This window comes from Pongo abelii, chromosome 7 (genome assembly GCF_028885655.2).
Source record: "Pongo abelii isolate AG06213 chromosome 7, NHGRI_mPonAbe1-v2.0_pri, whole genome shotgun sequence".
NCBI lineage: Eukaryota > Metazoa > Chordata > Mammalia > Primates > Hominidae > Pongo > Pongo abelii.
In genome coordinates, this window is record NC_071992.2 from 545,377 (window position 1) to 1,592,703 (window position 1,047,327).

General features: G+C 47.3%; 3 protein-coding genes and 4 long non-coding RNA genes across 12 annotated transcripts; 5 read left to right on the forward strand and 2 right to left on the reverse strand.

Moving 5' to 3' along the window:
- Positions 1-71,344: 71,344 nt before the first annotated feature.
- DLGAP2 (DLG associated protein 2) lies at positions 71,345-929,378 on the forward strand. 3 transcript variants are annotated; one of them, XM_063726493.1, is made up of 17 exons: positions 71,345-72,077; positions 72,227-72,326; positions 75,771-75,930; positions 167,714-167,768; positions 497,707-497,739; positions 730,739-730,804; positions 781,153-782,210; positions 793,943-794,154; positions 854,397-854,544; positions 859,429-859,648; positions 893,974-894,323; positions 895,386-895,427; positions 902,192-902,277; positions 903,883-904,298; positions 916,703-916,794; positions 921,599-921,751; positions 925,417-929,378. In XM_063726493.1, the coding sequence occupies exons 3-17, from the start codon at positions 75,916-75,918 to the stop codon at positions 925,633-925,635; spliced, it is 3,165 nt and encodes a 1,054-aa protein (XP_063582563.1). In that variant the 5' UTR covers positions 71,345-72,077; positions 72,227-72,326; positions 75,771-75,915; the 3' UTR covers positions 925,636-929,378. The 3 variants fall into 3 exon arrangements, with proteins under 3 accessions (XP_063582563.1, XP_054417125.2, XP_054417126.2); XM_054561150.2 differs by lacking the exons at positions 71,345-72,077; positions 72,227-72,326; positions 75,771-75,930; positions 167,714-167,768 and adding an exon at positions 317,715-317,943; XM_054561151.2 differs by lacking the exons at positions 71,345-72,077; positions 72,227-72,326; positions 75,771-75,930; positions 167,714-167,768 and adding an exon at positions 372,644-372,662.
- Positions 241,435-242,143, forward strand: LOC129060862 (uncharacterized). The gene is made up of 2 exons (XR_008527717.2): positions 241,435-241,790; positions 241,925-242,143. It is a non-coding gene; the product is annotated as an uncharacterized LOC129060862 (long non-coding RNA).
- LOC134761896 (uncharacterized) lies at positions 793,772-847,731 on the reverse strand. The gene is made up of 3 exons (XR_010141042.1): positions 847,594-847,731; positions 846,918-847,112; positions 793,772-793,998 (listed from the first exon to the last, which is right to left on the reverse strand). It is a non-coding gene; the product is annotated as an uncharacterized LOC134761896 (long non-coding RNA).
- A 37,175-nt stretch (positions 929,379-966,553) lies between the features above and the next one.
- LOC103891260 (uncharacterized) lies at positions 966,554-981,821 on the reverse strand. 2 transcript variants are annotated; one of them, XR_002916079.3, is made up of 4 exons: positions 981,604-981,821; positions 978,040-978,350; positions 975,163-975,273; positions 966,554-969,717 (listed from the first exon to the last, which is right to left on the reverse strand). It is a non-coding gene; the product is annotated as an uncharacterized LOC103891260 (long non-coding RNA). The 2 variants fall into 2 exon arrangements; XR_010141043.1 differs by having other exon boundaries at positions 975,163-975,302.
- Positions 981,798-988,716, forward strand: LOC103891261 (uncharacterized). Of its 2 annotated transcripts, XR_655512.4 has the most exons (6): positions 981,798-982,092; positions 984,234-984,291; positions 985,012-985,153; positions 986,218-986,329; positions 986,657-986,894; positions 987,027-988,716. It is a non-coding gene; the product is annotated as an uncharacterized LOC103891261 (long non-coding RNA). The 2 variants fall into 2 exon arrangements; XR_008527718.2 differs by lacking the exon at positions 986,218-986,329.
- Positions 988,717-989,702: 986 nt separating this feature from the next.
- Positions 989,703-1,008,418, forward strand: CLN8 (CLN8 transmembrane ER and ERGIC protein). 2 transcript variants are annotated; one of them, XM_024251606.3, is made up of 3 exons: positions 989,703-989,857; positions 996,650-997,315; positions 1,005,939-1,008,418. In XM_024251606.3, exons 2-3 carry the CDS (start codon positions 996,773-996,775, stop codon positions 1,006,254-1,006,256), a joined length of 861 nt encoding a protein of 286 aa, XP_024107374.1. In that variant the 5' UTR covers positions 989,703-989,857; positions 996,650-996,772; the 3' UTR covers positions 1,006,257-1,008,418. The 2 variants fall into 2 exon arrangements, with proteins under 2 accessions (XP_024107374.1, XP_024107375.1); XM_024251607.3 differs by having other exon boundaries at positions 989,736-989,841.
- Positions 1,008,419-1,008,564: 146 nt separating this feature from the next.
- On the forward strand, positions 1,008,565-1,012,266 carry LOC100449287 (uncharacterized). Its single transcript, XM_002818758.5, has one exon. The coding sequence runs from the start codon at positions 1,010,461-1,010,463 to the stop codon at positions 1,011,322-1,011,324; it is 864 nt and encodes a 287-aa protein (XP_002818804.5). The 5' UTR covers positions 1,008,565-1,010,460; the 3' UTR covers positions 1,011,325-1,012,266.
- The last annotated feature ends 35,061 nt before the right edge of the window (positions 1,012,267-1,047,327 follow it).

Consider the following 1,047,327-nt stretch of genomic DNA (forward strand, 5'->3'; position numbering starts at 1 on the left):
GCCTTCCCATTATTAATACCCCCGACAGCCTTCCCATTATCAATACCCCCCACAGCCTCCCTGTTATCAATACCCCCCACAGCCTCCCCATTATCAATACTGCCTGAGTGGTGTGTCTGCCACAGTGGATGGACCCACACTGATGCGTCATTGCCATGTGGAGTCCATGGTTGACGTGGGGCTCCCCCCTGGGCTGCACGTTCCAGAGTTGGGACATGTTCCCGGGGTTGGGACGGGTGTGCACAGGTGTGTGTCCAGCACCCTGGAGTCCACGTTGACGTGGGGCTCCCCCCTGGGCTGCACATTCCTGGGGTTGGGACGGGTGTGCACAGGTGTGTGTCCAGCACCCTGGAGTCCACGTTGACGTGGGGCTCCCCCCTGGGCTGCACATTCCTGGGGTTGGGACGGGTGTGCACAGGTGTGTGTCTGGCACTCCGGAGTCCATGGTTGACATGGGGCTCCCCGCTGGACTGCACATTCCCGGGGCTGGGACAGGTGTGCATAGGTCTGAGTCCAGCACTCCGGCGTCCCCCAGGGCGGTTTCCGCACGTGACTCCCTGCGACTGGTTCCTGTGTGTAGCTCTGTGGGGGTGACTTACATGCCCCTGATGTATCTACTCTAGATATTAAGTATTTACCACCTCTTCCCCTCTCTCGATAGAATTGAACTGTTGCTTTTAGTCCTTCCTTTGCTAACTCATTAACTTTAAATGATAAATCGCACCTTAATTTCTTGCTCTGTCAGCTCTAGGCAGTGTCAGTTGACAGACCAGCTTGCTGTGGAGAGATGCCAGCAGCTCCACGCTTCCTTCTCATTTCGTGTCCACCACACAGCATTTGTCAGAGTTAAGACCATTGAAAGTCTGTTTAGTAATCAGAGTTAATTTTGGTGCTTTTTTGTATGAGCTGAACATTGAAAATACATCTCTGTGTCCACCTTACGCTGACAATTTCCTTGCAGAGCCGACTGCTGCACACTGAGGGTTTTCTTTCTTGTCCTTCCTGGAATTTCTGTGGCTCCTTCTTTTCTTGCATTTCCATCTTTACTCCTCTTAAAGGTGTTCCAGAGGCCCAAGGGATGACACAGGCTTCTCAGTGTGACGCCTCCTGTCTCCTCCCTTTTGCTGCCTGATCTGTGGGGGTTTCTTTCCTGGAGTCTTCACTGTGACCTTCAGAACCAGCTTCTCTTTAGGCCTGAACGCAGCCCTGTCCTTTCTAACCCTTTCATCTCTCTCCTGGTTACACCGATTGTTTCTGAAACTTCTCATGGCTTTTGTCTTTATTTCCACCCTCATTTTGTTGATGTCCATCTTCCAATATTTTCCTGAAGTTTCTCATCTTGCCTGTCCGAAACTCTACCCTCATATATTTGAAAGTTTGGTTGGGTATAGAATTCTGACACCAAAATAATTTTGCCTAAGAATTTTGAGGGCATTTTTCTTTCCTGAGTTTGTTGGTTTTAACTCAGTGTTGTTGCTGGGAAGCCTGATTTTTGTCCCTTTGCTGAAACTGACTCGTGCTCTCCCGACACTCAGTTTCTTCTCTTTATCCTTGTGTTCTAGAAACTCACAAAGGTGTGCATGGGTGTCAGGCTTGTCCCTCGGTGCAGATGCAGGGCTTCGCGAGCGCCTCTGATTGGGAGTTGCACACATGCACCTGCTGCTTCCACAGGCACTTGGCGGCATTCCCCCATCCCTCCCGCTTGCTCTCCTGTTGCTGGGGTTTGCTGTTCTCCTCAGGGTGCCTACACCGAGAGCCACCATGCTGCAGGAGACCCTAATTCCCAGAGCTTAGGTCTCAAATCAATTTTTGAGAGGAAGAATGTTCCAATTTTGCAAGTGGGTGGTAGTTTCCAGGCTGATGGGCATTTTGGTCGGGGGGCATATGAGGACTGGCAGCTGACATGGTCGGTCCTGGTTAGCCTCGAGTGTTTGCCTGTGCCAGGTGCCGTTCTGAACCATCCACTCTCCATACGTCACTTGTGTCCCTTTCATCTCTGCCTGGAGTGACCAGGCCTGGGTGTCTCGAGCCTGGCGTGGGGGGCCAGGTCCCTTCTCTGCTCCCCCAACTTTACTTTGTCCTCTGCTCCCTTCCTCTCCAGTTCCCAGTAAATTGGTAGAACCTGCTGGTCTTCCACCTACGCCTTTCATCTCTGTAAATTTCTTTCTTTCTGAACTCCTTTACTGTCACTCACTGGGGGTTTGAAGGAAGAGGAGGCGCATCCATACAGTTCCTCAACCACCTCAAATTGGGAGCAGACTGCAGTTCTATTGCATCATGGATTTTGGCTTGAAATGTAGTATAATTCTCTACCGTTATTCACATAATAATGGCCAGGCCTTCTGTAAGATTGTAGTTTTTTCTATCTACATGGCGTTGCTTTTAAACAAAAATCTGTGGATTTCACAATTTCACAGGTGGACGTGTGACTGAAAGGCCAGTGTGGGGGATCCTGGCCGGGATGGGCACTGAGTCCCCTCCATGCGCCCTTAGGGAATGTCTTCTTTCATGTTTGAAAGCAGAGACATCAGCAACCATGGAGTGAGAGTCATTCCTGTGTGTCAGGCACTCCTGGGACCCTTCCGAGAAGACGGCCCGAAACGCGGAGCCAGCTCCCTCTGTACCTGAAATGAGTGCCTGAGGAAGAGCCTGAGGTCACACTGTCCTCACCCCTCCGTCCCGGGCTCGCTTCTTGCACCAGCTGTCCACCCTGGCGTGCGACACCCTGGGGAGGAGGCTCTGCAGAGGGGACATGGAAACATTGGCCTCGAGACTGAGAAAGTGAACGCCCCTGAGGGCTGGATGAGGATGCTTGTGAAGCAGGAGATTTTCACTTGTTTTTAAGAAAACCCAAGGTGGAACTGATGAACCTGCCTCGGGTGCAGCATCCGGAATATTTACGATGATAGGTCGCTGTGGGTTTTGGCGTATATCTTCCAGGCAGTCAAAGGCTGTGCTACATAACTGTCACAGAACTCCTATGTGTCTCTTTGTGAGCGAAGTTTCTCATGCTCACATCTAGAAAAACAAAACATAATCCTAGAAGTAATGCTTAGCCCAATTAGTCCAACAGAAACTAATATTTATCCATGGGAGAAAAAGCCCGCTCTTACCGTGAAGTGGTAGAGGTTTACTTTTTATGTGCAACTTATTACTAACGATATGGAATATCTTTGTCAAACACTTGGGACCTCATGGTCACAGGGTGTTTTAAAATGTAAATTGTATTCACATATACATCTTTGTTGCAGAGAAGTATAACATGATGAATGAGAACTTTCAAGCATGTAATAGGTTATTTTGGGATGAAATCTTTGGCTCAAATGGAGTGGAATTAAGAGGTGAAAGAGAGTAAAAGTAACAGTGTCAAATTTGTTCATGTATTTAAGAGAAACCATTCCGAGTTGCCACTTTGCTGACTCCCAGGGGTCACCCACTACTTTGCAGAGCTCTTCTGCTCGCCACCTGGGCAGCCCTACCATGGTGGCCACCCAGTGAGTATGACCCTGTGGGGTCCACTGAATACATTTAAAGGAACAAGGTGACAGTTTGATTGAAGGAGACAGGGTCTCACTCTGTAGCCCAGGCTGGAGTGCGGTGGCACCGTCACAATGATCACAGCTCACTGCAGCCTCAACCTCCTGGGCTGCAGTGATCCTCCTGCCTCAGCCTCCGAGTAACTGGGATCACAGGTACACACCACTACACCAGCCTAGCTTTTGAATTTTTTGTAGATACAGAGTTTCACCGTATTGCTCAGGCTGGTCTCCAACTCCTGGTCTCAAGCAGTCACTCACCTTGGCCTCTGAAAGTGCTGGGATTACAGGCGTGAGCCACTGTGCCCAGCTGACAGTTTTATTTAAATGTCCAGTAATGACAATGGAGTAGGAATTAAGTCATCTGCAATACTTCACAAGTTATTCAAACAGGGATTGGAGAAAAAAAAAAGGGGGAAGACCCCTAGTTTAGGGAATCAGGAATCCAGAAATCTGGTGGGTTTAGGAGTGCGGGAACGAAGCCGAGCCCAGGCTGACCGTGCCTTGGAAGGAGCGTGGCATTGCGGAGACACGGAGGATCAGCAGCGCGGCTGGGATGAGGACTGGGGTTAACCCGCACTTCCCTTCGCATGCTACTGCTGTATTTATTGAGAAGGCTGCTTGTTAAGGACGCACATCATATTGAAGTGAAGATCACTGTTACTGTTTTCACTCATCTTCTTGCATATCAAGATGAAGAGCCCTCCATGGTTATCAGAAAAACTGCTTGAATCTGAAGGGGGAGCTTCACTGTTGCTGCCGTGCTCTTGTGCTATTAGAAGTTGTTAAAGGAGGAGACCTTATCAATGGCATCTTGAATGGGATTTTGTTCCATAATTCCCACTTCTAAGACCATTCCTCGTAGAATTTCCTCAAAAGGGTCTGTTGAGAATAAGAGAGATGGAGTAACAATTTATGATGGAAACACATGATGAGTGGCAGACGTTAGGCAGGTGAGCAGACGGTGGTGGTCGGTGGTGACCCAGAGAGGCAGTGCTTGCTGAGGAGAGGGCAGCACACCTCGCCGGGGACTCGGTGTGTCCTTTGTCTCAAAGACAATATGTGTGTCCTGAATGCAAGGCCTTGAACACACGTGAGGTGTGGAAAACCCGTTACTTGGTGGTAGAATTTAAAAAAATGAAAAGAATGAGGCAAATGATGAAATAGAAAATCCTTCTAACTGCAGTCTTGACTCATAGCTGATGATTTCCTTAATTAAAATTCTAAAAGTATTTAGAATTAAACAGAAAGTGACGGCCTCATAAAGTGAAACCAATTGGTGTTTGGAGGGCCAGGGCCTTTACTGTGTTTGGCTGAGCTTCCGGCTTTTAATTGGAAATTTTCATTTTTAAGAGTCTAGTTTGTTCCAATAGGGTGTGTATGTCTTAAGACTTCCTAACCTGTAACCACATTTAGTTTTTGTGGTTTAAATAGACTGATGAGGTTCTGAGTCATGCCTCTCCCTCCTGAAGGCATGACATGCTATCTGAATTGGGCCAGGGCTCAGCACCGTGCCGCAGCTGCCACTCATCCTGCCTCATTTTGGCAATGAAGAGTCACAGGCGTGGATTTAGACTGGAAGGCTTCTCACTACCCAGAGGTGAGGAAGTGTGGGGTACAACATTTTTATTCAAGCTTCCATCTAGAGAAATTGCTTCTATCACAAATCTTTTTAAACCCTTACTCGGTAATTTTCTCACTTCCTATGAATTACTCCATCCATCCGAGAGAAGAAATGAGATCAAAACTTACATAAATGCCTATTATATACTTTGTCACTTCACTGTTTAAAAAAGAACTGTCATTTTCTTCTAAAACCCATCAATGTGTCTTCTGACAGGATAACAAGTAGGAAATACCTGTGGTGGAGCCCACAGACTCTGCGGCTGATTTTGTGGTCTAGCCTTGTCACCCGAGTCCAAGCTCTTCTCAGTTTTATTGTTAGGTAATAAAAATCACCCTCATATTATTGATTAGTTATTTTTCTAATTAGACACATCAGTAACCTGTACCGTAAGTACCATAAAACTGGCCCCATCACACACCTTGTGGTTGTAGTAGAGGAATGACTTGTGCCATCTTCTAAGCTGTTGTGTAAGGGGCTTACTGTTGTGTAAGGGGCTCATAACTTGCAGGTTCTTTCATAGGTATAACTGTGACCTGAGAAAAAAGCAGTCTATTCTAAATACTAGCCACAGAACTTTAAAAAAATTTGTACCAAAATTTACCTATAAATCCAGATGTTTCATATCTAACCTACTCAAAGCAAAATGAAGATTCAAAGAGAAAAATGAATGATTCCTCAGTAACCAGAATAGATTCAATAAAGCTTGTGGCTGTTACTGATATAAATTGACAGTGACTAGTGGTAGTGAGCAGATTTTATTGAAAAGTTCAGATCATTCTCCAGATAGACCACATGCTTGGCTACAAAACAAAATTTTAATAAATTAAAACAAAAATTTTAATAAATTAAAAATTTAATATAATACAAATTATCTTTTCTGATCATGATGAAATAAAAGTAGAGATCAATAATAGAATGAAAACTAGAAAGATCATGAGTACATGAAAATTATACACACTCTTAAATAATAATGGATCAAAGAAGAAATGACAAAGGAAACAAGAAAAGACCTACAGACAAATGAAAGCAAAAGCACAGCATACTAAAACTTATGGGATGCAGTGAAAGCAGCACTCAGAGGGAAATTAATAGCTGTGAACAACACCTACATTAAAAATCCAGAAAGATCTCAAATCAATAACTTAATTGCACATCTCATGGAATTAGAAAGAGAATAGCAAACTAAACAAAGTTAGCAGAAGGAAGGACATAAAGATTAGAGTGTAGATAAATAATTCAGAAAATAACAAAGCCAAAAGTTGTATCTTTAACAAGGAAATTGACACATCTTTATTAAGATGGATTAAGCAAAAAAGAGGGAAGGCTCAAATTACTTAGAAATGACAGAGGGGGCATTACTTATTGACTTCACAGAAGTAAAAAGGATTAAAAGAGAATACTGTGAACAACTGTCTACCAACAAACTGGATAACCTAGATGAAGTGGACACATTTCTTGAAACATACTACCTGTCAACACCGAACATTAAAAAATAGAAAACCTGCACAGACCTCCGACTAGCAAGGAGACATAATTGGTAATCAAAAACCTCCCAAGAAAGAAAAGCCCAGGACCTTATGGCTTCACTGGTGAGCTCTATCAGGCATTTAAAGAATTAACACCAGCCGGGCACGGTGGCTCACGCCTGTAATCCCAACACTTTGGGGGGCTGAGACAGGTGGATCATGAGGCCAGGAGATGGAGACCATCCTGGCTAACATGGTGAAACTCTGCCTCTACTAAAAATACAAAAAAAGAAAGAAAAATTAACTGGGCATGGTGGCATGCACCTGTAGTCCCAGCTACTCAGGAGGTTGAGGCAGGAGACTCGCTGGAACCTGGGAGGCAGAGGGTGCAGTGAGCCGAGATCACACCACTGCCCTCCAGCCTGGGCGATAGAGCGAGACCCTGTCTCAAAAACAAAAAAAAAAAAGAAGGGAAAGGAATGTTCCTAACTCATCCTGTGAGGCCAGCATTACCTTGATACCAAAAACCAGATAAAATCACTAGAAGAAAACTACAGACCAACATCCTGCATGAATATACATGCAAAATTCCTCAGCAAAACACTAGCAAACCAAATTCAGCAGTGTTGTGAAAGGATTGTACATTGTGACCAAGTGATATTTATTCCAGGAATACAAGGGTGGTTCAACATATTAAAATCAATCAGTGTAATACACCACACTAATAGAATGAGGATTAAAAACCACATGATCATCTCAATTGATGCAGAAAAAGTATGTGACAAAATCCAGCCTTCTTTATGATAAAAACACTCATTAGGAAAAGAGTGGACTTTCTCAACGTCATAAAGACCATATGTGAAAAACCCACAGCTGATATCGTACTCAATTGGTAAACACTGGAAACTTTTCTCCTAAGACCCGGAACTAAGTGAAGATGCCCACTTCCTAACTTCTATTCAACACAGTGCTAGAAAGTTCTACAGAGAACAGTTAGGCAAAGAAAATAATCCAAATTGGAATGTAATAAGTTCAACTGTTTCTGTTCACAGATCACATGCATTATATGTAGAAAACCCTAAACAATCCATAAAAAAAAATCTTTTAGAGCTAGTCAACTCAGCAAAGTAAATTTGGCAAAGTTAAAAGATACACAATCACCCCACAATTAGTTGTGTTTTTATGCACCAGCAATGAACAATCAAAAAAGGAAATTAAGGAAACAATTCAATTTATAATAGCATTAAAGAGAATAAAATACTCAAATATAAATTTAACCAAGGAGGCAAAAGACTTGTACGTAGAAAACTATAAAACACTGCTAAAAGAACTTAAAGCTATAAACAAATGGAAAGACATTGTATGTTCATGGATTGGTAAATTTAATATTGCCAAAATGACAAATTGCTCTACAGATTTAATGCAATTGTGGTCACAATTCCAACCACCTTTTGTGCAGAAATAGCAAACTCCATCTTAAAATTCATGTGGAATTTCAATGGAGCCCAAATATCCAAAATAATCTTGCAAAAGAACAAAGTTGGGGGAGTATACTCTTGATTTTAAGACTTAATTCAAAGCTACTGTAGTGAAAACAACATAGTACTAGCATAAGGATAGCCATATAGATCCATGGAATAGAATTTCAAGTTTGTAAATAAACCCTCACACCTCTAGCAAATTTTATTAATTTTAAAGCTTTAAGTTTTAGAGCAGTTTTAGGTTCACAGCAAAACTGAGTGGAAGGTTCAGAGATTTCCCATGTACCCCCTGCTGCCCCCACAGACTCATTATTAATATCCTTCACCAGAGGTGATGCATTTGTCAAAATTGCGGAACCTAGATTTACACATCATAATCACCCAAAGTATGTCATTTAGGGTTTGCACTTGGTGTTCCATGGGCTTGGACAATTGTATATTGACATGTATTCACTATTATAGTGGCCAATTTATTTTTGATAAGGGTGCCAAGTCCGTTGAATGGGGAAAGAATATTCTTTTAAGTGATGATGTGAAAACTGTGTATCAACAAGCAAAAGAATGGAATTTAACCCCTATCTCACACCATATACAAAAATTAACTCAAAAGGGATCAAAGACCTAATTGTAAGAACTAAACTGTAAAGTCTCTAATTAGAAGGAAACAGGGCAAATCTTTGTGGCTTTGGTTTAGCAATGATTTCTTAAATATAACGCTAAAAGCACAGGCAGCAAAAGAAAAAGAAATAGATGAATTGGACCTTGTTTATATGAGAGAAAAACTTTTATGTATAAAGGACACTATGAATGGAAGAAAACATCTGTAAATCACATGTGTGATAAAGATTTGTTATTAAGAAAATATAAATAACTCCTACAGCTCAACAACAGAAGGACAAACACCCTGCATAAAAATGGGCCAAAGATTTGAGCAGACATTTTTCCAAAGATGATATACAGATGACCAAAACACATAAGGAAAGGTGCTCAGTGTCATTAGTCATAAAGGAAATGTCAGCCACATCCACAAGAAGATTCTGTTTTACACTGACTAGATGGCGGTTAAAACAACAACAAAGGACAGTAGCTGGTTTTGGCCATGATGTGGAGAAACTAGAAGCCTCACACATTGCTGGTGGGAATGTAAAACTTGGCTGCTGGGGTAAACGAGCTGGCAGTTTTGTGACCCTGCAATTCCATTCCTCAGCCTATGCCCAAAGGCAGTGATGACAGTGACTCAAACAGATGTTTGTGCTCCAATGTTCACAGCAGCATTAGTCACAACAGCCGAAAGGTGGAAGCAACCCAAGTCTCCATGAATGGATGGACAGATCAACACAATGTGGTTTCTATGGACAATGGAATATGATTCAGCCATAAAAAGGAATGAGGTTCTGATACCTGTGACAATATGCGTGAACCTTGAAAAGATACTGAGTGAAATACGCCAGACACAGGCCGGGCACGGTGTAATCCCAGCACTGTGGGAGGCCGAGGTGGGCAGATCACGAGGTCAGGAGATCAAGACCATCCTGGCTAACACGGTGAAAACCCATCTCTACTAAAAATACAAAAAATTAGCTGGGCGTGGTGGCGGGCACCTGTAGTCCCAGCTACTCGGGAGGCTGAGGCAGGAGAATGGCGGGAACCCGGGAGGCGAAGCTTGCAGTGGGCCGAGATCACGCCACTGCTCTCCAGCCTGGGCGATGGAGCGAGACTCCATCTCAAAAAAAAAATTATACTTCTGTCAGACACAGAAGTATAAATATTGAATGATTCTGGTTATACGAGGTACCTAGGATAGGCAAATTTAAAGAGACAGAATCTAATAGAGATTATGGGGGACTGGGGGAGGAGGGAAGGGGAGTTACCGCTTCATGGGTAGTAACACAGAGTTACTGCTTGTGGCATTGACAAATTTTGGAAATAGGTAATGCCAATGGTTGTACAATATTGTGAATCCAATTAATGCCACTGAATTAAAAAACACTTAAAATGGCAACATTTGTTATTTATATTTTACCACCACCACAACAAAACAGTTACTAAAGATGAAAAAGGGCATGAGTCTTAGGGGCCAGTGTTCATGCTGGGCTCCCTCCTCCCTCAGCAACCTGTTGAGCGTGTCTGTCCCCACAGTGTTCATCTGGGCTGAAAGAGGTTTGTCGGCCCTTCCAGAAGAACAGCCTGTCATTTTAGTGTTAAAAACCATAGACCACTGAACAATAACAGCTATACCTTCAGTATTCATTAACTAGAAAACTTAACTATCCTATTAATTTGCTAATTCATTTAAGTGAGGGGCATTTTTTGGGTACATTGTCATCCATATATATTTTAGCAAAAGTAAACATTATAACAATCTCTGTTTCTACTTAACTACCTCCTTCTGTGTCTCCCACAGTGCCTCTGGTCTCCTAGGCCTTCTTTGCCCACAGGTGGGGAATCTCTGGATAATGCATTTCTTTTTCATTGGCACCTGCTATGGTTTGGATCTGGTTGGTTGTTCTCACTCAAACTCATGTTGAAAAAAAGTATGAAAAAATGCTTAACATCACTAATCATCAGAGAGATGCAAATCAAAACCACAATGAGATACCATCTCACATTGGTCAGAATGGCTATTGTTAAAAAGTCAAAAAATAACAGATGCTGGAAAGGCTGTAGAGAAAAGGAACACTTACATGCTGTTGGTGAGAAGGTAAATTAGTTTAGCCCCTGTGGGAAGCAATTTGGAGGTTTGTCAAAGAACTAGAAATGAAATTACTATTCAACCTGGCAATCCCATTACTGGGTATGTACCCAAAGGAAAATAAATTATTCTATCAAAAAGACACATGTACTTGCATGTTCATTGCAGCACTATTCACAATAGCAAAGACATGGAATCCACTTAGGGGCTCCTCAGTGGTGGACTAGATAAAGAAAATGTGTATATATACATGGTGATATACCACACAGCCATAAAAAGAACAAAATCATGTCCTTTGCAGCAACATGGATGGAGCTGGAGGCCATTATCCTAAGAGAATTAACACAGGAACAGAAAACCAAACACCGCATGTTCTCACTAGGTGGGAGATGAGCCTTGAGACACACGGACATAGATGTGGAAACAGCAGACACTGGGGACTCCAAAAGTGGGGAAGGACAGGAAAGGGGCAGAGGTTGGAAAACTGCCTGTTGGGTGCCGTGCTCACCACTTGGGTGATGGGATCGTTAGAAATGCAGACGTCAACATTGTACAATGTACCCATGTAGCAAACCTGCACATATACTCTCTGAATCTAAAAAAGAAAAAGACTAAAAAACCAAACAATGCATGTTGAAATTTGACCCCCAGTGCTGGAGCCGGGGACAAGGGGGGAGGTGTTTGGGTCACAGGGGTGGATGCCTCATGAACGTCTCAGTGCTGTTCTCTTGGTGGGAAGCGAGTTCTCGCTTTCGCAAGACAGGATTCGTTCTGTTGGGGTTGGGTTAGTTCCCTCGAGAGGGTTGTTATGAACCCAGGATGCCCCTTGCACATTACGTCTTTGCAGGTGTCTGCTTCACCTTTGACCTTCGCTGTCGTGTTGTGACATAACATGAAGCCCCTCTAGAGGCCAGAGCCAGGCCCTTGAACTTCTCAGCCTGTGGATGTGTGAGCTAGATAAACCTCTTTTCTGTATAAATTACCCACTCTCAGGTATTCTGTGATAGCAACACAAATTGACTAAGACCTCATTGATTATAAATATGGTAGTACTCATTACTGTGTGGAGCTGGTGACTTTATGTGATTTAAAAAGTCTTTATGAGGCCCTTGAGTAAAATGATCTAGATGTGGCAGCGTGAAGTACCCCAGGACAGACGAGGAGAGGGGCGCACCTCGGGATGATGTGAGGAAGGCCTCTGAAGAGCCCATGATGGTGAATGCACTACAGCTTGGTGTTTAGCCATGATTATTCCATCCATGGAGCCCTCACTTCAAATGAGTAGAACCACATGTAGCATGCAGAGAAGCAGAATCCTCCTGGAGTGGGCTGGCCTGGAGCTGGCATGAAAACCATGGAGAGGGGACCTGGAGGGACAAGCGTCTGGGAGGCTTGGCGCTGGCCCCTCACAGCTTCCTAGAGCTTCTCCGAGAGGCTGCCTTGAGTGGGTTGCTCAGGCTCAGGCAGGGCCGGAATCCCTGCGAGGAGGGAGGCGTGAGCCTGGGGGAGCCACATCTCTGAACGTTGCCATGTGCAGCCTGTGGGTGGGGGACGGGGACCTAAGTCTGGCGTTTGAATCCATGGTGGCCGTGTTCCCATGACTTTGAACTTAACCTTTTTTTGCTTTCCTCAGTGAAACCCAGGTGCTTAGGATTGTATCTGATTTTTAACTTAGTTTTGTGTGGTGAGCCTCTTGGCTATTAATGTTTTAAGTTAATTACTGGTGATGGCAGCACAGCATTGTGGATGCGCCCAGTGACACAGAAGTTTCACTTAGAAACGGCTCAGGTGGCGAATGTTACGTCCCACGCTTTGTGTCCAAGAGGACGCTGGGTGCTTGATTTACTGAATAACATAGAGCTTTCCACGGATGCTGTGAGAGCCTCATTAGAGTTTTCCCTCTCGAAGGCATGCCTCTGCACCTGTCGTTTGGAATAACTGTAGGGATTGTTTTTGATGGCAGGTGTAGATTTTTAAGAGGTGATGTGATTGGGGCAACTTTGTTTGCTTCTGTGTCGTAGGTGTCAACTGATTAAAAATATAATTGTTGACTTATTGAACTCCGAAAATAATTTTTCAAAATGGTTTTTGCATTTTGGTTGTACATGCCACTTCAGCAGCTCTCATAGTTTAAAAAATATTGTGTATCCTTTGTAATCAACTGAGTAATTTTGTACATAAAATACATTTTGTGATCACATATATTAAATTTGTTTCAACACAAAAGAGTTGAGAAGTCTGTCTTGTGGCCTGGAGATAGAAAAATGAATTCTAGCCTATTACAATTAAAATGATGTGTAAAAATGAATTGGAACAACAGAAATTGTCTTCCACCTCTGAAGCCAGAAGCACGTTAGATAGAGTGTGTCTTCAAGCACGTGGGATGCAGAACTCTTCTCATGTGGGCTTTTTCTGTTACATTTAAATTTGATTTTATAAAGGATCTGTGCTGTAAAATGGAGAATGTGCTTCTCCCAACATCTTCATTTCTGTTTCCAGACTCTTGCTACCTCTCGGTTTCTGTCCTCTCTTCTCTGAGAATCTCTCTCCTGTTACGCGCCAGACGCACCCATTCCTAAGGAGCCTCTCGGAAGTAACCGCACTCCGCTGTTGGGAGCTCACGTCCTGGGAGCGGGTGGGCTGCTGTGTTTGGATTCTGTTTGTAGGCATTCTGTCCATGTGCACATACGTGTGTGCGTGTGTGTGTGGATGTGCACGTACCACTCATCCTGTGTGGTATGCGTGCCACATAATCTGTGTTCAAGACCTGACCTCACCACTCACTCTTCTGAGTTTTGGGTGAGTCACCTAATTTAAAGATCGGTCTCCTTACTTGAAAAGGGGATGCTTACACCTGCCTTGTGGGGTTTCTGTGACAGCCGACTAGAGGGTGTGGGAAGGACTTGCATGGCTCTGACAGGCAGGTGCTGAGAGGTGTGCCTCTACTTCTCCGCACCTGCCTCTCCCTCTTCATCAGGCAGTGGCGTCCCTGACTGCACAGACACTACACAAGACTGGGCTCTGCACATCCTGGATGATGACTCCAGGGACCAGCGGAATTATTCTGGGGCCTCTAGTGGATGGGACTGTTTCTTTGCATTTTTGCATGTAATGGAGCTATATTCTTTCCATTACCGTTGTATTGTTATTATCATTACTGTTGTTGTAGTAGTAGCAGCACTACAGTAGTAACTCTGTAAAGTATGAGCTTCTCCTTGCTTTTCCAAGGTGGCTGTTTCTAATCTTCATTTTGTTTTCTCATTTTGCTGTTTTGTCTCCCTGTGTCTTCATGCTGAGTAATGCAGAATCCTCTTGCTTGACTGTGAAGCTTGTGAAACAATTTTCACTCCTCTAGAAATCATGGGTAGACCATTAAGAAATGTGTTTGCACAGTTGTATTGAACTCTGTGGCCCTTTGGGAGGCCAGCTGAGGCCAGGGATGGCCCAGGTGTGGGCGTCAGATGTGAGCTTGTACCTCCTGAGACTCCGGCGGGTGTTGTTCACTCTCTCCAACTCGCTGCCAAGCTCCCACTGCGTCGTAAAACAGAGGGGTTCAGAGAGGAATGCGAGGTCCCCTGCCTTCAAGACTGCACATCCCATGACATGTTGGGGAGCAGACAGAAGAGACGGGGAGACCCCAGGCACGGCTCTCACAGGGGGTTTGCACCCTGGGTGCTGGTTGCGCAGAGGAAGTCCTGCCTGGCTTCGACTGTGGAATCCTTCAAGGGCGGCTTCTCAGAGTTAGCAAGGCGGGTGTAGACAGCAGGCGCATCTCCTACAACTTCAGCTTCTTCAGGTGTCTTTTCCCAGGAGCGTTACTGAAAACCTGGGTCAGGGTTACATTTTACCAAATCCTCCCCCACTGTCCGCGGCACACCGAGCAATGGAGCCTGACTTCTTCCCTTGAGGGTGGAGACCTTGTGCACTTGGAGGAGTCTCACACCCTCAGCTGCCTCCTCATCCTCCAGCCTCTCTCCTTCCCCAGAAAACATCTCTATTCCACTGCTTCTCTGCAGAATTGCTCCCCATCTGCATCAACGCAGTCTCCCCTGGCCCCGTATTGCGGTGTGTCGGCCTCCCGTGCCTGGTTGATGGTCACGCCAGCTGCCTGGTGCCCTCCCGTGCCTAGATGATGGTCACGCCAGCTGCCTGGTGCCCTCCCGTGCCTAGATGATGATCACGCCAGCTGCCTGGTGCCCTCCCGTGCCTAGATGATGGTCACGCCAGCTGCCTGGTGCCCTCCCGTGCCTAGATGATGGTCACGCCAGCTGCCTGGTGCCCTCCCGTGCCTAGATGATGGTCACGCCAGCTGCCTGGTGCCCTCCCGTGCCTAGATGATGATCACGCCAGCTGCCTGGTGCCCTCCCGTGCCTAGATGATGATCACGCCAGCTGCCTGGTGCCCTCCCGTGCCTAGATGATGGTCACGCCAGCTGCCTGGTGCCCTCCCGTGCCTAGATGATGGTCACGCCAGCTGCCTGGTGCCCTCCCGTGCCTAGATGATGATCACGCCAGCTGCCTGGTGCCCTCCCGTGCCTAGATGATGGTCACGCCAGCTGCCTGGTGCCCTCCCGTGCCTAGATGATGATCACGCCAGCTGCCTGGTGCCCTCACGTGCCTAGATGATGGTCACGCCAGCTGCCTGGTGCCCTCCCGTGCCTAGATGATGGTCACGCCAGCTGCCTGGTGCCCTCCCGTGCCTGGTTGATGGTCACGCCAGCTGCCTGGTGCCCTCCCGTGCCTAGATGATGGTCACGCCAGCTGCCTGGTGCCCTCCCGTGCCTGGTTGATGGTCACGCCAGCTGCCTGGTGCCCTCCCGTGCCTAGATGATGGTCACGCCAGCTGCCTGGTGCCCTCCCGTGCCTGGTTGATGGTCACGCCAGCTGCCTGGTGCCCTCCCGTGCCTAGATGATGGTCACGCCAGCTGCCTGGTGCCCTCCCGTGCCTAGATGATGGTCACGCCAGCTGCCTGGTGCCCTCCCGTGCCTAGATGATGGTCACGCCAGCTGCCTGGTGCCCTCCCGTGCCTAGATGATGGTCACGCCAGCTGCCTGGTGCCCTCCCGTGCCTAGATGATGATCACGCCAGCTGCCTGGTGCCCTCCCGTGCCTAGATGATGGTCACGCCAGCTGCCTGGTGCCCTCCCGTGCCTAGATGATGATCATGCCAGCTGCCTGGTGCCGTCCCATGCCTGATTGATGGTCATGCCAGCTGCCTGGCACTGACGCTGAGGGTGACGCCTTGAACCTGGGAAACGGCATTCTTCCAGGATGTCTTCTTCCCCCGGGCCTTCTGAAACTGATTTTCTTGATCGCTGAGGAAAAGCAGTTCCTCAGTGATTGCAGGAAACAAGTCTGATTGCTTCGTGGAGGTTGTGTTGGCTGTTATGATGGTTAAATGCCTCACACAGGACAGAGGTGGAGAAGAGCAGTCCTATTCCCCCCAGGGCTGGGGCCCTGAGATGGCTCGGCAGGGCCTAGTTCTGGGCTTTGGGCGTCTTGCTTTGCTTCTTACTCCACGCGTGCCTGTTTATAAGGGACGTAACATTCCCGTCAAGCAAGAGGAGTAAGCTCTAGAGGTCAGCTGTGCCACAGGAGGTCAGCTGCGCCATGGGAAGCCAGCTGCGCCACGGGAGGTCAGCTGCGCCAAGGGAGGTGAGCTGTGCCACGGGAGGTGAGCTGTGCCACGGGAGGTCAGCTGCGCCAAGGGAGGTCAGCCATGGCACGGGAGGTCAGCCGCGCCAAGGGAGGTCAGCCGTGCCACAGGAGGTCAGCTGTGCCACAGGAGGTCAGCTGTGCCAAGGGAGGTCAGCTGCACCAAGGGAGGTCAGCTGCGCCACGGGAAGTCAGCTGCGCCACGGGAAGTCAGCTGCGCCAAGGGAGGTCAGCTGTGCCACAGGAGGTCAGCTGTGCCACGGGAGGTCAGCTGTGCCACGGGAAGTCAGCTGCGCCAAGGGAGGTCAGCTGTGCCACAGGAGGTCAGCTGTGCCAAGGGAGGTCAGCTGTGCCACAGGGGGTCAGCTGTGCCACGGGAGGTCAGCTGTGCCACGGGAGGTCAACCATGCCACAGGAGGTCAGCTGTGCCATGGGAAGTCAGCGGTGCCACGGGAGGTCAGCTGCACCATGTGGTGTACGCAGCCCACAGTGTTGCGTGGTGCACTTAAAAATTGCAAAGGGAGATTCCGTGTGAAGGGTTTTCGTCACGTTAGAGAACCGCACACACACTCCATTCAGATTAAGTGGCATCCACACACACTCCATTTGGATTAAGCCACCTTTCAAGGATAATTCGCCTTTTCATTTCTAGCACACCATCCATTTGTTTATTTACAAGTCAGCTTTTTCTTGAGTTTGAGACTTAGTTACGTATCCTTGGGAAGACCTTGGGGTTGTGGATGGAGGAGTGTGTGCTCGTGTGTGGGTGCTGCTGGGGTCTCTGGGGGACTTGCTGCACTAGAACTGGGGAAAGAGGCGTGGCCCCAGAGCTCGGCTGCATGAGTAACAGGACTGCTGGTACCCTCTGATGTCACTGGGATGCTCCTCTCTGTGTCACCTGAGCAGGGGAGAGGTTGCAAAGCTGCTGTCAGGCCTAGCAGTGGGGTTCGTCATGTTTATCAGGATAAAAGAAATACTGTTCTTAATTCTTTCAGGAGAGCTGCCTTCTGCTGGTAAAAGGGACATAGATTTCTTTTCAAATGATTTTCAATTTGTTTAGCAATTTGTGCACAACATTTGATAAAAACAATTTAGAAAATGAGGACAAAATTTATCACTTTTTTCTAATTAAAATTTTAGTTCTTTTTTTCTGAATTTCATTTATTTCTAATACATAATTGGTTGAAGCAGAATGTTTCACAGACTTGCCCTACAGAGTGGGGTATCTCTCATGCTTCTTTTTACCTGGATGTATTACTCAGCTTAGGGCATCGTAGCAAAGTGCCCTGGACGGGGTGGCTCACACAGCTGGAGTCTGTCTTCTCACAGCCCTGGACGCAGGAAGTCCGAGATCATGGCATCACCATGGCAGTTCCTCTTGAGGCCTCTCTCTTGGGTGTGTGGACACCGCCTTCTCCCCCTGTCCTCACAGGGCCGGCCCTCTATGTGTGTGTGTGTCTAAATCTCCTCTGCTGGGGATGCCCATCAGATTGCATCAGGGCCCCACTCCTGTGACTTCATTTAACTTTAGTTACCCCTTAAGGCCCTGTCTGCAAATTTGGCCACACTGGGGGTTCACGCTTCAATAGATGAACGTTTGGAGCATGGCCACACTGGGGGTTCAGGCTTCAACAGATGAACGTTTGGAGCATGGCCACACTGGGGGTTCAGGCTTCAACAGATGAATGTTTGGAGCATGGCCACACTGGGGGTTCAGGTTTCAACAGGTGAATGTTTGGAGCATGGCCACACTGGGGGTTCAGGCTTCAACAGATGAACGTTTGGAGCATGCAGTTCAGCCCATAACACAGGTTAAACCATGTACATGTATTTCTGTGTTTCTACAGATTAAAATAGTTCTTGAGTTCAGTCGTAGAAAAGCAGGTGCGGCCGGGCGCAGTGGCTCACGCCTGTAATCCCAGCACTTTAGGAGGCCAAGGTGGTGGATAACCTGAGGTCGGGTGTTCGAGACCAGCCTGACCAACATGGAGAAGCCCTGTCTCTACTAAAAATACAAAATTAGCCGGGCATGGTGGTGCATGCCTGTAATCCCAGCTACTTGGGAGGCTGAGGCAGGAGAATCTCTTGAACCCAGGAGGCGGAGGTTGCAGTGAGCTGAGATCACGCCATTGCACTTTAGCCTGGGCAACAAAAGTGAGACTCCATCTCAAAAAAAAAAAAAAAAAAAAGAAAAAGAAAAAAAGAAAAGGAGGTGCATCCATCAGTGTCGCCTCTGTGGGTTCTTGTGGCTTGGTGACATCATTCATAAGATGAGGGCACATGTGACTATACCAGAGTTAAAATAGGAGCAGCTTCGCTTTCATTTTTTAATCTGCAGGTGTTGTCTAGAGGAATTAGTTGAGTTGTTTTTGCATATCATGCAGGTGATCATAAGGGCAGAGGTGCAATTGCCAGAAAGGCTGGTTCATTTCCATGGGAAAATGTTTCAGAACCACAGAGCATCTGTTATCTGTGACAGGTGCTCTTTCTCTACCAATAAAAACAAGGAGGTGGAGTGTCCACTAATGTTCCAGGCACCATCTAAGTAGGTCTGTTTGACATAGGTCTATTTTCTTCCTTTTCCTGGTGTTCAAGATCACACAGTGGTGGTACCATTATTTAAATGTGGGTGATATGGTTTGGCTGTGTCCTCACCCAAATCTCATCTTGCATTGTAGTTCCCATAATCCCCATGTGCTGTGGGAGGGACCAGGTGGAGACAATTGAATCATGAGGGCCGTTTACCCCATGGTGTTCTCGTGATAGTGAGTTCCACAGGATCTGATGGTTTTATGAGTGTATGGCGTTTCCCCTGCTTGTACTTCTTCCTGCCACCGTATGAGGAAGGACGTGTTTGCTTCCCTTTCCACCGTGGTTGTAAGCTTCCTGAGGCCTCCCCAGCCATGCTGAACTGTGAGTCAATTAAACCTCTTTCCTTTATCAGTTACCCAGTCTCCGGTGCGTCTTTATTAGCAGCGTGAGAATGGACTAATACCGTGGATCTGTTTTGAAATTTGTTGGTGTAAAACCTAATTTAAGGAACTAAAATTAGCAGCAGAAATCTGATGATCCACTATACCCTTTTTAATGATGATGTGCCTGTCTTTTGTGATCTGTCACTTCTAATTCTTCTTTATATGGGTGGGTTCTCTCTGCACCTCTGTCCTGGGTACCAAGCACAGATGCATTGCAGAACTCATGACTGAAAAGACAAGGTTGTGCAAGCCATGGGTTTCCAAGGAGACCAGGTGCAATGACACGGATGCTCTGGGTACTTTGTAGTGTTCCTAGAAAACAGCTCAAAGGGCATGTGCTGCTGAACCGTTAGCCACAGCGATCTTCTGTGCACAGAACAGTGCGTCATTATTGTAAGGCACTAATCAGGGAATGTTTGTTTATTCAATTCTTGATAAAAATAGATTTGTGAATTCAAAGGTGATCTCTCAACACCTTCCAATTCTCAGCACATCTTATGTTAAAAATGGAGCATGGAAAACCTCTACATTCTGCAGTTTCAGTATTTGGTGTCTCCAGGAGTGGTGAGGCAGGTGCAGCTTGTCCGAGGCCATCCCAGGGTCTCTGTCTCAGTCCCAAGGTGGGTGCAGGCCGCCTTCTGCTGCTTTTCTTGCGAGATTCTCTCCCTGCTCCTTGCTGACCCCCACCTGGTCTGATTTGACAAACTTGTTGTTCTCATGGGGAGCAGCTGCCAGTGGCTGAAGGTGTGGTGAATTCATATTTTCGTTGGCACTCGGGTTTACTTCTGGGCTTTCTGTTTTCTCTCTTGGTCTGTGGATTTACACATGTACTAACTCGTGGTCTCTGCTGGGGTCTGTCTCAGGAGGCTAGGGCCAGGAGGGCGGCCATCACACTGGTTTTCATGCATGTGACATGGTAACTGGTTTTCATGCATGTGACATGTGACATGCATGTGACATGCCAGGAGTCTGGCAGGGTAATCTCGACCCCGCCAGGGGGAACAGGGACAGTTGGGTGAGGGGCTGGGCCTGGGTCATGGAGGGCCAGAGAGCCGAGGGCAGCTGACCCTGGGATCCTAATTAATTATGTGCCATGGAGCCGTTGCTCATTCAGGGTTGGGTCCAGGGAACACCCAAGCTGAATGGTTCCTTATCAGCAATGGAGTCATCCCGGCGCCCAGGCTGTGGGCTGGTTCTGCCTCCCTCAGGGCCCAGAGGCACTGGAGACCCTGCCTGCCCCTGCGCTGCTGTGGGAGAGTCCTGGGGACAGGGGCTCCCTTGAGAAATGAGGCACTGGCTGGTGGGTCTCTCTGGAAGTGAGCAAGTTCTGAAAAAACCCAGGGCAGTGATTTTTATTTGTATTTTTTATTTTATTTTATTTTTTTGGACGCCTGTCAGGAGAGAAGTATTGAAGTGAACGTGTTTTTCTCGGGGAGATCAGAAGTCTCCCTGTTCTGCCGGGAGGTTGACAGTTGAAGAACTCAGAGGTGAAGTAACAAGGGCAGCCCAGTCCCTGCGCAACACAAAATGAATTAAGGAAACACGAGACACTGCAAAAGAACTGGAGCCTCTCACGTCCTTGGAGAAGGGCTTGGGTCTGACTCTAAGAGCCGAGCTTCCTGGTTTTCCCTTCTGTAAGGGACGGCCTGGGAGGCCTGTGTGTTCAACTGATACGGAACGGAGCTGTGGGCTGGAACCGGCACTGAGGGGGCCGCCTGCATCCCAGCCTTGCGTCTTGGAATCTGAGGTGGGAACTGATCCTACATTTTGGGTAGGATCTTGGAACCAGGTGTGAGGCTGAATGTTGAATTCTGGCATCCATAGCGGATTCTCATTTTGAAGTAGAGAAGGAGTTAAAGGATTTAATTCATTTTCTCAGTGTATTTTCACTCCAGAAAATGTTGACACTCCCTGCTATAACCAGAGAGGCTCTGGAGCCCAGGCTGGGTCTGCCCTGAGAAGGCCCAAGTCTGGATATTGAGGATGGGGCTGTGGGGTTTAGAAACGTTAAGAGTCAGCCAGGCACAGGAGGGCCTGTTCCTCATGCCAGGGAAGAACTGATCATACAAGCGGCATTTTTAGGTTTCAGGAGGCTGCCCTGAAGCCAGGTGCTGAGGTGGCTGGCAGGTCCGAAGGTGAGGAAGCCTCCAGCTGGGTGCAGGGGAGGAGGCCTGAGAAGCCGAGTCAGCTTTTGTTTTTAGAAAATCCCCCTCTTCCATTAGAAATGTCATTATTTTGGTGAAATCGTTTGGGTATCTTAGACACAGGTTTCCAAACTGCCCCTTTCCATCCGAGAATAGGCTTGGAATTCTGGCAGGTACTGGAAGGCACCGCAGGTGCCTTCTAAGTGTCTTTTCAAGCGTAAGAGGCTTTTGTGTTCCTACAGCAAAAAACAGACCAGGTATTGATTAGGCACCGTTGGTTCCTATGGTTATGTTTTAACGTTTTAGGAAAATGGGAATATATAAATAAAATATAAACTTAAATATACATAAATAAAAATACGCTCTTAGAAGAAACATAATTTCATGTCATACCTTAAAACCAGCTGTTATGAAGTATCATAGAACTCTGTGCATTTCAAACTGGAATGCAAGAACCACATACACAGCTGTGTCCTGGGAGTAAGCAACACTCAGGATGATCTTAGCACACCTTCTCTTTTTGTAAAATGATGGCTTTATTGAGGTAGAATTCACAAACCATACAGATCACTCATGTAAAGCATAGGATTCCCTGACGTTCGTGTACTCACAACAAGGGAATCACTCATTTAAAGCATACCGCTCTGACGTCTGTGTACCCACAGAGCTGTACAAGGGAACCACTCATGTAAAGCGTTTGGTCCTGACGTTCATGTACTCACAGAGTTGTACAAGGAAACTTAGCCAGTGGCTAAACACACTGCTCTGGAAAGTGTAATTTCAAATATCAGCTGTAATTTTACACCTGTCATATTCACAGAAATAAAAAAGCTAATTATACCAATCAGTATTGGTGAGGACATGGGGAAGCAGGAACTTGCATAGCATGTTGGCGTGTAAATTAGTGCAGAGCTCAGTGTGGGGCATGCTTGCAAGTGTAAATTGTGAGGAGAACTTAGCAGTGTCTGGTAAAGTCAAAAATGTGTTACCCTGGAACCTTGCAAACTCCCCTGCTTTGTGCATCCCAGAGAAATTCCCACCCACGTGCTTGAGGAGTTGCTGACGTGTATTTCAGCCTTGTCAGTGATCTGCAGGTAACACTTAGAAACACTCTTGAGTGGAAAATACAAATATGAAAGGATTGTATCATAGGCAATAATTGATGCAGATTAAACACATGGGTAGCTTATTTATTTCTGGGTAAAGATGAAAACACGCGTCACCTGGCTCTGGATGAGCACTAAATTCTTCTGACCGTGGTCTCTGGGGAATAGGATTGCCAGGAGGCTGATGAACTTTCATCATTAATGTTTCATTTCTTAAGAAAATACAGGTGATGGTTACAGTTTTGTTATATGACCCTTTGCATTGTCTTTCATTAAAAATTCAGATTAAGGGCCGGGCATGGTAGCTCACGCCTATAATCCCAGCACTTTGGGAGGCTGAGGCGGGCGGATCACGAAGTCAGGAGATTGGGACCATCCTGGCCAACATGGTGAAACCCCATCTCTACTAAAATACAAAAAATTAGCTGGGCATGGTGGTGCGTGCCTGTAATTCCACCTATTCAGGAGGCTGAGGCAGGGTAATAGCTTGAACCCGGGAGGCAGAGGTTGCAGTGAGCCAAGATCACGCCACTGCACTCCACCCTGGGCAACAGAGCGAGACTCCATCTCAAAAAAAAAAAAAAAAAAAAAAAATTCAGATTAAGAAGTAGCCACATGACGTAAAGATTTTAATCAGGGAGAACATTCAAATAATTTGAGTGAAAGGCAAAATTCACCTGAATATTTCAGACAGACACGGTCCTTTAAATAAAATTCCTGCTGTGGTTTTTCTTGTGGCTCTCGCCCCACCCCTGCCTGGGCTGCTGCAGTTTGCACAAGCCCTGCTGTCTGCCCCTTGCCTGGCCTGTTGGGTCCCAGCACTAGGGATGAGTCCTCCTCTGTGTTTGGAGCCACCTTCCTTGAATCCGGTGTTTCTGCAGCCACTGGCTCAGGAGCACTGTAGAGTTTCTGAAGCAAATCCTGGCAAACCCTCAAGCCCCAAGTGTACGTGGCGGCTGTCCAGAACACATCTGTGAGAACGCTCTGAGGTCCAGGCTGCCTCTTCAGCGGCACCTTTCCTGTGGGGGATGCGACCCCGCCACGTCTCCCATGTCTGCACGCTAGTGCCTGCCAGGCTGGCCCTGCAGACGCTGCCCACGCTCCTCTCCTGCCAGGCTGGCCTCACAGATGCTACCAGCACTTCTCTACTGCCCACTCGACGTGCGTGGATGCCATCTTTCGTTCTTCTGTGTTGACTGCCCCTAAGTGAAAGGGGCATGTCACGAGGCCATTCCGTCCCCAAACAAATCTGTTCTGCACTGGCTTCTGCTCCAACTGTAGAGGTGCAGCTTTCTGCTCAGTTTGCTCCTGGTTACCCGCTAAATGTCCCTTCTCTGTCACTTGGATTTTACGCAGTTTTGATAGACAGTAGTGAAATCATTTTAAATGGTGGTTCATACAAACCTTAAATCAGACTTCTTTCCAAGCAGAAAGCCCCGAATTCCTGCCGTGGGGTGTATCATTGGGCTTTCCTGGGAAGGCACAAGTATTGGGTGTTACTTTTCTTTAATGATATATGTACCTGTATGTGTGTGTGTGTGTGTGTGTGAGTGTGTATATATATATATATATATTTTTTTTTTTTTTTCCTGAGACAGGGGCTGGCTCTGTTGCCCAGGCTGGAGTGCAGTGGCATGATCTTGGTTCACTGCAACCTCTGCCTCCCAGGCTCAAGCAATTCCCCCACCTCAGCCTCCCAAGTAGCTGGGAATTCAGGCATCTGCCCCCACACCTGGCTATTTTTTCATATTTTTATGTAGAGATGGGGTCTTGGCATGTTGCCCAGGCTGGTCTTGAACTCCTGGGCTCAAGCGATCTGCCCGTGTCCTGGGATTATAGGCGCCAGCGCCTCTGGGCCCTGCTGAAATATGCTGCATATCTTATCAGAGAAGACTTGAGGCAAGTCCTCTAAACCAGGTGCTGTTTTCTCCCTGACTTTTGTTAAATGCTGGAAGCTGACTTCCTAGTGAACGTGAAGGAGTTCCGGTGCCAGAGAGTCCGGGGCTGTGCTGCTCGCCCCGCTCCCTTTGGGGCGCGTCTGGACGATGGATCCGGCGTTTCTCCAGCGCTTCCTCCTCTCCTTCCCTTTGGGGCTGGCCCAGGTCTGCCTCTGGCTTTCAGGATTTTGTTTTTCTCAGGTCTTCTCCTCTTTTTGTTTGGTTACGTTTAATTTAGGGAACGGTGGTTGGCGGTGTTATGAAGACACGCGCCTGTGGACTACGCAATTAGAGAGGGTCAGAGGAGGGTGCTCCATGCTCTTTGAAAATTAAGCACCGGAGGCTGCAGAAAGCTACTGTTGCTGTCCAACCATACCACACAACCACCAGAGCAGTGTTCCTGCAACCCAGGGCCTCACTTGCTCCTCAGCTGTGTAGTCAGAATTGCCGTCTTTGCTTTACAGAGCGGCTGGGGATCACGCTGATCTCGTGATGTTTCCAGAGACTCACGGTGAACTGGTGGCACCAGAATGCACTGGGTGTTTCCTTGGTTCAAAATCATATTCGTGGGAATATTCTATTTTATAGCATATACTGGCAGCCATTTTAAAAATAATGTAATTTTAAATCTCTAGATTAAATAAAATTTAGCAATAAAATTTATTAAGGGATGCTCTGTGGGCACTGAGTCCTGGGAATGGGACCTGGAACCCAGCACAGCTCCTGTTCCTGTGCGGCTTTGTCTTTAGCGGGGAAATGGGCGTGGAAACAAATGCACGATGCAATATTGGGGAGTCACAGGTGCAGCAAAAAGGGAGGGCAACAGAGAGTGCAGGGATACTCTTTTAAGAATGTTCAGGAGAACCTTCGATTGTCCTCTCAAAGGCAACTTGCCTCTTGTTTAATATGCCTTCCCCTTGTTGATTTGGGGTCTGGGGTGGTATCTCGTCGTCAGCCAGTATTTCTGCAGTGGAGGATGTGAGTATTCACGTGAAGGAGGGTGAAGACAGATGGTTTTGTATCAGTTCAGGTCCTAGGCTGCCTCTTGGAGGGTGAAGGAGCTAGGTTTTGTTGCCAGCACACTCATGATTTTCAGAACTTTTTGAATTTTGAATTTTTGGATGAAGGGATAGTAGATTGGCCTGTATTTATGACAATGGAGGAGGCCAAAGAACTGAGAAGGGAGACTTACAGGGAAGAAGACACAGGTCATGCATTTTTCCCTGCCATTCTTTCCCACTGTGGCACATGTGTGTACACACATGCACGTACACACACATGCGATCGTGCACACACAAATGCACAAACACACCCCCACACACATGCAACCACACACAGGTGCACACAAACATACCCACATATGGCCGGGCGTGGTGGCTCATGCCTGTAATCCCAGTACTTTGGGAGGCTGAGGCAGACACATCACAAGGTCAGGAGTTCCAGACCAGCCTGACAAAAATGGTGAAACCCAGTCTCTACTAAAAATACAAAAATCAGCTGGGCTTGGTGGCATGCACCTGTAATCCCAGCTACTTGGGAAGCTGTGGCAGGAGAATTGCTTAAACCCGGGAGGCAGAGGTTGTAGTGAGTCGAGATTGTGCCATTACACTCCAGCCTGAGTGACAGAGTGAGACTCTGTCTCAGAAAAACAAAACCAACCCACACAACCCACATACATGCAATCACACACAGGTGCACATATGTGCACATATGCACACACACCCTAGGTGTGAGGTACATAACATCTACCCCAAACCCTTTCCCAGTCAGCTCATCACCCTTCGGTGTGGCTGCACACCCCTTGTTGGTCAACCCTCATGTGTGTTCACATTACACTTATGCTGGAGGCCATCCTTCCTCTATGTGAGCTGCAGTGTTCTTTGAAATCAGTCACATAAATCTTTCCAATGTCCTTCAGAATTGAACTCTGGGGTGACCCAAATTAGTGCAGCAAATATATTGTGATAATAGATGAATTACACCCGGTGCCTCTGTGTTTATCAGTGTGTTTGGCGTTATTGGCTGTTGGAGTGGGAGCCAGAGCTTATTCCACCAGCATTTCTCTCTGGGCAAGCACGCACATGCATGATACTTGTAGTGATCATGTCTGTTGACCAGTGGGCACCATGCAGTCTCACAGAGGATGGTTTTCATTCTTTGAAAAGCAGCTTTTGTTTTACCAGAGTTAATCACCAAAGAACTAAGCTGTCCTGTCAACACTGCCAGCGTCAGACAGTTTAGCAGATGCAGTCCAGACGGACACTGTGTCCATCCTGAGGCTCGGCCAAAAGTGGTCTAAGAGCTGCTTATTCTTGGGCTGTGTTTTCCAGTTCTTTGGGTGGGTGGGCGGCCTAGACTTGTAACATGTGAAGACCCGGGTGGGCAACAGTGAGGGGACATCCAAGGCCATGACTCAGCAGGAGCACAGCTTCCTCCTCCTGGGGCTGCACTGGCGTCAGGTGCCCATGAGATGGGAAAGCCAGGCTCTGAGATTCTGGGTGATGAAGATCCGCAAGCACTGTAACTTCTAGGAAAGGAAGTTAGATCCAGGGCGCCATCCCCAGGCTGCATCTCCTCTTTTGAGGTTGGTGTCCTGGTTATGAGCCGTGTGTTTCTGCTGGGGCCACATCCACGGCCCCGCTTCTTCCTGGATCCTTCTGGTCCTGCATGATGGACCTTCCACTCTTGCTAGCAAGGAAATAAAAACACAGGAACACCAGCCTGGTGAGGCACAGTCGTGCGAGGAAGTCAAGCAACTCAAGGATGCCCAAAGGCACAGGCACAGGTGTTGCTGGCTATTGGCTGTTGACTTTTTTTTTTTTTTTTTTTTTTGAGACAGAGTTTCGCTCTGTCGCCCATTCTGGAGTGCAGTGGTGCCATCTTGGCTCGGTCTGGGCTCACTGCAAGCTCTGCCTCCCAGGTTCAAGCGATTCTCCTGCCTCAGCGAGTAGCTGGGATTAGAGGCACCTGCCACCCTGCCCCGCTAATTTTTGTATTTTTAGTAGAGATGGGTTTTCACTATGTTGGCCAGGCTGGTCTCGAACTCCTGACCTCGTGATCCACCTGCCTCGGCCTCCCAAAGCGCTGGGATTACAGGTACGAGCCACTGTGCCAGGCCGGCTGTTTAATTGTTTAAGGTACAAGGAGTTTGTGCATCAATCTTTAGGGTTGAGACATTATATTTCTACAGAGGTAGTGAGAATATTTGAGACACAGGCTGCTATCTGCAGCTGCAGCAGAACTTTGGGGTGAGCACTCTTGATAAGTGGTTTAGAATTAGCAACTGATAGCAAGGTTTTTTTTTTTTTTTTAAATCAAATTCAGTAAACTTGACCCTCGGGGAGAAGTTTCTTGCAGTAGAAGGCACAATAATCTCTTGAGATGGACATTTAAGCTGTTTTTTTACAATGTAAGAAATAACCAAAGACATTAACTCAGAAAAGCATCACTTCTCTGATGTATAATTTAGAGGGACGTGATGGGGTGAAGGAAGATGTGCGTTCTCTTTCAGCTCTCCAGTGTTTTTCCCACTTCCCGCGGGCTTTGGGAATGTAATCAGAGGACAGGAAGATACAGGTCCCCTCACTCATTGTCCAGTTGGGTTTGAAATAAAAAGCAAGCTGGAGCCCGTTCACTGCAGCGTCTGAGGGAGGCCAGGGAGGCGCTGCCACGTGCTGGTCAGACAGGCATGTGGTAGCTGAGCCCTGCTTTTTCTTAGCATCTCCTCCTTATTCCTGAACCACTTCTAAGAGTAGCGTTGTGGTTATTTACTATACAGTCAGTCAGACAAATTACTCAAATAACTGTTATTTCAGTTAAGCTTTTCCCTGTGGGCTTGTAAGGACTTCGGCATGAACCGGGAGGGAAGGCGTTGATTTTTTTTTTTTTTTTTTTTGACACGAAGTCTTGCTCTGTCGCCCAGGCTGGAGTGCAGTGGCGTGATCTTGGCTCACTGCAACCTCCACCTCCCGGGTTCAAGTGATTCTCCTGCCTCAGCCTCCCGAATACCTGGGACTACAGGTGCCTGTCACAATGCCTGGCTAATTTTCTGTATTTTTAGTAGAGATGGGGTTTCACCATGTTAGCCGGGATGGTCTTGATCTCCTGACCTCATGATCTGCCGGCCTCGGCCTCCCAAAGTGCTGGGATTACAGATGGCGTTGATAATCTTGGTCTTCACTCTGATTGAGCCCACACCTCCTGGTGCACTCCAGCATCACAAAACACTTAAAAATGGTGCATTTCCATCTGAAAACCTAACATTTAAAATTGGTATGCTTTAAAAATATGAAATTCATTGGCTACTTATATCATTTCGTGTGTCTGGGGTCGGGAGAACGCAGTCTGTGTGGGGCTGAGGACACTGGCCTCACAGGAGGCTGGCTCTGGTCTGAACCTTGGGCACCCCCAGCCTGTGTGACAGGGCATATCCTTATCCCTCATGGCTGCAGCTTCCCAGAGGAGGGTGACACCAAGGGATTGTTTCGAGTATTAGGTGAGACAGTGCGTGCATGGTCAGGTGTGGTCCCGGCACAAGCAGGTGGTCTGTCAGACTAGCAACAGTGAGTGTGAGCAGCTCGAATCTCCAGAGAAAGAAAATCAGCTCAGAAACCTTTTGAGGTTAATAAATAATGATAAACAGAAGCATTTCATCCCGAGGGGCAATTTGAAAGTTAAGCGACTAAGCCGTGAAGGCACATGGAGTGCTTGCAGTGTTGGGTCTCAGTAGGGAAGAAGTGTTTTTCTCTTGAGTTTCCACTTGGATATCCAGCAGAAAAATGTTAACAAGAACTTGTTTAAAGGTGATTGTCAGTGTGGTCAGTTGTGAAGTGGGACGCCCCATAACAAGCGAAACGGTGGCTGGACAGGAAGCATAGCTGCTAACCCCGAATACAGGAAAAAGGGACAAACTATTTAGAAAAATGAAACAATACAGAATCCCCGTATAATTTTCCCTTTTAGTATTGCTTCTTTTTTAAAAATCATGAGAAATCTTTCAGAAAGTTTGGGAAGGAATAGAGAAGTAAACTGGGCTAATTTATTGATTCAAAATTTTGATGAGTTACAGACATCTGTGGGGACATGTTGGGATTTGAGTGGCTGAGGTGAAGCTTATGTGTCTGCACACCCTAGATGGTGACTTGGGTTAGGGGCAACAGAGACACTCATTTCCACCCCTCTTCCTCCTAGGGACATGAGCCTCTTGCATTCCCTGGGATTCTTCCCATTAAAAATGACAACTCAATGGGAACAGAAGTCACGTTGTATGCGTCCACAGGCCCCCAGAGCAGCCTCCATGGACATGTTACAGAAAACACGAAAGACGGAGTCAGAAGCCGTGAAAATGGACCACGGCTGAGCTGACTGGCTTCAGCAGCTGCGGGGGTCATGCCGACCCCAGAGTCACTTGTGCAGCTCTACACGGGAGGGTTTTCTTCCTGTTCAGAATCATGAAACATTGAGGGAGAGATAGCTTTAAGTATGAATAATACGAAGATCTTACATGCATGCATTGTTTTCCTACCATACCTTCAAGACCTTTTCTAGATGATCTTATCGCAGGTTTTATACGTTTTTATAAAGAAGAAACATACATTATCCCTATTTATTCAGATTCATTTGCACAGCACAGTGTTGCTACAATTTGCCTGGAGTTGTGGAGTTAGTGAGGGGCTGCGGAATGCTCATCTGTTGAGGGGTGAGGGAGAGTGCGTGCGTGGTGTGCGTGGCTCAGAGGGAGGATGGAGGTGTGAGGGAGGCCTTGCGCCTCCTCCATGTCCTCTGCCTCCTACCCTGGGGAGCACGGTGCCCTTCTGAGTTATTTAATCACAGGTCCATGCTATGCCAATTTGTCTGTGACTTAAGACTTTCTGACTGATGACCAAAGGCTTTTTTTCTTATAGAAATTGAATTTTGAGACTGAAGATACATGTTGTTCACTGCAGAAAGCCATATGTTCCTCAGCTTTACAGGGCTGCCAACCCCCCGCCTCCTCTCAGCTGATTTCTGTAATTCACTTGGCGTCTCCTTGGCAGTTTCTGTGGGCTCCGAAGAACTTCTAAGCATGCACCTCTGTCCTGTTTGGCCGAGGAAGATTCAGTGGCGTCTCTCCTTTGTGCTTACCTCCTGCTTCTGGCTGTGGGATGTGATTGCTGGGCCGGCTGTGGAACAGGTTCAGGGGGTTATGCTTGCATTGTGAGCCCCTGAGCTGTAAAATCCTGGGTCAGGCATCACACAGTTATATAGTGACCTGTATTTCTCTTGTCCTTGATAAGACATGAATGACATTTAACTCATAAACCTAATTTTGGTTTAGAAATTATGCCTCTTTTTTTTTTTTATAGTAGAAGGACTCTTAGGGATGGAAAAAATTTTTCAGTTTTCTGTAGGGCAGGTTGATGTGGTCTTTTTAGTGTAAACAGGGGTCTTTAAAATATTACTGCTAGATGTTTTTATGATGATTTTGGAAGTGTGAGTATCCTATTCTCCAGACGGGTGCCTTCCAACTCCATTTCTCCATTTTGCGAAGTTGTGACAGGTCCCTTGGTCCTCCTGTGCTGGGGTCAGAATCGAGCAGTGATTGCAAAATTACCTAATTTATGTCAGTGATTGCTAACATTTCCATAAACTCTAAACACTTAATCATGCATATTGCTACTTTTCTGGCCACATCTACTTGCAATTATCCTTAAGAATTTTGTGCAAATGCTCAAAACTAAGAGATATGAGTTTTAATGCAAATGTGCTGTGCAGATGCATTTTGTAAAAGGATCGAGGGACCTCTGTGAATGCTTAGATTTAAATACGTTTCATAGAGTTATTAGGTAGATCTCCCTTATTAAGTAGAGAAAAACACTTTCAGAAACACATTTTGATTTTGCTGAAAGGGTTTTATCCTCTTTATCCAAAATCCTGGGCCTGCACTAGCCGGGTCTAAGGCAGGCCTGCTAGCTCTGTCACTAAGTACTTGCCACTTAATTGTTTCATACCCAAAATTTGTGGATTGCCAGGGCAACTTTCAATTCCAAATTAAAAGGCTATCTGTACTAGTGCAACCCAGGTGGTTTAGTTAAGAGTAATGGTCACGAGAGTGGCAACCCCTACCTTGCTACCCAGAGATGCATTGAACACAACATGGCCTCTGTGGCTCTGCCCCCGTGTTAGGTGAAAATATTTATCCTCAGAAGCTCCTTTATTTTAAAATGACTTTGCTTAAAAAGTTGTGGAAGTAATTTACACTAACCATCAAAATCGAAGCGGCACATAAAGAATGAACAGTAGAATGAGGCGTGTGGAGCGTGTCCTTCTAAACTGATTGTGTCTGGTGGGGACAGAATTCTAGGCCCATCTGCAATTTTATTTCATTTTATTTTTTTAGAGACAGGTTCTCTCTCTGTCTCCAGGCTGGAGTGCAGTGGCACCATCATAGCTCACTATAGCCTCCAACTCCTGGACTCAAGCGATCCTCCTGCCTCAGCCTCTTGAGTAGCTGGGACTAAGGCATGCACCACTATGCCTGGCTAATTTTCTATTTTTTGTAGTGACAAGGTCTTGCTCTGTTGCCCAGGCTGGTCTTGACCTCCTGGGCTGAAGCGATCCTCCTGCCTCAGCCTCCCAAGGTGCAGGGATTACAGGCATCAGCCACTGTGCCCAGCCTCATCTGTAATTTTAAATTTTCTAGTAGCCAAATTGAAAAAGTAAAAACAGGTAAAATCATGTTTAATAATATATTATTTAAACCATCATGTTTAAAATGTCATCTCATAATCATTATATTAATATTAATAATTTTTTTTGAGATGGAGTCTTGCTCTGTTGCCCAGGCTGGAGTGCAGTGGCATGATCTCTGCTCACTGCTCATGATCTCTGCAAGCTCCACCTCCCAGGTTCAAGTGATTCTCCAGCTGCAACCTCCTGAGTAGCCAGGACTACAGGCACACACCACCGCGTCTGGCTAATTTTTGTATTTTTAGTAGAGACGGGGTTTCACCATGTTGGCCAGGCTTGTCTCAAACTCCTCGTCTCAGGTGATCTGCCTACCTCGGCCTCCCAAAGTGCTGGGACTACAGGCATGAACCACTGCACCCTGACTTAATAAAGTATTTTACTCTCTTTTTTTCATTACTAAGTCTTCAAACTCTGAAGAGTATTTGAGACACTTGCAGCCCATCTCGACTGGAAAGGCCATGTTACAGGTGTTCGAGAGGGATGTGGGGTCATGGCGCCCTGGCTCCAGCACAGTGCCACACATGGCTTCTTGTGGCATGCATGGAATTATGTGCTCTGCAAATCACTCCTTTCACTGAACGGTGTACATCGGAGGGTTTTGTGTGTATGTGTAGGCAGAGCTTCTTAATTCCTCTGGATGGCTGTGTTAGAGCTAGAGTACATGGAGTGCACCCCAGATGCATTGAGCCATCAGCACACACACTCCATGAAGGACCTTCCGGATTCTTCTCTGTAACAGTAGGATGGCATGGACACGCTTGTTTATGCTGGGTGGGGGAGTGCCCAGGCCGTTGCTGACAGATCTGTTGAGCTGCTTGGCTGCCGTAACCAAGCCCTGGAGCCTGGGAGGCCTGAACAGCAGAAACTCATCTTCTCACAGCTCTGGAGGCTGTGAATCCCCAGTCAATGCGTCAGCAGGGCTGGTTTCTGCAAAGGCCTCTTTCTTTGGTGGGCAGACAGCTGCTTTCTCAGGGTGTTTTCACATGGTCTCTGGTGTCTTTACAAGGGCACTAATCCTATTGGATCAGGGCCCCATCCTCATAACCTCATTTTACCTGAATCACTTCTTTATTCCAAATACACCTACATTGGAGGCTCAACACAGTTCAGTCCAGAGCATTCTTTTCTCTTATTTTCTTTTCCTTTCTTTCTTTCTTTTTTTTTTTTTTTTTCAGACAGGGTCTTGCTCTGTTGCCCAGGCTGGAGTGCAGTGGTGCCATCATAGTTCACTGCAGCCTCTGCCTCCTGGGCTCAAGTGATCTTCCCACCTCAGTCTCCCAAAGTGTGGGATTACAGGCATGAGCCACCATGCCTAGCCTAATAGCATTATTTTCTGAGAAGGTGGTAGTGACTTAATGTTTTCTGGTTTCTAGAACTTTCTTCTACCATTGTTAGCCATCCAAACCTTTGCCTTCTGTCAAGCAGACACTAACAGGGAATATCTGTAGCAGGGCCACATTTCTCTATGTCGTTTGCAGAGTTCATTGCATAGTCTTCCAGTCTTGCCTGCTTTCCTTTTTTATATTTTATTTTTAAAATTTAATTATAAATTTATATTTTATTTTAAATTGACAAATAATCACTGTATATTTATGGAGTACAGTGTGATGTTTTGATTTATGTATACACTGGGGAAAGAGTCAAGCAAGCTAACTGACATACCTGTCACCTCACCAACTTACCATTTTTTCTTTTTAGTGAGAACTTTAAAATTCTATTCTAGAGATTTTGAAATGTTTGACTTATTGTTAGCTATGTTCACCATGCAATGCAGTGATCACTAAGCCTTAGTCTAAACTTTGTACCCTTTGACCTACATCTACCCTTTCCTCATCCCTGCCAACCCTACCTGCCAGCCTGGCCCTCACTGTTCTCTGTTTCCATGGGGTTCACTTTTTCAGATTCCACATATCCGTGAGATCATGAGGCATATGTCTTTCTGTGCCTCGCTTTTTTCACTCAGCATAATGTCTTCCAGGCTCATTCACATTGTCATTAATAACAGGATTTCTTTTTCTTTTAAGGCCAACTGGCATTCCACTGTGCACACACCACGTTTTCCTTATTCATCCATTGACGGACACGTAGGTTGATTCTGTATCTTGTCCATTGTGAGTAGTGACCGTGCAGTGACCATGGTGGTACAGACATCTCAACGTAGTGATCTCATACCCAGAAGTGGGATTGCTGGGTCTTGTGGTAGCTCTACTTTGTCTTTTCAGGGAGGCTCTGCACAGTTTTCTACAGCATTTCACTAATTTATCTTCCTGTCAGTGGTGAATGTGAGTCCCCTTCCCCCATATCCTCAGCCACACTTACCGTTGCTCCTTTTGAAAATATCCGCTCTAGTCACATGCTGCTTAGCTCAGTCTCCAGGGCAGGAGGCTCTTGTGGCAATTTGGAAACTCACAGCACATTGTCATTAACCAGAGTCGCCGTGCCTGGCAGATGTCCAAACCTGTTCCTGCCACCTCACCGAAACCCGGTGCCCTGTGGCCAGGTTTGGTCCTTCCCCCTTCCCCACACCCCCTTTTTATTCCTTTTCTAAGGATCCAAAGGAATTCCCCTGTACCAGAATAGCAATTATTGAGGGCATCAAAAAAGTATACCAAGATATATTTGCTTGTGCTAGGATTTTGTGCAAGGGAACTAGCATCTGGAAATGAATTACATTTCTCTCCATGAGGTTGTATAGTACCTTATGATTTTCAAAGCATTTTGTAGCTTTGTTTCAGCCCAGGCATGAAAATATGTATAGATAACCCCTTTTTTTGTTTTTTATTATTGAGTGATCTTTATTCCCTTAAGAGTGAGTCGTGTATCTGTTAAGAATTTCTAGTCTTTTTTTGTATTAAAACTTCATATTTATTGTTAGTGAGGACTATATTGCTCGGTATGGTATACCTGATAGTGCCAAATTTATAAGCATCATCAGATGTTAAAACTTCGTGTTGAAAATTTTTGCTTATGTTTTCTCTATTATTTAAATGACGTTAACTTTTTTTCTTACTGTTTCTTGAACTTCTTAATAATGAGGTTTGATTCCTAAAGCTACTCATGGAAGGGTTAGGAACATCACAGAAAATAATTGATAAGACCTCAGGGATTTTTTTTTTTGCTATTTTAATTGCTTAAAATGCAAACCTGAATGCAAATATGAAAGCATTTTGAGACTTGCTACAACTGTGATTAACTGCTGTAATTAACTTTTAGTGTGACAGCCCTCTCAAAAGTGAGGTGTTGCCCAAGTACCACATTAAACCTATGAATGACTGCAGATTACAGGGGTGGTGGGGAGCGCTGAACCCATTAACACAAGAGGACAAAGAAGTTCATTGTGACACGGTGTTTTGGCTGAACATTTAAATGACTTGTTAAGGAATGAACTCACTTCTTAGAGTCACACAAAGCACATGAAAAATTTGCCCAAGGGCCCATGTCATTGTTGCTATGGGAACTACAACTTCATTTCCTGACATAGGTTTGTTAGAATTTTTTTGCGACAACAATTATATAACCTAATGTTTGTGCTATAATTTTTTGTTTTTTTAGTGAAAAAGGAGAAGTTGAGTGCATTTAGGAGATAGGATAATACCACTGCCATTCAAAATTGGGAGCTGGGGGGATGGAGAGAGGCTGATTAATGGGTAGAAATGTACAGTTAAAAGGAGAGAGAAAACCTGGTGTTCAATCGACCAGCAGGATGACTACCATTAATGTTAATTGATTGTACATTTCAAAATACCTAGAAGAGAAAAATTTGAATGTTTCTAGCATAAAGAAAAGATGAATAAGGTGACAGATATCCCAGTTATCTGATTTTATTATATGAATGTATCAAATTATTGCATGCAACCCCCCGAAATATGCACATTTATTATGTTTCAATAAAAAAGTATGAAAGTTAGATCTTTAAAAAAAATAAAAAAAAAAAAACAGAAGAGAGGGGAATGGCCTACTCATTAGAATTCCATAGATAACCTCTAATAACTGGTGGTATCTAGATAGAATTCTAGCTTGATTTTTAAAAAAAAATCATGTAAAACTTAAGACTGTCTCTGGAATTGATGACATACTACATTAATACATACTCTCTCACTAGGCCATCAATTATGAATACCTAAATATTATAATGTTAGATACTCCATACCATTTCATGTGGATCGGTATTTTAAGTTTAGCCATCCTCAATTATTTGTCAATCTCTACATGTCAATATTTGATTAAATATGTTAATTATTGACAAAATAGTAAGAATTGAAAAGCAAATGCGGGTTAAATTATTGCTATGGCAGATTCAAATCAATGTGAAGAGACCTGAAGGCAGAGTTTATGTGTCAAGGCAGTTGAGGGACCCCACCCCTGAGCACTGATTTTATCACCTGTTTTTCTCTACTCATCACTTCTGCACTCTTCCTTTACAACTAGTTAATTCATGAGGATTTGTTGTCTGCCAATCCCATTCTTACCTCAGAATGCCTTGAAAAGCAGAAATACCACTGAGACCTCATCTCCCTGTTGGCCCTCTTCCGCGTCTACTGTGTCCTCAGCTGTCAGGTGACAGATGAAGAACCAACCCCCAAATCACAATGCTCTCTTAGGGCTCAGAAACAGTGCGTGGCTGTGCTGCCTGACCCAGGAAAGCTGGATTAGGATGGACGGCTGTGTCTGCAGCACTTCGTGAGATTAACCAGTGACCGCATGACTGCATGATAACATAAAGCTGATGCAATTGACTAAAGTTACAACAAAGATTCTGCCTTTTCTAGGACATCATCTCACAATGACAGATAATGTGACCAACACAAGGTCTGTAACCTTTCCTACTGTAAAACTTTCTTACCTCAAGAAATATCCCAGATATTAATACATGTGTCTTTTTGTGCTGCTTAGGAGGAATGTAAGAATCAAACACTCTTCATTGCTCAGAAATACTACAGAGAATGGTTTGCCTGCACTCTGTTCCCTTGGAAACTTGTTTAAGGGAGAGAAGGAGGTTAAGGAAATTAAAATGCATGCTAACATTTCTTTCTTCTGTCTTGGTTCTGGTCTTTTGTTTTTACAGGTTTAAAGGAATCTCATGATATTACATACACGGGAAAGTATCACTTGTGACTGTTTTCTAAACTAGGTGCAAAAGACAGAGATAGTTTTCTGGGCATTTGGATGTGAAAAGGATGTTGTTTTGTGACCTCACCTTAGCGCAGCAGACTTCACAATAAGGTGCTCACCGTTCAGTGGCACATCAGGTTTCTTATAGGGGCTATGACATGAGATGGTTTTAAGGAAGTTGATTTCTTATCTTAGGGCTCACGGGTGCCTTTCCCTACAGTCTGCTAATCTGAGAAAGTGTCTGAGTGATGCTTCTGTGTCTTTGCCTACTGTGTTCTCAAACTCACCCTTCCCCCTCTTATGAAAGAGGGAAAAGGTGTACCCTCCCACCACATCCAGAATCTTGCAGGGAGTGTTGCCCTTGGGTGTCAGAACAATGGACAGTCTGGGGTATCTGTCTCACTGCTGGTGAAGTTTGTGACTCTAATCAATGGGCGAAACTGATTTTTGGTTTCCCATTTCTTGCTTTCAACATAATTAAAAGAGGATATCATAGCGTTATCGGCTAATTCTTAGGAGTAATTGTTAATGGTAAGTGCTCAGTGATTTCTGAAGGAGTTCCAAGGCTTGAGGGCCATCGCCAGAATAACACACTTATCTTCCATCCAGGTATTAATGCAATCTAAGTTTTGCATCTTACAGCTATTAAAAAAGTCATTGACACTGAACCCAGCTTTCTTTCACTAAAAAGTAATATTTATCCATGAATATATTAATGAATTGGGAAAAATCTCATTAAGAGATGCATTTCCAATTCAGTTTTAATGGTAATATTTAATGTTCATCAACATTTATAATTATATTTTAGGGTCGCCTCTAAAACTAACAATAGTTTACTCAAGAAGACAGTTTTATCATCTAGAATCTTTGTCACAGAAAATTTAAAAATGTATTTTTGCTTTTGTATGCATACACATGAAATGTGTGTTCATGTGGGTATAGACAGAAAAAGAGAGGAAAACGTCTTTTAAGCTTAAATATATGTTACAGTAGGATATGGTTCTGTAGGAGGAGATGGAATGGAAATAAGAATTTAAGGACAAAAATGAATACTGTAATATTTTAGGCCATTTAATACTAACATGTTCATATGTGCTTTGAATGGATGATGGCTGGTATCAAGTTGATGTGGTGGATTGTGGTATTTAGTTAGATTACAGTTGATATGTTTAAAAGCGTGATATAACAGTTTTATCTCAGAATGTCAAATGTACCCTATCAAGATCTTTTCCATGGGGAGGAATTTAAGATGTGGACCTGACCATGTGACCGTGGACCCCATACAGTGTTCCCGAATCCGGCAAAGACCACACGGGCCCATGCCTGTGAAGACCAGTGCCATCTGTACACCTTTTGAAAAAGACCCGTGTCATAATTAACATGGGAAAGGTACAATAAGCCGCATTTTTGTAGTGTTCTTTTTCTAGTTTGTAAACTTGACCTCAGGAGGTGTGAGAAGAAAGTTTCTTATTTTACAGCCACTAAAAAAAGGGCCCGTCCTGGCTGGGCGTGGTGGCTCACGCCTGTAATCCCAGCACTTTGGGAAGCCGAGGCAGGCGGATCACAAGGTCAGGAGATCGAGACCATCCTGGCTAACATGGTGAAACCCCATCTCTACTAAAAATACAAAACAATACAAAACATTAGCCAGGTGTGGTGGCAGGCGCCTGTAGTCCCAGCTACTAGGGAGGCTGAGGCAGGAGAATGGCGTGAACCTGGGAGGCGGAGTTTGCAGTGAGCAGAGATCGTGCCACTGTACTCTGGCCTGGCCTGGGCGACAGAGCGAGACTCCATCTCAAAAAAAAAAAAAAAAAAAAAAAAAAGGCACGTCCTGACACTTTAGATGCGGCCGGATCCTGCCATGCTTGAGCCAAAGCCCTGGGCGATTCCCGTGTGGCTCAGGCTGAAAGCGGAGCTCTCATGAGGCATGCCGGGCCCCTGCACCTCAGGCCCCTCTGAGACCGGCTTCCCTCTTCCCCTCAGCCCCTGTGAGACCGGCTTCCCTCTTCCCCTCAGCCCCTGTGAGACCGGCTTCCCTCTTCCCCTCAGCCCCTGTGAGACCGGCTTCCCTCTTCCCCTCAGCCCCTGTGAGACCGGCTTCCCTCCTCCCCTCAGGCCCCTCTGAGACCGGCTTCCCTCCTCCCCTCAGGCCCCTCTGAGACCGGCTTCCCTCCTCCCCTCAGCCCCTGTGAGACCGGCTTCCCTCCTCCCCTCAGGCCCCTCTGAGACCGGCTTCCCTCCTCCCCTCAGCCCCTCTGAGACCGGCTTCCCTCCTCCCCTCAGGCCTCTCTGAGACCGGCTTCCCTCCTCCCCTCAGGCCCCTCTGAGACCGGCTTCCCTCCTCCCCTCAGGCCCCTGTGAGACCGGCTTCCCTCCTCCCCTCAGGCCCCTCTGAGACCGGCTTCCCTCCTCCCCTCAGCCCCTCTGAGACCGGCTTCCCTCCTCCCCTCAGGCCTCTCTGAGACCGGCTTCCCTCCTCCCCTCAGGCCTCTCTGAGACCGGCTTCCCTCCTCCCCTCAGGCCCCTCTGAGACCGGCTTCCCTCCTCCCCTCAGCCCCTCTGAGACCGGCTTCCCTCCTCCCCTCAGGCCCCTCTGAGACCGGCTTCCCTCCTCCCCTCAGCCCCTGTGAGACCGGCTTCCCTCCTCCCCTCAGCCCCTGTGAGACCGGCTTCCCTCCTCCCCTCAGGCCCCTCTGAGACCGGCTTCCCTCCTCCCCTCAGCCCCTGTGAGACCGGCTTCCCTCCTCCCCTCAGCCCCTGTGAGACCGGCTTCCCTCCTCCCCTCAGCCCCTGTGAGACCGGCTTCCCTCCTCCCCTCAGCCCCTCTGAGACCGGCTTCCCTCCTCCCCTCAGGCCCCTCTGAGACCGGCTTCCCTCCTCCCCTCAGGCCCCTCTGAGACCGGCTTCCCTCCTCCCCTCAGCCCCTGTGAGACCGGCTTCCCTCCTCCCCTCAGCCCCTGTGAGACCGGCTTCCCTCCTCCCCTCAGCCCCTGTGAGACCGGCTTCCCTCCTCCCCTCAGCCCCTCTGAGACCGGCTTCCCTCCTCCCTCACCCGCTGTACAGGCTCCTGCTGGGCCCCTCCCTGGTGCTGCAGAGACGGAATAAATGAATGAGGGAACGGGCGCACCAGGCGATGTCACGTACTCCGTGGAGGTGTGATGTGTCACCGTCCCCGAGGGCTGTGGGCCTTTTCTGCAGAGAGCTTCGTCAGGAATGGCCCAGACCAGAGCTCACTGCCGGCTGCCTCCGTCACCGGGACCAAAGCCCCTTTGCGAAACACACCCATGCCTGAGCTTAGCTCAGCTGGGCCGGCGCAGGGGCAGGAAGAGCGGGTCCTGTCAGGCGTCCTTGCCCCTCTTCAGTCTCGGCTTCTGGCTCATCAGTTTCCTCGGTAGCTCATGGGGTCCAGTGGGGTGTGGGGCGCCTCCGAAAGCCTGCAGAGAGGGTGCAGTTGGTCCATGGAGTTGGGTCCCGGAGGTCACCAGGAGCCATGGTCCAGGCTCCCGCTCCTCGGGGCCGAGTCACTGGCGTGGTGCTTCTCATGCCTGCATCTTCCGGGGACAGCCACCATTTTCGTCGATTCTCAAAAGAATGACTGAGAGGGAAGGGCCAGCAGAGGACTCAGAAACGGCAGCAAGTTTTGAAAGCGTTTTCTTCCCACCCCCACATAAGTGTAAAAAGCGTGAAGCAGCCTTGCTGTACACAAAGGCACTGCGCGGCCACAGAGAGGCGAGTGGCCCTGAGCGCACCACGCACAGTTCCCTCAGAGACCCAGGAACCAGCGGCTCCTCAGGAGACACGGGCGCTGCCTTGGTGTTGCCTGCAGAGACCTCCGGGGAGGGGCCTCACTGCTGGCTGGGAGGGGTGGGGTGGCTGAGAAGGGAGAGTTTCCCTGTTAGCAACTGCCTCCAAGTGATGACTGCACCATTTAAACTTTTACAAATGGTATGAGTTGGAAGCATCATGAACCTTGTCTTCCTTTTTTTTTTTTTTTTAACAGCGTCTCAGTGACACCTGTGACCCTGGCTTCTTGGAGGGGTTACCTGGTGATTTGAAAGAGCCTTCAGCTCACCTAAAACCTCTAAGATGAGATGCCTCAGAACACTTCTGTCCTTTGAGCTCTTTCAGGTGAGGGCAGAAGTCAGGTTTGGTCCCGTCAGATTGTAACCAGGAACAAGAGCTTTCTCTTTCGTTTTCTTTTGGCTTTTCTTTCTTCATTTTGTTTTGTTAAAGAAGACACAGAACTTGGAATATTATTCCAGGTAAACTGACGATGCTTTATTCAATTTTCCTTCACTTAGCAAACCTCCCTACCCCTCATTCATTTATCCAACCTGAAGAATCTTCACTCAGCCTCAGCTGGTCCTTCCTTTGAAGACTGCTGTGTGTCTTTCCTGTCTCAATCGCTCGTGTCCAGACATTAGTAACTATGGCAGAGCCAGACGGGTCTTTTCTCTCACATTTGCCTGTCGATGGTGATACTGATGTTCTGTGATGCTGAGGACCCTCCTTCCCATGTTGTAGCAATCATATACCCCTGGTTAGCCATGCTCGTTGCAAGCTGAGGAAGGGTGGCCTCTAAAAAATATCTTCTAACTTCTCTCTGCTTCTCCAAAGAGAGCACCCTTCTCCACACCTGTGCTTATTTTGAAGGAAGGATGGTCCCGTGATGCAGTCATTCCATGGACCACTCAGGATGTGCAGGGGGCACTGGCCCATGCTGCTCTGTCTCCCCTGCAGCCTCACTTGGTGAGGTCAGCAGTGTTGGGTGGAAGCTGGGAGTGCCCGGAGTCAGGTTCCACCAGCCGGTGACCTCCTTCCACTGGGCCTCGTCTTGCTCCGGGCCCCCTTGCCAGATGGCTTTCTCAGCATCCCAGATTACCCTGGGGGCTGTCTCAGCCTACATCGGAATGGTCATGCACAAAAGTTCATCTTCTTGGAGTGTATTTGCACAGTGCCCCTACACTGGTGGTGCTGTTGGGGCTTGAGGCCTGGGTTTGGGCTCGCTCAGCACTTGGGGCTGCTGTGAGGTGAGGGATGGGGGGTGACGAGAGGCTGTGCCTCTAATTTTCACCAAATCGATTAAAACCACCTTGCTCACGTATGGTGGCATTCCAGGTCTGGCGTCCCTGTCCACCTCCAAGCCAGGATGCTCTGTGGCTTGGCACAGGACAGGATTCTAGGCAGTAGGACAGCAGCATGGTGGCACAGGGGTCTGCCCTTGCAGAGGCACAGCGATGGCACCGGATCCCTCCCATGGCAGCTATGCTGGGTCTCCCCCCACCAGGAGATCCTGTCTCATGACAAGGGTGCTGTTTGGTGATGAAGCGTGGTAGAAGATGGGTGAAGGATGAAGCTGGTACGTCGCTCCCAAATCATGAATCTGATCCTGTATTTTCTCACACAGCGTCCTGTTGTTATTCTGTAGCCAAATGGCTGTTTCTAGGGCATCGACATCCATGCCCATGTGGTCTGGTCGAGATAGCAGCATTCAGTCGAGGCCTTGGCATCTATGTTCACATGGTCTGGTTGAGGCCTCGGCATCTGTGTCCACATGCTCTGGTTGAGGCCTTGGCATCCGTGTCCACGTGGTCTAGTTGAGGCCTTGGCATCTGTGTCCACGTGGTCTGGTCAGCAGAAGCATCAGCCTTTGGGGCTTCCCTGCAAGTTTGGCACCATCCCAGGTAGCGTCCAGGGAGCTTGTGATTATATTTTACCCTTAGATAAGATAGCAGCCATTTACAAATAACCTACACCTTTGATAAAATAAATATTTTTTCTTAAGGTGAAATATCTCAGCTTGGAAAAAAGTGAAGTTTGATTTTGCGAGAAGAAGCCCAGAGGAGGGAGAAGTCAGTGCTGTTCTGCCCTCCTTCCTGGAGGCAGTGCTTTAATCAGATTTCTTTTAAGAAGTGGGGTGATACTGATAGTAAAGAAATACAGCAGAAGTCACTTGTTTTCACTGGGTCGTGATGGGTTCTGTTCTACTTTATCGAAAGGTTAATGTGTCTTTGTGACTTTTTCCCGTGGGTTTTTGTTATGCTTTCACTGTGGGTGATGCAGCGTTTTCCTGGTGAGACGCCTTTGGCCTCAGGTGGGAAGCACAGATGGTTCCTGTGCCCTCACAAACGTCAACACCAGAGCCAGCAGGAACCCTATTTACCACCCGTCTCTCTTCTGTGGGGAAGTGACTGTTCAAGGTTTTGCCCATTTTTTAGAAACATGCTTTTCTTCCTGTTGAGTTTTGAGAGTTCTTTATCTACTTTGGACACAAAACACACTCAGAGGTGTGATTTGCAAATATTTTCTCCCTGTCTGGAGCTTGTCCTTCCGTTCCCATTACCGTGTTGTATTAGTTCTTTCTCACACTGCTATAAAGAAATACCTGAAACTGGGCAATTTATGAAGAAAAGAGGTTTAATTGGCTCACGGTTCCTCAGGCTTTACGGGAAGCATGGCTGGGAGGCCTCAGGAAACTTACAATCATGGTGGAAGGTGAAGGGGAAGCAGGCATATCCCGCATGGCTGGAGCAGGAGGAAGAGAGTGAAGGGGGAGGTGATACACACTTTTAAACTACCAGCTCTTCTGAGAACTCACTCACTATCACAAGAACAGCAAGGGGAAATCCACCCCTGTGATCCAATCACCCCCACCAGGCCCCTCTTCCAACACTGGGGATCACAATTTGACGTGAGATTTGGGTGGAGACACAGAGCCAAACCATATCAGTTGTCTTTTGCAGAAAACTGACTCTGGATGATGGATACTTAAATTTTCAGTTAGATAATTGTTATTCTTTTTGGGTAACATACTAGTATATATTCTAGATAGCCCCCAAAGTGGAAGCTATCGCACTGTCAGCAGACACTTACTATAACTCCAATGCATTCCAGTCCTTTGGAAGGCGTCTGCTGTACCCAAAGTTAAATCAAACACAGGCCCTGCTTGGCAAAGCCGGCAATGCAGTTTAGAGACCTGGCCTGTGGAAGAGGATTGTTTCTCTTTCTCAGGTTAGTGTGGACCTAGACGAGTGGTATTGCCGTGTGTAATGATCACAGCAGCTGGAGACATGAAGCCAGGAAGTTGGAATCTTAGCTGCACCCCAACCCACTGTGCTTAAGGTTTCTGAGCTCTGTTTTGTCCTGTGGAAAGTGGGGAGATGATGCCGTCTCCCAGGACGGCAGTGGTAATTCAGTCATGGGACGGACGACGTCAGTGCAGTGCGTGTGAAATACGTCCTGCCTCCTGTTCTACACTCCCCAGAGCCAAAGCCAGTGGAGAAAGTAAGAAGTTGAGGAGAAAAGGTCACCTTGGAAGCTCACAGGGGAGAAGGAGTTTGGATCTAATCAGGGCCTTGGAGAATGAGGAGGATTTTGACAGGAACAGAAAAGGGGAAAAGGAGGCTTGAGGTAGGGGATTTTGTAGAGGCTGGACAAGCACCATGCATTTCAACGGAAATAATAGAAAGGTTTGCCTGGACTGTGCGGGGTGCAGAGACAGCTGAAGCTGTAAGAGACGCTTGGAGATGACGTGACCAAAATGAAAAGATGTTTGTTGAGTCTATGTATCTCGAGTTTGTTTCCCATTTTCTGGCCTGCAAGTGTCAGGAAATGTATTTCTCATACTTTGCTGTGGTTTTCATCTATAGAAGTTACCTTATAAATGCTTAGAATAGAGATCAGAATGTAGCAAGACCAGCATGGGGAGTGAAACCTGGAGAAAGGTGTGAGTAGTTGGCTTAGCTGGTAGATGTTTCCCGGTCCCAGTATAAAGTCTGAATGGACTTTGTATTTCAGTAAAATAATATATAATAATATTTGGTCTATGCTGACAAGAACTCCGTATTTCATTTCCTGGTTTCCCTCTTTCATTTTAGGGGAGATAAATCCATCGGCTATTTCTCATTTTCACCTTCATTTGAAAAGATTTTTTTTTTTTTTTTTGCATGTTTTTGAAACAGGGTTTCTTTCTGTTGCCCAGGCTGGAGTACAGTGGTGTGATCATAACTCACTGCAACCTTGAACTCCTGGGCTCAAGTGATCCTCCTGCCTCAACCTCCTGAGTAGCTGGGACTACAGGTGCACGCCACCATGCCTGACTAATTTTGTGCTTTGTAGAGATGAGGTTTCACCATGTTGCCCAAGGTGGTCTGGAACCCTTGACTTCAAATGATGCACCCGCCTCGGCCTCCCAAAGTGCAGGGATCACAGGCGTGAGCCACCACGCCCAGACTGACATGCATTTTTGAATCATTCTTTGTCATTGTGAAAATTGGATTTGTAATTGTTTTCTTATTTGCTTAATTTTTCCCCCAATTTTAAAAATAATGCAAGCACATTGCAGAAAATTTGGAAAGGTTTAGAAAGTAAAAGGAATAAATTAATAATCAGCCCTAATCCTGCCACAGATATTTGATTACCGTTGGGGTTCCACCATGTTTTCTGAGTGAATGAACCTCACTTCCCATTTCTGGGAATTGTGTGACTGCGAGTGGCTCCCTCCACGGAGAAACCCAAGCTGTTCCGGGTTCTCATCTTCCCTCCTCCATGCCCCAGTGTTATCAGGAGAAAACAGTTTAAACAGGGATATGTTTTTAAATGATCTAAAAAATATTGTAGATATTCAGAGTTGAATACTGAATTTCTTCTCACCCTTCAAATTCCTATCCTCCCCACCTGTAACTGGATCTAATAAGTCTCTGGTGTCTCAATAGGTGTATATGAAAAAAACATACTGTATAATATGAATATACATTTAAATGCCCACATTTCGAGTCTAACATAAATAATCATGATGTGCACAGTGTGCTGTGAATTTTTTCGATGTAATATGCCAAATCTTTGTTTTGATATATGCACATAAAGTTGATTAATTTTAAAATTCCTTTAAAAAACCTTTTTTATTTGGGAGTAATTTCAAACTTCAGGAAGACTTCAAGAAAAGCATAGCAGAGAGAACCTGTTATGCCTCCCCCTTATTCACCTTTTGCTGGTGTTTTCTTGTTGCTTGAGCTTTCACGCGCTCGCTCTCCTGTTCCCTCTCCACACACATGCACTGTTTTCTGAGCCATAAGACAGTAAGTTGCACACCCCATTGGAGTTAACCCCTAACGATGTCGTGTGTGTTTCCTAAGAATGGGGATGTCTGTTACATAATCACGGTGCAGCTGTCACTGCGTTAAGCAAGTAGTTGGATTTGCTGAGTCGCTGGATGTACCTGTACGATGTGGATAGACACTGCATTTACCAATGTGAATTTTATCAGCCTTTCATGTTTTCTACTTTGATGAAGAATGATTATAATATGGTTTTAATTAAATTCCAAGATTTCTAGAGAGGCTGAACAAGCTGACATAATTTTATTAGATATTAATATTTATGTAATCACCACTTATTATTTCATAAATCACCTTTCCATATTCTTTGCCCATTTTAAAATTGTGGGATTGTATTATTTTTCTTACTGAAGGATTTCTAATTGGTTGTCAACTGACACCCCAGGATTTTCTAAGTGGATAAATTATGAGTAAGTGCTAATTTTATTCTTCCCTTCCTAATATTTATACTCCTAGTTTTTGTCTTATTTCACATTTTAGGACGTATAGCACAGTGCTGAATACTAAAATTGATCCTGGGTGTCCGTTTATGTTTCATCATAAGAAAAACGATTCTAATGTTTCATCATAGCATGAATGTTTGTCAGAGTTAAGGTAAATTACCTTTTATCAAATTAAAGACGTTTCCCCTTAATCGTATTTTACAGGAACGTGAAGTAGAAGGTTCATTCACTCAGAAAATGCAACACAATACCAACATTGATTGTATCTCTGTGTCAGAATAAAAATGGATTGATCTTAGTTAGAAAGTTATTTATAAAATTAGGAATGGTGTTAGGTTTTATCAAATGCTTATTTGGTATCTGTCTGATAGGAGTTCCCCCATTTTGTAAGTTTTGAATGAAATAATAACTTTTAATACTGAACCATCTTTTCATTATGTAGTTATGTATTATTTTAATACAGTGTTGGCTTCTACTTGCTTCTATTTATTGAAAATTTTTGCATTTTTGTTTATGGGGCTGTGTTTTCAACCTCCCACGCATTTCTATTGTGCTTTTCTATCAGCACCTTTTACCTTAACAACAAGGAGTTGTCTTCCCTACACTTCCTCATGCTGAGACGATGTGAGCTTTAGTTTCAGAAGATTATTAGTTGACTTTGTTACGCATCAGCAGTCATTTCCCTTAGCTGTGTTTTACTATCAGCCCTCCTTTCTTCTTGCCGCTGGCTCTTCTCCCATGCCTTCCTTGTTAATTTTTATTCGCTTTTCATTTGGCTGATGTCTATCTTCTAGAGAGTCTCTTTGTTCACATCTGTGGGTGGGAAAGCTCTTAGAATCCTTGAATGTCTAAAAATATGTTTATTCCCACATAAAATCTAATTTTACGGAGCATTGGAATCTAAATTCAAAATGATTTTCCTTTAAAACCGCTGCCTTCTACCAGTCAGTGTGCTTAGTGGAAAGTCTAATTCTAATCCCGTTGTCTTTCTTTGTCAATAAATCTCTTTCCTCCTCCCCTCGCCCTGATGATTTTACCCATTTTGCTGTGGAATTTCACAGAGCTGTGCTTGCCTTGGGCTGCCACGGTCTGGGCTGGTTTGCTTGGCTTCCCCGTACCACGCTGCTGGGTCTTCATGGCTTCTCTTCCTTCAGTTTTGGAAATTTTTCTTCTATTATTTCTTTCTTTTACTCCTTCTCCTCTGAAACTCCTATCAGACGGGCCTTGAGACTTCCTGGACTTGTTCTTCATGTCTCTGGACATGTGAATTTGTCTAATCTTTGCATTTTGTGCAATTTCCTTATAGATTTCCCTGACGGAGTCCACAGCTCACAAACTTTCTCTTCTTTGTTCTCCTGTGTGCCCAGGCTGTTTTCTGCTTCATCATGATGGATGTATTTTTGATTTCCAACACTTCTGTTATTTCTGCTTACAGAACCAAGGATAACATCTTCCTGGCACTTCCTGTGGCCACGCTGGTTTAACCTATGACCGGCTTCTCAGCTTTGTTTGCTGCTGGCTGAGCTGGGGGCTCTCCCTCTATTGTGGGTTTTCTTCACCTGCCGTACGACTCCAGGCATCTGTTTGTCTTTGTCTCTGAAATCCTGCTGGCCTGTGGGTGGGGGGTGTTTCTAGTTGCAGGACGGGGTCCCTGGTGATGTGAGTGAGGTTGGGATGAGCTGTTTGCCAGCCTGTGGGTGGGGGGTGTTTCTAGCTGCAGGACGGGGTCCCTGGTGATGTGAGTGAGGTTGGGATGAGCTGTTTGCCGGCCTGTGGGTGGGGGGTGGTTCTAGCTGCAGGACGGGGTCCCTTGTGGTGTTGTAGGTTAGATAAACTACATCTATTACCACCACATGAGTGAGGTTGGGATGAGCTGTTTGCCAGCCTGTGGGTGGGGGGTGTTTCTAGCTGCAGGACGGGGTCCCTGGTGGTGTGAGTGAGGTTGGGATGAGCTGTTTGCCGGCCTGTGGGTGGGGGGTGGTTCTAGCTGCAGGACGGGGTCCCTTGTGGTGTTGTAGGTTGGATAAACTACATCTATTACCACCACATGAGTGAGGTTGGGATGAGCTGTTTGCTGGCCTGTGGGTGGGGGGTGTTTCTAGCTGCAGAATGGGGTCCCTGGTGACGTGAGTGAGGTTGGGATGAGCTGTTTGCTGGCCTATGGGTGAGTGGTGTTTCTAGCTGCAGGATGGGGTCCCTGGTGGCGTGAGTGAGGTTGAGATGAGCTGTTTGCTGGCTGCTGAGACCAGCGTGGTCGGGGAGACCCTAACCCAGTGGTGCTAGAGGAATTAAAGACACACACACAGAAATATAGAGGTGTGAAGTGGGAAATCAGGGGTCTCACAGCCTTCAGAGCTGAGAGCCCCAAACAGAGATTTACCCACGTATTTATTAACAGCAAACCAGTCATTAGCATGGTTTCTATAGATATTAAATTAACTAAAAGTATCCCTTATGGGAAATGAAGGGATGGGCCGAGTTAAAGGAATAGGTTGGGCTAGTTATCTGCAGCAGGAGCGTGTCGTTAAGGCACAGATCGCTCATGTTATTGTTTGTGGCTTAAGAATGCCTTTAAGCGGTTTTCCACCCTGGGCAGGCCAGGTGTTCCTTGCCCGCATTCCCGTAAACCCACAACCTTCCAGCTTGGGCATTAGGGCCATTATGAATATGTTACTGTGCTGCAGAGATTTTGTTTATGGCCAGTTTTGGGGCCAGTTTATGGGGTTTTTTGGGGGCCTGCTCCCAACAGCTGGCCTGTGGGTGGACGGTGTTTCTAGCTGCAGGATGGGGTCCCTGGTGACATGAATGAGGTTGGGATGAGCTGCCATTTGTGTTATGCGTGTTGCTTGTCCATCCCTCCAGGTGACCTTAGCTGATAGGGACTTCACTGTCTTGAGGTCCTCCATTTAGTTTGGGAGAGAAAAGTTAATATTGCCAGTGACTTGGCATATGGACCACAGAGCACTGTTCAGACACCCAACTGCATTTTCTCAAGTAACAATCTGGCTCCAGTGGGTTTTTGTTATTAACAGCAGTTACGTTCTGTGAAGTCACCATGAACACTGAACCCTTGCTCCCGAAGAAACACAGGTTCCTGCGAGCCTCTAGTCAGGGCAATTTTGTCAATCAATCAATGCATAACCTTGTTTTATGTGTGTTTCTGCTTAGACACCTGATTTAATATCTACTGCTGACTCATCAGTGCTGAACTCAGAGCTGACAGCCCATGGCTTGAACTTGGGCAAAGCTTCTCTAACACGATTTTTCTCTGAAGGGCATGTCACAGCCTTGCACTTAGACTGTCTAGACAGCACCTCAGCACTAAGCTTGGGGCCATTTTAAACAGTGAAATCACCCACAAAAAGCACAAAAATGCACCAAATCTGGACTAAATAAAGCATTGCAAAGGACAAGTGTGTGCAGTGTGAGCTGACACAAGGCCGCATGTCGTTCTTTCAACTGCAGCGGAAAATTGTGCATTGGAGACTCACAGGTCCATCATGGAGCAGGTGTCCAGTGAGAGCAGGTGTCCAGTGTGAGCAGGTGTCCAGTGAGAGCAGGTGTCCAGTGTGAGCAGGTGTCCAGTGAGATCAGGTGTCCAGTGTGAGTGAGCAGGTGTCCAGTGAGAGCAGGTGTCCAGTGAGAACAGGTGTCCAGTGAGAGCAGGTGTCCAGTGTGAGCAGGTGTCCAGTGAGATCAGGTGTCCAGTGTGAGTGAGCAGGTGTCCAGTGAGAGCAGGTGTCCAGTGTGAGCATGTGTCCAATGAGATCAGGTGTCCAGTGTGATCAGGTGTCCAGTGAGAGCAGGTGTCCAGTGTGAGCAGGTGTCCAGTGAGAGCAGGTGTCCAGTGTGAGCAGGTGTCCAGTGAGAGCAGGCGTCCAGTGAGAACAGGTGTCCAGTGTGAGCACAGCTTTGGGGGTTCCAGGTAGAGTTTAGTGAGCAGGTGAATTCACGACCGTGCTCCCCGGTGATGAGCTGACTCTGGTCCTGGGATCCCGCTTGGACTTTGTGTCCCTGCTCTGAGCTTGTCATCTGGTCACTCACTCCCGGGAGAATTCTTCTGTCACGGCCCCTCTGAGCCTCCGAACTGACTTCTGCCTTTCACGGTACCCTCAGGATTTCCCTGTGACTGCCTGGATGATTTCCTGATGTTTGGTGCTGTTCTGTAAAATCTTGGTAACATCTGGAGGTTTGGCGGGGAGGGGCAGAGGGTGTGGCCTGCTCTGTTCTCTCCCTGCCTCTCCTCCCCATGCTGCTCCCTTCGCTCAGGCGCTCACTGGCCTTCCTTGGTCTGAGTGGATTCCTCCTCTGCAGCCTCAGAGCCTAGCAGTGTGTCCCTCCTGTCCCTGCTGGAATGCTTTTTCAGACACACAAGCCTGCCGTGCTGCTCCCCTATTTAAACTCCCCTGCTGGCTGGACCTCTAATGTGCAGTTGTGACTTTGTGGTGTATGAGGCCTTCATGGCCCCATGCCCGCACTATGACATGCCAGCTGGTTCTGCAGCTACACCCCCACTGGCACCATGACAGCCAGGTGGCTTCTATGTTCCAGCCTCCCGGGGCCACCTTCCTTTCCCTTAGTGCTGCCCCCTTCACCCCACCCTTTTTGCTCAGCAAACACTTACTTATCTTTCAAAACACAGTCAAGGATCACTTTTGCATAGGATCAAACAACAAGCCTTCCTCAACTCGCAAACTTTTAACCCTGTTTGCAGATAGTATCTTGTACTTAAAATGTATTTCCATTGGCAGAGCCAATATTACTTTCTTGTTTTTTAAGCTTTTATTAAGGAATAACTTTTATGCAATAAAATGAACAGCTATTAAGTGAGTTCCATGAGTTTTGACAATTGAACACGACCCTGTAGTCACCACCCAAGACGAAGACGTCCCGTCACTCCGAAAGTCCTGTGTGCCCGTTCCTGGAAGATCGCCCACCCACCCACCGTCCCCAGGGGCTCTCACTTGCTGCTTCTATCACTGTAGAATATTTTTCCTATTCTTAAAAAAATGGATTCATAGAGTATATTTTTTTTGACTTTGCTTATTTCACTCAATGTAGCATTTTTGAGATTTATTCACATTGGTGCATGTATCAATCGTTTCTTTCCTATTGTTGATGATCAATCTTCTGCTGAAGAATGTGCCACAGTTGGCCTTTCCATTCTCTGGATGGACTCCTGGCTGTTAGGAATTTGAGGCTGTTGTGAATGAGGCTGCTATGACTATTTCTGTTGAAGTCTTTCCATAGACGTATGTTTTCATTTCTCTTCGGTAAATGCTAGGAGAGGAATTGCTGGCCATAGATGTCAATGTGAGATGTTGTAACTTTTGGAGAACTTGGCACACAGCCCTCAGTGATGGCTGCACTGTCTCATACTCCCACCAGGCAGGGCTGGGAGCTACTGGCGCTCTGGGTCCTCATCAGCACTTGCTGGTGTCAGTCTTTTGTGTTTTGTTTTATTTTATTTTATTTATTTTTTTGAGATGGAGTTTCACTCTTATTGCCCAGGCTGGAGTGCAGTGGTGTGATCTCTGCTTACTGCAACCTCCGCCTCCCAGGTTCAAGCAATTCTCCTGCCTCAGCCTCCTGAGTAGCTGGGATTACAGGCACCTGCCACCACACCTAGCTAATTTTTTATATTTTTAGTAGAGATGGGGTTTCATCATGTTGGCCAGGCTGGTCTCGAACTCTTGACCTTGTGATACGCCCACCTCGGCCTCCCAAAGTGCTGGGATTACAGGTGTGAGCCACTGTGCCTGGCCAGTCTTTTGTATTTTAACTGCTCCCGAGGCCCCTGTTGCATCTTCACCAGGCTGTTTGCATCAGTTTCTTGTCTGTCAGCTGAAAGACCCTCCAAAGGGGCTGGTTCTCTGTCCTGGCACCCCCCATGGTGCTCAGGATCTGCAGCCCCGTGCCCCGGCGCTGGCCAGGTGATGGGTGCCTGCTTCCATTGGCACTGAAAGCAAATGCTTGTTGAGAGCCTTCCCACTTGATGTTTTCCTTAGAATCTTGGAGTGTTTTTGTGTGTGGGCATGTCCTGACCTAGGATTTCAGGTCGCTGGGGACAGTATGACACATGTTGGGATTAAGAGACTCTGGCGGTCCCGTGCCCTCCCTCACTGCCTCTCACCCCACACGCTCACACCAGCTGTGCCTTCTTTTGGATGAAGCCAGTTTTCTCCCTAAGAATCCGAGTGTCTTTGGGAGGCTGTCACCCCAGGCCTTCTCTCTGGGTTTCAGCTCAGCCTGGGCTCATTTCTCGGACTCCTTCCCTGATCAGCACCATCACAGCTCTGTTTTCTGAGTGCTCACGCACAGGCACTTACAGTTTCACGGGCAGAGGCTTTGTTTACAGTCGCGCTTGTCTTGTGGGCAGAGGAAGGAGTGTGGCGGGAGGGAGTTGAATAATTAGGAGCAGCAGGATCCTGGGTGCCTGGGTGGGAGGTGGCTGTACCAGAGAATTAGACGCATTTGATGTGCGCTCTGCAGGGAGTTGGAAAAGAGGATGGAAGTGGGCAAATTCAGCTTACTTCACGTTTTGTTTTTGGCTGGCTCTGTGTACCTAACAGTCCACATTATGACAATGCATATTCTGCAAAAATGCATTTTGCAAATAATGCCTATCAAACAGCTGATATGAACTGTGAACTCACTTTTAAAGACAGGGTCTCTGTCACCCAGGCTGGAGTGCAGTGGTGCAAACACAGCTCACTCCAGCCTCAAACTCCTAGGCTCAAGTCATCTTCCCACCTCGGTCTCTTGAGTAGCTGGGACCATGGGTGCATACCCCCACATCCAGCTAATTTTTAATTTCTTTGTAGAGTTAGGGTTTTGCTATGTTGCCCAGGCTGATTGCCAGCTCCTGGGCTCAGGCGGTCCTCCCACCTTGGTCTCTCAGAGTGCTGGGAAGACAGGTGAGAGCCACAGCGCCTGGCCCCTCACTTTGTATTATTAAAAGGGCTTAAGCCTCATGAATTAATGCTGTAATTGCAATGATTGGATTCGCATTTCTAATGCTTTAATGAAAGCTGCAGTCATGGCCAGGCGGAAGCACTGTACTGAGAAAAACATGTTTCTGGATGTCCTTTTAAAACTTTCAGCACAGGCCCACATTCTGAAGAAAGCCACGCCTACCGCTCTTGGTGTCTGCTGGCTCTAATCTGGTCTATGCCACATGCCAAGTGGAGCTCCTGAGGATGTGGTGATGCTGTGCCTGAGGTGCGGGTCCTGCCAGGCTCCAGACCTGCATGAGGACTTTGTGCGGCAGAATCATCAACGTTCCTGGGTGGTTTGAGAGGGTTTTAAAGATGTTCAGAGATTGTATTTCTTTAAAGATCAGAGGGCAAATGCTGGAGAGGCCTAATGAGGCAGTTCTGTGATGTTTGTTTGGTGTTGCCTGCGAAGGAGAGTCAGCTAGATGTGGGCTGCTTGCACAGTGAGTTTAGACGATTGTACACAACCATGTAACCAACACCAGCGGCCCAGCCCTGGCTCTCATGGTGGAGCAGCCTCCGTCTGCCAGGCATGGAGACACTAACCCACATCTGGGCCGGGGCCTGTGTCCTGCTGCCTTGGGAGTTGAGATTGACATGATGAGATGCCTGTATTGACATCCACAGTGGAGAACCTTGTGTACCTGCATGTGTGTGTGTGTACATGTATGTGTATGTGTGTGTGCATGTCTGTGTGCATGTGTGTACATGTATGTGTATGTGCATGTGTGCATGTGTGTGTCTGTGTCCATGGGTGTTTGTGTCTATGTGTATGTGTGTGTGTGTGCACGTGTGTGTCTGTGTGCACATGTGTTTTCTCAGAGTGGGGTTGTGCAGGCAGGGCTGTGACATTTGCTGAGAAGAGGCTGCTGTTGGCAGGCCTGCCTCTCCAAGGCCAGGTCTGTGCTTCCCCCAGCAACCCCCAGCCGTGCTGTGTCCTCGCCCCCTCAAATGCTGCTCCTCTCCTTGGCTTGCTTGTTGTGCCCCCCACCCTTCCTGGGTCCCCATCCACCTGCCACCGTCCACAGCCTGATACACTTTCAATGGCTGGTGTGGGGTTTCTGGCTCATGAATCCTGTTGATATTAACCTCTCTCCAGATCCGTGGTCTTCTCTTACTATGCTGCGTGTTCACAGATCCCACTGCACGATCGGTTGATTAGACCGAAGGTGTCGCTCCTGCGCGTTTCTCTCTCACTTCACGGAGTACTGGGTGCACCTTCCGTGGTTGACACGCACAATGGCAAGCAGCTGCAAAGCGATAATTATGATCAATACAACTTTGTTGGATTAATGAAGCAGTTGAAGGAAATAAGAAAAGCATCTCCGTGAGGAGACCATCTGAGGAGTGCAGCAGTGGACCTTAGGGCCTTGGATTCAGGTGTAGGGAATCTCCTTTGTAAAAAGAAACTGAGGAAGGTCGGGTTTCCATAAGGCCCTGTGGGCCCCACTCTTATGCTAAAGTCTTCAGGCTGGAAGTGCTGCCTTCATTAGGGTGGAGCATACGTACTTTCAGAACACGTGCGTTCACGAAGTTAAGGAAAGAGCAGTGAGATTGCGGAATGCTGAAAGGCTGTGCTGCCTGGTTGTGCCTTGGCCCTGGGTGTTCCCTGAGTAGCTGTGTGGCCAGTGGGCTTGTGGGGCTCGCTGGACGGTGGGGCTGCTGGGATGGGCTTTGAAACACCTGCTTCTCCTGTGCAGTGGTCTTCTTGTGATGAGTGGCCGTCCTTAGCCCACTGTGCCTTCCCACTCTCCAGCGATATGACTTTCAGCTCATTTTGATGAGAAATAATGTTCACAATAGGCTGGTTATTTCCTGGGGGTTCACACAGATGGTCCCTGCTGGGGGATGGCTCACCACCCTTGCTCGCCACCCAGGTGGCTGCGCTCTTTCGTACCTGAGCCGCCTGGCCCCATTGTCTTCACTCAAGCTCACTGTCATAGTGTAATAAATGGCCATTCGGTGAACACTGGGCCCTTCATCCTCACGGCCTGGGGAACGGTCTGCACCCCTCCTGGGCCCTCCGTCCTCACGGCCTGGGGAACGGTCTGCACCCCTCCTGGGCCCTCCGTCCTCACGGCCTGGGGAACGGTCTGCACCCCTCCTGGGCCCTCCGTCCTCACGGCCTGGGGAACGGTCTGCACCCCTCCTGGGCCCTCCGTCCTCACGGCCTGGGGAACGGTCTGCACCCCTCCTGGGCCCTCCGTCCTCACGGCCTGGGGAACGGTCTGCACCCCTCCTGGGCCCTCCGTCCTCACGGCCTGGGGAACGGTCTGCACCCCTCCTGGGCCCTCCGTCCTCACGGCCTGGGGAACGGTCTGCACCCCTCCTGGGCCCTCCGTCCTCACGGCCTGGGGAACGGTCTGCACCCCTCCTGGGCCCTCCGTCCTCACGGCCTGGGGAACGGTCTGCACCCCTCCTGGGTCCTCTGTCCTCACGGCCTGGGGAATGGTCTGCACCCCTCCTGGGCCCTCTGTCCTCATGGCCTGGGGGATGGTCCGCACCCCTCCTTGGTCCTCCGTCCTCATGGCCTGGAGAACGGTCCACACCCCTCCTGGGTCCTCTGTCATCATGGCCTGGGGAACAGTCTGCACTCCTCCTGGGTCCCCCCACCTCAGGCCACAGCTTCCCTCATCCAGCCCAGTCTTCCTGGTTGAAGTCAGTGCTCTGAGCCCCTGGGCAGCACCTGCACCCTGGGGTGGCCTCGGCGGATCCCGCATTGGGGTTGTGTTGTCCTTGCCGCTGCTTCCCCACTTGCTGGGTGGTGGTAGCTGAGGTCCCAGATTGGTCCATCCAGTCCCGACCGCACATCCAGCTCTGTGCCAGGCACTCAGGGGCTGCATGGCGGGGTGGGACCCAGCTACCCTCAGAACCCGCAGCCCCCGAGAGGCTGCATCTCACCCTCTAAGGGGTCTTTCAGACAGGCTTGATCGCCGCCCTCCATGGAATTTTACTAGCAGAGACAGGCTGCATCTTTCTGTAGGCTGTGGCCTCTCAGAGGGTCACACACCATCATAACATCTAAGATCTCTTCAGGTCCCAAGTACCCGTTTTCACCCCTGGGGGCTGATGTGGCCCCTCTGAGAAAGTGAATGGGAACGAACTCGTTTGCAGCAGTGAGCAGACTCTGGGCAGAGTGGACAGTGCTGTGTCCAGGAGGGGGTGTGATTTTACACACAGTCCAAATAAAGGAAAGGTGGGAGGGGTCAAAAGAGGTAGAGAATGATTCCCGAAAAGGTGGGCATTTGTTGGGACCTTAAATCCTCTCTAGGGTTTGAGTAAGGTGAGAAGACGCCACAAGGAGACCCAGGAAACAGCCGCCATGACGGGCTTGGACGCTGGTGGCAGCTTCTGGGCTCCGTGGCTCCCACAGCTCCTGGCTTTGTGGCTGGGGTGCATTCGTGTGTCTAGACTTTGGGCCTGGGTTCATCCCCAGGCCCTGTCAGGGTCAGCTTGAGTGCCGCTTCCTCCCCACAAACCTCTCCATGTTTCTCCAGCGTGGAATTGCTTCCCCCAGCCTAGAGCTCACGCCCCATTTTATCTCTGCCCCGCTTCCTAGAATTATAGTATATTCCTTATATTATACTTACTTTTACTTGTGGTTTATTCCTTGCTATATAGGCTGTAAACCCTCTACCAATAACATCTACGTCTGCATGTGTCATCTTTTTTCCAACGTTTATTGATTGAAAGGGAAAGGGATCCTCGAGGCCACCTCTACTCCAGCTGCTCCTGTCCATGGGGAAATGGGAGCCCAGGAAAGCTTGGAGATGGCTCCCAGTAGGAGCTGTCTCTGATGTTAGCAGTGAGATGCCCACCAGAGAAGGATCACACATCTACACGCCCGGAACTCTGCTTTTAAGTTAGTTGTGGGTTCATTCTTTTATAAAACTCGAATCACAAGATACAGTTAGAAGCAGGGCTGCCTCAATCCACTGGCCTTCCATGGTTAGTAGGAGTGGTTGGGTCAAAGGGATGTTTTACTGTTTTAGCCAGAGAAACATGCTGTACTTTGAATTTTATATTCCCATTTTGTGATACTTATGCTAAAATCATGAGCATAATGAATGAGCACATTATGTTTGCACTGCACTATTGATTAGACATTAACATTTTGCTAACACCAGGAAGGAAATATAATTCATGCACTTAGGGCTTTCAAAAGAAATTTGGAGTCAGATTATGGATAGAAAGATGTATCCGTGAAATACATTTAACTATAGCTCCAATGTGAATTTTAAGCTGCTGCCTTCTTGCTGGGTTGGCGGGTAGTGTGGATTTTGGATTTAAATGGTGGCAAGAGTGACGTTGGTTCAGAATAGGAAAAGGCCCTCTCTGTTGTAGGTGATTAAGCACTAGGATATCCTATGCATGGCCTTATAGGATTCTTATTGTAGAGATCTTTAAAAACCAGAGGGAGAATTATATATTTGTTTAATAATAGATTATTATGCTCCCTGGAGTCAGAGCTATTCTAGATTTTTCCTTGAAGTCTATTTTAGTCCAATGATTCTGGGGTTTTTAAGGAGACTGTTTTCCTCTGTGTCTTCTTAGATGTTATGGATCCAGTGCTGAGACTCTTATGTAAGTTCAAAGAGAGGCAGGCAGCGATGGTCTCTGTGTTTAGGGTCCACACACATCCTGGCCCTCCTGCCTGTGTGGCAGTGGTGGAAGCTGCTACTGCACCAGATATGTCTTTCTGTTTCGAGGAGATCTGGGGTGACCAATCCTTCGGCTTTGTTGCTGTTTCCGTGTGTTATCAGGTAACGAGACGCAGGGCTGACATGCTATGGTTTGCTCTGTGTTCTCTAATTCACAATTTGTGCTTATTCGAAGAAATGAACACTGGCTAAGCTGCCTGTACTTTACCAGGAAAATTCTAACGTAAGAAAAAAAGCTCATTATGTTCTCTCTTTTCCCCCAAGATATTTGAAACTTTTAAATAATCTTTTCATTTTGATTTGGCTTAAGTGTTCCAGAAAGGGCACTGGTTGTCCTATACAAATTAATATCACTTCTTTTTCATTTTTTCATTTTTTTTTTTTGGACATAGAGTCTCACTTTGTCACCCAGGCTGGAGTGCAGTGGTGCAATCATGGCTCACTGAAGCCTCGGCCTCCTGGGCTTAAGTGATCCTCCCACCTCAACCACTGAGTAGCTGGGACTACAGGTGTGCACCACCACACCTGGCTAATTTTTTTTTGTTTGATGTTTTTGTAGAGACGAGGTCTCCCTATGTTGTCCAGGCTGGTCTTGGATTCCCAGGCTCAAGTGATTGGCCTGCCTTGCCCTCCCAAATTGTTGGGATTACAGGCATGAGCTACTGCTCCCAGCCTCTTCCTTTTTCTAAAAGCTCCACATACTCACCTGACTGATTCGTAATGGGAGTGATTTGCCCCCTAAGCAAACTATTATTGTATAAAGTTAGAGTTTTTCCTTTCTCATTTATAATGCCCAGAATAATGAAGGGTTTTCATGAAGCTCTGTCAGTGGTGATTAGGATAAGGACTACTTCTTCCTGTCCCCGACTCCGTGACCATATATCCTTCCTAAATTATTTCATTTCTTCTGGGTGGTTTCTTAGTCTAGGGAAGCCCTTCTGATCATCAACAATCCTTCCTAAATTATTTCACTTCTGGGTGGTTCCTTCATCTAGGGAAGCCCTTGTGATTGCCAGCACAGTTGCCCAGTCTGCTGAGGGAGTGTCTTTGGGGCTGGGGCTTTCTTCCTACGACACTTCCTCATCTTTGGGGCCACGGCTTTCTTCCTATGGTGCTTCGTTACCCGCTGCCACTACGTTTTTATGTCCCACTAGACTCTTCACTTATCTAAAGATCTTCCCTGAAAATCAAGCCCACACCCAAGTTCAGATGGCTCCCAGCTCACAATTGGGTTGCAGTTCAGAATGCCCTTGTGTCAGTTGTTTTGAACCCCCAGACCACCTGTAGTTTCTAAGGTTCTAAAAGTATCCGTACTATGATTTTTTTTTTTTCCTTTTTGGGACAGGATCTCTTTCACCCAGGCTGGAGGGCAGTGGCGCGATCTGGGCTCACTGTGCCTCCCAGGCTGAAGCAATCCTCCCTTCTCAGCCTCCTGAGTAGCTGGGACTACTCCTGAGCCCAAGCAGTCCGCCGGTCTTGGCCTCGGCCTCCCAAAGTGCAGGGATGACAGGCGTGAGCCACCGCACGCAGCCTGCGCTACGATTTTTAAACGGTAGTTTCTAATGTCCCGTACACTGCTGCGGGCTGATCTTGTTTGGATGTGGTCCAGGCTGGGAACATAGCCAGCACCTACAAGCATATTTCTAGGGGAAACCACATTCTGAATTTCAACTTGGTCTGTGAGTTCCTGCTGGGTTTCCCATCTAGCCCTTCCATTTTGAGGAAGAAAAAGATAGAATGATGCATTTTGCCAATTCCTTTTACATAGGCTTTTTGCCAAGACTGGAAACCGCATGGAAAACTGGGTGTCAGTTATCAGCTTAAGACTCAAAGAAGATGCCAGGCAGCAATTTACCTGCGTAGAATTGCAGCTGACTTAACTAATCGGATTGACTTGGTTGCAAGTGACAGATACTCAGCTCATTCTGGTTGACAAAAGTAGAGACTTTACAGGATCACGTAATTGGAAGCAGGATCTGAGGCCTCACAGGTGTCATGGCACTGGGTCTCAAGGTGTTATGGCTCTTCTCTCTGGAGGGTGGCCCAGGCAGCCAGGATTCACTGCCCATCACTCTGCAGCAGCCATGCCGCCAACCGCTTCTGGATCTGTGAGTGGCGTGCGTGTCTCTGGACTGGTCACTGCAGCCAGGGGATCCAATGCGCACCTGGAGAACTGGCAAATCCTGGGAAGTATGGAGAGGGAGGGCTCCCCAAAGGGAGACTGAGGCAAGATAGCACAAGAGGGACAGGTGCTCTGCAGAGAGGGTCGACGGGTGCCCTGGAAGCAGGTGCCCCCAGAACAGGTGTCCCCGGAACAGGCTTCCCTGCTTGGCTGCTCCTGGGGTCCCTGCTGATCCCTTGGGGGCCAATACTCCATTTCCTTTCTCGTAGGAACTTTTCAATGCATTTCAGAGAAGAACAGGTGTCCCTGGAACAGGCTTCCCTGCTTGGCTGCTCCTGGGGTCCCTGCTGACCCCTTGGGGGCCAGTACTCCATTTCCTTTCTTGTAGGAACTTTTCAATGCATTTCAGAGAAGTCATGATGGATTAAACAGCATTTGCTTCACATAACCATTGTTGAGTGACACAGCAGACTCTCCTACTCAATTACAATTTGAAATATGATGTCGCTCTTCTTATTAAAGAGGTTATATAAGTTAGAGAACAGTACATAAAAGAAGAAGCATTAAATTATCACTGATACAAATGACTGGGACCCCTAAGACCAAAGATGGAAGGAAAGACGATATCCTTGATAACGGCACTGTGTGGCTGGGGTCGTGGACACTGTGGTTTTCCCCTGGAACTGGGCATCTGATAACACTAGCACGTGCTTTCACCCTGAATCTCCTACCTGGGACAGAAAACCTCAAATAATTCTTGACTGAAAGACTTTCAATCGCTGCTGCAGAGGTCAGATTCTGCCATGCACTTCTGTATTTAGGGTTTTAACTTGCTCTGTGTGGATTTTTACCAGTGGGCTGGTGGCACGAAATATTCATCTTCTCTTCCTAAACTGCAAGCTCTTCTCTGGTCTGATGCAAAGAAAGATACTCGTTCTCGTTCATATGTTCTCTCTCCTCTTTTTCTTCATTTTATTCTTGATACAAACCCAAGGAATGAGGTTGTAGATGCAATATGTATGTGTCCCTGTGTGTTTTTCCATAACTAAAAGGCAATTTCTTAGCTACTTAGCTGTCTCTTTTTGCTGCTACCCATTTTCCCTTTGAACTTAAAGCTACTTTCAAAATGACGGGGGTGCTGGTGCACGGGAATAAGGAAGGGAGGACGGGGAGGAGTAAATCACAGCAGCCGGGGGAAGATAAAGGGAGAAGGTTGGCGGGGAGCTAAGAACCGGGTCTTGTGATAAAATATGGTAGCAGTGAGGCCACTTTCTAAGCAATTCATGCTACTAAGCAATTGCTACGTGCAGGTCCAAGGCAGAAGATCTATGGTGGAGTCTGGGCTTTGCTTCTGGTTGATTTGCATAATTTTATGCTCATCTGTGTCAGCCTTACTTGTCCTGTGGCGGATGTGACACCTGCCTCACAGGGTCGTTGGCACATGGATCCTCGGCTTTCATGGGGTGACACGAGGCCTCTGATTTCAGCATCACACAGGTTTGGCACGTTTGACCTCTGTCTCAGTGATACGTGTTGACGATGACTTACGTGTGCATGTTTGGTGCAGCTCCGTCTCCAGGGGCCCTGTGCACCACCCTAGGAATGTGATGGTGCATTTCACTGAGAAAGATGCCTGAAGTTCGTGGTGTGGGTCCCTTATTTCCTCTGATGATTGGAGTCTGTTCCTGGGTCTGCTGAGATCTGGGAAGGTCACATTCAGTCCTAGGAGAGGGAGTAGCCCCTGGAAGGACATTCCACCCCAAAAGGGCGTTCTGGGAACAGGCAGGACCAGCAGTGGGATTCCTTCCTCGTCTGAATGGAACCACAGAGACCGAAGGGTGGGGTTGGTGCCTCCAGTGAGGCTGGGATGAGGGGATGTGTGAGCAGCACCCGGGGCAGAGCCTGTGTGAGGAAGGTGGCTGCTGCCCGAGTTGCTGCCCACCCAGGGTGGACGGTAGTGCTGAGGGGCAGTGCTGCTTTATGGCACAGGTGTGTGGGCCATCTCAGGGCAGCCTGCCAGCCAACCCACCTCACGCTTGTGGGAGGCACCCACCCTAGGTTTTTAAGCAGTGTGCTAACACTTTCTCTTTGAAAGAAATACTTGTGAAATACTTGTTTAGCCAGTAATAACACTTATATGTAACCCTTAGGTACTTAGTACCTTTCACATTGGATGATAATTGCTGTTCCTGCTTTTTTTTTTTTTCTCTGAGATGGAGTCTGGCTCTGTCCCCCAGGCTGAAGTGCAGTAGTATGATCTTGGCTCACTGCAACCTCCATCTCCTGAGTTCAAGAGAGTCTGTTGCCTCAACCTTCCAAGTAGCTGAGATTACAGGTGTGCACCACCACACCTGGCTAATTTTTTTATTTTTAGTAGGCAGGATTTCACCATGTTGGCCAGGCTGGTTTCGAATTCTTGGCCTCAAGTGATCTTCCTGCCTTGGCCTCCCAAAGTGCTGGAATTATAGGTGTGAGCCACTGCACCCGGCCAGTGATTACTTCTTCATATATTATTTACACTCTCTATATTAGCACATGGGCACACTTCAATGATTTACTATTGAAACACCTTTAATGTCCAAATTGGTTCATAAACAATTATTTTCATTTAGGGTTCTTTCTCACTATTTGAAACTTTGCCCAGTAATCTTTTGACTTTTACCTACACCATTTATTTTGGTCTAAGTTTTGACTGCTAAGGAAATACGTCATCAGTAACGTGCTTAGGGTAAGTACTCTGTCTCTGGCAGGTTTTTTTTTGTGGCTAATTTCATGCAGCCTGATATCTTAGGCACTTTCAGCTTCCCATTTACACAGCATGAGTCTGTCTAGTTTGAAGTGGTTACTTGATGGTGTGGCATTGGGAAAAACCATAAAATTACAGATGAAGTGGCTTATTTTTGCATAAGTTAGAATCTGTCTACAAATACGAGTCAACCTGACTGAAATTGGTAAAGAACGGAGGTGCTGTTTTCATGTGAACTCACCTCCTTTGAGATGAGTGTTTGGCTGAAGATTCCTCCTCCCCGGCCTTGGAGAGAGAGCGTGACCAGAGGAAGGGGAAGTACTGCCATTCTCCCGGTGTCCTAGGGTGATGAGTTTTCTCTGTTTCTTTGTCCCTCACTGTTCATTCTCTAGGATTTGTCACGGGAAGTACCACTCTGTTGTCCGTCTGGCTGTGACTCGCCCAGAAGCATGGTGTGCTCTGGTGCTGATTTCTCTTTGGTTGGCGATGTCTTGGAGAAGGCCTGGACTGCGGTCAAGGCCCTCAGCTCTGGGACTAACTCTGCACCTGACAATCTGCTCTAACTCCTCTCAGCAGGGCTCAGCCCATCAGCACGACTGGGGGTGTGAGCTTGCTCTGTCTCCATCCCTTTCTAACTACTGTTCATGACCTGTAGGTCTTCAAGTGTCATCTCCTCCTCACCCTCCTCTCTCTGGAACATGTGGACTTTCCACTGTGAATCTCATGCTGTTTACTGTCCCCACTTCTAATCTTTGCAGCTTTCCTCTGTCTTTTAATTCCTCCAATTTTACTGATTCTTGCAATACTCGACAATTTAATATTGCTCAAAATACATTTTGTACTGAAATGCTGTTTCATATTGTTTTAGTCATTAATTAAAATATTAAGGAAAATATAGGGTAGTTTATCTGGTACACACCATTACACATTTTATGCTTGTGGCAATACGGTGATTTTAAAACAATTGCAGATATGAAGTTGTAAGTGCCTAATACGCTGATAATTGGATTTCACACAAAGCTCTTTGCCACCTATTGTTTTTGAAGTACATTCTGTAAATGAAACTTCATTACACAGTAAATTATTTTTCTGTAATCCTTATTTATGAGACATGCCATCTTGCAATTTTTTTCTAACCATTGTTTACTAAATTCTGTTGCCATGTTTAACATAATAATCAACTATAAAAAGGTGTAATTGAGTTTTCTTGTCCAATTTGTTTATCAGTGGGTTTTTAAACTGAGAACAGAGGAGGAAGAAAAATAGCTGGCGGTGATTTATGAATCAGTTCCTTCATCTTATCCTGTGTTTTCCCACTATGCCAACACATGCCAGAGCTCAATTTCTGTCTGACACACTTCTAGTACAGTAATGCAGTTATGTTCCTTAGGGACATGTGTTTACGCAGAATTGCAAACTTGATTAGGAGATCCTTTGTCAATGTTGACATCTAGAGGTGGCTGTGGTTGGATGTTCGGGTATAATGCCTGTTGGAAAAGGAAGAGCGTACGGGGGGGTGAACTTGAGGCTGTGAGCTTCGATGGCCGCCGTCTAGAAGGCATCGCTGTCATCTCCCGGACTTTCCTCTTCACTTTCTTGGTTGTGACCCTGATTTCTGTTTGTTTGTCTACGGCGCCTCCCCGACCTGTCCCGTGCAGCCTGAGTGTGCTGGTGAAGCTCACTCCATTATCCCGCCTGTGGGCGTGAGCGAGTAACCTGATTCAAGTCTGTGAAACTGGAGAAGGGGCTTCTGGGAAAGAGGTTTCCTCCCTTCTCGGAGACAGCTTCTAGGAGTGCGGATTGCTCCCCTTCCTGGGAATGAGCAGGAACTATCTGGGACCTTGCCAGCCCTCCTGCCATGGTGAGAGGCCACCAGCTTTTGGATGAAGCTCCCATGAATCTTGGAATGAGCAGGAACTATCCGGGGGCACTGCCAGGGCTCCTGCCATGGTGAGAGGCCACCAGCTTTCGGATGAAGCTCCCATCAAAGGATATAAGGGGAAGAAAGTAAACCACGGCTTCACTGAGCCATGGGACCAAACTGACTCTGAGGCTCTGCACTTTGCCTTCCTGTGAGCCAGTAAGTTGCCTTTACTGTTAGGCAAGCGTGAATTGGCTTTTCCTTGACTCTCCGTCAAACACGACGTGATTGGCACTGGCTGGAATTCTGGAAGGACATGGGGTGGTGAGGCCTCCGGACTTCTGCCAAAGCCTGTACTGATCGAGGTTCTCCAGAGAAATGGGATCAGTAGGATGTGTGTGCTCCTCCATCTCTGCAAGAGGGAGGGAAGGAGAGAGGGATTTAACTCGAGGAATTGGCTTGCACAATTGTAGGGGCTGGTGAGTCTGAAATCTGCAGGGTGGGCCAGCAGGCAGGAGACCCAGGGAGGAGTTGGTGCTGCAGCAAGAGTTCGAAGGCCGTCTGGAGGTGAAGACCCCATGACCTTCTGCATGACCTTGTCCCTATGGCAGTGGGCACGCTTGTCCTGGGGTGTGTCCTGACTCCCCATGGGGGATGGTGAGGGAAATGGAGTTAGCGATGGTGTCTGCGGGAAGTCCCTGCCTCCCAGCCTCTTGTGCACGGCTTCTCCCTTATGCCAGCCCCGCCAGACTCTCAGCATCGACTCAGGAGTTCTTCCCAAGAGGAATGTGGAATTGAAGAAAGGGTGGCTACGTTGAGCGTGGGAGAAATCAGGTGTGGCATTTTGTGGCAAAGACAGTGTCATTAGAGAAGGTAGTTTTGAGAATGATTTCTTTTGCTGATAATGAGATGCCTATGACATTTCAATTAAATCTGTAATTATAGAGTAATATATTATAAACTAATCAAATAGATGAAATTATCAGCTACAGATCCTTGCATTTGGTCTGCTGAGATTTAATCAAAGCTTTGATAAGGACGGGGATAACAGATCAGCAATCATACGGCATACAGGAGCTAAGTGTTTAAATGGGGTTGAGAAATCGGATCAAAATTACAACATTCAGCTTTGGAGCATGGGAGCAGCTGAATTCCAGGCACAATAGTGGTTATGCTAATGCAGCTGTAGTAAAATTCCTATTTAAGTATTTAGGTATTGATTAGATTAATAGTGCTTTTGAGTACATTTATGAGTTTAAAGCCTTTGGTAGAGAATCTCTGGTTCTCAAATGAGGAATGGCTGATGGCTGTGCGTCGTGTAAGTGACAAAATGTGATAATAGAACACATGTAATTTTTCATAATACCCCGGTATGCTTTGCCATAGCTGCTTCTTAGCTATAATAGAAGACTTTCTAAATTATATATTATTTTCAATCAGTAATACCTTTCAACCAACAAAATGGAACATAAAATTGCTATATTTTCTCACCTTGTTATATGGTCAAGACAAAAAACCTATTGTGATCTACAGTTTCTGTTATCTCATGGATATCCTAGTGGCTTATATTTCCTTTTTAATAGGAAAAAAAACCAAAATGCTGAGACATTTTGGGATTATTAGTTACAGTATTTATGGATATAAATTAGGTGGGGGATAGTTGATAAAGTGTTTATATTCATATAAACACTTGTATTTCATATTACAGAAAATATTATGTTGTGATTTGGTAGGTAGATTCTATAATGTCATCTTGTTTCTTTTTATTAGAAAAAGATGTCCCATGTGAAACAGAAACATGAACTCTGCTCTTCCTGGCACCCTTGAGGTGTGTGTGTCTTAGATTTCTTCAAAACTATTCTTTTATTTTCAAAACTGAGGAATAAATAGGAAGGTAAACTGATATGGAAATTATACAGTGTGTTTTAAAGGAGGTGTGTTTTAAATTATACAGTGTGTTTTAGATGAGGGCCTAGACACTCGCTGATGCTCCTGGCTGAACCCTCCTCCAGGGGCCTGCTCTGCTGAACTTTTTGTCTCTAGCACAAAAGTGGGGGCAGTTCCCTCTTTCCCCAGCGCTGCATTCCCAGGAGAGCCGAAGAATCTGGGGTTCCTTCTCCCTCCACTGATTGAGGCTCCACATTTCTCCAGCAGATAAACAGTGAGATGCCCGTTATCCTATGCAACAGCTACCTGCCTCTCAATGTTCTTCTGCCAAATGTTCTGGGACCCCAGAAGCAGGACTCCTGTCTGCACTCAGTGTGTAGTGGTGAGGATGAATAGATGATAAAAAGTACAGGACATCTAAAGGGAATCATCCCCTTAAAGGAGAAAACATATTGAATTTTAATTTTAATGGTGACCTTCTATTAAAATAAGCTTAAAGAAGGGACTGGAAAAGAACTCAGAAAAAGATCTAATGTGCCTTTGAAGGAAGGTTTCAGATTTCTTCTGTAACATAAGAGCAGGATGCCATAAAAAAGGAAGAATTTTAGAATCACAATTTAGTTTCTTTTCCCCTCAAAATCAGTAGAGGCAGTGAAAAGTGGAATAGACATTATAACACCTCAGTTTTGATAACTGAGTTAAGTGACTGGCCCCAGGTTGTGTAGTGCGTAAGATAGAATGGACACACTTGGCTCCAGATGCCATGTTTGCAACACTAGTTGAGCTCTTAGAACATTTCTGTTCATGTTCTGAGGACTTTACCTGAATAATTCATTGAATCCTTACAAATAGCATATGAGGTAAGTCTTATTATTTTCATGTGCCCATTAGGAAACAGGCATGGAGACTTTATGTAACTATGTCCTGAGGATGTATTACTAGTAAGGGCTGGATCCCAGTTTCAAACCCTGATTCAGATCCCATAAACCAATATGCTATGTGGAACACCTATAAAACAAGAATAGGTAGTGTTGTAAAATGACCAATTAGAAATACTATGAACTTTGGGAGGCTGAGGCGGGTGGATCACGAGGTCAGGAGATTGAGACCATCCTGGCTAACACGGTGGAACCCCATCTCTACTAAAAATACAAAAAAAAAAAAATTAGCTGGGCATTGTGGCGGGTACCTGTAGTCCCAGCTACTCTGGAGGCTGAGGCGGGAGAATGGTGTGAACCTGGGAGGTGGAGCTGCGGTGAGCTGAGATCATGTTACTCCACTCCAGCCTGGCAACAGAGCAAGACTCCGTCTCAAAAAAAAAAAAAAAAAAAAAAGAAATACTATGAACATTATAGCCCTTGAAATGAAAACTCAGTAGATATTTATAGATCAGATATAGCTGAAGAAAACATTAATGGACTAGAAGATTAAGCTAAAGGAATTTCCTAGTGTTAAGCATAAAAAGATAGAACATGAGAAAGCACAGCTAATGGAGTGAATATATCTGAAAAGCAAAAAAATAGATCCATTAGAAGCTAAAGAAGGAGGTAATAGAAAGGGGGGTGTTGCAGTGCATGTGTGCTGCTACAACCAAATACTTGAGACTGATTTCTTTATAAACAGCAGGAGTTTTATTTCTCACAGTTCTGGAGGCCAGGAGTCCAAAGTCGAGGTACAGGAGGCTTGGGGTCTGGTGAGGGCTGCTGTCTGCTTGCAGGGTGGTGCCCTGTGTCTGTGTCCTCTGAAAGGAGGAGCACTGTGTCCTCACTTGGCGGAGGAGCAGAACACCCTGTTCCCTCAAGCCTTTTTACGAGGGCCTTAGCCCATCCGTGGAGGCTTTGCCTTCATGACTGAAGTTTTAACATGTGAATTTTGGAGACCTTTTCAGACCATCACAGTGGTCAATCAGTATTTGAGATTAAAATGGCAGATAATTTCCCCAAATTGAGGGAAAATCCTTTCAGATGGATACATTGTATCACCTGCTAAGTGGAAATAAAGATAAATTCAATATCCCGATATATCTCTGTAAAATTTCACTGTGTCCAGGATAACAACAAAATCCTAAACAACTCAGTAAAGAAAATATAAATTGGTTATAGATTGGTAAATAATGCCTTAACAATAATACTAGAAGAAGATATTTATTGAATGTCTTGAATTCTATCCCTAATGTACCTATCATTTGATATTGAGGGCAAATAAAGACATTTTCAGACTTGGCAAGTTCACAGAGGCCATATTGAAAGGAGGACAAGAAGATACAAAAGAAGAATACTTTGGAGCATGTGTTTTCATTTATCTCATTTTATCTCATTTCTTAGATGTAGTAATTGTTTTATAAATTTGGGAGCTTCAGTGTTAGGTACATATATATTTAGAATTGTGATATTTTCCTGTTGGACTAGTCCTTTTATCAGTATATAATGCCCATCTTTGTCTTTTTAAAATGCTGTTGCTGTAAAGTTTGTTTTATCTGGTGTAAGAATAGTTACTCCTGCTTGCTTTTGATGTCCATTTGCATGGAATATTTCTTCCACCCCTTTATGTTAAGTTTATGTGAGTCCTTATGTGTTACATGAGTCTCTTGAAGACAGCAGAAACTTGGTTGGTGAATTCTTATTCATTCTGCCATTCTGTATCTTTTAAGTGGAACATTTAGTACATTTACATTCAGTGTTAGTATTGAGATGTGAGGTACTATTCCATTCATCATGCTATTTGTTGCCTGAATACCTTGGGTTTTTTTTTTGCCATTGCGTTATTGTTACATGTAATAGGTCCTGTGAGATTTATGCTTTAAGGAATTCTATTTTGGTGTATTTCAAGGATTTTTTCAAGATTTAGAGCTCCTTGTAGCAGTTCTTACAGTGCTGGCTTGGTAGTGGGGAATTCTCTCAGCATTTGTTTATCTGGAAAAGAGTCTATCTTTCTTTCATTTATGAAGCTTAGTATCACTGGATGCAAAATTCTTGGCTGATAATTGTTTTGTTTAAGGAGGCTAAAAATAGTACCCCAGTGCCTTCTAGCTTGTAGGATTCCTGCTGAGAAATCTGTTAATCTGATAGGTTTTCCTTTATAGGTTAGCTGATGCTTTTGCCTCCAGCTCTTAAAATTGTTTCCTTTGTCTTGACTTTGGATAACCTGATGACTATATGCCTAAGGTGATGATCTTTTTGTGATGAATTTCCCAGGTGTTCTTTGAGATTCTTGTATTTGGGTGTCTAGATCTCTAGTAAAAACAGGAAGTTTTCCTTGATTGTTCCCTCAAATATGTTTTCCAAATGGTTAGATTTCTCTTCTTCCCTGGAAACAACAATTATTCTTGAGTTTGGACATTTAACACAGTCCCAAACTTCTTAGAGGCTTTGTTCACATTGAGTGGATTGTGAGGTCAGGAGATCGAGACCATCCTGACTAACACAGTGAAACCCTGTCTCTACTAAAAATACAAAAAAATTAGCTGGGTGTGGTGGCGGGCACCCATAGTCCCAGCTCCTCAGGAGGCTGAGGCAGGAGAATGGCGTGAACCTGGGAGGCAGAGCTTTCAGTGAGCCAGGATAGTGCCACTGCACTCCAGCCTGGGCGACAGAGCGAGACTCCATCACAAAAAAAAATAAGTTATCTTTTCTTTGTCTTTGATGGGTTGGGTTAATTTGAAAGCCTTGTCTTAAGCTCTGAAGTTCTTTCTTCAGCTTGTTCGATTCTATTGCTGAGACTTTCCAGTGCATTTTGCATTTCTCTAAGTTTGAACCTGATTTCCAGAAGTTATCATTGTTTTTTATTTATGCAATTTCACTGAAGAAGGTTTCTTTCATATCCTGTATTATGTTTTTTCATTTCCTTAAGTTGGACTTCACCTTTCTCTGGTGCCTCCTTGACTAGCTTAATAATTAACCTGAATTCTTTTTTTGGCAATTCAGAGATTTTTTCTTGGTTTGGATCCATTGCTGGTGAGGTAATATGATCTTTTGGGGGTGTTAAATAACCTTGTTTTATCCTGTTACCAGAATTGTTTTTCTGGTTCCTTCTCATTTGGGTAGACTACATCAGAGGGAAGATCTGGGATTCAAGGGCTGCTGTTCAGACTCTTTTCTTCCACGGGGTGCTCCCTTGATGTGGTGTTTTCCCCCTTCCCTTAGGTATGTGGCTTCCTGAGAACCAAACTGTAGTGATTGTTTTTGCTCTTCTGGGTCCAGCCACCCGGTGGAGCTACCAGGCTCTGAGCTGGTGCTGGGGGGTGTCTGCAGAGTCCTGTGATGTGATTTTTGTCTTAAAGTCTTGCAGATGTGGACACCAGCACCTGCTCCGGCAGAGGGGGCAGGGGAATGAAGTGGACTCTGTGAGGGTCCTTGGTTGTGTTTTTGTTTAGTGTGATGGTTGGCCTCCAGCCGGGAGGTGGTGCTTTCAAGAGTGCATCAGCTGTGGTCCCATAGGGAGGAAGCAAACTTGCCCTAGGGTCACCTGGTTAAATATTCAGGTTTCTCAGGCAGTGGGCAGGGCCATAGAGCTCCCAAGATATTATGACCTTAGTTTCAGCTACCAGGGTGGGTACAGAAAGACCACCAGGTGAGGGGCAGGGATAGGCATGTGTGAGCTCAGACTCTCCTTGGGTGGGGCTGGCTGCAGCTGCTGTGGGGGATGGAGGTGTGGTTTCCAGGACAATGGAGTTATATTCCCAGGGGGATTATGGATGCCTCTGCTGAGTCACACAGGTTGCTAGGGAAGTGGGGGAAAGCTGGCAGTGACAGACCTCACCCCACTCCCACGCAGCCTGCTGTCCTAAAGGTTGGTCTCACTCCCACTGTGCCCCACCAACAGCACCGAGTCTATTTCTAGGCAGCCAGTAACCTCCTGAGAATTTTCCCTGGAACTTTCCCTGAACCGCGAACCTCCCCATTGAGAAAGCACAGACTCATGGTTTTTCCGCATTTCAGGGAGCCCGCAGCAGTGATCCTGTTCCTTCCAAGGGTCTGTGGATTCTCTTGGCTTTCCTAGTATGTTCCTGCCGTAATTCTTGGGGAAAAAGTTCATGACGTGAGTCTCTACATGCTGTCCTGTACATCCGAGTGGGAGCTGCAAGTTAGTCCTGCCTCCTATCTGTCATCTTAATCCTCTCTGCTGTTTAAAAGAACATGTGCAAACTGTGCTGGGAATAGGAAACTTGTGGCAAGATTTATAAAGAAAATAAAGAGAAAATTCAAGAATATACAGTTAGTGAAAAATGTGATAGAATCATAAAGTTAGAAGAAATAGAAGATGATCTGTAGAAATTTTTGCTTAGAAATTTGAAAATCAAGATAAATGATTTGTTTTCTTGGTGACTATAAATGATATAAATTGATTCAACAAAACTTAGAAAAATTTGATGGAGCAGTAATCATGGAAAAATTAAATATTTTCATAGATGTCTCTTTGTAAGAGGAACTGGCTCAGATATTTTATAGGTAAATTCTATACAACCTTTTAGGAAATGATCATTTTATGTTATCTCAGATTAATAAGCATCACTCTCATTTAATGACTGAATCCAGAATTTGATAAGTATTGCAGAAAAGGGCTGACCTTATTTAAGAATATATAAATTTCCTACCCAAAATGTTAGCCAATTGAATCTAGTTAGATGTTAAGTATGAGCATAAGCTTTGCCTCATAAGTGCAATATTATTTTAATAATAGTATCTCTATGTGGTAATGCATAAGATAAGGATATTTTTAAAAACCCTCATGACTATATCAATAGATATCATAAGACCTTTAAGCAATATAGCAGCCACCTGTGATAGAATTCTAAGTGAAAGAGAAATGGCAGGGAACTTCCTTGAAACAGGTCAAGATATAATCAGAAACTCAACAACAAGCACAGGAGTAAGTGGGAAAATGCTAAAGTATGGAGCAAAACGGCAATGCTACAGTTATTACTATTATTCCATTTCTTCTGAAGTCTCTGTTATCTTGGGAAAATATACGAGAAAAGATATTAGGAATCATGAGACTTATTTTCATTGGAAAATGATAGACACTATACAAAACCCATAAGATAATTAGTAACGTTGAGCATGGAGAACAAATATGAGATCAATGAATGAAAATTATTAACTGCGCATGACCAAGTAGTGGAAAAGTAGGCGCATCCTCAGGAAGAATAAGCCTCATAAAATATATTGGAATGACACAGGAATGTGTAAGATTTATAGGGAAAAAGAATGAAACACTTGGGAGGTATGTAAAACATCACCAAGTACTTGGTGTGGAGCGGTGCTTGCGTGGCCGACTTGGCGTGGAAAAGTGGCACTGCATGGAAGTGGGGGGTGTGGATTATATCATTTCCATGGGAACCTTTTCCTGTTTGGATTGGTCATGAAGCTGGGAATAGGGGAGCGGATTACGTGGTAATGAAGTTAACCTATAAGAACAAATTCACAAGGTTGCTCAGTAAGATGTGTTAGAGAAAAATATGAACCGTGAGAGTTCTTGTCTACTAAGAGAAACACACTAGTGCTGTAGGAGATAATCTGTAGATCACACTCTTTTATGTGGGTAACATTTTCAAGTTAGTCAGGAAAATATGGATTCTTCAGTAAATTTGTTGGGATAATTGGTTGTCCATTTGAGAAAAAATTCATTTCCATCTCATAACTCAACAAAGTTTTAAACATGTTAAATATGTAATCATTAAAGATAGTTACAGAAAGTCTAACAGAAAATCTAGTACAATATGTTTTTTAAATTGTAGAATTGGGAAGATCTTTTAAATCACAGAAATGGTGAAGGAAAGAACTGATAGATTTGGACACATGCATATGAAACCCTTCTAAACTGTTGAAAGATATCATCAATGGGGCTAATAGGTGAATGACAAACTGAAAAAACATTTGCAATGTGTAGAATAGATAAGCATCTGGCATATGTAAAGAGTTCCTAGAAGGCAATGAAAAATTTATCCTCCAAAAGAAAAATACTAAGAAACAGTTTACACAGAAATTTGTTTGCTCAATAACCACATTAAAAAGTCCCCAGACTCTAGGAAAACAGTGAGAAACTATTTTTTTCCACCAGAGGCAAAAGCAAGAAGATTGTTGATATGTGGCAATGTAAACGGAAACCAATGTTTTAGTAGCATTTTGGGCTCATGTGCATATCCTTTGACTCAGTAATTCTGTCTAGAAACCTATTCTGCATAAACTCACATAATGAGAAGCATTAAAAAAATGTATGCAGAATTCTTAGGAAATGGGAAAATTGGAAATAACCTAAATACCCAAGAGTAAGGGCTTTGTGGGGCTAAAATAATTGTGATTCTTTCATGCCGGGAAGATTTAGTTCTGTCTGTACCAATATGGAGAAATGTTGATATATTAATAGGAAGTGGATAAGGCTCCTGGAAGAGCAGCAGAATGTGAATTTTAGAAAGGTCTGAGTTCAACAGTAAGTGCCTGGAAATGAATATGCAGTTTAGACTGACAATCACATAAAGCGTATGTTAACTGGTTACAAGAAACCAATGGTTGATTTTCAGTTTGTATATTATTTTATAATGAATATTTCCCAAATGTGCTTGCTACAATAAAAGTCAGCTAATTTTCTTACCTTATTAGGATTTTACATTTGAAAGTAATTACATGGCATTAACTAATCATCAAAGAGATGTTTGGTCAGAGATTTTGGTGACAACAAAGTTTCAGCAGATAGCAGGCAATGTTCAGCAGCCCTGACCTTCAGGAAAGTTAATATAACATGATCATAGTTTTTAAGGCTATATAAAGTGTATGTAGGAGAGTGTTTTGTGATCACCAGCTCAGTCAGAAGAAAAGACTGGCATATCTTTCCAGTGTAACTTTATAAACCTAATAAGTCTCCTTAAAAAAACACAAGTGTTCATACTTCCTCCGATTCATTTCTGTCGGGGAATAATAATTTCGTGCATTAGTATGCCATGGAAAAAATGAGCAGGGAATTTTGTAATTTATCGAAAATACATATATTAGCACCTTGTTTTTAAAAACATGCTACACTGAATTTCATCTGGGTACATAGCATTTTTGTCTCCTGGAAAGAAAATGATCAATTATTAATATTCTCTGGTACTGCTTTTTTGTTTCTTGGAATCTGTTTGGTTCTTTGCAGAACTGGACTAAGTTCACAGATACTTTTTTTTTTCATCAAATTATATAAGGAATCATCATAATTGCTGATTTAAAGTATGGTTTTATTATTTCTCTTTGGTTCAATATTTCGAAATGGTTAAATGTGTGTTATTATTATTTCAAATCCTGCTTTAGAATGGAAATAGTAGTTTCCACGATCATACATCCTGGATCCACGCACACAGTGTGCCATTCCACGGTCTGATGTACAAACACTTGGTGGTGATTTTTATATACAGTTCCTGTGCCTACTTCTTGCCATATTGCTCTTTTCAGCTGATTAATTATTGCTTAGTCTCACTTTTTAATGTACATTCCATTTTTTTTTCCACAGGGGAGGCTATTTGCCCTTTTTATCACATTTTCCCCATCTCTATCCATTCCTCACCTAGGCTTCCTCGCCATCCGAGGCTTGGCCCTAGCCCTGCGCGGCTTCCCTTGCGGCTGCGAACCCTCTGCCTGCGCCCAGCCCAGCCACAATGGGGACTGCTCAGGTACAGTGTGATCTCGCTCTTGCTTCCTGTGTGTGTCCGTCCTGCGGTCCTTACCCAGCGTTTGCTTACTGCCTGCTGTGATGGGCGCTCCAGCCGGGGAGGGGCACAGGGATGACCAGGGCCTGGCCAGGCACAGGCTACCTGGAAGGAACCAGGCAGCCGGGTATGGTGAGGCCGGGGGTGAGTGTTCCTGGGGCAGAAGCCGGAGAGGCTGCGGACACTGCCCACAGCTTCAGCTGGATGTTTCTCTGTTCAAACAGAGCTGTGTTTAAAAACTTCTCGTGCGCGCAGTGTTTGTTGCTCTGTTATCATTGGCAGTGGTGAGAGAATGTTGAGAAATTCGGGAGGCCTGACGGAGAGTAGGAGCAGGGCCACGTCACTGTGTGTGCTCTGAATGAATCTGTGCATTCACTGAGTGTACGTGTGACTGCAAACTGTCCCCAAATACTGCCAGAATGGAGCTTTTCAAATAGCAGTCTGAACTATTTTCCAGTGGCTTTCAAAGAGCTTTCCTGTGAAAGCTGGTGGTGTGGGGAAACAGGAGTGCACATCCACAGGCCTGGGCGTGGTGAGACGGGACACAGCCTTCGGACAACAGCATCCTGGGGCTGTGGACGCCACAGTGACCACTGCTGGGTGCTGCAGGGACTGTCCATGGGGCCGTTCCCACCTCCTGCAGTCCCCAGACCCACAAAGAGCAGATTCGAGAGGAGGGTTTTGTCAGTTTACCTGCCCCAGTGCCAGTAGGTGAAGCACACAGTCACGGAGACGGCATTTCACGAGATTTGTCAAAGGGAAGAGAGGATTATTTCTTATTTCTTATTCCAGAAGTGCTTTGCACTGATGGAAACGTCTAAATTTCAGGGGGGCCATGTTGCTGCCACTGCCCTGTCATCTCCTTCTGTTTCTTTCCTTCTTTTACGTCTAACTTGGTGGCAGCGTCACACGTTCTGGCTCAGGGTTCCGATACTTTCTGTGCCCACTTGGTGTCCTCAGAAGATGGTGTTGACTTCAGGCTGCCAGACCAAGTTGCCACCTCAGGAACAGGCAGCTCTTGTTCTGGGGTTTTGGGAGCTCTGTGTACAGCTTCTGAGGAGTTGTAAGGCGAGCTTGAATTCATTATTATTTTTTTTATATTTGCTTTTCCCCCTGATCAGAAAAGACAGTCCACAGTATGCTTGTCAACTCTCCATTGGAACTCCCTGTAACCAGCAAGGGGCAATTGCTTACTTGTCCTGTGAATTAGTTAGGGTGTTTAATTGCAAAGAAAAGACTCACTCTGGTGTGTTTAAGCAGAAGATAACTTGTGAAAAAGGAAATCAGGCATCCCATAGACCCTTGACCTCTGTCAGCTCCAGCAGCATGGGGCTCAACAGGAGACTCCCGAGAGACCCTTGACTTCCGTCAGCTCCAGAAGCATGGGGCTCAGCAGGAGACCCCCGAGAGCTCTGCACAGACCCCTTACTGGGACATGTACCCCAGCAGGGATGTGTGGGTGTCAGGATATAGCTATGGCGCCTGCCTCCAGCTGCCAGAGATGTTGATCAAAACATTTTGTTGTGGGTGTTTGTTTTTGTTTTGTCTTGCACTTTGGGAAGGGGTCATTTGCAGCACGGGGAGCTGTCAGAAGTGCAGGGAGGCCATTCGGGAGCCTGGGGCAGCCAGGACGGGGAAGGTCAGGAGTCTGCGGCCTGGGTCCATCCACCCAGGCTGTCCTCTCGTTCTCTTGTTGTGTGATGACAATGGCAGCTCCCGTGAGACACAGCTATCCCTTATACGATGGAATCCCACTTAGCTTTATCCCAAAGGGGAAGTTGCAATCACATTTGTCATGTCCCCTAATTCCGAAAGGATCCTGGGACAACGTTTCTTCTTCTTTCCTTTCTTCTTCCTCCTCCTCCTCCTTTTTCCTTCTTGTTTCTTTCTTCTTCTTTTCTCCCTCTGTCACTCAGGCTGGAATGCAGTGGTACCATCATGACTCACTGCAGCCTCAATCTCCTGGGCTCAGGTGATCCTCCCATCTCAGCCTCTTGAGTAGCTGGGCCTATAAGTACTTGCCACCATGCCTGGCTAATTTTTGTATTTTTTTGTAGAGATGGGGTTTTGCCATGTTGCCCAGGCTGGTCTTGAACTCCTGGGCTCAAGCGATGTCTTTGTCTCAGCCTCCCACAGTGCTGGGATTGCAGGCGTGAGCCCACCATGCCCGGGCACATTCCTTCTTCTTTCTCTGGTTCAGCACAACCCCTCTCAATTTAGATGCTGCCAGGATTCCCTGCAGGAAATGAGGGAGCGCGTTGGCTTAGTTTTCATATATAAATATCTACATGACACAGCAGTGTTACGGGCAGCTTTTATGGTTTGAGGACCCAGTGTTCATGACTCCCGTCCCCACCCCCACCTGTGTTCCCCTTGTCCTGGCCCCAGTCCTGGCTCCGGGAGCTTTCCCTCTGGTGAAGACGAGTGCTGACCTCCTGGTGGTTCCGCCTGTTTGGGGTCACTGGGGTCACTGCCATCCTCTGCAAGCTTTGTCTGCTAAGTGTGGTAGTGCTAGCGATTCAGAGGACCCAGGGTCCAGACGTGCTGCCCTCATCAGCAGCAATAGAGGCTCTCCTGCACCCCAGGGATGTGGTCACACCCACTTCCTTTCTGCTCACTGGTCTGGTGGCACAGGCAGCTCAGCCTCCAGCCGCAATTCACTGGAGCATCCCGCATTGTCCCCTGGCACCTCACTCCCTGAGGGGCCATGGAAGCCGCAGGGCATCAGGGGACAGGAGACAGAGATTTTGAGAGGGGCCGCCCCACCTCCGTGGTGGTCTTTGGAGTGATGTCTTCTGGCTGCGGGACAAGCAGCACCCTGTGTTGGTTCCAGGTGCGAGTAAGATACCCACCACATCCTGCAGGAGCCGGCTTGAGAAACCCTCCAGAACTCACTGCAGACCTGGCCAGAGTAGGGCTCTTCCTCTGCCCTCACTATCCCCAAAATGACCCCACAGAACCGTCTGCAGGGTCTCTGCCACTGTACGGCTGTCAGGACACATACGTACCCTGGACGCCTGAGACCCACGTGCCTGTGGTTCAGCCACACAGCTGCTGAATCAGGTTGTGCTGTTAGATTCTACCTTGGGAGGGTGGAGCTTTCCGTGGGAAACTGTACACCTTTAGGATGAACAGGCACCACAGTTAGGATTTGGGATCAGAGAGTTCTCTGTTGTGGGCTTTCCTGGGCGTGGAGGCCGTTCCACAGCAGCTGGCCTCTGCCCGGAGGCAGCCGCGCTTCCTTCCAGCGGTGAGTGCCAGGCAGTCTTCAGCACCACCAAGTCCTGTGGGCAAAGCATCCCCACCCACTGAGAAACTTCGTTAGCATGAAGTTCATCATGTTCCCTTATTATCTCTAACGACATCATCCCTCTCATTCCAGATGTTGCTAATTTGGGTCTTCTCACTGTTCTTCCTCTTCAGTCTGAGGTTTATCCATTTTATTGATTTTATCAATGAACCAGATTTTGGTCTCATTGATTTTCTTTTTTAAAAATTTTTAATTATTGTGGGTACATATTATGTGTATTTATTTATGGGCTACTTGGGATATTTTGATACAGGCATGCACTTCAAAATAATCACATCAGGATGAAAAAGGTATCCATCACCTCAAGCACTTATCTTTACATTGTGTTATAAACAATCAATTATACTCTTTTAGTTATTTTAGAACATACAAGAAATTGTTGACTGTAGTCATCCTGATGTGGCATCAAATACTAGATTTTATTCATTCTATCTGACTATATTTTTATACGCATTAACCAGCCTTTCTTACCCTCCACTACCCTGGTAACCATCCTTCTGCTCTATCTCCGTGAGTTCAGGGTTTTAATTTTTGCTCCCCAAATAATCGAGAACATGCCGTGTTTATCTTTCTGTGCCCGGCTTATTTCACATAACACAATCAACTCCAGTTCCATCAATATTGTTGCAAATGACAGGATCTCATTCTTTTTTATGGCTGCATAGTACTCCACTGTGTATGTGTACCACATTTTCTTTATCCATTTGTCTGTGGATGGACACTTGGGTGGATTCCAGATCTTGGCTGTTGTAAACAGAGCTGCAGTCAAGGTGGGCATGCAGATACCTCTTTGATGTCCTGATTTCCTTCCTTTTGGCTTGGTTTTATTGATTTTCATTGTGTTTATGTTCCCTGCTTCACTCATGTCTGTCTTGGTCTTTATTATTTCCTTCCTTTCATTCACTTTGGTTTTAATTTGCTCTTCTTTTTCAGGCTTTTTGAAGGTCAAAGCTGAGGTCAGTGATGTGAGACTTGTTCCCCACAGGCATTTAGTATTATAGAATTTCCCTGTGAATTTTCACCTTTTTGGGTGCTGGGTATTTTGTGTTTCTTTGACATTCTTGGGAAGTAGTTGTTTTGCTGAGCAGAATTAGCTGGGAGCCCTGCCTTCTGCCTGTGGCTGCAGCCTGGTGTCTCGAGGGGCCCGCGCCCCCTCTCGCAGCCTTCTCTGCCCATCTGTGCTTCACTTGGTCATGCTGACTTGTCTCTTCTGCTGCTCGAGGGACCTCAGTGCTGTGTTTCATTGGTGGCCTTACATGTTCCTGCGTCCTACCTATTTTGGGAGTTCTTCTTAGACCTTTGCCATTTATGTGGATTTGAGGAAGGAGAGAGAAGCTTAGGGGTGTCCTCATTTTCCAACCTTGCGCCAGTCTTTCTCGTGAATGTTTTCGTAGAAACATCCAGTCTTTCCATTCTCTCTCACTAGAGGAGGTGTTTCAGAACTAGAGGAGGGCTTGCCCCATATCCATGGGGATGTATGCTGTTTCCCCTTATGGCAGTGGTTCTCAAATGGGGGCAGTTTTGTCCCCGGGGACATTTGGCAATGTGGGGAGACATTTTTGGTCACACAGTTGGAGGGCGTTTGCTTTCGGCATCCGAGGGGTCATGGTGGGGGATGCCACAGAGCAGCCTACAGTGCCTGGACAGCCCCACAGCCAAGAATCATCCAGGCCAAAATGCTGAAAAAGGCTTCATTTTTGTTACCTAACCTATAAAACTTAGGTATCTTCTGGAGTGTGAATAAGAAGGAGAAGGAGATAATATAACCTTCATATAGAACTGTTTGTCTTCAATGTGAGGATTTTTCATGGGTGTTCTTAGAGCATTGAATGGTAGCAGACTTGCATGCAAATTCATTTAAATGGATTATTTTTAAAATACACATTTGGACTTTCAGGAATAACAATCAAATGTCTTCCAGACAAGCTACTGAACTTATTCAAATGGTTATTTCAAAGACAAGCTACGGAACTTATTCAAATGGTTATTTCCATGATATGATTGTTCAGTGTAAATAATTGTGTGTATAACCCTTTCTTTGGTAATTATTGCAATTGCAATCTTCATGCAGAACTTAGAACAGTATTTACATTTCTGTTGTGCTTAGACAAGCATAAGAATGACTGCATTTTGATATTTTGTCTCATTTGAAATAAGATAAATTATAGCATGAATTCTTAGCATTAGTTCTGGGTCAACCCACAATAATTCTGAATGTAGAAATCTAATTTATTTTGCAAAAGAAAATTCTCTTTCCTCCAGGTAACTGAATAGATCTATGTTGCTCAGAGACAAAGACTATGTGGAAAAGAAACTAAGGAGGACACATTTATTATTGTAAGTGTCTGTATGTAATGGATTCATGTACCAAGAAGCAACTCTGTATTAAAACATATTATTTTTTATTTCTACTGGGTAATGAATCACTGGCTTTTAGTTAGGGTTTGGGAATGCCTTCTAATTTTTTAAAGTGTGTTTAGCTTTGACAAACCTGATTTTTTTAAATTAAACCCATGAATCCAATTTGGTTTCATTGTTTATGAGGCTAAACCAGGAGAAATCCATAGTGTTTTCTTCCATTTCTCCCTTAACTAGCAAGAACACCATGAGAAAACTGACATTGCCTGTTATATTGGTAAATAATCCAGTTTCTAACATTGCAAAATAAAGTGGAGGCAGAATGTGTAAAAATAATCAATATTTGCCTGGCAGTTGGAAACCGAGTTCTAGTTCAGATTTGTCAATCTCTTTTTTGACCCTGATGAGGTTTGTTCCATGTGTCCCATTTCATCACCCATGAAGGTGACAAATGCCCCGAGGTCTCTCCCTGAGGTCTTTCTGTTTCTCAAGGAAAGAGAACACTTGTCTTATTACCAGGCCTTCTGGGTATGGGGTGATGAATACCCATCGTGCTTATTTATAAGTAAAGAATTGTAAGTTTTTTAGTTCAACAAGTTAGGAAATAAGTTTATTATTTAAAAGTAAGTATACACATTATAAAGGTAAAAAGGACCTTCTGTCTAATTCGGAGCTTCTAGAAATCGTGAAAACTATAAATTGTTTCAAGTTAGTTATTTCTTTTTTCAAACTATATAAGCAATGTGTCTTACCATAGAAAAATTAACAGATAAAATCAAGAAAAGTTGAAAGGTTCGGAGATAGTTGTTATTGACATTTTGATTTACTTTCCATATTTTCTATGTTCTTAGTCACATATAGGTTCATGGTTTATATTAATGAAAATTGATATCTTGTGCCTGTTATAATAACTGCAGTATATTATGGTACTTTCCTTGTCAATCAAATATTCAAAATGTGTTCATAGCTATGAGGTTCCCCATTACGTGGGCACACCTCAGTTTATGTACCAGTCTCTCATTATTGACAACAGTGTTCAATTCTCCAGTGATATAAATAATGCTTGGATAAATTACCTCTATTTGGGTACTTAATGATTTCCTTGGAATAGCTCTTTGGACTTAAAATATTTCAAAAGGTGTGGAGATTTTTAAAGATCTTCATTGTAAAGTTTTAATATAGTTTCTAGGCAAATGTACCTATTTGCCCTCTCACCAATATTGTACATGTAACATTTGCTTTTTATTTAATTTTTTAAGTTTTAATTTTTCTGGGTACATAGTAGATGTATATGTTTATGAGGTACATGAGACATTTTGATACAGGCATGCAATGTGTAATAATCACATCAGGGTCAGTGGGGTATCTATCCCCTCAAGCATTTATCCTTTTTGTTACAAAGAATCCAATTATACCCTTTTAGATATTTTAAAATGTACAATTACATTATTAAACTATAGTCATTCCTGTTATGCTATCAAATATTAGATCTTATTCATTCTTTCCACTTTTTTGGACCCACTAACCATCCCCACTTCCTCCCAACTCCCATGACCCTTCCCAGCCGCTGGAGCCATCATTCTACTCTCTATCTCCGTGAGTTCAGTTGTTTTAATTTTTAACATTTGCTTTTTAAATTATTGGTATAGTTCTTGGTTTGGCAGATGATACATAATTTGCAAGTCTATTTATTTAAGTTATGGGTGCTACTGAGTATGTTTCTTCCTTGTTTTCCATCTTTTTTTTTTTTTTTTGGTGCATGCATTTCATGGTCTATTTTCTCATTTCAATATTATTAGGATGTTTATTTTATTCTTTTGAAATCAAAACAAGGTATTAACCCTTTTTCATATATTTACAATTCAAGTATTTTTGTTTCTCATGTTGCCATTTGAGTTATTTTGTTTCATATGTAAGAAGTAAAATTTCTGACTTTGGTGCCTTACTTTAAAAGCCTTTCTTTGCCAACAAACCCTACTTAAACATTCAGCTGTAACTTTTTTTTTTTTTTGGAGACGAAGTCTTGTTCTGTCACCCAGGCTGGAGGGCAGTGGCACAATCTCAGCTCACTGCAACCTCCGCCTCCCGGGTTCAAGCGATTCTCCTGTCTTAGCCTCCCAAGTAGCTGGCATTACAGGCATGGGCCACCATACCTGGCTAATTTTTTTGTACTTTTGGTAAAAACAGGGTTTCACTATGTTGGCCAGGCTGGTCTTGAACTCCTGACCTCAGGTGATCCGCTGGCCTTGGCCTCCCAAAGTGCTGGGATTACAGGCGTAAGTCACCACTCCCGGTCCAGCTGTCACTTTTTTTTTTTTTTTTTAATACTTTAAGTTCTAGGGTACATGTACACAACATGCAGATTTGTTACATAGGTATATACATGTGCTATGTTGGTTTGTTGCACCCATCAACTCATCATTTATATTAGGTATTTCTCCTAATGCTATCCTTACCCCAGCCCCCCATCCCCTGATAGGCCCCAGTGTGTGATGTTCCCTGCCCTGTGTCCAGGTGTTCTCATTGTTCAATTCCCACCTATGAGTGAGAACATGTGGTGGTTGGTTTTCTGTCCTTGTGATAGTTTGCTGAGAATGATGGTTTCTAGCTTCATCCATGTCCCTCCAAAGGACATGAACTCATCTTTTTTAATGGCTGCATAATATTCCATGGTGTATATGTGCCACATTTTCTTAATCTAGTCTATCATTGATGGACATTTGGGTTGGTTCCAAGTCTTTGCTATTGTTAATAGTGCCACAGTAAACATACATGTGCATGTGTCTTTATAGTAGTATGATTTATAATCCTTTGGATATATACCCAGTAATGAGATCACTGGGTCAAATGGTATTTCTAGTTCTAGATCCTTAGGAATGGCCACACTGTCTTTCACAATGGTTGAACTAATTTACATTCCCACCAACAGTGTAAAAGTGTTCCTATTTCTCCACAGCCTCACCCACATCTGTTGTTTCTAGACTTTTTAATAATCACCATGCTGACTGGCGTGAGATGGTATCTCATTGTGATTTTGATTTGCAGTTCTCTAATCAGTGATGATGAGCTTTTTTTCGTGTGTTTGTTGGTTACATAAATGTCTTCTTTTGAGAAGTGTCTGTTCATGTCCTTTGCCCACTTTTTGATGGGGTTTTTTTTTCTTGTAAAATTTGTTTAAGTTCCTTGTAAATTCTGGATATTAGACCTTTGTCAGATGGGTAGATTGCAAAAGTTTTCTCCCATTCTGTAGGTTGCCTGTTCACTCTGATGGTAGTTTCTTTTGCTGTGCAGAAGCTCTTTAGTTTAATTAGATCCCATTTGTCTATTTTGGCTTTTGTTGCCATTGCTTTTGGTGTTTTAGTCATGAAGTCCTTGCCCATGCCTATGTCCTGAATGGTACTGCCTAGGTTTTCTTCTAGGGTTTTTATGGTTTTAGGTCTAACATTTAAATCTTTAATCTATCTTGAATTAATTTTTATATAAGGTGTACGGAAGTGATCCAGTTTCCAGCTGTCACATTTTAATTTTATTGTTTACAGTCATTGCCTGCGTTCTTCTGGATTTATTTAGGTGTATCTGTAAGTCAAGGCTCTGCTTGTCTCTGCCTCTGATTGGTGAGTCCACTGTTGTATTTACTGAGAAGTGATACTATTAAAGTTTTCTAATGTCAGATTATCTTTGTATTTTGGGAAAATGTTAATTGTGGTCATGGGGTATCTGCTTGTCACTTTTCTTTTGCACTGATTTTTTTATAAACACTTATGTTAAAGCTTTATTTCCCTTTTCAGAGTGCCTGTGGAGGAAGTGAGGACAACTGTGTTTGTGTAAGAATGTCAGCTGCAGTAGGCAGCACATGCTGAGAACCTCTGCTGGTCCCTGGCAGGAGACCGTGCTCAGCTTTGGGTGGGAGCTGAGCAGCGAAGACACTATGGGATCAACTAGGAGGAGAGAGATGGCACGGGGTGTATGGACATGGGGTGGGCTCTTCCTCCTGGGAGTCAGTTCTTTGTAATGGGATGACGGCTACAGGGCTCCTCGTTCACTCTGGTTTCTCACACAGCACACTGATCTGGATTTCAAATTCATGTAGATGAAGGTGCAAACCCAGTAAACATCTGTGACAAGCACTACATCCTCCCATCATCCCCGTGAGCAGCACTGGGGTTGAGACAGGGCTTACCTGTCTTCATGCTATGTTCACAGTGTTTCTAAAAAATGGCAGACATATGATTAAGGCCGATGTCTGAGAGCCCCGTCAGAGTAGCGGTGACATCACCCAATTATTCCTAAGACTTTGGGAAGGCGCACTGGGGGAGTCAGCACTCCAGTACCCATTTCCTGAGAGAATTCAGGCTTTTTGCTGTAACAAATTACCACACACTTCTTGGCTTAAACCATACACATTTATTATCTTAGAGTTCCGGAGGTCGGAAGTCCAAAAGGGGTCTTTCTGGGCTAAAATCCAGGTGTCAGCCAGGCCAGCTCCTCTTGAGGTTCTGGGGGGACCTGTTTCTTAGCATTTCCCAGCTTTGGAGGGTCCTGCCTGCCTTGGCTTGTGGCCCCACCTCCATCTGCAAAGCCAGCAGCAGAGGGTGGGGTGGGGGTGTCTCTGATGCTGCATCTCTGGCTCAAGGTTCTCTGGCTTAAGGACTCTTGTGATTAGAGTGGGCCATGGCTAGTCCAGGATCACCCCTGTCTCATCTCGGGACCCTCGGCTTCTCCCCTTTGCAAAGTCCCTCTGCCATGTGAGGTCACCAGTTCTAGCTTCTGAAGATCACAGTGTAGACTTCTTTGGGGGTCATTATTCTGCTGCCAGAGGACTTGTTTTTTATTTAAATGTATGCATACCTTTCATCTTTAGAGATTTTATTTTTACCATGAATTTAGACAAAATTTCTGTATTTCCTGGGAAAATAGTTGCAAAGGAAGTTTTTAATCTTTTATCTCAGAACATGACAGGTTGGATTAGCCTCTTTGCCATTTTCAAAGTGGTAAAAAAGAAAAAAATTATTTATGGAGCTGGTGACTCCTCAGTGGGATGAGAATTCGTGCCTTTTCATTGGTGCAGTGGGCTCACCCTTGTGTGGGACACACAGAGGCCTGGAGACGTTGCCCGATTCAATCAGTAACCAAGGAGTGGGATTCATTAGGGGAAACAGAAACCAGGGCTGAATCACGTTCCCAGGCAACTCAGCGTTGCCTAGTACACCAAGCTCATCTCAGGATGCGCTCCTATTCAGTCATTTTGTGTCTCCACTCATGGAAGAAGCAGAGGACTAGACCATGGGCTGACCAGTCCCAGTAGAGCAGTGCTGGCTTTTGTGACCTCACACGCCCCTGCCCCTTACTTGGGGCAGAGCCAGCCCTGCATGCCAGCGTGTGGCTGTTTTAATTTGTGGGCTTTAGCATGCAAAATATGAGCCAGGCATAAAGACAAGCTGAGAAGTTTAAGCCATTATAGTTCCATGAAGTTCATAATAGGCTCTGAGCAGATGCAGGCCGACGCATGCGCCTGCCTTCCTCAGTGCCACAAGCACATCATCCAGGACATTTTTGGTGAACAGAATTAATGCTATTCAGCTTAAACATTAAGTGCAAATCTCATTGCTGTGTTCCACCTACCTGCACTTTAACTTGTGATTGTTTTAAGAGTGGTTAGAGCTTTCTACCTTTAAAACACTCTGTCTTCCTTGACCAAATCAGTGCAAAGAAAGGAAACCTTCTGGGAAATGCAGTCCTGGACCTCCTCCTTGTTGTTAGGGAGGGAGGGGGTCAAGTGGGTGCTATGCCCTTGGGTACTACACTCAGTACCTGAGTGACAGGATTCTGTTGGGTACTATACTTAGTACCTGGATGTCAGGGTCATTTGTACCCCAAACCTCAGCCTCATGCAGTATATCCATGTAACAAACCTGCACATGTAACTGTGAACCTACAATAAAGGTTGAAATAGTTTAAAAACAAAAACAAAAACAGACTTTCTAGAATGAGACTTCATTAACCCAAGCAAGGCTGTCACATTGTGTCATGTGTGTATGTGTGCCGGTCTCTGTGTGTGCATGTATGTTAGTGTGCACATGTGTACATTATGTTGGGGTGCACAGGTGCATGCAGGTTACTGCTCACATGTGTGCACGTGTTAGTGTGCATGTATGTTGGTGTGCACGTGTGTTAATGTGCGTGGGTGTTTGTGGAGGGGAGGCTGCTTTCATATGGATGGAGTTAATGCTCCTCCTCTGGTACTATGCACTGAATTGAATTCACCAAACAGCTGAGCAGTAAGGAATAAAACTTTATTTGAAATATTGCCTACCATTTAAAACATTTACTTTTAAATATATGTTTCTCTTTATATTCTTGAAATATTACCCACTTCTATTCAAATATTATCTGCTTCCAAAATCTAGTAAGCCAACATTTGGGGTCTGAAGTGGCTTTCTCCAGAGACGTTGGGAGAAATGAAGTGAAAAATCAAAACGTGACGACATCGCTCCCAGGCCAGGCCCTGTGTTAGATTCCCTACGGTGCTTCACGCCGCCCCCTAGAATGCTCCCCACCACAGCCCTCTCTCCATCCCCCTCTCCCATCTTGACATTTCAGGGTTTTGGTGGTGGCTTTGTAGTCCGTGGTCCCCCGTGCTCCTGTGTCTGGGGGTTCGTTTGTGGCTGGCCCTGCTGACAGGGCTTCTCTCCGCAGTGCAGGTTTTGAGGCACTCTTAAAACGAGTTCTCTTCCTGAACTTCAGGTTTGCTACCTGTGAACTTGGAATTAAATGCTTTTCTCTGTGCTAGGCTGCGTCACCAAATTTCTGGAATACTTAGTTATTAAAGAGTATTTATGGCTGTTAATTTACAGTTAATTCAGGCTTTCCCTTCTCTGGAGTTAATGCTTTCTCCCCGTACCAGCCGGTCTGTGGCACGTTCTTTCGTGTGGGTCCAGGGTCACCGTCACTGTCTCAGAACTGCTTTCCCGTTATGCTGCCATAACTGTGATGTTTGTGTATCCATCTCTTCATGTATCAAACGCAGACCTTTTCTCACAGGTTTGGTCATTTTGGGGTTTAAGACACATTCCTTCCTTGGAAGACTTTTTGTCCATGAGGGTGAATGGATCCGCATTTAACACAGAATAAATGCCGAGATGTAAAGGACACCCGCGGCCATGGAGCACAGCGGCGGCGCAACAGCTGTGTTACTCCTGAACGCTTTTTCTCTGGTCTTAAATTTAGACACAGAATCCTACAGATATCAGGAAAAGCTGCAGGCCGGGGACTCGGCCGAAAGCCCCCGCCGCCTCCTGCTTCCAGTGCTCGGCAAGGCTCAGGCGCAAGGTGACTGTCCCCGTGCGGCCATCGGGTGAGAAGATATCGGCTTGGTCCTGGGCCCTGCCTTGTGGGCGTCCGTGGGATAGCAGGTCTTGGGGCGCTGGGCCTTGCCTGGGAAGAGGCATTGGATGGGGCGATGCTCTGCAGGTCCTGCAGGCGCCCTGGCAGGGATGGGGTCCAGGGGCTCCTGAGTGCCAGGCTCCTGAGATCTCCTGGGCAAGCGTTCGAGGCCTGGCAGGTGTGGGGGCACAGAAGGCTGAGGCTCTGCTGGGGTGACCCTCTGCAGGCCAGCGTCTCGTGGGAATAAAGCCCGAGCTGGGGAACTCGGCCTGTGGTCAGGGAGTGGGGGTGGGGTGCTCCTACTTCCGTTTCCGGGCCTGCAGGCACTGCCCTTTGACCCCGGAAGGGCTTTGGCGAGAGGGCCCTGCTGGGGCCAGGGCCGCGTTGCTAAGGAGACGAGGGCGTTTCATGTGAACACCACGTTAACAAGCTGCTTATTTAAAGATGGCATCAAACGGAGATCTTTTGTTTCTCTCATCAGTTTACCGAAGGACGATATCAGACTCTGCGCTCATCTCCTTTCATGTTTTTCTTCCGTTCTGCCTCTCCTCGCGCGTCTCTGCCAGCGCCCACCTGCTGCTGTTCTCCTTAGCAGATCCCACCCCTAACATTCTGTGGTAGAAAAACAATGTTCTTCTCTTACTTGGCAAGATAATGTCATGGTTAGAAACACAGATTCTGGAGCCAGATTCCCGGGGTTCGAGTCCCATCTCGACCACGTCCCATCTCCTGGGCAGGGGTAGGGCGCTACCCCCGGCATCTCCATGTTCCCATCTGTGACACGTGGGTGGCAGCGCCTTCCTCCTGGCGGGGATCCCGGGAGCGGATGCGCTCAGGCCTCGGGATCTCGCGGGCCGTGTGCCCAGTGCTGCTGGCATGAGCTCGGCCTGGTGTTCGAGGCAGCCTGGCCGGTCCTCGGACCTGTGCAGCCTGCAGAAGAAGGGGCCGCACCTTGTGGATAAGGAGTGTGTTTCATTCATCTTTGTGTTCCTGGCACTTTTTGTGGTGCCTGACTCATAATAAATGTTGTTCATTGAATTCATTAAACACCAGTTTTGACCAAGACTCCAAGCTGAAGCACGATGAGAATACTAGAGAAAGTAATATTAAAAAATTATTTCTCAGAATCCTTCTTTTCAACATTTTTATAGTATGTTCATCACCATCCCTGCTTTAGTAAGTAGCGGTGCAGAGGTGTTTTTATTTGCCTGCCTGACCTAAGGCCGCGGTCAGGCCGCAGGCAGCTGGTCTCTGGTCCATCCTGGCTTCCCAGGCTGGCTGCTGTGTTGGGCGCATTGTAGAAATTTGTTTGTGTGTATGTGTGTGTGTGTATATATATATATATAAAATATATAATTTATTTTTTTAGACGGAGTCTCACCCTGTTGCCCAGGCTGGAGTGCAGTGGTGCGATCTCAGCTCACTGCAACTTCTGCCTCCCGGGTTCAAGCAATTCTCCTGCCTCAGCCTCCTGAGTAGCTGGGATTACAGGCATGCTCCACCACGCCCGGCTAGTTTTTTTTTTTTTTTTTAAGTAGAGACGGGGTTTCACCATGTTGGCCAGGCTGGCCCTGACCTCAAGTGATGCCTGCCTTGGCCTCCCAAAGTGCTGCGATTACAGGCATGAGCCACTGTGCCCAGCCTGAAATTTGTATATATTAATATTTGGTAAACAAATGTTAAATTAGCTACTCTGTGTGGATCCTGTAGTGTGGACGATGGTGGAAATTGAATTAAATATGTGCAGACTCCTGATGATGTCCTAAACATACTTTACAATAATTTAAGGGATGCTGGCATCGTACTTCTTGTCTTTCCCCTCCCTTTGTTCCTTTTAAGTTCTTAATGTTTTTTAAATGAAAAGCAGTCAGAACCTTTTTCTCTTTCAGCATAACGACTTCATGGTGTTTAGGAATCTCATGGTTAAAACCTAAGAGAAGTCAGCTACTCCACAAATCCTGATTCACTTGTTCTGGGATGTGTTCTTGGCATCAGTATTTTATTTTATTTTATTTTATTTTTAGTGCTCCCTGAAAAATTTCATTGTACAGCCAGGGTTGTGAACCACTACTGTACATTGATAATATATGGGTCTTCAGGAATTTCATTTAATCCATAATATACATTGTTTGATAAGCTTTAAAGTAAAAAATATTAATTATAGATCCAGTGGATTTCCCTTTCTAGCTTGGACAAGTGCTCAGGGACACCAAAAAAAGGGAAAAGCTCTTGTAAAAAATTTTTTATTTTTTACTCCTAACTATATTGTCATGTTAATGCAATTAAACTTCTTTTACTGAAAACAGGGATCCCTTAAGACTCGAAAGAACAAGTAATGAAGAACTTTCTTTAATGAGAGAAAAAGAGCCTTCTTGCTTGCAGGTCATGGCTGACAGCAGACAGAAGTAAAGGCAATTAATTAAAGCTGGACTGTGATTCCCCTGCTGGTGACTTCCTGGGGAGCCAGAGCATGTCTGTGGTTATGACAAACAGCATCTGAAATGGCGAGGTGCTGCTTTTAGCCAATCTGTAAGCAGAAGTTCATCACAGTGATTAGATGCTCAAAATTCTCATCAGTGAGGTTACCTGTTGTTTTGTTAAATCAGGAAAAGCTTGCATATGACCACAGTGAGATATCACCTCATACCTGTTAGGATGGCTGTTACTGAAAACCAAAAGAAAACAAGTGTTGGTGGGGAGGTGGAGGAAAGGGAACCCTAGTGCTCTGTTGGTGGGAATGTAAATTAGAGTAGCAATTATGAAAACAGTATGGAGGTTCCTAAAAAAATAGAAATAGAACTAGCATGTGATCCAGCCGTCCCACTTCTTGGCACAAATCCAAAGGAAATGCACTCAGTGTGTTGAGATGTCTGCATTCCTATGTTCACTGCAGCATTATTTATAGTAGCCAAGATATAGAATCATTCTAGGTGTCCAACAACAGGGGAATGGATAAAATGTGCTGATATAGATGCACAATGGAATACTATTCAGCCTTTAAAAAGACAAAGGCATTTCTGTCATTTGGATGAATCTGGAGGACTTTATGCTGAGTGAAATAAGCCAGGCACAGAAAGACAAATGCCACCTGTCTTCACTTATACGTGGAATCTAAAACATTGAGCTCACAGAAGCAGAGAGTACCATGGTGGTTCCCAGGCCTGGGCTTAGGATGGATGGGAAGAGTCTGGCCAAAGGGTACAGAAGTTTGGTTGTGAGATGAATCACCACCTCGGTGAAAAACAGGATAGTGCCATCTGTCCCTCTGTGTGCCTCATCCTGGTCAGCACCCTTGTTCCCATCCTAACTGCCCCTGTCCTGATGCTCATGATTATTACTTCTTCATGTTTATTCACCGTTTCATCACCCACATGGGCATTCCCTGCCTCTGCAGCTCAGCCTTCAGATCTGTCTCCACTGAAATGCCTTTTAGGTCTCTTTCGATCCACGGCCTCTTCTCCTGCTCCTCTTTCCCCAGGCCATTTGGCCTGCACGTCTCCCCACACTCTGGATTCTGCGAGCGCGTCTACACAGTGCACGCCTGCACGTCTCCCCACACTCTGGATTCCGCGAGCGCGTCTACACGGTGCACGCCTGCACGTCTCACCACACTCTGGATTCCGCGAGCGCGTCTACACGGTGCACGCCTGCATGTCTCCCCACGCTCTGGGTTCGGCGAGCGCGTCTACACGGTGCACGCCTGCACGTCTCCCCACGCTGTGGGTTCGGCGAGCGCGTCTACACGGTGCACGCCTGCACGTCTCCCCACACTCTGGATGTCTACATGGTGCACATCGTGCATTCCTCTGTGTTTTCAGCCTTGGCAGCTGGATCCAGAGACTGGATCCCCTTGCGTATTCTGTTTGGCAGGACCCAGCAGTGGCTGTGCCCTTTCATCCAGGGATGCTGTGTCTAGCTCTCGCTCTCTGGTGATATCAGAAAGTATTGATTGATGAGAGCCTAGGCCCCTTAATTCACTGGGGGTTGGGGAGTGGTAATATTTTGATTTTACCTTTTATTTCTCATATATAAATTGAACTTGTTTCTATAAAAAACAGCCCTTCATCTCTTTCATTATGAAATGGAGCAGTTCATATGGGAAAGGCAAGATAAATCCTCGGTTCTTCCCCTGAATTTGAAAGTTATCAACTAATGAATTGGTTTATCTCACCCTCCAAAGAGGACCAATTCATTAAAACTATTAGGATGGACTCATGCATGGCACACGGTTAGCATCTCAGCACATTGTGATGGTCGCTCATACGGACGCTCACACTCGTCCATCTTTGGCCAGTGGGGACCTCTTCACTTGGCTTCTGAGTCCTTGGGACACAACCCTGGCAGCCTTTCATAGATGTTCATGTTGCCCATATTCTGTCCCAGACTTGGAATTATCTGTTATCTAAGGAACTCTGCTGTTTAGTGAAACTGGCATTTCAAGAACACGACCTGGTTACTAGGGGTGTAATTGCTACATGAAAGTCATTGTTTCTAGACCCTTGTAAGGCAAAGCTAGAAATACATGTGATTTTTTTTTTGAGATGGGGTCTTGCTATATTGGCCAGGGTGGAGTGCAGTGGCCATTCACAGGTGTGATATTGGGTCACTGCAGCCTTGAACTCCTGGGCTCAAGCGATTCTCCTGCCTTAGCCTCTGAGTAGCTGGGACCACAGGTGCCACCCCCACACCTGGCAGCATGTGAGTTTTTGAAGACTAACTGTCACATGAATTAATACTGATACTTCCAATTTGAACTTAGGAATTTGGAATACTTTTTACTATGGGTATTTCATATCACATTTGTGTCTGTTGTTTTCCATGCTGAGTATCCTGATTCTCAAGAGCACAGGATATAATAGAGTTACGGCAGTCCATAACTAAACATTTCCTCTATCCTACGTTGTGCACCTGGCAGTCTTAACATAATGATATGGACACTGCCACCAGTGTGACTACGGAAGACACCAAGTACCTTTTGCACATGCTCCCCTGTGTCCTGCATTTTTAGTGCCACAATATATTGGCATTGTCAGAGCAGATCCATTAAATTCTGCATTCTTTCCCTTCTGGTAATCACTTAGGGTTCTATGAGTAGCCACATGTTTACTCCTAACTACTTGTCCTTAGGTCGCCATCTCTCTAGTCCTTGTGGTTCTCTGGAGTTTGTTGTCTAGAACTTTCTTCAAAACATACTCATGGGAACAATACTCCTTGAGTGATTGTACATTGCTGTCAGTTTTTCTGTGCCCTTTATACCTAAAGGCCAGGTTTGCTGTGTATGCAATGATTGGCTTATATTTACTTTCCTGGCGTATCTTAAAGATGTTATTCTGTATTCCTCTAACCTAACACAATGCTGTTGAACAGGCATGTGCTTGAATCTGTTTCCCTTAAAAGTAACTCATCTTTCTGTCTCGACGCCAGAGGACTTTTACTCTCTTTATTGCCCAGTAACCGTATTATTATATGCCTTGGTGTTCATTGTTCTGAGGTAATTTCTCTGGTACATGGTCGTTCTTTCAATATGTAGTCAAACTTTTAAATTTTCAGGGAACATTTACGAATTATAGCTTCTAACATTTGTTCTCTTCTGCTGCTCTGATTTTCACTTTTAGAGATTCCTATTATCTGTTCTTTCTGTTTTCTTTGCATGTCTAGTATTTGCAACTTCATTTTTGGGGGGTTTTCTTCTTTTTTCAACCTTATATTTTTCTTAATGCGTCATTTGTGATTATTTATTCTTGTTTCCTCTATTTTATTCTTCATTTCTGAAATGAGCTATCGTTTATTTCTAAACGTTTTTCCCTGAGTTCTGTCGCTTTAGCTTTAAGTTTTTCTAATTCTGATTTACATTGTTCTTTTCTGCCTTATGTAATCTTCTTAGTGTCTTCCAGCTTATTTTACAGCAGCAGGTGGTAGTTTTGACTCACTTTTGGATGTGCCTCTCTGGTGGGCTTTCGCTCACTTTATGGATGTACCTCTCTGGCGGGCTTTCGTTGTGTGCAGGCAGGGGTGTTATTCGGCTTCTTTGTTTTCTGTAATAACTTTTATTGGATTGATTTGACCATGATGATAGCTTTCTGTTGGCTATTTTTATGTGACCTTAATGTAGCTGAACTTTGGGAAGAAAGCAGAATCCGGGAGAGCTTTTCCGACTTCGTAGAGCTCTCCCTTCTGTCATTTTCATGTGAAGTTAAGAAGGTGGCAGTTTGACTTCTGAGATTTCCTGGCTCTGTTCCCTGCCCCTGGTTTTATCAACGTGTTTTTCCCTCAGTCCTATTATCATCTCAGGATGACACACTTTCCTGGAAGGGCGGTGTGGCTGATCAGCATCAGGAGTTCACGGGAGCTGTCTTTACGGGGAGACCCCTCTGCTCACTGACCGCTGGTGGGTAAATCCCCTTCCGGCTTTGGGACCTGGCTTGGGCTACGTGCCATGGTGTGGAGTGGGTGCCACAGCCTCTCCTGGGGTTCCACCGGGCCTGGCCTGTTCCTCACCAGCCACTGCCCCTCTGTCCTTGGACAAGGACGCCACACAGATCCTGGGGCGGTTCCCCATGTTTTGCACTCCCTGGGCTGTCTGGTCACCTGATTGCTGTAAATGGTTTTTGGGTTTTGCTATCTTGTTGCTTTGTGTGATGTGATGTGTGATATGATTGGTCTGGGAGGATTGAAAGCTATGTCACTGCATTCACCACATTCCTCGTGCAGAGTAGTTGTAAAGGAGTATTTAAAAAGAAAGCCTTAGACTTTCTGTCACTGTGTCCTCGCTACATGATATCTTTACATTTCTTCACGTGTATTAAGTTGTCAATAAGAGTAACTGTATGGAAAACATATGTTTGAGTCATTGATGTTTATCTGGCTTGTTTTAGACACACTTTAATGGATTACTTAGGGGATTAAATATTTTAAAACATTGGTAATATGTTTTAATGTGTCAGATGTAAATTATTTTGTAAATGACTTTTGACATTTAATAATACCTATTGCCAAAAATGTTTTTGATATGGAGTGCTCTACTAATTTTTTTCATTTGTTTAACATATTTTTGTTTACTTTGTGGTTCACCATGAATAGTATTCGTCAGCTCTGCCATTGTAGTGAATGAATTAGAAAGGAAGTGTGTTTGTGAGAGTGAGGAATTAGTAATTTCTTTACTACGAAGTGAAGCTGAATCAAAATAGTAGGGATGGTTCATGTATACATGGATTTACTTTTTTTTAAAAGACATTTTTATTGAACTATGACATACCTGCAAAAAGTTGTGCCAGTCGTTAAGTTCACAGCCACTCAATTTTCATGAAGGGAGCACAGCCTTCTGCTCAGCAGCCAGACCAACAAAGAAATATTGGTAGACTACAGTCTTGATTGACTCCCTTTCCAGCCATGCTGTCCTTCCTTGCCCATTAAGGATCAATAAGGAAGTACTGGTAGACTACAGCCTCTCTCGACCCCCTTTCCAGCCATGCTGTCCTTCCTCACCTATCAAGGATCAATAAGGAGGTACTGGTAGACTACAGTCTCTCTCGACCCCCTTTCCAGCCATGCTGTCCTTCCTCACCTATCAAGGATCAATAAGGAAGTACTGGTAGACTACAGTCTCTCTCGACCCCCTTTCCAGCCGTGCTGTCCTTCCTCACCTATCAAGGATCAATAAGGAAGTACTGGTAGACTACAGTCTCTCTCGACCCCCTTCCCAGCCGTGCTGTCTTTCCTTGCCCATCAAGGATCCCCACTGTGGGGACTCCAAACAACATGGATTAGTTTTGCTTGTATTTCAACTTAATATACATGAAATTGTACAGTAAATGTTATGTTTTATTAACAAATTTACTTATATGTAACTCATACACTGTGCAGTTGACCTGTTTAAAGTACACAATTCAATGGCTTTAGCATCTCCCAAAGAAACCCCACCTGCCTTAGCCATCCTCCCTTCCCCCGCCTCCTCCCCAGGCCAGGCCTGGCCACCACAAATCCACTTCTGTCTTGGTTGATTTCCCTGCTCTGAACATTTCGTGTAAACAGAATCATACAATATGTGGACTTTTGTGACTGACTTCTTTCACTTAGCATAATGTTTTAAGGTTCGTCCATGTTATGGCAGGTATTTTCTTTTTATTGCTGAATGACATTCATTTGTACAGATATACCACATTTTATTTATCCAGTCATCCGTTGAAAGCTTTTGGGTTGTGTACACTGCTTGACTGTTGTGAATAATTCTGCTGTGCATATTTGTGCACAACTTTTTGCGTGAACATACGTCTTTATTTCTCTTGGGTATATACCTAGGAGTGGAATTGTTTGAACATTTTCAGGATGTTCCACACCGTTTTCCAAAGTTGCAGCATGATTTTACGTTTCTGCCAGCCATATAGGAGGGTTCTGATTTCGTCACATCCTCACCAGCACTTGTTATTTGGCTTTTTTATTCTATCCATCCTAAGTGGTGTGAAGGGTATGGTATTGTGGTATTTTAGGGTATGGTGTTGTGGTTATGATTTGCATTTCTCCAATGGCTAATGATGTTGAACATCTTTCCATGTGCTTGTTGGCTATTTGTATATCTCCTTTGGGGAAAATATCTATTAAGATCCTTTGCCCATTTTAAACTAGGTTATTTGTCTATTATTGGATAGTGCGGATTTATGTATTCTGGATACAAGTCCTTATCAGACGTATGACCTGCAAATAATTTCTTCCCATTCTATAGGGTGTCTTTTCACCTTCACTTTTCTTGATGGTGTTCTTTGAAGCATAGATGTTCTAAATTTTGATGATATCCAGTTTATTTCTTTTTTTGTTGCTTGTGCTTTTGATGTCATATTTAAGATAACATTGCCTAATCAAGGTCATGAAGATTTATGCTGTTTTCTTTTAAGAGTTTTACATGTCTTTTGCTCTTACATTTAGGTCTTTGATCCATTTTGCATTGATGTTTGCATATGGTGTGAGGAAGGGATCCAACTTCTTTCTTTGGCATTTGGCTGTCCAGCTGTCCTGGCACCATCTGTGGAAAAGACTGTTCTTTCATAATTGAATTGTCTTGGCACCCTTGTCAAAAATCAGTTGGCCGTAGATGTATGAATTTCTTTGTAAATGTTTGTTATTTATGTTTGAAAATAATACTTATACACACTTACGGAGTACAATGTGTTGTTTTAATACATGTATAAATTGCATAATGGGTAAATAATGGCATTTAGCATATCTGTTACCTCAAACATTGACCATTTCTTTGTGATGAGTACATTCAAAAATCTCTATTTTAGCTATTTTGAAATAAACAATACATTATTGTTAACTCCAGTCATTCCACTATGCAACAGACCACCAGAACTTAGTCTTCCTATCTAACTGTAGCTTTGCACTATTGACCTTCCTTTTGCCATCTCCCCCTTCCACACTCTTCCCCAACCTCTGGTAACCACAGTTCTACTCTCTGCTTCTGTGAGATTGGCTTTCTGAGATTCTGCGCATGAGTGAGATCATGTGGTGTTGGCCTTTCTGTGCCTAGCTCTCTTCACTTAACATATGTCCTTTATATTCATCCATGTTGCCCAAAGTGAAAGGATTCCACTTTTATGGCTGATAGTATTCCACTGTGTATAAGTACAGTCTTTTCTTTATCCATTCATCTTTTGGTGTGTGACAGTTGGGTTGCTCCCATGTCTTGGATATGATGAATAGTGCTGCAGTGAACATGGCAGTGCAGAGATCTCTTTGACACTGACTTTATTTCCTTTTTATAATACCCAGTATATGTTGGATCATATGGTAGTTGTATTTTTAATTTTTTCTAAGGAACCTTGATACTGTTTTCCATTCCCAGCAGCAGCACTAGTGTTTTCTTTCCTCCACATCCTTCCTGACATGTTTGGCTTTTTGGTAATAGCCATTCTGATTGGGATGAGGTGATATCTCATTGTGGTTCTGATTTGCATTTTCCCAGTGATGAGTGATGTTGAGCACATCCATGTCTGGCTTGCTCTTATTTTGTTTAGGGTTATTCTATCCATCTTCACACATGATACTAGCCTGTAATTCTTGCTTCTGTTTTTCTTGTTAGGGTTTACTACTAAGCTTATATATCCTTATAAAACGAGTTGTAAAATGGTGCTTTTGATTACTATGGAATAGTTTTTGTACAGTTGGAATTCTTTTACCTTAAATATGTGGCAGAACTTGCCATTAAGAACTCACGGGCCTGGGTGTTTTCTTTGTGGAAAGATTTTAAACCACTGATTCAATAACTGTTAGGGTTATAGGAATATTCAGGTTTTCTGCCTCTTCTTGACACAATTCAGGAAAATGTTGTTTTTTCTGAACTTTTCCATATTATCTTAGTTTTCAGATGTATTGGCCAAAGTTCACAGTGTTTCTTTTGATCTATTTAATCTTTGCATTGTTTTTACTTATGTTTCCCTTTTCATCGATACCGGCTATTAGCGTTTTATTTTTAATTTTTGACTAAAAAAACAGTTTTAATGTCAGTGTAATTGAGATATATTTTACACTTTTTTTCCTTCTTTTTAATCTAACTCTGACCACAATTTTAAAATGATCTTTTTGATTGGATTATCTTGATTGTATACTTTTTTCTTTTCCTTTTTTCTTCTTTTTGAGACAAGGTCTTGCTCTGTCACCCAGGCTGGAGTGCAAGTGGCACGATCTCAGCTCACTGCAACCCCGCCTCTTGAGTTCCAGTAATTCTCCCACCTCAGCCTCCAGAGTAGCTGGGACTACAGGCGCACGCAACCACACCCGGCTAATTTTTGTAATTTTAGTAGAGACAGGGTTTCACCATGTTGGCCAGGCTGGTCTCAAAGTCTTAGCCTCAAGTGATCCGCCAACCTCGGCCTCCCAAAGTGCTGGCATTACACAGGCTTGAGTCACTGTGCCCAGCCTTTGATTGTGGACTTTTTTCTGTTTAGTTTCTATGAATTTCTGCTCCTGTCTTTATTATTTTTTTTCCCCTTTACTTTCTTCTGTTCTATGGTTCTTATTTTGACTTTTTAGCTTGGATGCTTGCTTGCTTGTTTGTTTATACTTTGATTTAGACTTAATGTGAATATTAAAGGGGTAAACACTTCTGCTAAGATCTTGTTTAGTGGCACCTGCAAGTGTGGGCCTGTTACTCTTCAGTTCTGTGTTTCCTATTGCCCTGCTCCCAGCCACAGGCACCTGCCTGCTTGTTCTCTGTCTGTCGTGTTTCCTTTTCCAAAATGTGACATAGATGGAGTTTACCAGAGGCAACCTTGAGACACTGGCTTCTTCCAGTTAGCATGATGTATTATAGACTTATCTATATTGCTATGTGAATTAATAGTTGATTTTTATAAATTGCTGAGTAGTATTCCAGTATAGGATCGTGTGGTGTGTGTTCCAGTATAGGAACGTGCGGTGCGTGTTCCAGTATAGGATCGTGCGGTGCCTGTTCCAGTATAGGATCGTGCGGTGCCTGTTCCAGTATAGGAACGTGCGGTGCGTGTTCAGTATAGGATCGTGTGGTGCCTGTTCCAGTATAGGATCGTGTGGTGCCTGTTCCAGTATGGGAGCGTGCAGTGCGTGTTCCAGTATGGGAACGTGCGGTGCCTGTTCCAGTATAGAATTGTGCGGTGTGTATTCCAGTATAGGAATGTGCAGTGTCTGTTCCAGTATAGGATCATGTGATGTGTGTTCCAGTATAGGAACGTGCCAGGGTTTGTTCCAGTCTAGGATCTTGTGCTGCGCGTTCCAGTATAGGATCCTGTGGTGTCTGTTTTAGTATAGGATCCTGTGGTGTGTGTTCCAGTATAGGAACGTGCCAGGGCTTGTTCGTGTGTTCCAGTATAGGAACGTGCCAGGGTTTGTTCCAGTCTAGGATCTTGTGGTGCGTGTTCCAGTATAGGACCGTCTGTTCTGTGTCCAGTATAGGAATGCGTGGTGTGTGTTCCAGTGTAGGATTGCGCGGTGCACATTCCAGCATAGGATCGCGCGGTGCACGTTGCAGCATAGGATCGCGTGGTGTCTATTCCAGTATAGGAACGTGCCCATGTTCCAGTACAGGAACGTGCTGGTGTTTCTATGGACTCCATTGCTGAAAGCACTGGAGCTGTTTCCAGGTTCTGGCAATGATGAATGAACTACTATAAATACTGAGCGCAGGATTTTTTGTGGAAATTGGGTTCATTTCACTTGGGCCTTTAGTTTGATGCCTGGGATGGGAGTGGCTGTGTCAATGGTAGTGTATGTTTAACTTTATGAGAAGCTGCCAAGCTGCTTTCCAAACTGACTGCCCTTTTGGGTTTCTACCAGCCTTGCCCGAAGGTTCCAGTGGTGCCACATCCATCCAGGACCCCTGTAGCCTGGGCTAATCGGCTCCCACCTGTCCTAATAGTGGAGAGTTGTATCTCTTTCAAGGTTTTACTGCATTTCCCCTGATAACTGATGACATAGGACCTTTTTTCACTTGCCTGCTTTCCATCTTTACTCTTCGGTGAAGTGTCTGTTCAAATCTTTTTCTCACTTAAAAAAGCTAGGTTGCCTGGGCGCGGTGGCTCACACCTGAAATCCCAGCACTTTGGGAGGCCAAGGTGGGCCAGGAGTTCCAAACCAGCCTGGCCAACATGGTGAAACCCTATCTCTACTAAAAATACAAACATTAGCTGGGCGTGGTGCCGTGAGCCTGTAATTCCAGCTACTTGGGAGGCTGAGGCAGGAGAATTGCTCGAACCTGGGAGGCGGAGGTTGCAGTGAGCCGAGATTGTGCCACGCATTCCAGCCTGGGCAACAGAACGAGACTGTCTAAAAAAAAAAAAAAAAGCTAGGTTGTTTGTATTTTAATGTTTGGTTTTGAGACTTCCCCCTGTATTCTGGGTCTGAGTCCCCTGTCAGATGTGACATTTGCAGATATATCTCCCCCCACCTTTGCATTGTCTTTTCATTTTCTTAACAGTGTATCAAAACAGTGTTTTGAATAACAGAATATTTTAATTTTAATAATGTCCAGTTTATCACATTTTTAAATGCATTGTGCTTTTGGAGTTTTATCTAAAAGCAATTTTTTGAACTTTCCACCTGTTGCTACAAGTTAAAAGTTACGCTGCCTCTTGAAAGATTTCTGCACTTTGTGCAGAAATTTTATTTCCAATTTACAATGTATTTTAAGAAAAAAAATCATCAAATTTGCTTTTAAGTGTTTTTATTGTTTCACAGAAAGCTTTAAATTAATTCTTAGTAAGAATTAATTCTCCTGCTTCAGCCTCCCAAGTAGCTGGAATTACAGGCTCACGGCACCACGCCCAGCTAATGTTTGTATTTTTAGTAGAGATAGGGTTTCACCATGTTGGCCAGGCTGGTTTGGAACTCCTGGCCCACCTTGGCCTCCCAAAGTGCTGGGATTTCAGGTGTGAGCCACCGCGCCCAGGCAACCTAGCTTTTTTAAGTGAGAAAAAGATTTGAACAGACACTTCACCGAAGAGTAAAGATGGAAAGCAGGCATGTGAAAAAAGGTCCTATGTCATCAGTTATCAGGGGAAATGCAGTAAAACCTTGAAAGAGATACAACTCTCCACTATTAGGACAGGTGGGAGCCGATTGGAATAGGGAAACACTTCTTTTCACAATTTGGCAGAGTATATATCTGTGTTTATGTATATTTGTGTGTCTGTGTGTGTATGAAATGAGGCTGTTGCTTGAATAGCCCAACTAAATGTTGGCATGCTTTATTTTACCTAGAAGTAAACTTAGACCCCAGAAAGCAATATATGCATTATTGGCCTTTATATATTTTATAATAGCATGAAATTTTAAATGTTGCAAAACTATCTGACTACTATTAGGCTAATCCTGAAAGTATGCCACAGTGTTGTAATACACTGTGATTGTCTCAATTTTTCTAAAATAATAGTTAAAAAAATTTTTTTCACTTTAAAGAATTCAGAGGTAAGTTAGTAAAGTTTGGTAACAAATTTTTCTCACATAATATTGTCTTTCACTCTCTCTGTTTTCACTTTTGAAATAGCCAAGATTCACACCATTAGAAAAATGCTGCAAAGAGGCCACGTACAGAGCTATGTGATGAACGAGGAGAGGCACAACAAAAGATGAGACGCACTGTCCAGATGGAGTTCTCTATATCAAAACATGTTTTTAACATATGATTTTTCTGTTTGTTTGTGCCATAGATGCTTGCTGTTGAGAGAAGACTTTTCTGTATGTAGATGCACAAGTGCTGTGTGTTACAGTTGTTTTTGGCATTCAGTACAGTCACACACTGTGCAGGTGTGCAGCCCGGGAGCTGTGGGCTGTGCCATTCAACCCAGGGGTGTGGTAGAACGCACCATCCAGGTGTGTGTGAGTACAGTCTGATGTTTGCACCCTGACAAAGTCGCCTGGTGATGAATGTCTCAGGACGTAGCCCCATTGCTAAGCGACGTATGACTGACTGTGTTTTCTTATCACGTCAGTGTTGTGTTATCTGTGAGCGACATGTAAGCTCATCGCTGCTTTGGAATGGGTGCTGCTATTTCTCTGCTACTAGGTAATTTAAAATAATGTGTTAATAGGAACCACCTATATTAGTATAGTTTGATGAAGACTATTTGATTATTTCAATATAATTTTTTGTGTATTTTATTGTGTACATTTACAAACACCGTTCTGAGATGAGTTCCTGGGATTTGTGGACTGGTCAGTTCAGCCTCTATTCGAAAAACTTGTCACATTTATTTATCCAGCTGCCAGATTGCTCAGATCAACTGCCAGAAAGCATGCAGTTTTGTGTTATTTGTGGCTATGGATGGGGGCATGGATTTCCTCCCTCATTTAACAAGATTCATGGAGCCCACGCCACGTGCCCCGCAGCCTGCTAGATGCCAGGAGCCAGACTCGGAGCTGGGAAGCAGTGACTGTTCCGTGACTGCTGGGTGGCAGGAGCTGCAGGTGGCCCCGCTGCGTTTCCCTCTCACCTTCACTAATACCTGGAGCTGTCTTTATTATTACTCCTCTCTTATTAGTGAGGATACTGGTCTTGGGAAGGTGCAGTAACTTGGTCAGGGCACTCAGCTAGTGGGCGGCGGTCCTGGGACTCAGTTCCTAAAGCCAAGCTCCCACCTGTCCTGTGGACGACAAAGGCGTGCAGCCTCCTGCCAGCTGTGAGAACTGGCTTTGGTGTAAATTTTGATTTCCTCTTATGTGTGTGTGGAGATTCTGAGAAGGCACACATTGGAAGCTAAAAAAAAAAAAAAAAACACGTCAAAAACAGTTTAAGGAATTGCTCTGAGGGATAGGAAATCTGTCTCTCTCACCTTTCTCTGTCTTGGTGGATGACACAGACTTCCGTGTCCCCTCTCCCTGCACCTGGATCTGGCAGCCACAGGCCTGGGGCTCTGCCTCCTGCCTCCACTGAGCTGTCATAAAACCACAGTGGCCTCCTGTCTGAAATCTGAGATTGGCTTTTCACACGTGATCTTCAGTTTTCCAGATGGAAGAAAGAACACTAATGGCAAATCCAATGAAACCATCATGATTCTTTTGTCTGTCCTTTATCTGCTCATCAGCTGTAAATTGTAATGAATTATTAGCTTGATTTTACTCAAGATTCTGTGAGTCATTTTCCTCTTTCTCTTGCCGGCTTAATCGATTGTCTGATTGTGGTAAATGAGCAAATCAACATCTCTCAGCCTCATGGGCTTTTGTATAAATTGCGGACAGAGTGTTATGTTCCCAGTAGATGGGATTCGTACTGATTATGTTCGCAGATGTCATGCTAACACCTTGGCTACTTCAACGTTTCTGTAAAGGGTAAAATATCCACCGAAACCCGGCAAGGCTGGGTGCGTTCTCGGGCGAGTGTTTCCTTGGGAAATCTAAGTAGCACAGTTTCATTCTGAATGATAACGTCCTTCGTGTAGAATTACTGTTGCTTCACAAAAGGACCTCATTTACCTTTGTGCTGTTTTTGTTTATGGATCCCCTGGCTGATTCCGTTATTTCTGCAACAGATTTTGGTAAAACTGGCTGTTCTCATGCGCAGCATGATGCTGGATCTTCGCAGATGGGTCAGACTGGCTGCTTTGGGGCAGTGGGCTTTGTAGTGACACATTAAATAGTTACAGATACTTTAGGAGCAAAAGAGGAAATCCAGTGCTTAGTTTATAATAGCTGGGTGCTAGAGCTTGAGTCTAACATTGTACTTAACGTGTGTGTTGGGGTCCCCAAGAGTACCCAAAACTCCGTGATTCATTGAGAGCACTCCCAGGGCTCAGCACAGCTGCAGTATGGCTGTGAGTTGTTACAGAGAAAGGACGCGGAGCATGGTCAGCAGAGGGAGAAGGTGGAGGAGGGAGGTCCAGGGAAACCAGGTGGAAGCTTCCAGAGCTGCTCCCCACTGAGTCCCAGGAGGGGCTTGGTTCCGCCAGCATCAGGCTGTGACCACGCGTGTCGTCCAACAGGAAGCTTGTGAGAGACACGGTGCCCAGGGTTGTGCTGGGGTCTGCTCAGATAGACAGCCCTGCCAGCAGGAGAGCAGGTGTGTGGTATAAACATCATCTGCACAGATGGCTTAGGTACAGGATGCCCCTCATCAGTTAGGGAATGGTGGGACCCCCCATGACATCCAAGTTCTCAGATGTAGCCCAGGGCCAGTCTTGCAAACAGCCAGTCTAGGGAGCAGTCTCAGGCCTGCAGCTGCCCTGCATAGGCTTAACTACTTTAAATCACTGGAGGATGTGCTTGTCATTTAATTTAATAAGAAATCAGTATTCGTGCCCTGATTGCTAGGGACTGAACCAGGGCATTACTGAAACAAGGCAGTTTTCTCTGTTGATTCTCTCTGTGGTGGGCTGAAGGTTTGTCCCCCAGATTCATACCCTAACCCCCAATGTGATGGTGTTAGGGGGAGACACCGTTGGGAAGTCACGAAATCATGAGGGTGGGCCGCCACAGGTGGGATAAGTGCCCTTTTAAAAGGGACCTGAGAGAGCTCCCTGGACCTCCTCACTAGCAAGGACACAGTGAGAAGGCGCTGTCTCTGGACCAGGAAAGAGGCCCTTGGAAGAGACTGGAATCCGCTGTGCCTGGATGGTGGACTTCCAGTCTCCAGAACTGTGGGAGATGAATTCCCATTACTTGTACGTCACCCGGTCTGTGGTACCTTGTTCTAGCAGCCACATGGACTAAGACCCTGTAGGAGGACTGCACAGCAGAGGGGACTTGGGCTCACTGCCATGAGGGGGACAGCACATTGCAGGGTTAGTGGGGCTTGTGTAGGGGACCTTAGAGCAAGGCCCAGCAAGCAGGAGCTGCTGAGTGGCGGCCTTGAGTGGGTATCCTTATCCTTTTATTCAGGAGGCAAAAAGGACAGAGTGGGCTCTGTCTTGGTCCATTTGTGTGGCAATAACACAACACCTGAGACCCTCACAGCCTGGAGGCTGCAGTCCAAGGCCAGGAGGCTGTGTCTGGTGAGGGCCTTGCTGTATTGTCTTGTAGCAGAAGGGGGAGGTGGGTGAGAGTGAGATAGTGGGTGAGAGAGGGCTGGACTGACATGTGTGTTCATGTGTGCATGTGTCTGTATGTGTGTTCATGTTGTATGTGCATGCATATGTGTGCATGTTCATGAATGTGTCTGTTTTTGTGTGTGCATGTGTCTGCATGTGTGTTGACATGTATGTGCATATGTGCTTTCATGCAGGGGTGAGGGGACACAGAGGGCCAGGGCTGTCTGCAGTCTGCAATGGCAGGTTGGATTCAGGTGTTGTAGGGCCTGCCTCAGTGGCAGGAACGTGGTTCTGGAAACACTGAGCTTCAGGGTGAGGTCCCTGAGATGCGATGAAGCTCTGGAGAAAAGCTTCCTACGTGGGAAATGCTCCCACAGGTGTCAGGAAACAGTGAGTGAGGAACGGCATGCCCAGATTTTCTTTGTGGAAAGATGGTGCTGGCAGCAACCGAGGATTGGCTTGGGCAAAGTGCAGGTTAAAAAAAGAAAGAGGCCAAAGCAGTAGTGGGCCCGGGAGGGAGGGATGGGAGGTGCTTGCCGAGCGGTGGGGAGGAGGTGGGAGCGGGTGGTTGAGTCTGGGATGTGTGATTGGCTTGCTGTGTGTGGTGTCTTCATGCGGGTGGTGGTTGAAACCATGGACATGAAGATTTTTAGGAGAAGACACCTGCAGGCGTTTATATGGGATCGTTGATTCCAGCTATGTTATGTGCTTTTCATTCCCTTTCTATTTTCTTTTCTCAGAACCGTGTATCCTCATGGGCACTTTCAGCATGAATGCCTCTGTTTTCTATTAATTCGTGTGTTCCCAGCTGGTGTGTACTGTCAGAAACGTTCTCTGTGCTCCCCACTCAACACTGGGACCAAAGCTGAGTGTGAGCTGCAGGAATGTTTGCTGAATGAATGAATGAGTGACTAAAGAGGAGTGACCAGAGAGGCAGGAGTATCAGGAGGCTGGCATATTGAGGGAGCCAAGAGAAAACAATTTCAAGAAGGAGGGTGTTTAACAGCACCACGTGTCACACAGACACATCAGGAGGAGTGAGGGGGATGGGTCTGTAAAACTGGTGCTGTAAGTTCCCATGTATGTTTCAGGTGCCTGAGAGTGAAGCCAGGTTGTATTTGGTTGGGGAAAGAATGGAAGTGCAGGAAGTAGGGTCATCAGTTACTGATTTTTGAGGTCCTACAAAACAGGTTGAAGCTTTACTCTAGCTATGCAAGGCTGGTTCAATATTCAAAAATCAGTTGATGTAATCATCCCATCTGCAGGCTAAAGAAGAGAAGTCCTATGGTCATATTCATAGGTGCAGAAAAGGCATTTGAAAAAATCCAATCCCATTAATGATAAAAACTTCCAGTGAGCTACGGATGGAGGAGAACTTCCTGAACTCAATAAAGAAAATCTAAAAACCCCCCACAGCTAAGTTCTTACTAAATGGTGAGAAATTTGGAGCATCCTGCAGAGATCAGAAATGAGGAAGCAGGCCTCTCACCCCTCCTTTTCAACATCATACTGGAAGTCCCAGCTAATGCAATAAGACAAGAAAAGGAAATAAAAGATATGCATATTGGGATATAATAAATAAAAATGCATTTGTCAACAGATGACATGATTATTTATGTAGAAGATCCCAAAGAAGAATCAGTGGAAAAGTCTTCTTCTTCTTCTTCTTTTTTTTTGAGATGGAGTTTCACTCTTGTTGCCCAGGCTAGAGTGCAATGGTGCGATCTCGGCTCGCTGCAACCTCCGCCTCTTGGGTTCAAGCAATTCTCCTGCCTTAGCCTCTTGAGTAGCTGGGATTACAGGCATGCACCACCATGCCTGGCTAATTTTGTATTTTTGGTAGAGATGGGATTTCTCCATGTTGGTCAGGCTGGTCTCAAACTCCTGACCTGAGGTGATCTGCCCACCTCAGCCTCCCAAAGTGCTGGAATTACAGGCGTGAGCCACCGCACCCAGCAGTGGAAAAATCTTCTGAAACTAGTAAACAATTTTAGCAGGGTTTTAGAATACAGGGTTAATATGCAAAAGTCAGCCACTTCATTTTATACCAGCAGTGAATGAGTAGAACTTGAGATTAAAAACACAGAACCATTTACATTAGTACCAAAAAAACGTAAAATGCTTAAGTAAAAGTTGAACAAAATAGCATAAGATCTATATGAGGAAAACTACAAAACTCTGATGAAAGAAATGAAAGGAGATCTAAGTAATGGGGAGGCGCCCCATATCCTTGGACAGGAAGAATCCGTGCTGTTGAGATATCCATTCTTCTCAATGTGTTCTATACATTCAGTGCAATCCCCATCAAGATCCCAGCATGTTATTTTGTGGATATCAACAAAGTGATCCTAAAGGTTACATGAAGGGGCAGAAGACCCAGACAAGCCAACACAGTATTTAAGGAGAACAAAGTCACAGAACTGACAGTTGACCTCAAGACTTACTAGAAAGCTACAGTAATCAAGACAGTGTGGCACTGGTAAACAAACAGACAAATAGATCAATGGAACAGAACAGAGGGTCCAGAGACAGACCCACGTAAGTACAGCCAGCTGATCTTTGATGAAGGAGGAAAGGCCATTCAATGGAGAGAGGATGCTCTTATCAACAAATGGTGTGGAGCAATGGGATGTCCATGTGCAACAAAATGAACCTAGAACCAGACCTTACACCCTTCACAAAATTAACTCAAAATGCAAAACTATAAAAGTCCTAACAGACAATGTGGGAGAACCCTGGGTAAGCTTTGATTTGGTGACTTTTTAGATATAACACCAAATGCATGATGCATGAGAAAAATTGAAAATTGGACTTCATTAAAATGAACAGCTTCTGCTCTGCAAAGACACTCTTCAGAGGATGGAACAACAAAGTCCAGACCAGGAGAAAATATTTGCAAAACACACATCTGATGGAGGACGAGCATGCAAAATATACAAGTAATTTTCAAATTTCAACAGTGAGAAAACAACCTGATTTTTAAAATGTGTAAAAGATCTTAACAGACACTACCAAAAAAGATACACAGATGACAAGCATCTGAAAAGATGCTCCATGTCATGTGTCATCAGGGAAATGAAAAATAAAACGAGACAGCGCCACACCCCTGCTGGAATGGCCAAGATCCAGACACTGACAACACCATCAAGTGCTGGTGAGGATGTGGAGCAACGGGAACTGTCATCCTCACTGTGGGGAGTGCAAAATGGTGCAGCCACTCTGAAGACCGCTAGGTGGTTCCTTATAAAACTGCACATTCGCCATGCTATCCAGCAGTCAGGGTCCTAGGTGTTCACCCAGATACTTGAAAACTTCTGTTCACACAAAAACTTGCACATGATATATATATATATTTTTTTTTTTTTTTTGAGACAAAGTCTTGCTCTTGTTCAAGTGATTCTTGTGCCCCAGCCTCCCGAGTAGCTGAGATTACAGGCGTACGCCACCACGCCCAGCTAATTTTGTATTTTTAGTAGAGACAGGGTTTCACCGCATTGGCCAGGCTGGTCTTGAATTTCTGACCTCAGGTGATCCACCCACCTCGGCCTCCCAGAGTGTTGGGATTATAGGTGTGAGCCACCGTGCCCAGCACACATGAATGTTTACAGCAGCTTGGAAGCAACCAACGTGCCTTTAAAAGATGAATGAATAATCAAACTGGCCTATCTGGACAAGAAGTGCTGAGAAGGACTGATCTACCAGGCTGTGAAAGGACGTGGAGGAACCGTAAATGCACGTGACTACGTGAAAGAAGCCCGTCCCAAAAGGCTACGGACTGTAGGATTCCGACTCCATGGCATTCTGGAAAAGACAGAACTGTGCAGACAGGAAAGGTTCAGTGGCTGTCATGGGCTGTGGGGAGGGAGGGGTGAATGGGCAGAGCACAGAGGAATTTTACGGCAGGGAAGCACCTCTGTGAGATGCTGTCACTGTGGGGACATGTGTGATGTCATCGTGGGCACATGTGAGATGCTGTCATTGTGGGCACATGTGAGATGCTGTCATTGTGGGCACATGCCACCATGCATTTGTCCAAACCCACAGAATGGACAACACCAAGAGTAGCCCTCATGTAATCCATGGACTTAATAATTATCAATATTCGCTCATTACAGCAAATGTTTCACACTAACATAAGCTGTTAATGGTGGGGAAACTGGGGTGGGGAGGAGGGGTTATATGTGAACTCTGTGAACTTTGTGCTCAACTTTTCTGTAAGCCTATAAAAAATAGTATTTTAATTAAAAAATACATTGACATTCTTATTTTATTGTCACTAAAAACCTCAGAGGTAGACCAGCCCCACCTTAGTCGTCTTCTTCTTTTTTTTTTTTTTGAGATGGAGTCTCGCTCTATTGCCCAGGCTGGAGTGCAGTGGCACAATCTCAGCTCACTGCAGCCTCCACCTCCCGGGTTCAAGTGGTTCTCCTGCCTCAGCCTCCCAAGTAGCTGGGATCACAGGCGCACGCCACCAAGCCTGGCTAATTTTTGTGCTTTTAATATAGGCAGGGTTTCACCATGTTGGCCGGGCTGGTCTCGAACTTCAGACCTCAGCTGATCCACCTGCCTTGGCCTCCCAAAGAGCTGGGATTACAGGCATGAGCCACCATACCTGGCCCTGTCTCAGTCTTCTAATTGGAGTTTAGGTGACTGGAGTTTAGGGAAGAGAGGGTGCCTTGCCTGAGAGCTGGTTAGCAGCACATTTGAGCTGATGTCCAGTCTTATAACTCTGTGGCTTAGTTTATTTCTACAACACAGGGACGGAATGGCCCATTGCCGCCTGCCCAAGCCTGCTGGGGGAGGCTGGCTAGCTGGATGTGAGAGTCTGGGGATGAAGTCGGCTGTCTCAGCACCAGGACTCTGGCTGCCTTCGGTGAGGAACCAGGTCAACAAAGCAGAATGAGAAGTTCTTAGAATTCTGGATTTGCTGCATTCACTCTGGCAGGTGATTTTTCTCTAGGGCCTTGGTTATTCAAGTAGCAGGAGTGAAGGGGTTAACTGGCAACCCTAATTAGAGTGAGGTGCGGTGTAGGGGCCACCTCACAGGCAGCCGAGATGGAAGACGTGGCTGGGTTATAAACGCACACATGAGACACGTGGGCTTATGTGGGCTTCCCGTAACATTTCCAGTATTGAGGTGTTGCTGTTGTTTGTTTGTTTGTTTTTGGAGTTTATCAGTGTTCATGGTGGTAAAAAGTGGATTAAAGTTATTGCTAACTAAGACGATTTCTTTACATACTAAATTTGGTTTTAGGTTTAGATTGTTGTTTCCAAATTAAAGAAATAAATGAAGAAGGATAAATATTTCTGATTTTTGGCCTTTTTGGTTTTTTGCTGTAGATTCTGTCATGGCTCTGGGAGCTTTCCGTAGTAATTGTGGCGGCCTTAAATACAGCATTTCAGGTAGCCTTCATTATGTAAATTTTCAAATCCACTGGTTAGAAATTAGAATGGAGTTTTGGGATGACACCCCAGGTTTTGCAGAAAAATCACTTTTGTGACCGACAACTGGCTGCCGCTGCCAGTTCTGCTGACACCAGCGAATAGCAGAGCTCCTGACCTGTTTGCTGCGGCTGAGAAATGAAAACAGCCCTGGGCTCCAGAAACACCTTCAAGGCTCTCCGTTATTGATTGCCTTGGCTTTTCTGTCCCAATGGAATGAATTTCATTGTCGTGGACCAAATGGCTTCACTGGGGCCGTAGAGAATGGGAAGGGTGGACGCCTCCTGGCAAACTGTCTGCGTTTGCATAACACTCACGGCAGTGACTCAGTTGTTACTGTGGGGACTGACAGAGTCTTCCTTTTCCAATCCCTAACCTGTCACCCTGGACTTAAACCATTTTTAACTTTTATTTATTGGCAAAAAATGTAAAGATGATAAATGTCCTTTCATTCACTTTTTCATTTATTCCACAAATACTTAATCATGTGCGTGTGCCAGGCATGCTTCTTGGTGATGGAGACGCAGCAGGTAGTGTGCACCCTGTGTGGAGGGGAGTCAGTGAGAAAGACGAAGAAGAAGCAGACAAATTATGCTGTAATATCATACCAAATCATGACGCCTATGAAGAAATAGTAAAGTAGGACTAGGGTGGAGGAGCAATGGGCATTCTCTCGGGTAGGAAGGCTGCTCGTGACCTGAGGGTGAGAGCTGTGCCTGTCCCCTGCTGGACAAATATTCCATACATGGGGGCCACACGTGCAAAGGCCCTGAGGTTGATGTGTATGTAAGTGGCCGGAGAACAGCGGGAGCAGAGGGGGCGGGAAGAGAGGGAGTAGGGCAGTGAGGTGGGAGGCAGCTGGGACTGGGTGGTGCAGGGCTCAATCCGGGAAAATGAATGATTGCGTGTGTTCTGAACATGCACAGACTTCTTTTGGACATTGTTCCCTAAACAATACAGTATAACAACTATGGACATAGCATTTACAATGTCCTAGCTATCACAGGAGCTAGGAGCTGCATATCTGGGAGCTGTGTAGGTTAGATACAGACACTGCCCCTTTTTGTATAAGGGACTTGAGCATTTGTGGAGTTTGGTGTCTGCAGGGGGTCCTGGAACCCCTCCTCACACATACCGGGGATGACTACTTCTCTCTCATGCTTGCAGTAGAAGAAGTTTGAAGCCCTAGCACAGAATCTGCTCTGGCCATTTTACAGAAACCAAGAAACCAAACATTTCATGGATCCATAGCTCCTGTCATACTTCTTACTGCTTAGTAGGTCTTGTTGAATGATAGAATAGATTAATAAATAGAGTCAGGTAGTTTGTCTGCTTTTACTTTAACAGTGCTTTTGAAAAGTTGTTACCTTTAATATGAAATCAAATATGGAATTCCAAACAACCCAGGAATAATTCAGGAAATGACAAGAAACATATCTGACAGCGTTAGCTATGGTGGTTGCAAACCTCGCGAGGCTTCCGTTCCTACTCAAAGGACAGCAGCGTTGATGTGCAGGTTGTACCATTTTGCAAGCAGGACACACCTAATGTCCCAGTGGAAATGTGTTTGCTGGTGGGTGCTCAGCTGTTTTTGCCAAGGCTTTATTCTTTGTTGATGATTCACATGTTGTTTTATCCTTTAGGTAATATTGTAGGGCTCAGTGTAAATAAATGCAAATTGTCCTCTTTGAAATCATTAGGAAATGATTTTAAAAGGCACTTATGCATAAATTCTCATCCCACCAACTGTTTAGATTAAATTTCTTTTGAAAGAAATTCCAACCTTCTGCATCAGTGTTTCTGACACAGTTTTCTGCAATTCTCCTGAACTGTATGTAGAAACAGTCATTTCTTGGTTTCATGAATGTATGGTGGGGTCTCTTCTAGTAGAGCCAAATAAAATTGAACTTGAAATAAATTAAAACCTCTCTTTTGAGATCTGTGTGAGCTGTGGAGATGGGTGGTACGTGGATGCTGATGGGCAAAGCTGCTTAGAAGTCAGCCAGCGCATTTCTGCCACAGTTGGAGTGAGCACCGTGTCATGGCCAGGAGAAGACTCTGGGCCTTGTCCAGAACAAAAATAATCCACAGGCTGAGTCACACCCAGATTCCGACGTGTCCTGTGGTGGACGGGACCCTTTTCTCAGGTGTCTTGGAGTGAGTCCTGGACAGTCAGGAGGATTGGACTCGTTTGTTGTTGTTTTTTTTTTTTTTGAGACGGAGTCTCGCTCTGTTGCCCAGGCTGGAGTGCGATGGCATAATCTCGGCTCACTGAGGCCTCCGCCTCCCGGGTTCACGCCATTCTCCTGCCTCACCCTCCCGAGTAGCTGGGACTACAGGCGCCCACCACCTCGCCCGGCTAATTTTTTGTATTTTTACTAGAGACAGGATTTTGCCGTGTTAGCCAGGATGGTCTCGATCTCCTGACCTCGTGATCCGCCCGTCTCGGCCTCCCAAAGTGCTGGGATTACAGGCGTGAGCTGCTGCGCCCGGCCAGACTCCAGTTTTATTCCTGGAAATAACTGTGTGATCCTGGGAAAACCTCTCGACTCCACGGTGGCCTCAGTTTTCTCACCTGTGAAATCAGCAAGTGAGAACAGATCTCGTCCACTGTGGCTTGGAACCTCAGGTGTTTTGAGTCCAATTGGACGTGGTTGAACTTGAAGCCTGAGCTTTCAAATGGCTTCCCCAGGGCCCCAAAGTCTGGTGTAGACTGAGGACGCACTGCTGACATGGGACTGTGGGAGGTCTCTGATCATGATGTTGTTTTATATTTTACTTATTGGCATACATAATTGATCCACAAAATCAGGAAAATAAGTCATAGTACTTTTCCACTGCCACAGAGAATATGGGTTATTTGAATATCTGAGTCAGTTTGTGTCTCTCTCCAGAAATACAGATATGAATATGGCAGTGAAATGGATTTCAGGGACACGCTGTGAAATCTTGTACTTTGCTATTTGTGAATTGTCTATGCATGCACGATTCCGTTGGAAGGTGTGAATCCTGTGAGGTTTCTTTGGTGCGTATTATTTCTGTTGCTCACGGCCAAGGAGGTTCAGACACACAATGGTTAAGGGACCAGCCTATTTTGTGGAAGGGGCAGTGGCAGGAATGGACTGGAAATTGGGGTCTGGACATGCTTTCCCTCTGCCAGCGGCACCAGGGTCATCTAAGGATGTGCTTTGATACGAATGACATGGATTTCCTTGTAAATAAACCCTCAAGTCATTGACGGAGTGCTGGATTGCATCACACAACAAATATTGATGACATCCCAAATATTTAAGGCTAGCTGTCCTTAGACTCACTGTGAGGAATAATTTCCCATTCTCATTTCTGTGTAAACAGACACAGCACCTTGTTGTGTTTCGGCATTCCACTGGTGCCCACACCACTCGGAATTAAAATTTCAGGGTGCTGGATATTAACCGCTGTGAGATGCATGCTTTGCAAGTATTTTCTCCCATCTGTGGGTTGTCTCTTCTCTCTGTTGATTGTTTCCTTTGCTATGCAGAAGCTCCAGTTTGATAGAATCCTCAGCACCACGGATCATCAGGGAGATACAAATCAAAACCACAAGGAGCTGTCCCCTGGCCCCTGTTCGAGTGGCTTTCACCAAAAAGACAAAGACAGCAGATGCCAGCACGGATGTGGAGGGAGGGGAACTCTTACACGCTGTTGGTGGGAATGTAAATTAGTACAGCCGCTATGGAAAACAGTGTGGAGGTTTCTCAAAATGCTGTGATCAAGCAATCCCACTACTGGCTACAACCCCAAGGAAATGAGGTTGGTGTGTGGAAGAGAAGCTGCACCCAGGTCCATTGCGGCACCGTTCCCCGCAGCCCAGAAACGGAATCAGCCTGCGTGTCCATCAACAGGTGAATGGATAAAGAAAATATGGTACACAGTGGATATGACTCAGCCATCAAAAGGATGAAATCCTGTCATTTGCGGCAATGTGGATAAACCCAGAGGACGCTTTGCTAAGTGAAGTGAGCCAGGCAGAGAAAGGCAAACACCGCATAATCCCACTCGTGCAGAATCTCAGCGGATCTCACAGGAGCAGAGCGTAGAATGATGGTTACTGGAGACTAGGGGAGGTGGGAGGACAGGGATGCAGGAAATGAGTTAGCCGGTGCAGGGACTTGGGTAGGGGGAAGAAGCTCTTGTGTGCTGCTGTGCAGAAGGGTGACTACAGATGACAATATTGTACGGTATGTTCCAAAATAGAAGAGAAGATTTGGAATGTTCTCACCATAAAGAAACGATGAAAGTAGGAGATGATGGAAACACTACACACCGTAATTTGACCATTGCACAAAGTCTCTGTGGATTGGAACGTCTCGCTGTGCCCCATGAATAAGGACAACTATTGTGAGTCAACCAGAAAATTTTAGAAACCTCACTATTCTGGGACATCTTTTGGCCAGAAAAATATATAAGGCCAATCTCTGCAGTGGTTTTGGGAGAGACTTGGATCATCAAGGTGCTTCCACATGATATATTTTAACTCACATTTACTCAAATGACTGGGAGTGAGGAGCTACAAGCATAGGATTCAAGGACGACAGTCACTGGTGCACTTTCAGTAAACCTTTTGCCATTGCACAATGCTGAGTGTTCTCTGTTTCAAAAGTGGGTGCACCTGCTGATGGGAGGCCCATGGGAGCTGCCAGGGTCCTGTGTTAACGCTGAGAATTTGTTTTTAAAAAGGGATGGCTTAAAATATTAAAATATAAAATATTAATATTTATATTGTTCAATGTTCTTATCATTGATAATTGTAAGACAAATTATACACCTACCTCTTTAAATGTTTCTTCTTTAATATTTCAAGTTAAATGTATTCTTAGATATAGGAAAACTGGGAAGTGGATTTAGGAATCTCAGATATAAACTTGTTGAACATCTGAATCTTTTCTAGATGGAGTAACCTTGTTTCCATTCTCAGATTTGGAAATGATGTTGTTTTCAATCTCGGCTATGCGATCTCATGGCCGCTGTCCCTGTAGGACCCCATGGAACCAGGGGCCCCTTCCAGATTTCCACGGGCTGACCTGGCCCACCAGGATGAAGGGTGCCCTCGCTGGACACGCTGTCTGCAACATCTTTGCTCCAGCAAGATTGATGTATGGAAATTTCCTTTAAGGGATCTTCTAGCTGTTTCTGTTTAAGTCCAGTTAATACCAAATGACAGAGAGGAGAGTTATCACTTCTAAATGCTGAGCTCATGCCACAGGCTGATGCTTTTATATTAGCTTCTGGTGGAGAAGATGGGTTTTAAGATTGTGCTCTAGAGTTAGACTTTCTGGGATATGTCTTGATTTGCAGCATCAGTTCTACTTGCAGCCTTCTTTCAAGCCTCGTGCTGTTCTCAGTGTTGATCAGATTCTGTGATGTTCCCCGGGGCTGAGTTTACTTTGTGGGCCATTGTGTGGCTTCCACAGTCTATAATTATAAATAATCTGCCTTCTCATCCTTTCCCTTCCAAATTGCTCACCTCTCTCCAGCATATGCATTTCCATGGCATTTACTGTTAGGAAAGATAAAGTTTATCTTAAATCTGGTTTTAAGGTTGTGGGAATGGCCACTCACCCTCACAACGTGCTCTTCTGTTTATAAGGCCGCTGTGAGCTGCGTAGATGTCTGCCATGGAGGAGCCCTTTTCCCTCCTGGCAGGGATGGGCCTTCATGGATGTTCCAGCTCGTTCGATGGGTCTGCCCAGCTACAGGCTCCTGAGCTTGGCCCCTCAGAGAGAGGTGCGGTCTGCGGCTCACAGCAGGGCAGTAGGGAACAGCTGCCGAATGCATTCACTTGAAATAAGAACATCTTTTTCCGGCCCTCCCTGTCCAGCCTACATTCAAAACAGGGCAAGGGAAGTGCTTAGTTGGGTACAATATTCTAATCCAATTACTTTTATGGGTCTCTTTTTAATTTTTATGGGGAAGAAACTGTGTGTTCTTGGGACAGGATGGTGTTTTGGAGCCATGGTGCTTATTTGTTTATCTCAGGCACAGCGGCGGGCAGAGTCCTCTGCTCTGTGTGTCCTGCAGCACGGTTGGCCGGGGCCCTCGGTGCCTCTCACGCACCCTCAGCACCCTGACATCCTGTGCCTGGCCAGGCTCCTTGTCCCAGGCCTATCCAGGTCTTCCGGGGCCGTGCCACTACCTCTCATGGACTGTCTTCTACAAGGGGCCCTGATTCCCCCTTCCAGTGTCTTGTCCAGGAAATGTGCGTGGGGCACCTGCTCTGTGTTGGGAGTTGGTGCCAGGCGGGCACAGGTGACCAGGAGAGCTCAGGGTCTGGGAACCGTCTCTCTGGGTCCAGGGCGGTGTCTCCTCAGGCCTGTCTTCCAGTGCTTTCATTTCAGTTCCCATCTGCATAGGGTAGATGATCAGTCCCCACCTTCTGGTAAACTCATTTCTCGAGGGCCTGGCCTGTCAGTTGATTCTGAAAAGAAGGGTCTGGAGGACCGGAGTGCTGGGGGTCGTGTCTCTGTGGGGCTGGAGAGTTGGCCTTGGTTCATGTAGCCACCGGGAAGGGCTTGCTGCCAGCTGTGACGGCTCCTGGGAGCTGTGCAGGTTCTGGCCACCACGCTAGTCCCTTCTAAATGCTTTCCCAGACGTTGTTAGCTGTGAGCATCAAAATAATAAATATTCCTTTCTAGAATAGACAATTTCTCCCTTTCTATGACTCAGACTACAATTTGCCATTCATTCCAGGTCCCCTGGGCCTTCCCTGCTCCCTGTGACTTGTTGGGAGAAGCTGCTCAGAGCCGATGTTCTCCTGTCGCCCCAACACGCGGAAGCCACGTTCCCAGGGTCTGGAGACAGTGTCTTCAGCCCTCACAGGCTCACTGCCTCGTGCTGGGGTTTGTTCTCTCTCCAAATCGAGGGCCTCTCTCCTTCCCCATGAGTCAGACGTCCAGTGTTTCCGCCGTTCTGTTCTGTTCACCCGTCAGCTGTCTAACCTGGTACCACTGATTCGTGTGCCGCCTACCGGCCGTCACCATGGGCAGTGACCACAGGATTCTCAGTTCAGACGCGGAGTTTGTAAATTAATGTTGTCTTTGTTGATCGGGGATCTATTGGCTTTATGCAAGAAAAATGCTGAGTTTTCTTTGGGTCTTTCCTGGATGCAACCAGCTCTTTGCTTTTTGCAGTTTTATGTTGGAATATGTTGAACTCAAGTATGTATAATTATTCAAACTTTGTACCCTCCTTGTTTTAATTAGCAAAAATGAACCCTTTAAGCTGTGATTATCCTAATTTGCTGGAGTCAGTAGGAAGCCTGGTTGGAGGAGGAAGACAGAACGTCCTTCAGAGGGTTCTAACAGGCGCTAATCCTTGAGGTGTTACCTTCTTTTGATATCCAAACTAGTTGAGAACAAAAGAGGAACAGTGTTGTGATTATGTCATTACGTGGCTTTCTCTATGCTGCATTCAGGCTGGACCTGGTGGTAGCAGACGCTAGGGACACACACACGTCTCGGAAGGCTGTGGATCGGGGATTACTGATGATGAATAAGTCACTGATACTGGCTCGGGTGTAGCCTCATGATTTAATGTGAGACATTGCTGTCACCTGGTCACCTGTGCTTTCTGCTGTGGTAGCGGATGCAGGTTTCTCAGTGCGTAATTCCTGTTCATATTGGTTTCTTGTAGGGGAAGTGAAGCTTTGAATGATTCTGTTTTGAATAAACCTCAAAATTATGAGATGTGAGCCAAGCATTATTTAAGTGGTGTCTTTAGCTTTCCACTTAACGCATTTATGGCAAACATATTTGCTCAACTTTCTTTTGGCAGTTGTGCTAATTTTATACTCATGATGAAAAGATTTGTTAACATCTGAGATGATAGTTTAATATTTTTGTATTAGTAAAAAAATTCAGCAATAGCTTCATCCATCATGCATCCCTTGCTTAAAATGTATGATACTTACAAATTATTTGTAGGTGTCAGTTTTCAAAATGGTTATATACTTTAAGCTAATTAAAAATGACATTGCATTTTTTTCTTTATTATTTATATTTAAGGAATGTAATTAGCCTTATGGATACAATGAGTAAAGGGCTTATGAGAGGAAGAAGATTGTTTTTTATTCTGAGCACTTATTTTTGTCTGTCCTGTGGGGTCACATGTTCTGGAATAGCTGTGGCTCTTGTGTGTCAGCAGCTGTGGAGGTGTGTCTCGTCGTTAGCGTTGCTGTTGATCCTGTTCTTGTATCCACATGTGGATGTATGTACTTACAAGATCACCTAGCACCTGTTCCTCCAGAAGAGGTTTATCTACAGAAAAATGAGCCATCTTCATCATCTTACAAGACACTCACAGAAATGTCTCACCGTGAGAAGTTCCCTGGTTGGCACACAGTGAGCCGTGCACTGTTTCACAGCCCCACAGCCACACTGCTCAGAGTCAGTCTCAAGTGACCGGAGACGATGATGTGTCACTAATCCAGAAAAAGTGTCCATCATCTCTGAGATGATTTAAAGAATAGCTCCAGGTGTACTTTAGTGTCCGCCTCGCTGGAGTATTCATGTGCTCTTCCAAGGGTGCACGACACCTTGAAGAAGGTGCTGGTGTGGGCTTTGGTGTATCTGAGGTGTGTGCAGCCCTGTCTGTCACCTTGGAGTCCTGTCGCACAAACAGTGTTCCCTCTTCAGGTGGATCACATGTTCGTCTGAGGCCACCGCACCTCTGGGCCTAGAGAGCGTGGTCACTGCAGGCTGGACACATCAGGCAGCCCAGAGTGAGGGTGAAGGATCACGTGTTTGTCTGAGGCCACCGCACCTCCGGGCCTAGAGAGCGTGGTCACTGCAGGCTGGACACGTCAGGCAGCCTAGAATGAGGGTGAAGTGGGGGCCGCACAGGTTCCAGTCATTGTGTCTCCTGGTGTTTTGGGTTCTCCACGATGAAGTGAATATGTGACAATTTAAAAACTGAAATTGCTGTCTCAGAAAAGCTTTGATTACCATTTGGTCTAACTTTGATCCGCAGAAAAGGATGCCAGGTTTCTCCACAGGCGTCCTGAGTACCAGGTCAGAAAGCAAGTTTCTGGGCCGGCTGCCCTGGGCCCTCCCTTCCCTCCTCCCCTCTGCCCCTGAGACCCCGCTTCACCCCTCCCTTCTTCCCCTTTATTTACATATATGGCTTAGTGTAATTTTGAGTCAGTTCATTTTTTTTCCCTGTGGTTACCAGCCAGCCACCCCTAAATGGTTCCTCTGTGGCTGGAAGTCACAGTGTGGATCTTCTGTTACTGTTAAGCCATTTTTGCATCCTTCCTGCGCCGCGTTTGATGAAGTGAGTTGAAGGTGCTTGTTTCCGTCACAAGAGTCACGCCCTCCTTGTCAGATCCTGAATCCCAGAGATTTATTTGCAGTTTTGTTTCTCTAGCTGAAAGAATGCTGCATGTTTTCTCTTTCAGCAAAAGAAAATTTGGTTTACGTTTGTTTGCTGAGAGCTCAAATATACAGTAATTAAAATAGACATTTCTTAATTTTGCTCTGTGGAAAGTGATAGCATGTCACAATTAATCACTTTAAAAACTCTCAAACATGGGCTTTTTAATAACTCCAAGACTTCCCCGTCTCTTCCAAGGCTGGCGGCTGGAGAAAGGTGAATTTAATAAACATAAGAAAAACAAAAGACTCCTTGGTCTTAATGAATATGCATATGTTTTGAACCGTAGTTGGAACATTCAGGGATCAGGAACTGCTTGGGAGAGAAACTGTGATATTTTGGCAAGGCTGTTTCCCCAAATCTGGGTCACAGGAGCTGGATGCGGTGGTTTATGGTGACGAGTGGGCGGGCCTGATGGGCACCCCGGCAGCGGGACGCGTTCTAAACAGCAGGACTCTGCTCCGGAAAGAGGACTAATCAGGGAGTACAGAATGAGGTTACTGGTGGTTTCTTCAGGAAAGCAGAGCCATTTAGAAACTGGCTGAGAAAGATGCCATGCCTAATTTACAAAAAAAAAAAAAAAAAAAAAAAAGATGATTTGAGACTTAAAGTCAAATTCTGGGTTGTCTTTTCATTTCTTATTGTACATTTAACCATTTTATATCTACAAAACTATTGCTTTCTTAAGATTTTCTCTCTGGCTTCTGTAATACTCCATTACCTTGATTTTATTTCTTCTATGGCTATTTCTTTCCTCCAAAATGTGGATGTTTTCCAAAGTTTTCTCGCCGATATTTCTCCTGACAGGATCCCTGAGCTGTCACCACTTAACAACTGCGGTTACTACAGCCATGCAGATGATGCTTATGAACCTCTGTCTTCCATGCTGACCTCTCTTCCAGTACTGGACATCTTCACCAAGAGATACTGACAGCTCTTAAAACCAGTGTTCGTGTTCCCTCCCGGGACCCTAAACACGCAGCTGCCCTTGAAGACTCACTGCTTACATTAGTGGGTCTGTCTCCTTGGCACCCCGGCTTGAAAACCTGGAGAATTCAAATTTCTTGCACTTTCTCACCCCTTTGCTGTCTGTCTCCTCTCACTTCCTGCTCTGTTTCCTCTCACTTCCTGCTCTGTTTCCTGGACTCCTCAGGCACAACACAGCCTCATTCTTTTATTTTTCCTTCCTGTGGTCATGGCCCTAATCTAGAGCATTATCCAGCTTTTGGATCTGCCGCTTCTTGCTGAGAGATTTCCAGAAACCTCCGCAGCACCCCAGCACATTCCCTGAGCCCCTGGAGTGGGCTGTGGGTCTTCACGTGTCTTCTTGCCCTGGTGACGTCCATGAATGAGGGAGTGGAGGGCTGCAGGGCCGGGCCTGGAGTCTTGGCTCTCTTTCCCTCGCCGCTGATGAGGACAGAACTCGGGAATCTGAGAATCACGTCTTGGGGGCCCAGCAGGTCTCTGTGAGCATCCTGTGGTCATTCCCCCAATTCCAAAATGCGTAACTGTGGTAGACGTATCTGGCACCTGAGCTCAACATTTTCCTTCCCCTGGTTCTTCAGAATAAATAGAAGGGACTCAGTGGTCCCATTAACCTTCCCTGAGATGTTCTGTGGCAGTGCGCACTCTTTGACATCAGTCAGAGCCTGACCACCTCTCGGCACCAGCGTGCAGGTGACTGCCTGTGAGGATTTACACCACCGTTGGGTGCCGTGCCCTGCCCAGCCCGCACCCCTTCGCACTGAGAGGGCCCGTTGCAGGCCCGGTCCAGGGTCCCCCGTGCGTTTTTTCAGATGGCCATCCAGTGTCCACACCTGAATTAATTGGCTGCACTATCTTCTGTCCAAACTGTTAGTTGAGTTTTGGATGGAACCTTTATCACCTGCTACATTTCCATTTGTACTTCGGTTTACTTTTGTATTTTGCTGTTCTAAGAATGAGTTTTGTCAAATCTGACAGGGTGATCCTGCTTCTGAGTCCACCGTTGCTCATTTTCCTACATGTTTCTTCATCCAGATAAACTTTAAAATCAGTTTTCAAGTTTCTAAAGAATTATGTCTGAAATTTTGATTGGGATTATCCAGGTTTAGCATCCTAAATCTTAAAATTTGAAATCCAAAGTGTTCCAGCTTCCAAAACCTTTAGAGAGCTGACATGATGCTCAACGGAACTGCTCATTAGAGCATTTCGGATTTGGATATTTGGATTTGAGACATTCAACCAGGTAAGGATACTCCATATCTTCCAAAATATGAAAAAAATAAACAATTTGAAGTACTTCTGGTCCCACGCATTTTGGCTAAGGGACACTCAGCCTGAGCTGGATTTACAGATCAGTGGGAGAAACTGACCCTCTGTTAAGGATCTGGGGTCTCACAGAGCAAGGTGGGCCCACCTACTTGTTGGCATGTGTATTAAGTAATTCTTATTAATATTTCTTTCAAGGTCTTCATCCTTTCATACATTTTTTGTCTACTTGGTGTTATTTGGGCTGTTCTTGTTGAATTTCTTCTTAGATATTCTACAGTTTTTGTTTTAGCTATTTCCACACATATAACAGATTTTGTGATATGATTATAACAGATATTTTTGTGCTGTTCTTGTTTAGGTTTATATCATTGTTTTCATTGCTTAGAAACGTAAAAAAATTATGTGGTTTTCTTTATGCTGTGTGTGTATTTAGCGAGCTTTCTTCTCATTTTTCTCCAGAAATTTAGAAGGAATTTATTCTAAGGTTCATTTTTAATAATGTAATCAAATCGTATTTTTTTATTATTCAACTTCAAAGCCAGAACTATCAGGACAGATGAAAAGATGCTGCACTTATATTTAATGACAGCTAAACTTCCTTTCAACAGAGGAAAGTTTTCTCTCACTTTTTTTTTTTTTTTTGAGACAGAGTTTCACTCTTGTTGCCCAGGCTGGAGTACAATGGCGCGATCTCAGCTCACAGCAACCTCCGCCTCCCGGGTTCAAGCAACTCGCCTGCCTCAGCCTCCTCAGTATCTGGGATTACAGGCATGCGCCACCATGCCTGGCTAATTTTGTATTTTAGTAGAAATGCGGTTTCTCCATGTTGGCCAGGCTGGTCTCGAACTGACCTCAGGTGATCCACCCACCTCGGCCCCCCAAAGTGCTGGGATTACAGGCGTGAGCCACTGTGCCTGGCCTTCTCTCACTTCTTAAAAGCAGTTTTATTGAGATATAATTCATATACCCCATACAACTCACCGATTCAAAGTGTACAATCCACTGGCTTTTATTATATTCAAAGATGTATGTGCAACTATCACCACAGTCAATTTCAGAACACTCTCCTCACCCAAAATAGAAGCCCTGCACTATTTAGGTGCCCTCCCTGTCCTCCACCCCTGCCTCCTGTATCGGCACAGTCAGTCCTCGATATCCAGGGTGGGGCAGGTGCCAGGACCCCACAGATACCCAGATCCATGGATGCTCAAGTCCCTGATAGCAAAAGGCTATTTCTGCCTATAACCTACACACATCCTCCTGCAGACTTTAAATCATCTGTAGATTATGTATAAAGCTTAATACAGTGTAAGTACTATGTGCGTGTATGCGTGTGTAGTATTACAACTGATTCTTTATATAGACCACACATGCTCCCACATACTGTAAATCATCTCTAGATTACTTATAAAACTTAATACAATGTAAATGCTTTGCATGAATAGTATTACAACTGATTCTCTATATTGACCTCGTGTCCTTCAACCTTGCCAAACTCATTTATTAATTCTAATAATTTTTAGTGAATTTTTAAGAATTGTTTGTATATGACATCACGTCATCAGGAAATAGAGGTAGTTTTATGATTTCTTACTTTAAATCTGAATGCCTTTTACTTCTCTTCATTACCCTGGCTAGGACCTCCAGCACGATTTTGAAATGAAGGAGTGAGAACCAACATCCTTGTCTTGTTCCTGATCTTAGAGAAACAGTATTTAGTCTTCCACCATTAAGTATGATGTTAGCTGTGTGGTTTTCATAGATGCCTTTTATTAAGTCAAGGAAGTTTCCTTCTATTTCTAACTTATTGCTTGTTTTTAATTAATACTTTATAATTCTCTATATATAATTGCTGGATTCATTTTACTAATATTTTGTTGAGGATTTTTAAATCTATATTTATGAGATATTCATCTTTAGCCTTTTTTTCTTATGATGTATTTGCCTGGCTTTGATATTAGAGTAATATTGGCCTGATAAAATGAATTAGGAAGTATCCCCCTTTTTTCCATTTTTTGGGAGAATTTATGAAGCATTGTTATTAATTGTTCTTTAAGTAGATTTAAAGAAAGTTTGTTTTGTGGCTTAGTTAAGGTTTGTTTAGATTTGGCAGAATTCAGTAGAGAAGTCATCTGGGCCTGAGCTTTTCTTTGGAAGGACAGTTTTTTGATTTGCAGTCTTCACTCGTGAGACGTCTGTTTAGATTGTTTTCTCTTGAGTCGGTTTTGGTAGTTTGTGTCTTTCTAGAAATGTGTCCATTTCATCTTAGGGCAGGCATCTAATTTGTTAGTGTAAAATTATTCATAGTGTTCCTGTACAATCCTTGCTATTTATGTAAGGTCTGTGATGATATCCCTCTTTCATCTGATTCTGTTAAACTGAGACTTCTCTTTTTTTTCTTTGTCAATCTAGCTAAAAGTTTGTCAATTTTGTTGATATTTTCAAAAAGCCAGCTTTCTGTTTCATTTACTTTCTCTTTTTTATGTTCTCTATTAATTTCTGTTTTAATATTATTATTTTTTCTATTTTCTGCCTGCTTTACATTTAGTTTGTTCTTCTTTTTCCCGTATCTTAAAGTGGAAGTTTAGCTTCTTCATTTGAGGTCTTTCTTTTTTCTTCATAGAAGCATTTACAGCTATAAATTTCCCTTGAACACTGCTTTGACTGCATCTCATAAGGTTTGATATGTTGGGTCTTCATTTTCAGTAATCTCAAAGTATTTTCTAATTTCCTTTGAGATTTGTTCTTTGTCCCATTGGTTATTTGGTAGTACATTGTTTAATTTCCACAAACTGGTGAATTTCCAAAACTTTTTTCTGTTGTTGATTTCTAATTTGATTCCATTGTGATTAGAGAAAACAATTTGTGTTATTTGTATCATTTTAAATTTACTGAGGTTTGTTTTATGGCTTAACATATGGTGTATTCTGGGGATGTTTTATGTGCACTTGAGAAGATTGTATATTCTGCTGCTGTTGTTGGATGGAATGTTCTATTGGTGATTGCTAGATCTAACTGGTTTACAGTGTTGTTCAAGCCTTCTCTTTCCTTGTTGATCTTTTGTCTAGTTGATCTATCCATCATTAAGAGTGTGGTATTAAAGTCTTCAACTATTGTTGGATTTGTGTCTTCATTTTTGTCAGTTTTTGCTTCACATATTTTGTTGCTCTGTTGTTAAGGTGCATGTGTGTGTATATATGTATGTCTACATATGCATACACACATATACATATGTATTTATAATTGTTATTGCTCCTGATGGGTTGACTCTTTTATAGTTAGTCCCTCTTTATCTGTAGTAACAGTTTTTGTTTTAAAGTCAATTTAGTCTGATATCAATGTAGCTATTCTAGCTTTCTTGTGATTGCTGTTTGCATAATATATTTTTCTATACTTTTACTTTCAATCTATTTGTATCTTTTAATCTTTAAAGTGTATCTCCTCTAGGCAGGATAGAGTTGGATCTTTTTTAAAAATTCAGTCTGACAACATACTTCTTTTGACTATATTATTTAATCCATTCACATTTAATATTATTATTGATATAGTTGGATTTACATCTACTGTTGTACTTTTTTCCCCTCATATGTCTCTGATATGGTTTGACTGTGTCCCCACCCAAATCTCATCTTGAACTGGGGTTCCCATAATCCCCATGTGTCATGAGAGGGACCCGGTGAGAGGTAATTGAATCATGGGGGCAGTTTCCCCCGTGCTGTTCTTGTGATAGTGAGTAAGTTCTCATAAGGTCTGGTGATTTCATAAGGGGCTTCCCCTTTCCCTCAGCTCTCATTCTTCTCCTTTCTGCTGCCATGTGAAGAAGGATGTGTTTGCTTCCCCTTCCACCATGATTGTAAGTTTCCTTGGGCCTCCCTAGCCATGCTGAACTGTGAGTCAATTAAACCTCTTTTCTTTATAAATTACCCAATCATGAGTATGTCCTTATAGCAGTGTGAGAATGAACTAATATAGTCTCATACCTTTTTTATTTCTTCATCCCTCCTTACTCATTTTTTGCATTAAGTGAATATTTTCCAATGTAGCATTTTAAGTTACTTAAGGATTTTTTCACTATATTTTTGAGTCATTTATTTGGTGTTTGCTCTAGAGTTTCCCACATATGTTTTAGCTTGTTAAAATCAGTTTCAGACTTATGCTGGCGTAATTCTAGTAATAAATAGAAGCATTACTTCTATGTAGCTATACTATGTTTCCCCTCTTCTGTGATATTATTATACTTATTACATCTCTTAATGTTGCAAACTCAGCAGTACATTGTTATAATTATTACTTTACCACCTGTAATTATATTCTTAGTATAACATAGCTTTGCTTCCACTAACCCCCTTTGTGCTGTTATTGACAAACATGTTACACATATATTTTTATGTTTGATAGGTCCACCAATCTTTTTCATATGTATTATTTTATACAATTTTATTTTAAATCAGGAGGACAGAGAAAATATGTTAATACTGTCTTTTATAATTATGTAATTACCATTACCAATTATCTTAATTTTTCATGTGGATTTTAATATTATCAGGGGTCACTTGCTTTCAGCCTCAAGAACTTTCTTTAGAATTTCTTGTAAGGTTGATCTGCTAGCAATAAATTCTCTGAGTTTTTATTTTTTTGGAAATGTCTTTGTTTTGTCTTCATTTTTGAAGAATAGGTTTTCTGGATATAGCATTCATGATGGACAGTTTTGTTTTTCTTTTGAGCACTTTCAGTATGTTATACCACTGCTTTTCTGGTCTCTACTGTTTCTGCTGAGAAGTCAACTATTAATCTGATTGGGTTTCCTTTGTAAGTAACAAGTCATTTTTCTCTTGTAGCTTTTAAGATTTTCACCTTTTCTTTGACTTTCAGCATTTGTACTGTGACTTATCTGTTTGTAACTCTCTTTGCTTTTATCCTTGTTGGAGTTTGTGGAGCTTCCTGGAGGTGTAGGTTATTGTTTTTCAGTATGTTTGGGAGGTTTTCAGCTATTATTTTTTGCATATCTTTTTTGCTGCTTTCTCTTACCTCCTTCTGATGTTCTCATTGTGCTTGTGTTTGTGTGCTCTAGGTGCCGTGTGCTTCTGAGCTCCCTCAGTTGTCTCTGTCTTGTTTCCTCTCTCTGCTTTAGCTTGCAGAACATCTATGGATCTGTTTTGCAGTTTGCTTATTCCTTTTCCTCATGTTGAAATCTACTGTTAAACCCCTTGAATGAGTTTTTATTTCAGTTATTTTACCTTTCCAACAGCGGAATTTCCATATGGTTATTTTTGGTAATTTCTATATTTTTACTAAGGTTTTTATATTTTTTGCAACATTCTTCTACCATCTTTACCTCTTCAGTCATAGTCTCCGTTGGTTCTGGGAACATCTCTATGACTCCCTTGAAATCTTTTTCGAATAAACCTGGCATCTGGTCACTTCCACAGGTAGCTTGTGTTGCCTGCCTTTTATTGTTTTTTCACTGCATGGATCATACTTTCCTATCTCTTTGCATGTCTCATGATTTGTTGTCAGAAACTGGACATTTTGATAATATAATGTCGCAGCTCTTGCCAGTGATAGTGGTCCTTCCCGCACACCTGGGCTTGTTGTTGTTTCTTCGTTCAGTGATTGGCTGAGTTTGTTTAGAGGAGTCTACTCTCTGCCCTGTTCCCCATGGTGTTTAGACTCTGATGTGGCTCCTTGTTGGGGGCAGGGGTTGCAGCTTTGGGTGTGACCCCCTTACCTGGGATGACAGTGGTGTGGGCAGGCTTTCTTCCTGTCTGTCCCTGACCCAGGCAGCTATTAAACTTCACTAATTGCTGCTGATTGCAATTGTGGGCATACATTGCTCCACAAATAAATCTAATCAAATTGTGGCTTCTTTGAAGGAATAGTTTGAGGTTCCTGTTTGATACTTGCTTTGACACAGAAGGATCCTCCCAGCTGTCTTATTCCCTAGTTCTTCCCTGCAAACCAGTAACCTACAGGTTCACCTGTGTCTTGAATCTCTTCCCAATTGCATTTTACCACAAACTCCAATGCTCCCAAGAGCTCCCTTAGGTTTAAGGTTCTCCATACTCTGTGCAAATGAGGTTTGGCTCCTTTGGAAAGAGATTGTCTTCCATGGCTCTGAATGCTAGCAATGGCCCATAACTATCTGCTTTTGTCCTGCTTCTCCACCAGAAAAATGAAGACATCCCAAGTGGAGTCTCTGACTTTCTGAACTGGGAGGGGTAGGAGGGAGCAGACTTGGTTCAAATCCCACAGGTGCTTGTCTCCCTGAATTTTCGTAGCTTTTCTTGAAAGATATTTCTTCATTTGCTGTTTGCCAATGGACCATTTTCAGAGACTGTAGATGTTTTGTTGTTGTCATAATTTTCAACAGTCTTCCTTGAGAGTACTGGGAGTCCTCATACTATCATGCTGGAAGTCACTCTCCCATTTTTTAACAATGGGAGAGACTTGAATATATTTAAGTACTCATGGGAAAAAGTCAGTGGTGGGAGAAAGTTTGAATTTATAGACAGAGGTGGAATAATCAATAGAAACAAATTCTTTTAGGAGAGTATGGGATAGAGAACAGAACTAGAGTGTTTAGTTTGAGATCCATGGGACAGTCTCTGAATGTAATGGAAATCAGAGAGGAATACATGGTAGGTTTTGTGGTTCAAAGTTCAGAAAATTCTTGATGAATGCTTTGCTCTTCCTTCTGAAGGTGGTGGTGGGGTTGTGGGTCAGAGGACGATCTGTAGAGGTTGTGGGGACTGCAGAGCTTTTGGGATGAATGACAGAGTAAATTTCTAGGAAAATGGGTTAGGATTTCCGTGTTGTGATAGCCATTCTCAATCTTGTTGTTCCAATGGCGCTAAGGTTTGGTATGGTTGGTCCTCACCAAAACTCATGTTGAGGCTTGGTCCCAATGTAATGGTGTTGAGTGGTGGGAGGTGTTTGGGCCACGAGGGATCCTCATGGAGAGATTAAATGCCATCTCTCAGGAGTGAGTTCTCCTGGGAATGGGTTGCTTTCCAAGAAAGTGGATTTTATAAAGTGAGGCCACCTCTCTTGTTTGGTTCCTCTTTCACAAGGCCCACTTCCCCTCCCACTTCTCTACCATGTTGTGAGATAGCACAAGGCTCCCACCAGAAACCATGGGCACCATGCTTTTGGACTTTGCAGATGCTAGAATCATGAATTAAATACCTCTTCTCTTTACAGATTACCCTGCCTCAGATATTCTGTTACAGCAACACAAAAGGGACTAAGACAGATGGCTTTTAGAGTCCTGGGGCTGATGGTACTCTGGTCTGGGCTCAATGAAGGAGGCTCCCAAAATCCTACTTGGCCAAAGCCAACTAGGTTGTGTGTGAAAGCAACTTGATTACATTATGTTCTTTATTTTTATTTTTTACATTGATAAATGCCATCTAAAATCTTACCTAGGATCAGAAAGGGAGTTTGTGGATGCATCAGTGTGGGTTTGACCAGTTTATTCACTGTGATACAAGAACAAGTCCAGAGGCACATAGATAATTTCCCTGTTAGCCACTGGCTAGAGAAGAATTATTCACTCTCTGGGCAGTAATTTGTGAAGACCATTCGCCGGAGAAGACATTTGTTTTGCTGTTAGGACATTCACCAAAATGACACTGTCTGTTTGGGGCGCATAGGGTTTACTTGAAGATAGAGGTCCTTTCGGTCTGGTGGTACCCATGGATAAGTTCCCATGCAGGTGTCACTTTCCCCAGGTGGGGGTGATGAGCGCTAGGCTCAGTTTGTCCTGTGAAGGCATCTTTCTGCCATCATCCCTGCCTTAGGTTGGAGTCACTACCATCTGACCCACGATCTATTCTTTGAACATCTCTAGTTCCTTCCTCCATCTCCCCGTTGTCTTCATTACTTTCTCAGGAGCCAAAGCCACACAAATCCGTTCTTTAGTTACTTGTGCCACGACCTCCCTTCTGACATACTTCCCTCCCTAATTATCATTTTGTTACTTGGCAAAATTCCAATGTTGGATTTTTTCATCATTGACCTTTACCACTCTATACCCCAAAGAGTTGATTGCTGCTAGGGAGAACCGTATATCTGTGCAGTGGATGCTGCTAAAAATAAAACAACAGCAACAACAGCCTCCACTTTATGTGAGCTCTCATTTTTACCTGGACTCTGTTCTCCATGTCATTGTCAAGCACTTCTCCATTCTCCTTCTGTGTCTCTCCTCCCTAATGGAATTTTATATCTTAACCATATCCCTCCAGCCTGCAGCCCCCTTCTTTACTCATTTGATCTCAGCAACCAATGGGTGCCCTTATTTTGTGTAAGAAATGTAGAGGTCTTCAGGAAATTCTCTCAGGCCTTCTTGTCCTGCTGCTCCCAAATTCATCAGAACTGGTCTTTACTTTGAGAGGGGTGAGGGGAAGTTTTCTTCCCATCCGTGGTGTTTGTGTTCACCTGTGTTCTCGGCCCCGTCCCTTCTCCCTCCACTGCGCTTGCATCTCCTGCTCTTAGGTTTGTTCCTCCGTCCCTCTTTTCGACCACATCCTCCTAATCAATTTCTGTGCTTCTAATATTCTCCCCGTGTACACACTGTGCATCCTGCCGCCAAGACCAAGCGTCTTCTAGAATGTAGATGTGCTTCTGTCTCACATAAGACACCATAAATCGTTCCCCAGGAAAGTGTCCACGCTCACACACAGAGGATTCTGCTATCGGGCTCCTGTCCGGGGTGACCGTCCAGTGTGTGTCCCCTCTCCAGCCCTTGCCTGCGACATGGCATCCACACTGGGGAGACTTTGTAGGTGGGTCGGGGTGACCGTCCAGTGTGTGTCCCCTCTCCAGCCCTTGCCTGTGACATGGCATCCACACTGGGGAGACTTTGTAGGTGGGTCGGGGTGACCGTCCAGTGTGTGTCCCCTCTCCAGCCCTTGCCTGCGACATGGCATCCACGCTGGGGAGACTTTGTATGTGGGTCCTTTCTCTCCTGAGAATGTCCCCATCCCCCACTTGCCACTGCAACTCCTGCTCATTCATGGACTCAACGCAGATGTAATTTTTGCTAAGAAGTTCCTCCCTCCTAAATTAGGGTGGGTGCCTCCTCCATGCATAAACCTAACGCCCGGATCTCCACTCTGTTATTTTATAACTGGTTGTATCACTTAATATCTAATTGCACAGCCAACTTTCTATCTCCAGGACCTGTACAACAGCTCATGCTTGATAGGTGCTCAGTAAGTGGCTTATATGTAAGTGAGTAAGGTCTGCCTTCATTTTGCAAAGCTCAGGTGATATTCACAAGAATTTGCAAAGATTACATAAAAATGACTTAGAGCAATACACTTAATCTTACATATTGCAAAGTAGAATCTTTCTTTTTAAAACAATTCAGGAAAGTTAAGCGACCTAGGATAGGAATTTTTACTTTTCAGAAAATTAAGACTATCTTCATTTGAGCTATAAAATTCTCTCAGAGTAGTCATACATCTACGTGGACTTAGCTTGGCTGTGAATCTCATTTATCCCTGAGTTTTATGTAGGATGTTGGCCCCAATAATTTGACTGGTTGTATCTCTCTTGGATGGTTCTGTTTTGGAAACAAAATTACAATGAGAATACTTTAATGCATCAATAGAAATACATGCAAAAGAACATTTATTTTCTCATCCTCTCCTTACCATTTCATCTCTCTCTCTCTCTTTTTTTTTTTTTTTTTTTTTTTTGAGATGGAGTCTTGCTCTGTTGCCCAGGCTGGAGTATAGTGGCACGATCTTGGCTCACTGTAACCTCCGCCTCCTGGGTTCAAGCAATTCTCCTGCCTCAGCCTCCCAAGTAGCTGGGATTACAGGCACACGCCACCACTCATGGCTAATTTATATATATATGTATATATATATATTTATTTATTTTAGTAGAGACAGGGTTTCACCATGTTGGCCAGGCTGGTCTCGAACTCCTGACCTCGTGATCCACCCACCTCGGCCTCCCAAAATGCTGGGATTATACATGTGAGCCACTGTGTCCAGCCCATCTCTCTTTTTAGTGGAAACATACGCTCTGTCACTTTGTTCCCAGAAATAAACTGTGAAATGTCACAGAGAAAATATAAATTCTCCCACCCAATCCCTAGTCTGGTTGAATTTATTCATTCCGGGATATCTGAGTCCCCTGCCGTGCAAACTCATAGCCTCGTGTGGTATATTCCGCCTTTCCAGAGGGTGTAAGTGCTCACCTGTGTCCTGCCCATTCTGGGCACTGAATTAGGTGCCACTGGTCACATGGTATCACCCAGTCCAGAGGCTTCCCTGTAAATACTTGAAATGGCTCCTTAACAGAGAACTTAAGAGAGGCGTCAGTGATACTCCAAATGAGATGTGAGACCCAGCTGAGGCCTGAGACATGAATGAGACATGATGGGGATTTATCTAATTTAGTTAGCACATCATTAGAGATCTGCAGAGGTCTCTCCTGCGGGCACCCGTGCCTGGCCCAGCGGCACCTCTCCAGGGTGTCAGCGGCTTTCCTGTCCATTCCCCTCCGCCCCGGGGTGTCGTCACTTCTCGGCTGCTCATGCTGTGATGTTGTTTTGTTGGGTCAGATCTCTGCATCGGTCTGGGTATGAGTAACTACTCAGGATTTATGTCACAAGTTGAGTTTTTGTTGGTGACACTGACAAGCTTTGTTTCCCTCCCTGTGCTCCACACGGGCTCTGGTCCTCTAACACCATCTTCCTGAGTACCGTGCTCTGCGCGGCCAGGTCAGATGATTTCCTGAGCAGCGCGTATGTCCTGTGATGTCCTGTGTTGCTGGAATGGAGTGGATTATTCTCTCTCTGTAGGAAGAATAGCTTTCTGATTGTGATCTGAGTGGAAGTCACGTTCTGTCCCCACCGCTGGGCAGACCTTGCTGGCCCCGGCCTCCACGTGCAGTGACTGTTCTCATGGCAGCGTCTCAGGCTGTCTGGACCAGCTGTCACAGTCTCACTGTGGGTGAGTCACCTGAGGCACTGTATGGTGGATAAAAGGATTCATTGCCCTGGGAGGTAAGCCTGGGCCTGCATTGGCCTAGGGATAGTTGTGAAGCTTATCTTGTTTTGATTCCCTGGCCACATAGAAATTTAGAATAATGATCCTTTTTTTAAAAAAATAGAATAGTGCTTTTATTACTTGATATGCAAATGCATATTCTTTTCTTTTTTTTTTTCCATTTCTTCTAAAAAAAAAACAAACAAACCCGGGATACATGTGCAGAATGTGCAGGTTTGTTACAGAGGACACGTATGCCGTGGTGCCTCGTTACGTAGGCACGCGTGTGCCGTGATGCCTCGTTACGTAGGCGCGCGTGTGCCGTGGTGCCTCGTTACGTAGGCGCGCGTGTGCCGTGGTGCCTCGTTACGTAGGCGCGCGTGTGCCGTGGTGCCTCGTTACGTAGGCGCGCGTGTGCCGTGGTGCCTCGTTACGTAGGCGCGCGTGTGCCGTGGTGCCTCCTTACGTAGGCGCGCGTGTGCCGTGGTGCCTCGTTACGTAGGCGCGCGTGTGCCGTGGTGCCTCGTTACGTAGGCGCGCGTGTGCCGTGGTGCCTCGTTACGTAGGCGCGCGTGTGCCGTGGTGCCTCGTTACGTAGGCGCGCGTGTGCCGTGGTGCTTCGTTACGTAGGCGCGCGTGTGCCGTGGTGCTTCGTTACGTAGGCGCGCGTGTGCCGTGGTGCTTCGTTACGTAGGCGCGCGTGTGCCGTGGTGGTTTGCTGCACCTGTTAACCCATCCTCTAAGTTCCATCCCCTCACTCCCTAACCTGCAACAGGCCCTGGTGTGTGTTGTTCCCTCTCTGTGTCAATGTGTTCTCATTGTTCATCTCCTACTTATGAGTGAGAACATGTGGTGTTGGGTTTTCTGTTTCTGTGTTAGTTTGCTGAGGATAATGGCTTCCAGCTTCATCCATGTCCCTGAAAAGGACATGATCTCTTTGCTTTTCATAGCTGCATAGTATTCTATGGTGTATACGTACCACATTTTCTTTATCCAGTCTATCATAGATGGGCGTTTGTGTTGGTTCCATCTCTTTGCTATTGTGAATAGTGCTGCAATAAACATACATATGCATGAGTCTTTGCAGGAGAATGATTTATAATCCTTTGGGTATGTACCCAGTAATGGGATTGCTGGGGCAAATGGTATTTCTAGTTCTGGATCCTTGAGGAATTGCCATACTGTCTTCCACAATGTTTGAACTAATGTACATTCCCACCAACAATGTAAAAGCGTTCCTGTTTCTCTGCAGCCTCAGCAGCATCTCCTGTTTCTTGACTTTTTAATAATTGCTATTCTGACTGGCATGAGATGGTATCTCATTGTGGTTTTGATTTGCATTTCTGTGATGATCAGTGATGCTGAGCTTTTTTTCATGTTTGTTGGCTGTGTAAATGTCTTCTTTTGAGAAGTGTCTGTTTATATCCTTTGCCCACTTTTCGATGTTTTTTTTTCTGTAAATATATATAAGTTCCTTGTAAATTCTGGATATTAGATCTTTGTCAGATGGGTAGATTGCAAAAATTTTCTCCCATTTCTGTAGGTTGCCTGTTCACTTCGATAATAGTTTCTTTTGCTCTGCAGAAGCTCTTTAGTTTAATTAGATCCCATTTGCCAATTTTGGCTTTTATTGCCATTGCTTTTGGCATTTTTGTAATGAAGTCTTTGCCCTTGCCTATGTCCTGAATGGTGTTGCCTAGGTTTTCTTCTAGGATTTTTATGGTTTTGGGTTTTAAATTTAAGTCTTTAATCCATCTTGAGTCAATTTTTGTATAAGGTGTAAGGAAGGGGTCAAGTGTCTGTTTTCTGCATATGGCTAGCCAGTTTTCCCATCACCATTTTACTGAATAGGAGATCCTTTCTCCATTACTTGGTTTTGTCAGGTTTGTTGAAGACCAGGTGGTTGTAGATGTGTGGTATTATTTCTGAGGTCTCTGTTCTGCTCCATTGGTCTATATGTCTGTTTTGATGTCAGTATCATGCTGTTTTGGTTACTGTAGCCTTGTAGTACGGTTTGATGTCAGGTAGCATGATGCTTCCAGCTTTCTTCTTTTTGCTTAGGATTGTCTTGGCTATATGGGGTCTTCTTTGATTTCATATGAAATTTAAAATAGTTTTTTCTAATTCTGTGAAGAATGTCAATGGTAGTTTGGGAATAGCATTGAATCCATAAATTGCTGGCAGTATGGCCATTTTCACAATATTGATTCTTCCTATCCATGAGGATGGAATGTTTTTCTATTTCTTTGTGTTCTCTCATTTCCTTGAGCAGTGGTTTAAGTACTTCTCCTTGAAGAGGTCCTTCACATCACTTGTTAGCTGTATTCCTAGGTATTTTATTCTCTTCGTAGTGATTGTGAATGGGAGTTCACTCATGATTTGGCTCTTTGTCTATCATTGGTATAAAGGAAGGCTTGTGATTTTTGCACATTGATTTTGTATCCTGAGACTTTGCTGAAGTTGCCTATCCGTTCAATAAGTTTTTGGGCTCAGGTGATGAAGTTTTATAAATATAAAATCATGTAATCTGTAAACAGAGGCAACTTGACTTCCTCTCTTCCTACTTGAATACCCTCTATTTCTTTCTCTTGCCTGATTGCCCTGGACAGAACTTTTTTTTTTTTAATTAATTAATTAATTAATTTATTATTATTATACTTTAGGTTTTAGAGTACATGTGCGCAATGTGCAGGTTAGTTACATATGTATACATGTGCCATGCTGGTGTGCTGCACCCACTAACTCGTCATCTAGCATTAGGTATGTCTCCTAATGCTATCCCTCCCCCTCCCCCCACCCCACAACAGTCCCAGAGTGTGATGTTCCCCTTCCTGTGTCCATGTGTTCTCATTGTTCAATTCCCACCTATGAGTGAGAATATGCGGTTTTTGGTTTTTTGTTCTTGCGATAGTTTACTGAGAATGATGATTTCCAATTTCATCCATGTCCCTACAAAGGACATGAACTCATCATTTTTTATGGCTGCATAGTATTCCATGGTGTATATGTGCCACATTTTCTTAATCCAGTCTATCATTGTTGGACGTTTGGGTTGGTTCCAAGTCTTTGCTATTGTGAATAATGCCGCAATAAACATACGTGTGCATGTGTCTTTATAGCAGCATGCTTTATAGTCCTTTGGGTATATACCCAGTAATGGGATGGCTGGGTCAAATGAAATTTCTAGTTCTAGATCCCTGAGGAATCACCACACTGACTTCCACAAGGGTTGAACTAGTTTACAGTCCCACCAACAGTGTAAAAGTGTTCCTATTTCTCCACATCCTCTCCAGCACCTGTTGTTTCCTGACTTTTTAATGATCGCCATTCTAACTGGTGTGAGATGGTATCTCATTGTGGTTTTGATTTGCATTTCTCTGATGGCCAGTGATGGTGAGCATTTTTTCATGTGTTTTTTGGCTGCATAAATGTCTTCTTTTGAGAAGTGTCTGTTTATGTCCTTCGCCCACTTTTTGATGGGGTTGTTTGTTTTTTTCTTGTAAATTTGTTGGAGTTCATTGTAGATTCTGGATATTAGCCCTTTGTCAGATGAGTAGGTTGTGAAAATTTTCTCCCATTTTGTAGGTTGCCTGTTCACTCTGATGGTAGTTTCTTTTGCTGGGCAGAAGCTCTTGAGTTTAATTAGATCCAATTTGTGAATTTTGGCTTTTGTTGCCATTGCTTTTGGTGTTTTAGACATGAAGTCCTTGCCCATGCCTATGTCCTGAATGGTAATGCCTAGGTTTTCTTCTAGGGTTTTTATGGTTTTCGGTCTAACGTTTAAGTCTTTAATCCATCTTGAATTGATTTTTGTATAAGGTGTAAGGAAGGGATCCAGTTTCAGCTTTCTCCATATGGCTAGCCAGTTTTCCCAGCACCATTTATTAAATAGGGAATCCTTTCCCCATTTCTTGTTTTTCTCAGGTTTGTCAAAGATCAGATAGTTGTAGATATGCGGCGTTATTTCTGACAGCTCTGTTCTGTTCCATTGATCTATATCTCTGTTTTGGTACCAGTACCATGCTGTTTTGGTTACTGTAGCCTTGTAGTATAGTTTGAAGTCAGGTAGTGTGATGCCTCCAGCTTTGTTCTTTTGGCTTAGGATTGACTTGGCGATGCGGGCTCTTTTTTGGTTCCATATAAACTTTGAAGTAGTTTTTTCCAATTCGGTGAGGAAAGTCATTGGTAGCTTGATGGGGATGGCATTGAATCTGTGAATTACCTTGGGCAGTATGGCCATTTTCACGATATTGATTCTTCCTACCCATGAGCATGGAATGTTCTTCCATTTGCTTGTATCCTCTTTTATTTCCTTGAGCAGTGGTTTGTAGTTCTCTTTGAAGAGGTCCTTCACGTCCCTTGTAAGTTGGATTCCTAGGTATTTTATTCTCTTTGAAGCAATTGTGAATGGGAGTTCACTCATGATTTGGCTCTCTGTTTGTCTGTTATTGGTGTATAAGAATGCTTGTGATTTTTGTACATTGATTTTGTATCCTGAGACTTTGCTGAAGTTGCTTATCAGCTTAAGGAGATTTTGGGCTGAGACAATGGGGTTTTCTAGATATACAATCATGTCATCTGCAAACAGGGACAATTTGACTTCCTCTTTTCCTAATTGAATACCCTTTGTTTCCTTCTCCTGCCTAATTGCCCTGGCCAGAACTTCCAACACTATGTTGAATAGGAGTGGTGAGAGAGGGCATCCCTGTCTTGTGCCAGTTGTCAAAGGGAATGCTTCCAGTTTTTGCCCATTCAGTATGATATTGGCTGTGGGTTTGTCATAGATAGCTCTTATTATTTTGAGATACATCCCATCAATACCTAATTTATTGAGAGTTTACTATTTGAATAAGAGTGGTGAGAGAGGGCCTCATTGTCTTGTGGTGGTTTTCAAATGGAATGCTTCCAGCTTTTGCTCATTCAGTATGATATTGGCTGTGGGTTTGTCATAAATAGCTCATTATTTTGAGATATGTTCCATCAGTACCTAGTTTATTGAGAATTTTTAACAATCAGTGTTCATCAGGGATATTGGCCTGAAGTTTTCTTTTTTTGTTGTGTCTCTTCCTGGTTTTGGTATCAGGATGATGCTGGCTTAATAAGATGAGTTAGGGAGGAGTCCCTTCTTTTCAGTTGTTTGGGATAGTTTCAGAAGGAATGGTACCAGCGCCTGTTTGTATTTCTGGTAGAATTCAGCTGTGAATCCGTCTGGTCCTGGGCTTTTTTTGGTTGGTAGGCTATTAATTACTGCCTCAATTTCAGAGCTTGTTATTGTTCCATTCAGGGATTCAGTTTCTTCCTGGTTTAGTCTTGGTAGGGTATATGCATCCAGGAATTTACCCATTTATTTTAGATTTTCTAGTTTATTTGCATAGAGGTGTTTATAGTATTCTCTGATGGTAGTTTGTATTTCTTTGAGGTCATTTTTTATTGTGTCTATTTGATTCTTCTCTCTCTTTTTCTTTAATAGTCTAGCTAGCAGTCTATTTTGTTAATTTTTTTCAAAAAACAGCTCCTGGATTTGTTGATTTTTTTGGGAGCATTTTTCATCTATCTCCTTCAATTTTTCTCTGATGTTATTTCTTGTCTTCTGCTAGCTTTTGGATTGGTTTGCTCTTGCCTCTATAGCTCTTCTAATTGCGCTGTTGGGGTGTCGATCTGACATCTTTCTAGCTTTCTGATGTGGGCATTTAGTGCTATAAATGTCCCTCTTAACACTGCTTTAGCTGTGTCCCAGAGATTCTGATAAGTTGTCTCTTTGTTCTCATTAGTTTCAAAGAACTTCTTGATTTCTGCCTTAATTTCATTATTTACCCAGGAGTCATTCAGGAGCAGGTTGTTCAACTTCCATGAGATTGTGTGGTTTTGAGTGAGTTTCTTAATCCCAAGTTCTAATTTGATTGCACTGTGGTCTGGAGAGACTTATGATTTCAGTTCTTTTCCATTTGCTGAGGAGTGTTTTACTTCCAGTTACATGGTTGATTTCATAATAATTGGCATGTGGCACTGAGAAGAATGTATATTCTGTTGATTTGGGGTAGAGAGTTCTGTAGACGTCTACTAGGTCCACTTGATCTAGAGCTGAGTTCAAGTCCTGAATATCCTTGAGAACTTTCTGTCTCGTTGATCTGTCTAACACTGGCAGTGGGGTGCTAAAGTTTCCCACTATTGTTGTGTGGGAGTCTAAGTCTCCTTGTAGGTCTCTAAGAACTTTTTTTGTGAATCTGGGTGCTCCTGTATTGAGTGTGTATATATTCAGAATAGTTAACTCTTCTTGTTGAATTGATCCCTTTACCATTATGTAATGCTCTTCTTTGCCATTTTTGACCTTTGTTGGCTTAAAGTCTGTTTTGTCAGAGACTAGGATTGCAACCCTTGCTTTTTTTTTTTTTTGCTTTCCATTTGCTTGGTAAATATTCCTCCATCCCTTTATTTTCAGCCTACGTGTGTCTTTGCATGTAAGATGGTTCTCCTGAATACAGCACACTGATGGGTCTTGACTCCTTATCCAATTTGCCAGTCTGTGTCTTTTAATTGGGGCATTTAGCCCATTTACATTTAAGGTTAGTATTGTTATGTATGAATTTGATCCTGCCATCATGATACTATTTGGTTATTTTCCACACTAGTTGATGCAGTTTCTTCATAGTGTCATTGGTCTTTATATTTTGGTGTGTTTTTGCAGTGGCTGGTACCAGATTTTCCTTTCCATATTTAGTGCTTCTTTCAGGAGCTCTTGCAGGGCAGGCCTGGTGGTAATGAAATCCCTCAGCATTTTCTTGTCTGGAAAGGATTTTATTTCTCCTTCACTTATGAAGCTTAGTTTGGCTGGATATGAAATTCTGGATTGAAAATTCCTTTTTTTAAGAATGTTGAATATTGGCTCCCAGTCTCTTCTGGCATGTGGGGTTTCTGCTAGAGGTCTGCTGTTAGTCTGATGGGCTTCCCTTTGTAGGTGACTTGGCCTTTCTGTCTGGCTGCCCTTAACATTTTTTCCTTCATTTCAACCTTGGAGAATCTCATGATTATGTGTCTTGGGGTTGATCTTCTCATGGAGTATCTTAATGGTGTTCTCTGTATTTCCTGAATTCCTAGCATGTTGGCCTGTCTTGCTAGGTTGCAGAAGTTCTCCTAGCTGTGTTTTCCAGCTTGTTTCCATTCTTCCTGTCTCCCTCTGGTACTCCAATCAATCATAGGTTTAGTCTTTTTATGAAGTCCCATATTTCTTGGAGGCTTTGTTCATTCCTTTTTATTCTTTTTTCTCTATTGCCTTATATAAGGTCTGTATGCCTTATTTCAGTAAAGTGATCTTCAAATTCTGATATCCTCTCTTCCGTTTGGTCAATTAAGCTATTGATACTTGTGTATGCTTCATGAAGTTCTCGTGCTGTGTTTTTCAGCTCCGTCAGGTTGTTTTTGTTCCTCTATAAACAGTTATTCTTGTTAGCAATTCCTCTAACCTTTTATCAAGGTTCTTAGCTTCTTTGCATTGGGTTAGAACACGTTCCTTTAGCTCATCATAGTTTTTTATTACCCATCTTCTGAAGCTTGCTTCTGTCAATTTGTCCATCTGATCCTCCATCCAGTTCTGCACCCTGACTTGCGATCATTTGGAGGAGAAAAGACCCTCTGGCCTTTTGGGTTTTCAGCATTTTTTTCATTGATTCTTTCTCATCTTTATGAGTTTGTCTAGTTTTGGTCTTTGAGGCTGCTGATCCTCAGATGGGGTTTTTTGGGGGGCCATTTTTGTTGTTGTTTATGCTGTTGTCACTTCCTGCTATTTTTTGTTTTTTTTCAATAATCAGATCCCTCTTCTGTAGGGCTGCTGCAGTTTGCTGGGGGTTCACTTCAGGCCCTATTCATCTGACTCACTCCTGTGCCTGGAGATGTCACTCAAGGAGGCTGGAGAACAGCCAAGATGGGTCCCTCTTCCTTCTTCTGGGACCTCTGACCTCGAGGGGCACCAACCTGTTGCTAGTAGGGTGTCTATGTACAGGGTGTCTGACAACCCCTGTTGGAGGGTCTCACCCAGTTGGGTTGCATGAGGAGCAGGTTTCATGCATGTCCGTGTGAAGAGACCACCAAACAGGCTTTCTGTGAGCAATAAAGCTGTTTATTTCACCTGGGTGCAGGTGGGCTGAGTCTGAAAAGAGAGTCAGCGAAGGGAGATGGGGGTGGGGCTGTCTTATAGGATTTGGGTAGCTAAAGGAAAATTACAGTCAAAGGGGGGTTGTTCTCTGGCGGGCAGTAGTGGGGGTCACAAGGTGCTCAGTAGGGAAGCTTTTGAGCCAGGATGAGCCAGGAGAAGGAATTTCACAGATAATGTCATCAGTTAAGGCAGGAACAGGCCATTTTCACTTCTTTTGTGGAAGAATGTCATCAGTTAAGGCAGGAACTGGCCATCTGGATGTGTACGTGCAGGTCACAGGGGATATGATGGCTTAGCTTGGGCTCAGAGGCCTGACATTCCTGTCTTCTTATATTAATAAGAAAAATAAAACGAAATAGTGGTAAAGTGTTCGGACGGTGAAAATTTTTGGGGGTGGTACGGAGAGATAATGGGCGATGTTTCTCAGGGCTGCTTCGAGCGGGATTAGGGGCGGCGTGGGAATCTAGAGTGGGAGAGATTAAGCTGAAGGAAGATTTTGTGGTAAGGAGTGTTACTGTGGGACTGCTAGAAGAAACATTTGTCATTTAGAATTATTGGTGATGGCCTGGATATGGTTTTGTATGAATTGAAAAACTAAATGGAATAAGAGAAGAAGAAAAACAGGTATTAAAGGTCTAAGAATTGGGAGGACCTAGGACATCTAATTAGAGTGCCTAAGGAAATTCAGCATAGTCCTGTCAGTAAAGATTATTTATTTACTTCAAGAGTTAAGAGTGGCAGTTTGAGGATAGCACCAGGAGATATCAGCTGTGATGGCTTGGAGAAACAGTGTAAACCGGCAGTGTAAACAAGAGCAGGGCATGGATGAGTAGTTGAGAACGGTGAATAGGAGTATGACTAGACAGAAGATAGTAGGGATGACAAGTTTTTTTTGGGGCACCGTCTAGGTTAGTCTGGTGTCTGGAATGAGACTGGGGCCTAATAAAAAGGAGCATCTATACAGGAGCTCAAATGGGCTGTACCCTTTAGCATTCTGAGGACAGGTCTGACTTCTGAGAAAGGAAAGTCGTAAAAGTATTGTCCAGTCCTTTTTAAGTTGGTGGCTGAGCTTGGTGAGGTGTGTTTTTAAAAGACCTTTAGTCCGTTCTACTTTTCCTGAAGATGGAGGACCATAAGGGATATAAAGGTTTCACTGAATACTAACAGCCTGAAAAACTGCTTGGCTGATTTGACTAATAGAGGCCGGTCTGTTATCAGACTGTATAGAGGTGGGAAGCCTAAACTGAGGAATTATGTCTGACAGAAGGGAAGAAATGACTGTGGTGGCCTTCTCAGACCCTGTAGGAAAGGACTCTACCTATCCAGTGAAAGTGTCTACCTAGACTAAGAGGTATTTTAGTTATCTGATTCAGGGCATGTTGAGTAAAGCTAATTTGCCAGTCCTGGGCGGGGGCAAATCCCTGAGCTTGATGTGTAGGGAAGGGAGGGGGCCTGAATAATCCCTGAGGAGTAGTAGAATAGCAGATGGAACACTGAGAAGCTATTTCCTTGAGGATAGATTTCCGTGATGGAAAGGAAATGAGAGGTTCTAAGAGGTGGGCTAGTGGCTTGTACTATAGCATAGCCTGCCTTTGCTGGTGGGTGGCAATTAGGCCTGGTGGAACAGCCATCAATGAATCAAGTGTGATCAGGGTGAGGAACAGGGAAGAAGGAAATGTGGGGAAATGGGGTGAATGTCAGGTGGATCAGAGAGATACAGTCATGGGGGTCAGGTGTGGTATCAGGAATAATGTGGGAGGCCAGATTGAAGTCTGGGCCAGGAACAATGGTAATTGTGGGACTTAACAAAGAGTGAGTACAGCTGAAGGAGCCGGGGAGCAGAAAGTATATGTGTCAGGTATGAGGAAGAAAATAGATTTTGGAAGTTATGAGAAATGTAGAGAGTAAGTTGAACATAGTTTGTGATTTTGAGGGCCTCTAAAAGTATTAGGGCGGCAGCAGCTGCTGCACGGAGACATGATGGCTAGGCTAAAACAGTAAGGTCAAGTTGTTTGGACAGAAAGGCTACAGGGTGCGGTCCTGGCTCTTGTGTAAGAATTCTGAACGCACTAACCATGCCTAGAAAGGAAAGGAGTTGTTTTGTAAGGGATTGAGGTTTGGGAGATTAATCGGACATGATCAGCAGGGAGAGCACGTGTGTTTTTATGAGAATTATGCTGAGATAGGTAATAGATAAGGAAGAAATTTGGGCTTGACTGAAGTAATGGGGGCTGCCTGTGAAGTTTTGTGGCAGTACAGCCTAGGTAATCCGCTGAGCCTGATGGGTGTCAGGGTCAGTCCACTAGAAAGCGAAGAGAGGCTGGGATTAAGGGTGCAAAGGAATAGTAAAGAAAGCATGTTTGAGATCTAGAACAGAATAGTGGGTTGTGGAGGGAGGTATTGAGGATAGGAGAGTATATGGGTTTGGCACCATGGGGTGGATACGCAAAACAATTTGGTTGATATGGCGCAGATCCTGAACTAACCTGTAAGCCTTGTCTGGTTCTAGGACAGGTAAAATGGGGGAATTGTAAGGAGAGTTTATAGGCTTTAAAAGGCCATGCTGTAGCAGGCAAGTGATAACAGGCTTTAATCCTTCTAAAGCATGCTGTGGGATGGGATATTGGCGTTGAGTGGGGTAAGGGTGATTAGGTTTTAACGAGATGGTAAGGGGTGCATGATCGGTCGCCAAGGAGGGAGTAGAGGTATCTTATACTTGTGGGTTAAGGTGGGGGGATACGAGAGGAGGACGCAAAGGAGGCTTTGGATTGGGAAGAAGGGTGGCAATGAGATGTAGCTGTGATCCAGGAATAGTCAGGGAAGCAGATAATTTAGTTAAAGTGTCTCAGCCTAATAAGGGAACTGGGCAGGTGGGGATAACTAAAAGGAGTGCTTAAAAGAGTATTGTCTAAGTTGGCACCAGAGTTGGGGAGTTTTAAGAGGTTTAGAAGCCTGACTGTCAATACCCACAACAGGTATGGAAGCAAGGGAAACAGGCCCTTGAAAAGAAGGTAATGTGGAGTGGGTAGCCTCCGTATTGATTAAGAAGGGGGCGGACTTACCTTCCACTGTGAGAGTTACCCGAAGCTCGGCGTCCGTGATGGTCTAGGGGGCTTCTGAGGCGATCGGGCAGTGTCAGTCTTCAGCTGCTAAGCCAAGAAGATCTGGGAAGGAGTCAGAGAGCCTTGGGCCAGAGTTCCAGGGGATCTGGGAGTGGCTGCCAGGTGAGTTGGACAGTCCGATTTCCAGTGGGGTCCCGCAGAGATGGGACGTGGCTTAGGAGGAATCCCGGGCTGCAGACATTCCTTGGCCTGGTGGCCAGATTTCTGGCACCTGTAGCAAGCTCCTGGGGGAGGAGGTTCTGGAGGAGCGCCTGGCTGCTGTGGTTCAGGCGTTTGGAAGTTCTTGTGTGCTGGAGATGTGGCTGGGGTTTGTCTCACAGTGGAGGCAAGGAATTGCAACTTTTTTCTATTATTGTACACCTTGAAGGCGAGGTTAATTAAATCCTGTTGTGGGGTTTGAGGGCCGGAATTTAATTTTTGGAGTTTTATTTAATGTCAGGAGCAGGTTGGATAATAAAATGTATTTTGAGAATAAGACAGCCTTTCTGACCTTTTAGGGTCTAGGGCTGTAAAGTGTCTCAGGGTTGCTGCCAAATGAATCATGAACTGGGCTGGGTTTTTTCATATTTGATAAAAGAGCCTAAATGCTCACTGATTTGGGAGAGGTCTGATAAAGAAAAAGGAGCATTAACCTTGACTATGCCTTTAGCTTCGGCCACCTTTTTAAGAGTAAATTGCTGGGCAGGTGGGGGAGGGCTAGTCGTGGAACGAAACTGTAAGCCAGACCTGGTGTGAGGAGGGGAGGTGATGAAAGGATTATAGGGTGGAGGAGCGGAGGCTGAGGAAGAATTGGGACCTAGCTCAGCCTGGCCAGGAGGGGAGAGGTCAGATGGGTCTGTAGAAAAGGGAGATTAGAAAGACTCAGCGACACTTGGGGTTGGGACTGAGGGGAGAGGCGGGAGGGAAAGAAGGAAGATTTGGAACAAGTTGCACTGGGCACAGAGACTAGGAAGGGACTGATGTGTAAAAGAGTGCCTGGACGTCAGGCACCTCAGACCGTTTGCCTATTTTACGACAAGAATTATTTAGATCTTGCAGGATGGAAAAATTGAAAGTGCCGTTTTCTGGCTATTTGGAACTACTGTCGAGTTTGTATTGGGGTCAAGTGGCATTGCAGAAGAAAATAAGACACTTAGATTTTAGGTCAGGTGAGAGCTGAAGAGGTTTTAATTTCTTAAGAACACAGGCCAAGGGAGAAGAAGGAGGAATGGAGGGTGGAAGGTTGCCCATGGTAAAGGAGGCAAGCCCAGAGAAAAGAGAGAGTAGAGACACGGAGGGAAGGGGTTTGGGGGTTCTTACCCTCCAAAAAAGTGGGAAAGGGGTTGGGGCACAGAGATATGAGGTTGGGGTGTGGAAATAAGGGATCGGGGTGCAGAGATATAAGGGGTTGGGGTACTTGCCCCTACCCTAGAAAAGTGGAACTTGCCGCTAAGGGTGAAGGAGAAGGGGTTGGGGGTTTCTTGCCCCCCAGAAAGGCGAAGAAGGGGTAGAGACACGGAGAGAAGGGGTTGGGGTACTTGCCCCTTCCCCAGAAAAGCGGGACTTGCCGCTAAGGGTGAAGGACCAAGGCAGGTGTCCCTGCGTGGTCAGACACCTCTGAAACGTGGGTGAATAGTCACAGGCATCCCTGCAGTGATTAAACATCAAGGGAAGGCTGCTTTCCCAGTCCGTGACCGGCGCTGGAGTTTTGGATAAAACATGTCTCCTTTGTCTCTACCAGAAAATGAAAGGAATTGAAATTAAGAGAAGGGAGAAATTGAAGTGTGGTGCCAAGATTGAAAGGAGAAAGAGGTTGAGGGTTAGTGAGGGAGGTTGGAGAAGAGAGTAAAGAGGCCGCTTACTGGATTTGAAATTGGTGAGATGTTTCTTGGGCTGGTCAGTCTGAGGACCTGAGGTCGTAGGTGGATCTTTCTCACGGAGCAAAGAGCAGGTGGACAGGGGTTTGATCTCCCAAGGGAGGTCCCCCGATCCGAGTCACAGCACCCTATTTCATGCGCGTCCATGTGAAGAGACCACCAAACAGGCTTTGTGTGAGCAATAAAGCTGTTTATTTCACCTGGGTGCAGGCAGGCTGAGTCCGAAAAAAGAGTCAGCAAAGGCAGATGGGGTGGGGCCGTTTTATGGGATTTGGGTAAGTAAAGGAAAATTACAGTCAAAGGGGGTTGTTCTCTGGCGGGCAGAAGTGGGGGTCACAAGGTGCTCAGTAGGGGAGCTTTTCAGCCAGGATGAGCCAGGAGAAGGAATTTCACAGATAATGTCATCAGTTAAGGCAGGAACAGGCCATTTTCACTTCTTTTGTGGTGGAATGTCATCAGTTAAGGCAGGAACAGGCCATTTTCACTTCTTTTGTGGTGGAATGTCATCAGTTAAGGCAGGAACCGGCCATCTGGATGTGTACGTGCAGGTCACAGGGGATATGATGGCTTAGCTTGGGCTCAGAGGCCCAACAGCAGGCCCTGTATTATAATGAAGCACTTTGTCCCTTGGTGGAGAGGGTGTGTTTCACTGCAGGGAAGCCCATGCATCTGGGCTGCCTGGATTCCTCAGAACTCCCAGGAGGAGAGGCTAAGTCGGCTGGTCCAGAGACTGCGGCCACCCTGCAGCTAGGGGCTCAGGCCTAGGGAGTTCTGGGGTCTGTCCCTGAGCCTCTGGCTGGAGTTATTGGAGTTCTTGCAGGGAAGCCACCCACTGAAGAAGGATGGGTCAGGGTCGGGCCTGAAGAGCACTCTGGACACAGACGGCCACAGGGTGTGTTGGGCTGTGGGGACAAGTCTTGGGACCAAGCCATTCAGCTTCCCTGGCTCCAGCAGGGGAAGAGCACAGCCTGGAGCTATAGAAATGGGTGCCGGGGAGCTTAGCGTGTTAGGCCATTGTGAGCCCCAGTGCTGGCTGCTGCCCCTCTCCAGGGAGTTCAAACAGCTTAGACAGCAGGCCGCTGCAGCCAGTGCTGGTCACCCCTCCCCTGAGGAGTTCTGTAGGCTTAAGCAGATTCCAGCTGAGAGGCTGTAAGAATCGTCACGTTCTGGGGCTGGAACTCTAGGCCCCAGTGGTGTGAGTTTGCAAGTGGGATCTTCTGATCTGTGGGTTGCGCAGTTTCGTGGGAAAAGCACAGTTTACCCCACTGGGTAGTGTGCTCGCTCACCGCCTCCCTTGGCTGGGGGAAGGGGCTCCCCTTCCCCGTGTGTTTCTCGGGTGGCCCCCTCACCACACTGCTCTTCCTCCTCTCTGTGGGTCACGCCAGCCTTCTAGTGAAGTTTGATGAGAGAACCTGGATACCTTGGCTGCCGGTGAAGGATTCACACTCTTATTATGGTTTTTTCCAATGGGAGCCTCCAAACGGCACTGCTTCTAGTCAGCCATCTTGGCCAGAATAATCATCCTTGGGCATTTAGTTTCTGATACAGACATTAAGAAAAGCCGTCTAGGATGAGCCACGCACACACACGCACATGGCAGAGTGTGGTTTGCGGCAGGACTTTTCAGAGCGCTTGTGGCCACTTGTCGTTGCAGGCGCCTGGATGAGCGTTTATTCCATGATTCTTCGACTTCTTTGACCATGGAACGTTCTTTTCACCCGTGGGAATATAGTTCGGGAGTTGCCACTCCAGCCTGATGGAAGGTTGGAGACGTGGGCCGTCTTCCGTTCTGGTTCTGGTTCTTATTCCTCTGCTCGGCCTTGCCAGGATGGCCCTTCTCTTCTGGGTCTCGAAGGCACCTCCTCCTCCCCTTCCTCCTCCCTTCCCTCCTCCTCTTCCCTCTGCGGCTGCGTAATTCCGCCCTGTGCTTTCTTGATTCTACCTCAGGAGCCTCACAGTGGGGACTTGCAGGTTTGCCCTCACCCACCCGGTGCCACCACCAGAGCCACCTGTCCAGGTGCAGGTTCGATGTTGTCCTATCACAGATCCCCTTGGCAGAGTGTGGCTGGGATCTGCTTCCTGTGTGTCTCTGGCCTCAGCCCCCTATCCTTTGCAAACCTCCCCTCTGTGCCCAAGCCACCCTGGGACGTTTCCTGACCCCCCGAAACTCTAGGGCATGGCAACCCTGCCGCATGGGATGTCCTTGGCCCCCCGGCTGGGAGATCCTCGCTGTGTGACCTTCCTGCTCGCCCGGCTGTGCCCCTTACTGGCTCCGCCTTGTCCTCACTCCCCCCAGGACCCGGGTCAGTGCCATGGGTTTGCAGGGCTGTGTCCCCGATTCCCTCCCCTCACCCCTTCACAGTGGGCAGGGTGTGGCATCCTCTTCTGGCTCCCCCTCCCTTGGGGGGTGCTTTTCGGAGGCTGTGAGGAATTCGGGGTAAATCAGGCATATTCCCCCCCAGTTGCCAAGGCCGAGGACGTGGGCTTCCAGCCCGCAGATTGATTCAGGGCACTGCTGAAGGTGAAAGGCAACCAGGACCCGTGTGGCGTGTGCGTGTCAAGAAGGGTGCTTTATTTCATCTTAATTTTGAGAAATGCTCAGGATTTCAATAGAAAAGCAGAAAAAAGGCCGGGGGTGGGGGCTGAGAAACAGCAGACGCCCAAAAGGTCAGGCTGTGGAGAATGTGAGCGGTGCAGCCCTGGTGAGATGTACGCATGGCAGACGAGGGGATGCGCTCTCCCTGCGGTCGAAAGCTGTTCTCTCGGGGTTCGGGTGATGCCAGGTGGCACCTTCCCTGCACCCATGCGTGCGTGGGCAGCTGCTGGGCCACAGGATGGGAGCCTCGCCCGGGGAGGGCGGATCGCAGGACTGCTCCATCTCAGAGAGCGTGAGGCCGGCCTCGAGAGCCTCGGGGACTCAGAAGGTGGCTGGTTCTGGGAGCAGAGGATGGGTTGTGTGGGTAGGAAGACATAATTTAAATGATAAATAGGACCCTTGAGAAAGAAAAATCCCATGACAAAGAGATAAAGAGAATTCTGAAAGACACTGTGGAGTGCAACGCACGCCAGGATCCCGGCCAGCCGAGGAGGGGGAGGGCCTGGGAGAGCTTCTCACTGCCTGGGGACGCAAAGCACACATCCCAGCCAGCCGAGGAGGGGGAGGGCCTTGGGAGAGCTCCCGCCGCTGCAGGGAAGCCGGGCTAGTGACTGGGGCCACATCCACAGGTGTCTGGGGGCTGTGCCACACAGAGCATGGGGATGATGCTTTCCTGTAACAGTGCACATAAGTGTGCATGAGTCAGTGCTGAGAAAGCCGCTTTTGCCCCACTAGGATGGCCACTGGCAAAACAGCAGAGAATAACAAGTGTTGGGAGGATGTGGAGGAATTGGGTCCTGGGCGCTGCTGCTGGGAATGGAAGATGGGGCAGATGCTGTGGAAAATGGTGTATGGAGATGCATCGAAAACTCGAGACGGAACCACCTTGTGACCCAGCCGTTCCCCTCCTGAGTTGATCCAAACAATGGACAGCGGGGTCTCGGGGCAGCCCCTGCACACCCAGGCTCATAGCGGCTTGTGCACGGCAGCCAGGGGTGGCGGCAGCCGGCGTGTCCGTCCATGGATGGGAGGATGGGTGAAGAGCAGCCCATCCACGCAGCCAAACATGAGTCAGCCTCAAAGAGGAAGGAAATCCCGACGAGGCTGTGGCATGGATGAACCCTGAGGACACTATGCTGAGTGGAATAAGCCAGTCACAGAAAGACCATGCTGTGTGACTGCACTCATATAACACCCCTGGGGTTGCAGATTCATAGAGGCAGAAAGTAGAATGGGGGGTGCCAGGGGCTGGGGAGGGAGCGTGGGAGGAGAACACAGCTAGATGGAGAAAGCAAACGTGGTTAGAGAAAATGGAGTGTTTAGCTGCGTGGCCTCCCTGGGTAGGTCAGCTCCCTGGTCTGTTCCCTGTGCTGGAAGCACAGTTCCGTTTCTGCTGCAGAACAGAGAGGCTGGGGAGACTAGGAACCACCAGGCAGGGCAGAGGGATGGGTAGGAGAGGCCGAGCCAGGCGGGCCGTGCTCCAGCAGTAGCAGCAACATCTCAGGTTTAGGAGGGAATTTAGGGTTTTTCCTGCTGCAGCTTCTTAGTCCTACAGAAATGTTAGATGAATGCAGTTTCTAAGCATCCCTAGCCAGCCGGGGCATGGCCAGGCCCCCACCCCCAACCCACCCCCACGGAATCCCGTGCCTCCTGGTCTGCATCCTGCCTCTGGGATTGGTTTGTGGTTGTGCAAACAATGATTGGTTCCAGGTTCAAGCTCTCGACTCACAGAAGTACTTTGCACCTCCAGAGGAAAGCCCGGGGCTAAAGAGGCTCCCTTTGCCTTTTACAAGATGACCTGAAGTGAGACACCGTTGCCTGCAAGTACGGAAGTGGAACCGAGGGCAGGCCGGGTCCTGCAGAGCTGCGTGCGACGTGGGGTCCTGGGAGAGTCCTGCCCTCCAGAGTCACTTTCCCTTTGGGTAAAATGATGAGGTTTTGCAGAATGCTCCTTCTGAGCTTTAAGGCTTCACGTCTCTCTCTGCTTGACAGCTAGGAAGGCAGACACCGTGGAAGACCCTGAACTGCTGGGTGCCTTTTGACCCTGCCAGGATGACCAATTCAATGAGGCTGCCCTGTGATTCATCTAACTTACCTGTCGTATCTAATTTCTCACATTGCAAATCAATTCAATTAGATTTAATTAGCTAGATGGAGCAAATATGCACCCTTGTCTGCAGCAGATAGGCAGGAAACCTGTCCCATGAAGGGGAGGGCGGGGTTAGAGTCCAGTCCTGCGGTCTTGGATGAAGCCGCCCTTCCATCCAGTGTGGCCTTGGGGCCGCCCCTCAGCCCAGAAGCTGTCAGGAGGGTCTTTCTGCAGGGAGGGAAGTCCGTTAGGCTTGCTGTGGTTTCATGACAGCATCCAGCAGCCCTCCTGCCTGCAGGTCTATCCAGGACTCTGTTAACCGTTGCTCTGTTGGGAAATGTTTGCAGGGCACCAGCCCTGCCAGGTGCTGGCCTAGGCTCTGGACATGGGGGTCTCCAAGGGGTGCTCTGACGGAACGAGACCCCCTTCAGCCAGCAGCATGGGGCCCGAGCCCCTCCTCTTGCTGTGACCATGTGGATGTGGTTGTCTCGGAGTGCAGAGGTTCCCATGGTTACTGTTGAAGCATTGGGAGGTTCGGCGTCTCCGAGTAGCTCAGGCTCCTCTCCTTGGCTGTCGGCCCAAGGCTCCGAGGTCACCCAGGCCGTGTGGCTCAGGCGTCAGGCCCCTGCTTGCTCTTCCCCAACTAGGCTGTGTGGCTCAGGCTTCAGGCCCCTCTTGCTCTTTCCAAGGTCACCCAGGACGTGTGGCTCAGGCGTCAGGCCCCTCTTGCTCTTTCCAAGGTCACCCAGGACGTGTGGCTCAGGCATCAGGCCCCTCTTGCTCTTCCCTTCTGGAAGGCAGGGGCGTCTTCCCCTCGTGCGTGAGACGTCCTTGTGGGAAGGGCCCTCTCGGAGCAGTGTGCGTCTCCTTCTCCCATGGCCACTGCAATGTTTCTGCTGTTGGAGGCTCAGTCAGCTGAGCCCTTGGGTGGGAGACGCCCCCAAAGCAGCCTCCCCACAGCCTGAGATGGACACGGAATGAGTGATCTTTGTGGCTTCCAGCCCTTAGACTTGGAGGTTGTCACTCCAGCACGGTTGAGACATCTCCGTGTTACAGAGACTGGTGTGACAGGGACAGGGCTGCCCTCCCCTCCAGTGCATTCACAACAGCCAAGATGCTGAATCTGCCTGCGTGCCCAGGAGTGATGTGTGGGTGAAGAGAATGTGGCATGTACACAATGGAATACTATTTAGCCTTAAAAAAGAATGAAATCCTGTCATTTGTGGAAATGTGGATGGAGCTGGGGGACACCATGACAAATAAGCCAGGCGCAGAAAGACAAGCACAGCTGATCTCACTCATGTGGGAATCTATGACAAGGCAAGTGTATGGAGGCGGAGCAGAGGTGTGGTGGGGAGAGCACAGTGAAAGCTGGCAGGGGCGGGGTGGGGAGAGCGGAGTGGCGGCTGGCAGGGGCGGGGTGGGGAGAGCGGAGTGGCAGTTGGCAGGAGTGGGGTGGGGGAGTGGAGTGGCGGCTGGCAGGGGCGGGGTGGGGAGAGCAGAGTGGCGGATGGCAGGAGTGGGGTGGGGAGAGCGGAGTGGCGGTTGGCAGGGGTGGGTGGGGGGAGCGGAGTGGCGGTTGGCAGGGGTGGGGTGGGGGGAGCGGAGTGGCGGATGGCAGGGGTGGGGTGGGGAGAGCGGAGTGGTGGTTGGCAGGGGTGGGGTGGGGGGAGTGGAGTGGCGGCTGACAGGGGTGAGGTGGGGGGAGCGGAGTGGCGGATGGCAGGTGTGGGGTGGGGAGAGCGGAGTGGTGGTTGGCAGGGGTGGGGTGGGGAGAGCGGAGTGGCGGATGGCAGGGGTGGGGTGGGGGGAGCGGAGTGGTGGTTGGCAGGGGCGGGGTGGGGGGAGCGGAGTGGTGGTTGGCAGGGGTGGGGTGGGGGGAGTGGAGTGGAGTGGCGGATGGCAGGGGTGGGGTGGGGAGAGCGGAGTGGTGGTTGGCAGGAGTGGGGTGGGGAGAGCGGAGTGGTGGTTGGCAGGAGTGGGGTGGGGGGAGTGGAGTGGCGGCTCGCAGGGGTGAGGTGGGGGGAGTGGAGTGGCGGATGGCAGGGGTGGCATGGGAAGGGCGGAGTTGTGGCTGGCAGGGCAGGGTGGGGGAGTGGGGTGGTGGCTGGCAGGGCTGGGGTGGGTGTGGGGAGTCAGCTGGGTGGGCTGGTGGGCTCTGGAGGCTGCACAGTATGGTGACTGCAGTTAATAATAACACGGAGCTGCATATTTCAAAACAGCCAGAAGAGGGGATTTAAAATGTTCTCACCACAAAGAAATGGTAAATCCTTGAGGTGATGGATACGCTAATTAGCTCAATTTGGTCATTCCACAATGCATGCAGGATGGAAACATCATATCGAACTCCATAAATATACACAGTCATTATCTGTCAACTAAAAATAAAACTGTTAAAGTTATGGATGTGTATAATGTAATAGCTGTTGCAGTTGCAGTGTCATTTTATCTGCAGCCCCGCCCGTGCTGAGACACAGCAGCTCTTTCTACCTCTGTTTCCCGGGGAGCAGGGGGCCATCGGCCTCTGGACGCCACCACTCACCCCTCTTCTGAGACACAGCAGCTCTCTTCACCTCTCTTTCTGGGGAGCAGGGGGCTGTTAGCCTCTGGATGCCACCCCCCATCCCTCTTCTGAGACACAGCAGCTCTCTCCACCTCTGTTTCCGGGGAGCAGGGGGCTGTCGGTCTCTGGACGCTGCCCGTGCCCCCTTCTGAGACCACACATTTGGCGCTGATGAGGAGCAGGAAGGGTTTGTGTAGCCAGAGCTTGAGAGGAGGCTGGGAGTGGCAGCTCGAGCCACATTGCATGGGGCCTTCAGGCCCTTTAAGGACAAAATGTCTGGGGCCATCGCAGAGGGTTTTGAGCAGAATGATGCAGTGTAACTTGGGGTTTACGAGGTTTACGACAGCCCTTTCGGTGGTGGTGTGAAGGAGGGTTATGGGACAGGAGGCTGCTGGACCGGTTAGGCTGCGGGAGGATGGTTGCTGGCCAGGTCGTTGTGGGGCAGTGGTGAGAGGTGTCAATCTCCAGGGTTTGTTGGATGGGGATGATAGTGGCTAGGTTGGTGTGGGGCAGTGGTGAGAGATGTCAATCCCCAGGGTTTTTTGGATGGGGATGATAGTGGCTAGGTGGGTGTGGGGCAGTGGTGAGAGGTGTCAATCTCCAGGGTTTGTTGGATGGGGATGATAGTGGCTAGGTAGGTGTGGGGCAGTGGTGAGAGGTATCAATCCCCAGGGTTTGTTGGATGGGGATGATAGTGGCTAGGTGGGTGTGGGGCAGTGGTGAGAGGTGTCAATCCCCAGGGTTTTTTGGATGAGGATAATGGAAGGGATGCAGGTTTGGAGGAGAGGATGCGGGGTTTTGTGCAGGACCTGCCCGGGGATTGGAATGGTGATACCATTGCCAGTTCTACCTGGCATCCTGAGCTGCTGGGATGGGGTGACACCAGGGTGGGGGGGCTGGGTGGTGGGGAGATGATGTATTTCGGGAAGTCACACTAATTTTGGGGTACCTATCCGACATCTAAGTGGTGCCATGGACTGAACGTGTCTCCCCAAATCCCTATGTTGAAGCCTTGGTCCCCAGTGGGATGGTGCTTGGAGGGTGGGGCCCTGGGGGGCTATGAGGGCGAGATGTAGTCACGAGGGTGGGGCCCCCATGTTGGTATTCGTGCCCTTGTAGGAAGAGGAAGAGACCAAGTACTGTCCTCTAGGGGAGGACATGGCAGGAAGGCACCATCTGAGCCAGGAAGTAGGTCCTCCCCAGACACTGCCGTCACCTCCGCCCTGGCCTTGCAGCCTCCAGAACTGTGAGAAATGAATTCTGCTGTTTATTTATAAGCCCCCCAGTCTATGGCTTTTATCAGCCCCAGCTAAGACAAGTGGTGTCTCTTGATAAATTGATGAATTCTCTGTGTTTTGAAGAGTCTTCATGGATGGTACTTCAGCCCAAGGAGATGCATGTGCTTTGTAAGAGATTTGAGGGGTGGAGTCGCCCCAAGTTTTACATCTGTAACAGGCTTTGAATGACTGTTCTTGCCTCAGTGCCACCAGAGTTGCCGGCGCAAGGGAGAAGCATTGGAGGAAACCCCCTCACTGGTGTGGAATCGGAGCCCCCTTCCTGCGCTTGGAGTAGGGGTTCAGCAGCAGGTCTCTTTTCACTGTGACAAATGCTGACGTTTCATGGAGATGCCGGAATCTCGTGTAAAACATGAGCATGGGCTCGCCCTCACTCCCTTATTTCACAGGTGTTTGTCACCAAGCGACCCTGGTCCTGCCAGGCCATGTTGAGGGTCCGTTCCTTTCTCCAAACCCTGTTTGCTCTTGTCTGGGTTTGTTGGACGCATGTTTTAAATAAGAAGGTGAACACCACGAGTGTGGGGATGTATCTACATTGTAACGGGAAAGCTGTAGGAAGGCCTGGGAGGACTTTAACTCCAAATGAATTTCACGGTCATTTTACATTTTTTCTTAAGGACATTTCAGCGCTGCTTCCTCACAGTTGTAAAAATTGTTGTGCAGACTAGCTGGAACGTTATTTTACATGAGTCCGTTTTAATCTCATCTAATAAACATGGGCATCTGGTAAGAAGCCGAGGAGTCACAGGGGTGTGTGCGAGCGTGAAGGGCTGCGTCTCACTCATATGACCCGGCACCCCTGCATCCTCCGTGCTCTCTGCCGCCCCTTCCCTGCCCCGGCGGCTGCTCTCTTCCCGCCCCTCCCCCTCCCCATGGGCTCATAGGGCTGCATCCTGAGTTTCGGGTGAGCCATAAGTGAGCACCGCAGATGCGTGAATAACGCTCTTCTGTTCAACGGCGTTTCGTTATGACACTGATGAGGAAAACATCGATCCCAGCTGGGGTGCTGTCCGTGTGGGGTTGGCTCATTCCCCCAGGGCTGGGTGAGTTTCTCTGGGGACCAGGTTTCCTCCCACATCCCAGAGCCCTGCACCTGCAGCGAGTTGCTGTGTTCCCTCGGTCCCTGTCTCAGTGCCTGCAGTGACATCCATCCAGGCCTGGTTCCTGCCTGGCACCCTGAGCTGCTGGGGGGCGCTCCTGCCACGTGTGTCTCTGATCTGCAATAAGTGGGTTGGAAAATGAATGAATGAATGTTATAAATTTTTGTAAAAACACATGTACCAGGTCTAGGATACCCGTACAAATGCACGGTAAACCGTGCAGCAGGAAAGCGCTCAGTCAGCCCCTGCAGGCTGTTCTTGTCTGTGACTGTGGGGGCGGAAGTGTTCCCCATGGTGTTTGCAAATGTTTATCCCATGACTTAACCCACTGTGGCCAGGGCTGTAGCCTCCTGCTTAGGTGAGGCCTGGAGACTTCACTCCCCAAATCTCTTACAAAGCACACGCGTCTCCTTGGGCTGAAGTGCATCCTGGCGTGGTCCCTGGAAGGTGGTCCTTGGCCGGGGCAGCACTGTTTGGCGTGCGAGCTTTGCACTTACTGAGACGCTTCATCCACAGGGCACACGCCCAAAGCCCGTGCAGTGTCTGGTGCCCTCTCATCCATTTCTCTAGTCACAGAGATGAGGTTGGGGTGCTGTGTGCAGGCAAGGGGCCTGGAGAAGCGACAGGTTTGGATGTGGATTTTCAGGCACCTGCCTTTTGGGACTCCGTGTGCTTCCAGTCCCTGCAGCTCATTGCTGGGGTCCTCACTCAGATGCCTCTGTGGGGACCTCTGGTCCTGCATTCCCAGCTCTAAGAAGGCCCTCCATCTGCTCTTTATCTCACAAAGCATGTGGAAGTTGTTGCTTTGTGCTCGCCGAGTCCGTTCTTCTGGTGCTTGTGAGTTTTTGCCTTGGCCACTCTCCAGTGTAAAATGGGGTTTCAGTGGCAGCTTTGAAGGGGGTTAGTGGAGTGGATCTCCCTCTTCACTGGAGGCTGAGCCCTGCACATCAGAGAATGTTTCTTGCACCAGCAGCACCAGCAGTGCCTGGGAGCTTGACGGACAAATGGACTCTTGGGCCCCGCCCCGGAACTCCTGGGTGGGCCCAGCAGAAGGTGTTTAACAAGCCCTCCAGGTGGTTCTGACGCCGGTGGAAGTGTGAAGACCTCTGACTCATGGATTACAACTGTTGACTGATTGCAGCTCATCCCAGTGCTGGTGAAATCCAGCAAAACAGCAGCCTGATGTCTTTACGCCACTGACGCTACATCTCCAGCCCCTGGATGGTTCCTCTGTCCAACCTGCTCCCACAGTGCCTTCCTCATGGGACTCCTTCAGTCCTCAGCTGCCCTACGAGCTGTGGTTTCGCCTGGACACAGAAGGTGCAGCACAACCTGTGAGCCATTGGCCAAAGATGGCCTTCCCGTGGCAGCAGAGCTGAGATGTCCCCTGAGCAGCCTGTCTGATGCCTGCACCTGCCTTCCCTGGGCCATGCTGCTGACAAGGGCCTCAGTGGTGAGTGTGACTCCTTAGAGCTGGCAAGATCCAGGATACTGGCCCTGCATGCAGAGGCATGGGTGTTACACGGGGTACATGACTGGGCTGCGAGAGGCAAAGGGGAGTTCCGGTCCTGGCCTCTCTGGCTGTGTGTGCGGTGGCAGGCACCTCATCTCTTAATTACTTTTAATGCCATAGAAGGGAGGCCAGACATAGAAGACATTATCAAACAAACTTGGAAATCATTAAGTCCTGGCATCACAAAAATTAAAATGCTATACGTCTCATCTCATAGAAAGCTTGTAATGCCACATATTCTAGAAACAAACCTAAGGCAGTTTCTTCTAGGTTGAATTAGCTGGAAAGAATTAATTGAGTACGTATTAATGTTCTTGACACTCTAAAGCGTGTATTCACGTCTCAGGCTCGTGTGGCTGGAGAAGCACATTCAATGGTGTGGTGTAGCTGCTTGTGTTTCACAGAAACACCACTTGTTATGTGAACTGCAGAGGGTGAGACTGTGGGATGCCCTGTGGGACATGCACCCTCCCTCCTGAGGCCGACAGGAACAGCGAGAGTCACCATCCCAGAAGGCAGAAGACACGGAGGATGGGTGACAGAGGAGAAAGCAGAACACGTCTTTAAGACCTCTGTGTTTGGAAATAACTTCACATGTAAAAGTTATAAAAATAAAGGAGGACAGAGGGCACTGAGGGACGGTGGGTGCCTCCTCTTCACGGCGTCGCTCCCGGGTGGACGGTGGGCGCCCTGCTCTTCACGGCGTTGCTCCCGGGTGGACGGTGGGCGCCCTCCTCTTCACGGTGTCGCTCCTGGAGCCCCGAGGCCCACATCCTCTCCTGGTGTTCATTTTGGTTATACCTTGGAGCTGGTGGTCTTGCCCACATATAATTACTATTCTTTGTCTCCCCTTGCGGCAAATAAGCAGTGTGTGGGGAATAGTTTTAAACCACATGATACCTTGTTCCTCATCAGAATTTCCCCCAGTTCTGCACCCATGGATGGCTCCTGCCCCATCCCATGTTTATGAGGCTACATGTAAACTGGAAGGGAGGAGCTGGCATTAAATCCATCACCAGGAGGCGGCTGCAGCCTGAAAGGAGCATTGGTGGAGAGAAATGCCGGGGAGGTTAACAGCAGGACGGCAGAAGCTGAGATATTCACTAAAGGATTGGAATGTGAAGGCGGGAGAATTTCCCAGGAAGTAGAACAAAAACACAAAGAAACAGAAAACAGAAGTGAGATATTAAAAGAAAATGGGCTCCGTAGGGCCGACAGCTGAATAATAGAAGTTCCAAGAGAAGAGAACAGAGAAGTATTTTGAACTTCCAAAAGTGGAAGGATATGAGTTTTTATTGTCAAAACTATATACATAGTTTTAAAAGACAGGTCGGCATAGGTTGGGTGTGGTGGCTCATGCCTGAAATCCCAGCACTTTAGGAGGCTGAGGCAGGAAGATTGCATGAGGCCAAGAGTTTGTGACCAGCTGGTAAAGACCCCATCTTTAAAAAAAATTTTTTTTTTAAATTAGCGGGGTATGATGTTGTGTGCCTGCAGTCCCAGCTACTCAGGAGGCTGATGTAGGAGGATTGCTTGAGCTGAGCCCAGGAGGTTGAGGCTGCAGTGAGCTATGATCACACCATTGCACTCCAGCCTGGGCAACAGAGCAAGACCCTGTCTCAAACAAAAAGTAGGTCCAAAGGCTTAAACAGCAATGCAGTCCTCCACTGCACAAATCGATCTATTTCTATATTATTTGAATTTCTTCCAAAGAAAGTGAACACGTGAATCTCTTTATTAATAAAAAGTAAAGTGTTTATCTGCTAAGAAAGCAAGTGTGGAAACACTTCTTGGTTGGTAGAGAGGATTGACCCTTGAGTGTGAGGGGCAGAGGCGGGGGTGCAGGCAGAACATCCAGAGAGGAGCAAAACGTTAAATTATCACGGTGAGACGTGTATTCCGAGGGCTTGAGAAATGCCGGGTGGGGGCTCAGAGGAGAGCAGGATGTAAGCATGTGGAGTCATGTTGTACAGGGAGGGTGTGGGCTGGAAGTTGAAACCGTTTGATCATTGGAGAGGGAGATCCATCAAGAACAGCCTCGATGGCAGCCCAGGGCGTCCCCATTGCCGTGGCAGCGTCGTTCTCCTGACGCTTGAGCTTGACCCCTTCCAGGCTCATCGACAAGCATCTCGTACGCTGTCAGCCATTTAATACTTGCCCTGTGACATCGTTGCTCCCATTTGCAGGCTGGGCATGAGATTTCCAGGGCTTCGCTGGACATCTGTGGCTCAGTTTGGATCCTCGGGGATGGGCAGGGAGGACACTGGCTGGAGGGCCGCGTGGGAGCCGTGCAGCCCCCACTGGACCGCACCTGCGAGGTTCTGTGGTCAGGGAAACCCAGGGGGGTTCCAATCCATGGTCATCGGAACCGAGGAGCCCTGGTGGGTCCACCGCAGAGGGATTGGTCAGGAATGTTGCCCCAGAAGCAAGACACAGGCTGGACTGAGGCTGAGGCCAGCAGACGGGGGACAGTGCCCAGGCACAGACCCAAGCCTGGCCACTCGCCTCCTCGGGCACCCAGCCATGTTCATTTATTCCTCTCGGGCTCTGATCATTCCTACCGGCTAGGAGTCCTCGCTGAGCCCCCATCGTACCTGGCACAGAGCGGATGTCTGTTCTGGGACTGTGTTTTAATTTGTGAGGGGGAGACGCGGTCTTGCATTGGCGGGGGCGGGGGGGGGGGCGCTCCAAGGGCAACCGGAGGGTTCAAGGAAGGAGTCACGGTGTGCAGTTCGTGCCGGTGGAGAGTGGAGGGTCCAGGCGTGTGCAAGGTTTGAGCCCAGGTAGCCTGGCATGAGTCACAGACGCGCTGGGTGCCCTGCGTGAGGGTGACTGAGATACAGCCCCCGCCGCTTTGGGGAGCCGAGAATCACAAGGAAACAGCCGGGCTGGGACGGAAGAAGACGGCTGGCAGCACGAGGAGATGGACGCCAGGGGTGGGGGGGTGGAAAGTGTGCGGGTGGGCGGGGCCGGGGGGGTGGAAAGTGTGCGGGTGGGCGGGGCCGGGGGGGGCGGAAAGTGTGCGGGTGGGCGGGGCCGGGGGGGGCGGAAAGTGTGCGGGTGGGCGGGGCCGGGGGGGTGGAAAGTGTGCGGGTGGGCGGGGGTGGGGGGGGTGGAAAGTGTGCGGGTGGGCGGGGGTGGGGGCGTGGAAGGTGGGTGGGGGTGGAGGTGGTGGAAAGTCTGCGGGTGGGCGGGGCCGGGGGGGTGGAAAGTGTGCGGGTGGGCGGGGGTGGGGGGGTGGAAGGTGTGCGGGTGGTTGGGGGTGGGGGGGGTGGAAAGTGTACGGGTGGGCGGGGCCGGGGGGGTGGAAAGTGTGCGGGTGGGAGGGGCCGGGGAGGTGGAAAGTGTGCGGGTGCGGGCGGGGGGAGTGGAAAGTGTGCAGGTGGTTGGGGGTGTAGGGGGTGGAAAGTGTGCGGGTGGGCGGGGCCGGGGGGGGTGGAACGTGTGCGGGTGGGCGGGGCCGGGGGGTGGAAAGTGTGCGGGTGGGTGGGGGCGGGGGGAGTGGAAATTGTGCAGGTGGTTGGAGGTGTAGGGGGTGGAAAATGTGCGGGTGGGCGGGGCCGGGGGGGTGGAAAGTGTGCGGATGGGCGGGGGTGGGGGGGGGGTGGAAAGTGTACGGGTGGGCGGGGCCTGGGGGTGGAAAGTGTGCGGGTGGGGGCGGGGGGAGTGGAAAGTGTGCAGGTGGTTGGGGGTGTAGGGGGTGGAAAGTGTGCGGGTGGGCGGGGCCGGGGGGGGTGGAACGTGTGCGGGTGGGCGGGGCCGGGGGGTGGAAAGTGTGCGGGTGGGTGGGGGCGGGGGGAGTGGAAATTGTGCAGGTGGTTGGAGGTGTAGGGGGTGGAAAATGTGCGGGTGGGCGGGGCCGGGGGGGTGGAAAGTGTGCGGATGGGCGGGGGTGGGGGGGTGGAAAGTGTGCGGGTGGGCGGGGCCGGGGGGGTGGAAAGTGTGCGGGTGGGCGGGGGCGGTTGAGGGAGTTTGAGACGAGTGTTGTGGAGCAGCAGGCCAGGGATCCCACGCGGCCATCAGAGTCCCTGTGAGTTATCTTGTCGCCTCCATTCTCTTTAATCTTGTTAATGTCAGGACGTTTTTATCCTTTGATTTCTGGAGGCAGTCACAGGTTGGTTGGGGCCAAAGATTACAAACAAGGATGTTTTATGAAGCTACTCAGCAGGTTGGGGAATAGCTGGGTTTGGCTGTAGGATAAGCGGAGTGTAGGCGTCCCGTCCGCTGGTTCAAACATCAGTTTGAGAGCAGGGAGGGGCGGCAGAAATAACTGCGGAGCCCCCTGGGCAGCACCTTTGAAGGCTGTGATGTCAGCTCAATACATGTGCAAGGCCGTGTCCATAAAGTCAGCCACAACAGGCCTGTGTATTTTTGTGGCTGTGGCTTGTGCAGAGCTAGTAACGATTGTCACCATCTCAGAATACAGCAGCTGCCAGTGTCAGATTGCTTCCCATAGGACGTCATCGCGAGGCAACTTGTTTCTACTGCTGTACCCCTGCTTGGTATGAGTGTTATTCCTCCACTCTGTACATGTGGCCACTGAGACCAAGAGCTCAGTGACTCGGTGCACGGCACGGCCAGGGAGGATGCCAACCCCTCCTTCCTGCATCCCTGGCGATGTAATAGCTGAATCGTGTCTCCCAAAAAGTGTGTGATGGAGCCCAGCGCCTCCAGACATGACCTTATTTGGAAATAGTCTTGGGGGAAACCAAGTTGGCACATTTCTGTTAAGTCACCTGATTTATGGTGCTTGTTAACGCAGCCGCAGCAGACCGATGCGTTCCACAGGAACACTTCCCCAGCTCAGACTCACATTCATCAGGGATCCTCTGTTTCCCTGGAGGACGGAGCTGCACCAGAGGCATCAGGGAGGGTGAGGAAGAGGCGCCGCCGCGCCTGGGCCTCTGGCCGCAGGCAACACACGCAGTCCAGGCCCTGAGTGGAGAGGACGCTGGTGGGGTGTCCAGAGCCCTGGCTGGGGCTGAGTTTCTTCATCTGAAAATCAGTCACGTGTCTGACATCCGTGGCATATGACGAGGCCACTGGCCACACATAGCCTGTGAGCATTTGGTGTGTAGACAGGGTGACTGGGCATCCAGATTTCAGGTTTTAACTGATTTTCATTAATTAAAATTACATTGTTGGCCAGGCGTGATGGCTCATGCCTGTAATCCCAGCACTTTGGGAGGCCGAAGTGGGTGGATTGCTTGAGGTCAGGAGTTCGAGACCAGCTTGGCCAGTGTGGCAAAACTCCATCCCTACTAAAAATATAAAAATTAGCCAGGCGTGGTGGCAGGCGCCTGTAATCCCAGTGACTAGGGAGGCTGAGGCAGAAGAATCACTTGAACCCAGGAGGTAGAGGTTGCAGTGAGCTGGGATTGCACCACTGCACTCCAGCCTGGGTGACAGAACAAGACGTCTCAAAAAAAATTACATGGCTGCATGTGACAGCTCCAGTGGACGTGCGGCCACTGACCCGGGGGTGCTCCTCTCCATGTTCTGTGATTCTGCTTTCCTCAGACGAGGAGGGCCCTGCTTAGGCTGATGCCACGGAGGAGTTAGAAATCAGTATTTCGGGAACACGTGTCAGTGCTCGCAGCTGGGCAGGTGTGGACAGACACTTCGGGGTGACCGCTGAGCATATTTTGTGGCCCCGGCACCCATGGCAGGCAGAACTCACACCTCCTGATCTTTCTCAGCTGCTAAACGCTGCCGTAGAACAGGCAGGTTGTGTGGAATTGAACTTTTAAAAGTGCCTTTGGGCAATAAGGATAATTTCATTCTCCTCTGCAGCCTTCTGTAAATCCTTCAGAGAGGAAGAAATAAACCTATTATGGTCCTGCCTTCCTGCTCCAGCCACAGCCGGTGTGGGAAGCCACATGTGCTCAGTCTTGCAGAGGCCGTGGCTGGTCTGGATTTAATGTACTATCCTGCCTGTTACTGTGGCGGGGAGGGTGCTGTCAACGTTAGGGATGAGTGCCTTTTTCGAACACAGATTGTCTACTTTTAGGGAAGTCACAAGTGGATTCTACCCTGGAAGGTTGATGATTTGTGTTGGATCCTCAAGTAAAAAGAGCTACCTGGCGGGTTCAAGGAAAGCTCTGTGGGAGCTGCAGGGTGGGCATTGTGTTTGTGGGACCATCTGACAAGATCCCAGGGTGCAGTGAGTGGCTCTGCTGGTCGGAGCTGCTGGGGGCTGTCTCCTGGGGAGAGCGAGAGGCTGGAAGGACCCCAGGGGTCGGGTGTACTTGGATCACTGAGAATGGACCGTGCACAGCTGCCCCGGGAACCCCATGACTGGCTCGTGGGATCATTCGTCATACGGCTGACATGTCATGCATCTGAACTGGTGACTCTCAAGCGATTTCCTCCCCCACAGCCCTTTTTCAAATCGAACAGAGATGGCATAAAACAGGCCCTGGCAGATGCAATTGTGTCATGCGTGAGGTCTGATCAGCTGAGTCCAGGGATGAGGTTTGAGGTTTGCAGTTCTCTGGAGCGAGGGATCTGCCTGTCCCTGACCCTGAAGGAGTCCCAGAGGCAGGATGTGGGCCTCCCGTGAGCACCTCCAGCGCTCTGGTTCTGTGCATTGTCAGAATCCAGGGTTTGGAGGGGCGGTCACAGGAGCTGCGGCATTTGAGGGGGTCGCCAGCTCCCATGGAGGTGACATCCTGGGTTGGTCCTGCTGCGGCGGATCACAGCTTGGGGTCCCAGCCCCACCCTCCTGCCCCCAAGCATGTGTCCTACTGACCTCACACGCACATCTCGTGACCTCTCGCGGCCCTTTCCAACGCTGTTGCCACTGCACGTGATAGAGACGTGGCTGAGACTGTGAAAGGGCAGCGATGGTGGTGGAGTCCCGTGCTGTGATTTCATTGATTGAAACTTTATTCTCGCTTCTTCAAGACATGTCTGTGGAATGGGGTTGCCTGTGCTCGCGTTAGTCTGGGGCTAACGGTCGGTGCTGGAGATGCCAGGCCAGGGCCCTGAGTTCCACTGTGGATGTGCGTGGGGCTCACCTGTGGGCAGCTCCTCCTTAGGAGCAGCACCCAGCAGGAGCAGCTCGTGATTTCAGCCAGGAGGAGACTGAGGGAAGAGATCCCTTAGGTGGCATCTGCAGCTGACTAGGTCAGCGTTTCCCCTCTGGCTGTTAATGGGAAGTTGGCACAGAAAAGTATTCTGTGGGCAACTGAGTTTAGGGAAGGATGTGGCAGAGCCTCCGTGTGGAAACGTGTGTCTCTGATCTCCACGTGGGATGTGGAGGCGGTAGCCTTTTCAGACCTGGTGGATCATTGAATGCCTCCTGAGGGGGCGGGTTCTGAGGTCTGGTCTTGATCCCTGAGGCCCTTTGGAAAGTGCTGGAAAGGTGAGTGAATGGGCATGGCTGTGGAATGAGACAGAGGGCAGATCTGCGAGGAGCCCTCGAAGGCGTCAAACCCCAGGACTTGAGTGTGTGTGTGTGTTCTTGCACTGTTGGGCATGGGGGCTAGAAGCTCATCAGGGAAACAGTGTCAGATACGAACTCACAGGCTCAGACTACACTGATGAAAAAAATCGAGAGCTTCCACATGGCACGGGGCCAGAACCTGACCCCGTGGTTATCACAAGGCTTAGCACCTCCCTGCCCCGACTGTCTCACGATGGTTTGTTCTCTGCCTCAGCCACACAGTCATCTCTGTGCACATGAGAAGCATGTGATTGAACTTTTAATTCCACATTTTGCACAGCATTTGCTAGGTACTAAAACTCATAATTGTTTTATTTTCTGTCTCTGTTGATTTGCACAGAGTTGAAAATTGGTAATACTGTCTTGTTTGCGATTGATTATATTTGGGAGAGAATTGTTCTTTTTTCAACATAGAAGAATTGGCGGGAGGGATGGAGGAGAAGGGAGTGGTTATTCCAGATCATCTCTTGTGGTTTCATCCATTGCATTTATGAGAGCCTGCTGTATACTCAGCCAGACTGAAAGTTGATTGAGGGCAAACGTATGACTGGTGTTTCTTTGCAGCAGCCTCTATTCACCCTCTCTCTTGAGTAAATTGCCCTAGAATAGGTAATAAGCAGAGACTTGTAGTTGCTGTCTTCATAGAGGGCTGAGGAATGGCTGCAAGTTCGTCGTGTGGAGTATTTAGGATGAAAGTTCAGCTTTTCCTCTAATTGAGTTTAGAAAGATAATCACACATTTCCCACAGACATCTCTTCAGCTGCAAGTTACTGGAGTCTGTGCTTTGCAATTTGTTTTATGTTGCTGAATCTTGGGAAAGCCATTCTCTGTTATTTTCACCTCTCCTTCACTTACCAAATAAGATATTTTCTTCACATTTTACTACTGAAGTATGAATGTAAATACAGCCCTTACTTTCACATTTTTCTTTGTGATTCACCCTTGATGGAAGCTTAGACTCTAGAAGACCCAACACAATGTTCCAACAGCCCTCCATTTCCAGGCTCTAATTGCGCCTAATATTTTAAAAGCCATCACAAAAATTGGTGGGTCCATTTACCTTATTGTGGGAGCCCCTGGAGTACAGCTTTCAAGACCCTGATGGCCCATTAGTAGGGGCATCCATTAAACCCGGCTGCATTCCCATTCCAGAAACGGCATAGATGATAATCACACTCACCTGATTAATCTTTTCAATGAAAAATGTGTCATCAAGATTTTTCTGTACCGTTTAATTTGTTAGGCCATTCTGGGCATGCTGACTTTGTGCAACATCGAACGACCTTACTAGAAGAAACACTCGCAACAGTTAATGAGATGCCTTCCTCCACCCGAATGATAACAAATGTATTTTATTTATTTGTTTTAAAATAGGTTTTGCCTGGCATTCTGCAGAAGCATTGCTGTATCTTACCAGACAGGAATACAGGTAAATACATTTCATTCTTCTGATTTGAGATTATATGTTTCATATCAGTGGCAAAATTGAGAAATGTGATTACCTAATTTAGATATTTTGTGATTTTATTTTGTGGGTTGTTTTTAGTGCAAGATTGAGTATTAACTAACTGTAAGACCTGAAAATAGGATATTTAGTTCTGTGGTGAGTTATGAGCTGAGCCCAGAGATCTATTTTTATTTGACAGAGGAAATAGATTTATTAATAGATGATTGTTGTCCTGGGTTTTTAAGGGAAACTGGTTGTCTTATAAACTTGAGTTTGTTGGTTTCAAAGTTGTTTATTTTGCTAATTGTACTTATTTATTAAAGAAAATCACCATTCTTATTGGCTAGAGAGAAATGTATTTGGAGTCTGTTTGCAGTCAAGGCCTTTCTTTGTGATCAGGATGAGAATCGGCTAGATGTTATGTTCTTAAAACCCCCAAGGTCTCAGTGAATAAAACATGGGCATGAATGTTTTGAAGTGGGAGATGCATCTCTGTGTAATTTCTCATGGCAGGACAGGCGTGTGTGGCTGGTGGTTGTGAGGAAGTGTTTTCGTGACTTTTAAGGAAACATGACGGAGAAAAAGAAGGTCTAAAAAAAACTTTGTTATCATACAATTAAGGGGAAAAAAGAATCAGTCAGGGCTTTTTATCCTGTGGATATGGATCTGCATTTTTGTTATCCTCCTGCAAGATTTCTGATTTATTTTTATCAAAGAAATTGCAAGTCCTGAGGAAAGTATAGAGAAGATGCCTCTTTCGTGTGAGGGGCTCTGCAAGCTGATTCATTTCTAAAAGCAATCATGTGCTGTCAAGTATGTATTTGTGTCCCAGGATATTTTAGTTGGGTATGAAACAGAGATTTGCTGACATTTTCTTATTCTTACTTGTTTTCTAGCTATAACAAGGTAATTACAAAGACTCTTCTATGGTAATTAGAAGAATTTAATTTGTTGGGATTTACTGTTGACTCGTCACTAAGAATGATGGTATCTCAGTAGCCAACGTTGTCTGTATTATACATTCCAGAGTAAAACACCGGGTGTACTGAGAAAAATACAATCTTTATTAATTATGAGCACGGATGGATGACATTACTGATAGAACTCTTCTTGAGAACACGAAACTGTCCCCATTTTGTTTTCTTTTACCCAGTCAAGTGTGTCTCAGCTACGAGTTTGAGCATATCTGCTTACAGGGAAGCTTGTTGAGTGTGTCAGATATTTTTGAGCCTCTTTTTATTTTCTGGAAGTCTTGGTTATGAGTAAAAATATATGAAAAAGTCACATGTGCAAAAACAAAGATTTTTGCAACTGTGTCCATCAAAGTCAACATCACACAATTTTTTAAAAGAAATTAATTTTCCTGATTCAGGTGAATCATTACTCTGATTCTAAGAAACATCAGGAATAACGATAAAATAAGTTAAAAGCTAACTACTATACTGTGGGCATCTCAGTGGGTCTTAAGTATGGAAATGAATTTTCCTTGTCTTTTTTTTTTTTTTTGATAATTTGTTCTGTAAATGGTTTTAAGTTAATTTGGAAAACATTGCCAACTGGAGATATTTATTTACTTTTCATGAGACTCCAAGTAATCATTCTGTAAAACCAAGAGTGCTGCCTTCCACTGGGGCCTCAATGCAGAGGACATTAGCCGGGCAATTTCCTCAAAATTATTTTTATATTATAGAATGTTTCACTGTCATGTCAGCTGTGGAAGACCATAGGCTTTAATATTTGGTGTAGATAAGGGAAGGAGTGGCTCCAGAGAAGAGAGAGGAGTTGGTTGAGATTATAACTCTTAAAAGTGTAAGTCCATGCAGAATGGAAAGATGGGGAGAATTCTAGCTTTTAGCAAATAATTTGCTCCAGTATGTCCAAAGCTGCTTCATGATTTAGGAGATCTTGTTTGGAAATGTCTTCAGACCTCAACATAGCGGAGGTTCTTGGTGATTGCTTTTGCATTTCAGTGGCATATAAAGGTCCTTGTAAGGGCGACTGTAATTTTCTTCTACCTTAATGGTTTTGTGGAAGAGTTTTCGCAATTTCTCATTAAGGAGATTAACTTTGGAATGGGCACCAAGTTTCCGTTTTGGAAGATGAAATGAGTTCTGCAGATGGAGGGTGGGGACCGCTGCCTGGCCTTGAGAATGTAGCGAATGCACCAAACTGGTTGCTTAGGCAGCATCACCATGGCAGATTCTGCATTACGGGTGCTTGACCACAATTAGAAAGAAGATTAACTTTGGGATGAATCATCACTTTTTTCTCGTTTGGTTTTTACTTATTTTAGAAATGCTTTGTACTCCATTAACTTTATACATGTCATGTTTCTGAATTAAACATGGCTGCTTGTGAAAGATAAATATACTATCATTTTCTCTTGCAATTTTGATTATTTGTGGTGATTTTAGGCAATGCCATGAGGCGTCAGAGGGAATTCCATTGGTTACTTTCCCATACGGTCTTGTTCAGCTGCTTGTTCTCAGAAAAGTGTGTTTGTTGGTGGAGGAGAATGTGACCAGGGAGACCATCCTTTTCATGAAGGCACAAACGTGAATGCGTATGTGGCTTTTAAGCCTTTAAATAAAAACCCAAAACACATTTATGCCTGTCTTTATTTCTAAGCATTCTTCCCTTTTCTTGCTTTGATGACCCCTGATTGGCCTTTCACAGGCCTTTGGTTTGCAACCTAACTGGAGTGAGCGTTGAAGCCGAGATACACAGGAAGGTGGAGTGACTCGGGGAAGAGTGGACGTCTCAGGTGTCTGGAGTTTTGCAGCTGCCTCTGGCTTGAATCCAGCACCGTCTTTTACTAGGATCGGTGTCCTTGCAGGGGGTTCCATCCTTAGCACCTTTTTTTTGGTTAGCGGGCTATAAAAAGGATCGCCAAGCAGAGCAGGCCTTGGGCACGGTATCCTGGACGTGCCACCACGTTTGGGCTGAAGGCAGGCCCACTTGCTGCTAGACTTGGGCTATTGAGTTTCTGGTGGAACTCAAGGCATCGTGCAGTTAAAATAGTCCCAGACGCCTGCCCATTCCTGCGTGGAGCTGGAATCCTCATTTGAGGAGTGACTTCTTCACAAACATCCTTTCATGACGAGTCGCTGTTTTCTGGGGCAAAGTGAATCTGTCTAAAGTTTTATAGCCAGGTGTTCCTCCTAGCAACAGAGACCTCTTATAGTTGCTTTAGTATTTTTGACCCAACTGGAGGGGTGAGAACTTTGGTTCCATGGTGAAGAGATGACATGGCCTAAGCGGTGCGTTTTCCTTTAGGGATTCTGTTTCTTAGGATGTGTGTATAATGTACGTTGGAAGGATGCTGGAGAATGTTGGAAGGATGCGTGTGTAATGTATGTTGGAAGGATGCGTGTGTAATGTACGTTGGAAGGATGCTGGAGAATGTTGGAAGGATGTGTGTATAATGTACGTTGGAAGGATGCTGGAGAATGTTGGAAGGATGCGTGTGTAATGTATGTTGGAAGGATGCTGGAGAATCTTGGAAGGATGCATGTATATGTTGGAAGGACGCATGTATAACGTATGTTGGAAGGATATGTGTATAACATATGTTGGAAGGGTGCATGCATAATGTATGTTGGAAAGATGCTGGAGAATGTTGGAAGGATGCATGTATAATGTATGTTGGAAGGATGCTGGAGAATGTTGGAAGGATGCTGGAGAATGTTGGAAGGGTGTGTGTATAATATATGTTGGGAAGATGTGTGCATAACATGTTGGAAGGATGTGTGTATAATGTATGTTGGAAGGATGCTGGAGAATTTTGGAAGGATGCATGTATAATATATGTTGAAAGAATCTGTGTATAATGTATGTGGGAAGGATGCTGGAGAATGTTGGAAGGATGTGTGTATAATGTATGTTGGAATGATGCTGGAGAATGTTGGAAGGATGTGGGTATAATGTATGTTGGAGGGATGCTGGAGAATGTTGGAAGGATGCAAGTATAATGTATGTTGAAAGGATGCATTTGTAATGTATGTTGGAAGGATACTGGAGAATGTTGGAAGGATGCATGTATAATGTATGTTGGAAGGATGCTGGAGAATGTTGGAAGGTTATGTGTATAATGTATGTTGGAAGGATGCTGGAGAACACATCAGAAGCCACCTTCCATCGAATCCACATTTCCCTGACAGTGAGATCTAAGCAGGGAAAACGTTGGGAGCTGTTCAGTTCCTAGAAGATCTGGCTTCCTTACCTTGATTATTAATGACCTTCACTTCAGAATTGCCATGACATTTGGGAAAATTAAGTTACACAGTTGTAAGCGTAATATATTCTTTTCTTTAGGCTGCACAATTGGCCGGGGTTCTGACTTCGGGCTTAGCTGCCTCACACAGCCTTTATCCTGAGTTTTTCAGGAGACAGCCCATTCTACTGCCAAGAATAATTAGAAGTTTCAAGAATGAATTGATTTTGCAATATGGCAGCAGTAATTACCCATGCAAACTTTGATAATAACAAGTGAATAATGAAACCTCAAACAGATGAAGCAGGCGGGAGTACTATGTTTGATTTTTGAGATACGTTATGTTTCTCATTGACAATGAATGTAAAATGGCTGTGAAACAGGTTATATATAAAAGTTGGGTGGAAAGGTTTCACATGACTTCCCTGTGTTTGTGGGACTGACGGTTGCTTGTTTGCAGATATGTAATGGAAACTCCTGACTCTGAAACCAGGTCCCCGCAGCAGTGCACTGGTCAGCGTTTATCAACTGACTTTCCGATGCTGAGTGAGAGGGAGGGTGCGGAGGCCTCGTTCTAGTGTTTGCCAATTTCTGTGGTCCAGTTTCAAGCTGCTGCCATGAAGTTCCTGGACATGGAGTTGTGAGGAGTTCTTGGCAGCCACCAGTTGTTTCCAGCTCACTGGAGCCGGCTCCTGCACCGTGGTGCCCACCTTCCTCTCTGGGTAGCTGACTCCCCACACCAAGATGCCTGCCTTCCTGTCTGTGGAGCCGACCCTCGCACTGTGGTGCCCACCTTCCTCGCCCACCTTCCTCTCTGTGGAGCTGGCTCCCCACACCACAGTGTCCACCTTCCTATCTGTGGAGCTGACTCCCCTCACCATGGTGTCCACCTTCCTCTCTATGGAGCCAGCTCCCTGCACCGTGGTGCCCACCTTCCTCTCTGTGGACCTGACCCCTGCACCGTGGTGCCTGCCTTCCTCTCTGTGGACCTGACCCCTGCACCGTGGTGCCTGCCTTCCTCTCTGTGGACCTGACCCCTGCACCGTGGTGCCTGCCTTCCTCTCTGTGGAGCTGACCCCCACACCATGGTGCCCGCCTTCCTCTCTATGGAGTCGGCTCCCTGCACTGTGGTGCCCGCCTTCCTCTCTATGGAGTCGGCTCCCTGCACTGTGGTGCCCGCCTTCCTCTCTGTGGAGCTGACCCCCACACCGTGGTGCCCGCCTTCCTCTCTATGGAGTTGGCTCCCTGCACTGTGGTGCCCGCCTTCCTCTCTGTGGAGCTGACCCCCGCACCATGGTGCCCACCTTCCTATCTGTGTAACCTTCCTGTGGTCATTCCCCTTGGTAGCTGCAGTTGCTGTGTGCTCTCTGCAGGGTGGCGAGTTGTTTAGTTGTGCAATGGCAAAATGAAATCTTGGATTGAAATGAAACCTTTGTAACAGAGTGCTTCATTTTTAAAAATCTACATAGGTTGAGCAAATATTTTGTGTGATTTATATTTGGATGTTGAGTATATTTTTGTATTACAAGGTAGGATTTTAGAAGCCTACAGGTTGGCAGATCTAATTATACTTTATTAACGTTTCTGCACTTAGAGCTGTTGAAACAGAGTAGCCACTGGAGCAGTTTGCAGGTTTAGTTCAAAACGGCAGAGGGACACCATTGTTGAAATGTTAGGAAAGGTTCTGTTTGGTAATTGTAAATCCCCTAGATTTCTTGTGAGCTAAAGGTTTTAAAGAGCTTTTAATTTCATGATGGACAAATAAAGGAAAATCAGTGGCCAAGTTTGCATTCTCTCCTACAGGCCTGTCTCAAAAGGACAACAGTTTGCGATAGCCAGTGGCAGTGAGTTTGGCGTGAGCGTATATGTGGGAATGAGACTTGGCTTCATTAATGTCACACCTCCCTGGCATAGGATTCCTAAATCTATGTAGACAATGACATTGTTACTTTGAATTCTTACACTAATCGTGGATGTTACATGCCTTTTTATAATGCTTTCCAGTTTATAAGGTGCTTTCACATTCATCTTGACTAGTCCTGTAACTTTGTTGTGAGATAGAAAATGTGTCCGCATTTTGCAGAAGAGAAAATAGATCCAGAGGTACCTGTGACTTCATTGTCCCACAGCTGTACCTCAGATACAGGTTTGTGCTAAGTCAGTATGTGATACCATATGACCCTGAATAAGTCCTGAATTATCCACATGTGACTTTCCGGTCACATATGATGCAGAACAGCACGGTGTGGACTGGGAACCCTGACATGGGAGCCAAAAGACGGGGAGGCTGTGGGCACGGCCCCCGGAGCCCCGGGACTGAGATATGCAGGTACCTCAGATGGGTTTGCTGCTAAAATAGGTGGGAAATCTCCATGTGTGGATTGCTTACCTGTTTTCAGGAGGTCAGGGAGTGGTATTTACACATACAAGATTAAATATGAGGTCTCATTTCTTTGAAAGACCAAATACTTCAAGTAAATTTCTTTTTACCCAGATACTAAAATTATTTATGAAACCTTTTCTCTTTCCAAAAAGCACTCAGGTTGTGCAAATAGAGTTCCATACGATGTGATTCACGCAGTGAGAACAGCAAAAACAAAGTCAGGGCTGAGCTGGAGGGAGGAAGCGAAGGCAGACGCCCCGGAGCCTCCCCTGTGACCCGCCTCTAATGACCCAGTGCCACCTTCCATGAGCTGGGGCCTCTTTTCTTGCATCCTCTCTCCCTCTGCACCAGCTAAAGAGAAAAAAAGCCACGTTCCTCATATGTTTGAAAGGACTTTATTTCATAATCTGGAGATGCCTTTATTAGAAAATTGGTCATGCTATTTAATTCCTGCTAGAACAAGGGGGCGTGAATCAATAGTGTTGGGACCACAGGTCTTTCATTTCATGAGGCTTGCTTCTAGCATGGATGCTCTCTTTGTGCTGAGTGGAAAAATGTGACCCCCTGGGGAAAATGCAGCCCCCGAATGAAGCAGGGTCAGCCTCCATCCGTTCTGGGCCAGGCACTTCTGTGCAGAGCAAGAATTGCGCGGTAATAGATGGTGGCCCTATTAACCCCAGAGCAGGTTAATGCACGTATTTACCTAGGTTTGTGGTTTACAGCCAGTTTAATGTGGAGACATAAAGAAGTTTTATAGCTCAAGGCTGCATGTTCTGTGAATGCTTCTGTGCTGAGAGGGTACATTACTAAACCTGGTGTGTGATACTCCTCTTTTAATGATATACCAGTGTAAACTCCTGGGACCTTTCTGTGTGGTGCAGATCTGTGGGGCTGGAAATAGACCTACAGTTACTTTTTGGGAGATTTTTGGCTTTGTCTGAGGGTTCATCCTTGGGGGTGTCAGGAGGGTAGATTTCTGTCACATCTCTTGGTTCTCTAACCCCCACTCTCCGCCATCCTGTAACTTTGTGTGTAACTATCGACACAGGGCACGCTGCCACAGATTCCTGGGAGAGGGTCTATGCCAGGTTCTTAGAGGAGGATGGTTCGGGCAAAGCCTCCCGTTGGGAGACTCTGAAATCTCTTCCTAAATTGAGAGAGAGCCCTGTCTTGAAGACGTCCTCTGCACCTCACCCTGCATCTGTGTTGATAGTGTTTTGGTGCTGTGGCGTTGCCCTCCCTTGGGAGCAGGGAACATCTGTGAAACCCATCGCTGGGCCGGGCGCTGTGGCTCATGCTTGTAATCCCAGCACTTTGGGAGGCTGAGGTAGGCGGATCATAAGGTCAGGAGATCGGGACCATCCTGGCTAACATGGTGAAACCCCGTCTCTACTAAAAATACAAAAAATTAGCCAGGCGTGGTGGCGGGTGCCTGTAGTCCTAGCATGTAGTACCTAGCTCGGGAGGCTGAGGCAGGAGAATGGTGTGAGCCCAGGAGGCGGAGGCTGCAGTGAGCCAAGATCGCACCACTGCACTCCAGCCTGGGCGACAGAGTGAGACTCCGTTTCAAAAAAAAAAAGAAAAACCCATTGCTGGAATGAGACTGTTGTCAGAGTCTTGGTGGCACCTGCCACAGCCCCCACCTGCTCCCCTGGAATTCCCAAATCACACAGCTGGTCATGCATTTGCCTTAGCTTTTGGAAAATGAAACAAATGTGTGGTCATTTGTTAAATCTCCACATTTGTTCATCTCTCTGTCTGTCCATCAGTTCACCCGTCCATCCATCCATCCCAGGGCATGGTTTCCGTGTGTGTTAACTATGAGTCCTCCTCATTGTAGACTCTCCCCACTCTCTTTTTTCTGTCCATCCATCAGTTCACCTGTCCGTCCATCCGTCCCAGGGCGTGGTTTTCGTGTTAAATCTCCACATTTGTTCATCTCTCTGTCTGTCCATCAGTTCACTCGTCCATCCATCCATCCCAGGGCATGGTTTCCGTGTGTGTTAACTATGAGTCCTCCTCATTGGAGATGCTCCACACTCTCTTTTTTCTGTCCGTCCATCAGTTCACCCGTCCATCCATCTGTCCCAGGGCGTGGTTTCCGTGTGTGTTAACCATGAGTCCTCCTCATTGTAGATGCTCCACACACTCTTTTCCTGTCCACCCCAGTTTTCCCACCCATGTATTTATAGGTTACCTTAAATTCTTTCCAGTGTAAGACAAGCTACATGTGCCTTCATACATACATGATATTGATGACAAAACCCAAGGTTGACACCAATGCTGATGTTGCTCATGAAACCATTGGATTCAGAAAATGTGGCACATATACACCATGGAATACTATGCAGCCATAAAAAATGATGAGGTCATGTCCTTTTTAGGGACATGGATGAAGCTGGAAACCATCATTCTCAGCAAACTATCGCAAGGACAAAAAACCAAACACCGCATGTTCTCACTCTCATAGGTGGGAATTGAACAATGAGAACACATGGACACAGGAAGGGGGACATCACACACCGGGGCCTGTTATGGGGTGGGGGGAGGGGGGAGGGATAGCATTAGGAGCAATACCTAATGTAAATGACGAGTTAATGGGTGCAGCACACCAACATGGCACATGTATACATACGTAACAAACCTGCACATTGTGCACATGTACCCTAGAACTTAAAGTATAATAATAAAAATTAAAAAAATAAAAAAGAAACCCAATTCAGGCTTCTCCAGTGTCAAAACAGAGGGGCACCCAAGTCACCCACTTGTTATGATTTCAAGGCAAAAGGCTGATTTGTTGGGCAGTGGAAGTGAAAATGTTGATCGAGCAGCCGGATCGTGAATCTTGGTTTAGGAATTTGATCTGGAAGCCTGGAGTTGAGCTCCTAGAGACCTGTGTTGAGACCAAGATGATCCTGGCACTGATGCCCGGGTGGGCACACCCAGGGCTCAGCCTCCTGTGGGGAGAGTCTGGGCCACAGCCTTCCTCAGGACCGGAAGGGTCTCCTCTCTAGGGTTTGCCCCTTGCTGGGAAGAGAGGAAGGTGTGAGAGGCAGGAAGCTTGTGGAGTCACTGCTTTTTCGTAGCTTGTCCTGCTTCAAAGTAAAACACCAGTGAAGCACATACGTTTTCAGGAGTGAAGGGCCAGAGATAGTAAAGCGATTTTTGAGTCACCCATTTTGCCTATTTTCCCCACTAAGGTTTGGGCACTTCCCTCCCTCCCTCCATCCCTCCCTCCCTTCCTTCTTTCCTTTCTTTCTAGACAGTCTTAATCTATCACCCAGGCTGGAGTGCAGTGGTGCAACCACAGCTCACTACAACCTCCACTTCTCAGGCACAAGCAATCTTTTCCACCTCAGCCCCTCAAGTAGTGAGACTACAGGTGTGCGCCACCACACCCAGCTAATTTTTGAACTTTTTATAGAGGTGAAGACTCCCTATAATCCCCAGGCTGGTCTCAAACTCCTGGGCTTAAGCCATGCACCTGCCTTGGCCTCCCAAAGTGCTGGAATTACAGGCGCAAGCCACTGCACCCAGACTGATTCTCTTTTGTTGTTGTTGTTTCTGGACAGCGTCTCCAGAGTATTCTTTTGTTGTTGTTGTTGAGACAGTCTCACTCTGTTGCCAGGCTGGAGTGCAGTGGCGCAATCTCAGCTCACTGCAACCTCCACCTTCCGGGTTCTAGTGATTCTCCTGCCTCAGCCTCCTGAGTAGCTGGGATTACAGGGGTGTGCCACCACGCCGTGCTGATTTTTGTATTTTTAGTAGAGACGGGGTTTCACCATGTTGGCCAGGATGGTCTCAGTCTCCTGACCTCGGGATCTGCCTGCCTCTGCCTCCCAAAGTGCTGGGATTACAGGCGTGAGCCACCGCGCCCGGCCTCCAGAGTATTCTTTTGTGAGGTAAAGTTGATCAAAATGAATAAATACAAGTTGAATGACAATGAGACTACCTCTTGACTTTCTGAGATATGTAACGATTAATTTGTAGAGTGCAGAGACAAATTCTTTGGTAAGTTACATGTCTAGGGCCGTGGATGATGTGAGCAGCTGAAGATATTCAGCTTTGCCATTTGGGAGCTACGGATGTAAAATCTAAGTGGATTTACCTAAGTTTCTTGCCTTCCCCAGCTCTGGAATCTCAACCTCGTCTGAATTCTGAAGGCATTCTTTCTGGTCTGTGTGGGTCTGTGTGCAGGGGACTGGGGCATGGAAATGTGTGTTTGTGCCTGCACTTACTGGAAATTCAAAAGATTTTAGATTTAAGCCTCCTGTTTTAAAATATGCCTCTGTTATTTGGTTTCAGCCAGTCAAGACCCCTTAAAATGGTGAGTGTTGGTAATTTGTTTTTAAGCCATTCGTAGAATTAGGGTTTACCAGTCATCTGACAACCTGTGTCGCTTAGATGGGCTTTTATAACAATGCACGTTTAGTTCTTGACTGTTTTCTGATTGTAGACTGGGTGCAGTGTGATTCCTTGTGAAAGACAGTGAGACAGGCACGGCCGTGTCTGTGCCACGCCATATCTGTGCTGTGCCATGTCTGTGCCACGCTGTGTCTGCGTCGATCCTGAACAGGTTTCCTTGGTGTTCACCGCAATCTTCTGTGTTGTTGTCTTTGTGAGAAAGACTGTGGTGATACCTTGTGGATAAAGTACGATTTGCTGTAGATTTGTTTCCGGGAAGACAATTGTGTTAACCCACACTGTTATTCAACTTAAGTTCTTAACTAAGATAATGTTGTTCCATCCTTTTCTTTTATAGCTTTTTAGACCTAGAGGTATGTAGACATACGGGTAAGACAAACCAGCTTGAATTGAAGACAAACTGATATACTTATGAGTTATTGGAGATATCAAAGCATATTTTTTGAGTTATTGGAAAGATCTAAACATTATTTTTTAAAACATTCAAATCTGAAGACTGAGCTTTCAGTGCTGTCGGGTTTTTTTTTTGTTGTTGTTGTTGTTTGTTTTGAAACAGGGTCTCACTGTGTTGCCCAGGCTGGAGTGCAGTGGTGTGATCAGAGCTCACTGCAGCCTCAAACTCCTGGGCTCAAGTGATCCTCCCATCTTGGCCTCCCAAAGTGCGTGGATTATAAGCATCAGCTACTGTGTCCGGCCTCAAAGCTTTGCTCAATTTTGAGAGTAAAAAGTACTTGGCATCTAAAAATACATTATTATTTAACCTGAAATGGAAAGACTTGACATTGTAATTGAAACTGGCTTAATGTGTTAGCAAGGAGTTGTGCACATAGTATGGTAGGACTGGTAGGAAGGAAAAACAGCCGTCCTGTCCTAGGTGCCCTCATGGTGCTGGGGTAGTTGAGACAGAGCTGCCGACGTCAGACCACGACGGGCAGGATGCTTGTGCTTTCTGATGCATCTCAGTCTTTCTTCTTTGCCTAAAGTACTAGGTTTTGGGCAGTGTGGGTGGGGAAGGGAAGCTGGGGGAGTTTGTGAGTCCCCCCTGCTGATGAGCTCCCCCCTTGCTGATGAGCTCCAAGGAAAGGCAAGTCCTGCTGGGCAGTGTTCATTTGCTGCCACCATCCACCCAGTTAACATCAGGTTGGCCTTGAGAACAGAGTCCACTGTTCACACTGGGGTCCTGAGAATAGGAGAGGCTGTGCCAGTACAGGATGGGGCCCCAGTGTGCCCGGAATCCATCCGGCCGAGGAGAAGCAGCAAGTCCCTGGAGGAAACTGCACCAGGGAAGATGGTCAGAAAGAGCAGAGCCTGTGTGGGGTGTGAGCTGCTGGGCTGTGCTCGCCACCACCCGCCTCTCTTTCCTTTGTGGGACACAGAAGGCTCCGCCATGTGGCTGTGCTCTCTGTGGTGTCTGGAATATTTTCTTCCATTTCCTCACTACTGAAATCTTTCCCTTTACTAAGAAATGCCTTTAAAATGGAAATGTCTTTGAAACCTGGGTAGCAGTTTTAATAACTCCCTTCCATCCCATGTGTATAACTAGCATTGGGGTCCCCAGGAGCACCCCCACTCAGCAATTCACTGGGAGGACTCCTGGAGCTCATGCCCAGCAGGATGGCCATGATTTGTTACAGAGAAAGCACGCAGAGCATGATCAGCAGAGGGAGAAGGTGGAGGAGAGAGGTCCAGGGAAACCAGGCAGAAGCTTCCAGAGCTGCTCCCCACAGAGTCCCAGGAGGGGCTTGGCTCCTCCAGCATCAGGCTGTGACCACGTGTGTCATCCAACAGGAAGCTTGTGAGAGACGCGGTGCCCAGGGTCATGCTGGGCTCTGCCCACAGAGGCACCCCTGCCTGGCACTTACCCGAATTCTGGGCTCCCAGCAGGACAGCAGGTGTGTGGTATAAACCACATGTTTGCACAGTTTAGGCATAGGAAGCCCCTGTTATCAGGGAATAGCCCTCAAATCCACATTCCCAGGCCCAAAGACTGACTGTAGAAGCTTCCCTTTCTAGGGAGCAGAGTTTCAGGCCTGCTTTGTGAATCCTGTGTGCATAATAACAATAAGCAAATCTAAAAACAATTCAGCAGGCACAGTGGCTCACACCTGTAATCCCAACACTTTGGCAGGCAGAGGTGAGTGGATTGCTTGAGCTCAGGAGTTTGAGACCAGCCTGGGCAACATGGTGAGACCCCATCTCTACTAAAAACAATTAGCCAGGTGTGGTGGTGCCCGCCTGTAGTCCTAGCTACTCAGGAGGCTGAGGTACAAGGAGTGCTTTAGCCCAGGAGGCAGAGGCTGCAGTGAGCCATGATCGTGCTTGGGCAATCTGGCCAGCCTGGGCGACAGAGCAGGACTGCACACCAGCTGGGGTGACAGAGTGGAACCCTGTCTCAAAAGATATAAAATAAAAAATAAAAATAATTGCAAAAATGATTTTCAGATACACTTTGCCAGAAAGACCCTGTGAGGATGAGGGCCAGGCTTACTGTGTGCTTGCTTCATGCTGAGCACTTGGCAGGGTGAGCTGAATCCTGGTCCTCACCCCACTTTCCCTCGTTTTTGTTACTGCCTGTCATTCATTCCCCGGGTGCTCTGGGAAACCTTCCACCTGCAGCTCCATCTTCCACATCACAGGTTTACCTAAGTGTACATTTGGCTCTTCGTGACTTCACAACTTGGTGCAGATTTAATCCTTGCCTTGTTTTCCTTCTTTGACTCACCATCTCCATCTCCTTCTGCGAGATTTCATCTCAGTCTGTTTTCTTCCTTTTTTGTTTATAGTCCTAGGAATCTTTTTTATCACTTTTTTCCCCAAGACTAGGTGGCTCTTTAGACTTGTTTCTCCTGATTTCTGTCGCGCACACTTTCCCAGGCTCAGGATTTAAATGATGGTCAGACCCGTCCTCCCTGTTGCAGTGTTGAGTGTGGATGCGTGTCTGTGGCCATTTCTGTGCCCACGTGTCCACAGACCCGTCCTCCCTGTTGCAGTGTTGAGTGTGGATGCGTGTCTGTGGCCATTTCTGTGTCCACGTGTCCACAGACCCGTCCTCCCTGTTCCAGTGTTGAGTGTGGATGCGTGTCTGTGGCCATTTCTGTGTCCACGTGTCCACAGACCCGTCCTCCCTGTTGCAGTGTTGAGTGTGGATGCGTGTCTGTGGCCATTTCTGTGTCCACGTGTCCACAGACCCGTCCTCCCTGTTGCAGTGTTGAGTGTGGATGCGTGTCTGTGGCCATTTCTGTGTCCACGTGTCCACAGACCCGTCCTCCCTGTTGCAGTGTTGAGTGTGGATGCGTGTCTGTGGCCATTTCTGTGTCCACGTGTCCACAGACCCGTCCTCCCTGTTGCAGTGTTGAGTGTGGATGCGTGTCTGTGGCCATTTCTGTGTCCACGTGTCCACAGACCCGTCCTCCCTGTTGCAGTGTTGAGTGTGGATGCGTGTCTGTGGCCATTTCTGTGTCCACGTGTCCACAGACCCGTCCTCCCTGTTGCAGTGTTGAGTGTGGATGCGTGTCTGTGGCCATTTCTGTGTCCACGTGTCCACAGACCCGTCCTCCCTGTTGCAGTGTTGAGTGTGGATGCGTGTCTGTGGCCATTTCTGTGTCCACGTGTCCACAGACCCGTCCTCCCTGTTGCAGTGTTGAGTGTGGATGCGTGTCTGTGGCCATTTCTGTGTCCACGTGTTCACAGACCCGTCCTCCCTGTTGCAGTGTTGAGTGTGGATGCGTGTCTGTGGCCATTTCTGTGTCCACGTGTCCACAGACCCGTCCTCCCTGTTGCAGTGTTGAGTGTGGTTGTGAGTGTGGATGCGCGTCTATGAGCGTTTCTGTGGCCACTTGCTTTCATGTGACCCACTCATCCTGGAACAGGAGGAGACCTCCCTTTCACTGGTATTTCCCATAGACAGTCTGTGGGATTATCCTGGTCCCGTGTCCCTTCTGCCTGGAGGACCCTGGAAACTCCTCCCCTGGCAGCACAGCTGTTACAGATGCTGTTCTGTACCTGTCACGGCTACTGCCGCCCAGCCATCCTCCACCCAGGGGGCTCCACTGCTCAGAGCAGGCTTCCCACTGCCAGTCTTGTCGGGCTGCCTCACATTGAGCCAGTGGCTGCGACCTGGCTCTTCTGGTCTTGGTCTTGGCCAGCCAAGGGAGCCGGGCCAGGGTCCTCACCCACTGTGGGTCTCTGCTCTCCTCCGAGAACGTGCATCTTCCAGTGGACAGTGAGAGGTTCAGGCAGAAGAACTGGACAGCTGCTTCTGGGGTGATGTCAGCCTCATCTTATGGGTGGGAGCCAGCTGCAGGCTGTGTTTCTGAACTGGCAAACATCTGCGTGGGACACAGGTGTGTGGCATGCTGGCCCAGGTGTGGCACAGCTGGGCAGGTGCCGTGTGTGCAGTTGGCACCACGATCATGGGAGAAATGGCTCCTTGTTTCTTGCAGCAAATGACGATCTGTCCTTGTTTTCAGAGGTGCCGAGTTTTTGGTATTTTCATGGAAGTTGGTGGAGGCTGTGTCAGGGCTGTGAGCCAGATAATACTTTAAACTGGAAGCGGAAGCCTTCTCTCTTTTCTAACCCGTTAACCGTATCTCTTTGGGATGAGTCCTGCTCACTTTATTCTGAGAGAGAGAGAGGTGCTAATTGCAGCAAAGGGACAGCAGACCCCTCCGGAGGGAAAAGTAATCCCCGAGGTTATTCAAGTCATGCCAAATTTCTTATTTTGAGATGGAAGACAGTTTTAATATTTGCCCCCAAAATTTAAAAGTAATTCCAAGAAGGCATTTTATTGAAAAGAAGACTCTGCACTAAACGGGAAAGGTTTTTAAAACTATGACTTACTTCATCTTTAATGAAAACTGTTGTTTGTTGGGTTTAAAATAAATTAAAACTATTTCTAAGCACCACCTTATTCTGGGATAGTTTTGTGGGGGTGTGCATTGTGTTCTGAGAAGCTTTGATTATTTGCAACCATGAACCTTATCTAATAGAAATAGTTTTAGTACATATTTTAATACCCTCCCTTTAAACAGAAGCATCAGATAAAGACAGTGATTGATTTTTCCAGCAAAGCTTTACTTATTTAGCAGTGGCAGTTTCATTGCTAAACAGGTATTCAGGTGGCACATCAATCAAATTGGAGAGGCTTGATTTATGGCCACTGTTCTCTCCGGTGTGAGTTGGGGTTAATGTGCAGGCATCTTAAGCACTGACGCACAAATAATGAAAGAAAAGAAAATGTTTCTTGAGGGAAAATGAGGCTAGGAGTTTTGGAATATAGAGGGAGGTGCCCAGGACTGGGAATTGCAAGCCCTGGGCTCTGATGGATGCTTGTTACCGTGGAATGCATTACTCTGTATCACACTCTGGTGTGTGTTGATTTTGCTACCATGTTAAAAGCTATGGCAAACCCCGGGTGGGTGTTCCCTGACTGTGCAGCAAGTTACTATGGAACAAGTTACTAGGTAGCAAACCACAGGTTATCCAGGCTGTGTAATAATGTCTGTAAATGAGATGGCTCGTCTGTGTCAGTCTTGGCGGATAGGCTTTCTCTGCTGTGTCACGTCCCGTGACAGTGTCTTTCCCTAGGAATGTGTGGAGGAAGACTCTGAGGGGCCACTGCCGTGATGGATTGTGATGCCCACCAGGGCATGGGTGTGAGTGCTGATGCTGACCTGACCCTCCATTTTAAGTACCTTCTACCCAGGAGCTGGAGATGCCAATATGCTTAACCCTGCATTCAGAATGAAAAAGCTACAGTTCCTGAAGTTTACATAACTAGTTAGGATATTCGCTAAGAAGGAAGCAGGGGGTGATGTTTAAATGTATCTTTTTAAGAGTATGACATAGAATTCCTTGGGAATCAGGATTGCATTTTACCAGTTTAGAGACCCCTCTGAGCTTGGTGTATAGGGGACAGTCAGTGGAAGCGTTTAAATTTGAACTGAATTGAACCTGTGCTTGTATCAGATGTCAGGGGTCTGTTCCTGGAGAAATAACGTAGGGGAAAAGCGTAACTAATTAAGGGAAAATGTCTCAGACGCTGGCTTTTAAAATAATTAAACAATCAAAGACTGCCAAAGGTCTAAAGTTTATTAGATGCACACTCAAGTAATTTAGCGGCTGTGTGACAGGCAGAAATGGCCTGTGAGTGATTTCAGGGTCAGCTCAAACAGAAATTATCTTCTGAAGAGAGGGATCCAGCTTAATGTTCTTAAGTTAAATCAATGATGCTGTTAACATTGCTTTGAATTTCGTAGTTACTGATGGATGTCACATGACAGCATCCATTGCGTATTGATGGCTGCAGATAGGAGACTATAAACATGAGAAGTGCACATTTGGAGGGAGCTTCATGGAAAGATGTCTCTAGTTTTCAGCTTATTGTCCTTTTTAGGGTTTCCACATGGGACCAACACCAGCCACGTCCCTCAAAGCCACTGCTGATTATGTCTTGAAGGAGGTGACGTTAATTCAGTCAATCCCAGAGATACTGGCCCTTCCTAGGTGATGTGGGTAGAAGACAGCGAGGCCATCTGTGTCCTTGGGCTCATGTTTTTGGAGGCGAGAGGGCAGTACCGACGGCAGGTTAGCAGGTGTTGGGACTAGATCCTCTCGGAGCCCTGGGCTTGGATGTTGGGTGGGGTGGATGGGGAGGGAAAACGTTGTGGGGTCATGTTGTGTGGTGACTGTTATGGCAGGACTGTAAGCCCGGTGTAGTTTAGTGCTGGCCTTGCCGAGGTGCAGGATGTGACTTTACAGAGGCACATTTCAGAAATTTCAGGAAGCTGGCACTGCATGCTTATCCAGGTTATTCTTTTTTTTTTTTTTTTTGAGACAGAGTTTTGCTCTTGTTGCCCAGGCTGGAGTGCAATGGTGCGATCTCTGGTCACTGCAACCTCCACCTCCCGGATTCAAGTGATTTTCCTGCCTCAGCCTCCTGAGTAGCTGGGATTAAGGCATGCACCACCCTGCCTAGCTATTTTTTTTTGTATTTTTAGTAGATACATGAGGTTTCTTCATGTTGGTTATGCTGTTCTTAAACTCCCGATCTCAGGTGATCCACCTGCCTTGGCCTCCCAAAGTGCTGGGATTGCAGGCGTGAGCCACCGCGCCTGGCCAATCTGTGTTATTCTTACTAAATCCAGACATTGTAAAGGCCTGCTTGCTATTAATGTATTGATAATTATGTTGATAATGGTGAAAGTGTAGGCACGTGTGGGTGATTGCTTGCTATCATTGTATTGATAATTATGTTGATAATGGTGAAGATGTATTGATAATTATGTTGATAATGGTGAAAGTTTATTGATACTTTTGTTGATAATGGTGAAAGTGTAGGTGCGTGTGGGTGATTGCTTGCTATCGAAGTATTGGTAATTATGTTGATAATGGTGAAAGTGTATTGGTAATTATGTTGATAATGGTGAAGACGTATTGATAATTATGTTGATAATGGTGAAAGTGTAGGCGCGCGTGGGTGATGGCCACTTGGAGTGTTTTTGGTATGTTTGTTTTTAGAGAAGAGATCTTATTTTGTCACTCAAGCTGGTGTGCAGTGGCCTTCTGGGCTCAAGCTATCCTCCCATCTCAATCTCCAAAGTAGCTGGGACTATGGGTGCACACCACCTTGCTCAGCTAATTTTTATTTATTTTTTTTGTAGAGGTGGAGTCTCCTTATGTCACCGAGGCTGGTCTTGAATTCTAGGGCTTAAGCGATCCTCCCAGCTCAACCTGTTTCATATACATACATGAAATGTGAATGGTTGTTTCTGGGCTGAAGTTACCTCATGGAAGGATGCTGTTCTGTGTGGATGCTGGACAGGGCTGGATTTGTGGTGGTCCAGGAATCCATGACTTGGGGGGCAGCCTGGTGGATGGGTGTGGAGAGCGTGTGTTAGCACAGCTTGGATGTCTGCATGGTGCATGGAGTAACCCTGTGGGCTTTGCAGGTGTATTAGGGCTCTCCAGAGAAGTAGAAGTCATCGGATATATGTGGTGTGTTTGTTTACACATACGTAGACCCCATGCTTATATATATAAATCTCATCATGTATATCTGCGTGAATAGAAGGAGATTTGTTATAAGGAATTGGCTCATGTGGTTATGAGGCTGACGAGTCTGAGATCTGCTCAGCCAGCTGAAGGCCCAGGAAGAGCCGATGTGTCCATTCTAGCATGAATGCAGGAAAAAACATGGTGTTCCAGTTCAAAAGCAGGCAGGGGCGTTGCATAATAAAATGTATTTTAATTAATTAATTCAAGGTTTTCCTGCACTACTGAAAGGGGTTGAGCTCACAGGAGGAGCGGCTATGTCATGGAGAATGAACACATCACACTTCCATTACTCAGTGAGTAACTCGCTTGGGCTCCGGGCCGCTCGGGGGCACAGAGCAGGTCTTAGCCATGCTGTCAGTTTTCCGTGTTCTGATGCTTTCATGTCTGGGCCTCGCTGACTGGGGAGGGGAGGCTCTTCCTGGGCTGGCCAGTTCCTGGGGACAGTGAGCAGCTTGCCTGTGGTCATGCCTGTACACGAAGCTGACTTCCAGAGCCCACGCCCGCCACTCCCTCCATGGGCTCTCATGCTCCTGACTGCTGACAGCCCAGAGCCCCAGGACCATTCAACCTGGCCAGGCCTAAGACTGCTGGCCCTGATTTCCCGTTCTTTCTTCCCAGATCCCAGTGAGGGCTCCCCGTGTTGGCCACCCCCTTCATACCTCCTGGCCCTCCCAGTGCACCTGTGTGGCCCTGGCCCTGTGGCAGGCCCTGCCTCCCGGTCTGGGGTCTGTGTGTTTCCACTGCTCCATCCATGATGGTTATTTTTGTCTCGGTGTCTCACCTCACCTGAGTAAACAGATCCCAGGAACCCTGAAAACAAGCAGAATCTGTGCCCGTTGCTCTCCTGGCTCCTGGAGGGCACAGTGGGCTCTGCTCCTGCTGGGAGGAGAGTGGCAGGTAGCACCGGGTGGCACAGGGAGCTGCTCTCTGGAACCGCCTGGGCAGCCGTGGCCAGGGCATGAGCTGAAGGGGGTGTGCGGCAGCCGTGGGTGGCCGCAGAGGGGCTGGCAGCAGCTGAGCCACGTGGAGCTAAACTGAGTGAGCCGGGAGGAAGGATGAGGGTGCTGGCACACAGAGCTGGCCGCACCCACAGGAGCCGTCACACAGTGGAGCTGCCCTCCTCCAGCAAGGACGGCTGCGGTTGTGTAATAATCCCGGTGGGGCTCACAGCACTGCGTGGCAGGAGCGGAGCGAGCCTCGTAGGAGTTCCAGGTGTTCCCTGAGCCGGATTAAATGCCTCTGCGCTGTGGGGGTGGGGACAGCGTGGGGGGAAGACAGGAAAAGCCGGGGCCAGAGGACCCCCCGCCGAGAAAGAGAAAGAGCTCAGAGCCGGGGACTGGAGGCCTGGAGGAGCCGATGTGGGAGAGATCCTCGTGGGAGGGCCCCAGTGGCCGGGATGGTAAAAGACTTCGGAGCAAACTGATCGATTGTAATTACATGAAGGTGAAGCTGGTGATGATGTGTCAGATGGGGAGTGTTCAGGAAAACTCCTACAAAGGTAAGAATGCTGTTTATAGAACATGATCCATTACGGGGGATTCCTCTTGATGGAGGACAGTGATGAGCCTCTGGGGATTTTCTTGAAGCTTCTGTGGCGACTGTTTTCTTACTTGAACATGTTGATTCAATGACTAAAAATTACCGTGATTGTAGCACTTTGTGGGGGTGTGTTTAAAACGTTCTGGTCCCCAAGGCTCTTGGGTCTACCTGAGCATACGCAGCACACACCAAAGGTCTCAGGGTGGAATTATTCATGTCAGGAATGTGCTTTGAGCAAGTGGCCAATTTTGAGGTCCTTAAGGTTCAAAGTCCTCCATGTGTGTCACTCACTGAGAGAGGGCACTTAACGCCTCCGAGCCTTGGTTTCCTCATAGATAAGACATAATCGTAACAATTCTGTTCTTAACAGGAGAATTGTGGGGCCCAGCACAGTGGGGTGTAGGGTATGGGGTTGTTGTCGGCTGTCATACAAACGTGTCAAGCCAGACACACCAGGGAGGGACAGAGGTCTTGGGATGTATGGAGCAGGAAGGAGATTTGGAGTATGGGGTTAGAGTTGGGAATTATTGCTCTTGGTCGTTCCTGGAGATTATAGTTAGAAATTTCTCAAGAAATATATAATGAGAAAAAAAGGACAGAGTTCAGAGAGCTAAGTTGCAGAAAACAAACAAAAAACAAAAAAACCCCACAAAGGACCAGCACACAGATGCACAAGTTCCCCTGAAGGGGCAGAGTGGTGCCAGGCCCATCAGATGCCATGGGACACACTTGAATTCCATAGCACAGCAGAAGGAAGCATGTGTGTGCAGTAGAAGGGACGCCGGCCAGCCATGGGGTCCCGGGAGAACGGGACCAGAGTGCCCTGCCCAGGGCTGAGGGTCTCATGGTCTTTGTGGCAGGTCCCGTGACTGGGGAGGGCGCCAGCCTGAAGCCACCTCCTAGGAGAATTTCTGGTCATGTCATAGACATGGATTTACTGAGGCCGAGTACATATTTAGTAGGTGTCATGGACACAGATTTATGAGATTTTCCTGGACATGATTCACTGAGGTCCAGTTTGCGTTCACTAGGTGTCCTGGACATGGTTTACCAAGGTTGAGTGTGTGTTCACTAGGCATCCCGGACGGGGATTTACGGTGGTCGAGTTTGCGTTCACTAGCTGTCCTGGACATGGTTTACCGAGGTTGAGTATGTGTTCACTAGGCATCCTGGACACGGATTTATGGAGGTCAAGTTTGCATTTAGTAGGCATCCTGGACAGGGATTTACGGAGGTCGAGAATGTGTTCAGTAGGCGTCCCGGACGTGGGTTTACTGTGTCCTTAGTGTATCCTGGGCTACATGGAAGAGGAATGAGGAACAGGTCCCGAGCTTGGTGCTCAGGTGCCTGTTTGATTCTTGTGGTGACAACACGCGTGATGTTGGCGGGGACTGCGTACTTGACACCTTGCAAAGGCATCTGTGAAGGGTGGGATGCACTCAGAAGACAGCATAAGGTTTTTGATTTAGAGGAATAAAAAAAAATAAAGCACGGGGAAGAACTTGGTGATACTGGACAGGTCCTCCTCTGGCCTTTCCCTCGCACCCTGGGTCAGGCGCAAGGTGTCCACACATGGCAGGAAATAGGTGGGAATCGCTGCCCTCAATGCAGGAAGAACCGGAAGATTCACGGAGCCTTTGAGCTAGAAGGGACTCAAGCATTCTCTGTTGCGAAGCCTGATTTCACAGAGGAGGAAACAGGAGCACTGAGGCTGTAAGTGGGTGGTCTGGGCTCACACCAGGGTAGGGGCAAGGCAGGCCGGATGGCTTTTCAGGCAGTTTTCGCTGCAACACACTCCTCAAGGTTTGTCTGGAAAGATGAAGACCCCCCCCCCCGCCATTCCCCCTGTAAACATCCCAGACCCCCCCGCCATTCCCCCTCTAAACATCCCAGACCCCCCCGCCATTCCCCCTGTAAACATCCCAGACCCCCCCGCCATTCCCCCTCTAAACATCCCGGACCCCCCCGCCATTCCCCCTCTAAACATCCCGGACCCCCCCGCCATTCCCCCTCTAAACATCCCGGACCCCCCCGCCATTCCCCCTCTAAACATCCCGGACCCCCCCGCCATTCCCCCTCTAAACATCCCGGACCCCCCCGCCATTCCCCCTCTAAACATCCCAGACCCCCCACCGCCATTCCCCCTCTAAACATCCCAGACCTCCCCGCCATTCCCCCTCTAAACATCCCAGACCCCCCCGCCATTCCCCCTCTAAATATCCCAGACCCTACTGCCATTCCCCCTGTAAACATCCCACACCCCCTGCCATTCCCCCTCTAAACATCCCAGACTCCCTGCCATTCCCCCTCTAAACATCCCAGACCCTGCTGCCATTCCCCCTCTAAACATCCCACCCCCCCTGCCATTCCCCCTCTAAACATCCCAGACCCCCCGCCATTCCCCCTCTAAACATCCCAGACCCTGCTGCCATTCCCCCTCTAAACATCCCACACCCCCTGCCATTCCCCTCTAAACATCCCAGACCCCCCGCCATTTCCCCTCTAAACATCCCACACCCCCCGCCATTCCCCCTCTAAACATCCCAGACCCTGCTGCCATTCCCCCTCTAAACATCCCAGACCCCCCGCCATTCCCCTTCTAAACATCCCACACCTCCCGCCATTCCCCCTGTAAACATCCCAGACCCCCTGCCATTCCCCTTCTAAACATCCCGCACCCCCCGCCATTCCCCCTGTAAACATCCCACATCCTGCGCTATTCCCCCTCTAAACATCCCAGAGCCCCGCCATTCCCCCTCTAAACATCCCACACCCCCCGCCATTCCCCCTCTAAACATCCCAGACCCCCCGCCATTCCCCCTCTAAACATCCCAGACCCCCCGCCATTCCCCCTCTAAACATCCCAGACCCCCCGCCATTCCCCCTCTAAACATCCCACACCCACCGCCATTCCCCCTCTAAACATCCCACACTGCAGAAGTCAAGCAGTGTTTGCCTGGCTTTGATTGGGAGTTCCCGGCAACAATGAGGGCTGCAGTCTAATTATACTTAGAAGGAAATATTGATCTTGGTTTCCATGATTTATATATACTACAAGTCATTTCCACTTTAATTTGAGTTACCAAGAATGGACACATGAGTGCAGGATGAAATTGAAATGTATTGGGCACTATAGAAATTACTTTGGTCTCTGGCTTTGTTTTTTCACCTCAGAAATGTGTATTTTTTTCTTCCTGCCATTGCAGTTCTAATTTTCTGTGTTGTGTCTCTAGGAGGAGTGAGTTGGTGCACCTGCTCATCCTGATTCATGATTTTCTTGTGCCTCTCAGTCTGAGACAGGCCACACTGATGTGTTTGCATCGGGTTGAAGGCTGAGAATTCTGACTCAGACCTGGCGACCCTGGCCTCTCCTTTTTGCAGACCTTAGAAAAGTGAGTGACTCACTGTAGAACCCAGAGCTACACAGCCCCTTGCCTTCCTGGAGGAAGCAAAGGCAGGACATGGAATCCAGTCTGTTCTTCTCTTGGTTGATCATATGGTCACGGAGTCAATGCACGATCCACCTGCTCTGCCGGCCACCAGGGTTTAAAGACAAATGCAATGTTGTCTCTGCTTTAGGGGAAATTATTGTGTCCTACGGAGACAGCAACATGAATGAGGAGTTCCTGTGCTGGGGTGCACACCGGGACTCCAGGCACACACAGCATGATGTAACAACACTGCATCGGAAGCCAGGGTGAGAGGACCTCTGCAGAAAAGGTCCGAGGAGGGGACTTCAATGCTGAGTCTTTTACAATAGATTGCCAGGCAGACAGAGATATTCTAGGTAGTGGAGGAAACCTGCAAAGACTACATGGAGATGGAGAGAAGGCAGGTGCGTCCTGGGCTTGCTGCCACGTAGGATATAGGACACAGGTTGTGGGCCAGACACCAAGAGCAGGTGCAGGTGTGCGGGATTGGGAGCCTCATGGAGACCCCACACTGCAGAGACTTCCTCCCGCTGTCTTCCAGAGCTGTGGGAGCCACACCAGTGTGCCAGGGTGTGGTGCAGAGGCTGTCCTGTGAACAGCAAAAACCAGGGAACTCAGATTTACATCCCATTTATTATGTAATGGGAGGGAGGCGCCTTGCTCATGGAAATCCCTCTGGAACTGCATTAATTGGGAGGACTCTGTGGGTTGTTCTGGAGATGAGTGGGGATGGAAGCAGGGGAAGGGCAGAGGTTTGGGGGCTCAGATCCATTCTTCTGGGTTTCCTTAAATCCCCAGTGAAGATGACATAATCACAGAATTGTCTTTGTCAAATGATTTCACGAGGCGGGGGCAGTAAAAGAGGATTTTTTTTTTTTTTTTTTTTTTTTTTTGCAGCTGAATAGAAACGCATGTGTAGGTAGGAGGTATGTGTGAGAAAGTTGTCAGCTGAAGTCCAGGCACTGAGGCCACTGCCCTACTGAATCTTGCTCCTGGATCTTGGTCCTGGGGTAGGTGGGTGTCTGAGGGCTGAGGAGCTGCATGTGCAGCTGACACGGGCCAGTTGTGTTTCTGAAGAAGTGGTTCCCAGTTATGTCCACACCCTGGCGTCTGGGGGACTCCCACGCTGAGGGAGCAGGGAATGGCAGGGGCGTTTCACATGAGGGTGAGAACAAGAGCGCTCTGCCTCTCCCGCCTCCTGGCTCTGGAAAAAGAATCAGGAACATGTTCTAGAAAAAGCCGCCTGTGATTCCTTCTTAAATTCCCTGGCTATCCCGGGATCTGGGATTCCTGGCCCTTCTGTTAAGAATCCCAGGTATCTCGGCCGTTATTTTTAGGCACTGCCACTTGTCATGATGTTCTTCCTGCAGTGAGAGCTGGGACATTTGGCTCCCGGGAAGCTTGGCGGGTTCCTTACTTCCATTTGAATTTCATTTGTTCTCTGGAGCCCTTGCCAGCCCATTCTGAGTTTCTGATTAAAGCCCTTCCCGGTGTCCTGGTGGCCACGCCCTGGCTCCCAGCCCTTCTTACTGGACTGCTGAAACACGGTGGTGGGTGTTGGCACAGGAAAAACGGCCCCACTTGGTTTTTCTTTAAAAATCTTTGGAGTCTTATGACATCCTGGATCTTCATTTTTTGGACTCTCAATGAAACAACATAATGTATGGAAAACCCGCAGTTTTGAGTCCTTTTTCTGGAATTTGTTTGGCCTCTGTCTTCTCAAGAGGAGTAACCGAGGGGATGTTTGGTCCCCATGGCTGGAAGGAAATGGAATGTTTGCCTCACGCAGGTTTTATTTGGTAACCTTTCTTTTATTTGAGGAATGTTCTGTTATCAGTGGAAATATTCCCTTCTAGGAAATATTGCAACACAAACATGTACTCTAAGACCTCGTGGCATTCCTCTGAGTTTGCTGGGATCTTGGAGGAAGAGCAAGTGTCTGATGTTTTTGTCGAGAAACCTTTTCCTTTTCACCTTTTCCCTCTCACCTTTGGCCTCTAGACACTTTCCTGACCAAAGTCCGTAAACACACATGCAGTCCAGCAGCCACGTGTGTTCTGAAATAGAAAAGGCTAACAAATGTTCTCTGAAGTTCATAACCTCTGGATTTTCACACACTGTGAATAATTAATAGGAGGGACTCTCATGATCCAGTTCTTTTCTTCTTATGATTTGTGAAGGGAAAAATTCTCAGTAGAGATGGAGAAAGACTGATAAATGGTCCCAGGTTAAATAAAACTAGAGATGTGACAAGTGCAACATGTGGTTTTGCGCTGAGTTTTGTTTTTTCATTTCCTGTAAAACACAGGAGTGGAACAATTGGCAAAATGTGAATAAGGTTTGTCAGTGAAATACTAGTACTTCAAGATTTTGATGATCGTGCTGTGATTATTATGAAAACGCCATTGGTTTTGGTAAGCACACAATGAATCATTTATTATGTGAAGGGCTATTATTCCTGCAATGTAGTGTCAAGTGGCTCTGAAAAAAATTACATGGAAGACAGAGAAAGAATCGTGAACATAAAATGTCAGGGTTTGGGAAATCAGGGTAAAGAGTATGTAGGAATTCCCTGTACTGCTTTTGCAGGTTTTCTATATGTCTGAAATTATTTCAAAATGAAAAATTAAAAAAAAATTTCTTAAGATGAAGAAATATTGATAACCAACAGTTTGAAAAGGATCAGTCAGCATTTTGCATTCTTGATTGAAAACGTAACTTCCCCCCTTCCCCCCGATCTTTCTGTAGGTTCTTAGACTGTTTTGGGCAAAGATAAACAATATTGGAAATATATGGTCAGGGTTTTTTCTTCTTTCCTGCAAGGATATGTGGGAAGGAAGTAATATTTTCTGGAGTTCCTGTGGACTCGTCTATAAGCATACCTTCCGACCCTGTCCCCGTCCGTTCCTGCAGAGCCCTGCAGAGTGGCAGCTGCTGTCTGTTTCCTTCAGAGAAGGAAGCTTTGGCTTATGAGGTGGCCGGGTCGTGATGGGAATTCAGGTCTCTCTAGGGTCAGACCCTCTTTGCCACATCCGCTGCTTCCTTGACCCCTGATCATTCTGTGGGTTAGGGAGCCCTCTGTCCTGGAACAGCTGCCGGCCGTGGCCATGGGCCCGGGGGTGAGGGCAGAGTCTGCTGTGCAGACACCTGGCTGTGGGCACGAGGGTGAGGGCAGAGCCTGCTGTGCAGACAACTGGCTGTGGGCACGAGGGTGAGGGCAGAGCCTGCTGTGCAGACACCTGGCTGTGGGCACGAGGGTGAGGGCAGAGCCTGCTGTGCAGACACCTGGCTCTTTGTTCTCATCCCACTTAGCGGGAATAGCGGCCTGTCGGAGTCGATGTATTTCTAGCTCCATTGAGTGGGACCTGCTTGAATTGAAACAGGCCACCTCTTCGATTCTTGCCTTGGTTTCTGCCCATCCCTACTTGGGGTGGCTCTGAGTCAGCTGCGCATCCCAGGGGGTGGAGAGGAAGCGAGTGCTCACTCCTGCGAGGAGGCGTGTGACGTGGCTATTCCCGGCTTGTGGTGGGGAGGGTGGAGGCAGAGCGGGCACTGGGCGCAGATGCGGAGACTCATCCTGCTTCACGCTCGCTCATCCTCATGAGCTCAATGAGGTGGTGGACCCCAGCCCCGTGTCAGCTCTCGGGGAGATGGAACATTTGGGGAACCAGAGTACCCACCTTTTCTTCAGTTCAAGGCTATTCTGTCTGAAGAAGAACAGATCAGACGCACAGGTGTTCCCGGCTATAAGAGCAACAGAAGGAAAGAGTGATTTGCTGTCCAAAGATAGAGCTTTCCCCCAGCTCTGCCTCTTTAAAGTTTAAAGAGCATCCAGCATTCCCATAGTCTCCTTTCTGTCTCTTCAGCGTTTCCAAACCCTCTGAGTGTGATTTGTAAGAACGTGTATTACTCGGCTTCTGTTGGTACTGGGAAGGGCACGGTACCTCAGCCCAGCAGACCCGTGTACCACGAGCTGTACCCCAGATGCTTGCAGAGGGCCTGCTGCCATTCCCGCAGGAGACGCCGAAGTGGCTGCCCCTTGGGAGTGTTGGAAACACCTTCTCTGAGCGACTCCACCATGGGGACATCTCTCTTCCCTCCCAGTGTGGGTATGGGGCTCAGAGATGTACTCTTTGCCTTGGACCCAAAGCTGTGCGTGGGAGTCCTTGCTGTACAATCCTTGTGTCAGCTGCCAACCACATGCGGTTGTGAACCCAGGACGCCCGGCTCCTCAGTCCAGAGGGTCTGTCCATGTAAAACATTTTACATGCCGGATTTTGAAGACTTGGTATGAAAACATATGTGAAGTAGCTTATTAATTTTTTTATGTTGATTGCATGTGGAAATGATATTTTGCATATGTTGGATTAAATAAAGTGTATTAAAATTAATCTCACCTGTTTCTTACGGTTTTAATGTAGTTAATAAAACCATAAACTGCACATGTGCTCACACTATTTCTCTTGGACGGTGTGGCTCTGTCGCATTTGCAGACTCCTCCGCTGAATTCCATGTTTCAGGGCCGGGTGTGCCTCAGTCGTGTTCTGTCATCCGTCATGTCTAAGTGTGTGTCCTTCACAAGATTTCTACACCCCAGCAGCACAGGAGCTGTGCGTCCTGCTCTAGTTTCAGCGCTTCCCTCAAAGCACAGTGGTTCCTGTTTGTGGGATACTCGGTGGAATTCCACATAAACCTCTGGGTTGGCTTTTTGTTTTTCAGGGAGTATGAGCGTTTATGTGGTTATTATTAAAATGTCTATCAATTATTGTTCATATTTGCTTAATGAAAATTGGAGAGCTGCGTAAGAGTGGGGACATTTAACAATGATTGTTTCTAGGAAACTGGGAACATTCTAAGAGTCAGAGTAGGAAGTTCATTAAAATGACCGAGGACCCTGCCCAGTGGGACGCGTCTCCAGCCTGCTGGAAATTAGCTCACGGAGCACGTTGTGGGTTGAGCTGCCGGTTTGTTCTGACTGAGTAGAACAGAACACTGTGTACCGTGCGTTGCTGAGTCACAGTTGGTTTATGAAGAGGGTCTCTGAAGAGAATGAGCCTCTGTAGGAGTCTGTGTGGCTCAGTCAGCAGGGCCCAGAGGGCCAGAGCGAGCAGCCTTGACTGCTCCCATCAAGAAAGTGAAGGGCACCCAAGGGGGCTCTATTCGAAGGTGGCCACACATGCTTCTACATTGGAAAAGGCAAGTGCAGGAACCGACCAATGTAACTCGGGAAGGATGTTTGCTGTTAAGTAGGACCTCTGATTGCATTGCCTCCCCTGGGAGATGGCGGCCTGTCTTTTAAGAACTTAATGCCTAGGGAGGAAGGGAAGCCCACCCGCCTCTCCGTGTGTCCGAGCTGGAGCCTGGTTGGAAGCTGGAGCCTGGTTGCAAGCTGAGTGCAAGGTCTTCTCTTTTTGTTTTGGTTTTTTAGTTGCTGTTGGGTGCTTAGGGTACAGCGTGGAGGTGGCAGGGAGCTGCTGTTTAAGGGAATGCACTGCAGATGCCTGGGAAGTTGGGTGAGAGAGAGCATTTAGTCAACTTTTTCACGACTTTCGAATAAAATAAAGTGCTGACCAGGAGAATGTTTCCAGCAGTGTAGGAGAAGATTCTGGTCCATTGTTGCACCACCTTGGACCGTTTTCACAAAGCACACTGCATGACGTCAATGGGTGATCAGTACTGCCCTTTCTAAAGGCCTAGGCTTCTGTGTGAACTTTCCTCAGGCCTCAGAGCTGGTGGCGGAGCCTGTCTCTGTATACAGAGGTCTTGGCATGATGGCCTCCTGCGTGAAGGCCCCGCACATCTACAGACGTGGTGCCCTTCAGCCATGGCACTCTTCTTAAGACTTTCTCCTGAGGACGCTCCTCAAGCCTCCCTCACTCGCCTCACGGGCTGCTGCCTGTCTTGCTGTCGTTCTGGGAAAACTCTATCATTTAGAAAGGATCTCTGGTGTATCAGGTGGGGCAGCTGTCCACATATAGACCAGGAAGTGCTTGTTAGACTTTGTATCGTTCTTGCTGTGTGTGCTCAACACAGGATGCGCTTACGACGGGCCGAGAGGCAGCTGTGAGTCCTCTCTAGTCATTATCACCATGATGGGCACGCTGTTTCTTATCGATTCAAAAACATGCCCATATTTCACCATATTAAAATCAAAACAAAAGTGATGTTTTAAGTTTTTCATCATGTCTATTGTTTTAAAATCAGATCTAATTGTCATTGGCTTTCTCCAAAAAATTTTTTTAAGAAGCCTATTTTTCCCCATGACTATGAGAGAGGCATCTTTAAAGAGATGCCAGTAAATGGAATTTTTTAGAATGTCGCATGATTTTCAAAGCTGAAAACAACACAGTGGAAAGACCCTCAGCTCTGTGGATGGTGGGGTGCATTTATCAGAGACAGCAATCTTTCTCCTCACAGATCCCTGGAGTTGCTTGGGGATGGAGGAGCCGGAGTAATGCCGGAGAGAATACCCTTGGAAGGCGGGGGCCTAATCTTGCCCAACTGCCTCGTCGGGTGCCAGGTGGAGCTGAGATGGGACAGGGTCTTCTCCTCCATCTCCCACAATCAAGGGAATCTGGTGTTGTCTGCATCTGTGCTCTGTGTCCTAAGGTGTGTGTTCCCTGTCTAGGCCTCATTTTTCTCTTACTGAAAGTGAAGGAGTGGGACTGACTCTATGGACGCCTCCAAGTTCAGTGTCCTGCCTTTTGGTGACTCTGTGAGGAGGTGACAGGTGCCTGGGGTAGGGGGGACAGGAGGTGTCCATTCCGGCCTTTCTGCAGTGCTGATCCAAGGTGGAGCTGAGGGTAGTTCAGCAGTTCTTACTCTCATATTGGGACCCTCTGGCCTTGTGTCTCAGACAACCATTCCTTCCACACACATCTGCTGAGGCCCTGCCGTGCACTGTGAAGGAGGAGGGGTGCCGCGCTTCCTGACTTAGCACATCAAATGTGCAGTGCGAGCTGCAGATCCCACACAAGTCTGGGAAGACCACAAAGCTCAATGACAAGTTAGACTCAGCGTGTTTTCCTTTTAAATTGAGACAGGGTCTCTCTGTTGCCCAGGCTGGAGTATAATGGTGACAGAGTGAGACCCTTTGAAGGCTCACTACAGCCCCGAACTCCCAGGCTTAAGTGATCCTCCTGCCTCTGTCTCTGAGTAGCTAGGACTACAGGTATGTGCCACCATGCCTGGCTGATTTTTAAATATTTTTGGAGAGACAGGGTCTCACTATGTTGCCCATAGAGAGTTTGAGGATGGATCCAAGTTCTCGAGGGGACGGAGGTGAAGAAGAAAGACCAGGCCTGGACCCTGAGCAGGCTGTAATGGATGCATGATTGGTGTGGAGCACACGGCAGGGGTAGGGAAGGGATCTGGGCCAGACCCAGCCTACAAGGGCCTCCCCTGCTCCCTGCAGAAGCGGTGGTTTCTTATTCCTGGCTGCAAGAAAGAGGCTTGGATGACCACACTGGCCTCCTGCTCAGAAGCCAGAGTGTGACCTGGTGGTGACCAGCCGGCATGGCAGCCCTGTGTAGCTCAGCTTGTGGGGGGCTGTGGCCTGGCTGTGAGGTGGCGTGGGCATGGCCAGCCAACGTGGCAGCCCTGTGTGTCTCAGCACAGGAGCCATGGGAGCCAGAGGGAGCCCAGGTCTCGGCTCTCATTGCCTCAGAGGCCAAGGAGAGGGCAGAGGACGTGAGAGAAAATGGCAGAAACTCCCAGGCCTCTGCCTTAGGCCCCGAGGAAGAGTGTGAGGATGAGACCAAGGTATGAGGTGAAGGCCATCTGTGCTAAGGAGGCCGAGCCTTTCTGTTCAGAAACCTCTGCAGGCAACCTCCGGAGACATAGCAGAGCAGCCACCGGCAGGGCTGCAGAAAGCAGGATCACAGCCCCTGCCTAGGGGTGGGAGGTGCAGACACAGAGGGGCTGGAGTGCCCACTTGGAGGCCCCAGGCTGCGGTCTCGTGAGGGGATGGCTGAGGCCTTCCCAGGGTGAACATGCATGGGCTCCTGAGAGCGCACACCAGGCCCCCAACTGCCCATGAGAGAATCGGGGAATAGAAGGAGCCGGGATCTCCGTCTTTAAGGTGGAAAGCGTCTTTGGCTGCTATGGGGTGCAGTAGGGTGCTTGGAATGTGAACGAAGGCCGCAGAGCTGTGGAAAGACCGTGGGGCGTGGGGCCTGAAGACATGGCTTACGGCTTGAGTTTTACTACGTATTTGATGACTCTTGTGACATTTACTTAAGTTCTCTGAGCTTCCATTTCACCTTTAAAATTGGGAGAACAATAATGGTGACATTCTGAGCTGGTCAGGTGGCTGGGATGGGCAGAGGCACGAAAAACCAGTGCCTGTGACATGAGGTGGTCCTGTGAGGTTGACGGACCCAGGCACAGGGACAGAGAGAGAGAGGGAACAGGGTTCCCTGCGATTTCACCCTGGGCAGTTCGTCCCTCCTTAGCCGGGATTCTTCATCTGAAATGTGGGTGTGGACATCGTCTGTGAGTGTATTGTGAGAAACATGCAGGAGCTGACCACATCCATGTCCATGACATGTGGTCAGAGGCTCTGGGTCACTTTGAATTCAGGGCTCTGGCAACAGCTGGGGAGGGCAGCCTGGGACGTTTTCGGGGGGAGGGGGAAGGAAAGGTTTTCAGGACAGTTTGGAAAACCAAAGTTCATTGATGCTCTCCCTCTTCTCCCATGTCTCCAGATGCTGGGGTTTTGTTTTACAAAAATTTAAAATAGTTTTCTGCATCCACTTTTGTTCTGATCATTATCCAATGAGAAAAGATCACCCCCCTTCTGGGAAGAGCTGTTGGTGGTTGTCCACCCACCTCATTGAGGTGTCTGCTCCGGGAGGAGGGGAGGGGGCAGTCAGGCTGCCCGGGAGGCTGAGCCCAGGAGTCACCAGCCCTGAGATGTTCCCCAGAGCGGGCGGAGGGTGCCACCTGCCAGGAGAGTGGAGCAGCAGGGTCACAGTTCAGGGATGCCCCCACCCATCTGCAGGTTTTGCAGGAATCGCACATAGTTAGCTTTTGTACCAGAAGCATGGTACAGAGCTCAGCAGTGTGCTTTCAGACAGCCCCACCAGAGAACAGGCCCTTTCCCGGGGGCTTTCGTGTGGGACCCTCAGGGGGGTCCTGGGATGCTGCCGTACCTGCATCTGAGTCCTGATTTTGGGGTGGAACTGGTCACCTGATCTCAGCTGGGCACAGCTAGTGACCAGACAGACACAGCAGATGCTGTCTGGTTTTAGCATAGACTGAGGTTTGGGAGTCAGGATCTGTGTACCTAGGATTTTGGGAAAAGCCAGTGGCTTTTCTTGGGCAGTGGCAAGGTGAGATGTAGCGGGGTCATGTCCCAAGTCCGGTCCAAGCAAGGCTTCCCCATGCCCTTTTGCTTTGTCAGCCGAGGGTCTGTGTTACTCACTCGAGATGCGCACATCAGGCTGGAAACCCGTCAGACTCTAGATTCCATGAGCGCTCATTACTAACTAGAAAGTGCCTTTAAAAACCGTGGAAGAGTGTCTCCATCTGGAGATTGCCTCTCTCCCTGCTCCCTTTCTCCACAGGCGCTATTGGAAAAAATAACAGCAACTGTCATCGTTCTGGAGATCTAATTCTCAGGAAGTGTACATTTCAATCTGCCAGCCACAGCGAAAAGCCATCGTGTCCTAAGCAGCTGTGTCCTCTCGATGTTATTATTCTTTGTGCAGCTTTCTTTGATTGGGATGAGCTCTCTAGCATTTATGAAATTGCAAGCATATAATATTTTACATCAGTGTAGGTCCTATATTCTGATTCAGTAGCCACAAAATACATTTTTTTCAAAATCCTCCCTTTCTTTTTTTCCTCATTGGAAGTTTACTGAAACCTCTGGCATTAAAGTCAGTATTTACAGGGCTGACATTACAGGTGCCTGGAGGTCCTGGCTGGGAAGCAGGTGGGGCCGATGCACCATCAGTGGGAATGTTTTTGTTGTCTCTCTTTAAAAAATGGTCTTTTTTTGCAGAGATGGGCTCTCACGCTGTTGTCCAGGCTGGTCTCGAATTCTAGGCTCCAGTGATTCTCCTCCTCTGGCCTTGAGTCGCTGGGACCACAGGTGCATGCCACTATGTCCAGCTAATTTGTGTAGAGATGGGGTCTTGCAATGTTTGCCCAGGATGGTCCTGAAATCCTGGGCTTAAGTGATCCTCCTATTTCAGCCTTCCAAAGTGCTGGGATTACAGGCATGAGCCACTGGGCCCAGCCCTGAGCATTTCTGTTTATCTAAAGCTCTGCTGCAGCCTGTGTAACCTGATCTCACATTTATTCTTCCCACTTCAGGGAGGGAGCAACACACACTTGTAGTATTTCTGGCACACTCAACACTCACCTTAGAAAGTTGGGGTCTTTCCCCTCCCACCTGGAGGAGAGAACAGAAAACCAAAGTCCTCACCTGGGATGCACTTTTCCCACTCACATCAGCCAGAACAGCCAAAATCCGTCCCCAGGTCCAGCAACCCAGCTCTCCTGGGCTTGGACTATCATTTCTAAACTCCGTAGATGACTTTTACCTTTCACGGCATTTGGCAGCTCAGCTGCATTTCATGCTGTGGAAGACTCAGGAGCTAACATCTCATCTTCACCTCTTCACCCTTCATTTTCCCAAAGAAAGCTTTCATCGTATTTCAGTGAGGCAGAGTCATGTCAGCGAACCCCACTTCTGACGCCAACTTCACTGGGGTCCCTAAGACCAACCACAGGCTTGGTGATTTGCTAGGATTCACAGGGCTCAGCATGAGGTTCTATTCACAGGTAGAATTTACAGTGAAAAGACATAGAGCTAAGCCAGCAAAGGGAAAAGGTGCACAGGTTGGAGTCTGGAGGAAGACAGGCAGGCTCCCAAGACTCCCTCCCAGGAGAGTCACACGGGGCGTGTTTGCCTCTCCAGTGATGCATTGCAAGGGTGTGCGGAGTGCTGTCTATCAGCGCTGCTCGTCGGAACCTGGGAGTTCAGGCAGGAGAGTCACACAGGGCGTGTTTGCCTCTCCAGTGATGCGTTGCAAGGGTGTGCGGAACACCGTCTATCAGCGCTGCTCATTGGAGCCTGGGAGTTCGGGGTTGGATTGTGGGTTGGCCACATGGGCATATCGAGCTTGCGTGACTGACCACAATCTGAATTCCTGACTTTCAGAAGAAAATCAGATGCTCAGCTGGCATCACATTGTTTATACAGAGGGTCTGGGCACAGTGAGGCACTCTTACAATTTTAGGGGCTATTTTATACCAGACCACAGGGTAGAGAAATGTTTACCAGTTGAGTGCTCAGACACAGGATGGCCACCTTTCCGGGCAGCCTTTCTAGGGATCGCATTCTCACGCTTGCTGCTTGCCTTTCTGCATAGCGTGTCATCAGTGGGGAAAAAAAAAAAAATCATACGGCGAGATTTTACATTTTTTAATGCGAAGTCCTTGAAATCCAGTGTGTATTTTTATGCACGGAACACTTTGGTTTTGACTGGCCACGGTTCACATGTGTGGCACCCGTGTGTCTGGCAGCTGCTCTATGGGAAAGTAGAGCTCTGGCGTGTGGATATCATGACGTGGCCATCCCGCCACAAGCACAGCGAGAACTGCTGTGTACAAGATCATGTGGAGGAGCTGGCGTGTGGACGTCGTGACGTGGCCATCCCACCACAAGCACAGTGAGACCCGCCGTGTACAAGATCATGTGGAGGAGCTGGTAGTAAATTTTGATCTAACGCACTATTTAGTGAAACATTATTGATTAGATTGAAAATTGTCAAAAGTTAATGAAGGTATCTGAACAGTGTGTGCTTAAATTTCTCATCCAGAATTCCAGGAAGTCAATCTTAGTCTCTCACAGACAAGATTTGAATCTATCAGTGTTGAAGATCAATAGTGAAGACATCAAGATGTCCCTGCAGATGATTGATTTTGAGATTACAAACATAACACAGCTCTGTTTTCACAAATCTGTGATTTGTTTTGGCATAGAGACCATTTGGTATCTAACTATATTATATAATTTGCCCTAATGAGGAAGGTAGTATGACTGTTGCTCAGAAAATATTTTGTTGCTGATCTGTTAGGTGGTAACTGATCCCTGTGGGGTGATCCAGTGGGTGGTAACCCATCCCTGTGGGGGATTCAGTGGGTGGTAACCAGTCCCTGTGGGTGATGACCAATCCCTGTGGATGATCCAGTGTGTGGTAACCAATCCCTGTGGGTAATCCAGTGGGTGGTAACCAATCCCTGTGGGTGATCCAGTGGGTGGTAATTGATCCCTGTGGGTGACCCAGTGGGTGACAACTGATCCCTGTGAGTGATCCAGTGGATTGTAACCAGCCCCTGTGGGTGATCCAGTGGATTGTAACCAGCCCCTGTGGGTGATCCAGTGGATATGGTAACCAGTCCATGTAGGATCCAGTGGGTGATAACTAATCCCTGCGGATGATCCAGTCAGTGGTAACCAATCCCTGTGGGTGATCCAGTGGGTGGTAACCAATCCCTATGGGTGATCCAGTGGGTGGTAACCAGTCCCTGTGGGTGATAACCAATCCCTGTGGAAGATCCAGTGTGTGGTAACCAATCCCTGTGGGTGATCCAGTGGGTGGTAACCAGTCCCTGTGGGTGATAACCAATCCCTGTGGAAGATCCAGTGTGTGGTAACCAATCCCTGTGGGTGATCCAGTGGGTGGTAATTGATCCCTCTGGATGATCCAGTGGGTGACAACTGATCCCTGTAGGTGATCCAGTGGGTGGTAATTGATCCCTGTGGGTGATCCAGTGGGTGGTAATTGATCCCTGTCGGTGATCCAGTGGGTGATAACTGATCATGTGGGTGATCCAGTGGGTGATAACTGATCATGTGGGTGATCCAGTGGGTGGTAATTGATCCCTGTGGGTGATCCAGTGGGTGATAACTGATCATGTGGGTGATCCAGTGGGTGGTAATTGATCCCTGTGGGTGATCCAGTGGGTGGTAATTGATCCCTGTGGGTGATCCAGTGGCTGATAACTGATCATGTGGGTGATCCAGTGGATGGTAGCCAGTCCATGTGGGTGATCCAGTGGGTGGTAGTCGATCCCTGTGGCTGACCCAGTGGGTGGTAACATCCCTGCAGGTGACTCAGTGGGTGGTAACTGATCCATGTGGGTGATCCAGGGGGTGGTAACCAGTCGATATGGGTGCTCCAGTGGGTGGTAATGATCCCTGCAGGTGATCCAGTGGTTGGTAACCAATTTGTGCAGGTGATCCAGTCAGTGGCAGCCAATCCCTGCAGGTGATCTGGTGAGTGGTAACTGATCCATGTGGGTGATCTGGTGGGTGGTAATCGATTTTCCTAGTGATCTGGGGAGTAATAGTTGGTCACTTCTGGGTGTTTAACACAATCTATGTGTTAGATGTGACTAATTCAAGGGCAAAGTTCTTTCCACCCCAGTTTCTGTTCTGTTCAGTTTGGGAATTCTTTGACAGAAACCTGTATTGAGGAGAATGAGGATTCAGTGCACAAAACACCCCTAAGAACCATGACTTTTGTTTTTATTTTTCCATTATCTGACTGGTTTATAAAAAGCGTGAGCAGTGTTTCAAATCCAGGGCACCAGCAGCTGATGGCTGCTTCTGGTCCCCTTCCCTGCACTCCTGTCTGCGTCCTCCCTCCCAGGAGTGGATCTATTCATCTCTCTTTGGCCTGTCACTAGAAACAATTCTCAGAATCAGGTCATTGGCCTATGGAGAAAGAGTGAGTTTCTAGACCCCTTTGGAAACTGACACGTTGTTTGACCTTGAATACAGGTGTAGCATTTCCGTGTTTATTGTTAGACTTTAAATTTTCCTAGTTTCCTAGCAGCTAGAAATACTGAACTCAAGAAGAATGAGGCTGAGCCCCAGACAAGCTGAGGTCACCATTTCCCTGCCTGCCCCATCTTTGTCTCTTCTTACTCAGCCTGGAGAACAGCTAAAAACGCCACCACTTAACGTGCATTTGTATAAGAGTTTGTTCCCCCAAAAAGTCTATTGAGCATTACTTGTGGTTTATAAGTTTAAGGAATGAAGATTGAGTCATTTCTCTAGCAGCATCTTTGTTGGGAACATTTACAGGGAACATTTTCTAATTTTCTCCAAGTTAATTCCTTTTCTTGCTTTTGCTCTCTCTCTCCCTCTCCTCCCTCTCTCGCTCCCTCGCTCTCCATTCCCCGCCCCCCGCCCCGGTCTCTCTGTGTCTCTTTGCCTACATTAATGTTGTTTTGTCCGAAATATGTGTGTTGAAGTTCCCATGTTTCCTTGAAGACATGGGAAGTTTCTGGAAAGTAACGAGACTGATTTTCTCCTATGCCCTTTTAGGAAGTTAGTTGATGACTGTGCCCCACTCTGCTGCATGGTCACTGGGGGGTTGAACTCCTTTGCTCCTGAATAGGCATAAACTTGCCTTCCAGAGCTGCAGCCTCCTGTGCTCAGCACCCCCATTTGTGTGTCCCTGTGATTGCAGGAAGGCTCTGGGAAGCTGCACTTGGGCAAACCCTTAGCATGACCCCCTGACTCCCCCAGGGAGTCACACATTGATTGTCATCTGATCTCCTGGGATGTGTATTGGCATTTGTCTGAATAGCTTGGTGCTTCTGTGAGAATAGTGCTGTTTCTTAGGTTTGTTTTTTTTTTTTTTGACGGAGTCTCACTCTGTCGCCCAGGCTGGAGTGCAGTGGCGCGATCTCGGCTCATTGCAAGCTCTGCCTCCCAGGTTCACGCCATTCTTCTGCCTCAGCCTCCCAAGTGTCTGGGACTACAGGCGCCCGCCACCACGCCTGGCTAATTTTTTGTAGTTTTTGTAGAGATGGGGTTTCACCATATTAGCCAGGATGGTCTCGATCTCCTGACCTCGTGATCCGCCCGCCTTGGCCTCCCAAAGTGCTGGGATTACAGGCGTGAGCCACGGCGCCCGGCCTGTTTCTTAGTTTTTAGTTGTCACACAGTGTGCATGACAGAGTGACTAGATAGGGATTCTTTCTGTTTTTATTTCTAGATTGAATGAAATTTTACATGGTAACAGCAGACAGGTAACACCTGTCTAGGTGGCTGCCACCGCAAAGCCCATGTTATCACTCTGAGTGCCATAGTGGTCTTGAGAATTCTCAATGAACTCTGTGGACTTCAGAGCCATTCTCATTACAAAAGAACCCCCATTACACACAGATAGAAATAGCAACAGCACAGCCAGCAGCCCTGGTAGCACAGTCTGTGCATAAAGCAGGAGGGAAAGCCACCGCCCGCCCTGTCCTGCTGCTGGGGTTGCGCACCGGGTGAGGGCTCTGGGACGTCGGGTAGCAGCACCACCTGCTGGACACCGGTGGCTGTACTTGTCTGCACCTGGGGCTGGAACGGCTTCAGGCTCCAGGAAAGGCACCTCCCAAGAGAGACTCTCTAGTTCCCTCTGGGATGGCATCCCTGGCTCCGGGTGCGCCTGCATCTGCCAGGAAGACTGTCTTTCAATTGAACACAGCAGCCGAGTCATGCTTTACAGTTGTTCTTACTGGAAGAACAACCCAGGAGCCTGGGGAGCTGCATCTGCCGGGCTGCCCCATACCCTCTACCAGGAATCTCCCGGGGTCCACGCTCGTTCCTGTCAGGGGTTGGGCGCCAGGTGGTTTGGTCCCTGGGGATGGGGGCGGGGGTCCTGTCAGCAGAGGGGTCCTGTCAGCAGGGGCTCCCTCACACAGGACATAATTGTGCAGGAAGGATTTTCATGTTGCACTGGCCTTGCACTTGCTGCGACAGGCCCTGTACGTCCGCGCGGCTCAGCCCTTCCCTTACTCAAGGCGTAGAGACGGTGGCAGCTGTGTTCCAGTAAGATGTGGCCCGTGGAGCCTGTGGTGGCTGCAGGTTGCCGATCCTGGACCCATAGGTTGCCGGGCCCCTGGGTGTGGCTGCCAGCCTCACGCCAACCGGCCCAGGCCCCGCTGGCCTCAGCCCGGTCACCTCCTCCGCCCGTGGCGCTGTCTGCTCTTGGCCGGGCCATCCTGTCCTGTCTCTCCCTGCCCACAGCTCCGGGAAGGGCTCTGCCAAGAGACTTCTCCATTCCCACCCGTCACCTTCGAGGACCCGGCTCCCTGGTCCCTCCTGTGCCAGCCCGTGTGGGCCATGGTTTCCCGACCCCGTGCCAGCCCGCGTGCGTCATAGCCCCACCGCGTGTGCGCCATGGCTCCCCGACCCCGTGCCAGCCCGCGTGCGTCATAGCCCCACCGCGTGTGCGCCATGGCTCCCCGACCCCGTGCCAGCCCGCGTGCGTCATAGCCCCACCGCGTGTGCGCCATGGCTCCCCGACCCCGTGCCAGCCCGCGTGCGTCATAGCCCCACCGCGTGTGCGCCATGGCTCCCCGACCCCGTGCCAGCCCGCGTGCGTCATAGCCCCACCGCGTGTGCGCCATGGCTCCCCGACCCCGTGCCAGCCCGCGTGCGTCATAGCCCCACCGCGTGTGCGCCATGGCTCCCCGACCCCGTGCCAGCCCGCGTGCGTCATAGCCCCACCGCGTGTGCGCCATGGCTCCCCGACCCCGTGCCAGCCCGCGTGCGTCATAGCCCCACCGCGTGTGCGCCATGGCTCCCCGACCCCGTGCCAGCCCGCGTGCGTCATAGCCCCACCGCGTGTGCGCCATGGCTCCCCGACCCCGTGCCAGCCCGCGTGCGTCATAGCCCCACCGCGTGTGCGCCATGGCTCCCCGACCCCGTGCCAGCCCGCGTGCGTCATAGCCCCACCGCGTGTGCGCCATGGTTCCCCGACCCCGTGCCAGCCCGCGTGCGTCATAGCCCCACCGCGTGTGCGCCATGGCTCCCCGACCCCGTGCCAGCCCGCGTGCGTCATAGCCCCACCGCGTGTGCGCCATGGCTCCCCGACCCCGTGCCAGCCCGCGTGCGTCATAGCCCCACCGCGTGTGCGCCATGGCTCCCCGACCCCGTGCCAGCCCGCGTGCGTCATAGCCCCACCGCGTGTGCGCCATGGCTCCCCGACCCCGTGCCAGCCCGCGTGCGTCATAGCCCCACCGCGTGTGCACCATGGCTCCCCCGACCCCGTGCTAGCCAGCGTGCGCCATGGTTCCACTGACCCTGTGCCAGACAGTGCGGGCTGATGTGCTGCCCAGCTGTGGGCGTCCTGAACCCCAGGCCCTGAGACAGCTTGGGTCGAGAGAGAAGATCTTTCACTTTGATTTGGGGCATAGGTGGAGGCTCCCCACTATGGCCCTGTGTGGAGGACCCTGTTTCTTGGGTGCCGTGATGCCAACGGCCTCGGCCCTGGCTCCTCATGCGTGTCGCCTGCGGGCGTGAGGTCCGTGCAGAGGAAGGGAGAAAGAGGAAGACGTGAGCTCGGCCCGGCCCCGGGTGCAGGAGGAGTGGGCGAGGCGGGCGACAGGATCCCATGCGAGCACGGCCCTCGCGGTGGAGGCTTCTTCCCCTTCCTTCCTCAGGCCCGGCCTCCATGTCTCCCACCACACCAGGCGCCTGCTGGGTGATGGCGGGGTCACAGCAGGGGGGACGTTGGCTCCTGAGCCCCACAGGGCCTGAGTGCAGAGGAAGGAGGTGAAGTAAGCGGTGACAGTGGGTTCCTCAAGGCGCCGTGGAAGGCGAGGCTGCTTTCTCAGAGCCAGGCGGGGGTTGCAGTGTGGAAATGCCGCGGCGCTGCCCGGCCCCACGTCTCCCTGCTGCTCCAGCGCAGCCCAGGCCACCCTTCTCACTGCCCCTGGGGCTGAATGAGCAGGGCTCAGGCCGTGGGGAGCCAGCCTTGCCGGACACTGCCCTTCGCCATGAGTGACAGGGCAAACGCCTCATGCTTTGGAGCAGAGGCGCGTCCTGGCCTGAGCTATGCCTGAAGCCACTCGGGAGCCAGGGCTGGTGTTGGGGTGGGAGCAGGGCCCGTGGGTGTGACTGCCGCCATTTTGGCGGGGGGACGCCGGGGTGGGAGCAGGGCCCGTGGGCGTGACTGTCGCCCTCTTGAGGGGACGCCGGGGTGGGAGCAGGGCCCGTGGGCGTGACTGCCGCCCTCTTGAGGGGACGCCGGGGTGGGAGCAGGGCCCGTGGGCGTGACTGACGCCATCTTGAGGGGACGCCGGGGTGGGAGCAGGGCCCGTGGGCGTGACTGACGCCCTCTTGAGGGGACGCCGGGGTGGGAGCAGGGCCCGTGGGCGTGACTGACGCCCTCTTGAGGGGACGCAGGGGTGGGAGCAGGGCCCGTGGGCGTGACTGCCGCCCTCTTGAGGGGACGCAGGGGTGGGAGCAGGGCCCGTGGGCGTGACTGCCGCCCTCTTGAGGGGACGCAGGGGTGGGAGCAGGGCCCGTGGGCGTGACTGACGCCATCTTGAGGGGACGCCGGGGTGGGAGCAGGGCCCGTGGGCGTGACTGACGCCATCTTGAGGGGACGCCGGGGTGGGAGCAGGGCCCGTGGGCGTGATTGCCGCCATCTTGAGGGGATGCTGGGGTGGTTGGAGGTTGTGGCTCTGGAGAGGTTGGGTATTTGGAGATACAGCTGAAGGGATTGGTGGATGGAAAGGACGTGTGGTTCTTGGAGAAGATGGGATCAGGGATGCATCAAGGGTCCAGCCTGTGCTGTGGAAAGCCAAGTTGCCATTTGTCGGCAGGAAAAGGAGGAACTTTCCTAGTTCAGGCACAGGTGCGGGCCAGGCCGTCGGACGTGAGTCTGGGATTCAGGACGGGTTCGTGGCAGACAATACACTGGATAGTCCCAGCTGTAGACAGTGTCTAGAGCCACGGATTGGCTGGGGCCGCCCAGGAGTGAATGCGGATGCAGGAGAGAGGATGAGGAGGGAGGGGTCTGCAAGAGGAGCCCTGGGCTTCCGGTGCTGAAACTTGGGAAGATGCGAACATTCAAGCAGAAAAGAAGAGGGAGGCACAGTCGGGCCAGTGCCTGCCCGGGCAGGACCCTACACACGTGGGCGCGTTTCAGGGCGTGTGCTCCCCAGGACGGGCCTCCCCGCTGCAGCTTCCTCATTGCGGGTCACTCTTTTTCCGGGAGCTCGTCTTTCTCCTACATGTCCTCGTTCCCACCCCGCCCCTGCAGTGTTCCCGGTTGTCCTCAGGTCAGTTCAGGGACACGGCAGATGATGTTCTGTCAGTAACAGGCAGAGAGTAGAGCTAAGAGGCTTTTGTGGGGGCCGTCCTGGGACGCAGGTCACGCGGGCCCTCCAGAGAACGCAGGCACCCACAGTGACCCTTTGGTCTAATGGAAACGGCGCTTTTCTCTTGGGGGCAGATGAATAAAAATAGCGTTGATTTTCTGCTAACAGGAAATGGGAGTCGTGGAAGATACTTATCTGGGCCCAACAGCTTTTAGTACGTTTTCAAAGCGAGGCTCACACACAAAGAGACACTCGGACAAATCGCTGCAATGTGTCCCGTCTTGCTTCTCCAGGGGACCCAGGTCTTTAGGACGCCTTATCTGCCCGGCAGCACCTGCCTTGGTGCCGCGGGGCTCAATACTCAGGGACTGCAAGTGAAGTCACCTGGAGCGGAAGAGTCCAAAACAGTGACTCGGGGCTGGGTTTTCAATCTCATGCCCGGCTGAAGTTAATTTTGTGATCTCAAGATGCAGCTTCTTGATAACATGGTACCAAAAATCATGAGGAAATACGGCATGGCCCATTTTGCTTTATTGGATGATTGCGATACAATTTGACAGGGACGCAGATTTACAAAAGAGCACTTCTCAGAGAAAATCATTCAATGTCCCTTTGTTCAACCTTTTAATTATTCAAATAATACATAAAATAATGCCTCTTACCGAGCGCTTCCTGTGGGTCATGTCATGTCACTTGCAGCACCATTTATAAAGGAACATTTGGTATACAGGTGAGAAAACATCCTTGAGATAAAATACAGCACAGTTAGTAAATTGTGAGAGCGAAATCTAAACCTGACCTGTTCATCTGACCATTGCTTCTCACCTTTCCTTGTAGAAAAATCTGTAGAATATTTCTTTTTTTTTCTTTCTTTTTTTTTTTTTTTTTTTTTTTTGAGATGGAGTCTCGCTCTGTCACCCAGGCTGGAGTGTAGTGGCACAATCTTGGCTCACTGCAACCTCCGCCTCTCGGGTTGAAGCAATTCTCCTGCCTCAGCCTCCCAAGTAGCTGGGATTACAGGCATGTGCCACCATGCCCGGCTAATTTTTTTGTATTTTTTAAGTAGAGATGGGGTTTCACCATATTGGCCAGGCAGGTCTTGATCTCCTGACCTTGTGATCTACCCGCCGCGACCTCCCAAAGTGCTGGGATTACAGGCGTGAGCCACCGCGCCCGGCCCTAGAATATTTCTTATATTAAAAGATTGAGTGAAGCCAAGGAAAAACGCACCTGTATCTCCTGCCCAGCAGTAATCACTGTGATTATTTGGATTCCTATTTTGTTCATGTTTTCTTCACATAGACCATGTAAATAGCATAAGAATATGCATACTACATTCTATTTTTTAACTTACCATTGTATTGCAAATATCTTTCCATATTCATTTTTCCAAAACATTATTTATAATATTCCATTGTGTGCCTATACTATAATTTACTTCAATTATAAGGTACTTCAATCAGAAACTACCTTGTTTCTGATATTTTGTTACTTTAAAAAATACTGCAGTGACTCTGTGTCTTTTCACACATTGGATAAATGTATTCTGTTGCCCTGGCTGGAGTGCAGTGGTATGACCTCGGCTCACTGCAACCTCTGCCTCCTGGTTCAAGTGATTCTCCTGCCTCAGCCTCCCAAGTAGCCAGGATTACAGGCACCTGCCACCACACCTGGCTATTTTTTTATTTTTATTTTTTTAGTAGAGATGGGGTTTTGCCATGTTGGCCAGGCTGGTCTTGAACTCCTGACCTCAGGTGATCTGCCCGCCTTGGCCTCCCAAAGTGCTGGGATTACAGGCATGAGCCACTGCACCTGGCTGATAAATATATTTTAAAAGGGAAAGCACACTTTTAGTACCCTTGATAATTATTGCGTTCATGAAGCTTGTCCTAGTTCATGCTCACTATTTTTAATAACTCAGAAGATGTGTACTGCGTGGCATGCTGTGCTGGGACATGTCCAGGTGCTCCTTGCAGGCATTAGAGCATCGTCATTCAGACGGGTCCTCACCTGGGGCGTCATGCATTTCCTAGATGAGATGAGTTTTAAAGGAGGAGAGTAACTAATGACCTTGGTGGCTAAAGGCAGTCTCAAATGCATGTTTATCTTACCCCCTTTTCCCACAACTGTCAAGAAACAATCATTTCAAGGTCCTGGTAGACTCATTGGAACCACTTGGAAGCAAAGTAACTTGAGGAGTAAGGGGATGCGTTCTGGGCATGCCGTTTACTCCTGCTGATCCTGACTCTGGTTCCTCCACTTGGACTTTGTCCTTGCCCTCCCGGGAGTGCCCTCTCCCAGGGGGTTCTCCTCCAGTGGCACTGACCTCTCATTTTTGGTTTTCTAGTTCCGTTTTCTCCCCAGGTGTGGAGGAGTGCGGGCCTCCTGCCCAGTTAATGGAGCCTGCATTGATGGAACCACCTTGTAAAATAATCCGACCCATTTTGCAGAGCTGAAAGGATGTGCCTCCCTATGACCCCATATTTCCCAGTACATCCTAGAGCCCAGGTTTTGAACTTTCAGAGCTTAGGACCTCTTCATGCTATTACTAAGGGCCAACAATTCCCCAGAGCTTCTGTTTATGTCTCTTGATGTTTATTGCATTAGAAATTAAAATGGAGAACATTTCAAATTATTTAGTGCTTCATTTAAAAATAATCCTTTGGGAGGCCAACGATCATTTGAGGTCAGGAGTTTAAGACCAGCCTGGCCAACATGGTGAAACCCTGTCTCTACTAAAAATACAAAAATTAGCTGGGTGTAGTGGTGGGCATCTATAATCTCAACTACTCAGGAGGCTGAGGCAGGAGAATCATTTGAGCCAGGGAGGTGGAAGCTGCAGTGAGCTGAGATCACGCCACGGTACGCCAGCCTAGGTGACAGAGTGAAACACGATCTCAAAAAAATAAAAATAAAATAAAAATAATCAACATATTTCATGTTAATAAAAGAAGCAGGTATATATGAAAAAACACCTATTGTCCAAAAAACATCTTACCAAATTTGTGATGAGTGGCATTATTTTATCTTATTTTTTCAAACTTCTCTAATTTCTGGTATATTAGAAGCATGTGGAGTCTCATGTTTGCATCTTTGATGTGACATGTTATTTTGGTTCAGGTATATGAAGAAAATGCATTCTCATACAAATATGGAGTTAGGCTATATTGATAAACACTGTCATTCCTTATGTTGAAATCTGTTGGTCTGTTTTATGCTTTGGAAGGTTCTTTTGCTCATACATGAGATTATAGCATCCTGCATTGGTCATTTGGAAGTTATTGGTTCACTGAATTATGCAGGTCTTCAAAATGCTGACAGATCCTATGCAATATGGAAAAATCTCATTCGTTAATATCACTACCAATTTCATCAGAAAAGCCTTTAAAGTTTTGGAAAGCTTCCTTGCTCATGGTGTTAAATACATATATTCTAAATTTCTACATTTCTTTTTTTTTTTCTTTTTTCTTTTTTTTGAGATGGAGTTTTGCTCTGTTGCCCAGGCTGGAGTGCGGTGGTACGATCTTGGCTCACTGCAACCTCCGCCTCCCAGGTTCAAGCAATTCTCTGCCTCAGCCTCCCGAGTAGCTGGGATTACAGACGCTTGTCACCATGCCCGGCTAATTTTTGTACTTTTAGTAGAGACGGGGTTTCACCATGTTGGCCAGGCTGGGCTTGAACTCCTGACCTCGTGATCCACCCGCATCAGCCTCCCAAAGTGCTGGGGTTACAGGCGTGAGCCACTGTGCCTGGCCTAAATTTCTAAATTTCTAATTTTTGCTTGGAAGCTTAAATTTGATCACTGATAGCAAATACTTTCAGTTATTTTTCTAAAAGTTATAGTCTCTTTGATTCTTTTTAAAAAATAGAATGTCTCCCATGTTGCCAAATCCCAATGACTGTAGTTTGTCCATCAGTCTTTTTTCACATAAAAACTGTTGCGTGAAAGAAAGTGCCTAGTGGAGCTGACAATGTCACATTGAAATTGAGTGCTTTCATTTGAGACAATCATTTGCTGTGCAGCAGAAGAGCTTTATGGGACTTTCCATTTGGTCAGTCACTCAGACGGTTGCAAAAAGCTGAGATTTAATAAAACTGATCTTGGTTGATGCCTCATCAAGGATATTCTTTAGTGAAACAGACTTTTTTTAAGCTGCAGGTGTTTGCTGTGGAAGGTGCCATGAGGACTTGCGCAATTGGTGCTGGCTGTGTTGACCTCTTTGGAGGCACCAGCAAGCAGCTAGCTCTTCCCTATGTGTGCACTGTTAGGCAACCCTCACCATTATTATGAAAGTGGTTTTGACGTCTTGAACCCCTGAAAGAGTGTCAGTGGCTCCCAGGAAAAAGTTGTCCACACTGCCTAAGAGAAGTTTTTTTAAGGTGCATAATGTGGCATTTTTAAAGTTACCACTTTTTTGTGTAGTGAGAAAATTTGAGATCTACTCTCAGCACATTTTATGTGTACAATACAGTATTATTAACTATAGTCACCATGTTGTACAGTAGAACCCCAGAACCTGTTCATCTGTAAGTGAAAATTTGTATTACCCTTTGACATTTTTCCGTCCCTCTCGCCTCCCTTCAGCCCCTAGGAGAAACTCTTATACAAGTGACCAAGAAATGTGTTCAAAATGTTCATGGAAACAGTATCTGTAATACTAAAATTTGGAAACACATATAAATGTTCATTGACTAGAGAATGTATAAATTGTGTCGTATTTATAATGTAACTGAATATTACACAGCAGTGGAAAATGAACTGCAGCTTCATACATCAGAAAGGGTAAATCTTAGAAACATCCCATGGAGAATAAAAAGCAGGTCATACAGGGAGACATATAATAGGATTGGATTTAGATAAAGTTTAAAAACCTGGAAAATAAGCAATATATTGATTATGGTTACATATATGATACAACCACAATAAAAATCAAAGGACTAATTAGTTGAAAATGCATGACACTGGTTAGCCTGGATAGGGAAGAAGACGGCTAGGGAGTTGTGTCCAGGAGTCTTCGTGGGTAGGGGCTGGTCTGGTAGGTTCATTGATGTAAATTTCCTTGTTATTCTTAATACCTTAGGTGTATAGGTGTTAGTTTGCTCTGTCTAATATTTAACTAAATTAGAAAAATTTTAATGGTCTTTCCATTTCAAATGGTCATGAGTTGTTCCCTAACTGCCTAGAAGAGAATGAGGATTTTTAGAAAGACAAGCAAATAGCATTCCACAGAACGGTTTCATTTTCAGCACAGAACCGCCAGTGCCTGTTGTACCAATTTGTCTCTGCTTGGCCAATATTGATCTCTGCGAAAGGCCGTGAGAATTTGAAAGTTTGCCGTTGACACCAGGCGTCATCACCTGGCAGGTCTTCATGCTCATGGAAGCTCACCCGTGAATGTTGTGTTTGAGTTTGCTTCCCGAAGACTGCGAGCCTGTCTCAGAAACCACCTTCCCAGGCCCACATTTGCCTCTTCACCTCACATATGTTTATGTAGTTAAACCTGTGATGCCTTTCTTTTCTTAGTATTCCCCTTACAGCTTTCCAAGTGCTCAGCGAGGCCTCTCAATGTCAGAAGCAGGCGCGTCGCTCTGTTTCCACCCCCTGGAATCTTGTGTGCACTCATCCTCCTCACTCCTCCCCACTGCTGCCTGCCCCAGTGTCAATTTTTGGAAGTAAATTCTGCCTTCTCCGTGTGCTGCTCTGCGTGAGGTCCCTTAACCCCCATTTCTGAGCCCCGGGTTGGGTGGGCTTCCTTCTTGGCTTGTCCGTCTTACAGGGCTGCTGCACACGGACGTTACACATTTATAATACATGGGATCTACTACTTGGAGTGACAGCGCTCCATTTTTCTTTTTTTCCCCAAAACTTCAAGGCTTTTTTCACTTAATGTTCCAGATAAACTTCTGAATTATTATCCCAACTTCCTCAAAAAGTCTTACATGAATTTTAAATAGGATTGCATTGATGCAGTCTTCCGGCTTGGGAAGAATGAACATATTCCCAATATCTTACCTTGTTGAACAAACGTGGCGCCCTTGCCATTTGCAGCTCTCTATTCTCATCTGTAGTTTTCCTGGGAACAACGAGGGGTGGCGGCCTTGAGTGGCATGTGTTGCTCGGTATTAAGAACACAGACAGCAGCCCGGACCACCTAGATTGGAGTCTTGGCTTTAACCTTTGCGGCCCTGTGACCTTGGGAGGCTTATTAACCCCTCTTCCTTCATAGCCCTCCTCAGAAAGATGGGGTGATGCTGGAGTTAAATTCCCTGGTGGGGCTGTTTTGAGGATGGTCACCAACACAGGCCAACTGTTGACACTAGTACCAAGCACATTGTATAAAGCAAGCTTGAGATATGTAATTTGTGTGTGCGTCTGGTGCATTTCTTTTGAGTTTATTTCTCATGGGCTTCACTTCCTATGCAGTGGTGGATGTGATATTGGAACCTTTTCCACTGTGCACAGCGTTTGAAGACTTGCAGCCCACAAGCTGTGCTCCCCAGGAGCTCAAAAGCTGCTTGGCAAAGCCAGGCCTTGTTAGGAAAACACAGTGTGCCCCAGAAAGCTCATGGTCATTTGGTGGATGAACGGTATTGACAGGGTCACAGTGAGTGTGGGGATGGCTGGAGATCACTGCAGGCTGGGGTGGCCAGCGAAGGCCAAATGACAGGACCTTCTGAGCTCTGATAAGCATCTGTCCACCTGCTGGTTCCTGGCATGACAGGGGCCACAGCCCAGACACCACTCAGAGTTTTCTGAAGGGCCAGGGCAGGAGGGGCCACAGAGCCACGCATCATGGGCATTGAAACACCCCTGAAAGCTGATATTTTAGACTCCTGCCTTCATTTTCCTACACCCACATTCCATTTCCAAATCTAATACGTGTGATGGCAAAATATCCAAAGATTTTCCACGCTTGTCACTTCCAGTTACTTAGGCAAGGGAAGCCCTCTCCAATCTGTCGTGAGGTCTAACCATGATTCACGGTTTATTTTATGCTTTTCCAGATACTTTAGTGCACATGTGTCACTGTTTAAATGCTATTTAAGTGGGAACAGGATGATCGTGATTGTCCAGCAACTTGCTTCTGTCATTTCTTATACGTTTCCACGAGAGAATGAATGAAATTGAGTTTTAATTTTGTTTTCACATTTCACACCTCCCCTCCTGTTCATCAGAGCTATCTTACTTGATTGCTCCAAGACACACACATGTCAGGGCAGAAGAAATGTCACCTGTCAGTTGTCCTGGCTTATAATTTCAAACACCCAAGCTGGTTGGAAAGCTCAGACCATTTGCAAAGATGTGGGAGAGGAGGTTTGCTTAAAGAATCAGAGTCAGTCGGAAACATGGGGAATGGGGCCTTGAGCTGGCTTCGGAAAGAGTCCTGGACCTGGCATAGGATGGATAATGGCGAGAGCTGTGGGCCTTTGAAGGCAGGGTCAGTGCTTGTGGGACAGCCAGAGGTCCCTCCAGGGCCTCTTGTCTTCCCTATGGTACCACGGACGACCCTGGAAGAGGAGCCAGGGAAACCCAAGGGTGCATTTTATCGGCCCTGTGTGTGGAGTTCAGGTTAAAAGTTGTCCTTCGTTGATCTATAGAAAACGCAGGGCTGCTGTGTCTTGCAAGCTGGGTTTAAAGCGTGTTTTTCACCCATGACTCCATTATGCTCAGAACTCTCACATGTCCAAAACACCAGCCTATAGATGCTGATATTAGGCCACTGCTGATGTGTATTTGGATTGTGTCCATGTCCTACCGTTAGAAACGGGCAGCAGTGTTCATCTTTGTGCTCCCGTCATTATTTCAGAGGGATACATTGTTGCAATTTCTAAGTGTTGAAATAGTCAAATGACTGTCTTACATGATGACCATGAGTTATGACAGTATCTCTAATGCCTTATCCTTGTCAGTCTAGTTTTATTAATCTTTCAAAAATCTTTGTCATTCAGCTGTGTTTGTTTTATTCCAGCAGAAATGAACATTTTAAAAGAAGGTATAGGCTGGTTATAATCTGTGCCTAATTGGTATAGTTTCTCATTATGAAAGAAATTATATATGGGAAAAATATTTTAAAAATATTTTTATTGTGTGAAAAATATATTAAAAACATAGGATTTCCCACACTTGCCATTTTAAATGTCCAATTCAGTGACAGACAATACGTTCCTGGTGCTGTGTGGCCCTCACCACTGTCCACCTCTGAAACTCCGTCATCCCTGTAGAGACTCTGTGTCATTAAACAGCAGCCCTCACTAACCCACTCCCAGCCCCTGGCAGCCTCCATTCATTCTTTCTGTTTCTATAAATCTGACCATTCTAGATGTTTCTCAAAAGTGGAATTATACACTATTTATAATGTTTATCTGGCTTATTTCAGTTAGCGTGATTTTTTCAAGATTCATTTATGTTGTAGCCTGTGTCAGAACTGCATTCCTTTATACGTCTGAACAGTAATCCATTGTGTGGACACCCCCACCACCGCCGCCATATTTTGTCGATCCATTCATCTATTCATGGGCATTTGGGCCATTTCTGCCTTTGGCTGTTGTGCATAGTCAGCAGTGGACACTGGCGCGTGAGTGTGTGTGCAGGTCCCAGTCTTCCCCTCCGTGGGTCATCTCCTTCAGGAATGACCTGCAAGTGGCATTGCGGGGTCATGTGATTCTGTTTTTCATTGTTTCTGTGGGGATGAGAGATGGAAGCTGCTCATTCAGCCATCTTTCTGGAATAGTATTTTGCAGGCATTCCAGTGATTGTAATGCCATTAGTTATTGCAAATTAAACTAGAACTTACAAAAAAAAAAACTTTTCCCAGGGATGTTAATGATGGGAAAGACCCAAGAAAAATCAAGCCACACAAATGGAAGCATTCGTGCTTCTGTGTTGTATTTAGGGCATATTTCTGTATCTAGCATACCAAAGCTTAGCAGAGTTTCAGTAGTTTAGTTGAACCAAGTCTTCAACTATTGAACCAAGGTATTGGAATGGAAAGGGCATACTGTGGGACTTAGAATGGGAGCAGGATCTACAGGAAAAGATTTGATGATGGGACAGGAGACACTTGCTCGGAAATCTTATACATACAAACTATGCAATGAGAACATGAGGTGGCTTGATATGATTTTATTAAAGAAAATTTATAAGTAGATGTTTTGGTGTGTGGGCTTTTGAAGTATTGATGCTGAAGATTATGCAGCAACAAAATGTCTTTGCACGGATACAATCCAAATTCAGTGAGAAGGGCATGGTGTGATAATATCCATGTAATTTGAATTATGGCTATGTAGAGGTTGTTTGCATATGACTAAAAGCTAACAGTAATAAAGTGATAATATGTATTGTGTCAGGGTAGTTGGATAAAAATATATTTCCTAACTTTTTAATAAACTTGCTTATACATCTCCAAAAGACATGTAAAAGAGTGAGTATTTCAGAGGAAAGAAGAGTTGTGTAAGTGCAGCAGCTGCTGTTGTGGCTCTAACATTTTGGGGAAGGAGGTCTCAAGTGCATTTATGTGGCACACGTGACAGAATAATTGATGTCTGCTCCACTGTCACGGATGAGCCAGGCAGGGTTGGGTCCCTCAGAGAAATGGCCCTGTCCTGTGAGAAACGCCACTGCAGGCATGATTTTCCCACAGTCTTAGCTCTGAGAATGCCCTGGCTCATGCTGGCTTAGAATGTGATCTTGAAGAGCTTGAAGATGATGCTCTCTTCTGTGTCCAGAGCAGCCTGGTGCAACAGAAAGCTCTGTGCCCCTCGTCACAAGGCTGGCTTCCTCACTGGGATGTGAGTCCGCTGGGCAACACCCTTCATTCCATTGAACTTGAGTGTGGTCTTCTGGGAAACTGTTACTGGTTGCCAGTCATGTGACATTGTGAGAGTTAACTCATCATGGGTGTGAGAGGTCTTTGTGAGAGATGTAAGGTCTTGTTGGCTCAAGGGCAAATAACTTGTCCATCTGACATTCACTTTTATTTTAAACTAGAGGAGAGAATATGACTATATTCTCATTTATGAAAAACATTCTCAAGTCATTAAAAACAATGATTTTCATGTTCATATAAAATGAGTTTTATTTAACTTACTGATGAGGCAAATAGAGTGAACAGCTGTCTCAAAAAGGATTTACGTAGTGAGGAAAGGAATACTATAAAAAGATAGTTATGCTAGGTATAAAACCAAGTATTGTTCTACAGGGCAATAAACTGATGTTTGAGGATTATCCTCTCTATCAGAAAGTAATAAAATCTTCAACCCTTAAGTTTTCTAGTTAGGCTCTAAGTTTAAAAGGTTTTAAATGTTAATAATTTGTTAGTCATGGTTATGTTTCCAAAGATGGCCCAGTTCCCCTCATATGGGTTCTTACATGCTGTTAGAAGGGCATATAGTCATCTTTAAAAATTTATTTCCGAGTTTTGGGCAATTATTCCTGAAGTATATCTTTTTTTTTTTTTCGAGACACTCTCACTCTGTTGTCCAGGCTGGAGTGAAGTGGCGCAATCTTGGCTCACTGCAACCTCCACCTCCTGGCTTCAAGCGATTCTCGTGCCTCAGCCTCCAGAGTAGCTGGGATTACAGGCAGGCACCACCATGCCAGCTGTTTGTATTTTTAGTAGAGACGGGGTTTCACCACATTGCCCAGGCTGGTCTTGAACTCCTCCTGACCACAGGCAATCCATCTGCCTTGGCCTCCCAAAGTGCTGGGATTACAAGCATGGGCCACCACTCCCGGCCTTGAATTGTATGTTCTGTGATCGTAAATCTCCCTAATGATTATTCTTGATCATAAAAGGCTACTGTCACTTGTGTTCATACAAAGACCGTTAATTGAATTTGTTGTTTAGTCAGCTGGTATTTACTTATCTGATAGATACTGGAAATTGGACATACATTTAATTTACAGATGCTCCTCGACTTATGATGGAGTTATAGCCCGATAAACCTATTGTAAGTTGAAAATATTGTAAGTCGAAATGCATTTAATACCCTGATAAGCCCATGGTAAAGTTGAAACATCATAAGTTGAACCATTATAAGTCCAAATGCTTCTTGACTTACGATGGGGTTATGCCCCGATAAACTGATTGTAAACTCAAAAATTGTAAGTTGAACCATCATAAGTCTGGAACTGTCTGTATGCCATTTATACAGTTATGATTCCAAAAAGTAATTGTGCAGCCATTGATATTCTTTTTCATCAATTTTCTAATTTGGAGAAGGGATTCTGCACAGACCCCCATGTTGACACCAATTCAGCGGTGGCTGTCTCATGTTGCCTGTGAACTATACCTAGACGTTGTACATATTCCATTAGGCTTGCCTGATCTGTGCACATAGATGCATTAAAAGGCCTTAGTTAGCATACATACTTCTTCATATGTGGTCAGCGAAAGCTGGGGGCATACAATATCAAGGCCACTGACTTCTATCATGTGACTTTGTAAAGTTCCTGGTGTCTTATTTTGACCACTTCAGTCATTCCAGAACTGTGTGCTCAGGAAAATGAGTTCCATCATCAGCTCATTTATTTTCAGGCTTGGATCCAAGAACCATCCAGTTTGACTCCATACAATTTTGTATATTTCACCTGTAACAGAGGGTGTATGCTTCTTTCTACAAGTCCCAGTTTGCCGAGGTTCTGGCTTGCAGAAGTGACATTCTTTTCTTTCTTTAAGGTGTGAACTTAAGCCAAAATGTAGACACCAGTTCTGTTTCTTAGGAGGGCTTTCTGAATGTCATTTCTATATAGGGGGAGCTGTCCTGGCTGTGCAACAGTGGGACCTGTCATTTTATTGAATGAGATTTTCCTTAAATTTATACACCAGTATTTCTGATTATTAAGACATTAGAATTAATATATTTTCAAAGTAACATACTAGTATTTTTATTTTCTTTTAATTAAAACATAACTATGTCAAAATTATGGAAGATACAAAAGAAATTTATCCCGACATTCTGCCATTGTTAAAGTTACGTTTGTCTAAATTTTTTGTTTTCTTCTCTGGTAGAAATAAGGGCGGGTTCTTACTGAAACTGTAAAAGTAACTAAACTGTCATGATAAGTACTGGACTCGGGAAGGCTTCATAGACCATTTGATCACCACGTGGAGTGGCTTTGCTGGCAAGGCCCATCAATATGTGGATTATTTTCTCCAGCATCATCATGGACGCCACCAGTGTGGCCGTCCACACAGAGATTTGATTGGTTTCAGGCTATGATAGTTAGAATGAATACAATTTAAATGTAATCACTAATGAGATTTCTAAGCTTAGCATTTGTAAAAGCATTTCTCTGAATTCTAAATATCATAGTCATCATCATACTTGTGTTCGGATGGCTCATTTTCTTGTAATTTGCATTATATTTTCCATAGGACATTTTTACCAAATTCTGAGGAGTTAGTTGGAACAAGATGCCAGTGAAAGGATGTCTCATCTCAAGTAGTAAAATTACAGCTAAAAACAGATGGCAAAGTAAGGAGAGGGGCTTCTTCCCATGGCCCTAGAAAGGAGAACACTGGATACAATTAAATTACCCTCATCAGTGCCATCCGGTCTCCATAATTAACTTTTGTTCTGCCTGATCTTGGGTCAGCAGCTGCCAGTGCAAGTCGCCTGCCTTTGGAGTCAGTGTCCAGGAGTTGCTGACCCGTCCTTGCACTGTGGCCATGGGGCGGTGCTGGGAGTCCATGCTGGGGTGGGCGCCTTGAGGGAGCCTCCTGCGGCTGCTCACGTGGGCTCTGGCCTGACCTGTGCTCCCAGAGACTCCTTTTGAGGTCACCTGCTCCGGCAGAGGCCCCCGCCCTCGGAGAGGGGAGTGGGAAACCAACCCTGTGACAAAATGGAGAGGCTCCGCTTGGTATTCCCGGCAACAGTGACGTCAGATGGAGCAGAGTGGAGCCCTCCCTGGAGACATGATGTGCTGTGACTCCAAGGGGTGGCTGTAGCAGCAGGGGTCGTCACGGCGACCCATCTGCAGGTGGCTTTCATGCCAGGCTTTGTGCCCACGCCTCCCTCCATGCTGAGGTACCGACGGCAGCAGCCCATTCCCATGGGCAGAAGGCAGCTCTTAGGTTTGGGGTCCCCTCACGGGAAGAATGTGGGAATGGGCAGCCCTCGCACAGCCTTGCTGGCTGCTGTGCACCTCTTATCCGGAGCTGTGTGGGCTTCGGTGCGGCTCCATCCAGGAAAGCACCAGGGACATCAGCATGGAAAGCAGCAACAGCGGTCGCTCCTCGGAGCTTCTTGTGTCAAAGGAGGGTCCACACCCAGGAAGGAGATGGCCACTGGTCTCATAGGACCTTGCCTGCAGGGAGCAGGGGTGGATGTAGCTTAGCCACCCCATGACCCCATTTAGAAACAGTGTTTGAAAATGAGTATTTCAGAAGGCACCCTACGTAAGGCAAGTTAGCTCTCAGATGTGAGGGAAAAACAAAAGTTAGCAGCTTTGGAGTGGATGTATTTTGGAATCTGAGCTCCCTGGGCAGATTACACAAAAGATAAAGAATAACCTTTTACTGCCCTTCTTATTTAATTACCAGTTTTCTCTATGTATATGGTACATATATGCATTTTTGCTTATTAATTTTAATGTAACTTTTATGTATGTAAAATATTCATATGGATGACTATTAAAGTAAGCGTTAAATATAATTCCTTTCAACACAGTGTAAGCAAGGAATAATCACATTAATTTTATCATCTTAATTGGAACTTTACAAAAAGGAAATTTAGACAGTAAAAACTGTGGTTGGTGACCCCCAGGACCTACTCTTTCTCTGCCTCGGTGAATTTTAATTAATTTAATATTGTCTGGGTAACCAAAGATTTCTCATTTATTAACTCAATATTATTTCAAGATCCTAATGTCATTTATGAACAGTAGTAATTCCATTAAACATTACATAAAAGAGCCAACACCATCACAGTTAACATGAAAAGTTTGACAGTGGGATGACATTTAAAATTTTTGTGCAATTAATACAAGTGTAAAGCCAAGTCCAGGTGGCTTGCAGCATTGCCTAAAGTTCGAAAGAACTGACTCTTTTTTTTATCCCCTAGAGATCACTTATTAAAATTCAACTTAGTTGACCCAAATGTGTATATTTTTATAATCTCAAACATTATTTGGAAACGATAACTGATAAAACTATATGGAAAAATTTAGGAAGTTGATGCTTTCCACGAGAAAACAAATTCAAGCTTTATGTGAAATAAAATGCATGCTTCCCTTGTATTCCATGTTGTGATACATTCAGGGAGATGTAAAACTGTTTTTAAACCCCAAATTTTTGAACCTATCTGATGTCTTCAGGGATTCACCTCAATTTGAAGCATGATTAGGCCTGTGTCTAGGTAGACTCTCTGTTTATAAACCAGTAATGAAAAAGTGCTTCACAGAGCACTGTTCCCGCATGTTTTTATGCACGTGGCCCTGGTGATGCTGTGCTGTCCTGGACTCTGCTGCGACGCAGTTGTCACTTGCTGTCCTGCCTTGAAGACCTTTCTGCGTAGACACACAATTCTCCCACAGAGCAGAGTCGCAGAGGACCCAGCCTTTTATTCAAAGCCTATCATAAATCGAGAACAATTATTTCTTTTTTTTTTTTTTTTATTATTATTATTATTATACTTTAGGTTTTATGGTACATGTGCGCAATGTGCAGGTAAGTTACATATGTATACATGTGCCATGCTGGTGCGCTGCACCCACTAACTCGTCATCTAGCATTAGGTATATCTTCCAATGCTATCCCTCCCCCCTCCCCCCACCCCACAACAGTCCCCAGAGTGTGATGTTCCCCTTCCTGTGTCCATGTGTTCTCATTTTATTTCTAACATGCTGTGCCTATCTCCAGGTTCAGCTGTTTATTTTAAACATAAACAGAGTCCTTGGGAAATGTTGCTGGTATCTGCCCTGTTCCCCACACGGGAAGCCGGAGACCGTGGCAAGTGTCTGTCCCATCCTGGGGCCTCGGCCTCCTGATGTTCCTCACCAAGGCCTGGTCCTTCTTCAGGGGTCCCAGTGTGGCTTCCGCGCACACCCAAGGGGCCCAGGCCTTTTGACATTTGCTCCCACAGGTGGGCACCGCCTCCACCTACCCTCCCCCGAGGGCCACACCTCCTGCTGCTCTGTGCAGATTCCACTGGAAGCCCTTCCAGCGCTGCCAGGCTCGGAGCCTGGTGGCCTTGCGATGGCCGTTGGCTCCGCCTGTGGCCACGCTCCGGGGGGTGCTGCCTTCCCGCTCGCTGAGCCCGACTTCCACGTGCACACGGCACTGTCACCACTGCACACGCGGCTCCTGAGCCCAACCCCCACGTGCACACGGCACTGTCACCAACACACACCGCTCCTGAGCCCAACCCCCACGTGCACACGGCACTGTCACCAACACACACACACCGCTCCTCAGCCCGACCCCCACGTGCACACGGCACTGTCACCAACACACACCGCTCCTGAGCCCGACCCCCACGTACACACGGCACTGTCACCAACACACACACACCGCTCCTCAGCCCGACCCCCACGTGCACACGGCACTGTCACCAACACACGCGGCTCCTCAGCCCGACCCCCACGTGCACACGGCACTGTCACCAACACACACCGCTCCTGAGCCCGACCCCCACGTGCACACGGCACTGTCACCAACACACGCGGCTCCTGAGCCCAACCCCCACGTGCACACGGCACTGTCACCAACACACACCGCTCCTGAGCCCGACCCCCACGTGCACACGGCACTGTCACCAACACACGCGGCTCCTGAGCCCAACCCCCACGTGCACACGGCACTGTCACCAACACACACCGCTCCTGAGCCCGACCCCCACGTGCACACGGCACTGTCACCAACACACGCGGCTCCTGAGCCCAACCCCCACGTGCACACGGCACTGTCACCAACACACGCGGCTCCTGAGCCCAACCCCCACGTGCACACAGCACTGTCACCAACACACACCGCTCCTGAGCCCGACCCCCACGTGCACACGGCACTGTCACCAACACACGCGGCTCCTGAGCCCAACCCCCACGTGCACACGGCACTGTCACCAACACACACCGCTCCTGAGCCCGACCCCCACGTGCACACGGCACTGTCACCAACACACGCGGCTCCTGAGCCCAACCCCCACGTGCACACGGCACTGTCACCAACACACACGGCTCCTGAGCCCGACCCCCACGTGCACACGGCACTGTCACCAACACACACACACCGCTCCTGAGCCCGACCCCCACGTGCACACGGCACTGTCACCAACACACACGGCTCCTGAGCCCAACCCCCACGTGCACACGGCACTGTCACCAACACACGCGGCTCCTCAGCCTGACCCCCACGTGCACATGGCACTGTCACCAACACACGCGGCTCCTGAGCCCGACCCCCACGTGCACACGGCACTGTCACCAACACACACGGCTCCTCAGCCCGACCCCCACGTGCACACGGCACTGTCACCAACACACGCGGCTCCTCAGCCCGACCCCCACGTGCACACGGCACTGTCACCAACACACACGCGGCTCCTCAGCCCGACCCCCACGTGCACACAGCACTGTCACCAACACACACCGCTCCTGAGCCCAACCCCCACGTGCACACGGCACTGTCACCAACACACGCGGCTCCTCAGCCCGACCCCCACGTGCACACGGCACTGTCACCAACACACACCGCTCCTGAGCCCAACCCCCACGTGCACACGGCACTGTCACCAACACACACCGCTCCTGAGCCCGACCCCCACGTGCACATGGCACTGTCACCAACACACGCGGCTCCTCAGCCCGACCCCCACGTGCACAGGGCACTGTCACCAACACACACGGCTCCTGAGCCCAACTCCCACGTGCACACGGCACTGTCACCAACACACACACACCGCTCCTGAGCCCAACCCCCACGTGCACACGGCACTGTCACCAACACACACGGCTCCTGAGCCCAACCCCCACGTGCACACGGCACTGTCACCAACACACACACACCGCTCCTCAGCCCGACCCCCGCGTGCACACGGCACTGTCACCAACACACGCGGCTCCTCAGCCCGACCCCCACGTGCACACGGCACTGTCACCAACACACGCGGCTCCTCAGCCTGACCCCCACGTGCACACGGCACTGTCACCAACACACACGCGGCTCCTCAGCCCGACCCCCACGTGCACACGGCACTGTCACCAACACACACCGCTCCTGAGCCCAACCCCCACGTGCACACGGCACTGTCACCAACACACGCGGCTCCTCAGCCCGACCCCCACGTGCACACGGCACTGTCACCAACACACGCGGCTCCTCAGCCCGACCCCCACGTGCACACGGCACTGTCACCAACACACGCGGCTCCTCAGCCCGACCCCCACGTGCACACGGCACTGTCACCAACACACGCGGCTCCTCAGCCCGACCCCCACGTGCACACGGCACTGTCACCAACACACGCGGCTCCTGAGCCCGACCCCCACGTGCACACGGCACTGTCACCAACACACGCGGCTCCTCAGCCCGACCCCCACGTGCACACGGCACTGTCACCAACACACGCGGCTCCTGAGCCCGACCCCCGCGTGCACACGGCACTGTCACCAACACACGCGGCTCCTGAGCCCGACCCCCGCGTGCACACGGCACTGTCACCAACACACGCCGCTCCTGAGCCCGACCCCCGCGTGCACACGGCACTGTCACCAACACACGCGGCTCCTCAGCCCGACCCCCGCGTGCACACGGCACTGTCACCAACACACGCGGCTCCTCAGCCCGACCCCCGCGTGCACACGGCACTGTCACCAACACACGCGGCTCCTCAGCCCGACCCCCACGTGCACACGGCACTGTTCACCACGACTCCTGAGTTGGACCCCTGCGCTGCACATGGTACGTCACCACACACACACGGCTCCTGAGTCCGACCCCCGCGTGCGCACAGCACTGTCACCACCACACACGTCTCCTGAGCGCAAGCCCTGTGCTGCACACGGCACTGTTCACCACACAGGGCTCCTGAGTCCAACCCCCGTGTGCACACAGCACTGTTCATCACACACAGGGCTCCAGAGCCCGACCCCCACGTGCACACGGCGCTGTTCACCACACAGGGCTCCTGAGTCCAACCCCCGTGTGCACACAGCACTGTTCATCACACACAGGGCTCCAGAGCCTGACCCCCGCGTGCACACGGCGCTGTTCACCACACAGGGCTCCAGAGCCCGACCCCCACGTGCACACGGCGCTGTTCACCACTGCACACGGCTCCTGAGCCTGAAGAGGAGCGTGGTGGCAAGGACAGCTACCATGAGTCTCCAAGCAGCCAGGTACCCTTCTCCTGGGCTGGAGCCAGTGTAGAGGATGCGGACGCTCCTCAGCTCTGCCGTGACCCCCGTGGTCTCCCACGGACAAGCACCATTCTTGAGGGAAGATCACAGCTTCTCGCCAGCCTCCCTGATGAGGTCAGTCACGCGCTGAGACCAGAGTGGGGGCATCATCCTCGTTTCTTGCACAGTAAATGCAGCTGTAACATCTGGACCAGTGGAGCTGGTTGTGGGAATCCATAGGAATTTGAGTTTCAGCGATTGTTCCAGGCAGCGTTTTCCCAGGAAGTGTTTACCAGTTGTCCACGTTGGGGTGTGAATGAGTGAAGCTCCATGAATGTAACTTTGAACACTTGATCAGAAAGAGAAAACAGATGACATGTTTCTGATAAATCATGACTAAGATGATTTTTTAAAATATCACTTAAAAAGATAAGTATCGAGGAAGCTTCCATTTCAAACCAACTCCGCAGGAAAGTTTTAGGGTGAATCAAACATCTTTTTCTGTAGTTGAGTTAATAACTCTAAATATATCCATTTGGTCTATGAGAATGCTTTCATATCTTTTTTTTAAAGTATTTTTAATTTTCAAACTTTTAAAAAAACGACAATGGATGAATAAGTATTTTTGGTAATGATGAGTTCATGCTACGCACACTGCTTTGTAACCTTCTTTTTCCCTCTAATGAAATGTGATGGGTGTTATCTTTTATTCCCTTTCATGGTTTTTGCTACTGGTGGAGTCTTTTAGATCTGCGTTTATTCAAACACTTAGGAGCAAGTGGATTGAGAGTGAGCATCTGCCTCTCCTCACATTTCCTACGCTAGAAATGACTGTTGTTAGGATGGTCAACCTTCTTCCAGCCTTATTTCCATGCCTGTAAAATAAATGTGTCTCTATGTAAAATACACTTCTTTTTCTCACAAATTGATCCTGAGCTTATTTTGTGCTTCACTGTGCCTTTTGTCACTTGACACATCAGATAAATTTCCTGGCCATTGATGTGTCTCTTGCATTTGAGTGGCTGCGTGACATTGCAAATATGGATGCTCCATCACATGTGTCATGTGGAGATTTGGGTTACTTTTCTTTTAAATGAATGCTGAAATAAACTTCTTTGTGTGTTTACCTTTCTTGATTATACAGATGTCTTTCTACCACAGGCTCCTTGGAGAGGTGGCTGGGCCATTGCTGCCATCCGTGCCTTCACTGCCCGTGTCATGTGCTTATACACTGTACACGTTTAAACACTTCCTTACTGATGGACAGTGAGATTCTTTCCCTGTGTTAGTTTTTCCTAAAGTGCATTCTGGTTTTAAGCAAATGGGAATGAGCCCAGCTTAAGGTCCTATCTCTTTGAAACATGAAGGTTCGGAAAAGGCATGAACTTGAGAAATCTGCGCCAGTTAGGCTTTGGGTGCCAGTGGTTTTGAGAGTGAGTAGATTATTCTTACTCATTTGATTCTAAGAAAGAGTAGCTGTTGCTGAGGCTTAAGATGCCCTTAATTGTTTGGATACCTTCATGAATTTTGGATTTATTCATGTTCAATAGTTGTATGGAAAGATAAGGATGTGAAACCTAGAATTCAATTCAGAGCAAGAGGAAAAGTTCAAAATTTTGCCATGCATGGCTATTTCAACATTTCAATGCACAATTTGTCTTAAATTGTGGATTTTTTTCTTGGATGGGTTGTGGATTTCTGAGGAATGTACAAATACCTATGTACATTTATTGCTGAAAGAGGTTTGTTTTACTACTTTATAAAATCTTAAGGGATCCCAAAAGTGGTATTCAACAAACAGGTGTTTTCTTCATGATGACTATGATGATGTATTTTCTTTACGTCAGGTTCTTCACTGTATTTACTCTGCAGCCTCTCTGCTGACACACAAATGCACTCACACACACACTCATTTACCCTCATGCTGACACACATGCACACACATTGTTATTCACCTGTCTTCCCAATTTTTATTTCCTTTGGTGTTCCCTCAGTTTTGAATTTTGATTTGGTGACTTCAGGCAGAGTCTGATTTGTGACTGCTGTTTATGTTGTAACTTGGGAATATCTGACTTTTACTGAATACAAGCCACATGTGGGCAGTAAAAAGAAGTTGATTATGACAGCTATGCTCGTGGGGCGCCTGCCCCCAACCCCCTGGCAGGTGCTTTGCTGATTGCTTTCAGCTACTGACCCACGTAATTCTCTGAGAACCTTTCATGGTCAGTAGGAATAGGAAGCATGGCCCCTGTGAGCTGAAGTGACCCATGGGGGCTCCATCAGTGTGGAAGTGTTCACAGGAAGTCCACAGGGAGGAACTCCAGAGCCTGTGCCTCCTGCTGCTCCCTTCCCACATTCGTCTAGGTCCTTGCATTCACTCGTGCACCTGGACTAGAAGACGGGGCTCCCTGGCATCCCTGTGAGGCTCCTGTTCCATACCAGCTTCCCCTGGTGGCAGCCAAGCCCCAGGCCAGTGCCATGAGTGCATCCTCAGTCGGGAGGGCCGGGCAGACTTGACCACCTTTTTTTCCACTCTGTTTAAGTTTTTGTAACATACAGGGACAAAAGAAAGAAAGCCCTTTTACATGCACTGGGCAGTGCCTGCGTCAGCGAGTGACAGGCTTTCAGCAGCACAGTATGTCCTCACCTCACGTCTTCAGTAGGGTTCCTGGAAGCTGCGACTTTAAGTGGATCCACGTATAATGAAACCAATGATTTTCCTCATCCACCTTGTAAGGAATCAAAGTTGAACTAAAAGACATTATCATAGGATTTGCTGTAAGTTGTTTCACCTAAAGTCACAGGTCCCGCAACCAATCAATGACATTGAGGACTTGCTGCATAGCGTGTCGGTTCATCTGTGGCTCAGCTTGAGTGGGCCACGGGGTTCCCAGGCATCAGTCAGATGTTCTTCTGGGGATGCCTGGAGGTGTCTCTGGATGAGATTCTCATGATAATTTTTCGCCTCAGTGAAGCAGACCTCTCCCCAGGGTGGGTGTGCTCACGCAATCCCCTTAAAGGCCTGACGAGAATGAAGGACACCTTCCCCCAAGTCTGAGAGAATTCCTGCTTCATGGTCTCCCATGTCAGCTCTTCCTGGGTCTCCAGCCTGCAGGCTTCAGACTGGAACTTACAGTTGGCTCCCTGGGCCTCCTGCTGGCCGACACACTCCGCAGATCTTGGGACTCGTCAGCCTCCATGCACGTGTGAGCCAATCCCTTAAAATCTCCTTCTCTCTACACGGGCACACCCTATTAGTTTCTCTGGAGACTCCTGGCGAATACACAAACCAGTGCAGGTTTGTAGCCCAGCAAACCCAGTGGTGCTGGAGCAGCTTGTACTGGCTTGCAAGAACCAATTGTTAAGTTTTCAGGAATCTTGTGTTCCAGTTAGAAAAAAAAAGATATAAACTTAAATAATTATATTACCAGCAAAGATAATACATATTCAAAACCTGTCATGTCCTAGGTACTTTGTGGGTGCTCTAAAAGTTCCTTATTTCTCTCTTGTCTGCAGGGAGGTGCAGTTCATGCTATGCTGCTGCACACCTCCCCTCAGCTCCCGGTTCAGTGATGTCGTAGGGGTGGCTTGGAGGGAGCCTGCTGGGAGAATTCACACCATGGGAATCAGCAGATATTTTGCATCAGGCTCTGATTTATTGTTTTGGTGATCATGTAGACTTAAAGTGATGGGGAATATGTTATTAGTACAGATTAAACCTAAAAGTGTATTGCGTCTGTGGCCATTATATTGTCAATAGCATAAACATTTGAGGTTATGTTCTTTTACTATTCAAAACTATTATCTGGTTCGGCAAAAAATTGTTCACACCATTGACAAATGAGTGAAATTCTGACATATATCTTCATTTTTTTCATTTTTATCCTGCTCATTAACCTAAACAAAAATATCCACCAGCATTCATCTTGGAACTGCAGTCATTTGTCAGTGACACCAGCAGCTTCTTTGCTGAGTCAGATAGTGATCAAGCTCTTCTTCATCATCTTATTTGGTGACAATATTGTTGCTGATAGAGTTATAAAAATTGATGGTGGGTTTGCAAGAAACACCAAGTCACAAATAAATTATAGGTGCATTGAATTTACAGTAAGGATATTATATATTTTATTTTTAAAAAATTGTGTGCAACTCATTTTTTACATAGCAAACCTACAAAGACACATATACACATTTTTCTCCAGAGAGGTGGCTGGTAAACATTTATCAGCACACCACTGCTTAAGGACAAAGGGCAGAATTCTTATCATGACTTTCACTTGCCATCTGTGCTTGGATATATTTCTTCTGTAATAGGAATAGAACAGGCCTGTTTTTTGGACTAGTGTAAACATGAGGGATTAGATTTTGTAAGAATATTTACTTTGAGAATAACACTATATTGTTTGTTTTTACAAACCAAGGTTTTTTTCTTCTAAACTGTCTGAGAAATGGGAACACGTGTGTTCTGTGTCCTTAGAAACATGTAATTATTTTAACAAATGGCTCTTAAAATTTAGTGTAGGAAAAAATGCCTTAATCAACTAAATGGGTGATAGAGTCTTGAGCTGCACAAAGCTTCTAGTATATTCTATGACCTTGATTTTAGCTTTAATTACACACCCAAGAGATGCAATGAACTTTCCATTATCAGACCCCAGAGTATCTTAACCTTGTTAACCATTATATCCTTCTAAGAAAATATAAAATTTCAATGTTTAAGTAACGTGCATTATTTTCTGCTAGAATTGCAAGTGAAGAAAATAAATTTTACCTCCATGTTTAACCGTAAACCTTAGAGTCTGCCCATCAGTAGTGTGGCTTTCCTGTTCAGATCAGGGTCTTAAATGGTGACTTGAAAACCTGGGAGTGTGAATCAAAATTCAGGACTTATTTAGACAATTGGACTTTATCAAAATGAGTAATTTTTGTGCTTTCAAGGACACCATCCGGAAACTGAACAGACAACATAGAGGGTGGGAGAAAGTATTTTCATATCAAATACTTGTATGTATCCAGAATTCATAAAGAACTCTTGTAACTTAACAATAAAATGACTAATAACCCAATTGAAAAGTGGACAGAGGGTTTCTGCTCTGACACATAAGGGCCTTGGAAGTCACCACTGTTATCCTCCTCACAAGAGAAGTGCTGAACTCACTGAAAATTGACAACTTTTCTTAGATCCCTGGGGGAATTGAGGTCACAGGGCATGTGTTCCTCCCCAGAATTGGAGTAATCAGCAGATGGATGCAGGAATCACAGCTTGCTACCACCACTGGGAGAAGCAGCCCCAGCTAGAGTCAGCACCCACTGGGAGCACTGAAACCACAATTGTCAAAGTGCTGGATTCCAAGCATGGACTAGCTTGAGAGAGAAGACTCTGGAGAGCCCATTCTACTTGTGTGAGTTTTATTTCTAGGACCCACACCAGGTTGCTCAGGTGAAGATCATAGAAAAATACCCACATACTTCAGCCAGGAATAGGGAAAAGTCACCATCATGGAGTACTCTCAGAGCATTCTATTCTGAGCAAGGCCTGCCCTCAACAGAAATCTGTTTTTCAAGCCTGACAGACTTGGGTTTTATGGGAGGCTAAGCAATGAGAGTGAATGGGAATTCTCAATTCCAGCCCCATTGTCTTCCTTCCTTACACAGGGGGAAGAAAGCTAAGAAGCACTTGTGATGGTTGCAGCCCAGGGGTACAGGCTTATTATAGAACTGAGACCCAATCATAGCATTATTTGGTGGCTCTTTTCCTTCAACACCTTTCCACCACATCAGTAGGGCTCCTGTATAATAACATGGAACTAGAGCTAAAAGGGGTCATTGCTAGATTCAGGCCCTATTTAAGAAGTCATCTTGGGGAAACCAAAAGGTGTAACAGAACAGACAAAAACAAGGACAACAGAGGACATTTTAACCTCTTAAACCTACAGCTATAGCAGACATAAACACAGCCTGACTCCTAGATGGACAGACATAAATCTCACCCTAAAAGTTCATTTAACTTAGTGCACTTTTACCTGCTGCACTATATCCAGCATGCAACAAAAAACCTACAAGGCATGCTGAAAGGAAAAAAATGAAAGATAATCTGAAGACACAAAGCAAGCACCAAAATAAGACCTAGATATAGCAGAGACTGAAATTATCAACAGGGAGTGCTAAGGGTTCTAATGGAAAAAAGTGGACACTTAACAGATGAGTGATATAAGCAAAGAGATGGAAACTCTAAGAAAATCAAAGATAAATGCTGGACATAAAAACACTGTGACAGAAATGACAAATGCTTTTGATGGCCTCATCAGTAGACTGGACATAGGCCAGGTTAAAATCAGTGAGCTTAAGGAACTTCCAAACTGAAAAGCAAAGATAGAAAAGATTTTTTAAAAAGTGGAACAGAATATTGAGGAACTGTAGGAGAAATACGGAAGAAGTAACATGTGGAATTGGAATACCAGAAAGAGAAGAAAGAAAGAAAAGAAAAGAAGAAATATTTGTAGTAAAAGTTGATGAGAATTTTTCAGAACTAATGGTAGACCCAAACCAGATCCAGGAAGCTAAAAGAACAAGCAAGATATATATTAAAAATCCACAACTAAGCATTTCATATTCAAACTATAGAAAATCAAAGATGAAAATAAAATCTTGAAAGAAGCTACAGAAATAAAATGGCTCACACACAGAGGGGTAAGGATAAGAATTACTTAAGTCTACTCTTTAAAAACCATGCAAGCAGGAAAAAAGTTGATTCAAATATTTAAAGTGTTGAAAGAAAAAAATAAAACACCAACCCAGAATTCTGTATGTAGACGACTTCATCCAAAACAGCAGAAACACATTCTTCTCAAGCTTACATGGAATATTCACCAAGATAGAATATATTCTGGGCTATAAAACACACCTTAAAAATTTAAAAGACTAGAAGTAACACAAAGTCTGCTCTTAGACCACTGTGGAATTAAACCAGAAATTGGTAACAGAAAGACAGCCAGAAAATTCCAAAATATATAGCTATTAAACAACATACTTCTAAATAACACATTGGTCAGAGAAGAAGTCTCAAGACAAATTTTAAAATATTTTGAACTAAGTAATCAACTTATCAAAGTTTTTGAGATACCAAAAAAGCAAGATTAAAAGGAAATTTATTTAGCATTGAATACATATTTAGAAATGGAGTAAGATCCAAAATCAATCATCTAAACTTCTGCTTTAAAAAACTAGAGAAGAGCAAATTAAATCCAAAATAAGCAGAAGAAAAGAAATACTATGAATGAGAAAAGAAATCAATGAAACTGAAAATAAGAAATCATTAGAGAAACTTAATGAAGCCAAGAGCTTGTTCTTTGAAAAGATCAAAACATTTGATAAACCTCTGACCAGGCTAATGAAGAAAAAGGGAGAGAAGATCCAAATTACTGAAATCAGAAGTGAAAGAAGGGCCATCAGTCCTGATTCCAGGAACATTGAAAAGATAACAAAAGAATACTATGAATAACTCTGTGCCCACAAATTTGATAACCTGTATGAAATGGTCAAGTTGTTTGTTTGAAAAACAAACCTGTCAAAACTGACGCAAGAAGAAATAGACAATCTGAACAGGCCTATATCTATTAAAGAAATTTAACCAATAACTAATAACTTTCCAAAACAGTAAGCACCAAGCCCACATGGGTTCATTGGTGAATTCTATCAAATATTTCAGGAAGATAATTATTTCAGTACTCTACAACCTCTTCCAGAAGACAGAAATAGAGGGAATACTTCCTAAATCATTCTATAGATTTAGCATTACCCTCAAACCAAAACGAGACAAAGACATTTAAAGAAAGGAACGCTGCAGACCAGTATTTCTCATAAACATAGATGTGGAGTTCCTCAACAAAGTATGAGCGAATCAGATCTAACAACGTATAAAAATAATTTTACACCATGACCAAGCTGGATTTATCCCAGGTATGCAAGGCTGGCTCAACATCTGAAAATTTTAATCATCCACAGGCTAAGGAAGAAAAAATTACATCATGTCTATAGTACAGCAAAAGCATTTGCCAAAAGCCAACACCCATTCATAATAAAACTCTCTACAAAATAAGAATACAGGGGGAACTTCCTCAACTTGATAAAGAATATTTACAAAAAACCCTATAGCTAACCTCATACTTCATGGTGAGAAACTGGACAATTTCTCCTCATATCAGAAGCAAAACACTCTTACCATATTGGAAGTTTGAGCAAATGCAATGAGACAGGAAAAGGAAATAAAAGCTATACAGACCAAGAAGGGAGAAATAAACCTATTTCACAGATGACATTATTGTCTGTGGAAAAATTCCAAAGAATCAACAAAAATTACCCTGAAACCAATAAACAATTATAGCAAGGTTGCAAGATACAAGGTTATTATACAGAAGTCAGTTATTTTCCTATACACCAGCAGTAAAAAACTGGAATTTGAAATGAAAGACACAAGATAAAATTAACACCAAAAATAAAGGAATACTTAGGTATAAATCCAAGAAAACATGCATAAGATCTGTATGAAGAAAGCTACAAAACTTTTATAAAAGACATAACATTTTCACAATAATCAATAAGTACAAAGTTGGAGGGATGACTTCAAGACTTATTAGAAAGGTACTATAATGAAGACAGTGTTGTATTGGTCAAAAAACAGGCCAATAGAACATAATGGAAAGCCCAGAAAATAGACTCAGTGCAGGCTGGGCATAGTGGCTCATGCCTGTAATCCCAGCACTTTGGGAGGCCGAGGTGGGCGGATCACAAGGTCAGGAGATCGAGACCATCCTGGCCAACATGGTGAAACCCCGTCTCTACTAAAAATACAAAAAAATTAGCCGGGTGTGGTGGCAGGCGCCTGTAGTCCCAGCTACTTGGGAGGCTGAGGCAGGCGAATGGCATGAACCTGGGAGGTGGAGCTTGCAGTGAGCCGAAATTGTGCCACTGCACTCCAGCCTGGGCAACAGAGCAAGACTCCGTCTCAAAAAAAACGAAAAACAAAAAACAAAAACAAAATAGACTCAGTGCAAATAGGGCCAACTGATCTTTGACAAAGGAGCAATTCAGTGGAGAAAAGATGGCTTTTTCAAAAATAGTGCTGGAACAACTGGACATCTACATGCAAGAAAAAAATGGATCTAGATGTAGACCTTTGACTTGTAAAAAAAAAAAAAACTGAAAATGGATTTTAGACCTATATATAAAATGCAAAACTATAAAACTTATAGAAGATAACATAAAATATCTAGGTGACCTTAGATTTAGGGATGACTTTTAGATACAGTACCAGAAGCACTGTTGATGAAAGAAATAATTGGTAAGTTGAATTTCCATTAAGATTAAAAACTTCTTTGTGAAGACCATGTTTAGAGAATGAAATGACAAGCTATGGACTGGGAGGACATATTTACAAAACACTTATTTAATAAAATACATGGATTGGTAGCCAGGATTTATGACTTGTCTGCTTATCCAAAAACGGTACTCAGCCAAAATAAGAGGTCAGCTTCTTGCATTTCTTCACCTCTTTCACTTTCCTCCTCTTCCCTCCCCTCCTGAAGTGTTGCAAATGTTTCTGGTAGACCAGCCCTACAGTTGGGCAGAGGCGCACTCCTTGCCTCTGTCTGTACCTGGTTGGTCTAAAGGCAATGAGAAAATGAAGTCATTCCTTCCCTTGAAGTCTGTTTCCCTGAAGAGCACCTCCCATGTTAGTTCTTCTGACAGCCGAGGTGGACACATGCCTTTGGTCAGGCAGGTAACCAATTTTATGTGCAAATGAGTGGATTAGTTTCCATGGAGGGCACATGGCAATGTGAGGTCAAAAATCTAGGTTTCTGACCCCTGTGATGTGTGACACATTCTGATATAGCAAAATGTCTTTCTCCAATAAGGTATAGTCAAAGCTGCTGCTTCAAATTATTGCCAGTTAGTTTTGGGTACTTATTTCTGGACTCATGCCTCCTTGTGAACTTTTTCAAGGAGTTTTAACAGGATCCATATTTTAATTTATGCTTAGTAAACTCTATAATAAACTGTCCTTCTTTGTGAAACATAATTAGAACATTTTCCCCATTATAGACTGTTTTTAAAGAGAGTTCATACAATTTTAGTAATGTGGTGAGGGGCTTTGGGGATGCAGTGAGGGGCTGGGTTCTGGTCTTCGGTGTTGTGTGGAGGGCATCGAGGATGCAGTGAGGGGCTGGGTTCTGGTCTTTGGTGTTGTGGGGAGGGTATCGGGGATGCAGTGAGGGGCTGAGTTCTGGTCTTTGCCATACGGGCAAAGACCAGACTTATCATCTGGTAAGGCATTTCAAAGGTGGGACTTTCCCCAGAAGTCAATGAAGACTTTTCAAACAGCTTACCTTTTGATAAGCTTGACAAAACAGGTTTCTTTACACATTCCCAGTTAAAAATAATGCTGATCCCAAATACTAATAGCCAAAAATGTATGACATCTTATTGCAAAAATAACTCTGCAGTCTTTCTCCACTGGCAACGAGTAGATCAGCAAGATTGGTGAGAGACCCTTTTAGGAAGCTTGGGTCACTCCCCAGCTTGTTCCCATACTTCATTCTCTGCAGGAGCGTTCAGGAGCATGCAGTCCCAATGCTAGCCCTCGTTAAGAATTCTAAATTGGAGGTGGGGGATGGCGACTGCAGTTCTTGAATCCAGATGAGCTCAACATTGTTAAGATTCTTCAAAAGCAATCACAATGACTTCACAAAGGATCATAATGGCACCTAGCATCTCTTCTAATGGGATTATAATGACAAACTAATAAAAACAGTAAGCAAATGGAGATTACAGCTTTAAATATACTGACATCTGAAGAGGTGGGAAAATAGATGCTAAGACTGATGGGAATCCCAGTGGATATCCACCCCACAAGGGAGAAATTGAGTGGTTGAACCTAACAGCAGACATAATAGTCTGTGATTTTATCCTTTATCTAAAAATGTGCTGCCACCAAGGAGACACAGTGACCTTGTTCCCAGCCTCATATCCCTGACTTGTAACTGGAGAGACAGGAGACATGGAATTGTAAATAAACTTGTGAAATCTGAGAAAAAAGTGCTTGCTGATTTTCACTATGTGGGTAGGTTTTGCACCTGCCTGTAATGATGGCTTAATTTCTCATTATCAGGTAAAGTGGTACCTACTTTGAAATGAGAACTGCCCTCTTAGCGTCAGGAAGGGGTTGGGTTGGTGGAAACTAGGTGTGAAGCATGGCTGTCCACCCAACATGACCCATTGTTTTCAGGCACATGTGCAAGTCCTTTCTCTTGGATGCAGTTTTAAGGAAGGATTAGGATATTTTGAGATGTAACAGTTTTGTCACATGGCCTACCTAAGTGAAAGAAGGGAAGCATTTGCAGTCTCGGACACTCAGTCCTTTGGGAGGAAGTTTGCGGTTTCCTTGGGTTTGCCATTCCGTGTTCCACATCACAGCTGTGGTAAGAAAGAGGGATGAGAGAGGGGCTGGGAGTGAGGCACACAGAACCATGGAGCTGCTAAGGGGAGATGTCTGTCTGCAACCTCTAGGACTTGGCAACTGTTCAAAGGTGGATTTGTGGAAGTTTTGGCTTCAGTGACTGGGAAAACGATAGTGCCGTCCATGCATGGGACACCAAGGCCAGGCTCAGAGCTGGGCTTCCGGGAGTCAGGAGTGACTAAAGAGGAGACCTCTCAGCAGGCAAATCTGCAACTTGGAGGGGTTCAGACCAGACTTTGAGATTTGAAAATCATCTGCGTGGACATTGTAGCCAAAGATACGGGATGGGAGGAAATCTCCATAGAAGGTGCAGGGCTCACCGTGTGGAATGGTGGAATCCTATGTTTTGGTTAATGACCTGGGAAAGGCATGCTTTGGGGTATTGATGGCTGTAGGGTTCAGATTGCAAAAGCTCAGCAGTGAGTAGGGATAGACTTTCTAAAAACACAAAGTCAATTATTGCAGTTAAACTGCATATAATCAGCCACAATTGAACCAAATTATCAATTAGGGGATGATTCTTTAGTGACTTGAAAAAGAGCATAGAAAACAACATCTATGAGCATGGCCTCATAGTTTTTTAAGCAGATATTTTCTAACACTTAGTTGACAAATAGGTCTGAATCCAAGATTAACATGACTTGTAATGCCCCATGCCTGATGACATGACAGCGCCAGGACACACTTGCCGCCGCCTCTGCCCAGGGCACTGGGCATTGCCTCCATTGTGAGTACCGGGGTGATGGGGTGAGCTGCATCCAGGGATCCTCCATTGTGAGCACAGGCATGATGGAGTGAGCTGTATCCAGGGAGCCTCCATTGTGAGTACTGGGGTGACAGGTGAGCTGCATCTAGGGAGCCTGGTTTTGTGAGCACTGGGGTGTTGGCTGAGCTGCATCCAGGGAGCCTAGTTTTGTGAGCACTGGGGGATGGGGTGAGCTGCATCCAGGGAGCCTGGTTTTGTGAGCACCAGGGTGATGGGTAAGCTGCATCCAGGGAGCCTGGTTTTGTGAGCACCGGGGTGATAGGGTGGGCTATATCCAGGGAGTTTGGTTTTGTAAGGCACACCACTCCTTAAAGAGTTTTTCAACATCCCCAACTTCCTATATTCCTAGCAAATCTGGGTTGAAAAAAATCACTCTGTGTGTTGAACATGATGCTTGGATTCTCGCTGCTGGGGAAGAAACAGAGAAGAAGGGACTGACGTTCAAGAGCTCAACAATTAAATTGGGCTTGTAAAACAGAGACAGTTAAAGAAGAAAATAAGATTTAAATCGACAATTCATGGGGACTAAGGAAGAAGTAATGTTGATAAACTGATCGTAATTCAATAATTCCAGAGTTTTTTTGTGGTCTTTCTGTTGTCTTAATCTATACATTTTAAGTAATCAAGCATTAGGTGTGTAGGGAAAGGAAAGAATCAAAGCCTCATAATGAAAACTTACCCCGACGGTGCTTCTCGTTGTTGAAAGTGTCTTTAACAGAGAGGTTTATTATGCCTGCTGTAAGAGGCGATGTAGTGTCTTAACACTGCAAGCCAGAAATAAATCCTGAAAGGAAATGGGTATATCGACAGTGAGTATCCTTATTCTCAGTACTTGGAACCAGAGTGTTTTAGATTTTGGATTTTTTTTTTATTTTGAAATATTTGCATATATATAAAACAAGAGATCTTAGGGATGGCATCCAAGTCCAACCACAAAATTCACTTGTTTCACATGCACCTTAGACACATAGCCAGAAGGTAATTGTATGCAATAACTGTAATAATTTTGTTCGTGAAACAAAATTTTGGCTGCATTTTGACTGCAATCTGTTACATGAGGTCAGATGTAGAATCTTCCACTTGTGGAGTCATGTCGGCACTCAAAAAGTTGTGGATTTTGGAGCACTTCATATGTCAGATTTTCAGATTTGGAATGCTCCACGTGTACTTTGTTAATGGTTTTTAGTAACAATTTTGGTAACAGTATTTGCCTCATGAGTTATGCAAGCCCTCCACTAATGTGATTTCTATTCTTGCAGTGCCATACACTATTCTATAAGGACTATATCCAGGAAACTGAAGGCTTTTTTTTTTTTTTTTTGACAGGGTCTCACTCTGTTGCTCAGGCTGGAGTGCAGTAGTGCAGTCACAGCTCACTGCAGCCTCAACCTCCTGGGCTCAAGCCATCCTCCTGCCTTGGCCTACCAAGTAGCTAGGACTCCAGACGTGCCCACCACACCCAGCTAATTATTAAATTTTTTGTAGAGACAGAGTCTTGCTATATTGCCCAGGCTGGTTTCAAACTCCTGGCCTCAATCCTCCTGCCTTGGCCTCCCAAAGCACTGGGATTATAGGTGTGAGCCACTGTGCCCAGGCTGAGGACATTTTATGCTTAGAAAAAGTACACCCTTTAAATGAACATTTGGAAAAGCAAGCGCATGAAACACTGAATGTCTCTGTATTAGGTCGCTCTTGCACTGCTATAAAGAAATACCTGAGAATGGGTCAATTCTGTAGAAAAGAGGTTTAATTGGCTCACAGTTCTGCAGGCTGTACAGGAAGTGGAGCACCAGCATCTGCTTCCGGGGAGGCCTCAGGAAGCTTCCAATCATGGCAGAAGGTGAAGAGGGAGCAGGCATCACATAGTGAATGTAGGAGTGAGAGAGAGGGAGGGAGCGGGTGCCACACTTTACAACAACCAGGTCTCATGAGGACTCACTATTGTCTGCCATGAGGGGACCACCATGATCCAAAACCTCCCACCAGGTTCCACCTCCAGCACTGAGGGTCACAATTCAACATGAGATATGGGTAGGACACGGATCCAAACTCTATCAGTTTCTGAATAAAGTTTTTGTGTTTTTTTTTAAACATACTATGATTATTTTGTGAGCTAGATAGTCTCATTAGCTAAATTTGCAGAATTTCTTTTTCCCATTAAAATTTAAAAGAAGTAATTTCAAGCAATTTAAAAATTCATGAAAATTATTAAAAAATCAAATACCATCATTTTACTTTCAGAAAAGTCTTATGTTACAAGTCTATTTGTTTTACAATAAAATCATTTGTACCTAATTAATGTTTTTAAGAGGAATTTAAATTTATATAAAGTGTAGTCTGTCAGGGATCTTTAAAGAGTACACACGAATATGTGAATATCACCTGGCGTTGCCCATGCCATAATCACTGAATAAAATGATGGGTTGGGTGAAGAATATGAAGACATCCTACTGTTTATCTCACAAACTAATCATTTTGCGACTCCATCCCACTTTCTTGGCATGTTTCATTGTTCTCTGTGACAGCTGGTTGATCTGAATGTTCTGGTCTGGCTCTGGTCTCTCTGGTGATTGCCATGAGGGGAGCCACCAGCACAGCAGAGCCTCCCAGGGTGTCCTGTTAACCGTGTGCTGTCTCACGTCAGTTCTGCCAAACGCCATCTACAAGAGCGTGTTGAAAAATCAGGGAAATTACTCCAACAGTGAGACAGAAACTGTTTCCTAAGAAAGGGACGGGGGCTTTGGTTTTATAGGTCTTCATGGACACGTAACATTGATCCATAAAAGCTGTATAATTTACATAATTGCTTTATTCAGTCTTTTTTGTTATTAATCAGGAGCAGTACATTGTCCACCTGCTTGACAGAAGCCACCCTTCGTGAATTTATTCTTCAAGATGTTTCCAGGTTGGGGAGAGGGGAGGGATAGCATTAGGAAATACACCTAATGTTAAATGACGAGTTAACGGGTGCAGCACACTAACATAGCACATGTATACATTGTAACTAACCTGCACATTGTGCACATGTACCCTAAAACTTAAAGTGTAAAAAAAAAAAAAAAAGATGTTTCCAGGTTTTTTGGTTCTCAGCACCCTTTGAGCCTTGGAAATCTTTTCTCAGTGCCCCTCACTGAAATAAACACCCAGCAGTTTCTTCTTATGAAATACTTAGGTCCAGCCGACTTGATAAATGTTTATCACCTAACAGGGTAGTAGCTGTTCAGAAAGTACATATAAATGGAAAGAGAAATCTTCACATTTTATTCCTAAATAGCCATACCTGTGTAATGTTTTTTTTTTTTTTTTGAGATAGAGTCTGGCTCAGTCACCCAGGCTGGAGTGCAGTGGTGCAATCTCGGCTCACTGCAACCTCTGCCTTCCTGAGTTCAAGCGATTTTCCTACCTCAGCCTCCCCAATAGCTGGGATTACGGACGTGCGCCACCAGGCCCGGCTAATGTTTTTGGATTTTTGGTAGAGACGGGGTTTTGTATAGAATGTCTGTAGGCTTCACAGAGCTTGTAAAGCTCTGGAGTCAGAGTGGACATCACTGCCCTCACTTACTTTGCCACAATGATTTTTGCTTGGCACTTGCTTTGAATGAAGGAGCTACCAAAAACCCAGCTTCCTAAAGACGTGACCTCACCTCAGGGAATGACGCATGGCGTCGTGTCAGAACCCTGAACTCCTGAGAGGCAATCCTTTGTGTCCAGTCGTTTCTGTTTCCCTGGGAAGTTCACATTTCCTGCGTCATCCTCGTACCTGAGAGTGCCTTGGAACAGGGATTGGGAACTGTGACTTTGGGTGCTTATTTCTGTTCTCTCTTCGCCAATTCATTCACTCAAGGCTGTGAAACACGTGCTGTGTGCTGTCCATGGGGCTAAACTCTGTTGACACAGAGGTGAATCCAGGTGGGCAGGTAAGAGGAGGAGTCAGTTAAAGCAGCCTTGCTGAGGAAGGAGAGACTCCAGCAGAAAGGAAGGAAGCTGGGTCCCAGGAGGACACGCTGGCTCAGCTGAGGGGACAGAGATGCAGGATGGGGAATGGGGGCTCGACAGGTGGCAGCTGGGCGTTTGGATGACCTGGGGCCAATGGGAGAGGGAGGGATGGGAGTGGACAATGGGCAGCAGTTAGGGAACATCCAGGAATGCCTGGAATTCTAGACTGAGGAGCTGAGACATTTGTGTGATAGTGGCAAAACGTACATAACATAAAATTTACCACTTTAATCATCTGGGTTCACAGTTCGGTGGTACTAAGTATATCTATAATGTTATGTGACCAATATCACCATCTATTTCCAGGACATTTTCCTTAGGCCACATAGAAACTCTGTCCCTGGTGAAGACTGGCTTCCTGTCCCCTGCCCCAGATCCTGAACCTGTAACCTACTGTCTGTCTCTGGGAATTCCCGTATGCTAGATATTTCACGTAAGTGAGATCATACAGCATTTGTCCTTTGGTGCCTGGCTTGTTTCACTTAGCGTAGTGTCTCCAAGGCTCATCTGGGTTGTGGCATGCATCAGAATACCGTTCCTTTCTGGGGCTGAGTTGCCCCTCCTTGTAGGCATAGACCATATTCTGCTGATCCGTCTACCTGCTGGTGGGGACTTTGGCTGTGTCCCACCTTTTGTCTATTGTGAATAAGGCAACAACGACACTGGTGTCCCAGTGTCCACTTGAGTTTCTGCTTGTGATTCTTTGGCTTTGTATCTAGGAGTGGAAGCGCTGGGTCATTTGGTAAATCTGTTTAACCTTTTGAGGAACAGTCAAACTGTTTGCACAGCGGCTGTGCCATTTTACATTTTCCCAGCAGCGTACGAGGGTTCCAGTTTCTCTGCATCCTCTCCAGTATGGTATTTTCTGTTGTTTGATAGTAGCTGTACTAGTGAGTGTGAGGTGGTATCTCACTGTGTTTTATATTTACATTTCCCTGACGATTAGTGACGTTGAGCACCTTTCATGTATTTATTATCCATTTGTTCATCTTTGGAGAAATACTGATCCAAATCCTTTGCTTATTTTCTAATTGGTTTGCTAATGTGTTGTTGACTTGTAGAAGTTCTTTATATATTGTGGATGTTAATATCTTCTCAGATGTTTTGTTTGAAACTATTTTCTCCTGTTCTATGAATCCTCTTTCCACAAAGAGTTTGAGCTTTAACATTGAATGGGAATCTAGTGCATCTCCGTGCCTGCGGGTCTTCCTTGTTTTCTGCTTTTCACAGATAAACTGGATACCACGTCCCTGGCCTTGGAAGTCATCTCTGGGCAGTGCTGTCCTTTTGCTCCTCTACCTTGAAACTTGCTTTGCTCCTGGCTGACCATGTCTCCTCTGCACAGCATGGGATGGGTTAGTTAGGAATGCCCTTCAGCCTCCCAAGGGGCCTGGCTCTGGTGCCTTCTAGTGGAGCGAGTGTGGACAGGTTGTTTAACTCTGCTGTGTCTCAGTTTCTTCATTTCTTCATCTACAGAGCAGGGATAATAACAGTACCTAACCCATGGGTGACCATGCAAGTCCCATTAATGGATGAATGCACATGAACCCTTAGAACCATGCCTCAGCAGGCACTCAGTATGTGCGGCAGTTTTTACTGTAATATTTTTTATTTTCAACTAGACTCAAGAGCTGTTGATATTTTTGTGGCTTCTTTACTCTTATCTCATTCTTTTACCTCTGCTAAGTGGAGCTATTTAGCAATCAGTCGAGGGTTTGAGTGACTTCTCTGTGCCTAGACCCACAAAGGGCTTTTTTCTAGAAAGAGTTTATAAAGAATTTTTATGAAGTGATAGATGTTGTTTCTTTGTCAAGGAAAAATAGAGCCTTATAAAGAAAGCCAACTTGCTATGGAGGGAAGCGAAGGTGAAGAAGCTTAGGAAGATGAGGATTCTTTGCTATAAAATAAAATTATTTCAAGAAAAATAAATGCCATATGGATATGTGCAAATTCTTGGATTTCTGGTCTCAAGACTTTTTTGAATGCTGCTGACCTAACTAATAAGTCTCTGCACTGTGCTGGGACCTAAAGCAGCTGGGCTACCTTTCATATGCAGCTTTCTAGTCCACAGTTGGTCCATTTATACTGCCTGGTAGTTTAGTATTTGTGTCCAATACACTCTAGGACTTTTAAAGGTGGGATTTTTTTTTTTTTTTTTTACATTTCTGATTCCTTCATGGGTTTTTGCACAAAAAGCTCCTTAAGAAAGATTTGCCAAATGCATATATCTGCTTTAGTTTCCTATTTCTATATAGAGCCTCCCTTTAGATAGGGAGCTGTTTGAAAAACAAGAGCTACTATTCACTTTTCCTGCAAGAAGGGGTCAGGGCAGGGTGAGCTTACCTGATGGACCTGATGGACTAGCCGGCCTCGGTCCACACAGCACAAGTTTAGCATTTAGATAATGTTCTCTTGAAAATCAGACACTGATGGACCTTTAAATATGCCCTTAGAATCCACGTGTTGGTGGAAAGTACAGGTCCTCGAGATGTTCTTCTGTTCAAATTCCACTTTCATCGTACATACCCTGGATATGTCACGTAACTTCCCTGAGACTCAGTTTCCTCATTTGTTAATTGGGTGACTCTGAAGATAAAAAGGGGTAGCATTTATTTTAATTTTTTTTAATTAGAGGAAGTTTTTTTGGATAGGGTCTTGGTCTGTTGCCCAGGCTGGACTGCAGTGGTGAGATCGTGGCTCACTGCAGCCTCCACCTCCCAGGCTCAAGCAATCCTTTCACCTCAGCCTCCTGAGTAGCTGGGGCTATATATAGGTGTGTGTCATATGCCTGCCTCATTTTTTTGTAGAGACCAGGTCTCGCTCTGTTGCCCAGGCTGGTCTTGAACTCCTAGGCTCAAGTGATCCTCCTGCCTTGGGCTCCCAAAGTGCTGGGAGTACAGATGTGAGCCACTGTGCCCGACTGAGGTAACATTGCTAATGCCCAGTGTGGTGCCTCGCTGTTCCAGGATTCCTGAGGAAGAATGTGCCGAAAACACAGAAGTCAGAGAAATGGCCCAGAAGTCAGAGAAATGGCCCTTGGATGCGCGGGCGGTCACTCCTCCCGGTGTCTCATGTGTAGCTTTTGGGCACCTGTCCCTACCTCGTAGCAGGAAACTGTTTATTGGGATTCCCAAAAGTATGTATTTTAAAAATCATATGGAAGGAATCTTGAATTGAGACTTAAATGTCCTGGATTCTAGCCCAGTTTTGCCGACACCTGACCTTGGGCACAGCACAGCTTTGTCAGCCTGTTTTCTTCTACGCGAAGTGAGGTGTCTAAGCTGGTCGAAATCTCTCTCAAGGCTAATATCCTCTGTCTCTTTGAAATCCAGTGCATGCCTTTCATTTTTGCTCAGTCTATAAAAAAAGTTCACTAAAAGCTTTTAATTGTGCCCTTATAGGGCTCAAAGCCCCTGCCTCCAATCCAGGAGCCGGTAGCTCTCAGAGGGCCCTGTTTCTAAGGGGTTGGGCCTAGGTTTATCTTGGTTATGGGGATGGTCAGCTTGGCCCACGCTCCTGGCCACAGACCAAACCACAGCCGTGCCTGGCATCTTCCCTGCAAAGATTGTGTAGAGCAGGCCTGGCACAGTAGTAAGGACAGCTCTTGACAAATCTGCCACCCTCCAGGAACAGTGGCATAAAGAGCACGGCCTCCCAGTCAATACACTGACCTCACCTAAAGACAGGACGTGATTAGCCGAGATGTGTTTAGATGTACAGCTACCCTTATTGCATCTGCTTTTCCATTTGTAATTATTTAGAATTTGGGTTGCCGAGTCCCTCATAAGTGATCGATAAGGACAGTGAATGCAAGTGGCATAAACAAATGCACCTGATTCTTCACTGGCCATAAAATGAGGGTGACCTGAATTTTTCTTTGTCTGTGTCTGTTACTGTTGATTATCATAATGGGAAAGATAGCCAGGCTCCTAACCTCACCTCAAAATAATTGCTTCCTGTGTGTATTTATCTAAATGCTAAGCTTAAACAGAACAGATGTGAAATGTCTCAGGCGTACTTCCGAATAAATCTTGAGGGGAAAGTAAAGCAAATATTTATAAAGAGCCTCAGAGTTTGCATAATGTTTCCACGTAGTCATATCTTGACAGCGATCATGCCAGAGATCTTCGGGTGTTTCCGGGGTCCCTGGCTGAGCACGGTTGTGTGCAGGTTACAGCCTGATCCAGAGGAAAGAGAAATCAGTGGAAATGAGTCAAGATAGAAGGTCCAAAGGCCTGGCTCAGCTCTCCACACCCACCATCCCTAGATGTGTGTCCTTCAGCACAGTCTCACGTAGAATGCTCACTGTTGGCATGGTGAGTACATAAGCTTCAGAATCAGATCTAATGCTGTGTAGACAAGTTGCTTAATTCGTCAGAACCGTGATTTCCATACTGACAAAACAAGGGCCATGACAACCACCTCATAGTGTTGTCAGGATTAAATAAAATCATACATGCGCTAGCACATCCGTAGTCTCAAAGATGTTAATTTCCCTGTTCTTTCACCAGTTGCTTAGCAAGTAGATATGATTAATGCAGATAAAATTTTACAAAGAGAATTTATTATGCTGTGAAGAAGAATTGACCAATCAAATTCATGTAGGATGTTTATAATGTTTTATGACATGAAATTCTAGTAAGTCTAATCTGTATTATCTGAGAGCAGAACATCTGGTAATGGCAGAATATTTTGCCTTTGTTAATTTCCCTAAAATATTGAGACTTTGTCATGAGAAAGATTATTTCAAGGTAACGCTTATCTTTGGCCTTTTGATCCCAGTGTTCCCCCAGATGTGAGAATGAGGGATGTGTGGTTCATTAGCAGCAAGGACCACAGGCACAGGAGCTGCCCATTTGCTCAGTCAATCACCTGACAAACCCCCATGTTTCAGCTCCTCGATGAAACCCTCTTCCTGGGCCTCCCTCCCTGAAGATGCTCTTGGTGGAATAAAAATGTCCCAAAGAAGATGCTCATTAGTGGGGAGTATGGCTGGTTGGGAAGAAGTTTCTGGAAACTCTTGATATCCCAGTTATTTGGGGGGAGTGTGGCTGGTTGGGAAGAAGTTTCTGGAAACTCTTGATAGCTCCGTTATTAGTGGGGAGTGTGACTGGTTGGGAAGAGGTTTCCAGAAGCTTTTGGGATCCCAGTCATGAGAGGGGAGTGTGGCTGGTTGGGAAGAGGCTTCCAGAAGCTCTTGGGATCCCAAAGAGGTTAGGATGTGTAGCACAGCAGGGGTAGGGAGAGCTGTGTCAGCCTCTTGAGCCGCATGGCTTCTGTGCTGGGTTTCCTTTATGCTAATGGCAATGTGAATTAAACTTTTTTACTTTAAGTTCTGGGATATATGTGTAGAACGTGCAGGTTTATTACGTAGGTATGCATGTGCAAAGGCGGTTGCAAGTTAAACTTTTCTCTAGATATTTTAGTATCTTACTTTATGTGGTTCCTAATTATTGTCTAATGTTAAGTGTTGCATAAGTATAAGTTCTTACTTAGAGTTAAAAATTACAGCTAAAACAAAGTTTCTCCCAATTGCTGAGAGAGAGAAAGGGGCTGTGTTCTGAGGCAAGTGGCCACAGCTCACGTGCAGACGATGTGATTGGAAGGAAGGACTGGAGGAGAAAAGGAGACTAATAATATATTTACTGGGAACCCACTGCTTGTCAAACACTGTATTTGATTTTTTTTTTTGAGACAGTCTCACTGTTGCCTAGGCTGGAGTGCAATGATGTGATCTTGGCTCACTACAACCTCTGCCTCCCAGGTCCAAGTGATTCTCCTGCCTAAGCTTCCCGAGTAGCCAGGATTACGGGCACCCGCCACCATGCCTGGCTAATTTTTGTATTTTTGGTAGAGATGGGGTTTTGCCATGTTGGCCAGGCTGGTCTCGAACTCCTGACCTCTGGTGATCCGCCCGCCTCGACCTCCCAAAGTACTAGGATTACAGGCATGAGCCACCATGCCTGGCCCCTTGATTTTTAATAATGTGGTATCATTTAATCTATATAGTAATCCACAAGGAGGAAGTAAAAATCATGGAGCAAATTCCTGGTGAAATCAGGTTGAAATTTGATTTTTTTTCTGCTTCACCAAACTCCCATCTTTTTTCCTGTACTTCTTTGGACATTTCAGTTGTTCCTGAATTCTCTCTGCTCTCCTTCCTCTTCAGTGATACCACTGGAGGTTGGTTTGTGACAGTGTCTTTGCAGGAGTGCCTGGTGCCCTGGCCGGGGTCACCTGAGATCAGGAGGCCTGGGCAGAGATGATCAGTCACCATCTCTGAGATGGTGAGCTCAGCTGCAGGCTTAGGACATGTCCACGGGTCCTGCTGGGATTCTGCAGGTCTCAGTGGGGCTGGGCCGGGAATTGCCTTTGGCCTGGCTTACACACCTGTAGGAATCTTATGGAAGGAGGCATCATCACCTCCCTTGGCTGCAGCCCATCCTGTTGTGAAGATCAGGTCTCCAGAGACCACAGGAGGAAGAGACAGGCCCAGCACAGTTCTGCTGGACACCCCCATGACCTTCCCTTGTCCATTTTCCAGCCTCTGTTGTTGAACTCCTGGTTTTGTGGTTGCCCTGGAAACTCAGCCAGCAAACAGAATAGACAAACTGCTTATTTGTTAAGATCTTTAGCTTCCTGGTTTTATTGCAGCTGGTGGGAATCCTGCTCTCTTCCCCTTGAATCGTAACCTCAGCTTTTCTGCCTAGAGGTGGGTAATTAGTCCAAGCCGATGACAAGCCCACTCCTTTCACTAAGGCAGTTGCTATTTAAGTGCTTCTCACTTTTACTCACACCGGGTGCTTCCTGTGTGCTGGCTTCTTCCCCAATTTCCCCCAAGATATGACAGATAAAAAGGATCCTCTTTTTCAGCTGTTAATTTCCAACTCACCTAGGATTCTATTACATGTTTTACATATATCATCAGCAACATTCTCTGTATGTATTAAGGAGATCAGTGCTTCTCTGTGGCTTCAGTGATATCCATCAAAACAAGTCTGGTTCTCAATATAGCTTCTAGCACCATTGAATTTTCCTCCATGTGCACCTGACTGGGGAGGAAACCGTCTAAAGGGGCCTAGTGTGGTTCTATTCTCATAGGCCCTGATGGGAGTTGCGTTATTTTCTGTGGTTTTCATGTTCTTATAGGTTGGTAGCTAATTGCATGATTTTTATGTGGAATGTATTTTCTAAAGAGTATGTATTTAGTACCCTTTAGTATTCAGATAGAGAAATAGGTCCCAAATCACCTTCAGATGCAAAACAGAATTTTAAAAGTGTGCATTTTAAAAAGCAAATAGATTTTAGCTTCAGGGTCACTGTGGAATCTAGAAGTGAAACTGAAGCCCTGTAAGTCTCTCGGCAAAGTGTCATTCTTCATTCTGTTCTCCGAAGCTGCAGATAACACTCAGCCTTAAATTCTCTTATTACCTGCCCAAAGTCATTTCCTTTGGTATTCATTTCACATGAAGGACAGGGATGTGGCATCTTCTTTTTAATTTGCAGTTTCTTTGGCAACAACAGGCCTTGAAGAAAACCCTCCTGGCTCGGCCTCTGTTCAGCCTTGATCTGGCTTGGCCCTGGGGGTGTCTGGCCTCAGCATCCTCCCTTCCTGGGTCCGATGTCCCGCCCCACATGGCACCTTCTCTCTTGGGCTCCTGCCTCCTGGCCGTGATTTGCCGTGGCTCTGACCTTCCGTCTGATGTGCTCCCTGCCTGCCCTGTCCACCTACCCTCCGGGTCTGGCCTCCGTCCCCACCCTCCCTAGACCCAGGGCTTGTCCCCCGGGGACCTGGTGAGTGCATGGCTCTCCTGCCCAATCCTGCTTTTTCTGCATCATTTCCAAGCTCCATTTGTGGCACTGCTGTCCCACTGTCACCTGCACGAGAGCCCCTGGAGTTTCTCAGATGCTTCTCTGTCCTCTGACCATGCAGGTGCCTCTCCACATGCTGTGGATTTTTACCTCTTTTCTTCTTAGGTCTCCTCCCCTCCATCGCTGCCTGCACTGCCTCCGCTTGGGGCTCCCTGGACCTTGTCTCTGCTGTCGAGGGCTCTCCAGGTTGGCCAGGAGACTGTTGTAAAGCACAGATCCCGTCTCGTCAGCCTCCAGCGTGACAATCACAGCGCAGTCCCAGCCTTCAGCCCTGTGCGGCACCACCTTGCTGCGTTCCACACTGGCCTTTGCTCAGAGCACGTGGGGGGCTCTCCCTCACGCCACATCAGGGCCCACCAGTGCTCCCCCGGAGTCCCTCTGGGTTCCCAGGAAGGAGCACCCCTCCCCACTTCACTCACCCACATCCTAACCTCCTCTCCATCAGGACGGCTGCTCTCCCAGGGCCTGAGGGAGGGGCTGTCTTCGGGTTTTTTATGCCTGACACCTTATCCATAGTAGACGTCCAAATCTTGCTTGCACCTGAATCGGCCGCACTTGTGTTTTTGGCCTCTCCTGTGTCCTGGGCAGCTTCACTTCCTCTGTCCTCTACATCTGGGGTTCCACCTGCAGTCGATGGAAATACCAAGATGCAAAGGCTTTGGTGCCAACTTTCTCACATGTCATGTGTGATGTGACCCAGCAGGATGAGCTCTTCCTGCCCTGGAGTCAGGCTCTTAACCGCGTTGAAAGGTAGACATTCCTCGAAGGCTGATATGTATGATTCTGCTCCACCTGGAACCTGAGAAAAGTGAATGAGCGACATAATTGCTAATAGTTTGAAACTGCAATTAGTTTAAAATTTTGAAATTGTCTTAATTTTATGAAATACATAATATTGTTTTTGTATTTTGGGATTCAGAAATTGAGGCTTCCCCAGGGTCCCTGCTAACGGCTGGCAGTGTGGCTTTGGAGAAAGTCTCTCATGACACCAGCTGCTCTTGTCACTTAAAAAATTATATTATTTTTCTAAGTCTTTTAAAAATAACTGAATTGTAATTTGCATGCAGTGAAATGTAGCTGTTGGGTGTTGAGTTCGATGAGCTCTGAGGAACGTATTCCTTGGAAAGCCTCTCTTGCCGTTCCCAGCCAACCTCCTGGACAACTGTGCCAGCCTGATGGCTTCGTTACAGATCACTGCTTCCCACTGTAGAATTTCATGAAAGGGGTCATCTGCGGCATCAGTGCTGTGTTACCTCCTTTCTATCAGCCTGATGATTTGAGCTGCATCCATGGTGGTGTTTATATTAGTGGTTCATTCTTTTTGTTGGTGAGAGTATTCCCAATTTTTCACCTGTTATGTTTGTGTCATGATGTTGCCACGTGGGTGTGGGTGCCCAAGTCCTCACTTCATGGGAATCGACCTTCTGAAGTTTTCTATGAAAGTGGCCCAGACCCCCTCCACCCCCATACTCGGAGTTCCTGTTCTTCTCTCACCTTGCCCAGACCCCCTCCACCCCCATACTCAGAGTTCCTGTTCTCTCTCACCTTGCCCAGACCCCCTCCACCCCCATACTCGGAGTTCCTGTTCTTCTCTCACCTTGCCCAGACCCCCTCCACCCCCATACTCAGAGTTCCTGTTCTCTCTCACCTTGCCCAGACCCCCTCCACCCCCATACTCAGAGTTCCTGTTCTCTCTCACCTTGCCCAGACCCCCTCCACCCCCATACTCGGAGTTCCTGTTCTTCTCTCACCTTGCCCAGACCCCCTCCACCCCCATACTCGGAGTTCCTGTTCTCTCTCACCTTGCCCAGACCCCCTCCACCCCCATACTCGGAGTTCCTGTTCTTCTCTCCCACCTTGCCCAGACCCCCTCCACCCCCATACTCAGAGTTCCTATTCTTCTCTCCCATCTCCAGGAACTTCCAGGGGTGTTTGTTTCTCCTGGTCATCTCAGCTCATATTCTCCCATTGCTGATGCCTGGTGTGTATCCTTTCTCCTGTATCAAGCGTCTCCTTCATGGGCGATTCTGCCGTTTAGCCTGAGAGGACGTCAGCACACTCATGCCTCTCAGGGATATTTATATTTCAATATAGTAGCCAGAGGGGCAGTTCTCTAGATGCAGACTTTAAGACACCATGCAAGCAAACTGATTGGCTATTTTTTTTTTTTTTTTTTTTTTTTTTTGGTGTGTGTGTTTGTATTTTTGCTTTTTGTTGAGGGCCTTTCTAGGGACTTTGATAATACACCAGTTAGCTGTGTCGTTTCAGCTACTGAGAGGCTTGACTCTAATAGCAGATCCTGGCTGGTAATTTTCCCTTTTTGGTTTGTAATTGTGGAGTAGACTTAGTATAGAGAATGAAAGTGCTGTGTATTAGTATACTTTTGTATTTACACTCTAGCAGTGCACTTAAAGCCAGCAGGCGTTGCGTAGACAGTACTACCGTGGTTTTTGGATGAGACTGGCGTTTTCATATTAGAAATCACCACTGCAATGTCATTAGTGATTATTATTGAGGAGTTTTGGGAAGTAGATAGAAATTATTTTGACCTAAACATCCCTATGGTGTTTTGTTTTATTTTATTTTTTGAGTTGGAGTTTCACTCTTGTTGCCCAGGCTGGAGTGCAGTGGCGTGATCTCGGCTCACTGCAACCTCCGCCTCCCAGGTTCAAGTGATTCTCCTGCCTTAGCCTCCCAAGTAGCTGGGATTACAGGCATGGGCCACCACGCCCGGCTAATTTTGTATTTTTAGTAGAGACGGGGTTTCTCCATGTTGGTCAAGCTGGTCTCGAACTCCTGACCTCAGGTGATCCGTCTGCCTCAGCCTCCCAAAGTGCTGGGATTACAGGCATGAGTCACTGCACCCAGTCTGGTGTTTTTTAATAACAGTTGTCTCCGGGAGTTTTCCAAGGCTCCAGATCCTCAAGAATAGTGCTCTTAACTTGTCTAATTCTGCACCTGTGCTGCTTCCTAGAACACGGTAGGTGGGAGCGCTTGGGATGGATGCATCCTTGCCTTTTAAGATGCATTTACACACAGGGGCTGGAACTCAGCTCTGTAGGAGATGGCGTGATCCATCGTCATATGACTGCTGGGCACTGGAGAGAGCCTGAATAGTTACAGGTCAGACCTGCTCCCTTGCTGGCAGTGAAGCAAGTCCCCAAAGTGTGATTCAAGTTCCGTATCACAGCAGACGAAGAGTCATTTGGCTCCAGTTTATGGACTGCTGGGGTATTTTACACTTGAGTGCATTTTGCTTTACTGACCTAGGAAATAGAATGTCTAAGGAAAATCGGACAACGGTGGTACAGTTGGCTTCACGGGGGCAGGGCACATATTTAGTACCTGAAATAGGTATTTTTCAACTTACCTTTCAAGGTTCTGAAATAGATTCTAATGCTGTTCTGTTCAGATTAACAGTCTCAGAGTCCATAAACATGTCTGTAAATTATTGAGCAAATGAAAAGGAATACATACAATTATTTTTATTGCCTCAGACAGTCTTTTAATTGGGTAATATGGAAAAAATCAGATTTTTTCACATTATACTGTATAAAGCAGTATAATTTTTTCACATTACTGTATAAAACAACTGTTTTGTGGGAGGAAGTGGGTGAGGTTGGAAGTGCGTTGCACTTAGAATAAGCACTCTGGTTTCTGTGACATCAGTTTTTTGATTTTTAAGAAGTTAAAATCCAACTGCAGTTGATAGAAACATCTTTTGATGTCAAGGAAATATTATAGTAACTTTGTAATTAAACATTTTATTTCCTGAAAGATGTTTCTAATTAACAGTGATTTATATTCCACACAATCAAAAACCAAGTCTCATTATGATTTAATAGTTTTCCTCTTACAGTTTGCATTGCTGGATTTTAGTATTTCCATTACATATATGCCATAGCCATAGCCCTTCCGAATAGAATTTGTACCACAAATGTTAGCCATGCTTTGCTCAGTTATAGGAAGAATCTCCCCTGTCCCTCTTAGGAAGCGGTTTGCATATGTTTCTATTCAAGATTTAAGATGGCTAACACAGCAGAAACAGAAGTGACTCAGCATGGGTTGTTTACAGGCAGCAACTGTTTCAGTTAGAAAAATACTAAAGTAGTTTGAATCTCATTTATGAAAAGTAGGAGTGATTGCCATAACCCCTGTTTGGTGATGCTGGGGTGCTAACAGCCTAGAGACTTGGGGAAGTGAGACATGTCTCTCCATGGAGGGTTAAGCTTATGGCTTCACAGGTGGGCCACTTCACAGGTGGGCCACTTCACAGGTGGAGACACTTCACAGGTGGGCCACTTCACAGGTGGAGACACTTCACAGGTGGAGACACTTCACAGGTGGGCCACTTCACAGGTGGAGACACTTCACAGGTGGGCCACTTCACAGGTGGAGACACTTCACAGGTGGAGACACTTCACAGGTGGGCCACTTCACAGGTGGGCCACTTCACAGGTGGAGACACTTCACAGGTGGGCCACTTCACAGGTGGGCCACTTCACAGGTGGAGACACTTCACAGGTGGAGACACTTCACAGGTGGGCCACTTCACAGGTGGAGACACTTCACAGGTGGAGACACTTTACAGGTGGGCCACTTCACAGGTGGAGACACTTCACAGGTGGGCCACTTCACAGGTGGGCCACTTCACAGGTGGAGACATTTCACAGGTGGGCCACTTCACAGGTGGAGACACTTCACAGGTGGGCCACTTCACAGGTGGAGACACTTCACAGGTGGGCCACTTCACAGGTGGAGACATTTCACAGGTGGGCCACTTCACAGGTGGAGACACTTCACAGGTGGGCCACTTCACAGGTGGGCCACTTCACAGGTGGAGACACTTCACAGGTGGGCCACTTCACAGGTGGAGACACTTCACAGGTGGAGACACTTCACAGGTGGAGACACTTCACAGGTGGGCCACTTCACAGGTGGAGACACTTCACAGGTGGGCCACTTCACAGGTGGGCCACTTCACAGGTGGAGACACTTCACAGGTGGACCACTTCACAGGTGGAGACACTTCACAGGTGGGCCACTTTACAGGCGGGCCACTTCACAGGTGGAGACACTTCACAGGTGGGCCACTTCACAGGTGGAGACACATCACAGGTGGGCCACTTCACAGGTGGGCCACTTCACAGGTGGAGATACTTCACAGGTGGAGACACTTCACGGGTGGGCCACTTCACAGGTGGAGACACTTCACAGGTGGGCCACTTCACAGGTGGAGACACTTCACAGGTGGAGACACTTCACAGGTGGGCCACTTCACAGGTGGAGACATTTCACAGGTGGGCCACTTCACAGGTGGGCCACTTCACAGGTGGAGACACTTCACAGGTGGGCCACTTCACAGGTGGAGACACTTCACAGGTGGAGACACTTCACAGGTGGGCCACTTCACAGGTGGAGACACTTCACAGGTGGGCCACTTCACAGGTGGAGACACTTCACAGGTGGGCCACTTTACAGGTGGGCCACTTCACAGGTGGGCCACTTCACAGGTGGAGACACTTCACAGGTGGGCCACTTCACAGGTGGAGACACTTCACAGGTGGGCCACTTCACAGGTGGAGACACTTCACAGGTGGGCCACTTCACAGGTGGAGACACTTCACAGGTGGAGACACTTCACAGGTGGGCCACTTCACAGGTGGAGACACTTTGGCTGCAGCGCAGACAGGAACCAAACAGGCTCCTGGCACCTGAACATCCCTCCCTTTTCCATGTGGTTCTGAAGTCAGCAAAGGCAAGGCCATTGTCAGTTACTTATCTGGAATTAGACTCAGGAGAAATCCAACCACAACACCGTTTAAAGTAGTTCCTCAGACCTGTATGCTGTGTTCTTCTGGCTCCAGGGACCACTCCCCTCTGTTCCTCTCCACTCCAGAGCTGACGGAGGACTCACAGAAGGCAGGAACTCTCTGGCTAGACCAAAGCCTTCTTTACTGATAGTAACTTTTCTTTGATTGTGAGATGGAGGCTGTGAGTTACTTCCCCAGAATCACTCAGGTTTCTTTCCAGGGGGTCATTCATGTTGTTTAGAGACTACAGAGCTCTTCTCAGAGGGCCCCAATGTCACCATGGGAACAGGGAAGAAATGGCGTCTGAGTGGGGTGTGGATCCCGTGTTCTCAGCGTGTGTGCTTTGAGCAAAGCAAAGGCTATTCTGGAGGCTGCTGGCTCCCGTGCTGAAGGAGCATTGTGTTGGGGTGGAGTGGCCGGAGGCTCAGGTTTGTGCCTGTCGATGGGATGTGGCTACATTAATGAAAGTCCTTTCGTGAGTGAGGCTGTTTGTTTTCAGTTCTCTAATGATGGAGAGACAAGTTTCGTTATCACCCTATGAATATAAAAGGATCTTTGCAGAAGGTTTAGTTTGTTCAGTAGTTTTCAGCCTTTAAAATATTCCATGGAATGAAACCCCCACAAGTTAATCGTCGTCATTCATTGTTTAATACTCAGTTCTCCAACCTGTGTTGATTGCTGGCCTAGCTGACGAGGAAATGAGGAGAAACATAAGTGTGAGTTAATATGCATGGCAGATGTCTATCTAAACAGTAGTAGAGCTGGTTTCTTCTGAGAAAGCCACCAAGAACTTACACATAGATTTTAAAGCTGCCACCTTCCCACAAGTCACACTGTTTCTCACCATTTTTAGAATTTCGCTTTGGAACCCTTCATAGACCAGGAATCTATCTGGAGCTATATTAATCTTATCTCACGTGGACAACAATCTATGATCAAAGGCTTTGATTGCTGTGTTTTTCAGCAGTAGGAGAATAGAGAAAGTATAATATACATGCATGTGATGGACTGTTTTGTTCATTGTATGAAAATTGAAAAAAAAAACAAGTTATAGAATAGCATGATCCTAATTTTGTAAACTATCTCATGATCCCCAGTTTCTGAGTAGAATTCACTTAGCAACAGCATGCTTTGGGAACTTTAATTTTCAGACTGAAATATTAACCCCTACTGATTTACATGGGAAATGAATTCAAATATTGAAATTAATTCATGAAAATGACAAAATATTACATTCAAAAATGCTATTTAAATATCTGGGGAGCCTGGATGGTTTTATGTGATACTTTTTCCTCTGTCCTTTTTAGATTATCTTTTTTAAAATGAAAAGATTTACATGTTATAAGACATTGAACCAATATAGAAAACTACAAAGAAGACAACAACTGATCACAAAGCCTTCTACTCCTCAGGAGTAACCATCATTCACTACCAAACGCATACAGTATAAAATGTAGAAGCACTTCATTAAATGGGATGATACTCTATGTGGCATTTTAAAATAAAGCATAAAATGTAACTATTTGATTTTAATAAAACTAATAAATTGACTTGAAAAATGGAACTCATTCCTATGCTTCACACAAACGTTTCTTCACCCCAGTAAACATAATTCTTTAAAAGGCTAAGAATAAAGAAAGAGAAAATTTAAAACAATGTAATTTTTGAAAAATGAAAGTACTATTCCTACGTTTTCTCATGCATTTTCTCCTCTACCACAAAAATTTAAATGTGCTTATACCTATGCATGCATACAAACATGCATACACATGTGCATACATACACACATACAAACATGCACACACACCCATGCATAAACACAAACACATATACACATGCACACACACCCGTGCATACACACAAACACATATACACATGCACACACACCCGTGCATACACACAAACACATATACACATGCACACACACCCATACATACACACATACACACATGCATGCACACACAGGTCGGCACTGCTCCATCTTTGTCGTGTCATACAACTCCTCAGCTCCTGCAGAGGCTCATCTTCACTTTTAGTCAGTTTACCTAGACAGACAGGGTCTTGCTTTGTCACCCAGGCTGGAGTGCAGTGGCGTGGTCCTAGCTCACTGCCGCCTTGAACTCCTGGGCTCAAGCTGTCCTCCCACCTCTGCCTCCTGCATAGCTGGGACTACAGGTGTGAGCCACTATGCCCAGCTAATTTTTTAATTTTTTCTAGAGATGGGGTCTCACTGTGTCACCCAGGCTGAGCTTGAATTCCTGCACTGAAGCGATCCTCCCAACTTAGCCTCTCAAAATGCTGGGATTTCAGATGCCAGCCACCGTGCCTGACCTCTAGAGATAGGGCCTCACTGTGTCACCCAGGCTGATCTTGAATTCCTGCACTGAAGCGATCCTCCCACCTCAGCCTCTCAAAGTGCTGGGATTACAGATGCCAGCCACCATGCCTGACCTCTAGAGGTAGGGTCTCACTGTGTCACCCAGGCTGATCTTGAATTCCTGCACTGAAGCGATCCTCCCACCTCAGCCTCTCAAAGTGCTGGGATTACAGATGCCAGCCACCATGCCTGACCTCTAGAGATAGGGCCTCACTGTGTCACCCAGGCTGATCTTGAATTCCTGCACTGAAGTGATCCTCCCACCTCAGCCTCTCAAAGTGCTGGGATTACAGATGCCAGCCACCATGCCTGACCTCATCTTTTTTACTTTGATCTCTTGGCTGGTCAGTTTTATTATTGAGTTGTTCTTTTCTGCATGGTCATGAGGGTTTGCTTCACGATTTCTTCCTGGGTGAGAATGCCTGCCCTTTGCTCTTATAATCTGAGGAAAACTTGGCTGCTTTTAAATGTTTGGCTCACACCGTTTCTTTCCTTGGAGCTTGAATATACTGTTTCACTGTCCTCATAACAGCAGTCTTTATACTGTGGATATTTTGGGGGAACTGGAATGTGTTGTGACATCCCCATCTCCAGTGCAGGGGCCTAGGTTTCTGTTTCCTGTGTTATTCATGTGTGAAGCTGCAGCTGCTGTTATGCCTGAAGGTTACGTGGGCTGGGTGTAGCATGCTTGGGTCATGTTACCTGTGGAATCCTGAGATCAACATTGCTCCCTCCAGATGAACCATACCAGGTTAGCTTCTTCCTCCATGCTATGCCTATGTGATTGATCATCTTCTTAAAAATATGTATTTAAAGCTTAATAACCTAGTTAGGACATTTTCTGATATTTGTTATTCTACACAAAGTTGAGAGTACAGTTAGTGCACCCGTCCAGTCCCCTCCTCATGCCAGAGATGCTTTCTCCAACCGTGTCGGTGGAGCTGTTTTATCTCCTGCTTGTTTTCATTTGGTTTTGTCCTTTGCTGCTGCTTCTCTGGCTGTGCCTGTGGCCCTTCCTATGTATTCCCCTTTTCCATCTCCTGTTACCTCTTCTCTCACTTTTCTCATCTTCTTTCCCTTGTTGAATTTAATGTAATTATTTTGAATTTTCTATGTCAAGAATTTTCCTGTGCTATGTATCTTGTTTTGATAGTTGCTGTCCTGATTTACCTCTTGGTCTTGTGGTGGTGGCTTTTTTTTTTTTTTTTTTTCCCCCGATGGAGTCTCGCTCTGCCAGCCAGGCTGGAGTGCAGTGGCGCGATCTCGGCTCACTGCAAACTCCACCTCCCAGGCTCAAGCGATTCTCCTGCCTCAGCCTCCCGAGTAGCTGGGATTACAGGCGCCTGCCATCACGCCTGGCTAATTTTTTTGTATTTTTAGTAGAAATGGTGTTTCACCATGTATGCCAGGATGGTCTCAATCTCTTGACCTCAGGATCCACCTGCCTGGGCCTTCCAAAGTGCTGGGATTACAGGCGTGAGTCACTGCAGCCGGCTGGTGATGTGGTTTTAATACTCACTTGAGTTCCTTTGCTGTGCAATTTCTTTTTTCATCTCTTTTATTATCTCATCTTCAAGTTCTTGCCTTGTTGAATTAATGTGCTTGCTAAGGATTTTCTCTAGAGCAGACAGATCTGGGTTGGGGTGGTTTTCTTTTGCACTGGATTTTCTCTGGAGCAGACAGAACCCGGTGGGGGTGGTTTTCTTTTGCATTGGATTTTCTCTAGAGCAGACAGATCCAGGTGGGGGTGGTTTTCTTTTGCACTGGATTTTCTCTGGAGCAGACAGATCCGGGTGGGGGTGGTTTCCTTTTGCACTGGATTTTCTCTGGAGCAGACAGATCCGGGTGGGGGTGGTTTTCTTTTGCACTGGATTTTCTCTGGAGCAGACAGATCCGGGTGGGGGTGGTTTTCTTTTGCACTGGATTTTCTCTGGAGCAGACAGATCCGGGTGGGGGTGGTTTTCTTTTGCACTGGATTTTCTCTGGAGCAGACAGATCTGGGTGGGGGTGGTTTTCTTTTGCACTGGATTTTCTCTGGAGCAGACAGATCCGGGTGGAGGTGGTTTTCTTTTGCACTGGTGTCTGGATTTGGTTTTTGCATGCGGTGTTCCATTTACGGATGCATTTTTGTTATCCTAGTTGCTCTGTTATTACTTTTCTTCTTGGTTATGCACTGTCCGGTATTACCGTTGGCTTTGATGTGGGATAAATTCTTCTCCAAGGTATTTTTGTAGCCTTGATGTTTACTCAACGTCGACTGCAGGGACATTGGGGGTGGAGAGGGTGACGGTATGGAGGTGGCTCTTTAAGACTCTGAGCAGCCTCTGTGGATGGCCTGCTTCTCTTCTGAGATGTGGGTGGACAGGTGTCGGGGGAGAGGAGAGGGAGACCGTGCTCATCAGGTGCTGATTCTTGGTTCCATGCGGCATCTGAGAGTGCCTGGGAGCAGGTGAAACTCCCCTTCAGGGACTTCCTCAGTGTGGGCAGGAGTGCTGCTCACCCTGTTCACTGCATCGTTTAAAATCAGGAGGTGTTGATGACATTTGCAGGCTATTGTTGATACTTTCCACTCACCTCTCTGAGTGACAGTGACAGAGGGAATCACAATTCCTCCACTTCCTTCTTTTGATATAAAACATTTATTCATGAGTGTGTGCCCCTTTTTCTTGTGTGCTTGCTGCTATAGATATGTTTTTGGAGGAGACAGGAGAGCTTTGACTATTTTTCACATTGTATTGTGATAAGGACAGGGTTGTGCTGCACACAGCCTTTCTCCACTGGCTCTGTCAGAAGCCTGAGAACTTGACATCATTTTAGCCAGAAGCCTGCCGAGCACTTTTTGAACAAAAACGTAAGTTTGTGTTAGGTCCATGTATTCATTTATGTCTAATTTTTATCCTTTTTAGGCCAACATTTTGACAAACTTAAAGTAATATTTATAATCTCTCAAACTTTTCATCTAGAAAATGTTTTTATGACCTGATACTATTATTGATGAGAGCAAATGCTTTTGGTTATAAAACACTGTAATAGTTAAAATATTGAGGAAGGTGTAATGAAATCTCAAATGAAAGTTATGGAGAAATGATAGGAAAAAACTGAATTGCTCTTAAGTGCAAAACAGAGGTAATATTTTAGAACTACATTTATTTTAGCTATAGCATTCAAAATAATATTGATGTTATAAAAGTTGCCAAGTCCCATGAGTTTGGCAGCAAGCCATTTATCTTTTTCTCTACTATTGCTCTGACGTACGCACAAATTTGAATGTCCTTCCTCCACTCCCCCAAATTTCTGTTACAATTTCAAGAACAAGGAACAAGGAAGAAATCTTGACACTCAGAACAGATCCTGGCCTGAGGGTCTGGGAAATAATGCTGCTGATGCTTTGAGGCTCAAGAAAGGGCTTGGTTTGAAAAGTGATCCCTGTAAAAACGTGTTTGAGCTTAAAAATGGTCATATGAACCAGGCGAAGTGACTCTTTTCTGAAAGGTTTTAATTTTCCTATGCAGTATACGATGTGGGCACTTAGCATATTCCGGGACTGTGCTACCTCTTTACATAGATTTTCTCAGTTGTCAGCCACCTGCTTAAATGAGCCATGATGCCTATCCCTTTCCACAGATGAAGATGCCCAGGCACAGGGAATTTGATCACTGGCTGAGAACTCACAGCTAACAAGGGGAGCCTGGGGTTCCTTCCTGGGTGCTCAGACCCGAGACTCTTTTGTTTGTCACCGTGTTCAAAGGCAGTGCTGCACAGACGTGATTCTTCTTTCAACAAACATCTCCAGGACTTCCTCCAGGGTCTGTGACCTCATCTGTAATTAAAGGGAAAGAGATCTTCCTGAGATTAGCCCATTTAACTTGTTTAACTAGATGCATGCTGCAAAAACTGTTTTCAAGAAATGAACAATTGACTGTTTAAAAAGAGCCAAGCCTTAAAAGAACACCAGGTTTTAATAGGGAAAACATTCAGTAAAATATTATTCTGCAGTAACTTGTGGAATGGCTGCTATACACACAGCTCTGGGCTGGGTACCGGGAAGCTCACGAGCTTGTTTGGCCTCCCCTCCTGGACACAGAAGGTGTCAAGGCTGTAGTCCGCAGAATCTCCCCAGCTGGACACTGAGTGGACGCCCTGTGGGGCGGCTGTGATGTGGGTCCACTTTGTAGTGGCAGCGTCCGTGATAGTACTTCTGAAAGGGACAAGATAGAAAAGCAAACCAAATTGAAACTGAGAAGTCGTGGATGAATACCAAGGGCGCACAGTGGCTGACAGGAAGAGACTGCCTGGAGGGTCTCGGAGCCAGTGGCTGGAGTCGAGTTAGTTTAACTGAGTCCTGGACTAGGGAGGGTACCCCCAAAGCATGCCCAGCACAGCGCTAGTGGGACACCCCATGTCCCAACAGCCAGAACCAATAATCAGGTTAACACTCATTAAATAAGAAGTGTCTGTGCCCCCTGGGATAAAAATCCTTTATAATGATCTGGGACGCCAACTCAAGTCCGTGTTCCCTTGTCCTCCGCAGCGGTGTGCAGCGTGGAACTTGGCAGTTTGGGGTCCCTGAGTCCCTGAGCCACTGTCTACCCACTGCTCCATCCCAAATTGCAGGGACCCCTGAGCACTCATGTGGACATGCCCCACCAAGCCCTGGCTGCTCCTTCACCATGGCGCAGGGCCACCGCTATGGGAGGACTCTAAAGGGTGGATCTCAGGCCCTCCCCCGCTTACCCTAAATCAGGAGAGCAAACCGAATGCACTGCCCTCTTCCTTCACTCCTGTGTCCCATCCCCCGCTGTGGCCTCACTGTCAGGTGGGCATCTGTGCTCCTAGTTTTCACGGCTGGCCCGATGGGGGCTGCAGAAAGTTCATGCATCGCATCACCCATCAGTGTAAGGTGCAGCGATCCTGCCACATGTGTCTTTGTCACAGGTTACTAGAATGAAGGCTAATATATCCATGGGTGGATGGAGTATTTATTTGGCCAAATTGTTGTCTAACAGTCCATTGGTTTTGGTTATCTATTGCTGAATAACAAACCACCTCGACATTTAGTAAGCAGTGAGCATTGCTTGAAGCCACTGTTCCTGATGGCCAAGGTTGCCTGGGCTTAGCCGGGTGGCTCTTCTGCTCTGTAGTGTGAGCTGGGGCTGAGCATCTGGAGACTTGACTGGGCAGTCAGGCACTCACTCACACAGGGCAGGTGGGGCTGGCTGTCAGCTTGTAGCTCATCTAGGGCTGTTGTCTGAGCGCCTGGATTCTCCCTCATGAGACCTGTCCAGCACCTTGGTCTCCCCCATACCCCAGAATGGTGGCTCGGCCCTAAGTGGGAACCATTGAGTTAATGATGACATGACATTCTATCAAGAGATGACACCACAAGTAATACAGGCATTTCTTACTTGTGTTTTTGTCATCATGTTTCAGCTTGTTTTAGCTTGGTGTCCCCCTCCCAAAAGATTATAAATTCTTCCAGTGCCAGGAATATATTTATTTCAATTCTTTTATACCATTTTTTTTTTATTCCCATGATGTTGCCTGGCACAAAATAATTGCCTGATACATGTTAGGACAGAAGTGACATTTAGATGGTTTCCAATCTTTTGGCTTTTATAGTATTAAAACAAAAATTTAATTTCCTAAAGCTTTTTCCATACAAATTAAAATTCCCCTAGAATTGTTCCTACAAATGGAAACACTGGCTCTAAGTATATGAATGTTGTAGACTTGCAATACACACTTCCAAGCTGCTTTTTCTCTAGGGATCACACATATTTATGTTGCCATTGGCAAGCATGAGAGAAACCTCCCAAGCAGCTTAACCAGCATTTGGCCACTTTAATTTTGTCTTTTATCTTCATAAATTTGGTAAGCTACAGTGACATTTTATTGCTTTAATTTGCATTTTGAAATTATTACCTGCTGTTTCAAATAGGTGAGCTCTACTTTTTCAAATACACATCCAGATTTGGCTTGACTTGGAGTATTATATTGAAAATAGAGTTGGCCACACTCAGGGTTGGAAGTACCTAAGCTGTCATCTAGAATCTCCCTTTGGCCTCATGACTCTCTTGAGTTTCAGACCCTCCTGTAGCACCTGTGAAGGGATCGGATTGTGTCCACAGCTCACACAATGAGCCTCTGGCTCAGTCACAGGTTAGAACTGGTTACCAACTTAATTTCGTTTTCTTAGGAAGGTAGGATTGTCTCCAGTGGGTGCGGTGTCTTTCTCAGATGGGAGGTCGACTTCACACCAGCAGGTCTAACCCTGTCTTCACTGCACTCTGCCCTTGGTGGAGAGACCCGTGTGGCCCAGTATTGCAGCTGAAGTGTCCATGTCAAGGCGTTATCATATGTTTTGTATCCTCAACTGTAGCAAAATGAAAATGTGACGCAGTGGCCAGAATTCAGGCAGGAGGGTGCTGCTGTCGGGCACCACGTGGGAAGACTGCGTGGCAGCGGGGATGGTTACGGACACACATATGTGGCCCTGGCTTTTCGGCTGGGTCTTGTGCAGTGGTTGAATGAGATGTGTCCATGGAGGGCAATGAGTGAGGAGCACAAAGAACCTCTGTCTACTGCCCTTGTGTCTTCCTGTAGATGGATCGTTATTTCCAGAGAAAAGATTGAAAGCAGTGTCACTGGTGCATCTATGCGGAGTTCCTGGCCCACTGATTGAGGCTGCTGACCTCACCTACAGGTTGGAGCCCTTTCTGCTGTTTTCCCAAAATGCATTTGCTTGGCCTTGAGGGAACAGCTGTGGAGCTTGTGTTCTTGGAGTGAATCAGCCTTCCTGTGACTTCTACTCAGAAAGTCTGCAGAGAATGTCATAGAAAAGGGAGCCACCTCCTTAGCAAGGCAGCCCGTCAAATGGTTGATGCCCATGTTGTTTCCTGTATGCAAAACAACTCCACTTGTTTTTTTGTTTGTTTGTTTGTTGTTTTTTTTTTAAGACAGGGTCTTGCCCTGTCACTCAGGCTGGAGAGCAGTAGTGCAGTCACAGCTCACTGCAGCCTCAACCTCCTGGCCTCAAGTGATTCTCCTGTCTTGGCCTCCCAAATAGCTGGGACTACAGGTGTGTGCCACCATGCCCAGCTAATTTTTTTTTTTTTTTTTTTTGGTAGAGATGAAGTTTCAATTTGTTGCCTAGGCTGGTCTCAAATTCCTAGGTTCAAGTGATTCTCCTGCCTCAGACTCCCAAAGTGTTGGGATTACAGGCATGAGCCACTGCTCCCAGCCCTACATCCCCAATGTTCCCAGCCCTACATCCCCAGTGTTTAAGCCATGCCTCATGCACTGGGAATTGCAGACGCCAATCTGGATAATCTCTCTTGTACTTGTATTGAGTGTCCCTCTTGAAATTCAGTGACCCAAATAATACCTTCAGGGAATGTGCTCCAGATGTCCCATGACTGGCAGAACCAGAACTTAGGTAATGGGGAGTGAGGGAGATCAAAGAAATCTCACACCCCGGTCTGGCGTGGTGGCTCACGTCTGCTGAGGCAGGCGAATCATGAGGTCAAGAGATCAAGACCATCCTGGCCAACATGGTGAAACCCTGTCTCTACTAAAAATACAAAAATTAGCTGGGTGTGGTGGTGGGAACCTGTAATCACAGCTACTCGGGAGGCTGAGGCGGGAGAATCACTTGAACCAGGGAGTGTGAGGTTGCAGTGAGCCAAGATCGCGCCACTGCACTACAGCCTGGGCAACAGAGCGAGACACCATCTCAAAAAGAAAAGAAGAAATCTCATGCCCTACCACCCCCCGAACCCTGAAAAAGATGGACAACTGTGCTGTGCTTCTGGGGAGGATTGTGCCTTTATCACATCGGGGACGCCGTGTGTCTGAAGTCTCAGAATACGGTCCTTTATCATGTCAGGGGCGCCCTGTGTCTCAAGTCTCGGGATGTGGTCCTTTATCATGTCGTGGACGCCATGAGTCTCAAGTCTCGGGATGTGGTCCTTTATCACATCGGGGGCGCCGTGCGTCTGAAGTCTCGGGATCCAGTCCTTTATCACATAGGGGACGCCACGCGTCTGAAGTCTCGGGATCCAGTCCTTTATCATGAAGGGGACGCCATGCGTCTGAAGTCTCGGATGTGGTCCTTTATCACGTAGGGGGTGCTGTGTGTCTGAAGTCTCAGAATACGGTCCTTTATCACATTGGGGGCACCGTGCATCTCAAGTCTCAGGATGTGGTCCTTTATCACGTCGGGGACGCTGTGCATCTCAAGTCTCAGGATGTGGTCCTTTATCATGTTGGGGATGCCGTGCGTCTGAAGTCTCAGGATGTGGTCCTTTATCATGTCGGGGGCACCATGTGTCTGAAGTCTCCGGATCTGGTCCTTTATCATGTCGGGGGCGCCGTGCATCTGAAGTCTCAGGATGTGGTCCTTTATCACGTCGGGGATGCCATGCGTCTGAAGTCTCCGGATCTGGTCCTTTATCATGTCAGGGGTGCCGTGCGTCTGAAGTCTCCAGATACAGTCAGTCCCGCACTCTCGCGTGTCTGCACGGTTGTCCCGTGACTGCTGTGATTTCCTGGAGGGGTTTGCAGGAGGACCTGGCCGGCCGCTCTCAGGTGCCCACGTCTCGCTCTGGTGACTTCTGTGTGCTGTAACCAAGGGGGAGTGAAGCAGAAGGAAGACCAGCATTTTCCTCCTACCTTTGAATATTGGCAATCATGGCCCATTTTATCAAGCCCTTCAGGCAAGAGCAAGTCAGCTGAGTTCCATCCCAGGAGGGAAAGATGTGTCTTTAACTAAATCCTAGGGGGGCAAGGCCAACTGATGCACACGAAGCCATGTGGCCGTAGTCTGGCATGCTCCCTTTAAGGCTGAAGGCACCAGTGGTCCAGTGGTGTTCTTCTCTATGGGTAGTTTTTTTTGGTAGGGGGGATCTTCTGTGAGTCGACTGGCTCTGTTGTCCGTCTCTTTAGGAGTCAGCAGTAGAAATACCTGCCAGCAGTGATGGAGACCTTCATATAAGAAAGCAGCTGATTTGGGTGTACAGTGAACTGTATTTTATGTTGCAATGAAATTCATTTTGATTTTAGGGACAATGCTTTTGGTTAATTTGTGCCCAGTAACATAAAAATTTATAAACTTCTCAGTTTTTATGGCAAGGTCATTTTAAAAGAGAAAAAGTCCCATAGTGGGGGAGGGAATCAACCCACTCCATGGTGCTCGGTCTGTCTCGCTGGTGACAGGACGCCCTCCATACGGAAGGAGATGTGTTCTTTTCCTGTGACAGGTGAGCAAGGCCCTGAATGTGCACCTTCAAGTTATTAGTTGAAAATGACATGCACTCTCCAGGCTAGAATGAGTTTTAAAGTATGTTCTTTTTAATCCAAATTGATTAGTGAAGCAAGATCCTGATCTACCTTGCCATTTGGACATAATTTATGTTTGAAATCAGGAAGTAGTTGAAAGATGCAAGGTCAAGATCTTGATAAAAGATGAATGTCAGTAGTTATTACATAGAACAAATGCTAAGACAAAAACAGGCCATTTGAAAACTGGCTTGCCATTAGTTTCTATCAAGAAGTTAAAACATTTCAGCTTTGTTTTACCTTCCTTTGCACAACAAGTGTCTATACTGTAGCCCAAGCCATAAATAGTGACAACTGGTATTCATTTTGCATATATGGTTTTAACATAATTATCATATTCTAGTAATAGGCAACTCAACTTTTAAAAAGAAGTAATTATGTTCTTGAAAAGGAAACAAAGCAAACATTTGTATATAAAATCATATTTTCTTATTGATGCATTATAATTTCCGATGGCTGTTCCTGAACAAGAAAAAGTTAAGACTTGCATGAAAACTTGATATAAAATCTTAAATGCTTAGAGCTGCCTTTGTCAGTGGAAGCCGATGTCCTTTGCATGGTTCTTACTGTGCCGTAATTAAGTTGGAGAACAGCCGTCCGCCTCTGCAGGAGGACTTGTACTCATTATATCGCCATGCCAAGGCCGGTGCCCTGCTTCCCCACCCCAGCACTGAGGTTCTGTCGGGGAGCAACCCTCCAGCTGCTGCATGGTGCTGCGCCCCCACTGGTGTGCATGGGAACTGGGAGAGGGGCCCCGGGCCTCCTAGTCTTGATTCCACCCAGGCAGCTCCGAACATGGGTGAGACCACATGGCCCCTTATGACACCCAGATGCGACCCTGTGAGGAGCTGGAGTCCGGTCAGCAGCACCCAGAGGCTCCTGGGGATGCAGAATCGCACTGCTGTGGCCAGAACCTTCCTCGCAGGCCTCCAGTACCCCTTTCCACCCATGGGATCTCCCTGGCAAAAGCTGGGTGGGGGCCCTGATGGGGGGCAGACAGGAGTGTAGCTGCACAGGCCAGCCTGGGGACCCTCTCCCATGTGGCCGAGGGCGGTGTTCCTGCAATGGTCGGTCATCTCTGCCTCCTGCTTTCCAATCTCCTAAGGCCCTGGACCCCCACCTGCCAGTTCTGTCCTCCAAAACTCTCCTTCCTCCCCTCCTTCAGTGGAATGCATTTTCTTTTTGTTCGTCAAGTCCCAGCAGAACAGACATTAGAATGTTCCCAGTTTCCATTTTATTGGAACATTTCATAGATGTCATATGGGATAACGGGCTTTTTCTATAATGGTTTATTTGACCTAAGGAACACATAATAGATATTTGGAAGGAGATTCTAAATATTGAGAATTAGATTGTTATTCATAGTTAATACCCTAGGACAGACTTTTGGTGTTGCTTCTGACATTTTCTTTGACTGTGAACGATGAAGTGGAATTTCTAAATTCAAATGTGGGAATTAGCTTTACATGTGGGAATTTTTTTGAGCTCACACAGTTCGTAGTGGAAGTGGATGGAGTCAGTGATTATGTCTTGTTTCAGTGGGAAGCAGAGTCCATTACGTGGACTGACTTAGCTCAGTGTTGGTTTTCATTCTTTGAGGAACTTGCTTGATGAAGAACCAGAAATGAAACCTTTTCCTTTCACTTGCTCCGTGTGTAGAGTGGGCCACATCTCATTTGTCTCCACAGCCTAGACCTTGCTCACATAATCCTGGCACTTTGCAGAGGAAGGAGGTAGTAATTTTGCAGATTATTATCTAAACGAGATAAAATATCAAATGCCCATTTATCTGTTGGAAAAACCTCATAGGAGATTGTGTTTGGAATTGGTTTTTCATTGACAAGCCAGTAAGGTCTTGTGTTTTTGCATAGTTGCTTAAAACAATGGAAGGTGATAGCACAACTTATCTTTCTGAAGAAGTTTCCAGGTACACCTTATGCTAAAAAGAATGTTAGTATTTCACTGTAGTTGCTTTTAATATTATGGTATCAGTGAGCTAAGGACTTACTCATCTTCAACAAACTAAAGATTTTTAAAATATCTTAATTGGTTAATCACAAGCTACTTAAATACGTATGTGCACACACACGTATGCACACACAGACACATGCACATGTGCACACTCAGATATCACACACTTTTTATACACACATACACACATATGCACACATGCACACACACACGTATTCTCACATATGTGTGTGCACATGTGCACACTAAAATACTACACATTACACACATATGCACACACATACGCACACACACACATACAGAGTTCGGGCAGTGAAGAGTAGAGCCGCTTTACTGGTAATCTGCAAATCCAGTTTCACTTACGACATCAAATGGAGCTTAATGAGATATAAACAAAACCTACAAGAGTGGGTGAGGCTTTTCCCGTAGGTAGCCACCTGAGTGGTGTCATTTCAGGCACCTAAGAAGAATTTCCTCTCAATTTCATGCCATAATGCTTGATTTTTGCTTTCAGACATGAATTCCTAAGTGTCCTGAAGACTTTTTGTTTTTAGTTAAACTTTAAAAACACCTCAGAGATCTAAACCCCAGGGAGCATCACGGGGCTTCTCTCCTCTGCGTCCAGCCACAGGAAGGGGCCTGCACAGTGAGCCCCAGGCGAGGCATCTCAGTCTGCACAGTGAGCCCCGGGCAAGGGGCCTCAGGCTGCACAGTGGGTCCCGGGCGAGGCGTCTCAGTCTGCACAGTTAGCCCCGGGTGAGGGTTCTCAGTCTGCACAGTGAGCCCTGGGCGAGGGGTCTCAGTCTGCACAGTGGGCCCTGGAATGAAGGGTCTCAGTCTGCACAGTGAGCCCCGGGCGAGGGGCCTCAGTCTACACAGTAAGCCTGGAATGAGGGGTCTCAGTCTACACAGTGAGCCCCGGGCGAGGGGCCTCAGTCTACACAGTGAGCCCCGGACGAGGGGCCTCAGTCTACACAGTGAGCCCTGGAATGAGGGGTCTCAGTCTGCACAGTGAGCCCTGGAATGAGGGGTCTCAGTCTGCACAGTGAGCCCTGAAATGAGGGGCCTCAGTCTGCACAGTGGGCCCTGGAATGAGGGGTCTCAGTCTGCACAGTGGGCCCTGGAATGAGGGGTATCAGTCTGCACAGTGAGCCCTGGAATGAGGGGTCTCAGTCTGCACAGTGAGCCCCGGACGAGGGGCCTCAGTCTGCACAGTGAGCCCCGGACGAGGGGCCTCAGTCTGCACAGTGAGCCCTGGAATGAGGGGTCTCAGTCTGCACAGTCAGCCCTGGAATGAGGGGTCTCAGTCTGCACAGTCAGCCCTGGAATGAGGGGCCTCAGTCTACACAGTGAGCCCTGGAATGAGGGGTCTCAGTCTGTACAGTGAGCCCTGGAATGAGGGGTCTCAGTCTGCACAGTGGGCTCTGGAATGAGGGGTCTCAGTCTGCACAGTGAGCCCTGGAATGAGGGGCCTCAGTCTGCACAGTGAGCCCTGGAATGAGGGGCCTCAGTCTGCACAGTGAGCTCTGGAATGAGGGGCCTCAGTCTGCACAGTGAGCCCTGGAATGAGGGGCCTCAGTCTGCACAGTGAGCCCTGGAATGAGGGGTCTCAGTCTGCACAGTGAGCCCTGGAATGAGGGGTCTCAGTCTGCACAGTGAGCCCTGGAATGAGGGGTCTCAGTCTGCACAGTGAGCCCTGGAATGAGGGGTCTCAGTCTGCACAGTGAGCCCTGGAATGAGGGGCCTCAGTCTGCACAGTGAGCCCTGGAATGAGGGGTCTCAGTCTACACAGTGAGCCCTGGAATGAGGGGTCTCAGTCTACACAGTGAGCCCTGGAATGAGGGGTCTCAGTCTACACAGTGAGCCCTGGAATGAGGGGTCTCAGTCTACACAGTGAGCCCTGGAATGAGGGGCCTCAGTCTACACAGTGAGCCCTGGAATGAGGGGTCTCAGTCTGCACAGTGGGCCCTGGAATGAGGGGTCTCAGTCTGCACAGTGGGCCCTGGAATGAGGGGTCTCAGTCTGCACAGTGGGCTCTGGAATGAGGGGTCTCAGTCTACACAGTGGGCCCTGGAATGAGGGGTCTCAGTCTACACAGTGAGCCCTGGAATGAGGGGTCTCAGTCTGCACAGTGAGCTCTGGAATGAGGGGCCTCAGTCTACACAGTGAGCTCTGGAATGAGGGGTCTCAGTCTGCACAGTGAGCTCTGGAATGAGGGGCCTCAGTCTGCACAGTGAGCCCTGGAATGAGGGGTCTCAGTCTACACAGTGAGCCCTGGAATGAGGGGTCTCAGTCTACACAGTGAGCCCTGGACGAGGGGCCTCAGTCTGTACAGTGAGCCCCGGATGAGGAGCCTCAGTCTGCACAGTGGGCCCTGGGTGAGGGCCTCAGTCTGAGGCACAGATGTGGAACCAGGAGTTGTGCACGGACGTTTTCCCAGGGCTTTGTGTTTTACCGAGGACGCTCTCTTGTCCTCTGCTCCTCCAGGGCGTGTAGACCGATGTCTTGGCTCACTCTAAATTCAGGCTGGTTGCCTGAGTGGCTCGAGCCCGGGGGCATGGCTGTCATAGAAGATGTTTTATAGGCCCTGCAAACACATGCCAGGTCCTTCACATGCACGGCCCGTGTCGCAGGAGGACCAGACTCTGTTCCGCACTCGCAGAGTCAGCCAGGTGCAGTGCCATTCCCTTGCTGTGCTGTGTGATTTTCTCCTTGAAGTTCTGCCTTTTAATTTTCGTCCTCACTCAGGCCTGACATGTCTGACACCCCTGCTGACTTCCATCTCTGACGGGCTTAAATCCCCGTGCCTGCACTCTTCCTGTAGTCCTCTCTGTTGCAGGGATTAAAGTTAAAATGGAAGATGAAGAACGCACTCTCGGAAGCCCGTCTGCCACACGGATACTGTACTGTGATGGAAAGCGCCCGCGGCAAATGCTTCCTGGCCCCACAGGCTGCTGCGCGAGTGAGGATCTCCACCGGTCTCTGTGTGGCTGCCTCTGCGGGAACTTCCAGCGGCAGAGTGTGGACACCCTCCGACCAGCCCCCCACTTCAGCGGCAGAGTGTGGACACCCTCCGACCAGCCCCCCACTTCAGCGGCAGAGTGTGGACACCCTCCCACCAGCCCCCCACTTCAGCGGCAGAGTGTGGACACCCTCCGACCAGCCCCCCACTTCAGCGGCAGAGTGTGGACACCCTCCGACCAGCCCCCCACTTCAGCGGCAGAGTGTGGACACCCTCCGACCAGCCCCCCACTTCAGCGGCAGAGTGTGGACACCCTCCGACCAGCCCCCCACTTCAGCGGCAGAGTGTGGACACCCTCCCACCAGCCCCCCACTTTAGCGGCAGAGTGTGGACACCCTCCGACCAGCCCCCCACTTCAGCGGCAGCGTGGACACCCTCCGACCAGCCCCCCACTTCAGCGGCAGAGTGTGGACACCCTCCGACCAGCCCCCCACTTCAGCGGCAGAGTGTGGACACCCTCCGACCAGCCCCCCACTTCAGCGGCAGAGTGTGGGCACCCTCCGACCAGCCCCCCACTTCAGCGGCAGAGTGTGGGCACCCTCCGACCAGCCCCCCACTTCAGCGGCAGCGTGGACACCCTCCCACCAGCCCCCCACTTCAGCGGCAGCGTGGACATCCTCCGACCAGCCCCCCACTTCAGCAGCAGCGTGGACACCCTCCCACCAGCCCCCCACTTCAGCGGCAGCGTGGACACCCTCCCACCAGCCCCCCACTTCAGCGGCAGCGTGGACATCCTCCGACCAGTCCCCCACTTCAGCAGCAGCGTGGACACCCTCCCACCAGCCCCCTACTTTCCAGTGTTCCCCCACCTCCACCCATTGCGATAAGCACGCCAGGTTCTGCTGAGGCCACTGTCCCATGAGTATGTGCCGTGTGCCTGGCGATTGCACCTGTGTGTTCCCGTTTAACCTCTCTGCGACACAGGGAGTCCCTGCCAGCGTGGCTTCAGTTCTGCAGATGAGGAAGTTGAGACTGTGGGCTAGGAAGGTGTGTCCCTTCTTCCTGCAGATGCTGGGGTCTCCATGCTTCCAGCCCTCCGGCCCCTGGGCACCTATGTTCCTTGTGGTCCATGATGATGTCTTTTCCCTGTTCCAGTTTTTGATCTAGTTACTGAAAGGCCCATGCTGCTAATTCCTTTCATATGTATCAATAGTCAAGAGCTCTGTGTATAGACTCTCAGCGTTTGAACCACGTTATTGGTGTGAAAAGTTAAGCATTTGTGAACTAACTGCCCACCGTGTACTACCCTGTGCAGGATGCAGTAGAGCTTTGAGCATCTCGTAGGTTGATAAGGAAAAGTCACAGGCACAGATTAAAGGAGAGGAGGAGTCGGGAGAGCCTCACGCATGTGTGTAGAGCTGGTGTCGTGACTCTCTAGGGAGAAAGACGGGAGGTGCTGCTGGACCAGCTGGAATCAGAACAGGAGGCAGACGAGCCAGCCTTTCCCAGGACGGGCAGCGTCACAGGGTCTCGGTGGGGGTGGGTGATGATGTTGCCGCAGAGGTCTCCAGACAGCACTACTGTGACCCCACCCAGCAAACAGACAGGCGGCGCCTCCACTGTGTGTGTGAGACCGGGACAGACGGCGCCTCCACTGTGTGTGTGAGACCGGGACAGACGGCGCCTCCACTGTGTGTGTGAGACCGGGACAGACGGCGCCTCCACTGTGTGTGTGAGACCGGGACAGACGGCGCCTCCACTGTGTGTGTGAGACCGGGACAGACGGCGCCTCCACTGTGTGTGTGAGACCGGGACAGACGGCGCCTCCACTGTGTGTGTGAGACCGGGACAGACGGCGCCTCCACTGTGTGTGTGAGACCGGGACAGACGGCGCCTCCACTGTGTGTGTGAGACCGGGACAGACGGCGCCTCCACTGTGTGTGTGAGACCGGGACAGACGGCGCCTCCACTGTGTGTGTGAGACCGGGACAGACGGCGCCTCCACTGTGTGTGTGAGACCGGGACAGACGGCGCCTCCACTGTGTGTGTGAGACCGGGACAGACGGCGCCTCCACTGTGTGTGTGAGACCGGGACAGACGGCGCCTCCACTGTGTGTGTGTGACCGGGACAGACGGCGCCTCCACTGTGTGTGTGAGACCGGGACAGACGGCGCCTCCACTTTGTGTGACCAGGAGCCTTTTGGCTTGTGTTTCCTGTGGGATTTCCATACCCAGGGCTGTAGAAGCAGGACAGAGACTGACTGAGCCTGCAAGAGGCCTGCCCAGGGTGGACTCGTCTGAGTGCAGGTGGCCGCCTCACTCTTCTCCACGCTACTGGGTTCATCCCTGTCCCAGGCCTCCAGCTGCTTTAGTTCAGGGCAGGCAAACTGTGGCCTGCATCTTGCCACCGAATTTGCAGAGAAAGTTCGATTGGACACAGCCACACCTATGGCTCTGTAGTACTTGGGGCCACTTTCCTAGTTGTGGCAGAGAACATGTGGACCCCACAATCTGAACTATTCACACCCCATCCCTTTGTGGAAAGTGTTCACTGACCCCTGCCCTTACAGGCCCTCCGTCCTCAGCTTGGCCCTGCTCAATCAGATGCATTGTCCCAGACTCTCACACCATAGGACTTCCTTCTTTGAACACTGATTTCGGCTGATGTTCAGTGTGTGACTAAACTGAGCTTTGAAGAAACTTACTGGGATTCTATTTTGCATTAGGTTGGGAAGTCCTCCTGCAAGCAAACCTGGTTTATTGTCTTATTAGTGAGCACCCCAGCTCTTGGCTGCCCTATGAATGGCAGTCGCTGCCAGGCTCAGCCAGGCCTGCCCTGCTGAGGTTGACCGGCAGTCCTGGTGGCTGAAGGCCTGGAGGCAACAGTGACTCCATCCTCCTGGCTCTGCCTGTGCTGGGCTCTAAGCACACATTGCTCTTGGCAGAAATTAAAGTTTATCTGTCGTCATAATTACGTTGAGGTCCCCTACATTAAGTAATCTGTGATATTTAAACAAAGTTCATACTTTTTACATTTAATTGACTATTTTAGGTCATATTCCTTATCAACTGGAAATATCTTGTTAATTCAAAGGAAACACATTTCAACAGTCACTTTAACTAAAAAGTCATTGCTATTTGAGATTTTATCTTCTTGTCTGTTAAAAAACTGTTTGGCACCTTATTTTGCATGAATTGATTTCCAATTTCTCAAATCCAATGTGTGCAATGACAAGCTGGTGTGGCTGAAACGGCAGTTGCTGAAGAGCATCAGAACGGCCTTCGCCATGTGGGTTTCCATGGACAGCACGGTCAGCAGACAGTGAGACGGGCGCTTTTCCACTCGTCTGACACCCTGGGGCCATAGGATGCGGTGACTGAGAAGTCAGTCCCATTAAATATGCCCTTTGGCTCATCTGGAAGCTGTATCTCTGGGCATGCACCACGCCAGCCTCGCCAGCATTATCACGACACGTGCTTTTAAATCATGCAGACGTTGTTCTAGAGTGAGTGTGAACAGCTTTCACACCTGGGCACTGTGCCGGTTCCCATGCTGGCTTTCCCACATGCACACAGGTGGCTGGCACACAGCTCTGCACCTCTTACTGTTGGGAGCTCAGAAGCCTCTCTCTCTGGTGGTTTTTCATCTCGGGATAATTGAACCCAGCTGGGAAGTACCCGGACCAGAGAATCTCTGCTGCATAATATCACCACCCCGTGGCAACTCACAAAGCAAGATTTTCACCGAGGATCGCACATAGAAAGAATTCCACGTCTGCTTCTGGAAAGATTTTCACCGGGAATCGCACATAAAAAGAATTCCACATCTGCTTCTGGAGCACATTTCCCTCTACAGAGAGGGTCAGAGCGACTTCACCGTCTGTTCTCGTCTGGTGATGGAAACCACTTCTAGGTTTGAAGGTGAGTTATTCATGCTGGAATTTCATAATCTCTGTGGGGACTGTGGCTTATTTCACATTGGAGCTTGAATATTTTTCAGGGTTTGCTTTGGTGTGATTATACGTATAGAGATGTGTCTAGAATTCATGTCTCTATCAGACTCTGATTCTTTCACCCTGAGGTGTACCCACTTCTGCCCTCCCACCGACCTAGCACCCATGTCAGACTGGGGGATTCAGGTAAAATAAACCGAGGGAAGTCTTGAGCTTGGGGCAGAGCCACTGATTTCTTGCAGGGACAAAGACAGCAGTGACAGCGTTCCCTTCCAGGACGGCCTGTGTGTGTGTGAATGCAGGGCGTGGGGAGGGACAAAAGTTGTTTCCCCAGCAGCACGATAAAATCACTTTCTGAACTTTGGTTCAGTATTTTATTTGTCAAAGATGTTAAGTTGCTTAACATTTTAATTGTCAACAAATAAGTAGATACATGGATTAAAATTTGATGGCCATTAAATAATTTTTATAAAGCAAATATATCATTTTCAAGTATAAAAGAAATCATACAATTATTCAAGTATCCATACAGTGGCCTGACTTTTATTGATTGCCTTACAAGTAAAATTTACTTATTTATTTCTACAAGGAAGCCATCCTGCTTTAAAAAGTTTTCAGCTCCAGAGGGACCAATTTGGGTATGAAACCCTGAAGCGTATTAGAAAGTGACCCTTAATTGCTAACCTGAGAGAACGTTTGTATTTCAGGCTGTCATGAAGCCCCTGATTGGCTTAAGGACAGATTATTTTATTCAACAGTTCTGGTTGATTCCTAATTCTAATCGAAACCCTCTGTTTCTTACTCCACATAGTAAGGGCTGAGGCATTATAGCTTAGCAGTTTTCAGAAATCTTTTACATGTATTATCGCACCTGATTTTGTACTGAATTGAAGAAGGGATTGAGGTCTCAGAGATGGTGCTCGCACAACGTGTTGAGCACATCAGGGTGTGTCTGAGAGTGAGAGTGAACATATTGACAGTGTTGTCAGGACAACAGTCATTAACCGTGATGGTGGTGAGCACACTGGGACCTGTGAGCACCCTGATCTTGGGACTCACTGAGTAAGGGGAACCAACACCCACTCAGACTGTCTTTGGTAAACATTAGAGAGTAGCCATCTGGGTGTCAGGAGAATACCCACAGAATCCAGGGCACAGAGGGCAGAGCTGGGGCTCCGGCCACGGGTTTGGGACCCAGGCTTTATGGCTCCAGAGACTGAACAGTCTTGAGATTCCTACAAGAGTGACTCTGGCCGGCTCAGCACAGCTGGGGACATCCCTGCCTCATCCCCCATTCATACAAATGCTCATCTAGGTCTTAAGAGCAGGCAAAGCAATTAATCAATATCCCACTGCAGTAGGACAAAGTGTTATGCACCTTTTATACATAAACTAAAAGGAAGAGACATTCCAAAGATCACCATGCACATGTCACATCTGGGATGCAGATTCACGGTACCAGATTAGCCCACAGTTTTGTTCCTGTGATGGTCACTTGTGCGTACAGATAATTATTATCGATTTGAGTATATTCTTGGGAATAAATAGCTCTAGTAAAAGTGATATAGCTTAAATATCTTAAGAAGATATTGTTACCCTTGACATCAGAAACATAAGAAGGATGGAACGCATAGATTTGCTGATTTTTCCAGGTGTACAGATTATAAGCTGCCAGCCCTAAAATACAATATATTTTGGAAAGTGCTCAGAGAGAACAATTGAAATGACCCATCTCATTCCCTGCTGATGAAAATGCTCTAAGGTGAGAGCAGAAACCGTGAGGGTGGCGTGTGGCATTTTTCTTGTTTGACTCGAGCAAAGGCATTCCATTATTGGCAGGGGCAGATTAGCCATGTTGAGCTCAGCTAGCATCTTTGGACCAATTATTAGAGTGATTTCCCCTAATTATAGATCAACAGTTTGTGGGCAGGCAGACACGTGTCTTGGCTGTCTTGATCTCAGGCAGTCAGAGTCCTGGAAAAACTATTGATATAAGAGGTCAGAGACCACAAATAATTCACTAATTAATAAGAACTCAGCTAAAGACTCCATGAGACTTCAGCTCACAGAATTTTACAGGAGGGTACTTCCCTGGGAAAGGGGGGGGACCAAGTGTCTCCTCCCACCACGTCTCCTGCCCGTCTCCCTGTGGGACACCCCAACCCAGATGCTGTGGGGTTGGAATGTGCACACCACTGGCAGTGGTGGGGGGAGGCAGGCACAGTCGGGTTCTGCCTGTGACGTGTTCCTCTCCCTGGGCTTCTCCTCTTGTTTGTTCCATGACCATCTCCACCCCCCACTTCCTGGGAGCATCTTCTCTCTTGATGTTAACGCCAGTTTTAGGAAAGGGCCTGAGACCATCATGGCCAAGTTGCACGTGCAGAAGCATCATGGACAAAGCCACTGGCCTTGCAAAGGGGTGAGTCGTACAAAGTCCTGCACAGAGCATGTTGGTTGTCATCAGCGAACAGGTGCAGAGAAGCCCAGACAGCACCCAAAGCCTGTCTGAGGGCCATGTCCCAACCACACACCCATCCTCCCTGGGGGTGGACAGTCCCGTGCCGAGGTAGACACTCCAGCCACCACCCACCCTTCCTGGGAGTGGACAGTCCTGTGCCGAGGTGGACACTCCAACTACCACCCACCCTCCCTGGGGGTGGACAGTCCCATGCTGAGGCAGACACTCCAGACGCCACCCACCCTCCCTGGAGGTGGACAGTCCCATGCCAAGGCAGACGTTCCAGCCGCCACCCACCCTCCCTGGGGGTGGACAGTCCCGTGCCGAGGTAGTGCCTGCGTCTCTGCCTGGCACAGCAGCTTGGGGGCGACTCTCCCCCAGCTGTGCCCTCTGTGGTGGGGGCACCTCCTTGCTTCCTTTGAAGAGCTTTACTCCTTCATGCTCCGCTGTATGACTGGAGACAGAACTAAAACTAAAAGGAGGCGACAGAGGAGGAGTGTGGTGGGTTTGTTCTCTCTGCTCGTGAAGAACTCACAGGCGCTTCAGCAGGGCTGGGTCATGGTCACGTAGGGTCTTCTGGGTGAAACGGACCTTCTTATGGAGCCTCCTGTGGGACACATGTGAGGGGCTTAGGCCAGCGGCGTCTCAAGCTCCTGTCTTGAAGAACCAAGATGTGACTCCGTTTTCCAACTGCAGCCCTTGATCCTTGTAATAAGAGGAAGCGAGGATAGAACCCTGGGGTGGCAGAGTCTGGAACGACAGGCAGAGGTGTTGGTGTGGGTCTCTCCCTTTCGGGAGTGGCTGCGTCTTTCCACAAGAATAGCCGTTCTCTCTCTCTCTCTCTCTCTCTCTCTGTGTCTCTGCTCCCCCTCTCTCCTGTGTGTGTGGGTGTGCGTGCATGTGCATGTGTGTGCACGTGCGCATGTGTGTGCGTGTGTGTGTGTGCGTGTGTGTGTGTGCGTGTGTGTGCCTTAATTAGTTGCATTGTTTGGGTTGCCCTAGAACATTCTTAAATCATAGCGTGAGCGACTTCCAAACAAGCAAAGCGCAGTGCCGCCCTCTTTCACGATCCCCCAACCTGGATCCCCGATCCTGAATCCAAACTTCATGATGTGTCTGAAGATTGTTTTCAAGGCCGTCCTCTTGGTCTCTGTCCAGCATGTCTTCCCATAAACTTACTGAGCCCAGCATTGGGATGACAAAGATTAATAAAATAGGGTTCTTTCCAGAGGAGCCCATTTTCTGGTTGGAAAAGATATAACTACAAAATAATTATAATGTAAATAAATACAGTAAAAGAAGCACAAAGAGTTACCAGAATAGTTAAGTCAAATATCTTTTTTGGTTTTAAGTGATCGATATGGCAGAGAGCAGCTGTGTGGAATTCTGCCCCTCGGGGAAGATGAGCGATGCCTGGAGAACTTCCGCATTTGGTCTTCTCTGTACTTCCCCACCCTCCCCTAGAGCCATGCCTGGCTCTAATAAAGTGCTGCTTTATAAATTTTAGGTCATTCGAAAGAAGCAAAAGGAACGAATGACAGAGGAGGCAGGGAGGGGCCAGCCCAGCAGGGGTTCTGAGGGGCACAGTCGCAATGGCTCTGAGGCCTGTCAGCCTTGGGAGTTTCCAGCTGTGAGCATGGTGCCCTGGCTTCTGTGTGTACTGAGAAAAGACAGTATACAAACTGAGAGACAGGGACAGAGCACGCTGCAGGGAAAGTTCCGTAGAGTTTCTAGGGAGCAGGGAGCACCTGGGACACACATCTGGGCTCCAGCAGCAGGGCTGAGACGGTGCCCTGGAGCTGCACCAGGGATGCCCAGCAGAAGGCTCTGGCTGGTCCAGGCCGCCTCCAGCACCACCATGCACCTCGTCCTGGCTTCCAGGAGCCCTGGCAGAAACGCAGCTCAGCTGCCAGCCTGGTGTCCTGGAACATGCTGCGAGTGGCGTTGGCGCCCACAGCTGCAGAAATGGAATTGTTGTCACCTCATCCAGGACATGCATCACGATCGTGCTGTCTCGTTGGTGGAGACGTTTGCCATCTTTCGAAGCTTCTCTGCACCGGACCCTCTGAGATGGCGCGCTTGCCCCATCATGACCCTAACGCTTTGCTATTCACATGTCTTCTTTGGCCACCCACTGTGACTTCAGATTGCCGTTCATATGGAAGCTCCACTTCGCGGTTGGTGTCGTACTGTCTGGCTTTGTGGACGAGGACGCCCGCCACCTCAGCTGCACCCTGGAATGCATTGCTCTGGGCCCTGGCTGCACGCGCCTGCTCCCACCCGTTCCTCCTGTGATCTAAACTGCTGGCTGTGCTGCCAGTTTGTCTAATTATCTTTTCCCTTTTCTTTGCAGGTTGTCTTATATTGAGAACATTTTCTTAATTTGTCACTGCATTAATGTCCATATCTGGAAACTGACAAAATTCACAATAATAGAAGACAAGAAGTTATATTACTCTGTAGACATTGATTTTGTCATTTTGAATTGAAAATATTGAAAACTGAAATTAAACGTGGAATACTGCACATGGCTCAGGTTTCTTACTCATGCAAAACAGTATTGAGTGTTATCAGTGCTACGTATTCTATGCTTTAGGTAAAGTATTTATGAAAATACCCACGAGATTAATGACTTGTATGATATTCTAACTGACCCCCAACACATTTATTCTAATTTCTTCTGATCTTTGAAGTTCTAAAGGTTATCGCTAAACATTGGGAATATGTATCTTTTTAAGGTATGCCTGTTCTATAAATTATTAAAAATCATTCACATTGTATGCTTAAAAGTTAATCAAATAAGAATCACATTTGAAAAGTTAGAAGTAGTTACCACACTGTTTGTGGCAGTGAAATATGTGTCCATAATGGCTGTGCCTCTTTATTTCTAGGATTTAGGTAAAGGTTTTTTTATGTAAATTATTTTACAGAAAAGGTATAAACACAAGATGGGAAATGGAAGGAGTTCATTATATTTCACAGTTATATAACAACTTGTTATGAAACAGGATTATAACAAAGTTAGCATATTTGTGAATTATGCATTAATCCAGCACATATCAGTTACACGCCCGTGGTGCTGCAGGTGCAGTGCCAGGCGCCCGTTATTCTCCAGGTGGGGTGCCAGGCGCCCGTTATTCTCCAGGTGGGGTGCCAGGCGCCAGTTATTCTCCAGGTGGGGTGCCAGGCGCCCGTTATTCTCCAGGTGGGGTGCCAGGCGCCCGTTATTCTCCAGGTGGGGTGCCAGGCGCCCGTTATTCTCCAGGTGGGGTGCCAGACGCCCGTTATTCTCCAGGTGGGGTGCCAGGCGCCCGTTATTCTCCAGGTGGGGTGCCAGACGCCCGTTATTCTCCAGGTGGGGTGCCAGGCGCCCGTTATTCTCCAGGTGGGGTGCCAGGCACCTGTTATTCTCCAGGTGGGGTGCCAGGCACCCGTTATTCTCCAGGTGGGGTGCCAGGCGCCTGTTATTCTCCAGGTGCGGTGCCAGGCTCCCGTTATTCTCCAGGTGTGGTGCCAGGTGCTCGTTATTCTCCAGGTGGGGTGCCAGGCACCCGTTATTCTCCAGGTGTGGTGCCAGGTGCCTGTTATTCTCCAGGTGGGGTGTCAGGTGCCCCTTATTTTCCAGGTGCGGTGCCAGGCACCCGTTATTCTCCAGGTGCGGTGCCAGGCACCTGTGGTGCTCCAGGTGTGGTGCCAGGTGTGGCTGCCCTGGCAGTGGATGTGGTGTCGGACACAGATGTTCCTCAGAAGCCGTAGGATGCTCATGGGGCTGGAGAGCCATCCAGGAGCTAGGGCGTGGAGAAAAAGGAGGCTGGTGGGGTTAAGATGGGTCACCACTACTGTCAACCATGGCGGGGAATTTGGAGTTTTAAAGGCAATGAGAATCCCTTGGGAGTTTTTACAGCTGGAAGTCTTTTGACCAGAGTTGCATTTTCAGAAGCTCCCTTGGGCTGCAGCATGGAGATGGGTTAGCAGTGTGGAGGGAGGACAATGGTGGGATGTGGAGGCCTCCACCGTGAGCCTGTGAAGGACGGCCTGACCGAGGGGCAGCCAGGGCAGGAGGGACACAGGCCCTGCGGGAGTAGGGTCACTGAAGATGAATTGGACATGGCTTGTGAGGGCGAGGGATCCAAGCCGTCCTAGCTTCCCCTGAGCCTTGGAAGGACTCTGCACTTTCAGCTGCAAACAGGTAGCGAGGCTCTGCGAAAGGCTGCAGGTGCAGGGGGAGGAGAAAACATAGCGTGGCCGGCCAGGTCCCCAGGGCGTGCCTGTGATCCTGAGTATAGCAGGCAGCGGGAGGGCTCCGTAGAAAGTCTACAGAGCCTGCACTGGAGCCGCTTGGGAAAGATTCTTCCAGATTTGGATGTCAACTGAAGCCGGAATTCTGGCTGAGTCTGTCTTGGATGGGACATTAGGGCGAGAAAAGAACAACCTGGGACAAATTTCCAAGGAATACCAGCATTTAGGATGGGCAGAGTAGTGAGGAAAGGGGACAGAGTGGCCGAGGTACAGAGGAAACCGGAGAGAGAGGCATCAGGGAAATCAATGGAAGAGGTTCCGGTGGGATGGCCAACAGCATCCAGCGGTGCTGAGAGGTTCAGGTGGGATGGCCAAGGGCATCCAGCGGTGCTGAGAGGTTTGGGTGAGACGGCCAAGGGTGTCCAGTGGTGCCGAGAGGTTCTGGTGGGATGGCCAACAGCATCCAGCGGTGCTGAGAGGTTTGGGTGAGACGGCCAAGGGTGTCCAGCGGTGCTGAGAGGTTCAGGTGGGATGGCCAACAGCATCCAGCGGTGCTGAGAGGTTCAGGTGGGATGGCCAAGGGCGTCCAGTGGTGCCAAGAGGTTTGGGTGGGACAGCCAGTGTCCAGCAGTGCTGAGAGGTTCAGGTGGGATGGCCAAGGGCATCCAGCGGTGCTGAGAGGTTTGGGTGAGACGGCCAAGGGTGTCCAGCGGTGCCGAGAGGTTCAGGTAGGACGGCCAGCGGTGTCCAGCAGTGCTGAGAGGTTCAGGTGGGATGGCCAAGGGCGTCCAGCAGTGCTGAGAGGTTTGGGTGGGAAGGCCAACGGTGTCCAGCAGTGCTGACAGGTTTGGGTGGGATGGCCTAGGGCATCCAGCAGTGCTGAGAGATGAATCTGTGTTTTAATGCTGAGAAGAGTCACTGGGTTAGAGAAAGGCGGGTGGCCTTGACTGAGGAATGGAGGAGGGGCTGAGCCTTGGTTACAGGGGATGGAAAGTCAAAGGGGGACGGAGAGGAGGCCATGAGCACCAAAAATGCATCCTTGTCTGGGAGGGGCAGGTGGGGTCAAAGGAGAGACATGGGTTACTGTTCGAGCTGGGAAAGGCAAGAGCTTATTTGAATCTTGACAGAAAGACTCTTGCAGACACAAAAGTGTGGGCAATGTGGAAAAGGAGAGTGTGGTTGGTGCAGAGACCCAGTTAAGGGAAGAGGAGCTCGTCCCGAAAGGAAGCTGGGAGGCCCGGCCCTGCGCCCGGGGGAGGAGCCATGGCATAGGCTCATTACCTGGATGTCATTACTATTTCAACCTCAGGATTAGACAAATGTTAACTTTGTAAATCTTAAAATACATATTTTCACCCCAGGAAATAATGGTTAAGGCCCTAGTTCCTCCTCCTCTTACAATAGTCTAACTGGGAGATCCAGCTCTTGCTAACAGACCCCAAAGCAATGAGCGTACCTGAGATCCAGATGTTCAGCCTCTTAATTAAATAAAAAGTGAAAATCTATTTTGCCGGAGTTGATTCTCAAGACTCTTGGGTCCCATTGTGTTTTGTTTCTGAGGTGTTGTGAAACTCTTGGTACATTTTTTTCAAATACAATTCTGTTCAAAATTAGATTTCTTCATCAAACATACCAAGGCTTTGAAGCTCCAGGGCCAGCTGCAGGATACAGAATCCAAAGGTGCCTGGGCTGAAATGGACGTGCAATGTGGGGTGCAAAGGTGCTCACGGACTCGGCTGTAATCTGTATTTTATTATTGCTCTAAATATTGGGAAGAGGTGCTAGTTTAAAAACATTTGACATAAAATAGTCTCTGAAATATTTTTTACGTTTAAGCTTTAGTAAGCTGGACTCATAGTGGACTAGCTAATGTGTTGTAGAGCCTATCCTTAGAACAATCCGGAATGCGGGCTCTATCCTTTCTTTTTGTTGCTTTGCAGTTTTGCTTCAGAGAAGCAGCTGTACTCTTGATGTCCTCAGATGCCAGGATGCTTCCTAGAGACCCAGGTTATTGAGGTTTTGTGAACTGACCTAAGTTAAAGCAAAGGTGCTGAAGGCAGCCAGTGGGGCCGCAGGCAGGACCTTCCCTCTCCTGGAGGAAAGCAGACAAAACACTTCTCAGACCGCAGCCAGCAGACCCCCGAGGTCAGTTCTGAGAAGGGCGAAAGGTCGGTGCCTGACCCAGTGTCAGATCCACACTGACCTCCTGGGAAACTGGCCAGTTGTTTTCATTGTATTTAGAAAATAATATTTTTTAGAAAAGGTTGTTTTTCCTGGTGGCTGCAGGTGTTCTGCCTCCACTGTGTTCCCAGAGCCTGCCTGGCGTCTGCGGGAGAAGCTTCTTAGCAGGTGCTGGTATTGCGTCTTATGAGTTCCACTTTCCAATTTTGTTTTTGTGTCATGATGCCGCCTATGCCTCACCCAATACGTACACACTCGGTGTCCTTTAGGGAAGAATCCCAGGGTGGCAAGAGAGGAGGGCTCCCGTTTTCTTGAAGTTCAGGATGGAGGAGAAAGTGTAACATCAGAGGCTCTGCAGGGCATGGGTTTGGTGGCTCCAGGTATTGTGCTAGGATCATGTTAGTTACACTTGGGAGGCCCTGAGGACTGACATCGAGACTTCTTGTACTTTATTATTTTTTTAATTTTATTTATTTGTTTATTTATTTTTTGAGACAGGGCCTCACTCTGTCACCCAAGCTGTGGTGCAGTGGCACAATCACAGCTCAGTACAGCCTCAACCTCCTGGGCTCAAGTGGTCCTCCCACCTCAGCCTCCCAAGTAGCTGGGACTATAGGGTGCACGTCACCACGCCTGGCTAAGGTTTGTATTTTTTGTAGAGACGAGGTCTCATCGTGTTGCCCAAGCCGGTTGTGAAACTTCTTGCACTTTATAAAGTGACAAGATTAAATTAGATGTTCCTCTGAGATCACTTCCAATGGAAAAAAAATAATGACCCCTTTCAAAAAGAGCATTGATGCCAAAGTATGGAAATAGTTTATTTAGTACATTTTTATTAAGAAGGAGTTTACCAAAAAATAAAAATCATTATGATTCTTAGAAGATCTCTTCAGTGCGTTAAGCAGAAATGCTGTTTATGTTAGAAATGAATTCACCTGTGGCCACCGTAAGTCCATGCTGCGCTGGTCTCTCAGATCTGGATCTTGGACCCTGAACAAGCGAGTCCGTCTGGGGATGTAGGATTTGCATTCTAGCGAATCCCCAGGGGCGTTTCGCGGGCCCTTGCGTGGTTCGTGGGAGCTGATGACTGATGGCGTCAACATCTTCCATCTGGCTTATGATTCAAGGAGCATTTGTGAAAATGTCCACGGTTCTGCAAACACGTCTGCCCCTGGGTCTGCAGTACGCTTCAGGGGTCTTCCCAGAGTCAGCCAAGACAGTGCGAGTTAGCGCATCCATTGAGGCTGGGGCCTGTTCGCCTTCCCGAGCTCATGGTGGGAGAGGCAACAAAGGCGTGTTCCCCCCCACCACCCGTGGCTCTGCTGTGGAGGCAGCGGCCGGCCGGCAGCCTGGGTTACAGCCACACCCGCTGCAGTTGCTGCCCTGGGACAGTGCCGTCTGCCTGCCCGTCACTCGGCAGGACCCGGCTCCCAGCGATTTCTCCACGGGTGGAAGTATCCATCTTGAGCCAGCGCACGATGGAGAAACGTTTGAACACCTGAGAATAATTCCAAGCCAGCCTAGGGAAAAATGACCTTGACGTGCTGACGTGTTGGCTACATATTACAGGACTAAGGGAGTCCCCCCACAGCTGTTTTTCTTTGTTGATTTAAACATTTTCTGGTCTGTTTTTCTTTTTAGGTCTGCTGTGTGCCAAAATATTTTACCATGCCCTAAAAGTGAGATGTTGGAAGTGGACAAGGAGGAAATATTTATGAATATTTGAGTCTGTTATTCTTCATGTGAAGCCATTTTGGCTTCTGTTGTACTCCTAAATCGCTACCGAGAGCAGAGAAAGAGCTCTTTGTAGAAATGAGATGCTGCCTGTGATGCATCCTGTTGTCACCGGAGCACTGTGGCCCTAAGGAATGACAGCATTAAGGCATGGACCTTAAAGATAGACAAAAGCATTGTTCACAGTGTTGTCTTTTAAAATGACGATGTGTACAACAATTAAACTATTGTGTCTTCATTGACTCCATGTGTTCTGCCTGACAGCTGGGTGCTGGTGTTCAGACGCCCAAAGGGTGATCGTGGGTAACTAGCACTTGATGGATTTAAAAGGTGGGACAGTAAATCTGCAAATGATAGCAGTTCTATTGCTTTTGTAGCGAGTGCAGCAGCTTAAGCTGATCCAAGGATGCAGAGATTCTTCCTCTCCCTCCCCCCCTCCCTCTCTGTCTCAGGCACTGACCTTCCTCTGCACAGACAGATGCATGCTGTGACTGATCATGGCCATCAGCTCAGGCCTGAGCTTCTAAGCAATGCTCAGAGCTGCTGGAACAGAAATGACAAACAGGCCCATTGCCTTGTGATCTTAAAATTCTCTCATACAACTTGCTTCTCTTAGAAAACACAGGAGCTTCCTATCTCTGTCTCAAGAAGGGAGAAAAATGGGATGAATGAAGAGTAAAGGCTTAGCTGGGGGTTGGGGGTGTTGGTGGCTCACACCTGTAATCCCAGCACTTTGAGAGGCTGAGGCAGGCAGATTGTGTGAGCTGAGTTCGAGACCAGCCTGGGCAACATGGCAAAACCCTGTCTCTGCAAAAATATACAGAAACTAGCTGGGCGTGGTGGTGCTTGCCTGTAGTCCCAGCTACTAGGGGGGCCGAGGCAGGAGGATAGCTTGAGCCTAGGATGTGGAGGTTGCAGTGAGCTGAGGTCACATTCTGCACTCCAGCCTGGGTGACAGAGGGAGACCCTGTTACCCCAAGTTAGGGAATGAGAACCGCGAGTGGATTCACGCCCTCATCCCTACCCCGTGTGTAACCGCGAGTGGATTCACACCCTCATCCCTACCCCGTGTCACCGCGAGTGGATTCACACCCTCATCCCTACCCCATGTGTAACCGCGAGTGGATTCGCATGCTCATCCCGACCCTGTGTGTAACCGCGAGTGGATTCACATCCTCATCCTGACCCCGCGTCACCGCGAGTGGATTCACACCCTCATCCCTACCCCATGTGTAACCGCGAGTGGATTCACATGCTCATCCCGACCCCGTGTGTAACCGCGAGTGGATTCACACCCTCATCCCTACCCCGTGTAACCACGAGTGGATTCACACCCTCATCCCGACCCCACGTGTAACCGCGAGTGGATTCACACCCTCATCCCTACCCCGTGTGTAACCGCGAGTGGATTCACACCCTCATCCCGACCCCGTGTGTCACTGCGAGTGGATTCACACCCTCATCCTGACCCCACATGTCACCGCGAGTGGATTCACACCCTCATCCCTACCCCGTGTGTAACCGCGAGTGGATTCACACCCTCATCCCGACCTCGTGTGTCACTGCGAGTGGATTCACACCCTCATCCTGACCCCACATGTCACCGCGAGTGGATTCACACCCTCATCCCTACCCCGTGTGTAACCGCGAGTGGATTCACACCCTCATCCCTACCCCGTGTGTAACCGCGAGTGGATTCACACCCTCATCCCGACCCCGTGTGTCACTGCGAGTGGATTCACACCCTCATCCTGACCCCACATGTCACCGCGAGTGGATTCACACCCTCATCCCTACCCCGTGTGTAACCGCGAGTGGATTCACACCCTCATCCCGACCTCGTGTGTCACTGCGAGTGGATTCACACCCTCATCCTGACCCCACATGTCACCGCGAGTGGATTCACACCCTCATCCCTACCCCGTGTGTAACCGCGAGTGGATTCACACCCTCATCCCTACCCCGTGTGTAACCGCGAGTGGATTCACACCCTCATCCCGACCCCGTGTGTCACTGCGAGTGGATTCACACCCTCATCCTGACCCCACATGTCACCGCGAGTGGATTCACACCCTCATCCCTACCCCGTGTGTAACCGCGAGTGGATTCACACCCTCATCCCTACCCCCCGTGTCACCACGAGTGGATTCATAACCTCATCCCGACCCCGCGTGTAACCGCAAGTGGATTCACACCCTCATCCCTGCCCCTCGTGTTCACGTGTTTAATGGACACTATGCTAGAAGGTGAGCAGTAAACATGCCACAGCACCCCAGCTCCTGCGGTGGACACTGGCATGGGGAGGACACAAGACCCCCCCAACGTGTGGTGTGAGGTGGAGCTGGCGAGAGCTCAGCTCCTCAAGGCTGGAAAGGCTTTTGTCCAGGGGACCCTACACGGGGTGCGGGTGGGCAGCTGTAAGTCAGTCTGGTGGCCGTGGGGACGGTCAGGGGGAGCTTCTCTGCTTTGTGGAGGGAAGGCGCTGTCCCTCAGGTGCTGGTGAGAGTGTTGGGGCCTTTGGGGATCCTAGAATGGGCCTCATGGGGCCCGGGGGCTGTAAGGGGAGGCCTGGCAGGCTGTAGAGACCAGTGCTTGGTCAGAGCAGGGCCTTGAACCGTGCACCCTAGAGAGCAGCTGGTGTGTACATGGAGGGGAGGGCACTGGCTCCGGCTCAGAACAGCTCCCAGCTGTGGGGGAGCGTGGAGTGAACAGGAGGCGCTGCAGGCTGGGAACTGCCGTCACTAAGAAAAGTGTCAATAGGCAGTCATGGTTCAGAATCCTGAGTGCCCTCAAAATAATAAAAGGCGATTCCCTGCTCTTAATTTTACCCCTTGAAACATAAGCTGCTTTTTTTGCACACCAGAAGGTGGGCCCCCCTCCCAGCACAGTTCCTAAAGTCTGGGCTCCTGGCTTCCTTCTCCTGGTGAATCAGGGGCCGTGGAGCCTCCTGAGCCAGTGACTGGGGAACGCACGGACGCTTGCTGTTCTGCTGGCCAGACAGAGGCGCTCCCTCATGGCAGGCAGGCGTGCTGTGTCCCTGGAGAGTGGGCAGTGTGGGCTCCTGCCCGTGGTCATGGAGACAGAGAGGAATCCCGAGGTGGATTCAGTCCTTCCTGCCGCCTGCAACCAGGGAGCTTAACAGCCTCGAGCATCCGCTGCCATGCTGTCCTCCCGGCCCCGAGCGCCCCGAGCTTTCCACATTCCCTCGGGCCTTTCCCTCTGTTATCACCTGGTGTGATCCTGACTTCAGGCTCTGGCTCAACCTGAAGGACACCTTTTATCTCAAACTCTTCCTGCCCCTTCAGTAGAATCTGCTGTTCCACCTCGGGCCCAGGGCTTCCCTCGGTGTTATCATTGTCTCGGACTGTGAAGGGACCTCTCTCCACAGCTCCTGCACCCCCAGGGCCTGGCGGTGGCCTGGCTGCTGTGCACTGAAGAGGCAGTGCTGCCTTGACCTGTCCGAGGGAGGGAGCACGTGGAGCTGTCAGCCGTGTCATCTGCTGTCCCTCCCGGCACCACCTGCACTTTATCCTCTAAGGGGTTAATTTTACGCTTTTGTTCTCTACAAAATGTAGTTTTTAAAATGCCGACAGAGTGTTTAGTGAGCAGTGGCTCTGCCCTTGCTGGGTTCTTGTCCTTATTGGGAAGAAGTTTAACCAAAGAGGAACACGCAAAACCCAGCCCCCTTTTAGCCGTTTTGGGCCATTAAAATATCCAAGCGAGATGCTTCCCTCTGCCTTGTCTTAGCCAGGGGCTCTGCAGCGTTAATGTGCATCAGAATCACCCCGAGAAAGCTTATCAAAGCTCAGACAGCCGGCCTCTCCACACTTCTGATCCAGCAGGCCTGGCGTGAGCTCGAGCATTTGTGCTTCTGAGGCCCTGGCTTGACCGCGCTTTGAGAACCTCTGTGCTAAGCTGAGGTTTTGTAGACATGGAGGAGGTTGGTGTCCTTCGTGTGTAACTAGAGGCTGGGAGAGCCAGTGTAGAGCCTGCATGGGCAGTTGGACCCCTTTGTCGTTGGCGTCCTTGGATACTGTAGGTAGGCTGCGTGTGTTAAGTGTGTGTGTTCATATACAAGTGTTCATCCCTCTGGAATCACTACCTGTGTGTTTCTCAGGAAGACCAAGTGTCTTCTCTGCTAATGCAGACGGTGTCTGTGGTTGAGGGTCCCTCATCAGAGCTTGCATCTCTCCTCTGGTTTGAAGAGTTACAGCTTTTTGGATGATTCTGCCAGAAGCTTTTTTTCCTTCCAAGTGTCCTTGGGCTCAATTATGGGCAGTTTGGTCCAGGAATGACTGTGGGACCCTCTGTGCGATTGACCTTGGCAGGGACCCTCCAAGGGGGTCCAGGACCTCCAAGGACCAGCGACCGTCCTCTGAAGTCCAGGAAACAAGAAAAACACCTGCAGCTGTGGGTGAAATGACGGTGTTTGTATCCCCTGGAGCCTCTGTTCAGTACTGAATTGGACATCACGTGGCAGGAAGGAATAATTCTTGAGCAAATTTTATGGGCTATAAATAAATATTAAACGTTAGGAGTAATTCTCAATAAGTAGCCCCATTATGCGTTAGATAATTTGGATAAATTGAAAGCCCTTTTTTGGTTAGCACTTTAATTTCACAGTGTGCCTCCCTGTGGTTTCTATTTATGTAAAAGCATGTAAGATTTGAACCTTGAAAGGAATAATAGGACTCAAACAAAATATGAAAGTAGGTGAGGGTCAAAATTAATATGTGGGTAGGAATTATGTATGTATGTATAACTACGACCCCACATGTGCTCATGGAAACATCCGTGGTTTTTCAGTCGGAAAATCAAGTTGTTGTATGAGGAACCTCAGTGAGACTCGGTGTCGTATCAACTATTTGTCAGTTTCTCGGGGAACCCGTCCATTTGAATTGGATGCTTTCGTGTCTCTCCAAGTTGTATTTAATTCTTATGCAATGAAGTCATATAGCCTATTAGAAAGATTTTAGGATGCAGTTGATTTCTGTAATTTTTCAGAAACTTAGTTTTCAGCCCTACTTTCCTCCTTTATAAAGTGAAAACAATCACCTCATTGGAGCAAACTCACCTGGTTGGTTGCGTTGAGGGAGACTCATAGGAAGTGACCCACGTGGAGATGCGTGGTCAGCTCGGTGTGCGTGGTCAGCTCGGTTTCCGTGGTCAGCTCGGTGTGTGTGGTCAGCTCGGTGTGCGTGGTCAGCTCGGTTTCCGTGGTCAGCTTGGTGTGTGTGGTCAGCTCGGTGTGTGTGGTCAGCTCGGTTTCCATGGTCAGCTCAGTGTGCATGGTCAGCTCGGTTTCCGTGGTCAGCTCCATTGAGAAGAGCCGCACATCAGGGGACATGATGCTCTGGGCTGTGAAAATGCGGATCCAGCAGGAGCGCGGAGTCGCGGCCACTTCCTGGCGGGAGGATGTTTTTCATCACTGACTCTGAGGTGAGCCCTTCTTCCTCCTCAGCACGCACCCTCATTCCTGGAGCTGCCCCCTTGTGATCTAGGCTGTAAACCAGGATTTGTTATTTACTTTTAGTCTGTAAAGGTGCAGGGTGTTTCCAGAAACAACATACATAGGACGTGATGAAACTTCTGCTTTCAGCTACTTTGTGTGAGTGAGGATGGCATCTTGATTTTAATTGAGTTCCCGGAAATGGTGCAGACACTCTCCTCTTGCCTAAGGGGAGGTATCTGTCCTCGGCAATGGATATGGTTAATTTTAAATAACAGTTAAATATAATCTGTAATAGCAGGATTATGTAAATTTTGGGAAATAAGTCCCCACCCACGTTGTATCTGCCACGGACCCCAAACCCACTTCGTGATGGCGATCATATGTTAACAGTCGTAAATGGTAACCAGCGAGTTAGCTTGGAGGTGAGTGGAGATCGCCCCTCGCAGCTACTCTCAGCCTTTTTCTTTTGAGTTGGCAGCTAAAACCTACATGGCCAAGGCATCCGTGTCGACATGCACCCTGGCCAGAGGCACTCGGGAGGGGACGGAACCTGTTTCAAACCCCAGGTTTTGGGGTGAGGGAGGATGTGGCATTTTCTCCTTTCCTGTATTTCTGTGCCTGTTTCTCCTGTTTCTGAGAAAAGTGTTCTCCGAGCCCCTTGCCGTGGGGGAACAGGAAAAGTGTTCTCCGAGCCCCTTGCTGCGGGTGAGCGTTCTCCGAGCCCCTTGCCCTGGGTGAGCAGGAAAAGTGTTCTCCGAGATCCTTGCCATGGGTGAGTGTTCTCCGAGCCCCTTGCCGTGGGTCAGCTGGACTCTCACCATGCGAAAGAATGTCGGGTAGCCATCAGTGCCTGCTCTGCTCTTGGAGTGAGCTCTCTCTCTCTCTCCCTGGATGTTTCAGGAGCCTGTGGGGAGTTCCTCTGCCTCGGCTGTTGAGGTAATTCTGTGTCCCCTAGATGGAGCCGTCGACCTGACTTGCAGAGCGGAACAGCCAGGGAGTGTCTCTGGGCTGTGTCCTCAGACTGCAAACCCCGACACAGAGAGGCAGGAGAGCCCCCAGCCCCAGCGCCTGCCTGGCCAGGGAAAGCCAGCACCCCCATTGAGTCCCTCACACCTGAGTGATGCCTCGTCCGGCTTTCCCAGGAGGCTGCTCACCCCCTGGCTGTGGAGAGTGGAAGCAGGGACCTTCTTGGGGCACAGCCTTGATTTGGATTGAGCTGTTTCCAAGGTCATGATCCGTGCGGGAGAAAATTAACAACGTGCCTAGGACAGAAAGCAGATCTGTGGGGCTTCCTTAGGGGTTTCAGGAAAAACATGTTAGACTCAGAGGTGGCTTAGGATTAACATCTGACCTTGAATCTGTCAGATCACTTGTTATCTTGTAAATGTGAGCCCTCAAAGGAAGCCGTAGGCCTGCAGTCGTGTTCTGCCTGAGATGTGCATGGAAAATGGTGGTGAGAAGAGCCGTGAAGCGTAGCCCAGGAAAGCACCGCTGGTATTGAGTGATGCATTCAGCATGTGAGGTCACAGACCAGGTCCCCAGGAGCCAGTGGCCAGGGAAGGCCTCCACCCTGGGAGCTCCATCCTCTGGGAAGTCCTGAGGGCTTGGGTGTAGGTGGTGGATATGGGTGGTGGATGTGGGTACTGGATGTGGGTGCTGGATGTAGGTGTTGGATGTGGGTGTTGGTGTTGGATGTGGGTTGTGGATGTGGGTGGTGGGTATAGGTGGTGGATGTGGGTGGTGGATGTAGGTGGTGGACGTGACTCACAGGTGATGGATATAGGTGGTGGATGTGGCTGGTATGTGGTGGATGTGGGTGGTGGGTGGTGGATGTTAGTGGTTGATGTGTCTCACAGGTGGTGGATGTGGCTCACGGGTGGTGGATGTGGGTGGTGGGTGTGGGTGGTGGATGTGGGTGTTGGATGTGGGTGGTGGATGCGGGTGGTGGATGCGGGTGGTGGATGTGGGTGGTGGATGTGGGTGTTGGATGCGGGTGGTGGATGCGGGTGGTGGATGTGGGTGGTGGATGTGGGTGGTGGATGTGGGTGGTGGGTGTGGGTGGTAGATGAAGGTGGTGGATGTGGGTGGTGGATGTGGGTGGTGGATGTGGGTAGTGGATGTGGGTGGTGGATGTGGGTGGTGGATGTAGGTGGTGGATATGGGTGGTGGATGTAGGTGGTTGATGTGTCTCACAGGTGGTGGATGTGGCTCACGGGTGGTGGATGTAGGTGGTGGCTGGTAGGTGGTGGATGTGGCTCCCCTGGGCCTTCTCTGTGGAAAGCTCCCCCTGGCCTTCATGGGACACAGCGCTCTTCAGGAAGCAGGAGGCGGCTGAGAGACCCCCGTGACAGTGTTGGTGAGTGATAACGAAAACCAGGAGGACTGCAGTGGGGAAGGGGGATGAAGGGGGAACATGAGCTGTGCTGCCTTTTCAGGGAGGGCTTGGTCAGTCATGTGGATTTGGACCAGGTGTGAAGGGAGGGAAGTGTTCTGGCCTGTTGGGTTGTCAAATAGTAATAATGCCCAGGTTTCTGTGCATGGGATAAGTTAATCACCTGTGTTTTGGGCTCTCAGGGGCGGGCGATGCCTCTTTGGCTGCTGTTAGAAGGACACAGTAAGGTAGTGAAGCAATCAGGAAGCAGGTGTGCCTCGCTGCTGGGCTCCAGGAAGGCAGTGAGATCTCAGCTGGGGTGCAGTTGCTTGTGATGCTTTCAGGGTTAGAGACTTTGCATCACCTCTGAAGCCCCAGGAGTTCTCAAAGGACAGAGCACGAATGTGACACTTCTCACAGCAGTGACCGCGCTGCCATGCCGCGCTGTGTTTTATAGCTCACCGGTCCCACTCCTGCTGGATGTGAAGCTCAGGATGGTGAGGTACTACCTCAGTCCTCCTTGTAACCCGTCCCCTTACAGCCTGGCACAGACTAGGGGCCCAATAAAGCCCTGTTGAGAGGAACTGGTGGTCATAAAACCCAAAATACGGCAAGTTGTCAGTGTTATCCCAGATAAATGGAATATGTAAGAAAATGAAAAGATGGGGGTTCATGATTGCAAACTCTCCCTGGGCAAAACTCAGCCATCTGTGAATTTGTTGTGTTCCCTTGGCAAAGCCCTGTCCTGTACATGGAGCCTCCATCTCTCCTGCACCTGCCCGGGTGGCTGCACAGCCTGGAGGACCACAGACAGCTGGGTGAGTTGGTCTCACTGCACGTGCGTGACCACCAGGCTTAAACGCAGTCCTAGCGCTGAAATCTGTGCCATAGGACATTTGCTTTGCCAGTTTGGGATCAGGAGTGTCAAAGTGTGCGTGTGACCTGGCAGGACACGATGCCTCTCTAGGCCTCCAGACAGTTGTTTCTCCCGCGTGTATCCCAGTGTCTCCTCTCCCATCCTGTCTCAGTAGATGACTTCCATTCCCATTGCACTAAAAGACTAGAAGCTATCAGAGGAGAGTTTCTGCTGGGCTCCACCTTGCCATATTTCAGCTCCCTGTGTCTGTGCCTGTGGCTGCTCCACACCCCCTCACTATGGAAGAGCTATCCCAGATCTTACCTCGGGTCACCTCTGGACCTGCAGAATGGATCTACCCACGTGCTTTCTCAGGCTCAAAACCCCAATAATTCTTCCCTCTTGTTCTGAATCTTCAAACATTTCCTCTTGACCACATCATCCCCATCACCCCATGGTGAGGCCAGCATTCCCTCCATCTTTCAGAGGAATATGCTTACCTTCAGCCACAGACTTAAAAGGTCCTTGTCATTTCCTCATAAGCGCACAAAAGTGAGAAGAGAAAGAACCTCCTGCCTATTTCTTCCTTCTTTCCCGAGACAGCTCAGCCAAATGCCTGGTCCATTCCCTGAACGACAGAGGTTGAATGCAGAAACCCTGGTCTAGACTGCCCTGCAAGTGTCTAGTCTGCTGCCTAAGAGCTGTTTGGCTTTTGGCAATTTACTGAAATTCTCTGCATCTTAGCTTCCCTGTTTATGAAAGTGGACAGCAGTAGTATCCACCTAATAGTTTGGTTGTGAGCATTAAATGAGTTAGTGTGTATAAAGCACTTCACACACAGTGCCCAGCATATACTCAACACCCTTTACTTTTGAACGTTTTCATTTTTTAAAGTTGATAAATACAAATTGTATATGTCTATGGTATACAAAGTGTTGTTTTGAAAGATGTATACACTGCAGAGAGACTAAATTGAGCTAATTAACATATGCATTACTGACACACTATAATTTTCTTGGATGAGACCCTTAAAATCTGCCCTCTTAGCAGTTTTCCACTATGCAGTGCCTGGTGTACTGCAGTCTCCATGCTGGGCATCGGTCTCTTGACTTACCCCTCCCGTCTCATTGGCATTTTGTGTCCTTTGACCTCCCCAACTGTGCCCCCATCCAGGTCCTGGTAACCACCCTTCTATTGGCTGCTTCTGTGAGTTCCCTTGTTTAGATGTCCTTTTTTAGGGACAGGTGTGTGTCCTGTCCCTAAACAAAACAAAAAGTTTTGTTCACTTTTGGATGGGGACACCTAGAAGATTTCCTGGCACATAGTAAGTGCTCAGTAAACATTGGCAGCAAGCAGGAATGTGCATTTCTAGGAGACTCGCCATAGGAGGGCGCCCCCTGGTTGCTTGGATGTCTGCGGAAGGTTGGAATGTTGACTCCCAGACCTGCTGTGTGTAATCAAGTTTAACGGGGCTTGGGTCCCAGTAATTTCAAAGTGAAGGGGGCAAGAGGTAAAGCCTTTGGGTTTTAATTAGTGAGAGGGGGAAAGTGAGAGAATGCTAGGAATGTGCTATTCAGTTTTGTTGAAGATTTTTCTATTGAGTCACGGAAAGCAGCCCAGCAATATAAAAGCTGCCCAGTTACCAGTAAATTAGTGGTAAATAGAATAAAGTCAGGCAGTTATTAGCAGAAACAATATTTTTGAAGGCTAGTGTGAGTTTAATCACTTTTATTTTCCTACTGCCTTCATTTTTGTTCTGCCTTGAATGCAATCTGTGATTTGGCATAATGAAATACGTGCCATAGGACATTTGCTCTGCCAGTTTGGGATCAGGAGTGTCAAAGTGTGCATGTGACCGAGGGCCACGCTTCACTTTACCTCTAGTTTGGAGGTTGCTTTTTTTTTTCCTTGGACTTCGTGATCTAAATTCCCCCTCCCATTTCCCCGGCTGCCGTGCATATATGACTTTGCAGGGGTGGATGTGTAAGTGAATGGGACTGGCTGATTCAAACCTTTTCTGCTGGAATAAAACGAGATATTAAAGGGGGCCTAAGTAAGAATCCACATTGCATGTGGGCGTGTTTGAGGCTTTTCACATAACGTCTGTGTTTCCTGCATCTCCGTAACCCAGATGCTGTTGGAGATGTGTTAGCACGTGTTGAATAAGGGAATAAACGAATCGACTCTCTCCTTAACATCAGTGTCGTGCATATGTAGCTGCTTTACAAACATGAAGTTGCTTTACAAATGCAAATATGGTATGATCTCTATTCAGCTCTTGATTAACAGAGATGTTTGTGGAATGAGGAATGTGTGATTTATTAAATTTTCTGCTGAATTTGAATTTCACTGCAAACCCTTTTTTTTTTTTTTTTTTTTTTTTTTCCTGCCTAGCCATCTGGGGTCAAGGCCTCTCCCGTTGTCAATGCTTGGTAAATGTACGCAAGGTTTGAAAGGACTGAAATGCGTCCTTTTTTTGTTGTTTTATTAAAATAACAGGATTTTTTTTTAACAAAACAGCTTTATTGAGACATAATTCACATACCATAAAATTTCCTCATTTCTAGTAGACATTCAGGGGTTTTAATACATTCACAGAGTTGTACAGCCACCACTACCTAATTGCAGAATATTTCTTATCCCCATAAGAAACCCGTAACCGGTTGGCAGTCACTGCCCATCCTGTCCTTCCCCAGACCCTGGAAAACACCAGCAGACTTTCTCTTTCTATAGGGAGCCTGCTTTCAGCATTTCATATTAAAGGAATCATACAATATGCAACCATGCAACCTTTTCGGTCTGGTTTCTTTCACTTAGCAAGGTTGTCAAACTTCTTCTATATTTTATGATATACAGGTTGAGTATCTCCTATCCCAAAGTTTTGGGAAATGAAGGCTTTTGGATTTTGGATTTTTTTTTGATTTTCGAATATTTGCATTATACTTACCGGTTAATGATCCCATATTTTAAAATCCAAAATGCTCCAATGAGCATTTCCTTTGAGCATTATCTTGGCAAAAGGATATACTTTTCCCATTGAGTCTCCTCACATCTTAGTTCACTCAGACTGCTGCCACAGAATAGCCTGGACCAGGTGTCTTATAAACGACAGTATTTATTTCCCAAGGTTCTGGGGTATGGAAGGCCAAGATCAAGACACTGGCAGGGTCAGTGTCCAGCGAAGGCCTCTTCCTGGTCCCTAGATAGCCTCCCACTGTGTCCCCCTGTGGCAGAAGGCCAAGGCAGGTCTCTGTGGCCTTTTTTATAAGGACTCTAATCGCATTCATGAGGTATCGGCCTTCATGCCCTAATCACCTTCCAAAGGCCCACCTCCTAACACCATCACCTTGGAGATTCGGTTTCATCATATGGATTTCAAGGGGACAGAAACATTCAATCTATAGCAGCATCCTTGTTAAAAATTAATGTTAATGTTTATTTTGTGGTTCTCAGTTTTATTCCATTGATCTACGTGTCTAGCCTAGGTACAGAGTTGTAACTCAGTCTTTCTTTTATGTTTGAAAACCTTAGACCGTTAAGGCCTGTAAGGGTACAGACACTGTGGTATTTGACCCGACTGTGTGTAGCTCAAGTTTTCGACCAACCTGCCTGAGTCCGAATTTCCGCTGGAAAGTATTTGACCTTGTGAGAGTTGTTCAACTCCCTAAGACTCAGATTTTTAATCTACAGAATACAAACGAACTGGATAGAACTGGCCTGCAGTATAAGTGAGACATCTATGAAGAGCATGTAGATCACTCAGAACCGTGCCCGGCGCGTGTTCTCATTCCACCCTCAGTCCTGTGAGGCTGTCGTCTCCATTTTACACAGGACACCCCAAGGCTCACAGACATGCAGGAAGTAAATCAAGGTGAAACGTGAATCTAGTTCCATCTGACTTCAAAGCCGTTGCTATTTCAGTTATTAGGGCCTCTCCTGGTCTCAGTAAGTGCTGATTCTAAAACCTGCCACCGGCTGTTGACAGGTAGCGATGGCGTCGTCTGTGCATCTGTGCGCAGTGAATCCCTGGAAGGTGTGGGGTGGGCCCTGCTACGCTCCACAAGGCCCCTGCTGTGCAAGACACTGTCCCTTCTCTTCTGCTTGAAATGATGTTTAACTAGCAAAGTACAATGGTGAATACTTGGTGTGTTTCCTTCGGCCACATAATTTGAATAAGCTGGGCTCAAACCACATGCCTTGATGGGGGTGCTGTGATGCTGTTTGAGTGAGAAGAGGATGCCGTCCAAGACCCTAGACCTGGAACCGGGGCTGCGGTAGGCCTAGCCTGTCCCCACATCTGCCGCCGAAGCCGCAGTCTTGGGACAGCCACCCTCTCCCGTGTGCCTTTCTTCTCTGTAAAATGAGTAGCTGGGATTGCATATTCTGGTACGCTCCGACTTTAAAATTCAGTGTGCCTATAAATATGACTAAGTGATTTCACAACTATATTTAAAACTGCATGAACAGACTCACTGGTAGAAAAACAGCAGTGATTTGACTGAGCCACGCCAGCTCTCGGTTTTCCAGGAAGCATGATAAATTGTAGAATTTTCAGAATGACATTGATAAGAGATTGACAAAGTTATGTGTCTGTCACTGACCAGTTACTTCCCGTTTAGCATCCATTCCTGTAAAATACATGTGAGGGGAAGCATCTTGTGGTGGGCGCTGTTAATAATGCTTAGACGACGATTGGTGTCTCTGAGCCTGGATTCCACGAGACTTCATCCTCATCGTCTCTCAAGTTGCGGGGGAAATGTGTAATGAAATGGCGAGTTTTATGCAAATATCAATGTTAGGATGGAGGCCTGTTCTACTTCTATAATTTTAACGTCTTCGAAGACATGGACACCTTCTTCCTGTGGCTTGCTCAGAGGCTTCCCCAGCCAGTGCCACCTGATTAGGAACATTTGGTCAGTGGCCGCTGTTGGAATGTTTCTTTCTAAGCACCTTGCTTAACATCACATGGGAATACAATTTACCCTTTTATCCTTTATTTGTAAAAATTTATTGTGCTTTCCTTGCATTAGATAAATATTGTTTATGTTATAAAAGGTAGGGTGTATACAAAAAGAAAATATTCGGTTATTCCATATTCCTCCACTCTGAAATAACCACTATTGACAGTGTGCTGGATTTACTTTCAGGACACACACAAGCAGAGACACCCTTCCATGAATACAGACCCATGTATGCGTGGACACAGACACAGGCACATATGAATAGAGGCACAGACATGAACAGAGACACACAGACACGGTGCATAGAGACAGGCCCATGCACACACGAGTGCAGGCAGTCACGTGTGCATACGTGTACACATATGCACAGGCAGTCACATGTGTGGATATGTGCACACACATGTGCAGTCACAAAGTACATATGTGTACACACGTGCAGGCAGGCAGACACATGCATGTGTACACACGTAGATATATGTACACACATGCTGTCACACACATGTACCTACGTGTATGCACATGTGCAGGCAGGCGCATGCATATGTACACACATGCAGATATGTGTACATACATGCTGTCACATGCATGTACATATGTGTACACGTGCACAGGCAGTCACACACATATGTGTTCACAGATGTGCAGGCAGTCACAGCCACGTGTACCTATACTCCCAGAGAACAAACTTTGTATGCCTAAAGTTTTAACCAGCTTTATTATATTTACAATTTATTATAAATTGTAAATGCAGACAGTCCCCAATTTAACCATGGTTTGACACACAATCTTTTGACTTTAGGATGGTTCAAACATGATACAGGTTTGGTGAAGGCCATACGAGTGCCCCTCCACTTCTGTTTTTCACTTTCAGGATAGTACTCAATATTGCATGAGATATCCAACACTTTAGCATAAAACAGGCCTTGTGCGAGGTGGCTTTTGCCCACTGTAAGCCGATGCGTGTGTTCTGTGTACGTTCAAGCTGGGCAAGGCTGAGCCGTGATGTTCTGTGGATTAAGCGTATTAAAAGCATTTTTGACTTACAGCATTTTCAGCTCATGGTGGGTTTATTAGGAAGTAACCCCATTATAAGCCAAGGAGCGCCTGTCCTTGAATGCAGGAACTTGGTGTTCTTAGACTACAGGAATAGCTAATTGCATCCCATGTACATGGGATAATTCTTCCAACCCAGTCTCCTCATGTTGACATTTAAGTAACTTCCAGTTCATCACACATGTAACACATTTTAAAGTATCTTCTCCTTAAACTGCCTGGCTGTTTTCTCAGGAACTAGTTTGAAGGGCAGATTCTCAGAAACCTTGAGTCAGGAAGTCTGTGGAGGGAAGAAAAGGACCTGAATTTTTTATGTGCTTCCCCATAGATTTCGATGCGGCAGTGTATGAGGAGCATGTGTGACCTACGGGCCTTAGAGCGAGAGAGGCTGTCACGTGCCCGGTCATTTCGTGGGTGGGGGTCATTTTGTGGTGGGTCATTTCGTGGGTGGGGGTCATTTTGTGGTGGGTCATTTCGTGGGTGGGGGTCATTTTGTGGTGGGTCGTTTCGTGGGTGGGGGTCATTTTGTGGTGGGTCGTTTCGTGGGTGGGGGTCATTTTCTGGTGGGTCGTTTCGCGGGTGGGGGTCATTTTGTGGTGGGTCGTTTCGTGGGTGGGGGTCATTTTGTGGGTCGTTTCATGGGTGGGGGTCATTTTGTAGTGGGGTCATTTTGTGGGTGGGAGTCATTTTGTGGTGGGGTCATTTCACGGGTGGGGGTCATTTTGTGGTGGGTCGTTTCGTGGGTGGGGGTCATTTTGTGCTGGGTCATTTCGTGGGTGGGGGTCATTTTGTGGTGGGTCGTCTCGTGGGTGGGGTCACTTTGTGGTGGGTCGTTTCGTGGGTGGGGGGTCATTTTGTGGTGGGTCGTCTCGTGGGTGGGGGTCATTTTGTGGTGGGTCGTTTCGTGGGTGGGGGTCATTTTGTGGTGGGTCGTTTCGTGGGTGGAGGTCATTTTGTGGTGGGTCGTTTCGTGGGTGAGGTCACTTTGTGGTGGGTCGTTTCGTGGGTGGGGGTCATTTTGTGGTGGGTCGTTTCGTGGGTGGGGTCATTTTGTGGTGGGTCGTCTCGTGGGTGGGGGGTCATTTTGTGGTGGGTCATCTCGTGGGTGGGGGTCATTTTGTGGTGGGTCGTCTCGTGGGTGGGGGTCACTTTGTGCTGGGTCGTTTCGTGGGTGGGGGTCATTTTGTGGTGGGTCGTTTCGTGGGTGGGGTCGTTTTGTGGTGGGTCGTTTCGTGGGTGGGGTCGTTTTGTGGTGGGTCGTTTCGTGGGTGGGGTCACTTTGTGGTGGGTCGTTTTGTGGGTGGGGGTCATTTTGTGGTGGGTCGTCTCGTGGGTGGGGTCACTTTGTGGTGGGTCATTTTGTGGGTGGGGGGTCATTTTGTGGTGGGTCGTCCCGTGGGTGGGGGTCATTTTGTGGTGGGTCGTTTTGTGGGTGGGGGTCATTTTGTGGTGGGTCGTTTCGTGGGTGGGGGTCATTTTGTGGTGGGTCGTTTCGTGGGTGGGGTCATTTTGTGGTGGGTCGTTTCGTGGGTGGGGGTCATTTTGTGGTGGGGTCATTTTGTAGGTGGGTGTCATTTTGTGGTGGGGTCATTCCATGATGGCCCTCGATGGGACAGGGCACAAGGGGAGCAGCTTCTTCCTGGGCAACGTCGTCGGCACCACTTCGAAGCGCAACTGCATGACTTGACTTTATCCCAGAAATTGTCTTTTCTCCAGAGGCCTCACTGAAGGGAACCCAGGCTCTCTGGATGGAGCATTTTTCAGCAGCACTCACCTGGGAGGGGCACTGGGCTATGTTGTCTCAGATCCGGCTGCCTCTTCTCTCCATACAAGATCGTTTTACCCTCAGATGCAAAATGATCCAATACCATTGGCACGTGGGGAGTGTGCTGTCACTTCTGAAGTGAAGGCACAGACTATATTAATGTTAATACCACTCAGCATAAAGATGACATACGCAGAGTGTTTTGTCAAAAAGACACAACAGAGAATTTACACAGGCACAAATAGAAATAGATTTGCAACTATGTAATTTTATCTAATAGAGCATTTTCTGGAGTCTTAAGTGGACTGATTTTGGGATCCACAGTAAAGTCACGTCCGGTCCACATCACAGTTTAGACTCATGGAAGCTGCTTCCTCTCATGCAGATCCCGCCACGCTCAGCACAGTGGCTGTATGAGACTGGGGGGCTTTACCTCTGTTTCATGCCTGCTCAGTCACCTGCTGAGTCTCCTGCCTGGGCCCCTCATGGCTTAGCTCTACTCCTCTCTAAGTGGAGAAGTCGACTGGGAGTCTGCTAGGGGTTTTTTCCTTTCAATTTCAACATGCCATGGATTCATGAGAGCAAATGAGCTTAAATGCACCATCTATAAGCCTATTAATTTTTAAATTTGCACACCAGAGGAGTGCCACCTGCCCACATTCTACCCACAATGGGATTCCCCACAAGGATGCAGAGGGAGAAGCCAGGCTTAACACGCCTGTCATCAGCACACACCTGCCAACTGCACACCGACATTGTTCTCCTGTGCCTGGTGTTGCAGCCCCAGAGTGCCTGTTGTGGGCACTGAACTCCCATGTCATGAGGTGGGCCTGGGCCCGGCCGCCCTTCCTGGGTCTGCCTCTGACCACCCCTTCCCCCTATTCTCATGCATGTAGACAGTTCATACATAGCCCAGTGGGTTTTACCTCATTCAGCTGTTTCTTCCTCCTTTCTACAAATTCTGAGGACTTACTTTACATACAAAACCATGCCAAATGCCATGGGGTATTTAAAGCTCAGTAGCCTGTAATCCCTGACTCAAAGGCAGTAAAAAGGAAATAATTTTTGCAGGTAAGTTTAACACATGGCATCACAGCATACACTAGGAATGGGGAAAGTTTGCTCTAAGGTGTAGAAAAGGCAGTGGGGAGAGGAGGGAGTGTCATCTTTGGAGGAGTTACTATATTCCAGGCATTGCGTAGGAGGAATCCTCTGACGGAGACTCACGGGCAGGGTCCCTGGAAGAGGAGGCATTTAGCTTTGGCCTCGAAAGATGGCAGGGGGATCATTAGCTTCTATGGGAACAAACCCCGTAGATGTTGCATTGGCCTAGTAGGGGAGCACTTTGTTTTTTTCTGGTTGGCCTGGTCATCAGAATAACTCATCTGGGTAATACAGGGAGGGGTTTTCTAGGGGCTCGATTACACACACTGGACTTGTTTTTAACATATAGGAGAGGCTGGGAGCATTTCTGAAAAATGCCTATAAAAACACAGGGCAATGACAACCTGTAAGGAGGATAGAACTGGCTGCAATCCGTACCTGTGATATTCAAACTCATTATTAATCTTCCCCCAAATGTCTATATAGAGAACCAGGCGATATCCAGGTTAAGCAAATACTCAAGAGAAATGTAAACGTGGCCTTCCGTAATTAACAAATTTGCTGACATTTCTCATCACTGTGGAGTTGCCGTAGGACGTTCAGCTGCCCCTTGGATTTACGTGTGTAGAGTAACAAACAAGGAAGCGTATGTAATGCGCTTTGCCGTTTGCAGTTTCACAATGGAAAAGAGGTGCTGTATGTTTTGCTCTGTAATTTTGTGTTATTTAAAAGAAATCAAAATAGAAGCGCGGATGTCGTGGAGTCCCATCCATCAGATGAGGAACCTTCTCTCTCCTGGTGACTGGCCAGTCTATTTAGGCAAATTATTTAACGCTATCAGACCTCAGCCTTCCAATCTGTAAAATGCCTTCTTCGTAAGATGGTTATGAAGTTTGGGGGAACATAGAATGAAGTGCTTCGTACACAGGCAGTACAAGTGGTGAGTTCATAGCCTTGGAAGGGAAGGAGCTTGTGCATGCTTGATCTCCACAGAGAAGGAACCAGAAGGACCAGGTGTGTCCCAGTCAGCTCTGTCATCCCAGTCAGCTTGCGGTCTCTGAGGCCAGGGGTTTTAAAACCTGGGAAGTGAAATGTGTGCATGCAGCTGAAGAAGAGACAGACACGTGAGTGATGAAGATTGACACAGAAACACACCAAGCAGAGGCCCGATAACTGCGAGGAATTCCGTGGATGTGTACTGTGTTTGGAGACGGGATAATTCCTGGATTTAATTGCAAAGGGCCCAGTCTTTCTGCCTGACATATTGGGTGCTAGCAGAATGTTGCCATAGCAACCAAGCAAGTAACTGTGGCAGGTTAGCAAGCAGCCAAAAATCATTATAATATTTAAGAACCAAAACTTTAATATTTTCATTACCGTCACTGGTTTTCCTTCCTAGCAGAATGGATTCCTGTGCTATTTATGGGAACCTTTTCTGCAGTGCTTTTAGAGCAAGTGCTGTTGAGTTTATATTTTCCAAAAGATTAAAAATGATCCTTTTGATGAATTTCACTTTTATTTGGGTCTTTTTGTGTAAAGAAATCTGTGGTTAGCAGTACAACAAATGTGTTACACCGGCTTCCTTTTCCTGGTCAGATTCAGCCTTGCACTGCTGGGTGCTGTTCATCATCATGAGTGCTGAAATGGGAGCCTCTGAGCCTGTGTGCTGCACCCGGCGTTTCTGGGAAGCTTCCTATAGATTTTTCCTCTCCTGGTTTGAGTACAGGCATGAATGCACGCACACATGTACACACACGCACGCACACACACACGGACACACATGCATGCACACGTATGCACACACACACGGACGCACACACATGCACACGCGCACACACTGACACACACATGCACACACACATGCATACACGCACACACACACACACACACACACACACACGATCCATGCATAAAAGTCATTTGCAGTCATGTCTACGCTCAAACCCAATATTAAAACATTTTTGTATCGCTGTTTCAGTGTCTGTATTAAATGGCTTGGACTTTACTCTTGGCTCCAAGCATCTTAGATTTGTAGTCACCAATTACACTTTGGCTTTGTAGACTTCTATCATTGTCAACATAAGTTTTTACATAACTGCTGTCATTGAAGTAGTCTAACTTACTGTATATTAGAATATATGATATTTCTGCAAATATTTATATTTTCTATGGCATTCATTATTAGTATAGAAATTAAATAAAACATGCCCAGTAATTTATCATCCCTGTCTTGGGTTGTGTACCTAGGAATGATCAGATAACAATTGTCTGCTTAATTTAAATAAAACAAAGCAGTATTCTCAGCAAGAATTAACATTATTTGGAAGGTTTGATTCATGGTTTTTGCATTGTATTAGTGTTATGCTGTTGCATCGGACAAGACTTTAAAAAAACTCTTGGAGACTGAGACTCAATTACTCTCAATCAAATTGTAAGGAAAAACCATAACTTATCTAAAAAATTTTTTATTATCAACTGTTTTCATTAACGCTTTGTGTTTGTTTTATAAAAAGCACTAGAACAAAATAATAACGGCCTTCATAGGCAGTGGCACACAAAAATAGTTTTTCCTCATGAAGCAATAATCGCATATAGCAAACTGAATATACTTCCACAGCAAGGAACGTTGAGCCCACATGGTCAGAAAACAGTTCCATGTTACGACGCACATTTAAGACGTTTATAAGGATGAACTTTCTAAAAAATTTTACCAAGAGTGAAATCTATGGAATAGACATTTTGTAAAGATGGATGCTAACAGTGTGTGTTTTGAGACCACTTTTTCTCAATTGTCCAATTGTGTGATTATGTGATGACATTCTCTAAACATAAAGCGCTTTTGCTGGTGGTTTGGGCCTGATGAGCTCTATTTTCATGAAACAGAAGATGAGTGCATTAAGAACTGTGGCTTCAACTTATCAAACTAGCAAACTGATTTTCTGTTTTCCATTTCAAATCAGAGTCACAGTGATTTGGAGTCATCCGTCCACTGTAAGTCTCTTCTTCCTGCTCTAAATATTAATGTAATAAGATACCTAGGTTCCTTATCTATGAATGTGTTAGGACTTTATCTGGTTTACTGTTTGTATCAGATAAAATATTTTTCTACTTAAACTGTGTAGTTATTACTTATATGAGATTTTACATGTGGACTATTTATGTAATGGCCCTACTAATATTTTCCATCAAATATCTAAAGCCAAGGACGCTCGCCTTCTCACTGCTATACATCTGGATAGGTTGCTGGAAACAGCTGTTGGATAGGCTGTTGGTCACCCGTCTTCTAGCTGCTCCACAAAGCAGGCTCCAGAGCTGCAGCCCCTGCCATAATAACCCAGGAATCTGCAGCCAGCACCGTTGCCATGCTGAGCGTTCATGGCTTGTCCCACTGAGGAGGCCTCGCCAGCAGAGAGGGGCACCTGAGTCAGGCTCATCTGGGCTTGAATCCTGATTCTTACTTCAAGGATTTTGGCACAATATTTAATCTCTATGGATCTCCACTTCTCAATCTTCAGATGTCAGGGATAATAATACCTGGCCGGCTACAGAAAAGAGTGGGTTGGATTGTGGTCACCTTGGTGTGCCCTGGGGGATGTTGAGATGCAGGAAGCGGCTCCTTATGGAGGCAGCTCAGGGAGTTGAGAGCAGAGAGGGCTTGGTAGCTCCCAGGTAGCAATATTTCACGACTGAGTAAGCATTCAGTTGTATGACTTCCTCAGGCAATTCAGTGTAACACTGGAGGGCTTTTAGAGAAAAATGTAATTCTTGTTTTAGGAAAACATACCCATTTGTTCCTGGTTATAACTTTTGATCAAATGACCTTGGTTGAGTGTGTCGTGTGGAATCGTTTTACAAGGGCCTGGTCACGTGGGCCTGTCCACTCGCGGCATCTGTGGCTCCTCTAACGCATCCCATAGTTTCACGTAACTGTTCCGTGCATGTGGTGGAGGGTGGAATTCCTCCAGCTCTGCATGTCCTCTGTCCTGGTTTACCTCAGCCTTCTCCCATTATTCCCGTCTCTTTTTCCTAGTTTGCTTATTTACATGTCTTAATTTTGGAACCTTTTTCATGTTTTGGAACTGTGTTTCAAAGAGCCATTCTTTAGTCTCTCGTTTGCTGTAGAACTATTAAAGAAAATTTTATTTTTCCCCTAAGCCAGCAGGACTCCAACTAATGACTTCCAAAATGTGTGTAATGAAACACAGCTCCAGTTGAAAGGTGCCAGGACACCGACACACCTGTGCCAAAATGTGGATTTATACGGGGATGCGTTAGCACTGTGCTGCTGTCAGCATCAGCTCTGGAGTCAGACTGAGCTGGATTTGAATTCTGACCCTGCCAGATCATCGCTCCAGAAATTTCTTAATTTTGATCTCAGTTTCTTCAGTTGTAAAATGGGAATTCCAGCACTTACGTCAGACCGGCTGCAATGAGTACATGCAACTGTGCCCCTGAATTTCTAATTGTACCTGGTAGGTAACTCAGTAAATAGCAATTCCCCCTTAATCCTCTACCTTCATTTTCTGGTGAATACAACCCAAATAGGGAGGTGAGAATTTCATAATGATAAATTCCCTCGAAGAGACAGAGACAGACAGTGTTCGGTAGTTTTCGTTAACCCCGAGAACTCACAGACCCACCAGAATAATCCACACCTGCAGTTTGAGAAAATACTGTGAGATACATATTTTTCTGCATGAAAATGAGTTATAAAATTATTACTGCAGTTTTCCCTTTCAAACTTGTGAAACCTTTCAGTGTGAGAATACTTTTTACCCTAGGACACACAGTTCCCGTGAGATATGCATCCGTTACAATACATTGAAGTTAGCTGCCTGTATTAACATAGGTTATTAAGAAACAGGAGTTTTAGCACAGGTAAATTTGAATTACATACATTGAAGTTAGCCGTCTGTATTAACAGGTTATTAAGAAACAGGAGTTTTAACACAGGAAAATTTGAATTACATACAGTTCATGTTAATCCAAACATTCAAATGCTGCACGTATTTTCCATTTTACTAAATCATTATTCACATTAGGGTTATGTACACAAGGGCTAAGTCTTTAACTGATGATTCTTCCCTTCTGTGGATATAAATGGCATTGCCTAAGAATTCAGCTGTTCGTTTATTGTCCCTCTAACTTACTGGCTGTGCTATCTCTTGATTTCTTATGTCTATCTATGAAAGAAGATTAGAAACCTCTATTCTAAGCACCGACAAAGTCTTTCTGGAGAATGTAAGCAGGGACCAGACAAATAAGAAAACCTCCAGTGTAATTTTCTCTGAATTAGATTTGTTTGCTAACAGCTTGTGGCCTTTCCTCTTTGAGAATTGTGACTATGTTCATTGATACTAACACCAGAGGTTAAAATGTGTTACCAAGAGAACAAAAGGGAGATAATCTTTAATTCAATGTAGCAAAACAAAGTACTTGTTGAAGCTTTGATGTTTAAGGCTGGAGAAATAAAAAAAAAGATGTTGAGTTTCTGGCTTTTATTTTTCAGTTCTTAAATCCTTCATTTTATATTAGGACCCAGAGACATCAAGCTGCATAAACAAGAAAACTTGTTTTGCTTTATTTGTGGCTCTACATGAACCTAGGATTGTGGGAAAACATTCTGTCAATAGTTTGCTTCTGGTGAACTTAACAGTTTTGAGAAGAAAAGATGTTACCCTGCTCTGCCACATTCCCTGAGTGAGGATCACGTGGGGTTGCATGCGAGTGTATTCCCACAGGGGGCGTGGCCGGATTGACTAGCGGTGGGTCTGGGGGTGTGGCCGGATTGACTAGCAGTGGGTCTTGATTTCAGCATTTTGCTAAAGACTCTCTTTTGGGACTGAGATGTTGTTTTACAAATATCACTTACTTGGCACTGAGAGAATAAGCCCGAATTTCTGTAGGAACCCAGCACCTGCCACGGCTGCGATGGGCAACCTGACTGCTGCAGGCCATGCTCTGCTGTGAGATGCTGTGTGATATGGGTTTGAAGCTTTGCACCGTCCAGTTCAATCATCAATAGAACTCTGAGAGTGGCTTCTAATACCTGCCCATGCACCCATTCTCAGGTCAGCCTCGAGGGGCCATGCAACAACCTAGCTGGCTAATGTGGTTCAGCAATGGGGAGCACTGTGTTGGCAAAGAGGAGATCAACTTGGAGGGAGCAGGGGGAAGCCTGGCTCATCAGGGCTGGTTAAAATCCAAGTTTATAGCCATCTACCAGGTAGGTTGTTTAACCTGTTGTCATTTATGTGGTTGGTAAATTAGAGTTGTGGTTGTCACTTCTTAAGACAGATTGGCCTTATATTATATGAACAAGCTACAAAGATCAAGTGATCTTAAAAGTGATATTTGAGGCCCACCCCAGATTATTGGATTAGGAATCAGGAAACACCTTGTGGTGTGACTTCATTTGAGTTCCCGGACACCTGTGCGTGTTCGTTGCCCTTGATGGCCACACCCACCTGTGCCTACCTCAAAAGACCTCATCAAAACTGGTGTTAGAAGCTTGAGGTGGAATGCAGTTCATCAAACCTTTATTTAGCATCTCAGGGCTGTACCTTGGGCTAGATGTTGGCCATAGCAGTGTCTGCTTCTGAGAAGACATAAACGGAAGTCTCCAGGGCTCCCCCCATGTGTCCATGTGTCCGTGGATAAACCTCAGGCTCGCCCATCTCTCTCTGTCCAGTGGGAGTCCTAAAGCCAGCAGTGCTGCTCTCTGCTCTGGGGCTCCGTGACAGCTCTCTTTGGGCCCTGGATCCTCTTGGCTTCAGTTACAGGGAGAGGCTCCATCACCGGCTGGGCCTCATCCCCTGCCCACTCACCCCTCGGGGTCCCAGCATACTCCATCCCCGAGGGCCTCCTGGGACCCCTGTGTCCCCTGAGTATGGACTCTCCCTGCCTTCTCCGTGGAGGCATGAGGGGTGGCATATTCCTTAGGAACACAACTCTGGAGCCGCATTCCTGAGCCCGAAGGCTTGGGCTCCTCTCGCACCTCTGTGCCTCAGTTTCTCCCTCTGTGAGACGGAGACCCTAGGAGCTCCAGCCTCAGGGGCTATGAGAGGATTGAACGAGCAAGGCATGTGGTGTGTGGTGAGTGTGGGCTGTTCAGTGCCCATTGCCTCCCTTCCATTAGGCTGTGAGCTTCCCGGAGGCAGGGGTGTGTTCATGGCTTTTGTTCTGGTTTGCTCCCTCCTGTGTCCCCACCACTTCACAAATGCCTGGTGAATGCTTGTGGGTAGATACGCTGTGGTCAGCCTCCTTGGACCAAGTCCCCCTCTTTCCTGTGGGAAGGCTGAGGGGGGTGAGGCAGGTGAGGGAATTCCACGTCTGTGCAGGTGCAGTAGTGACCACAGGAAACACCAGGACAGACAGAGACACGCCTCTTGGGAAGGCAGTCAGGCTGTGGGACGACCACGTGGGGCAGTGCAAAGAGCCAGGGGCGGCTGCAATGCAAATCGCCACTCTGTGTGGCCCTGGGGGCATGGATCGGGGGTATTAACAGCTGGTGGTTTTGAAGCATGAGTGGGCTCTAGAGGGCCAGAAAAGGGGTAGCTGGGACGTCTTGACAGCAAGCAAGCGGTCACCGAGATGGCTGGGTGAACTGGAAGCGGAATCTCAGGACCTGAGTCTGGGGCTTCAAGTTCCTCCACAGGGTCAGACACGAACTATTCCCAGGGTCAGATGTGAACCACGGAGTGGGTGCTTGGAAAAGCCTCAGGGCGTGGGTGGCTGCGTCCGTTTCCCGTGGCCGCCATCATGATGACCACAGACTGGGTGGCTGAAGGTAACAGAAATGTACTGTCTCGCAGTTGTGGAGGCCAGGAGCCTGAAACCAAGGTGGTGAATGCTTGTGGGTAGATACACTCCCAAGGTCCCTGGAAGCACATCACCAACCCCTGCCCCTGCTTCACACAGCCGCCTGTCTCTGTGGGTCTCTGTGTCCTGAGCGTCCCTTCTTAAAAGGATGGCTGTCATCAGATTTAGGGCCTGCTGTAAATCCAGGATGACCTCACCTCAAGGTCCTTAATTAATCACATCTGTAAAGACCTCATTCCCGAGTAAGATCACATTCTGAAGATCCGAGTGACCCTACATTTTGGGGGTTGATGTTCATCCCGTCACTCCTGGTGATGGTGGTGTCCTCACTGAATGACCACCCCACATTTCAGGGCATCCTGTGGGCCACCTTTTCCTCAGAGGGGGGCCTGCAGGTTCCACGTCCTGGCCTCCCTGTGTGCCTGGGATGAGACAGGAGGCCACAGCCGGGGCAGCCTGGGGTGCTGGTGAGGAAGAGGAGGTGGGCTCTGCCCCCTCACAGTCAAGGGATCTGAGGGAAGGGAGACTTACTTGCATTCTGAGTGTGTCTCCCAGCCTTCAATGTGTTGATATTTTGACGTTGTATAATAAACACAGGCATTGGTGAACCGTGGATACTTCTCTATGTTGGGCAACCATGGCAGTTCCCCCACATGGGCAGAGGAACGAATTCCCCGATGCACCCTACACCTTTCCAGCATGAAGAACCCATTCACCAGGTCTGTCTTCCAGGAAGATTCTCATCTGATTTGGTAGACCTGGCGCTGTCCTTTGCCAGCCAGCCTTGTTCACGGTGAGCCCTTCTGTGGAATCGCCGCCCATCCCTTGTGAACTCTTTGGGTCACTGGAATAGTTGAGGGGAAATTTTAGAAGATTTTATGATGAAAATACGCCCGAACACCTGCCTTACTCTCTCCAATGTAGGCCCAACTGTGGTTTCTACCATCAGCTTTCTTTGTAGGCCTGGGCGGTGTGGAAGCTGAAGTGTGTGTAGAAATGAGTCCCAGCTCATCGGCTCATCCACGTGTTCGTTGAGGGAAAACCACACTGCCAGTTAGAATTTACAATGATAACTCTGTGGCCCATGAGTTGTGGAAGGATCCTGTGACCCCTTCTCATTTGCATCCCCCCCTCCAGCCATGTATTTTGTTTGGGGTAAGACGTGTGTGGACTCGGGTGGAGTGGAGCTGGAGTCTCGCTACTCCCAAGAGCAGCAGCAGCAGCAAGGCCCCAAACTGTCGCTGTCACAGAGAGCGTCCCTGTGGTGTTTTCCAGGGAGCAGGGGCCCAGGTGGGTGGCAGGTTGTGCTACAGATTCAGCGAGCTCCACACTGCTTCCCTTTCCTCTCCCTCCCTGGTGAGGACTTTCTCGGAGGTTGTACTGAGCCATTTCTGTGGAGGGCTTTCCTCCTCCTCTCTAACTTTTCAGACACCAGGGAGCACGAGACATCGCCGGGAGGAGCTGCTCTGTGTGGACGGGGACCCTCCGAGCACCCTGCCCACTCACTCTTATAAAGACCCATGTCATCAGCACTGTGACGCTCCCTAGGAAGTTGCCCATTTATGGCTACTAGAGCAAATGATATCATCACAATAGGTGGCTCCTGTCTAAATAGGGATCATTTGTGAAATGAGATTATAGACATTTATCTGAAAAAAAAACAGGACATAGAGGCACCTGCTTTCTGTAATTGGTATCCTGGGGGAGAGCAGTGCATGGTAATTAAAGTGTCCATCTCCATGGCTAACTCTGTTACGAGGAAGGAGCTCGCCTCTCCTGCTCTGCACCAAGCAGCCCCCACATCCACATGGAGTCGACTCCAGATCCATGTTTTCTATTATGCTTGACTATATGGGCCATGCATCGCAGTCCTGTGCCTGCCACGCTGCTGCAGTGCCTGGTTTGCAGAGCTCCGTGGCAGCCTGGTCCGGGCTGTAGCTGACTGGAGCCTCGGAGGCACAGTCGGTCGTCTTGCCCTGCTTCTCTTGCAAGGATGTGGAAGCTTCCCTAAGTGTAGGTCTCCCCGTCTGTCCAGACGCCTCCTGCGCTCGGTGTTTGGATGCTGCAGACGGAGCAGCAGGAGGCTCTCCTCGGTAAGTCAAGGATGACTCATTTCTGACTTTCTGTACCTGGAACGTCCCCTGGTGCGGTGGCATCAGGTAGACAGTGGCCAGCTGGTAGCGCTCAACTAGTTAATCCCAATAGCCGCTTTCCCTCGATACTTTGCAGCATGTTTTTCCCTTGCTCTCCCTCTTGGCCATAGGTCGTGCCTTTCTTATAAGTAAAGCACTCATCTCTTGATAGTCGTTGTGATAGCAGCTGGGGATGGTGGGGGGAGACTAGTATGACTGCAATCCAGGGAGCATCTTAACTGCCGGGAGGCTTTGAAGGAAAAGCTCTTGCACAGCTGTCCACAACTACGGTGCTGTAATTCTAAGGAGACAAGTTCAGTCTTCAGTTAACCATTATTCCAATAATCGCCGAATACCAGAGCAATTTGTAATGCAGGAGCTGTCCCAGCTTATTCTCCATTTGCTATAGCAAAGATGCAGCAGCCGGGCTGCTGGTTTCAGTACTCCTTTGGGAATGAGTAAATCCAGGGACCTGCAGCTATTAAGACCTGTGTTTTTCTATGCAAGCAATGGAGAGAGAAGCCTGTGGAGACGGCTTCCTTTGTAATGCTGAGTGCAGTGAAAGATTGGGTGCCTCTTATTAGCTGCATTAAATAGGATAAAAAGAAAAGGGGCAATATGTTTGACTGAGATGCCACAAAGTGCTGCCATATATTTGTCATTAAGACCAACAACCTCTTCAAAAGCAGGGATTCCAAGATTTAGCTGACCAAGTGGACTGTCCTCTGTTCTGTCTGAAGAGACAGTGTTTTAAGTGTGATGGGAATTGCCGAGATTTTAGAGGAAGCATGCTTCTGAGGCACACATTTTGACGAGGGTCTCTGCAATCCCCGAGGTCTCAGGGTTATACCATCCACAAAGGACCTTAGCAGTGGGGAACTTTGTAACAAGTGATGGGCACCTGCGCAATCCACAGGACGATGGTCAAGTGTGTTTTGGGAGGGTTTTTCTTTTCGTGCTTCTTGCCTTACTATGCTGGCTTTTTTTTTTTTTTTTTTTTGCTTTTGCTTTTGCTTTACCTCGTGCAAAAATATACACCTCTTTAAATGGTATTGTCTAGCCTCTTTCTGATGAAATAGAATGTCAGTAAAAGGATGTATTAGCTTAGACATCTAGGTAATTGCTAGCTTTAAAAGTTCCTGTTATCAATGACCAAAATATCTTACATTAAAATGTTATACTCTGTACAGGACTGAGCATGGCCAATAGGAAGCTGTTATTGGTTTGTCCATATTTAGGTGGGTATCGACTATTTCATTCATAATTTTGTTCCCAGAGCTCGGTGTCTCTCCACACGGAGGTTTAGTGTTAAAATGGTGTCTGCTGTGGCCTTTAATTTGCTCGTGAAACAGAGCAAGTCAGTGGGACTCTCTCCAGCTTGGTGAATCACACTAGCTGTTTAGCAACAAGTGCTGGCCTCCGCAGCCAGGGTCGTTTGCCATGCATGCCATTCATACATTCATACGCAGGATTACATGGTTCTCCAGAACAGCAGTTAAGAGACGCCAGCCTCTAATGGGGTTTGTGGCCCAGGGCAGAGAGTTTCATTGGGAACAACTGCAGCTGTGGGAAAGCTTTAGGTCATGGGGACAGTCCAATGGCTGGTGGGGCGGTGAGGGACTATTTTACTAAGTTTAATTCTTGCTCCCAATTTGCAACAATTACTCAACAGTAAGTACCTGCAAGTAATGAATATTGCTTTTTTAAGCCAAGTCAATTTATTTATGGTTAAAACAAAACTGGATAACCAGAAAATAAGTGGTGTGTATATACAGTGTTCAAATCGGAAAAATATAGCTGCAAGAGGTACACACAATTCCTCAAATATGTCAGGCAACCCATTTTATACAACCAGAGTGCTGTTTGAGGATGCTGTATATTTGATGGATATATAACAAATGTGATTTCACCAGCATTAATAACATCCACTCAAATGTTATTTAACTGGCATGAATAACTTCAAACCAGCATTAATAACATCCACTCAAATGTTATTTAACTGGCATGAATAACTTCAAACCAGCATTAATAACATCCACTCAAATGTTATTTAACTGGCATGAATAACTTCAAACCAGCATTAATAACATCCACTCAAATGTTATTTAACTGGCATTAATAACTTCAAAACCACCTGCAGTTGTTGTTTTCTAAAGCAATATCTGTTTTATTTAAACACTATTTAATTTGATGGCTTTCTTTTTTCTTCAACAAGGAAGTCTTTAGTAAATTTGACATTCTCTAAAATATTCGCTGTCAGCGCGGGCTGAATGTGACCTCTCCACGTAGTCAACACATAAAAATTAAGCTCTGCCAATTATATATAACATTTTAAGCAAGTATTTCCTCTCTCCTTTTATCCTGCTGTATGCGGCAGAGGGACAATGCTTATTAGGAAGACAAGCCTGGTCCGTTATACCCCCCTCCACCCTGACATGCACACACCCGGCCTCTGCACACACCTAATGTGGAGAATCCGTTTAAGGAACAGTGAAGGGTGGGTGCATGGAAGAGCGTTGCGGTATCATGGGAGGTGTAGAAAGGTGGTTTGAAAGGCGTGCTGTGCATTCACAGTTTGTTGCTGTGTGAGTCTGGAGATACAGCCAGACACCTCCACACAGCGGCTGCTTCCCACCCACCAAACAGCGTGCCCAGGGGATTTCTGAGAAAATACGTCTCCACGCACCAGGGCGCCTGCCTTTATTCACTCTCTCAGTTTAAAATACAGAGTTATTCACCCCTGAGCTTCTGTGCACACAACCCAGTGTTCCCTGAAGCTGTGTCTAAACCTCTGACTCAGTAAGGTCTTTTCAAAGATACAGCCGTTGCCAGAAATTTGATTATCAGGTCATTATTTTATTCAAGATTATTTCAAGATAACAACTGGCAGTAAAATTAGCATTTTTCATATGACTAGCATTAGGAAAAAAGTCATCACATTTTCATTTAGAGAACAGTTATTGTAAAATTACTTTCCTGACCACACATCTTTGTTAAAACAGCACTGTATTCAGTAGAGACTGAAAGCAACATCTTCATGCTGGAGTCGACAGTTTCTGTCTCTTATCACACAACACAGAGCGTTTTGCTTCTAACTCTGTGGATGGGGAGTACAACATCCTCTAAACCACTGACCTCTGTAAAATGCAGCTCTGTGCCTTAAGAATGACATTGTTAATTATGAAATGTTTAAAAGATGCCCGTGTGCTTCCTTTCTTATGGGATTATCAGAGACTTTTATGCTTGTCTTCATTCCAATTCGATACTCTCCTGAGATTTATCTGTGCCGAACGTCTGCACTTCTGGTTATCCCATTTAAGTACATCGTTTGCTCCTTGTGGGGGCGGTTCAGAGACAGAATCCTGACTGTCGAAGGCCCTGAATAGTTCTGTAGGATGGTCTGTCTGTAGGGATGGCCTGGGTCCCAGGAATTCCGGGAAATCTTTCCTAGCTATTTGCTTTTGAGTTGTCATTCTCCTGCGTGGTCTGTGGGGAAAATGCTCTGGGCCTGACTTGAGTCTCAGGAGCCCTCAGAGCTCCCCTCCACGAGCAGGTCTAAGTGAGGAGGGCAGCTCCCCACCGTGGTCAGGTCTGAGTGAGGACAGCTCCCCACCACAGGCAGGTCTGAGTGAGGACAGCTCCCCACCACAGGCAGGTCTGAGTGAGGACAGCTCCCCGCCGTGGTCAGGTCTGAGTGAGGGCAGCTCCCTACCATGGGCAGGTCTGAGTGAGGACAGCTCCCCACCACAGGCAGGTCTGAGTGAGGAGAGCTCCCCACCATGGGCAGGTCTGGGCAAGGAGGGCAGTTCCCCACCACAGGCAGGTCTGAGTGAGGAGGGCAGCTCCCCCACCACTGGCCTGTCTTTGTCCTCAGTCTCCACACACGGCACCTCTGTCCCTGCTGTCTGGATGGCAAAGCTGTGCTTGTCAAGGGCAGGTCTTTGTGGTGAAAAGGACTCTGATAGGACGTGGGAGAGCTGCGGCCCAGCATAGTCTCAGTCCCGTTTTCTTAAGTCACCATCAGAGCCCACGACACCCATTGCCTCGGACCTCAGGGGCTTCCTGGTCGCAGCAGGCGGCCCAGTGGCTTCTGCCGCATCCCCAGCCCAAGCTGCCTGGGGCCCCCCCGATGCCCGGCTCTGACTGGTGGTGTCTGGTTTGCTGCAGAGAGGGGTTGGTCTCCTTCCCTCCTTCAGGTTCCGGCTCGTCCCAGGTGGGTGGGTGGCTTTGACCCAGCCTCTCCCTGCAGCCCCCTCTGTGTTCTTCCCGTCCTTCTGTGCCCAGGGCTGTGGCCACGTTGTCCATGTGCCCTGTAGCTTGTGCTGCTGGCCTAGATCCAAGTCCCGTCCGACCCCCGGTTCCTGGGCTTCCTCCTTGTTCTTCAAGGAGAGACTGAGAAGGCTGAAGCGTGTGCTCTGGTCAGGAGGTTCTACCCTCCTAGCACTTTTGCTTTAGGTTTTCTGACCTGTTGGTGTTCCCACTGTGGTGCCCGCCCAGCAGGGACCCTGCCTGTAGGAGCATCACCTGGTGCCTGGGAAGCTGCAGGCTCCTGAGTAGACTTGGGAGGTCAGAGGCTTCCTGGGAGGCGGCCACGCTGAGGAAGCCCGTGTGGGAAGAGTGTCTCAGCCGTGCCGTCCTCCACACGGGGCCATGCCTGGCCCACGCACACCTGGGCAACTATTTCCACGCCCATTTTCCAGATGGGAAAACCGAGACTCAGGTGGTTGAGTGACCTGTGTGTGTGTGACTTAATATTTTTAGTACAGTTTTAGGTACCCAGCAAAATTAAGTGGAAAGTGCAGACAGTTCCCATATGGCCCCTGCCCCACCCACACCTTCCCTCACGACCCAGTCCCCTCCAGAGTGGTGCATTTACTGCAGCTGATGAACCAACACAACACATCATCCTCACCCGGAGTCCGTGGTTCACCTCGGCTCACTCTTGGTGGTGTCACTGCATAGGTTTGGGCAGGTGTTTGATGACGACACCCCCCCATTACAGCAGCCCACAGAGGAGTTTCTCTGTCCTAAAAATCCCCTCTGCTCTGCCCACTCCTCCCTCCCTCCTCATGAGTCCTTGGCAAACACAGGACCATTAACTGTCTCCATAGTTTTGCCTTTTCCAGAACGCCATTTATCTGATGGGAACCACAGTGCACAGCCTTTTCAAATGGGCTTCGTTCACTTTGTAATGTGCATTTAAGGTGCCTTCGTGTCTTTTCCTGGCTTAGCTGCCCATTTCTTTTTAGCACTGAGTGCTGTTCCACTGTCTGAATGCTCATAGTTTATCTGTTCACTTATAAGGGGCATCTCAGTTGCTTCCAAGTTTGGGGAATGATGAATGAAGCTGCCATAAACATCTGTGTGCAGGCTTTCGTGTGGATGTAGGTTTCCAACTCATCTGGGTAAATATGAAGGCATGCGATTGCTGGATTGTATGACAAGCGTGTGCTTAGTTTTGTAAGAAACCACCAAACTGTCTTCCAACGCACCTGCGTTGTTCACCCCCCACAGTGGATGAGAGTTCCTGTTCCTCCACGTCCTCAGCGGTGCTTGATGCTGTCTGTGCTGGGTTTTGGCCTTGCTCAGTGGTGTGCAGGGAGGTCTGAGGCTCCCCCGGTGGGGTCTAAAGCTGTCCCGGTGGCTAGCAGTGGCTCTTTCTGCATCCTGTGCTGTTATTTTGCTGCTACGTGAGTAGGAGGAGGAAAGGATGGACGCACAGGAGCGGGGAGATGAGGGAACAAGGACGGAGGGAGGGAAGGGCTGCACAGCAGGGGCTCAGCACATGTGGGACCAGGATTTCCCCGGGGGCATGGGCCCTTCCCCGAGTGTTCCCAGGGAGACCTCGTGGGGGCTTTTTCTCCAGCCCGTCCTCTCCCTGAGCTTGTTTGTCAAGAAGATGCTTCAAGAGTAAGGATTTTTGCATAAGAAAGGGAATCTGTGAACCTGGGCAGCCCCAGGGGCTGGGATCAGGGCAGGTTCTGGCCTGGCCTTTGACCTCTGTGGGACCCAGTCCTTGAAAGACTCACAGAAATGTGCCTAATGGAAATCCAGTCTGGGTAACAAGAACAAATGTTAAAAATCCCCGGCTGAAGTTGGCGGGTAGCGCTGCCCTGCGCTGGACACACATTTGTTGCAGCTGACGCGGCAGCAGCATTCTTTGTCAATGGAAGAGTGATGCGGACTCTGGGCAAATATTTGTGGAGGACAGATTGGGCCCCAAACTGTGTTTGCTAAGGCACTCTTGTTTAAACTGAAAAGAAGGAGCTGGTGGGTACGGAAGTGGGAGAGGCAGTGGGGGCCTCCGGCCGGACTGGACAGAGCTGGGGCCTGTGGACAGGTCGCGAGGAGGCCAGATCGGACAGAGCTGGGGCCCATAGGCAGGTCGCGAGGAGGCCGGGTCGGACAGAGCTGGGGCCCATAGGCAGGTCGCGAGGAGGCCGGGTCGGACAGAGCTGGGGCCCATAGGCAGGTCGCGAGGAGGCCGGGTCGGACAGAGCTGGGGCCCGTGGACAGGTCGCGAGGAGGCCGGGTCGGACAGAGCTGGGGCCCGTGGACAGGTCGCGAGGACGCCGGGTCTCACAGGAGGACAGGCTGGCTTCTCCCATGCCCTGGGCCCTCCGTACACTCCTGTCCTCTCAGCCCTTAAGGTCAACTGTAACATTTTTAGACTGTTACAAAAAGAAGGCTCAGCAACCCCGGAACTTGCACTTTTGCTTTTTTGAGATAATGGTTTCTGGGGAGAACAGTGGGACCTGCACATCCGAGAGTCCGAGCCTTACTGTCCCTTCACTGTGGAAATTATCATAGCTCCCACCTCAGTTGTCTTGTCTTTTGCTTAAAAGTAGCGTCATTAAAGTCTAATAATATATACTCCTATAAGCACCATACTTAATATGATATTATAATGCTGTACCTACGATAAAAGTTATTTGTGCTCGCCAAATGCTGAGTGCTGGCCTGAGGGCTTGGAATTCAACATCACGTTTGGATTCCACAAGAAGAAGAGGTGGAGCCACAATGTGTGTCTTGTGGAGGAGGATGCTGTGAGGGCCTGTGGCTGCCTCAGGTCTGCGGAAGAGGCCAGAAGCCAAGCTAGAGAGGCCTCAGTTTCCCCTCCCATCCTCCTTTTACCAGACTGAACTCCCTCCCCAAAGCTGCGTCAGAGGACAGAGGGAAGGGATTTTAGATCAAAGTACATTAAACACACATTTAGCTTTGGAAATGTTTTGTTCTTGGACTTAAAAGTATGTCTTTCTGGCACTGTGCATATTCAAACATTGTTTTCTCCAAATCATGATGCTACTTCTTGAAAAGCTCTAATTGAGGAAAACCTGAGAAGGTTTTGGGGTGTCTTGTTCACCTCTTTGCTCTCTGCTCTTTGACTTAAGCTGATTTGTAGACTCAGCAAGTCCTTTCTTGCTTCCTTTCCTGAGTTCTGTGTTGTCTTAAATGGGAGAAGGAGGTCTTTTTTCATGGCGTGGGTTCAGGGCAGATGGGACAGGCCACAGCGGGGCCTTAGTCAGAGAAGAGGCCCCATGTCCCGGGTGCCTGGTGAGCAGCGGCTGACATGGGCTCACCCCGCCAGGGCCCAGTAGATCTCGTGGTTCCTGAGGGAGGTGTGTGGATTTCACATACAGTTTTAGAAATGTTCTTGCTTCTGCCATTTATAACATCAACATACAACCCAAAAATGTGTCGTGAAAACACGTGAAAGTCAAATATATGTCCTTGGGCTTTGAAATATCTCACAGGTGAGGGGGGATTTCGGCACTATGCAATGTCTACTCATGTTCCAAAGAGAAAGACAGTTTGAAAGGTGCAGCATTCACATACATACGCGTATGTGAAAAGTGTGAGTGTGTCTTTTTAGACACACACACACACACACACACAAACACACACTCCCTCCTTACAGAAAAGACCATGGGGGAAGTTAGCCTTCAAAACTGTTTTCCCTCAGCTAGTATTTGGAATGAATGAATGACTGTGCACAGGAAGAAGGACGTGCTGGCTTTTCTGTGTAGAGAGGCCGTCCGCGGATTCTGAGCTGGGCTGTGGTTGTTCGACTTGTCCGTTGCCCTCACTCTCCAGATCCTACAATTGCCGACGTGCTCCCGGATCAGGAGGCAGAGGGGAAGCCCCTGGAAGATTCAGCCTGTGTTCTGATGGCTGCTTTTCTAAATCAGAAGGGGCGTTTTAGCAAACGGCGTGCTGTGGATGAGATTCAGCGCCAGCACCTCACTGAGCAGGACGAGGGTCCTGTGTTTCAGGGGCGACCCGGGCCTCTCTCTCCCGGCCTCCTCCCTCTGGCTGCTCCTCCCACGGATTCACAGCTGACTGCAGCCCAGCTGCTGAGCGGAAGCTGGGGAGGAGAGGATGGTGAGTGGTGCTTTCCAGTTTTAGCTTTTGTGTGATGATAAAAACTGTACTTCTAGAGTAACCCAGCATTAAGCTAGAATCCACTTGTCACCTTTTTCTTGTGGGTGAGAGGAATAACCACCACTTTCCACATTGCCTGAAATAACCACTTCGGCTGCCTCCACGGTGCTTGACTTTCAAGGGTGGCTTCCTGGATGACACCCCTCCCTCCTCTGGCACCACCCTGGACGATGTGCAGTCTCTCCTGGGTGGGGGTGCGCTGGCCTAGGCTGGGGCAGCTGTCCTCAGCTACCAGTCAGCAGAACACTTGCTCCTGGGCGTCCCAGTGCCAGACAGGATCCAGATTCCCATTCTTATCATGTGCCTTTCACAAAACAGCGCTACCTGATTCTTTCCATTTTCTATTTTCCGTGTCTAATTTTTTCCATATCCATTTTCCACCTGGTTCATTCAGTGATCCTGATTTGTGAACCTTATTTTTTTAAGCATTTGTGAATATTGTACAACTTATTAGGATAACAGTGGAATACTGGCTCCAAGGATGTGTGCAATTTCAATTTATTTTCCTAATATGTGTGTGTATAGGTAAATGTCAGTGAAGTGAATATGTGTGTGTGTCAATAAAAGAAATATCCTTAATCACCCAGTTATTTAGTCAAACATTTAAAAAGTGATGTGTCCTTCTGACCTGGCCCTGGAAGCTGCAGGAGGCTCCCTGGCCTGTGAGTTTAGGGAACTCATGTCAGTCTGGTTGAGTGGGTGGTTTGGGTGCCATGCTGGCTGTATGTGGTTTCTCGTCAATGTGCTGGACATTGGCCGGCCGGCACTGCCTGGGCCTTGAAGGCAGAAATGGCTGCAGACACCACTTGGATCAGGGAGTGGATGATCTTTGGCTCCGTCCTGCCATGAAGTCGTGCTTAGATTTAGTCGTGCCACCCACCACCGTCAAGGCACACAGTGGAGGGGGTGCGGGTTTGTTGCAGTTACAGAAAAGTTGGTGACATTGAGAGACATTCCCCCAGGGACTGTGAGGGGACCAGGAGCTTCCTGATTAATGGTATTCAGATGCAGGGCACTCTCTCCAGCTTTCCACTTCCATTGGGGATGGTGGAGGTTGTAACAACATTTTGGAAAGAAAAAAGCTTCCTATTCATTAATTCTTCATCCATTTAATTCATAAGTCTTGGTTCTCACGTGTGATCATCCAATGAATTGATGAGTTTGATTTGTAGAAATCTTTACTGGGTGTCCTCCAACGTAAGAATGTTCTTGGAGACTTGAAATGCAGAGTCCTCATTCACGTTATCCTGGAGAACTTGACACGTGTTTGATTTCACCGCAGTGTTTCTCCCCGCGGTAGTGCAGGCACCTGGCAGGGAGGTGCGGCCTGGCTTGCGGCTGTTCCCGAGAGCATTGGGTGTGTGTTCAATGAACGTGCTGGTGGGTTTGACCTTGCTATCTTTTCAAAACAGATCAAGGAAGTCTGTTCACCATCATGCTCTCCTGGAGAAGATGTGCTGCTTATTAAAAATACATCAGCTGCACACAGTGCTTACACTGGCAGGTTCTGTTTAGGGTGGAGAATGACACTTTCTGTTTAGCCAGCGTTTGTTAGGCACGTACCTGGTATGGAAGAAGAGGCCATTGTGGGGCTCCACTGCCGGGAAGGTTTCGGGGAGGCTGCGTGTGCCCAGGGACCCTGTGCCACTGGGATTTCTCCCTGCTGGCTGAGGCAGAATCCGCTGTTACTGTATTAATTTAATTAGGGAGTTCCTGTGTGACACATTAGGATTTTTAGTTTTATCCCAGTAATTATCACTCCCCATTTGTACCTCTCATTTGTACCTCTGATCTTACATTGTCACAATCATTATAGCACTGTGCTTTACCCAAGAGAATAAAAGCCCACAGTTGAAGTCAGTCTCATAGCTGTTATTTTGAGTTGAGGCACAATCTGGCTTCCAGGTCTGTCTTCCACCTTCCAAAATCATGTATTCAATAGAAATGACACCAGCAAAACATTTGAGATCATCTTTCTCTTCTGCCGTTGGAACATATCAATTTATATTTTCTTCCAAAATTAGCTCTAAAGACTAAAATTGTAGAAAAACTGGGCATAAAACAAATAGCCAAATCATTTGTTTTACTAAATTACATGGAGCTATAAAGTTTTGTAGTTAATACGTTAAGACATAGTCACTCTGAAATTTTTTTTAATGATCATGGAGTCTCTGCAACATTTGTTTATTGTTATTTCTATGATAGAACTATTTTTGTATTAGCCTTGGAAATATAGACATGGATATGTAACTCAGAAAAAATATACTTGCTCCTGAGCTCAGAATTTAAAAGAACAAAATGGTTGATTCAGGATAAATAGCATGCATTCTCTTACTTTTCCAAAGATGGTTTTTGTTTTCTCAGAAGCACTGTGTCATAGTTCCTTGAATGAAATGGTGGAACATGGCACAGACGTGTGGAAGGGGATGCACAGCCCTGCACAGAGGAGCTGTGTGCATTTTGTAGGTGGCCTGGAACTTGAATTTGGCCAGTGGTTTCCGCAAACATTTCCCATGCACGGCTCCCATGCAAAAAGTTAGTAATCCTGAGAACTGCCGTTCCTCCCCAAACCCTTTATCTTTTCACACATGGATATTTTTATCTTGTGTTATTCTGTGGCAGAGTCCAGGGGAGTAAGTTCTGATGTTTTTTGTACATTTACCTTCAGACTGAGACTGAACTCACCCGGCTGCATACTCAAGATTCACTGTAACAGAAGGGTTTGCAGGAGACTGAGGCTGAACTCACCAAGGCACACACTCAGGATTCACAGTAACAGAAGGGTTTGCAGCAGACTGAGGCTGAACTCACCCAGGTACACACTCAGGATTCACGGTAACAGAAGGGTTTGCAGCAGACTGAGGCTGAACTCACCCAGGTACACACTCAGGATTCACGGTAACAGAAGGGTTTGCAGCAGACTGAGGCTGAGCTCACCCAGGTACACACTCAGGATTCACGGTAACAGAAGGGTTTGCAGCAGACTGAGGCTGAGCTCACCCAGGTACACACTCAGGATTCACGGTAACAGAAGGGTTTTCAGCAGACTGAGGCTGAGCTCACCCAGGTACACACTCAGGATTCACGGTAACAGAAGGGTTTTCAGCAGACTGAGGCTGAGCTCACCCAGGTACACACTCAGGATTCACGGTAACAGAAGGGTTTGCAGCAGACTGAGGCTGAGCTCACCCAGGTACACACTCAGGATTCACGGTAACAGAAGGGTTTGCAGCAGACTGAGGCTGAGCTCACCCAGGTACACACTCAGGATTCACGGTAACAGAAGGGTTTGCAGCAGACTGAGGCTGAGCTCACCCAGGTACACATTCAGGTTTCACGGTAACAGAAGGGTTTGCAGCAGACTGAGGCTGAACTCACCCAGGTACACACTCAGGATTCACTGCAACAGAAGGGTTTGCAGCAGACTGAGGCTGAACTCACCCAGGTACGTATTCAGGATTCACGGTAACAGAAGGGTTTGCAGCACAGCATTTCTCTTCAGCCTTTCAGTTCACATCATGCTCAGTCTCTGCCTACAGTGTGTCCAGCTGACATCAGAATACAAAAACCCTTTCATGTGGGACAGAGGGAAGTGAGTGAATGCTGGGGACAGAGAGAGCTCCCACCTTCACAGCCGAGGCTGCCCTGGCTTAAGGGCTTCTCCACTCCCCTCTTTTTGCAAGCCTAGATCAGTAACAGAGTTGCAAGGTGAAGATGAGGCGTTTGATCCGCTTGTGAATTAAGTGGAAAATGGACCTCAGTATGAAACTTTGGGGAAAGGAAGAGAACATTTCCCACTCCTCGTCTTTCCAGTGACCAGGTGGTCAAGGCGTGGGTGATTTTTGAGAAGTCACCTGGTGTATCCTTTAAGATTATATAGACTTGATGTAGGTCCAGGAAAATTTAGTACTGCCCAACAAAAGGATCCGCAGCCTCCAAGAGGTCACTGGGTCATCACCAGCAGGGTCCTGCATGGGGTCAACCCAGTGAAACTCTCCTCAGTCACCTTGCAGTTGGCAGGGGTGCAGCACATCTCACCAACAAACAGTGCAGCGTGGAGTGGGGACCACATCTCACCAACAAACAGTACGGCGTGGAGTGGGGACCACGTCTCACCAACAAACAGTGCAGTGTGGAGTGGGGACCATGTCTCACTAACAAACAGTGCAGCGGGGAGTGGGGACCACGTCTCACCAACAAACAGTGCAGCAGCGTGGAGTGGGGACCACGTCTCACCAACAAACAGTGCAGCAGCGTGGAGTGGGGACCACGTCTCACCAACAAACAGTGCAGCAGCGTGGAGTGGGGACCACATCTCACCAACAAACAGTGCAGCGTGGAGTGGGGACCACGTCTCACCAACAAACAGTGCAGCGTGGAGTGGGGACCACGTCTCACCAACAAACAGTGCAGCAGCGTGGAGTGGGGACCACGTCTCACCAACAAACAGTGCAGCAGCGTGGAGTGGGGACCACGTCTCACCAACAAACAGTGCAGCAGCGTGGAGCAGTGACCACATCTCACAACAAATAGTGCAGCTGGGTGTGGAGTGGGAGTGGCCACCACATCTCACAACAGTGCAGCTGGGGGTGGGGACCACAGTGCCCACTGCACACATCTGCTGTGCCAGGTGAGCCCTCTGGCGATGTCCTCAGATTCAATGGAGTTCACCCCTTGGGGCTGAGACAAATAGCCCCTCCTTTTCGGATGAGTGGGAGTTGCTGCAGAGCTCTGGGGGAGGTTCTGCCCAGCTGACCACTCCAGCTGCCTTTTCCAGTTAGGACTCTCTTGTTGAGGAGCGTGAGGGAGGGAAAAGTTGAACTGAAGGATCCCTAGGAGAGCAGGCAACGCGGATTGAGGTGTGCGTTGTGGCGCGCTGGAATCTGCGGGAGCAGAACCGTGGCTGGGTGTTCCAGAAGCGGCTGATCAGGCTCCCAGAGCCCCTTTGTCTCCTGCAGTGGACTTGTTTCTGTGGGTCTCTGGGGTGCCTGCGTTCCAGTCACACTTTCCCCTCCACTGTCCTCTTCCGTGATGACATTTTCATCCTCTACAGGGGAGATGGGACAGCAGTTTGCTTGAGTACCAAAAGCTCTGCACACAAGTGAAATCTGAGGACAAGTTAGACACACTCTGCACTGGATGAGGTCCTTGTACGTGACGTTATTGATGACCACTTGAACTCCCCCTTCTCCTGCAGGTCCTTTGTGGAAGCAGGAGGGCCTGACAGTGAGAGCAAGGTTGCGTCTGACCCCAGGGCATGTTGTGTGTCAGGGCTGAGTGATAAACAGATGGTTCTTTGTGAAAATAGCTCAGAGGCTGGGTGTCCCAACTCAGGCCTGTAATCCCAGCACCTTGGGAGGCCAAGGCAGGAGGACCGCTTGAGCCCAGGAGTTCAAGACCAGCCTGAGCAACAGAGGGAGACCTCATCTCAAAAAAAAAAAAGAAAAGAAAAAACCGAAAAATCACAGGATGGTCTGGACCTGGGTTCTTAATAGTTATTCTATGGGGTTTTTCCAGAGAGAGCAATTGGAGGATACATTTGAGGTGTGTCTCTCAAAGAGAAAGAGGAATTCATACTAATAGCAAAAGGTAGAAGAATTTTTTCACAACAACGTTATCCAGAAAATCCACCAGTGATTTAAAAGCACAGGCTGGCTGGTCCTGCTCCAGGCGGCACAAGCGTGCCTGTCCCGTCAAGGTGAACCTGACTTTCTCCGCCTCTCCCCTCACCGCTGTGCCGCCTGCCTTCCTGCCTGTGAAGGAATGAGCCTATACCGCGTGCTGGTGGTTGGGAATGGCGTGAGCCCCCGCCGGCTGTCCGCAGCCCACACGGCACTGACACAGACACTGAGCTCCAAGTCCCAGCTTACTACGTGGCAGTGAGTTGCAGCTCCCCATCTCCAAGACTCAGCTTCCATACGGGAGACGTACGGTATTTTGCGGAAAGTTGGATGAGTTAGAGTGCAGAATGCTTTCGAAGTTCTTGCGGAACAGGAGGCAGATTTCCCGCTCATGGCCCACACCTGGGTTGGTCTCAGAGGATGGCCCCTGGGCTGTGATGCTCCGGCCAGGGCCACGGCTCAGCCCCCCTCTTGAGCTGCCTTCCGTTTTCACTTGTGAATGACGTTAGAAACTTTGCAGTCTGTACGTCTCCTTCCTAGCAGTTGGCAGAGTTTTAGGAAAGAGGCATCGTCTTCCTCATCGTTAAAGGCCATTCCCCTTAGTGTGTTAGTGTCCTGGGCTGCCGTAACACAGGACCTCACACCAGAGATCCCCTTCCTCATGGCTCTGGAGGCTGGAAGTTCAAGACCAAGAGGGGGAGGAGGAGTCTGTCCTGGGCCCTCCTAAGACCAAGAAGGTGGAGGAGGAGTCTGTCCCAGGCCCCCCCAGACCAAGAGGGTGAAGGAGGAATCTGTTCCGGGCCCCCCCAGACCAAGAGGGTGAAGGAGGAGTCTGTCCCGGGCCCCCCCCAAGACCAAGAGGGGGAGGAGGAGTCTGTCCCAGGCCCTCTCAAGACCAAGAAGGTGGAGGAGGAGACTGTCCCGGGTTCCCCCACGCTCCTGGTTTGCTGTCAATGTTTGGGGTTCCGTGGCCTGATCGCCCCGATCCCAGCCTTCACCTTCATGCAGTGTTCTCCATGTGTGTCTGTCCTCCGGTTTCTGCTTCTGATTAGGACACCAGTCATGTTTCTAAACGCAACCATGTTCGGAGGTCCTGGGCTAGGGCTTCAGCACACACCTCGCAGGGCACAGTTCTACCGACACCTGTTAGTAAACACTCAGCTCGGCACACAGCAGTCCCACCATATCCGTGGTTCTCAGGAGCGGAGGGGCGGTGGTGGTGTCGGGGCCTCAGCTTCTAAAGTGAATCACTTTCCTATTCTTGCTGCCACTGAGATGTCGGACTTTTAGGTGAACATCATTGGACCCCAATTCCGTTCTGGGCTCCACTGTCTACCAGAGGTACTTCATAATATCAACTGGTGTGCTAACAAGAAGGTGAGATGGTGTATGCTCAGGATTGTTTAAACCACCAATGGCCATACAACATTTGCTGGGAAATCTGCCAGAATTCCACCTCTAAGTTTTATACTAAAAATGTTCTTAAGAAGCCCTTGAGCTATGTGTTTTGCCCCGTTGTTTCTGTAGAGAGATTAGCCCACACAGTGGTTACTGAAAAATCTTGGCATAGTTTATCAAACCCCCCTTTTCCACAAAAAGATGCAAGCTTCCTGTGTCCTTTTTCATAGCTCTTCCGGGTGACACAGTGGAGCTCACGGCTGTCTCAGCACATGCCCTTGTGCGTGCACAGGTTCTCCAGTGGCCACTGCACAGCCCTGGTTCTCCTCACGCCACCATCTAGTGCATAACTCCAGGGGCGTCATCCATGCTGTGTCCTCTGTAGCTGTTGCCAGCTCTACAGGATAAATACGTGCTTCCAGGTCAAGCACAGAGGAACTTCAGTCCCACTGAGACCTGGTGGGGTTTACCTTCTGTCCCTGGTTTTCCTAAATTTGAAGATGGGAGGGATGGTGAGTCCCTCAACATGCTGGCTCTCCAGAGACACTCTCCTGGTTTAGAACATTTATTCATCTAGAACATTATTAACAATGGAAGGAACAGTGGCTTGCACTGTTTTTTAAATTAATAGAATTTATTTTTAAGAGCAGGTTTAGGTTCACAGAAGCATTGAGCAGAAATTACAGAGTTCCCACGTACTCTTTCTGCCCGTATTCAGTTTCTCCGCTGTTAGCGTCTCACATGAGGTGTCACATTGGTTACCATTGAGGAACCAGTATTGATACATGATTATTGATGGAAGCCCACAGATTATATCACATCCAGCCTGGGTGTTGCACATCTTGGGGATTTTTGGCACATGTGGAATGGCATATGCCCACCCTGGCAGCATCACACAGAGGAGTTTTGCTGCCCTAAAAACCCTCTGTTCTCTGCCTGTTCCTCCCTCCCTCCCCTCTAACCCCTGGCAAACACTGATCTTTTACTGTCTTCATAGTTTTTTCTTTTCCAGAATGTCATGGAGTTGGAAATAGACAGTATGTAACCTTTGCAGATGGGCTTTTTTCACTTAGTAATATGCATTTGTCTGGATGTACCATAGTTTATTCATTCAGCTAATGAAGGACATCTTAGTTGCTTCCAAGTTTTGGCAGCTAGAAATAAAGCTACTGTAAACACTTGTGTACAGGTTTTTGTATGGAGATGTTTTCAACTCATCCAGGTAAATAGCAAGGAGTACAGTTACTGGATTGTACCGTAGAAGTACGTTTAGTTTTATAAGAAACTGCCAAATGGTTCTCCAATTTGGCAGCACCATTTTGTACTCCCACCAGCAGGGATGAGAGTTCCTGTTGCTCCACATCCTCGCCAGCATTTGGTGCTGTCAGGGTCTAGCTTGTGGCCATCTGTGCAGGTGTGTGATGGTGTCTTCTTGATTTATTTTGTGTTTCTTTGGTGAGAAGTGGTGTGGAGTGTCTTTTCAGATGTTTGTTGCCCTCTGCGTATGTTCCTTGGTGAGGTGTCTCTTCAGACCTTTGTGTATTTTTTAATTGGATTGTTTTTCTTATTGTTGAGTTTTAAGAGTTATTCATGTATTTTGAATATCCACCTTTTATAAGATTTGTGTTTTACAGATATTTTCTCTCAGTCTATGCCTTGTCTCAGTCTATTTTAATATGAGTGTGTGTGCTCTTTTAAAATGTATTAGTGCCTTAAGTTCTTCTGGATTATTTTGTTTAAACTATTTTTCAAAAAAATTAAAGTCAGATTAGCAGCCTTTATTGGTTGCTTACTGAGAAACAGATGGTATGTTAAGAGCTCATTTGGCCCTATAAGCTCCCTTATTCTATGTTTTGTGGTTTTGTCATACAGCTAGGCTCCCCAACAAAGAAATAAGTTCTAATGGTCATGCGTTTATCTTAGGAACATTCATGGACTGTGAAAGACAAATAGGAACTCTCCGAGGTGCTAGAGACACAGAGACAATTAAAATATGATTCATAGATTGGACGAGGTTATAATCCAGTTGGGAGGACAGGCATGGACATAAATAGCAGCAATCCAAGGCCGATGAGAAGTGTCTGCAAGATGAGCCCAGAGCAATGGGGCAGAGGAGACAAAATCAGCTCAATTTGGGTCTGAAACATCAGTGAGGATTTCACAGGAGAGCAGCTTTTGATTGGACTTGGCAGGCAGCTGGGGCCGCATGGCCCTGTGAGGGCACGGGCTGGTTAAGTGGCAGTGTAACAATGCCGGAATGGACTCCTCTTTAACATGGGTCGTGGTTACTGTTGTTACTGTGATTCTAGAGATGAGGAAGTGGAGGCTTCTGAAAGAGGAACGGGTTAAGGGCATGGGTTTTGTCCTCAAGCGTATGATCAGGGGCCTGGCATGGGCCTGCTTCTGCAGCCTCCCAGCCATGTGGCCAGTGCTGCAGGTTTGCTGGCCACTGAGCAGGTTCGGAGCTCCACATTAGAACTACTCACATTTTTATTTTCCACAAAACACTGAGCTTGCTGTCAGGCACACAGCGGGCACCTGGTAGAGTCTCGAGGGTGTGATGCGGGCGCCCCCCATGCTGCTGTGCTCTCCTCCTGGGGGCCGGCCCTTTCCTCAAGTGCCTTGTTAATGCTCCTCCAGCTGCTGTCTCTTTAGTGCCCTCACAGAGGTGTGTGTTACGAAGGGACGCTCATCACACTTAGAAAATCGCCATCAGCCTGTGCACTCTGTGCTCGCATGTCTGAAGTGGGACGGGAAAGCTGCAGGGATGCAGAGCTCCTAGTTTTGAGTAAGGGACTCATCAGGCGGAACGGGGACCTGGGCCCTGCACTCTGTCCTTCATGCTGAACACAGTAGTTACTCAGTAAAGGGCTGTTGAACAGGTGTTTGTTCAGCTCGTGCATCTGGATCCTAATGGCTGTCTCTGTTCCAGTTGTGAGTCCTGTGCACTAATATATTTAAACCCTTAAATCTTTAAGTGTTGAATTTATGCTAGGTCAGATCCACTCACTCAGCACTCTGAGGAGTGTCCAGGCTACTTTCTCGTACTGGACATTTACTGTATTAAATATTGGTTTAAAGTAATATGTTGCCTGGAATTCTACATATCTAACACTAAAATATTTTTGAAAATGGAGAAGCCATCGATATCTTGATAGTTTAACAATACAAAATTATATGCATATTACCTCAGCATACACATATATTGTGTTTGGTATATTAAAATTTAAAATAAGATTTTATTGAGGTGATTATTATAAAACCTTATTAAATTTGTGTTAATTTTTCCGTCATTTTTTTACAATTGAAATAATGCTGAACATGCCACTTTTCTGTTTTCTCATTTCTGAAATAATAATGATATTAATAACAACAACACATACCTCACAGAGTTAAAGGCAGTATTAGAAGTGTTAATCTATAGGAGCTACTTACAGGTTCCTGCACTTAGTAAAAGCTCAATAGAAATTCATTCTTAGCCATTGCTATTTGTGTTGCTAAGTTTCTGGTTAATAATAAGATAATAAGAAAGGTTTTAAGGGAAAGTTTTTTTGAGATGGAGTCTTGCTCTGTCGCCCAGGCTGGAGTGCAGTGGCGCAGTCTTGGCTCACTGCAACCTCCACCTCCCAGGTTCAAGCGATTGTCCTGCCTCAGCCTCCCTAGTAGCTGGGATTACAGGCCCCCATCACCACGCCCAGCTAAATTTTGTACTTTGGGTAGAGATGGGTTTCTCCATGTTGGCCAGGCTGGTCTTGAACTCCTGTCCTCAAGTGATCCTCCTGCCTTGGCCTCCCAAAGTGCTGGGATTACAGGCGTGAGCCAGCACGCCCGGCTAGTTTTGAGAAAAAAATATTCAAGATTGTGTTCCTTTTCTTATTGATTCCATTCTGTACTTTCATGATTTATTGAGTCTTTCCTATAGGCAGGGCACCCAAAGTGCACGCAGGATAATAGGAACTTTGAAAATTTAAAACACTCTGACATGTTCTGAACTTAATTTCACCCACAGCGACAAAGAGGAAAGAGTGTCAAGCGACATATTCCATCTCCAGCAGCGAGTAGATGCCAAGGCTGCAGCGGCTCCTACCCCTGGCCACTTACTCCCCAATCAGGATGCCAGGAAAATGCCCACTAAGTTCTAGATTAAATCAGAAGGAGAGATCTCCAAGTAAAGAAGACAGTGAAACTGTCTTTTCCCCGTTCTGAAAATGGCAGGGCCCCAAGAAGAAATGCACCTGGCACTGGCAAGTCGTGCGATGTCTGCCCTACATGTAATATCTTCCTCTGTGCTGAGGCTGTGTACAGTTTACGTAGACACCTTCCCGTTACCTAAAGAGCGTCTCTGTCTGTCTGGATCCATCTCTTGTCGAGCTAGAACTCGAGTGGCAGGTGGAAAACCATACTCCAGTGTGTTGTGTTTGTAATTTGAAAAAAGTTTTCAAGAAATTTTTGCAAAAGCAGGAAAAATCTTTTACACATTAATTTTTTCTCTCTCCTATTTTACCCCATTGAGTCTTCCCATTTCTACATTTTCTTTATTTTTTAAAAAAATCACCTTTTCAAAACATTGTCTGGATCTAGCTAAGGGTGGGGGCAGCCAGCACAGGATACTAATGGAGAAAATCTTCTGTCCACGTTGGGGGTGCCGTGGCTCTCATGCACAATTAAACTCAGAAGGAGAGGCACACGCCTCGGAACACACATGCCAAAGAACCCACATTTGGCGCGAGCAGGGCTGGGCACGGTGGTGGCTCCATGCTGTGTCAATCTGCCTCCATCCGCGGCTCCTTCTGGAAAAAGATGAAAAGGTCTTATTTGAGGACTGCTGGGAGATCAGAGGTATTCATCACACAGGAAGAGGGTGTGCACTCTTTTCTTTGTTAAAAATTTTATCTAGATTGAGAAACCCGGTAGGAACAAAACACTACTTTGTGGAGAGAATCAGTGGTGACTAATTTGATTTGGGAAAGTAGAATTCAAGATAGGCTATTTCTGAAACCATTTAAAATGAGGATAGGGAAAATTAAGGTATTATTTCCTAGTTTTATTCAACTTTTGGGGGAATAGTTTACAAAACTTCTTTTTAGAAGGGATCTGTTACGGAGCTATAGTATGTTGAAATGTTAAAATACGTGTCAAACTTTATTAAAAAGGAAGAAGATATATATTGACCGCAGTTAATTATTTAGTTATAAGAGTCCATGCTGAGTTTGCTGTCAGCCAGGCCAACAAGAGACGTGGTCAGTTACACAGTTACCTCTGTGTGAGAGAGGAGTATTTTTTCTTCAACAGAGGCCAGCTTTGGAGAGGAATATGCTAAATTTTGAAAGGAATTTTTCACATGGATCCTCTACAGGGGCATTGCGTAACACAAATGTCAGCTCTCCAGCAAGGGCAGAACATCGTCTCACAGCCCCGGTTCCTACTGACCAAGGCCAAGCGTGGGACATGAGCTTTGCTTTCTAATTCTTCACGGGCTGAAGGCAGAGCCCCAGCCTTTCAGAGAGGCAGGGGAGAAGAGTAGCCATTCTCTTTTCTAAATCTTCCTTTCTTGATTTTAGGAAGTAACCAGATCTTATGGGGGGTTTGAAGTCATTTTAACTTTTATGATGTTCGAGTTTGTATTGACCTTTTAGTGCCCAAATTTATGCTCTTGAACATTTTGAGCTGAGCTTATTCATTCCACACAGTATATGTTTATGAATATTTTAAGTATGAATTTAGTAACAACCTTTTCCCTCATAATTATGCTAACTGACATAGTGAAATATTGAGAGAATCAGATATTAATGGTTGGCTGAGCTGGGGCAATTAGGTGGCATTTATGAGTCTTTTGTTATGGCACACAGTTCCAAAGTAGATCATTTAAAAGCATTAATTTCATGTGCAAGCGCCAGTACACGATTCAGCAATTACATTGAGTTATAAAAGTTAGATATCAAAACTATGAATGTACCTTAATGAAAAAAGAAAGTCTTATTTTGCACCACAATGAATTTTTTCTTAATATAGAAAGTGACTCATGTGTCTTAGTGGCTAATAAAGAACTGTGTTCATGTTCCTGGCAAAATGCAAAATCATAACTTTTTAAAAAATTGGTGCATTTTATTTTATATAAGTTATGCCTCAAAATAATGTAGGACCCTATGATTGTAAGCTCCTGATAGGCGTATGTCCCTGTGTGATTAACACGCAAACTTTTCTTTTATCTCATTGTTTGGTCACATTTTATTATTTGTATGTACTCTTAACTCAATTATATATTTTAAAGCATTTAAATTTATTTTGTTTAATATCAGTAAGTCTTTTATAGTGACAAGTTTCTTCAAAAGGTCTAGTCTGTCAAACTGCCAAGAAGCAGTGCTCAGTCCGTTTTTTAAAATGTATTCATTGTGTATTTATCATGTTATATTGATAAATTATAGTTGCATACTTTATGGGGCACAAACTGGTGCTATGATTTATGAATCCAGCATGGAACGATTAAGCTAATTAACATATCCATTACCTCACATATTTAACATTTTTTGTGATGAGAACATTAGAAATTTACTCTTGGCAATATTTCAATGTAAAATACTCAATAATTAGCTGTACTCAGCATGCCGTGCTATTGATCTAGAGACAGACTTGCCCTCCTGTCCTAGGCTTTGTACCCTCTGAGCACTGTCTCTCCCTCCCCACGTCCCCCAGCCTCGGGTGACCACCCATCTCCTCACTGCTTCTGTGAGTTCAATAGTTTTAGGTTCCATGTTTAAGTGAGAACATTCAGTATTTGTTTTTCTGTGCCTGGCTTCTTTCACTTAGCATGATATCCTCCCATTCCATGCGTGTTTTCAGAAATGACAGACATTCCTTCCTTCTTTTGAGGCTGAATATTGTTCCGTTGTGTGCGTACACCACACTTCCTTTATTCATTGCTCCCTTGATGGACACAGGTTGATTCCATGTCTTGGACATTGTGAATGGAGCTTCAGGGACCATGGGAGAGCAGGCATCTCCACATGCTGATTTCAGATCCGTTTCTGAGTAAACACCCAGAAGTGGGACTGCTGGATCATATGGTCATTCTCTTTTTAATTCCTGAGACACCTTCGTACTGTTCTCCAGAGTGACTGTGCTAATTTACATTCCCACTAACAGCGAACAGGGTTCCCATTTCTCTGCATCAAAAACTCTTGGTATCTTTTGTCTTTTGGATAATAGCCATTCGAACAAGTGTGAGCTGATATCTGATTTGATATTGACTGGCATCTCCCTGTGATTAGTGATGCTGAGCTTTCCTGCATGTGCTTGTTGGCCCTTCGAATGCCTTCTTTTGAGAAATGTCTGTTCAGGTTCCTTGCCCATTTCTTAATTGGATAATTTGTTTTCTTTCTACACAGTTGTTTGAGTTCTTACATATTTTGGATATTAATCCCTTATCAGATGTATGGCTTGCAAATATTTTCTCCTAACCTGTAGGCTATTTCTTCACCCAGTTGATTCTTTGATGGGCAGAAGCTTTCTATTTGGATACAGTCTCATTTCTCTGTCTATGCTTTTGTTACCTGAGCTTTTGGAATTAAATCAACCAGCATCACCCAGACCAAAGTTATGTAGTTTTTTCCCCGTAAGTTTTCCTCTAGTAGTTTTACAGTTTCAGTTCTGTTGTGTAAATCTTTGATGGTTATTGAAGAGACTGTGTTTTTCCCATGTGTATTCTCGGCGCCTTTGTTGAAGATCAACCCGTGCATGTGTGGGTTCGTTTCTGGGCTCTCTGTTCTGTTCCATCCGTCGATGTGCATATTTTTATGCCTGTGTGATGCTTTTGTAATTACTGTCACTTTGTACTATAGATTGAAATCAGGCAATGTGATTCCTCTAGCTTTGCTACTTTTGATCGTGATTGTCTTATCTATTTGAGGTTTTTTGTGGTTCCATATGAGTTTTAGAGTTGTTTTTTCTGTATCTACAAGGAATGACATTGGTGTTTTAATAGTACTTGCACTGAATCTACAGATCCCTTTGGGTATTATGGGCACTTAACAATATTATTTCAATCCATGAGCACAGAACATCCTTCTATTTATTTGTATCTTCAGTTGTCTTTCATTAAAGTTTTCTAGTTTTTAGTGTATAGTTCTTTTACCTCCTTGGTTAAATTTTGCCTGAGTATTTTATTTTTATTTTTTGTAGCCATTGTTAATGGGATTGTTCTCTTGATTTCTTTTTTAGAAAGTTTATTGTTAGTGTAGAGAAACACTAATGACTTTGGCGTGTTGATTTTATATCCTGCAATTTTACCACATTTGTTTATTGGTTTTAACAGTTTTTGGTGGAATCTGTAGGGTTTTCTGTATATAATATGGTGTCATCTGCAAACACGAACAATTTAACTTCTTTCCAATTTGGATGTTTTTCATTTTTTTCTGCTGTCCAATTGCTCAGCGTAGGACTTCCAGTAATATATCGAATAGAAGTGGTAAGAGTGGGCATTTTTGTCTTGTTTTGGGTGTCAGAGAAAAAGCTTTCAACTTTTCTCCATTGAGTATGATGTTTGTTGTGTGTTTGTCATATATGGCCTTTGTTGTATTGAGGTATATTCATTCTATATTTGTTGAGAGTTTTTTTAGTCATTAAAAGATGTTGAATTTTCTCAAATGTCTTTTCTGCATCTTTTGAGATGATCATATGATTTTTGTCCTTCATTCTGTTAATATCATGTATCACATTTATTGCTTTGCATATGTTGAACCATCCTTGTATCTCAAAGATAAATCCCACTTGGTCATGGTGAATGACCCTTTTAATGTATTGTTCACTAGTATTTTGTTGAGTATTTTACATCTATGTTCATTAAGGATTTTGACCTATAATTTTCTTTTCTTATGATGTCCTTGTCTGGCTTTGGTATTAGGGTGATGCTGGCCTCATCAAAAGAGTTTGGAAGAATCTTCTTCTTTTTAATTTTTTTGGTAGTAGTTTATGGTGAGTTGGAGTAGTTTATGGTACTAATTCACCATAAATTACATAGTTATTTAAATGTTTGGTAGAATGCAGTAGTGAAGCCATCAGGTCCTGGGATTTTTTTTATAGGAGGCTGTTTATTACTAATTCAATCTCCACTCTCATTTGTCTGTTCAGATTTTCTATTTCTTCATGATTCAGTCTTGCTAAATTCTATGTGTCTAGGAACCCATACATTTCTTGTATGTTATCCAGTTTTTTGGCATATAATTGTTCATAATTGCCTCTTCTGATCTTCTGTATTTCTGTGGTGTCAGTTATAATGTCTCTGCTTTCATTTCTGATTTTATTTACTTGAGTCTTTTTTCTTTTTGTCTTGGTGTGTCTACATACGGGTTTGTTGCTTTTGTTTATCTTTTTAAAAAATAGCTTAGTTTCATTGATCTTTTGTATTGTTTTCTAGTCTCTTATTTTATTTCTGCTCTGATCTTTATTTCTTTTCTTCTGCCAACATTCGACTTATTTTTTCATTTCCTTGAGGTGTAATGTTATTTGTGATCTTTCTTCTTTTTTGATGTAGGCATTTACTAAGTAATACTGAGCAATGTTAAGAATGCTCTGGGGCTGTAATGTTGGTTTATAATTTTTCCCTAACATAGAGTTAATGGACAAAAATTATTAGTTAACAACTATAGATAAAATAAACTGTCAAGGGATACATATTAAAGAATAATATAAATTTGGACATCAAAAACATAAAATGTCGGGGAGGGTGAGTAAAAGTCTAGAGTGGTATACATTCAAAGTTAAATTATCAGCTGAAATAGACTGTTATAAGTACAAGATGTTCTCTGTGAGCCCCATGGTAACCAGAAAGTGAAAATCTGTAGAAGATGCAGAAATAAAAATTTTTAAAATATTCAAAACATAGCACTACAGAAAACTGTCAAATCACAAAGGAATACAGCAAAGGAGGAAGAAATAAAGTATCTATAATAAAACCAGAAAACAATGAACAAAATGGTCATAATAAGTCCTTACCGATCAACAATTACCTTAAATATAAATGGATTAAATTTTCTAACCAAAATACATAGAGTGAATATGTGTATAAAAAGATAAGACCCAACTATATGCTGCCCATAAGAGGTTCACTTCATTTTGAAGGACACACAGCCTGAGAGTGATGGAAAAAGAGATTCCATGCAAATGGAAGTCAAAAGAGAGGAAGAGTAGTTACATAAGACAAAATAGACTTAAAGTCAAAAGCTGTGAAAAGAAATAAAGAAGGACATTATATAATGATAAAGGGGTTAATTGGACCTCTGTGGCGTTTCATTAACAGACTTTAGACCTACCATGAAGAGTTGTTCCATATCCGTCTCTGTGGGGGGGGAGGTGTGGGACAGGGCACCAAGGGCCTGGTGGGGACTGGGTCACACAGGACTTTCTAAACCAGGTGAAAAAGCTTTTCTCCTCCTCATCTGAGTGCTGTTGGCTGATTTCCATCTTCTATGGCAGTTGACCGATAACACTGCCGGAAATTCAGAAAACAGCAGAATTTTAGTCTTCCTCTGTCTGTTTTTCATGCCCTTGTGATGGCATAAAGCTGTCAAATCTCTGACATGTGGTGCGTCCTCACAGATTGTAGGAGATTTAGTTGTGGCTTCTTCCAGGGTCTCCGAAAGGCAAACAGGCAGAAGAACGTTACTTGCTCCCACCACCCCACTCTCTCCACCCCTCATCCAGCAGGCTATGCAATTCTCGCTCCCTCCGCCCCACTCTCTCCACCCCTCATGCAGCAGGCTATGCAATTCTCGCTCCCCCCACCCCACTCTCTCCACCCCTCATCCAGCAGGCTATGCAATTCTCGCTCCCACCACCCCACTCTCTCCACCCCTCATCCAGCAGGCTATGCAATTCTCGCTCCCTCCGCCCCACTCTCTCCACCCCTCATGCAGCAGGCTATGCAATTCTCGCTCCCCCCACCCCACTCTCTCCACCCCTCATCCAGCAGGCTATGCAATTCTCGCTCCCCAGTCTCACTCTCTCTACCCCTCATCCAGCAGGCTATGCAATTCTCGCTCCCTCCGCCCCACTCTCTCCACCCCTCATGCAGCAGGCTATGCAATTCTCGCTCCCCAGTCTCACTCTCTCTACCCCTCATCCAGCAGGCTATGCAGTTCTCCCTCCCCCCACCCCACTCTCTCCACCCCTCATGCAGCAGGCTATGCAATTCTCGCTCCCCAGTCTCACTCTCTCCACCCCTCATCCAGCAGGCTATGCAATTCTTCCTCCCCCCGTCCCACTGTCTCCACCCCTCATCCAGCAGGCTATGCAATTCTCGCTCCCTCCGCCCCACTCTCTCCACCCCTCATGCAGCAGGCTATGCAATTCTTGCTCCCCCCACCCCACTCTCTCCACCCCTCATCCAGCAGGCTATGCAATTCTCGCTCCCCAGTCTCACTCTCTCTACCCCTCATCCAGCAGGCTATGCAGTTCTCCCTCCCCCCACCCCACTCTCTCCACCCCTCATGCAGCAGGCTATGCAATTCTCGCTCCCCAGTCTCACTCTCTCCACCCCTCATCCAGCAGGCTATGCAATTCTTCCTCCCCCCGTCCCACTGTCTCCACCCCTCATCCAGCAGGCTATGCAGTTCTCGCTCCCCCAGTCCCACTCTCTCCACCCCTCATCCAGCAGGCTATGCAATTGCTCTGGCCATAGTAGCTGCTGCAAAAGTAAAAATGAAAGTAACAAATCTCTTAGGCCTGCACAGGCTTTCTCTGGACGTGGTCTATTGGTCTGTATATGTCAGCCTGAGTAGCACCACATTATGAAAACAAATGTCTTACTTTCCCTTTTGACACTAGCCAGCCCTTTGTCCCCCTGAAGGCATGCTGCCGTCACTCATAACTGTGGGCCAGTGAGACTCCATCGCCTTCCTCCAGCATCAGGGGCCTGAATGGGCCCAGAGTCAGCTCCGTCTGTCCCCCAGGGTTTCTCCTGCTGCCCCAGGCCTCCAGCAACATCTCTGTCTCTGCAGAGACTGGCACCCTCCCTCCTTGCCATGCAGGCTGAGAGCACTGAGGCCCACTGCTCAGATGTGCGTTGGAAGTAGCTATTTTGCAAATGTGCTGAAAAATGATAGGTTCATATTGATTTTCAGGCCAATGAATGCTATTCTTATAAATGCTGTGTTCATGATTTTATCATTTATCATGGCAGTTTAAAGGATATTTTTAAAAGGAGGAGTGTTTTCCTCTGGAGGACATTAAAGGACATTCCTACAACATATCCATCCATTCTTTCACTGGTATATGGATTCCACATTGTGATCAGACCTGATTGTTTGGGAGACACTTGGGGGTTGGAGACACATGTGACAGTTTCTTGCCAAAGAGTGCAAATCCACTGCTTGGGATGAAGTCCGTGACTTCAGTGGAAGAAGTGACTTGGGGGGCTGTGGAAACGCACACCCTGAGGACCTGCTGCCTGTCTGCCCTCTGGGACCCTCCTGGCCAGGCAGGGGTGGAAACTCACACCCCGAGGACCTGCTGCCTGTCTGCCCTCTGGGGCCCTCCTGGCCAGGCAGGGCAGGCTCTTGGGCTCCTTAGCTTTTGACCAGGACAGGGTTCGCCTGTGCCAGCTGCCAGCACAGGGCATGTGCACAGATGCCTGAGGCAGTCCAGAAATTCAGGGTCTGAGTGGGAGGTTCGAGAATCCACAGGGGGTTGGTCCTATGGGGAGAGTGGCAGCCCCCTGGGTGGGGAGGTTGGGGGTCTTGCCTCTTGCTGACTGAGCCCTGAGGGGCCTCCAGAGGCTGCTGTGCAGGTGGAAGGCAGGACACTGTGTGGACGTCTGCTGACTCCAGGGCACCCTGGGAGCTGTTTTCTGTTTCCAGGTTTTTATCCTGCATAGGTCGTTGTTGTTGTTATTATTATTTGGCACAAAAGCTGAATGTAGGGAAAATTCTTTTCATCGAGGACTCTTATTGATGGAGATTTTGTCCAAAACTCTGTTTAGACTCACATGAAAATCATTTTCTATAATATCTATGATTTCAGTTTAAACTTAGTATTCCAGTGGCTTGGAGTACTTAGCTAAACTGATTACTTTGGAAGAACATCTTCCATTCTTTGGAATTCTAACCTCATCAGAACGTTAACTTCGGCTTGAAGGAAGTGGTATTTTTCAGTCTTCACTCCGGGTCTGAAAGGCAGTCTTGCCCCATCCGTGCACAGGGCTCTGGGCAGCCTGCAGAGCCCAGACCCACCTCGAGCAGTGGAGAGCCAGAAGCACACAGCTCACCCCGGCTCTCTCTGGGAGCCTGTGCATCTCTTCCTGGTCATGTAAACGTCACTTTGTGAAGTACTGGAAGCACCCGGTCAATCCCACTGGGCCACCAAAATTCCAAAGCAGATACTTGAAAGTGAGGCCTGTGAGGATTAAATCCGCCTGCACCTTTTCGGTAAAAACTGCACAAAAATGTTCAGAAGCGTCTGCTGAGCATCGGGTTGGCGAAGGACATGGGAGAGGCCAGTGTTTCGCGGCCTCAGTGGATTCCTTTTCCCAGTCTAGTAAGACGCTAACTATTAAAAACATCTACTTAATAAAGTTACAAAGAGAAATGGAACATCGTCTTCATTCCACCATCCGGATGGCTGGTATTTTGCTGTGTTGCCATCATGGTATTTTCTGTGTGTGCACACACCTGTAGTGCTTTTCAGCCAAGAGCCCGCAGTGATGCCGTACCACCCGGCAGGTCCCTCCGGCTGTCATTATCTCTGTGTTAAATGGAGACCTGCATCATGACGCCGGAGGCTGTGGAGAGATCCTGAGTTGGTGAAGCAGTTCTTGTGGGTGGACGTCTGGGTTGTTGACGTTGCGTGTCTCTCGTGGAAGCTGCAGCTCTGGCCCTGAGTCTCCTCCACGGCCCCCGACCCTCTCCCCACTCCTACCCATCCGCAGCCCCTGTAATTCCTGCCCTCGCCGTCCCCACACCTGCCTTCCCCGCCTTCCCTCTTTTGCTCGTTCTGCGTTTCCTCTTCTCTAACGCACAGTTCCCCACATCCCAGGCTGGGGCGTAGTGGCCCAGCCTCTGGGAGTTCCATGTCATCTGCCGCTTCTGCCCCACGTTTTATTTTCTGATTGTTCAGTAGTGACAATGGAACAAAACACAGTGTCAGAGAGCAGCGTGTTTGAACTGCACTCCGGCCATGCAGCCTCTCCTGCGTGTCTCCTCTCCATGTTTTGGGGACTCTCATGGGAACGGCCAGTGTCTGCCCCTTCATACCCAGAACAGGCTCTGTCCTCACCTGCCTGGCTCAAGTCCCAGGTGCAGTCGGCCTCACAGGTCAGCGCTGGGCAGTCACACAGTCCCCAGAATCAGTTTAAGGCCCTGCTGTCTTCACAATTTTCCAACCCAGAGCCCGACATTTCCACTTTGCCGGGCTGGCACCTCCACAGCCCTCTGCTGATGTGCAATATGTGTGCTTGGTGTCCACGTGGACGCATAGGGTCCGCCCGGCACCTTGAGACCTGTTAGAGCCTTTGCCGTCAGCGATCCCGGGGCTGGCCTGCCTGTGGTTGGACTTCGCGCTTTCCCTTTCCTCTTTGCCCCGTGGTTCCTGCAGAGGGTTTCAGGGGTGGGCATGCAGGGAGCATGAGGGCCCTGGGTCTGGGGTCTCCTGGCAGGAATAGGGGGCTGTGGCTGGCTCTGTGGCATCCACAGGTGGACCCGCTTCAGAGGAGTCACATGCCTCTCCAGGGACAGAGCTTTGAAGGCTGGAGACATTGATTGGATCTTGTAATTACAGTCACACTGTCTCGTGCTGAGGTTTCAAGGTTGGTTCTGCAGAATCCTGAAGACAGAGAGGAACCTGAGGTCCAGGCGGGTCCCGATGTGGCCTGGGAGCCGAGATGTGTCTCTCTCAGCAACACAGATGGTGTGGGGGCCCCTCCCATGGAGGGCAGAATCCAGCCACAGGGATGGATTCCTGGAGGGCAGGAGTGTGGACCGGGGCCTCATAACTGGGTTCAGCCCAGATCAGCCACTTACACTGTGTGGTGTGGGGCAGTGAACAGACCCCATAGGGGTGTTGGTGGATAAAGAGAGAGATCGATTGTAAGGAATCATTTCACTGGATATAGGGGCTGCGGGTCCGAAATCCCCAGAGTGGGCCATGGGCAGGCGCCCTGGGAAGAGCCAGTGCTGCAGCTGAGGCTGAAAATCGAGGCCGAGCTCCATCCTCCTCGGGGACCGCAGGCTTCTTCTCTCACAGCCTCCAGCAGACTCGGTGACGCCCATGGTGTGAGGGCCATCTCCTTCACCCACAGTCCACCAGTCTAACCATTAATCCCTTCTAAAAAACACAATCACACCAACAGCCAGACAGAAACACCTTCACACCGATAGCCAGAAACACCTTCACACCAACAGCCAGACAGAAACACCTTCACACCGATAGCCAGACAGGTGTTTGACCACCTCTGTGGGCACCATGGCCCGCCAGGTGAATACACGACATCAGCCATCATGGGCAGGCACCTGCTGCTTCTGGCTCTAGGAGTATTCAGGTCTGGAATGAGGGTTGGGGTCTCAAAGGTGACGACATCTGTGTTTACTCTTCTACGGGTGCCAGCCGAGGGGTCTGTCTGCATCCAAGGAAGCGGGGCTGAATTCCACGCCTCTCTGTCTGCAGGTGCTCGTGGATGGAGTGAAGTCCACGCCTCTCTGTCCGCAGGTGCTCGTGGATGGAGGGCAGCTCTGCGGTGGGTGGAGGGCAGTTCCGTGGTGGAGGGAGGGCAGCTCTGAGGAGTCAGCAGGGGGCAGTTTGTGCTTCTTGATGCCAGGGCCCATTTGGGAACAGAGCCCTGGGAGGGGCAGGGAACTGGGACTGTGGCTGAGACTCTGGGTGGTAGAGCTAGGAGTTTGAGCATTTCCAACGTGAGTAAAGCTTTCAGCAACTGAAGGCTGAATATTTTAAGGCATTTTAACTTTAATTATGTTATAAAAAATGATTTCTTTCCAATCCACTAACGGAGTTAGAAAGTCATAAGGTGGGTCCACAGTGAACTGCAGAGATGGAGAATCCAGTATTTATGGTAAAACTGAGGCCTTCCTGTCAGTACAGAGAATGAATAATTAATTGTGTTTTTCTGGGTGAAGAAAAAGAAACAAAAAACCGGCTTCAAGTGCTTTTCTCTGTTTTGTGCTGAGGCTTAAATTTCTCAGTCCTTTGATGGTGCATCGCACCTTCCAACGTGTCTTGTTTCTATGGCGACACCGACGAGCTGCAGCTTGAATTCCTCATCACAACGTGAGGCTTCTTTAGGGATTTACCCAAAGCCTTCAAAATGCAGTCTGTTTTGTGTCTTTATTGACCGCGCAGTGGGCACAAGCGGGGCCGGACAAGCTCCGTGCTTCCCCCTCTTTCTCTGGACCCAGCCGCAGGTTCTTCTCTTAGCATGGGCATGGCATTGAACACAGAAGGCTTATATTAGGATGTTAGAATGTACTGAGAGTATACAGGGATTATCCAGCCAAATGTCCTGACCCCTTGGGCGAGTGTTTCCTTTGCATTGGTTTTGGTTGTTGTTTTCCTGGGGGTTTAGTTTGAGTGGACACAGGGAGAAACAGAAGGACAGCTCTGCTCTTCAGGAGCGGCACTTCCAGGTCTCAGCAGCCTGCTCCAGGTGGACCACCTTCCCAGGGTGGAGCAAGACAGCCTGGTGCTCCTTCAGGAGGGAGATGAAGATGCCATGGTCACCCTTTGCTTGTCATTTTTAAATTGGTGAACACAAAAGCACAGGAATGGAGGCCCTCATAGTTGCATTAGGGCCACGTTTGGGAAAGAACAGAGAGATGGGTTTAGCACCCAAATCTGCAGAACCGCTCTCTCCCCACCACCTGCCCTCTGCAGACCCTGGACACGAGGCTGGTCCCACCCCTGTCCGCAGCAGACCCCAAGCTCACCCTCGCATGGGGGTCTTTGTTGGGATCCTCCATCGGGGCTGCTTCTGGTTACCCTTGACTTCCTGGCGGTGAGCACAGGGGTTTTTGGGTGAAGTGATTCAGAGTCTACTTCCTGGTGACCTTTCTGAGCCCCCTTGCTTTAATTTTAGTAATGGGTTAGCAGTGTCCACCGTCAACGCTGTTGTGAGGCTTGGGGGTCTTCAAAGTGAACCATTTTCCGAGTGCTGGGCGCACAGCCGGGGCACACAGTGAGGCCTGGCTGTAATTACTGTGTTATTGTCAGCTTTATCAGGTCCCAGGCCAAAACAGTCCTGTGCTAGAGAAGAAAGCTCTACTGAGGCTCTACTCTTAAATATCTTTTTCTTTTTGTAATATAAAACCTTATAATTCTAGAATACAAAGTAAATAGGTAATAAAGCAATTGCATGCATTAGTAAGAGCTTATTTATTTTTCAGTGTGGGCCAAGCTTGAGATGTCTAAGAAATGTTTGCGGAGTGAATGCATGCTCTTCCCTAGAGAGTAGGCTCTGGCTGAATTTGACACCAAAACTATCTAACAATTTTAGAAAACTTTAATTATTTTAAATATTAAATTTATTATTTTATAATAATATTAAATTAAATTAAATTAAATTTATATATATTTAATATTATATTTAATATATATAATATATTTAATATTATATTTAATATATAATATATTTAATATTATATATATAATATATTTAATATTATATTTAATATATATAATATATTTAATATTATATTTAATATATATAATATATTTAATATTATATTTAATATATATAATATATTTAATATTATATTTAATATATAATATATTTAATATTATATTTAATATATATAATATATTTAATATTATATTTAATATATATAATATATTTAATATTATATTTAATATATATAATATATTTAATATTATATTTAATATATATAATATATTTAATATTATAATTAAATATTAAATTTAATTATAATAATATTAAATTAATTAAATTAAATAGAAATTTAATTATTTTAAATATTAAAATTAATATTTTAAAACAAAATTAATGATTTTTTTAAGGAATCAAGATCTAGATGCTAAATGAAGAAAATATTCAGTGTAAACATTTTTCAAAACATTGGCTTGTTCAGAGATGACATTGCCCTAAATTATTTTTCCATTTACATCACACAAGTATGTAAATGTGTTCTAGGTGTGTTTGGGGTTAATTGGACCTGTTTTCATGCTGTTCACCATGGCTGACTTTCCATGGTTGCTGCCAAACCAGGACTATTGATTATTTCCCAAGCTCTAAGAAGCACCTGGGCCACTTATAAAATCAAGGCTTGCCAAGCCTTTGCTCAGACCTCTCCCATGGAAACTTGGATGTAGGAGCTTTGTGTGTGGGCTTAGGGCACCAGCATTTAAATGCATTCCGCACCATATTCATCATCAAGAGCTTTAGGGAGCAGTGTGTTAGACAGCACAAAAGGAGAAGCAGTAGCACCCAACCTCTGCAGCATGGAGAGGACCCCCCAGTGTGAGACCTACCTCCCTGTGCTCAGTAGAGTGGAGCTGGGAGCCCGGGGCAGGCCTTCACCCTCTGTGGCATGGAGAGGATCCCCCCAGCATGAGACCTGCCTCCCTGTGCTCCAGAGTCGAGGGACTCATCGAGCTCTGTGGCATGGAGAGGACCCCTGCAGTGTGAGACCCACCTCCCTGTGCTCAGGAGAGTCGAGCTGGGAGTCCGGGGCAGGCCTTCACCCTCTGTGGCATGGAGAGGTCCCCTCCAGCGTGAAACCCACCTCCCTGTGCTCAGGAGAGTGGAGCTGGGAGCCTGGGGCAGGCCTTCACCCTCTGTGGCATGGAGAGGACCCCTCCAAAGTGAGACCCACCTCCCTGTGCTCAGTAGAGTGGAGCTGGGAGCCTGGGGCAGGCCTTCACCCTCTGTGGCATGGAGAGGTCCCCTCCAGCGTGAGACCCACCTCCCTGTGCTCAGGAGAGTGGAGCTGGGAGCCTGGGGCAGGCCTTCACCCTCTGTGGCATGGAGAGGACCCCTCCAGCGTGAGACCCACCTCCCTGTGCTCAGTAGAGTGGAGCTGGGAGCCTGGGGCAGGCCGTCACCCTCTGTGGCATGGAGAGGTCCCCTCCAGCGTGAGACCCACCTCCCTGTGCTCAGTAGAGTGGAGCTGGGAGCCTGGGGCAGGCCTTCACCCTCTGTGGCATGAAGAGGTTCCCTTCAGTGTGAGACCCACCTCCCTGTGCTCAGGAGAGTCAACCTGGGAGCCCGGGGCAGGCCTTTGCACCATGTTGATTCTGCCTTTGATTGAGTCTGCTTAGAGGTTTGTATGAACCCCAACTGCATGGCCTTCCACGTTTCTGCCTCTTCTCTTACCATGTTGACTGGTTTTGATCTGAAGAGAAAACTGCAGTGAGTTATATTCCCCTTGCAATGCAGCTCTGCTCTCAGCAAATGTTGGCGGTGCCACTGGACACACGTCCCTCCCCAGGAGCACACACGGGCATCCCGGCCTTGGAGCTGGACTGAGTCCTGGCGTCCGCTGCGTGTGCATCACAGAAACTCCTCCGCATAACAGTTTGTTTCCAAAAATATGTTTACAATTTGGAAACTAACTTGGAAGTGAATCGTTTTAGATGCAAAATGGCAAATGAGATGCCCAAACAATGAATGTTCACCTTCAGTGCTGGAACGTGCTTCTGGAACATTCAGGGACACCTGACGAGTGACTGGCTCCTCCTCACAAGGGCCTCCCGGGCAGGTTTGCTCTTTTACAACTTTGTGGGCAAATTTGAGAATGTTTTCCAAGGCACGGAGCAGCTGGGAATGCAGCCAGTGTTTGTTGGCCTTCAGGGAGGACAGGCACAGCGGGCTGGCTCCACCCTGCAATGGCCACCCACAGACGCGGCGACCCACACCAGGCTCCCGGCCACCCACAGACGCGGTGACCCACACCAGGCTCCCGGCCACCCACAGACGCGGTGACCCACACCAGGCTCCCGGCCACCCACAGACGCAGTGACCCACTCCAGGCTCCTGGTGGGGCCCTTTGTCCTCACTTGCTTTGAACATCACACAAATCACGGAATGACTTTGCTGTTGCTGTTTACCAAATGCATTGCTAAATGGTGCCTGGGAGGTGGGATAGGTGTGCATTCCAACAGTCTGTTCATTTGGAAAAGGGTACATTTCATGGCTCACTCCTCTGGGGCTGGTGTGCATTTTAGAAAATACTGTTCTTACAGCATTTCAAAGAGATTCTTTGAAGGCAAAAACTATTTACTAAAATAACCTCAGTTCTCAGCCTCGCCGGCGTTCCTGGCTTCCTGCTTTCGAAAGTGCCCACGTGCCTGGTGGTTTTCCCTGGCCGTGCTCTCAGATCCTCTCCGAATGCGTAGTAACTGCGATGAATTCCCGCAGAGGGCTTCTGGGAGTTAATATTTCTGTCAGCAGTTTCTTCACATTCACAACAATGAAAAGAAAACAAGGAGCGACCTGTGTGTTGCATAGAGACGTGTGTCTCCCGGTGTGTGGAGGAGCCTTTGATCATTCCTGCAGCCATTTATCTTTGCTTACAAGTTTCATTCAACAAATTACCGAGTGTCTGAGATGTGCCAGGGCTGTACTGGGGCTACGTTGATAAGTAAACTCGGTGCCGACCTCAGCCCTCAGGGAGCTTCTGGTCTGTGCTACCACATCCTCGCAGTGGTGTCTCTTCATTAGAGGAAGGACTTCGTCCCTTTCAGAGGCTACCAGGAGGATTAGGAAGAGTGTTTGGACGTGTTTCTATGTGAAGGTTTGAAGCTTCAGAGGTGGAGAACGTCTTCTGCCCTGAGATTTCTACATTAATTAAGTGGGTAGCTTGTTTGAAATCAATTGGTTTACTTACTAAAAGTAGCCTGACATTTAGACATTGGTAATTAGTATGTACAGTATTTAGAAATACCACAGGTCTTTTATATTTACCCAATCCTTGGGATTCTAAAGATAATTCACTTAAATGTGATAATTCCTTCTTAATATCCATAGACATGCATTCAAAATCCTCATTTCAATAGAAACATGTCCCATCTATTATGCCGCAAAGCTCATACAGTAGGCCCCCTTCTCCAGGGTTTTGCTTCCCGAGATTTCAGTTACCCAAAGTCAACTGAGATCTGAAAATATTAAATGAAAAATTCTAGAAATGAACAAGTCATAAGTTTTGAATTGCACACTGTTCTTAGTAGTGTAATGAAATCTTGTGCCATCCTGCTCTGCCCTGCCTGGGACATGAATCATCCGTTTGTCCAGCATGTACAGTGTGTGTAGGGAAAACCTTTGTCCAGCATGTCCACAGTGTACAGCGTGTGTAGGGAAAACCTTTGTCCAGCATGTCCACAGTGTACAGTGTGTGTAGGGAAAACCTTTGTCCAGCATGTCCACAGTGTACAGCGTGTGTAGGGAAAACCTTTGTCCAGCATGTCCACAGTGTACAGTGTGTGTAGGGAAAACCTTTGTCCAGCATGTCCACAGTGTACAGTGTGTGTAGGGAAAATCTTTGTCCAGCATGTCCACAGTGTACAGTGTGTGTAGGGAAAATCTTTGTCCAGCATGTCCACAGTGTACAGTGTGTGTAGGGAAAACCTTTGTCCAGCATGTCCACAGTGTACAGTGTGTGTAGGGAAAATCTTTGTCCAGCATGTCCACAGTGTACAGTGTGTGTAGGGAAAATCTTTGTCCAGCATATCCACAGTGTACAGTGTGTGTAGGGAAAATCTTTGTCCAGCATGTCCACAGTGTACAGTGTGTGTAGGGAAAAACGTGTATTAGGGTTTGTGGTGTGTGTGTGTGCGTGCGTGCGCGTGCTTACCCACAGTTTCAGGCACCCCTTGGGGGTCTCAGAATGTGTCCTCTCTGATACAGGGGAATTACTCTATAAGAAAATGAAGGTGGGTCACACACTTAGAAGGCGTATTTCAGAGGATAATTATCAGACATCATGACTGACGAGTGTGTGAACTTGACACGCCTGTATCATGATTGAAGAGTGTGTAGACTGGGCATGCCTGTTGCATTTCAGCTCCTTTTGACTTCATTCTCTTTCCATGCGTGATCTGCCAGGCAGGACAGAGTTTCATGAGAAGGAGGGGCTGCTGAGAAATCGTGTGTTCTATAGAAATAGACAAACCTTGAAAATGGATTCAATTTCATACAGATGATAGCATTTAAAAATCAATTTCTTAAAGCCACTCATTTTAACCATAGCATTTCAATTGCTTTATAGCTGTTCCAGTGAAACTTTCTTTAAAGATAAGCAATACCAGTTACATTTCTTTTACCCGCGTCACCTGCAGTGATTGGGAGGATGTGGTGAGATTCCCGTGGTGGTCCCACGTGGGGTTTCTTCTGGGGTTCCTGGCATCACAAGCCCACGTCTACTCCTCGGGGGCTAGAAGGGCCTGAACGGCATCTTCACTCTGATATTAGCAATTTGAATCTGTGCTGATGGGCATGGCAGGCGCAAATGTTAAGTGAAATAAAGTCTGTCTCTGAGTGTGCAGCCTGGGGGGATCTGGAAGCACTGCAGAATGGAACTGGGAAAACAATTCCTTAAAATCCAACAGAGGCTCACTCACCAACACAGCGTGGGGGGCCAAGGCCAAGGAGCAGGGGGGCCATTTGTTGGCCAGTGTATGCTGTGCTTGCAGAATCAGTAAGTGAGCATGCTGTTTATTAGAATTCCGCCACAGGCTACAATGTGGATGAACCTTGAGGACATTAAGCGCAGTGAACAGGCCGGCCACAGAGGGACACCCACAATGTGAGTGACTCACAGGAGGCACCCAGAGTCTGCAGATTCACAGAGACAGAAAGCAGACAGGGGGGTGCCGGGGCTGGGGGTGGAGGGGGCATTTCATGGGGGCAGAGGCTCAGTCTGGGAAGAAGGAAGAGTTCCGGAGATGGCGACATGACAATGGGAAGGTCCTCATCACCATTGAGCCAAACACCTAAGACAGTCAAGATGGTGGATTTTACATTATGTTTATTTTAGCACAAAAAGAGGAAAAAAGATTTATGAAGTTAAAAAAGCAGCCAGCATATATTATATTATAGAGGAACATTCAATTCGGAAAATGTTCAAATAAAGAGAAGAACTCATTATAAAACAATGTATGTGATATGACACACATTTTATTCAATATAAATTAGTAAAAGCTTAATATATATTCAAGCTTTTACTAATTTATAATTATATATAATATTGAATATGTATATTGAATATATATAATGAATATATATTCAAGCTTTTACTAACTAATATTAATATATATTTACATACATATATACAAATTACATATATAATTACATATAATATATATAAATTACATATATAATTATATATTATATATCTATTACTTATATATTTATATATAATTTATAGATACATAAAATATAAAATATTACAGACACACACAGCTGTCTCGAGTCACTCAGTGATTGGCATGCCATCCAAAAATCCATGGCGGAGAGAGACTAAGTCTCTTAAATGAGAAATGCACACTATTCGTGTGATTTGAGAGAGAGTAAATGATTTCTTTTGATATTATATATTTATACCATAAGTGTGTAGACATGGTCTCCTGAAGGCTCTGCACAAGTCCATGTAATTCTGATAAGATTTCAGGAAATGTTATCTCCCCACTGGGCCTGTCACGTGGGCACTCGCCTCTGTGGCAAGGGAGCCTGTGAAGCTGTGGCCTCGTGCGTGGGGGGATTTAGGCACCTGTGCATCTGCACTCAGCCTGGTGTCCTCACAGTTGAGAGGTGATGATGTGGGGAAGAGAAAAAGAGGGAGAAAACACAGCGCTGGGGGAGGTGACGGGGCAGAAAATGTGCGTGGGGCCTTGTGAGTCTCCGGGGTCTTTGTGATTCTCTGGGGTCCTTGTGAGTCTCTGGGGTCTCTGTGGTTTTCTGGGATCTTCATGAGTTTCTGGGGTCTTCGTGAGTCTCTGGTTCCCTATGAGTCTCTGGGGTCTCTGCGGTTTTCCGGGGTCTTTGCGAGTTTCTGGGGGTCTCTGTGGTTTTCTGGGGTCTTCGTGAGTTTCTGGGGGTCTCTGCAGTTTTCCGGGGTCTTTGTGAGTCTCTGGAGTCTGACTGTGGTGGAGGTAAGAAGGGAATGGAGGTGGCCGTGAGTTCCGGCGGCCTAGCTGCCCTGTGTGTGTATCACATCCTGGCTGTCCTGGGTGTCATCTGGGGGTGTTTGGAGACTTCCAGGCTCTGTTGGGTTCATTTGGACCCACAATGCTGAAACTTTCAGGGCTTCTCAGAGTCGTATGGCCTTGGTTAACGGTGATGACTGGCAGGGCCTTGGTTAACGGTGATGACTGGCAGGTGTCTGCTGTATTCAGGAGTGTGCAAGTGGTTGATTGTTTATTGGAAATCAGTTCGGGGGGTCCCCGCACCCATGTCGGGGCTGCATCTGCCACTGTTGAGTTGGCCTTTGGTGAGGATGCCAGTGATGGACTTGGCTGTGGGAATCTTCTAAAAACAAACCCTTTCTGGGCTCCTGCATCAGGTGGCATCACAAGAACACAAAGCGCTTGCTTGTGGGGTACAGGATTGCTCGGCCGGCTCGTCTTCACGCGTGAATCACCACAGCGAGACGTGCACACGTTTCCTTCATGCCACGGCAGAGGGAGCCATGGGGGTACCACGTGTTAGGGTGAGGGGTTGCTGGTGATGGATGATTCGGGAGCAAGAACAGCATCCAGCCCCGGCCATGGTAGAGCCTCAGACAAGGTGGCTGGAGAGGGGCGTGCACTGAATAGTGGAGGGAGGGTTGACGCCAACCCAGTAAAAAGAGCTCAGGAGAGGGTTCCAGCCACAGGACCAGCACAGCAATGTTACAGAAATCCCTTTGGTGACAAGAAGTCACGGCATGTGTGGGCCAGAGCACATGCCTTAGGGGTGGGCGTGTAAAACCACGAGCATCTTCAGAGGGACTTGAACTCTTGACTTAATTGATCCTGAGCACGATCAATAACAGAGGCCTGAATGGTTTCTACCCTGGCCGAGGCGTTTGCTGACTCTGTCTCATTTAATCCTTGGGCTGCTCCAGGAAATCGCCGCCTGTAGCCCCGCTTCACAGAGGAAGAGGCTGTCGCTCCCCGGGCTGGTGGGCTTCACTGAGGGGTTGGGGTCCCAGGGCCCAGGGCTGCCACGTCCTTCCCCAGTTTGCTCCTGTGCCCCAGGCTTGTCAGCGAGGCAGCCCCGGGGACCGCTCACACCTGCTGTTGGGTTAATTACCCTTAATTAGGTTGCATCCCTCACCAGAGAGCGAGAAGTGGAGTGTGCTTCCTCCATCTGCAGGGCCTTTGAAGAGCACTGGCAGCTTCCTTCTTAGCAGAGGAGAAAATCTCTGCTATCTCATCCTCGCCTACCTCGACTTGCCAGACGCCCTGGAGCGGAAGAGGAGCAATGGTCGGCAGCGGCCAGCCGTGCAGGTGCTGCACCTGATGGTCCACCTGGGAGAACCGGGGAGGTGTGGTCTCACGACATGAGGATGTGTTGAAGGAGGCCCATGGGTGCCCCGAACCCCAGTGTCCAGGCTCATACTTTATCCTGAGATTTCGGAGTGATGATTTGTCATTGATTTACCTTCTTAACGCCACCTTTTCATATGTGATCCATTCTACAGAGAAAAAGTTCTAACACTGTAAAAATTACAACCATGGTGCCTGAAAACGAAAAGTGTTCTGAAAGTGAAGACTCTATAACAGTTGTGATTAGTTAAGGCTGTGTAATTGTAGGGGTCTCATGTTGTGGGGATTAAACTTGTTCTGCCTGAAGGAGGAGATAGTGCTGGGAACAGGTTCCCTACATTCTCACCAGCACCTGTGACTTGTCCTTTGATGAGAATGGTCACCCTAACATGGTTCTGGTCCGCGTTTCTCTGATGGTGGGAGATGCGGAGGTGGGGGGTGGGGGGTAGCCATGCTGAGCTGGGGTCTGTGCCTGAGTGACAAGGCAGGAGCTTCCTGCCGCCGGTGCATTTTGTATTGAAGGGAGCCATTCTAGGAGGGTTTTCTACTGAAGGGAGCCATTCTAAAAGGGTTTTCTATTGAAGGGAGCCATTCTAGGAGGGTTTTCTACTGAACGGAGTCATTCTAGGAGGGTTTTCTACTGAAGGGAGTCATTCTAGGAGGGTTTTCTACTGAAGGGAGGGGAGCCATTCTAGGAGGGTTTTCTATTGAAGGGAGCCATTCTAGGAGGGTTTTCTATTGAAGGGAGCCATTCTAGAAGGGTTTTCTATTGAAGGGAGCCATTCTAGGAGGGTTTTCTACTGAAGGGAGCCATTCTAGGAGGGTTTTCTACTGAAGGGAGCCATTCTAGGAGGGTTTTGTATTGAAGGGAGCCATCTAGGAGGGTTTTCTACTGAAGGGAGCCATTCTAGAAGGGTTTTCTATTGAAGGGAGCCATTCTAGGCCGGTTTTCTACTGAAGGGAGCCATTCTAGGAGGGTTTTCTATTGAAGGGAGCCATTCTAGGAGGGTTTTCTACTGAAGGGAGCCATTCTAGAAGGGTTTTCTATTGAAGGGAGCCATTCTAGGCCAGTTTTCTACTGAAGGGAGCCATTCTAGGAGGGTTTTCTATTGAAGGGAGCCATTCTAGAAGGGTTTTCTATTGAAGGGAGCCATCCTAGAAGGGTTTTCTATTGAAGGGAGCCATTCTAGGAGGGTTTTCTATTGAAGGGAGCCATTCTAGGAGGGTTTTGTATTGAAGGGAGCCATTCTAGGAGGGTTTTCTATTGCAGGGAGCCATTCTAGGAGGGTTTTCTACTGAAGGGAGCCATTCTAGGCCGGTTTTCTACTGAAGGGAGTCATTCTAGGAGGGTTTTCTATTGAAGGGAGCCATTCTAGGCCGGTTTTCTACTGAAGGGAGTCATTCTAGGAGGGTTTTCTATTGAAAGGAGCCATTCTAGGCCGGTTTTCTACTGAAGGGAGTCCTTCTAGGAGGGTTTTCTACTGAAGGGAGCCATTCTAGGAGGGTTTTCTATTGAAGGGAGCCATCCTAGAAGGGTTTTCTATTGAAGGGAGCCATTCTAGGAGGGTTTTCTATTGAAGGGAGCCATTCTAGGAGGGTTTCGTATTGAAGGGAGCCATTCTAGGAGGGTTTTCTATTGCAGGGAGCCATTCTAGGAGGGTTTTCTACTGAAGGGAGCCATTCTAGGCCGGTTTTCTACTGAAGGGAGTCATTCTAGGAGGGTTTTCTATTGAAGGGAGCCATTCTAGGAGGGTTTTCTATTGAAGGGAGACATTCTAGGAGGGTGGAGGTGCTTGTCACTTGTGAGTGACACCTGTGATGAACTGTGTTCAAAGGGAAATTATCAAATGAGAATAGAACCATTTGGACTCTGTAGTGGATAAGACTCTAAGGATTCTAGGAGCAGGTTTGCTTCAACATCTCAGATGTATTTTCTTCTGGGAAGAGTCTTGCCAGATAAGCAGTGAGAGAGTCTATTAAACCGCACCTGTGTACAGCATCTAGCAGGCAGCAGTGAGTGTACGGACAATGGATTTCCCATTCTAACAAAATGTGACTTTTGTGTGAGTTGCTCAGCTGTGAGCAGTATCACACACGCATCAAAATAAAAACAAGTGGGGGTATTTAAAGCACCGCAAAGTGGAGAGAGCAGAGGCTTTGCAGCGCACTGGTTCTGTGACTTTTCTCCGAGACTTGGTTTTCTCATCTGTAAAATGGAGACAATAGCTCACAGAGAGGGTGGAGGTGAGGGTGGCTGAGTGCTTTCTAGATACTCATCACCACCCCAGGGCTGGGAGGCTGGGCTGGCACCGACCCCTCGCTGTTGCTGAGCCCCCGCACCCGGGCCTGCCTGGGCCTGAGATCCACTCACACAGAGGTCAGTGAAGGCTTCCAGAGGCGTCCAAAGGAAGCTTCTGTGCACCGGGTCGATCCTTGTCCTGTGTGGGTCACATTTGGCCTGAGAAAAGGCCACAGCTCTTCACAGGGAAAGCCAGGGCCCCTCATGTGGGAAGCTCATGTGCTGTTATTTTCCAGCGGAATTACAGGGTGGAAACACGGAGGCAGCTAACTGTGGAGAATCCTAGGAGAAGGAGCTTTCTGTGTGACGTGTGCCTGGAAGGGCTTCCTGAGGCTTCATTTCCTCTGCTCTTCCCTGCTCTGTCCCAACAGAGCTGTTTTTATAAAGCACACGTAGTATTTGCCATTCTGCACTTTAATTGTGCCAGGGACTCCGTTCTCCGTCCCCCTCTGTGAGTTACGGCCCCTCCCATGCTGTGTTTCCACCCCCATGTTGCATTTGGCAGGAGCCTTCCTGACTCCGAACCACCTAAGCTGTCAAATGTCTATAGCTTGGGGGGCACGCGAGGGAGCTCACGAGATGGCAGACATACCAGGGGTGTGCACAAAATGTAACCCTGGGTCGTGGACTCAGCTCTCCTTCCTGAAGCGCCTGAAGCAAATAGAGAATAGTCACAGTTGAGCCTGAGTTTCCAGAGGGGCAGAAAACCAACCTGCGTGTTTTCTTTTTATTGTTGCTTTTTTGAAAAAATGGTCCTAATTTCAGCTTGTTTTCCCAACCATGTGAAAGGATGGGCTGGACGCTGCGCAGAAGTGATCTTAGGTAGGAAGAAGGGATCGGAAGGTTGATGGGAACTGAATTGGCTGTCACTGTCCATCCTGTCCAGTTGCATTTGGAGGCTTTCTGGAGACTGGTTTCCAAACTCAGTATGTGCTGAAGGTTTCCCCAATCTATGAGGAAATGAAAAGAAGACAGTGCAGTGAGTTTCTGAAAGTTAACCACTTTCAGCATTAATAGAACAAACAAAACCCTGGGAACAGCCTTCATGTTTGTTTGACGTTGCAGGGCGGCCTGTGATTGAGGCCGTCGTCTAAGATGTTGTTGTGAGGATGTGAGGTGTGCGAGTGCCTGTGATGTGCGCTGGGTCTTTGAGGTGTGCACAGGTCTGTGAGATGTGCATGGGTCTGTGACATGTGCTGGGTCTGTGAGATGTGCATGGGTCTGTGAGGTGTGCACGGGTCTGTGAGGTGTGCATGGGCCTGTGACATGTGCTGGATCTGTGAGGTGTGCATGGGTCTGTGAGGTGTGCATGGGTTTGTGACATGTGCTGGGTCTGTGAGGTATGCACGGGTCTGTGAGGTGTGCACGGGTCTGTGAGGTGTGCATGGGTCTGTGACGTGTGCTGGATCTGTGAGGTGTGCATGGGTCTGTGAGGTGTGCATGGGTCTGTGACGTGCTGGGTCTGTGACGTGCTGGGTCTGTGAGGTGTGCACGGGTCTGTGAGGTGTGCATGGGTCTGTGAGGTGTGCATGGGTCTGTGAGGTGTGCACGGGTCTGTGAGGTGTGCATGGGTCTGTGACTTGTGCTGGATCTGTGAGGTGTGCATGAGTCTGTGAGGTGTGCATGGGTCTGTGAGGTGTGCATGGGTCTGTGACATGTGCTGGGTCTGTGAGGTCTGCACGGGTCTGAGGTGTGCATGGGTCTGTGACATGTGCTGGATCTGTGAGGTGTGCATGGGTCTGTGAGGTGTGCATGGGTCTGTGACATGTGCTGGGTCTGTGAGGTGTGCACAGGTCTGTGAGGTGTGCACGGGTCTGTGACTTGTGCTGGATCTGTGAGGTGTGCATGAGTCTGTGAGGTGTGCATGGGTCTGTGAGGTGTGCACGGGTCTGTGACTTGTGCTGGATCTGTGAGGTGTGCATGAATCTGTGAGGTGTGCATGGGTCTGTGAGGTGTGCATGGGTCTGTGACATGTGCTGGGTCTGTGAGATGTGCACGGGTCTGAGGTGTGCATGGGTCTGTGAGGTGTGCATGGGTCTGTGACATGTGCTGGATCTGTGAGGTGTGCATGGGTCTGTGACATGTGCTGGGTCTGTGAAGTGTGCACAGGTCTGTGAGGTGTGCATGGGTCTGTGAGGTGTGCACAGGTCTGTGAGGTGTGCACGGATCTGTGACTTGTGCTGGATCTGTGAGGTGTGCATGAGTCTGTGAGGTGTGCACAGGTCTGTGAGGTGTGCACGGGTCTGTGACTTGTGCTGGATCTGTGAGGTGTGCATGAGTCTGTGAGGTGTGCATGGGTCTGTGAGGTGTGCATGGGTCTGTGACATGTGCTGGGTCTGTGAGGTGTGCACAGGTCTGAGGTGTGCACGGGTCTGTGAGGTGTGCATGGGTCTGTGACATGTGCACGGGTCTGTGAGGTGTGCACGGGTCTGTGAGGTGTGCATGGGTCTGTGACGTGTGCTGGATCTGTGAGGTGTGCATGGGTCTGTGAGGTGTGCACGGGTCTGTGACATGTGCTGGGTCTGTGAGGTGTGCATGGGTCTGTGAGGTGTGCACAGGTCTGTGACTTGTGCTGGATCTGTGAGGTGTGCATGGGTCTGTGAGGTGTGCACGGGTCTGTGACTTGTGCTGGATCTGTGAGGTGTGCATGGGTCTGTGAGGTGTGCATGGGTCTGTGACATGTGCTGGGTCTGTGAGGTGTGCACGGGTCTGAGGTGTGCACGGGTCTGAGGTGTTCATGGGTCTGTGAGGTGTGCATGGGTCTGTGACGTGTGCTGGGTCTGTGAGGCGTGCATGGGTCTGTGAGGTGTGCATGGGTCTGTGACATGTGCTGGATCTGTGAGGTGTGCATGTGTCTGTGAGATGTGCACGGGTCTGTGACATGTGCTGGGTCTGTGAGGTGTGCATGGGTCTGTGAGGTGTGCACGGGTCTGTGACATGTGCTGGATCTGTGAGGTGTGCACGGGTCTGTGAGGTGTGCATGGGTCTGTGAGGTGTGCATGGGTCTGTGACATGTGCTGGGTCTGTGAGGTGTGTACGGGTCTGTGAGGTGTGTATGGGTCTGTGACATGTGCTGGGTCTGTGAGGTGTGCATGGGTCTGTGACATGTGCTGGATCTATGAGGTGTGCACGGGTCTGTGAGGTGTGCTGGGTCTGTGACATGTGCTGGGTCTGTGAGGTGTGCATGGGTCTGTGACATGTGCTCAGTCTGTGATGTGTGCACGTGTCTGTGAAGTGTGCTGGGTCTGTGAGGTGTGCATAGGGTGGGTGAGGTATGCACGTGCCTGTGAAGTGTGCATGGGTCTGCTATGTGTCTGCATCTGGCACGTGAGAGAGCCAGCAGTGCCATTTTGTCCCTGAAAGTAGGGGAAAACAATGACAAACCCAAACATCTGGAAATAACTGCTTTCCATTTTCACGGAAGATTTATAGCATTCTTTGTTTGTTTGTTTGTTTGTTTTTGAGAGACGTTGAGCGTCCTGCAGCCCTGCAGCGGTGCTGTTCTTACAGACCCTCTCTCTCACATACAGCTGTCTATATTCACCCTGCATGGCCCTGACCTGTGTCTCAGGTGTGAGGACCCCTGGGACCCCACACACCGTCTGTGCCTGGTGCAGGGCTCAGCTACCCATCTGAAGGGACCTTCCCTGTGGATGGTGCTTCTGGGGGTTTGGGGTCAGGGAGTGTGAGGTGTTGGTTCCTTGGCTGGGTAAGTCAGATGCATCTGCCAGCCGAAGGTCACACGTAGGCTTGAGCAGCCTCTCCTTGTGCTTGCTGGAACACATGCTCCACACGCATGTGCCATCTGCATGTGCCACAGTGCCCGACTCTGGGGCTGCTTTCTGCCCAGGCCTTCCTCCGCCTCACAGAGCCCAGAACATCACTCATGGCAGGGCTGGAAATGCAAAGATGGCCAAGCTACAGAAAATAATTTAAATACAAAGAAAACATGGAGAGGGTGGCTTAGTATCCGACTTGCCCAGTTTCCCATTGGCGCTCCCAGAGTGATGGCAGAAATCATCTTCCCTCGGCTCCCAGAAGACCCAGCACTGTGTGTGCTGAAGGGTGTGGATTCTGGGGCCAGACTCCCTGGATTCACATTCCAGTCCCCATTTTCTGTGTGACCTTGGTCATGTTTCTTTTTTTCGTTTTTTAACTTTTATTTTTGGTTCCGGGATACATGTGAAGGCTTCTTACATACGTTAACTCGTGTCACGGAGATTTATTGTACAGGTTATTTCATCGCCCAGGTTTAATTAAGCCTGCTACTCAATAGTTATATTTCGTGCCCCGCTGCCCCCTCCCACACACCACCCTCCGATAGACCCCAGAGTGTGTCGTTCCCCTCTGTGTGTCCATATGTTCTCATTATTGAGCTTTCACTTGTAAGTGAGAATATGCAGTATTTGTTTTTCTCTTCCTGGGTTAGTTTGCTAAAGATAATGGCCTCCAGCTCCATCCATGTTCCTGCAGAGGACATGGGTCTTATTCTTTTTATGGCTGTATAGTATTCCATGGTATATGTGTACCACATTCTCTATATTCAGTCTGTCATTGCTGGGCATTTAAGTTGATTCCATGTCTTTGCTTTTGTGAATAGTGCTGCAGTGAACATTCACGTGCATGTGTCTTTATGGTAGAATGATTTCTATTCCTCTGGATATGTGCCCGCTAATAGGATTGCTGGGTCGAATGGTAGTTCTACTTCTAACTCTTTGAGGAATCACCACACTGCTTTCCACAGGGGTTGAACTACTTTACACTCCCACCAACAGTGTATAAGTGTTCTTTTTCTCCACAACCTCACCAGCATCTGTTATTTTTTGACTTTTTAATGATGGCCATTCTGACTGGTGTGAGATGGTATCTCATTGTGGTTTTGCTTTGCATTTCTGTAATGATAAATGATATTTAATTTTTTCATATGCTTCTTGGTCACATGTATGTCTTCTCTTAAAAAGTGTGTTTATGTCCTTTGCCCACTTTTTTTTTTTTTTTTTTTTTTGAGACAGAGTCTTGCTCTGTTGCCCAGGCTGAAGTGCAGTGGTGCGATCTCGGCTCACTGCAAGCTCTGCCTCCCGGGTTCATGCCATTCTCCTGACTCAGCCTCCCAATTAGCTGAGACTACAGGCGTCCGCCACTATGCCAAGCTAATTTTTTGTATTTTTAGTAAAGACAGGGTTTCACCATGTTAGCCAGGATGGTCTCGATCTCCTCATCTCATGATCCACCTGCCTCGGCCTCCCAAAGTGCTGGGATTACAGGCTTGAGCCACCATGCCCGGCCATCCTTTGCCCACTTTTTAATGGGGTTGTTTTTCTCTTGTAAATTTGTTTAAGTTCCTTATAGATACTGGATATGAGACCTTTGTCAGATGTGTAGTTTGCAAATATTTTCTCCCATTCTGTAGTTTGTCTGTTCACTCTGATGATAGTTTCTTTTGCTCTACAGAGGTTCTTAAGTTTAATTGGATCCCATTTGTCAATTTCTCCTTTTGTTGCAGAAATTGCATGAATCATGAAATCTTTGCTCATTCAGGATGATATTGCCTAGGTTGTCTCCCAGGGGTTGTATAATTTTGGGTTTTACATTTAAGTCTTTAATCCATCTAGAGTTGCTTTTTGTACATGGTATAAGGAAGGGGTCCAGCTTCAATCTTCTACGTATGACTAGGCAGTTATCCCAGCATCCTTTGTTGACTAGGGAGTCTTTCCCCCATTGATTATTTTTGTCAGCTTTGTCTAAGATCAGATGGTTGTAGGTGTGTAACCTTATTTTTGGGCTGTCTATTCTGTTCCATTGGTTTGTGTGTCTGTCTTTGTACCAGTGTCATGCTGTTTGTTACTGTAGCCCTGTAGTATCATTCAAAGTTGGATAATATGATGCCTCCAGCTTTGTTCTTTTTGCTTATGATGGCCTTGGATATTTGGGCTCTTTTTTGGTTCCATATGAATTTTACAATAGTTTTTTTCTAGTTCTGTAAAGAATGTCATTGGTATTTTGATAGGAATAGCATTGAATCTATAAATTGCTTTGGGCAGTATGGCCATTTTAATTAAATTGATGCTTTCTATCCATGAGCCTGGGATGTTTTTCCGTTTGTGCATCCTCAGATTTCTTTGAGGAGCATTTTGTAATTCTCATTGAAGAGATCTTTAACCTCCCTTGTCAGCTGCATTCCTAGGTATTTTATTCTTTTTGTGGCAGTTGTGAATGTAATTACCTTCCTGATTTAGCTCTCAGCTTGGCTGTTGTTGGTGTGTAAGAATGCTAGTGATTTTTGTACATTGATTTTGTATCCTGCAACTCTGGTTAAGTTGTTTATCAGCTGAGGGAGCTTTTGGGTGAAGACTGGGGTTTTCTAGATATAGAATCATGTCATCTACAAACAGGGGTACTTTGACTTCCTCTCTTTCTGCTTGGATGCCCTTTATTTTTTCTATTGCCTCATTGCCCTGGCCAGAACTGCCAATACTATGTTGAATGGGACTAGTGAGAGATGGCATCCTTGTCTTGTGCTAGTTTTCAAGGGGAATTCTTCCAGCTCTTACCTATTCAGTATGATGCTGGCTGTGGGTGTGTCAAAGATGGCTCTTATTATTTTGAGGTATGTTCCTTCAATACCTGGTATATTGAGAGTTTTTAACATGAAGAGGTATTGGATTTTATTAAAAGCCTTTTCTGCATCTATTGAGACAATCATATGTTTTGTTTATGTGATGAATCACATTCATTGATTTGTGTATGTTGAACCAACCTTGCATCCAGGAGATGAAGCCTGCTTAATTGTGGTGGATTAGCTTTTTGATGTGCTGTTGGATTTGGTTTGCAAGAATTTTGCTTAGGATTTTTTTCATCGATATTCATCAAGGATATTGTCCTGAAGTTTTCTGTTTTTGTTGTGTCTCTGCCAGGTTTTGGTATCAGGATGATGCTGGCCTCATAGAATGAGTTGGGGAGGAGTCCCTCCTTTTCAGTTTTTTTCAATAGGTTCAGTAGAAGTAGTACCAGCTCTTCTTTGTACATCTGGTAGAATTCAGCTGTGAATTCATCTGTCCTGGGATTTTTTTTGGTTGGTAAGCTATTCATTACTGATTCAATTTCAGAGCTTGTTATTGGTCTGCTCAAGGAATCAATTTCTTCCTGGTTCAGTCTTGGGAGGGTGTAAGTGTCCAGGAATTTATCCATCTCTTCTAGGTTTTCTAGACTGTGTGCATAGAGGTGTTCGTAGTAGTTTTTGATGGTTATTTTTATTTCTGTGGGGTCAGTGGTAACATTCTCTTTGTCATTTCTAATTGTATTTATTTGGGCCTCCTCTCTTTTCTTCTTTATTAGTCCAGCTAGCAGCCTATCTTACTAATTTTTTTTTTTTCAAAAAATCAACTCCTAGATTCATTGATCTTTTGAATGGTTTTTCGTGTCTCAATTTTCTTCAGCTCTGATTTTGGTTATTTCTTGTCTTCTGCTAGCTTTGGGGTTGATTTGTTCTTGCTTCTCCAATTCTTTTAATTGTGATGTTAGGTTGTTAATTTGAGATCTTTCCAACTTTTTGATGTGACATTTTAGTGCTATGAATTTTCCTCTTAACACTGCCTTAGCTGTGTCCCAGAGATTCTGGTATGTTGTTTCTTTGTTCTTATCAGTTTCAGAGAACTTCTTGATTTCTGCCTTAATTTCATTATTTACCCAAAGTCATTCAGGAGGATGTTGTGTAATTTCCATGTAATTGCATGGTTTTGAGTGATTCTCTGAGTCTTAACTTCTACTTTTATTGTGCTGTGGTCCAAGATTGCACTTGGCATGGTTTCAGTTCTTTTGCATTTGTCTGAGGATTATGTTCAATTATGTGGTCTGTTTTAGAGTGTGTGCCATGTGGCAATAAGAAGAATGTATATTCTGTTGTTTTGGGGTAAAGAGTTCTATAGAGGTGTATCATATCCATTTGGTCCAATGTGGAGTTCAGATCCTGAATATCTTCATTAATTCTCTCTCAGTGATCTGTCTAACACTGTCAGTGGAATGTTGACGTCTCCCACTATTATTGTGTGGGAGTCTTTGTCTCTTTGAAGGTCTCTAAGGCCTGCTTTATGAATCCAGGTGCTCCTGTGTTGGATGCATATATATTTAGAATAGTTAGGCCTTCTTGTTGAATTGAACCCTTTACTGGGCATGTTTCTTAACCACGGGAAATAACTTCTCATCTGAAAATTGGAGTAGTAATAACTACTTTATAAAAATATTATGAAGATTCTGAGTTTGTGTATGTAAAGTGCCTAAGACAGTGCCTACCACACCATAGATGCTGTAGAAATTTAAATGATCTAAATACAGTGGTGGCATCTTTAGGGATCCTTCTTGCAGGCAATGGTAAAATCCAAACAATTCAGAGGACGGAGGTGTAGCTGTGAAGTGTCTGTGCTGCTGGGAATCCCCAGTGCTGAGACCACCGGCTGTGTAGAATTACAGCTGGTGCTTTGGCGTGAGAATTCACATCAGTGGTCAGCCACACTCGTTTTAAGGCACAAATGACAGTTTTCAAATTTGTTGAGATGATCTCATTTGGGCTCTTCTTCTAGTCAGTCATTTATCCCTACCACACACAGGAGACTGTGCCAGGTGTATGGAACGTTGTTGTCCTTTGCTCAGTGATGGGACGTAATGGGCCTGGAATCTTCTAGAAGACATGAGAGCATCACTCATAGACATCAGTGCCCAGGAAACGATCCCAGCAGACAGCACCATGGGAGCCATTCACTCCGTCAGGCGTGCCCAGTGATAGTCACTTGGGAGGACTTTCCAGGGGTTCTTGGAAAGCTGAGAGTGTGGGCCTGGTGGAGGTCTGTGGTTTTAGAGAGCTCAGCCTTGATGGGGTACGCAATCCCATCTCCATGGGGTGCACAGGTGTCAGCTGGGGACACCCGCACTGGCCTTCCATGTGAGAAGGGAGCAGGCCTTCCCCGTTCATCTGGGTCCTGACATGCTCTTGGGTTTTCTGTATTGTCAAGTGACTAAGGGTTACCAACCACGATGCCCTCCAAAGCACCAGCCGTGTCTCAGCCGCAGCCTGGACAAAGAGTGAGGGGTAGATGCCCGGAAGACTTGAGGTCAGAAAACCTGGGTTTGGATTTAAATTCTACAGTTTGGTGCTAGATAACCTTACAGGAGGCATTGAGGGTTTTCTTATTTCTTCAGTTTCTTTGTCTGTAAAGTGGGGGTGACAATATTCACCTCACATTAAGAATGGGGCAGATAATATATTTGAAAATATCCAGTACTTACAATCCCTGCACTTAGGGAGGCCAATGTGAGTGAATTGCCTGAACCCAGGCATTTGAGACCAGCCTGGGCAACATGGCAAAACTCCATCTCTACAAAAAATAAAAACAATTAGCCACACGTGGTGGCATGCCTGTAGTCCCAGCTAACTCAGGAGGCAGACGTGGGAGGATTGCCTGAGTTCAGGAGGTCAAGGCTACAGTGAGCTGTGATTGTGCCACTGCACTCCAGCCTAGGTGACAGGACAAAACCCTGTCTCAAAAAAAAAAAAAAGAAAATATTCATTACTGTATCTGGAACACGAAGAACTGAATAAAAATTAGTTGACTCTGAGTCTGAACACAGTTGATGGGAAGACAGAAACCAAAGCAAAACCTCTTCGGCAGCCAACAACTACTGGCTTCCTCTGCGGAAGGGAGATCCCAGGATTGCTTCTGCCAAAAGAAAGCTGAAAAATAAACCCGATGTGCAGTCCTCAGATGAACCCCGTGCTTCTCTGCAGGATCCCAAAGCTTTATGGGTTTTTAAAATTTGCTACAGCCATTTCACCTCCTTGGGACCCAGCATCAAGAAGAGGTTTTGGAAAACACAACACCGTCTCTTTGACCTGTCTTGGAAAACCCAACACCGTCTGTTTGACCTGCCTTGGAAAACCCAACACCGTCTCTTTGACCTGTCTTCTTGAGGTGAGCCTGTGGATGAAGCACAGTGCTGAGCGGGTGCCACGGGGCTGTGCCCTCTCTGAGGCTGACGGCACAACCCTGAGCAGGTGTGCAGACACATCCCACCACTCAGGTGCCACACTGGGGATGCCATGCTGGGGATGCGGTGACGATGCACAGTCTTCTTTGAGCCAAGAAATTGAAGCCAAAGGTTGGAAATGTGTAGTGGGTTATGGGTGATCAAGTGTCAGATTCAGAGAGAAGAAACAGGCTCACGGTGGGAAGATGCTTAGAAACCAGGACTGAGGGTGGGATGGACGCTGAGTAGAGCAAGTCTGAACTGAGACGGCCTTTTCGTTCTTACCCTGTGGTTGCCGGAGTGAGGGGAGGGCAGTAGAGAGGAGGGGGAGGCGGCTGTTCTCCAGGCCAGGACTGTTTGTAAGACACCCCCAGGGGGCTCCCCCAGGAGGGCGGACACAAAGAATCACCTGCGCATTCTTGACACTCACTTGGGCTCAGAGCCTCCCCCTTTCACAGTGGGCAGCACTGGTTCACAGTTAGGCTTTTGAAAGTTTTTTTTTCTTTTTAAGAAAATCAGACGAAAGTATCAGCAATTCAAACATGGAAAAAGCATTTTAAAATAAAAGTTAATGAGTACATACCCTTTTCCAGGTGGAAGAGCTCCAGTGAAATTATAAAGCAAATTTGTTAATATTGATATGCTTTCAAAAGTTGTATAGATTCATTTGTTCTTAAGTGGTTTTGACCTGAATGCTGTACCTCAGCTCCCAAAAGCATTGCATGTCAGTTGACAGAGGAGCGGGCAGAGTGGGGAAATTAACCGCAGTTCAGAAAGTGCTTTAATGGCTTTTTCTAAAATGCATTCATTACACTTTAAATAGGCCATGTCTGGAGATTCTGAAGTCCCTTACGTAAGTAGGATGTGAGCTCAGGGGAACTTCTTCAGCTTCACTCTGGTGCTGATTCCAGCATCTGCAGCTCTTGACCCCCTAGTGTGTGAGCAGAGACCGAGAATGGGTTGAAGGCTTTCGAAACTGCATTACACTGTCTTTGTTCAGTTCCTTACATGACTGAGGACAGTGAAAAGAGCCCACCTGGTGGAAAGTGCTCATTTTACCTGTCGAGAAAAGCCTAATTTATTTTCGGGGCAAAACTTCTGCACTGGAACAAATGTCTTCATTATAATCCAAAAGCACCATCAGGAAAAGAAGCTAAACTGTGCGAATGGAAACGAATGGGGCTGCTGCTGCTGCTGCTGCTTACTTTTTAATCAGTAGAAATGGAATTCTGCCTCCCAAACAGAAGTCTATGAGGAACTGCAGATGGCCCCTGTACTGAGGGCACTTTGTCAGTGTTTAGAGCAACCTTCAAGATCATGACACTCTGCTATGAGGACTGAAAGAACTTGGAGATAAATATACATGTACTATGTGGTGGGACCGTTTTTGAATCTGAACTAAATTAAATGTTGGAAAACATCCTTGGGTGAGTTCTTCATGGCTGTACTTCCTAGAATGATAAAATTTTTCAAAATAATTTGTTTCCTTGAAATGACAGCAACACCTATAGTTAAGTTTAAATTTATGGGACTAGGTGAGTGTTATTTTGTGAGACATAGCATTATGCTTACATAGAATAATTTATCGGTTGATGTTCAGTATCATTTTATTTAAGTATAACTGTTTAGAACCATTCAAGTGACTGTGTAATTCATATAAGTACTTAATAGACAACTTTACCATTAACTATTTTCCTACTACTTTATAACTGATTCTATTTTCAAAAGGTAAGTGATTTTTTCCCAGTTAAGTACTGATTTGCAATTTGGCCCATATTATTTTGCACTGAGATGGCATAAATGCCATATCCTTCCCGCACTTAAGGCATGCAATTTGCAGAATAAGATGTATATTTTAAGTAGGTTTGGAATCTTTTGTAGGACTACTTTTATTTCAGGCCATAGCCTTTGATATAATGTAAGCTTGTCAATTCATCTGCAAAATATTTTAGTGTCCAGGGTGTTTAGCTAGAAAGAAGCTCCAGTTGCCTCCCCATGCTCTTACATGGGAGGCTGACTGTGCATCTACTGTGGTGTGTCATGTAAGTGCTGGTTTTATTCCATGACACCAAGAACATTGCTTAACTTCTGTACTCATCAGTTCGTAAATGAGCACAAGGCCCATTGCTTCTCACAGTTCAGCCCTGCTGCTCTTCTTCAGCAGATCAGGGTAGCAGGGGCAGTAGCTGAGAGATGCTGAGCAGCCTAAGGCTCCTGGGTGCCATGCCTGGAACTGGTCTCACCACAGCACACACGCTGTTTCCTCATGTGACCAGCTGAGCTTTAAGTGATAGTGTGTGTGAGAGGCTTCGCCACTCAACTTTGAATTTAAGTCTCCCCAGGGACTGTCAAACTTTTTATATCCAATGGGGAATTTCACCTTGAAGTTGGACCACAGCTGCCTCTAGAGTTGGTACAAGCTGTGAGAGTAACAGTTGACCCTACCTTGACTTAGGAGGGTGGTTGGCACCATGATTTTAAATATAATACAGTGAATGGGGTCCAGCACCCTAGCTTATTCTACTTTAGGGACTGCTCACTAGAAAGGTTTCCTTGTAGTTGGGAAGACCCTTTCTGGAAGGCTGCTGTAGGAAATGGCTAAGATGAAAAGTGGGGCTCAGCACTTTTAGGGCTGGGCTGAAAAATGAGTCTGCTGGCAAAACCCTGTGTCAGGCACCAACTTCTAACAAAAACAGGAAAATCCCTACTACCTCTTAGCTAAGTTGGAAATTCAGACATCTTTGCAGGTCCCATTTCACCACCATTGGGTCTGTGGACATAACCCTACTGAGAGTTAGGCTAAGGGTTCAGCCCCTTCATTTATGGGAGGAGGAAGAGAGCCATCCTCCTTGCAGCTGTTTCTGTGGCTCGCTCACACCCAGACACGGAGGGTCAAGCAGCGGTCAGGGCCAAGGCCTGAGAAGCTCAAACCACACTCATTAGGCATCTTCTTTCCAGCCAACATGCGTCTGAATGAGAACAATATGAAGGGGCACCCCTTCAGAATTTGTGAACACTAACCCCAGTCCTTCAGATACCTTGACACCTATGCTGGTATCTTGAGAACCCATGACTGCCCATTCTAGACCCTTCAGAAACCATAACCACCTTTCTGCTATTTTCATGGCCCACAGCCACCCATCCTTCAGAACCCACAGCTACCCAGCTACCCATCTTCATCCCCTCAGAACCCATGACCACCCATCCTTGTCCATTAGGACCCATGACCACCCATCCTCATTCCTTCAGAACTCATGACTATAAACCCTAGTCCTTTGGATGCCATGATGCCTATCCTGGTATCTTTAGAATCCATTACCACCCATTCTAGACCCTGCAGAACACATGAACATCCATCCTAATTTATTTAGAAACTAGTCATTCTAGTCCCATCATAGTCCCTTCAGAACCCGTGATCTCCCATCCTCGTCCAGTTAGAACCCATGACCACCCATCCTTGTCCCTTCAGAACCCATGACCACCCATCCTCATTGCTTCAGAACCCATGACCTCCCATCCTCGTCCAGTTAGAACCCATGACCTCCCATCCTCGTCCAGTTAGAACCCATGACCTCCCATCCTCGTCCAGTTAGAACCCATGACCTCCCATCCTCCCCTTCAGAACCCATGACCACCCATCCTCGTCCCTTCAGAACCCATGACCACCCATCTTCTTTCCTTCAGAACCCATGACCTCCCATCCTTATCCCTTTAGAACCCCTGATCACCCATCCTCGTCCCTTCAGAACCCATGACCTCCCATACTTATCCCTTTAGAACCCCTGACCACCAATCCTCATTCCTTCAGAACCCATGACCTCCCATCCTCATCCAGTTAGAACCCATGACCACCCGTCCTCCCCTTCAGAACCCATGACCTCCCATCCTTATTCCTTTAGAACCCATGACCACCCATCCTTCCCTTCAGAACCCATGACCACCCATGCTTATCCAGTTAGAACCCATGACCACCCGTCCTCCCCTTCAGAACCCATGACCTCCCATCCTTATTCCTTTAGAACCCATGACCACCCATCCTTCCCTCCAGAACCCATGACCACCCATGCTTGTCCCTTTAGAACCCACAACCACCCCTCTTCATCTTTCCTGAACCCATGACCACCCATCCATGTCCCTTTAGAACCCATGGCCTGTCATCCTCATTCCTTTAGAATTCATGACAACACATCCTTGTCCCTTCAGAACTTAGAACCTTCCATCCTTGTTCCTTTAGAATCCATGAACATCTATCCTATTTTGGCCATTTGGTCAGAATTTCATTTAATGGGAGACAGACCCTCCTAGGGATTGAGTGCTTCTTTCTCATGGTCTTACCCCACCCCATTCAGAATTTTGTTTAATGGGAGACAGACCCTCCTAGGGATTGAGTGCTGTTGCCCCTCGTGGTATTGCCCCAACCCATTGAGCCAGAGATTGCACTCCCTTAGGTGAGCTTTGAGCCAGATGTGGAATGGTGTTACTACCATTACCTTCAGGTTCCAGTCTTGTTTATGGCTTTAGGGATCATTCAGTTCCACAGCAGACTGTCATTTCATAGAAGAATGAAATGGGACATCACTGGGTGACCCTGTTTCTCCTCTTCTGTCCATGAAGACAGAGTTTTCGTGACACGCACAGGTTTTGCCAGTTGGATCCTCTGGTCAGAGCTGAAAGAACCTCTGAGTCACTGGCGACACATGAGATTCTAAATGGCTTTCCCCAGGATGGGCTGACCTTTACCAATGGGCTGTTTAAATGTGCAGCTGAGGAGGATTCCTGGGAGCTCTGTTACTGCTGTCCAGACCTGAGGGGAATGTAGGGAAGGATCACATTTTGGGTCCCACAATACGTTGAACTGCAATTAAGAAAAACCTTTTTCTTTTATCCTAAACAGCTTTGTCATAGTAAACTTGTTTCCCTTTGGTGATTTATGTACATTTTTCCTGCTTACTATGTGTAGGTCTCTCAAAAATACTTATTGGTTTTTATATCATGGTAGAACTGATACTGCTTTTTGAAGAATTTTTTAGTTGATAAAGTAGAAGTTATACTCCCTTTCTTCCTCCCTCTTTCCCTCTCATTTCCTCCCTCCCTTCCTCTTCTTTTTCTTTTTTCTTTTTTTCTTTTCTGGGAGCTGTCTTTTTAAGTTTGATTCAGTCTTGAAAATACCATTTCTCTCATTTCCCCTGGCCAGTAGCTCCCCTCGTATTAGATGGTGAAGATTTGTTAAGCTCTAAATGGAACCATAGGAGCTCTGGGAAGAGTGGGATACCAGCTCTTAAGAACATCACACAACAGGAGCTTTGGCTTAGGCCCGCCAGATAGAGGGTGATCAGGAGATACAGTTAAACTCAGCATAATTCTGTGCCTTCAAATCTTTTATACAAACTGGGTTGGGGGCACTAAATATTCAAATGTATTTGAAAATAACTACAAATCTTTCTGTCAAAACTATCTCACAGTTCAGAGAATAGGTTTCAGTTCAGAAGCTTTGAATGATCGCCTTTGACTATTTTGTGAATTATGAACCAAAAGGCATCTCCATTAATGAACTTTTATAGAAATTTTAGTTACTAATGGCTTTTGCATTCTCAAATGTAAAGCAAAGAATAATGAACAATGCTTCTTATTACTGTAAACTCACATGGTCGTTCTTTTATGTTTCACTTCTCAGTTCCCATGAGGCAGGTGATAATATTTAAATTTGCTCAAGTAACACCTGAGACTTAGTAGGTACAGACTCTACCTGGTCAGAATGAGACACCAGGACCTAGTGAGTCCAAGCCCAGTGTTTTCCAGTAAACAAGGAGGTTCCTCATAGTATTTGCCAAGCACACATATCATGGAAAGGTGCCTGTTAGCTTTGGAGATTCTAAAAGGAAAAATCATTACAGTGTCAGATGTTTGGTCTAAAACCTGGAAAAATGATACATTATAAACCTGAGAAGGCCATTCAAATAATGTTTAATTTATCTTTCCTTTATTCCTAAGGGAAAAAAAGAAATAGTTCTATACACAACCTCTTTTTCTCTTTCTTTCTCTATACACAACCTCTTTTTCTCCTTCTCCAGTTCCTCTCTCCCTCCCTCCCTTTCTCTCACCACCCTCCTGACTCCCTTTAGGAATAAAACTTCAGTAATTTGTACATTTATCAATATTCATTAATAATGTCAAGGGTTAAACTCACCTTTTCCTCAGTATTCTTTCCTGTTTGCCTAAAAATTATTTTATTTTTCAGAAGAATCTTCTTTCTTCTGAAACAAAGAACATGTTCTGATTGACAGCATGCATTCAGGTTGCTCCCTGGAGCAGGCAGTGACCTTCTTTTCCTTGCCTGTTTTTGGAGGAAGTGAGAGCGTGGTATTCTTAAAAAAAAAATTCAGCCCTTCATTTTCCCTGGATGCAGAGCAAACAGCACTGTCCTGGCACCGTGAACGTTTCTGATGCCCATCATTTCCCCAGTGTTTAACGCCAATAAAAATGTCAGGTGCTATTCTAAATGCTGTGTATTGACTGATTAAATCCTCATAACATACATAGAACATAGTCCTTGGTTTCCATTCTGAAGACAGAAACTGAGTCAGCAGGGAGAGGACCATGGGCTAAGGAACTCGCCAAAGAGAAGAGCCTGGAAGCAGCTCCAGGGTTTCTGCTTCCAGAAGGGTTTCCACTTCCAGAAGGGTTTCCACTTCCAGAAGGGTTTCCACTTCCAGAAGGGTTTCCTGTGGTCCAGACTCCTCTCTCAGGGACCTCAGAGCTCAGTCCAGGGCCCAGAACGTTGCTGCCAAGGGCTCCTCCTCAGACTGTATGTTTGAGAAGCTGGGCCACTTAAGTAAGCTACATTTAGCCACCATGACTTGGCTAATGTTTTCCTATGTTTCTATTTGTATTACTCATCAAATATACTTTTCTGTTTGTTTTCTGCCATTCATGATATGTAATTGTGAATTGAATATTCTCACCATTTTATAATCTAGCTGTGTTCCTGCACTAAGCTGCTTAAGAAAGCCAAGCAGCTGGAAACAGGAAACCTGCATTTTAGCTAATCTGTGTTATTGATCCTAAGCAAACATATGATTTTCACTATCTTTTGAAATACAGATAATAACCATCGGTGTCATTGCTATCATCTGAAATGCCACACACAGCCCCCGTGTGTTGTTTTCATTTTTCCCATCAAATCATCTCGTTTTAGTGGGTAGAAGCCAGTCTGCAGGATAGCTGAGTGGGGCCCGGAACCCCAGGCTCTGGGTTTCAGGCATGATTCCCATTCCAGCTGCTGAGGCTGCCTTCGGAAGGCTCTGCCCCCACACGGAGGAGGCATCATCCCCCTCGTTGCTGACTGTCCAACACCTCCTCGTTCAGGGTCTGTATTTCTAGTTCTTCGAATCCCGTCATGTCTTTGCGTTCCATAAGACCTCTGCCTTCTCTGATAGACTCAGATCATTTTCCCAAGATTGACTTTAAATATTTCCCCGCTAGTGTGTATGGCCTTGCAATGACAAAACAAGATACTTACAGCTTCCTCCACGCATAATCTATTACACCATCAGGGTTGTAAAAATCTCCCTGTAAGACATTTAATTGTCATTCTCCACCTGGAACTTCCAGCCTCCAGAACGTTATGGTTAGAGCTTTGGAATCGAAATTCTACTGCATCCCAGACAAATACCTGGCTCTTGATCAAATTTTTTTTATGGAAAAAAAAATGAGTTTCTTTCATTACCTGAAATGGAATTTCCTATGATAGCATGACACTTGTTTTTCAACCAATTGTAGGTACTATATTTATAATAAATATTCCTAGATTGTGTTTGAATGCCATATAACCACTTATTTTGAATTATATCATGCAGATGAAACCAACTCAACTCTTAAAAATAGGGGCTATTTCTTCTTGCAATCTAATCTGATTCAAATCTAACATTATGAAAGCCTGGTGATTTATGTTTTTATGTTTTATTAGATAAATAACATAAAAATACCCATCACAAATGGATGTTTTCTTACTAATGAGCTTTGATTTATTTGTGCATTTCAGATTTGCAAGGTTTTATGTATAACTTACTGAAACCGGTGTTTGGGAATTTGAAAGCAAAACATTGCAGAGGCGGGAAGGCCGCCCTACAGTTAGGCTCTTAAACCTGGAGTTAGTGGGGCTGAGGTGGCAGGGAGGTGGAAATGCGGGAAGGCAGAAAGGCAGGGAGGACTGCGGGGGTTGAAGAAGGACCCAGCGGGCTTGGCATTGACGTTGAGAATCCCTGGCACCCCATTCGCCCTTTGCTGTAAATAACACACTCATCTCCATGGACACTTCCAGCTCTGGAAGTCGATAATTTGTAAAAACTGTTTGTGTATCCCCTGCCATGGTCTTATCCCACATGTCTTCGAACACGCGGGAAATCAATGACTAAAATCCCAGTGTCTGATGGCCCCTGCAGTGAATACGTGAGGCGGTGGTGCTGTGGATTCTGTATTTATGCAGATGGGCCACCTGCTCCACCTGCGAGGCTTTGGCAGGGCCATGTGTTTTCACAGCCCTATGCCCTTTATTCTCAAAAATAGGTTGATTTTTTTTAAGTAGGTAGGTCTTTGAAAGCTTCCTCCATATATAAAAATATATTTCCATGTAGCCAGAAACAGGACAGAGAAGAAGAGACACAGACAGATGAGGAGGGAGGCAGGGGAGAGAAGAAGAGACACAGGCAGATGAGGAGGGAGGCAGGGGAGGTGAGGGGCCGGGGTCTCTCGTCGTGCTGTGCGTAGACAGGAGGCAGGCAGAGGTCAGGCTGGGAGGTCCTGGTGGTGGGATCAGAGGCTTAGACTCCTGCTGTGGGCAGTGCTGTGCTGCTGAGGGCTTTCAGTGAGGGTCTCAGGGTGATCAGAGGCATAGACTCCCGCTGTGGGCGGTGCTGTGCTGCTGAGGGCTTTCAGTGAGGGTCTCGGGGTGATCAGAGGCGTAGACTCCCGCTGTGGGTGGTGCTGTGCTGCTGAGGGCTTTCAGTAGGGTCTTGGGGTGATCAGAGGCGTAGACTCCCGCTGTGGGCGGTGCTCTGCTACTGAGGGCTTTCAGTAGGGTCTTGGGGTGATCAGAGGCGTAGACTCCCGCTGTGGGCGATGCTCTGCTGCTGAGGGCTTTCAGTAAGAGTCTCAGAGTCATGTTAGTCAGAATGTCTTTTGGAAAGAACATTTGTTGTCTCTGGAAGGAAAGATGTGCAGAGACTCTCGAGGGGTCCAGGAGACCAGACGTGGCTCTGGAGACTCCCACAGGCTCTGGAAGGCACCGCCCCATTGTGGTGCAGGTGAGGGGCCTCACTGGAGGGTCCCTAGGGGAACGGGCCTGCCCTCCAGCCAGCTCCTCCTGAGGCGGGGCCCCCGCGTGTGCCAGCCTTATGAGGGACCCCCCACCCTGTCCCCAGCCCAGCTCTTAAATGGTCCTTCTGCTTGTGTTCCTGGAGCTCATGAGGGACCCCCACCCTGTCCCCAGCCCAGCTCTTAAACAGTCCTTCTGCTTGTGTTCCTGGAGCCGCTTCTTGCAGGGTTGCTGTGGCCATGCTTTGAGGAGTTGAAGATTTTTGTGGTTGGGCTCAGTGGGGTGACCCCAGGTCGGGTGAACCCCATTCTCTTCCTGAGTGCTACGGCCACCGTGAGGGGTGAGGGAAGGGGCGGGCTCAGAGCCACGGGCCCCAGGTCTGGTGGCCCCTTCGTGTGTGGAGGCCCGTTCACGTGTGGAGGCCCCGTCGTGGCCACGTTAGAGCCTCATGTTGCTTTTCCCTGGAGGGTGCTGTGGCTCCCAGGCTAATCATTTGGGGCAGTGGCATTCAGACCACTTGGCTGACCCTCCTGCATCCGATGGACATGGCTGAAGTGGCCTCATCCCTGAGGCCAAGCAGTGAGAGGAGGGGACAGCTTGAGGGCAGCCCCAGGCCCCTCCTTTCCCTGTTGCCGTGCAGAACCCTGGAGGGGAGAGATGAGCTTGTTCCAGCATTAACAGAAAACCTCCGAAATGGCAGCTTTCAAGAAAACACTAAAGCCCAGAGGAGGACGGTTAACTGCGCCTGTTCTGTTGTAACTGGGTGTGAAGTAGAAAGGCTGGAGGTTGTTTTGATGTGGCCTCATCACGGTTAAGTGGATTAGTCATTCGAGGCTTGGTATAAAGGCTCTGAACTAAGAGTCTAAAGATGCACTTTCCTATTCTGGATCTTTCAAATAATGATTAAGCCACGCAAAATGTTCTAAAATAGATTCTCATTCTCCCAATTTAAAAGTAAAACAAAATAAGCCAGGCTTTTTATGTTTACATGTTTGCCTTTTTAGAAAAGAGCAGCCCCACGTTTGAATACAGTTGTGCACCGTATCCCGGTGTTGTGTTTGGTGAGGACTGCTCCCGGTGTTATGTTCCATGAAGACCTGCTCCCGGTGTTGTGTTCCGTGAGGACCTGCTCCCCGTGTTGTGTTCAGTGAGGACCTGCTCCCGGTGTTGTGTTCGGTGAGGACCTGCTCCATGTGTTGTGTTCCATGAGGACCTGCTCCCTGTGTTGTGTTTGGTGAGGACCTGCTCCCGGTGTTGTGTGCGGTGAGGCCCTGCTCCCGGTGTTGTGTTCCGTGAGGACCTGCTCCTGGTGTTGTGTTCGGTGAGGACCTGCTCCCGGTGTTGTGTTCGGTGAGGGCCTGCAGGGGACAGTGGTCCCATGGGATTATAATGCCGAGTTCTTACTGCACCTTTTCTACATTTAGCTGGGCTTAGATGCACGAACACTCGCCACTGTGTTCCAGCTGCCTGCAGGACTCAGCGCGGTCACGTGCTGTGCGGGTGTGTAGCCCAGAAGCAACAAGCTGCACCATACAGCCTGGGTGTGCAGCAGGCTGGATCGCCGGGTTTGTATAACACACTCTGATGTTCGCACCGTGACCAGATTGGCCAACAACATGTTTCCTAGAACCTATCCCTGGTGTTAAGAGACATGAGATTGATTTAGCTACTTGGTATTTTATACACTTAGGAGCGTGTGTCAGAAATATTGAAGCACTAGAACTTAATGACTTTTTATGAGGGTCCTAAAATATCTAACATGCAAATCAGTCTCTGTTAAGAGATTAAAAAGCTCATTGTAAAGTGTTGAAGTCTGTTCTTTACTAGTTTTTGGCTGATGGAAATAAGACCTGAAGGTACAGCGTGAGTGAACCTGGACGGAAGCATCAGAAGCTCCGTGAGGCAGGTTGGCCGGTGTGTGTGTCTGAGGACACTGGCAAGCTGATGTTCCCCACAGGAACTTACAATTCTTTGCCCACTCATAGTTATGTGTTTTCAGTAACAAGAAATCAAAACAAACTCACAATTCCACTTTATAGTCCTCTCTCGCTTTCGTGTACAGACATGGACATTGGAATCACATTTTAAATTTTACTTAGGGCCAGGTGCCGTGGCTCACGCCTGTAATCCCAGCACTTTGGGAGGCCGAGGTGGGCGGATCACGAGGTCAGGAGTTCAAGACTATCCTGGCCAACATGATGAAAACCCATCTCTACTAAATACAAAAAATTAGCCAGGCGAGGTGGCACTTGCCTGTGGTCCCAGCTACTTGGGAGGCTGAGGCAGGGGAATTGTTTGGACCCAGGAGGCAGAGGTTGCAGCGAGCCGAGATTGCGCCACTGCACTCCAGCCAGGAGACAGAGCGAGACTCCATCTCAAAAAAAAAAAAAAAAAAAAAAAAGAAAATTTACTTAAAGAGGTAAAAACTAATTAAAAATTAAAAGTGATTTTATACTCTTCTGGAATTGAAGCAAGTCTTATCACTCACATTTACAGCTATAATCCTAATGAAGTTTCGTAAAATGCTGGGGGGAGACGTTGATATTATCTTGAGAGGGGCACCTGCTCCCATGAGCCTTGTATGAAGCCTGAGAGTTTGCCAGTGTTGCCCCGTAGGTGATCCCTGCTGTCTTGGTTTCATTTTTGCTTAGTTTTCTTGTAACTGTGGATACAGTTCGAGTTGGTGCTGGCATGTTCCATTCTCCCACATTGCACCTTTTCACATGTTAACGGGAATCCTGTGTTTTATGATAGGAAAGAATCGGTCCTTGTGGCAGAGGCCCACTGAGGAGCAGCCTGGATTCACGGCTGGGAGCGCTGACTCTGAAGTTAGCAACTGTGGGCCTTGGACCCCCAGGTCCACATTTGTAAAGCCTGGATTCACGGCTGGGAACGCTGACTCTGAATTCAGCATCCATTCAGCCTTGTAACCCCAGGTCCACATTTGTAAAATGAGTAAGGACAGGCGGTTCTAATTCTAATCACGGTCAAGGGATCCTGCGTGTGTAGCTCGCGTGGGGCACTTCACACGAGTTAAGAGATCATGTCGGGCACTTCACGCGAGTTATATGAGATGATGCAAAGAGTGGTGGCCAACGCAGAGGGGCCTTCAGTTAATCTGCCAGAAGTGAGGTGTGTTATTGACAAATGCACTCCAGCCTCTCTAGATTTAAAAGTTGTTATTTGGAGAAGGAGATGTTTGGATTGATGGGAAGTTTAATGTTCTGTTTTTTGGTATAGATATGATTGTATGGGTGTATTGATTTTTTCTCATTTATTATTCAAAAAAGTAATAAAAAACAACTCACAGATATGACAATAGACATTCAAAGTAAAACAATATCGACAAGATAAACCAGAAGCAGAAGGGACCTGTCAGCATGAACCGCCGTACGCTTGAGATAAGCCAGGAATTTAGACTTGTGTCTAAACAGGGATGGAGCCTCAATTAGGTGACTCATGCACCCATTAGATAAAAGCAGACGCCGTGTTTTCTGAACCACAACTGTACCTGGTTCCCGGCGACAAGGAGACACCCCCTTGGGTGTTTACCAGAGGCTGTAAAGCGCGGCACGGACCAGAGGCTGCACATCAGCATCTTCGTAACCATAGCAACCAGCAACCAGCCTCTTCCTCCCAGGCAGGGCGTCCCAAGACAGGCCGCACCAGAGGCCTAATGTTTGGTGCAGTCATCTTTGGGGGGAAATAGGAGTGTGGCACAGCACGCCCCCCAGCTCTGCAGCGGCTGGGCTGAGAGACCGGAGACAGGCCTCCCTGATTAGGGGAAGGTAGCCTCTCTGCACAGCACGCCCCCCAGCTCTGCAACAGCCAGGCTGAGAGACCAGAGACAGGCCTCCCTGATGAGGGGAAGGGTGGCTCTGAGGGGCCGGTCCTGCTGTGTCCTGCTGTTGCCCAGAGCGCAGCTTACTCCATACACATTTCCTCATGCCACTCAGTTTTCTTTAGAAGGATGCGTATTATTTTCCTTAATTTTGAGAAAAAACATGTTTATTTTTTAATGTTTTGGGAAATATAAAATGCACTCATTTTATAACAGAAGAAAAGCAGTAATTCTCCCTTCACAGGGTTCGCTGGATCTTTCAGCTGCTTTTCCCAGGTTTCAGGGGCCCCATTAGTAGCCACTCAGAGTCAGGAGTGCCAGGTGCGTGCATGCTTTCAGGAAAAATGAGTGACTGGCTTAGTCGCCCAGGCTGCTGTAACACGTTGCCATAGATGGGCGGCTGAAAACAGCACCTTCATGTCTCACAGTTCTGGAGGCCGCGAGCTCCAGATCCAGGTGCTGGCAGGTGGGGTTTCTGGTGGGAACCTTCTCCCTGGCTTGCGGGAGGCGCCTTCTCACTCTGTGCTCATGTAGGGGAGAGAGGGAGCTCTGGACTCTTCATGTCTTATAAGGGGCTCATCCCACCGTGGGTTCTCCACCACCCGCATAACCTCATCCCACCCGAATCACTTCCCAAAGGCCACACCCTCCTCATACCATCCCACTGGAGGTTAGGGCTTCACCGTGTGAATTCAGGGGGACACGAACACCTGCTCCATACAGCGACCTTCATGAGAATGAACATGGGTGCTGTTCCACATTAGGTGAGGTGTTTGCTGGATGTGGGTGCTGTTCCACACTAGGTGCGATGTTTGCTGGACACAGGTGCTGTTCCACATTAGGTGCGATGTTTGCTGGACACGGGTGCTGTTCCACATTAGGTGAGATGTTTGCTGGACGTGGGTGCTGTTCCACACTAGGTGAGATGTTTGCTGGACGTGGGTGCTTTTCCACACTAGGTGAGATGTTTGCTGGACGTGGGTGCTTTTCCACACTAGGTGAGATGTTTGCTGGACGTGGGTGCTGTTCCACACTAGGTGAGATGTTTGCTGGACGTGGGTGCTGTTCCACATTAGGTGAGATGTTTGCTGGACGTGGGTGCTGTTCCACATTAGGTGAGATGTTTGCTGGACGTGGGTGCTGTTCCACATTAGGTGCGATGTTTGCTTTGGGGTTCTGGTAAGATATGCTGAGTTACAGACATTTCCTGTATTTCTAGCTTGTGAAGGGGTTTTATCCAGAATATGTTTTGAATTTTATGCTTTTTGGGGACATCTGAGTTATTTTTTCCTCCCTTGAAAACGGTCCCATTTTTCAATGCTGAGTCATTCTTCCATTCTACTGGATTTAATTGACAGATACCTTAATTAGAATGTTTGTATCTTCATAAGTGTGACTGTTATGAATTAGAGAGGATCGATGGTGTCTTAAGCTTGACCAGCTGTGAAAGATTACAGGTTGCATTTAACTGTCAGCACAGACTAGAATAAAATGGTGTGTGTGTTCCCAGATAATGCACAAAGGTTAGTGCTGTGATCTCTTAATGAATGACAGTTTTTCATTATATGTGTTAATTGCAAAATCGACAAGTCAACCTTATTTGAGAGTAGAAATCTACTGTTGTATTTAAAAGACGTAAATTTGTAGAAATAGCTATGTTTTTGATGACTTTTAAATCCTGTAGAGAGTCTTTATTTTGTTTTTGGTGATTTTTATTGCAAAATCTCTTCTATTAATCAGTTTATGTTAAAGCCTGGGATAAAAACTAGACTACTTGAAGCATTGCCTGGAGATGAGTTAGTGAGGAACTAGCAAAACCAGCTGGTAGATACAAATTTCTGTAATATTACATTTCACTCGCGTCCGTGTGAAGAGACCACCAAACAGGCTTTTTGTGAGCAACAAGGCTGTTTATTTCACCTGGGTGCAGGCAGGCTGAGCCCGAAAAGAGTCAGCAAAGGGAGATAGGGGTGGGGCCGTTTTATAAGATTTGGGTAGGTAAAGGAAAATTACAGTCAAAGGGGAGTTGTTCTCTGGCGGGCAAAGTGGGGGGTCACAAGGTGCTCAGTAGGGGAGCTTTTGAGCCAGGATGAGCCAGAAGAAGGAATTTCACAAGACAATGTCATCAGTTAAGGCAGGAATCGGCCATCTGGATAGGTACATGCAGGTCACAGGGGATATGATGGCTTAGCTTGGGCTCAGAGGCCTGACATTACAATTAAGTTACTTGTCTTTCCTGAGTGGTTAAAAGAGGAGTGCAAGGTTAAGAATCAACTAAATAATTAAAAGACTGATCTGCAGCAGTGAATACAAAACTCATTGGTGGTTTTCTTGGCAACATTTACTTACTGTAACATATATGTGTATACCTTGATACAGAACTGAGCTGGCACCCACTAGCCCGACACAGTAAAGCCAGATGCTCACACCGAAGTTTTGGCAGTGATGTAAAGGAAGGCGTTTACTGCAGAGCGCTAGGCAAGGAAACCAGGCAGCTGCCACTCTAATCCTGGCCTCGCTGATGGATACAGCAAGGATTTTTAAAGGCAGGGGTGCAGACAGGCAACCCTGCCTTTAAAGACAGGCAACATCATAAATCAACCCATGGAGGCCACACATTGGTTTAAGCTTAGGAGGGCAGGACACCCAGTCGCCGGGGCTCACGGATCATAGATGGATTCAGAGATCTTCTTGTTTGCAATTGGTTAAAGAAGAGAAACTTTGTTTAAAAATTTGGGGGTCAACAGAAAAATGTTAACTCGCAGAAAGACTGACTTTCTCCAAGGCCCTCAGGAAGAAATTATAGAGCAAAGGGCAATCCTTGAAGTTGTGTCTTCACTTCCCCCTAATCTGGGGTCTGTGTGTGGTGGGGTCCTTAGTCGGAGTCAGAGCCTGTGAAGGACAATTCAAGGGCAGTGTCCTGGTGTTACTTTAGTTTCCAGAAGAAAGCAAACATCTCTGGAGTGCTAGCTTCCTTGGCTATTGTTTTAGGTGATTACCTTCTTAACAAGCTACTTAAGCACCCCTGGGGCCAGCTAGATACCTGGCATTTTTCTGAAAAGAACTTTGGAATTTTCCTTTACTTCCATGCATGGGGGTTTGCAGGCTCCTGAAAGTGGGGGTTTCCGCTTTGTTTCAACCTCTCTGCAGAAGATTATGATTAGAAAATCATCAAAAATAAATTCATCTCTCTGTAAAACCAGGAAGTTATCATAAAATTATATTGATCATTAATAGGAGTCATTATGAGAAATATATATGAGTAAAAAATATATATTTTTTGCTTTTAGAAGGGACTTAGAATGAAAACTAATAGATTAGTCTTCTGGAAAACAATTAAGTCCAACTTTATCAGAAATAGATTTCTGGAACTGTGACTATTTTGCCCAAATTATAAAGCTGGTTTAGAATTAAGAAGGGTCTGGACACAAACACTTTGCTCACCAAGTCATGATAAATATTATTCAGATTTTATTAGAGCATAAATTCTAGTTTAGCCAGCATCACAAATGTGAGGAATTCATATTAATATTAATCATATGAATGTAAGCAATAAAATTAAGAGTAATCTAAAACCGGACTTTTTTTTTTTGGATTTCAAATAACACAGTAGTATTTAATTTGTAATGAACATCATCACATAGTTGTTTTATACAATCATAAAATCCATATTGGAAATTGATTAACCCTTTTTTTTTTTAAGTTCAGTGGTACAAGTGCAGGTTTGTTACATAGGTAAATGTGTGTCATGGGGGTTTGTGATACAAATTGTTTCCTTATCCAGATATTAAGCCCAGTACCCATTAGTTACTTTTCCTGCTCCTCCTCCTCCTCCCCCCTCCACCTCCCACAGGCCCCTGTGGATGTTGTTCCCCTTTATGCGTCCATGAGTTCTCATCATTTAGCTCCCACTTACAAGACAGAACATGTGGCATTTGTTTTCTCTCCATTAGTTTGCTGAGGATAATGGCCTCCAGTTCCATCCATGTTCCTGCCAAGGACATGATCTGGTTCTTTTTTATGGCTTCATAGTATTCCATGGTGTACATGCACCACATTTTCTTTATCCATCTACCATTGATGGCATTTAGGTTGATTCCATGTTTTTGCTATTGTGAATAGTGCTGCAATGAACATGCATGTGTCTTAGTGGTAGAACGATGTATATTCCGTTGGGTTTATACCCAGTCATGGGATTACTTGGTGCAATGGTAGTTCTGTTTTTATATTTGAGGCATCACCACCCTGTCTTCCACAATGGTTGAAAAATTTACACTCCCACCAACAGTGTATAAGCAATTCCTTTTTTTCTGCCGCCTTGTCAGCATCTGTTATTTTTTGAGTTTTTAGTAATAGCCAGGAATTTGCATTAAATTCATTAATGATAGAACATAAATTAATCATATTAATAATGTAAGCAATGTAATCTAAAACATGATTTCAAATTGAGTAAACTTGTATAAGTTCGTTTTCACACTGCTATAAAGAACTGCCTGAGACTGGGTAATTTATAAAGGAAAGAGGTTTAACTGACTCACAGTTCAGCAGGGCTGGGGAGGCCTCAGGAAGCTTAGTTATGGTAGAAGGAGAAGCAGGCACGTATTACGTGGCAGCAGGCGAGGGAGAGCGTGTGAGAACACAGCAAAAACCACCACGTATAATATAAACCAGATCTCCTGAGAACTATCACGGGAACAGTGTGGGGGAGACCCCCGCCCCATGATCCAATCCCCTCCCACAAGGTCTCTCCCCAGACACCTGGGGATTATGATGCAAGATGAGATTTGGGTGGGGATATCAATAGAATCAATATCAAACTCTATTGATTAAACTTTGAATATGATTTTTAGTGCCAAAGAGGCTCTGATAAGATGATTCTATTCTTTATTTTCTATTTCCTCCATTCTTGTCACTGAAAAGTGTCCCTCCCCAAGGATTCTAACACCTTAACCGATAAAGCTTTCTGGGATTTGACAGTTTTTTTGCTACTATTGATTACATAAAATTACAAGTATAGGAACTTACCCTATGTAACGTTGTGGGGTTTTTTGTTTTGTTTTTGCTTTTTAACAAATATATGTCAGTTAGTATTTTCCGAGCTGCCTAAGCAAAACCTTTGTCCCCAAATCCAGTTTCAAGAATTAAAAAGCAGCTTCAGGACACAGTTTCATAAAAACAAAAGCAAAGCTAAGGACCCAGGTGGCTGTCTGAGTGCATCTCGTCTTAGGGGAAAGAGCCTTTGAGGGTACGTCACTGGAGAGGCCGAAATGGTTTTTAGGAACCATGCAGAGATAGTTACTTACAAATTTCTCACTTTGGATCCTGGAAGGGTTTTTTTTTTTTTTTTTTTTTGCCCATTTCTTAAGAAGCGCTAGACTCTGAAAAAGGGCATGTGGTGTTTCAGGAGACGGAGCATGGCACACCTAAGGGGAACGACATTCTCAGGGTGATCCCTTCCTCACTGCCTTGCAGCGTGCCAGGAAGCGTCCTTTCCAGGAACTGCAGGTTGGGCGCTAAGCCTTCGTTTGAAAAAAGCCAAACCTCTCCATGGATCCCTAAGCTTACCGATGCAGACGATGGCTACTTTTGTGGACAGTATGAGCTGGTGATATTTCTGGTAGAAAAACACGAAGGAGATGTTCATGATGACAAAACAACAGATCTCTGCTGAGCACAGGGGATTGGCAGGAATCATCGCAGGGAAGGTTGCCCGTCGTTTAATCACAAGCAATCATTTTTGGAAGTTAAGAAACGAGATTTAAACTGCTTTGCAGTTTGCCTCTTGCCACAGACCGTAGAATCAATGAGCCAGATCCTCCAAAAATCAAACTTTATTCAAGTCAAGAAGCTCATTCTCTTCCTGTGCTTAAGATATTTTTCCCAACCTGCTCACAAAAAATCCACGCAAGGGATTTGAGATTCCCCTTGCCTTCCCCAGGGGAGGCTGCCAGGTAATAGCAGTGAGGAATCCGGTATCGCACTGTGCCGAGGGGTGGGACGCCTGCCTTTGAAGACCCCTGGATTCTGCTCCCCTTAGGCACATGGGTTGGGTTGACCCCATGCCTGGCCTCAATTTCCAGCCCTCTCATTTACCAGTGAATAGACTTCAAACCTCTTAAAAAAAACTCCCCTCCCGTCAGCCATGAAGGGGGCTTGAAACTCAAATGCCCTACAGCCTGTCCACAGCAGATGCTCGAGGGAGAGAAGGGAGCGGGAACACAGCTTCCCTGCAGCAGCAGCTCTGGACAGCACTCTGGCTCCCCATACAGGCCGGGGTGGATGCTCTCCTCATCGTCAGGCTGGCTTTGTATAATCAAAGCTTCCTTCGTGAGGGTCACGGCAGACAACGTGGCTAGCACCAAATACAGTGCCTGCTGTGTAGACAACGTAGGGCACTCAGATCTAGTGCCTGGTGCACAGCAGACCCATGACTCTGAACACATGACTACGCTCAGTAAAAACGTCTTTCTCTATGCTCTTCAAATTGAATGTGGATTGCCCCAGCTTCATGCCTAAAGAGAGTGAGGAACCACCCGAAGCCAGCTCTTGAGGCTGGCAAACGTGGAAGCCAGGGAGCAGGAGGACATGGGGCATGTTGGTGGCACAGGTGCGCCTGGAATGCCAGGCCTGGCTGCTCTCCAGAATGGCCGTTTTTAAATGTAGTGATCTTAAGTGGTGAAGAGTAAATGCTCAGAACAAACGAAGACATTTGTTTGATAGCAGCTATCGAGTGCTGGAGGTGTTCCGTCTGTGCTGCTTCAGCTTGTGTGTAGTATGTCTGAAAAACTGTAATCCTGCCTCTCAAGATGGTGCCCAGCCACTGTGCTAGCTCAGGCCGCAATCCCAGAATGGCTCAAACAACAGGAACTTATGTTCTTGCAGTTCTGGAGGCTGGCAGTCGAGGACAAGGGGCCCACAGCCTGGGTGGTTTCTCCTGAGGCTCTCTTCCCAGTTTGTGGCGTGCTCCTCCCTGTAGCCTCCTCCCTGTGTGCCAGGACCTCCCATCTGTGCATAAGTAGGGGAGAGCCCTGGCATCTGTTCCCGTTGTTACAAAGACACCAGTCCTATTGGATTAGGGTTCACTCAAAACCTCATGTAACCTGGATTATTTCTTTCTAGGCCATCTCCAAACTATAGTCCCATTGGGCTGGGGCACCAAATATGGATTTAGGGTGTGTGTAATTCAGTCCATAGCACCCACCAAACCACAGAAGCCGCCCCGAGCTGATGTCCCGCTATCGGTGAGGCTGCAGGACACTGTCCCATTGCTGCATGGAGTCTCTTGCTGTCTGAGCCATCACCTGAAGCCGGCCCACATCATTTTCTTATTCTACGCATTGGAGCAAAAATGTTTAATTGACTACGATGGGTGATTCCTAAAGTTATATTTGACTTAGAAAAAAATGCATTAGTAAAACTCCCTGTTTGAATGTTTCTAGTATTCAGAGCCCAGGTCACTATCTTTCTATAATGACTGGTATCTGAAATAAGAACATGGCCTACAACTTACAGCCTTGCTCTTTCTACTATATAAACTTCCCCAATCAAATATTTTTCATTAAAAAAATGTGTTTTTGGAAATGAACAGTTACAATCTGGTTCCCAGCTCTCTCTTTTTATTTTTTTTTCTTTTAAGACAGAGTCTCACTCTTGCCCAGGCTGGAGTGCAGTGGCACGACCTCAGTTCACTGCAACCTCCGCCTCCTGGGTTCAGGCAGTTCTAATGCTTCACCCCCTGGGGTAGCTGGGACTTCAGGCCTGGGCCGCCATGCTGGTCACAAACTCCTGGCCTCAAGCAATCCACCCGCCTCAGCCTCCCAACATGCAGGATTACAGGCGTGAGCCACGGCGCCCGGCCCCCTCTCTCGATGGGACATTTTCGAGGGCGTCACCTTATCACATTCACACTGCCCCGCTGACACCAGGATGGGCAGCTCTTAATTCCTTGAAGCCATGAATCCAGCAGAGCGAGCCTGAGAATGGATTTGAGGGGAAACAGGGTGTCTCCCAGCTCACTGGTGCTCAGCTTTGGAAAGCGCAGCTCCTGGGCGGCTTTCCTCGATGCTCCCTGAGTCCCGCGTTGGTTCTCTAAGCATCGCAGGAGCCTGGGTTTCCCCTGGGAGCCACTTGGGGAGGCCTGGGTGTCCTGTCTGGACGCCAGTGAAGACCTCATGGGGGCTGGAAGCTCTGCAGGCCCCGCCTGCCCTGCATGCTTCCCTCACTTTGAGGGACTTTTCCGTAGACCTGGCTTCTCCCCTGATGAACCTGTGCTTTCCGCTCCACCTCGCCAGGGAGGACGCTGGGAGCTCTTCTCACTCACAGCCATCAGCCCTCAGGTCCACGGGGCCCTGAAAATGCTTTGAATAGAGTAGGCCGGGGTGGGCTGGCAAGCAGAGAGGGACACAGGCAGCCCGTTAGAAACCTGAGAAGACACTGAGAAGTTCAAGTGCGAATAAAGTGCTGAGTGACATTCCCGACGAATTCTGTCTTTAAGTGGAATGTTGCTGGCCTCCCTCTCAGGTCTGCAAAAATCTTTTCTGAAGCCAAGTTTCAGTCTGCAGCGGTGCCTTCTCTTCCTGTTTATTTACTAGTCCTGGCCTGTGGGGCTGGTGGGAAACTCTTCCTGTTTGTTTACTAGTCCTGGCCTGTGGGGCTGGTGGGAAACTCTTCCTGTTTATTTACTAGTGCTGGGCTGGTGGGAAACGTTCACTCTGTCTCTGCCTCCTGGCTGGTTATGCACTGTTCTGGTTGAAGGAACTTTTGAAATTGCTCTGGAAGTCCTGGTTGTTCAGGTGTTTCCTCAGGTGATGACTGTGTTTCCTGAGCGCGTGCTGCCGGCCGCTGCGGCCTGGCTGGGGGGACGTGGGCGTGGGTGGCCTACTGGGCTGCCTGTGAGACTGGGGTGTGCACAGGGCACAGGGAGCTCCCAGCCACCAACGGCTGCTCCTCATTGCCCCTGTGTTCTCTGCCAACAGCTGTGCTTATCTTACAAAAGCAGGTCAGTAAGCACTGTCTCAGCTGAGGCTGCCGGGACGCAATACCGTAGGCCGGGCAGCCTTGGCAGCAGATATTTACTTCTCACAGTTCTGGAGGCTGCAAGTCCGTGATGAAGGTGCAGCAAGTGTGGAATCTGTGGAGGATGGTGTCCCAGCTCACAGATGTGTCCTCACGTGGGGCGAGGGGCCTCCCTCGGTGCTAATCCCATGTGCAGGAGCCCCACCCTCTCAACCTAGTCACCTCCCAAAGCCGTCACCTTGGGGGTTAAGATTTCACCGTGTGAATCTTGGGGACACAAACGTTCAGTCCATGGCAAGTAGGAAGCCCACAGATCACTAATTAATGTGAGGCCCAGGGAGACACTTTATCAAGGGAAGAGTAAGACCACCTAGAACTGTAGCACCCGACAGGCCCCTGTTATTTCAGGACCTTCGTGGAGAGGGAGTGAGGATGGTGCCTGGCATTGGGTTTGGGGTCTAACAGGTCCCAGGGGCTCTCTCAGCACCGTAAGTGTATTAACTTTTTAAATTCTCATAAGGGGTCTGTGGTGTAGGGTTCTATTACCGGCTGCAGCTGAGGTGAGGGAAATGGGGGGGAAGTGAGGGGATTTCCCTGAGGTCACACCGCTGGTATTTGGCAGAGTGAGGCTTGAACTTGGGTATTCTGGGGCCTGAGCCAGCCTTGGTGCCCTCTCCACTGTGCAGGAACATGGCACATTTTCATAACGTTTCGCATTTTAAATGGTGCTTTTTTGCAATGTGAGCATCATAACAGTGTGGCCATCAGCCCAGTAAGAAGAATCATCTCCCGTTTCCATTACAAGGAAACCTAGACTCAGAGCAGATACAGCACTCGGCCAGCCCCACGTCGTAGCGGGGAGGTGCGACCAGGGTGACACGGAACTCCGGGCCTCAGAGCTTGTCCCGCTCTGCTGAGGGCATTCCTGGACGAAGCGTTGCCGGGTGGGTGACAGCACCTCTGCTCCTTGGGAGGCCCCGGATGGTCCCACGCCTTGCCTCTGGCCTCCCTTCCATCTGGAAGGCAGAAGAGGGCACACACACCTGCTCCGTCCTCTTTGCAGTCTCCTCCATGCCTTGTGCCCCAGGGTGCTTGTTCCCCTACCAGTGGTCTGTCCCAGCAACTCCCAGAACCAGCCCTGGTGCCCCTCGGAGGCCCCTGGGTCCCACGAACCTGCTCAGAGGCCTCCTGGGGCTCTGGCCCTGACCCTCCCTTCCCTCACTCAGCTGGGCTGGGAGCTGACTTCCCAGATTGTCCTCCTGTAGTTCTTGCCACCTTGTTCTTTTTAAAATTCCCTGCCTTGGCCAGGCAGAGTGACTCATACCTGTAATCCCAGCACTTTGGGAGGCTGAGGCGGGCAGATCACTTGAGGTCAGGAGTCCAGAGACCAGCCTGGCCAACAGGGTGAAACACTGTCTCTACTAAAAATACAAAAATTAGCTAGGCGTGGTGGCATGTGCCTGTAATCCCAGCTACTCAGAGGCCAAGGCAGGAGAATCGGCAGAAAAATCGCTTGAACCCGAGGGCGGAGGTTGCAGTGAGCAGAGATCGTGCCACTGCACTCCAGCCTGGGTGACAGGGCAAGACTCTGTCTCAAAAATAAATAAAAATGATAAGTTCTCTGTCTTCTTCATTGAAGGTGTGGCAGGAATGTGGTTTGATTTCCTTGGACCTGTCTTTGTTGAGTTCACGACTCTGCTGTGTGCTGTGGACAGTAATGATGGGGAGGATGTGCTGCCTGGAAAAGGCAGCTTTCTCTTGGGGAGGGACTGAGGGGCTTTTACGTGGGGGCTGGGTCATGACTTCCAAAGTGGGTGTGGGAGTGACAGGGAGTGTTCAACTGGGATTAGAGAAAGGTGTTCGTTTCAACTGGGCATTGAAAGTTGAATACTTTTTAAATTAACTCATTTTTAAATTCTATAACTGGATTCCCCAACAAAATTGAATTTGGGCTAAAGAAACCCAATTGGACCTGATTTATTTTATGCTTCATAAAGCATTTCAGCATTATTTTATGCTTAAAAATTCACAGGCACATGAATCAGAACTCTTGAATTCAACGTACCTGATGTTTAGAAGACAGCCTATATTATTAAAAAAAGAAAAATGTAATCCAAAATATTGGTGTTGCGGTCAAATGGGATCTTTCTTATATGATTAATGGGAACTCAGACAGCCATAACCTTTATAAGACATAACACCAATTCTAGAATATTTTTGCTGTGGACATACTCAAAGACATGGGTAAATATTAGCAAAAATTTGAAAACAACCTTCAAGTTCTAACATAGAGGAATGAGAAATGAATTATGTACCCAAAACTTGGCAACAAAAATCATAGTTTTGAAGAATATTTAATAACATGGGTAAAATGCTTAACATACAAAAATGACTGAAAAAAATGACTCAAGGCTGAATACTAATGATATTTATACAAAAGCTTGATGCTTATGTTTAGATTTTAGATGCTTTGTTTCTTTATATTTTGAAAAATATTTTCAAAAATTTCTGAAATGAACTCATTATAATTTTTGTGCATGCTATAAAGATTGTATATGGAAAAATTCGCAAATAAGTAAGCTTATTTTTTGTTTAAGAATGACTTGGAAAAATGTATCTCAAGGTATTTTGCTGCTTTTTGGATGATTTAGAAATGTCCATATTCTGCCTACATATATAAGGTTTTTTTTGCTATGAAATTGCCATTTTAGACAATCGTTTTTCCTAAGAAATCTTTGGAAAGTAAATTTGCATTTTATTTAAGGATTTGAAGATCTTTAAGGTTCTGAGAGGTTGCTATACAGTTTTTTGTGTGTATTAATTGTATAATAAAATTATGCATCATAAGGTGGTTCACCAACAGAATGAAGGGTTATACAGTTAATTTTTTTCTGAAGAAAAAAAGTACGACACATAAGCCATGAGTTCTGAGCATCACATGCCTCATAATTTTAAATGTAATAGAAAATGAGTTGATAGGCTTAGCATATCCCTTGAACGTAGAGATTTGCAAGAAAGAAACTAGATGGAGTGTTCGCACACAGAGATTAGAAGGGAAGCCAGTGTTCCCTTATGGCTTCGATAGATATTTGTGAATTGTTTGGGTCTAGTGTAGAACGTCTTTTGTAAAAGTGCCATAAGAAGATAAAACGTGGCATTTCCACCGTGAAGGCTGAAAGGGGCAGATCTCGATTCCTGCTTGTTCTGTAGGCCCTGGAGTCACAGGGTTTTGGGAAGTGCGGCAACTTCGGTAAAGTGGTAACAGCTGTTCCATTGGCCGTTGGAATGGCTTTGCCAGGGCAGGACGGGGCTGCCATTGTCATGCCTGCATTGCTGGAGTCAGGACAGTTCTAGGCATGGGGAGGGTGAAGGGAGGGAGGTTAGGCAGAGGATTGAAAAGCAAGGAAGGCCAGCCCTTCAGGAGAGACCTGGCGGGAGGAGAAGACGCTGGGATCCTGGCGCAGGGAGCTGCAGGCGGGCAGGGCACACCCAGGTGTCCGAAAAGCCAAGAGGGGTTGTATCCCGTTCCTTTCAGAATTGCTCATCATGTTCTCATAGAGACTTTCCCAGGGAGAAGCAGAACTACACAGGATAGAGGCCATTTTTCCTGAGACTGGATTTATAGGAAGCTCACGGGATAGCATCCCCTCTGCAGGGGCCTCAGGGTGTGGGGACTGCCGGCCATGCCGGGGCCACTAGCTGCTTGATGTTAGTGCAGTGGCCACCCCCTAGCCAGGGTTCTCTCCTTTATAAATTGGGGGAAACAGTCTCTCCCAGTCTCTGCTGCTGTTCTCTGTATAAAGTTACTATATGATAAGGGTAAAATGAAAGCACATACAATGTGCTGGAAAGGACAGAAAGTTCCATAAACTGACGTGAATGACGCACTGAAACGTAGATGTCCTAAGCAGGGCGTCTGTCTGAAATGGGCAATAAGGAGAATTTCTCTAAAATCTCTGCATTCAAATTTTTAGTTTACTGTTTCACCACTCTGAGTCTCTCCCCTTAATATCTCTATCAAACTTTCAGTTTTTGGTTCCACAATTTCTTTCCAAAAAGCTACAGACAGGATATTTACTGAGTTGTGATAGCACTGTGATTCAGGAACTGGAACAGGAACCCTCGGGTGTGGTGGATTTCAGCGAGGTGCTTCAAGTTACATCTGGTCAGCACTCAGGACTCAGCCCCGGGCTCTCCAGGCTGCTTGGGAGGGAGTGCAGTTCTGCAGGCGGCATCTGAGAGGCTTCAGAACGGGCCTCTGCTTCCCTCACCCATGCTCCCCACTATTTGTCCCACGGATGCTACATGCTGGCCACCCTGAGTCACTGGGTGCCTTCACCTTGTTCTCTGTTCTTTCAAACCCAGCCTCCTTAACAGTCACCAGCACCTCTGTGTGCAGGCATTGTTGCTTTCCCTCCTGTGCAGTGCTGGACCCTCCTGACCTGCATCTGTGCCCCTCGCTGAGGGTCTGTATAGTGCGGGGCCTCCTGGCCCTGTGCTTCTGTGCCCCTTGCTGAGGGCCTGTGTGGTACTGGGTCATCCTGACCTGCACCTGTGCCCCTCGCTGAGGGCCTGTGCAGTGCTGGACCATCCTGACCCCATGCACCCGTGCCCCTCGCTGAGGGTCTGTGCAGATGCAGCTGTCTCCAGTGCTAGCTCAGCTAGCTACATAACAGAGGACTAGATGCACGTGTGTTATTTGAATGCCATAACAGATAAGGGAAGGCAAGATAATTAGGTGGAATTTTGGAATACCTGGAGTTAGGACCATATTCCACACAAAGCACATCTTAGTCCTGTTATTACCACCAGCACCACTTGTTCCCTCCATTGTGTACCTTTCCCCTGTGCTCAGAATGTGAGGAATGATATCGACTAAATTAATGAGGGGAGTCACGGAAGAATAAAGAAGAGGCAAAAAGAAAGGAGGGGAATGGCTTCCAGCGGGCGCGTTTTCACCGCCCTGTGCTGGAAAGGCACTTAGGAAGATAATGAATATAAACTCACACTATCTGGACACAGATGGAGAATGCGGCGGAGCATTCGAGTGGATGATTAAAGAGAAAAACAAATCAGGAGGTAAAATTACTGTTTATGGGCCAGGGAGGCCACGTCGTAAAGTTTAGTGGAATTGTGTTTAAGAAAGCATGCTGTAAGAAATCTAGAAGCTGTGAAGATGGTAAAGACAATGAAGATGATAGTGAGCTTTCTTGTTTCTTTGAGGCTTCCGAATGCTCCTCCCCAGTCTGCGTCGTGCTTTGACTGGACGTTGCAAATGAAGATTCTTGCTTTGTCTGTCTCCATCCTTTCAGCCACCTCCAGAAGCTACAGGAAATAAACGCTCTTTCCATCCTGGTCCCTTTGCCACCCACAAATACAGAGAAGTTGCATCTAGGTAAATATTAATCTCTGCTCCTGCTTTTCCTTCCTGTGTGCTGTGAATACAGGCCCTGTCTGCAGTTTTACTTTTGGCTGAAGTAGCCCATGCTCTAGGGTCCATCCAGGAAACACACAGCCCACAGTCAAACCACAGATGGCCTGTACCCACAGTCAAACCGCAGACGGCCTGTATAAACAGTCAAACCACAGACGGCCTGTATGCACAGTCAAACCACAGATGGCCTGTACCCACAGTCAAACTGCAGATGGCCTGTTTCCACAGTCAAACTGCAGACAGCCTGTATCCACAGTCAAACCACAGACAGCCTGTATTCACAGTCAGACTGCAGACAGCCTGTATCCACAGTAAAACCACAAACGGCCTGTATTCACAGTGCAAAGGAAGGAAAAGCAAAAGCAGAAGTTAATATTCACCTAGATGCAACTTCTCTGTATTAGTAGGTGGCCAAGGGACCAGGATGAAAAGAGCATTTATTTCCTGTAGCTTCTGGAGGTGGCCAGGAGGATGGAGACAGAGAAAGCAACCAGAAACACAACTTTCCCCCAGCCACCATCCAGAAACACAGCTTCCCTCCAGCCACTGTGCAAAAAAACAGCTTCCCCCACCCAGCCACCATCTGGAAACACAGCTCCCACCCAGCCACCATCCCTCCAGGAAGCCGCTGTTTTTAATCCCCTCCCATGGGTTATGAATTGTGTCTGGTGTGGTGGACCCTGGAGCAGGGGCTTGTTGGCTGCGGTTCTGCTCGCCCAGCGTGGGGCCTGGGATACCTGGCTGAGCTGGTGTGCAGTGTCCTCTGTACATGACTCTGCTGTCATCTCCCATCCTGCAGCTGTGCGTGCTTCATCCATCCATTGCAATATCAACAGACCCCTCTCCTCCTTCCACTTCTCTCCTCCTCTTTTCTAGTTTGAAACTCTTACCAATAATGCTGCTGTAAACATCTTCTGCATATTTTTGGTGAATCTATGGATGTATTCTGTTGTGTGTGGGTAGCCCCAGGATGTCGGGTGGCAGAGCGTGCCTGTCCCATCTAACACATCCCAGAAGACACTTCACTCCACCAACCCACACACCCACTGCCAGGCCAGGAGGGCGCCTGCCACGCATCTCCGCAGCCGTGAGGGTGTCAGCCTCTCTACAGGAGCCCCTGCAGGTGCTGTGACGGCATCTTGTCGTGGTTTAATGTAACTTCCTGGACGCCCGGTCACCTCAAACGTCTTTTCTTTCTCCGCCATCCGATATCGGGTAGCCTCTGTTAAGAAGGGCTGAATGGAGTCCCGTGCTCATTTTCCTAGTGTGCTGTCTTCATGGATTCCGGATATGAGGCCCTTTACAAACACAGGTTTGCTAACGCCGCCTGCTCTGTGGGACATCTTTTCATTCTCTTAAATGGAATCTTTGATGATCAGAGGTTCTTACATGTAATTCAGTCCCATTAATCAATATTATCCTTTGTAGTTAGAACTTCTGTTAGGTTCTGGAAGTGTTACTGTGTATATTTAGACCTGTAATATCTCTGGAACTGTGTGTGTGCACGTGTGTGTGTGCCTGCGTGTGTGTGTGAATGTGTGTGTGCACGTGTGTGCATGTGCGTGTGTAGGGAGATGGGGGGCTACATTCATTCCTTTTCCCAAGGCATATCCAGTTGGCCCAGCACCAGCTATTGAAAGGACAAGCCAACCCCACTGTCCTGAAGTGCAGCCTTTCAGAGTTCAAGTCCCCACACAAGGACAGGCCTGTTTCAGGGCTGCCTATTAGAACCATTGATCTCTTTGTCAAACACTGAGCCAATTCCTCACTGCCACAATTATTGTTATCGCCAGATCTTGCTTTTCTTTTCTTCCAATAAATTTTTCCTCTTCAGAATTGGCTTTATGTTCCAACCCTGCATTTCCAGATGAATTTTAAAATCTGCCTCTCAGTTTTTAAAGAACAACTCATTGGGCTTTGATTAGGAATTTATGGAATATGTAAATTAAAATTTGGACATTTGGCATCCTTATATCGAGTCTTTCAAATGCATTGACATAGTAGTTTCTTCCATTTCTTTGGGCCCTCTGAAGTTTCTCCCAGTGTTTTACAGTTTTCTGTGTATTTGTACATCTTCCTTAGATTTATCGTAGGTATTCGATATTTCCTCATACTATTGTAAACTTTATGTGCGTCAAAAAATGATGCTTTTGTAAAAATGAAACTCTATAAAATAATTTACAGGTTTTTTATTGCTATTGTATAGAAATACATTTTTTATTAACTTTGATTCTAGTGATCTTGCTATATTTATGTATTATTTAACTCTAATTTATTTTTTCTGTAGACATTTTAGACTTTCTACATTTATAAGTTGTCTGCAAATGCCAGTTTTATTATCCTTCTTTTGAAATTCATAAATTAAGTTTCATTTAACATTTTTCTCATCAAATGATTATGTAATTTTTATACCTTCTTCCTTTTTTTTTTTTTTAAAGACAGAGTCTCTGTCACCCAGGCTGGAGTCCTGTGGTGAGATCAGAGTTTACTGCAGCCTTGAACTCCTGGCTCAGGCTCTCCTTCTGCCTCAGTCACCCTAGTCACTGAGACTAAAGGCAAGTTCCACCAAGCTCAGCTAATTTTTTCAGAGACAGGGTCTTGCTGTGTCTCCCAGGCTGAACTTGAACTCCAGGCCTCAAGTGATCCTCCACCTTGACTTCCCAATACAGTGGTATAGTGATTGATTTCTGAATGATAATGAAATTTTCATTCCTGAAATAAATATGATAATTTTATAATTTGAAAATTGTAATATTTGCTAATGTAATATTTGCTAATGTTTTATTTAGTGTGTTTGTATTTATGTTTACAACAGATTGTCTATTTTTAAAAATTCCTTTGATTTGGAATTAAAGTTAATCTGGCCTCAAGACAAGTTTGAGAAGTGTTTCTTTTTCTCTACTTTGAAGAATTTGTATAGTTTATATTATTTATTCTTTAAACATTGGAAATATTTCTGGAGAAGCCATCTACTTCTAGTGGTTCTCTTATGTGAAAGTATAATTACAGATTTGATATCTTTTCTAGACAGGACTGTTAAGATTTTTTTATTTCTTCTTGTGTCAGTTTTTATAAGTTGTGTTTTCCAAGGAACTTTTCCATTTCAGTTGGATTTACAAATTAGTGATATAAAATTAGTTACACCATCGTCTTAAAATCTTTTCATGTCTTTAGGATCTGTGATTATTTTCCTTTTCAATTCTGATGTTATTGCTTTAAGCTTCTTTTGTTTTCTCTATTAGTTTTAATAGGAATTTATCAATATTACTAGTCTTTCAAAGAATAATATTTTTTGGTTTTGTTGATTTTTTTCCCCTACACTGTGTTTTTAAATTAATTTCTGCCTTAATCTTTGTTATTTCTTCATTTGGATTTAATTTCCTATCCTTATTCTAACTTCTTGTGATTGATGTTTAGACTTTTATCTTCTAATATATGAAGTTAATACTTCAATTTTTTTTATGTTCAGCTTTAGCTGCCTCTCGAGTATTAATATTTAATAATTTCATGAACTTCAGCTTAAAACATTTTCTAATTTTCATTTTATTTCTCTTTTGACAAAAATATTTTAGAAGTATATTTCTTAATTTTAAAATAATTTGCCATTTTCTAGTTAGCTTTTCATTATTGAGTTCAAATTTAATTCTACTGTAGTCAGATAATATATTCTGAATATATTTTAAGGATTTCAATTACTTGAGCTTTTCTGGGTCTTTTTTTAGGTTCCTGCATATGGCCAATTTTGGCAAACGTTTTGCGTGTACTTAAAAAATGAAATTCTTTTATTTTTGACTTCAGTGGTCTCTATGTATCAATAATTCAGTATTAATCCTTGTGTTCAGATGTTTTAAATCTTATATTTTCAGATTAATTTATGTGCTTAATTGATCAGATTTATCCAGGTTTGTTTATTTTTGCTTTTGATTCTGTCAATTTTTGCATATGATATTTTGAAGTCACATAGTGGGATGTACAGATTCAGATTGTCATACCTTCCTGAAAAATTCACTATTTTATCATTGTGAAATTACTCTCTTTTTTTTGTTTTGAGTTGGAGCCTCGCTCTGTCGCCCAGGCTGGAGTGCAGTGGCGCAATCTCAGCTCACTGCAAGCTCTGCCTTCTGGGTTCACGCCATTGTCCTGCCTCAGCCTCCCGAGTAGTTGGGACTACAGGCACCTGCCACCACACCCAGCTAATTTTCTGTGTATTTTTAGTAGAGACGGGTTTCACTGTGTTAGCCAGGATGGTCTCGATCTCCTGACCTCGTGATCTGCCCGCCTCGGCCTCCCAAAGTGCTGGAATTACAGGCGCAAGCCACTGCGCCTGGCCTGAAATTACCCTCTTTATCTCTTTCAGTGATTTCAGTCTTAAAATCTACTTATCTGATTTTAGTATATATCAGTTTTCTTTGGGTTGATATTTGCATGTTATGTCTTCTTTCATCATTTTACTTTCACACTTACTATATTCTAATATTTAAGTTTTATTCTTTAAGCATATAGTTGTTTTTATTTTCATCTGGTCAGACTGCATATATTAAATGTAATTCCTAACATCCAGGAATTACATCTGCCATCTTACTATTCATGTTGTATTCTCCACCTATTTTATATTCTTTGTTCTCTCTTTCTTGCATTCAGTTGTATTGACCTAGATTTATCTTTTTTATTACACATTTTCCTCTCTTGACTCGTCACTTTCACTTTCAGTAGTTCCTGAGGATCACCACAGTCATCTCTAAGTTATTAGAAACTCAGACCAATGGGTGTTATTATCACCTTCCAGAAAATGCCAAGACCCTGAAACCTTTTAACTCCTCTGATATCTTCCTGCTCTGTGTTTAGCCACAAATACGAATTCTGTATGTATGTTTAAGGTCAGTAAGACATCAGTGTTATGTTCTGTGTGGTTGATATTTAGATTTAGTGACCCACATATTCACCTTTCTTTGCTCTTCATTTCTTCACTTATTTCCTTGTTTTTTCTGGGGTTGTTTTGCTCCTCCCTGAAGAGCTCCCCTAATTTTTGCTTTAGTGTGAATCTCTTGGAAGAAAATTCTCTCAATTTTTGTTTGCCTAGAAATGTCTTCATTTAGGCTTTTGGTGAAAAAGATATTTTCTCAGCTCTAGAACTGTAAGTTGGCGGTTATCTGTTTCAGCCTTTTAAAGCTGTCATTACACTGTCTTCTGCCTTCCCTGTTTTTATTAGGAAGCCAGGGCATGGTATCATTGCTTAAATCTTATGTTTCTTTGGCTTCTTATAATATTTTCTCTTTCCTTTTGGTTTTTAAAAGTTTTCCCCTGCTGTCCTAGACATGGCTTTGTATCCATGTGTTCTGTGTAGAGCTGAAGGCTGAAGAATCTTCTATCTGAGAATGCAGTACTGTGCCGGATTTGTCTTTTATACTGAAAATTCCCCTTGGGGCAGAGACGAGGATTTGTCATCATTCCTCATTCCTATTAATCTACTGTGGCTTCTTGAAAATCTGAGGAGAGAAGGGTGGTGTCCATGCCCTGTTGACAGGACTGGACACTGCTCAGCTTGGAGGTTATTCTAATGCTGGAGAAAGAAAAACAAAATGGATGAATATAACACTTTCTTTCGTGTAATAATGGACACAGAAGTGAGATCGTACGTGTCAGACTGAAAAACATAGATGAGTTCTTAAAAACTGAAAAAAAGTGTTATGTGAGAATCTGAAAAACTAAATATCATTATTTGAAATATATTAAACACCACTTGTCAAATAAGTTTTTCTGACTTTAAAAATAAGACAGACATAAAAAACATATGGAGTATTACTTTCTGAGATAATCATTATTATTTGGATATAATTATTTCTGTTTTTCGATATGTTTGCAGGCACATGTATGAAATACACATACATACATATGTAATCATTATGCTTTGTTTTTGATTTGGTACTCCACTTTCTTTTTTCATTGAAAACAATGTTAACATTTTTATATTTAATTAAAATTTTTTCAGATGATCATCGGTAGTGACTGGCTTCTATCTCATGGATGCATTTTTATTCATTTAACTATGTCCCTGTAGAGGAAGAAAAACTTTACTTCCACCCTCTTTCATTTTTTAGCTGGAGTCTGCCAATTAAACTGACAAAAGATAGATTCATAGGAGAAAAGTCGTACACATTTTACTTGATGTTAACATTTTTACATGCACAGTAAAAATGAAAAGAAGCTCCACAGTAAAAAGTGAAAAACTCAGAGAAGCAGGAGACTCAGGGGCTCATAGGGCACTTTAACAAAGGGTGACACGATGCAGAGAAGTCACTGGACAGAGGAAAAGGACATTTGGCCTTCGCGGTGGCAGCTTTGGGACGGTGAACATGTGGAAAGATGAATGGGAGAGGAGGGTCATCTTAGTAAGGCTTGTTTGCAGATCCTCTCCGTGCAGGCTTTCCGTCTCTGGCGATTCCGGTTGTTCTTTGCCTGGTGAGGGAGGTGAGGGGCACCTTCGCAAGGGGAAATGCGTGCACTGGCTTTAGGTAGAAAGGAGGAGGGCAGAGAGCTCTTCCTGTGCCTGTGGTTTCTCTCTTGCCTTCAGCTCAAAGCGGTGCTTAGGCCAAAGAGGCCAATTGTCACGTGGCGTCATCTCATCTTCTCCATCCCCAGCATCAGGCATTTAGATTGTTCTGTTTATACAAACTACTCTTTGTACTGTTGCAGTCAACTTATTTTTACACAAATCTTTGGCTTTGTTTCTGGTTATTCCATTAGAACAAACTATTGGAATTAAAATTAAGGGTCAAATACCATAAACAGCGAAGGGTCCTGATATGTAAAGGCTGATTGCTTTTCTGGTTGTTGGAATAAATGTAGGTTCCCACAAGACACCTGCGAGTAGTTTTCTCACCTCAACCTCACTAGCATTGAACTATAGTTCATTTTTAATGTTTTCCAAATTAGAAGATGACAATTATATTCCATTTTAGTTTGCATTTTTCTGTTTCCTTGAGAGGCACAATATGTGTTCAAATATTTACTGGCTATATTTCTTTTGTAAATTTTATTTGTAGACATTTATCTATTTTTGCTATGAGAGTGTTAGTGATTTTCTTAGTTTTCTTCGAATTCTTTATATATTGTTGATACTAATACTTTGTGACTTTTAGAAATATGTTTGCAGTCGGACTTTTGCCTTTTTATTTTGCAAATGCCATTTTTAACATATATAAATTGTGATGTAGTCTTAAATTTCCCGCTAGAACATACCATCATTAAAACGCAGAGTTTGATGGAACGTGTTGCCTCAATGCAATGACAGTAAGTATTTAAACAGGATGAAATAGAGTCTCTGGAGCTATGAATGACTGGAAGACTCTTCCTTTCTTCAGTTACCTGGTCATAGTGAAATAGGAAAATGTATGTTCATTCCTCTCCCAAAGGCCCTTTTTTGGATGACTTAAAAAGTGCAAAGCAGTGAGTAAGGTGGTGGTTGATGGAATGATGTCATGGGGGGCCCAGCAGGGGAGGTTTGGGGAGGGAACTCCAGGGGTGCCTGCAGGGCCTCCTAGGATGCGAACTTGGGGTTGGGGAGAAATGGTTCTTCCACCTCTTGGCATCATCACTGTCTTAAACATGCTTGCTTAGAATCAGCTTCCTCCCAGATGCTGAAGCTAACGGCTGTCTAAAACCAGATGGGCCAAACCTACATCACATTTTGCCTCTTAGTGGCTCTGTGCAAAAAATGCTGCTGTGTTCTTCCAGAAAACAGCCATTTATCTTGCACACCATTTGCTTTGGAAACTAGAACTTAAGCAAATCAGCATCTTTTTGCAAAGTATGGAAGCACGCCCACTCAAACATTTTTCCTCTCTGATGTATTTGGCACTATTAATTCAAGCTATTCTGTAGAAATTTAAAATGAAACTTACCTCCTTTACTCATGCTTAAGATTCTTTTAAAAGACAGGAAATGCTTTTATTTCAAGAACACTGCCTTTGAGACGCTTTCTCCCCCTGCTTTGACCCACCCTGACTTAGTGCATTTCCACTTTTCTTCCTGCGAAGGTCCTGACCCCTCAGTTTCCAGGCTCCGAGCGGTGTGGCAGGCAGAGCGGTTGGTTCCTCGTGGTCTGGCCAGAGAATCATCAGTCTCGATCTGAACATGCCCAGATAATTGGGGTCATTTTCTTCGGAAGGAAAAAAATCAGCTTTTGGCACTGGCTATGCCTAAATTATAACTTGCCTACCTCAAGAGCTATAAAAGCAGTTTAGTCGGGATTCTAAACATGCCTCTTTCTAGTCACTGATTTAATTAGTGTAGAAAACATGGTACAGTTCACTCTTTCTCAGATGTGTGTACCGTAGAAAGCTTACCAGTCGCATGGATTATTATACGAAATCCTTTCACCACTAATGAATCCAGGAACACATTCTACCAATGTTGATGTATATGGTGCCCACCGAGTTAATTAACCTGTTTTTATCCTCTTTTTCATTAGAGTAAAATTATCAACCAACATTAAGTGAAAGTCACAAACCAATATTTTTTAGACTTTTCACAGGCATATCAGAATGTGAGTCTAATGAGAACTAATTCATCAAAACTAGGCTTTTCCTGCATTGCCAGACCATTAACATTATTTTAATGTCATTAGCTCTGTTTAGCAGCAGACATTTGCAGTCGTTAACTGTTAGGAAACACAGCATAATGTTTTGCAGATCTCATTTCACTGGTAAAATTTCACCACCTAAGGTCTTGATAAATGCATCTAGCACTTTCCTTGGCAAAAATATTACTGACATGAAAATCAGCTCAAGTGCACTGGACCCCAGAGACGTTTCTCTGTCTCCTCCCCCTTCCTAGGGGGTTTCATGTTTGCAGTGATCTTATTTTTCAGTAATTTTCTTTTCTTGTGTTTTCCTTTCAAAAATAACTTTATTGAAAGGAAGCAAGCATAAACAAGGGGAATACGGAAGAAAAGAAAAAAGGCAAGCAGAAAAGAGAAATAAGGAACTAAAAATGTGCATACATGGATATGCACCAGTATCAAACCAGATGGTTTCATTTGGATATTGTGAAGATCGAATGCCTCAAGGTAATGTAAGGGGTAATTGTGAATCACTACGTCGTCCAAGCAAAAGAGAAAATGCATTGCAAAGCAAATGACACTAATGTCAGGTTTGAAGAGCTGAGTTACTGACCTGGGGCGAGTTTGTGAGATCCCCCAGCACAGCAGAACAGCCAAGACCAGGCGTGGAGATGTGCCAGTATTTCCCCCCAAACGAATACATCGAGATACGATTTTATCCGGATGCCCCTGTCTTCCAACTGATCGAAGTAGTAGGTGTCACTCACTTCTAACGTAAATTTGTGCATATTAATTATTTCCCTTATTCAAAGACAAGGCAGAGAAAATTGATCAGAAGAAAACTGAGAAACTAAATTAAGCAATTTGTTTTTCATTTATTTTCTGCTAAGTTTCTTGTTTCTTTTCTTCTCTCATCCCAATCACAAGAAAAGACAGAAATAGATTAACCATCCATAAAAACCCCAGCAGCCAGTTACGCTGCCACGGAGGAGGCCGGGACCAGCTTTCCAGGCCCCTCCGCAGCCGAGGACGGAGCTGCCTTTTCTCTCGGAGTCGGTCAGGATTTCCAGTCCTCACTGTGGCCGGGCACCCTCTATAGTCCTGCCGTCCATCCTGCCCTAAAATAGGACTGTGGGCCTGACAAAGGCCAGGGGAGCCTTGGAGTTCGGATTTCAGCTGCTGCTCTGCTCTTCCACCCTCCAGTGTCTGCTACCTGCACCCGCAGTGTCCTCGGCCTACAGGAGCCGTGTCTCTCTTCTTACTGTCCCTCCTCACTGCAGCCCCTCACCAGGACATGAATGGCTACTTCTTCCCGGGCCTTGTCCCTCCCTCCCTTCCTGCTTCTGTTCTTCCCACTCATTCTCGCAGGCCTCTGCCTGGGCACCAGCACCTCTCACCCTGGCCACCAGCACCTCTCACCCTGGCCACTGCCTTCTTCAGAGGGGCCGTCTTAAACCCTGCCTGGGTCCCGTCCCCTGGGTGTCCCTGGGGCAGGGGCTGGCCGGGTCCCGGGTCCCCTGCGTCTCTCCTCTGCCCAGCACACACCAGGGTTTCTAGGAACACTTGCTGGATGAGTGAACAGATGCATGAATGACTTGTCGCTTCTTCTCGTTTTGGCTGCACCCCATCTTCCCGGAGGGAGTGGTTTCCAACACGCTTTCTTCGCCTCTCTGGAAAGTCCCACGGCTTCCTGCGAGGGGCACCGGGGCTGGGGGTCTCCCCGGATGGTCTCCGAGTGGAGCTCTTGCCAGGGGGCTGCTAGCTGGGATCGCAGCGGGCGCACTGGCTTCCCTGGGAGTCTTTCAGCAACCTTAGAAAATTCACTCTCGGAATCTTGGAGGGAACTTTTCTAAAGAGCGTCCATGGCAGGAGGCTGTTGAAGACAGCATGTGTGATGTGTGATGTGTGATGTGTGATGTGTGATGTGTGGTGCAGGCTCGCAGGTTGCAGGCAGCCCCAGCTCCCACCACATCTGGCCGTGGTTTTGCTTCGCGATGGGGGCGGTTTTTCCGGACTCCGAGACCCCCAGGCCCCTCCGAGGCTTCCCAGAGCTTCTCACTCCCCGTCCGCGCCGGCTGCGTCCCTGGAGCGCGGGGCCTTGGTTGGTGGGGCTGGGACGCCCCGGTTCGGGGGCAGGTGCTGCAGGCGGTCGTGGAATGAACACAGGATCGCGAGTGGGCGAGCGGCGAGTGTGGAGAGGAAGATGAGGAAGGACGCGCTGTCCGCATCCAGGGGCGGGGGAGGCCGGTGTGCAGAGGCCAAGGGAGCTTCGGGGCTCGGGGAGGCTGGGTGGGCGTCCGGTTCCCGCGCTGCCCCTGACAGAGTCATCCTCGCAGAGGCCCGTGGGCCAGTGACTTTCTGCAGCAGCTGCTGCGTCCTTGACACCCGCATGGCTGAGGCCCCTCCCGCCATTAGGCAAGCAAAGCTCTTGGTACAGCCGAGCCCTGTTTCAGGGGCCGCAGGTGCAGGGGCCTCCCTCGGAGCCTCGCCTGGGCTTGGCTGTGTGTGAATCACCGGGGCTGTGGCTCTCAGACCCTCCCTCTGCCGCCGGGAGCAGCCGCTTCAATGAACCCGAAACCCAGGACCCGGGTAGATCTCCTCCTCCTTCCCGGCTTGGCGCTACTTACCCAAGGAGAGGATGGGAGCTGCAGAAGCCCGGGGGCCCGGAGGAGAGGAGGGGAGGCGGCGGTGGCCTCACTCTGGACGCCCCTGGGTCTGGCCAGTGGGCCGTGGCACACACAGTGTCCCTGTCAGGCCTCACACGGTGTCACGCCACACGCTCACGTCTCCATCTCACCTGCCTGGGTGGCACAGCCTGTCACACAAGGAGTCAGGCGTCTTTAGGAGTGGCCCCGACTCCCCCAGATCCCGGCCACGCTCTGGCTCAGTGCCCCAGCCCAGCGCCCCTGCTCAGCCCCCGAGCCCAGCACCCCAGCCCAGCGTCCCAGCCCAGCACCCCAGCCCAGCGTCCCAGCCCAGCGCCCCAGCCCAGCGCCCCAGCTCAGCCCCCCAGCCCAGCACCCCAGCCCAGCACCCCAGCCCAGCGTCCCAGCCCAGCGTCCCAGCCCAGCTCCCCAGCCCAGCTCCCCAGCCCAGCTCCCCAGCTCAGCGTCCCAGCCTAGCCCCCCAGCCCAGCCCCCCAGCCCAGTGCCCCTGCTCAGCCCCCCAGCCCAGCACCCCAGCCCAGCACCCCAGCCCAGCGCCCCAGCCCAGCTCCCCAGCCCAGCGTCCCAGCCCAGCACCCCAGCCCAGCGTCCCAGCCCAGCGCCCCAGCCCAGCGCCCCAGCCCAGCGCCCCTGCTCAGCCCCCCAGCCCAGCACCCCAGCCCAGCACCCCAGCCCAGCGTCCCAGCCCAGCGTCCCAGCCCAGCTCCCCAGCCCAGCTCCCCAGCTCAGCGTCCCAGCCTAGCCCCCCAGCCCAGTGCCCCTGCTCAGCCCCCCAGCCCAGTGCCCCTGCTCAGCCCCCCAGCCTAGCACCCCAGCCCAGCACCCCAGCTCAGCACGCCAGCTTGGTGCCCCAGCTCAGCATCCCCAGCTGGTGCTTACGTCTCCTTTTTGCTTTTTTCCCAGGTGGCATTTTTCATCCAGCTTCATTCACACTGAGAGAGGTTGGTAGAAAGGTTCTGATTTCCACGTGAAGTTGAGGAGGCTGACTCAGGAAGGCCCTGCCCTCCACTCAGGGTTCCCAGTCGGTCCATCCTTGAGTTCCTTGTCTTCACTGTGCTTAACTCTCCACTGTTCCAGCTCCTCCCCCGAGTCCCCTCCAAGTTTCAGGCAGGCCAGTGCTCCAGGCTGTCAGTGGTACCTTCAGAGGGAGCCTCTGAGGGACTCGGTGGTGTCAGTTAATTACAGAAGTTTTGACAGACTTTGGTTTATCCTTTGGTCTTTCCTGGGCTTGTGGATTTACTGGTGACCGCGGGGAAAAGTTCTCTCTGTTTAGCTGTGATCGGCCTGTGGGTTCCGCACCCGGTGTGTGAAGCAGTTCCCGGGAGCATTCACGCGATTCCCCAGACACACTGGAGGATGTCCTCTCGTGGCACAGATGAGGGCTGTGATGTTCAGAGATGGCCCGCTCAGCCATTTCACCGATGAATGCTCTTCCAGCGACCACGGCCCTCAGGGAGTTCGAGTCCTCTTGAGAACTTGTTGTTTTTAAGAGTACGTGCTAGGAATGGTAGAATCATAATTAGAAACCAAATTTTGCCATGTTTTTCATTCCCCTTCAGTCTAAAGTTTTCATTCCCATCTCCCAGCCCCAGAAGACCCATCTTAGTTTTAGTCTAAATTACGTGGGCCTTTCAGAACCAATCAGGCTGCGCTCTGTGTCCCGGCTCCCAGAGCAAGACCAGCCAACGGTGGCGCTGTGTTTTTCCTGGGGCTGTTCTCACCTGTGTGTCCTCTTTGGCAAATGTACTGTAGAAAGACAATTCTAAAACTCTAATACAAATAATAATAGGCTCTTAATAAAAATAACACATGGGGACCTGATAAGAGAATGTCAGCCACCCACCTATGCGTGGAGCTTCGTCATTTGAAAAGCCTTTTCAACACAAGGTCATCCGGGGATCAGAGGGAGGTGATGAGGGCGCTTCCCATTCACTGAGCACAAAGCATGTCCCAGGTGCTGTCTCAGATGGTGCCTGTGTTCCGCCTTATTTAGTCTTCTGGGCACCTTGTGTACGTCAATAGTTATCATCCACACTGTTCACTGTGCCGTCAAGAGTATCAGGAGTTATACAAGAGACAGATTCCAGTTTTACAGAGGAGAATCCTGGGCACCAAAGCGGTTAAATCATGGCCCACCCTAGCTTACGACACTGTGTAGCCACGCAGCTGCCCCTCGCGGGTTCTGCCTGTGCATTTAGTTTTTCTAATAGACCATGCTGCTATGTATTTACAGCTATTAATATAAAGCTCAGGTAACTCAAACATACTCGGCCAGCCTAAATTTGCCAGTTTGAATAAGCTATATAATGATTTTGTGGCCAATATAACTTTTTGAATTAAAATGAGGCAATGTAAAAAATTGCCATTATGGTGCTCCATTATACTGAGGAAGCAGCAGACATCATTATGTGCGTACATGTATCTGTGTGTTATATATGCATGTATGTATGTACATATGTAATCTACTTCCCTCAGTATACAGTGTGTGTGAAGATGTTTTATTGACTTATATTTGAGAATGCCAACTTTTACTGTATACTTGATTTGCAATTAGTGTCACTATACCTTGGATCATTGGGGGTTATTAATATAATAATTATACTTTTCCAGTGGTGTGTGTGTGAGTGGCTTTCTAAAGATAATGTTTTCCTACATAGAAACTGCTCTCTTTTCATGGCTTTGGACAATACCTGTGAAATGAGTGGTTTATGTGGAAGCCCTCTATCGTGCCAGGTTGTTTGAACCTGCAAATGGCCGTTGCACTCTGTGTTTAGTGCGTGACACCATCCATGGCAGCTTTGACCTTTGTGGGCTGCGCACCCAGAGCCATGCGGGTCCTGGTGGCTCCGAGTCACACAGAACCCTTGAAGCCTCCTCCATGATTCTGTCCACATCGACAACCACAGTTTATTTTCTTGTGTGTTGGTCACTTTGGGGACCCCATTAGTGGGATTCTTACTTCCTGTTTTCCAAAGGACGTGCTTAGAGGGTTCGGCCTGACCAGTGGAACTGAAAATGACTAAAATCAAAGGAAACTTGCATGGACTGTCCCCTCTCAAAGGTACAGAACTTTGTATGTTTTTCTCTTCCTTTCCCTGTATTTCTACAGAGACGAAAACACTTTCATATTAACCTTGATGTCAGTGAGCTTTACCCAGGAGCCACACTGCTCTATTACCCTTGAGGAGGGAATAACGTAGACCTGGTCATTTGACACCTGTAAGGGATTTGTGTGATACTGGGAAAGATGTCTGATAAAAAATACAGACAAGGTTGAGGTCTCTGCATTTAGTCAAAGCTATTATAAATGTGAGCAATTGTTGTTTTGGTTCTTGTTCCATCTATGAAATCAAATTACTACTTTATCTGTCTCAAGAGTCTCCTGTTGTTTAATCCTTTAAGGAAACTTGTAATTAAACAATGTAAGAAGAGGTATAAGGGATACTGATTTTGATTATCAGGAAATCGTTTACTTTCAGGACTGATTTATTCTGTGGGATCAAAAATGCATCTCAGAGCCCAGGTTACTGAGATGTATCACATGTCGACAATTAATACGCAGTTATCAGAGTTCCTTACGTAGGAGCATTGCACTTGGTTTATGCAGACACTGGATTTTTAGTTATTAGAGTTTTTACTAAGATGTGTTCTAAACAACTCATGAACCAGCACACTCTTCTGTGTATTTAAATTTTCTGTCTAGATTTGTACAACAGAGAAAGAATACCTGCATTTATCAAAAATATCTCAGAATGGAAATATTGGGATACTTTGGTTATTTTGTATACATTTTCATTCCGCACATGGCTGGTGCAGTTAGTTATACGGAGTTTGAGGCTATATGATTTCAATCATACATTGAAAAATACTAGTGAAGTGTTCAAGGAATGAATGAAAACTTGCTCTGTATTTATTGATTGATTACCTGGAACAAGGTTGAACACAGCCCCCGAAGGGGTGTCTGTCTACAGGCCCCCAACCGCCTGACACCAGGCTGTAGAATGCTGCTCCCACCTCCCTGTGAGATTAGAACAAAATTTAAATAAGCATCACCTGAAAGTGCTTGGCGTTATGGAGGCATCCGTAAGTGTGAGGAGGTAGCACCACCTGCACGCCGTTTGTGATGACCGTCGTCGTAAACTGAGCCCCCACGGCGCCTCACAGGCAGAACTTCCATCTCCCACAGCCCAGAAGCTGACACCGCGGCCCCATGGGTTCCGAATTGCTCTGAATCGCTGTGCACTACTTGGCAATGTAAAACTTAGGCTGCTACTTAGAAGTAGGCAGTTCACCGTAGAAAACACCCGTATAAATAGCACAGTTTTTCAGCTGGGTGGGGACCTAAGCATGGAACCATGGCTTTGACATGCCCTCGGCAGTCAGTGATTGACAGGTCCCGCGCCTGGTTAGCAGGGTCCTTCTCGAGAGTCTGAGGATTAGCCCCACCCCAAACTCGGGGCAAGGAAGTGCTGGTCTTTGCCTTAAGGCTTTCTGGGATGTGGGTGCAGGCATGAGTGTGCACGTGTGCATGATTTTCTCTAGCCTTGGAGGTGCTTCAGCTATGGGAATCTTCTGTGGTCATATTTTCGACTGCAGACTGAGAAGGACGTGGTCCACGTGTTTTTGCTTCGGATGCCTTTATGTTACACTCGTTATTTTGCCAGTTTGGGGAGTAGCAACTTAGTTCTATGTACAGGCCTTGGAGGAGACGGCTGCTCTCCGCTGGGCCCCATTCGTTTTTACTTAAATGTGTGTGTAATGAGGCTAACTCCAGGACAGCGCGGACCCTAACATCAGCATGGTGCAGACCACAAAGCGCAAAGCCACCCCAGGCCTGGCTCCTTCCATGCAAAGCCTGGCGAGGAAGCCTGGCAGGGATGGTTTTTTCACCACCTTGAAGACCAGCACGCGATTCTGCCTCCGGTTTGATTGTTTCTGTTGTTTAAATCTGAGTCTAGCAAACAGGTAAGTAACTAAAGGCTGGCCGTCATCTGGGTTTTTCACCTAAGGAATTATTTTACCCCATAGCTATGGCAAAAATAGCCACCAAGATGTTGGTGAATGTATTTCATAATTGGATACTATTCTAATGCATTTACTTATATCCAACTTATCCCTGAAGGTACTTAAAAAACTGATACTTTGCCTATTCCAGCAGGTTTACTTTTATGGCTGTTATTACTAAATTATCAGCAGTCACGAATAGAAAAAGGTCTTACATTTATTAACAGTTTGCATTATGTCAGCTTGTAAACACATCGATGTATCCTACTATGCAGAGATGTCTTTGTGGCTGGCATGGATAGAATCATCAGCTGGTTTTAAATACACAAGCTGACCACACCAGCCCAGGGCCTGGCGTGGAACAGGCATGAACTAGGTGTTGTAGGAAAGGAAGTGGAGAGTGGAAAGGTGGCTTAACGTTTTACAGGCAGGTGGAAGATTTCACTGAGCTTCTCAACTTCCTGATCAAAGGTTCTCTCTGGAGCAGAGATCAAAAGGTTTTAAATGCTGGCAGAGGGCTCAGCGGTCTTGCAAACTGGCCTAAGAGTGAGGGACAAATTCCGTTGGGATGTGTGGGGGCCGGCACAGGGAGAAGACCTTCTAGCAGACACACACTCAAATTTCAGGTAGAAAATCGGCGCCTTCCCAAACTCTGCTCCACAGAATGAGCCGATGAGACTCGGCCCTGGAGTCATGCACGTGGTCACGTGGTGGTGGGGTTTGAACGCCTGTAGGGAGATGGAGCCTACCTAGGGCTCACACCAGGGGTCCATGTCTCTGTCTCAGGGCACGTATGGTCCAGCCCCACGGAGCCATCCTGTGCAGATGAAGCCTCCCCCGGGTGCCGTGGTGCACCCACGGAGCTCCTGGCGGCCTGCTGGGGATAGACAGAGGCCACATTGGTGCCTCTCAGTGGCTTCCTGTGCTCACGGCCTGCAGGTGCCCTCTGGAGCACAAGCTCGAAGGAGAGGCGGTTCCCACCCTTGGGGCTTTAGGCATAGACAGGAGATCCGTGTGCCAAGTCGGGTGTGCATCAGAGTCACCCGAGGGCCTGCCTGCTAGAATGCAGGTGCCTGGGCCTGGCAAGGTGCACTGGCTGGACCAGCGGCCTGTGAGGGGAGCCAGGAGCCTGCATTTGCAGCAGAAGTTCCAGCTGACTCTCATCTCATTAATGCCCGTAAGCCCGTGGGGCAGATTCCACAGGAGGCTACAGAGGGAGGAAGCCCTCCCGGCAGCAGGGGCGGCCTGTGCTGCAGAACTCGGAGGCGAGAGAGGCGGCGATTCATCCATTTTGAATGAAGAGTGTCGTTATTCATTTATTCATTTCACAAATATTTGCCAGTGTTTACCGTGCACCGGCATCTGCGTAGGTGAGTCTGACTCCATTAGATGTTTGTTTCTAGCCAGCGTGAATTGAGCAGTAGCTGAAACAACACACACTGGTGGTGGAGACGTCTTAGGTGGAGGAGAAAGAATATTGTTTTCAATAGGAAAATGCATCAGTTAAAGCAGTCTATTTCTACTCGTGGAAGAGAAATATGCAACTCACTGCTAGCATCACTAGGAACGGAGACCATAAATACAGACAAAATTAAGCAGGTTTTAAAATGATCAAAATATAAACTATCCAGTCGTCTTGTAATAGTCAATGACATTCAGAATAAATGATGTGAAATGTGAGCATGCACACCTTTAAGTTCCATCTTAGGGCTTAGAAGGTTGAGTGTTTTGTGGATATATTTTTATTTCATAATGTTAATTCCATAATATAGTTTAGTATGCACACAGCCCCAGGGAGTGACTGGGAAGATTCAGCCATGGAGGCTGTGTCTGTTGTCTGTACTGTGTCCATTGGCTGTAAGGCGCTGTGGCCGCCAAACGGCCCAGTCCTGATCTTGGGAGGTCCCCTGGGTGCTGCTGTGGGCAGATGCTAGCCCCGGCACAGGGGCACCAGAAGAGGGTGCTGGGCTGGGGTCCACGATGGCTTGTCCTCCATTTGCTCAGCTGAGGGGGCTGCCATCTGAGGAGGAAAGTCAGAGCTTGGTAGAAGGCACCTGTGAGGCCCTCAAGGAATCCCTTCCACCTGGGAGCTTTGGTGTTTGTTGTAGGACTGCGAGGTGAGGCCCTGGCGTGTGAACGTGGAGTCCTCGGCTGGTAAGAGGCCCGGGGCTGTGGCGTGTTGGGGTGATTGTGTGTCTTGTCCCCTCCTCCTGTCCCCCGTGGCCAGGACGCACAGGCACTGAAACTAGCGCCAGTACCGGAGGCCACTGATGTGTCTGTGCCCGGGAAATACTGACGATGGCAGATGCGTCTCCTACCAATCACCTCGCCTCCGGGGGGGGTCTCTTGTGAGATATTAAACTCCCAGACGGGACCACGCAGGCTGTGCTGCACCCCCTGCCTGCTGCGGGCCTTCCTGGGGTGTCGTGTTCCCTTCGCCTCTGCTGAGCGGTTCTGCGGTTGCGGCTGGAGACGGGCAGCCCCACGGTGGGCGAGGGGAGGCCTGTGTCCGATGCTCTGGGACCCTTCCCTGCAGGAAGCAAACTCTGTGGATGCCAGTGACAGTTATTTATCCACCAAGATTCCAAAGACTCGGGAGCTGTAGGATTTGGGATTCATTAGCGAGTGTAGGATTTGGGATTCATTAGCAAGGTGCTTTTGGGGCCGAGAGCTGCGAGAGCCAAGAACGCGGTTATGTAACTAACTCCGGAATTGCAGGGCCGGGAGAGGCTGCAGGCGGCCGCCTGGGGAGGGCCGGGGACAGAGAAGGTGCTTCAGGAGCTGTTTGTAATGACGGGGCGGATTCGGTGGTAATTGGTGTTGGTGGGAGGAACACGGCCGCTGTGCGTGCAGAACTCTCCTGCCTTCTGTTTTCTAAACGACAGTGGTGAGGAAGCAGCTGCCCGAGGGGTGTGCTTTGGGTAGGGAGGCTCAAGAGCTCTGCTCAGCACTGCAGCTGCCCACACGTCCTTGCTGGCGGGTTCCCCTCAGGACAGAAAGTCCAGTGTCCGCGGGCCCTGGCTTCCTCCGTATGAGGTCGTGGAGGCCGCCTCCCAGGCCTCCTAGACAAGAGCACTCTAAGACTCGGTGTTCAGATTTGTTCTTTGACGAGATGCTTTCCTTCATCTCCTCCAGTGAGACTCAGTCGAAGACAGACACTGGGGCCATCTTCTCTTCCCTGTGGTGGGGACAGATTTTTTCTGTGAGCCCCCCAGGGCCCGTTGTCTTGGTTTGTGGGGACAGATTTTTCTGTGAGCCCCCCAGGGCCCGATGTTTTGGTTTGTGGGGATAGATTTTTCTGTGAGCCCCCCAGGGCCTTTTATTTTGGTTTGTGGGGATTTTTCTGTGAGCCCCCCAGGGTCTGTTTTGGTTTGTGGGGTAGATTTTTCTGTGAGCCCCCCAGGGCCTGATGTTTTGGTTTGTGGGGTAGATTTTTCTGTGAGCCCCCCAGGGCCTGTCGTTTTGGTTTGTGTGGAGCTGCAATTCAGCCCCATGTGAAGGTCTGGAGGCGATGGCCTGGCTCTCACTGGCTGACGTCCTGTCGGGGGAGTTAACCACGTTAACCAGGTTGGGCGTGCGGGAACTTTCATCCCTTCCCAGTGGTGCCACGGATGCTGCCCAAGTACTTGTGGGTCATATTCTAAGCCCAGATGCCACAAAGCCCAAGTCAGAGGGAAGAGCCGTGCTCAGAACCGCCAGGGCCTGACTCTGAGGCCCTTGCCTGAAGTTAAACTGCATTCTCTGGATCTCCATCGTCAATTTTGTGAAGTTTGTCACTGACTCTGCCAGGCCCAGAACAAATGTCTAAGGTCTATGTGAAAAGTCGTTCTTTCCGAGGCACTTCCGACGGCTGCGTGTGGAAAGTGTGCGTGCGAGAGCAAGAACACCAGGTCCCTTGGTCAGGGTCGCTGAGACAGCTCCAGTCTGTCTCTGGTCTCACTCTTGACCTCGTCTCCTGTAAAAACACATGCAAGATGCAATTGTGGAAAATGATGAAGTTCTTGAGCTGTAGAAACCCAGAGGATCTTCTCATTATAGAGAGTCTGGGAATTGGAGACTGTGCTGAGTTCAGGGATACGGTTGGGTGTCACGAGTCCGGGGTCCCAGCTAAAGATTCTGCTCCCTCTGGGCCATTCCAGATGACATGTTTCCTTCCCTCTCAGGCCCTGCACTTCTGCTGCCAGAGAGAAGAAGACGGTGGGAGGCGGGGGGGAAGGGAGGGAAGGAGGGAGGTAGGGGGTCGGCGGGGGAGTGAGGAACAGAGGCAGAGAGGGAGGAAGACAGATGGAGAAGAAGGGAGACAGAGACAGAGATGGGGAGAGAGAGAAGGAGAGGGGGAGAGAGAGAGAGCACGCGCGTGCAGCATCAGCCCTCAGGGCCCCAGGACCGTCGGCCAGTGACTACCAAGCACTGGCACAGCCCAGCCAGGCTCGGGTCTTAGGGGACAGATGCTGTGATCAGAGGCTGATTTTTCTCAAAGTGTGCATGTGCGTCTGTGCATTTGATTTTGGTGCAAAGGGCATCACACTAATTAATGTGTACATTTGCTCATTGGGTGGTGATTTGCATGGCATGTGTTGCCGAGCCTTGTTCTAGATACTGGAATACATCAGCCAGCAAGACAGGCAGTGGCCCCTGCCCTTGTGAAATTGTGCAGTCGCTGCGTGTGACTGTTACATGATTTTCATTTTTTTTCATTTTTAATTTTATTTGTTGAATTTACGTTTTTAGCTCAGTTTGCTGTGCAGGTTTTATAAACAATATTATGAAGATTTGCTTTTTCAGTTTTTCTTAGGAACTCTAAAATTTTACAACTTGTATCTCCTCCTGTTACTTTAAATTTTCTTCTTTGGCTATCATTTCTTAAAAGCCTAATTTTCCCATGTTAAATTTAAGGAAAAAGCAAACATCCAGAAAGGCTTAATAGGTGTGCCACTTTTAAGATAATAACAGATTTTGTTGGTTGCTATTTTAACCATTATCGAGTTTCTTGTTGCTGTTGACTTTTTTCTTCCAGTAATATTTGGAAAAAATGTGGCTAATTATTAAGAAAACTATAATCTCCTATCAGTAACCCATGGGTGCTCTGTTGCCCAAGGTTATCTAAAGAGGAGGCTCTTGCTCTCTCTCAGGTCATGGCACCTTAGCTGCTCCATGCCAAGGCATCAGCCCTGTCCTTCCCCGGCCTCTTTGAGGTTTTGTTTGTCTTACAGCGTCTGAATTTATTTATATATTTTAAACAAATGCGTGCACCACATCCTTCTACTCTCCTGCTGCTTTCCTGAGTCATGGCTAATGGCCTAGTCCCCGTGCGAGATGCACCACCCCATGCTTCCTTATTCCCGAGGCCCCGGCCTGTAATTATCCTCTTCATTCAGGACCGACATCTCCTTGAAGATGTAACCAGGTTGATTATTTAATAATGCGCCATCTGATTTGACTTCTGATAGTTCAAACTTTTACCCTCTGTTCGTCTCCGGGAAGGAGTGAGCAGAGCCTTCACATTACAATATTCGGTTTGATTTTTCTCCTCCTTTTCGCTGTATGAATTGCTCCATTTCACTGACATTTTTATAGAAGGGCAGAACATTCCTGAGAAATATCCCTGCAGGTTAATGGTGTTTATTTCTCCAATTATTTTATCATTTCTAAGAATATAGAGTCTCCTGTCAATGCCGCATAAACATGTCATCTCTGTTTCCAAACATGCCTGATTTAATCATCCCACATTGTGAACGTGTATCTATCAAAAAACATCACGCTTTACCTCTCAATAAATTATACAATTATTATTTGTCAATTAAAATAAAATTTACATACAATAACAATGGTCTCTGGTAAATATAAGTATTGTTTCGTGGTTTTCTACATATGGATAATGATAATACTATATTAAAGTAGTTTATGAATTTTGAAAGAAAAAAACACTCCTAGTGTTTGGGAGGCCAAGATGGGAGGACCACAAGGCCAGGAGTTCAGGAACAGCCTAGGCAACATAGTGAGACCCCCATCTCTGCAAAAAAATTTTACAAAAACTTATCTGGGTGTGGTGGCATGCACCTGTAGTCCCAGCTAATCTGTAGGCTGAGGTGGGAGGATGGCTTGAGCCCAGGAGGTTGAGGCTGCAGTGAGCTGTGATCGCACCACTATACTCTAGCCTGGGTGACTAATCAAGGCGCTGTCTCTAAAAGAAGAAAAAGAAAAAAGAAATTATAAAAGCCTCCTGACTTATATGACCAAAAAAGTTAGAAGAAAAAGCACATGCATGAAATTCACAAGCACAGGCCCCCAAAGGTCTGACTCCATGAAATTTATCACAAACCCTCAACCACAGCAACTTCAAGAGCAGGAGAGAAGTCATTGGCTTTCTCGAGTCCAATACATACTGCAGGGCAGACCAGCGTACCTCACAGGGAGTTGCTAAGCAGGAAGAAAAAGGCAGAGAGGAGTGAGGCTGGCAGGGCAGAGGCTGTGTCCCCGGCTGCTAGGGAAGCAGAGTTTCAGGGTTTTATGCATGTCAAACCCATGGTGTTTCTACATGAATGACTGGAATTGCAGTGTTACAGCCCCAGGGGATCTTAGTCATGAACTGCACCCTAGTTTCCTTTAATCAGATGATCATAAGTGGCCCTCATTGAGTTAATACTTAAAATTATATTGAACATAATTTAACCTTGTCTTAATGTTTGTGAAAGTTAATTTCTTTAGGGTAGCAGGCATGAAATGGAATATTTTTGGTTTAGGGAAATCTGGAACTTCTTAGGATATTGTTGGGCATCAGCATCCGTTCAGTTGACAAACATTTGTTGAATGTCTACAGTGCCTGACACTGAGGTACAAGGTCAAGTATAAAGTACATGGTTGAGGTCCTAAACCAACATTCAGTAGAGGGATGTAGACAGACAAGTTAGCAAGTACTTAACCTGAGCCCATTGTTTATGACACAACTATGCCTGGGCTGTTGTAGGGGTCATGGGAGCCGTGTTAAACAGTGACAGAGGGCTCAGGGCTTAGGGGAGATCTAAGTGGGGCTGGAACTGGGTATTGAAGGGTGAGTTAGGAATTAGGTACATTTTCCAGAATTCTAAGGAAGAAGGAAAAACAGAAAAAGTGCTATTCTGTAGGGAATGTGATAAGTCTACCCACATATCCATCATCACCATCACCACCATCATCACCATTACCAAAATCATCATCATCATTACCATTACCACCATCACCAAGATCATTATCATCATCATCATTACCATCACCACCATCATCATTACCATCACCAAAATCATTGTCATCATTACCATCATCAAAGTCATTATCACTATCACCAAAATCATTATCATCATTACCATCACCAAAGTCGTTATTACCATCACCACCACCATTACCATCATCATCGTCATCATTACATCACCAAAATCATTGTTACCACCAGCATCATCATAATCATTACTATCATTGTCGTCATCAGCATCACCACCATCATCATTACCATCACCACCACCATCACCATCACCACCATCATTACCATCACCACCACCATCACCATCACCAAAATCATTATCATCATTACTATCACTACCATCATTGTCATCATCACCACCATCATTATCACGACCTTCATCATTACCATCATCTAGACTATAACAGCTGGGTTCTGTTTATCTATGTTTACAAAATCCTAAGTGAGTGAGGGAAAGAAGGTGAGACAGGCAGGAGGCAGCTCTGAGAGAGCTTATGTTGTTCATCACCCTTCTTATGATGATAAGAAAATTAATTCCCCTTTCTAGTTTCCCCCAAGAATGAAAATTAGATATTTCCCTATAAAAGTAGTCAGATGACAGCAGAGAGTTTGGATGGAACTCAAAAATAAATTTAGTTTCCCAATAAAATTATTCTAGAATTCCCCTTCCCACACTTTTTTGCTACCTTCTGTCTTCAGATCTGGAAGAATCTATTTTGTTAAATGTTAAAATTTATCTGATGACATTTCTGCTATGGCCATAAAATTACTAACTAGTAACCCACAGTGAACACAGAAATGTCTTCACATGCTTGACTTTAAAAAAAAAACCTAAGAAGTGTGTTAAATTTAGCCCAATAGTGCATTTCATGGGGAAGATCAATACATGAACGTGTGGGCTTGGTTTTCTGTGAATCTCTGTAGCACATCTAATCTAAAAGAGTCCAGAAGAATATCATTAGCTGTAAAAATTACATTACCATCATATTTGTGACTAAAATAGCCTTCATTTATAAAAAGGAAACTATTATAAAAGCATAATTTGATCACTAATACATGTACTTGGGCTAATAAAAGTTGTTTATCATGTTTCATTGAGGCTGTCAGTGGAAGGGAGAACATTGTGTTCTAGCTCTATATGCGACTCCATTAGGACAGTAGGAACATGACTAAATGCCAGGCTATCTTTGAGAAATTTGGAGGGTGTTGCAATAAATACATCCCTTGTGTTTTGCCATGGCTTGGTTTTGTCAAACTTTTAGGGGTTAGATATCAGCACCTTTAAGAGCTCGATTCTAGACCTGCTCTGTGTGAATGAAGAATTAGATCTTCGTCATTCACTCTATACCTCATCGGGAAAGTAAATTTTAATAGTTATTTGGGCATATAGTATAGAGGAAGGCACTCGGCATTGCATTTACACAAACGTAGATTAAAACCCTGTGCCCGTTGTTTATTATCCACATAGCCGTGGGGTGGTCGCATCCTCCCTCTCGGCTTTGCCATCTGCAAAGTGAGGACAAAGCGACTCACAGATGTGAGAGCTGGCACAGGGCCTATCTCATACCATCTGCCCAATAACTATTGACTGGTCCATCTTCCCAGATGGATGAGCCCATTCATACACTGCATAAAAATACTACCTGAAACTGGGTAATTTATAAACAAAAGAGGTTTAATTGACTCACAGTTCCACATGGCTGGGGAGGCCTCAGGAAACTTACAATCACGGTAGAAGATGAAGGGGAAGCAAGGCACGCGTTACATGGCGGCAGCTGAGGGACAATGTGGGAAATGCTGCCACTTTTAAACCGTCAGACCTCATGAGAATTCCCTCACTACCACAAGAACAGCATGGGAAAACCATCCCCGTGATCCAGACGCCTCCCTCAGGTTCCTTGCTCGACACATGGGGATTACAGTTCGAGGTGAGATTTGGGTGGGGACACAGAGCCCAACCATATCACCAGAGTTTCTGTGAGCTCCGTTAGATCTACACTTTGGGTGGATGTTCTGAGTATTTAAATGAGATGTAGAACGATGAATGGAGTCATGAGCATTACAGCCAGAAGGAACTACACTTGGAGATCCTGCCCTCACAGCCGCCCCGTGAATGTAACTGGTTTATTGACGGCGTTAATGCTCAGGTCCCACCCATCAATCCAGTGCCCCTGTTGTGTTTCCTTGTGGGGATGACAGGGAAGAAGTTGGAGGCTGGGTGAGAGGGCGGGAAGGTGAAGGTCACCAGGGCAGCAGCCCAGGGCTCCGTCTGCCATGCTGCCTGTTGTGCACTCAGGTGCAGTCCCGTCTGCTGTTCCAGAACAAATGGTAACTGGGTCCCTGCGGAAAGAGCTCTCGGCCGGAGGCAGGCCTGGTGGTCACTGGGTCCCTGCAGAAAGAGCTCTTGGCCGGAGGCAGGCCTGGTGGTCACGTTCTGTCAACACACCCTCTGGCTTCTTTCCACACTCTCATGGAGTAGCAGAGAGAGCCAAGGACCAGATATGTCACCGACTCAGACATGACCCATGTTTCATGCCATAGCAGCAAAGCAGCACACTGAGAGAATTCCAGGAACTCAGCAAGCAAGTCACAGTTCACGCAAGTGCTGGCCTGGCTCTGGAAACTGGGAAAAGTCAGTCCTTAAGATCATTGTTGATGTCGCATTAATGCTTTAAAAAATTATACTTTCCTTGGCATATTATAACAATATAGTCAACATGGTCTAACCTGTTATACATGGTCTAAAAGTCCCAGCCTCCGAGTGGACGCACACACTCCCAGCACCCCATGAATGAAGAACTTTGCTGGGGCCCTTACATCTTTTCTTGTAGGTCAGCTATATGGTTTGTCTCGTGTCCCATGATTGTGCTTTATTTTAGATCCCTCGCTAGTGCCCGTATTTATTTATCTTTTCTCCGTATGTTCTTGGAGTATTTTTTGCTCAGGAGAGGCATTATATCATAAGCCTGGCTGTTTTATCACGTTTACCAGATCGAAAAATGTGTGGTCTCCTGGCCCGAGTTCTGCCATCTGTTGTCAGGAGGCCTCCTGACTTTCCCACCATCTTTGGGCACACCAGAGCGGATGCACGAGACCCGATTCTGAACGCGTGGCGTCGATGTCAGATATTAGCGCCGTCGTTCTGGTGTGTGATTGTGTTGCTTCATTTGTTTGTGTCTTTACTCTTAGATGACATTTATTTCATTACATTTCAACCTCAGAGAAAACAGGCAAAGCCTGTCTTAGTCCATTTGGGCGGCTGTCACAAATACCCCAGACTGGGTCATTTATAAATAATAGAAGTTTATTTCTCACAGTTCTAGAGGCTGGAAGTCTCAGGTTGAGATGCCAGCAGGTTTGATGTCTGGTGAGGGCTGCTTCCTGGTGTGTAGACTGCACCTGCTGTGCCCTCACAGGGTACAAGGGGCAAGGGAGCTCTCCAGGGCCTCTTACCTCATCACCTCCCAAGAGCCCCACCTCATAATACCACCACTGTGGGGGCTCCCTTTCAGCATACGAATTTCGGGGAGATGCATTCCGAGCAGCAAAGCCTTAGGAAGCACCAGCTGAGGCCTCAGTGATCGACATCTCCAACACAGCATCTCCCGGTGAAGGGCTGTGGCCGTGGCCAGTGGTGGTTGGTGCCTCTCGGCTCATGGGACACGGTGCTCTGGGACCTGAGCTGGTGGCGTTGGAGTCATTACCCTGGGGTCCAAGGTCTTGGAGAGAACTAGGGGCCCCTGGAGGACTGCCTGAAGGCAGGGAAAGGTTAAATTTAGGAAGATAGTAGTTAAATGTGCATCAGCAGGTAATGTCCCAGAGACGATTTACGGAGTTACCGCGTGATAGCATTTGGCGGGTGAGGTTAGAAGGCTGTAAATTGTTCTTTTCTCATTCGGGCAAGACCTACACTTGGAGAGAGAGTCTGCTGGCCAGGGTCGGGGGTCGGCGGGGGCGGCAGCAGTGGCGGTGACGGTGGTTGGGGGGGTTCCTAAGGCATACTTAATGGATTTGGGGGTTGGTGCCCCCACTCACTCTGTGTTTCTGTCCTGCTTCTGCTATAATAATAGACTTCCTTATTAAAACAGCTGAACATAAACATCAAGTAACGTTGACAAACACAGCACTTGGTTTCATCTGGGATTTAACGAAAGGCACATTTTTAGGCAAAGTTAGGCATCTCTTGTTTTTAGGTAAGCTTAGCTCCTACTTAATTTTGCCCAGATTCTAAAGTATAAATGCAGCTCAGCTCTCAAACCCACCTTGAATGGATTTTGGGAAATGCACAAAACGTAGAAGTTTAAGCAACTGCAGGGCAGTGCTTTTCTTCCACTTTGACAGTCTTACCCGCAATGATTCTCTGCCAATTCCAGGGAAGACCCAGGTCAGCTGTGCCGACCGCCAGCATCTGTCCACCCTGGTTTCTCAAAAGAGGATGTGGGTGTGATTCAGCTGCAACTGCTCTTTCAGTTAGGAGACCCCCTGCCCCACACCGTTGCCCCTTCAGCCTGGGCACACCGGCCTCTGCACCTGGGGCCCACGCCTCCCTGGTCTCGTCTCCAGTTCACCAGCTTTAGGTCCCTATAGATTAATTTTGAGCCCCTGCTGTAAAACTCCCAGCTTCTATAAGGAGATGAGTTTTAAGAGCATGTACACACTTAAACGGGCTTTAAAAGAAACATCAAGTGACTTTTCTACACCTGTTTATGATACCAAAGTGCCTGGAGTGTTTCAGAGACTTAATTTCTTTAATCCCTCAAGTGCCCAAAGAAAGTAAATGGCGAAGCCTGTTGTTTTTCCCACTTTGCAATTTGGGAGATGGGATGGCTTAGTATTTCAGAGGCCTTAGATGCAGAGTGGGGGTGGGTGAGCACTCAGCTCCCTCATTCCCCCACCCCCCGTTTTCACCTGCACCAAGGTGGCCGGGCACCAGCTGAGGCTGTGGGTGGAGGAAGCGCTTCGCTGGGGGACTCTGACTGTGCAGTTGATGGACACCTGTGCTGCCAGCTTTCTGGGAAGGCTCAGCTCCCTGCTGTCCACACCTTCAGGAGCGTCCCCAGTAGGCTCTACAAGAGACGTGGCTGCCCCACAGGCACCTGGCTGCTGGGATGAGCCTTCCATCTTCTCCAAGTTTCCTTTTACTCAAGACGGTGGAATTAATTTGGCACTGTGTAATTAGATTAACTCTCCAAGTTGCCTTTGCATGCAGTTTTAAATAAAGCTGTTTTTCTATGAGTATTGCAATCCTAATTTGTGTTTTAAACATATATTAAGCAACACTGGAATATCAGGTGCTACCTTAATATACAGTTACACAGTTATAGTATTTTTATGAAATATAAATGGGAGTACAAAATTTTGAACTAGAGAATAAAAATATTTTAGGGTTCATGGCATACCCTTACTTTTATACCCAGTGATTGCTAAGAAAAGACTGAAAGATATTCAATATATAACAGTAGCTAAAGTGTAGAAATAATTATATGAAAACAACGAGTAGATGGGATGGGAAATTAAAGTATGCCTTTAGAAATAAAGATTGGATGCTTGTTTGAGTAAATGCAATTAAAATACTTGGTGTTTTATACTAGCCAGTTAAAGTGAACACATAATTTTTTATCTGAATGGAGAAGCACTTGGAAAGAATTGTTGAATGTTCATATTGTATCAATTCCATAATATTCAATAAATAAGTAAAAATGGATGTCCCTTCACAGTGATGTGAACTTCCTCCTTTTCCAAACTGAGGACCTAAATTACACTTTTTTTTCCTGATAAAGCCAGATTTGTTTTTTAATTGACTTATAACTTACAGTGAAGTGCCCAGATTCTAGCTATACATATGTCCATGTAACCCAAATGCCAGTCAGACATGGAACTCTTCCACACTCCAGAGCGTTCCCTCCTGCCAAATCCCAGTTACACCCTGGCCACCAGAAGCACGCTTCTGATTTCTTTGATTCATTTATTATCATTTTTGAGACGGGGCCTCACAATGTTGCCCAGCCTGATCTTGAACTCTGCCTCAGGCCCATGTGCCTGGGATCTCAGGCAGGAGCCACCGTGCCCTGCAATTAGTCTTCTGGCTTGCATCACCGTGGATTATCCATTGTAATTTCACACAAGAACCAGTGTGTGTGTGGCACACATCGTGTGCAGTGGCAGCACACTGTCGAGTGTGTGTGGGTGTGCAAGGGCAGCACACTGTTGAGTCTGTGTGGGTGTGCCAGGGCAGTACACTTACTGTCGAGTGTGTGTGGGTGTACAAGGGCAGTACACTTACCGTCGAGTGTGGTGCTTGTTGTGTGCAAGGGCAGTACACTTTCCAGTGTGGGTGGCTGTACAAGGGCAGTACACTTACTGTCGAGTGTGTGTGGCACACGTCGTGTGCAAGGGCAGTACAGTTACCGTGTTTTGTGGTCTGTAGAAAAAGCTTGAGTGCACTGTTTGATCTTTAACAATGGGAAGAGTGTTTTCTGTTCCCGTGTTAGATTGCTAAGGATAATGGCCTCCAGCTCCATCCATGTTCCTGCAGGGCACGTGATCTCGTTCTTTTTAGTGGCTGCATAGTAATCTCACTTCTAAGTGGAGCTGAATGAGGAGAACTCACAGACACCGAGAGGGACAACACACACAGTGGGGCTGGGTGGAGGGTGGGAGGAGGGAGAGGATCGGGAATTAACTAATGGGTACTAGGCTTAATACCTGGGGGGTGAAATAATCTATGCAATAAGCCCCCACGACCCAAGTTTACCTCTAAAACAAACCTGCTAATTTATCCCTGAACTTAAAAGTTAAATAAGAAATGAACAAACGATGGGAAGAATGTAAATTTGCAATACTGAAGCAAAAGCAGCCCCGTGCTCCCCAGGCTGGGCTAGGATGGAGACCCCGGGAGGAGGCACCCACGCAGAAGGCCATGAGTGACAGGCACCACCTTCCTCCCTGCACGGCACCCCCTGGAGAGGACTTTGCCATTGTCCCTGCAATCCCAGGACGCATTTCTCCTGTTCCTTGTCTGTGAACCGTTGATAGACAATACCATTTTAGGTGAACGTAGATACAGCAGATAGTTGAGGCAGAAGGTGAAGTGGAGCTGTGGTTTCCAGAAGCGGACGTGGGAGGTTGCAGCCTCTGCGCTGCGGTGCGTAAGAGCCATGTGCCTGATAGATGGGTCTTGCTAAGGAGCTGATCTCCAGCTCACAACAGTGTCTCCTCCGCGTTCTGTTCCTGAGGTGGCGAGTCGTGTGCGGCTGCCACTTCGTCTGCACGGGGCATCTCAGTCATGGTGCTCTAAGCAGGGCAGAAACCACAGTGCATTCCCAACAGGGGCTTAAGGGCGACTGCTATGTTCCTATTTTGGACAAATGGAGAAAAGAGCAAAGGTGTGTTCACCTGAGGTCCCTTGACTGGCAGTGCTCACACATGCAACATCTGTGTGGGATGCCAGTTGGCTGGATTGAGAGTTGGCACTTGTGGCCCTAACAGAGTTGTATCAATAGGACCTGGGCATGCATTTAATGCTCACACGTGTGATGTCTGCATGAGATGTGGGTTGCTGAATTCTTGTGGCCCTAACAGAATTGTGTCACTAGGAAACGAGTGTGCATTTAACGCTCACGTGTGATGTCTATGTGAGATGCTGGGTGGCTGGATTCAGAGTTGGCACTTGTGGCCCTAACAGAATTGTGTCACTAGCAAATGAGTGCGTTTGGCAGTTGTCGTTGCCTGTCCTTCTGTGACTTCTGCAGGGTGAATTGGGCATTGAGCTCCTGTAGGTCACTGATTCTGCCCTGCCATCAGGTCTACGCTGCCCTGAGACACAGAGCTCCAGCACATTCTGCAGAGCTCACACTACCAAGTCCAGCGCGCGTGTGAGAGGCAGGAAGGGAGAGTCCAGTCCACGGGTCGGCGACTCTGGGCAGCGGCGTGTGGGGGACGGGCTCTGCAGCCCGTGAGATCGGCAGCATCCAGTGAGGCGGAGCGGGGCTCAGGGGCACTCAGGATGCGCTGAGTGCACAGCCCTGCGTGGCATGGGTGGGAGACGTGCACCGTGGAGCCGGTGGAAGGTAGACATTCGAGCGAGCTGGGGCCAGTTCCTGGAAGTGTGTCGCTGCCGGTGCGGAGAACGTGAGATTTACTCACCCAGCAGTGGGACCTACTGGAGTGCTTTCGGTAAGAGCTGGGATGACACAAATGCATTCAAGTTCGATTCCCTCGAGATGCCTTGTGGGTGGGGCAGAAAAACAAGGAGCTGCATGAGGACACAGCAGCCAGGATCTGGGATGGAGCCGGGAGGGCGTCTTGGAGCGGGGTCCTGGCTTGGAGAGGAGGAGAATGTGACAGACGTGGAGGTTCACAGAAGGGGAGACTCCAGAATAATATCAGTTCACACAATAAATAAAATAACTACAAGGGAAAATGGTCAATTTGTAATTAGCCTAGCAATTATTTATTTTTAGATTATAGATCTGGCAGTGCTTGGTGTGTGCAAGTGTGTTTTCTGATATTGATATTTGATCTAGTTAGTTGACATTACTGATCTATAGAGTGCACTGATAAGAGTAATTGCAAATGTTTACTTGTCAGGAAGGGTTCCAAGCCCTGGAAATATCCTTACTGATTTGTTAATCACAGCAGCCTATGAGTTAGATGCTGTTAGTATCCCCACCACGTTGCTCATGCTGCCCCGGGCCACAGAGGCGGAGGCTTGTGAGGGAGGCACAGCCCCTGGCTTGAGTAAGTCCACAGGGCAGGTGGTGGAGCCCAGGAGACAGGGCAGAGAAGGCTGCTTCCACCCCAGTCCTCATTCCTGTTATCACCGCCTCCTGGTCCATGGCACTTTTATTAATGAATGTCTGCTCTTTTTGAATCATAATTCCAAACCATGCTGCACAGTACGGAACACCCTTTGCAAGCCTTCAGGCAGAGAACGTCCTGCCTCCATTCAGCAGGTGTGCACCCTGGGTAAATTATTTAAGGTCTCTGAGCCTTTGTCTGTTTATCAAATAGGAATAATAGTATTTAATCATTGTGTGATCATTACATTAAAGTAATATATGTAAAAATGATATTTGGCCAATAAAAAATTTCTGTAGCTTTTCACCATTATTACTGTTAATATTGTATGATGGTCATAGAACTCAGATAGCTGAAAGGCTTTCGGAAGCAGCGTGTTTGCGTTGTGTTTGGGGAAGCAGCGTGTTTGCATTGTGTTTGGGGAAGCAGCGTGTTTGCGTTGTGTTTAGGGGAGCAGCGTGTTTGCATTGTGTTTGGGGGAGCAGCGTGTTTGCGTTGTGTTTGGGGGAGCAGCGTGTTTGCGTTGTGTTTAAAGCCACTTGATGTCTCCAAGTTGCACAGCGGTCTCTGTCATGCAACCGTCATGCCTCATTTTAAAACCATAGAGAGCACGCCATTTAAAAGGTTAAAATTTAAGTTGCACTAAAGAGAACATATACTAAAATATGAAGCATTTGTGATTTATTATTTCAAGACGTGAAATTTGGTAAAAGTGTACACAGGTGCTGAGTAGTGGGAGATGGTCCGAAATGCAGACTGGAGTGTGAGTGCTTCTGGGGAGCGGCTGTCCAGAATCTCATGTCTTCCTTTCTTCTCATGGTAACAATTTAGTGCTGGAAACATCCCAGGTGAAGGAGACGGGCAGAAGAGGCTGAGGCCTTTCTTCTTTGGGAGCCAGTGGGGACCGGGGGTGCACGCGCTGTTCTCAGGGCAGTTGGAGGGAAATATCACTGCAAATTCTAGTGACCGCAGAACGGGTGGTCGACCTGCATCTTAAAAATAAACTAGTAGGGATTTCCCAGGCAGACGCCAAGCCTGGGGCTGGAGTGCGAGGTCATTTTCAGCAGGCAGCACCCTCAGAGTGTGCGGGAAACAGTGGGATGTGGTTAGGGAGCAGGGGAGGCTCAGGGCAGCTGTCGCCTGGGAGGAGGGTGAGGCGACCCGGAGGCAAGCATGCTGGTGACAATGACTGGTTGGTGAATCTGGCCCACTCTAGGCCTGGGCTAAGTGCTCCGCGCACATTGCACGCCTTAGCCTTACAATCTCCATGCCAGTTAAGGATCTCCAGGTTGGAGGGAGCTCACTGAGTTGCAAAGGTGACTCACTTGCCCCAAATCTTATAACCTGGTGCAGAAGAGGCAGATTTCAGACCCAGGTTTGCTGCGGAGCTGAGACTTTAGAGCAGGAGTGTGGGGAGCTGTTGAAGGGTCTGACCCAGGGGACGGGGGATGGTGAAGTGACTCATTTCCCAGGAAAGGTCGGGCGAGGGTTCTGCGTCCTGTGGCCTCTCTTGGGGTGTTGGGGCAGAGGAGCACCCTGGCACTGGGTGGCGACGGCATAACTGTTGAACACGAGCTGTGCGAATGCTGTTCATTTTTATTCCATTTGTTCCTCTCTGGGGCTCCAAAGAAAGGTGGTTTTTCCTGTATTTTCTAGCCCAATAAATGGGGGCTCTGAGAGTTTCTCTGTCAAACTTCAGGGCTGTGGTGCAATGGACATAAGCCTCGGGCTGAGTGACAATCGTTCTGCTGATGTCATCCTGGAATCAGGTGCTGTCTCCAGGGCACTTTCAGGGCCATCTCCAGGCATGAGGTGACCCCTAGGGCCGGTCAGCTGCGCCTCTGGGATGAGATAGAATGGTTTAAGATGCAAGTAGGATGCTGAAATTGACTAAAAGGAGGAATTTTTGGATGTGGGGGTTGTTTGATCAAGCTCCTAGGAACCATCATTCCACAAAACATCCTAACATCCACTAGTCATTTATTGACTCCCTAATTCCATCATGCAAAATGGTAAAAAAAGAAAATGTAAAAAGGACCACACGATTCCAAAACCAGTAGGAACAAGGCTGGTGGAAGAACAATGTAAACTAGCTCTAACACACACACTCACACTCACACACACACTCACACATTCACACATTCAGGAGATCCAGTCAGCAGTGCAGTAGGAACGAAGGCTGGTGGAAGAACAATGTAAACTAGCTCTAAACACACACACACTCATACACACTCACACACACACACTCTCACACATTCAGGAGATCCAGTCAGCAGTGCAGTAGGAAGCAAGGCTGGTGGAAGAACAATGTAAACTAGCTCTAAACACACACACACATTCAGGAGATCCAATCAGCAGTGACGCCAAACTTGCCCCACAGAGAACACTCCAGAACTGAGAAGCAGGTTCCCCTCTGCCAAGGACTTCTCGCCTCGGAGTTCCGTGATCTCAGGGCCTCCTGTCACCTCCCTCCAGGAAGTATTAACCAGGCCGGCTTCCTTGCCCTGTCCCTGTGTTCGTGAGTGAATCAGGTTTGTTAACCAGGCCGGCTTCCTTGCCCTGTTCCTGGGTTTATGAGTGAGTCAGGTTTGGAGTGTGGCGATGCAGGCTCTGGAGACAGCCCCAGGGTCGAATCCTGCCCGGGCCACCTCCCCGCTCGGTGGCCTTGCCAAGGTGCTTCTCGTTGTGCATCCTTGTCTGCGGGCAGAAGGTTTTGTGAACATTGGTGCCAGGCTTGCGATGGGTCGGTGGCACCGAGGGCAGCACTGCAGTCTGCGGTAGGTGCCCTAGTAGCAGCTATGCTGGGGTTACTAGGAGGGCTGAGCAAAGGTTCGCAGATCCAGCGTACCCACCATTAAAGCAGTTCATAAAATTATTTCCTCCTTATTCTAACCAGCGACCGCATAGAATCTGCCAGCAGCAAAACTGTGACCAGACAGAGAAACGGGTGGGGGACAGTTCCCAGGCCTCCTCTCCAGCCCGCTGTGTAGTGAGTTTAGTCGCTTCATGCCCTAAGCCAGCAAGTACTCATCAACAAGGCTGTCACTGACTGCAGCGACTTCCAGGCGCCTTATCCTCTCTAAGCGTCCTGATAACCCTGTGAGACGTGATTACGGCCATTCCCTTTTTGTCATGGAGGTGGGGGGTGGGGTGGCTTCTGAGCTGATACTCCACTGTGTTGTGAGTATCTTTGGGATATGACCATTCCCTTTTTGTCATGGAGGTTGGGACTGGGGGGGCCTTTCTGAGCTGATACTCTGTTGTGAATATCTGTGGGATAATTTCCAGTCGTCGCCTCCCCTGGCTCTAAGGAGGTTGGACTTGTCTGGAGGTTCATGGAAGCCACCTGCAGGAGTGGCTGGCTTGGCTTTGCCTTTTTGTCTTCTTCCTACTCTTCTCACTCACCTTCAAATGCCCCCACGTCTGCCCTACCACACCCACCCCATATCCCTTAAACAGGTATTTGGGAAATTGTGTGGGGCAGAAAGAAAATCCAGGAGCCTTGTTTCCCACACGTTTCCGTCACACCCATTAATCGAACAATCTAAGCCCGGCCTCAGTGCAGGCGGTAGACGTGGGCCTTCCCCAGGCCCCAGAATCCTGTGGAAGGGCTGTTCTGAGCAGCGGCTTAGAGATGTATCAATACCTTCAAAGATGATTGTGAGTTGCCAAAATAGCACCAGCTACATATTGACTGCGATGTAACAATGGGGGCAATAATCACAACACCTGGGACCTCTGTGATGTTTGCCTCACGGAATCTCACACACCCGGGACCTCCATGACATTTGCATCACGGAATCTCACACACCCGGGACCTCCATGACATTTGCCTCACGGAATCTCACACACCCGGGACCTCCATGACATTTGCATCATGGAATCTCTCACACACCTGGGACCTCCGTGACGTTTCCCTCATGGAATCTCACACACCTGGGACCTCCGTGACGTTTCCCTCACGGAATCTCACAGCACCTCCCAATAGAACAGCGACTCATCTGCCCAGCACTCCAGGGGGGCACGAAGAGATGTTGCTTCTCTTTTTGGCAAGCAGATGAACAGTAATCATGAGTACAGAGTCTGAGATGTCAGCGTCTGGAAAGACATTTCCCATTACACACTGAAGAAAAGCTTTGGGGTGGCCGCCTGCTGTGTCCTCAGGATGTGCCTTTTTTAGGAAACACTGCTTGTCACTCCAAAACGTTAAAAAAGCACCTCCAAATATAGATGATGCCACATCTTCTCCTCACACAGGTTGCCTTGTGGTGCGGCTTCTAGGCTGGTTCTGCGGTTGGGGTTGACCATACGCAGGGTTCGGGCCCTAGGCCGGTTCCGCGGTTGGGGTTGACCATACACAGGGTTCGGGCCCCAACGGGAGTTGCTGTCGCTCAGTGTCAACACCAGCTGCAAGGGTGGGAGACCCAGGAGCCCATCATGGGAGTCACACGTCCAGCGGGAAGATAGGTCAACCTGGTCCCTAAATAACATTTAAGACACTGAACCATCTGGAGTGCAGTTACCATGTCAGAAGCATTTGGAAGAGGAATGGTCACCACCAAGAGACGTTTAAACCAGACCTTCTTTTATCCACTCAAGCAACTAGTGTAGACTAACTCAAGTTTACACTCTAAGGATTATGAATTCATGGCAGTTAGTTAGGGAAAGACCAGCTTAAACTCTACCTTTTATTGTGTAGAAACAGTATTTTTCGTCATTCAAGCATGTTTAGCAGTTGATGTGTGACATCCTCATGCCTGGAAACGGGACGGATCAATGACAGGGCCGGGTTTTCCCATCAGGAAGTTTACAGTTTGCAATATGAAGCGAGCTCGAGTTATCCAATAGGCGTTTGTGTTCAGGACACGGCAAACACAGCCGCCTGCCTGGGCCGCTTCCATAAGTGGGAGAGCTTCTTCCCTGAAGGGAAGAAGGGGCTGCTCCTGCAGGCAGGAGGCGGAGATTAAGGAAAATTGCAGAGGAGATGGGGGAGGATAACTCACGGCTTTGGGTGCCAGGAAAGGTGGAAATCCTAGGAAAAGCCAAGTAGGGTGAGTGAGATTGCAGCAAATTCTTAACACCATTAAAAGGAGAACCCCCGTTCTCTGGAGTTTAAAGGCCCTCCTTTATTCACTGAGAGTTGGCAGGCTAATTATGGGCTCTGGTTTTCTGCTCCTTGAGGGAAGTGTCCTCTGGACTCCTACTGCTAATAATAAACAACTGCACTTTGTAGGGCCTGAGTTGAGTTATGGATTGCACTTTAGATAAATAGATTCCATGTTGCCCTAATGCTCAGACCCAGACCTTTTCCGGATTCTGGTGGTCTCACAGAGAGTCCTCCAAGTCCACGGCACTCCCTGGTTGCTGTGGTTTACGGCACCAACGTGCCCTCCGTCCACTCTGTTGCCTTTCACGTGGCTGGGTGAAATAGAAGCGTGATGCTGAGGCCTGTGTTACTTGGCAGTTATGTGCTTGGAGTGGCGAGAGTCAGGGTCGGGGCGTCTGCTGTTGGGGCATCTGCTGTTGGAGTCGCTCCCCTGTGACGCTGACACTTGCTGCCGGGCAATCTTTCCCAGCAGCGTCTCGTGCGGGAGGCACCTGTCCTGTTCGACGCCTCTGGCCTCCCCGTCCTTGCTTCTCATCTCACAGGACACTGCGAGCTGCCTGTCACCATCAGCACTGAGAGCCGACACAGCTGTTTGGTGCCTGTGCGAGGTTGTTAGTGTGTGGTTGGCTGGGAGGCTTCTACTCATCCTCCCAACCCCGTGTCTTATGTAGAGAAGAAGAAAGCCAGGGCCAGAGGTCACCTCCCTCAATGAAGGTCCTTACACCAGGGGCAGACCCATGACCAGAGCCCAGGCTCCAGGTGCACGCGGCAGCAAGGTATGGGGTCTGTGGCCGTTCAGTGCACGGGGCGTGTTTACACACCTTGCTTCTCCTGTGGAGGCTGTCCCACCATGTGACGTCCCCAGCAGCCCAGCGAGGGGGTGGGTGAGGCTTGGACCAATTCCTCATGGTCAGGGGAGCTAAGGGACCTGAGTCCAGCAGGTCCAGGATGACCCTGCCATGTCCCACGGGGAGAGGCTGGGTTCTGAAGCTTTGAAGTGTTTGATTTATTTACATGGGATGTCTTGCAATACATTTTGTGAATAAATTTCTTGTAACTAAGTGTTTCCATATAAGTAGATACTTTTTTTTTTTTTTTTTTTTTTTTGAGATGGAATCTCACTCTGTCGCCTAGGCTGGAGTGCAGTGGCGTGATCTCGGCTCACTGTAAGCTCCACCTCCCAGGTTCAGGCCATTCTCCTGCCTCAGCCTCCTGAGTAGCTGGGACTACAGGCACCTGCCATCACACCCAGCTGATTTTTTGTATTTTTAGTAGAGACGGGATTTCACCGTGTTAGCCAGGATGGTCTTGATCTCCTGACCTTGTGATCCATCTGCCTCAGCCTCCCAAAGTGCTGGGATTACAGGCATGAGCCACTGCGCCCAGCCGATACATTTTATCTATAAGAAAATTCTACAGTCCTGTCTAAAGTACTAAGAAAAACAAGAAGTAGAAAGTATTATCTCTTGAAATTAATTCTGAAAATCCACCCTCTACACTTCTTACATAGAATAGGACAGGCAGCCACAGTGCGCCGTATGTGTTGATACAACGTTTAACACCAGCACGTGTAAGATCTGGGTCCTTTCTCTGTTCCAATGAGCAGACAAAGCTTCAAAACATTAGAAATCAAGAAGGAACTTGAGCTCATTGCAACTTACTCTTTAATTTCCAGCTCTGATCACACTTTACTCTCCTATTTTTATGTATTTTCCTTCTTCCAGGTGGCCTTTACCTTGAAATTCAATTGTATAGAAATAAACCATATTATATAAGATATGCCTTTAAGCTGGTATTACGTGTTCACATTACAATCAATAGGAAGCACCTTTATTCTTGGCGTGGTCGGCCCCTCTGAGCATGAAGCTCACTGCTCACCTCAACCATGGCCATTGTTTTCTCATGTGCATGTGTTGCGATGACTTTAAAACTTAACATCTCAAAATCACAGCATGGGGCTGTGAGTTTGGTTACCTTGTATGACTGGACATTCATAGCTGCTGCCAGCCTCCCGGGGCTCTCTGAGATGGATTTGAGGTGTGCGTGGCCCCCGCACTTTCTAGATGGCTTTCTCCTCTCCTGCCTGGTGAAACTGGCTGCCGTGATGGGCTGGGCTTGGAGCAGTGGGTGGGGCTGTCGAGATGCTCCTGCTGCTATGATCAGCCACAGCCAGGACCATGAAGCAGGTGCCAGCTGAGCTGGGCAATGGGTTTAGCCCTTCTTTTCAAGTACTTATTTACGCTTATTAATTTTAAGTGACAAAAATATATATTTATGGTGTAGAATATGATGCTTAGAATTATGAATACCTTGTGGAATAGCTCAATCAAGCTGATTAACAGGTGCATACCTCACTTTTTGGCGGTGAGAACAATGAAATCTACTGTCAGCGATTTTCAAGAATATGATGCGTTGCTATGAACTGCAGTCACTATGACGAGCAATAGAGCTCTTAAACCTGCTCCTCTGTCTGTCCGAAATCTCATGCCCTTTGTCCAGCCTCTCTCAAGTCTGTCCCCAGCCCTGCCCTCCCTCTCCACTCCCACGAGTCTGAGTGTCTTGGATGCTTCGTGTCGGCGAGTCTGAGTGTCTTGGGTGCTTCATGTCAGCGAGTCTGAGTGTCTTGGATGCTTCGTGTCGGCGAGTCTGAGTGTCTTGGATGCTTCGTGTCGGCGAGTCTGAGTGTCTTGGATGCTTCGTGTCGGCGAGTCTGAGTGTCTTGGATGCTTCGTGTCGGCGAGTCTGAGTGTCTTGGATGCTTCGTGTTGGCGAGCTCTGGGGTGCTTGGCTTTATGTACCTGGTTTCTGTCACTTAGCACCATGCGTTCAGGGCTCATCCATGCTGAAATCCACAGACGTCAGCGTTTGCTTCTTGTTTAAAGCTGGACATATGCCGCTGTGTCCACACACCACCCCATTATCTGTGTGTCCACTGGTGGATACTTAGGTTGCTTCCCTGGCGCGGCTGTTTCTGTGAACGATCCCATTCATGCCACCTGAGTCTCGCGTGGCTGGCACTCTCTGCACCTGAGACCCCCAGACAGCATCCGGGTGGGGGGTCCTGCGGGGCAGATCCCAGCCTCGGCCTCCAGAGCCTCCGCACCAGCAACCCCCACCCCCGCAGCCAGGAGGAGCCGCTGGAGGGACATTTTCGTTCTCAGTAATTTAAGGTCTTTGCTGAGAGCGTGACGGGAAGGAAGTCGTAGTATCCGAAGCCTCAGGTGAAATTTCTCCCTGGCATTACCGGGACCAAATCCACGTACCGTGACATTCAAGTCAACGCGACAGATGTGAACTGAGATGCCGCAGTATACCAAGAGCAGTTTTGACGCTGTGGAAAATTAGATAAAGTGAGTAAGACACAGTCCCTACCCTTGAGGGGCGGGGGACTATTAAAGAAGAAACTGCCCCCTGTGGGAGGCCACGCCTTGTTCCCAGCCCGACTCAGGAGGAGCTCAGCTGCTGGGAAGTTCGAAACACAGGCTCTGGCGATTTTGAGAGTGAACCTGCAAGAGACAAGCAGACGTTGGCAGTGCCATGTCCCTGCTGTGTGGAGGGAGCCCAGATGCCCGGTGGACAGTCAGTGGTCAGTTGGCGGCCGGCCCATGTAAGGGCACCGTGCCCGCCATGTCCAGGCAGAGCTGGAGGCTCCTGCCCAGGGTGGCCTCCAGGTGGGGAGGACTGCAGAGCTTCCCTCAGTCCCACTTTCCGGGTCATCCCCAGGGCTCCCTCTGGGTCACTCCTTGTGATGTGAAGAAATTCTCCATCACATGCAGAGTTTAGGACCAGTCAGGAAGCCCTCAAGCACCCATGCCTGCCTGTTCAGCAGGGAAGATTCTAGAAGCTGAGTCCTTGCTACAGGAACGTGTTGGGGCTGCTGCTTTGAGAACCTCACCTGACCACAGGCTCGTCCAGGAGCTGCTGCAGGTGTCCTGGACGGCCGTGGAGAGTCCCTGGGCCCGATGAGCTTCATTAGACCTGAAGTTTGGAACCCTCTGCTTCCTACAGAAGTCTCTTATCGTTCTCTCTGGCTTTAGGCCACCACTGTGAGATGCGTGTGGCCAGGGTTCTTCCCTCAGGCTCAGACACTGGGGCTGTGTCTGTGCTTGGTGCTCACACTTTGCTGCTGAGACCACCTGGGCGTTCAGTTGTCAACTACCAATGGACGGTCAGGGCTGCCCCAGCACAGGGCTGCACCCCCTCCACTCTCCCAGCCTTCATTCCTCGTGCCCTGCTCTCCTGAGAAGCTTGAACATGCTTTGTTCCTTTCAGAGGCATCCGCCCCAGCGTGAGTGCTCAAGCTCTGTCCAGGCCCCCGGCATCCTCATGGCTGTAGCAGGTGGAGATTAGAGTGCCCGTGGTTGCAAAGGCATCAGAACAGTGAACACCTGAAGAGACGAGGGTGTCAGGAAGGTGCCCCGTGGTCATCCCAGCCAGGACTGGGGCTGCTGGTGTCCAGGACGGGCCTCCCAGTTCTGCCTCCCGCCGGCCAGGCACCCAGTTAAAACTGGCTTCCCTGCACCCTCACGAGTAGAGCCTGAAGTCAGGGCTGTCTACCAGGCATGGAGGCCTGGACAGATGCACGCAGCCACCGGCAGGTCAGAGACGAGAATGTATGTGTTATTAATGAAAAACATGGTGAAGTGTTTTTAAATGGGAAACAGGCTGCACAGTGAACCAGGACAGAAAACTGTTTTTAGAAAGCGCTACTGAGAAAGCAGTTGTTTCCCCACTTGGAAAAATGCTTGCTGCGCATCCAATTATTTGGTACCTTCCTAAAAATAGTCTTTTAAAAATATATAATTCTTAATTCACTCATAAAATATCTAATTCTTATGTAAAAATTTATATAATTATTTAAAAATTATCTTCCAAAGGACTCTATTCCTTTTTGTTTATGGACGTCTTATCAGGCATTAGGGGTGTGTGTTGTATGTCAGAACGTTTGTTTAATTTTAGTTACACAAATAATCCCATCACCATTGTCGCTCACCCAGGAGCTGACCATGTGGCTCGTTCCCCAGAATGCGTGACCTGCTCTGAGGCCTTGCAGCGGTAGGTGTGTTCTGCGAAAACGCTTCCAAAACTGAGGGTCATTTTTCTTAACCAAAGTTTTTAGCATTTCTGATTCTCCCACAAAGTGCAAGAATATTTTGTTTCAACTTAATTAATAGTTACCTCCATGTCTGGATTTTCACACTGGGCAGCTGTGGGGATGCTCACGTTCATGAGCAGAGTTCAGCTTCTCTCAAATGGCTGTGATGTAGAGAAAAATGAAACTGAGGCCACAGCCCGGAAACCTGTGTCGTAACTTAGGCATCATCAATATCCAGGGCCCCAACACATTTTTTCCTGATCCGCTTCACTGCTTGTTGCAGTAGTGGTCACCTGTTAAAGACCCTACTTTTATGTTATGTGTTTTGTTTGGTAAATTATCTTTCAATTCTTTTATAAATAGGCCACGTTTCACTGTGTGTGTGTAAATGCATCTGCATAGAGAAAAGCGTTTGTGTCCACACACTGCAGTGACAACTGCTTCCCAAGCACCATGAAATTCTCCTGTTTGGAGGGTGCCTGTCTTTCCCCCATCCCCAGGTGTCCGCACAGGGGCTAACACAGGGGAGAAGCCAGATAGGTGTGTGATGTTAATGCTGAGTGAGTGAACGAGACAGTGATCCTGTGCCCCTGAAGGAAATATTCACGCTTTCCTCGCGTTTCAAGCCTGAGCTGGAACAAGTTATCTGTGATTTTCATAGCATGGAGTTTCTCAGCTGATAACCAAAAGAATAATGACAAAAAAGTGGCTGTCATCACCAACGGTCCTTGTGCAGAGGCATCTGCAGGTCGAGGGGGTATCTCTGAGATGAAAAGAGTACTTTGAAAAACACATATGTCAGGAAAGGTAGTGCCATCTGCCATGATTTCCCAAGCAGCCGCACGTTGTCAGTGGGGCTCCAGTAGGTGCAGTAGGAGCCCATGCCTCCTGGCTTGGACGGCTACATGTCAGCAGCAGCAGTGATGAGCCTGCGGCGGTAGCTGCTCATCACACATACACCAGGGTTCTCCCGAAAAGTGAGACTGACAGGATATATACAGATAGGCAAGAGGAGATTTATTATGGGAATTGGCCACTGTGATTATGGGGGCTGAGAGCTCCCACTATTGTCCATCCACAAGCTGGAGACCCAGGGAAGCCAGAGGTGTGATTCAGTCTGAGTTTGAGGGCCTGAAAATCGGGGTGGGCAATGTCTGTGGTCAGGAGGAGATGGAGGCCTCAGCCCAAGAAGAAGGAACAAATTCTCCTTTCTCCGCCTTTTTCTTCTTCCTGGGCCCTCAGTGGATTGGAGGGTGCACACCCACATTGCAGAGTCCAATGCAGGTCTCTTCTGGAAACGCCCTCACAGACACCCCCGGAAGTCATGTTTCACCAGTTACCTGGCTATCACTTATCCCTGTCCAGGCTGACACAGAATTCACCGCAACACCCTCCCTCCTCTTCTGCTCAATACCTGAGCCCTTATCTCAATACCTGAGCCTCTTCTTTCCAGGGAACCCAAACCAAGACAAAGGCCCTGGACAGAAAATGCTGTAGGAAAAGGGCTACTTCATAGCCCAGGATCAAGCACTGTTTACATTCCATAAAGCTAAGCCACGTGGATGCGGAGCAGCTGGGCCACCAGCTGTCCACATAAACCTAAGCCACACCAATGTAGAGTGTCTGGGCCACCAGCTGGCCACATAAACCTAAGCCACATGGATGCGATGGCTGGGCCACCAGCTGTCCACATAAACCTAAGCCACGCCAATGTGGAGCATCTGGGCCACCAGCTGTCCACGTAAACCTAAGCCACACCAATGTGGAGTGTCTGGGCCACGAGCTGGCCACATAAACCTAAGCCACATGGATGTGGTGGCTGGGCCACTAGCTGTCCACATAAACCTGAGCCATGCCAATGTGGAGTGTCCGGGCCACCAGCTGTCCACGTAAACCTGAGCCACGCCAGTGTGGAGTGTCTGGGCTGCCAGCTGTCCACGTAAACTTGAGCCACACCAGTGTGGAGTGTCCGGGCCGCCAGCTGTCCACGTAAACTTGAGCCACGCCAATGTGGAGTGTCCGGGCCGCCAGCTGTCCACATAAACCTGAGCCATGCCAATGTGGAGTGTCTGGGCCGCCAGCTGGCCACATAAACCTAAGCCACATGGATGCGGTGGCTGGGCCACCAGCTGGCCACATAAACCTGAGCCATGCCAATGTGGAGTGTCTGGGCCGCCAGCTGTCCATATAAACCTAAGCCACACCAATGTGGAGTGTCTGGGCCACCAGCTGGCCACATAAACCTAAGCCACATGGATGCGGTGGCTGGGCCACCAGTTGTCCACGTAAACCTGAGCCACACCAGTGTGGAGTGTCCGGGCCACCAGCTGTCCACATAAACCTGAGCCACGCCAGTGTGGAGCATCTGGGCCGCCAGCTGTCCACAAGAACTGCACTACCTTTTTCATCTCCTGGGCCCCCTGCAGCGTTCCCTCCCATGGGGGATGAGTGGAATCAGGTTTCTCATCTCCTGGGCCCCCTGCAGTGTTTCCTCTGATGGGGATGAGTGGAATCAGGGTGCATCCTCCTGGAACTGGCCCACATGTGCATCTGTCCTCACCTTGCATACCACGTCTGTCCCATGAGTGGCCTTCAAGGAGTAGCCTGGGCCACTCAGGGACCCCCTGGGAATGAGCCAGGGCCGTGGGCGAGGAATAGAGGCCTATTCTGTGGACTGTTACCTGTGTAGTTCTGTGTACGTGTGTGTGTGTACATGTGTGTGTGTGGTTCTGTGTGTGTGTACGTGTGTGTGGTTCTGTGTGTGTGTATACGTGTGTGTGGTTTTGTGTGTGTACGTGTGTGTGTGGTTCTGTGTGTACGTGTGTGTGGTTTGTGTGTGTGGTGTGTGTACGTGTGTGTGTGGTTCTGTGTACGTGTGTGGTTGTGTGTGTATGTGTGTGTGGTTGTGTGTGTGTGTACGTGTGTGTACATGTGGGGGGGGTTCTGTGTGTGTGTGTACGTGCGTGTGTGGTTCTGTGTGTGTACGTGTGGGGGGGTTCTGTGTATCTGTGTATACGTGTGTGTGGTTGTGTGTGTATACGTGTGTGTGTGGTTGTGTGTGTGGTTCTGTGTGTGTATACGTGTGTGTACGTGTGTGTGGTTCTGTGTGCGTGTGTGTGGTTCTGTGTGTGTACATGTGTGGTTCTGTGTGTGTACATGTGTGGTTCTGTGTGTGTATACGTGTGTGTACGTGTGTGGTTCTGTGTGTGTGTATACGTGTGTGGGTGTGTATACGTGTGTGTACGTGTGTGTGGTTGTGTGTGTATACATGTGTGTATACATGTGTACGTGTGTGGTTCTGTGTGTATACGTGTGTATATGTGTGTATCCGTGTGTGTACATGTGTGTACGTGTGTATATACGTGTGTGTACATGTGTATATGTGTATGTGTGTGTGGTTCTGTGTGTACGTGTGTGTATGTATACGTGTGTATATGTGTGTGTATATGTACGTGTGTGTGTGTGTGTGGACGTAGACTCCCACACAGGCCCTCCGGTGCGGTGCTGGGCTATGCTGCGGCCAAAAGGAGCAATTTCCTTGAGCATGCCAGCTCCTCACCCCATTAACAAGCTGCACATCACTCTGAGAAGGAAAGGAACTTTTGTAAGCTTCAAGTTTGTGACCAGAAAGCAGCCCAGAAAAACCTCCCTATTGTTTTGAAATGACAACTATAGCTTCCTCGTGGGGCGTCACGCATGTTGCACCACTGCTTTCTGCAGAGAGCTGCTTGGACCTGTGCCCTGGGTGTGCAGAGGGAGTGCAGGTGGCAGCTGCCTCCCACCCACCTCTATAGGTGCAGGTGGAGCCAGGGCCTGTGGTCCAGAAGGATGAGCATCCGTCAGAGCTCAGGGGAAGGGGCTGCAAGGAGGCCACTCATGACTCAGGAGGGCCAGGTCCCAGGTGGCAGGTATGATTTGCAGATGAGAGTGTGTGCTCTGCAGACAGGCAGACCCCAAAAGGCAAGGGGAGAGAGGCCAAGCCGCTCAGGCCCAGCTCCACCCCATGTCCATGGGTCAGGCAGGCCCCTCATGTCCTGAAGAGACACACGTGCCTGGGTGGGCGGGAAGGTGTCCTCTGGCAAGACCGCACGTGAACGATGCTTCCCTTTCCCCTCGGGAGTGAGCCCTACAGGAGAGGGATGGGCACCTCCCTCCTGGGCTGGGCATTGGTCTTGGCTGGGGGTTAGGAGCTGTGCCCCCATGCCTGCCTGTGCAGGTGCACAGGGAAGGGTGGCAGCGGGAGTGTGTCCCTGGGACCTGGATACACGTAGACTCTGCTTGGCAAGGGCTGTACCAGTTGTGGATGAGTCCTCAGGGCTGAGTTTCAGCTGCTCATTAAAATGCAGCAGAGGTCGCATGGCTGAATAAAGGTGAAGTTCCAGACTTCCAGACTGCTCAGTTTAGAAAGGTTCTAAGTCATCTGAAATAATTAAAGAATACTTAAATACACATACACACAACAACAACAGCAACAATCGTCTAAACTACTGAAGAGAATTCTGGAGTACTGAGTAATAGTGTAGAAATGAAATTTTAATATCTTCACTCAGTGGGGATAAATGAAAGCATGGCTGAGTAGATATCGTTTAAGACTCTGCTTCACTGAACAAGTATCTTGCAATATTTGAGCAGGTTGATCTTCTCCCTTATGATCTATTTTGGCTATTAATTTATGTAGCAGTTTCTTTTTTGCATACTTAGTAGAAAAATAGATTCCAGGATTACAGAAGAGAACTGAGCGCTTATTACAAATTAGTGGACATGTTAAAATGTTGGATAAAAGTAGGGTAGGAGGACACAGTAAAGGCACACGCAGTCCAGTGAAGGCTGGGTGTGTGTCCGGATCACAGCACAGCTACCTCCTGTAGGTCGGGAGACTCAGCGGTTGGCTTCAGAAAAGTAATGACCTCGGGAAAAACGATCATGGCCCAAACTCATGCCGGCCAGATGGGCGCTAGAGAGTGAATCTGTCCTTTTAGTGAAAAATCCCACTTTCTGGTGGAGAGTCTTACGGGTATTTGCACTTGGTGGCTCTCACTCGGGCTGAACGTTTGTATCTAGGACACTTTAGCGTGAGAGCTCTTGCATGATGGAAGGTGTATGGAAACACTTAAACAATGATTATTTTCAGATCAGTGAAGAGGGAAAAAAATGTCTTAGAAACACCAAAGCCGTCGGCTGTGTCACTGGGTGGAGAGTGTGGTCTCTGCACCGCCCCCTCCCCCGGTGATGACAGCCACGAGGTGGAAGGACCCCCCTCCTCGCCTGCAGAGGCTGGGTCTCAGCAGGGGTCGGTCTGTGCATCCCTGGGGGTCCCATCCTGTGGAAAAGTGTGGGGAGGCTGGTTTTCCCTGGCTTCTGTGCTCTCCTCCCCACGATGCAGCAGCGGGTGTCAGCTTCCTCCTGGGACAGCTTCGTGTCTTTCCCTCACTGCCTCTTTCTCCAGCGAGGCTTCATGCGCCCTCTCCAGCCGCTTGCTCCGGGGTCCTGCGTGTTCTTTTCTCATTGAGCTCAGTCCCGTGGCCCCGGCTCCTAATTCATCTTCAGAGCTTGTTAAAACTGCTTTCCGATGTATTTCCTCAAGGACAGTCACTAGCAGTTGTTCTGAAATGATTCATGGTGTTTCCGCTCACACCGCGACGCCATCCATCTGGCCTCGTGCTCCTCGGGTGCGGAGGGCCTGGATGCTGATTGTTCTCTGGTCTGACCCGCCAGCTCCTCGGACCTCCGGAAAGAGCCTCCCGCCCGCACGTCCCACTCCCACGTCCGTGAGCGCCACCAAAGCGTCACTTGCGCTGGACGGCACGTTGCAAATGTTGGTTTGACAAAGCCTCGGGGGAGCACACAGCCCTTGAACTTCAAAGGTTGGATCTTATTTAGAGACATTGAAATCAGGGAGCCTGGATTCGGATTTACAGAGCTTTAATGATAACACGGGTTCCTAACTTGCTGGATGGAAGCTTCCAGAAGACTCTGAGAGAATGGAGAGTAGCAGCTTTGACTTTGTTTTCTGTTCACACACATGGGTTTGGCATCAAACGATGCATCCGCTGCTGGCTCCTGTGCACGGTTTCTCCACGCCGCCTCGGGGCGGTGCGCGATTCAGCTCAAGGAGCGTGTTGTGCACGGTGGGGCGCTGCGCTCAGCCTTAGGGAAAGAAGGCGCGGCTGTCTCCCTGGACCCTGTTGCAAAGTGGACCCCACCGTTAGGGACCCACACCTAGAGGTGCGTGTGGCGCGAGCGGCCAGGCGGGTGCCGAGATGCCCAGAGACCAGCACCGGGGAGGCTGTTCCCCGTCCCCGAGGCCTGGAGCCGTGGAAGGAAAAGGCAGATGCCACGGAGCCCCGTGGAGGCTGCAGCCGCTGAGTAGGGAGCCCTGTGTCCATCAGGGTTCTCTAGAGACACAGAACCAGGGGTGCGTGCATGCGTGTGATTGTGGAGGCTGGCAAGTCCCAACCACAGAGCCGAAGTCCCCAGCATCCCCGCCCAGGTGTGAGGCCCGCAGCGACTCTGGAACCAGCAGGAGCTCTGCTCCCGCTCAGAGGCCGTGGGGCAGGAGGCTCCCCTTTCCTCGGGAAGGGACGGCCTTCTGTTCCCTTCAGGGCTTCAAGGATTGGATGAAGACGCCGAGAGGAGCTGGAAGGGGAGGAAGATTCTCCAGAGCCTCCAGAAGGAAGCAGGTCCTGGGGACAATGTGCTTCAGCCCAGGGAGTCCGTTTTGGACTTCGCATCTCCGGACGGATATAGATTGCTTTAGACACCCAGTGTGTGGTCACTGGCACGGCATGGGTAGGCACAGGTGCAGCTCACACAGGGATTTACACACGCAGAGCTCCTGGTTCAGTGCGTGTTTGTCAGATGCCTGTGATGTGGCCCAGGCCGTGGGATCCAGTGAATGGAGCTTGACCCAGAGCGCATTTCCCTGTGAGGGTCTTGTGTGCTGTGCCCTCCCTCATCACCAGGCAGCATGTGCAGACACACGGGTGCCTCTGTGTGCGTGTGTGTGGTGTAGGTGCGTGTGTGTAAGCATGTGGTATGTATGTACGTGTGTGCTTGTGTGCACGTGTACGGTATCTGTATCTGTGTGTGGTGTGTGTACGCATGCGGTGTGTACAAGTGTGCACGTGTGCACATGTGTACAGTATCTGTGTATCTGGTGTGTGTAAGCATGTGGTGTGTATGTACATGTGTGCACGTGTGCGGTATCTAGCTGTGTGTGTGATGTGTGTATGTGTACGCATATGTATACAAGTGCACATATGTACAGTATCTGTACTCAAGTGGTGTGTACAAGTGTGCATGTGTGCACATGTGTGCTGTGTGTGTACGCAAGTGGTGTGTACAAGTGTGCACGTGTGCACATGTGTACAGTATCTGTTGTGTGCATGTACACGTGTGTACAAGTGTGCACAGTATCTGTGTGTACGTGTGGTGTGTGTATACACATGTGTCTATGTACATGTGTGCACATGTGCAGTATCTGTATCTGTATGTGTATGTGTACGCATGTGTGTACAAGTGTGCACGTGTGCACGTGTACAGTATCTGTATCTGTGTGTCTGTGGTGTTTGTGTACACACGTGTGTACAAGTGTGCATGTGTGCGCATGTGTACAGTATCTGTATCTGTGTGCGTGTGGTGTGATGTATCTGCTGGTGTATGTGTATGCATGTATTCTGTATGTATAGATGCATTGTATGTGTGTGTGTGGTACATGTATGTAGTGTGTGTGTGTGTGCGTATGTGTATGTAGGGGGGGTGAGGCCTGGGCCAGGGGCAGGCACGGCTCCTCTTGGCAGCTGTTGTGCTGTGCAGTGGATGTTCATGCTGTTGTGGGGCGTGTGTGAGCCCTCAGGACTGTAAGGACGTGTGGTTTCAGTTTGGGTTTCTTATAATGGGGAATCATTACCTTTTCTGTAGGAAGAAGGAGATGTCAGACATACAAAAACATGTTTTAAGAAATTTATTCCAAGTCCTTTTTCTAATGCACAGGAATTCCCCAGGAGATGGGAGATGTGGAGACGCCACAGAGGCTGTAACACGGGACAGTCACAGGCAGAGGCTCTGGGGATGGGGGGCCAGGCAATGCCCCCTTCGGCTGTCACAGTCAAGGCAGCAAGTGGGGCCCCAGGATCCCTACCGCCCAACGCTTCCTCCTCAGTCTCCTTCGCACCTGTGTGAGATCCAGAGGCCTCAGGCATTCGTCTTGAATCCACCCAAATGATAATTGCCCAAGCTACTGAACACGCCTGATCAGATGCACCTCGAGGAAAAAGCAGCCACGTCTTGTCTGAGCTGTTAATCAGCCACTGCCCACCGACCACCCACGCCTCTTCAAGATGCACGCATTTTTCGTGGATGGGGTGAGCACGTGCGCTCCTGAGAAGCTGAGCAACACCACGGTTTCCGTGTACTCTGGTGATTCCAGAGTTCTCCTCGCCGCTGCCCCGTTCATCTGCCAGGCACCCACATCCACACCGGTTCCGGAAGCTGCTCTCAGGCTCTCCCAAATGGGCTGCTTGGCTGTTCCTCTTAGGGTTTTTGTTTGTTTGTTCGTTCGTTTGTTCGTTTGTTTTGAGGTCTGTTATTCCTATTAGCACACATTAATTATCCACAAAGAAGTGAATGCTGTTCATTGCTGGTCTAGGCACCCCTCTGTGGACTCTGGCAGGGGCAGTGCAATCTCTTTTCTGGTAGGACAGGGTCCCCTTGGTCCTGGGCCAAGAAGACGGCCCCTCCCCACCCAAGTGCCTCAGGTCTGCAGGAGGCCGGAGGGGAATCTCAGGAGCCCTGGTCCTGTTCATGAGTGAATTCTTTGGTGTGATTGCCTTTCTGCTCTGTCAGTGGAACTTAGCTTGATGTATTCATTCTTTGGGTGGATTTCAGGCAAATATGGAAATTCCATTCACAGGAGTGTAACACCCACAAAGCCAGACATCGGAGGTCACGTCCCACTGTGACTGGAAAGAGGGTGAGGAATAACAGAAAATCATTGCTGGGTGTTTCGGACTCTGGACCTTCTCACTGGTGTGGCTCCTGCTTCCCAGGAGCCCCGTGAGGGCGGCGGTGCCCTCTTGCAGAGCGTCCGTCCTTGTCTCTGCGCCCTCGTACTTCCCGGCTCCCGTTGCATCACCACAACCCACGGTGTCTGGGGAGATGCTGGAGCTGCAGGTGTTTACAGCTGCAGGTGGAGATGCCTTCACCAAGGATCCCACAGCAGTTTGTCCTGGCTGATTAGGCCGGCGATGAGCAACACAGTGCAGCATCTGAGACACTCAGGTGGCAGACACGGCACGGAGATTCCACAGCTTCCTGGAGACTCTGCTGTACCCAGTTGCCACCTGACCCTGCATCAGGGAATGTGACCAAGAAGAGCACTGGGCCGATGGGAGACAGTCACCGACCCCAGCAGCACACGTTTAGCTGGCGCAAGGGGATTATAGACTTGTGTGTCCTGCACGCGGGAATTATAGACGTGTGTGTCCTGCACGTGGGAAGTATAGACGTGTGTGTCCTGCGACAGTGCGGCACCCACCCCTCAGTGTTAGAATCCCTGAGACTGATGACCCTGAGGGTTGAAGCTTCACAGAAAGGCGGCCTCCCCAAAGTGCCTTTTCTGTGTGTGCATGTTGCATGTCCTGAGTAAGAATACCCTTCTCAGCGATCTCTGTGGAACAGACGCTAAAGGTTCTCTTTTATCTAGCAGTTTCTCTACTCTTCCCTTTAACTTTCAGCTTCTCGTTTGAATGTACCTCCTACAGATAAGAAGAGTTGTCTTTATATCAAGGAATGGACGACGGTGTGAAGAACTGAGTTTATAGAAATCCCCTTATTCTCGCTTTGTACCCAACCACGCGCACAAATGATTTCTCCACTCTCACTTCACAGTGATAAAATATCACTGTTATTCTCATGCAGCCAGTGTCACCTAACGGTTGTCCTCTGTGTTCTGGTGAGTGGATGGTACAGGGTGTGTACATGTCAAGTGTCAAAAAATAGGTCACTTCCAAAAAGGCTTTCTTTTGAACTGAGCATGTAGGGTAAAGCAGTGCTCTTGAAACTTTGATGTGCTTACGAACCACCCGAGGATCTTAGGAGAATGCAGATTCTTACTCATGGGTCTGGAGTGGGACCTGAATTCTGCACCTCTGAAAAGGTTGCCATAGATGGCAGCAATGCCGGTCCACAGACCAGAGTTTGAGTAGTGAGGGGGCTAAGTCACACCCATCATAAAATATCAGCGGGTTTTTATCTGCTCCTACTGTGTGCCCCGTGCTGTGTTAGATTCCCCGAGAGATTGAAAATAAACAGGATGAGACAATCTCATCATCTTCTGAGATCGGGACTGCTCAGGAGAGAACAGTTACAGACCATGGTGTGGAAGAACCCGGGGATTCTGGGATTTAAAGAAAGATGGACTTTGGAGTGAAGTGATAGCTCATGGGTGTGAGTGGCGGTGGACCCTGGCTGGAAGCCAGGCTGACCATGTAATGACTGTGTGTGGCCCTGAGCAACTTACTGCATAGCTTCATCTATTCGATCTTAGTTTTCACATCTGGTGAAACTGGACAAAGAACACCTGTATGTGTGTGTATCTGTCTATAAACACCTATGATGCGATAGTTTGTTTGGGTAATTTTGAGGCCTGAAGGACAGGAGAGACAGGCTGGGAACTGCACATTGGCTGATTCACCAATGAACCCAGCCCATTTCCCCATCCTTCCTGTGAGATCCTTGACATCTGCCTGGAAATGAGGGAGGGATGGAGATGGATGAGGCTGTAGGAGAGGAGAAAGCAAGGGAGAGGGAAGAAAAAATGTGAATAAGAGGTTCTTATGGGCAGTAGAGTGGAAAGATAGAGAAGTTTAGATTTATGAGGCTGAACTAAATTACAAATGGCCTTGAACACCAGCCCTCTCCAGAACCTGGACTTGGTCCCAGAGCCAACCAGGGCTGTTTGCCTGGAACAGGAGCAACAGATGAAAATGGTCCTCCAGCAGGATTAATTCAGTGGGGCTGACAGCTCCATTGTAACATCCAGTCAGTTGTTTGTTAAACGGAGCTGTAATTGCAGTCATTAGGGCGGGTCTCAGCATCATAGGGAACCGGAATGTGGTTGGGTTTCCTGTGTTCCCTGTCTGTCAAGGAGGGGCCAGGTGGGAATTTCTGCATCTCACGTCCCTTGTCCTGGAAAGGTCCATCGCGTTTTTTCCTCTCCTAAGAGAAAATCGGTTTTGTTTTTATTTTTTGTAACTGTAGGTTAAGAAGTCAGTGCTCTGCCTCAGTAAAGTGATAGTTTTACAGCTGATGTCAAGGAGGTTTGTCCAACCAGGAGGGGTAGGGGGTAGCCTCTGAGGCGACGGGCAGCCTGTTCCTCAGGGTCTTGGCTGCTTGAGAAAAGGAAGGGTCCAGAAGTGCAGGCTCTTCCTGAAAAGGCTCTAGAAACACATGACATCACAGTTGGCTCTTCCTGAAAAGGCTCTAGAAACACATGACGTCACAGCCTCAAAGAGCTTGGGAGAGAGTCCAGGTGATTGACAGGGGGACCCTCTGTGGCCACCAATTAATTCCCAGATGGCTGGTGGGGTCTGCTCTTGGGAGGCACCCTGGGAGCTTTTTCTGCAACACAGAGGCACCAAGAGCTGCTACTGGGACGTGGTGCATGAACCAGCCTCTGCTCACCTCCTCGGGAAAGGCACAGGTGGGAGGGCTGGGCAGGTAGCAGGTGACCGGAGCACTGGGATTCAGACAGGTTCTCAGCGTCTCCTTTCCAAATGGAGTCCTTGTGATGGGGGAGGGAGACATGGCTGTGCCATGACTGGAAATTCATGGAGTCCTAGGAGGACTTCACTCCACCTGAGTGAGAATACATCAAATCTCAAGTAGATATTTTTCCCTTCAAAAATAAAGGGCAGTCGAGTGCAGTGGTACATGTCTGTGATCGCAGCTACCTGGGATGCTGAGGCGGGAGGATCACTTGAGCCCAGGAGTGTGAGTACAACCTGGGCAATGTAGCAAGACCTCATCTCAAGGAAACAAAAGTGAAGGGTGACCTTGGGGATTTCATCAGCAAATCAAGCAGGAAGTTCAGGCAGCCATCTCAGTCGGGATATCTCTGAGCGTTTAGAAATCCTGTTAACCCCTCTGCACCCAAGGTGATGTTACTGTGAGCTGCTCGGTGGATCACAAAGGAGTTTGAAGGGAAGACGCTGTGGGAAGGGTATGTACAAGTGCCAGGCTGCTTGATGTTGGGGTATTTGAGCACCACAGTCTCTTGGCCACGCATCACTGGGCACTCCTGCAGCTCCAACCATCCATGGGCTGGGGTAGACTGTGAGTGGTTAATCTCCAGCCATCCGTGGCCTGGGGTAGACTGTGAGTGGTTAATCTCCAGCCATCCGTGGCCTGGGGTAGACTGTGAGTGATTAATCTCCACACCCTCTTGGTCTCCCAAGCGCCTGGCACAGGACCCAGCTGCATCCTGGAGAACTGGTCTACCAGGCCCTGCCTACCTCTCTGCCATCGCTGCTACCATTCTTTGTCTGCACCTGCAGGCTAAGGCTCCACAGGCCCCTCTTCTGTCCCTGACACAGCAAGGTTTTCCTACCTCAGCCTTCTCACGATGCATCCCTGTCCCCAGTCTGCTCCCGTCTCCATCCACAAGTGTTCCTTGTCATCCATCTCAGTGCTGAGTGGGCACCGTCTCGGTGACACCTCCTGCCCACCCTCCCAGAGAGGCTCCTCCTGTCCCCACCACACACACACAGCTCACCCAGGTTTCACCCTCTCCGTTCCTAGATGTGTCCTTCACAGTGTTACCTAAACCTATAATTCTTCGTTTTTTATTTCAATATATTTTTGGGGAATAGGTGGTGTTTGGTTATATGGATAAGTTACTTAGTGGTGATTTCTGAGATTTTAGTGCACCCAAGCCATGTACACTGTACCCAATGTGTAGTCTTTTATCCCTCACCCCTTCCCATCCTTCCCTGAGTCCCCAAAGTCCATCGTGTCATTCTTATGCCATTGCGTCCGCATAGCTTAGCTCCCACTTGTAAGTGGGCACATACAATGTTTGGTTTTCCATTCCTGTGTTCCTTCACTTCAAATAATGGTCTCCAACTCCATCCAGGCTGCCGCAAATGCCATTGTTTTGTTCCTTCTTTTGGCTGAGTAGTATTCCATGGTGTATATATACCACAGTTTGTTTTTTTACTTGTTGGTTGATAGGCATTTGGGCTGGTTCTGTGTTTTTGCAATTGTGAATAAACATGCATGTGCAAATATCTTTTTCGTATTATGAGCCTTTTCTTCTGGGCAGACAGGAGTGGGATTGCTGGGTAAAACAGTAGATCTACTTTTAGTTCTTTAAGGAGTCTCCACACTGTTTTCCATAGTGGTTGTACTAGTTTACATTCCCACCAGCAGTGCAGAAGTGTTCCCTATTTACCACATTCACTCCAACATCTACTATTTTTTAATTTTTTAATTATGGTCATTCTTGCAGGAGTGAGGTGGTATCACATTGTGGTTTTTTTATTTGCATGTCCTTGATAATTAGTGATGTTGAGCATTTTTTCCATATGTTTGTTGGCCATTTGTATATCTTCTTTTGAGATTTGCCTATTCATGTCCTTAGCCCACTTTTTGATGGGATTATTTGTTGTTGTTTTTCTTTCTTGCTGATTTGAGTTCCTTGAAGATTCTGGATATGAGTCCTTTGTCAGATGCATAGTTTTTGAAGATTTTCTCCCACTCTGTGGGTTGTCTGTTTACTTTGCTGATTATTTCTTTTGCTGTGCAGAAGCTTTTTAGTTCAAGTCTCTTCTGTTTATCTTTGCTTTTGTTGCATTTGCTTTTGGGCTCTTGGTCATGAAGTATTTGCCTAAGCCAGTGTCTAGAAGGGTTTTTCCAATGTTATCTTCTAGAATATTTAGGGTTTCAGGTCTTAGCTGTAAGTCTTTGGTCCATCTTGAGTTGATTCTTGTATAAGGTGAGAGATGAGGATCCAGTTTCATTCTTCTACATGTGGCTTGCCGATTATCCCAGCACCATTTGTTGAATAGGGAGTCTTTTCCCCGCTTATGTTTTTGTTTGCTTTGTTAAAGATCAGTTGGCTGTAAAATCACATGATCATCTCAATAGATACAGAAAAAGCATTTGACAAAATCCAGCATCACTTTATGATTAAAACCCTCAGCAAAATTGGCATAGAAGGGACATACTTTAAGATTATAAAAGCCATCTATGACACACTAACAGCCAACATTATACTTAACAGGGAAAAGTTGAAAGCATTTTCCCTGAGAACTGGAACAAGACAAGGATGCCCACTTTTACCACTTCTATTCAACATAGTACTAGAAGTCCTAGCCAGAGCAATCAGACAAGAGAAAGAAATCAAGGACATCCAAACTGGTAAAGAGGAAGTCAAACTGTTGCTGTTCACTGAAGAGATATGATTGTATACTTAGAAAACCTAGATCTGATAAAGGAACTCAGTAGAGTTTCAGGACACAAAATCAATGTACACAAATTAGTAGCACTCCTATACACCAATAGTGACGAAGCTGAGAATCAAATCAAGAACTCCACCCCTTTACAATAATAGCTACCAAAATAAATAAATAAATAAATAAATAAAATGCTTAGGAATATACCTAACCAAGGATGTGAAAGACCTCTACACCTCTACAAGGAAAACTGTAAAACACAGCTGAAAGAAATCATAGATGACACCAACAAATGGAAACACATCCCATACTCATGGATGGGTAGAATCAATATTGTGAAAATGACCATACTGCCAAAAACAATGGACAAATTCAATATCATTCCTATCAAAATACCATCATCATTCTTCACAGAACTAGAAAAAACAATCCTAAAATTCATATGGAACCAAAAAAGAGCCTGCACAGCCAAAGCAAGACTAAGCAAAAAGAACGAATCTGGAGGCATCACATTACCCAACTTCAAACTATACTATAAGGCTATAATCACCAAAACAGCATGGTACCCGCATAAAAATAGGCATGTAGAGCAATGGAACAGAATAGAGGACCCAGAAATAGAGTGTAATTTTTCTTTATGGGCTTATTTGTTTATTGGCTTTTTCCTTCCCTACATTTTAAATTCCAAAAAGACAATCAGGTTTGTGATATATCATTGCATATGTAGTCCTAGATCTGTGCTGGGCCCATGGTGGACATTAGCTGTTCGGTCAACGTTTCTTGAGTGAATCGTTTTCATAAATACAATTAATCCACTTCTGTACTACTCTAATAAATTCCTACATTGAAGCCCAAACTTCCAATGTGATGGTATTTGGAGATGGGGTTTTGGGGAGGTAATTAGGCTTAGGTGATGTCATGAGAGTAACCCCCTATTCCAAGCACTCTTGGAATGTCTGAACGTGTTATTAATGAGTCATTTTTATAATCAAAGGAAAACATTTAAAGGTGTTTTTCCAGGAATTAGTCATAAGTGAGCTTATTTTGCACAACTGTGATGGTCTGACTTGTCTGTATCCTAAGTTGTCACAGCTCACTGAAATATTAGGATTCTTCCACAGAAGGCACTCAGAACCCCCAGGCACATCCTACCCTCTCATAATCCCACCTCCCTCCCTGAGAAACGGCGTGTCATCAGCGGCGCTTGACCACTTTCAGCTGGAGAAATTTTATCTTTTTAGCAACTCAAATAATATGCCAGTTTCATAATCTCCAGGATTCAGTGTCAGTCATGGTGCTCAGTCATCCACTTGGCCCTGGCGTCTTCCAACCCCTGAGCCTAAGAGCCTGTGATTGACTGAATCCCAGGTAGGGTGGGTGCTGGGCCTTGCTTGGTGTTTAGTGGTGGCCAGATTTACACGTCACCCCCTAGGTTCCAGGCCAGGCTCTGTGGAGTGGGCTCTGCTGGGCATGTGACAAGGGTCCCATCCGTCCAGGGCTCAGGTGGCCCTCCTGGAGTGGCTGGCTTAGGGCAGAGTGATGTTGGAAGCATGGCAGGGATTCAGCTGATGATGGGGAGGTTTGGTTGTCTGGAAGGGCATGTGTCCAGGGCCAGATGAAACCAGTGCAGTGTTTAAGAAACTGGATACAGCCTGCAGCAGGGGAGCTTGAGATGTCTTGAGGGCCAACCCTGTTAAAAGAGTTTCCATGTTCATTCAAGAGCAGCAGGAGTGTGTGGGGGGAAGGAGAGGGGCTCAAGCCCTGAGGCGGGGCAGGCAGCTCAGCTCTGCTGAAATGTAGAATACCCCCAGCAAGCACAGCACAGGCCCCCTGTGTGGGGAGTGTGCAGAGAAGTTTCTCTGGCAGGTGGGGTATGGCATGGAGGGGCTCCCTCTGGGGTCCAGTTCCTTCTTGCCATGGCTGCTGCCTTGAGAATATTTTAGAAGTGAGTCTGGGGCCACTTGAGGCCAAAGAAGGGAAACTGGCAAAACTGACCCCCTACCCCCGGTCCTGGTTCCAATGGCAGCACCCCTGCAGGGCAGGTGGGTCCTGGGTCCCTTCCCACAGCTCTCCTGGGCCGCATGTGGTTGGTTTTCCCATGTGGGACACTTTGTAAGGTCACTCCCCTGTGCCTCCCCCTCCCTCCCGGATCCTCTGCCAGTCTGGGCAGCAATGTCCCTCCCAGGACGCTGCCCTTCTGCCCAGCAATCAATGCCATTTTCCATTAGGTTCAAGGACAGATCCTCCCCAACGTCCAGCGAGGCTGCGGCTGTCTTTAAAGGACAGACAGCCCACACCAGGGAGGACCTGGCAGGCTCGGCTCTTCCGCCAGGCTTGGACATGTGGTGATCAAGTGAGGATGAGCTGTGGTTTGAGGGCATTTCCAAGCTTATTTTGAACAGTGTTCCGTGGTTTTGCAACATGATCTCCTGTGAACAGGCTGCATTCAGCACAACATTCTCAGGAGCCGCCGGCCTGCGGATCCTCCCCATCACTTTTGTCATTTCCCGAGTAAAATCCACCTTCCTTTATGGCAAACACAGGGTGGCCATGGGGACGTTGTTAAAAGTGGGTCTCATCAGTGGAGCCTGTGAGGGCTTTTGCAGGGGTAATGAACACCACCAGCCAACGATCTTGTTTTTCCATAAGATAGATGCACAGAAAAACAACTTTGGGTGCAGCAAAACGGATTTTGCTTTTTAACCTGGAGCTGTTGGATTTTCAATTAAATCCAGAATTCATTAAAAATTTCCCAAGGATGATATAAAGTACTCTCATTATATTTAAAGTTTCTGTTTATAAACATGTAAACAGCTTATGTGAGGTGTTGCCACCACACCATCGTATCCATTAATCAATACTCATTTATGTCCAGGCGCAGTGGCGCACGCCTGTAATCCCAGCACTTTGGGAGGCCAAGGCGGGTGGATCACCTGAGGTCGGGAATTCGAGACCAGCCTGACCAACATGGAGAAACCCTGTCTCTACTAAAAATACAAAATTAGCCAGGCGTGGTGGCCCATGCCTGTAATCCCAGCTACTCAGGAGGCTGAGGCAGGAGAATTGCTTGAACCCGGGAGGTGGAGGTTGCAGTGAGCCAAGATCATGCCATTGCACTCCAGTCTGGATGACAGAGCGAGACTCTCTCAAAAAATAAAATAAAATAAAGTAAAAATAAAATAAAATAATAAAAATAACAATTTGCTTCCATCGCTTTCAGTGCTCTTCGTGCTCCAGGCCACTGTTGTCAGGATGCAGGTCTGACTGGTGCTATGGGAACACAAGGCTCTTGGTTCTTGGTTCTGCACCTGATTCACAGCCCTAAAGCCTAGAGCACAGTGGGCACACAATTATTTTATGAATAAATGAAAACATTTAAACCTGGGGATGTGCAGTGACTCAGAGAATACCAAATGTGCAGAAAAAGAAATGAAATCACAAGAAAAGAGCAAAATCCCCACATTCCCAAGAGCCTCATGTTCGTGATCTTTCAATCTTTCAAAGACACGCAGGTTGTCTCACCCTTTGGATACCTGGAATCTCACCAGGGAAAGAAGGGATTGGACTCGGAGCTGCTTTCGGTTCTAAAGGAAGATAACATTAGGAAGGTTTGCTCGGTCTCAAGGTCCTCCTTCCTCTCAGGCTGAGACCTGTGGAGTATTAAGAGAACTCCAGGTTATGGCACAGATGATGCTGTCCTTCCAGCTTTTAAAAATCATTCATTTGGTAGAGACCTATTTGGTGTCTAGTTAGTATGAACCAGACATTTATGAGCCACGGAGCACTGTCCATAAAGAGATGAGATAGACGAAATCTCAGTGTCCACACACTTGGCAGTGTAGTGGAGAGAGAAACGTATTAACAAACTGCAGTCTAGAATGAGGAGGCAGACGTGGTCATCAAGGAAGGCTGCCTGGAGGAAGTGACTTATATCTGTGTTTTGGAGGACTGTTGCCAGCAAATGACCTCACCCTGGGTGTGATTAAGAAACCTTCTTATATCTTTATTTTTCCAGTACCTTTTTGCCAAGACCTCTCTCTCTCTCCCCCCCCCCCACCCCCCATGATTAGAATTTTAATTGGATTAATGTTCTTAAATTCATGTTTCTTAATAAGAATGACGTGTATAATATTTACTCATCTTCTCAAAAACATCACATATCTCTTAGTGTATTCAACTCTTCATTTATAAACATCGGAAAATTTTAGTGCTCTTCATGTAGATCACAAACATTTCTTATGAGGTTTATTCTATTTATTATATGCCATTGTTGCTCTTATGGCAGAGATTTTCTACTTAAATTCTGTAATTTGTCTCATGATGAGAATTTGGGAGGCCACAGAACGGTGAGTATCCAGCATCTTAACAAACTGTTCACTGTCTCAAAGATCTCCGAGTTTTCCTAGAAAGAAAATCACATCATCCGCAAGTCACAACGTGGTTTCCTTGCTGCGTGCAGGATGTTATTAGCTGTTTGGTGGGTATCATACTCACAGTCTTGTCTGTGGCTTTCCTGGGATTAAATCTGCTTGTCAACAACAGGCTTCGGGATGTTCATCGTTTAAGAAACTCAGGAGGCCCACATTTGTTTGATTGTACTAAACGTTTTGATCAAGTTTTGAAATTAAATTTTGTCAAATGCCTTTCCACTGTGTATTGCAATGATAATCCAGTATGTCTCTATTAATTTATGGCAATAAATATTGATTTCCTAATATTACATCATCCTTAATGTCCCAGAGTAAATCCTCGCTGTACTCACCGTATTGCTCACATTATAATGTTAAATATTCCTGAATTTATATCACCTGTGTTTTAGTGAGGGATTTCCACCTGTACTGCTAAGATTGCTGGGTAGGTTTTCTGTGGCATCTTTCTCAGATATTGATAGCAGGGGTAAGCGGGGTTCATGCATTAATTAGGGAGCTTCCCTTCTTTCTCTGGGCTCTGATCCAGGTTAAATGGTGAAGGAATTACATCTTCTCTAATATTGAAGGGCCCTCTCCCATCAGGATGTCAGGGACCAAGGGCTTTCCATGAGGTGCTTTCTGGACACCAGCATCCCTTTTTCCAGTGGTTCCCATGGCCATTGTGCTCGGCCACCGCTACCTCCTGAGCTGATCTGGGTGATCCCTGCTTGCCTAGAAGATGAGCACATAGCAGACTCCACTCCATCACTCGGGTCCTCACTCCTTCTGCTGGCCCAGTTCCTTTTCCACAGTGAGCTCAGGGTGACCATGTAATTTCCCCATCTCCAGCCTTCGGAGGCCGCCTCTGCCCTAGCATCCATTCAGAGACGCGGCTCTGGCCTCTGTGCCTCCCTTGTCCACGGCCGCCTGTCCTCACCTCCATGTGGTTCCCAGGCTCCTCCCAGGCCTGGAACCCTCCACAGGGGGTTTTGCCTCTTACCACACTTTCTCCCAGCCCCCTTCCCTCCACACCTCATTCCCTGCCAGGCCTCCCAGAACTGCCACCCAGCAGGTGCCTTATTCTTCCAGTCTCATTTTAAATGCCCCTCCTCAGCAAGGCCTCTCCCAACCAACCCAGGTGGAACTGGGAGTAGGACACCACAGCTCCAAGACAAAAGCTCAATACCTGCAGCCCCGCCACTCAGGCGATCGTTTTTCCGTGAGCAGCCCAGGGTGCCTTCCAGGGGGAAGAGGTGCTGTTGCTGATCACAGAAGGGCAACTCGTAGATTGGGACTGCAGGCAGCAAGCTGGGCCGTTTGGTGGTTTTAAATATCAGCTATAATTATTACCCCCACTTTACGTAGGAGATGCTGAGGCAGAGGGCAGTGGCCAAGGTAAGACCCTAACCCGGAAGTCAGATCCCAGGAGCGGAGTTATCTTCTCACACGGCCTCCTCATTTATCCTATGGCCTCTTTCAATTAATTGATCATGTATCTGCTTCTTCCCTATTGTCTGTTTTCAGTTAGGCTCTGAGGTCCTTGTTAACAAGGACTGCATCTTTCGTTCCGTGCACTGCACCTAGTTCTTAGCACAGACACAGCAGGCATGCCTTAAGTTTATGTAGAGTGAATGAATACATAAACATTTGCTATTGTTACTACTATCAAGATTTTCTAATTAGCCTTGACTTCCACATAATATTCTCTAATGAATTAAAGCCATCTGTTGCTGCTGTTGTGTTTTTCACGTTTGTGGCCATAACCTGAACGTAACTGGAGTAGGTGCATCCCTCCTCTGGCTGAAACACACTAGAACATGCATTTAAAAATGCAGTGCAATCTCGTTTCAGGAGAGCAATCTGTGCTCTTGTATCTCAGTGCCCACTTCTGTGTCTAAGGCTCATAGAAATAGTATAAGAACACAAAAGGGAAAATCAACTTCATCCATGCAGGAAACAGTAAAGGTCGTCAAGTAGGAACTTCGGGGCACTAACAAAAATATGGTACAAGAGGGGGAGAATTGAAGAAAGCCATTAATGGAGTGTCTCATTTTTGGAAAGGTAAACAAAATCCCAAAAATCAAATTTGGAATTAAGATAAATAATTTGTGAGTAGGAGAAGAGAAAGTCATTAAAATAATGTGTTATTAATTGTTTTCTTGACATGTCAGCACCTTCTGAGCATGATCATGGGAGGCTGGTAGCTGAGGCTGGTTGAGAGCTGAGGTCTAAAGCTGATCGTGCAGGTTGAGAGTGGTGCCTTGATGGGCTCATTTGGGTGCATCACCTGGAGACGTCCAGGTACCTGGATGGGTTCATTTGGGTGCATTACCTGGAGACGTTCAGGTACCTGGATGGGCTCATTTGGGTGCATCACCTGGAGACGTCCAGGTACCTGGATGGGTCCATTTGTGTGCATTACCTGGAGACGTCCAGGTACCTCGATGGCTTCATTTGGGTGCATCACCTGGAGATGTTCAGGTACCTGGATGGGCTCATTTGGGTGCATCACCTGGAGATGTCCAGGTACCTGGATGGGTCCATTTGGGTGCATCACCTGGAGACGTCCAGGTACCTGGATGGGTCCATTTGGGTGCATCACCTGGAGACGTCCAGGTACCTGGATGGGTCCATTTGGGTGCATTACCTGGAGACGTCCAGGTACCTCGATGGCTTCATTTGGGTGCATCACTTGGAGACGTCCAGGTACCTGGATGGGTCCATTTGGGTGCATTACCTGGAGATGTCCAGATACCTATGTGGGTTCATTTGGGTGCCTCACCTGGAGATGTCCAGGTACCTGGATGGGTTCATTAGGTACATCACCTGGAGACATCTAGGCTCATGCAGTGCTTGGGAGGAGCTTTCTGGCGCATCTGTGCATGTTGGTTGGCTCCAAGTTTGAATTACTTCTAATTTGTGAAAGGAGGTTCTGTTTTCTCACTTGTAAAGGGTATGTCTAGACAGGGGAGTGTGTGTTCGCATGTTTGCACACATCTGCAGGGGACTAATAGCCGCACTTAACCATGTCACATTGGGGTCTTCAGGTCTCACGTGAACTGAGGTCTCAATTACCCTAGACGTTGAGTGGTAACTATAGACAGCTCGATCAACTTCATACAGGGGCTCTGACATCCAGGAAGGCACGTCCATACTTCAGGGACTCAGGCTCTGTCCTAATTGATTTTTTGTAAGAGGCAGGGTCTCACTCTGTTGCCCAGGCTGGAGTGCAGTGGCTCAGTCTTGGCTCACTGTAGCCTTGAACTCCTGGGCTCAGGAGATGCTTCCTCTTCAACCTCCCACGTATGTGCCACCATGCCTGGCTAATGTTTTTTTCAGTTTTTTTACAGATGGTCTCACTATGTTGCCCACGCTGGCCTTGAACCTCCTAAGCTCAAGCAGTCCTCCCACCTCAGCCCCTCAAAGTGCTGAGATTACAGGCATGAGCTACCACATCCTGCCCTCAATTGATTTTTAACCACCAATAAGTTTTTATCTAGTTTTTGCCTTAAACTGCACTATACGATCTCATATTACCTAGCCCTCACTTTCTCTCTCATAACTGTTCATACATCATCCTCTCTTCCCCCACCAAAAATCTCAGATTTTTCTGAATCTGATATGAAGTGAACAGTAGTAACCTAATTAGGGAATGAGTTCTATTCTGTCTTAGTTAGTGGAAAGTAATTGACAAATCAAGGTAAATGTGAGGTGTTTACTCCCCACACAGGTACTGTTTCTCATTTACAGTGAGACCTGACAAGGATGATGGTGCTGCTTGCTTTTTTCTTCAAATTTCACCTTAGGTTTGGGGTGCACGGACAGGTTTGTTACATGAATAAATTGCATAGCTGGGGTTTGGTGTAGAAAAAATTTCATCACCCGGGTAGTGAGCATAGTACCCGATAGGTGGTTTTTCAACACTCTCCCTCCTCCCACCCTTCACCCTCAAGTAGGCCCCAGTGTCTGTTGCTCCCCTCTTTGTGCTCATGAATTCTCAGTGTTTAGCTCTCAATTATCAGGGAGAACATGGAGTATTTAGTTTTCTGCCCCTGTGTTAGTTTGCTTAGGTTAATGGCCTCTAGCTGCCTCCACATTCCTGCAAAGGATATGATGTTGTTCTTTTTTGTGGCTGCATAGTATTCCATTGTGCGTGTGCACCACACTTTCTGTACCTAGTTCATCACTGCTGGGCACTTTGTTGATTCCATGTCTTTGCTATTGTGATTAGTTCTGGGATGAACATAGGAGTGTATGTATCTTTTTGGTAGAATGATTTATATTCTTTTGGGTATATACCCAGTAATTGGATTACTGGATCAAATGGTAGTTCTAGTTTTAGTTCTTGGAGAAATCTCTAAACTGCTTGGACTGTTTTTCCATTTGCTTGTTTCATCTCTGATTTCCTTTAGCAGTTTTGTAATTCTCATTGTAGAGACCTTTCACCTCCCTGGTTAGCTGTATTCTTAGGAATTTTAACCTCCCTGGTTAGCTATATTCCAAGGAATTTTAAATTAGTTCACGGTGGCTGAACTAATTTGTATTCCCACCAGTAGTGGGAATATAAATTAAGCGTTATCTTTTCTCTGCAACCTTGACAACATCTGCTATTTTTTGGCTTTTTAATAATAGCCATTCTGACTGGTGTGAGAATGTATCTCATTGTGATTTTGATATGCATTTCTGTAATGAGTAGTGATGTTTAGGATTTTTAAAATACGCTTGTTGCTTGTATGTATGTCTTCTTTTGAGAAGTGTCAATGTCCTTTGCCCATTTTTTAATGGGGTTGTTTTTTGCTTGTTGATTTAAGTTCTTTGTAAATGCTAGGTATTAGACCTTTGTCAGAAGGGTAGATTTGCAGATATTTTCTCCCATTCTGTAAGTTGCCTGTTTGCTCTGTTGATAGTTTCTTTTTCTATGCAGAAGCTCTTTAATTAGGTCCCACTTGTCAATTTTTGTTTTTGTAGAAATTGCTTTCAGAGGCATCATCATAAAATCTTTGCCAACACTATGTTCAGAATGGTATTTTCTAGGTTCTCTTCCAGATTTTTTATAGTTTTAGGTTTTGCCTTTAAGGCTTTGATCCATCTTGAGCTAATTATTGTATATGGTAAAAGGAAGGGGCCCAGTTTTAATCTTCTGCATATGGGTAGCCAGCTATTCCAGCACCATTTATTGAATAGCAAGTCCATTCTCCAGTTGCTTGTTATTGTCAACTTTGTCAAAGATCAATTGGTTGTACGTGTACCACTTTATTTGGGGGTTCTCTATCCTGTTACATTGGTCTGTGTGTCTGGGTTTTGTTGTTGTTGTTTTATTTTGTTTTGTTTTGTTTTTTTACCGGTACCATGTTGTTTTGGTTACTGTAGTTTTATAGTACTGTTTGAAGTTGAGTAATGTGATGCCTCCACCTTTGTTCTTTTTGCTTTGGACTTTTGTCGCTATTCAGGCTCTTTTTTGTTTCAATATATATTTTAGAATAGTTCTTTCTAATTATATGGAAAATCATGTTGGTAGTTTGATAGGAAAAGCATTGAATCTGTAAATTGCTTTGATTAGTATGTCCATTTTACAATATTGATTCTTCATAACTATGAGCTTGGAATGTTTTTCCATTCACTTGTTTCATCTCTAATATCTTTTAGAATTTTGTAATTCTCATTGTAGAGATCTTTCACCACCCTGGTTAGCTGTATTCCTAGGAATTTTATTCATTTTGTGACTATTGTGAATGGGATTGTGTTCTGGATTTGGTTCTCAGCTTGGATGTTATTGGTGTATAGAAATGCTATTAATTTTTGTACACTGAGTTTGTATCCTGAGACTTTACTGAAGTTTATCAGTTTTAGGAGCCTTTGGGCAGAAACTATGGGGTTTTCTAGGTATAGAATCATATAGTCTAAAGACAGGTAGTTTGACTTCTTCTCTTTCTATCTGAATGCTTTCTATTTGTTTCTCTTGCCTGACTGCTCTGGCAAGGACTTCCAGTACTATGTAGAATAGAAGTAGTGTGAGAGCGCATTCTTGTTTTGTTCTGGTTCTTAAGGGAAATGCCGCCAGCTTTTACCCATTCAATATGATGTTGGCTGTGGTTTTGTCATAGATGGCTCTTATTTTGAGGTAAGTTCCTTTGATGACTAGTTTGTGAGGGTTTTTAACATCAAAGGATGTTGAATTTTATCAAAAGCCTTTTCTGCATCTATTAAGATGATCATGTAGTTTTTATTTTTAGTTATGTTTATGTGATGAATCACATTTATTTATGTTTGTTAAACCAAACTTGCATCCAGGAATAAATATTGCGTGCTTGACCATGGTGGATTAGCATTTTAATGTGCTGCTGGATTTGATTTGTTGGTATTTTGCTGAGGATTTTTGTGTCTATGTTTATCAGGATACTTAGCACAAGTTTTCTTTTTTCTTTGTATCTCTGCCAGGTTTTGGTATCAGAATGATGCTGACCTCATAGAATGAGTTAGGGGGAAGTCCCTCCTCCTTGATTTTTTGGAATAGTTTTATTGGTTTGGAACCAGCTCTTTCTTTTATGTCTGGTAGAATTTGGCTGTGAATCCATATGTTGCAGGGCTTTTTCTGGTTGGTAGCTTATTACAGAATCAATTTTAGAACTCATTGTTGGTCTGTTCAGGATTTCAGTTTCTTCCTGGTTCAATCTTGGGAGATGGTATGCTTCCTGGAATTTATCCATTTTTTTCTAGGTTTTTTAGTTTGTGTGCATAGTGGTGTTAGTAACAGCAGTTAGTAATCAGCAGTAATATCCACTTTGTCATTTCTGATTGTGTTTATTTGGATCTTCTCTCTGTTTAAACTTTAGCTAGTGGTCTATCAATATTATTTGTTCTTTCAAAAAACCAACTTATGGTTTTGTTGATCTTTTGAATGGATTTTTGTGTCTCAATTTTGTTCAGTTCAGTTCTGATTTAGGCAATTTCTTTTCTTCTTCTACCTTTGGGGTTGGTTTGCTCTTGCTTTTCTAGTTTCTCTAGTTGTGGTGTTAGCTTATTAATTTGAGATCTTTCTAACTTCTTGATGTAATCATTTAGTGCTATAAACTTTCCTCTTAACACTGCTTTACCTGTGACCCAAAGATTCTGACATGTTGTATATTTGTTTTCATTAGTTTCAAATAACTTTTGGATTTCTACCTTCATTCTTTACCCAAAAGTAATTCAAGAGGAGGTTGTTTAATTTCCATGATATTGTATGATTTTGAGCAATGTTCTTGGTGTTGATCTCTGTTTTTATTGTGCTGTGGTCCAACAGTGTGGTTGGTATGATTTGGGTTTATTTGAATTTGTTGTTGAGAATTGCTGTATGGCCAAGGATGTTATCAATCTTAGAATATGTGCCATGTGGAGATGAGGAGACTATATATTCTGTTGTCGTTGGGGAGAATATTCTATAGATATCTATTAGGTCTATTTGGTCAAGTATGAAGTTTAGGTCCCAAATATCTTTGTTAGTTTTCTACCTCAATTATCTGTGTAACACTGTCAGTGAGATGTTGAAATCTCCCACTATTACTGTGTGGTTATCAAAGTCTTTTCATAGGCCTCTGAGAAGTTCTTTTATGAATCTGGGTACTCTAGCATTGGGTGCCTATATATTTAGTATTGTTAAGCCTTCTTGTTGAATTGAACCTTTTATCATTATGTAATGCCTTTTTTGTCCTTTTTGATCATTGTTGGTTTAAAGTCTTTTTTTTCTGAAATAAGAATAGCAACTCTTCCTCTTGTTTGTTTTCCATTTGCTTGATAGATCTTCTCCATACATTTACTTTGAGCCTATGGGTGTCTTCACATGTGAGATGAGTCTCTTGAAGACAGCATACAGTTGAGTCTTGCTTCTTTCTTCAACTTTCAACTCTTTGCCTTTTAAGTGGGGGTGTTTAGCCTGTTTATATTCAAGGTTAATATTGGTATGTGAAGATTCAATTATGTCATGTTCTTAGCTGATTGTTATGTATACTCGGTTGTATAGTTGTTTTTTAGTGTCAGTGGACTATGTACTTATGTGTTTTTGTGGTGGCAGATAAGGGTCTTTCATGTCCATGTTTACCAGTCCCTTTAGGACCTCTTCTAAGGCAGGTCTGGTGCTAATGAATTATCTTAGCATTTGCTTGTCTGAAAAGAATTTATTTTTCTCCTTTACTTACGAAGCATAGTTTGGCTACATATAAAATTCTTGGTTGGAATTTCTTTTCTTTATGGAAGCTGAATATAGTTTCTTAATCTCTTCTGGCTTGTAAGATGTCTGCTGAAAGGTCCACTGTTAGCCTGATGGGGTTCCCTTGGTACATGACCTGCCTCTTCTCTCTAACTGCATTTAGCATTTTTTTTTTTTTCATGCTGACTTTGGAGAACCTGATGACTATGTGTCCTGGGGATTGTTGTCTTGTATATTATCTTTCAGGGGTTTTCTGAATTTCCTGAATTTTCATGTCAACCTCTCTGGCAATGATGAGGAAATTTTCATGGACAGCATTCTCAAATGTATTTTCCAAGTTGCTTGCTGTCACTCCATCTCTTTCAGAAATGTCAGTGAGTCATAGGTTTGGTCTCTTTACATTCTCACATATTTCTCAGAGGTTTTCTTCATTTTTAAGTGCGTTTTTTCCTTTATTTTTGTCTGCCTGTGTTGATTTGAAGGAGTGGTCTTTGAGCTCAGAGATTCCTCAGCTTGGTCTATTCTGTTATTAATGCTTCTAATTGCATTCTGAAATTCCCGTGGTGAATTTTTTATTTCCAGTTCAGTTTGGTTCTGTCTGAAAATTGTTGTCTTTCAACTCTTGGACCATTTTACTGTTTTCCTTGGATTAGGTTTCAACCTCATTCTGAATCTTGATGAGCTTCTGTGCCATCCAGATTCTGAATTCCATGTCTGTAATTTCAGCCATTTCAATCTGGTGAAGAAACATTGCCAGGGAGCTAGTGCAGTCATTTGGTTGTAAGAAGACACTCTGGCTTTTAGAGTTACCAGAGTTGTTGTGCTGGTTCTTTCTCATCTGTGTGGGCTGATGTTCCTTTAATCTTTGACGTCGCTATCTTTTGGATGGGGCTTTTTGATTTTATATTCTTTGATGCCCTTGCGAGTTTGACTGTGGTATAAGCTGTGCTTAGTCAGTTCACTTTATTTCTGGAAGATTTCAAGGGATAAAGGCTCAGCTCAGCACTCAGGGGCTGCATGCTCTAACCCTGGGGGGCTAGGACCAGTCCCATGGCTTTGTTCTCTGGCCCCTCAAGTTTAAGTACCTGCTGTGCTGGAGGGGCCAAGGTGTTCTCAGTCCACTAGTAACAACACTCCAGTGGGGGCTGCTAGCCAAAGTGCTCTTGCAGAGTGATGATAAGTTCGTAAGTGCACGTGCATGTATGTGCTGGCAAGACAGCAGGGGGAGGTTACAGGTAGGTACATGCTGGCAGGGGAAGGTTGCAGGTGGGTGTACACGGTGCGGGGAGGCTGCAGGTGGGTGCATGCTGGCAGGGGAAGGCTGTGAGTAGGTATGCACTGGTGGGGTTTATCTGCAGAAGTGCTCTGATGGTCAGATGGGCTCTGCTGGTGAGAGGGCTGGGGCTGTGGCCACTGATGAGTGCTTTGGCAGCTGTTGCTGTGCTGCAAGTGGGTGCATCCAGCCAGGGAGCCCAGAAGAGGCCAGCAGTCAGAGGGGCATTCAGATCAGACTGGCTGCATCCCAGGAGCCGACCAGCCCTGCTTTCTCCTTGTTCCACAGCTAACAAAGCCTAAAGCCACCTAGAGGAGTGTGGCAAGCCTTGGGGGATGGGTACCCATGGCTGAGCTCCACTGCAGCCATTCCCACACCAAATCTTCTGGAGTTCTGTCTGCCAACTCCGTGGGCACTTCTCCCTGCCAGCTCAGAGGTCTGTGGGGGTCATTGAGTCTCCTATAGCTGGGATCGGGGAGATCCATGTCAAGAGTGGGCCACTCCATGCCTGTTTCCCTCAGTCCTCCCCTAGGAGTCACTCAAAGCCAGTAACAAGTCCTGGTGCCCAGCAACCCTGTCCAGGGTTCCCAGCTTCCTCCCCTTTCAACCAGGGGTCTGTGTCCTCACTGTCCACTCTCAAAGCCTTTTTCCCAAGGATCTGTTCACAGTGTGCTGGTCTACGCCATGGGCTGGTCTCTGTGTGAGAAGCGCTTCCCGTATGCATGGAGCCAGCCATCTTGGCTCTTCTCTGCGGTGCTGCAATTTTTAAACAGTGACTACTGTTCAGGGTGGGGAGAAGAAGTACTTTGAAACAATTAGTGGGTGGATGACATTTCTCTTTCTTCTACAAGATGACTAAAAGTTTAAAATATTAAAGAAAAAACCATTGTATAAGAAGGGCTACTTGAAAGAATGGTTTGACCAGGGTTGTTGATATTCACTTTCTCTTTTTAAAAAATATGACATTAAAAATTGTAAGTGCCTTAAACACTAGAGACATACACACTGATTTGTGTTCCCACAGCAAGATTCCTGAAAGGGAAGAGCAAGACTTGTCTGCCACTGTGGACCCCTGCAGCCATTGTGGAGGGTTGTGTGATGACTGTTTGGTTTTCCCTAAGGGAAGTCGGATAATCAACCTGTTGGAATCCCAAGGATAAAAACAATTGAACAGTAGGCAGAGATTTACTGGGCACCAGTATGCTCTATATGTGTATATTTATTGAGGATCTATATGTTCTGTTCTCTAGCAAGCAATGTGTGAGATGGAGAAAAACAGAAGACATAGTCCTTGTTGTTAAAAACAATAAGGATATTTTCTTAACCTTAATTATTTTACCTTATTAATTTTGATTTCTCATTGTTTCCCCTTGTTGTGGATTAATATGAAGGCAGATTCAAGTTAAGCAATTAATCAAAACGATATTCTTTAAGCATACAGTATGTTTGTGGCATCATGGCAGACAGAATTCAAACCACATGGATGATTAAGATAGGTTTTCTCCTCTCAAAGGAGCCATTGTCTAAGAGGAATTGCAAGAACATGACAGATAATAAAAATATATCTTATTTTAGCATTTACCTGACATTCGTGGGACATTTAATGTGGGTCAGGAAGAAGGACTCTCAAGATGAGTAAGGCACAATCCTTTCATATGAGAGACATAATTCATATGCATATTCGTAAGTACCATCATGTAGGAAAAATTTTCACTGTCATATCCCAAGCACCAAGAACAGAGCCTGCTTGGCAGATAGAAAGCATCTTAAATAATTATTGAATTAATACATATTTATACACAAGTTCATTTTTAAAGGTACTTTCACATTCAGGTGTTTATTTCAGCTCACAATTGTTGTGTGTAAGAGTAGACCAGAAATTAATAAAATATAGAATACAAAAAATGATAGAAAAAAAATCAATGAAACTAACTTTAGTATTTGAAAAGCTCAAAAAAATTGTTAAGCCTTTAGTTAACTCATAAGGAAAAAAAAGAGATGACTCAAATTACTAAAATCCAGAATGAAAAGAGAGATTACTACTAACCTTACAAGAATAAAATGAATTATAGTGTCTATAATATTTGAAGAACTCTTAAAATTCAACAACAAAAAAGCCTAATTTTATTTTTTTTATTTTTTATTTTTTTTGAGATACAGTTTCACTCTGTAGCCCAGGCTGGAATGCAATGGTGCAATCTCACCTCACTGCAACCTCCGCCTCCCAGATTCAAGCAATTCTCCCGCCTCAGCCTCCTGAGCAGCTGGGATTACGGCACGCACCACCATGCCCGGCTCATTTTGTATTTTTAGTAGAGATGGGGTTTCTCTATGTTGGTCAGCCTAGTCTCAAACTCCTGACCTCAAGTGATTCGCCCATCTCGGCCTCCCAAAGTGCTGGGATGACAGGTGTGAGCCACTGCACGCGGCCAAAAAAGCCTAATTTTAAAATGAGCAAGGGACTGGATGGACATTCTCAAAGGAAGATATACAAATGGTCAACAAGCACATGATAAGATGCTTAAAACTATGAGTCACTGGGGAGATGTGAGTCAAAACCACAGTGAAGTGTTCCACCACATCTGCTAGGATGGCTGTTAGTGACAAAATTAATCGGAAGCAAAGTAACAAGAGTTAGCAAGGATATGGACAAATTGAAATCCTCATATGTTGCTGTTGGAAATGTAAAGTTATTTAGCCATTGTGGAAAAGAGTTTAAGTTTTCATTATCCGCAAAAACTTAAACATGGAAAAGAATGCCATCCTGCCTGTGTGCCCAAAAGAGCTGGAAATAGGCGCCCAAACCAGTGCAGGAGCTTCCATGCTCACAGCAGTGCTTGCACGATAGCCGAAGGGGAACCACCTGGATGTCCACAGGGGCGGATGGATAAGCACATGCCATATGTACGGACAACAGAACATTTCTCAGTTATGAACATGAGTGAGGGATTGGTAGATGTTACAGCGGAGGAAGGACCTCAGAAACCTTATGCTCAGTGAAAGAAACAAAAGGTCACATATAATGTGATTTCACATCAATGAAATATCCATAATTGGTAAATCCACAGATACAGAACACCGAGGTAATTGCCAGCAGCAGAACAGAGAGGAGAATGGGGAACGGTCACTTACTAGGATGGGGTTTCCTTTTGGACTGATGAAAAAGTCTTGAAACTAGACAGAGGTGGTTGAACAACATGTGAATGTATTAAATGCCACTACATGGATCACTTCAAAATGGTTAATTTTATGTTTTTTAATTATACCTCAACTTTAAAAATTAAAATCATATGCAAGTATGATGAACACTTTTAAGCCAATAAATTTGGTAACTTAGATGAAATGAACAAATTTCTACTAGGTACATACTACCAAAAATAAGAAGAAATATTGGGGAGCTCTTGGTCCAAGGACAGAACATCTCAGACTGAAGGACTAAGTTCAAGACATCTATTGTATATTGTGGTGAATGCAGTTTATAATATATTGTATAAATCAAAATTGCTAAGGAGTAAATTTTAAGTTCACACCACAAAATTTTAAGCAGCTTGATTTAGCCATTCCATAATGTATACATATATCAAAACATCATGCTATATGCTATAAATATATATATAATTTTTCCTTTTCATTTTTAATATTTTAAAAAGATATTTTTACAAGGTGGTGATTTCATTTCTCATACATATATATGGATATATATGGTATACATGGAAGAGGAATTGCTGAGTCATATATCTCATAAGGGGGTAATATCCAAAATTTATAAAGAACTTATATAATTAAATAGAAAAATAAATAGCTCAGTTTAAAACGTGGGCATTCTGCTGTAAAGATGCATGCACACATATGTTCATTGAAGCACTGTTCACAATAGCAAAGACATGGAATCAACCTAAATGTCCATCAATGATACACTGGATAAAGAAAATGTGGTGCACCATGGAATACTATGCAGCCATGAAAAGGAATGGGACCATGTCCTTTGCAGGCACATAGATGAAGCTGGAAGCCATTATCCTCAGCAAACTAACACAGGAACAGAAAACCAAACACCACATGTTCTCACTTATAAGTGGTAGCTGAACAATGAGAACATATGGACACAGGAGGGAGGAGAACAACACACACTGGGGCCTGTCGGGGGAAGGGGGAGGGAGAGCATCAGGATAAATAGCTAATGCATGTGTGGCTTAATACCAAGATGATAGGTTGATGGGTGCAGCAAAGCACCATGGCACACGTTTCCCTATGTAACAAACCTGCATGTCCTGTACATGTATCCTGGAACTTAAAAAATAAATAAAATATGGGCAAAGGACCTGAATAGATAGTTCTCAGAGGATGATATAAAAATGGCCAACATGGTTTTGATTTGCATTTCCCTGAGGATTAGTGATGTTGAGCACTTTTCACACAACTGTTGAACGTGTTCAACATCACTAATCCTCAGGGAAATGCAAATCAAAACCACGGAGATATCACCTCATGCTCACCAAATAGCATCGCTGTGAAAAGAGAGAGGAGATAACAAATGTTAGTGCAGAGAAAAGGGAACCCCCAAACACTTCGGCAGCAATGTGGATTTGTGCAGCAATTATGGAAAACAGTATGGACGTTCCTAAGGAAAGTAAAAATAGAAGTATACTATGACCCTGCAACCTGTCTTCTGATTGTACCCAAAGGGAACAAAATCACAACCTCAGAAATATATCTGCACTCCCTGTTCACCTGTTCATTGCAGCGTATTTCACAATAGCTGAGATATAGAAATGACCTGAGTGTCCTTCAACAAATGAATGGGTAAGGAAACTGTGAGAGATATATATATATAGTATAGATATATATTATCCATTCATTTTTAACAGTGTTATGTATATATTTGTTTTATACACACATACACACACACACAAAATGGGATATTATTCAGCCTTATAAGAATAAGGTCCTTATGTAATGCCTTTCTTTTTGTCCTTTTTGATCATTGTTGGTTTAAAGTCTTTCTTTTTTTCCTGAAATAAGAACAGCAACTCTTCCACTTATTTGTTTTCCATTTGATTGATAGATCTTTCTCCATGCATTTACTTTGAGCTTATGGCTGTCTTCACATGTGAGATGAATCTCTTGAAGACAGCCTACAGTTGAGTCTTGCTTCTTTTCTTTTCTTTTCTTTCTTTCTTTTTTTTTTTTTTTTTTGATGGAGTTCTGCTCTGTCACCTAGACTGGAGTGCAGTGGCGCAATCTTGGCTCACTGCAAACTCCACCTCCCAGGTTCAAGCAATTCTCAAGCATTGCCATTTGTGACAATGCAGATGGACCTGGAGGCCGTTATGCTAAATGAAATAAGCTAGACACAGGAAGAAAAATATTACATGATGTCACTTACATGTGGAATTTAGAAATTTAAAAAGTCAATTATAAAGAGATAAAACTAGTTATCAGGGATGGGGTAGAGAGGAGAAAGGAGAAATGTAGGTGAGAGGGTACAAAGGAGCAGATATGTAAGATGAACAAGTCTAGACATCTATCGTACAACATGAGAATTATAGCTAATAAAATTGAACTGTATTTGGAATTATTGATAAATTAGTACATCTTAGCTGCTCTTGCTATACACACACAAAATGGGTAACTGTGAGATGATGGATGTTATTTTGCTTTACTATAGTAAACGTTTTACTATCTATATGCATCTTATGACATGTTATACACCTTAAATATACACAATAACACTTGGACACAGGAAGGGGAACATCACACACCGGGGCCTGTTGTGGGGTGGGGGGAGGGGGGAGGGATAGCACTAGGAGATATACCTAATGTAAATGACGAGTTAATGGGTGCAGCACACCAACATGGCACATGTATACATATGTAATAAACCTGCACGTTGTGCACATGTATCCTAGAACTTAAAGTATAATAAAAATAAATAAAACTTTAAAGAAAATCTGAAAAGATCTATAACATGGAAAGAGATTGAATTAATAATCAAGCTGACTGTGCCAAAGGAAATCCAGGTTCACATGGTCTCACTGGTGAATTCTCCCAAACATTTAAAGGATAAATTAATAGCAATCTTCCATATGCTCTTTCAAAATCAGAAGTTGGAGGGAGTCCCCTACTCATTGTATGAAGCCAGTATTTTTCTGATACTAAAACCATACAATGACATCATAAGAAACTACAGACCAATGTCTCTTATGAATATAGATATAAAAATCCTCCATAAAATAACTAGCAACTTGAATCCAGCAACATAGAACATACCCAACTAGATTTTTTCCAGGATTGCAAGTTTGTTTTGACATCTGCAAATCAATTAATGTAATGCAACATATTAATAGAATAAAAAGGGGAAAATGACATGATCAACTCAATAGGTGCAGAAAAAGTATTTGACAAAATTCAACACCTCTTCATAATAACACTCAACAAACTGGAAATAGAAGAGAAATCCCCCACCTTAAAATAACGTATACGAACAACCTATAGTTAACACCATACGTAATGGTTAAGGACTGAAAATTTTGCCTCAGTGACCTGGAGCAAGACAAAGATCTTGGCTGTCACTACTTCTATTCAACATTGTACTGGAGGTTCTAGGCAGGAAAAGCAGATGAGAAAAAAGAAAAAGCATTCCTATTGGAAAGGAAGAAGCAAAACGATATCTATTTGCAAGTAACATAAAGTTGTATAGAAAATATTTAGAAATTTCCTAACAAATTATTAGAAATAAAAACTGAATTCAGCAAGATTGTAGGATACAAAATCAGCATACGAAACTCAATTGCATGTATGTATACTGCCAATGTACAATACAAAAATGAACAAAATGTTATAAAACTTCTACTCTGAAAGCTATAAAATATTGAAATATTGAGAAAATTAAAGAAAGTTTTAGTATCAGGCTGATGCTGGTTTCATAGAAAGAGTTAGGAGTTCTTCTACCTTGATCTTTTTTTTTTTTTTGGGAATAGTTTTAGAATCGGAATCAGCTCCTCTTTGTACATCTGGTGGAATTCAAGTATGAATCCATCTGTTCTGAAGCTTTTTTAAGTTGGATTTTTGTTACCGATTCAGTTTTGGAACTTGATAATGGTCTGTTTAGGCTTTGTATTTCTTGCTGATTCAATCTGGCAAGATTATGTATTTCCAGGGATTTATCTACTTCCTCTAGATTTTCTAGTTTGTGTGTGTAGAGGTATTCATAATAGTCTCTGAGGATCTTTTGTTTTTCTGTGGGATTAGGTGTAATGTGACCTTCGTCATTTCTGATTGTGCTTATTGATGAACACAGATGCAAACATTCTTAACAAAATACTAACAAAACCAACAGTACATCAGAAAGTTAATTCACCACAATTCAAGTAGGCTTCATTCCTGGGATGCAAGGTTGGCTCAGTGCACGCAAATCAATAAATGTGGTTCACCACATAAACAATTAAAAACAAAAACCATACGATCATCTCAATACATTTGGGAAAAGCTTTAGATAAAATCCAACACCCTTTCATGATGAAAACCCTCCAGAAACTAGGCATCAAAGGAACATACCTCAAAATAATAAGTGCCATCTATGACAAACCCTCAAGATGAATTAAAAATTTAAATGTAAGACCTCAAACTATAAGAATCCTAAGAAAAAAATAGGAAACACCATTCTGGACATCAGCCTTGGGAAAGGATTTATGACTTAAGTCCTTGAAAGCAACTGCAACAAAAACAGAAATTGACAAGTGGGACCTAATTAAGTTAAAGAGCTTCTGCATAGCAAGAGAAACTATCAACAGAGTAAACAGCCTACAGAATGGGAGAAAATATTTGCAAGCTATGGTCTAATACACAGAATCTATAAGAAACTTAACAGTTGAACAAGCAAAAAACAAATAGCCCTATTAAAATTGGACAAACGACATGAACAGACACTTCTCAAAAGACATACATGTAGTCAAAAAACACAAGAAAAAATGCTCCACATCTCTAATTGTTATAGAAATGTAAATCAAACCACAATGAGATACCATCTCACACCAGTCAGAATGACTATTATTAAAAAGTAAAAAAACAACAGATGCTGGTGAGGCTGCAGAGAAAAGGGAATGCTTATATCCTGTTTGTGGGAATGTAAATTAGTTCAGCCATAGTGGAAAGCAGTTTGGAGATTTCTCAAAGAATTGAGAACTACCGTTTGACCCAGCAATCCCATTACTGGCTATATATCCAAAAGAAAACAAAATTGTGCTATTGAAAAGACACATGCACTCACATATTCATTGCAGCACTACTCACGATAGCAAAGACAGGAAATCAGCCTAGGTGTGCAACACAGGTGGACTGGATAAAGAAAATGTCTGTGTACACCGTGGGATACTACGTAGCCATAAAAAGAATGAAATCATGTTCTTTGCAGCAATGTGGATGCAGAAGGTCATTATACTAAGAGAACTAATACAGGAACAGAAAATCAAATACTGACTGTTCTCATTTCCAAATATGGATATAATAATGGCAACAGTAGACCCTGGGGGCCACTAGAGGAGGAAGGAAGGGTGGGAGGAAGTGTTGGAAAACTATTGGGTACTATACTCAGTAGCTGGGTGACAAGTTCAGTCATACCCCAAATCTCAACATCCTGCAATAGACCCAGGTAACAAACCTGCACATGTACCCCTGAATCTAAAATAAAAGTTGAAAAAATTAAAAAATTTAAATCTTCAAAATAAAATAATAAATGCCAGAAGCCCCCCAAAAAAATTGCTGTGGGAATCTGAAAGTACCACACAAGTAGTGAACCAATATTTTGAATTCCTTTTTAACTTTAATTTGAAGAAGGGCCTGGGATGGTTATTTGAGGAGCTCTCATCCAGCACTGTCCCCGTCATGACTGGGTGGTGCTGAGCCTTTGGGGCAGCTGGAGAACAAAGCGTCACTTTGCACACCTGCCGGGGTCATCAGCCAGCAGGAGCTGGCCCACAACGCAAAAGGACCCAGTGCTGAGGAGTGGGTTTTCCAGGCTTGGCTTTGCTGTTTGAACCCTGAGCGGGGGTGTCTTCCTCTGGCCCCACAGGCTGTGAAGAGTCCACTCTTTGGGGCCAACATGAGCAGTCCTCTATCCTCGTCATTCCAGGTCTCCGCCTCATCCCTTTCTCCAGCACCCTCATGGTAGTGACTACCAGGGTCAGGTGCAGGCTGTGATGAAGGGAGGATGCCTCCTCTCTCTCGAACCTCACGTCAGCTCCTTTCCTCTTGCATCACTGTGCTGGGCTGAGGCTCAGTGTGATGGGGGCTGTGGCTGTTTGGGGACAACTTATCCTTTACATTGGCTGATGTTTGTATTTGTTGAGTGTAGAATCTACAAGATGCTTTCATGTAGACATTTCATTTATCCTTGCAAAATCTCTGTAAAGTAGACACCCTCCCTGTCAACACAAGACAAGGTGCATGTTCAGTAACTTGTCTGAGGCCACTCACTCATTCACTCATTCATTTATTCCACTAACTTTTTTGAGTAACTTTATTGAAGTGTAGTAAACATATCACAAGGTTTACCTTTTTGAAGTGTGTGAGCCAGTAGTTTTTAGTGCGTTTGCACAGTGGTGCAGCCATCGCCATAATCTAATTTTAGAACATTTTATCATCATTAGTAACCACTCCCATTGTAGGCCCACCCCCTGCCCAGCCCTAGGAAGTCCCCAATCTCCTTCCTGTCTCTATGAACTTGCTATGCTCAACATTTCATAGGAATAGAACCATCTGGAACCATCTGGCATGGGCAGACTTTTGTGCCTGGCTTCTTCCACTTAGCACCACGTGTTCAAGGTTCATCCATGCGGTAGCAGTGCCAGCGCCTCATAGACACTCCCTCCATGCTTTTAATGAGCAAATAACATTCCATTGTTTGGATATACCCCATTGTATTTATCTGTTTGTCAGTCCTTGGACATTTGAGTTGTTTCTGCCTCTTGGCTACGATGAATGAGAGGCTGCTGTGAACATTTGTGTGGGCGTCCTGGATGCATTCCCCTACCTTTCACTGAATATTTGCCACGTGATGTATTTACAGAGATGAGTCAGGCCTGGCCTGTGCTCTAAGAAGCCCTTAATTCAATAGCAGAAGACTCAGCTGTAACCCCCTGGGAGTAAGGGCGTGTCTGTCTTAGTAATTATTGCAAATGTCGTGCCTACCATGGGCCTGAATCGTTGGCTAACGGGGCTAATCGCAGAGTGCAGGGGAGGGTGGGATGCAGACCGCAGCTGGAGCCCTGTGATGTGAGAGGCCTGGAAGGATTTCAGAGGCCACTCAAGGAGACCTGATGCAAGGGGTGAAGACATAACTCAGGCTCAGAGCTGCCCAGCTCTGGGTCCAATGGGCAAGACTTGCTAAGCTTTGTTTGTATTTTTAGTTATTGATAGATGATCTCAGTGCCTAAGAGTGTGTTGAGCACATGTCAGTTGACTTTCTGGGCAACATGAGGGGCTATGAGTATTTAGAACATCAGGGTCTCACGGGGAGCTCTATTCCATACTTGAAAATATAAAATGTACCTAAATATAGAAGTCTTGGAAAGAGATATTTTAATCCATAGGCTAAACCACTATCCTCTACACATGATAGTGTCACACAGATGTGTATGGAGGATAATAATTGTGATGGTATTAATGACACAAAAAGACTTAAGGTGTCCTAGGACGGGGTTTGACCAGGTGGTCAGTAGGCTTGCACTGGGAGGGCTCCATGGTGACTGATCTGTTGGTGACTGGTAATGGCACTATTGAAAGGCCCAAGTGAATACCTAACTTTTTTAAAGAGATAAAGTGCCAAAGAGAAGTTCTTCACCATTGTAGCCTATTACTATAACGAGGAATTAAGTTTCAAAGGCTTTTCTTGTCCTCCCTCCAAAGCGGAAAGTCCTGTGCAGCTGTTGTCATAGGTGGTGCACTTGTCTGCTGGGACTTCTGTAACCAGTGGCACAACCCTGAGTGGACCCAGCACAGGAATGCACTTCTCACCGCTCTGGAGGCCACGGGTCTGAAATCAGGGTGTCTGCAGGCTGCTTTCTTCTGAGCCCACGAGGGAAGCACGTGTTCCAGGCATCTCTCCTAATTCCTGGCCATTCCTTGGCTGTGGCGGCATCAGCCCGATCCTCACATGACACTCCCTGTGGGTCTGATTCCAGTGTCAGCTTTTCATAAGGACACCAGTAATACTGGATCAGGGCCCATCTCCCCAGGATGAGGGTGACCTCTCCTTAACCAGTTACAGCAACAATGACCCTATTTCTAAACTCAGGTCACATTCTGAGGTCCTGGGGGTGAGGACTTCACATTTGAATTTTGTGGGGACACAGCCTGTTCTAGATGGTTTCAGCTCTAAAATAATCCCATCTCTGGAACAGATCGAGAACAAGGCTTAAAATTATGTCCCACGAGCTTGACTTTGCACTGACAGTGATTCTGTTGCACGTCACACCCTGTCTGGGAACTCATAGGTGGTTAGGATCAAGCTGCCTCTGCGTTGCACAACTGGGGCCTTTCATGTGCCCTCAAGTGAGTGAGTTCACGGCATCACATCAGGAGTGATACCTGGACTGTTCAACACTTAACTGTCACAGCGCTGTGTCTAGGAGTTCCGTCTCACATGGTGCCATGTCTAGTTCTCGCACACATAGCATTGTGTCTGGTTCTCTCTCACATGCCACTGTGTCTAGTTCTCTCACATAGCATTGTGTCTAGTTCTCTCTCACATGGCGCCGTGTCTAGTTCTCTCTCGCATGGCGCCGTGTCTAGTTCTCTCAGATGGCGCCGTGTCTAGTTCTCTCTCGCATGGGGCCGTGTCTAGTTCTCTCAGATGGCGCCGTGTCTAGTTCTCTCTCACATGGCGCCGTGTCTAGTTCTCTCTCGCATGGCGCCGTGTCTAGTTCTCTCAGATGGCGCCGTGTCTAGTTCTCTCTCGCATGGGGCCGTGTCTAGTTCTCTCAGATGGCGCCGTGTCTAGTTCTCTCAGATGGCGCCGTGTCTAGTTCTCTCTCGCATGGGGCCGTGTCTAGTTCTCTCAGATGGCGCCGTGTCTAGTTCTCTCAGATGGCGCCGTGTCTAGTTCTCTCAGATGGCGCCGTGTCTAGTTCTCTCTCGCATGGGGCCGTGTCTAGTTCTCTCAGATGGCGCCGTGTCTAGTTCTCTCAGATGGCGCCGTGTCTAGTTCTCTCTCGCATGGGGCCGTGTCTAGTTCTCTCAGATGGCGCCGTGTCTAGTTCTCTCAGATGGCGCCGTGTCTAGTTCTCTCTCGCATGGGGCCGTGTCTAGTTCTCTCAGATGGCGCCGTGTCTAGTTCTCTCAGATGGCGCCGTGTCTAGTTCTCTCTCGCATGGGGCCGTGTCTAGTTCTCTCAGATGGCGCCGTGTCTAGTTCTCTCAGATGGCGCCGTGTCTAGTTCTCTCTCGCATGGCGCCGTGTCTAGTTCTCTCTCGCATGGGGCCGTGTCTAGTTCTCTCTCGCATGGGGCCGTGTCTAGTTCTCTCTCGCATGGGGCCATGTCTAGTTCTCTCTCGCATGGGGCCGTGTCTAGTTCTCTCTCGCATGGGGCCGTGTCTAGTTCTCTCTCGCATGGCGCCGTGTCTAGTTCTCTCTCGCATGGGGCCGTGTCTAGTTCTCTCTCGCATGGGGCCATGTCTAGTTCTCTCTCGCATGGGGCCGTGTCTAGTTCTCTCAGATGGCGCCGTGTCTAGTTCTCTCAGATGGCGCCGTGTCTAGTTCTCTCTCGCATGGGGCCGTGTCTAGTTCTCTCAGATGGCGCCGTGTCTAGTTCTCTCAGATGGCGCCGTGTCTAGTTCTCTCTCGCATGGCGCCGTGTCTAGTTCTCTCTCGCATGGGGCCGTGTCTAGTTCTCTCTCGCATGGGGCCGTGTCTAGTTCTCTCTCGCATGGGGCCGTGTCTAGTTCTCTCAGATGGCGCCGTGTCTAGTTCTCTCGCATGGCGCCGTGTCTAGTTCTCTCTCGCATGGCGCCGTGTCTAGTTCTCTCTCGCATGGCGCCGTGTCTAGTTCTCTCAGATGGCGCCGTGTCTAGTTCTCTCTCGCATGGCGCCGTGTCTAGTTCTCTCTCGCATGGCGCCGTGTCTAGTTCTCTCTCGCATGGCGCCATGTCTAGTTCTCTCACATGGCCCCATGTCTAGTTCTGTCTCGCATGGGGCCGTGTCTAGTTCTCTCGCATGGCGCCGTGTCTAGTTCTCTCGCATGGCGCCGTGTCTAGTTCTGTCTCGCATGGGGCCATGTCTAGTTCTCTCTCACATGGTGCCGTGTCTAGTTCTCTCTCGCATGGGGCCGTGTCTAGTTCTCTCTCGCATGGCGCCGTGTCTAGTTCTCTCAGATGGCGCCGTGTCTAGTTCTCTCTCGCATGGGGCCGTGTCTAGTTCTCTCTCGCATGGCGCCGTGTCTAGTTCTCTCAGATGGCGCCGTGTCTAGTTCTCTCAGATGGCGCCGTGTCTAGTTCTCTCTCGCATGGGGCCGTGTCTAGTTCTCTCTCGCATGGGGCCGTGTCTAGTTCTCTCGCATGGGGCCGTGTCTAGTTCTCTCTCGCATGGCGCCGTGTCTAGTTCTCTCACATGGCCCCATGTCTAGTTCTGTCTCGCATGGGGCCGTGTCTAGTTCTCTCACATGGCGCCGTGTCTAGTTCTCTCGCATGGCGCCGTGTCTAGTTCTGTCTCGCATGGGGCCATGTCTAGTTCTCTCTCACATGGTGCCGTGTCTAGTTCTCTCTCACATAGCACCGTGTCTAGTTCTCTCACACATAGCACCATGTCTAGCTGTCTCACATGGCCCTGTGTCTAGTTCTCTCTCACATGTTGTGTGTCTAGTTCTCTCACTTGGCCATGTCTAGTTCTCTCTCACATGGTGTGTGTCTAGCTCTCTCTCACATGGTGTGTGTCTAGCTCTCTCTCACATGGTGTGTGTCTAGTTCTCTCTCACATGGTGTGTGTCTAGTTCTCTCTCACATGGTGTGTGTCTAGCTCTCTCTCACATGGTGTGTGTCTAGCTCTCTCTCACATGGTGTGTGTCTAGCTCTCTCTCACATGGTGTGTGTCTAGTTCTCTCACATGGTGCCGTGTCTAGTTCTCTCACATGGCATAGTGTCTAGGTCTCTCTCAAATGGCACTGTGTCCAGTTCTCTCACTTAGTGCTGTGTCTGGAGCTCTCTCACACCCTGACGCGTTTATTTCTTCCTTGACGTTATTGCAGTTACTCTTGGAGGCCTATACGGGTAGTAGCCCTACAGAGGAAGTAGAACATGTTTCCCATGGGGGCCCTTTGATCCAATTCTCTGCTGGGTGGAGCCAGTCAACTTCTAGAGACTTTTCACTCCACACTGGGCTTAGGCATTTATAAAATGCTCCATTATAACCAGTGGAAATGACTTGAATTAACTGTATAATTTTAATTTTTCAGGACAAGTGTGTGATTTTAGATTTTAACCAGCAAAATGTATGTAAGTGGTGAAAAAAAGACTAATAAATTCTGGAAACCTTCAGGTTGGTCTTGTTTAATTTTAAAGTTCAGAGGCATGACACTCTTAAATCTGATGAGTTAATTTTTCACAACTTGGTATTGTAGAGAAAAATGTAGTTGTCACACTGTTAAAATGATTTTTCTAATAAATGTTCTTGAAGTTTTAATATGACAAGGTACATGAATGATGAGCACTGCCTCTACCGAAACATTCCTTTATGGCCCGAGATGGGCTCTGAGGGAACTCCAGGGAATGGTATGCAGGTAGACTTGCTTTGATGATTGGCATATATTCCGGTATAATTTGGTATAATGGGATTTAATTTGTTTGTAGATAAACCTACCTAAAGGGACCATGGCAGGAACAGAAATCCCATAGCTTATATAAACAACAGAACATTAATTAACATGAAGACACTAATTAGTTTATCCAATTTGCTGGCAGAGCTCTGGGAACTGAGGGCCTGAGAGAGGCCTGATGTGTTTGTGGAAGAGGGGTGGTCGGAGGAAAGGGGTTGGTTGTCAGACACATGAGAGGATGCAGGTGACGGGGCAGGGGTGGGGTTCTGGAGGGTTTGGGGGAGCTATGCTGTTACCTGCTCATGGCTAGAAAGGCCCTGGAATGGGCAGGGCCCCACGTCACCAGCCAGGGGTCAGCCGCGAAGGGCTTGGCACGTCTGTTCTTTCCTGGCCACGGACCTTGTTCACTTGTTTCTCATGAAATGTCCCATCCCTGGAATGCTGCGCCCACCCAGCCCACTTCCTCTTGAATCCTGCTCAGGTACATTCCCTCAAGGAAGCTCCCCCAACGCAGGGCGAGGCCCACCCTTGCCTGAGCCCTCTGCGCCACTCCTCTGTGGCACTTGTTGCCGTTGACCTTGTGTATTTGTTCTTGGGATTCCCTGATTAACATGCTGTCTCCTCCTCAATGGTAAGGGGCCCACAGTGAGTGAGTGGGTGGGTGGATGGATGGATGGATGGATGGATGGATGGATGGACAGATGAATGGATGGACAGATGGGCAGACGGGCGGACAGATGGACGGATGGGTGGATGGTCAGACGGACAGGTGGATAGATGGATTTACGGATGGACAGACAGACATTGGATGGATTGATAGATGGATGGATGGACAGAACTTTCTCTGATGACTCAAATATCATCCCAAGCATCATCTTCTCTGGGGAGCCATTCCTGACCCCCTTCCCCAGGCAAACTTGCGAGCTCCCTCCTTTGTTTTCACGTCTCCATGTTGCCTTTGTTTTTCCTGACTGCTTGAATATTTGTCCTTTGTGGGCAGTCACCCTGAGCACTGCATGGGAAAGGCAGGGTGTGCTCATGGAGCTCACATTAAGTGGACACATAAGGGGAGTGAGGACCCGCCTGGGCTTCAGAGTGCCTGCAGGCACCTGCCCCGGGGTCTGCTTAGCTCCTCAAGGGAAGGGGCTGGTGCACCAGCTGAGGCGGGAGCTGGTGCAGCTCTGCTCTGCGAGGTCTTGGCACCTCAGTAAAGCTGCCAGGTGCACGTGCACACACCTATAAACCCAGACACTGGTGAGCGACGGTCATTCCTCCTGCACAGCTGCCTGGGCTGCACCCTCTGTCATCTGGGCCAGATGTTCTGGACTTGGCCCCTGGAGAGATGTTCTGGACTTGGCCCCTTGGAGACATGCTCTGAACTTGGCCATTGCATTATTTACGTTCTGTTGTCATTTCATGTTATTCTCATTTCCTCTTATTTTTTCTTCTCGCTCACGATAAATTACAAAATCCTTTATGTTCTGGTTTCCTCACATTATTTTCTTTGGACCCCTCTTCTTCCCTAAAGAGGATTCATGGCACGGTTCCCGTGTCCCATACTCAGTGGGGCTGGAACCTGCCGATGCCCACGCCGCCGCCTCAGTCATGCCCCGACCCTCCTCAAGTCCCAAACAACAGACCCCTCACCTCTGCTGTCTCTTCTCTCAGGTGGGCCACCCACCCTGCCACCAGAGAAACCTTCCTGAGTCCACATTTACTTATATAACTCCTTTTCTTCAGGCCCCTGAGTAACCTCACTATCCACATGATTAAGTCCAGTGCCTCAGCATCTGTTCTCTTATTAAAGAAACTGATCAAGTCCCTGCTGCGTGTCCTCATCTAACTTCCAGCTCCCAGCCTCTGCACTCCACCGTAGGGATGGTGAGTGCCAGCTCCCAGCCTCCACACTCCACCATAGGGATAGTGGGTGCCAGCTCCCAGCCTCTGCACTCCACCGTAGGGATGGTGAGTGTCAGCTCCCAGCCTCTGCATTCCACCGTAGGGATGGTGAGTGTCAGATGTTCCCAGGTGCGGGCTCCTGTGCATGCCAGAGGCTCTTTGATGCCTCTGAGTGCGATACGGTTAGAGTGCATTTGTAGGTGCACGTACCTGTCTCCTTAGACAACTTCGTTTTGTACCCTAGTGCCTGGCACAGACTCTGTCACAATGTGGAGGTGCTTAATAAATAATTGTTGAAAGACTGATATGTCATAGACCATTTTTTCTCAAAAGCACACACTATTGACTGAGCACATGTGTTAAACGCTGTATGAATATAGAAATATGAGCTTCTGAGGAGGAAAGGCGAAATATTATATTATGATGAGATTAAAGTTTTGTAAAAGACGTGCCATAGAAACATAGGAAGGGGCAATTAGTTCATGATGGAGGGGTTGAGGCTTCCTCACAAAAGGGTTGATATTTACAACAAATCTAAAGAATGAGTAGGATTTCTACAAATGGCACTGGGGCAACTGGACACCCACAGGCAGACACCCCAAATCCAGCCCCACCTGCTTCATACACAACACTAACTCAAAATGGGCCAAAGACCTAAAGGCAAGAGATAAAATTATAAAACCGCAAGGACGTGCATCTTTGTGATCTTAGATTAAGCAGTGGTTTCTTAGAGATGACACCCAAAGCCCAAAGCACAAGCAACAAAATAAAAAAATAAACCAGTTGAGCTTTAACAAAATAAAATTTTTTGTGTATTTCAGAGGTTACCATCAATAAAGTAAGAAGGAAACTCACGTAATGAGGTAAAGTGTTTGCAAAGCGTGTGTGTAAAAACGTTTCTATTTAGAAGAACTCCTAAAGCACATAAAAAGACAAGCCGAGAAAGGGATGGGCAGAGGGCGTGAACAGGCAATTCACCCACAGAAGGTGTGAAAAGACACTGGACATCATTGGCCAGCCGGGAAATACAAATCAAAATACAATGAGACACCATTGCCCACGTGTTAGGATGACCGTAATGGCAGAAACAGACAATCGTAAGTGCTGGCAAGATCTTGGAGAAACTGGAACCTTCTTTGTACATGACCTTTGGGAATAGAAAATCATGCAGCCACTTTGGAAAACCACCTGGCATTTCCTCAGAAGTTTAAACATAGAGTTACCATATGACCATAAATCCCATTTCTTGGTACATACCCAAGAGAAGTGAAACATATATCCACTAAAAAAAACTCATACCTGATTGCTTACAGAGGCATTATTCATGATACTCAAAGATAGAAACAACCCCGGTCAAGTATCCGGAAACGGGGGGGTGGATAAATATGCCGTGGTCCATCCATGCAATGGAATCTTCTCTAGCAATAAAGGAATGGAGCACCAATGCATGCTACGACACAGATGCACCTTAGAAACATTTTCAACGTGAAAGAAGCCGGTCATGAAAACCACAGATAGGATCCCATTTACATGCAGTGTTCAGGACAGGCAAATCTATATAGAAAGTAGATTAGTGGTGGCCTGGGGCTGGGGGCACGGAAATGAGGGTTGGCTGCCGAAGGGCATGGATTTATTTTTGGAGTGACGAAATGTTCTGCGATTGATTGTGGGGATGGCTGCACAGCTCTGAGCTATTGAGCTGTGCACTTTCAGTGGGTGAATCATATGGTGTGTGAATGATATCTGAATAAAGCTGTTAGGAATAAATCACTTTTAAAAAAGCAATGAAGAACAGTTTTCCAGGAAAAAAAGGGCAGAGGCAGACATACTTTTTGCACAGTGGCACACACGGAGACCCCGAGGTGCACAGGACCCTGGTGTGGTCGAGCACCGAGGGTGGGTGGTCCCAGTGTGACTGCCGTGGGGAGGACAGAGGTGCCTCCTGTGCCTGACAAGCAGGGAAGGCCTCAGCATTTAGGAAATGCATCTATTGAAGAACTCTTTCCACTTCTATACTCAAATTTCATGTTAATATTTGTTCCTGCTATTTATGTACTATCAGTGTCTACCTTTTAATTCAAATGAAGCCATTTGGCTTCTAAATATCTTAAATGTGTCACAAATAGGATTCCCGTAGGTGTCTTCTGAATGCTTTGTAATTACTCCATAGCACTTGGTCAATTTAATATTCAAGATGTGGGTAATTGGCCCAGACAAAAGTAATAAATTAAGGCGAGAACGTAACCACAAAATGGTACAGTTCTAGAAACTTGCAGTCAGTCTGGACATATATAAACGAATTTCCCACTATTCACAGTTCTATTCAGGAATGTGAATTTAAAGCGATGTTGCTTTTGGAGGCACTAACCGCTTTCCCATCTCCCACTGGGCATCCTTCCCTCAACCAGGGCTTCCTGCCATCTGCGGCTGCTGAGAGCGCAGGGACCTTCTCCTCAGTGTGTCTCCTCAGGCTCCTCTCACTGAGGGGAGCAGCACAGAGCCATTGGATTTGGGAATTCATCGTGCTCTTCTGCATCAGGTTAAAAAATTAAATACTGGGTTTTTATTGAGATGCACAATGCTTAAGATACTACTAGGAAATCCTAAACCTACTACCCAAGTTTAGTGAAGACCATTGCACCTGCTTGCACACGATGAAGATGGAATTAGAAGGATTTGTACTTGAAGGACTCCTGGAGGTTGAGCATGAACCACTGGGGATGTGTGTGGCATCGCCATGCAAGGAACATGCCCTGACACCTGTGCAGATGCTTGTGTGAGTCTGATGGCCCACATTGGTGGCTGGCAAGACCTTTGAGATCAGTGTGGAGTGATGGCCCATGTCGGTGGCCGGGAAGACCTTTGAGATCAGTGTGGGAGTCCGATGGCCCACGTTGGTGGCTGGGAAGACCTTTGAGATCAGTGTGGGAGGCGGTGCCAGCCTGGGTAATGGCTGAGCTCAGGGCACCTGGGAAGAGGACTGGGCATAGCAGAGAGGGAGTGGCGGATGCCCCGTAGGTGGAAGTGGACGATGAGGTTGAATGTGCAGAGAAAGATGAATGGAGGAGGCTTCTGGGTCTGGACTGTGGGAAGTGATGTCTTCAGTGGAGTGATGGAGATGGGACCTGCACACAGTCACCAGGTATTTGGCTCTATGCCTCTGAAGCTTGAGGACACCTTTGGCATAAATAAGTGGAGGTGAAAACTTTGACATTGGATGAATTTCCCAGAGAGGCTGTGAAGGCTGAGCTCAGCCACAATGTGAGAGCAGGACCCCGGGGACATCCCATGTTTAGGAGAGAGGCCCTTTATGCTGCTGGGACAGAGGCTGAGAACACCAGAAATGGAGTTGAACACAAGCGTCCTGCACGCCGCCCCTGGGAGGGTGGCTGGATTAATGAGAAAGCCCCGCTGTACCCTTGTCTGCTTTGTTGCTGGAGAGAAGAGAATGGCAAGAACTCCACAGGCTCAGAACTCTTAGCATTGGGAGCGCATTTCAGGAGCAGAATGGCAGACTCAGAAATGAGCCACTGGGCCTGTCTGTGGGTCCCGCGGGAAGGTCTCAGCCTGCATGAGTGAGCGTCTCAGGGCCCCTCATTTGCCCGTGGGTGGAGTTCACCATCAGTGTGCTTCCCATCTAGTTCCTGATGTCATCTCTTCAGGTGTTTCTTAACTACTGAGGCCTAAATACAACTTTCTTCTATTTCTCTGCTCTTATGTATTTCTCATGTGCACATAAAAAGCTAGGAAAGACATTGCACTGAACAATCTTTTGCTTGATGAAATATTTTGAAAATTGTTAAAAACGAAACTAGAATAATTCCTTTGAATGGCTGACCACAGGCAAATTACTTCATTTCTTTGGGCTTCTTTTTCCTGAACTGAATGAAAGACATAAACAAGCTGATTATTCACACACAGCTGTCATGGAGCTGGTGAGATTGGAGTCATGAGCAGCATTGAGTTTCATAGATTAAAAGGATATAAAAATAAATGATTGATTATTCAGGGGTGGGCCATTTATTTTTTTAGCTAGTTTTTAACCCTGGGTGCACATCCGTTAGGCAGTGAGCACATATTTGGGTTGAATAATACTGAGGCCTTGTTTTTCCTTAGAGATTTTAATAAGTTATTTAACTTTATTTTCATTTTTTTGAGACAGAGTCTCGCTCTGTCACCCAGGCTGGAGTGCAGTGGTGTGATCTCGGCTCACTGCAACCTCCGCCTCCCGGGTTCAAGTGATTCTTCTGCCTCAGCCTCCCAAGTAGCTGGGACTACAGGTGCATGCTGCCATACCTGGCTAATTTTTGTATTTTTAGTAGAGACGGGGTTTCACCATACTGGCCAGGCTTGTGATCTGCCTGCTGCGGCCTCCCACAGTGCTGGGATTACAGGCGTGAGCCACCGTGCCCAGCATTCTTTCTTAGGCTAAGCTTACTCTGAAGATAAATCTGCTCCCCAGAAACACCCCAAAGTCAGATGCGGCATTTCAGGACGTGACAATGGCACGCAGAGAGGCTGAGCCATGAGCTCACAGTCTCCAGAGCAGCTCGAGCGCCTGGGTCTGCACACCACACACTTCCTCCTGCCACAGCTGCGGGGGTCCGGGGCTCCAGAATGAAAGCTCTGGAAGCCGGAGACATCCTGTGTTGATCGCAGCCGTCCCCCAGCATGTGGAGCAACACTAGGACCATGGTAGATGTTCAGTCATGTTCGTTGAAGGAAGAAGGGAGTGAATGAATGTCTTCTCTGAGGATAGCTGAGCATCCATGCGTCCGTCTGGCCATGAGAACTTGGTTGCGCTCACATGAGGATCCTGAGCAGGTAGTTATCTTGGACCGGAAGCAATAGCTTCAGGCAAAGAGAAGATGCGTTCCCTCCCTGTCTGTGCATCTGACTTTCACGGTTGTTCCTACGGTTCATTGCTTTATTAAAGCCAGTCACTCCTGCGTTTGCCTTCACATTGTTTCACTTCATTAAAAAAAATTGAATGAGACTTGAATTTGAATGCAGTTGTGTAATTGAAGGAACTATCCTACACACGATTTATTAATTAACATTGGAGCACACTTATGTCGGCCTGCTTCCTGATTACAGTCAGGCGTCAGGTAACAATGGGGTGACGCTCTGAGGAACATACCCTTAGGCAGCTTTGTTGTGTTGTCTTCATTTGTACAAATTTAAGGGATACAAGCACAGTTGTGTGACCTGGGTACGTGGCCCAGTGGTGAAGTCTGGGTGAATATTTAGGGGTTGGCTTTGTGCTATGGGTATTTTCTCTTTATACATCAACTATCTGCAGTTTAAACATTGGTTTTCAAATTAGAAATTAACCCATGTTCACGAGAATGTTACTTTGTATTCTTGTCTCCCTTCCCTAAGCCGTGCAACCAGCAATATCGTTACCACAAGTTCTCCCTGAGAAATAACTTCTAAAAATTTACTGTCATCCTGGGCTTTTACTTAGCATTTATAAATATACATGACTAGTGTTATTAGAATATTATCAATGACTATCTCCTAGCATAGTACCTGACACAAGGTAGGTTTTCTATGAATATTAAGTCAGTATTAAAGAATACACATCCAAAAATAAAAATGAGATAATGTTTTTACCTTTTGCTCTTTCTGTTTTTTAATGTTGGATACTTTTCCATTTGAGCAGATAAGATTCCATAGCATCCACAAATTATATTTATTGATTTATTTTTGAGACAGGGTCTCTCTGTGTCCCCAGGCTGGAGTGCACTGGTGTATTTTGGCTCACTGCAGCCTCAAATTCCCAGGCCTGGTTGATCCCACATCGACCTCCCAGAGTGCTGGGATTACAGGTGCAAGCCACGGCGCCTGGCTGAAGTATAAGTTCCTGAAGCATCACTCAGTTGATGATGAGTGGAGTTTTTGGCCTCTGTGTCAGGTCATGTTGGAACACAGTCATGTGATCGTGGAGTCAGGTCATCGTGTCCTACAGCCGTGTGGCCATGTTGTCATATAGTCATTGTCATACAGTCACGTTGTCATCTTGTCTTAGGGTCGTGGTGTCCCATAGTCACGTCACGTCATGTCATCACACTGTTGCACAGCCGTGTCCTGTAGGCGTGTTGCATACTCTCGCATCATGTTGTCTCAGGGTCGTGTGTCCTGTAGCCACGTCACACTATGGTATTGTCACGTGGTGTGGTATTGTCCTGGGTCACGGTGTCACAGTCACGTCATGTCACACTTGTCACACTGTGGTGTTGTCACGTGGTGTGTTGTGTTGTCTCACAGTCATATCCTGGGTCATGGTGTCCCACAGTCGTGTTATATCAGTTGCTTGCATGAGTGAGGGCCTATTCACATGATCTTGACAAAGGGTCATGGTTTCGTGCTCTCTGCTGTGTGAGAAGTGCTAGCAAGGTCGCCGGGTGTCGTGGCTGGGCAGTGGCCATGGAGGCATGGCAGGCCTGCTGTCATCTGGAGTTGAAGCACGGCTGGACGCGGAGCCTCCAGGTGGCTGCTGACATGCAGCCTTTCTTGATGAGCACAGCAGAGGATCCTGCCCTGTGCTCAGAGACTTGGAAGAGGAAAGACGGTGCTGGTTTTCTCTCTCTCTGTCTCTTAGTCACTGTCGCAGCTGGAGGGAGGCAGAGGAGGACAGAGGACGGGGGAGGCAACAAATTAGTGCAATTGTCACAGCAGCCCAGTGCTGGGCCTCGCATCTAGGCACCCCCATGGGCCTCCCAGTGCCGGGCCTGCCAGCACCGGCCCTCATCCCGCTGTCCCTCCACCACTGCACAGCCCACGGCAAATGCCGCCCACGCCTGGGCCTGTCCCCATGTGGCTTCCTGTAGAAGGAGCACAGATGCTCTTTGCATTCACGGCTAGGTTGGAACCAGCCTCAGGAAAGTGGTACCCATCCCCAGCAACGCTGAGCTTGGCTTCGCCCTGAGGAGCTCCCGCCAAGGGCCCAGGCTGTGTCCATCACGCACGGCTGCAGCCGCTGGGTGGTTCCTCTGTGTGCCGTTTCTTCCAGGGGCTCCAAGAAAGCTGCCAGGGCTCCTTTATCTCCCGGCTCCTTCGGCTGCTACTGCGCACCCCTCCCCAGGTTGGTGTCAGGAGGGAGGGCGGGTGCTGTGGAGGCCGACTCCATGCAGAAGCCAGAGAGAGCGTGCACTCAGCTTCACAGACCTCAAAGCTGCCTCTCCAAAAATATGTGCATAAATTTAGAGTAGCCTCCATAGATAAAATGCTCTATGAATTTACACAGGAGATGCTGCAGTTTCCTCTTTTCTAGGAGATTAAAATTAGGTACCTTGTGCCAGAAAACACTGGGCTGGGTGTTTGCTGTTCACGTCTGGAGCTTGGGGAATGAGCCGGTTCTCAGCGGGCCGCATGTGGTGCAGGTTCAGGTTCACGTACACAAAACCATCAGGCAGATTTCTCCATCTGTGTCAATTAGCATAGGTCAATGTGGTCTTCTCCTAATTTAAGTGAGACTCTGCACTAATGATGATGCATCCACAGTGTATCGAGGTTAATTCTCCTCTACATTGTGAATATTTTGTAATGGGTGTTCCTTGGGGAAGAATTCATTGAAAGGGTCCATGCTGCTGTGAGTACGCTTGCTGTGTGTTCAGCCTGCTGGGTGATTTTAAACATATGTGACCTGTGATGAGGGTGAACTCTGTGGGGAAAGCCTTGAATCTGTGGTCAGTTTTGACGCACATTTTGGTTCGCGTTGGACGAGACGTGCGGAACCACCGTCTCTGATCCATGTCTGAGTGAGCCGCCTCATGAGGCTTCCAGTCCCTCCTGGGGGCACGGAGTGGGGACAGCCATGGCCGGGGGGCCGAGTTGAACCCGGTGAGCCTGCAGGCTGAGCGCTGAGGGCTGGTCACAGATCCCACCCTTGCAGGTCTCAGTCTGCCTCTCCCTTCCCTGAAATCAGTGCCTCCCACAGGCACCATGGTGACGCCGGCATCTGCCCTGCCCTGGGGGAACCCCAGGCACATCCAGGACTCCACTGTGTCCCTGTCATGTGGCCTCTGATGGGTCCATCAAGGCCTCATGGTCTCCTCCACGTGGGAGGCCAGAGTGGATCCCATAGTTCCGGACACGTGTGTTCACTCCGTGTTCCTGAGTGTCCTGCCAAGGTCTCTGGTCACATTTAGGAACTTCTTGATTAAATAAGATGCGGTGGGCTCATATGTCGTGGGCCTCCTCGGAGCCTGTGGTTTGGGAGTGGCTGTCATGAACTTACCATGGGGGACGATAATTGGCAGCCCTGACTTTTTTTGGGGGGGAAAATAACGCTCTATGGCCTAAGACGGCTTCTCGCATCTCGATTCCAAAATAGACTTTCAGAGCCTCGTGCTCTCATTTAAAGCAGTTTTTTGTCTGTATGACTCAGTGGCGTCTTTCCCGGGAACCTCCTGCCTTAGCTCTTCTCAGGACGAGACGAAAAAATCCCTTTTGGGTTTCGGGGGCCGAGTGAGTGTGCAGAGTTGTTGACTTTTGGATTTTAGCTTCCCTGGCCCATGCAGTTCACTGCACTCCCGCAAAAACCGCTCCTGACTTTTCCTCCACGGGCCTCACTCCCTGGCCCTGTCATCCTGCCCGGGCGCTGTGTGTGTGCCCTCTCATCCTGCCTGGGTGCTGTGTGTGTGTCCTCTCCTGCCCGGGCGCTGTGTGTGTGCCCTCTCCTGCCCAGGCTCTGTGTGTGCGTCCTCTCATCCTGCCCGGGCGCTGTGTGTGTGTCCTCTCCTGCCCGGGCGCTGTGTGTGTGTCCTCTCCTGCCCGGGTGCTGTGTGTGCGTCCTCTCATCATGCCTGGGTGCTGTGTGTGTGTCCTCTCCTGCCCGGGCGCTGTGTGTGTATCCTCTCCTGCCTGGGCGCTGTGTGTGTGCCCTCTCATCCTGCCCGGGCGCTGTGTGTATGTCCTCTCCTGCCTAGGCACTGTGTGTGTGCACAGGGACACAGTCACGTCCGCACCTCCTGCAACCAGATGCCCACACGGGGAGTCTGGCCTTGGAAACTGAGGGGAAACTGACTGCGGGCCCTCTGTTCCCGAGCGAGAGGCCCTCTGCTCCCCACTTTCTGCAGAATTTGTGAAGGGGTGGTGCCTGCGTTTCCAGGTTAACTAAACCTGAGGGTCTGCTTCAGTGATGGCAACGATGGGATGGCCCGAGCTGGCTGCCCTGCGTCCCCTCGGTGACAGGAGCCCTGCCTACCTCCACAGCCTTTGCGAGTGGCACTGGCTGGGACGGAGGTGGCCCCGTGTGTGGACCATGGCCTGCCCCATTCCTCTCACACAGAGCAGTGTGGCCCTGGGCCCAGGGCTCCTGCATCCGACGGCTGCTCCTTCAGGTCCTGCCCTGCGGCCCCAATGTCTTCTCTCCCCTCCCCTCCACCGGCGCCCGTGAAGACAGGTGCAGTCAGAACTGTCCCCCCACTGAGGCATGTGGCTCTGTCTCCCCGAAGTCGGGAGAGCTCAGTAGAGCTGTCAGTCACAGCTTTAAAGGACAATTCATGCTCTTTCCTTTCCACCAACCCTCTCCCACTCACCCGCAGAGCCCGACCTGCCACCAACACACGGCTCCCACGTGGGCTCCATCCCTGCCCCGCCCAGCCACCAAGGTCACCTTCCAAAGGAACCATGAGAGCCTGTGAGGGTTTGCCTCAAAATCCCTTGTTGCCTCCTAATTTTTATTTTGAACAACACCTCAACTCCCTTTTTAATGATCCGCTCCCTCCTGAACGCCCTCCACTCACCTCCCTGCCTGCCCCTCCACCCCCCGCCCCATCCTTCCGGGCAGATGCTGCTGCTGTCCCCTGCCTGTCCACCTTGTCCGTGCCCTTCCTGGGACGTCTGTGCTCCCTCCCCAGATTCCTATTTAAAATCCTGCTTGTCCTTCAAGGTTCAGGCCAGCATCACGTAGCGTCTCCTCTGTGGGCCCTGGGCTGTCACGCTGGATGGCAGAGTGTGTGCCTCTGTAGCTGGTGTGGAGGAGCCAGTGTCTTTCTGAGGGCCTGTGCAGGCCAGGCCTGGCGTGGAAGAGCCGGTGTCCTCCCGAGGGCCTGTGCAGGCCAGGGCTGGCGTGGAAGAGCCGGTGTCCTCCCGTGAGCCTGTGCAGGCCAGGGCTGGCGTGGAAGAGCCAGTGTCCTCCCAAGGGCCTGTGCAGGTCAGCGCTGATGTGGAAGAGCCGGTGTCCTCCCGAGGGCCTGTGCAGGCCAGCGCTGATGTGGAAGAGCCGGTGCCCTCCTGAGGGCCTGTGCAGGTCAGCGCTGATGTGGAAGAGCCGGTGTCTTTCTGAGGGCCTGTGCAGGCCAGTGCTGTCCCTGCAGCCTTGATATCTGACGCACGTGCTCATTCCCCCTCCCACCTTTGTGGGCTCAGGGTCCTCGACACTAGTTCAGGGCTGGGGGTTAGGTCACCTGCCCGCGTGTTCTCAAGAAAGTGGATGGAAGCTGGCTTTGAGCCCAGGCCTACCCGGCCCCCAAGTCTGAATTCTTTCCCACGAAGACCTTGCACTTGTGTCTCTGTGCACTTGCTACAGCTTCCTTGTGTGAGGATCAACTGTAAATGCCACACTCCCAAAGTGTCCGTGTCTATTCCACAGGCAGAGCCAAGTTCATAGTCACTCAGGGACCTACTTACAGGGGACTCAATACCCATGGATTTTAGTGTTTTCCTGAAAGATAATACACATTTGCTCCTAACTTTTGTGCCTGAAAGGAGATGTAACAGAGCTGTAGCTAAAGTCAAGCTTTCAATATTGAAACAGGGATAAAATATAGCATTCTTATTTCATCTAAGCAATTTGCGTTCAGCCATATACAATTAGGAAAGTATATTCGCTGTGTGCATATGACAGGTCGTTACTACCAAACACCGAATGTTCTCATTCATAAGTGGGAGTTGAACAATGAGAACACATGGACATAGAGGGGAATGTCACACACTGGGGCCTGTCGGGGGGTGGGGGGTTGAGGGGAGGGAGAGCATTAGAACAAATACCTATTGCTTGTGGGGCTTAAAACCTAGATGATGGGTTGATGGGTGCAGCAAACCACCATGGCACATGTATACCTATGTAACAAACCTGCACGTTCTGCACATGTATCCCAGAACTTAGTAAAATTTAAAAAAAAATTTTTTTTAATCTTCAAAAGTAAAAATGTAATCTGTAAAACATTTGCCAAGGGTAGCTTTTGAAATAAAAGTTGCTGGCGTGCAAGGCCAGAGCTGGGTTTGTTTATGGAGGGGTCCACTGGCTCTGGCGTGGTCAAGTGGCGTCATCTTAAAGTTGTAGTTTTGTTGTTGCTGATGTTGAATCTTTTTAAGTGCATGGTTGAGACCCCATGGGTGTAACGGCTTCTCTCTGTCTCTGTTTTCAGAGTCGCAGTGCACGCTCTGCGGGGAGCCGGAAGGTGAGTACCTGACATGCTGCCTGGGGTGGGCGGGGGCCGCGCGGCTCACAGGTGTGTGGCTGGCGACAGTCTGCCATAAAACGTGTTGGAGAGAACCTTGAACACTGAAGATGCAGTCTGTGTGCTGTTTGATACGAACGTGAGTAAAATAATTGAAGCAAACTACAGGGTGAGCGTTAGGACTCAGCAGCTCGTCTCTGAAGAATAATTGGCTTTACCATCAAATTGCAATATTTTCTTTATTTTTTTTTGCTCTGGATCGATAAATTTCCATCAGTTTCTGCGAGGTAACAGATGCTGATACAGGCTTATTGGCTTTAAGTGCATTCGCCCAAGGTGCCAATGAGCCGCAGGCTGAGTCGGATCTGGGAAGCCGTTCCTGACTGTCGGTGGCTCAGCCTGAGTGTGTGTGGGGCCTTTGCTGGCCATGAGTGATGTTCATCAGTGTTGCTTATTTAACTTTCTGCACAAGTCTCATGTGTTTAAAACACGCGGCAAAGTAGGGCCCTTGAGTCTGTCATTTGTTGACTGTTTGGAATTAGTGAAAGCCAGCATTGATGTAATATTTTTCAATGGTCTAATTAGAAAGAATAAGGAAAATGTGATAAACACCTGACCCCTATTAGTGGGGACTCTGAATTAACTGGAGCTTTGATTTCGAGGTCTGCTTTCAGCAGAAAGAGGCAAATTGGCTAGAAAACGAGTCAGCCTCGGGGAACTCGGGACACAGCCAACCCCAGGAATGTGCCTTTGGGTCAGAGCCCAGCCCAGCTCTGCTCCCACAGGGAGAAATGGGGAGAGATGATCCCAACGCGTGACTCTAAGGGCCAAATATTAAAGGCTTCTGTATACTCAGGGCCACAGAACCTCAACTGCGTCCACTGGAAAGGCTCTTACCTGCAATTTAAAACATAAAAATTAAAAAGTGAGTATAGGGTTAACTTGGAACTTCTATCAAACACCTAATTCCCTCATTTGGTGGTTAAGGGAAGTATGACAAGGTTTTAAAACTTTTTCCTGTGTCACTTAGTAGTCATGGAAAGCACAGATATATCCTTGGTAAAGTCTGTTACTGTACATTTTTAAATCTTAAGCTTCACTTTTATGCAAAACATCAGACTTTGGACCCCTGGCATTTCCAGAGTCAAAAGTAATGTGATGTTTTAGAGTCAGGTGGGTGGGGGTTGTTCCCGGGTGGAGCCTGGGATGCTGGTCTGGGTGTGGCAGAGGCGGCCTGTGATGGGGAAGCCACAGGTCCTTTCCCCTGGAGACCCCAAGGCTGCTGCAGAGGATGATGAAATTCTGCAGCCTGTCTGTTGGGTGTTTGAAAGCTTTATTGTTTCTTATCATTATAACTTCTGTTGCCATTCCCACCAGGGAAAGCATATCATGCTTTGAGTTCATTTTTCATTCTCTTACCCCCAACCCCTTACCGAGAGTTTTCAGTGTGTGAGAGAAATTGTGAAATATAAAACCTTGTAAATAGTGGTTTAAACACATTGCATCTTGCTTTTCGTCTACTTGTTTCTAATAACAAATGTCTGCCTCTGCCAAGGACAGTGGCCCATGTGGGGTGTGTTTTGTTGTCACGTGACACTTAGTGCTGTCATAAAAGAAGAGTTTTTTCCCAGTAAATCAGAATCCATGATGTTTGGAGGCGAGGGTTTGGATTGAATGAAGGCTGGTAAATCACCCCGGAGTCCTGGCTCAGGGATGGATATTGGATGACTTCTGGGGACATTCTCCGTCATGGGATTGACTCTAGAAGAGACCTTGGCTTGCCCAGGCTGACTTGAGACGACTATAGTCCTCCAGAGCATGGGGAGGTGAGCTGGCTCCATCGGGGCACTCCAGCCTTAGGTCTGTGACCTCTCAGGCCCAGCACCACTGACGTCAGACCAGAGTGCGTGGTCCTGGACAATCCCAGGGTCACTTCCCCTGGTCACCTGCCTTTGATCGGCCTCCACATCACACATACTGTCGGCTCCCAGCAAATGTGTGACAGTGGCCTGAGGAGGGGAAGAAACGTGTTCGTTCCTGCTCCAGAGGGCAGGTCAGCTTTCAGATCTTTAAAACGAGACAGACTAGGAGGGCAGGTCAGCTTCCAGATATTTAAAACGAGACAGACTGGGAGGGCAGGTCAGCTTCTAGATATTTAAAGCGAGACAGACTGGGAGGACAGGTCAGCTTCCAGATATTTAAAGCGAGACAGACTGGGAGGACAGGTCAGCTTCCAGATATTTAAAGCGAGACAGACTGGGAGGACAGGTCAGCTTCTAGATATTTAAAGCGAGACAGACTGGGAGGACAGGTCAGCTTCTAGATATTTAAAGCGAGACAGACTGGGAGGGCAGGTCAGCTTCCAGATATTTAAAGCGAGACAGACTGGGAGGAGAGGTCAGCTTCTAGATATTTAAAGCGAGACAGACTGGGAGGGCAGGTCAGCTTCTAGATATTTAAAGCGAGACAGACTGGGAGGGCAGGTCAGCTTCCAGATATTTAAAGCGAGACAGACTGGGAGGGCAGGTCAGCTTCTAGATATTTAAGCGAGACAGACTGGGAGGGCAGGTCAGCTTCCAGATATTTAAAGCGAGACAGACTGGGAGGGCAGGTCAGCTTCCAGATATTTAAAGCGAGACAGACTGGGAGGGCAGGTCAGCTTCCAGATATTTAAAACAAGACAGACTGGGAGGGAAGGTCAGCTTCCAGATCTTTAAAACGAGACAAACTGGACTCCAAATAAGAAGACTACCCCTGTCCAGTGGGGAGCCTGGCAGAAGTCGGAGGGCTCTCCAGCCAAGGGTTGGGGTGGGAGGGGGGCTGGGCAGCGGGGGTTGGGGCTCACTGCTTTGGCCTGCGCCTCCACACTGGGCCACGGTTCTCTGAAGCCGCCCCGTGTTTCAGATGTACGAGTGCAGTTGCTCCAGATCAGGGAGGAGGAAGGGTTCGTGGTGAGGTCTCAGCTGTGCTTTAGTTTTCGCAAAGCACTGTCATATGAATATTCATACATTTTTAAAATCATTTAGGTAATTAGTCTAAGTGAGAGCTGGCTGGGCGCAGAGAGTAGAATCTGAAATCAGCCTTTTTGTTTGGTAATTTCTTCGGCAGCTTTTGTGAGTTAACTCATAAATGTCGTGGCACAGAAATGACCAGCCAGAGGCTGGCGGCAACCTGTGTGGCTTGCAGCGCTCATTACATCCAGAAGGTTGAGGCACCACCTCATTTAGCATCTCGCTTTCTTGTCAGAAAGCTGTTGACAGCCTTCCATGGCTAAGCCAGTGAAGTGGGGAACACCTATTTGCATTTTAATGGTTCTTTCTGTGAGAGCTACTTCTTTGGATACAGACTGATACAGATTGAATAATTAGCCTGGTCTCAGATGATAATATCTGTCAAACAAATGCGACCAGGGACAAAGTTTACAGGATGCTGGAGACTGGAGACCTCAGAATTCTACAGTTGGGGAATCTCTATAATGCTGTGGACTATTTTTCAGAGAACTTGAAATTTTAATTTTATATAAAATGTAGATCATGATCTCAATATGCAAATTACTTACATGTTCTGTATTACGAGGTTTTGAAACTTGTGAGACTGTGTTTTCATGAGATAAAAATGTTTAATAGATTGATTGCTATTTATTGGTACCTTTGTTCCTACCAAGAATATACAGACAGCCCAACTCTAAATCCTTGAAATGCAGTGTGGTGTGAAAATGGAGCGGCATTTTGGTTAACAAGGGTCTCGATGCCATTTACAGGAAAGCAGTTTCTGCAGGGTTCTGCTTTGCAGAGATCTCTCCTGATAATAATAATAAATTTACTCAGAACAATCTCAGTTGTCATAATAATTTGCCAATTTCATACTAAGACTACTAAGACGGTCTCAGTTTGTATCATTTTCTCAGTGATTCCTGTTACCTTTTAGATAAAGGCAGTAACCAGTTACTATATAGCAATAAGATGGCATGCTGGTTTATCTTGACATAGCAAAAATCCGTGTGTGATATAATCTGTCAATTTAATATAGGAAAATAATTTAAGAGTACATGATTCTTTTTAAACTTTATTGACAGATGCATGATACTACTCGCTTTTCAACTAGAACACAGGAAAATTTATGGACATTGGGTGGGGCCACAGATGTCAGTTCATGGATTTGTCTGTTGGTTTACATTTTTATGGCTTGATTTGTCACCACAGCAGATAGATTTGCTGATGTGGGAAGACAGGTAATGATGCCTGGTGGGGCCGGGAGAACGTATTTGAAATCCACAGAGATGTAATAACAGTGTCTTAGATCTGTGTTATTTGCCCCCATTAAATATAAGAAATAAAATAAGCTATTAATATTATTAAATAAATGTAGCATGAGAAAATGCTACAAAAATGTTGCGATACGTTGATGTGAAAGATTCTTTAGCAATCGAGGCCTTAAGATTGGAACTTTAAGAAGCAATAGACGATTGTGATGGCAGAAATATATATTGGATTATTTGAGTAATGTTTTAGAAATTCCAGACTAAAAGCAAAATTCAAGTCTTAAAAAAAACTAAGTACTTTAAGGTAAGAGATTTTCTTTCTAAATCTGTTTTCACTTTTGTTGTTTTTACTTTGGTTATTGGAAAACACAATCTAGATGGTGCCCTTGGAATTTTGGGAAGACGTACAGAATCTTATATTTTAGAATTTTGGGAAGACATACAGAATCTTATATTTTATCACAACTAGGAGGAACCCAGGCCACCTATTATTCTCCCTTCATATCTCATAATCAAGATATTGGGAAAGTTTTCCTGCAGTTAGTAGAGTTAAGTGCTTGCTTTTTAAATACAAGATATTCAAGATTTTCCCCACAAGTGACTCGAAACAATGCAGTCTCCTTAGTGGTTTTTTGTTTTTAACTTTAATTGAATATGTGTTGTCTTGACATTTTAAGACCTCTTAACAATTCTGGGGAAAAAATGATAGGGTTGCTTCTTGAAATTGCATATTGAAGAGCTTAGAAAGTACCCCCAGCCCTGTTCCCTGTGGAGAGGGAGGGCACCACCTTTTCAAAGTGAGCTGCCACCCTGTCTGTCTGAGACCATAGCTCTTTAATTTTATGCTTTGTATAAAAATGATCTTTTCTGATTGCTATTTGTGGTTTTTAGTGATTATTGTTGCTTAAGAACTAAAAAGTCCAACTAATGTTTGAAGGAAAACAGACTCAGCTCTAGCCAGTCTGTCTTCTAGGACCTGAACATGGTTAGGGTTTTAGTGGAAATCAGAAAACAGTCTCTAGGGTAAGAGAGAGAATACTGCTCCTCTCTTAGCCTAGATGGAAGACTGAGTTGACCCCTGTCCCATGCCCACTAAGAATAAATAAAATGCTGTACAATATGTAACAAAATTTATTTCAGTGCATAGTTGAGCTTGGATGAAAACAAAAGAAAGGGGATCCCCTGAGCCCCAAGAACTAAGAAGGAATTCCAACCAGGGGATCAGCATGAGTTCCAGCTCCAGTAGCTCCTGAGATGCAATCCCAGAAAGGGGCCTGGGATGGGGCTGGGGTTGCAGTCTGTGCCCTGTGAGGCAGCGGTGGTGGAAACACTGGAATTGAGCCTCTTGAATCAAACCCAGACACTCACCCACCTTCCCCGTTTGTGAGAAAAAAACTGGAAAAACATGCCTGAGAAAGTGTGGAGGAAGCTCATCGCACATCCAGGGCTACGGGTAAGATATAAAGTTACCAACGAGAAATGCACACTCCAGGTATGGATCTGAGATCTGAATTTATATTACCTGTGTGTTGCAGAAGGACCACATGGTGACATTCATATGAAATTTGTCCCAAAATCAGTTATGATTCTGTCAGAACCTAAGGGCTCTGGCAGAATCAAAATCACAAACTATCTACACAGAATTCTTGACAACATAGGGGTCAAAGGACTTCTCCACTATAAAATAGTACCCACTTTAGATAAACATACAGAAAAGAGTATAACCCATATAAATAAACTTTAAGGAAGTGATATGGTTTGGCTGTGTCCCCACCCAAATCTCATCTTGAATTGTCACTCTCATAATACCCATGTGCCATGGGAGGGACCTGGTGGGAGGTAATTGAATCATGGGGGTGAGTCTTTCCTGTACTGTTCTCATGAAGTGAATAAGCCTCATGAGATCTGATGGTTTTATAAAGGGCAGTTCCCCTGCACACGCTCTCTTGCCTGCTGCCATGTAAGACATGCTGTTGCTCCTCCTTTGCCTTCTGCCATGATTGTGAGGCCTCCCCAGCCAAGTGGAAATCTGAGTCCATTAAACCTCTTTTTAAAAATAAATTACCCATTCTTGAGTATTTCTTCATAGCACTATGAAAATGGAATAATACAGGGAATAAGAAGACATAACAGGAGAATGAACAACCAAAGCCCTAGAAATAATAAACTTGCCTAGATATTGGATACATTTATAATTATTAAGTAGATTTTCAAAAGATACAGGAACCATAATGTAAGAAGTATCTATTATGAGGAAAGAAAGACTTAAAAACAAACAATATCTGGAAACAAGATAGGTCGTTTAAATTGATCTCTATGTGGATATATTATTATAAAGTAGATTAGATAGAGCTGAAAAGAGAGTTGCTAAACTGGAAACTAGATATTAGGATATTACCTAGAACTTTGCATAAAAAATATAAAGGGAAATAGAAGAATTAAGATGCATGGAAGATGGCTTGAGAAACACAAACACATGTCTGGAATTAAATGAGAAATTAAAAAAGAATGGGGAGAAAGGAGAAGCGGCCTTAGTCAAAGAAGTAAAGGCCAAGATTTTCCTAGAACTGAAGAAATGTATTGAGCCTCTTTGATCTAAAGACTCCTAAGACTGAAGCCAGACAAGTACAGACACTCCCATGCCTTCTAAAATGAAACCACAGAATAGGAGACAAAGAATCAATAAAGCCAGAGAGAATACAGACAAATGTACTTGATTTTCAGGAGACTTTTTGTAGTCAATACTGATGCCAGATGATGTCGGAATAATGTCTAAGAATTTCTGAGACAATAAAGAGAGTGAATAGAATGCAAAATATTTAATGTAAAGGTGAATAGAAGAGGAGACAGGTAGGGGAGGGGAGAGAAAAAGGCTCAGACAACACAAAGCACATGGTAGGATGACTCAGGTATTTTTATAGATAAAATCATTGTTCAATGATAAAGGGAATCTGCTCCAAGAAGCTATAAGAACCATCTACTTTATAATAGATTCAAGATATACAAAGAATAAAAATTACAAGGAGAAACCAACAAATGAAAAATTATGACAGGAGACACCCTTGTCTAAGGACATAGAACCTCACTGAAGGGAATGGGTTCCACCCAGGAAAGGCAGAGACGCTCTGAAAGGGGTTTCCCTGGCCCCCAGCATTCCCAACAGGGACACCGTCTACTATCTGCGAAAAGGGGGTTCTTGCCAAGTTCACAAAGTTTAATTTTTTGCTTGACTTCAGCCCTTTTCTGGCTTATGTGGCATTTTAGCAAGCACTTATTCAAGCAGCCATGCTTTTATTGGAAATATTTGCAGGACCCTTCTGGTTTCCAGATGAGCACAGATTCACCTGGGTGATATTCTCTCTATGGGGCAAGGTGTGGAGCAGGAAGCAGCATCTCTGCTGTCTCTTCCCAGGGTCCTCAGAAGCTCCAAGAATCCCTCTCCCCATCACTCTGGTGTTTATGGCCAGCCATAAATAACTATTACCAAAGCACACATCAGATTATATCATTTCCTTTCTTAAATACTGTCAATTCCTCCTCTGTTGGATAAATTCCACATTCATAGTCTTGCCCCTACTGGTCTGTCCAATGCTATTTGACCACATATGAAATATGCACCCTCTGTTCTCACTCACCACACACTGACGTACGCCTCTGTGGATGCACTCAGGACGTTGAAGGCTTTATGATAAAAGCATGATACAGTGAGGGGGGAGAGGGGTGTTGAGTGCAGACCGAGTGTGTGTGTAGGTGTTTGTGTGTGTATTTTATGAACAAAGAGAAAGCTATTGAGGAATACTTTGGAATACATCCCCTCTCCCCACTGTGTGTGCAGCTTCTGCTAGGATAATGAATGGCTTGCTCATTAATGCGTTATCCCAGCAGAAGCTGCACACACAGTGGGGAGAGAGGATGTGTAATAGTTTGTATTAAAAATAAAAAGGGGCCAGGCGCGGTGACTCACGCCTGTAATCCCAGCACATTGGGACGTCTAGGCAGGCGGATCACAAGGTCAGGAGATCTAGACTATCCTGGCTAACACGATGAAATCCTGTCTCTACTAAAAATACAAAAACAAAATCGGCCGGACGTGGTGGCGGGCGTCTGCATTCCCAGCTACTCAGGAGGCTGAGGCAGGAGTATGGCGTGAACCTGGGAGGTGGAGCTTGCAGTGAGCTGAGATCACACCACTGCACTCCAACCTGGGCAACAGAGCGAGACTTCATCTAAAAATAAATAAATAAAATAAAATAAAATAAAAAGGTCGTCTGGGCTCAGTGGCTCACGCCTGTAATCCCAGCACTTTGGGAGGCCGAGGCGGTGGATCACTTAAGGTCAGGAGCTTGAGACCAGCCTGACCAACATGGTGAAACCCCATCTCTACTAAAAATACAAAAATTAGCCAGGCGTGGCGGCAGGCACCTGTAATCCCAGCTACTTGGGAGGCTGAGAATCGCTTGAACCCAGGAGGTGGAGGTTGCAGTGAGCCGAGATTGTGCCACTGCACTCCAGCCTGGGAAACAGAGCGAAATTCCCGCTCAAAATAAAATAAAATAAAATAAATAAATAGGTCTAGAAAAAGACCTCCAGGGTCAGCTCAGACACCATTTCCCTGATGAGACCCCCACGTCCTCCCTGTCACTGGCCCCCTCCATAGCAACTCTGTTGGACTTCCTTTGACATCCCTTCCCTTTTTCTCCTCTGCAGATGTCTGTTGGAGCAGAATGTGTGTCCCACGCTGAGCTCAGTGCTGGTTCTATGAGAACTCTGAGCAAGGGAACTGATTTTTCTCCATCACACCCACCCTAGTCCTCTGCATTTCATAGCCGTGCGTTTTTGAATCAAATGCATAAAGCTGGCTTAATGGATGTCTGTTCTTATTACAATATAAGTGCTGCATTTAGAATCAGAGGTGAAGGCACAGCTATTAAATATGATAAGATAGAGTGAAATGGGGATGAATTGCACCTACCATCTGGTGTCTGAGACTGCGACAATTACCCATTTATGCAGAATGATATAAAATTCACAAATAAACCTTAGTTTGCAAATTTCTTTCTTTTTAATAAATAATATCCAATATCAGAGGTTCAGGTATTCTGGCATTGAAACAGTTTTACCTCAATGATAGGCTCAGGAATACATAAATATTTTATATTTTTGGTCCCTGGGTAATTTAAACATCAGGCCATGGGTTTAGTGTGAGTGGAGAAAATACTGTCTATTTTCTTGTTGCTAAACATGCCTAATTGTTGAGTTTTGAAGCATATTTGGGAGATGGAAATATATGCAATTGCATGTTGAGGAAAAGAAATATTAGAATTATTCTCAGTAATTCATAATAAGCTCATTTGCAATATTGAAATAATCGGCCAAAGAGAAATTTAATGTGGGATAGAGTCTGACAGCTGTCTTCCATGTTAGAGTGTCACTGTCTCCAAAGCAAGAACTTTGTTTTAAAATTAGAACATCATTCGTGCCATTTCACAAGAAGCATAAAATGCCCCCAATTTAACGTCTTTCCGTTGATCTGCTGAGAGTCAAGTATCCTTAAGAGAATTCTTATCATCTTCCTGAGCTCCGGGAATACAAAGATATTGAGTGGTTATTAGATTTCCTGAGAGTTACATGGTTACATGTCTCTGCAGAAGCCACATTATCTCAACTTACTACTTGTTTCTTTAAAAATTTAAAAACATTTCCTAATCATGCATCTCATGTTGCACACTGGGAAATGTCAGCATTGTTCTGGGGTCTCACTCTGACTTGGCAGGTGCCAAGACATTTTCAAAAACAAAGAAGCTTTCATTTGACTTAGACCTTCAGGCTAAGTTGGTTTTGTGGCAGAATGACATGGCCAGAGCCAACAGCAGTGGGGCCCTCAGCTCTATCTGCAGCTGATTCTGCAGGCAGCTCAGCCGTAGTCCTTGGTCTGAGATGAATCTTGGAGGGAGACCAGAGACAAGGAACAGAATTCTCTGATGAACCGGTAGGGCGTACAGATGTGAATTCATCAAGTCTAAATATTCTGGGCTCCTAAGCAACTGCACGTCAGCTCACCCTTTCATCGGTGGGCCCGTCTGCCCCCTCTTCTCTGGGCCATGTTAGTTGCTGCTTCCTTCCCTGCCCTTCTCCTGGATTTTCTTGATTTTCCTGCCTGCATTTCACAGCAGTCAATGAGTCCCAGGACACCATGCCGGGTGCTGGGAGTAGGAGCCAGAGGGTGTTCCAGCCTTGAGCTCCCAGCCTGCAGAGGCTCCTGGTACAGGGAGGACCAGACCTGCTAGAAAGACCACCCCGTGTGGCACCGCGTGGCTCGCCACAGAGCAGGTGAGGTGAGCCCAGGTCAGAGCCATCCACCTTCCTGTAACACTTGCTCCAGGGCTTGTGTTTATACATGTGAGCTGAGTTTTAGATATTCTTTGTCTGTTTATGTGACTGGGAGAAGTAAGAAACCCTCCACCCTGAAACCCCGTATTACTGTGGCTGTGAATCCCTAATTGTGCCCTCCTCTCTGATTGGTACATCTAACAACAATGTTACCCATTACGAAGGACTGAAATGTCTGCAGCACCCACCTTTGTAAAACGACCTTGGAAGGAAAACACCCCGGAATAGAATGACTGTGCACCCCCTCCCCCAGCCAATCTTGTGATCAGATGACCCAGAACTCAAGCTGTGAACCTAGAAATAAGCAAAAAAGGCTAAGCAAAAAAGGATTTTTAGACACTGACATTGTATTTTTAAAGCTAGAGAATCACCGTGGTGTAATGGGCGCGCCAGAAGCCCTGGAACCGAAAAAGCAAACTCGCTGAGTGACTCATTTTCTAAAAAAAATTGAACTAAATCTTCATCTCCTCTTCATGGACCATGGAGAAGCACATGCAGAATCCTGCATGTGGAAGAAATTGTGCATCTTGAAACTGGTATTTTCCTGGGCGCGGAGCGTTTTCATCACAGGCCTTGCCCTTCTCAACATGCAGTAGTCGCTGGTCTTTTCCCATTTCCTTTGGGGTCCTGGTCTCTCCTAATGAAGTAGACCCTCTTCCTTCTCCCTGTGGACACCTGTATTCCACTCAGAGCCCATGTCTTGGTTGACTGACCATGATGCAAAGCTTTCTCCTGCTGGCCACGCGGGTTGCTTTGATTTTTAAAAACCGGGTGGGTCTTGTCTCACCAAGATGGGAAGCCACGTGCAGGACGCTGTGTTCAGTCAACAGCATGGGATTGAGAATATGAGAGCTGTGAACCAATACACAGAAGGGACTTGGATCAACAGAGAAGCAATGTTCGCAGACGTGCTGGAACAACAGCTCTGAAAAATGTCCAGAAATAGAAGGAAAATTAGAACCTGTGATGTGGGCAATGGGGAGAATGAATGTGACTATTGATCATCACAGCCTCATTGACTTATAGGATGCAGAAGCATTTGTTTTGCTTTAAGAATCGTTTGGAGTATACGTGTCCTCTGTTTCCACTCTTGCCTTACGTCCAAGATTGACTTTCCTCAGGAGAAATGCAGGCTCCAAGCCTAGCAGACAGAGTCAGGCCAGGAACCAGGCGCCAATGTCTTAACCTCTTTGCCATTAATTCGAAGTGGGGGCTTCTTAAGAACATAATTTCTCTGACCCTGACGTTCTCCTGGTAAAATTTCCTTTGCCTTAGAATTGTGTCTCTGTGTGTGTGTCTCTCTATTTTTGTCTGTGTGTGTGTGTGTCTGTGTGTGTGTGTGTCTACCTCTCTCTGTGTGTCTCCATGTATGTGTGTGTCTACCTCTCTCTGTGTGTCTCCGTGTGTGTGTGTGTCTACCTCTCTCTGTGTGTGTGTCTCTGTGTGTGTGTCTACCTCTCTCTGTGTGTGTCTCTGTGTGTGTGTGTGTCTACCTCTCTCTGTGTGTGTCTCTGTGTGTGTGTGTCTACCTCTCTCTGTGTGTCTCTGTGTGTGTCTACCTCTGTGTATGTGTGTGTCTGTGTGTGTGTGTGTGTGTCTACTTCTCTGTGTGTGTGTCTACAGAGTGAAACCTCTGCTGTCAGGGTCTGGTTTTTATTTTCTGGATGTTCTACATAAATTTGGTTTCCATGACTGTATACACCATTGACCTGCTACTTAGTAAAACTCTGTTTCTTATTGTTAGACCTGTTGCAAAAAGGCAGATGGGAAGTAATTTTTTAAATTTCAGAATTGTAATGACGGATAACCCATTTCCTAATATTGCAATTCTCAAATTCTTTCCCCACGTCTTCATGAAATCAGTCATAGTTAATTTTGGCAGATTAACCATTACCAAATTAAATTATTAAATAATTAAATCATAAACCCACAAAAAAATGTGAAAAGGGGAAAATAACATAAATTGGGAGTCAAGATTAGCGCCAAACAGGCCTTGATAAAAATCCAGCTTTGTCCACCTAGCACTGAGAGACCTCCAGCCAGCGGTGTGACTTCACGGCGTCTGGAGTCTTCAGCCAGGAGGGGTGAAAGGGCGCCCATTTCAATGCGATTCTGAAAATTATGCTCTTTAAGCACAATGCGTGGCACACAGTGGGGACGTAGTGACTTCTGTTTTATTTTTATTCTGGAGACTTGACTTTATGAACCTCCTTGTCCATTTGTTGATCATTCACTTCATGTGTCTTGCCCCAAGCCCATTTATCAGGCATTATCTGAGTGCCGAGGAAACACAGGCACGAACGAGATAGTTGTACGTCTGAGAAACATCTGAAAATTCAATCAATAGTTGCAATAAAGAGTTGTAAATACAGCAATAGTTGTACTGTAATGATGATGAATATTGACCTACTGTTTTATAAGAATGTTTCCCACAAATGGTGAACTCATAGAAACAGGGTAGAGTGGTGTCTGCCAGGGCTCAGGGGGAGGGGAAATGGGACGATGTTGGTTGAAGGCTACAAACTTGTTGTTTAAGATGAATAAATTCTGGAGATCCAATTAGAATGATTTCTTGTTAATTTTTATTTATTTATGAATTTATTTTTTAAGAGACAGAGTCTTGTTCTATCGCCCAGGCTGGAGTGCAGTGGTGCTACCTCAGCTCACTGCAACCTCCACCGGGTTCAACTGATTCTCCTGCCTCAGCTTCCCAACTAGCTGGGACTACACTTGTGTGCCAACACACCCAGCTAGTTTTTGTGTTTTTTTTTTAGTAGAGATGGGATTTCACTACATGTTGGCCAGGCTGGTCTCAAACTCCTGACCTCAGGTGATCCGCCTGCCTCAGACTCCCAAAATGCTGGAATTACAGGCATGAGCCACCATGCCTGGCCTAGCATGATTTCACTATTCTCCATTTTCTCAAATAAAAATAAGAAAGTTAATGTAATCACATTTTAAAAGCAATTAGGATACCCTCATTTTAGGTAAAATGTAAGACCAATTGAATTTGAGTTGGTATTTCCGCAGTTAGAGATGGAAACATCAACTCAGTTTATGTGAGTGAATGTATACAATGCATAGCAGGTCCAGAGTGTACAAGCATATTGTGGTAGGGGCCAAGGAATTTCCAAAAAGTGAGATCGAGCTGGAGAAGAAAGTTTTTATATATATGGAAGTTTTATATATTTAGAAGTTTTATATATAGAAGTTATGTATGTATCTATATTAAACATTTTATATAGAGAAAACATATATATTACATATAAACGTTTTATATAGAATATATATTCACATCTATGTTCCTTATAAATATATCTATATATCATATAAATTCTGTAACATTTTAAACTTTGTTTTATGATCATGCCAAAGCAATGCAAATGATTTCAGCTGTACAAGGGAATAATCAAGTGTGAAGCGTTGGACATGGGAGAGGTGTTTGATAAATGGTGCGCAGGACCCTATGGGAAGGCCAGGCCTGAGGAGCGTGGTGTCGAGGTTTGAGGGTCTGTAGGACTCGGACCATGGGTGACTCTTCCCATCATGCTACAGGTGTCTCTCTAGAGCTGTTTAAGAAGGTCCATGAGCTGCCGGCCTGCAAGTCCCTGTCACTGTTGTAAACATCTGTAGAGGCTTTGGGGGCAGAAGGATGTGTAGTTTTCATCAGAATCAATCATCATGTAGAATCAATCATCATGGAGATTCATGACCACATAAAAGGTGAAAAGAGGAGCTTCCGTGCTGTGGGTTATGGAACCTGGGAAGGAATGTTCAGAGTATGCTGACATTCCAAAGCCATCGGGGTCCACCTCTGCCTTGAATATCTCCAACAAAGTCCATTTGACCACTGGGGTTGATCCTCGTCCGGCTCCTGAATTTTTACCTCAGGCCCATTCTTATGATAAAAATGAGTAAATAGTAGCTGTGGTTAGCTATGGAGAGCTGTCTCTGGAAGGTGTTTGTCTGAGTGGACCTGACTGGGTTAGTCTACAGGGGGGCCCTCCCTCCAGCCACAAACACACATGCACCCCGATATCCAGTACTGGGGTGTGGAAAGAGGTGGGAGCAGGAGGAAGTCTGGGAGCCACGTGGGCCACTCTGAGAGAGCCCTGCTGGGGACTCAAGTCCCTGCCGCCAGCTGAGCATTTGCTTGGGAGCATCAGGCACAGCTCACATCCCTAAATCACCCCAGGTCACACAGCTGGCTTATGGAGTGGAGACCCAGGGGGTCAATGTGCCTTTACGTCCCACCTTAACTTGACAAGGTTTATGCTCAAGATGGGTGACCAGGAGTCTCGAGCTGCAGCAGTTCACGTGCTCAAGTGTGGATGGCTGGCAGGGACATCCTGCTCTGCTGGTTCAGACGTGCTGTGACGGCTTTATCGTGTGCAGAGGCAGCTCCGTCCTTCCCAGGAGCCCCTGGCTGCACAAGCCCTTGGAGTTTACTGCAGGCAAATTGGGCCTGAATTTGAATTTAATCCAAATTCTCCAGCCCATGTGGTACCTCTGCTCAAAGCTGCTTCTAATGAGTCAGGATATCTGCTGCATGTTCAATTAAGATAAACTTGTTGTAGAATTCCCAGGAAGCTAAGTGGGATTCTGTTCAAAGAGCGAAAGGCTAGAATGACGTTGGTGTAGAATTCCAAATGGGAGACTTTAAATGAAATTTATGGACTTTAATATCTTCATATATAGCCAGGAATCTGCTCTGACTCTGGACAATAAGGTGTGTGCTCACTAATGCTCTTTCTGATCTTGAAATCAGTTCCAAACCTGACTCATTCGGTAACCATTTTTCATATATGAAAGTCTTGTCAATTTAAATAATAGCTTTAGGATAAAATCATTAGAATTCTAGCAGCATAACGGCTCTGTTCAGCATTTCGGAATTTGCAAGAGTCAGATTTTTTTACATTTATAGATAATTTTAAAATTGTATCTTAAATTTTTAACTTAATATTTTAATTTTAAAATAAATTATGTATTTATATTTCAAATAAATCTTAAATTTATTAAACAAATAAAATTATTTAAAATCATGAACTCTTCCCTACCCACCGTAAGTGTACTGGAATGACACACGCATGACACAACCACACATGTGCCCCCACACAGACACTCGTGTGAACGTGAAAATAAGCCAGCATGTGTAAGAAAATAAACCATAAAATAAGCCAACATGTATAAGAACATGAACCATAAAATGAGTGACTTTGGATTTGTTTTAGAACATAAACCATAAAATGAGTGACTTTGGATTTGTTTTCTGAGATAGTTGTTTTCATTTATCTTTTTTTTTTTTTTTTTCTGTAATTGTGGTCAAGATGAACTAAAGCTGAGAATTACATACCAAACATTCAGGCTGGATATTTGGTACATAATTCCAAACAAAAGGAGGCAAGAAACCCTCTTTCTCTTAACTTACCAACTTAAAATGCTCTCTGGCTTTAATTCCCTCGTTAGCAATTACTTTATGAATATTCCTTGTAGACCTCACCTAATCCAGCGCTAGGAATGCCACAGCCATGAGTGAGTGTTCACTGCCTGCTGCTGTGTCCGTAGTCCCAGCTGTCCGATTCACTTCCCTGTTTATTGCTTGCCCTACCGCAGACAGACAGACAGAGCCCACAGTGGTGGAGGCTCCAGGATCCCAGGCAGAGAGGATCCCTGAGGACCTGCATTTTAATTTCGAGCACTGGCTCAATGTCATGGTCCCAGTGCCTCCCTGAGTTACACAGAGCAACTCTGGAGTTATTATGTATAAAACCTGATCCCAATGTTAAGGGGAGGGAAAAATAATTTCTTTGCGATCACATGGTCCAGATCCCTCAGTCTGCAATTAAGTAACTGGGGGCTCAGAGAGGCAGCGTAGCTTACTAGATGCTCACAGAGCAGATAGAACCAGGTACACGCTCTAGCTCGGGCAGGGAATCTGGAATGGAAAAAAAAAAAAACCACAGCAATAGATTTGCACCCCAGATGCTGAAGGAGTGCTCATATACATCACATTTACCATAAGGCCTTGGACACTGGTCCTGGGGCCATCCGGAGATGACTTCATTCTCCAATCAGACATCAGCGTCAATCCCAGATGCAGGTGGAACTCAGAACAGCATCATTTTCATGCAAACTGAATTTCGTTTCATTCCCAGATCTTCACAAAGACAAAAAGATAATGCAAAACCTCTATTTGTAAGAAGTTTATAGGAAAAGGGTCCAAGTAGTTGTGCTCTAGGGCTTCTGGAACTTCGTCCCTGTTCTCTAGAGGGACAGAGCTAATAGGATATATATATATATATATAATATAAACAAATATATATATGTAAATATATATAAACTCGCCGTTATCCTGCCATGGAGAGACTCAGGCATTGCTCAAGGACTTTCTCTCAGCTCCAATCAACACTCCCCCCCCCACCCTAGCTGTCAATGTTATATTTCTTTCATAACAACGTAAAAAATCATGATAGCTGCTTTTTTACCCAAACACTATGAAAAGTGATACTTCAACGTTAGTGTCTTGGACTGACACATGAATTCACTCGGAATGTAGATTCGCGTCGGGCACTATCAGATGGAACCATTTCGGATCCTGGCCGCATGTTGGGAAACCCGCCCAGCTTTGCTGAGTGGGTGCCAGGGAGGGAAGGGTGAGGGGGGGACGGGAGGGCTGCTGAGGCGGCATCTTCACCTTGCTTGCATGTGTATCTTCACATGTTTGGCCTTTACTTTACCCTGAAGGTGTTTCTCTTGCTATAGTTTTCACATTAAGTGCGGTTTGAGTACACGATGACCAGGAAGCCCAAAGGTGGTGCGTCTGGTGTCAGTGCTTTGACTTTCCAGCACACGTCCCCAGACCTCTCTAGAAAGTCTGCTTGGATGAGTAGAACAAGACACTCTTGCTCACATTTTATTGGCCAAATGTCTTGGTTTTCTTTAAATGTAGTGCTTATTTAAAACGTAAAGTTGTTTTCATTGTTTAATTGATATTTTATACTGGCAAAAAGAACTTCAGTATCTTGGATGGGAAGACGTTATCATTTTCTGACTAAAATTAATAAAATTAAGTTTTCATGTTGTGGCAGAGTTTTCAGGAATGTCATGAGCAAGGAGTAGGTGTTTGTTTTATGGAATCATATAACATCAAATATGTTTCTAAATATCATTTTTAGTGGTTGCATATTATTCCATTTTGTGGGTCCACTGTGATTTACTGAATCGGTCCCCTTTTAATGGAAATTTAAGCTGTTTCTAATCATTTTACTGATACAAGTTGTACCTTTTGGAATATTACATCCATAGCTTCATCTGCATGCTCATTCATGATTATTTCCTTAGGGCAGAACCTAGAAATCTCAGAAATATAGTGGTTCATTCAAAGTGTGGCTATTTTACTAATGAATTTTTGGAACCCAGGAGTGACTTATAACATGTGCTTCTTCCCCGTTCTGAAGTGGCAGACATGTATTTGTGCCTATGTAGCCTCCCCAGTTGTTTGGAAACTGTATTTTTTTGTTGTTGTTATTTCAAATTAATGTAGACAGCCTGTTTTTGGCAGGCTCTAGACTAAGCAATAAGGATGCAGAAATTAAGAGAGCACGGAGAAATACATATAGCAAGAAGCATACAAAACAAACATCTGACCTGTGATAGATGTGTGGGGTCAAATAGGAATGGCCAATTTTACCAGGAGTCAGGAGAATTAGAAAAAAAAAAGATTATGAAACAGATGATTCTTGAGCTGTCTCAGTATCCAAGTATTAGCCCAGCAGATGAGTATCCAAGTATCAGCCAGGCAGGTCAGTATCCGAGTATCCAAGTGTCAGCCAGGCAGGTCAGCATCCCAGTATCCAAGTATCAGCCAGGCAGGTCAGTATCCGAGTATCCAAGTATCAGCCAGGGAGGTCAGTATCCGTGTATCCAAGTATCAGCCAGGCAGGTCAGTATCCAAGTATCCAAGTATCCAAGTATCAGCCAGGCAGGTCAGTATCCGAGTATCCAAGTGTTAACCGAAATGAGTGGTGGGGTGGGCTTCCAGGCTGGGGGCAGCTGCACCAAGCTCAGGGCAGGAATCAGCATACCCACGTCAGGGAGCACCCCCACCCTTGGCAGGGCTGGCTTGCTCTGAAACCTCCCCTTCCTCCATACGTTTCTGTAAGGGGTCCAACTCCCCACCATTTGCTGGGGCAGTGACTGCACAAGGACAGTTAGTCAGATGTGTCCTCTCCGTGACAATGCTGACAGCGGAAACGTTATCTTGAATCTCTGTTAATTTAACATGATTTTAGATTGGGTATTGGGAGGGAGTTGGTAGGGATGGGGGCTCATCAAACATCTTAAAAAACAAATTATTATTTTTAATCATCATTGTCAGTAACAGCTTCTCAGTAGTCTCTTGCAATTTCAACATTCAGGAGACATGCCTGTCTTTTCTCATTTATTCAGATGATACCTCACGCCAGATCAGGTGAGGGAGTGGCATCCGTGCTCACGGAAGTCAGCAGAGCTGTGTTCTAGCTCTTTCTCCTTCACCAAAGAGCTGTATGCATCAGACAAGCCACCCACTCCCTTGGGCTCTCAATTAATTTACCTGTAAAAGTGGAGAAGATCTATATTCTTTCTAAGATCTCTTCCAGTTGTAAAACTCCAGTGATTAGAAGAACAGAATTAGACAGCATGGTCCTTGACTTGAAAGAGCCTCAGCTCTCTGGGGACTCTGCTCCCCGTGTCATCGGCATAGTCGTGAGCCTGGTCAATACTCAGTTACTTTCCCTGTTGTTGGTTGAGGGATAAATGCCAAGAAGGATAAATGAATTCCAATACAATTAAATCCTTATGCTAACTTAAAAAAACAACTGCATATCATTCTGTTTACTTACTGGTACTGTCAGGAACTTGATGAATCTTTAAAAATCAGGTTTAGTAAAATTTAGATTTTAATAAAAATGATGTATTTCTTTAGTCAAGTCAAGGATGTATTGCAGAAAAGAGATCCCTGTGTAGCTGGTGCCTTCTTCTCTACCTTACCTAATCAGTGGTGTAACCCTCCTATGCCTATGTTTTAGGCATAGGCAATTATAACTGCCTTTCGTTTGATAAATGAATTATGTAATGAAGATCCCTTTGACAATGAAAGGCTTTAAGCCATAAAAATACTTTCAGTGTTCCATTTGATTAAACATAAAGACTTCTTAGTCTTTCCGGAGGAGAGGAAGACTATGTATACGACTTTTTGGACAATTTAATGTTTAGGGGATATTTATGCAGAAATGTCCTTCACATTGTTGAACCCATGATTGTACATGAGTAAAGTCGCTTATGATTTCTTTCAGTTAAGATGAGGATAAAGAACATACAGAAAATTAACAGTAATGGGGAAGAAATGAACTATACTCACCCCAGGGGGTGTGCTTTAACTGCAAAATTTTACAAAACAAGAACAAAATAGTATTTTTCTAATTGGGACTTGGGCAACATTGCAAATAGAGATGTCAGTAGTGTGCTTTGATAATTTTAAGTTAGGAAGTTCTTAACCTCAAAAGCCCTTTGTAAGAACAGCGCTAAAGTCCTTGGATTATTTTGTTATTAGGATTCGTCACTTCTTGATTATATGTTCTAGAATCTTCTTCAACTCAATTTCAATCTAATAAAATTTTATAACTGCCTGCCATGAACGAAGCTCTGTTTGGCACTTTATGTAAATATGTGGGCATAAATATGATGTCTGTCTTAATTGATTTTACCAAGAAGTATGAAAGTTAGATGAGTTCAAAACTAAGCTTCAAGGCAGAAATGCATATCCGAATTAATATACCAAGAAGGTGCTGTTGAGGGAAATTGCAATTCTAGGTGTATTAGATTTCTGTGGCTGCATAATGGACTACCGTAAGCTTAGCAGTGGAAAACAACACATATGTGTCATCTCGGTGTCTGAGGGTCCAGGGTCTGGGAATGGCATAGCTGGGTCTTCAGCAAGGCTGCCATGAAGGTGTCAGCTTGTGAGCCTTGGCTGAGTTGGTGCTGGCTTCCGAGCTCACCCAGCCAGCTGGTAAGATTTATTTCCTTGTGGCTGTAGGATTCATGGCAGCTGCTTCAAAGCCAGCAACAGAGCAAGAGCAAGTGGCAGGCAGGATGGAGTCTCATCACCACATCACCCACTCACAGGAGGGACACCCATGACCTTGGCCACCCTCTGTTGGGTAGAAGTCTCAGGCCCGGCCTACACCCCAGCGAAGGGGTTCATACAGGTTCACACACAGGCTTGAGCACCAGGAGGCGCAGAGCCCAGGAGGTGCCTATGTTCTGTCCACTGCACCAAGATGAAGAAGTAACATGAACAAAAGTTCTGGACTTTGAGGAGCTTAGAATTTAGTAACTTGCTGACATGCACTCACATAAGGTCTGGAAGTTTTGAGCTTTCTGATACGTGAATGCTCTTGTGACCTTAACTGATCCCCAGATGTGGCTTCAGGGGTCGCATCATTCCTTTCATTCATTCCTGATGGTTTTTCACTAGCTGGTTTGGATGCCTCTGGGGTTTCCTCTTCATCAGCCAATTTAATTGATCAAATCTCATGATTCCTGCTACTGAGGATTTCAACCATCTCTGCGTTTAGTTTGTAGCCTGGCTGTACTCCTAACCCCTTCCCATCTATTTCCTTGAGATTAAAAGTGATCCATGAATATTTAACTGAGGAAAACTTTCTGAAAACCTACCTGCATCATAATACTTGTTTATCTCTAATAAATATCTATTGATTTTCCCTGTATCAGAAAAATACATGCCACTAGGTTTTTAAACAGGAAGGTATTTAATAGGAGGATTTAGGAAAAGGTAATATTTTGGGGGTCTATAAAGGTGGAGGGATTTCTTGTGGCTCAAAGTTAAAGAACTTCATGGGAGAAGTGACACTTGATGTGTGTCTTGAGGAGTAAGGGGAACTTCATTCAGTGAAGAATGGGAAGACCCGCTGCCACCAGGGCCCCTGTCAGCAGGTGCATGGGCCATGGGCTTGGAGGGGAGATAGGAGAGCTTGGTGCCACCTTCAGCTGGGCAGAGGAGTATAAGGATAAGAGGCTGGAAGGGCAGCTTGGGATCAGGTTGCCGTGCAAGCTTCATGTTTGCAGATGTCACCTGTAATGTGGAGATTCTTAAATGGGACACGTAGGCCATCCTAGGGCTTAGGTATCTTCAGGTCTAAACCTGAAATCACATTCAACTATTACATGCGTATTCTGGGAACAAGTCCATTGTGTTTGTATCAGAAGCTATATGGGGAATGTGGATTTGGAGCCAGCTGGATGTGGATGGGGAATCCTTAAGATAGCTCCACAACCTTGATCAAGTAATGGCCTTCCTGAGCCTTCTCTGTAAAACTGAGATAAGAATAGTGCCCAGCTCGGAGAATGCTATAGGTTTCAATGAGATTATGTATGCCAAGTTCTCATGGTGCCTAACACACCGTAATTGCTTAATTTTTAAAAATGTGTGTGCGTGATATTACGAGTTTTAGTCTGTATCCTATAGATGTCTCAGCAGTGCTGATTTAACAACTTCAGAATGCAGATACCTTCAAAGTTGTAGATGTGGGTTTTAAGCCACATGCCACATTGTGTTCTGTGAGAAACAGGCGATGGTGGAGGTGCCTCCGCCCGTCGCTCCTGGTGAAGGCAGCCTCTTGGGTGGCTTTCCCTGTCATCATGACCTTGATTTGATTCCTAGTCCCTTAGGCGCCCCCAGTGGCTTACAGCTCAATGCTCAGTAAATATTCCAAGTTCCTGCGCCTCCCCAGCCCTTCTGTCCCCTGGGTTCAGGCTGAACACACATCAGCCCCGGCGGAGACAGCCCTGGGCTCCCTGACGTCACCTGTGGGGCTCAGCCAGCATTAAAGACACGATTGGAGACCCAGGGTTGACCAGTTTTGAGTCCGTCCTCATTCTCACTGGGTAGCTGTTATTAATAAAATCCATATACAGTCAAGAGTGCAGCACCAGTGTTTTTCATGAAATTCAGCTCCCCACACTCCCTAAGGAGGAGCTGACCAGGGAGAGGCGGATGCCCCAGCTCCTTGGAAGGCTTCCCTGGGGAGTCAGCTGTATGACATGGGAACAGAGGTGTGGAGGGACGCAGTCCCACCCCACCGGCCTTTAATCCGCAACGTTTGATCTGCGACGTGGCTCCACCACACTGGGCTTTGATCTACCCTGGAAGAGATGATCAAACCACAGCCAGAGGGTCATGTGATGGTGTCAATTACTGCTGATGAATGAGCATGCACCAGCGCCCTGAACCATCCAGACGTGGTGTGACCTGAACCCAGCACGTGAACCATCCGGACGTGCTGTGACCTGAACCCAGCACGTGAACCATCCGGACGTGCTGTGACCTGAACCCAGCACGTGAACCATCCGGACGTGGTGTGACCTGAATCCAGCGTGTGAACCATCCAGACATGGTGTGACCTGAACCCAGCACCCTGAACCATCTGGACGTGGTGTGACCTGAACCCAGCACCTGAACCATCCAGACATGGTGTGACCTGAACCCAGCACCTGAACCATCTGGACGTGGCGTGACCTGAACCCAGCACGTGAACCATCTGGACGTAGCGTGACCTGAACCCAGCGCCCTGAACCATCTGGACGTGGTGTGACCTGAACCCAGCACCCTGAACCATCTGGATGTGGTGTGACCTGAACCCAGCACCCTGGATTTGTCACTCTTTGCAGGGCCCTGAACCATCTGGACATGGTGCGACCTGAACCCAGCGCCCTGAACCATCTGGACGTGGTGTGACCTGAACCCAGCACCCTGGATTTGTCACTCTTTGCAGGGCCCTGAACCATCTGGACATGGTGTGACCTGAACCCAGCACCCTGAACCATCTGGACGTGGTGTGACCTGAACCCAGCACCCTGGATTTGTCACTCTTTGCAGGGCCCTGAACCATCTGGACATGGTGTGACCTGAACCCAGCACCCTGAAGCATCTGGACGTGGTGTGACCTGAACCCAGCGCCCTGAACCATCTGGACGTGGTGTGACCTGAACCCAGCGCCCTGAACCATCCGGACGTGGTGTGGCCTGAACCCAGTGCCCTGAACCATCTGGACGTGGTGTGACCTGAACCCAGCACCCTGAACCATCTGGACGTGGTGTGACCTGAACCCAGCGCCCTGAACCATCTGGACGTGGTGTGACCTGAACCCAGCGCCCTGAACCATCCGGACGTGGTGTGGCCTGAACCCAGTGCCCTGGATCTGTCACTCTTCGTTCCCTCAATGGCGCCCAGACCTTCCACATTCATAAAAGGCGCGTGTCTTTGGGTATCACATGTTTGTTTTGATTTATTGAATATGAGTTATTTTAAAATAAAATACAAATGTATCATCCTTTGCTCTGCCGAAAAGATGAATCACTTTAGCAGCTGCAGGAGACAGTTCCTTTCAGCCCTGGCGCTCGGCTTTGCTTCGTTATAATTTCCAGTTTTCTATTTGCCTTTGCTTAAACTGCAGAAAGGAACAGCAATGATACTGATAAAATTTTCATTGAATATTCAGCTTTCCTTTTGTGAAAATTTTTTTTTCCACCTAACAAGCATTTTGAAAATGTTCATGCCCTTTGGCCTTGTCACTCTAATTCTGGGACACAACCCATGAAAATAAGTAAATATTCAGAAAAACTTCAAGTATAGCATGTTTACTGCCATTTTATTTATAAAAGCAATGTAAGCGCTACCACACTTAAAGTATGAGAGTGAACTACATCGTTCGTGTGATAAAATCATGCATAGCCCTTCAGTGTGATGTTTTATAACATTTCTGAAAACGTGGAAAATGCTAAAGCATCCATCTGTAGATAAAGTAATGTTCAAAGTGATTATTGTTCACGGCAGAGTTCTAGATGCCTATTACCTTCCTGCTTCTCTTTTATAGAGTCCAAATTTTCTATGACAAGTACGTGGCCTTCTTGATAATAGGAAAAGTTGTTTCAAATTACTATTGCCCAGTCCTTAGAGCAGCAGGAAAGTGAGACAGCTCAGAGCATTCTGACTGTGCAGCTGTCTCCTGCAGTAGCTAAGTGCAGCAATTTCCAGAACAGAGGGCTCTATGGTTGCCAGTGGTCATTTAAGGAGTCCACTGCAGGCTTACATTTCCAGGAGAGATTTTCTTTTGAATATGCTTGTGAGTAGAGCCTGTCCTGGAGATGATGGAAGGCCTGTCTGGGTTCTGCTGTGCAGGTATCTGGTATCCAGGGTTGTGGAATTGCTTTAGAGGAACCCATTAAAATGATCCGGTCAGTAATTGAGGGGCAGCACGGAGAGGAGACAGTGAGAGTGTGCAGATGTGTGGACTGTCACCTGGGCTCCAGCGCGAACATAAAGATGTGAGGATCTGCTGCACGACAAGACCACAGTCCCCACGCACACCACGAGCTGTCAACTCACCCCTTTCAGTGCTGCCTGTTTCTCTCAATTCTTTTTATTGCTCTTCTATTCATCACAAAACATTTTTCCCATCTTCTTCATTCGTTGTTTATTCTTTTTTTTTTTATGTTTTTGCTCTGTCGCTCAGGTTGGAATGCAGTGGCACCATCTCAGCTCAGTGCAGCCTCAACTGCCTGACCCTCCCACCTCAGTCTCCCGAGTAGCTGGGACCACAGGCGGGTGCCACCACGCCCAGCTAATTTGTGTATTTATTGAGAGATGAGGTCTCACTGTGTTGCCTAGGCTGGTCTGGAACTTCTGGCCTCCCACCTTGGCCTCTCAAAGTGCTGGGATTACAGGCATGAGCCAGCACTTCTCTCCTCATTCTTGACCTTCTGTGTTCCTTTACTTTGTTTTTGCCTGCCCATCTTTGCACCAGATTCTTAGGGCTCAAAGCCAGCAAATGCCAGGTTCTTGGCTCCACCTGCATCCTGATTTATTTCCCTTGCTTTTTTTTGTTTTGCCAAAATTTAGCACTATCATGCTCATGCCATTTAACATGTTATATGTAGTATAAATTCTGCCATATTTTTTATGTAATTGAATTCCACATGGCTGGAGTGAGGAAACTTGGCTCTTGCATCGTATTTTTCTGAGTGTTCTGTTGTGTTGGTCACATTCCCAATGGCTCCCATCATGGACTGAGAATATAAGTAGGTGACTAAACTAGAGGTCACACATCTCAATATCTACCATATGAATGGTTTGCCATGATTCATTGTTAAAAAATAAAACAGTGTATACATTTATTTTTTTAATAATGTCTTTTGATTTATTTTTCTCAAAAAGCTCAGTCATACTTCAAAAAAGACACTAACAAATGAAAATAACACTGCATTTAGATTAGTTTTGGAAGATATTTGAGAAGACTATGCTTGTGAGTAGAGCCTGTCCTGGAGATGATGGAAGGCCTGTCTGGATTCTGCTGTGCGGGTATCTGGTATCCGGGTCTGTGGAATAATAATAGTCCACTGCCCACGTGAAAAAGACACACCTGTTGGAGGAAATAATTCTGCTGATTCATACAATAATCACTGCTTTTTCAGAGGGGAAAAAAAGCTTCTTATAGATTGCTTTAATGAAATAATAGACCATAAATACGCATTAAATACTTCTATTTTTGTGGTTCATGCCTGTAATCCCAATACTTTAGGAGGCTGACACGGGAGGATTGCTTAAGCCCAGGAGTTCAAGACCAGGGTGGGCAACATAGCTAGACTTCTTCTCTACAAATAATTTAAAACTTAGCTGGGCATAGTGGCACACACCTGCAGCCCCACCAATCCTGGGAAGGATTACCTGAGCCCAGAAAGTTGAGGCTGCAGTGAGCTGTGATTGCACCACTGCCCTCTAGCCTGGGTGACAGAGAGAGACCCTGTCTCAAAGAAACACCCAAAACCTTTCTATTTTTGACTTGTTCACTTACATTTTTGTTTTATAATTTACCAACTGATATGGTTTGGCTCTGTGACTGCACCCAAATCTCACCTTGAATTGTAGTAATCCCCATGTGTCAAGGGCAGGATCTGGTGGAGATTATTGAATCATGGGGTGGTTTCTGCCATGCTGGTCTCATGATAGTGAGTTCTCACAAGATGTGATGGTTTTATAAGGGGCTTCCCCCTTTGCCTGGAACTCATTCTGTCTCCTGCCGCCTTTGTGAAGAGGTGCCTTCTGCCATGATTGTAAGTTTCCTGAGGCCTCCCCAGCCATGCAGATCTTTGAGTCAATTAAATCTCTTTACTTTATAAATCACCCAGTTTTGGGCAGTTCTTTATAGCAGTGCGACAGCCGGCTAATATGCCAATGAATACAATGTATATAGAAATCGAAATGCAAAGAGAATGAAGGAAGAAGGTGGGTTCAAAGCAAGCTCTACCAGTTACCATCTGTGGAAGAGCTTTCCCCATAGACTGTTTACTTGTTCGTAAAATGAGGACATTGCATAAACAGAGGGCCGAGGCCTGTGTCTGGGATGTGGAGGTGCTTGACAGTGAGCTTTCCCCGCTCCATGCCCATACCCTCTTCTGCTGCTGTAATGATCTAGTCTGACCTGAACTGTGTATCCGTGCTGGGCTGTACAGCATCTCACTCAGTCCCTATGAGAACACTAACATATCTCCAAGGCATTAAGCAGAGCAACTGGAGTATTAATCCGCACTTATCTTCAAAGTGCACCCTCTTTGTGCTGTACTGAATCACTTCCCCAGTGTCTCTGGATTCAACTCAACTCCTGTGGAAGGATTAGAGTTGTTAGGTCGTGTGGGGAAAGTGACTTGATTTGCACAAGTGCATTCGAGGAGAAAACCAATTCTCAGTAGAATGAGAACGTTAAATACAATGAGGGCTTATGCTTGAACTGGCCGTCAGCAAGTTATTTTAGGCAGTTATAAACCTTAGCAAATTAATTTTAAAGAGAAAAGGTCAGTTTTATAATGTGAACCAATTGCTTCATTTGTTCAGCTCAGTGTGTGTGTATGTGCATGGTTCTATTAGGGGAAATAGTTTCGGTTCAGTGTGTGTGTGTCTGTGTGCTTGGTTCTGTTAGGAGGGGAACTAGTTTCGGTTCAGTGTGTGTGTGTACGTGGTTCTGTTAGGAGGGGAACTCATTTCGGTTCAGTGTGTGTGTGTACGTGGTTCTGTTAGGAGGGGAACTAGTTTTGGTTCAGTGTGTGTGTGTGTGTGTGTGTGTGTACGTGGTTCTGTTAGGAGGGGAACTTGTTTTGGTTCTGTGTATGTGTGTGTGTGTGTGTGGTTCTGTTAGGAGGGGAACTCGTTTCGGTTCAGTGTGTGTGTGCATGTGGTTCTGTTAGGAGGGGAAGTAGTTTTGGTTCAGTGTGTGTGTGTACGTGGTTCTGTTAGGAGGGGAACTTGTTTCAGTTCCATATGTGTGTGTGCGTGGTTCTGTTAGGTTCTATTACACAATGTTCATTCCTCCATAGGCTTCAAATGAATTCAGTTGCTTGGCTTGCTTTGTAGAAAATTGTGTAAGATTTTTAACATGAAGTTCAGGACTTAGAAAATGCAAGTCATTTATGCATTAGAGTTACTGAATTTAAGAAAACCTCTAAGGAAAACAAAAATCCCTTTGAATCTGTTTTCTCTTTTGACGTTGGCAGATAGAGCTGGTATTGCTTCTGTCTGGGGACTGGCAATGCTGATGTACTCCATGAAGCCTCCTGAATTGAGACTCCAGGCCATTTCTAGCCTGGAGAAAGCCAGTGTCTGCATTTAGCTGTGCTTATGTCCTCGTAACCAGTATTGGGAGTGAAGGATGCATCAAAAACCGTTTAAAGATTGGATGAGGTACATGGGTCGGTACGTTTGCTGTAGGATTGCTAATACATAGAGACAGCTACTTACTTCACCAAATTGGAGGCAATGAAAATTATTACATGTAGAAGACACATTTAACAAGTCCTGGTTTTTTAGTTTGAGATACAGGGTTTCCACCTCAATTCCACTGTTAGTTCACAGAGTGGTTGCTACACGTATGCCCTGTCTATTTTGCAGGGTTCCGTTCTCCTATTTTTAAGCCCCTCTGCACACCGGACAGTATTAATAAGATCTGCGTGTGGGGATAGAGCTGTAAAATCTCATACCTTGCTCCTTTTGTTCCTTGTGGATGCCAGCAGCTTTGCCATGTCAGTTGCAGTGCAGCCTTGGGAATACCTGTCCCTGGGGGCTGGCCTGGCTAGCGTTCCTACATAGTCCCTGCTGCCTTTGAGATGGATGGTGAAGCCTCCACTGTGCAGTGTTCTCACAGAAGTACCCACCCCCCCCCCAGGGCTAATGTTGCGAGACTGTGTAACCCCAGGAGAGCCCGGCCTCCTCCGCGAATGCAGGAATCACTCTGCTGCGGACCACAGATGAGGAGGAGGAGAACCTGCTTATGACCTCTGAATGCGGGATTTCAGCAGTGATGGGAATTTAAAGAATCTCTCCTAAGATATTTAAGATGATTTTTAAGTGGTTTTATTCAGTTCAGTATATTCTTGACCATCTATTGATACTCAAGACAGATCAAATGGTAGGTTCTGAGGATAAGATGTAGGCAGAAAGGAAGGGGTAGCTGCCAAAAAAGGTTCTATGCACCAAGTAGAAAACTAACTACCCACTGTTCAGGGTCCCTCTTGTATTATCTCAGTGACGTGGTTGATGTTGGGAATTTATTCCCACCTAGGTTGCAGGTGCTGAGGAGAGAAGAGGCTCTGACTCTATTATATAATGTGTGACATGAGTCATCACAGGCCTCTCTAAGCAGATCTAGTCAGCCAGAATGAAGACAGGAAGTTAGCAAAGCGGAGAAAGGCGGGAAAGGAATCACGTCTGTCTCGCTCCTGACGTGGCTACACAGTGCATCCAATTCCATTGAGTTGTCATTTACAACACACCTGCAGTTTACATGATGGTCTCGCTTTACAAATGGTGCCTACATAGTGACGGCAGGGTTTGAACATCGGGCCGTCTGACAAGCACGCCTGCGCTCCTGCCATTCCATGAGACTGTTGACCAGATGTTTAACAGCTTTTAATTCTCATCAGAGGATAAAATCATATAAGGCTCTAAACCCTTTATAATGGATCAAAGCTTAGTAAATATAAAAGAGACAAGTCACCCGCAGAGGCCTTTAGAAACAAGTGCTCCCATGGGGAGACAGCGGAGACAGCAGAGAAACCAGAAAGGCAGAGGCCTCCATGGCAGGACGGTGGCTGACCTTGAATTTCCTCCCATCCACTTTCCTGTGTTTTCTGGGAGATTTTTTAGACTATGTATACATTTTACATTCCAGACAGTATGTAGTGTAAATGCTACAATGCTGTGTGCACAAAGCTTATGCTCAGGCCTGATGGCTTGGAGCTGTCAACATAAACAATACTGTGTAAGGTGGTGTTTTAAAAAAATGGCATTACTTTTTTCTATTGTGGAAAAATAGACATAACATGAAATTTACTACTAAACTATTTTTAGTGGACTGTTCACTGGTGTTCAGGACATTCACAATATTGTACAACCACCTCCCTCATCCATCCACAGAACTTTTTCTACCAGACCAGCCCTACAAGTAATACTAAAAGGAGTTCTAAAGCTTGAAACAAAAGGTCTATATGCACCAGAATAGAACCTCCTGAAAGCATAACACTCACAGGGCCTATAAAATAATAACCTCATGAAGAAAACTTAACATCTAGGTAACAGTCATCACGATGATTGGAAATGGACCTCATGTCTCAATATTAACATTGAACGTAAGTGGTGTAAGTGTTCCAGTTAAAAGTTACAGATTCGCAGAATGGGTGGAAAATCACAAACCAAACATCTGCTGTCTTCAAGAGAACTGTGCTAACATGTAAGGATTCTCGTGGACTCAAGATAAAGGGATGGGAAAAGCATGAAGATGGAAACCAAAAGCAAGCAGGAGTAGCTATTTTTCTATCATGGGCATTACTCTCTAAAGTCACGATTTCCACATGTGAGAGTGAATTATTGGTCAAAGGGAAAATTTTGCGTGGCGAGGCAAGAATGAAAGGCAGACGTATGGCTCCCTTCAGTGCCGTATTTCCCGTGTGGAGGGGAAGCCCATGACACAGAGGGCTTTTGTGGCATATTTGAAGCCCTGCCATTCCTAATCTGGGAGTGATTCTGGGGAAGCCCCTGCCTACTCTTAGCATATTTCCTGTCTTTACAATTAGGGGATCAGGCTAAGGGATCTCCAGATATCTTCCAGTTTAAAATCTAAGATTCTATAAGTGGATGTCCCAGAAGAGCTCATCCTCCTCAAAGTTGGGTGTTCCAATGTGCTTTGGACCCCAACACCACTCCCAACATTGAGACCCCGGGGGCCGGTTTTCATCATACAAGCAAATCCATTTCACTGCCTTCCAGCCACACCTTGTACTGCTCACCAGGCCATATGGCTTAGTCTAATCACCCAACGTTCTCTCCAATCTTGCCCTTGACTAACTTTTGGCTGTTACAAAATGTCTACTCTCAAAAGACTCTTAATCACAGAATCCAGGGGCCTGACAGATGTAGGGACATGAGAGGTTTTCAATAAAGATGTGGAAAACAAATGCTAGTGGTTGAAATGTTTAGAGATGTGACATCAATAAGGAAGATTCAGTAGAATGTTCTGACTCTGAAGACACATGAATTGTGGTGTGTCAGCTGAGCCTGTGTTATTAAACACAGCAAAAACCCTGGACACCCTCCAGAAGCACTGGCTTTTGGGGGAAACATGCTTTACTCATGCACACTCTCCTCTGCTGGCTGGAAAGTGAGCTCTGTCACCTCTACTCAAAACCAACAAAGGTATTAGTTTCCCTCTGCCCTGGCTCTTTCTGGCCAAGGAATGTGGAAGGACAGGAGAAGAGGTGGCCCTAGCATGTGGTCTGACATCCTATGGATCATGTCAGAGTCCCATCAGCCACCTGGAAACAGCTCGTCCTGCCAGTCAGGGAGAGCTGCCTCCGGTCAGAGGATGGGACAGTACTGCTGTGTTTGGGCAGCTCAGAAGTGTGCGTGATCAACTTGACTTCTCATGGGAAGGAATAGCTCATCTCTTTCCTTTCTCTAAAAAATTTTGATCTGTTCGTTTTATACCTTTGTTAATAACTTCTGTATATATGTGGTATAATTTTATTTTAAATTCTCCCTGAAATATTTTTGAAAGTAGGTTGAGCAAAAAGACAACACATATTCTGCTACCCAATGTAACGGCCTCCATCATTCGGACGCTTTGTAGACTGAGAAAGGCCGCGTGGATGGGGCTCTACTTTTCTTCTGACCCAGGAATTATTTGGAGCTGGTCACATTGTGTTGCTGTCTCGAGACTCCTCTTCCCAGTCATGTCACCCCTCTTCTCGGAACGCCTTCCCAAGCTCTTTCATTTCACTCCTGCTCATCCACACATCCCAATCCTACGCTGCCTCCTCCAGCAACAGTGCCCACCCCCTGCGTGGGTCGGGGTCCCCTCTGAGTGCCCCTAAGCATGTGTCCTCCCTGCATTAGGACTCTGGGCGTGTCCATCTCCCCCAGAGCACAGCGGCTGTTCCTCGCCTCTCTTTTTTCCACACGCCTAAGACAGTTGCTCATCCAGGGTTTTGAGTCCAAAGCAGCTGGAGTAAACATTGAGTAAGTCAACCTGACCCACAACTGGGGGAGAAAGGGAGACTCATGAGCAGGGTCCCCATTATCAATCCTTGTGTGTCTCAAAATCCCTCCCTCTCTCCCCCCTCTCTCTGTCTCTGTCTTCCTCTTTCCATCTCTTTGTCTTTTTGTCTCTGTCTCCCTCTCACACACATGTGCCCACATGCCATCTCCCTCTCCTGGTGCAGTGCAGGGGGACTCAGGTGTGGAGCATAGCCCCCAGCCAGGCAGTAGCAGGCAGGGCTCCTGGACAGCTGAGCCATGGCTCCTTCCCTGTGCCTCCCTTTTCTGGGCTCCTGTGCAGCTCATCTCAGTGAGATTAATGGCACAGGAGATTTTCCCATTATCTTCCTTTGGGCCTGGAATTTTTCGTGAAATAACCTACGTATTTCTTCATTTCCTTCTGTGCTAAAATTTATTTGTCACAGCCTCAGCCATTAACCTCCAATTTGAACAGAAAAAAAAAATTATCATGCCTGCTGTCTCTAGAATTTCTCAGAAATCAGGGAAACAGTGCCCAACCTCAGCCGTTCCCCATTCTTTATAATACAAACAAACGATAATTAACATTTTGGAGCTGGAGCGAAGTGAATCCCAGAGTCTCCTTCTTCACTTATTAAAAATTTTCTTTTCATTGGATATTGTTAGTATTTCTTTCTATCTGGTATTCTTATTGAGCAATATATTTAAAAAATAGTTTATTGTCTTCAGAAACAGATGTGCTGAGGTCCTAAACCTGATTGATTTTGATGCAAAACAAGTATCAGGCTGCGGATGCCTTGCACCATATTAGAAAGAAAGGTTCCAGCCTTTCCAGGGGTCTCGGAGCCCACACGGGGAGACAGCTCGCTGCCACCAGGGCTCCCTGACGGGCAGAGGAGAATGGACTCACCCTCGCTTCCTGGAATTCCAACAAAACTATGTGGAAGAGCAGGTGGTCCCTCAGGGCAGACACATCACCTCCCGAAACCATATGGAGGAGCTGGTCGTCCCTCAGGGTCCCGCAGGGCCCACACATCACCTCCCGCCTCTCCCCCCTTGCCAGTGATTCAGGTTACAGGCGTTTCACAAGAATTTAATTTTCTTGATCACATCATACTTGGGCTGGTAAACATTGTCTTATTAAGGGAAAAAATGCCATATTCACATTAGAATCTCGGAGAAGCCAGATTGTGATTGGCACTCTCCGTCGTCGTCCGCGAGTGACTGATGAGGTTGTTATGGTGTCTCCTGTTTCAGGCACTATTTTCCCCATTTTTCTGATGAGTCACTGAGACCATGTGTTGAAACACATTCTTACCGTCACGTTCTAAGTGTGATTGGCGATGGAGCTGTGTTTCTCTCCTGTGATTTTGTGAGCTCTTTACAGCGAGGATGGTGTGGCGTCCCACCTGTGTCGCGGCACCACTGGGTCAATGTCAAATTCAATTTTTAAAATTAAGAGTAAATAGGCTTTTTATTATCTGTTACCAAATGTTTAAAATATAAAGCCATCCCATTGAAATAATGTTGTACGTGTGAGTTAGGTTATAAAAGCTTATTTTGGCTGGGTGTGGTGGCGCACATGTGTAATCCTGGCACTTTGGGAGGCTGAGAGAGTAGGATTGCTTGAGCCTGAGAGGTGGAGGTTGCAGTGAGCTGAGATTGTGCTGTTGCACTCCAGCCTAGGCGACAGAGCAAGACCTTGTCTCAAAAAAAAAAAAAAAAAAAAGCTTATTTTTTTTTAAGTCACTAAGTTTTGTTATATAGCAATTGATGACTTGTATACTGGATATGATATAAATTAAGATTTTACAAGATATTTAAACTTGAGGAAAAAAGGAGCCACATGATCATTAATAGAAGGGTGATATTGCTGAGAGAAGGAAAGGAAATAATTTTAAAAGGCAAACAGCAAACAGGAAATGGAAATCTTCTACCACAGGCTCATGTTGCAGTGGGGTCTGCGGGCTGTTCTCTAACTCATCTCCTCGGGTGCCTGCATGTTCTGGCCTCCCTTGCAACAGACAGACATGGTGGCAAGAGTGAGTGCCAACCAGACTGAAGGCGGGAACCTGAAAACCCCAAATCCTCCATGCCATCTCTTTCTGTCCATGGGACAGAGACTCACACACAGCACATTTGCATATTGAAGATGACAGAGCCTCAAAAACCGAGCTTCCTGGTGACCATGGGCCTGGAGTCCCAGCGCGGCAGCTGCAGGCTCTGCCCTCCTTGGTAGCTCTGGATTTCTCCCTGGGCAGCTTATTCCAGCCGCCGGGAGGGGAGGGAAGCTGGGAAAGGCTGTGGGCCCCCAGCCACGTCAGCAGGAAGCACAGTGGCTGTCCACCACGATCTGCTGGAGCCACCCCAGCCATCCTGCCCCACCGAAGTGGAAGGGGCTCTGGTCGGCCCCTGCTCCTGGAAACCGCTCTCCACAAAGGTAGGGGAACATGGGTCAAAGTAAGATTATGCCTATAAATCCCAAAGTGCTTTGAAGTGTTTCGTAAAAGCCAATTTGGATCCTTTAAAAACAAATAGAAGAAAACCCACTCCGGGCTCCAGTCTCTCTGTGGGCCCAAGGGCAGGTGACGCCAGGCAGGGGAGCTGTGGGGTGTGTCCCGGCCGTCGTCCTGTCATGACAGGGAAGTGGGAAGAGATGTTCCGTTTTGCTCACAGCAGAAGCCATCATTTACACACCTTCTCCTGGCACCTGCCTGGGAATTGGAAACGATTTCAGGAGCCTTAATTAATGAAGCATCACAACATGCCTGCAGGCTATGTGAGAGTTATTATCCTGGTTTTGCCAGGAGACAGCCGGATGCGGAGGAGTGCAACTCGCATTTGAAGGTCACTGAGCGCGTTAATAAAATCCCCGGAAGTGTGTCTGCCAACAACCCTTTTATTTTGGCTTTACCTGCTGTTGGCCCGATGCCTGTAAACCTTCCCCCTGAGTGTTGATTTTCGGAAGGGTGCTTTGCAGGGTGGAGTTGTGGTGGATGAAATGCGGGCCCCGGGGTTTCTGACTCCCTTTTCATGAGCAGGTGGGCTGGGACCCTTGATGACTGAGAGCTTAGCAATCAATGGACATAAATTCAGCACTCTTGTTGAATAGATATGACCCTTGTTCTATCTTGGGTTCTTTTCTAGAATCTTGATTATAACTTTATAAATAAATTCCAACGAGTGTCTTAAAGAGATTTTCAGCGTTCCTTTAATCTCCATGACACGCTGGCTGCATGTGCCTTGTAACTTCCAAAAACAAAATTTATCATGATTATCCAGATCCAAGGGAGGTGTTATCATTGGAGATTTCTCAGCCCTCAAATTGTATGTGTGTCTCCAGGAAGCAGAGCCTTGGTGCTCATGCTGATCTTTGTCGTGGCCTGTCTTGCAGAGTGTGCGTTTTATTAAATTCTTTTTGGGATACTACATGAATAAATATTTTTCTGGGGTAGCATAAAAGCTGCTTTCATGATCTATGCAAAGTCTCAATGAATGTGGAATTTTGACAAATCCTGGGAACAGAGAACACAGCCCTTTCCTCCCCACTTTACAAAGGAGGCACTTAAAGCGCCAAAGGCCCTTTGGGTTCGTTTGCGGGAAACATGGCAAGTGAGTCCCTGAACGTGACACTGATGTGCGGATGGCGTGGTGGGTGCACAGCCGCACCGGAGCAGCCCCCGAGCCATGCAGGACCATGCTGTGGAGGGGATGTTTCTTGCGGGGCTCAGAGAGGCCGGGCTGGAATCCTGAGTCTGTGTAGGCTGCGTGGCACAGATGGGGTGGAGGTCATTCAATCCCAAGGCAGAGTTGAGCATCCCGGATAATGGGAACTGGAGACCCGAGTGCCTGTGCTAAGGATGGAACTCAAGGAGCCGGAAAAGCCTCAGATCGTGCCTGGCACAGAGCAGGTTCCCAGCACAGAGCAGGTTCCTGGCAAGCGCTGTTCCTCTTCTCCCTCTTTGCTGCATGGTTTTCGTGAACTTGGGGAGAGGAAACGTTTTCACAGCAATGCGGCAAGAACTCAATCACAGCAATGAGAATGACATGGACCTCCAGGTAGTGAGTTATCCCCAGTCTCCTGCGAAAGGCATGCGTTCGTATCCACAAATAAATCTTAACACTTACGTGTAAACATATGTCAGAAACACACGTCTCCCCTGCCGTTTAGGATGAGGATGTTCTAGAGTCTAGAGGTTGTTGGCCATCTAAGAACCAGAGCTTCAGTGAGAGCTTTAAATCGTGTATTTCATGTGGTGAGAAACGTGGCACACATGAACAGACACCACGCGAGACAGGAGGAGAAACGTGGTACATGTGAACAGACACCACGTGAGACAGGAGGAGAAACGTGGTACACGTGAACAGACACCACGTGAGACAGGGAGGAGAAACGTGGCACATGTGAACAGAAACCACATGAGACAGGAGGAGAAACGTGGTACATGGGAACGGACACCATGCGAGACAGGGAGGAGAAATGTGGCATGCGTGAACAGACACCACGCAAGACAGGAGAAACATGGTATGTGTGAACATACACCATGTGAGACAGGAGGAGAAACGTGGCACACGTGAACAGACACCACGCGAGGCAGGAGAAACATGGTACGTGTGAACATACACCATGTGAGACGGGAGGAGAAACGTGGCATACGTGAACAGACACCACGTGAGACAGGAGGAGAAATGTGGTACATGTGAACAGACACCACGCGAGACAGGAGGAGAAACGTGGTACATGTGAACAGACACCATGCGAGACAGGGAGGAGAAACGTGGTACATGTGAACAGACACCACGCGAGACAGGGAGGAGAAACGTGGCATGCGTGAACAGATACCACGCGAGACAGTAGAAACATGGTACATGTGAACAGACACCATGCAAGACAGGAGAAACGTGGTACATGTGAACAGACACCACGCGAGACAGGAGGAGAAATGTGGTACGTGTGAACAGACACCACGTGAGACAGGAGAAACGTGGCACGCATGAACAGACACCACGCGAGACAGGAGGAGAAACGTGGTACATGTGAACAGACATCATGCGAGACAGGAGGAGAAACGTGGTACATGTGAACAGACACCATGCGAGACAGCAGGAGAAACGTGGCACATATGAACAGACACCACGCGAGACAGGGAGGAGAAACGTGGTACATGTGAACAGAAACCACATGAGACAGGAGGAGAAACGTGGCAGTGGCATGCATGAACAGACACCACGTGAGACAGGAGGAGAAACGTGGTACATGTGAACAGAAACCACGCGAGACAGGGAGGAGAAACGTGGTACATGTGAACAGACACCACGTGAGACAGGGAGGAGAAACGTGGCATGTGTGAACAGACACCATGCGAGACAGGAGGAGAAACGTGGTACATGGGAACAGACACCATGCGAGACAGGGAGGAGAAATGTGGCATGCGTGAACAGACACCACGCGAGACAGGAGAAACATGGTACGTGTGAACATACACCATGTGAGACAGGAGGAGAAATGTGGCATGCGTGAACAGACACCACGTGAGACAGGAGGAGAAATGTGGTACATGTGAATAGACAGCACGCGAGACAAGAGGAGAAATGTGGTACATGTAAACAGACACCATGCGAGACAGGGAGAAACGTGGCGTGCGTGAACAGACACCACGTGAGACAGGAGAAACATGGTACATGTGAACAGACACCATGCAAGACAGGAGAAACGTGGTACATGTGAATAGACACCATGCGAGACAGGAGGAGAAATGTGGTACATGTGAACAGACACCATGCGAGACAGGAGGAGAAATGTGGTATATGTGAACAGACACCATGCGAGACAGCAGGAGAAACGTGGCACATATGAACAGACACCACGCGAGACAGGGAGGAGAAACGTGGTACATGTGAACAGAAACCACGTGAGACAGGATGAGAAACGTGGTACATGTGAACAGACACCACGTGAGACAGGAGGAGAAACGTGGCAATGGCATGCATGAACAGACACCATGCGAGACAGGAGGAGAAACGTGGTACATGTGAACAGACACCACGTGAGACAGGGAGGAGAAACGTGGTACATGTGAACAGACACCACGCGAGACAGGGAGGAGAAACGTGGCATGTATGAACAGACACCATGCGAGACAGGAGGAGAAACGTGGTACATGGGAACAGACACCATGCGAGACAGGGAGGAGAAATGTGGCATGCGTGAACAGACACCACGCAAGACAGGAGAAACATGGTATGTGTGAACATACACCATGTGAGACAGGAGGAGAAACATGGCATGCGTGAACAGACACCACGTGAGACAGGAAAAACGTGGCGTGTGTGAACAGACACCGCATGAGACAGGAGGAGAAATGTGGTACATGTGAACAGACACCACGCGAGACAGGAGGAGAAACGTGGTACATGTGAACAGACACCATGCGAGACAGGAGAAACGTGGTACATGTGAACAGACACCACGCAAGACAGGAGAAACGTGGTACATGTGAATAGACACCACGCGAGACAGGAGGAGAAACGTGGTACATGTGAACAGACACCATGCGAGACAGGGAGGAGAAACGTGGCATGCGTGAACAGACACCACGCGAGACAGGAGAAACGTGGTACATGTGAACAGACACCACGCAAGATAGGAGAAATGTGGTGCATGTGAACAGACACCACGCGAGACAGGAGGAGAAACGTGGTACATGTGAACAGACACCACGCGAGACAGGAGGAGAAACGTGGTACATGTGAACAGACACCACGTGAGACAGGAGGAGAAACGTGGCACACGTGAACAGACACCACGCGAGACAGGAAAAACATGGCATGCATGAACAGACATCATGTGAGACAGAAATGTGGTGTGCGTGAACAGAGAAATGCGTGAGTGAACAGACACCATGTGAGATAGGGAGGATCTGGGATGTGATCTTATTTCAGCATCTTTATAAATGATCAAGTAAAAGTCATATAATTGAAGTTATCTAAAACCCCATACACCAAATGTGTCTGCTTCCTGGTGTGTCTGTTCTGCAGCCTACGGAGGCCGCGTCCTTCCACATGATAGCCCCGCACCTGGCACTGTCGCCATCCCTCAGTGGAGACACCAGGAAGCCCTAGATCACAGTGTGACACATTCTGTACTGAGGTATAAATACGGTTTTATGGGGACACACAGGAGGGAGCTGAGTGTACTCCTGTGGCCCTGGAGAGTGCTGAGAGGCAGCCTACCCTGCAGACGAGTGGCAGGCGCTGAGTATGGGGGACACCTCAGAAGGCACCTCAGCCACAGTCCTGCCTGTCCACGTGTCCTGCAGAAGCGTGGAGGCGCTGAGCGTGGGGGACGGCTCAGTAGGTACCTCGGCCGCAGTCCTGCCCATCCACGTGTCCTGCGGAAGCGTGGCAGGCACTGAGCGTGGGGACGCCTCAGCAGGCACCTCGACCACAGTAGATGCCTAGGGCCCCAAGACAAGCATGCATGCATGGCAGAGGGGGAACTAGAATTGTCAAAAGGGCAAGACAATCCCTTATGAAAACTTTAAACTAAAGGCTTCCATTTGCAAAGATCGTCTTGAGAGGCAATATAATGCTGGCCATGGCAGCTCATGAACAGGTGCTGGTAATTCGAATGTCTCAGCGAGCTCCCATGGGCAATAACAAGGCCTAAGGCAGGAATGGGGGGAGAACCCAGGGGGAGAACCTCTTCCCAGGGCCAGGGTTGAGCTGCGGCACTCACGTCTGTCTCAGTGACTTGTGCTGAATGACCCAAAGGGGCCCAAGGGGAGCAAAGGCGGGCAAAGGCCGTTACTGCCGTCCATCTAGACCAGTGCTGCCAGCAGAGAATATGAGCCTTGTGGGTAACTTTTAATTTGGATTACTGACATCTGAATGTGTACGGTACAAAGAAGTAGGCAAAATTAAGTTTGGTTTTGACCAAATGCAAGATGGCATTTCAGGGGCTCAGAGTGGTGGTGGGTACCATGCAGGGCAGCACAGCTTTGGGCTCCGCCATGGGTGCCCGTCCTGACCGTCCGCAGAGGCCCCCACCCGAGGCCACCCAGGGTGCCACACAGATGGTCTGTCTGGCCTCCCTGGATTTTCCAGTGGTGTCTCCACCATACAAGGGAATAAACAAGTGTGAAATCCGGAAACAGATTCTCATGGCCCTTCTTTCACATGTGGATCTCATCTAATGTTTTTCCATAAAATTGTGATGATGTTTAATAATACTCTTTGTGATAATCTTAGGAATCTTAGGAATGCCAGGTTGCGTGAGGTGAGCATAAACGCATAGGGAGGAACAGTCCATGCCAACCACAACACCGTTTTCAGAATTCGCTCGCACCTTTGGCTCAGTAACTAGCAAATTTGTTCCTGCTGGGAGACTCATTTTAAAAGCTTGTCTTCTGATGTTGGCTGCAAATTAGAAGCAATAATGCTATTCTCTATCTAATATTTTTAAATTATTTTTTTTAAGTACTGTGAGCTCCTCAGAATAAAACCAAATGATATCATAATTATTATCATCTACAATTCCCACTGGACTGCACTTTTAAAGGAGGTCAAGAATGGATCTGAAGCAACTTTCTTATGTAAGTAAAATTTGAAAATCAACCCAAATGACTTTGTCTTAATCTGCTGGAACTCTCACAACAAAACACCATAGACTGAGCGGCTTAAGCAACAGAAATTAATTTTCTTACTGTTCTGGAGGCTGATCAAGGCATGGGCAGACCTGGCTCCTGGGGAGGGCCTCTTCCTGGCCACCTGCTCACTGTGTCCTCAGGGAGAGAGGCTGGTGTCTCTTCCTGAAAGACCCTGATCCATTCTGATCAGGGTCCCCCTCTCATTACCTCGGTTTACCTTCATTACTACCTCACTCCAAACGCAGCCACACTGGGCATTGGGTTCAGCATATAGATTTGGCAGGGAAACAAAATTCAGCCCCTAGCAACATTCAAAGCCAATAGCACCGTTATACGTGTGTGTCTGTGAGCAAAGTGTGCATATGTGTACGGTGTGTAGATGCACACACATATATATACACATACATATACGTGGGCTGGCCCCTGGAGTGGGTACTTCGACCCTGCAGGGGACTGAGGGGAAGAGTAAGAAAGGGGCCCTGGACTGGATTTGACCAGATGTGTTTTTCCTCCCTACACTGGCGTTTGTTTGCATGGCTGAAATGCGGCTCTGCCCTTCCCAGATGCATAACAGGAGGTGAATGCCATCTTGCCTCTGCAAAGCACCTGGGGGTGTAGAGCCGTGCTTAGTACCTGTCCAGTACTGACCATCCCTCCTGTCCTTGTTCAGTCCCGGCGCGAAGCAGAGCCTGCCGGGTGTGGGGTCAGCACCCAGCACAAATCGGAGTTGGAGGTGAGGAGGCTAGTTTTTGGTGAGAACCCAGAGTCCAGCTTTGAGGTTCACCTGCTCGACATCTAAGATGCAGCTTCTTGGACATCGGCCTAGGAGACGGGGACGGTGGCATCCCTCATGTTTTCTGAGACTGCACCGTGAACAGGATGGGCCTCACATCCAGGGACACAGCACAGGAACAGTGAGAGCGGCCCCTAAAACCACAGTGTGTGTGGCATGTTGCAGTTCTCTTCATTTTCCATGTATGATTTCATCCTTATCTTATTATCTAAGCAAATATTTCCAGCCAGTGAGGCCAGGTAGATAAACCCTAGAGCCTGCTGCATGAACCGAGCTCAGCATCCTCCCTGCGGCTTGGCGTCCACTCTGGTCATCTGGAGGGGCTCACCAGCCTCATGTGCAGAAAGCATCCCTGCCTGGCCCCGTGTGGCTTCCAGCTCCTGGCTGTGCGGCCTCTGCAGCTGAGTAACAGAACTGCCCGCCCCCGCCCTCCTCTGGCCATGGAAGAGGCCAGGCCGTTTCTCATAGGCAGCGTGGCTGTGTCCCATGGCTAGCCAAGTCCTTCTGGCTCCGCCAGGGCTGTGGATCTGAGCTTGAGGTCCTTCTCCCATCGATACCTGACGTGGGAGCTGGACCTGAGCCCTCCTGCAGGACTCTGTCCTGACAGCACCACGTCCCACCCCTTCCATGGAAGCTGCTGTCTCCTCCCCGAGAGGCCTCTGCCTGGACATCATGCCCGAGCTCCAGGGCCTAGGAGGCATGGGAAAAGCTCATCTCTGCTGCAAGCTCTGCTGTCAACAGCGACTGATGGGCTTTGAGATTTAAACACCCTCCAACCTCCACTTTTTTTTTTTTTCTTAATAAAGTTTTTTTTTTTTGAAGATGATCAGCTCAAGATAGGTCTGAGGTTCATGCTGGACATCGAGTGCGTGACACCAACACTTTCACTCTTTTTCTTGCTGTCACTATCCTGATGTTCCCGATCCTGCCTGTGCATGGGCGTCCCTGCCTGATGGACGCTGGGAGACGGTGGAGGATAAGGAAGGGCCCAACATAAGCTTCACATTTTACAAATAAACAAGGCGGAGATGATTCCAGGTTGGGATGAGTCCTGCAGAGGATGTCAGGAGGCCCCTGATGTTTGAAGGAGGCTCTGGGCTTGTTCTTGCCACAGCGCCCCTCCGCTTCCCACAGCAGCAGAGCCACGGCCGGCTCCATTTCCTCATTCCTCCAGGAAGGGCTGTGACCACAGCAGAGGCAGCGGCGGGAGGCCCCCTCAACGCAACACGACATTCGCTGCAAGGGTTCTGCCAAGGTCCCAGGGAGGGGGGAGGAAGGACAGAGAGTTCTAGGAGAGTAGTATGCACGGCCATTAAAATAGTCTTTGGTAATTATTAAGTCAGTTGTCGTGACGAATTACGAACAACTAGGCATTCTGTTCTTAAACTCTTTTCCAACCTGTGTGTGCTGGGGTAAAAGGGTGCCTGTAGCTGGGAAGGGAAAGGGAAGCAGAAGCTCTATAAGTTCCCAAGCTCTGCTCCATACCTGGGACCGGACTCAGCATTTTCTGTGAGTTCTCGAGCTCTGCTGCATACCTGGGATGGGACTAAGCATTTTACATGAGTTCCTGAGCTCTGCTCCATACCTGGGACTGGATTCAGTATTTTATGTAAGTCTCCGAGCCCTTCTCCGTATCTGGGACTGGACTAAGCATTTTACGTGAGTTCCGGAGCCCTGCTCCGTACCTAGGACTGGACTCAGTATTTTATGTAAGTCCCCGAGCCCTTCTCCATATCTGGGACTGGACTCAGTATTTAATGTAAGTCCCCGAGCCTGCTCTGTACCTAGGACTGGACTCAGTATTTTATGTAAGCCCCCGAGCCCTTCTCCGTATCTGGGACTGGACTCAGTATTTTATGTAAGTCTCCAAGCCCTGCTCCATACCCGGGACTGGACTCAGCATTTTACGTGAGTCCTCTAATTAGTCATCAGATCGTCCTATGAGAATTGTGATATGACCCCTGTTATGGGTAACAGGCACTGAGGTCGAAGGGAAGGGCTCTTGCCCCGCCTGGGGACTGTGGAGCGACCTTGCCCAGAGCTTGGCTCTTCCCCTCGCCCCTAGGCGGCCCACGCCTGACAGCGCCGCTGGAGTCGATTCTTTCCTGCTGTTCACAGCTCTTACGTACTTTCCAAAACCTCTGGCTGTAACTCGCCTGCTTCTGCCGTGCTTTTGGTAGATTCAGAAAAACATGCACATCCTTGGAGATTCCATCACTGCAGTAGTCATTCCTTAGCTGTCAGCTGCAGGCTGTGAGGATGGACCTTCGTAAGGACACAGATGGTTGGAAGTTCCTGGACTCCACCTCGCAGGGGAGCGAGTGTCCTTGGAAGAGGAAAAAGCCAATGAATAAAAAGGAGGAAGGGGCTGGGTGCCGTGGCTCACGCCTTTAATCCCAGCACTTTGGAAGGCTGAGGTGGGCAGATCACAAGGTCATGAGATCAAGACCATCTTGGCTAACATGGTGAAACCCCGTCTCTACTAAAAATACAAAAAATTAGCTGGGCATGGTGGCGGGTGCCTGTAGTCCCAGCTATTCAGGAGGCTGAGGCAGGAGAATCGCTTGAACCTGGGAGGCAGAGGTTGCAGTGAGCCAAGATCGTGCTGCTGCACTCCAGCCTGGGTGACAGAGCGAGACACCGTCTCAAAAAAAACGAAAAAAAGGAAGGGGAAGAGGAGGGTTTTCCTCCAAGATTTCCCATGGAAGGGAAGGAGCTTCGACCTGGAAATAAGATCTGAGCTTCGCAGACCCTGCTGGGCTGTGCGCTGCCCTGGTCTTATCCATTAGCTTTAATGGGTTATTTATTTTATTTTTAAAGGTGTAACCCTCTCTTAATGGAGAATCAGTAGAAAGTCCTCCGTCCATGCCTCTGAACACACTCCTCACTCCCCAACACTCAGGAGCCCACAGGAAACCCTAAGGCCCAGGGTCTCCTTGGGAGGCACGGGTGTTTCCTCCCGGGCGTTTTCTCCTTTGGTCTCTGGGGTTTTGCTTCTCACAGGGGCTAAATTAATCCTACATCCGGTGCTCATCCAGCACTGCACTGTGCTGAGGAGAAGGTGGGACTCCCAGGAGGCACCCTGCAGGCCTGGATAGCCTGCCCCTGGCCAGAGCCTGGGAGGTGGAGGGAGATGGGGTTTTGAGGCCATTCGTCTCCCTCGTAAATGGAGCCGCTGATGCGCTCTCACAGAAGGGAAGAGGCAATTTTTCCATTTTTGAGGAGAGTGCCGACGCTGGAAGGCTGCTTAGCCACTCAGCCTCTTCCAGACAGCTCATTTCTCAGACTGCAAAGGTCATCAGTAGAATCGGGGGAGAGGGGTTTGACTGCATTCTTCAGTGCAGAGGCCGTTTTAATATTCATGAAATTGCAACTGAAGCCACTGGAAGGTTCCATGAGAGCAGGCCAGCGTGTCCTTGAAAGGAACTAAGAGCTGACAGCTTTTGTGTCCATGCTGGACTCTTCCTGGAGGAGCCCTAGGCATGGGCTATGAAGACACAGGACACTGGCCACCATGGCCCCACACCCAGGGTGGCAGGTGCAGCCAGCCCTGATGATGAAGACGACACAGATCTCTCACTCTGGAAGCCTTTGAACTTGGTGGAACAGGGAGGAATTTCAAGTTGCCAGGTTTCACGTGTGGAGAAAGTTGTACATATGATTTTTTTAAAAATGACAAACCACATGTACCAAAAACAAACACTAAACACTTTCAGCAAAAGCAGGAGAAACGGCTTCAGTGATGATTCATGGTTAACAACAGAGGGTCTGAATCCACCTTTGTTTTAAAAGAAGAAAGTAGGATGAGAAAAAAGATGAGTACAATTGTTCTTAATCCAATAATAATTAAATTTATATGGCTACACCCTAAAGATAAATATTGTGCGGAAGTGCTTCTGATGGAGTGGGAGGAGAGAGAATGAAGGAAGATGATCGATAAAAGCAAGAAGGGTGATTTATCGAAAGCTAAGTACCCCTTGCTACATGAACATTTTGGGGTCCTGTACTTGTAAATCCATATTTTGTGGATCATCATCAATTATAATAAATGCTAAACACCCTTCAGTACTGCACAGGATAAGCTGAAAAGGCACAGTCTGCGTTCACTGCAATCACATTTGACATAATCGTCTGTAATTCGTGCATATAGCACATAAGGTAATAATCGTATATATACCCAGCTGAAGTAAGACAGATACGAGTTGGACAAATACAGCTAAGAATAACTGTGCATGAGGTGTCATACATGGTTTCCACCATTGCAATGGCTGGCAGGTGACCCCACACCTGGAGGTGACCCCAGGAATCTCTCTCAGAAGCATCAGAGTGGCCTGGGCTTTGGAGTCAGCAGCCTGGGTAAAAAGTTTGCTCTGTCACTTCCCATTCAGTGACCTAAGCAAGTGACTTCTTGACTCTGAGTTTAGCTTCCTCCTTTAAAAAATGAAAGTAGCATCTCTCAATGTTAGGGAGTTGTGAAAATGAGAGACAGCATATGTGAGGTGCCTGGCTTTCCGCAGTTCTGTATCTCCAGTGGCTGTTGTTTCTGGGATATTGTGGGGCTACTGAAGCTATGATCTTCAGCATTGTTTTGTTTGGTTTAGATAATTCATGTGTTTATTTTACATTTGGCTTAAAAGAAATTAGTCCTTACAGTTTTCATGAGATGTAAACTGCTTACCCATCCCTGGGTGTCTGTAAGGACTTTATTCATACATTTGTGTGTCTTTCTGTTCTGTCTGGGTGTGGCCTGAAGGACAAATGCAGGGTGCTTATCTGTGCTTCACCCAAATTGAAACTCAGGCCAGAGAAACTAAGGACATTGCTTGAAACACTGCAGTCCTCCGGCAACCTGCTGGGACAAAAATTACACTGAAAACATACCGTAAACACTGCAGGCCTCCATCAACCTGCTGGGACAAAAATTACACTGAGAACATACCGTATACCACCTAAAGCCTGGAGGCAGAAGCTGGGAGAGTTCCTTCAGTAAATTAGGACATTTGAGAGCACTTGTGTAACAACAGCTACCGCCCCACTCAACAGCAGATGACTGAAAGTTCTTCCTGTGAGGTCAGGAACAAGGCAAGTGTGCCCTTGCCTGCCCTCTACTTATGTGCTTTTACAAATGGGATTATTTTCTTAATTTCCTTTTATACTGTTCATTCTGATAGTATAGGGAACAACTACTAATTTTTGCATGTAATTTTGTATCCAGACACTTTGCTGAATTCCTGTTTTAGAACAGGAAATGCCACTTCTATTCATCATAGTAGTAAAAGTCCTAGACAGAGAAATTAGGCAAAAAAAAAAAAAAAAAAAAAAAAAAAAAAGAAAAAATAGAAAATCATCCAAATTGGAAAGAGGTAAAATTATTATTTGCAGATGACATAATCTTATATGTAGAAAACTGTAAAGATTCCCCCCCACACACAAGGTTATAAAAAAGGAATTCAGCAAAGTGTCTGCATACAAAATTAACACACAAAAATCAGTAGTGTTTCCAAATACTATCAGAATGAACAATTTAAAAAGGAAGTAAATAATTGCATTTATAATTGTGTCAAACCCCAAAATTTTTAGAAATAAGCTTAACCAAGGAGGAGAGAGGCTGTACACCAAAAACTATAAACTGTTGCTATAAGACATTAAAGACACTAATGAACGGAAAGACATCTGTGTTCATGGATTGAAAGGCTTACTATTGTTAAGATGGCAGAACTACTAATGGTGGGTTTTTGAGAAATAGAAAAATCCACCCTAAAATTTATATGGAATGACAAGGGATCCCAAATACTCAAAACAATCTTGAAAAATAAGAACTAAGTTGGAGTCTCACACCTCGTGATTTCAAAACTTACTACAGAGCTATGATAAGCAAAATAGTGTGGTAAGAGCTGGCATAATCACAGACATCTAGACTAATGGAACAGAATAGAGAGTCCAGAAATAAACCCTGGTGTATATTGTCAAATGATTTCTGACAAGGATGCCAAGACCGTTCAATGAAGAAGGAACAGTCTTTTCAATAAATTATGTTGGAGAAACTGGATATCAACATATAAATAATGAAGTTGAACTCGTACCTTATACCACATATAAACAATACTCAACAGATGAAAGACCTAAACATAAGAGCTAAACCTGTAAGACTCTCAGAAGAAAACAGAGAGGATAAGCTTTATGACATTGTACTTGACAGTGATCTTGGATACCAAAAGTACAAGCAACAAAAGAATAGATACATAATTTAGACTTCATCAGAATTAAAGCTTGTGTGCATTAAAGGACACTTTCAGCTGAATGAAAGGGATGGAATGGGAGTAGATATCAAATCATATATCAAAATTCAAATCATATATCAATCTGAAAATGGACTGATATCTACACTATTTAAATAACTACAACTCAACAGAAAAATAATCTGATTAAAAAATGGGCAAAGGACTTGGGTATTTCTCCAAGAAGATTTACAAATGACCAATAAGCACAGCAACATCATTAATTATTAAGGCAATACGAAGCTAAACCACAAGGAAATGCCAACACACATTAGAGTGGTCATTGTAAAACAACAACAACAACAAAAAGAAAAGAACAGGTATTGGCAAGGATGTGGAGAAGTTAGAAACCTTGTGAGTTTCTGGTGAGAATATAAAAAGATGTTCCCATCATGGAAAATGTTGTGGTGAGTCCTCAAAAAATAAACATGGAATTTTCCTATGCCCCAGAAATCTCATTTCTGGCCATAAACCCAAAAGAAGTGGAAGCAGGGCTCAGATAATTGTATACTCATGCTCAAGCAGTATTAGTTACAGCAGCCAAAGATGGAAGCAGCCCTCATGTACAATAGATGTGTGAATGGATGGATAAGCAAAATGGGGCCTAGACGGGCGAAAGAAGAACATTTAGCCTTAAAAAGAAAGGAGATTCTGACACATGGTACAATATAGATGAACCCTAAAGACATTCCACCAAATGAAATTCGCCAGTCACAAAAGGAGAGTGACTGTGATTCCCCTCACGTGAGGTATGAAAGCAATCGAATTCATAAAGACAAAGTAGAAAGGAGGCTGCCGGGGACTGGGGGCTGGAGGGAAGGAGAGCTAGGTAGTTAGAAATGGGTACAGAGTTTCAGATGAGGAAAAGAACATGTTTTGGAGACCATGGTGGCACAATGGTGTGAATGTCCTTAACACACCACAGAACTACACACATGAAATGGTTAAGATGAATATTTTACCACCGTTTTTCCAAAAAGCACCCATGTACATGGGGGAACGCACAAAGCTATGCACACACCAGGTCAATGTGCATGTTCAGAAAAGGCCTAAGAAGACCTGCAGCTTTCACCTCAAGTGGTCCCTGGGCTCGTTGCAAGCCAGGCGACGTGTGGAAGAAGTGCCTCGGGACAGAACGCCTGCAGAGAATGGGAAAGGTGTTTTTGTCTTTTTGGTTTGTAGCTCTTGGCATTTAATGAAATATCTGTCAACATACTAGCTTGAAGCAATCTGAGAAACAGAGACTCCGGGGACTGCCCACAGCAAATAATACAGTGTTTTCAAAAAGTAGTTTGGAAAGTCACTAAACAGACTACACCAGCCTTCAACAATCAAAAACAGCCAAACCAGAAGAAGGGTTTCCAGAGTAGGCACCTTCTAATATCCAAGTGTCCAGTTTTCAACAAAAAGATTAAAAGACATATAAAAAACGAGAAAGTGTGGCCCATTCAGAGTAACAAAAGAAATCTTTTTTGTTTTGTTTTGTTTTGAGGCGGAGTTTCACTCTTGTTGCCCAGGCTGGAGTGCAATGGTGTGATCTTGGCTCACTGCAACCTCAACCTCCTGGGTTCAAGTGATTCTCCTGCCCTGAGTAGCTGGGACTACAGGCATGCACCACCATGCCAGGCTAATTTTGTATTTTTAATAGAAACGAGGTTTCCCCATGTTGGTCAGGCTGGTCTTGAACTCCCGACCTCAGATGATCTGCCTGCCTCAGCCTCCCAAAGTGCTGGTATTACAGGCATGAGCCACCGTGCCTGGCCCTAAATAATATTTTTTAAAGTTTTCTTAAATATGCCCCAAAATTAAAGGACACTGGGAAACAATGTATGAAGAAAATGAAAATTAAAGAGATCAAAATTAAAAAAAAAAAAAAACATATTCTGGAGAAAAATAAATGAAAAATTTACTATGGAGGTTCAGCAGCAGATTTGAGCAGGTAGAGGCAAGTGTCTACAGTTAAATGTGGGACAGATGACATTGTGGAGCCTGAGGAGCAGAAAGTAAAAGAAGGAAGAACAGGGAGCCGAAACATGAGGGCCTGTGGAACATCATCGGGCTGATCAGCCTACACATTACAACAGTCTCCGAAAAGGGAAGAGAGAAAGAAATGAAAAGAAAGAATATTTGGAGAAATAAAAGCCAAAAACATCCAAAATTTGAGGAAAGATGTGAATATACAAATCCAAGAAGCATAATGAACTTCAAGTCAGATAAACATGAAGAGATTTGCAAAAGACACGTTATAATCAAACCAGTGGGGGATAAAAAGAAAATCCCGAAAGCAGCAGAAGACAAGTGACTCATCACACACACAAGGGATGATTATTTATTTTTCAGAAAAAGCTTATCTCTTGATTTCTCTAGAAACCATGGAAGACAAAAGAGAATGGGATGATAAAGTTATTAAAGAAAAAAAAATGTAAGAAGTTTATCGTTAGTAAAACCATTCTTCAAAACGAAGGAGGAAGTAAGACATTCTCAGATAAATGAAACTTGAGACTTGCTCTACAAGAATGCTAAAGGGAATCTCTCAGATTGACATAAAGGACAGCGGAAGTAGCTCAAAGCTGTATGTAGTAAAAGGTCTTTAGTGATGGTGAATACGGGGGCAACGAGGAAAACCAACAATATTATGTATTTGGTTTGTAACTCCACCTTTGTTGCTACAGAAATTAAAAAATGCACGCATAAAAGATAAGTATACATCTACGTTACTGCGCACTCAATGTGTAAAGGTGAAACCTGTGATGGGCCGGGCGCGGTGGCCCATGCCTGTAATCCCAGCACTTTGAGAGGCCAAGGCGGGCAGATTGCTTGAGGTCAGGAGTTCAAGACCAGCCTGGCCAACATGGTGAAAACCCGTCTTTACTAAAAATGCAAAAATTAGCCAGGCATGGTGTTGGTTGCCTGTAATCCCAGCTACTTGGGAGGCTGAGGCAGGAGAATCGCTTGAACCACTGTATACCAGCCTGGGCTACAGGCAAGACTCCATCTCAAAAAAAAAAAAAAAAAAAAAGATGAAACGTGACAGCACGGGAGGAATGGAGCTGTTATAAATCTAGGGTTCTATGTTTAATCCTAATATTCTAAATTTATCTTCAAAGAAAGTATTTTAAAATATATACACAACAGAAAATAAAAGGGAAATCAAAACAGTTAACTCCAAAAAAAATCAACAAAAAAGACAATAATTAAGAAAATGAAGGACAGAGGCTATTTATATATTGACAGAAGGGTCAATTCAACAAGGAGATACAATGATTTTAAATATATATGTACCAAAATCAAAAACAGAGTCCCAAAATATGTGAAGCAACCATTGATGGAATTGAAGAAAGTATGGGTAGCTGCAATCATAGCTGGAGGCTGGAATGAACCACTTTCAATAGCAAGCAGGACGTCTACACAGAAGATTAATAAACGTGGGGCTTGGACAGACACATATAGAACCATCCACCTGACAACAGTGGAAATATACATTCTTCTCAAGTGTACATGAAACATTCTCCACAATAGGCCACATGTTAGGCCAAAAGACAGGTCTCAATAAATTATAAAAGGTTAAAATCATACAAAGTTGGTTTTTGTTTTTTGTTTGTTTGTTTTTGTTTTTGTTTTTGTTTTTTTTGAGATGGAGTCTCACTCTGTTACCTAAGCTGGAGTGCAGTAGTGCAATCTCGGCTCCCTGCAACCTCTACCTTCTAGGTTCAGGCAATTCTCCTGCCTCAGCCTCCTGAGTAGCTGGGATTACAGGCACCCACCACCATACCTGGCTAATTTTTGTCAAAGTAACATTTTAGCCACAATGACATTAATAACAGGAAGAAAACTGGAAATTTGATAATGAGTCAAATAAGAAATTACAAGATAAGTTAGAAAATACTTAGAGATAAATGAAAATGAAAACACAACATAGCAAAACTTATAGATGGTTACAAAGGCTGTGCTCTGGGGAAAATTAATGGCCTACGTTTAAAAAGAAGAAAGAGCACAGATAAATAACCTAACTTTATACCACAAAGAACAAGAAGAAAGCTATCAGATGGAATTAACACAGAGTAAAAAAGAGATCATTAAATTAAAAAAATAGAGTATCAACAAAACTGAAATCGGTTGGTTGAAAAGATCAAAATATTGACAAACCTTGAATGACACTGACAAAGAAAAAAGGAAACATAAACAACTAAAATTGGAAAGGAAAGTGGGGACATTACTACAGACCACACAAATAAAAAGGATTTAAGACAATACTATGAACAATTGTACACCAATAAACTAGCTAACCCAGATGAAATGGACAAATTTATATAACAATGAAAATGATCTAAACTGACTGAAGACAAGATAGAAAATCTCAGCAGATCTATAATAAGTTAAGAGATCGAATCTATAATGATAAAAAAAAAATCCTTGGAAAGAAATATCCAGAATCAGATACCTTCACTGGTGAATTCCACCAAACAGGTAAAGATGAATTAACACAAATCCACAGACCCTTCCAAAAAAATAGAAGTGGAGGAAACAATTCCTAACACATTCCTTAAGGCCAGCATTACCCTGGTAGCTGAGCCAGATAAAAATGGTCATGGAGGAGAAAATCACAAACCATATCCCTTATCAATGTAGATCCTAAAATTTTCCACAGAATACTAGCTAATCTAATCCAACAGTGTATTAAAATGTTTAGGCTTGTGATCAGGTGGGACTTATTCCAGGAATGTAAAAGTGGTTCAGTTTAAGAAAATTAATTAACACTACCTGCACATCTCAGTTGACACACAAAAGGTATCTGACAAAATCTCGTAACTGTTCATGACAAAAAAAAACTCTTGTAAAATTAGAAGTAGAAGGAAAATTTCTCAATATGATAAAGGGCATTTATGAAAAGCCACAGCGAAGACATCCAGTTTCTGGTCCAATGTTATACAATAATAGAGGGATTAAATCTCCAAGAAGACACAGCAATCCTTAATGTATATGCACCTGACAACAGCGTGTCAAAATACAGAAGGCGAAGACTGATACAACTTCCAGGAAGAGTAGATGAGTCCACCATTAATGTTGGAGATTTTGTGTCTGCTCTCAGTAATTGACAGATCCAGCAGGCAGAAATTCGGAAATTCAGCAAGGACAGGGTTGAACTGAGTGATACCATCAATCAACTGAATCTGACATCTGTAGGCTACTTCATCCAACAGCAGCAGAACACAGATTCTTCTCAAGCTCACACACAACATTCGCCAAGATAGGCCACATTCTGGGCCAAAAATCTAGACACAGATCTCAACCCTTTCATAAAAGTTCCCTCAACACAGATCACAGACCTAAATGTAAAACACAGGACTCTAGAATTTAACATCAGAGAGAACCCAGGTGACCTTGAGTCTGGTGATGAGTTTTTAGAGACAACACCAAAGGCGCTGAGGAAAGAAAAGATTGACTGATTGGACTTCATTAAAATTTAAAACTTCTGCTCTCTGAAAGACAGTTAAGAGAATGAAATGACAGACCACAGATTTGACAACATCTTTGCAAATCACATATCCAGTAACGGACTGGTATCCAAAATGTACAAAGAAGTCTTAAGCAACAAGAAGAAAACACACATGGAGACAAGAATAGATTCCGGGTTTCTGGGGGCTTGGGGGAGAGGGAACGGGAGTTATTTCTGAATGATTATAGAGGTTCTATTTGGAAATGCGATGCGTGTGCAGCGTTGCGAATGTATTTAATGACACATAATTACACACTTAAAATGAGTGAAATAGCAAATTTTATGTCATCTGTACCAGAATAAAAAATACTTACAAAAAATAAAATTAAATGCACATACCTTTTGACTCAGTTAATTAACTTGGAATTCATCCCATAGAAGTGCCCATATGCTCACAAATGTAGAAGGAGAGCTGCTTCCTGCAGCAGGGTTTGTAGGAATGAAAGATGGGAAATGAACGCGAGTGTCCATCTGTAAGAAAATGGCCACTTCACTGTGCATCTGTGCAGGGAGCACCATGAAGCCCATAAAATGAGTGAGGCCAAGCCCTACGTGCAGTATGGACTGATCTCAAAGATAGTGTGTCTCATTTAAAAATAGCAAGATGCAGAACCCCAGACGTCCTGTGTTTTGTGAGGTCAGGACTGAGACGCACACCCTGATGTGCCTGCTGGCCACTGTCTGTGCTGACTGGTGTGTGCCGGAGCCCCTGGACCTGGTCAGATATTTGATGTTGCCTCTTTGGGGGGTGACATTTACCTATGTCTGTTTATATAGACATAGAACATCTCTGAAAAACAAAACAGGCCAGAAACCTGGTAGCAAAAGTTGTCTGTAAAGAGGGGCGCAGTGTTTCTCGATCATGAGTACCTGGAATCTTGTTGTTGTTCTTCAACATGCATGCGCATTATATATATTCAGTGTTGATTTAACAATTAGAATGTAAAACTTGACACTTACAGTAAAAACAAATTGGTCTTCTTCACCACTGGATTCTGGAGGAATCCATGGTCTTCGGAGAACCCTCCGGTTGTTTGCACACGTGCCGTTCACCTGTACTCTCCCCTATATTCTCCCATATACTCTCCCCTATACTCTCCCCCTTAATTATGGAGAATTGTAAAGTCCAGAATTTTGATAAACCTTTGAAGAAAAATCAAGAATGGACAAACAGTAGTGAGGATGGATTCCTCATCAAGGTTTTTCCTGTGGAACACCATAACAGTTCCTCAGGCCATTCAGTAACAGTCGAAAGTCAGGGGTGGATTCAGGCTTCACAGCGCGGCAGGCTCTGTCCTGGGATACCTGAAGTCCCACCTGAACCCAATGGTCACTAAAGGACAAAAGAGGGTTTCAATCAGAGACTGGAAAAGGTCAGATTTTTTAATATCAGATGTAGGAAGGCTGAATTAAGTCTGGGGAGGGGAGAAGGAAGCAAGATCCAAGTTCAGCTGGTACCAAAACTGAGCATTGATAACCGTCCCCCTCTCATATTCATCAGCGACATCAAAGACTGAGGGCTCAAATCCATCTGACTCCCAAAAACCACCATACAGTAACTTTCCACACAAAATGATCACACTTCAGTATTGGTTATCAGATTTTTAAAATTATAATATTTCATAAAATCCTCTGAAACTATATGATAAGAAACGTGTTTATTTGCTTTAGAATTCGTAGCAACACACACTTTTCAGTTATCCATTTTAATTGAGTTACTGCTGACTTAATTAGATATGTGAAATATTGGTTTCAGATTTTAAAAATTATAACATTTCATAAAATCCTATGAAACTGTATGATAAACACACATGTTTATTTGCTTTAGATTTCATAGCAACACACACGTTTCAGTTATCCATTTTAATCGAGTTACTGTTGAGTTAGATACGTGAAATACTTTTGGTCACTGACCCTTAAAAAGTAGAGGTTTTCTTTGCACGTGGAAGGCCAACTTCACACGGCAGCCGACTGAAGTGATTTTGCCATCGCACTGTTCACCTTGGACGTGCATATTCTGTTGCAGTAATGAAATTAAAGGGCACACAATATTTTTTAAAACTCCATTAAAATAATTACACTCTAGAGCTGTCTGTGCTGTAACAAAAGCATTTTGGGATTTCTCCATCCAAAAAATAACATTTTTAACATGTCAGGGGAGACTTGGCCGAGTTACCCTCCGGCCACCATCTGACTTTCCCAACATCACTCCTGTGTCCGCGCCTCTCCGGTTTGCATTACATTGAGGGTCTCGTTGGAGAATTGGGGCAGCCCATGGTCTGTTGTAAGGAGGGTCCGTCCACCTGGGGCTGGGCTGCTGGGGGCCCCTCTCCCACCCCCGTCCGCCTCCTGCTCTGGAGGTCGAGGACTTTCGGGGGTCTCCCTATGGTGCCGCTTCTCTCTCTTTTCTGAATTTTTGTGGAAGTTTCACTTGTTCATTATGAAGGATACACACAGGATTGAACCTGTCACCAACCTAAGTCTCCTCTGAATTTCCATGGGTAAATCCTAAACCTTTTTGAAGAAAAATACTACACGTTTCCTTTTACAGCTCCCACGTGCCCTACCTGGGAAGGCGCAAGTTGCCCTCTGAAAGGGTGACCTACCCCAGCAGCTCTAAGCCGCCGTTGCATGTTTTTAATTATTAATAGGACTTCCAGAACACCGCTTCGTGGCGATGGTTTTCTAAGTAACGCTTTTTTACAAGAGAGGTTTTTTCAGATGCAGCGACACCATAGAACCATATTTAGTAAGTAACATTTTGAGAAGAGTAAAGCTTCCTGAAGAAAGTCAAGAAATAACTTGCGATAATTCCCAACACTCAAGAAACTCGGCAGCTTTTAAAAATAGAGCCTGTGCAAGTGCAGCGTCTCTCCAAGAGTGGTCTACACTCGAGAAACTCGGCAGCTTTTAAAAATAGAGCCTGTGCAAGTGCAGCGTCTCTCCAAGAGTGGTCTACACTCGAGACACTCGGCAGCTTTTGAAAATAGAGCCTGTGCGAGTGCAGTGTCTTCAAACAGTGGTCTACACTGGAGACACTCGGCAGCTTTTAAAAATAGAGCCTTTGTGAGTGCAGCGTCTCTTCAACAGTCTACAAATGGCTTTGCTGCTTTTCATTTCTTTGCAACTCTTGAGGGGTCCTGTTTCAAACTTTGATTTCACCAAATCGTGGCAACAACATGAAATAAAAAGGTTGGTGTTTAGGTTGTCAAAGAATATATGACTTTATCAGTTCAGCTTTACTTTCCTGGGTTTATTTTCAAAACCATCTTTGCATTGTATTTCTCCCACAGGGCTCCCCACTGTCCATATCTAGTACACCCAGATTGTTAGCGACCTTTGTTTCTTCGTATCCAGCATATGCCAATTAGCAAAATGGCAGCCCTCTTTGCGCCTTTGATTCTGTAGAAGGCTGTTCCCGACTTTGAAGTTCAGGCCTCCACAGGAGTCCCGTTGTCAGGGCCGATTTATCACCTCCAGTTTATCACCCGGGGGAGCAGGTTCCCCCGCCGATGTAGACAGGCAGTTCTCTCATGTTACGAAAATGGGATCTGTGGCTATAAATTAAATACTGCCAAGCAACATATTAACTTACCACCTTCAAAATGAAAATTGAGTGGTTCCTATTCATATTTAATATAATTTTACTGTTTTCATCGTGCAGACTCATGGACTAGAAGCCCATCAATGGGAAGGCTAGTGACATCGGATCGTTTGTTTCTGTGGCTTAGACATGTTCCAGGTTGAACCTTCTAAGCATCCTTACGGTTCGGCTCAGTGGAGCTCTCAGTCTCCATTGACACCCGTGGGCAGCCACACAGTTATGGAGGAGGAGGCTGCTCGGGGTGGAAAACCTGATGTGTCCAAACAAAGCTGCACAGCTCGTGCTCCACTGAAATTGTGGGTGCCCAGAAAGGTGGGGCCACACCCTGCAGAGAGGGTAGGGGCTTCCCGGCACCCTGTGCCCACACAAAGCTCTCCTGACGGCTGGGCCGATGGACGCATCTGTTCCTGCCTCTGCCGCTCGTGGGGATAGTGTGTATGAAGTGCCTCCCCTATGCTCAACCCTAGGTTAGGATTTGGGGGGTGTAGCAAGAGTAAAAACATTCTTAAAAAGTATCTGATCTGAAGACAGAGTAGAAGCTAATGAAGTTCAGAAAAAGGCAGGAAAGGGAGTCAGGAGGGCAAGCAGTGAGGAAGGAATGTGGTCCAGCCAGGTGTGGGACGTGCGCTCCCAGCCATGAGGAGGAAGGAAGCACAGCCAGCCTGTGGGGAGGATGCTCCTCCAATGCACCGCGTGGAGGGAAGGAAGCGCGGAAGCCCACTGGGTGTGGGATTTCGCAGACAGCCTGTGGGGAGGATGCTCCTCCAATGCACCGCGTGGAGGGAAGGAAGCGCGGAAGGCCACTGGGTGTGGGATTTCGCAGACAGCCTGTGGGGAGGATGCTCCTCCAATGCACCGCGTGGAGGGAAGGAAGCGCGGAAGGCCACTGGGTGTGGGATTTCACAGACAGCCTGTGGGGAGGATGCTCCTCCAGTGCACCGCCTGGAGGGAAGGAAGCGCGGAAGGCCACTGGGTGTGGGATTTCGCAGACAGCCTGTGGGGAGGATGCTCCTCCAGTGCACCGCGTGGAGGGAAGGAAGCGCGGAAGGCCACTGGGTGTGGGATTTCGCAGACAGCCTGTGGGGAGGATGCTCCTCCAATGCACCGCGTGGAGGGAAGGAAGCGCGGAAGGCCACTGGGTGTGGGATTTCGCAGACAGCCTGTGGGGAGGATGCTCCTCCAATGCACTGCGTGGAGGGAAGGAAGCGCGGAAGGCCACTGGGTGTGGGATTTCGCAGACAGCCTGTGGGAGATGCTCCTCCAATGCACCGCGTGGAGGGAAGGAAGCGCGGAAGGCCACTGGGTGTGGGATTTTGCAGACAGCCTGTGGGAGATGCTCCTCCAATGCACCGCGTGGAGGGAAGGAAGCGCGGAAGGCCACTGGGTGTGGGATTTCGCAGACAGCCTGTGGGGAGGATGCTCCTCCAATGCACCGCGTGGAGGGAAGGAGGCGCGGAAGGCCACTGGGTGTGGGATTCCATGAATGGGGACCATTTAGCACAGGCAGGGCTGCAGGGGCACAGAGACTGCTGGGGCTGCCAGGGGTTGGGCAGGAGAATGGGGCTGATGGGGTGATGAGAATATTCTGGGATTTGATAGCTGTGAAGGCTGCGCAATTTTGTTACTATACTAAAATCTGCTGACTTGTACACTTTAGAATGTACATTTTATGGTCTGTGAATCCTGTTTAGGTGGTTCTAGGGATTGGTGAGGGCCACCAGGGCTTTGCTAGGCTTACACTGTCCCCAGTGTCACTATGAAAACACAGCTTTCTCCATTTGTAAAAGAAAGAGCCCAAGAGGGCATGCTGAGCTCTCCTGCAGGGCTCTGCGGTGTCTCCACATGGTCCCTGGGCTCCAGCCGGGTTGGGCCAGCCGGGAGGGTGGTGGAGAGGAGGATGGAAGTCACCTGGAGGATGCTGGCTTCAAGCCATGGGTTGAAGCTGCCTTGGAGTGCCCTAAGTCCCAGCATCTTGTATGATGAAATAAAGTTTCCTACTGTGTAAGGAAGGAAGGAGACAGGAAGGAGGGTCCCTGTGATTGTGTTTTGTCATTCACGAGTACCATCCTTGGTGGGGGCTGTGCGTCTGCATTCCTTGCTGACGTCCTGTCTGCAGGTGCCTCAGAATGTGGCTGGGTTTGGAAGTAGGGCCATGGCAGAGGCAGCTGGTTACGAAGAGACTGCCCTGGAGAAGGTGGGCCCAGCTCAGCAGAACTGTGCCCTTCTGAAGAGGGGGGTTTGGACACAGACATGCACACGGGGAACACTGTGCGGTGATGCCGGTGGAGATTGGGGTGATGCATCTGCATGCTGAGGAGCCCCGAATGCTGCCAGCAGCCACCAGAAGCCAGGGAGGCCTGAGACAGAGTCTCCCTCACAGCCTGGGAAGATCCAGCCCATCCCACACCTTGATCTCGGTTTCCTTCCCCCAAGACCCCGAGCCAGCAGTTTTTCTCATATACACACCCGGTTTGTGGTACTTCAATGGGGCAACTCAAGGAAACACATGCAAGTTCTTGAAGTTTGAAAACCATTTTCCAGAATCCCTCTGAGCTTCTTATGGTTTTATCAATGTCGTGTTTTTAACTGTAGGTTTTTCCGGTCCCTGAGCAAGAACACGATTTCCCTGATTATTTCATTCACCATAAGCCAGTGAAATTAACTTTACCTTTGTACGAGTTAATGAATGAGTAAATGCTTGAGTCAGCCAGGCGAGCAGGGGACCCACCAACCCAGACAGCAGCTAGGATACGCTGAGCCTAGAGTCAGGCAGGTGAGCAGGGGACCCACCAACCCAGGCAGCAGCCAGGATACACTGAGCCTAGATTCGGGCAGGTGAGCGGGGACCCACCAATCCAGACACCAGCTAGCATGCACTGAGCCTAGATTCGGGCAGGTGAGCGGGGGACCCACCAACCCGGACAGCAGCTAGTATGCGCTGAGCCTAGAGAGCAGCTTGGAGGTCCAGCAGTCACCCACTGGATTCCCAGATGAACATGGGTCTCTGGTAATAGGTGACTTTCCTCAAAATCTAAACTCCTGATTGAGGGAAACAGTTGTGTATATACAAAAATGTTTTAGAGTCTCTAGTTTTAATAATTCACGTGAGGATGTCATTTGCTTCAACAGGGTGGCTAAAACATGTATTCACCTTGATTAAACCACAGCAATTGTGTCATCCCAGAACCCTCGTCTTTCAATGTCCAATGCCTGAATTGCTATAATATGCATCAAATATTTAGTGAGTTCACACAAAGCAATGAATGAACAATAATGCACCATTGTAGTTGAAGCCTTGTCCACATTAGCAGGTTTAATAGGAGGTTTTGCTTTGTGGGCCCCCACATCCGTGACTGTATTTTGCTTCAAAGCCCTGTTTCTGCTGCAGGGTCTCCCACATCCGTGACTGTATTTTGCTTCAAAGCCCTGTTTCTGCTGTGGGGTCCCCCACATCCATGACTGTATTTTGCTTCAAAGTCCTGTTGCTGCTCTGGGGATATTTGCCTCAAGTGGATACCGGTCCCTGTTTTTGGCAATAGCTTTTCCTTGGCAAACCTGAGTGCTGAGAAAATAAAACGTATGTATTTAATTATGGTTTTCTTTTCTTGCGAAATGGCTCATTACTAGATTCACAAACTATGAGCGTTATTTTTGTCACGCGTGAGTAGAAAAGTATGTGCGTCGAGATGGAAGAGTGGGCTCCGATGTCTTTGTAACTAATCCATTGTCAGTGATCAGCTCCCACCTTCGCCCATCCTTGGGGCCTCCAGTATGTTCCCCAACAGCTGCCGGAATGGTCTTCCTAAAAGGCAGAGTTAATGATGTCTTTTCACCACTTAGAAGGGTTCAGTGGGTCCCCATAGATTTCAGGATTAAGTGAAAATGCTCAGCATGTTTTTTTCTCACCTGTGAGATGGAAATCGACATAGTATCTGTTTTATGGGGCTTTCAGGAGATTTAGGTGACGTATCAGTGCGAGCTCAGTGGCGAACAATGGGCTCCCTGTTGCTCGTTGAAGCAGAATGGAGACTTGGCGGGATTAGCGGCCTCTGAGGTCACCGAGGGCTGGAGGGCCAAACTCAGCTGGGATCTTGTGCTCACTGCCTCCCTGCAGTGCCCGGGGCCCCCGTGGCTCTCCTCCGTCCTCCCTGCTCAGGGCGTCTGCTCCACCCCGGTGAACTGCTGAGTTCTGAGCTAAGCTCTCTGGAATTGTTACCACCACCTCTGCCACAGTGTGTGCTGGTAAAATGAATGCCCTGAAACCTGAGACCAACCTTCTCTGACTCAAATCCCAGATCAGAGGTTCATGCAGGTGTTGGGAGAGAGGCCACGTGTGGAAACCTCCTGGCAGGATTCTAGGAAATGAGTGTGTCTGTCCACCCACTCACCCATCCTCTGTCTTCCAGCTCTGCACCCTCGGAGAGATTGGAGTGGGTGTGGAGGCAGCTGACATGGAGCCAACAGAGCGTCATTATGGGAATATAGCATGAGTTAAAAGTCACAATCACTGATTTCAAGGAGCTTGTCTTCTCCCAGGAAGGTAGGCTTGCCGGATGTCCATCAGCTGTGATGAGATGAGAAAAGGGCCTGGAGAGTGAGTGGGGAGGGGCTCATGTCGGTTAAGGGAAAGCCTCTCTGAGGAGTGCACATTGGAAAAGTTGTCACAATGATGGGAAGAGGCAGGACATCAGCAGCTTTGGGGGACAGTTTCCAGGCAGGGACGTGTCGTCTGTAAGGGGCCAGAGACTGGAAGGAAACATAGATCACACGCCAGACAACAGCAAGGTCAGGTTGCTGGAGCGCTGCAGTCCGCGTGGAAAACCACAGGAGACGAAGCTGGAGGGAAGAGACGGGGACGATGGGTGACCCAGGGCCTTTGAGAATGTGCCAGGACTTCACTTTAACCCAGAGTGGGCTGTCGAGTTACTGAAGGCACCAAATGCTGGTGGAGTAACAGGGGTGGGGGAGAATAGGACAGGAGACAAAAGGTGAGCGCACGTGAAGACGAAAGATGTTGTGGCCTCTGGGCCCAGGGAGTTGAGGAACTCGGGAGTGGTGGGGCTCTGGGTGCATTCTGGAAGTAGAGCCCATGGTGAGGTGAGGAAGAGGAACGTTAAAGGGGACGGCCTGTGTTCCAGGTGAACGTTGAGTCCTTAGTCATGGCGGCATTGTTTCCAGAAATGGGGAAGGGTAAGAATGAAATGATGTGCAGGGGAAAGTCATGTGTTCTCCCTGAGCCCCAGTGAATGTAGTAAAGATCCAAGCATACACGTCAAGGCAGCAGCTACCTGGAGACGCCTGGAGACCAGGAAAGAAGCCAGGACCCGAGGGAACCGTAGCGTTGCATCCTACAGATGACACTGAACCCTGGAGCCAGACCGGAGGAGGAGGAGGAAGGGACACAGTGAAGAAGGGTGTGCGGGTGGAGCCCAGGGTGTCTGTCTGCCGAGGCTGGGAAGGCACTGGAAGGCGGGCAGACGGGTGAACGGGCAATGTATGGGCGCAGAGTTGTGGGTCCCACGTGATGTGATAACCACGCCTGTGCTTGAGCTCAGCCTGGTGCTTCATGCTCAGCTCTCTCGACTTCTTGAACGTATTCTAAGTTCTGGTCACATGGGACTAATTGCAGGTGTCCCCAAGCATGACGTTCTCACCTCGCTCAGCTTTGAACCAGCTGCTACTTCCCAGCACCTTGTGCACACCCACCCCAGTCATGGCCAGACCTCTCCAACTCCTGTGGTCGTCCCCCAAGCCATAGCCCCACAAGAACAGTGTTGTGACAGCCAAGGCTGGAGGTGCTGCCACCTGTGTGTGTCTGTGTGTGCACGTGTGTTTCTGTGCATGCATCCGTGTGTGTGCACGTCTGTATGCACAGGTGTGTAGGTGCATGTGTGTGCATGTATCTGTGTATCTGTGTGTGTGCATGCATCCCTGTGCCTCTGCATGGTGCATGCATCTGTGTGCCTCTGTGTGTGCGTGGGCATCCGTGTGCCTCTGTTTGCATGCATTCATGTGTCTCTAAGTGTGCGCATGCATCTGTGTGCCTCTGTGCGTGTGCATCCATGTGCCTCTGTGTGTGTGTGTATCCGTGTGTCTCTGCATATGCACATGCATCTGTGCCTATATGTGTCTGCATCTGTGTGTCTCTGCATGTGCGCGTGCATCCGTGCCGTGTGTGCGTGCATCCATGTGTCTCTGCGTGCATCTGTGTCTCTGCATGTGTGCATGCATCCATGTGTCTCTGTGTGTGCGTGCATCCGTGCCCTGTGTGTGTGCATCCGTGTGTCTCTACGTGTGTGCATGCATCTGTGTGTCTGTGTGTGTGCATGCATCCATGTGTCTCTGTGTGTGTGCATCTGTGTGTCTCTGCATGTGCGTGTGTGTCGTGTGTCTCTGCATGTGCGTGTGTGTCCGTGTGTCTCTGCATGTGCGTGTGTGTGTGTCTCTGCATGTGCGTATGCATCTGTGCCATGTGCGTGCATGTGCATCTGTGTGTCTCTGCATGTGTGCATGCATCCATATGTCTGTGTGTGCGTGCATCCATGTGTCTCTGCATGTGCGCATGCATCCACATCCATGTGCGTATGCATGGTCTGTGACCACCATGCTGCTTGGCTTTCATGGGAGGACTTGTTCACGGCCTCTGCCTTCTAAGTCCTGAGCTAACTTTCCTCCACAGCTCACAGGAATTCAGCGGATAATTGCTTTTACATCAGGATACTTTTTTTCATTTTCACCTTTAGTATTAGAAAGGAATTGAAGCTCTTATCAGGATGTTTAAAATCACAGGCACAGAACTAATGGATTTTCTCTAGAACCCAGCTTCCTCATTTATAACGTCCAAAATTTAGTGATTCTCTGACTTTAGAATTCTAAAGGGGAAAATGTGTAATTAGAATTCTAAGGCAAAGAATGTGCTTGGTGATTATTTGGATTCTGGACAAACAAGAGTTCCTTTCTTTGTTTTCAATTAGTAGAATTAATATTCTCAGACCCATTCTGCAGCTTACAGAGCAACCAAACAAACTGATTCAATAAATACAGGCATTTAATTTTATGTTGTGGTTTAAAATCTAGCTTAAGCCCTGAAGCGTGCTTGAATTCTAGAGATTAGAATTTATATCTTTTGTAATCTCCAATGGGTTTTAATTTTGTAAGTGAGCCAACGGATTAGCAGAAACCCTAGGTAACAGTGAACTAATGATAAAAAAAAAAGTCCCAACTTGATATTAAGTGAATACTTATTTTTTTCTAGCAAACTGTTCCTTCAACATAGGTGAATTCTTTAATTTTGAATTAATTAGCCACTAAATATTTCAGATGTACATCATTTAATAGAAATTAGAGTATTTCATATTTTCCAAAAATACAATTTTAGTTAAAAGCCAAGCATACCGAAAAAAACTTTGAAATCTCAAATTTAAAATGTTCATTCTTTACCACAATAAATACAACAAAGGCAAATCAGGACGTGTATTAATAGAGAAACATCCATGGATATGCATGTACCCGCCCGGCGTGCTGGATCCTGCTTCTGTGACTTCACGCGTGTTGTTCCATGGAAATGCGTGCACCCACCCGGCGTGCTGCATCCTGCTTCTGTGATTTCACACGTGTTGTTCCGCGGAAATGCGTGCACCCACCCGGCGTGCTGCGTCCTGCTTCTGTGATTTCACACGTGTTGTTCTGCGGAAATGCGTGCACCTACCCGGCGTGCTGTGTCCTGCTTCTGTGATTTCACACGTGTTGTTCCGTGGAAATGCGTGCACCCACCCGGCGGCGTGCTGCGTCCTGCTTCTGTGATTTCACGCGTGCTGTTCCTTCAGCCTAAGATGATTCCCTGCATTTCTTGCCCTGGGAAACATAAATCAGATCGGCTCCTCCCTGCTGCATGAGGGCCTTCTCTGATAAGCCGAGTTAATAATTTCCTCTTTAACGGTCCTATATATGTAGGTTTCTATGATGTATCATTTGTCACAGTGCATAATTATTATAATCATTGTGTATTATTATCTGAGCATCTGCCTCACTTTGTAGATTATTAACTCCTTGTAAGTCGTCTTATTTTTAAAATTCACCTTTGTCCTCTCCATGCCCCACAGAATAGGTGCTTAATAGATGTTGATAGTGTTAAACTCACGATTTTCTTTTTTTTTTTTTTGAGACAGATTCTCGCTCTGTTACCCAGACTGGAGTGCAATGGTGCGATCTCAGTTCATGCAACCTCCGCCTCCCAGGTTGAAGCGATTCTCCTGCCTCAGCCTCCTGAGTAGCTGGGACTATAGGCACCAGCCTCCACACCCGGCTAACTTTTTGTATTTTACTAGAGACAGGGTTTCACTGTGTTGCCCAGGCCTGGTCTTGAACTCCTGAGCTCAGGCAATCCACCCGCCTCAGCCTCCCAAAGTGCTAGGATTACAGGCATGAGCCACTGCACCCAGCCTGAAACTCACAAATTTTAAGGCTTTTTAAACAACCATGATGCACATCCTCCGGGAGGGAAGGTGGTTAAACCGCGTCTGGCTTTGAGTCTGGGTGGCCCCGGTAGTGAGTTTACATGACAACCATGACAAGGGAGTTCTTCCTGCCGCCCCACATGGTGGTTCCTGCTGCACCAGGATGCAGATGCGGTACCAGGGTGAGTGTAATGCGGGAAGCAATGGCTCCTGCTGAACCAGGATTCGAACGCGGGGCAGGCAGCAGCAGCTCCTGCTGTACCGGGATGCAGATACAGAGCGGGCAGCAATGTCCCGATGCCCTGTGGCCTCTTCCGGGCAGTTATCCTTAGCACACTGTCCTAGAACAATCCCAAACTTGCCAGGTTAGACAGGTGCCCTGCCTCCGCTCCAATGACTGAGTCGCCGCCTGTGCCGCCCAGGACACCTTTTTATTTGGATCTTTGAAGGAAGAGTTTCACATCGTGTTTCCTTCCCTAAGCACGTGTGTCTGGAGCTGAGGGCTTGGCTGTACTAGTAGCTGAAATGAGGGCATTTCATGGATCACGTTTCCTAATTATTTGTTTATTATTTATGTTCTGCCTCCTTCAAAAAGCCCAGCTGTTATTTAATAGGATTAACGTGGGGAGTTTCGACACAGTAAGGTAGTTGCTGTTTCTTTACACGAGATTCATCTGGCAACTAAAGTGTGCGTCTGCTTTGATATCCAACAGGAAAGGCTGAAGCTATGTCTCTAGGGCCCCTGGCTTAGTGAAATAAGAAGTGTCCATTGAAGGGGGCAGAAGACGACCCCAAAGTCTGTATTTTGAATATGGACTATTTGCTGTTAAGTTGCTTCGAACATGATTCAACCTTTCCCAAATTAGGACAAACCACTGTCTGTGCCCCCATAAGAACAGAACGGTGTTTGTAATTCAGTAACAACAGAATTTTCATTGAGCTCCAGACCATTCTGTCCCAGAGAGCACATTCCTATCCTGTCTCTTCTGTACTGACTCAACTTATTCCTGAGTTTGACTTTACAACACTGTAAGAAAATTAGATAGATGTTTCAGCTGCCCTTTATAAAATGCACATGATTTCGTCTGTGTTACTGTCTGAAATTCTTCCACGGTGTTCAAGCGACATGTTTCCACATGCAGAGCAGGCACCCTCCTCCGAGATCATCTTACCCATTAACACATCGCTCAAGATGTAAAACTGTCCAGGACACAATGTTACATCCATTCTCCACAGGGTTTTCTTAAGCTGCATGGTTTGCAATTTAAGGACAAGTGTTATCCTCTCAAAAGCTCCATTGGACTGGGATTAATTCCTGTGTCCTTGAGCCATGTCCTTTTCAGCCATTTCACAATCCCTTAACTGTTGAGGACTTACCATATATGAGATACTTGGGCAGGCACGACTTCCATGTTCCTGTCTTTCTTCCTGAAATATCAGAGGAGCGGGAATCACAGCATCTAAAATGAAACTCATCTTGGCAGTCCCGTGAAATATGGAGCTGACTTGTTTTCTTGCTGCAGAGAGCACAAGAATAAAGGAAGAATCCACAAGCCTTGTCTTCCAGATCGTGCTGACCTGCTTGGCTCAGCCTTGCCCTGGAGGCAGACTTGGGATGAGAATTACAGATTCACAAATATCCCATACCATCCCTGTACTTCCCCAGGCCAGATCGTTCTCTCAGTTTAGACCTCTCGACCTGAACCGATGGATGCTCTGCCTGGCATCCTCAGCCTCCACCTCACCCAACACTCACCTTCTTGTCTTTCCAGTCTTTGTTTAAAACTCACCTCTGCGGGGACACTTTCACCCAGTCCCCCAGAGCTGGTGTAGCAGATGGTCTTTTCAGCGAGGCTGTCCTGAGATGTTCAACATCGCAATGAGATAGTCACTCCAGGACCCCAAGAGTGAGAGGTCCGATGGTCTCACCAAGCTTTCTTTCCTGGACCAAGGCAGTTCCCAAACAACTTAGCATCTTAGAGTTAAAACTGCCTGTGTGTCCAGCCATCTGCCTGCAGGGGGCATCCTCCCACCTCCAGCAGCACTGGTCCCTGGGTGTCGTCCGGAGACCCTGCAGCCCAGCTGCTGTAGCGCATTTTTGAGCTACCTGCTCGTCAAGTGAGCTTTCGCTGTCTCCCATGGTTTCAAGATTTGGGGTGCTCGGCGAATTTATCTGTGACACACTTTGTACGGATACATTGCTAGCTCAACCCAAATTAAATCCAGTTAACGTTTGCTTTTACTTTATTTGGGATGCAAAAGGGATCTCCCCTGAAAGGATTAAGGGGACACAGACATACCCCACAGGGCCTGAACGGAGCAGCCTCCAGCAGTGATTGGCAGGGTTTTCATTATTCCTCGCGCGTGTGCTGCTAGAGAGTTTAAAGCAACTTTGGTGCCGCTTGCCAAAGAAAAATGACAGACTCAGATGTGTTTTCCTGGGGCGGGTGAAATGTTAAATTACTGTGTCAGGGGTTGTCCTCATCTCCTCTTGGATGGTTTTTTGCAAGGACCCTCCATGGAGATGGCTTTCCAGCCACAGTCTCCTGTTTTGATCTCCTCCTTCTATTTTGTAATCCTTATTGTAAGTGGTAACTACAGGCCTAATCATTATCTTCCCCACTAAGCTATAAGGCCCATGGGAATGTGAGTTTCTGCCTCCGGGTTAGCCATCTAGTTTTCAGGACCCAGTGTAGAATGAAAATATGGGCCACTTGTTCAATAAGCAGGAAAAATGGCCATAAGTGGACTCAACTATACAGATTTTTTCTTCTTCTATGGTTTCTTGACTTACCATGGTAATTTTTATTTGCTCCTTAATGCTATTTTGAATAAAGATTGGAAGTCTAAACTATTAGCATGCTTTTACCATTTGTCTTTATACTGTGTGACAGCAGTTTTAAATAAAAATAAAAGGGCATTTAACTTGTATGCAGAATCACTGAAATTAGACAATCTGTATTTCACTATTGCACATATATTTTGTTCTTCCTGGAACAATGGAAATATTGAACTAAATAGGTACTTTAATATCACTTCACAGTGTGCCACATTCTAACAAAACTCTCTCCCATTGACTCACTGACGAGCAAGGAAGGAATGAAAGGAAAGGAACTCTGGGTCGCCCTGTCTTTCAGGACATGGCACGCGCTCGGTCTCTGTCCGGGCCTGTCACTCAGGACACGGCGTGCGCTTGGTCTCGGTCCAGTCCTGTCTTTCAGGACACGGCACGCGCTTGGTCTCGGTCCGGGCTTGTGACTCGGGACACGGCGCATGCTCGGTCTCAGTCTTGGTCTGGGCCTGTCACTCAGGACACGGCGAGCACTTGGTCTTGGTCCGGGCTTGTCAAGTGAACAGGAGCTTTCCATTTGGGAAATTAAAACCTTTAAAGAACATGCTTGAACCTTAGTTTCTTCTTCCTGTTTTTCCAACTGGAGAGACTAACTTCACAGCTCTTACCATCTCTCATTTCTTCACGTGACTCTGATTTATCCCGTTTTCACAGTACCTTCCTCCCTTTGGTGTTGTAGTATATGTTGTTGTGGAAACATCTAAACACAGTGACAATAGAAGGAGAAGAGAAAAAGGTGGAAAAAACTGTTACATAAGATCAGCCGTGCTCTTTAGCCAACATAAAATGTCTTGAGCAATGACACAGGCCTTGGGCTATGAGGGTGAACTAAGGCCTAGGCAGTGATTCTGAAGCAAATGTTTCCATTGTGAAAATCCTGGGCAGGCCCCTGGAGGCAGAGCCCTGGTTCCACGTGGCCCAACCATCTCCGGAGAGTGGAGCCTGCCTTCCATCCTCCTGACGCTGAGCGAGATTACAGTTCTGAGGCGTCTCACATTTGACCATTTAGGATGTTAACACTGCTGTGTAGTTCTTTGCAATTTTACAGGTAAGGCTGAGCTAAGTGACCAACCAGGGTCCCTTGGCCAAGGCAGATGTGATGGGCCCACCCTTCGCTGCACAGCCTCACAGCTCCACACCTGTGGCTCTGCGGGGACTGCAGTGGGTTTTATGTAAAAGGTCATCAGTCTCTGTAGAGTATTTTGGGCTCATCAGACTGATGTATGCTTGAGTCATCATTCCATCTCTTCCTTTGTCTTATTTATTGGTTTAGTGACTTCTGGTCGTTTAGTTATTACTTGCTATAGTTTGTGGAAAATAGATCCAGAGAAGTTCAACTTGACCTTTTTAAAAAGTTTAAATCTCTCGCAAGTGTAAAGAAACATGGTGAGCCGGGCATGGTGGCTCACACCTGTAATCTCAGCACTTTGGGAGGCCAAGGCGGGTGGATCAGGAGGTCAGGAGATCGAGACCATCCTGACTAACACTATGAAACCCCATCTCTACTAAAAATACAAAAAAAATTAGCCGGGCACAGCGGCGGGCACCTGTAGTTCCAGCTACTCGGGAGGCTGAAGCAGGAGAATGGCTTGAACCCAGGAGGCGGAGCTTGCAGTGAGCAGAGATGGCGCCACCGCACTCCAGCCTGGGCAACAGAGCGATATTCTGTCTCAAAAAAGAAAAAGAAAAAAAAAAGAAAGAAACATGGTGGAGGAAGATTCAAGGAGAATCATCAACAGGAAGAGCTCCCTGTCCCTATGAGCCTCAGGTGTGCACGACACAGACTTGGCGACCGTGAGCCTCCCAGGTGAGACCAGTGGCTTAGAGTTTGAGCGGCCATTTATCCCGGGGGGAGTCTGGGTGCCCGCACTTGGGAGCCAAGTGGCCTGTGTGTGCCATGTGGTACCTGTTGCCTGGCGGACAGTCTCCGCCATGCACACTGAGAGGTCACGCGGCCTTGTGGGGAGAGGAATTTCCTTCCTTTGAGGGCTGTAAGAGGTATACTGAAGTCCAGTAGCATAGCCCAGACTTCACATGGGCGCTCATTTTCTATCGACTCTGGGAAGAAACAAAATCTCCAGACACTGGGAAATACAAGAAATATGTGCTTCAGTAAATTCTGGTAACTAGAAAGCAAGCCAGATACACAATAAAACTGAATGAGCCCTATGTGACAGTTTTAGGCAACGCAAACGTATCAGTAAAAAACAGAAAATAAAAAGAAAAGATACAAAGCAAGAGAGCATGAATGTGTGTACAGGCGGCCACAGACTGTAGATGAAGATGTGCCGTATGACCTGCTTGTGTTGGGCCCGCAGGGACGTGACGCATTGGCCATTAGAGGGGTCATTGTTCTCTTGCTTGAAGTAGAAGCAGATATCGCCTGCCTAGTGGAACAGAATCAGCAACAGAAAAATTGTTACATTCTTCTAGAAATTAGCTTGAAACTTATTTGAAAGCCATTGTTTTGAGAGTGGGTTAGAACGATAATAAATGTATATCATTTTAGTTTGTGGAATAACATAAAATGTGTCTCTGACCGGCTGAAACGCTTCTGGCTTTTCAATTTCAAATGCCCACAGGAAGGAGGTGAAACCCCCATCTTTGCTGCGACGTGTGCAAAGCTGCTGTGCTCTGGGGCAGCACCTTCCTGATGCCCAGGGACGCTGGCCCAAGGCGCTCGGCCCCCAGCAGTGATGGACAGGGTGCTTCCCTGGCCTGTGAGCCACACAAGAGGGCCCTGTGCTGGGCTTAATGCTCTGCTGCTGACATACTGGCATTCTTAATAACTTTTCAGTAACAGGGGCATCTGCATTTTCACTTTTCACTGACCCCTGAGATTGATGGCCAGGCCTGTGACAAAGGTGCCTTCAGGGCAGGGCAATTGTTTACAGTTTATTTTTTGAGGGGAATACATCTTATATTCATGCAAGTAGTGTTCTTAAAATTGCATGCTTGTAGTCCGGGCGCGGTGGCTCACGCCTGTAATCCCAGCACTTTGGGAGTCCGAGGCAGGCAGATCATCAGGTCAAGAGTTCGAGACCAGCCTGGCCAGTATGATGAAACCCCATCTCTACTAAAAATACAAAAAAAAATTAGCTGGGGGTGGTGGCGTGCACCTGTAATCCCAGCTACTCAGGAGGCTGAGGAAGGAAAATCGCTTGAACTCGGGAGGTAGAGGTTGCAGGGAGCTGAGATTCTGCCACTGTATTCCAGCCTGGGCAACAGAGTGCGACTCCATCTCAAAAAAATAAATAAATAAAATGACATGCTTGTAAATGAGTCCATTCTCCACTTTTTCATTAATTCTGATGGATCTTCCTCAGACTGTACAAGACCACAGGGATTGCTGGTTTGTGTCTTTGGGCCCTGGAGGCAGAGCACAGCCCTTTAGACTTCATGGGTGAGGCTGAGACTGTGTTTCTGTAACAAGGGCCTTTTTACAGTTCTTTTTTTTTTTTGGAGACAGAGTCTCACTCTGTTGCCCAGGCTGGAATGCAGTGGTGTGATCTCAGCTCACTGCAACCTCCACCTCCCAGGTTCAAGCTATTCTTCTGCCTCAGCCTCCCAAGTAGCTGGGACTACAGGCATGTGCCACCACACCCGGCTAATTTTTTTGTTTTTTTATTTGAGACAGGATTTCACCTTATTGGCCAGGCTGGTCTCAAACTCCTAATCTCGTGATCCACCCACTTCAGCCTCCCAAAGTGCTGTACAGTTAATATTATTATTATTATTTTTGAGATGGAGTCTCTCTCTGTTGCTCAGGCTGGAGTGCAGTGGCATAGTCTCGGCTCACTGCAACCTCCACCTCCTGGGTTCAAGCTATTCTCCTGCCCTCAGCCTCCTGAGTAGCTGGGATTACAGGCTCATGCCACCACGCCTGACTAATTTGTGCATTTCTTTTTTTTTTTTTTTAGTAGATACGGGGTTTCACCATGTTGACCAGGCTGCTCTTGAACTCCTGACCTCAGGTGATCTGGCCGCCTTGGCCTCCCAAAGTGCTGGGATTACAGGCGGAAGCCACTGCTCCTGGCCTTACAGTTAATATTCTTAAATTTAGTGATCGTCATTATTCTTTTTAAAAACTCTTAGTAAAGACAGAACAACAACCACAGCAAAGTGAACTAAGCTTCCCATAATGATGGGAGATGGTGGAAATGTCGGGATGCCGCTTACGTATCGGGGTGTTTATGCAGAGCTGTGTTTCTGAGAAAGGCAGAACATAGATGCTCATGTGCACACTTTTGTGGTTTGCTGAGAAATGTGGTAGAAGCTTTCAGGAAATGGCATGAAATAATGAAGTGTCTGATTCTCTGCAACACTAACACTCTGAGTAGCTCTTTTGTGGATTATGCATGGAAGGCGCTTCTCAGCCTTGGAGCTGCAGGCAGAGTCCACGTGCTGGGCACATGTGTGCTGTTCTCATGGTGACCTGGCTAAACTGCGACAAGTGACAAGCGAGTGGGAAGAAAAGTCTTCAGAAGGTGACAGATTCAAATGTGTGGACCAAACTGAGCCCAGATCAGCCTGGAGTTCTCAAGAGACTTGGAGAAACATTTATGGATTAAAAACAATGTCTTTTAGTCAGTCTTTAAAAGTATCTTTAATTTCTGAAATTTTTCATGGAATGAAGTTTACTCTCAATAATCGCACAAGTGCACCAGTGAATGCTGCTTTCCCGAAATTTCTGGCTGATTGAGATTAAATGGCATTTCATTTAGAATTCATACTCATTTTCAATGTTTTATTAATTAATTGGTTAGATTCAGCCAGATTCATTTTTTGAAGGTCATTTTAGACCAAAATATTATTTTTATGATTTCTGAAATTTTGCAATTCTATCCTTTCTTCCCAAGAGTTTCATTTAGAGAGTGTGTGCATGTGTGTGCATGTTCAAAGAGCAAGTGAATTCTGCTTGGGGGAATTCAATTCAGTAGATGCTTACTGACTATCTACCCCGTCCTGGTTCTGTGCCGGGTCCTGGGGTAGCCGAGGGGAATGAACATGGGCCCTACGTGAGGTTGCCATCTAACAGCAGAGACTGTGGGGGTGAATGAAGATGAGCCGTGCGTGAGGCTACCTTCTAACAGCAGAGACCCTAGGGCTGGGAGTGCATTAGCCCCGGCTGCACCTGCCTGAGCCCAAGTTAGCACTACTGTGAGCCCTATCAAACTGGGGCTGGATGTTCCACCATGTGTCTCATACCAAACAGGCCTAGGACATTTCAGAACCTTGTCTTCTAGCTCTCCTGAAATGCACAACTCATTGCTGTGAGCCGCAGCCGCCGTGCCGTGCAGTAGAACCCCAGAGCTTCCTCTCCCCATCCGATTTACTTGGTTGTCTGACTGGGGCTGGGACTGAGTGAGCTGTGGACCCCAGGGACAGAATGAGTGTCCATTAAAGCGGCTTTGCTCTGTGTCCCATGTTTGTGGTGGGTCACAGTCCCTCATTTGGGGCCGAGGTTTCTTTGTATCTTGCCCCTGCGAGAGGTGTGGCTGTGGGAGTGAGGAGGTGGTGGCAGGAGCCAGCAGGTGCTGGCCGTGGTGCTGACGCCCAGGGACTGAGTTCTGGGTAGGAGCACTGCTTCATGGGGACTGAGTTCTGGGTGGGAGCACCGCTTCACGGGGGCTGAGTTCTGGGTGGGAGCACCACTTCACGGGGGCTGAGTTCTGGGTGGGACTGAGTTCTGGGTGGGACTGAGTTCTGGGTGGGAGCACCGCTTCACGGGGACTGAGTTCTGGGTGGGGCTGAGTTCTGGGTGGGGCTGAGTTCTGGGTGGGACTGAGTTCTGGGTGGGAGCACCGCTTCACAGGTACTGAGTTCTGGGTGGGACTGAGTTTTGGGTGGGACTGAGTTCTGGGTGGGACTGAGTTCTGGGTGGGTGCACCGCTTCACGGGGACTGAGTTCTGGGTGGGACTGAGTTCTGGGTGGGAGCACCGCTTCACGGGGACTGAGTTCTGGGTGGGACTGAGTTCTGGGTGGGACTGAGTTCTGGGTGGGAGCACTGCTTCGCAGGGACTGAGTTCTGGGTGGGACTGAGCTCTGGGTGGGGACTGAGTTCTTGGTGGGACTGAGTTCTGGGTGGGAGCATCGCTTCACGGGGACTGAGTTCTGGGTGGGACTGAGTTCTGGGTGGGAGCACCGCTTCACGGGGACTGAGTTCTGGGTGGGACTGAGTTCTGGGTGGGGACTGAGTTCTGGGTGGGACTGAGTTCTGGGTGGGAGCACCACTTCACGGGGACTGAGTTCTGGGTGGGACTGAGTTCTGGGTGGGAGCACCGCTTCACGGGGACTGAGTTCTGGGTGGGGACTGAGTTCTGGGTGGGACTGAGTTCTGGGTGGAGACTGAGTTCTGGGTGGGACTGAGTTCTGGGCGGGAGCACCGCTTCACGGGGACTGAGTTCTGGGTGGGACTGAGTTCTGGGTGGGAGCACCGCTTCACGGGGACTGAGTTCTGGGTGGGACTGAGTTCTGGGTGGGAACTGAGGTCTGGGTGGGACTGAGTTCTGGGTGGGAGCACCGCTTCACAGGGACTGAGTTCTGGGTGGTACTGAGTTCTGGATGGGACTGAGTTCTGGGTGGGAGCACCGCTTCATGGGGACTGAGTTCTGGGTGGGACTGAGTTCTGGGTGGGAGCACCGCTTCACGGGGACTGAGTTCTGGGTGGGAGCACCGCTTCACGGGGACATGAAGAGACTGCAAGGCGGGGGAGGATGGGCTGCTCCTGGCTGGCTTAGCTGCCTGCTGGATACTCATACACGCTTTCTTTCATCTGTGTTAATAATCAAATGGCCGTCACAGTGCACTGGGGGAAGTGGATTCTTAGTCGACAGGTAGAAATGCAGCAACGTGGCACTGATGTGCTAATTGAAGCCATACTGTGTGCTATAAGTAAGGCCACAAATTCCTTCAGAGGTCCTGGAAGCCACAGTGTCTGGGGTTACGCTGGTTGGGTGGGTTGGCTGCACACTCTCCTCACACACCCATTTCACAGCCCAGGGTGGGCTAGTGGGCAGGTCACAGGCCTTTCCTACAGACTCGAGCCTGAAATGTGTCCGTCCCTCCCCTTCACAAACCTGCCCTCCTTAAAGGCACCGTGCCGGGCAAACAACAGACTCCTCCTGCCCCGGGAAGCCTTTTCTGGTGATTTAGGGGGCAGGGATCTGAACACTGTTTGTAAACTCTTTGCGTTTAGAGTCTTTGCTGTTCATCCACCTCAGTGTTTAATAATATAATCCATCTTGTGTTTTTCTTGGATGCTTCTTTTGTGTTAATCTCAGTTTGGTGGCAACATCTTGGGTATATGACAAATGTGGTAAAAATATCCCGGACGTGAAAGATGACCCACTTATAAAAGGGTCCTTCCGACATTTAAAACATGTCTTGTTTTGCTCATGGCCTGGGCACATCTTCTCTCATACCTCTCGGATACGTGTAAATCCAACCACCTTTCTGGGATCTGTGAACAGGCAGGAGCAGAGGGAGAGCGGCTGTGGGTCCCTCCTCTCAGGCCTGCAACCTTCCCAGGAGAACAACGCTGGGGTCAGGGGGCCATGTGTCAGCAGACAATCCCTAGGGAGCCACTGGGGAGGGAACAGCCACCTCCTGCCAACCCCCCGAACAGCCCCAGGGTGGGCCAGGGCTGGCAGCAGGTGGCAGCGCCTTCTTTCTTTTGCTAGTGAACCAGTGTGGGGGTGCAGCCGTCTGTGAGAGGTTCCCATGGCCTGGCGCAACCCATCCCCAACAGCCACCTTCCCTTGCTGCAGCCTGTGTGTTCTGGTGTAGAAATGGGGGTGTGTGTGAGTGTGTGTGTGCAAATGTGAGTATATTTGCATTTATGTGCATTGTGTGCTTGTGATGGTATGTGTGAGTGTGTCTGCATATGTGAGTATATGCATGTGTATATGTGTGTATATACATCTGTGTACACATATCTGCACATGCGTGTCAGTGTGTGTGTCTGCATGTGTGAGTATATGCGTGTGTCAGTGTATATATGTCTGTGTACACGTCTGCATGTGTGAGTATATGCATGTGTGTGTGTGAGCGTATATACCTCTGTACTCATATCTGCATGTGTGTGTCATTGTGCACACACTCCTACAGGTGCACACACACTTGCTATCACAGGGAGCTTCCCTGCCCCTGGCTGTCACACATGCTCTGAGAAGCACAGTCATCCCCTCCAGGCCCCACGTCTACGTGACTGGCCTTTGGCCTCCACAGGCTCAGCCTGCAGCCGCAAGGAGCACTCAGAATTCACGTCTGAGTCACTGGTGAGCTCAGCCTCGCCTCTCACACCCCAGACAAGGGAAAGCCATTGAGGCTGCAGGTAGCTCTCTAGGGTCCTGGACCATTCATAGCCGAGCATCAAATGAGCGTGGCCGGGATGAATGAAAATACATGGGCTTCTTGCCAGATGCAGCAGACACGTGTGTTGAAAGTGCTGGGCATGTCTGGGAGTGGGACCACTTGCTGATGTTTCCTCAGAGAGCCCCCAGCAGCAAGTCCACTCCCTTCCACAAGCATGTGGCCCCCTCAGCAGGCCCCCCTTCCTCGAATGGTATGGACAGCCAGGGCAAGGGCAGCCCTGTGACACCTCCTGAGGAGTTGAAAGCGATGGTGTCTGGAGAAGGTCAGGCTCTTCATGCCTCCTGGGGGTCTGTTCCTCCTAAAGAGATGGACCTCCGGCTGCAGGCGTGAGCACAAGGAGAGAGGTCAGGGACCATCCAGAAGTCTCCACGGACTGCCTCCTGGCACATCATATAGATGGAGGAAGGAGTAACCCACTGCTGCCCTGGCCAGGAAGAGCAGAGCCCATGGTGGGCCATGCAGAGCGTGGCACCTTGAGTCTCAGGACATGGGGACAGGCAGGGTTGGGTGCAGGCGTCTCCCTTCCATTGGGAGGAGGAAGCAGAGGTTGAAGAGTTTTTGTTGTTGTCCTCTCAGGACACAGGGATGGGCAGGGCTGGGGTGCAGGCATCTCCCGTCCCTGGGGAGGAGGAAGCAGAGGTTGAAGAGGTTTTGCTGCCGTGTTCTAATGTCCAGCGCAGTCTTTGTTTATCCAACTGTGATCTTGTCCCTGACACTTTCCCATCCCGTAGTCAGATTGTCTAAATAGCGATGTTTTGTGAGCTCTTCTACGGACAGGGGTTCACACCCCGTTTCTCCTCCCGTGAGACCTGTGTGCAGGGTTTATTCGTCCAGACATCCCCATTGCCTGAGCACTGTGGAGCCCATATCACGCCCTCATAATAGGCGATGACTGTGGAGTGAGAAAGGCACTCAGAGATAATTTGTGTGCTGATGTAACCGTGGGCTCTCCAGGCAGGTCTGGACTTGCATATGTGAGACTTGTCTCAAATTCAGTTTCATATGATTCTCACCGATTCTCACACCCAATTTTAATGGGGAACTTTCTTTCAGAGGAGGTAAGACACGGGGTGGTCCGTCTCCACCCGAACTTCTCTAGTAGAGCATGTGGGACAGAAACTCAGACCCCAGGTGCATCCTTGCCTCCCATCTGAGGCTCGACCCTGGGCTGCTGAAGGCGCAGATGCGGTGGCACAGGGGCCAACACGGCGAGAGCCACGCGCTCTGCAACTGAGGGCACCATGCTGGGGAAGGATCTTCCTTGCATGAGGAAGGCCCACGGAGTCCAGATTTCACCGAGAGACCCCTGTGCCCCTGAGACCCCCAAACAGGTCGTGTCTGGACTGGAAAGTGTGACACACAGTGATGCCAGTGAGTCTGAGAGCTCCTTGATGAGGTTCTGGACATTCTGATGGGCTTCCTTGAAAGCAAAGGAAATGTTTCCTTTGATGAAAATCAACAGCTTTTGGCTGTACACCTGAGCTGGTTACGCTGAGAAGCCATGGCGGTCAGCAGTTGCCACCCCACGCAGCCCTGACAGCTCCCTTAGAGCCATCGCTGTGACCCAGCGTTCCTGGCATCGGCCCTCACCCACCTGTCACCAACTCAAAAATGACATCAACAAAACCATCCACATCAAACGGTGGATACTTCAAGGATTCGGTGAATTTTCTGTAAATATGTGCTGCGGGAACGTGCTGTGGATTTCTCGGGCCTACTTTTCGTTCCACTAAATCTTCTGTAAAAGCCACTGGTACGATTCCTAAAGCAGCTTCCAGTGAGGAAGTCACGCGGATGTGAGTGTGAGAGGCAGGCCCTTCCCCACCTGCCTTCGACCCCCCACTGGAGAGATGCGCCCACCATGGGCCATGCGTGGACTCCGGTGGGATGACCTGTGTGGTGTCCACGTCGGCATTCCCGGCACTCCAGGGTAAACACCTCCACAGCAGCTGGGCCGTGTGCCTTCTGCAGCACTACATGGCAGCTATTTCTTGTACCAATGAGAAGCCATAATGTAACATGATAAATACATGATATATGTGTTGACACGGTGTGAAGGAAGAGACATGAAATTGCCTCACTAACACCCCCATCTTGCCTCTCTCACCTCTTTCCTCTGAATGTTCTGTCTGTTCCTCCCTGCCTCGGCCCTCCCCGCAGGGCACCGGTTCACCATCTCCCATCAGGCAGTATCCCGGGACCCAGCCCTCACAGGCACTTGCATCAGGCCTTGAAAACAGAGAAATCTTATAAGCATCTAAGTAAATTGTAGCTGGTGCTGGATTGTCTAGAAATTCAGGGCAAACCATAGTTCTAGGAACCATGGTCTGACGTTTCTGCAGAAGGGAACTCCTCATCCAGGACACAGTGGTTGAGTCACTGCCCAGATAATTTCTGGATTTCTTGGGAGTGACAAAGCAGAGGTAGTGTGGCCCTTCTCTTTCAGTCTACACCTAAACCATCAGGAGGCTTCGAGCTCCAAACCAGCTGTGACCAGGAGGCTGGACTCTTCAGGGTGGCCTAAATGAGGATGCTGCTGGAGAAACAACCTTCAGCTGGCCACTGTGGACAAGGAGTTTAGAAAATCGAGTTTGGCATTACGTTTTCACTCTAAGACAGTCCTGTTCACACTCAGCAACGCATACGAGAGTGTTCTGTGGGCTGGCATTATGCTGTGTCCAGACACCCAAAACCAAATGGGACAGTGTGCTTCCTCTGGAGAAATGGGCAATTATCACGTTGCAACATCGGACGTGATGGCCCAGAAAGACGTGCCAACTGCTAAATGAGCTCAGAGGAGGAGGGCGATTGTTGGTAGGGCAGGGTATGGTGCTGGGTGGAAGTTTCCAGAAGCAGGGAAGCTTTGGACTGGTCATGACGGATGAGTAGGAGTTTGATGGATGGAGGAAGAGCCAAGAGCAATCCAGGAAGAACACATATTGTCTGTGCAGGACGCCCAGGGAACCCTGAGTATGATTTATGTGTTTTGTTGCCTGTTTGTTTATGTCCTTTCTTGTTTCAGAGTGGATTTATTGTGGTGCAATAAAACAAGTTTCAGATAAATAAGAAAACACGGCTAAAAGGAAACTAAGGGAAGCAAAGTATGGCAGAGCCGGGGCTGCGCGTGGTGATGTGGGAGGCATCAGGGCCCCTAGAGCCGGGGCTGCGCGTGGTGATGCAGGAGGCATCAGGGCCCATAGAACTGGGGCTTTGTGCTTTTTCAGGTAAAGAGCCCAGGAAAAGAGCCCCCAGGGGAGAAAACATCACAATATAAAGAAACTCTGAGCAGTGCTGGGCGGTCAGCCCATCTCATGTCAAGCCTGGTCCTCCACACGTGCAGTCTTGGCTGCTGCATCCAAGAGCACCCTGTTCCTCCCCACATTGGTGACACCATGGGTCCCTCCTTTCTGTGGATTTGTTCTGAGCATTAAATAATGTATTCAATGAATGGTTTTGAATGTAACTATTTTCGTTAACTGGATTTATTTTGAAGACCCTGATTCAATGCTAGCATGGAAATAGTCAGTCAACTCTGAGATCTGAAGCACCTTGGTTCTGGGAAGAAAGGGTGGAAGTGAAGAAGGGAGAGGGGTGGTGAGAGAAAGGAAGGAAAGAGCTGGAGGAAAAGTGGTGAGGAGGAGGAGGAAAGGTACCATGCATCCACAGGCTGCCAAGAACCGGCCAGTAGAAGTCTGGGCTCTTTCCCTCATCTTTACAGACATCCGTTATGAGGACGTTCCGGTGTGCCACTGAAACACACACAACTCTGTGCTGGAAGCCTTTGCCAGCACAGGAAGGACTTTGGCTGGGGTCTGGGCTTGGCATGGCTTGTTCAGACTACTCACAGGGGCCTGGACACCAGCAGCCTCTGTGGCTTCTGCACCTCCGATGCATCTGGAAGAGGCTGGGGCCCCTCAAGGCCCATGTCTTGCTTCTGTTGAGCCACTCTTTTCTCACCCCTAAATAAGACAGGTGTATTCAGTGACCTCTCAGCTTACCAGTGAAAGCAGTGGGCTCCTCTCACCCTCTTTTAATAAACTACTTAAGAGCTGTTATTCATTTAATACATACACACATTTTTCCTAATGTTTACTGCAAAGGAATTTAAGGAGTGGTTAAAAGGTATTGATTCTAGAATCAGAAAAACATGCTTTTCACTAGCAAAATGACATTGAGCAATTCATATTTTCTAAATACAAGTTATCTCACCCTAAAATGAAGATATTTTTGACCATATGGGACTGAGGAGCAGAGGCAATGAGTTCCTAGAATAGTCATTGGTGATCAGTACATGGTAACCAGTAATGAGTGTGTGACATGATGAGGAGAGAGAGGAGGAGGAGGTGGAAGAAGAAATTGATAATGATGATGATGAGGATGATGATGGTGGTGAGAATGATGGTGATGATGGTGGTGATGATGATGGTGATGATGAGGACGACGGTGGTGATGATGATGATGGTAATGGTGAGGATGATGGGGGTGAGGATGATAGTGGTGATGAGGGTGGTGATGGTGATGCTGATGACAGTGATGATGATGATGATGGTGATGATGATGATGGTGATGGTGAGGATGATGGTGATGATGATGGTGATGGGAATGATGGGGAAGAGAATGATAGTGGTGGTGAGGACGGTGATGGTGATGCTGATGACAGTGATGATGATGATGGTGATGATGAAGATGATGGCGGTGGTGATGATGGTAATGGTGAGGATGGGGATGATAGTGGTGATGAGGATGGTGATAGTGATGCTAATGACAGTGATGATGATGGTGATGATGATGATGATGGTGATGATGATGGCGGTGAGGATGATGGGGGTGAGGATGATGGTGGTGAGGATGGTGATGGTGATGCTGATGCTGATGACAGTGATGATGTTGATGGTGATGGTGATGATGATGATGGTGATGATGATGGTGAGAATGGTGAGGATGATGGGGGTGAGGATGATGGTGGTGAGGATGGTGATGGTGATGCTGATGACAGTGATGATGGTGATGATGATGATGGTGATGGTGATGATGATGATGGTGATGATGATGGTGAGAATGATGGTGATGATGGTGATGGTAAGGATGATGGGGAAGAGAATGATAGTGGTGATGAGGATGGTGATGGTGATGCTGATGACAGTGATGATGATGGTGGTGGTGAGGATGATGGTGGTGAGGATAGTGATGGTGATGCTGATGACGGTGATGGTGAGGATGATGGTGATGGTGAGGATGATGGTGGTGAGGATGGTGATGGTGATGCTGATGATGGTGACGGTGAAGATGATGGTGGTAGTGAGGATGATGATGGTGAGAATGATGGTGAGGATGATGGTGGTGAGGATGGTGATGGTGATGCTGATGACAGTGATGATGTTGATGGTGATGGTGATGATGATGATGGTGATGATGATGATGGTGATGATGATGATGGTGAGAATGGTGAGGATGATGGGGATGAGGATGATAGTGGTGATGAGGATAATGATGGTGATGCTGATGATAGTGATGATGATGATGGTGATGGTGATAATGATTATGGTGATGATGACATAATGAGGAAAGGAGGAGAAGGACGAGGAGGAAAAGGATGGGAGAGAATAAAGAAAAAAATGATGATGATGGTGATCATCATAATGGTGGTGGTGATGAAGGGGAGGAGGAAGATGGCATGCTTGGGTTCCTCATTGATTCATGCATTAATTCATCCCCCCAAAAATGATTAGGCAGTGGTTTCTTAGATGTGACACCAAAAGCATAAGCAACACAAGGATAAAAACCGACAAACTTTATTGACATCTTTTGTACTTCAAAAGACACAATCTAGAAAGTGAAAATACAACTGACAAAATGGTAGAAAATATCTGCAAATCAGTTATTTGAGAAGACTCTAGTGTCTAGGTTATATAAAGAATTCTTCCAACTCAGTGAAAAAGACCACTCAAATTAAAAATGGGCAAAAGACTTGAATAAACAGTTCTCCAAAGAAGGCCTACAAATGTCCCACTAAGTACAGGGAAGCTCAACATCATGAGTTGTTACAAAAATTCAGATCAAAACCAAGATGAGATACAATTGCATTCCCACTAGGATGGCTGTCATTGAAAAATGGACAATGACAAGTATTGGTGAGGACTGGAGGAACCGAGCCCTTCAGAGACAACCCATGGGCATGTAAAATGGTGCAGCCATGTGGTTTAGTTTGGAAATTCCACACAAAGTTAAACAGAGAGTTACCTTATGACCCAGTGTGTGTATTCCTAAGCATTCATCCCAGAGAAATGAAGACATATGTCTACACAGAAACTCACACACAGGTGTCCACAGCAGCACTGCTCAGCCAGAAAATGGAAACAGTAGGATGTTTCCCCGTTAGCCCATCCGCTGGCTAAGGGATAAAGTGCAGGCCACACGTACAATGGAGCACACACCACACACAGATGCAAATATTATGTGAGATGAGAGAAGCCAGACTCAAGTCCACCTACTGCACGATTCTATTTATATGAAATGTCCAGGACAGGCAAATCTGTAGAGACAGAAACTAAATTGCCTGGGTCTGGGGGCAGGAAGGAATGAGTAACTGCTGATTGATATAGAATATGTTTTGGGGTGATGCAAATGTTTTGAAATTACATAGTGGTGATTCTTGCACACCTTTGTGAATATATAAAACCACCAAATTGTAAACCTTGAAAGAGTGAATTTTATATCTGAATTATGTCTTTATTTTAAAAATCTAAAACAAACCAAAAACTAAAGACATAATCTATACAGTATCAGGAGCATACGGTCCCATAATGGGGAGAGAGTGAGCCCAGGACACATTACAGAATGAGATACGTGCCCTGTGGAGACTGCACAGGAAGTACCATGGTGTCAGGACCTGGCAGGGAATGCAGTGACCCTGCACAGGAAGTACCATGGTGTGAGGACCTGGCAGGGAATGCAGTGACCCTGCACAGGAAGTACCATGGTGTCAGGACCGGGCAGGGAATGCAGTGACCCTGCACAGGAAGTACCATGGTGTCAGGACCTGGCAGGGAATGCAGTGACCCTGCACAGGAAGTACCATGGTGTCAGGACCTGGCAGGGAATGCAGTGACCCTGCACAGGAAGTAACCATGGTGTCAGGACCTGGCAGGGAATGCAGTGACCTCAGTGAGGCATCAGCAAGAAGGTGATTCATGGGACAGCCTCGGGAGCCTGGAGCACACAGGGACTCTCCCTTGGTGAGCTCCATTCTGGAACCACAGCGCTGTCCCCTGACACCCCCAGTGGGAACAAGCTTCATTGTCACATTGGTAGTCTTCAGTATTTCTCAGTGTATTATTTTTTCCATGTTTTCTGATGTAGAATCTATAACGGGAGCTTCACATGGGTTATCTCATGTAATCTTGTGCATTCTCTTGGCCATTGTGACCTTCATTTAATGGAGGGATCCGGAGGCTCAGAGGCGAAGTCTTACCCCGGCGCATCAGGGCAGAGGAGCCGCCTGCCCTGCGCTGTGTGTTCCTGGATTCAGATACTCTAAACAGCATGGAAGGCGATGGCTCAGCACTGCTGGAAGGAATTCTGTAGGACAAGCTCTGATAATAGATAAAAGGTGGAACTTATTTTTTTATCTCTGGGATCCTGTGATTCAAAGACAAAATATATGTATATTGACAGGAAGCTGTGCAAACAGCTAGTATCGTGATCTTGCTCAAATGTACATGAGAAAATCATTCAAATACCTTATGCTTAGAAAGGGTTCTTTATTCAATCCATGGTACTGGGAGAACTGGCTGGCCGTGTGCAGAAACTGGACCCCTTTCTTACACCATATGCCAAAATTAATTCAAGATGGATTAAAGACTTTAAAACCCAAAACTATAAAAATCCCAGAAGAAAACCTAGGCAGTACCATTCTGGACATGGGAACTGGCAAAGATTTCATGACAGAGACACCAAAAGCAATGGCAACAAAAGCAAAAATTGACAAATGGGATTTAATTAAACTAAGGAGCTTCTGCACAACAAAAGAAACTAGCATCAGCGCAAACAGGCAACCTACAGAATGGGAGAAAATTTTTGCAAACTATTCATCCAACGAAGGTCTAATATCTGGCATCTATGAGGAATTTAAACAAATTTATAAGAAAAAAACCATTAAAAAGTGGGCAAAGGACAGGAACAGATACTTTTCAAAAGAAGACATATGTGCAGCCAGCAGTCCTATGAAGAAAAGCTCAACATCACTGACCATTAGAGAAATGCAAATCAAAACCACCATGAGATGCCTTCTCACACCAGTCAGAATGGCAGTTATTAAAAAGTCAAAACATAACAGATGCTAGTGAGGTTGTGGGGAGAAAGAAATGCTTATACACTGTTAGCTGGGAGTGTAAAGTAATTCAGCCATTGTGGAAGACAGTGTGGTGGTTCCTCAGAGACCTAAAGACAAATACCATTGGACTCAGCAATGCCATTAGTGGGTATAGACCCAAAGGAATAGAAACCCTTCTGTGACATGCACAGACACACATGCACATGTGTGTTCACTGCAGCACAATTCACAATAGCGGAGACATGGAATCAACCTAAATGCCGTCAGTGGTAGATTGGATAAAGAAAATGTGGTATATGTACACCATGGAATACTATGCAGCCGTAAAAAAGAATGAAATCATGTCTTTTGCAGAGATATGGATGGAGCTGGAGGCCATTATCCCTAGCAAACTAGTGCAGGAACAGATAACCAAATACTGCATGTTCTCACTTATAAGTAGGAGCTAAATGATGAGAATTCATGGACACATAGAGAGGAACAACACACACTGGGACCTATGGGAGGAGGAGGGTGGGAGGAGGGAGAGGATCAGGAAAGTAACTAATTGATGCTAGGCTTAATACTAGGGTGATGAAATAATCTGTACAACAAACCCCCATGACACAAGTTTACCTATGTAAGAAACCTGCGCATGGACCCCTGAATGTAAAATCAAAGTTAAAAAATGAGATACATATCAAATAAGTTTTCAAATATTCTCCCTTTGTTTGAAAAATAAGTGTGTTTTGTATCCCCCAGCATTTTTCAACAGAGATGTGCAGTCCTTTTGGCATACTTTCTTTTTGCAATACATTTAATTTTATTAGATAGTTCTTACCCAGAAATTATTCATAGCCAAATTGTTATTGAACATTAGCTTCATAAATCACTCCTCTCTGAAACACATATAGGCGTATTTAACAGAATACCCACGTCAGCAGTTCTGCCTACAGTATGGGCTGGATGAGTTAGTTGAAGCCATGTCTCAAAAAAATCAGAGATGGTAGGGAGATGACTATGGCTGACCCCATACAAAAGTTAGTTCTGTGTCATCTTCCCCATAATCCTTGCAGGTAAATATGAACTTGTGGGCTGTCTTGACCAGAGGGGCTCCTAGGGAAACAGAGATGAGCCCCTGACTCTCTGGTGTCTCCCATCACCGCCCTTCTGGGCACGTTAACATGGTGTGCTAGCAGGTGTCATTTCCCAGCTGCAGTAGGAATGCTGTCCTCAGGGTCCCTCCATCTGCAGGCCCTGGAACATTGCTGAGGTCATGGCCTACAGAACATGGACCTGTCGCTTATGGGAGCTGAAATCAGTGCATGCACTGTGGGATTCTAGCCTGCAGGTAAAGTAATTGAGGTCTGAGGTTTTGTTTTGTTGTGTTTGTTTTGATTTGTTTTGCTTTGTTTTGTTTTTGAGATAGCATCTCTCTCTGTCACCTGGGCTGGAGTGCAATGGTGTGATCTCAGGTCACTGCAGCCTCGACCTCCTGGGCTCAGGTGATTCTCTCACCTCAGCTTCCCAGGTATCTGGGGCAACAGGCAGGCGCCACTACCCCCAGCTGATTTTTTTGTACAGACAGGGTTTTACCATGTTGCTTCCCCAGGCTGGTCTCAATCCCTGGTCTCAAGCAATCCGCCCATCTCGGCCTCTCAAAGTGCTGGGATTACAGGTGTGAGCCACAGCACCTGGCCAGGTTGTGAGGTTTTAAGTGACTTGCTTCAGGCAGATCAGAGACTGGATTGCAAACCTCCCAACCTCACATACTATTTCCAGCAATTAAGTGCATTGCTGGGTCCCACAGATGATGCATTCAATTTGTGATGTACGGGAGGTCTTCCGATTTTAAGTTACACGTAATACATTGTAGTGTACATAGTATTGACCCACTCTGTGGTTATTAAATGGTACAGAGCACAGTTCAGCTAACTTTTTCTGTGAAGGGCCAAGTAGTTAATAGTTTGGGTTTGTGGGCCATGTGGTCTCGGTCACATCTACTGTACATTTATAGTAGGATAAGTTTCGATTCCTGACATGTACAAGTGCCAAAGGCTGGCTGTGCACCTTGCTGGCGTTTCAGCAAGTGCTTTATCACATGCGAATGCTGAATTTTCTGTTATTTCTCATCCCTAACTTTATATTCCTCTCCTAACATTAATTGAAAATGACTAAACAGAACTTCAAAATGAAAATTAACAAGCTTGTGAAATACGGTGTGTGTGCTGAAGTGCCGGAAAGAGTCATGTGGTGCCTATTTGTCATTTCTCCTATGATTTAGCGCTGTATTTCTAAGTTCCAAGTCACAATTCTTTCCCTTACCTTTTGCTTTCCTTCTAAACTGCTTTCTGTCGTCTTTGCCATGAGACCAAGTGCCAGGCACCAGCTGTTTCTCTTTTTCTGTAAATGTTAGGCTCTGGCACATGCTCATGCATGGGTGCGGGGTGCTGGGAGCACAGAGATTATTGAGAAATCTGTTCTTGCCACATTAATTTCTGTACTTTTTGTTCATATTTTCACAAACAGAGACACATACACTGGCCAGTCCTTAGTAGATGGTGCTTAATTATTCACCAAGCATGTGGAAGTCCCCAAGACCACCTGGAGGCTCAGAATATGCCAGAAGGACACAGAAAAGCACTGTGCATGGTTATGGTCTAGCACAGCAAAAGGACACTGATTACGTCCGCCACGGTGAGAGGTGCACAGAGCAGGGCTCAGGACAGACCAGGCCTGAGCCTCCAGGTGTCTCTCCCGTGGAGTCACACAGGTAGTGCTTAATGTCCCAGCGGTGACATACATATGACAAGACTCACAGACACAGCCAACCAGAGTTGCCCACGAGCCTGTGTCCTGAGGTTTTCTTGGGGTCCATCATGTAGGCTTGGGGTACCCAAGTGACTGAGCCTAGATGCCTGGTCTCCAGCCCCCTCAGAGGGAAAACTGACACCACATGGCCCAGGGCCCAGGTAAGCAAAGACTCTCTCAGGCTGGAAGCCCCAAAGGCTCCTAGGTCACCCCCGAGGTGCTGGTCAAAACCAGAACTTTCTTGGAAATATTAACCCTTTACTGCACGCCAAGTAAATGCATGTCCTGTTTTTCCTTGATAAAAACAGGGAGATGGTTCCGCAGTCAACTTTCGGAGCAGTTTGCATCTGGGGGGTGGAGGGGGGAATGAGAGGCGCCAATGTGCACGACAGTGGAACGGAGGCCTCTCCAAGAGGCAAGGGCAGTGCTGTCGGCTTCACGCCTGCTGTGGCACGAGATCCTCCCTGCATGCCCATCCGTGACGAAGCGGGTGATGCTCCAATTCCAGGGAGTAGGGGGAGCTCAGCCCTCTCACGCTTCTCATAGGTGCCAGCTCCCTGCCAGGTGATGTATGCCAGGGCTCTCCCTCCTGGCCGAGGGCAGGTGTGCGGAGAAACGTGGCAGACAGAGGAGACCTGCATTTACCAATGTGCTATTCACAGATGTTTCTGGTTCATTCACAGAAAAAACAGGTCCCGTCTTTACAGTAATGGAGTAATGCCTGCAAATGTCACGTAGATGGGAAGTGTTCACGATCGGCCGTTCAGTGCTTGTGTCTTACGTCTGGTGGCGTTAATGGCTGCAGGACGGAGAGAACAAGAGAGCTCACGAGATTATTAACTAAGATTTCACCCGCTCCCCTTGGTCAAGGCTACACATTTATTTAATTTATAGAAGATAACTGTGAGTCTGCTCAGACTGCCTGAGCAAAGCTCCGCAGACTGGGGTGGCTTAAAGAACAGAAATGTATCTCCTCGCTCCCGGAGGCTGGAAGTCCAAGTTGAAGGCATTGGAAGGGCTGGTTTCTCTGAGGTCTCCCTCCTGGGCATGCAGACACCGTGTCCTCCCTCACAGCATCATCCCTCTGTGCCTGCCTGTGTCCTAATCTCTTCTTAGAGGGACACCAGTCAGATTGCATCAGGGCCCACCCTCATGAATTCATGTTACCTTAATTACCTCTGTAAAGGCTCATCTTCAAATACAATCATATTGGGGTTAGGGCTTCAACATGTAAATTTGGGGACAACACAATTCAGCCCATGGCAATAAACCTATTTTTAAGAAATCCATCAAAGCCCTGTGAAGCTCACTGCTTCCAGCAGTGGGTTTCAAACTCCAGCTCAAGAATGTAACCAAGTGTGATAAAATTTTCCCTGTCCTGCAACAAAGTAAGAAAAGGGGGGTTGAAGGCCATGTCGTGAGATTAAAAATAAATAAATAAATAAATGTATTCCAGTTAAAAACCTGTTTTTCCCTGATATTCCACTCTTTCATAATTACATGTTATTTTATAATAGAGGGAAAATGAATAGTGTTTTTGTTTTTACTTTCTCATTTGTTGAAAAAAGATGTTGGGAATCCCACATGGGTCCATGTACTCAGGGCCTTGTCGTGAGTCCGTGTACCCGGGGCGCTGTCGTGGGTCCGTGTACCCGGGGCCCTGTCGTGGGTCCATGTACCCGGGTCACTGTCCTGGGTCTGTGTACCCGGGGCCCTGTCCTGGGTCCGTTATTTGGGGCCCTGTCGTGGGTCCGTGTACTCGGGGCGCTGTCGTGGGTCCGTTATTCGGGGCCCTGTCGTGGGTCCGTGTACTCGGGGCGCTGTCGTGGGTCGGTGTACTCGGGGCACTGTCGTGGGTCCGTGTACCCGGGGCGCTGTCGTGGGTCCGTGTACTCGGGGCGCTGTCGTGGGTCCGTTATTCGGGGCGCCGTCGTGGGTCCATGTACCCGGGGCCCTGTTGTGGGGCCTGTGCCGTGTAGAATCTGTAGCTGCATGCTTTGCCCAGCCTCCCCTCGAGCTACGTGCCCAGGCATTCTGGGTGGCTGGCAGGTCTGTGAAGACAACAGCCTTCATGGTGCCACCTGCCTTGCCCTCACACCTCGCACACAGCTGGGGCACAGCTGTGCATCCTCCAGAAGGGTCTAGTGTCGCTTTCTCTGAGCGGCTGCTCTCCAGATTAGGTGGCCATGTGGGTAAAAGTTGGGACTCAGACTCACCTGTTTGCTGTTAGTTACTGAAGCACTTTGTACCTCAGTTTCCCCATCTGTAAAATCGGAATAGTCACATTTTCTCCATAAGGATGTCACAGAGATTCCATGGAGTAATTCCTATGTTAGACTGAGTGCCTGTAACTCTCAGTGTTCAGGAAAACCCAGCACTGATCTATCCACTACATCCTAACACCATGCTCCACTCAGTCTCCCGCGCTCCTCCCTAACCCGGCACTGGTCTATCTGCTACATCCTAATGCTGTGATTGGCTCCGTTTCCTGCGCTCCTCCTTGGGGATCACTGGTAACTGAGGCATCTGTGCAGGACTGGGCGTGCGCCTGGCTCACAGCAGGTACAGAACACATGTTTGTTGAACTAATGAATGAGAGACTGTAATATGAAGGCTGGCCTCTCTCTTGGACTGAAATATTCCACTTCCAGTCAAAGGACAGGGTCTTGATGAAGACGACTCAACATCACCAGGCACTACCAGAGGGCTGGACTGCCAGTTAATCACTTTGAATAAAATTCCTTCCAAATTTGATATTGGGAACATTCATCTTTCAGAGGAATCATTTAAAAGCTCAGTTATCTGGCCCTTTGCAAAGTTCATGACTCAGGAACAATTAGCTTAGCTGCTTATATAAATGACATAATTCAGTTTTGGTGCAGTGTTGAGACCAAGGAAACTCATTAGGGCCCAGTACATTTTCTGTGAAGTAGAGTTCTGAGGAGCGCTACTGTATCCTGTGCTTAAGATGCAGGCTCAGTTCCTTCAGGGCAGAGTGTGCGGTTCTGTTTCTCTGCTTAAAATGCAGGTTCGGTTCCTTCAGAGCAGAGTGTGTGGTTGTTCTGTTTCTCTTCGCCAAACACACTTGTTAGATTTCTTTCCTCTGCTGTTGGGAATAAGTACATTGCATGTAGTTTCCCCCATTTCGCCCAAGTTGCCAAATCTAAAGAAACTACATCTACGACAAAATAAACAAATGATTTCACTCTCTCTCCCTTTGTTGAAAATAGCTTTTGATATTACTTGGCATAAGTTTTTCTGTTATATACATTTTAATCTGATAAGCCATCTTTATTGTTTTAAGAAAACACATTGTGTGGATGTAATTCCTTGGTTGTCATAGTCCTTCATGTGTGTTAACACATCTGATCAGCGCATAGCAGCCCTGAGGGGTGGGCAGGACAGGGAATGACCCCACTTCAGGAAAATGCACAGAGGGCGGTGAAGGGCTCATGCTTTGGAATCAGACAGATGTTTCAAACAGAAGTTATTGAACTTTCCTAGGCTTTTTTTCCTTGATCAGTGTAATGATGCTTGTAATGCCTACCTCAGCGTTGTTGTAAAATTAAGTGAGCATGCTTAGAGTGCACTGCTTGTCATCATCACTAGTGGTTGCCCTATAGGAAGGAAGCAAACTCGGAGACGTGAAATGACTCCAGGCAGGAAAGACACAAGGCAGTGCTTGACTTCTGAGCCCTTGAGCTGCCCATAGAAACAGGGTCCAGACTCTGGCACCAGCTCCTGTGTCCAGTGTAGATGGGACAGGCTCAATGCCCACACCATGGGCATTGCACTCATGGTGGCTGAGTGGAGGTCGAATGCCCGGCAGAGCTGCATTTCACTTATGGTGTCTGTGTGGAGGTCAAAAGCCCGTACACGTCTGCGTTGCTCTGATGGTAGCTGTGTGGAGGTTGAGTTCCCATACAGAGCTACATTGCACTCATGGTAGCTGTGTGGAGGTTGAGTTCCCATACAGAGCTGCATTGCACTCGTGGTAGCTGTGTGGAGGTTGAGTTCCCACACAGAGCTGCATTGCTCTCATGGCAGCTGTGTGGAGGTTGAGTTCCCACACAGCACTACATTGCACTCATGGTAGCTGTGTGGAGGTCGGGTTCCCACACAGCGCTACATTGCACTCATGGTAGCTGTGTGGAGGTCGAGTTCCCACACAGAGCTGCATTGCGCTCATGGTAGCTGTGTGGAGGTCGGGTTCCCACACAGAGCTGCATTGCACTCATGGTAGCTGTGTGGAGGTCGGGTTCCCATACAGAGCTGCATTGCACTCATGGTAGCTGTGTGGAGGTTGAGTTCCCACACAGAGCTGCATTGCTCTCATGGCAGCTGTGTGGAGGTTGAGTTCCCATACACATCTGCATTGCACTCATGGTAGCTGTGTGGAGGTCGGGTTCCCACACAGAGCTGCATTGCACTCATGGTAGCTGTGTGGAGGTTGAGTTCCCATACAGAGCTGCATTGCACTCATGGTAGCTGTGTGGAGGTCGGGTTCCCACACAGAGCTGCATTGCACTCATGGTAGCTGTGTGGAGGTCGGGTTCCCATACAGAGCTGCATTGCACTCATGGTAGCTGTGTGGAGGTTGAGTGCCCAGCAGAGCTGCATTGCACTCATGGTAGCTGTGTGGAGGTTGAGTTCCCATACACATCTGCATTGCACTCATGGCGGCTGTGTGGAGGTTGAGTTCCCACATAGAGCTACATTGCACTCATGGTAGCTGTGTGGAGGTTGAGTTCCCATACACATCTGCATTGCTCTCATGGCAGCTGTGTGGAGGTTGAGTGCCCAGCAGAGCTGCATTGCACTCATGGTAGCTGTGTGGAGGTTGAGTTCCCATACACATCTGCATTGCACTCATGGCGGCTGTGTGGAGGTTGAGTTCCCACATAGAGCTACATTGCACTCATGGTAGCTGTGTGGAGGTCGAGTTCCCACACAGAGCTGCATTGCACTCATGGTAGCTGTGTGGAGGTTGAGTTCCCACATAGAGCTACATTGCACTCATGGTAGCTGTGTGGAGGTTGAGTTCCCACATAGAGCTGCATTGCACTCATGGTAGCTGTGTGGAGGTTGAGTTCCCATACACATCTGCATTGCTCTCATGGCAGCTGTGTGGAGGTTGAGTTCCCACATAGAGCTACATTGCTCTCATGGTAGCTGTGTGGAGGTTGAGTTCCCACATAGAGCTACATTGCTCTCATGGCAGCTGTGTGGAGGTTGAGTGCCCAGCAGAGCTGCATTGCACTGATTGTGGCTATGTGGAGGTTGAGTGCCCATGCTCTGCTGTCTTACACTCGTGGTGGCTGTGCAGAGAACCCAACCCTTTGTGAATTTGGTGGAGCGTGTTAATGGAGTCAGCACCAGCCAGTATCAGTCCCCACCTCACGTTGGCTGCCTGCCCATCCATGTCCTGCTTGTGCCTTTGGAATCTTGTGGCATCATCTCAGGGTGGGATTTTGGATGTGACCCGAATTATACTGAAGAATGGTCACCATGGTCTGTCGCCTTCCTTCGAGATATTTTTAAATATTCTCAGCATTCATTTATCTTTCTGGAACTCATAGTGAGATAAATTAGCTGCAGGGTGGAGATGCAGCCACTTGCTCCTGCGAAGTCACCTCAGGGGTGAGCTGCTCAGAGAGCGCTGCCATTTTTAAGGGGCCAGCAAGCCCATCAGGTCTCTTTCCTTTCCCATTAACCTAAACAGACATAGCTTTATAAAACACAGCTATGTTGTACATTCGCATTAAATATTAAAATGTGATATTAAAGTAGTTGAGATACGTAAACTAGGTGTTTGAGGGGCCCTATCATGAGCCTCCTGCCCACATCCACGCATATCATGAGCCTCCCAGCCACATCCACACACAGGTAGGAAGGGGTGTTTGAGGGGACTATCGTGAGCCTCCCAGCCACATCCACACACAGGTAGGAAGGGGTGTTTGAGGGGACTATCGTGAGCCTCCCAGCCACATCCACACACAGGTAGGAAGGGGTGTTTGAGGGGACTATCGTCAGCCTCCCAGCCACATCCACACAGGTAGGAAGGGGTGTTTGAGGGGACTATCGTGAGCCTCCCAGCCACATCCACACACAGATAGGAAGGGGTGTTTGAGGGGACTATCGTGAGCCTCCCAGCCACATCCACACACAGGAAGGGGTGTTTGAGGGGACTATCGTGAGCCTCCCAGCCACATCCACACACAGGTAGGAAGGGGTGTTTGAGGGGACTATCGTCAGCCTCCCAGCCACATCCACACACAGGTAGGAAGGGGTGTTTGAGGGGACTATCGTCAGCCTCCCAGCCACATCCACACACAGGTAGGAAGGGGTGTTTGAGGGGACTATCGTGAGCCTCCCAGCCACATCCACACACAGGTAGGAAGGGGTGTTTGAGGGGACTATCGTGAGCCTCCCAGCCACATCCACGCACAGGTAGGAAGGGGTGTTTGAGGGGACTATCGTGAGCCTCCCAGCCACATCCACGCACAGGTAGGAAGGGGTGTTTGAGGGGACTATCGTGAGCCTCCCAGCCACATCCACGCACAGGTAGGAAGGGGTGTTTGAGGGGACTATCGTGAGCCTCCCAGCCACATCCACGCACAGATAGGAAGGGGTGTTTGAGGGGACTATCGTGAGCCTCCCAGCCACATCCACGCACAGGTAGGAAGGGGTGTTTGAGGGGACTATCGTGAGCCTCCCAGCCACATCCACGCACAGGTAGGAAGGGGTGTTTGAGGGGACTATCGTGAGCCTCCCAGCCACATCCACGCACAGGTAGGAAGGGGTGTTTGAGGGGACTATCGTGAGCCTCCCAGCCACATCCACGCACAGGTAGGAAGGGGTGTTTGAGGGGACTATCGTGAGCCTCCCAGCCACATCCACGCACAGGTAGGAAGGGGTGTTTGAGGGGACTATCGTGAGCCTCCCAGCCACATCAACGCACAGGTAGGAAGGGGTGTTTGAGGGGACTATCGTCAGCCTCCCAGCCACATCCACGCACAGGTAGGAAGGGGTGTTTGAGGGGACTATCGTGAGCCTCCCAGCCACATCCACGCACAGGTAGGAAGGGGTGTTTGAGGGGACTATCGTGAGCCTCCCAGCCACATCCACGCACAGGTAGGAAGGGGTGTTTGAGGGGACTATCGTCAGCCTCCCAGCCACATCCACGCACAGGTAGGAAGGGGTGTTTGAGGGGACTATCGTGAGCCTCCCAGCCACATCCACGCACAGGTAGGAAGGGGTGTTTGAGGGGACTATCGTTGAGCCTCCCAGCCACATCCACGCACAGGTAGGAAGGGGTGTTTGAGGGGACTATCGTCAGCCTCCCAGCCACATCCACACACAGGTAGGAAGGGGTGTTTTAGGGGACTATCGTCAGCCTCCCAGCCACATCCACGCACAGATAGGAAGACGAAGGACGATGTCTTTCCCATCAGACCACTGGTGACTCTACAGAGAAGTGCAAACTCATCACACACCTTGAATTGCTCTAACAACTTTTGTAGCTATATAATAAATTCTGTACCTCAGTTACATTGCATAGACTGTATATCTTTGTTTAATATTCAAAACAAACACATTTGCCTGTATCTCTAGGCAGATTCTTACAAATATGCTGTACTTCATAGAGGCTCTATTTTTTTTCAGCAACCAAAACAACACATATAACCTTACAACTAATATAAAAGGGAACAAAATGATGACTTTAATATTGAAACCGTTTCGATATTAAACCATTTATAAGGTGCCAATAATTTATTCATATTTGTAAAATCAGCTGGTTATTAAAATGCAGGAAGAAGCAAAAACATCCCCGAATGCTTCATGCTCTTGTGGCGTGGAAAGGCCGTGCGGGTCCTGAGTGTGCGTGGAAAGGCCGTGCAGGTCCTGACTGTGCGTGGAAAGGCCGTGCGGGTCCTGAGTGCGCGTGGAAAGGCCGTGCAGGTCCTGACTGTGCGTGGAAAGGCCGTGCCGGTCCTGAGTGCGCATGGAAAGGCCGTGCCGGTCCTGACTGCTCGTGGAAAGGCCACACTGCTCATGGAAAGGCCGTGCGGGTCCTGACTGCACGTGGAAAGGCCGCGCGGGTCCTGAGTGCACGTGGAAAGGACGCGCGGGTCCTGAGTGCGCGTGGAAAGGCCGCGCGGGTCCTGACTGCGCGTGGAAAGGCCGCGCGGGTCCTGATTGTGGCGTGGAAAGGCCGCGCGGGTCCTGAGTGTGCGTGGAAAGGCCGCGCGGGTCCTGACTGTGAGTGGAAAGGACGCGCGGGTCCTGACTGTGAGTGGAAAGGACGCGCGGGTCCTGAGTGTGCGTGGAAAGGCCTTGCGGGTCCTGACTGTGCGTGGAAAGGACGTGCGGGTCCTGAGTGTGCGTGGAAAGGCCGTGCGGGCCCTCCCTGTGTGTGGAAAGGCCGTGCGGGTCCTGAGTGTGTGTGGAAAGGCCGCGTGGGTCCTGACTGTGCGTGGAAAGGCCGCGCGGGTCCTGACTGCGCGTGGGTCCTCACCATCACAGCTGGACAAACCCCTGGTCTGTCCCAGCTCAGCCCCATGTGGCCACAGGGCATGATTTAAGTTCTCATCGGAGCTGCCAGTTCTTCCAGGAGCCCTTCCTTGGTGCCCAGTGAATGCCTGTTCTCTCATTTGTAAAAGGGAGGTGTAGTAAGGAACGAAGGAAAAGAGCGATTTTCCTGTGTGGTCCCTTCTCTCTCATCCCTGCTTTTGGAATGCCTCCCACGTCCACACGTGTGGTCAGCATTTCGGGCACTTCTCTTCCATCAGAGCTTCCGTTTTTTCCAATATCCTCAGAACACTGACTTCTCTTTGCCGTGCATCCTCCAATACAACAGCGGGTAAGGAAATAAACACGAAATTCACCAAAAGAAGTACAAACGCCCAGTAAACACCCAAACACCCGTGGTTTCTATCATACCTGGCAAAAACCACCTTCCAGCCTAGGAGCTTGGAGGTGTTGGCTTCCTCACAGGGCCGTCTCCTCCTGTCCCCAGCGAGTCCCCCCGGGGGCTTCCTCACGGGGCCGTCTCCTCCTGTCCCCAGCAGGTCCCCCGGGGGCTTCTTCACAGGGCCATCTCCTCCTGTCCCCAGCGAGTCCTCCGGGGCTTCCTCATGGGGCTGTCTCCTCCTGTCCCCAGCGACTCCCCCCCGGGGCTTCCTCAGGAGGCCGTCTCCTCCTGTCCCCAGCAACTCCCCAGGGGCTTCCTCACGGGGCCGAATCCTCCTGTCCCCAGCAAGTCCCCCTGCACCTGCCCTTCCCTCCCCTTCCTGGGGTCACCACTGGGTCTCAGCTCTTACTACCTCCTAAAAGCTCTTCCCAGCCCAGACAGACGTCTTGAGTGCCACCATGACATTTATATTCTTAGAGTGTTTATTATAATATCATTTTAATTCATCCAACTTTGTAATAATTACTAAGTATGTCAGGATTCCTGGAACCAACAAGCTTCAGTTGGCCCATTTCTCTGAATAAACTTTGAGGTAAAGACTCGAACCCTGACTGGGGCGTGGCTGGCCTTGTCCACGTTCCTTCTTTACACGACTTCTCTGCCCTGAGTTTTATAGCTTGCTGTGCCCTGCAAATGCATTTCCCCTGCCTTTCTGAGGTTGGTGCTTTTCCAGCCTTGGACGCCACTCCCTAGCCCCTACCCAAGGTCTGCTCATCCCATAGTAAGTCGTTCTGTGGAGGTGCAGGAGATCCTGGAGGAAGGAGAGAGGGCTGAGAGAGCCTGACAATGGGGCCTCCGGTCTTCCAGCTCAGCCTCCCATCGGGGTGCTCTTTGACTGTTCCAGAGCTCTGAATCCATACGCATGTGTAGACAGGATTGAAGGCAGATTTTGACTCAGTTGAAGGGAGAAACTGCTAGGATTCAGCAATGTCCTGAACTGGCATGAGCTGCCTTGAATAGCAAGAAACTACGAAGGACCCCCCCCAAGGTCAGTGATCAGGAGGAGTTTGCAGATCCCTAAGTGTCCATTTTCTTCCCACACCCACATGTGCTGTTGATTTTCAGAGGCAGGTAAGGATGTCCTCCATTAGCTTCCTTCCATGTTCAGCTCCCAGCTCAGGGCTGTGTGTGCACAGGAGGCTTTCTCTAGACACGTGTGAACAGAGGGACAGACGGTCCTGGCTCACAGCAGTTCGATAAGGTTGTTTTACTTTATGATGCTGCGAAAGTAATGCACATTCATTAGAAACTGTACTTCGAGTCCCGCAAAACCCTTCTGATTTTTGCTTTCAGTACCGTGGTCAATGAATTATGTAAGATATTCACTTTATGATGAAATAGGCTTTGTGCCGGATGATCTTGCCCCGCTGTAGGCTCATCTAAGTGTTCTGAGCACATTTAAGGTTGGCCAGGCTAAGCTGTAATGTTTGGTAGCCTAGCTGTATTAAATGCATTTTTGACTTATAATGCTTTCCATTTATGATGGTTTGTCAGGACATAACCCCACTATAAGGTGAGGAGTATTTGTACTATGATAAAAATAGAGGCAAATCTTGGATTAGCCTTTAGGAGCATGAAATTGAATTAGGAATAGTAAGAAAAATAATTTGCTTAAGATTCAAATTTCTATAGGTCAAAAAACCTTGTAAACAAAATTAAAAGGCAGAAACATGACAGGAAAAATATTTGCAATACATTGACACAAAATTTTTAATGTAGGAAAAATATCTCAAATCAATATGAAAAATGCAGGTTAATATCCCTAGAGGGGAAAAAAATCAGCAAAGGGGAAAAAAAGCAGTTATTTAGCCCAGGAAAAAATTCCAGCATCACTAGCAATGAAGTAAGTGGACATTTTTTTAAAAACCTAGTGCTTCTTCTATTTATGATGGAGTGGCAATGGCCAGCGCTGTTTATAGAAGGATGAATAGATGCAGCCTTCAGGGGGGCAATGTTGTATCAGAAGCCTTAAAAATATCCATTTACTTCACCTAGAAATTGTAATTCTGGAAATTTACCTTAAAGGATATTCTCTCAGCATGAACCATTAAAAACAACCTGCTCAACAGTGGGATGTAATTTAAGAAAAAGAAAATACTTATGGGGGCCGGGCACGGTGGCTCAAACCTGTAATCCCAGCACTTTGGGAGGCCAAGGCAGGTGGACTGCCTGAGGCCAGGAGTTTGAGACCAGCCTGGGCAACATGGCAAAACCCCATCTCTTCTAAAAATACAAAAAATACAAGCAGCTGGGTGTGGTGGTGCATGCTTGTAGTCCCAGCTACTCGGGAGGCTGAGGCACCAGAATCACTTGAACTCGGGACATGCAGGTTACAGTGAGCTGATATTGAGCCGCTGCACTCCAGCCTGAGCAACAGAGTGAGACACTGTCTCAAAAAAAAAAGAAAGAACGAAAAGAAAATACCTTGGAATGAAAGACTGTAGGGCCATTAAGATGATGCTGTGGATGAAGGTGGAAAGTCATGGATGATGCTGTGGATGAAGGTGGAAAGTCACGGAAATGTGCATTGTATGTTTTAAGTGGCAAAGCAGAGCAGAAAGCACCATGATAGCAGTGACACCTGCGCGCCCGTGACAGTGGTAGCACCCGCGTGCCGGTGTGACAATGGTGACACCTGCGTGCCAGTGTGCACGGCACAGGCAGAGAGCACCTGTGTGCTAACAGGCAGTAACAGGGGTTGTCTCTGGGTGGTGAGATTATCAGATTCTTTTTGTTTTTTTATCTAAGCCAGTATGAGTGGTTTTTTGTTTTTGTTTGTTTTTGTTTTTGTTTCTGTTTTGAGATGGAGTCTAGCTCTGTCACTCAGGCTGGAGTGCAGTGGCTCAATCTCGGCTTACTGCAACCTCCACCTCCCGGGTTCAAGCGATTCTCCTGCCTCAACCTCCTGAGTAGCTGGGATTACAGGTGTGTGCCACCATGCCTGGCTAATTTTTGTATTTTTAGTAGAGGCGGGGTTTCTCCATGTTGGTCAGGCTGGTCTCGAACTCCTGACCTCGTGATCCGCCTGTCTCAGCCTCCCAGGGTGCTAGGATTATAGGCATGAGCCACCGCGCCTGGCCAAGTATGAGTATTTTTTAATGAAAAAATAAATGCTTGATTGACTGGTAGCCACAGAGCTGTGAACAAGACTGGTCCTGTCCCTGTGGACAAGTGCCCCACAGCTGTGTGACTCCCTGTCTCCTCCCACAACCCTTACCCCACGGTCCTGTCTGTGCCCACCAGCCAGTCCCTCAAAGCTAGTCCCCTTCACTCCTACCCTAGGGTCCCTGTCTGCATTATAATCCCCTTGTTCATATTCAAATTAAGCACATTCCATGCACAGGCCATTCAAGTACATGCGTGTTGGGAAGCACAGGTGGCCTCGCCCAAGGCTCCGCATTTGGGCGTTTGTGTATTTCCCCCCTCCCTGCCCTGCACGGTCAGGGCCACTGCACCATCAGTCACTGTGGGGCGGCCCTCACGCTACACCAGCCAGTGCAGGTCCCTGGACAAGGTGGGCCCCACTGGGAGTTGACAGATGGTTGGTGTGGACCTCACAGCCCCTCCTTGGCTCTTGCCCTGTGGTTGATGCTGTTCTGTGGACCCCCAGAGAGGCTCCCTTTGAAAGGTTTTGCTCAGGGACATGGGACTTGGGGAGTCATTATGCAGAAAGCTCACCTGCTGTCAGCTGTCCTCTGGTTTTGCAGCTGTATCGATCCCCTCACCTTACGGTTTGAACGTTTACAGGCAGTAAAACAAATCCTCATTTTCTAGATGTTTAAAGCTCATTAAGTTTAGGATGCCGACCAGAAAAATAAAACCATGTGAAACCACAAGCACTTTCAGGGGAAAGGCCCATCAGAGGCTGCAGTGGGCGTCTCCAGGGCTCTGGACTCTGGGTCCTGGTTCTGTCTGTGCTGGTGGCCTGGGACGGGATGCCAGGAAGCGCTCCTCCCTCGGGGTCCACACCGCGAGAGTTGTCCTGTGGCCCCCCCAGCAGAACATGGCGGAGATGTGCAGGAATGGCAAAGTACGAGGGGAAAACAGACAGTGGGATATGATGAAACCCTGATGGTTGGTGAATGAGGTGAGTATGAGCAAACGATCATTCGCCACAATGTAACCCTACAGTAAAGGGTAACAGCCAAGGCCAAGTATGGAGCAAAAACGGACAATGGGATATGGTGAAACCATGATAGTCAGTGAATGAGGTGAGTATAAGCAAAGGACCATTTGCCACGATGTAACACTACAGTAAGGATAACAGCCAAGCCCGCACAATGAGGAAACACCTCGTCTTCAGGGTGTGCCCTTGTGTCTACAGTGCCCGTGTCTACAGCACACGTTCATTCAGCAAACCCGTGAGCAGCTGCCAGGGCTGAGGCTGTGCTCATAACTGGGAACACACAGTGGGGTAGGGCTCAGAGCTCAGAATCCGGCGGGAGAAATCATCCTCCCTGTTAACGTCTGTTCTGTTTGCAGACTTTGATCCCATGACATTAAAGCAGATGAGCGACCCAAAATTAATATACAGTGCTCTACTGCAGAAGAAGTGTGCTCTACACCAGTCTGTGGCCCAGGAAATGAGCCGCTGGGGATCTCGGTCGCAAGGGTGGCCTCGGGTGGTCTTGGTACAGACACTCGCGGTTCTCAGACTGCAGAATGTGCCGGTACTCGGAGAAGGGGTGTCCTTCAGGGCAGCGCTTCTCTGGCTGATGCCACAGACTGGCTAGTGGATGGCCAGACTCATCACACTGACACCCCCGTTCACCTAAACCAGATACAACCCCTTCCTGAGGCATCTGTTGGTGTCAAATCTTTTTTCTTTCTTTTTTTTTTTTTTTGTAGCTTATTATTAAAACAGTCACTGCAATTATCAGGAGTCCTCTAATGTACAGTGACTGCTATTCCTATTGTTGGTGAGTAATAATATTAATACCATCTACAGTAGTGAGACAGCAAATATTTCCCACCTCACAGGTGCCTGGCATTTCAGTGCAGAAAATATTCTCTCAGTTCCCTGGAAAGCACGCTTTATAAACTCTTACACATTTTCAAAATAAAGATTTTTTAAAATAAACCCTTTTGCCTCTGACGGATTTTAACTCTCATAACGTGAGACGTCAGCCTTGATGCAACACCCGGCACCATAGCAGAAGCCTCCAGCAAGCGCTGTGTTCTGCTGTGGTTCTGAGCAGCCGCATAGTGCCATGCAGTGCTCTTCGGACATACACTGGGGCTCAGGGCTGTGGGCCTCAGAGCACAGGGAGGGGGCAGGTCCCCATGGGGAGCAGCACCTGCCTCTGCACCTGCATCTAACTGACATGGACATTGGTTGCCCACGCTGTGAGCACCTGGGGTGTTCTGGCTCCTGTGCTGGTGAAGTTTAGGACAGACCCAATCGACTTAGAGAGCCGTCTCAGGACTCCTTGACAAACCAAATGGAGGAAGGAGGGGAACAGCTGGCAGGTGCTCCAGGAGTGGGGGCACAGGCAGTGTCAGAACACAGCCCCCTCCCAGGAGGAAGCTTGGGTAGAAGTGAAGATTGTAAAATAAAAGAGAAAATCCAGGTGCATCCTCTTCTGAAGTAGCTTTGTAGGCAAAAAGTTATTAAAAAGGATGTGGGCGCATAAAGGAAAAGGGGCTGCGAGAGGTTTGGTGAGTGGAATGAGGTGAGAATCTAAGCAATTTCACTGAAGTATTTTCTTAACGTCTTCATTTCCGATCAGCAGCTTTTGTTGCAAATATGTCAGGTTCAATCGTAGGTTACGGGAAAAAGGCAGGATGGACAACTCAAGAGATCTGATGTGGGACCCAGGCCCGGGGCTCAAATTGTATTGATCGGGGGTTTTGGTTAAGGAGGTAGATTTTAGGTGCTTCTCCACATTCACAGACGTAACCATGTGAGGCAAGGGCAGTGTTCACCCACTTCACCATAGTCACCATTTCCCTCTTTGCATCCCGGTAACATCATGCTGGAGACCTCAAATCTATACAATAAAATTTATTGCAAGAAAGACCTGCAGTGAAAGCAGCGTTTGGACGACTCTTTGATGTTGGTGTTGAGGGTTGGCCGCGGTGAAGAAGGCTTCTGATGGGCAAAGTGTCTTTAGGAGAAACGTGTTATCCCCACTGTGTAATCTGGAACCATGCTGTGCAGACAGGGGCAACCCTGGCCTATTCTTCTGCCGTGGGCTAAGCGGGGCTGGGCGGCCTCCAACAGAACTGCCTGATCAGGCCACGTTTGTCATCAGAGGCACGAGAAATCAGGAGGCCTGGGGCAGGGCGTGGGCTGTCTGCCACACGAGGGTGAGGTCCAGAGACTCGGAAATTCTCGGCGCAGAGGCCCCAAAGGGAGAGAGTCTAGCTGGTCAGCAGCAGAACCTCTGGGCCAGCGGGTCTGAAACTTCCCTGCACATCAGAAGCTGCTGAAACACAGAGTGCAGGACCCCGCCCCCAGAGCTTCGGATTCAGCAGGTCGGGGTGGGGCCCAAGATTCTGCATTTCTAGCAAATTCCCAGGGGATGCTGAGGTCATCAGTCCGGGGACTGCACGTGGAGAACCACCCCTCTAGGCCAGGTATCCCTCTACCGTAGAAAGGAGGGCCCAGGACACCCTGGAGGGCAGACACCACCTGGTAAACACAGCAGGAAAATCCACCTCCCGGACGCATCCCCTTCTCCCTGCTGCCCTCCCTGCTGGGAAGACCCTGTCCCCAGGCGGTCCATGAGCCCTGGTTAGACGCCTTCACCCAAAGAGGAGGCCGGGCACTCCGGCGCAGTTTAGGAGAAAGGAAATTGAGCCTGCGCTGCCCTGGGCTTCAGAGGAGGACAGTTTTCTTTTTTAAAACAGGAAGTAAGGACAGGTTGGAGCCCAGGAACGTGGGCGTGGGGACACGGGTGGTGCAGAGCTGCCGCTGGCCTAGCCTCCTGGCGAAGGGGCAAGCTGCTTCGTGGGGACCACCGGAAGGCCCGAAGGGATTTGGGCTGAAGCCCAGGCCGCTTGGCGGGAGTGTGTGCTGTGGAGTCCCTGGTGCAGAGGCTGATGCTGTCGGCGGCTGTCCCTGTGGGTGATGCGGTGGCGCCGGCAGAGAGCCACCTCCACAACCCCACGGCAGACGCTGGCCTCAGAGCTCTTATAAAACCCGCCGTTACCTGCGCAGCGTGGGACTGTGGATATTGCAGGGAGGGCATTAGTATTCCCTTGTTGTGATTTGGAAACTAAACGGGCTTCCTGCACTTCTCCTTAGGGTTTCTGTCACTCTATAATCCTGGCTAGATGAAGATCAAGTGTTTTTCTGTCCCTAAATTTGTTAAAGAAAATCTCTTGGAATTTTGCTAAGGCAATTGGAGAGTGACTTCAACAGGACCGTCCTGAGTGTGTGGACGAGTCCACGGGTCCTGCCAGCACACCTCAGCATCGCCGGTGTTTCAGCAAAGAATCCAAAGAAGAACAGGACCATCGCGAGCCACTCTCCGCCTCTTCATCCCCGTCCACCGAGGAAATCCACCGAAGCCCTTCGTGTAGCGTTCAGAGGAGGGCGGGTTGCAGGGATTCGCCTTCCGGGTGTGACCCGGGTGCAGATGCATGAGGGTTAGCGACTCCTGCAGCTTCCGGGGTGTGCTCGGGGGCGGGGCTTCTCTGGGGCGGTGTTTCCCCGGGGTGGGGCTTCTCCGGGGTGGGGCTCCTCCAGGGCGGCGCTTCCCTGGGGTGGGGCTTCTCCGGGGCGGGGCTTCTCTGGGGCGGGGCTTCTCCGGGGCGGGGCTTCTCCGGGGCGGGGCTTCTCTGGGGCGGGGCTTCTCTGGGGCGGTGCTTCCCCGGGGTGGGGCTTCTCCGGGGCGGGGCTCCTCCGGGGCGGGGCTCCTCCGGGGCGGGGCTTCTCCGGGGCGGGGCTTCCCCAGGTCGGCACTTCTCCTAGGTGGGGCTTCTCCAGGGCGGGGCTTCTCCAGGACGGTGCTTTCGACAAATCACATGGTGCAGCTAAAGGCATCGCTCTGCGTCTGTCTGAGCCTGTGTTGGAGTAGACGGCATGGGTGTCCTCCAGGTGCCCAGAGTGTTTTGCCCACTCCAGGAAGAAAATTGAAGGGACCCACCCTGCCCCACTGCATGCGGACGTGGCTCAGGGTTGATTGTTTGCCCTGGAGAGGCAGCACGGGACCGCGGCTGTCCCATCTGGGTGAGCTGGGCTGGCAGGCACCCCAAAAAGCACACAGGGAATCCGCTTCAGCCAGGGGCGTATGCACATCCCCCACATCCTAAGGGCAACTGCAGCTCTCAGAGGCCGACAAATACACCACACTGCCCCCACCATGGAGATCAGCGGCCTCGTTCTTCCGGTAGCTTCCAAACTCCTGTTTGATCATGATGGTCTGTCTCTTGTGTAGCCTGACACAGTCGGCCAGAGACACGAGGAAACAGAGACCCTGAGGCAGGGCGTTTGGCATCTGCACACGAGGGTGAGATCCAAACAGAGACCCGGGAATGCTTTGGCCCCACCGGACACGTGAACACGGTTTCACGCCTCTCATCGCTCACGTGTGTTTGAGAAGCACAGAGCCGAGTGTCTAAAAGGGAAGTGGGTGATTACAAAAAAAGTTGCCAGGCTTAAATTTTCATCCTGAGAAGGGGAAGGAAACTCTTCTGTGTTCCTAAGCTTTGTGTGGCTTGTGCCCAGGGCTAGCCCCAGGCTATTCACAGTGATGATGTAGACGAGCTGAGATGGTCCTTGGTGGTGACTGTCTGGGGCCTCACCACGTGAGATTTGCAACAGTGTCCACAGGGGTCGAACCACCAAATGCAAATGTGTAGCCCTGACCATGGTCCCTGTGGTAGGGTGACTCCCCAAGGACAATGGAGACCCTGCTTCTCCAGTTGACATTTCATGGATCAAATTCTCCCCAACACACAATTTTAGAGTAGACTTTTATCCATCCAAAGTCTCTACTTCAGATTCTATTTATAGGACATGGATTTATCTTTCTTAGTGCTTTATACAAATAAAAACTAACAGAAATCTATGTGTTGCCTTTAAAAATTACTCTAATCTCTGTAGTTTTTCCCCCTTATCTTCAGAATTAGGGTAACACACGGCTCTGTAGGTGGCCGTCTGGTGCTGAGAATTGCATAAACATTTCTTCAGCTTCTTCTTCCTCTGATTGTTTTAGGGAAATGATGTTAAATATGTTATTGAGCTTGATACATTCTTAACTCACTGCATCGTTTAAACGGAGCATGGGAGCCCACCTGGGTCTGATTATTTGCTTTTTTCACTTACTAAATTGACGTCAAGCACCTTCATGCAAGGCCCTGCGCAGTAACTGAGCTATAAGGAAGCTGCGAGTGAGTTGGAAATTTGTAGAAAAATCCAGTGGAGGAGAAAACCCTCCCAGAATCCACCTCCGTGAGTCAAGTTCTAAGAGAAAAGTGCTCGCGGCGTCTTCCAGCACAGGCCTAAGCCCGGCTCCCGCGGTTTCATTTCCACTGGTTCTCTGCTCTCCTGGGCAGTAACTGTGCTGCCCCAGCCTGGCAGGTCCCCTGGGAAGGTGCTGGCTGCAGAGGTGGAACGGCCCCTTCCCTGCTACAGTGGCAAGTTCGGTGTCTGGGGTTAAAGTTTAGGAGAGTGAAAGAGAATTCATGGAGAGCGGTACAGCTGGGACTAGGGAAGTTAGCGTAGCTTCAAACCCAGTTGTGTGATCTAAGCCTTCTGAGGCATCCGCAGCGCAGTCTCGGCACTGGCAGGGGAGGGGCAGGGGCGGCCGAGGTGGCAGCAAGTCCTCGGGAACTGTGTGTGGGACCTGGTGTTCCCCACAGTGGCGGCTCCACTCAGGGCCAGGCAGGTAAACGGGTCGAATCCTGGGTCTTAGGGATGTGGCCTGGGTTTGGACCCAGGTCCTGCCACTTACAGCTCATGGCCTCAGGCAGGTTGCCCCTTCTTGATCTTCCATCTTCCCATGTCCCATGCGGACAGCAGTCCCGCTGTCACAATGCCCTTGGGAGGCTCGGTAAGGGCCGGCGTGGTGCATGTGCAGCCTCAGGCAAGGACACCCGTCAGTGTCCTCATTTTCCCTTTCATTGTGTGGTCCTCGTGAGCCATGGCTTCCACACTAACCATGGTCTAGCCCTGATCTCTCACGGCCACAGTCACCATGGAAAACAGTCACCAAGAGATGACGCAAGGCCATCTCTCCCCTTAACACCAGCACCATCCTCAGCTTTCTCTGAAAGCATTTTACAGTGGCAGGCAGTGCTGAGCCCCAAAATAACCTAAATCTATTTTCTGCCCATTTGCTTTTTAATTCAAGAGCGAAAACCTTAGTTGCAAGCAATAGCGTCCATTTCTTTACTTCTTTGACCCCATGCATTTGGGGTTAGGAGGTGCGACCGCCTGGACTTCTGGGCTTCTGGTGAATTTTGTTGAACATTTCGAAGTCAGTGGCTAGTTTCTCTTGTCTTTTCCCTTCTCTTCTCGTCTTTCCCGTCTGTCTGTCTGTCCTGCTGGCTTTCTTCATTTCGGGGCAGCAGCCTCAGTGGGTTTGAGGGCCTGGGGCAGCCACGGAGGAAGCCACCTCTCATACCCGCTGCCGGACACAGGCCTGCGCCACCAGATCCTCTAAGCTTTAAAGAGAAGCCAAAAATCTGGTTTCTGTCTGAAATCTTCTCATTTTTAGAAGTTGGAAAGTAATTCATAAAGAGAAAATACCATGTGGGCCACACAAAACCATCTGCAGGTGGAGCTGGCTGCCAGGCTGCGGGCACCAGCCTTCCTTTCTGGGAAAGAAATGGAGATTCACACGAAGGTACAGGCAGCACAGGCAGCATCCCGAAAGTGTCCCACGCCCGTGGCACGCCTGCGGCTGCCTCTCCTGCCTCTGCCTCGCAGGTCCCACGCCCGCGGCACACCTGCGGCTGCCTCTCCTGCCTCTGCCTCGCAGGTCCCATGCCCGCGGAACACCTGTGGCTGCCTCTCCTGCCTCCACGTCGCAGGTCAGGAGGACACGGAGGCACACGTGAGCCCTCCGTCCCCTACATGCGTTTCCTCCACTGCCCAGTGGTGGCCTTGTCCACAAAAAGCCATCGTGGCAGGAGCTCAGGGCACGTTTCCCTGCAGGGGTGGTGGGGTCCCCAGCGTTTCCAGAGGAACTTGGTCCTGGCTGTCTTCTCACAGCCCTGTCAGGGGACATTGGGATCTGGACCTGCAAATCTCCTCTGTCTTCTGGCCCTCTTGACCTTGTTGCTGGGTGGGGAGAACAGTCAGGACATGGAGAGAAGCTAGAGAGAAGGAAAGAGCACCCGAAGCTCCGGCAGCTCCTCTGTGGTGGCTGAGATGCAGCTTTGCTGTGTGGGAACCACGGGCGACTCAGCCAGGCCTCAAAGGCTGTGGGTGTGACAGGCCCGGCTGCCCGTGGCAGGCCTGGCCTTGGCCTGCCACATCTCTGGGAGGCCCCTTCTGACCACCTGCTCCCCGTGAGGTTGTGCTGGTTGGGGGGGTCCCCTCCCTGACAGTGACAGCCAGCCTATTGGCCATGGCACAGTAGGAGTCAGGGTGCCTCCCCAGCCTCTCACCCTCTGTCAAGTGCACCAGGTGGTACCCCTCACTGATCCTCACCGAACCCCGTGGGCATCTTCCTCGCCCCCGCGGCCTTCAGGTGCAGACCCCATCTTTGGGATAACACAGCTCTCGGCCCCACCCAACTTCCCTCCTGAGCCCGTCTCCCCTGCCTCCTCCCGCTGGATGACAGGTTGCATCGAGGAGCCCTGTACAGAGGGGAGGGGCGGACGGTGCCCCAGGGCTGGATCCCACCTGTGGGTTTTGCCTCAGGTGGCCTTGAAGCCAGCTGCCCCCAGAGGAGGGGTGCCCTGTGGTCCAGGTGGGAACAGAGCTGGGGTGAGAGAACCCAGACTCAGAATAGGATCATTCTCCTGATCGCCAAGGGCTGCCAAGTGCAGAATGAGGAGTGTCTCCTGCTGTGGGCAGGCCTGGGGGCCTCCTCCACCCCGACCTTCAGGAACCCCAGATTCTGGTGAAAGGGCGCTGCTGCGAAAGGGAGGCAGGTGCCGGTCATGGGAAGGGCATGGGGGGCAGCGAAGCAGACACATTTTCCCTGGAGGACTGGGGCTGGCGGGCAGTGTGTCGCAACTCCATTCCCCCATCTTCGCAACAGGGGCCGGCGTGCCACCTCTTCGGTGGTTCTGTCAGTGACACAAATGCATTGTGTCAAAGTGAAAATTGCTCTGGGCAAAGCTCGACTGGCAAGGAGGACTCCACTTAAAGCTTGCGCGGGGGAGACAGGCCCTAACTCAGCCAGAGCTCAGCTCCCCTTGAACGAAGGACAGGAGGGCTTCTCAGAGCTGGAGAGAGAGGGGACGCTGTGCATTTATGTCTGAGTGGGGGAGGCTCCCAGGGCTTTGCGTTTGCTGATTAGCCTTTCCCAGAGGAGGAGCAAATTCTCTTATCTTTATGGCAGGGGGTAGTTTTAAAACTTGGAACAGCAGCGAGGCTCCCACCCTCCCCAGAGTCTGGGCACAGGGCCCCACCCCCTCCATGCTTGTGTTCACAGGGGTGGCTACCGGGCCCTCAGAGACAGGCATAGCTAGGAAGAGCCCGGCAGAAGATTTACGTCTGAGATGACCAGAGAGAAACCCTGCAAGGACACGTTTTTATAAAGTAGATTCTCTATGAAGCGGGAGGTCAGGGGCCTGCAGTCAGGACAAAGCCATCTGTGGTTTGGGGCATTCGAGGGATGTGTTAGGACCTGAGTGGTCACTTCTACCCGGTCCACACCTGCGCCTGGCAGACACTCCTTGGCTCCGGGGATGTGTGGCTCAGGTGCTGAGCCTGGGATCTCCGCACCGAGGCTGCAGGGGGCCCAGGGTCCCCAGATGCTGGGAAACAGGCACAGGGGAGCAGGGAGACGCTTAGATTCCTGCCTCTCCAACTGTGGAGGTGGAAGGGGGCAGATAGAGCTCACTGGAATCCACAGGGCTCACTCGTAATGAAGAAGAAACTGCAGTTACTGAGCAGGTGCCCTCCCAGGTCCAGGATGGCAGGTCCTGCAGAATGTGGAGATGGCTTTGGGAAGTTTGCTCGCCCAGATAAAATAATTCTTGCCACACTAAAAGCTGCTACCTGGATGTCCTCTAGCTATTAATGGCATTGACCTGTCTCCAAAACCAAGCATCCAAGTGTGCCGAGCCAAGCATAATCAATCTTGGGTCCCAGTAGATGGAGCCGCTGCCGCCAATGTCACTAAATTTCTAAATTTCCTGGGAGCTCTGAGGCCCACGAGGAGGCCGAGCCTGTGAGAAGGCACGTGGGGGACCAGAGCTGTGCCACGTCTCATGCCAGGGCCCTGGGGGGCCACAGCTAAGACGTAAATACGCAGTGTCATCTCTCTCTAACTCCCCAGAATAAGCATCTGCCCAGGAGGAAAAACAGGTGATGGCAGAAGCCACATGCCTGTAGCTTCACATCTCTTTGTGGAGAAATTGCTCAGATGTCCATCATCCTTGCAAAACCTCCCCTTGCGGCACCGTCCAGCCTGGCTTCTGCCACAGAGGTGCCGTCCCATGAACCGCAGCCAGGCAGGGGAAGGTCTGCCTTATGTCACTGTGCACCCGAAGGCCAGACACTGTGCTGGGGATTCATTAAGTTTTTACAAGTTGAAAAGTTTCCTATTTTCTTTTTCTTTCTCTCCTTTTCCCTCCATTTAAAAAATGAATTCTAATATGCTGCTTTCTGTACTGTCAATATTCATGCATTTGTTTATTCCTTCATAAAGTAAACATTTATCACCCATTTGTACCATATCCAGTGCTAAGGACTGGAGATACAGGTGTGTGAGACACGTCTCCTGTTCTTTAGGAATTCCCAGGCTGGAGGAGCTGCACACCCAGGGACAGAGAACTGTCATTCTGCAAGGGCATGTTGTGAGAGAACCAAGCGCACTGTGTCCTCAGGGCAGCGAGAACAGACGTGGGTCCCCATCTGAAGGGGGTGCAGCCCAGGAGGCCTTCCTGGAGTTGGTCATCCTGAGCTGAGGCTTTGGGGATGAACAGCGGCTGACCTGGGACAAGGCAGAGGTGTGAGGGGAGGGATGGGGCAGAGGCACCCCAGCAGAGCAGAGTACAGGGGCAGAGGAACAGAGCAGGGGACCCAGTGGCGTGGAGTGGTGGCAGAATTCACTTGGTGCAGAAGAAAGGGGCAGGACAGGAGGTGAGCTGGGAAGTGGAAGAAGACGCCTGCACCCCACAAGGATGGAGAGCAGGCATCATCCAGGAGGCTGGGCCTTCTGTCTTGGGTCCCCGCAGCACGTTTGCTCAGAATAAGAAAAATGTAATAAGGGGGTCTGTGGTGAAGTGAGTTACTGAGAGATGTGAGAAATGCTAATAACAGTGTTAACATTTACATGGCAACCCCTCCAACACACATGCACGTGACCACAGACCCCAGTAAATAACACTGTTAACATTTACATAGTAACCTTTCCAACACACACACGTGACCACAGACCCCGGTAAATAGCGCTGTTAACATTTACATAGTAACCTTTCCAACACACACACACATGTGACCACAGACCCCGGTAAATAATGCTGTTAACATTTACATAGTAACCTTTCCAACACACAGGCCCATGACCACAGACCCCAGTGGCTGTATGATTTATGAACTGCAGATCATATTTTGAGAAACAGTTTATCTTAGGAACGGGGAGTTGGCCACTGAATCAAAATGCAAGAATTTTGACCATTGCCTGGTGACTTCATAGGAGTCACCATAGGTGACATAACACAGAACATGCAAACTCAAAAGCTTTCTCTAGGAATTGGTGCCTGAAGATGATTCTTTTGGATTCTCCTTTTCATCTCAAACCTTTTAAGAATCTGCTGAAAACGTTCCTGTCTCTCTGGGAAAATCCACAGACCAACTAGCACACAAAAATTAGCACACACTACTGGGCGTTGTGGCTCAGAGCCTCATTCATAACTCCCAAGCCCAGCACGTGCCTGTGGAGCAGGCGGAATTCCAAAAGTCCAGGCACACCCTGCTGGGAGCCACAGAGGACAGTGGGATCGTTGTCACCTCCCCTCTAGAGCTGCTCTCGCCATTCTAAAACGTCAGGAAAGGCATAGCTCACATGTTGCTAAGAAAAAGCATTTTGGAAGGTAATTGTGGTTGCTATGCATGGAAACTATGCTACCTCTTAGTTTTGTAACAAAGAATGTTTAATGCATATCTCATTTAAAACAGTTCCCTATTGCAGCACGTCCTTCACCGCAGTTCATAAAATCACTCTGTTGTGTATTTACAGTGTATTTGGATGAAATATCAAGATTTTATCACAAATAGCAAGTTATTTAGTCTGTATCTAGACATAAATCATATATAAACTGTTAAGAGAAAGAAGAGAGGGCAAAGAAGTCAGATACCCAAACAAGCTAAGTTGTTCTGGATGATCTTTAGTGCCTCACATGGAGCCAGCACAGGCTCTGCCATCAGGATTCACCTCTCTCCTCAGTTCCCAGATGGGGATTGTTTGGTTTTATTTTGGGAATTGACTCTACTTTCACTGTTATTGGCCTCCTGTGTTGCTGTTGCGTTGAGTGCTGATTGTATGTATGTAGGCATGTGCGTGTGTGCATGTGTGTGTATTTGTATGTGCACATATGTGCATATGTGCACGTGTGTGTACGTGCGTGTGCATATATCTGTGTGCAGGTGTGTATGCATGTGAGCATGTGTGTGTGTCATGTATGTGTGTGTATTACGTGTGTATGTGCATGTGCATAGGTATGTATGTGGGTGTGTGCATGCGTGTGTGTGCGCATGTGTGTGTATATATGTGTATTATGTGTGTATGCATATGCATATGTATGTGTGCATATGTATGTGCATGTGTGCATGTATGTGGGTATGTGTGTGTGCATGTATGTATGTGTGCAAGTTGTGTGGCCACACGGGGAGCTGTGGGCAAAGCTCTCCCCTATGCTGTGCTCTGAAAAATGTAGAAATACAGTGAGGATTATCACAGTAAGTATTTATAGAATATACCATCAAGCCTGACCTCCATTTATTAAACGTGGGCCTATTTTGGGAGGATTAATAATTAAAAATGGATAAAGGCAAATCTTTCAAGATGACTAAGATGTTTATGAGTCTTTTTGTCCTTCTGGTGCCATATATCAATTTTTTATTTTTATTTTTGGCGTAAAGCACGTGGTATGCTACAGAGTTATCTTATTAGCTGGTGATCTAATAATTCATTATCTGCTGACTCCAGAAATACAGCCGCAGCAGCCTGTGCTGGTTTAAAATCCAAGGCATCTTTGCAGCATTTAGGTAAACTTTTACTTAGCCTGGAACCATCTATTCCTGATGCTTTCCCAGCACAAAGGTCAAATTGACTCTGTTGGCTCTAAGTGGCCTCTTCCTGTAATACAGCATCCACAACCGATTATCCATTCCTGTGCCAAACACGGGTCCTCCACACATACTAGGTGTCACCCTGAGCTCTGTGCACGTGACGCCTGGTGCCTGGAGTGGGACACAGGTAGACACTGAGCTAGTTCCTGCACACAGAGCCCCTTCCTGCTTGGAGCTTACAGCACAGCAGAGAATGCAGAACCCTAAATCCACATTGGAATTCCATAATTCTTTGTTATAAAATAACAGACAGCTTTTGATCAAAGCTTTCAAGGCTGGTGTTCCTCTGCTGGGGCTGTCATTACAAAATTCCACAGATGGTGTGGTTTCAACAACATTTATTCTCTCATAGTCCTGGAAGCCAGAAGTCCCAGATGGAGATGTGGGCAGGGCTGGATTCCTGAGGCCTCCCCTTGGCTGGTAGATGCTATCTTCTTGCTGTGACCTCACATGGTCATCCCTCTGTGTGTGTGTCTGTGTCCTGATCACCCCTTCCTGTGAGGACCCCAGTCCTGTTTGGTGAAACCCTATCTTCAAACGCAGTCACATTCTGAGGTCCTGGGGGTTAGGACTTCAACATTGGAATTTGGGGGCCACATTTCAGCCCCTCACAGTTGGTTTTGCACCGAGAATTCTTTCCCCTTGTTTCCCTGTCTACTTCATTTGGCCTCCAGTGTAAATTCTCGATGTGCCTGTATCTTACAGCACGTCTCATTCTGCTACATTCCTTTAGGTGGAATGCATGAAACTCCATTCTCACATCTAAATCGCACCCACTTTGCAAGCCCTGTCCAAATCTCTAGGCTCTTAGGAAGCCTTTTCTAACTTATCCTAGCCCTGCCAAGTCCTGCAGCCTCTGAACTCTTTTAACATTTTGCATCTGTGCAAAGCACACGGCAGTGATGTAGGAAAATGCTTTGGTTCTCTGATGCTCTCACGGATCCACAGCAGACACTTGGAGGCACAAGGCACAAGCCTGGCGGGAAGACACCGTCCTGGGGTGTGCAGAGGCAGCTGCCGCAGCCTGAGGAGGTGCTGGGCATGCTGGGCTTGACTGACCACATTGCTGAGTACTGCACTCACACTGGCACCACACACATGCCACAGGGGCCTTGTGCACGCAAGGCGAGGACACTGAGTGCCTGGTGCTGCCTATAAAGGATCACTTTGTTCTTCCCGAAGTGAAGAAACACGAGAGAAACAAACAGGCTGGAGGTAAAACAGTGAAGCAAACAAAACCGAGAAGAGCACACACATGTTGTGGACTAAATGTGGAGCAGAACGTAGTGGCATGGAGAATTCATGAATCCTGAAGCCTCAGAGTGAGCAGTGGTGCCAATGTAATGCATGGCATGGAGAACGTGTGAGTCCTGAACTCTGAGTGAGCAGTGGCGCCAACGCAATGCAGTGGCACAGAGAATGTGTGAGTCCTGAACTCTGAGTGAGCAGTGGCGCCAGCGCAATGCAGTGGCACAGAGAATGTGTGAGTCCTGAACTCTGAGTGAGCAGTGGCGCCAACGCAATGCAGTGGCACAGAGAATGTGTGAGTCCTGAACTCTCAGAGTGAGCAGTGGCACCAATGCAATGCAGTGGCACAGAGAATATGTGAGTCCTGAACTCTCAGAGTGAGCAGTGGTGCTAACGCGACACAGTGGTGGGGAGAATGTGTGAGTCCTGAACTCTCACAGTGAGCTGCAGTGCCAACGCAATGCAGTGGCACAGAGAATGTGTGAGTCCTGAACTCTCAGAGTGAACAGTGGTGCTAACGCGACACAGTGGTGCAGAGAATGTGTGAGCCCTCAACTCTCAGAGTGTTGGGTGCCTTAGGGCTTCTTCACCCAGTTGCCCTCAGACCTGAGTTCAGCAGCATCCTCCCCAGTCACGGTCCAGCCCCCGTTGGCTGTTTCTCAGGGTGACTAACACTGTCCCTAGGCAGCTTTTCTCCCACAGGTCTTTGGATATTTATGACAGTTGGAAAGGTCTTCCTCGAATTGAGCCCTAATATTTCCCTGAGAGTTCTCCCTCAGTGTCCTTAGCACTGCCCTTCAGAGTGGCCGACTCTGAAGGCAGGTAGAAAATAGAGGTGATGTCCCGCGGTGCCTGGCTCTACAAGTTCTCAGCAGTCCCCCGAAGGTCGGCAGCAGTCACACGGCATGATTCATCCCAGCCAAACACCTGCTCTCCGTGGGCAGGTGGGGTCAGATTCATCCCAGCCAAACCCTTGCTCTCCCTGAGCAGGTGGGCTTGCACCATCTCGTCACCACCTTAATACCCTCCAAGACTTCTCACTGTTTATCTTACCATTCATGCTTTCAGAATAGTGAGGTGAAAAATGAACTTAAAATAGGTTGGGGCATTCCACTGTCCTTCATCTTCTATTTAAACCATCTATACTTAAGTAATAAGTCACATATTTATTTGTGTTTCCTTTGCTTAAAATAAAATGCTGAAAAATCAATTTTACAAAAGCAGAAAAGCTGTCTTTTATCACCCTCTGATTGCTACAGGGAGCATGGTGAGCTGTCACACCCAACGAGGATTAGAAGCCATCTGAAGGCACCTGTTCCTGGGATCACCCCAGACAACCCCTCCACTCTTGCTTTGTCTTTCTCTGCTTTGCTGGTGTATGTAGGAGCTGGACTCGGCACCCAGGCTCTGACAGTTACCACTGCCTGGCCTGGGGCAAGTTCCTGAACTCTGCCATTCCATTCCTCTGTTTCTTCATCATTAAAATGGGTATAAAAGATGAGTAACGCACCACACAGGACTGTTGTAATGATTGAATAAGTTCATCTGTGTGTTAGATGCCTAGAACAGGGCTTTACACCATGGATAGAATTTGAATAAGTTCATCTGCATGTTAGGTGCCTAGAACAGCGCTTTACACCATGGATAGTAAGTATTTTATGTGTCAGCCACTTCTAATACCATTCGTGTAATATGATTGCAGTAATTGTCATCAGAAGCAGCCCTGGCTGAGGCACTGTCATTGCTTTTATAAACCATCCTACATGTTTCTTGCCTCCCAGATGCATGTGTCAACTCCTCGAGGAAGAGAGTAAGACATGTCTTTCTTTTGCCTCCCTCCTGTACGCATTAACAGTGTCAGCACCTGGTCAGCAGTCCTCAGACAGGCATTGAGTGGAACTAAACAGATGCTGTCCTTAGCCATAAGCCTTTCATTCGGCCTCTATCTCTAATGACTCACTCATTTCCTGACTTGGACCTGGCTGGTGCTGTATCCACATGGATGGCATTTGCGCCAGGGCAGAGCCTCAGAGCAGTTGTCCACTCGGCAGAAGTCAGGCGTGGTTCCTGGACTCTGGGCATGGGCAATGGACAGAAAGGCAGGATGACTCAGGCTGCTCTGCCCAGCGCGTCGCTGCCCGGTCACTGCAGGATTAATATGCAGTGGTGGTTTGTGGCTTCTGTAATTGGAAATCTCTTCTGCAGAACTCTATTATCCTCTCACTTCCCGTGACTTGATTAGAAAAGAAGGAATTTAAAGATCTTTTATGTTTTCTTAAATTTGATGGTAATGAAACTGGATGTTGAAATTTGAGGTGAATAAATCATTGCTAACAGGACATCTCAGGGCTGAGCTGGAAGAATAGAATTGTGGCCAGGGCTTTTAGCTCACATGTCATCACCACTTGAGAGGGGAAGTGGATATTTGTGCATTTCTCATATTCTACGTGCATCGTGGAACTGTCCACTTACCCTGGAAGTGGGCTTGACTGTTCTGCATTTCAGGATGAGGAAGCTGGGCCCCAGAGAGTCTGGCATCACACAGATCAGTGACAGAAGTCAGGGCCCTTTTCAATATGCCACTTTTCTCTGAAAAGAGAGCCAGGGAGAACAGAAAAGAGTTTCTTATGAACATAGACTTGGCATTTCAATGCTGCAGGTCAACTTAGCGGTGCAGCCTGCTGTCTATGCAGGTGGGGGGACTGAGGCACACAGTGCTCAGGCACCTGCCAGGTGATGGGGTGGGCGGCTGGGGGCAGCTCTGGGACCTGGGCCCTCACCTGCAGGCACCTTCCCAGGTGATAGGGTGGGTGGCTGGGGGCAGCTCTGGGACCTGGGCCCTCACCTGCAGGCACCTTCCCAGGTGATAGGGTGGGGGGCTGGGGGCAGCTCTGGGACCTGGGCCTCACCTGCAGGCACCTACACAGGTGATAGGGTGGGGGGCTGGGGGCAGCTCTGGGACCTGGGTCTCACCTGCAGGCACCTTCCCAGGTGATAGGGTGGGTGGCAGGGGGCAGCTCTGGGACCTGGGCCTCACCTGCAGGCACCTTCCCAGGTGATAGGGTGGGTGGCTGGGGGCAGCTCTGGGACCTGGGCCTCACCTGGAGCCCTCCTCCTCCCTCCCACGCATGTGCCGCAGTCACCTGTCATTTCTGCAGCTGGAAACTGTCCCAGCAGCCCTCCTACAGGGCTCACGGCTGCGGATTTCCTAAAACCTTCAGGGTAGTGGCATTTTTTACAATTTTTATTCAAACTGTTTCATGAATAAATGCAAATTGCCAAATAGGAAAGGCCACTTAATTGCAATTGGCATATGTTAAAATCCTCTTCCCTGCCACCCTCCTTCCTTCCCAGAGAACGAGAGTCAGGAGGAACATCGGTCTGAGTCCTGTCCGTGTCGTGCGCACACTTGGGTCTGGGTCTGTCTCTGCTTATCTGTCTGAGTTACACTGAGGTACTGTGTGTCCAGTGCCAGAACAGATGATTTACACAAGTAAGTTTGACACTGTAACTTTTCTTTCTGCCTTCGCTTTAGAATAAGAAACCAGGGTAGCAGGGAAGAAGCTGGTTTCCTGACGTTTGAGCTTTCTCGCGGCCGATGGTGCTCAGTTTCAGTGAGTCTCAGTCACCCGGGGGGCTTGTGGAAGCAGAATTCTGGGCCCGCCCCAGACCTCTTGATTCAGGGGTTCTTGGGCAGGGCTTAGGGTGGGCACAACTGAGAGTTTCCAGGGGAAGCCGAGGCTGCTGGTCCCAGGGCCACTCTTTGAGAACCTGCGCTCTAAGCAGTAGGGAGACAGCAAAGGGTGTTAAGGATACGTGACAGGAACAGGCTTTCATGCTGCAGATGGATTCTCCAGGGAGAGTCTAGGCAGAGGGTCCGGCTGGGACACTGGTCACCGTGGCGCCAACACTAGGACACTGTTTAATGTGCTTCCAACACTTACCGAGGGCCAACTCTGCAGGCGAGCAAAGCAGACACCATCTTGCCCTCACTCCTCCCTCTCCTGGTGTGGGGAAGACAAATGTCGTGCGGGTCCCCTCCACAGCAGGGCTTCTCAACCTCAGCTCTCCTGACGTCCGGGCTGCATAATTCCTCTGCATGGGCACCGTCTTGTGTATTGCAGGATTTTAGGAGCATCCCTGGATGCTGCCCACTAGATGCCAGGAGCACTTTGTGAAAGAGGTGCGGAGACTTTAAGCTGCTCTCCAGAGTGACCTGTCTGATGATTCAAAGCCAGTTATCTTCATGCTTTTCAATATGTTGGACATGGATGGCGTGGGTTAGAGGAAGATCAGAGAGAAATAAAATTGTGATATATTTCCAATATGTCATCATTAACTCTTATTTATTGTACTGCAATAGAGGCAGTATGTTTTCCCAAGTGAACACGGGGTTAGATACAACCACATCAAATTCATTTCAATGCCAGAATTCCTTCAGCTGTGTTTCACTCTTCCTTGTGAAATCTTAGGGGTTCAGTCTAAAGATCCGTACGGGGCACTCTGAGTGTGTTATTACATGTGTCAGTGAAAGGATGTGGGGTTATGTGCTCACCTACATGGCCACCTATGCAAGATGACAGTTTCGTTCATATTTAGCCGTCCTTTAAGAACAAATCCACGTTCCTCCTGTTGTTTCTTCTGGAGCGCGGAGGCCTCCTTGGTGAGAGCGATTACCACGAGACCTCCGTGCCTGGGGAGGCGCCAGCCTGTGGGGCGGGGGCATCTTTAGGGGTCTCATTTGGTTTGGCCGTTGGAGCGTTTGCATTTGCTACCGTTTGCTTGAGTGACGGCGCAACAAGACTCTGTGCTGGAGAAAGCCACGCCCCTCGGGGCGAGACGCCACCGCCACGCGTGTGCAGCCCGGACCTGCCTCGGGGAGAGACGCCGCCGCCACGCGTGTGCAGCCCGGACCTGCCCCGGGGAGAGACGCCGCCGCCACGCGTGTGCAGCCCGGACCTGCCCCGGGGAGAGACGCCGCCGCCATGCGTGTGCAGCCCGGACCTGCCCCGGGGAGAGACGCCGCCGCCACGCGTGTGCAGCCCGGACCTGCCCCGGGGAGAGACGCCGCCGCCACGCGTGTGCAGCCCGGAACTGCCCCGGGGAGAGACGCCGCCGCCACGCGTGTGCAGCCCGGGCCTGCCCCGGGGAGAGACGCCGCCGCCACGCGTGTGCAGCCCGGACCTGCCTCGGGGAGAGACGCCGCCGCCACGCGTGTGCAGCCCGGACCTGCCTCGGGGAGAGACGCCGCCGCCACGCGTGTGCAGCCCGGACCTGCCCCCTGGCCGCAGGTTGGGCAGCGCCAGACCCAGAGCCTGTGCCACTTGCGTCCCTGAGCTTTCTGCCCGACAAGAACGGGGGGCTGGACAGAGAGACGTGTTTGCAGAGACCCAAATCCGGGGTCGGGTTTGTGTTTCTGCGGACACGTCTGCCCACAAAGAGGACAGTGGGCGATTGTTCCCTTCACCAAGACATGGTTTTTGTCAACATTCAGTGAGATCATTTCACCAGTGAGGCGGCCACAGTGGCGCTTTCTCTACCCAAACCTCCCTTCCTCTCGCAGAAGGGGCTCCAATCTCGATCATCAATGAAGTCCTTCCACACCCATGGGGCGTCCACCAACTAGGAGCTTAATCAATACAACGTTGTGGCCTCTCTAGCTCAGGGACATGCCTCTCCCATGTCTTCTTCTCACACACGAACGTAGCCTGCAAGGAAGGTCAGGTTCCATGCACGGAATCCACTCTGCTGCCCACTAGGAGGTCAGATGTGTATCACAGACCCGCAGAGAATGCTCTCCACGGTACACGAAGCACAGTACAAATGGAATGAGTGCAATGGGCATTCTCTGTTTGAGAAAAGTTATCCCAATAGAATAGTCGGTAATTTCTCTTTATTGTAACCCAATAGATCACAAAATGCAACCTGAGGTTTAAGCTGAGGAGTGGGGCATTTGCAGAGGGCTGTGTGGTGGATGTTAGGTTAGGTTTACGGAAGGCTGTGTGGTGGAGGTTAGGTTAGGTTTACGGAAGGCTGTGTGGTGGAGGTTAGGTTAGGTTTACGGAAGGCTGTGTGGTGGAGGTTAGGTTAGGTTTACTGAGGGCTGTGTGTGGAGGTTAGGTTAGGTTCGCAGAGGGCTGTGTGGTGGATGTTAGGTTAGGTTTACAGAGGGCTGTGTGGTGGAGGTTAGGTTAGGTTTACAGAAGGCTGTGTGGTGTGGAGGTTAGGTTTGGTTTGCAGAGGGCTGTGTGATGGAGGTTAGGTTAGGTTTTCAGAGGGCTGTGTGATGGAGGTTAGGTTAGGGTTACAGAAGGCTGTGTGGTGGAGGTTAGGTTGGGTTTACAGAGGGCTGTGTGATGGAGGTTAGGTTAGGTTTTCAGAGGGCTGTGTGGTGGAGGTTAGGTTAGGTTTGCAAAGGGCTGTGTGATGGAGGTTAGGTTTGCAGAAGACTGTGGTGGAGGTTAGGTTAGGTTTACAGAAGGCTGTTTGATGGAGGTTAGGTTGGGTTTACAGAGGGCTGTGTGGTGTGGAGGTTAGGTTAGGTTTGCAGAAGGCTGTGTGGTGGAGGTTAGGTTAGGTTTGCAGAAGGCTGTGTGGTGGAGGTTAGGTTAGATTTACAGAAGCCTGTGTGGTGGAGGTGGGGCCTTCTGCCTGCCCCAGGGTGGTCCCATGCAGCCCCCATAACACACAAGTTCAGCGCCGGTCCAGTGACCTCAGCAGGGAGGCAGCTCCCTGATTAGAAGGCTGACTTTTGTTCTTGGACCAAAGCTGATTTTGCCTTCTCTGTAGGATAATTGCGCAAAAGGTCACCAGAGTCATTCTGAAAGCAGCAGGAGTTCTGAGGCTTCTGTTTGCTCCAATTTACTTAACAAAGGGCATTCAGGTGGATTTGTATGGGCTGCGCTTTATGATTCTCTGAAAATTAAAAATCCTTCCTGTGATGTAACTGTGTGGCAGACAGAGTGTCTGCTTCGATCTAGGAGTTAAAGATTTGAACACCAAGTTCATCTCTGAGTCGTTTGGATTCTGTAATTATTCATCCTTTTTGACTTTGGTTTACTTTGCATTATCAAAATGCATAAAGTGGAAACTGGATGGTGGAAACTCCTGCAGGGCACCGAGGCAGCTAACATCAAGGCTGCAGTCCAAATCGGTCCAAGCAGTGGCCACTCAGGAAAGCAACTGTGCGTGAGACGCCGTGCTGCATGGCCTGGCACTTCGTCTTCCATGACGCGCCTGTTTCATGAGTGGGATCCCAAGCCCAATACCACAGCCGGGGCGCTGTCCTCACTGACAGCAGGTGGTGACTGGGGAGCATGCCACTGAGGTGCTGTTCATCTCTAGGAAATTAGATTCTGAACATCACCTCTCCACAGTAGCGGAACTGAGCCCCCACCTCCTACATTTGGGTTAATGTCACCTCTCCACGGCCCCAGAACTGAGCCCCCACCTCCTACATTTGGGCTGTTTCTCAAATAAGACAGACATCAGCCATGAAAGGAATCAGAATAAGGCAGTAAACTCAGAAAGAGTCCTTGAAGCCCAGCTGTGGGCAAAGGGCCCGGGATGTGCTGTCTCATAGCTGTGAGCCTCCTCCCGGGAGACAAACCAGGTCTCTGTGCCTTTTCTTCTCACTCCATCAGCCAGCTCCTGTGCACCGCAGTCCCTCTAGAGAGCATCAGCCATGGGGGCCTGCGGAGAGAGGAGCTTCCTTGAAAAGCGCCCCGCCACGTGGCCTCTGTACCCACCTGCTGGCGGCAGTGAATCAGCGTGGAAGCTGGGCCGACCTGCGCTTCAGAACTCAGAGCTCTGATGGCGCTGGAGGCCTTGCTTGTACAATTGAGGTGCTTTCAGAGGAAGACGCTCCCTTTCAGAAGATGCTCTCCTCCTGCTGAGGAAGGGGGAGCCGGGTGGCAGTGGGGAGCCGGGTGGCAGGGACGTGCCAGCTCCCAGGGCTACCGAGACCCTCACTCTGACCCCGGTGGGATGTGTGGTCGGCGGATGGTGGGGATGCGCCAGCTCCCAGGGCTGCCGAGACCCTCACTCTGACCCCGGTGGGATGTGTGGTCCGCAGGTGGGGTTCTTCTTGCTACTGCAAGCGTATTTGGCCATGAAAGCGAAATGTGCATGGGTAGGATATGGCCTCAGAGCCAGGCCCACATCGAAGGATTCGTCACGGCCCCTTTTGCAGACACAGTTCTGAAGGAATGAGAACTGATTTGTAATCACGCCATGCAATTAATGGAGTGCATCAGGGGCCACATGCTCCAGAGGAACCACAGTGTCAGTTACTGTGCGCGGTCCCTGGCTGCTTAAATTAGAATAGGGCAGTGAGACGCCTGCCACTTCTGCAGGGAGCTTCCAGACAGGCGTGTGCGTCCCAGCGAGAGGAAGTCCTCGGGGCCCAGCCCCACAGCACCTGTCCCTGCCTGGCCCCTCCAGGTCAGTGGTGTGCAGCTGTAGGGTTAGGGCAGCAGAGGTGTTTGGGGCCAGCCAGGAGGGGGCTGCTTAATGCACAGGTCTTTGGCCCGGCGCAGTGGCTCACGCCTGTAATCCCAGCACTTTAGGAGGCCGAGGCAGGCGGATCACGAGGTCAGGAGATCGAGACCATCCTGGGTAATGCGGTGAAACCCCGTCTCTACTAAAAATACAAAAAATTAGCCAGACGAGGTGGTGGGCGCCTGTAGTCCCAGCTACTCTGGAGGCTGAGGCAGGAGAATGGTGTGAACCTGGGAGGCAGAGCTGGCAGTGAGCTGAGATCGCACCACTGCACTCCAGCCTGGGCGACAGAGCAAGACTCCGTCTCAAAAAAATAAATAAAATAAAGATGCACAGGTCTTCATATCCCAGGAAAGGTGAAGCTGGGAGGCAGAGGACATACCCCAGCCTGTCAGAACCCAGTGTGCCCTGAGGGCCTGTGGGAGGGCCTTGCCAGCGTGGGGGTCGGTGGATCTGAGTCCAGCTCCCTCCTCTCTCCTCCCAAGACAATATAATATTGTCAGCTCTGGTATTCTTGGTCCAGCACAGCTTCTTAATATTTTTCACCTTTGTGATGTAAGAATCCAGCTCCGTGCAGAACTCAAGCATAGGCACAGAAGTGTACCCGAGGGGAGGCCTGGAGCCTGTGTCTCTTCAGCCAAGCTGCACCCACCTCGTCTGTCCGGGGGTGGCAGCGCGAAATCAGCTGACAGAGTTCAAGTACCCCTGTGCAGATGCAGCCTCCCCCAGGGCCTTGGGCTGCCATACACCCTCAGGCTTGGTCCCTCTTAGCAGCCACTGAATCAGACTGCTGCCCCAAGACCTGACTTGCATTGTACTCCTGCTGAAGTAACCCGTCTCAAGATATCTGGACGCAGGTGCACACCTGGCCTCACTTGTCCCTTGCACGTATGCCATATGCCTGACTTTGCCTGTCTGTCCTGCGCACACCTGGCCTCACTTGTCCCTTGCACGTATGCCATATGCCTGACTTTGCCTGTCTGTCCTGCGCACACCTGACCTCACCTGTCCGTCCTGCACACACCTGACTTCGCCTGTCTGTCCTGCACACACCTGACCTCACCTGTCCGTCCTGCGCACACCTGACTTCGCGTGTCTGTCCTGCACACACCTGACCTCACCTGTCTGTCCTGTGCACACCTGACTTCGCCTGTCTGTCCTGCACACACCTGACCTCACCTGTCCCTGCCACACACACCTGGCTTCGCTTGTCTGTCCTGCACACACCTGACCTCACCTGTCTGTCCTGTGCACACCTGACTTCGCCTGTCTGTCCTGCACACACCTGACCTCACCTGTCCCTGCCATACACACCTGACCTCACCTGTCTGTCCTGCACACACCTGACTTCGCCTGTCTGTCCTGCACACACCTGACCTCACCTGTCCCTGCCACACACACCTGACTTCGCCTGTCCTGCACACACCTGACCTCACCTGTCTGTCCTGCACACACCTGACCTCACCTGTCTGTCCTGCGCACACCTGACTTCGCCTGTCTGTCCTGCACACACCTGACCTCACCTGTCCCTGCCACACACACCTGACTTCGCCTGTCTGTCCTGCACACACCTGACCTCACCTGTCTGTCCTGCGCACACCTGACTTCGCCTGTCTGTCCTGCACACACCTGGCCTCACCTGTCTGTCCTGCACACAGCTGATTTTGCCTGTCTGTCTTGCACACACCTGACCTCACCTGTCTGTCCTGAGCACACCTGACTTCGCCTGTCTATCCTGAACACACCTGACCTCACCTGTCCTTGCCACACACACCTGACTTCGCCTGTCTGTCGTGCACACATCTGACCTCACCTGTCCCTGCCACACACACCTGACTTCGCCTGTCTGTCCTGCACACACCTGACCTCACCTATCTGTCCTGCGCACACCTGACTTCGCCTGTCTGTCCTGCACACACCTGACCTCACCTGTCCCTGCCACACACACCTGACTTCGCCTGTCTGTCCTGCACACACCTGACCTCACCTATCTGTCCTGCGCACACCTGACTTCGCCTGTCTGTCCTGCACACACCTGGCCTCACCTGTCTGTCCTGCACACATGGGTTGGGCGGGGACAGGCTCCATCTTCCTCTGTGCTTTCATCACCCTCATTTTTGGAAAGTCACATGTTTTGCTTTCATTCTAATTTCCATTCTCACTTTTTCACTCTTTCCTTATGTAGTTTCTGGCATTTCCTTCATTTCCCCAGGTTCTTTCAAATCCTGATTCTCTTCTCTGAGGAGTCTGTGCCGTCCCCTTCAGGGCAGTGTGGTCAGCGGGTTCAACACTCATGCTTCCCTGTCCTTTGGCCTCCCAGTTGTTAAAACATTCAATCACTTCTAGCTCAGGGTAGCTCAGTCTTAGCCCCTAGGATCCACCAAAGCATGTGTCCCCTTGGGCTGACATTGGGCTATGGATAAAGCTGCTTTTTGAATTAAAATGAAAAAATTCAATTTCTTTCCCAAAAAGGTTTAGTTAGCTTCTATGGCTACAAGACCATGAAATGCACAGCTAAGTGAGGAGACAAGGCCGGTTCTTCCCTGAGCCCTGCCTAGACTGTGGCACGTCAGCCTCGCGGGGCCACCCACTGCCATTAGCCCGAGCCCTCCTGCCTTCACGCGTTTTAGCTCACTTCCGTGCAGTGCCGGCTCTGTGCCAGGCACAGGCCTGAGGGCCACATCTTTGCTAAGTCACCAGCTCGGTGCCAGGCATGGACCTAAGAGCCGCGTCTTTGCTAAGTCATGTCCCTGGCACAGCCGCCCCACACGGCACATACGCTGGCATCCCTTATCTGAAAGGTGGAGAAACAGGCAGGGAGACTTAATACCTGGCTGGGATTCAGACCAAGGCAGCCTCCATCCGCCGAGGCCTCTCCTCATGGCTAATTTCCTCTTCCCGCTTCCTTCACTCATTCACCGAGCCACCATGCGTGCTGCTGTGTGTACTGAGGCGTCATATTCAGTCTCTTCTTGTAAGAACCGTAACCCCAGTCGTCATTTTTAACCAGGTCCCTGGAGGTCTTTGTCACATAGAGATGGGAAAACTCAGTCCAGGCCCTGAAAGAGTTTACTTTCTAACTGGCGGGGATCCAGCATTTAAAGTCAGGAGCCCCCAGTGCCGTGAGTGACTGAGGCTCACATGGCAGCTGTGCCTGGGAGAAGGGAGGTTGTGCAGGGGCCAACAGGGAGTGGCCAACAACCCCATTTCCCTGCTCGGTGGGGGTCTGCTGATTTCGGGGTGTCCTCCCTTCCCTCCCCTCCTGCTGAGTGGGGGCCTGCTGATTTGGGGTACCTTCCCTTCCCTCCCCTCCTGCTTGATGGGGGCCTGATTTTGGGGTGCCCTCCCTTCCCTCCCCTCCTGCTCGTTGGGGGCCTGCTGATTTCGAGGTGTCCTCCCTTCCTCCCCTCCTGCTCGTTGGGGGCCTGCTGATTTCGGGGTGCCCTCCCTTCCCTCCCCTCCTGCTCGGTGGGGGCCTGCACTTTTGGGGGTGCTCTCTTCAAGTCTCTTCTGAGCCCGGCTGCATCCCAGCATCTGCACCCTGGTCAGGAGATGCCTGCTCTGCCCTCTGCTGAGTCCTTGGGTCAGGGTCTGCCTCTTCTGGGTCTCATTCTCTTTTATGTCCCAGCCAAGCTGCTGGTTTGTAACAGTAGTTCAATAAACACTTTCAAATGAACATACATAGAAATCCTGAAAAGAGTTCTTGAATGTGGAAAAGGGTGTCTCTTAGCACTTCGGGCAGCAAAGCGCTTTGCAGAGACATGAACACGAGTGTTTGCTGTGCGTGTGGGGCTGCAGGCACCGACGGGAGCTCAGGCTTTGTTACTTCCTGCATCGCAAATAACCTGCACCTGGTTAACGGCAGCAGCCGTCTCTTCAGAAATTATGAAATAAATCGCAGGTTACTTCAGAAGCATTTCAATCACCATTGAGTTGAACTAAGGAGACTTTGGAAAAGCACAAATTCGTGCATAAAACTCACCCCTCCAGTTGCCAGAGTTGCTCAGCTGCACAAAAGACTTGTGATAAGCGAGGCTTTTTTCTGAGATAGTGTGCGGGCCTTTTGCATCTCACCTGGTTACAAAGCGACATGAATTAAACTCCACATGAAGGATCAGCATGAACACCGGACCACATCTTACTCCAAATTGCTTCTGAAATTAAAAGTTCACCGAGGTGTCATGTTCAGTGGGGACTCTCTGTAGCACTGAGCTACTTTGAAAAATTCTTTAATTACGCTCTTGCTAAAGTAATGACTATTGGTATTAACTGGGACACAGGGATAGCTATTTGGAAAAAAGTGACATTAACTCACAATACCTTATCTTATTAAATTCCATGGAGACTAAACATTTAAACTTAAGAAAATAAAGCCATAAGAATTGCAAAGGATGATTTTGGTGACCATTTGTATCATCTCAGAACCGGTTAGGATGTTTTGAACATGATTCAAAAAAAAAAAAAAGCACCCAAAAGGCCAAAAAGGAAAAAGGCTATTCTTTACATTTTATATTTTTATATTTATATTTTACTTAAATAATATAAGGAGTTCCTTTCTAAATCAAAATTAGACTTAAGAGGCCAATTAAAAATAAAGGCTCATGGCGCATGGTGAGGAGTTGCCCTTCGTAACCGACGGAAAAGGCTTCATACATGAACACGGCTGGACAAGCGACCAGAACAGGTGCTTCCCCAGGATGTCCAGAAACAAGCAGAGACCGTGAAGGACATTTAACCTCACCACCCATTCTATGTGTGCTCATGAAAACAAGATTCCATTGTTGGCTGTCAGATTGGCAAAGATTAATACTAGCCAATGTTAGCAAAGATATGAAAAAATGGGCCATTACAGTTCCTGATTACATAAACATTTCTGTGGGTCAGTTTGGCAGTTTGAACTGAGCGTAACCCTTTTGTACTCAAGGAGTACGACATGATGATTTGATGTCTGTATACCTCGTGCAGTGATGACCACAACTGGGTAAATTAACACACCCATCCCCATCCAGGCTGGATGGTGCAGCCCCAGACCTTGCCCATCCTGTGACTTGAATTTATATCCTTTGATCAGCATCTCCCCGTTCCACTTTCCCTGGGCCCTGGTACCCACTCTTCTACTCTGTGCTTCTAGGAATCTGGGTTTTTCTAGTTCCACAAATAAGTGAGGCCACACAGTGTTTGCCTTTCTGTGCCTGGCCTATTTCACTCAGCATCATGTTCTCCAGCTCCATCGCGTTGCTGTGAATGCTGGGATTTTCTTCCTTAGTAAATCTGAGGGTTATTCTAGTGCGTGTGTGTGTGTGTATGTGTGTGTGTGTGTGTCATATTTTCAAAGTGAGCATAGCCATTCAGATAGGAATTCCATGTCTACACATTTATGTTAAGGAAATATGAAATGTACATTTCTTAATCCAGTCTATCATTGTTGGACATTTGGGTTGGTTCCAAGTCTTTGCTATTGTGAATAGTGCCACAATAAACATACATATGTATGTGTCTTTATAGCAGCATGATTTATAGTCCTTTGGGTATATACCCAGTAATGGGATGGCTGGGTCAAATGGTATTTCTAGTTCTAGATCCCTGAGGAATCGCCACAGTGACTTCCACAATGGTTGAACTAGTTTACAGTCCCACCATTGTGCACATGTACCCTAAAACTTAAAGTATAATAATAATAAAATAAAAAAATGTAAAACAGGTAAAATTAATTTTAGTAATAGATTTTATTTAACCCAAAAAAATGTACATTTCTTGTCTGAACCCCAGCACCAAGAATGATGAAGTCTACACAGTGTTTTTAGATTACATATATGCAGTCTTGAAAAAAATCAAATAAATACACAGTCGACCCTTGTAAAAAAGCAGGGGTTATGCAGTCAAACCCCCTCATGCAGTCGAAAATCTGCATATAACTGTTGACTCCCCCAAACTTTACTACTGATAGCCTCCTGTTAACCAGAAGCCTAAGCAATAATACAGTCACTGACGCACATTGTGTTTGTTACATGTATTATATGCTGTATTCATACAGTAAAGTAAGCTACAGAAATAAAATGTTATGAAAGTCATAAAATAAAATACATGTACTGTTTATTACATGGAAATGGATCACCACAGAGGCCTTCATCCCCGTCTTCACACTGAGTGGGCTCAGAAGGAGAAGAGGGTTGTTCCTGTAGTCTCAGGGTGGCAGAGGAGGAAGAAGATCCAAGTGTGAGTGGACTCCAGCAGTTCCAACCAATGTTGTTCAAGGGCAAGTGTCCGTGAATATATGTGCAGAAATATGTATTGTCGGTCAGGCGCAGTGGCTCACAGCTGTAATCGCAGTGCTTTGGGAGGCAGGGACAGGAGAATTTCTTGAGCCCAGGAGTTCGAGACCAACCTGGGCAACACAGTGAGACCCCATCTCTACAAAAAATAAATTTTAAAAAAATTAGCAGTGCAGTGGCATGTGCCTGTAGTCCCAGCTACTGTGCAGGCTGAGGTGGGAAGACTGGGTAAGCCTGGGAGATGGAAGCTGCAGTGAGCCATGATCGTGCCACTGCACTCCAGCCTGGGCAACCCAGTGAGACCCTGTCTCAAAGGGGAAAAAAAAACAAAAAAGAAATATGTGTAGTTTACATTGATTACAGCAAGAAATCAGAAGCCATATTGAATGCTTCATCAAAGAGGACTGGTTAAATAAACTTTAGTATATCCCCCCAAAAAAGTTCTATAGCCAATGAAAATTATGGAAGGGAAGAATGTATACAAATTGTGTGTTTGTGTGTGCGCATGTGTGTGTGTAGAGAGAGACCCTAATCAATGAGAAATTATACTTACTATGTTAATTAATCAGGCTGATACAATTAGCATATGCAGTGTCATCTTATTTTTGTGGAATGCAAATCTAAGGATCTTTGGACGTAAGTATTCTCAGATGGATATTCATCGCCACGTGAGCAGTGCCATATCTATGTTGTGAGATTGCAGGGATCATCCCCTTTATCTATTCTGGCAAATTTATAATTAAGTTTGTCAGGTATATTCATTAATTTTGTAACCAGAAAAATAAGGAATTCTTCTTTTGAAAAAAATAATTACACGCTTTCTGGAAAGTCATCAAGTCCTAAGGTTTGGAGAATATATTACAGTATTTCAAATTCTCAAATATGGAAAAGGTGCTGGAAAAGTGCTGCTGCCGCCATTTCAAGCCAGATACTAAAACATAAAGGGCAGAAACCCTGAATGGGAAATGCATTAATAGTCTCAGGCTTTTATACAGACATTCTGTCAAATGGTACAGGATGTGTTAGCCCTGCCTTGTACACACCAGAACACAGATGTGGAGGCTGATTGGCCTTCGCTCAAGGAAGGAAATGGTTTAGGGACACACAGAGTTGGCAACGTTACCAATCTGAAGAGCTTTAGCCTTAGGGACACGCAGAGTTGGCGACGTTACTGGTCTGAGGAGCTTTAACCTTAGGAACACACAGAGTTGGCGACGTTACCGGTCTGAGGAGCTTTAGCCTTCCTGCCTGTGTTGTATTTTGGGGGAAGCTCAGAGGCTGCTTGATTAACGACCAGATCCCAATTCCGTGGTTCCCCTTACTGGCTGGGGCTGGGACGGGTGCCATCCACCTGGCCCCGGGCTGAGGCTCTTCTCTGTAAGGTCAGTGAAAACTTTTCAGTAGTAGAATGGCCATGTCAGAGGCTATATTAACTTGACAGTAACAAGAAGCATGAATTAAACTCCTGGTCAGATGACCACCAGCAGCTCCCAGCGAGCACTTTCCAGCAGAGTAAACTAATGAATCTCTTTACTCTTCATGGGTGAGAGAGCAGCAGATGTCTTTGGCGGTGGACTCTGACAGGAAGGTCATTTACTCCCATTCTCTTCTCTGATGTGATATATTCATGAAGGAGACCCACACATGCATGTCTGGGGTTTTGGTGTCTGTACTTAGTGATAAAATATGTGACCCCAAGAATAAAGGGGTTTTCATTATTCACTGGCTCATTCAGACGTTAGGAAGCAATATACGCTTACGTAGGTATCAATTAATAGAAGAACTAGGTCAGAATTCATTAAATTACCAGGCCAGGGCTGTACTTCTTAAAGTGAAAGTTACTGTGACCAAATGATTCATGAAAGTTAAGGGATGAAGTAGCCTTGGATGCCATTTTCAGAATTTAATTTCTTTCCTGGAAAGAGCAGGAATTGTGACTGCACAGTTTCTGTACCCTCCTCTGCCCCGGCCTATGCCTGGCCCCTGAGAACTTGGTGCACAGTTACCCCAGCCTATGCCTGGCCCCTGAGAACTTGGTGGACAGTTACCCCAGTCTATACCCAGCCCCTGAGAACTTGGTGGACAGTTACCCCAGCCTATGCCTGGCCCCTGAGAACTTGGAGCACAGTTACTCCAGCCTATGCCTGGCCCCTGAGAACCTGATGGACAGTTACCCCAGCCTATACCCAGCCCCTGAGAACTTGGTGCACAGTTACCCCAGGCTATGCCTGGCCCCTGAGAACTTGGAGCACAGTTACTCCAGCCTATGCCTGGCCCCTGAGAACTTGATGGACAGTTACCCCGGCCTATACCCAGCCCCTGAGAACTTGGTGTGCAGTTACCCCTCTCCGGGAGCCACGGGAACCTAGCCAGCAGCACCCACAGTCCTAACGCTGGAATCAATGAGATCTGAAGATTCGAGCAATTCCCAGGCAAGAGCTCCTAGGAATTAAATCTCTTGTTACAAAAATATGGTTTAATCTACATGGGATTTTGAAAATAAAATTGAAAACAACAATCTCCCAGAAAACAGGAAAATGACAAAATAATGGAAAATAAGAGTAAAAAGATGAGATGCTCACAGTGACTTTGCAAAAACTCCAACATATGATGACAAAGTTCTCAAAAGAGCATAGAGAAAGCAGAATGGGGAAATTATCCAGGAAAAGGAAATTCTAGAAAAATCACCAATTCTAGAAAAATCAACAGATCCAAAGTCGGTGAGATTATAGATGGCAGGTGCATGAACTCCCCAGAACAATGAACACAACATAGGCTGACACTACTGGAAAACTCCCATACACCCGCATAGCCAGGGGAGCCTGTGAGCTTTCAGGGAGAAAAGACAGATCGAGAAACCAGATGGCTTCCATCTTCTCCAGAGCGGCAGGGACAGCTGGGAGAACTTGCAGAATTCCCTCCAGAATCCTGGAGAAGTGGTGGCTGCTCCAGAGCTCCAGACACAGGCACACCACCGGCCAGATGTGAGAGTGGAGTAAGAGGGCCAGCCACACAGAGTCTCTGAGGTTCCCCTTCCCTCTCTCAGGAAGATTCGGAGGATGTGCTGACCCAGAAACGAGAGAAGAAACCTGGACAGAGGAAGGTGTGGGGATCCAGGAACCAGGGCTTCAGCCAGGTTAGCAGCTGAGGAGATGCTCAGGATGGGGAGGAAAGCCCAGGCCACAGAGGCATAGAATACAGCAAGAGGGTGGGATCCGAGGAAAAAAAGGATTGATTTTTGAATGGGGTTTACCATATTGATGGAAAAAAATGCTATGACTATGTTGAGAGAATTTTGAACTGTATTAATGATATAAATTATGCACATTAAAAAGTAAAGTCATAACTCCAGGGAAGGCAAAATGTTGTATGAGGATAGATAATAATAGCTCATTATGCAGATTCACATTGAATAATGTTTACCTAAAAATAATTTTAATACTAAATGTTAATTTGAACGTCATATTAGTAAGCCAGAGAAGAGGGGGACTAGATAACGGCATGTACTGCGGGTGTGATCGAAAAGCTCAGGTATCATATAGCAAAACAGCAGAGCCGTCGTGACCATTGTCAGTAAGGAGGATGGTATTGAAGAAAACAGCTGGAGGAGGTGAGGGCTTGGCTGTGGGAAGAGTTCTTCTTCATGCAGAGGGTGGAGAGACTGAGAGGCAGGTCTGCTGATTTTCTTCATAAGGCTTTTGTAGTATTATCAGATTTTTGTAAAAGCATATACATGAAAAATTAGTATAAAGATGAAATTTGGAATTTAAAAGAATGGAATAAGTTCACAGAGAGTAGAAACCTTGAATTGGGCAGTGGCCATGGGGCTGCAGAGAAGGCTGGGTTTGGCTACCTGGAGACACACATCACAGCATTAAGATTGGCGGTCTGGTGCACGGGGGCTGAGGGGCAGTTTGCAGAACTGAGGAGGTTCTGGAGATGGACGGTGATCGTGGTTGCACGGCACAGCAGTGAGTGTACCTGACGCCACTGAACTGCACCACTGGACATGGCTAGAATGGTCAATTTCGTGTATGTTCTACCCTACACAAAAAGATCAGGTGCCTGATTGACTTTGAAGTGGGGAAGAAATAGGCACTAAGTTGGGTCCTGGGTTTTGGGTTGAGGTGGTTGGTGACTGGTAGGGGTGAAGGGTGAGAGGAAGGTTCAGGTAGGAATGGCAACCAGCTTTTTCTCAGGAACCACGTGGAGGGGCTCACCTGTGCCACAATCAGAACCAGGAAAAGGCATAAAATTGTCCAGGAGGCCAGTGATGTCAGTTTAAGAGCCTGTAGATTTGATGGCACTAGAAGCCAAGATGTCCTGTGAGTGGGTTCACCTGGGGGCCTGGAGCCCTGCAGTTAGGGTTATGGGTGGGTTAGCGATCAAGGCGTGGAGGTCCCCAGCGCATGAGCAAACACGGTGGGCACAGAGCTGCTGGAGACTCACTGGCCAGAGATGGATGCAGCCAGTGCGTGCAGGCTGGGGCTAGTGTCAGCGTCTCACAGCGTCAGGGCTGTGAGAGGCAGAGGCCGTGGATGAGGAGGCTCTGGTTCAGGTGTCAGGGCTGTGAGAGTAGAGGCTGTGGGTGGGGAGGGCTCTGGCCGCACAGACTAAGGGTGCGGAAGTGCAGGGCCTCTTCATGGCGGGAGGCACGTGGACCTCTTTATGGGAAATGCCATAATGGGAGGAGCGGGACTCAGGAGGAGGAGGATGGGAAGTGGACGTGGCTTCCTCCCAGTCAGTGGGGAGGGTGGCTGCAGCATCCCAGGGAAGCCAGAGGATCTGCAGAGAGGAGAGGTCAGAGAAAGCGGCGAAGCTTGGAATGATAACACGGGAGTTGATGAGTGGCCCCGCTAAGGGCACTCAGAGCTGGAAGAGGTGTGGACGAGGCCGCTCGGTGCAGACTACAGGTTTTTAGCAGAACCAGTCTGCACAGTTCTTTGATTTTTATCCCACCAGGCTCAGCAGCTTGGATAGAAAAAAAGCTGATGATGAAATGCTTCCAGACCTCAGATTGTGCAGAATGGATGCAGCGGAGAGACAAGCACTGCCTGTCCATGAGAACGTCCTCCAAGGACAGCTGTTTTCCAGACCTCCTCTTAGGTGGCCGTGGAGCAGCTGGGGACCTACAGGTACAACCCCGAGTGGAGACCCAGAGCGAGCCTTCCCTGCAAGGATCCAACGCAGACCCAGATCTGCCATTTCATGAAAATTGGAAGACAACAGTGATTGCTGAAAAACAGCTAGCAGGCCTCCCACAGAGAGGGGCCGCGGAGCACCCAGCTCCGGCCGGACACCTCTTCCTCACACGTGAACAGGAGCAACCGCAGGCTCTCGTCTGCACCCACGGAGCGTGTCTGGATGGATGTTGCCTGGAAATGCTTCCAGGCAGGAAAAACTTAACAGGCCGACATTTCATCCATTGATGGAGATCACAGGGCCCTGGTGGAGTATCGGGCTTAGAGGAGAAGCTCTTCCAAAAATCAGTAACTAAATCAAGGCACTCTATGAGCTCTCCAGATGTAAACCAATCGACTCTAGAATGATCTCTGCCATAGTAATCATGTTGGTGAAAACCAGATGGGAGCCCTCACCTGGGCTTCTCCAGAAGGTGCGGAAACGTGTCTGTCGCCTACACAATGCTGTGGTGTGCTTGTATCTTTACAAACTCTTATGTATGACCTTTTAAAACTCCATTTATTAAAATAATACTTTTTTTTCGTTTTATTGCTTTTGGTGGAGTAAGTTTTTTGTATGCATAAAATGAAACAGATGGCCATGAACTCAGAACATCAGGATTAGTTCCAGGCCCACCTAGAAACCCTTTCTGCCCATTCTGGGATGTCTGTGTCCTGCACTGCAATTAGAAAATTACAGTCTGTCGAGCTGTGTGCTCCTGTATGCATGCAGGCATCTGGGCTCTGCGTGCCGTGTCCCTTGCCTGCGTGGGGACTGGACTTCTGCCCTCTAACTGCAGTCCCATCCACCTCTCACCTCAGTTGAGCCTCCAGGCTCTGATCTGAGTCTCTTGTTGGGTGGTGGTGAGGGAGGATCTTTTCATTCAGCGGAGTGCTCTGCCTGAGAATACTGCAGGTGGATTTCAGGTCAACCCTCTGTTACAAAACCATTTTTCAAGTCTCTTATCCACAGAGGGAGCCCATACCAAATGCAAACACACTGTGCTGTGTGCAAGAGTCATAAAGAATTACAAGGCAGCATCACCGTCCTCATAAAATGGCAAGGCAGGCAGCAACCTCAGAAGCCAAGTTAAACACAGCCAGCGTGGCAGCACTGAAATCAGAAGGGCCCAGGGTCTGTGCTGGCAGGACGAAGGGGCAACAGCTGCACTCCCCATGTGGGGTCATCTGGAACAGGTGCCTTGGGTGAATACAACAGGACCTTGAAAATGAGTTGGACTAAGTCAAAAGAAAGAAGACATTCCAAGAGTAGGAAGAAGCTTTGGAGGCAGAAATGTCTGGGGATAATGAGACCCCGGTTGGCTAGATGGGAATCGGAAAGATTAACTCAGAAGTGTCCATGGGGACATTGTCCAGGATGTTGAATCCAAGGCATTAGGAGCTTCCAAACCAGGCAATGGGGCATTCAAGGATTTGCAGCAAGAATGCAAACGGCCTGAGGTAGGGGTTTTGGGGTACCCTGCAGAACGTCCTGGCAGTACTGGTGCATCTGGATGCCCCATTCGAAGGCCAGATGGGATCTGTGCAGAGACACGCGGCTCGTCCAGAGACACCAGGCTGTGGCTGCAAATAGGATGTCAGGAAGGGGTAACTCAGTGCCAAGCAAAGTGAGGGATGATGAAAAATGATAATAGCCGGGGTTTGGCCCAGCGTAATGAGAGTAAGATTGGTGTTTTTATCGGTTGGAGCACTACCAGCACATGGTCCACCACGGATGCCTCACAGAGCTGGCCCCATCCAGAGTCCAGGAAGCAGCTGGGCAGGGGACTGCTCTAGAAGAGGAGATGGATTCATAAAAGGTTTAGAGAGCAGAGGGTCTGGCGATGTGTTTTCTGTTCTTGATTTTACTCCAGTATTTAAGGAGCTCACTTTGGTGCAAATAATTTATTTTTCCTAGATTGAAGAAAACACCCTTTCTCAAGCCAGTTTATCCTTAGAAGAGGTCATTTCATTAAGCGGAAGCAGCAAATGTGTTGCTGCGTCTCCAAGACCCGAGTGTGTGTCCTCCCCTCCTGCATGGTTGTGCATCCACCTTGGACAACCAACGAGGGGCCGTGGAGGAGCCATGGGTGTCTGTGAGAAAATAACACATTGTTGTGATGCTGTAGGATCTTTCAGAAAACCAGGTCATAGGACTGACAGCATGAAGAACTGTTTGAATCGCCTTATCTATCCCCTTGTTGCGATGCTGTAGGATCTTTCAGAAAACCCGGGTCGTAGGACTGAGAGCATGAAGAACTGTTTGAATTGCCTTATCTACATCTCTAATTTTTCAGAGGCTGGGGTGGGCCTAGAAAACAAGACCCCTGAGTTCCAGGCTCGGCTGCCATTGGAACACCCAGATTATGGATGGGGCGGCCTTGAAGTGGACACGAGGATGAGTCATTCCTCCATGAGTCCAGATCCCAGGTCGAGGCGCAGTCCAGATCCTGGGTCGAGGCCCCATCCGGATCCAGGGTCAAGATGCAGGGTTACCCGTTACCTGCACTCCCACAAGGAGGGCTTCCCTTTCTTCCCATCAACTCGTGGCACTCAGGGAAAACTTGTGGGCCGCGTCAGCCTGACTTGCTAATGGGAGGCGAACCCGGTCCGCTGACTCAGACGCCGTGTGGTCCTTCTAAGTGCCATTGTCCTGCTGTGCCTCATTGCTGAGCGTGAGAATGCAACTAAGTGAAAGCAAATAGACCTTGTCCAAAAAGGCCCAAAATAGGCTCTGCTTATTTTCATATTAACTTTGCATTTTAATTGTGACCCTACATGGTGTGGAAACCCATGGGGAGTCACACGGGCCTGCTAATGCATGGCTGGGCCTCCATGCATTTCTGGGGACTGGGCAAGGCCTGGGTCAGCACTTCTGCGTTTCAGTAAAAGTGCCAGGCCTGTGCCAGGTGATTGCACAGTAGCGATGCTCATGGGCTGTGTTCTTTCTTCTGGATAATTGCAGCTTGAAACTCCTGGGCATCTGTGATTTGACTTTGGCAAAGTGAATGTATGTGTGTTGGAATGGGGCGTGTGTCTTTGTTAAATGTTACTCTTTTTTTTTTTTTTTTTTTTGAGATGGAGTCTCTGTGACTCTTTTTTTACAACTATTCCCCCCAAATGCAGACAGATCAGTTTTGCTCTAAATGTGAATCCGAGGCCTCAGGAAGGCATTCGAGGTTTTCAGAACCTCCTTGTCCTCCAGAGTCATGTATTGAGTGCTTACTGAGCACCACCTCCTCATCCTCCGGAGTCGTGTATTGAGTGCTTACTGAGCGCCACCTCCTCATCCTCCAGAGTCATGTATTGAGTGCTTACTGAGTGCCACCTCCTCATCCTCCAGAGTCGTGTATTGAGTGCTTACTGAGCGCCACCTTCTCATCCCCTGGAGTTGTGTATTGAGTGCTTACTGAGTGCCACCTCCTCATCCTCCAGAGTCGTGTATTGAGTGCTTACTGAGCGCCACCTTCTCATCCCCTGGAGTTGTGTATTGAGTGCTTACTGAGTGCCACCTCCTCATCCTCCAGAGTCGTGTATTGAGTGCTTACTGAGTGCCACCTCCTCATCCCCTGGAGTTATGTATCGAGTGCTTACTGAGTGCTACCTCCTCACCCTCCAGAGTCGTGTAGTGAGTGCTTACTGAGCACCACCTCCTCATCCTCCAGAGTCGTGTATTGAGTGCTTACTGAGCGCCACCTCCTCATCCTCCAGAGTCATGTATTGAGTGCTTACTGAGTGCCACCTCCTCATCCTCCAGAGTCGTGTATTGAGTGCTTACTGAGCGCCACCTTCTCATCCCCTGGAGTTGTGTATTGAGTGCTTACTGAGCGCCACCTCCTCGTCCTCCGGAGTCGTGTATTGCGTGCTTACTGAGCGCCACCTCCTCGTCCTCCGGAGTCGTGTATTGAGTGCTTACTGAGCGCCACCTCCTCGTCCTCCGAAGTCATGTATTGAGTGCTTACTGAGTGCCACCTCCTTGTCCTCTGGAGTCGTGTATTGAGTGCTTACTGAGCGTCACCTCCTCATCCTCCAGAGTCGTGTATTGAGTGCTTACTGAGCGCCACCTCCTCGTCCCCTGGAGTCATGTATTGAGTGCTTACTGAGCGCCACCTCCTTGTCCTCTGGAGTCATGTATTGAGTGCTTACTGAGCACCGCAGGGTCCACCTCATGGCTTCCAACAGTTCCTTGTTGGGGGTTGGGTTGGGCTGTCCTGCACAGCACAGCATGTTTAACAGCATCGCTGGACTCAGCACTGGATGCCAGTCAGGACAACCAAAAATGCCTCCAGATATTGCCAAATGCCCCCCAGGGGATAGAATCATCTCCTGAGAACAGCTCGTCTTCACTGAGATCAAGGCAAGCCCGGTCTGTGGCTCACTCTTTCTTTCCAGCATCTCCAGCTAACATTTTATTCCCGGAGTTGAAGAACACAGGAATCCTCGTGCTCTTTCCACCTGCCTTGCTGTCCAACTCATTCTCCACTTTCCTCGATGCCATTTCAGTTTCCCCTCCTCCTGATGATCTGGGTCTGTTTCCTTACTCTCCAGAGTGTCTGAGGGTTTCCCCTTCCCTCAGGGATGCATCTGTGTTCTCATTAGGGGAGAAGTCAGTTCCAGGTCCCAGCTCCAAGTTCCCCACAACCTCTTAGTTCACCTGGGGCCTCGCGTAATCTCCATGAGCATCTGGGGCACCGTGTCAAGTCCTGAAGCCCCCATGGCCCTGCAGAGGGACCTTCTCTGGGCTTTGGATGATGAGGGTGCTGCTCTCCACTGGGACTCCAGCATTGTTCGGCAACTGGAGTTTCTAAGCCTGTTTTCTGGAGCAGGCAACATGGATTCATGCATAACTTCTTTGAAAACGTATCTCGGATATTTGAGGCCTTCTAGCAAGTCCTTGTTTCAGGCTTTCACAGGACAGTGCAAAGGGTTTTCTGGTGAAAGCAGAACCCGGGAAAGCAAGGTTTTGGGAATTCGTAGCAGCTCTACCACCGAGAGACCCTTCATCTGTCACTTTCACTGCATTAACAAGAAGACTTGACTGTCATTTAACATTAAGGTGCTCACGGCACAGAGAGGAAAGCCGGGCAGTGGTGGTCCATGATGCCTGTCTGCCCACCTGCCTGGGCCACAGGGTCTGTCGTGTTGGAGACAGTGGACATTTAATCGATGTCTGTTGGGGAAGCATCAGTTAATTCCCTGAAAGATAAATCCACCTGTGAAAAAGACAGCAGCATTGCCTCAGTTCCAGAATGTGGACCACTGCCCAACCCCTTCCTCACTGTAGTAGGCGCCCGGCTCCCCTTGGACCACTGCCCAGTTCCTTCCTCACCATAGCAGGTGCCCGGCTCCCCTTGGACCACTGCCCAGTTCTTTCCTCACCATAGCAGGCGCCCGGCTCCCCTTGGACCACTGCCCAACCCCTTCCTCACCGTAGCAGGCACCCAGCTCCCCTTGGCAATCCTGGTCCTGAGCACAGAATTGTCTAGACCAGCTGAGAACCAACTGGAAGAAATGGGCTCAGTAAAGACTGATTTCAGAAATTCTCCAGACACAAGTTCAAGAAGAGACCCGGGTGTGATGAACGTGCTCAGAGCCCTCCTTGCTTCCCAGCCTGTCACCATGTGATGGTGAATCTTCTGTGTCACCTAGACTGGGATAGGGGATGCCCACAGAGCTGGCAAGACATTATCCAGGTGTGTCTGTGGTGGTGTTTCTGGAAGGACCAGCATTTGAATCGGGGAATGAGTAAAGCAGACCCCTCCCCAGTGCAGGCTGGTGTCCCCCAGTCCATGAGGGCTCAAACAGAACAGAAAGAGGAAGGGAGGACCTCCTCTCTTCTTGAGCTGGGACCTTCATCTTCTGCCCTCCACCGGAGCCCCAGGGCCTTCAGGCTCTGAGGCTTTCACCGGCAGCCCCTCAGTGCTGGGGCCTTCGGGCTTAGACTGAATCACACCCGACCCCGTGGGTCTCCAGCTGTGGGGCTTCTCAGCCTCCATAATCACATGATCCAGTTCTGAAAATAAATCCCCCTCTTATGTGTCTGTGTGTCCTGATGGTTCCATTCCTCTAGAGAACCGTGACTAATACGCGCTGCAAGTGTGTAGACCCTTGGCTAACTGAGAAACGGTGTCAGGTCCACAAGCCAAGCAGTGTCCTCCCCAGGAATGTGACTCTTGACACCAAGTGCCCAAGGGGACGGGGAGGTTTCAGAACATGCCCTCGATCTGCTGAGGAGACCGCAAGTTTCGATCAGGGCCCAGACCGTCTGGGAGTGGTTGGAATCTCACTGGCTTCAGAGCAGAATCTTTGCACTGTGAGGCACTGGCAATGAGGATACCAGTAATAGTGACACGGAAGGTAACATTCGCGGGCATGGCTTCAGGCGTGTGGCACCGTGGCCCACGCAGCCTCATGGTGAGGAGCTCACAGCAGAGCAGACGCCACTCTGACCCCTTTGAAATACTTGTTGAGTGCCTCCTTTTTATTCCCTCCCCTCAGTTCACATATTTCTGTAGCAATAACTTACGGTCATGTCCCACAGTTTCATGGGGTCACTGGAGGAAGGCTTCCTACAGGGGTCCATCTGCAGGCTACTGCATTTCCGCACAGGTTGAGTTAAAGCAAAAGCATCAAGTCAGCTCCCTTCTCAGAATGAAATACAGTGAAATTATGGCTTAAAACTCCTGGGGGAGCTTGTAAACGTGAAGAGGCAGCAGCACATAAGTGTGTTTCACACACAGCATCAGGGATACCCCATGGGCCTGCATCAAACCCCACATCCAGGTCAAGGGATCCAGAGATGCTGATTTGGAACCTGGTTTTCTTGTTCAGGGATTTTCCCAGATTATGGCCACCTTTCCCTGTGGGAACCTCCTTGCCTCACTCTGGAGCCATTTTTTAAAAAACTTCCTTGTCTTGAGTTGTGTTATCCAGGAAGGAAGGTTGAGTTCCTGGTGAACATGTAAATATCTTTACATCTCTGTTTAAGAGGTTGTAATCATTATTTTGTTATAATTGCATAGTGTTGTACATTAGTTTAACTTGACAGCTAAACTAATATTTCTCTGGCTTTATTTATTGTTTCAGTGGATAAAAGGTGACCAAAGTGTCACCTTGGAAAGCTACCTTCATACGCCAGATGTTCCCTGGAGGTATTCAGTCATGGTCTCTTGTTCTGGAAACCCAACATCTCCTAATTAAAATCATCGTATGTTAATTGTTCTGCTTAACTACAGAGAAATTATTCATTGCAATAATTTGGTCTGAAAATGAGTGCTTATATTTATATTATATATATTATGTCTTTTAACAATGTGCAATGAATAGCTACATTATATGGTATTATAAGTCAAAGAAAACAGAGTTAGGAATAATCAAAACACCAAAAATGTTATATGGTTTTGAAGGCAGGGAATTATAATGTTGATACATATGGGTTTCCACATAAAATAGCATAAAAGCACAAAGGACTTGACCCCTGAGTCAGGCGGTCCTGGCTGGCCCTTGGCCCCACTTGTGCCGATGATGTAACTCCAGCCTGCTTGCCTCTGCCTTCCTAGCCTGGCGACATTGGCAGGAAGATGGAGTCATAAACCGTGCCGGTGGAGCCTTGAGCAGATTAAACGAGGTAACTGAAATGCAAAACCTGCAGGTGGTAGACTTGAGGGCCTCGTGCTCCTCCTGGCCTGGTTTATCCACTCATTTCCCTCCTGCTCTGAACCATCTGCTAAACTTCAAACAATGCCAAGAATAAGCATTTCACAGGCTCACTAAGCTGCGTGTCTACTTCATTTAAGGGCTTCTAAAATTATTTCTGTGAACTTTCCAGAACTTGAATTTATGGAAAGCTATGCATGAAGTCTCTCTCACTAAGGGTGAATTTTCCCTAATCAGCTCTGCCCTCATGAGCCGTCATGTGGACCCTAGTGGTGCAGCATACTCATCCAGGCCTTTGCAAGTGGGACACAGAGTGTGGGGGTGGATGCTGCCATGCCAGTATCCTCCACATTCAGACGCATGCTCTGAAAACCTAAAGGCAACAGCAAGGGCTCTGGAAGATGCAGACACCATGGGCAGGTGACCTCCTGCTAGGGATGTCCTGCTATGGACCCTCACCTCCCCTGGAGTCACTGTCCTTTCTCCATTCATGCCTCCAGGCCTCTCAAGCATGGGCTGGGCTTGCTGTGTCTCCTTCTTCCTCACCTGTGCTCCCTTTTTAGCTCCAGTGCTATGGCTCCCACTGCCCTCTGCAGAGCCCCCAGCACTGGGACTTTTATGCTGAAGGGGAGGTCCCCTGCCAGCCTCCCACTCTGGGCCTTAGACTCTGTGGTCTGCTTGTCCTTCAGGCCTTCTCCTCCCTAGCCTTCTGAGGCTCCATTCTCTCCCTCAGCCTCTCTGTCTCCTGGGCTCTTTCTCCTCCATCTCTCTTACAGATGTGGAGGTTCCAGAAGGTTCTGGGAGTCTCACCCACTTCCACATGATTTGTTACATTGCTAAATGCATGCATCTGATCTCACGAATTCAGTGCTGAAATATCCCACTGCTGCTACTTGACCTGCAGAATAAAGTTGTGGTTTCTCAGGTTGGCCTTGTGTATCCTTGGTAAGCCCCAGCCTTTCCAGCTGTGAGCCCTCAGATAAGTTCCTTCACCCCTCTCTGCCTCAGTTTCCTCATCTGAGAAATGGTGATAGCAATGGAGCCCACTGTGAAGATCACAGGCTCTTTGTGAAGGTCAGAGTCAGTGCATGTAATTATTGAGTCTTTCTTGCTGTTCTTGGGCACTTAGCAAGACCTCTACAGGCACAAGGCAATTGCCAGCTGTGTTGGCCATTCTGGCTCTAACATACCCTCCCTATTCACAGCCCTCCCCAGCAGAGGCCCTGTGTTTCCAGTGCCCAGGGCCACCTGCATTTCCTGAGATTACAGTGCCTCTCACATGCTATTCCCTGTCTCTGACTTCCCTCCCTCCTGCCGGGAAAAATTCTTCAATACCCAGCTCAAGTGTCCCCTCCTCTGTGAAACAGACTTGCCCTTCCTGACCACAGTGTGGGAAAAATCCTTCAATACCCAGCTCAAGTGTCCCATCCTCTGTGAAGAGGGCTTCCTCTTCCTGACCAGTGCCATTCCCTCCTCGGTTCTCCTAGTGTCCCCCTGGAACATCCCTATTCTGGAACTCACAGCCTTGTGTTCTATTTGCCCCTCTGTGTTTTTTACTGGACAGTGGCTCCTTCCAAGTCACGGCTTGTCTCCCTCCTCTCTGTAGCATCTTTGTATGTTTCAACACCTTTATTATTAGCTATTTATTTACAGTATTTTTAAAGTAAATAAAGGAAGAAGCGTAAAGATAGAAGGATGGGAAGCAGAATGAATAAATGGATAGATATTTATGAGAACAGAGGAAGAAAATGAATTACTATTGTAATATAAATGAACAACCTATTGAAGAAAGGAAAATACAGTTTTGATGCTCAAGAAGCACAAAAAAGACTTTCAAAGTAAGTCCAATTTAAGGGCAAGCAAAAGTCACTATGCATATTTTACTTAGACTCTCAAAAAGTTGTAGATTACTTTGCACTAAATCTAGCAAGTATAGAGTTATAATGGAAATGAAAAAATGTGTTGTCACAGAAAAAGTATTGCCTTAAAGTCCAGAAACATGAGATGTTTGAAGGCCCTTCTCTGAATGGAGAAATAATATGAAAGGGAATGAAAATCTCAGTAATCAATGATTGGAGTCACTCTTATCTTTGATAAATGGTCTTGAACTCAAAGGGCACCACCCAGTCTCCCAGTATGTAGCTGTTCTGCAGGTGCAATGACAGGATGATGGGGATAGATTGTGCGGCTCTCACAAAGCTCCATCAGTGCACAAACGCCTGCCAGGTGGGCCTTGGTGAGGCACAGCCTGAGAAGAGGCACGTGCAGATGCACAATGTCAATGGCATACTTATTCAATGGTGAATTCTTGTTTATCATTTTTTTTTCAAAAAGAGCTCCAAAGTCATCGTAAGCTGTTCCCTGAAGGACACCATCAATAGAGTGCTGTGATTTAAAGCAAATAGTAAAAAAGTGCAGCTCAGGGCACCGTGTGGACACTTAGTGACATGCCTAGGAATTCTGCTTTTTCCTCTGCTGTTAGTGTTGGGGAAAGTCATTCTTTCAAGGTCTGTAAAGTCAGAGTTACAGGCTGTTAAGAAAGTGAAATGTTCAGGGTTGGGGGGAGTTGTCTGTTGAGAGAAACTGACTTATATTCATAAAGATGGAATCTGAGAAAGTGCTAAAGCCGGAAACTGGCATGGCAGGGGTGTTCTGTGGACTCTCGTGGGGTTGGCATGGTGCCCCGAGCATGTGATTGGAGGGTGTGTTTCACAGTTGTCAGCATGATGGGTGAAGTGAGGCCAACAAGGCTGAAGGCTGTAGCCAGGGAGAGGCAGTGAGGACCTGCCAAGGGCAAGCCAGAAATGCAAGGTCTAGGATGTGAGTCAGGTCGTGACCCACAGAGCCGGTCAAGTGTGGGAGGCAAGAGGCATGGGGACACGAGGGACTGACCAGGCTGGGGGTCCCAGCGCAGGGTCCACACCAGAGCGGAAGCGGAAGGTGGCGGGGAGGGACTGACCGGGCTGGGGGTCCCAGTGCAGGGTCCACACCAGAGTGGAGGCAGAACACAGCGGGGAGGGACTGAGCGGAGCTGCCCGGCAGCTGTCTCTGAGGATCCTGCCATCCACGCACGTCCAGGCGGCCTCTGCCCCCAGCGTGTCTTGCCTTACAAGCGTGGAACCTCCTGTTAAATAATCAGGTGTCTGGCTGGGCATGGTGGTGCATGCCTGTAATCCCAACACTTTGGGAGGCCAAGGTGGGCATATCACCTGAGGTCAGGTGTTTGAGACCAGCCTGGCCAACATGGTGAAACCCCATGTCTACTAAAAGTACAAAAACTAGCCGGGTGTGGTAGCAGGCACCTGTAATCCCAGCTGCTTGGGAGGCTGAGGCAGGGGAATCACTTGAACCTGGGAGGTGGAGGTTTCAGTGAGCTGAGATAGTGCCTCTGCATTCCAGCCTGGGCAACAGAGCAAGACTCCGTCTCAAAGGAAAAAAAAAGAAGAAGAATCAAGCATTTTGATCCCTGTATTACACTTGTCCAGCCTTTGGCTGTGGTGCACATGCATACACATGTGTACCCACATGTGCACGCATGCATACAAACAGGTACATACCTGCGTACAAACAGGAACTCTATTCTGCCAACCTGTGGGCTGTCTCTATCTTTAATCTGTGAACTTAGCTTGACTCCAGGCAGCCCTAAACTGGTTTTAGAATACAAAACTTTCACTTTTAATTATCTTCTTATGACTTTCTCTAGTGCATCTTTCTGATTTAAGGGCTAATTTTTTTTCTTTCAACTTTTATTTTAGATTCGGGGGTACATGGGCAAGTTTGTTACATGGGTTTATTTCATGACACTGAAGTTTGAGGTGCAATGATCCCATCACCCAGACACTGAGCACAGCACCCAATGGGCAGTTTTTCTTCCCCAGCCCCTTTTTCCCTCCCCCTCTAGTAGCCCCAGTATCTGCTGTTCGCACCTTCATGTTCACGTGTGCCCTGTGTTTAGCCTCCACTTATAAGTGAGAACAGGTGGTGTCTGGCTTTCTGTTCCTGTGGTAATTCACTTGGGACTAAGGCCTCCACCTGCATCCGTGTTGCTGCAGAGGACGTGATTCCATTCTCTCTTACGGCTGTGTAGAATTTCGTGGTGTATAGGTAGCTCCCCCATGAAAGTACAGAGAATAGTTTAAATTAGAATCTTAGCTTTGGGTGCTGATGGTGAAGTCAAGTACTTTTTCTCTGATTTGTCCTTGGAAGAAAGTCTTCATTTCCGGTTTACAAGGCCAGTGTATTGATTTATACTACAGGGGCAGGTTCATTTGAGTATCTTATTTTCGATTAGGGAGATAGTTGGCATGAGGGCTAGGATTGTGGTGAAGTATAATACGGATGCTACTTGACCAATGGTGATGCATTATACACCACGAAAGATGCACTAGAGAAAGTCATAAGAAGATAATTAAAAGTGAAAGTTTTGTATTCTAAAACCAGTTTAGGGCTGCCTGGAGTCTCTTTATCTCGTCCACCATTGATGGGCACCTGGGTTCTTCCATGTTTTTGCTATTGTGAATCGTGCTGCAGTGAACATACATGTGTCGGTGTCTTTTTGGTAGAATGATTTATTTTCCTTTAGGTATATACCCAGTCATGGGATTGCTGGGTCAAATGGTAGTTCTGTTTTAAGTTCTTTGAGAAATCTTAAAGCTGCTTTCCATAGTGGCTGAGCTAATTTACAATCCCACAAACAGGGTAGAAACTTCTTAAGGGGTAATTTCATGACTAAAAGAATATTTTTTAACATATAAATTGGGGGAGGGTGATGGGTGACAAAACTGACTACCCCTGCCAATGGGAAGCAGGTGGAAAATGCAAAAGTATTTGACTGACTTTGAGATGTTTTTAGATGACAAAAACATAGAGGACCCTGCATAATATCTGCTTGAGCTACTAAAGAGACTTTTCGAAGTATTTTTAGTGCTCAGTTTGGACGTGAAAGCCATCCTGTCCCCAGACGATGCCTGAATACCAGCGTCAATACAGAGTGGCGACCAGATGATTCCAGCGTCCATACAGGGTGGTGACCAGCCCAGCCTGGCGGGGGATTGTAGGTTCCCGCCACGACGGCGGTGGAAACCCGCCTCCCGTGGCCAACGCAGGTGTCCGCCTTCGTATTTCAGCCTTGCCTGGTCACTTGAGGGAGGTTCAAACCTCTGTAGTGCAGCGATACTACAGTTTCTAAGACGAATTAAACTTTTCCGTAAACGTGTCTGATCCTCAGAACAGTCCATCAGGCGGGAGAATCCGATTTTCCTGCTCCTGTTTCCTAAGTGAGGACATGGAGTTCTGGCCCCACTGAATGAGCCACCCGAGGCCTGAACCAGAACCCCTCTGCCTCCATGGCCGCCACTTCTTTGAAAACGTTACCATGAAAACGAACAGTTTCTTGTCACCTCAACATAGAAATGTCAACATGGAAACTGTTTCTATGTTGACATTTTAATCCAAAGTGTCTGTCAGGTCGCTTAATAAGTAAAACAAGGAATCAAAAACCAAGTAGTAAGAAAAGGAATCAGACATGTTGGCTGCCTAAGAGGAGAGCCCGGCGGTGGAATGTGGCTCGCGAGCACCCAGGCCGGCCTCCTTTTCTGTCTCTCCTCAGACATTTGTTTAAAAGCGTGAGCATAATCCGTTCTCTCCCTAAAACCTGTTCATGTGAAAGCTTCTCAAACTTGCAAAGAATGCGCTTTTGTTCCAGGAAACAGATTTGCTTCGTGAGGAAGCCCAGCTCAGTGTGGCTGTGGCTGTGGGACTCAGAGCCCAGGGCTGGGGGGGTCCCCGTCACTCCTCCATGCAGCCGCCAGCGGTCCCGCCCCACACTCTCCCCTGCGGGCTCGGCAGAAGAAAGGAAGGGGGTGGGGGGGAGACCGGAGTCCGTTTAGTGTCTTGGGTGGGGAGATCAGCGTTCATTTAGCGTCTGAGGGTGGGGAGACCATCTGAGGCGGGGGAGACGCCCGTTCGTTTAGCGTCTGAGGCGGGGGAGACCGTCTGAGGATGGGAGACCAGTGTCCGTTTAGCGTCTGAGGTGGGGGAGGGGAGACCAGCGTCCATTTAGCATCTGAGGTGGGGAGACTGTCTGAGGATGGGAGACCAGCGTCCGTTTAGCGTCTGAGGTGGGGGAGACCAGCGTCCGTTTAGCGTCTGAGGTGGGGGAGGGGAGACCAGCGTCCGTTTAGCGTCCGAGGTGGGGGAGGGGAGACCAGCGTCCATTTAGCGTCTGAGGTGGGGAGACTGTCTGAGGATGGGAGACCAGTGTCCGTTTAGCGTCCGAGGTGGGGGAGGGGAGACCAGCGTCCATTTAGCGTCTGAGGTGGGGAGACTGTCTGAGGATGGGAGACCACCGTCCGTTTAGCGTCTGAGGTGGGGGAGACTGTCTGAGGATGGGAGACCAGTGTCCGTTTAGCGTCCGAGGTGGGGGAGGGGAGACCAGCGTCCATTTAGCGTCTGAGGTGGGGAGACTGTCTGAGGATGGGAGACCAGCGTCTGTTTAGCGTCTGAGGTGGGGGAGGGGAGACCAGCGTCTGTTTAGTGTCTGAGGTGGGGGAGGGGAGACCAGCGTCTGTTTAGTGTCTGAGGTGGGGGAAGGGAGACCAGCGTCCATTTAGCGTCTGAGGTGGGGAGACTGTCTGAGGATGGGAGACCAGCGTCCGTTTAGCATCTGAGGTGGGGGAGACCGGCGTTCATTTAGCGTCTGCGGTGGGGGAGGGGAGACCAGCGTCCATTTAGCGTCTGAAGCGCGGCGGGGAGACCTGCGTTCGTTTAGCGTCTGCGGGGTGCACAGGTTCGACAGCATCTCACTGCCATGTTCATAGAAGCCCTTGAAGCAAGCAGCATTGTCACTGCTTTCATCCTGATCAGGACACGGAGCCTCTGATCGTTGAAGCAAACCTTGTTTTTCTCTGACTTCAGCTCTTTGTGTTCTCTTACTGTGAAGGTTAATGTGGTAACAGTGGTGTCGGCGGGGCTCACCAGGGCAGGCATAGTACATAGCACAGGTGTGAATGCACTGGGGATCCGAAGCCCAGAACGGGGGAGGAGAGGAGAAAATGCGGACAGATAAATAGGAGGCTCAGGGCTTCACTGCGAGGCCGCCTCCAGGGGAGCACAGGGGGCCTCACTCCTGCCTCAGTGAGGCTCCAGAGGGCCACAGGGGGCCACACTCCTGCCTCACTCAACGAGGCTCCAGGGGGACACAGGGGGCCTCACTTCTGCCTCACTCGGCGAGGCTCCATGGGGGCACAACGGGCCTCACTCCTGCCTCACTCGGTGAGGCGCCAGGCACAGAAGCCCACCGAGACCTATGAACGGACCAGAGGGTCCTGGAATGATTTCAGAGAAAGTGATCAATGTCTCCACAAATGCAGCTAATGCATTTGAAAAATTCGATTATTACCTCATCTTTATTGGCGGAAATTCAGAGTTCACAACACAAAAGTGCATCTCCAGGAGCCTTTCACTGTGATAAAATACATTTTCAAAACAGAGCTACCACTGGCATTCGTCTGTCGTGAAAAAAAAAAGAATTATCTGAAATCAGCACTTTTGGAGAATGGGGTCTATAGTCCCATTCTGGACAGTGGAAGTAGGGGATTAGATGCCCTCAAGAATATTGTTATCTCATTAGCAAAAATAAATCTAACTCCTGCCCCTCCACCAAATAAAAGATCTCCAGCCATACAGTGCGGCCTCATGCACAGCATTCTCCTTCCGAATCATTTTCAAAGACCTTGATCTTGGGTGGCCCAAAGAATGATGATGTAACTGTCTCCACTACTGAACATTTAAGAAATGGATATTATATGCGTAATAACTAAGTCATTTATTAAATAGTGTGGTCTAAAAATTAAACAGCTTCACTTTAGATGGCCTCAAACATGAAAATATTCAACTTTAGATATTTATATTCAATATCCTCAAGTCATTAAAAAAGTATAGCTAATGAATGGATTTGATTCTGGCATGTTTTTTAAAAAATGATTATTTCTGTAGTCGCTTAGCCTGAAATTATAGCCATTGTTAACTTCTTTCTCTCTTTTAACCCCAAACACACAATTTATGTCTCTGCTTTCACAGTTAAAATGGAAGCTTCAACTGGCTGCCAGTGCTCTCTCTGCATTCACACGACACTCCACTCTGACGCCAAGTAAAAGGGAAAAAAGTGTTTCCTTCTCGACACCAAATGCAAGAAAAATTCCATTTTTTTTTTCTTTGCTACACTCACACCAATATTTCTGGCCACCAAATGTGTGGGTATTTTCCCATGCAGTGTTTCTCCCACTACCAGGACACCAACTGGGCGTCCTCTAATTCATTGCCGTCCTGACCCTGACCACCTGTGCTTAGCCTCAGACCCCGCACGTTAAGGACGCAGCCCCGCAAGACCAGGGCCAATCCTAAGTCTGGCTTCTGGCCCGCTGGCTAGAGATCATGGGTTCCCATGGCTCCACCTCCGGTTCAGTGATTTGCTTGAATGGCTCACAGAACTCGAGGAAACACTTTACTTATGTTTACCCACACTGTATAAATGCTGCCACTCAGGCACAGCCTAAGGAAGGGACACATGGGGCGAGGTAGAGGCCAGGGCCACGTGCACCCTCCGTGCCCTCTCTGGGCACCGCCTCCCTGTGTTCAGCCCTCTGCAAGCACTCCAAAACCCTTGATAGGGTTTTGTTTTTCCTTTTTAAATTTGTTATTTTTAGTTGACTCATAATAATTGTACATGTTTGTGGGATACTGTGTTACACTCTGATGCGTGTGTGTGTGTGTGTGTGTGTGTGTGTGTAGGTTTTGTTCTCCTTTTATAAATGGCTATTTTTGGTTGACTCAGTTATTGTACATATTTGTGGAATACTCTGTTACACTCTGATACGTGTGTGTGTATAGGTTTTGTTTTCCTTCTATAAATGGTTATTTTTGGTTGACTTATAGTAATTGTACATATTTGTGGATCCTGTGTTACATGTTGATACATGTATATAATGTATAAGGTGAGGTATATGAACACATGCTCCAGCATCCAGCATCGCATCACTAATCCCCAGGGAAGTGCAAATCAAAACCACACTGAGATACTGTCTCACTCCAGTTAGAATGGCGGTTACCAGAAAGACCAAAAATAACAGTTCTAGCAAGGATGTGGAGAAGGGAATTCTTATAATGTTGGTGAGAATATAAATTAGTCTAGCCACTAAGGAAAACAGCATGGAGGTTCCTCAAAAAACTAAAAGCCACCATATGAGCCGGCAATCCCATTACTGGGTGTACAGCCAAAAGAAATGGTATCAGAGCTGCACCATTCACAATAGCCAGGAGATGGAATCAACCTGAGTGTCCATCAACAGAAGAATGGAGAAAGAACATGAGAAATGGGGTAGGTAGACACAATGGACTACAGTTCAGCTGTACAAAGAATGAAATCCTTAGGGTTTTTTATGTAGACTTTGTTACATAAGCACAGTGAATTAAATCACTGGCCATCCCTGATCCGGCTAACCTTCAGTCCCTTTTCCCTTCCTGGAGGTCGGGGGTCGGGAGGGGCTAGAAGTTCCAATCCTGTAATCACAAGGCTAGTTCCCTGGGGACCGCCTTATCCTGAGGCTCTCCAGGGTCCACCTTGAGTCTCTGCATCAGCGTAAACTCAGGTGTGGTTGAAGGGCTGGCTGGGAATTACTAAGGACTGTCCTTGCAACCTTTATTACCCTTATTATTTAGGAAACCATGGGGTTTTAGGAGCTCTGAGCAAGAAGTCGCTCTATCACAACAGTGTTTAGATAAATACACGTAAATGAAGCCTATTTCTGGCCACCTCACTTCTGCGATTCTCTCTTCCACTCTACGCTGGTGTCCCAGGTCATCTCAGCACTTTGAGGTTTTTGTAATTCCAATTCATCCTATAGAAAATTTCCTAAACTACAACTCTATGCATGTCACTATCCTACTAAAGCTTGTTTAAGCTATCCGCATTATATCCTGAATATATTTAAAAATATGATCTTCTATGTTGAGCATCAATGCCAAAGCCTGTGGGTCAAGGTTTCACGCTCTCAGGACCCAATTTGTGCTTCGGACTGCATTCCCTCTCGCCAAAATGCCCTCCACTCCAATCCAGTAAAGCCACTGATGTTTCCCAAATCTATCACATAACTCAGCTCCCTGGCTCGGTGGTAACCTTGTTAACTTGGCCCTCCCACAGTGACTTTGATTAAAATCCCATAATCATCCAGATTTAGACCTCTTGGTGCCATTTCAGAGGGCTTCCCCGTCTGTGCAGTCCTGTTTGGTGTCTTCGTGGACTGCAGGTGTGGCAAGGGTCTGTCTTTCTTGCATTTTAATCATTCAATTAGCTGTTTTGAGGCTGTACTAAATGTTGCTTCCCAAAGAGCAGGGTCCTCTCTCATGGGCTGTAGCTCCCCTGAGGAGGATGCAAGTTGTGTTATAGACTTTCCAACTCAGAATAATACACTGGAGAAAATTTCAATCTCTCCAACAAGTGACTAGTAGAAAATGATAAAATAACTTATCCAAAGTATGTTTTTCAGACATTTGAATTTTGTGATTCATAAACAGGAAGCCGAGCTCATTTTTCCTGGAAGATAACTCTAACGTCTGAGTGTTTCATGTTGTGTGTGTGAGGGCTGCTGTAATCTGTGAACACAGTCTGTCCTTGGCTCTTCTTTGATTTTTCTATCCAGTGCTTTTTGAACTGAAAAGCTTGTGTATAGGCCTTGCATGCATTAGAATCTTCCAGCTGTGTTTGAGTGAAGTTGTGACTGCAGTTCATCAATCAGCATCCCATTTTGAGGCTCCCAGAATAATAACACCCGCACGAGACACACGGAATTAATATATAGGCCAACACAACCTGAAAATACATAGAATCACTTTCATGCTACGTACTCAGCCTTTCTATAATACCACAGTATTCCATGGGGTGGGGGGAATTTAGTTATTTCATTAAAGTTAGGAATATTATGAAAGTTGTATTTTCATATATTGAAGAGAGTAACGATTGCAAAAGATGAGAATAGAGATTAGTGATGATCAATCAAGAAGCAAGCACGTATGTTTGTCTATAATAAAAGTGGTAAGGCTGGGCACAGTGGCCCACGCCTGTAATCCCAGCACTTTGTGAGGCCGAGGTGGGTGGATCATGAGGTCAGGAGTTCGAGACCAGCCTGGCTAACATGGTGAAACCCTGTCTCTACTATAAATACAAAAATTAGCCAGGTATGGTGGTGCATGCCTGTAATCGCAGCTACTCAAGAGGCTCTGAGGCAGGAGAATCAGTTGAACCCAGGAGGTGGAGGTTGCAGTGAGCCGAGATCATGCCATTGCACTCTGGCCTGGGTGACAAAGTGAGACTCCATCTCAAAAAAAAAAAAAAAAGAAAAAAAGAAAAAGAGAAAAAGTGGCAGGTAAAAATGTTAGCAATCATAATAGCTGATGTTTGCCGAGCATCTAACACATGCCAGGCACCGAGGGTGAGGCTGCATTTGTTACTCCATGGAATTTCAGAGCACCCGGACAAGGTGTGTAGGACAGCTACCCCGTTTCACAGACCACATGGCTGAGTCTCTAGGGTGTTTCCTAATGTCTCACAGCCACTAGGCGGGAAAGACACAGCCCATCCCAAAGGGTATTTTTTTAGTAGTTATGGAATATGGAAAAGATACCAGAAGACCAGGGATAGAAAAATGTCATTCTAGTTTTCAAAATAGGGAAGAAGTAGATTCCAGCAATTAATTATGTACCTGTGAAATTTCCGTCCACTGCAGGCAAAGTTACACAACTCAAGTCTTAATGACATGCTTGTGTATATGTAGGGAGAAAAGTGAAGATGGCCATGACTGAGCGTGGTTCACTGAGAGCAAGTGATGCCAGGGAAACCTCTCCTGTCTTTAGAGACTTAATGTAAATCTGCGTCTTGATCCCATGAAGGCAGAAGAGTGTTCGGAAAAGGCTTTCTTTGACATTTAAAAAAAAAAAAAAAAGGTGTGGGTGGAACAGACAGGATGGATGCATCTTGAGAAGCCGACTCATGGTTATCGGCAAAGGCTGGAGGGCATGGCTGGTGTGTGTTCCCTGCCCACCGCGGGGTGTTACATAGCAGGTGCTCGTTAAGTGCTCAAGGAACTCAACATGCTGAGACCAGCCAGGATTGGGGGTGGGGGAATGTGTCCGTTCATTAGCAGGGGAAAGGCTGAGGGCATGGGAGTGTTTCATCCACAAACAGTCTTCAAATGTGAGAGCTGCTTAGGGCAGAGTTGGATGCTGTGCTGTTCCAGAATCAAGCGCTGTGAGGCCTGAGGAAGCTCTGGCTCCCTACTCACTTCACCCTAGGCCAGCTCTGTCCAGGGGGCCCCTTAGCCTGCGGAGGGGGTCCGTGCATGTGGCGTGGTACATGTGACTGTGGCTACATCTTGAGCACATCAAGATACGTGGTGCTCATCATAGTGACATCAAAACAAAGGTGAAAATGTTCAGACTGCCACAACAATGTAGACAAGTGGAAATCTTTTAGGGGAAATAATATGTTTTTAAAATAATGAATGAATCGCAACAGCTAAAACCCAGGTGGCAAGTTAATAGTTTAATATAGTTTTGAATTCAACCAGCAGAGATCGAGTTTTTTAATGTAAACACAGGTGTGTAGAGCTCAGAACTCTACTTAGTCACAGCTCTTATCACTCCCTGACCCCACGCCCGCTCAGTCCATGGGACAGACAGGTTCCCCCAGGCACCTGGGCAGCTCAGGTGGAGGCAGAGCCCAGGACCACCCCAGGTTCTGCCTCTGGGAGGGGTCGGGACTGGAGTTTGCATTTCCCACCACATCCCACAGCCCACTTTGTGCTCCACGAGGTCTGATGACTACTGCTCCACCGTCTCCATACCGCTCCGTGCACTTTTGGCACCAGCTTGTCAAGGCATCAGCGCTTTCAGGCCTAGGCTTAATACTCCTGAAGTGTTGACTGTGAGTGCCTTTGAAAAGCACGACTCCCACGATGAGGGAACACGATGTTGGGAGCAGAGGCTGCTGGGACCTGCTGCTCCCTTATTGAACTCTTGGAGGAATTGCTCTGTGCGGCAAGAGCCTGGCATGTGTAGCCGCTAACACCATTGACAGAGTGCGCAGGAGCACTCCATGGGAGAGAGGCGGGTGGGGAAGACAGCCAGGGCTAGTGGCAGGAGCAACGGGCCCATGCACTTCCAAGCTTCTAGTTATTACAGGAGAAATTTGAGCAGGTTAATCCCTCTTTCAAATGACACTTGCACGTCTACAGCCATTCCCTGCATGGAAACATCAGGAAAGCAAAAATATCCCACATTCAGAAGAACCCAAATGAGGAAGCAGTGCTGAAAAATAGATGTACTCTTGTGATCATCTCACATGACTGAAATGAATTCTGCAAAGATAGCACTGGATTATTCAAAGCTCGTATCAGGCAGCCAGTTGGATGGAGGTTCTCCTATGTGAGATACCCTCCCGTGGCACTCAGAGGACACCACCATGAACGTCCTTGTGAACTAAAGCGGGCTCCACATGGGTGAAGGAACACAGAATGAGCCTGGAGCTATTTCCCTCTTTCACACCAGTCGAGAGACCCCTAGAAATTCAGCTAGTCTGAAGCTGATGGCTTGGCATAGGTAAGAAAGTCACAGCCAAAGGAGGTCCCTTCTGTAGTCTGCATCTAACTCTTCAATCTAAAGACAACAGAGACAACAGAGATTTATTAAGATGTGCATATCAAGGGCCCACTATGAGCCAAGCCCCTTGTTACACATTTTTCTTATTTTTCTTTGGCCAGAGCATATTGATACTTGGCATATGGGGTGGTTGTGATTTCCAAATGAAATAATAAAATGAAAATGTTCAATTGTGTATAGCTGCCCAATGGAATGTTACCCTGTCATAGAAAGGAAGGAAATTCTACACATCCTACGACTTGGGTGAACCCTGAGGACACTGCTGAGTGAAATAAGCCATCACAAAAGGACAAGGATGGTGTGATTGCCCTAACATGCGGCACTTGGAGGAGTCAGATGCACAGACAGAAGGCCAGATAGGACAAGGACAGTGTGATCCCCTTATACGCGGCACCTGGAGGAGGTGGATACACAGACAGGTCGGAGGGAGGCTGCCAGCAGCTGGGGAGGGAGAATGAGGAGGGCTATTTAATGGGGCAGAGCTTCAGTTTGGGAAGATCAAGAAGTTCTGGAGATATTGGCAGTGATGGCTGCGCAACAATGGTAATGTGCTTAATGCCACTGAAATAGACAAAAATGGCCATGATGGTGAATCTTATGTGTAGTTGACCTCAATTTAAACTTTTAAAAAATTTTAAGCACTTGGTTTTTAGTAAACTTGTATGGTACTTTGCCAACTAAGGTAGTTTTTAAAATTATATTTCAGCACTGGGTTATATAAGGATTTTTAAATTTATAAATTATGCCTAACTCCATAGCCTCAGTCATGATAACATTATGAATTCAATCTTTTAACTCACTTCAATGATAGTGAAAATATCTGTCTGTATTTTAAAGAACATAAAAGATTTAGCCATGCCCATTGTAAATGGGGGGTTAATAAAAGCCTGTGCTTGATCTGTCAGAAGGGGACCTGGTGTTAACATCTAGCGTCTTCCCCGGGAGGCCAGCCAGGTACAACATCAGCTGTGCTACTCAACAGCATCACCCGTGGTACCAGGGACCCATCAGGAAACTGGAACCTGTTTAAGAGAGAAAGAAGTGTCTGATGGGAACACTGTGCTTGGGTCTTCCCTGAGGACAGACATGGACAGCTGGGTGCATCCTTGCAGGGGCCCCAGAAGGTGTTCCTCTGGATCCCTTGGAGCAGATGTGGACCTCTCCAGATCCCGGACAGCCTCGGCACATGATCCACATGGTCATCCACAAACCTAGAGCTGTCATGTGAACCCCTGAGACTGCCCTGACGGCAAGATGAGGCTCCTGTCCTGTAGGGAACTGGCCCCTGTGGGCTCATGAACCAAGATAAGGACATCTGTGCACCATTAAAAAAAATAAACCCACAACAAAGCCACTGTAGGATGAGCCCAGGGGATGTCAGGCCCTAGACCCAGAAACAGAGACAGCCAGAAGTTCAGTTCAGTGCCTGAGTGGGGGAATGCGGACTGGAGCTCAGTGTCTGAAACCAGGGAAGAAAGGAGACTGGGGAAAAGCAAAATAGCCAGGACCTGATGTAGGGCTTATGGAAACCAGGCGACTGGCTGGAGGACAGCACTGAGCAGAACATGCTACACCTGCAAGGTGAATGCGTGGGTGTGGGGTCCTCAGTGTGAGAGTGAGGCCAAACTCTGAACTGAGGGACAGCATCCCCCAAGGCTGGGAGAAAGCATCAGGGTAGGGCAAGAGGAGGAAGAAACCGGCTCAGCTGCTGGAGAAACTCATCGCAAGGCCACACATGCAACAGGACAATTGTGAACTGACTTTGTCCAACCAATACCCACATCAGCAAATTCAAAATGATGAGAAGAGAGGCAGATGTAAGTTAAGAACAGACGTCTTTGAAAAACGAGGAGACCAAGGAATTTGGAGACCTAACATTGGGAAAGACCGACTCCAGACTAGATCTGCTCAAAGTCCATCTGGAGGGAAATGCTGAGTTGCCCATGAGAACATGGCCAAGGAATACAAACAAATGAACAGCATGAAGCAGAAGCCCAGAGCTAGGGAGGAAAGATGTAGAGACTCCAACAAGTTAGCAGAATTCTAGAAGAAAAGATCCCAAAGGATGACAGAAAAGTTGTATCCAGGGAACAGTGGCTGGGAATTGACCAGGATAACATCACCCATCCAGACTGAAAGGGTTCAGCTGTTGCCTGGAAGGAAAAATCCCGAACCTGGACAGATGATGTGAAACTCAAGACCATGTATGGCTGAGAGAAACTCTTATTAACCTCACCCAGAAAGATAAGAATCTACAAAGGAGCAAGGATTAGACCAACAATAGATTCTTCATTAGTAAAAACATATGCAAGAAGATGGTCGAATTATGGCTTCCACGTCTTGAAGAAAAATAAAATTCCCACCTAAAATCTCATGTCTAAGTAAATTAGTTGTAAAAAAAAATTAGTGTCAAATATACAAAAACTCAATCTTCTATACTACTTGAAAGATTACTCCAATGCATATGAAAGGGGAAAAAAATAACAACAGAAGATACAGGATACAAGAAACAGCAGTGAGCAGAGAGATCAATAAAAAATATTGTCTCTTATTGACAATTAAAAACTATGAATGATTATTTGAATAATTTAAAGAAGTGGCTTCAATAGGTAAAAGGTGTTAAGATCTTTATTTTCATAAACTTTAGTTAAGGCAAAATACAAAATAAAGGATAAGAAACACTACATAGGTTAAAAATCCAATTAATCAGGAGCATAATATGTATGAACTAATAAGCCTTTTACAACTAGCATTAAATTTCATAAAATAAAAAGGAGAAATTGACAAACCTACAGTTATAGATTTCAGTATATTTTCTCAGGAAAGGAATTGCTCAAGCAGACAAATTAGTGAGGATATAGATGATTTGAACAGCACAATGACAAATGTAATATGATAAATATATATTACCAAGTATAGAATAAACACTCTTTTTAAGCATACCCCAAAGAGTAACAAAATCAATTACAAACATTTTAAAGAATAAATGTGATGCAACTACTCCCTCATAATGTAATGCAATTGAGTTAGAAATAATATAAACAAACATCCTCATATATTTGAAAATAATCAAATGTCAACAGAAAGCACTTGATATGGTTTGGCTGTGTCCCCACCCAAATCTCATCTTGAATTGTAACTCCCACAATCCCCACATGTCATGGAAAGAGCATGTTGGGAGGTGATTGAATTATGGGGGTGGGTCTTTCCTGCTCTGTTCTCCTGATAGTGAATGAGTCTCATGAGATCTGATGGTTTTAAAAATGAGAGTTTCCCTGAACAAGCTCTCTTCTCTTGTCTGCTGCCATGTGAGACATGCCTTTCACCTCCCGCCATGATTGTGAGGCCTCCCCAGCCACATGGAACCGTAAGTCCAATAAGTCTCTTTCTTTCGTAAATTGCCCAGTCTCAGGTATGTCTTTATAAGCAGCATGAAAATTGACTAATACAGTACTCTTCTCCATAATTCATAACAATGCCACAATGAATATTGTAAAATACTTGGAATTAATATAAAATGAACTTATATCAGTGTTTGTAAGAAGACAGCTAAAATGCAACTTAGATTGCAACCTTAAAAGTTCATAAACATATTTATTGGAAAATGACAAGGAAAATAAAAATAAATGACTTACACAGCAAAATGAGCTAGAAAAAGAACAGAGTACGCTAAATAAAATAAGAGAAAGAAAATGATAAATATAAAATAAAAAATAATCAAAATGGAAAACAAAATGCTAGTTCATTAAAAATAGACAATCTCTATCAAAACTCACCAAATCAGAAAAAAATTTTAAAGATTATTATAAATATAATTTTTTGAAAAAATATAACACAATGAGCAATTTTATGATGTAAAATTTAAAAAGCTAGATAAAAAGGACAATTTGTCTAAAAAATTTGAACAATTCAGTGAGAATGCAAAAAACCTTACTACCAGTAAATAAATCCATAATTTTAAATAACTGGATCTCTCTTTCCTTGAGAGAGAGAGAGAGAGAGAAAGAGTGAGTGAGTATGTGCCAGGGAATACAAAAGAGGGGAAAGCTACTCGGCTAACATGAGAATGATATATTCTTGGTAACAAAACAGGCCAAGGACAGTATAAGAAAAGAAAATTATAGGTCAGATTGATTGCTGGGAACAGATGGAAAATATTAAATAAAACATTAGACATTTACAGGTACAGAAGTATGCATATGTATACCTAATAAATATGCATGTGCCCATACTTTTAAAACAGTGATGGCTCTCAATCATGTAAGGTTTATCTCAGGAATGCAAGGATGGCTCAATGTCAGCAAATGTGTCAAGTGGAAGCTTTGCAGGCAGGAAGAGGCCATGTGGTGCATATCAGTGCATGTGCTGCACACCCACATGGGAGAGCCTTAAACAAAATCTGGCATGCACGGTCCGTCATCCAGCTGCTCACTCACCAGCTAGGTGACTCCCACGCACAGGACATCCTCTCGTGCCCTGCTCGGCTATCTAGGGTGACCCATCCTTGTTTTCCTGAGGTTTGGGCATTTCTGTTGTTAGAAGATCAACTTAGGCACATTAAAATTCTGTGGAGTTTATTTGAACAGACAGCAGTTCATAAATTGGGCAGCACCAGACTGCAAGCAGTGTAGCACTTCTCTGGGGCTTGAGAGGGGAGACAGAAACTTTCATGAGTTGTTCCTGGAAACAAAACAAAACATGTCGGGTTAGTTAGACAAATCCCTAGAGTTAATTGATAGTTTCTGATCGGTGGAGTCTCTACTTAGAGGTCATTTGGCAGTTTCTGAATGGTAGCATTCCTACTTAGAGTTCAGCTGGTGGTTTCTGATTGGTAAGGGCTCTAGTTTCATTTCACCATTTACACGGGACTTTGGTTTGCTTACATAGGAACTAAAAGTGCTGGGGCCATCCCAGCCCAGTGGCCTCCCAGTTAAACTTTTGTTAACACTATGGTGGCTGCTGTCAGTCACTGTGAGCTCATGGGGTCCAGGATTGTGTCTTGTTCATTGCTGTGGCTTCCATACTAAACAAAGTACAGGAGATATAAGAAATACAAAAGGCTGGGTTAACATGCTGATGATGTGTAAGCTGAAGATGACTTAGGGACATGGAACGCTGCCCTTTTGTGAAACATTCTTACAATAACAACTTACAAGAACTAATCCTAAAGACCGTCATCCACAGCCACAGAGAGGAGGGGAGAAATGTGTTCTACTGCCCGGTGTCAGCACAGTTAAAACCAGCAGGGATGAGCCTGCAGCAGACACATGGCACAACTCTCCAAGCAGACCTCTACTCCCCAGCTTCAATCCCAGTGCTTCTCATTTACACATAGAGGATATTCAGTGCAGGCTTCACACTGAGGCAGAAAAGCAGTGTTTTTATGTCCTTAAAAAAAATAAGCAGTATTCATCTGATTTGTCCAAGGTGATCTGGCCATTGATTGTGGAGTCAAGCCCATGCTCAGAACCCATTTTACCTTCATCATACACGGCCTTCTCCATAATTTTCAGATATGCACCTGAAAATATCATCTTGCAGAATGAAAGCAGACAGAAGGGGAGAGATGCATATATATATATATACACACACACGCACACAGACATCTATATGTATGTATATATCTATATGTGTGTATATATATACATATATACGTGTGTATATATATATACACATATGAACATAGAATTCATTTTTAGTGAGAATAATTATGTTACAGTGTGGTAAAATAAACCACTGCCACAGCATTTTGCCTTTTAGGATAATTTTATGGCTCATTAGGAGGTCTCAGCTCTCACTTTAAAGATGACATTCTCTGCAAAAATATTTTAATCCCTATATGTCACCAGTGATCTGTGATTCCTTTGGTTAGATTTTAATTTAGATTCTAAATAAGCATTCGAAATCCTCCTTGCTAAAAATAAGAAGAAAATAATAGTACAGATTAAATCTTAAGCAGCTTCATTGCTTTGTAGAGGAACTTAGCCACATTTACGTTGCATTGCGAATGTGTGGGTGTTTTCTCAAATACAAGGAAGTCATGCTGATGTTTCTTCAAGGTCGGTTTGATCAAATCACATTAGGCAAAGGACTTGTAAGCTTGTCTTCTAGTGGAAGAAGCCTGGAAAGAATGATGTTTGCAAAGCCTCGGTCTACAGGCCTTGTAGCTAAGGTGACTCAGACAAACCCCATTGCTTCTGGGCCTCAGAGGTTTTGTATTTAAAATGAAGATCAGACCATGGATCTCAGTGTCACAGTTGCCTGTGACTGCTGTTCTATGAGATTGAGAGGAGTTTGTGACCTGCCTCTCGTACTTTCTTGAAGAAAAATTAATCATTTTAAGTATTCTTTTCTATCACAGTTTTCTTCCACTCAGAAATAGCTTCAACCTGCAGATCCAAAAATAAGATGAACAGTTATTAAAACGTCCTTTGTTAGTCTTGAAAGGACGACCCTGACACATCTGACATATTAAATCAGGAATGGCATGGCAGCGTCTTCGATATCAGGCATTGGCAATAATGAATGAATAATGAAAAGATCTGGTTTCCAATTCTGACTCGGCTGTTGACTGTCTCTGGGGTTCTGGGCAAGCCATTATCTTCTCTTTTACTTCAAGTCTCCTATTTACAAGATGAGGCTAGCACTCATGCTCTTCTTATGGAAAGGAGCAAAGGAAATATTTGGACATAGAAACAAAAATGTGCCTGCAAACTGTAAAATGGGAAGCAAAGGCTGCTACTGTTATTTCCATTGTTACAACCCAGTGTACAGAGAACGGAAACACATGCGATTCAAATATAAGTCACTGAGCTGAGATGTCATTCATGCCTGTTACAGGCCATTGGCAAAAGTTACATTTTGTATCAATCTGACACGTCATTAGAATCATTATGTGTAAGTCCCGATTCAATGTTTTGTGATGTTTTTAAAGACTAAAACTCACTAAATTTAATATTCAGTAATAGAGTAGGGGCTTTATCCATCTGTTTATTCGTTGTGCTCCTTGACTGCACATCTGATCCATGCTGACAACCTACTGGGCGTCAGCACTGTGCCAAGCTCAGTCCCATTGTCTGACCAGGTGGAGTCTACCCATGGGCAAAGGGCAGTGCATAGAAACAGCAGCAGCAAGAAGACGAGAAAGGAGAAAGGAAGAGGCAACTAGCTGCCTGGCGCTCAGCAGCCGTTCATGCACGAGTTCCCAGGCCAAAGGCAGCACTGGCCACATCCACCCGTGTAAAGAGTCAGCTGACCTATCACAGGCTCGCTGGTGTGGTGAGGAGACCGGGGCTTGGTCCTTCCAGTGTAGCCTTCAGTCTGACTGCCGAGTGGAGGCACTGGCTCCCGGGCTTACTCTCCTTGGGCTATTGCGCAGCTTACTCAGCCTTCCTTTCTTTAGTTTGGTGTTTTCATTTGTAAAATGAAGACACTGATGCATGCATGACAGGGACTCTTCTGATGCCTCCATGTCGATGGCCACCAAGCCCTGAGAACCCTGCTGGCACCCAGCACCCCATGGCAGCCAGCACCACTATGGCTGCCATCCATCGGGGCTGAACCCTGCCGGCACCCAGCACCCCATGCCAGCCAGCACCGCTACGGCTGCCATCCATTGGGGCTGAACCCTGCCGGCACCCAGCACCCCATGTCAGCCAGCACCGCTACGGCTGCCATCCACTGGGGCTGAACCCCGGTGTTTGATCATTTGGGGCTAGTTCCACCTCACACACTCATAGGGAAACACGTGTTTCTCTTTCTGCCTTTTTGCCCCATATTTCATTGCTGTAAAAGCCAGTGGCCAAGATGAAGACTGCAGCATTTAAAAATTCTTTATTGATTGGCTTTGCTTCCTCTACAAAAGCAGCTGCCAAATTTAATCTGAGAAACTGCTTTTATATTCAAGAAATTCTATGCACCTTAAAAAAATAATGGTAGAGGGGATGAAACATCCACTTAACTGAAAGAAGTTAGAGTCTGGGGATTAGCCCAACCAAGGAAGCCACAGTCTGGTCTAAACATTTATTTGTCATTTTCCCATAAAGATTCATGGGGCATATTCTCTTGAAATTGCCACTGAAATTGTTGACTGGGGAGAGGAGACAAAAGAGATGGGCAAGGGAGTCAAGGGTGTGGAATTTATGAAACTTTGTCTTTTGTAGTTGTAGTTCTAGAAAGTCAAGGCCTTTTAAGTTAATTGTAAAAACACATTTGAAATGTTCATATTGAAAGCACCGGCCCTGAGCTGTTCTCTTCTGCATCTGTCACGTCAGCATGCTGCAAATTTGGCTGGTGAGATGCCAGGGCCTCTGGGCACCTCCATGACCTGCCAGCATGCAGGACACGGGTGATTCCTGCAGTTGCATGTTTGGGTTAAACCAACTTCAGCGGGAGTCGCCTGGTCCAGACACACTGGACCGCGGTGACTTGGGTCCTGACACAGATTGGCTGAGCTGGGGGTGTCCCCAGAGACCCAGAGACCCTGGGAATGGCAAGCATCGAGGCGCGGAGTTGCATGGAAGACCCAGGGCCCGCTGTGCCGCTGACCGCTCCAGGGCGGCTGGACCTCCACGGAGGTGACCCCCACAGTCTGCTCTCCTCGTGATTCTGCCAAGTTTTAGTCCCAGGGCACTTAACACAGGCTTTGGGACTCCCTGGCCGAGCCATATGTCCCCAGTGTGTGGGTGGGAGTCAGCAGGGGAGGAAGCCCCCGCTATGAGCCCAAAGCCCCCCAGGAGGGTGCTGGACTTGGGTTCCATGAACTCCTGAAGGAGCTCACCTTGAAAATAAGTCACTGAAGATGCTTCCTGTGCCCCTGGCAACAGAACCCATCCAGGTGTCTGCTCTACACGTTCCGAAACAACCCTTGTACTGGTCCAGCTGTGGCTGTCGGGGGCATCCAGTCCTAGGCAGTGCATGGCCCACGTGTAGCACAAACAGGAGAGGCTGGTCCTGCCAGGCACCCGCTGCGGTAGCCAGGGCCAAGCATCCGAACCACATGGTTTAGAAAGGTCCTTTGCAAAGTTGCTTGCTGCTGAGCCTGTGAGGCTGCTGTGGTGTGCAAGTGTACAGATGGTGCTGTCTGGTGAGCCCACCCAAGTAGGTCCTCGAGCTGGATGACACATTTGAAGAATAGTCCTAATCAATAAGATGCACAGTCAGACACTGGGCAGCAAACACAGCTGACCAACTGACTTGGAATTTTTTCTGTATCCACAAACACACATTTGGCAAACCGCTGAACACTGGTTAGGTGCCTGGAGTTTTGCCAGACACTGAAGATAAATACACAGATGAGGCAAAACTGGCTTTTTTTTGCTAGGAGAGTTCAGATATTGTGTTGACAGCTGAGCAGGTCATATTTGTAGGAATCCAAATTTTTATTAAATGATATAAACCTCTGCTTATTTGTTCTAAATTTCTCCATGATGCACATGGAATCCAGTGCTGTCTGTGGTCCCTGGGGTCCTTACACTCTCAGAAACCGAGAATAACACCTCTTTGCAAACCACAAGCCAAGATTCTTTATGTAAATGTTATTGGAGAGAAAGAAGGGATGTGGGCATCTCACTAAGCCTCTCCATGCCCTGCAAGAAAGTGTTTTTGCACAGTCCCAGAAATGGCACCGAATGAGGCTCTGTGCTGTGGATGTGGCTGCTCTGCAGGTGGAGCGTGGAGAGGCAGCCGCAGGGCTGAGGGTTTGGCATTGGAGGATTAATATGACCGTCAGCAGCTCAGCCGCTCTCTCTTTCTGGGTGGGTTTCATCTTGGTAAACATGGATTCTCAGACTGGCCCTGAGGAAATCTCGTTCCATTTCCCTGCAGATTATCTGAGTCTGCAGAGATGGGGTCCTTGAGTCACCCAGGAGGCTGACAGGAGACACCAGGTGGAAGAGCCACATGGCAAGTAGCCTCACGCGCAGCCAGCAAGTGCTCCACCTGCCTGGCCCATCTCCTATGTAAGAGAGAGCCCTTAGCATCCTGCCACACCCACCACTGGGTCACTGAGATACTGCCCAGGAGTGTTGGCATTTTGGGTTTTGGGTTTTTTTTGAGACAGGGTCTCACTCTGTTTCCCAGGCTGGAGGGCAGTGGTGCAATCTTGGCTCACTGCAGCCTCAACCTCCTGGGCTCAAGCAATCCTCCCACCTCAGCTTCCCGAGTAGCTGGGACTACAGGCGTGCGCCACCACACCCGGCTAATTTTTGTGTTTTCGTAGAGATGGGGGTCTCACTATGTTGCCCTGGCTGGTCTCGAACTCCAGACTCAGGCAATCTGCCGGCCTTTGTCTTCCAAAGTGCTGGGATTACAGGCTTGAGCCACTGTGCCCTGCAGTCATTGGCATTTTGAGAAACAGAAAATGCTCCCTGAACATGAGTAACATGCATTATCGTTCCTTCCTCCCCTCCCTCCTCCATGCCATCATCATCCTTATTATTATCACTGGGCTTTGATGCAGGAATGGGCGTGCCTGGTCTGCATGTCACATGCCTCTGGCCCTGGACTCTTGATCTTGTGGATCCAGATGTACAACACTCAGTACTCTGTGTTATTCTTCCTAAAACTTGAGCTTTGCCAACATTTCAATGGTCACTTTGGCCCCACCATCCGTATTGCTCCTGGAAGCTTAGGGACCCAGGGCCTTTCCAAACTACTCGGGCCTACTCTGTCCTCTTGTATCTCATGAAAAAGCACAATTTGGGGATATTTGGGTTTAAGCCCCCGATCTTCCACATTAGCTGTGTGACTTGAGCAGGTTTTGTAGATTTTGGGGTGGTAGTGGAATGAGGGCAACAAAGCCTTTTTGTAAGAATAAATGTGAGTTAAGTGCCATCGGAAGCAGGCAAGGGCTTTATAACCTCCCACACCGGCGCTGTGACTACATCACGCACCACACAAGGGTGTTTCAGTCAAAGACAAACTGCAGGTGCAGCGGTGGCCCTGTAAGATTATCATCAGCTGGAAGACTCCTACCGTCCAGTGACCTCGTAGCCATCACAATGAGTGACTCACGTGTGACTTACCCGGGTAGAGAAACCCCCTGTGCAGCCACTGTACGGAAGTGTAGCCATACAGGGATGCGCAGTGCATCTTGCGATGGTGCTGACAGACGACCGTGTTGCTTGTTTATGCATCTAGGATACTATACGTTTCATCATTATTTTAGAGTGCGCTCCTTCTGCTTGTGGAAAACCATTATCTGTAAACAGCCCTGGGCCAGTCCTTCAGGAGGTGTCCAGAAGAAGGTGCTGTGGTCGTAGGCGATGGCGGCTCCATGTCTGTCACTGTCACTGCCCCTTAAGTCCTAACAGTGGGACAGGAAGTGAAGGTGGAAGATGGTAATATCGACAGTCCTGACCCTGTGCAGGTTGAGGCTGATGTGTTTTTGGGTCTTAGTGCTTAACAAGAGAGTTTAAAAAGTAAATTTAAAAATTAAAAATAGTAAAAGGGTTATAGAATAAGAATATAAAGAAAAATATTTGTACAGCTGTACAATGCGTTTGTGTTTTAAGCTCAGCCTTACAAGAGAGTCAAACAGTTTTAAAAATAAGATTTATAAAGTACAAGAGTTACAGTGTGTGTATGAGTCCGGGTTCTCTAGAGGTACAGGACTAATAGGATAGGTGTATATATGAAAGGGAGTTTATTGAGAAGAATTGACTCACAACCACAAGGTGAACTCCCACCACAAGCCGTCTGCAAGCTGAGGAGCCAGGAAGCCAGTCCGAGTCCCAAAACCTCAAAAGCAGGGAAGCTGTCAGTGCAGCCTTCAGTCTGTGGCCAAAGGCCTGAGAGCCCCGGGCAAACCACTGGTGTGAGTCCAAGAGTCCAAAAGCTGAAGAACTTGGAGTCTGATGTTCAAGGGCAGGAGGCATCCAGCACGGGAGAAACATGGAGGCCGGAAGACTCAGCCAGTCCAGCCCTTCCACCTTCCTCTGCCTGCTTTTATCCTAGCCGCACTGGCAGCTGAATAGATGGTGCCCACCCAGATTGAGGGTGGGTCTGCCTCTCCCAGCCCACTGACTTCAGTGTTAATATCCTTTGGCAACACCCTCACAGACACTCCCAGGACAATACTTTGCATCATTCAATCCAATCAAGTTGACACTCAATATTAACCATCACAGTATGCTAAGGTTAACTTATTATTGAGGAATGAAAAGTATTTTTTGAAAATTGAATGTAGCCCAAGTTTGCAGTGTGTGTAGAGTCTACAGTAGCGTACAGTGATGTCCCAGGTCCCGCATTCACTCCCCACTCACCCATTCACTCACCCATTCACCCACTCACCCACCCACTCACCCGCTCACCCAGAGCAGCTTCCCGTCCTACAAGCTCCATTCATGGTGAGTGCCCTCTGCAAACGTACCATTTTTAACTTTTTGTACCATATTTTTACTGTAGCTTTTCTATGTGGAGACATGTTGAGATACACAACTTCTTACCCCTGTGTTACAGTTTTCTACAGTCTTCAGTGCAGTCACACGCTGTACAGGTGCAGCCTGGGAGCAGGAGGCCTATGCCATTCGGCCCAGGCGTGTAGGGGCGACACCATCCGGGTCTGCGTTCAGGCCAGGCATGTAGGGGCAACGCCATCCGGGTCTGTGTTCAGCCCAGGCGTGTAGGGGAGACGCCATCCAGGTTTGTATCAGTGCGCTCCACAATGCTTACACAACCACGAGGCCACCTTACGTTTCTCTGAATGTGTCCCCTCATTAAGTGGCACATGACTGTACTTACTACTTCTAATGATGGAACGTAGAACCCCACTGGTTTGTAGCGTAAGACCTTGTTTTCAGTGAAGCGCCATTTTACCAAATTTCTGAGCAGGTTCTGACATTGACCTAACTTCCTGGAACACCTTAGTTCATGTGGATGGATGTATCAGAGCACACAGAATGCTATCTGAGTGGTGAATTAATTCCTTTTGTGATCCCTAATTGTGTGAGGAAAAGTTATTTCCCCTCCATCAGCTTTTTTCTGTAAATATGCATCAGTTTATACATTAAAAATAAATATTATTGGCCGGTGGCTCATGCCTGTAATCCCAGCACTTTGGGAGGCCAAGGCAGGTGGATCATTTGAGGTCAGGAGTTCGAGACCAGCCTGACCAACATTGTGAAACCCCATCTCTACTAAAAATACAAAAAATTAGCTGGGCGTGGTGGCATGTGCCTGTAATCCCAGCTACTCGGGAGGCTGAGACAGGACAATTGCTTGAACCCTGGAGACAGAGGTTGCAGTGAGCCGAGATTGCACCACTGCACTCCAGCCTGGGCGACAAGAGCAAAACTCCATCTCAAAAAAATAAAATAAAAACCAAAGTAGGAAAAGAGGCCTAAGTTAAAATTTTGTGTAGAGGATTTCTCGAGTTGTGGGCTAAGTGTTTTCACTTTAGAAACACCTGCTGGTCCCCAGAGGTCAGCATTCCTGTCTCAGGAAGTGCTGGAGGAAGCACTCCCATCATGTGGGTGTGGTTACGAGGGGGAACCAGAGCTAGCCACCCGGTTCTTCTAAAATGCATTTTAAATAGTGTGTGTTTCAGACTTTGAAGTCTTCCCCAACCCCAGTTTCCTCCCGCCACCTATTCCTGTCATGGATATGAGGAAGGGTAAGGGGTCTTTCCATTACTGAGAATTAAAACCAGGAGACCAGTTACAATTAGCGTTTTCATCTTAAATCTCTTCAGATTTGCTGCTTAGGAGGCCATTTTAGTGGGTTGCTAAGGGAGTTTTTCCAAAGAGTAAAATTACTAATTTAACTTAACAGTAACAAGACCCAAAGAGCTGTGGCTTGTCAAGAAACCACCACACCTATGTAAGCGGTGACTCACCCCCACCACACGTGTGTAAGCGGTGACTAACCCCCACCACACGTATGTAAGCGGTGACTCACCCCCACCACACGTATGTAAGTGGTGACTCACCACTAGCTTTTGACTAAGTAATTTTTTTCTTTTCAAAAGAATGACTGATATCAAAAATATTTTAGTGAAACTAGCAGTGAGGAGAGAACCGAGAACTATTTTATACATGGAGAAAAAGCCGGGCAACACTCGCCAGAGTTTTTTCCTCCAAGGGCAGGATTTGATCTATCACAATACACACTTCATCAGAAAATCACTTCCACACACACAGACTGTGATAACAACGAAATTCTTAGAATGGAGGCAGCAGCAGGCTCTAAAGATACGTTGCTGGTTGCTATGGAAACTGCCATCCACAAATGTTTCCTGAGCAGAATCTGGTTGGAAGTGGAATGGGCTCTAATACCAATATCGTAATATTCACCTTCTCCCTCATTTTTTTATTAGAAAAAAACACGTTCACAATTGTGAAGCATGAAAATAGGAACATTTTGTTAAAATAAGGTTGGCCACTTTATAATAGCTTCTTATGAAGAAACAAAGCTTATGTTTTATGAAGCTTATGAAGAAACAAAGCTTCAGTGTAGAGTCAGATGAGTATAAAAGGGAGAGGAGAGAACACACATGCTGGGCTGAGAAAGTGGTGACTTCATCCTCCCTAATGATTTATGGAGCCACGTGGAGCATTAAGTGCTGAGAATTTAAGAAAATGAATGAAAAGCATAGTCCGCCCAGCCCCTCCCCTCGAGAGGCAGGAGCATGGTCACAGGTGCCAGGACTGAACAGCACGTGGCAGCCGGGTTCTGATGGAAGAGGGAAGGGAAGGAGGGACAGACGCTGTGGGGGTTTCAGGAGGAAGCTTTGCGCTGTCCGTGGGAGCTGGAGATGGATAATGACAGCATAGTCATTGCCATGGGCCTGCCGTGTACCCTGTGCCCTCCGGAGCCTCTGCGTGTCCTCTCTAGTTCCTCACGGGAGCCCACGCAGCAGGGCCTGCTGCCCAGCCTTGCTGACCAGGGCTCCGGGGCTCAGCCCTGTCATCAGAGGCCCACAGTGGCTACGTTGCTGAGCTGAGATCTAACGTGGGCCTCACTGAGTCCCACAGCAACACGGTCTCCAGTCACTTGCTGAGATCCTAACGTGGGCCTCGCTGAGTCCCACAGCAACACAGTCTCCAGTCACTTTCCTACCTTTTTTCCTAAACAAATAGAATGTTGCAGGCAGAAGGACGGAGTGCGCAGAGAGACAGGGTCTTGAAACTGAAACAGCAACATGAGCAGTAGGTCTCCTTCCCACCTTCTCCCCACCGTCCCCTAGGCTGCTTCAGATGAGCCACATGTGCACACAGGGCCTGGCGTTTGAGGGCAGAGACGTTGCATAGTCAGATGCTCACTCTGGAGGCCTCTTGTGTGAAGAGACATGAGACCGCTGATGGGTTAAATGTCCTCATCCCTAGACAATGACTGTGAACCGAGTTTTTATTAAGGCTGCAATATATTTTGATACTTGAGCACCTACGATGTGCAAGTCACCAGAGCCACACTCTAGTAAGTGATAGAGTGAGGATGTAAAGATACAAATGTGGTTTAAAGACTTCTCAACCTCTGAGCTCAGCTACCTCTCAGGTCCCATTATTCTAGAAAGCAGAAACGTGAGATTTTACTCCTCTTCATTTTAAGAAGAAAAAAAGAAGTCTGTTAAAGTAAGGGGAGAAAAGACCCTGATACAACTCCCACCAAATATAAAACAGACATAGCCCTAAATTGTGGTATAAATCAGGTATCTAGTTTGAGTTCAAGTTCTACTTTAGCATACTTTTAAATTCAGGGTGTTACAGTTTGTTGAATTTAACATTAAAATGGACTCACATGAGAAATGGAGTCAATATTTTACACATTGAATTTTGCATTACGTTTCAAAAGTGAATGTAATATACAGGTGTAAAACCAGCTGGATGGCACACAGGCACTCTGCTGTGAGTGCACTGCCCACCCTGCCCGAATGCAGAGAAACACCAGAAGCTCTTGACCCAGTGGAGAGAAAACCCAGAGAGTCTGAGCGGAATCTGTTAGCCGTGAAAATGTTACACAGTGCACATTTGCTATGACACGAATTTAAGACTAAAGGGGGAAAACGGAAGAAATTTTAAGAGACTCATGGGCTCTCCTGAATAAAAATCCTGCTGAACTAGTGACCGGCTGAGTGTGGATTGTCGGGTGAGCTGCCCTCTGGGTCCTGAAGGGCCCTCGGTGTCTCTTTACAGAGAAGCAACCCCAACATTGGTGGAGGCAGGCACTCATAGCAGATGAACCTGCAGATGAGGCTGGGCACTGCCCGGGTTATGAGGACAAATGGCTCTGTTTATATTCCAGCAACCACGGAACTCTCTGGAGTGCCCAGGGCTGTTTTAGGACATCCTGAACTGCTACTTTCAGGCCAAGTTTGGAGGACTGTCTTCTGAAATATCTTTCATAAAAACAAATTTAATGCAAAAGCACACAAGTCTACATGAAACCCTCCCAGCCCGGATTTTCCAGCCAAATGGTAGGGGCCTACATAGAAAAATGAAATGTTTGTGGTTGTGTTTTCAAGGCAGAAAAGATGCTGAAGGGAAAAGTCGATGTTCGAAACATAATCCCAGAATAAAAAGCTCCAAGAAATGCAGTTTTGAGGAAGTATTGTCTAAACAAAGAGATGTATTAATATAATTGATGTGCAATATTTATTCAGTGTTAATCTTTTCATTAAAATGCATCCTGAGTTTTCATAAATTCTGGCAGATTTAATTATGTATATACTGTTTATTGTTGTATTTTAAAATTGCATAAAATTACATTACTTATGGCTGTGCTTGTTAAATAATAGAAATGTCTTCACACCCCTACTTTTGTTAATTGTTCACTGTTTCTGAGAGTGATTAACCTATGGCCCCATTTAAAGTAGAACTTGGCCGGGCATGGTGGCTCACTCCTGTAATCCCAGCACTTTGAGAGGCCGAGTTGGGCAGATCACGAGGTCAAGAGATCAAGACCATCCTGGCCAACATGGTGAAACCCCGTCTCTACTAAAAGTACAAAAATTAGCCAGGCGTGGTGGCGGGCACCTGTAGTCCCAGCTACTCAGGAGGCTGAGGCAGGAGAATCGTTTGAGCCCAGGAGGTGGAGGTTGCAGTGAGCCAAGATCGCACTACTGCACTCCAGCCTGGGCGACACAGACTCCGTCTCAAAAAAAAAAAAAAAAAAAAAAAAAGTAAAACTCATATTTAGCATCACTGTTCGATGTGAAATTTGCCCTCTCAGCTTGTAACATATGATGAGAGTGGGCTTTCACCAGCTTGACCAGTTTCTTTTTTTTAAATTTAATTTAATTTAAAGTTCTGGGATGTGCAGGACATGCAGGTTTGTTACGTAGGTAAACATGCTCCACAGGGTTGCTGCACCTATCAATGTGGTCCATATACACCATGAAATACTATGCGGCCATGAAAAAGGACAAGATCATGTCTTTTGCAGGACATGGATGGAGCTAGAAACCATTATCCTCGGCAAACTAACACAGGAAGAGTGTGACCAGTTTCTAAGGGGAACTGTGCACACAGGCCCAGAGGGCACCTTACTAAACTCAGGAGCAACAGAATGAGCATGTGTCTCCTCTGACCTCGCCAGGAGACGGATCCAGGCATAGACCCTCCGGGCTGCTGATGGGTTCAGCCACTGGGAGAGATGGATCCAGGCATAGACCCGCCAGGCTGCTGTGGGTTCAGCCACTGGGGGAGATGGATCCAGGCATAGACCCGCCAGGCTGCTGATGGGTTCAGCCACTGGGGGAGATGGATCCAGGCATAGACCCGCCAGGCTGCTGTGGGTTCAGCCACTGGGATTGTCCCGTAAACCACAGGATCCTGAGTCTAGCTATTTGTATCACATAAATGTGCTTACATCTTTTTCCATAAATATGAGTTCTGAAAGCAAGCAAATCTTATTTGCTTACGTACTTATGGAAGCTCTTGTAGTTAAGATTTTAAAATTAACTTTATCATTCATTTAATATTTAGTGCATTTCTCTTTGCTAGACAACCCTTAGTTATATTATCATTTTAATACTGCAAATACATGGAAAGTATATAGTTAAAAAAAGTGAAAAGTTTTATGTTATGAAAGTCATAATCATTATAGAAATACTTAGAAAACATAGATCAACATGAAAAGATATTGACATATAATCCCACCGCCCAGCCTTCCCTCCACCGCCCAGAGATAATCGCGGGTAACATTTGGATGTTAATACTTCCAGCCTTCCCTCCGCCGCCCAGAGATAATCGTGGGTAACATTTGGATGTTAATACTTCCAGCCTTCCCTCCACCAGCTGTACATGGGTTTATTTCTACCAGTTTCACTTAATACTTCATGAATATCTTCTCACATCACTCAGTCTTCTCCTGCAACAGAGGGGTAGCGTGGTGTATTCGTCTGTTTTCGCCCTGCTAATAAAGACATACCCGAGACTGGGTAATTTATAGAGGAAAGAGGTTTAATGGACTCACAGTTCCACACGGCTAGGGAGGCCTCACAATCATGGCAGAAGGTAAATGAGCAGCAAAGTCACATCTTACATGGTGGCAGAGAAGAAAGCTTGTGCAGGGGAACTGCCCTTTATAAAAAATCATCAAATCTCGTGAGACTTACTACCACGAGAATAGTATGGGGGAAACTGCCCTCGTGATTCAGTTATCTCCACCCTTGACACGTGGGGATTATTACAATTCAAGATGAGATTTGGGGAGGGACACAGCCAAACCATGTCTCATGGCTAAAATGTTCAGGGTGAGTGACTTGGAAGTGGTACTGATAAAAAACAAAAGCCTTTGTTGATTAAAAACAATAACTTTAGCTCTATAACAAGACACAGCTGTGACTTAAGCTTTCTAGGACTGTCAGAAGCATGCCAATTAGGAGTTTTCCAGTGTTCATGATCATTCTACTCATGCTGAATATGTGGATGGAGGAGAAAAAACATGATCTCCCTACACCTCCCTCTACCTTAAGCTCTAGTGCTTTTTGTCTCTCTCTGTTGCCCAGGCTGGAGTGCAGTGGTGCGATCATAGCTCACTACAGCCTTGAACTCCTGGCCTCAAGTGATCCTCTTGCCTTGGCCTCCCACAGCTCTGGGATTATAGGCATGAGTCACTGCACCCATCTCAATATCATCATCTTCAATACTATGGCTGAAATATAATTTACTTAACCAACTCTATATTAGTGGACACTTACATGGTATTAAAGTTTTTAACTGTTAACAACACTACCAAATACTCAAATTGGTATTGAAAAGGGGCATTGTGGCTTTCTTCATTTCTGGAGATCAGTGTCTACAATATTTCCATATTTAAGGCCTTCCCTAACCTTGTTTTGTTTGATGTCTTTCATCTGCCGTCATTTGCATGGTGGGTCTTTGCATTGCTTATGGAATTTTTTGAGAGAGAAAGAGACAGTGTGCATGATCCTTCAAAGAGCACGTTGACAATGCTCTGCGATCCCTAGAACCCTCCCTCCACCTCCTTCTCCATCATTCCTCTTTTAGGGTCTTCTTTCCCCATTTCCAGGTTGATGGTCCCATGATTTTGACTCAGTTTCACCATCTGCAGTCCCCTTTCTCCTCTGCTTACTCCTGTAGTAAGCATAGTAGGCATTTCATGATCACGCCTTGAGCCACATCATTCTTTTTTTTTTTTTTTTTTTTTTTTGAGATGTAGTTTCACTCTTGTCGCCCAGGCTGGAGTGCAGTGGTGCGATCTCAGCTGACTGCAACCACTGTCTCCCAATTCAAGCGATTCTACTGCCTCCCAAGTAGCTGGGATTACAGGTGTGTGCCCCATGCCCAGCTAATTTTTGTATTTTTAGTAGAGACAGGGTTTCACCGTGTTAGCCAGGATGGTCTTGATCTCTTGACCTCGTGATTCACCCACCTCGGACTCCCAAAGTGTTGGGGTTACAGGCGTGAGCCACCGCACCCGGCCAGGTCATTCTTATGTACTCAAACACTATCGCCCACGAAATAATACGGCTAAATAAATTTAATACTTCTGAGCAACTATCTTGAAGACTTTGATAGTTCCTTGCTATTCTTTTTAAATGTACTTTTTTCACTTGGAGACCCAACATTTTTGTTCTGCATTACCATTCCCCTCACTGCGTGCAAAAATCAGTGCATGACATCAATCATTGCCCTGATCCAGCCATGGAAAAATTTGGAGAAAGCCTGGATTCTAATGTTGATCCTGACCCATAATAGCATGTCACATTTCAGATGTCTCTACAGTGGGTCAAACATGCAGCCGCTGCTGGGCCTTCAAGGAAACAAAGTCTGTGTCCTTAGGTCACACAAAGTCTGTGTCCTTAGGTCACACAAAGTCTGGTTTCAAAGCTGACGCGTGTTCCGAGAGCTGTAGGCTGTGATGGGGAGGCTCAGCACGGGTCAGGGACGGCACATCCCGGCTCTCCCAGGGCAGTTCTGGGACTGCCTGGTGCCTGTCATCCGGCCTAATGATTATTGATTCCTGTTCTCTTTCCTCTCATCTTCCCCCGATGGGGAAAGTCACTTATATGATTACACTGACCACACAGCACAGTTCTCAGCCCAGCTGAGCCTCCTGTTGCCAGGGAGGTTTTTACACGCACCAATTAAGTCCTCACCCTGGTGATTCTGGGGTAATTGTTCTGAGACAGGGTCGGGCCGTGACGGGCTAAAGAGTGAAGGGTCACTCGGGCATGGGCAGGCGCGCTTAGTCCAGCCCAGGCAGCCGCAGGAATTCTCTCAGAGTTGACTTGGAGCTGGAGCTTCCGGGGGACTCGAGTTTGACAGAGCTGGGAGTAGAGCTCAGCATTTTGGGAAGAGCAGTGGGACGGGGCGGCACCAGCGGGCATGGACCTGGGATATCAGAGGCGCTCACAGCCAAGCTGCTGGCTTCCAGGCACCACAGCCACTGAGCCCTGCCTGCGCCCAGACCCCATTCCTGAGCGCCAGGCCAGGCTGGGCACTCTGCATTCTGAACGGGCAATGCTGAAGCTGCGGGTCCCTGGGCCACACTTGGAAAGGCCAAGGCTTCAGCAGAAGGTGGGAGCAGGGGATGTGCAGATGACACCAGCCACCAGGACAAGCCTTGCTGTAAGGATGCAGGATGCGAATGAGAGAGGCACCAAGGGCCGCAGAGAAGGAGCCATGCTGCAGTCGGCTGCCGTGAAGACGAGGTGGGCGGCCTCGGTGTTGGAGGCGGAGCTGTGAGGGTGAAGATGAGGTGGGCGGCCTCGGTGTCTGTGGCGGAGCTGTGAGGGTGAAGATGAGGTGGGCGGCCTCGGTGTCAGTGGCTGTGGTGGAGCTGTGAGGGTGAAGATGAGGTGGGCGGCCTCAGTGGCTGTGGCTGTGGCGGAGCTGTGAGGGTGAAGATGAGGTGGGCGGCCTCGGTGGCTGTGGCGGAGCTGTGAGGGTGAAGATGAGGTGGGCGGCCTCGGTGTCTGTGGCGGAGCTGTGAGGGTGAAGATGAGGTGGGCGGCCTCGGTGTCTGTGGCTGTGGTGGAGCTGTGAGGGTGAAGATGAGGTGGGCGGCCTCGGTGGCTGTGGTGGAGCTGTGAGGGTGAAGATGAGGTGGGCGGCCTCGGTGTCTGTGGCGGAGCTGTGAGGGTGAAGATGAGGTGGGCGGCCTCGGTGTCTGTGGCGGAGCTGTGAGGGTGAAGATGAGGTGGGCGGCCTCGGTGTCTGTGGCGGAGCTGTGAGGGTGAAGATGAGGTGGGTGGCCTCAGTGGCTGTGGCTGTGGCGGAGCTGTGAGGGTGAAGATGAGGTGGGTGGCCTCGGTGTCTGTGGCGGAGCTGTGAGGGTGAAGATGAGGTGGGCGGCCTCGGTGTCTGTGGCGGAGCTGTGAGGGTGAAGATGAGGTGGGCGGCCTCGGTGTCTGTGGCTGAGGCGGAGCTGTGAGGGTGAAGATGAGGTGGGCGGCCTCGGTGGCTGTGGCGGAGCTGTGAGGGTGAAGATGAGGTGGGCGGCCTCGGTGGCTGTGGCGGAGCTGTGAGGGTGAAGATGAGGTGGGCGGCCTCAGTGGCTGTGGCTGAGGCGGAGCTGTGAGGGTGAAGATGAGGTGGGCGGCCTCGGTGTCTGTGGTGGAGCTGTGAGGGTGAAGATGAGGTGGGTGGCCTCGGTGGCTGTGGCTGAGGCGGAGCTGTGAGGGTGAAGATGAGGTGGGCGGCCTCGGTGTCTGTGGCAGAGCTGTGAGGGTGAAGATGAGGTGGGCGGCCTCAGTGGCTGTGGCTGAGGCGGAGCTGTGAGGGTGAAGATGAGGTGGGCGGCCTCGGTGGCTGTGGCTGAGGTGGAGCTGTGAGGGTGAAGATGAGGTGGGCGGCCTCGGTGGCTGTGGTGGAGCTGTGAGGGTGAAGATGAGGTGGGCGGCCTCGGTGTCTGTGGCGGAGCTGTGAGGGTGAAGATGAGGTGGGCGGCCTCGGTGTCTGTGGTGGAGCTGTGAGGGTGAAGATGAGGTGGGCGGCCTCGGTGGCTGAGGTGGAGCTGTGAGGGTGAAGATGAGGTGGGCGGCCTCGGTGTTGGAGGCGGAGCTGTGAGGGTGAAGATGAGGTGGGCGGCCTCGGTGTCTGAGGCGGAGCTGTGAGGGTGAAGATGAGGTGGGTGGCCTCAGTGGCTGTGGCTGTGGCGGAGCTGTGAGGGTGAAGATGAGGTGGGTGGCCTCAGTGGCTGTGGCTGAGGCGGAACTGTGAGGGTGAAGATGAGGTGGGCGGCCTCGGTGTCTGTGGCGGAGCTGTGAGGGTGAAGATGAGGTGGGCGGCCTCAGTGGCTGTGGCTGAGGCGGAGCTGTGAGGGTGAAGATGAGGTGGGCGGCCTCGGTGTCTGTGGCTGAGGCAGAGCTGTGAGGGTGAAGATGAGGTGGGCGGCCTCGGTGTCTGTGGCTGAGGCGGAGCTGTGAGGGTGAAGATGAGGTGGGCGGCCTCGGTGGCTGTGGCTGAGGCGGAGCTGTGAGGGTGAAGATGAGGTGGGCGGCCTCGGTGTCTGTGGCTGAGGCAGAGCTGTGAGGGTGAAGATGAGGTGGGCGGCCTCGGTGTCTGTGGCTGAGGCAGAGCTGTGAGGGTGAAGATGAGGTGGGCGGCCTCGGTGGCTGTGGCTGAGGCGGAGCTGTGAGGGTGAAGATGAGGTGGGCGGCCTCAGTGGCTGTGGAGGAGCTGTGAGGGTGAAGATGAGGTTGGCGGCCTCGGTGGCTGTGGTGGAGCTGTGAGGACACATCCAGAATTAGGGCACTGCGGGGCTGGCGGGACTCGCCTTTCTATGAACCATGGCCCCAGGGCTACTTCCTCCTGCCTACCTGTTTTCCTTTCCAAACTTTGTCTTCCCCCACATCATTCCCACTCTGCAATTCTGTGGCACTGCGTTTCTGAATGACCAGTGTCCCCAGGGCCTTGGGATGAGGAGGGAGCCCAGCGACAGGCAGCGTCCTCCACGCAGCATGGCTGTGTCTCTGTGCTCAACGTTCCAAAGCCTGGGAGACAGAAAAGTACTATTTGGGCAAATATTTAGAAGGTATTTGTTCTGGTAAAGAACAAAATAATAATATTTATTTTAAAAGAGACACCGTAATAAACAGTCCTCTATGAATTGCTTAGTCAAACAGTTTTTATGTTGCTTCTCTGTATAATTTTTCTATTTGGAAATGCATCATACCTGGTATGGGCGCCTGTGACAAGGGAGTCCCAGCATCGCCAAATTCCAGAGCATCACTGGCTCACTTGGCAGAGCTCCTGTGGTCCCCATGGTGGTTTTAAAGTTACATGAGTAACACATATCCTACTTAGTGGATTCCGGTTCTGTGGGCCATGGGTGGGACTGGAGTCACACCTTTCCAGCATGTTCCGCCGCTGCCAGTGCTGCTGCATGCAGGCCATATTTGGAGCCTGGTTCCTTCTTCTACACCTGAAGAAGGAACAGGCCTGTTGCAGCGTAACTAACATTCTACATAACTACACCACTAAAACTCAGCTGACTCCCCAGACTCAGTCCCTGGGGGAGGAGGCAGCCGAGGCCGGCACCCCTTTCCCTCTCCAAGTGCCTCCAGGTTGTGCACATGAGTGAGTCCTCCTGCCAGCACCTGCCAGACCTGAGGTTTGCTTGATGCTTTATCACATCCATCAGCCCCAGCGTGCTCTGAAAGGGCGCCGGTGCCAGGGTCCCTGTCCCGCCTTGATCCTTCCCCACCTCGGCACCGCCCCGAGTCTCATAAACCGCCTTGATCCTTCCCCACCTCGGCACCGCCCCCAGTCTCATAAACCGCCTTGATCCTTCCCCACCTCGGCACCGCCTCCAGACTCATCAAATCCCAGGCACCTGTTCCGCCTCCGTCACGTGTCCCCTCCTGGCTTCCCTCCACCTCTGCTGCTGGCTCCTCTTTCCTCCCAACATGGAAAACTGAGGTCCCCAGCAGCCCCTTCTCAGCCATCACACAGCCTCCTGCTGCCTCCGCCTCAGCAACTCCATGTCCAGGACCTCCCTCCACACTAACGACTCCCACATCTTCCTGAGGCCACAACGTTCTCCCAACGTCGGGATGTCCCACTAGGTAGTTGGGCCCACATTCCCTGCGATCATCACGAATGGACCCAAACCATCCTGTTCCCTCCACTAGAGCTCACGGGCTCCCACAGACACAGCCCAGACCCCACACCCTGCTCTCTTCCGTGTTATCTGTCCACAACTCCCATATCTGACTCTTAAAACAACAACAACAACAACAAAATCTAGTTAAGAGAACTGGAACTGTGGTTTCTGCTGATGTACTGTCCTGGGCAGCGTGCAGCTGAGGCATCCAGATCTGAGGCATCTGTGAATTTGCCACTGGGCATGGTTGTGGCGAACACATGCATGGCAGGACTGTGTCTTCCAGCTGTCAAGACACTGCCTCAGTTTGAGGTGTAGCCCCGTGGCTGGATGTTCTGTGGCTGGGTGTTCTGTGGCCATGTGTTCTGTGGCTGGGCGCTCTGTTGCACAGTGAAGGGCCATGCACCCTCCATACAGGTGTGCACAGGACAGAGGTGCCTATGGGAACAGCATCAAACACCAGCCCTGAGCCGAGGCTATGCATATGACAGGTTCATCAGCCCCAGATGGGGAATGAGAACAAGTGGATGATGCATTCAGCACCAGTGGACATGGAATCTGGTCATCTCAGGGCCACTAGGATGCTTGTGAGCTTGTGGGACACTGGACACTCGGGGGAGAGCTGGAGGCCCAGTGGCCCGGCTTAAATCCCCAGGCAAAGGGTGGAGGCAGGACACAGGGAAGAGGAGATGGAGCATTCTGGAGGGAAACAGACCACTTATGAGGCAGGAGATGCTGAAACATTATCAGCAAAGGCTCTGTGTGGCTTCTGCACTGGGCAGCTGAGCCGTCGCCTCCATAGCAGCCGGGGTCAGGCTGGGTCAGTGGTTCTCCAGGTGTTTCCTGGACCAGCATCTCTGGGGACCCGAGCTTCTTAGAAACGCAGGTCCATGGACCCCAGCCTATGAAACCAGATTGTCTCAGGACGGTGCCCATTAAAGAGTCTCTGTTTTTGTAAAAGGGGGGTGGCCGGGTCTATTACGAAGGGCTGTGAGGCCCCACCATGCAGTGGATCACGGGGGTTTGATACTTGTCGGGGAGCAGGTGTTACGGATGGGAAGGAGGCGTGAGAAGTCCAGAATTCAAAGGAAGAGACACTGAGTGCTGTCTGTGAAGGGTTAGACATTTCTCTGGGATGCAAATGGACACAAATGACCAGAAGAGAAATCCCTTGTGGAGGAGACAGCTTGGGAGCTGAGATGCCAGGAAGGGTAATGTCGCGGGTATTGGAGTGCACTGGGCAGAGGGCTGGGGTGGCCCACTGAGCCTAGGATGGAAGGTCTTAGGCACGCAGAGCTGGGAGCTGTGACGGTGATGGGAATGGGCCGTGCTGGCCAGTCAGGCTGGGGAGAAGCAGGAGGAGCCTGCAGAGGTGTGTGACTGTCGCCAAGTGGGAGAAAAAGTATTTTTCCTTCATCATATTTATCTTCTTGAGTACTTCTCACAAGTGTCTGAGAAAGAAAGACAGCCCATAATGAAATTTACCTTCTTAACTAGGTTGTTGTTAGGGTCGACCTAATTATTCCATACGTAAGAGAGAGAATGGAGTGTATGCTGGAGTGTTGGTGTGGCTGCATTGAAAATCATTATGTATTCTAAGTGAAACACCCAGAAATTAAATGGATTATTCTTGAGTGCAGTCATTTGCAAACTGAGTTCGGTGACACCTTGCAGAAGGTCTCTTGGGGTCCCTTGCAAAAAGCATAATTCAACCTGTGCCTGCAACACCACCATCCACCCAGCCGAACTCTCTGCCTGGGCCTGATAAGCGGGAGAATCAGCCCCATCAACTCTTCTCACGAGAGTATGCACTTGCATATTAGAAAATGTGTTTGGAATAGTAACCAGCAGGAGTTTCAACATACTCCCAACCCATAAGGCATCACGCAAGAATTATGAAGAAAAACGCCCCCTCATTAGACAGCTCACTTTGATTTCAGTCTCCATGGAAACTGGATATTCAGATGCGCTGAGATATTTTTGTCTTTGGGGTTTTGCATGTCTTGGAATGTGGACATGTGCACAGATACAAAGCCAGATGTGGCGCGTGGCGCAGACGATGTCAGCCGGCGTGGCCTCCTGCCAGATAGTGGGATCCGCTGAAAGGCAGAGTGGAAAGTTAACACTGTTGAATGACAGATTGCAAAGTTGAAATCTGAGGCAAGATGAAGCCATGGAAACCACATGCAAAGAGATTCAAGAACGTTTTCTGGGCTGGGGATGGGGTTCGGGTCTTCACAAACCCTGTGTGGATGTGTGTGTGTGGATGTGTGTGTGTGTCTGTGTAACAAGCACGTCCACAGCCACCCGGCAGGATATCCCCGTAAGGTTTCATCCTCAGCGTCCCCACTTGGGAGGTGGCCGGGTTCCACTGCCAGCTTTCCCAGCTGCTGAACAGTAGCATCCGTGGCAATCTGAACACAAGTGAGGTTTTTCTTCCCCTGTAACGTTTTGATTTTTTTCTCTTTTGTCTATACTGAACCTACCATCCCTGCGTGAGTTTGAGGGCAAGGGTGTTCCTGCTGGCAACTTCTCAGAGGGGAGGGCAGGTCTTTCTGGTACAGCAACTGTAGTGGTGACTCGAACCAGAAACCCACCCCTGGAGGAGAGGAACAGAAAACACTGCTTCCTCCTGGGTGGGTTGAGATCGACCAATGTGAGTGTTCATTGTAAGGAAAGCCAAGATTTATCTCCAATAAGATCCCTTTACATTTCCGAGCTCCATTCCAGGGGCTGGATATTTCCAAAAACTCAAAGGACATCTTTGACTTCACTTTTTCTCTAAGGGAGTTCAGCTTGAGGGCTGAGATATCTGTTTTGTGGTTCAAGGCCATGAGCAGCATCCTAGTCACAGAACAGGCAGGTAGAAAAGGAATAAAGTCAGTGGCCCAGAGACCCCCACTGAGCACTCAGATCTTCGATACTCCATCAGGATGATGGAAGGTTAGGGCCTTTGGTGGTCCTGTGGCCCACCCTCCCCTCATGCAGACAGGATGACCTGATGGCCAGGACAGGAAGAACAGCCACCTCTGAGCTTCCCCGCCCATCGGGCCCCCAGTTTCCACACATTCACCCTTGGTAAGGCACAGCCACCCGTGAGCACTGTCAGCTACATCTTGGGGGTCTGGGGAGGGTGGGATACCGGATGCAAGGAAGGTTCCGGACACATCATCAGATCCTTGGCTGCCGTGAGGAGTGGTTTGAGCAATGCAATGGGCTCATGGCAATCCTGTGAGCGGCTGGCCTGAGAGCCCGTCCAAAGCCCACAGGGAGATGCTGGCACCAAGTCTGTGAGTGCTCAAGGTCACGGCACTCCACATGGACGCCCAGTCCGGTGCAGGTGCAGGTGGGTCCCGCCCATCTCAGGCACTGATTCGCATGCACTGGGGCAGGGCCCCTGTGGAGCTGCCTGGCTGCAGGTGGGGTTTCCCGATGGTGGGGCCAAGGCCACTGCAGATGGGAGTCCACATGAGTCCCCCTGCCCCTCGGGGTCCCAGGCAGACCCTGGTCTGTCAGGACTCAGCTGTCGGGGAGAGAGCTGAAAGGAAGATGTCAACATTCGGGCGTTAGCCTAGACAGCTTTGCCCGTGTCCTTCACGCCTGAGTGGGGCTGAGAGGAGGAAGTCAGGCCGCCTAACACACAGAGGTTTGCTAGGACCTTTTGCTTTTCCTCGCGGCCTCGATGGAGGCAGAGCGCACCTCATCTTTGAGCTTGTCCTGCTGTCTCAGCCCAGGGCTGGTCCCACTGCCAGGGGCACACCCCCCATTTATATATTAATTAAGGGTCGCATCCTCCAGAGGCACCTCCTGACCCTCACCCACGCTGCATCATGCTGCTGAGTGAGTGTGCGGAAGGCACCGCCTCCTACCGTCAGCAAGGCTGCAGCATCCCAGGCAGACCACAGACTCCAGGACGGCAGGCAGTGGGTCTGTCTTGTTCACTGTCTCAGCCTTCGCCCCGCACGAAATCAATCAACATGACTGAGAGGCTGGATCTGAGGCCCCCAGCATGTGGTCAGACCCGTTACACATCATCTTGTCTTAAAAAGACCTGATGCCCCATGATGCACACCAGCCCAACGGCTGCTCGCTGATTGGATTCTGAGGAATCTGTTGTTGGCCAACTCCTGGGTCCCTCCCAGCAGCTTTCGATGGATCAAAGCTTGACTCCCATGTCGCGTTGAACTCAGAAGTGAGTTCATGCTGGTTTTTGAGCCACCTCTTTCCTAAGAAAGCTGTGGATTCTGCAGCATTTTGCAAATAGGATGCCCTAGTCTGTCTGCCAAACACCGAGTGCGTTGCACACTGCCTTCCTCATTGGCAGCATTGTGGGTTATGGAACGTTTCTACACACAGGCTTCTCCCAAGCCGCCACCCTGTACGTATTCATCACGCCCTTTAAATATGACCGAAATCTGTCGTCTTCCTAACTAATGGTGCCGTGTGTCTAAACATCAAAGCGTTTTCAAGGCAATCACATAATGGTTCAAAATTGACTTTGGTGTCTGCTTTGCTGCTTGCAAACAGCGGATCAAGAATCTGCTGAATCATAATCCAAGGATCAATCATAATCCAAGGATTGTGATAATGTGGTCCCAGAAAAGGCTCATTTCATAGTAAAAACTGGTTTGTAAAAATTATTATCAGAAGCATCACCTTTTTGCAGCAAACTAAGCAATTTAAATAATGAAAAAGTGTCACCAGAGAAACACAAATTGCATCATTAGAAAAATAAAATGAGACCGATTGTTGAAGAGTTGTCTAGGATGCTTTATGTGACTGGTAACCAGCAAACGCTGAAGGCCCCGGTCGTTGGACGTCAGCAGGCTGTGCCAGGCTGTGCACTGGTGAAATAGGTTCTGTGAGGGAGCTCTGTGATGCTGATGAGCCCGGTGCCTGCACTCTGGTCGTTGGACGTCAGCAGCCTGTGCCAGGCTGTGCACTGGTGAAATCGGTTTTGCCAGGGAGCTCTGTGATGCTGATGAGCCCGGTGCCTGCACTCCGGCCCCGAGCGGTCTCTCAGTGACAACACATCACAGCACATTAATGAGCGCTGGCACCCAGGCCTGCAATTAGCCTTTCCCGAGTTCAGAGGGCTGCTTGGCTCTGGGCCTGCAGGTCACGGGGCTTCATTTCAATGCGGTCATCTTTGTTCCCTCTGTGCCCCTGGTGATTTGATAAAAGACTCCTATTTTATTGGAGATGCAAGATTGTTAATGGTATCCTATATTCAAGCAGATGAAATATGTTGGAGTAGGCCTTTTGTGTATTCTTTTTCATCCCATTTTATTTGTTTTGCTTATATACATTTTTTATAAGATCTCATTCCAAGGGGTTGTTCTCAAGTTATAGTCATAATTCATCGACGTGTTCGATGGTTGGCAACCACAGAAATAGTTGCAGAGAGAAAACAAATGTCTCCACTAGATTTCTTCATTGTTCCTGCTCTAAAATGAAACTCTTGAGTTTTCATGGAGGCTGCATATACCGTAAAAAGAGATTTACTGAGAAATGTATTCAAGCATATTTATCTATACTCGGTCTCCTAGAAACATAGGTTTGTATCTTTAATTAGTAGCCCAGAAATCTACTTTGAATACTAATAGGACAAGCTGATGGCATCAAGTTGAAACTTTAATTCTGATAAGACAGATGGTTCTTCGCAAACCAGCTTCATTTTGAAATAAACTGATATCTGGTATTTACTAAAAATGGTATCTTTCTTACAGGCAATTTTTCCTTACTATGTTAATTGCCATATTTCTCTTCCCTCTAATGCAAAGCATAACTTCCTTCCTGAAAGCCAAATATTGTAGCCCCACACACCTCCCCCATCCCACCCCCTCCCCCGGAAGGTTGCCCTTCCTTCCTCCAGGATGCTTCAGTGATGGCAACAAAGAGCTGATGTCTGCAGAGTCACAGAACTCACTACTTGTCATTTTCTTTGTTAATTCTGTTTTCAAGGGCACGCACATTTCTGCAGCTCATGAAATTGCTTTAAACTATGATGCAGGGATGTTGGCCAGGATGGTCTTGATCTCCTGACCTTGTGATCCACCCGCCTCAGCCTCCCAAAGTGCTGGGATTACAGGCATGAGCCGCTGCACCCAGCCTCTGTTGACTGATCTTAATAAGATCTTCTATGTTGCCTTCCTGCAGCATGTTTAGAAACACACAAAATTTTTGAGTTTTTAGAAATCTGGTCATTGAAGTTAGTTTGGTATTCTGAATAACTGAGCACCTTCCCCACAGTAAGGATAAAACCTTTTACTATGTTTTATGCCTTCAGGTAGAAGTTATTCTAACATGTATCATACCTGGCCTTTTATTGTGTTGAATCAGATGAGATGACTGATATTTCACTGTTTTTGACCTTCACAAATGCCAGCTTCCTATGGTTCAACCTGACATATTTAGACAGGCATTGTTGCCTGGCATCATGAATAATGGTTCAGACTTCAGGGAGTTCATGAAACCCTACAAATTTCTGCAAAGTGGTGTGTAAATGTATCCATGATTTTTTATCAAACTCAAAACAGTCTCTGAGCTTCCAGCAGCACAGACCTGCATGGGGCTTCAGGTTGCAGGACAGGGCTCAGAGCAGCATTCCTCGGGGAAGACAGGGTTTGCACACAGCCTTCAGGACCCACCTAGGACATGTGCCTTCGAGAGAACACAGGGAATTTTCTCTGCATCCAGACATGAAAAACAGGAGTGGGAGAAGGCAGCCACGCAGCGCGTCCCAGGACAGAGAGCAGGGCCGGGCGTCCCTGTGATATGGGGCTCTGTAGGCTCTGCTAGGGCCTCTGGCCACTCAGCATCTTTCCTACCAATGTGCAAGACCAGTGTGTGTCCCAGGCAGGAGTGACAGCCAGCTGGTTTACATACATATACCTGAGGGGTCACCCTACAAGACCAGCATGCATCGCAGACAGGAGTGACAGCCAGCTGGTTTACATGCATATACCTGAGGGTCACCCTACAGACCAGCATGCGTCCCAGACAGGAGCAACAGCCAGCTGGTTTACATACATATACCTGAGGGTCACCCTCAGGTATATGTGCATCCCAGACAGGAGTAAGAGCCAGCTGGTTTACATGCATATACCTGAGGGGTCACCCTACAGACCAGCATGCATCCCAGACAGGAGTGACAGCCAGCTGGTTTACATGCATCTACCCCAGAGGTCACCCTACACGAACAGCGTGCATCGCAGACAGGAGTGACAGCCAGCATGCATCCCAGACAGGAGTGACAGCCAGCTGGTTTACATACATATACCTGAGGGGTCAGCCTACAGACCAGCGTGCTTCCCAGACAGGAGCGACAGCCAGCTGGTTTACATGCATATATCTGAGGGTCACCCTACAAGACCAGCGTGCATCGCAGACAGGACATGCATATACCTGAGGGGTCACCCTACAAGACCAGCGTGCATCCCAGGCAGGAGTAACAGCCAGCTGGTTTACATGCATATACCAGAGGGGTCACCCTACAGACCAGCATGCATCCTAGACAGGAGCGACAGCCAGCTGGTTTACATGCATATACCTGAGGGTCACCCTACAGACCAGCGTGCATCCCAGACAGGAGTGACAGCCAGCTGGTTTACATACATATACCTGAGGGGTCACCCTAAAGACCAGCATGCATCCCAGACAGGAGTGACAGCCAGCTGGTTTACATGCATATACCTGAGGGGTCACCCTACAGACCAGCGTGCATCCCAGACAGGAGTGACAGCCAGCTGGTTTACATGCATAGACCCCAGGGGTCACCCTACAGACCAGCATGCATCCCAGACAGGAGTGACAGCCAGCTGGTTTACATGCATATACCTGAGGGGTCACCCTACAGACCAGTGTGCATCCCAGACAGGAGCGACAGCCAGCTGGTTTACAGGCATAGACCCCAGGGGTCACCCTACAGACCAGTGTGCATCCCAGACAGGAGTGACAGCCAGCTGGTTAACATGCATATACCTGAGGGGTCACCCTACAGACCAGTGTGCATCCCAGACAGGAGCGACAGCCAGCTGGTTTACATGCATAGACCCCAGGGGTCACCCTACAGACCAGCATGCATCCCAGACAGGAGTGACAGCCAGCTGGTTTACATGCATAGACCCCAGGGGTCACCCTACAGACCAGTGTGCATCCCAGACAGGAGTGACAGCCAGCTGGTTTACATGCATAGACCCCAGGGGTCACCCTACAGACCAGCATGCATCCCAGACAGGAGTGACAGCCAGCTGGTTTACAGGCATAGACCCCAGGGGTCACCCTACAGACCAGTGTGCATCCCAGACAGGAGTGACAGCCAGCTGGTTTACATGCATATACCTGAGGGTCACCCTACAGACCAGTGTGCATCCCAGACAGGAGCAACAGCCAGCTGGTTTACATACATATACCTGAGGGGTCACCCTACAGACCAGCGTGCATCCCAGACAGGAGTGACAGCCAGCTGGTTTACATGCATATACCTGAGGGTCACCCTACAGACCAGTGTGCATCCCAGACAGGAGTGACAGCCAGCTGGTTTACATACATATACCTGAGGGGTCACCCTACAGACCAGCATGCATCCCAGACAGGAGTGACAGCCAGCTGGTTTACAGGCATAGACCCCAGGGGTCACCCTATTCTGCTGAGCATGTTGATATTTTAAGCGCTGTGTTCAGAGATTGTCACTTGTCATGATATTCATTATCCGTAATTAATATTGCAACTGAGGAATGCTTGAAAGATGTTCTATTCCATGCATGCTTGTTTGTCACTGTCAGGAAAACTTTAAATGGGCTTGGGCTCATTTCTTCTTCAAATTAACTGCAATACCAAGCATGTATTGTTTATAAAATTGATTAATTGCACATATGTAGGAAATGGGAGCAGGCCTAGAGCACTCACAGAGCTGTCAGGTTCATCCAGCGCCCCTCTCTGGCATTTTAAATTCTGTTGTTTTCTTTTTTCTTTCTTCCCCCCCTTTTTTTTTTTTTTTTTTTTTTTTTTTTTTGAGATGGAGTCTTGCTCTGTCGCCCAGGCTGGAGTGCAGTGGTGCAATCTCGGCTCACTGCAACCTCTGCCTCCCGGGTTCAAGCCATTTTCCTGTCTTAGCCTCCCAAGTAGTAGGGATTACAGGTGTGCACCACCACACCCAGCTAATTTTTGTATTTTTAGTAGAGACGGGGTTTCGCCATGTTGGCCAGACTGGTCTCAAACTCCTGATCTCAAGTGATCCACCCACCTCAGCCTCCCACAGGGCAAAAAGTACTCACAGAGGTTCGGGACCTCAGGTGTTTTTATGTAATGGAATGAAGTCAGTAAACATTTTCATTTCCTGGAATTGACCGAGGGACCCTGAGAGTAACCGCCCCGTGTCAAGAACATGTGCAGCATGAGCAGGAAGGGCGCTGGCATGTGGCCGGACTCGGTTCCGCGGCCCTGGGCTTCTGTCCACACCATGCTTCCTTTGAAACATAGAACTACATAAGCCTAAGAATTGCACCTGTCATGAAATAATCCTCCATTGAAGACCACTTGCTCAAATACAACAGAGCCATGTTCTCTGTGTACAAGTGGCTTATGATCGAACTTGTGTCTTATGACTATTTTGTTTTAATTTACTATGAAGAAACTAAACCATGGGCTCTGATGTTGTGAACAAATATCTGTGGAGTAAATTTAATGTGTCAGATGCTGACTAGGACTTTAATAAGCTGATTTCGTGTCATCCTCACCACAACCCCTTGAAGATCAACATGTCGCTTTACTGATGAAGCCAGCGGAGCCCAGAGAAGTCAGGTGACTCCCTCCGGCTGCACAGCTGGGGCTCAGACAGGGCACGCCTCTCCTTCCCGTCTGTCACGGCTACTTTCCCAGAGCCACCGTGGATCATAGCAGAGCCATGGTGACTTGATGGCCTTTTCACTGATGGTTTTCATGACAGGTTTTTAACTGATAGAATTGTAAAATTTGATTCTTTTTTGCAGGAAGACAGATAATTTCTTTTGCATTTTTTATATATTAGATGGGGGTAACATTTTCTCAACTTTAAAGAGATAAAAACTCATAATTTGTTTTGTGGCACAGTCTCTTTGGAGACTTTGGGTTGGAATCAAGAGTAAAGAATGATTTTTACTAATCAGAGAAGATACTTTATGGGTAAAGACTGTAATATACAAACCTGGAAACCAGCCCTACTCATCTGGGTGGCCAGTGGGTTTTATTCAGTATAATTTCCACACAAGTCTTTGAGTCGATAGGGATCAGAAAGGACTCTCTTCAGAGCATAAACACCAGGGTACCATTTGGACAGAACTGAGTTTGGAAAGCCTGGCCTGGGTTTCTGCCTCCATAAACCAAAGTCAGCAGCTCTCATGTGGGCTGGGTGCAGTCGCTGATTTGGTGACCAGGAGAGGGGAGAAGGGCGGCATTCAGGTTGGGAGAAGGTGCGGCTGTCACGTGGACTGGGTGCAGTCGCTGATTCGGTGGCGAGGAGGAGGGAGAAGGGCGGCATTCAGGTTAGGAGACGGTGCTGCTGTCACAGGACTGGGGCTGCCTCCGGTGGATGGGAATTAGTTCAGTTCCTCCCCCGCTTGGTCATCCTGCTGTAATTCAGCCTCCAGGACTCAGGCTGCCAGCGTGGGTGGCTGGGGAAGGGGAGGGGACCAGGAATGTACCATCTCAGGCCCAGCGGGCCACGTTCCCCCACAGAGGCCGGGGCCGCCTCCTGAACAAGCCTCATCTCCGTGAGATACACCAGCCCTCAGGCCCCCACACAGCGGCGGCTTCTGATTTCTAGGATCTATTTTATCTGAAAGGATTAGTTCAAGAAGGAAATGTTACTTCTCAGCAAACGGCTCAAACACATGTTGCCCTCATCCCATTCCACAAGAAGTTGGAAGTAACTTTGAAGTTCAAGTGGGCCGGGCGCGGTGGCTCACGCCTGTAATCTCAGCACTTTGGGAGTCCGAGGTGGGCGGATCATTTGAGGTCAGGAGTTCGAGACCAGCTGGGCCGACATAGTGAGCCCCCATCTCTACTAAAAATACAAAAATTAGCCTGGCGTGGTGGTGTGTGCCCGTAATCCCAGCTACTCAGGAGGCTGAGGCAGGAGAATCACTTGAACCCAGGAGACAGAGGCTGCAGTGAGCCGAGATAACACCATTGCACTCCAGCCTGGGTGACAGAGCGAGACTCCGTCTCAAAAAAAAAAAAAAAGAAAAGAAAAAGATTAAGGAAGGTGCTGATGAGACGAGCGGCCCCGGGGTTTGTGCCGGTTTTAGTTATTGATGAAATAGTGGGAGCGACTGCGTTACGTGTGTCATAAAATACATATGATGAACTGACAGAGAAAGCCACTCACAGAGAGAACCCAGCGTGGCGCTGTAGTGTGTCCAGGGACCACCCACGCTCCCCAGGAACTCCCTTCAAACCCACTGTCCAAAGCCAGGGTCAGGCGGCCTCGGGTGTGGTTGGCTTAAGGTCCTGTTCCTAGGATGCTCCTGCCTCGGGTGGCCCCGGGCTGGTCCAGCCTCACGTTGAGGGGCCAGTGGTTTCAGCCTGAGTTCTGAACATCTGTCAGACAAAGCAATCCCATCCAGGAGGCAGTCGGGATACCCACATCTCACCTGCATTTCCCAGCAAGCATTCGTGAAAACAGACTTGCTGACCAGGCACTGGCCACGTTGAACGTGGTGTGAGCGGCCCAGGCCCTGCATCAGATGGGCCTGGAGCACGGGGTGGTGAGCAGGTGGAACCACGAGGGCTTCAGGAGTCGTGGAGGTGATGGTGTGGTTTGAGGTGATTCACAAGCTCTGCTGGGGTTTTCTTTCCATATTGTGACCTGGGCCTTCCAGGGAGCTGCACCCGCTCCTGGGACACGTGGAGCTTTGGCAGTTGTCCTGAGGGAAGAGGAAAAAAATCAGGCACATAACAACTGAGGAAAGAGCTGAAACCTGGAAGAAAAGACCAAAGTATCATGGGAAAAAAAGGGAAATTAACAGAATTCACTGAATGTCGCAAGAGCCACCTTCCTGAACAGCTTCCCTCCAGCTGAGCTCCCAGGCAGCAAGTCACTGTCCCCAAAGCCACCTTCCAGGACAGCACCCATCCAGGACAGCTCCCTTCCAGGAAAGCACCCATCCAGGACAGCTCACTTCCAGGACAGCTCCCTTCCAGGACAGCTCCCTTCCAGGACAGCTCCCTTCCAGGACAGCTCCCTTCCAGGACAGCTCCCTTCCAGGACAGCACCCTTCCAGGACAGCACCCTTCCAGGACAGCACCCTTCCAGGACAGCTCCCTTCCAGGACAGCACCCGTCCAGGACAACACCTTTCCAGGACAATACCCTTCCAGGACAGCTACCTTCCAGGACAGCTACCTTCCAGGACAGCACCCTTCCAGGACAACACCCTTCCAGGACAGCTCCCCAGCACCCTTCCAGGACAGCTCCCCAGCACCCTTCCAGGACAGCTCCCTTCCAGGACAACACCCTTCCAGGACGGCACCCTTCCAGGACAGCACCCATCCAGGACAACACCCTTCCAGGACAGCTCCCTTCCAGGACAACACCCTTCCAGGACAGCTCCCCAGCACCCTTCCAGGACAGCTCCCCAGCACCCTTCCAGGACAGCTCCCTTCCAGGACAACACTCTTCCAGGACAACACTCTTCCAGGACTGCTCCCTTCCAGGACTGCTCCCTTCCAGGACAACACCTTTCCAGGACAGCTCCCTTCCAGGACAGCTCCCTTCCACAACAACACCCTTCCAGGACAACACCCTTCCAGGACAGCTCCCTTCCAGGACAGCTCCCTTCCAGAACAACACCCTTCCAGGACAACACCCTTCCAGGACAGCTGCCTTCCAGGACGGCTCCCTTCCAGGACAACACCCTTCCAGGAAAGCTCCCCAGCACCCTTCCAGGACAGCTCCCTTCCAGGACAGCTCCCTTCCAGGACAACACCCTTCCCGGACAGCTCCCTTCCAGGACAACACCCTTCCAGGACAGCTCCCTTCCAGGACAGCTCCCTTCCAGGACAGCTCCCTTCCAGGACAGCACCCTTCCAGGACAACACCCTTCCAGGACAGCTCCCTTCCAGGACAACACCCTTCCAGGACAGCTCCCCAGCACCCTTCCAGGACAGCTCCCTTCCAGGACAGCACCCTTCCAGGCTGGCTTCCTTCCAGCTGAGCTCCCAGGCAGCAAGTCACCATCCCCAAAGCCACCTTCCAGGACAGCTCCCTTCCAGGACAACACCCTTCTAGGACGGCCCCCTTCCAGGACAGCTCCCTTCCAGGACAGCTCCCTTCCAGGACAGCACCCTTCCAGGATGGCTCCCTTCCAGGACGGCTCCCTTCCAGGATGGCACCCTTCCAGGACAGCACCCTTCCAGGACGGCTTTATTCCAGCTGAGCTCCCAGGCAGCAAGTCACCATCCCCAAAGCCACCTTCCAGGACAGCTCTCTTCCAGGACGGCTCCCTTCCAGGACGGCTGTCTTCCAGGACGGCTCTCTTCCAGGACACCTCCCTTCCTGCTGAGCTCCCAGGCAGCTAGTCACTGTCTCCAATGACTGAGGGCAGATAGAGGGGAGACAGGGCCAGGAAGAGCTGTCAGGGGCTGGAGACACGTCCCCCACCTTTCATTCTCCACGCTGAACGTGACCTTGGGGGCCAAAAGGGCTCACTGCCTCACGCCTCCCCATCTTGGCCTGCAGCGAAGCGTCGGGATGTAGAGAGGCCATCAGATTGCAGGAGGATGATCATTATCATATCAGAAGCTGACCTTTCTATGCAAGAGTTTCAAGGGGGGACAGAGAATCACTCTTCACAAAAAAAAGTAGTATCTGAGTAGAGAAAAGCACAAACCATGTGAGGGAAAACACACCACAGTGTTTTTTCTATTTTCTCACTCAACAGCAACCAACACAGAAGACTTCCATGACCAAATGTTGGGGGCTTCTCCCCACCACCCAGCAGGTGATCAGCTCTGCAGGGGACACTGGCCAGGCATCCCCCAATTCAGCACATTCACCTGGCGGGAGCCTCAGATCCCACAGGGTGAGGGCTGGGTCCCCAAGACCACCCACCACTTTGGATGCTGATCACAAGCTCCAGGAGCTTCTAACCAGCCAGCGGTAAATCGAGGCTCCTGCAAGCCCCCCACACGTGGGTTCCATTAATTTGCTAGAGTGGCTCCTGGAACTCTGGGAAGCACCCATGTTTGGTGGTTTATTATAAAGGATACAGATGAAGAGATGAGCAGAGAGAAGGGGACAGATGACGAGATGAGCAGAGGGAAGGGGACAGATGACGAGATGAGCAGAGGGAAGGGGACAGATGACGAGATGAGCAGAGGGAAGGGGACAGATGACGAGGTGAGCAGAGGGAAGGGGACAGATGACGAGGTGATCAGAGGGAAGGGGACAGATGACGAGGTGAGCAGAGGGAAGGGGACAGATGACGAGGTGAGCAGAGGGAAGGGGACAGATGACGAGATGAGCAGAGGGAAGGGGACACATGACGAGATGGGCAGAGGGAAGGGGACAGATGACGAGATGGGCAGAGGGAAGGGGACCGATGATGAGATGGGCAGAGGGAAGGGGACAGATGACGAGATGGGCAGAGGGAAGGGGACAGATGACGAGATGGGCAGAGGGAAGGGGACAGATGAGGTCAGCAGAGGGAAGGGGACAGATGACGAGGTGAGTAGAGGGAAGGGGACAGATGACGAGGTGAGCAGAGGGAAGGGGACAGATGACGAGGTGAGCAGAGGGAAGGGGACAGATGACGAGGTGAGCAGAGGGAAGGGGACAGATGACGAGGTGAGCAGAGGGAAGGGGACAGATGACGAGGTGGGCAGAGGGAAGGGGACAGATGACGAGATGAGCAGAGGGAAGGGGATAGATGAGCAGAGGGAAGGGGACAGATGATGAGATGGGCAGAGGGAAGGGGACAGATGACGAGGGAAGGGGACAGATGACGAGGTGAGCAGAGGGAAGGGGACCGATGATGAGATGGGCAGAGGGAAGGGGACAGATGAGATGGGCAGAGGGAAGGGGACTGATGACGAGATGGGCAGAGGGAAGGGGACTGATGACGAGATGGGCAGAGGGAAGGGGACAGATGACGAGATGGGCAGAGGGAAGGGGACTGATGACGAGATGGGCAGAGGGAAGGGGACAGATGACGAGATGGGCAGAGGGAAGGGGACAGATGACGAGATGGGCAGAGGGAAGGGGAGAGATGACGAGATGAGCAGAGGGAAGGGGACAGATGACGAGGTCGGCAGAGGGAAGGGGACAGATGACGAGATGAGCAGAGGGAAGGGGACAGATGAGGTGAGCAGAGGGAAGGGGACAGATGACGAGATGGGCAGAGGGAAGGGGACAGATGACGAGATGGGCAGAGGGAAGGGGACAGATGACGAGATGGGCAGAGGGAAGGGGACAGATGACGAGATGGGCAGAGGGAAGGGGACAGATGACGAGATGGGCAGAGGGAAGGGGACAGATGACGAGATGGGCAGAGGGAAGGGGACAGATGATGAGATGGGCAGAGGGAAGGGGACCGATGATGAGATGGGCAGAGGGAAGGGGACAGATGATGAGATGGGCAGAGGGAAGGGGACAGATGACGAGATGAGCAGAGGGAAGGGGACAGATGAGGTGAGCAGAGGGAAGGGGACAGATGACGAGGTGAGTAGAGGGAAGGGGACAGAGGACGAGATGGGCAGAGGGAAGGGGACAGATGACGAGATGAGCAAGGGAAGGGGCGTGGAGTTTCTGTGCTCCCAGGGCGCCATCCTCCAGGAACCTCCACAAAAACCCCGATCCCAGTGCTAGGGCTTTTCGTGGAAACTCCACTGGATGGGCGTGACTGAGGCACAGACAGCCGTGTGGAAATGGGACGGGACAAAGTCGCTGCGCTCTGTGCTGCTAACAGACCAAGGGCGGAAACCAGCAAGGCCTGCGTGTCCAGACTCTTCCCGGCCCCTCTGTGCCGCGTTTCTTCCTCCTGGGTGTGAGGTGGGACCCTCTGGGGTGAGGGTTTTGGGACTCACAGTGAGAAAGGTGGGTCAGAGAATGTCTTTATGGCCAACGCCATGACAGAAAGGCGGGGAAGGTCCCTGCGTTGGGGAGAGAAAGGAGCAGTGAACAGAGTGGAGGTGAGAGAGAGATTCCCAGAGTTACAGCAGAGGCGGGGGCAGTCATGAGGCGGGCACTGTGGGCGAAAGCCGGTTGCATCCGTCGTAACAGCGCCGTCTGCTTGTGCAGTCTGACATACGTTGCATTTTGAGTAATAAATTAACCACATTCGTGTTGGAGCGTTGAGGTTGAAGTCAAGTTCGCTCTTGACCCACATGGAGAAATAGTCAGAGGGGTCAAACCGACAGTAAAATAAAATATTAGACTCTTTACTAATCCACAGAGTGGCCTTTGCTTCCCAGAAAAAGAAGATTTTATCATTTGGACTTGAATGGCTTAACTGACAGTTTGGTGCCAGGCAACCTGAGCCAAGCGTAGCAGTTACAAGGCCCAGCTGACCCTCATCCTCAGCCGCAGCTGCCGCAGGAGACATTTCCCCTCCCTTTTCCTCTGTTGGGCTGGAAATCCACCCACTGGAACCATGCGTGCAGAGAGCGTGTGGAGACACGGTGGCTCAAAAGGGAATTTTTTTTCTTGGCACAGGGTATCAGGTACCAGGGTATAACTATTCCAGACATCTCAATTTGTGTGTGTGTGTGTGTGTGTGTGTGTGTGTGTGTGTGTGTGTCTGGCCCATATGTGATGAAAACCTTAATTTCAGTACTTTCCAGAACCCTCAGGTGCCCAGAACTTACCTAAATTCATAGTAGTAACATTTCGGATTAAAGAGCTGCCGCTATTTCTGCTCAGTGGCGTTTCTCTGTTAGATACAGAGGCTGTGTGTGCCATGCAGCTCTCAGCGAGAAGAAGGAAATGATCACCATTGCGTGGAAAGTGGTATAATGTGGTCGGTGAGACGTGTGGTAATTACTGTTTTCCAGGAAGTGGCCAGAACCTAGGAGCTACCAGGGCAGGGAGAAGCTGTGTCTTTTCTTTCTTTCTTCTTCTTTTTTTTTTTCCCCCTTAACTACAGTCTAAACACACCTTTTAGAAATTAGTTTAAAAGAGAGCTAGTTATAGAAGTGATTTTTAATTTTTGTAAAAAGTGGCTGAAAGGCTGAACACTTTGAAGCTTCAAGAAACTGGTGGGAATGTGGGCAGATGGGATTTTGCCGGGTGACGAAGAGGACGGATGCCCGGCCTCGGAACCGGGAGGGTCAGTCCCAGATCCAGCCAGAGGGAGGGAGGGTCCAGCAGGGGCCCAGGAGGTCTCTCGTCGTCACACGTGGCTTCTCTCTCCGATGTCACTGAGTGTCCTTCACCACGGTCCCTCCCCCCAGTCCGACTGCACCCTCATTTCCACATCCAGCCCTCCTTATGGTCCTCCTGCAGGCCCTGTTCCTCAGACCCATCCCCACGTGACTCTGCACTTTCCATCCACGGCCCCCCACAGCCCCCCAGAGCTCTGCCCTCTAGCTCCTCAGGACACCTCCCAGGAGCTCCAGAGAGACCCAGGACCCCCACTCATCAAGAGGCCCCCTCACTAGACCCCCTTGAGGGCAGGGACTCTGTGACCTCGGCTCCAGACCCCCAACACGTTGGCAGAGCCCGACACAAGCTGGCGTTTGCTGAGTGGATGGGAGACCACGGGCATTTGGCGTGCACAGAGGGAGAGTTTCAGGGAGGCTTCGTGTCAAGTGGACAAACTGCCCTGCCTACCTTCCCACCTTCCCATAAGCCTGCACATTTTAGCCCCCAGCACAGAACCACGGCAACGTCCCATCACTAAAGGGAGCATGGCCTGGCTGCTCTCCATAGCTCACTGCTGCCAATAAGGGAGGCAGAGTGGCGGAGACCACCGTGGTTCTGAAACTGTGTCCCACAGTGCCCTGGGGTCCTGCACTCTGCTGCAGGGGTGACGCCAGGGTGAGAAGCTGATCTGGCTCTGAGATCCCAGCTCACCTCTGGTCAGGAGGCCACCACATCATACAGCTTTGTTTCACTAAACATAAATAAATAAGTTCTGAGGCTACACATTTTTGAAAAGTGTTACCCAGCTAGAACCGTGCTAATTCTTTCAGCCCTCCTATTCTAAGAGAGAATCTTTGTGCTGCAAAGTGGGGGGTACTGTGGCTTGCAGCTTGACCCCTCTACAGAGACACTTTCAGAAATCACTTGCCAAAGATGTGGACCCAGGGTCACAGGAGCAGGGAAGTCCAGGCAGGCCCTGCATCCCCAGCAGCCTCGGTCCCTTCTGAGAACCTCCCCTGTTCACACAGCGTGGATCTGGGCTGGCCCTGTGTCCTCTGCAGCCTCCATCAGTTCTGAGAATTGTGCCCTGTTCACTCAGCATGGATCCGGGCTGGCCCTGAGTCCTCAGCAGCCATGGTTGGTTCTGAGAATTGTGCCCTGTTCACATGGCGTGGATCTGAGCTGGTCCTGAGTCCTCAGCAGCCATGGTTTCTTCTGAGAACCTCCCCCATTCACACAGCATGGATCTGGACTGGCCCTGAGTCCTCTGCAGCCTCAGTCAGTTCTGAGAATTGTCCCCCGTTCACATGGCGTGGATCCGGGCTGGCCCTGAGTGCTCTGCAGCCTCGGTCGGTTCTGAGAATTGTGCCCTGTTCACACCGTTCACACGGCATGGATCCGGGCTGGCCCTGAGTCCTCAGCAACCATGGTGGGTTCTGAGAACCACCCCTGTTCCAACGCATGGATCCCAAGCCTTAGGCTCCTGGTGCCACCAGGTCAGGACCCCGGCGTCCCTCCGCCCTTGAAGGAAACCCGGGAAGCCTGTGCTGCGGGGCCAGTGCATTCCTCGCTTTATCTACTGGGGCTGCCGTAAAACGTGACTCTAGCCTGGGCCGTGTAAATCACAGAAAGGCATCTTCTCGCCATTCTGGATGCCAGAAGACCAAAGCTGAGGCATGGGCAGGGCAGGGCTGCACTCCCACTGCAGGCTGAAAACCCTCCTCTTCCCTCCCACTCTCCATGGATGCCGGCAGCTTGTGGTGACCGTCGTCCTGGGGCCACACTGCCCAGCCCAGACTCTCTTCCCGTGTCCGTCCTGCTGTGCTCACTCCAGCCTCTCTCTCTCCTTAAAAAGACATCGCCGTGGTATTAGGACCACCTTCCCTCTGTACGGCCTCATCTGAACTTGGGGCCACTGCAAAGACCAACGTCACAGTCACAGGCTCTGGGGTGAGGCTGTCAACACATCCTTCTAGGGGACACAGTTCAACACGTGACACGTCCTGTCATTCATTCTATGAAAGGAATCCACGCTTGGCGCCCCATGTCCAGCTGGGATGTGAGCACCAGGCAGAGGCCTGCCCTGCGAGCTCTGGCAGATCCTCCAGGCCTGGGGCTTCCTCCCCTCGCCCAGCTCCTACACAGTGAAGGGTGGCTGTGGCCAGCAGCAGTGGCCGTGACAGCAGCCACCCTGGTTCCCGGGACAACACCTTGCGGCATTCAGCTCTGAGCCGCTCCCTGCCCAGCAGGCCCTGCACGAGAGTGAAGGGGGCTTTATTTTAGCTCCTAGGAGCTGGCTGTTAATGCATGGCCACCATCTCCTCAGGACACCCTCCGTGTGGCCACCAAGGGCAGCAAACTGCAGTACATCCCTCTCTGCCATTTCCTGTGCAGGAGAGCTTTCTTCGGAAGCTACTGGAAAGCAGCCTGGAGAGAGACGTCTGCTGTTGAGGACCTTGCCTGCTCCTTCGCTGCCTTACTGACCTTCCTCGAAAGAACCTGCCACGTATTCGTATTTTCACTGGCAGCTCTCGGGCAACGTGAAATCACCAGTGCATCGGTCTCACCCCAAGATGATTCTCACATCAGAAGCACCTCCTCTGCACGTGCTTGGGAATTCTTTGTTGTATTAAATTTATTATTTGTTGCCCTAAATAAAATCAACCCCAGAAATGGGCCCTCCTTGAAGTGCTGCCATTGTTTGAGAGGAACCAACTTTAAAAGTGCATGTATGACCTTTAATTATTTCTCCAGAAGATGCACAAAATACAGACTCCTATAAAACTCATTTGAGGGCCAAGCGTGGTTGTTCATGCCTGTAATCCCACACTTTGGGAGGCTAAGGCAGGAGGATTGCTTGAGCCCAGAAGTTCAAGACCAGCCTGGGCAACATAGGGAGACCTCATCCCTTAAAAAAAAAAAAAGAAAAAAAAATTAGCCAGGCGTGGTGGTGTGTGCCTTCGATCCCAGCTGCTCATGAGGCTGAGGCAGGAGGATCACTTGAGCCCAGGAGGTCAAGGCTGCAGTGAGCTATGATCATGCCACTACACTCCAGCCTGGGTGACAGGGCCAGACCCTGTCTCCAAAGAAAAGCCTCAGTTGTGGCTGCTCAAAGACAGGATCGTGCCAGACCATGGACACTTCACTCCGCTGTCTCACTGGGTGTCTACACTGTCGCCTGTGTTAAGTCCTGGCAGCCAGGTGCTCCATCCAGCGCTTCTCAGCCCCCAGTGCCATCCCCCATCCCTCAGCTGGTGCCACCAAGTGAGCCCCGCTGGTTCCTTACAACCTGAGTCCACCACAGTGGGAGCTGGAATTCATTCTGAGCGGTCCATGCAGTGGCATGGCAGCTGATAGATATGTTTAATATCATCCCTGCTGAAATACCGCCTTCCGCCACCTGCTCTCTTCTGAATACTCTCACAGAATCGTTTAGATACAACGAAATCCATGGGCCAGTCACACGCAGAAGCACATATTGGAATCCTATTCTATTCTCTCTTAAATATTTGATGTTTGACTAAATCCCAAGCCACTGAATAAATAGTTTAGCAGAATAGAAGTGAAAGTGACTAATCTCTCAGCACAATCCTGCCATTTTAAGATCCTGTAGCTCCGCGTGGATATTCCGTGATGAAGGCATCACCGACCACTGCCTCCCCTTCCCCGACTCCCCCAGGCTTTCCCGACTCCCCCAGGCTTTCCCGACTCCCCCAGCAGCCTTTCCCGACCCCTCCAGCCTTTCCCGACCCCCGCAGCCTTTCCCGACCCCCGCAGCCTTTCCCGACCCCCGCAGCCTTTCCCGACCCCCGCAGCCTTTCCCGACCCCTCCAGCCTTTCCCGACCCCCCCAGCCTTTCCCGACCCCCGCAGCCTTTCCCGACCCCCGCAGCCTTTCCCGACCCCCGCAGCCTTTCCCGACCCCTCCAGCCTTTCCCGACCCCTCCAGCCTTTCCCGACCCCCCCGGCCTTTCCCGACCCCCGCGGCCTTTCCCGACCCCCGCAGCCTTTCCCGACCCCTCCAGGCTTTCCCGACCCCTCCAGCCTTTCCCGACCCCCGCAGCCTTTCCCGACCCCTCCAGCCTTTCCCGACCCCCGCAGCCTTTCCCGACCCCTCCAGCCTTTCCCGACCCCTCCAGCCTTTCCCGACCCCCGCGGCCTTTCCCGACCCCCGCGGCCTTTCCCGACCCCCGCAGCCTTTCCCGACCCCTCCAGCCTTTCCCGACCCCTCCAGGCTTTCCCGACCCCCGCGGCCTTTCCCGACCCCCGCAGCCTTTCCCGACCCCTCCAGCCTTTCCCGACCCCCGCGGCCTTTCCCGACCCCCGCAGCCTTTCCCGACCCCTCCAGCCTTTCCCGACCCCCCCAGCCTTTCCCGACCCCTCCAGCCTTTCCCGACCCCCCCAGCCTTTCCCGACCCCTCCAGGCTTTCCCGACCCCTCGAGGCTTTCCCGACCCCCGCAGCCTTTCCCGACCCCCGCAGCCTTTCCCGACCCCCGCAGCCTTTCCCGACCCCTCCAGGCTTTCCCGACCCCCCCAGCCTTTCCCGACCCCCGCAGCCTTTCCCGACCCCCGCAGCCTTTCCCGACCCCCGCAGCCTTTCCCGACCCCTCCAGGCTTTCCCGACCCCCCCAGCCTTTCCCGACCCCCGCAGCCTTTCCCGACCCCCGCAGCCTTTCCCGACTTCTCCAGGCTTTCCCGACCCCTCCAGGCTTTCCCGACCCCCGCTGCCTTTCCCAACCCCTGCAAGCTTTCCCCACCCCTCCAGCTTTTCCCGACCCCTCCAGCTTTTCCCGACCCCTCCAGCCTTTCCCGCCAGCTGCTGACCTCAGCACTCTGTCCCCAGCACAGCTCCCAAACAAGGCTTCCGTCTGCCTGTGACCCACGACATCCCCAGCCTCCTCACCTCTGTCAGAGGCCTGTGCACCATGGCCAACCCAGCCTCTGCGATGCCCTCCCCTCCCCTGCCAGCCTCCTCCTAACCTCCTCTCGCCTCCTGCCCACAGCCCACTCACCCCTGATTAAGGGATCCTCAAACATCCACCCCACACACCTCCGTTTATGACCATGGGAAATGCCCCTTCTTCAAGAGCAGGAAGGGTTCATATCCATCAGCAGCTGGTGAGGGGCCACGCTGTGTAGGAACTCACCCTTGCTACTCCCATCCTTGGGTTCAAATCCCACCTTTGTAGCTAAAGCTGGGTGAACTCAAATCAAACTCTCCAAGTCTTCTTTTCTTCCATGAGCTCACAAGTGCCATGACAGTTGAATGGGGCTCTGGGCAGGCCTGCGGTCTGTAAATGGTTATGATTGCAACCACTTCTTATGCCCAGTACAACATCATTAAATCGTTCTTTAATCCTTCATTAAATAAACATGTATTTAGCAATGGTCTCTGTGCCAGGCACTACATTAAGGATAAAGCAGTGAGCACCGACAAGCCCTGGTCTCATAGCAGCCACGGTTGAGCGTGGGAGTGAGACAGAGGGCCTGAGGCGTAAACAAGTGCCCCTCCACAGTCAGAACGCAGAGCAGGACATGCAGAGCTCAGACGGGGCGGCAGTGGGGAGGTGATGCTGGAGGAAACCCTTGCAGCAGGAGGGATGCCTGCTGCCGTGTTGGGAGGGGAGGGGGGTTGAGCCATGCAGTAGGGCGGCTATGCACCAGATGCAGGGCCGGAGCAGGAGAGGACGAAGCTGGGAGGGAGGCCAGGGGTGCAGGTGCCATCATCCCTTCAGGCCCTTCTGGTAAATCCCAAAGCGGGTGTGGCCCTTGCAGTTGGTTTTGTTGTGTTGGTGATTTTCATTTTGTCTTTTAGTGGGAATGACATGGTCTGGTTTACATATTTCCAGAATCACTTCCACTTTGTTTCTTTTGAAATCACTAAACAAGGACAAGGGTAGAAGCAAGGAGAACGGGGCAGGAAATGTCAGGGTCTCGGGCCCGAGTGCCAGCAGTGGAGACGCTGAGGTCAGATTGAGGAGGATGGAATAATACATGATGTAAACAATCCTCAATATATACAGGTTCAGAATTGAAGCTCAGCAGGTATTTTCTACAGATGAGGCAAGGGGTGCAGCTGCCAGCCAGCCACAGTGGTCTCTGCAGAAAGTTAACCCTATCATGACTAAAATTAGAAAAACACTAACTGGGGTGACAAGGACACGGAGTGAGTTGAACTCCCATAAAATGCAAAACAGAGCAACTGCCTTAGAAACTGGTTTAGCAGTTTTTAAAAAGTTAAGCATATACGTTTCACATGGCCCAGCCATTCCATTCCTAAATATTTCCCTAAAATAAAGGAAAACTCGTGTCCTCATAATACAATTCACACAATTTTTTTTTTTTTTTTTGAGATGAAGTCTTGCTTTGTCCAGGCTGGAGTGCAGTGGCTTGATCTCAGCTCACTGCAACCTCCGCCTCCCAGGTTCAAGCGATTCTTCTGCCTCAGTCTCCCGCGCAGCTGGGATTACAGGCACCTGCCACCACACCCTGCTAATTTTGTTATTTTTAGTAGAGACAGGGTTTCGCCATGTTGGCCAGGCTGGTCTTAAACCCCTGACCTCAGGTGATCCATCCGCCTTGGCCTCCCAAAGAGCTGGGATTACAGTCGTGAGCCACCGTGCCCAGCCCACAAATGATTATAGTGGCTTTCTTCATAATCACCAAAAACCTGTAACCACCCAATGTCCTTCAGGGGCTGAGTAGATGAACAGAAGGAGGTTCCCCCGCCCAGCGGACTGCCACTCAGGGATGAGAGGAAGGGAGAATGGAGCCTGCAGTGAGGGAGAATCTCAGATCCACTGCAGGGGCTGGAGGCGAAGGTGTTCAGTTGGTCCACATTGTAAAAGAACCAGAAAATGGCTGCATGCGGTTTGATTCTACACATATCACATTCTCAAAAAGGCAGAACTGAAGGGAAAAAGCTGCATCTGTGGTTTCCAGGGGCTGGAGACTGGGAAGGGGTTTAGCTACAGCAGGGCTCAAGCGAGCTTTGGGGTGATGGGATGCGCTGTCTTGAGTACGGTGTAGGCTATGGTATGGTTTGGCTGTGTCCCCACCAAAATCTCATCGTGAATGGCAGCTCCCATAATCCCCACGTGTTGTGGGAGGGACCCAGTGGGAGATCATTGAATCATGGGCTGGGTCCCCCCATACTGTTCTCGTGGTAGTGAATACATCTCATGAGACCTGATGATTTTCTAAGGGGTTTCCCATTTTGTTTGGCTCCCATTGTCTCTTGTCTGCCACCATGTAAGACGTGCCTTTCACCTTCCACCATGATTGTGAGGCCTCCCCAGCCATGTGGAACTGTGAGTCCATTAAACCTCTTTTTCTGTGTAAATTACCCAGTCTTGTATATGTCTTCATCAGCAGCGTGAAAACAGACTAATACATGAGCAGTGTACCTTCTACCCAATGTGTAGTCTTTTATCCTTCACCCCTTCCCCCCGAGTCTCCAAAGTCCATTGTATCATTCTTACGCCTTTGCATCCTCATCATTTGGCTCCCTCTTACAAGCAAGAACATTCAATATTTGGCTTTCCATTCCTGAGTTACTTCACTTAGAATAATGGTCTCCAACTCCATCCAGGTTGCTGCGAATGATATTATTTTATTCCTTTTTTTGGCTGATTAGTATTCCATGGTATATGTATACCACAGTTTCTTTATCCACTCATTGATTGATGGGCATTTGGGCTGGTTCCGTGTTTTTGTGATTGTGAATTGTGCTGCTATAAACACGTGTGTGCAAGCATCTTTTTCATACGACTTCTTTCCCTCTGGGTAGATACTCAGGAGTGGGGTTGCTGGGTCAAACGGTGGATCTACTCTTAGTTCTTCAAGGAATCTCCACACTGTTTTCCATAGTAGTTGTACTAGTTTACATTCCCACCAGCAGTGCAGAAGTGTTTCCTTTTTATCACATCCATGCCAACGTTATTTTTTGATTCTTTGATTATGTCCAATGAGTAGGCACCTCTCAAAGAAGACATACAAGTGGCCAGAAAATATGATAAAATGCTCATCATCAGTAATCATCCGAGAAATGCAAATCAAAACCACAGTGAGATACCATCTCACATCAGTCAAAAATGGCTTTTGTTAAAAGGTTAAGAATAAAAAACCAGATGTTGGCAAGGCTATGGGGAAAGGGAATGCTTATACACTGCCAGTGCGAATGTAAATTGGTTCAGCCACTGTGGAAAGCAGTTTGTAGATTTCTCAAAGAACTAAGAGTTGAACTACCATTTGACCCCATAATGCCATTACTAGGTATATAGCCAAAGAAAAATAAATCATTCTTCCAAAGGGCACATGCCCCCATACAGACAACACAGCACTATTCACAATAGCAAAGACATGGCCTCAACCTAGATGCCCTTCAAAGGGGGATTGAATAAAGAAAATATAGTGCATACACACCATGGAATACTACGCAGCCATAAGGAAGAATGAGATCATGTCCTCGCAGAGACACAGGTGTAGCCAGAGTCACTATCCTAAGTGAATTAACACAGGAACCAACTGCTGCACGTTCTCACTCATAAGTGGGAGCTAAACATTGGGCACACGTGGACACAGAGATGGGAACAAGACACCAGGAACTACTGTGCATCACACAATCAACCTACATAACACACCTGCATGTGTACCCTCAATTCTAAAATAAACATTAAAAAAGAAAAAAAAGTGGGGGGAGCAGGTTTTAGTTGTAACTCTAACAGCATCTACTGAGAAATCATGGAGCAGCCTTATACCTTTTGATCCCCCGCAAAGTGCCCTAGGTATGGAAAACAGAGCCCATAATGGTGACCAGTCATCAAAATGAGAACACTCCGCACCCCAGCGTTTTGCTTTGGAGGCGCCCCGCTGATTGTTGCAGGCTGTTTCATGAGGATCAATGAAGGGCTGGGAGTAAACATCTTCCATACTGGCTCAGGTCACCACCCTCAAGCCCTACAAAGTCATTGATCCCCATAATTCAGGAACATTGCTTGTCGTCCCGGAACCCACCACAAGACCGCAGCAGAGAGGAAGCCAGAACCCTCGCGTGGTCCACGGCAGAACACAAGTGGCACCTGCCGGCTTGGGGAGCTCAACAAAAGGCTTGTCAGAAAGAATTACTGTTCACCAACTATTCAATAATGCTTCTAGTGTGTGATTTATAGGAGATCATTACTCTTTGTAACCAAATGGAAAGGTTCAATTTTCAGGTCCCATTTCTTGTTTTTTTCTCTCCCCTAGGAAATCTTAGAAGTAGCTCTTCTAGGATTTCATTAAAATGTCTTCTTCATTATAAAGAAAAATGGTTTTTGTAGTTACTCTTCTCAAGTTTAATCTTGCAGGAGGCAGAACTGGCCAACACTCCTTTTGAATAAGGAAATACGAGGGGCCCAAGGCATCCTTCAAAAGGGGGCATCACTGTTCTGTTGGGATTATAGGGCATACAGTAACCAGTGTCTGAAGAACAAGACAGTGAGCCCGTTTGCTCTGTGAAACTCAGGATCTGCTTTGACTCCCACCGACTTCATGAGCAAAGATGCTTTCATGGATGCGTGGCTCGTCCTGGTACATCTCTTAGCTTTTAGTTCCATTTCTGTACATTTTTGAAGTGTCATCTGAATGATTTTTTTAAATCCCTCTGAAGTCTTATTTACACGTGCATCTACGTGAGAGAACAATACAATCCTAATAATAATCCTGCAGCACATGCTCGGCTGCATCGCAAAGTAAATCTATTCCCATCGCGCCCCTGACTTCCTTTCTCCCCTCTGCACTCCAAGGGCATCACCTGTTCCTTCCTGTTTTTTATAGTTCAGCTGAGCGCAGCGTGGGTATTTTGAGCTGAATCAAACTGATTTCCGCTGACACCAGCTTGGGTATTTTCATCACACACCTCCTCACGGTTCCCCACCCAGTTCCCAGGGCAAATGTTAGTGCTGTCCCCATCGGTGACATTCCTCAGAAGCCAGTCTCCCCCTCCCCTGGAGCCAGACCCACCCATGATGGCTGAGTGCTGTCGGCCAATCCACCAGCCCGTTCTGCAGACCCACCCGTGATAGCTGAGTGCTGTCAGCCAACCCACCAGCCCGTTCTGCAGACTCACCCGTGATAGCTGAGTGCTGTCGGCCAACCCACCAGCCCGTTCTGCAGACCCACCCGTGATGGCTGAGTGCTGTCCGCCAACCCACCAGCCCGTTCTGCAGACCCACCCGTGATGGCTGAGTGCTGTCGGCCAATCCACCAGCCCGTTCTGCAGACCCACCCGTGATGGCTGAGTGCTGTCCGCCAACCCACCAGCCCGTTCTGCAGACCCACCCGTGATGGCTGAGTGCTGTCAGCCACCCACCAGCCCGTTCTGCAGACCCACCCATGATGGCTGAGTGCTGTCCTCCAACCCACCAGCCCGTTCTGCAGACCCACCCGTGATGGCTGAGTGCTGTCAGCCACCCACTAACCCGTTCTGCAGACCCACCCGTGATGGCTGAGTGCTGTCGGCCAACCCACCAGCCCGTTCTGCAGACCCACCCGTGATGGCTGAGTGCCGTCAGCCACCCACTAGCCCATTCTGCAGACCCACCCGTGATGGCTGAGTGCTGTCAGCCACCCACCAGCCTGTTCTGCCAAGTCAGACGGACATTGTGATCTGTATGCTTTGTGTGACCCTCCAGGAATCTAAACACCTGTGAAGACAGGTTTATTCTTAGGTCATTCCTGCAGAGCGAAGCCTCCACCGCAGACACAATTAATCACGTCACTGCCGCAGGCACTGCCCATATAGCCTTTTATCTCAAGAGGGCTGGACCCACCTGCTGGGAATGTCACCAGCTGGCTGTCAGATGGGAGAGGGAGTTGCGGGGGTGGATGCGCATCTGTCCAGGATGAGACCCTACCCACCCTCTTTGCCTAGGTCCGGTCTCAGATGACAGCTGGAAGGTACTGGACCGTAACGCAGGATACTGGACAGACGTGAGTGTCCCAGGCCGTGTCAGTGGCAGAGCTGTGGAACGCCCAGCTGGACCAGCTGCTTCCCCATGCCTCGGCTCTGTCCTTTCCTTCTGAAACCAGCCTCTCTCCCCACCCCTGTGAATCTCCGCGTTGCCTGTCCCTGCTGGGCCGATTCAAGTTCACTGTCTCCATTTGGCCTTAACTTTGAGGAACCTTGCTCTTTTATTGAAATTCTGGCTTAGAAACGCAACTGCACAGCCTGAGAGCCAGTGGCCCGGCGGTCATCTTCAGAGCCTGTCTGCTGTGGTTCCTAATTCCTCACAGCTCACCTGTCTGTGGCCATGATAAACAGCCTCCTTCTGCCCATCTGCACCCAGGAATGTGCATCCAAAGTAGCTCGCTTATTTACTTCCCTGACATTTATTTTCTCATGTTTAAACATATGGATTATAATGGGTTCAGACTCAGAGCCCACAAGAAACCAGATTATGTGGCCTAGAATAATTGAAAGGTGAGAAAGAAAAAAAAAAAGATGCCTAATGAAATGATAGTCCCAACCATGGATGAATAGACCTGATTCCAGATGCCAGTGTCGGGATGGCAGAGTGACCCTGAGTCGTTTTGCCCCAGGCAGAGCGCCTGTCAGTCCGGTGGAAAACGCATTTTCAGTGGTGGGAAGCAGGGGATTACCTGCTGGTTTGGTGCTGCCTGTCGCCCTCTGTTCGTAGGGTTTAATTTACTTTCATTCCCCCCTATGTAAGGGGTAAATGTGACCTTCAGAAGTCACAGTGTTTCTTTTCCCCATTTGCCATCCTTCACTGAAGCATCAAGCTTTAACTCGGCAGTTAAAATCGCAGTGGCCTTCTGAATGTGACGCGTGTGGACAGTAAGGAGACCACTGCCATCTGACAGCTGTTGCGAAGCCTATAGGACTGGGCTGGCGGTTCAAGTCTAGTCTGTAACTGAAATCTGTTTACGTTTTTCTGCAAATCTGACCAAACAGGCAGTTGTTGCCTAAGTGATTCAGCACTAAGTTTTCAAGAAACAATTTTTGCAAACAGTCCCTGAGCTCTTGCTCATGGGAACTTAACTGCTGCTAATTAATGAAATGCCCTTTGTTTTTTCAACCCGGGTGTCTGTCCACTCTCTTGCATTCATCTTACCCATAAGCCTGTGGCCATCTTTATTTACTTCTCCTTCGGACTGGGACACTGGTGGCTTCCTCTGAACTGTCTGGGGTGTGGGTGCCAGCCCTCCTTCCCTTTTCTTCAGGAATTTGTAGCCAGGAGGACACATACAGGCATGAAGGAACATGAGAACCCCTCAGCTTATGTGAGACATCATGTGTGTAGACATAGCATATTTTCCCAGAGTTTCCATGAGATTTTCAGGAGCTCCTCGCGGTGTGAAGAGCATGCTTTCAGCCCTGGCTTTCTTCAGGTGGCCAACAGCATCGGTGATTCCGGCCACTCTTGCTCCACAAGGCCCTCCTTTCTCTATTCCTCTCTCCATCGACACCATAGATGCCCAGGGCAATGGTCAAACCAACGGAATAGATCTGGTCTGGGACACGGCACCTGGATGGCAGCCACCCCCACCCCGCAAGGCCCTCCTTTCTCTATTACTCTCTCCATCAACACCGGAGATGCCCAGGGCAATGGTCAAACCAACGGAATAGACCTGGTCCGGGACATGGCATTTGGATGGGTGCCACCCCCACCCACCAGGTGGCTCCTCAGCGTGAGAGCTGCATGTCACTGGGAATCCCAGAAGGCTTGTGAATGGAGGGTCATTATTCCAGCCCCCTCCTTGATGAAGATCAGTCATTAGCCAGGTACAAAGGAAGAATAAAGTAGCTTGGAATGAGTCACAAAGCTGGAGGTTGAAGGAGATGACGGCGCATCCCGGAGACTGAAGGTCAGGCCGCAGCATTAGCCACATGCGACTTACAGAAAATAACCTCTGGGAACATGTTAATTTATTAGCATTTCACAAATGATGCTGAAACAATCTAAAGGAGCACCTGCTTCCAGTCGCATAGCACCAGCTGAGAGCACAAAGGCTTCTGAGGGTGGAGCAGGGTGAGCCCAGGCAGGGGAGCAATGCTGGGACAGCAGCCAGCAGGCCAGTGTTTCTCCAGCGGCCTTGAAAGGAGAGAGGCTGTGAGTCTGGAGTCAGTCAGGTCTAACATGATGCTCCTTTTCAAAAACTGCAGGACTTCCTGACCTTTACTCTGCCGCCAAACCAGAGGGGATTGGGGGCGGTGGGGACAGAATAAGATGCTGGGCTCAGGGATGATTAGCTGCCTCTCAAGCTTTCATCCCTCAGGCATTCTGGGGACAAACGTGACCTCTGTTTTTGCATAGGAAGCATTGTCCTGGGAAGCTGGCAGGATTTACTGCCAAGGTGAGAAAACACAGCGGCATATTTAGCCACTAATTAATTGCAAATGGACATCTGAAAATTGGATCCATCCTGAAAGGGGGTGGGGAAAGTGGTGTTTACTTGATGGAGGACCTAATTCATAAGCAAAGGGGAAGGCTGTGCGTTTCATTTCCCCTGCTTATCGATTCTTGAAAGCAATAAATGGTAGAGTTTGCTGTTTCATTTCGGTGAGTCATTCATTTCTGTCTCCTTTATCATTCCTATTATGCAAAGGGGTTGGCCAAACGTAAGATGAAGAAAACAGTTGATTTCAAAGTAGTCTTTTCCTTGCGCCTCATCAGAAGCCCCCTGCAGTCCAAGCTGGCTGTTAATTTTTGGTGTCTATGCTTTGCGATAAAGTAATATGAATAGCGAACAGAATTTTGGCCTGGAAGACTTTGTTGGGATGGAAAATGTGAATGCTATGATTATTTACCCCGGTGGGATTCATTGTGAAAGTATCTCAGCTGCATATCTAAATTGGGTAGTGCTGGCATGACTTTTGTTTTTCATAAGAGCTCCAGTCCCTGTGCTAAATGTTTTACATAGATTAGTCCTCACCAGCCCCTGTAAGACAGGTGCAATTAGTATCTCTCTTGCAGAGAGAGGCATGGATGCCAAGGGCTGGCAGTGAGTCCCAGGGACACCCCGTGCAGTGCAGAGCCGAACCCCGGCTGTCTGGCTACAGGCGTGGAGCCTTTAACCACCACTGTGCTGAACATCCCCCCTCCTCCTGCTGAGCTTTTCAGAACACAGGAATCATGGGGCTAGATGTAGGTTTTGAGTCTTCAAAAGCCGGGTCTTGTTTTTATGTCTCTTTGGAGTCCACACATGATTTAAATGTATTTGCCTCTAGATTGTCTTGGAAAAGGAAGAGGATGGGTGATGGGGGCATCTCAGTGCTGACTCTGTCTTTCTTCCTAATACTCAGGGTCATGTTTTACTGGCAGAAGCTCTCTGCACCAGTGGCACGGCACGTTCCCACACACATATTTTGCTTAAGCCCAGAAATACAGCCTTGAAGTAAATGCACGGCTGGCTGAGCCCTGACCTGGCCCAGTCCATCACTCATCAATGATTTGCCAAATAAAGAGTTATGTTAACAAGATAAAAGAACGGGCTGGACGCAGTGGCTCACACCTGTAATCCCAGCACTTTGGGAGGCCGAGGCAGGCGGATCACCTGAGGTCAGGAGTTTGAGACCAGCCTGACCAACGTGGTGAAACCCCATCTCTACTAATAATAAAAAAAAAAAAACTAAAAAACTAGCCAGGCATGGTGGTGCATGCCTGTAATCCCAGCTACTCAGGAGGCTGAGGCAGGAGAATCGCTTGAACCCGGGAGGCAGAGGTTGCGGTGAGCTGAGATCACGCCATTGCACTCCAGCCTGGGAAACAGGAACGAAACTCCATCTCAAAAAAAAAAAAAAAAAAAAGGCCGGGCACAGTGGCTCACGGCTGCAATCCCAGCACACTTTGGGAGGCCGAGGCAAGCAGATCACGAGGTCAGGAGATGGAGACCATCCTGGCTAACATGATGAAACCCCATCTTTACTAAAAATACAAAAAATTAGCCGGGCGTGGTGGCGAGCACCTGTAGTCCCAGCTACTCAGGAGGCTGAGGCAGGAGAATGGTGTGAACCCAGGAGGCGGAGCTTGCAGTGAGCGGAGATCGCGCCACCGCACTCCAGCCTGGGCGACAGAGCAAGACTCCATCTCAAAAAAAAAACAAACAGCAAAAATGAAAGAAGGCTGAAGGAGGCATTTTTAAAACCTCCTGGAGCCTAGTTTTATACTCTTCCTACATGATCCATATACAAGGCCATTAAAACAAACAAAATAGTGTGATAACCGATGAGCGTGACCATTGACCAGCCTGGAGGTGGAGATAGGAAAGATTTACACTTTTCTTTCCAATGGCAAAGGCTTTTCCAGAAAAATCTTAAGAGGAAAGGTCAAAGTGAGATGATATTGTATTGGATTTTCTTTTTCTTTCTTTCTTTTTTTTTTTTTTTTTTTGTGAGACGGAGTTTTGCTTTTGTTGCCCAGGCTGGGGTGCAGTGGTGTGATCTTGGATCAGTGCAACTTCCACCTCCCAGGTTCAAGTGATTCTCCTGCCTCAGCCTCCTGAATAGCTGGGATTACAGGCATGCGCCACCATGCCCGGCTAATTTTGTATTTTTAGTAAAGATGGGGTTTTACCTTGTTGGCCAGGCTGGTCTCGAACTCCTGACCTCAGGTGATCTACCCGCCTCGGCCTCCCAAAGTGCTGGGATTACAGGTGTGAGTCACTGCCGGATTTTATTTTCTAAGACATGAGACTCTCGGAAGGGGAATTTAAAGAATATCTGACTCTTTGGCTGGCCCAGAAAAATCAACTCATGTCAGGGCACCCAGTGGGTTGATCATGTCTCAGGCTCAAGCTGCCAGCCCTACCCGATTATCCTTCTGATGCCAGGGTCCCCCCGTGGAGAAGGGCCAGGTGGGAGGGGCCCCAGTGACTGCCCTTAGCCCTCCTGGGGAACCAGGTCTGTGTTCCTCGGGGGAGAGTTGGTCATGTCTTCACAGCAGGGCTGGAAAATCACCGTGCTCACAAGAAATGAAAGCATCCAAGTGGCTGTGTGACATCTGTCACCCCGTGTCATGCTCTCATGACAGTCTGGGAGGAATCACACAGTTATGTCAAATGTGATGTGCTTGAGAATGTGTGGGTTTTAAAGATCTTTTGAGATTCAGAACACTTGCTTTTCAAGTCACTGTTTTTCTTTTAAAAGAAACGTGGAAAGCCGTTTGATCTGCTTCTTGATAGCTGGGCGGGACAGCACTGTGGTCAACGCTGCACGAGGCTTGCCTTCCTCAGAGTTCTAATCTCCACCCTCTGTCTGTTGTGGTTAGTTCATGTGTCCTTACACTAGAAACATAGCCTAGCATTTGCTGAAAATCATTGCATTTCTTTTTAAAGAATGTATTAAAAATAATCACAGAATGTATGGAATGTCTGCTCTAAGCAATTTATATGCATTTTTAATTTTTCATACGGTAGTCCTGCAGAGGATCTTGTAGTTAACAAAAAAGGCTCAACAAGCCCAGCTCACCGGCCCGGCTCGCTCTCGTGGGCCACAGGGTGGGCGGCTTGCTCGTCCGACTTCTCCCGCCCCCTCCCCATGGTTTCCGGGAGTCCCTGCGCAGTGGTTCCCACGGCCGCCCCAGCCAGCCTCACCTGACCTGGGATGTGCTTCCTTCCACAGCTGCAGCCCTCGGCGTCTCCCCGCCCCAAACACAAGAGTAGGAGCTGCAGGCAGCCGTGGGTGGATGTGGGGATGCGCGTGGGACCCTCGTTCAGGGCATCAAGCTGGACCAGAGGAGGAGGGAGATGCAGGAAGAGATGACAAAGAGAGAAAGAAGCAAAGACACAAGCGAGGACAGGGACCCAGGAGAAGAGGGCGGATGGCCTTGGAGCATTGAGCCGTCCCGCAGCCCTGCCGTCCTCACGTCCCATGCTCGGGCCCTGGCGCACCTGTTCTTCCCTCCGGCACTGCCTCCTCCCTGGAGCTGGCTTGAGTGAGCCTCCGGCGCGTGCGGGCCGAGAGGCGGAAGGGAGCCCTGCGGCAGCCTGGGAGATAAACCATGCTCGGTGCCGGCAGGAAGGGCAGCCGTGCACCCGTGCACCGCGCTGCTGCTGGGCGTTTGCAGCCGGGGGTGATGAGCCACGCTGGGTGCCGGCAGGAAGCGCAGCTGTGCGCCGAGCTGCTGCTGGGCGTTTGCAGGGAGTGATCTGTGGCTGATGAGAGGCCCTGAGGGGTCCAGGGAGTCCGTACTTTGTGGGGAAACTCAGAGGGTTTTCATGAGGAAGTGACCCAGCCCAGGCTTTAAAATGCGTCCCTCTAGAATCTGCTCCACGCGTGAGGAAGTGACCGTGGCGGGCAGAGACTCGGCTGGATGTGCGTGAGGCCGCGGTGTGTTTCCAGAGTCTCCAGGCGCCACGTGGAGATGAGCACACCTGGTGTTGGCTTGAGTGACCCAGAAGCTGAACTGCTGTGCAAGAGGCTCAGGGAGCAGAACCTGAGGGCGTCTCCGCAGGGCAGGGAGGCAGGCGCAGGACGTGGGGACAAGGGAAGGCTGAACTGCTGTGCAAGAGGCTCAGGGAGCAGTACCTGAGGGCGTCTCCACAGAGCAGGGAGGCAGGCTCGGGACATGGGGACCAGGGAGGCAGGCGCAGGACATGGGGACCAGGGAGGCAGGTGCAGGACATGGGGACCAGGGAGGCAGGCAGGGCTGCCAGAAGCAGCCACAGACCACAGGGCTTATGTAAGGGTCTGGGAGCTGTGGTTTGCTCACAATTGTTCATTGATTAGTGCCTGTTAGTTTCAAACATAGCAACACAATATAGTAATGAGAATGAAACTCCTTTTAAAAAGAGTCTTAAAAAGGTGGGCAACGGTGTTCTTGCCCATGGGTTTAGCGTGATATGGAAACTGGGATGTTTTGCCCCATTTCAAACACTGTTCTAGGAAGAAGACTGCAGCGGTCCATGTGGAGGCAGCTGGAAGGAAGAAAGACAAAGCCGGCTTCCTTCCTGGGAGCCAGCGTGGGCTGAGGAGCTGGTGAGGTGGCAGAGAGCGGCCAGGGCAGGCCCTCCAGGTGCCGAGGCCACGGCCTCCTGGGCTCTGAGCTCCATGAGCTTCTGAATGAACAGTGAGCTGGCTCAGCCATGGCTCTCAGCTTTGCAGGGCTTCTTGTCAGCAGTCAGACCCGTATCACTGCCTGGTCCAATAGAGTCAATGGCCTTGATTTCCAGAATTCATCATTTCTGATTTAAAAAAGAAAACATCCGTGATTATTTTAAGACACGGACATGAGTTCCTTAGATCCTCATTGCCCAGGGACCCTTCAAAAGAAAAAGGGAAATTGGAAACCTGCTGGCTTAGGCCTGTGACTGGACGGCTCTGCCCCAGAGCGGTGCCCGCTGACCCAGGGTCCTCCATGGTGTGTGATGTTTTGATCACGACGGCTGAGGCCTTTGGTGAGAGCCCAGAACAGCCATCCAGACACTCAAAGGAGGTTCACGCTGATTCAGAGTCATCAGGGTAAATCCAGTTCAGACCCAACTTACAAGCTGGACAGTAATTTCTAGTGAAAATGGCTGAGGCATTTGATAGAGAGATGTTCATGTTGTTAGTCCGTAAACTCTTATGGGAGATCCATGAAAAATTAAACCAATCATAGTTGGGCATCATATTTGAGGGACAGGGGTGGCAGCAGAGCCTTCTGTGGCTTCGGAGATGGCTTCATGTCCTCCCACCCTGAGTCATCGGCTGTATCACAATATTTCCTGGCAGCAGAGAGCAGACCTGGTCTCTCAGCCTTTCAGCCTCCTCCCCTTCCTGCTCTGCCGTCTCCTTTGCTGTCTGCCCTCTAGGACCTTCATTTTGCCACAGTGGCTGCAATGTCAATAAGAAGGCATTATCTTAAATTCTGCTAAGAATAACTGCATTGAGGATGAAAATTTTACATTACCATCAGGCATTGCCATGGCCTCTCTTAAAGAACTATAGAGAATGATGTGGACACTCACAAATATGCCTTGACAGGAAGTTTCAGAAACGAGCTTGGAAATTGGGACAATGTTAATGCAGCTGCCCTGTCATTTTCCGTAAAATTATTTTTATCTTCCTTTCCTCTCATCTTGCCAGATAATTATGATACGCTTTTTTTGTATAATTTTGATTAGGTTGATTAGCCAGACCCACTCTACGCTATAAAATGCAACTAATGAATTGCAGATTTTTTCATATCATTTTTCCACCTAGAGCATAGGCAGGACTTATCTATGATTCAAATGCAGAAAATGTTTTTACGAGCGTTCATGCAGATTCAGAACTCAAGGATAACCAGTTTAGAGGCACAAGTGCCATGAGGCTTTACATAAGAAAGGAAGTAGGGAAAGCATGTATGTAAGTCATGGACTCGCTGGATGCAGATTTTAATAGCAGACGCGGTTAAGGAAATTTGGAGAGGCCGTGTGTCCCACGTTGCATCCATGCAAAGATGGCAATGCTGGTTTATCCCCGTTCCTGGTTCCCTGAAGGAGAACGCTTCAGTTCCCCCTCCCAGGTCCCACTGTGGGAAGACAGGTGTGGTCTGAAGCGCTGCCCCTACTTGACAGAGGGAGACAAGGGAACCTTTGAAAGGACCCAGGGAGGTCGTAGAAGGTCAGTCATCAGGCTGAGCATGGTGGCTCATGCTTGTAATCCCAGCACTTTGGGAATCTGAGGCAGATGGATCACTTGAAGTTAGGAGTTTGAGAACAGCCTGGCCAACATGGCAAAACCCCATCTCTACTAAAATACAAAAATTAGCTGGGCGTGGTGGTTGGCGCCTGTAGTCCCAGCTACTCAGGAGGCTGAGGTAGGAGGATCGCTTGAACCTGGGAGGTGGAGGCTGCAGTGAGCTGAGATCGCGCCACTGCACTCCAGCCTGGGCGACAGAGTGAGACTCCATCTCAAAAAATTATAATAATTTAAAAAAGGAAGATCAGTCATCAGCGTGGCCTTCAAGATCTCTGCTCGCGTCCCGTGCTCTGCCGAGATGCTGCATGGACATTTTTCTCACCTCATTTTCAGAACCATCCATGGCACGAACAGCATGATGACCATCCTACAGATAAGGAAACCAAGGCTTTCATTACTTGCCCCAAATCATAAGAGCCAGAGCCTGGATTTGAGCAAGTCAAGCCTGCATATTATGGCAGATGGAAAGCAGTGCAGTCTGTGTGTTCAAAGAGCATTTGCAAAAGGCAGCCAAGACAGGTGGGGCCGGAAGTCTGTTCAGGAGAATGTGAAATCTCGGCTCCCGGAGGCTGTTAGGGCTGTATCCTCTCTGGATCTGTGTTGTTTATAAAGGATTGCCATGTGGTGGCACGTGCGAAGCCTGTCACGTTCCACAGGCTCTGAAAGTAGTTTGCCTTGGAGAGGGGAAAGACCCCCTATGGAAGGCTGTCTGCTCAGCACATTCCAATAAAAGGGGGAATTTCTCAGTTTCCTTAGGAACAGTTCAGCATCAGCTGAGATGCGGCGGCAGCTCCTGAGCCTTGCAGAGAGCCACAACACTAACAGAACTGCATTTGTCTCCTCTTGCTCTTCCAACTCTAAATAATATCTTAGCGTTTCATGCCAAATGGGATGAAATTGCCAGGGTTTTTCATTACAGAAAACATAAATTGCTGAAGGCAAATATACTGCCAGTGGAGCTGGCAACATGAGAATCATGCATTTGAGTCACAAACAAGCAGTAAAACACATGCATTTATGCAGCTGCTAATCTCAAGAAGCACCAACAGATGGGAAAACTGGAACAGCCTCTGCCTGGAACGTTTGTCTCCACGTTCCTGATACTGCTGGGCAACCCAGTGAGACCAGCCATTTGGGGAGGTTGAAACAATATTGGGGCCCGCCCAGCTGCCATGGTCTGGCACGGTCATTTATTGGTTAAGTTTCAGATCAGGAGCTCTGTAACCTGTTAAAGCACAATCAATCTAGAATCCGAGGCTTTAAAAATGAATTGCAATGTAAGTGCTGTTCTAAAACCTTATACTTATTTGGTTTTCTACCAGTAAACTTGACATGTGATGTATTTAAAACAAGAAGAATGATGCCTTAGGCATGATTGGTCCGTGAATAATAGGAAACCGGTTTCATCTGTCATTTTTTAACAAATGCCATTCACTGTTATTAATACCCAGAGTGGAATAAATGAACAATGGCTAGGCCTGGGGATATAGATCAAAATTCAGTTCTATGGCTAAGTAGTACTGAAAGTGGGTATTTACAGAGATTCAGGGAAGAAAACAACCAACCACAAATCAGATTTTTGAAGTTGCTTTCATTTAGAAAATGAGAATAAAAATATTATTTTGGCTATGAAATATTCTGGTATATAGATTTATATAATAAATTCTACCTATAATTGAGTTGATTCAATTCTGTAGGACAACTGAATGCAGGTTTAAAATAGTGTTACTGAAGTGAAGGATGTGCTTTTTAAGCTGGTTTGTCCTGTGAGGTTGTCCGTCTAACCCAGATAACACGAGTCACTCTCCCTGTACATGTGTCCATGACTGAACTGATTTCGTGGCATAGGAATCGTCTGTTCACACGTGATTCTCCTGCCTGGCTGTGAGCCCGCAGGCCGGGTCCTGCCTGTGCACTGCTGCATCCCAAGCGTGCACCACACAGCACCAATTCTCAGGTCCTCATCCTCAAGGGCTGGTCGAATATGAGTAGTCGGTGAAGCTTCACGTCCTAAGTACCTGCCAGCAGGTGCGTGGTGGCCCCTTTACCCACAGCTGGGAGGACAGTAGTCACCACCGTTGCTGGAGCTGCTCTGCCACGTCATCCTCAGATTATCCCTCTAAACTTCGTTCCCAGGACATTCACCGTGAGGTGAAATCGTACCTGTGGAAATCATTGTTGAAATGATCGCTTTGAAAGGAGTTTCCATCATTGCCAAGAGTCTTCCACGAGGAGGGCGGAGGTGTTGAGTTCCTTGGCAGTTTAAAGCTGTGGCGTATTCTTCAAGATTTCTTGACAAGCCCACTCGGGGCAGATGGGAGTCCTTCTTCCACACGGTCCTCCCCACATTGTCCTCCACGCAGTCCTCCACACCCCTGCAAACTCCCACCCAGCAGTTCATGGAGAGGCCTCATCTCCCGAACACAGACGCCTGTCTGGGATTTGGCCATAGCAGGAGGATGCAGCAGGGTGGCTGTTCCTTGGAGGCCACTGGAATCCACTCGTACTCAGTGTTGGTGAGCTTGGCAGGTCTCTTTTCCAAGCTCAGATTTTGATGCCAGAAAAGGAGTGGCTTACAGAGAAAGAGAAATGGGAATGGGCAGCTGAGCACCCAAAAGAGGCATTGAGAGGCCAGTCAGAACGGTGCCTGGCCCACGTTTCATCTTCCCTTTATTTTTGCAAAGCCTGGCCCTAAGCAGCTCCACGGGTAGCCCGAGGTGGGCTGCAGCTGCCCAGGCCAAGAGGTGAGCAGTAAATGCTGACACGCCACACGGGAAAAAACAGGGGCTTTGGAGCCAGAGAGAAATTGAGGATGCAGCTTCTCATCCATGCTGCCAGGGAGTAGTTGTGGGATTTTAATTCTATAACATCTCCAAAGCTCCTCCTCTGCACGATGGGCATGACGACGTTTTATCTTCTGCATTGAGATGGTATGTGTTCCCTCCTCTCAGGCAGCTGCAGTCAGTGACTATGATGTCCAGAGATCACCCCAGGCTGACTCTTGTCCTGCAGATAGTGGGGCGTGCAGGGGGCATCAAAGGGGACCTGGATTCAGAGTGGGTGAGCAAGTGCAGGCATGTCATCCCCACAGCTACCATTTCAGATCTTTTTTCAGAAATTGATTACAGGAAGACACTGGATAGAACCCCATAGACTCAATTGGCATGCAGCTTAAATAATCTGTGCTGTTGGCTTCTGCACATGGTCCAACTTCTGTAAGGAACCAAGGTGTCACCCTGTTCAGATTCTTCCTCCAGAGTTGCTTTTCTAGATGCCCAAGAAAATATGTCCTCCTCTGTGTTACCTGTGGACTGTAAAAGCTTGGGAAACAACATTCCATGCTGAAGTTTGAGCTGCTTAAGAATGCGACTCGTGTGCTTCTGATGTGTGGAGTTGGAGTTCGTGGAAAAATGGGACCGTCAGCATGTCTTTCTCACTGTCTGTGAGTCTCCTGCAAGATGCGCCATGCATCGATGGCACTGGTGACTGGCAGAGTGGATGAGTGAGGGACTGTTCTTCTGTGGGTGTCTTTCTAGATCGCAGTGGTGCCATTATCTGTGTGAGGGAACAGCAGTCACTCGGGGCTGACCCACGTTAGAGGAAGAAGGAAGCTGCACATCTTTACCACTACCCTTTTCATTCCAGGCCATCTCATTCCAAAAAGGAAGACAATTCAGATACTGTCTTTACCAAAGACTGTTGGATGCCAAGTACTTTTTATAATGTTTTATACTTAGGCATACAGGTTGATGGGAGAAAATTTGGAAAGCACAAAAAGTTTAAAGAGGAAAATAAAATATGGCCATAATTCCGCTCATCAGAGACCATCGCTGTGAGCATCTTGGTTAATTGCCAGCAGACATTTTCCAAAGCAAACTCAGATCACAAACCACATCGAGTTTGCGTATACCATTTCTCACGTAACGTTACGATGGGAATTTCTATAACATGTAAAAGCTTTCTAACATTCTACATGATAATCGCACCATAATTTACTTAACCATTCTGCTTTAATTGGACATTCCAAGATTAAGGCATATCAATTTTTTTTTAAGATGGAGTCTCGCTCTGTCTCCCAGGCTGGAGTGCAGTGGCGCAATCTTGGCTCACTGCAACTTCCACCTCCCGGATTCAAGCAATTCTCCTGCCTCAGCCTCCCGAGTAGCTGGGATTACAGGCACCTGCCACCACACCCGGCTAATTTTTTTGCATTTTTAGTAGAGACGGGGTTTCACTATGTTGGCCAGGCTGGTCTTGAACTCCTGACCTTGTGATGCACCTGCCTCAGCCTCCCAAAGTGCTGGGTTTACAGGCGTGAGCCACCGCGCCCAGCCTCAGTTTTGTTAAAGTAAAATAAATGGGCATCACAACTTACCCTGAAGTCATTTGCACAAAACCCAGAACAAGTGTCAGCAATAATTAGAGCTGTCATTGCTCCTGCCACATCGAAGCACCTTACGTGTGGGGTTGAAATGGCGCCTGTGGAGAAGGAACAGAAGCCAATCGCAGGCATCCATCAGGTGCAGAAAATTCAGACAATACATCAGCTAAAGAAGTTAAGAGCATTTCAAAGGGAACATTTTTTTCATGTTAAAATGCCTGAAAAAGTTCTATCCAGAAAGCATGTTGTGTAACAAAGACATTGAGAGAGGGTGATGGGAGAGTCCTGTTCTATCTTCGTGTGGAAAGACAGTGATTCCAGAGAGGTCCACAGAGGTGGGGCAGCCCTGGGCCACAGTCGGCTCGGTGGGTGAAGGTGAAATGGGCCCTCGGCTAATCACTTTTGTTCTTTCCCCCTTATTGGTGGCCTCAGCCCTGGCTGTGGATAGATTCACCTGTGGCACTGTCAAATTAACCGACCTGGGCCCCACACCAGAACAAATGAGCAGAATCTCTGGGCTGGGGCATGAGGCCTGTGTCCTCCTAAAAGGTCCCCAGGGTTAGGGAGGCAAGATTTAGCCAATAAAATTGAGAACACATGGACACAGGAAGGGGAACATCACACACTGGGGACGGTTGTGGGGTGGGGGGAGCGGGGAGGGATAGCATTAGGAGATATACCTAATGCTAAATGACGAGTTAATGGGTGCAGCACACCAACATGGCACATGTATACATATGTAACAAACCTGCACGTTGTGCACATGTACCCTAAAACTTAAAGTATAATAATAATAAAATTTAAAAAATTAAATAAAAATAAAAATAAAAAATAAAAATAAACTGGAAATCAAAAAAAAAAAACCAAAAATAAAATCACTTTTCATGAACAGAGCAAAAAAAAAATAAAAATACAGGACGCCCAGTTAGGTTTGCATTTCAGAAAAACATTTGATGTTGCATGAAATATGTGACAAAAATGCTCGCTGTTTCTCTGAAATTCACATGTAACTGGTGTCCCATATTGCCTGGCAGCCCTGCCCAGGAACTGCCGATGCAGTGAGCAAGAGAAACAGTAAGGCTGGTTTCAGGCTGCTGCTCCTGATCTCAGAGGCTTCAGGCTGCTGCTCCTGATCCCAGAGACTTTAGGCTGCTCTCCCTGATCTCAGAGGCTTCAGGCTGCTCCCCCTGACCTCAGAGGCTTCAGGCTGCTCCCCCTGACCCCAGAGGCTTCAGGCTGCTCCCCCTGACCTCAGAGGCTTCAGGCTGCTCCCCCTGATCCCAGAGGCTTCAGGCTGCTCCCCCGATCCCAGAAGCTTCAGGCTGTTCCCCCGATCCCAGAGGCCTCAGGCTGCTCCCCTTGACCTCAGAGGCTTCAGGCTGCTCCCCCCGACCTCAGAGGCTTCAGGCTGCTCCCCCCGACCTCAGAGGCTTCAGGCTGCTCTCCCCGACCTCAGAGGCTTCAGGCTGCTCCCCCCGACCTCAGAGGCTTCAGGCTGCTCCCCCTGACCCCAGAGGCCTCAGGCGGCTCCCCCGATCCCAGAGGCTTCAGGCTGCTCCCCTGACCTCAGAGGCTTCAGGCTGCTCCTCCTGACCGCAGAGGCTTCAGGCTGCTCCCCCTGATCTCAGAGGCTGTTTCAGAAAGTGAGCACGAACAGCAATAGCCTGAGTTTTGAAGGCCACATTTTTCTAAGCTTTGTAAAATGCCCTTCACTCTGTCTTTAAAGTAGTGGTTCCTGGGTAAGCATGGTGGACATATCTTTAAGATATCTTTAGTATAAAACTTTATTAAGTATAGATGGTAGTGCAGGGGACTTAACGCCGCATGCATTTGGAATTTAGATCTGAAACAGGTTGTATAAAATATAAGTAGGTGTCACTTTTCATGCAAACAATGTTCAAGTTTCACCACAGGCAGTTACGATTTCATCTTGAAGTTTGCAGATATTTAAATAAGAAATAGTGCGCCTTTCTACTTCAGCACTTTTTAATTTTTTTTCTGAGTCCAGAAAAAATGCAAAGTTAAGTGTATGTTGCTGTTAGTCATAACTGAATTCCTTTGGAAGATGATGTTGTAATTTATCGGAAGGCATGGTGGTGTTTAAGCTGGTAAGGCCTGCAGAGCTCCGGAGAGGGACGCGAGGGGGTGACGAGCGCACCTGGTGACTGGAGCGCGGGCTCCGCTGTCGTGCGCCTTTGCAGCCATCTGTTCTGACAGAGGCACTGATTGTCACTCTTAGTTGAGTGGGGTTGCTTCATTAGTGACTTTGAGACTTTCTCTTGGCCTGATTTAAGTGACATTTAACCACTGGTAAATATTCTACAGACTTTAGGGGCAGCTTCTGTGGAGACTTGATCCTCGGTCCAAAATAAAATTATGATCATTTCTATAGTTTTCAAAGAAAAGCCATTAGTAATCATTACGGCAGTGGCTGAGCCCGGCTGGTGCACAGCTGCGAGTGAAATGGAGGAGGAAGCCAGCATTAAAACTAATCAATGTCATTGTCCTAACGGAGCAGAAATGAATCCCTAATTTAAACAGCCTTCAAATCCCGTCATTAGGGAAGCGGCTCAAATGTAGGCTCGAGCGTGCTTTCTGTAAAAGTAAACTTTTCAAGAGTTAGAAGAATCTAGAAATGGGGCAAGCTCAGATGGCTGAACTCTGCGCTGACTCTCAGAGGGCTGCTTCTGCTGAGCATTCCCTGTGCGTCCCGGAAGCAGCTCCTGTGGGCGACACCCAATGGGGACCGCGCTTTGCTCCGCAAACATTGTCACTGCACCTGCGCGGTGACTCCAAGAGCAGAGGCCCACGCCTGTCCCCTCCCCCCACAAAGAGGTGCCGTGGAGCACGTGACCTGACCCCCCCTCACAGCTGGAGGCAGAGGGGCCAGGATGGACCCCACGCCTCCCTGACTTCCAACCAGGCACTTTCCCCGGCTCCATGCTCATGGCGACGAAGCCGATTCTGTGTGCTACCCATGGGAGGGCTGTGTACGACCACGGAGAGCTGCGGGACAGTCGGTCCGAGAAAAACAGGAAGAACTCAAAGACAGGCACCTCCACACCTTTCCACACATCTCCAGAGGTGCATGTCAACCCACCCTCCACCCTCCACTGCCATCCCACCTACGCACAGGGAACTGGTAGCATTCCTTGGGAAGGATGGAAACCGAGTTCTCACCCAGGCGAGAGAAAATGCCAGGATCCCATGGGCAGGCTGCACAGGGATTCAGCCTCAAGGGAAGTCCAGGAGGATCTGGGCAGGGCACAAGGTGACAACGAGCTCAAGCTGTGCAGGTAGAACCAGGCAGATACGTGTAGCAAGAACGGGGGGAGAAGAGGCAGCGCCCTAGGAGCCCAGACGGCTGCCTTCATCTCCGCAGCTCTGAGACGCACCTCTGTGGACCGAGCGCATAGACAGCTGCCTCCATCTCCGTGGCTTTCAGACACGCCTCTGCGAGCCCAGTGCATCCCTGGATGAGAGTGAAGCAACGGAATGGGACAGTTAGAGGGACGGACCCCAGGGAAGACCCAGAGACACACCTGAACGTGTGTGGGAGCCGCGAGGGTCCTGGTGAAGTTTCCCAGATTCTGAACCTTGGTTTAATGGTGAAGGCTTCACATTCTAATCCTCCTGTGAGCAAAGGTGTCCATCAGCTTAGAAGACTTCCTATAGGCAATGAAAAGAAGTAAGTGTGCTTTTCAGAAACGGAAGGGAAGCAAGCCCACCACCTCCTGCCGTCTCCCTGGGCAGCGGCTGGGTCCTGTAGAGAAGCTGGGGCGGGCGGTGGGCACGGCAGGGGTAGATGCGGAAGGGGTGGACGCGGCAGGACCCTGCTTCTTACCCTGATTCTTCCAGGGCAGTGCTGACAGCATCTGTTTTATGGTTTGGGGTTCTGTGTCCATTTCATTTTGAAAAAGGCCTGTACTATAAAAAGTGCAGTGTGGACTCACAAGACTGGTGGGAACGTGTTGAATCTCCTGAACATGGTGGGGCTGGCCTGCCATGCAGGGAGGACGCAGGGCCCCTGCCCTCCCATTCTGCATCGGGGGGAGTGGGATGAACCCATAAACACATAACACACACTCTGCAGGGCAGGAAAGGCTGCAGGGCCCATGCACAGTGGACGAAAGTGGATCATGTCCTTCTCTTGGTGTTTATGAGGTGATAATACTATTGTTTCCTTTTGCACCAAGAAATCCAGTCTTTTCTTATGAGCAATTTCCCTTTTCATGTGTGAACCTGGTTTTTCCTTCTGATACTTTGGAGGCTTAACTGCTTCCTTTTGCTTCCACATTAGCGTGATTTAGAGACAACTTCCCCCTAAGAAGATGCAATTGTGCTTTGAGTTTAAAAACCTGTCAATTTAAAGTGTGCATTTCCTCCTCTTCCTTCCCAAACCTTGTAGTTGGCATTCACAGGGCAGGTCTTTAAGAAATGAGGGGCCACTTGGGCAGGTGCGGTGGCTCATGCCTTAATTCCGGCACTTTGGGAGGCCAAGGTGGGTGGATCACGAGGTCAGGAGTTTGTGACAAGCCTGGCCAACATGACAAAACCCCGTCTCTACTAAAAATACAAAAATCAGCCAAGCGTGGTGGCAGGCACCTGTAGTCTCACCTACTAGGGAGTCTGAGGCAAGAGAATTGCTTGATCCCGGGAGGTGGAGGTTACAGTGAGTTGAGATTGTGCCATTGCACTCCAGCCTGGGCAACAGACCCAAACTCCATCTAAAAAAAAAAAAAAAGAAAAGAAAAAGAAAAGAGGTGCCACTCAATGCAGCCTCCCCCAAACAGACGCCACCACACGACAGAGCACACAGAGCTCCAGCCGTGGGGTTGAGGCTCAGCTTCAAGGAGATCTAACTCTTTGTGGTGGCAGAGAACTCACTTAACTTCCCCAGGCCTCAATTTCTGCATCCACAGAACTAGAGATGATCGCTCCTCGCGTAATAACAGAGTGGTTGGGTGTTAGAGTGAGGTCCCGAGACATGCATATTGGCAAATGTACCTTTAAATTATCATACGTGCCATTTTTCTTCATCGATTCTCCGTAATGAGGCATTGCCAGGACCCACACCAGGCGGCAGCTCAGCCCCTGGTGGTCTTGGTGCCCACCCTTACCTGCCAAGATCAGACAGGGGCCAGCGTCAAGGTCAGTGGAGTCCTGTGGGTTCATCATGTCATCTTCCAGGCAAGCTGCCTGCTCATGTAGTGGCCGTGCTGGGTCTGAACCTGTGGCCTTCCCAGTGCAGGAGAAACAACACCAGAGAGTCAGTGCCAGCGTGCCAGGGGCTGGCTGAGATGCCCGGCAGCTGTGGGGGAAGCATTGTCTCCACTTCCAGGAAAAGGAGAGGCAGCCGAGGGCGTTTACTGTCCCGTGTTACCCGGCCACACACCCCAGGGCCCCTTCTCTTCCCCTTCTGCTGTGCTGCTCTGAGCCGGGGACTGAGCCGGCCAGGGCAGCCGAGGCCAAGAGTGGCGCTGCTGAGGGGGCAGACATCATGAGGGGTCAGAATGTGGTCCATGAGCCAGGACTGCGCTGGCCCGGCGAGGTCGGTGTGCTGAGACCACAGTGTGCTCGGGTCACGGTGGTGATTGAAACGTTTGGCTCTGCACCTATTGGGAAGCCTCTTCCTGGAGGACCCCGGCTTTGGTCTGTGGTTGTGCTGACGTGGACATCTTTGCCTGGTAGGATGCAGATCACAGGAGCTCATCGTTTTGCAGGCAGCTCCAGCTCGTGTGATGGCCGTGCTGGGTCTGTGCCCGGGGCCTTCCCCCGTATGCTTTCGCTTTCTAGTGTCTGCAGATGACATGCGATTCACTAATCACCTGAACTCAGCGCATCTGTATGTTAAATAGTGCGTGTCCATCTGCAAAGCACACAACAGACCCCACAGCCACTGGGTGGCGGTGCCCAGGCCTGTCCCGAGAGCCTCTGACAGCAAAGGGTTGGCCCAGGTGTGGCTGATGGATGAAACAAGACTGTGAGCATTCCCAGGTGGTGATGTGGGGCCCCCGGCACGGTCCTCCTTCCAGTGCCCAGAAACACGAGCCTGCCTGATACATAGAGAATGTAAAACGCCCACTGGCTTCCCTGAAAGTCAGGTTTCTTGCAAGTAAGTCCACCCTGGGGCTACATGGCCCATCGGTCACTCACCTGCCCACAATCATTTCTTTCCTCTCTTCTGCCTCTTCATTGGCAGAGTGTTCTGCCTCCCTCCATCATCACTCAGGAGAGCCCCATTGCAGGTCAGTGCAGAATCTCTACATGAGACATTGCGGTGTCGGTGGAAGCATCACAGGGCCTCATGGGGGCACCGAGAGGAGTGTGTGGGGGCCAGAAACTGTAGGTCTGTCTGCGCCTCTGTCCTCTGAGTATGCGCTCTGCCTCTCTGGTGCTGATTTCCTCACTTTCTGGAAAGCGTTGATGATGCAGCCACCCGGGCCCAGGCCTCTGAGGACGGGCTCTGGGAAGCATCCCGCTTCCTTCCTTTCTCAAGGCGCATTGCCTGAGTCTCCCTTCCAGAAAGTGTGAGCAGCTTGTGACATTGAGACGACTCATCACTTAGCAAAGGAAGGCAAACGTGGCGCACCCCGCATAGTGATCACAGCGCCCTATGTTTTATTAAGGGTCATCCCAGAACCTCTCAGATCCACCCAGACCCCTCTGGGCCACAGGGGAGCAGGACAGCCATTTCTCTGAAGTTCAAGGGTGATCAGAGATGTTGGAAAGTGCACCTGTGTTGTGTGTTCACTCAGGACAGGTCTGTGCTCTCCAAGCGGCACCCGAGGCACCACACACACCATCCACACGTCCGCTGCTGTGCCCAGAGGTGTGCGTTGCTGGAGGAGGGTTGGGTGTTGACTCCAAGGAAGCACCAGGGCACAGAATCACTAGACGACCTCGCTACAGCTCCCCCGAGACGGTTTACGGGGTCTCCAGTCACACGTTATGGAGCACTGCCTTCATTGAGCTCCAGCAGATGAGAAAGGTGACTCCTAAAGCACGTTCTGCCAGAGGGACCTTAAGCGAGGGATCTGAGTGAGGAAGCCCCACCCAGAGTTGCTGCAGTGAAAGACTGTTTCTCCAGTGAAGACAGATGTACATTCCCACGAGTAAATGGATGATTCTCAAGACTTCTCAGTCAAAGGCACGTGTCTGTTTTGGCGATGGAAATGTGAGGTCAGAGGTCGGCGCTGTCAGTTTCACAGCACCGATCAGCCTCACACATGGGATGGGACAGCGTCCAGCCTCTCCCTGGGAGGTATTCAGTTTGGACCATGGGAAGTAAAGACGCTAGGTGGAGGAAGCTTACGGTCACGTGATTTCAGAACGTCTCAGAGCACAGACAGAGCTGTAGTTGTATGACAGCAGCCAACGCTGGCTTCCTAGGACAGGCGGCCCATCTTTCCAATGACTGGTGGAGCAAATGGTTCTCCTCCCTCATACGAGGAGGCTGGGAGAGAGAGATCTACTGGAAGAAGGAGGGTTCCCGTGTCTCTTTAAGCATAGATAAGGGCATTTCTGAGGTTGCTGAGATGGTAATTAACATTTCTCCCATGCCGTCCCAGATGCTGAAGATGTAAGGAAGAACATGGCTCTACCCACAGCCTGTCCAGGTGAACAGGGTTCTTGCCTAGTGAGGGTTCTGGACTGGGGATGGGAACATGGTAGAAGTACGGTAGTCCCCTCTGTCCACGGGGACATGTTCCAAGACCCCTAGCGGATGCCTGAAACCTCAGCCAGTACCAACACTTGTAGGTAGATTTTTCCTATTTTCGACCAAAAGAGTCAAACTCTGTGAAGTATTTTGAAGGGATTTATTCGGAGCCAAATATGAATGACCCATGGCCTGTGGCACAGCCCTCAGGAGATCCTGAGAACACGTGTCCAGCATGGTCAAGATACAGCTTTTGGGTTTATACACTTTAGGGAGACGTAAGCCATCGGTCACTACCTGTAGATGCACCTTGGTTGGGTCTGGAAAGGCAGGACAGCTGGAAGTGAGGCCTCCCAAGTCATTATGGAGTCAAACATTTTCCGATTGGCCATTGGCTGAAAGAGTTAAATTACTGTCTAAAGACCTAGAATCCATAAAAAGCGATGTCTGGGTGAAGATAAGGGGTTGTGGAGATGCAGTTCCCACCGTGCAGAGAAAGCCTCCAGGCAGCAGACTGCAGAGAGGATGGATGGTAAGTGCTTCTTATCAGAGTCAATTCTCTCCTGGATCTGGGAAAAGGAAGGGAATTCTCTTCAGAATGTAGATTTTCCTGCAGTATTTCAAGATATGGCAAAAAAAAAAAACATTCGGGATTGAAATATTTTTATTTCCTTATCTGTCACGTGATGTGCCCGAGTCAGGTTGGAAAGTGAGCTACGTTATGTAGGGTAAAGAAACCCCCTCTAATGAGACTCCATGGTTTGTACGGCATGACTCCCCAGGCCCCTTGGATAGGAATTTGGGCAAGAGCCGAAGAAAGCCGGAGTGCAGAGCTCACTGTGTCTATACAGCCATGATAAAGCTCAGTGCGTACGTTAAGCACAGTAAGAGAGTAACCCGAATAACTACAATGAAATTGGCACTTATAACAATCTACCGTAATAAAATGTATGTGAATGTGGTCTCTGTTTCTCTCTAAAAGTCGCTTATTTCATACCTCAGGCGACTGAAGCCACAGGAAGAAGGGGGGCTGCCCTGTACAAAACGTAGGCTGAAAATACAAAGCCTCGTTAGATAAGGAAGGATGGTACCCACAGTTATACTGACACACATGCTCCATTAAGCTCTCCCAGCTAGAAGGCCACACCACACTCGGAAACCTTCCATGCATGTACCCTCAGCCCATGCTGGATTTTTAACTTTGAACAGTGCTGCCTGAGCCACACAGCTTCCAGACCTCCTGTTCTCTTATGTGATAAACAGCAAGGGCGGGTGGGAGGAGATCAGGCAACGAAGCATTTGTACTCCTACAATTCAAGGCTGACCTTCAAACGTCCCCACTCCTCATTCTTGGAGTGCTGTTCTCAAGATAATTAGGTGTGTTCCTCCAGCAAAGCACAGGCTTCCGATGCCAAGCTTGTGCTCTGTGTGAAGCACGTGGCTTTGCTAAACTCCATGCCTGTTGCTGCTGGTGGTGTTAGCGGAGTGCTCATACTTGTCATTGCAACTGGGTGATGTTGGCCCATCCTTCAAGTCCGCTCCGTGAGAGCCCCTGCATTGTGTCTGTGTGCATGTGTGCTGAAACTTTGGTGTAAGGAGGGCTGAGGTTGAGGGTCCGTTGTTTTAGTTTATCCCCAAATTCCTTTCTCACCCAGCTGGATGCTCTGTTCTCACATTGCTCACACATGTGACGATGGTCTCCATGGAAACTGTAGTTAATTAGAACTGTCCATCATATTTCTACATGAATGAGACCATTCCAGTCTGTGGTTTTATATTATACTTAATGTGGACATTTGGCAGATGTATTTCATTAGCTGAAAAACACAACCTAAAGTATGCAAAAAATGCTGTTAGCCTTGAAGAAATGGGGTTTTGTTAAATCATTTGAGCTGTCTTGTAAGATACTTAACTTAATTCAGATAGCTACTTCTTATACATGTATGTTTTTTAAAAAGCTGTAACTGGGAGATCCCATGAAATGAAATCTTAGTTCACATTTACCTAAGAGGCGACCGTATCCTCTTCATCAGCATCTCACATTCCAAATCTGTCATCTTCCTTTCCCAACCTTCTACCAACTTATTGAAAATGGCAGATGCCGATTTGCTGAATCAGAGATGGTGATCGCAGTGTAAGTGGCTCCAGCATCATATTCTGAAATAAATCTGTTTGCAGACTACAGCCTGGCTAACTGCATCTAACACTTCGGTGGGGGGTGGGCAAACGTGAGATGTGCCTCAAAGCCTGTCCAAGAATATTGGAAACCCACGTATGTGTGTGAATACATGCCTAGAGTCTGAACATGCAATCATATTTATATTTTGGTCATATATGCCAAAATGGTGACAAAGATGTATGTACATACATGTGTCATTCTGATACCCCATAAACAACATGTTTACATGCACGTGTAATGTGGTGCCAAATGCTCCCTTATCTGATGCTCCCTGCCCCCCTCCTCAGGCCACTCCCCACACCTCTCACTGTGGCTGGTGTCAGGCAGAGCCTCCCTGAGATCTGGCTGTGTCTACACTGCCTCTGCAGCCAGGTAGAAACCAAGGCAGCCTGGAGAGTCGGCACCTGGTTTCCTGGGCAGAGCCTCCCTGAGATCCGGCTGTGTCTACACTGCCTCTGCAGCCAGGTAGAAACCAAGGCAGCCTGGAGAGTCGGCACGTGGTTTCCTGGGCAGAGCCTCCCTGAGATCCGGCTGTGTCTACACTGCCTCTGCAGCCAGGTAGAAACCAAGGCAGCCTGAAGAGTCGGCACCTGGTTTCCTGGGCAGAGTCCACTGGGAGGAGAGCCACTGGATGATGCTCAGTCCAGCTCCTCAGGGACCAATTAAATAAAATCACAAGCTTGTCTGTCTCCCCAGTTCCCTGTTGCCCCATACATGGAGGGAAGACAGTGTTCAGTGACCCCAGACCTTTTACAGCCACATGGTGATGTCATTCTAAGAAAGTGATGTCTGCTTTTGTGTTAGCACAGAGTGAACAATGGAAAAGCAATGCCAGTGACCTGGATGATCTCCCAACAGAAGGAAATTAAATCAGCGTTTTGGTCAAAGTGGACCTACTATGAACTAATATTAAGCACTAAGATCACAAATGCAGGCTTTGAACATTGCAAAATGAGGCTTCGAATGGCATGAAGCTTTCTAGACCGGAAGGAAAGTCTTTCTCATGGGCGACGCGGGGTCCTCATGGGACTCACCCAGCTGGAAGGAACCGGGGAAAATCAGAGTGGGCTGATTTTACTCAAGTCTGTTCCAATGCAAATAAGGCCTAATAAATTTGAAGTTAGGCCAGAGTTAAAGCTGAGAATCATTGGGACTCACTGCCTATGTTCATGTCTAGGTGGGAGAAATACGTGCATCTGTGGTCACAATGCTGCTTTACAGAAAACAGTGGTTGTTCCTGAGGTTATTGGCACAAAATGCTGGGATCTGAGCAGTGACGTTTGAAGAAATACAAAGGTGTCCGTCATGTTTGAACTGTTGAGTGTGGAGGGTTTTGAAGATGTGCAGAGAGTGACTGCAGTCTACACCAGAAACGCATTAAAGAGTGACTTTGTTTCTGTCTTTGCAGAGGAAGAAGGTGGAGACCTGGTCCAGCCGGGCATCAGCTTTCCGGGGCCGGCAGAGGAGGATCTAGGTAGAGTACAGACGTCAGCCCCGCTGTGGCGGGGCCCAGACAGAACCGCGCATGCTCTGGGCACCTCCCATCATGGGGACCTTCCCACAAACACACGTCAGCATATTTGCCTTTAGAAAGGGAGCTAAGAAGAGCTAAGTACAATGCAGCACTTTTTTCCAAAAATAATAGTTTTTAAGCATTACGGAAGTGCTAGGTGAGGAAGGGCTGTTCCTAGCCCTCAGGAACTGAGGCAGCCGTTCACATAAACGATGCATGTCTCCAGAGGTGAAGGACTCCTCCTTCCCTTCCTCCTCTGTGACTAAACATATTCTAAGCAAACTCAAGAGGCAGGGAGCTCCCGCATTTGCATTTTTCATGTAGCCCTTCCTTGGCAGGAAGCAGCTCATCTCTCCAGCCGGCCCCACACACTGGGGTCTGGATGCTGAGTATGACTGTGCGCTTCCTTCCAAGGGCCCTGCGAGAGGCTGCCACGACACACTTTCCCCGATGCTGGTTAAAATCACGTGGAAATTTCATTTCTGAGCTGCCACCGGCACAGCAAAGCTGGTGCCATATTTGCCATCAGTCTTTTGACGTGGAGCTATGCTTACAAGAACAAGGCCAAATGCTTCTGTTAAAGATGTGAAATGTTGAATAAATTTGACATCAAACTGTTGAATAAAATCAACATCAAATCACAGCTGAAGACGGAAGCCCCATCAGTGGCTCTGTCTGTGGTTATTCTCTAACCTAAAAGAGATTTGCTGTCTGCGGTTATTCTCTAACCTAAAAGATTGTCAGCCTCTTTCTCAAGCCACTGACGGCTGTCGGCGGTGACAGCACTCAGGGCTGGGTCATGGATCGTAAGTTCAATTTATATTTAAATGTGCATTTTTAAAAACATATTTCAGACTTATACCCAATGCATCTACTGCTGGTTTGATTTGCCTAAAGAATAATATTGAAAATTGAAGGAGTCCACTTTGTATAAAGGTGTGATTTCTGTTAAAGAAAACTACAGCCAAAAAAGTTTGCTTTTCAATTTAAGATGATGGAAATGGGTAGAGTTTTAACAGATGACAGTCCATTATCCACTGCAACTGAGTCCTAAATTTGTTGCTAACTGACGTTCTACACAGCCTTTCTTCACTTGGAAATAGACGAGTGAATGTATTTCGACTTCTCATTAGGAAGGAACAATGGCTACTGTGTTTGAATAATTATGCATCTGTTTTTTTAAACCTCAGTCTGGCAATATTCCATCACGATGAATCTTCACTACTTAGCCTGCCTAGGTAGGCTTCCAAATGCATGTGACTCATTTGACATTTGTTTTCTTGAGGCTTTGGAGGTAGCTCAGCTGCCTTTTGCACTGTCTCTGGACAATGTTAATGTCATAGTTGTGTCTTTGCCAGTTCTTCTCCATAGCAGTGGCCCCCATGTGCCCCAGGGGCCTTCTCTGGGGCAGCAGGAGGTACCTGGGGTGGTTCTGCTTGGGCACAGGCACAGTGAGAAGAACCTGGAGGCTGGAGCAGGAGGCACAGAACTGAAACAAGAGTGCAGGAGTCACTCTGGGGAGGACAGCTTTGCCTGGATTCTGACCCTGGACTCCGTGGTTGAGAGTTTGTTTGTTCCACAGCCGCACAAGTGAGCATGGAGGGATGAGGCTGGGGGGCGAAGGAGGCAGAGTGTCACATGGGTGGCTTGGTGAAGGCTGGATTGTAGGGACAGAAAGCATTTTTTCATCTTAGCCCTTTGTAAGTAAGTTCAGCAGCATTAAATGTATTCATGTTGCTGTATAGCCATCAGCACCTCTGTCTCTAGAACTTTTTCCTCTTCTGCAAGTAAAACTCTGTCCCCATGAAACACTCAGTCCCTTTCCCCTCCCCAGCCCTGGAACCCCCATTCTGCTTTCTGTCTCTGAAACCGACTCCTCCAGGGCCCTCCTAGAAGTGGAACCACATAGAATTTGTTGTTTTGTGACTGGCTCATTTCACATGGCATAATATCTTCTTGTTACTGCACATATCAATGTGTCAGATGCCCTTTCTGTTGAAGGCTGAGCCACACTGCACTGTGTGGATGGACCACACTGGTTTCCGTTCCTCCGTGGACAGACCCTGGGTCGCTTCTCCTTGGCCATTGTGAATGGTACTGCTGTGAACACGCTGTGCAGCTCTCTCTCCACGTCACTGCTTTCGGTCCGTTTGGGTAAATGTCCAGAAGTGGAATTGGTGGATCCCATGGTGAACCGATGCTTCCTCATTTTGAGGAACCTCCACACTGCTTAGGGACAGGGTGTGCTTTGCGAGCTGCCTCTACGGTCTTTGCCGTGGGGTGGGGGATGGCCATTGTAAGAATGAGAAGGGTCAGATGTTAGAAGCTTTGGAAAGAAGGAAATGAGAGAATTTGGTGATGGTTGGCTGAGAGGACCCTCAAACACATGCCTGGCTTTCCCCTCTTGGGGTGGTGCGTGGGTGGAGGACTCTGGAGGAAGAGGGAGGAGCTGCTGTAGCCATCTGGTGAGCCCAGGGAGCTGAAACAGCCAGGTGCAGGCACACAGTGACCTGGAGTCGCAAGATTTGTGCAGAAGTGCACCTCGTGAGGAAGGTGGATGCATTCGTTCCAGTGAGTCCTTTTAGCCCATTCATGGAAATATTAGGTCTTGACCCTGGTTCTATGTCAGTCAGGATCACTTGGGGAAAGTTTAAAAACATACCAGTGCCCAGGCCCCATCTGATGTATTTGTCTGAGGAAGGACTTGGCCATTGTCATCTTTAAAGGTTCTTTACCTGATGCTTTTTTTTTTTTAGTGGAAGAAACGCTTCTTGTTTTACTTTAAAAATATTTTTTCTAGCTTTATTAAGTTATATTCACAGATATAAATTGTGTATATAGTGTACAACATGATGTTTTGATACAGGTATACGTTGTGAGATGAGTCGACAAAACTAATTAACATCTTGCCACCTCACATCCTTATCATCATCTTGTGCTTGTGAGAACATTTAAGATCTCATCTCTTAGCAATTTTCAAGTATACAAACCATTTAACAGTGGCCACCACGTGGTACCATAGACCTCCTCACTTACTCCTCTTGTCTAACTGAAATGCTGCACCCTTCCACCAACATCCTCCCAGTTCCCCCCAACCCTCCCTCTGTTGACCATTGTTCTACCCTCTGCTTCTGGGTTCTGTACTTTCAGATTCCACGTGTAAGTGAGGTCACGCGGCATCTGTCTTTCTGTGCCTGGCTTGTTCCACTTAGCATGATATACTCTAGGCTCATCTGTGTTGTTGCAAATGCCAGGATTTCTCACTTTTTAAGACTGAGTAGGTATTCCACATTTTCTTTATCTGTGCCTCTGCTGATGGGCTTGAGGTTTGTTCTGCATGTTGGCTGTGGTGAACAGCATCTTAACGAACACGAGAGAGCAGATACCCCTTCCACACATCGATTTTATTCCCTTCAGAAAAATACCCAGAAGTGGGATTCCTGGATTATTCCTTTATCGTTCTAATGTATCCCTAGGATTGAGAATCCTGATATAAAACATATGAAAGGATAATCAAGAGAAAAAGCAAAAAACACTAAAAGAAAGGAAGGAAGATAGAAGGAAGGAGGGGAGGATATCTGAGTTATGTTCCTAACACTATCATAATAACATTGGGAGGAAATAGCATTATTTTAGACATTTGTTTTTCCAAATTGAGTGTTCCAGTCGCATCTTTAAATTGAGAGAGTTAAATGATGATTTTTAAGGGATCTTCAGAGTCACGAATTTATGGACCTATAATTCTACTGGGTCAAATTAAAATTAAAAACACTTTATAATGATCTTGATGCTATTATAGTGAATGAGTAACTATCATTTCCAAAATGCTGTGGGACATTTTACAGCACAGTATAGGTTAAAGTCATAAAGCAATGAAGTGACATTTGCTTCTGGTCCTATTTCAAAGCATCAATCTTTTTTTTCCAACTGCCCTCAGTCTCCAAAAGCTCCAAGGAAAGCTGAGTGGCATTGGCTGAAGAGCTTAAGATACCATTAGTGCCAGATGAATTAATAAAACCACCCACACTTGTGTTATTACCCATTACCTCTTAAGAGCATGTGTGTTCTCTGAAGCTCATAGAGTGTAATGTATGAAAAGTAATTTTATGATGGGAAAAATGGCTGTGAAATATAGGAGGATAAGGAAGTTTTCCATAAAAGTACAGTCACTGATAAAATAGATTAATGTAGCACATTCAAAACGAATACCATGAAAGAGAAAACCTCACTTTTTCCAGAAGAAATGTTTCTAGGGAAGACCTTCAGACACACTAGAATTAAATTGCTCTCTTAGTAACTTTTGTAACATTGGCTCATTATAATGTTACTTCTAAGAATGGCATTTTTTCATTTTCCCGAATGTTATATTTAAATCAGCTGTAAAGAGTTGGTGATTTATTTGCATCTATGAAGAGTGTTATAGTGACCCAAATTTTGCATTGATAAATGAATGCAAAATGAAATTTTAAAAAATTGGCAGATTAAATCATCAAAGGATATTAAGCACATATTATATATGCAGCACAACACTGAGAAAATGTACATACTGTGTAATTTTGAAATACCTGAATATTAAAATAATACTTAGAGCCTTCCACCTGGCAGGCACATAGATTGTGAACATATTTTTATATAATAGCACATCAGCTAGCATAGCTTTAATCATCTCCACAGCATTTAAGTGCACCAGTGTCTCATTCTAATGTTAATACATATCTTGTCTCACAGGAATTCCCCTTCGGATGTTTGTTTATTTTTGTGTGTTCTTTAATAAAACAAAAACCCAGCTCTATCTATACTTGTCACTTTATCGTCCATACTTATTTCCTTCAGGGAAATTTCTAGAAATAGTGGAAGTGTATCAGATGGTGGGTTCTTGGTCTCACTGACTTCACGAATGAAGCTGCAGACCCTTGCAGTGAGTGTTCAGAGTTTCTTCCTTCTGGTGGGTTCGTGGTCTCAGTGGCTTCAGGAGTGAAGCTGCAGACCTTCCCGATGAGTGTTACAGCTCATAAAGGCACTGAGGACCCAAAGAGTGAGCAACAGCAAGATTCAGTGCATACAGCGAAAGAACAAAGCTTCCCCCTGAGCAGGTTGCCACTGCGAGCTCCAGCAGCCTGCTTTTATTCCTTATCTGGCCCCACCCATATCCTGCTGATTGGTCCATTTTACAGAGAGCTGATTGGTCTGTTTTGACAGGGTGCTGATTGGTGTGTTTACAATCTCTGAGCTAGACCAAGAGTGCTGATTGATGCATTTACAATCCACTAGCTAGACATAAAAGTTCTCCAAGTCCCCACTAGATGAGCTAGACACAGAGCGTTGATTGGTACATTTACAAACCTTGAGCTAGACACAGAGTGCCGATTGGTGCATTTACAGTCCTCTAGCTAGAAGTAAAAGTTCTCCAAGTCTCCACCAGATTAGCTAGATACAGGGTGCTGATTGGTGCATCCATAAACCTTTTGCTAGACACAGAGTGCTGATTGGTGCATTTACAGTCCTCTAGCTAGACATAAAAGTTCTCCAAGTCCCCACCCGACTCAGGAGCCCAGCTGGCTTCACCTAGCAGATCCTGCGCTGGGGCCACAGGCAGAGCTGCCTGCCAGTCCTGTGCTGGGCGCCTGCACTCCTCAGCCCTTGGGTGGTCAATGGGACCAGGTGCCGTGGAGCAGGGGGCAGCGCCCATCAGGGAGGCTTGGGCCGTGCAGGAGCCCACACGAGGGGGAGGCTCAGGCATGGTGGGCTGCAGGTCCCGAGCCCTGTCCCACGGGGAGGCAGCTGAGGCCTGGCGAGAATTCGAGTGCAGCGCCGGTGGGCCAGCACTGCTGGGGGACCCAAGACACCCTCCGCAGCTGCTAGCCCAGGTGCTAAGCCCTTCACTGCCCCGTCTGGCGCTGGCTGGCCGCTCCAAGTGTGGGGCCGCTGAGCCCGTGCCCACCCAGAACTCGTGCTGGCCCACGAGCCCCCACGCCGTTCCCGCCCACACCTCTCCCTCCACACCTCCGGGCAAGCAGAGGGAGCCAGTTCTGGCCTCGGCCAGCCACCAGTGCAGCGGCAGGCTGAAGGGCTCCTCAAGTGCAGCCAGAGTGGGCAACAAGTCGGAGGAGGCACCGGGAGCTAGTGAGGGCTGCCAGCACGCTGTCACCTCTCAGAAGCAGTGATGTGCTGAGCTTCTGTCTAGAAAGAAGGTAGCAGTCCACCCTCTTGTCTCCCAGGCATTCATTCACCCAGGTCCTCAGCCACCAAGTCTTCCTCCTCCACCCACCACCCTCCTCCACCCACCACCCTCCCTCCACCCACTACACCCGCTACCCTCCCTCCACCCACTACACCCGCTACCCTCCCTCCACCCACGACCCTCCCTCCACCCACCACCCTCCCTCCCCTCCACCCACCACCCTCCCTCCACCCACCACCCTCCTCCACCCACCCACCACCCTCCCTCCACCCACCCACCACCCTCCCTCCACCCACCCACCACCCTCCTCCACCCACCCACCACCCTCCTCCACCCACCACCCTCCCTCCACCCACCACCCTCCCTCCACCCACCACCCTCCCTCCACCCACCACCCTCCCTCCCCTCCACCCATCACCCTCCCTCCACCCACCACCCTCCCTCCCCTCCACCCACCACCCTCCCTCCCCTCCACCCACCACCCTCCCTCCCCTCCACCCACCACCCTCCTCCACCCACCACCCTCCTCCACCCACCACCCTCCTCCACCCACCACCCTCCTCCACCCACCACCCTCCTCCACCCACCACCCTCCCTCCACCCACCACCCTCCTCCACCCACCACCCTCCCTCCACCCACCACCCTCCCTCCCCTCCACCCACCACCCTCCCCCCCTCCACCCACCACCCTCCTCCACCCACCACCCTCCCTCCACCCACCACCCTCCTCCACCCACCACCCTCCCTCCACCCACCACCCTCCTCCACCCACCACCCTCCCTCCCCTCCACCCACCACCCTCCCTCCCCTCCACCCACCACCCTCCCTCCCAGGCATCCTGTAGCCTCCACCACCACACTTCCTGGGAGGTTCAGGCTTAAGCCTTGACCTTCCTGCACTGCCCAATGGGAGCACCGTGACCACACATTCTAGGAGAAGGCTCCTTCCCCACTGTGACATCAAACACGTGGTCACATGAAAGGCCTAGTCTGTGGCACAGGAAAGCGGCCCTGATGTGCAGGGGAGGGTCAGTGTCAGTTAATCACACGAAAGCTCACCAGGGCGCGCTACATTTTAACAACCCCGTTTTTAAATTTTATTTCCACACAAACACATCAGATACCTTTAAAGTTACACACATGTAACATTTGTGAAACTTAGGATGCCAGGGCTTTTCATCTGAATTTCTGGGGTGCATTTACAGCTTTTCTCCTAAACATCACGTGGTTCAGCCTGGCCCTGCCTCCTGAGCTTTTCTCCTAAACATCACGCTTTCCAGCCTGGCCTCCTGAAGGGCGGTGCCTGCTCCCGGAAACCCCCACCACCCCCCGCCACCCCCCACCACCCCTCACCACCCCCCACCACCCCTCACCACCCCCCCACAAACCCCCCCATCCCCCACCACCCCCCGCAAACCCCACCACCCCCCGCAAACCTCTGCCACCCCTCACCACCCCCTGCAAACCCCTCCCACCCCCCACCACCCCCTGCAAACCCCCGCCACCCCCCACCCCCCCCGCAAACCCCCCCACCCCCCGCAAACCCCCACCACCCCCCGCCACCCCTCACCACTCCCCGCAAACCCCCCACCCACCACCACCCCCCACAAACCCCCGCCACCCCCCGCAAACCTCCGCCATCCCCCGCAAATCCCCGCCACCCCCCCCACCCCCTGCAAGCCCCCCACCACCCCCCGCAAACCCCCGCCGCCACGCGCACATCGCTGTTGATCATTCCTGCCTCCACGCGCGCCGGCATCCATTCAAACAGCAATTACTGGTGTTTTCTCCTTTGTGGGATGTGCCAGTAAGAATGACCTGGAAGCTCCCAGACATACGTAGCAGGCTCAACGTGGCGGGGGAGTTGGAAGGAAAAAAAGATCCACAACTGCTGCACACAGGAGGGAAATGAACCCAGTGCCCACAGGAGGCGCTGACGGTGTTCCCTAAAAACACAGCGAGCAGGCAAATGAGTGTGGACTAAGCGTCCGTGGAAGACGGGGAAGACGGGGCCAGGCTCGGGCTCCGGGGATTCGTAGGATCTCCAGAGGGGATCATTTGTAGTTAAGGATCTAATATTGCCACATTGTCAATGGCTTTCTGTTCTGCAGTTCTTTTAGAGCACTGAGTTTTAAACCATGGGCTGCAAGTCATTAATGAGCCGTGAATTCAAGTTACCGGTCACTACCAGCAAATTTTTAAATGGGAACAAAAATACAACAGAAAAGTACAGACTAGGCCGGGCACGGTGGCTCACGCCTATAATCTCAGCACTTTGGGAAGCCAAGGCGGGCGGATCACGAGGTCAGGAAATCGAGACCATCCTGGCTAACGCTGTAAAACCCCGTCTCTACTAAAATACAAAATATTAGCTGGGCATGGTGGCCGGCACCTGTAGTCCCAGCTACTCGAGAGGCTGAGGCAGGAGAATTGCTTGAACCCCGGAGGCAGAGATTGCAGTGAACTGATATTAGGCCTCTGTGCTCCAGCCTGGCAACTGAGCAAGACTCCGTCTAAAAAAAAAAAAAAAAAAAGTATAGACTAGAAAATACCAAAGTACACTCTGGATAATAAGGGCACATGTCTAATGAAACATTTTTTGGTGTGTGCGTGTGGGTGTGTGTGTTAGGTTCTGGTGTAAAATGTACGACTTATTGTGGAATATAATCCAAAAAGTTTGAAAGCCCTTGGCAGGAGCAGTGGCTTGCAGCCGTCAGGAGTGGTGGAGGGAAAGGAAATCGCTTTTGTGCTGTCTCCGTGCTTTGAAACAGGAAGCAGTGCGTGTCCTGGGTTCTCAGAGGCAGGTTCTGCAGGCAGAGCCTCCGCAACTACGCTGAAACTTCAGCAATTCACCCAGCTCTCCTGTTCTTCTCATTCTTTGTTTGTTAACAAAAACAGAAGGGATCGTAACCTTCCTACCTCGTTGGGTTTTTAAGATAATTAAATACGGTAATATAAGACCTCAGAGCAGGGGGTGGCTCACAGCAAGTGTTCAATAAATGTCAGTTTTTACCATGATTAGTATCATTGTCATCATTGTTGTTACCCTGTGACCAGGCAACCCAGCATCACCTGTCCAGGTGTAAAGGTGCATTCAGGAGGTTTCAGGAGTGCAGCTCTGGAGGAGGTGGCCGCAGAGAGGAGACAGTGTAACACTCCAGACAGATGTCCACGTTAACTTCATGTGTTTCCCGAACATGATTTCCATGACAACTAATTTATTTGCATATTGCAGTAACTGAAAACACAGACTTCTGAGATTAATTTTAGATTCTGAATATTTTTTGTAAGGATTTGCCCCTTTAACTGCCTGTAAATTACAAGCACGCTCCCGTGCAAATGGGCATTCAAAAAGGAGTCGGAATTTGTCCCTGGGAGGTATTTGTGATTGAGATGGAAAATTAAATAGAAACAGGTTGGCTTTCCCTGGACAACAGCGATAACTTGCTGATGTGTTTGGAGGTGAGCCTGTGGCTCTGAGGTGTGGCTTCCAGGCTCATAGGAAGTGAAGGTCCGCTGTCGGGACCGTGCCAGCCTCGTCACCCCAGATGTCAGGCTTCCAGAGGAACTCTGCAGTGCGTGACGAACGTATTGCTGCATCCTCTGAAGAGCTAAGAAATGTCACCAGTTTGTGATGCCTGGGCCACTCCATGAAAGTGCTGTCAAGGATGAGAAGGTCCAGTTGTGTGGCAGGTCCAAGGGTCGAACACGACAAAGGAGGGATAAGGAAAGGAGCTGCCTCCCACCTGTCACTCTGCATGGGCTCCCTGCATTCTGGTGCCTTGGGTCAATACGCTTAACCCCACAGCAAACATGAAGGTCACGGGATGCCCATTCTCATTCTGCAGGTAAGGCAACGGAGGCACAGAGAGAGTGAGTGACTTCTCCAAGGTCATTAGTGAATGAGCGGCCAGTCTAGGTCTGAACCAAGCCAAACCTTGTAGGACCTTTTGACTATCCACACTGCTTCTCCAAGGAAACCAAAATATTATATATCCAAGCCCAGGAGGTCCACTCTACAAATAAAAGGCAAACCTTGCATTTGACACCTGAAACTGAGGTGGGTGTTACATAATTAATAAAGAATTGCGTTTGGAGTAAACCTAGAAGGAACTTGCACATAAGATAATTTGCTGAATCAATCTGGCACATCTCCCTTTGCTAATGAGTTAGGCTTCTCTAGATAAATCTGTGAGAATGTTCCATTTTCTCAAACAGTATTTGTTCTCCCCAGGGCATCGGTTAGTTCAGCTTGAAACCTTTCTTATAATACAAGCATCCTCATTTTCACCACAATGTGAAACCAAAAATAAATTTCCCTAGTGGGTGACCATCTTCCATGGACGTAAGGGCTGTCTAGTGTAGGACAATCAGTAGATGACCATCTTCCATGGACGTCAGGGCTGTGTCTAGTGTAGGACAATCAGTAGATGACCATCTTCCATGGACGTAAGGGCTGTCTAGTGTAGGATGATCAATAGATGACCATCTTCCATGGATGTAAGGGCTGTCTAGTGTAGGACAATCAGTAGATGACCATCTTCCATGGACGTAAGGGCTGTGTCTAGTGTAGGACAATCAGTAGATGACCATCTTCCATGGATGTAAGGGCTTTCTAGTGTAAGACAATCGGTAGATGACCATCTTCCATGGACGTCAGGGCTGTGTCTAGTGTAAGACAATCAGTAGATGACCATCTTCCATGGACGTAAGGGCTGTGTCTAGTGTAAGACAATCAATAGATGACCATCTTCCATGGACGTAAGGGCTGTGTCTAGTGTAGGATGATCAATAGATGACCATCTTCCATGGATGTAAGGGCTGTGTCTAGTGTAAGACAATCAGTAGATGACCATCTTCCATGGACGTAAGGGCTGTCTAGTGTAGGATGATCAATAGATGACCATCTTCCATGGACGTCAGGGCTGTGTCTAGTGTAGGACAATCAGTAGATGACCATCTTCCATGGACGTCAGGGCTGTCTAGTGTAGGATGATCAATAGATGACCATCTTCCATGGATGTAAGGGCTGTCTAGTGTAGGACAATCAGTAGATGACCATCTTCCATGGACGTAAGGGCTGTGTCTAGTGTAGGACAATCAGTAGATGACCATCTTCCATGGATGTAAGGGCTTTCTAGTGTAAGACAATCGGTAGATGACCATCTTCCATGGACGTCAGGGCTGTGTCTAGTGTAAGACAATCAGTAGATGACCATCTTCCATGGACGTAAGGGCTGTGTCTAGTGTAAGACAATCAATAGATGACCATCTTCCATGGACGTAAGGGCTGTGTCTAGTGTAGGATGATCAATAGATGACCATCTTCCATGGATGTAAGGGCTGTGTCTAGTGTAAGACAATCAGTAGATGACCATCTTCCATGGACGTAAGGGCTGTCTAGTGTAGGATGATCAATAGATGACCATCTTCCATGGACGTCAGGGCTGTGTCTAGTGTAGGACAATCAGTAGATGACCATCTTCCATGGACATCAGGGCTGTGTCTAGTGTAAGACAATCAGTAGATGACCATCTTCCATGCACGTAAGGGCTGTGTCTAGTGTAGGATGATCAATAGATGACCATCTTCCATGGATATAAGGGCTGTCTAGTGTAGGACAATCAATAGATGACCATCTTCCATGGACGTCAGGGCTGTCTAGTGTAGGATGATCAATAGATGACCATCTTCCATGAACGTAAGGGCTGTGTCTAGTGTAGGACAATCAGTAGATGACCATCTTCCATGGATGTAAGGGCTTTCTAGTGTAAGACAATCGGTAGATGACCATCTTCCATGGACGTCAGGGCTGTGTCTAGTGTAAGACAATCAGTAGATGACCATCTTCCATGGACGTAAGGGCTGTGTCTAGTGTAAGACAATCAATAGATGACCATCTTCCATGGACGTAAGGGCTGTGTCTAGTGTAGGATGATCAATAGATGACCATCTTCCATGGATGTAAGGGCTGTGTCTAGTGTAAGACAATCAGTAGATGACCATCTTCCATGGACGTAAGGGCTGTCTAGTGTAGGATGATCAATAGATGACCATCTTCCATGGACGTCAGGGCTGTGTCTAGTGTAGGACAATCAGTAGATGACCATCTTCCATGGACGTCAGGGCTGTGTCTAGTGTAAGACAATCAGTAGATGACCATCTTCCATGCACGTAAGGGCTGTGTCTAGTGTAGGATGATCAATAGATGACCATCTTCCATGGATATAAGGGCTGTCTAGTGTAGGACAATCAATAGATGACCATCTTCCATGGACGTCAGGGCTGTCTAGTGTAGGATGATCAATAGATGACCATCTTCCATGGATGTAAGGGCTGTGTCTAGTGTAAGACAATCAGTAGATGACCATCTTCCATGGACGTCAGGGCTGTGTCTAGTGTAAGACAATCAGTAGATGACCATCTTCCATGGATGTAAGGGCTGTGTCTAGTGTAAGACAATCAGTAGATGACCATCTTCCATAGACGTAAGGGCTGTCTAGTGTAAGACAATCAGTAGATGACCATCTTCCATGGACGTCAGGGCTGTCTAGTGTAGGATGATCAATAGATGACCATCTTCCATGGACGTAAGGGCTGTGTCTAGTGTAAGACAATCAATAGATGACCATCTTCCCTGGACGTAAGGGCTCTCTAGTGTAGGACAATCAGTAGATGACCATCTTCCATGGACGTAAGGGCTGTGTCTAGTGTAGGATGATCAATAGATGACCATCTTCCATGGATGTAAGGGCTGTCTAGTGTAGGACAATCAGTAGGTTACATGAGCAAAGGTGAACCCCAAAATCTGTTTAGGAATTGGAAAGAGAAACATTAGGCGCCAAGTCTTATCAGAGCCTGACAAAAAGTGTGCATGTTTTATGTGCACTTCCTACCACGACTCAGGTTTGGTATTGGATGAGTGCTAGCTGCAGTTAGCAGTAATTAGACATTTGACTAACAATCTTCAGAAGTCTCCCTGAGAACGGTGTTCCTCAGCCCTGTGACACATCAGCCCAGGTAGGCAGGGCTGAGGGCTGACGGCCTCCCTAACGCGTCTGATCCATGGTTCAGTGGGAGAAGCCCTGCTGGGAACAGCTGGGTTAGAATGCACTCACGTTGCAGAAAGCCTGTTGCTAGCAAACAAACGTCCATTGTAGAAGAATGTGTGCTCCTCCACATAAATTTCAAAGAAACAAATGTCCCATAAACTTAAAAATAACTCATGAATGTTATTACACTTACCTTGACAACGTGATCAAAGTTGTTTATTTCGCGCAGTTTCATAAGCAGAAATCACCAGCTAGTGGTCACGGTTCAGGCAAATGGTGCAAGCCCTCAGCGGCATAGGGACGGCCCCAGCGTGGGTGTCAGCCGTGGGTGGGGCAGTTCCTCACTGACCTCGGTGCGTGCCTGCTCTGGAGTTTAGCATCGGAAAATCACAGCCCACAAGACCCTCGGGTTGCACGTGTGACTCACGCACTCCCCCGAGAGAGGCCGACACCTCACGGCAGCCTGACGCAGCAGCGCAATGCCTGCACTGAGGCTGTCCGTGAAAAGCAAGCACCATGGCCGTTGCTCTAGCCAAGCATGCTTCTTGCTGAGACTTCTAGGAGGTTCAGCTGACAGCAAATGCGTGAGTACCCCAGCTCACTGTGTCCACGGAGTAGAGATCTCAGCCTTCGCAGCTTTATCAATCTAAAGGTTAATTAGACAAACTGGGTGACTACTGTCAACATTTTCTAAAGACAGGTCACACTTTAGGTTTCTAATTTGTCTTCCCAATGAACCTGATCCTGGAAAGTGAGGCCCCGGGTCCTGGTCGCACCACCAGCCTGTGCCATCTGCGTGTGCACGTTGGTGTCCCAGGCTACAGTGGAGGGAGACGGGAGAGGCCACCGGCCAGGTCCAGGGAGGCTTGGTGGGATAAGCGTCTGCCTTTCCCTGGGAACAGCTGGTGGGAGCAGTGCAAGCACAGCCCAGCTCAGAGGGGCCGTCACCCCCCATCACTGGCAAGCGGTTTGCCTCTGTGGCATAGCACCTGCCCATCTCCCAGAGACAATGCTGCCTGGAAAATTGCAGCATTGAATTTCTAACCTAAAAATTGAGGTGTGACCTTGCTAAGCCCTCCTGGTCATGTACGTAAGCCTGTTGGGAACTGCAGCTTTTCTCAGTAAAAGCTTCCTAATCATACGCAATTCCCTAAAACTAAAAGTACACATTTAATAAACAATTATAGATGCGTAAGAAGGGTGCCCAGGATTTCTGTGTATTATTTTTGCAACTTCTTACTGCCCAGGATTTCTCTGTATTATTTTTGCAACTTCTTACGCATCTATAATTGTTTATTAAATGTGTACTTTTAGTTTTAGGGAGTTGCATATGATTAGGAAGCTTTCACTGGGAAAAGCTGCAGTTCCCAACGGCCTTACGTACATGACCAGGAGGGAATACAGAGAAATCCTGGGCACCCTTCCCCCTGTTTCACCCATGGGCACGTTCGTACAGTCCGAGGTCCAACACGAAACATCCTTCTTCCAGACGATGGCAGTGGAACTCTCAGACCCATCCGTGCCTTCCTTCCCTCCTTCATTCATCCATCCATTTCAGCATTTACTGAAACCCTGCTGCATACGCAATATGATTGAGATGTTGAACTGAAAGGTACCAGGAGCTTACACATCCCCTCCCCTTCCCGGGTTATCTTACGTGATATGGGGCACAGATTTGCTTTAAATAATTTACTTCTGAACGCCCCCCACTCTGGAGAAGAGCTAGGCAGGCATTGGGCGGTGTCTTGTGGCCACGTGAGCAGCCCCAGGTGAAGCAAAGCCTGCACCCAATTAGACATCTAGGAATTCACAGTGACGGGAAAGAGGAATTGTACAGAATTAGAGATATGTTTTCTCCCCAGTACAAATGTCCTCTTTCTACCTCAATTTAAATGCAACTCTCATTTTTTCTTATGCCAGTATTCCCAGAAGGCATCCCGCACCCTGCGAAGCAAAGGGCAACCCCCAACAGCCCAGGTGTTTTAAACGGCATACATGGTCCCTGCTTTCTGTTTCACATAACACAGAACCCCAGAGCACATTTTAAGCTCCACTTTTAAAACTTAATGAAATTGTATAAAATTCAGCGACTGTATCAAGGAACAGCGAGAAAATACTGTGTTGGAGAATATAAAAGGAAATAATATGAATAGCGTTAATATTTAAGTAAGAGCTACAGGTCAGGAGTGTGAAACTTCTATGAGCCATTTATGGGCGTTTCTCACCTTCCAGGTGCTGCTGGAGAACTTTGCTTATACTCACCTATGTCACTCATCTCTCCACAGCTGTGTGGCCTCTCTGCTGTCACCCCATCCTAAAGGAGGGGACAGCACGTGACAGAACAAGTCCCACAGTCAGTGAGGATGGGCACACGCTGCAGGTGGAGGCCCAAGCTCCTAGTCCGTGTAGCTACTGCATCTCCCAGCAGGACAGGAAAGGAAGCTGGCCTGAGTCCAGAGGGTGGCACTCAGCGTGATGCCATCCAGAGTCTGACAGAGCTGCATGGCAGGACCCGGGGGAAATGAAAACCAGCCCCATGAGGGGAAGAGCCCCTGCAACAGCACAGCCAGTGGGCGGGAGCACGCAGGGAGACCAACATGCAGAGAGACCGACGTGCAGGGAGACCGATGTGCAGGGAGACGGACGTGGAGGGAGACAGACGTGGAGGGAGACCGAAGTGCAGGGAGACGGACGTGGAGGGAGACCAACTTGCAGGGAGACAGACGTGCAGGGATACCGATCCCTGCAGGGAGACCGACGTGCAGGGATACCGATCCCTGCAGGGAGACCGACGTGCAGGGATACCGATCCCTGCAGGGAGACCGACGTGCAGGGATACCGATCCCTGCAGGGAGACGGACATGCAGAAAATGCATGTTTGGCCTGAAATGGGATGCATGCATCCAACCAAAGAGAAAACAAGGAAGGAGGAGACATGGAAGGCAGCCTTGGAAATAATGGAGAGTTGTTGCATTGATTGTTTTGCAGCCGATGAGCACACCAACCCTGCACTTGAGTCTCAGGGCCAAGATGTCTTCTTTCATTTGAAGGGAAAAAGGACCTGGGCCAGAGAAACCACCATGGAGGCATCTTGGGAGGGGCACGGAGAAAAGGAGTCCTCTCCCTTCCCTTAAGAGAGACAGGGCAGTCAGCATACACGTGTACATACATGAACACATGCACGTGCATAAACACACGGCTTGCACGCAGATGTGCACACACCCGCACACAGACACATGCACACACACGTGCAGACATGAAAACAATTGCAGACATGCGAAAATATGCAGACACACACATGTACACACACACAGGTGCAGGCACATGCAGACACACATGCAGATGCACACAAACACGTGCAGACATGAAAATACAATTGCAGACATGCAAAAATATGCAGACACACACACAGGTGCATGCACACAGACACATGCAGACACAAGCACACACACACATGCAGACATGAAAACAAATACACATACACATGTTGACAAGCACAACATGCACAAATACACAGACACACAAACACATGCACAGATAGCACACTCACACACATGTATGCACACAGATGCACACACATACACATACAAAACGCCTGACCTGTCTGCCCCTCCAAGTCTGTTCTCTGCTCCCATTCCCTCCGTACTGCGCTATGGACTCTTTAATTCCTTTCCCTTTTCCTCCACATCTCACAGAGGGATGGGCTCATTAAAATGTGCAGTTCCCTTAATGGATGAGTGAGTGAATGACTGGATGAGTGACTGAGTTACTGAGTGAGAATGAGTGAGTGAGTGCATGAATGAGTGACTAAGTGAATGAGTAACTGAGTGACTGAGTGAGTGGGTGAGTAAAAAAGTACATGAATGAGTGCATGAATGAGTGACTGAGTGAATGAGTGAGTGGGTGAGTAAAAAAGTACATGAATGAGTGCATGAATGAGTGACTGAGTGAATGAGTGAGTGAGTGAGTAAAAAAGTACATGAATGAGTGCATGAATGAGTGACTGAGTGAATGAGTGACTGAGTGAGGAAGGGAAAGAGGGAGGGAATGAGTGAGTGAGTGAGTAAAAAAGTATATGAATGAGTGCATGAATGAGTGACTGAGTGAATGAGTGACTGAGTGAGGAAGGGAAAGAGGGAGGGAATGAGTGAGTGAGTGAGTAAAAAAGTACATGAATGAGTGCATGAATGAGTGACTGAGTGAATGAGTGACTGAGTGAGGAAGGGAAAGAGGGAGGGAATGAGTGAGTGAGTGAGTAAAAAAGTACATGAATGAGTGCATGAATGAGTGACTGAGTGAATGAGTGACTGAGTGAGGAAGGGAAAGAGGGAGGGAATGAGTGAGTGAGTGAGTAAAAAAGTATATGAATGAGTGCATGAATGAGTGACTGAGTGAATGAGTGACTGAGTGAGGAAGGGAAAGAGGGAGGGAATGAGTGAGTGAGTGAGTAAAAAAGTATATGAATGAGTGCATGAATGAGTGACTGAGTGAATGAGTGACTGAGTGAGGAAGGGAAAGAGGGAGGGAATGAGTGAGTGAATGAGTGCATGAATGAGTGAGTGAATGAGGGAGGGAGTGAATGAGTGAGTGAGTGACTGAGTGAATGAGTGGGTGACTGAGTGAAAGAGTGAGTGACTGAGTGAATGAGTGGGTGACTGAGTGAAAGAGTACATGAATGAGTGAGTGAATGAGTGAGTTACTGAGTAAATGAGTGAAAGAGCACACGAATGAGTGAGTGAATGCATGAATGAGTGAGTGAATGAGTGAGTGAATGAGTGCATGAATGAGTGAATGAGGGAGGGAGGGAGTGAATGAGTGAGTGAGTGACTGAGTGAAAGAGTGAGTGACTGAGTGAATGAGTGGGTGACTGAGTGAAAGAGTGGGTGACTGAGTGAAAGAGTACACGAATGAGTGAGTGAATGAGTTCATGAATCAGTGAGTGAGTGAGTGCATGAATGAGTGAAAGGCACAATCAGGCTTGTGCCTTTTTTGTGCTGAAATTAGTTTTAAGCAGGTGAAACTCCCTACAGCTTCAAGAGGATGAGTAGATGTTTTGTTCTGTTTGCTTGAAACAATAAAATACATAAAAAATGAAGCGCCTCATCCACTGTCTCAGGCAGCGAGAGCCTGCCAGTCCCCACCAGCCCCAGGGTGCAGAGGTGAGGAAGGCTTTGTCACCTCCGGGGTCACCAGGAATCGAGGTTCAGTAGAATCACCGCATCTTGAAGGCCGCAGCCTCAAGGTCCAAGTCTTCATTCCCCAGGTTGAAGACATGAGCTGGGGACCCCCGTGGCTGTGGGTGGAGGGTGAGTCCTGGACGTAGTGCTTCATTCTGTCTTTTGAAAGGGGTGATGTTAGAAAGTGAGTTCTGGCAGCTGTGGGGAGGAAGAAGTCGAGCCCTCTGTGGGGTCGGGAGCTTGGAAAAAGGACGCTGAAGTGTTAGATTTGGAGTGGCCAGACCTAGGCAGGGATGGAAGAATGGATGTGGAGCCCAGGAGGAGCAGAGGGCATGCCATGAGGGAGGGGCCATGGTGAGGGGCACCCCTGGGGGCCCAGTGCTTGGTCCTGCAACACCTTACGTCTCAGGGCGTTTCCCCACCCCCTGCTCCACTGAGACCCTCCCGCCCTGGCCTCCTTTCCTCCACCGAGCTGTGCATATTCGGGGAGAGAGAGCAGAAGAGCCACTCCTCTTTGGAAAACTGAGAAGCTCTCCTCCGAGTCAGTGCTCTCCCCATCCACCAGCAAGGGGCCCCTCCGTCCGAATGCAGGCACACACCTGCTAAAATGCACCACACAGCAGAAGAGCCTCCCGTTTCTGGCTAGGAGAGCCCTGCCTGCAGCAGGCAGCAGCATTTGCAAGCCTCTCTGCAGTTACGCTTGGAGTTTTGGTGTGGTGGAAATAGGCAAGAAGTTGATGTTCAGCTGCTTGTTGGACTAGGGATCACAAATGTGTGTTTATTTTCCAAAAACAAGACCCTGGCATGGTAGTGTGACCCTGGGGACAGGGTCGTGGAATAAGACAGGGATTGGGGAGCCTTGCACAAAATAACCATTCCCCACGGTATATTGTTTGTACCTGGGAACTTTCTGGAGCGAGTGCTCATCGTCAGTAACACACACTAACTGAATTTCACTCAAGGCAGATTTGTGGACTATTTTGTTGAAATGACATCTGTAGAAAAATTTAAAAGTGATTAAAACTGATGGCTGCTGCCGGATGATGGAGTCTGGTGCATCTCAGACAGCCCTTATTTGGAACAGTCTGTGGGCATGTCTAGGTTATTGAGTGTTACGCTTCTGTGTTATGTGACTTGTCCGTACCATTTAGCCTTCCAGTTGGACATGGAATCGAGTTTGCTAGCGTCCAGCCCTAACTGGAATGGCGACTGCTCCCAAATTGCATTCTGGCCCTAATGAAATCTGTCTGCTTCATCCTCATCTGCCAGGACACAGCACATTAGCTCTTATGGGTTTTGTTGTTTGTTTTTGTCTTCAAATTGTCAATTCTGTAGCTGTGGCAGACCAAGTGGAGGTTTAAGACGGACTTTTAAATACAAATTATGAAGGGAAAAAGCAAGTCACTTCATATATGCTTGTGCGTTTACAAGGCACATAGAACAAAGCTGACATTTATATAACGTTTGCGTTTTATAAGAGCATGGCTGTGGCGATTATCCCATTTTTAGATGAAGAAATTGAGTCTCATCCAACCTTGATCAGCTAATAAATGACCGCGCGGTGATTTGGACCCAGACACCCTTATGTTCCTAGTAGATTTGAGCTCAGGTCATATAAATTTGGTTCTCCTGGCCATGGACCATGGTTCTTGAGTAAATTATGGAGTCTTTGAGACTTGTTTTTCTCAGGCTCCAAATATTGTCATAATATATAAATTGTACAGTGATTGTGCAAACCATATCGAACCAATGTTAGATATTTGCATTCTAGTCACCGTCTTTGGCTACTGGAAAATGATTGTATGTGTGTGCACATCAGCATTCAGTGGACACTGAGGGGCATCTGGATATTTAGTAAAACCCATTCTTATGCCAGTGCCCATGCTTCTCCCTCTGCATGGCTAAGATGAGACCAACTCTGCTTGGAGGCTCCTGTCCGTCCCAGGCCCTCCCAACCCTGAGTCCTCCAGCTAATTCCGAAATTCTGAGTGCCAGGATCTCAACAACGAGCCACAGACAGTAGCCTGTGGTCCCTGTCATGAAGGAGCTGGCAGTCCAGGAAGGGATGCGAAGGCTTGGCTTTCACATCTGATGTGCTAAGGTGTCAGAAGGGAAGAATATTTCAGCTGCAATTGGGAGGAAACAGAAGGGGCTTCTGGAAAATGAGCAACGCTGTCCTGGGAAGTGAAGAACACCAAAGTTAGCTCAGCTTTACGCAGCGGCATGTCCCATCCTACGCCTGAAAACCAAAAGGCATAGAACCCTTGTCTACTTGGAAAGCTTTACAAAAAATCTAAACATGTGCTTTGTGTGCCAAACAGTAGCTCCAGATTCACTTACTGCCCAAAATCCAGTGTTTTGCATGACAAGTTCATTAACCTGCTGCTGAAAGAGGCTTTGAAATTCAAGGTTGGATCCATCAGAAAATAAAATATGGAATTGATAAAGCTCTCTTTTCAACTCAATACTTTATTTCCTTTCCAGTAAGAGACTTTCATTAGAGAGGCACAAGCTGCATTCTCTGAAGTCAAAGTGAAAAAAACCCTGATCCCCTTGTTTAACAGTTCTGACGACCCAGAGCCTGGCTCTCCCCATGCACCCTCCCCATGGACGCCACCTCTTGCCTAAACTAGATTAAATGTTCCAGACCCCAGAAGAAAAGTCCAGAATTCATTGTGGGCCTGGGATCCGTATGCACTTGCCTGCCTGTGAGAAGCCAGCCTGGGGGCCTGGCCCAGCTGGGATGCCAGCATCATGGGGACCTGGCCCTCTGCTGCCTATCACAGTGGGTTTTGTGCTCAGCAGGTGATGGCCCCGGCAGGGCCGCCCATGGCTTCCTTTGGGGGCACAGAGCAGGGGAGCATGGGCGGGGTGGGGATCCTAGACCAAAGCGGCGTGGCTGGGTTTGGGTCTATCCTCCCACACCTGCCCTGGGACCCTCGGTTTCCAGTCTGTGGAAGGAGGAGGAGCTCCAAGCTGCTTTGCAGGAGCAGGAGGTGTTGGCCATTGCTGCTGGCTGCATGTGAAGGAGGAGCCTTCTCCACTGAGAGCTCTCTCTGCCCCTGGAGTGCTGGGCACGCTGTCCCTGTCTCTGCTTCCCAACACACCATGGGCCGTACACCTGATGAACATGTTAGTGATTATATGATGAGATCAATGATTCATCAGCTGTTGATGGGGTGTCCACAGTGGCTGAGGAGAAGAACAGCTGCAGGCCCCAACCCTGGAGCTCATAGTTCAGAGAGGGAAGAAGATGGGAAAACGCTGGGGCACACGGAGGGGAGTGACGCAATCGGGGAACCCAGAAGGTGTTTGGGGAGCAGGAGGAGGTTCACCCCGAGTGGTTTCCCGTGTTCTTCACCCCTCACACTGGCGTGGTGCATCTGTCACGACTGATGAGCCAGGATTGATGTGTTAGTGACTAAAGCCATCCTTCATCTTTCACGTCAGGGCTCACGCTTGGCGTTGTCCACCCTGTGGGTTTGGACGAGTGTGTAATGCTGTGGACCCCCCACTGCCACATCACTGGGAGCAGTTTCCTTGCCCTAAAAATCCAGCCTGCTCCCCCTGTTCATCCCTCCCTGCCCCCAACCCCTGGCAAACACTGACTCTTTCACTGCCTTTGTAATTCTGCCTTTTCCAGAACGTCCCATGGATTCAAAGACTGTAGCCTTTTTCATGGCTTGGGAGCTCATTTCATTTTAGCACTGAATAATATTCCAGTGTCTGATGTAACAGTTTACTCACCTACTGAAGGACATCTTCCAAGTTTGGGCAATTGTGAATAATGTTGCTATACACATCTGTGTGCAGGGTGATGTGTGGATGTAAGTTTTGAGCTTATTTGGGTGAATATCTGGGGGCATGATTGCTGGATTGCATGGTGAGAGTGCCTAGTTTTGTAAGAAACCACCAAACTGTCTTCCAAAGTGGCTGCACCGCTTTGCACTCCCACAGGCAATGAAAGAGTTCCCATGGCTCCGCATCCTCGCCGGCGTCTGCTGCTGTTGGGGTCTGGATTCTGGCCATTCTCGTCGGGGTGTGGTGGTGTCTTGTTGTTGTTTTAATTTGGAATAGTCAGGCGGCAGGTGATATGGGGCATCTCTGGTTTGCACACTTGTTTTAATTTGGAATACTCGGGCGGCCGGTGATATGGAGCATCTCTGGTGTGCACACTTGTTTTAATTTGGAATACTCGGGCGGCAGGTGATATGGGGCATCTCTGGTTTGCACACTTGTTTTAATTTGGAATACTCGGGCGGCACATGGTGTGGAGCATCTTTGGTTTGCACGCTTGGCATCTGAGTGTCTTCTTTGGTGGGGTCCGCTCAGACCTTTCTCCCATTTTTCCCAGTTGGGTTTGATGTGCCAGCATCCTGCCATATAAGAGTCTGGTTCTGATGCTTGCTGTGTTTCTTCAAACTGTGTGTTCTGTGTTGAAATATGCCTTGTGGTGGTTTTGCTGAAAGCCGAAACAGCTGAGTGCATGGGGAAGCTGGCAGGTGTGCAGCAGGCGGGGCCCAGGGCATCACACCCACAGGGGCCTGGGGGACCTCCCTTTGCTCAGAGCATGGGATCCACAGTGCTGGGGCCAAGGCCAGGCAGAGCCTCACGCACAGGTGCTGGGTCATCACCATGCCCAGGAGGCTGGGCCCACAGCCATCAGCAGATCCTTTACTCCCTTACGTCTCGGTTTTCTCATCAGTGAAGCAGGACGCACAGGCTTCCTCGTGTGGCTATTGCAAGGATTTAAGGGGACACCTGTAAAGTCACCAGCAGAACCTGGGAGCTGAGTGGAGGAGCTTCTGTTTCAGCAGAAAGAGGGAGAATGAGTTTTCAGGATCAGGAGACGGCGGTGACCTGCTGTGTAAACTTTCAAATTATATGCGCCAAGTGGTTCTAAATAAATAAATCAGGTTAATTAGCAAACAACAGCCATTTATTCTCTTTAACAGCCTCATGGGAAAAAATATGATATCACACATTTCGGAATGAAAATTAGGGAGTAGCTCTCCATTGCTAAAAGGGATGCTGCTTTTTACCTGGGTGACAGATGTATATGTTTTAAAGTAATTTAAATGCATCACCCCTTGCTCTTCATGTCAGCCACGTAAACTAAGGACCAGGGGCAGCTGGAGACTCACCAGTCAGAACCAGCAGCACTGGAGTCACCCCCAGGCTGGGAACCTGCAGACGGCACTGCCCATGCGGCCTCCCCTGGGACCTGGGAGCTTTCACGCCACATGTACAATTAAGTTTTGGGGGGCAGGAGTGAGGAAAAGGCCCCCCTCTGGTGGTCTGGGCCCATGGTCCCGCCAGGGGCCCACAGCATGAAGACGTAGCTCCCTCACACACACGCTGAATTTGGATTTGCTTCTCTGGCTTCTGCTGGGGAGCAGGATGTGGGGATGGAAGGACCAAGACACTCGACAGAGAACAGCATCACGGGGTCACCATCCCACTTCCCACCCCGCGCCTCACAGCACAGACGGGTGATTTGCCGACCCCACACCGGCCGAGCCACTGCTGACTTCACGCAGCCCCAGCCATGCCCCACGCAGACACACGGAGCCCCAAGGTGGGCCAGGTCTCAGGGCCAGATGGGGCTGTGGAGCTGTGCCTTAGACGGCGGGAAGGACTCCCTGCCCCAGGCCGGCACCGCACGGTCCCTGGGTAGAAAATTGAGTCCTGTTTGGAGAACAGCTGCTCCCACATCTGGGGGCCTCTGGATCTGCAGGGCAGGGCTTTGGTGGTCCATAAACATCCCCCGAGGAGCACTCGTGGAGCTGTCTGCATTTTATTTTTGTCAATTATGGCACTAATCATGTCCTTCTACTAGAGATCCTGCAGTGTCTGTGCTCCTACGTCACATCCCTAAAAGACAAGCTCCTGAGGGCCATCCATGGTGGCCTCCCAGCAGTTCCTGCACATCATAGCATTTAAAAGAAATCCAGTGAATAAAACAATTCAGCTTCAATTCAGTAACCGCATGGAATTTCACTTGTGAATCAAGAAGCTGAGGGCCTGAGACAATCTCAGGCCATTGGATCTGTGGGGAAAACAAACATCTGAGGTCCAGAATTCGACTCTGCCACAGGTCTGGATTCGGCATCAGATCAGCTGGGCTGTGTGTGCTTCCAAAGACATTTCTGATCTGCAGGGACGTCATCCCGTGTAAGGGTTCAGCGGTGCCTCCACTCTGGACGGCAGAACTGATCCCCAGATGGGGCTGGCCTTGTCTTTCAAGCAGAGACCAGAGTGGGCTTTTAAAGGGGAACATCTTCAGGGTGTGCGTCAGGGTCAGCCTCATGTTCCCAGAGCCCATCCGAGAGGCCGGCAGGGAGTGAGGGACCCTGAAACTTGCTGATTGTTGTCCACCAATCTCTTTAGAAGGTTGTCTCTTTAGGGGACAACATAGAACCTCACCGGTGCTGACTGGGAGGAAGGAGCCTGGCTCCCCCCAGCCGTGCTTCCAAGCAGTGTGAGTCACATTTAGCATTGTTTGCAGAACTGAAATACTCCCTGTAGAGTCAGCTTGGGCAGCCCTAACTAAGTAGCCCAGACTGGGTGGCTTAAACAACAGACATTGATTCTCCCATGTCCTGGAGGCTGAAATTCAAGACCAAGGTATGGCAGAGCTGGTTCCCGCCGAGGCTTCTCTCCCTGGCATGCAAACCCCGTCTTCTCCCTGTGTCCTCACGGCATCATCCCTCCGTGCGTTTTTGTGTCCCCATCTTGTCTTCTCAGAAAAATAGATCCTGGAGCTTGTTCCATATAATCACATAAAGAACCTTCTCATTGCCTTTCCAAGGGTGCAAGTGACGTCACACGGTGAGATGGACACAGTCATCAGACCAGCTTAGTCTTCCCACTGCCTTGCCACAGACCTGGGCTTTCTGTGAACATCTCAGGTCCTTCTGTCTGCATTTCTCTTACCACCGTGGGTTCAACATCTTCCCCCATGATCCTGGGACCTTTTAGCACTGTTTTCTGCAAACCCTCCTGCACGCACTTGGCCATTTGTCCCCGGTTATTTGTTGGTATTTTTCTTCTTGACTTCTCAGTGGCTTTTTGGGGAGATTGTCATTTTGTGGATGGCGGAGCAGCTAATCCTTTCCCTGGCTTCCATTTACCTTTACTTTGCTTCTGTTGTTTCCTTTCTGTTCAGAAGTGTTGAGTATGCTCAAATTCCTTGGTCCTTTTTGTACAGCTTCTGGATTTTCAGCTGTTATTAGGCCTCCCGGGCCAACAACTTCAAAGCGATTTACCTGTGTGTCTCTAGGACTCTGATGTCTTTCTTTTTTTTTTGATATATGACATTGTTGAAACTTTTGGGGAGCGAACTTACCTTAAAGTCATGAGTTCAAAATTCAAACCAGGGTTCTGACAAGTTACTACCACTAGGTATTATCTAATGTTTAGTTTTTGGTTAATTGCTTTTTATTTTAGTCGGATTTTTCTGAATGAAATTGATTGCTGTTAGCTGGTGGAATTACAGGAGCATTTTCCATCCATTTTTTCTGAGCTGCACAGTTATTGATGGTGACCATCAGAGTCCCAGTGTTCAATCCTGGCGAAGGCAGAACAGGGAGATGGGCAGACCCCAAAGCTGCAGTCCTCAGAAAATGGAAGAACTCAGGACTTACACAGCAGAAGCGCCACACTTCTAAAGATTTAGTGAATTCCCAGATCCAACCATGTGCGTATGGCAGAAAGAATAGTAGATTTAGAAAGTCACCTTGAGATGCTAACGCTGGGAGGTTCTTCCTGGTCTCACCTCTACTTATACAGCATATCCTCACTCCCAGCCTCTTAGCAAAATGCCCCAAATCACCTGCATGATGTTGGGCTGTGATGGAGCCTTGGTGTATCTTGGCCTCATCTCCTGTGTGACATTGGGTAGTGACGGGACCTCAGCGTGTCTTGGCCTCATCTCCTGTGTGATGTTGAGCGGTGATGGAACCTCAGTGTGTCTTGGCCTCATCTCCCGTGTGAAATTGGGTGGTGATGGAACCTTGATGTGACATTGGGCGGTGATGGGACCTCGACGTGTCTTGGCCTCATCTCCCTTGTGACGTTGGGCGGTGATGGAAACTTGGTGCGTCTTGGCTTTGTCTGTAAAGTGGATTTATGCTGCAGGCTGAGTATCCCTCTTCTGAAATGCTTGGCATAAGACGTGTTTCAGATTTGGAATTTGTTTGGAATGGGGGACATTTGCATTATATACTTGCCAAGTGAACATCCCTAATCCAAAAATCTCAACTCCAAAGCGCTCCAGTGAGCATTTCCTCTGAGCGTCACTGTGGCAGCCAGTAAGTTTCAGATTTGGGAGTAACGATGTATTGACAATGCTGTGAGCGCCTCTCAGTTCCCATGATGTTCCCAACAGGCTTCGGTTCCTGAACGCTGTTCCTTCCTCTGCTGGAGCCGCCTGCATTGACTCCCCAGGTGGACGTTGCGGTGGCAATTGTGTTTTTACACTCACAGGTCCATAGCCCTGTTCTGTGACAGCGCCTCACCTGCATTAACCTTCCTACCTCTTACCTGCACACCTACCGGGCAGGGCTGAGCGTCTCCCCACCTCACAGGGGAGGAATCGGGGGCTCAGAGGGTGGGAGTGCATGTGGGTCTGAGGGCAGTCAGTGGTGGAGCTGGATTTAGACTCATTCAACTTAGACTCCAGAGCCCAGGACCATAATCAGTGCTGCCTCTTTATTTTGGAAGCAGATAATGAAACACCTGAATTACAATCATTTGAACAAGCAAAGCTGGTTTGTTCTCATAGCAAGACTTCCCAAGGAGGACGGTTGTGAATCCTGGCTGACCGCTGAGTCCTGCCACCAAGGACAAAGGCTTTCTTCATCTTTTCACTCTGCCATCCTTATTGGGTTGTCTTTAAGTCCTCTTGGTTGCAAGGAGGTTGCCAGATATCCAGCCACTAACTCCACATCAAGAGAGGAAGGAGGGAGCTACAGTGGTGTGAGCTACGTCTATCCCTGTTATTGGAAACCCAGAGCTTCCCAGGGACTCCCCTACGTGACTTCCATTTACCTCTCAGGCCCAGGGTTCTCTCTGGGCAGCCCTCCTGCAGCAGAGCCTGGAAAGGGGGTGGTGGCTTTGCCACCTTGGAGAGGAGAGAGCAGGGCAAGAGGGAAGGAAGAGTGGTGTGGCCTTGAGTTAGGCTGCGAGCAGCGGGTGCCATCACAAGCCCACCCGTTACCACGACTTTGCATCGTCTACACCTCAGGCTCACGTTCACACGCCCTATCCAACCCTCTCCTGTGAGTTTATAAATCCATGATTGACATGATGTGCCCCTCGTCCTCTTGTCCAGGCTTCTCACAAACAAAACGTCCCACCCCAGCTTTCAAGTCTTCTCACCAGAGCCTTTGCTGCCCCGTGCCTGAGTGACACCACCATCCACCCGGCTCCAGTCAGAGGCCCCCTCCTCTCCCACTGCTCCCCTCCGGGCGGGGCCACCTGGCACATCTCTGAGTCAAGTCACCGTCACAGGCAAGCTCCTGCTTCTCACGTGCAGGACAGATGGCGCCAGGAAGAGGATGTCAGTGGAAAGCCATAATAAGTTCAAACGTGAAATTAGTGTCTCACAGCAGCTCTGGTCTTTGTCAGACTTTAATTGGGATCAGCACAGATTCATTGCCATGGAGAGGCAAGTAAAATGGGTAAATTTCAGTGCATTTCTGAGAGTGAGAAAAGTTTCTATTTTTCCTAAGGAAAGAAGAAAACTGAAATACGCTTCCTATTATAACCTATCTATGTGGGAATGGAATGGAAATATTCAGAATGTAAAACACTCCTGCCTGTGTCTATGCAGCATGCACGGTGTGAGTGGGGCTGGCACGAGGGGTCAAGGACAAGCAGGACTCTCCCTGCCACCCCTCTCGGGGGGACACAGTGCACACGTTTAGCATCTCCCAGGACATGTGCTACCTGGAGCCCAAGGGAAAGTCCACCCATTTTTAATATTTTCTGTTTGAAAAAAAAATACAGCTCATCTTTATCTTCAACTATGCTTTTAAGTATTTGCAAAAAAAAAAAAAGTTCATTCAACTGATTGTATTACATACAATTTTCATGGACATTTTTTGTACAGTGATGACACTTCAGCAAAAAGAAAAAGTCCTTACTGAAAGAGGCTTAAAATACAGAAAGCATTGCCTCTCCTGGAGGAACCATCAATAACGTGGCTTCCAGCCACAGCACGGCAGTGACTGCTGTGGGGTCCAGGCCTCCACCCCATCAGATGCAGTGATACCTGCTGAAAAGAGCACCTCCTCCTGGGTTGCTGGGTTCCACCGCTGGAACACCTGCCCCGAGGCTTTCTAGCTTTCCTCCTCAGGCCACAGGCCAGGTCTAGGCCCAAGCAGGAGCCCACCCCAGGCAGGAGGACAAGTACCCCAGGAGGACCTGAGCCCAAGAACACTCCTGGCTCACTGCCCAGGCCTGGAGTGAATAGGGCATTGTTCCCACCCCAGTGCCAGGGATTAGGGCAGAGGAAAAAAGTAAAGCAAAACAGAAGATGTCATAAACTCCTAAGCCCAGAGCACTGGGAGATCTTACATCTTTGAAAACTTCTCAAAGGGCGGTGCCTCCACCAGGAGCAGCAGCAGCTAGGAACTTGACAGAAATGTAGATTCTCAGGGCCCACCCAGGGGGCTGGCCTGTGACGCCCCAGGTGATTCTGATGCTGAGAATAAACGTGATGCTGGCTCTGTCTCCTGTCACCACCTTCAGCCTGCAGCCTTTTGTCCTCAGTCAACGTGGCTTTGCCATTCCAACTGTAGGGACAGGTGAGTGGGTGACCAGATGACTGAGCTGAAACAGAGGCCCTGGCAGTGAGGAGCCTGTTTGGAAACAGGAGGATGAGCCAAGGAGGACACATGGGAAAGGAATGTCCTGCCATCTTAAGGAAGGACTGGGAGCTCCCCTTTTATAGAAAGCAAACAAATGCTTGATTTCCTAGTGACTTCCAGGCACAAAATAGTGATGCTCAGGGAACAGTAAAAGCCTTTCCACAATTTTTAAAAATCATTCTTTCCTCACTTATTGATTCCTAGCATTTCCTAAAATGTTCATGTGATATTTAACCTTCCTCATGTTTACAAAATTATAGTGGCTAAAAATCCTTCTGTATTAGTCTGTTTTCATACTGCTTTATATAAAGAATTGCCTGAGACTGGGAAATTTATAAAGGAAAGAGGTTTAATTGACTCACAGTTCAGCGTGGCTGGGGAGGCCTCAGGAAACTTACAATCATGGCAGAAGGCGAAGGGGAAGCAAGGCACCTTCTTCACAAGGCAGCAGGAAGGAGAAGGGGAAGAGCCCCTTGTAAAACCATCAGATCTTGTGAGAACTCACTCACTATCATGAGAACAGCATGGGGGATACAGCCCCCAGGATTCAATGGCCTCCACCTGGTCTCTACCCTGAAACATGGGGATTATAGGGATTGTCACCGAAGATGAGATTTGGATGGAGACACAAAGCCTGGCCATCTCACCTTCTCATGATGTCTTTCACGCCACGGGTTCTCTCAGTGGTGGCCAACGAGATGGACTGAAGACTTCAGAAGCAACAGGAGAGCTGAGAGGTTGGAGTGTTCATCAAATGCTGAGAAAAATTCAGGTTTATAGAAAGCACTAAATCCAAAGATATTTATTACCCAAAGAGAGTGAGTCACCAAATGCTGTCAAACCCAAGGCAGGGAGTCAAGTTGCCAAAAATTCCAGACAACTGCTGATATAGCGAGCGTTAAAAAATTACAGAAGTTAAGCTTGAACAATGTGAAAAAATGGCAAATAATTGCTCTTTGAACAGACACTCAAATTGTTGTCATGATTATAACAATTCCACGTGCATACCTGCTTCCAGCAGAGGTAGGTGAATACTTGGGGTCAGAAGAGACTGTTTCCTATGTGTGAATATCAGCCAGTGGTGTGATCTGGTCTATCAGGAATTCAGTAGGCTGAAATTCCAACTGTAAAGAACATTTTTGGATTCCATATATAAATGGTTAGGTACAAAAACTTGTTTTCTAACATTCATCACTTTGAAAGTTCATTCCAATGTTTTGTGTTTAATAAATATTGAGAAACCATAAAGTTTCCAAATGTATTCCACATTCCCTTGAATGTGCTGAAAATTTGTTTTTTTAAGTTTATTTTTGAAGCAACTTAAGTTCCTCCCCTCCCCCCTAAAAAAGCAGGTAACTGGTTAAGTATGGTGCATTAATAAATAGTAAGATATTATTAGAGAGCGTGTGTGTGTGTGTGTGTGTGTTCATGTTCTTTACCTGTGACAAATTTCATAAAAGATAATAATGAGATAAGGACAATCTTCTTTCTGTATTCTCCTAGTTTTCCTAGAATAAGTTTCCAGGTCAAATTACTTGCTAAATGGACCTATATTTCAAAAGCTGTTTTATTCATTTAGTTCAGTGGTTTGCCTGTTAGTGAGGTTAGAATTTTTTTTCAGCTATTTGGTATTAATTTGTATTTTCATGTCTATGAAATTATTTCATACTGATAATTTTTGAAGGAAATGTTTTCTTATTTACAGGAATTTTTTAAATATTAAGTATGTTATTGCACTCCAGCCTGGGCAACAAGAATGAAACTCTGTCTCAAAAAAAAATTAGATATGTTAGTGTTTAGGATGTATATTTCCTTTTTTATATTTTAATATTCTCTAAGAGAAAATTCTCTTTTGATTTTGAAATGTATTTTTCTGACCAACTCGTGTGGTCTTGGTGTGTGCATAACTAAATTTTGTTTCTCTCCTTGCATTGACTGGCAGAAGGTTAGAGCTACATGTAAATCATGCCCATAGCTAACTGTGAACCCTGAAAATTTGAGACAGGTCTCAGTTTATTTAGAAAGTTTACTTTTGCCAAGGTTGATGATGCACACCCGTGACACAGCCTCAAGAGGTCCTGAGGACATGTGCCCAAGCTGGTTGGGGCACAGCTTGGTTTCATACATTTTAGGGGGACACGAGACGTTAATATATGTAAGAAGTACATTGGTTCCATCCAGAGGGGGTTCCAGGTACAGGAAGGTGAGAGACACATGGTTGCATTCTTTTGAGTTTCTGATAAGCCCTTTGAAGGAGGCAATCAGAATATGCATCTATCTCAGTGAGCAGAGGGATGACTTTGAATAGAATGAGAGGCAGGTTTGCCCTGAGCAGTTCCCAGCTTGATTTTTCCCTTTAGCTTAGTGATTTTGGGGCCCAAAGATTTTCCTCTCGCATAACGTGGGGGAGGTCCTGGAACGCACTCTGTGTGGAAGCCTCCCTCCCGTGCCACTGCCATTCCGATCCTTCTCTCTCTTGCTTCTTATCTAAATGCTTTATAAATTTACCTGACTTTCTCATTTGTATTTGCAAATCAAATTAGCTCCTTTTTAGAATGTGTCAGGGAGTAAGTAAATAAGCAATACGAGATTGGTTTTCTGATATTACAGAAACATCCTTCTGCAGTGTCTTCGTTTAAGAGTATTTTCATATGGAATACTATAATTACCTAGCCAAAGGATGGAAACATTTTTACGGCTCTTAAGATTTGGCTCAATTTATTTCTCAGAAGGTCACACTAATGGATAAATGCCCTCAAATAATCAATTCTTGCTTTACTGCATCCTAATCATAACAGTATATTTTAATTTTTAATGTATCTATTTGATTCAAAGAAATGTGCAAAAACTTTTACTTTAATTTACAATAGAGTTACTTTTTAAAATAGGTAGAAAGGAAAGATTGGGTTTGTGAAAATACCCTTTCTCTGCTTTCTGCTGACGTCAGTTAGGAGGTTTGGTTATAGTCAAATGTTTTGAAACAATTTTAAGGAATTGAACTCACAAAAAGGCTCTTCCTAGGAGAGGAACACAAGTCCAGCATAACTTTTTAAAGTCCTCATGAGCGTGGCTACCTTTCCACCCGCCGAGCACCACGCATGCCCCACGGTGAAATCACACCTTTGTTGGGCTCTGAGATGCATTCACCCGCACTTCTGTCTACTCTCCTTGCATATAAATTATTTCCAGAGGATTCTTTCAAAATCATAGGCCTGATTTATAGATTCTCAAATGAGATATTCTCCCCCAAAGAAATTTGTCATGTTAAAAAATGTGCAGTTGTTAGTCACTGATTCTAGGGGAAAAAAAAAAAGATTAATGGCATAAATCCATATTGATGTTGCCTATTTATCATTTGATTTTTAGAATATGTTTTTTTGGCCGGGCGCAGTGGCTCACATCTGTAATTCCAGCACTTTGGGAGGCCGAGGCGGGCAGATCATGAGGTCAGGAGATCAAGACCATCCTGGCTAACATGGTGAAACCCCGTCTCTACTAAAAATACAAACAAAAAAAAATTAGCTGGGCATTGTGGCGGGTGCCTGTAGTCCAAGCTACTTGGCAGGCTGAAGCAGGAGAATGGTGTGAACCCGGGAGGCAGAGTTTGCAGTGAGACGAGATCACGCCACTGCATTCCAGCCTGGGCGATAGAGTGAGACTCTATCTCAAAAAAAAAAAAAAGAATACGTTTTTCCGAAAATGCTCTGTGCACTGATGGCAATAAACAAATACTGTCTGACCATTTTCAGGATTTAAATTTAAATTTTAAATTTTAATTAAAATTTGGATTTTAAGTTGCAATGTTTATACGAAAGATTCTGAGTTTCTGTCATCTTAAAACTTAAAATTAACTTAATTTCCATAAAACTTCAAGTTGATAAACTGAGAAAGTCATCAACAGTACCTTAAAAATACTGTGAATCAGCCCAGGCAACGTGGAGAGACCCTGTCTCTACGAAAAAATTAAAAAATAGCCCTGGCACAGCAGCCTGAGCCTGTTGACCCAGCTCCTCAGGAGGCTGAGGTGCGAGGATTGCTTGAGCAGGAGTTTGAGGCTACAGTGAGCTATGATCACACCACTGCACTCCAGACTGGGCAGCAGAACAAGACCTCATCTAAAAAAATAAAATACTATGAATACATATTTCAAAATTACATTTGCTTATGAAATAATTCTTAAAAGTCAAATGTTTTAAAACAAGTATTCTTCTTTTGCTGTATTCTGGTATATACATTTGGAAATTGTCAGCAGGTTATAAATTTGTGTCAAAGCAAAAATATAATCACCCAAAACCATAGAAAAGGTAAAAGAGAAAGATTGATTGGTTGGTTTAAATTAAGGAGCCCCTGATTTTGTTTCAAAGGAAACTCAGGAAGATATTGGGAAACAATTATAATTACTTTTGTGAAGCGAAAAGTGTGTGTCACAAGGCAAATTTTCTAGTACAGAAATTAAGGTATGACCTTTTGGCTTCAGGAATAATGAGATTAGGTTTACAACTGATAGCAGCTTTCTTTTGTGCTTTGGAAGTCATTGTTTTCGAATGTTACAATAAAGATCTGTTTAAAAGCTACTTATTTTGCCTATAAATAAGATGTCATTTGGTAATTAAGTGCACTTAAGTTGCAAATGTGCTCACCATAATGCTTAATCGAAAATGTAATGAAATTCTGAAAAAGAGTTGAAGAGTTGAACACCTGAGTTTAGAATCACAAAACTCCTTACGTTCACCTTGTACCAATCAAAAGACATCTATGAGCAGTTTTTCTTTAAAATTAGAACTTTGATATATGTGGAATCAGTGGGAATTTTTTTTAAAGATGTTTTTAAAAGATGGATTTTTTATCCATCTCGCTGTTGAACCTGCTGGTCTGAAAACCTTCTGGTCAAAGATGAATCACAAGGCTGTGTGTGTTTGTGTGTGCATGTGCGTGCGTGCGTGAGTGTGCGTGCGCACACGTGTGAACGTGTGTGTGTGTGTGAAATCAGACTTTGCATGACCCACTCTGGAACACATTATAAGAGTTAATGAAATCCTAAATATTAGCTGAGATTGTGTTGAATGGATGAAATCTTCTTGGGCAACTCCATTTCCAAGGAGGCCTTTTGACTCCATTTGCCAAAGCGCACTGTTTTTGTGTCCCAAGTGTTCATTTCATTAAGCTCTTTCTGGTTGCAAAGGGCAGGCACCCGGAGCCACCTTCTGTAGGGCAAGGTCCTGTGGAGCCACGGGAGGAATCGAGGGAGTCAGGCCCTGTCTCAGCAAGTGCTGGCCGCTCCCTGACAGATGCCCAGAAGTCCCCCCAGGGGTAGTGGCTGCCTCTGTGAGGACACTCAGGCAGAGGACTGGGCTGCAGCCCTGGCCGTCACAGCCTCAGCCCTGGACAGCTGAATTGAGCCTGGCAGCTGAATTGTTCTCCATGTTGCTGTGACCCCGCTGACAAACTCCTGCCCTGAGTGTCTGGATTTCAAACGCCCCAAGAAAGAGGATGTGATTTATCCTCTCAATGACCCACAAACATGAAATGCGCTTGCCTGGCCTCACCCCACGATGGGTCAGGAACGATGGCCAAGAGGGCAGGACGTTACAGGGCTGAGTGTGTTGACACACATGTTGTTCATGCTGTCAGATGGGCGTGCCTGGCACACATGTGTTCACGCAGTCAGATGGGCATGCATGGCACACACGTTGTTGTGAACTCTTGCGTTGTTGGTAAGATGTGTGATGGATTTGGTTTTACCAAAAATGGCGAACGTGGAGTTATTTTTAAGGCACACTTCGTGTGCTATTTCTTGATGTGGTTTTATCAGACAGTGTTGTTTTCGTCCACTGTGGTGCAATGGCCATGGTGTTGCAAGAGGAGGTGAGTTCTGAGCAGAATTCTCACGTATCTCCACTTAGGACACAGTGTTGAGCATTGATGTGTGCCAGAGACTTGCAGGGCATTGAAGACAATGGGCTGCCCTGTGCTGGCTCTCAGGGCCCAAGCCTGGATGACTAGGGCATGGACGGTGCTGTGGATGGATGATGCTGGTGGTCAGCCAGCACAAGCACCACAAGCACTGCTCTTACATCCCTTGCGTGGCAGACACGTTGCCATCCTCTCCGAGGCTCACCTGAGAGTCTGTTGTGTCGCCTATAATGTAACAGTCATGACATGTGAGTAGCATTAGCCCTAGTTTCTCCATTAAAAGAATTAAACCTTTTGTGACAGTGAACTCGGTGTAGCAGGACAAGCACCTGGGGCAGGTGGGGGCACCCTGAGTATTCAGGAGAACTGTTGGTTGATGGAGTGGAAGAGACAGAAGCCAGGGCACCGTGGTTCTGGCTGAAACTTGGGCACCTACAAGCCATTTGAACTTGGGAAAGTCACCTTCTTGGAGCAGTAATGTTGCCATCTGCCAGTCATGGGTACTGACTGATGACTTCATGGGATTGTTAGCAGAATCACATGAAATCAGCACCATGCTGATGACCATGAAAACTGCCTCTTATTTCATACCCGAGAACCAATATCTTATTCATTCCTAAAAAAGGATTATCTAACATCCGTGGGGTCAGATTAGCCATACAGAGGCAGGTGCATTAAAATTCTGAATTTTCAAGTGAACTAAAAGATCTTCCTTTTTCCATTCCGTAAACCAGAGCACCACCTTGATCTGAAAGCATTTTGAGCCTGGCATGATGGACTTTGTGCTTCTGCTAAAGTGTAGTGTAAATTCCCATGGGGCCAGCCCTGCATCCTGACTGTCCCCGAGGGCTCTCTAGAGAAAGATGTCAAGGGCAGCCCTGTCCACAGGTGCAGTCAGCAGAGTCTGAATCTGAACCTGCGTTTGGTCTCATATTCATTTCCTCTCCCTTTTGCCCAAAGCATACCATTCCTTTTCTGCCACTTCTCTCCCAAGTTTTCCCACCTCTTTATTTTTATTTCCATTCAAATATTTCACTTTGACACCATTGAACTAATGTCTCCCTGTAGGCGCTGGCCAGGCCCAGGAGGAGACATAAGGGCAGTCAGTGCTCACAGTGGCTAACATGTGATCCGCTTGCTGCGGGCCTGGCATGGTCTAGGTTGTTTACCTGTGTTGGCTCGTTTAATGCTCACCACAACCCTCCAAGGCAGGTACAATGATTACGGGCCCTTCACACCTAGGAGAAGGAGTCAGGAAGTCTCCCAAGGTGGCACCGCTGGTATGTGGTATGTGGTGGACCACTGCAGCTCTACAGCCTGACTGTCAAGCCTCTGGGTTTTCCTGGAGCTTACAACCTAATGGGTGTGCATGCATGCATATGTGTGTACAAAAGCATGTGTATCTGTGTTTGTGTGCATGCAAGTTTGTGCATGTGCATAATCATGCATGTGTGGTTACACATGTGCACATAGTTGTGTGTGCCTATGTGTGTGGTGAGTGTGTGTTGGGGTGGAGGTGAACAAGGCAGGAAAATGGGGAGGCCATGACAGTTTTTATGTCATTAAAATGATTACCTATCCTTGAGCTCCAAATGATGTCTGCCAAAGCCCCCCCGATTCTCCCATCCCTGCCAACGACCACCCTGCCCCAGTCTCTCAGCTGCACCCCGTGTGCCTCTCTGTCTGCAGGAAAAACCCCATTCCAAGGATTGGCTTACTCACCCGTTTCTCCTATTAGACTTCGAACACCAGACCTTGCTTCTGTAGGACAGGGACAGTCCTGCTCATCTCTCTATCCTCAACATCTGCTGTGGAGCCTGGAACTCATGATGCCTGTGGCTTCATGGATGTAAGGATGGAAGGATAGATGGAAGGATGGATGGATGGATGAAAGGATGGATGGAAGGAAGGAAGGAAGGATAAATGGATGGATGGATGGAGTAAATGTTGTAGGAAAAATGGAGATAAAATTCTAATGTTCAAAGAAAAGAGAACTAAATTTAGGTGGGAGAGTTTAGGAAGATGCTCATAGGAGAAGAAAGCTCTTACAATGGGTCTTAAACATGGATGGAGTGGCTGTCAGTAAAGAGGCGAATGAGAGGAAGACACTGCCAGGGGAACAGAGAGCTGCTGTCCATGGTGAGGGCAGCTATAGCCTCATGCAGAGTGCCTGCATTTGAGGATGAGAAGCTGGCCTGGGGCATCTGCAGGGCTCGGGGCTGCTGATGCTGCTGGGGCTGCCGATGCACTCATGTCCCATGCACCATGGCCTTAGTCCTCCCTGCATTCCCCGCCTTTTCTTCCTTTTCCTTTCTGTTCTCTCTCATTCATTCTCAATTCTCTCTTCTTTTTATCACTATCTACATCCACCCAAATACACTTCTTAACTAATTAAAATCTCTGTAGTGTGTTCAAAAGTTATTTCTCACCTGCAGTACTCCCTGACCTCCAGGCTGTCCGTTCCCCCCATTTCATTACGCCCCCAAAAGGCTGTGCACGTTTTAAAACATGTTCTCTCCACAAACACAGAATTCCCTGAGCACCTCAGCAGAATTCAATGGAGAGGAAATGAAGTATCTGCACATTGCGCACATGTACCATAAAACCTAAAGTATAATAATAATAATAATAATAATAATAAAAGAAAAAAAAATAAAAAATTATGGTATATATATGGGAATATTATTCAGCTTATACAAAAAAGAAAATCCTGGCATTTATGACAACATGGATGAAACTGGAAGACATTATGCTAAGTGAATAAACCAGACAAAGAAAAGAAAAAAAAAAAAAAAGAGCATATTAAATTCCTCTTAGATCCCCGGGCTGATTTCTTTAAGGCTCAGGGCTCAGGCTGCATGATAAGATAACCATTTTGTGAAAAGATGAAAGCTGCTCTGTGCAGGCCGCATTTTGTGCAGGTACAGAACAGATAGGGAGGGGCTTATGTCTCCATCCCTCCTCCCCGGCTCCCATGCTCACCGCTTGTTTTCTGTTGAGTGTCTAGAATGCCCTAGCCCTCTTTTCTAAGAATTGGATTGTACCATTGTCATTCCAGTCTCTCTTATCAGAGGCAAAGCCCCAGGGTGCAGCCCTCCCCGCAGCGTGGCCACAGCCACTCAGAACTCCAGAGAGTCATGCCCTGGGTGGACGTGTGTGTGAATCCATCAGCACAGCGCCCTCAGATCCCCACCCTGAGTCACAGCCCCTCATGTCATGACAGCTGTCACTCATTTTTTTTTTTTTTTTTTGAGACAGAGTCTTGCTTTTGCCTAGGCTGGAGTGCAGTGGTGTGATCTCCACTCACTGCAACCTCCACCTCCCAGGCTTAAGTGGTTCTCATGCCTCAGCCTCCTGAGTAGCTGGGATTACAGGTGCACACCACCACGCCTGACTAATTTTTGTATTTTTAGTAGAGATGGGGTTTCACCCTGTTGGCCAGGCTGATCTCGAACTTCCAACCTCAAGTGATCCACCTGCCTCAGCCTCCTAAAGTGCTGGGATTCCAGGCATGAGCCATGGCACCTGGCCTGTCACTCATCTTTTTTCGTTTGTTTTCATAAGTAACAGCATGTCCACCAACAGACTCTGAGAGAGCTCAGGCAGCACATATTCTCTGGGGCGTAATCACTGCTGTTGGCTGGATGCCTTCCACGTTGAGATCCAACCCACAGACAAGTTGTCAAGTCCATCTGCGTGAGGACTCCGAAGAGGAAAACAGGTTACCACGTGGTTAGCCACACCATTAAAACACTGGTGACTGTTCCTATGATGGACGGCTCTAATCTCGGTGCACTGGGAGATAACAAGCACATCCCCATGAGCTAAGTGAGAATTTAACTTGTGCCTGGAGCCAGAAGCGTGACGCAGAGGGGACGGGGGTCCATTAAGCCTTGCTAGGGTCCCGCGCCCTTACCAGGAGCTGTGATGGGGCCACCTTCTCCCTCTCCAGGCCCCAGTTTCGTGTTTGGAGGATGCCCGCCCTCACCGGGAACTGTGAAGGGGCTACCTTCTCCCCCTCCAGGCCCCACTTTCCTGTTTGGAGGATGCCGACAGCGAGACCTGCCCACATTGCATCGCTTTGCATGTCTAGCTGTGCTCGATATAGAAGACCTTCTGTGTGGATGTGTGACACGCCTCAGAGCCAGCAGGTGGGACACAGCTGTGCCATGAGCACCACAGCCCGCATCCTTGTGGGGCCTCCCTTCCCTGCCTTCTTCCTGTGCCCCCCAGGCCCCTCAGTCCGTCCTCAGCAGCCAGGGAGACCCCTTCAAGCGTCAGTGGCTTTGCATCTCTTCTCTGCTCCTATGGCCTCCAGACTCAGAAGCCCAGCAAAGTCCTGTGATTGCCAGCCCCACTCTCCAGGACCCAGACAGGGCCTCCTCTTGCCTGCTCTCCCTGTGGTCCTCCTCCCTGGCAGTGCCGCCACAGGCACCAACTCAGAGCCGTGGACGTACCGTGCCTGGAACCCTCCACCCAGGACCCTCAGAGATCCGTCCTACTTCCTTAGGCCTCTGCTCCAGTCAAGCCCTCCCCACCACACCTGTCCCAGCGGGTAAAGGCCCGAAACATGGGGTGATCAGCCCCTTGCCCCACATTTTTTGGAGTGTTTGTCACTGTCTGACATTCGCCTGTTTATCTGTTTTTTGCCAGTACCACCTCCCAACTGAAGGCTTTGGAGCAGGGGCCGTTTCACTCACTGTCTACCACGGTACCTTGTTTGCAGCAGGTGCTTTGTAAATTTTGTTTGAATGGCTGGGTTGAGTCATTAATGAAAGAGAGAGAAAGGAAGGCAGGAAAACACTTTTAAAACTCATACCACAGAAGATCTATCTAAAACCTCTCCAGTTCTGTAATTCTATGACCTCATGAGAAAAAAAAAAATCAAAAACGCCCACCTAGTGACGATAATGTAGCAAACTTCCTCCCGGGCTGGGCGCTGGAGCCGGGTGTGGCTGCACAGCTCTGCTGCCTTGCAGACCACTCCAGGGAGCTGCCGGGAGCTGGACGCACACTGGTGTCTCACCCCACGGAGGGGGCATCACTGCGGCCAGAGCCCAGCGGGGGTGGCCGTGACCAGCGGTGCTTCCTCTCAGAAGCTGCCTGTACTTTCTGGAAATATGAAATATGGCAACCATACAACCATTTCTGGATAATACAGTTCTACCTTTGAAAATGATTTGAAACTACACAAACATCCAGTTCTCATCTATCTGGGGCTAAGATTTTAGAAACAGTAGAATTCTTCTTACAAAAACATTTAAATAAAAAAGTACAAAGCAGCGCCTGTGAGCACAGCGGCAGAATCATTTCCACAGAATTCGGCCCAGGGATCCACAGTTTGGTAACCAGCACAGGATTTTCTACAGAGCCCAGGATTTTATACGGAGCCCTTCCTCTCAAGAGCGTCAGAGTACTTGAAAATATTAACCATGTGTTATTCGGAGCAATTCCAGGCTTGGAAATTTGTGGAGGATGTAAACTTTGCCAACTAACCTAGGGGAGAGCTTCACCAAAATTCTTACCTCCACTGAGGCCCTAATGCACACTTCCTCTTTATGTTTAATCCATTTATTTGTTTAATCTATTTATTTATTCATTCCATTATCAAACATTCATTGAGACCTCTGTTGGTAGTTTAAGAAATTCTACTAAGTATACAGCATGACTCAGATTAAAATGGCCGGTGGAGACACAATATCAAACATAAAAATTAATGTAAGACAACGCAGAGCATAAACCTGGTAGCTGCTGATATTTACTGATATCAGTAAATATCCTGAGCTGCACCTCAGAGGTATGGTCTTACTGTGCCTGGGATGATGTCCAGAAATTTGTCCTTTACACACTTCCTGGGTGATGCTGAGGTATAGCCTCGGTTTAAAGCCCTTTGAACTATGGGAAAATAAAGGCAAACCCCAAACAGATAAGGAAATGCAAGATCTCAGTGAGCTGTCCCGGGACCAGATCTTGGATCCCACGAGTGGGAACCAGCAGAGCCCACTGGGTTCCAGACCCTCTGCCAGCTCACCCAGACGGGATCTAAGGATTTCCCTTAAGCTTTCCTCAGCAGTTATCTGGGTGGTGGATTAAGTAACCATCAGCCATTCGTGTGTAACTCAAACTCGCATTATCGGGTCAGTTAACAGATTGACTAATTTATACCTTGTTTCATTTCATGAGGAACTGAAGCAAGAACAGAAACGTGTACAGTGGAATGACGGAATATCCACTGAATCCACAATCGTGGTCAAGGAACGTGAAGTGAGAATGAGGGGCAAAGAAAAGAGATGTATGTGACTGTCACAGGACCTTCCATGATTGATTTAAGAGCCTGAGATGTTTCTCTGAGCCATATGGTGATCAGAGCAACACAGGAAACATTTTCAGCCACATTCTTTGTTCTGTGGAGAAGGAGGAGATTTAGAAGCAAAATAAAACGTAACTGCTTTCCTAAATGTTACGAAACAGATCTTTTACTGAGTTCTAAAGCAAGTGAAGAAAAATTTTAAGTGAAGTGTGTCTATATTCGATTTTGAGTTTCTATGTATGTCTTCCTTCATCACGTGTGTGTATTTATTTTATTCGAGCTTTATGGGGATATAAGTCACACACCATACAAGTCACTCTTTAGGATGTACAATTTGGTAGCATTCAGTAGATTTACGGGTATGTGCAACCATCACTCTAATCAATTTAAAACATCTTCACCCCAAAAAGCAACCCTGTGCCTTAGCAGCCGCCTGCCCTCTCACCCACCCTGATGCTGGGAATCAACAATCTGTTTTCTGTTTCGAGATCTGCCTGTTCTGGACACTTCGTAGGAATGAAATCGTACATTGGTGGTCCTTTGTGACTGGCTTCTTTCCCATGGCATAAGGTTTTGAAGGTCCTTCCCTGGTGCAGCACATTTCTGGGCTTAATTGGTTATAATTGCTGAAAACATTTCCATCGTGCGGTGCAGCCCCCATGTTTGTCCATTCGTCCGTCGGGCGGCATTGAGGTCATCTCCACTACTTGGTGACTATGAATGATGTCGCTGTGAGCATTCTTACACAGGCTTTTGCCAGGATGTGTTTTCATTTTTCTTGGATGTGCATCTCGGAGTGGACTCACTGGGGCATTTGGTGACTGTGTTCAGCCTTTTGAGGACCCTCCCACCTGTTCTCCCTTCCCCAGCAGCGTGCAAGGTTCCAGTTTCTCTGCATCTTCATCAAGCTTTGAAACTGTGTCCTTTTCCTTCTGTCCACCCCAGGGGGCTTGAGTGGTACCGCACTGTGGTTTTGATTTCATTTCCCTACTGGGGAATGATGCTGAATGCCTTTCTGTGTGCTCTTTCGCCGTTAGCACATCTTCTTTGGAGAAATATTCAGCTCCTATGCCCATTTTTATTTGGATTATTTGTCTTGTTATAATGGAGTTGTCAGATTTATATATTCTAGATTCAAGTTCCTTCTCAAATACGTGATTTACAAAAATGTTTCCCATTCTGTGGATGGCCTTTGCATTTTCTTGATGGCATCTTTTAAAGCATAAAAGTTTTTAATTTTAGGAAGTTTATTTTATCTATATTTTTTCCTGTGCTTTGGTGACATGTTTAAGAAACCGTTGCCTGGTTCACAGTCACAAAGAAATGCATCTATGTTTTCTTCAAATAGCTTTATAATTTGAGTCCTTTTCTGTCTTTAAGCCACTTTGAGTTCATTTTTGCAGATTTTGTAAGATGGGGGTTAAATTCATTGTTTGGTGTGTAGAAATTGGGTTATCCTAGCATTATTTGTAGGAGAGACTATTCTTTCCCCTCTGGGTGACCTTGTCTCCCTTATCAAAAGTATCACATGTGCAGGTGCATGTCTGGACTCCAGTTCAGTTCCATGGGTCCGTGTGTGCATCCTTGTGTGGGGCCCCACCCTTTTGATTACTATCGCTTTGTGACTCTTGGGATCCATAAGTGTGAGTCTTCCAACCTGGTTCTTCTCTCTCAAGATTGTTTTTGCTTCTCAGGACCCATTGCATTTCTATATGAATTTGAGGACTGGCTTTTGCACTTCTGCAAAAAAAGCCATCTGAGGTTTTGACAGGAATTTCAGGGAATCTGTAGGTCACTTGGGGTAGGACCTACCTCATCTTAACAATGTTAAGTCTGCCAATCTATGAACATAGGATATCTTTTCATTTATGTAAGTCTTGCTTAATTTCTTTCAGTAGCGATGTTTTCTAGTTTTCAGTGTACGAATCTTTCACGTCCTTTTTTTTTTTTTTTTTTTTTTTAAGAGACAAAGTCTCACTCTGACACTCAGGCTGGAGTGCAGTGATGCAAGCTCGGCTCACTGCAGCCTTGAACTCCCAGACTCAAGCAATCCTCCCACATTAGCCTCCCAAGTAACTGGGACTACATGTGCCTACCACTATGCCTGGCTAATTTTTGTATTTTTTTTTAAAGACAGGGTTTGCCATGTTGTCCAGGCTGGTCTCAAACTCCTGGGCTGAAGTGATTCCCCCATCTCAGCATCCCAAAGTGCTGGGATTACAGGTGTGTGTGACTGCGTCTGGCCCTCTTTTACCTCCTTGGTTAAGCGGTCCCAGGGATTTTATTCTTTTAAATGTTATTTTAAGTGGAATTGCTTTTCTAATTTGCTTTTTGGGTTTCTCATTGCTAATGTATAGAAATACGATTGATTTTTTATTTTGCTCTTGTAACCTGCTCCTTTGCTGAGCAGCAGTGAAAGTGGGCATCCTTGTCTTGTTCTCTTCTCACAGGGAGAGTTTTCAGCCCTTCACCATTGAGTATGATGTTAGCTGTGGGTTTCCCATAAATGCCCATTATCATGTTGGGGAAGTTCCCTCTAATCCTAGTTCTCTGAGTGTTTTTATCATGAAATAGTGTTGTACTTGTCAAATGCCTTTTCTGTATCAACTGTGTTGAGTGGGCGGCCTTTTCCCCTTTGTTCTATTAAAGTGATTTATTACATTGATTGATTTTCCTATGTTGAACCACCCTTGCATTGCTGGGATAAATTCTACGTAGTCACGGTATATAATTCTCCTCATATGCTGCTATATTTGATTTGCTAATATTTTTGAGGATTTTTTTTTTTTTTTGAGACAGAGTCTCGCTTTTGTCGCCAGGCTGGAGTGCAGTGGTGTAATCTTGGCTCATTGCAATCTCCGCCTTCCGGGTTCAAGCAATTCTCCTGCCTCAGCCTCCTGAGTAGCTGGGGCTACAGACGCGTACCACCATGCCCAGCTTATTTTTGTATTTTTAGTAGAGATAGGGTTTCACCATGTTGGCCAGGATGGCCTCGATCTCTTGACCTTGTGATTCACCCATCTCAGCCTCTCGAAGTGCTGAGATTACAGCCATGAGCCACTGTACCTGGCCTATTTTTGAGGCTTTTTGCATCTCTATTTATAAGGGATATTTATCTGTAGTTTTCTTTTCTTGTCTTTATCTGGCTTTGCTAGCAGGTTAATTCTAGCCCTGACAGAATTAGCATAGAATGGGCTTGGAAGCATTCCTGCCTATTTTCGTCCTGGGAGATTCTGAGAGGGATTGGTGTTAATTCTTTTTAAAATATTGATAGAATTCACCTGTGACACTATCTGGTCCTGGACTTTTCTTTATCAGGAGTTTTTCAATTATTGATTCAATCTCTGCTTGCTGTTGGTCTGTTGGGATTTTCTGTTTCTTTTCGAAGTAATTTGTGTTTTTTTAATGAATTTATTCATTTCATCTAGGTTATCTAATTTTTTTATCATGTAATTTTTGTAATATTCTCTTATAATTCTTTTTATTTTTTAAAAGTCAGTAGCAAGCCCTCACTTTTATTTCTGATTTTAATAATTTGAGTTTTCTCACATTTTGAGTTTTAGTCTAGGTAAAGATCTGTTAGTTTTGTTGACAATTTTTAAAAACAAAATTTTGGTTTCATTGATTCTCTGTTGTTTCTTTTCTTTATTTTATTTATCTCTGTGCTGATCTTCATTCTTTCTTTCCTTCTGCTAGCTTTGGCTATAGTTTTCCTTTTCTGTTTATGTGAATTTTAAGATCAGCTTTTGAATTTCTAAGCAGTAACCAACTGGGATTTGATAGGGATTGTGTAGAATCTGTAGATTAATTTTGGGATTCTTTCTGTCTTAACCATGTCTTAACCATTGGATTAAGCCTTCCAATCCATGAATATGGGATGTCTTTCCATTTATCTAGATTGTCACAATTTCTGTCAACAATGTTTAACAGCTGTCAGCATTCAAATCTTATACTTTTTGTTAAAATTTTAAGGAACTTTTTAAAAAATGGAGCTTCGGATAAGCTCCTTTTGCCATATGGTGGACTATGCTTTTCATACCATCATACAGTAAGTACAGGAATAGGTTCAATCTCTGTGTCTTACTAGGATCCTTGGCCTGTGTTTGCACTTGTGTTTGACTGATGTTTTGACCAATGGCAGGGTGGGCTCCAGGGCCTGGGGGACTTTAAGAGAAGCAGGATGAGCAAGTGTCACTTGGGGGACAGAAGAAGGGATGGCAGAGCAGACGGAAAGACCAGGATGGCCGAGAGAGTCAGCGTGATTCCAGCACCACTCGGGCTGTCTCACTGTTTTCAACAACTCCAATTACGGTTTCTGAGGAAATGTTGCTTATGTTTAACTAGTTTGGGAAAAATACAGCATGGTAGAGTATATCAGTTTTTATTTAGTAACTCGCTCCATGGTCCACTTTATAAAGCTTTTGTTGTGCTGTTTTGTCTTGGTTTGTTTGATTTTTGCTTTAAGTTCAGCGGGCTTCCACTTCCAGCGGGCTTCCACTTCCAGCGGGGCTTCCACTTCCAGCGGGCTTCCACTTCCAGCGGGGCTTCCACTTCCAGCGGGGCAATTCTTTTTAGGGTGGAGGAGGACAGGAGAGACACATGCTGAGGGTCTCCCCCTCCCTTTCCTAAGCAGAAGAAAATGCAGGCAGATAAGTCTGGGTCAAATGAGCTTCAGGCAGGGAGGAGGAACTGGCATTCCTGGTAGGAAGGGCCCCTTATTGTCTATAGTCAGGGGAGGGCTGGGGAGGACCCCTGTGCACAGCCTCTTCCTCTCTGCTCTCACACTGGTGGCTGCCCTGGGTAAGCTGCATGCTTTCCTCAAAGTCCTGGGCTGGGATTGTCACCGAGGTGTGCAGGCAGCTGGCTGGCTCAGGTCAGCCCAGTGTGGAACTACTCGCTGGGTTTGGACAAGAAAGTAGGAAAGTAGGGCTGCAAACACTGCCTTCCCATCCATCAACAGCTGAGTGTAAGATGTGGGAATGCTGCCCATCCACCCTCAGTTTCCTCAGCCTGCAACAGGGTAAGCGCTGCTCTGTGAAGGTGGTCGGAGGGTCGGAGGGGACCTCCTGGGAAGAGTCCCACAAGCACGGCGTGCACCCTGTAAACGCTGCTCCATGAAGGGTTGGAGGGTCGGAGGGGACCTCCCAGGAAGAGTCCCACAAGCACGGCGTGCACCCTGTAAACATTCGCTGCATTCTTCACGTTTTTATTATTACACTTACAATATGCTGTTTAGATTGGGTAGGCCGGCCGCCCTGTAAGTGCTACAGTAAGACGTGCATTTACATTCTATTCTGAATTTGGGGAGATGGTTGTACATTCATGAATAATGACTATAAATGCTGTTTTCTCTCAATGACAAAAATGGTGTCGTGAAGCGCTGGAAATTAGGAAACTAAGATGCTTTCCGCGTTTTGTGTTTGCGACCTCATTTTCACAAAAAGAAATTACCAGCCCCTAAGTATTTATTACACATTGTGCACACCTAAAAAACCTAGGGACCTAGCACAGTGTTCGTTACACGTTCTAGTGTTGCCATTGTTTACAGCACGCTGCCATTGTCATTATTGTGATAATATTTTAAACTACATGTTTCCATGCATCCATCAGGAAATCCAGTCCTGTATAGTGAAAATGAGAATGTGGTATCAACATGTGGCATAATCACATTTAATTCATTTCGGTTAAATTTTATATTTTATGCCGTTCTTTTATGAAGCCACATTTATAACATAGCTTCTAGGCTAAACATTAGGCAGAAGTAGGATACATGAGTGGGGCAGTAATGGACTCGCTTTTTAATATGAAGGAAGATTAGAATTGTATTAAATTACACGTTAATGGAAAAACAAAGCAAAAGATAATAGGATGACAACTTTATGCCGCTGTAAAGTCTGGATTACAACATACAGTTTTGCTATTTAGCAGTTGAATATTGAATTTCATTTGAAAACTTGCTTTTAATTATATTAAAATAATATCTAAATATTCACCCAATATATTAAAGTGCTCTCGTTATAATTTGACTATTTGAGAAAAGAAGATGCCGCCGGCCGTTACAGTGTAGGTACTCCTGTGAGACAGCGTAGGCACCTGAAATATAACACAGTGAGGCTCACCTTGAAGTTAAAGGATCTGTTTATCCTTCAACTGGAGACTGTTTACTGTGAGAAGATGCAGGAGCAATCCCTTTGCTGGCCTCAGTGGGAGAAACAGCCCCATACCTTGCTGTCAGTCTCTCGGGATCCCTCGGGAAATCTTTACGTTCCCTTCTGCATTCACACCTGGGTGTAAGAAGCTGGTCCCTGACTTCCCAGGGACCCATGAAATCGTATCCCTTCCTTATTCCATGTTTCCATGGCCATGCTGGCCCGAACGGCTGGCAGCCCTGGATCCTGAAATTCGGGACATTTTGAGGCCATACCTAGGACTTGCCACTTGGTAAACATTCTCAGCAGGGGATTTTTTTGTTGTTGTTTGTTTGTTTGTTTTTGCCTTGGTTACCTGGAGGGTTGGGGTTGGACACGATGGGAAAACTCTCACTCCCCATCACTCCACTTACTTTCCCTGGCGTCCATGTTGCTCATGGAGTCAGAGTGGGCAGCTCTCCAAGCGCAGGGCGTGATGGACTCACCTTAAGATTGCAGGCCGGGGTGCATCTCAGGCTGCTGAGGGTGGCGGCAAGAGAGGAGCAAGTGGGAGAGACGCTTATGGTGACGGGGGAGCTGGCAGGCAGGAATTCGTTCTGGGATCCAAGGCATGGAGGTGGCCCAGGAGAGGCAAGTATTGGACAAACGTGTGGGGGATAGTTCCCTTCCTGAGGAGATGGCCACGCTCAGCCCTCGAGGAGGCCACTTCTTGCTCCTGTCTGGGTCTTTGGCCTCGAGGACGGTACACAGCAAGGCCGAGTGGTGTGGAGCCGGGTCTTGGAGTGAATGCAGGGATGCATTCCAGGCCTGGGAGCGAAGGCGGCAGAACCCAGCCAGCGACATCTACAAATGACGGCAGCCGGGTGTGCTTAAGGCCCAGCAGACTCACAGGGACGTGCGGACCGTGGGGCAGAGGGAGGCTGGGCAGCTCCTCTGGTCATCACAGAGCTTGGACGTCTGGTCTGGGCCTGGCACTGCTCCGGGATGACCCGTGGCTGTCACAAGGCAGGCAGCTGTGCCCACAGGGAGCTCGCTGTCCTAAATGTGGCCCTAGGTGACAGCCTGAGAAGAGCAGGGCTCCCCTAAAAGTTGGTGGATGGGCTGGGGTGCATTTGAGGGGGTCAGCCCCACAGCTGTGTCTGGGTGGAGGCAGGGGGAGAGGGAGACAGAGGAGGAGGCCATTGTGATGGTCCTGGTGACAAGGAGGAGGGTCTGGGGCAGAACGGGCCTGGGATGGAGGAGGCAGATGTGGGGTTGAGGGGGGCCTGCCAGAACGAGGAAGGTGTGAGTGCAGAGACCAAGGGGAGCAACAGGGGGTGGAGCTGGCAGATCCTCCTTCTCTGCTGGTCACCCCAGCACCCAGCCACCTTCCCAGGGAGAGAGAAGAGAGCAAGCGACCTGCCCCTCGGTGGCTCAGTGGCCACAAGACAGGCTGTGCTGTGTTGTAGCCACAGCCTCGCTCCTCCAGGCATTCAGGGAAAGCCCATCGCAGGTCACAGAAGGGCACAGGAGGAGTCAGGCAGGAGGGGACGCAGCCTGGCCTCTGGGAGGAGTCAGTCGGGAGGGGACACAAGCCTGGCCTCTGGGAGGAGTCGGGCGGGAGGGGACGCAGCCTGGCCTCTGGGAGGAGTCGGGCGGGAGGGGACGCAGCCTGGCCTCTGGGTAAAGAGGCACAGCTGCCCCCATACAGATGGGGCCTCCAGAAAGCTCCTCCCATCCTCACTGGCCTGTAAGGGTGTGGACTGAACAAACGATTTCACGATTAATACGTGTGTATGTGATACATGAGCTTACTAGACAATATCACCCATCAAGTACCAGATGCTATTTTTAAAACTTCTTAAGCTGTACCACAACTGAAATCTAAGTGAAATACAACTATGCTTTTCCCCCAAATTGTTAATTTCGTTTAATACCACAAAATCCAGCTGTCAAGAGACCTGTTCAATCTACTAGATGCTAAATCTTGGTCATTAACCATTTGGGAACATCAGTGTTTCCTCTCCACTCCTCACACTTTGCGATATAAAAACAACTGCCTGGCCGGGTGCCATGGCTCACACCTGTAATCCTAGCACTTTGGGAGGCTGAGGCCGGTGGATCACCTGAGGTCAGGACTTTGAAACTAGCCTGACCAACATGGCGAAACCTCGTCTCTACTAAAAATACAAAATTATCTGGGTGTGGTGGCGCATGCCTGTAGTCCCAACTACTCAGGAGGCTGAGGCAGGAGAATCGCTTGAACCCGGTAGGCAGAGGTTTCAGTGAGCCGAGATCGTGCATTGCATTCCAGCCTGGGCGACGGGGTCAGACTCCGTCTCAAAAAACAAAAAGAAAATTAGCCGGGCTTGGTGGCGGGCGCCTGTAGTTCCAGTTACTTGGGAGGCTGAGGCAGGAGAATTGCTCGAACCCGGGAGGCAGAGCTTGCAGTGAGCCGTGATCGCGCCATTGCACTCCAGCCTGGGCGACAGAGCGAGACTCTGTCTCAGAAAAGAAAAAACCCCACAAACCTGCCCTCTCGCGTGCCCAAGCCAGACATGGACACTGATGACTGAAGAAACAGTCCGCGGTGGGGGTCACATATTCCCCTTCCCCGCACCTGAGGGTTTCCGCCGCGCTTCCGGGTGTTGAATGCCGTTTCTGTTTCCCCGCAGACCCGCAGTACTCATGGTCGCCCACGCAGCACTTCAATGAGGAGCGCTACTCGCCCGCGCCCAGGAGCATGAAGGGCCTTTCCGGAAGTCGGACCCAGCCGCCGCTGTGTTCCGGGCACACGTGCGGTCTGGCGCCCCCCGAGGACTGCGAGCACCTGCACCACGGGCCCGACGCGCGGCCGCCCTACCTGCTGAGCCCCGCCGACAGCTGCCCCGGGGGGCGCCACCGCTGCTCGCCGCGCAGCTCGGTGCACTCGGAGTGCGTGATGATGCCGGTGGTGCTGGGCGACCACGTGTCCAGCAGCACCTTCCCGCGGATGCACTACAGCTCGCACTACGACACGCGCGACGACTGCGCCGTGGCCCACGCGGGCGCCAAGATCAACCGCATCCCGGCCAACCTGCTGGACCAGTTCGAGAAGCAGCTGCCGCTGCACCGGGACGGCTTCCACACGCTGCAGTACCAGAGGACGTCCGCGGCCGCCGAGCAGCGCAGCGAGAGCCCCGGGCGGATCCGCCACCTGGTACACTCCGTACAGAAGCTCTTCACCAAGTCGCACTCGCTGGAGGGCTCCTCCAAGAGCAACGCCAATGGCACCAAGGCGGACGGCCGGGCGGACGACCACCACCACGCCCACCACGCCAAGCACAGCAAGAGGAGCAAGAGCAAGGAGCGCAAGCCGGAGGGCAAGCCCCGGCCCGGCATGAGCAGCTGGTGGAGCTCGGACGACAACCTGGACAGCGACAGCACCTACCGGACGCCCAGCGTGCTCAACCGGCACCACCTGGGTCCCATGGCCCACTGCTACCCCGACGCGCTGCAGAGCCCCTTCGGGGACCTGTCCCTCAAGACCTCCAAGAGCAACAATGACGTCAAGTGCTCGGCCTGCGAGGGATTGGCGCTGACGCCCGACGCCAAGTACCTGAAGCGCAGCTCCTGGTCTACGCTGACAGTCAGCCAGGCCAAGGAGGCCTACCGCAAGAGCTCGCTGAACCTGGACAAGCCACTGCTGCACCAGGACGCCAAGCCCGCCCTGAGGCCGTGCCACTACCTCCAGGTAAGCAGGCGCACGGCCCTGTGGAGGCCGTCTCGGCACAGCAGGTGGTATTGTCGTTATTCCATTTTTAATTGACAGATAACAACTGCATACACATTTAGGGTGTGCAACAGGATGTTCTGAGATACGGATATGTTCTGGGACAGCTCCACTGAGCTGTTAACACACGCATTACCTTACATATGTAATTTTTTTGGTGGAACACTTAAAATCCACTCTGGATGATTTGCAAGTATTCAATACATGGTTGTTAACTGCAGCTACCGTGCTGGCCAACAGGTCTCTTGAGCTGACCCCTCCTCACTGAAATGTTGTCCTTTGACCAACAGCTCCCAATTCTTCCCCATCCCCAGTCCCTCTGGTAACCACGGTTCCACTCTCTGCTTCTATGAGTTCAGCTGTTTCAGATGCCACCCATGAGAACAACTGTGTGGCCTCTGTCTGTGTGCGCCAGGCTCATCCTGCTTTGCAGTTTCTTCCAGCTCACCCGTGTTGTGGAGAATGGCAGATCTCCTTCTTTCAAAGGCCGAATAGTGTCCCCTGTGTATGTACCGCATCTTCTTTATCCATCATTTGCCAGTAGACTCGAGGGTTGACGGCGCACTATGGCTTTGTGCGCGGGGCTGCAGGGATGGCAAGACGTTATCTATGGGCAGCTCTCATGCCTGAGTCTGGCCTGCTCTGGGAGGGCCTCTGAAGATCCCGACTCCTCCTTGGAACCATCCCTCTAAACACAGTGGGCCATTTCTTTAAGGCCTCTAAGGCTGGAGGGTTTAACAACCACAGCAAACACAGACTGGCCCATGTGGATGTTTTCCAAGTGAGAGCTGATGGACCAGCCTAATGGAAATGGGCCTGCGACATTCGTGAGTTCACTCCCTGCACCTGGCCACAGCCTCTCTAAGCACCCCCCACCACAAAAAGCCTGATTATGGAAAAGGCCTCTGTGTCTCTGGGATGTGGATTAAATGAATTTACCAAAGCAAAGACAAAGAAGGTAGATCCCTAGAGCTGGCATATTGCAGAATTCCCTGTTTTATGTGATTTCACTCTCTGTCTCTGAATTGTGCCATGCCTGAGTTTAGTGGAGAAGCCCTCTGGGAGGCACACGCTACTTCTGAGGATGCTGCTCAGTGACTTCCATCAGTCGATAGCACTGTTAAAAAAATATAACATGTGCGTCCCAACTCACAAATCACTCTTGCTTGCCTAGAGCAGTGGCTGTGGGCCACGCATTGGGTTAGAGACGTCTTCATGGAGTAATGGGCCATTGCTGGCTGAGCCAACAGGCAGTCAACTAATGGGACGGGGGGACCAGCAGCCGTGATTCTTTCTGGGAGTCGTGGTGGCAAATCCTTCCAGCGGCACCATCACCATCAGGTCCAGCATCCACATCTCAACAGCTCTGTTTCGAAAGGAAATGCTAACCAAATTGCCTTTGCAGGTAGATTTATTCAGAGACAAATTGGTAGTTGCATAAAACATTATTTTATAGCAATGGAAGAGGCGTAAATTTTGTTTGCCGTTGGCAAACCCTAATCATATCCAAATGTAAAAGTTGTGTCTGCTTGTTTAGAGAAGCCTGGTATAAAGAATCGGGGTTAACTCTGATCTGTCTCCTCATTGTCACAGACACACAGCTCTCTTGTTTTTGTCTGTGCCTGGGGTGGATAGTCAGTGTTCCCTGAGTGAGCACTTCAGGACACTGTCAGAGCCTCCAGGTTTTGCCCCAGGGTCACCTGCCTCCAACGCCTGCCACTCTCCCCCAGCCCCTCCAGCCGTGCCTTCTCCACAGGTCCTGTGCCCCTTGGACCTGCCTTCTCCCAGGAGCTTCTCCCACCCACTTCCTCCCAGGAACACGCTTCTCTCTGCCTCCAACAGCTATTCCATGGTCTAGGTGCGGGGAATACCAATCATCCACAAAGGTGAAGTGAGACAGAATGAACCCGCACGCCGTCAGCCCCTTTCAAAAACCATCCCTCCGAAAGTGACCTCATTCCATCTGCACTCACGCCTTCCCAGCCAGGCTACACTGCAACAAATCCCACACGACAGACAGATACAATTGTAAGTATGCCTGCGTTGATCTCCAAAAGATCCACACGGAACGATGAGGACGCTTTCTTTTGAAACATAACCACCTGCATTATACCAGCCTGGTCAGTGGTCACATTCCCCTGAGGGCTCACTGTCTCTTGTTGGCTTTTATTTGAATCAGGATCCAGAGAAGGGGCCCGTCTGGCAGCTGCTGATGAGCCTCTTCATCTCGTTCAGCCCGAGGTTTCTCCTCTCTTTCCTCTCTTCCTCACCCTTGATTTTTTTTGTTTGGAACCAGCTGGTTGGTCTGATTGTGTCTGTCAGTCTGAGTTCCGTGCCATGGGGTCATTCCAGACACTCTGGTCCTGTTGTTCTGCAGCCGGCCACCCACTCCTGGACTTCCCTGCCCCGAGGCCACCGGCCTCCCTCTTGCGTCCACTCAGATGACACATCCTCAGAAACTGAATCCAGAGTGTTATCATGCCGACGTTGGGAAGCACTGCCCGGAGGATGGGAGGACGTCTGCAGGCAGCAGCTACAGCTTTCATGGCGCTCGTTCACAAGGGCACTTTCTTGCAGTAGCAAGCTCCCCCCATCCCCACATCCATCTCCCAGTGAAACCACCTCTTTGGGGGATGCAGCTCAGTGACTTCTCCCCCTCCTCACTGAAGGGCACTTTCTTGCAGTAGCAAGCTCCCCCCCATCCCACATCCACCTCCCAGTGAAACCACCTCTTTGGGAGATGGAGCTCAGTGACTTCTCTCCCTTCCTCACTGTCCCCCAGTGGTCACCGCTGGACCCCTCATGGAAAGATCTATGAAGCTGAATATCAGGAGCTGTGTGCAACCTCCTCGGGCTGTTTCTGTCCTGGGACTCAGCTGGATTGATGTCAGGCATTTTCAAAGATGCCTGTGCAGGGCTGTCCCTTCCTGTCAATTGCATTAAACTTTCTGGTAGAAACTACAGGTTTCTGGGTCCTCACAAACCCAGATTTTATTTCACAGCCAGGAAACAGGGAAACTAAAGGAATTTGTCTGTGGGTCCTAGTGTACGGATAAGATTTAAAAGAATAAGAAGAGAGGAAATAAATGTTTATAAATCATCTTCCTTTTTTCACTAGGAACACTTGCAGCTGAACGACAGGATCACTTTTCATTTTCACCTTTGGTTTGTACAGAGTATGTGGTTCACATTAGAGGAAGATTTTTTTCTTGTTTTTAAGTAGGTCAAAACGGAGACTAAGTGGAATTGAAAGGCAATTCTGGCCTCACGTTATTCTTTCACAAAGCTCTTGTTTTCATCTTTTCTGCATCAGCAGACTAAGCATCTAAGGTCAGACTTCTCATGAGCATTGTAGGAATGCAGAAGGGATTCACTGAGGCTTAGCTCAGGATGCCAAAGGCTCTCTATGCCACAGTCCACAGAAACTCCCAGGGACGTGCAGGGAGGGAGAGACACCGCCTCCCCAGGAAGGCTCCCGGCGGCATCAGATGGAGGGACAGCGGGGCCCCTGCTGCCTCCCACAGAAGACCCAGCGGCCCCTCCAGCCCTTGGCCTCTGTCCCCGCCTCCTTCCCTCCTGTCCTCAGGCCTCCTCTCTGTGGCCTCCCAGTGTCCCACCCCATCCTGCACTCCTGGTTTTCTCTTCTAGTGTCCTCCCCACCTGGCGTCGCCCGGCTGCAACCCTGGCCCTCCTGGGGAAGAGGTTCGGACCCTACACTTTATTTGACATGAAGAGGTTCGGACCCCCAGTTTTGTTTGGCGTGTTCATGGGCAGCAACCCCGTTTTGTTTGGCGTGTTCACGGGCAGCAACCCCGTTTTGTTTGGCGTGTTCACGGGCAGCCCCGTTAGAGTGGGTTTTACCTGTCAGGCTTTTTACATGTTCATGTGTTGGAAGCAAACGGCAGAAAAGAACACAGAGGGGAGGGGGTGGAATGAAAACGCGGAGCCCTGAGCATTCCCCGCCCGCATATAAAGTGTTTCAGAACCTCTCCCTGCTCCCGCCCTCTGCAGCGGGTCCCATCACCGAGTACTGACCTTTCCTTGCAGCCATTCTCTGAAGGACGTGTCGCGGGTCCCATCACCAAGCTCTGACCTTTCCTTGCAGCCATTCTCTGAAGGACGTGTCCGTTTTGTAGGCTGTGCAGATCCCTGGCTGTCAGGCTCCGCTACTACATTTGTGAAGTTTCCAGTTAGGCACAAAAATACGTCTTAAAAGTCCCATCTCCCAGGTCAACAGGTCATCCTTGTGGTGTAGTTTAGAAAAATCATCCGTCTTTTACAAAATGGAACCAGGCTCCCCTGTTTCTTGTCTCTACAATAAGCATTTAAAAGGCTTGTCACAGGGCCAGGCACAGTGGCTCATGCCTGTCATCCTAGCACTTGGGACTCCACGGTCTTGGGTGCCAGCCACCAGGACCCTGCGGAATGAATGTGCCTTTAGATGCCCCCCGGGTGTGAATGCCCATCATGGCACCCGAGCTGACTCTCGCACCACCCAGGCTGGTAGCATGAAGGCAGGACAGCCACTCCTTGCCTCGGTGCGGAGACCCCTGAGTTCACATAGCACCCGAGTTCTCTCAGAATCGGCCGAGACCTGTCCCCGCTGCTCACCCCTGCCCTCTGCACCATCCTGTATCCTCGCCCCTCAGTCACCAACTCCACACCCATGGCCATCGGCATGTCCATCTCACCAGGGGCTCTTTCCGGGACCCTGAGGGAGGTCAGGCAGGCACAGTCATAACCATTTATTTCCATGGAAAGCCCCTATTGCGAGCCCCCTGGCTGCACTTTGGGAGGCCAAGGCAGGTGGATCACCTGAGGTCAAGAGGTCAAGAGTTGGTGACTGAGGGGCGAGGATACAGGATGGTGCAGAGGGCAGGGGTGAGCAGCGGGGACAGGTCTCGGCCGATTCTGAGAGAACTCGGGTGCTGTGTGAACTCAGGGGTCTCCGCACCGAGGCAAGGAGTGGCTGTCCTGCCTTCATGCTACCAGCCTGGGTGGTGCGAGAGTCAGCTCGGGTGCCATGATGGGCATTCACACCCGGGGGGCATCTAAAGGCACATTCATTCCGCAGGGTCCTGGTGGCTGGCACCCAAGACCGTGGAGTCCCAAGGCCGGCTCCTGCTGAGCCTCTCCTGGGTGCGCAGACACCGTCCTCTCCCCGTGTCCCCACAGGGTTGCCCCCTCTCTGCCTGTCTGTGACCTCATCTCCCCTTCTGAGGAGGACACCAGGCAGACAGGATCAGTGCTCACCCTGGTGACCTCATTTTACCTTCTTCACGTCTGTAAATGTCCCATCTCCAAATAATCACATTCTGAGGTCCCAAGGGTTAGGGTTCAACATAGGAATTTGGGGGAATACAATTCAGGCCATAACCTGTGTGTTCTCCCCAGGGAGGGGCGTGGGGAAGGCAGCTTTCTCCCGCTGAGAGGCTGAGGGCACGCCCTGGAGAGACTCAGCCATTGGCTGGTGCCTCCCGACAGCTTGGAGCGGGCACCTTGGTCCTGGAGGGGTGAGTGTGGCATCCACGCATCCTGGGGGCTCCCGTGTGGGTGGGGTCATGCCGGGCATGCAGCGCCTCTGTTGGTGGCCTCCTGGTGTCCATGAGCCCGTGGCTTCCATTCCAAGCATGAGGGCGAGAGGATCTGGACGGGGCCAAGGGGCCCAGTCACGTGTGCCCAGTCGCAGGCGGGTTAGATGGGGGTTTTGTAGACTCAGCAGTAGTGTGGCCCACAGGTTTGGAGATGGCCATAGGAAAGACAGTTCACAACTCACAGCCCCAGAAGAGGGTGAGGGCACACCCCAGGCCCAGGGGACTCACCTATGGGTCAGGAGGCAGAGGAGGAGGGAAGCGTGGGCAGGAGCCTTTGCCACGGTCTCCCAGAAGGAGGGAGACACATACACACATACACACACATACACACATAGGCACGCATGCACACCCATATGCCTGCACACATACACACATATACGCACATTACACATACACACATACACACACATACGCACATAGGCATGGATGCACACCCATATACCTGCACACATACACATATATGCACATTACACATACACACATACACACATAGGCATGGATGCACACCCATATACCTGCACACACACATACACATATACGTACTTTACACATACACACATACACACACACACACACACACACACACACGGCTTGAAGGAATGCAGAAGACACTTCCCTGCGGGAACGCACAGCAGCGGACGATAATGTTCTTCCTCGGTTCCAGGGCCTCAAAGAGAATATGATGATAGAATCCTGGCCCCTTTCACCTGGGCTTTGCAGCTTGGAAGAAAGAAAGGATATTCCAGTTTGTGCAGTGTTGAACTATCCCTAAAGCAAGTAACAGGAAACGTCAAAATGTATGCTGATGTCACCCTTATGAAAATGCCTTTTTGTTAGAAATTATGAACATCACCCATCACTAGGTGCAAGGAGGTAATTAGGGTAATTGACTGGCGTTAAATGCAGCAAGGACTGCAAATTGGATTTGCAGAGTCTGGTAGCTGTCATGAAAAGAAATTTATTCATTCCTTCACTGAGGGCCATAAAGCCATTTGGGTTTCAGAGCGTGCACTTGGCCACCCTGGGCTGAGGGCTGCAGGGTTCGAATGCTGTAACATAACGGAGAGAGATTTGTTTGCTGAGGCAGGCTGGCATTTTAGTATTGCTCTTCTGTTCTTTTGATAGTCTCCAGACATATGTTTTGGAATGGGGATTTGGTACTTGAATTCATGCTTTGAAATTGACTCTGGTTGACATTCTTTCTGTATTGAAATTTCTTCTGTCAAAGACTGCGAAATTGGCTTCTTAAATCAGAAACAGAAACATACAAGCTGGTCTCATTTGTTAGTTAATTTGCAGGCTGCTGAAGAAAAAAATCTTTACTTTGTTTTTTATGGAAACACGTTTTTAATTCACAAAAAAAATCCCATAAACCTGCCAAAGTGAATCTCTTCTTTGATGGCAGATGAGCTGCTCTTCCATCTGCCGCCAGCCAGCCTCAGCCTCCCTTCCCAAGCTCAGCTTTTCACACGTTCCCTGGAGAGTGGCAGCACGAGCTCCCCCGTGCCCAGGAACTGGATGGCCGGGCCTCCCTCTGCCCCATCACCTCTGCCTGCACCTTCTGCTGGTCCAGCTCAGACAAAAGGAAACCTAGACCTCACCCCAGGACTTTCCCTGATCCTGGCTCTTCCTGTCGGCCGACAGTGACCTTCAACACGTGTCCCCTCCACACTGGCTTCTCCGCCCTGATGATGCTATCACTCATTTCATGTCCATCTCCTGTACTGAATTGTAAAGTCATTGAGAACTGTGGCTTTTCTTAAATTAAAAATAAGGGTGTTTATTACAAAAGTCATATAGGGTTCATGTAGACAATTTAAAAATATAAAGAAAAGTCATTGAAAAGCATGTAACCCTCATAGTGACGGTCCCTGTTTCACATCTTCTGGCCGTTTCTGCACATAACACAGTTACATCTTTAAAAGGCATAAAAACGTCAAGTGCTTTAAAAATTGCTTTTCCCCCTCATGAGCATCTTTTCATCGCTAAATACACATTCTGCAATAGTATTTTTGGTAGCTGGGTAGTATCCATCCTGTGGTTTTAATAAATATTGTAAGCCATCCCCTATGATGCAGTATTGTTGTCATTTCTCCTTTTTCCCTGATGAACAATTCCCCAGTCCCTGACCCTGGGCTGCATCATCTTGGGGAAACTTCATGGAAGGAAAGTTTCCCAGTCTAAGGACATGACCAGTCTGAAGGCCTCCAGTAATCTCCAGAAAGACTGAGCGCTTCCCTGCCCGCCACCTGGCCTGAAGACACGGAGATAAGAATTGTCAAGTCCCCAAAGTTGTGAATTCTTTATTCTTCCTTAGTCGTCTTTTTCCAGTGCTCAAACTTCCTCACTGTCAGGAAATGTAAACCAAAATTCACATGGTCAAAATTTGAACAAAACATGGGCAAATGTACGCCTATTTTCTTAATTGCTGATTTCTTGCTGAGAGAACCTGCTGTGGCTGAGGCCCCAGGCCTTTCTCTTACCTGACCTACAGCTCTGCAGCTCTGCGGTGTTAGCTGTGGGACTTTTACATTGACCAGGTCATTAATACCTGATATGGTTTGTGTCCCCGCCGAAATCTCGTTTTGAATGGCAGCTCCCATAATCCTCATGTGTCATGAGAGGGACTTGGTGGGAGGTGATTGAATCATGGGGGCGGGTCTTTCCTGTGCTGTTTTCATGATAGTGACTAAGGCTCATGAGATCTGATGGTTTTGTAAAAGGCAGTTCCCCTGCACGCACTCTCTTGCCTGCCACCATGTAAGACATGACTTTGCTCCTCATTTGCCTTCTGCCGTGACTGTGAGGTCTCCCCAGCCATGTGGAGCTGTGAGTCAGCTAAACCTCTTTCCTTTATAAATTGCCCAGTCTCGGGTATGTCTTTATTAGCAGGGTGAGAACAGACACATACAATACCTCCAATTCCCTTTCAGCGGGGTCTGTATTCCTCTTTGAACCTGTGCAGACCTGGGCACAAGGCACCAGGTCATCAAGGCTTTAGAAGAACCCGGCTGGAGAGGACCGCAGGTGCAGCCTGTCCAGCTCACGGTCACAGTTCAGGATCCTTGTCCTGAGCCTTTGGGCCTCTTGGAATCTGGGTGGAAGGAGAATCTGGAACTTTCCAGCCTGTCCAACCCTCTCCTCATCACAGCATCTGGATCTTCTAGTGTGCTTGGTGCTAGGGTGTCATTGCTTGCTGCCGTGTGTCTGGGCCACCTTGGGGGTGCTACAGCTATGATCCACCTGTACCATGACCCACAGGGGCCTGTGGGACTGTGTGTTGTTCGGATGTCTGCGCCTTGTTGCTGCGGGACTGTGTGGTGTTCGGGTGTCTGTGCCTTGTTGCTGCGGGACTGTGTGGTGTTCGGGTGTCTGCGCCATGTTGCTGCGGGACTGTGTGTTGTTCGGATGTCTGCACCTTGTTACTGCGGGACTGTGTGGTGTTCAGGTGTCTGCACCTTGTTGTTGCGGGACTGTGTGGTGTTCAGGACCCCTTGCCACACGGGGTCTATGGTAAGGGGAGCTCCTGCTCGTCCAGGCTGGAAGTCCAGGATATGTGAGTGACAGAAATGAACATGCCTTTCCCTCTTCCTTGGCTCCTGTCCTGGGCTGCAACGTGGAAGATGTCAGATCTGCCAGAGCGCTGGTGTGGCATTTAGGAATGAATACAGGGGACTTCAGCCAAAAGACCTGCCTTCACCACTAGCCACGCAGATCCCTGCTGGTAGCACTGTCGATCGGCTCACAGGCAATATGGACACTGGAAAGATAGCAGGTTCCTTTTACGATGATATAAAGAATATACCTCAGTATCTAAGTATTTTACAGCAAGGGAAAAAAATACCCTGTCTGAAGACTTTTTAAATATAGAAATTTTTTATTTTCTTTCTCTGTAAATGGCATGTGGGGAGATTCTCTTCTCCTCCAACATGAAGAACATACTACGTTAGTTCCTTGACTACAGACTGTGGGTGATGAGCTGGTTGCTGTGGAAAGCTTTGGAGTTCCCTACACTCAGTGACTGCATGCTGTGTTCTTTTGCCTTTGTAAATGTGAATTTGACCTATGGAGCTTGAACTTTATCCAGAGCCTCTGGGGAGCTGTTCAAAGCTAATGAACCATGGGGAAAAGCAACCAGGTCCTGAGCTGCACGGAGCAGCTCCCGCAACGCAAACCATTGTGTTCCAGTGCCATGACTTTTTGCTCATGGCCGCGTTGGGTTTCCAGTTTCACAGATGGTGGATGGAAACAGAATATTGGCCCGCACTGTCGTCTTCATGGTTTACCCTCCCCTCAGAGAGACACTTAACACAAACACACAGCAGGCAGCCTGTGGGGCTGTTTTGGGTGAGATATAAAATGCACGTGGGTTCAGTTCTTGAAGAGTGAGATACACAGCACTGGGGGGTTATATGTATGGGCTCTCAGCTCTGTGCAAGGCAGATATATAGCAGGTACATGGGCCCAGTTCTGTGTCAGGCAGATATATAACAGGCATAGGTGCTCACCTCTGTGCCAGGCAGATGTATAACATGCACAGTTGCTCAGTTTGGTACCATGCAGATATATAACATGCATGGGTGCTGAGTTCTATACCACACAGATATATAACATTCATGGTTGCTCAGCTCTGTACCAGGCAGACATATAACATGCATGGGTGCTCAGCTCTGTACCAGGCAGACATATAACATGCACAAGTGCTGAGTTCTGTACCACACAGATGTATAACATTCATGGTTGTTCAAGTCTGCATGCGGCAGACATATAACATGCACGGGTGCTCAGCTCTGTACTAGGCAACATATTACATGCACAGGTGCTGAGTTCTGTACCACACAGATATGTAACATTCATGGTTGCTCAGGTCTGCACCAGACAGACATATAACATGCACGGTTACTCAGCTCTGTACCAGGCAGACATATAACATGCACAGGTGGTCAGCTCTGTACCAGGCAGACATATAACATGCACAGGTGCTGAGTTCTATACCACACAGATATATAACATTCATGGTTGCTCAAGTCTGCACCAGGCAGACCTATAACACGCACGGGTGCTCAGCTCTGTACTAGGCAGACATATAACATGCACAGGTGCTGAGTTCTGTACCACACAGATATATAACATTCATGGTTGCTCAGGTCTGCACCAGGCAGACATACAACATGCATGGGTGCTCAGCTCTGTAACAGGCAGACATATAACATGCACAGGTGGTCAGCTCTGTACCACCACACAGATATATAACATGCACAGGCAGGTGCTGAGTTCTGTACCACACAGATATTTAACATGAACGGGTGCTGAGTTCTGTACCACACAGATATATAACATTCATGGTTGCTCAGATTTGCACCAGGCAGACATATAACATGCATGGGTGCTCAGCTCTGCACCAGGCAGACATATAACATGCATGGGTGCTCAGTTCTGTACCAGGCAGACGTATAACATGCACAGGTGATCAGTTCTGTACCACACAGATATGTAACATGAACGGGTGCTGAGTTCTGTAACAGGCAGACATATTCCATGCACAGGTGCTTGGTGGTATGTCAGGTGGCATATGATGTGGCTGGGCAAGATCCTTTTGCAACTCTGAGTACTGAGAATTTGTATGTATGATAGAACTTGGCTTCTAGAGTTAAAACCGTCCTCTTTTATTTGCTTGCAATTAAGATATAAATATACAGTGAGATAGGCATTTTCTCCCTGTTTTCTTTTTTTCTTTCTTTTCTTCTCTGTTCAGTTTCTGAACTTTCAATTTCCTCTTATACCAGAGGGAAATAAAACTAAATGTTAGCCGGTGCTTTGTCCCAGCTGCTGAGATTGCAAGTGTCCCTTCTTCTCTTACTTTTCTCACATGTTCTCACTTTATCCATAATGTTTACCTATCACTTATAATAAAGAAAAACCAACATGTTTATATTCATTTCCTTTTAGAGTATGCATTTTTATGCATCTGACTTTAACTGATAAATGACCATAAAGAGGTATATCTTTATGGAATTGTAGAGGATTTGTTTCCAAAAAGGAGCTGATGCCGCCGTTAGTGACAAAGCTGACGCGTGTTTCGTGTCTGTCTGCTCCCAGGTGCCTCAGGATGAGTGGGGAGGGTACCCCACCGGTGGCAAAGATGAGGAGATTCCCTGCAGGAGAATGAGAAGTGGGAGTTACATTAAAGCCATGGGGGACGAGGAGAGCGGAGAGTCAGACTCCAGCCCCAAGACGTCACCAAAGTCGGCGATCCTACCGGAACCGCTGCTGAAGTCCATCGGACAGAGACCGCTTGGAGAGCACCAGACGTAAGTGAGACCAGCTGCCTTCCCACTCCAAGCACTTTCCCACTGTCTGCGAGCTCCCTCTCCAAAACCACTTCACCGTGAGCTGAGTGCCATCCATTTAAACTAAATTCCCAAGCTGAAAATATTAGACCCATGGCTGTCAATTTTCAAGTTTTTTTTTTAAAGAACAACCAGAGCTTTTGTTATTTATTAATTACATAATAATTAAGGAAGTGTGCTTGGCCAACTTCCTTGTCAAATTTTAAAGCCAACGTGAGCCATCATATCTTTCTGATCATTCAGATTATCCTCAGGACAAGCACATGTCTCTGTTTGTATGAATCTGTACATATGGGTGTGTGTTTGAATGTCTTTGTGAGTAAAACTCGTTAACAGGGAATTTTGTTGTTGACTATAACTTTATAAGTGGATTTCTAGGCAACACATTTTTTGTAGAGGAGGGAGGCAGTGGACTAGCTTTATAAATATAATACCCTACACTTTATATATTTGCCCAAAATTTATTATTAATAAATTTAATTTTGAAAATATAGACAGATAAAACTCTTTGGGAAATCAGCAATTCCTGTGAACCATGAAAATATGACTGTTACTGTCAACAGTCACGCTGCTGTGTATCTTGAGTCCCACAAGTTAGTTTGGGTGGTAATGACATGAACTGCCTGGAAGCTACCCCTGCCTTCCGCGGCCGGCTGTGAGGTCCTGGGCAAGTGGATAGCCAGGGTGGAACTGCTTCTCAGCCTTGGCCAGTGCCACATAAGAGTTATTACTTATGACCCACACGTCCGACAGGGAGCCCTGGGCCACAAGGCCCTCCCTGTATTGTCTCTATCCACGCCGGGTGCACCCAGTGATGAGCCAGTGACCATGTAACCTCTTCCAATACATCCAGTTGTTCATCGCTGTTGGCTTACAAGATGAAAAAGTGAAATTTTAAATTGAAACCAAATCTTACATATTAGAACTTCACAAATCCGAACTCTGTCATTATTGCCTAGTTCAACTAAATTCAAGAGGTATGGTGTCGGAATGCCAGACAAGACATGCCCTGAGACGGGGCCACATGTCTGCCCTGCCCAGGCCCATCCATCTCCTCTCCCTTCACAGAGGGTGGTTGGTGACAGCTTGTGGGACGAGTGGCTGAGAACAAAGCCAAAGTCTTGCCCTGGGGAAGCTCTTAGACTTGTTGGAAGGAAATGGGGAGCAGGTGTTTGTAAGCCAAGAAACAACCAGGAAACACGATTACCAGGAAGGGGTTGGGGAGCTGGACAGAGCTGGGAGCAGAGCCAAGTTGTCCGACCCATCTGCTCCAGCAGGAAAGTAAAGGATTGGACTGGATGTCGGCACTCACCCACCTTTTATTTGGGGCACTTAAAGACATTAGGAGAATTATGAATTATCTGAAACCTCTTCCGGGGAAAAGCACACACATGCAGAAGCTATGCTTCGTGGGTCCAGGGCTCCAAGGCCAGCCTCAGTCCTGGGGTTTTGGACCCCCAGGTAAACAGCCATTGGTAAGTTCCCACTTTAAACGTTTGTGATTCACTTCATAATTCTATACATTTGAAAGCAAAACACGAAAACAGAAAGCCTTTTTTAGACCATGGGCAGGGACTAAGTGTTTTAAGAATTACGAACGGCATTTTCATGTTAACGGGTTCCTTCTTCCACTCATTCACCATCACTGCCACGGGTCCCCTAGGATCATTATTACCTCATTCTTCAGTGGCAGAGATGGTGTCTCATTCCTTTCTTCACATCAGGGACTGGCCCAGAGTCCTGTACGAGGCTCCAGTACTAACAATGTTCAGAGGACACTCTCAGAACTTTACATTGGCAAAACTCACACCATCACCCAATGTAGTTGAAACTCTTCGAAAAGCCAGCAGAGGGATGTGAGCCTGAGGCCCCCTGACAGCATCACCTAAACACTGGCCAGACCCTTCCCTACCCAAGTGGGAAACCCTCTGGGAGTTCACCCACCAACAGCCCTTAACACCTGACCAGAAAGCATTCCACGGCCTCAAATCTGATCAGATGTGGGGAAAATGGGTGAGACGTGCTGCCTAAGTTACTCCTGTTCTAAACACAAATCCACTCTGCCCGTGGCCGTCATGCCACTGTCCACTCAGCAAACACAAATCCACTCTGCCCGTGGCCCCCATGCCACTGTCCACTCAGCAGACACAAATCCACGCTGCCCGTGGCCCCCATGCCACTGTCCACTCAGCAGACACAAATCCACTCTGCCCATGGCCCCCATGCCACTGTCCACTCAGCAGACACAAATCCACTCTGCCTGTGGCCCCCATGCCACTGCCCACTCAGCAGACACAAATCCACTCTGCCTGTGGCCCCCATGCCACTGTCCACTCAGCAGAGATGGTGCAACAGTTGGGTCCATTCTTCCATTTATCCAGGATTTATCACTCCATTGATGAGTCCAACAAATGTCAGGCATTCTGCCAAACTCAATTTATACGTGCCCCAATCATTCTTTTTCCCTAAATCTGACACCATGTGTAGATAACAAAGCAGAGGAAGCAGCCATGTGATGGGTCTGGATAGCGCCCTGCCTGCCAGGAACCCGCTAAATTGAAAGTCCTCGAAACTCCTGAGTCACTCTTTGGGGGTTAATGTAATGAAAATTTCTGCAAAAAAAAATACTATGTTACCAGGAGGTATCAACACATTTTTGCTGTTGCCTATTCGCGTCTTAGTTTATCTTATATTCCTTTACGTTTTATGGATTCCAACGTAGTTCGTTTATTTCCATTTTAAATGACATTGCCGAAGCTCAGCTACATAACTCAGGGAAGCTCTCATGATGCCTGTTTTATGGACAGAAACATGACTCAGGGAAATGAGGTGCTGGAGGCTGCAAAAGCCACCAAGGCTCTCGGCTGAATGTAGCTCAGCCCCAAGCCCCATGGCCTTCACCCCATGGCACTGCTCTGTGGAGGTCAGGGTAGATCTCCACCCCATGGCACTGCTCTGTGGAGGTCAGGATAGACCTTCACCCCATGGCACTGCTCTGTGGAGGACAGGATAGATCTTCACCCCATGGCACTGCTCTGTGGAGGTCAGGGTAGATCTTCCCCCATGGCACTGCTCTGTGGAGGACAGGATAGATCTCCACCCCATGGCACTGCTCTGTGGAGGACAGGATAGACCTTCACCCCATGGCACTGCTCTGTGGAGGACAGGATAGACCTTCACCCCATGGCACTGCTCTGTGGAGGACAGGATAGATCTCCACCCCATGGCACTGCTCTGTGGAGGACAGGGTAGATCTTCACCCCATGGCACTGCTCTGTGGAGGACAGGATAGATCTTCACCCCATGGCACTGCTCTGTGGAGGTCAGGGTAGATCTTCACCCCATGGCACTGCTCTGTGGAGGACAGGGTAGATCTCCACCCCATGGCACTGCTCTGTGGAGGTCAGGGTAGACCTTCACCCCATGGCACTGCTCTGTGGAGGACAGGGTAGACCTTCACCCCATGGCACTGCTCTGTGGAGGTCTGGGTAGATCTTCACCCCATGGCACTGCTCTGTGGAGGTCAGTGGTTGAGGACAGGATAGATCTCCACCCCATGGCACTGCTCTGTGGAGGACAGGATAGATCTTCACCCCATGGCACTGCTCTGTGGAGGACAGGATAGATCTCCACCCCATGGCACTGCTCTGTGGAGGTCAGGATAGATCTTCACCCCATGGCACTGCTCTGTGGAGGACAGGGTAGATCTTCACCCCATGGCACTGCTCTGTGGAGGACAGGATAGATCTCCACCCCATGGCACTGCTCTGTGGAGGACAGGGTAGACCTTCACCCCATGGCACTGCTCTGTGGAGGTCAGGGTAGACCTTCACCCCATGGCACTGCTCTGTGGAGGTCAGGGTAGATCTCCACCCCATGGCACTGCTCTGTGGAGGTCAGGATAGATCTTCACCCCATGGCACTGCTCTGTGGAGCACAGGGTAGACCTTCACCCCATGGCACTGCTCTGTGGAGGACAGGATAGATCTCCACCCCATGGCACTGCTCTGTGGAGGACAGGGTAGATCTTCACCCCATGGCACTGCTCTGTGGAGGACAGGATAGATCTCCACCCCATGGCACTGTTCTGTGGAGGACAGGGTAGATCTTCACCCCATGGCACTGCTCTGTGGAGGACAGGATAGATCTTCACCCCATGGCACTGCTCTGTGGACAGGATAGACCTTCACCCCATGGCACTGCTCTGTGGAGGTCAGGGTAGATCTTCACCCCATGGCACTGCTCTGTGGAGGACAGGGTAGATCTTCACCCCATGGCACTGCTCTGTGGAGGACAGGATAGATCTCCACCCCATGGCACTGCTCTGTGGAGGACAGGGTAGATCTTCACCCCATGGCACTGCTCTGTGGAGGACAGGATAGACCTTCACCCCATGGCACTGCTCTGTGGAGGACAGGGTAGACCTTCACCCCATGGCAGTGCTCTGTGGAGGACAGGGTAGATCTCCACCCCATGGCACTGCTCTGTGGAGGACAGGATAGATCTCCACCCCATGGCACTGCTCTGTGGAGGACAGGATAGATCTTCACCCCATGGCACTGCTCTGTGGAGGTCTGGGTAGATCTTCACCCCATGGCACTGCTCTGTGGAGGACAGGATAGATCTTCACCCCATGGCACTGCTCTGTGGAGGACAGGATAGATCTTCACCCCATGGCACTGCTCTGTGGAGGTCAGGGTAGATCTTCACCCCATGGCACTGCTCTGTGGAGGTCAGGGTAGATCTTCACCCCATGGCACTGCTCTGTGGAGGTCAAGGTAGATCTTCATCCCATGGCACTGCTCTGTGGAGGGCAGTGGTTGAGGTCAGGGTCGATCTTCACCCCATGGCACTGCTCTGTGGAGGGCAGTGGTTGATGTCAGGGTAGATACTGTGGGGAGAGGAGAGAAAGGAAGAAAACAGCCAGGACTAGGAGAATTCCCATAGTTGCTACTCTGTAACCCTGTGTTTCCAGGAAACAAGGGCACACTGAGTTGTAGTGAGTGTGGACAAAATTCCCTTGAAGGATTTTAACAGTGGAGATGTCAGAAGCACATCATAGGGACCTCAGGTGGAACAGGAAAGACAACACTGGGGAGGCACGTACACATCCATGTGCTGTCTTCATTCTGCTGGCCTCCAGAGTCATGTTAACTGTGCTGGGAACGACTTGGGTTTCACCCACGTGAACGCCCAGCACCCCCTATGACTGTGGCTGGCACCATGATGTTGTCTCTGCATCCTATTCCATTATGCACAGCCCTTTCGTAACGTTCACTCCTGGGGGCTCTTTCCATCTGGGCACGTTTAATTATCTGCATTTTTAACATGTAGCAGGTGAATATTCATATCCCAAACATGTTCTCCTAATCCAATTCCTCATTTATCTTAGTTTTAAAATTGATTTCTGAATTGACCATTCCCACCTAAGCTTTGAGAAGGCTCGGTTGGATTTCACATGTTCACCACAGTGCAGGTGCAGACGCTGTAATGCCCAAGAGGCTGGCTGTGGAGGCATCTGCTGGGATGGAGAGGAGAAAAGGATGAAGAGAGGACACGTCTGCTGGGATGGAGAGGAGGGAGGGGTGAACTGGGGGGGTGTCTAATGAGATGGAGAGGAGAGAGGGGTAAACTGGAGGGGCATCTTCTGGGATGGAGAGGAGAGAGGGTGAACTGTGGGGATGTCTGATGAGATGGAGAGGAGAGAGGGTGAACTGTGGGGGCATCTGATGAGATGGAGAGGAGAGAGGGTGAACTGCAGGGGCATCTGATGAGATGGAGAGGAGAGAGGGGTGAACTGCGGGGATGTCTGATGAGATGGAGAAGAGAGAGGGTGAACTGTGGGGACGTCTGATGAGATGGAGAGGAGAGAAGGGTGAACTGCGGGGATGTCTGATGAGATAGAGGGGAGAGAGGGGTGAACTGTGGGGGCGTCTGATGAGATGGAGAAGAGAGAGGGTGAACTGTGGGGGAATATTCTGGGATGGAGAGGAGAGAGGTGAACTGTGGGGGTGTCTGATGAGATGGAGAGGAGAGGGGGTGAACTGTGGGGACGTCTGATGAGATGGAGAGGAGAGAGGGTGAACTGTGGGGGAATCTTCTGGGATGGAGAGGAGAGAGGTGAACTGTGGGGGCATCTGATGAGATGGAGAGGAGAGAGGGTGAACTGTGGGGATGTCTGATGAGATGGAGAGGAGAGAGGGGTGAACTGTGGGGGCTTCTGATGAGATGGAGAAGAGAAAGGGTGAACTGTGGGGGCATCTGATGAGATGGAGAGGAGAGAGGGTGAACTGTGGGGGCATCTGCTGGGATGGAGAGGAGAGAGGGGTGAACTGTGGGGGCGTCTTGTCGGATGGAGAGGAGAGAGGGTGAACTGTGGGGTATCTGATGAGATGGAAAGGAGAGAGGGTAAACTGTGGGGGCATCTGCTGGGATGGAGAGGAGAGAGGGTGAACTGTGGGGGCGTCTGATGGGATGGAGAGGAGAGAGGGTGAACTGTGGGGGCGTCTGATGAGATGGAGAGGAGAGAGGGTGAATTGTGGGGGCATCTGATGAGATGGAGAGGAGAGAAGGTGAACTGTGGGGGCATCTGATAAGATGGAGAGGAGAGAGCGGTGAACTGTGGGGGCGTCTTCTGGGATGGAGAGAGGGTGAACTGTGGGGTGTCCGATGAGATGGAGAGGAGAGAGGGTGAACTGTGGGGGCATCTGATAAGATGGAGAGGAGAGAGGGTGAACTGTGGGGGCGTCTGATGAGATGGAGAGGAGAGAGGGTGAACTGTGGGGGCGTCTGGTGAGATGGAGAGGAGAGAGGGGTGAACTGTGGGGTGTCTGATGAGATGGAGAGGAGAGAGGGGTGAACTGTGGGGGCATCTGCTGGAATAGAGAGGAGAGAGGTGAACTGTGGGGGCGTCTGATGAGATGGAGAGGAGAGAGGGGTGAACTGTGGGGGGTGTCTGATGAGATGGAGAGGAGAGAGGGGTGAACTGTGGGGGCATCTGCTGGAATAGAGAGAGGAGAGGTGAACTGTGGGGGCGTCTGATGAGATGGAGAGGAGAGAGGGGTGAACTGTGGGGGCATCTGCTGGGATGGAGAGGAGAGAGGTGAACTGTAGGGGCATCTGATGAGATGGAGAGGAGAGAGTGGTGAATTGTGGGGGCATCTGCTGGAATAGAGAGGAGAGAGGTGAACTGTGGGGGCATCTGATGAGATGGAGAGGAGAGAGGGGTGAACTGTGGGGGCATCTAGTGGGATGGAGAAGACAGAAAGGGTGAAGAGTAGCTGAGAGAAAAGTCCTTTAAACCCCTGACTGCCATCCGTGGGTTTCACAGCTTGTGGAGCGTGTTCTTGCTTAAGTTATATTTAATCATCAATAATAACAGCTCGTTTATTTGGGAAGTATGCAGGAAACATCACGTGCTGTTCTGGTGCCCAAATGCAGGTAAACTAACACCAGAGAATGGAGCTTTCAGTCCAGATGCTGGCAAGCCAGGACCTGCCAAGGGCCTGTTTTGTGGCCCGCTCACTGGTCACCGTGACTGGTCACCATGTTGCTGTGGGTGCCTCCCAACTTCAGGCAGGGCTGAGCAGGTATGAGGCACCCCGACAGCCAGCAGACCCTAGAATACTCACATCTGGGCCTTTACAGAAAGTGTGAGCCGACCCCTTAGAATCTAACAGACCCAGTGCACTTTAGTGAGTAGTCATAAGTGGCGTAGGTTACTTACAAGTGTAAAGTGAGATGCTCTCCAAATGCGTGAGACAGGACTCCTAACCCATTCCGGGAGCTCCGGGCTTGTCTCCCTGCAGACTCACGTTTGCATTGAGGGGTCCACCCTAGAGCATTAGGGTAAGCGGTGGGTAGGAGAGCATCGGCCCTGAACAGAGCAGGCCCAAGTTCCCAAAGACAGCATATTTACGGGAGAGGGAAATAATATTTTATAATAACACTATTTCATGTACAATGCCACCTCCGTTGAATCACTCAGGTGCAATCAGAAAATGGAAACAGGTTCTGCGTCACCAGATTTTAGTGTATGAGGGGGTAACGTGAGACAGGAGAGCGATGAACTAGGCATAGCACTGGCAATAATTACAGGACTTCTAGTACACCAAGAACAACAACCATCCCAGCCCTCGCCACTCTGGTAACTGCTGAAGCAGACACCATGACCCAAGCCTTAGAGATGAAGAGCCGTGTCTCAGCGAGTCACACCGCCGGAAGTCAACTCTAGGTCTCTCGGTTTTACGCGGCTAAACCACGCTGCCCCCTGCCCCCGGGGGCAGCAGAATCTCCCCTCGGTGATGAGTCACCTCCCTTGGTGATGAGTCCCGTGCGTGGCCTTCCTACCAGAGCCTCAATCCCATCGAGCAAGCGCATTTATTAGTTAGTTGACATTTCCATTTTATTATGACCCAAATCATGTGTTACTGCAAATAAAAGCTTCCACTTAGGCTGAGCTAAGCACCTTTACTGTGCTGAGTTGATAAAGTTGGTTGACCCACATTAAACTGCCAATATTCAGCCAATATTCAAAAGCAGAAATTGTATATGGTTCAACCTGATCATTCCGGCCCCAAGAAAGGAAACCCACGAACATACGTGTGACAGGAATCTCACTCTGCATAAATATGTGACTCATGAGATTTTGCAAGCACTGAGAAAATACCTAATGAGTCTCTCTTGAAGATGTTTCTTCGCCTAAGAATTGTATTTGGAATCCACTGCTGTGCTTCCTGCTAGTGACTGAGTGTCTTCCACAAACACACACATGCGCACACACTCAACACAGGGACAGAGAGAGGCAAGCGAGGGAGAAACGCAATGTTAGGTCATAATAACGCACAACAAGAGACTATGAATACAAAAAATCATCACAGACGACAGAGTTTCTTCCTCTTTAGGAGTGACTAGTATTCCACACCGTATCTGCTGCATTTTCATCCACTCACCCTTTGATGACAGAGGTTGACTCTGTGACTTGGCAATTGTGAGCAGTGCTGTGGCAAACGTGGGAAGGCAGACATGAATGGAAGCAGAGGGCATTACGTTACACGAAATAAGCCAAAATACAGAAAAACAAACACCGCAAATCCCCACCTAAATGCAGGACCTAAAACAATGGAACTCACAGGTGCAGAGTGGAATGGAGGTTACAGAAGCTGGAGGTGCAGAAAATGGAGAGTTGAGGGTCAAAAGAACCAGCCTCCGTGAGACAGGAGGATATTCTTTATTATTATTATTATTATTATTATTATTATTATTATTATACTTTAAGTTCTAGGGTACATGTGCACAACATGCAGGTTTGTTACATATGTATACACATGCCATGTTGGTGTGTTGCACCCATTAACTCGTCATTTACATTAGGTATATCTCCTAATGCTATCCCTCCTCCCTCCCCCAACCCCACAACAGGCCCCGGTGTGTGATGTTCCCCTTCCTGTGTCCAAGTCTTATTGTTCAATTCCCACCTATGAGTGAGAACATGTGGTGTTTGGTTTTTTGTTCTTGCAATAGTTTGCTGAGAATTATGGTTTCCAGCTTCATCCATGTCCCTACAAAGGACACAAACTCATCCTTTTTTATGGCTGCATAGTATTCCATGGTGTAGATGTGCCACATTTTCTTAATCCAGTCTATCATTGATGGACATTTGGGTTGGTTCCAAGTCTTTGCTGTTGTGAATAGTGCTTCAATAAACATACATGTGCATGTGCCTTTATAGCAGCATGATTTATAATCCTTTGGGTGTATACCCAGTAATGGGATGGCTGGGTCAAATGATATTTCTAGTTCTAGATCCCTGAGGAATCGCCACACTGTCTTCCACAATGGTTGAACTAGTTTACAGTCCCACCAACAGTGTAAAAGTGTTCCTATTTCTCCACATCCTCTCCAGCACCTGTTATTTCCTGACTTTTTAATGATCGCCATTCTAACTGGTATGAGATGGTATCTCATTGTGGTTTTGATTTGCATTTCTCTGATGGCCAGTGATGATGAGCATTTTTTCATGTGTCTGTTGTCTGCATAAATGGCATCTTTTGAGAAGTGTCTGTTCATATCGTTCGCCCACTTGTTGATGGGGTTGTTTGTTTTATTCTTGTAAATTTATTTGAGTTCTTTGTAGATTCTGGAAATTAGCCCTTTGTCAGATGAGTAGATTGCAAAAATCTTCTCCCATTCTGTAGGTTGCCTGTTCACTCTGATGGTAGTTTCTTTTGCTGTGCAGAAGCTCCTTAGTTTAATTAGATCCCATTTGTCAATTTTGGCTTTAGTTGCCATTGCTTTTGGTGGTTTAGACATGAAATCCTTGCCCATGCCTAGATCCTGAATCGTATTGCCTAGGTTTTCTTCTAGGACTTTTATGGTTTTAGGTCTGATGTTTAAGTCTTTAATCCATCTTGAATTAATTTTTGTATAAGGTGTAAGGAAGGGATCCAATTTCAGCTTTCTACATATGGCTAGCCAGTTTTCCCAGCACCATTTATTAAATAGGGAATCCTTTCCCCATTTCTTGTTTTTCTCAGGTTTGTCAAAGATCAGATGGTTGTAGATGTGTAGTATTATTTCTGAGGGCTCTGTTCTGTTCCATTGGTCTATATCTCTGTTTTGGTACCAGTAGAAGGTAATTTATAGATTCAGTGCCAACCCCATCAAGCTACCAATGACTTTCTTCATAGAATTGGAAAAAACTACTTTAAAGTTCTTATGGAACCAAAAAAAGAGCCCACATTGCCAAGACAATCCTAAGCCAAAAGAACAAAGCTAGAGGCATCACGCTACCTGACTTTAAACTATACTACAGGCTACGGTAACCGAGACAGGAGGATATCTTCATGTTTTTAGATCAGTAGCACACTGAATACTGCAAGTAATTGAGTACTGCACATTTCAGTATCACTGAGTGAATTTCTAATGTTCTCATCACAAAAAATGTTAAATATTTGAGCTGATAGCTATGTTAATTCACTTAATTTTTCTACATTGTATTTAAAATCACAACACACTTTTTAACCCCATAAATACAAATACTTTGTCAATATATGATAAAAATTTTTTAAGGGGCTGGGCGCAATGGCTCATGCCTGTAATCCCAGCACTTTGGGAAGCCAAGGCGGGCAGATCACCTGAGGTCAGGAGTTTGAGACCAGCCTGGCCAACATGGCAAAACCCCATCTTTACTAAAAATACAAAAATTAGCCGGTGTAGTGGCACATGCCTGTAATCCCAGCTACTCGAGAGGCTGAGGCAGGAGAATTGCTTGAACCCGGGAGGTGGAGGTTGCAGTGAGCCAAGGTCGTGCCATTGCACGGGCCACGGAATTAGGCTGTCTCTCAAAAAAAAAAAAAAAAATTTAAAGCATGTAAATGCCACAGGACATCCAACAAGAGGTTTATTGTGAGAAATGGAAGAGGAAAGGCATTCCTGCTGGAGGCTGCAGCCTGGTGTCCCTGCAGCAGGGACAGGTGTCGAGAGCAGCCCGGGACGAGGGGGGTGAGAGGAGCCTTCAGGACCCAGGAAGGAGCAGCAACCTCGGATTCCCACGGGGGCACATGGCATGCTGGGGAACAGGCGGCACTCAGCGTGGTCAGCACTGACCTTCCTCCTCAACCTGCCCTCGGCCCCGCAGGTCCTGAGCCCCACCCGGTGCCTCCGAGGTGCCACTGGCACCAGCGTGAGTGCTCATAGCTGCCGGAGGCAAGGTGTGGAAATCTGCATTAATGTAATCTGATGACGTTTTGCTGGTAAATTACATAGACACTCTTATCCTAAGTTTATTGTATACCCAAAGGCTGTTTTAAACAAAATTGGTAATTCTATAATTGTATTTTAAACAGAATTGAAAGTAATTGGATACAGTGCACTGAGTGTTTTTCTCTTTTTTTGCACCAAAGAGCTTCCCAGCAGGAGCCGCTGACAAAATCTTTTACGTTTCTGACCGATTCAAATGATAAAAATGAGAATGAGTGTTCGCTTGTTTCCATGAGGCTTTTATTCTCCTCTTGGTGTGCACGAACAACTTCTCTTCACCTGCACAATAGTTAAGAATGCAAATGTTATGGGAAGATCGACTTACTAATTGTACTTAAATTTAATTTGATAGGTATGGGTTCAGGTTCTTACCCCGAAGTTATCAGGCCCACCATGGCCCCAGGAGGCTCTGGGCACCTGCGTTGACTGCGCCGTCCCGTCAGATGGACTGTATCAGCAGTTCTTTTTTGACTGCCCGGTACGGGACTGGAAGAAGGTTGAGTGTTTAATTGGCTGTTATCAGCCCTCCTTCTAAACCACAGAGCAGAGCACTCCTGCAAAGACTGCAGGAATTCTGTTTCAAAATGTTCCACCTCTTAGAACAATGCCAGAATTATTCTGTTAAAAACCATCTTATCTTCCTGCTGTAAAACTGAGAAAAAAATCAGTCTTCTCATTAATCACTTAATTTGCACATCCTAATTTTATATATATAAGCGCTTTCACTTATACCCTGCTATGTTCTCTAACATAGTGCACGATAATAGAAGGCCTTTCGCTCTCAAAAATAAAAATAAAAACAAGCAGAAATCCTGTCCCACCTGTCTCATGCCCTGGTGTACAGGTTCTCGGCCTTGTGTCCCCGATCAGGAAGGTCAGATCCCCAGGGCTGATGGCCCCGTCTGTGGGTCAGACCCTGCCCACCTGCAGAGCACCACTTAGAATTATCAACTAATTGAAATGCAAATTCCAAGTCCTACTGAATCCAATTTACTGTATTTCTAAATTAGCTTATGTATTAGTGTTTGAGATACTGGACTTGCTTATATATTAACATTTGAAATACTTGAATAACCAATTCAATTCTGATTGTGATGAAAGGTAGACCAAATAATTTCATTTGGAGGCCTTTGCTTTTTTTTCTGCTTAGTCCAATTAAAAAGTCAATAATAAATTGAATATCTCTGAGTCATTCTCTAATGAAGGTAGCACTTTAAATTTATAAAGAAAAAAGAGCTTATTTCAAAGATACTTCATATCATATATAAAGATAAATTCTGATGGACTAAATATGTAAGCATAAAAATCATATATATACACACACATATATGTGTGTATATGTATAGACACATATGTATAGATACATATGTGTCTATTCTATACTCTGGGGGTGGAGAAGAGGTATCTGGGCATGATTCCATGGGGCGGAATTATAAAGATACCACTTTAAATTCATAAAATTAAAAACTTATGATAAAAGCAAACTAAAAATAATATCACCAAAGTAAAATCATAATAAAAACCTGAGAAAGAGTTTTTCAATATAAGTAACAAATGTTTATATTTTTAATATATAAAGATTGCCTCACAAATCAATAAAGAAAAAAATGAATGACGCAGTGCAAAAATGAATAAAAGCCAAGCAAAGACTATTCATCTACCTTATCAATAACTAAAACTTTTGGAGAGCGTGCCATTTAAAACTGAAAATCTAAAAGTTTATTCTAGAGAAATTCCTGAGAAGCATGCAAAGACGTAAAAAATACAGCCACGTTCACTATTGTGTTATATATCGTTGTGTGACGTGGTACATTGCCCAAGTGCCTATCGTGGGGGTTGGTTTGGGTGATGTGGGGGCACTAAGGAAGCCCTCCCCATGCCCTGCTACCACCCTCAGAAAAAGCCTGCTCTGGAGGAGGTAAAGTGTGTGCTGCGGCACAGGCAGCCCCAGGGCAGCATGATTCAGCCAGCTCTGCACCTGACCTGATGGTCTCAACACCTCCACTAAAAGCCTGATGGAATAAGAGCCCTGTCCGTTTCCCAGCACTGATACCATTGACCTCCATTCCCACTGTTCTGTACACGATGACCAAGATTTCATCAAAACTTAGGAGACGCCATAAAATTAAAGCTCATTCTCAAGACACAGGGCAATCAAGACAAGATTCAGAAGTGGCATGGATGTTCCTTCAAACTCTCAGAGAAAACGTGAAAGTAACTATAGTTATGCGATCAAGCAGCGGCACAGTGGTCCTGGCTAAATGGGAAGCAGTGGAGAGAGGAGAACTCTAAGAAAGAGGCAGAGGGAAAGACCACAGATGGGATTCATGGTTTCAGAAATAAAGAATTTTGCTGATGAGTCATCAGTAGGCTCGATATAATGAAGAAATCAGTGACCTTGAAGATAGGTGCACGGAAATTACCCAGCAGAGGCTCGGAGAAAAAGCGTGGGAACCGAAAGGCAGAAAAGAGCATCCGAGAGCTGCGGAGAGCTATCAAATGTTCTCACACACATAGAACCCGAATCCCAGCCAGAAAGACGAAAGCAGAGCAGAACAGAAGAAACGTGGGAAGCACTAATGCCAGGGAGTTTCTAACATTAACAAGATACGTCACATCACAGACTGAAGAATCTGAGAAAATCTCAAGACCGATCAACACCGGAAACAAAACCCCAGACACATCTACACACCACAGTCAAACTACCAGAAGTGAAGGAAACAGGCAAACCCCACACACGTCTACACACCACAGTCAGACTACCAGAAGTGAAGGATACAGACAAAACCCAACACACATCTACACACCACAGTCAAACTACCAGAAGTGAAGGATACAGAAAAAACCCCACAGACATACACACACCACAGTCAAACTACCAGAAGTGAAGGATACAGACAAAACTCCACACATACACACCACAGTCAAACTACTAGAAGTGAAGGATACAGATAAAACCCCACACACATATACACACCACAGTCAAACTACCAGAAGTGAAGGATGCAGACAAAACCCCACACACATACACACCACAGTCAAACTACCAGAAGTGAAGGATATAGACAAACCCCGCACATCTACACACCACAGTCAAACTACCAGAAGTGAAGCATACAGATAAAACCCCACACATATACACACCACAGTCAAACTACCAGAAGTGAAGGATACAGATGAAACCTTTAAAAAAATAAAAAGAAAATTACAGACCATTATATACAGAAGAATAAAGAATTACAGCACACTTTTCATCATAAATGATTCTGGCCAGAACACCATAAAGTGGCATATTTAAAATAGGAAAAGAAAAGACATTAGCCCAGAATTCTAGACTGAGAGAAAATTATCTTTCATAAATCAAAATGAAAAAAGTCATCCTTAGGAAAAAAAAAGAAAAAGCTGGGGAAATTCATTACTAGCAGACCAGTACTGCAAGAAATATGAAATGAAGTTCGTTCTTCCCCCGCCCCGCCCCAAGACAGAGTCTCGCTCCATCACCCAGGCTGGAGTGTGGTAGCACAATCTCAGCTCACTGCAACCTCCTTCTCCTGGGTTCAAGCAATTCTCCTGCCTCAGCCTCCCGAGTAGCTGGGATTACAAGTGTGCACCACCACACCCGACTAATTTTTGTATTTTGTATTTTTAGTAGAGACAGAGTTTCACCATGTTGGCCAGACTGGTCTCGAACTCCTGACCTGAAATGGCCCGCCTGCCTCGGCCTCCCAAGAAAGGAAGTTCTTTAAGCATGGCTCTGAGAGAAGAGGGCAGCAGGAACTTAGAACTGCAGTGAGAGGAAGGGCTGCACGTCTCGGTTATGGTGGTGGCTGCATGACCGTGCATTTGCGGAAATTCTTACAGCCATGCAGAAAGTGAGACGCACCGACCCATTCAACATCTGAACCAGAGCTGCCAAAAGTGAATCTTATGAAACAATGGATCGTGGAGGATAAAACAGAATCCTGTGAAGCCGTTTCTCCAAGGTGAGAAATAAACTGTATTCTTGTACAGGAAGAGAAGGGGCATACTTCAGCCTCCTGACACTTCCGTTTTGGGATATATTTATGAGTAGGCTATTTAAGTCATGAGATGGCTCCAAGCGTCTTCTCCCTCCCATCTGCCATGGGTTGGGTGAGGTGATCAAATGAGTAACCAAGAGAACACCAGCTGTTGGTGGACGCATCTGAGAAGAGCTCAGAAGACGGGCTCAGATATTCCTCTGGCCCATCAGCCTGCCCTGGGATCACCTTTTGCTCCACACAGCATAACACCACCATGCTGGCAAGCTGGGTACCTGGCCTGGGGATCTCCTAGCGTCCACTGGCCCGTGGCGGATGGCTGTGCCTCTGTAGGCAGGGAGCGTCAGGGCTGCTTTTGAGACCTTGCAGAGTCAGGCTGACATCTGAGTAAGAAGCCTTTCAAAGAAATCACAGTTTTTGTAGAATCCATCTAGAAAGGTGAAAGACCCTTCAGAGCCGCTTCCTGTGTTTCTAAGCCCAGCAATCCTGACGTTTTTGTGTTTCCTGATGCTGAGACTCCATTTGGTATCTGGGCTCTCACAACTTCCTTCAGATCACTCAGCTCCTAGCACCTCTTGGCCACCAGCTCCAAGTCCTGCCTCTCACATCAAAGGCTGATCTCACGTCTCAGCTTTCTGTTTGAGACCCTCCCGCTCTGGTTGCGGGGGTTTGCCACATCCCAGTGCAGATCCTTCGTGATCTGCCCCCAGAAAGCCCTGTTCCCCCGACAGTTTTCTTCCTCCTCGCTCCTCTGACTTGAAGTCGGCTGTTCACCGTCTCCTCCTTGCTGCCGGTCATCCTTCCATGCCCAGCTCTGATTGCCTCCTCCGGGAAGCCTCCCTGGAGTTAGGTCCCCTGCAGCATATTTCCTCACTGCTCGTGCTTGTCTCTACCACACGCCTGTGTGCTTTCCCGAGAGTCCCTATAGCCTTTGAAACCAAGAGCTGTCTCATTTATCATTGCCATTGCGCCTTCACTGTGAGGCATTGTATGTGCTCCGCACACACTGGATGAATGGATAAAACCAACGTCTTATGACTCACTTGTCAGGGATTATTGATAATCAACTTAATAAACGAACTGCTATTAGCAACGCCGATAAAGTAATCCTATTTAGAGCTAAACATAAAGATAATCAATTTAAAAGACATGTGTGAAGCTGATTCACATTCACCCAATTTCTTAAGCTCCTTTAGGTTCTGTTAGTCAAAACGGGAGCAGACGCCAGACTCCTCGTGCGTGCCACACACCTGCAACCTGCAGTTCTTCAGTTAATAGGAAGCCATATGCTCCTGGGGAGGAGGTATCCTCTCTCACAGTCTCCTCCACTACTGTGGGCTGCTGGCTCCACATTTTTAGTTTCAGCTGGAGGGAAGCGGAGGGGAGATTCTGGTCCAGCCTGTGTTGCAACCGTTTCAGCACGTGCAGAGAGAGCATTTGCAGTCTGATTGGTCCAGCCCTAGGGGTTCCCAGGTCCCTGACGATGTCTCTCGTCAGAGGCGCGGGCATCTGGGCATGAGGTGAGGACCTGGGGATTCGAATGGCACTTGGCACTTGCTCCTGGGGGTCTCTGCCCACCGGCAGCTCACCCCAAACCCGGCGGACCCAACAGGCAGCCGTGAAGAAGGGCAGTGGGACATTATCCGTCCACCTGTTTCATTCTGGTTCCAGTATCTTACCTTACATCTCTTCATGGATTTCATTGTTTCTCTAGTAAATTCTTCACTTTTTACCTCATTTCTTTTTTCTTGTGCATACCAACTCTAGTCTTATTCTAACTTTTTTCTATTAGAAAAAATGTCCTTAAAGTTAAATCAAAAACTTAAGTAAAATGAAAGACAAATTAAAAACTTCCATTTTTAAATTTCATGCTTTACTTATTCTTTTCTGTTCTTTCTATATTTCTCATATTTTACTTCAACATCTAGTTTTTAGCCTGCTACAACTGATATTGTTTTCATGAAGACCTTAGTTAAGAGGGAGGCTCCTAAGACTGGCGCCTGCTTTGTTCATTGATATTCCTGGCTGTGAATGAGGGTTCAAACCTGTGATCCCAGCACTTTGGGAGGCCGAGGCAGGCAGATCACTTGAAGTCAGGAGTTCGAGACCAGCCTGGCCAACATGGTGAAACCCTGTCTCTACTAAAAATACAAAAAATTAGCCAGGCATGTTGGTGCATGCCTATAATCCCAGCTACCCAGGAGGCTGAGGCAGGAGAATTGCCTGAATCTGGGAGGCGGAGGTTGCAGTGAGCTGAGATTGCACCACTGCACTCCAGCCTGGGCAAAAGACCGAGAAAGAAAAAAAAAATACTCCTTAGGGCTGTCAGCTCAGGGGGCTGTAGTGAGTGCTGTCTTTTACCATCCAGCCCTTTTATGGCAAACTGCAACTTAAAAACACATAATCCACAGAACACGTAAGCTTTTTTTTTTTTTAAACCCAACTGTGCCATTGCAGATGCAAACAAGAAATGCAGCTTAACGAGCTCACCACAGGGAGACATCCTAGAGATGCGTCTCTGGAAAACCTGGCGGCCCTGTGCCCCCACCACCCAGACGTGGGCAGTGCCTGGGCAGTACTATAGCCAGCCTCTCCGTACACTCGCAGTCCATTCATTAAATGAGTTATCAAACTGATGCTTAAACTGTAAAATTATGACTCGTTGTAAAGAGCTAACACACGTAATTATGTGAAGTGGAGTGTCACTCTGTCTCTGGCATGTCCATCGCCAGGGGTATCCACTGCCCATGATTTTATCCTGTCCAGACACTTTCGTGTGTGTATAAAAATATACACGTATGGATGTATTTTACAATAAACATGAGGTCCCACTGCACGCATTACTGTACAATTTCCTTTTTTCTCCCAAATATTTTGTTAGTTTTCTGTTGCTATCATAAAAACTGCCACAAACTTAGTGGCTTAAAACAGGGCGTTTATCCTCAGCCAAGTCCTGTGGGTCATGAGTCAACACGGGTCTCTCTGGGATATGGCTGAGATGTCAGCAGCCTGCCCTCCTTCCAGGTCTCTCTGGGCTAAGGCTAAGGTGTCGGCAGCCTGCCCTCCTTCCGGGTCTCTCTGGGCTAAGGCTAAGGTGTCAGCAGCTTGCCATCCTTCCCGGGGCTCTGCGTGGGGAGTGGTTTTCTTGCACATCAAGGTGTTACAGTTGCAGGACCAAAGCCCTGTGTCCTTGTTGTCAGCTGAAGTCAGCCCCCTCCATTTCCAGAGGCTGCCCACAGGGATGTGTTAGCTCTAGCCCCTGCCTGCATCTTCAGAGCCAGCTGGACGGGGTGTGGGATCTCTCTCACTCTGCAGACCCCTCCTGTCTCATGTCCACATCGATCTCCGACTCACTCTGCCTTCCTCTTCTGCTTTCAATGCTCCTGCGCTGAGAGGGGGCCTGCCTGGGTCATCAGGAGATTCTGGCTTCCCCAGGGTCTGCTGGTTAGCAACCTGAATTCCACCTGCAGCCTTCATGCCACTTGCTGTATAGCGTAACATGTTCACAGATGTGGCTCCAGCGTGGAAGGCCCTAGGAGTCAGAGTCCCGCCTGCAGAGCTACCACGTGCACCCTTCTGTGGCGGACTCTAGGCCCAGATGTCACTGGACGGACGCACTGCTGCGTGACTTTAACGTTACTGTCGGGGAACTGCCTCTATGTTTTTATTACTGCACAGAGTGTTGCAAAGAAAATACTTGTGCGTGCACAGCCACCAGTCTGCTTATTGCCAAGATATCTCTTCTTCTGGGTAGCATCGTAAGGGGATTTTCTGGGCAAGTGGCTGCCTGTGAAGCTTTTACACTTTTACCTTCATCAGTGCAGCTAAGGAGATTCTGACTAGAATGGAGGTTATTCCAAATTGCTTTTTTTTAATGGGCTCATTATACCCACAATCTATGCACAGTTTAACCCCTACCTCTGGAAAGTCCTAGCGGGAGAGGCAAGGACCCCACAGACGCTGGTTTATTGCCTGTTTCCCTAAAGACATAACAGGATGCATTCTTAAAAACATCCTACTTCCAAAGGGCAGTTTGAGAATCTCCTAATTTTAGGCAGCAAAGCCTTATCCCAAATACTGGTCTCTGCAGAAATCCATTGCCTGTTCATCTATAGGAACTATTTAATTTCAGGAAATAACTTTCTTAGAAGATTTTTATAGATTTGCTTCTCAGGAAAAATAACTTTGCCTATAGTGGTCTGCCAGCTTCAGGGGGATGGTCTTGAAAAAGGAAAATGGTGATCTGGGGTGAGGTCAGAGAGGAACTGACTCTTGGGTGGATTTATACATTTTCGATTGTTTTCTAATTCATTAACGTCTGCTTTTATTGCTATTTCTTCTTTTGTTTTCTTAGACCTATTTGTTGTTTCATTCTTCATCTGAAAGTATATTTAGTAATAAAAGTATATAAGGCTATGAATGTTCCTAAGAATATATCTTAGCTACATCACACCTATATTGATAGATGATGCTTTTGTAGTCACTATTTTCTAAATATTCAGCAATTTTGACTTTGATTTCCACTTTGACTCAAGGGATGAATGAATGAAATGAAGGAGAGACAGGGTTACTATTAAAAATACAGCTACTATTAATTATTTTTCTCCCTTTAAATTACTTTTTCAAATTTTTATAATGTGTAAAATTATTTAATACTGGCCACTTCCTCTTTTCAGCCCCTGCTTTTGGTGGGGAGGTAGGTTTAGAGACATAGATAAAATACCATGATTTTTTTCCATTTCTAATTATATGAAGTCTTAACTTTCCAAAACATGATGACATTCATGATAACACTCAGAGCCACAAAATGCATTTACTAGCTCTTCAGTATACCAGTGAGCTGCTTTTCTGAATTTTCCTCTAACTGCGATACGTGCATTCCTGCCCCATAACAAAGGGCCTTACCTGAGTTCATCACACGACTCTTAACAGAGTTCTGGTAGCACAATAGAAAAATAATTTTTCACATTCGCACAATGAAGAGTGTTCAGAACAATCATTCCTTAAATATGAGTCACTCTCTTTACTGTCATAGACTTCAGAATGTCTAACAGCAGCAGCACAGATAGTTCAGCTAAATACTTCTGTGAAAATTCATGCAAGGCTTTCTGTTCATGTCTCTTAATCTAATAGCTGTTGAAGGTCTGACCTTCAAGATTCCAGAGAATGTACTGAATGAAGAGAATAGAGCAAAAAAGACTCCAATCTGTAAGATTTGAGGACACAGTTAAGCAGAATCACACCATTAGTAGAACCCAGTGCTAACCTTGAAGCAGCAGTGAGTTTTACTAAACAACTCATCTTATATGTAATTCTCCCTAATAGTAAAGACAATGTATTCTATGAGTTCATTGTCTTCTTTGGCGTATGATACCTAATATATGAATTTTTTCATTTATTCATTCAGTAAGTAAATATGTATTAAGGACTGAATAGATAAATAAAATAATTGTCAAGTAAATAATATGTGTACAGACTGTTAAAACATTAACAGTGTTTAACAGGGTGCTGTGGCTCATGCCTGTAATCCCACAACTTTGGGAGGCTGAGGCAGGTGGATCACTTGAGGTCAGCAGTTCAAGACCAGTCTGGCCAACATGGTGAAACCCTGTCTCTACTAAAAAAAAAAAAAAAAATTAGCAAAGCATGGTAGTACATGCCTGTAATCCCAGCTACTCAGAAGGCTGTAACCCCAGGAGTTGGAGGTTGCATTGAGCCGAGATCGCGCCACTGCACTCCAGCCTGGGCGACAGAGTGTGACTTCATCTCAAGTTTCGAGGGAAATCTGCCTTACTCAAAGTCTGCCAAAGTGAGCATTAATCTCTTCTAAAACACACCTTCACATTCAGGTGTTTGACCAAATGCTGTGGTACAATATCCTAGTTGACACACACAAACTATCACACACAGCAATGAAAACTAATAATGCATGAATGCACAATAATCCTAACAGTGGTTATCTCTGGGTTTGTGGTTGAATTGTATTTTCTTTTAAATATTTTCCAAATTTTCTGCAAAAAGCATGTAGCACTAAAATTAGAAAAGATATTGAAAAAAATTAGTTTCATTATCTTCTAAGACCCCAGCAACCTATAAGTACAGTTTTTCCAATAATAATGCTGCATTTAAAAACAAATTATCCTTGTATTGCAGTTACCATAGTAATAAATTTGTGATCAACAGCTTTATTTTACTTTTCAGCTATGAGTGGAACAATAATTATGTGTGTTTCAAAGCCTCAGAAATGAAATTTATTCCTTGTATATTGCCACATTTTGTGTCTCCAAGGTAATTTTTTTTTTTTGAGATAGGGTCTTGCTCTGTTGCCCGGGCTGGAGTGCAGTGGCAGGATCACAGCTCCCTGCAGCCTCAATCTCCCCAGGTTCTAATGATCCTCTCATCTCAGCCTCCCCAGTATCTGGGACTACAGGCTTGCGCCACCATGCCCAGCTAATTTTTGTTTTTGTTTTTGTTTTTTGTATGGATGGGGTTTCACCACATAGCCCAGGCTGGTCTCAAACTGCTGGGCTCAAGCAATCCACCCGTCCAAGGCTGTTTTTAAAGAAGATGTACAGTAAGGGAATACTTAGAAGCAGAACCATGTCACAGGGAGTGGTTGGGGTTTGCTGTTAGCACCGGGGAACCCCTTGCCTTGATGGAGGATGAGGAATGTGCATTTGAGTATTGCTGGGCTACAAGCTTTCTGAGGTCACTTCCGACTCCACAATACCATTTACATTTGGGGGATGGACTGTACTAGTTTCTGGGGCTGCCATAACAAAGTACCACACACAGGATGGTTTAAAACAATAGAAATTTACCCTCTCCCAGTTCTGGGAGCCAGAAGTCTGAAATCAAGGTGTGGGCAAGGCCTTGCTCCCCACACGTCTCTAGGGGAGGATCCCTCCTTCTGCTTCAGCGTCGTGGCTGTGGCTGCATCACTGCACCCTCGGCCTCTGCCTCCCAAGACCTTCCCCAGCTTCGTCTCTTCTCCTCTTCTCATAAGAGCACTGTCATCCTAGGAGCCCGCTCCGGTGACCTCATCTCAACTCATTTCATCTGCAGTGACCCTGTTTCCAAGCGAGGTCATGTTCTGAGGCACTGGGGTGAGGATCTCCATGGACCTTTTCTAGAGGGAGACACAGTTCAGGCCATAACAGAAGCAATCGCATAGCCAGGATAATGAAGTATGCATAAAATGGTACCCCTCTATCTTGGTAATTATCAGACACTGTTTCTGAAACTTATTTCCATCTCCATGTTGGCTTTTCTCTTCTGGAATCTGTGGTCAGACATAGGATGTCATTTCTCCAGCTGGGTGACCATGGTGATTTTGCTGCTGACTACTGGAAGCACGGATTACTCAGCTGAAACCTGATTTCCTTTCCTCAGTTATCTGTCTTCAAATCAGTTTAGCAATTGGTTGTGATTCTTCATGAAGAGCAGTAACTTTAGCTGGCTAAAATAAGGAGAAATGTATACTCCACGCTCTGAAGTTCCACTTTAATTTCATGATTAACTGAGTTTGTAGTTCTACGAAATTGGTTGCTCAAAATCTTGTTCTGTCCTATTCACTTGAAAATGGGAATCCCACCTCTGTGCTCCTGGGTCCTGAGGGACATTCCTTCCTCCCCATCCCGTTTGGAGGCTCCCTCTGGTCCAGAGCAGACAGCCCCTTTTATCCCTGAGCCCCACCCCTGGCGGAGGCCTTCACTGTCAATATCGCTACCAGGGACAGGTGGATCTCTACCCCTTAACCATCCTTTAAGCCACCTTAAAGAAGCCATCTTCAGTGGTGTTGGAGGACCAAGCAAAACATGTGTGCTTCTCGTCTTGGGATAATTAAGGAAGCCCAAAACATGAGGATGTAGATATGAAAACATCTTACACATTCTTGCCCTTCCGTGCTCGGGACCCAACCTCGTGTCGGCAGCTGCAGAACTGGGCGCACTCAATCTCAGGTGCAGCCCATGAAGACACCACCCCTTAGCCCTGTCCAGACAGACTTGATGTCTTTTAACCTTCAGTCTGTTTTCCTATTCAAAGTTCTGTTCTTCTCTTCCCTCTGCAAAGCCCAAACATTAATTTCTAGGGACTTACAGGGAAGGAAGGTCAGAGTATGGGGGTCACTCACACCCCCTCCCCTCCCTCTTCGTAACTCTGGCTCCATCTGGGCCGGATGGGAAGGAGGACGAAGGAGAAAGAAGGCTCTTGACTGAGCAAAAAGAAAGGGCCCTCCTGGTCTCTGGTCACTGCTTTTCTAAGACTGGACGTTGGACTGGGCATTTTTCAGTTCTTTTGAGCATCCTTATGTGGTCTTCACCTCCTTTCTTTTTTAACATGGAGAGATGGCTCAGCCTCCCCTTTCCTACCTAACCCCTCCCCCCACTGCACCTGCATGGTTCACCCCTGCAGCCTAGTTGGATCCCGCACTGTGGAGTACGTTTCTTTGGGACTCACTGGGGGTAAAATGACCCACCCACAAGTGATACTTGCCACGCATCTACTTGGCCTGCAGGAAATATGCGTGTGATTGCTCCACCCAAAGGCAGGTGTGCAGCCCAGTTTACACCCCCCACACCCACATCTCTCCTGGCCCCACATCACACCCAGCTGCATCCTGAATCTCCAGCGGGAGGCCCGCACCCATCCCCAGCAGAGGGAAACCCTGCTGCCCTTCACGTTTGTGGATTCTGAAGCCCACACTTGGCCTCTGCGTCAATAATTCTAACACAAACTACAAACTCCCACGGACTCCCAGGGAGGTTCCTCCCACCCGGAGCAGTGGATGGAGGAGGAGCAGAGGGAGGAGGTGGCATGCAGACAGGCCTTGGAAATCCGAGCACGTTTTCCAGGATCTAGCTGCATGCCTCCTGCCACATGATTCTGCTGGGAGCTGGGGCACCGAGTATCCAGTCTCATTTATCCCTTATCCACCATGGCCCTTGTTGGGCCCAGACACACAAACAGCTGCGATGGCTGCAGAGCAAGGTGCCCCAGTACACGCCCACCCAGCCTCACCTAACGGGGCCATCTCCTGGTCGTGGCTCTCCATGGTTCCCCACTGCCAGTTTAGTCCAGTTCACATTTACCAAGAGCCTTCACAAAATACGCCCCCATCAGCTGTTTCTTATTACTCTAAGTTTGATTATGTTCGATTATGTTCAGTAAAAATCTTTAATTATGAAAACTGAAAATCTTCACATACTATTTTTTATCGCTTTCTAAAATCTTTATATTGACGATTGGCCTGATGTATGCCTCTGGCTCCTTTGACTTTACCCCTGTGTTTCTGCTTGGAAAGGGCTCCCTAAAGTGCAAATATGGTCCTGTTGCACCTTTGCCCCCTGAAGGTCTCAAGAGCGGTCCCCAAATCCCATCTGGATGTAACTGGAAGGAACTTCCAACATCCTCCTAGTCCAGCAGAGGGGGTTCCCACCACGGATTTCCTTTTCAGGGCTCCCATTGCATTACTGGATAACTTCTAACTATTGAAAATTTTCCATTGGGAGAATTCTCCATGTGTCATTTTTCTGTAGTTCCATTTAATGCAGTGATAGTTATTTTTTATCTTCTGTGTTTTCTCTACTTCCTGATTAAATTATGACCTCCTCAAATGGAAGGGCAATATAAACTCATTTCTTTTTATTATCCCACAGTAATTGTCAGGCTCAGACTTCTCTGTGAGCATCACCTACTGACCAGGGTACCGCTGGCTGGGATGTTACATGGTGCAGTTACACTAGCATTTTAGTTTCAAATGGATGCAGATTCATCAAACACTTTGATTATCTAAAATCACAGCAGGATGATAGATTTTACTGTCTACTGATCCTTACATTTATATTATGAAGTACTCAAATTATTTATTAATTCAGCATTTGTGATTACACATCGCAATAGTAAAAATCTTTTGGGGATTGAGTTCAACAAGATAATGGAGTAGGAAGGTCTGGGCCCTCCTTCCCCTCAATAAACACAACAGTTCAACAATAATTTGTGGACAAATTCCCTTTACAAAAATTCAGACACTAGGTCTGGCATGGTGGCTCACTCCTGTAATCCCAGCACTTTAGGAGACCGAGGCGGGTGGATCATAAGGTCAGGAGATCGAGACCATCCTGGGTAACACGGTGCAACCCCGTCTCTACTAAAAATACAAAACAATTATCTGGGCATGGTGGCGGGTGCCTGTAGTCCCAGCTACTCAGGAGGCTGAGGCAGGAGAATGGTGTGAACCCAGGAGGCGGAGCTTGCAGTGAGCCGAGATCGCGCCACTGCACTCCAGCCTGGGCAACAGTGTGAGACTCTGTCTCAAAACATAAATAAATAAATAAATGACACTAATTGAAAATATCCTGCACCTTGGGAAAATATAAAACCAGACTTACCAAAGATGCACGGGAGATTCTTTCAAGAATTCCTACCCTGGTACAGCACCCTACAATCAGGAAGAGACCCCCTGGCTCCCACCTTCTCCCAGGGGAGGGAAGGATCAGTTAGCACATCCAGCACCCCAACTTTTCCAAGAGGGCTCCCAGAGGTCTGGCCTCTGACCTGCAAGCATTGGGCCTGCTGGAGTCTGGCCCACTCTGGCTGCCTGGGGGAGAATGAAGACAGTGGCATGGCTGGTAGATGCCGTAGATCCTCTCCCTCCTCAGCACAGAATAAGCAAACAAGAATTCCGTCTCTCAGCTTCCCACTGAAGAGGAAAGAAGTGATCCATGCATCCCACAACTCAGCTTCTTCAGGGTTGCACGGAGAACTGGCATCTACCTTCCAAGCCTTCCAGTCTTGGAGCTCTGATGGGTCCAGCAGCCCAGCCACGTAGGGGAGGACAGAGATGACATCTTAGACTAGTAGATGCCATGGTGTTCATCCCCGACTCAGCCAGAGCAAGCAGGCGAAAACCACAGCTACCTTCTTCTCTCTGGGAAGGGAAAGAATTGGCTTGAGACCCTCAGAATCTCTGAATGATTGGTGGGGGTCTTCTCATGTATAAGACAAGGTCATGAAGACTGAGAGAGGCACCAACGCAGAGAGTCAAGGAAAATGAAAACTCAGGCAAAGATATTCCAAAGAAATAAAACAAATCTCCAGAAACTGACCCTAATGAAATGAAGTTATATGATTTATTTGACAGCGAATTCAAAACAAAGGATATGAAGATGCCCCTAAGGTCAAGAGAACAATGAAGGAACAAAATGAGAATTTCAATAAAGTGATAGGACATATTTTTTAAATGTGCCAAACAGAAATTATGGAGCTGAAGAACATAATTGACCTGAAAATTTTACTAGGAGGATTCAACAACAGACCAGATCAAACAGACAAAAGCATCGATGAACTCAAAGACAACATCATTACAAATAATTCTATCAGGACAGCAAAAAATAATAATAAAAAGAATAAAGAAAGTTTACAGAACTTACGGGAAATCACCGAGCAGGCCATTATAAACATGATGAAAGTTTGAAAAGGAGAAGAGAAAAAGAAAGAACCAGACAGCTTATTCAGAAAAATCATGGCTAAAAAATTCCCAAATATGGGGGAGGAAATAGACATTTAGATCAAACAAGCATGAAAAGCCAAATATGGAAAACTGAAAGAAGTACCACCACCAAGACGCACTATGATCAATTTGTCAGAAGTCAAAGGCAGGGGGGAGGAGCCAAGATGGCCAAATAGGAACAGCTCCCGGTCTACAGCTCCCAGCGTGAGCGACGCAGAAGACGGGTGATTTCTGCATTTCCATCTGAGGTACCATGTTCATCTCACTAGGGAGTGCCAGACAGTGGGCGCAGGTCAGTGGGTGAGTGCACCGTTCGCCAGCCGAAGCAGGGTCGAGGCATTGCCTCACTCAGGAAGCGCAAGGGGTCAGGGAGTTCCCTTTCCAGGGGTGACAGACGGCACCTGGAAAATCGGGCCACTCCTAGCTGAATACTGTGCTTTTCTGACGGGCTTAGGAAACGGTGCCCCAGGAGATTATAGCCCGCACCTGGCTCAGAGGGTCCTACGCCCACGGAGTCTCGCTGATTGCTAGCACAGCAGTCTGAGATCAAACAGCAAGTCCGCAGTGAGGCTGGGGGAGGGGCGCCTGCCATCGCCCAGGCTCGCTTAGGTAAACAAAGCAGCCTGGAAGCTTGAACTGGGTGGAGCCCACCACAGCTCAAGGAGGCCTGCCTGCCTCTGTAGGCTCCACCTCTGGGGGCAGGGCACAGACAAACAAAAAGACAGCAGTAACCTCTGCAGACTTAAATGTCCCTCTCTGACAGCTGTGAGGAGAGCAGTGGTTCTCCCAGCACGCAGCTGGAGATCTGAGAACGGGCTGACTGCCTCCTCAAGTGGGTCCCTGACCCCTGACCTCCGAACAGCCTAACTGGGAGGCACCCCCCAGCAGGGGCAGACTGACACCTCACACGGCCGGCCAGGTACTCCAACAGACCTGCAGCTGAGGGTCCTGTCTGTTAGAAGGAAAACTAACAGAAAGGACATCCACACCAAAAACCCATCTGTACATCACCATCATCAAAGACCAAAAGTAGATAAAACCACAAAGATGGGGAAAAAAACAGAGCAGAAAAACTGGAAACTCTAAAAAGCAGAGTACCTCTCCTCCTCCAAAGGAACGCAGTTCCTCACCAGCAACGGAACAAAGTTGGACGGAGAATGACTTTGACGAGCTGAGAGAAGAAGGCTTCAGACGATCAAATTACTCCGAGCTACGGGAGGACATTCAAACCAAAGGCAAAGAAGTTGAAAACTTTGAAAAAAATTTAGAAGAATGTATAACTAGAATAACCAATACAGAGAAGTACTTAAAGGAGCTGATGGAGCTGAAAACCAAGGCTCGAGAACTACGTGAAGAATGCAGAAGCCTCAGGAGCCCATGCGATCAAATGGAAGAAAGGGTATCAGCCCTGGAAGATGAAATGAATGAAATGAAGCGAGAAGGGAAGTTTAGAGAAAAAAGAATAAAAAGAAATGAGCAAAGCCTCCAAGAAATGTGGGACTATGTGAAAAGACCAAATCTACGTCTGATTGGTGTACCTGAAAGTGACGGGGAGAATGGAACCAAGTTGGAAACACTGCAGGATATTATCCAGGAGAACTTTCCCAATCTAGCAAGGCAGGCCAACATTCAGATTCAGGAAATACAGAGAACGCCACAAAGATACTCCTCGAGAAGAGCAACTCCAAGACACATAATTGTCAGATTCACCAAAGTTGAAATGAAGGAAAAAATGTTAAGGGCAGCCAGAGAGAAAGGTCGGGTTACCATCAAAGGGAAGCCCATCAGACTAACAGCGGATCTCTCGGCAGAAACCCTACAAGCCAGAAGAGAGTGGGGGCCAATATTCAACATTCTTAAAGAAAAGAATTTTCAACCCAGAATTTCATATCCAGCCAAACTAAGCTTCATAAGTGAAGGAGAAATAAAATACTTTACAGACAAGCAAATGCTGAGAGATTTTGTCACCACCAGGCCTGCCCTAAAAGAGCTCCTGAAGGAAGCGCTAAACATGGAAAGGCACAACCGGTACCAGCCACTGCAAAATCATGCCAAAATGTAAACACCATCGAGACTAGGAAGAGACTGCATCAACTAACGAGCAAAATAACCAGCTAACATCATAATGACAGGATCAAATTCACACATAACAATATTAACTTTAAATGTAAATGGACTAAATGCTCCAATTAAAAGACACAGACTGGCAAATTGGATAAAGACTCAAGACCCATCAGTGTGCTGTATTCAGGAAACCCATCTCACGTGCAGAGACACACATAGGCTCAAAATAAAAGGATGGAGGAAGATCTACCAAGAAAATGGAAAACAAAAAAAGGCAGGGGTTGCAATCCTAGTCTCTGATAAAACAGACTTTAAACCAACAAAGATCAAAAGAGACAAAGAAGGCCATTACATAATGGTAAAAGGATTAATTCAACAAGAAGAGCTAACTATCCTAAATATATATGCACCCAATACAGGAGCACCCAGATTCATAAAGCAAGTCCTGAGTGACCTACAAAGAAACTTAGACTCCCATACATTAATAATGGGAGACTTTAACACCCCACTGTCAACATTAGACAGATCAACGAGACAGAAAGTCAACAAGGATACCCAGGAATTGAACTCAGCTCTGCACCAAGCGGACCTAATAGACATCTACAGAACTCTCCACCCCAAATCAACAGAACATACATTTTTTTCAGCACCACACCACACCTATTCCAAAGTTGACCACATACTTGGAAGTAAAGCTCTCCTCAATAAATGTAAAACAACAGAAATTATAACAAACTATCTCTCAGATCACAGTGCAATCAAGCTAGAACTCAAGATTAAGAATCTCACTCAAAACCGCTCAACTACGTGGAAACTGAACAACCTGCTCCTGAATGACTACTGGGTACATAACGAAATGAAGGCAGAAATAAAGATGTTCTTTGAAACTGACGAGAACCAAGACACAACATACCAGAATCTCTGAGATGCATTCAAAGCAGTGTGTAGAGGGAAATTTATAGCACTAAATGCCCACAAGAGAAAGCAGGAAAGATCCAAAATTGACACCCTAACATCACAATTAAAAGAACTAGAAAAGCAAGAGCAAACACATTCAAAAGCTAGCAGAAGGCAAGAAATAACTAAAATCAGAGCAGAACTGAAGGAAATAGAGACACAAAAAACCCTTCAAAAAATTAATGAATCCAGGAGCCGGTTTTTTGAAAGGATCAACAAAATTGATAGACCGCTAGCAAGATTAATAAAGAAAAAGAGAGAGAAGAATCAAATAGATGCAATAAAAAATGATAAAGGGGATATCACCACCGATCCCACAGAAATACAAACTACCATCAGAGAATACTGCAAACACCTCTACGCAAATAAACTAGAAAATCTAGAAGAAATGGATAAATTCCTCAACACATCCACCCTCCCAAGACTAAACCAAGAAGAAGTTGAATCTCTGAATAGACCAATAACAGGAGCTGAAATTGTGGCAATAATCAATAGCTTACCAACCAAAAAAAGTCCAGGACCAGATGGGTTCACAGCCGAATTCTACCAGAGGTACAAGGAGGAACTGGTACCATTCCTTCTGAAACTATTCCGATCAATAGAAAAAGAGGGAATCCTCCCTAACTCATTTTATGAGGCCAGCATCATCCTGATACCAAAGCCTGGCAGAGACACAACAAAAAAAGAGAATTTTAGACCAATATCCTTGATGAACATTGATGCAAAAATCCTCAATAAAATACTGGCAAACAGAATCCAGCAGCACATCAAAAAGCTTATCCACCATGATCAAGTGGGCTTCATCCCTGGGATGCAAGGCTGGTTCAATATACGCAAATCAATAAATGTAATCCAGCATATAAACAGAACCAAAGACAAAAACCACGTGATTATCTCAATAGATGCAGAAAAGGCCTTTGACAAAATTCAACAACCCTTCATGCTAAAAACTCTCAATAAATTAGGTATTGATGGGATGTATCTCAAAATAATAAGAGCTATCTATGACAAACCCACAGCCAATATCATACTGAATGGGCAAAAACTGGAAGCATTCCCTTTGAAAACTGGCACAAGACAGGGATGCCCTCTCTCACCACTTCTATTCAACATAGTGTTGGAAGTTCTGGCCAGGGCAATTAGGCAGGAGAAGGAAATAAAGGGTATTCAATTAGGAAAAGAGGAAGTCAAATTGTCCCTGTTTGCAGATGACATGACTGTATATCTAGAAAACCCCATTGGCTCAGCCCAAAATCTCCTTTAGCTGATAAACAACTTCAGCAAAGTCTCAGGATACAAAATCAATGTACAAAAATCACAAGCATTCTTATACATCAATAACAGACAGAGAGCCAAATCATGAGTGAACTCCCATTCACAATTGCTTCAAAGAGAATAAAATACCTAGCAATCCAACTTACAAGGGATGTGAAGGACCTCTTCAAGGAGAACTACAAACCACTGCTCAAGGAAATAAAAGAGGATACAAACAAATGGAAGAACATTCCATGCTCATGGGTAGGAAGAACCAATATCGTAAAAATGGCCATCCTTCCCAAGGTAATTTACAGATTCAATGCCATCCCCATCAAGCTACCAATGATTTTCTTCACAGAATTGGAAAAAACTACTTTAAAGTTCATATGGAACCAAAAAAGAGCCCGCATCGCCAAGTCAATCCTAAGCCAAAAGAACAAAGCTGGAGGCATCACACTACCTGACTTCAAACTATACTACAAGGCTACAGTAACCAAAACAGCATGGTACTGGTACCAAAACAGAGATATAGATCAATGGAACAGAACAGAGCCGTCAGAAATAATGCCACATATCTACAACTATCTGATCTTTGACAAACCTGAGAAAAACAAGAAATGGGGAAAGGATTCCCTATTTAATAAATGGTGCTGGGAAAACTGGCTAGCCATATGCAGAAAGCTGAAACTGGATCCCTTCCTTACACCTTATACAAAAATCAATTCAAGATGGATTAAAGACTTAAATGTTAGACCTAAAACCATAAAAACCCTAGAAGAAAACCTAGGCATTACCATTCAGGACATAGGTATGGGCAAGGACTTCATGTCTAAAACACCAAAAGCAATGGCCACAAAAGCCAAAATTGACAAATGGGATCTAATTAAACTAAAGAGCTTCTGCCCAGCAAAAGAAACTACCATCAGAGTGAACAGGCAACCTACAAAATGGGAGAAAATTTTCACAACCTACTCGTCTGACAAAGGGCTAATATCCAGAATCTACAATGAACTCCAACAAATTTACAAGAAAAAAACAAACAACCCCATCAAAAAGTGGGCAAAGGACATGAACAGACACTTCTCAAAAGAAGACATTTATGCAGCCAAAAAACACATGAAAAAATGCTCACCATCACTGGCCATCAGAGAAATGCAAATCAAAACCACAATGAGATACCATCTCATACCAGTTAGAATGGCAATCATTAAAAAGTCAGGAAATAACAGGTGCTGGAGAGGATGTGGAGAAATAGGAACACTTTTACACTGTTGGTGGGACTGTAAACTAGTTCAACCCTTGTGGAAGTCAGTGTGGTGATTCCTCAGGGATCTAGAACTAGAAATTCCATTCGACCCAGCCATCCCATTACTGGGTATATACCCAAAGGATTATAAATCATGCTGCTATAAAGACACATGCACACGTATGTTTATTGCAGCATTATTCACAATAGCAAAGACTTGGAACCAACCCAAATGTCCAACAATGATAGACTGGATTAAGAAAATGTGGCACATATACACCATGGAATACTATGCAGCCATAAAAAATGATGAGTTCATGTCCTTTGTAGAGACATGGATGAAATTGGAAATCATCATTCTCAGTAAACTATCGCAAGAACAAAAAACCAAACACCGCATATTCTCACTCATAGGTGGGAATTGAACAATGAGAACACATGGACACAGGAAGGGGAACATCATACTTCAGGGACTGTTGTGGGGTCGGGAGAGGGGGGAGGGATAGCACTGGGAGATATACCTAATGCTAGATGACGAGTTAGTGGGTGCAGCGCACCAGCATGGCACATGTATACATATGTAACTTACTTGCACATTGCACACATGTACCATAAAACCTAAAGTATAATAATAATAATAATAATAAAAGAACTCTTTAAAAAAAAAAAGAAGTCAAAGGCAAAGAGAATTTTGAAAGCAGCAAGAGAAAAGTAATTTGTCACATACAATGGAGCCTCTCCGTGCCTAAGATTGAGTGGATTTTTCAACAGAAACCTTGGAGGCCAGAAGGGAATGGAATGATATATTTAAAATGCTAAAAGAAAAAAAAATGCTCACACGGAATGCTATACATGGCAAAACTATCCTTCAAAAATGAAGGAGAGATAAAGACTTTCCAAAACAAACAAAAGTTGAGGGAGTTCGTCACCACTGCACCTGCCTTACAAGAAATACTAAAGAAAGTTCTTCAGGTAGTAACAAAGGACACCAAGCAGTCGCATGATAACACAAGAAATTTTAAAACTCACTGGTAAAGGCAAATATATAAACAAATACAGAATACTATATACTACTGTAATAGTGGTAGGTAAATCACTTTTCATTCTAGCATAAAAATTAAAACACAAAAATATTAAAAGCAACTATAACCAAAAACATGTTTTAAAATACACAGTATAAATAGTTATAAATTGTGACAACGAGAGCGTGGCATGAAGAAGGAGGGAGAGTGAAAGTGCAGAGCTCTATGTGATCGAATGAAGTTGTTATCAGCTTAAAATAGACTTTTATATGTTATGTAAGGCCCCAAGGTAACCAAACACACCAGAAGAAAAAACTGTAGAAGTTACACAAAAGAAAAAGAGAAAGGATTCAAAGTATATCAATACAAAAAAAAAAAAACAAGATATAAAGACAACAGAGGAAAAGACAGAGAAAAGAACTGTGAAACTAACAGAAAACAACAAAATGGCAATACTAAATCCTTCCCTAGTAGTAATTCTTTTAAATAGAAATGAAACTCCCCAATCGAAAGACAGAGTGCCTGTCCAGAATTTTTGTAAATGAACAAGACCCAACAATATGCTCTCTATAAGAAACTTGCTTTAGATTTAAGAGCACACATAGGCTGAAAGTGAAAAGATGAAAAAAGATATCCCAAGCAAATGGTAACCAAAAGGGAACAGGTGTAGCTATACTTAGACAAAAACTGTCAGAATAGACAGAAAAGGACCTTATATAATAGTAAAAGTTCAATTCAACAGGAAGACACGACAATTATAAATACATGCACTCAACATCAGAGCACTTGAATATATAAAGCAAATATTGACAGAATTAAGGGGAGAAGTAGACAGCAATACAATAATAGTAGGACCCAGAAGCAACGACGCTCGGTGGAAACCAGCGCCTCAGCCAGGCCTTGGTTTCCTAGCACCGTCTTCTCATAACAGGAACCAGGGCTCTTGGGAGAAATGTTTGATCCCAGTCCCGGGCAGGGAAATGGCAAGATGATTGTGGAATCTCGTGTGGCTTCAGAAAATAAGGAAAGACTGGAAGCGTGAGAGGAGCAGGCAGAAAAGGCACAGACACCAGCCTGGTCCGTGGGATATCCAGTTATCTCCATTTCAAAGGGAGCGGGAGAAACTTCACAGTGGAGGGACCCAGCCCCCGCCACCTTAATCACGTGCTCAGGTGAATGCCAGCCCTGCCGGACACCTTGATGTCAAGTGGCCCTTGATCCTATGCACTGAGAAACCCCGACATCACGCCTGTGGGGTTCTTACCAAGAACACATTCCCTCCATCTAATCCTGGGCAAACATCACGCAGCCCAAAGTAAGGAATATTTTGCAACGTAAGTGACAAATTCTTGTTGGAAGCATCCAGGCCACAAAAGACAAGGGGAACCCTGGACGCCATCACCACGTTCTTTACGCAGTATCATTGATGGTGATTTGGGTTGGTTCCAAGTCTTTGCAATTGTGAATAGTGCTGCAATAAACATACGTGTGCATGTGTCTTTGTAGTAGAATGATTCATAATCCTTTGGGTATATAACCAGTAATGGGATTGCTGGGTCAAATGGCATTTCTAGTTCTAGATCCTTGAGGAATCACCACACTGTCTTCCAGAATGGTTGAACTAACTTACACTCCCACCAACAGTGTAAAAGCATTCCTATTTTCTCACATCATCTCCAGCATCTGTTGTTTCCTGACTTTTTAATGATTGCCATTCTAACTGGTGTGAGATGGTATCTCATTATGGTTCTGATTTGCACTTCTCTAATGACCAGTGATGATGAGCTTTTCTTCATATGTTTGTTGGCCTCATAAATGTCTTCTTCTGAGAAATGCCTGTTCATATCCTTCACCCACTTTATGATTGGGTTGTTTGTTTGTTTGTTTTTTCTTGTAAATTTGTTAAAGTTCCTTGTAGATTCTGGATATTAGCCCTTTGTCAGATGGATAGATTGCGAACATTTTCTCCCATTCTGTAGGTTACCTTATAGTTTCTTTTGCTGTGCAGAAGCCCTTTACTTTAATTAGATTCCATTTGTCAATTCTGGCTTTTGTTGCCATTGCTCTTGGTGTTTTAGTCATGAAGTCTTTGCCAATGCCTATGTCCTGAATGGTATTGCCTAGGTTTTTTTCTAGGCTTTTTATAGTTTTAGGTCTTATGTTTAAGTCTTTTATCCATCTTGAGTTAATTTTTGTATAAGGTGTAAGGAAGGGGTCCAGTTTCAATTTTCTGCATATGGCTAGCCAGTTTTCCCAACACCATTTATTAAATAGGGAATCCTTTCCCCATTTCTTGTTTTTGTCAGGTTAGTCAAAAATCAGATGGTTGTAGATGTGTAGTGTTATTTCTGAGGCCTCTGTTCTGTTCCATTGGCCTATATATCTGTTTCAGTACCAGTACCATGCTGTTTTGGTTACTGTGGCCTTGTAGTATAGTTTGAAGTCAGGTAGTGTTCTTTGTCAGCTTTGTTCTTTTTGCTTAGGATTGCCTTGGCTATATGGACTCTTTTTTGGTTCCATATGAAATTTAAAGTAGTTTTTTTTTTTTCTAATTCTGTGAAGAAAGTCAATGGGAGCTTGATGAGGATGGCATTGAATCTATAAATTACCTTGGGCAGTATGGCCATTTCACAATATTGACTCTTACTATCCATGAGCATGGAATGTTTTTCCATTTATTTGTGTCTTCTGTTATTTCCTTGAGCAGTGGTTTGTAGTTCTCCTCGAAGAAGTCCTTCACATCCCTTGTAAGTTTTATTCCTAGGTATTTTATTCTCTTTGTAGCAATTGTGAATGGGAGTTCACTCATGATTTCTATGTTTGTCTGTTATTGGTGTATAAGAATGCTTGTGATTTTTGCACATTGATTTTGTATCCTTAGACTTTGCTGAAGTTGCTTATCAGCTTAAGGAGATTTTGGGCTGAGACAATGGGGTTTTCTACATATACAATCATGTCATCTGCAAACAGAGACAATTTGACTTTCTCTTTTCCTATTTGAATACCCTTTATTTCTTTCTCTTGTCTGATTGTCCTCACCAGAACTTCCAACACTATGTTGGATAGGAGTGGTGAGAGAGGGCATCCTTGTCTTCTGCCGGTTTTCAGAGGGAATGTTTCCAACTTTTGCCCATTCAGTATGATATTGGCTGTGGGTTTGTCATAGATAGCTCTTATTATTTTGAGATACGTTCCATCAATACCTAGTTTATTGAGAGTTTTTGGCATGAAGCGGTGTTGAATTTTATTGCAGGCCTTTTCTGCATCTATTGAGATAATCATGTGGTTTTTGCCGTTGGTTCTGTTTATGTGATGGATTATGTTTATTGATTTGCGTATGTTGAACCAGTCTTGCATCGCAGGGATGAAGCCGACTTGATCGTGGTGGATAAGCTTTTTGATGTGCTGCTAGATTCGGTTTGCCAGTATTTTATTGAAGATTTCCACGTCCATGTTCATCAGGGATATTGGCCTGAAATTTTCTTTTTTTGTTGTGTCTCTGCCAGGTTTTGGTATCAGGATGATGCTGGCCTCATAAAATGAGTTAGGGAGGAGTTCCTCTTTTTCTGTTGTTTGGAATAGTTTCAGAAGGAATGGTACCAGCTCCTCTTTGTACCTCTGGTAGAATTTGGCTGTGAATCCATCTGATCATGGGCTTTTTTTTGGTTAGTAGGCTATTAATTACTGCGTCAATTTCAGAACTTGTTATTGGTCTATTCAGGGATCTGACTTATTCCTGATTTAGTCTTGGGAGGGTGTATGTGTCCAGGAATGTATCAATTTTTTCTAGATTTTCTAGTTTATTTGCATAGAGGTGTTTATAGTGTTCTCTGATTGTAGTTTGTATTTCTGTGGGATCAGTGGTGACCTCCCCTTTATCATTTTTGTTGTGTCTATTTGGTTCTTCTCTCTTTTCTTCTTTAATAGTCTGGCTAGCAGTCTATCTATTTTGTTAATCTTTTCAAAACACCAGCTCCTAGATTCACTGATTTTTTTGAAGGGTTTTTCATGTCTCTATCTCCTTCAGTTCTTCTCTAATCTGAGTTATTTCTTGTCTTATCTTAGCTTTTGAATTTGTTTGCTCTTGCTTCTCTAGTTCTTTTAATTGTGATTTTAGGGTGTTGATTTTAGATCTTTCCCACTTTCTCCCGTGGGCATTTGGTGCTATAAATTTCGCTCTAAACACTGCTTTAGCTGTGTCCCAGAGATTCTGGTATGTTGTGTCTTTGTTCTTATTGGTTCCAAAGAACTCATTTATTTCTGCCTTCATTTTGTTATTTACCCAGTAGTCATTCAGGAGCAAGTTGTTCAGTTTCCATGTAGTTGTGCAGTTTTGAGTGAGTTTCTTAACCCTGAGTTCTAGTTTGATTGCACTGTGGTCGGAGAGACTGTTACGATTTCCATCCTTTTGCATTTGCTAAGGAGTGTTTTACTCCCAATTGTGTGGTCAGTTTTGGAATAAGTGTGATGTGGTGCTGAGAAGAATGTGTATTCTGTTGATTTGGGGTGGAGAGTTCTGTAGATGTCAATTAGGTCCGCTTCGTCCAGAGCTGAATTCAAGTCCTGAATATCCTTGTTAATTTTCTGTCTCGTTGATCTAATATTGACAGTGAGGTGTGAAAGTCTCCCATTATTATTGTGTGGGAGTCTAAGTCTCTTTGTAGGTCTCTAAGAACTTGATTTATGAATCTGGGTGCTCCTGTATTGGGTGCTTCTATATTGAGTGCATATATATTTAGGATAGTTAGCTCTTCTTGCTGTGTTGATCCCTTTACGATTATGTGATGCTCTTCTTTGTCTTTTTAGATCATTGTTGGCTTAAAATTTGTTTTATCAGAGACTAGGATTGCAACCCCTGCTTTTTTTGCTTTCCATTTGCTTGGTAAATATTCCTCCGTCCCTTTATTTTGAGCCTATGTGTATCTTTGCACGTGAGATGGGTCTCCTGAATACAGCACACTAATGGGCCTTGACTCTATCCAATTTGCCAGTCTGTCTTTTAACTGGGGCATTTAGCCTGTTTACATTTAACATTAATATTGTTATATATGAATTTGATCCTGTCATTATGATGCTAGCTGGTTATTTTGCCTATTAATTGATGCAATTTCTTCATAGTGTTGATGGTCTTTACAATTTGGTATGTTTTTGCAGTGGCTGGTACCAGTTTTTGCTTTCCATGTTTAGTGGTTCCTTCAGGAGCTCTTGTAAGGCAGGCCTGGTGGTGATAAAATCTCTCAGCATTTGCTTGTCTGTAAAGGATTTTATTTCCCCTTCACTTATGAAGCTTAGTTTGGCTGGATATGAAAATCTGGGTTGAAAATTCTTTTTTTTTAAGAATGTTGAATATTGGCACCCACCCTCTTCTAGCTTTTGGCGTGTCTGCAGAGAGATCCACTGTTAGTCTAATGGGCTTCCCTTTGTGGGTAACCTGACCTTTCTCTCTGGCTGCCCTTATCATTTTTTCCTTCATTTCAACCTTGGTGAATCTGATGATTATGTGTCTTGTGGTTGCTCTTCTCGAGGAGTATCTTTGTTGTGTTCTCTGTATTTCCTGAATTTGAATGTTGGCCTTTCTTGCTAGGTTGGAGAAGTTCTCCTGGATAATATCCTGAAGAGTGTTTTCCAACTTGGTTTCATTCTCCCCGTCACTTTCAGGTACACCAATCAAATGTAGGATTGGTCTTTTCACATTGTCCCATATTTCTTGGAGGCTTTGTTTGTTCCTTTTCATTCTTTTTTCCCCAATCTTGTCTTCACACTTTATTTTATTAAGGTGATCTTCAATTTCTGATATCCTTTCATCGTTTGATTGATTCAGCTATTGATACTTATGTATGCTTCATGAAGTTCTCATGCTGCGTTTTTCAGCTCTATCAGGTCATTTATGTTCTTCTCTAGACAGGTTATTCTAGTTAGCAATTCTTCTCACCTTTTTTCAAGGTTCTTAGCTTCCTTGTGTTGGGTTAGAACATACTCCTTTAACTCGGAGGAGTTTATTACCCACTTTCTGAAACCTACTTCTGTAATTTGCCAAACTCATTCTCCGTCCAGTTTTGTTCCCTTGCTGGCGAGGAGTTTTGATCGTTTGGAGGAGAAGAGGCGTTCTGGTTTTTGGAATTTTCAACCTTGTTGTGCTGGTTTTTCCTCATCTTCATGGATTTATCTATCTTTGTTCTTTGATGCTGGTGACCTTCGGATGGGGTTTTGGTGTGGACGTCCTTTTTATTGATGTTTATGCTATTGCTCTCTGTTTGATAGTTTTCTTTCTAACCATCAGGGCCCTCTGCTGCAGGTCTGCTGGAGTTTGCTAGAGGTCCACTCCAGACCCTCTTTGCCTGGGTATCACCAGTGGAGACTGCCGAACAGCAAAGATTGCTGCCTGTTCCTTCCTCTGGAAGCTTCATCCCAGAGGGACTCCTGCCAGATGCCAGCCAGAGCTCTCCTGTGTGATGTGTCTGTCGATCCCTGCTGGGAGATGTCTCCCCATCGGGAGGCACGAGGGTCAAGGGCCCACTTGAGGAGGCAGTCTGTCCCTTAGCAGAGCTCGAGCGCTGTGCTGGGAGATAGGCTGCTCTCTTCAGAGCCGAGAGGCAGGAACATTTAAGTCTGCTGAAGCTGCACCCACAGCCGCCCCTTCCCCCAGGTGCTTTGTCCCAGGGAGAGGGGAGTTTTATCTATAAGCCCTGACTGGGGCTGCTGCCTTTCTTTCAGAGATGCCCTGCCCAGAGAGCAGTTTTACAGGCTTTTTACACACAGATCAGACCATGTCCCTGAAAACCCCGTGACAGATGTTTGTCATATTGAGAGTAAAACGGAGCCTCTCCACCTTGGCCCACAAACGTCTCCATTACCATCCCGGTCTGCTCATTCACCACTCTGGTCTTTAATTTCCTCAAACGCTCAGAGCTCTCTCGTAGCTTAGGGTCTTTGGAGTTGCTGTTTCCTCCCCCTAAATGGTTCCTCTCAATCCTTGCATAATTAGTCATTGAGATATCAGCTTAAATAGCACCTGTTCAGTGCGACTTTTTTTCACCACGCAATCTGAGGTAGCTATGTAGTCACTTTTGATCCTAAAACCTTAATTTAATAGGGTGTGTGTGTGTGTGTGTTTGTGTGTGTGATCAGCCCATGCTACCTTCTTGCTTATGGGGGCCTCTGTCCCTCACAAGCTGTCAGTCATGCTGCCTGCTGCATCCCAGACTTGGGCCATGCAGGCTGCATTGAAGCACTCGGCCCACACTTGTCAAATATGTGAATGAGAGAGTGAGTGAATGGATATGTTCTTAATGCCCAGCATCATTCACAATGCATATTCGATATTAATGTTTGTTGAATGGCCCAATATGACAAGAGGAGTAAAAGTGTTTCTAGTAGAAAGTGTAAGATAATGTTGTCATTTCTAATTAATGATATTCTAGTAGAAAGTATAAGACAGTGTTGCTATTTCTAATTAATGGTGTGCTCTGATGAATCGATGTCACTGAAATGGGGTCTTTCTTTAAAAATGCAGACATGCTTTACAGCCTGGCTGCTTCAAAGTTGGGCATTATTAAGAATCTCCAGCTTTAACAGTGAAAGGCCCTTTCCACACAGGGAATATACTGATTCATGCAGCCGCGTTGCCCAGAGCTAGCCAGGGCTGGAGGCCCGAGTCCACGGAGGCTGGGCCAGGCCACCCCAGCATCAGGTCTCAGGCCTGCCCACCTGCACTGGCTTCATTCAGACCATCCCAGGCAATGATGAGATGGCACCAGCTACTCCAGGCTGACCCTCTACCAGCTCAGAGACCACCAGGACAGGAAGGAAGCCCCTCCTCCCCAGGAGTGACAGCAGTTTATTCATTCATTCATTTATTCATCCCACGAGTGTCTCTTGAGCTCCTCCATGTGTCAGGCACTGCTCTAGATCCTCCACAATGTCGTGGGCATGGCAGGCAGTGACTTAGCTCTCGTGCTTCCCATGCTGTCACAGAGGAGGACAGATAATAAGCAGTAAACATGACAGGTGATCAGTAATAAAAAGTGAAGTGTGTAGCATCTTAAAGGTGTCGAGTGCCACGAGGGAGAATTGAACAGAGTGAGGAGGTCTGTAAGGGTGGGAGGCTGGGTCTCAATTCTGCAGAGCTTGGTTGGAGCGGAGGCTGAGTCTCAGTTCTACAGAGCTTGGTTAGGGTGGAAGCTGGGTGTCAGTTCTGCAGAGCTTGGTTAGGGCGGAGGCTGGGTCTCAGTTCCACAGAGGCTGGTTAGAGTGGAGGCTGAGTCTCAGTTCCGTAGAGGCTGGTTAGAGTGGAGGCTGGGTCTCAGTTCCACAGAGGCTGGTTAGAGTGGAGGCTGGGTCTCAGTTCTGCAGAGCTGGTTAGAGTGGAGGCTGGGTCTCAGTTCTACAGAGGCTGGTTAGAGTGGAGGCTGGGTCTTCATTCTACAGAGGCTGGTTAGAGTGGAGGCTGGGTCTCAGTTCCGTAGAGGCTGGTTAGAGTGGAGGCTGGGTCTCAGATCTGCAGAGGCTGGTTAGAGTGGAGGCTGGGTCTCAATACCGTAGAGGCTGGTTAGAGTGGAGGCTGGGTCTCAGTTCTGTAGAGGCTGGTTAGAGTGGAGGCTGGGTGTCAGTTCCACAGAGGCTGGTTAGGGTGGAGGCTGGGTCTCAGTTCCATAGAGCCTGGTTAGGGTGGAGGCTGTGTCTCAGTTCTGCAGAGGCTGGTTAGAGTGGAGGCTGGGTCTCAGTTCTGCAGAGGCTGGTTAGAGTGGAGGCTGGGTCTCAGTTCTGCAGAGGCTGGTTAGAGTGGAGGCTGGGTCTCAGTTCTGCAGAGCTTGGTTGGGATGAGAAATTGGGTTTCAGTTCCACCAAAGTTGGTTAGGGTGGGAGGTGGGGTCTCAGTTCCGCACATGTTGGTCAGGGTAAGAAGCAGGGCCTTCATTCTGTTAGGTTATGCAGGCAAGGCCATGACATCTCCTCCACACTGTGATGGGCTCAGCATCCAGCTCATAGTAGCTGGAACAGTCAGTATTTCTGTCTTGGGGATTATTTGTCTAAGGGACTGGGGCTGAGGAGGGATCTGCAGACTTCTAAACCTGACCGCATCATCCTCCCCACGCGTCCTGCTGGCAGGAGACCACCGTTCAATATTTGACCACTTAATATTTGGTGAAATTCCATGCAAATTACTAAACTCAAGTTGCCTCTGCGTGAGGTGTTTTCTGAGTCCTGCAGCTCCTCCCCACACCTCCCCACATACCCCAGCCACTGCATCGGCACCTCTCCTCAGGTCAGGCAAGCTGCGGCCACAGTTTCCATTCTGATGCCCAAGACACAGCTGGGACAGAACACATACTTAAAGACACTTAAGTGAACAGGTACAAAGATGAATGACCCTTCTTCATTTTGTGGACACTGCAGACCCTGTTCACATACAGCCGGTATCGACATGGATTCAGAAATCATTTTCCTAGAAACATTGCTAGGTAACTGCGGGAGAAGGGACCTTCCTATAAATGCACTGGAGTTTGTTGAAAATGTAAATACGAATTTTATCTCCTAACACCAGGGAGAGATGTTTCACTAGGGTGTTGATTATGATTTGCAAATGAAATGGACAAAATTCAGATTCTGTAAACAGAACCTTAGTGGGGCACCCTATTCCTCCATCCAAATAGATCCATGTTTCTAAAAGTGTGGTCTGGCCACATAGACCACCAGGAATGGAATCACCTAGAATGTTTATTTAAAATTTGGATTTGGGGCTGACCCCGCCCTTCTAAATTCCATCTCCGGGGATGCGATCTAGGAATCAACATTACATGCAAACAAGAAGGAGACTGTGATCCAGGAATCTACATGACATGCAAGCACACAGGAGACTGTGATCCAGGAATCTACATGACATGCAAGCACACAGGAGACTGTGATCCAGGAATCTACATGACATGCAAGCACGCGGGAGACCGTGATCCAGGAATCTACATGACATGCAAGCACGCAGGAGACCGTGATCCAGGAATCTACATGACATGCAAGCACGCGGGAGACCGTGATCCAGGAATCTACATGACATGCAAGCACGCGGGAGACCGTGATCCAGGAATCTATATTACATGCAAGCACGCGGGAGACCATGATCCAGGAATCTACATGACATGCAAGCACGCGGGAGACCGTGATCCAGGAATCTACATGACATGCAAGCACGCGGGAGACCATGATCCAGGAATCTACATGACATGCAAGCACGCGGGAGACTGTGATCCAGGAATCTACATGACATGCAGGCACGCGGGAGACCGTGATCCAGGAATCTATATGACATGCAAGCACACAGAAGACTGTGATCCAGATTGGGATTTGCAAAACCATCCAATGAATGTTTTCTTGTTGCTCCGACACCAGCCTTTAAATGTAAACTGACAACAGTCAAAAATATTTATGAAGAAAAAAGCAATGTACTTGTTAAAAAAAAAAAACTCAAACATAAATGGCTTAGATATAAATAATAATGAAGATACCACAGGCAGAATCATAGCTTCTCTGTGATAGGCCGGGCGTTAGAATCGCTGAGCTTAGCATCTGTCAGGAGCTGCTGCAGAAAAGGTCCAATGTTTTGCGTCATGTGTGGAGTACTTGGGGTGTAACAGGATAAAGATAGTGCAGTCGCTTTGTTGTTAGAAGCAACAGCACCAGAAGCCAGGCGGGACACACCACCCTGCAGCCAGCCTCGGTGCCCTCAGCTCACCTGACCTCATCGGCCCCTGAGGACGCAGGCCAGGCACCATCATTGCTTCCACTGCCGAAAGAGGAAACAGTGGGTGAACAACATCTGTGACTTACCCAGGTTCATACAGTGAGGATGGACAGAACCGAATGCAAGCCCCAGACCCGGACCTCCTGACCTCCACTCCTGTGTTCTTGACACAGCTCCCTGCCACTCAGGGGAGTGGACCGATTTGAGCTGAAGATGGTTACATACTTGATTTGCACATCCGTCACCACACAAGTGGATACAGCAGGGCTCTCAGAGCGCGTGCCTCTGAGATGCTTGAGAAGCAAAGCGGCCTCCATATTCCCCTGACGTTTTCTGTTCGTGACTTGAAGGAAGCAGATGATCACAAGAATCTCTGGTGAATGCGTGAATCCAGGGCTCTAGTGAGCATGGCCTGTCCTTTGCGCATGAGCTTTAGAAACGTGCGACATTCTTGTGGGCCTAAGTGCCTCTTTAGGATGAAATCTTTTCAATTAGCAATTCAAAGACTTTTATGCCCTGCTCCTTTCGGTGGTTGTCCCCTCCAGCAAACCTGTGATCCTGCTGATGTTACGTTCCCTGTTATAAGGAAGAAAACAGAGCATGCAGCCTTTGCTAACTGTCCGAGCCCACAGCGTCCGTGACGGGCTGAGAACCGAAGCCTGCAGCTCTCCACTCTGGAAGTAAACTGTTGACTCGTTTCCGTGTTTGTCTGAATTATTAGTTTATCATATAGTTGTAATAATCCATGGCAAATGTTTAAAATATGCCACAAAAGCAACACATGCCAAATTTGGAATCAGAAGGTCTTCAGGCTCAAATCCCAGCTCGAGCTCATGCTGTAGAACCTGTCACCTCTGAGCGAAGACTTTCTCTTCTTGTTAAAGCAAGGTTAATTATAATACCTTCCACAGAGAATCATAACCAGCACCAAATCAGAGGGGAAGAATGAAAGTATTTGTGGAAAATGAATTATTGTTAACTCTGCTGCCCCAGAGCTCCCTCACTGTCCTCCCTTGAGGCCCGAGAGAAAAGACGAACTGAAGGTACCAGTGTGTTTTTTTTGAAAATTTGCTACAAGTCTACATTCTGAGCGTACAGTTCATTTCAACTTTCAGATGACGTAAAGCTAAATAGAGTGCTCTTCGTATCTTATTTTCCTCCTTTATCGAGTTATGATTTAAGTACCATACAATTCATCCACTTGAAGTACAATTCAGTGGTTCTTAGTTTATTTATGGAGTTGCGCGAACATCACTGCAATCCATTTTAGAACATTCACTTCACACCAAAAGGAAACCCTGTACCGTCACTCGCCACTTCCCCTAACTCCTCCAACCCCTGGCAACCACTAACCTGCATTCTCCCTGTCGTGGCCATGGAACCCCACAATACTGTATCTTTGTGTCTGGCTTCTAGCATAACATTTTCAACGTTGATCCACATTGCAGCATGTGTCAGAACTGCAATTATTTTTATGATGGAACCATATTCCATTGTATGGATAGACCACAGTTTATTTACCCATTCATCACGGATGTATACTTAGGTTGTTTCCTTTTGGGGGCTATTATGAATAATTCTGCTATGACCATTATTCTTTTTGTTTTCTGAGATGAGGTCTCACTCTGTTGCCCAGGCTGGAGTGCAGTGGCACAATCTCGGCTCACTACAACCTCCACCCCCTGGGCTCAAGCAATCCTCCCTCCTCAGTGCCCCCAAGTAGCTGGGACCACAGATGTACACCACCACACCCAGCTAAGTTTTTGTATTTTTGTTAGAGATGAGATTTCACCATGTTGCCCAGGCTAGTCTCAAACTCCGAAGCTCAAGAGATCCACCTACCGCAGCCTCCCAAAGTGCTGGGATTACAGGCGTGAGCCACGGCACCCAGCCTCTTGTATGAGTTTTATGTGGGCGCACGTTTTCATTTCTCCTGGGCATATACCAAGGAATGGAGATGCTGGGTCCTTGATAACTCAATGTTTGACCTTTTGAGTAACTCCCAGACTGTTTTTCAAAGTGGCTGTACTACATATAATATTAGATAACATAAATTAGTTGCATATGTAACATTATATTATTGTATTATGTTTTCATATACATATGTTTATATAAAAATTATCCATCATTTTTAAAAATCTGATTTATGTTCTTTAATCTCTAAAGATTTACAGAGACACAATTTTGTAGCAGGAGCAGATTTTTCATCTATCTTAAAATGTGTATGTTCATCAGTATGGATATACTGACACCCATATCCTGGAGGACAAATGATTGGAGGATTTCCATAATGCTCATCACATCTGTTCTGACGTTTAAGTCACTGTCCTTTCTCAAAGGGAATCTAATTTATACTCCTTAGCACAATATTGCTATCTTTTCTTGGAAATACATTTCGCAGTTGAAATATAAAGCAATTTGAGAAAAATAAGATTTTTAGAAAGACATTGGGCCTGTGTAAATATATCCGTTAGAAAATTGACTTCAACTGAAATTTCTGCACTGCGCACCCAGCTCCATGAGGACAAGGGTGATGCCTTCATAAATGATGCCCAGAAAGTATTTGATAGATGAGTAACTCATTTTCTAAATTAACATATTTTGGGAGAGCAGTTTAACAGCAGCAGTAAACGCCCTTTTTCTAGAACCCGTTCTGCCCTGGTTCAGACAGATGTAGGTCTCCATTCTTCTGAATTCATGTGAGCCCTCCATGTTCAGTTCACTCTCACTGGCCTCCTCTGTATATTCTTTTTGGAAAAATCATAGAGAAAGATAAGCAAATTGAGTTTTTTAAAAATAAGCCTCAAAAATGTTGAATGCCAAAGGACTAAATTTCTACCTTTTATTCTAGCTCTATCAACTATTCCCGGTACAAATATCAACAATAAGGCCAGGCTTTGCAATGCGTGACCTGACAGGTCTCAGACTCGGCAGGGTTTTCAGTGAAAATGGGCCTCAGGAGGCCTTCGGCAGAGCCAGGTGGGGGAGGCTGGTTCACTGCAAGTGTATGCGCTGGCTTCAGTGGTGACTGAGTCCTTGTAGCCCAGGGGACATGGTGGATCATCACATACTTCTCATGGGATCCTTCACAAACCCCACCAGTACCTTCAGCAGATGGAGAAATCAGCTCTTCATAGGCAGAAAAAAAATGGATGGCACAGACCTCCGGTCTCCTGAGCATTTGCAGTAGGGCAAGAGAGCATCTATGGGTCCTCTGCAGCCAGAGGGTAAATCTCACCTCAGAACTGCCTCAGTGAATACAGAATCACCAGCTGCATTGGCAGAGACCTCACAGTCAGCACTGCTGGTACCACAGGCAGGACAAGGGGTGCCGAGGTTGGAATATGACCACAGACACCTGGCGGACTGCAGGTGGCCTCTGCCGCAGCTTCCATCAATGGCTTGGACCCCACTTTGTGTTGCCAGCATCACCTCCAGGTGTGGAGAAAACATGACTTACCGGAGGACCTTGTGCCCACACGAGCTCCGGGGACTCTGGGAAAGGAGACCACCCAGGCAGAGCCCCCCATGGCGCAGCCTCTGCCTCTGCAGTGCTGGGCTCCCCAAACCAACAACTACAGCAGCAGAACTGATATGCAGGTTGGCCGAGCCAAGGACAGATGCTCACCCTGGCAACACGATTTTTTTTTAATGTAATAATGGGGAGTTCTGGCTCTGGGATAATAGCTTATATTGAACAAACGCTCATACAGATGACAGCCATGAACTGTGGAACCCACACACACATGCATGCATGTGCACACACATGCACACACATACACACACACACATCCTCCTGTTTGAAAGCAGAGTTGGGCAGGAAGTAGAGACTATTCACATTTTAAAGGAAAGGCACCGCACTCACTCGGGGCTGCCCACGGTCCCGTGAGTTCCCTCTGAGCACCCTCGCTACCTGCCGCAGGAGGGCAGTAGGAACTGGAGCAGAAAGCCGCAGTCTCCTTGGATGTGTCTGTTACAGGATGGGATTTGGGGCTGCCAGAAGAGGTGGGGGTCAGCACAGAAGGGATGGAGCCACAGAGGGAAACCCCAAAGTCTATTAACACTTGGGGACCCCTGAAAAAGTTTAGTTTCCAGCTGCTGACCACCGATGGTGAAGATCAGTCTGGAGGCTGAAGTCCACCAATGCGCAGGCCAGGTAAACCATCTGCAGCCTCCCCAGTCCCACCCTAGCAACGCACGAGCCAAACACCCAAAGCTCAGGAGGATCGGCCACAACCAAAACTAGCACACACTGGTGGAGGGAGCAGGTGCCAGGGTTTCCGCCAGTCGTGTCCTTCATGCCAAAAAGAGGCTGAAGTTGTAGCAACATGAAACCCACATGCAAGGAAAAAACTGATGTGCTCAAAACGAAGCCTGAGAAGACCCCGATGTTAGAATTCACCAGAAAGATCTTTAAAGCAGCCATTGTAAGGTCTTATGAATGATATAAAAATGGCTGTTACAAGGTTAAAGGTCTTAAAGGAAAAGAAGGTCCTAATGCCTGATGAGATGGAGAAATGAAAGCCATGAGAAAGAGCCAAATTGAATTTTCAAGAACAGAAAACCACAATATCTGAAATGAAGAATTTATGGGATGGGTTTAAGAGCGAATTGAGAGAGCAGGAAAAGAGCTTAGTAATTTGAAAATAAAACAGTAGATATTCTCAAATATGAAAAAGTAGAGGTAAGATATTTTAAAAAAGAACAGAGCCTCAGTAATATGTGTAGTAAGAAGAAGTGAAGGGACACACATATAATTAGAGAACCAGGGAGAAAAGTGAGAGAATTTGGCAGAAGTTTTTGAAGAAAAAATGGCCAAATATTTTACAAATTTGGTTTGAAAGAATCCACAGACCCAAAATGCTCAGTGAACTCTAAGAAGATAAATAGAAAAAAAATCATACCTAGCCACAAAATAGTTAAACTGTGGAAAACCAGAGAGAGACAAATCTATAAAGCAACCAAGGAAGGGGTCAAACAGAACACACAGGAATAATTAGAAAATTATGACTGTCTTATTGTCAGAAGCAATGGGAGCCAGAAGACAATGGAATCATATCTTTAAAGTGATCAAAAACGTCTATTGATTCAGAATACTATACCCAGCAAAAATATCTTTTAAAAAATGAGAGCAAAATAAAGACTTTTCAAATAAACAAAAGCTAAGGAATCTATTTTTAACTTAAATACATGTATCCACATGTGGCTACTTCTTTATCTTTCATTTAGTTTCAGGGGTACCTGCACAGATTTGTGATTTAGGTAAACTCATGTCATGTGGGTTTGGTGTAAGATTATTTTGTCATCCAGGTAATAAGCATTGCACCTAATCGGTATTTTTTTCTGATCCTCTCCCTCCTCCTACCCTCCAGGAGGCCCCAGTGTGTGTTGTTCTCCTCTCTGTGTCCATGTGTTCTCATCATTTAGCTCCCACTTATAAGGAAGAACATGCAGTATTTGGTTTTCTGTTCCTGTGTTAGTTTGCTGAGGATAATGGCCTCCAGCTCCATCCATGTTGCTGCAAAGGACATGATCTCATTCTTTTTTATGGCTGCATAGTATTCCGTGGTGTACATGTACCATATTTTCTTTATCCATCTACCATTGATGGGCATTTAGGTTGATTCCACGTTTTTGCTATAGTGAATAGTGCTGCAATGAATGTGCATGTGTTTTAATGGTAGAATGAGTTATATTCCTTTGTATGTACACACAATAATGGGATTGCTGGGTCAAATGGTAGTTCTGTTTTTAGTTCTTTGAGGATTTGCCACTCTGCTTTCCACAATGGTTGAACTACTTTATGCTCCCACCAGCAGTGTATGAGCATTCCCTTTTCTTCACAGCCTTTACTTTTTAGTAATAGCCATTCTGATGGGTGTGAGATGCTATCTTAGTGGGGTTTTGATTTGCATTTCTTTAATGATTCGTGATGTTGAGCATTTTTTCATGTGCTTGTTGGCCACATGTACGTCTTCTTTTGAAAAGTTCCTGTTCGTGTTCTTTGCCCACATTGTTTTTTGCTTGCAAATTTGTTGAAGTTCCTTATAGATGCTGGATATTAGACCTTTGTTGGATGCATAGTTTGCAAATATTTTCTCCCATTTTGTACGTTTTCTGTTTACTCTGTCGATAGTTTCTTTTGCTGTGCAGAAGCTCTTAAGTTTAATTAGATCCCATTATCTACCATAACAGACAGCGCACCTCTAGAGCAACCACTCAAATATTAACGCTATGCCGTACAGCCAACACGAGCTAAAGCTCAATGTTAAAAATATTTGATTAACCCAAAAGAAAGCAAAAAGAAACCAGAGGAACAAATATATGAATAGGACTTATGGAAAACAACAGTAAAATGGTAGGCTTCAACCCAGTCATAATAACAAGTGTACTAAAATAAGTGGAATAAGTAAGTAAAAGGCTACAATTCTAACCCTGGGGAAAAAAAATGTCAACATTAAGGGTTCAACATTTAACTCCCTCCCTAAGATGAGATAAAACACAAGGATGCCAACTCTCAGCTCCTCTACTTAACATTCTAACGGAGGTCCTCGCCAGACGCAGAAGGCAAACAAGAAGAGAAAAAGCACGAGGTTTAAAAGGAAGGAGCTCCTTCCATGTTTATATTCCAGGTTTATTCTTAGATCACATGATTGTTTACATAGAAAACCTAAGGAAACTACAAATCAAATCCTGGAACAGATCATGCCATTCATCAAGGCTAGGACGTGAATGAAATAGGTAGAAATCAATTGCATTTCTGTAGACCCGTAATGAATAATTGGAAAATGCAATTAGTTTTAAACATCTCAACAACATTGTAGAATTGTGGTGCTCTAAGATAGACCATCTAAATAAATCGAGAGCTAGACTGTGATGCATTGGAAGTCTCAGTAATGTGAAGATGTGAAATCTTCCCAGAATGAGGTATGGATTCAGTGCAATCTCAGTAGAATCAATGTGATTCAAGGCAACCTCAGTTTTTAGAGAAACTGACAAGAAGATTCTAAAATGTGTGAAAATGTGAAGAACCTAGAAGTGCCAAAACAGTCTTGATAAAAAAGAACACAGTTGGAGGACTCACGCTATCTGATTTCAAGACTTGCGTTAAATCTAATCAGGACAGTGTGATATTCATGTAAGAATAGAAAAGGGTCTCTCAACCTCAGCACTCTTGATATTTGGGGCCAGACAATTGTCTCTCATTGGGGGGTCTCCGTGCACCTTCAGCATTCTTGATATTTGGGGCCAGATGATTCTCTCTCATTGGGGGCTCTCTGTGCACTGTAGGATCTTTTGGCGGCATCTCTGGCCTCTGTCCAGTAGACACGAGTAGCACCCTCATCTAAATTGTGGCAAACCCAAAATATCTCCAGACATCACCAGATGTCTCTTGAGGGCATAATTGCCCCAGATTAAGAACTACTCAAATAGACAAAATAGATCCGTGTGAGAGAATAGAGACTCCAGCCATCAGAATCTTTAAATTCTGTTCATTAAAAGACACAATTAAGAAAATGGAAAGGCAAGCCATAGAATAAGGGAAATGTCTATCCGACAAAGGGCTTGAATGCAGAATATGTAAAGAACTCCTACAAAACAAGAACGTAAAGACAACCCCACAAAAATGGGCATAAAAGCCGAAGGGTTACTTTGCAAAAGAAGATACACAAATGTCCAATAAGAATGAGTCATCCAGGAGGTGAAAGTTAAAACTTTAAGGGATACACTTCAATTTCACTAGAATGGCCTAAGTTAAAAAGAAAGACAATACAACATGCCCATGAGGATACGGGTGGAGGCCACAGTCAACATCTGTCAAAACTCACTGAGTCCTACAAGTGAGACCTGTGCCTTTCACTGTCTATCAATTTTCTCTCAATTAGTACAATTTAATGGGTACTTATTTTTCTGTTTCATTTCTATGTAAGAAAGAATAATAATTTTTTTTAGTGAGTTTACCTTGTTCTTTTAAAAAAAAATTAAACAGTTGAAATATTTTGTTCAGACCAGTTCTTTCTGAGACATCTACCAAATGCCAAAATCTGGAGTCACAATACAGGTCTCACAAGGACAAGTTAAGCATAGTATGTGTTAACATTAACTAAGTGCTTACTATGTATTATACTTGTATTACATGTAGCATTCTTACCTAATATTCACAGAACTCCATAAGTTATGTCCTGTGACAACTGTCCTCATTGTACGTTGCGTAGATTAAGAGATTTGTCCAAATGACACCGTTGGCGAGCGGTTGAGCCAGGATCTGAACGTGGGCTGTCAGGCATCAACACACGTGCTCCACTGTGCACAGAAACTGCCTTCTGCGCACCATGTTACTTCCAACCTGTAAAGCACATTTCACGGCCAAGCACACTGTTGGCCTCAGCATAGCGTTTCCTGTAGACAGGAAAAATGATCCCAGTCCAGCCTCTTTGAGTGTCTTTCCCATAGTGTCTTATTTTCACCTTCTAAAAATAAATGTCCATGTTGTCTCATCCCCCCATCCAAGAAAACTCACAGCCTTTCTCAAATCGCCTGTCCTCTCTGCTGTTTCCTGACAAATTGTTCAAAAGTTCCACTCATGCATCCATTTTCTTACCTTAACATCTGCAATCTCATTTCTGCACCCAGAGCCACTGAAACTGTCTTTTTTGAAAATGACCCCAGGTTGCTCCATCTGACGGTCTTTCCCCATCTCATTCCACTTGATTTCTCAGCGTCTGCTCTGCGGCCAGGCTCCTCCTGTCCCTCGGGTGCCCAGGAGCCTTCTCCGCCCCACGCCCCTCTCACTTTGCTCCTGGATTCCCTTCGTGGCCCCGCCTCACCCGAGAGGCCTCCTCCACCATTCTGCTGCGTGACACTCACAGCCCGACATCTTCCTCACTTTCACATCTGAAGCACTGAGGTTCACAGCCCTGACCGTCACACTTGCTCTGTTCTTTCACAGACTTCTTGGAAGTGCCGTAGAATCAGCAGGTCCAAATCAAACTCAGGTCAAACCTCCAAAACCTGTTTTTCTTCCTAGCATAGATCTTGCCTTTGTTGGGAGAAGTCTAGGCGCCTTGGAATCATCTCAGCTCTAACACATTCCTCATTCCTGTGGGCTGTGTCCCTAAAATCCAAGCCCTTTGGTGTCTCATGCAAAACCAGCTCAGGTCTGCAGGAGCCTCTCGGGGTGGGTGTCCAGGGCGCCATTTCCTGCATTCAGGCACCTCGTCCTCCAAGCCCCACGCACAGGGACCATCCTGAGCTCCCAGCTCACAAGTCCCTGGTCAAGAACTTGCAGTACTTTTCTTTTGCCTCTGGCATAAACATCAAGCTCTTTGGGGTGTCCCTCACAGTTTCCCACTCTGCTTCCCCAAACTTCTCTCCCAGAATGCCTTTCCCCCTTTACCCTCTGCTCTCCAGACAAACAGTGCTCACTCCCCGCCTCCAAGCTGGCACACACTCTAGATTTCCTTTTAGCATTTTGCATTAAAAAATCTATGTTCCAGTCTTTGTCCCCAACACACTGTTGACTACACGTGTGCTACTCTTGCCATCTTGCAGAGGGCCTTTCTTGCACTTCCAAGCACCCAGACTTACGTGGGAGGTGCACCTTATTGAGATGCCTTCTCCTTGTGTTCTGTTTGGGAAGCCTTTGGTGGCACATCCTTGCAAACCTGCCCAGCCCTGGTTATAGCAAAGGACGGGTAGAGCCAAGTGGATGAGAGCTGGAGGAGGTTGTCCTAGCTGGGTCAGGGTCAGCTGCACTGGGACCAGGGCAGAGGAGAGCCAGAGGAGGTTGTCCACACTGGGTTGGGGTCAGCTGCACCAGGACCAGGGCAGAGGAGGTTGTCCTGGCTGGGTTGGGGTCAGCTGCAGTAGGACCAGGGCAGAGGAGGTTGTCCACACTGGGTTGGGGTCAGCTGCACTGGAACCAGGGCAGAGGAGGTTGTCCTGGCTGGGTTGGGGTCAGCTGCACTGGAACCAGGGCAGAGGAGGTTGTCCACACTGGGTTGGGGTCAGCTGCACTGGGACCAGGGCAGAGGAGGTTGTCCTGGCTGGGTTGGGGTCAGCTGCACTGGAACCAGGGCAGAGGAGGTTGTCCTGGCTGGGTTGGGGTCAGCTGCATTGGGACCAGGGCAGAGGAGGTTGTCCTGGCTGGGTTGGGGTCAGCTGCATTGGGACCAGGGCAGAGGAGGTTGTCCACACTGGGTTGGGGTCAGCTGCACTGGAACCAGGGCAGAGGACGTTGTCCACACTGGGTTGGGGTCAGCTGCACTGGGACCAGGGCAGAGGAGGTTGTCCTGGCTGGGTTGGGGTCAGCTGCACTGGGACCAGGGCAGAGGAGGTTGTCCTGGCTGGGTTGGGGTCAGCTGCATTGGGACCAGGGCAGAGGAGGTTGTCCTGGCTGGGTTGGGGTCAGCTGCACTGGAACCAGGGCAGAGGACGTTGTCCACACTGGGTTGGGGTCAGCTGCACTGGGACCAGGGCAGAGGAGGTTGTCCTGGCTGGGTTGGGGTCAGCTGCATTGGGACCAGGGCAGAGGAGGTTGTCCTGGCTGGGTTGGGGTCAGCTGCACTGGAACCAGGGCAGAGGACGTTGTCCACACTGGGTTGGGTTCAGCTGCACTGGGACCAGGGCAGAGGAGGTTGTCCTGGCTGGGTTGGGGTCAGCTGCATTGGGACCAGGGCAGAGGAGGTTGTCCTGGCTGGGTTGGGGTCAGCTGCACTGGGACCAGGGCAGAGGAGGTTGGTCCAGCTGGGTCGGGGTCAGCTGCACTAGGACCAGGGCAGAGGAGAGCCAGAGGAGGTTGTCCACACTGGGTTGGGGTCAGCCTCGTTGGGACCCGGGCCAGCGTCATGCATCTGAGCATGCTGGCTCTCACTCTCAGCTGGCCCTGGGTCAGCCACTGCAGCCCCACCTGCCATGGGCCGCAGGAAGAGCAGTCGTCAGCATGGAGAAGGCCGGACTCTGCTCAGAAGCCACTGAGCGGGTGCTCCATGGACTCACCAGCTGGAGTGGTGTCACACGTCGGAGGCACTGTCAGCACCAGGAGGGCAGCCAGGCAAGGGTATGGCGTTTCCAAGCCTCTGTGGTCAAGGTTATGGAGTTTCCGAGCCTCTGCGGTCAAGAGCCCAGAGATGGATTGTCGGGGTAACCGTGGGGCAGCCCAGATGTGGGCGCCAACAGTGAGATGCAAATGTGGTTTTCCCCCAAAAATGTGCAATTAGGGAACAAGCATGCCTTCATCTCCTGCAAGGGCACAGAAAGCTCAAGAACACTTTTTACCCTGAATGTGGAAATAATCTGGAAAGAAGCCATTTTCTGAAATCCAGTCATTAATTGTGGTATTATTTGAAATGTGTACTGAAAGATGTTCTAAGACTTTCCATTTTGCAGGTGGAATACTACACACACATGCACACACAGCACACACACGCGTGTGCACACGAATGTCTGTTTCACTAGCGCTGTTTGGCGTGCTCCATTTTCCACTGAATGCAGTGGAAGAAACACTTCTTATATTTGGGAGCTTCTCCTGTCAGATCCCATTTATAGAAATGAGAAGATGCTCTCTGTATTTCAAATGAACGCATTTAGTATGGAAAAAAAAATTTCTTAAATATCTCCTTAGCATAACCTGCGTAGAATCCTTACTGCTTTCCAAGGTAACAAAGGAGATGGTTTACGTTGTGTATTTTCAAGCATGTTTAGATGGATCTAAACAGCTGGGGCAGAGGCCCTTTCAGGGGTACCCTTTGTTATGTACATTCGTTCTCATAACGACCTAAGTCACAGAGGAGGTTTTGAGCCCAGGATTCAGGGAGCAGCTCTGGAACCATTCGCAAACGGCGAGAACAAGGTTGAACACCAGGAATCCTGCAGTTCCGTCTTGGGATTATGGATTCACCTGCACAGCTTTCCCTCTCGCGTGTGTGTGAATGACAATCTAAGGGGAGCAACATCTGAAAGGCAAAACTAGAACAAAAACATTTCTGTGTTATTCTAGAAAACTTTTCACTATTTAAAAAAAAAATTCTGAGCTACTAAGTCCATATAGCAAAATATGTTTCCATTTCTGACACCTGGAATGCCGTAGGAATTACCTCTTGGAGAGATAACCAAAGGGGCTGAAAGTCAACTTGAAAATGCCCCGGGATGTCCAAGGGGGATTTTCAGGGGGAAGAGTCAGACGGATTTTGTGGAGTGAGCCGTGCTGGGGACTTCACCCTGTGTCACATTGCAGGGCCGCCGGAGGGTGCATCCCCCCAACTTGATCGGCTCCCCCTAGTCCTAGTTCTTGAGTTTTGATCTGTGACTGTGAGGAACCTGGCCTTCTGGGACTCTATATGATAAAATGCTAAGCCATTATAATATTTTTTAAAAAGCCTCTTAAGCCAAATGAGGCTGAGGTTTTGTTTGCTATTTTTTAACTATTTTAAAAGTCTGTGGTATCAGAGGATGGGATCTTTGGGGCTCTGTGGTCCTATGACTCAGCAGCTGTGACCTTGGGATTTAAAAGCATGAATTCCAGAGCCAGGCCGCCTGGACTCAGAAGGGAGTGCTGCCCCCACCCCGCCCAAGCCTGAGTGCATGACCTGGCACCAGTGCGTGATGACCTGACACCAGTGCATGATGACCTTACACCAGTGTGTGATGACCTGGCACCAGTGCGTGATGACCTGACACCAGTGCGCGATGACCTGGCACCAGTGCATGATAACCTGGCACCAGTGAGTGATGACCTGTGCGTGATGACCTGGAACCTGTGTGTGTGACCTGGCACCAGTGCGTGATGACCTTACACCAGTGTGTGATGACCTGGCACCAGTGCGTGATGACCTGACACCAGTGCACGATGACCTGGCACCAGTGCGTGATAACCTGGCACCAGTGAGTGATGACCTGGCACCAGTGCATGATGACCTGGCACCAGTGAGTGATGACCTGTGCGTGATGACCTGGAACCAGTGTGTGTGACCTGGCACCAGCGCGCGATGACCTGGCAGCAATGTGCATCTGATGCTGCATTCGTAGGAGGAGGGTTGGGAAGAGGCCTGGTTTATAGGACTAATGTAAACATTAAATGTGTTAGGACAATGCAAAACACTTATTAGCATCTCTGGCATAATTGTGCATAGAAAATGTTAGCTATTGTGAGTCTATGTTTTAAAAAAAATTATTAGCTTTCTTCAGTGGCAACATTTATATGTCACAGTCCATTTTGAAATAAAGAGAATCATTGAGAGAATATGTATTTGAAACATAGACTCACAAAATACATGGATCCACCTGTGAGGGCTGTCCGGCAGCCACTGCCAGGGCGACGAGCCATGGCTCTGAGGTGATCCCTTCGTTCATGTACCAGGCACTGGTTAGAAACTGTGGACACCAGATCCAGAGGATGAGAATCCTTCTTTTAGGTTCTCTCAGTCTAGAAAGCAGCTTCAGTTTGAGAATGTTAAAATGCAAAATGGTGGTGTTAATCAGAAGGGATGGCTGTTGTATTGGAAGAAAATTGGTAATTGGTAGAAAGTGCCGATTGGTAGAAATGGAGGGTATGAAACCAGCAATCCCAATGAAGCACGGAAGGAGAGCAGAAGTGCAGGAAGTTTACGTTTCTGCAAAGACAAAGGTGAGTCAAGTTAAGAGCCTCAGTCGGGGCTCTTGGCATCCACCTGAGGCCACACTGCTCGGGCTCCATAGCTCGGGGCTCCGTCCCCTGCACATGACCCTGTATTAAACACGCACAGGCACGTGGACACATTCAAAGGAAGCCAGCATTGGTCTCTTGCAGAATGAGTCCACGCATCCATCAACCTGAGCCTCAAACTTGCGACTGTGTCTCAGGATGCTGTTGACATTTTGCCACTCTGTTGAACCCGTGCGTTCATGGTGATGACAGCCAAGTTCAGGGGTCCATGTTTGTTCACCTTCTGTTCACTGGCAGTCAATCTGGGGAATCCACAGAGTAGAGGAGGGGACAGAGCCCCTGCTGGTGCTGGTGCAGGTCCCCACATCTGCAGCAGAGCTGCCCGTCCCACTGCCCAGATGCAGCGGCAGTCGGCGGGGCGTCGATGTGAAGACTGTGTGCTTCATACACAGTAAAATTAGAATTGGCTCAAAACTAATTTCCTCCCTTTGCTTCCTCTCTCTCTCTCTCTCTTTCTCTCTCTCTCTTTCTTTCCTTTTTTTGGTCTAAGTCAGGGAGGGGAAGGTAGGTAGGAGCTGCAATATATTTTACATTTTCTTTTAAAGCAAAAATATATTTAGCAGAAATAATGACTTTAAATCTATAATGAATCAGCTTCACTGAATAAGAATTCATGGAGTCCAGTTTTTTTCTCTGATATTCCATTTTTAAAGACTGAAGTAAATCAGAGAAAAACTGCACCAAGGGTTTACTTTGAAAAGAAAGTGCATGTTTTAATGCCCAACTCTGGAGTCAGAATCGTCCACCTAACATCTATAGACATTTTTATGTACCTGCTTGTGCACTGATATTTAATGTTCCTATTATCATCCAAAACAGGCAAGAAGAATAATTAATCATTTTTATCCACATTTCTACAGCTTTTGATAAAATGAATTTTACTGCATTGTGGAAAGATTGTCAATAAAACTTGAAAGTGGTCCAGTTAGCCAGAAATTTAAGCTAAGCCAGACCTTTGATCTGCCAAACACTCACAGGGTTCTTCCATGCTTTTAACATTTCACAAAACGGCAAGAAGGAAGACCAGAGAACATTGGTTTATTTTAAAGGAGTTTGGAAGAAAACAACCATTGTGATAATAAAATGGATTTCACTCAGCCTACTCCTCCTATTACATTTGCCGATATTGCATAACCTGGACAACTTTGCATAAGTTAAAACTGAAAGTGAGCCTTGTATTTTTTCTGTTATTTTTTAAATATGTAAAGTTGCAAGAGAGCCAGTAATTTTTATGAGACTCTCAGATTTTTGGGCTTAAATTCAGGAGCTGAGTTTGCTCTTATGCTGTGTGAGTTACTAGTGCTTACGGCACTTTTTTAAAAATATGGAATGACCCTAATTTCACTACCTGGCCGTAAAATCTCAGGTTTCAAAGGCAATTTTGTAAATAGCCTCCCCTATTACTTTTAATGCAATTCACATTCGTAAATGTGAATCTCAGAATATTTGCATGTGGCAAAGTTACCCATCAAAAGATACAGACATTCAGTTGGAAATGTGATGCTAGCCTCTGGGTGTGGGTTGGACGGTTGTTCCCATCTCTGCCCTGCGGCAGGTGCTCAGCCTCTCGGTGTGGATTGGATGGTTGTTCCCATCTCTGCCCTGTGGTGGGTGCTCAGCCTCTCGGTGTGGGTTGGACAGCTGTTCCCATCTCTGCCCTGCGGTGGGTGCTCAGCCTCTCACTGTGGGTTGGATGGTCCTTCCCATCTCTGCCCTGCGGTGGGTGCTCAGCCTCTCGGTGTGGATTGGATGGTTGTTCCCATCTCTGCCCTGCGGCAGGTGCTCAGCCTCTCAGTGTGGGTTGGATGGTCATTCCCATCTCTGCCCTGTGGCAGGTGCTCAGCCTCTCGGTGGATTGGACGGTTGTTCCCACTCTGGCCTGCAGTGGGTGCTCACAGAATGCCTTTTCTCCTTTCTTCTTTCCTGTAGCCAGAGCTACCTGCAAGCTGCAAGCGACGTGCCTGTGGGCCACAGCCTGGACCCCACTGCGAACTACAACTCCCCGAAATTCCGCTCCCGGAACCAGAGCTACATGAGGGCCGTCAGCACCCTGAGCCAGGCCAGCTGCGTGAGCCAGGTCAGGGTCCCTTCGCCCTTTCTCCCTGGGGTCCATTCTCCCCAGCCAGGCTGGCACGGAGGCCCCGGCTGCATAGGCGGCGATGGCACTGCCCTCCCGGTCAGCAGCGCTTGGGCAAGGCTACGCCGCAGGGGGTTCCCCTGGAATTAGCTCTGGCTGATTAAAGACTCATGGACTTATTATTCTATTTTTGACATGTATAACTCTGTATGATTTTTGCGTTGATTGTTTTCTGAGGAAGCAATGACCGAAAGGTTGGTCATCTTGGCCTCTCTTGTTGATAAAGCGCAGGCTGTCTTCCTTCTTCCCAGGCTATTTTTTCCAGTAAAAGGGGGCCAGGGAAAGGCTCTGGCAGCATGGCTTTCAGCTTTGTCCTCTGACTTGTGCCTCAGAAAGTCCTGTGAGAGGAGAGCCTGGTGTCGCTCAGAGTCCTGCCAGTCGGCCCCACTCCCAGGGCAGGACTGATTTCAGGACAGGCACAGTGGCCAGGAGAAGGGTCCCTGGGCACCACGGGAGGGGTGGTGTTAAAATCAGGTCCCTGAGACACAGGGGCTGTGAAAGGGAGGCCCCCCCTGCTCCCCACCTGTGGTGGACAGGCCTGAGAACGCACGGTGACAAAATGGGCAGATGTCCTCCAGTCTAATCATCCTGTATTACATGGCAAAGAAGAATCAAAATTGTATCATTTTAATGAAACACATTGCTTACTCGTTTAAATGCCTTTGAAAACAGTGCTTGAGCTGACCTTGAGTTTGTATACCTAACAAACATTTTCTCTTAGCGTGGAGTAGGGATTAAGAGCTTGAGCCGACCTAACATTCTCTCTGACTTACTGTGGAGTAGGGATTAAGAGCCTGAGCCGACCTCACATTCTGTCTGACTTACTGTAGAGTAGGGATTAAGAGCCTGAGCCGACCTCACATTCTCTCTGACTTACTGTGGAGTAGGGATTAAGAGCCTGAGCCGACCTCACATTCTCTCTGATTTACTGTGAAGCAGGGATTAACCTGGGCTTCTGGTCCAAGGCCTGGGCTTTCCGTGGCCTCCCGTGCTGCAGTTAACAGCGTGACAAAGTAAGTACACAGTCAATTTTAGATGTTATTAGGCAAAGAGTCCAGCATATACTAAGCACTCAAAAATGATAGCCCTTATTATTACCATGATAACAATAAGTAATAGTATATAATTCTGGGCACTAAAGCCCTCCTGGCTACAGATCGTGCTATGAGCTCTTGGTAGCTTGCCTAGGGCTCAATAAGCACAAGTCTTTCTTTTGCCGCAGATTTTAAATTCCTCATGAGGTAGAGTCTATTCATTTTGCAGGTTTTTTCCTCATCAGAAGGTTGTACTCAGGACTTTTTCCACTGAACTATTAAGGTTTTTCTTATTCCACAACTCAAGAAGGATACCACCTCTTTTATCTACTCAGTTACTTCTTTCCTTCCAGAAATGGGATTAAGTTCTCATCTTCATCAGGAATTGCATTAACTCTTTTTCCCAATGACAAGGAAAGACCATCCCTAGCCCTGCACTCAAGTCCTGGGCAAATGGGAACGGTGGGTCCTCCAGCCCCCTGCTCCCAGCCAGCCCCCTGCAAACAATAACATCAACTGATCCTCAGCAACTAGATAATTGTAATTATTTTAACAACTGAGGAAACATTCTATTTCAGCATAAAGTCCAAGATGATTTGGGGAGACACTAATTAACTAAACAGAGTAACTGAAAGTCAATGATACATTTTAACAGCTTTCTCCCTACACAGGGATGAGGATAAAGCAGACTTTCTTCTTTTAAAGCTATCACCTTCCCTTTCAGTGGATATAACCTAGTTTACCAAAATACAGCTTTAAAAATCAGACGTAACCCAACAAAAGGTTTAAACAGAAGTGCAAAGTTATCTCATCCGAGGTATGAACATTCATCTCTAATGCTTTTCCACAAACAACTTTCAATTAAATGGATCTCACGCCTCTTTAAATGCTCTCATGAAACATTCAGAGGCTCTCTGCGACTCATTGTCATGTTTGGGGGTAAATGTAAGCTAAATATACTAGTTCTCTCGTCATCTTGCTTTTGATGAACCCAAGATGGTATCTACAAAAATAAGTCAGTAAAAATAACATTTTCTCACATCTTTTTCTATCTGAAAGGATTCATCATTGGAAACAATGGTTAAGCAGACAAGTTGGGTGCTTGGGGGTTTATTTAATGACCTTGAAATTTAGAATTCTAAGTCATTCCTCTGCAGAGTTCTATGGCATTACTTTAAATTGAACTCAGTTTTGAATTCTCAAAAAAAAATAGTGTTATTTAAAATAATCCTGGAACGCTGGTAGTAGGTGAGACTGTATCACACCCAGAAACAAACGTATTAGGTGAGACTGTGTCACACCCAGAAACAAACTTCCACGAATTGATTGTCCAGCCCTAGGCCACAAGATCCGACAATTCTGGAAGGAGGGGGACAGTTCCCGTGGTTGAGGGTGGGACATCTGGAATTACTAACACTTCGGGGCTCTGGAGAGACGTGAATTTGGTGACAAACCAAAGTTTGTTAAAAGTTTGCCCTTGGCCGGGCACGGTGGCTCACGCCTGTAATCCCAGCACTTTGGGAGGCCGGGGCAGGCGGATCACGAGGTCAGGAGATGGAGACCATCCTGGCTAACACAGTGAAACCTCGTCTCTACTGAAAATACAAAAAATTAGCCGGGCGTGGTGGCGGGCGCCTGTAGTCCCAGCTACTCGGGAGGCTGAGGCAGGAGAAAGGCGTGAACCCAGGAGGCGGAACTTGCAGTAAGCCAAGATCGCGCCCCTGCACTCCAGCCTGGGCGACAGAGCGAGACTCCGTCTCAAAAAAAAAAAAAAGTTTGCCCTTCATGTTTAACATTCAATTTTTTCTCAAACACAAGAAGGGAATTAAAAATCTAACTCAAGTCTTGTGAGGGGTGCTTATGTCCATGCCGTTTCCTCGCTGGAACCGCAGTAGCTGCACTCTGCTTGGTTTTCCTGCAGCTCGTGTCCTGAGGGTCTCGGCGGGAGGTCTGGGTGTCCTGAGGGTCTCGGCGGGAGGTCCGGGTGTCCTGAGGGTCTCGGCGGGAGGTCCAGCTGTTCTGAGTCTCGGCAGAAGGTCTGGGTGAACAGATCATTTTAATTCCCTGCTGGACCAACTTGAGATGCTCCTCAACCACTTTTTACTTGTTTTGGGGAAGGGGAGTCACCTTCATGTCTAGAACCTCACTGAAAGGCTTTGTAGCTGGAAGCATAGCCGAGGGTCCTCGCTGAGATGCCGGCTTCTGTTTCTGAAATTCACGCACCAGGTTAATGGTGTCTTTTCTTTAGGAGCGAGGGCAGCTGGGCCCTGGGCCGGGCTTGCAGAAGGGTGTCCACTGAGGCGTACTAGGGCCTCACACAGGTTCTGACCTTCTCACGCTGTCCACTGTAGATCTTTGACAGGAATGACACAATCTACAACTTTTCCATAAAATTCTACATAAGTGAAAACTTAGATTGGAAGAAATTTATGGTCCAGAAAGGCATCCTGTTTCCAAGCCAGTGTGCATGCTTCTGAGCCCTTCGCTGGGTTCCTGTGGCCGTCCTGCCGGCTGTGTCCTGGTTGTGCCTGCCTGGGGTTTGTCTGTCTCTGTCCAGTGTCAGGAATCCTCAGACCTTTCTGAAAAAGGCCACCCTGCCGGCGTTGTGCCAACTGTTTCTGCCGCCCGGCATGGGTCTGTCTTTCCTGCAGGGTGGCTTCAGGCTTTGCTGCCCTTTGCTCACCCCATGCATCTCCAGGGTCCGTGCTGAGTTAGGCTCACGAGGAAAGAGGCTGTCCTTCTGGCACGTGGGTCACCTCAGGTGAAACCAGAGAGGTCCACAGGTCTGAACTTGGAGACAGGCAACCAGTGTCGTGTTGTGTCAACAACACAACTGCTAGAGGGAGAACCTGATTCTTTGACCTTGCCTTTTACTCTGCTGACAATTAAAGGAAAAGAACTAATCTGGTGTTTAAAACAGTATATTTTTAAAATGTGTCTGCCAACATAATCCAGGGGGTTCAGAAAGTTGTTGGTGCTCTGAGCTCTCACACATCCCCAGGAGAAACAAGAAGAGAAATAACCTGAATGGGAGGGTGTGAGGGGAGAAAGAGAGACAGGGGAGGAAGGAAGGAAGGGAGGGAGGATGGGAGGGAGGGAAAATGAAGTGAGTATACTAATATCCTAAGCTAAGGAAGAATAAAAAAGCCTGGAATTTAGGTAAAGTAGCACATTTCATGTGGACAAAAACACCAGTACAGCCGTTTCTTTCTCATCTGGACTCAGATGTGTGCTGCCGTAATGGTGAGAAGGAGATGAGTTTAGAAGCCAAATTTGTGATGAGTTGCCATGGCAATGGGTAGAAGCAGACTGCATATTCTGGAAAAGAACTGAGTAGTGTATGCACTGAATGTGCTTTCCCTTACACGGCCTCAGTGCCCGGAGCCATCCTGCCATTAGTAGCTTGGAAAGGGGGGGCAGTCCTGCGGGAAAGGGAAGGGAGAAATGGATTCTGAACCCTTCCTTTGTACCAGGTACTTTGCTAATCTTTTAAAAGTTCTCTCTCCTAAACTTTGTAATAACTGTCAGCCTTACCTTGAAGGTTCGCCTTGTGGTTCCCCAGAATTTCATCAACACTTGGAATCAGCTGTTTGCCGAAGTGTTTTGTAGGGGAAAACCCAATGCTCTGTTTCCCAAGCTCAGGTGATGCCCATGCTGACTTCAGGTTAACTGTGCTGAACTATGAGGCAGTGAAAGGGAGCCTGGGAATGAGCGCGCTCTCCTGGCTCTTCTGTAACGAGATGGTGACCCTGGAGGGCCGGGGCATCACATGTGCTGTTGATTATTACAGGTGAGTGAGGCGGAGATCAATGGGCAGTTCGAGTCCGTGTGCGAGTCCGTCTTCAGTGAAGTTGAATCTCAGGCCATGGATGCCCTCGACCTCCCGGGATGTTTCCGAACAAGGAGTCACAGCTACCTTCGAGCCATTCAAGCTGGCTACTCCCAAGATGACGAATGTATTCCCATGATGACACCCTCCGACATCACCTCCACCATCAGGTCAACAGCAGGTAAGAGAATGCCATTTTCACCATCAGGTCAACAGCAGGTAAGGGAACGCCGTTTTCAGCCTTCCAGCGGGGACTCTAGAGGCATACCTGTCTTCATCCTAGAAGGAGCAAGGAGCACACAGCACCACAGATACAATGTACTCTCCTGACATTTAGTAACGTTTCCTAATTGCATTTGTTACACCGTCACGTTCGCAAGGATGTTTTGTCTCTTGTAGATAACCTTTCTTTTTCTTAGAATGAAATCTACTAATTATCAAGTTTCCTTAAAATAATCAAGTGTAACTTCTGTAAAGTGTTAGAGAGGAGAAAAAATGGAAGTGCTAACATTTGGAAGGTGATTAAGTTTTAAATACCAAGGTTTAATGGATTGCAGTGAGATTTCCGCTGATGCGCAGCGACTCTCAGGCTCCCCTGTAGTAACGTCCAGCCAGTCTCTTGCTCAGTAAGCAGATCTGTAAACATGACTCACTGCCGCTAAGCAGGTCCATCATTAATGCAGATGCACTAACTATCTTAGAGCTCCGAAGACTCAGTCTCGCAATTTCCTTTAGTTCTCATGGAAAACCATACCCACCCCTTTGAAAATTTACCGCCCAACCTAAGTATCACTGCCTAATATTTTACTGCCTAATATGTTATTATTTCTATAACACGATGAATATACATGGCCTAGAGAAACCTATAAAACAGAGGAAGCAATAAAAGCTCGGGGCACCGCACATAGAGGCTAAGGAGAGGAGCTATAAAATAACATAGTGTTGGGGCCTGAGGTATTCTGAATACCAGAGGGCTTGGAATGCTGCAGCTGTATCTTAGAAATTTAAAGGACAGCTCCGAGGGGAAATAGAACAAAGCTATGTTCATGATAAATAGCATTAGGAACAGCAGACACATAACAGGAGAGAAGCAAAGAGAAATTCAGGCAGGAGTGTGTCATTATACCCGTGAATAGGTCTTGGTTTGTTTCAATGCTAAAGTGAACAAGAATTCCAGGAGATTGCACTTTGCACAATTACAAATTGCAGTCGGCACTATCATTGCACTTTGTGAAGAAAGTATTTCTTAGTAGTCTGTGGATGGAAGGGAAGGAACTGTGTTCAAACTGTGTTCCATCATGTCCTCACTGCAAGAACTTAGGCTTGTTAACGTTTCTGACTCTGGGTTTCTGCGGTGTTCAAGAGAAGCTGTAGCCATAGATAATTTATTCGCATAAATTTAACATTAGGAGATATACCTAATGCTAAATGGTGAGTTAATGGGTGCAGCACACCAGCATGGCACATGTATACATATGTAACTAACCTGCACATTGTGCACATGTACCCTAAAACTTAAAGTATAATAATAATAAAAAAGAAAAGAAAAAAAAAAGAAAAAGGTTAATGAGAAAAAAATAAATAAATAAAGATTATTTTTCAAAGAAAGCTGTGGATCCTCGGTGTGCTTTTTATGTGGTAGATATTTCTTCAATGCTGGCACCGCTGAGCTGGGGGCTTTGGGAGAAAGGCAACAGATCCTGGCTCTCTGGCTCCCAGTAGGGCTTTCTGTACGAGGGAGGGTGGTGCCCAGGACCCACCCGAGGGAAATCCACAGGCTGACAACACGTCCCCCAGGTGCAGCCACCGGGCAGCTGTGGGCACCCGACATAGCCTCCTGTTTTCCTCTGGTTTGGCCGGTTCTGCTCACTCCTGCCCCTTGGTGAAGTCCTGGGCCAGTTCTCATGCTCTGCGCTGATGTGAACATTGAACAAATTAGAATCAAGAAAGTAATGAGATTTACAATGATTGCACTGAAAAACAGCAGTCCAAGAGATCATTACTCATACTTTCAGCAGTATTTGTTTACTGTCTGTTAGGAGCAAGTAAGCAATTAAGAACTTTCATAGTCTTCAGAAATGCTTTGAAACAATCATTACCTTGTAGAAAAGGACTTTATTGTTTTTAGGACTGTCGTTATAGAGAGAATAAAAATAAAACAGATTTCACAGAGATAAGAACCAGTTCTGAGCTCAGACTAAAATTTTAATTTATATATATACAATTTTTACCATGTATATTTTGTATTCCAAAAATATACCTACCAAATAAATTACAAAAAAAAAGATTCCATTCAGAGTTTCTACTGGATCTTGGCCTAGTTTTGAGTCAGAATTTCCTCTAGGTGATGCAGGGGACTGTCTGAGTTATGTGACGTCTGAGAATCAAATGAGAAAAGAAATGAAAAGCACTAGGGGAAATACTTAGCACTGTAGGATTACAAGTTACCCTTGTGAAGAAATATAAGTACAGATTAATCATTAACCTCTGCTGTTTCCCATTTTACTCTAAGTATTGTATATTAGATATTTAAATCTTTATTTACTAAATAAAACTTAGATGACATGCAATATAGTCTATTTAGCAAGATTATGAAAAAATACCAAAGAAATGAAAACTCCCTGTCTGGGAAAACAAAATTATGGAGGAAGACTATCAAAATGTACGGGATGTAAGTGCCTCGATAATTGTGATAGCTGAACTTCAAATTTCATCCAAAGCTTCCTGTCCATGAGTCAAGCGGATTTCAAAAATTTTCTACTTAAATACTTCTGACTTTTGTATTTAAATACTTGGAAATTGATATCCTAGCACTACGTTCAATAGCTGTCCTTTATTGATCCATGTATACGTGTGTGTGTGTGCATGTGTGGTATATGGGGAGAGAGGTTATTTTGACAGATTGATTTTCTTTTATGATTTTCTTTCTAAAACTAGCTCATGAAAATAATTCCAAAGAGTTATTTTTGAAAACATTCCAAAGTGAGTACCTTGAAGAACGAGATTTATTTAAACACATTACTTTATGCAGGCTCAAAAGGTAAAAGTTGGTGTTATTATTAGATTATTTCACCTTGTATAAATATAAGTGTATAATATTCATATAATAATAAATTAAATATTGAATATATGCATGAAAGATGTATTGAGAACTTAAAAATACATCTTAGACCATCTGTTTTAAACATGGACAGGTTGAGGTTCCCAGAGGACGTTTGTTGGTTTGGGGACACCGCAGTTCACCTGCTTTTTCACTCAACCTTTAAAGGCAGCTGGTGATTCAGCTGAGACAGACCCTTTTAATCTAATCACCAGGGAACTCCAATAAGAACAGAATACCCTGTGAGGCGGTGTGACCCACGCACATAAACGTTCCTTCATCCCACTGTTTCTCTCATTATGAAAAACACTGCATATTGATTAGTGTCCTCTCCTTAAATGAAGTGGTTTTGAAAACATCTAACTTTCATTTCACACATGGTTTCTTTCTCATCGGGGAAATGATTTATCGGATTGCTTTACTTGTCCGAATATGCATCTCACCCGATTTTTCTAGGGAGGGAATATTATTGATATTGTGAAGGAAAATGGTGTAAAATTAGATTATAATGATTTTTCTCTGTGCCAGAAATTTTCTCAACATATGATACAACTGATTCTAGAAGTCATTAAAACAAAGGGAAAATCTATAGAAAGCATGGCAGAGGAAACAGCCACAGACTTATTTTATTATTTATATTTCTATAGCAACTTGTCTCTCAGGGGTACATAGTAATTCCATTTCCAAGATAGATACTTGCTAACATAGAAGAGGAAAATTATCTCTATATTTCAGTACCTTGAATATAAGAGGTAGAATAACTATTTTTCAATACTATGATTTTTGTTGCTGTTTTAAAATTTTACTTCTTTACTGACCTTCCTCAGTTTGAATAAATATGACTATGTATTTGATTCTCCCATTTTTAATCTTTTACAGTAAAAGACAGTGTTTTACTTAATTTTATCTTGTCACAAAGAGTGGATTTTCAGGCGTGTGAGCCTGGGGAAATTTTCATCATGGACTAAACGTGTCGCCTCAACCTTCTTCTGATACCAGGGCCTGGTACCGTCGAGTTACTGTGTAACTGATATGCAAGTTTGCCTGACAAGATGGTGAACATATTTTAAAACTTGAATTTGAAAAAGTAGAGAATTTAAAAGAAAAGAAACTGAAAATGGATGTCAGCTGGGCTGTTCATAAAACGTTTTGGCCAATAGAGTAAAGGTGATTTGAAATCATAAAATACCACAGGGCGTATTCAGGTGTGTTGGTCCACACAGGCACCACTTGGTAAACCCGGCCGATGGCTGCCAAGTGCGCAGCACCCCAGGTCGGAAGGAGGAGGTGCACCCCAGAAGAGGAAGACCCACCTGGCCACCAGCTGGCTCCAGGGGCAGGATGTCTCTGCAGACGTGCTTGCTCGGGGACCAGGCGTGCAGTGTGCAGCCTCTCCAGGTCCACGTACCTCTGACCGGGCCCTTTACCCTCGTCTCCTCCTTCCCCAGAGGGCTGGCAAGGAGGCCCTGCAGCCAGCTTCCCTGCGGAGTTAAAATAAGACACGCTATATGGGGAAAGGCTTTGGGAAGGACATTTCGCTCTTTACTGGAAAAATGAGCAGCTGGAGGTTCTGTGAGCTACAAAATCTGAAAACCAGAAGAGTCCTCCAAACATGTCTTCTCCTTGGATCTGTCACTCTGACACGAGGGCTTTACAAATAGGCTCAGAAACCGTTGCTCAGGGCTCTCAGACCTGTAGCCTCAGGTCATAGCTTTCCACAAGTCAACAGCTATGCACTGCCAGGACCAGCCTGCACACCCCACAAAGGCGACAAAAAGCTGCATTTCAGTAAACAAATGAACAGAGGAAATGAATGAAAAAGTCACACATGATCACTTTCTGTTTTAGAAATGTAAAAAATGAACTAGAATAAAGAACAATCATCTTATATGCCAATTGAAGATTCTAAAGAAAAGATCAAATTATATTCATGTCGTAAGCACTTATTAAGTGTTTGCTGTGTGCCGGCTGCTGCGCTAGGTGCTCTGAATCCAGAAGCACTGAAGTCCTGAGCGTTGGCCCCAAAGGCCTAAAGTCTGGAAACAGTTGCAGTTGAAGAGCTCGTCAGCCATGGCACACCTGCTGGGTGCTGTGAGATGTGTGTGGATGGCTCTGGAAACCCAGGGGAAAGCCAGCACTGCGGCAGCGTCTGGGAGGCCTTCCGCCTGCGGAAAGAGTTGAGAGGCTTCGGTGGCATCCGGGAGGCCTTCTGCCTGCGGGAAGAGTTGAGAGGCTTCAGGACTGGGCAGGAGAAACCCAGGTAGAGAGAGATGCCAGCCTGAAGTAATGACAAACGTCCCGAAAACTGCTGGGCACCTCAGCCCTGGGATTCGCAGGGCACCCGGCCTGGAGGGAGAGGCTGGAAGGCAGGACGGATGGGGGACATAAGCTCAGGGGGATGTCCATGCTGCACCTGTGGTACTTGCACCTGCAGAATTCGGAGGTCACTGGAGGATTCTAAGCAGGAGAGGGAGCTGTGGCTGAATTGTGTTCCCCGGACTTGGTGCTGAACCCTAATCCCAGGACCTGAGAATGTGACTGCGTTTCAGACAGAACCTTCGAAGAGGTGACCAAGTAGAATGAGGTCACGGGGGGCCCAAATCCAGTCTGTCCGGTGTCCTTATAAGAAGAGGAGATGAGGACAGAGACATGCAGGAAGGGACCAGCCTGTGAGGACCTGGGGAGAAGACGGCATCTGCATGCCCAGGAGGGGCCTCAGTTTTCCCGGTACCTTGGTCTGGTACTCACGGCCTCCATGACATGAATCAAAGTTGCTCTGTTACAGCAGTGCAGGAGGACTAACACGGGGGCCAGAGTCATGTTATAATGAAGACCCGTGGCCCTGCCATACTGCAGAAGAGCATGGAGAATACAGCTCCTCAAATAGCACAGGTGAGAAAGGATGAGGCCGGGCTGTGCCAGGCACAGGTGCAGGAATGGCTTTCAGAGGGAGCTCCAGGGGCACCCGGCTGAGCTCTGGGGAGCGTGAAGAGGCTTTTAAGAGGCCTCCTGCCCAGGCCGTGAATAAGGCCCAGAAAGCCAGCATGCAGGCAGGGAGTCTCCAGGACTTCATCCAGAAAGCTCAGTCTCCCTGGGAGTCCAGGAGGAGAGGCTGTAATAATGGCTCCATTTAGGGACAGATGCAGAGAAGGCGGTGGATGCATGCAGATCCCAGCGATGGGGCTGTGCCATTGCCTCCTCTGGCTGAAGTAACAGGATGGAGGTGACGCTGTCGGAGCCCAGAGAGCTGGATCATGGAATGCGGGTAAAAGAAGGGATGGCCAGTACAACCGGGGAGCCGGGATGGAGCGGGATGAAGTGCCCGACAGCCCTCTCCAGCTGCTGCCTCTCAGCAGCCGAAGCCAACAGGGCCCAGCCCACAGGTGCCAAGTAGTTCAGATGTGTTGAGCTGAGGGTCCCATGACTTGCTAACCCAACTTCAGGAAGAGGTGTGGAGGTCGAGGCTGGAGGTCCAGAGCCATGGAGGCACCCCTGAACAGGAGGGTGTAGAAAGAGAAGAGGTCTGAGACCAGAGCCCACAGTGTCAGCATCGTGGGGAGAAGGGGCCTCTGGAAGGAGCAGTGGAAAGGTGGGAGCCAGAAGGAATGGGGAGGGGCTATGGGAGGGAGTTCAATGCTGCCCCAGCTCACCACAGTGGGAACAGAGGCTGCCCCTGGGTCTTGGCACTGTGGGCAGAGTCCTGGAAGGCTGCTGCAAGGCCTGAATTGTGTAGCCCCTCTCTGTGGAGTAGCAGGGGTCCTGTGCCACCCCCGACCCAGGGTAAGCCCAGGTTCCTGGTGTCCATAAGCCCTGCACAAATTCAGCACAGCGGAGACCCCTGTGGGTCCTCTCAGAGACGGGGCTGGACTGAGGAACCCCTACAAAGCAGGTGTGTTTGTCTCATATTTGCAGCTGTAAAAATGGTCACAAGCCCTGTGGTCTACAGCAGCACAGATGTACCATCTAACAGTCACAGAGGTCAGAAGTCTAAAGTAGGTTCTGTAGGGCTAGCATCAAACATTGGGTCCTTCTGGAGGCTTCCGGGGAGGCTGCTCCTTGCCTCCTCAAGCTTCTGGAGTTCTCTGCCGTCCTTGGCTCTGGGCCACATGGCTCCAGCCTGGGCCTCCATCGTCCAAGCCTCCTCCTCTGACTCCGACCCCCTCCCTTCCTCATGTAAGGACCCCGTGGATCACACTGGGCCCACTTGGATGATCCAGGATCATCTCCCCATCTCAAAATCCTGAATTTACTCACATCTGCAAAGTCCCTTTTGCCACATAAAGTACCATGGTCACAGGCCCTGGGGACTAGGATGCAGACATTTTTGGAGGGGTGTTATTCTATTTATCATGGTAGGTTTCAGTAAATACTGGTGGAGTGCATGGATGAATGAGGTCTTCTCTGAAACCGAGCCCCGTATAAATGGTGACATCCTTCAGACACTGACCCAAGGGGAACCCATTTCTCTTCCAGGAGTATTACACAAATCCTTGTCGTAAGTCCAGGTTGATCCTGATGAAGAGCAGCCAAATCTGGCTGGGGTTGATGGATGCTGTGTGCAGGCTCAGAGTTCACCCTGGGAAGCCCAGGTGTGCTGCCCCGTGGGTCCTCAGTGTCAGACCTGCTGCTGACATCACGTCTCCAACCCCGTAGCGCAGCATAGGCCAAATTCCGGAAACCTGGCAATGATGATATCATGCGGGAGTCGGTCCAAAATGTCCCAAGGAATCTGAACGTCTTCCCCGTCGCTCAGGATGTCTCTGATTGTCATGATCCCCATTAGAATGTCTCAGAAACTGCCAACCATGATGGCTTCCATGAAGCCCCAAGAATCCTTCAGCAAAGCTCCGTGTTGCAAACTAAAGCCCAGGGTGTGCATCACGAAGACCCCATCCCTGTGTCCCAGGTTCAGAGGCATGTACCCGGGACTCAGGCAGGAGACCCCATTACGGGCCTGAGCACAGCACCAAGATCGTCAAACACTGAAAACAGGCACAGATGGAAGTCTCACGTGCCCCCCTCCCACCCCCGCATCTAGACTTGTGTTTTACAGGAAACGAGGAAATGCAGCCCAGATGCCTAAAAGATGAGAACCAATCTTTGTGATTTTTATTGTCTTTGATTTCTTTGAACTACAGCCAAAGCCTTATGTACTTTATCCATTGTGCGCTAAGCCTATAGGATGAGTGGATGAAAGCCTGGGGACCGGTAGGGAGAAGCCGTGGCAGAGCACAGTCTCTGCAGAGAGGAGGGAGACCCAAGCTCTCCTGGCTGTGAGGAAGGAGAAGTCCTGGGGGACATGGGTAAGAGTCGGGTGTCAGAGTTAGGACAGGAGCCCCTGGTCTGTGCTGTAGAGAAGGAGTGGAGCCAGCTCCCAGTAAGGGTTTCCAAAGGTAAAATACTTGACACCTCTGTCTAGAACAGACATGGCCGACAAATCACGTGCCTCCCGGTTTGCAGAAGGCGAGTGTGATGCAGATAAATTGTGCATCTGTGTCAGCAACTGCATGTGTAAGCCAGAATTGCTCGGGTGAGAACAAATGTGTTCATAAAGATTTTCCCCAAGTACGTAGCCTGCTCTTCCCTTCAAAACCACCATTTTCAAGTAATTTGTGTCCTTGTCTTATAAAATCCTCCTGTCTGCGTACTTAGACTGGAATTACAACATGAATGCTGGGATGATCTCCCAGATAATGAGATTTCAAGATGAGGCTGTCATTGAACAATTGAACTTGTCCAGACCAATTAGTCATAATACGAATGAAACTAGAGCCACGGGTTCCTGACTCATAGTCCAGGACTCTTGCAGTTGACAACGATCTGCATCTGTCCTGTGGCTCAGGAATCATTTCTTCAAGGAAGCGGCATGGTCGCGCTCCTGATCCGATCAGCGTCTGAACGAAGCACGGCCTCTTCTCCTTCCCACTCCCTGACCAGGAGCTCCAGACACAGAACACATTTACTGGAACAAACGAAATCTCCATGTTCATGTATTTTTAAAATGTACTTATCTTTTAAAGACGTAGAAACATTAGATGCCAAAATATCTAGGCCATGGTAGAGAATTATGTTTATTATTTGTATGTCATTACATTGTCTCAGGAATATATTTAAAATGTATTGACACCATGGCTTTTATTCTAACAGGATGTTCATCTAAAAAGCATTACATTAAAAACAAATTAGTTAGATTCATAAAATTAAAAATATTCTGAAAACATTGAGAAAAAAATACTTTTGCTCCCTTAGGGAAAAAAAACTAGAGTGATGCTTTTAAATGAAATTACTTGCTGGGCACAGTGGCTCACGCCTGTAGTGCCAGCACTTTGGAAGGGTCACTTAAGACCAGGCATTCAAGGTTAGAGCTCTGATTGCACCACAGCACTCTAGCCTGGTGGACAGAGCAAGACCGTGTCTCGAATGAATTGAATGAATGAATGAAACAAAATAATTCAGCATCAGTACAGACCATCCGTGACTTAACGATGATTGGACTTACAATTTTTCAACCTTACAATAGCATGAAAATCATCCACATTCTGTAGAAACCATACTCTGAGTGCCTACACAACCATTCTGTTTTTCACCTTCAGTACAGTGTTCCATGAATTCGAGTCAATACATTATAAAACAGGCATTAAGTAAGATGATGTTGACCAACTGCAGGCCAGTGTCAGTGTTCTGAGCTTATTTGGAGTAGGCTGGGCTAAGTTACAGTGTTTGGTGGGTTAAATGTATTAAACGTGTTTCCCACTTAGGATGTTTTTAGTGTGTGATGGGTTTGTGGGAACATAATCCCATTGCAAGTTGAGGAGCATCTGTATATTTATTTTTTTCCCTGTAATGATGCAAAATATGGATTATATGGAGTCACATTTGAAATATTTAAAATGTGATCATGACGTCCTATATATACATTTGGGTTTGTGATTATCCAGACAATAATCTTACAGATACTATATATTACAGTAAAAGGTTGTAATTTATTTGTTACTTTCATAACTTGAAATTTTCTTCCTTTGCTTTGTGGGTTCCAAGAGTCATTGAGATGATTTAATAGGACATTTTTGGACTTAAACAAAATTGCTTCCTGATAGGTATTCCTAGATCCCAGAGAGTTCACCTTAAAAAGGTCTTTCTCCTTTGAAGCATCACACGGAAATGAAAGGGGAGTGGACGTCTTGCTCCCGACACGTCATATTCCAGCCTTGTCTTTCCCGTTCAGTTTGCGAATGGATAGGTGATGTTTGCCATTGGTGGTGGAGGCCGAATAATGCCGGACAGTTCTCCGTATGATGGTGTGATGGTGGAGTTCATGTGGCAACTTGACTGGGCCATGGGGTGCCCAGATATCTGGTTAAACATTATTGTGGGTGTGCCTGAGAGGGTGACTCTGGATGAGGTTAGCACTTGGAGGGGTGGATGGGGTGAAGCAGAGGCTCTCCCCAGTGTGGGTGGGCCACGTCCTATCCAGTGGAAGGAACAAAACAGCTGACTCTTCCATAGAGAGAGGGAATTCCTCCTGCCTTTGAACTGGAACTTGCACCATGAGCCTTCCCAGATCTCCAGCTTGCCACTCTCCCTGCAGATCTTGGAACTTGTCAGCCTCACTGATGACAGGAGCCAATTCCTCATCCTCTTTCTCTATATTCACCTATGTCTCTATTAGCTGTCTCTTCCTTACCATCTCTCTCTATATGTGTTCGTCTATATCTCTATCATCTGTCCGTCCATTCCCACCCATGTTCCATTAATTCTGTTTCTCTGAAAAGCCCCAACTAATATCATACCCTTAAAGGTATTTTTTCAGGTTCTATATTTAAAATTATCAGAGTATTTACTAAGAGAATTCTCACCATCAGCTCTTCACACTGGAAAACAACTTGAAAATTAAAAAGCTAGGTCAGAAACTTCAGTCTTTGTAGCTGTGTTGAGGGAAGGTTCATTGAAATAAAGGCCGCTGTCTCAGTGTCAATGCGCTGTTTGAAAACAAGTGTCAGAGGCACAGTCTCTGCTGACGGGCTGGGGCCAGCACTGCTGGGACAGGTCACTAGTTAGGCTGGTGTGTCAGGAGCAAAGGGGGCCAGAGGGCAAACAGATCGAAATCTCTTTCTAGAAAGGAGAACCCAGGTGGGCTTGGAAAGCCATTGTCGAAAACTTTTGTCCCTTCTTCTAATCAGCGTCTGTCACCACAGAGAAGTGATGGAAAGGCCAGAGACGTGACGGAAAGGCCAGGGTACAGGGTGGAGACAGAGGTGAGCGGCCGGTGGAGGAAGATCCAGGACTTCAGCAGACACGGGGCTCAGGCTTTGGCTCATCTGACAGCGACGCCGGGGCGTGGAGGCCGCCACCACTGAAGGCCTGTGGACTGGTGTTTCCAGGGACAGAGTCCTCTGTGAATTTCCAGCAGGACACTGCAGTGAGCCCAGTGCAGACAGTCCCCCAGCTGGTTGCTGGATCTGGAACCAAAGTCTCCAAGCTAGAGTCCATGACCCCAAGGGAACCCTAGTGTAAGGTATTCATGAATTCAGGGCTGCCACAGTTAGATAGGATCAAAAGTGCGTCTTTATCCTGGCTAACACGGTGAAACCCCGTCTCCACTAAACAAAATACAAAAAATTAGCTAGGCGTGGTGATGGGTGCCTGTAGTCCCAGCTACTCGGGAGGCTGAGGCAGAAGAATGGCGTGAACCCAGGAGGCAGAGCTTGCAGTGAGCCTAGATTGCACCACTGCACTCCAGCCTGGGCGACAGAGCGAGACTCTGTCTCAAAACAAAAAGAAAAAAAAGAGTGCATCTTTATCTTCACTAACTTGAATTTACAATTTCCTTCCATTATGAATGCAGACAGCAGAACACATTCCTATGAGATTCATGCTAACAGTATCAAGATAGCTTGTCATCACTGAAGAGGTCTTGCAATGGTCTGGAAACACCACCCTCTCCACGCTTGAGGCTGCAGGAGCTGACAGTCCCCTGCTGGGTCTCTGTCTCATTCCACGCCGGCTGCTGTAAGGAAGCGTCATAGCCTGGCTGGCTTATGAACCCCAGAGATTTATCTCTCACAGTTATGGAGGCTGGAAGTCTGGGGTCAGGGTGTCCAGCGTGGGCAACCTCCTTATTCATAGGCAGCAGCTTTTCCCTGCATCCTCACGTGGTGGAAAAAGCATGAGGAAGCTCCCTAGGATCCCTTTGTAAAGGCACGAATCCCTCATCCCGCCCCCAGACAATCCACAAACCCACGGTCACAGACATCGGTCATCTTTTCTACATTTCATGTCACTGCCATGCGCAAGGCCCCTGTGGCGATAAGCCAGATGAGTTTAAATTAACCTGTGCTGTGTACCATGCCACACCAGGCTCAATCAATATTGGTTGAACGTATGAGTGAGTGATTTGAAAATTTACAGTTGATAAGATCTTTAATTCCCTTTCTATTGAGAGTTTGTCCTAACTTAGAGGACTCTGACGTTTAAGTTATAAACTCCACTGTGCTCGGCTGTTAGCCTTGGCATCGACTTGAGCCTTTTTCTGTAGAGTTCCTTTCTGAGGACAATACTTATTCAGGGGCACCCATGCATCCTTATCAGATGTTCTATGTGGACATGATTCAATTATCTATAACTGGCATGTGCAAGAAATAACATTGTTTTTTTAAATCAACTTAATTTCCATTCTAAGTTCCCACCCCTCCTGCCTGGTGTACTGTGAAATTCAGCCTCTGTCATTTCGGGTTAAACCCAAGACAATACCAATGCCAGGACTCCCAGGAGGTTTGGAGGCATCTGGGAAGCCTCCTGGTCATAGGCCATTGGTCCCGTCCGGCTGTCCTGAGATCCCCGGGTCCCTTTTCTGCATGCAGGATTCTCTCAAGTCTGCAGACCTTCCCTGGGGCATGATCAGGACAGGGGCCGTGTTCTGCAGCTGCTCAGAGACCTGCAGGTCCCCTTCTCTGGCTGTCATCATTCCCGGCTTCCGGCCTCTTCCCTCCTCTCCCTGAGCCCCTGGTCCCCTCAGTCATGTCTCTACTGAGTACAGGCTTTTGTGAAAGTCAAGGTGATCTTTGCCAATGGAGAGGATATCCTGGGGTTGGCTTCCTCCCATAGAAATCTCTGAAAAGAAAAACTGCTGATCTCACTTGAAATGGGAAGAATTGTGGGGAAAAACATACAAATCCTATCACAAAGGTTTATTTTGCAATGTGAGTGGAGTGCAGTCCTTTCCTGGAACGGCAGCCACCACGCAGTCATCCTTGGATGGCGTCTGAACACACGCCTGGGGAGAGGTCCGGAGGGGCCCAAAAAATCATTGCCTGTGACCCTTCAAAATTTAATTTTATTCTCCAGAAAAGTAAAAATTATTCAGGTATATACATTGAATTTGAATAACTGCCGTTACCTAAAGCGTAAGATGTCCAAAAGCCAACGCTTATATATCAAAAATATTTTTAAACTGAAGCAAAAACCCAACCACTAAATTCTTTTTGCTTCTTCAAATCTACCAGAACATTCAACACCTAGTGTCTACATTCTTTTTGCTTCTTTAAAGCCACCAGGACACTCAACACCCAGTGTCTAGTCATTGCTATTTATATTGTCAGCAGTGGTGTTGGGCTAAACGGAATTTATTTAGGCCATTTTAATGTTCCCAAAATTAAAGCAAGAGATTAAATGAGAATGATTACTCTGAATTAATCTTTGAACGCTTTTTCAAACACCAAAAATGTAGAGTGCTAGAAACTTAACTGGCAAGTTTGGTCTATGGTTTTAAGTACTTGGATGGTGAGATCTGTATCACTACTGATATTTTCCAATGACACAGAAGGTGGTAACAAGATATAGTAAGGAAATAGTTATATAGGAAGGAAATATCTATGAAGGTAGGAAAAATACTCCTTTCTAAAATATTTAATTATATGGGATTTATTTCATCCTAACACAGCCATTAAGATAGAGGATCGTGCTGTGCTTTTTAAATGTGAGTCATGGGAAAGCTTTGAAAATCCCAGTGGATTCATCATGGGGAATATTTGTATCTCTATTTATTTATTCGGTTTTGGAAGCCAAGAAGGAAAGAGATAAAGAAGGGAATGATGGATCATATCAAATGTTACCACGAGTATAAGGAAGATAAAGAAAAAGAAAAAGATTCATTAGCTAAGGCAACTGAAAGATCATGGTTGACATAGGCAACTACAGATTCATGGAATTTCTGGAGGAAAAGCCCCACACCTTAATATGGGGGCAGGTTACATTTCCAAGTCTTTCAGTGGCAGGATATGCTCCTACTCTCTTTCTGTAATAAAAACGAGTATTTCTTGTATCCATTTATTGGTTTACACAGGTCATTACTTTACAACCATTTCGATGAATTACACAATCAATTGAACAAACTCACAAATATGTATTTAGTGCCTGATGTGTATAAGATAATGGAGAGATACTTTATAAAAGGAAAGGAAACAGAATTGGAAATAGATTTAGAAGCTCCATATACACGAAGTGATAATCATGTTCAAAAACTTTTGTCCCTTCTTCTAATCAGTGTTGAATGATTATAAACTGTCCTATGATTCATAAAATGGTCAAAATTCCTGTCTCTTCTAAATATTGACAGCACAAACTTAGATCTCGATGTAATTATAAGGCACAGGAGTGGTCTCCCACGCACTTATTCTGTGGACGGAGGTTTTATCTGTGAGAATATTCTAAAACACCCGTGTTATCTGGCAGATGGCGTTTAACAGAAATGAATTATTTGACGTCTTCGGCTATTCCAGAAAAAGATACTGGGCGCTTTTCAAAAGATCCTCAGAATCTGCATCTGCATTTCTTGACCGAGAAGACAGAAGCTTGGGTGACAATTGCTGCAGCAGAGATGGGAGGAGAGTAGACACAGACGCTTGAGTGACAGTTGCTGGAGCAGAGATGGGAGGAGAGTAGAGACAGAAGCTTGGGTGACAGTTGCTGGAGCAGAGATGGGAGGACGGTACGGACATTCCTGCCATTGCTGCTGCTTCCCATGTCTGCCTCCAGCATCCACCACCAAGAAAACCCCTGCTCAGCGGAATTTTGGGATTACATGGGGAATAATTTGGGGAATTGTGCTAACAGATATGTGTATTCACTTTCTCAAACGTACCATCCAGGGTCCACGTTCTGAAGATAAACAGGTTTACCGATTCTTTGCAAACACTCAGATACCATATTTCTTCCTCCCCACCTTTGCCTCACAGCAGAAGGGCCAGGATTGAAGCAAGACCCACACACATATGTGGCTGGAAATGTTGACCCACCAGATTCTGTGTGTTCTGTGTGGCCCGTCTTCACGGGGTGCCCTGAGCCCAACCAAATGAAGTGCCGGCCCCGTCAGCAGCCGTTGTCACGTCCACTTGGAAGTTCCAAATCCCGAGGTTCCTACAGAGAGCAGCTCTCTGCTGTGACACCAGCTCCTGGTGAGGGATCCAGCTCCCCTAGTTACCTTCCCCCATCACCAAGAGACTGGAAGTTCCTGGCATACAACATAGGCTGAGATCCCCAACTGAGCTGCTTCTCCAAAGCAGGGGCAGCGGGCATAGCTCCAGCACATGGCGGCTGGGGCGTCCATCCCTTCTGGAAGATGCCCTGCCATGACCACCCCACTCCTGCCGGGCTCCTGCCTGGCCCCCAGCTCCAGCGGCTTAAGCCCCTAGCTCTGTTCTCTGCATTCACAGAACCACCACGGGCTGTGTAGCCCTCCCCATGTGAAATAACAGGGGAAGATGTCTGACTTACAAGGCAACTGCCAGGCAGCAGAAATCCTTCTGATTTTATTCTCCATCTGGGTGTGTGCTCATCAGAAGTAAATTTGAAAAGTTAAAACAAAACGAAGTGATGGAGGGACACAGTCTTGTGGGTGACCACCCGAGGCAAGCCGCCACCTGCACCTCTGTCCAAACATTCCTCAGCGCCAGCCAGCCTTTGCTGAGCACTCAGAGCCTCATCAGAGCCGGGCCGGGCAGGCAGCCTGCCCCAGACACCTACACAGCTCGTTTCTACAAGCTGCGCTTGCCCAAGGAAAATTCTCTTTTTCCTTGAGAATTAAGTTGGTTTTTTTCTGGTCATACACTCCTTAATATGCAGGTGTAGAATTAAGAGATATTTGTGTTTCTTTCCTAAATAATTCCATAAACCTGGTGCTAAGGAACTATTACATTAGACCCTTGGTGTAGGCAGCAAGGAGACTGGGTTTTATGCACACCAAGGTTCTTGAAGATGCTAATGACAGTCCTCCTGGAGTCTGTGTGAGCCCATCACGTTCCTCATCCTGTTATGTATATTTTAGTAATTCGTTCCATTCATTGTGAGTCTCTCCCCCAGCTAGAATATAAGTTCCACAGGGGCTGGGTTTTTCTCGCTGCTGAATTCCCGTTTCTAGAACAGTGCTTGGCACATAGTAGATACAAATGTTTGTTGATTTATTTAGTGAAAACAAGGAACAAATTAATGAATAAGGATTCTCTCTCTGTGTGAACAACTACCTTAGCACTCCTGCCCACTTGCAAATGACCCTCGTCTTGTGAGTGATATTTCTGAGTTTCCAGGAGGGCAGAGACAAGGTAGAGAATAAAACCTTCTGTCAGGTCAACGACACCTAGGAGTGGTAGGCGGTCCACAGATTTTTGATAAAACCTTCTGGCAGGTCAACAACACCTAGGAAGTGGTAGGCGGTCCATAGTTTTTTGAGGACATGTACATGGGTGAATCAGTCCTTTCTGTGCACTTATGTAGAACTTATTTTCATTCATTATGGAATTTGCATCGTCTGTTTCTGTCACTCTTGAAGTCAGGGTCAGATCTTTATTTTAAAATAAAGAATAACATGCGAGACAGACAGTAATGAGACCAGCTGGCGAACCAAAATGTTATGAGCAGTTTCTGAAAAGCAAAGTAAATTGCCTCCTTGGTCTGTGTATCATCCCGTCAGCGTTCATATCTCAAGGCTGTGCCACAGATGACTCATTGTGCAATTATCATGCCAGCCTCTCCGGTCCATATGCCCTTTGCCTTGGGCCCATGAGAGTCGCAATTTCCTGGTGACCCAGAGGACTGTCATGAGCCTTTCTCTATTTTGTTAGAAGCTCTTCATTTTCAGGGTACCACTGTAAATGGGGGATTTGAAACACATCTATTTCGACGATTGGGATGAAGAAGGAGTGCCCAGATGCTGCCAGGCCTGGAGACACTGGCATCGCGTTGGTTCTTGGTGCCTGGAGACACTGGCATCGCATTGGTTCTTGGTGCCTGGAGACACTGGCATCGCGTTGGTTCTTGGTGCCTGGAGACACTGGCATCGCATTGGTTCTTGGTGCCTGGAGACACTGGCATTGCATTGGTTCTTAGTGCCTGGAGACACTGGCATCGTGTTGGTTCTTAGTGCCTGGAGACACTGGCATCGTGTTGGTTCTTGGTGCCTGGAGACACTGGCATCGTGTTGGTTCTTGGTACCTGGAGACACTGGCGTTGCGTTGGTTTTTGGTGCCTGGAGACACTGGCGTAGTGTTGGTTCTTGGTGCCTGGAGACACTGGCCTCGCGTTGGTTCTTGGTGCCTGGAGACACTGCCATCGCGTTGGTTCTTGGTGCCTGGAGACACTGGCATCGCGTTGGTTCTTGGTGCCTGGAGACACTGGCATCGCGTTGGTTCTTGGTGCCTGGAGACACTGGCATCGCGTTGGTTCTTGGTGCCTGGAGACACTGGCATCGCGTTGGTTCTTGGTGCCTGGAGACACTGGCATCGCGTTGGTTCTTGGTGCCTGGAGACACTGGCATCGCGTTGGTTCTTGGTGCCTGGAGACACTGGCATCGCGTTGGTTCTTGGTGCCTGGAGACACTGGCATCGCGTTGGTTCTTGGTGCCTGGAGACACTGGCATCGCGTTGGTTCTTGGTGCCTGGAGACACTGGCATCGTGTTGGTTCTTGGTACCTGGAGACACTGGCATCGCGTTGGTTTTTGGTGCCTGGAGACACTGGTGTCGTGTTGGTTCTTGGTGCCTGGAGACACTGGCCTCGCGTTGGTTCTTGGTGCCTGGAGACACTGGCATCGTGTTGATTCTTGGTGCCTGGAGACACTGGCATCGTATTGGTTCTTGGTGCCTGGAGACACTGGCATCTTATTTGTTATTGGTGCCTAGAGACACTGGCATTGCGTTGGTTTTTGGTGCTGGCCCTGTGGGTGGGGTAGGGAGCCAACAATCCTCACCCCGCTCACAGGGAAGCTGCAGGTGCCTGGGGTCATAGGGCTTCCTGTGGTGGGGCCAGAACCGAGCCCGGGTATCCCGTGGCCACCCCACACCCTCACTGCTGTCAAGGCTGCCGGCTTCCTGGCCACAGGAGTCGTTCATGCTCCGTGAGCTCAAACTGATGCTTACTGATCCACATAGGCTCTGGAGGTTCACAGAGCAACTTCAGTCCAAGGAGCCCTGATTTATTGGCAGGATCGATGGCAGCCCTCTGATGGGTCCATCTCTCAGAGGCGTGGGCCCTGATTTATTGGCAGGACCGATGGCAGCCCTCTGATGGGTCTGTATCTCAGAGGTGTGTGCAGAGGGCAAGTCAAGATGCTTGGGCTGTGAACTACAGGGGTGGATTCCTGTATTTCTTTTTCCGTTAGGGTCACCTTAAGATTGAGATTATGACATCCATAGTGTGGGTTTGGGGCCTTCCAGCCTTCTGATCAAGCTTTATGGGAGACATTGACATGGTTTAGGATATATTCATTTGACTCTGAGGTGTAAGTCAGAGGTAAGCACGGTCTTAACTCTTGCCAGTTGCCTTTGCTTTATTGTTTTATTAATTTTTTAATTGAAGGTCACTTCCTTTTCCTTAGAAAGAGAGACATTAGTAACTTCAGGTATATTAGTTGACGGATAAATGTCTGTGCACTCACTATTTGCCACGTGCATGGTAAAAATAAACTCTCGTCATCAAATAAAATACCACCTACAGAATTAGCCCTCCCTCGAAATCTTGGTAGTAAAGATTTCATTCTGATACAATTTCCGTATAGATGTCATTTACAATTAGGTGTCCCATGTACACACATGCACACAGGGAGAGACACACTGACTGTGGAGGTGTGTAACAAATGCTACCTCCTGTACAGTTCACAGCATCTCAAAAAACAGGCCCACCAGCATCCTCCAGTTCTTGGTCTTTTCATTTTTCCACTGGAAAAATTATTCCTTTCAAACATGTTTTCATCTAAGAAGCTTTGCATTCTTAAGGAATTGGAACATGGCCGGGCATGGTGGCTCACGCCTGTAATCTCAGCACTTTGGCAGGCAGAAGCGGGTGGATCACCTGAGGTCGGGAGTTCGAGACCAGCCTGGTCAACATGGTGAAACCCCATCTCTACTAAAAATACAAAATTAGCCAGGCATGGTGGCAAGAGCCTATACTCCCAGCTACTCAGGAGGCTGAGGCAGGAGAATCACTTGAATCCAGGAGGCGGAGGTTGTGGTGAGCTGAGATCGCGCCATTGCACTCCAGCCTGGGCGACAAGAGTGAAACTCCGTCTCAAAAAAAAAATAAGAATTGGAACATAATTGTGTCCTACTGATCAATTGGATTGGGAAGGAGCCAAACTATGTTGCTGTTATGTTTCTATTTTGTGTGTGTGTTGATGTCAAATCATCCTAAAAGTCAGTGTGCGCCATCACTGATGATGGATTCCTTTTTTGGGTTATCCTTTAGTTTTGTTACCTGGCCCTTTGAGCATTCAAAATTCTGTACTTAGAAACATGTGACTCTTCAGTTCACTATAAGTTGATTCATTCTCAGTATTCTTCAGAAAATACAAGTTCTCACTGTGTGATGTGATGTTCAAACCTTTTAAATGGAAACAGGAAGTGTCTCGAACAGCAGAGCAGCTGTCATCACTTCATTTTACTGTCTACAAGATGTTAAACGCTGGTTAGACTATAATTTCTTGCTAATTAACACATTCAAAATAGACATCTTTGCTGCTAACCTATCAACGTTGCCCCAGAACTTGTGGGACCCACATAATTTCTTGTAACTTCAGGAAAACCATTGTGTGTATGCTTGTGGGATGTGACTTCTGTGTCCTGTCTGATTTATACTTCTGTTTTGTGACTAACATTAATTAAAGTGTCAAAATGGCTTTAATCCTCTATGTTGAATCTTTTGCCTTGAAAGTTTAGTTTGTCCAATATTCATTCTCTCATTCAGACAATCATGGGCTTGATGACTGTAATTCCTTTTATGCTATCATCCTTGAAGTTCTAATTAAGAGAGTGCAGTGAATTCAAGTGTGGCTGTTACATTCAAATAGAACGGCAATGCTTGCCATTCAAGGGATATTTTATCTTGATTACGTATTTGTGCTTTATACGATGGAATGCTAATTTTCAAATTCCCATTTGGCTTGAAAATGACTTTCAAGGATTGAATTCAGAAGTGGTGTCCAGAATTCCAGGTGTAGAAGGACAATTAAACGTGTGTTTAAAGCGATGATGGATTCACATTTGCGATTCCTCAAAGCCATGTGAAGTGTAGATTGTGGAGCAGTTTCTTTCATCTCATTCACCCGAGCTTCTTTCCAGTAAAATGCGTTGGTCCAAAATCTCCTCCACGAGGTTGGCTAACCCAACACCTTGAAGACCTGAAGGACCTTCATGATCAGAGTCCTCTGCTTCACGTGCTGTGTTAGGACACTCAGGGAACTATGTCCAGACACGGCCTCTTCATGCAGGACATGTCCTAGACAGCGCTGCCAGCACAGCCGTCATGATGAGGAAGATGTTCCACGCTTAGGCCAGCGTGGTAGCCGCTGGCCACACCTGACCATGAGCAGTGGACACACAGCGTGTGCCGCAGAGGAACCCAAGTGTAATGGTATTTTAGGTATTCAGATATTTTAGAATTTTGGAGGCCAGGTGTGGCGTCTCACACCTGTAATCCCAGCACTTTGGGAGGCCGAGGCAGGCAGATCATCTGAGGTTGGGAGTTCGAGACCAGCCTGTCCAACATGGTGAAACCCCGTCTCTACCAAAAATATAAAATTAGCCAGGCGTGGTACTACGCGCATGTAATCCCAGCTACTTGGGAGGCTGAGGCTGGAGAATTGCTTGAACCCGGGAGGCGGAGATTGCAGTGAACTGAGATCGTGCCACTGCATTCCAGCATGGGTGACAGGGCAAGACTCTGTCTCAAAAAAAAAAAGTTTGGGCCATTTGTTGTGGCCAGTAGCTAAGTTATTGGTCAGGGCAGTCTAGAAAGGAGCCTTTCTGACACAACTGCGGTAAACCTAAGAATGTAGGCATTTTCAGTGGGTAGCCATCTCCCACCCCTTCACTCTGCCAACACTGCAGCCCCCACTGCATATTTGTGAATTCTGCCATCTCCCCTTCTGACAGTCCTTTTGACTCCAGAAATTTGAGCAATTTCTTCAGAAAGGGTTTGCAAATGAGATGAACTCAATTCCAGATACATCTGAGGAAGGTCAGTTTTTACACACCTCTTCCCTGCCCCATTTATTCAGCTCTAACAGGGAGGGACCCATCCACCTGAATACATTTCCTTTAAGCATCAACACGCTTCGTTTCATGCAATTTTTATGGAAATCTTCCTAAAACTTACTCTATGTGTGGCTCTCTCCATCCTAAGTAGTGTGATTAATCTTCTTCGTGCCCCAAGTCATTCCGTTGGCCTCAGAGTACCCAAGAGGCAAAGCATTTTACACAGTTCTCTCTGACTACAGCCCCATTATTCTCAGAGTGACACCAACTTACGCGATCCCTGTGAAGCAAACAAAATCCAAACCAATTCAGTAATTGAATTACAAAGCCCAGGTATGTTTTCACCTATTTCCCTGTAATTTGGAAGACACTTAAAAAAAATCATCAGGGATTTTATAGTGTTGTTTACATGGTAAAAGAAACCAATGCTAGGCTTTAAAAACCAGATACGCACGCTTGGAATTGGTATTTTTTTTAAAGAGAGTAGTCAGGTCAGGTCTTCAGAAATTTTCAGTTATTAAACAATCATTTCTTCTTCTAATTTCAAAATACATATTTGATCACTTATATAATCCCATGTGGTTGTTTAGTAATCTCTGTCTCTGTCTTGATTCATCTTCTTTTTGAGGACGTAGACTAGAATTACATTGCTAAATTAAATTTCGAATTTTCAAATACATTTAATGTTGGACATACATATAGAAAGTGATAGATAACACAGCCTATAGCTCATAAGGATTAGTTTTGATAAACGCATGCTAAGTGTGCACTCACAAAAACAGAATTAAGACGATTATTATCACCCACACCATCCAACTGAATGGCTGGATATTTTTCTTTAATGTGTAAAATGCTTTCATTCATTGATTTTAATCTGTGGCAGCAAATTAATGTGGTCAAATGATCATTTTAAATTCTTTCTTTACTATTGTTTCCCAGCCTCCAATTTTAACTTTAATGAGCCATGTAGAGATTTACAATTCTATCGCACAGGGTTGTACGGGCACAACAAATGTTTGTCAAAGAATGGACTGATGAATGAATGGATGCAGTGATATACTTCCATGTTTCAGAAATCATTTCTTAATGTTAATCTCTATATTGAAAGCATTTTATGTACTGCAATTTTTATTTAACCAGGACAACTGATAATTTTTAAATTATAAAAATCAAATATTGCCAATATAAGGAAAATGTAAGTGAAACAGCTTCGTTGTCTGGGGTATAAACCCTGGTCCTTTTGTCATGGCCGAGAAAGAATTTACGACATGGACACATGGTTTTAGGGGCGGAAAGTTTAATAGAAAAAGAAGTGAGAGAGAAAAGGCTTCCTTATGCTGAGAGAGCAGATCGCCCAAAAGAAGGTCTCCCGTTTGCAGCAGAATGCAATCGGTTCTGTACAGAGGCTTGAGGAGGTGGTGATTGGTTTACATAGGGCCCAGGGGATTGGTTAGACCAGGTGTGACATTTACATAGCCCACAAAAAGACTGGCCCTCCCACCCTCGTCTTTTATTATGCAAATGAGAGCTTCACCCTCCACCTGGCTGGTTGCCATGATACCTGTATACGTGGTTTTACCTGGAGGCTGCCATGACACCCTGCACACACTGACAAGCAAAAGCGAGCAGGAGATGCCATATTGAATGTACCTGGCTTCCAGGTACAGCTGCTCCATTTACATATGAAAGCTCCTAGTCTGCATATCTATGCCTGATTTCTCAGGCAGCTTTCCCTTAAAGAAGAAATGGTTTAGGGGCTACTTTTTTTATATATACTTTAAGTTCTGGGACACATGTGCAGAACATGCCACTTTGTTACGTAGGCTATGAATCCGTCTGGTCCTGGGCTTTTTTTGGTTGGTAGGCTATTAATTACTGCCTCAATTTCAGAACTTGTTATTTGTCTATTCAGGGATTCCACTTATTCCTGGGTTAGTCGTGGGAGGATGTATGTGTCCAGGAATTTATCCATTCCTTCTAGATTTTCTAGTTTATTTGCTTAGAGGTGTTTATAGTATTCTCTGATGGTAGTTTGTATTTCTGTGGGATCAGTGGTGATATCCCCCTTAACATATTTTATTGTGTCTATTTGATTCTTCACTCTTTGCTTCCTTTTTAGTCTGGCTAGCGGTCCATCTATTTTGTTGATCTTTTCCTGGATTCATTGATTTTTTGAAGGTTCTTTTGTGTCTCTATCTCCCTCAGTTCTGCTCTGATCTTAGTTATTTCTTGTCTTCTGCTTGCTTTTGAATTTGTTTGCTCTTGCTACTCTAGTTCTTTTAATTGTGATGTTAGGGTGTCAATTTTAGATCTTTTCTGCTTTCTTCTGTGGCAATTTTGGGCTATAAATTTCCCTCTAAACACTGCTTTAGCTGTGTCCCAGAAATTCTGTGTCCCAGAGATTCTGGGACACAGCTAAAGCATTGCTTTCAAGTAACTTATTTATTTCTGCCTTAATTTCGTTATTTACCCAGTAGTCATTCAGGAGCAGATTGTTCAGTTTCCATGTAGTTGTGCGGTTTTGAGTGAGTTTCTTAATCCCGAGTTCTAATTTGATTGCACTATGGTCTGAGAGACTGTTTGTTATGATTTCCATCCTTTTGCATTTGCTGAGATGTGTTTTACTTTTAATTATGTGTTTGATTTTAGAGTAAGTGTGATGTGGTGCTGAGAAGAATGTATATTCTGTTGATTTGGGGTAGAGAGTTCTGTAGATGTCTATTAGGTCTGCTTGGTCCAGAGCTGAGTTCAAGTCCTGAATATCCTTGTTAATTTTCTGTCTCATTGATCTGTCTAATATTGACAGGGGGATGTTAAAGTCTCCCACTATTATTGTGTGGGAGTCTAACTCTCTTTATAGGTCTCTAAGAACTTGCTTTATGAATCTGGGTGCTCCTGTATTGGGTGTGTATATATTCATGATAGTTAGCTCTTCTTGTTGCATTGATCCCTTTACCTTTAGGTAATGCCCTTCTTTGTCTTTTTTGATCTTTGTTGGCTTAAAGATCTGTTTTATCAGAGACTAGGAGTGCAACTCCTGCTCTTTTTTGCTTTCCATTTGCTTGGTTAATATTCCTCCATCCCTTTATTTTGAGTCTATGTGTGTCTTTGCACGTGAGATGGGTCTCCTGAATATAGCACACTGATGGGTCTTGACTCTTTATCCAGTTTGCCAGTCTGTGTCTTTTAATTGGGGCATTTAGCCTGTTTACATTTAAGGTTAATATTGTTATGTGTGAATTAGATCCTCTCATTATGATGATAGCTGGTTATTTTGCCCGTTAGTTGATGTAGTTTCTTCATAGTGTCAATGGTCTTTACAATTTGGCATGTTTTTGCAGTGGCTGGTACCGGTTTTTCCTTTCCATGTTTAGTGGTTCCTTCAGAAGCTCTTATAAGGCAGGCCTGGTGGTGACAAAAATCTCTCAGCATCTGCTTGTCTGTAAAGGATTTTATTTATCCTTTGTTTATTTAGTTTGTTTAGTTTGGCTGCATATGAAATTCTGGTTGAAAATTCTTTTCTTTAAGAATGTTGAATATTGGCCCCCACTCTCTTCTGGCTTGTAGGGTTTCTGCTGAGAGATCTGCTGTTAGTCTGATGGGCTTACCTTTGTGTGTAACCTGACCTTTCTCTCTGGCTGGAGGGCTGCTTTTCATTAAAGGAAAATTCTACTAAGATCTTTCACCTTTTCTAGCTGCCTAAAAATAATTTCTTAATAACTGCTGTATTATTTGTAACTTATTGTTCGGCTATAAACAATCCCATTCAGAATGCATGAGGGATTATATTATATGCATCTAGGCCCACTGTAAGTGAGAATGACAAAAGCTATATTTAAAATATATTTTAAGTGCCTGTCCCAGGTCTTCACACACAGATCCCCCTTGACCTCTGTACTCACATGTAAAAGTGCATCTGACATCTGCATGCCTGGAAGTTTTTATGTGTATTGCTAAATGTTTCTTTAACTTCTATAGAGTTTCCAATTCTTTAAACACTACAGGTCAGTTATTTCTATTAAAACTATGTGTTGGATTTCCCATGGGGTCATTAACAAAGGGACTCACATGGACAAGTGATTAATATTTTTAGGGGATTAAAAATATCCTACCAGGACACATATTCCCTCCTGCAGAGATGGCATTTCAGATCCTGCGGTTGGTAAACCCTCAGATGATCAATCAAAACTTTCCCTTGGTCCTTTAGCTAAATGGCCCAAATGTTTTTGAGAGAACCTGAAGTTCTGATAACATAGTGGGCTTTTCCCCTTGAATGGTGTCACTGAAGAATACACGGCACCGTGATTCCGTAGCTAATATCGCAACCTTCAGCAACAAGGCTGCTGGAACCAGAATCTTCCACTTCCTGTCTACAAGACAGGGAGAAGCTTCACCTGTTTCTGCTGGTAAGGGTTGGGGGAGGCTAGGGGACGAATCCATGTAAAGACAGCAGTGACTGGCAGTTCACAAGTGTTCGAGCTCTAGCTGTTTCCATGAAAATGTTGTCTAAATAGAAATCCTTTTCAAAGCCATTCAAGCTGGTTTTCTTCCTGTTCGCACTGGAGCCCCAGGAGAGCTCTCGTTCTCAGCCTGCTGGGCCCAGCTTCTCCTCGTCCCGCTGAGGTGCTGTGCCTCATGGTGGTGGGGGCTGCAGACCTGTGTGGTGCATGACCGCCTGATCTCCATAGCCTCTACTATGTTCACATGGCCAGTAGGAGCACTGAGAAGAGGCAGGAAGTAGCATCACTGTTGACAAAAGGCCAGAAGCTGGGTCTAAGTTCTGCTGCTCACTGCACAGAAAGCCAATCACTGAGACAGCGAGTATTGCCAGGGAAGAAGGCTTTCATCAGACGCTGCAGGAAAGGAGATGGGAGATCCATCTCAAATCCATCTCCCTGGCAAACTAAAATTACAGGTTTATATAGCAGGAAAGAAATGTAACCATGTGTGGGAAAACAGAAATGAGGGAGCTGTGAGGAAGAGGTGGCCACCAGGAAGCAGATGATGGGTTGGGCAGTCACAGTGGATGTGGGGTCTTTGGTCTCATTGTCTAGATGCAGTGATCTGGTGAATTGCAGCTCCATGATGCTATCTGGGAGGCCTGATGGCTGCTGTCCTTAGAAAGGAACTCAGATAAGACAGATGTAACTTTCTCGGGTTTCAAGACTAGGAGGGTCAGTTTCTATGTTTATTTAAAGAAACCATAAACATCTGCCCTATGGGACAATTCAGCTGGTGTCATCACCATCACTCAGCTGAAACAGAGAACCAAATCTCCTGCAAAGCCGCTCCTCACAGTATGGTGAGCCTGGGTGCTCTGCCAGAGCAAGACCACAGGGGAAGAACACGGTCACGCTCCTCACAGTATGGTGAGCCTGAGTGCTGTGCCAGAGCAAGACCTCAGGGGAAGTACACAGTCACAGTCACAGGGCTGCTGCAAAGGGTCTTCTGCCTGTAGATCATGAGGGAGAAACTGATGCTTTGGAAATCAGTGGGTCCCACACGCCTTTCCTATGAACCAGGGAAATATATCATCAGGCCAATAAACAAATATTCGAAGGCCTCTTTCCCAAAATAATTTTCATTGATTTGCTATGATTTAAGGAATTAAAAGACCATTTCATATAATCTCCTCTTACTCTGGCTTAAGCCCATTAGTTAATAGTCCCTTTAAACAATTTGGGTCATGGAGTGTCAGGGTATAATCTTTAAAATATCTTCTGCCATCAAAGGCATTTTGATATTTTGTTTTTAGGAAACCTGGCACCACCATAAATCTTGCTGAAATAAGTGCCTCTTTCATTGAATTTTGCAGTGGGCAAGGATTCCAACGTGCACTCTTGGACCCGTCTCTTAAATGAGAAAATACTAGATCAGGTCATGAGAAATAAGGTTCTGCTATGTAAATGGTCACAAAAAAGAAAACTAGACTCATTATAACCAACAACTAGAGAAGCATCTGACTCTCAGTTCTACCATTTTTCTTGTGGGCTGATGTCAGGAAGAGGTTTAAGCCCATTCAGACTTCCACCTTCTGTTCCAAGATATGGAAATGCCAAGACTGCCTACCCCACAAGGTTGTTCTGAAGCTTAATGAACTGCAAAGTATAACGTGCTCCACAGAGTGCCTGGCACAGAGCGGAGGCTCAGTGAACTGTGGCTGTGTGTGTGCGAGTGTGTGTGTGTGTGTATGTGAGTGTGATTGTGAGCATGTGTGCATGTGTGTGCACATGAGTGCATGTGTGTGGGCATGAGAGTGTGGGTATGTGCATGTGTGTGTAAGGGGTGCGTGTGTGCAAGTGTGAGTGTATGTGAAACTGCACATGAGTGAGAGTTTGTGAGTGGTCTGTGCACACGTGCATGTGTGTGCATGTCTGAGTGTGCAATGGAGTTCGTGAGTGGGTGTGCACGTGGGTGTGTGTGCATATGTGTGAGTGTGGGGTGGTGTGTGTGCATGTGTGAATGGGGGTGTGTGTACACGTATGAGGGGGGTGTATGGACACGTGTGAGTGTGGGGCGGTGTGTGTGCGCATGTGTGGGGGTGTGTACACGTGTGAGTGGGGGATGTGTACACGTGTGTGGGGTGTGTGTGTACACGAGTGGGGGGTGTGTACACGAGTGGGGGGTGTGTACACGTGTGAGTGTGGGGGGTGTGTACACATGTGTGATGGGGTGTGTACACGTGTGAGTGTGGGGGAGTGTGAACACATGTGTGATGGGGTATGTGTACACGTGTGTGTGGCAGTGTGTGTACACGTGAGTGGGGTGTTTGTGCATGTGTGTGGGTGGTGTGTGCATGTGTGTGGGGTGTGTGTACACATGTGTGAGTGTGGGGTGTGTGTACACGTGTGAGTGTGGGGGTGTGAGTGCATACACATGTGTGGGGGGTGTGTGCACGTGTGAGTGTAGGGTGTGTGTTCACACGTGTGAGTGGGGGTGTGTGTACACGTGTGAGTGTGGGGGTGTGAGTGCATACACGTGAGTGTGGGGGGTGTGTGCACGTGTGAGTGTAGGGTGTGTGTTCACATGTGTGAGTGTGGGGGGTGTGTGTACACGTGAGTGTGGGTGGTGTGTGCACGTGTGGGGGTGTGAGCGTGTGTGTACACATGTGTGTGGGGGGTGTGTGCGTGTGTTCATGTGTGAGTGTGGGGGATGTGTACCTGTGTGTACACATGTGTGAGTGTGGGGGGGGTGTGTGTACACGTGTGTGTGGGGGATGTGTATCTGTGTGTACACATGTGTGAGTGTGGGGGATGTGTGTACACGTGTGTGGGGTGTGTGTGTACACGTGTGAGTGTGGGGTGTGTGCGTGTGTACATGTGTGAGTGTGGTGTGTGAGTGTGGTGTGTGCCTGTGTATACACATGTGTGAGTGTGGGGTGTGAGTGCGTGGATGTGTACGTGTGTGTGGGGGATGTGTGCCTGTGTATACATGTGTGAGTGTGGGGTGTGTGTGTGTACCCATGTGTGAGTGTGGGGTGTGTGTGTACATGTGTGTCGGGGATGTGTGCCTGTGTATACACGTGTGAGTGTGGGGTGTGTGTGTACACACATGCGTGAGTGTGGGGTGTGTGTGTACATATGTGAGTGTGGGGGATATGTGCCTGTGTATACACGTGTGAGTGTGGGGGGTGTGTGTGTGTGTACATGTGTGAGGTGGGGGATGTGTGCCTGTGTATACACGTGCGAGTGTGGGGTGTGTGTGTACACATGTGTGAGTGTGGGGGGTGTGTGTGTACACGTGTGAGTGTGGGGTGTGAGTGTGTGTGTGTACACGTACATGCGCACTCCAAAGTGACTTTTCTTATACTGAAGAAATGAACGGGTGGTGGCAAGTTTGCAGGTGCTGCTGGCATTTTCTTCTCTTCTTTGATGGTGGAGTCGGCCAGGGCTGTTTGGGGACCCGGTGGTGACAGCGCCCTTACTGTGCACCCGTCTCCGCCAGCTTCTGTGGATGCTTATCTCTGCTTCGTGAGACTCCAGACACCGCAGAGCACCCTCAGACCGAGGGAAGGCAGTTTCTCCAAGATCACATGATGACATGATTTCATGTCTGAAGCAAGATTGACTTAATAGAACCAGAAGGAAGTGTGTGAGATTTCCCTGTCCAAAGATTTTGCAGGAAAGGACCGAGAAGCCCCCTTTCCCTTGGGCCCTGAACAAAATGGTTAACTTCGACTCACAGGGGAGGGAAAGGGTGCTGAGCGAAATGGTTAACTTCGACTCACAGGGGAGGTTTGGTCTGGCAGCTGTGACTTGCCTGTGAGTCTGTGGATCCTGTAAGTGAAACTCAACTGCAGGGAGTGGTAAAAATCATCTCAAGATATTAAATCACCAGAGGAAAACAGAGAAAAACAAGCGTTCAAGCATCACAGCACATGTTTTTATTTAGAGGAAGAGAGAACGGCAGAATGGTCATTTGCTGTTTCTGCCAGAAGGTAAATAGTTTAAGGAAAACTCCATGACGCTTGTAAAGAAAAGAAGAAGTCGGGCCGTATCCCCAGAGCACTAATGTGACCAGTCGGTTCAGCCCCCAGAGGAGCCTCCAGACCACTGGGGAAATCCAAGTAAAGTTTGCAGTATCCTTATGCCAGAGAATAGTGGTTTTGTTGATGACAACTGATCCACTGATACCAAACCCTCTTCCACCAGGGCTGCCTTTCTAGAGCTGAGGCTGTGAGTGTGGGTGGGGCAGCATCAGCATTTCTGCAGGACAGGCCATGCCCACTGGCCTTCCCATGGCAGCATTGGTGCATCTACAGGACAGGCCGTGTCACCTGGCTCTTCCTGTGGTGGCATGGGTGTGTCTACAACACAGGCCACGTCTGCTGGCCCTTCCCGTGATGGCATGGGTACATCTAGGCACACCATGTCCGCTGGCCCATTCTACTCCTGCTTCCCAGGAGCAGCTCCATCCATCTGAAGGCACGCCCAGGCTCACCCCCAGGAAGCTTCCTTCAACCCGAGTCTCTCTCTGGGCGTCCCTAGTCTCTGATGCTGCACCCTCGGTTCTCAGGGCCACCTTTTCAGTGTGATTATGGAGCACACTGGGGCCAGGCTCTTAGGCTCTAGATAAATGCTTCCTGAAATCAGCGAATCTTACAATATTATATCCACTAGTGAAGCTTGCCAGGCACTTTACGTTGGTGCCCAACGTGGAAGAGAGCCCAGGGTCTTCAGCCCCCTTATCAATGGTCTCTGGAAAACACATACAGTAACAGCAACCATATGGACATTCAGTTCGACCTGGACATTCAGTTCGACACCGCGGCCTTGCTGATACGGTGAAAAACAATACTCTTTCACAAAGTTCCAACTATAACTTTTATGAAAGTCAGTCAGTGATAATCTCCGCACCACTGCAGCATAGCTAATTGCTTCAAACCGTGTTTTCATTGAAGTGGTTCTGAGAATAGCCTGGCAGGCATGTGTACACACATTTAGAAACAGCAAAATCTCTTTCTTTTGTCATCCAGGAAAAATCACTCTGTGTGCCCTCCCAGGTGAGTGTAGTAAATTCTTTTCGTATGCTGGAGGTGAACTGCTCCTTCTTAATCTGTTTGTTTTAAAAGTGTGGCATGCAACTACATTTTTACAAAGAAATCAGTTTAAAAAATCATTTCGTCGGCCTGTAGCAAACACACTATAAAGTGAGAAAATGTGGTATGTGATTTTCCTGTGATCATGGAGATAAGTCATAACCTGCCCCATAAGTTTTTTTTAATTTACGAGATATTCCATACAGGAAGGAAGGTTTACTTGCTTTGTGAAATTTTTCAGACTCTTTAAATTTTACTTAAATACACTTAGTAAGGTCTGTGATTTTGAACAGTGGTGACAGAACTTTGAGAGTAACTATGAAACACATAATGAGCCAAGGTGGGGATGAATTTGCATGCATTTGCTCAAATTTTCTGGGAAGGTCACTAACTGATTACTTTCCTCCCTGTTGCGTTTGCCTGTGACATGTGGTGACATGGTTATGACGCTTGATACATGCCATCATTCACTGCTGAGGTGAACCTCACTGGGAAAATCCAACCAATTTGCGTGTTTAATATCACCTTTCTACTCATCTCAAACTTGCCAAAGAAAAATATAACTATACTAAGGCAGATGTCACATTTTAATCTGTATTCCTGAGTCTGTTGCTTTTGATTTTTACTACTCCTATTGCTGGAACTCAAAACTTCTTCGGAATCAATATTTCTGCTTAAGAGAACCAACGCAGAGCCAGCTTTGCCACTGGAGAGGTCATTGAGAGCCCCCGTCCGCAGTCTCGCTCCAGCGCGCAGCGGACACCGGGCCTGCCTTCGGCTACAGCCATAGAATCTGAAGACGTGTCATTAATGATAAAGATTCTGTTTTCTGTAAATGACCCATGACAAATGGGTTAACGTGAAAACAGCCGCCTACTCTCCAGGGCTGTCACGTGGAAACCCCTTTATTGATGAGCCCTCTTCACACCTCCACCCGCCAACTCTCTGATCATGTGTCCGTGTCGTACTTAACACCCATGATAAATCAACGCTATGAAACCCTGTCAGGAAAGGCGTCGTCAGAAGCAAGTGTTTAAACGGACCTCATCCCTGCCAAGGTGAGATGAATGCGCGGTCCTCAATGCGTCCCACCCAGAAAAACGAAATATTTCCTAACCCAGGTCTCTCCCCGGCACTATTGGCCTTTGGGATGGAGAAGTCTTGGGAACTTTCTGAATCTCCTAAATAGTGCCTTGAATCTTGTCAGTTTTCAATAATTTTACTTAAGGCATTGATTGACGTTAGGGGGAAAAGTCAGGAACAAAAGAAAAAAAGACAGGATTTTGAATGTTTGTCTGGTAAAAGAGAAGCTCAGCACCCGATTGATTTAATAACATCTGATCATCCTTCCTCAGTTTTCTAGCCTTCAGATTCTCTTTCCAATGCATGCTTTTTAAAAATGTATCCACTTTGGGCTGGATGTGGTGGCTCACACCTGTAATCCCAGCACTTTGGGAGACCGAGGTGGACAGATCATCTGAGGTCCTGAGGTCAGGAGTTTGAGACCAGGCTGACCAACATGGTGAAACCCCGTCTCTATTAAAAATACAAAACTTAGCCAGGTGTGGTGGCGGGCACTGTAATCCCAGCTACTCGGAAGGCTGAGGCAGGAGAATCGCTTGAACACAGGAGGCAGAGGCTGCAGTGAGCTGAGATCGCCCCACTGCACCTCCAGCCTGGGCAACAGAGCAAGATTCCATCTCAAAAAAAAAAAAAAAAGTATCCACTTTGTAAATGTTAATATGTAACATTATGCCTTAAAGCACAGGTCATCCTGAATGACAGGCTTGTTTTGTTTGTCCTTGTTAACTTGGGATGACATTAGAGGTCAGAGTGGATTAGGAAAATCCACTCATATGGGTTAAAAATGATTGGAGGAGGTGAGGGATGGGAAGTGTCCTGCAGACACAGAAAGGATGTGTTTCCACCTGCAGCAGCCGGCAGCTGCTCTTGGGCACCGTGTCTGGACGTCCTTGGGGAAAACTGCTGCTCGGTCTGTCCTCACAGACAGCGCTCAGACCCCTCCAGGAGACGCCCACGTGCACAGTCACCTACATCACAAGCAGCCTGGCAGTGCCTCCCACTGTGTGTGTATGGCAGGGGCGGGGTGGTGTTTGCTTTGCACTGTGATGAGGGGAGCAGATTCCCTTCAAGAAGCACTTTTATCAGCTCTTCCTCACAATAAAGGAAAATAATTGACTGTAATGGACAACCAATTCCTGTTGAGGGAGAGTGTTAGGGAGTTCATCCTCTATAAAAATAAGTCATACCCTGAGTCCAGGCCAAGGTGTCTCATGCATTTTTGGTAGCTTCTAAGAGTTATTTAATACAGTCATCATCTCCAGATGCATTTATTTTGCTTTGGTGGCCTGTCCGGCTGCACAGCCGGTGGTACAGAATGCCCTGTGCAACTCGAGTTTCGGGGGGAGACTGGCTGGTGACGGCCACAGGTGAGCGTGGCCTGGCCCAGCTCAAAGGCATAGAGCTGGCCCCTTTCCAGTGGTCTTCCTATAACTTAAACCTATGGAGCCTGTACTTATAGGGAAGAAAATAAGTTTCTGCTATTATATATTGTCTCCATTATGAAAACAGTAGCTATTCATTATAATGATTTTTAGAAAAACACACCAGCCCAAGAGCAGACAGTGCCCATCCTGTCACTCAACAGCCACAATTAACATCTTCAGGTGCTGGTGACCTCTTCTCACACACAGGTTTCCTGTACAGATAGATTCCATCTTGACCTATGCATAGTTTAGCATCTGGCCTGTTTCTGAACCTAGCGTGATAGAATCAGCGTTTTCCACAATGACATGACCTGCGTAGAAATGATGCCACGCCTGCGCGCTGTCCTGTGGGGACGCACCTTGCCTAGCTGTGTCTCTGCTGCTGGGTTTGCTGGTATTTTTAAATGACGCCACGCCTGTGCGCTGTCCTGCGGGGGGCGGACCTTGCCTAGCTGTGTCTCTTCTGCTGGGTTTGCTGGTATTTTTAAATGACGCCACACCTGCATGCTGTCCTGCGGGGACACACCTTGCCTAGCTGTGTCTCTGCTGCTGGATTTGTTGGTATTTTTAAATGACGCCACGCCTGCGTGCTGTCCTGCGGGGACGCACCTTGTTTAGCTGTGTCTCTGCATCTGGGTTTGCTGGTATTTTTATAATCCTGCACAGTTACAGGTATATTCATGTCTGCTGTCTCACTGTCCCCCCATTTCACGCTATTTTCTTAGGCTAGATGTCCAGGAACAGACTTGCTCCGTCAACCACAGGGCGTGGGAGTGGTGAGACAGTGGACCAGAGGCTGACGGGGGAGAACGCGCCTGTTGACTTGGGACTTTCTTTTCTTACAGCTGTCTCATATACAAATTACAAGAAAACACCCCCACCGGTGCCCCCTCGGACCACCTCCAAGCCTCTGATCTCGGTGACGGCGCAGAGCAGCACCGAATCCACCCAGGATGCCTACCAGGACAGCCGCGCACAGAGGATGTCCCCGTGGCCCCAGGACAGCCGCGGCCTCTACAACTCCACGGACAGCCTGGACAGCAACAAGGCCATGAACCTCGCACTGGAGACGGCCGCTGCCCAGCGCCACATGCCCGAGAGCCAGAGCAGTTCCATGCGGACCAGTGACAAGGCCATCCTAGTGTCCAAGGCGGAGGAGCTCCTCAAGAGCCGCTGCTCCTCCATCGGGATTCAGGTAGCTGCTCATGGCCACCCGTCAGGGCCTCGCTCCACTCAGTCCTGCCAATAGCATAGAATAAGCCAAAACCCAACCAGCGGCCCTGGGTCCTTAGCACTGACCGTAACCCCAGCAGGGCTATGGAACCTGAGAGCAGGGCTGTGCGTTCGCGTTGCAGACCTGCCAGTGCAGTGAGTAGGCGGGAGACCCCCGAGGTGACACGGACCCCAGTGCAGGGCTGAAGGAAACCCAGGGGTTCCAGCTCCCTGTCCCCTGCCACCCTGAAAATACACTCCAGGCCACTTGTTTCCCAAGGGCCAAGGGCTGCCTAGAGAGTATGGAGATAACACTATTTTGATGCTTAGAAGGGAGGGTTTCTCTTGAACTCTGATTTTTCAAAAGCTTTTCGGTATTGTGGCCAAACAGTTGAGTGGGGAAACCAAAAGGTGTTGGGAATGAAGAGGTAAAAGGAAAGGCAGGCTGTCCTCGCTACAGAAACTGGACGTACTCAGAGCAACTTCAGGTGCTGGCAGGCCCCTCAGCTGGGGTCACAGATGTTGGATCCATGGTTTCAGACCACAGACGGTTGACCCGCCGTCCATCTGGGCCCCCAGATGTCTACCCATGATATAGACGTGGCAGAGGGTTCCTTCCCCCGTGAATGGAGAGCCCTGGCCGGCTCCTGCCCACACCACACATCCCTCTGCAAGTCTGTTTTAGGTGCAGTGCTGTGCAGCCAGGGAGGCCGCGAGATTGTCCTGTGATCTGGGTCAGGTAGCGCATCCCTCCGGGATCTGGCGGACGTGGTTGAGCAGGGCTGGCCGTCAAGCCCTCTGCCAACATGGCCCACCTCCTGCTTCCTTTTACCCCTGCACTCAGCCTGCGTTCCTCGGAACTTTAACAATCAGATTCTTGATTGCCGCTGGGGCGGCCCAGGGAGGAGGGTGAGTGGAGCGTGCTGAGAGCCGGGCCGTGCAGCCCTGGTAGCTAGGCATGCGGGCGGAGAGAGCAGGGGAGCCGCCCGCCGGTCCAGGGCCTCCGAACCAGGTCTCCACACTGTGGCTTCATTGTTTTGTTTAGGATTCTGAATTCCCAGAGCATCAGCCATACCCAAGGTCAGATGTAAGTACCGAAATGTGCTCCACAGCCGCGTCCGCATGACTTTCATTTTCTATCCCTTTCTTGGATGTTCATGCGACCGCTCTTGTCGCCTCTGTCCTGATTCTATGTGCCAGGCACTATGCTGGGTGCTCCCATCCGTCCCCATTAGATGAGGACAAGGGGCTCACTGGGGTCTGTAACCTGCCTGCAGCCCTGGGCCTTGTTGGGCCCCAGTGCCGGTAAGCAGGAAAGCTAGGATGACATCGCCCATCTCTGTCTCCGTCTCCAGGGTCACGTCTGTGGTAGAGACTGGAGAGGTCCCCAAATTAGCCAGGTGACTTCCCATTGCCAGACACTCCCACCCTCTCTCTTTTCTCCTCAGCCGCCTCCCACAGGTGCCCTCCAGGATGTCCACCCAGCCATGACCGAGGCAGTGCCCACTTCTAAGCATGTGCAGTACCGACTTTATCTGAAATGAGTGGGACATAATTTTGGAAACTCATACAGTTAAGTCAGCATGCTGGGCACCATGCTGCCACTTCCTGCCCCCCGCACAGCCAGGACCCCACACCCCTCTGTGGTCAGCCCTCTTCCGCTCCCAGCTCCCATCTTTGGCATGGCAGCCTCTGCTGAGTACAGGCTTCTCCTCATCCCCCCAGCTTCCCCTGCAAAGCTCAGCCTGTGCATTTACCCCTTCCCAGAGGCCTCTCTGGACCCCAGCCCCACACACTGTGTCCTGTGAGAGGGAACTGCACCCCCAGCCTGTTGCCACCCTGCACCCAGCACTGTGCCTGGCACATAAGGAGTGCTCAGTAAATGTTGGGTAAGCGAGTGGATGGATGGGTCTCTGGGTGCGTGCTGGGTGAGGATGGATTCAAAGACAGGAATGCAGGTGGATGACGAAGTCACCTTTCATGGCAGTAAGAAAAAAAAAACGCCCCCATCCCGTGTGTTTTCTGTGCATCCTGTGAGCTGGTGACCTCACAATTATCCAAAGGCAGTGAATGGAAAAGCTACAGAGAAAATGTAGTTGGAGCAGCTCCAGTGTCAGGATAAGGAAAACAGCCAAATAATTGAAGCCACTGCAGCAGTAAAGGGGAGGAAAAGAAGGAATTGAGTGGATGAAAGATGGGTTCCTGTGGGTGCCTGGGAGGCCTCAGGAGGGGAGCTGCAGACGGCAGCCTTGCCAGGGCAGGAGGTGACAGGCTGATACAGGAGAGAGCAGGCTGTGGACAAGTGGCCACATTCCTGCCAGGCACCATTTAATCCTTACAATAACCCTGTTTGCCGGTCGTTACTGTGCCCAGCCTATGGATGGGAAAACTGAGGCTCAGGGAGGGTCAGTGACTTGCCTAAGGCTCATGGCCAAGGCCATGAGTGAAGCCAGCAGCTGAGACTGGAGCCTGCACTCCACTCCACCCCTCTCTGCTCTGCTTCTCAAAGAGGAGAAAATCTCAGAATGATTCCGTGCCCTCAGGAGCCTGCCCTGGTTCTGTTCCTGTTCTGGGACACAGGGCAGGTGTCACGCTGTTCTGCAGCTCATAGACAAAGCTGGCTAGCCTGTGTTCCACCAGCATTCAACGGGACTGGCTTCCAGGACCTTTGGGCACAGTTTTGTCTGAGTGCAGATAGCAGGAGAATCTGTGTTCTGCAAATGTCATTCCTACAAATGAACAGCGTCCACGTCACTGAACACATCTTCTGTGCAGCCCACGCCCTCTGTGACTCACTGGCTCGTGGAGAGACAGCTCCAGGAGGGTCCCGTCCCGGGGTGGGGGGTCCTGTCCCACAAGGCAGCTCCCTTGCTCATAGTGCATTGCATGACCTTTTACTATCAGGGTTTGAATTCAGGATTCTCATTATAATTACTGGGCTATGTCTAACATGATCCCTAGTGAGTGAGGGTCCTCAGCTCACACCTCCTATGGACCCCATCCTCCTTCCCTGCCCAGCTTAGAGCAGAAACCAGTGGCAAGTCCCCTGTTCCTCAGATGTCTGGACACGGCCACGTGAGTCTGGCCCTTACAGCAGGACACACAGACAGGTCTCATCACAGCTCCAGATTTGCAGGCCAGATGCCCGTAGGAGAGAATGGGCCCCAGCCTTGGCACTCATAGGCCAGTCCTAGGATAAGGAGGAGAGCTTGTGGGCATGGCTGAGCTACCTCGGAGAGGTCCTCTGACCCCGTCTGGCCTGACCTTGCTTTTCTTCATTCCAATTGGACCATTTGTGTATTCACTTTGATTTTTATCCTTTGCGGTTTGTCTCTCCTGCTAAGTTTTCCATTTTCTTTTGTGTGCATGTGTGTGTTTGGGGAACTCTGGGAAATGTTTACAGCTCTCAGATACTACGGTTAGGTGGCATGGAGGCCTGGTCTAACATTCAGGATCCTTCTGTCCCTGGTGCCTTGCAAGCCCCACCTTTATAAATGAGATCAGTTTTTTTTGTTGTTTTTTATTTTTAATTTTTTTTTTTTTGAGATGGAGTCTCACTCTGTTGCCCAGGCTGAAGTGCTGTGGCACAATCTCAGGTCACTGCAGCCTCCGCCTCCACCTCCTGAGTTCAAATCATTCTCCTGCCTCAGCCTCCCGAGCAGCTGGGATTACAGGCATGTGCCACCACGCCTAATTTTTGTATTTTTAGTAGAGATGGGGTTTCACCATGTTAGCCAGGCTGGTCTCAAACTGCTGACCTCAGGTGATCCACCTGTCTCGGCCTCCCTAAGTGCTGGGATTACAGGCATGAGCCACCATGCCCAGCCAATGAGATCAGTTTCTATTCTATGATCTTGCCAGGGTGTGAGAAGGCAGGGGCAGCCTGGAAAAGACTCTGTGCCTGTCCATTCTGAATGTCCTGCCTGTGATAAAAGTGTCTGCCTGATTCTCCAGGCACACAGTCAGCTGCTCTTCCTCACGGCTGCCCCAGAGCTCAAAGCCTCACAGGCAGGGCTGGCCACTCACCCGTAACTCTTGGAGGCAGAGCACGTCTCAGAGGGAAATGGGAGTTTGCATCGAATTCAGGGCATCTGCCCTGCTATGTATGAGGTGTTGAAGGAAGAGCAGAAAATGAGCTTGTTGGGAGAGCAAAGATTACAGATTGGCACACCCTGGCCCAGTATTACTAGTGAGCGGTTCCTGCTGCCAGCCCCACCCACGTGGGCTGGGCTCAGAGGGGGCTGGTTGGCTTTGACGCTGCTGCTACCCTGGGGCTGCAGGGGAGGTGGGACAGTGATTTTGCTCTTTCATCTTTTTTCTTGCACCCATATATATTTTTTCAAAACTTTAAGAGATGAGGGCTTGCTGTGTTGCCCAGGCTGGAGTGCAGTGGTGCAATCACAGCTCACTCCAGCCTCAAACTCGTGGGCTCAAGTGATCCTACCCCTCAGCCTTGCAGAGCACTGGGATTATAGATGTGAGCCAGTGTGCCTGGCCTCAAAACTTTTTAAACCTACTTTAGTCAGAATTTCCTTTGGAAAAGACTCTTGAGTTACCTTTCCATTGTACAAAATAATTTATTTTCTTTGTCCCAGATTTGCTTTTCTGTCTCACATGAAGCCTCTCTATGTCCAGGATTTCTGAAATTGATAAATACTTAGCTCCTCTTGGCCAAGTATGATTTTACCATGTCCCCTTCAGACTTTACCTTCCAGCAATGGAGAACTTCATTTTCCTTAGAAAGATTTCATAAGACAGCCACGATAAAATCTGCGCAGTTCATCATGTGCTTGTGCCTTTAATGTAATATACATGCCACTATCCACCTGAACGTCCTTAAAGCTGGGATGAGAGAACAGGGAATTTGCATTTGCTGTGGATGAACCTACTTGAGTCAGTCAGGCCTCAGGCTGAGAGTTTTACATCAGTTAACTGAGGCATTGGGTGTCCCCCTCTTTGAGACAAGGAAGCAAAGATACAACAAAATTAAAAAGACTTTCCTAAGAGTTGCATGGCCAGCAAGTAGCAGAATCTGACCAGCTCCAAAAGCTATATTATTTTTCAAATTCACTATAAAAATAACAAAAATATATTAGAGGAAATTTGGAGACAGAGAAAGGAAGGAAAAGTTCCTTTTACTTTTTTTATATTTTTCTTTTTCATGGTACACATACATGCCTGTGAGTATGAGTGAGTGTTTCTACGTGTGTGCATGCCCCTGGTAATTGTGGTCCATGGCACCTGTTAACCTGTGTTCTTTAAAGTCTGTATTATAAGCATTCTTGAGGTTATCTTTATAACCATCTTTATTTTTTAGGGACAGGGTCTCACTTTATTGCCCAGGATGCAGTACAGTGGTGCAATCACAGCTAACTGCAGCCTCAATGTCCTGGGCTCAAGTGATCCTCCTGCCTCAGCCTGCAGAGTAGCTTGTCCCACAGGCGCTACCACTCAGCTAATTTCTTTTTTCTTTTTTGTAGAGATGGGGTCTTGCCATGTTGCCTAGGCTGGTCTCTAACTCCTAGGCTCAAGTGATCCTCCTGCCACAGCCTCTCAAAGTGCTGGGATTACAGGCATGAGCCACCATGCCCAGCTCCATCCTGTGTCACAAGTAAATAAAGACTTACTGCACATTCCTATCCCACTGTATCACCCTCATTCTCCCCAGGTGCTACTTTATAAATAATGCTGCAATGAACACCTCACACATTGGTCAGAATTTAAGATCCTTTGTTTAGGCTGGATTCCTAGAAATAGAATAAGTGAGACAAATATTCTCCACATTTTTATGATAAAAACGAGTGTTCCTTTTACAAAATATCTTTAAAAGTATTCATTTATTTCACTCATATCAGATTTGACAATATCTACCAAAATTATAAAGTGCAAATGCCTCTGACCCAGACCTCCCATCCGGTGAATATATTCACAGAAGTTTTCACACAAGTACAGACATGTATTTATATAGCAGCATCATTTATAATGGCAGAAAACTAGAAATAACCAAATATCCCCTCCACTGAAGGCTCATTAAATGCACTAGGCTATACTCATAAAATGGAATCCTTTGCAGTTACAACACGAGGCAGCTCCATATATACAGACATGGAATTTTAAATGTATTAATTGTATTACAATCCTTTGTGTAAAATAACACTAATCATGTTTATGTCGAGCAAGTAAGGTTTAATAAAGCCGTGACCCACTTAAAACTAGAAACAGGAATGGAAAATTCTGACAGGAAGGCCAGGCTCTTCACTCAAGAATGTTCTTCCTCCTGCAGCCCGTCTCACCCAGCTATCAGAACACGCATCCCAGTCTAGGGTCAGCTTCTGCAAACACGCATCCCAGACCGCTTCTGCACCTGTCTTCAGAATTACACCCGGTGAAAGTGGACGTCTCTGTCCGTTCCCCTGGCTCCATGGCCGGCCGAGAGCTCCAAGGTTTTCTCGCGCTCTTCTGTGCCGCACACGGCTCTGGAGTCAGAGAGATCCGGGCAAGAGCCCTGGCCCTGACCCCAACCAGGGGGCGCTCCTGAGCAAGTCACCCCCCTCCTCTGACCCCCCAGCTCTCTCCTGGGGCTGGAAACATCCTTGGGGTTATTGTGTGCATTACACGTGATAACGCTGAAACCTCAGCATAGTGCCTGGGGCAGGGTACGCACCAAATAAGTCTTCGCTGTTACCATCATTACTTCTCTTAGCCACAAATCTGAGCCAGTCCTCGTTGACACAGGCTTAACCTTAGGACAGTCACAAACTGCAACTCAAATGTTAACGTGCAGCTCCTCTCTTTCGCCTCACAGAGGACAGGTCAGAAGTATTTAACGCTTTGCACCTTTTCCTTGTAGTGATCAGTAATATTTTTAAGAAAAGAAAGATTTCTCACAGAGGACAGGGTCAGAATTATTTAATGTTTTGCACCTTTTCCTTGTAGTGATGAGTAATATTTTTAAGAAAAGAGAGATTTTATAACTTAGCTATGACATTTCAGAGAGGGGTCAAGAGTCCTTTTGATACAATAGGTAATATTTTTCTTTGATACAATAGGTAATATTTTTCTGGAAAGAGGAATGACTGAGTGCCTGGAATCATATCAATGGCTTAAGTAACCTTTGGTTTCACAGAGTTTTCCTACTTGGTTTGGTTTTGTTTTTTTTAGAAAACGTACTGTACTAGAATTCCCGTTGTGGGATAACTTTACATAGCTGATGATCATTGAAACGCTTGGTGGGTTTGTGGGGACTTTTTGGCACATACAGCCGCAGTCAGAATTCTCTGTGGAATACATGATTTCTGTTCTGATCTGACATCACCCTGCTGGCCATCCTCTTAGAAGATGTGAGACAGCTCTATGGAGATCAAGGTGGAGAGTTTGCCTCTGTTTCTGATCAATGCTTAAATTCCTTTCTGTGTCTTTCTGTATGTGGATGCAGCCATCAGTATAACTCTATTAAATCGCTTATTTGTTGTCATTAGCTATGTTTGGTTCATGCTGTACTTTCTTCACCGTAGGGCGTGCTAAGAGCTTTTAAGTCCTGTAATAATGCAGTTCAACAAAACCTATTTTTTGCCTGAGCTGAACTAAGCAGTTTTATTTGCATACATTTAGAAGACCAAAGTGCAGCACTGAGTTCAGGTAGTTATGTAAAATGCGATGAGACGCAGGAGCGATGTAATTACTCCAATGTGAATGCATTTCCCTCTGTGCGGTTTTACTGGGTCAAGTGCACCGCTGCATTAATTAAACAAATGCGTAATTAATTACAGCAAATCCACAACAACAACAAAACAGTCCCTTGCCCAGGCCCCATGTTTCACTACTAAAATAAGACGTTCTCTGTTGAATCAGGTGGAAACAGCCACAGATTCTGACACGGAGAGCCGCGGTCTGCGGGAATACCACTCTGTCGGGGTGCAAGTGGAAGATGAGAAGCGGTAACTCAGCCCCTCCCGACACGCGGTGACCCCCGAGCGAGCACTCTTTGTCAAATGCCTGATGGAGGCTCCTAGATCCTGTCGGCCCTCAATCATGCCTGTCCTTGTGGAAACAGGGCCATACGTTTATACTTTTCCATTGATAACCCTCGAGTATGAATTAACACCCACCTATGTCTTGTTTTTGCAAGAGGCCAGGGAGTAATTCTTTCCAAAGTAATTTATCACCTCTGAAAGCAGAGCAGCTGACGGCCCAAAAGTCAGAGTCCTTGATCCAAAGGAAAGGACGGGCTGAGGGTGATGCTAATGCGGGCCTCACGCCTTGTCATGTTACACGTAAAATGATAGAAAGACAGCAAAGCACGTTCAAGGCCTTCATACACCGTGAAATTGTTTCACTTCAAAAATATTACCTGGAAACAAAAAATACAAAGTGATGTCCATTAGTGTTATTTTTAGAACAAGGCAGGACGATCATTTTAGTTTATATTTAAAATAGCAGGTATTGTCTATTTCATAAAAACAAACTTTGATGAGAATATTATATGTGAGGGCTCAGCCAGTGTCTGACAGGGACAGTGTTGGGTGGCCTCCCTCATCAGGGAGCGTTTTAGCACCCGCCCTAACCCGCCCTATGGAGATTGTGATTGCAAAGAAATTCCGACCCCAGCTAATGGCTTCCCCAGTTTCCAAGAGACCTCCTAGAACCTGGCCGTCTTCTGCACCTGGGAGCCGGGCAGGCTGCCTTCCATCCTGCTCTGTGGCTCAGTGTCCCTCCCTGTGCCCCCAGCAAAGGGAACATGTGGCAGCGTCACTAACCAGCTGCATGCACAGCTGTGTGCTTCTGTGGGTTCAGCCTGCAGAGCCACAGGGATGGCTGCAGTAGCTGGGGCTATGTAGAACAGAGAGACACACACACACCACACAGGCACACATATATACACATCCCACACAAACACAGACATACAGAGCATACCCACATGCACACACATGCTCACAGTGTTCTCACCCAGCATACTGGTCTCCAACTATAAGCCCCTTCCTACCAACTATTTTGGTGATCAGCTGTGTGGAAAGGATGACATTAAAATATAGACAGTGAAAATGATTTTCTAACACCTGCCAAAGTCACAATTTGGAGTCATTATTTTGCATACAGGGGTTAATGGGGACATATTAAGTTATCCAGATAGAAGTGGCTCAGGCCCTGAAACACAATTTGGAAGCCACTAAAACTCAGTATGATGTGGCTATTGTTTACATAAAAGAAGCAACCCATGGCCTCAGCTGCATAAGCTCATAGCATATTTCCGAAAGGGAGGTAGCCATTTGCTAATAGTGGTTTCAAGAAACACGTTAACTCTCATTGTATCATTCAATAAACTTAAATCCCAAGTGGGCATTATTTAGGCCCTGAAACTTAGGCAGATGTTAAAGTTTAATGATTTGCAAAACCAAATGTTCTTCCATAGACAAAACACCACCCGTCCTTGAGCCGCCAGGCTGCTTAGCTCAGGTGCGCTCCTGACAGGCGACATGTAGGATTTTGTTGCACGAAGTCGTCTCAGAAGGGCTACCATTTGTCTTCCTTCCCTCCTTTTGCAGACATGGACGTTTTAAACGTTCTAACAGCGTCACGGCCGCCGTCCAAGCTGACCTGGAGCTGGAGGGGTTCCCAGGCCACATCACCATGGAGGACAAAGGCCTCCAGTTCGGCTCATCCTTCCAGCGGCACTCCGAGCCCAGCACCCCCACCCAGTACGGCGCGGTGAGAACTGTACGGACCCAGGGGCTCTTCAGCTATAGAGAAGACTATCGGACCCAAGTGGACACCTCCACCCTGCCCCCTCCGGACCCCTGGCTGGAGCCCGCCGCCGACACGGTAGAGACTGGGAGAATGTCTCCGTGCCGCAGGGATGGTTCGTGGTTTTTGAAGCTGCTGCACGCAGAGACAAAGAGGATGGAAGGCTGGTGCAAAGAGATGGAGAGAGAGGCGGAGGAGAACGACCTCTCAGAGGAAAGTAAGAGCTCAGGCTTCCCTGGGGCCTCTTAAACATCATTTCTCAGTAATGCAAATATGCACATCACAGCATTAACGGAGAAAAGTTCCTCCCTTTGGTATTCGAGTGAATGAAAATAAACGTGCTTTCTAGTATATCTCCCTCAATTCTAAGAAAAGATATAAATTACATGAAAAGAGAAGCAGTCACTAAGATATCAAAGGAAAATTGTGTGTGTTTTGTCAGGTAAGTTGAATAGAAGGATCAACTGTGCTAACAGTTTTCTTGGGAGCATAGTTGATCTGATATTCCACTTAGCAGTTCTCTTGAATTTTGGCAAAAACTTAATTTGCAGCATTTATGTTATTTTCTAGTATTGTTACCAGCTCATGCTTTACAAGAAAATGCGTTGGCATTATGCCAAAGAAAAGTTGCAGATAAGTAAAAGATTAAGTTAGTTAACTGTGTGATGATGTGCTCAAAGGTCTCACTCCTGGGTGGAATGGGAGGGTCGTGTCATTCCTCTATCAGTGTCACCAGGGCAGATCTGTCCCAGCCCCTTTGGGGCTCACCTGTGCCTCTGCCTCTCCACGTGGGACAGCCCCTTATTCTCCACCTTTCTCCCATTTGCCTAGAGAAACCTACCGTCAAGACCGTTCAGGCCAGGCACAGTGGCTCACGCCTGTAATCCCAGCACTTTAGGAGGCTGAGGTGGGCGGATCACCTGAGGTCAGGAGTTACAGATCAGCCTGGCCAACATGGTAAAGCCCTGTCTCTACTAAAAATACAAATTAGCTGGGCGTGGTGGCAGGTACCTGTAATCCCAGCTATTTGGGAGGCTGAGGCAGGAAAATCACTTGAACCTGGGAGGCAGAGGTTGCAGTGATCCAAGATCGTGCCATTGCACTCCAGCCTGGGCAACAGAGTGAGACTCTGTCTCAAAAAAAAAAAAAAAGAAAAAAAAAAGAGTTCAGAAGCAGCACCCGTTATAAATTGCTGTATTTGACTTCTAAGCTAATAACACCTGTCTTTGTTTATAGACCAATTACATAATTGCACAATACCTACAACTAATGCTTATGTTGAACACAGTACAATTTCGCAAAGCTATTTCTGAATGTCTTGACAAATTATGGTCTAAGTATTTTTCTTTTTCTGTGAATTTATTTGTACATTGACAAGATCACTATAAATTCTGAACTTCAAAAGGATAGCTGAGATCCTTGGGAATTTGTCCCTGACATTCCATTTCTAGATGGCTGTTTTAATAGGGCATTCACTAATCCTAGAAATAGAAGTGCAACGATGAAACTACGTTGACTGTGACTTACAGAGAACAACGGCCTTGGAGCCTTGGCAGTCTGAGAAAATCATTGGCGTGCTGATTTTTTATTGTTATAACTTATGGTCTGAACCTATGAAGAAAGAAAGACATTGGCTTTAATTGACTAATCCTATTCTTCCACATTTGTCTCTTAATCATCAAATTCCACCTATTCTTTACAGGAGGTGACGTTGGACGCTGAATGTTGGGGAGGAGATGTTGCCTTCTACGTGACCCACAGTCCCCACAGCACCCATAATCCCCGCAGCACCCACGGCTGCATGGGGCTGGTGCAAGTCAGTGTAGCCGTGTTCCGATCGTTCACACAGCGTTTGCATTTCTCATGGTTAGGGTACATTTAACAGAGTGACTTCAGAATTTTGATATCTAAAAATCACTCATTTTCTGCAGCATCTTCCACCCTTGTTAGTATATGCCTCAACTTGGCCAAATTGTCTTAATTATAAAAGGGATTTATAATCTTTAGCACAAAGATAAAACACAGAAAAACTGCATTGCCTAAGTTGATGCCAAATTAAATTGCCACCTCTGGTTTTGTGCGTGCTGACAGGGGCAGCGTAGGGCTGGGGTGCCTTCCTTCCAGGATGGGAGTAGGTGATGAGAACTGCATGTCACTCAGTCAAGCTGTGTTTTCTACACCATGTGGTTCCTCAAAAGAACACCTTGAGGAGGAGGAGAGAGGAAAAAATTTACAAAGAGGTCATGTTTGTCAGGGCTTAGCCCATAAAATGCCTATAAAATTGTATCCTATTATCATTTGAGTTTATCCCATTCGGGAGACATTCAGAAAGTCTTCTTTAGAAGGTGTAAGACATTGAGACATTAGCCATTACTGTGTTTATAACACAGAGACTACTTCCCCTGTCATCATTTTCCATGTTTAGTGCATACTTTCAATTTCGTTTTTTCAAGGATTATCATTTTTGAAAAGATATCTTTTAAAAAAAATAGAATCCTCAGCTGGGCACAGTGGCTCACACCTATAATCCCAGCACTTGGGAGGCTGAGGCAGGAGGATTGCTTGAGCCTAGGAGTTTTAGACCAGCCTGGACAACACAGTGAAACCTTGTCTCTACCAAAAAAATAATAATAATAATTAACATTTTAAAAAGTAGCCTGGTGTGGTGGCACATACCTGTAGTCTCAGCTACTCAGGAGGCTAAGGTGGGAGGATTGTCTGAGCCCCAGAGGTGGAGGTTGCAGTGAGCCGAGATCCCACCATCACTCCAGAACAAGACCCTGTCTCAAAAAAGAAAGAAAGAGAGAATATCTAGACCAGTTCTCCCTGAACACATATGATATGTCAGGTCCTGTGCTGAATGCACTACAGACCTCATTAATGCTCATCCCAGTGGACTAGGTGGGTAGTATTGTAAGCATTCTACAGATAAACTGGGGCTCTGAGAGATTAAGATCTTGCCCCAAATCACAGAATAGCAGCAATGACCCGGGACTGGGAGTCACAGCCCTCTGACATTTAAGGCTCTGCCTTTCCAGCAGTGACCTGGGACTGGGAGTCACAGCCCTCTGATGTTGAAGGCTCTGCCTTTCCAGCAGTGACCTGGGACTGGGAGTCAGAGCCGTCTGACGTTGAAGGTTCTGCCTTTCCAGCAGTGACTCGGGTCTGGGAGTCACAGCCCTCTGACATTGAAGGCTCTGCCTTTCCACCCGATGGTCCAAAGGCATCAAGTCAAGAAGTTCCCTTATGGGAAGCACCCCTTCCACTGCCTGCTTCCATGCTGGATGTGCATCCCATCCTTTCACCTACTGTTTCAGACAAGGGTGTGTCCCATCCCTGACCCTTCACCTCATTCTGGTCCTCCACCACTGTGAGCTACGTGTGGTCCACAGAGTCCCTCAGCTGCGAAGACAGAGGCCAAGGTTCTCCTGCATTAGCCATTGGAAAATAAGTGGCAGGAGCTGTAAGGAGGCAAATTATTTCTCAAACCAAGAATGAAAGTCCTTACAAAGGGCTTTAATGCTGAGGCCGTGTCACGGTAAGTCCTGGTTTTCCGTCACTGGAGGCATTCCAAAATATTCTATAAATTATGCCATAAAAGTACTACATACAGAATTGAATTTGATGACATATAGGGACCCAAATCAACAGTAAGATTCCAAAATCTTAGGATATATACTTTTTTTTTTTTTTTTTTTTTTGAAAGGGAGTCTTGCTCTTTCTCCCAGGCTGGAGTGCAATGGCACGATCTCAGCTCACTGCAACCTCAGCCTCCCGAGTTCAAGTGATTCTCCTGCCTCAGCCTCCCAAGTAGCTGGGATTACAGACACGCACCACAGCACCTAGCTAATTTTGTATTTTTAGTAGAGATGGTTTCACCATGTTGGCCAGGATGATCTTGAACTCCTGGCCTCAAGTGATCTGCCCACCTTGGCCTTGCAAATGCTAGGACTACAGGTCTGAACCAACACGCCCAGCCAGGATATCTAGTATTTAAATTTCACTTACCTTATTATTAGGCATCTGAAAAACTATTTTTCTTCAGTAAGGTAGGGTGGAAAGTTAATTTTTGCTGCCTCTGAATTATATTCCCCTAAACACGTTTGGTTTTGTTGTGGGATTTTTGTTTTGTCTTGTTTTTTACCTTTTTTGAGCCATCAGGATCCTCCTCTCGACTCTCTCAGTGATGTCTGCATTCAGTGGATATTTATTGATTACTTAGGATGAAGCAAGCCACTCTCCGATAGACAAAAATGATGCAACAATGAGTAAGACATGGTAAAGGACCTAACTGATTACCTAACAGTGGGAAAAGACCAGGGCAAAACTATTTACAGGAAGTGGAAACTGCTTAGTGTCATAAGAGAAGTACAGATAAAGTACTTTAAAAACTCTGAGGTCTCAGCAATGCTTTCACCTGGGAAGATTCTCAGAAGGCTTCCTGGAGAAGGCGGCACTGTGCTGGGCCTTGACACGCAGTTGGATTTGGTCAAGGTGGTGGATGGGGGTGATAGAAAAGGAGATTCAAGAGTCCACACAGAGGCAGAGAACTGGGGAGCAGAGGCCCCTTTGTCTCCTTCCTCTGGAGGAAGATCTTCACGTCAGCACTGCCCTTCATCCTGCCTATGGGGGAGGGTCTGTGCTACCTGACCTCACAGAGCCCTCTGTGGCTGGGCCATTCCCCATGCCCTGGGGGATGATGGAACTTGCCTAAAGCTCTGCCCCTCTGCTGTCATTTGATATTTTAGGCTCCTTCAATGAAGTGGTCACATTTGACATTTATCATCCACAAATAGTGCCTCACACATCGCCTAGCACAGAGTGCCGGGCAAATAGGAATGGGGAGGAAGAAAGGGAAGCAGGAGGATGGGGCTGTCTTAGCAGACAGGATGCCACACTCCTGCTCACACCTTTATAAAAGCAGAACATCCAGACTCCCAAATAATCACCTGGCCATCCTCAGTTATGGAGGCTGGGAGTAGCTTACACACTTTCCATTCTATAGACATCCACTGAAATGAGCCTGATTTTGCTTGTCTTTGCTCCACTATATATATATATTATTTTTTATTTTTTAAGACGAAGTCTCACTCTGTCACCCAGGCTGGAGCGCAGTGGCGCGATCTCAGCTCACTGCAACTTCTGCCTCCTGAGTTCAAGCAATTCTCCTGCTTCAGCCTCCTGAGTAGCTGGGATTACAGCTGAGTGCCCCTACGCCCGGCTAATTTTTAATCAGAAAATGTAACTGCATTGCTATAAACTTTGAACACAAGGAACAGAGAATGGATGAACTTGATACTTTTTGTGATTTTCTTAATTTCTTAAATTGCCCAGATACCTTCATCTTTTTGTGGACAGATGTCAAAACACTTGTTATGCCTCTTATCTATGTGCTTTGTCCATAAAACTAGCACAATATTAATCAAGTTCAGATACTTCCCTAAATGTTTAAAAGGTAAGATGATAACCTTAATTTCCAGTCCTAATTTTAGGAGTAGATACAGGGTTATTGGTTATGGTACTTTTTAAAATAAAGATTAGATTAAATGGCTTATGAGACTAAAACTCTGATCTCTGAATATTGAAATTTCCATTACATGAAGTAATTTTTGCCCAAAATGTAATTTCATAACACAGTTCCCTCGACTGATTGAATGAATCTAGATTCAGTCAATCTTCTATGGTTAATAAAAACTATCGTGAACCCAAAGAAATGCTGGTCTGCATAAAGTCACATTAATGCCAGCTGCTTATTGTTAATAAAAGTACTTTCAAGACACTGTAAATCATTACTAATGTTTTAAGATTTTTGTATTATGTTAAACCAAATGGGTAAATACATAAAGGAAAAATGAAAAATTTGCATATTTTCTAAAACAAAAGGAATCCTTCCCAAGCTAAGACTTTATTGAATAATTCCATTGAGATGCGACTCTCATCAAGAACTCACCAAGGGAGCACATGTACACACAGGATCTTTCAAACAGTATCGGAAACTTCCTTGCCCCAAACAACTCCTCCCGAAGTAGTGAATAACCTACATGTTCACCGGGTCAGATACACATTCAAGGCAAACACTAATGCTGGGAGGAGCATAGGGATTTGCTCACTAAGGTCTCCTTTTACAGCCAGAATGACCACAAGTCATATTAACACAAGAGCCGGGATCAGATGTGTGACATTGTATCTCCTGGGCCATCTTCCATGCTGAGACACAATGGTCTGGATGGGGAGAAGCACCCCAGCAGTCAGCACTCACAGAGGGGTCAGCAGATGACAAAGAGCCCAGAGAGACTCTGAGAATGAGCAGAACACATGCTCCATGCAGGGCACGAGGACGACATGGTCACAGAGAAACTGTGCCTGTGTCCATGGTTGGCCCAGGTGGTATCAGACCAACAGAGAAGACTGAGGAATCAGAAATACTGATGATGTTCTGAGCACAGCAGATGCCTGTGTGCATATTGGCAGCTACCAGCCTTAGGGGTCAATGTATCGCACAGCTTAACGGAACGTCCACTGCTTCCAGACCTCCTGGGAGATGCAAGTCATGGACTGTGTCCATTATGCAGATCAGACTAAGAGAATCAACCCACTGACCAAGCCTCTGCTAAGCACCTATGAAGATGTTGCCACACAACCCAACTAAATGGTCATGGGGAAATCAGACCATAAAAAGACATGGATTCTTGTCAGCACAGGAAAAGGAAACAGTCAGCAAAGTGAAAAGACAACTCACAGAATGGGAGAAAATGTCTGCAAACTGCCCATCTGACAAGGGACTAAGAACCAGAATATACAATGAGCTCAAATAACAGCAAAAAAAAAAAAAAAAAAAAAATCAAAAATGGGCAAAAGACCTGAATAGGCATTTCTCAAAAGAAGACATACAAGGGGCCAACAGGTATGTGATAAAAGATTCAACACCACTGACCATCAGGAAAATGCAAATCAAAACCACGATGAGATATCACCTCATCCCAGCTAGAATGGCTATTATCACAAAGACAAAAAAACAGCAAATTCTGTCACAGATGCAGAAGAAGGGGAAAATCTTGCACACTGCTGGTTGGAATATGAAGTAGCCACTATGGAAAGCAGTATGGAGATTTCTCAAAAACTAGAAATAGAACCACCATGTGATCCAGCCATCGTCCTGCTGGGCATAGACCCAAACGAAAGGAAATTCATATGTCAAAGGGATTTTGGCACCCACATGTTTATTGCAGCATTATTCATGTTAGCCAAGATATGGAAGAGACCTAGGTTCCCATCAGTAGATAAATGGATAAAGAAAATGTGGTAAGAAAGAAATGTGTGTGAATAACATTCACAGTGGAATATTATTCAGCCATAAAAAAAGGAATTAAGTCTTGTCATTTGCAGCAACATGGATGGAATTGGAGGTTATGTTAAGTGAGATAAGCCCGGCACAGAAAGATAAACACTGCATAATCTCACTTAGATTTAGAGCTTGGCCAGGCACAGTGGCTCATCCTGTAATCCCAGCACTTTGGGAGGATAAGGCAGGCAGATCACCTGAGGTCAGGAGTTTGAGACCAGCCTGGCCAACATGGTGAAATCCTATCTCAACTAAAAATACAAAAGTTAGCCAGGCACGGTGGCGCACACCTGTAATCCCAATCCCAGCTACTCAGGAGGCTGAGACAGGAGAATCGCTTGAACCTGGGAGGCAGAGGTTGCAGTGAACCAAGATCATGCCACTGCACTCCAGCCTGGGCAACAAGAGGGAGACTCCATCCAAAAAAAAAAAAAAAAAAAAAAAGCAGAGCTCATGAAGGTGGAGAGGAGATTGGTGGTTACCAGAACAGGAGAGAGGAGGAAGAGAGGTTGATTCATACTAATGGGTACAAAAATACAGTTAGGTGGAAGAAATAAGTTCTAGTATACAATAGTAAAGTAAGAAAACATGGTTAACAATGTATCGTGTATTTCAAACTAGCTAGAAGAATCATAATGTTCCCAACACACACAGATAAATGTTTGAGGTGATGCACGTCCCAGTCATCCTGATTTGATCTTAGCACATTGTAGACATGTGTTCAAATATCATATGTGCCCCCAAGAATATGTACAACTGTGATAAATCCATTAAAAACACACAGAAACATGTGCTCAAAAACATGAAAATGATGAGGCTCGAGATCTTGAAAGGAGACTTCTGGGAGCCGTAGCTTTGGCAGACCCCACTACAAAATTAGTTACAAGGGAATCTCAGGGGATCAGAGAGGTTACAAATACTCAAATGATCATTTCCGACTCTCTGCAAATTTTATAAAAATCCATCTCAAATATTAGAACACCAGAATAGTGTAAATTATGTTACATCATACCAAATTTAGATAGAATTGGAATTATAGAAAAAATAAAAGAGCCAAGTATATCAAATTTCTTTGTACATCGAAGGCAAGGGTTCTAGCAGGTTCTTTGTGAATTTGCATTCTGATGAGAATTAGTCCTTAGTATAGCTCCTGCAAGTGTCTAAACTATGGCAAAATTAGAGACATATACTGGAAGAGAATAAATTGAATTTTCACTTCAACTTCTTTGCAATTATAGGAAGCTATTTACATTATTGGCATCAGATAGGATCATTCTCATTCACTGAACAGCAAAATTCTCCTACCATTAGCAGGCATGTCATTAGCTACACTTTTTGACATTCATTATCTCTCCCTAGCAATATTCAATTTATTCCCTTTATAATAACTCTCCACTACATTAAATTGATACCAAGATTTTCCCATGTGTTCATGTTGTGTTAAAGAGTATAAATTGAAGTACTTGTATTAACAGTTCAGTTGAATTCCATTTTAAAGGGAATGTGAAAATTGGGGATTAAACTTCAAATTTTAAGAAACTGATTGACTTTTAAATTAGTTTGAGGAAGCATAGAGTTGGCAAAATAAATTCATTTATTCATCCACTTCTATATATTTCTGCAGCAACAACTTGCTTAAAATAGTCCCTTTAAATATCTTCATTAATTACCCAGGTTTTAGAATACAAAAGAAATAGAAATTCAACATTACAAAAGCAAAGATGATTCCTCCCTTCATCATCAGCGAGACCAGGGCTGCAGAACACGTTAATTTTGGGGGCATCGGAATGCACAGGAAGGATGAGGAGCTTTCACCGTCACCCCTTTCAAGAAACCACTCAAGCCCCACTGCTTCCATCTGCTTCTCGACCGACCGCAGCGGCCCCTCCACTCCCCCTCACCCCCAGACTCACCCCAACTCAGAGCCCTGCCAGCTCCATCCCATGCCATGTGGCCAGGGGCTCCTGGCTTCCTTCTCCAGTCCTCCCCTCCCCTCTCCATTCCCAGGCTGGCTGGCAAATCAGGTCCAAGGAAGAGCAGCCTGTCTTGAAGTGGATTTGTGAACGACACAAGGCCCCAGTGTTAAGATGCCCGACAGACAACCTTCCATCCTTCTTTTCAAGACTGAAACGATGCCAAAGTGTTATCCGAGTTACTTGCTTTTATTAAAAGTTATGCTTTTTTCATCTTTTTCATACCCTAGAAGCAATGGAGAATTAGATGATATTCAGGAACTATTGTCACCTTCCTGGGGGTGACAGTGGCCCTGGGTCTACAAGGTGGTTGCCGGTAAAGGCCTCAGGAAGAGAGAACACAGGACAACACTTACTGCCGCCCATGGAACGGGGAGGGAGCTATGGGCTACACTTTTCTTTCCCATTTTCTGCATGTGTGAAAGGTTTCATAATAAAACTTTAGAGAGCAAAACAATCTTCATTTTAGAAAAATAAGACAAGACAGAAAAATACGTTTTTAAGTCCATTATCCTACCCAGGAGAAAATCACTTTGAAGCACACATGGTACAGAATGCCAGACCTTCATGTTCTAAAAAATGAGGGACATACCGCACACACTGCTGTGTGGTTGACTTCTGGGTCACAGCGTGCCATAGCCCTTTCAAATCAAGGTTATCTCTGCAACGTCATTTTCAACTGGCTCATAGCATTTTATTACATGAACATTAAGGCCCTTTGTGCCCATGACATGCAGTTCTTTTTCCCTAAAGTCGGGCTAAGGAGGAGACACCGCAGCACCCTAGCTTGGGCGGCAGGATGCCAGTTTCTGGATCGTGTGGAATGAATCTCACCGGTAACTGTCTCTGGGACTGACTGTTAAGGAATGTTTGGGGGAAGAGCTGTTGTGGAAGAACCTACACGAGGATTGATTTCACTTCCCTGGACCTCAGTTTTGACTTCTGGAAATGCTGTCTAGGCTTCCACAGTCAGGTGTGCCTAGGGAGCCACCAGGGGCATCTCCTAAACGTAGAAAGAAACGGACTCTCTGGCCCCACCTGGACCCCTTGAGTCAGGCCATGCCCAGCACAAGAGCCCCAGGTGAGGCACAGGTGGGTCTGCAAGGCCCCTTGAGCTCCAAGCACCTGCATGTGTCTAGGCAAAACCTCCAGCACATCAGTATTCCCTCGTGAAGTACATAAAGCCGCAGATGTAAGTGGGGATGGATCTCTCGCCTCTGCATTCAAGGGGGCAAATCTCCAGGATAAATGCCCCCTTTTCCTACACCATTTTCCACTAGCCTTGGAAAGCCAGCTTCCTGTGGCTTCCTTCCAGCGAAAGCAGGAGAAAGGGCTGGGCTAGTTAAACCAGCAGCGCTTTCAGTTTTAGGGTGTGTCCTGTAGGTTAGTGATTTGTGCTCTGCAGAGAATCTGCAGGGAGAGCAAAAAGAGCAGGCGGAATAATCAGCTCGGCCAGAAGCAGCAGATGACACCCCGTGAGCAAGCTCAGGAAAGACAGCCCCACCTTAAAGCACCCATGCTGAAAGCCAGTGATGGGGAGACGTGGTGTGAAATGAGAGGTGATGAGATCGTAGATCATCTGCCCCCTGCCTGGTGGGCAGCCCCGGCCCCACGCGCTGACCCAGGCACAGAAAAGCTGCATACGTGTACTGGGCACGCTCTATGGAATAACATTGAATTGTCGCTGCGGCAAATAAAACCCAGCAGAGATCAGTGGGCCCAGGGTGCACTGGTAAGAAATGGGTTCCAGTGGATTCCTGTGTGGTTTTGAGGATCATGGTGAGCTAGGATCTACCAAAGCTACTATTTACAAAGTGGTGACCATGCTGATAGCAGACTCAAGAGAGAGTATGGGGCCGGGCGCGGTGGCTCACGCCTGCAATCCCAGCACTTTGGGAGGCCAAGGCGGGCTGATCACCGGAGGTCAGGAGTTCAAGACCTGCCTGGCCAACATGGTGAAACCCTGTCTCTACTAAAAATACAAAAATTAGCTGGGCTTGGTGGAAAGCGCCTGTAATCCCAGCTACTCGGGAGGCTGAGGTAGGAGAATCACTTGAATTCGGGAGGCAGAGGCTGCAGTGAGCCAAGATCACGCCACTGCACTGCAGCCTAAGTGACAGAGCGAGACTCCATCTCAAAAAAAATAAATCAATCAATCAAAATAAACACACACACATACAGTATATTCTTTTAAAAAACTTTACAGCCAGGCACGGTGGCTCACGCCTGTAATCCCAGCACTTTGGGAGGCTGAGACGGGCGGATCACCTGAGGTCGGGAGTTCGAGACCAGCCTGACCAACATGGAAAAACCCCATCTATACTAAAAATACAAAATTAGCCAGGCATGGTGGCATGCACCTGTAATCCCAGCTACTCCGGAGGCTGAGGCCGGAAAATTGCTTGAACCTGGGAGGTGGAGGTTTCAGTGAGCCAAGATTGATTGCACCACTGCACTCCAGCCTGGGCGATAAAGGGAGACCCTATCTCAAAAAAAAAAAAATTAGTATTTGATTAATCAAATAAAGTCATTGCAATTAGGAACCATTTGTAGATTAATTCTTCGTACTAAACTGTGGCCTGCTGACTCATAGCATACTCAGAAATGTAGCGTTAGCATTACACATATACTGGGTACATGGACTGGTGAGTTTAGTAGCTGTGAGCATATTCAGTAACTTGTGACTCTTTTGCCATCTCCAGGAGGGAAGCCACGTCTTCTTAGCTGCTACGACCTTCCTGTGAGGCCTCTGTCCATGCAGCCTCTTCCTACGTAACACATACCTCACAGCACTGCCAGGAGATAACTGCCCACAGTTCATTAGAAATTATTTAATTGAATCCAATGAGAGAACACATATGGATGTGTTTTTTCTAAAAATGAAGGAATTCACATCTAACAGAGTTCACTAACACATTAGAGTCCATAAAAATAGGAAGAACTCGATGTTGCTTTTACTCATACGTGTTCTTGTGTCTTCCAGCTCATCCAAACAGCAGCACTGAAATAATCTTGATGCCAAAATAAGGAAAACTCCCTGAGGTATAGGCCGCCTTTCTAAACTAAGTTTCTCCCAGTACCAAGGAGAATGTCCTCACAGTGACATCTGGTCATCTCTGGATTTCCTTCATGAGTTGGGGACGAGCAGACTGAGGCACAACTCACCAGCGAACACGCTCGGCACAATGAAGTCGTCAGTTTTCATCTCCAGTGGGACCTGCTCCCTTGGTGTGATGTTTCTGCTTTTGTGTAATTGACCCAGTTTTGAAGCTGTTGTTTTCTTGTTTTTGTTTTTGTTTTAAACAGTTCTCGGTAAAATCAGGAGTGCTGTTGGGAGTGCCCAGCTTCTCATGTCCCAGAAATTCCAGCAGTTTTATTGGCTTTGCCAACAGAATATGGTAAGTGAATCCTCAGTGAACCCCTGTTCCCTGTAACCAAGCTAATGGGCATCATTCCACAGATTCTCACTGTTTTCTTCCTTGTCAAAGAGTTCCCATCAGTATGCAGAATATCACGTGCACTTACTACAGAAGAGGCTTCCCACCCTGGGGACAGAGACGATATGGCCCTGATTTAAACACGGTACCGAGGCAGGGAGGCGGATACGGCCCTGGTTTAAATGTGGTACCGAGGCAGGGAGGCGGATACGGCCCTGGTTTAAACACGGTACCGAGGCAGGGAGGCGGATACGGCCCTGGTTTACACGTGTTACCGAGGCAGGGAGGCGGATACGGCCCTGGTTTACACACGGTACCGAGGCAGGGAGGCGGATACGGCCCTGGTTTACATACGGTACCGAGGCAGGGAGGCGGATACGGCCCTGGTTTACACACGGTACCGAGGCAGGGAGGCGGATACGGCGCTGGTTTAAGCGGTACCGAGGCAGGGAGGCGGATACGGCCCTGGTTTAAACACAGTACCGAAGCAGGGAGGCGGATACGGCGCTGGTTTAAGCGGTACCGAGGCAGGGAGGCTGCAAGGGGGAGTGGGCGACAGGAAGAGGGGGGCTGCAGCAGCGCGGGGTGACACTGTGTCTTTGCAACTGGATGCCCCACCAGAGCATCTTAGAAGAGGAGAAACAACGGAAATTTCTATTACGGCTAATGTCACAAATGAAGAAAATGATCTGAGGTGCCTGGAAATAAAAATACATAAACAACTACAATGAAGAGAGTAAGAAGAGATTTTGCAAATAATTTAGCCTTTGTATTTTATAGTCGGTAGTGAAACGAATATACCATGAACTAGATGCATTAATACAGTTGATATTAAACTTGGTTATTCCTGACAAGCAAACAGAAAGAAAAACCACATATATATTTACATATACTTACATATATACATGTTAATATATACTTATATATGCTTATATATAAATATATATACACATGTTAATATATAAATATATATTTGCTATTTCTGGCAGAGCAGAAAAGCTCATATATACATCTCATATATATTAAATGTATACATGATTATAATCATATGCATCTATGTTTATATATACACCTATATATAAACATATATAGGTGTATTTATATATAAACATATATAAACATGTATATGAAATTTTACTTATGTATCTTTATATATACATGCTAAACATTAACATATAACAAATATATAACATATTAACTATATTTTATATATACAAATATATAGTATATATAAAATACATAGTATGTGTGTAGGCAAATATATAGTATATATAAAACATATGTAAGTTTACATGGTAATATATTTTATATAGAGATTTGCCTACACACATACATACATATACATTCTATATATACTGTATATCTAAGTTTACATATACCTGTTAATATATTTTATATATACTATATATTTGCCTACACACATACATGTATACTTTTCCTTAGCTGACTAAAGTATTCACTATTTTGAGAAATAGTAAATAATATTTATGCTACTTAATACGTTGTTTTATAATACATACATCGATTTCTTTTTCAGACCAAACATTTTCAGTCAAATGCAAATAGGTCTCCTCTAGGCCTCGCGTAGCAGCGCTGCCAGGTGTTTTGATGATGTTTTCCTTGGCTTTTTCCCATGCAAGGAGACGTAAGAATATTCTTACACATCAAAAGATGCACAAGCAAGCCAGAGTTGCCATCTCATATCTTTTCATTAGGGTCATTAAAAAGTATGCCTTCTCTAACACTTTCCAGTCAACCCCACTGAAGTTCACGGTGATTTTAAAGTTACCAACACATCACTCTGACAGTTATAATCATCATTTAAAAGGGGGAAACAGGAAGGTTTTGAGTGCCTTGAAAGAAGCTTGTAACTGTGTAAACACTGAGCTGTCATGTCACCTGTGAACGTTTTTGCCTTCTCCGTATTATCTATTTAATTATTACCTTTAAAGGAATTGATTCGGGCCACTGACGAACTCTGTGTAATATTATGCAGACTCGGGTAAGCCTAGGCAGGCACTGTCTTTAGGAATGCTCGTCCAAAGCTTCCCACACACAGCCCAAGGTGCATATTCAGACCTGCTAAATGTTCCTTTCTGCTCTGCCAGAAATAGCTAATATTTGGCTTAAAATTGTTCATCCTAATATTTGTTATGCCTTTTGAGTTTTAAAATAGCTGGCTTGGCTACATCCTTTTCTTTCGACTTCTATTCAGGATTAGTAGAAAAACACTCTGACACGTTTGCTGCAGAAGAGTGGTACAGGGAGGGGTGGTGCCTGAGACAGGCCTGGCAGGAGAGGAGTGTTGACTTGTTAAGAGATGCTTTGCTCATCAAAGCCACATGGTCTGCAGTGCAAAGTAGCACCACTGTCTGCTGGAAGTTGTTGGTAGGTAACTAAGCTTTAAGTCAAAGAGTGACCCTAGAAAATGTCAGAACCCCACCCCGAGATTGAGGATGGACCACAGGGAGCGGAGCCTCTCAGGGTCGGGATGGGCAGGTGGCTTGTGACACAACCAGAAGGCACATAATACCGGAAATAACTTAACCTCAAAGCGTGCTGCCTGATTGCTGTGCTTGTGGGACCAGCAGTTTGGTGTTCCCAGAAACTTAGTCTCATTCAGACCCACTGAGCCTGCCTGTGAATTTTAACTCCATCCAACCCCGCGGGGTGTGTGCCTGAGCAGGTGCCGGCGCACAGAGAGCTGCCCCAGGCCACATGGGGCACCGAAGTTCCTATCCAATGGACGCCGGATGCCAGAGCCACAGAGCTGTGTGAATTTAAAACGACGGCAATTTCACAAGGAACGAGGCCCTGCATGACTTTGCTGGAGTAAAGGGAATGGCATGGCACAACCATTGACTTATTTTTTTAATTATAAACACCTTGTCGTCTCTGAATGTTCAGTGGATTCAGATGCAACCGCCTCCCCGACCAAAAGAGAACAAAAGACAAAGCCAAATCCTGACCATGCCAGGCTGCGCCCATCCGGCCCCAGCGTGTGGTCTGGGTGAGCCCAAAGGACGGGTGTGTTGTTGCCGAGGAGAGGAGAGGAGGGGGTCACGGGAAGGCGATGCCTGCTCTCAGGCAGCCTCCGCCACAGTGGCCGGCCGTGTTCCTCCTTCCTCCTCCGGGAGATGTGACCAGGATCACCCAGCTGCGGGCAAGGGAGGAGAAGCCGCTCTGCTCCCACACACCATCAGGCACAGCCGTGCCCAGCCCTACAGAAAGAGGGGGCACAGCCATGCCCAGCCCTACAGAAAGAGGAGCATAGCCGTGCCCGGCCCTACAGAAAGAGGGGATGTTCTTAGGTTGGCAAAGACTTCTGGAAGCCAGGTAGGCACCACCCTTACAGCCTCTGAGCAGCTTCCCCTGCTGCTTCTCACCCAGCCTGGCCTGCCCTGAGGCTGCAGCTCCTGGCATCCCTCGACTGACTTCAGTGCAGAACGTGGCCTCCTTGCCAGGCACTTTAGTTGTCCCCACCCACAGAGGCTGAGTTCGGGCTCCCAGCCGGTAGCCAGGGCCGCCCTCCTGGGGAGCTCCTCAAGTGCCTGGTGGGGCTTTGAGCGGTCAAGGCTGCCCTCGTGTGGCTGCAGAGAAGAACGGGCTCAGCTGCACGGAGGGCAGCTGGGGACCCCAGGTCCTGGCTCTGGATGAGGAATCGCAGAGCTGTCCGTTCAGCATGCTCTTCACTGAGCATGCTGAGTGTGCACTGCTGAAACCGGAAGCAAATCCAGTTGAATGTTGACCCACCAGAACCTCCTGTGACTCTGTTGAATCCCCACTGAATCAAGGGAACCACACCTGGAAAAGTCATTTGGATTTCAATGTAGGGAGCAAGCCGGGCACGGGGGCTCACCCTGTAATCCCAGCACTTTGGGAAGCTGAGGCAAGAGGGTTGCTTGAGCCCAGGAGTTTGAGGCCACCCTGGGCAACATCGCCAGACCCCATTGCTACAAAATTAAATAAATTAGCTGGGTGTAGTGACCTATGACTGTGGTCCCAGCTACTTGGGAGGCTGAGCAGGCAGGATCTCTTGAGCCCAGGAGGTAGAGGCTGCAGTGAGCAATGATCACACCTGCGCTCCAGCCTGGGCAACAGAGCAAGACCCTGTCTCAAAAATACATACATAAATGTAGGCAGCTGGCGGAAATCATGTATCTGTCAGGCACTGTGCAGAGAAACCAAGCACATCTCTGGGCTACTCGGCCCGGGGCTGCAGCCCAGCAGTGTCACCTGTGCCTCCTAAGTGTGGGCGCCGGTTGGTGAGAGCATCCTGTTCCTTGGCGCATTACATTTGTAAGTTGTCATCACCGTAAGAACGAGAGCTAAGAGCCGTCAGAGAACAAGCAGGTATAGAACGGGCTCCAAGCTGGTTCCCCACCGCCGCCACCAGGCCAATACCACGGCAGGCTCACAGAGCCCTGTCCCTTCCGAATCATCCACAGGTGACCAAAAACACAGGCTCCTACTGCTTTTATGAGCTGTGAAGCATTTAGAAACCCTCCCATCTGCCCTATTCCCAGCATTTTCAACGTGGAACAATGAATGGCTGTGCTACATGTTTTTAAGCCGTCAGCAAATACTTGTGCTAAAGTAAACTGTCATGGAAGCATGGCCTTCCCAAATATCTGCCTCAGGGTGGAATTAGCCAGGCTTCTCCCTAATCCGCCTCTTGAAAGGCATGGGTGGGGAGGAGCGGCCTCCCAAGTCCTGCACCTGCAGGAGACTCTCCTGGCTCTGAACACCCTGTGTGTGTCCCCAGGACCCCAGCGCCATGCCGAGGCCGACGTCGCAGGACCTGGCCGGCTACTGGGACATGCTGCAGCTCTCCATTGAGGACGTCAGCATGAAGTTCGACGAGCTGCAGCGGCTGCGGCTCAACAACTGGAAGATGATGGAGTCCCCGGAAAGGAAGGTAAGGGCATCCGTGCAGGGTGGGCTCCCAGCAAACCCCCTTTCCCACTGCACTAACCACCCACTGCAGAAAGCAAGGTAAGGGCGGCCATGCAGGGCCAGCTCCCAGCAAACCCCCTTTCCCACTGCAGTAACAACCTGCTGCAGATACAGCATGACAACGGGGTTCTCCGTCTTTTGCTGGCAACACAGGAACAAATTTCCCTCTATGCGTGCACATGTGTATACGCACGTGTGTGCGTGTGTGTGCATGCGCCCAAAATGGGGCAGAATTGAAGCCTTGGGCATGGGTGGTAAATAATAGGGTCTTCCCTGCTCTGTCTCTTCTATATAAGCCTTTCAGAGAGACACTAGCGAAGATCACAAGCAAACCTGCAGCCTCATTCCTGACAGGAGTCTCACCTCTGAATTACCTTTATCAAACTTGTTCTGACTGTGTAAATATTAAGCTGGCTTCCCACAGGGAAAGTTTTAGGCCTGGTTATGGACGATCTCCTATTCAGTATACCTTCTAGTATGGCCACTATAGGCAAGGCGACATTTTATACTTTATTGAACAGTTTGATGAATTAATCTTCCTGTAGATCCATCAGCCTCAACCCTTAAAATAGGCTGAAATTTGCCATTAAATCTGAACCCTGGCATTTCACTTCTTCCATGATGCTGTGATCAGAAGAACTAGTAGATAGTTCTGAGTTAGCAGCAAAGACATAGATTTCCTCACACGTTTTAAAGACGTCCTGAGGAACCATAATTGGATTTTTCTAGACAAATGTTATCAATTAAAATGATAAAGAAAATCAAGTCAGCATCCTTCGGGGGAAGTGGTGTTTGGTATCCAGCAAGGATGCACACCTGGGTCATTAGAACGAGAGCCAAGGCTGGTCGTCCTCATCATCGGCTCCTCCCAGAAGGTGCCCTGGCCGCTAGTGGAGTTCCAGGCCAGATGCCATCGATCCACAGGTTCCCTCTCATCCCAGACGACAGGGGAGTGAGGTGGGAGTGCACAGGGTCCATATAAGCCATGCATGGGACTAGGCAGGTCCACTTAAGCCATGCATGGGACAGGTCCATGTAAGCCATGTGTGGGACTAGGCAGGTCCACGTAAGCCATGCATGGGACAGGTCCATGTAAGCCATGCATAGGACTAGACAGGTCCAAGTAAGCCATGCGTGGGACTAGGCTGGTCGACGTAAGCCATGCATGGGACAGGTCCACGTAAGCCATGCGTGGGACTAGGCAGGTCCATGTAAGCCATGCATGGGACAGGTCCGTGTAAGTCATGCATAGGACTAGGCAGGTCCACATAAGCCATGCATGGGACAGGTCCACGTAAGCTATGTGTGGGATTAGGCAAGTCTGCATAAGCCATGCATGGGACAGGTCCACGTAAGCCATGAGTGGGACAGGTCCACGTAAGCCATGCGTGGGACTAGGCAGGTCCACGTAAGCCATGGGTGGGACAGGTCCACATAAGCCATGTGTGGGACTAGACAGGTCCGTGTAAGCCGCGGTTTGGATCTGAGGTGAAGGAGATGATCAGTGATGCTCCTGAGGGAGAAGGCTATTCGAATGGAACGTACTGAAGTTAGTCCAGGTGCACACGATTGGTTCCATCTAGTTTCCGTTCTTTGGTCATTGAGAGCGAATGTGAGCCCATCTACCCAAGCTGCACATAGAGTATGATTCTCAAAATGGAAACGTCTTTGGGAGGCCAACGTGGGTGGATCACGAGGTCAGGATATCAAGACCATCCTGGCTAACATGGTGAAACCCCATCTCTACTAAAAATACACAAAGTTAGCTGGGTGCGGTGGATCATGCCTGTAATCCCAGCACTTCGGGAGGCCGAGGCAGGCGGATCATGAGGTCAGGAGATCAAGACCATCCTGGCTAACACGGTGAAACCCCGTCTCTACTAAAAATACAAAAAAAAAAAAAATTAGCCGGGCGTGGTGGTGTGCGCCTGTAGTCCCAGCTACTCAGGAGGCTGAGGCAGGAGAATGGAGTGAACCTGGAAAGTAGAGCTTGCAGTGAGCCAAGATCGCACCACTGCACTCCAGCCTGGGCAACAGAGCGAGACTCCGTCTCAAAAAAAGAAAAAAAAATGGAAATGGTTTCTCGCTGAGGGCAAAGCACGCCAGTCCAGAAAGCGAGCAGATCTCTAGCACAGCGGAGGCTCCATGCCTGAAGAGGAGACCCTGCCCCTCCTGAACACGGCATCTTAAAAATTCCCTGGGGTGGGCCCTGCACAGCGTCTGCCAGACACTCCTACAGTGCCACACCCGCAGGCCTGGAAGCTGCTTTGATTGGGGAACCCTCACAGGAAATACTGATGTGCATGTCTCACAGGCTCACAGTTCAGGGGACACCAAAAGAGGAAACAGATCCTCTTCTCCCCTTTTCTCTTGGCATCCCCTGAACTATGAGGACAGTTATGTGCTGAAAAAAGGAATTACTTGTTAAAGTAGCTGAAGGTTTCAATGAACTCATCCCCCCCATTATTTTAGATGGATGCCAAGAAGTCAGGTAAGAGTCATTGCTTCTGGCCTAGTCATGTAAAATAAGCGGAGGGAACAAAGTTCCAGACACCAAAGCAGCCTTCTTGCCACAGGCCTCCTCCGTACTCCCACAACTGCCTGTCTTCCCCCAATCTCCAAGCACCTCTGGGCTCCCTTTGGAATTTTTCAGAGGCCGAAGAGAAAAAGACATGAGTGGAGTTTTCCTGTTTTTCTCCCCCAAAACTAGATATCTGCTTAGGAAAGTGGTTCTGACGGCTTCTGCCGTGTGCCCTTTCCTGGGAAGGAAACAGCTGGCTACGGAGAGTCCCTGTCATGGCTCCGTCCAGAAGGGGAGACGGGGCAGGTCCCACTGTCTTTAGGAACAATGTGAATCGCACAGTTGTGGACACAGACCTTTTGTGGGAGCAAGTGCAAGCATTACCCTTTGCATTTGCTGCATAATTGTGAGATTTATCTTTCCAAAACGGCATACACGTATTTTAGTGTGACTTATCTGAGAGTCTGAGCTAAGGGTCAGAAATACTTATTTGCATCTTTTTACAAAGCAAGCAAGTGAACAGTGGTTTTATAAATATCGTCCATGTCAATGGGATTTTAGACCAATAAGAGAATTGGGCCAGTGTTTCCCGACACACTCGCCCATGTAAGATGGTTTTCATGAACATACTGGAATCCCAGAGTCTGCAGAAAACCCTGCAGTGTTGAATAGGGATGTCCAGCGATGGTGTCCAAAACCCTCGCGATGCTCTGAGCTTGGCGACGCAGGTGTTGGCCGATGCTCGGAGATGACACAGGGCTTTGGGAAGTGCAGGAATCGGGTGACAATGTCAGATTAACTCAGTGACACAAGGTGAGACGCAAGGTGAGAATAAGAATGTATTTCCTGATTTGTGAACGCTGCCCCCAACGCCTCTGCCCCCTTTGGAGAGTGTGAGGGAGCTTCTACAAAGTCCATACTGTCCAGAAGGCAAGCCTGTGGCCTGGGAGTCAGGGACCAGGGGAAACGTGGGAAGGGAATGAAGGATGCCGCTGTGTGGGTTGTGGTCGGGAAGGGTGTGGGCCAGACCCCAGGGCCACTGAGCTCACGAGCTGTTAGGACCCTCCTCTGACCACCTGCCAATGTTGACTTGTGATGCTTTTCAGGAAGAAAGAAAGGTCCCGCCTCCAATACCAAAGAAGCCTCCCAAAGGGAAATTTCCCATCACAAGAGAAAAATCCCTGGACCTGCCCGACAGACAACGCCAGGAAGCCCGGAGACGACTCATGGCCGCCAAGCGAGCGGCATCCTTCCGGCAGAATTCTGCCACCGAGCGCGCGGACAGCATCGAGATCTACATCCCCGAGGCCCAGACCCGGCTCTGAGGATGGAGGCCGGCCACCTTCCCCTTGGTTGTTTCTGCTTTTTCACAAAACGCTTGTACAGTTTGTTGCCTCCCTAGTGGTTTCTGTCTCCTTTCTTCCACTGAACATGCCCTTGCTCTTATGCTCCTTGTACCGTGAACACAGTGGAATGCGGTCGGTGGCCTCAGAGTCCACGGAGCTCATGGCGAGGACGACTTTTGCTTTTTTTTTTAACTGGTGGCCTGGCTCACACTTGGCTCTGAGGGACAGGTGTGGTGAGACCTGATTTCTCCTCCGTGTTCTCAGAGGACGGCGAGAAATGCCTCTGGAGCTGGAACCCAGCTTACATTTTGTTATTTCTATTTTTATAAATTGTGTGATAATTAGAGGTAAGAATAACAAATAACTATAAATGGGTGCATCTCACCACTCCCTAGAGGCATTAGACACCCAAGTGGAAGGTGCTACAACCTGAAGTGCAGGAAAGAAAGGCCCATTCCCCTCGCACAGCCAAGCTTTTCCTCCCTGAGCACAGGCGGCCCGTCCGCCTGCTCCACTCTCCTGCTCCTGTCTGTCACAGATAGAAAACATGAGGCTCCTTGTGTCAAGCTTCCTGTGGTGGAAAGTGACCTCTCCAACCGCCAAACTCCCCGCCATACAGTTCTCCAAAATCCCAGGTGATGACAAGTCTGAACCCACGAAAATACCCAGCACAGCATCTACACATTCAAAAGATAAGCTGAGTGTTCCCACAAGGAAGTCATGCGCAGAGAGGAGAGTCTTACGGAGGGCTGGGAGCATAAAAGGAAAACAATGTCCTTACTTCTAAACAGTTATTGTATTTTTTATTTCTTTGTAACTTAAAATACGACAGCCAGTATTTTCTTTAAGTTTCACCATTTACGCTACATGTGATTTTTTTACTGTATGTATATATATTCTCAAATTGCTCTATCAGCTGACTTTTCAGGGTATCCTTAAAAAAAAAAACACACGAAAAACAAAAGTTTGCTTGTTTAAAATGACAGTTGTGATGTTGTAAAAAGTTTAAGAAATATGAATGTGAGTGGTAAGTATATCTCAGTTTAAATGGTAAAGAAGAAATGTAGTTTACATTTGTATTTTTCCAGAATTCTTTTGTCCTATGCAGTATTGCTAAAGTCAAGAATATATTCCTTGCCTGTGTTAGACATGAAGGGAAAAACAGGTCACATATGGTGATTTCCAGCTGTGGAATTCAAAAAAAATTAGTTTTCATGACTCTGGTCGGTGCCAGAGGAAAATAGGAACGACTCTAATTAATAGGCTTTCCGTGTATATAATTAAATTTAGCTGCCGCGACCATTGTTCCAACACGACTTCTGTTTCACAGTTCAGACCAGTCTTCAAAGGAAAAGCCTGTCTGATTTTTCCACTTGGTTCCAGTTTCAGAGTTCTCATTATTACTCAAAGTAAAAGACTGTGATTTATGATGTTTCCACCCCAATACCTGGTCTTCCTTCCCGGCTTAAGGAGTACCATGTACTTAGCCACAGGCAGAACAGCTTTCAGTGACCCCATAGCACTTTGTTTCTTCACCTTGATTTGCACTTTACCATGTTCCCAGCCCCTCTGCAGCCCGTGGCTGGCAGGGCGTTCGATGCGCGGTTGCCCCCCAGCGCGCCCTCCAGAGCTGCGGTGTCTCCCCTGCCTCATTCCCCACATCCCACTGAGCATGGGACCATTGGGAGCAGAGCTGATATTAAAGCATGTTTAGCTTCGAAGTTTTACTTTTTTAAAGCTGAGTAGTTAAGAATTCCCTGTAAAAACAAAACCCTGTAAATTGAGCCTCATGTCTGGTATATATTTTACCAAACAGCCTTAAAATATATTTGGAAGCAAAAATCAGTACGAATGTATCTCCTTGAAAAATGCAAAAAAAAAAAAATCCCTGAAATATTCTTCTATAAATTAATCCTATTTCCCCAGAGTGTTCAAAGCATTTTTCTACCTAAATACCTAAATCTTGAGTAGTGTACAGTAATGACGCTTCTTCCTATATCCACTCTATTATGTTAAAACAAATGTATTTGCGAGTATTGGCATTTTAGACTTTAAAAATGCTGTATGATTTCAGATGAACTCTGCTGTTTAGAAGTAACCACAGAAAAGCAAAGTCAGTGTACACTCCGAGTGAAAGGAAATGTAATGTGGATAAAGGCCCCCCCACCTCCTCACATTGGTCTATCTACTGGCAGCTGATATGTTTAACTCATTTCCTTGAGCTTATACAAAACATATAAAAGCAAACTGTTAAAGTAGACAATAATTATTTGTCTCAGATCCCAGATTCTATGATCCCTGCTTAAAAGAAAATGTTCACTGGATGTAGGTTGATTTCTTATGTTTTGTAGACTCATTGTTATTTTTCAATCCCCAAAAGTCTTGGCCTAAACCATCCCTATATGAGCAGATTAACCTACCACTATATTGCACAGGGGCTGGTGACTCGACGTGGTGAATGTGCACACGCCCTGCTTGGTCCGCCGTGTTCCAAAGAAGATGATTTAATGGTAGAACGGATACCTGCTGCTAGACCTGTTGGAATGTTACCTGTCCGTGTTACATAATCAAGTGCAATATACTCAGTTCTCATGCAGGTGACGTTCTACCATGAAACGCAGAAGATAAGCCATGTTTATGTATTGTACATGTAAAGAAAAATAAAACTGTTTATGATACTTGTGTTAGTCACTCGAGCTAGCTTATTTCAGCCACTTCTAGCAGATCATGCCATGGAGCTCACAACGTGTGACCATTTCGTCATATTTAAAATATAACTTTAAGAAGAGTAAACATCCATTGGAGAACACAGCTGAAAATTATTGTGCTGTTCTAGGAACATCGTCCTAGAGAGTGTGATGTTCACTATAACCCCATACCCACATTCCCTAATGATACAGCCAATGACGGGTGAAACCCAGACACTCTCCTTAGAGCCAACAGGTTGGCCCTGCTGTATTGAAGGCTGTGGTTAATAAAACACAAGTATGATAAACAGGACCTAGCGTTTAGCCCGGGAAAGGAGAATGCTGCTTGTCACCTAGAGTGCTTTCCTTGTGATGCGTCTCTTGCATCTTCATGTGTTGTTGTGTTTGAAGTAAAACTAGTTGTTATCAATGACAATTTTTACCATAGTTTTCTCAGCAAATTTATATCACCATCTTAGAATGGTATGTAAAAAAAACTGAACTGTTTATGATACCAAAAAATTACAGTCTTGTTTAAAAGGAAATGTTGATGTTTTCAACTCCAAATCAATTCTAAAAATTTCAAGCACTTAATGGAAAGGTAAATGGTCAGATAAAAATAACATGTAAGATTATCTGGTTTAAAAAAAAAAATAAGGCTACAAAATCAGTGACCTACTAAGTAGAGGGAATTTTTCCCTGCTGCTTCTTACGAAAGTAGCCAGGTTTATGATTAGAAGAGACAGTGGCAGAGCACACACGTGCATAGGTTCTGATTATTTCTCTTGGAACATATGTCCTTTTCTTGATTTTTGCCTTTTCAATGCCATATTAAGCAGCCACTGTTTCCACCCCTTTCATTAGAAGGCCCTGCATCCGTAAATTCGCTCATCTCTGTTTTTGTTAGATCCTTGTAAGCATCGCTACCCCGGTCCAGGATGGAATTTCACAGGAAAGTGAAGGGATACTGCAGGCCTGTGTTTGCAGCGCCTGTGGTGACCGTGCAATGAGCTCTATTAGGGACAGCTCTCCGGTTTGCGCCAAACCTTCTGGGGGCGAGTAGGGAGTGGGGGAGGTGGGTCCAAGTCTTCCTCAGGAAGGCCTTTTCTATCGGCAGGACCTCCATCAAGCCAAGCCATCCTGTGGTCCTGAGCATGAAGGGGCCAGGGGACCTCCTGGGAGATGCAGCTTGTGTTTCAGCTGCGTTTCATCAGTCAGCCTTGCTTGGAATTCTGGCAGGTTCCCCAGGGTGTTTCAGTGGACAGGAGGCCCATATGCCGTGGCTGAGTCAGCCTGGGTACCCCAGTCACCAGCAGGGCCATCCTTGATGACAGGGCCCCCCACGAACCTGGGAGAGGCAGCAGGAAATGTGCAAGAGGGTGTGCGCTGGTACGGACATAAAAGCATTGTCCAAAACAGCGCTGGTTCAGGGAGGGCCCCTGGATACTGCCTTTGGCCCACACTGAAAACTGGAATTGCCCCACCTGTGAGCACAGAAACACGCTCCTCCAACACGGGCCGAAATAACTAAACTCCACATGGTTCCTGTCTGCTCATTTCCCAGCCCTCTTCTTCTCAAGCCTGAACTTCTTTTTTTTCTAGCTGCAAATTTAACAGGCTAGTTTCAAACAGCAGTTTTCAGATGACAGCCCCTGGGAATGTTCCAGGGTTCTCTTGTTTTGATCTGCATGTCTGTTTACACTTCTCTGTGGGCATCGGTTGAATACAAGGTTCCAAAACTTGAAAATAAAATAGAAAACCACGAGCTTAAGAGATGAAAAAGATGACCCCTTTCTGATTAGGATCCGTAACTCTGTGCGCTGGGGCAATGCAGTGTGCTTCATTCAGCGCCATGTGTCAGCCATGACACACACCACGTAAGGTCAGCTCAGAGCCCATGGCTTCCCTGCAGGAGCCCCATCTTGTCGCTATCAGTTGGGAGTTGCAATACATTGTTGGCCATAAACAAAGTGCTAAAGGAAAGGGTTTGCTTCTATGCATTCGGCTGAATGTCCCCCATGCAGGGTGGCAGCAGAATGTTCTGGAAATGAAGGAGATATTGCTAGGAATCTCTAGGCTGTTAGGCAACCTGGCTTTTATTCATCCTCAGCCAGCAACTCATCTCAAGTTTCTGTCTCAGTTTTTTCCTCTAGAAAGGGGATTACAGTTCCTGTCCCTGTCTCCCTCCAGGACACATTGTGAGGATTAATGACATATTGGCTCTAAAGTCCTTTGAGCTCCTGGGAACAGGTGGCGAAAGTGTGAGTTATTGCTAAGGATTAGTCCCTGGCCTCTTCTGGAATGCCGCCCTCCCAGCTCTGCAGGGCACACTGCCAAAATCCAGGCTGGTCGTAAACATCTCAGAGATAATCAGGGACCACCAGAGGCAGAGGCCATGAGACTGTCTTTGGAAAGGTTTGGAAATGGAGAAATAACTACAAGGGCCATTCTCCTTAGCTTCTGGCTTTCAACTGTTTCTAGATGCTTCCAAGAACAAGAACCCAGCACCAACCAGAATTAGGCCACATTTTCACCATTACTTAAGCTCAATTGCCTCTTAGATGAAATGAGGAGATAAACTAAACATTAAAATGATGAAGGAAAAAAAATTTTTTGGAAGCAGAAAACCGCATAGGTGGGGAAACAGCAGGAACGAAATCAGACACACTGACTCAAACCACGGAAGGGTTTGAGAAGCCCACCCCTCTAATTCCAGCTGTTTGTAATTTCTCTACTTCGCACTTGAGAGAAGGCAGAGGTGGTCCGTGGGAAAGCTCTGGGAAATAACCGTCTTTCATCCTTGCCACATTGAAAAATGTCCACAATTTTATGAATTGCTGTCCTAACCCTGGCATTTTTATCCAGTGTTAAAATAAATTATTTCAAGTTTCAATGTAAACACTTAACAGATGACTTCTTTGCAGAAGAAATGTTCGTTACCTACTATCAAACTACTTTTTAACAGATTTTGTATATACACACACAAGGTGACAGAGGTTTACCTCCCTACTTTCTTAGATTTTATGTAACTCTTTTCATTGGTGCTTATTCAGAACCTGAAAGCCTTGGGCATCCAAGCTTTCACCTACTCAATGGAGGAGAGGCGATAATTAATGAAAAGATTGACACCAGGTTTCTTGGACAAATTTAAGTTCAAATTTATCTCTTTCAAGTAGACTATGGTCTCTCTAGAGAGTGTGTTGGCTTGTGTCTGCCAGTACAACAAAGGATGCTCCCAGCTTGATCGTGGTACCTTATGGAAGCCACTCACCCATTTTCTGATTTATCCCCAAAACACTACCATGCCCCAGCCCCACTCATCTGAATAATACAATCATATCACTTTCAAAGGGCTCAGCATGAATGTTCCTCTCACTCCACTTTTTAACTGGTTTGCTGAACTCAACAAAGCTTCCCCTTACAAGCAGTGAGACCTAGCCTCCTTTCGAATGCTTCCTTCCAAACGGTAAGCCACTTCACTCTCAGACAGGACAAGTCCTCCCTGCAGAGAGACACAACTCATCCCCCGACCTTCCAAACTACAGACCAAAATACCCAGGTGTGGCCTAAGGACTACATTAAATGCCTCCTATAGAAATTCAAGGAATGTTAGAACCAGGAAATTAGCTGTTTAAAGTTTTAAAGAAGTATATAAATATATATATAAATATAAATATGAAATCATATCGAGTGTGAGGATGAACAGAGTGCCAAATATTCAGCATCTGTACAAAGTCATTCACTGGAATTAAACTATTTTATGTAACTCTCTTTCTCATGCTTTTATGGTTCTTTTGATAAATTCTATTTAGTAGCATGCAGGATACTTAATCTGAATGTGCAATATGCTATTCATCACCACGACAATTTCTTACTTCTTCTTAATAACTTACCAGAATGTTGGTCATTCCTTTAAGGCATTTAAGGATTGCTTTATTTGTGTTCTTTTTTCCCATGACTTTTTTTCACTCTCAGCTGACTGTAAGAAACTGGGCACCGTTTCCGCCATAACCCTCCTGTGATGATGCCTCCATTTGACTTCTGTATCGCTGATGTTCACCTCCTGTAAATAGTTCTGCAATTAAATTTTTTGAGAAAAGTAATGTTTACTTTTTTATTGGAGTGAATTCTCGTGTTATTTTAATCTCAGAAAAATTATATAGACCAAAGAGTTTTATCCGAAAAAAAATTACACTCTTCCTCCATTATATATTTCATTGTTGAAATATCCTCAATTTCTCTATATTTTAAGAAGTAATGGACATTTAATAAGGCTACAGATTTAATATGTATGCAAAATGGTATAGATTAAATGAGTTTTTAATTAATAAATCCTACAGTATTTAGTTAACGGTTGTTTTACGCTCTTTTGAGTTGCATTGAAAAGAGACGCACATTAGCTCACTGGACCTCACGGATCCAGGCTCCAGTGAGACAGGGTGGGATGTGGACTTGGTGATGAAACTCCAGGAGGACAAGTGGGTTCCATTCCCCAATGAGCCTGCAGCTGCCAGGAAGCAGTGCAAGCCAGTCCATCCAGGGAGGTGACCGGTCCAGGAGGTGGACCGGTCCGGGGAGAGGACCAGTCCAGGGAGGGGACCAGTACGGGAGGTAGACCTGTCTGGGAGGTAGACCGGTCTGGGGAAGTGACCAGTTAGAGAAGGTGGACCAGTCCGGGGAGGTGACCAGTCCGGGGAGGTGGACCAGCCCGGGGAGGTGGACCAGCCCGGGGAAGTGGACCAGTCCGGGGAGGTGGACCACACATCACCACTCTGAGCAGTTGCTCCCTGCCTTCCACCTCCTTGATCAGTTGCACCTGCCCTTCTTTCTCTTGCCTGTGAGCAGCTAGTCTCAGGCCCCTCAGTGAGAAATCCTGCTGCCTCATGTCTCTGCACCTTCTTTCTATGCACTCCTTTCCTGGATACTCTGAGTATTGCTCTCCAGTCTCCCCAGGAGCACAGTGCAGCTCTTGAGGACGACCCTCCACCAGTGCACATCAGGACTGTGTTTCATGCATTGTTTTTCATGTCTTTCCTTTATTGTATTTCTTTTCAAGATACACTTATAACCAGCAAAAGCAAAGCTTTATATGTTTTTCTTTTTTAATCCCATAGCCCTTCAATAAATATTTTAATTTACTTGGCCTTTCATTTGAAACTTTATACCTTCATCCTCATGTGGTCAAACATTATTTTCCCAGAAGTCAGTAAAAGTACAAATAAACTACTATGGAATTCATTTTAAATTATAACAAGATAATTTATAGAATCTTTTAATTAAAAACCAAGAGACCAGTGCATGAGAATTTCTGGTTTCTCATACAGCATTCTGTCCTCACAACAAGAAAAAGTGGAACAAGCTGAAAATCAGCAATTCTTTGTAGATTCTTATCAGAATGAATGTCACAGGGCAAACAGCTCCCCCAGAATGAGAGAGACTGACACAGAGACTCACAACCCACTGAGCAGATGCCCAGGTACAGAAACCTCTGTGGGGACCTGTGCTGGGCTGGGGAAGCCTGACCCGTGGCTGACAAACCCAGAAGCTCAACATGGACAAACCTGAGGATTGAAAACTCTAGGGGGCCCAGTCTTAGGACGCCTCCCACACTTTGTGAGCTTTACCCCAAGGAACCCCCCCCCCAGGTTCTCAGGGTGTAGATCAGAGAAAAACGCCCTTGTGTTTCCAGCAGGTGGGGGGAAAGTAGCCATTCTGAAATATGCCCAGAGCATCTGTTCACCTTAAAAAAAGGCCCTCAAGTGAAAGTATCCTACCAAAGTCTAACAGACAGACTTGGGATTTGCCAGAGTCTGACATATCTAGGGGAAGGGAAAGACCCAATGCCAGCCCCCTCTAGCCATCCTAAGGCAGGGGTGGGGAGGGGTGACTGGGAAGGATTTAAAAAGATCAGACCTCAGGGCACAGGCTCACTGAAAGACTGAGACCCAATCATAGGATAAGAGAAAGCTTCCCCTCCCCCCACACCTTACCATTCCATCAATAGCACTTTTGTATTAAAAAAGGGGGAGGCCGGGTATGGTGGCTCGCACCTGTAATCCCAACACTTTGGGAGGCCAAAGTGAGAGGATCGCTTGAGCACAGGACTTTTTAAAAAAGAGACCCAACAACATGCTGTCTACCAGAAAAGCACTATAAATATGAAGACACGGATTAAAAGTAGTGCCATGGAGCAGGGTATACTGTGATAACACTAATCCAAAGAAAGCTGCGGTCACTGCATTAACACCAGACAGGGCACCCTTCAGACAAGGAGTCTCCTCCAGGACACAGAAGGACATGACATAATGATAAAGAGGCCAGTTCTCCACAAAGGCATGACAGTGCTCAACGTGCCTGTGCCTAAAAACAGTGTCAAGTGACACGAAAACCAGCAGAACTACAAAGAAAGAGAAATCCACTGTGGTGGTTAGAGAGCTCAGCACCTGTCTACCAGTAACTGACAGATACTGAGGACATAGCTGACCTCAACAGCACCACTGGTTACCTAGCTATAATGAACACCTAACACCCTACTTCATCCAGCTACAGCAGAACATACATGCTTCCTAAGCTACACTCTGGGCTACGAAACACACCTTAACAGATGTAAAAGAAGCACCACTGGTTACCTAGCTATAATGAACACCTAACACCCTACTTCGTCCAACTGCATCAGAACACACATGCTTCTCAAGCTACACTCTGGGCTACGAAACACACCTTAAAAATGTAAAAGAAGCACCACTGGTTACCTAGCTATAATGAACACCTAACACCCTACTTCATCCAACTACAGCAGAACACACATGCTTCCCAAGCTACACTCTGGGCTATGAAACACACCATAACAGATGTAAAAGAATAGAGTCATACAATGTATGAACTCTCAATTCCACAACGGAGTTAAACTAGAAATCAGTAAGAGAAAGATAGGTGGAAAATCCCAAAACATGTGGAGATTAAGCAATGCACTTCTAATAACACATGGATCTACAAAGAAGTCTCAAAAGAAATTTAAAAATATTTAAACTAAATGAAAATAACAACACAATATATGTAAATTTGTGAGATGCAGCAAAAGCAGTGCCTGGAAGAAATTCATAGCATTCAGCGCCTGTATTAGCAAAGAATGATCTAAAACCAATCATTTAGATTTCCACCTTAGGAGGCAATTAAATCCAAAGTAAGCACAGGAATAGAAATAATAAAAATTAGAGCAGAAATCAATAAAATTGAAAATAGGAAATAGAGAAAAATAATGTAATCAAAAGCCAGTGCTTTGAAAAGATCAATAAAATTGATAAGCCACCAGCCAAGCTAAGCAAGAAAAAAAAGAGAGATGACACAACTTACCAATATTAGAAATGAAAGAAAAAACATTACTACAGATCCATGAACATTAAAAGGATAACAAAAGAAAATCATAGGGCTGGATGTGGAGGCTGACACCTGTAATCCCAGCACTTTCAAAGACTAGGGCAGGAGGATTGCTTGAGGCCAGGAGTTTGAGACCAGCTTATGTAACATAGTGAGACTCCATCTCTACTAAAAATTAAAAAAAAAAAAAAAAATTAGGCTGGTGGGGATTCGCTGGCAAGATGGCTGAATACGAACAGCTCCGGTCTGCAGCTCCCAGCAAGTTTGACGCAGAAGGCGGGTGATCTCTGCATTTCCAACTGAGGTACCCGGTTCATCCCACTGGGACCGGTTGGACGGTGGGTGCAGCCCATGGAGGGCGAGCTGAAGCAGGGCGGGGCGTCGCCTCACCCAGGAAGCGCAAGGGGTCGGGGGATTCTCTCCCCTACCCAAGGGAAGCCATAAGGAACTCTGCTGTGAGAAACGGTGCACTCTGGCCCGGATGCCGCACTGCTCCCGTGGTCTTTGCACCCGCAGACCAGGAGATTCACTCCAATGCCTACGCCACCAGGGCCCTGGGTTTCAAGCACAAAACTGGGCAGCCTGTTGGGGCAGACACCGAGCTACCTGCAGGAGATTTTTTTTCCCATACCCCAGTGGCGCCTGGAATGCCAGCGAGGCAGAACCGTTCACTCTCCTGGAAAGGGGGCTGCAGCCAGGGAGCCCAGTGGTCTGGCTCGGTGGGTCCCACCCCCAAGGAGCCCAGCAAGCTAAGATCCACTGGCTTGAAATTCTCGCTGCCAGCACAGCAGTCTGAGGTCGACCTGAAATGCTCGAGCTTGGTGGGGGCAGGGGTGCCCACCATTGCTGAGGCTTGAGTAGGCAGTTTTACCCTCACCATGTAATCAAAGCCTCTGGGAAGTTCAAACTGGGCAAGCCCACCGCAGCTCAGCAAGGCCACTGTGGCCAGACTGCCTGTCTAGATTCCTCCTCTCTGGGCAGGTCATCTCTGAAAAACAGGCAGCAGCCCCAGTCAGGGGCTTATAGATAAAACCCCCAACTCACTGGGACAGAGCACCCGGGGGAAGGGGCGGCTGTGGGTGCAGCTTCAGCAGAATTAAACATTCCTGCCTGGCAGCTGTGAAGACAACAGCAGATCTCCCAGCACAGCACTCAAGTTTCTGCTAAGGGTCAGACTGCCTCCTCAAGTGGGTCCCTGACCATTGTGTATCCTGCCTGGGAGAAACCTCCCAGTAGGGGCCAACAGACACCTCATACAGGAGAGCTCTGGCTGGCATCTGGCTCGTGCTCCTCTGGGATGAAGCTTCCAAAGGAAGGAACAGGCAGCAATCTTTGCTGTTCTGCAGCCTCTGCTGGCAATACTCAGGCAAACAGAGTCTGGAGTGGATCTCCAGCAAACTCCAGCAGACCTGCAGCAGAGGGGCCTGATGGTTAGAAGAAAACTAACAAACAGAAAGCAATAGCATCAACATCAACAAAAACGATGGCCACACAAAAACCCTATCCAAAGGTCACCAGCATCAAAGACCAAAGGTAGAGAAATCCATGAAGATGGAAGAAACTTGTGCAAAAAGGCTGAAAATTCCAAAAGCCATAACGCCTCTTCTACAAAGGATCACAACTCCTCGCCAGCAAGGGAACAAAACTGGACAGAGATGAGTTTGATGAACTGACAGAAGTAGGCTTCAGAAGGTGGGTAATAAACTCCTCTGAGCTAAAGGAGCATGTTCTAACCCAAAGCAAGGAAGCTAAGAACCTGGAAAAAAGGTTAGAGGAATTGCTAACTAGAATAACCAGTGTAGAGAAGAACATAAATGACCTGATGGAGCTGAAGACTGCAGCACGAGAACTTTGTGAAGTATACACAAGTATCAATAGCTAAATCGATCAAATGGAAGAAAGGATATCAGAGATTAAAGATCAACTTAATGAAATAAAGTGAGAAGACAAGATCAGAGAAAAAAGAATGAAAACGAACAAACGAAGCCTCCAGGAAATACGGGACTATGTGAAAAGACCAAATCTAAGTTTGATTAGTGTACCTGAAAGTGACAGGGAGAATGGAACCAAGTTGTAAAACACTCTTCAGGATATTATCCAGGAGAACTTCCCCAACCTAGCAAGACAGGCCAACATTCAAATTCAGGAAATACAGAGAACATGACAAAGATACTCCTGGAGAAGAGCAACCCCAAGGCACATAATCATCAGATTCACCAAGGTTGAAATGAAGGAAAAAATGTTAAGGGCAGCCAGAGAGAAAGGTCAGGTTACCCACAAAGGGAAGCCCATCAGATTAACAGTGGATCTCTCTGCAGAAACCCTACAAGCCAGAAGAGAGTGGGGGCCAATGTTCAACATTCTTAAAGAATTTTCAACCAGAATTTCATATGCAGCCAAACTAAGTTTCATAAGCAAAGGATAAATAAAATCCTTTACAGACAAGCAAATGCTGAGAGATAATGTCATCACCAGGCCTGCCTTACAAGAGCTCCTGAAGGAAGCAACAAACATAGAAAGGAACCACCGGTACCAGCCACTGCAAAAACATACTAAATTGTAGCCAGGTGCAGTGGCTCACACCTGTAATCCCAGCACTTTGGGAGGCCGAGACAGGCAGATCATGAGGTCAGGAGATTGAGACCATCCTGGCTAACACAGTGAAACCCGTCTCTACTAAAAATACAAAAAAATTAGCCGGGCATGGTGGCGGGCGTCTGAAGTCCCAGCTACTCGGGAGGCTCAGGCAGGAGAATGGCGTGAACCCAGGAGGTGGAGCTTGCAGTGAGCCGAGATTGCACCACTGCACTTCAGCCTGGGCAACAGAGTGAGACTCCATCTCAAAAAAAAAAAAAAATTATGAAGACCATCAACACTATGAAGAAACTGCATAAACTAACGGGCAAAATAACCAACTAGCATCACAATGACAGGATCAAATTCACACATAACAATATTAACCTTAAATGTAAATGGACTAAATGCCCCAATTAAAAGACACAGACTGGCAAATAGGATACAGTAGTCAAGACCCATCAGTGTGCTGTATTCAGGAGACCCATCTCACCTGCAGAGACACACATAGGCTCAAAATAAACAGATGGAGGAATATTAACGAAGAAAATGGAAAGCAAAAAAAGGCAGTGGTTGCAATCCTAGTCTCTGATAAAACAGACTTTAAACCAACAAAGATCAAAAGAGACAAAGAAAGGCATTACATAATGGTAAAGGGATCAATTCAACAAGAAGAGCTAACTATCCTAAATATATATGCACCCAATACAGGAGCACCCAGATTCATAAAGCAAGTTCTTAGAGACCTACAAACAGACTTACAATCTCCCATATTATTGTGTGGGAGTCTAACACTCCACTGTCAATATTAGACAGATCAATGAGACAGAAAATTAACTAGGATATTCAGGACCTGAACTCAGCTCTGGATCAAGCGGACCTAATAGACATCTACAGAACTCTCCACCCCAAATCAATAGAATATACATTCTTCTCAGCATCTCATTATACTTATTCTAAAATTAACCACATAATTGGAAGTAAAACACTCCTCAGCAAATCCAAAAGGATAGAAATCATAACAGTCTCTCCAACCACAGTGCAATCAAATTAGAACTCAGGATTAAGAAATTCACTCCATGGCCAAGCGTAGTGGCTCATGCCTGTCATCCCAGCACTTTGGGAGGCCCGGGGTGGGCAGATCACCTGAGGTCGGGAGTTCGAGACAAACCTGACCAACGTGGAGAAACCCCGTCTCTACTAAAAAAAAAAAAAAAAAAAAAAAAAAAAAAAAAAAAAAAAAATACAAACTTAGCTGGATGTGGTGGCACATGCCTGCAATCCCAGCTACTTGGGAGGCTAAGATGGGAGAATTGCTGGAACCCAGGGAGGCAGAAGTTGCAGTGAGCTGAGATCACACCATTGCACTCTAGCCTGGGCAACAAGAGCGAAACTCCATCTCAAAAAAAAAAAAAAACTGCACCACAGAACTACATGGAAACTGGAAAACCTGCTCCTGAATGACTACTGGGTAAATAACGAAATTAAGGTAGCAATAAAGATGTTCCTTGAAACCAATGAGAACAAAGACAACGTACCAGAATCTATGGGACATATTTAAGGCAGTGTTTAGAGGTGAATTGTTGTTTTTTTTTTTTTTTTTTTGTGACAGAGTCTTGCTCTGTCGCCCCCATGCTGGAGTTCAGTGGTGCAATCTCAGCTCACACTGCAAGCTCTGCCTCCCAGGTTCACACCATTTTCCTGCCTCAGCCTCCCGAGTAGCTGGGACTACAGGCGCCTGCCACCATGCCCAGCTAATTTTTTTGTATTTTTAGTAGAGACAGGGTTTCACCGTGTTAGCCAGGATGGTCTCGATCTCCTGAACTTGTGATCCACCCACTTCAGCCTCCCAAAGTACTAGGATTACAGGTGTGAGCCACTGCACCCAGCCTAGAGGGAAATTTGTAACACTAAATGCCCACAAGACAAAGCAGCAAAGATCTAAAATCGACACCCTAATATCACAATTAAAAGAACTAGAGAAGCAAGAGCAAACACATTCAAAAGCTAGCAGGGACAAGAAATAACTAAGATCAGAGCAGAAATGAAAGACATAGAGACATGAAAACGCCTTCAAAAAAATGAATCCAGGAGCTGGTTTTTTGAAAAGATTGACAAAATAGATAGACTGCTAGCAAGACTAATAAAGAAGAGAGAAGAATCGAATAGACGCAATAAAAAATGATAAAGGAAATATCACCACTGATCCCACAGAAATACAAACTAACATCAGAGACTACTATGAACACCTCTATGCAAATAAACTAGAAAATCTACAAGAAATGGATAAATTCTGGGACACATACACTCTCCCAAGTCTAAACCAGGAAGAAGTCAAATCCCTGAATAGACCAATAACAAGTTCTGAAATTGAGGCAGTAATTAATAGCCTACCAACCAAAAGAAGTCAAGGACCAGACAGATTCACAGCCGAATTCTACCAGAGGTACAAAGAGGAGCAGGTACTATTCCTTCTGAAACTATTCAAAACAATAGAAAAAGAGGGAATCCTCCCTAACTCATTTTATGAGGCCAGCATCATCCTGATACCAAAACCTGGCAGAGACACAACAAAAAAAGAAAATTTCAGGTCAATATCCCTGATAAACATCGATAGAAAAATCATCAATAAAATACTGGCAAACTGAATCCAGCAGCACATTAAAAAGTTAATCCACTACGATCAAGTCGGCTTCATCCCTGGGATGCAAGGCTGGTTCAACAAATGCAAATCAATAAACGTAATTCATCACAAACAGAACCAATGACAAAAACCACATGATTAGCTCAATAGATGCAGAAAAGGCTTTCAAGAAAATTCAACAGCCCTTCATGCTAGAAGCTCTCAATAAACTAGGTATTGATGGAATGTATTTCAAAATAATAAGAGCTTTTTATGACAAACCCACAGCCAATATCATGCTGAATGACCAAAAACTGTAAGCATTCCCTTTGAAAACCAGCACAAGACGTCTATTAGGTCTGCTTGGTGCAGAGCTGAGTTGAATTCCTGGATATCCTTGTTAAATTTCTGTCTCATTGATCTGTCTAATGTTGATAGTGGGGTGTTAAAGTCTCCCATTATTATCATGTGGGAGTCTAAGTCTCTTTGTAGGTCTCTAAGGACTTGCTTTATGAATCTGGGTGCTCCTGTATTGGGTGCATATATATTTAGGCTAGCTAGTTCTTCTCGTTGAATTGATCCCTTTACCATTATGTAATGGCCTTCTTTGTCTCTTTTGATCTTTGTTGGTTTAAAGTCTGTTTTATCAGAGACTAGGATTGCAACCACTGCCTTTTTTTGCTTTCCATTTTCTTCGTTAATATTCCTCCCTCTGTTTATTTTGAGCCTATGTGTGTCTCTGCAGGTGAGATGGGTCTCCTGAATACAGCACACTGATGGGTCTTGACTCTGTATCCAATTTGCCAGTCTGTGTCTTTTAATTGGGGCATTTAGCCCATTTACATTTAAGGTTAATATTGTTATGTGTGAATTTGATCCTGTCATTATGATGTTAGCTGGTTATTTTGCTCATTAGTTGATGCATCTACAGAACTCTCCACCCCAAATCAACAGAATACACATTCTTTTCAGCACCACACCACAACTATTCCAAAATTGACCACATAATTGGAAGTAAAGCACTCCTCAGCAAATGTAAAAGAAGAGAAATTATAACAAACTGTCTCTCAGACCACAGTGCAATCAAACTAGAACTCAGGATTAAGAAACTCACTCAAAACCACTCAACTACATGGAAACTGAGCAACCTGCTCCTGAATGACTACTGGGTACATAATTAAATGAAGGCAGAAATAAAGATGTTCTTTGAAACCAACGAGAACAAAGACACAACATACCAGAATCTCTGGGACACATTCAAAGCAGTGTGTAGAGGGAAATTTATAGCCCTAAATGCCCACAAGAGAAAGCAGGAAAGATCTAAAATTGACACCCTAACGTCACAATTAAAAGAACTAGAGAAGCAAGAGCAAACACATTCAAAAGCTAGCAGAAGGCAAGAAATAACTAAGATCAGAGCAGAACTGAAGGAAATAGAGACACAAAAAAAACCCTTCAAAAAATCAATGAATCCAGGAGCTGGTTTTTCGAAAAGATCAACAAAATTGATAGACCGCTAGCAAGACTAAGAAGAAAAGAGAGAAGAATCAAACAGACAATAAAAAATGATAAAAGGGATATCACCACCGATCCCACAGAAATACAAACTACCATCAGAGAATACTATAGACACCTCTATGCAAATAAACTAGAAAATCTAGAAGAAATAGATAAATTCCTGGACACATACATTCTCCCAAGACTAAACCAGGAAGAAGTTGAATCTCTGAATAGACCAATGACAGGCTCTGAAATTGAGGCAATAATTAATAGCTTACCAACCAAAAAAAGTCCAGGACCAGATGGATTCACAGCCAAATTCTACCAGAGGTACAAGGAGGAGCTGGTACCATCCCTTCTGAAACTATTCCAATCAATAGAAGAAGAGGGAATCCTCCCTAACTCATTTTATGAGGCCAGCATCAACCTGATACCAAAGCCTGGCAGAGACACAAGAAAAAAAAGAGAATTTTAGACCAAAAAAAGAAATAAACGGTATTCAATTAGGAAAAAAGGAAGTCAAATTGTCCCTGTTTGCAGATGACATGATTGTATATCTAGAAAACCCCATTGTCTCAGCCCAAAATCTCCTTAAGCTGATAGGCAACTTCAGCAAAGTCTCAGGATACAAAATCAATGTGCAAAAATCACAAGCATTCTTATACACCAAAAACAGACAAACAGAGAGAGCCAAATCATGAGTGAACTCCCATTCACGATTACTTCAAAGAGAATAAAATACCTAGGAATCCAACTTACAAGGGATGTGAAGGACCTCTTCAAGGAGAACTACAAACCACTGCTCAATGAAATAAAAGAGGATAAAAACAAATGGAAGAACATTCCATGCTCAGGGGTAGAAGAATCAATATCATGAAAATGGCCATATTGCCCAAGGTAATTTATAGATTCAATGCCATCCCCATCAAGCTACCAATGACTTTCTTCACAGAATTGGAAAAAACTACTTTAAAGTTCATATGGAACCTTAAAAGGGCCCGCATTGCCAAGTCAACCCTAAGCCAAAAGAACAAAGCTGGAGGCATCACACTACCTGACTTCAAACTATACTACAAGGCTACAGTAACCAAAACAGCATGGTACTTGTACCAAAACAGAGATATAGACCAATGGAACAGAACAGAGCCCTCAGAAATAATGCCACATATCTACAACTATCAGATCTTTGACAAACCTGACAAAAACAAGAAATGGGGAAAGGAGTCCCTATTTAATAAATGGTGCTGGGAAAACTGGCTAGTCATATGTAGAAAGCTGAAACTGGATCCCTTCCTTACACTTTATACAAAAATTAATTCAAGATGGATTAAAGACTTACATGTTAGACCTAAAACCATAAAAACTCTAGAAGGAAACCTAAGCAATACCATTCAGGACATAGGCATGGGCAAGGACTTCATGTCTAAAACACCAAAAGCAATGGCAACAAAAGCCAAAATTGACAAATGGGATCTAATTAAACTCAAGAGCTTCTGCACAGCAAAAGAAACTACCATCAGAGTGAACAGGCAACCTACAAAATGGGAGAAAATTTTCGCAACCTACTCATCTGACAAAGGGCTAATATCCAGAATCTACAATGAACTCCAACAAATTTACAAGAAAAAAACAACCCCATCAAAAAGTGGACAAAGGATATGAACAGACACTTCTCAAAAGAAGACATTTATGCAGCCAAAAGACACATGAAAAAATGCTCATCATCACTGGCCATCAGAGAAATGCAAATCAAAACCACAATGAGATACCATCTCACACCAGTTAGAATGGCGATCATTAAAAAGTCAGGAAACAACAGGTGCTGGAGAGGATGTGGAGACATAGGAACACTTTTACACTGTTGGTGGGACTGTAAACTAGTTCAACCCTTGTGGAAGTCAGTGTAGCGATTCCTCAGGGATCTAGAACTAGAAATACCATTTGACCCAGCCATCCCATTACTGGGTATATACCCAAAGGATTATAAATCATGCTGCTATAAAGACACATGCACATGTATGTTTACTGCGGCACTATTCACAATAGCAAAGACTTGGAACCAACCCAAATGTCCAACAATGATAGACTGGATTAAGAAAATGTGGCACATCTACACCATGGAATACTATGCAGCCATAAAAAATGATGAGTTCATGTCCTTTGTAGGGATATGGATGAAGCTGGAAACCATCATTCTCAGCAAACTATGGCAAGGACAAAATACCAAACACCGCATGTTCTCACCCATAGGTGGGAACTGAAAAATGAGAACACATGGATACAAGAAGGGCAACATCACACACTGGGGCCTGTTGTGGGGTGGGGGGAAGGGGGAGGGATCGCATTAGGAGATATACCTAATGCTAAATGACAAGTTAATGGGTGCAGCACACCAACATGGCACATGTATACATATGTAACAAACCTGTGCGTTGTGCACATGTACCCTAAAACTTAAAGTATAATTTAAAAAAAAAGAAAAGAAAAGAAAAGAAAACCAGCACAGGACAAGGATTCCCTCTCTAACCACTCCTATTCAACATAGTATTGGAAGTTCCGACCAGGGCAATCAGGTAAGAGAAAGAAATAAAGGGTACTCAATTAGGAAAAGAGGAAGTCAAATTGTCTCTGTTTGCAGATGACATGACTGTATATTTAGAAAACCCCATCGTCTCAGCCCAAAATCTCCTTAAGCTGATAAGCAACTCCAGCAAAGTCCAAGGATACAAAATCAATGTGCAAAAATCACAAGCATTCCTATACACCAATAACAGACAGAGAGCCAAATCATGAGTGACCTCTCATTCACAATTGCTACCAAGAGATTAAAATACATAGGAATCCAACTTACAAGGGATGTGAAGGACCTGTTCAAGGAGAACTACAAACCACTGCTCAAGGAAATAAAAGAGGATAAAAACAAATGGAAGAACATTCCATGCTCATGGGTAGGAAGAATCAATATCGTGAAAATGGCCATACTGTCCAATGTAATTTACAGATTCAATGCCATCCCCATCAAGCTACCGATGACTTTCCTCACCGAATTGGAAAACACTATTTTAAAGTAGTCCATATGGAACCAGAAAAAAAGCCCGCATTGCCAAGTCAATCCTAATCCAAAAGAACAAAGCTGGAGGTATCACGCTACCTGACTTCAAACTATACTACAAGGCTACAGTAACCAAAACAGCATGGTACTGGTACCAAAACAGAGATATAGACCAATGGAACAGAACAGAGACCTCAGAAGTAACACCACACATCTACAACCATCTGATCTTTGACAAACCTGACAAAAACAAGAAATGGGGAAAGGATTCCCTATTAAATAAATAGTGCTAGGAAAACTGCCTAGCCATATGCAGAAAACTGAAACTGGACCCCTTCCTTACACTTTATACAAAAATTAACTCAAGATGGATTAAAGACTTAAACGTAAAACCTAAAACCATAAAAATCCTAGAAAACGTAGGCAACACCACTCAGGACATAGGTATGGGCAAAGACTTCATGAATAAAACACCAAAAGCAAGAGCAACAAAAGCCAGAATTGACAAATGGGATCTAATTAAACTAAAGAGCTTCTGCACAGCAAAAGAACCTATCATCAGAGTGAATAGGCAACCTACAGAATGGCAGAAAATTTTTGCAATCTATCCATATAACAAAGGGCTAATATCCAGAATCTACAAAGAACTTCAACAAATTTACAAGAAAAAAACAAATCACTCCATCAAAAGGTAGGAGATATGAACAGATACTTCTCAAAAGAAGACATTTATGCAGCCAAAAAACATATGAAAAAAAGCTCACCATCACTGGTCACTGGAGAAATGCAAATCAAAGCCACAATGAAATACCATCTCACGCCAGTTAGAACAGTGATCATTAAAAAGTCAGGAAACAACAGATACCAGAGAGGATGTGGAGAAATAGGAACGCTTTTACACTGTTGGTGGGAGTGTAAATTAGTTCAACCATTGTGGAAGATACTGTAGTGATTCCTGAAGGATCTAGAACCAGAAATAGCATTTAACCCAGCAATCCCATTACTGGGTATATACCCACAGGATTATACATCATTCTACTATAAAGATGTATGCACATGTATGTTTATTGCAGCACTATTCACAATAGCAAAGACTTGGAACTAACCAAAATGCCCATAAATGATAGACTGGATAAAGAAAATGTGACACATATACCATGGAATAATATGCAGCCATAAAAAAGGATGAGTTAATGTCATTTGCAGGGACAGGGATGAAGCTGGACACCATCATTCTCAGCAACTAACACAAGAACAGAAAACCAAACACTGCATGTTCTTACTCATAAGTGGGAGATGAACAATGAGAGCACATGGACACAGGGAGGGGAACATCACACACCAGGGCCTGTCGGTGGGTGGGGGCTAGGGGATAGATAGCATTAGGAGAAACACCTAATGTAGATGATGGGTCGATGGATGCAGACACCACCATGGCACATGTATACCTATGTAACAAAACTGCATGTTCTGCACATGTGCCTCAGAACTTAAAGTATAATTTAAAAAAAAAAATTAGCCTGGTATATATAGTAGCATGCACCTGATTCTGGTGCATGCACCTGATATAATAGTTGTAGTCCCAGCTGCTAGGTCAAGGCTGCAGTGAGCTGTGATTACACCCCTGCATTCCAGCCTGGGTGACTGAGAGAGAACCTGTTTCAAAAAAAATAAAGAAGAATTGTATAAACAACTTAATGTCTATAAATTTGATAACTTAGACGAAATGGACCAATTCCTAGGAAGACACAATCCAACAAAACCCACCTGAGTGGAAACATATATTCTGAATAGGACTGTATTTATTAAAGAAATTAAATAAATAACCTCCTTCCCAAACAGAAAGCACCCATCCCAGATGAGATCACTGGTGAGTTCCACCAAACTCACCAGTAACTGTAAGAATCACACCAATTCTCCATAATGTCTTTTAGAAAACAGAAGCAGAGGTACTACTTCCTAACTCATTCTGAGGCCAGGATTCCCCTAAAACCAAAGCCAAACAAAGATATTAAAAGAAAGAAATTCTAAAATCAGTATCTCTCAGGAACATAGATGCAAAATCCTCAAAAAAAGAAAAACCCAAAAATATCAAGCCCAACAATATGTAAAAAGAATTGTATACCACAACCAAGAGGGATTTATCCCCAGTACACAAGACTGTTATAAACATCTGAAAATCGATTAATGTAATCACATCAACAGGCTAAAGAAAAAAAATCATAAATGATATCAGTAGATACAGAAAAAGCATTTGGCAGAACCCAACACCATTCACAGTGAAGACTCTCAGCAAACTCGGAATACAGACAACTTTCTCAACTTGATAAAGAACATCGGCCGGGCGCAGTGGCTCACGCCTGCAATCCCAGCACTTTGGGAGGCCAAGGAGGGTGGATCACGAGGTCAGGAGATCGAGACCATCCTGGCTAACACGGTGAAACCCCGTCTCTACTAAAAATACAAAAAATTAGCCTGGCGTGGTGGCGGACACCTGTAGTCCCAGCTACTAGGGAGGCTGAGGCAGGAGAATGGCGTGAACCCGGGAGGCGGAGCTTGCAGTTAGCCAAGATCTAGCCACTGCACTCTAGCCTGGGCGACAGAGCGAGACTCCGTCTCAAAAAAAAAAGAACATCTGCATCTGCAAAAGCCTACAACAAGCACCATATTTAATTATGAGAAACTCGAAGGCTCCCCAGTAGGATGAGGAACAGGGCAGGAACGTCCCTCTCACCACTACTGTTCATCATCACACTGAAGATCCCAGCTAACACAATGAAAGCAAGGAAAGGAAAGACAAGGCACACGCATTGGGAAGAGATTAAAAATCTGTCTTTGTTTGCAGATGACAACTGTCTGTAGAAAATACCAAAGAAACAACAACAAAAAAACACTCATAGAACCAAAAGTATTACAGCTGGGTTGCAGGATAAAAAGTTAATATGAAAAATCAATTGCTTTCTTACATAGAAGCCATTAACAATTGGAATCTGAAATTTCAAAACATGTTTAATGCAATTGCAATAAAAATCCCAGTAAGTTACCTCGTGGCTGTTGACAAACGGATTCTAAAGTTTATATGGAGAGGCAAAGACCCAGAATAGCCAACAACATATGGAGGGAGGAAAACAAAGTCAGAGGAGTGACACTTCCCAGCTTCGAGTCTGACTCTAACACCACAGCAATCAGGATGGTGTATGATTTGCTAAATAACAGACCAAATCAATGAAACAGAATTGAGAACCCAGAAACAGACCCACATGAATGTAGTCAACTGATCTTTGACAAAGGAACAAATGCAAGTCAGTGCTGAAAAGATCGTTTTTTAAACAAATAGTGCTAGAACAGCTGGACAGCCACAGGCAAAAAAAAAAAAAAAAAAAAAAAGAATCTAGTTTTAGACTTTAGACCTTTCACAAAAAGTCTTATTAACAATGGATCATGGTCTGGCTGGCACAGTGGTTCACTCCTGTAATCCCAGCACTTTGGGAGTTTGAGGTGGGAGAATCACTGGAGCCCAGGAATTTGAGACCAGCTTGGGCAACATAGAGAGACCCTGACTCTACAAAAAATAAACACAATTAGCCAGGTGTAGTGGCGGCACCTATAGTCCCAGCTACTTGGGAGGATGAGCAGGAGGATCGCTTGAGCCCAGGAGGTCGAGGCTGCAGTAAGCCAAGATCACACCACTGTACTCCAGCATGGATGACACAGCAAGACGCTGTCTCAAAAAAATAAAAAGTAAAAATATAGAAAATTTTAAAATAAAAAATAGATCATAGACCTAAATGTAAAATGTAAAGCTAGAAAACTTCCAGAAGATAACATAGGAGAACAACTAGGTGACCTCTAGTTTGGTGGTGATCTTTTAGATACAACACCAAAGGCATAATCCATTAAACGAAGGATTGATAAGTTTGAATTCATTAAAATTTTAAAACCCATCTATTCATTGAAAGACTGTGTTCAGAAAATGAACTGACAAACCACAGACTGGGAAAAAATATTTGCAAAACATTTATCTAATAAAAGACTGGCATCCAAAATATACAAAGAGCTCTTAAAACTCAACAGTAAGAAAACAAATAACCAAATTAAAAAATTGGCAAAGAGGCGCGGTGGCTTACGCCTGTAATCCCAGTACTTTGGGAGGTTGAGGCAGGAACATCACCTGAGGTCAGGAGTTCAAGATCAGCCTGGCCAACATGGTGAAACCCTGTCTCTACTAAAAATATGAAAATTAGTTGGGTGTGGTGGCGAGCGCCTGTAATCCCAGCTACTCAGGAGGCTGAGGCAGGAGAATCGCTTGAACCCGGGAGAGAGACGTTGCAGTGAGCCAAGATCATGCCATTGCACTCCAGCCTGGGTGACAGAGCAAAACTCCATCTCAAAATAATAATAATAATAATAATAATAATAGTAATAATAGACGAAGACCTAAGGAGACACCTCACCAAGAAAATATCCAGAAGGCAAATAAAGCATATGAAAAGGACATCACATGCCAACAGGCAAATGCAAATTAAAACCACAGTGAGACACCACTACACACCTACGAGCATGTCTGCTACTCAAAACACTGACAACTCCAAACACCAATGAGGATGCAGAGTAACAGGTGCCCTCGTTTGCTGCTGGTGGGAATGCAAAATGGTGCAGCCACTTTGGAAGACAGTTTGGCAGTGTCTCATAAACCTAAATATTACACTGAAGCTATTAATATGCAGAGTATAAAGACCTAAATTTTGATCCCTATCTAATTCCCACAACAGACGTTAGACCAGGAGAACTACTACCCCTTGAAGTTGGTAACTGGGTAGTCTTACCTGTTGAAGTGTCCATCCACATATCAGTCTCATCTGGAGACGTACTGCCCTCCTGAGCTGCCCCCTCTCAAGGCCTCAAAACGGATTCAGATCCAGGACTTTTAGATAGAGCAGCTCTGTCATCGGCGCGACCCGGCCTGGACCGCGGACAGTGCTTAGACATTTCTAAACTTTCCATTCAATCCAGGAATTGTGCTCCTTGGTGTCTACACAAAGGAGTTGAAAACTTGTGTCCACACAAACACCTGCACAGAAATGTTTACATTCATAATTGCCAAAACCTGGAAGCAGCCAAGATGTCTTTCTGTAGATGAATGAATTGTGATGCCACATCTACAACCATCTGATCTTCGACAAACCTGACAAAAACAAGCAATGGGGAAAGGATTCCCTATTTAATAAATGGTGCTGGGAAAACTGGCTAGCCATATGCAGCAAACAAACTGGACCCCTTCCTTACACCTTATACAAAAATTAACTCAAGATGGATTAAAGACTTAAATGTAAAACCTAAAACCATAAAAATCCTAGAAGAAAACCTAGGCAATACAATTCAGGACATAGGCATGGGCAAAGACTTCATGAATAAAACACCAAAAGCAATGGCAACAGAAGCCAAAATTGACAAATGGGATCTAATTAAACTAAAGAGCTTCTGCACAGCAAAAGAACCTATCATCAGAGTGAACAGGCAACCTACAGAATGGCAGAAAATTTTTGCCATCTATCCATCTGACAAAAGGCTAATATCCAGAATCTACAAGGAACTTAAACAAATTTATAAGAAAAAAAAAAACCTCATCAAAAAGTGGGCGAAGTATATGAACAGACACTTCCCAAAAGAAGACATTTATGCAGCCAACAAATGTATGAAAAAAAGCTCACCATCATTGGTCATTAAAGAAATGCAAATCAAAACCACAATGAGATACCATTTCATGCCAGTTAGACTGAAGATTATTAAAAAGTCAGGGAACAACAGATGCTGGAAAGGATGTGGAGAAATAGGAACTCTTTTACACTGTTGATGGGAGTGTAAATTAGTTCAACCATTTTGGAAGACAGTGTGGCGATTCCTCAAGGATCTAGAACCAGAAATAGCATTTGACCCAGCAATCCCATTACTAGGTATACACACAAAGGATTATAAATCATTCTGCTATAAAGATACATACACACATATGTTTATTGCAGTACTATCTACAATAGCAAAGACTTGGAACCAACACAAACGCCCATCATTGACAGACTGGATAAAGAAAATGTGGCACATACATGCCATGGAATACTATCCAGCCATAAAAAAGAATGAGTTCATGTCCTTTGCAGGGACATGGATGAAGCTGGAAACCATTCTCAGCAAACTAACACAGGAACAGAAAACGAAACATTGCATGTTCTCACTCATAAGTGGGAGTTGAACAATGAGAAAAAAACAGACACAGGGAAGGGAACATCACACACCAGGGCCTGTTGGTGGGTGGGGAGGCAAGGGGAGAGAAAGCGTTAGGACAAATACCTAAGGCATGCAGGGCTTAAAACCTAGATGATGGGTTGATAGGTGCAGCAACCACCATGGCACATGTATACCTGTGTAACAAACCTGCCTGTTCTGCACATATATCCCAGAACTTAAAAATAAACTGTGGTGCATCCAGACAATGGAATATTATTCAGCACTTTTTAAAAATGAGCTATCAAGCCATGAAAAGACATGGGGGAAATTAAATGCTTATTACTAAGTGAAGGAAGTCAATGTGAAAAGGCTACACACTGTGTGACTCCATCTGCATGACCGTCTGGAAAAGGTGGAACTATGGCGATAGTAAAAAGAGCAGTGGTTGGTAGGAGTTAGGGCAGCTGGAGGGCAGATGTCGGGGGTCGGTGCAGGCAGAGCACAGAGGATGTTTAGGGCAGTGAAACTATTTTGTGAATACTGTCATGGTAGATCCATGTCATTACACATTTTCCAAACCCACAGAATGTACAACCCACAGGTAAACTATGGACTTTGGTTAATATTAATGTGAAATTGTAAAATCAATAATAAAACATACCACACCAATGCAAGACATTAACAAGGGGGGAAATGGAGGTCAGAGCGAGGGGGTATATGAGAATTCCCTGTACTTTCTGCCCAACTTTTCTGTTAACCTAAACCACTAAAAAAAAGTTATATTAATTAAAATCAGCAACAAAACAAGAGGCGATGATGAGGAAATGTCAGATACAACAATTTGAATGTTTTCAGCTTGTTTTCCATTATTTGAAATTTTAAATGAAGTTGCCTTTTTAAAATTAGAACACTGGAAAGAGTTCTGCTCCTTATTTTTAATCTTGTGAGTTCTTAAGTTAGCATCACTTAATATGTCCTGAGAATTGCTACTTGCGTCTTAGTGAAGGTGAGGAGCAACGCACAGATGTTGGGCTGCAAAAGAAAAGATTTTGGAGAGGGCCGCTCTAAGCACTGGCATCCAGCCACAGGGTGCAGCTTCAATTCTGGGGAGTTCTCCATGCAGCCTCCACTGTAGTTTAAAATGGGCTAAATGGATTTTTCCCGAACAATTAGGGTCCAGTGCAGATGGAAATCCATTTCCAAATGACCTCATTACACTGCTATGGTCTGTAACAATTTCGAGTGTGAAAAATTCAATTTTATACCAACACCACATTTTGCACAGCCAAGAGTCTCTGAAGATTCACACCACATTCACAACACACCGCCCTGTGCGTGGGCCGCCGTGGCTCCGGTCCTCCCCAGTGGCAGCCTGGTGCTCACAGCCTTGCCCTCAGCTTCCCTCCTCTGAGGGGCCCTCCGTGTGCAGGCCACACGAGGAAGAGCAAAGCCGCTCCATGAGCCTCCCCTTTCCGGGCCACCTGCCCCGTCTCAAGGTCTCCAGCCTTCGCCCAACCTTCCCCACTCTCTGCACAACACAGGACCCTGGCATGGAGCGCCAGTTTCTGGGAGCTGTGAGTCTGCCTGGGGGTGAGCACCAGGCGCCAGGCAGGCAGCCGACATCCACGCCTCTCACTCCTGTTTGTCTTCCCTGGTTACAGTCGGCCCCACTGCCCTCGGCAGCCTCCTCCACTTGTGCTCACAAAACATCCGTTTCCTATTGAGCTCATCCATATTGCTGGCAATAAGCTGTTTCTAAAATTCAAATTCCCCAAACGGCTGCTCCTGGCTAAACCATTTCAATGACTCCTCTTCACATTCACAGAACATGTCCACATCTGAATCCGCCTGGCTCTCCAGCCCTGCCTCCTCCGGCAGCCACTGTACACTCGATATCCTAGCTATTCCCAAATCCATGCTCTGTCCAGGGCTGTGCCATTCCCTCCACATGCCCTCAGTGCCAGCACCCCCATGCTGCCTGGACCATCACCACCAAGGGCCTCCCTGGTCCTTCAGGGTAAGCTGGTCACCTTCCTCTTCCCTCTCCCAAAATGATGGTCAGCCTGGTAACTGTCATCATACATCACAATGAGCAGCAAGCATTTGTTAACTTGCTTGTGATCAAATTGTGGGGCTTTTAGGAGCAAATATATATATTCCTCTTTATGACTCTGGTTCCCAATAAAGTGTTGCACTGGATACATCCTCACAGTGTTCCTTAGCGCACTGTGGGTGACTGGTTGGATAATGAAAAGACCAAGTTCCTCTGTGTATCATTCATTGATTCAATAAATATTTATTGAACAACACTTATGTACTATCCACTCTGCTGGAAATACTGCAGTTAAACAAACAAACAAACAAACCACAATGGGTACGGCTTCCCAGAGGCAGTCAGGTCCCACCTTGAAAAGGATGGAGGTGACTGGGGACACCAGGGCATCAGAACCCGGCGAGATTCAGACTCTAAAGCTGGGCCGGCTGCACTGCAACTACAGCCGTGAACAGCACAGGTGGCCACCTCCTGCCTCGAGGACCTGAACAGCAAGGCCTGTGACAGCCCGGCCATTGACAAGTCCCTGCCACTGATCACCCTGGTCCTGCAGAGGCTGGCACAATGGTGATGAGGATTACTTCCTGTGTCTGCCTTCCAATACTAAGTGTTTGGCATTGACCAATAATGAGACGAGGACATAGGACAATTCTGATGGAGATACGGCTAGGGTTTCCCAGGCATCCTTTCATGTGGATGAACTATAGCGGGGCGTGGCTGAAGTGGAAGAATGTGGCCAGGCACCTGAACAAGGCTCCATCCAGTGCCATCCTCCTATCAGAGGAAGACCGTCCCTTGCTCATTCATATTCCGTGTTCAGACCTGGCTCAGGAACTAAGCCAAGGCTGTGCCACCATCCAGGGCCACAGAACGCACTCCAGCAGGTGTTTGGCAGGGGAAGCGGTCTGTCCGGGCAGCTCCTGGAGCTGTACCTCCAGGTTTTGGAGAAAGAGGGCAGCCTCTTGTCAAAGCAAGAGGAATCTAAAGCAGCTTTCGGTGATGAGGCAGAGGCAGTAGACATGATTTTGACAAAAAGACCTCCTCTGGGCCAGGCGCAGTGGCTCACGCCTGTAATCCCAGCACTTTGGTAGGCCAAGGTGGGCAGATCACTTGAGGTCAGGAGTTTGAGGCCAGCCTGATGAAACCACATCTCTACTAAAAATACAAAAAAAATTAGGCATGGTGGTGTATGCCTATAGTCCTAGCTACCTGGGAGGGTGAGGCAGAAGAATGGCTTGAACCTGAGAGGCGGAGGTTGCAGTGAGCCGAGATCACGCCATTGCACTCTAGCCAGTCCCTTCCCACACTGCAAGAGAAGCCAGCCCTGGAGCTGGGTGTATCTACTCAGGATGTGGAGCTCGTTACCAAGGAAGACCCCAAGGCACTGGCCGTTGCTTTGAACTGGGACATTACGAAGACAAACTGTTCAAGAGGCTGGTGACCAGGTGCTCGCCCTGCACAGACGCAGAGCTTGCATTCTCGCAGGGAAGAACTCACTCCCGGAGACCTGCAGAACCCTAGGCCAGCCAGGCGAGACCCCACACAGCTGCAGCGGGAAGTGTGCCAGGGAAAGCCCTTGTCTCTGTTATTGGTATCAGCCTAGTTGTTTTACTATCCAAACCCTACTCTACCTACTACCCTAGAGCACATTCCAGGACAGGCTGGGAGACTTGCTTTTTGCCCCTTCTGGAAAAGCTATCTCAGGTCTCAACATATGCCCTTTCCCCGTTTTTTTCTTTTTTTGTTTTTGAGATGGAGTCTTGCTCTGTTGCCCAGGCTGGAGTGCAGTGGCGCGATCTCGGCTCACTGCAAGCTCCGCCTCCCGGGTTCAAGCAATTCTCCTGCCTCAGCCTCCCGAGTAGCTGGGCCTACAGGCACCCGCCACCACCCAAGGCTAATTTTTTGTATTTTTAGTAGAGACAGGGTTTCACCCTGTTAGCCAGGATGGTCTCGATCTCCTGACCTCGTGATCCGTCTCGGCCTCCCATAGTGCTGGGATTACGGGTGTGGTGAGCCACTGCACTCGGCTCATTTTTTTCTTTTTTAAAAATTTTGGCCCAATCAGCTTCAGGACTTCCACCAAATTTTATTTCCTTTCACACGGAGTTTTGCTCTTGTTGCCCAGGCTGGAGTGCAGTGGCGCGATCTCAGCTCAACGCAACCTCCATCTCCCAGGTTCAAGCAATTCTCCTGCTTCAGCCTCCTGAGTAGCTGGGATTACAGGTATATGCCACCAGGCCTGGTTAATTTTGTATTTTTAGTAGAGACGGGGGTTTCTCCATCTTGGTCAGGCTGGTCTGAAACTCCTGACCTCAGGTGATTCGCCCGCCTTGGCCTCCCAAAGCACTGGGATCACAGGTGTGAGCCACCGTGCTTGGCCTGGACTTCCACCAATTTTAAATAATATAGCTGCACCAACAATATCCTACCTCCTCTAATTACCCATTCCTATGTTCTCTGTATAACAGTAGTTGTTGACAGCTCAGCTGCACTGCCTAAGAGTTAGCACTGCTCCACAAGGAGCGAGTTAAAAAAAGAAAAACATTAACAAATAAGGAAACAAAAGTAACTGTCAGCCTGGGCAACATAGCAAGACCCTGTCTCTACAAAAAAAATTAAAAATTAGCCAGGTGAGGCGGCTCACACCTGTAGTCCTAGCCACTCAACAGGCTGAGACGGGAGGATCTCTTGAGCCCAGAAGTTCAAGGCTGCAGTGAGCTGAGATTGCACCACTGCACTCCAGCCTGGGTGACAGAGCAAGACCCTATCTCAAAAAGGAAAAAGATAATTGTCAAGGGCAATGAAAAGAAATGCTTGTATTTCGGACTCATCATCTTTGTTCCAAAGATAGTACTGCAGAATTTTAAGCACCGATCATGGTAGAGGAGGTGACATTACAGAGTGTTATGGCCACAAACTTGCTTCTCAACGAGTTTTTTTGTTTCAAGGCACATTAATTATGTTACGAACATTAAATTAACGCTACGTTAATTCTGCAGACCCTAGGGACATATGGAGGGTCTACTTCACCATTTCTAGTATCTAATTCAGTGTTATGAAAGTGTATCTGTTACCACTGTAAAACTCTTTTCCGTTTTCTAATTGTTTTATCAGCAGGGGATATAGAAGCTCATTAAAGCAATTTCCATGTGGAAAAAAATTAAAGTTAAATAATAAGCCCTGAACTTACATTGAACTACAAGGTCACGGATTTTCTTTTACTTTACTTACAAGTTAATAAGTTGCCTTTTGCTATTTCATTGACGCTGGTAGAAGTCGGGAGACGCGTGGATCAGAGGCCAGGGTTTTATTCCTCACTGCGCAGAAGACAGCACGGGCAGGAGTCTGTGGTTGCCTTGGCCCCACATCCCACAGGGCAACGAGGAACAGCTCAGCTCGGTGCCCGGTGCACGCTGGCTCTGTGTCCCGGCCGAGGCACCCGGACGCTGGGACACTGTTCCATAGCAGACAGTCGATACCTGCTCTTTGCCCGCGGGGGACACATTTCCTCCGCCCTGGAGGATGGCTCCCTGCACGCACAGCCCTGAGAGATGGTCCGGGAAAGAGCAATCCAGCCACTGTGCTCTGGACACGCCTGAGGAAGATACTTAGACGTGGGAAGGACCCTGGGACTCTCTCTCTCAACAGCTATGGGCTTCGTGAGGAGGAGAATGGGGAATTAAGGCAGCCACGGGCTGGGACTTTAGCAAATAACAGCAGGTGCAGTCAGTTCCAGGCAGGATCCGGCGGTACACAGGCCACTGCCTCGCTCCTGTGATAACAAGACAGAAGCCTCCACTTCAGCCTCTGACTGACCACGGCCATCTCCACTTCAGCATCTGATTGGTCACAGGTGCATCCTTCATAGGGAATAACCAATTGGAGGCCGCTAAAGAGCACCTAGGGGTGTTGCCAGGTTCTTTTGGCTTTATAAAAATCCTAATTGGGCCAGGCACGGTGGCTTACACCTGTAATCCCAGCACAAAGTGGGTGGGTCGCTTGAGGCCAAGAGTTCGAGACCAGCCTGGCCAACATGGTGAAACCCCATCTCTACTAAAAATACAGAAATAAGCCAGGCGTGGTGGCAGGTGCCTGTAATCCCAGCTACTCAGGAGGCTGAGGTACAAGAATCACTTGAACCCTGGAGGCAGAGGTTGTAGTGAGCTGAGATCGTGCCACTGCACTCCAGCCTGGGCAACAGAGTGAGACCCTGTCTCAAAAACACAAAACAAAACAAAACAACAACAACAAAAACCTAATTAGAGAGGCTCTTGAGCCGCTTGCTCAAGCCCATCCCACTTTGTGAATTGTGCTTTTGCTTCTTCTATAGATCTGTGCCTTCCTTACTCCTTCTGTTCTTCTGTTGTTTCCTTCTTTTGTTACTTTGTGCATTTTGTTCAGTTCTTCGTTCAACACGCCAAGAAACTGGGCAACTGTATCCAGTAACATTCTGTTCTGAAGCCACAAAGATAACAAGATGCCCGTACTGAGAAGTCCAGGTGGCATCTTCTTACCTCCATCCTGACACTGCCGTTTTCTGTCTCGAACCCCAGTCCACCCCACAGCTCCAAACCACCCTCCCTGCCTCCAGCTCCAGCCGGCACCTGCTGCCGCACCGACGTGGGGCTGCCACTGTGATCTGAGCCCAAGAGCAGGAAGGTCAGGCCTTTGTGCACCGGGCTGGCGGGTCCAGACGGGAGTGCCTGCCTCACTCCAGGACTATATATAGCACCTGTGATTTGCAGGTCATTTCTTAAACCTACAACCTAATTCTTAATGAATCTTGAAACTTCTCTAGCTCCCTGAATTCTCCACGCCTAGCCTTACAAAGTGATTGTGTGTGCTCACTAAGGACATGCGACCTGTAATTTGTTTTTTTAAAAAAGAAAAGGGGACCAGGCACAGTGGCTCATGCCTGTAATCCCAGCACTTTGGGAGGCCAAGGTAGGTGGATCACTTGAGGTCGGGAGTTCGAGACCAGCCTGGTAAACATGGTGAAACCCTGTCTCTACTAAAAACACAAAAATTAGCCAGGCATGGTGGCAGTTGCCTGTAATCCCAGCTTCTCAGGAGGCTGAGGCATGAGAATCACTTGAACCTGGGAGGCAGAGGTTGCAGTGAGTCAAGATTGAGCCACTGCACTCCAGCCTGGGCGACAGAGCAAGATTCCACCTCAAAAAATAATAAATTTTAAAAAGAATTTTTTAAAGGGAAAAGGAGAAATATTTTAAACGTTTAGCTCTAATAAGAGCCTATTTTAACTGTATCAAAGAAGAAGGTGATTTCATAAGACATTACAGAAAAAACAAAATTCTAGCAGCGTTTGCGTTCCTAAATTGATCCAGCCATTTCCCTATGAAATGCCCTCAGGCCATCTCCATTTGAAGCATGACGAATTGAGGCTTCCAGAGGTGAGATAGGGAATTGGCTTTTGAGTTTAACAATTCTCTGCACATATTCAGTTCTAGAGCACCAACCAGCTTTCACCATAACCATGAAGAAATTGTACAGGAATTCCTTATTTGAATTAAGTAATTGACACCAAGCAAATGTTTTATGGATTTATGCATTACGAAGGAGCTATGAAGGGCTAACAGACTTTGTAAAGTAAAACATATTTTATCTTTGTTGCCTAAGGATATGTTTGGCTTCAGGCAAATGAAATTAGATTCACTAGATTAGACTCAAAGTGTAAAGCTCTGCAGTGTTCAGGGCCTCCCACAAGAGGGCAGTGTGCTAGCATTTGGAAGAAGCAGAGCCTCTTCCTGGACTCAGCTTGAATTGGAATTGACAACTAAGAATACTATGATTAAACCCTGATTCTTAAGTTTATCTCACATAAAGTCAGTGTTCAAGGATGTTGAATAAACAAGGATTAGTAAAACAACATTGTATTTCAAAATATGAGAAGTCTGATAAAAGCTGTCGCAGAGCTACAGTTGCCCTACTCAACAGGAAATAGTATCTCCCATAACTAGCAATTCTCTTCTGAACTAATGAGCTATCACCCAGAAAGTAAACTGCATGTTAGATTAACAAGAAAATGTATAGGAAACATTGAGTAGGAAGTGGCTGAGATATTTTAATTTTAATCCTTCGTCAAAATCAGCCAATAACTGTTGCCTCTTCTAAGCTATTTCTTGCATGAAAAATCCTTATCAGCTGCCACTGGATTTTGGACAGAGGTCTCTGCCCCCACATGGGCCTCCCTTCTCCTGTTCCAGGTGGTAGAGAAGTTTCACAGCATCTCTCAGGAGAAGGCTGAGCACCCAGCAGTGTAGACCACAAGGATAAATCAGATGTGATGTCGTCTACATAGGGCTGGGGAGTTTTCCACAGAAGCTTCTACATTATATAATGTACAGACTTAATCTTGTTTTAACTCATTAACCATTTTAATTCTTTTGAGGCCAGGCATGGTGGCTCATGCCTGTAATCCCAGCACTTTGAGAGGCCAAGGCAGGCAAATGGCTTGAGCTTAGGCGTTCAAGACCAGACTAGACAATGGTGAAAACCCATCTCTACAAAAAAAAAAGACAAAAATTATCCAGACATGGTGGCATGTGTCTGTAGTCCCAGCTACTCCGGAGGCTGAGGTGGGAGAATGGCTTGAGCCCAGGAAGTAGAGGTTGCAGTGAGCCAAGGTCACGCCACTGCACTACAGCCTGGGTGACAGAGCCAGACCCTGTCTCAAAAAAAAAAAGTATTGAGTGCACTTGTATGTTTCCCCTTCTTAGTCATTCTGCACACCAGGGAACCAAGGCAGGAAGGAAAGAGAAAGACCAACAGAGAGACAAAGACAAAGACAGGGAGACAAGGACGGGAGAAAGGGAGGGAGATGGGGAGGAAGAAAGCGAATTTCATTAGGTGTCGTGGACAACATCAGAAAACTTTAACACCTATTTCCCATTTAACCCTAACACATGCTTGGTCTCAAGATAGATTAGCAAGAACCATTCACCTTAATGTGGCTGGTGTATTCGTCTGTTTTGCGTTACTGTAAGGAATACCTGAGGCTGGGTAGTATATGAAGAAACAGGTATATGTGGCTCATGGTTCTGCGGGTTGTACAGGAACCATGGTTCCAGCATCTGCTTCTGGGGAGGCCTCAGGAAGATTTTTCTCCTGGCAGAAGGTGAAGGAGGAGCAGGTGTGTCAGATGGCAAGAGAGGGAGCAAGAGAGAGAAGGAGGTGCCAGGCTCTTTTTTTTTTTTTTTTTTTTTTTTTTTTTGAGACAGAGTCTCGCTCTGTCACCCAGGCTGGAGTGCAGTGGCAGAATCTCGGCTCACTGCAAGCTCCGCCTCCCGGGTTCACGCCATTCTCCTGCCTCAGCCTCCTGAGTAACCGAGACTACAGGCACCCGCCACCACGCCCGGCTAATTTTCTGTATTTTTTAGTAGAGACGGGGTTTCACCGTGTTAGCCAGGATGGTCCCGATCTCCTGACCTTGTGATCCACCCGCGTCGGCCCCCAAAGTGCTGGGATTACAGGTGTGAGCCACCACGCACAGCCAAGAGGTGCCAGGCTCTTTAAACAGCCAGATTTCCAGTGAACTCACTGGAGACAGCAGGAAGGCACCAAGCCATTCATGAAAGATTCGCCCCCACAACACAGTCACCTCCCAGCAGGCCCACCTCCAACACCAGGGGTCACATTTCCACAGGACATTTGGAAGGGACACACATCCAAACTATATCAATTGGCTTGTTCTCGAAAAAAAAAAAAAATCACTTGTAAGGAATTGTGCTGGGCTCAAATACAATGACCCCTCCTCCCCTGTGAGAGCCCCACTGTCTCCCAGAGCTCCTGCTACCCCCACAGCCTCCCTCCTCTGCCCGCAGTGCCCCATCCCCATGAAAAGCCTCTTTACTTGAAAACCAAGCCTGCCCGGCTCACCCCTGTCACCTGGGACTCCGACAGCCAAACATTGTCGTGTTTGTGAACGCTGGGATGAGAAAACTGGAATGTTTAGCTTTGGGCTCACATTTCTCTACCCAGGTTGAGCTGGGCAGTAGGAAATAACCTCTAATTTACAATTCTAAACATGAAACATATTCACTATCTGATATAGTAGTAAGTTTGGGGGGAAAAAAACCCTGAAACTCAGCCCCCAAACAGTACAAACCCTAATTGGATTGAGATTTTTTGTCCCCACCCACATACCTGCCATGAGTAAAAGAAAATGCTTCCTGAAGATAATACATCCAGGTCCTCAAATCATCTCTACAACCTTTAATAGGCAATAGCAACATTCAACCAAAACTTGCCTGACAGAGATAAGACAAGAAAGAAATTACCGACAGCCAAGAAAAACAGGCAATAGGAAGGGATCGTGGGAATTTCAGGAGCTGGAGTTATGAGATGCGTCCTCTGAAAAATACGGGGTTACTCCATCCAAGTACTGAAGCGAGCCGATGGAGAATTTCACCAGAAAAGTGAAAATTATAATAATAAAAGAATCAAGTAGAAGTTTTAGAAATATGAAATGTGATACTGAAAATAAGAACTCTAACATGGACTGTAGGCAGCAAAGGAGGGGACGGGGAAAGTGGGTGAGTCCTCCGAAACATTTGCACAGCCAGAACAGGCAGAGGACAGAGGAGGGAAACGGGCAGGGGGCACAATAGACCAGGGTGCTTGGGACAGGGGAGCAGGTCCTCTGTGCGCACACAGCCCCAGGAGAGAAGAGAGAATGGGGCAAAAAAATCATAAAAGAGGTGAGAACCAATGATTATTTTTATTTATTTATTTATTTATTTATTTTATTTATTTATTTTTGAGACAGAGTCTCAATCTGTCACCCGGGCTGGAGTGCAGTGGCGCGATCTCGGCTCACTGCAACCTCTGCCTCTGGGGTTCAAGCGATTCTCCCACCTCAGCCTAGTGAGGAGCTGGGACTATAGGCGCCCACCACCATACCCGGCTAATTTTTGTATTTTTAGTAGAGATGGGTTTTCACCGTGTTGGTCATGCCACTCTTGAACTCCTGACCTTAGGTGACCCACCTGCCTCGGCCTCCCAGAGTGCTGGGATTATAGGAGTGAGCAACCATGCCCAGCCCAATGATTTTTTTTTTTTTTTCCTGAGATGGAGTCTTGCTCTGTCACCCAGGCTGGAGTGCAGTGGTGCAATCTCAGCTCACTGCAACATCCACCTCCTGAGTTCAACCAATTCTCCTGCCTCAGCCTCCCGAGTAGCTGGGATTACAGACACCCACCCCCACACCCAGCTAGTTTTTCTATTTTTAGTAGAGACGGGGTTTTACCATGTTGGCCAAGCTGGTCTCGAACTCCTGACCTCGTGATCGGCCCACCTCAGCCTCCCAAACTGCTGGGATTACAGGATTGTTTTTAATAACCAATCAAAGTCAAGTTAAACTCCAGCAGAAACAGATGAGTTTCCTGATGGTTGTGCACAGGCTTCCCACCCAAGGCAAGGTCTTCCTGTCTCGAGCCCTTCTGCCATCATCCTGCCTCCCCACACACACCCCAGTGATATCGTTTGGATGCTTCACACCCCTGAAACCTCAGGCTGACATTGGATCCCCAGTATTGGTGGGGGTCTAGTGGGAGGTGTCTGGTCACTGGTGTGCTGGGAGGTGTGTGGGTCTCTGGTGTGGTGGGAGGTGTCTGGTCTCTGGTGTGCTGGGAGGTGTGTGGGTCTCTGGTGTGGTGGGAGGTGTCTGGTCTCTGGTGTGCTGGGAGGTGTGTGGGTCTCTGGTGTGGTGGGAGGTGTCTGGGTCTCTGGTGTGCTGGGAGGTGTCTGGTCGCTGGTGTGGTGGGAGGTGTCTGGTCTCTGGTGTGCTGGGAGGTGTCTGGTCTCTGGTGTGCTGGGAGGTGTCTGGTCTCTGGTGTGGTGGGAGGTGTCTGGTCTCTGGTGTGGTGGGAGGTGTCTGGTCTCTGGTGTGGTGGGAGGTGTCTGGTCTCTGGTGTGGTGGGAGGTGTCTGGTTACTGGTGTGCTGGGAGGTGTCTGGTCTCTGGTGTGGTGGGAGGTGTCTGGGTCTCTGGTGTGGTTGGAGGTGTCTGGTCTCTGGTGTGCTGGGAGGTGTGTGGTCTCTGGTGTGGTGGGAGGTGTCTGGGTCTCTGGTGTGGTGGGAGGTGTCTGGTCACAGGTGTGCTGGGAGGTGTGTGGTCTCTGGTGTGGTGGGAGGTGTCTGGTCACTGGTGTGCTGGGAGGTGTCTAGTCTCTGGTGTGGTGGGAGGTGTCTGGTCTCTGGTGTGGTGGGAGGTGTCTGGTCTCTGGTGTGCTGGGAGGTGTGTGGTCTCTGGTGTGGTGGGAGGTGTCTGGTCTCTGGTGTGGTGGGAGGTGTCTGGTCACTGGTGTGCTGGGAGGTGTGTGGTCTCTGGTGTGGTGGGAGGTGTCTGGTCACTGGTGTGCTGGGAGGTGTGTGGTCTCTGGTGTGGTGGGAGGTGTGTGGGTCTCTGGTGTGGTGGGAGGTGTCTGGTCACTGGTGTGGTGGGAGGTGTCTGGTCTCTGGTGTGGTGGGAGGTGTCTGGTCTCTGGTGTGGTGGGAGGTGTCTGGTCACTGGTGTGCTGGGAGGTGTCTGGTCTCTGGTGTGGTGGGAGGTGTGTGGGTCTCTGGTGTGGTGGGAGGTGTCTGGTCACTGGTGTGCTGGGAGGTGTCTGGTCTCTGGTGTGGTGGGAGGTGTCTGGTCGCTGGTGTGCTGGGAGGTGTCTGGTCTCTGGTGTGCTGGGAGGTGTGTGGTCTCTGGTGTGGTGGGAGGTGTGTGGTCTCTGGTGTGGTGGGAGGTGTCTGGTCTCTGGTGTGGTGGGAGGTGTCTGGTCGCTGGTGTGCTGGGAGGTGTCTGGTCTCTGGTGTGGTGGGAGGTGTCTGGTCTCTGGTGTGGTGGGAGGTGTCTGGTCTCTGGTGTGCTGGGAGGTGTCTGGTCTCTGGTGTGGTGGGAGGTGTCTGGTCGCTGGTGTGCTGGGAGGTGTCTGGTCTCTGGTGTGCTGGGAGGTGTGTGGTCTCTGGTGTGGTGGGAGGTGTGTGGTCTCTGGTGTGGTGGGAGGTGTCTGGTCTCTGGTGTGGTGGGAGGTGTCTGGTCTCTGGTGTGCTGGGAGGTGTCTGGTCTCTGGTGTGCTGGGAGGTGTCTGGTCTCTGGTGTGCTGGGAGGTGTCTGGTCTCTGGTGTGCTGGGAGGTGTCTGGTCACTGGTGTGGTGGGAGGTGTCTGGTCTCTGGTGTGCTGGGAGGTGTCTGGTCTCTGGTGTGCTGGGAGGTGTCTGGTCTCTGGTGTGCTGGGAGGTGTCTGGTCACTGGTGTGGTGGGAGGTGTCTGGTCTCTGGTGTGGTGGGAGGTGTGTGGTCGCTGGTGTGGTGGGAGGTGTCTGGTCTCTGGTGTGGTGGGAGGTGTCTGGTCTCTGGTGTGGTGGGAGGTGTCTGGTCTCTGGTGTGGTGGGAGGTGTCTGGTCTCTGGTGTGGTGGGAGGTGTGTGGTCGCTGGTGTGCTGGGAGGTGTCTGGTCGCTGGTGTGCTGGGAGGTGTTTGGTCACTGATGTAGCCCCTACATAAATGTCTTGGTGCCATCCTTACTCTATTTGTCTCATCTCATTAGCTCGCACGAGATCTGATTGTTAAAAAGATCTCCTTTCGTCTCTCTCTGTCCCTGTCTACGGCTTCTTTCCTCTTGGCATGTGACGCCTGCTCCACTTCCCCTTCGCCATGACGCCATGAGCAGAATGATTTCTCACATTTTTTTTTTTTTTTTGAGATAGAGTCTAGTTTTGTCACCCAGGCTGGAATGCAGTGGCGTGATCTTGACTCACTGCAACCTCTGCCTCCTGGGTTCAAGCGATTCTCCTGCCTCAGCCTCCCGAGTAGCTGGGATTACTTGTGCCTGCCATTACGCCCAGCTAATTTTTGTGTTTTTAGTAGAGACGGGGTTTCACCAATGTTGGCAAGGCTGGTCTCGATCTCCTGACCTCAGGTGATCTGCCCCCTTCAACCTCCCAAAGTGCTAGGATTACAGGCGTGAGCCACTGCGCCTGGCCGATTTCTAACATTTCTGAGGCCTCACCAGTTGCAGATGCTGGCACCATGCTCCCTGTGAAGGCTGCAGAGAGGTGAGCCAAATACACCTCTTTCTTTATAAATTACCCAGCTTCAGGTAGTCCTTGATAGCAAAACAAATGGACTAAGACATTCATCCTAACTCAGACACCAGCTTCCCCATGAAGCTATCAGCAAGACAGCAGCTATGCTCCCCTCCTCCCTCCGGAGTCTGATGGCCTCAGTCCCAGCGCGTAGTGCAACCTCCAACTTGACTCTGCCTACCTCATGCAAATGAGCCTATCTCTTCATTCTTCAGGATCCAAAATGGCAACTCCCTGAAGCCAGAGAACCCATCAGAACTTAAAAATAGACAATTTTTTTAGAGCAGTTTTTGGCTCACAGTAAAATGCACAGAAGGTACAGACACCTGCCATGTGCTGCCTGTCCCCTCTCCCCTGCACGCACAGCCACCCCCACCAGCAAATGTGGTGCATTTGTTACCACTGGTGAACCCACATGAACACGTCTTCATTGCCTGGAGTCCGTGGTTTACACGAGGGCTCGCTCTAGGTGTTGTCCATCCTCTGGGTCTGCACAGATGTGCACTGCTCCTATCCACCATGATAGTGCCATGCAGGGTAGCTTCACTGCCCTGATAATCCTCTGTGCAGTGTAACTTCATCACCATTAGGAAGAAAACAATCTCTTTTAACATCATGTGTGAATAAGACAGATGATGTCCCAGCCCCCTATGGGGCTTCCCATTCTTGTGAGGTGGGAAGGGCAGGACAGAAAATAAACAGTCCACAAAGAGATAAAAATAATTATCATGTCATTACAGTTTAAGATCATTCAATGAGTGAAATGCAAGGACACGAGCGAGTAAGAGAGGGAGGCAGGCCCGACAGGTAGTGGCATCCCAGGTGGTAGCTCCTCCTCGGAGCCCAGCTGGAGTTGAGACCTGAAGGATGAGGAGGACTTGGTCCTTGGACAATGGAAGAAATAAAGACCCAGGTAGAGGCAAAAGCAAATGCAAAGCCCCAGAAGCTTGAAAAGGCTGAGCCTGTCCTGGGAGTTATCAGAGGCACAGTCTGATCAGAGTGGAGTCAATAAGGAGTGGTGGTGAGACCCACGCTGGGTAGGGACAGAGACATCCCATGCTTGAGTCCTTGGACATGTGACCTCAGCTTCCTCAGCTGTAAAACATGACAGGTGGCCGGGCGCGGTGGCTCATGCCTGTAATCCCAGCACTTTCGGGAGGCCGAGGCGGGTGGATCACGAGGGCCGGAGATCAAGACTGTCCTGGCTAACACTGTGAAACCCCGTCTCTACTAAAAATTCAAAAAATTAGCCAGGCGTGGCAGCACGCAGCTGTAGTCCCAGCTACTAGGGAGGCTGAGGCAGGAGAATCGCTTGAACCCGAGAGGGGGAGCTTGCAATGAGCAGAGATCACACCACTGCACTCCAGCCTGGGCAAGAGAGCGAGACTCCGTCTCAAAAAAAAAAAAAAAACAAAAAAAAAACACAAAACAAAATATGACAGGTGCCACTTGCTGTTGTGGAGGACATCCAGATGCTGTGAGTGATAAAGAAATGAGTGATGGCAGAATATTTGTTTCCAAGAGTTTATAATCTGGTGGAAATAAAGTGGAGAAGCAGGAAGACCTACGCAGTGGACTGGCAGAGCAGCAGAGTCCCTTGACCGTGCTGCAAGGCATTTCCAAGAGGACGGTGACGGGAGGTGGTGTCTGCTCTCCGGGGAAACCTCCCCTGGATGTTTGGCAATGTCTTCCCCACGTTCACATGATAACCTTCATCTCTCATGAGCAGGTGAAGGTTCAGATAAACACACAAACAGTGATCCTGTCAACATTCTTGCGCATGACCTTGTGTGCAACATGTTTGAATTTCTGCGGGTCGTGAGGAATCACAGCGTCGCCATGGAAGCTTCAGTTCGGTTTCAGTGGTTACTGCTCTAGGGTCAATGCAAAAATGTACTTCCCCCCAGCGGTGCGCAAGTGAGTTCAGTTTCCCCACAGTGGTGTGTGAGTGAGTTCAGGCCCCCTCCGTGGTGTGTGAGTTCAGTCCCCCGAGTGCTGTGTGAGTGAGCTCAGTTCCCCCAGTGGTGTGTGATTGAGTTCAGTCCACCCAGTGCTGTGTGAGTGAGTTCAGTCCCCACTGTGGTGTGTGAGTGAGTTCAGTCCACCCAGGGCTGTGTGAGTGAGCTCAGTCCCCCCAGTTGTGTGTGAGTGAGTTCAGGCCCCCCGTGGTGTGTGAGTGAGCTCAGTCCCCCCAGTGGTGTGTGAGTGAGCTCAGTTCCCCCAGTTGTGTGTGAGTGAGTTCAGGCCCCCCGTGGTGTGTGAGTGAGCTCAGTCCCCCCAGTGGTGTGTGAGTGAGCTCAGTCCCCCCAGTGGTGTGTGAGTGAGTTCAGTCCACCTAGTGCTGTGTGAGTGAGTTCAGTCCCCACTGTGGTGTGTGAGTGAGTTCAGTCCACCCAGTGCTGTGTGAGTGAGCTCAGTCCCCCCAGTGGTGTGTGTGTGAGTTCAGTCCCCCCAGTGGTGTGTGAGTGAGCTCAGTCCCCCCAGTTGTGTGTGAGTGAGTTCAGGCCCCCCGTGGTGTGTGAGTGAGCTCAGTCCACCCAGTGCTGTGCGAGTGGAGTTCAGCCCACCCAGTGCTGTGCGAGTGAGCTGAGTCCACCCAGTGCTGTGCATGTGAGCTGAGTCCCCCCCGCGGTGTGCGAGGGAGCTCAGTCCCCCCAGCGCTGTGTGAGGGAGCTCAGTCACCCCAGTGCTGTGTGAGGGAGCTCAGTCCCCCCAGTGGTGTGTGAGGGAGCTCAGACCCCCCCGTGGTGAGCTCAGTCCCCTCCATGGTGTGCAAGTGAGCTCAGTCCCCCTCGTGCTGTGCGAGTGAGTTCAGTCCCCCCGTGGTGTGTGAGCTCAGTCCCCCCAGCAGTGTGTGAGTAGTTCAGTCCCCCCAGCGGTGTGGGTGTGAGTTCAGTCCCCCAGTGGTGTGCAAGTGAGTTCAGTCCCCCCAGTGGTATGTGAGTGACTTCAGTCCCCCCAGTTGTGTGTGAGTGAGCTCAGGCACCCCCGTGGTGAGCTCAGTCCCCCCCGTGGTGTGCAAGTGAGCTCAGTCCCCCCAGTGCTGTGCGAGTGAGCTCAGTGCCCCCAGTGCTGTGCTAGTGAGCTCAGTCCCCCAGTGCTGTGCGAGTGAGCTCAGTCCCCCCCAGTGCTGTGTGAGTGAGCTCAGTCCCCCAGTGCTGTGTGAGTGAGTTCAGTCCCCCCGTGGTGTGTGAGTTCAGTCCCCCCAGTGGTAGGTGAGTGAGTTCAGTCCCCCCCATTGTGTGTGAGTGAGTTCAGTCCTCCCGTGGTGTGTGAGTTCAGTCCCCCCAGTGGTGTGCGAGTGAGTTCAGTCCCCCCCATGGTGTGCGAGTGAGTTCAGTTCCCCCCGTGGTGTGCGAGTGAGTTCAGTCCCCTCAGTGCTGTGTGAGTTCAGTCCCCCCAGTGGTGTGTGAGTGAGTTCAGTTCCCCTCAGCAGTGTGTGAGTTCAGTTCCCACCAACAATGTTTGAGTTCAGTTTCTCTGTATCCTCACTGATTCCTGCTCCTCTTTCCTGACTTTGCTGTCCTGGCGGCTATGTAGTGATATCTCAACGTGGTTTTAAGCAGCATCCACTGATGAATAACACAGTTGAGCATCCATTGAGTAACTGTTTTGATCTCTTCTTTGGTAAAGTGCTTGTTCAGGTCTTTTGCCCATTTCTCTAATTAAATCGCCTGTTTTTTCTAATTGATTTGTAGGAATTTCTTGCATGTTCTAAACTCAGGGGTCAAGGCTGTGGTCTGGTGTTGGTGTGGTGTTGCACTCCTGCTGTCCCAGGTACTCAGGAGGCTGAGATAGGAGGATCGCTTGAGCCCGGGACGTCAGGGCTGCAGTGAGCCGAGGTTGCACCAGTGCACTCCAGCCTGGGCGACAGAGTGAGATCCTGTCTCAAAAATAATAAAAGAAAAGAAAAGAAAAGAAAATAACATAAAAATAGTCAGGGATCAGCAAACTTTTCCAGTAATGAGCCAGAAAGTTAACCTTTTAGGCTTTGTGAGCCATGTGGTCTCTGTGGGACCTTTTCTCCTGCTGCCACGTAAAACAGCTGCAGACAATACTAAACCCATGAGCCTGGTGCTGTTCAAGTTCATCTTATTTTGATGAACTTGAAAATGTGAACAGCATATCATTTTTACATGTCACAAAACATCATTCTCCTTCTACATTTTTGAATCATTAAAAAAAAATAAAGGTCATGGTTAGCTTACAGAGAATACAAAATAAATGGATGGTGGACCTGATTTGGCCTGAGGGCCTTGTTTTGCCAGCCCTGCTCCAGAGGAAGATCCTGGGTCAGTTACACACCCGGAAATAGCTTCCTCCAGTTTCCTAATGTTTTCCTTTGAGAAATGAAAGTGTTTTCCTTGGATGCAGCCCTGGTTCTCCTTCTTCCTTCCGGCAGGTGGCTGGTTTGGACTGGAAGGAAACTGCATCTTCCCTGCTCTTTAGTGTCCTCTGGAGGCATAGGAGCACCCACAGATCTGCAATGATGGGTGCCAGCCGCCCCGGGCGGGAGAATGAGCGCTCACTGTGAGGCAAACAGTCCCACCACAAGCAGGAAGGTCCCTCCCACTGAGGGAGGGCTTGTGCAGCCCTGGCCTGGGGGCTTATCTCCACCACGGGCCCAATCTCCTCCTGCTATGCCTTTGCCATTTTCAGAGCTTATTCTCTTTCTCTGCCCTGAACAAGTAGGCAGTCTAAAACTACAACCTTTAAAACTCTCCCATAAAGGCACCTGTGGCGTTGATGAGTGGAGGGAGGGCTTCCCACTAGGAGGGGATGAGTGGGGCTTGATGTTTCCGTGGATGTTTGTGCCCCCACTGGCGACTCCGATACCCCAATGCAGGTTCATCAACTGTTAACACACGGAGCACTCACGGTGTTGGCCATTCTCTGGTTTGGGCACATGTAGAATGACACGTACCCACCATTACAGTGTAACTGCCTAAAATTCCTTCGTGCAGCATCCCTTTTCCCCTGGTAGGGGGAAAGCAACCTCTTTGAGCCTCACAGTGTGAATAAACACAGACGATGTTCCTGTAGAAAATAGCTGCTCCTTCATTTCCACCTTCCAAATTTTCTGCAAATCTCTCTTTCCTCCAACAGGAAGTTGGAACCATTCAGGGAAGGGAACTTTGAGAAACACAGATTAGCTAAGTGAACACGGTACAGAGCCACTCAGAGAGAAGACGAATGTGTCATCACGACAAAGGCTCATCACTGATCGGGTCAAGGCCCTTCTAGTGACAGAAGAGGGAGGGGAGAGCCAGCAGAAGGAGCCGCGTGCCTGGCCGGAGGCTCTGGGGAGGCTCCTTGAGGACGAGAGAAGATGAAAACTCGGGAAGGCAGCTCCCTAGGCAGGTCTTGTGTGATATGCAGGAACTCTCCTGGCTGGGAATGTGACGGTGAGACGTGACACCGGGAAAGATGGCAGCACGTGCACAAATAAGGGGTGAAGGTCAAGGGTGAGGTCTGGAAATGGGCTGGGTGGCCGGGAGGGGGACTTCCTGGAGGAAGGTGCTGGGCAGGAAACGGGAGCAGGGCCCCTGGATGGGGCCGAATCCGAGGGGAGGGCAGGCACCCAAACACTTCGAGTACCCAATGGCGTGCTGCGTGACACTTGCTATGACCTTGGCATCAACACGGGACCCGGCTCGTGATGGGCAAAGTGCACGAGGATAAAAACCTTCCCCTGAGATGTTAGGAGAAAAAAAATTGGCAGGGCATGGTGGCTCACACCTGTAATCCCAGCACTTTGGGAGGCCGAGGCTGGTGGATCACCTGAGGTCAGGAGTTTGAGACCAGCCTGGCCAACATGGGGAAACCCCGTTTCTACTAAAGATACAAAAATCAGCCAGGCATGATGGCAGGCACCTGTAATCCCAGCTACTCGGGAGGCTAAGGCACAAGAATTGCTTGAACCTGGGAGGCAGATGTTGCGGTGAGCTGAGATCACACCATTGCACTCCAGCCTGGGCGACAAGAGCAAAACTCCATCTCAAAAAAAAAAAAAGAAAAAGTGGGAAAAAAGTCACAAGAACAGCTAAACAGCTCCGTGTGGTCCTGAGCCTGGCACTCCGGTAGCACTTGGTGAACGCTGGATGAATGTAGCACTTGGTGAACGCTGGATGAATGGCTTAATGAGTCAGCAAAGGAAGCTCACCAGTTCTTCTTTTCCATGATGAAAAGGTAGTTTCCCCATATGGCCACAGGCTCTCAATGGGCAGGGAGCGATGGAGACAGCTCAGCCTTTGATTCTAGTCCTTAAATGGAAGACAGTATATTGCAGAGACTCAGCCACAAAGAGCACTGAATACAATGTCTGAAATTCTCCTTCTCCTGAATTCTCAATGTTGGTGTCTTTTCACTTCTGAACAGCGTTCCGTGAGAGAACCATGACCCTGGCCCAAACGTGTAGGCTGTAGCCGGCTGTTTTGTTTTGTCGTGGTTTGTCTGGATGCACAAAAGTACTTAAGCTTTAAGTCTCTGATAGTTTACATTTTGTGAGATAAGAACAAGAAAAAAAACCCTCCAACCTAATGCTTTCTGCAAACCAGAAACAAAGTAAACAAGAAAACCGGCTCTGCTCAGCTTCCGTAATTCCAAATGTTTTATAAGGGTGACTGCAGCATTGGCGGCTTGCTATCTCCAGACTGTGGGCTGTCCCCCACAGCCAGGCCATGACTCAGTCACCTCTTGCTCTCTCAGGGTGTCTGCCCACTGGATTTGTCACAGAATCAGAGACCCAGTGAGTGACCAAGGCTTGCCTGAGCAGGACATGAAAGCCGCGCTGCTGGAATCTAACCTGGACCGCAGTATAGGCTGTGCGCTTTCCATACGAACTGCCCTGTAACGTGACTGACATTAGCTGCGATGGGGCGAGGAACGCCCCTCTTGTGTCCTGAGTCTGATCACCTCGTCAGACCACAAGTTGGAGGTGTGGGTTTCTGACGTGACAACATCCTCACTGAACTTCTGCCCATGCACTTTCTCTTCTCATTTTTGTTTCCACCCACCGTGACCTTTTTCCTCTTTTTCCACCCCAAAGGAAGAGAAATGTCAAGAAAATAACACTACAGAGCACATATGGAGGAAAGGCAGACGATGCGAAGATTGCAATAACTGTGTTCCTCGAAGTTATAAGATGTCGAAATAAGACGAGTGATGGGTCCCACGTCCAACGTGGCTCGGCTAGAAGGTGCTTTCTGCTTCAATATGTGGGGATCCCTGGCTGTCTCTGGACTCTGCCCAACAATAAGCCCTAAAAAGTGAACCCTGATTCAGCTGTGAGGGCCTGAGGTCCAACAGCTCTGCACTGTGGCTCTCTGGCCCCACCCACCCCAGCTTGTGACTGGTGAGTCACCCAGCCCAGCAGACACCATCGTGCCCTCTGCAGATGCACAAGCTGCTTCCTGCCTTGCTTTCCTCCCAGAGCTGTTTGCCATAAATGACCACACGTGTAAGAAAGCACATTGCATACTTCTAACATGCGGTGTGAGCACCACGTGTACACATAAACAAGTTTCCATGCGTTTATCTACAAAATAGAAGTAGTCCAAGGATATGGTACGGCTGTTAAAAGGCTTGATAAAATTGAAACACAGTAATGGTGCTTCTGAAGTTTGCCAAATTTCTATGATGATGAAAAAGCTTTTATCCCAGATACGAAACCTTTGTTCTCAGCATCATCTAGTGACAAGTCGATGGGACTAGGCATTAAGAGATGGGATGTGGATTAAGTAGGATCACTGGGTTTTGGTGAAAGATACCGTTATGAGTTGAATTATACCCCATTCAAAAAAAAAGATATGTTGGAGACCTAACCACCCCCCATACCTCAAAATGTGACTTTATTTGGAAATAGGGTCTTGTCTATTTCCAAAGAGGGAATGAAGTTAAATCAAATTCAGATGAGGTCATGAGGGAGCATCCTAACTGAATACAATCAGTGTTCTCATAAAAAGGGGAAACTGGGACACAGAGAGACACACACACAGAGGAAGAACACCACGTGAGGACTGGAGCTCCACCACCCAGCTGAGGAGCCATGCAGCCGAGGGGCCACCGGCCGAGGAGCCACCAGAGGCCAGATCCAGGCCTGGCTGGGACAGACCCTCCCCTGGAGACTTCAGGGGAGCTCAGCCCTGCGGACACCAGGATCTCAGACTTCTGGCCTGGGAGAGAAGGTAGTCCTATTGTTTGTGGCACTTTGTTGAGGCAGCCCTAACAAACTGATACAGACCCTAAAGCGAGAGGGTTGAACACAGTTCTGGCTTTGAAGGCACGAAAGCCCACGTTTGCATTCCGGTTCTGAGGCTTATTGATGGTGGCACCACCTGATTTCTCTGAGCTTATTTTCTTTTCACTTATTTATTTTTGAGAAGGAGTCTCACTCTGTCACCCAGGCTGGAGTGGAGTGGCATGATCTCAGCTCACTGCAGCCTCCGCCTGCTGGGTTCAAGCGATTCTCCTGCCTCAGCCTCCCGAGTAACTGGGAGTACAGGCACCCACCACCATGTCCAGCTATTTTTTTTTTTTTTTTGTATTTTTAATAGAGACAAGGTTTCACCATGTTGGCCAGGCTGGTCTCGAACTCCTAACCTCAGGTGATCCACCCGCCTCAGCCTCCCAAAGTGCTGGGATTACCAGTGTGAGCTGCCGTACCTGGCCTTATTTTCTTTGTAAAAAGACATATGTATCTATATGCACACACACATTACAGGTACAGATGTGGACATAGAAGGATCTATGGACATAGGTGTATATAGATATAGATATAGTAATATAGTTTAGATATTTGTCCCCACGCAAATCTCATGTTGAGTTGTAATCTCCAGTGTTGGAGATGGGGTCTGCTGGGAGGAGTTTAGTTCGTGAGGGAAGATCCCGCATAGCTTCATGCTGTCCTCACAATGGTGAGTGAGTTCTCAGGAGGTCTGGTTGTTTAAGTGTGTGGCAGCTCCCCCAACCCACTCTCTCTCTCTGACTTCAGCTCTGTCCATGTGACACACCTGCTCCCGCTTCACCTTCTGCCATGAGCAAAAGCTCCCTGAGGCCTCCTCAGAAGCGGAGCAGTTGCTGGTATGATGTTTGTGCAGCCTGCAGAACCGTTAGCCAATTCCACCTCTTTTCTTTGTAAATGACCCAGTCTCAGGTATTTCTTTATAGCAATGCAAGAATGACTTAACAGATATAGACACAGCTGTGATATGGGTATAGATGTAGATATATAGAGATATGGGTATGGGTATAGATATTGATATGACTGTAGATGTAGGTGTAGATGTAGACACAGATAAGGATACAGACATATAATTGGCGCGCCTACCTGGGATAACACAGATAAAGATGCTTCCTCTCTCTTCTCCTAGACTGGGAGCTCACTGGCAGCAAAGATCCCACATTGCTTCCTGTGTCCGTCCCAGTGCCACAGCTGCACCTAGGCACACAGCGGATGTCCTTGAGTACCTGTCAAGAAGACCGACACAGCCTAACCCCGTTGCCCACTCCTCCAACCTCCCACATGAATGGTACCCCACCAGCCACTATGGTGATGAACAACCCTAGGTCGATGTCTGGCTGGAAGTTCCCTGGCACTCAAAAATTGTTTTATATAAGGAACATATGGTTTAATGTTTAAATTCTTTAAACTTGCCCTACATAATTGAGCTCACTGATTAGCTCACAACTAAGGAGTCTTTGCTGTCACATCTATGTTCTTCTCCTTATCTGGTTTCCAGCAGCCCCACCCTGCTCTGGCCTGAGCCCCCCACATCCCCCCTGCTGTACAAATGAATCATTCCCCCTACCTTCCCCAGCTCTGCCCCAATTCCAGGTCAGGCTTTTGTGCTCCAGAAATCATCTACGGATTTTCTCCATAATGCCCATGACAATTTAGTGTCTCTTACCAACATCGGCATCAAGAAGCTACATAAAATGCTTGGATGTTAAATCGACAGTGAGAGCTCCTGGGTAGCTCTGTGCCCCAGATTCGCTGATCAGCCTGCAAACCATTTGCACACAGGCTTTCGTTCACAACAAGAGCTTACATTTTAGCATGAGGCAGAAAGACAAACTCTCACAGAACTCATCTATTCTTCTTTTCAATTACTTTGTAATTATACATTTCCATTAAGAAGTTAATTACTTCAACATTAACCTTCCATCTATCCTTTTAACATAAAACAAACAAAGATTGGATAAAAATACAAGGACTTACTAAAATGGCAAACACTTATAGAACACTTATGAGGTGACAGGTGGGGTTTTCAGGGCTCCGCTCATTGAGTGCATTAACCGGGATTCCCGTGAGGGCTGTGAGACAAACACGGGCAGTGCTCAAAACACTTCCCAGCCAGTTCAGCTCCACGTTGACTGCTGAGTCGTGGAAACGTGCAAGGCGTCCCGGAGAGTCAACTCTTTACCAACTGGCTTGGGAGTATTCAAGTGTGTAACAACGGAACGCTGCTGTGCCGGGGTATGTGGCCTGAATCCCAGCCTCTGTGGCAGGAACAGCATCAGCCCATTTTAAAGAGAAGGAAACTGAGACCCAGAGACAGGAAGCGACATTCCTAGGGCTCACAGACAGCGTGGGTGCAGACGGACCGTGCAGTCTTGTTTCCACAGCTGAGCCAGTGGCCTCTGCACTAACTGTCTCAATTCTGGGACAGGAAATGGACTGTGTGTGTACGTTGCAATATTGTTTTAACAACCAGATACATTTTCTCACTTACTATGAAAGCTTTCAAATGCACAGAAAAAGTGAAAAAGAAATAAGATGAATACTCATGTACCAAACAACCAGATTGACGATTCTTATTGTTCAGTCATATTTACTTTAGCACATACACATACACAACACTCTCACACACATACACATACACACACACACATACACGTTCACACACATAGACACATACATACTCACACACATATGCTGACATACACACACACACTCACACTTTTGCACACACAGCTGAGCCCTTTCAGAATAAACCACCATACTGTCACTCGAGCCCAGTGCTTCAACACATTTCTCTTAAAAACATAAACTTATGGCTGGGCGCAGTAGCTCACACCTGTAATCCCAGCACTTTGGGAGGCTGAGGTGTGCGGATCACCTGAGGTCAGGAGTTCAAGACCACCCTGACCAACATGGAGAAACTCCGTCCCTACTAAAAAAAAATACAAAATTAGCCAGGCGCGGTGGCGCATGCCTGTAATCCCAGCTACTCGGGAGGCTGAGGCAGGAGAATCGCTTCAACCCGGGAGGCGGAGGTTGCGGTGAGCCGAGATCACTCCATTGCACTCCAGCCTGGGCAACAAGAGCAAAACTCTGTCTCAAAAGATAAATAAATAAATAAATAAATATGCTGGTCGGGCATGGTGGCTGACGCCTGTAATCGCAACACTTTGGGAGGCCAAGGCAGACAGATCACCTGAGGTCAGGAGTTCGAGACTAGCCTGACCAACATGGTGAAACCCCATCTCTACTAATAATACAAAATTTGTTGGGCATGGTGGTACGTGCCTATAGTCCCAGCTACTCAGGAGGCTGAGGTAGGAGAATTGCTTGAACCCAGGAGTGGAGGTTGCAGTGAGCTGAGATCACGCCACCGCACTCCAGCCTGGGCAACAAGAGAAAACTACGTCTCAAAAAATAAAAAAGAAAAATCTGATGTTAATAAATATTCTGGCTGGGCATGGTGGCTCACACCTGTAATCCCAACACTACAGGAGGCTGAGGCAGGAGGATCACTTGACCCTAGGAGTTCAAGACCATCCTGGGCAACATAGAAAGACCCTGTTTCTACAAAAAATACAAAAATTAGCTAGAAGTGTTGGCTCACACCTGTGGTGCCAGCTATTCAGGAGGCTGAGATGGGAGGATCGCTTGAGCCTAGGAAGTCAAGGCTGCAGTAAGCTGTGATTGCACCACTGCCCTCCAGCTTGGGCGACAGAGCAAGACTGTGTTTCAAAACACACACACACACACACACACACACAGACACACACACAGACACAGACACACACAGACACACACAGACATACACAGACACACACACACAGACACACACACAGACACACACACAGACACACAACACAGACACACACAGATACACAGAGACATACCCAGACACACACACATAGGCACACAGACACACACACAGACACACACAGACACACACACAGACACAAAACAAACCTGCTGAGACTGAAGTTTGGATGCCCCATAAGTTCAGGGGTAGTGATGATAGTGGAGTCGTGTCCGGGAAAGTAAATTTAAATTCCCCAAAGTGCTTCTTCTGGTCATAGAGCTTTGTCCATTTTCTAAAAGAAGAGCCTGTCTTGAGGTGTGGGCTGGTAACCTGGCTCCGGGCTTGTCCCTTTTGTGGGGAAATACTTAACAGTCAGTGGCCAGCCTGTCTTGTCAGACAAGGTCCATGCTTTGTGCTTAAACTTGACACCCCAAATTCTTGACACACCAACCTCTGGCCATCGGTCCACTGAGCAACCCTGTGGACAAAACAGAGGAGGAGAGTGGGCCGCAGGTGAGAAGATGTCATTGGCCTACCTGGTTATCTTTTTCACTCTTTTAATAGAATCTTTCCAAATATCATTTTCTTCTTATTATTTGCTTTTTATTACGACAATTTCCAAACATATAGACATGTTGAGATGACAATAATTAAGGAACAGAAACAGGCTCTTACATTTGATTTAACGGCTGCTAACGTTTTGCCTTCCTTGCTTCATCTAGCTTTCCTTCTTCCTGATGTATTTTAAAGTAAATTGTGGACATGATGACATTTCATCCCTAAAAGCATCTCTACGCATCTCTAAAAAATAAGAACATTTTCCTGTAGAACCACAATGCCACTAACCATCCCACAAAATTAATGATCTAACATCATCTAATGCTGGCTATATCCATAATTTCCCAATTATTTGAAAAATGTATTTTCCAGCTGGTTAGTTGACATCTGGATTGAATTCAGGGCTACACATTTGGTTCTCTGTCTTAAGTCTCATTTAATGGGATAGTCCTGTCACTTTTTTTCTTCTTTCATAGCATTGAATTGTTGAGAAGACAATGCCTGAAATCTGAATTTGTCTGTTTTCTTGTGGTGCCACTTAACTTGTCTCCTATTCCCTGTATTTCCTGCCGACTGGCAAGTTGATCAAGAGTTCTATCGATTTAGGTTAAACATTTACTCGAGAATCCCGCACAGGTGGTCCTGTGTGCTTCCTACTGGACATAGGCATGTGGCTCACGTCCCACTAGGATGATGCAAAGATCTTCCTCTGAGTTAGGTGGTGGCAGCCTCATCCTCATCAGCAAGGCACATAAGTTGGGGGGTTGGTACGTGGCAAGGTGTGCAGCTCCTCACTGTCTTTCTGCCTAATGGTTTCAGGAATCTATTACTGATTCTTGCCCACCTCATTATTTTTATTAGGAGTTGACAGATGGTGATTTTGAAATTTTGTCATTCCTGGCTGGGCGCAGTGGCTCATGCCTATAATCCCAGCACTTTGGGAGGCTGAGACGGGCAGATCACCTGAGGTCAGGAGTTCGAGACCAGTCTGGCCAACATGGTGAAAACCCACCTCTACTAAAAATACAAAAATTAGCCAGGCGTGGTGGCAGGCACCTGTAATCCCAGCTACTCGGGAGGCTGAGGCAGGAGAATGGCTTGAATCCTGGAGGTGGAGGTTGCAGTGAGCCAAGATCATGCCATTGCACTCCAGCCTGGGTGAAAAGAGTGAAACTCTGTTTCAAGAAAAAAAAAAAAAAGAAAGAAAGAAAGGGCCAGGTGTAGTGGTTCACGCCTGTAATCCCAACACTTTTGGAGGCCGAAGCAGGCAGATCATGAGGTCAGGAGATCAAGACCATCCTGGCTAACACAGTGAAACCCCGTCTCTACTAAAAATACAAAAAAATTAGCCGGGTGTGGTGGCAGGCGCCTGTAATCCCAACTACTTGGGAGGCTGAGGCAGGAGAATTACTTGAACCCGGGGGGCAGAGGTTGCAGTGAGCTGAGATCGCGCCATTGCACTCCAGCCTGGGTGACAAGAGTGAAGCTCCATCTCAAAAAGAAAAAGAAAAGAAAAGAAATTTTGTCATTCCCTTGCATACTCATTACTGTACAGTCCTAATCAAGGAAGGGGATTCAGGTTGGTGGGACCAAAGGAAAGCAAAAGGATAAGCTGTGAGTCTGCCTTTCTTCATTGTCCAGGACACACAGGCCCCCTGTACAAATAACTCAGTCTTCCTGTGCCCAGCGATCACCAGACCTTCAGCTGATACAAAAATTGCAAGTTAGCTCCCTGCAACCTTGGCATTACCAGCACTGCACATAGCCCTATCCAGCACACACCACGAGCACCATCCTATCAAACCCCCTGCAAGTCTCTGTCTCCTGGCAGTCAGCTCCTCTCCTGCTGGCCTGCCCATTGCTCCCTTGCAACGTACTTTCATACTTTTTCTAATAAATCTGCCTTTCTTTACCAACAACTGTCTTGGTAAATTCTTCTTAACCCCTGCATCACACCATTGGCTTTAGATAATTGCCAGGCACCCACAACAATTACTTTCCAGTCTTATGTAAAAATGAGCTTTCCCTCTCAACTGGGTCTCTTTATTTGTCTTTGACTATCTTTATTTGTTTTGAATATCTTTATTTGGTCTCAACATGTCTATCAGCCGATTCTCTTTTGTAGTGAGGACATTCTTATAAGCATTCCCAGGAGATAACGGATATTTTCAGAACTTGAGATCTTTCTGAGAGTATAACAGTGATATACTTCTTCTCCAAAACACTTCAGCATCTAAAGCTGCTGTCGAATACACATTTTTCACCCCCAGACAACTACTCGTGGGAAAGCACCCAAGAGGGAACTTGGTGGAAGGCAAGTTGAAAGTGGAGAGCAGGGACTATGGGCAAGCCATCTCGAGACATGCCAACACCATGCCTGCTCTGAGGCTGCAGTGAGCTGGGGAAGGCTTGGCGGCTCAGTGGATAGTTCACAGCACATGTCTGTGTTCACCTGCTCACCTGGTGCTCTGCGGTCAAACAGGCCGTCGCTGCCTGCGCAGAAGCAGGCCAGAAGTTCTTTCTTCAAAGGAGATCAGTCACTGAAGGAGAAGGAGCCTTGCTGCAAAGCCCCAGAGCCCCTTCCGTGACTGTGCAGCTGGTCTTGTGATATCCTCTTCCCTACAGACCTCCGAGCCAATGACATCTGCTGGGGCTACCGGATCTGCTGGCTCCTAAGGGCTGCTTCAGGTTGAGTCTATCAAGACCTTCGTCATTCCATGAACTTCTCCCTTTCCCAGCAAGCGAAAGAGAAGTAACCCTTCTGGGAAAGGGAGAAGTTGATGGAATGACATGGGTCTTGATAGACACAACCTGACATAGACTAACAGAGGGGTTAGTCTAACTAACAGAGAGATGAGTCTATGTCATGCATTAAACTTTCCTTTACTCTAGGTCCAAACCTTACAAAGTCCTCCATGGAGTGAGAGATTGGATCCCCACCCGGTTCCCCTGGCTCTTCCTATCCTGTTTTCTCTCACTGGCGTGGGGCTTTAGTCTCCAAGCCCCTCAGCGGCCCCACACAGACCCCTCCCCACCTTTGTGGTCAGGCAAGAAGCCTCTGCCCACAAGATACGAGTGCCTCCCCCCGCTCCGCCCCTCCAAAGACAGCTGGCTTGTGTTAGATGCTCTCTGAACACCGTGTCGCAGGTCCTGACATATCACCTGCTCTTTACCTTGAAATGACTTAGATCACAACCGGTCTGCCCAGAGGGCTGGGGGTTGGACGCACCACAACCTGGCCCAGCCTCTCCTGGGGTGATGATGGACAGCCCATCAGGTGGCAGCCCCACTTCCTCAGCAGAGACAACATCCTGTTACACCCTCTCTTCATGCTGAGTGACTCTGACCTCCTCTGGAATGAACTCCATGCCTGCAGAGTCATCTTCAGAATGAGTCAGCTCCGCCTTGTCCCAGGGAGGAGACTCACGAGCGGATGTGAAATGCGGATTCCCTATGAGACGGAGGACTTTGCATGTCTCATCCCATCACGACCATGTGGGTCTAGCTATTTCATAGAAGAGGGGGAAAATGTGAAATGGAATTTTATTTCCTAAGTACTGTTCTTGGTTTCTGACCAGCTGATCCCAAGTTTCACATCCTTGTCTGTGAAGCTAAACTCAATGCTGCTGTGTGGGAAGAAGATTTGGAAAGAAAACTCTTAAGTAAGTTTTCATTGTTTGGTGTTTAACAAATATACCACTTCCCTGTGCTGCTTTCTGGATCTGCCTACTTTGTAACATTCTACCTGACATTTTAAATACATGAAATTTCACTAAATTTCAGCCAGGCGCTGTGGCTCACGCCTGTAATCCTAGCACTTTGGGAGGCTGAGGCAGGCGGATCATGAGGTCAGGAGTTCAAGACTAGCCTGGCCAACATAGTAAAACTCTGTCTGTACTAAAAAAAATACAAAAATTAGCCAGGTGTAGTGGCATGCACCTGTAGTCCCAGCTACTCAGGAGGCTGAGGCAGGAGAATCGCTTGAACCCAGGAGGCAGAGGTTGCAGTGAGCCGAGACCGCACCATTGCACTCCAGCCTGGGTGATGGAGTGAGACTCCATCTCAAAAAAAAAAAAGAAATTTCACTAAATTTAAATTTCTTTTATATATCTGTATATTTGATTTATACCATATTATGCTGTGTGTTTGTGGGAGAGGGGAGGCTAGGTTTGAGTCTGTAAATTTGTTCCTAAAATAGTAACAGGGATGAAAAATAAATCAAAGTGATTGTACCTCTCTCTAGGTATGAATTAATTAAGCATTCCTTTTTTTTTTTTTTTTTGAGACAGAGTCTTGCTCTGTTGCCCAGGCTGGAGTGCAGTGGTGCAATCTCGGCTCACTGTGACCTCCGCCTCCCGGGTTCAAGCAATTCTCCTGCCCCAGCCTCCCAAGTAGCTAGGATTACAGGCAACCACCACCACACCTGGTTAATTTTTGTATTTTTAGTAGAGACAGGGTTTCACCATGTTGGTCAGGCTGGTCTAGAACTCCTGACCTCAAGTGACCCACCCACCTCGGCATCCCAAAGTGCTGGGATTACAGGCGTGAGCCACCACACCTGGCCTGAATTAAGCATTTCTTAAAACTGCACTAAAGTCCTTTAGGTCACCCAAGTGCCATTTGATATCATTCCAAGAGATGAAGCCGGAGAGCAGACCTATTTGGGGCAGCGGAAAGTCCACTTCGAGGCCAGCGTCCCTCTCTCTACAGTTTTAGTTTTTAAGCGGAGGTGTGTCCCCTTCCAGCATATAGATTTTTCAAGCTCAGCACCATTGACGTTGGGGCTGGGCCATTGCCGTGGGGCTGCCCTGGGCCTTGTCAGAAGCCTAGCAGCTTCTCCCCTCTGAAGGTCAGCAGGAGCAACCTGCTTCTCACCCAAGGTCATGGCAACCAAAAACGTCTCCAGACACTGCCAAATGTCCCCACGGGAGGGGGCCTAGAGGACGGTGTGCTATGGTGGCCCCACAATAGCTGTCTCTGTAGCCCTAGAATCAACATGATCTTGTCAGGGCACTTTTTTTTGTTTTGTTTTGTTTTTTGTGATGGAATCTTGCTCTGTAGTCTAGGCTGGAGTGCAGTGGCACAGTCTCAGCTCACTGCAACCTCTGCCTCCCAGGTTCATGCAATTCTCCTGCCTCAGCCTCCTGAATTGCTGGAATTACAGGCATGTGCCACCACATCCAGCTAATTTTTGTATTTTTAGTAGAGACGAAGTTTCACCAGCCTGGTCACGAACTCCTGACCTCAGGTGATCCACCCGCCTCGGCTTCCCAAAGTGCTGGGATTATAGGCAGGAGCCACCATGCCTGGGCACTTTTTAAAGGCTGGTTGTTATGGCCATGGCTTCATCCAATGAGGATTTAAGGCTTCTTTGGGTACCAATAATTACGGCTATTATCTCAGGGTTATCATTTTCAACAGGAAGAACCCTGCCCACTGTTGTTTGTCTGATCCTCAAACAGCAGAAGATTCAGGATCATCTAGCTTTAATGTTGGAGGAGACTTTAGGGACCAATCTCATCCTTTTACACTTGTGCCTCACAGAGGTTAAGCAACCCCTCCAAGGTCACACAGCCAGCAGAAGTAACACCCAGCATACAGATCATCAAGACAACATCAGAGCCCTTTAATACGATATCCCGAGTGTCCCGCATGCAAGCCATCGGTACTGTGTTTTGTGGCTCAATATTTTTCAGTTTTTAAGAAAGATACACTTTTTGGAAAAAGAAAAGGACACAGTGAATGCCCACATCAGCAGAAAGACAGTTTTCTATAATGAGTTCTTTTTCTCTTTATTTCTAAGGTTTAATTTTGCCACAGTTGCTAAAGAAAACATCATACACGGCCCTTATTGAAGAGTGGTAAGACAGACTTGTCAACACAAAGAGTCAAATTTGTAAATTATTTGATGAGATTTATTCTGAGCCACATATGAGGGCTTTGATTGGTGACACAGCCCCAGGAGGTCCTAAGAACTGGTGCATAAGGTGGTTGGGTTCCAGCTGGATTTTATGCATTTTAGGGGGACAGAAGTTACAGGCAGAAAATAAGAAAAAGGCAAGACGATCCCCTGCCACCTCCATGACATCATTTCAGTTCTCTTCTCCAAACACCTCACAGCATCGTATTTCAAAATTTGGCTTTGTCATTTAGCAGTGTGTGGAGGTGTACATGTCGCCAACTGATACATGTCAGGTGTCCAGTGGTTTGGTCCAGAAAGGTGACACAGCTCCAGGGATGGAAGTGGGAGGTGTCCAGGTCATAGATGGATTCAACGATTTTCTGATGGGCAATTAATTGAAAGAATTATTATTGTAAAGACCTGGAACGAATAGAAAGGATTGTCTGGGTTAAGATAAAGGTTGTGGAGACCAAGGGTTTTTTTATCTTCAGAGCTCTTATTGGACCTAAAAGAGGTGCCAGACTCTTAGTTAAATCTCTCCTAGATCAGGGAAAAGACCTGGAAAGGGAAGGGGATTCTGGCAGGATGTGGATTTTCCCCTCAAGAGATAGCTGTGTGGGGCCCCTTCAAAATATGTCAAAGAAATATATTCTGTGGTAAAATGCTTGATTTCTTCCAGGGCCTGCTCTCTGTCATGTGATGCTATACTAGAGTCAGGTTGGAATGTAGTATCTTACTGCTACAGAGAGTCTGTTTTGTCAGCCTTAAGATCTCTGCTTCGATGTTAATGTGGGTCAGCTGTGCCTGGATTTCAATGGAAGGTGGGTATAAGGAGCCTGTCCGACCCCCACTTCCCATCACGGTCTGAACTAGTCTCTAAGGTTTACTTTGGAAAGCTCGTGGCTGTGGGGGTTGAGGGGGGGACCAGAATTTTATTTTTGTTTTACAGTCTCAAGGGAATCATGATAGGTGCAGGGGCCACTGCAGTGGGACTGGGCTCAACTCTGAGTATAACAAGAAAAACGGGAATACACAGCCACGGAACGGGTGAGGGTGGATGGAAAACTATGAAGAGGCGACATCAGGCCAGGGGGGTTCTTGCTAGAACCACTCAGCAGGATTCGTGCCACAGCCAGGCCAGGTGATAAGATACCGAGGGTGGGGGATGAGGAGTATGATATCGGGGGCAGGGAATTGTCACTGCATTGACCCAGCAGGATTCTTTTGGGTGAAAGGGGACGGGGGTCCCGGTCAGAGCCTTGAGGGCTTCGAGGACCCTGCCTAGAGTTAGGTCAGGTAGAGTCTTTGCCACAGTGAGGCGGAGAAGTGAGCACCTGATCTGCCGGAGTCCAGAGACCCTCATGCTTACTGCAGATGTGCTGTCAGCAGATCCTGAACTTGGGTTCCAGTTTTTTAAAGTGTTGTTTGCAAGCACAGCGGTCCTGCTCTCCCACCCACAGAACTACGATTGCTCACTGGTGAAGGACACTGTGGATTTAAAATCAGGGACATTCTTTTTCCCCTCTCGCTCATTATACATCCCTCTGAGAACACAGTCATTCTGCTCTGTTTAGGAAGAAGAAACAGGCAGAAGAGAACTCCTCCCATCCCTTTGCTAATGGCTGTTAAAACAGTCTGTCTTTTTTGTAATGGAACAACCAAACCTCCCAATGAGCGTATATTGCTTATATGACCAGAAAATAAGACAGTCCCCTGACACCTCGATTAAGTCATTTCGGTTGTCTTCTCCAGACACCTCATGGCATCGTACTTCAAAATTCGGCTTTGTCATTTAGCAGTGTGTGGAGGTGCACACATTGCTAACCTCAGCCTCACTGAACACTGTTTTTTTTCTATGACATGTGGATAATGGTGCCTGCCTCAGACACCTGTGATGTTTGAAAGAACCAATTTCCCAAAGGGCTTAGCCTGATGCCGGACACACCGTGCACCCAAGATGAATGTTTGTTGTGTCATTCGATCTGTCAGGGAAGGAGGTGAGACACCTGTGGGTGGTAGGGCGGGAGGGGAGTACACAGGCTGTAAACAGCAGTGCCCAAGCTGTGACGGAGCAAGCTGGGAATCCGCCTGGGTTTCATTCAGTCTTCCGCATCCCACATGGTTACTGCTTATAACTGTGATCAGTTATGCTTGTGATTGTTTTTTAGAAAACAAAACTATTTTATCGCTCTGCTTTAAAGATGGCCGAGTGGAAAGACGCAGTCCTGGAATGTTTAAATTCAAGCTGAAGAACTTACTGGCCACATGACTGAGCAAGTTATGGTTCCATCTTTCTAAGCCTCAGTTCATTCTTTGTAAGACAGGCCTCAGCATGCTGTGAGTGTGAATCCGAGGAACCCAGTGCTGCTGGAGAAAGGGGTCCGGTCCAGACCCCAAGAAAGGGTTCTCGGATCTTGTCCAGGGAGGAACTCAAGGCAGTCGCAGAGTGCAGTGAGAGACAGCTGCTCTGATACAGAGTGGGGAGCCCGCGGAAAGCAGGAGGAGGAACATGCCGTCTTTGTTTCAAAGGCATCTTGTATCAGTGTAAAAGCCAAGCTATGTGTAAGTGCAGGTGGGCTGACAGTGTGACAAAATATAGTACTTGGTGGATGTAAATAAAGTTATCCTTGGCACTTCAGTGCGTACCTACATCTAAGCATGACTATAACCATCTTTTTTTTTTTTTTTTTTCAGATGGAGTCTTGCTCTGTTGCCCAGGCTGGAGTGCAGTGGCATGATCTTGGCTCACTGCAACCTCCGCCTCCCAGGTTCAAGCAATTCTCCTGCCTCAGCCTCCCACGTAGCCGGGATTACAGGCTAGTGTAACTGCCAAACAGGTCCATGTTGCCTGCTGCCTAGACAGAGCTGATGTATCTAAACAGGTGAACTGCATAGAGAAAGAAAAATTCACACAGAGCTGGCTGTGCGGGAGACCAGAGTTTTATTATTACTCAAATCAATTTCCCCAAGAATTCGGAGGTCAGAGTTTTTGTTGTTGTTTTTGAGATGGAGTCTTGCTCTGTTACCCAGGCTGGAGTGCAGTGGTGCGATTTCAGTGCACTGCAACCTCCGCTTCCAGGGTTCAAGCAATTCTCCTGCCTCAGGCTCCCAAGTAGTTGGCATTACAGGCGTGCGCCACCACGCCTGGCTAATTTTTGTATTTTAGTAGAGACAGGGTTTTGCCATGTTGGCCAGGGTGGTCTTGAACTTCTGACCTCAAGTGATCCGCCTGCCTCGGCCTCCCAGAGTCCTGGGATTACAGGTGTGAGCCACTGTGCCCAGCCCTGGAGTTCAGAGTTTTTAAGGATAATTTGGTAGGTAGGGGGCCAGTAAGCTGGGAGTGCTGAGGGGTCAGATCAGAGATGAAATCATATGGATCAAAGCTGTCCTCTTGGCCCGAGTCAGTTCCTGGGTGGGGGCAAGATCAGATGAGCCAGTTTATCCAACTGGATGGCCCCAGCTGATCCAGCAAGTGCAAGGTCTGCAAAATATCTCAAGCACTGATCTTAGGTTTTTCAATAGTGATGTTATCCCCAAGAGCAATTTAGGGAGGGTCAGAATCTTGTAATCTCCAGCTGCATGAATTCTAAGCCATAATTTCTAATATTGTGGCTAATTTGTTAGTCCTACAAAGGCAGTCTAGTCCCCAGGCAAGAAAAGGATTTGATTCGGGAAACTATAAACTAAGTTTCTTCCAAAGTTAGTTTGGCCTACACCCAGGAATGAACAAGGACAGTTTGGAGGTTAAAAGTAGGATGGAGTTGGTTAGGTCAGATCTCTCACTGTCTCAGTTATAATTTTGCAACGGTGGTTTCACTGGTTTTAAGATGGAGTTTATTTTATTTTATTTTTATTTTATTGAGACGGAGTTTCATTCTTGTTGCCCAGGCTGGAGTGCAATGGCGTGATCTTGGCTCACTGCAACCTCCTCCTCCTGGGTTCAAGCAATTCTCCTGCTTCAGCCTCCTGAGTAGCTGGGATTACAGGTGCCCACCACCACACCCGGCTAATTTTTTTTTATATTTTTAGTAGAGACGGAGTTTCCCCATGCTGGCCAGGCTGGTCTCGAACTCCTGACCTCAGGTGATCCACCCACCCTGACCTCCCAAACTGCTGGGATTACAGGCGTGAGCCACTGCGCCGGCCAAGATGGGTTGTTGATTTTAAAACGGTGTCACCCTGGCTCTCCTAGGTTCCTGTTCCCCTAACACCATGAAGGCTGCTGGCAGTTCTCTGGCCTCCAGGGAGGCCTCCACACACATTTACGCATGTTCTTAGACAATCCTAGGGACTCAAGGTTTAAACAAACCTAAATAAGCCAGCAGAAAAATAAATTTGAACATGTATGTCAACGTTTCCCACATGTACTAAAGGGTTATAACAATTTTGAAATGCTTATTTCAAACAGCGTTGGTAATTTAAACGTCCTATTTAATCCCCAAAACAGTCCTGAGAGGTAGATAAGGCAGTTATCTTCATGGTACAGGAAAGGAAAAAAGCGAGGGTCCAAGGCCAACTAAACCCTCAGCTCCATTAGCCCCCGAGGCCTCCCTGCCAGGCGGGGCGGACACTCCCAGTGCAGATGCTCTGTAGCCATCGCATGCTATCGGTTCTTTCAACGAACGTGTATTGATCACCAATTAAGTGGTGAGTACTCCTCTAGATGTCGATTCTAAAGAGGGAACAAAATACCTTAGAGAGAAGAAACATAAATAACTCGAATAACAACCTTAGCGAACTGCTGAAACTCCTACAGACAAAAACTCAGGCGTGGGCGCAGAAGGGCCGGGGATGCGCTCGGTCAAGACTTGAAGGCCCAGGGCTTGGGCCCTATGACCTCAGCGCGCGCCCCGGGGGGGCTCCGGCTCCGTCCACACCCGGAGCGCGACTCAGCCGCAGCCGGGCCGGGGCTGCTCTGGGGAACGGCGCGGTCGGGCTCTGCCGCAGCTTTCAGGTCCCCTCGGCCCCCTCCGGATGCAGCGCAACCAGGCGGCCCGCGGAGCTCCACGGCGGCCCCCATGCCCCCACCCGCCGTGGTTCAGCCCGGCCCCGCCCCTCCCGCCGGCCGTGGTTCAGCGCGCCCGCCGCCCCGCCCCTCCGCCGCCCGCCCCTCCCGCCGCCCCGCCGCCCCGCCGCCCCGCCGCCCCGCCCCTCCCGCCGCCCCGCCCCTCCCGCGCCCGCCGCCCCTCCCGCGCCCGCCGCCCCGCCCCTCCCGCGCCCGCCGCCCCGCCCCTCCCGCGCCCGCCGCCCCGCCCCTCCCGCGCCCGCCGCCCCGCCCCTCCCGCGCCCGCCGCCCCGCCCCTCCCGCGCCCGCCGCCGTGGTAGTGCCTACGCGGGGCCTCTCGTAGCCACGCCCCCGGGTGGGGGGGCAGAACGCGTGCGTGCGCGCGTGCGTGCGCGCGTGCGCGGGCGGTGTTTGAGGCCGGCCAGTCGTGACTGGGCGGCAGTGCGGTCAGTGACTGCCCGGAGTCCTGCAGGGGCGGGGCGACGCCAAGCGCAGGGAGCCCGGGTGAGAGGCAGCCCAGGTGAGCGCGCGGGGTGCCCGGGTGAGGGGCCAGGAACTCAGCTGAGGGGGAACCCAGATGGGCGCGCCGGAGCCCACGTGAGGGGGAGCCCGGGTGAGGGGTCGGGGAGCCCAGGTGAGGGAGCCTGGGTGAGGGGCCGGGGTGGCTCCTAGCGTCCGCAGTCCCAGCCCTGCCTTCCAGTGGGCGTGCGGCACCCCGGGCCGTGCCGTTCCCGGACAGCAGCTTGTGGGGGGCGTTCGAGCCCCGCCGCCCAGGGTCCTGCCTGCGCGGGTTGGGCGTGGGGGGCTCCTCACCGCGACGCTGACTTTGGAGTCCTTGAGCGGCGCGGATGCCGGACGGAGGGAGGGGACAGGCGGAGGCGGAGGCGGCGCCGTCGCCCCTGACCTCGCTTCCTGCAGACCGGCTGGGCAAGTATGGTCAGCTCACCTGTGTGCCCACGAGGCGGGGAGGCGGCTCCTGCAGAGCCACAGAGGTGCCGTCGGAGCTGCTGTCAGGGACAGCAGGTGTCACGTGGGTGTGGCCTCCACTGGTCACCGAGTTAGCTGGGGCGGAAGGGGACAAGGTGCTGCTCAACATGGTGTGGGAGGCGGAGGGACGCTGGGTCAATCAGAACCTGTGTTGGGGGAGGGACTCTGGGTCAGGTCACCAAAGTGTGCGGGGGAGAGAGCGGGCGCTGGGTCAGGTCAGCAGGAGGTGGGAGCCGCCTGGGCTCTGGGCCCTATCGCCAGCTGCTCTGGGTTGGGGTTGGGTGTGGACAGTAGGGAGGGGAGCCAGGGGCTCCCCAGCCTGTGTAGATTCTGCTGTGACTGTTCTCTGAAAGACTGGGGCGAGGCGGCTGTTTCTGACTCCTGTTTCAGTTTACCCTCTGTGTGAAATCTGTACCTATCCAGCTTCTGCTTACGTCACTCCTGTATTTTGATTTTTATTTACATACAACTTTTCAGGAAGGTTGTGAGAGGAAAAAGCAATGGTGAAGGAAGTGTAAGTGATTGAGGGAATATGAGATGGCCACAGCTCCCCACTGAGCTTGAACGCTTCTGTGCCTGCCTTTCAGACTGGCGTCATCGAGGCTGTGGTTGTTAAGGAAGTTCTTCCTGAGCATCCAGTTTCCATAAAAAGAGCACGGGTTCTCTAGGTGGCCTCAGAGATGTTCAATACAGAATGTCTTATGATAACGAGGAACTGGGCAAAAGCCTGGTAGGACACCGGGTAGGTAAATGGTGGAGTCCCTGCAGCCGTGTTACAGAAGAGGATTAGCTGTTGCTAAGAGAAGAGAAGCAGGCCAGGGAGCAGCTTGTATACTGTTATCCCCTTTTGTGTAAAAAGGAAGAGTTTATATCTAGAAAAACAATTGACCCAGCAGGCACCAAAAAATAGTGATGGTGCTTGGAGCTATGTAAGAGGATTGTAAGTTTTTATTTTTGTATTTTTATGCTTGTTTATATTTTCTGAATTTTGTGTATTAAACATGTATTTCTTTTGAGTTTGGAAAACATTTTTACAAACTATCAATGTATAATTTTCAAAATGTTAGAAGTATAATTCTCATGTAAATAGCTCTTGTCAGGTTATATTTCAGTCATTAATGCAGTATACAGCAAGATAGGAATGCCAGTTCAAAAGAGAATACACAAAACTAGGATTTTCTTAGTGAGTGGGTAACGGGAATGCTGAGAGAAGATTGCCGGATTAGATAATAAGATTGGTGAATATCCTGTGTGCATTGAAACCACAGGCTTTGGGATTTTCTTTTCTTCTTGATGGAAAGGAGAATTAACTTTGCAGATTGTAAAATGTGTGACCCGCAATCAGTGGTAGGTAGTTTAGTTATTTCTCCTAGAAAGTCAAGTGATTGTTGGGGTTGTAAAACACTGAACTTGCATTAACAGGGAAAAAAGCGTGCAATCTTTTTTTTCCTTTTTGACGTCACTTCCAAGTTTGGATAAATTATCTCAATGAAAAACAAAAATGCTGGTATCCATAGCAGTTTAGCCCCCGTAAACCAGAGTAGCGCATAGATGCATGACAGAGTCGAAGGGTTCCAGTGGCCACTGAGCCTGGTTCCTGGTCACACTGCAGCAACAGAGCTAACACTCTTACTGATGTGTTTGCATTAAGATTTTTTAAAAACTGCATGGCCCAGTGCAATAGAAGAGCTGAAACCACAGAATCTTATAAGACAAGCTTTTTGTATACATTTTCTCCAAAGAAAATGAAGATCTGCAGAGTCAAGAGATGGTGGGCTTCCAGGAGTTGTTTATTCTCCGGCTCCACTTCCTCTACTGCAGAGAGGAAAGGGGCTGGTGTGGAAGGGCTTGGAAGCCTTCTAGAGTGAAAGAACCAGATGAGTCCATTAGGTTCGGCCTCCAGTTTGTTTTTGTTTTTTGAGACGGAGCCTCGCTCTGTCACCCAGGCTGGAGTGCAGTGGCGCTATCTCAGCTCACTGCAAGCTCCGCCTCCCAGGTTCCCGCCATTCTCCTGCCTCAGCCTCCCGAGTAGCTGGGACTACAGGTGCCCGCCACCACGCCCGGCTAATTTTTTTTGTATTTTAGTAGAGACAGGGTTTCACCATGTTAGCCAGGATGGTCTCGATCTCCTGACCCGTGATCCGCCCACCTCGGCCTCCCAAAGTGCTGGGATTACAGGTGTAAGCCACCCTGCCCGGCCAGTTCGGCCTCCAGTTTTACCCATGGAAGGAACAGTGACTTACAGCTGTGCATGACACTTAAGGACTCCTTCATGTGGCCTGAGCCTTATGGTGCACAGCAAGGGAACAGTGGGAACCCCTGTGTCCCATTTTACATATCAAGAGTGAGAGGGTGTGGTTGGGTGAAGGAGCAGAAATAGAAGCAAAAGGAGAAGCTGAGCTCTTCCCATACTCCTTCTGTGCTGCCTGTCAGAACAAGGCCTAGCCACACTTCTGTGGGTGCCCGCCTTGTGACTTGGGGTGAACCACAGCTGTTCTCAATACAACGCTGATGCCACGAAGGGACAGCAGAGCTCTGCAGGACTCCAGGAAGACTGGGTGCTTGGGCTGGATCCTGCCTCTGGGACTGGCCTTCTACCCTCACGGCTGAGAGAGCTGAGGAGTTCACCTCCTTTGTGAACTCCTGGCTGGAAGATGCTGGTTGGCACTAACTAAACTCAGAGACCCACAGTAACGAGTTAGAGTAGAACAGCACCAGCTTACCCAGAAAGTCAGGAGGTTTGACCAAAGAATCAGAACGGGGGATTCGCTACAGGATTGGAAGGGGTAGTAAGCGTTCTGGTCTTTGTAATCTACTGTTTCTGCATCCCTAATTGGCACCTGTTCTCTGACTGCCAGGAGGGTTTGCCCACTCAGCTCTGGCTCACCTGTGTCTGTTTCCATGTCTTTCACGTATCTGCCAATTTTCTGTAGATACGGTAATCTCTCCAAAAAGGTATCTAGAAAGCTTGAGGACCTGGTAGCTATTTGCTCTTCCGGTGAAGATCACACAAACTAGTTGAACATCTGGCCATCTGGCTCGTAGTAGGTGCTTCATTTCCCACTGCTCTGTATGTTTCTTTTTTTTTTTTTTGAGACAGAGTCTCATCTTGTCACCCAGGCTGGAGTGCAGTGGCGCAGTCTCAGCTCACTGCAACCTCCACCTCCCGGGTTCAAGCGATTCTCCTGCCTCAGCCTCCCAAGTAGCTGGGATCACAGGCACGTACCACCACGCCCAGCTAATTTTTTGTATCTTTAATAGAGTTGGGGTTTGACCATGTTGGCCAGGCTGGTCTCAAACTTCTGACCTTGTGATCCACCTGCCTTGGCCTTCCAAAGTGCTGGGATTACAGGCGTGCGCCACTGCATCCAGCCTGCTCTGTGTGTTTCTTTTTCCCGTAGTCAGACACTGGGGTCCAGGGTGGTTAAGAAAGAAACTCGTTTTCTTTCTTTCTTTTTTTTTTTGTTTTTTTTTTTTTGAGATGGAGTTTTGCTCTGTTGCCCAGGTTGAAGTGCAGTTGTGTGATCTCAGCTAACTGCAACCTCCACCCTCCTGGGTTCCAGCAATTCTCCTGCCTCAGCCTCCTGAGTAGCTCAAATTACAGGTGCACGCCACCACACCCGGCTAATTTTTGTATTTTTAGTAGAGACAGGGTTTTGCCACGTTGGCCAGGTTGGTCTTGAACTCCTGACCTCAAGTGATCCACCCGCCTTGGCCTCCCAAAGTGCTGGGATTACAGGCGAGAGCCACCGCGCCCAGCCTGAAACTTGTTTTCTTAGCTTCTAAATAGTGAAATCAAGATCAGAACCCACTAAGCCAACTGCTCTTCTTGGCTTTTGGTTCTCGTGTTCTGCAGTCCCTCTCACTTTGACCAAACCAAAGACCTCCTGAAGTATCACTTGGGCTCACCACTTCCACTGAGGTGGATTTGAGTCATTGATCTGGGCAGAGCCTTCTGGAGTCGGGGATTCTCTCGTTTCAAGGCAAAGGTCCTACAGAAGTTAGCGGTCTTGGCCAAGAGGACATTGATGCAACTGTGGCAAAATGGGACCTATAAGCCAGATCTCATGACCTACTCTTGGAAAAGTACAGGAAGAAGTTTTACGAGAGGTCCATATTTTAACCTTTAACAGTGTTGTTCAGGGTAACCCTTGTAATGGATTGCTATTCCGTGCTTGATACCTGTCCTTTCCACCCAGCCTGCTTTTCTTTAATGCTGGTAAGCGGTCTCCCCTCCAAGCGTTAGGCTGCACTTGAAGTTGATGTGCTCCTGTGAAGTACATAGGGGTTCAACGATGCCTTGCTGCACACTGAATACCAGAGCCGAGTGCTCTTGCCAGCCCTTAATACCATGTTCAACCTGATTTGTCAACAAGCTAACAGAAGTGTGTTTGGAGATGTGTAAGTACACTGGAGTCTTGATAGAGCATGACCAGAAGTGTGGGTCACGAGGGCACACGTGCACATGGCAACCCGTCACTTGTCATCCATAGCATCTATCAGAGAGCACGCCTGTGTGCCCTGAACTCACACACCAGGGGCAGCATGACACGGGAGCATTTCTCTAGGGAGAAACATGAATACTAGTGCTGTCTTTCCCCACATTAGGGAGAAACATGAATACTAGTGCTGTCTTTCCCCACATCAGATTTGTGTTCACACAGAGCTAGTCTGTGTTAAAGCTGGAGTGTTAATGGAGAAACAGACAAACTCTTGTACTATTTTGCCTTTGATTATAGACCATTATCAAACCAAGAGGTTAGGAGTGATCAATTCTCCCTTGTCATTTGCATCAGGTCCCAGGACTCACATTCTTTGCATGCTTGTGTGAGCTAGTGCTTTCCATGTCCTTGGGGTGTGGTCACAGCGACCTTTTTGCCTGAATAATGATTGGCAAGTTTTTGCTGAATGGCCACAGTGAATGGCTCCTCCTATGCTTCTGGCTCTAGTCCTGCCGTCTCACAATTCAGTCAGTTCTGGGGTCTCTTCTGGAGAGCAGAGGGTCCAGCTGTGTGGGGAGTGCGGTGCTCCCAGCCCTGCTGTCTGTTTGCTGGGTGTTAGTGACAAGAGTCCCCACTTCCTGCAGAAATTCCATTATCTGGACAAGTCCCTGCACACTGGGTGAGGGGGGAAGAGGGGGGATCTGAGGCTTTGTCGGTAGCCATTCCTATATCCTCGTTGTGTGCCTGGGTTTCCTGCCATGTAAAAGGAAAGGCTGGAATCAATCACAGGTCCCTTCCAGTTTTGAGAACTTGAGACTCTGGTGTTTGTAGCTTTGCAGACAGGTTCAGGCTTCGGTAAAGTGGACCCCTGCAGCATGATTCAGCATCTGTTCATGTGTTCCATAAATGTTTCTTGAGGGCCCACTGTGGACCCAGTGCTGCATCAGGCAGAGGAGATGCTGTGATGGAAGGCAGGTGTGGTCTGTGCCCTCACAGAGCTTGCTGTCCAGTGGAGGTGAGGATTCAGTAAGCACTTGTAGTACCAAAAATGAGTGTTTGGGGCATGCATCAGGAGCTTGTAGCAAAGGTACTTAACCCAGTCCGTGGGACTCCCCTACTTTGGGAGGGCATCTGGAGCAAATGGCCTTTAAGTGAGGACCTGACAGGTAAGATGGCGCCAACTTGGGGGAGGTAAAGACTTTTCCAGGAGAGGGCCCAGCAGCTGCAGAGGCCCAGAGGTGCAGGAGAGTGTGATGTTTTCAAAGGACTGGAAGGTTATAGCATGGAGCGAGATGCAGGGGGTGGTGAGAGTGGAACCAGAGAAGGTATAATTGATAATCACATTCTGCAGAGTGCCATAGGTCACAGTCAGGAGTTCAGGCCTTCCCTGCTGCTGTTGAGAAGCCATTCCACGGCCTTAACCAAGAAATAACATGAAGAACAGGAGCACAGGTTCTCGTGACATCCTTGGGGTGTTAACTAGGATCAAACAGCAGAAGTTCAGTGCTGTAACAAAGTGTATCCCAGTGTAATGACTTAAATATGTTTCATCCTGCGATGCCTGAATTGTGTGACTGATTGGGACTGCTGTGAAGGCGGGAGCCTTGCTAATGGGGTGCACATAGGACGAGCATAGGACCTTGTGTTCCTGCCAGCACCGCCCCGGCCTCCTGTTCATGGCTGGACCGCTCTAGTTTTAGTTACATTTTCTTTCCTCCTATACTGTCAGTGGATGTTACCTTGGTATATTTATGCATCCTTGTAAGTGCATTAAGAATAAGGTACAGAATTAAATATTTTGTAGTTTAATGTTTGCGTTACTGGGGTAGTGATGTGTCCTTGCTTCTATTGAGTCAACATAAAATGAATGATCTTTCTTTTAGATTGAAGATGGATACGTGACAATCGCAGGGACCGCTGCACTGACTTCGTTTCCTTAGACAAGACACAGTGTAGGGCCCGGCCCGTGTTGGCCCCAGGACTCCTTTGGAATACAGCTGTGGACAATGAATCCTGCGAGCGATGGGGGCACATCAGAGAGCATTTTTGACCTGGACTATGCATCCTGGGGGATCCGCTCCACGCTGATGGTCGCTGGCTTTGTCTTCTACTTGGGCGTCTTTGTGGTCTGCCACCAGCTGTCCTCTTCCCTGAATGCCACTTACCGTTCTTTAGTGGCCAAAGAGAAGGTCTTCTGGGACCTGGCGGCCACGCGTGCAGTCTTTGGTGTTCAGAGCACAGCCGCAGGCCTGTGGGCTCTGCTGGGGGACCCCGTGCTTCATGCCGACAAGGCACGTGGCCAGCAGAACTGGTGCTGGTTTCACATCACAACAGCAACGGGATTCTTTTTCTTTGAAAATGTTGCAGTCCACCTGTCCAACTTGGCCTTCCGGACATTTGACTTGTTTCTGGTTATCCACCATCTCTTTGCCTTTCTTGGGTTTCTTGGCTGCTTGGTCAATCTCCAAGCTGGCCACTATCTAGCTATGACCACGTTGCTCCTGGAAATGAGCACGCCCTTTACCTGCGTTTCCTGGATGCTCTTAAAGGTAAGTGCATGCATCAGCAGAAGATGACATGTACCTCATGCATTTAATCACTGGCTAGAATGTCCTGGACGCCGCCATAAACTCAACAGCAGGCTGGATTGCAGCACATACATTCAGTTACAAACTCATTTTAGTTGAATGCAATTTTCTTTTTTTTTTTGAGACGGAGTCTGGCTCTGTCGTCCAGGCTGGAGGCAATTTTCTTAATTTTAAGTCTTTTAGGCTTTCTGTTCCTTAAGGACAGAAAGCTCAGTAGATCTTATGGATCAGTAGATAGCGTCTGGAAGCACTTAATTTTTTCCTTTCTTTTAATACTATATTTATTTATTTATTTATTTGTTTGTTTATTTATTTATTTTTTGAGATGGAGCCTCACTCTTTCACCCAGGCTGGAGTACAATGGCATGGTTTCGGCTCGTTGCAACCTCCGCCTCCCGGGTTCAAGCGATTCTCCTGCGTCAGCCTCCCGAGTAGCTAGGACTACAGGTGTGCACCACCACACCTGACTACCTTTTTTGTCTTTTTAGTAGAGATGGGGTTTCACTATGTTGGTCAGGCTGGTCTTGAACTCCTGACCTCGTGGTCCGCCCGCCTGGGCCTCCCAAAGTGCTGGAATTACAAATGTGAGCCACTGCGCCTGGCCTCTTTTAATACTTTAGAAAAACTGAAGTAATATCTGTGCGTACACACATACCTTGCTTGCTTTTTATTTTTGAATAAGGTTGTTTTACTAGTGCTCAGAAGTGTTGGGACCTAGCATAGTTATTTGCCTAGCACTTTCTTTCTGTTTTTGAAGAGCATGTTTTAAAAATGTTTGTCACTTGATTGTCATATTGATGTCAAAATGTTCTTCATGTTAAACTCTTTAAATTTTTTTTTTTTTTTTGAGACGGAATCTCGCTCTGTTGCCCAGGCTGGAGTGCAGTGGCATGATCTTGGCTCACTGCAACCTCCACCACTCGGATTCAAGCAATTCTCTTGCCTCAGCCTCCCAAGTAGCTGGGATTACAGCGCCCACCACCACGCCTAGCTAATTTGTGTATGTGTGTGTGTATTTTTAGTAGAGATGGAGTTTCACTGTGTTGGCCAGGCTGGTCTCGAACTCCTGACCTCAGGTGATCTCCCCGCCTTGGCCTCCCAAAATGCTGGGATTACAGGCATGAGCCACCGTGCACAGCCTTAAAATTGTTTTTACATAGATTCTTGCTATCTTTTATGACCCATCACATTGTTTATGGGATATTTGATATGAAATTTGAGATCCTGCAAATGTTCAGCCATTCACACGAATGGGTCATGTTACTGCGTATTTCTTGTGTACAGGAGACTGGTAGCCTTGAGAGGAAAAATAAGCATAACAAATCCCTCCTGCCTTCAGGGTCTAGGTGGGTAGATGGTATCAGTCCATCAAAAGTGCACTGCAGTGTAAACAGTACAGACTGTTCATGCATAACCACCATGGACACCAGCCGGGTGTCAGATACTATGCTGGCACCTGGGAACTCGAGGAAGAACTTGTGTTCCTGCTGTCCCCTGAGGCTGGCCCCATTTGGCACCAGATGGGGTGTGTGAGCGCAGTGACAGGAAAGTGCAGAGAAACCATGGCCCCAGATGGGGACCCTCTGCAGGAGAAGCAGGTGAGCACCTCAGAGTTAAGGCAAGTGAATGAGGGTGAGTGAGGCACAGTCGTCGCCAGTACAGAGCCTCACAGGGTGGCCATGGAGGTAGATGGAGCCTACGGCAGGCGATACTGGAGACATCCTTGTGAGTGAGTGGTTTGGGCGGTGGCAGGAGGAGTTTGGGGGCCGGTGTGATTTGGGTAGACCTTACCAAGGAAGAAGGGTTGGAACCATGAATGGTTTGAAAGAGCCCCTCGAGTGACCTGGCTACTGAGTTCCCTTGCCGAGCAAATGACTGAATATGAAGCTGCTGGTCTAAGTGTGGGGTCATTTTGGGAACGATGCTGTGACCTGGGACCCCATCAGCATCCTGGGTGCAGCATGCAGTTTTCCAGTTTTCTCTTTGTGGGCATTATTTCCATAAGAGTGCAGACTTCTGGGGATGCAGGGGCAGGGCTGTGACTTCCCCGGGTTTCTCTGGTGTGAGATCAGTGTGGAGTGGAGAGGTGTGTGCTGGAGGAAGAGACCTTGGCCTGTGCTCTGCATTGCCTACTCCTCTCACCTGGAAACACCGGACTTTAGGAGTCACTCGGCTGTGGCAGAAAATAAAGTTCTTGAAAGGAAAGCAGAGGCGCTCACTCACATCGATGCCCTAAACATCGATACCACATCAGTGTCCCAAGTGGTAAATAGTGACTAAATTATTAATACATCCCACAAGATCGTGTGCTTGGGGTCATTAGTGTATTTTGAGAAATAGATTAATAGTTATCTTGTATTTTTTTTATTATTACAAGTTCTTTAAAAACAACAAGAAAGACGTGAGTCTTTCTGTCTCTCCAGTCCTCAGGGGAAAGGAGTGTTGGATTTCTCCAGGGTTTTATCTGTGCTTCTCCTGGAGCCAGGTGTGGGGACAGCGCCTCCTGCAGGATTTGCCAACACAGGCGTCTCCAGCAGTTCTCCCTCCCCCGGTGTGGTGGTGGAGCCCAGCCTCCAGGAGGACAGACTCAGGGAGTGAGACTTTATTTTGAAGTTTGCACATTCTCTAAAGCTTTTAGTGTGCTGTTTGTGTAGAATGGAGAAAGGGTTATTTAAGTATTTACTTCTAACCCTGCTCATGTTAACTTTATAAAGCCAACAGACCCCAATAACAGAAAATTATAACCTAAATTAATATAGCTCAGGGCCAGTATGTCTACATAGTTCTATTTTGATCTAGTTGAAATACTAATAAATGCAGTAAGAAAACACTATGTCTAAAATATTGAAATTCTTTGAAATTCTTTTAAAGCTGATAGATTCTTGCATAGTAGTAGGGCATTAGGATTCAACATTTCTCCCCCATCAAGGTCTGATTTGATCAGAACTAAAGGATGTAAAGACAAAATATTACCATCAATTTAGGATGGGTGTCTAAGTTGAGCACAGTGGCTTTTTCTTCGTATTTCTGTCTTAGATTTGGTTCTACTATTTATCCACAGACTCACTAGTTCATAATACAAATGAGGTGATATAAAAACACTGTCAGGCCAGGTGTGGTGGCTCACACTTGTAATCCCAGCACTTTGGGAGGCCAAGGCAGGCAGATCACTTGAGCCCGGGAGCTCAAGACCAGCAACATGGCAAAACCTCGTCTCCACAAAAAATACAAACATTAACTGGTCATAGTGGCACACGTCTGTAGTACCAGCCAGCTGGGAGGCTGAAGTGGGAGGATCACCTGAGCCTGGGAGTTCAAGGTTACAGTGAGCTGTGATTGTGTCACTGCACTCCAGCCTGGGCAAGAGTGAGACCCTATCTCAAAGAAAAACAACAACCCACTGTCAGTTTTTATATATTTTGTATATATACGTGTGTGTATATATATGTATGTATACAGTCGACCTTCTGTATCCATGGGTTCTGTGTCTAGATTCAACCAACTGTGGATCAAAAATATTTGGGAAAAATTTAAAATAATACAACAATAAAAAATATAACAAATAAATGCCAATAAAATGTAACAATTTTATATAGCATTTACATTGTATTAGGTATTATAAGTAATCTACAGATGATTTAAGGAGGAAGGGACAGTGTGCTTAGGTTATATGCACATACAAAGCCATTTATATAAGAGACTTGAGCATCCGTGGCTTTAGATATCTGCAGGGAGCCCAGGAACCAGTCCCCCAAGGATACTGAGGGCGACTGTATATTTAAGTATGGATATAACTGCTGGGCTCCAGAGCTTTGCATGTGTTATGTCACAGATTTTGTTCCTGTAGATTTTGCTGCTTTTCTCAAAGCCTTTGGTGACTTTGACTACAAAAATTTTAGTGCCTTAGTAAAACCAAAGAACTCTAAGTTCTCAAGCTTTGAGTTTTTCTAAACTTAAGGTAGTGATTGCATTCTGATATGACTATTGGTAACTTAAGATGACTACTTTCAGTAAGTGAGGAAAATGGTGGAGAACTTTTTGTGAATTGTGAGGGAATGGTGAGTGAATGAAGACTGAGCTCGCGAGAGCCTGAGGCTGAGTGCGCGGTGTACTGTACGGTTCATCACTGTGTGGGGCCTTCCAGCTAGTGTAGAGGATTCTGACGTTCAAAACATCGACTCTTCAGTGTTTTGTCTTCAGACACACACTGTTTTCACTCCTGTTGATACTGTATGCTCTCTTGAGGAGCAATGAGCACTCTTGCAGGCCCTGTGCCAGGTGTCGGGTCATAACAAAAACGATTCTCAGTCTTCCGTAAGTGGGAATCTGTGGGAGGCACATGTGGCGTGGCACACAGACAGAAGACTCTGGAAGCTGAATCTGTGAGGGGCACACGTGTGTGGTGGTGCTCCAGCACACACGACAGAAGATTCTGGAAGCTGAATCTGTGAGAGGCACGCGTGGGTGGTGCACACATGATGACAGAAGATTCTGGAAGCTGGAATCTGTGAGGGGCACACATGCGTGGCAGTGCCCCGGCACACAAATGATGACAAAAGATTTTGGAAGCTGGAATCTGTCAGGGGGATACTTGCATGTGACTGTGCTTCTGTTCACACAGAAGGTTCTGGAAGCTGGAATCTGTGAGGGGCAGCTGTATGTGTGGTCATGCTCCGGTACACATGTGATGACAGAAGGTTCTGGAAGGTGAACTCTGTGAGGGTTGGATATGCATGTGGCCCTGCTCCTGTATACGCACCTGTGATGACAGAAGGTTCTGGAAGGTGAAATCTGTGAGGGGCAGATGTGTGTGTGGCCCTGCTCCAGTACACACACACGTGATGACAGAAGGTTCTGGAATCTGGACTCTGTGAGGGGCACACGTTTGTGTAGCCATGCTGCAGTCCACTGCGTGGCAGAAGGAGCATTGTCTTTCCTTTGGTTTTTGTCAGCCGTATGTTTACTTGATAAATGCTTGAGTGTCTTCAGTTTGATAACTAGCGAAGGAAAACAGTGTGTGAGACTTCTGGTGTCCTTGCGACTCCACGCATAGGTCTGTGCCTGACCGCAGTGCACCCACATGTTCACTCGAACAGGGGTACTGGGATTGTCTTAGCCATGCTGTTCATTTGGCCTCAGACTGAATCCTACTGAAGTCTCATCATCAGTGGAAAGGGCTTGTGAGCTGAGTTTGTCCACGCAGCAGAAGGGTGGGCAGCAATCTGGATGGTTTACACAGACACAGTGAGAGACGTTACCCAGACCCAAAAGAGTACACAGCATGTGATACCATTCCATATACAGTCATATGTTGCTTAACGACGGGCTGTGTTCTGAGAAATGTGTCCTTAGGCTGTTTCGTCATCGAGTGGCCGTCATAGAGTACCCTTCCATATGTCTAAGCCAACTCCACACTTGGCTCTATGCAACAGAGCCCATTGCTCCCAGGCTGCATACCTGTACAGCACATGACTGTACTGAATACTGTAGGCAAGTGTAGCACAACTGTAAATATTTGTGTATCTAAACATACCTAAACATAGAAAGGTATAGTAAAAATACTGTGTTAAAGATGAAAAATGGCACACCTGTGCAGGGCGTTAAATGGGAATGGAGCTTGCAGGACTGGAAGCTGCTCTGGGAGAGTCAGAATGAGTGGTGAGTGTGAGGGCCTAGAATGTCACTGTACTCTCCTGTAGACTTTATGAACTCTGTGTACTTAAGCAATGCTAAATTTATATAAAAAAATTTCTTTAATCGTAAAGTAACCTTAACTTACTGTAACATTTTTAAATTTATATATTTTAAATTTTTTAAACTTTTCCACTCTTTTGTAATAACACTTAGCTTAAAACACAAATACATTGTGGGTGTGTGTATATATATATATACATATACATATATATATTCTTTATACCCTTATTCTGTAAGCTTTTCTTAATTTTCAAAACTTTTTTTTAAATTGTTGAAATCTAAGATGCAAATACACATTCACCCAGCCCTGCACAGGGTCAGGATCATCCATATCACTGTCTTCCACCTCCACATCTTGTCCCACTGGAGAGACTTCAGGGGCAGTAACAGACATGGGGCTGCTACCTCCTATGATGACAGTGCCTTCTTCTGGACCCTCCTGAAAGACCTGCCTGGGGCTGTTTATAGTTAACTTTATTTTCATCAGAGAAGGAGTACATTCCAAAATAATGATAAAAAGTATAGTATAGTAAAATAGTAAATGATAGGAATTGTCCAGCTCCATTATAATCTTGTGTGGAACCACCGTCTATACACTGTGTGTTGTTGACTGAAACAAAGGTGCTGAGCCCTGGACACTGCTGTAGGTACAGTTGTCCGGCCTCACCTGGGTGTGGGCCCACCTGGTACTGCCACTATGGGTCTGAGGGAGGTGTGAGATCGAAAACTTGCCTGTGCCAAAGTCCAGCATTGTCCTTCACCACTTTTGGCCCTGGTGGTTGTGGCCAGTTGTCAGAGCGACTATACTGTTTACCACCCAGACAAGGATGTCAGGGACTGCCCCAGGCAAACCAGGATCTGCAGTCACCCCAGGGGCTGAGAACCAGCTATATTTGTGACTTTGGCTTTAGACATATCAAGAACCTCCAAGAACTTGTAGCCTAACTCTATAATTTCACAAGTAAGAAATAAGTTATAGTATTAACTCTTCACATTTCATTTCAATCCCATGTCACTTAACCGTCCGGAACTGACAGCCGTGGGTTCTTCTGGTCTGCGTGGGTTTCTCCCCTGTCCCGTTCAGTTTGGAGGCTCCAGGATTGTTTTGGATCCTGCTTCCTCTGCTCTTCTTCCTGAGTGTTCACTGTGCCTCAGCAATGCTGAATGCGTGGGAAGCCTGTGGTCCTGGCCCACCTTGAGGTGGCCCCAAACCCAGGTGGGAGTGTTTCATTTGCACCTGGGGTTGGGGTGAACTAAGTGCTTGGTATGTTTGTGGAAAGCTGCACTGGCGGTCTCTGAAGGCGTGTGTGTGCATGAGGGTGCTATGATGCACATGCGGGAGCCCTGAGGTCCCCTCTGAGACCCGGGAAAGACTCCCGTGACAGTTGTATGAGGCAGGCTGGGCTACTGCATTCTGCTGGCCTTTCTCTTCTAATTTTCCTCGCATTTATTTTTTCAGTCCAGACTTAGAATGGATGCTCTTTGACTCAGGATAGGATTGCATCCCAATAAGCCCATCGTAAGTTAAAAATATTGTGTCAGAAATGTGCAGCCTACCGAACATCATGGTATATAGCCTGGCCTGCCTTTAACATGCCCAGAAGACTTGGATCAGCCTACGTTTGAGCAAAATCATATAGCACAAAGCCTGTTTTACAACAGAATGCTGAACAGCTCACGTAATTCAGTGAATGCTATACTGAAAGTTGAAACAATGGTTATGTGGGTACTTGAAGTACAGTTTCTACTGAGTGTGTATCATATTTGCACCATAAAATCAAACAATTGTAAGTCAAACCGTTGTGAGTAGGGGACTGTCTATAACAGCTAATATACCTGGGGCTTTAAATATTCAAAACTACCAGAAGAACATGATAGAATTTTTTATTTTATTTTATTTTTTTGAGACAGTCTTGCTCTTTCTCCAGGCTAGAGTGCAGTGGCACGATCTCAGCTCACTGCAACCCCTGCTTCCCAGGTTCAAATGATTCTCATTACTCAGCTTCCCAAATTAGCTGGGATTACATGGTGCGCCACCATGCTTGGCTAATGTTTTTGTATTTTTATTAGAAATGGGGCTTTGCCATGTTGGCCAGGCTGGTCTCAAACTTCTGACTTCAAGTGATCTACCCACTTTGGCCTCCCAAAGTGCTGGGATTATAGGTGTGAGCCAGCGTGCCCAGCCCAAGTTAGAATATTTTGCCGGGGAGGTATACTGTGTTAGTCAGCTCAGGCTGCCGCAGCAGACTGCCATAGACTAGGCAGCTTGAGTAGCAGAAATTCCTTTCTCACAGTTTTGGAGGCTGCAAGTTTGAGATCAAGGCACCAGCAGATTCATGTCTGGTGAAGACCCACTTCCTGGTTTACATGGCCACCTTCTGGCTGTGTCCTAGCATGGAGGAGGGGAAGGCTCTGGTCTCTTTCTCTTCTTATGACACTAATCCCACCATGGGTCCTCACCCCCAAGACCTCATCACTTCCCAGGGTCTAGGTATGGGAGCTTGATATACCTGTGTCTGGTTTTGCCAAATAAGTATTGTTTATTTACTTAATATGTGCAAATTCACGATAAAACAAAGATTGAAGGGATACCAAAAGAAAGGTTGAATTTATCATAGCTTTAGGGAGCAGAAGTCAAAGAGCAAGAGGAGCAGGAGAACAGCATGCGTGGGCAAGGGTCAGCCCTGCTGGCCCAGGTGCGCCCACGGAGCTGGTGGCCTCCTTTCAGAATGAAGTCCCAGTGAGAGCAGAGCCCTGGGGAGGAAATTCTGTTGCTTTGAAATGAATTTGTTTTGTTTGGTAAGTAAGGTAGCAAATACCTTTTTGTGATGTGAAGAATGAATTTTGGCAGTTTCGTATTGACTTGCGCATTTGTCTTGTCTCCATGCAGGCGGGCTGGTCCAAGTCTCTGTTTTGGAAGCTCAACCAGTGGCTGATGATTCACATGTTTCACTGCCGCATGGTTCTGACCTACCACATGTGGTGGGTGTGTTTCTGGCACTGGGACAGCCTGGTCAGCAGCCTGTATCTGCCTCATTTGACACTCTTCCTTGTCGGACTGGCTCTGCTTACACTAATCATTAATCCATATTGGACCCATAAGAAGACTCAGCAGCTTCTCAATCCGGTGGACTGGAACTTTGCACAGCCAGAAGCCAAGAGCAGGCCAGAAGGCAACGGGCAGCTGCTGCGGAAGAAGAGGCCATAGCTGCTCCAGCCAGGGCTCCTGGGCAGCAGCGGATCTGGCACACCGATTCTGGGAAGCTCCGTGAATAATGGCTTTTGAATTAATGAGGCAGTGAATGTTTTGTATTTGTTCTAAGGGAAATACTAACTTTATTTCTCATTAGCATTAATTTTGAAGTAGCTACAAAGTATTTTTAAGAAATTATAATTTTGTGACTGTCCTGGCAGGTTCTGTCAGTTTAGCCGTGCCGGACCGTGTCAAGCATCTAGGAGAGGAGTCCATGGTGTCCAGACATCCGGGTATCACACCTGTTTAGGAGTGGGGTGGCTTTGAATGCTGGAAATAGCTTCATAGTGAAGTGCCTCCCACAGGGCGGGTGGGTCAGCGTTGACTGTTTCCAGCCACACACTCATATGCTGTGTGTCTTATTCAGAAGTCACATTCTTTTCAGTTGGAGAGAATTGGGCTAAGATAGAAAATAACATGATTTGTTCCTTGTTAAAGTTTCCCAGCGTATGAAATTCTAAGCTGGGTGGGGTGGCTCACACCCAAAGTAATTCCAGCACTTTGGGAGGCCGAGGCAGGTGGATCTTTTGAGGCCAGGAGTTTGAGACCAGCCTGGTCAAGACGGTGAAACCCCATCTCTACTAAAATTACAAAAATTAGCCGGGCGTCGTGGCACACACCTGTAATCCTAGCTACTTGGGAGGCCAAGGCAGGAGAATTGCCTGAACCCGGGAGGCGGAGGTTGCAGTGAGCTGAGATTGCACCACTGCACTCCAGCACTCCAGCCTGGGTGACAGAGCAAGACTCTGTCTCAAAAAAAAAAAATTCTAAACCGAAGTGTACGGCAGTGCCATCTGGTGGCAGATGGTACAAAGACAACGCTGAAGGGTAGTGACTCCTGTAGCAGCAGAGACGCCTTGGAGTTTAACCCGCACCAACCAGAGCGTGGGCTGGTCAAGATGAAATCTTGCAAGTTTTTTTTTTTTTTTTTTTAAATCATGGTACCTGTTCTAAAATGAGAAGTTATTATTCATACTGTATTGCTCATTTGACAAAATAAGGTGAGTATTTCGTAATCAGGTTGTCTGGGTTTTAAAGCTGTTTTTAATTGACTGAGTTACCTACAGGCACCCAATCTAGACCCTAATTCTGTGGTTGGTGTTCCTCTGTAGATTTCAAGACAAGTAGTGATGTCATTTTCCCCCTGAGCTGTAGGGTGGACCTGGACCCCTGAGAGATGCTCAACTGCAGGGTCCTGGGGTCCCTAGAATGGTCCTGCAGCAGCCCCTGGCAATGAGCTGCCTGATGATGAGTCCCAAGGTACATTGTTCCTACTGTTTTATACCCAGGTAGAAGTTATACACCAATTTAGCAATTTTGTTAACACATACAGAATTGTGTGTGTGTGTGTATGTGAGTGTTTTGACATAAATGTGCAATTAAAATTCAAAGTTTATTTTTTATCACAAGCACCTTTGAAATGTATGTAGAAAACGTCGGCTGCTCATGAGAATCATGTGTGACTTATGTTCCTTATGTTTTATGGAACTCTCGGAACAGTGTTTTGTTTTTGTTTAGTTTTTGTTTTCGTTTTTTTGAGACGGAGCCTCACTCTGGCTCCCAGGCTGGAGTCCAGTGGTGTGATCTCGGCTCACTGCAACCTACACCTCCCGGGTTCCAGGGATTCTCCTGCCTCACCCTCTCAAGTAGCTGGGATTACAGGTACCTCTACCATGCCTGGCTGATTTTTTGTATTTTTAGTAGAGGCAGGGTTTCGCCATGTTGGCCAGGCTGGTCTCCAACTCCTGACCTCAAGTGATCTGCCCACCTTGGCCTCCCAAAGTTCTGGGATTACAGGCATGAGCCACTGCACCTGGCCTGTAGCAGTGTATTTTGATTGCTGGTGCTTTAACTTTATTGACCAAGGTGTATAGTAACCTATTTATCACATTTTACGAAGCGATTTTAATCTTAAACCCATCGAGCAAATGGTGTCCCTGCTGAAACTTTTAACTAGAAACTTCACACCTGGCAGGCAGCACTCTCTGCAGTCGTGCCCTTGTGGAGTCAGCAGGAGCTGGTGTTTTTCAGCCAGACAGAGGCATAATAAAGTGACTGATGTTTACAGAACCCAAATGATGTCTTCCTCTCTCTCAAAATAAACTAACTTATTCATATTGCTGTGAATGCTTTATCTTGGAGATACAAAATATAATGATAAATTCATCATGTGTTCAGAATTCGATTTGGAGTTGGAAGTGGACAGCCTAATTTTTATCTCACCTCCACTAGGACTTTGGCCTTCCCAGGGGTCCACACTTTACCTCCTGTATCTTCATACGCGTGTTTGGATGCATGGAGATGGAGGTGCCGTAGAGAAGCACAGGCTCACCCTCTCTGTCTAGTGTCACCCACACATTGGTCTGGGGACCCCTCAGTGCAGAGCCTGAAGTTGGGGGTTTTGGGGTGGAAAAGGCTTCATGAACTGTTAGGATGCGTACACCTTCCAGATGGCACAGCACTTTCCCATGGTCCTCACTGGCCTCAGTCTCCCTGACTGGCAGTGTGAGGGGATGTATCTGTAGTGGAGCATGGTGCAAGCGACATTCATGAGCTCTGACTTCTTGGTGCCAGGTTGGTGTGAGCCTGGGCCTGGCCCACTCAGCGGCCCACACTGGCCAGCATCCATCTGCACGTGTGCGCTGCGTGCTTCACATCCTCTATTGAGAGTTACAGCAAGTGTTAAACGAGGTGAGTTCACATAACAGGAATTCTGGAACTGCTTGAAAACTAGGAAGATTGGGCAATATCGGCCCTAACTCCACCCGATGGCAGGTGACCCGGATAGAAAATGGCCCTGCCTTTAGCCAGGATGTGGCTCTCCAGCTTGGCTTCGGTGTGATCACTTGTCACCGCGCTTTCTCTTTTGATAGTGAAATCCTTCTCCATACCCATGTTTTGTTTTGTTTCTTAAGTTGGGAAACAGAATGGGCCAGGGAGGTTGAGTGACTGAAGACCAAGGGTTGGTGCAGCCTCCTCGCCGCACTACAGGGGCTGGGCCGCACAGGCTTCTGCCCTTCTCGGTGTCCAGGCTCCTTGGGCGATGCTGGAGTTGTCATGGCGGCAGTTCAGTGTGAGATTTTTTACCAGGTATTGTGCTTAAGGGACGTGATTTTCCATTTTCTTCGCCCTGACAACTTGAATGAAATGGGCACTGTTGATTCCACTTCCGTCGAGGAGCCTCGGGGCTCAGAGAGGTGATGACGTGCCCAAGGTGATGCAATTCGTTAACAGCCGTGCCTGCCTTGGGCACAGGCTCTGGCGCCAGAGCTGGGCTCTTCAACACGGCATTTAGTGCAGAAAGTCGTGCTTCAGGCAGTATGGGCCACTGTAACAAAACACCTAAGACTGGGCAGTTTATAAAGAACAGACATACAGGCCAGGCACGGTGGTTCATGCCTGTAATCCCAGCACTTTGGGAGGCCGAGGTGGGTGGATCATTTGAGGTCAGGAGTTTGAAACCAGCCTGGCCAACATGATAAAACCCCATCTCTACTAAAAATACAAAACTAGCCGGGGGTGGTGGTGCATGCCTGTGGTCCCAACTACTTGGGAGGCTAAGGTAGAAGAATTGCTTGAACCTGGGAGGCAGAGGTTGCAGTGAGCTGAGATCACGCCATTGCACTCCAGCCTGGGTGACACAGTGAGACTCCATCTCAGAAAAAAAGAACGGACATCATTTCTCACAGTTCTAGAGGCTGGAAGTCCAAGATGAAGGTGTGGGCTGATTAGTTTCTGCTAGGAACACTGCATCCTCATGTGGTGGTGGGGATGGAAGGTCAAGAGGCCTCAGCTAGTTCTCCGCTGCCTTTTTATGAGGCATTAAGCCATTTGCAAGAGTAGGGGGCCCCACCTCTTAATACCACTGTAATGACAATTACAATGTCATGTGAATTCTGGAGGGGACACGGTCACACTGCAGCATTAGCACCCGGTGAATGTGGTTCTCTACCGTGTCAGAATTTTGTGAGCTCCACACAGGCAGGGTTGCATCTGTTTTATTCTCTGATTGATCCTAAGCCCCATGTCCCTGGCACGGGATGGCTGCTTCGCAGTGGGGAGTGGATGAACCAGTGATACCCAGGGCTGCCAGGCAGGGCCCTGCAGGGGACAGACCCAAGGGCTGATATGGGGACGTCTGCTGAGGGGGGAATTTACCATGGTAAGGGCAGGGCTGGGAGAATGGGCAGCCATTTTCTCCCTCACACAGGGTGCCTGGCAAGACCAGCAGCCGGAGGTGATGTCCTCAGTAGAGAACAGTGGCCACTGGAAACGTGTGGCTGGAAGGGGAAACTCTCAGGCCTCTGGTGGGGACCAGCCTGGGGTGGGGTCGGCCAGGGTCAGCTGCCTTTCCATCATGCTGGGACGGAGATGTTGTGTGCGTGTGACAAAGCATTTGATAGCATGCCAAAAGTTTCCTCCATTTTGTGCGTGTCAAGTGTTTGACCAGGTCAGAAGTCTTGTTCTATGCGAACGTGCTCACGCAGACAGAAGCGGAGGGGCTCTGTTGCTCTGCCCTCACGCCGCTGAACCGCAAGGGTCTCCTGCTCATCAGGCTTGTGGCTCGGCCACAAAGTGCATCAGGTGTGCATCCTGGGTGCTCCTTTGTGCTCTGTCCTACGGTGACACAGGCAGCGTGGGGTTAGACAGGTACCGGTCAGATTACGGTGGCACAGGTGATGTGGGGTTAGACAGGTACTGGTCGGATTACAGTGGCACAGGCAGTGTGCAGTTAGACAGGTACTGGTCGGATTACAGTGGCACAGGCAGTGTGCAGTTAGACAGGTACCAGTCAGATGCATGGACTCCCTACACCCCTGCTGTGGCTTCGGCAGTAAAGACAGGACGCACCCACGTCATAAGAGGAGCACAGGCAGGGGTGTTGGTGTTGGGGCAGCCCTCAGGGTCTCCAGACCCCGGCCCCACTCACACAGCAGCCCAGGAGGGAAGGGCAGAGTCCCAGGTGTCACCTGGTGGGTCTCCCAGGAGCTGCCCCTCCCTGGAAGTCACAGGACAGGAATGACAGATCAGGGAACTGCAGGAAGCTGCCACCTCTGGGGTCTGAACATGCCCAGCCTGCGGGGGCTCCATCTCAGGGTCTTCGAGAGCCAGACAGTCTGCCTTGTGCTGCATACCTGGCTTTGCTCTGTGCAGAACCCAGCACATGTGATTTTGTGTGACATGCCAACAACCTGGCTCCCAGGACAGGAGGCCTGCCCTTGGGGAGTGGCTGCAGGAGGGTGGCGCGGGCACCAGTGAGTCTGTCTAGCCTTGTCACAGATGCATCACCCACCCTGTGGTCCTGATTTCAGCTCACCTCAGAGTAAATCAGAATAAACCGCGCCCAGACTTTCACGAATGCATGTTGACACTTTCAGTTCACCCCTTTCTTTGCTAACTTTCTTCCTATTTTCTTCCAATGCGAGAGCTTATTAATTCAATATTTATCATTTTGAATAACTTTTCTCCTTTTTAGTAACAAAATGTACTTCACTATTAGTAAAATGTATTTACTATTTTAGTAACCAAAATATACTTGCCTAATCATGTTTAAAATATAGTGATGTGAAAAATTCAGACGTCTCTATTTCCTTTCTTCCGATGACTCAACCCCAAATGTCTGGAATTGATTCCGAAGTATCCAGGACCCGGAGCCAGCCATCCAAGAGGAAAAAGAAACCACACCCTTCCTTCTGGGAACCTGGCCAGGAACCCCAGAGCACAGGCGCCTGGCCTTAGTGACACTTCATTTCCACATCTGCAGGCCCATGGAGTGAATTCATTTCTTTTCTCACTGCATGTATTTTGCTTTTACTGTTGTGCTGTTTCACACTTGGCAGCCTCAGTTAGCACTCCAGCCCACCTGAAGCCGTGCACAGCCCATTCCTGCAGGGTTTGATACCTGCAACCTCAAACCCATCAAAAGATTCCAAAAATTAAACCAAAGTTAAAATCTTCCATTATTACAGAAAGTTATTAAATGTCAAGTCTCAATCTGAAAAGTTTCTGCCAAAACTTTACATAAAAAACTTTTTTTTTTTTTTTTAAATTCAAGACAGGTTCTCTCTCTGTCGGCCAGACGTGGAGTGCAGTGGCATGATCGTGGCTCACTGTAACCTCAAACTCTTAGGCATAAGTGATCCTCTTGCCTCAGCCTCCAAAGTAGCTAGGATCACAGGCGCATCTCACCATGCCTAGCTAATTTTTAAATTTGTTGTGTAGAAATGGGGTCTTGCTGTCTGGCTCAGGTTGGTCTCAAACTCCTGGACTCAGGCAGTCCTCCCAGATTGGCCTCCCAAAGTGCTGGGATTACAGGCATGAGCCACCGTGCCTGGCCTACATACAAAACTTTTATAGTCCTTGTAACTTGCACGTTTTCTGTGTTGTTTTTCAAAAATAATATGTGAAATGCAAAACCCCAATTGGAACACAGTGCATTTTAGCCGCTGTTTCATTTGTTACAAGGAATTTCCAAGCATATCTGGTCAACCCCAGAGATTTTGTTTCCACACAAAACAGTCACGGAGCACAGAACGTTAGAGCCATAGAGTGGTTTTGTGCCAACAGTCAAAGCTTAGAAAGGTGGAGGCCACCATGCGATATTCCCATTGCATGCATAGAAAGCATGCAGCCCTTAAAAAACATAAAGCTCAGGAAAAATCTCATTTGCTAAACGTGGCTTTTTACATTTTAATTTGGAGCTAGTTGCAGGACTGGAATTGCATTCTGCCAGCGTGGGTCCCTGGTTAGCCAGTCCTCTGCCAGCTGGTGTCTGTCTTCTGGCCCTTGGCATGCACACAGCACAGTTCTGGGCACTGAGAAGGGGAGGGCTTGCGGCTGAGTGCGTTTTCCTTTGCAAGTGAAGGCAAGCCTAGAATGAGGACACCTTCCTGCCCCTTCCTGCCTCCTTTTTGCTTGAAATGCAGTCCCGATGCCTACAGGGGCACCTGCCGTTGGCACCATGAGGGGCAGGCATGAGGATCCACATCCACACTCAGGCATGGGAAGCAACGGGTGGCACAGCCCTGGGCCACCAGCCTGGGGTCCCATCACGCAAGAAAAACACCGGCCTGACGGCCCCACCTGCTGTGTTCACCTTTACCCTTTCTCACAGAGGTTCCTAAACACACAGGATGAAGGTGTTAACCTGCTAACCATGTTAACCACGTGAATGATAGAAAACCCTCACTAGGAGACACTAACAGTTTGCAACTGTGGACTTTTAAAAATCATCTTGGCTGGGAGGGGAGACAGAGTGGAGGGGCCTGGACTCGCCGCCTGCATCTCAGATGCTGCAGCTTCAAAAGGAGGCTTCCTGGTTTAAAGGAAGTTACTCTGTTCCATTTTATTTTTGTTTTTAGCTTCCTATTTTGAACTAATTTCAAACTTACAGAAATTTGAGGGGGAAGAAAAGAACAAATCTTCCATATACTCTTTATCCATATTTATCTATTTTTAACTTTTTGCCACATTTGTCATAGCAGTCTCTCTTCCCTTTCCCTCTGTCTCTGTCCCTCTCCTTGCCTCTTTCTCTTTCTTTCTTTCCCGTACTTTACTTTGTATCCCTTACCCCTTAATACTTTAGTGTTTATTGGCTGGGTACGGTGGCTCACATCTGTCATCCCTGCACTTTGGGAGGCTGAGGCAGGTGGATCACCTGAGGCCAGGAATTCGAAACCAGCCTGGCCAATATGGTGAAATCCCGTCTCTACTAAAAATACAAAAAATCAGCCTGGTGCACACCTGTAATCCCAGCTACTAGGGAAGCTGAGGCAGGAGAATTGCTTGAACCCGGGAGGTGGAGGTTGCAGTGAGCCGAAATCGCGCAACCGCATTCCAGCCTAGGAGACAGAGTGAGGCTATGTGGAAAAAAAAAAACAAACAAACACACTTCAGTGTTTATTTCCTAAGAATAAGGATATTCTCTTATGTAACCACATAAGCTATCAATTCAAGAAATGTAACATGGAGCCAGTACTTTTTATCTTATCTACAGTTTTCATTCTAACTTTGACAGTTTCTTTCCTCTCCTTTTTTTTCTTGGTCCAAGACAGAGTACCAGATCACATGCTCTATTTAGTAATCACATCTCTTTATTCTTCTTTAATCTGCTGCAGTTCTTCAGCCTGTCTTTGTCTTTAACAGCAGTGATATTTTTGAAAAAATACCAGCCGGTTATATTAAAGAATGCCCTCAATTTGGTTTGGTCTGGTATTTTGTCAGGATGGAATTCGAGTTACATATTTCTGGCTGGAGTGCTCTGTAAACAATGTCCTTGAGATATCAAATGCAGAGACATCTGTCAGCTTGCCCTGATTGGCAATGTTAATTTTGGTCCCTGATAAGGTGGTTCCTCCGCTGAATAGTCACTGATTTTCCTCCTCCTTGGGTGTATTGCGGGAGATCTGCTGAGGCTGAGAACGCCCTGTCTGCCCACAAAGCTGCCTCCTGCCCCAAGCTGGCCTCACTGGCACCAAGTCACGTTTGCACTCAACCTTTATGGGGATGGCTCAATATGCTAATTTTCCAACTCCGTCACTTCTTACCGCATTCTATAAAGAAGGGCTACTTTCTTTCCAGTGTTTGTTTATTATCCCTGTGGGTTCATGGATTCTCTGTTCGGCAATGTTATTCTATTTATAGTGGGTTATAATTGATTGTTGTTCTGATGTTGCTGCTCCCGTTGTTCCAGGTTTGCTGTGGAGGTCTGTTCAGGCTGTTCCAGTGTCCTTCTTTGTACCAGTCCTTGTTCTGAGCACGTCCTTATTTTATTTTTTTAACATGTCTGCATTTCTTTTTATTATTATTATTTTTATTATACTTTAAGTTTGAGGGTACATGCACACAACGTGCAGGTTTGTTACATATACATGTGCCATGTTGGTGTGCTGCACCCATTATATTCGTCATTTACATTAGGTATTTCTCCTAATGCTATCCCTCCCCCTCCCCCCACCCCACAACAGGCCCCGGTGTGTGATGTTCCCTGCCCTGTGTCCAAGTGTTCTCATTGTTCAGTTCCCACCTATGAGTGAGAATATGCGGTATTTGGTTTTCTGTCCTTGTGATAGTTTGCTCAGAACAATGGTTTCCAGCTTCATCCATGTCCCTGCAAAGGACATGAACTCATCATTTTTTATGGCTGCATAGTATTCCATGGTGTATATGGAGCACGTCCTTCTTTTCTTTTCTTTCTTGCTTTTTTTTTTTTTTTGTGATAGAGTCTCACTCTGTTGCCAGGCTGGAGTGCAGTGGCGGTTCACTGCAACCTCTGCCTCCTGGGTTCAAGCGATTCTCCTGCCTCAGCTTTCCAAGTAGCTGGGACTACAAGCATGCGCCACCACGTCTGGCTAATTTTTGTATTTTTAGTGGAGATGGGGTTTCACTTTGTTGGCCAGGATGGTGTCGATCTCTTGACCTTGTGATCCGCCTGCCTCAGCCTCCCAAAGTGCTGGGATTAAAGGCATGAGCCACGCGCCTGGCCACGTCCTTATTTTCTATGCAGCGGATGCACCTTCTCTGCCTTGCAGCTGGATCCAGCCCTTTCTCTGAGAATTCTGATTCTTTTTAGTGAGGAATGGGATTTAGAAGTTAAGATGTGGGTGGGAGATGTGCTCATTGCTCATGGGCCATCAGAACCTCCAGACCCTTCTACCTCTGCTGCAACCCAGCCCCACGGCACTTCCTTGCCTGCCTCATTCCTGCATATCCCGTCTTGCATGGTGACGACCGCAGCTCACAGCAGCAGAGGCAGCATCACGCATGGCTCAAACACGCCGTAACACAGAGCAGGTTTGGAATGGCTCCACCCACAGGACCACAAGAAACAAACTCATGGAGAGTTCCAGATCTGTTTGCAGCTTTTTTCTTTAGTCTGAGGACATGCAGTCAAAGTGCTGTCTTCAAAAATTACTTAAATTTGTTTTGTCCCGGCTCTCCTTCAGATGATGGCTAATCATTTGAAAGACACTTGGGTTCCTTTGTTGGCATTCTGTTGTAGCATTTTCCCCGATTCTTGATAATTTTATTATTTGAATATGTAAAATGTCATGATTCCAAAAGTTAAAACTATTCAAAAAGCTATGCTCAGAGAAATGTCTTCTCCTCTCTATTTCTCCTGCCCTGTTTTCTCCAAAAGGAACCAGTTCGTTTATTTTAACAGCTTTCCTGAACTATAATTCATATACCATAAAATTCACCCGTTTAAAGTGTATTTAGTGCTTTTTTAGTATTCATGGAATTGTGAAACCACCACAATCAATTTTAGAACATTTTTATCAACTAAAAAAAAAAAAAAGGATTTGTCCCCATTAGTAGCTATTACCCATTTCCCCCCCAACCCCCCCCAGCCCCCCCCCCCCCGCCCCACCCCAGTCCTCCTCCCTGACCTTAGGCAACTGCTATCTTTTTGTCTCTATAGATTTGCCAATTCTGGACATTTCCTATAAAGGGAATCATACAGTACATAGCCTTGTGCACCTGGCTTCTCTCACACAGCACCACGTTTTCAAGGTTCATCCGTGTTGTAGCATGTACCAGTACTTTATTCCCTTTTATTGCCAAATCATACCCCATCGTATGGATTGACCACATTTTATGTAGCTGTCCATCAGTTGATGGCCATTTGCGTCATCTCCTCGTTTTGGCTGTTATGAACCATTCTGTGATGAACATCGTCTGCATGTTTTTGTGGGGACATAGGCGTCCCCTCTCTTATGTATTCCACTAGGAATGGAACTGCTGGGTCCCACATTCGCTCTGTGGTTAGATGCTGAGGAACTGCCAGACCGTTTCACGAAGCACCTGCACCCTTGGCTGCTTTCTGCTCCCATCAGTGCATGAGGGTTCCGGGCTCCGCACATCCTCAGCAGTCCTTGTTACTATCCATCTGCGTCCCGACCGCCATGCTAGTGGGTGCGTGGTGGTGCCTGAATGTGGCTTGATTCCCATTTCCCTGATGGCTGATGACACTGAGTGACCTCACTGGCAGCTGGCCCCTTCGTGTGTCTTCCTGAGAGCAAAGCCTCTTCACATCCTGTGTCCGTTTGGCCTGGTGGGGTAATTCTTTCATCGTGGAGCTGGAAGAGTTCTGGATCTATTCTAGATGCACACCACTTATGAGACACCTGGTCTGCACGGACCTCTTTGCACTCTGGGGCTTGTCTTTTCACTCTCTTGATGTTTCTAGAAGTTTCTATGTTCCTTTTGTTGTTTGTGGTTTTTGGATCATATCACAAAAGGCTTTGCCTAACCTGAGACTGCAAAGACTGACACTCATATTTTTTTCTGAGAGTTTTCTAGTTTTACCTTTTACATTTAGATCTTTGATCCCTTTCTAGTTTATTTTTCTCCTTAGATTAGTTAGCCTGTTCTAGGCTGTCTTACACATGAAATCATGCAGGATTTTTTTTACAAAAATCCTTCTTGTTACAATTTCAGCATTTATGTTTTTGAAAAACATACGTCTTTCATCTATATTTCCTAACTAATGTACCATTTTTAAAAATGTACTTTTTTATGTTAGCAAATCTCTTTATATCTGTAGGGTCTTTTGTTCTATATTTTGTTGATTTGTATCTTACTTGCTTGTTTTTTGGTTTGATTGGTCTTGTTCAAGCTCTATTTTATTAATCTTTCTAAGAAGTAAGTGGTTTTTTTGGTTAACTTTTTTTGATAATTTTTTATTTGTTTCTGTCCTTATATTCATTATTTCCTTTCTTCTTGTTGTTTTCAATTTATTCAGTGTTTCTATTCAGTTTTCAGATTTTTCTATTGAATATTTTGTTTTATTTTGAAGTTTTCTTGATTCCTGTAAATACATTTGAAATTATAAAATTTATTTTAAGTGCTAATTTAACATTGTCCCACAAAGTTTGACATTTTTGTTTTTATTTTCATTTGGTTCTAAATATTTTGTAACCCTCTTCTGATTTACTTTTAAACCCAAGGGATATTTAGTAATGTCATTTCCTTTCCAAAAATGTGGTATTTTAAAACTTCTATCCTTTTGTTATTTATTTCAAAATGTATTATACTATTACATTAGAACACACTTTGTTGCTTTAGAGTTTATTGTGTTTCTTTCTTGCTAAATACATTTTTCATGATGTATGATCAAATTGTGTAAACGTTCTATGCATTTTTAAAACTATAGTCGCCATCAGATGCAGAGTTCTATGTAAATATAATAATTTAGAATTTGTATATTTCAAATCTTTGATGTCTGCTATTTTATATGTTTTAAGAAATAGCTAATATAATTGCCAACTTATGTTTTTCTCTGTATAGTTGTGTCAGTTTTTGCTTTTTTTCTTTTGAGACGGAGTCTCCTCTGTCACCAGGCTGGAGTGCAGTGGCGCGATCTCGGCTCACTGCAACTTCTGCCTCTCAGGTTCAAGTGATTCTCCTGCGTCATCCTCCCGAGCAGCTGAGATTACAGGCATGCGCCACCATGCCCAGCTAGTTTTTGTATTTTTAGTAGAGGTGGGGTTTCACCATGTTGGCCAGGCTGGTCTCAAAAACCCCTGACCTCAGGAGATCCGCCCGCCTCGGCCTCCCAAAGTGCTGGGATTACAGACATGAGCCACGGCACCCGGTCAGTTTTTGCTTTTTCAAAGAAACATTCTTAAGTACACATATGATCATGATGGTTGCATCTTGTTCATCTGTTTCCTCTTTCAGGTGTGTAACATCATGCTGTTCGTTGGTGATTACTTTGCTTGGGACTTGGCAGACAGCAGGGCTACTATCTAGTTTTATATTGATTCAAATTTGCCTAGCACTTCTTTTTCTATTTATTTTAAACTTTTTAGTATCCTTTACTTTTAAGTATGCTTCTCTTGGAAAACTGTTGATTCTTTCTTTATAAATCCAAGCTTCGTATTGGTGTTTTAGCTCATTAAGTTGATCATGTCTGGTTGCAGCAGGACTTTATTTCTGCCTCCTTCATTCATAATTGGCTTTTACATTCCTTTCTTTTTCCCTAAGTTTCTCCTATAGATTTTAATGGTGGTTACCTTTAGTTTAAGATCCACATCAATACATAGCTAATTGTGTTGATTTCCTGAGCAGATTAATATTAAATCTTTGGACTCCCATGTTGATTCTGTTTAAATATTTACTTTTGCATTGTTGTAAATGTACTTCATCTTCTCTCCTCACTCTGGTCCTGGCCTTTTTTTTTTTTTTTTTTTTTTTTTGAGACGGAGTCCCGCTCTGTTGCCCACGCTGGAGTGCAGTGGCGCGATCTTGGCTCGCTGCAAGCTCTGCCTTCCGGGTTCACGCCATTCTCCTGCTTCAGCCTCCCGAGTAGCTGAGACTACAGGTGCCCGCCACCCCGCCCAGCTAATTTTTTGTATTTTTAGTAGAGATGGAGTTTCACCGTGTTAGCCAGAATGGTCTCGATCTCCTGACCTTGTGATCCGCTCGCCTTGGCTTCCCAAAGTGCTGAGATTACAGGCGTGAGCCACCACGCCTGGCCGCTCCTGGCTTTTTTAGATAACAATAGACTACTAAAATCTATTTGATCTAAAGCTTTTTATACCCATAGTTCCTATCAACATCCTCCTGGATTTATTAATCTTCTAATTTCCTTGAAGAATGTTTTCAAAGTGAGTTTTGGAAAAGTGGATCTTCTGAGGCCTTTTATATTGGAAGATAATTTGATATGTGCTTATACTTCAGTGACAGTTGAGCTGGCTATAAAATTCTATGTAAAATTCCTTTTTTTTTATGTTTTATTTTATTTTATTTTATTTATTTATTTATTTAATTATTTTTTAGACAGAGTCTTGCTCTGTCTCCCAGGCTGGAGTGCAGTGGCATGATCTTGGCTCGGCTCACTGCAACCTCCAACTCCCTGGTTCAAGGGATTCTCCTGCCTCAGCCTGTCTAGTAGCTGGAATTACAGGCATGTGCTGCCATGCCCAGCTAATTTTTGTATTTTTAGTAGAGATGGTGTTTCACCATGTTGTCCAGGATGATCTCCATCTCCTGACCTCATGATCCACCTGCCTCGGCCTCCCAAAGTGCTGGGATTACAGGTGTGAGCCACTGCACCTGGCTTCTATGTCAAATTATTTTCCTTGAGGTCTTTAAAAATATTACTCCAGTGTCTTCTGGCACCCATTGTGGCTGCTGGAAACTTTGAAATCAAACTTACTCTTTTGTCGGTGATCTGCTCTTCATAGAAACTTTTGGAATTTTCTTTGATATTCTTGAGTTTCACTATCAATTATGGGTAAGTTTCCCATCCATCCTATTTGACACTCTCTAAGCCCTTTCAACTTGAGAGCTTTCATTTAATTTTTCTCATTTTACCTTCGAATATTTTTTTCTCCATTTTTATTTTTCTGTGTTCCTGGAACTCCATTATCTGTACATTGCCACTTCTTTAATTACCTTACTCACCTTTAACCGTTCTTTCATACATTCTCTCTTTTCCTATTGCCTTTGGGGCAAGTTGCCTCTAGCCTGCTCACCTGGCTTTGGCTGCATTTGGCCTCATCATGTTCCTTATTTCAATTATTTCATTGGATGCTAGACATTCCTTCTTCCCTGCTTTATGTCTCTGGTGTCTGCCTTTATCTCTTTGAATATGTTTATTTGTATAAATTCTTGGTGCATCTGTTTTAAAACTTTGAACAGGGGAGGCCGAGGTGGGTGGATCACCTGAGGTCAGGAGTTCGAGACCAACCTGGCCAACATGGTGAAACGCTGTCTCTATTAAAAATACAAAACTTAGCCAGGTGTGGTGGTGTGGGCCTGTAATCTCAGCTACTCAGGAGGATGAGGCAGGAGAATCGCTTGAACCGAGGAGGCAGAGGTTGCAGTGAGCCAAGATCGCGCCACTGCACTCCAGCCTGGGCAACAAAGCAAGATTTGTCTCAAAAAATAAAAATAAAATAAATAAATAAATAAACTTTAAACAGTATCCTCAGCTCAACTCGTTTCTTGTTCAGGGGTTGCAGTCCTTGGGTGTTAGCTCTTTGGAGTGGGTGTGTTCCCCCTGGGGTATAAGACACTGGTCAGAGGATCCCAGGTCAGGTATTCCCCAGAACTGGGGTTGGGAAGGGAAAGAGTCTGGGCCAACCACTCCATTAGCTCTAGCCCTACCGCCAGCATCTGGGGGCAGGGAGTTACAGTCAAACTCTTAAAAAACAAATAGCTGAAAGTACAGTGAGGTTAAGCATCCCCTGAGGACTGGATGAGCAGACCTGCCTGCTTTGCAGAAGAGGGGAGGGGAAGGAAGGCAGGGCCATCTCCCACCCAGCCCCGAGCCTCCCTGACAGTCCTCCCACCCACCCAGCTCCGGATAGTGCTCCCACTCACAAGATTGCTGCTTTTGCCATAGACCGGTAGGAACTCCAGGCCTTTTCTCCAGCTGTCCCTGAATTCTCCTTGTTTCCTTCCTTCCTAACTTCCTTCATCCAAGGCTGGAGGCCCCAGTCTGCAAATCAGGACCCACGTCCCCCTCCACACCTTCCCATTTGTGTAGTTCTGTTTGGAGTCTGGACTCAGTAAATCTCTCTGTCCTCCTGGACCAGGTGTTGGTGCACTGGGGCTGCCGTGGAAAGTGCCCCATATGTTTCCCAGTCATTACAGATCCCAAGACACTCCTAGGTCCCAGATCCCCAGATCTGGAGGAGAGGGGCCCCTTCTGCCAGGCTTCCTCCCTGGGTCACAAACTCACATCTGCCTGGACTCCCACTGCTCTCTCTTTCTCTCTCTCTCTCTCTCTCCCCTCTTTTTCACTGTCCACTAGGTTTTATGGAGAAATCCTGAGAGATTGTCGCAGTCTGCTTACCATGACATCGACCCCGCCCACCAGCATTGAGGCTCCACGCCGTCTCCCCTCCTGTGCCTGTCCAAAGCCCCTTCCACCCGGGACCGTCGCCCCTTTACACTCAGGGGTACTGGTCTATCTACACCATGCTGAGAGCTGCTGCCATGAAAAGACCCCTGGATCTTCATGAAAAGATCCCTCCAGCAGCTACCTCTTCTCTTTCTAGAGAAACCACCTAGAAGGACTTCCTACACACGCCAGCCCCACCTCCTCTTTCCTGTTGTCTCTTAGGCCCAAAGCCCACCACAGCGCCCTTTGCCCCCCACAGTCACTCCTGCCAGGGCACCGGCGGCCAGCACTTGCTCCACCAACCCTTCCTCCAGAAGGGCTTTTTTGGGAGGGATCCTGGAGCCCGATCCTCGTCCCCCTCCCATCATCCTAACCTCCTCCTGTCTTTCTTCTCCATCTGTAGGATCTTCCCAGGCAAAGTCACCTATAAATCACATCCATACCCCAGAAGCTCCCAAAATCTCATCTCCAGCCCAGACCTGAATACTGAGTCAGCTGACACCTTATTTGGGGCATCACACACTTTCTACAACCTTAGGCCACCCACACCAGGGCTTTGCTTTCCCCCACAAGGTGCTTTTCTTCCTGTTACCTCCATCTCAGTACAGGGGGCTGCTCTCCTTCCAGGTGTTGAAGTCAAAACTCTTGGGATTTTTCTTGATTCCTCTTTCTCTTCAAACCCACGTCCCATCCCGAGGCCAGTCCTGTTGACCTAGCCTGTTCATAGTAAAGCCCTGCGCCCTTTCCTCCTCCTCTGGTGGTTTGATGAGTGTTCGTGTACCCATCACTAATTTGATCCCAGAGTCTCCACTAGAGACAGGAGATGCCTCTGCACACACTGACACACACCGAGTGTCACAGCAATTCCACTGGCGGGAGACAGACACCCCCGAGCATTTCAACAATCGCTTTTCTCTGTTGAAGTTTTCTTCTGCGCCATTCACTGTCTCCTCTGACCACACAATTTAGTTTTGCCTCTTTCTCCAGGTCAAAGGCTTCCTTGTGTCCGGTGGTCTTCGACTATTTATTTCTCAGCATGAGGCACTGAGAAGGGATGTGGAACCCCGGGAGTGTGTGTGTGTGTGTGTGTGTGTGTGTGTGTGTGTGTGTGTGTGTGTGTGTCATAAGGAGGTTTGCCTGTGGGACCTGGGATGACCACGGAGGCGCGTGGGTCTCATATTGAGGAACTCTTGAATCACGCAGATTTTTCTCATCGGTGTGTTTCCCTGAAAGGAATCTGGGGTCCCTGGGATGTGAGGCGGAAGGATCTGTCATTCTGTCCCCTGGGATATGGGGCGGAAGGATCTGTGATTCTGTCCCCTGGGGTGTGGGGTGGAAGGATCTGTCATTCTGTCCCCTGGGGTGTGGGGTGGAAAGATCTGTCATTCTGTCCCCTGGGGTGCGGAGCGGAAGGATCTGTCATGCTGTCCCCTGGGGTGTGCGGCGGAAAGATCTGTCATTCTGTCCCTTGGGGTGTGGAGTGGAAGGATCAGTCATTCTGTCCCCTGGGGTGCGGGGTGGAAGGGCCTGTCATGCTGTCCCCTGGGGTGCGGGGCGGAAGGACCTGTCATGCTGTCCCCTGGGGTGCGGGGCGGAAGGACCTGTCATGCTGTCCCCTGGGGTGTGCGGCGGTAGGATCTGTCATTCTGTCCTTTGGGGTGTGGGGTGGAAGGATCTGTCATTCTATCCCTTGGGGTGCGGAGCGGAAGGATCTGTCATTCTGTCCCCTGGGGTGTGCGGTGACAGGATCTGTCATTCGGCTGCCACAACTCTTGGATCCAAGTAGGCAAAGGACACTGTTCCTTCACTCCTCCTGCTTCCCATTCCTGCCTCAGGATCTCCATGACAGTGTCTTCTGGCCGATTCCTCCTGGGCCCTCCCAGCTGGGCCGGGGCTGCTGCCTGCCCTCCTGGGTGTGGAGCAGAACCTGGTGATCCTGTGCCTCCTGCTTTCAGCCTGGCCTGATGCCCCCTTTCAGAGATGCCTGAGCCTCCCCAGGCTCTCCCTGTAGCTCCAGTAGCCTCCTCTGGTTGGCCTCACCGGTGTCCATTCGTCTATCATCTGTCCATCTGCCTCCAGCCCTCAGACTTTGCCATGGCCCTCTGCCTTTCACTGTCTTGGCCCTGGAGCATTGTATTCTTCTTCTTCCTCCTCCTCCTCCTCCTCCTTCTCCTCCTTCTTCTAATTCTTGTTCTTCTTCTTGTTCTTCTTCTAAATGGAGACAGGGTCTCACCATGTTGCCCAGGCTGGCCTTGACCAACCCTTTTCTCTCGGCGTCCCAAAGAGCTGGGATTACAGGCGTGAGCCACCACACCCGGCCATGCCTTCTATCTTCTTTCTCTATTTTCAACACTTAAATATTTTTAGCCAGGTTTCAGCAGGAAATGGATGGACATGAGGGCTCTGTCTGCCTGTTGGACCAGAAGCCCTTGCATCTGATCTAAACAAACCCCTTCTTGCCTTTGTTAGGGTTTCTACTTGGTTTTATTCACAAAATTGATGTCTCAACTCTAATACTTATGTTTCTTGTCACAGACAACTGTGATAGACTAATCAGTTACCTAATTGTCCTAAACCCAATCTTTTAATAAAATCTGGTTTCTTAGGAACTGGAGCAACAGGTTTGTGAGAAAGCTCCTGCCTGGATAAGGCCAAGAGCATGGGAGTGAGTTCCAGGCTCCCAAAAGTGGGAAGTATTTTGGATTTAGGCTGTAAAGAATTCCCTATAAAAATAGCTGAACAGATTGGTCTCATAACGCTGTGGGACTTTCTTGGAACATGAGGTGAGGTTATGGGTTGGCTAGCAAATAAAACCAAACACATTTCCCAATGAGGGAATGGGGCTGTGGTTAGGATGGGATCCGTGGGGGTTCTGGGGTGCTGGCAGGGCTCTGCTTGTGATCTGGTTACATAGCTATTTGCTTTATAATCCTTTACTAAATGTGTGATTTGTGAATTCTTCTGCATATATGTTTTATTTCACAATAAAATGTCAACTTTTTTTTAACAACTAAGCAAAGTTAAGAACAATGCAGTATAATTTCCTTGGAAATACACTTTGGCAGTTATTTAATTGGGCAAGTGGGAAATTACTTTTTATGAAGATGGTTTCTGCATATCATAAAAATGCCATGTGCTGCACCATGCAGTAAGTGAAAGCGTCTAGATAAGGGCAGCCATTTATTCTTCCCGATAAGGCACCCTCTACTGTTTTCTCTGGAATCAAACTGGCACGCCTGATGACTGGCGTTTTTATAAATCAGTGAGAATTTACATGTCTCAAACAGGCAAGTTTAAAACCACAAAGTCAGGGGTATGTTAAAAACTTGACTTCGGGTCTTAACGATCCATCGATCTTTTCATTTCTTCATTTTGGGTCCGGCTGCTTTGCATGAGGATGTTTTTCTCCTGTCTCTTGTTGCCTGGCTTACAGGAGAGTTGGGTGATAGGAACACAAGGAGCAGAGAACGCACTGGCCTCTGACAGCCGCTCTGTGCAGACCAGTCCTTCAGCCATGCACAGGAATTGCCGCCAGAGTAGGACGTGTCTTCTACCGTCTTGAAAGTGATGAAACCGCCTTTCAGAAATTACAGCAGTGAGAAAACTATGACGTTGAATGATACCTGACCTAACCAACCGCCATCCTGCCTTTGACCTCCAAACTGTCTTTCATCACTCCTAGGCCTGGGCCAAACTAACTTTGGAAGATATAGTTTAAATGATAATAGCCCTCTCCCAAACTGAACTGCCTGTGTAAAGCTAATGAAAGGCCCCTAGGTTAGGAGGATGAAAGGAGCCTGGATTCTGCTAAAATATAGATGTAAACGATGACCAGCCATTACTCCGGAGGTCACAAGATTTGCAGCTTCTGCAGATAAACATCACTATTGTAGAACCTAAGATTGGCCGTTTGAGATGTCCTTTCAAGTTTTTGCATTTCTGATGTCCGACTGATCCTGTGGCCCCACTCAGAAGCGGACTCCCTGCCCTGCTAAACTACCCTTGAAACACACTAGCCTCCAAATTTTCGGGGAAATTGATTTCAGCAATAACTCCATCTCCCACGTGGCATGGCTGGCCTTGTGTCAATTAAGCTTTCTGTATTGCAATGCCATGGTTTCAGTGAATTGGTTTTTTCTGTGCAGTGGGCAGGAGTTTTAATCTCTTAATTTTGGATCCGGCCTTCAGGCGGTGACAGTGATTGGACAATTACTTTAGTAGCATGAGATACTGAGGCTACTGCACTCAGATGGATGGAATGGGCAGGAAACATGACTTGAATGCACCATGGACTCTATACCAGCATCTGTCTCCTGCAAAAGGGGCTCTGGGAACTAGAACAGTCATTCCCACCTTCTGCACATCACTGCAGGGAGCATTGGAACGTGCTTTCCTGGGCCGCTCTGGGCCCAGGCTCCCATGTGAGCATCCATTTTAAACCCCCCCAAAAATTCCAAAAACCAAAAGCCCCCCATCCAACTGAATGGACCCCTACTCTTGGCCAAGAGGATTCCAAACAAACCTGAAAAACAAGTCAGGCCAGACGGGAAGGGGAGGGTCTGATACGCCTCATTGTACCCTCTCCCTTTGGGGTCAGGCACAGCTGACGGCATTAACATTAACACAGAGACCTTCAGACTGACCAGACAGGCTCTGAAAGTGACAGGAACAAGGCCCAGGATGCAGAAGGAGCCTCGAGGGCTCAGCCGGGCCAGCCTGGGTGGAGGGGCCGCAAGAAATCCCTGAAATGACAGAGGTCAAGTTTCACGGCAGAAAGACTGAGTCAGAGTGAGGAAGGGGGATGCAGTGGCCAGCCTTTGCTGGGAGCTACCTCTGTGGCCACACCCAAAACTCCTCCCCCTGTATCGGCCACTCCAGTCCTTACGGCGGAACCACAGGCTCTTCTGAAAGGAAAATAAATCTCGAGACCCCAAGTCACTAAGCCAAAGGGAAGAACCAAGCTGGGAACTGCATTAGGGAATCCTGCCTCCCATTTTATTTAAAACTGCAGATTCAGGCTGGGCATAGTTGTTCACACCTGTAATACCAGCACTTTAGGAGACTGAGGCAGGAGGATTGCTTGAGTCCAGGAGTTTGAGACCATCCTGGGCAATGTGGCAAGGCCCTGTCTCTAAAAAATAAGAAAAAAATGCAGATTCACTAAGCCAGACTAAGGCAAAAGTGACTGTTCCTCTACCCCCCTTTCACATGTAAATTGTGTATTTGGTGAAAGAAAGGCTAATCCGAGACTCAAAAGAATGCAACTGTTTGTCTCTTATCTGCCTGTGACCTGGAAGCCCCCACTTTGAGTTGTGCCATCTTTCCAGACCAAACCAATGTGCATCTTACACCTATTGATTGATGTCTCACGTCTCCCTAAAATGTATAAAACCAAGCTGTGCCCCGACCACCCTGGGCATATGTGGTCAGGACCTCCTGAGGCTGTGTCACGGGCAAATAATATGGTTAGCTTTGTGTCCCCACCCAAATCTCATCTTGAATTGCAGTCCCCAGGGACACAGCTGGCCGGAGGTGACTGGATCATGGGGGCGATTTTCCCCACGCTGTTCTCACGATAGTAAATAAGTCTCATGAGATCTGATTTTTTTTTTTTTTTTTTTTTTTTTTTTTTTGCGACAGAGTTTTGTTGCCCAGGCTGGAGTGCAATGGCGTGATCTCGGCTCACTGCAACCTCCACCTCCTGGGTTCAAGTGATTCTCCTGCCTCAGCCTCCCGAGTAGCTGGGATTACAGGTGCCTGCCACCACGCCTGGTTAATTTTTGTATTTTTAGTAGAGATGGGTTTTCACCATGTTGGCCAGGCTGGTCTTGAACACCTGACCTCAGGTGATCCACCCGCCTCGGCCTCCCAAAGTGCAGGGGTTACAGGCGCAAGCCACTTCGCCTGGCGATCTGATGGTTTTATAAAGGGCGGTTGCCCTGGGCTCACTCACACTCGCTCTCCTGCTGCCTTGTGAAGAAGGTGCTTGCTTCCCTCTTGCCTTCCGCCATGATTGTTAAGTTTCCTGAGGCCTCCTCTGCCATGTGGAACTGTGAGTCAGTTCAACCATTTTCCTTTATAAATTACCCAGTCTCGGGCATTTCTTTATAGCAGTGTGAAAGTAAACCAATACGGCAAAATAAACTTTCTAAGTGGATGGAGACGTGTCTCAGATACTTCTGAGTTCACACTTTCATCTGTGGGCTGTGGTGTAATATCATCTTTTCAAGCCTCCCTGTGGAGGTGGGATCTTTTGGGGTGATGATTTATTTTTCTACGATGTGTACCTTAATTTATGGTCTATGTACGTTTTCCTCTTTGTAGCAGCTAACCTTCACTCATTTACTATAGTGATTTTTAGAATTGTACCGTTTGTCAATAACTTCCTTTGCAAAGTGTTCCTGCTCTCTGGCATGACTTTTTTATTTTATTTATTTATTTTTTTAGACAGAGTCTCGCTCTGTCGCCAGGCTGGAGTGCAGTGGCGTGATCTCGGCTCACTGCAACCTCTGCCTCCTGGGTTCAAGTGATTCTCCTGCCTCAGCCTCCCAAGAAGCTGAGACTACAGGCACGTGCCACCAGGCCCAGCTGATTTTTGTATTTTTAGTAGAGATGGGGTTTTACCATGTTGGTCAGGCTGGTCTTGATCTCTTGACCTCATGGTCTGCCTGCCTTGGCCTCCCAAAGTGCTGGGATGACAGGTGTCAGCCATGGCACCCTGCATGATTTTTCTGTAACTACATCCTACTTATTCTGGACTGAATAAGAAAATAGCAGGGGTGTCCATCTTCATCAACACTGCCTTGTTTAGACAGTTTGGTACAGGCTTCAAGGTTTCAGGCCTTAAGCTTTTGCAAATCACTTGCTCAGAAAAACTGGGGACAGCAGGCCCATTTATATTCATTTTAAACACTTGACAAGAGGAAGATGTCATTTTACAAAGGGTAAATGTTTCTTTGAGTTATGCTGATAGGCTACTGCTAGTGCTAATTTAAAAGACATAGTGTGTCAAAATATGCCTAACTGGTTCTTATATATTTCTTGCTAATTCAGCCATGAATAAAATGGACTTGTAAATATTGATACTTCTTATCTATTAGAGAAATTCACTCATTGTTTTAATCAGTATATAAATGTAATAAGTATTAGTTTTGGAAACACAAAGTACAATAAAGAGGGAAACAGACCATGTGTTAATATCTTGGCAAATTTCCTTGCTGTCAGTTCTTCTGTGTGTCTGCCCAAGGCCATGCACTAGCAGCATTTTCTTTCTTTGATTCATACCTTGCATAACTTACACACACTCCAGAGGTGGGTTTTATTCCCATCTGTACTAGTTTTAGGTGCGGCTGGGAGACGTGGAAGGAGGGACATGGCATGGCCACCACTGGGCGGGAGAAGTGAGCCTGCTTCTCTAGGCTCTGCCTCTCCTCGCCTGTGGACCCAGCTGCTGCTCCTGCTTCTCCAGGGCTGTGGACCCAGCAGTCTCCTGGGTTTTCCTTGGGGCTGATTTTCACATGAAGCTGCTAATTTGGTATAGGAACACTCGGGAGTTTTGGTTTTCATTTCAACAGCACCCCCTCCCCACCCTGCCCCCAGATAATCCTGTAACTCCTGGTCTCTCACTCACCTGCACAAGGAAGGTTTTGAAGTGGAAGGTACCTCATGTCCTGTCCCCTAAGCATTCTCAGTAATATTTGTATCAATGGATTTTCTGAACCTTTAAAAACTAGAAATTCTCTCTCTCCACACAAAATATATACGCTGTACATACTATATATATTCATAAAAATGTATATACAAAAATCAAAAGTATATGTAAAAAGGGGCCGGGTGCGGTGGCTCACATCTGTAATCGCAGCACGTTGGGAGGCCAAGGCAGGTGGATCATCTGAGTTCAGGAGTTCGAGACCAGCCTGGCCAACATGGTGAAACCCCATCTCTACTAAAAATACAAAAATTAGCTAGGCATGATGGTGGGCACCTGTAATCCCAGCTACTTGGGAGGCTGAGGCAAGAGAATCGCTTGAAATCGAGAGGCAGAGGTTCAGTGAACTGAGCTCGAACCACTGCACTCTAGCCTGGGCAACAAGAGCAAAACTCCATTTCAAATATATATATATATATATGTATATGTATATGCAAAAGGGAGATTTTAATGAATATATAATTTTGTCAACTAAAAAATACAGAAAAAAAAGAATGGCTAAAAATTATTGGGTCTACAACTTTAGAAACTGAATAGAACAAACCAAAAGTATACTGAAGGGAGAAAATAAAAATAAGGCCAGAATTAATAAAGTAGAAGATAGTAATTCCATGGGGACAAATGACAGAACGGATTTTGAAAAGACAGAAAAATTGGAAACCTCTAGCAAAATGATCAAAGGGAAAAAGAGACAGAGAAAAAGCAGGGAGGTTCAGACCAACAATCTGAGACGTGGTGACCTCAGAGTGTCCACGCAGGACTCCCCAGGTGAAGGGGGCTTTGCAGAGGTGCATAAGGAGAGGATCTGAAGGGGGAGATTGTCCTGGATCATGTGGGTGAGTCCAGTGTATTCCTGAGTGTTTTTGAAAGTAGAAGAGGAGGCAGAAGAGTTCAGGGGCGGGCGGCAGCATAAGGACTCAGCCCACCATTGCTGCTTTGGAGGTGGGGAAGGGGCTGCAAGCCCAGGAGTGTGGCAAGTGCAAGGCAAGGCTTCTCCCCGGAGCCTCCAGATGGGAATGCAGCCCTGGCACTGTGGTTTCAGCTCCGAGAGAGCCCTGCTAGATTCTGACCTGCAGATACACAACCCACAGACAGTCAATTTGTGTTGTTTTAAGACTAAGTTTGTGGCCGGGTGCACTGGCTCACATCTGAATCCCAGTACTTTGGAAGGCCAAGGCTGGAGGATCTCTTGAGCCCAGGAGTTTGAGGCCAGCCCTGGCAACACAGTGAGACCTTGTCTCTACAAAAATAAAAATAAAAAATTAACCAGGCATGGTGGTGTGTGCCTAGTCCTAGCTACTTGGAAGGCAAAGGTGGGAGAATCTCTTGAGCCCAGGAGTTCAAGACCAGCTTGGGCAACAGAGTGAGACCTCATCTCCACTAAAAATAAAAATAAAATAAAATAAAATAATAAATAATAAAATAAAATAAATAAAATAGCCAGATGTGGTGCAGCACACCTGTGGTCCCAGCAACTTGGAAGGCTGAGGTGGGACGATTGCTTGAGCCCAGCAGGTTGAGGCTGCAGTGAGCCATGTCCAGCCTGGATGGCAGAGGAAGACCCTGTCTCAAAGAAACAAAAAAATCGAAGTTTGTGGTAATTTGTTAAGGGAGAAATAGAAAACTAATACATGCATGAAAAGGAATCCGTATCTATACGGGCAGCAGAGAGTAAAACAATAATATGACAAGCTCATAAGCAGCTCCATGGCAACACATTTGAAATCTTAGAATCAATGCACACATTCCTGAAAACACAGAAGTCCACAGTACTGGCTGAAAAAGCCTCAATAACTCTTCTTAAAAATTGAGTAAATAAAATTCTTCCAGCAAGAAAATGAAAGTTCCAGGTGCTTTTATGAGCTAGTTCTATCAAAAATTTCAGGAAAAGAGAATTTAAAATTTAGACAGACTCTTCCAGAGAGTAGCAAGAATTCACCTATTTGATGAGGTCAGTTTCAGCTTGGTGAGAACAGTATGAGAGAGGGAAATGGCAAAACTCTCATTCATGAACAGAGATGGAAAAAAATACTTCCCAAAGTTAGCCAATCAAACACAGCAATTCTTTCAAAAATCTATTACCTTGAATCTCCACATTACCACCTAAAGTAAAAAAAAAAAAAGTATATATTTATTCAATAAAAGGCCTTTCATAAAAATCAAACCCCATTAATAATAAAACCTCCTAACATATTAGAAATGGAAGGGAACTCCCTTAATCTGATAAAGGGTATTTACACTCATATTAGATAAGCAAAATTTAACTTAGAATACTGAGCCCAGTCGGTAGAAGTTTAAACAGTTTCAACTGTTTGGAAAACAATTGGTGTCATCTGGGGAAACTGAAGATGTTGAGACCTAGTACCAGCAAATCCACTCTCAGGCACACACCCTATGGAACGCATAAGCACATGATAAACATATATGTGAATGTTCACATCAGTATTGCTTATAATAGCCCTAAACCAGAAGTGACAGACATGTCCATCAGCATGGTATATTCATGACTTAATTACTGTAGAGGAGTGAAAAAGAAGGAACTTATTGGGAACAACAAAGAAAGCCTCAGAAAAGTACATGTAGTATGATACCAGTTGTATAAGGTACCAAGAACGTGCAAAGCCGCCAGGCGTGGTGGCTTGGGCCTATAGTCCCAGCACTTTGGGAGGCTGAGGTGGGCAGATTGCTTCAGTATGGGAGTTCAAGACCAACCTGGGCAACACGGCAAAACGCCGACTATAGAAATTAGCTGGGCATGGTGGTGCACACCTGTAGTCCCAGCTATTCAGAAGGCTGAGGTGGGAGGATCACCTGAGCTGAGGGAAGTCAAGGCTGCAGGAGCTGTAATACCACACTGCACTCCAGCCTGGGCAACAGAGTGAGACCCTGTCTCAAAAACAAACAAACAAACAAACAAAAAAACATACAAATCTAAACATATATGAGAAAGACAAGCAGACACAGGTTGGGTTGAGATGTGGGTATTAGAGCAATAAACTAAAGCAAGGGATGATCAACCCCCAATTTAGGATACTCCAGGTACCACTGGGGTTGGAGGAAGGGATAGAAGTATCCTATTAATAGTCTGTTAAACTGAGTGGTAGGTACAGGGTATGCATCCTATTATTCTTCCCATTTGTGTGTGCTACATGTGTGATTCTGCACGTGTGGAATAGTCATGAACTTTCATGATATGCTAACATGATCTGAGGTGAGACACTGGCATTATGCGCTTGGTTGAGTCAATTATGTGGTGCTTTATGGGACGAATGGCAAAGAAACCAAATAGTATGAATTGTCTGCAATGAAACTTTAGATTGGTACACAGTCGTCTACTGGCTGGTCACCTTGAGCTCGTGTATCTCAACTCATAGGCCTACGAGTTAAACACTTTATCCACAGTTATCCAGCTAGCTGAAGCATGAAAATTAAGATTTGTATATCTTTTTATTTTCAGCTAGATGCACTTTTTTTTTTTTTTTTTTTTTGAGACAGGGTCTTGCTGTGTCACCCAGGCTGGAGTGCAGTGGTGCAATTATGGCTCACCACAGCTGGAACTCCTGGGTGCAAGCAATTCTCCTGCCTCAGCCTCCAGAGTAGCTGGGACTACAGGTGTGCACCTTCATGCCCGGCTAATTTTTGTATTTTTTTGTACAGATGTAGACTCACTATGTTGCCCAGGTTGGTCTCGAACTCCTGCGCTCAGGCAATCTGCCCACCTTGGCCTCCCAAAGTGCTGGAATTATAGGCATGAGCCACCGCGCCCAGCCCCAGATGCACATCTAAATATAGCAGGATGTTGCTTCTTATAAATACGATTTAAGTTTCCTATGATTTCAACTAAGATATCCATGTCTGTTTTCAGAAGAGGAAATGCTTAGGAGGATTTAGAATTGATACCATTTCCCCTCAAAATAGTTTGCTAATATTGTTCATCTTCTGTAACATGGAAGGCTTGTGTAAGTTTTACTCAGGAAGGAAATAGAAGGGATTTAAACAACGCCATTGTGAATATGGAGTGAGTCAGAGTCTTTCTACAAATGCTTGAAAATCTTGGCTGGGTCCAACCCAGCGGTGGCCAATATTGTGGAAATACAAAGGGCGAGGCTGTTTGGTTTTGAGAATAGCTTCTTGGTGGTCTGTTTGTTAAATATTTCAGTTCTAACAGAATTAAATTTGAGGACAATTAGGTGAAAATTGAAAAAAGTTGTTAAAATTTTTAATTATGCCTATGATAGAAGAACGGTATGCACCGGTATGAAAAGCATGCCAACAGCACAGGCACCTTCTGGGGAGCACAGGCACCTTCTGGGGAGCAGCTGCACATGGAGCCCCTGACTCCAGACGGCTACCTGCAGGCCGCGTGTGGAGGCTGCGAGTAAGGAAAACTCCCCAGCAGCGTCGCTCTGACTCACACAAAACCTGCCAAAGCCACAGGCCCATGTATTTGAAATAAGTAATATAAAATAAGGTTTCTATACCCGAAAGTAAACCAAAGGGAAAAGTATTACAGAGTAATATAATTGAATAAAAAATCATTTAAAATTTCTATTAAACACTGGTGATCAAAAAAAGATAAGTGGGCCAGGCACAGTGGCTCATGCCTGTAATCCCAGCACTTTGGGAGGCTGAGATGGGCGGATCACCTGAGGTCAGGAGTTCGAGACCAGCCTGGCCAACATGGTGAAACCTCATCTCTACTAATAATACAAAAAAAATTAGCCTGGTGTGGTAGTGGGTGCCTTTAATCCCAGCTACTCAGGAGGCTGAGGTAGGAGAATCACTTGAACCCTGGAGGCGAAGGTTGCAGTGAGCTGAGATTGCGCCATTGCGCTCTAGCCTGGGTGACAAGGGTGAAACTCCGTCTCAAAAACAAAACAAAACAAAACAAAACAAAAAACCTGCCAAAGCCACAGGCCCATGCATTTGGAATGATAAGTAATACAAAACAAGGCTCTATACCCAAAGTTAAACCAAACACAAAAGTAATACATAATAATATAATAAGAAATCATTTAAAAATTTCTATTAAAGATCGATGTTCAAAAAAAGTAAGTGTAATTAGGAAGAGTGAAGAGGAAAGACTTTAGCAGAACCTGAAAGAGACTGGCAGGGTTGATAGAGGAACTTGAAGGTTCAGACTGTTACTTTTGCCTGTTGGAGAACTTCATAAATGAGGATGCACCGTGTGAACTCTGTGTGTCTCACTCCTTTCACTTGGCGTCATATTTTGAGATGTTTCCATGTTGTTCTTTTTCAGTGCTGAGTACCATTCCACTGTATGAGTATAGCATACAGTATATGAGTATAGCATACAGTATAGCATACACTGTATGAGTATAGCACGATGTGTTTATCTATTTACCTACCGATGGGTTGTTACCAGTGGGGCTATCTTGAATAAAGCTGCTAAGAACTTTCTTGTTCTTAAAACATAAATTTTATTACTTGGGGTGAACACCTAGGAGTAGAGTTTCTGGGTCATGTGCTAAGTGTGTGGTTACTTTATAAGGGACTGTAAACTCTTTTTCAAATAAAACGTATTACTTTACACTCCCAAAAGCAACATTTAAGAATTCCAGTGATTCTGTGGCCCTGACAACACTTTGTATTGTCAAACTTTTAAACTTCGTCATTCTAGTGGCTAAACAACTCATTTTAAATAAATTAAGGGTAGGGTCATTTTCGGAGGATCACAAACAGAACAAAGAGAGGGAAACAAGATCAGAGTTCTTAAGGGAATTAAGAAAAATAAGAAAGATGATTGAGAAAAACTAAGGACACGGTACCCACGTTGTCCCTTAAGGGGATGAAAAGGAGTGGTCAGCAGAAATCAGTCTGATGTTCCTCTATGTGCCGTAGGTAGAGGCACTGGCCCAGGGGGGCGAAAACCATCTGGAACAGGTGGAGTGAGAGCTAACTTGGGGGAGGCGTGCAGGGCCCACTGTTTGTACTGGATGCTCAAGCATTACATATCCATTAGGACCAGTGCCATCCCATTCTAATCAACCACTGGCCTTCCTACTTGCAGCACATACATCCTAGAAATCTGAAGAGAATAAATATTTCTATGTAAAACTTTTGAAATATTTGAAATATTTCTTAAAATGTCATGCCATCTGCTGATGTGGTCCCATGGGAAAGACGGAAACCGAGAGTTATATGATTCAGGCTTCCCTCAATCTCTGCAGACCGCAGAAAAAACTGGGGAGATGAACAACAGGCCGCCCCACCCGCTGCCGCAGGAACTCACGTTTCTGCGAGAGCCCTGCCCTTAGTCCACGTCGTGGGAGGGAAGCCTTGCAGGTTCCTGAGATTCCAGATGGCTCCAGTTGTGCGTTCTGTAGAGTTGGGCCGGCAGCCTAGCAGAGAATGCGACTGGAGGGAGAAAACGGGGGAAAATGGAGGGGAAAGCAGAGGAGTCATCCCAGCACGGACCCCGAAACCCAGGCAGGGTGGCAGATGGCAGGGGTGGAGAAGGGGCAGAGAAGGGGTGGGAAAACTTGCCCAGGAGGCTACTGTCCTGGCTGAGGGGATGCCCTGCAGCAGCGAATGGCTGGGACAAGTCCAGGGGGGACAGAGAGCAGCCTAAGGGCCACCCCAGGTTCACGCCGGCCCAGGGGGAAGCCTCTGCAGAGGGAAGAGTCATGAGTCCAGAGAACATGGAGGGCACACAGTGGGGTGAGAAGCAGACACAGCCATGGTGTCCTCGCTCAGGCTCTGCAGACTCAGACCCAGAGTCCAGAATTCACACAGACCTGTGTCTAGGGAACAGTCCCCGAGAAGCTACCGGTAGGGGGAAGAGGGGGTGAGGAAGGGGAGGAGGCCACACGGCTGCATCTTTAGGGAGCCCCGGCCCAGCCGGACCCTCAGAGGGTTCCACAGCATGAACTTCACCTGCCTGAGACCCCTCACATCAGCCCTCAGGTTCTCCACACCTGAGCCCCTCAGCCATGGATACGGGAGACCCAGCTCTAGCAATGGGCAAAGTGTCCCCACAGCCCAAGGACAGACCCCAGACCGAAGGTGAGGAGGGCGGCTTTCAGGAAAAAAGAAAAAACTGCACGACGGGCAACAACACGGGAGAAGATCCCGGGATGGAGGGGAGACCCCCACTGAAGGATGGACAGGGACCTGTGAGGGGTCCTGGGATGGAGGGGAGCCCCCACTAGGGGATGGAGGGGGAACCCCACTGGAGGATGGACAGGGAGCTGTGAGGGGTCCTGGGATGGAGGGGAGACCACACTGGAGCATGGGCACAGGGGACTCTGAGGGGATCCTAGGGTAGGGGGAGCATGACTGGCCATCTTTGAAAGGAGTTTCAAACATTTTCAGCGGCGTTTGTTGGGCTTGTGAATTTTGTGCTTGTTTTGAACTAGCAATGGAATCGCAGGTAAACTCTGCCCATCACAGGACTGCTGTGGCCTTGAGCAGGAAGAGGACTGTGTTCCCGGTGAACAGAGCTGAGGAGCTATTACACAGCACGTTGGTTTCCCTTCAGATAAGGATGCCCATTCAGCCTCCACGTTTCTGCATACAGTTGGACCCAGCACCGTATTTTCCATCCCTCTCTATTTTTCATCTTCTTACTCTCCTCCCATATCTAGTAACATTATGCCATATGAATTTCCCACGTCCCTCCTCGTGTGGTCCGCATCCTACATCTTTCCTTGCCCTTGTTCCCATGTAAACCTACCTGTCCTCTGTGCTCTTCCTAAATGGTCCTCAAATGACTAGTGTGGATCTGGCCAACTGCTGGTGTTCAGCTGTGTGAGTTATAAATGAGGGACTTCAGGAAACACCCTTACGTTGTAACTGAGGCTTTCAGTGCTTTAACCAGGAGTAACAGGGAACTTCAGGCCAGTGGGTCGGAAGGACGGAAGACTCACCTACACAGGCGTGTTTTGGGTGTGGGGTACTGTCCCCTGTGGGCCTCAAATCATGGCCCGTCCTGGCCGCCTGTCCTGCTATGCACTGACCCCTTTCCCACGCTCTCCTATATGCTGAGGGCTAGAGCATGTTCTGAACGCCAGGCCCCCAGTGCAGGAGGGAGCCCTGGATGTCACCACCAGAGCCCCTCCCCCGCCCCACCCGGGCCCCACTCCTCCCGCCCCAGCCCCACCCCACTCCCCCACCCCCGCCCCACTCCCCAACCCCTGCTCCTTCCCCCACCCCCCGCCCCACTCCCTCCTGCCCCTGGTTTCTGCATTGACACTCCTTCCAGCCCTGCCACTGACCTCTGAGCTGTGCTGGCAGAGGCTGGCTCTAGATGACTGAGGGGAAGGACAGGGGGCAGGATGGAGGGAGGTGCTGGTGGGGCCTGCCCCAGATGAGAGTGGTGGCCCTCTCTGGGCCTTAGGTGAGCGCCCGCAAAGGGGAAGCATTTAAAGGGAAGCACCTCCTCCATCCTCCCTCACCACCTCCTGAGCTGGGTCATTCACTTCCTCCATCCTCCCCTAGCACCTCCTGAGCTGGGTCATTGGGAGAGTGGCATTCCCTTCTTCCAGTTCTCTCCTCTTCACCTCTCCCTCCCATTTGAGCAAAGCAAGAAAACAGGCTTAGTTGTTGCAAGAGCTCTGGAAACAAAAACATCACTGTTTTCCTCCTGGAACAATGCTTCCTTCTCCCCCACCGCATTCATGCTGACTCCTTTGAAACAGAGGAACAGTGTTAAGCCTCTGGATCTTTTCTGGGTGCCTCCAGCCTCCTCTCTGCTTCTTCTCTTTTTTACCTTTCCTCTCCTCTGCCCCTCTTTGCCTTTGGCCTGCCCTCCATCAAAGGGGGCACGGATGGAGCCTCCTTTGTCATGATGGAATCAGACATGTTTCAGGCAAGCCACCTACAGGGCCCATCGTGGGAAGGCCGGCTGTCCGTGCTTGCCGCTCTTCGGACACAGGCATCGTATAATTTCCCTCTTTTCATTGCTTCCTTAATGACCACCTTCTACTTACCAAGGTGCATTTCTATTTTTTTTTTTGTTTTGTTTTTGAGAGAGTCTCACTTTGTCGCCCAGGCTGGAGAGCAGTGGTGCCATCATAGCTCTCTATGGCCTCACACTCTTGGGCCCAAGTGATCCCCCAGCCCCAGCCTCCCAAGTAGCTGGGACCACAGGTGCACGCCACCAGGCTCAGCTATTTTATTTATGTATTAATTTTTTTTGTAGAGACAGAGTCTTGCCATGATGGCCAGGCTGGTTCAAGGTGCATTTCTAATTCAGCAGACCAGACCAGTCTGAGTTAACCCCTAGAGACACACTCTAATGATGGTTTATGTAGCTAGGGACAAGCGTCTGTTTGAGCCAGAAAATCTGCTCTAGGCTCTCCAGCTAGGAAGGCAAGATCCCAAGGCCACTGAGTGCCCTGTGAGATGTAGGTGCTGGTGTCTATGGTGGGAGCCCTCGCTGTGTGGACTGGACTATCTCTTAGCTTGGGATGAGAGGAGGACCGTGCTCACGTAGGGAAGCCGAGTGTGCCGAGTGTGTGTGTTCTGTCTGCCCCTCCACTTTCCCTTCTTCTGCAATCGGTTTTCCTGGTGACATCTACCCACTGTTTTCTCCCACCGAAATGTCCGCAGTGTGTTCCTCAGCCTGTTTGTGTTGCTAGAAAGGAACACCTGAGGCTGGGTAATTTATGAAGAAAAGAGGTTTATTTGGCCCCTTTTTGTATGAGAAGCATGGCGCCAGCACCTGCACCTGGGGAGGGGCTCAGGCTGCTTCCACTCACTGTGGAAGGGGAAGAGGAGCCGGCAGGTGGAGAGATCAGAGAGAGAAAGTGGCACGGGGTGGCCGGGCGCGGTGGCTCATGCCTGTAATTCCAGCACTTTGGGAGGCTTAGACAGGTGGATCACCCGAGGTCAGGAGTTCGAGACGAGCCTGGGCAACGTGGCAAGACCTCATCACTACTAAACATACAAAAATTAGCCAGGTGTGGTGGTAAATGCCTGTAATCTCAGCTACTTGGGAGGTTGAGGCAGGAGAATTGCTTGAACACAGAGGTGGAGGTTGCAGTGAGCTCAGATCGTGCCACTGCACTACAGCCTGGGCGACAGAGCAAGACACCAAGACTCCGTCGAAAGAAAAAAAAAGAAAGGAAGGAAGAAAGGAGACAGTGAGAGAGAGAGAGTGAGAGAAAGAGAAAGAAAGAAAAGAAAAGAAAGGAAAGAAAGAAAGAAAGAGAAAGAAAGAAAGGAAAGAAAGGAAGCATGGGGGAGGTGCCAGGCTCTTATTAGCATCCAGCTTTCACAGAACTAATAGAGCAAGAAGTCACTCACAGCTCCCTCCATTAATCTATTCACAAGGGACCCACCCCCATAACGCAGACACTTCCGACTAGGAGGCACCTCCAACCCGGGATACAATTTCAACATGAGATTTGGAGCCGACACACATGCAGGCCATGGCGGTGTTCTAACGAGATGGGGTGCAGCTTTCTAACGAGATGGGGTGCAGCTTTCTAACGAGATGGGGTGCAGCATTCTAATGAGATGGGGTGCAGCGTCTGTTTCGGAAGGCCGACGGCTATGGGGTCCAAGAGGGCGGATGGAGAAAGTTCCCCAGCAGGAACTCCCCACTAGGGAAGCTTTAGAATTCGCCGGAGAGAGCGGGAGATGCTCCGGTGGTCAGTGTGGGGCATTTGACAGGTGGAGGCCAGGGATGCACCGTCCTGCAGCCCATGCACTCGCCGCAGAGTCCAGGGCGGCCTGCATAGCTTACATAGGGCCCACAGGACACCACCTACGGGGAAAGCTATCTGTAACCATCTGAGCCTGGATGCTAACTGTTTACTTACAGACACACCAACCACACGTCCCAGGAATACAACCACCGCGGAAGTCAAGAGGAGACTGTGCTGTGGTCCGTTTGAAACAGCCCAGGGCGGTTCATCAAGGCTTCAGAAAAAATTACAGCCCCACAGGCAGGGCTGCTCTGGCCTTCGTCTAACAGCTTGATTGAGGCGTCATTGGCACACGGTGACTACACGTAATTAACGTGTGTGGTTCAGTGAGTTTTGAGGAACACATAGCATGTGAATCCGTCCCGACAGTCAGGAAAGCGAGCACAGCCTCTCCCAAGCCTGCCTGGCTCCTCGGGAACCTGCCTCCCGCACGGCAGCCACCGCCCTTCAGAGGCCGACCCGACCCATCCCTGGGTGGTGTCTATGTCACTGTCCTTGTTTGTTTTTGTTTTATTTTAGAACTCTTATAAAGACACAAACTCATGAGTAGAAACAAACTCACACCAGGAAATGGACTGTGTGTGGTTTGCAAAGCGGTGAGCATGGTCTGTGTCCGGAACCGTCTGAGCTCAGGCAGCGTCCTGGCCTGTTTCCTGGGGAAGTGGCCACAGTAGTCCTATCTGCAGAGCATCCTGTTTTCCTGAAGGGCGTCCGCGATGGCCTCCAGGCCATACTGTTCCCTGTAAGTCCCCAGCCCCCTATGGGGACAGGCGCTGGGAGTGGTGTGGCCTGCTGGGGGCTCTCGGATGTGTTGCCCCAGGAGCCCAGCTAGGAGAGGCGGCTGGGTGATGCCTCGGGGTGACTGGAGACGAAGGGCAGGAGGTGAAGGCAGGGCGAGGAACAGTGAGGTCGGCAGCTTCTTCCCAGCGCTCCTCGGCACTTGAGCCTGTTCAGCCACATCTGGGGTTGGGTAAGCCCAGACAAAGCTCATGGCTCGAGGCTGGGAGGCTGGGAGGCTGAGAGGCCTGGAGGGGGCCTCTGATTTCCATGTACCCCCTGCACCCCATGTTCGTGTGGCCTCCGCACTTGCCCAGGGCCTCTGCCCTGTGACAGCCCCACCCCACCCCCACGCTGCCCAGGGTCTCCCTGGAGCACCGTCTGTCCCCTGCCAGGCTGTACCTGGGTCCGTGACTGAAGGCACTCCTGGGTCCCATGACTGAGCTGCACTGGGTGGAGACTCACTTGCTGGCTCCTCTCCCATCGCAGCACCTGAACAGCCCCGTGACTGAGGCCTGAGGTCTGCCCCACGTGCGCTGTGGGCCAGGCGGAGCGCCAGGTACACCCAGGCTGCCTTCATCTTCACGGCCGCTCCAGAGCCAGGGACTGGTGACTAACCCTGTATCCACCAGATAGCAGGCTAAGTACGGTTAGGGACTTGTCTGAGGTCTCACATCCAGGGATGTTCGCCGTCCCCGGGATCGGGGTCTCGCTCCCCGCCTGCGGAGTGGAGTAGTTCTGAGACGCGTGCACACCATCTCCCTTTCAATGGCGCCATCCTACAAGTGGCCTCAGCCAAGGTTCAGCCAGTAGGAGGCAGACCTGGAGAGATTTGGAGCCTGGATCCGGCACCGCAATGGGGGCCTGGGAGCCACGTCCGGGCAGGCAGGCCGTGGGAAGGGCAGGCTGGACCTGGGGTAGAGCTGAAGCTACCGCCCACAGTGGAATTTCTTCTCTGGAAAGCCTTTCCAGTGCTGAATCGGGCCCACCCGGATTGTCTAAGATAATCTCCCTCATTTAAAGTCCAGTGTGATGGGCCTTTTGCACACCAACAAAACACCTCCACAGCCACATCTGGACCCATGTTGAATGAATTACCCGGGACTGTCACCTGGTCAAGGTGACATATAAAACTGACACGCACAGTAGGTGCGAATGTCCTTCCAATTCTTTACAGGAAACAGAGGCACAGCAATGCAGATGGCAGAGCTGGTAAGGGAAGTGCCTGGGATGTGAACCCAGGAACTGTGCCCAGGAGTGGATACAAGCTTCCATCTTCGGACAGTGCCTCAGGCTCCCCCGAGATGTCCATGGGGTCAGGTGCCCTGACACCGGTCTCTGCACACGAAAGTGTTGAGTCTTCACGCTGCCTAAGTAGGTGGCTATTGCTCTTGTTTTCAGTGAGGAGACTGAGGCCCAGGACATTGAATGACGCCCATGTTCATCCATATAGTGGCAGAAGAGGCAGAAGCCCCCGGGCGTATTTGATGATAGAGCCTAGGCCTTTAGGCCCTGCTAGAGCTGACCTCATGCACCCCCTCCACGTGGGACATGAAGAGGTCTCTGGAGTAGAGGTGGGGCCTAGAACCAGGCAGGCTATCTTTGTCACTTTTTTCCTTTCTGAAAGTCCTAACTAGGGTATAGAGTATCCCTACCCTCTGCATGGGCCTTGCACTTAATTTAGCTTGCAATTAATCAAGGGATATTTTGTATTCCGTCAATAAAGGAAATCTTTATTTTTTTAAAGGAACCCAGCTTTTAAAACCCCTTTTTACTGATACATAACTTAATTTGTTCCTGCTACTGTAACAAAACACCAGAGACTGGGTCATTTATAGACAACAGGAATTTATTCCTCACAGTTCTGGAGGTGGGGAAGTCCAAGATCAACTTGCCGGCAGGTTCAGTGTCTGGGGAGAGCCTGGTGTCTGCTCACAAGACTGCACCTTGAGCACTGTACCCTCACTGGTAGGAGGGGTGAACAACCCCCTGGCACTTCTACAAGGGCACTAAGCCCATCCCTCATGACCCACTAACCTCCTCAAGGCCCCACCTCTTACTGCTATCACGTTGGTGATGAACTTTCAGTCATCAAGGGGGATGCATTGAGTCCACTGTGTATATCCCATGAAGTACCTTACTCTTGTGTTCAGCTTGATTCTATTTACAAAGCGAACACATCCATGTGTCTGCAAATCAAATCAAGATGTAGTCACCATTTTCATCACTCCCCAGAATTCCTTTGTCTTTTCTGAGAGAATCCCCCCAAAAGTAACCACTGTTCTGATTCCTATTATTATAGGTTGGTTTGGCACATTCTTGAATTTCATAAAAATTGAATCATACTATATGTGCCCTTTTGTCTTTTTTTTCATGTTTTGAAGATTCATCTGTTATTGAGCATATCAGTTTCTTCATTTTTATTACTGTATTATTAGTATTCTATTATTCTATGAAGATACCATACTTTATGAGTTCACCTGTTAATGGAATTTAGGTAGTTTTCAGTTGTGAAGTATTTGAACTGTTTTGAAGAAAGAGTTCTTGTAAAAATCATTTTTTTTTTTGAGACAGGGTCTTGCTGTGTCCACCCAGGCTAGAGTGCAGTGGTATGAACATGACTCATTACTGCCTTGACCTCCCAGCCTCAAGCGATCCTCCCACTTCAGCTTCCCAAGTAGCTGGGACTGGAGGTGGAGACTATCATGCTAGACTCCTGGGCTCACGCAATCCTCCACCTTGGCCTCCTAAAGTGCTGGAGTTACAGGTGGGAGTCACCATGTCTGGCTGTAAAAGTCTTTTAAGGGACTTATGTTTTCACTTGCCTTAGGCAAACCTAGAAGTGGGATTGCTGAGAGATGGCCAAACAATTAATCAGAGTGGTTGCGCCATTTGCACTCTCATCACCTTGTATAGTGGTTCCCGGGGCTCCACATTTTTACTCTTGCCACGTCGGTCTGCAGTTTCAGCCGTGCTTGGATGACGGTGGTGGCATCTCGTTGTGAGTTTACTTTGGATAACACTGAGCACCATTTCCTGTTCTTATTGGCTATCAGTACATCTTTTGTGAAGTATTTACGTCTTTTGTTTATTTTTAAATAGACTTGTTATTGTTATTTACAGGCTTGTTATTGTTATATTGTTTTGTCCCTTTTGAAATAGACTTGTCTTGTTATTGTTCATTTGCAGGAGTTCTCTATTTACCAGCACTATGGTTTGAACGCGTTTTTCCCAAAGTTTATGTGTTGGAAACTTGACCCCCAATGCAGCAGTGTTGGAAGGTGCCTACTAGGTGGTGTCTGGGTCATGGGGGTATGACCCTCATGAATGGATAAATGCCATGACTGAGGCGGTGGGTTCCTTATAAAAGAATGAGTTTGGGTGAAACCCCATCTCTACTAAAAATACAAAAATTAGCTGGGTGTGGTGGCACATGCCTATAATCCCAGCTACTCGGGAGGCTGAGGCAGGAGAATAGCTTGAACCAGGGAGTCGGAGGTTACAGTGAGCCGAGATCGCGCCACTGCACTCCAGCCTGGTGACAGAGTGAGACTCCATCTCAAAAAAAAAGAAAAAAAGGTAAGTTTGGCCCATTTTGCATCCTCCCTCCCCACCTCCGCCTCCCACCTTCCATCATGGGATGATGCAGCCAGAAGGTTCTTGCTAGATGTGGCTCCTTGATCTTGAACTTCCCAGCCTCCAGAGCTGTGAGAAATAAATTTCTGTTCATTGTAAATCATCCATTCCCAGGTATTTTGTTACAGCAGCACAACATGGATTAAGACAAGTCATTTGGGGGATACATGCATTGCCCCTGTGTTCTCCCAGTCTGTGGCTTGCCTTTTCATTTTCTTAATGATGTCATGAGACGAGTAGAAATATTAAGTTTTGATGAACCATTTAATCATTTTTAAATGGTTGGTCCATTTTGTGTCCTACCTGAAGATCCATAAGATCTTTTCTTATATTTTATCCTAGAAACTTTATAATTTTTACACTTAAGTCTATGATCCATCTGAAATTCCTAAATTGTATTTTAATCCTAATAGTTTATTTGTAGATAATTTTGTTTTTTTAACATATATAATCATGTTGACTGTAAATAATCAGTTTTTCCTCCCTCAATCCTTATACTTTTTGTTTTTATAACCTATAACTCTTGTTAGATGCTGCAGTACAATGCTGAATAGACTACGGAGAGTCGAAGATTTTCATACACCCTTATCAGTATCCCATAGAACAAGCAGATAAAAAAATCAGTAACAAATATGACCTAATTAACATCTGTAGAACATTACGTCAGTGAAAGCATGTTCTTAGCAAGTGCTCATAGAACATTTACAAAAATAGACAATGTTGGGCCATGAAGCAAGTGTTTGAAAATCTTAAACGATAAAAATAAAATAGATTATGTTTTAAGGCCACGGTGGAATTAAACTTTAGTTATAATAAAAAGGAAACGAGAAAGTCCCCGAATATTTGAAAGGTAAACCTAACTTTTCTAAATATCCCATGGGTCAAAGAGGGAATCACAATGGAAAATCCCAACTCTTCCATATCCGGGCTTACGAAAATAGGGATGTATCTGTGAGGAACGCCTGAATAAAGCAGACAGACAGGATCTATTGGAGCTCCAAATCAAAGGATTTTCTGCCCAACCTGCCTGGAAGGCATTGCCCTGTGGCCCCACTCAGCAGTGTCCCTGGCTGCCCTGAGTTTAGGGGCTCAATTCCATCCATTGAGAAAATGAGTTGTTTATTCCATACACAGGACTATTTCCTCTTATCTCTAGTCTACATTTTTAGAAAAATTACAAGTATCAGGATTTTCTCATCGTATTTAGGTAAACAAGAACTAATTCAGTTGACCTTTTTACTTCTGTTGACCGAGACCATTAATTGTCTGTGCAGATCTCTGAATAAGGTACCCAGAGGACCCTAGGAATAGAAACCTGAAATAAGTTTTCTAATCTTAAGGTCGCTGAGAGGAACACCCAACTCAGTCTGATTTCATAAAATTAGCAAGTGTGAATAATAAACATTGAAAAAATGTCAGCCTACCTACGATTATTTTTTCCAACCATTGTAGTCTTTCATGTTGGCTATGATTTTTACATAGTCCAAAATTTTCAGGGAAATAACTTATTCCAGAGCACACAAGCCTTAAGGGCAGTTAATGTTTAGATTAATTTCGTGATACTTAGCATCCCAAATAGCTGTTTGTATTTCTTCTATAAAACAAGTGAAAGGGACTAGAACTCTCTAAGAAGTCTGATAGTTCCAAAACGCTGACTTAAAATTACTTCTATGATTCGGAGATTTGGGTAGGAGAAGGCATAGAAATAAATCTAGCCTCTGCGAACACACGTGTTAAATGTGCTGACCAGGTAAAAGATAACATCCTTCAGTTATTTTGGTTAAAAATGTCTTTGTTTCTCGTTTTTTTCCTTTAATAGTAATTATAACGATAATCTGTTTCCTTTTTAAAAGTATAAGACAAATATATGCTCAAAGTAAACAATTCCAATAACTCAGAAGGGGCCATTCCCTGGAAAGGTCCCGGGAAAAACGAGCGCTTCCTGGCAAGAAGCAAGCTTCAAAAACTGCCTCGGAAACGTGGCTGAAGTCATCGCATTTCCAAACTCCCAAGCCTTGGCTGGTCCAGGGCAGCTGGCGCGGAAGACCCGGAACGCCCTGTGGGCAGGGCCAGCTGCGGACGGAGGGACGGGGTCTCAAGGGGCGGGGCGGGTGGGGTCCCGACGCCCCCTCCTCGAGTGGGCGCACCCCGGGTGTCCGCAGGGAGGGGCGATGTTCTGGGGGAGGGGGGAGCGTCTGCCGGACGCCCCCTCCCGCAAGTGAGCTCAGCCCGTGGGGGTCCGCAGAAAGTGGCGATGCTCTGGGAGAGGGTTAGGGTCTGCCCGGCGCCCCCTCCCCAAGAGGCGCAGCTCTGAGCCGGGAGCAGGCTCTGCGGGGAGGATCCAGATGTTGGGGGCGTGGAGGGCACTCGGTCTGCCCA

What these genes read in the sequence shown, in the direction of transcription:
- DLGAP2 (XM_063726493.1), top strand. An exon ending in AGGCCAGCTGCGTGAGCCAG is followed by an intron (nt 854,545 to 859,428) that starts GTCAGGGTCCCT and finishes TGATTATTACAG; the next exon opens with GTGAGTGAGGCGGAGATCAA. An exon ending in TGGAGTCCCCGGAAAGGAAG is followed by an intron (nt 921,752 to 925,416) that starts GTAAGGGCATCC and finishes GATGCTTTTCAG; the next exon opens with GAAGAAAGAAAGGTCCCGCC.
- CLN8 (XM_024251606.3), top strand. Translation starts at nt 996,773, where the DNA reads ATGAATCCTGCGAGCGATGGGGGCACATCAGAGAGCATTTTTGACCTG. An exon ending in TTTCCTGGATGCTCTTAAAG is followed by an intron (nt 997,316 to 1,005,938) that starts GTAAGTGCATGC and finishes GTCTCCATGCAG; the next exon opens with GCGGGCTGGTCCAAGTCTCT.
- LOC100449287 (XM_002818758.5), top strand. Translation starts at nt 1,010,461, where the DNA reads ATGGTAAGGGCAGGGCTGGGAGAATGGGCAGCCATTTTCTCCCTCACA.